At 41.3% G+C, this 1,153,433-nt stretch overlaps 8 protein-coding genes, 2 non-coding genes and 3 pseudogenes across 31 annotated transcripts; 8 read left to right on the forward strand and 5 right to left on the reverse strand.

Annotated features, from left to right (window-relative positions):
- Window positions 1-980, reverse strand: part of LOC101107530 (large ribosomal subunit protein eL15-like) — a 2,292-nt pseudogene extending 1,312 nt beyond the window's left edge.
- Window positions 981-79,729: 78,749 nt separating this feature from the next.
- On the forward strand, window positions 79,730-80,823 carry LOC101105418 (nucleophosmin-like). Its single transcript, XM_042253658.2, has one exon. It carries the CDS (start codon window positions 79,826-79,828, stop codon window positions 80,720-80,722), a length of 897 nt encoding a protein of 298 aa, XP_042109592.1. The 5' UTR covers window positions 79,730-79,825; the 3' UTR covers window positions 80,723-80,823.
- A 7,436-nt stretch (window positions 80,824-88,259) lies between these two features.
- On the reverse strand, window positions 88,260-89,088 carry LOC101105666 (small ribosomal subunit protein eS6-like). Its single transcript, XM_042253660.2, has one exon. It carries the CDS (start codon window positions 89,043-89,045, stop codon window positions 88,296-88,298), a length of 750 nt encoding a protein of 249 aa, XP_042109594.1. The 5' UTR covers window positions 89,046-89,088; the 3' UTR covers window positions 88,260-88,295.
- Window positions 89,089-114,440: 25,352 nt separating this feature from the next.
- On the forward strand, window positions 114,441-124,008 carry LOC114116162 (mitochondrial import receptor subunit TOM5 homolog; annotated as a pseudogene).
- Window positions 124,009-152,183: 28,175 nt separating this feature from the next.
- Window positions 152,184-157,654, forward strand: LOC114116163 (BRCA2 and CDKN1A-interacting protein-like; annotated as a pseudogene).
- Window positions 157,655-170,181: 12,527 nt separating this feature from the next.
- On the forward strand, window positions 170,182-170,500 carry LOC121820206 (actin nucleation-promoting factor WAS-like). Its single transcript, XM_042253666.1, has one exon. The coding sequence runs from the start codon at window positions 170,189-170,191 to the stop codon at window positions 170,498-170,500; it is 312 nt and encodes a 103-aa protein (XP_042109600.1). The 5' UTR covers window positions 170,182-170,188.
- Window positions 170,182-388,671, forward strand: SCAF8 (SR-related CTD associated factor 8). Of its 17 annotated transcripts, XR_009601677.1 has the most exons (25): window positions 170,182-170,755; window positions 212,037-212,120; window positions 217,788-217,832; window positions 221,442-221,603; window positions 222,828-222,981; window positions 223,867-223,997; window positions 226,859-227,035; window positions 228,611-228,690; window positions 230,317-230,434; window positions 237,284-237,415; window positions 237,673-237,785; window positions 239,139-239,332; window positions 241,416-241,516; window positions 244,257-244,370; window positions 246,029-246,185; window positions 248,044-248,177; window positions 249,968-250,112; window positions 252,102-252,170; window positions 255,252-255,470; window positions 256,702-258,160; window positions 345,065-345,134; window positions 363,433-363,514; window positions 371,409-371,676; window positions 381,800-381,992; window positions 385,408-388,671. XR_009601677.1 is itself a non-coding variant. In XM_060419857.1 (21 exons), exons 1-20 carry the CDS (start codon window positions 170,726-170,728, stop codon window positions 258,144-258,146), a joined length of 3,804 nt encoding a protein of 1,267 aa, XP_060275840.1. In that variant the 5' UTR covers window positions 170,182-170,725; the 3' UTR covers window positions 258,147-258,160; window positions 381,800-388,671. The 17 variants fall into 17 exon arrangements, 8 of the variants coding, with proteins under 8 accessions (XP_060275840.1, XP_060275838.1, XP_060275842.1 ...); XR_006060662.2 differs by lacking the exon at window positions 371,409-371,676; XR_009601676.1 differs by lacking the exon at window positions 345,065-345,134.
- A 1,589-nt stretch (window positions 388,672-390,260) lies between these two features.
- Window positions 390,261-630,586, forward strand: TIAM2 (TIAM Rac1 associated GEF 2). 6 transcript variants are annotated; one of them, XM_060419854.1, is made up of 30 exons: window positions 390,261-390,444; window positions 480,733-480,826; window positions 508,670-508,780; window positions 510,101-511,252; window positions 516,828-517,263; window positions 520,352-520,524; window positions 521,525-521,749; window positions 535,170-535,355; window positions 536,443-536,589; window positions 545,898-545,969; window positions 554,745-554,906; window positions 556,328-556,432; window positions 556,635-556,713; window positions 559,375-559,467; window positions 560,030-560,293; window positions 581,009-581,112; window positions 609,021-609,200; window positions 611,717-611,785; window positions 612,718-612,843; window positions 613,864-613,972; window positions 617,293-617,472; window positions 619,366-619,484; window positions 620,429-620,537; window positions 621,131-621,189; window positions 621,752-621,857; window positions 622,801-622,888; window positions 623,247-623,401; window positions 624,661-626,282; window positions 626,644-627,151; window positions 630,207-630,586. In XM_060419854.1, the coding sequence occupies exons 4-28, from the start codon at window positions 510,107-510,109 to the stop codon at window positions 625,254-625,256; spliced, it is 5,088 nt and encodes a 1,695-aa protein (XP_060275837.1). In that variant the 5' UTR covers window positions 390,261-390,444; window positions 480,733-480,826; window positions 508,670-508,780; window positions 510,101-510,106; the 3' UTR covers window positions 625,257-626,282; window positions 626,644-627,151; window positions 630,207-630,586. The 6 variants fall into 6 exon arrangements, with proteins under 6 accessions (XP_060275837.1, XP_014952985.2, XP_042109596.1 ...); XM_015097499.3 differs by having other exon boundaries at window positions 626,644-626,760; XM_042253662.2 differs by lacking the exons at window positions 390,261-390,444; window positions 480,733-480,826 and adding an exon at window positions 490,911-491,063 and having other exon boundaries at window positions 626,644-626,760.
- TRNAS-GGA (transfer RNA serine (anticodon GGA)) lies at window positions 541,185-541,256 on the reverse strand. The gene has a single exon. It is a non-coding gene; the product is annotated as a tRNA-Ser (tRNA).
- Window positions 624,126-685,705, reverse strand: TFB1M (transcription factor B1, mitochondrial). Its single transcript, XM_012183173.4, has 7 exons — window positions 685,515-685,705; window positions 682,204-682,355; window positions 666,837-666,945; window positions 665,417-665,568; window positions 657,349-657,468; window positions 629,004-629,131; window positions 624,126-626,101 (listed from the first exon to the last, which is right to left on the reverse strand). The coding sequence occupies exons 1-7, from the start codon at window positions 685,645-685,647 to the stop codon at window positions 625,891-625,893; spliced, it is 1,005 nt and encodes a 334-aa protein (XP_012038563.3). The 5' UTR covers window positions 685,648-685,705; the 3' UTR covers window positions 624,126-625,890.
- Window positions 634,160-650,428, forward strand: CLDN20 (claudin 20). The gene is made up of 2 exons (XM_027972603.3): window positions 634,160-638,978; window positions 642,144-650,428. The coding sequence occupies exon 2, from the start codon at window positions 642,240-642,242 to the stop codon at window positions 642,897-642,899; it is 660 nt and encodes a 219-aa protein (XP_027828404.1). The 5' UTR covers window positions 634,160-638,978; window positions 642,144-642,239; the 3' UTR covers window positions 642,900-650,428.
- A 64,221-nt stretch (window positions 685,706-749,926) lies between the features above and the next one.
- NOX3 (NADPH oxidase 3) lies at window positions 749,927-817,791 on the reverse strand. The gene is made up of 13 exons (XM_004011426.6): window positions 817,744-817,791; window positions 817,015-817,110; window positions 816,788-816,898; window positions 815,691-815,775; window positions 806,591-806,736; window positions 803,912-804,093; window positions 798,482-798,605; window positions 792,966-793,058; window positions 790,391-790,644; window positions 783,619-783,781; window positions 768,740-768,886; window positions 763,547-763,671; window positions 749,927-752,008 (listed from the first exon to the last, which is right to left on the reverse strand). The coding sequence occupies exons 1-13, from the start codon at window positions 817,789-817,791 to the stop codon at window positions 751,882-751,884; spliced, it is 1,701 nt and encodes a 566-aa protein (XP_004011475.2). The 3' UTR covers window positions 749,927-751,881.
- A 10,416-nt stretch (window positions 817,792-828,207) lies between these two features.
- TRNAE-UUC (transfer RNA glutamic acid (anticodon UUC)) lies at window positions 828,208-828,280 on the forward strand. The gene has a single exon. It is a non-coding gene; the product is annotated as a tRNA-Glu (tRNA).
- Window positions 828,281-1,153,433: the final 325,153 nt, after the last annotated feature.

Consider the following 1,153,433-nt stretch of genomic DNA (forward strand, 5'->3'; position numbering starts at 1 on the left):
CCTTACAAATAGCTGTGAAAAGAAGAGAGGTGAAGAGCAAAGGAGAAAAGGAAAGATATAAGCATCTGAATGCAGAGTTTCAAAGAATAGCAAGAAAGCCTTCCTCAATGATCAATGCAAAGAAATAGAGGAAAACAACAGAATGGGAAAGACTAGAGATCTCTTTAAGAAAGTTAGAGATACCAAGGGAACATTTCATGCAAAGATGGGCTCAATAAAGGACAGAAATGGCATGGACCTAACAGAAGCAGGAGATATTAAGAAGAGGTTGCAAGAATACACAGAAGAACTGTACAAAAAGATCTTCAAGACCAAGATAATCACAATGGTGAGATCACTCAATACGGATAATAATCATAATAAAAAAACAATTACAAGAAAATGTAGCAAATATATATACAAATTCAGTATTCTTGTAAGAGAAACAAAAATGAAAGAATGAAAACAAAAAATTAACAATAATAAAATATTTTCACAAAATGAAAAAATTGAAGAAGGATATTAAGTCCAATATTCTTGCACCCATTTTGCTGAAAATTAAGTTAGACTAAACTGTTATAAATTTACAATGACAAGACCAGCAGTCTTCAACAGGAGGTGATTTTCACCCCCAGAGGACATTTGGTAAAACCTGGAGATATTTGTGATCATCGTGGTTAAGGGGGTGCCGTGGCGCCCGGCAGGTTGGACCAAGGGAGCTGCTGAACACCTGACAATGCACAGAGCAGCCCCCGGCAACACTGAATTAGTTATCCACTCAAAACGTCAGTGGTGCTCAGGCTGAGAAACTGAACTACACTAAAATAAAGGCTATATTTCTCATTTCATACTTAATAAATCCTTCTGTCTTCCCAATAATTTCATAGCTATTATTTTATACATGTATCTGGACTGGGTGAACTCACAACAGTTGCTACCAAGATTCTGGCAAACTCTAATAAGCAGCACCCTTTATAGGGTGCTGTCTCAACCAAAGCCATCTCTGCTAGGGAACGCCATGTATTTCACTTGTATCAGGAATCTGCTTCTCACATAAATCTGTGCATTATTCAGATAGGCACAGTCAGATTTGTTAGGCACCAAGAACTAGCAGATGAAGCTTAGATACTTGTGAAGTGACCATCAAGGAGCCAACCCAAAAACATGGGATGTGAAGAATGCAGAAAATAACCATATAGATATTAGGTTAAGTAAGAATGCATTAATGCAGTACAGGAATGAACATACACGGAGGGACTCCCCTGGTGGTCGAGTGGTTAAGAATCCACCTTGCAATGCAAGAAGGCAATTTCGACCCCTGGTTAGGGAACTAAGATCCCACATGCTGCGGAGCAACTAAGCTTAGGCACTGCAACTACTGAGCCTGCTTGCCACAACTAGAGAGTTTGTGCATCACAACAAAGATTCCGCAGGCTGCAACTAAGACCCAATGCAGCCGAATAAATATATAAATTAAAATATACATATGTATATGTACACCGAATCAAAATCAGAGGAGCGGGAGCTTACAAATTTAGCCTAGTTGAGCAGAATAATCAGGAAATTAAAAGTTTACTAAAAATAGATGGCTCCAAATCCCATACAGGAATGACAGGGCAGAAAGAAGCACAATCAAGCATAGCACAGGCAAAAGGCAAGTTCAGACTGCTTGCCTGAGAGCTAGAGATTCTGCCTCAGAGTTAAGCAACCCTGGACTGAAGAGCCAGGCCCAGCTTAAGTGTGACCAAGGACAGGAGTGAAACATAAGGTGTATGGTTATGCACGAACAATGTTAAGCATAAAGATAAGAAGATGTAGTCAAAATTGATAGAATAATCTAGAATTTTTTAAGCAATTTTTTATTTATTTATTTTTGTTTTTGTCTGTGCTGGGTCTTTGTTGCTGGGTAGGCTTTTCTCTAGTTGCAGTGAGTGGGGGCTACTTTCTAGTTGTGGTGTGAGGGCTTCTCTCATTGTGGAGCATGGGATCCAGGGCTCATGGGCTCAGTAGTTGCAGTTCAAGAGCTCCAGAGCACAAATTCAATAGGTGTGACACCCAGGCTTGGCCGCTCTGCAGCACGCGGGATTTTCTTGGACCTGGATCGAACCCTAGCTTCCCACATTGACAGATAGATTCTTTACCACTGAGCCAGCAGGGAAGCCCAATCTAGACTTTTTAACAAGTCTTCAATGAGCTGATCATGATTGCAATTACATTATCATATTGTCTAATGAAACTTCAGAATCACCCAATAAAAGGAAAATTAAAGAATGCTTAGCAACTTTCCCAAAATAAGCCTTTGATTCATACAGTGATGATGATGATGATTAGCAATACATAAAACATGTGCTTCGATGGGCCAAGAATAAGATATTATTTTTACTTTCTCATTTAATACTCACAGTAGTCTTATGATGTGGATACTATCAGTAACTTCAACTTGCAGGTTAAAAAACTTGATAAGAAACAGGTAAGTAATTAGGTCTAAGTTGTGTGGGCTTCCTGGTAGCTCAGACGGTTAAGAATCTGCCTGTAATACAGGAGATCAAGGTTTGATCCCTGGGTTAGGAAGATCCCCTGGAGAAGGAGATGATGGCAACCCACTCCAGTATTCTTGCTTGGAAAATCCCATAGACAGAGGAGCCTGGTGAGCTACTGTCCATGGGGTCGCAAAGAGTCGGATGTGGCTAGCAACTAACACTTTCACTTTCATACTCTGTGTGGGTAATAAATGGCAGACTAAGGTTCTAAACTGAAGGAGATCAAAACAGTCAATCCTAAAGGAAATCAGTCCTGAATATTCATTGCAAGGACTGATGCTGAAGCTGACACTCCAATATTTTGGCCACCTGTTGCAAAGAACTGACTCATTGGAAAAGACCATGATTCTGGGAAAGATTGAAGGCAGGAGGAGAAGGGAATGACAGAGGATAAGATGGTTGGGTGGCATCACTGACTCTATGAACATGAGTTTGGGCAAGCTCTGGGAGCTGGTGAAGGACAGGGAAGCCTGGCGTGCTGCAATCCATGGGGCTGCAAATAGTGGGACATGATTGAGTGACTGAACTGAACTGAACTGAACTGAAGGTTCTAAATTAAATCTTTCTGATTCTAAAGGTTTTGTTGTTTTTTCCTTTTGTTATTAGTTACATCTTTTAATTAAGAAACTATTACATGCAACTGGTTAAAAAATGGTGGGAACTTCCCTGGTGGGCCAGTGGTAAAAAGTCTCTGCTTCCACTGCAGGGGGCACAGATTCAATCCCTGGTCAGGGAACAAAGATCCGCCCCACCCCACCCCCCCACCATGCTTCATGGCATGGACAAAAAAAAATTTAATAAAAAATAAATCATGAACCATAAATGGGAGGATTGTGTGTGTGTGTGTGTGTGTGCATGCACACACACGCACACACACACTCAGTCATGTTCAACTCTTTGAAACCTCATGGACTATAGCCGGCCAGGCTGCTCTGCCCATGGAATTTCCCTAGCAAGAATATTGGAGCATGTCACCATTTCCTACTGCAGGGGATTTTCCTGACCTAGGGATTGAACTTGTGTCTCCGTGGATTCTTCACCACTGTGCCACCTGGGAAGTCCATAAATGGGAGGTAATCATTCTTTTCTACTCCAAGATTCTGTTCCCTAGTCATCACACCAAAAATAAGCACTATTCCTAGCTTTTTATATATTCTTCTAGAAAGTCTATAAAAGTATCTCTTCCTCACTCTTTATTTTTAACACAAAGGGAAGCACACAGTGCTCTGCACCTTATAAAGCAATTTTTCTTAACCATTGCATTATGTTGTTTACTGCCAAGCATTAGGATCTTCTGATAGCATGTAAATGATGAAATTCACCAAAAAAAAAAAAAAAGGAAATCTCAAATGCAGTCATGGAAAGGTACCCTACAAGCACACCTGTGGATAGCTAACATTTTGGAGGGGTTTTTTACGGAAACTGTACCTGTTAGAAATAGCCTCTTAGGTTCTTCTAAGCCTTATCATGGTGGTTGAGTGTAGCTGTTATCAGAGTGTGGTTTGGAGGCTATCATGGTCCCAAGACTCTCCTGGTGTTCCATAAAGTCAAACCATTTTCATAATAAAACAAAGTTATTTGGGCTTTTTGCAGTAGAATTTTCCAGAGGCTACATGATGTGTGATATTGCAACAAATCAAAGCAGAAGCAGAATCAGATATGAGAATTCAACTGTCTTCTTTCTTTAATTTATTTATTTTTAATTGAAGGATAATTGCTTTACAGTATCAACTGCCTTCTATTAAAGCAGATAGTGAAGTCATTTGCCAGAATGTAAAACAATGCCATTCTCACAAATTATTTTGGTCTGGTATATTTTTTTATTAAAAAATAATGTTGCTTCACTTAACATTATCATCACTACTTTAAATGAATTATAAACAAATATATCACAATTTTCTCAGTTTTAATTTCCATTATGGATAAACATTGGTGATCTTCCTGACTTCCTTGGTGGTCCAGTGGCTAAAATTCCTTGCTCGCAATGCAGGAAGTCTGGGTTCAATCACTGGTTGGGAAAATAGATTTCATATGCCACAACAAAGATTGAAGATTCTGTGTGCTGCAACTAAGACATAGCATAACTGAATAAATAAATAAGAATATTAATAAACTTATTTTTTAATTAGTAATTCAGTCACAGTCATGTCCAACTCTTTGCGACCCCATGAATCGCAGTATGCCAGGCCTCCCTGTCCATCACCAACTCCCGGAGTTCACTCAAACTCACATCCATCAGGTCGGTGATGCCATCCAGCCATCTCATCCTCTGTCGTCCCCTTCTCCTCCTGCCCCCAATCCCTCCCAGCATCAGAGTCTTTTCCAATGAGTCAACTCTTCTCATGAGGTGGTCAAAGTACTGGAGTTTCAGCTTTAGCATCATTCCTTCCGAAGAAATCCCAGGGCTGATCTCCTTCAGAATGGACTGTTTGGATCTCCTTGCAGTCCAAGGGACTCTCAAGAGTCTTTTCCAGCACCACAGTTCAAAAGTATCGATTCTTCGGTGTTCAGCCTTCTTCACAGTCCAACTCTCACATCCATAAACGACCACTGGAAAAACCATAGCCTTGACTAGACTGACCTTTGTTGGCAAAGTAATGTCTCTGCTTTTCAATATGCTATCTAGGTTGGTCATAACTTTTCTTCCAAGGAGTAAGTGTCTTTTAATTTCATGGCTGCAATCACCATCTGCAGTGATTTTGAAGCCCCCCAATATAAAATCTGACACTATTTCCACTGTTTCCCCATCTATTTCCCATGAACTGATGGGACCAGATGCCATGATCTTCGTTTTCTGAATGTTGAGCTTTAAGCCAACTACTCTCTTCTTTCACTTTCATCAAGAGGCTTTTAGTTCCTCTTCACTTTCTGCCATAAGGGTGGTGTCATCTGCATATCTAAGGTGATTGATATTTCTCCCGGCAATCTTGATTCCAGCTTGTGATTCATCCAGCCCAGCATTTCTTATGATGTACTCTGCATATAAGTTAAATAAGCAGGGTGACAATATACAGCCTTGACGTACTCCTTTTCCTATTTGGAACCAGTCTGTTGTTCCATGTCCAGTTCTAACTGTTGCTTCCTGACCTGCATACAGATTTCTCAAGAGGCAGGTTAGGTGGTCTGGTATTCCCATCTCTTTCAGAATTTTCCACAGTTTATTGTGATCCACACAGTCAAAGGCTTTGGCATAGTCAATAAAGCAGAAATAGATGGTTTTCTGGAACTCTCTTGCTTTTTTGATGATCCAGCAGATGTTGGCGATTTGATCTCTGGTTCCTCTGCCTTTCCTAAAACCAGCTTGAACATCAGGAAATTCATGGTTCACATATTGCTGAAGCCTGGCTTGGAGAATTTTGAGCATTACTTTACTAGCATGTGAGATGAGTGCAATTGTGCGGTAGTTTGAGCATTCTATGGCATTGCCTTTCTTTGGGATTGGAATGAAAACTGACCTTTTCCAGTCCTGTGGCCACTGCTGAGTTTTCCAAATTTGCTGGCATATTGAGTGCAGCACTTTCACAGCATCATCTTTCAGGATTTGAAATAGCTCAACTGGAATTCCGTCAGTTCCACTAGCTTTGTTCATAGTGATGCTTTCTAAGGCCCACTTGACTTCACATTCCAGGATGTCTGGCTCTAGGTGAATCCCATAAAAAAAACACATTAAAAGATCCCAAGACTAAAGAGTTTGAGAATCACTGATTTGGTCATTTAGAGACCTGCTAGTACCTTATAAGTAACATAAACCTCTCTCAACTTATAGAAAAATCATCTGAACATGAAATTCAGAAGGCAAGCATAAAAGGCAAGAGAAAAGTCCATAAGAGTAACTATTCCCCAGCTGCGAAGAGTGGGCTGAGAATATTTTGCTATCTAAAAACAACATATTTTTAAAATCTCATTTAAAAATTAAATGAACTTTTTTTCTTATTTTAGAATTAGGAAAGAGTAGGATTAGCAAGGAAGCAGTTCAGTATTTAACAAGCTATGGTAGACTGTTTCATACATGGAAGAAGCCTTCCTAAGATGACTCATAGATACAACAGGCCAGATGTCAGCACAGTTGAGCATTTTTACGGTTCCTTCAAATTCAGAAGGACAAACAGAATGTGATAACATGATTCAAATGAAAACTGTAGGAAACAATCTCCAAAAATAGGGTAGTCTTTTTTTCACGTTTTCAAAATTGCAGTTAATAATCCTTGCTGAGATGAAAAAGTGGGCCTGCCTTCCAAGGGCCCAGTTTCCCTTTGTGACGGTTCTTCGCTGACTGCACAGAGATGAAATTGAACTGAGGCCAGGACAACAAAAGGGTAGGGAGGAAGACAGGAATTTCCTTCTCAGGTCTCCACCTTCCCTTTTCTTTCCCTGCGCCCCACAGCATCTCTTCTAAACCCCCCACTTCATGAGCCAGGGTTCTGGCTCAACCACCAGCTAGCTACAGGATGGCTCCTCTCTGAGTCTCAAATGAATTGTTTAAAAATAGGTATAACTGAAATTTCTTAAGAGAGTAGACTTTATTTTCTTGGGCTCCAAAATCACTGCAGACAGTGATTGCAGCCATGAAATTAAAGACGCTTGGCTCCTTGGAAGAAAAGCTATGACAAGCCTTCAGTTCAGTTCAGTCACTCAGTCATGACCGACTCTTTGCGACCCCATGGACTGCAGCACACCAGGCTTTCCTGTCCATCACCAACTCCCAGAGCTTGCTCATACAAAAGCAGAGACATCGCTTTGCTGACAAAGGTACATCTCTTCAAAGCTATGGTTTTTCCAGGAGTCATATATGGATGTAAGAGTTGGATCATAGAGAAGGCTGAACGCCAAAGAACTAATGCTTTCAAACTGTGGTGCTGGAGAAGACTATTGAGAGTCCCTTGGACAGCAAAGAGATCAAACCAGTCAATCCTAAAGGAAATCAATCCTGAATGTTCATTGGAAGGACTGATGCTGAAGCTGAAGCTCCAATACTTTGGCTACATCTTTGGCAATGAGCTGGCTCATTGGAAAAGACCATGATGCTGGGAAAGATTGAGGGCAGGAGGAGAAGAGGGCAACAGAGAATGAGATGATTGAATGGCATCGCTGACTCAATGGACATGAATTTGACCAAACCCTAGGTGACAGTGGACAGGGAAGCCTGGCCTGCTGCAGTCCACAGGGTCTACTAAACAACAACAACCAAGACAGTAGAACTTAAATGTTCTCATGGAGGAAAAAGAAAGACAAATATGTAAAGTGATAAACTTGTTAATTAACCAAATGGGGGAATCCTTTCACAATATTATGTTGCTGTTTAATCACTAAGTCGTATCTGACTCTTTGCGACTCCATGGACCATAGCCCACCAGGTTTCTCTGTCCATGGGATTTCCCAGGCAAGAATACTGGAGTGAGCTGGCGTTTCCTTCTCCAGGGGCTCTTTCCAACTCGGGGATTCACTCTGCATCTCCTGCACTGGTAGGCAGATTCTTTACCACTGAGCCACCTGGGAAGCCCTCACAATGTATAAAAGTATATCAAATTATTGAGATGTATGGTTTAAATATCTTACAATTTTATACATCTGTTATACCTCAATAAAGTTGACATTTGTTAAATTATTTTTAAATGGGAACAACAGTTATGCTTATCTGAAAACACTGTTTTTATAATTCCAGACCCAATTGGCATGTTATTGCTGCATTGGCCCAAAAAGGTTGTTTGGTTTTTCCATAACATTCTAGGGGGAAATGGACAAACTTTTTGGCCAACCCACTGTCATTAACCTCCTTATATTCAATCCATGTAGAATATTCACAGTAGGCATGCAATGTGGGGGTGTCAGAGATACTCTGTCAGTCCTGATGAGAGCTGAGTGAGAAGTCTGTGGCTTTGGGTCTGGGTGGGGGATGGTGTTGAGCAGAGTGTTAATAAGGTGCTTGTGAGGATTCTGGGGATTCAAGGATTCTGGGAAGCCAGGCTTCAATCTCAGTGGGCCCTCTTATTCTTATATGACTGTCCTTGAACTTTGGCTTCCTTCCCTATTATATCAGATTGTTACTTTCTTACTCACCCTTTTATGATGGATTATTATCTTCTGGCTCACCCACCATAGAGTCCACAGGACTCATACTCACCCCTTGGTTTCGGGGTCAGGAGGAGTGGTGTAAGGGCCCCCCTAGTAATGGGTAGTGCAGCAGGATGGAGGAGGCTGGGGGAGGGTCTGAGTGTGCAGGCAGGATGTTGGCTGGGGGAGACAGAAGGGATGCTGTAGAAGGCAAGGGGTCCCAAGTACTCTGTGAGTAAATGCTGTTGGAGTTCGTGCTGATGATGACAAGGAATGGCAGGTTTTATGGAGAACATTCTGGACTGATTACAAATACACCAAAGAAGCAATTAAAAACCTCTGCTTTTTTAATTAAAAAATTATTATTATAGTAATTTATACAAGATACTAACCATTGCTGCTTGCTTACCATCTGTCTCTGCGGTGATTGTGTCTCTTGCTGGGCATATGCGAGCTCACCTGCGTTGTTTTCTTTGACAATAGAGCTCAGCTGCATCTGGGTGTTCACAGGTCACCATGCGGTGTGGTCATCGTTCCCGGTCCTGAGCAAGACAATGAAGGCCATAAAACACCAAATGAGCCTGCAGGGTGGTCACAGAGGCAGCCGTGTGTGTGTGTGTGTGTGTGTGTGTGTGTGTGTGTGCCCCTTATTCTCTGTGTCTTCCATCTCTCCCTTTTATTGACCTGCTTTAGTTTGAAGAAGAGAAAAGGTTGGCAAGTCCTGAAGACTTGCCCACAATAACTGTGTCTCAGGTAGTGATTTAAGAGTTCTTTTAATGGTAGCAGCAAACTAAAACATTCAGACAAAAGGTCCTTGTGTGATTTTTCAGCTATAAAAGAATTTGGAGAGACTGTCCTGATTTTATGTTCCTTATTTGTTTTGCAATTTTTCATGCTATTGAAATAAATGACTAACTGGCACAAAATGAATTTTATCTCTTTTAGGAGGTATATACTTACAATGACCTTACTATTTTTTGTAAATCATCTTCCAGGAAGAAAAAAAAAACAGTGATGAGAAATATTCTCCCCCTAATAATGTATTAAACATGTTAAAAGCCAAGGAGAGATGCAAAAATAAATAAAATCTAGCCCTGATTTCAGAATTTATTACAACATAGTACCAGGGTCAAACAGCTGCGGATACTGTAATTATGATATCAGGAGACACTGTGGCCTTTTCCCATTTAGCAATGCACTAGGAAGCTGCAGAACAAAAAGCTTATGTTTTCATTAAAGCTTTAGGTTAAAAAAAAAGAAGAGGAGGGCAAACAATGCTTAATTACAATATGTGATCAAAATCTGCTGAACAGATTTAGCAATAATCATGATAATTTTTTAAGCACTAAATCCTGTATTAAGAAGCTCATCAGTGAAATGAGAGGGTTTTGATTTGTTTTATAGTGTCTGTCAATTCATTTTTAGTTTTTAAATACTAAATTCCTTCCCCAGCCACACATTCCCTGATGCCATTATCAAGTACGGTGGACTCACTTTACTAACTACAGCATTTCGAGCACAGCAAAGATTGCAAGAGACACAGGTTTGATCCCTGGGTCTGGAATGTCCCCTGGAGTAGGAAATGGCAACCTGCTCCAGTATTCTTGCCTAGAGAAGCCCATGGACTGAGGAGCCTGTTGGGCTACAGTCCATGCGGTTGCAAAGAGTCGGACACACCTGAGACACACACAAGCAAAGCAGAAGCTGAGATTTTCGTGATCGAGTCAGGTACAAACCTTGAACATAATGTGAGAGTTTATGGGAAAGCAAACCTGAGGCTCAGAATGCTTACAGGGGCCAGAAAGATTCAGGCACACTGGCAAGAAGTGATCATGAGCGAAGCTAGGCCTGTACAACCTGTATCCTGGTAGCAGTGAGGATAGGGGTTTGGGAAACTGAGAAATGACTAACTATACCAAACAGCTTTAGTAAAAGTTTCTCCAATTTTTTCCCATTGCAGCTATTCAGATCTGCACCTCCTGGGATCATACAAGGACCCCAGAGACCAGCATTCATAGCTCTCGAGTATGAAGCCTCTTCTGGCTCCTAACGTGTGACTGGAGAACCAGAAAGGGGGAAAACTACTAGGATCTATTTTGTTATAGAGTAAATTGAATTTATTTAAAATCTTGGAAAAGAAGAAGAGAAAGAAAGCTCCTAGCTACAGTATATGACAAGAAATAGTCCCTTGAAAGTGACTCAGTCGTGTCTGACTCTTAGTGACCCCATGGACTATACAGTCCATGGAATTCTCCAGGCCAGAATACTGGAGTGGGTAGCCTTTCCCTTCTCTAGGGGCTCTTCCCAACCCAGAGATCGAACCCAGGTCTCCTGCATTGCAAGCGGATTCTTTACCAGCTGAGCCACAAGGGAAGCCCAAGGATACTGGAATGGGTAACCTATCCCTTCTCCAGGGGATCTTCCCAACCCAGGAACTGAACTGAGGTCTCCTGCATTGCAGGCAGATTCTTTATCAACTGAGCCATCAGGGAAGCCCCTGTATTCATTATTATTAATTTAACATGTATAAGATACTACCAAAAACATTTTAATTTAATGTATTCTTTTCTTTAATTAAATGTAAAAATAGGCACAAGGGACTGCACAGACTACGTGAATTTTCATCACACAAAGATTGTTACTAATCAGATCTTTGTCTGCTCTGTAAAGAATTAGTTTTGCTTTATACAGAGAAGCCACACTGAGCCTCTGCTATAGAGACGGCAAACACTGGCGTTCCAGTATTAACCGAACAGTGGTAGAAATGCCTCCACTATTTAAACAGAAAGCAGATTGTTGATACTTGGCGCCTTCACCAAAAATTAGGACTAGAAAAAGAGATTCACATCCCATACATACATATAATATTTTTGGGGTATGATAGTGACAACCGTAAACCATTAGGTAGATATTGTATGCTTGTAGTAATGTTCTTAACAATAATGACTTTTACTTTAGCTATTTCCAACAATGCACTCTTGATAACTGTGTTGATTAAAAACTCAGCCATGATTCTTTTACAAAAAGTTCCTAACGTCAGTCTGCTAAGAATAAGAGTGTGCCACCTTGCAGCTGTCACTCTCTTCTCCCCAGGATTCTCTTCTCTCTTAAGGATGTCATCGAGACAGCTCCTGGTTTAAACAGCCAGGTTGAGAGCACCCAAACTAGCAGACCTGGCAACGATTCCATTTGCCTCCATATTTTGGAAGTGTCTGTAGAGCGTCTCGATCTTCTGAGAAAGTTTGCAAAATGTGCCAACTCTAGCTCTCCAACTACAAGGGATCTGTTTTAAAAATGTGCATATATTTATTTACTTGGCTGCGCCAGGTCCTGGTTGTGGCACACAGGATCTTCGATCTTCATCGCAGCACGTGGAATTTCCTTTTTCTTTGTTTCGGCTTGTAGGATCTAGTTCCCTGACCAGGGATCAAACCTGGGCCTCCTGCATTGGGAATGTGGAGTCTTAGCCCCTGGATCACCAGGGAAGTCCCCAACTATACGTGATCTTACAACAGCTGCAGAAGTTTTGGGGTGCTTTGTGCTGATTAATGTTCCAAGTTTGATTGTTATTAGCGAGAGTCGGTAAATCTGAGGAAAGAATCGATTGGCTTATGGCCTAGTCTCCTATCTCTATTTTGTTTTTCCATAAGGTATCACATTTCTGAAATGTGAATTCTTTCATATCTTCTGGAACTCTGGAATAAGGGGAACTTTAGATCAAGAAAGGCACAACCTGCTACTATGATCACAACTAACAGAACTAAAAGGATCTACGGAGTCCCAGAGTCAAAGCACCTGCCCAAGCTATCATCAGGGGCAGGGGAAAACACTCCCGCTGAACACACTTTACAGAAGAGGAAAACAAAGCCCTATTTTGGAATTTATGCTGTGCTCAGTGTACCATTTTCATTGTTCTTTTCTCTTTTTTCGGTCTTACTGTGAGGCTTGTGGGATCTTAATTCCCTGACCAGTGACTGAACCTCAGCCCTCGGCAGTCAAAGTACTGAGTCCTAACCACTGGACTACCAGGGAATTCCCTTCATTGTTTTTAATAGAAGCAAATAGGCCAGGCATAAAATTAAATTTTCTCATGATGGCCAAATTGTGTCCACTTGAAATACATAGGAATTAATGTCTCCATACACAATATTTTGGAGAAATCAATTCAATTCAAAACGACTCTCCTTAATGCCAAAGCCTGGAAACAAAGTTAGGCTAAACTAAAGTGTTTGGCTAAGGCTGTGCATTCTCTTTACATATTCTCCTCAGGCTTAGGTCTCTTTCTTGGTTTTTAGGGATCTCTTTTTAACTAGGGTGACGCTTCCTCATGATCTTGAAGCCAGAGACCACATCTTATTCATCTACGGAGATGACGCTTGTTTTATATGGCACAAAGTGTTATGCAATCAATTCTTACTAACTCTTTATTAAATAAATTTCTTTAGTCAGTTTTAAAATGAATTTATTTATTTTTAATATGTTTCCTTGAGGACTTGTCAGTCAAAAGTCGTATGTGCTGTTATTATCCCATTTCACAGCTGAGGAAACTGAGGCTCAAAGAGGCTGAATAATAAAAGCAAGGTCCCACACGAAGAGTTAGGCCTGAATTCACAGTGATGCAGGGTAACTCCAGAGGCTGTGCTCTTAATAACTTTACTGTATGCCTATTTTCTACGGGTTTGCTCTATTAAAAATACATTGAGTTCCTGCCATGTGCCAAACTCTGTCACAGATGTTAGAGACAGAGCAGGCCTGGACTGTTATGGAGCTTACCCTCCAGGGTGGAGAGTTCAAAAGAATACAGGAAGAAGAGGGAGGGAGAGAGAGGAGTGGAGCTCCCCAGTCACACAGGAAATCCGTGTTTAAGCACTTACGGAAGTGCCAGACTGTTTTCCAAAGTGGCTGCATCACTTTGCATCTACTATGTGGGTTCCAATTTCTTTACATCCTCGCCAGCATTTGTTATTATCTGACTTCCAAAAAATAACCATAATGAACCTCATTTTTAAACTGATATATTTACTTCTGAAACAAAATCACAGATAGTGTCACAAATCACCCAGATTGTGGGGTGGGGGGGGGGGGGGGTAGGGAACTTCTCTGGTGGTCCAGTGGCTGAGACTCCAGGCTTCCACTATAAGGGGCACAGGTTCAATTCCTAGTCGGGAAACAAAGATCCCACATGCTTCGCAGTGCAGCCAAAAAATAGAGAAAAGAAAGGAAGGAAGGAAGAAAGAAATTCTTGAATTCCGGAGCCCTGGTTAAGCCGGTCACCGTTGCAGAGCTTGTCTGTGCTATGTGGGGCTACGCTGCCCAGCACTTGGTGTTCAGGAGGCCCACCATCTTCTGCGGGCAGGTTTCCCAGATGGTCTCTAAAGGATCAATCAGGCTACTTTTCAACACAAGACCCTTTCTCACACAACTTCCTCCCTGCTGAGTCTGTGAAAAACCAAGTAAAACACTGCCTGTTATACAGCCAACAGAAAGCCAGCTGAGAAGTATGGGTTCGTTTTCTTTCTTTCCTTTGCATTTGTATTTTATAAGGGTCATATCGCATTAGGACAAAAGCAGATCAAGAGTGTATTCGACCTTTACCAGAAAAAGCAAGTCACCTCTGTTTAAATGGCTTACATCAGACTTGAGGTTGTTTTTAAAGACATCAAAAATAAATTATTTTATACTGGGGGTGTATTTTTTTACACCTACAAGTGTAACTTTTACCTTTTAAAAGACATGTTCCAACTCTTGGGAATATTTTAAAAGCTAGCCTAAGACAGTGTTTAAACAGTGTGTCCATTTAGCAATTACGTTACATATGGTACAAAATGTAATATCTAAAACCTCAGCATAGCAACCTCAGCCAACATATACTCCTGCAAGAAGATGCTGCAATTTGTAGGCACAAAAACTTAGTACACATTTGGACTTCCCCATCTCTTTCTGTTATGATTAAAGAACTGCCAAAGTCAGTAGAACAACCAACTGTATTTGTCCTAAAAGTTGAGAAAGAAGTGAAGTGGGATTAAAACCATGACTTCATGCTCTTTTAACTCTGAAAAAAACATCAATAAAATGTAACTGAAAATTCTTACCCTCAGAATTCTTTAGATAGAAGTTACATAAAATTCTTATTTCCTGGTTTTTCACTTCATGCTTTGATCTTATAACTGTTTTTTCTTGTCGGGAACTCCCACTGACTCCAATTTAAATAAATAAGGTTTGTTATGAGCTCAGCTTCCTTGGCCAGGCACCACTGGGAAGCGTGTGCTCAGTACCTATAGTACAGTCAGTACTTTCACAATTTTCTTTTGCTAGTTACATAAAACATCTCACACTCCTTTTCCTACACCATTTATGACTTTCAAAATAATACTATATTCAAATCATACTGAATATAACTTGTATCTTTCATTTGAAGACCTCACCAAACTTAATTTTATTCTCATACGAATAAAATCTCTCCCTGCCCTTGTTTTCCAAGTGCCATGAATGTATAAACTTTTGTTTGTTGAGAAAGTTAAGGTAAGAAGGTTAAGAATTTTTCATGCAGCATCTATAATGGAAAAGATCCCCAAAAAGAATATATATGTATATATAAAACTGAATCACTTTGCTGTACACTTGAAAGCAATACAACACTATAAACTAACTATACTTCAATGTAAAAACTGGTTAAAAAGAAGAAAAAAAATGACACTGACTTCAGCAGGGCATTGGGGAGCTTTTTGCCTTGACGGAAAAATCTTAACACCTTGCCTTTGGTGGTGATTACATGCATGAATACATTTGTCACAGCTCACTATTTCCTTAAGATTCATGCATTCCACTGCATATAAATTATACCTTAATAAAGTTGATTTTTTAAAAAAGAATGCTTTTGTGCAGGAAAGGACCTTTAAAATTATCTCTAAGCCACTAGTTTTCAAAATGTGGTTCTCAGACAACCTGCAAACCTATCAGAAAGGCAAATCCTTGTGCCTCACCTGGACCTATACAATCAGAAGCTTAGGAACTGAGCCTACACAACTACTTTTGAACATATCCTCCAGCGGATATATGGTAAAGCTTCAAATCACTGATTTAGGCTAGCATTTTTGTTTTGTTTTGTTTTAGCAATTGAGGCATCTAAGTCTAAAATCATTAATGTCAAAATTGGGATTCAATTCCAAATCTCTTGCAGGCTTCAAGGTGTGAAACATAGCAAGGCAAATCTCATCTGCATTTCCCCGTGATAACTGCTTAGTTAGCTCCCTTTGGTTCAGAGTTGTGAGTTCCAAAAAGGCTGGACTCAGCAAAGAGAATTCAGTGGTAATTGCTTTCAAAATCCTGCCCAGCCCTCCTTATTCCCCCTACCTCTACTTACATGATTTGTTGACTAATAAGCAGAACATTGAATCTGGAGGCCTGAGTTCAAACCTGGCTCCATCTCTACCACTAAAAGCTGAACACCTTCAGACAAATCACCTCCTTCTTCTGCTTTCATCTTTATAAAAATAGGAGCATTGTATTAGATCATATTAGAATTAAAGATTCTCCATACCTCAGAAATTTCATGATTCTCTGATCTGGACTTCCAAATTTTCTCCCCATCATCATGCTTGATGGGGGAAAAAAATAATCTATTTCCTGGTGACCAGAGAATCTAAATCCCCAATGCTTTTATTTCATACTTACCCTCCATCCTGACAGAATGTGGTCCACTGGAGAAGGGAATGGCAAGCCACTTCAGTATTCTTGCCTTGAGAACCCCATGAACAGTAGGAAAAGGCAAAATGATAGGATACCAAAGAGGAACTCCCCAGGTCATTAAGTGCCCAATGTGCTACTGGAGATCAGTGGAGAAATAACTCCAGAAAGAATGAAGGGATGGAGCCAAAGCAAAAACAATGCCCAGTTGTGGATGTGACTGGTGATAGAAGCAAGATCCAATGCTGTAAAGAGCAATATTGCATAGGAACCTGGAATGTCAGGTCCAAGAATCAAGGCAAATTGGAAGTGGTCAAACAAGAGATGGCAAAGGTAAACGTCGACATTCTAGGAATGAGCAAAATAGAATGGGCTGGAATGGGTGAATTTAACTCAGATGACCATTATATCTACTACTGTGGGCAGGAATCCCTCAGAAGAAATGGAGTAGCCATCACAGTCAACAAAAGAGTCCGAAATGCAGTACTTGGATGCAGTTTCAAAAACGACAGAATGATCTCTGTTCATCTCCAAGGCAAACGATTCAATATCACAGTCATCCAAGTCTATGCCCCAACCAGTAACGCTGAAGAAGCTGAAGTTGAACAGTTTTATGAAGACCTACAAGACCTTTTAGAACTAACACACAAAAAAGATGTCCTTTTCATTATAGGGGACTGGAAGGCAAAAGTAGGAAGTCAAGAAACACCTGGAGTAACAGGCAAATTTGGCCTTGGAATGCGGAATGAAGCAGGGCAAAGACTAAATAGAGTTTTGCCAAGAAAATGCACTGCTCATAGCAAACACCCTCTGCCCACAACACAAGAGAAGACTCTACACATGGACATCACCAGATGGTCAACACCAAAATCAGATTGATTATATTCTTTGCAGCCAAAGATGGAGAAGCTCTATACAGTCAACAAAACCAAGACCAGGAGCTGACTGTGGCTCAGATCATGAACTCATTACCAAATTCAGACTCAAATTGAAGAAAGTAGGGAAAACCACTAGACCATTCAGGTATGACCTAAATCAAATTCCTTATGATTTTACAGTGGAAGTGAGAAATAGATTTAAGGGCCTAGATATGATAGATAGAGTGCCTGATGAACTATGGAATGAGGTTTGTGACATTGTACAGGAGACAGGGATCAAGACCATCTCCATGGAAAATAAATGCAAAAAAGCAAAATGGCTTTCTGGGGAGGCCTTACAAATAGCTGTGAAAAGAAGAGAAGCGAAAAGAAAAGGAGAAAAGCAAAGATATAAGCATCTGAATGCAGAGTTCCAAAGACTAGCAAGAAGAGATAAGAAAGCCTTCTTCAGTGATCAATGCAAAGAAATAGAGGAAAACAACAGAATGGGAAAGACTGGGGATCTCTTCAAGAAAATTAGAGATATCAAGGGAACATTTCATGCAAAGATGGGCTCGATAAAGGACAGAAATGGTATGGACCTAATAGAAGCAGAAGATATTAAGAAGAGGTGGCAAGAATACATGGAAGAACTGTACAAAAAAGATCTTCACAACCCAGATAATCATGATGATGTGATCATTCATCTAGAGCCAGACATCTTGGAATGTGAAGTCAAGTGGGTCTTAGGAAGCATCACTACTAACAAAGCTAGGGAGGTGATGGAATTCCAGTTGAGCTATTTCAAATCCTGAAAGATGATGCTGTGAAAGTGCTGCACTCAATATGCCAGCAAATTTGGAAAACTCAGCAGTGGCCACAGGACTGGAAAAGATCAGTTTTCATTCCAATCCCAAAGAAAGGCAATGCCAAAGAATGCTCAAACTACCGCACAATTGCACTCATCTCACACGCTAGTAAAGTAATGCTCAAAATTCTCCAAGCCAGGCTTCAGCAATACATGATCCGTGAACTTCCTGATGTTCAAGCTGGTTTTAGGAAAGGCAGAGGAACCAGAGATCAAATTGCCAACATCTGCTGGATCATCGAAAAAGCAAGAGATTTCCAGAACAACGTCTATTTCTGCTTTCTCACCTATGCCAAAGCCTTTGACTGTGTGGATCACAATAAACTGTGGAAAATTCTGAAAGAGATGGGAATACCAGACCACCTAACCTGCCTCTTGAGGAAATCTGTATACAGGTCAGGAAGCAACAGTTAGAACTGGACATGGAACAACAGGCTGGTTCCAAATAGGAAAAGGCGTACGTCAAGGCTGTATACTGTCACCCTCCTTATTTAACTTATATGCAGAGTACATCGTGAGAAACACTGGACTGGAAGAAACACAAGCTGGAATCAAGATTGCCGGGAGAAATCTCAATCACCTCAGATATGCAGATGATACCACCCTTATGGCAGAAAGTGAAGAGGAACTTAAAAGCCTCTTGGTGAAAGTGAGAGAGGAGAGCAAAAAAGTTGGCTTAAAGCTCAACATTCAGATAACGAAGATCATGGCATCCGGTCCCATCAGTTCATGGGAAATAGATGGGGAGACGGTGGAAACAGTGTCATACTTTTTTTTTGGGGGGGGGGCTCCAAAATCACTGCAGATGGTGACTGCAGCCATGAAATTAAAAGATGCTTACTCCTTGGAAGAAAAGTAATGACCAACCTAGATAGCATATTCAAAAGCAGAGACATTACTTTGCCAACTAAGGTCCATATAGTCAAGGCAATGGTTTTTCCAGTGGTCATCTATGGATGTGAGAGTTGAACTGTGAAGAAGGCTGAGCGCCGAAGAATTGATGCTTTTGAACTGTGGTGTTGGAGAAGATTCTTGAGAGTCCCTTGGACTGCAAGGAGATCCAACCAGCCCATTCTGAAGGAGATCAACCCTGGGATTTCTTCGGAAGGAATGATGCTAAAGCTGAAACTCCAGTACTTTGGCCACCTCATGAGAAAAGTTGACTCTTTGGAAAAGACTCTGATGCTGGGAGGGATTGGGGGCAGCAGGAGAAGGGGAAAACTGAGGATGAGATGGCTGGATGGCATCACTGACTCGATGGACGTGAGTCTGAGTGAACTCCAGGAGATGGTGATGGACAGGGAGGCCTGGCGTGCTGCGATTCATGGGGTCGCAAAGAGTCGGACACGACTGAGCGACTGAACTGAACTGAACTGAACTGAACTCCATCCTTAGCCTATGTTCTCTAAAATAACAAATATACTGGGGAATTCCCTGGTGCTCCAGTGGTTAGAACTCCATACCCTGATGGCCAGGACATGGGTTTGATCTCTGCTCTGGGAATTCCCACAAGCTGTGTGGTGCAGCCAAAAAAATTAAAAAAGCTAATATGCTGTCATTGTTCAAATGTCAAAGTACATTTTGTTGTGATCACTAAAGCAGAATTTAAAGCCTAAATTATAAAACCATCAAGAGAAAACGATTGCCCAAAAGCAATGGCTATTTTAACTTTTCCAAGAGTGGAAATTTAACTTGCATAGAAATTCAGTCGAATATAATATTTGCATCGTTTCCACTGAGAATTTGACTACAGTCCAAAGACCGCAAGAAAATTTTAAAAATACTTAAAGCAAATAGTTTTATAATATAAATAAAAGCATTGGTAATTGGCAAAGTCAACTGCTTTTCAGTTTGCTCATGTGGTGGCATATGTTTACAGACATGATATTCAGTGTATAGATGCTGTTTATTATATGTGTTTAGTTGCTCAGTCATGTTTGACTCTTCATGACCCTTTGGACTGTAGCCCACCAGACTGCTTTATCCAAGCAATTTTCCAGGCAAGAATACTGGAGTGGCTTGCTGTTCCCTTCTCCAAGGGATCTTCCCACCCCACGGATTGAACCTGTGCTTCTGTGTCTCTTGCACTGCAGGAGGATTCTTCATCCACTGAGCCACTGAGGAAGCCCGATGCTATTCTATTCCTACAGAAGACAACATGCAACTTCGGTTAAAACAGAAGAGGAATAGTCCAGAAAGTGGAGCCACCTGGCCTGCCAGGAGTCACAGCACCAGTGGAGGGGTCTGGATGGTGCAAGGATTGCAATTACATTGATCTCTGATCAGATTTTCAAACCAACATCTGAAATATTGATGTAAACTTCTTAGACTTAATATCAGGAAGCCTCATTAATAAACCCCATGCAGTGCCTTTCCATCTCTTCTCATGACTCTCCGAATAATAGCCATTTAACAGGAAAAGGTCACTTTCTAAGAAAAGTCAAAGACAGCTACTTGTGTGAAGATCGTCCTTCTACTGATCAGCAATAGATATGTGTGTGTGTGTGTGTGTGTGTGTGTGTGTGTTAGTCACTCAGTCAAGTCAAACTCTTTGAGACCCCATAAACCATAGCCCTCCAGGCCCCTCTGTCCACGGAATTCTCCAGACAAGTATACTGGAGTGTGTTGCCATTTCCTTCACTAAGGGATCTTCCCAGGGACTGAACCCAGGGATTGAATCCAGGTTATCTGCATTGTGGGCAGATTCTTTACTGTCTGAGCCACCAGGTAAGTCCCAGCAATAGATACTGCTTCCTAACTTAAATGCAAGTCTAAAGCCATAAATATATTCTGGATTTTTAATTTCTGTGTAAGAAAACTTTTTTAAGGATAAGAACCTTAACAGTTAGCTACCAAAATAAAGATGCTGCTAACTTCCAAACTAAATTTGAAAGTACGTGAGAAAAAGGAAGAGAAAGAAAAATAACAGTACTTCAGGAAATTTCACAGGTTATTTCATTAAAACAAGCAACAGCAGTTTATAGAAAAGAAACATTGTGAAATCAGTATCACAAAGGATTAAATTAACTTCTTTTATTAACAGCTACATGAAAATACTTGTATATTTTATTTTTTATATAAAGAAAATAAGACATGCAAAAGAAGTTTAATTCCCCTAATGACTTCAGAGACAGTGGACATTAGGAAAATAAAAGCATAGTATTTTAATGGTGAAATTACCTATTTTTTTTGAGCAAGGAAAACTAGTTACAAAGGAAAATAGCACAAAGTTTAAGTAATTTTTTAGGATAGGAGTATTATAGACATATTCTATGCTTTCAAACTATGTTTTTAAATGGCAAAAAGGAAAAAAGAATGAACTGGGTATTTAGATCCATCAAAAAATATTATAAGTGGATCTTGCACCATATAAATTGTATAGCAAAACATTACGTATCAATGGCTATTCCTCAGGTTCTTACTGGATGTAACCAAATCCCATAGCTCTTCCCAGGTAGCTCAGCAGTAAAGAATCTGCCTCCAATGCAGGAGACTTGGGTTGGACCCCTGGGTGGGGAATATGCCCTGGAAGAGGAAATGGCAAGCCACTCCAGTATTCTTGCTTGGAAAATTCCATGAACAGAGGAGCCTGGCAGGCTACAGTTCAAAGGGTAGAAAAGAGTCAGACACAATTGAGGGACTGATCAGGCATGACGCACATATGGATGGGACGGAGAAGTAAACGGGCATGGCCACTGTCAGCATCACCAAGGCCATCCTTTCCAAGGTAAGGTCCTGTTTCCAGGTAAGAGTCTTCAGGTTGGACCAGACTCGGGTCAGCTTGGGGGATGAGCAGGGAGCCCCTCCCAAACACATCCCCGGCCAGCTCTCTTGGGTACTGCTTTCCTGTCAAGTCATGATGGTAATATGACTTCTGTTGTTCTTGGAATCAGCACAGAGAGACTTCACTTTTGGATACAACTGTTGGCTTAAAAAAATACTTCCAGGGAAAAAATATCACTGAACCACAGAGCAGCAAGAACCTTAGCAACCTTAGCAGTTCCTGACCCCCGCCCTTGGCCTCCTCCCCAGCAGCTTTCTAAATGTTATCATTCTCCTCCTGGCCCCGTCCTGCTCCTCCCTCCAGGCCCTCACTCTCAGAGAAGTCCCTCAAGTGGTTCTCCAGGACAATACTGTTCATAGGGGAAGAAGCCCTTCAGCTTCCTCTGCGCTGTTTCAGCATCTTTCTCCCCATGTGTACAATCTACTGGCTACTTGTCTGCTCTGGTGCCAGGCATTGTGCCAAGCCCTTAGCACTTGAAAGCGATTTAATCCCAAGGGTAATTCTCTGATCTACAAAAAAAGACTCAGAGAAGTTCAGGAATTCACCAGAGTTTCTTCATTCACGCATCCCTCCTCTAAGTTTAAAAAGAAGCATCCCATTGTTGATAGCCCTGTGTTGCGTAATTGCAATTTGCTAGAGCTTCCCTGGTGGCTCAGATGGTAAAGCATCTGCCTGCAATGCAGGAGACCTGGGTTCGAGCCCTGGGTTGGGAAGATCGCCTGGAGAAATGGCAACCCACTCTACTATTCTTGCCTGGAGAATCCCAGGGACGGAGAAGCCTGGTAGGCTACAGTCCATGGAGTCGCAAAGAGTCAGACACAACAGAGCGACTTCAGTTCACTTCTTCAAGAGAGTAGATTAGAAATGTTCTCATCAGAACCCGCACCCCCGCAATAAGTAAATAAGTGAGGTAATGGCTGTGTTAACTCCATGGGGGGATATCTTTCACCATATATACACCTATCGAATCATCACATTGTGCACTTGAAGAGCATTACTTATATTTGTTCATTATATACCTCAACAAACCTAGCGGTGGTGGGGGGGGGGGAGGTTTTTTAAATAAAATAAAACAGGACTTCCCTGATCAAGAAACTCAGGGGACATGGATTTGATCCCTGCTCCGGGAAGAGTCCGAGGAGCAACTAAGCCCAGGTGGCACGACTCCTGCACGCTGCGAGGGTCCACACGCTGCATCTGCTGAAGCCCGCTTGCCTAGAGCCTGTGCCTGGTCCAGGCCGGGCACTCAGGCCTCACCCACCATGCCCGCCTCCTGAGGGTTCTCACTGCCGCGTCTCCTGTCCCAATATTGGGGGAAACACGCTGACTGAAACCACCCACCCTGGCCAGGCACCACAGTAACCATTCATGTGAGTTATTTTACGACAGGAGGATCTAGTAAGGAGCACAGAACTAAAAAGCCAGCACCACCCCAAAGAGTTCAGGAAAGGTCAAAAGGAGACACCACGTGTCCTACCACCTCCCAGAATCCTCTGGCTGGAATCTATCTTGTCTGAGCAAGGCGTGTGCCACCAGGAAGGACCCTGAGTCAGAGTGATCAGTCAGAAACAGCAACCCAGAAACTAATCCTGTGTATGCATGCTAAGTCGCTTCACTGGTGTCCGACTCTGTGTGACCCTATGGACTGAAGCCTGGCAGGCTCCTCTGTCAGTGGGATTCTCCAGGCAAGAACGCTGGAGTGGGTTGCCATGCCCTCCTCCAGGAGATCTTCCTGACCTAAAGATCGAACCCATGTCTCTGACATCTCCTGCATTGGTAGGCAGGTTCTTTCCCACTGGCACCATTTAGGAAACCCAAGAATGCAAGCCACATGGCTGAGCAGTCCCCCTGGGTTCCCTTACTGTGTTACTCTCTGCCCAGGTCTTCCTTCCCAGTGAAGTCCGTTGCTTTGGCAGCACCCGTGTCTCCTCGGATAATTCATTTCTGAGTTAGACAAGAGCCCCCTCTTGGGCCCTGGAAGGGGTCCCCCTACCTGCAATACCAACAGACTCTTTCCATTAACAGCCAACAAGGGAAAACAATCCATCCTCTATTTCAAACCTCCAGTCATTTCCCACTGAAATTAAAACAAAAGCCAAACACTTTGTTTTGACTAGCCAAGGGTGAGCTGACCCTGCCTGTGTTTTCACCTCCCCTCCTGCAGCCCTGCTCCTACTTGTCCTTCCTTCTCTTCCACCCACCTCCCCGTCACCCCCAACCCCCTCCCCACTCCCTGGCTGCTCACCTGGGTGCCTGGGAGCTGCTCCTCCCCCTCATCCCGGCCTCAGCATCCACAGGGGTCCTGGCCTCTGGACAAAGGGCTCCTCTCCCACATCACCAGCCTTGTAGGCTGTTTATAACCTTCCCCAAATCTGAAAATGTTTTCACATGTTCAGAGCATGTGTCTGTCTCCCCCACTAGAATGGGGCCCCTAAGGACAGGGTTTTGCTGTTCTGCTCCATGTCCCCTCACCCAGCAACAGTATCTGACACAGAAAAGCTAGTCCATAAATATTTATTGGAAAAATCATATTCGATCCATTGCCTTATGCTCTCAGTTTACACACATGCTCCTGTTTCTTTTCCGAAGACATTCTGCCTCCCAATATGCATTCCACAGGTCCCCACTTCTTTCCTGCATGCATGCTAAGTCACTTCAGTCGTGTCCAACTCTTTGTGACCCCATGAACTGTAGCCTGCCAGGCTCCTCTGTCCATGGGATTCTCCAGGCAAGGATACTGGAGTGGGCTGCCACTCCCTTCTCCAGGGGATCTTCCCGACCCCGGGATCAATCACCCGTCTCTTTATGTCTGCTGCAGTGGTAAGCGGGCTCTCTGCAACTAGCACCACCTAAGAAGCCCAGTGCTTTCCTGCATTTCACCCCAAATTGTCTTAAAGGAAGTTCTTCCCTTCCAGCCAGGCCTCAGCTGCTGTGGCTTTACCCCGATCCCATCACTTTGTTAAAACTGCATGAAGGAGAAGAGGGTGTCAGAGGATGAGGTGGCTGGGTGGCATCACCAATGCAATGCACGTGAAGTTGGGCAAATTCCGGGACATGGTGAGGGACAGGGAGGCCTGGCGTGCTGCAGGATCGCAAAGGGTCAGACACGACTGGACGACTGAACAACAACAAAACTTTCTGGGGGCAAAATCCAGTGACCTCTCCCAAACTGGCAAGCCGCCAACGACTTTGCAGCTTTTGTCTTTTCATCTTTGTATCCCCGGAGCCTAATTTCCCCGCCAGGCACAGGAAGAGCACTTAATTATTGTTGCATGAATTAATAACTAATTAGCTAACTTGACCCAGGTTGTCACAGACCAATTCCTGAAGCTGTCTCTTCCTCGCCTTCCACAACTTTGTCTTGCTTTCTCCCAACTGAACACTTTACGAGCAACATTCTTCTTTCTCAGTCTTTTTTACTGGTTGTCTCCTCCACCGTCAATGCATATTCTTCTTACTTGTCCGAAATGGAGTTTTAATCATGGTTCCAGTTTCAAATCCATTCTAATCTCGAGTGTGTTAGCAGCAGCCTCACCCAGTCAATCGCACAGATTTGGAGCCTCAGAACATTGCCCTCGGTTCTCTCCAGACTTTGTAAAACATTCGAAGCACAAGAAAGAGGGGAGGGGGGGAATGAGAAAGGGGAACTGAGAATTGTACATCCTACTTTATACCGTACTCTTCTTTCTGCTTTACAAATACCAACAGTGAGTGGACTATTTCACACGTTCCAATGGGGATGTGCAGAAAGAAATGTAATTTCTTTACATTGGTCTTTTTCATAAGTCTGGTTAATAAAAAAAATAAATTCAGTTAATGTTCACATCTGTTAAAAGCATAGCTCAGTGCAGTAATTGAAATAGCATGTGTAGGGAATGCCAAGTCTCTCTTTGGAAAAGATACTTAAGATGCCTGCCCGTCTCCCGCTTCTTTTTTGAAGTGTTTCTAGGTGAACAGAAACAGAGGTATGGGATGGAGGTGTCTCTGAGATTTGGGGAGATGCTGGGATTCCCCGATCCACACAGCATCATCCAGAGTTCCTCCGCATCCCAGGTGTTGGTGGGACCCGTGGTTGGGTCCTCTGGGCCTGGCCAGAACCAGACGTGGCTACCCTCACCTCGTTCTGGGCTCCTGCTGGCTGCCTTCTCTTCCCAGCCCCACAGCAGGTTGCCCTGTTGCACCTCAGCACCCCAGGCTGACTTAGCTTCATCCTCACACAAAAAGGAGGCTGAACCTCAAAAAGTACCCACCCTGATGTATTTTTTCAAAGCCATACACCACCATGGCTGTGGCAATGGCTCCCCAACTTGCCCTCAATGTAACCCACTAATTTTATGGGTCCCCACCCTCTCAGAGGGGCTTCCTTGATGGCTCGGATGGTAAAGAATCCTGCAATGCAGGAGACCTGGGTTTGATCCCTGGGTTGGGAAGATCCCCTGCAGAAGGGAATGGCTACCCACTCCAGTATTCTTGCCTGGAGAGTTCCATGGACAGAGGAGCCTGGCAGGCTACAGTCCATGGGGTTGCAAAGAGCTGGACATGACTGAGCAACTAACATTTCTGCTTTTACCCTCTCAGAGGCTTGGGACTGACATCTGTCTCTCCTCCCTCTCCTTACCCTTCACACAAACACTCTCGGGCTCCCTTCTCCTCCCCATGCTCCCCGGGGCCAGAAAACAGCTGGACTTTCCTCGTACTTTGTCCCCATCCTGTCCTCCTCTTTCTGACTCCATCTACAGTTGAGGAAGGAATCTCTCCTCTACACTGTGGGAGAATTCTGTAAGCTCATTTCTCCAAGCTTAGTTAGTTGTTGGTATGCTAAAAAAAAAAAAAAAAAGGCATTAAAAGAATTTGGAAAATATTTTCTCAAGATAGCCTGGCAAGTCTGATATAAATTAAAGCTGATGAAGCAAACTTAATCTGGCCAGCTAAAGGAATTTTGATTGATCCTAAAGGCAATATGAAGAGCCACTGACTGTTATAAACATGATTATATTTTCTTTCAAAGGTCACTTTGGCTGCAATGTAGAAAGCAGATTAGATGCTAGTGCTTTCCAGATTTTGTACCCATGACACTCATGGAAAATAGTAATACTATAAGGCACAATGAGGGAACAGAAAGAGGTCACTCTAGGCCCTCCCATGAGAACTGAAGGGATGAACACACCTGGAGTCCATTCATGGTTACACATTGATAAAGCAGGAAGTACAAGTTTGGAAGGTTGAAAGCCAGTTAAAAGACAATTACCATATGATCCAGCAGTCCCATTCCTGGACATATATTCTGAGAAAACTCAAATTTGCAAAGATACAGGTACCCCTATGTTCATAGCAGCACTATTTGCAATAGCCAAGACATGGAAACAAACTAAATATCCATTGACAGATGAATGGATAAAGAAGATATGGTACATATATACAATGGAATATTACACAGCCATAAAAAAGAATGAAATAATGCCATTTGCAGCAACATGGATAGAGCTAGACGTGATCATACTAAGTGAAGTAAGTCAAACAGAGAAAGACAAATACCGTAGAATACCAAATACGTGGGAACCTAAAAAAGTGATGCAATTGAACCTCTTTATAAAATTAAAACAGACTCACAGCCATAGAAAACAAACTTATGGTTACCAAAGGGGAAAGGACAGGAGGGATAAATTAGGAGTTTGGGATTAGCAGATGCAAACAACTATATATAAGCTAAATAAACAACAGGGTCCCACTGTATGGCATAAAGAGTTACATTCAATATCTTGTAATAAAATATGATGAAAAAGAATCTGAAAAATATATATATCATATATGTATGAATAAATATATGTGTGTTAGTCTCTCAGTCATGCCAGACTCTTTGCAACCCCATGGACTGCAATCCACCAGGTTCCTGTGTCCATGAGATTTTCCAGGCAAGGATACTGGGGTGGGTTGCCATTTCCTTCTCCAGAGGATCTTTATATTATTGTTGTTATTCATAGTCAAGTCATGTCTAATTCTTTGCAACCCCATGAACTGTAGCCTGCCAGGCTCCTCTGTCCATGGGGATTTCCCAGGCAAAAATACGAGAGTGGATTGCCATTTCCTTCTCCAGAGGATCTTCCTGGATCAAGGATCAAAACTGTGTCTCCTGCATTGGCAGGTGTCAACCATGTGGCTTCCCTCAGTGGTAAAGAATTATACATATATATGGGCTTCCCTGGAGGCGCAGATGGTAAAGAATCTGTCAGCAATGTGGGAGACCTGGGTTTGATCCCGGGTTGGAAAAATACCCTGGAGGAAGGCATAGCAACCGACCTCAGTATTCCTGCCTGGAGGATCCCCATGGACAGAGGAGTCTGGCGGGCTGCAGTCCATGGGGTTACAAAGAGTCAGACAGGACTGAGCCACTAAGCACAGCACATATGTATATGCTGAATATATATATATGCTCGGCGTGTATATATGTGCTGTACTTATACACATATATATGTATATATGCTGAGTCACTATATTGCACACCTGAAACTAACACATTATAAATCAACTACACTTCAATTTTTTTAAAAAAAAAGGCAATTGGAACAATTCATGCTAGAGATAATCATTTGAGTTTCAGACAGTTCTCAAAGTAAAACAAACAAGAAATTCAGTACTTTCATAAGTGGATGCAAGAGTTGGAAGAGAAACTTAGATTTCTAAAGGAAATTTAACAGTTCATACACCAAAATGGCTTCTAACAGCATATAATCCTAGGCTATTAGACAGCAATGGACAGGATTAGTGGAGACAATGAGGAAAGGGAGGAAAAAGAGAGAGAAATAATGATATAAACAGTAGCTGTTTATGGCAGTGATGATATGGGATAAAATGAATGGATTTGAAGGATACTATTAACACTATTAGCACTAATTAGTACTATTAATACCATTAGTACTATCAATTATTAGATGGAGGGCCTCCCTGGTGGCTCAGAGGTAGAGTTTGCCTGCATTGCAGGAGAGGCAGGTTCAATTCTCGGGTAGGGAAGATCCTCTGGAGGAGAAAATGGCAACCCATTCCAATATTCTCGCCTGGAAAATCCCATGGACAGAGAAGCCTGGTGGGTCATAATCCATGGGGGTTGAAAGAGCTAGACACGACTTAGCTACTAAACCACCACCACCAATTAGATTATAAAAAGACATTGTGTCTGATTGAACAGCTAAATAAAAATGGCACCAATTAATGGAGATCAGGAGTTTCCAAAACAATGGGGAGCATATTGTTGTTCTCACAAAGTCTTAAGTAAAGAAGGTATTAATTACTATGGAGCAAAGGAGTTGCTGCTAACAAAGACCGTAGAGGTCATGTTACCCAACTTGTCCATATTGTAAATAATAAGATTTCTTATTGTTTACTGAGGACCTCCTACTTTTTAGGCAATGACTTGGTTGCACAACAGGTATCATGGCATTAATTCACAGGAAACTCTATGAGGTAGCTGTTTTTATTTAAGAGGGAGTGGAATCCCTGAGGGATTCCAAGGGTAACTTGCCTGGACGACTCAGAAATTTATTCCCAGAGCCAAGGTTCAGACCTGACATTTCTGCCACCCAAACCACTCATTGGTCCCCGTATCCTACATGATTTATTTTTAGAAGTTGCAAATCTACATACGTTTTATCGCTTCTAAAATGCTCACATTTTCTGCATAAAGTCATAGAGACAGTTCAAAGTGAGCCAGGATAAGACCCAGAGTTCTGCCTGCCCTTCAAGTTTCTGTCCTGGCCCTGTGCCTTTTCCTTCCTGAACAAAAAGGAATGTTGGAAAAACTGAGACAGTTTTGTTTGTGACACATGGAGACTCAACATTTAACCCACAGCCACACAATTATCTCTAGACCCTCCCCACAGCCATCGTGTTACCATGCCAAGGCTCTCTGCAGAGACTTAGGCGTTCTAGCCATCAGCCACCCCCTTTTGTCACAGAATCCTGTTTAGTGGTGTTGAGTGTCAGAGGTAAAGAATGGGGAAAGGTGGGCCACTTCAAATTTTCCCCCAATCCAGTTCACATATAGACAACTGCTTCTTTGAGTCCAGTTCTAGAAGTCCTAGAATCTGACTAGGTAAAGAATCTGCCTGCAGTGCAGGAGACCTGGGTTCGATCCCTGGGTTGGGAAGATCCCCTGGAGAAGGAAATGGCAACCCACTCCAGTACTCTTGCCTGGAAAATCTCATGGACACAGGAACCTGGTGGGCTGCAGTCCATGGGGTCGCAAAGAGTCGGGCACGACTGAGCGACTAACACACACTAGGAAGTCCAGTCTGGGGAAGGAGAGGGTTGGCTGCACCACGTGGCAGGCATGCCAGATCCTAGTTCCCCGACCAGGGAACCAATCTGTGCCTCTGCAGTGGAAGCTCAGAGTCTTAACCACTAGATCACCTGGGAAATCCAGGAAGACTAGTTTGAAGACTTTGAAAATGATCTGCATTTAATTTGATTTAAACCTGACATCTTTCCCTCTCATGGTGAAAGACACAAGATAATGCTCCCCTTTATAAAGATGCAAGGTGTACTACACATGTGGCCAAATGCCCAAAGTAGAATAATGTCACTTCTCTGTTCAACCTAACCATGCCCTAGCCCAAGGGAATGATCCTTCTACTCATGATAAAGTCACAGTTTTGCACCTGAGTTAAGCTATGCTCATCTGATATGATTTCACTTTTGAACCATGACATTTCTTAATGCCTTACATTCATGCCAACTTCAGGGGCTTAATGATGTATGTTGTTGGTATAAACAAATGCCAAGCTTAGCACCAGCACTGTCGAATTCCTTAGATACCTCAGCACAATTAACAGAACTAAACTGCAAGGTAATTACATAGCCTGGATTAATGCGTAATCTTGGAGCCCAGTAATACCCACCGCAGGCAAGCAGGAAAACTCCGTTTTGTTACTGTGGTGGAGTGAGAAGTCAGAGGGGTCAGAGGTCGCCGATCTGAACAGGCTGCAGTGAGGAGTTGGTGTTTTGGTAACAGGACATCTAACACTCCTGAATTCTTCAGCTGCAGCTGGAACGCCCTGGGAAACCCATTCCATTCAAGGCACAATACAGAAAGGGTTTTTCCAACAGAAGAGAAGAGACAAGCATCCATATAAAACTTAAACTGGCAACTGTTCCTGTAACTCTCACTACTTATTTTCTGGGGAAGAGAAAGGATTTTTTCTATTTGTCTTTCTTTCATATGGACAAAAAAAAAAGCTCTACAAATATTTGCTATCCCTGACCAGGTACAAGGATAGCAAATCCGAGTAAAAATTTGGTTATAATGTTCTGATGGAAGTGTTTTCCATTTTGCTACATGTAATGACTCTATAGAGGACAGGTTAAATAAACCGCATTCCCCACATTTAAAAGCAGAGTTGAGGGACTTCCCTGGTGGCCCAGTGTCTACCAGGCAGGGGACCCAGTTTCGATCCCTGGTCAGGGAACTAGATCCCATAGGCTGCAACTAAAGATCCCACATGATGCAGCTAAGACCCAGTGCAGCCAAATAAATTAATTTAAAAAAAAAAAAAAAGCAGGGTTGATGTGAGGGAGAAAACGATTACCAGCTTGTCAGCTATCCAGAATAACTGTCTGGAAATTTACCGTTTTGTGCCCCATTAGAACTTTTAGGAGCCTGGGGAAGAGCGTGTCCACAGACTGGTAGGTTATGAGTGGACAGGCCCACGGGTGACCTGCAGTGAGTGTGTTCCAGAGGCTGACCAGCTTTCATGAGCTTGCCCTCTGTGTGGCACCCTGTGTGGTCACCCTGACCACACCTGGCATGGCCAAATGGGGTAATCTTGGAAAGTGCTGCCTCCTTCTGGATGCTTCAGGGGACTGGGTGTCGGGGGCAGGTGTCTCCCTCAATTCATCCAAGCTCCCTGCATCCTCCTGTGCTCAGGGTCTAGCTACAACCCAGGATGAGCAATCATGGAAATGACCCGAGAACTCAGACTTTCAGACGTGGAGAAAAGGCATTTTGAAATCCTGGGACAAGTTTAAAGCCAAACATGTGCTGCGCTCAGCCACTTCAGTCGTGTCTGAATCTTTGCTACCCCACGGACTGCAGCCTGCCAGGCTCCTCTGTCCATGGGATTTTCCAGGCAAGAGCACTGGAGAGGGTTGCCATTTCCTTCTCCTGGGGATCTTCCCAACCCAGGGATCGAACTTGCAGCCCCTGTGGCTCCTGTATTGCAGGCAGAATCTTGAGCACTGAGCCACCAGGGAAGGTCAAAAGTCAGACCCAGTTCACATATTCACTACCACGAGCTGCAGGCAAGAACCAAGGAAACCTGTCAGGAGACTGGTTTTGTCCTTTTCCGATTTCCTTATTTACCAGCTTCACTGCACTTATGTTTATAGTTATTTATTCCTTCGTGACTGCTAGGTAGCTCCTGCTTATCTCCCCAAGTTCACCTCTTGCTCTGGGCACACTGCTCTTGTTCAGTCACTAAGTCAACTCTTTGCGACCCCATAGACTGCAGCATGCCAGGCTTCCCTGTCCATCACCATCTCCCAGAGTTTGCTCAAACTCATGTCCATTGAGTCAATGATGCTTTTCCCAGCATCAAGGTCTTTTCCAATGAGTCAGTTCTTCATATCAGGTGGCCAAAGGATTGGAACTCCAGCTTCAGCATCGGTCCTTTCAGTCAGGGTTGATTTCCTTGAGGACTGACTAGTTCGATCTCCTCGCAAGGGCATATGGAACTGCTTGCAAATTCCCAAGCACTCTCCTCTTCCCCTTCCTGTCCCCAGGGCGTCCTCACTTGTTCAGCTCTGAAATTAGCGGTCACTCTCTGCCACCAAGACAGGGGCACATCACTCCTACGTCTTCCTTCAGTGCTCTGTGCTTCATGGGTCAACCATGTTCAATTACACATCTTTCTGTCGTGTGACAAAAAGCTCCATGAATAACAGGGACAGACGAAAAAGATGTCCTTTTCATTATAGGGGACTGGAATGCAAAAGTAGGAAGTCAAGAAACACCTGGAGTAACAGGCAAATTTGGCCTGAGAGTACAGAATGAAGCAGGGCAAAGGCTAATAGCGTTTTGCCAAGAACATGCACTGCTCATAGCAAACACCCTCTTCCAACAACACAAGAGAAGACTCTAATCATGGACATCACTAGATGGTCAATAGCAAAATCAGACTGATTATATTCTTTGTAGCCAAAGATGGAGAAGCTCTATACAGTCAGCAAAACCAAGACCAGGAGCTGACTGTGGCTCAAATCATGAACTCCTTATTGCCAAATTCAAACTTAAATTGAAGAAAGTATGGAAAACCACTAGACCATTCAGGTATGACCTAAATTAAATCCCTTTCTATTATACAGTGGAAGTGAGAAATAGATTCAAGGGATTAGATCTGATACACAGAGTACCTGAAGAACTATGGACAGAGGTTGGTGACACTGTACAGGAGACAGGGATCAAGACCATCCCCAAGAAAAAGAAAATGCAAAAAGGCAAAATGGATGTCTGAGAAGGCCTTACAAATAGCTGTGAAAAAAAAGAGAAATGAAAAGCAAAGGAGAAAAGGAAAGATGTACCCATTTGAATGCAGAGTTCCAAAGAATAGCAAGGAGAGATAAGATCAGTGCAAAGAAATAAAGGAAAACAATAGAATGAGAAAAACTAGAGATCTCTTCAAGAAAATTAGAGATACCAAGGGAACATTTCATGCAAAGATGAGCACAATAAAGGACAGAAATGGTATGGGCCTAACAGAAGCAGAAGATATTAAGAAGAGGTGGCAAAAATACACAGAAGAACTATACAAAAAAGATCTTCACAACCCAGATAATCACGATGGTATGATCACTCACTTACAGCCAGACATCCACAAATGCGAAGTCAAGTGGGCCTTAGGAAGCATCACTATGAACAAAGCTAGGGGAGGTGATGGAATTCCAGTTGAGATATTTCAAATCCTGAAAGATGATGCTGTGAAAGTGCTGCACTCAATATGCCAGCAAATTTGGAAAACTCAGCAGTGGCCACAGGACTGGAAAAGATCAGTTTTCATTCCAATCCCAAAGAAAGGCAATGCCAAAGAATGCTCAAACTACCGCACAATTGCACTCATCTCACACGCTAGTAAAGTAATGCTCAAAATTCTCCAAGCCAGACTTCAACAATACGTGAACTGTGAACTTCCAGATGTTCAAGCTGGATTTAGAAAAGGCAGAGGAACCAGATATCAAATTGCCAACAACCCTTGGATCATATAAAAAGCAAGGGAGTTCCTGAAAAACATCTACTTCTGCTTTATTGACTATGTCAAAGCCTTTGAGTGTGTGGATCACAACAAAATGTGGAAAATTCTGAAAGAGATGGGAGTACCAGACCACCTGACCTGCCTCTTGAGAAATCTGTATGCAGGTCAAGAAGCAACAGTTAGAACTGGACATGGAACAACAGACTAGTTCCAAATTGGGAAAGGAGAACGTCAGGGCTGAATATTGTCACCCTGCTTATTTAACTTACACGCAGAGTACCAGATGAGAAATGCAGGGCTGGATGAAGCACAAGCTGGAATCAAGATTGCTCGGAGAAATATCAATAGCCTCAGATATGCAGATGACACCACCCTTATGGCAGAAAGTGAAGAAGAACTAAAGAGTTTCTTGATGAAAGTGAAAGAGGAGAGTGAAAAATTTGGCCTAAAATTCAACATTTAGAAAACCAAGATCATGGCATCGGTCCCATCACTTCATGGCAAATAGATGGGGAAACAGTAGAAACAGTGACAGACTTTATTTGGGGGCAGGTGGAGGGGGTGGCTCCAAGATCACTGCAGATGGTGACTGCAGCCATGAAATTAAAAGACGTTTATTCCTTGGAAGAAAAACTGTGACCAACCTAGACAGCATATTAAAAAGCAGAGACACTACTTTACCAACAAAGGTCCATCTAGTCAAAGCTATGGTTTTTCCGGTAGTCATGTATGGATGTGCTGAGCACGGAAGAATTGATGCTTTTGAACTGTGGTATTGGAGAAGATTTTTAGTCCTGTAGACCGCAAGATCAAACCAGTCAATCCTAAAAGGAAATCAGTCCTGAACATTGAAAGAACAGATGCAGAAGCTGAAACTCCAATTCTTTGGCCATCTGATGCAAAGAACTGGCTCATTTGAAAAGTCCTTGATGCTGGGAAAGGTTGAAGGTGGGAAGAGAAGGGGAGGACAGAGGATGAGATGGTTGGATGGCATCACGGACTCAATGGACATGAGTTTGGGTAAGCTCCGGGAGTTGGTGATGGACATGGAAGCCTGGCATGCTGCAGTCTATGGGGTCACAAAGAGTCGGACATAACTGAGCAACTGAACTGAATTGGATTGATACATATATATATATATATATATATATATATATATATATAAAGTATTTGCCTTTGTGCGTGATCAGATGAAGTTCTTCCTTGTGATCTGCAGTTTGCAGATGACATGAGCATGGCCTGTGGGTCAAGACCACCATTGTCCCCTGTGCTGAAAGTGGTGAAAACAAAATTCTCAAGACCTTCTCTGGAAAAGAAGGTATCGCTCCCCATTGCTCTAGAGGAGGAAGACTGGAAGGTGCGTCCGGTCTTACAAACGGCTACAAGAGTTTCCAACACAGAATCCTCTCCCCTCCTCCTCACCTCTCTATCTCTCTCTGTCTCTTCCCATACCTTATCTCTGCCCTGGATAAAGCAGGCAGCTTTCTCCAAAGATTAAGAGAAACAGGAACAACCACCAGAAACAATAAACTTGCATCCTGCCAACTTCCCAGGGAAAGCCATCTTCTTGTCTTGGTCCTGGTTTGTGTCCCGCATAGAGCCTCTTGCGGCTTGGGTCACATGCTTCCCTGCATTTACTGCTGAGTTCTCAGTTTTCTCAATAATTCACCCCTCTCCTTCCATTCCCACCCCATCCCTTGCGTTCCCTGTTCTCTCAATAGTTAGTGTAACTATTGATTGGTCCTCTAATTTCCTTTCCTCTTTCCTTTCTTTATTTCTTCCTTTTTTTTTTTCTTTTCCTTCTGTTTTCTATCTTTACTTTGGGGATGTTTTCTCAATCTCATTTTTCTTACCTTCTATTTAATTTTTTAGGGATGCCATCTTTGTCTTAATACCCAGGAGTCTCTTTCTTATTCTCTGAATGATACTTTTTTTTATAAGTTCTCTCTTTTTTATAAGAACTTTGTCTCTCATCCTCTCTGAGTATATTAACTGACAGTGATTTGTTTATTTCTTTGCTTGTTTTCATGTTTCTTCTGCTCTTTTTCCAAGTTGCCTTTATTTTAGATCGCTCCTGCATCTTAAAGACTGTCCTCAGATGCCTGGCCATCCCTGGCTTTCTCTTCATATTTAGGCATAAAACACTCAAATGCCTCTGAGAGGTTCTGAACGTTGCTGGACTTACAAAAAGGGCGATTGCGATAGTTAATTTTATATGTCAACTTGGCTGTGCCATGGGGTGCCCCAATATTTGGTCAGTTATTATTCTGTGTATTTCTTAAAGGTGTCTTGGCATGTGATTAACATTTAAATGGGTAAAATGAGTAAAGCAGACTGCCCTCCCTCATGTGGGTGGGCATCACTGAATCAGCTGAAGGCCTGCTTAGAACAAAAAGCTGACCTTACTCCGAATAAGGAGATTTCTCCTGCCTGACTACTTTCAAGGGGGTACACTGTTTTCTTCGAACTTCATGGAATCTACAGCCTCAAACTGAAGCAGTACTTCTTCTTTTAAAAGTGTTTCAACCAGTTTCCCAACCATCAGAGTCTAACCGCAGCCCCATCCAGCACCTCTGTGTTCAGGTTGCTGATGCCTCAAATTCCTGAGACTTTCTGGGGTCCTGCCGTGACAGTTGGCTTGTTGCTGATTGGCTGCCATCTACGACCCCTGGTAGGTACTTAGAGTTCAACGTTCTCTGGTCTGAGTCATTTACAACTTGTCCATTTGCAGTTCAGTTTCCAAAATCAGTTAGAATCATTTACTGTTACCTCTTTTCGTCTTTCTATTTGGTTTTACACTTTAAATTTTTTTTTCTTTACTATTATTTTAGTAGGGTTTTGAAAAAAAGCAGAGATGAAAACATGTATTCATCTTCTATGTTGAAGCAGAATTCACAGGGTTATAATCACATACAGAAGATTGTCCATGCACTGCTAAATGAGTATGGGGTTTCTTCTGGGGGGGATGAAATATTCTCAGATTGATTGTGGTCATGGTTGCACAACTCTGTAAACATACTAAAAACCACTGAATTTTATACTGTAAACAAGTGAATTGTATGGTATTTAAATTATATATCTATAAAGTCATTACAGTTAAAAAAAAAAAAAACAAGAAGGAAAGACTTCCTGTGTAGCTAAAGTCCTCAGTAATGACAAGAAGCAAAGCTGCATACACCACATTCAAACATGGATCATGGACGAGCGAACGGATTAGTGAATCTATAAGAAAAGTTTAATGCTAAACCTTTTCTAAAATCCATTGTAATTCCTAAGGAAAGCACAATAAGGCATCTCTATATTTTGTGACTGTAATACAAGATGAAAACCTGGGTTTGAAAATACGAGCTCAAACAACAAATGAAATCAGGTGATTCAACAATAAATTCAATTCATCGATTTAAAAGATATCAAACTGAGGGTGCTTGAGTGGGTTCACTTTAGCTGCCTGTGTCTTAAACAGCTGTCAAAATAGCATTTGGGAGTGGGTACTTTTTCTGATAAACGTTATTGAATGATATTTTTAGAACTTTCTATATATGCCAGCAGTTAGGTTTGTGAGGGGAAGCATCTTGTAATCTGAGGACATGTCAAAACCAGAAGGCAAGTTCATTTCATATTTCTGCATCAGTTAAATTGTTGCCAGGAAGTAGATGAGCGTCCAGGAAAATTTCAATCAGGTACCAGAAACCTACAGGGATAGCTTTGGGTTTCAGTAACCATTTTGTGGATACAATGAAGGGAAATGGCCCAATAGAAGAATAACATCTGGAGTGGTCTGAATGCATGACTCTAGACCTGGTCAGTTTAAATGTCACCAGAAGGATGATAGTATCATTTTAAAATACGTTTCTATTGAAGTGCCAAATGGGGTTGGACACAGTATTATTCTATGTGGCATGGAACATTTGCTCTCCTAACATCCTGGAAAGTGATATTTACTTTTTGGTTTGTGTTTTTATGACTGGCTGATACTATGTTCTTTGTGGGCCAAACCTCATCTCCCAAGAAACAAAACAGGATCCCCCAAACCCAGAACTAAACAGGCCAGCTGGCCCTGAGTCTAGTGGAAATGAACTGAGAGAGGCTCACAAGACCTGGCTTCCAGCCGGTGGCATATTCACCACAGATGTGAGCTTACCGTGGTCATAAGGTCTCTGACCTTGAGTCTCCTCCTTTGTTAAACATGTTGGAATCCAGGGTAAGGTCAAGGAGCCACAGAATAAGGTCTGCACATGTGATCTGTCAACAACACAGTGTTACAAGTGTGAGTTATCATTTTAGGTGGACAGGAATATGGTATGTAGGAGAAAAAAAGATGGGGTGAGAAACAGTGGGACCTGCCCAATAAGAAAAATCTCACCTCTAATCCAAACAATTTTAAGGTAAAAGGGATACTTGGACATATTTCTTGGGAAAATTCTTGATGCCTGATTGCTTTTAAATGTCTATTGGCCCTGATTCTCTCACACCACTTCAGACACACACATACAGAGGTTCCCCAAATGCAGGGGCCTCATGTTGTTGTTCAGCTGCCAAGTCTTATCCAACTCATTGCGACCCATGGACTGCAGCACACCAGGCTTCCCTGTCCATCACCAGCTCCTGGAGTCTGCCCAAGTTCATGTCCATTGAATCAGTGATACCATCCAACCATCTCATCCTCTGTCGCCCCCTTCTCCTCCTGCCCTCAATCTTTCCCAGCATTAGCGTCTTTTCCAATGAGTCAGCTCTTCGCATCAGGTGGCCAAAGTTTTGGAGCTTCAGCTTCAGCATCAGTCCTTCCAATGAGTATTCAAGGTTGATTTCCTTTAAGATTGACTGGTTTGATCTCCTTGCTGAGAGAAGGTTCTCAAGATTCTTCTTTAAAAGATGGTAACGATGACCCTATATGCGAGACAGCAAAAGAGATACAGATGTAAAAAACAGACTTTTGGACTCCATGGGAGAAGGCAAGGGTGGGATGATTTGAGAGAATAGCATTGAAACATGTATATTATCATATGTGAAATAGATCACCAGTCCAGGTTCGATGCATGAGACAGGGTGCTCAGGGCTGGTGTACTGGGATGACCCTAAGGGATGGGATAGGGAGGGAGGTGGGAGGGGGGTTCAGAATGGGGAACATATGTACACCCATGGCTGATTCATGTGAATGTATGGCAAAAACCACCACAATATTGTAAAGTAATTAGCCTCCAATTAAATTAAATTTTTTAAAAAAGAGTCTTCTTTAGCACCACAGTTTGAAGTTTGCCAGATAGTCCACACGAAAACCCTAATCTTTACAGATGATTTGATGATGGCTGCAACAAGCAAGTCAACTTACAGAAAATGCTGTAGGATGTTATTTTATTTGCCAAGTTCTGAACAGCCTGACACTATCCACACTGTATATCCTCTGAGGAACTAAGGGGGTTCTTGTTTGCTGAGAGTTTAGGTACCTCAGTCATGTGAAAAAGGGCTTCTTGAGTCAACAGGTGTGGTGGGCAGGATATCAAGGGAGGGGGCTTCCCAAGCCTAGGGCTCATGGTTACTGAGTTTTGGATTAGGCTCATGGTGACTGATTTTGAAGTCTGCAGAAACACAGAAAATGTTTGCTATATTGATTATAATCATAGTCAACCAAGAACCATATTTAATTTGTATTTAATAACTAAAACCTAATACCTTCAACAGTAGGAGAACTGTTTCATTGATTGAACTGGCCCCTTGATAATATCCATTAGGAAATAGGAGAAATAATGGCATCATTGTATTCTGTATTTGGTGCAGGAGTCATGGATGAGTCAGTCACACTATAGATGGTTCATGGAATACAGGTGATCAGGGGGACCCCCCCAGAGGCCCCTTGATTTAGAGCACCGGTGCCCTCCTGGGAGAATCAGGCAGCCTGAGTGCAATGTTGGTGCAGGGGGGATGGGAGAGAAGGCGATCAGAAGAAGGAGACAAAATCGCATCATAAAATATTAATAATATTATTAGAGATATTAACAATTTTTATTGATAAATGATGTCATAATAATATTAATAACATATACTGATTTGTTATTAACAACAAGTAGAAGTTGACTTAGTGGCTAAGACTCCACACTCCCAGTGCAGGGAGCCTGGGTTCAATCCCTGGTCGGGGAATGAGATCCCATAGGCTGCAACTGAGACCCAGAGCAGCCAAATAAATAAACATGTGTGTGTTCTTCAAAGAGTTTAGAAAGGAATTACATTTTAAAAAAATTAAAGATAACAAATGAGCTGTCTGGATACTGACTCTAGTCCTTCACTATTAAAGCTCAGTCTCCCACTGCCTTCTTTGCCACCTTCCCACGATTGCTACCTTTAACTTGAACAAGACTTCTACAAGATAAAAATGTCAGGAACAGGGACATGGGATTTCTCACCTGGTGTTATTTGGGAGGTTCCTTTAACCCTCTTTGGAATATTATAGGACTGTCTAGAAAAAGACCGTGTGGACTCACATCCCATCTTCCTCATTTCCACTTATTCTTCAGATACTCATGAGCAAGTCACTTAACTCACTCAAGCTTCATTTTCTTCATCTATAAACAGGAGTCTGCACATTATAATGCTCATCTTAGAGGGGTGTGTGTGTGTGTGTGTGTGTGTGTGTGTACATTAAATGACATATAACCTATTAGACAAGTACTCAGTACATGTTAAGAGTTATTATTGTCCTTTTTTTTTTTTTTGAGTTATTATTGTTCTTGCCTTTACTAATGGGCTTTGTATTAAGGGATTATTTTTTCAGGAAAAAGAAAATCAGAGTGTTCAGGGAGAGTTATGGTTTTCAAATTTAAAGACAAGTATCTTATTTGAGGGCTTATTAGCCTATTTAGAGCCTCCCCGGTGGCTCAGATGGTAAAGAATCTGCCTGCAATACTGGAAACTCAGGTTCGATCCCTGTGTCAGGAAGATACCCTGGGGGAAGACATAGCAACCCACTCCAGTATTTTTGCATGGAGAATCCCATGGACAGAGGAGTCTGGTGCGCTACAGTCCATGGGGTTGAAAAGAGTTGGACATGACGGAGAGAGACTAATACTTTCACTTTCATCCTATTTAAAAAAGGCGGGGAATTCAACATGAGCTTTGTCAAGAGAGCTCTGTATCTCAGACAATCAGCTTCTTGTTCACTGTTAAGTTCAGTAAAAGTACGCAAAGTCCTTAGAGACCTGATAATAATTAAGAATTTTCACAGGCTTCTTCCTAAAGCTCCCTTTAATGACTGACTCAATATTTGGGTGGTCTTTCAACTGGCTGCTTTTGTTGTTTTAAATCTTCTCTAGTTCTCAGTCTGGAATAAATGGGGGAAATTTCTAAATCAGAACATTCCTTACACCAGTTGTCCTTCTTTCCTATTCTGATTTCAATAGTGAGATGTTATTAATCTAGACAAACCTTCTAGCAACTGAATACTGTTTCAAAATCTGCTTATTTATATTTTTCCTGGAACTTTCTGCAGCACACTGCGTTTCGTAGGAAACATCTGTCTTCAGGGCTTTTATCACCAAGAGGCAGTTTAACACAGGGCATGGTGGACCTGGGTGCAGGCAGATAACTCCCCCGCAGGGACCAGCCCGCACACGTGTCCAGGGGCATCCACAGCCGTACCCTCAAGGCAGCACTGGTGCTCATGGGCTGAGAACACACCAGGGTGTGGTCCAAGGGGAAATGACCCCAGAGACTCCAGAAAAGTGTCTCTTAGTGATAAGAGACCAGCCTGTTGCTAGGAAGGAGTCCTCAGTATTTCCATGATGTGGTAACATTGGGTACTCTTCTTGAAATGAGCTTGGGTCCTTTGAGGGATGTGTGCTTTGGAAAATTCTGACTAATCAGACTATTGACTTTCCACTGAGATTTCTCATTTTGGTGGGACTCCTGTGTAAGAAATATGATTAAAATCTTGTCTTGTTCTGGGCTTTGTTTGCTTAGACCTGACCTTCACATATTGGACTAACAAATGAAATCCACAATTTTTTAAGACCTTTAGTACCTTACAGAGGCCAAGGATTCAAGAGAAAAGGAAGAGTACAAAGACTACTCTTCCTATATTCAGAAGGCTGCTGCTGCTGCTAAGTCACTTCAGTCGTGTCTGACTCTGTGTGACCCCATAGACGGCAGCCCACCAGGCTCCCCAGTCCCTGAGATTCTCCAGGCAAGAACACTGGAGTGGGTTGCCATTTTCTTCTCCAGTGCATGAAGGTGAAGAGTGAAAGTGAAGTCGCTCCGTCATCTCCGACTCTTCGCGACCCCATGGACTGCAGCCTACCAGGCTCCTCCGTCCATGGGATTTTCCAGGCAAGAGTACTGGAGTGGGGTGCCATCGCCTTCTCTGTATTCAGAAGGCAAACCTTCTCAAATGGAGACCGATACTCATCAGATATTTTTTTATGTCTATAGATGTTGTTCGTTTTTAATTGAATTGACTGATTAAAATTTCGCACTGTGATTGCCCTACACCCCTGAGAATCTGGAGCAGTATTTGATAAAATAAAAAAATTAAATGAGCCTCTGCAGTTCTTTTTTTTTTTTTGACACACCACGTGGTACACCGTACCTTAGTCCCCTGACTCGAACCCGCAGTGCCTGCAGCGGAAGCAGAGTCCAAACCAATGAACCTCCAGGGAAGTCCTCGAGCCTCTTCACTTCCAAAATGCTGTTACCAGCAGCGGCCTGCTGGAGCTGGCCCCACCACTGTCTCTTCCCCACGCCACATTCTATGCATCCCATCAGAAGCTTGAAATCAACCTTGGCGGAAGTAGTTCTGCCATGGAAATATGTATTATGCTGCAAATCAAGGCTTCCTGTTTCTCCAGACAGCTGGCTATTAACATTTAGAGGCACATCCCTGGTTGTAGGCCTTCTCTGTAAAGCTGATGCCACGGGAAGCATGTCAACTGCAGTGAGGCTGTGGAAACAGCTGAAACAAAGTTGTGTAAGATGTCAAGGATCACTTAGGACGTGGGAATCACCCACTGCAATATCCAAGCTGCCTACTGAACAACAACCACCAGAGTGAGGGTTGGGTTATTTCTTCCCGTTCTATGTATGTGTGTATAAGGGTTTGTTTTGTTTTGTTTTTAAAAGCCTAAGCCTTGTCTTTTTTTTTTTTTAATACAGAGAATCTGGCTAGTATTTTATTTTTTTACTTATTTACTTATTTATTTGGCTGCATCAGGTCTTAGCTGTGGCACCTGGGATCTTTCCTTGTTGTGCTCATATTCTCTAGTTGCAGCCCACAGGCTCAGAGCATGCAGGCTTAATTAGTTGTAGCACACGGGCTTAGTTGCTCCATGACATGTGGATCTTGGTTCCCTGAACAAGGATTAAACCCACCTCCCGTGCATTGCAGGGCAGATTCTTAACCACTGAACCACTGGAGAAGTCCCAATCCTTGTCCTTTTACAGTTTTTCTTATTTGATTTCACATCTTGAATTTAGCTCATTTTTCAAGATACTTCAGTATTTTATTTGGCTCGTTATTCTGTGAGGCAACTTGTTAATCAGCCTAAGTTGAAGCATTTGGTACCTATAAAACCCAGTGTAAACAAACAAGATTGCTAATATTCATGCAAATTTGACAGAGTCACTTCTGAATCACTGACACAAGTATTGAAGAGGACCGTGCCTTGGTTTGGGTTTTCCTGATGCAAAGATTTGAGGGCAAATAGTTTAAAAGATGACCCAAGGATGCCCCATGGGGTCACAAAGCATCAGACATGATTGAGAGACTGAGCAACAAGGACGCCAGAGTAAGGAAGGCAGAGGGAACGCCGTGAAGAGGGCTTCCTGAGCTCCTCCCCACTGTGGACGCAGCCCTTCTGGAGACTTGGAGCAGCTCTGGAGAAGGTATTAGCTGTCCCTCTCAAGAAGGGCACCCTGGCACTTACCCCTGACTCCCTTCCTGGGGCTGGAGGGTTGCCTCTGGGCCATAACTCTCCAGTACTTCCAGGCTGTGAGGCAACTCCCCACACAGTTTCTGAGAAAGCCTGATGCAGAGAAACAGGGGACTCAGCCTGCAGGTGAAGTGAACCAGAGTCCACGTGCACAGGAATTCCGCTCCCCCCACCCCACCCCCACCACAGCTATAGGCGGAGCTGGGCAGAAGGCTTGTGGCACAGCATACCAGCAGTGTCTGCTGCTGATGGGATTGAAGGAGGCGTTGGTGAATTCAGTAAATCTTAATTAAATAATTAATTAATTCAATAAATCTTAATTTAATGAATTTAGTTAAATTATTTATTCATTGATTAGTGATGGTTTTGTCACTCAGCTGTGTCCAACTCTCTGTGACCCCGTAGACTGTAGCCTGCCAGACTCCTCTGTTCATGGGATTTCCTAGGCAAGAATACTGGAGTGTGTTGCCGTTTCTTTTTCCAGTCTTTCTTTCCCAACCCAGGGATTGAACCCAGGCCTCCTGCATTGCAGTTGTTATCATCAAATATTTACTCAGCACCTACTATCTCCAGCACCGTTTTAAGGACTACAGATGCAGCAGGAAATAAAATAAGTCCCTCCTGGTGGTAAGCTTAGCAACTGAGTGAAGGAAGACAGACTTTTTTTGTAAGTAATAATATAACATTATATCAGTCAGTGATTTGTGCTAGGAAAAACAATTTTTAATTAAAAAAAGCAAAGGATTCAGAGCTGATGGACTTGGGGTAGGGGCAGGGAGTGTCATTTTAGAAAGAGTGGTCAGGGAGGGCTCTTGAATAAGGGACATTTGAGCCGAATCTTGCATGAGATGAGAGGGGTATGCAAGCCCAGTGTGGTGGAAGGTGGCTTTCCAGGCAGAAGGAACAGTCGGCACAAATGCCTGGAGTCAGGACTGGTGTGTTAAAGAACCAGCGACCATTAAGTACAAGATTCAGGGCCAAACAAAAGAAAGATGCTCCCTGCTCATATAGAGCCTAGAGTCTATTGGGGGAAAGTGAAAGTCACTCAGTCCTGTCCAACTCTTTGTGACCCCCATGGACTATACAGTCCGTGGAATTCTCCAGGCCAGAATATTGAAGTGGGTAGCTGTTTCCTTCTTTGGGGGATCTTCCCAACCCAGGGATCGAACCCAGGTCTCCCACATTGCAAGTGAATTTTTTACCAGCTAAGCCATATTGGGGGAGGCTGCCATTAACTTAAGAACAATCACACAGATGAAATCAAATTTATACATTGTGGTCAAGACATAATCAGACTTGTGTTTTTGAATGATTACTCTGGCTACTGAAAGGAGGTCTGAAGGGAGTCAGAACATGGAGTCCGTCTACCATTTGTTACTGTTCATGGTATTTGTGTTTCCTTCTCACTATCAATATTATCTGGACTAACTCTGGGTGTTTAGTGAAATTCATGACAATCTGCTTCATAGTATGCTTTCTAGAAACAGGTTGGTTTGGAAAATTTGAAACCACCTGTATCCTATCGTCCAGCCCTGCACAGAGAAACTGAAAGGAATCTGAGCTTAAACTCAAAGATAGTAATGATTTCCAATGCCATGCCAAAGAGTAACTAAAGATTCAAGATCCAGGATGATATAGTGAAAAGAATGTACTCTTGGATTTAAACCTACCTAGATTTCAATTCCAGGTCTAATAATTACTATGTAGATTTAAACAAATTGTTGTACCCTCTAAGCCTCATGGGTAAAAGGGAGATAGTAATGCCTACTCTGGAACATTATGGACATTAAATCAGATCATGTGTATAAAACATCTGATTGACAATAGAGTCTGGAAATGGATTATTATTATTGTATTGATGGAAGCATTGCGATTTGTATACTTTTTTTAATCTAAATCAAAAAAAAGTATTAACATAGCACACACAGAATTGAAGTTTAGCAAACAAATAAACTAAAAGGAGCTTGTAAGTAGATCTGACAAACCAGTTTAGTCCAATTAGCCTAAGACACATATTTACTATTCATGGGAAACCGCTGGGGGGTAGTGAGGAAGGGCTAACAGTAGGAAGTAAAAGTCAATAGCATGTTTATGACTTCTGGAAAAGCGCTTCTTTCCAGATCTCTTGTTTGAGGACAGCTCGACTGACGATGAAACCCAGATGTTGAAGCCCCAGACCTAGGAGTAAGATTCTACAAGGTCCAGTCCCCAAAAGGGAAATAAATGCCTTTTGATGATCCAGCAAGAAATTCTTGTTAGCACAGGAACACATGCCTGCCATCTGTTAAGGGAGGCTGTCATCACGTCCCTGCCTCCCACACAGCGAGCAGGGCCATAATCATCTTTTACTGGCCAGCTGAGATCACAGGAGTCAGCATGCCCTCTTAGCCCCAGGACTGGCACCACCCTGCAAGGTAAGGAATTCACAGGGGTGTCTGGATCTCCTTTAGGTTGACCAGTTTGCGCTAGCTACAAGGGACTGCCTCCAACCCAGAGATGGAGGTCAGTCCTGGGCAGAAGCTCCCACAGTAATGAAGGAAGCTGGGTACCACATGCACCTACTTCTCTGTCTCTTGGGCATTGCTTAATCACATTTAGATTAGACCATAAGCAATGACTATAGATCCAAAAGGGACATGAAAACTGTGTTTTTTCAGTTTCAATACTCTGAAAATATTGAGAGCAAAAGTTTATGGTTGTTTGATCAGGAACAGCAGCAAAACATTACATTCAGATGTACTGGCCAGCAGGCTACAGATTCTTTCAGACCCTGGAGTCTTTCAAGAGGCCCCCTACCCTACTCATCATCACTGACCACAACAGCAATGCATACATGTATGGTGTGTGCAGGCACATGTGCTTACACACACTGTGGCTTACAACTCATTCTGACATACATTTCATTATAATCCTTATATCAACTCATGAGCAAAGTTGTTATTGTCCTCATTTTAGGGTTGGAGTCATTGCGCCTCAGAAAACAATTAATTGGTTTTCCCCCAGGACCCATATGAACTATATCTTGGGTCAGGCATTTGAACCTTGGGCTTCTAACAACAAGTTTCCTTTTTGTGGCTATACATTCCATAGAGTTGCAGATCCCATATTTCCCATCGACAGCCCCACGGTGGTATTGCAGCTACTTCACTGCCTGGAACATTGGATCTATAATCATTGCTTACGGTCTAGTCTAAGTGTGATTAAGTACGATGCCCAAGAGACAGTGAAGTAGGTGCGTGTGGTACCCAGCTTTCCTTAGGGTGGGGGAGGGGGACAACGTGCATTTTACACAAGACCACATCAGAGAGTAAACCAGAGAATCAGTTCAAACAAGCCAAGCAGTCATTAATCCACAATTCAAGTTTGCCAGATCTAAGAAATTGTGTTCTGAAAGTGGGATCCCAGCCAAACCAGTAATTCTTCAAAAACCAAGGTGATCCGGGGCAACTGGGTTCTGTGAGAGAGGAGGCTTCTTCCTCTTTCAGGAAAGCATCTTGTGGGTTGAGCAAGATTATTTGATAATCTCTTTGAATCTATTAATATATTTGAAGCAAACATCAAAACTGGATTGGACGCTCTGGTCTTCGGCTTTGGTTATGCACTTCTTCGGAGCCGTGATTTTTTAAACATGGAATCTTTTTCAAAGATTTGGAAAGAAGCTTTTACTTCCATTTTGTAAACTCTAAAATCCTCATAACCTGTTTTACTAGTTAATAGGAAGCACGTGATGTGGAAATTCTGTCTTTAAATTTGAGGAATATGTGGGACTTCTTTGGGGGTCCATTGGTTAAGAATTTATCTTGCCATGCAGGAGATTCAGGTTTGATCCCTGGTTGGGGAACTAAGATCCCACATGCCACAGGGCAACTAAGCCTGCACAGTGCAACTAGAGAAGAAACCGGGGTGCCACAGTGAAGAGCTCTTGAGCTGCAATGAAGACCCAGCACAGGCAAAAAACAAAAACAAAAAAAGACACAGATTGTTGATTAAAAATAGCAAGACCTAACTACAGTGCTGTCTATGAGAAAAGCACTTTAAATGCTAAAAAAAAAAAAAAAACCTGCCAATGCAGGGGACACTGGTTTGATTCCTGGTCTGATAAGATCCCACATACCCAGGAGCAACTAAACCCATGTGCCTCAGGTGGCTCAGTGGTAAAGAATCTGCCTGCTAATGCAGGAGACATAAGAGACACCGGTGCAATCCCTGGGTCAGGAGGATCCCCTGGAGAAGAAAACAGCAACCCTTTCTGGTATTCTTGCCTGGGAAATCTCTTGGACAGAGGAGCCTGGTGGGCTACAGTCCATGGGGTGACAGAGTTGGACATGACTTAGCGACTGAACAACATAAAGGTGGAATTATACAGTATTTGTGACTGGTTTATTTCACTTAGCATAATGTTCTCCAGGTTGATCCCTGCTGTCTCATATGTCAGGATTTCTTCCTTCTTTCCTTTTAGATTTTCTTGCAGTGACTTATAAATCATAGTTCCGGTCTACTGTGGAATTGTTGCTTAGTTGCCAACTTAACACTGTTTCAACTCCCTTGTTTTCTACACTTGTTCTAATGTGAACTCATTGAAAGTTTTCTTGAAGTTCATTAGAAAACTTACTAAGATATATTCATTTGTACTCATGTACACATCATTGGGAGGCTTTCTTTCTATAAAGAAAGATTTCTATTTATCCTACCAAAATGTCCCATATTTGTACAGTAAGTTCAGTGTTTCTAGATTGTATCTATTATAGGTGCAAGACAAATTAATGATGAAACTTTTAACAATCATAGCCTGCAATTTGTCATCTGGTATTTATTTGAATGGGATGATTTTAGTATGGGTACATTTGAAGATGAAGAATAGACATTTTCTTTTTCTGCTTACAAAACTCAAAGATTAAGAAACAATTGAAAGTGTAATGGTAATAGCATAAAAGAAGCATTATTTGAACTACAGTACTTTTTAAAATGAGGAAGATTTTTCATCAGGATATAAATTCTCTAAAGGCAGGAACCCCATTCATTCAACAGAGATTTCTTGAGAGCCATTTCATGACAGACCCATTTAATTGCTTGGAGTAAAATAATTTAATTCTAAAACCATAACTTTCATTTTTATCTAGTCTAATGGTTTGCCTTTTTTTTTTTATGACCTTACACCTCTTTCCTCAAAGGAAAGCTCACATAGAACTCCAATAAATCCAGTAGGTGTAAGTAAAACTGCTTCATTTGAGCAGGTACTATAGGATCCCAGAGCCCCAGATCCTTGTGCCTACTGCCCCCATCCCATGCAGAGGTCTCTAATAAGAGTACCCACAGTCACATCAAGGCTTTATAGTGCACAATTTGAAAACCATTGATCTACTTATCCCCTAGTTTACAGATAAGGAACTGAGAACTAAAGAGACAGAGGCCAAGAGAGTCAGCTAGCCAAGGCCAAACAGCAGATGAGTAATGAACACACCTGGAAAACAGTCTCTGATGACAGAGACTCATGGGATCACAGATGTAGCAGATCCCGGGTCTAAAGGGTTTCCAGCTTCAAACCTGGCCAAAAGGAATCTAAGTTATATATAAGAAAGCAAGAATTTTTTTAATTAAAAAAAAATGAGCTATTTTGTATGGAATATCTGGTTACTCACTCTCATTTACAGATTTTTGTCATATTCATCAATTAGAACATCTAATAAAAATGTGTCCAGCAAAGAGGTTTGTAAGAATTGAGTTTTAAAAAAACAAAGCTGGTATTTCATCTTGATATATGGCTTATTGGTAGTTAAATGTAACATTTCTGTTTGGTTTCAGAGAAAATATACCAGATTTGTGGATTATAAGGATAGTTGGACATGTTTCCTATTTGGAGGTGTATAAAATTTTATCAAAATGTAAAAGTAATTAAAAAAATTTTTTTGTATGATATAATTAGAAATTTACTTTAAAATCATTACCATGTGCTGAAACTTGCTCTGCGTAGTAAACTTTTAGTAAAATTTATATTATGCAGGCACGTGAGCTAGAATTGCAATTATATGTAATCGACTTTGCCAATGTAACTGAAATGTGTAGCCTTACTGTATAATTTACAAATCTGTACACAATTAGTTCTGTGTGATCTTTTTGATCTCTTTTTACAATGCTATACTACTCTAAGTTATGTGAAATCCAAGTGCCTATTACTAAGGTCATTTGTAGCTTAGTACATGTCTCTGCCACCCTTAATAAATCCATCTCTTTGCCATTCTGGCTCTTGGTTCGACTGATTACACAATAGCTCTAAGAGAGCCAAACTGGTTCTCTGTTTAGAAGAAATTATGTTCATCATAATTATCTGCACTTTTATGTAATCCTCAACAACCACCACTATCAAACAAAGCATTGATTAAATATTTCTCTGTATGTTTCCTAAAGAAAAGCTTTACAAGTTCATATTTACTGCCTTCCAGAAAGTAATACCTTAAATGGAATATATGTTAATAATCTGCCTGAACTTGTCGATACTAGCCAAAACTTTTATGCCTCTAATTTACACTCAGACTACTTGAAATTTTAAACAACAATTCCAGAAAACCAAAAGCTTTTTGGTCATGTGTGTATATCACAGGGAAGGGACTTCCAACTCTCCTGTAAAAGTTGATGTTATAACAATGTAAAAGGGTTAAATAATTAGAACTTCAATTTCTTTACCTTAGCCATACCCTGTTCAGTGGTTTCAGTTCCTCTGAGTATGGCCATTTTTGCATGGAGCCATTTAGGACTGGCCGGCTTGTTGTTCTTATTCAGTCACTAGGTCACGTCCTACTGTTTTTGACCCCATGGACTGTAGCATGCCAGACTTCCCTGTCCTTCACTATCTCCTGAAGTTTACTCAAACTCATGTCCATTGAGCCAGTAATGCCATCCAACCATCTCATCCTCTGTCACCCACTTCTCCTCCTACCCTCAATTTTCCCCAGGATCAGGGGCTTTTCCAATGAGTTGGCTCTTTGGATCAGATGGCCAAAGTATTGGAACTTCAGTTTTAGCATCAGTCTTTCCAATGAATATTCAGGACTAATTTCCTTTAGGATTGACTGATTTGATCTCCTTGAAGTCCAAGGGACTCTCAAGAGTCTTCTCCAGCGCCACAATTTAAAAGCATCAATTCTTCAAAACTCAGTCTTCTTTATGGTCCAACTCTCACATCCATACACAACTACTGGAAAAACCATAACTTTAACTAGACAGAACTTTGTTGGCAAAGTGATGTCTCTGCCTTTTAATATGCTGTTATAGCTTTTCTTCCAAGGAGCAAGCGTCTTTTAATTTCATGACTGCAGTCACTGTTCAGTGATTTTAGAGTGCAAGAAAATAGTCTGTCACTGTTTCCATTTTTTCCGCATCTATTTGCCATGAGGTGATGGGACTGGACGCCATGACCTTAGTTTTTTGAATGTTGAGCTTTAAGCCAGCTTTTTCACTCTTGTCTTTCACCTTCATCAAGAGGCTCTTTAGTCCCTCTTTGCTTTCTGCCATTAGGATGGCCCTGCAATAAACCTTTCCCTGCTTCAAACTCCCACGTTTCAGTGTGTCCTCACTGTATGCCAGGCACATGAACTTGGGTTTGGTAACAATCAGACTGCTTAACCTTGTCCTCTGCAATCAGAAGTCAGGTTAGACTACCCTGCTGCTGCTGCTGCTGCTGCTAAGTCGCTTCAGTCGTGTCCGACTCTGTGAGACCCCATAGATGGCAGCCCACCAGGCTCCCCCATCCATGGGATTTTCCAGGCAAGAGTACTGGAGTGGGGTGTCATTGCCTGCTTTCTGCTAACCTTCTAGTATCATTAATTTAGGAAACATATTATACAAACTTCAAGTCCTGATTCTCACCTTTTGGAATAATTTTTTTTTAAGCTTACCATTTGAACACATAATAACCGCTAAGATTTTGGAAAGTTTAAAAACTAAATATATTTGAACTAATGATTAGTTTCTAATCATTCCTCCTCCAGTCTTTTCAAACCCCTGCTACTTGGGGTAACGTACTTCTTCAAAAATAAAGATGCTGTCCAACAATGTTCAGTGGTTTCTCAGTCAAAAAGCATACTGGAAAAATAAACCTTGCGCTCTCATTAATAGCAGTTTGGAAGTAACACTTCCTATTCATTATATTACCACCATGTTCCTTTAAAATGTGCAGTTAAATATGTGTTATTTCTCAGTTCCAAGAAAAAATGGAAACTGACATGAAATAAACTAATAGCTAAAAATGAATCCAATATTGTGGGGTCAACAAAGCCTGTGTTATTTTGATCTGATGATAGCACCACTGCACTTAAATTCTATGCATCTGCTTCTATCAAATATGTTCACATATTTACTCGGAGGAAATGAGAAAGCAAAGCTGGCTCAAGAGCAGTTAAAGTAAACAGCATTGCACCTACTCTCGGCGGGAATCGTTTGCACACCTGTCTTTCCTGGAAATGTTTCAACTGGTTGTTTTCTCAGGTTCATGTACAATTTTATTAGGTTTTGGAAACACCTACTCGGGGTCAACTGTGCCAGCCATTAGAGAGACAGACAGACAGAAAACATTCTATACTAGATTCAGTTTTCTAGAGGCTTGTTCAGTATACATCAGACACAAATATAAAACCTTATAACTGTTACTGAATCCAAGCTCATACTGCTCCCCACATGATCAACACACCAGTAGATCAAGAGACAAGTTGTTGGGGCAAGAAACAGTCGCTTTATTCCGAAAGCCAGCAGACAGAGAAGATGATGAACTAGTGTCCCAAAGAACCATATTCCCTGAGTTAGAATTTAGGCTTGTTTTTCACTAAAAGGGTAGGAGGTGTGGACAGTTGCTGCAAGCATCTTGGTGCTGGTATTCTTTGCTCTTGCAGCTGTCCGCATTGGTCTGGTCACAATGTTCGTATAAACCTCCAGCAAGGTGGAGTTATTCCCTGTTCTGCAACTTAATCTCTGTATAAATGGGAAAGTGTTATACCTTTAAAAGTCAGAACCTTGAGAATGGGCTTTCCTGGATATTTCAGGCTATAGACCACATTCTTAACCTGTAGGAAAAACAATAGAATATAAAGGTCAGAGTAAAAAGAAACAGATTCAATATGGAGTCAGATTTGGTTTTCTCTATATAGAACTATAAGATAAGACAACACATAGGAATAGAGAGTTGCATGCATGTTAAGGAAGCAGAGAAAAGGAATCCTAAAGTAACTAAGGGAGAATTAAGGAGAAGAATTAGGAAGGGCTTCCTGGAAACAGTGACCACTGAATGTTTAAAGAGGAGGAATGAAGTAGAAGAAAAGACATTCTCTAAAAAGAACATAGCAACAAAAAGGACTGAGAGATAAAGAGCTGTTCAAAGTCTCTAAAATCTTCTATGTGGAACACAGGGTACTACAAGATGTTTAACATTGCTAGAATTTGAAGTGTGAGTCAAGCAAGGATTGAGAGATGAAGCTAGTGAGATAAGCAAGACTAAAGTCATACACAGCCTTGCGCACCACCTTGTTTGGAAAAGGCTACATGTTAGGAAAAGCTGTTCAGTACAATGTAATAAAAACTAATTATCATGGACTCATGAAAGCTTATCCAAGACACAGCCTGTCATTTTAATACCCAGGCAGGATATTAAATATATTTTCATATTGAAAATCTTTGTAACTCTCATCTCTGTGATGTTGCCATCTACTCTTTCATTTCCAAATTCTAGCTACTTAGAGCAGCTGGCATTAGGCAATGGCAACTTTAAGAGTGTAGGGAAAGGAAGTACAAGCTATTTTAAAAGAAAATTGTAATTAAAAAATCAATAAAAGGAATAACCAAAAGAGTCCACTTAAATTTTGCTTTCTGAATTGCAAAGATCATGGTAGATTTAGGAAGCTTAATTGAAGGAAAGTCCTATTTGTCCTAACCAATTTTTTCTTCAAATATGGGAGGCTGAATATGTTGCCTTTGTGCAAGGATTTGCTTATATATAGCTGTGATGTTTCTCAGGTCAAAGGAATAAGGAAAGATTCACCCTAAGCTCTTACAAGGAGTAATCAATCCCTGTCACCAGTAGCTGACTTGGTCCTTGAAATCTCTGAGTAATCCCTGCCTTCCTTTCCTCACCTCCACTGCCCACTTCTCTCTCCAGCTCCAAGTAAAGCAAGTCCACCAGATGGACTGAGATCTAGCCGCCTTGGTCTGTATGCACATTGCTTTACTCCCCAGCACACAGAAAGGGTGACCTGGGCTCATCAATTTCTACTTTTAGAAAGTCAAAGAGTCTTCTAGGAGGGTGACCAGGAACAGTCCTAGTTTATTTCTCTGCGGTCAGCATAGATACCAATCAATAGTGGCTTTTTTAACTCTCAATATTGTCTCTGGATAATAAATTACATGGTTACCCTGCTTCAATCAATTTCTGTAGGCACTCAGCCTCTGCTTCTGAGCTTCTCTCTCATTTATTCCACACAACAGCTGATAGGATGAAATTCCACGAATTCTTGTGAAACATAATTTGAGCAGTGCCTTTTCTGGAGAAGGAAATGGCAACCCACTCCAGTACTCTTGCCTAGAAAATCCCATGGACGGAGAAGCCTGGTGTCTATGGAGTCACAAAGAGTCAGACAGGACTGAGCGACTTCACTTTCACTTTAGATTTATGGTCAAAAGCTTGGTCTATAATTCACACATTCCAAGAACCTTCAGATCAATTATAGAATTATGTTTAATAAACATAAATCCTTGCTGCAGTCCACTGAAAAATAAATGGGTAATTTTTTTCAAACATAAGGAAGGCCTATCTCCTATGTTAGGCAGAGATGATCAAGAAAGCCTAAGCAAAGAGTTTAGAGAAAGCAGACCCAAGAGGAGGCCTTTCGAAGCGCCGCTCATAAGGAAATGGCATTTGGTCGTAGTGTAGGTCTTCCGATCTGGTGATCACCTGTGAGCTGAGTGGGCAGCTTTTTCAAAATAATGTTCTCCATATGCTCTCTGGTCATTTGGAAGAGCTTCGTCAGCAGAGTTTCTGATCCTTTGGCTTCCTCTCCCTAACTTTTTACACAATCTTTTCATAAACTGGTGTTTCATTCGTTTCATTTTTTATAAACAACCTTGTTGAGCTATAATTGAGATAGAACAGACTGCATGTGCTTAAATCATATGATTTAATTAGTTTTGAGGTATGTTTGCTCCTATCAGGATGATGAACATCCTCATTGCCCCCCCAAAGTATCCTCCCACTCCTCGGTAATTCCTCCCACCACCCCTCCCACACCCCAACTTGCATCCCCAGGCATCGCTTAAAAACTAAAAGCAATAAGCCAGACTTCACCATTTTTCCTGTAACTATGGGAGCCTGGGAGCCCTTTCAATTTGGCTTCTTAGGACTGAACTACAAGAATCTTCAAAGTCTCCTTAAGAGACTTTGGCTTAAAAACAAAACAAAAGAAACAAACAAAAAATTTTTAAAAAGTGATTCTTTGCAAATACTCTTTTAATTGCTTTATCTAAACCTTCTGATGTTCTAAGGCTTTTTGCTAATCCATGTTCAATTTACACAACAATCTGCTTAGTTGTCTGGCATGCTTCACCTTCAAAAACAAATAAAATACAAGAAAATTCCAAGGAAGCGAAAAACGAAAAACGTATCTGGCCCGTTTAGCAAGCGTCGGGGGGTGGGGGAAAGTATTTGCTTTAGCTTAAAGCCATTAAAAGCATTCTTTCCTATGGAAAAGGGAATGCCAGGAACAGCTAGACACTCAAACGGTCCAAGTTTTTGTTAAAAAGTGAGAGATGGCATTGCTAAAGGAAATACCCACTCAGACAATAGCAATAAGCCAGACTTTGCCATTTTTCCAGTAACTATGGGAGCCTGGGAGCCCTTTCACTTTGGCTTATTAGGACTGAACTACAACTGTCTTCACAGTCTCCTCAAGCTCCAAATTTTAGTGTGTGTGACCTATTCAGGAATATTTTTGTCCCAAAAGGGCTCAGTTGGCTCAGATTTACCCTGAATGGGAAGAAGTATTCAGTGCTCTCCTACCTGGTTCCCCCTCATAGAGTCTCTGTCTTCTGTTACAGTACAGCTCTTCCAGAATGCTGACTGAAACAGAAAATGAATCTATTAAAAATTTTTAGGTATCAGCTGAAGGAATGGAGAACTATGTTATAGAAGTGATCCCAGGAGAAAACATTCCGCCCAGGGCAGCCCATGACACGGTCTCTTGCAGCAACCACTGAGTCACAGAGAGAACCTCGGATCCCAAGGACTCCGTAACTGTGCCACCAGATCCTGGTTCAGTTTCCTAGTCCGGTGTCTCACAGCTTTTTCATGCCACGGCCCTACAGAATATTGTATTTTTACGGTGCCTGGGGTACAACGAGGATGCTGTAGCCAGAGGTGACATGTCCAGGAGCTTTGACACTTCCAAGGACTGAGGAACTACCTCAGGCTTCCTATGACCTCTTCACAATCTATCGCTTTGCCACAGCATGGTGGTTGAGAAGCTCTGCTCTAGGTAGATGCGTCTGCTTGGTTGAGCATAGGTCATATTCCCTAGGTGCAAAGGAGTCTGGGAAAGTGAGTGTCAACTGTCGTCTTTTACTTCTATAATAAAGGGCAGTTTCTCACAAACTGAGGAATTCCTCTAATAGATGCAAGCGGTGAAGGGGTGGTCAGGGATGGGACATGTTGCCCAAAACCTATTCGTGTACACATAGCTATTTCAGTGGACCCTGCCTTGACCAATGGTGCCATTTGACAGGGGGCACCCTACTTGGGCTTAGACACATGACTTCAAGAGGGTTTAATACCTCATGATCACGAGATCTGGCTGCCTCCCTGGAGCTACTCAAAATAGCCACCCTGGATTTAGTGAGCCCTTTCCTTCAAGGTTATAATGCCAAGCGGCAGACTATAAAGGAAATGCCCCCATGGACCCAGGTTCTGGAGCCCTTGCTTTAGAGAGTCCTGTTCTGGCCTGTCTCTAGCCACACCCCTTCTGTTCAGACACAGGAGTGCACGCACACACACACAAGACAAAGACAAACAAAAACATTTGATTTCACCTGAGCACCCTTGAATATGTCCAACACGAAGCCCAGAGAAACTTAACTGGAAGTCTCTGCGGTTCAAAGTTGCCTTTCAAGATTCCATTCATACAAAGCAATGTTCCCAATGTCTGCCATTCAAGTTCCACATTCATTCCACATGGAATGCACCCTGAGGACATTTGGCCCAGTGACCTTCGCTCATAGGATGATGGGTCACCACCTTACAACCCTGACTTTCCTTGAAACACCATCTATTTCCTCTACACTGAGATCCTGGCACAGAACACCCCCCGTCACCCAGACGAGATCCCACCCCCACACATGCCACGGAAAAGAATGGAGTCCGGTCTTAGTATGGTTCCTCGAAGAATGGCTGCATCACACACCAGGCATCGTGCCATCAGCTCCTTCTCGAAGAACTGCCTGCTACACCTATTCCTCACACTGCACTGTCCTGCTTTAAGTACTCTAACTATATTTCTTTCGGCCACACTGCGCAACTTGTGGGATCTTACTTACTTACCTGACCAGAGATTGAACCGGGACCCTCAGCAGTGAGAGCATACAGTCCTAACCACTGGACCACCAGGGAATTCCCACAGTCCTCAACTTTCAACTTTTCAGATGTATCCTATTTCCACCCTTTGATTTAACACCGAGTGCTGCCCTTCTGGGCTTCCCAGCTGGCACAGTTGGTAAAGAATCCCCTTGCAGGAGATGCAAGAGACACAGGTTTGATCCCTGGATCAGGAGATCCTTGGAGTAGGAAATGGCAATCTACTCCAGTATTCTTGCCTCAGTCCTCAGGGTCACAGCGACTACACACACACACTATCCTTCTGGATACATCATTGGCATCTCAATATTTAAAATCAGAGTTCATACCAGCTACTCTTCTCTGACCACCCTCTATAGACCCCCTGATCAATAGCAACGCTCTTCCATCCCTCCCCGGTGGAAGCGTATTTCTCCAGTGTAACCCAGACCAGGAGGCAGGTACCAACCACCAGCCTTCACTCTTCCCTAGGCACAAAACTGATCATTTGTCTAAAACAGGAAAATCATTCCTGCAAAACTGTAGAGAATCAAAACCCTCTGAGTCACAGCTGTGCTGAACACTTTTCATACCAAACTTTAAAAAATCCCATTAGACACATAGCTTACACAAATTCACCTTTCAAATATAAGCTGTCACAATGAAGTTCACAGAAACAACAGTCCAGGGAAAATGTCATTATCTGCAGCTGAAGGTCTTAATCTGACTGGCGATGAGTGAAATTATCCACAAAGAGTAATTCTCCAGAGAAGGCCTCTAGTGACCTGAGTTAAGCAGCCAAAGAGTCATTTTTTCCCCCCTGGTAGAGAAGCTAAACCTAAAAAGTCCAATCATTGATGATGAAGGGCATGGCTCTTCTGAGTGATACCCAAAGGGATTCAAGGTTTATAGAGTTAAACAAACTGCCCCCCAGGATCATCATTTCTCTGCTTTTCAACTGAAGTCTTCTGAAAGCTGCCAGTCATTCTTATCTAGGAACTCAAATTCTCCTGTAACACAAAGGCCACCTGAAAGCCATGAAGGCTTTGGCCAGATCGATAAAACTGAAGCTCTTTGATGTTATCCAGAGGCAGGCACCTCCTCGCCCTTCCGGCTTTGTTCACGCCACCAACCTTGCTTGCGGTTTCGCCCCTCCTCTCCTCCTATTGAAACCCCAGCTCTTCTTCAAGGCCCAGCTCAGATTCCACACTATTCGGCAGTGATTTTCTCACAGCTGTGGGTTCTGATAGAGCTCGCCGCCCCTGCCGCTAATTTGGTATCTTTCCTGGATCATGTTATGTTGCTGACTTTCAATGAAGTCAAATTTCTCCTTCCATTTCATTTCTTTCGAACTCTGGTATCTCTTGGCAGTCAGCCCTCTTTGTTCAGTGATATCAAGATAATTAGTGCTTCATAAACTAATTTTGCTGTATATATCATGTATATGCGGAATTTAAAACATGATACAAATGAACTTATCTGTGAAACAGAAACAGACTCACAGGCATGGAGAATTGACTTGTGGTTGCCAGGGGGAAGGGGTTGCAGGAGAGGGGTGGATGGGGAGTTTGAGATTAGCAGGTGCAAACCGTTATATGTAGGATAGATAAACTACAAGGTCCTATTATATAGCACAGGGGACTATATTCAATATCTTGTTATATATCCTGATAGAAAAGAATATGAAAAAGAATACGTACATATACAACTGAATCACTTTGCTGTACACCAGAAACTGGCAGTACATTGTAAATCAGCTCTATTTCAGTTTTTAAAAATTCATTTTGATTGATTGGAATAGAGTATTAACAACCTATAGGCTGATTTCTAAATATATCAAATTTTTATCAGGATTATTATAAAGTTTCGGGACAAGGATATAAGCTGATGAGCTTCAAAGCAGTACAAGAGCCTCAAGTATCAAAGAAAGATTTAATTCTCTACGATCAATAGAGCGTATAGACATAAAGCAGAAATGGATACAGGCATTTGAGAAAGATTTTGAGAAATAAGATTTGAAATAAATTGGTTTGTTCAAATCTTACCCTTGGGTTTGGAAGGGCCTCATAATATGTTGGTCAGTTAGAACATCCTCAATCCTGGGTCTGGCTGAACTGGGACAGGAATTAAGCCAAAGCAGTCTGAGCTGGTGTAGACGGACGAAAGCTCTAACTGTGGTCCACAAGAACCCAGGGTCTGAACACCAAGTTCAAGTTTCAAGATTAATCCAGAGAATGGAAAAGCAGGAGGAGGAAAGAATGTCATGTATTGAATAGTTTAAGGCAACTGTTTCAAAATTATAGCTGTTAACCAGCTGTAAAATTCTGCTGAACCTCTCTATTATGGTGCCTGGCGCCATGTCTTGGCAATAGAAGTGGACAGTTGGTGTAACTGTACAAGACTGGACCATGATTCTTAAGTGTTAACACTCAAAGAAGCAGAAAACTGTCTTTACTGGTCCTCTTTTCTCCCCATCTGTGAGTATATTCCATCATTCATGTATTTCCTATGCAGCAAGAACTCTCTTTTTCCTTGGTGTATCTCCAGAGTACAGTTTAGTGCCTAGAACATAGGAGACCCTCAGTTATAATATATTTAGCTCCAACCCTAAACTTAGCTACTTTGTTCACAGTTGTATGTTCAGCACCTGAAACAGTGCCTGACTCATAGTAGACTTGATAAATATTCCTTGAATGAATGAGAATGAATGAATTGGTGAATGAATGCTTGCCCGTGTGCCAGACCTCCTCTAGGATGGGGAACACATGATTTTTCTCTAGTAGGTTAAAGGAATTCAATAATTGTCATATATCTTATGGATGAGATGGATATATCATTAAATAGAGGTGAATGTGAAATAACCACTGAGTCATCTAAGACCAAATGCCCCCAGATGATCTAGGTCTAGTGTTATAAACAATTAAAGAAAAGACTATGCAGTCATCAGCTCACAGCAGACATTCACAGTCAACAATACTCTTTAATATACCGGACAATCAAATTTTAGTCACAGAAAGGCTGGGCTAGTCGTCACAGCTCACTCTCACAATATTAATGAGAACCAAACACTTCTCAGTAACAAACAGATGCCATGAGTCAGGTTGATAACCAGCCCCCACCCAAGGACCTCCAGATTAACTCTAAAAACACTTACACTTCTCTTCACATCTGTATCACTGGTGAAAATTAACTTCCAATCCAGTTTATCCCTTGACATAGACAACAGCCATTAACCTCACCTTCAGCACATGTGTGTGCACATATGCTCATGCACACATTCACACATGTGTGCACACACACACACCAGCGTATCCCCTGAAGGCAGTCAAGTAGTGCTTCTCTGAAAAAACAGCAGCTTAAGGGCTACTGAATTAAGATCTACCAGTTACTTACTTACTTATTAACTCATTCCCTTTTCTTTCTTCATTCATTAAACCATTATTGAGTCCCTTCTCTTGTCAAGTATATTTCTAGATAGTGGAGCATATTCTAAGATAAAATTAAGATGCATTCCTTCTCTTCAAGGAGACTGCAATCAATTGGGAGAAAGAGACAATCAAAAACTCACTGTGGAGTGGGATCTGTGATCACACAGAGGACGGGAACCCACTTTTCCGGAGGGCATGCCCTGTGGGAGGCGCTTTTCTGAGGGTATATCATTCATTCTTACAACAATCTAATGAGGCAGGTATTATTACATTCATTTTCCAAGTTTCAAAAAGGAAACTTTGAAGAGTATTTGTTCATAGTCACACAGACACCAGGATTCAGAACCAGGATAATAGAACCAGGATTCTAATTTAGTTGTATTTGACTCAAAATCTGATACCTGGAGTACTGGGGCATGGCCTCACTGAGCAGATGGAAGCTTTAATCAAACATTGAAAGATGAAAATTCATTCACCGGGAAGGACTTGTGATTTGGCGAGGGGACAGTCCAATGTAGAAACTGCATGTCTGGGGCCTCCAAGGAGGAAGACTAGTTACGGTCCAGCAAATAGACAAAGGATCAGGTAAAAGATTGCACTTCATCTGGGTCACCTCCATACAGGAGGAAGGAACCTTCCTGGTTCCTTATGGAGGTTATTATTCTGGACCAAATATACCGTCTCATCCTGCATAACGAATCTGAATTTGCAAGCTCATGAGCATGGCTAGCCCAAGGAATTCTGTTACCCTCCCTTCGCTGTCAGCTTAGATATGTTTATTTTTCATCACTACCTCTAACTCATTAACCTCACTGGGAGGAATTCAAGCTCATCAAAGGAGCATTACCAATATTTACGTCAGTTTTGAAACTTAATTTCTCAGCGTGAAGGAGGAAACAATACTGCTGTGGAATGTTTTCATTTCATGAGCACAGAATTTCTAAAATTGCTTCTCATTTGGGCTGTGGTTATAGAGATCGCCCTGTTTTCCCAAACAATAAACACTTCCTCGGACTTCTTGAATAAGAAGATAAACAATAATGAGTCTAACAAATTTCATTGTAATGATCCATATTTTAAAACTCATTGTAGACAGTATGTAATACATCCTAGGTGAAATAAGATCGATGAGGAACAGTCCAGTTCCACCCTATCCCCATCCCAGAGGCTGGTCCATCTCCAGCTACTTTCCACTTTTCCAGTTTGGGTGTTGATGGAGCCTGCAATGGCCTGTATCATTCCTGCACTTTTATTCAGCCATCTCTCTTCACAGACTGTAAGCCCCCTGAGGGCAGGGTCTTCCCCCTGTTACCACCAGCATCTGTCATAATGCCTGATACACAGTAGGATCCTGGAATTTTTTAATATTTATTTACTTGGCAGGACCAGCTCTTAGTTGTGGCATCATCGATCTTTGTTGCGGCATGCAGGATCTTTCAATCGCTGCATACAGAATCTTGAGTTATAGCATGCAAACTCGAGTTGTGCCGTGTGGGCTCTCGTTCCCTGACCAAGCATTGAACCTGGGTCCCCTGTTCTGACAGTATGGAGTCAGCCACTGGACCACCAGGGAAGTGAGTCCCAGATCCTGTAATTTTTTTTGTTAAATGATTCAGTAACTTATCCCCAAGTATCTCTTCTACCATTTGCTGGTGTTTGACAAAAAGTTATGTTAGTAACACATCGGAAGAATCCTATATAGTAATTAATTTAGGTCAACCTCCAAGAGGAAAAAGTCAGTTTTGATTAAGGGAGAATGAAAGAGAAACATTCTTGAACAAACTGTAAGACATGACTACGCCTGATTTCCATCTCCCTCTGCTTTTTACCACATCATGAATAACACAGTCCTTTGTCTCTGACCCTGGAGTTTCATGTCTTCTGCCGTTTACCTACAAAACTGTGACAGGCTAACTTACTAACTTGTGGGAGGGATAACACCTCAGACCCATCATAGTTCTTAACGCTAGTTGGGAGCAGAGGCAGAAGGAGATGGCCGATACTCAGTGAAGTGAATGATGGTACTGATTGCCTTAGTGGCCTTTGTATTTAATTTTTTTGTAAATTAATTTATTGATTTTAATCGAAGGTTAATTACTTTACAATATTGTGGTGGTTTTTGCCATACATTGACATGAATCAACCATGGGCATACATGTGTCCCACATTCTGAAGCCCCTCCTACTTCCCTCCCCATCCCATCCCTCAGGGTCGTCCCAGTGCACCAGCCCTGAACAGCCTGTCTCATGCATCGAACCTGGACTGGTGATCTATTTCACATATGGTAATATACATGTTTCAACGGTATTCTCTCAAATCATCCTACTCTCGCCTTCTCCCACAGAGTCCGAAAGTCTGTTCTTTACATCTGTGTCTCTTTTGCTGTCTCACATATAGGGTCATCATTACCATCTTTCTAAATTCCATATATATGCGTTAATATACTATATTGGTGTTTTTCTTTCTGGCTTACTTCACTCTGTATAATATGGCCTTGGCATTTTAAACAGGGGCTAGCTGAAGAGAGATCATTCTTATTAACCTTAAAAAAAAAAAAGTCAAATAATGAAATTGCTATCGGGCTTTCCTGGTGGCTCAGCGGTAAAGAACCTACCTGCCAATGCAGGAGAATGTGGGTTCAATCCCTGGGTCCAAAAGATCCCCTGGAAAAGGAAATGGCAACCCACTCCAGTATTGTGCCTGGGAAATCCTGCGGACAAAGGAGTATGGTGGGGTACAGACCATGGAATTGCAAAAGTGTTGGCACAACTTAGCAACTAAAGAACAAGTGTACATTAGGTAGGTAGATGGCAGAAACTCTCCAATGGCCTCCTCCTTTCTGGAGGAAGAGGGTTGTTTGAGCATCCCTCGGGTGTAGGCATAACCTCATGCAGACTGAATAGACTAGTTGTCATATAAGTCACCTAACCCTGAGCTGGATGTCTACCCACTGCTCACCTACCCTATCTGGAGAGAATCTATGCCCTGCCTCGAAGGCGAGGCCCTTAGCTTCAGTCTTCCTCCTGCAGCTGCCTGGCTCAGAGCCTAGAGGCTGCAGGACAGAAAAACAAAGCCGAGGAAGTCCTGTGCTTTCTGCGTCGCCTTTCTGGGTCCCACAGCCGCTGCTAAACGGCAAAATAGTGCTCCTTCCAGCCTCTCTCCCTTCCCCACAGGTGTCCCTCCCTGCTTCAGCCAGAGCCGGGCAGGTAGGGCTGCAGAGGGGTGCTCCCTCCCCCAGCCCCTGCCTCCTGCTAAATCCCTCATCTGGGCCAGTTTGAATTGCAGTTGCTTTCCCATCTCTGTTTCCTTACCAAGTTGTTAGCTCTTAAGGACTCCATTTTGCTTACTTCTTCCAAGTAAAGCTTAGTACAGCATTTCGCTTGGGCAAGGCACTCTGTGAGATGGACTGCATCACCTCAGATCTGGTCTTTACTGCTTTGGATCTGTGGCCATGCTGCACAGCTTGTGGGATTTTAGTTCCCCGACTGGGGATCGAACCGTGCTCCCTTCCCCCTGCCCCGCCCCGCTCCTACAACACACACACACACCCAGCAGTGAAAACACAGGAGTCCTAACCACTGGACCACCAGGGAATTCCCAAGCTAGTTTACCATGACAACTACTGAGTTTACAGGAATAAACCTTCCGAGAAAACACTGGAAAGAACATCCATAATAGTATTTGCAAGAAATGCATTAGCAGACATTCATCAGAGAAAAGAGAGGCTACAGCTGTCCGGAAAAGCCTGAAGAAGTCTGTGAAGGGCTGGATTGGAAGAAAGTTACTTCGCCTTTTCCCTAAAATGAAGCCAAGAGCCAACTGGCACTTGACAGTGAGACCTCCCAGACGCCTCCTTCCTTTCGGCTGAAGAGGAGCCGTCTAAGAAGCCAGTCTTAAATGTTTGTGTTCATTTTTCTCGAAGATCTAAACTCTGCTTTTTGTCCTCTAGTTTTATCAGCTTTTCTCACTTTTGTCTTGTGTTTCTTTTTGCCAACAGAGGTAATGGTGAGGAAGCGTCCACATGAATCTTGCCTTGACTTCCCAATACCATCTTAATCTGGTATTGCAATAGCTTCCAAATTCCTTTGCTTCATTTTTATTCCATGCTACTTCTTCCATAGGTAGTGGTTTCTATTACAGCCATAAATCAGTCATTTGCAGATGGTCTGGCACCTTTTTCTTCATCATAAAATACCTTACACTAACAAGGTTAACATCATCCACTTGCTATTTTCACTGGGTGTATATATTTTAGCTCTGAGTCATAAGACAATAATATAGCCAGCAAAAGACACATTCCCTATAGCAGATGACAAAGAAGATTTTCAATGCAGATTTCATTGGGTTGAGCCAGCCCACTGCAGATACTAACAATCCCCTTTGGTAGACTATTTGAAGCCTATTTCTATGAATTTGAACCTGGAAAAGAATGGTAGAGTTAATCATTTTCTACCATTGAATTTTCCAAAAGAGGACACTGGGACTTGAATGTAAAATTTCCTGCCTGATGCTCGCAGCAAGGAAATGTCAGAAAAAAAAAAAAAATATATATATATATATATATATATTTGGCTGCATTGGGTCTTGTTTGCAGCACATGGGATCTCTAGTTGTAACACACAGGCTTAATTGCCCCACAGCAAGTGGGATCTTAGTTCCCAGACCAGGGATGGAAATTGCGTCCCCTGCATTGGAAGGCAGATTCTTGACCACTGGACCACCAGGGAAGTCCTCTCTCCATTTATAAACAAGTTGTTTCTGAGAAAACCAAAATGTTTTTCAGCAAAAATGTGTTATGAATGCTTTGCATTTAACAGGACTTCAATAAATATCATTTTACTGAGTGCATGTTTCATGATTAACATTTAAAAAAAATCACTGGTGATAAATCACTAAATGGAGAAGAGAAAAACCTTTTGCAGAAAAATTCCAAGTAATTTATATAGAAATTCTGTCCCCAAAGAGGTGGAGCATAACTTCCTATTGCTTGAGTATGGGCTGCTCAAAAGTGACTTCCCTCCAAAGAGGACAACGGGGAAAGGCAGAGAGGAAACTAACAAATATGACCTCAGCCAGGATATCAAGGTCAACACTGACCACAGTGAGAAGTCAGGTTGGTAGCAGGTACCTTGGATTTGATGTCATGAAAAGGATACTTCCTGTCTGTGCACTTCCTTCCCAAAAAACAACCCCCCGTCTAACCATGAGAAAAACATTAGATAAATCCCGATTGAAATCCCTTCTACAAAGCACCACACTAATACTTCTCCAAACTCTCTCAAACTAGGAAAATCTGAGAAACTGTCACAGCCAAGAAGAGTCTAAGAGGCATGACGAATCATCGCCATGTGTTCTTCGGATAGAGTCCTGGGACAGAACAAAGGCATTAGGTAGGGAGCTCCTTGGTGGTCTAGTGGTTTGGATTTGGTGCCTTTGCTGCCAGGGTCTGGGTTCCATCCCCTAGCATCACATCACCACCACCTCAACAGAATTAACATTGTTTGGTCTTGCCTCTGCCCCCTATTATCTCCCTGATCACGAGGAGTTGTATTTTTCACGTGTTTATCTTTGTTTTCTGTATTACCCTGTGAGCTGCTCTTGAAGGCGGGAGCTTGGTATCACCCATCTCCGTCTCCCCTCCACTGTCATCTCTAGCTCCATCTTCATCTCTGCCACCTCCTGCAGAGCTGCTAAGGCCCAGTAAGTGCCTGTTGAATGGAATGGAACCAAACTGTAATTAATCCCAGGTCAGATGACATGTTTTTCTAATAGCCCCAGTTTTAGCAAATTTTAATGTTCTGAGGATGGACATATGATGAGAAAAAGACTAAAGACATTTAGCTCCTAGCTTGATGAACAAAGTGGGTAATCGGGCTGAACAATGCTATTTAATACAAACCTCAAAATATCTACAAATAATGAGATTAATGCCTTTATATATTTCGTAAGGTAAATAGATGCAAAAGTCAGTCTTAATATTTTATAAATGACTAAATCTGTACCTACTACAAACATGCTTATGTGTGAATATAATAGAGCCTAGTTATTGCAAGAATTCACTCATTCATTCAACAGAGCATTTTTTTTAATGTAATAAGAAAAGCATTGTCTAGGTCTGAGATACTGCAAGAATGCCTTAAGACCTGCCTGGTCTCTGGTCTAAGGAACTCACATTCAAGGGTAGGTGAATCCAAACATCTACCTGGTTATCACTCAAGTCAGACTGTGATCAGTAACAAATAAAGATGTGATAACAATATACTCTGGAAACTCAGATTCTAGAGTACGTCTTTTTTAAAATCTTGGTAATAATTGAAGATTCTTATCTGGTTTGATTTTTTTTATTGAGGAGAACACTTAACATACAATCTACCCTCTTAACCAGGTTTTATGTGTACAATACAATCTTGTTGACCAGAGGTACAATGTTCTTTAGAAGTTGTTCATCTTGCTTAACTGAAAAGTTCTGCCTATTGATTAGTAATTCCCCATTGCCCCCTCTCTCATCAGTCCCTGGTAACCACCATTCCATTGTTTGATTCTATAAATATGACTCTTTTAGTTAACTCATGGAAGTGAAATCATACAGTGTTTATCTTTCTGTGATTGGCCTATTTCATTTAGCAAATGTTCTCAAGATTTATTCATGTTGTCACATATTACAAAATTTTCTTTTTTAAAGCTGAATAAGATTCCATTGTATTTATAACACATTTTCTTTTTTAATATAAATTTATTTATTTTAATTGGAGGCTAATTACTTTACAATATTGTAGTGCTTTTGCCATACATTGACATAAATCTGCCACTGGTACACATGTGTTCCCCATCCAGAACCCCCCTCCCACCTCCCTCCTCATCCCATCCCTCAGGGTCATCCCAGTGCACCAGCCCCAAGCACCCTGTCTCATGCATCGAACCTGGACTGGCGATCCATTTCACATATGATAATATACATGTTTCAATGCCATTCTCCCAAGTCATCCCACCCTCGCCCTCTCCCACAGAGTCCAAAGGACTGTTCTATATATCTGTCTCTTTTGCTGTCTCACATACAGGGCTATCATTACCATCTTTCTAAATTCCATGGATATGTGTTAGTATACTGTATTGGTGTTTTTCTTTCTGGCTTACTTCACTCTGTATAATAGACTCCAGTTTCATCCACCTCATTAGAACTGATTCAAATGTATTCTTTTAATGGCTGAGTAATACTCCATTGTCTATATGTACCACAGCTTTCTTATCCATTCATCTGCTGAATGACATCTAGGTTGCTTCCATGTCCTGGCCATTATAAACAGTGCTGCGATGAACATTGGGGTACACATATAACACATTTTCTTTATCCATTCATCTGTCAATGGACGTTTAGGTTGTGTCCACATCTTGGCTATTGTGAATAGTGCTGCAATGAACTTGAGAGCTGTTCGTTTTTAGGAGGACTAGAAGAGCTTTCATTTTTATGAAAGTAGTTCATTGACTAGGAGGATATTAAGAAAATATACCCAGTGAATTGTCACCATCAGCCATCTTTGGCTCTGGATGCTTCAGGTGTAGGTGGTGTGGTATACAGTAGGAGATGGAACTAGAAAGGAAGGTTTGGTCCAGATTGTGGCAATATTTCAATGCTACTATACGGTATCATTCTGTTAATAAGTAAATAAATAAAGCCATTGTAACTTTCTAAGTTCAAGTCAACTAGCAAGCCTGTGTCTCAGAAAGAAGACTGCTGTTTGTACGGAGGATGATCAGGGTAGGGACAAGTCTAGAAAAGCATGAGAAGTAAAGACATTCTTTGAGGCCAGTAATTCTCACACTAATGACCTCAAGACCCCTGTACTGTCTTAAAAACTATTGGAGACCCCAAAGAGCTTTCCTTTATGAGAGTTGTATGTATCTAAATACTATTGTGCTATAAATTTAAGAGAATTCTTAAATGCAAGAATACAAGCACTCATTCTGTTAGCCATCATAAACATGATATCATCATAGTTCCTGTAACTTCTGAAAAGCTCCACTTTCTACTCCTCAAAAAAGGAGAGTGAAAGAAGATATTAATATTTCGTAATTGCAATGAAAGTATTTTGATCTCACAACTCTTACGCAGGGGTTTTGGGGACCCCAGGGATCTTGAGAACCTACTTTGAGAACCCAAGGCACAGAGAGCATGGATGAATAGAGCACAGACAGATAACATTTCAGAGGTGGACTCAGTGGGACTTGGGGACAGGTTGAATTTGTGGTGGGGTTGAGTAAGGTGGGTTTGGGAGCAAATGAAGGAGAGAAAAAACCCTAGGACTTTTACTTGGAATACTGCATCAAAGTTGAGTCTCCCCATCCCCTTCACATTTAACAATTAATAGATAAACTACAATAAATAAAAATTTTTAATGCATACATGCTTACATAATACTTAAATTTTTAAAAATCTTTCTTGAGATTCTTGAGCAAGCTTGTGACATAGACCCATGAGAGTCTATGAATCTCTTCCTCCTACTGATGACATAGTACCAAGTACAGTAAAGACTAACAAGTAAGATGAATGAATGGGTGTTGACTAAACTAACTGAGTCTATTAAATAATTTTCTTAGTCCTCAGATGAAAAGCATAAAAGTGCAAATGTTCAATCTTAAACAATGACTCACTTTTTAAAAATTTATTGAAGTTATTTTCATAAGGGGACAGCCTTCAACACTGCCAGTCCAAGAACAATAGTAATAAACCAACTTAAAGAAACACCCATCACTTAACTGTGCTTTTCTTTAAGTAGGGCATGTTCATTTAATTAGCTTTAATTTAAAGCCCAATTAATGAAGTTTCAACATAGAACAACAGGATAAAAATCAACTTTTTATTTCCCAAATTACTGAGTCAGTCTCTGACGATTCTGACTGAACCTGAACTCATGTTTTAAAATATAGTATTTTAAATTGAAGTACAGTTGATTTACAATGTGGCATTGGTTTCAAGTATACAGCAAAATGATTTGGTTATACATATATCCATATATGGGCTTCCCTGGTGGCTCAGATGGTGAAGAATCCACCTGCAATGCAGGTTCGATCCCTGGGTTGTGAAGATCCCCAGGAAGAGACATGGCAACCCACTCCAGTATTCTTGCCTGGAGAACCCCGTGGACAGAGGAACCTGGCAGACTATAGTCCATGGGGTTGAAACGAGTCAGGCACGACTGAGCGACTAACCACAGCACAGCATATGCATGTATATATCTATATTTTTTTGTCTATTCTTTTTCCATTACAGTTTATCACAGTTTATCACAGTTCCCTGTGCTATTACAATAAATTTAAAATAAAATTTTATACCAGAATTTTTACGAAGCCCATTTTCAGCTAATCCTCCCCATATTCAGTTCCCCACCCCTCTTTTAGCCTATTAGCCTCAATAAGTGTGTTTGGTTTGGTATTTGACTCAATCAGCCACTTTAATCCATTTCTTTCTGTCCTCCAACTGTAGTGTTCCAACAAACCCAGATACACTCCCAGAATCCCGTGCCGTCTTGTGATGTGGTATAGTAATTAACATGTTTTTAAAATTCGGAAAATTTTTTGCTCAGAACGTGTAGAGCCATTATGAGACCTTAGGTCACATACATCTGAGTCCTCCTCCAGCTGTCCATGGACCCTGCCATGGACACAGACCCCCGTGTCCTGGGGGTCTTGTCACCCTGTGACCAGCTTGTTCGAAGCACACTTCCGTGCCTTTCCTCGTGCTGCTTCCTTCCTCTCGTTGGCTTTTCCCTCCCCCTTATTCCTTTCCTTCAAGGCACAGTTCAATTGCTCCTTCCTCTGGAAAGCCTTTTCCAGTCCTGCTGGCCTGGTCTAATCACTCACTTCCCCACAGTCCTTCTCTGGCAGTTTCACTGTCCTTTACCACATGACTCATTGGGCTGTGGGCTGCTTTTATCCATAACATCCTCTGTATAATCAGCTCTTCCAAACTGTTGTTTGGATGGCACTGGACACCCAGCAAGGATAAGAGGAGATAAACGCAAACCTCGTGACTCAGCACATGCGTGGGAGTTTCCCCAAGCCCCTAGTCTGTATTTGATCTCTTTCCTTGTCTATAAGAAAAAGCATTCGCTGGGAGTCCCCTGTATGTTATTATAGACATATACATGTATCTTTGACTACAAGGCATGCAGGATTTTAGCTCCCCTCCCCGGGATCCAACCCATGTCCCCTGCAGTGGAAGCACACAGTCCTAACTTCTGGACTGCCAGGGAATTCTCATGTCATTATATGGTAAGAATTCTCATCATTAAATGATTAAATTTCCAATTCTCCTTCTCAGAGAGAAGATAAGATACTTTTAACTGGAGGGAAAACAGATTAGATGAGATCCAGAACGAATGGGCTAAACATTGCCCTCCAAAACCTGGTTTGGCATTGCTCTCACCTTCTGTCTAAACTGTCCTGTACTTTGTTCTGTGAATGAACTTAGGAGGTCTATTACTGACCCCCAAGAACACAGCTCGTCTGAACTGATCGCGGAGCTTAAGTTACTCCCCTAATCTGAACTGCCGTTTCATCATTCCTTCACTTCTCCCTTCAAGATCAAGTTCATATGATTTTCCCTCCAAACTTCCTTGATTAGAATCAGAAAATGTTAACAATTCTACTTCTATTGCTCACACTCTTATTTTTTTGACCACTCAGCACAGCAAGTAGGATCTTAGTTCCCCAGCAGGGATGAAATCTGAGCCCTTTGCAGTGGGAGCTGGGAGCCTTAACCACTGGACTGAAGTCCAAATTACTCACACTCTTTATTATTATTATTATTTATTTTCAAATTGAAGGATAACTGCTTTACAGAATTGTGTTGGTTTCTGCCAAACATTAACATGAATAAGCCATAGGTATACATATGTCCCCTCCTTCATGAACCTCCCTCCCCATCCCACTCCTCTAGGTTGTTATAGAGCCCCTATAAATACAGAATTGTATAATTCTGACAGCAAATTCCCGTTGGCTATTTTACATGTGGTAATGTATGTTTCCATGTTACTCTCCCAGCTCACACTCTTGACTGACGAATGGGAGACTGAGTCCAATTAGGTGACATGACTCAGCTAATAGTACACAACTGCCTTGGAATCGAAGTCTCTGGATTTATAATCCTCTTCACCATTCCCACCTCAATCATTTCTCACCTTGTTCTTTTCTCAGCAGCTCTATCTGGTAGAGTTTCTTTTTATGTGGGATAAATACTTGCATTTCCCGCAAGCTGGTACAATTCTGGATTGGGGGGGTCAATGTGATGCCAGCTCTATCAGGCTCTATCAGACTCTAAGTATCAAACCTCGGGCAATTTCCTCATCAGTAAAGTATAACTAATGAGTGGGGCCCAGTATGGTGTCAGGACATTGGAGCAGCCATCCAAAGATCAACACCTACCAGAACCTGCAGCGGAAATGAGGGCCAGTCCCTCAGGATGGAGGTCCTGGAGGTGCAGACCATAACCCTGTGGGCCCCTTTTGCTTCTAAACAGTTCCTTAACTCTGAGACCCAGGGTAATGTCTACCAATGCAAAACCCCAGCTTGTTTTCAAGAAGGGAAGTGTTTATGCTGCCTCTGCATAAGTCATCAGGAAAAACAACAGATAGCCTTCCAAGGATGTAGTCCAGAACATAAAAATAAAAAACTTTAGCTCTCTGCCAAAGTGACTTTGAAATATTCTTGAAGAGTCCAAAACGCTAAAGCCTGACCTCATGGTCAAGGGTGTCAACCTCCCAACACAGCTCTTTTGGTTCTTTTACCCTGACCAAGGGCCACGCTTCCTTCTTGACCGGATATGACATCCTGTAACCCTCGCCTCTCGGTCCCCGTGTGTGGAATTCAACTTTTTATGATTTTCAAGCAGAGCTAAGCACAAATGGTGCTTGCTGAACCCTGTGCTGCAGTATGTCATATGTCTACTTTTTTTAAAAAAAGTTAATCCTTTTTATTAAAAAAGTAGAAAAAGAAACTTTAAGTGCTTCATGTTTTATGTGTTCAGGCTGGTTCAGAGAAGGAAGAGATGAAATGACAGTCTCTTTGTTTAAATACCTTGCATACTCCAAATTGTACCATTAAGTGTGTGTTTTATTTTGGCATTTAATGAAATAAATTATTTTTTTTAAGGCATTCCGTTTAGTTTTTAATAAAATGGTGTCAAATGTTGTTTTTAATTCCAGCTATTGGTCACTTCCCTAAAGAGTTACAAAAGCAGTTTAGGAGATGGTGGACAATTTGATCAGGGCTTACCAGGTGGTTCAGTGGTAAAGAATCTGCCTGCTTGTGAAGGAGACACAGGAGACATGGGTTCAATCCCTGGATGGGGAAGATCCCCTGGAGAAGGAAATGACAACCCACTCCAGTATGCTTGCCTGGAGAAATCTCATGGATAGAGGAGCCTGGTAGACAACAGTCCATGGGGTCACAAAGAATCAGACATGACTAAGCGACTAACACAATGAGGGACATTGATATAATTATATATGCCTTTATCCTAGAGGAGGAAATGGCAACATAGTCCAGTATTCTTGCCTAAAGAAACCCTATGGACAGAGGAGCCTGACCGGTTACAATCCATGGGGTCACAAAGACTGAGCATGCATATACAAGCACTTATGCTGCTGCTGCTGCTAAGTCGCTTCAGTCGTGTCCGACTCTGTGCGACCCCATAGACGGCAGCCCACCAGGCTCCCCCGTCCCTGGGATTCTCAAGGCAGGAACACTGGAGTGGGTTGCCATTTCCTTCTCCAATGCGTGAAAGTGAAGTCGCTCCGTCGTGGCCGACCCTCAGCGACCCCATGGACTGCAGCCTTCCAGACTCCTCTGTCCATGGGATTTTCCAGGCAAGAGTACTGGAGTGGGGTGCCATTGCCTTCTCTGACATGCACTTATAGTTCACATGTAAATTTATGTAATTCAGTTAAAGGATTTCATAAAAATTTTATAAAACTGATAGTTGATTGAATCCTAAATTTTTAAAAAATTTACAATGATCATAAAAAGCAATTAACTTACTAACCCACTTAGGCAGGTATGACAAAATCCAAAATGTTGTTTAGATTCACAGCAAGAACCAATGCTCCAAAGCAAAGAATTGAGGACCAAATGCAACTCTAATACCTGGCTCACACGGTGGATGTTTCATATACACTTAACAATTGAAGACTTTTCTTTGCCTAAATTTACTTGATTGAAAGTTATGCCCAATTCAAGAATGAAAGTGACTGAAAACTGAATGTTTTTTAAAAATATTTTTGAGACTTATGAAATTTTTTGGATCCCAGAACACACTCTTAACATGTAAGGGTAACTGTATCCCTCAGGCAATAGAAGAAAGGGAGTTGGGGCCACACTCTGATGTTCAGCTAGCCATTGCAGATTCCAATGTGATCCCAACTCCAGTTCCTGCCCAGAGGAAAGGATGGACCCTGTCTGGTCCCAGGAGAATCCTTTGTATGTCTAAGAGCACATTGAGAACAGGGCTAACCACTATACAAAATCATTTTTGAAATCCACAAAAATGTATCACCTTTTTTTAAGAGAAAATTTTGGTTTTGTTTTTAATTTATTTTCATGTATTTATTTATTTGGCTGCACTAGGTCTTATTGCAGCATGGGGGATCCTTAGTTGTGGCATGTAAACTCTTCATTGTGGCATGTGGGTCTAGTTCCCTGACCTGGGAGTGAACTCTGGCCCCTTGCATTGGGAGCTTGGAGTCTTAGCCACTAGACCACCAGGGAAGTCCCAAAAGTGTATCAACATTTTATAACTGAACTCTTTGAAATCTTAGTTGATAGAGTAATAAAATGAAACAAGGAAGAGAAAGAAAATGCTGACATGCTGGTCAATTATTCAAATAGAAACTATGTTTTATTCATAGGTAAGTTGGAATTTCCCCTTTTTTCAGGAGAATTATTTTATAGCATGATCTTGATCCAAAATAATTGCATATAAATAGGAGTTTAGGATAGAAAAACAAATTATATCCTTACCCACTGTAGATTTAGAGTCATAATGCTAAAAACCAAAGGAAAATCTATTATGTAATTTTCCATGAAGAATGCAAGCAAATGACAGAAATTTCATTTATTCCAAGGAAATGCCAACCCACTCCAGTATTCTTGCCTAGGAAATCCCGTGAACAGAGGGGTCTGGCAGACTACAGTCCATAGAGTCACAAGAGGCAGACATGACTTAGTGACTAAACCACCACCACCACCACGAGTTCTAAAGATAAAACAAGCCATATTTTAAAATATGTAGTTATAACTTAAACATCTGAAGAGACTGTGTATGCTTGCAGGAGTCAATCCAGGAAAATATATCCTTTTTCCCAGTGAGGTTGCCATTATTTAAGCAATTTAGACAGCTTCTTTTAGAATTACCTCTGCAGACTACAGCATATTCTCCTAAAAGTTTTCAGTGATGATAAATCTTTGCCTTTGGAGGTTGGATTTGACCTTCAAAAGCAAGCAACACCTATTTTCAGACAACCCTGAGGAAAACTGAGTAACAGGCAATCACAGATGTGTGGTAATTTACAAGAACATTCAATGCAGAGGAGAAGTTAAAAGAAAGTGCTCACTATACTCTTACCTTCTATATCCTGGCCCTGCTGTCTATCTCTGCATGTCTCCATGGTATTTTTTTCCCAGCTGGATGTTAAAATCTGTTGAATTTTCTGTATAGCCCTAAAGTTCACATCTCAGGACATAAATCAAATCATAGAATATGCTAATACCATGCTCAGCAGAAATCTTTCCATGATACTAGCTTGGAGTTTGACTCCTTGAAGCCAATGTGCTAGTCAATTCCATCACTGTAAATCTTTATGGGACCAGGATATGTGCTAAAAGTATGGACCCAGGGTTGAAATCCCTGTTCCAATACTTGATATAAAGGCCAATTGCTTAACCTCTCTGGGCTTCCACTTCAGTTAGTCCAGTTGCTCAGTTGGGTCCAATTCTTTGCAACCCCATGGACTACAGCGCTTGGACAGGCTTCCCTGTCCATCACCAGCTCCTGGAATTTGCTCAAACTCATGTCCATCGAATCAGTGATGCCATCCAACCATCTTATCCTCTGTTGCCCCCTTCTCCTCCTGCCTTTAATCTTTCCCAGTATCAGGATCTTTTCACATGAGTCAGTTCTTTGCATCTGGTAGCCAAAGTATTGGAGCTTCAGCTTCAGCATCAGTCCTTCCAATGAATATTCAGGACTGATTTCCTTTAAGATTGACTGGTTTGACCTCCTTGCAGTCCACTTAATCCTCTGTTAAATGGACTTAATAATTGTACTTCCCCTATGTTTTTCTTCTACCGTGAAAGCCATAGCTTTTCTTGTGAAGATTAAGTGACTTAATATTGCTCAAATGCATACAACAGTGCCTGCTGCAAAGTCAACACTAAATATTTGTTGTTGTTTAGTTGTGTCCGACTCTTTTGCGACCCCATGGATTGTAGCCTGCCAGGCTCCTCTGTCCATGAGATTTCCCAAGCAAGAATACCAAAGTGGGGTGCCATTTAAATATTAGTTATCATTATTTATGTGATGGCTGTAATAGGCAAAGAATGAGAAGCTAGCCTTCAAAAACAAAACAGAAAAACCAACCCTTTTTTGACTCAAACACTATATACTCTTAGTCCAAGTCAGAGGACCTTAAGAGGATCAGAAGTATATAGGGAATGACAGGCCTCTGAATATACAGGACACAGACAGCTGTTGAGAGGGAGGAACATTAGATGCCATGAAACTAGCTTGCAGTGTAATTTTCAATTCAGTTCAGTTGCTCAGTCGTGACCGACTCTTTGCGACCCCATGGATTGCAGCACACCAGGCCTCACTGTCCATCACCAACTCCCAGAGTTTACTCAACCTCATGTCCATTGAGTTGGTGATGCCATCCAACCATCTCATCCTCTGCCATCCCCTTCTCCTCCTGCTTTCAGTCTTTCCCAGCATCAGGGTCTTTTCAAATGAGTCAGCTCTTTGCTCAGGTGGCCAAAGTATTGGAGTTTCGGTTCAACATCAGTCCTTCCAATCAACATTCAGGACTGATTTCCTTTAGGATGGAATGGTTGGATCTCCTTGCAATCCAAGGGACTCTCAAGAGTCTTCTCCAACACCACAGTTCAAAAGCATCAATTCTTTGGAGCTCAAGCTTTCTTTATAGTCCAACTCTCACATCCAGACATGACCACTGGAAAAACCATAACCCTGACTAGACAAGAGAAGACTCTACACATGGACGTCACCAGATGGTCAACACAGAAATCAGATTGATTATATTCTTTGCAGCCAAAGATGGAGAAGCTCTATACAGTCAGCAAAAACAAGACTGGGAGCTGACTGTGGCTCAGATCATGAACTCCTTATTGCCAAATTCAGACTTAAATTTAAGAAAGTGGGGAAAACCACTAGACCATTCAGGTATGACCTAAATCAAATCCCTAACAATTATACAGTGGAAGTGAGAAACAGATTTAAGAAACTAGATCTGATAGACAGAGTGCCTGATGAACTATGGATGGAGGTTCATGACATTGTACAGGAGACAGGAATCAAGACCATCCCCAAGGAAAAGAAATGCAAAAAGACAAAAAAGCTGTCTGAGGAGGCCTTACAAATAGCTGTGAAAAGAAGAGAAGCCAAAAGTAAAGGAGAAAAGGAAAGATATACCCATTTGAATGCAGAGTTCCAAATAATAGCAAGGAGAGATAAGAAAGCCTTCCTCAGTGATCAGTGCAAAGAAATGGAGGAAAACAATAGAATGGGAAAGACTAGAGATCTCTTAAAGAAAATTAGAGATACCAAGGGAACATTTCATGCAAAGATGGGCTCAATAAAGGACAGAAATTGTATGGACCTTAACAGAAGCAGAAGATATTAAGAAGAGGTTGCAAGAATACACAGAAGAACTGTACAAAAAAGATCTTCACGACCCAGATAATCACAATGGTATGATCACTCACCTAGAGCCAAATATCCTGGAATGTGAAGTCCAGAGGGCCTTAGGAAGCATCACTACAAACAAAGCTAGTGGAGGTGATGGAACTCCAGTTGAGCTATTTCAAATACTAAAAGATGATGCTGTGAAAGTACTGCACTCAGTATGCCAGCAAATTTGGAAAACTCATCAGTGGCCACAGGACTGGAAAAGGTCAGTTTTCATTCCAATCCCAAAGAAAGGAAATGCCAAGGAATGCTCAAACTACTGCACAAGTGTAATTTTAGTAACCTCTAAAGATACGTCATTACCACCATTATCAGAAAGTGTGGGTCATGGGACTTCCCTGGTGGTCCAGTGGCTAAGAATCTGCCTGGCAATGCAGGGAACTCTGGTTCAATCCCTAGTCAGGGAACTAAGATCCCACATGCTGCCAAGCAACTAAGCCCAATAACTGCAACTCAAGAGTCCATGTTCACAACAGAAAGATCCCCCAAGTTGCAGTGAAGATCCTGTGTGCTGCAACTAAGACTCAAAGCAGCCAAATAAACAAATAAAAATAAATGGGTAAACATTTTCACTTTTAAAAAAAGGAAGCATTGGTCATTACACTGTATTTTACTGAATATAAGATGCCACAGATGGAAATAAGCATCTCTGTGTCAGAAATACTAATATGAAAAACTGTGTACCTCAGAATCAGTGAAGAAATAACAGAGGTTCAGAAGAGGATATTCTGCCTGCCAGCTTCACAGATTCTTCCCCATTCTAGGTGGAACCCCAGCCCCGCAAAGAGAACCTTTCTGTGGGTACAGTTGCAAAAGTCAGGACTGAGCTCTGACTTCAGCAGTGGGAAGGGGGAGGCCCTCAAGGGAAGGCTATGTTTTACACAAGGTGAAAAAAATTGCAGAAGAAAGTGGAAATTTTTGAATGAGCATAAATGGTTCCTACTTCCGGTGTTAAAATCTACGCAAGTAGATTCTGAAATTCAGATCTAAATTTCCACCTGTGGAAAGAGTACGTTGTTCCAGTCAGACGTGACACAGCCAGCTGAGAGGGAAACTGTTTCAAACTTCTCAAGCTTCTCTTCCATGTTGCCCTTCGGGTTTCTGGTAGCTCCAGGTTTCACGGCAACCAGGATTACTCTTCCCCGGGCGGGCTGGTCTTCATCTAACAGCACCACAGCCCAGAGACCCGGTCAGTAGCATTAAATGAATGCAAATGTGTCAGGAGCCCCAAAGACTCAGATCCCCTTTGTAACCAACTCTTTATATTCTGATTCAACAAATATTAATCAAAGTGTCTGGACCACATGCAGGGTATTGTTTTAAAGATGGAGCCAGGTGCACTGTATTTGATCCTAAGGGACAAGAAAGTGATTTAAATTTGGCATCCACCTGGAACTTCACTCTGTGCATGAATGAAGGGAATGTGAACAGGGAGGGGAGGTATTGGGGGGGGGGGGGGCTGGAGAGGTTGACATCTGTAAACCGTCCAATTTTCCTAGTGTCTTACCCCTAAAAAGAACTTCACAGAAGTGTAAGGAAGCTCGCCTTCTGGTAATCCTTTGTGAAAGTGTTGGTCACTCAGCCGTTTTCTACCCTTTTTGACCCCATGAACTGTAGCCCTCCAGGCTCCTTTGTCCATGAAATTCTCCATGCAAGAATAGTGGAGTGGGTAGCCATTCCCTTCCTTGTAATCCATCACAAATTTGTAAAAAACGGAAAAAATGGTTCCAAATTTCTTTGCATCTCATTCTCCACTACCTTCACAAGCCTATGACTGTCTCATTTTAAAATACATACCACATTCCCTATATAAGAATGTGACTTTTGGCTTTCCCTGGTGTGATTCCGTCCTGCGCGGCTGCTGGTTCGAATAGTAGTCGTTTAATTCCGTCCGGCTTCTCTCCCACATAAGTGCATGCCGCCAACCCATGGAGGATTCAATGGACATGGACATGAGCACCTTGAGGCCCCAGAACTATCTTGTCGGTTGTGAACTAAAGGCTGACAGAGATTATCACTTCAAGGTGGATAATGATGAAAATGAGCACCAGTTATCTTTAAGAACGGTCAGTTTAGGGGCTGGAGCAAAGGATGAGTTACACATTGTTGAAGCAGAGGCGATGAATTATGAAGGCAGTCCAGTTAAAGTAACACTGGCGACTTTGAAGATGTCTGTACAGCCAACGGTTTCTCTTGGGGGCTTTGAAATTACACCACCTGTGGTCTTACGGTTGAAGTGTGGTTCAGGGCCTGTGCATATCAGTGGACAGCACTTAGTAGCTGTGGAGGAAGATGCAGAGTCAGAAGAAGAGGAGGAGGAGGAGGTGAAACTCCTAAGTATATCTGGAAAGCGTTCTGCCCCTGGAAGTGGTAGCAAGGTTCCCCAGAAAAAAGTAAAGCTTGCTGCTGATGAAGATGAAGATGATGGCGACGATGACGATGACAATGATGATGAAGAAGATGATGATGATGGCGATTTTGACGAGGAAGTTGAAGAAAAAGCTCCAGTAAAGAAAGTAAGTAAGTCTGTACGAGATACTCCAGCCAAAAATGCACAAAAATCAAACCAAAATGGAAAAGACTCAAAACCGTCAACACCAAGATCAAAAGGTCAAGAATCCTTCAAGAAACAGGAAAAAACACCTAAAACGCCAAAAGGACCTAGCTCTGTAGAAGACATTAAAGCAAAAATGCAAGCAAGTATAGAAAAAGGTGGTTCCCTTCCCAAAGTGGAAGCCAAGTTTATCAATTACGTGAAGAACTGTTTCCGGATGACTGACCAGGAGGCTATTCAAGATCTCTGGCAGTGGAGGAAGTCTCTTTAAGAAAATAGTTTAAACAGTTTGTTAAAAATTTTCCGTCTTAATTCATTTCTGTAACAGTTGATATCTGGCTGTCCTTTTTATAATGCAGAGTGAGAACTTTCCCTACCGTGTCTGATAAATGTTGTCCACGTTCCATTGCCAAGAATGCGTTGTCCAAAATGCCTGTTTAGTTTTTAAAGATGGAACTCCACCCTTTGCTTGGTTTTTAAGTATGTATGGAATGTTATGATAGGAATAGTAGTAGTAGTGGTCAGACAGATGGGAATGGTGGGGAGACAAATATACATGTGAAATAAACTCAGTATTTTAATAAATAAATAAAAAAAAGAATGTGACTTTTGAATCCATTTCCCCAGCTGGTTTGGAGGCATTTTGGGCACACAGTTTAATCTTCTGAGCAAGTCTCTGAGTGAACCTACTGCTATTTTGTAGACAAATGGAGTATCATTCAAGGTTGATTCATTTCTTGGTATGACAACTAGAAGACGATCAGCAGCATAATTTATCATCATTATGGTAGAATGATAATTTATCATCATTATAAAATTAGGGTAGAAAAAAGGTAACTTATTTTATCCATTGAAAAATACTTCTTTGTAAACTCCATACATACATACAATGGAATATTACTCAGCCATGAAAAAGAACACTTTTGAATCAGTTCTAATGAAGTGGATGAACCTAGAGCCTACTATTCAGAGTGAAGTAAGTCAGAAAGAGAAAAACAAATATCATATATTAGCACATATATATGGAATCTAGAAAGATGGTACTGACAAAATTATTTTCAGGGCAGCAATGGAGACACAGACATAGAGAACAGACTTATGGACATGGGGGCTGGGGGAAGAAGGAGAAGGCGGGATTTATGGAGAAAGTAAGGAAATATATATCACCATATGTAATTAGATAGCCAATGGGAATTTGCTGTAGGACTCAAACCAGGGCTCAGGAACAACCTGGGGGGGAAGGTGGGGAGGGAGGTGGAACAGAGGTTTAAGAGGAAGGAGACATATGTATACCTATGGCTGATTCATGTTGATGTTTGGCAGAGACCAACACAATACTGTAAAGAAATTATCCTTCAATTAAAAATAAAAAAATTTAAAAACAGAAAAATAGCTTCTTTATAAAACTGTGAATTCTTTGAATTAACAGTTATGTTTCCGTACTTACATAGTTATTAAATAATAGTATTTCTCGTTCAGTTCAGTTCAGTTCAGTTCAGTTGCTCAGTTGTATCAGACTCTTTTTGACCCCATGGACTGCAGCACACCAGGCTTTCCTGTCCATCACCAACTCCCAAAGCTTACTCAGACTCATGTCCATTGAGTCAGTGATGCCACCCAACTATCTCATCCTCTGTCATCTCCTTCTCCTCCTGCCTTCAATCTTTTCCAGCATCAGGGGCTTTTCCAGGGAGTCAATTCTTCACATCAGGTGGCCGAAGTATTGGAGTTTCACCTTCAGCATCAGTCCTTTCAATGAATATTCAGGACTGATCTCCTTTAGGATGGACTGGTTGGATCTCCTTGCAGTACAAGGGACCCTCAAGAGCCTCCTCCAACACTTCAGTTCAAAAGCATCAATTCTTCGGCGCTCAGCCTTCTTCACAGTCCAACTCTCACATCCATACACGACCACTGGAAAAACCATAGCCTGGACTGCTGCTGCTGCTTCGTTGCTTCAGTCGTGTCTGACTCTGTGGGACCCCATAGACGGCAGCCCACTAGGCTCCTCTGTCCCTGGGATTCTCCAGGCAAGAATACTGGAGTGTGTTGCCATTTCCTTCTCTAATGCATACATGCATGCTAAGTCACTTCAGTTGTGTCCAACTCTGCGTGTCCATAGGAACAGCAGCCCACCAGGCTCTTCTGTCCACAGGATTCTCTAGGCAAGATTACTGGAGTGGGTTGCCATCTCCTTCTCCAGTAGCCTTGACTAGATGGACCTTTGTTGACAAAGTAATGTCTCTGCTTTTTAATATGCTGTCTAGGTTGGCCATAGCTTTTCTTGCAAGGAGTAAGCGTCTTTTAATTTCATGGCTGCCGTCACCATCTGCAGTGATATTGGAGCCCAAGAAAATAAACTCTCTCACTGTTTCCATTGCTTCCCCATCTATTTGCCATGAAGTGATGGGAACGGATGCCATGATCATCATTTTATGAATGTTGAGTTTTAAACCAGCTTTTTCACTGTCCTCTTTCACTTTCATCAAAAGGCTCTTTAGTTCTTCTTCACTTTCTGTCATAAGGGTGGTGTCATCTGAATACCTGAGATTATTGATATTTCTCCTGGAAATCTTAATTCCAGCTTGTGCTTCATCCAGCCCAGCATTTTGCATGAGATACTCTGTATATAAGTTAAATAAGCAGGGTGAAAGCATAAAGTCTTGCTCTTACCCTATTACAAATAATTTTAAATTGTTTAATGTCTTCCATTTATGAACTGGATCTAATGTTACTTCAGTTAGATCACTGAACATCTGGGACTTGGAGATCTGATATTTATACAGAAATTTTTAGAAAGTAAGATTGGTGTTTATTGCATCAGGAATTGGCAGGCGTCTATCAGGAGACTGTCTCAGATAGTCATTACCCAACTCAAATTTTCCTTGATTTTTTCCCCATCTTATGTATTTTTAAAAGACAACTGTACAAAAAAATAGAAATGAATATGCTTGGTTAAATTGTCTCTAGTCTCTTTTTTTTATATAACTAACCCATCGATGTCATTGTTAAAAGTTTTTGTTTCACGTTTTCCTCATTGGCAAACTGAGTAGTAACATATTCAGAGCCTGCCAGCTCTAATTTTTTTATTATCTCTCAAGTTTACTGACCTCATGGCAAAGAATTTGAAGTCTTCTCTACCACCCCCACACTTCCTGGGGGTGTTTTTCTGGTATTTTTCTGATATGCTGAGTGCTAGGGTTTATGCCATTATGGCTATGTATCTAAAAGATGGAAATGATAAAACGCATGACATCATGTAAACTATGTAATTTTGACTTTTAAGTTTTCCTTCAGTATAAATCCTGGCCCAGGCTGCCAAGAGGTCTGACAAAGGTCAGCCTGGTTTTACTCTAAGTGGGTGAAACCGGAATTCCTTGGCCTTATAAATTCCTTTGGTCTCCACAAACATCTCCTCTTTTCTAACATCAAGTTCATATTCCATGTTTACTCAAATGTGTTTGGCCCACTAATACCTCTTTTAATGAGAATGCAGTTCTCTGCCAGAAGTCCCATTTGGATCATTTACTTTTCCTTTGTTGATCATATCAAGCATCATTACAAATAATAATACTGTAATCACATAGTTCTTTCCAGGAAATGTCATCTTGCTGATGGCATCTAAGACTGGATATTATTAAAATCTGCTTTGTTTTTTCATCCTGACTGCACTGCACTTTAACACCCTTTGAAGAGAGACGACGTGGAGAGATTTTTCTGGCTTGTGATCAGCGTTTCAGGTTGGTGGTCAGATGAAAGCTCTGTTAGAGTTCTTTCCAAGGATTTGTCGTGCACACTCAGATTTCTTGTTCTATGTTGACTCAACCTTTTTTACAAAATACCTCTATAAAAACAGGTCACAGAAGCAGTTCAGAATTAAACAGAATTTTTTCATTCTTTTAAAAAATTTTGGAACATGCATAATCCAAATAAGTTTATTATCTCTTAATGACAAATTAAAGCAAAATATGCCAAACTTCATGCAAAAATCTCCATTCTGAAATAAAAGCACTTGCCTCAATCTTATGTTTGAAGAGTCTCCTGAATGAAAGAGTGAAACAGAGCCGGTTTCGATGAACCATACAAAATCTGTCCAAAGCAGTATTTGTTTCCAACAGAACTTTGTGGAGCACCCTTGTAAATCACTTCTCCAAAAAATGGCAAGAAGTGCTTCTTTGGCAGTAGGTAGACAGCAAGAAAAAAAGAGTCTTGGGGGATAAAAAGCACATATAATCTTAATGTCAGAATCTATTTGGCTATAATCACAGAATAATCAATCAAAAATGACAAACAATATAAGAATTTCTGTTTCATTTAAACAGAAGTCTGTTAAAGGATTGCTAGCACTGCTTAACCACATCAGAGCCCTGAGTCAACAACATCTGTTGAGTTCATTCATTCTTTCATCCAACATGCCTTTCGGTATTCTCTTGGCCTTCTAGGCACCAGATCATGGGCCAAGAAAAGGTGACACCTGGTGCCCTGGACCAGTACCTTGTAGGACTCTGGGGCTGATACAAACAGAAAGCAAGGTAAGTTCTTCACAGTTTCAAAGATAACTCCCTCTTCATCAGGAAAAGGCTCATATAAATGAAACCAAAGTAAAACAGTTTGACATAGTACTCAGACATTCATCCGATTGTCACAGACAATATCCATCTAGGTATGGGTTCTAACAAACTCAAGGTAGAAGGATTTTCCAGAAGATTATTGAGTGGCTCACAAAACTGACTGGAGGTTTGGAGGACTACATTTGGAAAACAGGACAAAACCAAAGGAATCCACAACTGAGGTCAAGTGAAAGAACTGCTTGGTTGCCAAGCCACCAGAGGACTCCAGGTACAAGACACAACCACTGTCAGATGAATTCTAAGTTGTCTGTTTGGTTGCCTTGTTGGCCCCTTCACAGTAAGAGTTCACATCTACTGTGAGTTTACATTCTGTGAAGTCTGTTCTAAGCAAGTTAACACCATCTCATTTAATTGTCCTGATAACACCTGGAAGAAAATAATTGTCCCATTTCATAGGTGAAAACTAAGATCATGGCATCCAGTTCCATCACATCATGACAATGGAAACAGTGAGAAACTTTATTTTCTTGGGCTCCAAAATTACAGCAGATGGTGACTGTAGCCACCAAATTAAAAGATGGTTGCTTGCCGGGGGCCAGCGTGAGGAACTCCGCCCATGGCAAAGGTCATGAGGAAGGAGGCTTGGCATACACAAAGGTGTGATCAAGCCTCAGGAAACCCCTGTTCCCGAGCATCTACCCCAAAACCAGAGTCTGCTTTATGCTTTCCCCCACAACCGTTTCTTTCGGAGAAAGAGTAAACGTGCAGCTCCAAGGCAATAAAAATTCCTGGGCGTGACAAGAGTGTTTCAGCTTATGGACTCCTCTGAAGGTTATCTACCCGCCTGTATAGGTTCGTCCCACCACATGTGATTGTTTACAGCCTCCCAACCTGAGAGGCAGGAGATGTTTTAGACTTACTAAAGGCAAATTCTTTTGGGGAGTTGGAAATTATTAGTATAGTGGGTTGGTTAGGAATTATATTGGTGAAGGGTTTTTCATTTGTTGTGTCAATAATTGCTTCTAATTCCCTGCTCTGGGTGGGACAAGGATGTCTCAGGTCAAACCTCTCTGCTGACAGACTAGCTTGTGTGACAGGATTATCCTTACTCCAGCCACTACGCACATGATTGTTTACTACCCATTAACCGTAAACAGCACAGAGAGTTTTGGAGTATTTTGAGAGTCTTAATTAGCATAGGGCTTTGTCTTCTTCTTGAGTCAATGATTGCCACCAGGCCTCCATATCCTTAGGCACCTGGGAATATATTAATCAATGTATTTGGAATATAGAAAAGGAAATATCGTAGTTTTTTGATGTTAGCAATACTAGACTTTTTGAGTTAATGAATTTTCTCTTTTGTTATAGATCACTGTACTTTGTCATGAATCACTGTGTCCTTGCTATGTGAAAATGTAACTTTATCACTATCTTAAGACTAAATAGATCTTAAGGGGAACATTAGTGAAAGGATTTTCATTTGTTGGGCTGATGTTTGCTGCTAAATCTCCATGCTCCCTGCCCTTATAATGAATATAACTAGCATATAGGAGAAATAAGCATTAACCTTTAAGCATATAGGAGAAATAAGTATTAACCTTTAAGATTAATCATGTTAACCTTGGGTTAAATAGATTCCTTTCTTGATTGTAACTCACTACACCCTCACCCTATAGGAATGTAACTTTATTTGGAGTGTGGTCCCTGGTTTAAGAAAAAACACCCTTGGAAAAATAAGTTTTTGGTTATCAGAAAGAAAGGATCATAAAATGTCAGCGGGTCTCATGGCCAGAAGATGATGTAATATTCCTAAGACCTTTCTTTTACATTTATGTGAAGCACCTGATTTTGATAAAGATCAGGACTGCTGGCCCCCACGTAACTCTGTATTCATCCCTATATGTAACAAAAGGTATATAAGCAAACCCAAAAATAAAGAAATCAGATCAGTTTCCGGAAAGACTGATTCCCCCATGTCGTTCTTTCTTGCTCCCTGTTTTTCTGGCTGAATTCCCATCTGGAGCATGGGTGCTATTTCACATAATCCAAGTTATTCAGCCCCTTTTCTCCACTAATCTTCCTACTACACTATCCGTTTCTAATCTCTCTATATATCTGTGATTAAATATGTATTTTTCCAAGGACGCCGATGCCGTCCCCACCTTCGAATCACCCTGGATCCACCGGGGCTGGACCCCGGCAGCTCCTTGGAAGAAAAGCTATGACCAACCTAGACAGCATACTAAAAAGCAGAGACATTACCAACAAACGTCTGTCTAGTTAAAGCTATGGTTTTTCCAGTAGTCACATATGGATGTGAGAGTTAGACCATAAAGAAAGCTGAGTGCTGAAGAATTGATGCTTTTGAACTGTGGTGTTGGAGAAGACTCTTGAGAGACTCTTGGACTGCAAGGAGATCAAACCAGTCAATCCAAGGAAATGAGTCCTGAATATTCATTGGAAGGACTGATGACGAAGTTGAAACTCCAATCCTTTGGCCACCTGATGCCAAGAGCTGACTCATTGGAAAAGACCCTGATGCTGGGCAAGATTGAAAGCAGGAGGAGAAGGGGACGACAGAAGATGAGAAGGTTGGGTGGCATCACTGACTCAATGGACATGAGTTTGAGCAAGCTCCTGGAGTTGGTGATATACTGAGAAACCTGGTCTGCTACAGTCCACAGGGTCATGAAGAGCCTGACACGACTGAGTGACTGAGCTGACTGACTGCCAGGTGAAGCTACTGAGACTCACAGAGGCTGGGCACCTTACCTAAGATCCTCAAACCCAGGCAGGCCAACTACACCACTTCATCTGTCTCTCAAAGTCTAAACAGCAACCTCCAAATTCCTGAGCCAGTGGCCTCTATCCTAACTGCCAGAAGTCAGGAGAAGCACATACATGAACTTTTTGGCTTCCTAAACTTACACATGGCTGATTGTTGATTTTCCAACATGTGGAGGGAGGTCAAATGCTGACAGGGAAAGTTTTACAAACACCACTCCAAAGACTACAGAGAGAAACATAAAAAGCAAAATAAGTGAAACATCCAAACTTGGGAAGAAATGTCCTGATTATTCTCAGATTGTAATTTTCTATGTTTAGCTATATTCTGCATGCTTCTTTCTGCCTAAGAATACCTCAATATTTTGTTATGTTTATGGAAAAACAAATTGAAGTCATGTATGACACTCTTCCTTTTGGCTCTCTCTTTTTTTTTTTTTTTTTTTTTTTTGGTGTCTGGTCTGCTTTATTTGTCACTCTCAGAACACCTCATTTTTGACTGGACTCAGACTTGGAAGTAGAAGCTCTCAGGGAGGACAGCCTCCGTCTCTTGGCGATCTGCTCCTGCCGTTTTTCTTCGGCCTCCTTCATTCTCTTGGCCAAAAGTTTAGCATATTCTGCAGCCTCTTCTTTATTTTTCTTAGTACACTGTTTCTTCAGAGCAATACACTGGCATTTGTGTTGCAGAACTCGTGGAGTCACGAGACGCTGAATCTTGGGTGCTTTAGTCCTAGGTTTCTTACCATCTTTGTTTAGGGGCTTTCGCACAACATATTGGCGGACATCATCTTCTTTAGAGAGACTGAAAAGTTTGTGGATTCTGCTAGCTCTTTTGGAACCCAGGCGACGAGGCACTGTAGTATCAGTGAGTCTAGGAATATCCTTCTCCCCTTTTTTCACGATGACCAAATTGAGAACACTCAGATTGACATCCACAATGCAACCCTGCACAGATTTGCGCTTTCTCTCTCCAGTCCTCCTTGGTCTGTAACAGGAACGCCCCTTACTCAGAAGCAGGTGAACTCGGCCATGGGTCAAGACACCCTGCTTCATGGGGAAACCCTGCTTATTATTCCCGCCACTGATTTGGACCACATAACCCTTCCATTCTTCACCCAGAGCGTCAGCAGCAACTTCTGTGGCCATACGCTTCTCGTAGAAGGTACGAAGTTTTCGTTCATCGTCCACTTCAATGAGCTTCTGGCAGCCAGTGGCCGGGAAAGAGATGTTCAGCTTCATTCTGAAGTGACCGACAGCCTCCCAGGCGCCACGAAAAAGAGCTTGGCTCTCTTTAAATTATGCCAAGATAATTCTGGTAAAAATAGCTATCTAATTTGACTATTCAAATCAATGGAGATAAAAGTGTCCTTATTCCATCTTACTTCTCAACTATCTGAATGATTTTCAAGAAATCATATATGCAAGCATGAGCTCAGAGATGATCTTATTAAACACAAAAGAAAGAACAATGACCAAAACCAAAGAAGCTTATACGTTTATTCTCCCGTATATGTTTGGCTCTGGAGTGGAAGGAAAGAATGACCATTTTATGGAGGCAAAGTTAAACCAGCCAAGTTGAAGTCATATTTTCTAAGAGACAGAGTTAAATAGCTGTGACCAGAACTTGCTTTTGTCTCTCTGCTTAGTATTTTCCCCTGAATCTATGGACTGTTTCAGTTTATATTCTAATACTAGCACAGAAATGACCCAAACTGTCAGTGTTCACACAGATCAACCCTATTTGTTCCCAAATATAGAGAAAAAGAAATTGTGTTATTCCCAAATTACTGGTTGAATTTTTGTAACCAACATACAACATATAGGATATTGATGTGTTTTGATAGAAGAGATAGGGAACGCAAGAGATATCAAGGGAAATTTTAAACTCTTTAGAAAAACGGAGCCCTATTCCAAATCACAAGGACAGAATTTCAAAGAAAATGTTGTCTTCTTGGACAAAATTATATACATAGGTATCCAAAGTATATGTGTGCTAAGTCACTTCAGTCGTGTTTAGCTCTTTGCGACTCCATTGACTATAGCCAACCAGGCTCCTCTGTCCATGGGATTCTCCAGGTAAGAATACTGGAGTGGGTTGTTATGTCCTCCTCCAGGGGATCTTCCTGACCCAGGGATCAAACCCAAGTCTCCTGTTGCTCCTACACTGCTGCTGGATTCTTTACCACTGAGGCACAAGGGAAGCCCCATCCTAAGTATATAAGTACTCAGTATTCTGCTTACAAAAGAAAGTCTGCTTGGCAAAAATCCCAAATGTAAACTTACAAGGACATGTGCCACAGAAGCTGGCTTAGCTAAGTTAGGAACACAATTCAGAAAGAATTCTGCTTCATATTTTCCTTTTCCACATTTTGCAGACAATCTATCCTCAATTTCCTGAAATGTCATTACTCTCCACTTCATTAATAACAGATAAAGAACAAGTTTTGAAATCAGTGACAAATAGTCTTCATTTAATTTTTTTTAAAAACCCATAGTTACCTTTAAAGGTTGTTTTGATTTTAAGCCGAGAGCCAGTGACTTTTCGAGAAGTTTCCTGTTTTCTTTTTAGAAGAAAAACAGCCAGCATGAATGATAAGAATTTGTGGCAAATTCTAAACATAAAGCCTTTTGCATTTAAATATTTCCACAGATTTTAGTTCTCACCACAGGACTCTTGGCCTTCAAAACTTCAATTCTTTTTATAATTCCACAAATATGAATTTCCCTGAATCTGCTTCTTGAGAGATTTCCAATAGCCAAAATGGGCAATTGACTTTATTGTTTTTCTAATCACATGGACAGTTAGGACAAAGGAATTTCATTCATATCTGACTGTTCCTAGTATTTATTTTTCATTTAGAAGGATAGGTATTCTGGAAGGAAGTTTTTAGTGACTGGGAGAGACACAATGTTATTTCTATTTAAACTGACGTTCACTAAGAAAATTCCTACCGAGTTTAACCTGACAAGGATGTATTCTGAAAAGCCATGGTTACCTTCCATGAAGTAAAACTCAAAAGGTCAAAAATGTACTCAGAAAAAGTCTAGTTTTTTTAAATAATTATAATCATTCATAAACGTAATCTCTTTGTAATTTAACAGGAAGCACTTTCTGAGGAAATACGTTCCATGAACTTATTCTTCACATAGAAAAATCATTTTTGTTTGTCCTAAAATGACACAGTTGAGCTTTTCAAACAGCCCCTAAATCTTTCTAATATTTGAAAACTTATTTCAAGTAATTTATTCACAAGGCAATACATTTTACCCTCTCTTAGGAATATTGATGAATTAAATGATTTTTATCTTCTCTCCCTATTTTCTGTATTTTTATACATTCCTATAAACCAATGGGCTGCTCTGGTGTCTCAGTGGTAAAGAATCCATGTGCCAACAAGGATGACGCGGGTTCAATCCCTGGGTTGGGAAGATCCCCTGGAGGAGGAAATGCCAACCTACTCCAGTATTCTTGCCTGGAGAATTCCATGGACAGAGGAGCCTAGTGGGCTACAGTCCATGGGAATCTCAAAAGAGTCAGACATGACTTAGCAACTAAAAAAATACCAAATAAATCCATCCATACTTTGTTTTAAGCCTAAAAGCTAGTAATATGAAGTCTGTAGACCTGTTATCTGATCTGATTGATCCTTGATTTCTTTCTTTCTTTTTTTATTTTTAATTTGACTGTGCCACTTGGAATCTTATTTCCCTGACCAGGGATCAAACCCACAGCTACTGCATTTGAAGCACAGAGTCCAGGGAAGTCCCCATCCTTGATTTCTTAATGAGTGAAATGAAAAGATTGGCTACAGCCATTTCCTTCTCCAGGGGATCTTCCCAACTCAGGGATTGAACCCGGGTCTCCTGCATTCCAGGCAGACGCTTTAACCTCTAAGCCACCAGGGAAGCCCTCTAAAGTAACTTACAATGGTTAAACTAAAGTTTCAGTGAAAGCTCAAACTTATTCACAATGAGATCTATTTCAGTCCTACATTGACTTGAAAAACCAACCAACCAACAAACAAAAAAACCGCACAATGTTAAGAGCTATAAGTTGAGTCTATTCAGTGTCTTACGGAGGACTACAGCCCAGGAGACAGCCTCTCAGAGAGCTTGGAGAAACTGTTCCAAAGAGGTAAGTGTAAGAGTCAGCATATGTGTGATTTTGGAGAAGTGGGTACATGCAATCAAGCACACATCTAACAGGTTCCTGCCAGTCACAAGTGACAGATACCTTTGTTCTTGCTGTTCAGTCGCTCAGTCGTGTCGACTCTGTGCAGCCCCATGGACTGCAGCACACCAGGCCTCCCTGTCTTTCCTGGGTATGGGAAGATGCAAGAAACCAGGTTCATGAACCATGTCTCATGAAAATATGTAACTTTTTGAAGGCCTGTTCTGCCGGTTTTCCCAGAGTACAGAGTGCCTCATTCCTGATCTCTGTCCTGAATTCCTTTCAGGGTGTGTTGAAGGTCAGCGACTGCTCTAGCTAATGACTTAATTCTTGTAGAACTAGGTGGCAGCAGTGACCTTCTTTAGCTAGCACACTGGCACAAAAACAGCAAACCCCAATCAAGGTCACTTGGGTAGACACAAATCCAAAATGTTTTACTTAATTGAATTATCCATTTTTACTTCAAATTCATTAATTTTGTTCAGTGAAACTTAGCAAAATGATAGCGAACAGTAACAATTTTTCTTCTGTCTTTGGCCCTGAAATCTGTATATTGAAATTTACTATCTTTCCATGGTGGTATCCTTTCAATGCCCCCATTTAGTCAAAGCTGAAAGTTGCTGAAACTTTCTGATGATCTGGCTTACAAAATGACCTCTTTCATATGGAAAACATCCTAAATACATGAATTAGAATTACTTTATCCAATATGTTAAACACTGAGTCTTTTGCAAGAAATATTTATTTTGAGAAGTGCAGTTAAGTTCAACCTCAAATGATGCAAATCACATTTTTCCCACCATAATATTAAGATATTTTTAAGGATATAATGGAAAACAATGTTTATATGGTTTGCAATCTACTAGGTAGTGCTTTCAATATTTCATAACCTTCAAGGGCACACTGATCTAATTCTTACTAGATTCAAGATTTTTCCTTCTAAAAGACATTGTTGGTTCTATAAACATCACTTATATGATAACTAAATTCATGACAGTGGGCATATCAACAGCAAAGTAATCATCTGATACGGCAGCAAATTTAAGTTAAGATCTCACAAATTATACCAAAATAAATTTTATGTGGATCAAAGAATTAAATGTAACTGAAGAGAGAAAAAATCTTAAAACACAGCAAAGGTCTTTTAAAATATGACTCAAATATAGAAACCAGTGAAGAGTTGCTAATTTTGGCTACATGAAAGTAATATTAATCTGGAAAATAATTGCAATTCTTGTCACTGACAAAGAGCTCATTTTCCTAATATATAAAGATATCCCAGAATCAATAAGAAAAAAACAAAACAATAGAAAAATAGGTTAAAAACGTTCCCAGATAGATCACAGAAAGAAAAATATAAATAGCTTTTCAGCATAGGGAAAGGTAGGCTATCTCACTTGAAATAAAGGAAATGCTAATTCAGCTTTTGCTGTTGTTCACTCGCTAAGCCATGTCCAACTCCTCTCAACCCCAAGGTCTGCAGCACACCAGGCTCCCCTGTCCTTCACTATCTCCCAGAGTCTGCTCAAACTCATGTTCACTGAGTTGGTGATGCTATCCAACCATCCCATCTTCTGTCGCCCCCTTCTCCTACTGCCCTCAATCTTTCCCAGCATCAAGGTCTTTTCCAAGGAGTCAGCTCTTTGCATGAGGTGGCCAAAGTATTGGAGCTTCAGCTTCACCATCAGTCCTTCCAATGAATATTCAGGGTTGATTCCCTTTAGGATTGACTTTTTTGATCTCCTGTCTGTGGGGAGCCAGCATGAGGAACTCCGCCCATGGCAAAGGTCATGAGGAAGGAAGTTTGGCATACGCAAAGGCGTGATCAAGCCTCAGGAAACCCCCTGTTCCAGAGCATCTACCTCCAAAACCAGAGTACTTTACGGGAGCTCTCCCCCATAACCATTTCTCACAGAGAAGGAGTTAACTTGCAGCTCCAGTTGATAAAAATTCCTGAGCGTGACAAGAGTGTTTCAACTTAAGAACTCTGAAGGTTCTCTGGCCTGCCTGATCAGGTTCATCAGGCCACATGTGATTGTTTACAGCCTCCCAACCTTGAGAGGCAGGAGATGTTTTAAAACTTTCTAAATACAGACTCTTTTGAGAAGATTAGAAGATCATTAGTATAGTATTAGTGGGTTGATTAGGAATTATATTGGTGAAGGGTTTTTTCATTTGTCCTGCCAATAATCACTGCTAACTCCCTGCCCTGGGTGTGACAAGGATGTCTCAGGTCAAACCTCTCTGCTGACAGACTAGCTTGTGTGACAACCTCTCAATCATAAACAGCACAAAGAGTTTAGAGTATTAGCGTAGGGCTTTTTTCATTGATGAGTCAATGATTGCCATCAGGCCTCCATATCCTTAGGCACCTGGGAATATATTAATCAATGTATTTGGAATATAGAAAAGGAAATATCGTAGTTTTTTGATGTTAGCAATACTAGACTTTTTGAGTTAATGAATTTTTCTCTTTTGTTATAGATCACTGTACTTTGTTATAAATCACTATAAATCACTATGCTATGTAACAATGTAACTTTACCACTATCTTAAAACAAAATAGATCTTAAGGGGAACATTGGTGAACGGTTTACATTTGTTGAGCCAATATTTGCTGCTAAATCTCCATATTCCTGCCCTTATAATGAATATAACTAGCATATAAGAGAAATAAGTATTAACCTTTAAGATCAATCATGTTAAACCCTAGGTTAAGTAAATTCCTTTCTTGATTGTAACTCACTACACTCTCACCCTATAGGAATGCAACTTTATTTGGAGGGTGGCACCTGACTTAAGAAAAAATCACCCCTGGAAAAATAAGTTTTCTGGTTAACTGACTGGTATCAGAATGGGCCATAAAATGTCAGCAGACCTCATGGCCAGGAGATGATGAAACTCATAAGACCTTTGTATAATTTTATATGAAGCACCTGATTGTGGCAAAGGTCAGGTCTGCTGACCCCCGCGTGACTCTGTATTCATCCCTATGTATAACAAAAAGGTATATAAACAAACCTGAAAAATAAAGAAATTGGATCAGTTTCTGGAAAGACTGATTCCCCCATGTCTTTTCTTTCTTGCTCCCTGCTTTCCTGGCTGAATTCCCATCTGAAATGTGGGTACTCACCAAGCCTGCTAATTCTGCCTGGGCTTCTGAGATCGGACTGAGGAGGCCTCAGTGCCTCCTCTCCTTCAGGAAAATGGAAAACGCCTGTGGCCTACGTAGATGGTGATTAGTATTCCACGTAAACCAGTTATTCAGTCTCTTTCCTCCATTAATTCTCCTACTACACTATCTGTTTCTAATCTCCCTCTATATCTGTAATTAAATAAGTTTTTTCCAGGATGCCAATTCCGTCCCCACCTTCGAATTACCCTGGATCCACCGGGGCTGGACCCCAGCACCTGTCCAAGGGACTCTCAAGGTCTTCTCCAGCACCACAGTTCGAAAACATCAGTTCTCTGGCAGTCAACCTTCTTTATGGTCCAAATCTCACATCCATACATGACTACTGGAAAAACCATAGCTTTGACTATATGGACCTTTCTTGTGAAAGTGATGTCTGCTTTTTAATATGCTGCCTAGGTTTGTTATAGTTTTCCTTCCAAAGAACAAGCATCTTCCAATTTCATGCTTGCAGAAATCATCCGCAGTGATTTTGGACCCCAAGAAGACAAAATCTGCCACTATTTTTCCACTTTCTCCCCTTCTATTGGTCATGAAGTGATAGGACTGGATGCTATGATATTAGTGTTTTTTTGTTTCTGTTTTTTAGTAAAAAAGGATTTTTATTTATTTTATTTATTTACTTACTTATTTTATTTATTTATTTATTGGAGGCTAATTACTTTACAATATTGTATTGGTTTTGCCATACATTGACATGAATCTGCCACGGGTGCACATGTGTTCCCCATCCTGAATCCCCCTCCATGTTGAGTTTCAAGCCAGCTTTTTCACTCTCCTCTTTCACCTTCATCAAGAGGCTCTCTAGTTCCTCTTCATTTTCTGCCATAAAAGTGATGTCATCTCATGACCCTCTACATAGAAAACCCTAAAGACACCACCAGAAAATTACTAGAGCTAATCAATGAATACAGTAAAGTTGCAGGATATAAAATTAATACACAGAAATCTCTTGCATCCCTATACACTAACAATGAGAAAACAGAGAAATTAAGGAAGCAATTCCATTCACCATTACAATGAAAAGAATAAAATACTTAGGAATAAATCTACCTAAAGAAACAACGAGTCAGACACTACTGAGCAAATTCACTCATTCACTCACTCAAAGAAACAGAAGACTCATATATAAAAAACTATAAAACACTGGTGAAAGAACTCAAAGATGACACAAATAGATGGAGAAATATACCATGTTCATGGATTGGAAGAATCAATATAGTGAAAATGAGTATACTACTCAAAGCAATCTATAGATTCAATACAATCCCTATCAAGCTACCAAAGGTATTTTTCACAGAACTAGAACAAATAAATTCACAATATGTATGGAAATACAAAAAACCTTGAATAGCCAAAGCAATCTTGAGAAAGAAGAATGGAACTGGAGGAATCAACCTGCCTGACTTCAGACTATACTACAAAGCTACAGTCATCAAGAGAGTATGGTACTAGTTCAAAGACAGAAATATAGATCAATGGAACAAAATAGAAAGCCCAGAGATAAACCCATGCACCTATGGACACCTTATCTTTGACAAAGGAGGCAAAAATATACAATGGAGGAAAGGCAATCTCTTTAACAAGTGGTGCTGGGGAAACTGGTCAACCACCTGTAAAAGAATGAAACTAGAACACTTTCTAACGCCATACACAAAAATAAACTCTAAATGGATTAAAGCTCTAAATGGATTAAAGCTCTAAATGTAAGACCAGAAACTATAAAACTCCTAGAGGAAAACATAGGCAAAACACTCTCTGACATAAATCACAGAAGGATCCTCTATGACCCACCTTCCAGAGTAATGGAAATAAAAGCAAAAATAAATAAATGGGACCTAATTAAACTTAAAAGCTTTTGCACAACATGGGAAACTAAAAGCAAGGTGAAAAGACAGCCTTCAGAATGGGAGGAAATAATAGCAAATGAAGCAACTGACAAAGAATTAATCTCAAAAATATATAAGCAGCTCATGCAGCTCAATACCAGAAAAATAGAAGACCCAATCAAAAAATGGGCCAAAGAACTAAACAGACATTTGTCCAAAGAAGACATACAGATGGCTAACAAACAGGAGAAAAGATGCTCAATATTATCAGAGCAATGCAAATCAAAACCACAACGAGGTACCATCTCATGCTGGTCAGAAAGACTGCTAACAAAAATTCTACAAACAATAAATTCTGGAGAGGGTGTGGAGAAAAGGGAATACTCTCACACTGTTGGTGGGAGTGCAAACTAGTACAACCACTATGGAGATCAGTGTGAAGATTCCTTTAAAAACTGGAAATAGAACTGCCATAAGACCCAGCAATACCACTGCTGGGCATACACCAAGGAAACCAGTATTGAAAGAGATACATGTACCCCAATTTTCATTGTAGCACTGTTTACAATAGCCAGGACGTGGAAAGCAACCTAGATGTCCATCGGCAGACGAATGGATAAGAAATGCTATGCTATGCTAAGTCACTTCAGTCATGTCCAACTCTGTGTGACCCCATAGATGGCAGCCCATCAGGTTCCCCTGTCCCTGGGACTCTCCAGGGAAGAACACTGGAGTGGGTTGCCATTTCCTTCTCCAGTGCATGAAAGTGAAAAGTGAAAGTGAATTCGCTCAGTCGTGTCCGACCTCAGCGACCCCATGGACTGCAGCCTACCAGGCTCCTCCGTCCATGGGATTTTCCAGGCAAGAGTACTGGAGTGGGGTGCCATTGCCTTCTCCAATAGCTATGGTACATATACACAATGGAATATTACTCAGCTGTTAAAAAGAATCAGTTCTAACAAGGTGGATGAAACTGGAGCCTATTATACAGAGTGAAATAAGTCAGAAAGAAAAACACCAATACAGTATATTAACACATATATATGGAATTTAGAAAAATGGTAACGATGACCTTATATGTGAGATAGCAAAAGAGACACAAAGAACAGACTTTCAGACTCTGTGGGATGATTTGAGAGAATAGCCTTGAAACATGTATATTACCATATGTGAAATAGATCACCAGTCCAAGTTCGATGCATGAAACAGGGCACTCAAAGCCAGTGCACTGGGACCACCCTGAGGGATGGGATGGGGAGGCAGGTGGGAGGGGGTTCAGGATGGGGGGCACATGTACACCCGTGGCTGATTCATGTCAATGTTGGCAAAAATCACTACAATGTTGTAAAGAAATTAGCCTCCAATTAAAATAAATTAATTTTTTTCAAGTGATGTCATCTGCATAAATAAGGGTGTCAATATTTCTCCCAGCCAACTTGATCCCAGCCTGTGATTCATTCAGCACAGCATTTCTCATGATGTACTCTGCATATAAGTTAAATAAGCAGAGTGAAAATATACAACCCTGTTGTACTCCTTTCCTAATTTTTACCTGTCCATTGTTCCATGTCCTATTTGACTTATTGCCTCTTGACCCAAATACAGGTTTCTCGGGAGGCATGTAAGGTGATCTGGTACTCCCATATCTTTAAGAATTTTCCACAGTTTGTTGTGATCCACACAGTCAAAGGCTTTAGTGTAGTCAATGAAGCAGAAGTAGATGTTTTTCTGGAATTCCCTTGCTCTCTCCATGAGCCAATGAATATTGGCAGCTTGATCTCTGGTTCCTTTACCTCTTCAAAACTCAGTTTGTACATCTGAAAGTTCTCAGTTCATGTACTGCTGAAGTCTAGCTTGAAGGATTTTGAGCATTATCTTGCTAGCATGTGAAATGAAAGCAGTTGTACAGTAGTTTGAACATTGTTTAGCATTGCCCTTCTTTGGGATTGAATTTGAAAAAAAACTGACTTTTTTTCCAGTCCTGCGGTTACTACTGAGTTTTCCAAATTCGCTGACATATTGAGTGTAGCTATTTAAGCATCATTTTTAGGGTTTTAAGTAGCTCGGCTGGAATTCCATCACCTCTACTAGTTTTGTTTACAGTAATGCTTCCTAAGGCCCACTTGACTTCACATCCCAGGATGTCTGGCTCTAAGTGAGCGATTATACCATTGTGGTAATCTCAGTCATTAAGACCTTTCCTACATAGCTCTGTATATTCTTGTGACCTCTTCTTAATATCTTCTGCTTCTATTAGGTCTTTCCCTTTCTGTCCTTTATTGTGTCCATGCTTGCTTGGAATGTTCCCTTGATATCTCAGTTTTTCTGGAAAGATCTCTAGTTTTTCCCATTCTATTGTTTTCTTTTTTTTATGAGTATCATTGATTTCTTTAATGCATGTCAATAATGATGAACCATTTTACTTTTCCCTGTTTATACTTCCAACCTTTCATTTTTTTAATTTTTTTTTTTTGAAGTAAGCCAGAAGGAAAAACACCTCTATTTCTTTGCATTGTTCATTTAAGAAAGCTTTCTAATCTCTCCTTGCTATTCTCTGGAACTCTGCATTCAGTTGGGTATATTGTTCCCTTTCTCCTTTGTCTTTCACTTCTCTTCTTCACTCAGTGATTTGTAAAGCCTCCTCAGATAACCACTTTGCCTTTTTGCTATTCCATTTCTTGGAGGGCGTTTTTGCCCACAGTAGTAAATAAAATGGTCATCAGAATTAAATTCTCCCATTCCCATCCATTTTTAGTTCAGTGATTCCTAAGATATGGATGTTCATTCTTGCTGTCTTCTCTTTGACCATGTCCAGTTTACCTTGATTCATAGACCTAACATTCCAGGTTCCTTTGCAACATTGTCCGTTACAGAACTGGACTTTACTTTCACACCAGACACATTCATAACTGAGCGTCATGTCTGTTTTGGCCCAGGTGCTTCTTTCTTTCTGGAAAGTGAAAGTGTTAATCGCTCAGTCGAGTCTGACTCTTTGTAACCCTATGGACTATAGCCCGCCAGGCTCCTCTGCCATGTAATTCTCCAGACAGGAATACTGGAGTGGGGTACCATTCCCTTCTCCAGGGGACCTTCCCAACACAAGGATCAAACCCATGTCTCCTGCATTGCAGGTGGATTCTTTACTGTCTGGAGTTATTCGTTATTACCTTCCACCCTTCCCCAGTAGCATCGGAGAAGGCAATGGCAACCCACTCCAGTACTCTTGCCTGGAAAATCCCATGGACAGGGGAGGCTTGGTGGACTGCAGTCCATGGGGTCGCGGAGTCAGACATGACTGAGCGACTTCCCTTTCACTTTTCACTTCCATGCATTGGAGAAGGAAATGGCAACCCACTCCAGTGTTCTTGCCTGGAGAATCCCAGGGACAGAGAAGCCTGGTGGGCTGCCATCTATGGGGTCACACAGAGTTGGACACGACTGAAGTGACTTAGCAGCAGCAGCTTCCCCAGTAGCATATTGGAAACTTTCTGACCTGGGGGAGTTCATCTTCTGGTATCAAGTCTTTTTGCCTTCTCATATTCTTCACAGGGTTCTCCCAGGAAGAACACTGGAGTGGGTTGCCAATTCCTGCTCCAATGGATCGAGTTGTGTCAGAACTTTTCACTATGACCTGTCCATCTTGGGTGACCCTGCCTGCCATGGCTCATAGCTTCATTGCATGACTCAAAATGAGTTATGCAAGCTCCTTCACCACAACAAGGCTGTGATCCATGAAGGGCAATTCTAATATTAGTGAGATATTTTTTCCAATCTTGTCAGATTTGTCAAGATGAAAATTTTAATGATTTGGTTAGTGCATACTTGGACAATAGTGACTTAGTTGTACTTGATGTTTCCATGGAAGGAATTTAGTAGTGACTACTAATATTTAAAATATGCATACTCTTTAACCTAGCCAGTTAGACACACACACTCTACATATATATTCACACCTCTGTAAGATGATATATTTTAGGCTATTTATTAATTACAGAAAGATATTAAGGCAGGCAATGCCATAAAAATCAATCAAGGGTTGGTTGATTTTAGGGAATTTCTTGGCTGTCCAGTGGTTAGCACTCTGCACTCTCACTGCTGAGGGCTTGGATTCAATCCCAGGGGACTAAAGTCCCTCAAGCATGTGGGATCTTAGTTTACTGACCAGGGATTGAACTCATGCCCCCTGCAGTGGAATGGTCAAGTCTTAACCACTAGATCACCAGGGAAGTCCTGAGAGTTGGCTGATTCAAAAAATTTGACACTCCCTGTGTTAGAATGGAATGCTTAAAGAGTTATTTAGAGGAAGGATGAGGAAGCTCCTTATATTCTGATGTGAGCAAAAAATCAAGATGTATTTTCAGATTAAAAAAAGCAAAGTGCAGAATATCTTTTGGGTGAAAATGAAGATGGGGGAACCGTACATGTAATTATTTGAATATGCAGTTTATCATTGGAAGGACATCCAAGAAAATGCTAATATACTCCTCTGAAGAAGGGAACTGCGTGGGTGGGGAACAACGTAAGGTGAAACTTTCCCAAAGTTGGAGACCAGCTGAGTACTTATTGCTTGTATGATAGTGAAACCACACAACTCAAATGGGACTTGAATCCATGACCCAGGACTCCAACCCTGCCAGAACCCAGGTTGGGACTTGAACTGTCTTCTAATTGAGATCACACACCTGGTGTCAGGATGTAATGAAGCTTGGGTTCTTTATGTCTCATCATAGAAAGAATTCAGTCAGAGATTGAAATAGATAGATTAAAAAAATGATAGATAAAAAGTAGATTTGTTTAGAGGGAAACACTCTCCACAGACTGACTGTGTGCCATCTCAGAACATAAGAGGCCTCAAAATATGGCATGGTTAGTTTTTATGGGCTGAGTAATTTCATAGGCTAATGAAATTAACCTTCCACATATGAAAGTGAAAATGAAAGTTGCTCAGTCATGTCCAAATCTTTGTGACCCCATGGACTATACAGTCCATGGAATTCTCCAAGCCAGAATATTGGAGTGGATAGCCTTTCCCTTCTCCAGGAGATTTTCCCAACCCAGGGATCGAACCCAGGTCTCCCACATTGCAGGCAGATTCTTTACCAACTGAGCTATCAGGGAAGACATGTATGTATCTATGTGGATTACAACAACTACTAATACTTAAAATAGTGGGAATTGGTGATTTATTTCTTTTCTTCTTTCTTTCCTTTTCTTCCTTCTTTCCTTTTTTTCCTGGCCTACTTCTGCTGCTTTCTCCTCCTGCTCTTGTTCTCCCTTCTCATCCTCCATCTCCTTTTTCTCTTTCCTTCCCCCAAATGGGGCTTTTCCCATTCATATTTCATGACCATGGGATTTTAAAGCACTTTATGAGAGGCAAGTACATCCCAGCCTCCAGTGATCTTGCCAGCACTTTCCAGGGAATAGAATGAGGTCTTTATTTTTCCTATGTTTTGAGTACATACTTATCCAATGGTCATGAGATCATTCTTATGTACCTAAAACATTGGATATGGCCAACTGCTATACATACACACACACACACACACACACACACACATATATATATATGTGGGCTTCCCAGGTGGCTCAGGGGTAAAGAATCCAACTGCCAATGCAAGAGATATCAGTTTGATCCCTGAGCTGGGAAGGTCCCCTGGAGGAGGAAATGTCAATCTACTCCAGTGTCCTTGCCTGGAAAATCCCATGGACAGAGGAGCTTGGCAGGCTACAGTCTCTGGAATCACACAACTGAGTGACTGAGCCTGCACACACATACAAATACACAGTGAAAACAAATTCATTAAACAGCAAGTATTAGGAAGTGTTCATATTTAATAACATCAAAATTATATCCACAGCAAACAAAAGTACAAGAGAAGTTTCTGTCTCTCCCACCCTTGTTCTCTCTCTCTCTCCTTCTGATAAGCTATCGTGAGTGAGAAATTTAATTAAAATACGTGTATTTTGTATATGGAAGAGAAAGTAACACAGTTAAAACTTCACCACTGGCTCTGATTCAGCAGGTTAGAAGAACCAAACTTCTGGGTTGCAGTCACTTTTCTCATCATAATATTTCTTCCATCTTCCCACATCAATTCTGAATTGAAAATTCCTAATAACTGTCCAAGTCTCTCCAACAGACACACACATACATACACAGCTTGCTTCCTACTCTGGAAGTCTTTCTGTGCCCTTGGCTGGAAAGAAGGCAGCAATCAAAGCGTTTCCTTGAATAGTGGAAGCCAAGATAAATCTACTTATTCTGAGAAACAATAGAATTTCCACTGGGACCAAACTCCACAGAGCTGATTAGCATTTCTTTCATGCTAATGAAAGTATTTGGCTTAGATGTCAGGTCAGGGGTTAGTAGAGGTGAGTCCATTAGCCATTATATCAAATAAGAACATTCACATTCAGCTTCCCTGGTGGCTCAGATGGTGAAGAATCCATCTGCAATGTGGGAGACTCAGGTTCGATCCCTGGGTTGGGAAGATCCCCTGTAGGAGGGCATGGCAACCCACTCCAGTATTCTTGCCTGGAGAATCCCCATGGACAGAGGAGCCTCACAGGCTACATGCAGTCCACGGGGCCACAAAGAGTCAGGCATGACTGAGCGACTAAGCACACACACAATTCACATTCAACTAACTTGTGTTTTATTTCTTCAAATGCCCTTTCTCATTCTTAATGATCAGTATTATCTTATCTTGGGCCATATTTTTTGTTTAGTTCTTTCATTTTTCCAGTTTGACACTAAGAGGCTTAATCTAGGACAATCAAGAAACCAGACCACCCACCAACAGCCAACTGGTAATATTTTGTTGTATTTTATGTTGTGTGCTTTAATCCATCTTTAGGAGAATTTATATTCTGTTAATGAAAAGACTGAAGTTTCTTGCTGTCTTTTCTATTCAACATGTAATCTAAGTGGGCTGGAATAGGAATCTAAGAAAATACCAGAAGATGTAATCTGTTCTTGGGGGTGGGGGGAGAGGAGGTTAGATAACTAACTTTGTTTATGCATCCTGTACCAGGTAATTAAAGCTTTTATCTTCTTTCCCATGAAGATGGTACTTCAAACAGAACCAAGCGCAGTTTATCTGGGTTTGCTGTTCTTGTGGGTTCTGTGAGTTTCAGAATTATATCACATTTCCTGCATTTATATTTTTTCATCTTGAGTGTCTGTTCATTATTGTTCCCCTGGCCATCTAACCACAAGTACTCAACCTTAATATCAAACCTCTGATGCCAGCAGTTACCAGTGCTTCATTTGATCCTTCTTCATTCTCTTTTAAGACATTTATTTCCCATCCCCTTCTACCCTGGATTCATCTCTTGCCCAGGTCTCACATTCCTGACTTCAAAACCTGACCTCCTTATCTTCTGCTGACTTGCTTCACCTTTTTAACCAACCTCCAAATTCCTGTCTGGGTTTATAGACCTGTGCTTTCCTTTGATCTTTTGAACTCTACACATTTCCTTCATTTTTGGCATCCATCGTTACCTCCTGTGAGATTCCCCTCGGGCAACTCTCATCCTTGGGCAATCAGGGAATCAGGAAATACCCATCTCAGGAACTTGTTTTGAAAGGAGCAGTCTATACTCACCTTTATACTGAAGTCTGTGTTCATTGAGACCCAGTGTAAACATCATGTTCATTATTGTATCTCCAGCATCCTATACAATGTTGCACCTATTAGATTCTCAACCAAAAATTTATCCACTAAATGAATTTCAGACATAACAACAAAAGCTCTTTCTGCCACTTGCTCACAGAGTTAAGCCTATGATTCTAATTTGTTAAGATTCAGGTTACTGTCCCTGACATTTATTTTTCTGTTTTGTGAACATTGGGTGGCACAAAATCAAACACAGTGGATTCCATGGATTCAACTAGACCTCATTAAATGAAATTCCATCAAGAAAACTGTCTGATGGAAATCATGACACTCCTCTGAGGCTGCAATAAACTTCTAAGATTCTCAAACTAAGAGCAAGTAAGAAAATAAGAAAAGGCTCAGAATCTTGGCTTAAAGATAATAAAAAATATTTAAAATACGATTCATAATTTATCTGGGATGCTGTGAGAAGGCCTATTATTTTCTTTCCCTAAAGGCTCTATTTTCTTACACCAGCTTTCATAAGTTTCTAAACTATGGCACCAAACATTCCTTGTCTGAGACAAGGATGTATAAGAAAATATATTGCTATGGAAAGAATTTTTATGATCCTTTCAGGAATGACTTGTCAAAGCAGCATCAGTTCAGTACAGTTCGGTCGCTCAGTCATGTCCGTCTCTTTGCGACCCCATGAATCACAGCACGCCAGGGCTCCCTGTCCATCACCAACTCCCCAAGTTTACTCAAACTCATGTCCATCAAGTCGGTGATGCCATCCAGCCATCTCATCCTGGGTCATCCCCTTCTCCTCCTGCCCACAATCCCTCCCAGCATCAGAGTCTTTTCCAATGAGTCAACTCTTCTCATGAGGTGGCCAAAGCTTTAGCATCATTCCCTCCAAAGAAATCCCAGGGTTTATCTCCTTCAGAATGGACTAGTTGGATCTCCTTGCAGTCCAAGGGACTCTCAAGAGTCTTCTCCAACACCACAATTCAAAAGCATCAATTCTTTCGTGCTCAGCTTTCTTCACAGTCCAACTCTCACATCCATACATGACCACAGGAAAAACCATAGCCTTGACCTTTGTTGGCAAAGTAATGTCTCTGCTTTTGAATATACTATCTAGGTTGGTCATAACTTTCCTTCCAAGGAGTAAGTGTCTTCTAATTTCATGGCTGCAATCACCATCTGCAGTGATTTTGGAGCCCAAAAAAATAAATTCTGACACTATTTCCACCGTTTCCCCATCTATTTCCCATGAAGTGATGGGACCAGATGCCACAATCTTAGTTTCCTGAATGTTGAGCTTTAGGCCAACTTTTTCACTCTCCTCTTTCACTTTCATCAAGAGGCTCTTTAGTTCTTCTTCACTTTCTGCCATAAGGGTGGTGTTGTCTGCATATCTGAGGTTATTGATATTTCTCCCGGCAATCTTGATTCCAGCTTGTGTTTCTTCCAGTCCAGCGTTTCTCATGATGTAAACTTCTCATAGAAGTTAAAAAAGCAGGGTGGCAATATACAGCCTTGACATACTCCTTTTCCCATCTGGAACCAGTCTGTTGTTCCATGTCCAGTTCTAACTGTTGCTTCCTGACCTGCATATAGGTTTCTCAAGAGGCTGGTCAGGTGGTCTGGTATTCCCATCTCCTTCAGAATTTTCCACAGTTTATTGTGATCCACACAGTCAAATGCTTTGGCATAATCAATAAAGCAGAAATAGACGTTTTTCTGGAACTCTCTTGCTTTTTCAATAATCCAGTGGATGCTGGCAATTTGATCTCTGGTTCCCCTGCCTTTCCTAAAACTGGCTTGAACATCAGGAAGTTCACGATTCATGTATTGCTGAAGCCTGGCTTAGAGAGTTTTGAGCATTACTTTACTAGCGTGTGAGATGAGTGCAATTGTGCGGTAGTTTGAGCATTCTTTGGCATTGCTTTTCTTTGGGATTGGAATGAAAACTGACCTTTTCCAGTCCTGTGGCCACTGATGAGTTTTCCAAATTTGCTGGCATATTGAGTGCAGCACTTTCACAGTATCAACTTTTAGGATTTGAAATAGCTCAACTGGAATTCCATTACCTCCACTAGCTTTGTTCGTAGTGATGCTTTCTAAGGCCCACTTTACTTCACATTCCAGGATGTCTGGTTCTAGGTGAGTGATCACCATCGTGATTATCTTGGTTGTGAAGATCTTTTTGTACAGTTCTTCTGTGTATTCTTGCCACCTCTTCTTAATATCTTCTGCTTCTGTTAGGTCCATACCATTTCTGTCCTTTATCGAGCCCATCTTTGCATGAAATGTTCCCTGGATATCTCTAATTTTCTTGAAGAGATCTCTAGTCTTTCCCATTCTGTTGTTTTCCTCTATTTCTTTGCATTGATCGCTGAGGAAGGCTTTCTTATCTCTCCTTGCTATTCTTTGGAACTCTGCATTCAGATGCTTATATCTTTCCTTTTCTCCTTTACTTTTGGCTTCTCTTCTTTTCACAGCTATTTGTAAGACCTCCCCAGACAGCCATTTTGCTTTTTTGCATTTCTTTTTCTTGGAGATGGTCTTGATCCCTGTCTCCTGTACAATGTCATGAAGAACCTCCGTCCATAGTTCATCAGGCACTCTGCCTATCAGATCTAGTCCCTTAAATTTATTTCTCACTTCCACTGTATAATCATAAGGGATTTGATTTAGGTCATACCTGAATAGTCTAGTGGTTTTCCCTACTTTCTTCAATTTAAGTCTGAATTTGGCAATAAGGAGCTCATGATCTGAGCCACAGTCAGCTCCCAGTCTTGTTTTTGCTGACTATATAGAGCTTCTCCATCTTTGGCTGCAAAGAATATAATCAATCTGATTTCAGTGTTGACCATCTGGCAATGTCCATATGTAGAGTCTCCTCTTGTGTTGTTGGAAGAGAATGTTTGCTATGACCAGTGCGTTCTCTTGGCAAAACTCTATTAGTCTTTGCCCTGCTTCATTCCGTACTCCAAGGCCAAATTTGCCTGTTACTCCAGGTGTTTCTTGACTTTCTGCTTCTACAAAATTTACAGAGAAAAATATGTGGAAAAGTTTAAAATTGATATGTAAAATATATATACAGTTAAGTGCACGTATATCATACAGGTTGATGAATTTTTAATTTGTATACACCCATGTGACTACATCAACCACAGAAAATTCTAGGGCATTCCCGCGACTGCAAAAGACTCCCTCGGGCCCTTTCTCTGAAGCGTCTGTGTGCTCAGTTGTGCCCGACTCTTAGCAACCCCATGTACTATAGCCCACCAGGTTCCTCTGTCCATGGAATTCTCCAGGCAAGAATACTGGAGAGGGTGGCTATTTCCTTCTCCAAGGGATCTTCCTGACCCAGGGATCGAACCCATGTCTCTTGCATTGCAGGCAGATTCTTTAGCACTGGTGCCTCCTGGGAAGCCCCATTCTCTGAGGAATGTTTCTCAAGACATTGAGTGGGCATTCTACTGAATGAACTTTAGGCAATTTTCAACTTTCTTCTCTACACTGTTCTGTTGCTAGGGTTTTCTGTATTAGTATTACCTATATAATCAGAAAAATAACAACATCATTTTCCTTGTTGACTTTGGAGCAGCAGAACCACTAAGGAACCAATCTCAAGGAAAGAGACTTGAGGCAGCCTGGTTCCTGATACCGGCATTTACCTAGCTTTCATTATTTAACTATTATTTTTGTGCTTTTTTTATATGTTTTTATTTTAATTTTTTGCAATCTGAAACGTTACACTTCATTTACAGTTACTACAAATCATTGGCTTTAGTCCCTATGTTGTATGATACATCCTTATAACCTTATACTCAGTAGTTTGTACCTTCCACCCCTCAACTCCTTTATTGTCCCCACTGATAACCATAGTCTGTTTTCTATACCTGTGAGTCTGCTTCTTCTTTCAGTATTCACTAATTTGTTTTATTTTTAGATTATACATATAAGTGACATCAGCTTTCCAGGTGGCACTAATGGTAAAGAGTCCACTTGTCAATGCAGGAGACGCAAGATTTGTGGATTCAATCCCTGGGTCAGGAAGACTCCCTGGAGTAGGAAATGGCACCCCACTCCAGAATTCTTGCTTGGAAAATCCCATGGACAGAGGAGCCTGGTGGGCAACAGTCCACAGGGTCACAAAGAATCAGATATGACCAAGCAACAGAGCACAAGATCACAAAAATAAGTGATATCATACAGTATTTCTTTGCATATTTCATGCATTCCTTTTCTGATCTCTCCTTAAAACTTAGCAAAGCTTTCTTTTTATTCTAACAATCTAATCTGTTCAGCTGTTCAGGGCCATAGTGCCCTGGTTTCTGAGCCTCACAGGAAGAACAACACACTCCTGGACCCTGTGTGATGCTACAGACTGAATGTTTGTGTTTTCCAAAATTAATGTGTTAAATTCTAGCTCCCGATGTGATGATTAGGGTTAGGTATTTGGAAGGGGGAGCTTTGGAAGGTTGATTAGGTCCTGTGGGCAGAGCCCCCATGAGGGGGATTAGTGCCCTTTAACAGAGAACCCCAAAAATTGTCTTGCCCTTTGCACCATGTGACAGGACAGCCCTTACCAGACATCAAATCTACTGGACACTTGACCTTGGACTTCCCAGCCTCCAAAACTGTAAAAAATAAATTCATGTTCTTTATAAGCTACCCAGTTTGCTATTTCATTATAACAGCCTGAACACACCAAGAAAGTGACCATTTGAAATCAAGGTAGAATGAGCCAAATCAAGAAAGAGACAGAGTCAGAGAAAAACGATCAAATTATAAGATCAATTACTGTGTGTGTGTTAACAGCTCAGTCATGTCTGACTCTTTGTGACCCCATGGACTGTAGCCCGCCAGGTTCCAGGGTCCATGGGATTCTCCAGGCAAGAATACTGAAGTGTGTAGCCATGCCCTTCCAGGGGATCTTCCCAACCCAGGGATCAAACTCTGGTCTCATGCATTGCAGGTGGATTCTTTACCATCTGAGCCACCAGGGAAGCCAGATTTATTACTGACAAAAGCATATTGAAGGAGACAGCCTGGACCCATAATCACAATCAACTTCCTGGTGCCTATGGCCATGAGTTCAGCTTATACTCCCACAAGCCCACCCTCTGCAGAGCCAGCACCATCTTAAGGAAGGGCTCTATCAGAAGAGAGATAATGCCAACAGCTTCAGGACCCACGGCTCTGAGAGAGACAGGGAACCAAGGCACTGAGGACTCAGAGTTCTCTTCCAGTCTCATCAAGCAGATAAGTCGTCAAGCGCAGGTGGATGACGGAAGAGCAGGTTCCTTCTAAGAAACTAGAGGAGAAGTTCTCCTTTATGGAAACAAAGATTTGGCCATATGGTCCCCTCAGCTCTCTGAATAAGTGATTGACTGAATGATCCTTAAGGATGCCATCAGTTGAGATTCTGTGATTCCCAAGGAGAGAGATGTAGTCTTCCTTTTCTATCTTTCACCACATACATGCTCAGCCACTCAGTTGTGTCTGACTCTTTGTAACTCTGTGGACTGGAACCGCCCCCCCCCCCCCCCCCCCCCCCCCCCGCTCCCGCCCCCGTCTCCTATGTCCATGGGATTCTCCAGACAAGAATGCTGGAGTGGGTTGCCATTTCCTCATCCAGGGGAACTTCCCAATCCAGGGATCTAACCAGCGTCTCCTGCATTGGCAGGCAGATTCTTTACCGGCAAGCCACTGAGGAAGCCATCTTTCACTACAGGCTTTCTAGAGCAAGTTTTTCTGTTTACTTGGCTGTGTTGGGTCTTAGTTGCAGCCTGTTGGATTTCCGTTGTGTCATGCAGTGTCTTTTCCTGCAGCACACAGACTCTAGTTGTGACGTGGGGGTTCCAGAGCACATGGCTTCAGTAGCTGGGATGTGCGGGCTTATTTGTTCCATGGTACATGGCATCTTCATTTCCTGACCAGGGATCAAACCCACATCCCCTGCATTGCAAGGTGGATTCTTGACTACTGGACCACAGGGAAGTTCCTTAAGCAAGTGTATAAACAAGCAAACAAGCAGTTTCAGGGAGTTAAAAAGAAACATTCAAGAACTTGTGGAGTCTTGTATTCGGAGCACATCTTCAGTCATGCACATGGTTGAACGCCATCTGCATCTGAGAATACCTGCATTATTGAAAAGACAAAACAGAGAGCAACTGGTTTACCACGAACTGACCCCCTCTGTGTCTGAACTTCCAAACTGACCTTAATCTCATCGTCACAGCCTGAAATGACGAGTCCCTGGAGTGTCTCTGTCAAGTGCAGTTGGCAGTAGATTAAATGCTGAGGCTGAAAATCCCACCAAGCCTGTTTTTGTAACCCAGGAAACACATTCAAACAATTCCGGACCCATTTCCGGAAAGGATTTTCTCAACTTTCCAGCTACTCTGCTAACTTAAAATTGGAACCAGCCTTCATCTGGAGAGTGTGAGGACCCTGAAAAGGAAACAATTCTTTTCTTCAAGCAAAAAACTACAGGGTAGGGTGGGAAAGGGAAAAGGTCACAAGATAATGACTTGCTTCCCCTTCAAAGATTTCTCAAAAAGACTCCAAAGTCGAAGTGTTAGTTGCTCAGTTGTGTCTGACTCTTTTCGACCCCAAGAACAGTAGACCACCAGGCTCCTCTGTCCATGAGGTTTCCCAGGCAAGAATACTGGAGTGGGTTGCCATTTCCTTTTCCACGGAATCTTCCCCACCCAGGGATCGAACCCAGGTCTCTTGCATTGCAGACTGATTCTTTACCACCTGAGCCACCAGGGAAGCCTCCCCCAAAACACTCCATGCATTTACTTATTTTGTAAGTTCACTTCATTTCACTGAAGTGTAGCATGCCTGTAAGAAATTTCATAAGCCATGAGAGGTTGTTGCATGTTTTAGAATGAACACCTGTGTGTAACCAGCCCCAGATCAAGATCTAGAGCATCATCAACACTGCCAAAACTTCCCATGCCCTCTCCTGTCCATTACCATCCCCAAAAGGACCGCTACTCTGGCTTCTAACGCCATACAGTAATTTTGCCTAATTCTGAGCTTTGTGTAGTGGAATCAGACAGTATGTACTCCGCATTGCTCTATGTCACATTTGAGAGATTCAGTCATGTAGTTACCTGGAGTAATAATAGTAGTTCCTTCATCCTCATTGCTGTAGTTATAAATAAATAATATTTACTTTATTATTACAGCTTATTTATTTATTCTACTGCTGCTGGACATTTGGATGGCTCCAGTTTGGAGCTATTCTGAATAGTGCTACTCTGTGGATTCTAGCATATGTCTCTTGATGAGTATTGGTACACATTTCTGTTGGATTTATTCCAAGGAGTCAGGCATAGATTTCTCAGAGAGACTCCATACCTGTTTCTATACTTATTTAATAAGTTAACTTTATTTCACTGAAGTATAGCATACATGTAGGAAAGTTCACAAGCCTTGAGAGTTTGTTGCATGTTTTAGAATGAATGCTCACTAAGCTTGTGGCAGCTTGTTACAGCAACAATTGGAAGCTCATGTAATAACCTTTTCATGTATTTACTGTGTGAGTGAAAGTCTCACAGTCGTGTCCAACTCTTTGCAATCCCATGGACTGCAGGCCAACAGGTTCCTCTGTCCTTGTAATTCTCCAGGCAAGAATCTGGAGTGGGTAGCCATTTCCTTCTCCTGGGGATCTTCCCAACCCAGGGATCAAAACTGGGTCTCCTGTATTGCAGGCAGATTCTTTTGTGCCACTAGGGAAGCCCCATATGTATACCTTTTTTGGCCATGTGGATACGCTTTTTTATGAAATGGCTATCTGGTTAAGTCCTTTGTCTATTTTTTAAAATTGTTTGTTCTGATTTGTGGGAATTCCTTATATATTCTGCATTCAAGACCTTTGTAAACTACAATATTTATCATGCTTTCTCTCACTTCATGGCTTATGTCTTTTATTTGTTGCTAGGTTTTGGTGAAACAAAATTTCCAATTTTAATCATGTCCAACGTATCTATCCTTTTCTTTTTGGTTACTGCTTTGGGGGAATTTTCAAGAACACTTTGCCTCTAAGCTCCTGATGACATTTTTCAAGTTGTCTTCTATAAGTGTTATCATTTTGACCTGTCTGGAATTGATATTTGGATATCACATAAAGAACGGGTCCAAATCTACTTTTTTCCATTTGGATAACCAAATGATCCAGCATCATTTACTAAAAATTCCTTCTTTTCCTCACTGTATCATGGTGACACCTTTGTCATATATCAGGTGTGTGTGTAGATCTATTTCTGAACTTATTTTCCCATTCTATTGTTCTATTTACTCATCTTTGCACCTGTTCAGGAAAGATTTAACAAAGCAGGCCTGAGGATGCTATTCTTTGAGAGGCCAGCATATAAGGCTGGTCATTGGCTGGAGTGTGGGAACTTAGATTTGGGGAGAGTTCCTATCACTCCCAGAACAAAGGAGTGCCTCACTGTGTCAAAAATGTTTGTATGAACAATATGGTTTTTGTTATCTCTGTTTGTTTGTTTGGCTCCTTCTGATCCTGCATGTGGCTCACAGGATCTTTCGCTGTGGTTCACGGGCCTCTCTCTAGTTGTGGAGCATGAGCTCAGTAGCTCCAGCACACAGGCTTAGTTACCCCACTGTATGTGGGATCTTAGTCCCCCGATCAGGAATCGAACCCCCCATGCCCTGCATTGGAAGGTAGGTTGTAAGCCACTGGACCACCAGGGAAGTCTTCAAACAATATGGCTTATACTGAACCGTTCTAGGTGTTTGGAACTTGGGTGTACACTTGGCAGAATATGCATACATGACAAGCCCCCAATAAAACCCTGGGCAGTGGATCTTTGAAGGCTTCTGTGCAAGACGACATCTCACACGTGTTGTCATCCTTTGCTGGGGGACTTAAATGTGACTCCACTGGGAGAAGACTTCTGGAAGCTTGCCCTGACTGCCTCTAGATTTCATCTCATGTGCCTTTTCCCACATCTGATTTTGTTTATATCCTTTCACTGTAATAAACCATACCCATGGGTCCGACTCTCTGCTGAGTTGTGTGTATGTCCCCTATAAATCTTCAAACCTCAGGATGGTCTTGGGGACCCTTGATGCAGTGCTAACAACTACAGCTTTACAGTCATGATATCTAGTAACATAAGTTTGTCAAATTTGTTTTTCCCTATGGTCTTGGCTATTTTTCACCCTTTGAATTTTTATATAAATTTAAAGATCAACTCAAAGTCCACAAAATTAAATGTGCAGTGATTTTTTAAATTGGGATTTTATTTGACCTACAAATCTACTAGGGAGAATTGATATTTCTGCCATATTGAGTCATTTATGTGATACAGTTACATCTTCTTTCATTTCCTCCAATTTTCTAAACAGCATTTTATAGTTACATTTTTTTTTTTAGGTAAAAAGGTTTTGTGCATCATTTATCAGATTTGTTATTATGAATTTGGTGGTCTTGATGCTAATAAATCATATTTTTAATGTCTATGCTTTTTTGCTTGTATTATAGAAATACATTGTATTACAGAATACATTGTATTATTATACATTGTATTTATAGAAATACAATGATTTTTATAATTGACTTTATATCCAGCAGCTTAAATAAATTCATGCATTAATTCTAATAGTTTAACCATAGAGCCTTTATCTGCTGTGTAAATAATCATGCCACCATGGATAACAGGAGTTGTGTTTCTTCCTTTCCAATCATTGTTATGGACTGAATTATGTCCTTCCAAAATTCACATGCTGAGGAGGCCACTGAGAAGAATAGAGGGGGTCTGCTGGAAGCCGTGTGGCAGAACTGGGATGTTCCGGACGGAGGGCCTTTCACCCAAGCTGGACCCCGAGGAGATGAAATGAAAGATGCACAAGGATGTGATCTCGTCCAGATGCAAATTCCTCACCTGTGTGGCCCTGCTGCAAGTCACTCCTGTTATTGGACAGCGTGTGAAGAGTGGGCATCACGGGTAAATGCATGATGCAAAGAGCCTGGCTACAGTCTCTGCTCCTATCTGTGAATGAATGGGCCCAGAAGGAGGTAAGAGACTATTTGAACGGATATAAAACTTCTATTTGTTAAGAACAAGTTTGGCTCTGGTAATTGAACTTTACAACTAAAAGATAAAACAATTTGGGAAGTGTCAAGAGTCATTTTATGGTCAAGGTACTCCATCATGGCTGTGATATTCAGCCTCTGTGGAAGCTGGTGCAATCATACATGATGTCAAACTCCATTTTCTAGCAAGTATTAATCATAACGGAATGATATCTGCAATGGCACTGTCTTGTGAGTCACTTCTGTGTGCTTTTTCACTTCTGTCTGGAGTATATTTGTTGAAGAGTTCCTTTCCATTAGTTATGTTTTATGGCAGCCAGTGCCCAACCATGTCATTTAAGCACAAAATCATTTGTCTATATTTTTAATAAATGTACCAACTAAGAAAAATAGGGCTTTTGTTTTTCTTAACCCACTTTTTGCTGCAAACCAACCATCACTGGTGAGACTACTATAATCTTGTGATTATTACAAACTGCAGTAAATTGAGTTTGTCTTGTTTTGGACTGGAAAAAAAATTTTTTTATAAGCTGAAATCCTAACCACAAATACCTCAGAATGTGACTATATTTGGAGACAGGGCCTTTCAAGAGATAATTAAGTTAAAATGAGTAGTGCTGGAGAAGATTCCTGATAGTCCCTTGGACAGCAAGGAGATCAACCAGCCAATCCAAATGAAATCAACTCTGAATATTCACTGGAAGGACTGATGCTAGAAGCTGAAGCTCCAATACTTTGGCCACCTGATGCGAAGAGCCAACTTGTTGGAAAAGACCCTGATGCTGGGAAAGACTGAGGGCAGGAGGAGAAGCGGGTGACAGAGGATGAGATGGTTGAATGGCATCACTGACCCAAGGGACATGAGTTTGAACAAACTCAGGGAGACAGTGAAGGACAGAGAAGCCTGGCATGTTGCAGTCCATAGGGTGACAAAGAGTTGGACACAAGTTAGCTATTGAACAACAACAAAAGGGTGGACCCTTATTCTGAATGACTACTTATTAGAAGAGCTTAGAATACATGTAGAGAGGAAAAATTATGTGGAGACAGGGAGAAGATGGATGTCTACAAGCCAACTCTGCGAACACCTTGATCTTAGACTTCTAACCTCCATAAAAGCCACCCATGGAAAGCAAATAAGCACGTTGTGCTGTAATACAATAGTTTTAAGTGAATGTATTAGGTTGTGAAATCATCACTACAATCTAGTTTTAGAACATTTCCATCACCCTAACAAGTTCCCTGGTGCCTGTTGACAGTCAAACCCCACTCCCACACCCAGTCTCAGGTAACCGCTAATTGTCAAACCTATAGATTCTCCTCTTTTGAACATTTTATATAAGTGGAATCATGCAATACATAGCCTTTGGCATCTTACCTTTTTAACTTAGCATAACGTTTTTTGATATAATGTTCCTCAGTGCTATATGTGTTGTTTTCTAGTCACTAAGTCATGTCCGGCTCTTTGTTACCCCATGGACTGTAGCCCGCCAGGCTCCTCTGTCCATGGGATTTCCCAGATAAGAATACTGAAGTGGATTGCCATTTCCTTCTCCAGGGGACCTTCCCGAGCCAGGGATCAAACCCAAGTTTCCTGCATTGGCAGTCGAAATTTTTTACCACTGAGTCATCAAGGAAGTCCCCCTATACCAGGTAACAGTAGTTTATTCCTTTTTATTACTGAATTGCCTTTCATTGTATGGATATATTAAATTTCCAGCAGGCACATGGAAAGATGCTTCACATCACTAATCATCAAAGAAATTAAAATCAAATGAGTTATCACTTCACATTTGTCAGAATGACTATCATCAAAAAGACCACAAATAACAAATGTTAGAGAGGATGTGGAGAAAAGGAACCCTTATATACTGTTGGTAAGAATGTAAATTGGTATAGTCACTGCGGAAAACAGTATGGTGATTCCTCAAAAAACTGAAAGTAAAATTACCATCAGTTCAGTTCAGTTCAGTTCATTTCAGTCACTCAGTCGTGTCCGACTCTCTGCAACCCCATGAATCGCAGCATGCCAGACCTCCCTGTCCATCACCAACTCCCAGAGTTCACCCAAACTCACATCCATCGAGTCAGTGATGCCATCCAGCCATCTCATCCTCGGTAGTCCCCTTCTCCTCCTGCCCTCAATCCCTCCCAGCATCAGAATCTTTTCCAATTTGAGTCAACTCTTTGCATGAGGTGGCCAAAGTATTGGAGTTTCAGCTTTACCATCAGTCCTTCCAAAGAACACCCAGGACTGATCTCCTTTAGAATGGACTGGTTGGATCTCCTTGCAGCCCAAGGGACTCTCAAGAGTCTTCTCCAACACCATAGTTCAAAAGCATCAATTCTTTGGCGCTCAGCTTTCTTCACAGTCCAACTCTCACATCCATAAACGACCACTGGAAAAACCATAGCCTTGACTAGACGGACCTTAGTCGGCAAAGTAATGTCTCTGGCTTTTCAATATGCTATCTGTGTTGGTCATAACTTTCCCTCCAAGGAGTAAGCGTCTTTTAATTTCATGGCTGCAATCACCATCTGCAGTGATTTTGGAGCTCCAAAAAATAAAGTCTGACACTGTTTCCACTGTTTCCCCATCTATTTCCCATGAAGTGAATTACCATATGATCCAGCAATTCCACTCCAGGTTATATATCCAGAGAAAATGGAAACATGAATTCTAAAAGATACATGCGCCCCAGTGTGTATGGCAGCACTATTTACAATAGCCAAGAAATGGAAGCCACCTAAGTGTCCACCAGCAGGTGAATGGATAAAGATTTGATATATAGATATAGATGTACTGGAATACTATTCAGCCCTAAGAAAGAATGAAATTTTGCCATTTGCAACATGGATGGACTTGGAGGGTGTTAAGTGTAATCAGATGGAGAAAGACAAACACTACATGATATCAGTTATATGTGGAATCTTAAAAAAAAATCTAATGAATATAACAAAAAAGAAATAGACTCAGAGATATAGAGAACAAACCAATGGTTATCAGCAGGGCAAGAGAAGGGTGAGGGACAACACAGGGATGGGGATTCAGAGGCACAAACACTATGCATAAAATAAACAAGCCACAAGGATGTATTATATACAGCACAGGGATCATAGCCAATATTGTATGATAACCATAAATGAAATATAACTTTAAAAACTATGACTCAGTATTATTATATACCTGAAACCCTTATATAATATTGTGCATCAGCTAATACCTCAACTGAAAAAACACTATATTACCATTCAGTGTAAGTGCACATTTGCTTACAGTGGGTGACTTTATACCTCAATAATACTGTAAGAAGAATAATACAATAATACTGAAGAAGGCTGAGCACCGAAGAATTGATGCTTTTGAACTGTGGTGTTGGAGAAGACTCTTGAGAGTTGCTTGGACTGCAAGGAGATCCAACCAGTCCATTCTGAAGGAGATCAACCCTGGGATTTCTTTGGAAGGAATGATGATAAAACTGAAGCTCCAGTACTTTGGCCACCTCATGCGAAGAGTTGACTCATTGGAAAAGACTCTGATGCTGGGAGGGATTGGGGGCAGGAGAAGAAGGGGACGACCGAGGATGAGATGGCTGGATGGCATCACAGACTCGATGGACGTGGGTCTGAGTGAACTCCGGGAGATGGTGATGGACAGGGAGGCCTGGCGTGCTGCGATTCATGGGATCACAAAGAGTCGGACACGACTGAGCGACTGAACTGAACTGAATACTGTAAGAAAAATAACCAACACAGGATTAGAGGTAGGGACATACAGTTAAAATAAGGTAGATGATGGGTAATGGTGTTTCATTATGCTATTCCTTCTACTTTTAAGTATGTCTGAAATTTTTATAAGTTAAAGCATTAATAAGGGTAATGAGAGATTAAACTAAAATTTCTTTATAAAGACATACTTTATTAAATACTTAATATAGCTCAATTGTTATACCTATATTTACTTTTCAAGCCATTCCATTAAATGTGGGAATATTTAAGAGAAACTTGGCCAAGGAGATGCAAATGACCAACATGTTAGCCAGATCTGTATTTATATGTTGCATCCAACATCCTTAACTGACTTCATAGAACTCAAAAATCATGTCAAGAAACCATGAAGCTTAAAAAGACTTAGAGAAGTCACCATATGGCCTCTGTTTCTTAGAAAGTTTCACACAATAACGTTATCTTTTTAAGTATTCAGAGATGCACATAGAAGAGCTATTCAAGATCCTTTTGGTATTTTATTAATTGTTGTTATTGTTGTTTAGTCACTAAATCACATCAGACTCTTTGTGACCCCATGGCCTGTAGCCCACCAGGCTCCTCTGTCCATGGAATTCTCCAGGCAAGAATACTGAAGTGGGTTGCCCTTTCCTCCTCTAGGGGATCTTCCCAACCCAGGGATTGAACCTGTGTCTCCTCCATTGGCAGGCGGATTCTTTACCACTGAGCCACCAAGGAAGCATTTTATTAATAGGTCAACACCATCCAGCTGTGTTAATAAATACCTTGCTTTAATCTACTGACAGCCAAGTCAACAGGACTAAGTTGTGCACCCATTATATGCCTGGCTTTCAACAAAGAGAAGAGGCTCGTACAGGAAAATTACTGAGAAATTAAACACATGTATTATTAGAGAGTTTTTTAGAGACTTTTTTCTGAAGGTATTATGATACTGGATTGGCTCATGGGGCAAATGTACCTGAACCAGTGGTTGATAAGTGGAGAAAGGGATTTATTTTATTTATCTGAAGGGTTTGTCCTGGAATAGTTGGCAGTAAGATAGCACCATCTGTTGGAAAGATGCTATGTCAATCATCAGTTAAGCATTTTTGATACATGAAAAAAATGTTTGTCTTTCCAAAGTGCTTGATAAAGAACTATATTAGGATTAGAAGCCACAAGTTCAGTGGAACAAGAAATAAATTGCGTTTATATATCACATCCCCCATGGAAACAGTCTACTTGTGTAAGCTGGGCTGTTAAACATACACAAAATATAAATACATATTAATTTTATACATAAATAATTATATATAATTCATGTATTGTTTATATACAATATACAAAGTCTTCATTAATTGTTGTAGCCTTGTAGATCTCTTTGAAAGTTACCACCTTTACTTCCTCCCACTTCTTTAAACTCTTAAACAATTCCACTTGTCACACAGAATCTGTTCCCCTGACTTCTCAGAAATTTCTGATTTAGATAATTCCTACAAACCATGACCAGATTTGAAGGGACTCAATATTATTTTGCACAGTATATTAAAACCCTCTTTCCAAAACAAACAAATTAAAACATAAATAGACACTTCCATTGCAATACCAGTTGTTAGGAAAGATGATATATTTATTTTGTATTTTGAACAAAATTCCTGGGCTATTACAATGCATCAACATCTAAATACCAGAGTACCTGATCTTCCCACTTGAGTTCCGTAAGTAAAAGAAGGAAAGAAAATGCATTATCACTAGTCACAATGATCTAGAAGTCCATCTTCTAGATCCAAATTCTCTCCTCAATCTTTCAAGGTCCCTGAAAACTCAGTGCTTCTAAACTCACTTTCTATGATAAAGATAGATAAATCTTGGGTAGTTCCAACCGGAAAGTTCTCCAGTCATTTTCTGAATGATATTAACTATTATGCAAAAAAAACCTAGTAGCTTCTGTCCTTCAAATTCATGATTCCTAAGCTTATAATTAGTTTTTATAGGAAATGTTGTAGATGAGTCAAAGTACATTTTCTACAAAAAGTTCAGGCATCTTTCATATCGTAGAAACACTGTATGAAATCTTACAGAGACTATTTATAGTTTCTGGATCCAATTTGCTAACCATTCTCTAACTGCTTGCAGTTGTGAGCTTTCAGATGCTTGTAGATTCCTCTGCGCACTTATCCACTTGATCCAGCTTAGGAAAAACCAGCTTGAAAGGGTCAAGGAAGAGTTGTCATGGGGTGTAATTTAGCATGATCTAAAAATGGAGAGCTGGGGTGGGGTGTCTTGTGATAATAGGAAAGACACAAAAATGAATGTAGAGTAACCAACTCTTGCAAGAAAATCCTAACTCTAATCAGCGATGCCAACGATCTAGAGCATAGAGCGTTCTCCCTTTGCTTGACAGATATTCCTACTCAGTAAGAACTGAGCCTTAATCTGACCTGAGAATCCAGTTCAACAAGTGCTAAAGAACTGGTGTGTCCAAAGTGGACAGACAAGGTGGTTTTTAATGGGGGAGGAAGAAAATATCAGATTGCTTATTTCTAGTTTTAATTTCTATTTTGCAAATGATTTTCAGTTTATGCAATAGGTAGTGTATGTGTTTAGTTGCTCAGTTGTGTCTGATTCTTTGCCCACCAGGGTCCTCTGTCCATGGAATTCTCCAGGCAAGAATATTGGAGTGGGTTGCCATTCCCCTCTCCCAGAGCTCTTCCCAACCCAAGAATCAAACCCCTCTGCATTGCAGGCAGATTCTTTACCATCTGAGTAACCACGGAATAATTAAATATATATTGCCATTTCTTACTCCAGGGGATCTTCCTGACTCAGGGATTGAACCCATGTCTCTTGAGTCTCCTGCATTGACAGGCAGATTCTTTCCAACTGCACCGCCTGGGAAGCCTATAGGGATGTGAAAGTAAGTAAGTTATATGTTTTACCAATAGAAGTAAGAAATCAAAGAAGTTTCGAGTCTGCTATTTTCAGGTGCCATAACCAATAAATTGAAATATTTATAGAAGAAAAATCTAGTTGCCATCACTACTCTAGAATCTCCCTAATATACTACCGTATGTTCTACACACAAAACAAACAAACAAACAAAAAATATGGCTTACTACTTTACTTCCTGATTTATAAAGAGCTTCCTTTCCCCTAAGCTCATGACCAACATGTAACAGCTATGTTAAAATTCCGTTTTTCTCCCAACCTTGAACCACACTTCTCATTTAGTTCCTATAGCTATGAACAAGCATCTTGGAATAGTTCATTTTTCAGATAGTTGTATCCTCAACATCACTAGGAAAACAGATGTGATTTACCAGGGTCGCATCTGTTTATCTGTGGAGTGTGATAGTCATTGGCGCTATTTACCAGTATTTCCAGTTCTCTGCCTTCTGGGCACAGGGCAGGACTGGACTTTCTGTTCTCGGCAAGGGTGGAGCCACACCACTGATCTGGCCAGTGGACTATGAGCAATGTCACTTTTCTAGAGCACTTGACTTTCAGTGTGAGATTTCCTGCGTTCTCTCTTTACCCTTCGCCCGCCCGCCCCCCCTGTCACAGTGACCTTCTCCATCAGCGTGAATATTTAAAGGACCACTGGAAGCAAAGTCCCTCCGCCAACCTACTAGAACATGAAACATGGGTGAGAAAGAAACCTTTGCTGTTTTCAGCCACTGAGATTCAGGGGTTGATTGTTACCAGAGCATGAGCTGGTCTGCCCCCATGACAGCCTCAGAGATACCTGAAATTCCACTCAAAACCCAACAAGCCATAACTCAAAGTTTTGGTTAATAAGCTATTGTATATTACAAGAGATCTAGTCTTAATGTAAAAACTACAGGAGGTTCTTTATCAATAAATCCCCAAAGAGACAAGTGGGTCCTACCTCTTCCTGTGGTTTGAAGGGAATGTCTCCCTTTCAAATTGCAAACGGGAGTCTTTGGTAGCAGGTGCCAGGTTGGTCAGCTCAGAGAGCAGAAAAGCAGGAAACTGTCCTGTTTGACCCCAACTTGGAATTTTCAACCTTGAGACCTCATGTCTCAAGGTGAGAGCAGATAAAATTTGCAGAATTTGCAGAACTGGTTTTTCTTTCTTATTTTTCCTTGATGATTAAAAGAGAATTAATCTGACGAAATCAATTCCTCCCCCCAAAGCCCATCTCTATTTCACAGGGGATTAATGTCTAAACACACTCTTGGAAGTCCCTTGGACGGCAAGGAGATCAAATCAGTCAATCCTGAAGGAAATCAGTCCTGAATAATTGAAAGGACTGATGCTGAAGCTGAAGCTCCAGTATTTTGGCCACCTGATGCAAAGAGCTGACTCACTGGAAAAGACCCTGATGCTGGGAAAGATTAAAGGCAGGAGGAGAAGGGGCTGACAGAGGATGAGATGGTTAGATGGCATCACTGACTCAATGGGCATGAGTTTGAGCAAACTCCAGGAGATAGTGAAGGACAGGGAAGTCTGTTGTGCTGCAGTCCATGGGGTTGCAAAGAGTTGGACATGACTGAGTAAGTGAACAACAGATATTGTCATATGGACTTTTCTGGTGGCTCAGCAGTAAAGAATCCACCAGCCAATGCAGGGACATGAGTTTGGTCTCTGGGTCAGGAAGTTCTCCAGGAGAAGGAAATGGCAACCCACTCCAGTACTCTTGCCTGGAGAATTCCATGGACAGAGGAGCCTGGTGGGTTGCAAAGCCACAAGGTTGCAAAGAGTCAGACATGGCTTAGAGACTAAACAACACTGCATATTCTCACAGTCTTTTATTTTCATCCTAGGTCACTATGTTTTTTTTTCACCCCAGGAGAAGAGGAAAGAAGAGATCTGCGCTAGGCTTTTCCCCAGAGTCTCACTTAGACATAGGCGGTAGAACGGCACGGTGGGTGAGGACTGAGGTCAGCGCCTACATGTTCGGGTCATAGCTCTGTCACTAAACAGCTGTGTGGGCTCAGAAGCTCACATGTGTCTGACTCTTTGCGACCCCAGGGACTACACCCCGCCAGGCCCTTCTGTCCATGGGATCCTCCAGGCAAGAACACTGGAGTGGGTTGCCATTTCCTTCTCCAGGAGATCTTCCCAACCCAGAGATCAAACCCACATCACTTATGCCTCCAGCATTGGCAGGTGTATTTTTTACTACAAGCACCACCTGGGAAGCCCAACCAGCTATATGACTGCTGAAGTTTCTCAACCTCTATCAGACCATCAAAAGCCACTCTTAAAAATATCTTTGCCTCGCTTTGAGACTTGTCAGTTTCTAAAGAGACTTTATATCTGAAAACAAACAGTTGAGCTACATTATTGAAAGGATCGTTTGTTTGTGGATATTTACTTTGTATCAACACAGATTTACCATCTTCTCTTAACATTTTAAGTGAAACTGTTTCTGACACTGCCCTATGGATGCTAATGCTGTATTTCTCCTTTCTAACTCTTCTCATTTCTGTCTACAGGGCCAGACACTCTGGTTTATCCCCTAAGCAGGAGAGGTCAGGTCAAGGCAAAATGGAAAGCTTCAAGCTCTCGGCTCCCACCATCTCCCTCTTCTTCTGGGCGCCTTCCTCTGTGCTCTGCTGTGCTTAGTCACTTCAGTTTGTCTGACTCTTTGAGACCCCATGGACTGAAGCCCACCAGGCTCCTCCGTCCATGGAATTCTCCAGGGAAGAATACTGGTTGCCATGCCCTCCTCCAGGGAATCTTCCCATCCCAGGGATCGAACCCAGGTCTCCCACATTGCAGATGGAGTCTTTATTGTCTGAGCCACTGGGGAAGCCAAAGAATACTGGAGTGGGTAGCCTACCCCTTCTCCAGGGGATCTTCCTGACCCAGGAATCAAACCGGGGTCTCCCAGTTTGATTCATTGCACACTGATCCTTTACCAGCTGAGCTACTAGGGAAGCCTTCCTTTGCTTTGGTTGTTTCAGGTGCGTACAGTCATCTGAAGTTTTTCCTGTCTGTCCATTGTCCTTACACCTTGGGATGTGACTTTCTGTATTTACCCACCTGCCGGTCAGTTGACCTGACAGAATCATGCGTGTTAACGAAGGCTCTCCTGCCTCCAGGGTGGCATTCTGCCCCCATCTGCCTCACTAACAAGAAAAGCAATTCTGTGGTTCAGGTTTGGGAGCAGATGGAAGGGCAGAACAGTATTTGGAAAAAGGAGAATTTGAATCACATTCTTCAAATCACTGTGTTCACAGCCCATAAACAGGGGACACTGGCTAAGCCAGTTTGAGACATGAGCTGGAAGCCTGGGCCAGACCCAGGAAACAGGCAGGCATCAAGATCTGTACCAGTCACTCCTGGAAACAGAAAGAATAACCCCAGAGACTCCGAGAAAGCAAAGGAAAATAGTGTTTCTTTTTTCTTTCTGTAAGGGATGGAAAATGTATCTTCAGTGTCTGCCTGCCAAAGGAAACTTCTGGAGTTTACGCTGCTGGCCTTGAGCAGCAAAATGTCAAAGGAGTTGAAGGGGATGTGCTTGTTTGATCTTTAAATGATCACCGCGGGCTGGTTAAGAATTCCTGGTTTTGTGATTCGGTGTCCTGTTATCATTTGTTTTGCTTTTAACGACGTGGAAAACGTGCCATTTTCAGGGAGGAGGGTCTGGATAATAGGGAGGTTCATGGAAAAGAAATCAAAACAAGATTGGAAACTCCCCGAATGTTCAAGCATCTCAAAGCACATGACTGCAGACGCAGCAGCAGCTGAGGAATCAAGGCAGCCTTTCCCATGAATCATGTATTTCTTTGTGATCACAACAGCGCTTCCTGTCCGAGTCAACAGTGCATTAAGGGTGGAGTTCACAAGAAAATCTGTCTTAGTCACGAAATATCAATCTTCAACTCTTTAATACAGCCAGGCAACACCCCTGGAAGAATATTGTGTCCAGAGTTTGCCAAAAAGGTTTTTGAAGAAGTCTTGAATCGTATGTCCAGTACAGAAGGAGTTACAAAGTTATTAATAATTCAAGGCACGTCCCCTGCCCGGAAAGAGCTGTTGGAGGCCTTCTGGGAAGGGTGGCCCTACTGAGAACTGCGACGGGAGGATGAAGCTGAGAACCACAGCGGAAGGCATTGGACCTGACGCGGTTTCAATAGCCCCCATTGAACCATCAGTCTCTCCGGAGCCAGACCCGCTGAGCGCATCCACTCTGCCTGCCGGTCCTCTGGTTTGCTTTCTCAGCAGACAAGGGCAGGACAGTTCAGCTGTCACTACAAAGGGCCGGTCTCACAAGCATTTGCCTGCCTGGATGACAAAGCAGAAGCTGGAGGGCTCCCTGCCCAAAACACCGCCCCCTCACCTATTACAGCATCTGAGATGCTATAGAGAGTTCTTCCGGTAGGCAGTGTGATGAAACAGAAAGAGCTTGGACTCCAATTTCAAGCAGACTTGAGCTCAAGCCTCAGCGCTCCTGCACACTGTAGACGTTTAGCAGGCCACTTCTGTGAACCCTGAGGATAATGTATGCGAGAACGGTGAGACAAGAGGGACTTAAAATATGCTATTTCCCTTCCTATCTTTTCTGAAGCTAGTAGGGTAAACACGCCAGAGCTGAGTGATATCCTAAGCTCTTATGCTGTGGCAAATTGGAAGTTCCTATAGGAAAATTAATTACTACCTTCAGCTGTTATCCACATATTGGTACTCTAACCACTCAAGGATGTAATACCTTTGGCAAAGATTTCTCTCTTGCGGCTTTTTCCCCCTTATTGTCATAATCTTCTCACTTCATTAGACCATCCTAGAGACCAAAGACTATCTCTTCTTCATTTTTGTATTCCTGACACATGGCATAGAAGGTGCTCAATACGTCTGCTGGATGAATGAATACATGTATGGAAAGGATTTCTAGGGAAAAGAGTCAAAGGGAGGCAGTATTAGTTAAAGGAGAAAGGAACCCAAGACTCAGAAGAGGAAGGTAAGAAAGTCCCCAAATAAAACCTTTTTTTTTTCCTTGCCTAATCTAAACTTTTATCCAGAATAAGAACTGTTGCTGCTCACCATGTAAAACAGCCAGGACATGGAAGCAACCTAGATGTCCATTGCCAGATGAATGGATAAGGAAGTTGTGGTGCATATACACAGGGGAATGTTACTCAGCTCTAAGAAGGAAGGCATTTGAGTCTGTTCTAATGAGCTGGAGGAACCTAGAGCCTGCTATCCAGAGCAAAGTAGGCAGAAAGAAAAAGACAAATACTGTATATTAACACATATATATGGAATTTAGAAAGATGGTACTGACGATCCTACATGCAGGGCAGTGAAGGAGACACCGGCATAAAGAACAGACTTGGACTCTGGGAGAAGGAAAGGGTGGGATGATTTGAGAGAATAGCATTGTAACATATACATTACCATATGTAAAATAGATAGCCAGTGCGAGTTCGATATATGGCGCAGGGCACCCAAAGCTGGTGCTCTGTGACAAATTGAAGGGATGGGGGGGTGGGGTTCAGGATGGAGAGACACATGTATGCCTATGTCAGAGTCATGTTGATGTATGGCAAAACCATCACACTATTGTAAAGTAGTTATCCTCCAATTAAAAATGTTTAAAAATTGCTGCTGCTGCTTTAGAGAGTAGGTACATCACTCCTCCAACTCCCCTCCCGCTACTAACCCCAACAAACCCCTGCAGGGTCACAGGTGCTGCTAAGGGTGATGATGATACTGTGGAACTGGGCTAGGAAACCACCTTTTCTTAAAATGACTTTGGCAATTTTTGCAACTATTTTGCTGCTGATTTTAGGAAGGCTTTTAAGCCACACCTGCTTTCAATTATCTTGACTACACCAAGTACAGAACAGGTAGGACTTATAATACAAATCCAGGCTTCTGGGATGAGTGCCTGAAGGGGGCGTGCAGCCTATCTCTCAGGCTTCATGAGCTTTCCCACTGCCCCAATGCATCAGTGCAGGCTGACCTGTGCCCTATGTTGAGTGCCAAAGCCTCGTTTTATTTCTGATGGTACCTGCCGCAGTCAGACATTACATCCCAAAACAAAATTTAAAACAAAGCTTCCCACCCATCATCAGAATGATCTTTATCTCCACCTGAGTCACAGATCAATGTGGTCGTATTTTAAACATGGCTACCTCGTGGACATGCCCTGCATGCAGGAACTGGAACTCTGACTGCCCTCTCTGACCACCACTTCACTTTAAAACTCAAGTGCTGGGAGGCAGGATGGAATAGACTATGCGATGGAATCAGTACCCCTAAAGTCCAGGGACTTGAAAGCCCCAGAAGTTTATTTCTTACTCACGACATACTCTGATGCAGGTTGCATGGCTCTCTCTCAAGGGGTGAATCAAGAACATACATATTCTACGGGACTTCCCATGTGGTCCAGTGGTTAAGAATCCATCTGCCGAATCAGGGGCTGCAGGTTCAGTCCCTGGTCCAGGAAGATTCCACATGCCGAGGGGCAACTAAGTCCAGCACCACAACTACTGAAGCCCAGGTGCCTACAGCCTGTGAGCCTAGCTCCCGCTTGCTGCAACTAGAGAAAGCCTGAACAACAAACACCCAGTGCAGCCAAAAGTAAATACATAAATATTTTAAGAAGAACATGTATATTCTCTACAAATTAGTGGTTTCAAGCTATCTCTTATTGATGCTTTTACAAACAATCCTGCATTTTCCAGAAGGGGAAGAGGGCAATAGGGAGGAAGAAGAGAATGGAAGCCAGATATCTCTGGGTAATTTTTATAAGTGGCCTTTACTAAAAGTCTATGAAGAAAAAAAATCCTATAAAAATGACCAGTCTCAACGATGGAGTTAGGTTTGCTAACTAGGAAGAAGGCAGATGAACAATGGGTGAGTGAATATATTTGTGATTCAGTGTTTAAAGTCCTCATGGGAAGTTCGTCTAGCGATGACACTAGCAGCAGTTTGGACCTAGCAATGCAGTGAATGAAAAATTCAGCGCACCTTCCATCCTCAAGCTTCAGTGAAGAGTGAGCAAGACTTCATGGAGATCCACGCCCTACCTCGTGTGGCTCAGTGGCCGTTAGCAATAAAGGGTTTTATTTATAATGAGAAAGAGTTGAAATATGGAAGGAAATGATAGAATGACAGGATTTCCTGTCAAGTGTATGCACAAAGCAATAATACACAAGGTGCCTTTACAAACAGCTCCAGTAAGTTTTACATAAACGCCTGACATGACCTTCCGTGCGTCTGAGTTACTTCAGTTACAGTAACATCAGAGACAGAGGCCAAAGCATTTACTCTAAATTTAAATTTACCATAGATTCAAATGATGTCCTAGTAATGGGAATCAGTATATGAAAATCAATGCATACTTCATGTTTAGACACACACAGGGGGGAAAGAACACCAATGCCCTGATCTCATTTTCTTTTAAAATGTTACACTCAAGGAGCACCAGCAGACTGGTGCTCAGCAAACTGTGGACTTCATTAAGCAATTAAGAAATGCAAGTTGACAAATCAGCATTCCTAAATCGTCTGGGAATGACTTCACTGAGGTTTCCCAAATAATTAACAAGTCCAACACTTTTTCCTTAAGAGCCAAGAACTTTGCAGTATTAAAGAATACTGCATTTCATTAGTTGATTTTAAGATTCTCGGACGTCTCATTTATAAACATTTGTCTGTACAACTTTTTTTGGTTCAGCTGCTAAGTCATGTCCGACTCTTTTTTCACGTGTAAAGCATTTTACATTTAAATTATTTAACTTTTAGAAATAAAGGGGAGACAATCTCATTCCAGTTTCTTCCTTTATATTACTTTAGTCAACTGATCGCTATCAAAGAAAGCAATTTCCTAAAACATTTTATTCTACTTCCAGATGACTTTCCAGTACTTTATCTGGAATAGATATCTTGATGTTGCCTCAGCACCCACATAGGAGTGACTGGAAGGCAAGACATTGATGAAAGGGGACAGGTGAGAGTAAGGAGAAGGGTAAGGCTTAGGGTCTTGCTGTATCAGAATAACATGAATCGCTATTCAAAATGCATGTCCGGGGCTCACTCTCCGAGGTCCTAGTTCACTACAAAGAGCGTGATGGGCACACATTTCTTTGCCACACGGACTGTCCGAGCACTCGTGCCGCGTCTGGGGGTCACCTCCTTCCGGTGTGCAGAAGTAGCCAGCATTGCGCATGCCTCCGCCAACGTCACTCCTGGCCCTGCCTCTTTCCTCCCCACGTTTTCTATGCACCTACATTTTCTTATTTTTTTTCAGTTGATCTTGATAAATGATGTGCATCCTTATAAGGAGACTTGAATTCCTTTCATTATGTGGATAATTTTAAAGTAAGTGAATAAATAATAATGCTGCCGGGCACGCTTTTCCCTAGGCAGAGTTTCTATTCGGTATTACAATTGTCTTTTCCATGACCGTTTGGCTCACTACAGAATTCCACCCTTGTGGTTGCCTCCTCACACCCTCAACCCTGTTCCCCGCAGAGCACCGCAGAGCACCTCAGACTCTTCATTTATACTCAGAATAAACTTAAATCAGCATACCACCCCTCCCACGGGTATTTGCTTTTTCTCCAATTGCAAACTAAGATGTACTACCCCGAATGGATTTTAGATATTGAGGCAATGGGAGAAAATAGAGAAAACCAAAAGGTGTCTTCTCAAGATTGCAAAATAATTTCACCCACACAGGATTATTTTTGCTTGTGACTTTTTAAAAAGATCTTTCTGATGTGGACCCTTTGTAAAGTATTTGTTGAATTTGTTACAGTGTTGCTTCAGTTGATATTCTAGCTTTTGGGCCCAAAGGCATATGGGATCTTAGTTCCCCAACCAGGGATTAAACTCTCAACCCCTGCACTGGAAGGTGAAGTCTTAGCCACTGGACCACCAGGAAAGTCCCACTTGTGATAGTTTAAAGCAAAATGCATTGTCAGGTGGGTTCTGTACCACTCAAGCCATATACCCCCTGTGTAATTCCAGCTGGACACCTCGGGAACATAATGACAATATCTGAGGACCTGCAGGGCAGGCGTCCAGTCCTAGCCCTCTCCAATGACTAATCACTTCGTGGCGTTTTATCACTGCCCACCCAATCCAAGGCCATCCTTGTGACTGCACATTCACTCACAACAACTGGACTTCCTGTGATAGCCAGAACCACCCGATTCATAGCGCTAGGATATCTCCGTCTCCATGGAGTCTCCGTCTAGATGGTATGAGGTGACAAGCACAGGTGTGAATCCCCCCTTTTGTAGAATGGCTCCCCCATTCTTGTGATGAGTCATCTGTCCTCCACTTATTCCTGCCAAAGAGATTGCTAAGAGATTATTTTACCACAGAATGATAGAAACTACAGGGACTGTTGTGTTGGAGAAGACTCTTGAGAGTCCCTTGGATTGCAAGGCGATCCAACCAGACCATCCTAAAGGAGATCAGTCCTGAGTGTTCATTGGAAGGACTCATGTTGAAGCTGTAACTCCAATACTTTGGCCACCTGATGCTGACTCATTTGAAAAGACCCTGATGCTGGGAGGGATTGGGGGCAGGAAGAGAAGGGGATGACAGAGGATGAGATGGTTGGATGGCATCACTGACTCAATGGACATGAGTTTGGGTGAACTCCTGGAGATGGTGATGGACAGGGAGGCCTGGCATGCTGCGGTCCATGGGGTCGCAAAGAGTTGGACATGACTGAGCAACTAAACTGAACAGGGATTGTATTTATTCTTGTAATAAAAATGCTGACAGTTGTTGAGATTTTTACTTCCTATCAGGCAATTTTCTCATCTCTGTGATGTAGGTACAATTGTTCACATTTTAAGCCTGGGAAACTAAGTCACAGGAAAGTTAAATAACCTGCTCCTCAGAGCAAAAAATTTAGGAAGTGACAAATCCTGTGTTTTAACCCTGGCTCTGACTCCAGAGCCTTTGCTCCAAACGACTAAATTATGTAGTTTTCAGTATAAAACAACACATGAACGCAAAACGGTAAATCCGTAAAACAGGCTACAGTCATTAAAATTTAATTCTGGTACATCTCTTCACAGGGAAAATAACTGAACATCACTGATGAATTTGAATATGCTCAGTACTTACACTCTCACCTTTCTTCCTTCTAATTGCACGTTGTCCTAATGGTATTCTGAACCTTTACACATTCAATTGCAAAGAACATTTCCAAGGCTTTTTCGCTAGAGGTCACTCTCCTGTGGAGTATGGTTGTCTTATTCAGTGTATCCAGCAGGTGTCACCAGAGTCCCACAGATCCTGAGGTTGCTTTTTTTCCACCAACTACACTGATACTAAAGCATCTCACTTCTGTCCAGAGAGGTTATGCTGTTTATGCTTTCAATAAAGTTTGAAATAGAACACAGTACTTGGTTGCCAAGATGTCTGTCTGTGTTAGTTGTTCAGTCCTGTCCGACTCTGAAATCCCACAGACTGCAGCCCACCAGGCTCCTCTGTCCATTTGATTCTCCAGGAAAGAATACTGGAGTGGGTTGCCATTTCCTTCTCCAGGGGATCTTCCTAACCCAGGGATAGAACCGAGGTCTCTTGCATTGCAGGCAGATTCTTTACCATCTGAGCAATAGTCTACCCAAAACTCAAACACAACTCATTTATCTTCTGGCAACACAAAACAAAATAGGATATCTTGTTTGCAATCACAAGGTAATGAAGGGAAAGATAAGAAGGTTAATGGATAGGAATGACAGCTCAGACTGGGTTCAAGGTTGTTTTCTCAATAGTTTTCACCAAAAACTACACTACACTTCAGATCACAGACACAAATGAGCGCTTCCAACATTTTCATTGTTCTCTCAATAAGATGCTCCCAAGTGTCAGCTTGGGCTGCTGTAACCAAACACCATAGGCTTAACAACAGAATTTATTTCTCAGGGTTCTGGATACCAGGAAATTCAAGATCAAGTTGCCAGCCAATTCAGTTCCTGGTAAGGACTTGTCCTGGCTTGTACACAGCCGCCTTCTTGATGCATTTTCAGCCAGGAGAGAGAGGAAGCAAGCCCTCTGAAGCTCTTCTTACTAGGGCACCAATCCTGTCCTGAGGGTCCTGCCCTCATCTTTGTTGTTCAGTCACCCAGTCATGTCTGACTCTTTGCGACCCCATGGACTGCAGCACGCCAGGCTTCCCTATCCATCACCATCTCCCAGAGTTTACTCAAACTCACATCCATCGAGTCGGTGATGCCATCTAACCATCTCATCCTCTGTCGTCCCCTTCTCTTCCTGCCTTCAATCTTTCCCAGCATCAGGGTCTTTTCCAATGAGTCGGCTCTTCACATCAGGTGGCCAAAGGACTGGAACTTCAGCTTCAGCATCAGTCCTTGCAACGAATATTCAGGGTTGAATTCCTTTAGGATTGACTGGTTTGATCTTGCTGTGCAAGGGACTCTCAGTAGCCTTAGATATGTCATTAAACTTTATCCTGATTTATTTGATCATTCATAAATGGAAGTTACAGTATATTCATCCTATTAGGTTATTGGAAGAATAAAATGATATAAAATATGAAAAAAGAATAATGCCTGGCATAAAGCAGCCCTCAATAAATGTTAAGTTGTATTAGCTCACCTATTAGGTTAATTGGCCTTCACCATATATTATTAATAGAATCACCTGGGGAGCTTTCGAAAAAAAAATACTGATGCCCAGACTCCACCCAAGACATATTTTTTAAAAAAGATTTTAAATGTAGCAGCTCAGGTATTGATATGCTTTGGCCTCTCCAAGTGAGCAGCATGCCCTAGGTCTGGGAATCATTGCATTATATTGTTACCATTGACAACAGAAAGTACTCATCTTTGCATCTCCATCACTTGGGTTAACATTGCACATATGAAAGAAATCAATAATGTTTGTTGAACTGAACTAATATGAGAAGATCCAGAAGGACATCATGTCAAAATATATCCTCAAGGCACCTCCCAAGACCTAGAAATGGTTTTAGATGTCACTATTTCCCAAGGCCACACCTATGTACCCAGGAGTGGAAGGTTTACCAGAGTACATTTAAGGACATTCAGGGAATAACGAAGGGAGGGAAACACTGATCAGGTGCAAAGTTTTCCATACCAAAAATTTCACACCAAACCCAGAATTCACACTGATGGAACGCTAACAATTGTAAGGCTAAGTTAAACCCTCATTTGGAGGGCTTCAGCATAGTAAAGATACTGTCCAGTCTCCAGAACTATTCACTAGTCGTTTCCTGATTCTTCCAGCAGGATTGGCTGTACTCCGAACAAGCAAAACGTACTACACTTGGGTGCAGGATGGCTGATAAAACTTACTAGCTCAACAGAAAAATGCTGAACTATCGAAGATTAAGGAAAGATAAAGGACATGGATTTTAGGAGCTGAAAACAAAATAACCCAGAGTTTTCCCTCAAGAATTTAAATGCTGTTAAGTCTATTGAGGGAATAACAGGAGAATTTTTATACTACTTCACAAAGGGTAGATGCTGGGAATCATGCAAACTGGAAAGATAAAGGCTCAGACTGCTGAAATCAGGAGCTATTATGAGGTCCTCTTCTTTCTTGTGTGTCTGCTTTGCAATGGTTATTGTAACCACAAAGGAGACAGCATTTTGAATCACTTTGTTGTTTTTGAGTGTTCTTTCACCTGACTATCCCCAATTCAATAGAGCTCAGTTTTAGTATTACAGAATTTTGCTAAAGATTTTCTTGGAGTCAATCATAAAGCATTTATTAAGTACCTATATACTCGAAGCACTGTACTAGATACTTCAGAGATTGGATTACATACATGATACAAGCTCTCAAGTGTTTCATAATATCAATAATTCAACTACAAAATGGTTCAACTAACGACTCAGAGCTTGAACAGACTGTGATAATACATTTAGCACTTTGTGCTTACATGGCAATTTCTTTGCCTTTACGCTGAGGGAATTTCAGAGTGTCTCAAACCAAGTACCACTTATTATAAGCCTGAAAATGTATCTCAGTGGGAACACCAAAGACCATACACTTTTTTCCCCTCACCTGAAAGCTCTATTAACAGCTGGCCATGGATATGCCAACCGAGTGAGTAAATCAGATGACTACACATGAACTGAGTGAAAGATTATTCCTAATAAACTGATGGAGAGCTATCACATTATCGTCTGCAGTGAAATAAACATCCAAGCTCTTTCACTCCTAACTCTGAGGCCTGTACCACCTTCTTGCCCCGCTGCAAACCTCTTCATTATCTTTATATGATCACCAGCCAGAGGCAGAAATTCAGACTTCCCTTCTAGAAAGTGAAAAGTATCAAGTGAAACTCTGGATGCTGTCACTGTTTGGCAGCTTTTTGTTTTCCTCCTAAGTCTCTAAATGTAAGAGGCTGGAATCTGGGGACCTCAGATGGCATGATTTCTGTTTTGTCATTACGGGGAAGAATTTCAGAGTAAGGAAGAGGGAACGAACAATACAATTACTTGGCAATGAATCTTTTTATTGAAATCTAAATCACGCTCATTGGGCGTTGCTGTCCTAACTTCCTTCACTAATTTAAAGCGTGCAGGAAGCCCACGTCTACTATCTTCTAGCAACCTGTGGGTTCTTTGCTCTGCCTCAGGTTTAAATTGTAACTTAAATCATGGCTAATCAGCTCACCAATCTGGGGATGTGGGTGTATTCAAACTTGGTCGGGTTGATCCTTCCTGTGGCCATGACCTAGACTTTAATATAAACCATATATTCTCCTTTTAATCATCTGAGAGCACATCAAGTGGGCTCAGATCCACCTCCTCATTGTTGGAATCCCTTACATAATTGTTTCTGCCTTCTCCCGTTTCTAACCTAAATCGTATCTGCCTCTCCTTTTTCCTCTGATTTTCTTATGAGCTATGAATCTATTGTAATTTACAAATGAAACTTTAAATACATTTGCATCTACTTGTGACTACATATAATAATCAAGTCACAGAAGATAGCAAAAAGAAAAAAGCACGTTTAGGCAAAACCAATACAATATTGTAAAGTAATTAACCTGCAATTAAAATAAATAAATTTATTAAAAAAATTAAAAGTTCACTCCTAAAAAACAAAAAGCACGTTTACTTACAAGAGTAATTTTTAAACATACACAGGGACTTTCCTGGCAGTCCAATAGTTAAGACTCTGCACTGCTGGTTCACAAGGCACAGGTTAGATCCTAGTAGGGGAATTAAGATGCCACAATCCACCCTGCTCCATCTAAAAAAATAAGTAAATTTTAAAAATTTAAATACATACACACACACACACACACACATGCAGTAGTGGGGAAAAGAATCTGTCTTTTCAATAAATGATGCTGGGTCAGTTAGGCAACTAACAATAAAAGTTTTCCATACCTCACACCATTCACAAAAATTAATTCCAGGTGGATTATAGATCTAACTATGGAATATAAAGCAATAAAGTTACTAGAAGATAGCAGAGGAAAAGATTCATTACCTTGGGAGAGAAAAATCTTTCTTAAACAGGATACAGAAAACACTTTCAACTGAAAAAAATGATAGAAAAATTATACTGCATTAACTTTCTGCTTTTCTTTCGTTAAAACTTTTTAAGGAACTTTTTAAAAGATTTTTTTCATGTGGATCATTTTTTAAAGTCTTTATTGACTTTGCTACAATATTGCTTCTGATTTATGTTTGGGTTTTTTGGCCATGAGGTATGTAGGATCTTAGCTCCTTCACCTTGAACCCACGCCCCCTGAATTGGAAGCACAGTCTTCTCTGGACCAACAGGCAAGGCCCAATAGAATTCTGTATTTGCGATGCAAAATACACTAGCTGCATAATAGAAATGAAAATAATCTCTTTAGCCTCAATGCTCTGAAAGTTCACAGCGCTGCGTTTGCATGTTGGTTTTCAAATTCGTTTTGCTGGGCGCTCCAACGACCCCTTTAAGTCTGAAGACGTACACTTTCACTCTGGGAAGCTCTCCTTCTCTCGTCCCTGTTGTTTCTATCTCTCATTTCAGGTCCATCTTGAACGTCCCGTACAAGTTGTGGACCACAAGCTGCACAATGACAGACAACTCGCCTGTTGTTGGACCTGCTGCAATGGTTCTCTCACCCTTACCTCATTTTTTCCATATGGTTTTACTCAACTTCCTGAGATTTCTCTTCAGCGTCACCCACCCCCAAACTCACCCTCAGGTATTCCATAGCATTTTTGTTAAGAAAATCTTTCTTCTTATCTGATTTTCCCTTTTTTAGGGTATCTTTCCCTTGTGTTACAAACCTAGAATTTTAAAGAGATTAGTCATCAGAGAAAAATAAAATCATGTTCTCTTTATGTTTCCTGTGTCATTGGTTTCGTCTCAGATCAATTTTCCTGCTTGCTATCTTGTTCTTCTTAATTCATTTTCATGATCTTCAGTCATCGTATTTAAGACTGGAGAATCAGAAAAGCTGATGGGATGTTCTGAATCTATGGCTGAGTCTGTCAACTGGCAGGTGTTGCTTTAAGAAGATGGACAGGAAGGAAGCCCATGTTCCAGAATGCCAAAGGTGCCCTGATTTTGCCCAGACATTTCTTCTCCTACAGATTGTGTCCACTTTATTTAATGTCTTCAGAAAAAAAAAAAAAGAAGAAGAAGAAGAAGACCCTCCATTATTCCTCACGTTACTTTCGCTGCTTTTAGCATCCCCTACTGTGCATGGTGGGGTTTCCCTGGTGGCTCAGTTGGTAGAGTCTGCCTGCAATGCAGGATATCCAGGTTTGATTCCTGGGTTGGGAAAATCCCCTGGAGAAAGGAACGGCAACCCACTCCAGTATTTTTGCCTGGAGAATCCCATGGACAGAGGAGCCTGGTGGGCTACAGTCCATGTGGTCGCAAAGAGTCAGACACAACTAAGTGACTAACACACACACACACTGTGCGTGGTGTCTGCAAATTTTGAGCGTCTGCAACATTCAGCATGGCCAGCAGGCCCTCTTTTGACAGCAATGTACATTGTTTCTAGGCGATGGGCCACCTATTCTATACTATCAGCTGTTGTTTCACCTGTTTTTCATCTTACCTAATAGGTTAAAATCCTTGTCATCTTTGCTGTGATGATTTTACACATTTTTTTCATTATTACAAGTTTTCATTGGGATGTAAGAAAGAAAAGTTAAAAGGCATGAGCTCAGCTCATCTACTTGAAACCAGAAATCTTAAAATTAATTTGACTATTAAAAGGAAATTTGTACCCCAAACTATACTACATTATTTGCACATAATTAAGGTAACATGTTGGAACTTCCTAATTTATAACCCATCATGGAATGAGCACAAACAAATAGAATCTAAGCTTTTTCTGATTTTAGAGAAGATGTAGAGAAGAATACCAGGAAATGAAAGTAGTGCCTGAAGAAGAGGAATCCACAAAGACACTGGGGAACTGCTCAGAAAATCAGGGCTGGAAAGACAGGCAAACTGTCAAACAGCTCTCCTTAGGTTTGGCCTCCCTGGTTTTCAATCCTATAATGACACCACACCCAGGAAAAATATTTTTATATGATTTTGGAAGTTTCTTTTTTTAATATGGAAAATATTATAGAGGTTCTTGGTTACAAGGCCACTTATGGATCACCATTGGTTTCTAATTTCCATTCGTTCACAATCTATTTATTGATGACCTCTTACTGTTGGACAAGTGCAACTAACTGCTCTAGATACCAAAAAGAGCAAGGCCATTAAAAACCAAAAAACAAACAAATTCCCCCCTCACATTCTAGACCTACAACTGTTTTACAGTCTTATGGTAAAATGGAGAGATTAAAATAGACACATTTACCTCAAGACACGCCATGAGACCATGGAAGAGGAAGCTCCGAAGTTTATCTTGAGATAAGGAAATAATTGTGGGCAACCCAGGTGGCTCCAAAGAAGCCAGTGGTACCCCACTCCAGTGCTCTTGCCTGGAAAATCCCACGGACGGAGGAGCCTGGTGGGCTGCAGTCCATGGGGTGGCTAAGAGTCGGACACGACTGAGCGACTTCACTTTCACTTTTCACTTTCATGCATTGGAGAAGGAAATGACAACCCACTCCAGTGTTCTTGCCTGGAGAATCCCAGGGACGGGGGAGCCTGGCGCGCTGCCATCTATGGGGTCGCACAGAGTCAGACACGACTGAAGCGACTTAGCAGCAGCAGCAGCAGGTGGCTCAGTAGTAAAGAATCCACCTGCTTATGCTGAAACTGCAAGAGACACGGATTCAATCCCTGGGTTGGAAAGATCCCCTTAGAGAAGGAAATGGCAACCCACTGCAGTATTCTTCCCTGGAAAATTCCATGGACAGAGAAGCCTGGCGGGTGAGAGTCCATGTGGCTGCGAAGAGTTGGACACGACTGGGTGACTGAGCACACACATGCACACACAAGGAAATAATTGTAGAGGCCATAATATTCCAGCCTAGACTCGGAAGAGCAGGAATCTGCAACTTGTGAGCTGGGACGGGCATACCAAACAGCGCTGGAGAAACACGATGTGTTGGTGAGCATGTTACGCTTGCAGACTTATAAGCGGTTTGCTATTTCTGGAGCATGCAGTGTAACGAGAATAATTCTATTTGGCACTACATATAGCAAATGCAAATTAGTGGGATATGGACCGTTGCTATCACAAAAGTGTTTATAAAGTAGGTTGTTATCAAGTGTATAAAAATACTTTGCAAATAGTACAGAAACCCTGGCATTTCCTCCTAAGCCAAACTCATATTTCAGCTTCTTTAAAATCTCCTTAGGTTATCTCTTAGTTTCCTCTATTAATAGCAAATCATCTGGCACAAAAACAGAAATACAGACCAATGGAACAAGATAGAAAGTCGGAAGATACATCCACTCACCTATGGACACCTTATCTTTGACAAAGGAGACAAAAATATACAATGGAGAAAAGACAGTCTCTCAACAAGCTGTGCTGGGTCAACTGGTCAACTATGTGTAAAAGAATGAAATTCGAAACTTCCTAACACCATACACAAAAATAAACTCAAAATGGATTAAAGACCTAAACGTAAGACCAGAAACTATTAAACTCTTAGAGGAAAACATAGCAGGACACTCTCTGACATAAATCACAGCAAGATCTTCTATAGCCCACCTACTAGAATAAAGGAAATAAAAACAAAAATAAACAAATGGGATCTAATTAAACTTAAAAACTTCACACAACGAAGGAAATCATAAGCAAGGTGAAAACACAATCCTCAGAATGGGAGAAAATAATAGCAAATCAAACAACTGACAAAGAATTAATCTCCAAAATATACAAGGAGCTCATGTAGCTCCATACCAGAAAAACAACCAATCAAAAAGTGGACAGAAGGCCTAAACAGACATTTATGCAAAGAAGACATAATAAACACATGAAAAGATGCTTAAAATTGCTCATTACTAGAGAAATGCAAAGAAAAACTACAGTGAGGTATCATCTCACACCAGTAGAATGGGCATCATTAAAAAAATCTACAAACGTCATGTGTGGAGAAAAGGGTCCCATCTTACACTCTGGGTGGGAATGCAAGATACATGTACCCCAATGTTCATCGCAGCACTATTTATGATAGCTAGGACATGGAAGCAACCTAGATGCCCACCAGCAGATGAATGGATAAAGAAATGGTGGTACATGTGCAAAATGGAATATTACTCAGCTATAAAAAGGAACACACTTGAGTCGCTTCTAATGAGGTGGATGAGCCCAGAATCTATCATACAGAGTGAAGTAAATCAGAAAGAGAAAGACAAATATCGTATATTAACACATATGCATAGAATCTAAAAGGATAGAACGGATGACCCTATGTGCAGGGCAGCAAAAAAGATAGAGACATAAAGAATAGACTTTTGGACACAGTGGGAGACGGAGAGGGTGGGATGACTTGAGAGAATAGCATTGAAACATAGACATTACCATATGTGAAATAGATAGCCAGTGGGAGTTAGACGTATGACTCAGGGAGCCCAAAGCTGATGCTCTGTTACAATCTGGAAGGATGGGGTGGGGAGGGAGGTGGGAGGGGGGTTCAGGAGGGAGGCGTCACATGTATGCCTGTGGCCAATTCATGTTTACATACGGCAAAGACCATCACAATATTGTAAAATAATTATCCTCCAGTTAATATAAATAAATAAAGGGTTTTTTTTTTTAATAGCAAATCATATTGGTCAGGTTTTCTTCTCTCCTAGAAATGCAGTTTTCTCCTTCTCTTAAGAAATTCATTGAAGCTAAAACTAACTTCTTATACACCCATCCTTTATCACACAGTCAGGGATGTGCACCCATAAAACTTTGTAAACAGCTATTTACTGTGTCATTTTCATCAGATCAAAGGCACATAGAGTAGTTGAACACTAAATTCTATTTCAAGCTGGCAAATAGGAGTTATATGTACCTTTCACATCTTACGAAAGCAGAGGCAACTTCTATTTTCTCGTTTTATACAGGGAACACATGAATTATGAGGATCAACAAATTCACAAAAAGACACCCGATAGTAAAGACTTTCAAAATAAAATGAAGTAACGGTACAACTCAAACTGAAGAAGACGCTTAAACCAAGGTTCCAGTCACTAAACTTTTTCTTTAAATATCAAAACTGATAATGTATTTTAAGATGTTTGACTCCAGTTTCAAAGGCCTCACTTTTCCATTTCACATTTCTGGCTTACTCAAGTACTCATGGAGGATTTTTTTTTAAATTTATTCTTGAATTTGTTCTAACATCGTGTTTAAATATAGAATCTCTGGTGAGTAAGCATTTCACCACAGTTTACTCCTAAATAAGCCCATATGCCCTTTTGCATTTTTAACATTGACTCTGTATATATTTTGATTCTTTTCTTATCTAAATAAAAAGGAATGGTTTAAGCTAGAAAGTGTTCTTCACAATACTTTTATTAGTGACCAATGTTGCAAATCACATTAAAAAATTTTTTTTGTTTTGTATTGGGGTACAGCTGATTAACAAACAATGTTATGACAGTTTCAGGTGAATAGCAAAGGGACTCAGCCATACAAAGACAGGTATTCATTCTCCCCCAAACTCCCCTCCCATCCAGGCTGCCATGTAATATTGAGCAGAGTTCCATATGCTGTACAGTAGGTCTTTGTTGGTTATCCATTTTAAATGTAGCAGTGTGTACATGTCCATCCCAAACTTCCTAACTATCCCTTCCCCCCTTCCCACCCCCACCCCTTTCCCAACTATATATTCGTTCTCTAAATCCATGAGTCTCTTCCTACCTTGTAAGTAAGTCCAGAAAATCACAATTTAAAAAAACACTTGCCTTGGCAAAATTTTTACCAGATGATGCATTCAAATAACAGGAACTGGTAAATCATCTATTATCAGCATAATGTTCAGCATGGAAGAGTAAAAAGAATGAACATAAATATAATCCCTATGCATTAAGAGTGGGCTTCCCGGGTAGTTCAGCTGATAAAGAATTCGCCTGCAATGCTGGAGACCTGGGTTCGATTCCTGGGTCAGAAAGTTCCCCTGGAGAAGGGATAGGCTACCCACTCCAGTGGATATTCTTGGGCTTCCCTGGTGGCTCAGACGGTAAAGAATCAGCCTGAAATGTGGGAGACCTGGGTTCGATCCCTGGATTGCGAAAATCCCCTGGAGGAGGGTATGGCAACCCACTCCAGTATTCTTGCCTGGAGAATTCCATGGACAGAGGAGCCTGGCGGGCTGCAGCCCACGGGGTTGCTAAGAGTGAGACCCGACTGAGGAACTAAGCATGCACGTACATCTTCCCGAGGAGACAGACAGGTCACAATAAAAGGCTATCAATGATTCCATGACAAAGGAAAGCGTGATATGTAGGTTTCCTACACTTTCCAGTCAAAGTATCTCCCAGAGGAAATTTCCAGACTCCTCCTCTGGAGAGCTTATTGATTAGGTCTCGGGAAGAGTCAAGGCGTCTGCATTTACAAGAGCCAGATATTGATGATTATTAGGATAAAAGCAAAAGCAAAGCAAGCTGCTATGCCCAGAGAGTATTTCATGAAGACAATAAGCACCCCACAGAAGCTAACAGGATGGAGAAGCTTTAACTAGGTTTGAGAGGTGGGACAGGGTGTGTATGTGTGTTTGCACGCACGTGTATTTTAAGAAGTGTGCTAAATAACATGGTTGGCTGGGGCAAGAGAGCTCATTTATTTTAGAAGTAACAATAATTAAAACCGGATTTTATTCAGGCCTAGAAAATTTTTACTTTGAGTCAATAGATAATGCAAGGGTATTTGAGCAGAGGAATGACATGATGAAATCAGCTTTTAGCGATATTAATGCAACAGGGGCATTTAGGATAGGTTCCTGGTGACAGCCATGAGACCTAGCCATTCATTTCCGCAGTAAGTATACATCGAACAACCAAATGATGTGAAATGCCCTGGGCTTAGGGGGGAGAGTGCACAGCTGTAGGCCCCAACGGCCAAAACTACAGCACCAATTCTGTGAATTCTCTACGTTTAATCTTTTTTTGTTACTAAAATTTCCTCTTGTCGCCTAACCATCCTAACGGCTTTCACTTCTGTATTTATGCTAATTTGCCTAGCTATTTGGAGTGGCTGCATTTGCAATTAAAATGTTTTATGTGGTTGTTAGAAAACTACTCTGGAAGTGAGATGAAAAACAATGTTGTCCTATCCAAAATACACTTCAAAGACTCTGAGGAAAAAAATAATTAAATCCCTATTGATAGGTAGCCAGATCTTGAAATACAGAGAATAGGTAAGGAAACTGGTTTAATGCTAATGAATTTATCAGAGCAAAGAGGAATCAATCAGTATTTATAATCATGACTACTGAAAAAGATTTAAGTTTATAAGCCTGGTGAATCTCCTGGTGATTGGAGACTTAGTCTCTGGGATGGAGCTTAATAAACATCAGGTATCTCACGCAGAACTTTTGAACTCAGTAAGAAGAGGCACCATCAGATACCAAAGTATTATCTGTGTAATGAGTTACTGTATCACACATGCCAACCTGTAAGAAATAGCAAATTTCTTCATTTTCTTTCAGTCAACTTAAATCTCATCCTGAAAATCCCATCCCCACCCCATTAAATGATGGGAAATTTAATCTGAATTATCTTGCCTGGTCAGACTCAGGAGGTATTTATTTTCATTGGAGTATAACTGCTTTACGATGTTGGATTAGATTCTTCTGTACAGTGAAAAGAATCAGCTATATGTGTACCCATATGCCCTCCCTCCTGGACCTCCCTCTCACCTCACCCCTCCATCCCGCCCACCTGGGTCGTCACGGAGCTCAGGATTGAGCCCCCTGTGCTACTGAGCAGCTTCCCACTAGGTATCAGTTTTAGACACGGTAGTTTATTTATGTCAAACCGAATCTCCCAATTTATCCCACCCTATCCTTCCTTCTCTGTCCACAGGTCCATACTTTATGTCCGCCTATCTATTCACGCCCTGAAACTAGGTTCATCTGCACCGTGCTTCTAGATCTCCGCACACATGCATTAATATGTGACGTGCGTTTGTGCTCACTCAGTTGTGTCCAGCTCTTTGCAACCCCATGAACTATATACCCCGCCAGGCTCCTCTATCTAGGGGATTATCCAGGGCAAGAATATTGGAGTGGGTTGCCATTTCTTCCTCCAAGGGACCTTCCTGACCCAGGGATCAAACCCACGTCTCCTGCATCTCTTGCGTTGGCAGGCAGATTCTTTACCACTGAGCCATCTGGGAGGCCTAAGCTGTGGTACATATGTGCAATAGAATATTTCTCAACCATAAAAAGGAACAAAATTGGGTCATTTGTACAGATGGACCTAGAATTTGTCATACAGACTGAAGTCAGAAAGAAAACAAAGATGGTGTATTAACACTTGTATGTCAGAAGGTATTAAAATCATGTATATATATGCAACAGAGGTCGCAAATTGGTACCCACTGGCTTGGATTTAGTTCACTGGTGTGTTCTGTTGGCCTTTGAAGCATATATAAATAAATAAATAAAATTTGTAGATACTAAAATGTTTCTAAGTATCAATAGTTGCAACAATTAATACAGGAAGTACTCATGTAAAATTTGTGTTTGGGGCTTCTCTTACAGAATCATAAGATCTGGCAATATTTACAAACAGTTTTTAGCCACAACTGCCCAGAGGTGGAAAAACCCTCTCTCTCTTACAAAGGGTATTTTTTTTTTTAATCGCCACAAACCCAGCCTTCATTAGCTCATCCACAGTGCCTCAGTCATTTTGTTTTACCTCCTGACCCTTATAGGCATTAGATTTTTGCCACTGTGGCCTAGTGGGATTTGGGGGAGAAATGTGACCTGTGTTCCTTGACTATGTAAGCCAACTACACACATGTTTAAGGTGCTCTGAAAACAGGACCCTAATACATGAGAATTGTTTTTGAAATCTTTATGTTGTTAAACCACTGAGGCCAGCATGAGAAATGCCAGAATTGTATTGGGTCTTCCAATGTCCATTCTACAGTTTAGGATTTGTTTTTAATTAAATAGAGAAGGGACATATCAATGGTTTTTCAGCACTAGGACAGTAAAAAATCATGACAAGGACCCTAAGTTGGGATTCAGGAAATTTTCTTGCCCCAAGATTCTAAGCTATGTTGAATCAGAAATTATAGCCTAAAAAAAAAAAAGAAAAGAAAAGAAATTATAGCCTATATAGCTGAAATCACTCGGAGTCCTTTGCCAGAGATCACAGGTAAAATTAGTCCTGTGCCATTAACTCCCATATTCAGTGGTACGGGTATAAGAATACCCAAGGGTTGGTGGGGAGAAGCTCTTAATTTTGTTCTTCATTAATTGGGGTCAACATGAAATATATATGAAACACCCAAAGCTATGCCTGATCCCTTTGATCTTAGTCTGTAGTCATATCTTCCCTCATATACTAGTAAGATTTAAAGTTGCTTTTTGCTTCATGCCCAGACAAAGCACACTTCAGGGCACAATAATGAGTGGTAAGAACTGAAACAAGCTAAAATATGCAAAAATAGAAAACTTAAATTCACTATAAAACAAAACACATATTAAAGATTGCTCTCAAAATGAGATTAGCTAATATTAAAAGTAATTTTTTATTACTTTTATTTATTTTATTATTAAATGTATCTGAATTAATTTAGGATTGTATTAAAACAAGAAGAAAAGAAGGAAAGAGGGAGGAAGAGAAGACTGAACAACTTATCCTGAAACTGCTTGCCAAAAAATGAAAGGGATTCAAAAGATTTTTGTTTCATGATTGATGTTGACCATTATAGAAGTATTGATTAAGGATGGCTTTTGAAAAAAAAAAAAAAAGGGTCAATAATGGTCAGAGAAGGCGGGAGGACTAGGGGATGAAGAGGATGAGATGGTTGGATGGCATCACTGACGTGATGGACATGAGTTTGAGTAAGCTCTGAAGTTGGTGATGGACAGGGAAGCCTGGTGTTCACGGGGTCACAAAGAGTCGGACACGACTGAGCAACTGAACTGAGCTGAACTGAATGGTCAGAGACCTAAAAAAAGTATTATGGATACATTTAAAAGAGCAAGTAACCTTCATCAGTAAGTTTTAAGTATCTTTGGAAAATTTATAAAATGTTCTATCTTAAACCATGAAGAGCCCCTATGGTATAGGCCAATCTCCCAGTTCCAGAAATGATGGCAAACTCACTCAGCTCTAAAGGCAAATGGAGCATTAAGGTTAATGGTATAACCAAGAAGCAATTTCTAATGTCCTAAGAGATATGTAGCAATAATTGGTTGGAGAAGGAAATGGCAACCCGCTCCAGTATTCTTGCCTAGAGAATCCTGGGGACGGAGGAGCCTGGAGGGCTGCTGTCCATAGGGTTGCACAGAGTCGGACACGACTGAAGCGACTTAGCATGCATGCATGCATTGGAGAAGGAAATGGCAACCCACTCCAGTATTCTTGCCTGGAGAATCCCAGGGAGAGAGGAGCCTGGTGGGCTGCTGTCCATGGAGTCGCACAGAGTCAGACACGACTGAAGTGACTTAGCAGCAGCAATAGCAGCAGCAATAACTGGTAAAATTACAGGGGAAGATTGATAAATTGATAAATGTAGCTGAGATTTTAACAGATCTCAGAAATTTAATAATAAAGCATAAGAAAAGTAAGTGAAGACACAGATTCTTTAACATGATTAATAATATCACATAAATAGTTATATAACCAACCAGCAAACAAAACTTCTTTTGGAGCACACAGGAAACTTGGACCAAGTTCTGCAGAACTATCTTCAGCAGATCTTTACCTACATCTCACTGACAGACAGGTGTCCGATGGCCACTCCTTAGCTGTACAAAGCTTAAAAGCAGGCACTGGGATTTACCAGCCTCTATTTGATGCAGTGGTGAGGAATCCACCTGCCAGTGCAGGAGATGCAAGAGATGAAGGTTTGATCCCTGGGTTGAGAAGATCCCCAGGAGCAGGAAATGACAACACACTCCACTATTCTGGAAAATTCCATGGACCGAGGTGGTTGCCGGGCTAGAGACCATGGGGTAGCAGAGTCAGACACGACTTAGCATACATGTGCGCACACACACACACACATTGGAAAGGCAGGTGGGAATGGAAACGTATCAGCCAAACTTCAATGTCTGTCCTACCCTGACTTGAATGATCAAGAGTAACTGGATCTAAAAACTCACGTCCTAAGTGTTCACACGCAGAATTTCGAAGGCATTGCCTGCTAGCATCCAATCCATCTGATAGAAATTTTATATACGTCTCTTTCAAACTCCTTAGTAGTTGTCCTACTTTTTACTCTCTGGAAGCTTTTAGGATCTTTATAGTTACTTATTTTCTAGCATTCTGAAATTGCGTGTGAATGTGTCTAGAAGTGAGCCTTTTAAAAATTCATCCTACTCAGTAATGAACCCTTTTAATCTGATGACTTGAATGCCTTTCCAATCCTAGAAGGTTTCTTCTATTATTTCTTTGACACATATTATCCATTTTCTCTTCCTGCCACTTTAATTAGTAGCATATGTTGGCTCTCCCAGATTGTCTTTCTGTCCTCTCTTTTTAATTCTTCATTCATTTGGCTGCATTAGGTCTTAGCTGCACACACGGGATCTTTCCTTGCAGCACAGTGGCTTTCCAGCTGTGGCGCTCGGGTTCCAAAGCACACCGGCTTTAGTAGTTGCGGCTCGTGGGCTCAGTTGCTCCACAGCATGTAGGACCGTAGTTGCCTGACCAGGGATCAGACCTGCGTCCCTTGCAAAGTGGATTCTTAACCACTGGATCACCAGGGAAGTCCCTCTCTTCTTTTTCTTGTTGCATAATTTTGGACTCTCTCTCATTTTTTAAAACTTCTGACTGAATCTATGGCCTTTCTACTCAAAGTGTGTTCATGGCCCAGCAGCGTCGGCTTCACCTGGGAGCTTGTTAGAAATGTAGAGCTTCGTGTCTCACCTCAAAACTACCGAATTAGACTCTGCTAATAAGATCCCCGGGTGATTCTTATGCACATTAGTCCTTGAGAGGTACATGGGATAATTTTCAACTTTTATCTTCTAGTTCTGTTGAAATATTTTTATTGTCACATTCTTATTATTAGTTAATAGTAGCCCTTTCCTATAGTGTTTCTTTTTCAAAGCCTTCAGTTTTGTTTTATCTATATAATATTTTCTGAGACTAATTATTTTATTTCAAGCCCTTTTTTGTTTCTTGAATTATCTATTTCCTCTGGGATTAATTTTTTCTTGTGTATCTTGATCTAGCTCATTCATGTTTTTTCCCCCTGATAAATCTGTTGATCTTTGTTAGTTCCTTTATTGTTATTGTCATTTACAATGTCAGTAAGTCGTATCCGACTCTTTTCGACCTCATGGACAGTAGCCCACCAGGCTCCTCTGTCCATGGGATTTTCTAGGCAAGAATACTGGAGCGGGTTGCCATTTATTCTCCAGAGTATCTTCCTGACCCAGAGATCAAACCTGCGTCTCCTGCATTGGCAGGTAGATTCTTGACCACTGAGCCACCAGGGAAGCCCTAGTTCCCTTATATTTAAGGATAAAAGAGGTGATGGATTATTTCATCTCACGGTGTGAATTTCTCCTTCTACTGCCTCCTGTTAAGCCTCTTTCCCTAAATGGGAACCTGTTATGTGTTGGGGAGACATTTAGCGTGGATGCTGTACTTCTTCTTTAGGGAGTCCAACCCAGTACTCATAGTGGAAAACATAGCCTTCAAACAGTTTAACATCCTTAGGCATCAGGATTTTTTTTTCTTTTAGTGATGCAGCCTCCCCACTCTGCTTTCCTATTCTCTGATTCACAGATTCTGACTGGTCTCCTAACTACACAGCTACCCCACCTGAGGGGCTTCCCTGGTGGCTCAGCGGTAAAGAATCCCCCTTATGATGCAGGAGCTGCAGTTTCGATTCCTGGGTTGGGAAGATCCCCTGGAGGAGGGCATGGCAACCCACTCCAGTATTCTTGCCTGGAGAATCCCACAGACAGAGGAGCCTGGGGCTACAGTCCATAGGGTCACAAAGAGTCGGAATCGACTGAAACAACTGAAACAACTCAGCTCACACCCCAAAACTGAACTGCAGTTTGAGCTTCAGCTCCCCCATTACATTAAGACGCTTCCGTCTCCTTTGGCCTTCCAGATTTGTTTGAAATTTCTTATCTGCTGATAAATCCCCTCACCATTTCCCCTCTTACAGTGTTTACATGACTTTTTACAATTTCATAGCGAAATATCAGTGGAGTCTCTGAAGGAACACGAGGCGATTGCTTGTGCTCAGTCCATTATCTTGAGGCAGAGGTCTTCAGAGCACTTTGTGGTACTGTGCAGTATTGCAGTCATAAAAGGGAGGGCTTTAGCTGTAGGCTTAAAGCCATGGTACCCACCATGGAGTTGTACTTAAAGATGATTTCTGAAAAGAGTACTACAGCATTTAGAAGGAATGTCAAGCATCCCACGAGGCTTTTGTAGACAAGATGATGTGACGTGGGTGGATCTGTATTCAGTGAAGTAATCAGAAAAGGCTGAAACAAGGGCTGAGAGAGGGCTTTAAAGCTAAAGAGCAGACTGCTTAGTAATCAGACTTTTTTATATCATTATTGACATAATGACATTGAGAATGCACTGATTACATCCTTAGATAAGGTAAATGTAGAAGGCTAATAGATTTGACAGAATGACAGTCAAAAAGGTAGTAGGTTGAAATGATGGGCTTAATCCAGGAGAAAAAAGTTTAATATAGACAAATGTAATGGCTGGAACTTGGCCCAGGAAACCAACCGCACAGGAGTACAGTTTAAGAGCAACAAATGCAATGTGATACAGAGGCTATAAATAGCAAATGGGATTTTAAGTCCGAAAGGAAGTATAATAGAGGCCTTCATAGGTCTGGTCTTCTCTGAGGCAGGCCATCCTTAATTGTAGTACTGTGTTGGGAGCCACTGTCGAGGAGGAAAACCACCCTCTGGAGCTGATCTGAGGACAAGGGTTTGGCTGGCGAGATGATCATATGAAGAACGAGTGAAAAAGTATGGCCGTTTTTTTTTAAAAAAAAAAAAACATTCTTTGAAGGATTATATTGTGGGAGAGGAATAAAATCTATGTAGTGTGACTTTGGATACAAGCCTGAGACAAATGGGTGAAAGCTTTTATGGCAGCATATTTGGGCTCAGTTTGAGATAGAATTTATAGTAAACAGAGCTGAAATCAACTGGACAATGAATCGGACTTCTCTATCACTGGCACTGTATGATCCTTGTCAAAAATTCACGTAGAGGCCAAGCATTGGTGTATGCTTATTCTTTTCAACTCTGAGATTTTACGAAGAATGAAAGGAAATACAGGAGGAGGAGGAGGAGGAGGAGGAAAGGAAATACAGGTTTGATGCTTTATTGAGTTAGAAATGAAAAAAAGTCAGCTTAACTATATCTGGACAATGAATCAGTACTTTACAAATTACGGCCTTGTTTTCAGAGAGGCCTAGGATTTCTCAGATCCCTTGGAAGGAAAGAAGGAATATAAAATGGTGATTAATCAGATTTGCTATTCTGGTATACCAAAAATGAAAAAGGCTTGGGCTTCCAATGGAGCAGTTATCTTAACTGTTCTCTAAAATTTCCCCACTTTATGTGAATTAAAATTTTTTTTTATTATTTCATTTTTCTTTGTCTGTGTCCCACAGCATGTGGGACCCTAGTTCCCCAAGCAGAGATCAAAGCCATGACCCTCACATGGGAAGCATGGAGTCTTAACCTTACTGGACTGCTAGGGAAATCCCCACCTTCTGTCAATTTTAATTACTCGCTCCAGGCATGTATTTAACATCATAAATTACCAAGAATTATATGAGTATTACGAAGGTCAAGTTCCTTTTATGATTGATGTTGAAGTTTAATAAGAGAATCTTTAACCATTGTTATATTCTTGGTTATATGATAACTTCTAGGGATAGAAAAATGTTCAGGTTTGTAAGAGTATTAATAACTAAGTTCTTTAATTCATTCAAATAATTAATGACCTCTTCACAGATTTATAGTGTGAAGGATAATCTCTAAAAAGCTAGTTTTACAGTACATTTTACAAAATAACTCTAATGGGCTGGTTTAAAAGACTCGAGAAAGGTCACGATCCCTCGCCTCCTTCTGTCCTTACTTCTCTCCTTATCTGGCAGGAATTGCACGGTCACTGTTACCATATTCGCAAACACTTCATCCTCTGTTTTCTTGTCCTTCTGTTGCCTTGTGATTCTTTCTTGGTTAAATCACAACCCTGAATAAGTCCACCTCTTGCCTCCTCTGAGCCTCTACCCACGTGGCTGAATGTGGCTGAGAACTGAGCACAATTCTTACTGTGAATTCACAGTCACTAGTTTAGTCAAGGCTATGGTTTTTTCAGTGTATGGATGTGAGAGTTGGACTGTGAAGAAGGCTGAGCACCGAAGAATTGATGCTTTTGAACTGTGGTGTTGGAGAAGACTCTTGAGAGTCCCTTAGACTGCAAGGAGATCCAACCAGTCCATTCTGAAGATCAGCCCTGGGATTTCTTTGGAAGGAATGATGCTAAAGCTGAAACTCCAGTACTTTGGCCACCTCGTGCGAAGAGCTGACTCATTGGAAAAGACTTTGATGCTGGGAGAGATTGGGGGCAGGAGGAGAAGGGGACGACCGAGGATGAGATGGCTGGATGGCATCACTGACTCGATGGACATGAATCTGAGTGAACTCCGGGAGTTGGTGATGGACAGGGAGGCCTGCAATTCATGGGGTCGCAAAGAGCTGGACACAACTGAGCGACTGACCTGAACTGAGTCTTGAATAGGCCCTTCATGCCACCTGCTAGAAATACCACGGTCCCCTTCTCCTCTTTGTATTCATTCATTTTTGGCTGTGCTGGGTCTCTGTTGCTACAAGTGGACTTGTCTCTAGTTGCAGAGACCAGGGGCTCCTCTTGAGTTGCGGTGCAAGGGCTGCTGTTTGTGGTGGCTTCTCTTGTTGTGGAGCCCAGACTCTAGAGCTAAGGGCTTCAGTTGTGGTGCACAGTATAAGTTGCTCCTCAGCATGTGGGATCTTCCTGGACCAGGGATTGAACCTGTGTCCCCTGCATTTGCAAGGCAGATTCTTAACCACTGGACCACCAGTGACGTCCTTCCCTTCTCCTCTTAACACTGCCTTCCAGATCCTCATTCTGCACAGCTTTCTATTTCACTAAGAAAACAGGAGACTGTCTACCCCAGCCTACCGCTCCATCTACCCATCAAACCTCATCTCAGCAGGACACTCTGCCTGGTCTCCTGTGACTATGGGTGAGCTGTTTGTGCTCCTAGCTGAGACCAATCCCTGAGGGCCTTTGAACTTGCCACTCCCTCTATATGGAACATGAACTCCCGTCCTCACTTTATTAGAGTCTATACTAAAATATCATCAGGAGGCTTGCCTGGTGGCCCAGTGGCTAAGACTTCATGTTCCCAATGTAGGCGGCCTGGTTCTGACCCCTGGTCAGGGAACTAGATCCCACATGCTGCAATTAAGAGTTCACATACCGCAACTAAAGATCCCGCATGCGGCAATGAAGAGTGAAGGTCCCATGTCCCATGTAACTAAGACCCCGCATGGCCAAATTAATTAATTAATTACAAAAATATCAGTAAGTCTCTCCTATTTAGAATAGCAGCCTCCATCCCCACCTTCTGGTCTCCTTCTCTGACTTATTTAGCGCTTATCATCAAAAAATATATGTCTATCTTATTTTGATTATTATCTATCTCTACACAGAAGACTAAATTTCAAAAGGATGTCAATTCATTTTGAACTTATTTGTAAATTTAATCAGATCCCAATAAAAACATCTATGGATATGTATGAGAGTAGGTAAATGATTTCCAGTTTCATATATAAAAAGAATCAAGAAATGAGACAGTAAATCTTTTCAACAGAAGAGCAATAAGGTGGAACCAACATACCATATAATGATATATAAAAGCCTAAAATATTAGAATAGTATTATGCTGTTCAGTAGCCAAGTCGTGTCCAACTCTTTGCTATCCCATGGACTGTAGCCCGCCAGGCTCTTCTGTCCATGGGATTCTCTGGGCAAGAATACTGAAGTGGGTTGCCAGTCCCTTCTCCAGGGGATCTTCCCAACCCAGGGATCAAACCCAGGTCTCCAGCATTGCAGGCAGATTCTTTACCATCTGAGCCACCAGAGAAGTCCATAGGCACACATACACATGTAATAAATCTGTAGGGGGGAAATAGCAAGGACACAGCCAATACTCATTAACTGAGTGGTTACTCGATGGATGTAGGGTGAGTGTTTGGGATGGAGGTTTCGGGATTTGGAATGGGCATAAACAGAAAGTGCATACCAGAATAAATAGCAGGCCTGAGATGCTATCCTTAGAAAGACCTGCCTGCAAGTTTGACCTTGGCTGGTGTCTGGGATGTTAGATTTCATCTTGAGGGGAGGGGTTCCCACCATTGCCTGATAAGAGTGGCTCACTGTGCCTAGACAATATGGTTTATCCCAGACACTTGCTTTCCATCCAGAAGTCTTGAATTTTGGTTTTCAATATATGCCAGGCAGAGGGAGCCTGCATGTCCAGTTCCCAGGGAACACTCTTGGCGCCGAGTCTCTAATGAGCTTCCCTGGCAGGCAACATTTTATGTGTGTTGCCACAACTCATTGTTGGAAGAGTTAATCACATCTGTAAGACTCCCCTAGGAGTGGACTCTTAGAAGCTTGCAACTGGCTTCCTTGTGCCTTTTCCCTTTGCTGATTTTGTTTTGTATCCTTGCTCAATCACTCAGTCATGTCCAATCCTTTGTGACCCCATGGACTGCAGCCTACCAAGCTCCTCTGTCCATGGGAATTCCCAGGCAAGAATACTGGAGCAGATTGCCATTTCCTCCTCCAGAGGATCTTCCTGACCCAGAGATCAAACCCACATCTGTTGCATCTCCTGCAGTTGCACGTGGGTTCTTTACTCTCACTTTACCACTAGCGTTACCTGGGAAGCCCCTTACACTGTAATAAATCATACTGTGAAAATGACCACATTCTGAGTGTGAGTTCTCCTAGCTAATACCAAAGCTAGGGTTGATTTTAGAAATCTCTTTCAGTGAGGGTTACACAGGTGTTCTTTCAGAAAACTCTAATATATTATAAATATTGTAATGTGAAAGGGTTAGTCGATTAGTTGTGTCTTGACTCTTTGCAACTTCATGGACTGTAGCCCATCAGGCTCCTCTGTCCATGGAATTCTCCAGGCAAGAATACTGGAGTGGGTAGCGATTCCCTTCTCCAGGAGATCTTCCCAACCCAGGGATCGCACCCTGGTCCCCTGGGTGTCAGGCAGATTCTTTACCATCTGAGCCCCCAGAGAAGCCATAAGTAATGTATGTATTTGCCGATTAATCAAAAGAAAACTAAAAGAAGACATATAGGAGTTATCCAAATAAGGAATAAATGTAATTGTGCAGAAAGCATTTCAGTAAAATGAAATAGCATGGCATTATCTAGAATCAAACCATAGAATATCTCATTCAAGGAGCTGAAATTATAGACAGAGTAATCAGAGGAAATGGTAAAACTGGAGAAGTAACCAGAAGTAGCCGTCGCTGTGACTTCCATGAAATGATCTTCCCGGTTCTCCCCAATCCCATCCTCCCTCCACGTACTGTTCCATCTCCTCCTAATTTTTATCTATTTTTAATATTGAGGTATGTTTCCTCTCATATGGATCCCCCTTTTTTCCACTGCTATTTCTTGGAAAGACGATAAATTACCTTGGTATCTTTGTTGAAAATGAATGAACTGGACTTCCCTGGTAGCACAGTGAATATGAATCTGCCTGCCAATGCAGGAGACACAGGTTCAATCCCTGATCCAGGGAGATCCCACATGCTGCAGAGCAACTGAGGCCCAGCACCATAACTACTAAGCCCGAGCTCTAGAACCCACGGGCCGCAACTACTGAAGCCCTGGTGCCCTGGAGCGTGTGCCCCGCAGCAAGAGAAGCCACCTCAATGAGAAGCCCTGGTCACCGCAACTAGAAAAAAGCCCACGCAGCAATGAAGACCTGGAACAGCCAAAAATAAAGAAAGAAATAATTCTAAAAAAAAGAATAAACTGTATATGTATGGGAATATGTATATATGACATCTATTTCCAAATTTTCTAATCCCTTCTAGTGAAATATTGATATATAGATTCATACCACACTACCACATTGCCTTGAAGCTGTAGCTTTATAATAATATTTATTTATTTATTTATTTTGGCCACACCAGATGACTTGTGGGATCTTAGTTCCCCAAGCAGGGATTGAACCTGGCCACAGCAGTGAAAGTTCCAAGGCCTACCCACTCTCAGGGAAATACCCTTCCTCTTTTTTTTAGATCATGTAGTAGCAATCTTTCCAATTTTCCTTAAAATTGTTGTAGTATTCTAAATCCTTTTCATCTCCATATAATATTTGGAATCAGCCTGTCTATTTCTAGGGAAAAAAGACCCTGCTTTTTTTTAGAGAAGTGCATTGAACATTTAAAACATTTTGAGAACTGATATCTTAACAATACTGCCTTCACTCCTTGAATGTGGTTATCACTCTTGGATTATAATTCAATAGTATTTTATTTTGTGTAAACTGTTCCTGCTTTGGTATTGGGAACTCTCTCAGTTGGTTCCTGTTTCTTTGATACCATCATCGTGTGTGCATGTGGGTGTGTATTTGTGTGTCTATAGTTCTTCCCAACTTTTCAGTAAGGTTTCTCTGCTCTAGTTGATGAGAATTCAGTATCTCCTAGTTCTGTGAATTATTCAGCTTTGAGCTCCCAAGTGCTTTGCTTTGCCTGACCTTGCAGTGTTTTCTCTAGACACGTGTTGCTTTGCATTCAGCCAAAACTCAAGGTGATCTTTATGATGAATTTCTGGAGCCCTTTCTGCACATAGCTCTCTCCTCTCGAGTATCCCGCCCTCCAAACTCCAGCCGCCTTTTGAAAATCTGAACTCCGTCTCCTCAACTCAGTAAGACTCTCATGCTGTTGGGGCTCCTCATCCCCGCATTGTGGTTCAGAAAGAGCCACCAGGAAGAAACTAGAGGTATCATTGGGATAACTATTTTAAAAAGATTTTTAAAATATATTTATTTATTTGGCTGTGCCGGGTCTTAGATGCAGCAGTTGGGATTTTATCTCTGTTGCAGCATGCAGGACCTAGTTCCCTGACCAAGGATTGAACCCAGGACCCCTGCCTTGGGAGCAGTGTCTTACGCACTGGACCATCAGGGAAGTCCAGGATAACATTTTTATTATCCTTCTCTATTGCCCAATGTCTGAAAACAAGTGTTGCTTATATTTTGTATATCCTTTAGTTGTTCCTATAAAAAGCCAAGTGTGGTCCCAATATTCCATTACAGCAGGAAGCACAACCCTCTACTGTTTGGGTTGCTATTTTACATGGTATATATTTCTGTAACTTATTAGTTGCTAATATAATCCACATATGCACATATAGAAATGCAATTGACTTAAACTATTATTAATTCTATAACTTATCTGGAGATGTTTTTAAAGTTTTCCATTCAGATAGTTATGTTAAAAAAAAAAAACTTTTTGTTTTTCTTTTCAGTTCTTAGAATTCTTATGTCTTTATCTTGCTGTGTTGGTTTGGGCTCCTGGGATAATACAGGACAACTGGTAATAACGGGCATCCATTCCTATTCCTGGTTTTAAAAGGAATGATTAATATTAGCTTTAGCTACTGTTTTTAGATCCTGATTAAAATACAAGTTAAGGGTCCCAGCTGAAGTGTCGTGCTGTGAGCCGCATGCCCCCGGCTCTAGGCAAGGAGGAACAGGAGGATAGAGTGGAGGAAGAGGACGAAGATGACAGTGACAAAGAAGAGGATGAAGAGGACGAGGTGGTCAATGAGGAAGTGAAAATTGAATTTGAAGCTTATTCTATCTCAGATAACGATTACGATGGAATTAAGAAGTTACTACAGCAGCTTTTTCTAAAAGCCCCTGTGGACACTGCAGAACTCACAGATCTCTTGATTCAACAGAACCACATCGGGAGTGTGATCAAGCAAACGGATGTTTCAGAAGACAGTGATGATGATGTGGATGAAGATGAGATTTTTGGTTTCATAAGTCTTTTAAATTTAACTGAAAGAAAGGGTACCCCTTGCGCTGAGCAAATTAAGGAGTTGATTCTGCGCCTCTGTGAGAAGGATTGTGAGAAGAGCATGGTTGAGGAGCTGGACAGGCTTTTCAATGACACCGCCAGGCCTGCGGGCTTTCTGCCGAGTGAGAGGTTCATTAACGTTCCTCCACAGATCGCTCTGCCCATGCACCAGCAGCTTCAGAAAGAACGAGCAGAGGCACACAGAACTAACAAGCCGTGTGGGAAGTGTCACTTCTGCCTTCTGAGTAGCAGGACGTTTGTGGAAGCAGGAAAAAGCAATTCCAGAAAGAAACGGAGCAACCAAAAGAGAGAGGAGTTAATGTTTGCAAACGCGGAAGAATAATTTTTCTACGAGAAGGCAATCCTGAAGTTCAACTACTCAGTGCAGGAGGAGAGTGACACGTGTCTGGGAGGCCGATGGTCCTTTGATGATGTACCAACGAAGCCCCTGCGAACTGTGATGTTAATTCCAGGCGACAAAATGAATGAAATCATGGAAAAACTGAAAGAACATCTGTCTGTCTAACCCATCTCCCATGGACCGTGGTGGGCTGGCTTCTGCACAGTTGCCAGAAGACTTGCTGGAGGCTTATTGAAAAACTCATGACTTTATTCAGATGGAGGCCCTCTACAAAAAGTAGGGTTCTGTCACCCGTGTCTGTGACACATTTACAAAATATCTTTGCTTTTTTAAAATTTTGGTCAAATTAAGAACGGTTGATTAAGAACTTTTCCAGTAAGAAGAAAAACCATGGGGTAGTAATTTAAAGAACTCAGTAAAAACTTCTATTTTTAGTTTTTAAATAAAAAAATAAAAATAAAATAAAAGTTAAGGAAGTTGTCTTTTATAATCCTTTGTGGTTTGTTTTGCGGTATGCTGAAAAAAGTGTCCCCTCCCCCCCAAGTTATATTTACTTCCTAATTGCTGGACCATGTGAATATCATCTGACACAGCAAGAGTGAAAATTAATTTATATGGCAAAATATGTGATTAAGGATCTTGACTGGAATTTATCTTGAATTATCAGTGTTGGCCCTAAAAGCGATCACATGTATCCTTAAAAGAAAGAGGGAGAGGGCAATTTTACAGACAGACACAGGTCCATGTGAAGACACATGCTGAGGTCAGAATGATGTCACCATCAGTGAAAAAACACCATCAATGACAAAAGTTGTGAGGCAAGAACCAACCCTCCTCAAGAACCTGAGTGGAGCCTGACCCTACTGATGCTTAGGTCTTTTATTTACAGCCTTCAGAACTGTGAGAGAATTATTGCTTTAAGCCATGAAATTCAGGGTAATTTGTTATAGGAGCCATTGGAATCTAATCCTGCTTTTATTTAATTGTGATATTGAATCACGGGCTTCCTAGGTGGCACTAGTGGTATAGAATCTGCCTGCCAGGAGATGTAAGAGACGTGGGTTGGGAAGATTCCCCTGGGGTAGGAAATGGCAACTCACTCCATTATTTTTGCCTGGAGGATCCCATGGACAGAGGAGCCTGGTGGGCTACAGTCCATAGGGTTGCAAAGAACTGGATATGACTGAAGCAACAGCACATTCAACTACCTCAAAGGTATTTTTTTTTCAAATCCACTGAAACAAGCATATAGCTTTCCTCTTTTAATCTCTTAAAATGTGAATTACACTAATGAGATTCTCTGATGTTAAACCAACCCTCCATTTCTACAATAAACCCAACTGGTTCATGATATATCAATATATGTGCATGCATGCATGTTTCATTTGTCTTTTCTGCTGATTCTCATTCATGGTCTACAATTTTCAAATGTTGCCCCTAGAGTCTCTAGCTAGAAGAAACATAGCCTTGTTCAGTTCAGTCACTTAGTTGTGTCGGACTTTGCGACTCCATGGACTGTAGCACCCAGGTTTCCCTGTCCATCACCAACTCCTGAAGCTTGCTCAAACTCATGTCCATCGAGTTAATAACACTCGCTGTAGACCCATCATTGACTCCTGACCTCTGGAACCATAAGACAATAAATTTGTGTTGTTAGAGCCTCGACCAAGTTTGCAGTAACTTGTCACAGCAGCAACGGGAAACAATACACTCATTTGCCTTATGAATTCATTTGAAGGATTTCCTTGAGGCCTTAGAGGAAGGACCAGCCTTTCAGAGAGGACTTGTGTTTAATTCTCCTAGTTGTTTCGGGGTACTACTAGCCTGGGAATGCTTCGAACTACATTAAGGGCTTAAGGTAATGTGTTTTGACCAGCAAGTCCATGTAAAGGCTAGGCTATGTTATACTTTTCGCTGTTTTTTCTCTCTTTTTTTTAGCTGCACCATATGGCACTCAGGATCTTAGTTCCCCAACCAGGGATGGAACCCGTGCCCACTGTATGGAAAGCGTGGAGTCTCAACCACTGGACCACCAGGGAAGTCTCTCCCCTCTCTTTTCGCTGTTAGACAAGGAAAAATTTCTCAGAGTCCCTGGGTGGAGAGAGAGATGTGAGTTTACTTCTGATTCACCCTAACCTAAGTTATCCCAGGTGGCTCAGATGGTAAAGCATCTGCCTGCAATGCGGGAGACCTGGGTTCAATCCCTGGGTTGGGATGATCCCGTGGAGAAGGAAATGGCTAACCCACTCCAGTACTCATGCCTGGAAAATTCCATGGATGGAGAAGACTGGTGGGCTACAGTCCATGGGGTCCACAAAGAGTCGGATCGACTGAGCAACTTCACTTTCACCTTCTTTTCACCCTAATTCTGAGTTGTCACTCTCTGTGGGTCCAGCTCAGTGTAGTGAGACCCTCCTAAGACTCCTCAACTTGGGGGCCACCAGGCTTTGATTTCTGTCCCTTGTACCCCAGAAGGCTGTCAAAATCCAAAGTTCAAGTTTGCCCAGAATAGAAAATGCACCCAAGGCAAAAGCAATTTTAAGGTTCTCTCTGGTTCTCACTTTCTTTAAGCCTTGTCCTGTTTTCAATGCTTTCAGAGTTTTTCTTACTTATCTTTCTTTTAACCAGCATTCACTGTGGTTTTTAGTAATGAGGCTGATCTGAATAACCTAGTCCAAAATATTCCTGGACACCTGTTAAAACTTTGTTTCTTCTGAGTCTGTCAATTCCAACATGTACACTTTTGGCTGGTCTGATTTTGCTGTCTTGTATTTCTGTTGGCTCCCACTCCTGATGTTTTGTTTTCCCGTTCATTTGTTTGTTCATTTAATTATAATCTCATTTTAAAAGACTTTATTAAATTTGTTACAATATTGCTTCTATTTTATATTTTGGTTTTATTTTTTTGGCGACAAGTTATGTGGGATCTTAGCTTCCCAACCAGGGATCAAAGCTGCAATCCCTGCACTGGAAGGCGAAATCTGGGCCACTGGACCATCAGAGAAGTCCCTGTACTATTATCCTCAGTAAACCTTTATTTGTCAAACTTCTTTGAAGGTTACATTGATGTCACTTTCCCCCAGAAAAAAAAGGATTGCCGTTGTGTTTTCAGTTGCCTGGAGGCAGGCCAACACAGTTCCAATTTAAAACAATTCCTTTGCTTGAGGTTTTTCACATTACCCAGGTATTATGAGTTAGACCACAAACATGCAAGAAGTTTGACTTGTGGTTATACATTCTCAGGGGAATTTTTTTCCTCTCTTCACTCAGTTCCTGTTGATACAGATACAGGAATGTCTGTGCTTTTCCCTCTTCCCTATAACTTTGTACAGTTATCAAAAGCAAAGCTTAGTGACAATAGAGACTGGCAGAGTCCTACCATTACAGTGCTCATTTGTTTTCTAACTAAATGGTGTGAAACTAGAAATTAATTACATAAAGAAAACTGGAAAATTCATAAGTATGTGGAGATTAAACAACATGCTACTGAACAACCAATGGGTCACTATGTTTTATGTCTGAAACATATAATATTGTACATCAACTATTTCACAATTTATATACATATACATGCAAAGAATACCTAAAAAATAAAATGAAGGAAATCCTGCTATTTCCAACATGGATGAACTTGGGGGGACACTATGAAGTGAAATAACCTAGACATAGAAACAAATATTATGCAATCTTACTTATCTGTGGAATTTTAAGTTAAACTCACAGTAACAGAGAGTAGAATGGTTATTACCAAAGGCTGAGGGTTGGGGGATAGGGGAGATATTGATCAAAGGATACAAACTTTTAGTTACAAAAATGAATAGGTTCTGGAGATAGCATGATGACTGTAGTTAATAATAGTGTAATGTATACTTGAAATTTGCTGAGAGTAAATCTCAGGTGTTTCCATTTCCCCAAAAACGTGGTTACCGTGGGAAGTGATGGATATGTTAATTAGCTTGATTGTGGTATGCATTTCACAATGTACATCTAAACCACCTTGAAACTTTCAGTTCAGTTCAGTTCAGTTGCTCAGTCGTGTCCGACTCTTTCCGACCCCATGAATCGCAGCACGCCAAGCCTCCCTGTCCATCACCATCTCCAGGAGTTCACTCAGACTCACGTCCATCGAGTCAGTGATGCCATCCAGCCATCTCATCCTGGGTCGTCCCCTTCTCCTCCTGCCCTCAATCCCTCGCAGCATCAGAGTCTTTTCCAATGAGTCAACTCTTCGCATGAGGTGGCCAAAGTACTGGAGTTTCAGCTTTAGCATCATTCCTTCCAAAGAAATCCCAGGGCTCATCTCCTTCAGAATGGACTGGTTGGATCTCCTTGCAGTCCAAGGGACTCTCAACAGTCTTCTCCAACACCACAGTTCAAAAGCATCAATTCTTTGGCGCTCAGCCTTCTTCACAATCCAACTCTCACATCCATACATGACCACAGGAAAAACCATAGCCTTGACTAGACGGACCTTAGTTGACAAAGTAATGTCTCTGCTTTTGAATATACTATGTAGGTTGGTCATAACTTTTCTTCCAAGGAGTAAGCATCTTTTAATTTCATGGCTGCAGTCACCATCTGCAGTGATTTTGGAGCCCCAAAAAATAAAGTCTGACACTGTTTCCAGTTTCCCATCTATTTCCCATGAAGTGATGGGACCAGATGCCATGGTCTTCGTTTTCTGAATGTTGAGCTTTAAGCCAACTTTTTCGCTTTCCTCTTTCACTTTCATCAAGAGGCTTTTAGCTCCTCTTCACTTTCTGCCATAAGGGTGGTGTCATCTGCATTTAAATATATATAATTTTGTCAATCATGTCTCAAGCTGGGGTGCAGGAGAGACCTTATTTCCACATACAGCCACACTCTGAAGTACTGGGGGTTAGGTCTTCACATATGGATTTTGGGGAAACATAATGTAGTGTATACCACCACCCAAAATTGATTTTTAAAAACTGTCTTGAAGGGCTTCCCCTGTGGCTCTGCCTGCCAATGCAGGAGACATGGGTTCAATCTTTGATCCTTGAAGATCCTACATGCTTGCTGAACAACTAAGTCCACGTGCTACAACTACTGAGTCTGCTCGCCTGGGAACCTCAACTACTGAACATCCACACTGCAGCTATTGACGCCTGCTCACCTGGAGCCCATGCTCTGCAGCAAGAGAAGCTGCCACAGTGAGAAGCCCACAGACTGCAACCAGAGGAGCCCCACCGCTTGCGGCTGCAGAAAAGCCCGAGCGGCAGTGAAGACTCAGCACAGCCAAGAGAAACTGAAAACATTTTAAGTGTCTTGAAACTTTTGGATTTAGATTAAAATCTATACAAATTAATATATAAGGAATTAAGTCAAATCTTCAGAAAGCCATGGTTTTGCTTATTATAGGCTTTGAATTTAGCCAAAAGATATTAGCATAAAAACAAGAGGTTTATCAGAGAGATGTTTGCAGTGTTTATTCAATACGGTGTAGGAAAAAGGAAAACTGACGCTGGGGTATAAATCAGGGGGAAGGATATTAAAGTTCTAGTCACTAAAATTTTCTTTTTTACAACTTAATAATTCAAAGCAACTGTCAGATTATTAGTTTTCTAGGTACCTTGGTGTAGAAGACTTTGCCCTGAATAGCTGACATGAGAATTCTAGTCACTTGAATGAGATAAATGATACAGCAAATTTACACACTTGCATTCTGGGGGGCATATGTCAGTGTCTTGTGTTTGGTTGTTGTTGGTTTGTCCATGAGGCTCTGATCTAATCTGGATGAATTAAATTGGGTTACTAATCCATCAACATATGAGGAATACAATGGTCACAAGATATTGTCACCATGTGAAGCATTATTTGGACAGCCACTTGTCATAATGCCTTCAATTTATAACAGCTATTTGTACTAGGAAGTTAAACTGAGTCTAGGAATGTAAGGAAATGCCTTCTGGGTGATATAACCTCTTTCATTACACTCTGAGTCTTCTCTCATTCTATTGCAACAAAATAATTTGGTCTCCTTTTCACTGATCTGAAATGAATGAAAATTCCTATAGTCAGAAAATTCCTGTCATTTCACAATAGCTGCATAAATTAAGGCATGCAAAACAGCTTCTTCTCACCAGCAAATTGAAGTAGTGTCCATTTGGAAAGTCTGGGGAAACACTGAAGGTTGTGTATGTGGCTTGGGCAAATATATTGGGTCAGGAGTGTGTGTAAGAAGTAAGAAAAGATTCATCGTGAACGAGGAAAAGACATGGATCTGTTGGTTTACTCATTGAGGAGCAAATGTTATACTTAAATCAATACTCAAACTACAAAGCCTGAAAATCTAAAGGTTTTTTTTTTTTTTTTTAATCGTTGACCACTATTACTGACAATCTGTGATGCTTTACCTTTAGCTGTTTGAAGAACCACTTCTTTAACGGACAATAAAACACACCTGCCAAAATCAAAGTTTCTAAAAGTAAAACTGGTAGAAGTAAAATAGTTACTGTGTATTTCCTTTAACATGTTGTGGTTCTTTCAGGAAATATACTTGGTTTCAGTATCGAGTTTGGTGAGTTATTTTGGGCCCATTTAAAATAATAAGATTGGGAATTCCCGGTGGTCCAGTGGTTAGGACTTCATGCTTTCACTGTGTGGGTCTGGGTTCAATCCCTGGTTGGGAATTCGATTCCACAAAATGCATGGCACGGCCAAAAAGAATAAAATAAAAATAAAATGTATGTGTGTGTTAGTCTCTCAGTCATTTCTGGCTCTTTGTGACCCCATGGACTGTAGCCCACCAGGGTCCTCTGTCCACGGGATTTCCATTTCCTTCTCCAGAGGATCGTCCAAACCCAGGGATCGAACCCAGCTCTCCTGCATTGCAGACAGATTCTTTACTGTCTGAGCCACCAAGGAAGCCCAAAAGATACAAATTACTGAATTACTGAAACCGGGCAAAAATATTTTTTAAAAAACCTTTGCAAACTCAGCACCCTAATATAACTATTTTTGTATCATTTTCAATCTTTGCATATATATTCTTAAAACTAAATTAGCGATTTGATTCACACTCCTTTGTATTTAATAACATATGTATTTAATATATGCATTTACCCTTTCCTATATTTCTTTTTCTAACCATTAAAATATTTTAAAAATTGTAATTAAATATCAATAACCTCAGATATGCAGATGACACCACCCTAATAGCAGAAAGTGAAGAGGAACTAAAGAGCCTCTTGATGAAAGTGAAAGAGGAGAGTGAAAAAGCTGGCTTAAAGCTCAACATTCAGAAAACTAAGATCATGGCATCTGGTCCCATCACTTCATGGGAAATAGATGGGGAAACAGTGGCAGACTTTATTTTGGGGGGCTCCAAAATCACTGCAGATGGTGGCTGCAGCCATGAAATTAAAAGACGCTTACTCCTTGGAACCTAGGAGTCCTTGACCAATCTAGATAGCATATTCAAAAGCAGAGACATTACTTTGCCAACAAAGGTCCGTCTAGTCAAGGCTATGTGAGAGTTGGACTGTGAAGAAAGCTGAGCGCCATAGAATTGATGCTTTTGAACTGTGGTGTTGGAGAAGACTCTCGAGAGTCTCTTGGACTGCAGGGAGATCCAACCAGTCTATTCTAAAGGAGGTCAGTCTTGGGTGTTCATTGCAAGGACTGATGCTGAAGCTGAAGCTCCAATACTGTGGCCACCTCATGCGAAGAGTTGACGCATTGGAAAAGACTCTGATGCTGGGAGGGATTGGGGACAGGAAGAGAAGGGGATGACAGAGGATGAGATGGCTGGATGGCATCACTGACTCAATGGACATGAGTTTGGGTGAACTCCAGGAGTTGGTGATGGACAGGGAGGCCTGGCGTGCTGCGATTCATGGGGTCGCAAAGAGTTGGACGTGACTGAGCAACTGAACTGAGCTGAACACAGTATTTACCATTTTAACTATTTTTAAGTGTACGGTCCTGTAAAACTAAATATAAATACTACATACTCTTGTGCAACCATCATCACCATTCATTTACAGAACTTTATCATCTTCCCGAAATGAATTCTATGCCCATCAAACACTAACTCCCCATCTCTCCTCCCCCGGCAACCACCGTTCTATTTTCTGCCTTCATGAATGTGACTATTCTAGGCACCCCATGTAAATGGAATCATACAATATTCACCTTTAAGTGAAATAAGCCAGAGGCAAATATTGTATGATTGCAACTTATATGGGGTACCGAGAATAGTCTTCAAGTTTCATTCGTGTTGTAGTATACATCAATATTCATTCCATGTTAAGGCTTAGTGATGTAGTATTGTATGCATATACCCTAGTCTGCTTTGTTTGTATAAATGCATATACTTACATAAATGTATCTGTCAGTAATGGCTTTCCTGGTGGCTCAGTGGTAAAGAATCCACCTGCCAATGCAGGAGACTTGGGTTTGATCCCTGGGTTGGGAAGATCCCCTGGAGATGGAAATGCCAACACACTCCAGTATTCTTGCTTGACAAATCCCATGAAGAGAGGAGACTGGTGGGCTATAGTCATGGTGTTGCAGAAGAGTCAGACATGACTTAGCAACTAAACAATATCTGTCAATGGACACTTGGGCGCTGCCACCTTTTTCAGTTCTTTTTGGATGAATACCATTAGCGGAATAGCTGGAGCATAGGCCAATTCTATTAAAATTTTGAGGAACCATCCTATTGTTTCTCATAGTCTAATCATTTTATTGGCTGTATAATATTCCATTTTGTTTCTATGCCCTAATACTAAACCACTCCAGAAGTGTTTCCTGAGGAATCTCAAGTTTTCATTTTCTCTGTTGGATGGAAATTAGTTCTGGCTTAGACAATGCTGCAGATTTTTTTGCCCCAGTTTAAAAATAACTCATATACATACATTATTACTGAAACAGAGCAGGACCCTATGGTTCTTGCCCCCACCCCCCAGTGTCCTCTGCTTGTCTTTCGTCTGTGGAAACTTTAGTCAAAGAATATGTTTGATCAGAGAAATGAGAACATGCAAAACAAAACCAAAAAACAGAATAACTGTCAAAGACCAAGTAATAATAACAGTCATTTTTCAGTCGCTCAGTCATGTCCAACTCTTTGCGACTCCATGGACTGCAGCACGCCAGGCCTCCCTGTCCATCACCAACTCCCAGAGTTCACTCAGACTCACTTCCCTTGAGTCGGTGATGCCATCCAACCATCTCATCCTCTGTCGTCCCCTTCTCCTCCCACCTTCAATCTTTCCCAGCATCAGGGTCTTTTAGCATAGTCAAAGACCTTTAGTTCCTTCTCAAGGGCTATCAATAATATTCTGAGCCATATCCAGTGAGCTCTCTTAAAAGCGATCCCCGTCCCCACCCTGCAGGGGTGAAGAAGTTAACTACATGATGATCAGACTGTACCTGAGACATAAGCTGCCACAGTTTCAAGAACTGGCCTCAAAGACGTGGAAACAAACTGACCCTTGAACTGAAGAATTAACTGTACAATCAAGATGAGGCTGTTCAGACCATCAGTGATCAACGTTAAGATGACTGTCAGAGCTGACTGTGCTGTTTCTGCATGTAGCCCACCCCAACCCCGGCCTGAAAAGCTCTTGCGCAACTGATCGTCAGTGGAGAGAGCTGGCCTTTGAACAAATGTCTGCCCTCCCTACTGGTTCGGTATCTGAAATAAAGTGAATCTTTCTTTCTACCAGCCTGGCCTGCTTATTGGCTTTTCAGTAGCAGGCAGCTGCCCCCCACCTTCTGGTAACATCACCTCTGATAGCTGATAACTGTTTTTGCTTACTGCCACCTCAAAATGACTCCCCTTCTCAAGGACATGCCCCATTGATGGGAGTAAATCTTGTCTAGCTTGATTTCTGCTTTCCCATGTGGGGGCCGCTAGCATATATTTAAACTTGAGTCAATTAGAGTGAAATAAAATTAAAAACTCATTTTCTCAGTTGTGCCTGACGTCTTTCAAGTGCGTAACAGTCACAAGGAGCTTGTGCTACTGAATTGGGCATCACAGATACAGAGCATTTCCACAGTCTCAGAAAGCTCTATGGTGAGTGCTGCTCCAGACTGTTTTTGACTCTGACCACTTTGTTACAGCTGAATTAGAGCCTATGAGTTACTCCCCCAAATGATTAAATCCTAGGAGAAAGGCCAATAATAAACATATTCAGAAGAGAGCACCACAAACTCTGGAATGTGAGTTTCAAAATTCACCATTGGGAATAATATCTCTTCCAGTGGCTGGACTACCCCTGCCGGCTGTTTCCCACGTCAAGTCTTCATAATATGAATTCTTGGTCTTAAATTTGTTACTGATGGTCACCTAATCCAGGCTGGGTCAATCCAGTTCCTTACTTTTCCCCTAAGATAATTTGGAACTGGGAGAGATTGTCAGCCAGGTGGTCCTGTAGCTGTTTATAACTATAAATTTAGGAGAAACAGTCATATCTCACTATGTAAAACTGAGCTGGATATAGCAATGGAAAGAAAGCTCAAGCAGGTAGGCGGAGATTAAATCGCTTCGGGCTTTCTAAATTCTGGGTTCAGGTTCCTTCCTTACGCCCATCAGCATCCATAACTTTGCATTACAGGAGAAAAGTCTGCATCCTAACAGTAAATTCTTTAATGCTTAAGCTAGCTCCAATTAGCTTATTATCTGGGACTCAAGAGTCCTAATGTACATGCATACATAAACCACACACATAGGCATCGACATACAACACAGAGGTGTGCATAGTTGTACACAAACTTTGCATTAAGTCATCACACCGGGCTCCCAGACTAATTTTCCTTTTCCTTTTAACCTCCTTCCCACTAAAAATGTGCTTAGGTTGTCCTCTGCTTTCTTTTTTAATTCTTTTCCTTCCCTTGATCAAAATATGCCTTCTGCAATTCTAGCTATGGAAGCTTTAGGAAATCAAGTCCTGTACTACTGTTAACAATGGATTTAAATCTTTTTTTTTTTAAATGTAATTTTTCAGCTTGTATAGTACCTTAATCTCTCAGGCCTAAGTAATTCAGTCAACATTCATCAATCGATAATCAACTGAATTGATAATCCCACATAGGCCAGAGCAGCAAATGGTGAGTGTTAGGATCCCGCAGGACCAGAACTGAGTGGGTACCTCCCCAAGTCCCAGCATGCTACTGCAGATTAACTGATGGAGGAAAGAGGATGAGGAGTCAGCTGGGAAAGAACAGAGCAACAAAACCCCAGAGGGCAAAGGCACACCCCGAGTCCTCCATAGGAAAGCACTCAGTGTGGTCAGGGAACAAATGAGACCAGAGTGGCCGGAGTAAAGCGCAGAGGGGGAAAAGCAGTGTGAGCTGATAGGTGGGGCCTTTAGGCCAAGGTAACCGGATAAGATAAAACCTGAAGTGCAATGGGAAAGTCTTAAAAAAGATTTGAAAAAGGAAGTGAACTGATCTGTGTCTTAAAAAAGAATTACCCATTCTGGCTAGTCCGGAGAAGGAGGGAGAGGGACCAGTTTAGGAGGCTACTGCAATTGTTGGCAAGAGATCACAACGGCTTAGCCTATGAGGATGGGAGGCAAAAAGATCTGAGATTTTTCAAGATGGAATATAAGCTCTTCTGGTTTTCCATTTTACCTTCTAAGTAGCCAGCGGCCATATTAAAGTTGTCAGTGGAGAAGACTCATAAAAACTACTAGGCCCTACCACGTCAAGAAGGGTCTGTCTTCCTGTTTCACAGGGCTCTGGGCTGAGCTCTTACCTTGGTTCCAATAATCCTATAGAGAAAAATCCCGCAGTCATCTATCTCCCTTTCCTTTGAAGAGCAGCAACTGCTGAAAAACGACTCCCAGCAAAACGACAGTGTTTGGGGTTCACTGATAACACACCTAACTTTCCACTTAAATGCTCGCTTTTAATTTGGTATCGGTTATCTCACATTGCATCAAGTGACAGAGGAGGCATTTTGCTAGCAGCATCTCCTACTTCATCTAGAAAAAACTGTATTCACCATCCGATTCTCTGCAACCTCGGGCAAAATTCCTTTAGAATAATCAATCGTTTATAGAGGACGGGTGCCCTTTCGCCTATGCAGATCTCGTGCGTTCTGGGCACCGCTTCCCGCCGCGCAGACAAATGAACTCATTGTCTGCACCACGCCAGTCCCCCCCGGATTTTATGCAGCGTGCATTTCCTGCACCGAGAAGCTGGCTGCAGGCGTGCTTCCCTCGTTCCCCTGCCCCCGCCCGAATCTCAAGCTTTTGTTTCTAAAGGTTTTCTCCCGACGCTATTAAAAATGCTTGCGCACATCGTTCCCAAATAAGTGACCAACTAGGAAGTTTTCTGGCTGTTAACCTCGAGGCCAACGTCCAGTAAAGTTTTGAAAAAAAAATCAACTAAACCTCGTGTAAAGAGGCCAGTCCCTATGGAAACAACGGAAACGCGGATATTATAGCCTAAACTTGCCGGGAGGGGGGTGGGGGCGGGATTTGGGTTTTTCTTAAGATCAACGCTTTGCAGTGGCCCCCTCCCCCCGCAGGGCTCTCCAAGGGGCTGCAGCCCGGATTCCCGCAGCGGCGAGGAGGTGGTGTGTGGAGGGGACCGGGCGGGGGTTGGGGTGGGTAGAGCTGAGCCCGGCCTCCCGGCGGCGACGCTCTGGCCCGCCCGCGCGCGCGCACGCTCGATGGTTCCGCGCGACGGCCCGGACCCGCGCGGTCCCGACGCCAGGGGGCGCGCTGGCCGGCGCCGCGGATCCCCGAGCTGCGCGGCCCGACCCGCGTCCGCCATATTGGATGCCGCAGCCGCCGCTGCCAGCGCTTCCTCCTCCGTCTTCGCGGCGCGCCGCTGGTTCCTACGGGCCCCGAGCGGCGGGGAGGCGAAACAGGAGCCCGCCGGAGGAAAGAGGAAGGAGGGGGTGGAGAGAAGTCGGGGACCGGGGCTGGAGGGTGGAAGCCCGAGACCGAGCGGGGCGGAGAAGAGAAGGCGCCGCGGCCCGGCCCCCCCCCCCCCGCCCGCCGCCGCCGACCCGCCCCGGCAGCGCCTCTGTTCCCCTGCCCGGCGCTCCGCCCGCCCTAGCGGCCATGCCGGGGCCTCGCCGCCCCTAAGGGAGAGCCCTTCCCCTCCAGTGCTTGCCTCGCCTTTCCCCTCGGCCCGGGGGGTCGCAGCGGCCCGGCCCCCCCCCCCCCGTCCCCGCCGCCGTCGGCGCGCCCGCCCCCTCACACCCCCCACCCTCCTCGCGGCGCCGCCGCCGCCCCCGTCTCGCTCTCCCCACCCAGTGCGGTGGCCGCCGCCTCTTCCGCCGCCGGGCTCCGGGCCTCCGCACCGACAACATGGAGGCTGTGAAAACCTTCAATAGCGAGGTTGGTATTGCAGTCTTCGCCTCTCCTCCCTCCGACCCGCTCCTGCCCACGCTCCCCACCCCGACCTCCGACCCCCGACCCGGGACAAGGCCCGCCGCGGGAGGGCTGGGCACGGGCCCGCAGGGCTTTCTCCAGGGTGGGGCGAGCGGCGGCCTGGCCGTGCCCGTGGGGGAGGGGTGTTGCTCCGTCCCGGCGCCCCTCCCCCGATCCCGGGGTGGTGGTGGGGGCGGGGGAGGTTCCGGTGTCTCCAGCACCTACTCCCGAGTGGCTGCGGGGGTGGAGGGGGAGGCTACCGGTTGGGCCCTCCCCCGGAGGCTCCCGACAGGTCTCTCTGCGGGTCAGTTACGCCGAGGCCTGGCCCGCCCACCTCTTTTCCTGGGCCTGCGGGATTTTTAACTTGGAGGCCAGGCATCCCCGCTTCAGGCCTTCCCCCGGTCCTTAATGAGGCAGGCATTGATAGGGGTGGTAGGGTTTGGAAGTGCTGGAAAAGCACCTCCTGGGATGATCATCTGTGGTCACATTGCAAGCAGTGTTTGTTTATAACCGAGATATCGTTGGCTAGGTAACCTGCCAACCGGGGACTTAAGCTTAAGGGGGATGGTTGGTCGGGAAGCGAGGTTATTCTGCAAATTTTTCCTGTCCTTACCTCCCCCCCAACCCTCCTCACCGCCAACTCTTCTCACCATCACGACATAAAGCAGGAGAGCTGTGCATGCCGAGAGGAAAGATGCGGGAGAGGCATTTCCCATGGGCTCCTTCACGTGTCATACATAAGGCTAGATTTTAAATAAGCAGCTGTTCGGTGTTCACTATTTGATTGAGTTTACTAGTCTGAAGGGAGACACGTTTTGATAAAAATAGTCGTGTCCGACTCTGATCCCATGGGCTGCCAGGCTCCTCTGTCCAGTCAAGATTACTGGAATAGATAGTTACTTCCTTTTCCAGGGATCAAACCCGGGTCTCCTGCATTGCAGGCAGCTTCTTTACTGTCTAGCCACCAGGGAAGCCTAAAATATTTTAAAACCTTTTAAACACTCTAATATGAATAGGCTTAATTATATTAAACAAACATTTAACAAGTAGATGTCTGCACAGCTTATCCGTACTTGTATGCCTTAGATACAAATATTTTAATATGTTAATTAGATTTGCATCCATTTTAAGAACTTTTCATGTGGAGGCACTAATACTCTGTTCAATATAGTCTAATAGTGATAGCCTAAACAATTTTTCTTTTCTTCCCTGCTCCCTCCCTCCCTTCTATCCATCCCTCCTTCTTTGGAGAATTAGCATTTGAGAAACTTAGAAGAGGCTAAAAGTTAGATCTAACAGTCATGTGAATTAGACTTTCCGTATTAAAGCAGATAGCCGTGACAGTTATATGAAAAAAAGCCTTTTTTTGGAAAGGATTTTCATTTGAATACAAGGTTTTCTTTACTGCTTTTTGATACAGATTTGAGTGTAAACTTCAGAATCTTTTCCATTTTATTTATGAATTTATAGCTGATAATTTGTGTCAGATTATAAAATCTGCTTTCACTCCTTGTCCTTAAAATCTGAAATAAAAAATAAAGATACTATATGTTCCAATTTATTGTTGATCATTTCACAGCTCTGCAGGGGAGGGGGGGAAAGTCTGTGTAGCTTTTTTGTTTGCTACATGTAGTGTTACAGCACTAAGTAGTGGTCTTCATTTAAATTATGTATAAAAAAGGTTTCTCCTATTTCCTTCCAATTATTTGATTTACCCTAGACCTTTTTGATGGGTGTCTCCTGTTTATTTTGGGGGTTCCTAATATGTACCCTGCATTCCCAGCCCTCCCTGCCATGTGATAGATACGAACAAGTGGTCAGTAGACTGTGGTTGATCACAATGGAGCAAGGAGGAGTAGAAATGTTACAGTTGGTTTTTTAAATTTCGCTATTGACATTAAGGATAAGGAGCCTAATATTTACATGGCTAGCTTGATGTTTCAGCTCTTATCTCATCTACACAAGAACTTGAGATTTGTAGTGGTATTCCCACTGTAGTTTATGGAACACTGTCTCCTTTCCCTTTATTTTTTTTTCCCCTTATATATTTTCAAAGAACTTAAACCATCTTTTACTCCCTTGTTTACTAATATTATGCTTACACTTCTGGAAATGGGGCTGGTGCACAGCATAGTTACAGAATTGAGGAAGAGAAATACATTTTGAACAAGATTGAGAAGAATGTACTTTTTAAGAGGGTACTCAAAACTCAAAACAGATAATTTTTTTTTCCTGATTTTTGAAAAAAAGTTTCTGTGACTATTTGTGCTTGCTAGTATAGTAAAAATTTGTTGTTGAAAGTTAAGTATATAGTGGGAAATAGTTCAATAATATTTTTCCATTAAATCATATGTTATGAAGTGCAAAAATAAAAAAGGAATCTGAATTACAGGATTAGGAGTCAAGGATGTTTTAGAATGTTTCCTTAAAATTAATTTGGCTTTTAAAGGCATTTATCCTTGGGCTGAGCCCAACAAAACTTTCTCTGGCAAATTTAAAGTTATCTTTGAAGCATTGAATTGTCAAATGCCACGTACTTTATAAGGCAACACAATTTAGCTGTAAGCATAATGTTCAAAATATGAAATGCTTAGCTTTTATGACTTGCTTAAAAAACAAGCGAACATTGGCTTAAAAACAGAAATGTGCCAGGGATTTTTAAAGTTAAGAACATAGGTCTTTACTCTGAAAATTGTGGATAAGGTTCGGTCTGAAAATCTGACCTTCTGCATAAGGCTAGGAAGCAGTCATGATTGGCGTGTCCTCCTGCCTGCCAGCCTTCCCTCCCTTTTTGTCAGAGGGGCTTTATGGCCTCCTCACTGCACTTTCACATTCACTGTCGGAGGATCTTTCTTTGTGTGTGGTAAATTCCTCTTAATTATCATCAGGTAAATGAGATTGAGGCTCAGGAATTGATATTTAAGTGCCCTCTGTGCTGGTTTTGTGGGAAAACTTTAATTTCCAGTTAAGCATCATCATGATGAAAGTTTAATCCCATGACCACTAATGTCAGTTCTGAAATGATGAAAGAATATTGTCCAGATTGATATATAGGATTCCCTAAGGGTCAGTGCTTGACCGGAGCAGTTAATTCCAGAAGAGTTATCATTACAAGGTATTGTAGTTGCTGCTGCTCAGAGATGGTGGCATTTACTTGTTATGATCTTTTAGAGCCCTCACCTCGGTTGGAAGGGTCTCCTGTTCCTCTGTTTAAATCTGTATATTCACGTTAGGACCACAATTGATTACCGGAATGCAGCAGTTTTACGTGAGTTGCATATCTGTACTCAGCCCTTAAGAATGCTTCTATATGGAGGTCATTATGGTAGGTTTTTTTTTTGTGTTTTTTTTTTTAAGAAGGAAAATACAAACGAAGTTCATAACCCTTTTCTTAGAAAATTATAACTTAATTGGCAAAGGCACTTTAGTAATATAGGAACTCTTAATATGTGGAAAATATAAGAATTCTTATATTAAGAATGTAAGAATCTGTTAACGCTTGTGCCTGTAAAATTATTGCAGATTTATTTTTGGCTTTACCTTCGTTCTTAAATTCTTTACTCATCTGTAGGATATCTGAATTATTAGTGTCTTTTGTTCTTAGGGTCCTTTAGTCGGATAGCTCACCCTTTTAAACTGTTTAAGAATGTAGACTTCTCCAGAGTCACTTTCACACCCAGTGTATTTTCCTCTTCTCTGCCTTGTCTTTGCACCAGTAGTGAAATCCCTTCTTTGTTTTATTCCATTTCCAAGTTTGTTATCGAGGGTGTTCATTTGCCTTTCTAGAGGACTGATAATCTTAGCACCAATATCTAGTAGTAGGCATGGGATGGTAGAGGACAGTCGGAAAGGTAGTGGGAATAATAAAAGCATGTGAAATTTGATTTTATATTTTCCCCTTGCAGTTCAGGAAGCTATAGCAGATTGCCTTTTTCTTTGATTTTCGTGTATCAGGGAATGTCTCTGTCTCTTGTGTTTTAACTTTCCAGGGGGAGTTTTGGTTAATTGTTTAACAATTAGGAGATTTTTTTTGGTTTCTACTTTGTGAAAATCTCTTAAAGATGTAGCAGTCCTAGTGTTAGAAAGAAAGGAAGACTTCACTGCCCTCTCCCTGCCCCAGAAAGAAAGGAAGACTTCACTGCCCTCTCCCTGCCCCAGGGTTTAGGTTAGGGATTCTCAGCCTGGGTTTTGTTCATGTTTTCGGCTGGATAATTGTTTGCTGTGAGGAGCTGCCTAGTGCATTGCAGGATGTTTAGCAGCAGCCCTGGTCTCTACCCACTAGATTCCCTTGTTGTGACAACCAGAAATGTCTCCAGATATTACCAGATGTCCCCTGGGGGCCAAAATCGACCATGGTTGAGAATCACTGATTTAGATCTCCTGTTAAACTGTCTTGAAACGTGTTTTTCCTTCTAATGATGACTGCGGTTTTAAGTAATTAGAAGTAATTTTCCCCACCAGATTATAAATTCTATGAGGACAATGACCACATAACTTCATTACTTCATATCCTTGGTACATAGCATAATGCCTTGGTATATGCCTAAATAAAGATTTCTCAAATGCATGGATTGATGATATAGTAGGTAGCTGAATGACTTGGACCAAGGCAGTTAACATTTTTGAACATTTGGTTTTCTCCGGTGTAAAATAAATGATTTGAGATTTTTAGGTTTCCTATTAGTTGCAAGATTTACTGACTAAATATGAAATTAATACTTTGGAGGACTTAGTAGGTATAAGCATTGTTTTGAGGGTCATTTTATGGAATTGTAGGTTTATAGTAGTTTAGATGGAAAATTTAAGATAAAAACTCTGCTTATGATTCTTCTTACTAAGGGGAGAGCAGGGAGGGGACTATTTCATTGTAAGTTCCAGTTAGGCTGAATCAGTCCTGAGTTTTATATTGTAATTATGCTATTTTCAAGCCCTTTATGCTTTGTTTTTTCATTTTAAAACAACATATGTTAAAAGTTTTTTTAATGAATAAAGTTAGAGTACAAGCATAACTGAGGTTGATAATGATTTGGGGGACTGTATGATTTAAGAGTGTTTTAGTCCTTTTCAGGATTAAGTATAAAATTTTTTGGCAGTGTTGAAATTCATGAGATATATAGTTCAGTCATTTTTATTTTAGGCTAGCAGCGAGTTTGTTACAGTTATTTTGATTGGCATTTAGGGGACAGTATTCCCCAGTCTTCTAAATAGTCATATTTTATGATCAGTTGCTCCTCTTTATTTAGAATTATAGTTGGCATAGAATTAGTGCTGATACTGCTGCTTGTACATGAAATTTTAGATATTTCTTTCTAGGGCCAGTTTTCCTGTTACTGGACAACTGCTAACTCGTAATGGTATGAGAGAATGTAATCAACCTTGACCTTGAACACTGGCTGGGCTCCTGAACTCTTCAGTGAGCTCATGTTATCTGGTTTTGTTTTCTCAACATCTTTCTCTACTCCTTTCTCTCAGGATTGTGCCTCTCTACTCCTGCTTGTACAGACTGCTTTCCAGCAGCATGGACACAAGAAGCATAGTAAGATGATTATAACCCACATAAGGCAGGCCCTTTGGAAAATAATTAGGTTTAAATTGGTAGTGAAATGATGTCTTGATTGTATGGGAAGTGCTTGGGAAGCAGAATGAAGTTGTCACTTAGAATATATTGGTAAGCTTAAAGCAAACATGTAGGGAGTGAGTTGAATTTCTTCACAAAAAATAGGTGAAGTGAAAAAAAAGTTGTACTTGCTAGTGAGCATCAATCATACCTAAACTCTTGTGCATTTACTTGCATTCTGCTCCACGTAATGTTTTGTAAAAGAAATATTACTTATGTGAGATGGGTAAATTGCTAATTTCTGAATTTTATGGTTGGAAATGAAATACATCTTATATTTTGAGGAAGTTCTTCAAACTATAAGATGGTTACAGATCACTGGCAGATACTCTATAGTATTGCAGACACAAGACTAAGTCAAATTTTGGATTTTGTAATTATAGAGGAGCAGATTTTGTTAGAGATACTATTATAAGACATAAATGCCCGTGAGAAATGTTACTTACCATGGCTTCTGATTCCTTGTCTGAATTAGTTCTCTTAAGGTTGGTGGTAAACACGATGCGTTTGGTCTGATTTTGATTTTATGCATTTGTTTCATCTTTCTATTTCTGCTGTACCAGTTTCTGATACACCTTGTTTTAAACTCAAGGAAGAGTATGTAAATATGCTGTCTACTGTAGGTCAGGAGATACATTAGGAACTTTGACATTGCTGTATTTAGTCAGAATGGGGAATAGAGATGATTTGTTCATGTTTTTAAAAAGAGTTTATGGCTTTTAATTCAATGTATGTTAAGTTCATTAACATTCTGCAGTTTAGTATAATTTGTAGAGGCTGACTTGAAAGACCTAGGATTTGATTCATTTTTTTATTCATTTAACCAGTACTTAATGCTTATTGTTTACCAGGCACTTTTCTATCTGCTAGGGTACAGTTGTAAACAAGACAGGCAAAAAGCGCACATCTTGGACCTTATGCACTTATAATCCTTTCTCCTTCACCTCATCAGCTTTGAGCGCAGTGCCCTTGCTGCAGAGCTAGTGCGGCTGCGCAGACGTTACTGACTCCGGGCTTGCTGCTTTGCTAGGGCCTGGGTGGCTGCAGCACTTCTCTCTAAGCTCAGTTCTGCCTGGTCCACTCTCAACATTCACTTTTACAGAGTCCAGGTTGCTTGTCTACTGTTCAAAATAATGATTGAGGGAGTAGACTTCTTAAACATGAATGTGATCTGACCTTTGCAACAGTGGGGAAGTAAGATAAGCAACAGTGTTTCATTTTGTACTAATTTGCCTATCCTATTAGATCTCCACTTGGTATTTTGGAATCATAACTGTTTTTAGAAAATATTGCTTTAGGGATATTTTCTTTTGTCATGATGTATTAGTTAGTCTCTGTGCAAATATTAAATAATTTTAAGTGGTGATCAAACCCTTATGAATTTGGAAGGATTGATTATTTTTATTTCTAAAACAAACTTTTCCTTGATTTAATTAAGTACATGAAAAAAAATTGGTGTCTCTTTCTCTTATGAACACTGTTTTCTGAATTTGATTTGATTCCTTGGGGCTCATTTGAGTAGCTTGTGAGTGCAGGGTGACAGTTTGGATTATGTATTTTATGATTTTGGAAACTTGGGAAATGATATAATGGTCTTTTTATTTTGGGTCACAGTATCTAAAAGATTGACCAGTACCCTTGAAACTAATACAAGTTTTATGTCAACTGTATCTTTTTTTTTTTTTTAAAGGTTGATGCTTTGGTTAATTACTTTCTTTAGTAATGTCTTGATACTGTAAAGTTTTCTGGTTTGAAAAAGATAAAGTTATTTGAATTTATTGAAATGGTAAAAAAAAAAATATTGGATAAGTTAAAATTTTTCCAAACCAAAACACATAGCAAATGCCTAGTTTCTAAAACAGCTGGATGCTGTGATTAAAAAAAAAATGTCTGGCTTGGGTAATTTTAAAGTACTTTTTATTCACCAAACATTTTAAAAAGTGAACCACTTTATAATATATGGTGTTTTATATGTGCTTGTTTTCCCCAGCCATTATTATGTTTCAGTGGATCTTAGGATAAACTTGTGAGAAAGGTAGGGTAGTTGCTGTCCTCATTTCCCAAACAGGGAATCTGAGGCCTGCCAGTGTGACTTTACCAAGGAAGTGCTGCTTGTGTTAGAGCTGAGACTGGAAGGACTGGGTCTCACTCAGCTCCTGGTTGAGATGTAAAGGACAGCCAGCTGTGTACAGGGGAGCCATCACTCAATTTTTCACAATTCTTTTTGCTGGTATGATGTCCAAATATAAATTAACAGTTCTTCCCCGCTTTTTAAACTTTATTTGTACAACTTCAGATTTACAGAAGAGTTGCAAGAATGATAAAGAATTTTTATATACACTTGGTCCTGATTTCACCAGCTAGTACATGTAATCATATTTGCTTTCTTATTCTCTTTGCAGTGCACATAAATGACTTGTAAATCTTCTTTCTGAACGTTTGGAGAGTAAATTGCAATTAATGCCTTTTATTTCTAAATATTAACTATTTTCTGAAAACAATCACAGTACAGGTATCAAAATCAGGAAGCTGATGCAGTTGTCTGCAGACCTCCTTCAGATTTCACTAATTGTATTAGTTAAGTCTTGAGTAGAAAGGAAATCTAAATCACATCACACTTGTCTCTCTGGTGTCCTTTAATCTGGAGCAGTTGGTTATTACTTTGTCTTTTATGACCTTTGATGATTGATGAGAATAGAATAGGCCAGTTATTTTTAGAATTCCCTCAATATGGACTTGTCTTCTGATGCTTCATGATTAGTTTCAGGTTAGGCATTTTTGGCAGGAGTAATCCAAAAAATACTGTCCTCAAGAAGCACACGATGTGTATCCCATTAATAAGGATGTTAACTTTCTTCTGGAAGGTTTTTGTGTTGTAAAATGTCCTTTTTCCTTTTGTAACAAATACTTCTTTTAAAAATGGATTTATTTATTTTTGGCCATGCTGCACAGCTTGCAGGATCTTATTTCCCTGACCAGGGATTGAACCTGTGCTCCCTGCAGTGGAAATGTGGAGTCCTAACCACTGAACTGTTAGGGAATTACCTGCAACAAATATCTTATGGGAAGTCATTTTTGAAACTATACAAATAGCTTGTTACTCATCAAACTTTCACCCTTTATTTTTTTAAGCATCCAGTTCTTGCTCAGATGGTCATTTTCTGAGTCTATTAATAGTTTTATCGGCCTCCCACAACAGCTTTTCCTTCTCCCCATTTGTGTATATATATGCATGTATGTATACATGTATGTATGCATGTATATATGAATTCAAAGATTATTTTTTATTCATTGGGGCCTTTTGATGTCAGAGCTCCTTCAAGCTGGCTCCTGCGTCTTCAACATGTGCTCATCAGGTTTTGGGTGTTCACTTTCTTGTGTAATAAAATATTCCCACCCCAACTCTAGAACCAGCCATTTCTCTGAGGAACCTTAGTTTCTTTTGGTGGTTATTGAGCTAGAAACTGTGTATTTGTCTGGACATGCTTTTATATATACATTATATCAATATACAAGCAAATTTTTTTTGTCCATCTGCCTCTTTAAAGTGCCGTGAATTCATCCTGTCTCCAGTAACAGTTCGACACTGTTCACTGGTTCGTTCTAGTCTTCCTCCTTTGCAAATCTGTAGTTCCTTTCTCTGTAGTGAGAAAACACTAGTTTCCGTTGTCCACAATATATCTATGTATTTGATCAATCCTAAAATACACAGAAAGTAGTTTCAGAGTTGCTAACCCATGTATCTCAAAACAAGCCTATTAAGTAGAATTGAGTATTTGTTTGTTCATCTTTTTTAGCCCGAGGGTATAGAGTCAAAATGCTGCGTTCAAAGTTGCTTGGTTAGTTTTTTCCCTCCTAATGTAGTCTTGCTATTCCTTTGAAATATAATTTAGCTTCTTTTTTTTTCTTTTTCTGTTTGTATTCCATTTTGTTTTTTTCTCCATCCATTTTTATGTTTTAGTATGTAAAATATTAAATGTAAATCAACTATAATCCTTCTTTACTTATTAGCTTTGGCATTATAACCATTTATGCTCTGGTTAAAAAAAAAAACAAACAGCCATTTCCTTGGTATTCTTCAAATAAGCTAAAATTTAGAGATTTAGACAGTGGAGGTCTTAAGTAAAAGATGTTTCTAGTAAGATTTTCAGTTCATAGGTGAAAGTAAGTTAAAGCTTTCATTCTCTCTCTCTCTTTTTTTTTTTTTAATTTTTGGCTGTACTGCCTGACATGCAGAATCTTAGCTCCCTAACCAGGGTTTGAACCCTTGCTCCCTGCAGGGGAAGCATAGAATCTTAATCACTGGACTGTCAGGAAAGTCCCAACTTTGGTTTTCTTTTGAATGAAATCTCAATTCACAGCGTCAGTAGACTTTCTGTAGAGGGTCAGATGGTAAAAATTAGGTTTAATGGGCTACTTAAGGTCTCTTTTTCATAATCTTGGTTTTTTCACAATTCTTTTAAAATGTAAACCAATCTTGGCCTGAGGGCCTACAGAAATGGGCCATGGGCCATACTTTTTATGACCCTGCTTTAATCTGAAACCTGAGAACTTGGTTAATAGTGTGCTATTTGCAAATCAGAATTATAATTGAGCTTTATAAGCCTTATTTTAACATCAAAAACAGAAACAAAATACTTTTAAAAGCTGCCTTAGTGAAAATATTTATTCAACATGGTTTATTGAATATCTGCCACCATGTACACATGTGCAGACACTTACTCTAGGCTTTAGAGATGTAAGTGTACAAAACAGACCCAAAAAAAAAAAGCCTCCACCCTCGTGGAATTTGTACTAAGTTTTTATGTGTGGGTGTGTACTGGAAATGCATGTTTCTTATTTTTCTGCACGTAGTGACATTGAGCAACTAAATTTTTTTTCATATTAACTGCAGAGTGAGCATTCTTTCTTGAAAACGTGACAAAAAATGCAGTCAGGGGGGCAAACTTTGAAAAGCTTCGTTTGTTTCTTCCGATCTCCCATTTATGCCACTTTCATTTTGTAGCTACACTGACTCATTAAAGGAAGAGAAGAGAAACCTCATTAACTGGGCACAGACCTCAGGCCTCATTTAGCGATAAGGACACATGTATTCTCCTTGGCTCAGTGGTAAAGAATCTGTCTGCCAGTGCAGGAGATGCAGGTTCAGTCCCTGGGTCAGGAAGATCCCCTGGAGGAAGAAATGGCAACCCACTCCCAGTGTTCTTGCCTGGGAAATGCTATGGACGGAGGAGCCTCGTGGACTACAGTCCTTGGGACTGCAGAGTTGGACGTGACTGAGCATTCATGCAAACATGTGCGATGGACTCTTAAGGAAACACTGTTTAAAAGTATTACCCACAGTTGAGGGACTCTATGAAAGTAGTGGGCTTGTGTAGTTTTCTTGAAATAGGGATGAAGTTTCCTGATAATGCTAATGTGCATTTACCTAATAAAATCTTAAAAACTATATGCAGGTTATTTATCTTGTGCCTGGCTAAATGTCAACCCCTTTGAATAAAAATCACCAAAGTGAGTTTTTCTCCATATTGCATGTTAGTTGCTGAAATGACTTCTTTCTCTGAGTAGTTTTTCTATCAGCATTTAACAAGCCAGCAAGTGCCCTCCACCTTTTAAATGCTTTATTGAGGTTTTTTGTGTTAGTCACTCAGTCATGTCCAACTCTTTGCAACGACATGCGTTGGGGCCCTCCCTGCCAGGCTCCTCGGTCTGTGGGATTTTCCAGGCAAGAATACTGGAGTGGGTTGCCGTTTCCTTCTCCAGGGGATCTTTCAGACTTCAGGACCTAATCTGGGTCTCCCACATTGCAGGCAGGCTCTTTACTCTCTGAGCCACGAGGGAAGATTATTGAGCTATGGTAGTGACTGCTTTTGTAAGGATCCTTAGCATATTTGGCTTTTTTTTTTTTTTTAATATGCCAAGAAAAGTGATTATATTTATATTTTTATAACAGTTCCTCTTATTGGGCAGGGGTTTCCCAATTCATGTTGTTCTTGTTCTCTCAGAGCACTCAGAACCTCTCATAGAGATCTATCTCTGCTTTGGTAGTTCAGATAGTTCAGTCGCTGAGTCGTGTCCGACTCCTTGTGACTCCATGGACTGCAGGACGCAAGGCCTTTCTGTCTATCACCAACTCCTGGAGTTTACTCATACTCATGCCCATCTCATCCTCTGTCGTCCCCTTCTCTCGCCTTCAATCTTTCCCAGCATCAGGGTCTTTTCAAGTGAGTCAGCTCTTCGCATCAGGTGGACAAAGTATTGGAACTTCAGCTTCAATGTCAGTCCTTTCAATGAACAATCAGGACTGATTCCTTTAGGATGGACTCGTTGGATCTCCTTGCAGTCCAAGGGACTCTCAAGAGTCTTCTCCAACACCACAGTTCAGAAGCATCAATTCTTCGGCACTCAGCTTTCTCTATAGTCCATCTCTTACATCCATACATGACTGCTGGAAAAACCATAGCCTTAGCTAGATGGACCTTTGTTGGTAAAGTAATGTCTCTGCTTTTTAATATGCTATCTAGGTTGGTCATAACTTTCCTTCCTAGGAGTAAGCATCTTTTAATTTCATGGCTGCAGTCACCATCTGCAGTGATTTTGGAACCCCCCAAAATAGTCTGCCACTGTTTCCACTGTTTCTCCATCTATTTCCCATGAAGTGATGGGAACGGATTCCGTGATCTTTGTTTCAGCCAACTTTTTCACTCTCCTCTTTCACATTCATCAAGAGGCTCTTTAGTTCTTCTTCACTTTCTGCCATAACGGTGGTGTCATCTGCATATCTGAGGTTATTGTTATTTCTCCTGGCAATCTTGATTCCAGCTTGTGCTTCATCCAGCCCAGCATTTCTTGTGATGTACTCTACATGTAAGTTGAATAAGCATGATGACAATATACAGCCTTGACGTAGTCCTTTTCCCATTTGGAACCAGACTGTCGTTCCATGTCCAGTTCTAACTGTTGCTTCCTGACCTGCATACAGATTTCTCAAGAGGCAGGTCAGGTGGTCTGGTATTCACATCTCTTTCAGAATTTCCACAGTTTATGGTGATCCACACAGTCAAAGGCTTTGGCATAGTCAATAAAGCAGAAATAGATGTTTTTCTGGAACTCTTGCTTTTCCATGATCCAGCGGATGTTGGCAGTTTGATCTCTGGTTCCTCTGCCTTTTCTAAAATCAGCTTGAACATCAGGGAGTTCATGGTTCACGTATTGCTGAAGCCTGGCTTAGAGAGTTTTGAGCATTACTTTACGAGCGTGTGAGATGAGTGCAATTGTGCGGTAGTTTGAACATTCTTTGACATTGCCTTTCTTTGGGATTGGAATGAAAACTGCCCTTTTCCAGTCCTGTGGCCACTGATGAGTTTTCGAAATTTGCTGGCATATTGAGTGCAGCACTTTCACAGCATCATCTTTCAGGATTTGAAATAGCTCAACTGGAATTCCATCACCTCCACTAGTTTTGTTCATAGTGATGCTTCCTAAGGCCCACTTGACTTCACATTCCAGGATGTGTGGCTCTAGATGAGTGATCACTCCGTTGTGATTATCTGGGTCATGAAGATCTTTTTTGTACAGTTCTTCCATGTATTCTTGCCACCTCTTCTTAATATCTTCTGCTTCTGCTTCTGTTAGGTCCATACCATTTCTGTCCTTTAATGATCCCATCTTTGCATGAGATGTTCCCTTGGTATGTCTGATTTTCTTGAAGAGATCTCCAGTCTTTCCCATTCTGTTGTTTTCTTCTATTTCTTTGCACTGATCACTGAGGAATACTTCAGTATTCCTGCCTTGAGAACCCCATGAACAGTACGAAAAGGCTGTGGTAGTGATTACAAGAAAAAGGGTTGTGACCAACTTAGCTGAAGAGGATTAATATCCTAAAGAAGTTGCCCTAGAGGAGGCTATCACTACCACAATTTTGTTGCTAGTATAAAATTTCCCAATCAGTACTTCCGTTGATTTGATCCTTTGCAAAATCAAAGGATTAGCTGTCTCAGACCTCCTAGAGCTGTTAAGCAGGAAGTAATTCCAAATAATTCTGTGAGTGGTTACTTTGTTTTGCTAGACTGGAGGAGAAAGGGGCGACAGTATGAGATGGTTGGATGGCATCATCGATTGAATGGCCATGAGTTTGAGTAAACTCCAGGAGATCATGAAGGACGGAATCATGGCATGCTGCAGTCCATGGGGTTGCAGAGAGTTGGACATGACTGAGCGGCAGAACAACAGGATTATCGGACTATTTTTTCATTCTATTTTAATTATAATGCAGTTTTCAAATTGCTAGAATACAGTAATAACCCATGAAGGTTCTAATGTAACAGCAACTAGTGGTTGGAAGGAATACTAGAAAGTAGTTGCTGGTCCTTTGAGCTTTGTTATTTATGCGTATTTGCCATCTATCAGGCACTGGAGAGTGGTTACCAGGTTAATTACATCTTTTTTCTCAGCTCATATTTTAAAAGGGTTGGGGTTGTGAATGGATTATCACAAAGAATAAAGATAATATGATATGAATCCTATGATGCAAAGAGTAGTGGTGTAGACATTTGTAGTATGTGTTTACTATTCTCTGTATATAATCTTGTACAGAGTATGAGACATGTATAAGGCAAAGGCAGAAGATCTTTTTCAGGGAAATGGATAAGGATCTTCAAATGAAGGGTCTTTGTATATACGATGCCCAAGATTTCCTTTTTAATCAAGAGAATGGCGATTCTAAAGTGTTTTAAGGAAGAGTGTGGTGCCAGGGCTTTGAGTTACAGGGTAGATAAGATGATGTGGTCCAGTTACAATTATGGTAAATCAGGAGGAGCACATCATTTGAGGAGGAAGGTAGTTTGGCAGGATGGGTCAGATGAGGGGGCCTTTTTCTACCTAGAATAAAAGAGTTGGTGGGGGGAGAATTGAAATCACCCATATATCTCAACCACCCAAAGACCACTGGTTTGTTGAATACAATAGTAGTTCCATGCATCTGGACAATTTTATGTCATCAGGATGGAGATGGATATAGGTCAAGTACTTAAAGAATAGGCTAGAGATGGAGATTAGGGGGAGATAATGAAGAGAAAAAGGCTTAAGGCAAAAAGTTGGAGAATCTTTTAGTCAGTTTTTGTTTGTTTTTTAGGCTTGACATTTTATATCATCTTGTGTTTGTGAATATAAGGACATCTTAAAGCAACTCTGCTTGGAATTTGCTTGATTTTAAATTCTGTTTATCCAAGCATCTGGTTCTTATATATAATTAAAAGTTAAGTAGTGAATTGTATGAATTAGAAGTAAAGATTTAAATTCTGTTCAGTGAAATTTTATTAGACTTCCTTAGCATTGAGCCTGCTTATATCATCGAGTATTTCATTAGCTCCTCTTGGTTATGTAGTTTTTAAATTTTAACCGTGTCTACAATAACCAATTTATTGTGAGCATGGAATTGTGAATTTAAATGCTATATTATTAGAAATAGAACCTAGTAAACTGAAGTTATTTTTCTATTTGTATGTGTGTGTGTATACATTTTGTTTTCTCCCATGGAGAATCATTTCTGTTCTCTTTGATTTTTAAAAATTAATTATATTTATTTTTGGCTGTGCTGGGTCTTCGTTGCTATGCACAGGCTTTCTCTAGTTGAAGCGAGTGGAGGCTACTACTCTTCCTTTCACTGCACAGGCTTCTCATTGTGGTGACTTCTCCTTTTGTGGAGTGTGGGCTCTAGGGCACATGAGCTTCAGTATTTGCAGTGTGGGCTCTTTCCGGGCTCGGTAATTGTGTTGCGTGGATTTGGTTGCTCGACAACATGTGGAATCTTCCTGGGTCAGGGATAGAGCCCACATCCCCTGCACTGGTAGGTCTTATCAGCTGCACCACTGGAAAAGTCCTATTGTCTTTGATTTTAGAATGATGTAGCTAGAGACCCTTGGCTTCCCAGGTGGCAAAGTGGTAAAGAATTTGCCTGCCAATGCAGGAGACAGGTTCGATCCCTGGATCGGGAAGATCCCCTGGAGGAGGAAATGACAATCCCCTCCAGTATTCTTGTCTGGAAAATTCCATGGATCGAGAAGTTTGGTGGGATACAGTCCACAGGGCTGCAGAGAGTCAGACGGGACTGAACACAGTGCCCAGCAGAGACCATGACACTCATGTTACACATTTGTAGTTATCAGTTCTATGATTGGGTTCCTGGTTTACTTCCTTGTTAGTGCTTCAACTTGATTTCCAGAAATTACAAGTTTTAGACCGGAAACACTTGTGATAGTTTATCATTTAATAGATGGGTGAAGAATCAAGACCCAAAGATGATGAAATTTGTTGAGTCACAGCTTATGAGAGACATATAGTTAGCAACCAAATTAGAAGTTTCTGCTCTCTGTCTTGGTTCATTGTTTTCACTTTTTTAGTATAACTGTTTGAGTGAGATTTTTCTGTATGTTGTAGGTGGAGGCGGAATGGGAATTGGTGATTTGTAGTAAATTATTATCACATTATGCTGAACTTGGATCAGAATGAGAAACAAACTCCTGGGCTGCTGCTTTCCTGCTCATAAAACAAGATGCCATAGGAAACCTGCATTCCTTGGCAAAGACGTATTATACAACAACACACAGTACGCCCTCTGCAGAAAAGTGAAGGAAAAAAAACCCTTTGAGTAACATACCTTGTACCTTTCTTGTAGGAGAAGGATACAGTTACTCTGTAAGCCTGTATTGGTAGCATGTTTATGATTTTAATAATGGTGACTACTCTGTAACTTCTTTCTTTAATTTTTCACAGACTACTGTTTAGAAAACTCCTAGTACAGGTATTTTAAAGCACGACAACGCTACAAAATTAATAATAGCTGTTTTCAAAGTAGAGTCAGACAGGACTGAAGCAACTCAGCCTAGCAAGAAAACTGCTTTTTTTTTTTTTTTTTTTTTTAAAGAAACTCATCTGGGAACATTTAGTGTCATTGTGGATGTCTTTGCGGCCCTGGAAAGTATTTTAATATTGTAATATTTTGATAGTGGATAAAAGTTTTGGAAAATATGAGCTATAAAGAGCTAGATTATATTCAACATATTTTCCAAGTTGGAGAAATACTTGAACAAAACTTTTGAATGTCAGACGCTAACAAAATACAGACCATGATGTATTTTGGACCAGTGTTGTTATTGGTCTTCTTTTATAAGGATTTCAGTGTTGTACTAAATCCAGCAAGACTTTTAAGAGAATCAATTTTTAAGTAGTTAATAGTATAATTTTGCACCAGATTGTATTTGAAGTATGTATGTCACATATATACATGTATACATTTACCTTTATACACACACACACATACATACATAGATGCCTGTAGGAAATTCTGATAAGTAGCCTGTCAGCCTTTAGCAGTGTTTATTTCTTAGGAGAGAAGTAGGTGGATAGGGTGCAGTGAATGAGAGTTTTCAGTGTTTGGAACTTTTCACATTCCACATTTATTGCCGTTTAGTTTTGTAATATTGCCTTCAAACCCAAAATATCCTGTGTCTTAGCTTTGGTGAGAAAGATGGAGTTGGTCTGTGATAATGTTAATTGAATTAAATCTTTCAGAGAAAGTGAGCTTCCTTGTTAAGCATTGGAAGAGTTAAAACTTAGCTGTTATTTGATCAGTAGACATATAAGCTTCATAATGTGTTGTCTTCAAATCTTCTTGGTTATCAGTTAGGTTGATATTGTTACGTGGTTGTCTCCACAGTTGTCGACCATCAACTCCGTGACTCAGTTGTGTATATGTAGTTGGTTGCTACCTGGTGGACTTTGCTTTATTTTGGAAACTGAAGGTTGGGTTAGCCAGAATAATTGGGTTTGAGACATGCTTTTGAAGCTTAATACCGGTTTGAATTTAGTTAGGTCAGTTACCATAAGTTTATATATCTATAAAGTGACAAAATGAGAATAATAAATACTAATCTTACTGGGCCATTCTGAAGCTAAAAGTGATACAGTACATATGATCGTGCCTAAGAGTTCACAGCATGCCATAGAAGTGAAAAGTAATTATCCTCCTCTTTATTACGCTCCTGCCTGTCTCTGTCTCTCTTTTTTAGTCTTTGTATTTGTTGCTCATATTTCTGAAATGATTTTACTCTAAGGCCTAGTATGCTTTTGATCTACTTATACTTTTCTGATATTTAGTTTTCACTATTTATTCTTCATCGCTTCAACTCATAGCTCTTTAGGAAAGACTGTGTTTTTTGCTTTTCTCTGAATTCTTATGGAATTCAGTCCCATATCTTCTGAGTACTCTGTGTACATAAAATGATATTTTTATCCCCCAATCTAAACTTGTCTTTCTTCTAAAACTTACTTTTAGATCTCCTCTTTATGTTAGTAGTAAAATGTGTTCCTGACACTCAGACCTGAAAACTTGGATTTTTCATAGATGCCTCTCTTTGATTTGTATCTTTTCAGTTGTGAAATTCTATGACTTATTTTTAAAAATACATTTTCTATCCTTCCCTTCCTTTTTATTCTTAGTACGAATACTTCAGTCCGGGTTCTCATTGCTCTCTGCTTGGTTTAATTGGTTTTTAATGTATTATTCTTTGTTCTCTTCAGTTCATACAGTAGAAGTACATTTTTTTAGATTACTAAATTAATCTTATCAAACAACTTTCAATCACCTTGTATGCTGAGAAACGTTCCAGGTTCCTTTGCTTTCAAGTGTGCAGATTTTGTTTTCTTAATATGTATATTTTACTGAAGTCTAGTTGATCTAGTGTTTCAAGTGCACAGCAAGGTGATTCAGTTATTCAAATACACATACATTATTTTTAAAATTATTTTCCATCATAGGTTATTACAAGATATTGACTATATTTCCCTGTTTTACACAGTAAACCTTTGTTGCTTGTTGCATATCTGTTTTTTAATTTAAAAATCTAGCATTCTACTCAGTCAAATAAGTAGAAGCAAAATGTCATAATTTTTTTAGTTAGGCAAAAATTCATGTTTTCTAAAATACATATATTACACATATTTATATGCCCGTATCGGAGAAGGCGATGGCACCCCACTCCGGTACTCTTGCCTGAAAATCCCACAGACGGAGGAGCCTGGTAGGCTGCAGTCCATGGGGTCACGAAGAGTCGGACACGACTGAGTGACTTCACTTTCACTTTTCGCTTTCACGCGTTGGAGAAGGAAATGACAACCCACTGCAGTGTTCTTGCCTGGAGAATCCCAGGGATGGTGGAGCCTGGTGGACTGCCGTCTATGGGGTCGCACAGAGTTGGACACGACTGAAGCACCTTAGCAGCAGCAGCATATATCCGTATACAAAAGCTTTTCTACTACACTTGATAAAGGCTTGAGAAAGAACATCAAAAAAGAAGGAGTTGGAAAAAATTGGAAAACTTAATGAAATGGGAACACTGATTATGAAATAGAAAAAGTGAAACAAAATAGTAAAAGTAAAAGATCATCATACAGTCTAGTTGTCTTTAAATATGGCTGTGCATTGGAAACGTCTGGAGCTCCGGAGAAAGCAATACCCGGGCATTTGTATTTTTCAACACGTTTCAAGATAATTCTGGTGTGCATCTGGATTTTAAAAAGTGATTTACAGGTTTTTCTAGTAAATCATATTTTTTGTGATAATAGAGTTCTATAATTTTTCTATTGACCAGTCATGATAGAATAGTTTTAAGTAATAGTTACATAATCACAATAGTAAAAGATTTATCAGTTTTAAAAGTTTATCAGTTTTCACAATCAAGAGCCAGACAAAAAAGAAAAGATAATTACAATTACAAGCCATAATGGGAACATGATTAACAGTGTAAAATAATTACATACAGTTTGAGGGGGGGTCAAGCAGAGTGATGTGATAAGTGGAAGAGCTTGTGCTGTGCTTAGATGCTCAGTGATGTCTTACTCTTTGCGACTCCACGGACTGTAGCTCGCCAGGCTCCTCCTCCAGGCAAAAATACTGGGGTGGGTTGCCATGCCTTCCTCCAGGGGATCTTCCCAACCCAGGGATCAAACCTAGATCTCCCACATTGCAGTCAGATTCTTTCTACCGTCTGAGCCACCAGGGAAGCCCGTGGAAAGCGCATACGTGCATATTTTTCATCCACCCAGCCAGTCTACATCTGCTGTTGGTGCATTTAATCCATTTACCTGTAATTATCGATTTGTTGCTGTTGTTGTTCAGTCACTCAGTCATGTTCTTCTCTTTGCGACCCCATGGACTGCAGCATGCCAGCCTTCCCTGTTCTTTACCATCTCCCAGAACTTGCTAAAACTCATATGCTTTGAGTTGGTGATGCCATCCAACCATCTCATCCTGTCGTCCCCTTCTCCTCCTACCTTTACTCTTTCCTGGTGTCAGGATCTTTTCCAGTGAATTGGCTCTTGGCATCAGGTGGCCAAAGTATTGGAGCTTCGGCCTCAGCCTCAACATCCGTTCTTTCAATGAATATTCAGGACTGATTTCATTTAGGATTGACTGGTTTGATCTCCTTTCAGTCCAATGAACTCTCAAGAGTCTTCTCCAACACCACAATTCAAAAGCATCAATCTCAACTTTCTTTATGGTCCAACTCTCACATCCATACATAGTTACAGGAAGAACCACAGGTTTGACTAGATGGATTTTGTCTGCAAAGTAATGTCCCTGCTTCTTAATATGCTGTCTAGGTTGGCCATAGCTTTTCTTTCAAGAAGCAAGCGTCTTTCATTTTGTGGCTGGAGTCGCCATCTGTAATGATGCTGGAGCCCAAGAAAATAAAAGTCTGTCACTGTTTCCTTTTTTTCCCATCTCTTTGTCATGAAGTGATGGGACCGATGCCATGATCTTAGTGTTTTGAATGTTGAGTTTTGAGCCAGCTTTTTCACTTTCACCATAATTAAGAGGCTTTTTAGTTCCTCTTGGCTTTCTGCCAGAAGGGTGGTGCCATCTGCATATCTGAGATTATTGATATTTCTCCCAGCAAGCTTGATTCCAGCTTGTGCTTCATCCAGCATAAGGATGCTGGATGAATCTTCATTCCAGCTTCTGCATATAAGTTAAATAAGCAGGGTGACAATATACAATCTTGATGTATTCCTTTCCCAATTTTGAACTGTATTATTAACATATATCCTATTTTCTTAATTGTTTTGGGTTTGTTTAGGTAGGTCTTTTCCTTCTCTTGGTTTTCTACCTAGAGAAGTTGAAGTTCCTTCAGCTTTGTTGTAAATCTGGTTTGTTGGTGCTGAATTCTCTTAAATTTTCCTTGTCTGGAAAGCTTTTGATTTTTCCATCAAATCTGAAGGAAAGTTGATGGGTAGAGTATTCTTGGTTTTAGGTTATTTCCTTCCATCACTTTAAGTATTTTATGTCATTCCCTTCTGGCAAAGAAATCAGCTGATAGCCTGAGTGAAGTTTCCTTGTGAAACCATTTACCAGGGATTGGGACTTGAACCCATGTGCTGGAACTCGAACCCGGCCCAAACCCAGTTTGGGACTCAAACCCACGTGGCTGGGACTTGAACCCAGCCAAAACCCACAGTACTTGGTTTCAGGACCTAATGAAGCTCAGGTTCTTAATGTCTCACCACAGAAACAATTAAGTGAGAGAAAGTGAAAGGTGAGAACTGGATTTTTTCAGATTAAGAGAGAAGCTCACTCTACAGACAGTGTGGGCCATCTCAGAGGGTGGCCACAAAATGTGGCCTGGTTAGTTTTTATAGGGTGAGTAATTTCATACTAATGAGTGGGAGGATTATTCCAACTGTTTTTGGGAAGGGGTGGAGATTTCCAGGATTTGGGCCACTGCCCACTCCTTGGTCTTTTAACAGCGCCTTGGAACTGTCATGGTACCTCTGGGTGTGTCATTTCACTTGCTGAATTGAGGATCAAGGTCTGGTTTTGTCTGCTGTCTTCAGCTAAGTCACGTCTGACTCTTTGTGATCCCACAGACTGCAATGCCCCGTGCTTCCCTGTCCTTCACTATCTCCCAGAGCTTGCTCAAACTCATGTACATCGAGTCAGTGATGCCATCCAGCCATCTCATCCTCTGTTGCCCCCTTCTCCTCCTGCCTTCAGTTTTTCCCAGCATCAGGGTCTTTTCCAGTGAGGCAGTTCTTTGCATCAGGAGGCCGAAGGCTTGGAGCTTCAGTCTGCCGCCTTGGGCCCATTTGATGCTAACAGTCAGTTTCTGTTGTGTCCTTGGACTGTGTCATTCTTTGAAAAGTTGTGCTCTGCCCCTTTCCCTTTTGTTACACTTGCACGTTATTTGTCATTTTCCCCTTGTTGCTTTTAATATTTTATCTCTGTCTTTAATTTTTGTCAGTTTGATTACTGTGTATCTTGGTGTGTTCCTCTTTTGGTTTATCCTTCTCTGGAGACTCTGCTTCCTGGATTTGGTTCACTATTTCCTTTCCCATATTAGGAAAGTTTTCAGCTGTTAGTTTTTCAAATGTTTTCTCAGGTCCTTTCTCTCTTTTCTTTCGCTACTGCCAAGTCGCTTCAGTCATGTCCGACTCTGTGCGACCCCATAGATGACAGCCCACCAGGCTCCCCCGTCCCTGGGATTCTCCAGGCAAGAACACTGGAGTGGGTTGCCATTTCCTTCTCCAGTGCATCAAAGTGAAAAGTGAAAGTGAAGTTGCTCAGTCATGTCCAACTCTTAGCGACCCCATGGACTGTAGCCCACCAGGCTCCTCCATCCATGGGATTTTCCAGGCAAGAGTACTGGAGTGGGGTGCCATTGCCTTCTCTTTCTGGGACCCCTATAATGCAAATATTGGTGTGTTTAATGTTATCCTACATGTCTCTTAGGCTGTCTTCATTTCTTTTCACTCTTTTTTCTATATTCTGTTCTGTGGCAATGATTTCTACCATTCTGTCCTCCAGGTCATTTATCTGTTCTTCTGCCTCAGTTATTCTGCTATTGATTCCTTCTAGTGTATTATTTGTCCTTATTATTCATCTCTATTTGGTTCTTTAATTCTCGTAGGTCTTTGGTGAACATTTCTTGCATCTTCTCAATCTTTGCCTCCATTCTTTTTTTGAGACCCAGAATTATCTTCACTATCATTATCCTGAATTCTTTTTCTGGAAGTTTGCCTGTCTCCATTTCATTTTGTTGTTTTTTTTTCTGGGGTTTTATCTTGTTCCTTCATCTGGAACATAACTTTCTGCTTTTTCATCGTGATTAACTTTCTGTAATACAGTTTTTGTTTTAGCCTCTGTGAGGCTGTGCAGATTCTTCTGTCTGCCTTCTGATGGATGAGGCTAAGAAGCTTGTGTAAGCTTGTTGACTGGAGGGACTGGCAATGGGAAAAACTATTTTTTGCTCTGGTGGGCAGGGCCTTGCTCAGTAAAACTTAAATCCAGTTATCTGCTGATGGGTTGGGCTGCACTCCCTCCCTGGTAGTTGTTTGGCCCAAGGTGACCCAGACTGTGTGGCAGCCGCTGCTGACCCATGCCTCCACAGGAGGCCCTCCAGCACCGCAGGTAGTTTTGGTTCAGTCTCCTGTGGGTACACTGCTCCTTTCCTCTGGGTCTTGGTGCAGGCGCAGTTTTGTTTGTGGCCTTCAAGACTGGAGTTTGTTTCCTCCAGTCCTCTGCAAGTCCTATAATCAAGTCCCGCTGGCCTTCAAGGTCAGATTCCCTGGGGATTCCCAGTCCGTTTTTTGAATCCCCAGGCCTGGGAGACTGGGATTCAGAAGCTTCAGAACAATGCCGGAACTTCTGTATTATTGTTCTCCAGTTGGTGGGGGACCCACCCAGCAGGTATGGGGTCTGATTTTATCGTGGTGTGCTCCTCCTACCATCTCACTGCTGTTTCTTCTTTGTCTTTGGACCTGGGGTATCTTTGGTGGTTTCCCATGTCGTCCTGTTGGTGGTCGTTCAGCAGCTGATTGGAATTCTGGTGCTCGGAGGAGATGAGCGCACGTCCTTCTACTCCGCCATCTCGAATCAGAACTTGTACAGATCTTTAACTGTGGATTCAAGGTGTCCACTGAAAAGAGCACAATTTGAGAGCTGTGAGTTAAGTTTATTTGGGGCAAAATGATTGATTGCAGCCAGGGAGGCAGCGCATCAGATAGCTCTGAGAGACTGCTCCAAAGAGGCAGTGGGAGGAAGGTCAATACATGAGGTTTTGGTGAAGGTGGAGTTCAGTACCATTAAGCACTCATTTGACAAAAGGTTTTCTGCTAGTTCCAGAGGATCCGATGTTACTGTGAAGGGGTTTAGTGCTTTTCTAGGTATGAGGGGCAGAAAGGATTGAGATTATAATGTTCCTAGAAACTACAGACACAGTCATCACTCTGCCCTGAACTCCCTCGGGGTGTTGAGGGTCAGCAGCTGCAGCAGCACAGGGTTCAGTCTCTGCAGAGGCAGACGGCAAGTACCCTTGCTTAGTTGTTGGCAGTGTAATTGGTAAGTGCCGATTTGTAGCCAACAAAGGCTTTTTATAAGACCCTTATAAGTAAGTTATTTACATGTAAATATACTTATCATATTGGAGAAGGCAATGGCACCCCGCTCCAGTACTCTTGCCTGGAAAATCCCATGGACAGACGAGCCCGGCGGGCTACAGCCCATGGGGTCCCACAGAGTCAGACACGACTGAGCGACTTCACTTTCACTTTTCACTTTCATGCATTGGAGAAGGAAATGGCAACCCACTCCAGTGTTCTTGCCTAGAGAATCCCAGGGACAGAGGAGCCTGGTAGGCTGCCATCTGTGGGGTCTCGAGTTGGTCATGACTGAAGCGACTTAGTAGCAGCAGCAGCAGCAGCAGCATACTTATCAGTTCAGTTCAGTCGCGTCCGACTCTTTGCAACCCCATGAATCGCAGCACGCCAGGCCTCCCTGTCCGTCATCAACTCCTGGAGTTCACTCAGACTCATGTCCATATTTGCAAATGCTGTGAAATGGGAAGATTTACTATATGCAAAGCTATGAGGTATATATTCCCATCCTTGTGTCTTATTTTTGGCACTTAGTGATCCTCCAGTAGGAAAGCACGCAGTCTGTTTAGATTTTAATGCATTCCCATTAGAAAATAGCCACTTCTTTAGTCCTTTGTGAACATTACTGCTTGTCAGGAGAGGTTTGTTGATGAATATGCTGTACATATTCGTCAGACCATGTAGAAGCAGAATCATTGCTGTCACAGGCATGTGCTCTTTTCCAGTCAGTCCATTTCACTTCCATTTTCTTTATCAAACCTTTTGTTGTTTCCAACTACATTTCATTTGTCTGAATGCCCTTCCCAGTAGCATTTTTTATTTTGGCACTGAATTATATTCCCGGTGTTCTTGTTTTCATGAGGCAAAGTCTTAAGGTTCTCATGGTTCCCCCAGTTTCTAAACACTATTTCGGTAAGTTACTCTTTTTAAAAGTGCCTGTGGGAACATGAGAGGGGAGAAGACAAAGGTGCTCAGGCACTCATTGTTGACCTTACACAACTTTTTAATATACACATTTCAAATTAGTGTCTCCAAAAAATTACCTGTGAGTGAGACACGACTGAGCAGCTGAACATCACCACCACATTTCAGAGACCTTTGAAGTCATTAGTTAATCATCAGAGTTGACAGTGGTAAATCTCAGATACCGAGAATCTATTTGTTGTTGTTCAGTCACTCAGTCATGTCCGACTCTTTGAGGCCCCATGGATTGCAGCACGCCAGGCTTCCCTGTCTTTTCACTGTCTTCTGGAGTCTGTTCAAACTCATGCCCGTTGAGTCGATGATGCCATCCAACCATCTCATCCTCTGTCGCCCCCTTCTCCTCCTGCCCTTAATCTTTCCCAGCATCAGGGTCTTTTCCATTGAGTCAGCTCTTGGCACAAGGTCACCAGAGTATTGGAGTTTCAGCTTCAGCATCAGCCCTTCCAGTGAATATTCAGGACTGATTTCCTTCAGGATTGACTGGTTTGATCTCCCTGCTGTCCAGCTGTCCAGGGGACCCTTCTAGAGTCTTCTCCAGCCACCAGTTTGAAACCACAAGTTCTTCAGTTCAGTGTACAGCCTTTTTTATTGTCCAGCTTATTCATCCATACATGAATACTGGAAAAACCATAGCTTTGACTAGACGGACATTTGTAGGTGAAGTAATGTCTCTACTTTTTAATATGCTGTCTAGGTTTGTCATAGCTTTTCTTCCAAGGAGGAAGCGTCTTTTAATTTCATGGCTGCAGTCACCATCTACAGTTATTTTGGAGCCCAAGGAAATAAAGTCTGTTACTGTTTCCATTGTTTCTTCATCTACTTGCCAAGAAGTGATGGGACCGGATGCTATAATCTTAGTTTTTTAAATGTTGAGTTTTAAGCCAGCTTTTTCACTCTTCTCGTTCACCTTCATCAAGAAGCTCTTTAATTCCTCTTTGCTTTCTGCCATAAGGATGGTGCTGTATAATACTACAGCAATTTTGTGTATATTACCCTCCCTTTCCACTTCAGTAGATTGTTACATAGTTGGGGTGAAGGTCTTCATGTTACCTTTTATCCCCTGAAGAGCTTAATGTATTGTGCATATCTACAGTAGCTTATCAGTGGATATTGATTTAAGTAACTGATTAGCTTTGACCTGTTAATTGGTTCAGTTTGGCTTCGTATTTCTCAGTTCTTTGTTTTAGTTGGTTTTACCTGGAAAATAAAACTTAGTGATCTGAGAAAGGTTATTTTGTGAGTGCTTATGATTAACTCTCAAAGTAAATTTGAAAATAAGTATACAAGGGTGATTATGATACATCAGTCATAAATTATGTTGGAGATTGTTTCAGAGACATTCTGCTTCTTTGAAATAATTCTTTATTTCCATGGATACTGGCATAGGGTTGTAGATACAGGGTTGCAAAGATTATTAAAAGTAAAGTTTGGGGGCATGGCAAGTTAAGAAACGTACATCATCAGTCTGGCCTTGGCATTCTGCTCCTTTGAGCAAAATAGATCTATTGCATTCAGGTGCATTTAGATATGAAGAAGCTGGATAAATTTATTTTTCTAGCTGGAATTTGTTTACATGATTATCTTTAGAACCTAGTAAGCTAATTTATCATTTAAATCAGTTTGTATTTGATGTGTGCAAGGAACTATTTCAGACATTGCAGAGGATATAAAGAAAGACTGATGTTGGTAACTGTTTATTGAGAATTTGTAGTATGTAATGTCATTGTTTTCTGAAGTGGATGGATGAATGGAGATATTGGGAAGTGGACCAAACAGGAAACAGATTATGGGCAAAACAATTTTACATTCTGATTAAGCTGCCATGAAGAGCGTAAGCAGGGTGTATAGCAGTTACAGGAGGAGAAGGATCTGTGTCACATATATACATACATACACTGGTGGCAGGGTATGGTTTTATTTTATTTACTTTTTATGGTATGATTTTAGATATGAAAATTTCTCCCATCCCCATTCTTCTGATTACAACTAAAAAAAACAACAGTGAATTTTATACTTATGTCTTTTGCATCTTTAGATCCTTGCTAATCTTTTAAAAAGGAAACAAAACAAAGATTGCCCTTTAAGCCTATCTTTTGGCAAGCTGAATTATCCAGAGGGAAGTTAATCATGTTTTATTTTCTGTATAATTAATTTTAGTATTACTTTCTACCTACAAGTGTGAGCTAGAGCAGTGCTTCTCAAAATTTTTTTTACTGCAGCCCAGTGTAAGAGATATAGTTTGTATCATGAGCCAGTAGTTACATATGTAAATATATAACGGGAAAAAATCTCATCAGGGATTAGTCATTGTGCTTTATTATTTTCCATTTTGTTCTGTTTTGTTTGAATTGGGCTAAAATTACCTTGAGAAGCTTTTCATTTAGTAGGTTAAATTATAATTTGAAGGAAAGTAAAAGATGAAGAAATATTTATTCTATGGTGGAAGGAATGGTGTGAAATGGAAAAAGAAATGTGTGATCAGACTTTAATTTAAAAAATTGTCTTTGCCTAGTAAATGATATTCAGTTTTTAGACATTTTTCTGAACATTTTTCCTGGTCTTGTTTTTGTACTACTTTTATTTATGAAGTTGCAATTATAGAAAGTCACTAGTAAAATTTTATAGCTCTTGGATACAGTGATATGCTATCATTTTCCTCAAGATATTGTGTTTTTCAGTTCTGGCATTTTCATTTGGTTCTTTTTTGTAGTTTCTCATTCTGTGCTGAAAATATTGCATTTATTGGAAGAGTTTCTCCTTTACCTTATTTATAATGATTATAACTTCTTTAAAGTTCTTAGTGATAATTGCAACAGAAGCATTATCTTGTTGTTAGCATCTGTTGGTTATTTTTTTCTCTTGATCAGTGTGGACAGATTTTCTGGGAGAGCGGGTGAGTGAGTGAGAGCGAGAGCGAGACAGAGAGAGTGTGTGTGTGTTTTGCTGTGTCAAATAAATTTGGCTAATATACTGGATATTTTCAATATTGTGGTACTTTATTCTCTGAAAAATGTTGGTTTTTATTTAGCAGACATTTAGTTCGGTTTGATTCAGGACGCAAGTTCTGTCTTGCCTTTTTCAGTTCAGTTCAGTTCAGTCCCTCAGTCATGTCCAACTCTTTGCGACCCCATGGACTGCAGCACACCAGGCCTCCCTGTCCATCACCAACTCCCGGAGATCACTCAAACTCATGTCCACTGAGTCGGTGATGCCATCCAACCATCTCATCCTGTCGTCCCCTTCTCTCGCCTTCAATCTTTCCCAGCATCAGGGTCTTTTCAGATGAGTCAGCTCTTTGCATCAGGTGGCCAAAGTATTGGAGTTTCAGCTTTAACATCAGTCCTTCCAATGAGCGTTCAGGACTGAATTCCTTTAGGATGGACTGGTTGCATCTCCTTGCAGTCCCAAAGAACTCGCAAGAGTCTTCTCCAACACCACAGTTCAGAAGCATCAATTCTTCTGTGCTCAGCTTTCTTTATAGTCCAGCTCTCACATCCATACATGACTACTGGAAAATCCATAGCCTTGACTAGACGGACCTTTTTTTGGCAAAGTAATGTCTCTGCTTTTTATATGCTGTCTAGGTTGGTCATAACTTTCCTTCTCAAGGAGTAAGTGTCTTTTAATTTCATGGCTGAAATCACCATCTGCAGTGATTTTGGAGCCCCCCAAAATAAAGTCAGCCATTGTTTTCCCCATCTATTTGCCATGAAGTGATGGGACCAGATGCCATCAGCTTAGTTTTCTGAATGTTGAGCTTTAAGCAAACTTCTTCACTTTCCTGTTCCATTTTCTCCTCTTTCACTTTCAAGAGGTTCTTTAGTTCTTCTTCACTTTTTGCCGTAAGGCTGATGTCATCTGCATATCTGAGGTTATTGATATTTCTCCCGGCAATCTTGATTCCAGCTTGTGCTTCATCCAGCCCAGCATTTCTCATGATGTACTCTGCATATAAGTTAAATAAGCAGGGTGACAATATACAGCCTTGACGTATTCCTTTCCTGATTTGGAACCAGTCTGTTGTTCCCTGTCCGGTTCTAACTGTTGCTTCCTGACTTGCATACAGGTTTCTCAAGAGGCAGGTCAGGTGGTCTGGTATTCCCATCTCTTTCAGAATTTTCTACAGTTTATTGTGATCCACACAATCAGAGGCTTTGACATAGCCAATAAAGCAGAAATAGATGTTTTTCTGGAACTCTGTTGCTTTTTCAGTGATCTAATGTCAGTTCAGTTTTCACAGCATTTCTTTTGCTGTTTGGATGTGCTCAGCATTTGTGCCACTCAGTTGTCTAGGTCCTGGGTAATGGTTTACATAGGTATTAGTTCTCTGCATTTCGGATGAGTCCAGGACTTCAGTTGGCACACATATTCAGGGGCTCCCCTTCTCTAGTTCTCTCTGGGATTCCCATCTCTCTCCAGATCCCAGTGTATCCTTTTCCCTGTTCTCTGGCCAGAAAGTTAGCCTTCAGAGAGAAGTGGCAAGAAAAATAAAATGGTGTTTTTTGGGTAGTAGGGGCCGTTTTTCTTATCTGGAGATGGCTTTTCTCTTGGGTTTTTGGTGCTGAAGTGGCAAAACAGTGGCTGACCTTTAACCCCTAGCAGGGCCTGGGGAGATCAGGGGGAGCATGAGTTTTTCTTCCCTCACCCCAGCCTCCCCCTAGTAGCAGGGAAGATTCCTTTTACCTCGTCTTGTGGGTGGCTGAAGGGGGTTTTCCCTAGTGCCTTTGATTGTAGTATGGGCTTCCCTGGTGGCTCAGAGGGTAAAGCGTCTGCCTGCAATGCGGGAGACCTGGGTTTGATCCCTGGATTGGGAAGATCCTGTGGAGAAGCAATGGCAGTCCACTCCAGTACTTTTGCCTGGAACATCCCATGGATGGAGGAGCCTGGTAGGCTACAGTCCATGGGGTCGCAAAGAGTCGGACATGACTGAGCGACTTCACTTTTTGATTCAAGTATTGGCTGCACCATTTGATAACGCCAGCTCTGGGATCAAGCCAGAGACAACAGAGGAACAGTAAACACTGAAATTTACTTCAGCATCGACACGCAGCTCCCTGCTCGCTGTAACTGGTCACTATTCAGGTTAACTCCAGTCGGTCTGGTGTTCCCTTTTTCAGAGTTCTCAAGTAGCTAGTTACTTTTTTATATTAGTCTATAGGGTTTACTTGTGACAGCGAGGGAGAAATGCCACAGTTGCTTCCTCCGCTTTGACTAACTGCTGTGCACTTTTTTAACTTAAACTTTTTATTTCGTATTGGAGTATAGCCAGTTGACAGGATTGTGATAGTTTCAGGTGAACAGTGGAGGACTCAGCCATACATATGCATGTGCCCATGCTCCCCCAAACTCCCCTCCCATCCAGGCTGCCACAGAACAGTGGGCAGAGTTCTGTGCACTATACGGTAGGTCCTTGTTGGTTATCCATTTTAAACATAGGAGTGTATATATATGTTCAGTGGGCTTCCCTGGTGGCTCAGTGGTAAAGAATCCACCTGCAATGCAAGAGACCTGGGTTCGATCCCTGGGTCAGGAAGATCCCCTGGAGGAGGAAATGGCAACCCACTCTAGTATTCTTGCCTGGGAAATCCCACAGACAGAGAGGAGTCTGGAGGAGCCTGCAGTTCTTGGGGTCGCAAAAGAGTCAGAGGCGGCTTAGCAACTAAATAACATGTCCATTATAAACTCCCTAACAATCCCTTCCTCACCCCCCCCCCCCCGCCCCCCCACTGCAAACCATAAGTTCCTTTTCTAAGTCTGTGAGTCTTTTTCTGTTTGTAAGTTCATTTGTATCATTTCTTTTTAGATTCCACATAAAAGGGATGTCATAGGTTATTTCTCCTCCTCTTTTTCTTAAAGAGTATTTTTTAACCCCATTTATTCCAGGCACTGGGAAAGGTTGTATAGATTTGAATGTTGAATGAAAGGACCATGCAAATAAGTTCTTGTAGCCTGTATTTAGTTTTTTAAAGGATAACCTTTTGGGGGAGAGTTGATAGTTTTTCTTTGTTACTAATGCAGTGTTAAGTGTTCCTTTTGGACAGTATTCAGAACTGTAATATTAACCTTAGATGTCTGTCACGCTTGAGAAATAGGATATTCTGCTTAATAATAAGCTAATTATGTATGTGAAACTGCTTGTAGCTGATAGTTAAAGATAATTATTATGAAGGATATAAACATTTGTGTTTGTTGCAGTACTCTTGTTGGCACCTTGAGATACATATATATATATAAATCAAATTCTGCCCCCGCCAGCCACCGTTTTTTAAACTAGAGGATTTCTCCTTCTCTCTCCAAAAGCTTGGTATATAGATTTGATCTTATTGGACAGATTTTTGCATAATTCAGATTTAAAAATTTTAAAATAGATGTTTCCTTTTTAAAATATCTTATAATTTAAAAGGATTCTGGTTTTGATATTCTAAGATGTACAATACTCTTCAACATATCGCATTGTTACCTTCATTTTTTACTTAACTGTACTCTACAAGGTGTGTCTGTCTGTTTATTATAACATTGTCCATCTCCAGAAGCAGCCCATCAGTTCGTGAGAAGGGACTATATACTTGCTCTATTGGACCCATAGTGCCAGGCATTAATTGAGTATCTTTGGAATGAGTAATGAATTGTTGGATTATGGGTGATTTGCATATTTTGCCATCTACATGCTTTTTTTGCATTTTTCAGTTTTTCCATACTAAAATATTTTTATAACCAGAAAAATAGTTATAAGACTTTTTTTTTTTTAAGATTATTTTTTATGTTCTCTCACTGGTTTTTAGATGTCACATTTCAGGTTTTGTGCTTTGGTGTTTACAATTATTTAGTGCCCTTTTTTCGTTTTTTTTTTTGTCCCCTTAAGATGCATTTGAAACTCTGTTCTGAAGTTGTCATAGCGTGTTAATGTTAGTCGCTCAGTCTTGTCCGACTCTTTGCAACCCCATGGACTGTAGCCCAACAGTCTTCTCTGTCTATGGACTTATCCAGCCAGGAATACTGGGGTGGGTAACCATTCCCTTCTCCAGGGGACCTTCTGTACTCTGGGATCAAACCTGGGTCTCCTATACTGCAGGAGGATTCTTTATCATTTGAACCACCAGGGAAGTTTTCATACTGTCACAGTATTCAGTATAAAATTAGGAGTGCTGCCTTGGTTAAAAGCCTGATGTGATGGTCCTCACAGAGTCTCTGTGATATGTCTTTTACTTAGCCTTTGCTCTTGAAAACGTTCTGATTGCTCAAGAATATTGCTACTCCAGTAGAAATTAACCCAAGTTTTGGAGAGTTTTGTTTTGCTTTTTACAGAGATATGCTTCCAGAACCTCAGGAAAAAGTCAGTATTGTTCACATTATTCTTTCAGAATATGATTTTCTTAATGTTGAATCTGCTACTGTTAGTCTAATGCTGATGTTCCCTCGTCACATGTTGTTACGTCCTGTGTGTCTGATTTCATGTGTCACTTTGTTACATGCTTCTAGTATCAAACATTTTTATGTTGTGTTCCAACCCAAAATTAATATGGAAGATTGTGCCATATAAAGAAAGGAGACCTCATGTATTAGGGAGTGAGAAATTTTGGATATAGAGAATATGTAATTTTTGATTTGTTGAGGCAGAATTTGTAATGAAGTGTATTTGTTTTCAAGTATTAAAGTTGGTGAATATTATGCTCTTTAAAATGACTATCAGTGAAACTAGACTGTTACTCAGCTTTTTATTCCTACATGCAGAATACTGAGTTTCTATTTTTTTAAGTTATTTAGGAAAAGGCAGAGAAGTTTTTTATTTTGAAGCTATAGTTTCTACTTTGAATAATAAAAATGATTTTTTTTTGCAAAAATATTTATGTAAAGTAAAAAGTCTGTGCAGTTAAGTTAGAAAAATAAAGATAAATCATTCACAGCTTTCTAATGCTTTCTTCATTTTCTGTTGCTGTGTAACACATGGCCACAAATTTAGCTTGAGGCTTAAAGCACCATGTGTTTATTTCACAATTTCCATGGATCAGAACCAGGTTAGCTGGATCCTCTGCTTATGGTCTCAGCAGGTGAGGTCAATGCGTCAGCAAGGTTGTGCTCTCGTTTAAGATTTGTGATCTCCTCTCCCCTGGTTCATTCATATTGTTCGCTGAATATGGTTTCTTACCGTTGTAAACGGGTTGAGGCCTCATTTTATTTGCTGGGTGGGGATAGGGGAATCTCTCTGAGTTCCTGGCAGGCACCCTTGGGTCCTGGGTGTCATGTAGCCTTCTCACGTGTGTATTCACATGGCCGTAACAGGGGGCTAGTTCTCTGCTGTCTGTTGTGTGCATGTGCTAAGTCGCTTCAGTTGTGCTGGACTGTGTGTGACTCTGTAGCCTGTCAGGCTTCTCTGTCCACGGGATTCTCCAGGCAAGAATACTGGAGTGGGTTGCCATGCCCTCCTCCAGGGGATCTGCCTGACCCAGGGATTGAACGTGTGTCCCTTATGTCTCCCGGACCGGCAGGTGGGTTCCTTACCTCCAGTGCCGCCTAGGACGCCCAGGAGGCTCCTCTTGGGAGGACAGTAGCTCTGCTGGATGAGGCTTCACTCTCAAGGCCACGTGCACGTGTGCTTGCGTGCTTGCTGAGTCGTGTCTGACTCTCTGCGACCCCGTGGACCGTACCCCACCAGGCTCCTCTGTCCACGGGATTCCCAGGGAAGGAGACGGGAGTGAGTTGCTGTTTCCTTCTCCAGGAGTTCTTCCCAACCCAGGGATCGAACCTGCATCTCCTGCACTGGCAGGCGAATTCTGTACCACGGCATTGCCTGGGAAGCCCACACCTCCATCAAGGCTGTTTCCAGATACAGTTGACTTTAACAACATAGGTTTGAACTGTGAGGGTTCACTTACATGTGGAAATTTTTCAGTAGTAAATAGTACAGTACTACGCACCCTGTGCTTGATTGAACCCATAGATGTAGGACCTTAGGTAGGAAGGACTGACTGTAAGTTGTGTGTGGATGTTTGACCATGTGGAAGGTCATCATCCGTAACTCTTGCATTGTTCAGTGGTCACTACACAGTCACATTAGGGGTTGGGACTTCAACATACGAGTTTTGGGGGACAGATACACTGTGGAAGGCCAGAAATGGCAAGTGGAATTAGAACAGGATTGTATTAAAATATAATTGTTATATTTTTCAGAATAATGTATGCATGTAATTTTTTTATAAGTACAAAAGAGATTTTATTGGAATCTCTTCCTTCTCACCCTATGCTGGATCTCCAAACAACTTCAGTTCTTCTGATAACGTTCATATCACTAAACAATAATTTTGTATGTGTTTCTTTAATGTTCAGTTTTAGACATTATTTATTGACCTTTCGCAACAGTGGATGAGGTGTTAGTTGACTGTGCTGCTCGTGCTCTCTGAGTACCTTGATTTTGATGGATGAGACTCTGGATTTTTGCAGGGCAAGCTATTTCCTTCTTTGGCTGTATCTTGTGTGTATTGTGGCTTGTGGTTTTCCCATCAGTCCTCTTATCACATTTCCATTTTCTGGAAGTAGATGACATCTTAACCTTTTCCCCTTCCCATTTTACTTTTTATATAGTTTTAAACACGTGTAATAAATTATTCCTTTTTTGCCCTGCCAGTAAGGGGAAGAAAAGGAAAAAGTGGTCACCATGCTATCTTGGATCGAAAGTACCAAAATTGCGTCGGTTCCAGGAACTTTTGTGATTTCTGATTTCTAAGGCCATTTGAAGGATCCTGACGAGTACCCTCAAGGCCTAACAGACTGTTGTTGGGAAGAATGAATTGGGTTGACTAATATCTTAGGTTCACACTTAAGTTTAATTCCTATTAGACCTAGAATCAGCAGTCTTGAGGCATAAGAGTAACCTGTAAATGAGGAAGATTTCACTGTAATTTGCTGGTTCTCTTGTATTTTTTATGTCATAAGTTTTTTGTTGCACTCTTTTCAGGGTCATAGTAGAATTCATTTACAATTGCTTAAATTGGAAAGGCACTAAACTTTTTGTAGTGAAGCGTTTGCTTGAAATAGCAAGCACTAAGTACAACTTTTTGTTGAATTTTGGGTAGTGAGCATTACTCAGTACATAGATGAGGGAGTGCCTGAATACACTTTGCAGGACATGAGATTGTTGTGTTTATTCAAAGGTAAACAAGCGAACGAAATTGTGTTTGTAAGATTAAGAACTAAAATTGCCCCAAATTGGTGTTGACTTGCTTTTGTAAAAAAGTTACATTGGAAAACACCCTGCCCATTCATATACAAATCGTAGGGGACACTTTCTGACATGTAGGGCTGAGAGAAAGTGTTTGGGTTTGGTTGTAGACCACCGCAATAAAGCGAATATCACAATAAAGCGAGTCACGTGAATTTTCTGCTTTCCCAGTGCAGATAAAAGTTACATTTACACTACACTGTAGTCTAGGAAGTGTGCAGTAGCATTCAGTCTAAAATGTGGACACACCTTAATTTTACAACTTCATTGCCTGAAAATGCTAACCATCATCTTGTAATCTTTTTGCTGGTGGAGGGTCTTGGCTCAGTGCTCATGGCTTCAGACTGATCAGGGTGGTGGTTGCTGAAGGTTGGGGTGGCTGTGGCAGTTTCCTAAAATAAGAAAACAGTGAAGTTTGGTGCATAGGTCGAGTCTTCCTTTTACAAACAATTTCTCTGTAGCATGCAATACTGTTTGGTAGCATTTTTCCATAGTAGAAATTCTTTCAGAATCAGAGTTAGTCTTCTCAAATCCTGTCTTATCAACTACATTTATGTAATATTCTGTTTGTTGTCATTTCAACAATCTTCACAGCATCTTCACCAGGATAGAATTCTGTTTGAGGAATTCTGTCCTCTTTTTGCTTATCCGAAAGGGGCAACTCCTCATCCATTAAAATTTATCATGAGGTGCAGCAGTGTTGTCACATCTTCGTGCCTCACTTCTAATTCTAGCTCTCTTGCCATTTCCACCACATCTACAGTTAGCTTCCTCCATGAAGTCTTGAACCCCTCAAAGTCAGATACCATGAGGGTTGAAATCAACTTCTTTCAGACCCCTGATAACATTGCTATGTTGACCCCTCCTGTGAATCATGAGTGTTCTCAGTGGCACCAAGAACAGTGAATCCTTTCCAGTAGCTGTTCAGTTTACTTTGCCTAGAACCACTAGAGGAATCACTATCTGTTGCAGCTATAACCTTACTAAATATATTTCTTATTAAGACCTGAAAGTTGAAATGAATCCTTGATCTGTGAGCTACAGGATGGATGTTGCCTTAGCAGTCATGCAAACACTAATCTCCATCAGAGCTCTGGCTTGATCAGGTGTGTTGTTGATGAGCAATAATGTCTTGAAAGGATTTTTTTCCTGAGCAGTAGATCTCAACAATGGATTTAAAATATTTTCAGTCAGCCATGTTGTAAATAGATGTCCTTTCATCCAAGTTTGTTGTTCCAGTGAGAGAGCCCGGGCATAGCAGATTGAGCGTGACCCTTCAAGGCGGTAGACTTTTCACATGGGAGACGAGGACTGGCTTCTGCTAGTCATTGGCTGCATTGGCCCCTTACAAGAGTGTCAGCCTGTCTTTTGAAACTTTGAAGGCAGGCATTGATTTCTCCTCGTTAGCTGTGAAAGTCTACTGACTTCTTCCAGCTTAAGGCTGTTTTGTTCAGGATGAAAATCTATTGTGTGTGGAGGTGCCTGCATTAATTACTGGCGCTAGATCGTCCGTGTAAGTTGCAGCATCTTCCCCGTCAGCATTCGGTGTGTCGCTTGCACTTCTGTGTTGCCGAGATGACTTCTTTCGTTAAATCTCATGAATCAGCTCTGCCAGTTTCACACTTCTGCAGCCTCCTCACCTCCCAGCCTTCAGAGAATTGAGCGGAGTAGAAACTTGCTCTGTCTTTGGCTTTCCGGAACGTGGCAGCTGGTTTACTCTTCTTTCCAGACACTAAGACTTTCTCTGTATCCGCAGTAAGGCCTCTTTGCTGGCTCATCATTTGTGTGTTCATTGGAGTCGCACTTAATGTCCTTCAAGAACTTTTCCTTTGCATTTACAGCTTAACTGGTGCAGGAGGCTTATCGGCATGCCTTCTTCACTAACTCACCCAGAGTTGCTGCAGCCTTCAGTGTGTCTGCAAAACACAGTGAAATGAAAGATGCCTGTTGTGTGATGGCAGCTGTGTAGCCTTCAAAGCCTAAAATGCATGCTGTGCTGAACCCTGGCCTAATCAGTAGTGGACAGCTTTAAAAGTCTTTGTTAGAAATAAGCTTTTTGGTGGGGTAGCCAGCCAGCAGCTAAGAAAATGTTTAGGTTAAAGATTCCTCAGGCCTTGATTAAAGTCATTAGAAACTGATTTGATTTGAAGTTATTTTCAGATCTAAAAATACTCATTTCATATGGTGCCTACAAGTGATAAAGTAGAAAATTTAAGTGTTACTGATTCTTCAGTGTACCTGAAGGGAGTTGGAAAAACAGAAGAATGCCTGAATTGGACTGAAAACCCAGGCTGCTGTTTAATATCTTTCCTGTGAATCAATAAGTCTTAAGTAGCCAAAGGAAGGGCAATACTGGGATGTTGTTAAATTTGAGTAAAGGCATTCTGTGAAGAATTAGATGACATGATCGATGCCTCTTCTCTGGTGATTAGATTTTAAGAAGTGAGATTTTAGACAATCTTGTTGGATAGTTAGTTGAAAGCATATGTATTAAGTGAACCTTTGAAAAGTACTTTCTAATTGCTTAGTATTTCTCTAAGTAGTACTTTAAGTTTCTGCAGTAGGTACGTTTTTTAAAAGAGCGTCTCTGATAAGAGCTGACTTTTGACACTGTTGAAATGTTTTGTAAGTCTAAATTACATTTCCCCTACCTCGTTCTTCCCACCACCACCCCCACCAGTGCCTCCCTCCCCCCAAAAAAGAAGAAAGAAGCTTTTGATCTGCTAGAATATGGGCTAGTGCTTGATCAAAACTTTAGGGTGATTGAAACCACACAAAATGAAGTGAATTGTCAGCTCTGGGAAGACACTGAGGTGTCTTCATTCTCCTAGTGATATAAATTAGTATGGAATATCCCTTCAGGAACCTGAGTGAGTAAGTGTTTGATGCACACTTGAATATTGTTCATTTAAATGGAAAATGCCTACCAAAGAGAATTTGAATAATGTCTAACCCTTTTGAGTGATTTACGTGTGTTTTAAAGCTTTATATGCAATGTTTCTGTGAAATGAATATTACTTCTATTTTGTAAATGGGAAAAGTAAGGTTCAGAGGTTTGGCAGCTTGTAACAGAGTTGGAATTCAAATTCAGGTGTTTCTGTGCAAAGCTTGTACAATCCTATGTCTTATATGTATTTGTCCACTTAAATTTATTAACAAATTCTTCTTCTCTATCAGACACTGAGGATAAAGAGTGGATAAAGGGAAACAAAGATGCAAGCAAAAAAGGCAGAGTTTCTGTTCTTAGAGCTTTTTTTCTAGTAGAGTAGTAGTAACAGGAGTGTTAGTTGCTCAGTCTTGTCTTGACTCTCTGCGACCCCATGGATTGCAAACTGCCAGGCTCCTGACTGTCCATGGAATTCTCCAGGCAAGAATACTGGAGTGGGTTGCCATTTCCTTCTCCAGGGGATCTTCCCAACCCAGGGATTCAATAAACCCAGGTCTCCTGCATTGCAGGTGGATTCTTTACCCCTTAGGAGAGGGCGGGTCTGGATCTCAGATGGGCTACAGTCTGTACCTGCCAACAACTTCTGGGAAATTGAACTTTGCTTTACAAAGCTTGCTGTAGATACTGCAGAATGGGTTCATGTTATTTTGCTCCTGGCGAGTTGACTTGCATGCAGTTAGATTTTATAAAACAGACAAGTAGAAATTGAGGCCACGAGCATATTAAAATTTGGTGTGAGTTTAACAGAGGAGGTTTCTTAAAGGATCTGATGAGATTGTGACCCTGGTTAGGGTTACATCAACAAGTGGAGACCTCTGTGGGAACTTAAAGGGAAAGATGTTTATATTTCTACCAGGGTTCATTTCAGCTTGGACAGTTGTTGGGGTACAGTTCACCTCTTACTGCTTAAACTGCTTTAAAGGAACTTACATCCTTTGTCTCATGATTGTCAGTCTTTGTCATCCTTTGAAACAGTACTTTTAAAAATCAGATATTCGTTAAATAATCATACAAGTGTCACATTACTGTGATGAATGTTTCAAAGGTGAATGACAGTACAGTGAGGGTATAAAAGAGACAGTTCTGATTGGGCACATGGAGGGAAGGCTTTCCTCAGTAGGAAAACTAGTGGGGAGAGCCTGGTTCTATACCAAATAGAGGAAGGCTCTGTGGTTTAGGGAACTGAAAAAAGACCATTGTGCCTAGTGCAGAGAGCTGGGGAAGGGCACATGGCAGGAGATGAGACAGAAATTAGACCAGGCACAGGCGTTGTTTTTGTAGATTTTTGTTTCTGTAGTGAGTGGAAAATCGTTGAACTTTTTAAGGTGATAGAGGAAATGGGTGGGTATCAGTCACCTGATCAGATCAGTTTTTGAGAAGATAGGCATGCCATCTCCATGTGAGAGCCGAAGGCAATTTGGACTTGGGTCATGGTGGTGCTTGGAGGAAGAAGAGACAAATATGGGGAAGACTGGGTAAAAATCAGTAGAATTCAATGATAAATAGGTTATAAGGGGTGCTGGAGCAAATACATCAGAGGACTACCTCGTTGGTTAACCAGCTAAAGCTGTTTTGAGTTGCTTTCATAGTCTGTTCCGGGGTGGTTTTTTGTTTTTTTTTGTTTTTTTTGCCTGCACTGGGTCTTTATGGCGAGAGCTTTTCTCTTGCTTGGTGAGGGGGGCTGCTCTGGTTGCAGTGTGCAGGCTGCTCATTGCTGTGGCTTCTCTTGTTGGGGAGCACAAGGGCTTCTGCAGCCTGGGCTCATGGGCTCCGTCGTCGTGGGTCCTGGGCTTCTAGAACTCAGGCTCAGTGGCTGTGGCGGACGGATTTAGTTGCTGGGCGGCATGTCAGATCTTCCAGACCAGGGATTGAACCTGCGTCTCCTGCTTTGGCAGGCAGATTGTCTACCACTGAGCCACCAGGGAAGCCCTGTTCAAGTTGTTTATTCAGGATCATGATGGCCAAAGCTTGGTCTCTCGACTTCTAGGTAATTGTGGTTAAATTCCTAGCATTACCTAGGACCCACTTTTCATCCGGATTTGTTTAAGCCTAGTTGTCTTCTGCTTAATTCCCCTACCTTGTCTTTAATTGTTTTCTCTCTAAGCAGTATTATCCTTTGTTTATATGAGAAACTTTAAAACAGATTTTGGGGGGAACGGTGGGATTGTTGCTAAACATTAGGTCCCGACTTCTGAAAGCAGTTATATGGAGACACCCTTCACATACCACACAGTTAACCAATTGAAAGTGTGTAATTCAGTGGTTTTTGGTATGGTGGTGCAGTCTTCACCTCAGTCCATTTTCGAATATTTTCATCACCTGAAAAAGAAATGGTACACTTGTGATTACCACTCCTCATTTCTCCCCAACTGGCCCAGCTGTGGACAGTCCCCAGTAGATTTCTTTTTCTGGACATTTCATATAAATGCGTTTCTATAACGTGCTCTTTTAAATGTGACTTGCGTGTTTTCGAGGTTCATCTGTGCTCTAGCATGCATCAGTACCTCATTCCATTTTCATGGTTAATATTTCATTAATTCGGTAGAACACATTTTGTTTATTCATTCCTCATCTGATGGACATTTAGCTGGTTTCCAATTTTAATGAATTTTTTATGAGTAATGCTGCCGTGACTGTGTATAACTTTTTATGGTAACATATATTTTCACGTCTGTTGGGTATATACCTGGGAGTGGAATTGTTGGCTCATACTGCATATTATTATGTTTAATTTTTTGAAGAACTGTCAAACTGTTTTCCAAAGCTGCTATACCATTTTGCAATCCATTAGGGATATGTCAGGGTTCCAATTTCTCTACATTCTTGCTAACACTTGTCTGTCTTCTTTGATTATAAGCAAGTAAGTGTAAAGTGATAATCTCATAGTGGTTTTGATTTGATTTGCTTGATGGCTAATGATGCTGAACTTGACTTTTAAAAGAAAAGCGGAACTTTAATTTCACTGAGGATGTAAAAATAGAAATGTTTTGTATTTCATGTAATTGCATAGAGACCATTAGTTTTACTGTGTTTAAAATTTGTTCTTTTTCATCAGTTGTATTCCCTGAATGACTACAAGCCACCCATTTCTAAAGCGAAAATGACCCAAATTACTAAGGCAGCCATCAAAGCTATAAAGGTGAGTAACACTTTTTACTCTTCTGTTTTCAAAAGGAAATACTCCACTAATATTTCAGAGGAGGGATAATTTTTACAGATTATATATTTTCTTCATCTTTACAAAGTTAGTACATGTTCCAAAATTTGAAAACCCCAAAATTAAAATCTGTCACCTACAAACCCTCCCAACTAGAGATAAACACTTAATATTTTCATAAATATTCTTACATAAACTTTGAAGCAGTCATTTTCTCTTTTCATAGGTAAGAATTTGGATACAGGCATATTGTGGAGAATGTGTTTAACACTGTTATTTGTCACACTGACTTTATAGAATCTTGAAATACTAGTTAAGAAAAGTTTTCTAAGTAAAAATTAATGTGTTGGTTTTTTTTATCTTATTGATTATACTATAGATTTGAAAATAGACCTTTATGGAAAATAATTGGATTATATTGTACACAGGACATTTAAACTCTGGGAAGAGGCCACAGGTATTTAGCTGTTACTCTGACACCGTGGTTTTGAACCTGTGTTGACATATGGATACTGCTTCTGCTTTGTCACTTCAGTCATGTCAGACTGTGCAACCCCATAGACGGCAGCCCACCAGGCTCTACCGTCCCTGGGGTTCTCCAGGCAAGAACACTGGAGTGGGTTGCGATTTACTTCTCCAGTGCATGAAAGTGAAAAGTGAAAATGAAGTTGCTCAGTCGTGTCTTAGCGACCCCATGGACCGCAGCCTACCAGGCTTCTCCCTCCATGGGATTTTCCAGGCAAGAGTACTGGAGTGGGTTGGCTTGCCTTCTCCATGACTTATGGATACTTGTGAAAATCTCAGAAGATTGGACTGTCCAGAGAAATACACACATGTACAAAATTTTGCCTCAGAAGGTTGAACTATTTCTAGAGAAATACACATATGTACAAAATTGTCAATAAAATTTCTTGGCTTTGGGGACTTTCTGAAGCTCAGCCATAGACCCTTCTCCAAAATGTCCTTATCCCCAAAGCTAAGACTCCCTGTTCTAGTCCAGTTGTTAAAATTGAGTATGAGTGAGTGGTTATTTTTAATTAAGTAGATCTGCTGTAGGTTCTCAGTGATACGTTTTTCTGCTCGGAGTAAGAACATCAGCCATAACCAGAGGCACCATTATTTAAATAAGTTATCTTTATTTTTTTGTTTCTGTTTGTGTTTTTGGCCTCACTGAGGAGCCTTTGGAATTTTAGTTCCTCAACCAGGGATCCAGCCCTGGGCTCCCAGCAGTGAAAGCGCTAAGTCCTACCCACTGAACTGCCAGGGAATTCCCTGGATAACTTATCTTTGAATAATAGCATTATCTGTTAGATTTAACAGATGATTCTTCATAGAGAGTCTCTATTGGGAGAAAATTTAGATAGTTGATTTTGCAGCATTCTAACGGCCAAATACCTGAATGGTCTAGTGGTTTTCCCTACTTTCTTCAATTTAAGTCTGAGTTTGGCAATAAGGAGCTCATGATCTGAGCCACAGTCAGCTCCCAGTCTTGTTTTTGCTGACTGTATAGAGCTTCTGCATCTTTGGCTGCAAAGAATATAATCAATCTGATTTCGGTGTTGACTATCTGGTGATGTCCATGTGTAGAGTCTTCTCTTGTGTTGTTGGATGAGGGTGTTTGCTATGACCAGTGCCTTCTCTTGGCAAAACTCTATTAGCCTTTGCCCTGGTTCATTCCGTATTCCAAGGCCAAGTTTGCCTGTTACTCCAGGTGTTTCTTGACTTCCTACTTTCAAATCCCTTATGATTATACAGTGGAAGTGAGAAATAGATTTAAGGGACTAGATCTGATAGATAGAGTGCCTGATGAACTGTGGACTGAGGTTCGTGACATTGTACAGGAGACAGGGATCAAGACCATCCCTGTGGAAAAGAAATGCAAAAAAGCAAAATGGCTGCCTGGGGAGGCCTTACAAATAGCTGTGAAAAGAAGAGAAGCGAAAAGGAAAGATATAAGCATCTGAATGCAGAGTTCCAAAGAATAGCAAGAAAGCCTTCCTCAGTGATCAATGCAAAGAAATAGAGGAAAACAACAGAATGGGAAAGACTAGAGATCTCTTCAAGAAAATCAGAGATCCCAAGGGAACATTTCAGGCAAAGATGGGCTCGATAAAGGACGGAAATGGTATGGACCTAACAGAAGCAGAAGATATTAAGAAGAGGTGGCAAGAATACACAGAAAAACTGTACAAAAAAGATCTTCACAACCAAGATAATCATGATGGTGTGATCACTCATCTAGAGCCAGACATCCTGGAATGTGAAGTCAAGTGGGCCCTAGAAAGCATCACTACGAACAAAGCTAGTGGAGATAATGAAATTCCAGCTGAGCTATTTCAAATCCTGAAAGATGATGCTGTGAAAGTGCTGCAGTCAGTATGCCAGCAAATTTGGAAAACTCAGCAGTGGCCACAGGACTGGAAAAGGTCCTTTTTCATTCCAATCCCAAAGAAAGGCAATGCCAAAGAATGCTCAAACTACCGTACAATTGCACTCATCTCACACACTAGTAAAAGTAATGCTCAAAATTCTCCAAGCCAGGCTTCAGCAGTACGTGAACTGTAAACTTCCAGATGTTCAAGCTGGTTTTAGAAAAGGGAACCAGAGATCAAATTGCCAACATCCACTGGATCATGGAAAGAGCAAGCAAGTTCCAGAAAAACATCTATTTCTGCTTTCTTGACTATGCCAAAGCCTTTGACTGTGTGGATCACAATAAACTGTGGAAAATTCTGAAAGAGATGGGAATACTAGACCACCTGACCACCTGAAGAAAGCTGAGCGCCGAAGAATTGATGCTTTTGAACTGTGGTGTTGGAGAAGACTCTTGAGAGTCCCTTGGACTGCAAGGAGGTCCTGCTAGTCCATTCTAAAGGAGATCAGCCCTGGGATTTCTTTGGACGGAATGATGCTAAAGCTGAAACTCCAGTACTTTGGCCACCTCATGTGAAGAGCTGACTCTTTGGAAAAGAGTGATGCTGGAAGGGATTGGGGGCAGGAGGAGAAGGGGATGGCAGAGGATGAGATGGCTGGATGGCATCACTAACTCGATGGATGTGAGTTTGAGTGAACTCCAGGAGATGGTGATGAACAGGGAGGCCTGGCATGCTGCGATTCATGGGGTCGCAGAGTCGGACACGACTGAGTGACTGATTTGATCTGAACGGCCAAATCTTAGTTTTCATACTTATAATCAATGTCTAAATAGCATTAGAGTTCAAATCTCTGTATTTACGTGTAGAATATGAAAGAGAAGGACATGAGCAGTGAACACATTTAACCTAGAGAATTTTCTTCAAAGAAGTGATTTTTCAGTGACTCTGATGAGTAATAGCTTCTTGTGCTTTCTTTTTGTTCTCCATCATTGTGGTCTGATTTCTATGATCGTGATCCTGAGATTGTGCAGCATACATATTATCATTTTTGTTCTATGGAATGGTTGATGCATTTTAATAAAAGCTTTTGTTGGACAGAATAGTTTTTAATTGAAGACCTTTAAGGAATAGGTATTAACATTGTTTACATTTTTCAGATGTTGGAATGGTCTAAGAAAATTAATTTGCAACAGAATAAAAATAGCTAGATTTAAATTTTTCTCTCAGTCAAGAGAGAAAACATAGTTTACAGTTGAAGCATGGTTTACTGTACTATTTTGATTTACTGGTACTTTTTTAATTTTGAAAAAATAAAAGCATGTTGCAAAATACAGTGAGCAAATACAAAGCCGCTTAGAATTTCCAGGTATTAGCATCTTGGCCAGTACATTTGGTTAGTTCTCTACATGTACACACAGACACACATACACACTTTGTCAGGTTTTTTTGACTGAGTCATTTGAGAATTCATTTCAGAATTCATTTAGAATAGCACATAATCCCTAAATACTAGAATTTTAGTGTCCTAAAGCAAAGAGATTTCATAGATCAGCAAAATACATCCCATGCAAGAAATTTTACTTTGATGCAACATTATTATCTAATATAATCTACACTTTGATTTATCACTTGTCTGAATGCTAACTTTAGTAGCTAATCCCTGCATTTGTTCGTTTTCGGGATCCAGTCAAGGTCCTGTCATATATTTGTCCTCTTACCCAGCCTTTTGCTTTGTTTCCGTTTTGTTTCTCATTGACATTTTTGAAGAGTTTAGATCAGCTGTTTTGCAGTGCTGTGTTACTTTAAACTGCATTTGATGCATATGTACGGTTGATATTTGAACTGCTTTTTCAGTCAGATGATACTGTGTTTCATATTAAGGTAAGTCATCGGCTTTTTGTCAGTGTTAAGAGATGATTATTGTGATGGGTGTTTGTTACCATTGCGCACTGTCAACGAAACCTCTGATAACCTGTTATGGAAAAAGGCCTATGTGAATTGAAAATCTTTGAATTAACATTTAGTAAGCTAACATTTAGTTTTTTAGTCTGAATTACAAATCATACGTAAAGTAACTAGAAGTAAGAAGCTCTGGCAAGATGTTTTCTAGAATAATTATTATTTAATAAAAACCACTCAGTGTGTAAATGGTATTTTATATATTGATTTAAAATATTTAGTTATTTATAAAGTGCCTGATAACTTTTAAGTAGTTGTTTCAGCGAGGTGTTTGGTTTTTTTTTTTCTTAAATAACTTAAACTGTTGAGTAGACTATTACTTTGCAGTAAGGAAACTTTATTGTAGATTTTGATTTGGTGAATATGATCAATGAAGGTTTCCTATATTTTTTACTTTATAAATGTTGGATTTCATGCTGCAGTTGAATGGTCTTGTGTCCCAGTGTCCCTTAAAAGAATAAATTATGGGATCACAAATATAAAACAAAGCACAATTGAGGCTAGTTTTTTAAACAGAAATATGTTGATTATGCAATTGCCATTGAGCTATTAGGTACAAATTCCAGATAGTTTTTGTTTAACCTATCATTTTTATTTTATTCATTTTTAAGTTTATTCATAGTGTTGTTTTATAAAACTTAAATGTAGAGGGTTTTCTCATAATTGATAAAAGCTCATTTCTGATTTTTAATCCATGTGCTCCCTTCTCTTCTGCTGAATTCATTTTGGCTGATCCATTCGAACATTGTACATCTCTATATTTTGTTCTATATACATGCTAGTTTCATTTTCTAGGAGAAGCAGAAGATAATGAAGTTGAAAACAACTCCCTTGCATACATTTGTTAATGTTCTTTATTTTCAGTTATTTGCTTTTTTCATGGCAACCCACTCCAGTATTCTTGCCTGGAGGATCCCAGGGACGGGGGAGCCTGCTGGGCTGCCTCTATGGGGTCGCATAGAGTCAGATACGACTGACTCTACTTAGCAGCAACAGCAGTACTAACTTAATTTAGCCAATAAAATGTTACTGTTGGAGATCTTTACTTTTCCTTCCAGGAAGGAAGAATGTACATCTACCAGTGGCCTACCACCATATTTGGCATGTAACACACTGGATATATTGACCATATACCTACTTCAGGAACCTTTACTGACTTTAGCTAGTGCTCATGTTTATGTTTGTTTATGTTGCATTTGTCTCGGAATTCATGATTAAAATTCATTGCTTTGTTGATAAACCTTTGAAGCTTTGTTAAACTGTATATTTAGCAAGAAAGTTCTAATCAAACATTTAAAACCTTTTTTCCTTTTAGTTCTATAAACATGTGGTACAGAGTGTTGAGAAATTCATTCAGAAAGTAAGTATATAGTTTTCCCTGTATATGCTAAACGTTCTGTAACTGTAGACTAACACCCCGTACTATTCTCTTTTCAAATACCCAATTTTAAATTGTTTTGATGACTGTTTAAAAGTGATTCCATTTGTTTTAATTTCTAATTAAGAAATAAAATGAAACTGCCTTTCAAATAATTCTAAAAACAAAAGCTTTCAGGTAGATGTGTTTGTTAATTTGCATTTCCATAGTGAGCATCTGTTCCGTGAAGAAAATATTTCAGTATGATTTTTTTAATGAAATTTTAGATTCATTTCTTTTTATATAGCCTTTAAAGAAATCCTCCTTATTCATTTCAAGCTTAATGCCTAGAGAGCAGTCCTCCTTGTAGATAAGATGTAGTAAAATGTAGTAAAAATGCTAGCCACTTTTTTTCTGCTGATTCATTTTGTCTCATCCATTAGGGCAGTTATGCATCTCTACATCTTATTATTAGACCTAAAGTTCCATTTTCCAGGGTAAGCAGAGGGAGACGAAGTTGAAAACAGCTGTTTTTGCATACATTTAGTAATTTTTTTGGTAACCAGAGCCCAAGGTGACTAGGTTATATTTCTTTGCTCCTTTGTGATCAGTGCCTTATCTGTGCTGCTCTTTTTGGGCAGGAGTACCATGACACTTACAATTTGTAAAATGATAGTGTAGGAATCTGTCATTGAATTGAGGTTTGGTATTCTGCCCTTTGTTCACTTGCCTAGATGTGAGCAGAACCAGTTTGAGAATCAGAGGTAAATAATCAAAGGTAAATCAAAGGACATAAATTGCAGTATGTTTCTTGAGTGAAAATAGTTGACTGGAGGGGAGGGTGCGTGGATTAAAATAGTATTACTGCATCTCCAAACTATCTGGATAATCTTGAATAAATCAGTTAACTTTTATTTGATTCAGCTTTTTTCCCCTCTTAACATCTTGTTTTCTCAAAACTTAAAGTATTGGTAAAACATTTTGAGATGAACAGCTAGTAAATTGAAGCTTAAGGTATGGGTTAAAATAACAGGTATGCTGTATGTTTAAGGTAAATCTAACTGTAAGATAGAAATGTTGGTGGTTAGAAAATGTCATTGTTATAAAACTTCAAAAAGGTTCAAATGTCTAAACAGTGTGTCTTGAACTTTCTTTTGTACATAAGAAACTTGCACAAATTACCTAGGGATCTTGTTGAAATGCAGGTTCTGATTTCCTGAAGGTGGGTCATTTAGACTCTGGTAAAACCAAAGCAGATCAGGCTCTGGTTAAGTTTCTCCTGAGAGTTGTTCAGTCTCTCATTGGTATCTGACTCTTTGCAACCCTATGTGACTGCAGCACGCCAGGCTTCTCTGAGAGTAGACCTTGTTAAGCCGTGAATTCTCTGGCTCTCTTGGAAAGGTTCCTTTTCCTCTCCTTCTGTTGGAAGCACGCAGTATTCACTTTCAGAATTCGTTTGGTATCAGATATAACTGTGTCCTGAGATAGCCCTCTTTTCTTACACGCTACTGTCAGCATCATTTAGTGCTTTGTAAGTACAGCCACAGTTAATGCAAAGTATAAAAAAAAAGATTGCTCATGATATTGGAGGCTTAGGAATTCTTGTGTTTTTGCTACTGATAGAACTTGAAGAAACAGTTGAAAGACATTTCAGATTTTTTTAGTCTTAATTCTTCTTTCAAGTTTTTAGTTGGTAATGTAACCAAGTTTACCAAATACTGTTATTTTAAAGCTTTTCTACAACATTTAACTCATGCATAACTTTTTTTTTTTTTTTGCCATTTTATGTGGCAGGCACATAAAAATACCTAGTGTGATCAGTGAAGGAAATTCCATACTGTAACATCATAATATGGTGTTTCTAAAGGTTATTGTGAAAGAAGTGTTCATCTTTATAGCTTAATACTAAAACCCCTAACACTTTTGAAGCTTTGGAATCTTCACAGTAGGGAAGAAAGGCCCATTTGTTGTGGTGTGTAGTCATGATTCTTATGTACTGTGCGTTTATAATCAAGAATTTTTGTTATAAATCAAAGAAGAAGGTGTATTTTTTTTAACTCACTACACTAATTGCTTTTATTATTCACCACTCAGTATTTAAAAACTCTTACCAGCAACTTAGCAATTTTATTTAGCCTTACTCTCAAGATAATCATTTCTATAAAATAATACATTAAATATGAGACTATTTTGTCTATTTTTCCAGCATTGAGGAATAGATGACTTTTAACAAAGAAATGTCTTGGCTTTTCATTAAATTTAAACAATTTTTTAAATGGATGTATTATTTGCCTGGCTAGGTAGATAATTATTTGCATGTACGGTAGTCAAAGGAAAATAAGTCATATATGAACTGAGGAACAAATATGCTAGATTGGGGGGGGGGGACATCAGTGAAAACTATTTCAGACTTCTAAAACAATAACTTTCAACAGAGCAGACAGTGTTGAAACCTAAAACTTTAGGTTGGTTAAACCTAAAACTTTAATGTCCACACATCAGCATTACTGCCCTTTTATTAAATATTTCAAGTACTAAACAGCCAGAACTTTGCAATACTTATAAATTGGTGCTGTCGGTCTCTTCATTTTCTTAATAATGACCTTAAGAAGAAGGGGTTTGAAGGAACAAATTATGGATCATCTAGTCTTTTTGCAGAATGAAGTCACTCATTGTCTTGACTGAAAATACTGTTTAGAAACATGTATCTGTGTGTTGGAGGTGGATTGAAGATCCTTTACTCACTGGTCCTTGGGTCTGAGACATTTTCCAAGAAGGCAGTTTTGATTTAGTGCTCTATAGGATTTCTGTGAAATGGCTCTGGTGAAATGATTACCTAATTACACTCAAAATTTGAACCTGCTTCTAGCAGCCATAATTTCATTTTAATTAGTATGTATTTGGGAGGCAGGTTTTCTCATGCTTCTGGATATGGGAAAATTGAAGCAGTAAACTTGCTGGTGAAGGGTTCTTCATTGTGCTTAGGAAGGTCCCAGGAGACTCATATTCTTCAGATTAGAAGAAGGATAAGAAACACTGATCAGTGAAGCAGCTAAAACATGTTTTCATAGGACAGATTTTTAGAATCATAATGGTAGTGTCTTACCTTTCATATAGATTTGCATTTGAGAAAAGTTTTAAAACTTCAGGCTCACTGTGTTTAGAATGTTGTAATTTGCTGTTTGATTCCTTCTTTCGTTAGTATAGAGATCCCTTTGCTGTGTGTTTTTTGGATGAAGTCTAAGGCTTGTTGGCAGTACTTTTTTACCAGAGCTTTTCTTTCTTGAATTCACTGCTTGAATTAAAAAATCATTAAACTATATCTATATATATATATATCTCCACACCTTTTGTTTTTTGTTGTTCAAGCCAGTTACACAGGGCTATTTTGAAACTTAGGTGATTGGCAGTTGAACTAAATATGTAGAGTAACCAAAGTAGATTCTTTCAAATGCCATTCCAGAGACATGGTATGGAATGGTCAACCTCTGCATGTTCATCACCTCAGCGTGAGCAGTGTGTTTGTGTTTTTATAGATTTCTGGTGACATTTGTCTGTTGAGAATTTTAACCTTCTAATTTGCTTCCTTTCCCACTCTTCTTTTTTCATCAGTGTAAACCAGAATATAAGGTACCTGGACTTTATGTTATTGACTCTATTGTACGACAATCTCGACATCAGTTTGGTCAAGAAAAGGATGTGTTTGCACCCAGATTTAGTAATAACATCATTAGCACTTTCCAGAATTTATACCGTTGCCCTGGAGATGACAAGGTATGCTGCCTTTTTTTTAAGTTGGGGTAGTCATTACCTTTTTGGTCTTAATAAGACTTTCCATTATCGTAATTTATCATTTTATATTATCCTTTATTTGTTATCCTTTGCGCTGTCCATGTTTCTTTTTGTTATTAGACTTTTCTTAAACAGAATGAAAGATATAGTTGGTTTTGCTACTTTTTAATTTATTAAAGCCATTGGTGTTAAAGAAACTGGCTCTAATAAGCATTTGTAATTATTCTAAAATCTTATTTATTTATATGTACAACCAATTCATAATTTTGGTCATTTGACATGAGCTGATACTTACCTATTTAGTTGTCTGTGGAAAATGAATTTACCAAGTAATTAGTAGACAATAACTGCATATCAGAATTCCTTTGTTATGGAAGTGTTTTCTTAGTGCTGGAAACTGGGATAGTAGAAGGTTACATTTCTTGGATGCTGACTTCGAAATTTAGTGTCCTTATTCTGACAGACTTGATTGCAGTGTTGATTTTGTAGGAAAAGTAAGAACAGGTGAAGACTTACTCTAAAGAAGAGGAACCAGACTTAAAAGCTTACCACAAATCTTTTACCTCCTCTCAAGTACAACAAGATTAGGTAGTTTTTATTTTTCATAACTGTTATACAGTCTAGAATCAGGAAAAAGTCTTGTTATACTGGATAGATATGGAGAGAATGTATTATTGTGTCATTAGTTGTAAACTGTTCTTGGATCTGCCTCTAGAGTCAGATTTTTTTTTCTTCTAACTAATCTTGGTACGTTGATGATTCTTTGCAGGCAGAAAGAATGCTTCCAGTTTTAATGTGATCCATCGTAATTGAGTCTTAAATACCTTAGAACTCCACCTAAAATAACTCATTTGAGATTTTATATAAACATTTTTGATGTAACTTAGACACTTTGATTTAGGAATTTCACTAGTTTGGACTTGGATTTATGTCCATTACAATGAATAAGTCAGTCTTGAATTTGTAGACTTCATAATAAGAATATTTGTCATTTATAATAAAGATTAGTATATAGGGATTTTTTGATAATCACAGTCAGAAAGATTATACTGATACAGTAATCTCAGTGCCTGAACTCCATTAAGTGTCCAAGAAGTATTTTAATCCATCCTTCCTGTCCATGGCCTGAGGAGCCTCTATGATATGACTGTTCTAAAGTTTTGAAAGCAAAAAAATAAAAATAATCATTTTTCTTTTTTCCTCTAGAGTAAAATAGTGAGAGTGTTAAACTTATGGCAGAAGAATAATGTATTTAAGAGTGAGATTATTCAGCCTCTTCTGGATATGGCAGCAGGGATTCCGCCTCCAGTTGTCACACCTGTTCTGGCCAGTACTACTGCTGCTATGAGCAATACTCCAGGTATGTTGCTTTGAGAGAGACTTTCTGAGTGTTCTACTCATGCATTTCAGGTGATTATTCATATATGAAATAATAATTTGACAGTGCAGGAGAATTTGTTTCGCTTTAGGTGAATGAAAGGAACTCTTAATTTGAAGGAACAATAAAATTAGAAATTATATGTGTTTCATTCTTTTCAAAAAAATTTAAAAGCTAAGCATTTAATGTTCCTAGAAACATACATAATCAGCTTGGGAAGTTGGTATGTCAGTTAAATTTTTCCTGATTTAGACTGTAATCTTTTAAACTTGCATATATATCAACTTGATATTCATAGTGAGCTAAGTGTACTTAATATATAAAGAGAACCCTGTAAAAATTTATTTAATGGATCCAAGAATGAGTAATAATCTGAAAATCATGGAGGTTTTTTTGAGGTATTTAAATGAGATTTGAATTTTTTTTTAACCATAGTCTAAGAATTACATTTGTTATCATTTTGATATATGTTTATTTTGGGGTATGTACATAGACATTTTGGAACAATAATAATTTTATGTATACTTTTATAATATTTTGTCATCAGAGATTGAATATTTCTTTATATCATTGAATTTTCTTCTTTAGTAAGGTATTTAATGATTTCCGAGTATTGTAGGCTCCTTTAAATGGTAGCTTAGTTAATTGAGAATAAGTATGAAAAGCTCTTTCTGGTCATTTTTGTTGTTGCCATTTTGTTTTGTTTAATGAACCTAATTATGTAATGGTTTTTAAAGATGAAGACAGTAAAATTATGTAAATTAGTACATATTTTATAAAAGTGACAGAACAAATCTCTCTAATTTTCCACATCTTATTTATTCACTTACATATTTATTGGGGATGGGTTTGATGTCTTTCTAAAAGGAACTCCTGTGACACCTGTTACTCCAGCCAACGTGGTTCAAGGTTTACCTGATCCGTGGGTGTCTCAGATAACAAATACAGATACACTTGCAGCAGTAGCTCAGATCTTACAGAGTCCTCAAGGCCAGCAGGTGAGCAGCCTTTTTTGTTACATCAACATGATTTAGAACTCATTGTTTTCCTAATAAATGCATTGTTTCATTATGTACCACCTAAAGAGTGTTTTTTTTTTAATGTTTTTTTTTAAATGACCACACTACATACAATACTTTGTAACTTGCTTTTTTAAATTTAATAATGTATTATGTCTGTTTTTATCATTGAAGATTATTTTACAAATAATTCATTCTACACCAAAATAATTGATTTAGCACATAGTTTTGCCAAGCATTATTAGGTGCTATTGTTAATCCAGTAATGAGACTGGGAAGCCTTCTGCCTTGGGGAAGATATCTTTCTGTCTTAGGGGAGACAGACAATAAAGAAGTACCAAACATTATTTAGATAGATATATATGACTTAAAGGGACTTCCCAGGTGGTGCTAGCAGTAAGGAACCTGCCTGTCTGCAATGCAGGAGATGTAATGAGATGTGGGTTCAATCCCCGGGTTGGGAAGATCCCCTGGAATAGGAAATGCAGCCCATTCCAGTGTTCTTGCCTGGAGAATCACATGGACAGAGGAGCCTGGCAGGCTACAGTCCATAGGGTTGCACAGAGTTGGACACTACTGAAGCAACTTAGCGCATATGACTTAAAACAGGGCAGATCTTTAGAGTGACTAGGTTTGGAAGAAGGGGTCAGAGTTAGGGTAGCCAAGAGAAAGCATCTTTGACAAAGTGACATTTGAAGAACCTGTTAGGGCAGATATGATTAGCATCTCTGTGGTTTTTGTTTGTTTGTTTTTAAGTTTATCCTTTAAAACCAGATTAATTGTGATCTATACAGTAAAACTCCCCGAGCTGTCCTTCCCACAGGTTCACACATTTCAGCCTCCTGTCTTTGTTTAAATGCCAGCTCAGTAAGGCCTTCAGACAGCTATTTAAAACCGGAATTGCTGCCTTTCATCTGCTCTGCTCCCTTTCTTTGTCACCTGCCTTCTTTTCTTCCTTAGCACCTAATATCTCATGTAACTTCCTCATTTGCTTCATTCACTGTCTCTTTCCATTGTAATGTATACTGTATAAGGACAAGGAGTTTCTGTTTTGCTCACTGCTGTATTTTCAGTGTCTAGGTTATAGCAGGTATTCAGTATATTTTGTGAAACGAATGACTGATGTATAGAGGCATAACAATGTTGGGGTATAGAGAAGATATCTTAGAATTGAGTTTTCTAGAAGATAAGATAGTCTACGTATGTTACGAGTCATGACATTGAAGTGGTAAACCTAAGTGTGGGACCTGGGCTGAGAAGTGAAGGATTCATGTACTAAGCAGTGAGGAGTTGCCAGAGACTTTTATGTTGAAGTCACATGATCTGAAGAGTAGTTGAATGGATGGGAAAAAAGAGAATCTAGAGATAAGAAGTATATTTGTTGGTAACAGTGATAATAGAAAGACAGTAATATGTGAAAAATAGTACAGTTGTGGACTCTTTAAAATGACAACCTTTAAAAAAATGGAACCAGTTCATTTATTTAGCCTTAGATTGGATCACGTTTCTACATTTTTGGGACAGTTGTGAAATCAAATTGAGTATTAGATTAAATTGTAGAATTTACTAGCTTTCTGTGATTATGATATTTTGAAAAGTACTCATAAAAGCAAATCTAATTTTTTAAAAGGTATTTGTTGAAAAGTACTTTTGGCAGGAGAGTCAGTATTCCAGAAGAATAGTGCAAAGAGTCAAGGAGACACAGTAATCTGAGATGTGAAGTCAGAGTAGAGAAGAAGTAGAACGCTGCAGCCTTTGAACCTGGGTGACGGAAAGGCTAACACTGCTGTGGGGCGTGGTGGGGGGGAGATGCAGGTGTCAGAAGGAGCGTTTAGAAGGTGTGAAGACGTTTCCTTCCTTCCTTCTTTCCTCCCTATAAGACTCCCTTCTTTCAGTCATCCATCCTGTCTGGTGTGGAGCTTCTTCAGTGCAGAAGTTCAGCTATCATATATTTTTGTACTTTGTTTCCTGTCACATTAGTGGTTTGCAGTAAATGTGCATTGATAGGTGAAGATTGGTTTGTTTTCCAGTGTTCCTTTTTGGGGATAGGCATGGAATTGTTTCACTTACTGTCATCATGTATATTTTTATCTTCTCTCACTGTAAATTTAACTTTACTTAAAGAATACAAATGTCTTGTTTAGCAGTAGCTTTGCTATTTTTCTATTCCAAACTGATAATTTTCAGATTTAACTTCGGTTTACATCTAAAGTAGAAAAGTAATTACTTCTGGGATGTATGTAGGGCTTACTTAACTGAAATATCTTTAGGATTTCATTATTCTATTTTTTAAGAGAGAAGGTGAATACGGGGGGACAGGGGTTGCTCGCAACTCTTGATGACACTATTCATCTTTAATTTCCTTAGTTTCAGATTGCTTCAAGGGAAAGATTCCTTATTTTCTTTCCTCCTTTCAGGAATGTGTTGCCAGATGGTAAATTTAAATGATAGCAAAAGCAGTTGTTGTAGGTACTTGCCCTTCTACATCAATTGAGCTCGTTGAAGAAGGGAATAAAAAGCTTAGTGAGAGAAGCTAGTCTGCTTGTGATGGGTTTTTATTTTGTTGTTTGTCATGGTATGGTCATTTTATTTTGTTTAAAGTTCCTTGACTTTCCAGAAGTAAAGACAAACCTATTTAGAACTGTTACATATGGCACACACACGCAAATCTTATTTTAAAAATGAGTTGTTCTTTTTTGAGTCAATATGTATTTTTTCTTGGTCTCTAGACTGTAGAATGATAAATTTTATTGACTAAAAGTTTAGATGAGCATTCTTATGGGTAAAACCCAACACCTGTTTGTAACAATTTTCTTTTCTCTCCCCGCACACCCCTGCAGCTTCAGCAGTTAATACAGACTTTACAGATACAGCAGCAGAAGCCTCAGCCCTCCATCCTGCAAGCCCTGGATGCTGGTCTTGTCGTCCAGCTGCAGGCTCTTACAGCACAGCTTACAGCAGCAGCTGCAGCAGCCAACACCCTCAATCCCCTAGAACAGGGGGTGTCTTTTAACAAGGTAGAAATTAGGATAACAGATCTGTTCTGTATGAAGAACTGAATTTTCTGTACTATCATGTAGATTGCAATTATGTAAATTACATTTTACTGTAGAACTGTTTTATGTTTTAACATCCATTATGGTCTATAAGGGTTTTCTTGGTGGCTTAGACGGTAAAGAACCCACCTGAAATGTGAGAGCCCTAGGTTCCATCCCTGGGGGTTGAGAAAATCCCCTGGAGAAGGAAATAGCAACCCTCTCCAGTATTCTTACCTGGAGAATCCCCATGGGCAGAGGAGCCTGGCAGGGTACAGTCCATGGGGTTTTAAGAGTCAGTCAGACACGACTGAGCAACTAAACACAGCACTGTGTAAGGGGCTTCCCAGATGGCGGTAGTGGTAAAGAACCTGCCTGCCAGTGCAGGTGACATACAAGATGCGGGTTCATTCCCTGAATTGGGAAGATCCCTGGAGGAGGGCATGGCAACCACTCTCAACCATTCTTGCCTGGAGAATCCCATGGATAGAGGAGCCTGGCGGGCTACAGTCCATAGGGTTGCAAAGAGTCAGACGTGACTTCAGCGACTTAGCACACGCAGATGTACTGTTATTGAGTAAATATTACTTAATAACTTAACAGTTACTAAGTAAATATTACTGTTTATTAAATACATTTTACAAAAGATTCAAATTTCTGAAAGAAATTTTAAGTAATTTTATAAATCCACTTGAAGCCAGTAAAATTGTATATTCACTATTGAGACAAATGATTTTTGAGCTCATTTTTATGCAGTTACAAATAAATTAATTATAGTGTCTAGCCTGTAATTTTAACCTGCTAAAATTGTAAAGTATGTGAAAGTTCGAAGGAAAGCTTCCTTACAAGTTGTTACAATACTATAATATGATAAATTGAGATATAACTGTATTTTCAAAGTTGAAAATCTTGGATGTTTAACTTGTGTGACATCCTCAGTATTCTTGGTGATTATCAGAATATTATCCCTTGGAAATGTTATCTATATTCTTTTTATTTCTGCTGTTATTTTCATAGAAATATAAATATTGATTTATTAGATTATATTACTTAGATTTGTTTAGCCTACAACTTTCAAAAAGCCTTTAAATTGATCATTTAAAAGACGGTGGAGCATTCTGAGAGAACTGTACTAGTAATAGATCTGTTGATTATAGTTCTATAGATTATAGTTCTAGATTTTTTTTTTTAAATAAAACTTTTTGACTCTTGACAAGCCACTCAAATATTTAAATCCTAATCTTCTCTTCTATAAAGTATTGGTAATTATCCTATGTGTCATGATTGTTCTGCTTCATAAGACAACGTCTGTCAGAATTCTTTGAAGAGAAGTAAAGGTCCACGCAAAATGTTTTTTATAGTATAACAATAAACAATAAAATTACATGAAATAAATAGTATGTAACAAATTATATGAAAGAAATTACATTTTAAATGATAGAGATAATTTAATGGAATGTCATTGATCTTCAGAATAGCATTTGTAACTTGTATTTGTGTAAAGTGCTTTTAAATTTGTCTCTTTCTCTCCCTCTTTTTTTTTTTCCCTCCACTTAGAAGTTGATGGATAGGTTTGATTTTGGGGAAGATTCTGAGCATAGTGAAGAACCCAAAAAGGAAATTCCAGCTTCTCAACTGTAAGAGTTGTTATGTTTTTCTTCATAAACCATAAATTTTTTCTGTTATCTTTATAAACATGGCCATCTGAACTACTCAGTATACTTTGAGCATAGTTTCTGGCTCTTGGGCTCTCACATAAGAAGATGGAGGAGTTGCTGCTTGTTGCCTCCCTATATTGTTTTGACTCTATGAACTTTGCAGATAGTTTGGATATATAAAAATTCTTTACTGGAAAATTGATAGGTGTTGATAAATTTGGTTGCAATATTTGCTGTTGATATATTAAGCTTTAGGTTATTTAGCTCAGTTGAAATAGTAGGAGAAAGAAGTTTGCTTATAGTGTCCATGGCTGCTTCTGGGAAGTATATAGTAAATTCTGGGAATGTATCAGATTAATTAGAAGTAAGGAACAGGGTTGTAGGGATTTTGTTTGTTAAAGAAATAGATTGTGAGTTTTTATTTAAATCAGTGATTCCCCTTCTTCCTTACCCCAAACAATTGTGCAGAGCCTTGGATTCTGTGGGGGTTCAGGAGAGGACCAGTGGGAAAGAGGATGTTGGAGAGGAAGGTGGAAGGTGGGAGAATAGGAAAGGGATGATGAGTGGGGAAAGCCTCTGGATGCCTTATTTCAGCAGTTACTAGTTTTCTATATTGTGATAATATATTAAAATATATAATATATAAAAATGTATTTATATGCTTATGATAAAGAGATTCTATTTGAAAAATTAAGAACTAGTGTTTTAGACTACAAAGCATTTGAGATCATGTAGATCAGTGTCGTGAGCAATGTAAGAATCTCCTGTAACAGTCCTGATAGGTTTTTTATCTGTTGTTTAATGCCTCCTATGACATAGAGTTAAGTAGTTGTTAATATGGTTTGATCTTTTGTTACTGAATCCTATGGGATTTGCTTTCTACACACCGATCCATTTTGCTTTCTGAAGCAAGGAAGCAAATTTGCTCCATAATCTATTGAGACATAGCCATTCAGTATTTGAAGATAGGTATCATTCTTCCCCTTAGGTTTATTTGCTCCAGATGAAGTATACTTTTTTCCAACTGTTTCAAGACTTCTCACCATCCTGATTGCCCCTTTGGGGATGCCCTCTTTTTTGTTCATGTCTTACCTTGTGGCACCCAGAATTCCAGGTGTATTCATTCCAGGTGTGAATTTCCCAGAATACAGTTAAATTATTATTTCCTCTTATCTAAACATTCTTTCTGTTAACGTGCCTAATAATGTGAAAGTAGATTATTTTTTTTAAGTGTATGATCAGTTTTGATTATAGATTGTACATATACTGATTGATGGAACATTTTTCCCATTATGTCACAGTTTATAAGTGTTTCATTAAGATTTTCTTAAAATGCTCTAATGTAAAAAACTACTACTTTATACACAGTAATAGCAGAGTATGTCTAACATATAATCCCATCTGTTGAAACTATTGAAGTATATTTCTTATTTCAACATATTAAAGTTCTGAGTTACTCTATTTTCTGTATTAATATTAAAAGTAAACACTGTAATAGAGTATATTCCATTTGTTGACATTTTGGGGGTGTTTTTGAATATTCTTTTACTTTCATATTATCTTTATTGGATTTTAAAATATATTTACACTTGGTTTTCCTTGTAGTTCTCATGTTTCGGAATCTGTGAACAATTCCATCTTTCATCAGATAGCAGAACAACTGCAGCAGCAAAATCTTGAACATCTCAGACAGCAGCTCCTGGAACAGCAACAGCCTCAAAAGGTTTATAACCCCATCTTGTGGTCTTTATTGTTACGGCTGTCTACAGTCTGTCACTTGGTGATTTTTCTTCAGCTGGTTGTTACTCGGAAGATGAGTCTTTTCAGGACCTTTACAGTTTTTGTTTGTTCTGTTTTTTTTTTTTTTTTTTGTAATCTCGAAATGTGTTTGGGCAGCTTATGTATCTGTTGAGAAATTATAAAAACTATTTTCAGTATCCTGGAAGGAATTAGAGGACAGAAGACATGGTGTTTCAGTATTACAGTGTGAAACTTTTCTTTCCTCTCACTTCCCTGTTAAGCATGGTGATTTTGCTATTGTTGATGACGATGATGACAAAGTAGGTTGCTATCTTTAATTAGACTTTTGGTAGGTGGCAAGAGCTTCATTAGCCATGATTACAACTAATGCTTTTCAGGTAGTTTTTTTACAGTTCAGTTCTATTTTTCATTTGATCCTTTTCTTTAAAAAGGTATAGTTTCTTTGACCACATCTTTTATATGCTGAGATATAGGTATTTTGAGTCTCATTTACCCTGTAGGAAATTGAAGCTTAGTGAAATGAAGCATCCACTGTTAAAGTGCACTGCCAGTATGAAATACCTTCCATCTTAAGACTCACCATTATTTTATATATACCCAAGAATTTTTAAATACTTCTAAAGTATATGTAGGCTTCCCAGGTTGCACAGTGGTAAAGAGTCCACCTGCCAATGCAGGAGACACAAGAAATGGAGGTTCAATCTCTGAGTCAGAAAGATGCATTGCTCCGGAATTCTTGCCTGGAAAGTTCCATGGACAGAGAATCCTGGCAAGCTACAGTCCATGGGGTTGCAAAGAGTCGAACGGAACTGAGCAAATGGACACGCACACACAAATTACATTCTGTGTAGTTTTAAGAATCTTCTAAATTTCAGGCATGATGAAATGTAAAGTTGTACCGTAGAATGGATACAATATGTCAAATTATTGTGAAGCTAAGGTTAAATCCATTGCAAAGCCTGATTTTGCTCTGTTTGAGAAATAGTTATGGATGTAAAACTGTTTACATTATGAGTTTCTGAGAATCTCACACTTCTTCTAGTCAAATCTTTTGGCGATAATGAATTTAATACAATACCACAAATGTTAAAGTATGAGCGTTGTCAGACGGATGATACATGCAGAGAACAGAGAAGCATTTTGCCTCAAGTAAGCTCTTCTCTAGTAGAGTATGTATATCTGTATGATTACAAGGCAGAATACTGGTTTTTGTAATAGACGTATAAGTGAAGGACTATGGGAATATGGAAGAGGGAAGATTACTTTAGTTTCGATAGCAAACCTTAGACACTGTTAGGGTCTGACATTGTCCTTTCAATGCAAATGGTAATGGATTTTGTTGATATCTGTATGTTGGAACTTGTACCTGGAATCATGAGAATGAAATTCCATACCTTGTTTTGAAGAAATAATTCTGATAGAAGTAGGTACATTATTTTATGTCAGGAAAATAAAATTTATCTGCTTGAGAATTTAGGAACTTGAAGACAAAGGAGAGTAAAAAACATTTGAATATTATTTTAAAACACAAGTTGTGATTCAAGAAAAGGAAACAGATTGTCAGTGATACAAGAAACTTCAGAGCTGTTACAGAGCCAAGAGGTGGTAGTAATGGAAGTTTATCTAAGCAGATTTACTCACCTGTAAATGTGACACTTTTGAATTTCCTTAGTTCTAACTTCATTTCAGAAGTTTTAGCAGAAACAATAAAATGAAAGTTTAACAGAAAAAGAAAAAAAAAGAATTCTAGTCTTAGTTGATTGCTTTATATATCATCTCCACAATTTTAGAAGGTATAGTAATAGAATCTCTTTGAAAGGAGTAAATGTCCTTAAAAGCTTCCTAGTTCAAAAATGGCAGTGAAGAAAAAAAGCAACTTTTCTTAGGCATAAGATGAATAGTGTTTAAAACCTATCACAAATTTAAAATTGAAGAGTAAACATCAACAGAGTAACAGTTAAATTCAATCAGTTGTGTAATTGGCTCTACCAAACCAGTTACGTTTTTAAGATGCGGTGTTTTTATTTAAATATGTTTTTATTTAAGATGGGGTGGGATATGCAGGAAAACTAAGTGTTTGTATTTGCCGCTAAGCTCAGTGTGGCGACCTAACGTTATCACAGTCTTGGAGTGAAGAGGATACTGGGGTAGCTAGTGGCGCTCTGTTTCTCACAGCCCTGACCACACTTGTAAGGGTTTGAGGCCTTTTGTCTAATGATGGAAAGCTGGTGGAAAACGGGAGAACTTTCTGAAAATGGTTGAATCATGAGGAACTAACAATCATTTCATAAAAGGAATGATTTCTCTTGTCTTGAGTAAGTTGGGGTTGTGCTTTTGATAACTGTTTTATCAGATATCCAAGAGTCAGATAACTCAGAATGAAATGCTCATGATGAAAGTGATGACTGATAAAAGAACTTTAACCAAAGTGTTAGAAATAAAAAGATTAGAAAATATTCAGCCAATTAATAAGAAAGAGCTATCAGTGGGATATCAGCAAGATGTAACTTACTTTGCTTCAGTAGTTTTTTATTGTTATTTGGTCGTTAAGTTGTCCAACACTTTGCGACCCCATGGTCTGCAGCACACCAGGCTTCCCTATCCTTCACTGTCTCCTGGAGTTTGCTCAGATTCATGTCAGTTGAGTCACTGATATTATCTAACCATCTTATCCTCTGTCGCCTGCTTCTCCTCTTGCCCTCAGTCTTTCCCAGCATCAGGGTCTTTTCCAGTGAGTTGAGTGTTTGCATCAGGTGGCCATAGTATTGGAGCTTTAGCTTCAGCATCAATCCTTCCAGTTAATATTCAGGGTTGATTTCCTTTAGGATTGACTATCCAAGGGACTTTCAAGAGTCTTCTCCAGCACCACAGTTGGAAAGCATCCATTCTTCGGCTCTCTGCTTTCTTTATGGTCCAGCTGTCACATCCATACATGACTACTGGAAAAAGCACAGCTTTAATTACACGGACCTTTGCCAGCCAAGTGATGTGTCTGTCCTTTAATACGCTACCTAGGTTTGTCATAGTGTTTCCTCCAGGGAGCGAGTGTCTTAATTTTGTGGCTACAGTCACCATCTGCACTGATTTTGGAGCCCTGGAAAATAAAAATCTGTCACTGTTTCTACTTTTTCTCCCATCTATTTGCCATAGTGATGGGACCAGATACTATGATCTTAGTTTTTTGAATGTTGAATTTTAGTCCAGCTTTTTCACTCTGTTCTTTGACCCTCATCAAGAACCTCTTTAGCTCCTCTTCACTTTCTGTCATAAGTGTGGTATCATCTATCTGCATATCTGAGGTTATTGATATTTCTCCCAGAAATCTTGATTCCAGTTTGTGCTTCATCCAGCATTTTGCATGATGTACTCTGCATATAAGTTAAATAAGCAGGGTGACAATATACCACCTTGATGTACTCCTTGTTAAATTTTGAAGAAGTTCGGTGTTCCATGTCTGGTTCTAAGTTGTTGCTTTTTGACCTGCATACAGGCTTCCCAGGAGACAGATAAGGTGGTCTAGTAGTCCCATCTCTCTAAGAATTTTCCACAGTTTCTTGTGATCTACATAGTCAAAAGCTTTAGCATAGTCAGGAAGACGTAAATGTTTGTTTGCTTTTTCTGTGATCCAATTCTTATTTATACCTGCTTGAAGTATAATGCAGTACTCTTGGTGATGCAGTAAAACTGAAGGAAGGTCTATTTCACGGTTGAATCCCGCTTTTCAACAATTCCTTACTTTTTAAATTATTATTTTAGGGTTTTTTTTCACAGTTGGGAATAATTGATGAGTAATAGTGGAATAATTCTTTAGGATGATGAAATAGCAAAATGTTTCAATATATAGGAGAAAAACACCTCTAAGGTCCCATGACATAGCTTAGACCTTAGATGTAGTTAAGGGTCCAGTTGACCTAATGCTAATTGTAAGATCATAAAATAAATGGTGGTTGAATTTTATTGTAATTTTAAAATATAGTTTTATTTTTTGGCTGTCCTGGGGCTTCCTTGCTGCTTGGACTTTTCTCTAGTTGGGATGAGCCAGCTTCTCATTGCAGCGGCTTCCCTTGTGGAGCAGAGGCTCTAGGACACGTGAGCTTCAGTAGTTGCAGCACATGGGCTCAGAAGTTGCGACTCCCCGGGCTCTAGAAGACAGGCTAAATAGCTGTGGCGCACGGGCTTAGTTGCTCTGTGGTGTGTGGAATCTTCTAGATCAGGGATCTAACCTGTGTCTCCTGCATTGGCAGGTGGATTCTTACCACTGAGCCACCTGGGAAGCCCTTGTAGTTGAATTTTAAAAGTAAATTTTCTCTTTGTCTTCATAAGATTTCAAAGAAAAAATAGAGTCATGAACCGCAGCCTTTTCAAATAGGTAAAACTGCCCACAGAGAACCTCAGAATCTAACATTGGTTGCAGTGGATTCTGCTGGTTATATCAAGCAGACTATTACACAGATAATCAGAGGTGAAAGACAGAGGTGGGGTGGATGGTGGATGGGATGCTCCAGGTGGGTGGTGAGCTAAGAAATACATGATGTGAAGGTTGTAGCAGTACCGAATTAAGGCCAAACAGCAAGGCTCGGGGTAAAATGGAATATTATCTTGCTGTGTTGTTAAGAATTTTATTTTTGTTGTACCACTTTGAAGGCTGGGACTGTGCTTAAAGCACACTTTGATTTGTTCTCAAAAGTATACTAATTTACCAACTTTTGGTCAATTGTGTGGAATAAAGCAGGCATTTAATTAACAAGTTTTTTAGCTTTAATTTATTTCTAAACCTTGAAAATGTTACTTGTCTTTGGGGAACCTGTTCCTTCATAAATTAATACATTGGAATGGTTCTTTTATGCTTTTTTTGACTCAGTTTTTCTACTGCTTACTTTTCTTTCAGTTTAAATGTTGTTAGAATAAGAGTAATAAAAAAATTTTTTATTGAGATATAATTGACATAACATTGTATGAGTTTCAGGTGTACAGCATACTGATTTGATATGATTATATATTGAGATACAATTACCTCTATTGTTAGCTAACACCTCTCTCATGTCAAATAATTCTTTTTTGTGGTGAGAACAATTAAGATTTAGTCTCTTAGCAACTTTGAAATTTATAATATAGTATTCTCTATAATCACTGTACTGTATTCCTTTTACACACAGAGACAAATTCATAGCGAGAGTAGCTTTGTTCTTAGTAATAGGTTTGTAGGAAGGAAACAGAAGTTTGAGTTACCCTTTTCTGTTAATTATTATGATATTCAATAGTTCTAGTTCTTGTGTACTACCAGGGACTCTTTTTATTTATCTTGAACACCTGTGAGATCATGTTTTAGGATGTTTAATTAAGGAGTCTTTTTTTCATAATAATCAATTTCTCAGTTTTAGTTAACATCATCAGTCAGTTCAGTTCAGTCGCTCAGTTGTGTCCGACTCTTTGCAGCCCCATGAATTGCAGCTCACCAGGCCTCCCTGTCCATCACCAACTCCTGGAGTTCACTCAGACTCATGTCCATCGAGGCGGTGATGCCATCCAGCCATCTCATCCTCTGTCGTCCCCTTTTCCTTCTGCCTCCAATCCCTCCTAGCATCAGAGTCTTTTCCAGTGAGTCAGCTCTTCGCATGAGGTGTCCAAAGTATTGGAGTTTCAGCTTTAGCATCAGTCCTTACAATGAACACCCAGGACTGGTCTCCTTTAGGATAGACTGGTTGGATCTCCTTGCAGTCCAAGGGACTCTCAAGAGTCTTCTCCAACACCACAGTTCAAAAGCATCAATTCTTCAGCACTCAGTTTTCTTCACAGTCCAACTCTCACATCCATACATGACTACTGGAAAAACCATAGCCTTGATTAGACGGACCTTTGTTGCCAAAGTAAATGTCTCTGCTTTTTAATATGCTATCTAGGTTGGTCATAGCTTTCCTTCCAAGGAGGAAGCGTCTTTTAATTTCATGGCTGCAGTCACCATGTGCAGTGATTTGGGAGCCCCCCAAAATAAAGTCTGACACTGTTTCCCCATCTATTTCCCATGAAGTGATGGGACCAGACGCCATGATCTTAGTTTTCTGAATGTTGAGCTTTAAGCCAACCTTTTCACTCTCTCACTTTCATCAAGGGGCTCTTTAGCTCTTCTTCACTTTCTGCCATATATAATTTATTTTATGATCATAGTATTATGCAGTTGCTAAGCAAGTTCACACTGATTAGCAGCATATAAGCAGAGTCCCTGTATCCAGTTGCTGTAATTGTCGCAGGTTTGGGGGGGGATTTAAATTTGGTTTTTTCCTATAGTTAGGCTTCATTGCCTAACTTTTGTTTAGTCTTTCTGAAATGTTTTACATATCTGAGTACCTCCTAATACTGTTTTGTGAATTCATAGAGGTGGAGGTTGAAAAAGATCCAAGTTCTAAACTGATTTTACTCGATCAGTGATTTTGATATTCAGGTTTGAGCTTTGCTTTTGCTTGTGTATATATAGTGGGTGACTTAGTTCTTTATATATCATTCATGATACGGTCCCTTTATCCATGATAGTTTATCTTTCCCACAATGAAAAATTTTGTTTGGAGACTTTGTTAATCTTATCAGTCTCTTCTAGTGTTACCGTATCCCCCTTTATGGAGGTATTCTCTGCTTTCAAGTAAACTTGGATTTATAAAAAAGTGCCATTTTAGATTGATCATTAAAGATGTAACAGAATTCTTTTGGTATTGGGTTTCTTTTTAAAAATTTGATTGTGATGTTTGCATGTAGATTTTCATTTATAATATTATTCATTACTTCCCAATGCTTGTGTGTTTGTGTACATTCTCAACAGGCAACTCCTCAGGATAGTCAAGAAGGAACATTTGGGTCAGAACATTCTGCATCACCGTCACAAGGGAGCAGTCAGCAGCATTTCCTTGAACCTGAAGCAAATTTGGATGATTCCATAGATATTCAGCAACAGGTAAAAAGTAAATGTTTTCCTAGGTGATAAAGTTCTAAAATTGATTTCAGAAAAAAGTCTTAAAATATGGTAATATTGTTTATTTTATGTAAAATAATATAAACGTAAATGTTTTTTCCTCCACGTTAAGCTGTGCATTGTAACCGTTTTACTAGTAGGCATTAATGTTACTATGGTGAATATTTTGGAATGCAGAAATAGTCAACACTGAATCTCAACCAGGCCTTTTGTTTGCTTGTGTTCCTTTGACTTTCAAGGATATGGATATAGATGAAGTGCAAGATGCAGTGGAAGAGGAGATCTTTGAACAGGAAGCAAAGAAAGTGGCTGTTCGTTCAAGATCAAGAACACACTCCCGATCTCGTTCAAGGTTCTGTAGTAGTATTTAAAAATAGCTGTGTGCAGACTTTTTAAATGTTGGCTTTTTATTTATTTTTTTTGCATCCTTTGTTTTTTTGCGTCAAGGTAAAAGAAACTTTCTCTCAATATGTTTGAGAGAAAAGGAAAGTTACTCTCAGTATGTTTGAGAATAACATCTTGTCTCATGAGAAAGTAACTCAGAACTTCAAAAACAGAAAATATTTGTTTTGTTTTTAGTTGGACATGTCTGTGGCATTTTATTTGAATTATTTACATGAGTCACAGCAATATCGTGAGACTTGGATTTTGGGTTATATATGGTTTCAGTTAATAATATTATGATGATAGTCAGCTTAGGACACAATTGTCCCTGAACAACAGTTAAATCACCTAATAAAGGAATAGTATTAGAAATGCCATTGTGGTTTTTGCATTCTGTTTCATCTCATAATACCAAAAATGATTATGAAAATCAAACTATAAAAATTGTTTTTATTAACAGTAAGCATATCGGACTCTCAAAAACATATCCTAGAAATGGTTTTCTCTGTGGGCTTAGCCATGTTAAGGCTCATTAATGTACATGCTCAATCAAGTTTGAGTTAAAGTACATTATTCTTAACCTGGTCAATTTTCTTGTTTTTGTTTTGAACTGTCTTAAATATATGTTGTCTTTGCTATAAACTGTCTTAAAACCTAATCTGTAACATTTTTATGCTGTGTTTTCGGCACACGAATGCCCCAGGAAGTCTGAACAGTAAATGCTGGAAGAGGGACAGTATCTTTGATGGTTTTTTCAGTCATTTCTTGGGTGTTTTAAGAATTCCCTTGCAAGTGAGAGCTTGTCAGTTCATCTTTCTCTAAACTGACTTCTCTCCAGGAAATTACAGTGCTAGTCCTGAAAACATCTTTGTCTTAGCAAATTCTTTGTCTTTTCAACACATGAGTATTTTGAATAGAGTTCAGTGGCATATGATTAATAGGAAAAATAACACAGTATTTTAGTATCACATTATATTGTAAAGTCAAGGTGAAAACCTGTAAACAGAATTGTTTAGTGGTCTGCTGTTGAAAACACCGTTTCCTAATTTTAAGAATGCACATGTTTGTCACCTAAAGAATCTGTTTTCTTTCATCCCTGTTCTTGACTCTTGTTTGTAAATTAGACACTATGAGAAAGTGAGACCCTAACTAGACTCTTTCTCTTCTTCCTTGTATCACCCAGACTCAATAAGAATCGTTGCAGACAAACATCTGTGTCTAATGTAGACCTAAGCAGTATAGCAGTATAGAGATTTAAGTGCGTGTTTGATACTTTAACATTGTCATTAGTAAAATAAGGGTGTTTTGTTGTTGTTGTTAGATCACCAAGAAAACGAAGGTCTAGGTCACGATCTGGTTCTCGAAAGCGTAAGCACAGAAAGCGATCACGCTCCCGCTCTAGAGAAAGAAAAAGGAAATCATCACGTTCATACTCGAGTGAAAGGAGAGCTAGAGAAAGAGAGAAAGAGCGACAGAAGAAGGGATTACCTCCAATCAGGTCTAAAACATTGAGTGGTAAGTGATGTACTTTATAAGCTTTGGTTTCAGTAACGTTGAGAAAATAGTTACCGGTATTAATACACAATCTCTCAACCTGATTTTTTAGACTGAGAAGTTGAAAACTGGTTTGGTTTTTATAATGTAATAGAGGAGAAAGATAAGTAATAGGTTTCTATTCAAATACTAATGTCATTGAGAGTTGATTTTTTTTTGATACTAGTTAAAAAATATGACTTGACTAATGATTTACATAGTAGAATAGGCCTTGTATCTCTAATATTTCACTGACACCGTGATTTCCATGTGTAGTATCCTAACCAGTTTTGAACACCAGGTGTATAGGAATAATTATTATGGGAAGCATGCCAATTTAAAGCTAATTATAAACTTGATCAGTATGGAAAGAGAGAGTTCTGTTGTGAAAACTTTCCCTCCTTTATAGTTAATCTATAATGTGTGATTAGACCAAATTTGGTAGTAGTAGGGGTTTGTTTGGGGAGAAACCTCCAGGAGAATTGACTTGACAGGCATGTGAAGTATAGGAAAATAAGTCATACTTAGTGTGGGATTCTTCATAAACGGTTCTTAGTACCCACTATGACTTTTAGGGTGAACGAACAGGTTGCAGATGGGTGAAGTACATAAAATGGAGCAAATTATCATTCTTTGCCAAGAGCTGAACACTGATCAGGTTATCTAATTTCTGAAGATCTCCAAATAAATTCTTTCTGCCGTGGAGATAGATGGGTAACTGGTACAGCTTATATTGCTGAAGCACCCTGGAAACCCAGGCATGTAATTAAAGGTGACAGGATCTTCTTACTATATTTTAGCAATCTGAACCAGCCTTGGCTGTCTTTCCAGAATCTTACCTGATTGTGAGAACCAGTAGTAAATGATTAATAATGTTGGTGCTCCTAACCCTGATTCAGACACGGGGGTTGGGATCAGGAGCTGAGGAATGAGATAACTGTAGAAGCTAGCCAGCAAAGGTAGGAAACAGATTTGCTCTGAGGGCCTCCAGAAGGAGTGTAACTTGCTGACTGATTTTAGACCACCAGAGATGTAGAAGACTACCTTTCTGCGTTTTAAGGTACTAATTTTGTGGTGTTTTGTTACAGTGCAAAAGAAAACTAATGCATTGCCCTTTGAGACTTTGGTTGAATGGACAGGTGAACTGAATGAGACCCAGAACAAACAGCAGGGAGAGAACAGTCTCCAGGGATCTGTTAACTGAATGATTCCCGAAGCTCTCATAGGTCTGGAAGACATTCACGTTCTGACCAGCCAGAGTAGAGAGGCCTGATTGAAATCCACATTTGGTAGATATCTTGCAATGGTCATATTTTAATGTAGGGCTGAATTAGCTGTAGAGTAAAACAGTAACCCAAAAGCTGGAGACTTTTTTTTTAAATAACATTGACACGAATCCAAATATAATAAAACTCTGCAAATATATCAGCTGTAGCTATTTTTAAAGTAAGTGTTTTCAGGGAAAGGAGCTGTTTCTGAAGGCATAAACAGTGCAGCCAAAAATAGGCCAGATGTGTCTCTGGTGCTTCCGGCTTTTAGTATCCCTGAGGCTTTCATGGTAACAAGTTGAGTTCTGCATCAGCCTTTTCCCTTTTTTTTAATCTAATTATTCTTTTCTTAAGGGTAAGATACTGTTTTCAGATTTAACTGTTCATTCCATCACAGAAAGATACTTAAAAGGTTCCCAAATAGGATTGCAGTGAACAGTGATTTTGAAACTTTGTTGCACATTAGAATCACCTACAGAATTTTTAAACTACCCCAGTTCCCAATTTTCTGTACCACGTATCTTGGATTATCTTTAGTGCGTCTCAGATATCCACCAGTGTGTGCTGTCAAGCTTGAGAATATGTGATAATAATGCAAGATGTTGTCTTGGCATAGATGTGAGTGGGTACCTGGCATTTTAGTTGATTTTAAACATAACAAATAAAAATATCAGTTAATAAGTATTTAAAATATGCTATCTTATTTTAATTTATTACTGTTACTAGTGCTTTTCCTTAGCTACTTGAAGAAGGTAACTTACCTGTGATTTAGGTCGTTGTCTCTTGTGTCTTGGCAGTATGCAGTACTACTCTGTGGGTTGGTCAGGTGGACAAGAAGGCAACACAGCAAGATTTAACCAACCTGTTTGAAGAGTTTGGACAGATTGAGTCCATTAATGTAAGTATCAATTCTTAAATATAATAGTGTAAGGTTTGGAAAAAATACAGGGAGTTTTCAGTCACTTTGTATCTGCCCTTAATCACATTTTTGTGAGGATTATTTGACTCTGATCATTTTTGTGTTTATTCTCCTGATATCTTCTTAATTAATTTTTCTTTTTTTAATGGAATTCTTACAAAATATTTTTAGGGGGCTTACTGCAGTATGGCAGTACTTGATTGCTAAAAACATCAAATGAGTTAGCAGGAACCATATGTATGCTGTTGCTGTTAAGTCGCTTCAGTCATGTCTGAGTCTGCGACCCCATAGACGGCAGCCCACCAGGCTCTGCCATCCCTCGGATTCTCCAGGCAAGAACACTGGAGTGAGGTGCCATTGCCTTCTCCAATGCATGAAAGTGAAAAGTGAAAGTGAAGTCGCTCAGTCATGTCTGACTCTAGCGTCCCCATGGACTGCAGCCTTCCAGGCTCCTCCGTCCATGGGATTTTCCAAGCAAGAGTACTGGAGTGGGGTGCCACTGCCTTCTCTGAACCATATGTATAATCTGGTTTAATTCTTTTTTCCCCCTTTTTTAATGAAAATGGAGAAACTGAGTTAGAATTCACCTGAGCATGTCGGTGATGGTGGAGACACAGCTGGACGGGAGGTCCCAGTCTTCTGCCAGCCTCCTTCCTCCCCTTCCCCACCTCGCCCTCTCAGAGCAAACCCCGAGGCAAGAAAACCTGTGCGGCCTGAGCACAGTTCCCTCACGCCTCAGTGTGATTCTTTCCCTGCACCCAGTCCCCTTCTTGGAATATTTTCTTCTTCCTGAGGGGCCAGTGTTTCTCCTTGGAGCTAAAACTAAGCCATGATATGTTTTGTAGTCATTTGTTTGAGGAGACTTTAACCCTGATTTTATTTACTGTTACTATCCTTTAATGTCTTTTGGACATTTTTCATCATTATTTACCAGGAAATTGACTGGTTTTTCCTTTCTAGTCTTAGAGTCCTTATAGTCTCAACATTCTTTATATGGCCAAATTTGACTTTTTGGTATTAGTGACAGCAGTGTTTATTTAAATTGAATTTGACCATTTTGTATTTTACTTTCAATGGAGTGTGACCTCATTGGAGCCTCACAGGAAGCTGGTTAATAAGTAATTCGTATAGTGTTACTTTACCTGGGAGGAACCTAAATGATTTGACTGAGTTACATGGATAGTAAATAACTGATTAATTAATAAATAATAGATAATTGGTTGAGTGTTTCAACTTAGGTGTTTCAGATTCCTCTTTTTATACCATAAAAGTGTTGAAGGCTTTTCTTTTTGTCTTTTTAAATTTCACCTGTCAGAATTTAAGTAATCTTTCAGAGTTTGTAATCATGTAACCTCTGAAATTTTTTTCTGATTTTGCACTATATTTAAACTAATGGTTCTCAGCTCTAGCTGCATATCAGACATGGGCTGACATTTGAAAAAACATGGATGCCCATGATCATTATCTTTAGATTCTTATCAAAGTGCCATAATTACACAGGTGAATTTGATGCAAAACCAGGAATCACTGCTCTGAACAGATCCTGTATCCAAGTAGCGTCTTGTATTTCACACTGCGTATGCCATGTCTAGTCTTTCTTGTACAACAGTCATTTGGACATCAGTGTGTCTCCCTCTTTTTCTGTCTTACCTTATAATAGTGTATTATTTACAAGTAATAGGCATTAAGTTATTTTGTGAAGTGAAGTGTACTAAATAGCTAGTGATAAAATCCAGGATTTGAAAAACTGATGGAAGACTTAATAAACCTTTCAGTTAGTTTGGGGGGAATTTGAAGACTGAGAAGAGTCCATTCGATTTAGAATTTGGTAGGTCATTAGCTCGAAGAAAATATTTTTGGTGGTTTGGGGAGGGTTTGGATCTACATTGCGAAAGATGAATTATGTAAGGGGTTAGATAAGCTTCTCTTTTGAGAAGTTTGGAATTAAGAGTTGATAGCTTGAGATATTAGCAAGACTGGGGGAAAGATTATTTTCACAGCTAAAGCTTATGTAATGACTACTAAGAAAGTGGTAGAAGACCTTGTAAGTTCTTCATGAAGTGAAATACTCCATGTATTTTTCTGAATTAATACATTAAAGATAATTTTATGATTTGGTAGTTTATAGAGTAGTTAAATGCTACAAAAATTGAGATCCTTATGCTGAGGCTATCTTCCTATTCATACTAAAACCTTTGTCTGGAAGTAGTTGGGCAAAGTTAAGTTTTATAAAATTGAAAAGCTTTCATTTTATTATTTGTTGTAGATTTTGGACTTTATATTAAGGATAAAATATTTCAGCCAAACAAAAATCCTTCTCACAATACCCACATAACATTTGGAAAATTATAAATACTACTGTAAATAAATTCCATGCTTCAAATATGTTGGCCATCCAGTACTACGTTCTGTTTATCTGGTGGTATTATATACATGTCTTGCATTATGTTAATAGTTCATCATTGTGTAGTGAAACGGATTGACATGTGATATATTTAAGATTTCATGTATATCAGGCTTAGAGTGAGTCCCAGCTAACTTCTGAACTTTTTCTTTAAGTAATTGTATATGAATTGTATCAATAAACAGCCAGAGGAAGAAAGGGGGAAAATGATTCAGTATTATCAGTAATCAATGTCCTGTTCTATTCAAACCATAAAATGCTAAAAATGACTTGCCCTCCTTATACCATTTCTAAAGGAAAAAATTTTTTTAACAGATGATTCCTCCCAGAGGCTGTGCTTATGTCTGCATGGTTCATCGACAAGATGCATTTCGAGCTCTTCAGAAACTTAGTTCTGGGTCATATAAAATTGGATCCAAGGTCATTAAGGTGAGATTGGGGGATGCATGCTCTTGTTTTATTGGATCGTTAGAATCTTGTTTCCTGTATTGAATCCTTTTTTAGCGTTATGGGTAAACCTTGACAGAAATTTATTATTTCAGTATTATTAAAGTATTGAATTAGCTTGAAGTTAAACAATAACCAAACAAAACCTTATTCAAGCAGTTCTTTGAAATCGTACCCGCACAGTACTCTTCAGTCAACCAGGACCCCATTTTATGAGCAGAACATTATCAAGCTTGTCTTTTATTCATTTCTTCCCAGTGCTTCCTAATCCTAACCCATAATTATACTATTGATGTCTCCTTTTTAATATCTTGTAATTCACATTTTATTTCTACTATTTTGAAGATAATTTATTTTATCAATTTCTGTAACTGAATTAATAAATTTAAAATTACTTTCAAAGGAGTTAATAACACCCATGCTTTGTCCTTTTATGGCAGAGAGTTTCTCTATGTAAGCTGAAGTGTCAGTGGTCTCTTCTCTCATGGAGTACCAAGATTTTATTTAGCTAATTATCTAAGTATCTAATTGCTTGATTATAAGATTTTATCTAAATAATTATATCTAATTAAGTTGAGGTTTTTATGGTGAAAAGTAGATTTGGATTATATTGAGGAATGTATTATTTTAAGATCATACTAAGAAGTGGCAGAAAGTGAAGAGGAACTAAAAAGCCTCTTGGTGAAAGTGGAAGAGGAGAGTGAAAAAGTTGGCTTAAAGCTCAACATTCAGAAAACTAAGATCATGGCGTCTGGTCCCATTACTTCATGGGAAATAGATGGGGAAACAGTGTCAGACTTTATTTTGGGGGGCTCCCAAATCACTGCACATGGTGACTGCAGCCATGAAATTAAAAGACGCTTCCTCCTTGGAAGGAAAGTTATGACCAACCTAGATAGCATATTAAAAAGCAGAGATACTACTTTGCCAACAAAGGTCCGTCTAGCCAAGGCTATGGTTTTTCCAGTAGTTAAGTATGGATGTGAGAGTTGGACTGTGAAAAAGGCTGAGTGCCGAAGAATTGATGCTTTTGAACTGTGGTGTTGGAGAAGACTCTTGAGAGTCCCTTGGACTGCAAGGAGATCCAACCAGTCCATTCTGAAGGAGATCAGTCCTGGGTGTTCATTGTAAGGACTGATGCTGAAGCTGAAACTCCAGTACTTTGGCCACCTCATGCGAAGAGTTGACTCATTGGCAAAGACTCTGATGCTGGGAGGGATTGGGGGCAGGAGGAGAAGGGGATGACAGAGGATGAGATGGCTGGATGGCATCACTGACTCGATGGACATGAGTTTGAGTAAATTCCAGGAGTTGGTGATGGACAGGGAAGCCTGGTGTGCTGTGGTTCGTGGGGTCGCAAAGAGTTGGACACGACTGAGCAACTGAAGTAAAGTAGTGGAAATAGACCCCATATTACAGACACCATCGCTGTCTAATGCAGGTTTCATTTTACAGACAAAATCAGGAAATACATGGGAAAAAATTCCTTGATTATTGTTATTCCAGCAGTGATTTTTGTCCAGCTGATTTTTGAAACTAATTTTATTTGTATTTACATCATTAGTTTATAATTTTGTATGTTTTAGCTTTTTTAATTTTTAAATAGTATAAATGAACCCTTTTTTTTCCTTCTCTTACAGATTGCTTGGGCTTTAAACAAAGGTGTGAAAACAGAATACAAACAATTCTGGGATGTGGATCTTGGAGTTACGTATATACCGTGGGAAAAAGTTAAAGTGGATGACTTGGAAGGTTTTGCAGAAGGAGGCATGATTGATCAGGAAACTGTAAATACTGGTAAGAACCCTACAGGGAGTTTTACTGTTTAAAAAGTATGCTGAAAGGGTTGTAACTGCTAACCATTTTGCATGATGGGGTGAATTGTGTTTCCTGGATTTTTTCCCCCTTGCACACAAGAGGGGAAAAAAATGAACCATTACCCTGTTCAATATATATGCTTACTGGGATCTATTCATAAGTGTCAGAGTGTAGTGTTCTACAACTCTGAAGGTAGCATTTCTTATATATGCCTTTTTCTAAAGTTTCAGTCTTTGAGAGAATTGTCAATATGGAGGGATCTTTAGACTATTTTATTTACTTAAGTTTAAATGAGAACTGAGGATTTAGGATGGTGTTTCTCTAAAAAAAAACTTCCTAGATTATAATATTTTGATTAGTATCTGTGTTGAGAATGGCAGGAATAGAACCTTGGTTTAGAGAGCTGTAGTTGAGATTCATGGAGCTCTAGGAAACTTTTAACCAAGTGATAATCTGACCTGTTCTTTTAAAAATCTGTCTGTTTGTTTTAAAAAATTCACAGGATAATGGATACTTGGGAAAGAATTGGAATATGACAGACCTCATTTCTTGGCATCTTAGCTCCTTTACTAAAGTTAGCTTAATTTTCAGAGTGGTTTTGTTCTCTGGCCAGTGCACATGTTTTCAAACACTTTTTTTCAGTAGTTGTATTTTTGCCATTTCCTTCTCTCTCTGACTTGGATGGCTGTTCTTCGAGAACATTTACTCATTCAAAGCATATTTCAGTTCCTGCTGTGTGCCAGGCATAATTTTAGGAACTGTGACTATAGCAGTGAGATAGACATAAACCCTTCCTCTCAGAGTGCACACTGAAGTACAGGGATGGACAGCGGGCCTTGGGCCAAGTCTTACTGCTGCCTGTTCTGTAGATGAAGTTTTATTGGAACATAGCCATGGTCAGTTGTGTTTACCTATTGTATATGACTTTAAAATTCGACAACAGTTGAGTCATTGTAATGGAGAACACAGGCCCACGCTGTCTAGAATACTTACAGTAAGTGTTTGCCAACCCATGTTCTAGTGGGGGGAAAACGGATAATAAACAAAGTAATCAAACTTAATAGTATTTCACTGTTGGTAAGGCCTAAGAAAAAACAGAGCAAGGGGATAGGCAGCATGATTATGGTGCTTCTGCAGTTTTAAGTGGTTGAAGAGGGTCTAGTGGAGCAAGTGATTTTCAGAGGGCTGAGATGTGCAGCTTTCTGGGATAGAGTGGTTCGTGCAGAGAGAATGCAAAGTCTATTAAATGGTCACAAGAGCAGAATGGCTTGAGTATAGTGAGAAGTGAGTAGTAGGAAATGAAGTCAGAGAGGCAGAGTGGAAAGGTCATGTGCAGTCTTACTGGTCATTTTGGTAACTTTGATGGGTGTACTCTAAGGGAGATGAAGAACCTTTAGAGGACCCGTTGGACCTTCTTTGTTCTGCTTTTGAATTTTTCAGTATTTTCAGGGAGATTTTTCTATATTGGGTTAATGCTTTCCTTGTTGGGCTCCCCTTGTACCTTGTGACAAAATGTAGAATAAAGTTAGCTCCTCTTATATCAGGCAGCCTTGGAGATAAGTCTCTTATGTCCCTTTTATGTGTTTTCTCTAGACTGAATATTTTAGCATCTTTGGTTTGCGCCTCATGTTGTTTCGAACTCCTTAGTATCCTAATCAGAATTATCTCAGCAGAACCAAATAGAGTTTGTCCACAACACCTAGAGTTGTGGACACTTCTGGAAAATGAGCCGTGGTACAGGAAGAACCATTCGGACCTGGAGTAAATGTATTCATAGTAATAGAAAATGAAAAATTGCATCCACTCAGAGGAAGTCAATTTCAAATATTTTGTTTAGAATGGGAAACGGTGAAAAGCTCAGAACCTGTTAAAGAGACGGTCCAGACAACTCAGAGCCCACCTCCAGCTGAAAAGGAGACAGTGGTCACAACCCAGGCAGAGGTTTTCCCTCCACCTGTTGCTATGTTACAGGTTAGTGCTGGATGTTTTCTTTTTTTAAACTGTTCGATGTGTCGTTTTACATTTCTGTTTTTACTCATTTTTATTTTATAAAACTTGGGGAGAAATTGTGCAAAATAGATTAACATTAAATATAAGTATTTTGAAAATTTTCATTTAGGTAAGATGTAATTCATATTTAAATGTTTATTTACTGAACAAATTTATTGAATGCCTGCTCTGTGACATTCACTGTTCTAGTCACCTGGGATGGGGAGACCTCAGGGAAAGAGAACAGGCATAAATCCCTGCCCTTCTGGAGCAGTTGTTCTCATTATGAGAGACAGAAACTAGGAAATTAGTGAGTTTATAAGATACTGTGCAAGGGAGAAGGAAGTATACAACTATGACGTCAGGAGTGCCTCAGTAGGAGTTTACAATTTAAAACAGGGTAGACTTTATTCAGAATGACATTTGAGCACCACTTAAAGTTGCTGAGGCAGTTAATCATGTGGCTGTCTCAAGAAAGCTTTGGAGGCAGGGGGAACAACCAGTGCAAAGGCCACAGCTGGGGACATTATGGGTGTGTTCCAGGAAAAACAGATGAGCAAGAACAGTGAGTGAGAGGCAGCTTAGTGAAAGTGAGACTTCTTGGAGGACTTTGGTTTCACTCTCAGATGGGGGACCCCTTATTTTGAAGAAAGAAGTGGCTTCATCTGGCTTTAAAGGATTGCACTGGCAACTGCTTTGAGAATAGAATAGTAGGCACTGATAAAAGCAGAGACAAGTTAAAAGACAGCTGCAGCAATTCAGACAAGATGATGGTGGCTTGGACGAGACTGATGGCAGTGAAGTCAGCAAGCAGCTGACAGGTACTAGGTGTATTGTCATGGAATGACCAGTGCACATGATTGGATTTGAGGTGTGAGAAAGAACAGAGGCAAGGTTTTTGGTCTGAGAAATTGGAAAGATGGAGTTACCATTACCTGAGAATGTGAGACTGTGGAAGTGTGGTTTTGGGAAGGACAGAGGGAGTTCAGTTTTGTGCATGTGAAAGTTTGAACTCTTTCTGGACAACAAAATTGAGGTGTTGAATAGACCGTTTATATAATGTGAACTTCAGAAGAAAGGTGAGCTTCCCTGATGGCTCAGCTGGTAAAGAATCAATGCGGGAGACCTGGGTTTGATCCCTGGGTTGGGATGATCCCCTGGAGAAGGGAATGGCAACCCACTCCAGTATTCTGGCCTGGAGAATTCCATGGACTGTATAGTCCATGGGGTCGCAAAGGGTCAGACATGACTGAGAGACTCACTTTTCTTCAGGAGAGAAATACAGCCAGCCATGCCAAAATGCAGATAAATATTTGGGAATTATTGTACCTACTATGAGTAAAAGAATTTATGATTAGGAGTAGAAAGCAAGTTAATGAGAAATGCAGCCATTTTAAAGCTGGTAGTAAGTGACGTGCTTCCTAATGGTGATTAGATTGCATAACATAGTTAGGTGTTACAAACTTAGTGGGAGATGGCAGTTTAAAATTGAGCATGATATTCACTGTTGAAGGAGGTGCCCATATTTTTGCATCACCTGAATATAAGATAGATTTCACAATCTCCACATACACTCTGTTGAAAAATACTGTCTTCTACTTCAAGTAGGTTCACTTGTAAGAATACAGAAAGGGAGAAAATAAAGCAACTTAATACGATAATGTTCGTTACCTTCCTGTGAAACAGAAATCATTTACCTTTGGTTGTCCTAAGATGTAATTGTTGCAGATGGATAACATGGTGCATGGACTTTTCTATTTTCTACCCCCAAGATTCCAGTAGCTCCAGCAGTGCCTGCGGTTAATTTAGTACCACCAACATTTCCTGTGTCAATGCCAGTTCCTCCTCCCGGCTTCAGTCCAATCCCTCCACCTCCTTTTCTCCGAGCAAGTTTCAACCCTTCACAACCACCGCCTGGTAAGAATTCATCTTGTATTTGAACTCTGTTGAGAATTCTGTCATTTAAATTGTTCTCTTTCGAAGTTTAAATGCTATAAGAGCAGTGAGTCTCAAACCAGAGCTTACATCCAAATCACCTGTAGGGTGTGTTGAAGCACAGATTGCTGGGCCCAGCCACCTTCTGAATCAGTGGAACTGAAATGGGGCAGGACAGTTGCATTTTTAACAAGTTCCCAGCTGATGCTTGTTGTTCACAGACCACACTTTTAAGAAGCATTTGACAGAGAAAAGAAATGAATCTTTTAAAATCAAATACTTAAAAATAATTTAACATTTATGTTGAAGTTTTTTATATAGAAGTCTACAGTTATCACCCATTTATCAGAAAGTGTGCATCAAATATATATAGATTGAAAAAAGTGAAAGTGTTAGTTGCTCAGTCGTGGCAACTGCGACCCCGTGGATTCTAGCCTGCCAGGCTCCTCAGTCCATGGAATTCTCCAGGCAAGTATACTGGAGTGGGTTGCCATTCCCTTCTCCAGGGGATCTTCCCTACCCAGATATTGAACCTAGGTCTCCTGCATTGCAGGCAGATTCTTTACCATCTGAGCCACTCTGGATCTAATAATATGTAGATTAACCATCCTAAAAATTATTAGATTTCCAGTTTGACATTAGAAATCAAAGTATGTCTTAAAGTGCTAATTGAATTTATAGTAATTCTTTTGACCTAATTAATTATTGGTAAACATAAAGGCCCTTAAATCATTGTTTCCATGTAAAAAACTATGGATTACTTAACCTATATCAATTAAATGTAATTAATTGCTTATATGTAAGAGATATAGAGAGCTTAGAGCTTTTTATTATTAGATCATGGGAGGTTTAGAAGAATAAGGGATCAAATGATACATGTTGTTTTTCAAAATTGTTTTTTTTAACTTTATGAATTATTTGTGTTTTATGAAAAGAATGACTGAATTGATTTCTGTAATTTAAACCCTTAGCCATTGTTGAATACGGTTCCTAAAAACTGGAAACAAAACCAAAAATTAAACTCATTGTCTGTTGTAATTTGTCATGTAATGTAAAATTTTTAAATTATAGTTTAATGTATAATTTGAAGTTGATGATTTTAGTAAGAACTGTAACTTTTTATATTTTAAATATTAGAGAATTACTCATAAAATATCTTCTGTGTTTGTCATTGAAAATTAAACTTTTCTCAGAAGATTTCTTTTCTCAGAAGAAATACATGGTATTTCAAAAACCATACACACGTTTGCATTCGTTTGTTGAAAATCATGTTTTTTCCCCATTATTTTTAGCCACTTTTTCTAATGGAATTTAATGGTAGCTCTGTATTTTAAAAATACAGAGAAGCAGGTTTATAGTTGGATCATGTGATACTTAAAATCATGAAACTGCCAATAGTAAATCTATTTATTTTTTATCTATCTTATTTTTATTAAGGTTTGTTTCAGTGTTCAAAACAAACTATAGTAAGACAAAATTAATGCAAATATTGTGGTCTGGTGGATAAACAGAATATATATATATATATATATATATATATATATATATCAGAAATAGAGTAGCATATTTTATAGGTGACATTATTGCATATAATATTACCAGCAGCTTGAATACAATGCTTAACTCCCCATGCAGTCATCAAACTAACATGGAAACAGGCTGCCTGGCTTGAATTAATGTTTGATTTTTCAGTATCATAGAGCGTGCCACAGGATTTAGACGAATGAGTAAATAAATAGTATGTGTTTATGACAGGGATCTCTGTGCTTTTATTTTTTAGCCTACTAAGTGTCAAATAAGGTTATATATATATAAATAATTATTTAAACGGAAAATATATTCATAAATATGAGGTTGTGGTAATGATTATATAATGAATGTAGAATCTCATTTATAGCTGTTTAAATCTTTGATTTAAAAGAAAGTAACTTTCTTGTTCTTTTATTGTTGGTCTTTTTTTTCCCCACGCAGGTTTCATGCCTCCTCCAGTTCCACCCCCTGTTGTACCACCACCTACTATCCCGCCAGTAGTACCAACATGTGAGTTTCTACATTAAAAATTGTGTTGATTCTCATTCCTGTGAATTATTGTTAATTTTTTTATTCTGAAAGTTGTCAGACAGTTGCATTTTTTTGGTATTTTGGGTTAAATGATTTCTGACAAATCAGCAGTATTGTATGACAGTCCATATTCAGATTTGCTCTATTGGATCAAAATTTTTTTATAATTGTTTATTTTAATCAAAACTTCTCATATCTTTGTTTTGTTTTGTTTTGTTTTATGTATAAAATGTCTTAATCTGGAGCAGCTCCACCCACATTCCCTTTTTAAAAAATCCTTCATGTCTTTGACTTTTTGCAAAGTAAGTTCATTTCTGTGTGCGTGTGTGTTAGGTTGCTTTAGTCGTGTCCGACTCTGTTCAACCCTGTGAACGGTGGCCCACCAGGCTCCTCTGTCCAAGGGGTTCTCCAGGCAACAGCACTGGAGCGGGTCCCCTGCCCTGTTCCGGGGCCCTTCCTGACCCAGGGGTTGAGCCCCACCTCTTACATCTCCACACTGGCAGGCAGATTGTTTACCGCCAGCCGCACCTCGGAATCCCTCACTTCACTATATAGGATCCCAAATGATGGGTTTGGGTTTTTTGCTTCTTTGTGGCATCGAATTTGTTTTTTTGTCTTCTTGAACCTCCTGCAGATAGAAAGTTTTTAGCACCATAGGCTTGTTTAGAACATACTTCAGCTTTTTTGGTAAGAAAACCTAGCAAGTGGGGTTCTGTGGACTGATATTACTTAACATCAAGAGCCATGCACGCAGTGCCTTCTTGTTCACTTTTAATGATATCAGAATGGGTCAGCACGTTCAGATGGTGGGACCTGGTCATTAACAGTCCCTTCCACATTGTCGTCTGATGCTTTCATCCTTTATTATTATTGCCAGCATCTACCTTTTACTAGTTGCAAAGTGATCTTCCAAGTTTTATGATCCCTTCCACATTTCTTAGCAAGAATTTGTTCTGTAAATTATATTTCATTACCTTGAAGGACAGGAGACCCAGGGTAGATGTTAAATTCTTTACTACAAGTGCCATCTTTCAGAGTAATGAATTCTATTATCCGTGATACCCAGTGGCTGAAGGTAGAGGAGAATTTCTCTTATTTCTTCTCTACTCCCTTCCCTCTACATTTTTCCCCTTCGTTTTTAGTAATGTGTATGGATTAATGGATTTATGCTTTCAAATAGTTAAATTCACTTTTCTTTTTGAAGTTCAGTTTGTTCATCTTTGTACAGTGAGACCTTTCATGTTACTGCTCTATCCTTTTGGGATGACTGTTATCAGTTTTTGAGAGCTTCTTAGCTTTTTGCCATAATATTGGACCAAAGGACTTTATTGTAAAGAGAATATATGTGATACAGAGCCTACCTTTTGATTTTGTAACTCATTTTTCTTATATTTTTAAACTCCTTTTTCTCCTGGTGCTGTTAGACAACATGAGGATCCTTTTTATGTTACTGTTGGTTAATTAGGAAGAACTGTTCATTTTTTTCTGAAAATTAGAAAAATGTTCAGAAGCCATTTCTGAATTCACTGTTTACAGTATCCTACTTACTTAAGAGCCCGTCTCCCAATTTTACTTCTCCTTATTTTAATTATTTTGGAAAATCTGGGATCAATTAAAGGAAAAAATAGAAATACCATTGTATGCCAGATATTCACTTGATTGTTTACACTGTCTCATTTAGTTCTCACAATTCCCATATGGGATCTCAGGTCATTTTATTCCTGTTTTACAGCTTTGTTCTGTGTTAATGGTTGTCTAGGTAGTCTGGAGTTAAATGTGAGGATAAAACACTTTTTAGAATCCCAGAGTACATGACTAGATAATGTTGTGACATAAATTTGACTAGAATTTCTAATTGTTCAATTGTGGTTTTAATATTCCTCTAGCTTAGTTTTTAACATACGTGACATAGACAGGGCATGTCTACCCATTCTTTAAAACAAAATCTTTGCACCTTTTTATTTGTAGTTCTAATCTGATGAGTTTCTAACCTCATTTGACAAAAAGTAGTGAATGTAAAAGATCCTGGTACTTAGAATTTCTAGAGAATTGGGCAGGTTTTCACTCTCATTTGTTGGTCTTTGTGTTTACACCAATCATTTCTGTACATTTAGATAGTCGTGTACTGGCATCTTTGGAAAGTTACTCGGTTTTGTTTTCATTGATTCACTTTTGGCTGTGCTGGGTCTTCTTCATTACTGAATGAGCTTTTCTCTAGTTGTGGCAATACTCTCTGGTTACGGTAGGTGGACTTCTCGTTGCAGCGGCATCTCTTGTTGCAGAGCACAGGCTCAAATAGCTGTGGTGCACAGACTCAGTTGCTCCATGACATGTGGGGTCTTCCTGGATCAGGGATTGAACCAGCGTCTTCTATGTTGGCAGGTGGATTCTTTACCATTGAGCCATGAGGGAAGCCCCATCTTTGAAAAATTATGATTTTAAGTGGTGGGTCCTTATTTTACTCTACTTGTCTCTACTAAATATTTCTAAAAATTGTTTCACCCTATTTTTTTAAAAGAGGTTTCTAAGTATAATTTAGCCTCTTCATGATGTCTCATTTATCATTTTGAGTATCAGTTGCTATATTTATAATGTGCTGGGTAATACAGTTCAGTTCAGTCACTTAGTCATGTCCAACTCTTTGCAGTCCCACGGACTGCAGTGCGCCAGGTTTCCCTGTCCATCACCAGCTCCCACAGCTTCCTCAAACTCCTGTCCATCGAGTTGGTGATGCCATCCAACCATCTCATCCTCTGTTGTCCCCTTCTCCTACCTTCAATCTTTCCCGGCATTAGGGTCGTTTCCAATGATACAGAGATGCCATTAAATGAAACACTCAGGCTCCCAGAGGTTAGTTTTCATCATAAATGAAATAAAGGGACCAGAAGAGAATTCACATATGACATGTCAACTGAGCAGTCTCACCAGATAATTGGGAGAAAGGGCAAGGAGGTGATTTAAAACTTCAGGACCAGTGTTGGTCATGCTTAATATTTTAACTTGGCACATTAATTGATTAGCTAATTAAATCTGAACTGTATATTCTCCTTCTTTAAACAGCTTTAGTGCAGCCGCCATTATCTATGACTCCAGAAACTGTGAAAGATGTTGGATTTGGTAGCCTTGTTTTACCAGGTGGTTCTATTGCCAGCAGTCTTGCTACTGCCACTCTGCCAGCTGGAAATGTTTTTAATCCTCCAACGAAACAAGCAGAGCCTGAAGAAAAAGTACCTCATCTTATTGATCACCAGATTTCTTCTGCAGAAAACACCAGATCAGGTAAAAAAAAAAAAAAAAGTAAAAAGAAATTCCCAGAAAGACATAGTTAAATCATAAGTACTACTTCTCTGTATTGGTGTTTAATTCTGAGGTGTCATGCATATGTAACCAGTGCATGGATATTGCAGCTTTTAAAAAAAGAAAAAAAAAGATCACTGTCTCCTAAAATTTACATTAAAAACAAATTTGGCATTCTATTCAGGATAGTATATACTTTGACACCTTTTCTGTAAGACTTCTCCCTTTTTTTGGCCTATTGGGACTTTTTTAATGTGTTGTTATTAGAATAAGATTGCACAAAATATGTATACCAACAGAAAGATTAAAACAAACCAATATAAGGTAGAGCTTCTACCAGATATTCAGCTAGGTCTAGAAGATAAGTGTGTTGTTTGAAAGCAGCAAGTGTTTTTTTTTGTTTTTTGTTTTTGTTTTTTTAATTGACACTACTGTTGGAAATGCTTTTGTTAAATAAAGGTGGAGGATCGGTATAAAACCTGACATTTTAGTTTAACTTAAAAAGATTTCATGTAAAGATTTTAGGTAAGAGCTCCACTTTGTTTTCATATTTAAATTTTACTATGTGTGATATTTATAATTTTAGCTTTAATTTTTATTTAATAGCTGGTGTACCTTGGTTCTTGGGGAGATACAAGTAGCTGACTACTGGAAATTATAGCATTAATAATTATAAATAAAGTAAGTCCTCTGTATACAAATGAGTTCTGTTCTGAGAGCACATTCATAAGTCCAACAAAAGTTAGCCTAGGTACCCAACCAGTACCATTGGCTATATAGTACTGTACTGTAATAGGTTTATAATACTTTGCACACAAATAATACATAAAAAATAAACACTGAAAATGTTTTTAATCTTACAGTACAGTACCGTGAAAAGTACAGTAGTGCAGCATAACAGCTGGCCTACAGGGGCTGGCTTGAGTGAACAGGCAAGAAGTGTTACTACCTAGAGGAGGGAGAAGAGATGGGGGAGAGTGGGCTAGTGCTGCCCTCTGTATGCAGCACTGGGAGGTGAAGTACACAGAGGGGGCACATGCAGGTGACCGTGCTAGACGCGTGAATGAGCTTAGTGACTGGGCACGCGAACACACGTTGACAGCTTTGAAAGTTCACAGCTTGAAGGTTCGTATGTAGGGCACTGAACTGTATGGTGTGTTTCTTTTTCACACCAGGGTGATTGATTATGTTGTTTTTTTCCTTTCCATTTTAGTGATTCCAAATGATATTTCGAGTGGCCCTGCTATTTTAGGACAGCCGCCAAACGTGACAAGCAATTCTGGAATTCTGGGAGTCCAAAGACCAAACGTATCCAGTAATAATGAAATTCTTGGAGTCCGGCCATCTAACGTTTCCAGTAGTTCTGGGATGATTGGACCCCAGCCACCAAATATTCTAAATAACTCTGGAATTTTGGGATTACAGCCACCAAATGTGTCAAATAGTTCTGGACTTCTGGGAGTGCTCCCCCCAAATATGCCTAATAATTCCGGACTTCTCGGAGTACAGCCGCCTGGTGTCCCAAGTACTTCTGGGCTTTTGGGAACACAGCCACCAGCTGGGCCTCAAAACTTACCCCCTTTAAATCTTCCTAATCAAAGGATGCCTGCAATGCCAATGTTAGACATTCGTCCAGGACTGATACCACAGACACCTGGACCACGATTCCCATTAATACAGCCTGGAATTCCACCCCAGCGGGGACTCCCTCCCCCAGCAGTACTTGATTCAGCTCTGCATCCACCACCCCGTGGTCCTTTTCCTCCAGGAGATATTTTTAGTCCACCTGAAAGACCTTTTCTAGTTCCTGGAAGACAAAATGTAGACAATGTTCCTAACCCAGAAAAAAGGATACCACTTGGGAATGAGAACATTCAGCAGGAAGGTGACAGAGATTACCGGTTTCCTCCCATCGAACCCAGGGAAGCCATCAGACCTCCCCCGGTGGATGTTAGGGATGTGGTTGGACGACCTGTTGATCCACGAGAAGGTCCTGGAAGGCCTCCGTTAGACGCTAGAGATCATTTTGGAAGACCTCCCGTAGATATCAGGGAGAATCTCGTGAGGCCAGGCATAGATCATCTTGGCCGAAGAGACCACTTTGGCTTTAATCCAGAGAAGCCCTGGGGGCACAGAGATTTTGATGAGCGAGAGCATCGAGTTCTACCTGTCTATGGCGGTCCGAAAGGCTTACATGAGGAAAGAGGTAGATTTCGGTCTGGAAACTACCGGTTTGATCCTCGAAGTGGTCCTTGGAACAGAGGATTCGGACAAGAAGTTCACAGAGATTTTGATGACCGCAGAAGACCCTGGGAGAGGCAGAGGGACAGGGATGACAGAGATTTTGATTTCTGCAGAGAAATGAATGGGAATCGTCTTGGACGAGATAGAATTCAAAACACCTGGATCCCCCCTCCTCATGCTCGGGTTTTTGAGATTTTTGAAGGGGCCACTCCTCAACGAAAAGGTGATAACGTGCCTCAGGTTAATGGTGAAAATACTGAGAGACATGCCCAGCCACCGCCTTTACCAGCGCAGAGTGATCCTGAACTGTATGAAAAACTGGCTTCCTCAAGTGAAATAAACAAGAAGAGTGACACAGTTGCTGATATAGAGAGTGAACCAGTGGTAGAAAGCACAGAAACTGAGGGGACATAATCATCACTCAGTAGGTAAAAGATACATTTTGTAAAGTTGTCATCTCTCTGTAATAGATTAATGGCTGACTGGACCATAGTTGTTCACTTTTGTCTGCCAGAATTAAGTTAATCTGATGTTCATGTTCACCTTTCTCTTAAAATAATTGTACAACTGACTTGTATAGACATTGTTCTTAATATGAACATGGTAGGTAAACATTTTTTTATTTTTCTGATAAAATATAAATGTTGCCCCCTGATTCTTTTAACTTCAAGGAAACGAATAACAGCTTGTCAGAGACTTCCTATGGAAGAAAGAATTTTTTTTAGATACTACCATTAGGTTGGATATGGTAATAGATATATTTCAGAATAGCAAGTGATGGTATATCTTATCCATATCTTTAGGCTGCTGCAGAATTTTAAGGTAATAGACAAAGCTGTGATATTTTATGCAAAGACTGGCTCTAAATATTTGAGGAGCACAATACAGAGATTTTAAAAAGTGATTTTGTAAAATCTACACTCTGGTCTCTGTTTCTCCAAAGTAAGTGTTTGTGATTTGTTCCTCATACTGCAGTGAGTTCAAAAGAAAAAAAGAAAACAACATCAATATTAAAGTACGTTTCAATGTTGGGTGAACTTTGTTTTTAGATGCCAATAAAACTTCTTTGTTTGATAACAGTGTTCTAGGAATTGTATTTTTTTAACCTACAAATTCTTAAAACCATGGATCATTGGCAGCATGTGCTTAGTTGTTGCAGAAGTTTTCTATTACTCTTAGTAACAAAAAGAACCATGTGTGGAAAAAGCATGTACTTTGATCTGAAAAATCATGCAGTCTCATTAGTATATGTGTAATACCTGTGCATATTTATTGTGTAAGTCATATGTAGATTTTTCTGTTTCTCTGTATGTCTGTTTCATGCACATACAGAGAAAAATAGAAAGTTGATAGTTCAGATAATAAAATATTCTTTAAAACTAGGTAGAAAACTAGAGAAACTTGGCTAATTGACATTGCTCATAGTTACAGCTCCTAGCCTCTATGATGGTAAAATAAGAAATATTGTAAAGAGATACACTGACAGTATGGCAGTTCTTTTTTAGTACAGTTAAGCATGAAGTCAGATTTAGCGTGGAGCCAAATTTCACGTAAATGCTTGCATTGCTTTCTTTCACATTATATTTGCTATTCTGCATAGATAGTGCTTGTACTTACTGATACTTACTAGTCAGTTGCCTAAAGTGAATTCCTTAATTGCACAAAATGTAGAGTTGTGGGTGTTGATGGATTTAAAAACATTAATTTGTATTCCAGAACCAGTGTGTCCATCATGGGTTTTGTAGGCTCTGGGTGACACTGTTGCAGATTAGCCTCCAAGGTAAACCCGAGTAGCAGAAAAATTGGGGATTAGTTTCCTGTTATATTTATTATTATTTGCTTTTGCATTTCATTTATTTGCTGATTGTTTCTCCTTTGGGTTTTACATATATACACACATATATAAAACCATTGGTGTTTTATTTTTTTGTTTCTAATGAAGGCTTTCCTTTGGTCCCGTGAATAGTCATTTGTTTCCTCTTCTGATAATTCATCATTGGTTCCATTTAAAATTCTTCAGTTATGCTTGTCAAGCTTCCCCCAGAAATGATAGCCATACACCAGCCATTTAAAATTGGGTGGTTTTGCTTACCTCTTGTGATCTAGAGATCTTTAAGGTTCCTTGCCAGAAATATTCTTTATTCTTACGTGTTCTGAAATAGAAATAGTATGTTATTTATTTGGGGTTTGTTGTTTTTTTTTGTTTTTTTTTTTTTTTTGGAAAAGTAGATGAGAATGGAAATCTGATGTTTATTTCTAAGGTCATTGAATTCAGTCCAGTAATTTGAGTTGGTTGCATATCATTTCCTTGGGGTAATGGGGAAAACTGTGACACTGGTACAAAGTTTTAATGTTCTGGAAAGATTTGTCTTGCCCTTAAGGAAATTATACTAACTGGAATTTCTTTCAAACTATTCAGTACTTTAGTTGCATTTTTCATTGTTAAAATTGACATTCACTTGTATTAAGTAGCCACAAAAAAAGTGAGACTTTGCAGTGAATTTTGATCTCAAGCTTTTTATCACCCTTGGGCTTTCATGTGCAAACTTGAAAACAGAATGTGTATAAGTATTGCCCTAGCTTGAGATTCTGATGGTGGAAGTTTGCTGATCGGCTGTCAGTACTGTATCCTCGAGACCCATCTTCAAAGTGTGCGACACTCTTAAAACAGCTGAAAAACATTTATGTGTAGTTATGCTCACTTTATCTTTTATTGTTGTGCAATGTTTGAGTGAAAGGATATTATTCATCCTGATACCAAATTTCCAAAACTGATACTTTGATTATTTTTTTTTTTTAGATGATGGAGAAAAAAGTTAATTGTCCTACTTTGCTAAGTTTGACTTAAGACCTATCACATTTCTGACCTTTTTGGTCACAGTACTGCTGTCACTAGAATGCTAGCAATTCAGAATGTGCAAGGAGTAACCTAAATATTCCAGTAAAATAGTTTGAACTGCTGCAGGCAGTAATTACATCAGACATGAGATCACAGTTTTTATTTGTGATAGAGAATGATACGGCTTCCTGTGGTGTTAGTAGATTGCAACATTAATAGATATTCATCTTTAAATTTTTTTTTTGTCTTTAAACATTTCATTGAACATTGGCTTCTGTTAGCATGAATGCATATACTGCACTGTGATCATCTCTATTGTAGATAGAAACTACTTTTAAAGCAGGGTAGTCTTTATAGCATATCATCAGTGAAATGTTACTTTAATTTTATTTCATTGTATAGGGAGGACAGAATACTAGGAAAGCATTGTAAGATGGAATAGTATAAAATTGCTTGCTTAAAACTCTGGAAATCACTTCCTATAATATTTAATTAATACAGTTGTTATTTAAGCTATACATTCTTACCAGGACAGTTTCCTTTGTTCTGATAATTTAGTTGCTTCCACAGATTTGTTGGCCATTTTTCACTCAAACAAAATACAGCTTTATGGAGTGACACATTTGGGATTGTTTTGGGAATGGGGCAGTTTTGTTACATTTTAAAAGAATAAGTTGCCTCTTTTAGTTTGAAAAAGTGTTTTTTAAATAAACGTTAGTTCATCAGATCTAAGGTGCCATTAATTGTAAGATGTACCATTCAAAAATTTAAAAATGCTTCCAGTATGACATGTCAGTGACTATAAGATGCATTCGTAATTCAGGAATGTCAAAATGTAAAACGGGTCTTAGAATCAAAGAAATATGGTATTTCTTTGGTATGTGTATATATATATATATATATATATATATACGGAATATATAAGTGTGTGTATATATATATATTCCATATATATATATTCCCTTATTAATGATTTAGGAAAATTTTTGACTTTTTGTCATTGTATATATTTTAGATGGGCACAACATTTAGTGAAGAAAAATAACATTCAATTAAAAATAACTGTTATACCTTATGTGCCTTCATCATTATTATTGGGTGCTATGTTAATAAAATGTTTTAAGGGCTTTTAACTCTTTCAAAGAAAAGCATTAACATATTACTCTTTAAATGTAGGAGAGGAGAGCAAGTGTATGTTCATTTTTAAGATAGGCAAATTAAAATTATGTAAGCAATCTTAAATACTACAGTGTGGCAGAGAATTATAAATGTTTCCTTAATTGATGATGCTGTGGTTTTATAGGAAACATTTTAAACCATAAGTAGGCTCTAAATAATTTAGAAAAAGTCAGGTTACTCCATTTTTTAATGGGAGATTTAAAAATAAGATACCTTGATGCAAACTTTCTGAAACTAGAATTTAAAATTAATGGCCCAGATTGTTTTCTTTGGGGGCATACTTTAAAGAGAGGGCATGGGTATTGAAAGCTATTTGAAATGCACTTTCTCTCAGGTTTCTTAGGAAATGTGTGACAAATTCACCTGTGGAGCTCTTTGAAAATATGGGGTTGAGGGGTGGTCACTGCAGACTTATTAATGCAGAATCTCCTGGGGAGATAGATATTTATACACATACACAAAGACACACACACACCTTCCATGTATTACCACTTTAGATATGTTAAAATCTGTAAATATTTAATGTACCATACACTTGAGATTTTTAAGGTTTTTTTTTTAAAAATAAAATAGTGATACAGAGTTTTTACTATTTCAATAAAGTAATGTATCACTTAAAGTATCACTTAATTGTGGTAATTGGTATTGGCGGATGAATAAAAAAGTCCATCATCACAGATGTTTTACGTTCAAGTTAATCTAAAAATGAATTATTATAGCAAGAAAGGGATGGAAGGAAGTACATAGGAGATGGTTTCATAAAAGTATTTTGACTCAACTGAAACCTTGTTATAGGATACCTCTATATACCATGTAATTAAATGCTTTGATTATAGAAAGTGCCCCTTTGGAACAAAACTGCAAGTCTTACCAGGGATTAGGAGAAAGGTTTCTAGTAGGACTACTTAGATGTGGGTTGCACATCAGAAGCTAATGTGATCAGTGCTTTGTTTCGGCATGAGCTTTGCTCATTTTTCTTCGCTCTGCTTCATTCTCTTTCACCAGGAGGCTCCTTGCCTCATATGGACACTTAGAATCATTCTGCCTTGTTCTGGTCAAAATGCAGAACAAATATTCCAAGTAATTTATAAAAAATACATGTAGGGTGTCAAAGAGGGTGAAATGGTGCTAATGGGCTAACTTTATTTTTTTTTAGGGGGGCTAACTGTAGATTGTATGAGAACCATTAGATGCCTCAGGCAGTAGGATGACCTACTGTCTGAGAAGCCGAGAACCCAGTAGGTGGTAGAGTGCGCACTTGGAACTTGTGACCTTGGGCCCTTAGTTTAGTGAGAATAGAGGAGTTCGTTTCATGAGCATATTGAACTTACACAGCAGTGGCAGCTTGTAGAACTTGGTTGGCCTGTGATGTCTGTCCTTGCTATCACTCTTTTCGTCTTATTTTTTCTGCCTTTCTCAGAATTCGCATCCTTCTCATAGCACCTCCCATCCTCCTTTTTAACCCATCATTCCAAGCAGAGACCATCAGTTTGGATTTGTCTGTTGAAAGCAGTTTGCTGCTCCTTTGCTTAGTGATTTCTAAGGTCGTTTCCAGCATTTAAATACCTTGAGTCATTAAGTTTTGTCTTCTGTAAAAGACCAGCTGAGGAAGCAGGCTGGACAGAGAGAAAGGCTAATAATATTGGAATACTTTGAAGAGAACACAGTTCTTACTACCTTTGGGTTTTTGTAACTGGCTTTAACATTTCTAGATGTCTGTCTTTGGCCAAGTGATTGCATCTCTCTCAGCATCATTTCTTAACAGCTAGCCTGCAGGCTGTCTTGGTTTTTTTTTTTTTTTTCCAGTTGATAGTATTAGCTAATATTTAATAGACATACACCATGTGAGAAGAACCGGGGTGATTTTATTAGCGTCATAATGTAATCCTCAGTGACAGTCCTATGAGGTATATAAAGTGCCAGACACATGCGGCAGAGGCTCACCAACTATTAGTTCCTCTTCTCTTTAGAAAAGGCAAATAAATTTGGTGCAGAAGAATGTAAACTTGAACAGCCCTACCAGGCTTATCCTTCAATACGGAAAGCCTGCAGGGAAACACTCAGCTGCTGTTTTCATTGTTCCAGTGTCTGTGGCACTTTCTTCTCTTCCAGTGGCTGAATGTCCACTTCAGCTTCGTTTGCTTAGATTCTGCTTTCAGGATTTGTTTTTTTCCTGAAGTGGCACCACAGCATAATATTGTTAACTTTTAAGTAACTTGCTACTCCAGAGGCAGATTTGTATTGCATTGATATTTAAGATTTCTTTTTGAAAGCACCTTTTCCCACAAATTAAATAAAATTTCAGAACTCTTTTATTCTTGAAAATGTTTTAATACATGTAAAGCAGAACCAGTGATAGGTTGCAAATTTATATTTTAGGTTGTGGCTTTGGCAGCTTCTTTCTGAACTGTGCCAGTTATACACTGTGTATTTAGCCAAAACTTAGTACTCAGTTTTCTTGTGTGTAAAACTCCTATATTAGGAATATTTTGTGACTTGAAATAAATGAAATAGGTAAAGTTAGCATTACACATATATAGTAAGCATTCAGTGTTAGTCTTTTATTCATTTGAATTCACGTAGTCTAGAGGCTAGCTGTTGTCTTCGGTAGCAGTGGATAATTTGCAGTTATTTTACTTTCTTAGAATATATAACCTGATTCTAGGTTTTCTTCAAGTCACTAAATCATTTAGATTCTTTTGAGGTTTAACCCACAGCATGTCATGGTGCTGGTCTTTGGTGACTTTTCCAAAGTCTTGGCACATATGATTCTAAACATTGCAGCCATATTACTGCCTGATGCACACATCAGGGGAACGTGCTTACCATATCTGTGAATTAGTCTTCTGTTTCTACTAATCTTGCCAAAGTTAATTACCATTTTGCTTATGTTATTATTTGAAATAAAAAGTTGCTTTTGAACAATTGATTTTTAGTGACATGAGTCTTGTGTTTATTCCTGAAGTCGGGTCAGTTTGCACATTAGTAAGGATATTAGTAAAATCAGAAGACTTGTACTAAAAAATAAAATAATCTTTGAAAGTATGAAAGATAACTTATGTAAGAATTGTTCTTTCCTTCTCTGGTGATTGAAACTGCTTTGAGTTTTTTAGATAGGCGAGGATAGCATTTACCATCTTATAAAACTCTGAGATAATCACATCACATAGCACTGGTCATACCCACAGTAAAGATTTAGAGATTTCTAAGTAGTGAAGGAGAAGGGATGGCTGGATGGCATCGCTGACTCGATGGACGTGAGTCTGAGTGAACTCTGGGAGTTGGTGATGGACAGGGAGGCCTGGCATGCTGTGATTCATGGGGTCGCAAAGAGTCGGACACGACTGAGCGACTGAACTGAACTGAAGTAGTGAAGCTATTGGGGCTTCATGTAGGAAAGTGTTTTTTTTGTAGAATGTATTTAACAATATATGAATTAAAGCCTTTTTTATTTTTTTAAAATCATATTACTTTATGCATTGTTAGCCAAATAGTCTGTTGACCATATGTTAAAACTCCTTCTCATTACAGGGAGAAGGGTTTGAGAGTGGAGGGAGAAAAATTTTAGCCTCTGTGTCATGGACATTCTGAATCATTTATCTTCAGAAACATACCATTCTGTAGGAGCCATTTCCCTTCTTTACAAATAAGCAAACTGAAGTCCACAGTCACACAGCTTTTGATTTGTACAGGTATTTGAACTCAGGTTTTTGCTGACCAGGCAAAGCTGTGCTTTACTTTAAAAGATACTCTTGGACGTGTGCTGAGTCACTTTAGTTGCGTCCAACTCTTCACGATGCTATGGACTGTAGCCCCCCAGGCTCCTCTGTCCATGAGATTCTCCAGGCAAGAATACTGGAGTGGGTTGCCATGCCCTCCTCCGGAGGACCTTACCGACCCAGGGATCAAACCAACGTTACATCAGCTGCATCGCAGGTGGATTCTTTAGCACTAGCGCCACAGATTTTAATTTTAACACATGGTCTGTATAATTCATAGAGCTGCTGTAACAACATACCAAAAAGTAAGTGACTTGGAACAACAGAAATGAAATCTCTTACAGTTCTAGAGGCTAAAATCTGAAATCTAGCTGTTGGCAGCGCCGTGCTTTCTCTGAACACTCTAGAGGAGAGCCTCTCTTGTCTCTTCCAAATTGCGGAAGTTCTCAGCAGTCCTCGTTATTCTCGGCTTGCAGACGCATCACTTCAGTCTCTGCCTCTGTCGTCAAGTTGCTGTCTTCGATCACGTGTCTTCATATCACCTTGCTGTTATGTCTGTCTGTAAATTTTCTTCTTAAATTAGATACTGGTTATATTGGATTAGGGGCCCACCCTACTGCAGCATGACCTCTTCTTAACTAATGATATATATAAGGACTCTGTTTCCAAATGAGGTCCCATTCTGAGGTACTGGAAGTTGGAACTTATACATTTTTGGAGGACACATTTCGTTAACAGCCTATGACTGAATTCTGTAACTATTTAAGATCTAAGTAAATAGATGTTGGTGGCTCAGACGGTAAAGTATCTTCCTGCAACGCAGGAAACCCAGGTTCGACCCCTGGGTTGGGAAGATCCCCTGGAGAAGGGAATGCTACCCACTCCAGTTTTCTTGCCTGGAGAATTCCATGGACAGAGGAGCCTGGCAGGCTACAGTCCTTGACGTCCCAAAGAGTTGGGAAATGACTGAGCGACTGACACATCCACTTTCAAATAGACATTGAATACTTTAAAACATACTTACGGAAAATAGTCATATTTTAGAGTGATGAAACACATCTTTATGGAATTTCATTGTTAATATGATAGACACATTGTTAAATATGATAGCCTAGCTTTTTAGGTGAATTTGTAATACCCATAATTTTATGTTTTTTAGTCATATTTGAACTAACAAAGAAAATCCAATAATATTAACATTATATAGCAAAGCATCTCCTGCAATTTTTTCTTGCACTTAAAATGATTCATGGCTGACTTTTAAATATGAAGTTTCTTTAGACTTTATTAAATATAGCTCACTGAAAATAGGCAGTGTGTTTTCTTTTTTATAGTATGTTAGCATTTTTTGTTTTGTCCAGATTTTCTGTTAAGTGATAATGACTGTCATTTTGCTATTTCAGTGGCTTGTTAGAAATAGCTTTCTCATTTACCAAACAAGTTAACAATTTGATATTTTCATTTAGTAGTATAACCTTAATATATTTCTCTTTTTTTTTCATACAGTTATTCAGCAAAATCTTTGAAAAACAGCTTTGTAGCTGACTGAATCCAAGTTGTCTGAATATATAGGTCTTTACTAAATAGGTCTTTTAACAGTGTTCCCTGTGACTTGTGGAAACTTGAATGGGCAATTCTCCTGATTTTCATTTGAAGAGCCCCAAAGCACTTAGAACAAACACTGCCTGGCTTGTAGAGTACATCGGTGTTGGCTGCTGTTACAATTGTTCAAAATGGCTGAGACTTTGTGCATGTGAAGTTGCTTCAGTCATGTCCGACTCTGCAGCCCTACGGACTGTAGCCCGCCAGGCTCCTCTGTCCGTGGGATTCTTCATTACAAGAATACTGGAGTGGGTTGCCATTTCCTCCTCCAGGGGATCCGCTCAACCCAGGGAATCAAATCTGTCTCTTACCTCTCCTGCTTTGGAAAGCAGGATCTTTACCACTAGCGCCACCTGAGAAGCCCAGTAGAGACTCTGGGGGCATGCAAATCAGTGGTGTATATTAATTGCAGATAATTAAGGGATAATTTATGCAGATTTTATATTACAACCCCATATCAGGGAGGGGATGGATGAAGTTACAAGTTCTTGTAGTTTTAACGCTCCAGAGTTTTCCTGCCTCTAAAGCTTACTTAGTTATTCGAGCTGTATTTGTATTTCTGGGCCAGTCTTGAAACACAGAAAGTCTGATTCGCTAGGCCAGTGGCAAGCCTGCTGGCCCACCTGACTTACCAGTCAGGAAGGGATGGCAGTGATCTAAGAACAGTTAGAAAGCTTCCTTTCTTTGGTTATTCGGTTGCTAAGTTCATGTGTGGCTCTGTGACCCCACAGACTGCAGTACACTAGGCCTCTCCGCCCTTCCCTATCTCCCAGAGTTTGCCCAAATTCATGTCCGTTGAGTAGGTGATGCTGTCTAACCATCTCATCCTCTGCTGCCCTCTTCTTTTGCCTTGAATCTTTCCCAGCATCAAAGTCTGTTCCAGTGAGTCAGCTCTTTGCATCAGGTGGCCAAAGTAATGGAGCTTCATTTTCAGCATCTTTTGTTGATTGTCTAAATATGGGAAGGAATGCAGAGACCAGTGAGAAACAAATAGGCTAGAGTAGCTTGGGGTAAGGTCCTGTTTGCCCATCAATACACACAACAGTATCTTCGAGCTATTCAGCAGATACTGAAACCCCTTCCAGGTGGGAGAAGTTAACAATGGTATGCTACCCACAAGCATGTAGAGCCCAGGCCAGTTGGACCTGTGTCCAGATAATAACAATTCAGTGGCTAAAAAGTGTTCCTGATTTTCTTACTCAATGAAGTAGAAACTCAAGTTTTAAGAGTAGATATTTTTTCATGAGACTTGAAAAAGGCTGATTAAGGTGAAAAAAAGATTTACACTTTTCCCATGAATGTATTCATACTAAAAAAAGTGTTGAGAATTCCTTGGCTGTCCAGTGGTTAAGACTGTGCTTTCACTGCTGAGGGCAAGGGTTTGATCCCTGGTTGGACAACTAAGATCCCACAAGCCACACCATTCAGCCATTCGACCAAAAAAAAATTGTTAATTGCAGAAATAAACGAGTTAACTTTTTAAAAATTGTGTCTGACTCAATCCATTATACAGGGAAACCACATTTAGAAAAATGATTTGAAAACATTTCTATTAGACCTCTGTATAATACTGAGAATTTGAAAAACATGTTTAGAGTTATTTTATCCCAAATGAAGTCTGTCAAATAAAATTTGAGATCTCAGATTATCTATTTGAGAGAAAGAAGTGAGGTTATTTTGTGCATTCATAGCAACCAGTTTAGGAAGACACAGTAGGGATCTTGGTTTCATTGGAAATCATGAAATGCCACCATAGCCATAGTTACCTGTACTTCCAAATGTAAAGCAGTAATTTAATTTCTCATCAGAGCTTTAAAAAATAGCTAGACTCTTAAGAGGATAACGTAAAATTTAATTGTTACCTTGATATGGAAAGCTTAACTTGGAATGCAGCAACCCCTTCATCTGCGTTACAGCTGCACTCTTTCTTTGCCACACGCTACACACATACAGATCTAGGGCTCAAAGAGGTGTAAGGACAAAGTGTAATGGTCACCAGGTTCACAGGTCAAAGCCTTGTAATTTGAGCTGTGTGTTAAATGCTCTTCAGAACATGACATTTATACTCTGAGCAAATAGAATCAGTAGTGTACGTTTTAATTAATGGTAGATGAAGAGTGATTTCTAAACTAGTATCAATGTTCAAAGGGCCAGAGAAGGGCTTCCTTCACACCAGTATTTTTCATTTAACTGATAGTAAAAGTAGGGTATGTAGGAATGTTTATGGATGAAGCAAGAATTCTGATTGATGGGGGATTCGGCTGAGAAGCTATGGGAATAAAGGCACTGACTAGCCTTTGGATCTCATGAACCTCCAGGTGTGATTATTTTAACTCTCCAAGGACTGTAGAGTAGGGTATGGCCTTGACTGTTTCTAAAGCACTAAATATCAGATGGAAATGATTTTAAGAGTATATGGTGGTGGTTTAGTCGCCAAGTCCTGTCTGACTCTTGTGATCCCGTGGACTGTAGCCTGTCAGCCTCCTCTTGTCTATGGGATTCTCCAGATAAGAATACTGGAGTGGGTTGCCATTTACTTCTCCAATTAAGAGTATGCTGCTGCTACTGCTAAGTCACTTCAGTCGTGTCCGACCCTGTGCGACCCCATAGACGGCAGCCCACCAGGCTCCCCCATCCCTGGGATTCTCCAGGCAAGAACACTGGAGTGGGTTGCCATTGCCTTCTCCAACGCGTGAAAGTGAAGTTGCTCAGTTGTGTCCCACCCTCCGCGACCCCATGGACTGTAGCCTACCAGGCTCCTCCGTCCATTGGATTTTCCAGGCAAGAGTACTGGAGTGGGGTGCCATTGGAAGTAGTATAACCAGGTCTTGAAAACAGTCAGGACATCTAAGTCGAGAGAGTTGAATAAGGCTGACATTTTGTGATGAGTTATTAAACCCTTTCAAGCTGTGAGTTTCTAAATTTCTACAAAGGAATACTTTGCTACTTTTCCCTTTGTTCCTAAAAGTTTAGATAGCTCTGTATTCCTTTTTGTAGCTCTAGTGGTTGGTGGTCTGGTGGAAAAAGAAAGTGAGTTATTGACTTCTTACTCCTTGTTGGGATTGTTGTCAGATACCTACTTTGGCACCTTAAACAAAGCACGTCTTCTGGCTGGACGTGGTGGAGCCAAGTTGATTTTTAACAGTCATTTTTTTTTCCATTGCTGAATGAATAGTCTTACTTTGCTTTTGTTTCTGTCTTGACTGTTTACAGTTTTAACATTGGGAAATGGTTTCTAATAATCTAATACAGCTTACAGTCTTACACACATAAATATATGCACATGCATATGTGTATGTATCAGACACCTTCTCAACCTTTTTTAGCAAGCCTCCTTGTAGATTTTCTTTCCTTTCAGGAATCAAAACCAGTCTCTCTCTTTCTGCTTTGAGTCTCACATCTGCTTATCAAACTTATAGTTCCTAGGAATTAGATCTTTAAAGCTGGATACATCCTCATCAGCTTTAACCCAGTCTTGAAAAAAAAAGACTCCTTTAATTGCCCCAAGAAGAGGAAATTAATACGTGTGTGTGTGTGTGTGTGTGTGTGTGTGCGCGCGCGCGCGCATGCGTGCTTAGTCGCTCAGTCGTGTCCAACCCTTTGGGATCCGGTGGACTGTAGCCCATCAGGCCCTTCTGTCCATAGGATTTTACTCAATACTACATGTATTCTCAGAGAACAAGAGTGAACAAGAGAACTACCTTTAATTTTTAAAGCAGTAATATTTCTGATAGCTGGCTTAAGAACAAAAAGCAATAACTTTAAATGATTTTTGAGTTAATGATTCATCTTCTCGTTTATTATAACTTAATCAGTTCAGTTCAGTCGCTCGGTTGTGTCCGACTCTGCGACCCCATGAGCTGCAGCACGTCAGGCCTCCCTGTCCATCACCAACTCCTGGAGTTCACTGAAACTCAAGTCCATCGAGTTGGTGATGCCATCCAGCCATCTCATCCATCCTCTGTCCCCTTCTCCTCCTGCCCCCAATCCCTCCTCGCATCAGAGTCTTTTCCAGTGAGTCAGCTCTTTGCACAAGGTGGCCAAAGTATTGGAGTTTCCGCTTTAGCATCAGTCCTTCCAAAGAACACCCAGGACTGATCTCCTTTAGAATGGACTGGTTGGATCTCCTTGCAGTCCAAGGGACTCTCTGAGTGAGTGAGTGAGTGAAGTCGCTCAGTCGTGTCCAACTCTTTGCGGACACGACTAAAATTATCAGCACTGTCCACTGCTCTCTGTACCATCAGTACTGTGGTTCACTTTGTGGATTTTCTCCAGCTTCTTTGGATTCGCTGGTTCCAAATAATGCCAAAAGTTAATTGAGACCAAACGACTTCAGAGAGAAGACAGAGGAGTGAGAGGAATACAGCAGTGGGCACGCATGTGCCCCTTCTTGGCCTTCTGATTTGTTTGGTATTCATTGTTCTGCCAAAAAGAAACCTTTTATTTTTCTTCTTTGTGCATTTTTTGAAGGCTATTCTATGGCTGTTCTTTAAGATGTTGTAACTTGGGAACCACCATTCTGAACTCTTTTTTATCAACCTGATAAATTCAAAGTAAAATACATGATTTCATTGAGCCATTGGTGCATAGCATGGATTGATAGGAATAAGGACAGTATGTTTGACTCATCATGTATTCAGAGTTAGCATTTGAAACCCAAGCAGTAGACCTCTTGGGGTGATAATAAACATGCAAAAACCCCAGACATGTATGTGGTTTTAGAATCTAGCCCAGGAAAGAGAACTTTACAGGTGCTCCTGCACACAGACTGATGTACACCCTTTGCATGCTGAGTCGCTTCAGTTGTCTGTGACTCTGCAACCATGGGGACTGTAGCCCGCCAGGCTCCGCTGTCCATGGGATTCTCCAGGCAAGAATACTGGAGTGGGGTGCCATGCCCTCCTCCAGGGGATCTTCCCCACCCAGGGATTGAAGACGCATCTCTTGTGTCTCCTGCGTTGGCAGGCGGGTTCTTTACCACCACCACGCCCTGGGACCCTCTTTAACATTACAACTTATCCTAGTAGATGAGAATTGGTAGTGTTTTCAGTGGTTCTTTCCACACCCCTCTGCTGTAAGCATTTTACAATCTGGAATTCACTTCTGTTAATTTTGATTGATTGCTGAGGACTTAGCAGCCTTCTTGCTTCTTGCTTTCTTGTATTCTTCTGATCTTAAAGCTTTCATTGTTAATTAAAAATCTGTGAGGCCCGCAGGAGCAGGACTTGACGTATTTTAGGGTGCCTTTTTCCTATAACTTGCACAATAGAAAGAACTCTTGAGTCTGGGGAAAGTTAGTGTTGTAATCCTCATCAGTGACAGAACTTGGTACCCTGCCCTGTATTGGTGCTCTGATCGAATCTAGAGCAAGGTTAAAAAGTATGGAAGGTGTACCAGCATTTTCTTTCTTTCCTCAAAAGACACACATTTTTTACAGGTACGACTATGACAGATACCGTTAATCTATCCAGGGAGTCTTTCCTGCTAAGCCATGAGTTTTCCAGCTCTCTCAGCAGCCACTACTAGTCATGGTTATTAGCGTTAGAACTGAAACCACTTCGCTGTGGCACTGAAATATTTTAACTTTGAAAACTATGTGCCTAACTGGAATAGTTACCCCAGGGTCCTCTCAGTTTGCCGTGTGCAATTTTTAGTTCTTAAGATGACATTGCATGATGTGATTTTCTGTTGATTAACACTGTTCAGACATTACTCTGTTTGGTGCCTCATTTGAGATACAGTCACATCTTGTATCATTTAGTCAATTAGCTGTTCTGTTCCTGAATTTTAAGTAGCTTACAACAAAAATAATACTTAGATAAGATTATTGACTCTCTTGAATCTTAAAGTGTGTAGTGAAGTTTTATCTGCTTAATGTTCCTCCTGAAATAATTATTGATACAGTAGCTTGCAGCAATAAATAGATGATAAGGGTTGTTGTTTCATCAATAGCTGAGTTGTGAGCCAGGTATTGAAACCCTTAGATTTGTTAAATATAATTGAATTATTTATATCTAGGCTTTTTTTTTTTTAACTGTACTTACATTGCCTTTCTCAATTCTTAACACCTCTCAGCATGTTTCCAGATGATGTGCACTTTTCATTTGTATTTGGAGAAAGAAAAATATAATCTGACAGCTTTAGAGATAACCCTGATCGCTGTATGAACATGTTTGCCTCCAGTAAATTTTTTTGCTCACTTGGCTGTAGGCTTATGTACCATTTGTAGTCAGGTTTTGGGTGAAGTGCATGGGCTTTTCCATATGTTAACGCCCATTATCAGAGCTCATCATACAGAGACCTCAGATGTGCAGAAGGTGAAAGTGTTGGTCGCTCAGTCGTGTCCAGCTCTTTGCAATCCCATGGGCTGTAGCCCGCCAGGCTTCTCTGTCCATGGAATCTCCAGGCAAGAGCACTGAAGTGGGTTGCCATGCTGGGCTCCCTGATCTGTTTACCTTTCCCTGGCCCCCTATCTGATGTCTGCCATAAACACCATGTGTTTTAGCAATTTGATGTAATCTACAGTTCCTCGAGAGCGCTTTACAGCTTGTCTTGCTGTTCCTTCTGCCTGAGTAGGAATGCTCATCTTCTCCACTCTGCAGACTCCTTTTTATCTCCAAGTCTCTGTACAAGGGCCACAGCTTCAGCCTTTTCTGCTTCCCCTGGGAGAGTAGCCCTTCTCTTCCGTAAGAGCTGAGATCAGATCTTATTTATCCTCCTAGTGAATTGCCGCCTCATAATACACATTCAGTAAAAACTTTGTTGAAAGAATAAGTGAACATTGAAAAGAAGTTAGAGTCAAAAAAAAAAAAAATCATCACTGAAATCTGTAGTGAAATCAGTTCTCAGCTATACAAAGCCTTAGACCTGCAACTGCAGTAACACTCTTGGAAGCTTGATAGAAACTCAGAATCCCTACTGACCAGCAGGTTCCCTCCCAGACCTGCTTACTCATCACTTCCTCAGGTGATCTGTAGTAATTGTAAAATTTAAGAAATAGGATTCTAGGTCATTTTTTCCCCAACATATGTGAGATTTCCTATGTTCAAATGGAATATATATATATACACATATGCATACACATATATGTATGTGTGTGCACGCTCAATCATGTCCGACTCTTTGGGATACCATGGGCTGTATCCCACCAGGCTCCTTTGTCCATGGAATTCTCCAGGCAAGAATACTGGAATGAATTGCCATTCCCATCTCCAGGGGATCTTCCTGACCCAGGATTCCCGGATCTCCTGCATTGGAGGCAGATTCTTTACCATCTGAGCCACCAGGAAAGACTATATATATATAAATCTTGGGATGAGGGTGGGCCTATGGATCTATGGATTTGGATCAATTCCTGGATTCCTTTCGGCCCTTTCTGATCGGGGAGGGGTAGGTCCCAAAGTTTATCTTGGCCTCACTTTACCTTGTAGATACTGGCAATGTGCCCCATAAGGAATGGATGTAATAAACTATGAAAGGCTTAAAAAAGAAAAGTCATTGGTAAATGAGATGAAAAGATTGAAAACTATCAAGGCTTTATTATTTAAACGTTACTATAAGCAGTGTGACTCTGTTCTAAGATAAACATACAAAGGTGAATGGTGTTAAATAACACAGTTTTTGTGTAATAGGATTTCAGTTGTATTAAATTTTTTATAGCATGATTTCCAAAAGTTTGGGGAAATCTGATAGTTTTGAATAATGGTTCTAAAAAGAAACACCATGAAGTCTCAAAGTTAGATGTCTTGACCAGACATCTAAATTTCCGAGTTTCTTTGCCAGATTCTTTGAAACTGTTTTCAAAACTTTACATGCTGAGATTTAAATTTGATTCTATTCAGAGCCCTCATCTGTGGATTTGAAGGAGGCTCTCTAAAATTTTTAGAAGTCAAGTGTAGATTTCTTTGGAAGTTCATTTTCCCTCATTGTCCTCCTCCTTCATTATAAATAACCCCAGTCTGTCTCACTTTTTTAAAGTTTCCAGAATATTAGTGATGTGGCCCCCTTTTATGGCATGTTGCCTCTCGTTCAACATCTACACTGTCCAGCAAGGGAGTGCTTAGTCATATGTGGCTATTTAAATTACTAAAAATTTTTAAATTCTGGCCAGTCACACCACCTACACTTAAAAATGTCCAGTAACCACATGTGGTTGTGGCTCCCAATTGGACAGCCAGAAAGTTCTGTTTTGTAGCACTATTCTAAAAAATGGTGATTGCTGATCATAGTGGACCCAAAAAGTTGGCTCTTTACCTGAGCAATTTTTTTATTCAAAATACTCTTCTCTCTACTGTATTATTTTAAAAAAAAGAAGAATAACACCTATTACCTTTGGTTATTTTCCATTAAAGTGTTATATGCTTGAACAATTTTAAGGTTTTATTTCCTTGAAGTTTTAAAAGAAAATTTTTAGACATCTTTCAAATGCTATTTCTGATAACAGACAACAATGTTGCATTAAATTAAATATATTCAGTATTCATTTAGAGTTTTCATACTGCATCTAGGGCTTTCCAGGTGGTGCTAGTGGTAGAGAATCTGCCTGCCAGTGTAGGAGGTGCTGCAGACGTGAGTTCGATTCCTGGGTCTGGAATATCCTCTGGAGAAGGAAATGGCAACCCACTCTAGTATTCTTGTCTGGGGAATCCCATGGACAGAGGAGCCTGGCAGGCTGCAGTCCATGGCGTCGCAAAGATTTGGACACAACTGAGCATGCACACATGTACCCTTTCCTTTATTATTATGGCGGACACATCAACAGATCTGCTGTGATTTTGAATAAACCAGCCAAAATAACAAAAAGGGCTAAAAAGCTTCTCACTGACTGCTTCTGGCAAATTTACAGTGAATAGAAGTAGTCAGTTATACAAACATTCCAGATAGATCTGCCAAGAATCAACCCATAAATCATCCCAGAAATTTCCACATGAGTGCTTATAAGGCTCTTCCCTTTTTTAAAAAAGTTCTGGAGCCCCCAAAATGATATTTGCTGACTTGTTTCTAAAAAAACAAATTGGATTTATAGATATGTAAATAAATGCCGAGTTCATGTTCATAGTATGAAATCGATTATTACTATCGTTGCCCCATTCTGTCTACTGTATAATTCCTGATATGAAGCCATATTCTCTAGAATATGGAGAGAGAGCAACTGTAAGTAGTAAATGTAGTTGTAGGACTTATTCTGAGAGATTGGGAATCAGATAAGAATTGAAGAGAAAGTAAATAATCCCCTGTTGTTTAGTCGATAAGTCATGTCCGACTTCTCTGTGACCCCATGGACTGTAGCCCGCCAGGCTTCTCTGTCCATGGGATTTTCCAGGCAAAAATACTGAAGTGGGTTTGCTGTTTCCTTCTCCAGGGGATCTTCCCCAACCCAGGGATGGAACCCTTGTCTCCTGCATTGGCAGGCAGATTCTTTACTGTCTGAGCCACCAGGGAAGCCCCTTAATGCTTTTGAAAACAGCTTGAATGAAGATCATTGGCTGTATTTTTAAAACATGGCAAAATTTAGAAGGTTATGACTTTTACCCATGATAGCGGACAGAGGTGGCAGTTTTTTTAAAAAAATACATGTGTAGCTGACCCTTGAACAAAAAAAAGGGGTTTCCATACAGTCAAAGGTTTGTGTGTAACCTGTAATAGGCTCCCCGTGTTTGCAGTTCCACATTGGTGGATTCAACCAACTTCAGATCACATAGTACTGTAGTTATCTATTATTGCAAGAAATCTGTGTATAAATAGACCCGAGCCATTCAAGGGTCAACTCTAGTTGCTTCCATATAAAAAATTTGTATATAATTCTCATAGTGTTTATACTTTCTACATCTCCACAGAAGTGCAGTAAACTAGAGTTCAAAGAGAATCAAGAAGGGCAAGTTATTTCATCTCTCAATCTAAGTTCTTTTATGTAAAACAGCCAATTAGTTGAATGCCAATTGAATCTGCCGTGGGTGTTTACTTTGAGGTCCTCAAACGTAATGCTTGGTACTAATACAGGCTACAATATGGTTGAATCTGGAAAATACCCCATGAGTGCTCAATTGCTCAGTTGTGTCTGACTCTCTGTGACCCCACGGACTGTAGCCCACCGGGCTCCTCTCCATGGGATTTTCCCAGGCAAGAATACTGGAGTGGGTTGCCATTTCCTCCTCCAGGGGATCTTCCCAGCCCAGGGATAATACTGTGTCTCTTGCATTTCCTGCATTGGCAGGCGATTCTTTACCACCGAGCCAGCTGGGAAACCCCTTGGAAAATATTATGCTTAAGTAAAAGAAGTCAGATGCAAAAGACCACACAGTGTATTATTTATTCATGTGAAGTGGCCAGAGCAGGCTAATCAGTAGAAACAGAAAGTGGATTAGTAGTTACTGGTGGCTGAGGGGGAATGGAGGGTGACTACAGGTGGGTTCTAGTTTATTTTTGGAATGATGAAAATGTTCTAAAATTAGATAATGGTGATGGTTGCACAACTTTGTGAATATGCTTCAGAGTACTGAATTGCCCACTTAAAAGGGTGAGCTTTATAGTCTGTGAATTATACCTCAGTAAGAAAACAAAAATCTGAAATGCATGTAAAGCTCATTATTAGCAGGACCTGAAACAGTAAACTCTCTAAAGAGTACCTGCTACTGTTACTAGGAACCATTTGTGAATTTGAAGAAAATGCAGGAAATCTAGCAGGTATAACACTTAGCATTTTATTTTACTCCTGAAACATTTATAGGTGACTTAACCATTCAGTGGTGTATTTTAATTTTTTTGGTCAGCAGTAATAGTATGTATAATGTGAAGGAGGTTTTTGCTAACACTAGATTCCAATTTCAGATGTTGTAACAATAGGAAAAAATTCCACATTTTACTATTATTATTTCAACAGTTTTCTTAGTATAAAAATAAATGTCATTAAAATGGTAAAATTTAATATTCTGTATATTTTACCACAATTCAAAAGATGATAAATACCAAGCCTAATAATGATTTTTTATCCTTAGATAGTCTCCACTTGCCATGTTTATAGACCTATTCTTTTTATTAATTCAAAAAAAGATAATCATAGAGATAAAAATCTTTAATGATGACAGATGGTATGTATCCTCAGTTTTGAAACTGTAAAACCAAAATCATTAACAGCTAACATCTCATGATTATGTGTGCCAGGTACTGAATAGGGTACACAGGAAGTAAACTCCTTACTTGAATTCATCTCAAAATGTTAGTATGATTAAAAAAAATAGAGTCAGTGCTTTTGGTTTTGGGTGGGGTGAGGAGGGCGCGCATAATGCCTTAACTTCTCATGTTAGTTGTAGTATCAGCGTCAGTAACTTTTACAAGTAGAAAACTCTGACTTTCAGAGGAGAAGTATAAAACTTCATGAAATGCCAGAAATGGGGAAAAATCATTTTTGTTTTACAACTCACCTAAGAGGGAATTGAGGACAAAGACAGTTGACTGAGTGAAGCTGTAGTGCCTACAAATAGTGCTTGAAATAGTTACTCAGATATTTGTGTGATGATTTGCAGGTATTCCTTTAGGTATAATTTTATCATAAATAAAAACATGAAGTTGTGGTAGCTATTATCCTTTCGATTATATTACTAGCATTTTGTTTGAGTGGGAGTTGAGCAAGTTGGGTTGGAGATAGTGAGAAATTCTTTCCGGGTTACTGCATTGAAGGGACTTGGAAAGTTATTAGGGGACGGAAGGGTGTGGAACTCTACAGAGCAGCTGTAGTAGGTGCTTCACTCTTTGGTGAAGGTGTTTGACATGCTGCAGCTTCAGAAAAGGGAAGCGGTGGAGGCTGAAGTCACGGTAGTCAACTGTTCAGAGGTTGATAAGACGTAGGATCACCCCATGAGTCAGGTGACTTATGGTTGGGTTGCTTAAGTGAGACTAGGTTACATAGAATCTTTAGCTTCAGGAGCTGAGAGGTTCATATTTCATCACTTAGGTTGTGGGGAACTACTTAGCATAGGTTCTCAAACTGAAAAATGTTTTGATGAAGTGTTTCAGGAGAGGTTGATTTTGGTAGTTGCGTAGCGAAGGTGAATGGTAGTGGACAGACCTGAAGAGTCACTCTGCAGCGCCTAGTGTGGGTGGTGGTCACTTCTTTGTGACACAGAAATCTGGTCCCAGCAGAATTTTAAGTGGGTTGTCACCTTTGTTTGTTTCACTTTTTCCTTTCATGACAATTTGCTATTATTCATTAAGTTGGTAATTAAAAATTTTACTTTTGTTAAGTGAATGTTTTAAACAGAGCTTTCTTTGTCAAATTTTCATTGGACAAGGCTAATAAAATGGTAGGGAATTCATACATTTGGACAGGGCTCACTGCTCAATGGAGTCACAGTAAAGAAGGGACCACATGTCACTTTTTAAGGTCAGTGTTTCTCAAAATGTGGACCAAGGGTAACCTGAATTAGAATACCACAAGGCTTATTCAAAATGCAAACCAGCTCCTCCCAAGACCTAGAGGAGCTAAAAGCTTTGGGAACAGGTAGAGGGAACCTGCCTTTTTAACCAGCAATCCAGGTATACTAAAGGCATAACTAAATTTTGAGAACCACAGATTAAAGAATTGTTACTTTTTATGGAATTATTCTAGCAGGTAGTCATCTTAGATTTCATTTCCTTCAGATCAGTTTCTGTCTTACTTGAACACTTCTCAGTAGACCAGGTTATGTGTGGCATGTTACTCTCAGCTGGAAGCTAAAGGAACATTAAATAATCTAATCTGGGGGACACAGTTTTGCAGTTTTTCCTAGAGTATAAGCAAGTTTTTGTTGCGTAGTAAAGCTAACAGTTCCCCCTTGGAAGGAGTGACTGCTAGCGACATAAGCAGCCTGTCTGGTGTTGCTGGTGTCTGGTTTGTCAAAGCTCGTTAAATCAAATTCCTTTTCTATAATAATGTCAGTGTTACCAGTGTTTGGAGTTGAATGATTCCTATTCTACCTGTTAGACTGTTTATTTCAAAAGTGAAAAAGCAAAAGTGTTAGTGTCTTAGTTGGGTCCAACTCTTTGTGATCCCATGGACTGTAGCCCACCAGGGTCCTCTGTCCGTGAGATTCTCCTGGCAAAAATACTAGAGTGGGTACTATTCCCTTCTCAAGGGTATCTTCCCTACCCAGAGATTGAACCCATTCTCTGTAATTATTAGGTTCCAACTTAGAGTGTGTTACAGTAACCACTGAATATGTATTCTTCAGTTCAGTTGCTCAGTTGTGTCCAGCTCTTTGCGACCCCATGAATCGCAGCACGCCAGGCCTCTCTGTCCATCACCAAGTCCTGGAGTTCACCCAAACTCATGTGCATCGAGTCGGTGATGCCATCCAGCCATCTCATCCTCAGTCGTCCCCTTCTCCTCCTGCCCCCAATCCCTCCCAGCATCAGAGTCTTTTCCAATGAGTCAACTCTTCGCATGAGGTGGCCAAAGTATTGGAGTTTCAGCTTTAGCATTAGTCCTTCCAATGAACATCCAAGACTGGTCTCCTTTAGGATGGACTGGTTGGATCTCCTTGCAGTCCAAGGGACCCTCAAGAGTCTTCTCCAGCACCATAGTTCAAAAGCATCAATTCTTTGGCACTAAGCTTTCTTCACAGTCCAACTCTCACATCCATACGTGACCACTGGAAAAACCATAGCCTTGACTAGACAGACCTTTGTTGGCAAAGTAATATCTCTGCTCTTTAATATACTGTCTAGGTTGGTCATAACTTTCCTTCCAAGGAGTAAGTGTCTTTTAATTTCATGGCTGCAATCACCATCTGCAGTGATTTTGGAGCCCCCAAAAATAAAGTCTGACACTGTTTCTACTGTTTCCCCATCTATTTCCCATGAAGTGATGGGACCAGATGCCATGATCTTCGTTTTCTGAATGTTGAGCTTTAAGCCAAGTTTTTCAGTCTCCTCTTTCACTTTCATCAAGAGGCTTTTTAGTTCCTCTTCCCTTTCTGCCATAAGGGTGGTGTCATCTGCATATCTGAGGTTATTGATATTTCTCCCGGTAACCTTGATTCCAGCTTGTGCTTCCTCCAGCCCAGCGTTTCTCATGATGTACTCTGCAGAGAAGTTAAATAAGCAGGGTGACAGTATACAGCCTTGACATACTCCTTGTCCTATTTGGAACCAGTCTGTTGTCCCATGTCCAGTTCTAATTGTTGCTTCTTGACCTGCATATAGGTTTCTCAAGAGGCAGGTCAGGTAGTCTGGTATTCCTCTCTCTTTCAGAATTTTCCACAGTTTCTTGTGATCCACACAGTCAAAGGCTCTGGCATAGTCAATATGTATTCTTAAATTCTAGTAATTTAAATTGCCAGAGTTGGGAAGGAAAAAAAAGGTTAAAGCAGGAATTCCAAAACATTGCCTCAGAAGTTACAGGAGTAACTGAAATTAGCTTGCTGTTTGCTGGTAAAAATTTCAACAGTTGACCTTTTTTACTGCACCTGGCTCCTCTTTACCCTTATTGAGCTCCGTTTACTATAAGTATGAATAAATCTAAACTATTATCATTTTATTACTTGACTGGAAAGCAAATTAAACACTACTTAAGAAATACTACTAAGATAAATGGATTCCTTTATGTTCATTTTTAGGTGGGTTTAGGTTTGGAACCAGAAATGTTTGTTTGTTCCCCATGAATGTAACACATAGCATGTTATTTTCCATTTTGGTTTCTGATAACATTGAAACTAAAAGATCTCTTTCTAATGTGTCCAGGCTGATAGTTATCCTTATACTGGAACCTCTTATTTATAGTGTGAGAAGGAAGGAAGCAATTTATTTACTTATATTCTAATTAACCTGCGACGTCTGAGAGCAGTATTTTAAGAAGATAGGTATATCTTCTTAAATATAGCAGTCATGTGCTTTGCATTTTGGGTGGATCAGTTGTCATCTAAGATGCAAGCGTGCATCCTGTCTTGTTTCCTGAGGGAGGCATCTTCACAAGGCAGATTTGTCCCGGACTGCCCCCACCCCTACCCAAACACACACCTTTCTTCTCTGTGTCTCCTATAATAATTTTTAATTTGGATTGTTTTCTGCTAGCTAAAAATATGTTCTTAAAAGTAGGAAAAGGGGTTTTGTAGTTAAGTGTTTTGGAAGTCTGTCCTAATGCCCATTCATTCAAACTTGATAGTAGAGACTTACACTGTTGTAGTTTGCAGCTTAGTTGCGTATTTAAATGAAGAGTAGGAAGCTAACCAGGTCCATGAAGGTGAGTGTGAGAGCCTCCGCATTAAAGGGCTAATCAGTCAGTTTCCCTCGAGAAGGGAATGGCAACCCAGTCCAGTAGTCTTGCCTGGAGAGTCCCATGGACAGAGGAGCCTGGCGGGCTAACACCCCATGGGATCGCAAATTGTTGAACACAACTGAGCAACTGACACACACAGTCAGTTTCAACCAGAAGGAAGGCTTTTGAAATTCCAATCAGTTGTCAAAAAAAAAGTGCTCAAGACACAGCGTTGCTGCTGCTAAGTCGCTTCAGTTGTGTCTGCCTCTGTGCGATCCCATAGATGGCAGCCCACCAGGCTCCCCCGTCCCTGGGATTCTCCAGGCAAGAATACTGCAGTGGGTTGCATGTCCTTCTCCAATGCATGAAAGTGAAAAGGGAAAGTGAAGTCACCTAGTTGTGTCCGACTCTTAGCAACCCCATGGACTGCAGCCTACACAGGGTTACTATACAGTTAAAAAAAAAAAAATATATATATATATATATATAATCGCTATAGCAAAAATTAATTTTCAGTTTTTCCAAAGATCTTTTGATTTTTAAATCTGCTGTGAGGTTACGTTGTACTATTAGTTATTAAGATAGAGGAACTATTCCCTGCTCAGAAATGAAGATGTCTCCATTTCAATTTGGTGCTAGAGCAAGAGAGCTCTTAGCTGAATATAAAATATTTTAAACTCTTTAAAAGATAAATCTTCATTTCTTCAGGACTGTCAGGTCATTTGACTGTTTATATGGCGCTGGTATACCCCTTTGGGTCATACCATCGTTTCTAATTTAAAGTTGTTTTTTTTTTTTTAATTTGAGAGGACTTAGTTTGGAGAGTTATTAACATTCCTCTCATTTTGTAAGCTTCAGCAGAATTTTGTCATTGCCAGATGAACTGATGTTGAATTTTGACTCTAATAAATACTCATGAGGAGCAGATTTTTTAATCATTCGGCGATAAGCTTTGCCAGAAGTTGAAGAATGTTACTGCTTTAGTCTCCAGAAATGATAAATCTAAAGTGGGCAAGTGAACTGACTGTCAAAATCAGAGCCACAAAAACACCTGCACTGTAAACTTAACTCTCATGCTGACAGAATTGACTGTTTTTTAAGGTCAGTAAGGACTCAGTGGCAGGTTTGCTTTTGCTTCCATTGCGCGCATGATTTTTGTACAGCTTCTAAGGGGCATGCACGCACATACACAGGGACACTTTGAGAATTTACTGTTAAATGCATAGTTAGCCTCAGGTGATGTAAAATCAGTGAAGTTTGCCTTTTCCTAGCTTTCTCTTTTTTTTGCTTTCCTCTATTGATTTTTAAATTAATCTAACCCTGAACCTTTCAAGAATTAAAAAAAAAAAAAGTTACTCTTCACGCCCCCCTCCCCCCCAGTGACTTGTCAGTGTCACAAGCACAGCTTTATACAGAGCAAGTCTCCCTTGGCTAAGATGAATGACTAATGAATGATCAGCAGCTCACAAGTTCAGACTGCAGTTGCTGGTGATCAATAGACCTGCTTCATTCTCTCTCCGTGCACAGACAAGGGAGCATAAAGTATCCTGTAGCCACAAGTCTACCCAAGTTTTGTTTTCTTCCTCCTGGTTGCTTTCTCCGTTTAATCTCTACCTGTTGTGTGTGTGCGCTAAGTCGTGTCTGACTCTTTGTGTCCCCATGGACGGTAGCCCACCAGGCTCCTCTATCCATGGGATTTTCCAGGCAAGAATACTGGAGTGAGTTGCATTTCCTCCTCAGAGGGATCTTGCTGACCCAGGAATCAAACCTGCGTTTCCTGTATCTGCTGCGTTGAAGGCAGATTCTCTACATGTTGAGCCATCAGGGAAGCTCAAACCTCTACCTGTACTTAGTTAGTAAATTAAAAATTTATATTGTGAAATTTCATACTAGGTAACATTGTTGCTTTTGTTGTTGCTTGTTTTTTTGTTTTTTTTTTTTCCTTCCTACAGTATTTTCAAAAAGCAAAGGAGGAAATGATCTCTCAGTTATGGCATCTTGGAGCCTTCAAATTTGACCTACATTTAAAAGCAGTGTTTGGTGTTTCTGAATTGTGGTCGTTTTCAAAACCATTTTTACTGCCTTCTTAGTCCCCGTAGAGAATTCTGTCCTGGGGTAGAATTTGTCACGGAATTTATCGCAAGGGATTATGCAAATTCTTCATGCTGTGTTGTTGTGGTGTTTACGGTTCTGAAGTGTTTGCAGCAAAAGCTTCCTCAGGGTGAGGAGTATGGAGCACTGCTCACAACTAATTCTTGGAGTGTTAACATTTGGAGCAAGATGTTGAATAAAGCAAACAAACAAGAAAAACTTGTGAGGATAACTGTGGAAATAGGAAATATTTTATAAACCATGATAACCAGGTGGCTCAGAGGTCAAAGCGTCTGCCTGCAATGCGGGAGACCTGGGTTCGATCCCTGAGTAAGGAAGATCCCCTGGAGAAGGAAATGGCAACCCATTCCAGTACTCTTGCCTGGACAATTCCATGGACGGAGGAGCCTGGTGGGCTACAGTCCACGGGGTCGCAAAGAGTCGGACATAACACTCCCACACTCAGTAACTCTCATGTAAAGGTTTATTTCCTTTTAGGAATACTGGTACATTACCCAATTGGGTTATTGGATTTTTTTGTTTTTGGTTTTGGTTTTTAATTTGACATTAGTTTACATAGATGAATGAATTTATCAGAATATTCATTTGACAAAAAAGTTATGTATTATATGTCGTTTATTTTTTTTTATTGTTGTGAAGATCTCTCACACTCCTGTTTTCACACAGTTCCTCACAGAACTGTGGTTGGGCTTTTGTCATTCAAAATAGTATTTATTTTATTATTTTTTTTCTATTTTTTGAATACTGCATCTTTATCATGAAAAATTCAACAAGTACTAAAGCATGTGAAATGGAAAATACAAAATTAGTCAGCTAGCCAGTTGTACGTATCTTTCCAGACACTTCAGGGCAGGAAAGCATATCATTCCCTTGAACACATCCTTAATACTCCAGTTTAGCTACCTGCAAGTTAATTAACCAGTCTTCTGAGGAACGCTGCAGCCATCTCCTGTTTTCCTGTTAGTCTCAGCAGAGTTTTAAATGACCTTTCAGTCCTTTACTGAGGAATATTTCAGTCGTTTCCTGTATCTCTCTTTTACACACGGTTTTGGTAGAGTTTTAAATGACTGTATTGCTTTTGGGGACATACTATTTTAGAGTACTGTCAAGACTGGAGTATTTACACAGAATTTTGTGACGTAGTGTTTACGATTTTGAAAACCATGAATTCTTTCAGTGAATTAGAGCTACCTTTTAGGAAACTGCTTTCTGTAGTGTCATTTGCTATCCTGATATGAGTTAGCATTGTCCTGTAGGCTGAGAGCGGAGACTCTGACAGACTCACGATGGGTTTTCACTTCCCGCTTAGTCTTTCTCTACTAAAAATGACGTGTCTGTTCAGTCTGTAATTTCAGGCGTCCATTCAGTATTTGATTCCAGGGCATATTTTCTGGGTATGATTGGTTGAATAGGAGGAGAATTACATGGTAGGAATTGCTTGAACAACTGTGTATGTGGACAGATGTTGGTCCAGAAGCGTAATTTCCCCAATCTAATCTCCCCAAAAGGAGAGGCTGCAGCAGCAGCCTTTTAAAGTGGCTGCAGGCACTGCTGTATGTGGTCGGGCTGTGGAGTTCCACAAAAGTCTTAGATAGCTTTTGAGGGTAAACTTCATATTTAAAGTCCAAATTATTTAAAATATGTCTTTATAATTGTAAGTAGCAATGCTGTTTTCCTATTAACTGCTAGTTCCTTAAAGCAAGAATAGTGCCGTGAGTGCGTTAGTCCCCCAGTTGTGTCCGACTGTTTGTAACCCCATGGACTATAGCCCACCAAGCCCCTCTGTCCATGGAATTCTCCAGGAAAGAATACTGGAGTGGGTTGTTGTTACTTTCTCCAGTGGATCTTCCCGACCCAGGGATCAAACCAGGGTCTCCTGCATTGCAGGCAGAGTCTTGACCATCTGAGCCACCAGGAAGCCCAAATAGCGCCATGTTCACCTTGTTATTCTTGATTGTGCCTTACATGGGGCACAACAAATACTGCTGATCAGTTAATAGGTTCAGTTCAGTTCAGTTGCTCAGTCGTGTCCGACTCTGCAACCCCATGAATCGCAGCATGCCAGGCCTCCCTGTCCATCATCACCATCTCCCGAAGTTCACTCAGACTCACGTCTATCGAGTCGGTGATGCCATCCAGCCATCTCATCCTCTGTCATCCCCTTTTCCTCCTGCCCCCAATCCCTCCCAGCTTCAGAGTCTTTTCCAATGAGTCAGCTCTTCGCATGAGGTGGCTAAAGTACTGGAGTTTCAGCCTTAGCATCATTCCTTCCAAAGAACACCCAGGGCTGATCTTTAGAATGGACTGGTTGGATCTCCTTGCAGTCCAAGGGACTCTCAAGAGTCTTCTCCAACACCACAAGTAGAAATAATGAAAAGGAAGTATAGTATAGAAATATTTAAATCCTAGTTATCCAAGTTAAATAGAAATGTCTTCATTTTTCCTAACCCATTCATTACTCTTATTTAAGCAATAAATAACATTTCTTGAAAAACAACTCTCCATTTAATCTGTGTATATGTTTTGTGTAAAACCCAACTTACTCACCAGCTCTCAACTGTTTTTATTATGCTTGGTTAAAAAGAAAGAATATGAGCAAGATTAGAGAAATTGTATTTCCCTGTCATTGGAATAAAATTTGGTTTGCAAATTCATCACTGAAAAGTAGCATTTTGAATTTTTTCCTGCTTCATTTCCTGCATTGGAAATTTATGGAAATGAAGTTTCAAGGAAATTGTGTCAGCCTACAAGAATTAAAAGTATTCATATTGGTTTTTTTTAAGTCGTACTTTTCTACGAAGTTGTGTACAGTATTTCCATCATAATTGCATGTGTGTGCCTGTTACATAACAAAGCGTATTAAGGCTTTCTTTAAGGAAATGGCAATCCACTCCAGTGTTCTTGCCTGGAGAATCCCAGAGACAGGGGAGCCTGGTGGGCTGCCGTCTCTGGGGTCGCACAGAGTCGGACACGACGGCAGTGACTTCGCAGCTAAGGTCAAGTACAATTGACCCTGGAACAACATGGAGCTTAGGATTGCCTATCTTCCCCATGTGTAACTTTCAGTTGCTTCTAGTTGGCCGAGGCTCCGTATCTAAGATTCAGTCAACCTTAGATTGTGCAGTTCTATAGTATTTACTCTTGAAAAGAATGTGTGCAGATTCCATGTATTAACTGAACCTGTCCAGTTCAAACCCGTATCGTTCAAGGATCAACTGTATTATTTGACATTTTTTTCACATGTAGTAAAATTTTATCATTGGAAGTTTTTATAAACTTAATAAGCCTGATCTATAACTAATTTTATTTCTGATAATCCTTGAGGCTTAAAAGAAAAAAAAAGCTTTAAGTTTTATTTCGGAAACAACAAAGCAAAATAGTCATGGGAATGTGAGCCACATAATATTTGACAGCTGAAAGTTTCAATTTCTTATCCTATAATTGGTGCCTTTGATAACTTTTGGGTTTATTAGCGGTATTTCAAAGAAGTTTTTTTTTTTTTTTAAGAGCTTTGATATCATGACACTTAGTTGTATTGCTATCACCAGCAGGGTTAATTTTTTAATGAAAATACTGTTTAGTTCTTTCCATTCTGTGATATTGTATATGTGGTCTGTTTTAATTGGAATGTTTAATACTAATAGAGGAGGAGATTTCTTTTTTTAATTAAAAATTTAAAAGGTTCCCAAAGAATAAGTATTCTTAATTGTGCCTCTGAAAATTTACGCAGAAAATTGCCTTTCAAGATTCCGCGTTCACACCAGTAGAGGCCGCTGTGCACCCATGAAAGGAGACCTAGGGCTCCGTTCTGGTGATGAGCTGGTCGTCTTAGAACTAGGATTTATCAGTTGGTATTTCTGGGAACCTAAGCACATTCCTCCTTTCCCTTTAAAGTCACTTGCCTGTTATCTACGAGATGGTCCCTCGTCTTCCCCATAAAGGGAGCATATCCTCATGGTGTTAGCGGAGTCCTGACACACCTTCCTATCAGGTGCTTAGGTACAGCGTCCACTAAAGCACTGGAAAGTATGATTTCACAAAATCATGAAACCTCTGAGTTTAAAGGAACTTTAGTATTCATCAGATGCAGCATCTATTTTAACATTGAATTTGCAAGTTGAAGATAGTCTCAAAAAACAGTTATTTTCGGCTACAGTCATCTGCTAGTTAGTAGTATGGAATTTTACTTATTAAAACTGCTTGTACCTTTACACCATTATGATGTTCTTATTACATAGTGTTTCATTCCCTGTAAATAATATAAACAGACTATTTCATAGGGGAATATTATTCTTAATGTTACCTCCACAGGTGTGTCTGCTCATTGTAACAGAGGAGAATTAAAGATTTTAAAACAACAACAACAACAACAAAAAAAAAACCAGTTATCAGACAGAGAACACCTTTAACCTGTATACTGATCCAAGTCACTGTGAAGGTGGTCATAGCAGGTGGTACGGAGTCTTGTGAAAGGAGCAAGTGGGTGGGAATCAAGGATCACTTTGTAGACCTGTGTGACGAGGCCTCAGTTTATAGGATGTGAGAATACTGCTCTAGATGCTTTTACAGGTTCCTTTAGTGCTAACATTCTAGTCGTTTGTGGTCAGTGTCTATTGCAGAGCATCCTGGAGGGTGATCACCTTTCCTGACTTTGCCACTTGCCAGTTCTTAGGTTATCGTGTAGTTACCTTCGCCGCCCCTCAGCTTCCTCATCTGTAAAGTGGGCTTCTTTTGACAGCACTTGTAGTATGTAGTTATTAGGTTAATCAGTGTAAAGTACTTGGAATAGTAAGGACCTCGAGCATAGTAAATGCTAAAGCGCTCAGTTTTTCTTCCGAGAACCCATGCTATAATATGATAACTGAATTCTTGGACCTTACTCTGTTCTTAACTGCTCCCTGAGAATCAAAATAAGAATTTATTCTGTTTTCTCTAATTGAAAGTGACAGTCACTCCGTCATGTCCAACCCTTTGGGACCCCATGTACTAAACAGCCCATGGAATTCTCCAGGCAAGAATACTGGAGTGAGTAGCCTTTCCCTTCTCCAGGGGATCTTCCCAACCCAGGTTGACCCGCATTGTAGGCAGATCCTTTACCAGCTGAGCCACAAGGGAAACCCAAGTATACAGGAGTGGGTAGCCTGTCCCTTCTCCAGGGGATCTTCCCAACCCAGGTCAACCCGCATTGTAGGCAGATTCTTTACCAGCTGAGCCACAAGGGAGACCCAAGTATACAGGAGTGGGTAGCCTATCCCTTCTCCAGTGGATCTTCCTGACCCAGGGTCAGGGTCGAAGCAGGGTCTCCTGCATTGTAGGTGGATTCTTTACCAACTGAGCTTTAACCCTCAATTAATGGCATCTATATCAAGGAACTAGCCATCTATATAATTTTTAATGATTTAAGCTTTCTCCTTTTTTTTTTTTCCTTTGAAGTTGTTCTCATTAATTCAATGATTTTCCTTCTTTTGATCCAGTATTTTGCTCTGGAATTTTTCTTGTGGTGTATGTAGTCACATTTCAGTTGCTGTTTTAATGATTCAGAGCTTCACTTTTTAAATATTTAAATGTCCTTATTTCCTGAAAATCATAAGACACAAGTTTGCTTTAAACAGAATTTCTCTGTAACATTCAAATGTTTACAGAATGTTTTTGTCAAAATCCATTATGTTGTTTATGAAGCATTTATATTCAGTCAGTTTATTAAAAATTGTAGAACTGTGATCTGACCATTCATCTGTCAGATAAATCTCTCTATTAACTTTCCAGTTCTTATATAATAAAAATATATACCCACATATCAGTTCTGAGTGAGGAAACCAGTGCCTGGCACATAAATAAATAGATTTTTACAGGTATAGATTTTTTATCTTGAAAGGTGAGACCAGTAAATCTGGCACTACTGTAGGGGAGGAGCGGAAGGAATTCCCTCGGGTGGATAGAAGGTCATAACTAGACTTTCTCCATTGACCCAAGAACCATCTATGTTTCTGAGCTTCCCGGGTGGCTTAATGGTAAAGAATTCTCCTGTCAGTACAGGAGACGCAGGAGACACGGATTCAGTCCCTAAATCGGAAAGATCCCCTGGAGAAAGAAATGGCAACCCACTCCAGTATGCCTGCCTCGAGAATTCCATGGACGGAGAAGCTAGAGGGCTACAGTCCACAGGGTTGCAACGACTTGGACACCACTGAATACGCACACACACACAAATCAGCCGCTGGAGAAGGAGGCAGCCTTCTCTCCTTACGTTTCTCCCAGTGATATTGGCATCTGTTATGTGTGATGAACCCAGCATGTTGAATTAATTTAATGGTAGGAGACAGAGGGAACTTTTACCTGAAGATAATATGCTCTATTTTGTTCAGTGAGTTACAAGCCTTTTCTTTTTTTAAGTAAAAATAATCATTCTTTTTTTTTTTTAACATTTTCATGCATGAGTTTACTCCATAAGACTATTATAGATAAAATTTCAGTTTCCTAATTTCTGTTAGTATTCCAGAATGACATGGTGTCAAGGTTTGTTTTGTCAACTGTTCTTTGGTGGAAACTCAAGAAATAGCCAAGAATACTATTTAGGTCACTTTTCATTATTATTATTTTTTTCCTCACCATACTCTTTTCCTTCTATCCAGACCTTCTAGTCATGTAAAAGTTCAGCTCAGGAATTTTAAATTAGGGCATCAAGACGATGCACAGGTGAAGAACATAATTCTGGAGCCAACTTCTCCTTTTCCTCAGGTTATGTGACACTGAGCAGATTACTCAGTTGCTCCCCTTCCTCATCTGTGTCAGGGTTAATGACAGCACTTCACAGGGCGCGTGGCTTTTAGGGTGGGACTGGCACCTGGTGCCTCCGTGCAGCTCTTATTTTCATTGTTGTCCAGATCCTAGAGAAAAGGATTTTTTTCTTTTTCTTTTTTTGAGAAAAACATTTTAAGACTGCAGACATTAGGAGTACCAAGCCCTCTTCGCTCATATTCATTCTTAAGAGAAAGTTTCCTGTAAAATATATGGAAATGAAATGGGGCAGGGGTATGTTTAAGTCTCCCTTGCTTTGTCACAGGGTTTTGCTTTCAGACCATATATTTTTACAAGACGTGTGTGTGATAACGTGCTGGATATGAGATAAGGCCAGTAAAAGCTCTAGCCTCTGCCATTTTGTCTTATTTATTCAAAAGTGGATAGCATGATTGTTCATAAAGATGTAGGAAAGAAGGGAGGTTAAAAGGCAGTCATTCAAGAAATAACTCAGCACCCAGAGCTCAGTGGGCCTAGCGGTAAGAATACTCCTTGAGAGTATTACTCGAAGTTCATGCACTTATTTTTACTCTGCCTGCAAAGGCAGAGGTGGAGACCCGTGTCTGCAGAGGGAAGGGAGGGTGCTGTGTGCAGAGGGAAGCCACATGGCCTTCAGAGAACTGGCTCTAGGGAGACAGGTGATGGGGAAGGAAATGATGAGCCAGAGCGTCCCCTGCACCCGCAGGGAACCTGGAGTCTGAAGCTGACTGCAGGTGACACGCCGCTCGGCTGCAGTGAAAGGTTCCGACAGGCTCCGTGGGAACCTGGCTTTCCTTTAGTGCAGTGGAGCTTGTCTTGCAGGCTGTGACAATGCAGCGTGTGGAGGGACAAATTCCGTTTGAGATTCTTAAACGGACCTTGGGACCTAGCAATTTCACGGGTCATAGATCAGAGAAAATTAGAGACCATCTAGTCTGTGAATGAGCATTTGGGTATGTGAAATTGAAGAGAACAGGAGGGAGTTGGGAAAGCATGTTTAACCTGCTTTGTGTCCTAATGCAAAAGTCTTCAAATACTCTCGACTGAGGGAAGGTCTGTAGAATCTGATGATGTGCCAAGGATTGGGGTGGGCTTGGGATGACAGCCGTGTCTCTGCCGTGGTTTCTCATCCACAAAGGAGAGTGCAGGTACCAGGTGTTTAGAATGAGCATCCAATGACATCCCAGTCAGAATTCCTTGGAAGCTTGGGGAAACTTAGAAAAACTTTCGTATATGAACGATGCTGTTTGTTGCCCTGCTAGAAACCATCTTCTCAAGTCTCTGGGAGTTGAAGATAAAGGCTCCCCTTAGCTGAATTAAGAGAAAAGAGGCAGTAGAAATAGAGTTGCCAGGTTTTGCAAATAAAAATACAGGAAGCTCTATTGAAATTTGAATTTCAGGTAAACAGTGAATGATTTTTTTTTTAGTATAGGTGCGGTATGTCTAAAATTCAAACTTAACTGGGCATCCTGTGTTTTTTGTTGCATCCCTAATTAATTAGGTATGTAGAATCACAGCAGAGCCAAGAGCCTGACTGCAAGCTTGATGTCCTGGTATGTGTGGGGATTTCACTGGTAGTCTTGGTCTCCTTGGATTTTTCAAGATTCCTAGAAATAATGTCTTACTTCCTTTCTTCTTCCTCCTTCCTCCTCGTCCCCAGATGGGGAGTGTTGGGATGAGTGCCCTAATCGCATTATTAAGCCATGTGTGCTTGTGAGTGTTACAATAGAACGTGCTGTGTGCTAAGTCACTTCAGTTGTGTCCACCTGTTTGTGACCCCATGGACTGTAGCCCTCCAGGTTCCTCTGTCCATGAGATTCCCCAGGCAAGAATACTGGAGTGGGTTGCCCTGCCCTCCTCCAGGGCATCTTCCTGACCCAGGGATCGAACCCGCATCTCTTATGTCTCCTGTGTTGGCAGGCAGGTTATTTATCACTAATAGGAATGATTTTCCTATAGTGAAAACCTGCTATTCTAGACCTTTTACATAAACGATTTATTCTGTGAGAATATTATTTCACTTTGCAGACCAAACAAGCAATTCAGCCCAAGTTACGCAGCTAATTTGGGCAGAAGTTGGGTTCTAAACCCAGCGGCGTGTGACGATAAATCCTGCGTCCTTCACATCCTCTCTGTGTCCTTTGGGTCAGAATGATTCATAGCCAGATCTGGGCTAGAAAATCGCCAAGAGCTCTTTCTGGTTTCCTCCGCTGTCTGTCGTGTGAGTTCCTCTTCAGAACCGCGTCCTGTGTGCTCAGAGTCCACGCTCTGTCATCTGTATTTCCACGTTTAGACTTGGTTCACTCCGTCCGCCTAAAATAGCATTTTATCTTGCTAATTAAAAGAGCACACTTTGATCCCCGCAGGGAATGTTTGGGTCTGTCCTCACATGTGTAGAGACCAGCGTGAGATAAATGAATTCATAGCAGGTATCGTATGTGAAAACCTGGAGAGAGGCATACAGGGGCCTGCAGTGTCCCGGGGGTCTGTGGTCAGCATTTTATCCATTTTTTCGCTCTACACAGCTGCTAAATGAGTTCCATCCAGTTAAAGAATGGAAATCCACTGTTGAAAAATATTTTATCAGTCAAATTCCGTTTTAAGTTATTTTTTTTTTCTTTCAGCTCTCACACACAGCCCCCCTTCTCCGTCTGATTTCACTTCTGCCATGTTCTGGGCGACAGAGATTTTAGAAGCACGACAGTTGGTCGACTATGAAATGTAGTCTATTTGTATCCATTATCATTGATTTAAGTGTGACAAACTAATGTTCTATTCATTTACGTGATCAGTACCTGCCCAGTGAGTTGCTCTAATCTAGCAAAGTTTCCATTTTTCTAGTGAATAAAGATTACGTTTTGACCTAAGTGAATGTACAGGAGATTTTAGTTACAGGAATAAAACTCACTTGCAGCCTGACCAGCTTCCACCTTGTGGGCCCACTTTTCCCTGAATAGCTTGAATCTTACGTGTGTGCTGTGTCCTGTAAAGACTTGTCTTTGTCATTGTTCGCAATTTTTAACCCACTTTTGACTGCTGAGTGTGACGTTTGGGGAATTGCTTTCATAATTGCTTTTGGGTTTTTTATAAGCCTGTTAACCACATCTTTTATATATTTTAAGTTGAAGGTATTTGCATTCAAATTTTTTAAAATAAGAAATGGAGTGAATAAACATTGATAAAAAGGATCCAGTTTTGTTAACTATATTTCAGTAACACTTTAGGCTAAGGGACATGGAAAGTACTCAAATTCACTGAATTCATACAGTACTCCAGTAGAAACTCAAAATATAACCATCAATAGCTATAAATTAGAATTCGTTTTAGTTTTGAAATCTAGTTAAAACATTTAAGTTAGGATATATGTTCGATATCACTTTTGCAGAACCCTTTTTTTGAAAACGGAGAGAAGGAAAGAGTGGCTTGATTACTTTGCCAGGCAAAGGGGAAACACACAATAGGCTAGCAGAACCTATTTATATGTGGATTCTTAAGTAGAATTATGTGAAGTAACGATCATTCATGTGACAGAAATGATAAGGAGAGAGATTTTGCAAAATATTGACAGTGGAACAAGGTAGGAATCCCACCACACGAGTATGTTGGTAATTGTTGGTCACAGTGTTTGTCACAGTCAGAGGTGTTTGCCCGTAATCACTTTGCTGGGTCATGTCTGTCTACTGATTATTTATTAGATAATTTCCACTGATTACTGTGTTATCAATCTGGGAAATTATGGAGCCAGCTTTTTTGAGTTTGGTGTTATTGATACCCTTGAGCTGATTTTATTTAATCATATGATACTACTGGTATGCAGCTTTTTATCTCTGGTACTTAGCAAAATGCCAGGCCATGCCTAGCACTCGGTAAATATTTGTTGAGTTGAAATTAAGTTGCCTGGCTGGGGTGTTCATGTTTATTATTTTTAACAGGGAAATAGAAAATATCCTTTATTTGTTTCACTTTACATCTTCCCCTTATTGTTAAGGAATATCGAAACGGAAAATTTGAGGTTCTAAAATGTTTTAGTGAACAACCAAGACAGGTAACATTTATTTTTCTCAAAAAGCATTTAAATATACTCACCTCTTCGTATGTGTTGTTGCTTAGTTGCTAAGTCAAGTCCAATTCTTCTGCGACCCCATGGATTGTAGGGGTCCCCACTAGGCTTCTATGTCTATGGGATTTTCTGGGCAAGAATACTAGAGTGGGTTGCCATTTCCTCCTCCAGGGGATCTTCCAGACCCAGGAATCGAACCCAAGTCTCCTGCATTGACAGGTGGATTCTTTACCACTGAGCCACCAGGGAAGCCCAATGAACATATATATACACTGCTATGTTTAAATGGATAACCAACAAGGACCTACCGTATAGTGCACGGAACTCTGCCCAATGTTCTGTGGCAGCCTGGATGGGAGGGGAGTTTGGGGGAATGGGTACATGCATATGTATGGCTGAGTCCTCCACTGTTCACCTGAAACTATCACAATCCTGTCAACTGGCTATACTCCAATACAAAACAAAAAGTTTAAGTTAAAAAAGTGCACAGGAGTTAGTCAAAACGGAGTAAGCAACTGTGGCGTCTCTCCCCCACTGTCACAAGTAAACCCTACGGACTAATATAAAAAACCCTATGGACAACTAGCTACATGAGAACTCTGAAAAAGGGAACACCAGACCAACTGGAGTTAACCTGAATAGTGACCAGTTGGAGAAGGCAATGGCACTCCACTCCAGTACTCTTGCCTGGAAAATCCCATGGATGGAGGAGCCTGGTGGGCTGCAGTCCATGGGGTCGCAGAGTGGGACACGACTGAGTGACTTCACCTTCACTTTTCACTTTCATGCATTGGAGAAGGAAATGGCAACCCACTCCAGTGTTCTTGCCTGGAGAATCCCAGGGGCGGGGGAGCCTGGTGGGTTGCCGTCTACAGGGTCGCGCAGAGTCGGACACGACTGAAGTGACTTAGCAGCAGCAGCAGCAGCAGTGAACAGTTCCAGCGGGGCAGGGAGCTGCGTGTGGATGTTACAGTAAATTTCACAGTGTTTAGTGTTCCTCTGTTGTCTCTGGACTTTGATCCTCTGGAGGAGAAAATGGCAGATGGATTCTTACCACTGAGCCAGTAGGGGAGCCCCTCTTCATATATATATATACACGTTTGTTTTCATCAGTATCTTTTGCATTGTTTACCCATTTTTTTTTCTGGTTTCCCAAAACACATACGTTAAATTGCTCTAGGTAGTTTTATATAGTATAATGATAAATATTATGCTCAGAAGGCAAAACTTCTGTCATTAAAAGTTTGCTCTTGTATATAAACTATATCTCAGATTTTAAAAACTTGCTCTTTAAAGCAAGAATCATAGAATAGCATTAGCTTCATATTTGAACATTCCTTCAAGTGGAATTTTTGGACCCTGTAACGGTTAACATCTCTATTCTGTCACTGGGCCCCTAAGTCACACCCTGTGACCAGTGACATAACAGTAAAACTTTATGACTAGCAATTGGCTTCGTTCATCCAAATATTAGCTAAAAGTCATCTCACAGACTTGCCCACTGTATTCCACTTGTTTCACTGTATGTTTTAAATAGGAGAAATCCCATTTTTAAAAAATGTAAATAAATGAGTAAAAAAATAAGTAAAAATTTGAGGCATAACGAGTTTTTGCTAGAATTTTTTTTTCTCCTAAGAGTTATGCCTGTAAAACAAAAGTGAAAGTGAAGTCGCTCAGTCGTGTCCGACTCTTTGTGACCCCATAGACTGTAGTCTACCAGGCTCCTCCATCCATGGAATTTTCCAGGCAAGAATACTGGAGTGGGTTGCCATTTCCTTCTCCAAGAGATCTTCCCAACCCAGGGATTGAACCCCGGTCTCTAGTATTGTAAAACAAAGTAACTGACTAAAAGAATAGGCCCACTGAGTATAAACAGAAAAGCATTTTAGAAAATGTGTTTCTGCTCAGAAGTTTTACGTAGTAGCTAACTATGTTGAGTCCAGTTCTCCTGACTTGGCTGTTAATCTTCCTAATAATTTAACTTCAATGAGGGGATTGTAGAGGGAAGTTTTGGGCTGAAAGGTTTTGGCATAGGTATCTTACCTGATTACTGAGAAAAGTATAAGGTTCTGTGGGGAAAATGTTGTAACTGAATTCTCTAAAAAATATTCTATACTTGCAGTCAAATGCATTCTTCTTATGCCGTCTTGTAGCAGTTGCCTTAGAATCTGCCAGTCTTCCCATCTTGTAACAGTTTTGCTCTGATGGAATCCTTGTCACGTTTTACTTTGCGTCAAAATTGCTCTAGCCCAAGATCCATAGTTGGGATTCGTTTGGCCAAGCAGAGATTCTCTGCCCCCTTACTTAGTGTGACTGTATGCCTGGTTTGCCCCAGAGAACCTCAGTTCGTGCCTGCTGTCCCAGTGTATTACTGATGCTACTTTTCACTTTTCCTTGGACAATAAATTCTAAATTCATCATGCTTCTAACTGTGATCTTGAGTGAATACAATGCATTCATCACAAGTCACACAGCAGCACGTGAATTCTGAAAGATTTACAAAGGGGAGTGGGACTTGTCAGAATCTGGCCCTTTAATCTTCCATGTCTGAAATGGAAGGAATAGCCACTTTGAGATGTGTTTGAGGAGGATTGATGCTAGATGTCTGAGGCCCCAGACTGGCTTCTAATCTTGAGTTAAATGTTGCTGTCGCCAAATGGTTGAGTCCCTGCTGTGTGCCCAGTGCCACGGGGAGTCTTGGGAATATGACAGAGACCTGGCTTATCCTCAAGGAACTGCCAGGAATTGCCCTCTTAGGTCCTGTCCAGCTCATGTAAACAGGTCACTACAGAACTCCACTTTCCTTTTGTAAACCACAGACGTAGGCTGTACGTGTGTAGTCTGCAGACTTTGTGATATTCCAGCCTCGTGGCCTCAGCATGCTCTTTTATTGGCTCAGACATGCAGTGTGGAGCTTCTGTGTGAAGAAACCGCTGTAGGAACTCGGGATCCCTGGGTCAGTTCTGCACCTGCAGCGCCTGAACTTGGGGTACTAATATAGCAGTTCCTTCAGAGAGACGGTCAGAACGTCCCTGGTGAGAAACCCTGAGAATGAAACCAACTGATGATTTTACTTCCAGAACCATTTAAATCGAGTTCAGTTCAGTTCAGTTGCTCAGTCAGGTCCGACTCTTTGTGACCCCATGAACTGCAGCACTCCAGGCCTCTGTGTCCAACTTCCGGAGTCCACCCAAACCCATGTCCATCAAGTCGATGATGCCATCCAACCATCTCATCCTCTGTCGTCCCCTTCTCCTCCTGCCCTCAATCTTTCCCAGCATCAGGGTCTTTTCCAGTGAGTCAGCTGTTTGCATCAGGTGGCCAAGGTATTGGAGTTTCAGCCTCAACATCAGTCCTTCCAATGAACACCCAGGATTGATCTCCTTTTGGATGGACTAGTTGAATTTCCTTGCAGTCCAAGGGACCCTCAAGAGTCTTCTCCAACACCGCAGTTCAAAAGCATCAATTCTTCGGCGCTCAGCTTTCTTTATAGTCCAACTCTCACATCCATACATGACCACCGGAAAAACCATAGCCTTGACTAGACGGACCTTTGTTGGCAAAGTAATGTCTCTGCTTTTTAATATGCTGTCTAGCTTGGTCATAACTTTCCTTCCAAGGATTAAGCGTCTTTTAATTTCATGGCTGCAGTCGCCATCTACAGTGATTTTAGAGCCCAGAAAAATAAAGTCAGCCACTGTTTCCACTGTTTCCCCATCTATCTGCCATGAAGTGATGGGACCAGATGCCATGATCTTCATTTTCTGAATGTTGAGCTTTAAGCCAACTTTTTCACTCTCCTCTTTCACTTTCATCAAGAGGCTTTTGAGTTCCTCTTCACTTTCTGACGTAAGGGTGGTGTCATCTGCATATCTGAGGTTATTGATATTTCTCCCAGCAATCTTGATTCCAGCTTATGCTTCTTCCAGCCCAGCATTTCTCATGATGTTCTCTGCATATAAGTTAAATAAGCAGGGTGACAATATACAGCCTTGACAGACTCCTTTTCCTATTTGGAACCAGTCCATGTCCAGTTCCAACTGTTGCTTCCTGACCTGCATACAGGTTTCTCAAGAGGCAGGTCAGGTGGTCTGGTATTCCCATCTCTTTCAGATTTTTCCACAGTTTGTTGTGATCCACACAATCAAAAGGCTTTGGCATAGTCAATAAAGCAGAAATAGATGTTTTTCTGGAACTCTCTCTTTTTGATGATCCATCAGATGTTGGCAATTTGATCTCTGGTTCCTCTGCCTTTTCTTAAATCGAGTACTTCTAAAAAAATCCTGAATAAGTCTCTTATGCAGTACCTTCCACTGTTCCTAAACCCAACCACTGAAAACCAGGAAGTGAGGCATAGGGGCTCCTGAGTGGCCCAGGCTCTTGTGACGAGGTCTGTTTTGGAGGATTACATAGACCTCAAAGGGCTAGGCTGGCACGTGTGGTTTGGGCAGGCAGTCAAGGTGGGTGTGGTCAGCCAAGTCTTCGTTTAGGGGGCATCAGGCCTCCTACAAGTTGGGTGTGTGTTTGTAGGCAGATTGAAGGGAAGGGCCGGCAGGTCTAGACCAGCTGTGGTCTGCTTGAGTGCAGACAGCTTGCCTATGAAGCCCTTGTGTGGCGTCAGGGAGTAAATTCAGGTTCATATCTCATTCACGGCTATAAGAATCTCCATCCTCTGGATCTCTGGTCCACAGTGATTACAGCGGTGAGGCTGACAGGTGTCCTGGTAGATGAGGAAATTCCGCCCTAGTCCAGCAATGAGACCAGCCTCTGGTGTAGAGCTGACAGCAGCAGGCAGTGGCAGCTGGTAGCTCTACATCGTGAGATAAGGCAGAAAACACTGAGTGAAGAGCAAAAACCAGCCAAAGGTCATGCCCTGTATCCAAATATGCCACTGCAGACTGAGTCGAATTTATGTTCCATGTGCAATTATAGTTCTGGAAAAATACCTTGTGTGAAATATCTCATTTCTCAACACTGTAGATAACAGATTTAGTGTTTATTGTAGGCAAGTCATCTGTTTTCCCTCTAAGTTCTTATGTCTGAACACAACCATAAATTCACATTTAATCTGAAGTCTGGGGTTCGGGGGTATTGTTTTTGGTTGTTATTTCAGTTTTTTCTGGTTGATTTTCAAGGGACCAGCTCTTGTTTTTTTTTTGTTTTTGTTTTTTTTTTTGTTTTTAGCCATATGAGGGGTGCAGCTATGGCCTTGAATTTTTCTTGCGTATTGCTGCTGCTAAGTCGCTTCAGTCATGTCCGACTCTGTGTGACCCCAGAGACGGCAGCCCACCAGGCTCCTCCGTCCATGGGATTTTCCAGGCACGAGTACTGGAGTGGGTTGCCATTGCCTTCTCCATAGAACACTGAGGATCATTCTTTTTCCTCTCATCCCCAAATGGCTTTCTGAATGTACGCTGCTTTGTCGTTTTCATTTAAAAACACATTGAAGTTCTTCCAGTGTAATGAAGAAAGTTTTCATTGTTGAATAAAAACAGTAGCAAGCCTGCTTTTACTTGAAACTAAGTGCAAAGGTTGCCCTGTGTAAAACTTGCAGGATATGTCATTTTAAAAGCAAGGCAGATTTTGAGTATTGATCTGATTTGAAGCCAGTATCTCGCATAAGCAGCGCTGAGACAACGGGGAAGACTCGTGGCTTCTCCAAGCCCAGTTCCCATGTGTGGAACAGTTGTGCTGGTGATGGTGCCTTCCTCGGGGAGCCCTTTGGGAATTGTAGGACATAATATATGCCAAGTCTTAGCGCAGTGCCTGGCATGTTCTTGAGTGCTCATGACTTAGTCTTGTATTTAGATGTTTCTTTCGAAGGCTCCTATAAGCTTTGTTGTGGTTCGGTTGCTAAGCCCGTGACTGACTCTTGGACCGCCCTGTCGACTGCAGCACGCCAGGCTTCTCTGTCCTCCAGTATCTCCCAGAGTTTGCTCAAATTCAAATATAGACTTTAAAAATCCCTTTAAATAGCAGGCAGTGTGTGCCTGCAGGAATCCACTGCTGTTGCCAAGTCACGAGCTGACTCTGACTTGAGGAAGGACAGGAAGTAGAGCATCACTGTGATGCCTTTGGACGTGGGGATCTGGGCCACAGGGAAAGCCGTGAGATATTCGGGAGAGTTCAGTGGATGACAGGGAAAATGTACATTTGATTACCTGCTCAAGGAAGAGCTTGGTTTTTCCTCTGAAGGATGAAAAACACTGAAGCAAACTTGAGTTTTCCCTAGAAAAATAACTTCTGACCTTCAGCAATTCTGTCTGGACGCAATCGTTACCCACCCCCAACCCGCCTCCCGCTTCCGCCATACACACACTTAGGTCTTACATAGCTCTCTAACAGTTATTTGGGTGGATATTTCATTTTTCATTTTATGGCAGCCTTAGAGTGTGTATGCGTACGTTGTACGTATTTCTGTCTGAGGCGCCAACAGAAGGCATTTTGTATTTATTGGATTTGATGGTTCTTCAAGAATCTAAATGGGAAATGGGTGTGGGTTGCATGCTGACTTGTTTCCAAAGTCCACATAGCTCTGGTCCCCCGAGCAGGCTCTTAGGGATCAGCACCGCCCACCCTTAGTGGGGAGAGCCCTGGGCAGAAAGCAGTTTATTAAAGACACGTTTTTGGAAAGCCCTGAACATTCCTTATATTCCCCAAGGAAATTCTATTCAGAATGGCCACTCTTCATTACACTTAGTTGAAAATATTCATCGCCTATCATCATAAGTGCTCAATTAGGTTGAATATTTATGTGCATTAAAACTTAGCCTTGACTCTATTTATCCGGTGTAAAGGGAGCACTGAGTAAACATCCCTCGCTTCCACTCGACTGTGGAAAGGAAACACTGGTAGCACTGCGCACGTTAGTGTTTGGGGGTGGGAAAGTCTGTCTCTTCTGCTCGCGTGGTGTTGCACTTCCCTTGTGGAGTGCAAACACGGGGCCGGGTGGAGCAGGGAGCAAGGTCCCCCTGGAGGTAGGAACCCAGGGCAGGTGATGTGGGTGGAGCCGGGAGAGTATCGGGGAGGACTGCCGCTGGAAGGCGGTCCCCCTCACAGGAAAGGCGGGAACCGTGGGGTGAGGACCGACCGGAAGTGGATACAGGTGTCCATCAGGAGGTTATTGGGAGCCTGCGCGACAGTAAGCCTTGAGGGCAGGGCTGGAAGAGTCAGTGGAATACAGGCTATGGATGTGTTCAGCGTCAGCCAAGAGACTTAGATGTGGCAGTGTCGGCTTTCTGTTCTAGCCGGAAGGAGCCATTCCGCGAAAGGTTGGTGGTGAACTGACAGAATTGTCATTACTCCGCCTGCTTGTCAAGTGGTAGTACTTTTTAGCCGTATGCCTCTAGTTTGGGGAAAGGAGTTAGTGTATAATTCTAATTAGTAGTTTCCTGCCGGGCAGAGGTGGGAAGGTGGTCCGGTAACGGGGATAGAGGGGAAAGGCATCCGAAGGTCAGGGTTTGAATCCTGGCTCTGACAACCTGCCTTACGCTGGATCCACACCCGAGACTGTTCTCCACGAGCCCGCCTTCACACCTGCCTCATGCTGCATCCGCACCGGAGACTGTTCTCCTCCACGGGGCCGCCTTCACACCTGCCTTGGAAAAGCATGAGGCTCACAGGAGGCCTTGTGCTGGAGACCGCCGGCCTCCTCTCTGCTGGTGTTCCATCAGTGATGTCGCCTGTGGTGAGACCATCATCACCCAGGTTCTTCCATGTGGCCAGCATGTCAGCATTAACCCTGTGCTTTGTCTGATTGGTGTCACAAGGACAGAGCGAGTGTCTGTGGCCGTAGAGCCTAGGGAGGCTTCCATCATGGCCAGCTGAAGTGGGCAGAGAGCATCCTCAGTGTTAAGGACTTTGTCCGACACCATTCACTCAGCACATAGACACTGAGTAGCCACCTCACACTGCAGCGTTTCAGCAGACACGTGTGCTCCTGTAATGGTAAAAAGGCACATCCGAACTTGGAGTTCAGAAACAGTGAAGGAGACCTCACATCTGTTCTGTGTTGCTGTGGGTGGTGTTAGAGAGCAGCTTCACCTGCAGCAAAACTGACCAAAATGGTTAACGGTTTTTAGCTGCCTATGTATATCTGGGCTCCTACAGTACCAGTGTCACGCTGAGAGCTGCAGGCATGTGACTGTCCCGAAGACCACCTGGCCAGTGACCTACCAAATCTGCCCTCCCCACCTCTCCCTGAAGCCACAGTGCTGTCCACGGTGGCCTGGATCAGCATGTAAGAGATACTGTTCACTTCCTGCTTTTTCTTTCCAAGAGGCTAATAACACACACCGTGCTTCCCATTTCCTCCGTCTTTCACTGCTGGTACTTGTGCTGATTGTAGTCGTAGGCTCTTGTGTATACACACATTATCTTTATCTGCCTCTCTGTGTTCTCTTTCCCATCCAAGGAAAGCAAAGAACATCCTGCTCAGACTTCTAGGCATTCCCCCAAATAATTATTGAGACCTCATGCATGGCAATATACTGGCTTCAAAGTTGATACGAGGTTGAGTAAGACCTTAGTCCCATATCCGCAAAATGGATAGCCCCATAGAGCTGATGATTTCTAACCCAGAAGCTCTAGGGCAAGGTAGAAAGCCAGTGCCAGGGTGTGAGACTTTTTTCCCTCATATTTTCAGTTTTCAAATAAAAAAACAAAACGGCATTAGTATAAACTTTCAGATGTTCTATGTTATTGTAGGAAAAGGAAAAGTTGTTAACTATAAAGAATGAGTATGTGTTAGTCATCAGTTTGGCTTTAGGCTTTGTTTACTTATTTATTCGCCCAACAGATAACTGGGCAGCCAGGCCCTGTCGTCCTTTTAGAAGCTCTGAATGTAGTAGTGACAGGAGGCAGGAAAGGACAGAAACCAAATATGTACCCTGTGCGTCTCATGTGACTTCACGGGATCCGGGTCTGATGGCTAAGAGGGGTTTATCTGAAAGGGGTCGTGAGGACCGTTCACCTCAGGAGTTTTGACGAGGGTAGGGGCTGCGATTTTACAGACAGATGGGTGGCTGGGGACAAGGAACCAGCCTCTGAAAACCATGTGAGCCGCTTTAGGAGGGTGAATGTTTGTAAAGTCTGATTCCAAGTTTGCCACGGGCAGAACACAAGGGAAATTGCATAATTCTGAAAAAGGGAATGATGTAAATATAATGTGATGTGGTTTTAAGTGTTTTTATGACTTTATCCAGTAGGTTAGGAAAGATTAAAGGCAGGTTTACCTATTATAGAGTCTCAGTTAAGCTTTTTTAGAAATGCAGATGAAACATTTTACAAGACATTCTGCTTATTAACCTTTTAGATATGAAAGATTTATAAAAGGCAAAAACTACAGTGATGCTTCGTATAACCAAATCCCAGAAAAATCTTGGCTCTGGTTCTAAAAATCTTGAAATAAAAATGTTTTCTGGAACATTAATTGGAAGACAGCTTGCTATCACCAAATTGTTAGTCTGCGGTAGAAACTCAAAACCGCGAACAGATGCCCCCCACAGATTTTTAAAATATGGAATTATTTCAGCCAGCTGCCAAACCATTGATCTATATAGCTTTCTTAAGCTATGAAATATGCGTCTAAATCTCCATAACTGTTCAACTGAGAAAAAGGCTTCCTCTTTATACTGTAAACATCTGATTCCCAAACGGCCTCGCCTTCACTAGAATTAAGCTGTTGAAATTAACTCAGAAGTTTATCTAAAAATAACTTAGATTAAATTCAAGTTTTAAAAACTAGAACTTAGGTTCTAGTCCTTGACTCTGTCAGTAACTGTGTATGTCCCCTTGTATAGATTTCTCAGCACATCTACAAAATTTCCAGATTCCTCTAAGTCCTTGTTTCTGGTTTGTGTACTTGTGATCAGTATAATGCGCCTATAATCAATATATGTTGTGGACTGCTGCTGCTGCTAAGCCGCTTCAGTCATGTCCGACTCTGTGTGACCCCAGAGACAGCAGCCCACCTGGCTCCCCCATCCCTGGGATTCTCCAGGCAAGAACCCTGGAGTGGGTTCCCATGTCCTTCTCCAATGCATCAAAGTGAAAAGTGAAAGGGAAGTCGCTCAGTTGTGTCTGACTCTTAGCGACTCCATGGACTGCAGCCTACCAGGCTCCTGTGTCCATGGGATTTTCCAGGCAAGAGTACTGGAGTGGGGTAACTCCCACGAATTTGCAATAGTTAGTTAATGAAGTTACTAGGGCGTGGGAGCTCAGGTCCACTCTCTACCCATCTGGGTTAGTCCTCCTTGCTCCCATGTAGACATTGAAAAGGGTGGGGGAAGTAAACAGAAGGCTTTTGCAAGTTAGACTCCACTTCTCGACACACTTGCCAGTGAGCTCAGAGTGGGAGCTCCAAGGAAGCCAGCAACAGAGCCTCACTGGACCAGGGGTGGTGGAGAGCGAAGCCCTGGCCTCTGCAGCAGGAGAATGTGGTTCAGGCTGAGATATGTGATCACCCTGGGCGGAGTCTTCCTGCCCCACACAAATCTCACCGCGTCTGAAGTTTTAAATTCAGTTCTGGTTTCCACGCATTGAGGGACACATTTTGAATGTGTCCCTTGCAGAATGACCCAGATTCGAGGGGCAGGGTTTATGTCAGATGAGAGTTAATGGGCTTGTCCTGGAGAACATTTCGTTGGTTGTATGGCCACTGGCTTATGCGAAGCACAGTTTGAGGGTTGACTACCCCTTGGCACAAACCTGGGTTTCCTGCCCTTGGAGATGTCCAAGAAGAAGCAGAAACGTCAGGAGATAGGCCCAGCCACTGGGGAGGCTGCTGGACACAGGCCACTTTCAGAGACTTTACACAATTTGGGGGTCCAAGTGGATGTCCGTCTGATGACATGTAAGACCCTCATAGGCTTGAGAGTCTGTGCTTCTGGTTCTTTCATACTTTGCTATAGTTGTGTGTGCCCATTTCGAATTGTTGCTGTCAAACCTGTGCTGTTTGAGATTGTCTCCTCCTTGTTAGGAGTATGGCTCAAAGCTGAAAAGTCTGGGTTGTCTTGTATGAAAAGGACATCAGTTTCAACCTGGTGCATTTCACGAGACCTCTTGTTATCCTTCAGGGCAGTGGAACTCGACTGAAAGTCAGAGGGAGGCGCAGTGACCCTGCAGGGCCTCATTATCTGTGCTTCTCAGCGCCAGAGAGCGGAGCAGTGCTTACAGCGTAAAGGGAGCTGCGGTTCTCCCTTGATTCTTAAGCAAGTTGTTAAGAAGAGATGTGTTCATATATTTTGAATTTTTTTTTAAATGATTTATTGTAAATGTAAAAGGAAGACCTTCCTTAGAACTTTGGGTGCAAGCCAGAAGCCCAGTGTCATTAACTCTGATGGCCAGGTTCCTAGTTCTGGACTCTGCTATGTGTCCCTGTCATTTTGAACAGGGGAGGGATTCCAAAGCCATGGGAGCCTTGTCTCCAGCGTGTTCCCAGGTGGAGACACCAACCCGCCAGTTGCTCCGATGCAGAGTGTTGGTCCCCTTAGCGACCTTCTTCCTGGTTACACATTCTTCCCCACCCAAAATGGTTTTCCTGGTCGCAGATGCATTTTTAAAATTTTTATTTTCAGTACATTAAATTTATTCATAAAAACATTCTAAAACTGTACAAGTTTTCCTTTTTAACAAAGTGTAATAAAACATAAAAACCCAAAGTGTAAGAAGACGTAAACCAGCAGGGCATAAAACTATCACCTTGCTAGTTTTACACACTGATAACAGATGTACTTTCTTAACGCAGTCTGTCATCAAGGTTAACTGTTGACTTCCCCCAAATACTCTGTAGATGCTCAGTTCAGTTCAGTTGCTCAGTCGTGTCCGACTCTTTGCGACTCCATGAATCGCAGCACGCCAGGCCTCCCTGTCCATCACCAACTCCCGGAGTTCCTTAAACAGGGGAGGCGCTGTCTCCATAACGTGGGGTGCTGGGTTCAGATGCTGTAGATTTGCCCCAAAGGCTCTTGCTTTTCTGCACCAAGTGGCTGCAGAGTGCTTTGCTCTGGGAATGTCAGGTGATCATGTCTCTGTCTTCCTCCCCTGCTGCTGCCACACACCCTCTCTCTCACTTTTCCACACTCCACATCCTCTCTAAAACACACATTCCTCTCTGTCCTGATTTAGAGATGGCCAGAGGAGCATCCTGTATGAAACAATGCCCATCCCTAGGCCCTGCGACGCTCTTTCTTCTTATCCCGCTTGCTTTAACAGCACACGTCTGTTCACTTGTCCCTTCAGTTCTTCTTGGGGACTTCCCTGGTGGTCCAGTGGCTAAAACTCCCCGCTCCCAGTGCAGGGGGCCTAGGTCCGATCCCTGGTCTGGGAACTGGATCCTACATGCTGCAACTAAAGATCCAGAGTGCAGCAGATAAGATCTGGTGCAGCCAAATAAATATAAGTGTTTCTTTTTTTTTTTTTTTATCACCCTCTGGATATGCAAGCTCCCTGAAGAGAGAGGCTGTGCTTTATTCACCGCCTCATCTCCAGTTCCTAGAGCATCCAAGGCACGTGGGACGCTCGCAGTAATTCTCTGAGGGAGACAAAGGAGAGAACTTTTAAGGGGATTATTCTCACCATCCTGACAGACATGCAGCGATAGGGAGCCCACCTTGCTGTGGGCCTGAAACAACCTGTTATGTCAGCTCAGTGTCTCTGAGGTCCCCACCCTCACTTCAGTCCCTGGTAGGATGCTAGATAAGACACAGGATGCCCAGTGAAACTGAATTTGGGGTATATACGAGATTTTAGTATAAATACATCCTGTGAAATATTGCGGATGTACATATACTGAACACTACTGCTTGTGTATTTTCATTTGCCCCATTTAACAACCCTACCCCCTCATTCCCTGATATGTATTGATTTGCCATAAGTCAGGCTGTTTCCGTATTCTTTACAGTTTTCCTAAAAGGAATCGTCTCTAGTGTCAGCTTGCCCCTGGTGATGGAGCACCGATGACGGAGCTGTGATTCATTCAGAACCCTTCTTTGACTGAAATATGCATGAAGAGTGATACTCATGTATGCAACCCACTCCCACCAACTTCTCTCCGCCCCCCACTCTAAAAATCTTACTGAATATAAATGATAAGGACTGTTAGTAGGCATAACTTTGAGTCCTTTCTGATTTATTGTTTAAAACAAGTAACTTGCAGATTTGGACTTAATTATTGTAACTCCAGCTAAGAAATGACATAGATACCTCTCTTAGTTGACTACAGATTTACTGTGAGGTTAACGATGAGTGGGCTAGAATTTCATGTTAAAAAAGAAGATTGAGGAGTTTATTTTCTTTGAAAGGAAAAAAAAAAATCTTGGACTCAAAGAGGACCTTTCTGAAGAGTGAGAGATGGCTCAGTAAAAGCCCTTCTAAGTGCTAGGATGGATGTCCTTGATACTGAGTTGACAGCTTACTTTTTACATGTAACAAGACAAAATAGGACTCCGTCAAACCCCACTGGCAGGGCCATTGAAGTAGCTGAATGAAAAGCTTTTTGAAAACACAGAGGGCCACATAAATGAGAAACAGTAATATCTTTTCTCAGTTTATAGTTTCCATCAAATGTTCACTTGTTACTTAGCTGTAAAATTTGCCTGAGTAATTTAAGAAACAGCAGAGATTTATCAGCGGCCTGAGGCACAGTTGAAATAAACCAAAAACAAAGAATATGCCTTAGTGCCCATTGGGATAGTTTTTAAATTTAATTTAAAGTAGTTTTTCAGAATGTAATCGAGTATTGATGTGAATTTAAAAAAAAAAATAAGAAAAACCTCTAATATACTACCACAAACTATCAAAATGTCGCTCAGCTTCATTTCTTCTTCTAAAGAGATAAGTGGACAGACATATTTATTTGGGTCCTTTAAGTATCTATCATTAGCACTGTTTTTGTAATTCATTTATCTTTGGCTGTGCTGGGTCTCCATTGCTACATGGGGCTTTCTCTAGTTGCAGCAATCAGGGGGTATTCTTTGTTGCAGTGACTTCTGTTGTTGCAGAGCACAGACTAGGGCTCACCGGCTTCAGTAGTTGCGGTGCATGGGCTCGGTTGCTCCGAGGCATGTGGGGTCTTCCCAGATGCGGAATCAAACCCGTGTCTCCTGCCCTGGCAAGCGGATTCTTCACCACTGAGCCACCAGGGAAGCCCCTATCGTTAGCAATGTTGAGATCCCTGAAGCGTGGTTACTTTGAGTATAAGGCAAATGAAATTGGCATTGTGAACGCCCGTTGTGTTACCTGGGATGTCCTGGTTTTACGTCCTTGTCCCGTGTCGTGACCCTGTTCTGATGTGTTGGTGTAAGTCTAGCTACTTAGAGTGACATCCTGTTAAGCATCCTCGGAGACGTTCTAAGGAGTGAATTACAGAAATTTTTTTTAAAAAAATCGAAATTTGTCCTAGTTCCAGAAAGAAGGAAAGCCAGTAATTTTGACAAAATTTTTGGCAAGCAAATCTTCTCCAAATGATTGGCTCACATGTGCTTCACTGGCATCACAAACCCAACCGTGGGTCATCAGTGCAGAGAAAGGCTTTATCAGGCTGGGATCATCTGACAGCCCGGCAGAAGTTCCTGGCACTTGACCTGTACTTAAAGCATTAGCTGCCACACAGTCCCTTGTTGGGTTGAAATGCAGTTCTCTATGGAGGAAACATCCCAGGGAAGAGACTGGACTCATTGAGGGTGGGCTCCACCTCACCATAGCAACACGAGCTGAGGAGCTGATGGTCTTTAGGAGCTGATGGTCTCTCTAGGAGCTGATCGTTAGGTCCATGGCAGCTGCTGGAGGTCAAGAGAAGGACCACGGTCCAGCCCCCACCTGACACCTGACATACGCCTGCGTGCTCAGCGTATCTGACTTTTGCGACCCCATGGACTGTAGCCCTTGAGGCTCCTCTGTCCGTGGGATCTCCCAGGCAAAGCAGGTTGCTCTTTCCTACTCCAGGGGATCCTCCCAACCTAGGGATCGAACCTGTGTCTCTTGTGTCTCCTGCGTTGGGTGGGTTCTTTACCACCAAGCCACCTGGGAAGCCCGGGCCCTGGGCGCAGGTGACACAGACCCGCATTTCCTCCCCTCCTCACTGCCGTGGGAAGGGTTTCCAAACCCAGCTTGGCTCCCTTGCCAGGGTTTACGAAGGCTTGCCAAGTTCAAGCAGTCATTGAAGGAAAAGAATAACTAATTCGGGCAAGGTTGTTCCAAAGAGGCAGGAATATTTTCTCAGAAATTGCCAGAGAGGATGCAGGTGTTTAGATGTGTGTGTTTTGTGGCAAGTCGTTTGAAAATAAGTAGTAATTTCTTTTGAAGATGTAACGAGACAACTGAATTGCAATCTCATGAAATTGGCCGTCTCAAAATGGACATCATTTTCTTGTTGTGTAATACTTTCTTATAAATAGTCGATAGTCAGGACTCTGCTCAGATTGTCCTGGGACCCGTTAGAGTTTGGTTTTTAGTTCTCCTGTCTCCCAGCCGAGCCACTTAGGCGAAGAACACTGAGCCCTATCCTAACTTTCAATCAGGTTTACTCTGCTTTGTATCCATCATTGTCAACAGGGCTGGCTAAGTGCCGTTGTTCCTCGGGGGCCACAAGAGTTCATTTACTTTCATAGTTCCTTTACCCATCGCATACAAATGATAAATGTACCTACAACTTGGAAGTTTTCAGTGACTGCTTTCTCAGTGTATGTGTGATTGGGGGAAAGGAGGGTGATGCTTAAAGAGAAAGGGGTGATTTAGGATCAGCTTGTGTAAACCCTGATATTTGTATTATGACTAACACTGGATGGAAGAGGTTATTTCATCTTGAATTATTATTTGTAGTGCAGATCAAGCTTTCCTTCAACACCCATTATAATTGCAGGGAGGGATCCGTTCCCAGGGCAACATTTCAGTTTCCCAAAATGTGATACTTGATGTTGACAAGAATCTGGCTCTTCAGAGATCTTAAGAAATCTCGAAGGGCCTTAGACATCAATCAGGAAGATGGCCCCTGAGTTGATAGGAAGTGGGGTTCACTGTAGGGAGTTTCTTTCCAGGGAGTTCTCATGTGGATCCAGAAGAGGTGGTATCTGGAGCACCCCTCATTTAGCTTGACTCATTGGTAGTGCTTAAAATCATTTCAGCACAAGGCTTTCCACACAAAAGCTGTATACGTTAGGTCCGTGTCTTTGCAGACTCTGTCCATGGGGCAGAGGTCTGCAGGGTCCCCCTCGGGGATGGGGAAAACCTGAGTTCTCTTCAGTTTTCTACTGGTACTGGTTCCCACTAGTCCATCTCACTCGACGGACTCTCATGGAGATGAGTTACAGGCTAAACGTGTCTGGTTTTGGCTGTTCCAGGCCGACTTATAGCCTGTTATAATCTGTTGTTTTGCTAAGACACAGGTGTGAGCAGCCTTGACCGCAAGGCAGGTGGGTGGCCATGTGCCTCAGGTGGTGAGTAGGCTCTGGGGACTGCAGTCACTGTTTCCCCGTTCAGCGTTTATCTACTTGTCACTATATACCTGCCTTAGGGGTAAATTATATACGATCATGAGACTTGTAATTTGGGGGCTTTGCCGAAATGGGCCATCACCAATGTCTGAGGTCTTCTGTGAAAAGGCCCAGGACTCTGGACAACTGGATGGAGTGTAGATGCCATGGGTCCCATATTGTGAGACGTGTCCTGAGAGTGTCCATGTCACACCCCCTGATGAGCACACGAGGGGTCTCTGGTGGGGTACACGTCAGCTCTCAAGCACTGCAGGCCAAGGGATGTCCTTATCCCAGATCTTGGACTCCTGAGTATGATTATGGAAAGCCGTGCAGCTTTCAAAAACAATCACGTCCCTTCTCGTGTGCTTTCAGATCTGCCCAGGCCAACACAAACGCTCCTGAGACCATGCTGTGTTTGTAGACAAAGAATGTTTATTAGTGGCTCATTATCTTGGGTCATGTTTGAAAATCTCTGTGAGCTTGTTAAAACAAGACACTGTGCCTTCCTGAAAACTGCTATTCTGTTACAAACAAACCGACCAAAAAAACCGACATGCAGTTCAAGTGTCGTGTTTCTCCCTAGCCTCAGAATCATGACTTGAGACACTGAGGGGACCCCAGGCCCAGGATGGTGTGGATTGGGTGTGGACTAGCTGGTGGGGGTCTCAGTGGGTCCTCTCTGCTCTGGGGGTTGAAGTGTAATGTGACCCACTTGGTTGCCTTTCCTGCCTCCTCTGTGGAGCTGGCTGTGGAGCCCCACTTCCTGTCTTAATCATTTTAAGAGCTCGTGAGAGAGATTGAAATGAAAACAGACGGATGTAACTGAGATAACCTATCAAAATAGGCATGAAAGCAGTTTCTAGTTGTTGTTTAGTTGTGTCCGACTCTTTGTGACCCCAAGGACTGTAGCCCACAGGCAAGAATACTGGAGTGGGTAGCTATTTCCTTCTCCAGGAGGATTTCCCAACCCAGGGATCAAACCCTTATCTCCTGCATTGGCAGGTGAATTCTTCACTGCTGAGCCACCAGGGAAGCCCCAGTTTCTAGTTGCGTGCGTGCATGCTAAGTCGCTTCAGTCATGTCTGACTCATTGCAACCCTGTGGACTACAGCCCACCAGGTTCTTCCGTCCATGGGGTTCTCCAGGCAAGAATACTGGAGTGGGTTGCCATGCCCTCCTGCAGGCGAGTTTCTAGTTATGCCCCTCCAAATGCACATGAGGAGTAAAATCTTTTCTTCTTTCTTTAATTTTATTTCACTTTTCCTGGTGATGCTTTGAAACAGCCAATTCCTGATTTTTAAATGTTGATTCTGGGTAAGGAGATAAAGCATATAGAAAGTGAAGTGAAGTCACTCAGTCATGTCTGACTCTGTGCAACCCCATGGACTGCAGCCTATCAGGCTCCTCCGTCCGTGGGATTTTCCAGGCAAGAGTGCTGGAGTGGGTAGCCATTGCCTTCTCCAGATAAAGCATATGCATGCATGCAAAGTAAAGACCTCAAGGAGGGGAGCTGAGCCCACTCAGAGGGTCAGCCTGTGTAGGCGGCCAGGTGGGGTCCCGGGCATGCTTTTTTCAGCTGCCTCTCTCCTTCAGTCTTGGGGCTGGGAGTTGGGTGTTCCTGTCCTGAGAATCTCCATGGCCACCTTTCCTGGGTTCGTATGTTCTGGCATCCAAGGAAAGTGAGGGGCTCATCATGTCGTTGACTAAGTCATGTCAATTCGCTTCCACTAATCCAGTTTGCAAATTAAAACAAAGAAAAGCATCTGCTCAACTGGGTGGCCATCTAGTCTGTCCAATTGTCAGACAGCTGAGGGCACCAGATTGAATTTACCTCAAGCAAACTGGATATGTGAAACTTGAAAATTTCTACAATGGATGATTGTTCACTTTTCAAAAGTTCCTTTGCCCTATAAAAGATGAACAGGAGGATTTCTTTGAACAGCAGCTTCTTCCAGTACTCTAAAAATAAGATGTAATTAAGGTCCCATCTTTCTGGAGCATACGTTATACATAAAGCTGGCATATTGGTTAAAAAATGTTGAAAGTCTTTTAAAATTAACTTTTTCAATTAGTAAAATTTTTTATCTGATGGGTTCAATTTTTCTATTAGATATATACATGTCAATAGTTTTTGCTCTGGACTGGGGGAAGGGAAGAATACATCCTACTAGTTTGACGATGAAAAAGTTAACAATGAGGGCGGTTGCATCATGTGACCTGCCGCTCATTAATCTCACAGTATCTCTTCTTGGTGGAAAAAATGTCAAAACCTTTTAACCTTTAAGCCAGCAGGAGCGACGTGTTGAGCAAGCTGTTGTGTAAAATTCATAAGCATTTAGCATCAGCCCCCAGCCTACGGGCTTCCAAGCAGTTGAGCTGATTCCACTGGCAATGGAATGAATGTCATAGGACGGTTTTATATAAGTTGTCTAGAATGATTAAAGGTTTAGCTGGTAGACATTATGCTTCCAGGATGACTGTGTGGACTTCTTTCCCTTATGTTCACGCAGCCCTTCATTCAGTGTTGAACGTCCATTGAGAAGCCCCGAGCCGAGGAGTCGAGATTTAACAGCAGCAAAGATAGGCCTTGGCCCCGCTCACCCGGAGCCCACACACCCTGCAGTGCACGAGTACCTTTGATGGCCCTCTCTTTTCCTCTTTCTCCTTCTTCTGCTTGTTGTCTCTCCTACCCGCTGTCCCAAAGCTCAGGTGGTCAAAGCACAGATTTGTCACATGTGAGTTGTTAACAGAATTTGTTTTTCTTTTTCTTGTAGCTCAGCAAGGGCATCAGCTTTGACTTGAAATGTATAGAAGTCTTGATTCCTTGTTGCTTTTAATTAATTTTTACTGGAGTATAGTAGCTTTACAGTGTTGTATTCGTTTCTGCTGGACAGCTAAGTGAAGTAGTATATGTGCCGATTCCTTGTTGGCTTGTGGTGATTCTCTGGGTAGGAGTGGCCCACGGAGAGAAAAAGGTGTGGTGGGGAGAACATTGGGAGGTGGAGGAAAAAGGAGGCTAATTAACAGTTTGGCTGATGGGAGCAGGTGGAGAAGGGAAAAGTCCTGACTTTGTCATGGCCAGAGTAGCGCAGAGCATGTGCTAGAACCACTGCTGCCTCCACGAGCAAGGCGAAAGGGAGCAGGCCTCTTTCATTCACTTTTTCATTCAATCACAGAGGTGCTCATAGTGCAGACAAGGAGGGAGAAGACGATGATTAGACCAAGGCTCTGCCAGGGTTGTGGACCTGAGGGCCTCGGCCGATGGAGAACCTTCCAGGGAGGCAGCCGTCAGGTAGAGTGTTTGCGATGGCTGCCTAAGCACCGTCAGGTGGAGAAGAGTGAAGAGCATGCCACACAGAGGGGATGGCAGACGGCAGCCTGGTTCCCAGCGCCTGAGCATCGGCGAACATCTCTGCTCTCTACTTGTGTCCCCGCGGTTCCCTGAGAACGTGGCTGGCAGAAGGGAGACTCCCTGCCCTTCCTGCCTCCTCTGCGATGGACACTTCCAATGCAGTCCCACATGCCCTCCCCACGGTTAGCCTGGCTGGTGGGCAGGCATCTCCATTTTACAGTTGAAACTCTCAGTAGCCAAGGAACTTGCCCAAGGATTGCATATTCAGTGGAGAGCAGCTTCAGAGCTTCCAGGCCAAGTGTCAGGTTCCAAAGGGCACACTTTACACCAGAATTCTGAGCCGCCTTGCCATAAATGAGCTCCCTGGAGGGTTCTGCCAGACCCTGGGCCTGGGGACCCTGTGCCTCCCACCCGCCAGCTCCCAGGAAGTTGGATTTCAATACTGTTTACAACAGCTCAGTCCATCTGTAATGGTGCAGAAGTCTCTGTTATATTTGGATCATTCAAAAGTCTGTGTTATATTTGAGTCATCCATGCCAAGTAGCCCAGTTTTTCAGGATTTAGAATCTGAGAGACTTGATTTAAATGAATGACAGACATTGTGGGGTACACAGGGTATGGAAAGACAGGAAATCTGAGCATTGTCTGGATTCCCAGCCTTTGTGTGCCCATGGGCCAGTGTGAAACCCCTGCACTTCAGATTTCTAATGTTCAAGAATGTTGTGCCCTGCCTTTCCCAGGGTCTGTTTTAGCTCTAATATATGATCCTTCTTTCCATCACATTGGAATTAAGAAGCTTCTTTGGGGAATCCAAAAAATTTGTATGCATGGAACATGTGTGGGCATGACACATGAAGCAAAATGTGATCTCAGTTTAAGAGAGGAGCCCTGCATATCCCCCGTCGTAGGAATGAACTTCTCTAATAGGAAGTCGTTTTATTTATCTTTTATTTTAATTATTCTTATGCTTGGTTCTTGGGAAGCCCCGACTTCATACTGTTCTAACTGAGTAGAACGTGTGCAGCTCCACACATTTTTAGTAGGTTTTTAACTACAGAACAATAAAACATTTAGCAAATTATGTTAGAACATGTCTGCACACACTGCTCCTTTTAGATCTGTGCCAGCCATCCTGCTCCCATATGGGCTGACCAAGTGGATCAGCTGGACGAGGCAGATGGGGGCCTGGCATCCCTGAATAACTCTGGCACCTTCCCTTCGGCGTGGCAGGGCAGGCTAGCTGAGGCCTGGATCTGAGAGTCTTTTCAAAGGGCCTGGTTTTCTTGGTATTGCTCCATCGCCTCCTTATTTAGCCCACTGGTGGTTAAGCCATGAGCATCAGTGCCAGGACAGCACTTCCTGGGTAGGTTTTCTGTCCCCTGGTTTCACAATCACGTGCCTCCTCCTCTTGGGGAGAACAGCAGACAGGACGGTGGATTCCAGTGCGCCAGCTTGGCTGATCACTGAGCTGCTCTGATGAGAGCTTTACTGGGGGAAGAAATGAAGGTCTCAGAGCCTCTGTTATAGATGCTGTTTCTCAGCTGTAGTTTATGGAGAAGTGACTTGTTGCTGTTAATAGGTCATTTGGAATCCTGTGTGCTAAGTCACTTCAGTCGTGTCCAATTCTTGTAATCCTATAGGCTGCAGCCCGCCAGGCTCCTCTGTCCATGAGATTCTCTAGGCAAGAACACTGGATTGGGTTGCCATTTCCTTCTCCAGGGGATCTTCCCAACCCGGGGATCCAACTGGCATCTCTTAAAGTCTCCCTCATTGGCAGGTGGGTTCTTCACCACTAGCAGCACAGATCACATTTACTTAAGGAGGGAAAAATGGGAAATAGAACAGAAGCCTCGACACTGAAGTTGACCTAATTCCTGTTTCTCTGTGCCGTTGGCCCACCTGTGGTCATTCCTGCTTGTCCTTCCCCCCACCCGACCATCATTCTGCAGCCCTGCGTTCATGGAAGCTTGGCCCCTAGTTCCAGAGCCGGGTTTCCATGAGTAAGAAAGGGTGTGGCTGCTTTGGGAGCCCTGGGCCTCCCTGCAGGGCTGGTCCCTTGGCAGCCTCATGACCCACGGGCCCTGGTACCGGGTGGCCATTCACTGTGTGGAGCTCAGGTATGTGGGGGATGCAGCCTGTATGAGGTATGAGTGGAAAGGCAGGTAACTGGGGGCAACGCCCACGTAACTTGAAAGTCAGTCTCAGCCACTATGTAGCTGTGTCATCTTTGCGAGGTTATTTTACCTCCTTGAACCTCATTTACTAGTATGCATCATGGCATTAATGAGTTTGCCAAGCTGTTTGCACAGATTGAGACCTGGACTTGAACTCACATATCCAAGACCTGGACTCACATAGGCAAGACCTCATTTGCCTCTGTGAGTGACCTGGAACCCATGGACCCCCAGTGAGTTCCTGCTGGGTGAGGGTGGCCTCCCAGTCAGCTCATCTTCATTGTGCCCAGTTTATAAAAGACTGCATTTCAAAATTAAGGACAGTTGCAGCAAATACGTCATTTATGCCAGCTTGAGCTACAGAAGCTCAGATGGTAAAGAATCTGCCTGCAATGAAGGAGACCCTGGTTCGATCCCTGGGTTGGGAAGATCCCCTGGAGGAGGAAATGGCAACCCACTCCAGTTCTCTTGCCTGGGGAATCCCATGGACAGAGGACCCTGGCGGGCTACAGTCCGTGGAGTCACAAAGAGTTGGACACGACCGAGTGGCTAACACTACTAGGACTTTTACAGTGACTTTCCAGGTATAACTTACACCTCCAGGTACTGCTGTCTCTCAGTTTACTAAAAAATAAAAAATCTTTGCACCATATTCTCATTGAAAACTACGGTGCTTAGCCTCCTACTCTATGAAATTATAGCCAAGTGTTAAGGGCGATCATGCAGCCCACTGATAACTGTAAAGAGTGATCCCCGAACCAGCAAGAATGCACTTCACAGAAACTCTCTATTTAAGGAGTTTGGAGTAAGCCCTCCTGCCCACAGTGTCTCTTGGTGGTTGGTCTCTGGAGTGGCCGTTGTCTGTCGATGTGACTAGGTTTTAGATGCAGGAGCTCGTTTTGGATTCAACACGTAAAGATGGGGCTGCATCGCATGCGTAGACACTTCTGCCCAGTGGTCCAGCGGGCACCGCAGCGGTGTGGCCGGGAAATGAGCAGGAACTGGGGAAGACAGATGCCAAGGCTCTGAGTTCTGGCTCTGCTGTTTGCTGGCTGCTTTGTAAACTCTAGGCAACACACTTCTCCCAACCAGCTGCTTTGTGGAGGCGCTTAGATCTAGTTTGTAGGGTGTTGTTTATGAGACAGTCTATGAGGCGTAATTGTAGGAGCAGAAGAGATGAATGATAGTAAGTAGTACATCCATCGATATCAGCGTTACCAGCCAGAGGCGGCACGGGGAGGAGAAAGGGCTGGTCCTCCTTCTACCCAGTGACTTGGTGACTCACATACCCGTGTTAAGCCAAGCAGGTCCCTGGCCCTCAAACCGTAGCCACCTCTTGTGTCCGCAGGGCTCCCCACCATGTGGAGCGGCTTTGAAAGCTACAGCGCTCTCCAGACTTGAGCTCTGTGGCCATCGTCTGGTCTCTGTACTCTTCGTTGATGTTTCCCTTTTCATCTCCACCTTCACCAGCGGATGGATCAGGTTACAGGCTCTTGCAGTGATTCTATCAGACTCTTAGGATCTATGCTAACATATCCCAGAAATCCACCATCGTGAAAATACTTGCCAGAACACTATAATAAATTTCACTCACTGTTTGTTTACTTCAAGTTCATTTGTTAAGACAGAAATATTTATTTATCTTACTTGGCAACAAAGAAACCCAGAAATTTAGTCTGTGTAGATGTATGTGTGTGTGTTAGTAGGTCATTCTCATGGGTCCACACTGGACGATGTGAGGAATTTTGTGTCTTTTTCCCTTTTGCTCCCCATTGTGGGCCTCTGTGCCTTTTATTCTCCAAATGCTGATTTGCTCCGGACAACAACCCTATGTGTTACAATCTGGCAAATCTTACCCAGATTTAAGAACATGGCGCTGTCCCTTTAGAACTTGTAGCTTATTTTCATTGTCATTTTTCTTTCTTGAGTAGCTTTTAAGTCAATGTTTGAAGGATAAACTCATTAGCAAAATACTTGGAATAATCCAATAGATGATATCTCGATGCCAGTTTTGTGTGAATCATTCACACATTTCACAAAGTTGTATCTCCCTTTATGCCAAAGCCACAGTAGAAAGATGAAAAAAAAATTATTGAGCTATTTTTTGTCATGCATATAATGCCATGATACTGTAATATATTTATATACGTATGTATGTATAATGTAATAATGACATACTATAATAGTATAAAATGATATAAACAGTTGTTTCAGCATCATCTAAGTTTTATCAGCCACAGAGACACAAAGATCAAGTCAAAATCGCTAAATACAGTTTTTCAATTACTGAAGCTTTTCATTTTGTTACTAATAGTCCTAAATTTCCAAATATTGAACCTAATTTCTGGTTGAACCTAGGACAGCTATGAAACTTTCCACACAGTAAACTTTCCAGCCCCAATTCACTGTTGTTTTAACAAGGAGTGGTAAGGTGATTTGCATGGTGGTTAAACGCATCAGTTTTAGGGTCAGACTTTCTGTGTTGGGGTCCCATGTCTGCTCACCAGTGTGGATATCTTTGCAAACTTATTTGGCATATTTACTTAACGAGTCCAATTAGTTGGATTTTAGGTTAGGTACTATGCTTCTGAGCTTCCCCGGTGGCTCAGTGTAAAGAACCTGCCTGCCAATGTAGGAGACACAGGAGAAAATCCGTGGGTTGGAAAGATCCCAGTCCAGTATTGTATTCTTTTTTTTCTTTTTAATATTTATTTATTTAGCTGCTTCAAGTCTTAGAGATGGCACTTAGGCTTAATTGCCCTGCAGCATGTGGAACCTTCCTAGAACAGGGATTGAAACTGCATTCCCCACATTGCAAGGATTCCCCACCACTGGGCCACCAGGGGAGTCCCTCTCCAGTATTCTTGCTGGGAAATCCCATGGACAGAGGAGCCTGGCAGGTTACAGTCCATGGGGCCACCGAGAGTCAGACAAGACTGAGCAACTGCAACAATAACAACTGTGCTCTTACAGAATGCATCCATGTTGTTATATTTATTAATGTGTTTTTCAGCTTTTACATAGCTGTTTCTTAATTTAAGAAAACCAATAGGTACACACACACACACACACACAAAGATACTTCTTAGATTTTAAGACACTAAAAGATGTGGAAATGTATATTTCCAGAATTTTACATCCCTCACATCACCATTTAGGAAGATTTTAATTGACTGCAGATGTTAACATATATGTTGAAAAATTCCCTGGTAGTTCATTGGGTTCTCATCAGCAATCTAAACCAAGATGGTAGGTACCCCAGGCATAGATATTTTGAAGCCTACCCATTGCCCAAAGACTGAAATGGTTCTACCTGGTTCTGCTGTTTAAGGACCTGTGAGGGCAAGACTACATGGACCCACTAAAAGTTAGGTGGTGGCTTTCTTCTTAGACTTCATCCACTGAAGTCCTCTTAGTCTACGTGTGATGAAACTAAGGCCCGGCAAGTTCAGGTGACATTGTTAGTTACTGGCAGAATCACGTCTGGAGCTTGGACATACTGACCTCCGAGACAGGGGTCTCTCCTAAACCATTCCCCCACGCGGAGAGAGCTGAACACCCTGGTTCTTCCTGCTCCACTGGAGAAAGACATGGCATTTTAGAGCACAGAAATTCATCAAACATTGAAACATTTGCTGTTTTATTCACTCCATCTCTTCTTTAGGAATTATCTTGGAAAAAAAATAGAAAAAGTTATTCCATTGACCAGTGATGACCAGTTATTGTTCCTTTTGTCAACAGGCAAGATGATGAATGAAGTCCTGGCAGCTTCCAGTGTCCCAGGCCTTGTAGACATAAATGAGACGTGCTTCAAAGTTCCAATGTGCACCACATCGGATCTTGTTTAAGGAAGCGTTAAAAGGAACCCACCGTTACCTATTGAAGGCTCTGTGCTCTCAGACATTGTTTCTGATTGAATCCAGAGGTTGCAAGCATGCCTCCCTGTATTACCTGTTGGAGCAGGTTTAATTTTATAAATTTTAAACACAAACTCTATGAGTTTCTAGTCCATAATTGTTCTTTTTGAGGATCCACTCAGATGAACAGTATTGCATCTGTAAGAAATATGCACTTCCACAGGACCAGAATCTTTTTTGTTTTTCGGAATATAAATGGCAACAAACTCCAGCTGTAGCATCATCCTGAACCAGTGATGAGAAGGACAGATTGCAAGGAAACTGTTCAGGGAGAAAATGTCATGTTGTGTTGGAACTACAGATTACTGGAACCATAGCTGTAGTAAACTAAGGCTTTTTTGCTTAAACACAACGTGCAAAAACTGTGGTTCTTGACTGGTGGCTTTCATCCATCGTTATTAGTCATCTCCTTGGACACGCAAACGTTGAACGTCTTCAATTTTTATTAAAAAGGAAAAGAGATGCAGCTTTGAGAAAATCCAGGTTCAATGTAGTCTTCCGGGTATCTCAGCCCAACTTTTGTGTCCTGATCTTACGAACAGCAGGTACCTGTTGGTAGGGGAGAAGCCTAGGGAGAGAGGAAGGAAGGGCGTCATCCCATTGTATCGTAAACATACTTTATAAGTACGTTTTTTAATCACTTCTTATTCAGGCAGAGATTATAAAAGTTTGTTGCAAATATTCAGACCAGGTTCTGGGTTTTGGAAATTATCAGAGTTCACAATACCTGCAAGGGGTGGGGGGTTGAAAAAAACCCACAAACTTGAAATATGAACACTCTTTACACTTAAAAGAATATTTTTATCATTCTTTTATTTGTTTTGGCTCTGTCACAAATTAAAGTGCTTGGAATGCTGTATCTGTGGTCTCTTGACATTTAATCAATGAGAACCTAACACTTTCACAGTATGCTGTCACTTTGGACATTCATAATAAAAATTGAAACGGATTTTGGTTGGTAGTCGTTTATTTTGCTTTGTAGCTTAGCGCATCTTTCATGGTTCGTCTCTGCCTATCGTCCAAGCGCTTTGTGTGGCCGTATACCTTGACATAGATATACGCATAGTTAAGGCCTTTCAGTCTTCATCAAATCACTGTTGTTTTCTGTATGTTAACAATCACTCTCTCTTTGTTGAAAGGCTGGGACATTTTTGAATGCTAAGGGCTTTCGGAATATTATGCTTTCTACAATACAGAGTAAAAATAATTCTTGAGGACTCTTAGCTTTCTGCAGTTTCTGATTATACCACATTTTCTATTAAATGCATTATAATATATTTTGATATTTTCTGTTAAATACGTAGATAACTGGAGAAGGCTGTGGGCAATCCAGCTATGGGCTTTTCAGTCACATCTTTTTGGTTTGGCTCTGCCCCATGTGTTGTGTGCTAGAGTATATTTTTATGTATTCCATAATATTATAGTAAGAAATGAAGAAACTCCAATGAAACCCAAACACGTGAGCCTGTGTAGAAGACTTAGACCTTGCTTGGCACTTTTACGGCATTTGATATGGAAATAAGAAGAAAAGATCCCTTTCCTTTTTTTCTTTTGTAACTAAACTTGCAATTGGCAGATACGCCATTCATCTATCTCCCGCCTACTATCATTCCCCTAAAAAGGAACAGCATGGATTGGGAGATAAACGTGGACATTCTAGTGCATAATTGAGCGAATGATGTTGGAACTCTTCAATTAGGGGAAGGGAAACCTAACAGGAGGTTCTGGGTTCTTTTCAGTGGGTGGGTGGCAGGAGAAAGAGTGGAATAGTGAACCAACTTAAAAATAGGATCATTCCTTTAGACTGAGTTTTGTACAGTGTTCACATTTAGCTGGAGGTGATTTCTGTGATCAGGCGTCCATCCAGGTCCCAGCTGTTAGAAGAGTCATCTTTTCTAAAGTCCCAAGGCACCGTAATAAGGTCAGAGGTTGATGCTTTTGTTCCATAGATGAATTCCTTTTCCGAAGCCTCTACTACCCTCTCCTCTCTCTTCTGAGCATCTGGACCTGCATCTCTCTTTGTGAATCAGCGTGAATATTTACCAGTCCACACTGCATCCCTACCCTCAGTCAGCGGCAAAGGGAAGCTTTCAAAAGTCACTATTCTCTAGGGACCGAAGACATTTTGAGCTGATTTTAAAGACACTATTAGGTGACTTTGACAAACTGAAGCTATTCTGTATTTACACAGTTAGAAAGAATCCTTGATGTGGGTTGTTTTATCAGTAGATGGTGGCTTGTCATATGAATTCTAATACTGAGATCTCATTCAAATGAGACGGGTGGTCTTAAGCAATGTCTTTGTGGTTAATAAATTCTTCAGAAAGGGGGGAAAAAAACCTAAGCGTCTGTTTCAGAATGGTTCCCTGCATAGGAATTACACATAGATGATTATTTATTTTCAAACCAATCTGTGTTTTAAATGATTGAAGAACACAAGTAGTTAAGAAAGCAGTTGAGTTTGATGCTTTAGAAGAAAGCCTCTTTCTGGTCATTTTCAGTGATTTTTCCTAAATCTGCTATTTCTGCATCCATTTGTTAAAATTGGGGAATATTCCACCCTATTGTGGATGGCATCAAATCACATCATTTTCACGGCTGGAGTTTCTCTCGGGGGACTGCTTCTCTATGACCAGGAGAGGACCCTGGTGCAGTCCTGGGCATATTTATTGTTTCATAGATTCTCACTGCACCTTCTAGTGTCTAGAAATGTTATGTTTACTTCCTTTATTTCTTCTGAGGTATACATCTCTTTCAAACATTTTTAAAAATACTATAGCAAATGAGTCTACCCGTGGGCTATCAGGAAGTAAAATGAGGGACTTCCCTAAAGGTCCAGTGATTAGGACTCTGAGCTTTCACTTCAAGGGCTCAGGTTCAATCCCTGGTTAGAGAACTAGACCCTCCAAACTGCACAGTGCACTCAAAGAAAAGAAAATGAAGTTCATTTTCACATTCTGGTGTTACTGCAAAAACAAATTATGTATTTTTTAATCCAAACATATACAAATCAAATATAAACAGTTTAGGAAAGAAACTTGTAAACTAGAAAATATATATACATTTAATTATCTAAACTCTTCACATACAGGCCTAAGTATAATAGTATATTTTCTAAAAAGATAATATGAATACAAATTTTTAAATCCACTGTACGATCCACAATCTAGAAGTAAATGTGGCTGAGTCTAACAGCTTGTGTGGCTGGGAAAGAAACTGATACGCCTTTTAGAATTTTGCTTGGATAATCATGGGTGGGAAGATTATTACTGAGTAGAAGCAATTGCCATTCCAAAGATTTTTTTAAAAATTGTGTGAAGACTGAGCCAAATTCTTATTTTATATCATCTTAAAGGATCCTTCCTAAAGAGTTGCATTAATATTTAAATTCCCCCACAAAACATCAAGCAAATGAAAAACCACAGCAAACAAGACAGTCCGTGGTGGGCACCTCCCTCCTTCCCACCACATCATTCCTGTCCTTCCATCACAGACAGGAAAAAGAAACAGGCTAAGAAGGAAGAGGAAGTCATTTTACCAGAATATGTCTATGTTACCAAGTTTTGTGGTGCCTGTGTAGGCGTAAGCATGTGTACACACTTCGTGGGCCTGGAGGCCAGTGCAGAGAGAACTAGATTCACGTAGACCACAGAGAAGCTAAACTTGCCAAGAGGAGGCCTGGCCGGGCAAGTTCAGGAGGCCCTGGGCAATGAGGAGACAAGCTAAGGTCCTGCCACGAGAGCTGGTGGGGAAATGTCTCCCCGGAAAGTGACCAGCAGCTCCAGAGATGGAGGCCCTCACTTGTGTGCTTCGGCCAGACTGCAGCTGAAGCCCTACCTCCTGTACGCTGTCTGACTCCAACTAAGTTGGCTTTTTACTAGAATGTTATATGTGTGTGCGTGCTTAGTTGCTCAGTCATGCTCAACTCTTTTGCAACCCATGAACGGTAGCCCACCACGTTCTTTTGTCCCAGGGATTTCCCAGGCAAGAATACTGGAGCGGGTTGCTATTCCCTTCTCCAGGGGATCTTGCTGACCCAGAGATCGAACCTGCATCTCCTGTGTTGGCAGGCAGATAGATTCGTTACCACTGAGCCACCTGGGAAGCCCAGAATGTTATACACTTGTCTCCAAATACAAATACTCCTTTGTGATCCAATGTGTATTTTTTCAGTGCTCACAGAACCGGTTAGTGATCAGAGGTGAAGAGATGAATGAAAATGACGCTTCTGTCCATCACTCAGATCTGCCAGTTAGCCAGGCAGGCAGCTGTGCATTGTCTATTAAACAGAAGCTGAATGAAAAAGAGGCCCATGTGGGTGGGTTTTAGCCAAGAGTTTCCCTAAAAATGATCACTTTTTTTTGTCAGCTCAACTTTGCACTGAAGAAGAAAGAAAACAGTTCTTACAATTTATCTTTTGCTGTTTTCTAGCCAGTGATAAGCTTATTGTTTATTTGGCTTTGAGAATTTTGGGTTTATATTTGCATATAACAGTGAGCCATGCCTAGTCAGAAATATAGTGTTTCTAAGGGCTTACCTGATTTCTGTGGCCTGGCAGCAAAGTTTGAGGTTTTGGTTTGAGATTGAGATTTCACAAATAGGTTCTCCAGCCGGAGACTCCTCACAACAGATCCTAAACACGATCATTCTTTTTCAAAATCCCTAAACTTTAGCAAAGAAAAGTGCCACCATCCACGGATGCGGTCATTAAATCTGACCCATGAAGTGGCAAGTTTCAGCTGTCAGTAGACGGAGTGAAAAACTCAAACTACTCTCAGTGACTTTGGCTTTACAAAGTGACAGAACTGACTATACAAAATGACCTTGAGAAACTATAAATAGAACACAAGAAGCTATTTCTACATGCAAATTCAGAGTTTCTTGAGAGATCTCTCTTATTTCCAAAATATATATATTTAATGAAAGGAGGACAGACTATAATGAGAGGGTTAGGAATACGTGGAGTTATTCTTCACCCACATCTTCCCTGGAGGGGGTTTGATTTCCCTGGGCCATCTGAGCGGTACACAAACAACACGCCTGGCTTTCCCGGGTCCTTGTCACAGTCAACAGACACATGGAAGTAAGTTGACTCAAAGTTCTCAGTCTAGTGAGAGCATGCTTACGAAGATGTTATTATTAAATACAAAAGAGGAAAACAAAACCAATAGAAAATCAGTGAATTGTGGATGCCATCCATCATCAGCTCACGTCCTTATCCGAGGCGGAAAAGTGAAAGTGTTAGTCACTCAGTCATTTCCGACTCTATGCGACCCCAGGGACTATAGCCCACCAGGCGCTCTCTGCCGACCCCTTCTCTATTTGCAGTCCGACTAAAATTCCTCAGGATGCTTAACTGGGCCATCAAAATTTTCAAACTGAGGTTCTGCAAGATGATATCACAATAAGCTCTCATTTCCTAGCATAGTAGGGGTATTGATGCTTTTCCAATGAACCTCCTGTTTTTAAGGAATTTGAATGTATTTCTTAAATGTGCTGTGCTTAGCTGCTCAGTCATGTCCAACTCTTTGTGACCCCACAGACTATAGCCTGCCAGGCCTCTCTGTCCTTGGGGATTCTCCATCCAAGAATACTGGAGTGGGTTGCCATGCCCTCCTCCAGGGGATCTTACTGACTCAGGGATGGAACTCAGGTCTCCTTCACACAAATGCCCTACTGGCTATAACCCTACTGTCTTTGCTGTTGCAAATGGCCAGCAGAGGGCTCACCTTACCAGTGCTGCAAGCCACAGAGCCTGGTATACAGCCTCTAACATAAATAGAAAATACCAAGCAGTCACTCTCCTAAAAGCAAAAAGGAACCCCCCTTTAAAAGAAGAGTTTTACTTAGTGCATTTTTGTTCAACCCTTACACATGGAGTCACTAAACACCAGCATCCCATAGGAGTTAGCTGTGCTTGCATTAAGAAAGCTTCTCCTCACATCGAATCTCTTCCTTTGCCTGCAGAGAAGATTGTGTGTGTCCTTATTTTGTGTCTCCTCAGCTACCTTCAGTTCAGTCTTCAGTTTGCTCCGTCTTAGTCGTTGCTTGATTTTCACATAGCTTATTTGGCACCTGTACTGGCAGCCGAAGGTGCCCCCAGGTGCTAACACGGCGGTTCCCAAACGTGTCTGCACTTTACAATCACCTGGGGAGCTTAAAAAAATTAGCTGAGCATTCCCGAGCCATTCCCGAGGTCTGATTTGTAGGGTGTGCCCTGGGCACTGGGAGTTTTAAGAAAGATCCCCAGGGGTTCCTACTGTGCATACACGTTTGGGAACTGCTGGGCTACAGGGAAGGAAGGAAAGGATTGGTGAGCCAGAGCCTGAATCCGAGCCCTGACTCCTGTCTGTTGTGCGAGTTGGGGTAAGTTACCTAACCTCACCCAGCCCTGACTTCCTTGTCTGCAGAGTGGAGATAATCATGCTGGTGATTTTCTCATCTGTGTAGTGAAAATATCATGTACGTTACACAATCAGTGACAACGCGTGTGATGTGTTTGGCACAGGAAATAGTAGCTGGCGTCATCTCTCCCATGGGTAAAATAACGTTTAGTCCATTTCAAAGACAATGACACGCCCTGTGGATGATTAAGTGAGGTTGGCTTAATGAAAGTGAAATTAGCTAGGGTGACAGGCTCGCTGCCCTCACACTTGCCTTTGTTTTTTAACCCCCCACCCCCAATTGAATTGTTCATCTGTTGCTAGCTTGTTGGAAAGAATGATACAACGTTATACTCAGAGATAAGGCCATTGTGTTCATCTGTTTTCCCAGGATGGGGTGAGTCTCCCTAGAGTTTTGTGACTAGGATCTGCGCAGCAGATCAATCCGAGAAAAACTGGGAAGTGAATGTTTTTGGAAAGGCCAGCTGGACTCCCTGGGTTGGGTGGGCACATTCACTGATTAGAGCCGGCCCCGACGTGGTGGGACGTAAGGGGGTGGGTCTGTCATTATGTGCCCACACCGTGCCTGTCAGCTCCTTGGTCCTCAGCGAGTTAGATTCTAACCCCTGATTGTAATTTTTAATCTAAGAACTCTCTCTTCCACGCCTTTAATATTCATTTACTTCTTTTTTGTTTTGCCTTCATCTCAAGAAAACAAAAATTCACTAAGAAAAGATCATGTGAATGTATGGCAAAAACCAATATAATATTGTAAACTAATTAGCCTCCAATTAAAACAAATAAATTAATTTACACAAAAAAGAAAAGAACCACAAACACAATGCCTATTGAGATGAACTGGTTCCTGCACGCAGACCCTTGGGGCCGGGATGGGGGTGGGGAGAGAAAATCTGTCTTATTTTGCCAGGTGGCCCTTGGGAGGTGGTCTTTGTGGAGGGAAGGGGAGATGAGTGGTGTGCATTCCCCCGAGATAAAAATCAGAGGAAGATAGAATGTCAGAGCCCAAAGGAGCCTGAACAGCCATCTGAACCCCAGGGGTCCCTAACTGGGAGCAATCTGAAAGTATACGCGGTATCATAGGCAGATAGAAATGTGTCTTTGATGGGGGCCATGGCTTTTCAGCAGATTTGCAAAGAGCTTGGTAACCCTCCAGTGTGAACCAATTTTACTAATAGGGGAACGGAAACAAAGGAAGCTATTCAAAGCCCCCAGGCTGTCTCAGTGGGCACAGAACGCTGGTGGCCACGCTTCTCCCCCAGCTCTGCTCCCAGGTTTCACAGCAGGTTTTAAGCATCATCAGGCAGGTGTGCATGTGAGGAGGGGAATGTTTTAGCCACAGGTTCTGCTTGTTCCCCATTTAGTACAGCCCGAGCCAGTGCCAACGTGATACACAATGAGGTTCCCACTTTCTTGTAACCAGGGACGTTGTGTCCCAAAGGCACTTAAGGAAGAAGTCAGGGCTGTTGGAGCTGCTGAAAACCCCTGTTGTTTTAACCTGCTGGGGAGATTCGGTCTGGCTCAGAGTTTTAGCAGGAATCAGGCCTAAAGGAATTCAGCCCACAAATTGGGGGAAGTAGGTGTCTTAGTCTGTCCGGCTCCTATGGATAAAATAATACCATCAACTAGGGGATTCTAAACAACAGAAATGTATTTCTAACCGTTCAGGAGGCTGGGGAGTCCAAGATCAAGGTGGTGGCAAGTTTGATGTCTGATCAGGGTCGTCATCTCGCTGAGCCCTCATGTGGGAAAAGGGAGAAGGCAGCTCTCTGGGGTTTCTTGTTCATTTGTAAGGGCCCCACGCTCACAACCCCATCACCTCCCAAAGGGCCTCCATCACAATGGGGGTTAGGTTTGATTGCTTAAATGCCAGTATCATTTTAATAGACATAAAGGTGAATTTATTTTTTAAATTATTTTTAATTGGAAGATGTGTGTGAGTCACTCAGTCGTGTCCAGCTCTTTGCAACCCCATGGACTGTAGTCCGTCTGGCTCTCCTGTCCATGGAATTCTCCAGGCAAGAATACTGGAGGGGGTTGCCATTCCCTTCTCCAGGGGATTTTTCTGACCCAGGGATCAAACCTGCGTCTTCTTTATTGCAGGCAGATTCTTTACCGCCTGAGCTACCAGGGAAGCCCCAGTTGGAAGATCATTGCTTTATAGTATTATGTTGGTTTCTGCCATACATCAGCATGGCTCAACCATAGGTATACATATGTCTCCTCCCTCTAAAACCTCCTTCCTGCCTCCCGCCCCATCCCACCCCTCCAGGTTGTCACAGAGCACCGGGTTTGAGCTCCCTGCGTCATACAGCAAATTCCCACCAGCTATTAATATATTAACATATAATTGATGTAATATAAAAGTATATATGATAATATCTGTTTTGCATATGGTAATGTATATGTTTCAGTGCTACTGTCTCAATTCGTCCCACCCTCTCCTTCCCCCACTCATATATTAATGCATTTATATGATATCTAGAAAGATGGCACTGATGAGCCTGTCTGCAGGGGGTTAGGTCTTTAATTTATGAATTTGAGGGGGGATCCAAACAAGTGGTCAATCACAATAGGCAAAGGCCTACAAGAAAAGGGTGTTTTGGGTTTCCTTTTTCTTTCTTTCGTGTAGTTTCACTTTCACGAGGGCTCCTTAGTCACATAGGTTTGGCAGGATGGAGCAGTCTGACAACTCTGTGGGGTTCTGTTAGACCAGATACCAGCAGGACCACCCGATTATAGTAAGACTGTGGTTAGAGAGAAAATGTGAGCACACAATCAGTGCTCCCTTCTTGTGGTTGGAGCTGTAGGTGGGAGGATTTCATGGGATCCAGAGAGTGCCTTGTGGGAAAGGCTTTGAGGGGACCCTGTGCCCCCAGGGGAGAGTACAGCCTGCTGCTGCTGCTGCTAAGTTGCTTCAGTCGTGTCCGACTCTGTGCGACCCCACAGACAGCAGCCCACCAGGCTCCTCTGTCCCTGGGATTCTCCAGGCAAGAACACTGGAGTGGGTTGCCATTTCCTTCTCCAATGCATGAAAGTGAAAAGTGAAAGTGAAGTCGCTTAGTTGTGTCCGACTCTTAACAACCCCATGGACTGCGGCCCACCAGGCTCCTCCGTCCATGATGTTTTCCAGGAGTACAGCCTAGTGGTCAGCCGTGCAGGCTCCAAAGTCGATTTTGCGCAGGTTGTGAATCCCAGCTCTAACATGCACTCGTGTTTAACCTCATCTTCCTGTGGGCCTTCGCCTCCCGCCTGTCAGATGGGGACAACTGTGCCTCCTGAACAGGACTATTTAGAGGACAAAATGGGAAAATGATTGAAAGTGGATTCTGGGTCTGACAGATCCCATCTGTTCTGTTGAATGTATTCTGCATTGTAAGATTATATTGTCACTTTCAAATTATCTTGAAAATGAATACTTCTAACTACACTAGGAAGGAATCAGGTTTGATCATTCAAGTTCTAAGTTGATGATGAAAATAGGAGAGTCTTGAATGACCGCCTCCTATCTACCTCTTATATCAGCTGCTGTGTCATATGATTGACCTCAAGCTTCTTTTTCTTTCTTTTTCATATATTTATTTATTTGGCTACACTGGTTCTTAGAGGCGGCATGTGGGATCTAGTTCCCCAATCAGGGATCAAACCCAAGGCCCCTGCATTGGGAGCATGGAGTCTTAGCCGCTGGACCACCAGGGAGGTCCCTCAAACTTTTCCTGATTTGTTTTTTATTTTCTCAAGTCAGGAAGGAATACATGCTCGATATAAATGATTCTAGCCAGCGTAGTTTATAGAGACAAAGATGACTAGTCCATAGGTTTCTAAAACAGCTACTCATAAACTTTCTAGGTAGACTGGTCTGGCCCAGCCCTCCTTGTGGAAAAGCCTAGAAAATATCCTTGATGTGCTTGGTTTTTACACTTGCCTCCTGACCTAGCCGCATATCATGGTTTCCTTGTGACACGTGTTTGAGGAGTTTTGCACTCCAGGAAATAGTATATCGACAGGATTACTTCCTGCTTTAGTACGTGTCCTAGCCGCTCCAGCTGTGTTGAGCACAGGAAGTGGACTTTGATGGGAAAGGAAGACCCGTGCCCCGGTCGAGATGTGGAAGGAAGGAGCAGGGAGATACAGAAAGCTCTGGGGCACAGAGAGTCCTCATGGAGGCAGAGAAGTTGGTGTTAGGTCATTGGAGACAGTAGGAGCCGACTGGGAGTGTGGTGATGAGGACCGAGGCCAGGCTGCCCCCAGAGAGGGCTGGGCTGCTCCTATCATGACCTGAGCTTTGTGCAGATACAGAAGGGAGCCCCACTGCCTTGAAGATACACAGCACAGTGAGAGGAAACAGAGCTGGATTTTAGTCCTTGCTCACCCTGGCACAGGTGCTCTTGTGCAGTGTGCAACGTGAGCAGCTGTGCTCAGCAGCCCCAGGAGAGATGCAAGAGTTCAATCATTTCTGCCCCCCACTGCCCTGAGCCAGGAAGAACAAGGGTAACCCTGAGGATCAGGATCCTGTTCGCTTAGGCCGAGGTTGTGGAGGGGATGTGAGAGGGTGGAGAAGGTGCTGGAAAGACGGAGAGGTTGTGGATCTTCCTGTCCAGAATCCGGAGAGCACCCCCTTCAAGCTTCTCCAGGGCTCTGTGGACATTCACAGCCTCTGTCCCCACCTTCCCAGCTGCCCTCGCACATTCTTCGTGCGTCCAGGCCCTCCTCCCCTCCTCATCCGAAATCCCCTCACTCCCTGCGCCCTGGGATCTTGACCTTGGCTGTGAACGGCCACAGAGTGACCTTCCACGGGTGAGGGTGGGAGAGGCTTGTCTAGAGCCCAGCAGAGGGGAACACCGGTCTCAGCTTCCTGGTGCCCAGCCTCGTGCTGGGGGCCCTCTGGGATGTGACGAGTAAATGAAGACAAGGAGCAGAGTTTGGGTCCCCACCTCACCCAGAGCAGCCTTCTCAGCATCTTGTTTGGGGTACACCAGCTGTCAGCTTCCTGGGCTGCCTCTGTCTTTGATGCCTGCCTCCTCTTTTGTCTGTGTCATCTCCCATCTCTTATGAGGACACTAGTCTTTAGATTTAAAGCCCACCCAGATAATCCAGGATGATCCTATCTAGAAACCCTTAGCTTCCCTACAGCTGCAAAAACCCTTTCTGAAAATAAGGTCCCATTCAAGGGGTTTCAGAGGTTAGGACATGGATGTGTCTTTGGGGAGCTACCATTCAACCCACAGCAACCATGATCCCAAGCCTGCCTTTGGTCCTAATGTATTTCTTGCATTTTCCTTAGGTCGGCCACTGCCTTGACCCCTGCACTGGGTAGAATATGAAATATTCTAGAATATCACTTGAACAGTGCTAGGACACATTGACTGTGGAATAGGATTCCATAGAAGGGGAGGGTCTAAGCTCAGGCCCAAGAAGTTGGTTTAAGGAAAACCTTAAATCTGTTGTTTTCCACACTGGTTCCTAATCCAGACAACCTTTGTCTCTTACCTGAGTTACTACAGTACCTTCCTAACAGGCTTCCTGCCTCCAGATTCACCGCCTTCAATTTCCTTCCACACCACCATCAAAGTAGTGATCCTTCCAAAATGTATGTCTGACTATGCAAACCCACACACATCACACACGAAGACAACCTGCATGCCCGTTCCCATTGCTCTTAAGAATAAAGCCCAGATCCCTGACCTGCCCTGCACTGGCCTCCTTCTGTCCCCCGACCCCAACCCTGAGCTTAAGCTGCACTGATGTTCCCTGGCCTGCGAAGGTGCTGTACCCCGGGCACCGTGTTGAGGCTTGGAGGCTCATATTTTTATTTTGAAGGCTCTCAGCTTGTATCCTATCAAACATTAAAATACACCCACGTGCCACATTGAAAATTTTAGAGTGCAAAAAAGAATATTTTAAAGGTTTTCATATTTCAAGTAATTTTGGAATGATTGGATTCTGAGTGACTCCTTCGAGTGCATCGAATTTCTCAGTCGTCTTCCAGCTGCTAGGGGAGTCTGATCAAGTGAGAGCATCTAAACCTGCACGTCGTTTTCCAGATACAATTGAAGATTTATGACTACTAGGCCCTAAGGCAGTTGACAGAGTGCTTTGTTTCATTTGCATTTTATTAAACAGAAACGTCAACTGTGCAGTTTTCCTCGCATATTTGGGGGGACAGTATATTTTTTCAGGCCTCACCCCTTTCTCTAACCCTGGCCTGGCCAACTTCTGCTCCATCTTCAGATCTCGCCTTAAATGTTACTCCCCCACAGGGAGCCTTCCTGACCCTCCTTCTGGGTCAGTGTCCCATCATCTCATAGCATGGAGTCACTTTCCTGCAGAGCACACCTCAGACTTTAATTTCAGGACTATCTGTGTGATCTGCTCTTCAGAGTGTCTTTCTAGCACCAGACAGACGGTGAGTGCCATGGGTCAAAGGTCATGGCTGGTCTGTCCCCATCCCACCTGGCACCTACCTCGAATGGTGGCGACTCAAAAAAATTGTTAGCAGTCTGCTCCTTACGTGCCCAAATTGTCTGACCACACTCTGAGCATTCCTCTCGCCCTTTTGTTACATTAGAAGAGAATCTGACGTTATTCATTACCTTCTGGAGTGACTTAAAATTCATTACCCTCTGGGGTGACTGTGTGTGTGCGCTCAGTCGCTCAGTCGACTCTGTGACCCCATGGACTGTGGCCCTCCAGGCTCCTCTGGCCATGGGATTCTCCAGGCAAGAATACTGGACCAGGTTGCCATGCTCTCCTCCAGGGGATCTTCCTGCGTGTCTTAACAAGGGATCAAATCCACACTGGCAAGCAGGTTCTTCACCCCTAGCGCCACCTGGGAAGCCCCTAAGGGCACGCAGCTTGAAAGTTCAAACCAGGGAGATGTGTGATCTAGAGATTTATTCAGTCTCAACTGTCAGAACATGGACACTTCCGCAGAGATAGCACACGTCCCTGGCCATGGCAGATTTGTCACCATCAGCCTGTACCCCAAGCTCGGGGCTGGCTGTCTTACAGAATTCTCCTTCATCCCCATCAGTCGTCTCCTGTGAGCAGTCCCGAGAGGCAGGGCATGGAAGGGACGTGCCCTCTACATAGTGACTTGTGAGGCATGAGCTGTGTGCTGTCTGGGGAGGACTTAGCTCTGGACCTGGAGCACAGTGAGCCTGTAGACCTTTGCGGCTGTCGGTGCCCTGGGGCAGTCCATACTGAGCGCGCGTGAATGTCTGTTTAGTCAGGGAGTGCCTGATACTTAGTCCCAAACGCACTGACATCACTTGGTACCTTGGCCTCTGTGTGGCCCAAATACATGCCAAGAGCCTTGGAAAGCCAGTAGAACTTTCCATTTGTAATTTGGAATCTAACCCTGTAAGACATGGTTCAATCATCAGCCAAACTGACTGCTCATTTTGACTGTTTCTAGAAAAAAAGCCAGGCTCTGTAAGTGATATTATGTAACCATGTCATCTCACTGAACATTGAGAGTTCCACTGAGCGCATCTTCCTGGGGTCCTTCCCAGCCCAGCATGCTGGTCCTCCCCTTATAGCAACTGCTTCCACACGTTCTCTGCTTCTCACTTATCAAGTTCCTACTAAGAGCTCCACTTGCCGTGTAAGAGAATAAAACACTGAAAGAAGCAAATGACTGCTTGTTTAGTCAGGGTTTGTAAGTTTACATAGTCAAATTTATATAGCCTGGTGATGGAAAGTTCTTTTTTATTTTTTAGTATTTAAAAGGCTCTATATTATGGTGGGGCTATGTAAATAGTCTTTAAAACTACAGCCCGATTAATCTTACAAGTGGTAGTTACAGATCAAGCAGTGGAAACTGTATAAATGGAAAAACAAACAAAGAAAAATCTCCCCACATGTTCCCCTGGAGAGAGTGATCTTGTTTTGGAGATGTTGGGAAGAGCAGCAGAGAGCTTCTGAAGGCAGGATGAGGTCAGTGATTGAATGTTGTTGCACAGTCCCTCAGTCGCGTCCTACTCTTTGCAACCCCATGGACTGCAGCACACCAGGCCTCACTGTCCATCACCAACTCCTGGAGTTTACTCAAACTCATGTCCATTGAGTCAGTGATGCCATCCAACCCATCTCATCCTCTGTTGTCCCTTTCTCCTCCTGCCTTCAATCTTTCCCAGCATCAGGGTCTTTACCAATGAGTCAGTTCTTCCCATCAGGTGGCCAAAGTATACGAGTTTCAGCACCAGTCCTTCCAGTGAATGTTCAGTGATTGGACAGAGGAAAAAGAAGCATTGTGCTGCAGAGGAGAGTGATTATCCTGAAGGCAGAGGACAGGGTAGAGGTGGGGTTAGGGACGAGCTGGCCTCTAAGCTGAGCTTTGGCTTGCAGGTAGGGGTGGAATGGGATTATGAGGTAAGGAAACCCAACAGTAAAGACAGTGAGTAGCTCTTGAGTGGAGGGTGGAGTCTGTGCACGGATGTGTTTAATGAGAGCCGATGGTCTGAACCTGGAGGGTTGGGAACGCTGCACCAGGCAACCCCACATCTGCTATCTTTGCCTGTAGGGCACATTTTGTTCATCTTAAGGTTCCAACAAATGTATTCCCTTGTTTAATAAGTCACATCTGATATAGACCAGGCGCTGTCTAGACAATGTCCAGAACAAAGTCCCTGATTTCATAGCTCTTTTAATCTAGTAAAAGGAGATGGGCGACATTAATATAACGTCTTGGGTGGTTACACAGAGATGAATTGGGGTAAGGAGGGCAGAATAGAAAGTGGGGGGCATGGCCAGCACTTTGCGTGTAGTGGTCAAAAGGACGTAGGAAGCAAGCTATGGTTGACTAGCTGAAAAAAATTAATGAGAAAATTGGTTAAGTCAGATATTTGACACAATTGAGTCAGTTTCCATGGCTTACGGGTTTCTTTTCCCATTGCCGCAAGAATATCTTAACTACATCACTGAGAGTTCAGCTTTGGAAGAAGGGGAATAGTTATGGCTTATGTGCATTTCTGGGAAGTCTGTTGCTGTCCTGGGTGTTTGTCTGTAAGTTGTAAGAGTTCTAGCTTTGGAGTCACCCAGACCCCCTGGAGGAGGAAATAGCAATCCACTCCAGTATTCTTGCCTGGAGAATCCCATGGACAGAGGAGCCTAGAGGGCCACAGTCCATAGGGTCACAAAGAGTCAGACATGACTGAAGGGACGAATGCAGACATGGTCTCAATTCCATCTCTGCCACTGACTAGCTCTGCGACCAGGGACATGTGATTTAACCTTCATGAGCCTGTTTCTCTAACATGGAGATAAACAAGATCCATACATACAAAGCACTCAGCTATGATAAAAGCCATTTCCAATAAATGTTGGTCAGTAACCACAGCAGCAGCTGTCCAGTGAGGGTAGTGCCCAAAGCAGGGGTCGCCCTGGATGTGTTTGTGTCCAGCAGTTACTTATATCCCCGTGGTTGATCTCTGGCCCCTTTCCTTGAGCAGCCGGGGGTCCTGATGAGGACAAAATATGAGCCTGACCTTTGTATTCCAACAATGCTCTTGACACACAGTCAAAGCTAAATAGCTATTTGATGGAGAAGTGAATTATTGACTATAATTTAACCAAGCTGCTGCTGCTGCTAAGTCACTTCAGTCATGTCCGACTCTGTGCAACCCTATGGACAGCAGCCCTCTAGGCCCCTCTGTCCACAGGATTCTCTAGGCAAGGATGCTGGAGTGGGTTGCCATTTCCTTCTCCAAGAAAGGACCACACTGGAAAAAGTTATCTAGTAGGGAAAAATGTCTTATCAAAATCTCAGTAAATGAATTTCTTTTTTATCAACTCTGTTTCCCTAAATTTTTCATCATTGCTTCCAAATGGTTTTTCATCATTGCTTTCAAATGATTTTTTATCATTGCTTTCAAATGAGTAGCATTTTTGAATGTTACCCTCTTAATGTAATGAGAGTAACATTAAAAAGAAATAAGAATTAAGGATAACCAATTTTTTGCTGGGAATGATTGAAAGGCGGGAGGAGAAGGGGATGACAGAGGATGAGATGGTCAGATGGCATCACTGACTCAGTGGATGAGTTTGAGTAAGCTCTGGGAGTTGGTGATGGACAGGGAGGCCTGGTGTGCTGCAGTCCATGGGGCTGCAAAGAGTCGGACACAACTGAGTGACTGAACTGAACTGAGCTCTGGATTTTACTGGTAAGAAAAAGAGCTGACATTTCATCTAAGCATTTTGGTGGCTGGTTCACAAGCAGGCACTGTTTCTCCCACTGCATGTCAGAGTCTTGTCACAGCCCTGGTAACACATGGCTGAGAGTTGTATCCGACTCTTTGAGACCCTATGGACTTGCACTGTAGCTTGCCAGGCTCCTCCGTCCATGGGATTCTCCAGGCAAGGATACCGTGGGTTGCCATTCCCTTCACCCAGGGGATCTTTCTGACCCAGGGATCGAACCTGGGTCAGACCCTGCAATGCAGGAGACCTGCAGATTCTTTATAGTCTGCGCTATCTTAAGGGGAGAGTGAAAACCTTGCTTTTAGTCAACATCAAAAAAATTTTTTTTCTAATTTTTTTTTGATTTCACGTTTTCATCCACTCATCCCAGTGCATAGAGAAATGTTTAGGAAGTAGCAGGTGGGCAGACCGAGGAGGATAGATATAAGCGGCCCTCGCTCAGAATCTTGGAGCGGTCGGGGCTGGTCGTGTGAGCCACAGCCAGGCTGGGTGGAGTTTTCTTTTCACAGTCACTGGACTGTCATGCATTGGCCTCCTGTCAACTTTGATTTAGGAAGTTCCACCATCTTTAGAGAATCAGCATGTTACATTCCAGTAACAGAATGTAGATAAAGACGCATAGCGATTCAGTGTTAGTATTTTATGAAGCCAAAGCGCTGGAGAGGTCACCAAAGCAAAATCCACCCTCCTCCATCCTCGTCCATATCATCCCCAGTGTTCCGGGGATACTGAGTAAGGCACGCTCGTCAGATTCATGAGGACCTTGACTCAGCGAGACCCTTCAGAAGACCTCAGTAAAAATCCAGATGACCTCTACTAGCTTATGAAATGTTCACCCGGAATGAAATTCTGCAGCATAAATGCCAGGTGGTTGATCACATTGAAACCATTCCCCACCCTCACCCCCATGCCCCGAAGGAAAGGACAGGCAAGTGGCCGGCCAGAGGGGACTGTGGGACCCCTTGGGGTGGCTGACCCTGATAGAGATCAGCCTCCTGCAATCATAGGCTCAGGATGGAGGTCCCCAGGGTCGGGGTCTTCCAGTGAAAGAATGCATCCACCTCCCCTCCCACCCCTCACACATACCCAGCTAGTGACACACACAAGGAACAGCTCTTGTTTGTGGAGTAACTTCTGTGTGCCAGGCTCCACCCCAAGCCCTTTAGATATGTTTTCTCCCTTAATTCGCACAGCTCATCTAGCAAATATTCTCTCTTGCGTGTGACAGCATTTAGAAAGATAAGGTAACTCACCCGTGTTTGCCTCCCTACCTATCTACCTGCTCCCCCCACCCACCAGGATCGCCCAGACAGACCGAGAAAACTAAGCGGAGGTGTCATTTCCCTGCTCAAAGCCCCAGTAGACCAGAATCCGGGTGGAGGGGAGCAGGGCTTTCATGCACTCGGGAGAGTTCCCAGCCAGGATTAACCTACTTCCTCTCCTGAGATTCTTCAGCCATATATTTCAGCAACCTGGTAAAGAAAATGAAGAATGTGCTATTGGTTAAAAAAAAAAAGAAAGTTCAAGCCCCATGAATCATAGGAAGCTCTTTATCATTCTGGGGCCTCCTATTTCAGGATTGCTGGTAACTCATCTCTTGAAGCAGCCTTGAGCAGACAGAAACGTAGCCCAGGAATTCCACCTTCAGCTTTAGACACAGCAGTTCTTGAGGGCATTGCTCAGGGAGGTGGGAACAGGAAGCCAAGGTCTCCAGTGGGATGTCTGATCTCCTTCCTCTGGCAGGAAGGCTACCGGGGGAATGTTTCACTAACACCAAGCGAGCTGAAAAGTGGAGAGTTAAATGAGTTACTGGGGGGAGCAGGGAAGGGGCAGGACAAAATTCAAGTACCCAACAGGTGGATTATTCACCCTTTGTGTGTGTGTGTGTGTGTGTGTGTGTGTGTGTGTGTGTGTGTGTGTTAGTTGCTCAGTCGTGTCCGACTCTTTGTGACCCCATGGAGTGTAGCCCGCCAGGGTCCTCTGTTCATGGAATTTTCCAGGCTCTTGCACTGGAGTGGATTGTCATTTCCTCTTCCAGGGGATTATCCAGATCCAGGAATCGATCCCTGGTCTCATGTATTGGCAGGTAGATTCTTCACTGTCTGAACCATCAGGGAACTCCGTTCAACCTTTAACAAATACTTATCAAGGCCCTGGGATACAGTCGTGAACAAACAAGCACGCTTCTCGCATAGGACGTAGGTTCTGATGCATGAGCAATGTGCGTGGTCTGCACGTTCTAAGACAGAAAGCCACGAACAAGTGGCTAAGATCATTTCAGTTGTAAAAGTGCAATGTTGAAAGTCAGAGTTGAGGGAGAGAGTTTAGGGGGCAGGGTGAGAGGGAGGATAAAGTACTGACAATCACTTCAGCTGCCCTTCGAGGAAAAGATGGAAGAGTGCCCAGCATGTTGGCTGGGAGACCAGCCCCAAGGCTCTCCCTGAGGTCAGGGAGACTGCAGGAAGATGAGAAAAGGAGAAACGAGAGAAGGGGGTAGTCTGTATTTTTAGACACAGCCTCAGTAGTACTTCTTAGTGGGCGGGGGATGAGAGTGTGTGGTGAGGGTAGGGGGGGGCAGACGTCTATCTGTCTGCATAGACATGGTGCCATTTTTCTAGATGGGAAAAGCAGCCATCTAAGCAAAGGGGCCCTGGGGTGGCCGTATGGGGAGCACTGAGGGGCCACTGGTCAGGGGTGATATTCATGAAAAGCAGGGGTGGGAGTTCTGGGAGGGTTATTCAAATGTGGTAAGTTAGATAAGGCCATCAGCGTGGTGCTGGGAGCATCGTGATGACTCGGGAGCTGTTATTTCACTAGGAACAGGCCGGGTCCCTTGCAGAAGCCGGGAGAGGACAGGGGCGGGGCGGCAGGGTCGTGTGTACCAAGGGTTGATATTAGGGCTCAGCGGTGCTTGTCTTCTTAACCAGAAATTGAGGGTAATTCTATTTACTGGTTTCACAGGAGCTGAGCTGCAATCATGGAAAGCTAATGTTTTAAAAAACAGAACTTGAGGTTTCCTGAGGGATGCTTTTAAACTCAGTCCGTTTGAACACATGCTCATGTGTCGTCTCAGATGGTAAAGGGTCTGCCTGCAGTGCAGGAGACCTGGGTTCGATCCCCGGGTTGGGAAGATCTCCTGGAGGAGGAAATGGCAACCCACTCCAGTATTCTTGCCTGGAAAAATCCCATGGCCGGAGGGGCCTGGCAGGCTACAGTCCCTGGGGTCGCAAAGAGTCGAACACGACTGAGCACCTTCACTTTCACGTGTCCACACACACTCTCTCACCCCTTCTCATGAGACCACGCACATCTCCACGAGGTTCACTAACCATCCTAATGAAAACGGCTCAAAGCGGCCGTGACCTCGCAGAAACAAGAGCCAGAGCCGCCAGCTTTAAGGTGTGTGTCCCTGATTTTAAAAGCTGCCCGCTTATCACCTTCCTGTCTCAGTTTTCCCTTGAGGACCAATCAAGGCCTGAAAAGATGTCACAGCGGGGAAGTTGGGAAATGCGATGTGTGGCTTCTGTTGTCGCTTAGGGGGAACTTCCCAGACCTTCCTGGGTCCCAGGAGGCAGGTGGGAAAGTGCACAGCCTGCCCCCAGTCCCAGCCCATCCTTCACCAGGCAGGAAGCCCAGTCTGCCCCTGGTCCCTGCTCCCCAGGACCCCTCGAGCCAGGGTAGGGTAGAGGCATTGGTGCCTGCTCTGTAGAGAGGGATACCAGGGGAGTCAGGGTGCCCACATGGGCCCCATCTGGTGCTGCCGGAAGGTTCTGAGCATCTTCCTTGTACACCTGGTCCCCAAGTGAAGACTGCCACTTGGAGGCACTTTGCAAGGCCAGCCGGGCGGCTTAAAAAGAGGTTTCACAAAACCCAACCGGCGAGGAGGGTTTTCCAGATGTTCTTAGGATAGGACGTCATGTTCTTTCCCATCCAGTTAATGGCAAAGGGGAAAAAGTAAATCCGCATCCCCCAGGGGCCAAGGACACGGCAGTGATCATCACAGGCATTGAAACAGGTTGTTTTATCACAGAACTCCTGGGTTACCATAGAAACGTGCCGACTCGGTACCATATTCTGTCATGTAGCTTTCATTAATTACACAAATCATGGTTTGTACTGTGTCAAACCACCTGACTCTCCAACTGCCCCTGCCCTTGGTCTTGAAATAAAATCGAGGTTCTACTTGAGTGTTCCGTGCTTGTCCTAGGGCTCACGGTGCCCTGACTGCCCCTGTCTGCACTGCTGAGCTGTGGCCCTGAGCCCCCCAGTGAGGGGGTCTGTCCTGTGGGGACAAGGAGGCCAGGCTGCTTACAGATTTGTGTCTGTACTGTCCCCTGGACCTCCCTGACTCCTAACTCAGGGATCTTGTTTTCTCCCTCAGGCTTTCTCCAGCAATAATGTTTCCCCCACGTGCTCTGTTTACTCTGTTGGAAATGGAGATCATTACCTCCAGATCTTTTCCTTCTCGTTTTCCTGAGACTGTTCAGATCTTATGGACATTCTTGCCAGCTTCCCAGCTTTGTTTACTTTTGGAATATATATGGGCAGAGGAGGAGACCAAAAACAGAAAAATAAACAAAAATAAATAGGAAACCGATGAGTAAGTTCCCAGGAGTATTTCATTGGCGGCTACATTTGCAGAAGAGTATGCATGACCTCTGTTCTGATGCCAGGTTGGGAGGTGGAGGGAGTGAGAGGAGCTTCAGAGATTGCAGATAGAGTCTGCTCCTTCTCCATCTCCAGCATCATGTCAGGAAGTTCCCTGCAGCTTCAGGAGGAGATACAGCACAATGCCCTTGTCAATCAATAGGTTTAGTTGAACCATGAAAATCAGGCAAGTGACTTAACTGACTCTTCCACTGAACTGACTGTCCAAGAATCTTATGTATACTGCCTTAAAGAAATTCAGTCATTATTGTTTGAATTCAGCAGATCATGCCCCAAATGATTAAAAAAACCTAGGAAAAATACTTTTTTTCTTAGCTAAAATAGGAAAGGCACAATAACCAGGAATGCAAGAAGCATCCTGGTGAGTTTTTAAATGGTATCCTGCCCTTCACCTGAGGGTCTTATAAATGTGGATAATAGGGGTGCTCAGCACCCATGCCTTTCCTGTGCACTGCGCCCTGTGCTAAGGGCCCTCCTGCTGCCCCCTGCTTCATTCCCTTCACACCTCCCGGGGTAGATTCTTTCCTCACCCTCATTTTGCAGATGGCTTGTTGTTGCTGTTCAGTCACCAAGTCCTGTCCGACTCTTTGTGATCCTGTGAGCTGCAGCACTCGCAGACCCTTCACTATCTCCCAGAGTTTACTCAAACTCATGTCCGTTGAGTCAGTGACGCCATCCAACCATCCCGTCCTCTGTCGCCCCCTTCTCCTTTTGCCCACAATCTTTCCCAGCATCAGGGTCTTTTCTAATGATTCTGCTCTTCGCATCAGAAGGCCAAAGTATTGGAGCTTCAGTTTCAGCATCAATCCTTCCAATTCAGGGTTGATTTCCTTTAGGACTGACTGGTTTGATCTCCTTGCCTCTCAAGAGTCTTCTCCAGTACCACACAGATGGCTTTAAAAACTTCCCCCAGACTCACAGCTGCTGAGTAGCCGAGTCAGTCTCTGTACCCTGGTCTCTCTGACTCAGCAGACGCACCCAAATCCACACCCAGCACCCCTCTCTCTGGAGAAAGCTTTCCTTTCCGCAAGATAAGGAATAATATCTAAAACCAACAACTAAAACCAGAACTCTGGAACCATGTTTATCTTTCTGATTGCTAGTGTATTTTATATTTAGGGCATGCATTTAGTAAGGCACGGTGTTTATTTTTCTGCCAGAGATTATATGGTCTTTTAGGAGATAGAATTACCTATAATAAGATATTTGCTTCCATAATTTAGCTGACATATCTTCTGGATTAATTTTATTAGCTCCTGAAGCTGAAACTGCCACCAATTCATACAAAGGCAAAGTTTTCAACATCTTTATCAAGGCGACCTCAAGAGGGCGCTCCTAGCAAGCCTTTGATTTATTGTTTTCCCAGGCCTGAAGCTTGATTTTTAAAACATATCTTCAGAGAATGGATTGCAATCCTGTATAAATAGAGAGAAAATTCATGGAAGAGACTCAAAAAACACAAAACATAAGTTCAGGAATTAGAATTTCTAGGTTGGTGGCAATGAAGATCCAGAGATTTAAATTTTATAAAAATTGTATCAAGAGAAATTAAAAACTTCCACAATCTTTCAGAATGTAGAATCATAGCACTAGAAGGGATCTAAGAAAACGGAGAATTGTCTTTCCCTGTTGATAAAGACTTGGAGGTGATGGGATGGTGGGGGCAGAATTCTCGACCCTCGTCAGCAACGGATAATGTAGTTTCATGTACTGATATGATATCCTGAGTCAGAGGGCATCAGGGCATTTTAAAAATATGTATTTTCTTATTTATTTGTCTCTGCTGGGTCTTAGTTGTAGCATGCGGGATCTAATTCCCTGACTAGGAATCGAACCAGAGCCCCCTGGATTGGGAGTGTAGAATCTTAGCCACTGTACCACAGGGGAAATCCCATCAGGGCATTTGGTTTTATTCTCTATAAAGTTGTATTAGCACTTCCAAAGGAAATATAGTGAGGCATAGTTAAAAGACAAAGTAAATGAGAATGGAAATCTAAAAAAAAAAAAAATTAATTATTCTAGAAAAAAAAAATAAAGGAGGGGTAGTGGAATTAAAAAAAAAAAAAAAAAAACACACCCAGATGGGACTAACAGGAAATAAATCAGAGTAGCAGACTTTAATCCTGTCACGTCAGTTATCAGTAGTAAATGTGACTGGTCTAAATGCTCTAATTTAAAGGCAGAGCTTATTAAACTGGAGAAAAGAAAGACCCAAGGATGTGCTGCCTTTAGGAATATAAGTAGATCAAAAGTGAAAAGATGGAGTTAGTATGTCTTACAAGCAGTATGCTTTAGAAATCTGGAGCGGCCATATTAATATAAGATAGAATAGATTTAAGGATGATGGATATTGCCTGAGATAAACGGGTGGATTCTCCAGGAACACATAACGATCATACGTCTGTAAACGTCTAGTCATAGAGCTTAAGATATATGAAACAAATATTGACAGAATTTAAGGCAGTAGTAGACATATCTGCAATTACAGCCTTAGCATCTCTCTCAGTAATTGATAGAAGAATTCAACAAAAAAGCATTTCCATTCATCTAGATTGGCCGTCCACCAGGGACTGAGCTGGTGTCAGCTGATGGGTGCTCTGCTCACGATAGGTTTTTATTTAATTTTCTCAGCTAATGAAGAAGCAGCTGTTTCTGCACCCTCTGCTGCCCAGAGGACGTCTCGAGATGGATTGTAATTGCTGTGAGTGTGAACCTGAGGTCTTTACCTTGGCAAGTGGGCTCCCGAGGATTTCCTCATCACTCGTACGCTGGAGAGCAACCCTGTAGTCTAGACAGGATGTGTTTCTCGTGAACAGAGTAAATTACTTCTGTCCGAATAAGGCGAGGCCCCTTTTCTCTAAGGAGCATTTTGTAACTGCTCCAATACCAGGCTATCAGGGAAGCGGGCACCATCAAGGGTCCTCGTGTTCCATGTTTGATTATGCTGATGAGTTTGGCATTGGAGTTTTACCTCGACAGCTAAGTGACACTTAAAAGCTCATTCATTATCTTTCAGCCACTTCAAGCCCAGACTGTGTTGTGTTGGGAGCTGCTTAATAGGATTATTGCAAGACAAGGAGCAGTCTTGCTCTCAGGGCTCCAGGCCGATCCCTGTCTCACCCTATCACTTACCAATTTTCAGCCTAGCCGTCTCCTAAGAAGAGAAAATTTCAATTTCCTGCAGTGATCGGAACTAACAGTTTTCCCAGCGGGCAGAAAAAAAATGGATTGAAAACTGTGGATATGCAGTCAGGATAATACAGAGGAGTTATTTAGGTTAAAGCATCTTGTTTTCCTGGATCACTTAAGATATGTGTAGTTGTAAGTACTAGATTCCCTGGACTGGTCTGAAAGTAATTCTTATTTCGAATTTAAGTTTCTTGAGTTCAACTTAAGTTTTATTTCCTTATTTTCTAAATTAAGGGGAGTTAGCTTCCCTGATCAGAGAAGGCAATGGCAACCCACTCTAGTACTCTTGCCTGGAAAATTCCATGGTCGGAGGAGCCTGGTAGGCTGCGTTCTATGGGGTCGCTAAGAGTCCAACACAACTGAGTGACTTCACTTTCACTTTCCACTTTCATGCATTGGAGAAGGAAATGGCAACCCACTCCAGTGTTCTTGCCTGGAGAATCTCAGGGACGAGGGAGCCTGCTGGGCTGCCGTCTATGGGGTCGCACAGAGTCGGACACGACTGAAGTGACTTAGCAGCAACAGCAGCAGCAGCTTCCTGATGGCTTAGACAGTAAAGAATCTGTTTGCCAATACAGGAGACCAGGGGTCGATTTCTGGGTCAGGAAGATCCCCTGGAGAAGGGCAGGGCAACCCACTCCAGTATTCTTGCCTGGAGAATCCCCATGGACAGAAGAGCCTGGTGAGCTACAGTTCATAGGGTCAGAAAGAGTCGGACACAACTGAGCAACTAACACACAGAGAATAGATCGGTCATCCAACTCTATGGTGGCAATAAGTGCGTTCAACCTTAAGTTGAACTAAGAAGCCAAATGAAAGTACACATGTGTGGTGGTAGGCAGAAAATATCCTAGATCAAAATTGTGTCAGAAAAATGGTTCAGATGAACCTGTTTACAGGGCGAGAATAGAGACTCAGACATAGAGAGTGAATATGTAGACACTGAGTGGGAAGGGGAGGGTGGGACGAATTGGGAGAGTAGCATTGACCTGTGTACATTATTACCATGTGTAAAAGTGGGCAGCTGCTGTATAGGGCATGGACCTCAGCTCAGTGCTCTGGGATGACCTAGAGGGGCGGGAGGGGGTGGAGGTGGAAGGGAGGACCAAGAGGAAGGGGATATGTGTGTATACATAGAGCTGATTCCCTTCGTTGTATGGCAGAAACCAACGCAACACTGTAAAGCAGTTAGACTCCAATAAATAAAAAATAATTTTGTTGGGCAAAGGAAAGTAGCCCTGAAATGTGTTCAATGAATAGGGAACTGGTTTCCAATGGGTTTTCATCTATAGACCAATAACACGTTATGTACAGTCTCACCCAGAGCAGGAAAAAAAGTCAGAAAGACATTAGGGATTAATCCATGGAAAAGAGATAAGACTGAGTATTCAGCCTAGTCTATGAATCATTCAGTCCCTTAGCCCTGAGACGCTTGGGTTCCCAAGTCAGTTCTTTTATTTTTAGAATCGAGATTGTGGTGAATGCAACATGCGTTTCTTTTGTACAGTACGTTTTGCGTGCATTGTTCCTTCTGTCTGGTTTCCTCTGATGGCTTAGTAACTCTACCTGATGCCAAAGAAAGCCTTTTGAGTGCTCCTTCAGTCCTGGTTGGTCCCGGTGGTAGGTCCCCAAATAGAAAATGGCATTTTTTTTCCATTTTGTCTTTAGTGAAAGAAACCGAACATGAGAGAAAGGCTTTTCACTCCAGTCTCTTAAAAGGCTCTACCATTTCCCCCTAACTTTTATTGTCTTTTTTTAGATAAAAGGGGGTAGGATGGAGTGGTTAATGGTATTGTTTCAGAAACATTCTGACAAATCATCTAAACTAGTTACTTTTCTTCTACCGGTTTAATTGCATCTTCCAAAGAAGAGCAAGACATTTGGAGTCCATTTATTTTTATGTAATAGATGTAGGAAAGGGGAAAAAGGTGACAAACTCCTGCTTTTTCCTTTGAGCATTTTAATGGAAAAAGAGCACAGGACTTGAGTCAAGTAGGTCACCAGTTGTTAATTTAATCCAGTGCCCTTGGGCATGCAATTCCCTTCTGAGTCTGTCTCCTTGTCTCTAGATGGGAGGGTGTGGGATGTACACGGGAGAGGCTGATACAGTGAGAGGCCTCATGGATGGTCAGACAAGCCTGATTTACAAGTTTTCATTAGAATCTGTCCACTTAGTTATCCCTTCTCCTTGCTGATTTTTCTTTGCCCTAATTTCAGGCCATTATCAGAGAAGGCAATGGTACCCCACTCCAGTACTCTTGCCTGGAAAATTCCATGGACAGAGGAGCCTGGTGGGCTGCAGTCCATGGGGTCCCTAAGAGTCGGACACGACTGAGCGACTTAACTTTCACTTTTCACTTTCATGCATTGGAGAAGGAAATGGCAACCCACTCCAGTGTTCTTGCCTGGAGAATCCCAGGGACCGGGGAGCCTGGTGGACTGCAGTCTATGGGGTTGCACAGAGTCGGACACAACTGAGGCCACTTAGCAGCAGCAGCAGCAGCAGCAGGCCGTTATTCCTACTATGCTACGTCCTACTTTGCTTTCCTTTATTTACTTTGGCAGATCAGCTATTGTGTTTTTCACTATTTATCACGTAACCAAGCTTCATTTGACTTTATCATCATTTAAAAAATTGAAGTATAGATAGTTGATTTGCAATACTATATAAGTTTCAGGCCCAAAACATAGTGATTCACAATTTTTAAGGGTTATATTCCGTTTATAGTTACTGTAAAACATTGGCTGTATTCCCTATGCTGTATCATACATCCTTGTAGCTTATTCATTTTATACATAGTAGTTTGTACCTCCTAACCCCCTGTCCGTATCTGTCCCCTCCCTTCCCTCTCACTATTAGTAACCACTGGCTAGTTCTTTATGTCTGTGAGTCTATTTTGTTATATTCATTAGCTTGTTTTACTTCTCAGATTCTGCATATAAGGGATATTATTTCTTATTTGTCTGTCTCCGTCTTAATTTGCTTCATACAATGTGCTCCAAATCCATCCATGTTGTTGCAGATGGTAAAGTGTCATCCTTTTTTGTGACTGAATAATATCCCATTGTGTGTGTGTGTGTGTGTGTGTGTGTGTGTGTGTGTGTGTGTACACCGCAGCCTCTTTATTGAGTCATCTGTTGATGGACACTTAGGTTGCTTCAGTATCTTGGCCACTGTAAATAATGCTGCTATGAACATTGAGGGGTGCATATATCTTTCAAGTTAACGTCTTAGTGTCACCAAGCTTTAAATGTGAAATTTTTGTCTCCAAAACTGTCTTTAAATATTTCACAATAGCCTTCCAATCACCTTCCTGTTTTAAGGGATGAATTCTTAGGACTTCCCTGGCCGTCCAGTAACTGGGACTCCATGCTTCCACGACAGGGGTCTGGGTTCAATCCCTGGTATAGGAACCAAGATTCTACAAGCCACATAGAGCAGCTCCCCCCTCCCCCACCAGCAAAAGGATATATTCTCCAGATTTATTCTACAGTTTTCTAATCTTAACATTCTGTGGATTTGCATTTGGTACTGAGAACCCAGGATTTGGTCTCTGGTTAGGGCTTCCCTGGTGACTCAGATGGTAAAGCATGTGCCTGCCATGTGGGAGACCGGGGTTCGATCCCTGGGTTGGGAAGATCCCCTGGAGAAGGAAATGGCAACCCACTCCAGTATTCTTGCCTGGAAGATCCCATGGACAGAGCAGCCTGGTAGGCTACAGTTCATGGGATCACAGAGTCAGACATGACTGAGCAGTCTATACTTTCCTTTGGGAACTTAACTAATGACTTAAGGACATTTCTTACCCCTCCTTTTCCTGGCGGCCCTGGGTACCTCTGACTTCACCCTGGTTTAGCGGGACTTCTGCCTCCAGCAACAAACTAACACTCACTGGATTCCAAAGCTCCTTTTTTTTTCTTCTCGCCCCAGCTGAAGATCTCTTTTCAAAGGACGTTAACACCTGATTTGTTGTAAGACATTCTGGAAAGCAGTCTTACCCGACACTGCTCTTACACTCTAGTGTTTGAGGGTTGGTGACCTGATTCTTCTTTTGAGGCCCTGTCTCATTGATGTAATTCTAAAACAATTTTAAACCCACAGATTAAGAACATGTGTTTCTTCATGTCACATGTTAAGAGAGACTTTAATTCATTCTGAAATCTATATTGAAGACTGTCTTAAAGCAAAATTGCAACTTTACAGCTATATTAACTACAAATTACATGGAGTCTGAGTATAGTGATCCAGAGACTCAAAGCCAACTAGAATTCTACTTTGACAAAGGCCTCAAAGCTTTTCATTGTTGTACAGGAGGGTAGGTGGAGTGGGCCATGTGATAAGGTGGAAAGATATGTTTTCCTTCTCTGGTCTCAGTCTCAGGATGTCTGGAATGTTCTTCAAAGGTGGATCTGTCAGCATGACCTTTGCTGGCTCCTTCTTGAATCCCTTTATATTTTATCTACTATCTCTCGGGACACAAGTTTCATATTTTTATTATCTACAGTAGCACAGTACTTCCTCTTTTTGTCCTAAAATTACCTCTTTCAAGCTTTAAGGAGTGCCCTCTGCCTTTAGGATTGGGAAGCAATGATTCCATCTGCATTTTCTCCCTTCAGTTCCACCCGATCCTGGAGGCTTTGATGGTATCTGCTGAGCCTTTGTTGTCAAGACAGAGAAAGCTAATTTGGGTTCAGAAAACAGAACAGTTTCAAAAGAGCCCACCTCCAGGAGCCAAACCATTTTTGAGCCAGGGTGCAGTGGTCCTCACTGTTGAAATGCAGGAGCACATTGTGGTGACCGTCGGCAAAAGGGTTAAGCATCACAGACAGTCTTCGTAGAAGCAGAAAACAGGACCGATCCAAAACATATAATGTATACTCCAAAATAAGCCAGGCTCGCCCCTCTTAATGGGATCACTGCAGACATGCCAAATGCTACAGCTAGTCAATTGTATACATATGGTAAAACTTTTCATACCATTCAGCGTTTGCCGCAATATGATTTTAATTACGTGCGGATTGGGTAGCTGGAAGAAAGCACTGGAACTGAATAAAGTTAAACACAAGCCCTTTTATAAATGGCCCCGGTTTAGGTTAGAACGTATGCAAACGACCGCCGGGACGGTAGGAGGAGTGTGTGGTCTGGGACGGTCTTTGGGGACAGGACGTGACTCTTCTTCAAGCTGGGGACCCGGTTCATCTGCAAGGAGAGAATTTACGGAACGGTGATTATACTCCTTTTGAAGCAGGAACTTAACGCTAATGCTTGTGCCTTGTTACATTCTTCCTGCCCCGGGACAGGGTTTGTCTCTGCAAAAAGAAATTGCTGTCTGGGCAAACATCACCTTCAACTTGAAAGACTCTGGGGTTGGATATGGCAGAGATCAGTAGTTTTGAAACTTTTTTTTCCTTCTTTCCTAATGGTACTTTCATGGGCTGTGTTCTTTGTTTCTCTGAAGTCAATTTGACATAGCAAATTCAAAAGGGGTGCTGTTTACCTCATTCAGGAAAAGAAACAGGGGGCAAATTTTGCTCGAGCCAGGCCTTGGCTGTGCAGAGGAGAAAACCACGGGGTTTGGAATGTGCTTTCCTCAAACTTGAACAGCCTAGCTTTGGTTTTCCTCAGAACTTACCAGAAGAGCTTGGACTTACTGAATATCTTTTGGGTGAGCCGCTCTGAATCCCAGCTTCTCTTTTCTGAAATGAAGATACACCCTGTGCACCCCCCGCCTCACCCCACCCTGCAAAACCAACTTCCTGAGGTTTCAGGACCCAAATCCTGGCCCCTCACAGACCCTGTCCACAGGGCTGCTGGCCATCCCTGAGGAGAGCAGATGGAGTAAGTGTAACAGGGCTAAAAATGACACCTGACTTTCTGGGAGCCTCTGGGGTGATATCAGACCATTCCAAGAACGGGCAAACCCGTATTCTGTGTCTTTGCTGGTGAGATGGGAGAACCAGGAATTGAACCTGTTACAAGACTGGGGGCCCCCTTCAAGGGCCCAAGAGTGGGCTTTTGTCTAACACTAGGAAATGGATTGTCTGAGGAGACACATGTGCTGACAGAGCAAAAGGCTTTATTGGGAAGGGGCACTGGGCGGAGAGAAGCGGGGTAAGGGAACCCTGGAGAACTGCTCTGCCGCGCGGCTCGCTGTCTCAGGTTTAATGGTGACGGGGTTAGTTTTCAGGTTGTCTCTGGCCAGTCATCTGCTTGATCTGTTTGGTCTTCGGGTCCTTCCTGGTGGTGCAGACCTTGTTCAGCCAAGATGGATTCCAGCGCAAAGGATGCTGGGACGTTGGTAGGACAATACTATGGGCTGGCATCTCCCCCCGCTCTTGGCTCCTCTTGAATTCTCCTGGTTAGTTTTCAGTGGCAACACCTTGTTCCTTATCGGGACGTCCTGTTGTGAGACAACTCGTGCGTGGAGGTATCATTGTGCCTGGCCAAGGCAAGTGGTTTTGATCAGTGATTCCCTAACAAACCTATTATAGGAGCAGGGTGAGGCCTGGATCAGGCATGGAAAGGTCTTCTCCTGTAATATCCATGAAGAAGGAGGCAGAATGAAGGGAACCCCCAGGTCATGGGAGAGGGGGATGGACTTCGGGATCCCTATTATTCGAGAGGAAACCACACCCCCCAGCACTGCTTTTGGCCTTGCGAGCAGCAGCGATTTCCATGTGCTCCCAGCCCCTGGGCTGATCAGAATGGTAGCCACGGCAGCCATGGGAAAAGGCTGTGTCATGCTTCAGCCCCTTCTCTTTGTATCTGTGAATATTTGTGTACAGACACTAATCTGTAGACATACACACTCGAGTTCTAGTTTTCTACTCTTTGGGCTTTGGTTCAGTAACTTTTCTTGGGAAAGTCACTGATTTTAGCCTAGAGGGAGTTGTGAGCTAATTAATTAATTAGCTAATTAAAGTTCTTTGGTAATAACTATCTGCGAATTGAAATGTCTCACTCCGGGGAGAAAAGGCAGGACTACCCAGTGAATGAGACTTGACCTCTAGACTGTGAATTTCTTGAGGGCACCTTTCACATCTTACCCTCTTCTGTGGGATAAATGAAGACCAAGTGAATGACTCTAAAATTAATTAATTTCACTTCGTTGAAATGGATTTTGTTAATGGACCGCTTAATAATGCGTTCAGATATACAGAAACGACATCTGTAGTATGAGTACGGTCATATAAGTTAGTTTCTCCACATTTAGGAAGAAAGGGGAGAGGGAAGAAGGAAGGTCATTTGTACTTAATTTCAAATACTGATTCCTCATTTCTTCTTTGATGTTTACTTCAGTGGCCTTAAAATATTGGATCCCCAGATAAAGTTTACTGCATCTGGAAGTCACTTCCATTCTTAGTTACCAAAATCAGAGGAAGCATATATGCTAGGGTTAGCTGCAGGGGATCTTTACTGTGCTCGGCAGCCCAAAGAATCAACCTTATTCCTAGAGGGATGCAGTCCTTTCCCCGTTGCTACCCCACTCCATCCCCTGTTGAGACCAGAGCCCTTGGTGGCCTTGGATGAGCTCAACCACAAAGAAACCATCCCACGTCCCCCACACTAGGAAGTGGACGAGCTCATAGGAGTGGGACAGGGGCTTGGGCAACACAGAGCGGATGACCTCTTTAGGCCTCAGGCCCTTCATTCTGGGGGCTGATATTCTCTGGCGGACCCTTTGCCACTCTGCATTTAGTTCCAAATCTATTTGTGTGCCCAGTGGTAGAGGAGGAGCTAGAAAAGCCACAACTCCTTGAAATATAGGGGCTGCCATCAATGTAGTAGGAAGCACAGACATTTAAATGATGATTGCAGCTTATACAATGTAATACTTTGCTAGAGTTGAGTTATAAACTAAGAAGAGACAGCCCTAAAAAAAACCCTAACAGTTATGCCTAGGAGTATCAGGGAAGGCTTTATGGAGGGCATGTTGGGCAGGGTCTTGAAGGATGAATAGGGGTTCACTTGGTAGAGACTCAGTGAGGGCATTCCAAGCTCTGCAGCTAAAGATATGCAGGTATCAAAAACGTGGCGCATTTCTAAACAAAAAGTTCAACGTGGTCAAAATACAGGAAAAATGGGTGAGTGGGAATTCACTGGATATGAGACTGTTGCACCAGATTGGGATCAAATTGCCATCACAATGGTTGATTATAATTATATATATGTCTGTATCTCCTGCCCAGGTGTCTGTGCTCGGAGATCAGGGATTAGGTTTTACTGACTTTCTTCAGACAAGGTTGGGTACTTCTGTGCTGATATGACTGTAGATTTACTGACTTTCTTCAGTCTTCCTGAATCTGACAGTGTTTTTAAAAGGTCCCCATGAATTTTCATTGAATGGATATTGGATGATATTGGAAGTTATTTTAGCCTAAGCTGAGGAGCTGGTCATATATCACAGTAATTTGTTTAGACTCTACCTCTTGGGGATATAGAGCCATTAAACAAGAATGATCCAAATCATCTGTGTTTGACGAAGTAATTCTGACTATAATGTGACAGACTCATTGAGAGAGACTGGATGTTGGAAGGCCAGTTATAAAACTACTGTAATGATCTGTAAGAAATATTAGAAGGTTTGGGTGGGTGGAAACTTGAGAGATATTTATAAGGTAGCATCGACAGCTAACCCCAGTTTTTGGTGACCAGTGGAAAGGGAGGGGGGATAATTGAAGATCGCTGTTGACTTAAGACAAACTAAATCTGACTTTCAAGTGGATTTATACTCAAACGTGAAAAGGAAAAGAATATCGTAATACTTGGGCACTAAATGTAATTAGCTTATTGATATCGGTTTAGAATAATGAAATTAAGAGTTGACTAACCAATAAGATTTACGTAGACACTGGAGAGAAGGAACTAATTTATATAGTATGTGTAATATACATATTGGTTTTGTAACATACATAAGATGCAAATACACAAGTGAAGAGTGTGTTCTGATGTCGTAAATATAATCAGGGCTGCCATGTGTGGTCTCACAGGTTGTGTACTGCACAAATCAAGGAAGCAGCACCAATAATAGCAGTAGGTCACCCTGCAGAGCTACTGTCATGTCCGTCTTGGCCTTCAACTCAACAGATTCAGAGACTGTTTTTAACCGCAAACGAAGAAGTTTAAGATGGAAATCTGATAGACTTGCAAGGTTGCATCATCTGATGGAGGCCCTTCTAGAGCTGGGTCATTAGTTAGTTAGATGTGTGTTAAATGAGAGAAGTTTTTCTCCTTTTAAAGGACTTAAGCTATGTTCTTATCTTGCCTTCTGACAGCAGTGGGAAAATCCAGCTGTTCATGTGTGGTGATGTTTTAAAGCCTCCTCGTTTGTGATATGTCCCACTTCATGGTGCTCAGTGTTTCTGAATCTTGTTCATAATGAATGATGCAGCGTGACACGTGGATTCAGCCTTTAGAAGGGATAAGCTCATGGAAGCAGATGAAGAAAGTACAGTCCTTTATATTCTTTCACAATAGTCCAGTGTTGCTTTAAAATTGGTGTGGATTTTGCTCACATGCTTCAGGGGAAATAGCTTCCAACGGTGATAGACCAGACTGTAGGTTAGGCTTGTCTCCTCTGTGACCTGGCTTGCCGTGGCTGGGGTTTCTAAACCATCACAGCGGTTCTTAGCGGCCAAGACTCAGTTTGGGGGAAGTGGGAGGCTCTGTAGAACATGTCAAAGAAGAGCATCCTCATACAGGTCAGACCGCCTAGGGCTTCCGGAAAGCAGCCCAGACGACCGTGTCGTACACAATCTCCAGATGCTCGGGCCCTTGGGACCCAGTTGTCAAACTGAGTTCTAGACTGGGGCCTGGGCAAGCGCAGGTAGGGTGTACAGCGGTGCCTGCTTGCCCACAACTTATTCATCTAATGGAAACATGTCAGGCTGCCTCCTCCAGGGCCCGGCATTTATTTTAAAGAACGTTAGAAAGGAAGCAGATCGCTTCCCATCTTCCTCCCTCTTTGGGCGTGTTTATTGTGATTGGAAATCATTCTCGGCCACGTGGTTGTGGCTTTCACCCCACTCTTTGTGCTCCTAGGTGAAACAGCCCTCTGTGCAAATAAACAGAAAAGGGTGAGGGATTTTATTCAGCGACAGAAAAAGGAGTGAAGTGAGAGTCTGGAGAATGGGAGGGGAGGTCCGCAGGCTCGTGTCCTCTGCAGTGAGCATTTTCCTTGCTCGCGGAGCCAGGCCGGCGGGCAAGGTAGAGGCCCTGGCAAGGAGCCCAGCCCCAGGTGTTCGGCAGGAAACCGGACTGCCGACCCAAGGTGGTTGTTTGCTAGAACTTACTTGGAGCTTATCTTGACTATTCCTGTTGAGGCGGGGGGGGGAGGGATTTGGAGCTGCTCTCAACTTGATTAAAACCTGAAAGCAAGAAATAAAGCTGAAGAATTTGTGCAGTTTTGGATCATGTATATTTTAAAATTTTGTTCCAAAGCTCATAAAACCTCCAGCTGTTGGCACAACTGATGAGACTTATTTGCCATCACAATCATTTTGAACACATTCCTTTTTTATATATATCTTTTAAAACATTGTATTTGTTTATTTTTGGCAGCACTGGGTCCCTGTTGCTGCGTGCAGGGTTTCTCTGGTGGCAGTGAATGGGGACTGCTCCCTAGTTGCGGTGAGCAGGCTTCTCCCTGCAGGAGCTTCTTGTGTTGCTGAGCTCAAGCTCCAGGGTGCACGGGCTTCAGGAGCCGCAGCTCTCGGACTTAGCTGCCCCTTGGCATGTGGAATCTTCCCGGACCAGGGATTGAACGCATGTCCCCTGCATTGGCAGGCAGATTCTTAACCACTGGACCACCAGGAAGTCCCTGGACACATTCTTAGAAGGAGGCGCAAAGAACCTAAGACCACTCAGTGACTGGCACAGCACACACTGCACCAGAGCCCCTCAAAACTCGGCCTTTTGTGTCTGAGGGACTATAGGCTTAAATTTTCATTCTTCTTGTCCTACTAGACCTGGAAAAGACTGTTTATTGTTAGTTAGTTCCCTATTTCAAGCCAATGCACGCTTCATGAAAATCACTTTAAAAAGAAAAAGAAACAGACTTCCACAGATACAGAAAGCCAGCACAAGACAAGTGGATGGTTTAATGAATTACTGAAGTCAAAAACTTGATTCCTGCCCCCTGCAGTCCCATCTCAGACCCTCTTCTCCCCCAGGAACAACCTCTCTTCTGAATTTCTGTGGCGACTGCTTTCCTGTGTCTAACTTTATTTTTTTAATTAAATGCTCTTTCTTTGTTGCTTTTGGTGCCCAACGCTATATGAAGCTCCTCAACCCAACAAGTCAGCCCCTTTATCACTCTTAGTTAAGGCAGCCATGGGCTGGGAGGAGGCAACATTCAGTAAGCCATCTTCTACCCAACCTTCTTTCTGGAACCATTCTCTATAGGCCCCTTCATAGTTCTGAGCCCCTTTGTATCTAAGGTTCCAGGTCAACTGCATGGCCTGTAAGCCCCGCCTGCCCATCCTACAGAAGAAAATGAGAATCTTGTCTTCCGGCTTTGGCTTCTCAGAGGAGTACAAAGCCTTGAACGCAGCTGGCTCCATCTGCTGGGCACTTTCCAACCCTGACCACCTCCACTGAGAGTGCTCTATGCGCTCTGAAGGCCGCATGTTGGCCTAGACTGGATCGCAGGTCTCCCCTGCCGGTACCTCCAGCCATGGTGCGCACTGCAAATGTGAGTTTCAGGAACGTGGCCCTGGCCTGCCCCCTGGGAGCAGGCTGTGTGTTTAACTTTTAAAAATTATTTTATATAAAATTATTATATAAAATATGTATTATATAAAATTTTATATTAAAATTATTTATATAAATAATTTTTTTTTTGCTGCTCTGGGTCTTCTTGCTGCACACGAGCTTTCTTTAGTTGGAGCAAGAAGGGGCTACTCTCTAGCTGCAGTGTTTGGGCTTCTCACTGTGGTGGCTTCTCTTACTTAGGAGCACAAGCTCTAGAGTGCAGGTTTCAGTAAGTTGTGGCACACGTGCTTAGTTGCTCCATGGTATGTGGGATATTCCCATACCAGGGATTGAACCCATGTATCCTGCATTGGCAGGCAGATTCTTAACCCCTGGACCACCAGGGAAGTCCCTGTGTTATCACTCAATTGTGCATCTCTAGATTCAAAAATTTGATCTTGCCTGTTTCAGTTCAGTTCAGTTGCTCAGTTGTGTCCGACTCTTTGCAACCCCATGGACTGCAACATGCCAGGCTTCCCTGTCCATCACCAACTGCCAGAGCCTACTCAAACTCATGTCCATTGTGACAGTGATACCATCCAACCATCTCATCCTCCGTCGGCCCCTTCTCCCTCTGCCTTCATCTTTCCCATCATCAGAGTCTTTTCCAGTGAGTCAGCTCTTTGCGTCTGGTGGCCAAAATGTTGGAGCTTCAGCTTCAGCATCAGTCCTTTCAATGAATATTCAGGACTGATTTCCTTTAGGATAGATGGTTTGGATCACTTTGCAGTCCAAGGGACTCTCAAGAGTCTTCTCCAACACCACAGTTCAAAAACATCAGTTCTTTGGCACTCAGCTTTCTTTATGGTCCAACTCTCACATCCATATATGACTACTGGAAAAACCATACCTTTGATTACATGGACCTTTTTTGGTAAAGTAATGTCTCTGCTTTTTAATATGCTATCTAGGTTGGTCATAGCTTTTCTTCCAAGGAGAAAGCGTCTTTTAATTTCATGACTGCAGTCACCATCTGCAGTGATTTTGGAGCCCAAAAAATAAAGTCTGACACTGTTCCATTGTTTCCCCATTTATTTGCCATGAAGTGATGGGACTGGATGCCATGATCTTAGTTTTCTGAATGTTGAGTTTTAAGCCAACTTTTTCACTCTCCTCTTTCACTCTCTTGAAGAGGCTCTTTAGGTCATCTTCACTTTCTGCCATAAGGGTGGTGTCATCTGCATATCTGAGGTTATTGATATTTCTCCCAGCAATCTTGATCCCAGCTTGTGCTTCATCCAGCCCGGCATTTCTCATGATGTACTCTGCATGTAAGTTAAATAAGCAGGGTAACAATATATAGCCTTGATGTACTCCTTTCCTGATTTGGAACCAGTTTGTTGTCCCATGTCCAACAGTTCTAACTGTTGCTTCCTGACCTGCATACAGATTTCTCAGGAGGCAGGTCCGGTAGTCTGGTATTCCCATCCCTTTCAGAATTTTCCACAGTTGTTGTAATCCACATAGTCAAAGGCTTCGGTGTAGTCAATAAAGCAAAACTAGATATTTTTCTGGAAGTCTTTGGCTTTTCTGATGATCCAGTTGATGTTGGCAATTTGATCTCTGGTTCCTTTGCCTTTTCTAAATCCAAAAATTTGATCTTGCCTGTTTAGAAATATTTAAAGTACCTTTTAATTCTTTTAAAAACTGCAGATGTTTCCTTTAACTCCTTACAATTTATCTATTGAACGACCTTTAAGTAGGACTTTAAAGTATTTAAGCCAAATTCTACTAGCAACACATTCAATTACCTTGTGTAAGCTATGATTTTGAGATTTGTGTGTTTTTTTGCAAACACAGTGGTAATACCTAATTTTAATTGAAATGTGGTAAAACCTAAAAACAGACATAATTTAAAATGCTAAGAAGCCAGAAAGTTGCATTTGAATCTATATAGCGGTTGAAAAGTTGAGGTTATCTGGCTAATGTACAAGGGGAGCTTTTCATTCTCTCATACCATTGATCTTGTGATGTGTGCTTATATACAGGATTCCAGGTGGTGCTAGTGGTAACAATAGCACCTGCCAATGCAGGAGACATAAGAAAAGCAGGTTTGATCCCTGCGTCAGGAAGATCCCCTGGAGGACAGCATGGCAACCCACTCTAGTATTTTTGCCTGGAGAATCACATGGACAGAGGAGCCTGGTGGGCTGCAGTCCAGTGAGTCGCAAAGAGTCGGACACAACTGAAGCGACTTAGCATGCATGCATGTGCTTATATAATCATTACGTCGCACAGCGAAAGTGAAAGTCACTCAGTTGTGTCCGACTCTTTGCAACCCCATGGACTGTCCATGGAATTCTCCAGGCCAGAATACTGGAGTGGGTAGCCTTTCCCTACTCCAGGGGATCTTCCCAACCCAGGGATCGAACCCAGGTCTCCCGCATTGCAGACGGATTCTTTACCAGCTGAGCCACCAGGGAAGCCCTACGTCACATATGATTATCTCTGTTCTAGGCAAAGAATAGAAAAACAGCTATGGCTGTGTAAGAAAAGCCCCGAACCAAAATCACGAGCAAGCTTGGAAGTTAAAGTGCGAGGGCTCTGGTGTGACGGGATCTGCCTTTCTCTTCTCGTTCTGCCACCATGGAATGCTTGCACGGCCACAGTTCTGCACCTGACTCTCACAGTCCATCCATACTTTTGTTATGAAAAATGATTATTTATTAAACTCTCTACCTTATTATTAATCTTGATTCTGGAATCTTGTTTCTGGAAAATGTTAGTTAAATCTGAGTCTTTGGTGTAAAAAATAAAAAGGTGTGGAAAAAACATGTACTCTCGGGGTTCATCAAATATAATTTCATTTACTTGCGGGTACTAATATTTTGCATTTTTACCTGATAATAGTTTATTAGCTTTGGTAATAATAACTAAAATGGCGAATACTTGCAGACTAACTTTTAGTTCATGAGATGCTCTTTCTCATGAACTATCTGTGTTTTTATAGAATAAAACCATCCCACACAAAGTATCTCTTCTGCTTTCATCGTCTGCTAGTGTTCTCTGCTCAGCCGGTAGTGAAGAGAAACTTATTAAAGTCATAGGTGTTGAGTGAAAAAACATAAATTATAAACATCTAGTCATTATCTTTCTATACATTTCTGGAGCTGTTTATTTTGTATAGTAGCCAATTCTTAAAATCATCACATAAGTCTGTACCGTGAAAAATATGGGTTAAATAATGGATAATTAATCTTGACATAATCTCATGGTATTGCTTCTTAAAAATATATATATATATGTAAAAACCATATGGCACCAGGATGACACCGAGAGAACTGCCGTCCTGAGCTGTCTTATTGCATAGTCACTTAAACCCACATGAGAGAGCTTTACAATATGAGTCACTCAGGTTCCTCTACAGGAAGATCATTTTTCTCTTGCCTTGAGTCTGTACTCAGATACCATGTGGCCATCTGATGGACTGCCACAAATCCTGGACCTGTAAGCATGGTATCTAGGATACATCTGAAGGAAACTGCATTAAAAGGAAAGAAAATTGAGTCACTGTTTTATCCTGATCAGAAAGGTCACAGTAACCTGTCGTCCCAAAGGAGGCACTATTCTTGAGAAGATTACAGTGGGATGGTGGGGGTTAAGAGACCTCCCAGCAGTTCCCACAGTTCTAGCAATTCAGGCTAGGTTTGGGTTCCATTTCCTTGAGGTTTAATCCCCTCTTCTGCCTCTGTTGGTGTTATTGGGCCTTTTGTGTCTCCATGGGTGCCATCTTCTTTCCCAGAATATGCAAGAGGGGGACCCCACTCTGATTTCCTCTCTAGTCCTGGAAAATTCACACCAGCCCTTCTCAAGCTCTTCCTAGCTCTGAGCATTAGCTGTGCGCATCCCATCCTTAAGAGATGTGTCTTTCATGAGGAACCAAAATTGTCCCCAGCTTACTCTGGCACTAAGTGAAAATTAATCTGCAGGCAGACACTTCCTCTTGTTCACACTTACCATTCTGTATAGCCTTCTAATAGAGCACTTGTCACTTTGCTCTAGAACTTGAGAGCTTTCACATTTCCTCTCACCATCACCTGCAAAAGAAAATGTATTTTCCATTGCAAACCAGCACACAAAGATGTGTGTCTATGTGTATGATTGATACAGAGATAGAGACATATATCCGTGCGAGTTGCCTTACCTTGACTGCACGCTCTCTGATATCTTCCATTCTGTGCTATTCTCTTCTATGCTGTTTGTTTTTGTCTGTGCTGGGTCTTTGTTGCTGTGTGTGGGCTTTCTCTGGTTGTAACGAGTGGGCGCTACTCTTCATTGTGGTGTTCGGGCTTCTCTTGTTAGCACAGACTCGAGAGTGTGGGCTCTGCAGGTGTGGTATACAGACTTCGTTGCTCCTCTGCACGTGGGATCTTCCCAGACCAGGGATCGAATCTGGGTCCCCTGCATTGGCCGGCTGATTCTTAACCCCTGGACCCCCAGGGAAGCCCCTATCTATGTATTCTGAGTGCTGATCAAGACCCATTAAACTGGTTTCATGATTCTGTCTGTTTGGGTCACACGTTGCTGTTGGAACCACATAGTTCTGGTTAATGTGCCTGACACCCCCGGCCCCATCCCTGCCAGACTCCGACCTCCCTGTGGGTAGAAGGCGAAGCTTGTCCCTTTCTCCTTTGCATACTGAGCATCCACCTTGGTGCCTGGCAGGCAGCAGATGCTCAGGTTAATATTAGTTGCACCAAAGAGCTCAGCCTCATTTGTAAAATCTGTGAAATGGAGAGGTGCCCAGGCATACCTGGGGGGCAGTTGTGAGAACAGAATGAGAGCATATATTTAAAGCACGGAACACAGGGCCTAGTACCAATAGACGCTCAGTTAACACTTGCTTCTCTCTGACTTTCTAGAACTGGCTCTCTCTTTAACGGACTATGGGAACTGTGCTGCACTTTGAGTATAATGAGATGTTTGAATTCCTTTAGCCTAAGGCCTTCAGCCACTTGGGCATGCTGAGATTTTCCAAGATGCCATGAAGCCAGGGACAGATAGCCTTCAGGGAGCACAGTTTCTTTTGGGGTTTAGCACAGGCCAGGCCTTGGCTGGAAATAGGGAACAGTCACAGGGGTGAGTTGGTTTTGCCATCCCCTGTGCGTGCATACTCAGTCGCTTCAGTCATGTCCAACTCTTTGCGACCCCATGGACTGTAGCCCCCCCGCCGCCAAGGCTCCTCTGTCCATTGAATTCTCCAAGCAAGAATACTGGAGTGGGTTGCACTGCCCTCCTTCAGGGGATTTTCCCAACCCAGGGATCAAACCCGCATCTCTTATGTCTCCTGCATTGGCAGGTGGGTCCTTTAACACTAATGCCACCTGGGAATCCCTTGCTATATCCTAGTGGGACTCATTTCTTCATAAAGAGTGGGACGAGCTCATTATTAGAGCTTTGTGGCAAAAATGAAAATGACTTCCACATTTAAAAAGACTATGCGTTTAAAATCAACGTGAAATTTAGAGTATTTTGTAACTCAGAGGTCTTCATAAGAACTATAATATTAGAAAGACTATGCCTAAATAATGTCTGATGTAACCAAAAGAGCTCTGATGGAAGAACTTCTGGTTTGATCCGCAGTAACTGGCCACTTGATTGTGAGTGGGACAGCCTCTCTGGATCTTATTTCTTCATCTATGAAAGGAGACCCTGCTCCATTCCCAAAATCCTCTGATTACAAATATGGGCTTTCAAATCCATTTTACATTCACTGGGTCATATTAATCAACAGGGAGATAACATTTCCCTTTTCTCAGCTGCAGAGTCTGAATCAGATACAGTGCCTGCAACCTTTTCTCTCAATAATTGTTGCTTGCCACTCTCAGAAATGCCGAATGCTGCTTAGCTGACCTGATCACCAAAATGAAGTCAGATCATCTGTTATCTTCAGAGATAGAACTTCAAAAATCGGGCTTTTGTATGCATCACTACAGTAATAGTTTGTTCTAAATTGTACGTTACTTGGCCCATGAGATGTAACCTCTTCATTTAATGTGTTGTGAATTGATCATTCACACATGAGTAATGTAATGAGCCACTTGCTGTTTTCTTCTAGGACAGAATGACTCGGAAGATAATGGAGCTTCGAAGTCTAGCAGGATATGAAGTCTTTCCTCTTCTGGTTTAAATTTAAGAAGGTCAGTAGTGAGTTTCTTTTGCTACCAGCTGGTACTTGCCCATCTTCCCCAGTTCTTAACAAGCAGGCTTTCCTGAAGGTAGCAGGGCGGTTAGGAAGGCCTTTGCTGCATTGGTATGGAAGTCAGGATTTTTTCAGATATCTGGAAGTAAAATGCTTAGTGTGGAGAAGTTAGTGTGGCAGTGAAGTTCTGTGCCACCAGCTCCCAAATATAGAGCTTCTCTTTTGTTTCTTCGCAATACTACCCTCCCAGGTACTCCCCACCAAGGCTCTGATGCAAACGAAAATCAGATAATAAGTGACTCAGCTTGAAAGGTTAAGCTCCTCACCAGAAATGTCAAAAAGGACTCCATTACCTTTGTTGTTTTCAAAATGAACAGAGTCAGCTTCCACAGGGCACCAGGATGGTGGCATGTTACTTCTTATGTAAAGAAAAAAAGGAGCTGGTGTCAGAAGCGGTCTTTTTCTGACTCATTTGCTCTCGATTTTTTGCTCCTGTTTGGCTGATTATGTTAACCTTCTGCTCAGTCTCCATGCCCTATCTAATTTTGCCACTTTCCACCTAAAATTAAATGCATGTCGAACCCTGTCACTGCTCTGAGCAGCTCTCTGATTAAACTCAGCCCCCTGCCTGGCTTCCAAGGTTCTGTGGCCTGATATCCACCCCCATCCTCCTCTCGCGATGCCCCTTGCTCATTCCTAGACCTGTTGGGTCTGTGTCTTTGCTCTTGGCTGTTCTCTGTCTGATATTATCTCCAGCCTCCTCCTCCCCTGACTGCATTGCAAGACAGGGATCAGCCCCTCTGGGCAGCCTTTCCGGGACCCCCACCCCCACCTCCATAGTGGGCGGCAGGCCTCTCCATGATCCCTTGGCCCCTGCACACACATCTCCATACCTACACTCACCACTTCATGTCCATTTAACAGTTTTACTTTTAAGTCATTTTTGCTGAAAATTCAGGGACTCTCCAGCGAGATCAGATTTCTGAAAGATGTACAAAAACATAGAAAGAGAAGGATGAATAACCAAGGGTGAACGTGAGAAGAGATTTAGGACAGCAGAAGCCTTAAATGAGCTTTGACTTGCAAAGATGCAAAAGCTGGTATTCATAGAAAAGACTTTTAAAACTATTTCTAGCCAAAATAAGAGAGAATAGGGAATAACAAGTGTCAGGCTGGAGAAACTGAGCATGAGCAGGCCACTATTTTTGTAGATATCACAGGGGGCATTTTAATGAGCAAAAGGGGCTGGACCCCTCCAGCCCTGAGAGGTTGATTCTATAAAACAGGTCAGTGATTCTATAAAAACAGATGTTGAAATTCTGCATGAGGTCCACACACATCCCAGGACTTGAGCTAGTAAGATAATTCTAGAGTTGGAAAGACAGCCTGCTGAAGAGTTATCAATAATTATTGCTTTCACCTAAAATGCTTAAAGCAGCTTTTAGAGTTAGTGAATTTATTCCCAGGACATGGTTTACACTCTGGGATGATCTGATTCATCAAGTGTGCACCATTGTTAGTGATAATGCTCTGCACTCAAACAGCCCCTTTCACCTGTGGATCCCAAAGACTTTTGTAAGCATTATTTAGTTCTCACATGTAATTCTGAATCCACCTGCACACTTGTGAAGTGGTTGTAAACAGTGTTACGACCTGGACAAAGCCAGATCACTGTGATGGCATCTCCCAGGTGTCCAGTTGTTGCTGGCGGCTGAGATACCTGAATGAACTCCAACCTCCTCCCGCTATTGATGTCAGATGTTCTGACATTCAACTATCAAATAAGGTACAAAATTTGCAGGAAATTTCTTGACTTCTAATCAGCATTTGAGTTTGAGAATGGTATATCCCATCTGGCTTTGTCTTGTGTTCTGTCCCCTTACACAAACTCACACACAAAGGCAGAGCTGTGTGGAAGGTTCTGGGACAACAAGACTGACCACTTTACTGTTGACTTACCATCTGCCCTGCCCCCCACCCCATGGTCCACCCGCTCCAGATCCAGTTAACACTTAACACCATTTAACTAGTTACAGGGAATTCCTCTGGGGTTGGAGATGAAGGGAAAAGCTTACCTCCCACCCCCTGTGGTTCTGACTGTGACACATTTTAATAGTTAAAAGCTAAAGAAAACCTGATGCCTTCATTTCCTCTCCATCTGTCCCTTCTTAACCCCCTACAGTCTAGCTTGCATCCTCTCCCCTCTTCTGAAGTCACTTTTTAAAAAGTCTTCAATGACCTCCTCGTGGAATTCCACAAGGCATTTCTGGGGGTCGTTCCACTTGACCTCCCTGGTAATGCTACCCACCCTGCCCTCCTCCGAAGTCTCTTTTCTCTTGACCTCTGTGGCCCTGAGATCCCCACTTTCCTTTCCTCTCTCTGGCCATTTCTCTTTCCTATTCGGAGGAAATCCGTCATTCCTGTGGTCCCTGAGCATCTCTGAACCTCCTGTAGAATAACCCTTATCTCCCATGGGATAGAGATAGGGCTACCCCCTCCCAGACTGGAAAACCCAGAGACCACATTCTTTCCTCTTTTCCTCTGGTTTTCTATATCCAGTGGCTCCCAGAGGTCCTACTTTTCCTCTGAAGTAGCTCTTAGCACTCACTGCCTTCTTGGTTGGGCCTCAGCACCCAGAGCCTGGTCGCCCAGACTCTTTTAATCCTGTGCATTAACAAGATATGTTTGTACAATTCCCTCTTCCAGTTTTTGATGGTTTCCGTATTACGTGCTGGACTGGGTGGCTTAAGGAGTAGAATTTTATCTTCTCACAGTTCTGGAGGCCAGAAGTCCAAGATGAAGGTGCCATCAGTGTTGGTTTCTGATGAGACTCTTCTGTCTTGTAGAGGGCCACTTCCCTGTGTCCTCACATGGCCTCTTTGTGTTTGCAGAGAGAGACAGAGAGAAACAAAGACAGACAGAGAGAGAGCAGAGAGAGAGAAAGAGAGAGAGGGAGGCCTGGTGTCTCTTCTTCTCTTTTTCTTTCTTCTATCAAAATCAGGGTGAACACTTATGACCCTATTTAATCTTTATTACCTCCTTAAGGCCCCATATCCAACTACAAGTCACATTGGAGCTTAGAACCTCGACATACAAATTTGGGGGTGATGCACAAGTCAGTCTGTAGTAGATATATTTTCTATTCAACTGGTATGTTTATTTAAAATATATAAAATATACTCCAAAAAAAGATGAGAATTTAAAAAGCAAGTACAAATATGAACTCTGCTGTTTTCTCCCCATATCCCAGGGCATCACCTCAGTGTGCCTGGGGTACACTCCGCCTGTTCAAAACCGCAGACCTGGGCAATGTCGGCAGTGTCCTGCCGGCTCAGTCCACGCCAGGCTTTCACATCGGCTTCCCCTCCGGCTCAGCCTCCCTATCAGCCTTTGTGAAACACTGGTTCCTTCTTCCCCCACTCCCTGTGAGAACAGTGGTACCCTGGGTTGCCCAGGAGAGGCCAGGCCACTGCCAGCATGAACCTCAGGGTCCTCCCCGTCCCAACACGACGTCTGCTTCAAGCCGTTCCTCTCACTGCCTCCCTTGGAACGCGCTTCCTGCTCCTCTGCAGGTCGGGGCCTCCAGCTCACATCCTCACCACACTCCCCGTTCACTCCCACCTGTTCGTCTCTCCCTGCCTGGAGCTCCCTCCCATCCTCTGGTTCAGGGGCCCCTGCGGCTCAGCAGTGTTACTTCCGCATTCACTGGCGCCATCTTTCCTCTTCGAATGGATTACAGGCGCCAAGAGCTCTTGGAGGCTGCTTCTTGCAGGCTGCTTCTTCGTTTTACGTCCTCCGCTGAGCACAGCCTCTGAGCCTGTCCTCTGTCGCTGCAGTGCTTTTCTGTCCTCCTTCCAGGGGTGGTGGTTGGACAGAGACCACCGTGCAGGCTTTGGAAGCAGCGACGCCATCTGACTTACTGATCACGGGTGTGTTTGTGGCCCAGATGTGTTTGGGGCAGACAGCTTAACACGATTGAGTTCCTAAACCTACTCCAGCTCAGCTTCTTGCCAATGGTATTTCCCAGAACTTAGTAATATAGTCTCCTAAAAATTTAATAGAAGAAAAGTTGGCTGCTTATTGAAAAGCAGACTCTTGACTGTCGACTCAGATTACCTTAAATTAATGTTGACGAATGCAAGATTTATTAAGAAAGCATCCCTCTGTTTAGTGCCCAGTGGGGTTCAGGACGTGCGTGTAAATCATTCAGATAACAATTTTCCTGGGTTGAGCACTTGGCATTCGCCCACCACAAGTCACCTATAAATAGTGCACCTATTCACAGATGGCAGAGCTGGGATGCTGGCAGTGAACACTCAGGAAAAGAATGGCTTTGAACTCTGGAAAGGCAGCAAGCCTGGAGCTGTTTCCAGATCTCGAATCCCCCTTTAAAACTCACCAGCTCATGCTGACCTGAGAATTTCAAACCAGTGCACTAGAGTGAAGATACCATCTCACTTCCTGAAGTTTATCTTTATGGCCCTGTGGCTGCGGTCCAGTTTCCAGATACGTGTTCGGGGGCCATGCCATTACTGGGATGAACGGCCTTGGAGACCTGTTAGCTGAAACTCACTCTTCTCTGTGCCATGAATATGTGCTGGCTGCAAATTGGTTTCCTGATCCCCTTGTGGGTCCGATTGCCCTGCAAATTGAATTGTTTAAGGTGTAAACTATGTGTTTTTTCCCCTCATCTACAAGGTGAACTTGGCAGACTCAGTGTGTGTCATAATTGTGTTCAGAGTCCACAAGTCATTGCATAGTATGTGTTTCAACTATGAGGTTGTTCAGGGTCCTGAACCAGGATTATCTCTCCAGCCTCTTTGAGTGATAGTTGGTTGCCAAGGATGCTAACTGGCGCTGTGGGTGACACCCACTTAATCTGCAGAGACCATGCAGGTAACCTTCAGGCCACGTTGCTCAGATTAAAGTGTGGTTGTGGCTCTCCTCTAACGGTTCATTGTTGGATTTTCCTCTTGGTTCCTTTTTACTTTTGCGTAAGAGCTACCTGTGTCTATGATGTGGAAAGCAAAGGTCTGAGTTGGAGAGAGAGACGGACCTGGGAGAGGCTAGTGCTGGCCACAGGAATGCCTGCTTCATGAATATTTCTTTGAGATTTTTGAGCCTTTTCTTTTCACAAGAGACCCACAGAGAGGGATTTCCCTGATGATCCAGTTGTTAGGACTCTGCTTTTCCATGGTTGAGGGCTCCAGGTTCAATCCTAGGTTGGGGAGCTAAGATCCTGCATACTGTGCGGTGAGGCCAAAAAACATTTTTTTCTTTCAAATAAAAATTAGGAAATAAAAAGAGAGACCTGCGGAGAAAGAAGGAGGGCACGGGAGGGGAGAGAGAAAGGGAAAGATCAAGAAAAGAAGAAAGAAAAAGCATGAAAGGAAAAGGAAGAAGGGAGAAAGAAAGCAGTCTCCCTGTGGGTCCCGTGTGGTTTTGTGAACCCGCCTCTCTGAGCAGAGTTTAACTCGGGACACAGCCTCCCCTCACAGCCTCCCTCCACTGTGGCTGCTGGCAGGGGCCGCGGGGACATCACAGATGGCACCGGGGAAGGATGTGAGGGCCGGCCTTCTCCCTTCCCCGGGCCCTGGGCTGAGGCCTGTGTGGGGAATACCCACGTGGGTTGCCAAGTCAAGCATTTTCATGGCCTGAGTCACACAGACAAGAGTTTTACTCTGTGAACACAGACCAGGCGAATGAAGAACCAAACTCCGATCCCAGAAGGCAGGGCAGTGATCATTAAGTGCCATTCTGTGCGCTCAGGGTAACTGTCCACACCGTTCTTTGCTGGTTCTGTTCTGGACAAGGGCAACGCGCGCTTCCAAGGCCTTGTCAAGCATCAGGCCCCGTCACTGTTTTCTTTCAACCCGGCTTTGAAGCCGGACGGTGCAAACCAGGATGGAGTTTGGAAAGTCTGTGTTCATCGCTGGGGTTTAATTAAAATACACTGAGCCTTGCAAAAACTAGTGGTTTGGAGTAATGGAAACTTTAGGGAATCAGAAACAGAGAGTGATCCCTGGAAGAAAGGTCTGATTTTCTCCTCAAGCCTTGGGTTTCTTGCCATCCATTTCCTCCCAGACTTGTAGTTGACGCCTTCTTAAACATATGAATTATTTTTCTTTCTTTTTTTTTTAAACATGTGAATAGTTTTTGAAAAATTTATTTTTAAATTGGAGTATAATTGCTTTACTTGTGTGCGTGCTAAGTCACTTTAGTCATGTCTGAGTCTTTGCGACCCTGTGGACCGTAGCCCAGCAGGCTCCTCTGTCCATGGGATTCTCCAGGCAAGAATACTGGAGTGGTCGCCACGCCCTCCTTCAGGGATCTTCCCAGCCCAGGGATGGAAGCCGAGTTTCTTATGTCTCCTGCATTGGCGGGTGGGGTTTTCACCACTAACACCACCTGGGAAGCCCCATAATTGCTTTACAATATTGTGCTTGTTTCTGCTGTTCAACAGTGTGAATCAGCCGTATGATACATTATATCCCCTTCCTCTTGATGAATTATTTTTCTAGTAAGAGACTAACCAATTGTATTATCACAAGTAATCACTTATATAGAAGAATTATCCAAATATTCATACTATTTCATATTCCCCTTCTGTTGGATTGATTTATAAATACATATTTATCACATACCTATTATGTGCAGAGCAAGTGAGAGGTGCAAGGGGTACAATTGTGAGCACCGCTGGACCAGCCTGGCCTCTTTCCTCGTGGAGCTCCTTACATCTTTCGGTGCCTCTTGGTCTTTCTATGTTAAGAGCGTGGCATTTAGCTTGGTCTTGAGAAGTGAACCTGACATTCACAAAGTGTCAGTTAGTTAAGAAAAAGAAATGACTTTGAATACAGACCTTGTCACCAACATACAGTTGTATATAACTAAATATATATCTCTAATAGTGATGACCTAGCAGTATTCTTCAAAGCACGATTTACACATGTTTCTCCCACATATCAAACTTCATTTCAGCAGCTCTGTAAATCCGTCAGAGGGGGGATTTCCTTGGCTGTTGCTGAGAGGCGGGTCTTGACTGACCTCAGGCTCTTGAGAACAGTGCTTCTCAAAGTACTTTTTTGCATCCAAGTCACATGGATGTGTTTGTTAAAATTCAGATTCTTTATCCTCACTCCAGATCCACAGAATTAGACTCTCAGGAGTTCAGGATCAGAAAGATGCATTTTTTTTTTAATTTTAAATTTTTTTTAACGCCGAAAACATTTTGCACTGGGGTATAGCTAATTAACGATGTTATAGTTTCAAGTGAACAGCGAAGGACTCAGCCATACATATACATGTATCCTTTCTCCCCCAAACTCCTGCTGCTATCCAGTTGGCACATAACATTGAGCAGACAGAGTTCCATGTGCTGTACAATAGGTCTTTGTTGGTTATCCATTTTAAATATAGCAGTGTGTACATGCCCTTCCCAAACTCCCTATCTAGCCCTTCCCCCTGGCAACCGTTAAGTTCGTTCTCTAAGTCTGTGAGTTTTAGAAAGATCCATTTCTAACAGGCACCCCCCCCCCCAGTCATTTTTGTGCAAAGTAAAATTTTAAGAACATTATTTTTCTAGCATTCTTGTCAAAATCAACGTAAAAACAATCAGTGGAATGGTCAAACCAAAGAAACTCGATCCAATATTTGGGAGTGGGGAGCTGATATCAGGCAGGTCTGTGATAAGTTTATTTAGCATCATATAGCACCTCCCCCCAAAGGAATAAATAATAAAATGATGCTCCTTACATTTAGCTGGCTGTGCCTATGACCTTAGTCAAGTCATTTGATTTCTTACTTTCCTCATCTGCAAAATGAGAAGCTGGTCTTCATGATCTTTAAGCACATTTTTTTTTCTTCTTTTTTACTAATATCAACAAACTAAGTAGATACCTGAAGCTGACACTCCAATACTTTGGCCACCTGATGTAAAGAAGTGACTCACTGGAAAAGACTCTGATGCTGGAAAAGATTGCAGGCAGGAGGAGAAGGGGACGACAGAGGATGAGATGGTTGAATGGCATCACTGACTCAATGGACATGAGTTTGAGCAAGCTCTGGGAGTTGCTGATGGACAAGAAGGCCTGGTGTGCTGCAGTCCGTGGGGTCACAAAGAGTTGGACATGACTGAGTGACTGAGCAACAACAACAAAATAGGTACCTGCAGTGGCGCCAGTACTTCTACCCTTTCCTGTCCATGCAACCCTCCCATGTGTGATGCAAATACTGGTCACCAGGAGATTAAAGGCAGAGACAACAAGATTAGCATAGCAGAAACAGGTTAACTAAGTTATACATTCAGACTCCAATTTTAATTGTTTTCTCTTGTCTTCCTTCTTCTACTGAATAATATTCTTTTTTCTGCTGTTATATAGTGATTGAGTTCATCATCTTTAAGTCATTCATCCACTTATGTAACACTTAAGGAGCATCCAGTGTATTCCAGGACAAGGCTGTATGTTGAGCACGTGGACATGAACAGTCTGACCTTATATAGTTTTCCCTCTACTAAAATCAGTACATTTGAACCCAAATAGTTCACTGATACCTTTTCAATTCTAAGTTCCTTCTCCTGAAAGGACAATGTAGAAAAATGTTAAAAACATAATGACCAAAAAACAAAAAAAGACAAGGGTTTTTTTCTTTTTTTGAGCTATATCTAATTACTTACTTTTGAAACCTAAATTTTTGAAAGACAAACCCTATACAGTCATATATTACTTTTGTCCACTTGAGTAAACAAACATAACCCATAGTTGTATCATTGTATATGCTGTCCCATCCTCTATAATGACGTTCCCTGGGAGGAAGGGAAGACAGGTGGGTTCTTTAAGGTTTTTGAATCTTTAGTGACAGAGATGCTTATGCTCATTTTATGTTAATAACACCTCCTATATAACAGATGCTGATTTGCTTTCTGTTTTTGTTAACTTTCAGAGAATGGCAATAAATCTTTAGAGGATGATAGATGAAGAACCTTCCTTTAAAAAGAATATTTCAAACTAATTTCCCCCTAACTATATTGGAAGGCTTTTAATGATAAAATTCATGAAAGGGTCACTGAAGTGAAGTGAAAGTCGCTCAGTCGTGTCCGACCCTTTGCAGCCCAACGGACTGCAGCCTGCCAGGCTCCTCTGTCCATGCAGTGCTACATGGACATGGGGAGTGGGTCATTGGATTTCAGAAATTCTCCTCACTCCGTAGGTATGATTTAAATGTTTAAATTAAGAGTTGGTCGCTCAGTTGTGTCTGACTCTTCACAACCCCATGGACTGTAGCCCACCAGGCTCCTCCATCCATGGGATTTTCCAGGCAAGAGTACTGGAGTGGGTAGCCCTCTCCTTCTCCAGAGGATCTTCCGAACCCAGGGATCAGACCTGTGTCACCTGCCTTACAGGCAGATTCTTTACCCTCTGAGCCACTAGTGAAGCCCTTCAACTAAGAGGGTACCTGGATTTATGAGCTTCTACCTGCATCTTGGATTTAAGGGGAAAAGGGTATTTGCATTTATCTTTGTAATCTATTTTATATTCAGGAGAGGACTCTGTCATGAGGTTGCTTTCCTCAACTATTGGCCATTTCACACACTTTGAAGAGATTTCAAAAGAATGTATCTTATTCAAGTAGAGTTGATTGACAGTATTGCATTATGAACAGATTTTTAATTAAGGTTCATAGGTGAGTCACCATAAAAATGATGTGAATTTTCTCCCCCGCTCCTGCCCCTGGAGAAGCCACTGAAGGGCGCTTCCCTTGTCTCGTGTGAAGAGGCCACGAGTGTCGTAAGGCCCTCTCCCCTGACCTTGGGTCTGAGAGGGGCCTTCTCCGCTGTTCCTCCTCCTCAGTTTGGAAAGATCCTTCTTGACTTCCTCATCTCTGAGACGCTCACCCGTCTTTATTGTTTTTTTCAAGCAGGCAGGGTTTATTAAGCAAGCAGCCTGCAGCCCACCCTCGAGACGTGAGAGCAGATGAAGCCCAGTAGGACTGGGCTCATCTGGGTTTTTTAATGTATAGTTTGATTTATTACTTTCTTTTATTTTTGGTTTTCTGGGGCCTTTGTTGCCGTGTGGGCTTTTTCTCTAGTTGCAGCGTGAGGGCTTCTCACTGCGGCGACTTCCCTTGCTGGGGAGCACGGGCTCCAGGGCACACAGGCTTCAGTGGGCTCAGGGGTTGCGGCTCACGGGCTCTAGAGCACAGCCTCATCACACAGTTGTGCTGCACGTGGCTTGGTTACCCCACCGCATGTGGGGCCTTCCCGGATCAGGGATTAAACCTGTGTCTCCTGCACTGGCAGGCGCATCCTTTACCACTCAGCCACCAGAGAAGCGCCCTGCTCTCATCTGTCCTGAGCACTAAATGAAAACAATTGGAAGAATTGTTTTGACTTCTTTGTTTGCATCAAATCGCACCCCAAGACCTTGCGGGGAGAGTTTGAGGTGTGCTAAACTGCACATCCTAAAGGAGATCAGTCCTGGGTGTTCATTGGAAGGACTGATGTTGAAGCTGAAACTCCAGTACTTTGGCCACCTGATGCAAAGAGCTGACTCTTTGGAAAAGACCCTGATGCTGGGAAAGATTGAGGGCCGGAGGAGAAGGGGATGACAGAGGATGAGATGGTTGGATGGCATCACCGACCCAATGGACATGAGTTTGAGTGGACTCTGGGAGTTGGTGATGGACAGGGAGGCCTGGCGTGCTGCGGTTCATGGGGTCGCAAGGAGTCGGACACAACTGAGCGACTGAACTGAACTGAACTGAAACCGCACATGTGACTGTGAGACGGAGGGGCAAGTCTCCTATAGCATTTTCCCCAGAAGGTCGGCAGAAACCTGAACTCATGGCAGCTTCAGGAGACAAGCTGTTGTGTCTCGGAGGAAGAAACAGCACAGCTTTCAGCCTCTCTGGGCCTTAAGATGCTGGGTGGGCGGCATCCAGGCCCACGGTGCTCCTGGCGCCCAGTATCACACTTGCTTCCTGCCTCTGATCTCAGGCCTTTCAGAAAGCTTTCTTTAAAATGGAAATCCTGAGTGGTCTTTTCTGATGCTTTCTTCCTTTGTGGTAAAGAGCTAATTTCATATACTTGAGGAAGCTTTTCCCAAAGGGACTAAAAGTGGGCTGCTGGAGAAAGGATCAAAGCACATGTGTGGGAGACAGGTGAGCATTTAGGTGCTGGAAGACTGTGAACACTTCACGCTCCACAGAGAAGGTTGGGGGCCCCGGCTCCCAGCCCTGTGCAGGGCGCCTCTCAAAAGCTGGGATGGGCCAGCTTCTTTCTACATTGAAAATCACCTCCTGGTCTCCTCCGTAGCACAGTGGATAGTGTAGCGCAGGGGACACAATTCGACCTCTGGTCTGGGAAGATCCCCCCTGCCCAGGCCACAGAGCAGCTAAGCCCGTGCACCCCAGCTCCTGAGCCTGGACACCTGAGAACCCGTGCTCCACAACAAGCATGGCTGCAGGTGCTGGGACCCTTCTAGCACCCCACTGCCCCAGGACTGCGGCCCCACCACAGCGGCACCCAGCTGTGCCACGTCTCCTTGCCAGGGAGTCAGGGTGGTGTGCCGACAGCCTTGTGTCTGGAAGCCGTCAGTCACTTGATTGTGACAAGTTCTTTTCTTTTTAAAATTTTCTGTGTTTATTTATACTGAAGTACCATTGATTCACAATGTGGTGTTAGTTTCAGGAGTCCAGCACCATGATTCAGCTATACATTTATATGTATATGTACCTATAGTTTCTCTATTCTTTTCCATTATAGTTTATTGTTAGTTGCTCAGTTTTGCCTGATTCTTTGTGACCTCATGGACCGTAGCCCAGCAGGCTCCTCTGTCCATGAAATTCTCCAGGCAAGAATACTGGCGTGGGTTGCCATGCCCTCCTCCAGGGGATCTTCCCAACCCAGGGATCAAACCCAGGTTTCCTGCACTGCAGGCAGATTCTTTACTATCTGAACCATCAGGGAAGCCCATGATAGTTTATTACAAGATAGAAAATATAATCCCCTTTGTTAGACAATAAATCCTCGTGGTGTATCTATTTTATGCGCATTTATTAATCCCTACACGTAGTCTAACCCTCCTCTCCTTCCTCTTCCGTAACCATCAGTTTCTTTTCTCTATCTGTGAGTCTCTTTCTGGGTTGTAAATAAGTTTATTTGTGTCATTAAAAAAAAAAGTTTTTATTTATGTATTTGGCTACATCTGGTCTTAGCTGCTGCATGTGGGATCTTTGTTGCGGCATGTGGAATCTAGCTCCCTGACCAGGGACCAAATCCTGGCCCCCCCTGCATTGAGAGCTCAGAGTCGTAGCCACTGGACCCCAAGGGAAGTCCCTGTATCATTTTTTTAGATTTCACAATTAAGTGATTTGATATGATATTTGTCTTTCTCTCTCTGACATACTGCACCTAGTATGATAATCTCTAGGTCCATTCATGTTGCTGCAAATGGCATTATTTCATTCTTTTTTTTTTTAATAGCTGAGTAGTATTCTACTGCGTGTATATATCACAGCTTCTTTATCCATTCCTCGGTTGATGGACACTTAGGTTATTTCCATGGAGTATAACAAGTTCTTATATTAAAAATATTCAGCTAACCTGGAAATTGTGGAAAATTCTTAAATAGATGGGAATACCAGACCACCTTACCTTCCTCCTGAGAAATCTGTATGCAGGTCAAGAAGCAACAATTAGAACTGCACATGGAACAACAGACTGGTCCCAAATTGGGAAAGGAGTACATCAAGGCTGCATATTGTCACCCTGCTTATTTAACTTATATGCAGAGTGCATCATGAGAAATGCTAGGCTGGATGAAGCATAAGCTGGAATCAAGATTGTCAGGAGAAATATCAATAACCTCAGATATGCAGGTGACACTACCTTTATGGCAGAAAGTGAAGAGAAACTAAAGAGCCTCTTGATGAAAGTGAAAGAGGAGAGTGAAAAAGCTGGCTTAAAACTCAACATTCAGAAAACTAAGATCATGGCATCTGGTCCAATCACTTCATGGGAAATAGATGGGGAAACAATGGAAACAGTGAGAGAGTTTATTTTCTTGGGCTCCAAAATCACTGCAGATGGTGACTGCAGCCATGATGTTAAAAGACGCTTGCTCCTTGGAAGAAAAGCTATGACAAACCTAGACAGCATATCAAAATACAGAGACATTACTTTACCAACAAAGGTCCATCTAGTTAAAGCTATGGTTTTTCCAGTAGTCATGTATGGATGTGGGAGTTAGACCATAAAGAAAGCTGAGCACCAAAGAATTGATGCTTTTGAACTGTGGTGTTGGAAAAGACTCTTGAGAGTCCCTTGGACTGCAAGGAGATCCTAAAGGAAATCAATCCTGAATATTCATTGGCAGGACTGATGCTGAAGCTAAAACTCCAATACTTTGGGCACCTGATGGGAAGAACCAACTCATTGGAAAAGACCCTGATGCAGGGAAAGATTGAAGGCGGGAGGAGAAGGGGATGACACAGGATGAGATGGTTGGATGGCATCACTGATGTGATGGAAACGAGTTTGAGTAAACTCCGGGAATTGGTGATGGACAGGGAAGCCTGGCGTGTTACAGTCCATGGGGTCACAAAGAGTCAGACATGACTGAGCGACTGAACTGACTGACCTAATTAACGCAAGCGAAGTCTGGAGCTGAGCTCAACTAGGTAGAGTGATTTGAGTGATCAACTTGAGCAGACCTTGCCTGAAGGCAAATATTACCTAGTCGAATTATTAGACCTAAAAAGCAATTCCAATCTTAATAAAGTTTATATCCCATTTAACACAAAGATGAAATGTACTAGGAGTGATAGCTCTAAATTTCAATGTCAGGAGTCTATTTGAGAAATGTTTGTTTTAATGATATTTTTATTACAATTGCATAAATACAGAAAAATGCACTGAACATATGTTACAGTTTTGTGGGTTTACTCAAATAAACACACCTGTGTAACCACGGTCCTCTTTAAGAAACAGAACATAACCATAATATTTCCCTCCCTGCTGCCCTCCCCCCACCCCCCACCCTCACCCCTGACATAGTCACCACAAGTAACCGCTAGCCAGCCAACGCAGGAGACACAGGTTCAATCCCTGGGTCAGGAAGATCCCTTCGAGGAGGAAATGGCAACCCACTCTAGCATTCTTGCCTGGAGAATCTGGTGGACTACAGTTCACGGGGTCACACAGATTCGGACATGACTGAGTGGCTGAGCCATACACACACATTTCTGAACTTTGTATAAATGGAACCACATAGTACCTAATAATTTATTTCTGGTGTGTTTCTCACAGCGGTATGCTTGTAAGATTCTGGTAGGAATTGATTCCCTTACTGTGCTGTATAGTAATAATTATAGTAATTCCATGATATGAATATGCTATTCTTGATGTAGCCTTTCTACTGTGGAAGGACATTGAGTTGTTTCTCCTTTGGGCTATTTCAGATAATGATTCTAGAAACATTTTTATACCAGTGGTGTGCACTTTTAAGTGCACGTCCATTGAGTGTATACACTGGGGAAGAATTGTTGGGTCATGGCATCTATTCAGTTTTTGTGGTTACTGTTAAAAAGTTTTTCCAAAGTGACTGTAGGAATTTACACCCCCACGGGCAATTTATGAGAGTCATACATATCCTTGCCAACACGATGTTGTCGTCTTTTTTGTTTTAGCCATTTGGAGCGTACATGGTGGAGTCTGTTTTGTGGTCTTATATATTATTTATTATTATTATTATTTCCCTGATGACTGAGGTGTAGCATCTTTTCTAAATGTTTATTAGCTTTTGGAACATCTTCTTTCATATAGTAACACTTCAATCTTTTGCCTATTTTTAAATTGCAATGAGGGTTTTTTTTTGAATTGATTCCTCAGAGTTTATCTGGGTGCCAGACCTTTATGGGGTCCATAATTACAGATACCTTCTTTCTGACTGTTTTGGCAGTCAAAATATTGATTGGGAAACACCTCAAAGGGAAGAGGAATTCAAGCGCTGGGCTCCTCTCTCCAGAATCCCCTTTTCTCAGGGATTTTGGTTTAAGACTTCAGTGTCTGGGCAGCTCTTTGATGACTCCCAAGCATATGAGTGTGTGCGCATAAAGTTTCATCTGGATTTCCTGCTAGCTTGTTTTTTTCTTTTGGCATCAGAAGGGTTGGTCTAGTCTAAGCCATTCCTTTATATTCCAAAGCCTAAGTCAAGGATGAGACTGTTGATTTGGGGGCAGTTCCGAGGGAAACTGTAGAATGAGAAGCATGTCTGGTGTCCTGGGGACCAGCCCCAAGCACTGGGCAGAGACAGCCTTTCCTGGGCTGGGATGAAGGGAGGATGGGTGGTGCTGGGTGGGGTTCTGCCCTCTGACCTTTGGGCCTTGTCCCTGGAGACAGGGATAAGAGCTTGGGGATCTCAAAGTGTGTCCCTCCGGTTCAGCCCACAGAAACTTTTGGAAGCCCCCTGCCAGTGAGTGGAACAGTGAACCGAAAATAAATAAATGAAGGCCAGTGCTAGACTGACAGTCAGAGGGCAGCTCTTCAGTCCCACGCGCCCCAGAGGTTCCAAGCGTGGTGGGGAACGAAGGGGGAACCTTCCCAAACCTGTCTGTTCCTCTTTGTGTCTGTAAGGCTTAGAGCCAGGCTGAAAACAGCCCTGCAGACAGGAGGAGGTCTCCCAGTTGAGAGGAGGACACAGCCTGTGGAGTCCTAACTATGCGGGCCCAGGCTGGAACCCGGGATGGCAGCATCTGCAACAAAGACCAAGTCCACACCTAGGTCCCGGCAAGAGGGGCCTGCGGAAGACTGGGCCAGTGTGCCTCACCCGGGCGGGCTCTGACCTGCTTCTCACCTGGCCCGACCCACGCCCAGCCTCCTCCAGAGAGAAGAAAAGGGATCAGAACGTGCAAAACTCTGAAACAGACAAAATATGGGAAGGTTTTTTAAACTGGAAGGGACTACATTTCTTGGGAGGGGTGAGATTTCCTTTTCCATGACTGTTCTGGACTGAATCACATCTCCTCAAAAGATATGTTGAAGGGCTGGTACCTACGAATATGCCCTTATTGGAAAGAGAGTCTTTGCAGAGGTAGTCAAGCTGAGATGAGGTCATTAGAGGTGGCCCTAATCTAATATGCTTCCCTGGTGGCTCAGGTTAAAGCGTCTGCCTGCAATATGGGAGACCCGGGTTTGATCCTTGGGTCAGGAAGATCCCCTGGAGAAGGAAATGGCAATCCACTCCAGTATTCTTGCCTGGAGAATCCCATGGACGGAGAAGCCTAGTAGGTTACAGTCCACGGGGTCACAAAGAGTCAGACACGACTGAGCGACTTCACCTTACCTTAATCCAGTATGACTGATGTCTGTTTAAGAAGAGGAGAAGAGGGGGAGTTCTCTGGTGGTCCAGGGGTTTGGACTCCGGGTTTCCACTGCAGAGGACACAAGTTCCATCCCTGCATGCTGTGCTCAGTCAGTCAGTTGTATCTGACTCTCTGCAGCCCCATGGACTGTAGCCTGCCAGGCTCCTTTGTCCATGAAATTTTCCAGGCAAGAACACTGGAGTGGGTTGCCATTTCCTACTCCAGGGGATCTTCCTGACCCAGGAATCGAACACGTGTCTCCTGCATTAGAAGGTGGACTCTTTACCACTCACTGAGCCACCTGGGAAGCCTGAATACGGTGGGGCCAAAAAAAAAAAAAAATACAGGGACCCAATAAGAGATGCCACATGACGACAGAGGCAGAGATGGGAGAGATGTATCTGCAAGCCAAGCAACTCTGAGGATTTCTGGAAACACCAGAAGCTACCAGTGTGAAAAAAATTCTCCCCTTGAGCCTTCACAGAGGCCCGGCCCTGTGGACACTCATTTCAGGCTTCTGGCCTCTAGAACTATGGGACGATAAGTTTCTATTGTTTAAAGCCACCCAGTGTGTGGACATTTTCCCAGGGCAGCCCTCGGGAATGAACACAACCGCAAACTCGAAATGGGGGCTGGTAAACCAAGTTGAGTCCAATTATGGAAACGGAAAGACATTAGATTTCTGTACATGTCTTCACATTTTATATGTAAGTCAGGCATTGAGCTCATATTATATTCCTTTCAAGATTACCTTTCATGTTCCCTTTACATCTGGGCGGCTCTCATCTGCTTCTCTCCATGTGGGAATTCCCTGAGTTCATATTGCATCAATTGCCTTCTGTGAAAGTGAAAGTCACTCAGTCATGGGCGTCTCTTTGCGACCCCATGGACTACACAGTCCATGGAATTCTCCAGGCCAGAATACTGGAGTGGGTAGCCTTTGCCTTCTCCAGGGGATCTTCCCAACCCAGGGATCAAACCCAGGTCTCCCACATTGCAGGCGGATTCTTTACCAGCTGAGCCACCAGGGAGGCCCAAGCTCAGTACATCAGTACAGGAGGCAACCGCCAGAAAGCTTTTGCTTTCCTGGTTCTTGTTTCATTAAGCTAGCCTGAACTGGCTTGAGTCAGAATTCACAGCAACTGAGGAAACAGATACAGTTTACTACCAAGTGTACTTTGCAGTTAAAAACAGCTCAGGTCTAGGTCTCACCAGGAAAGGAATTAGTGACAGCTACGGTGTTTGCTCATATAAATGTGTACCATCAGGGTGGACCTGTTGGGGGCATTGAAGAGCTCCAGGGAGGTCTCCTCAGTCAGATTGCCTCCTTGCTTCTACGAGTGTCTGAGATCCATCGGGTAGCATCATTCCTCTGCTTCTCGAAGGCATCGTTAGGTTTACAATTAAAGTACAAATATCTCCCGAGAAAGTTCACAGCTTAGGTTCTTAGCAACAGACAACCGTTGTTGATTGTGTGATTTCTGTCCTGGGGTTGGGAAGAGATGAGGATGGAACGAGGAAGGCTATGGCCCGCTTCCAGTGTGCCCAAGGACAAGGTCACTGTAATCATCAAGATCCAGTATTCAGTGAGCATTCATGCCATGGTTGGTGGTTCAGTAGCTAAGTCATGTCCGACTCCTGCGACCCCATGGACTGTAGCCTGCCAGACTCCTCTGTCTATGGGATTCTCCAGGCAAGATACTGGAGTGGGCTGCCATTTCCTTCTCCAGGGGATCTTCCCAACCCAGGAATCGAACCCGGGTCTCCTGCGCCGCAGGCAGATTCTTTACTGACTGAGCTATGAGGGAAGCCTCATGCATGTCATAATAATGACGATTAGAAAGCACGAACTATATGTTCAAAGCAGAAAGGAGTTCATGAATACTCGTAGACTTACGGCTTGTTCTTTGGCTTGCTTTCGCAGGAGCTGGTAGACAGATAAGCCAACAGCAGGTCTCCACCACTGCCTGTCAGTCACTGCTGTGTTCACCTTGCTCTCGGGATGGTGCTGGGGAGACACACAAGTCCCTCTAGTACTTCCTCAGGACGGCGTGTTTCTCATTACCTCATCACAGTGAAAAGAAGATGGATTTCTCAACCACTTCCTCCTGCAGGAGGTAAATCTGACATGTCCTTGGGTTTCTGCACGAGCTGGTAGCCACGAGAACACTGCTGGTTAACAAGAGTTGTCAGGACTGGGTTCCTTTCTCAGTTAAATTCCAGGTCCATGTAGGACTCTGCACAAATTGATGCTATCCGGAAATGGTACTTGAAGCAAGAAATTGTCGAAACCAAGTGACAAATTAAGTCCCTCTATTTCAAACCATCCAAAATTGCTTTATAGGGACCTCCCTAGTGGTCCTGTGGCTAAGACTCCACGCTCCCAATGCAGGGGACTCGGGTTCAATCCCTGGTCAGGGAACTAGATCCCACATGCCACAGCTAAGACCCAGCATAGCCAAATAAGTAAAAAATAAATATTTTTGAAAACTTGCTCTATAAATTCTCTCATGGGCCTGGGGGCTGGGAGTGTATATTCAGATGATAAAGACATCTGTGAGGCAGGAGGAAAAACCCAGTCAGCTCCTGCACCAGCTTCTGCTGCTTCTCCTGTTCCAGAGGCTGCTTGTTCAAAACAAGCTGTCTGTTTTTATTAGGGAATTCCACAAGAGAAAGTGTGTTTGCCGAGACTCTCATTCCAATGACGTGAAATAATAATAGAATATGTAAACAGAGTTCCCGTCCCTTCTTGGGAGAGGGGGAAGGAAGGTGGGAGTGAGCAAGGTGTTCCAGAAGCATGCAGAGTAGACAACAACAAAGTTTTTTTTTTCTTTCTTTCTTCTCCTTTAAAAAAAAAAGGTAAAATAGGAATGTTTTTAAAACTTTTAACGCAATAGCAGGGAAAAGACTTCATTAATCCTGTAACTTTGGGGAACCATTGCCGATGGTGATGGTACTTTTAAAATCTAGACGAGAACACTGCAATGCCAAAATGATTTAAAAAAAAATTCTTTTTTATGGAGCTGTTTTCTTTACAGTATAAAGATACAGACCTAACTTGTTATAGAAAGGTTATACATAGTCCTATCAAAAACTGTATCTGATTTAAAAGCCTGGCGTGTGGATTTTAAAGCTTATGGCTTATTTAACCTTTCTAATGAGAAAGTTTGGGTGAGAAACCAAACAGTTGCCATGAAGTCAGGGTATTATTGTCCAAATTAAATAATGAAGATTTACTAATTTATGTATCTGTTAATTTAATAAGTACTTATGTAATGTGCTAGACAAAAGGCAGATTTTTTTCTGCATGACATAGTTTCCTCATTCTGTTACTAAAGCTTGTAAATTTCTTTTAAAAAATGCGCTGGAATGAAGCTGTTTGAAAGAATCAAATTGTCTATATGTATTGACATGCCCATATGTTTATTTCATATATATGTAAGTATGCAATGTATAGGATCCATTTGATAAACATTTACTATAGTTGTTATAGGATACCCTAAGACTTCCTTTTTCTTCCTTTTGAGATATATTGGACCAAGGAGAAGTTGGCAAACATGTAAATCTGAGCTCAAGGTCAGACTTTAGCTCATTTAATGCCCTAGCTTTGAAACTGAAACCCACAAATTATATATCATCGTCAAATAGTAACTTTTAGTAACATAACAGTTAATGTGATTTATTCTCACTACTCACAGGCATGGGCTTCCCAGGCTCAAGTGGTAAAGAACCCACCTGTCAGTGCAGGAGACCTGGGTTTGATCCCTGAGTCAGGAAGATCCCCTGGAGAAGGGAATGGCAACCCACTCCAGTATTCTTGCCTGGGAAATGTCATGGACAGAGGAGCCTGGCGTGCTACAGTCCATGGGGTTGCAAAAGTGTCGGATATGACGTAGTGAGTAAACGACAAACACTCTCACCACACCTGTATACCGAAATGGATTTCACAGCTCCACTTACGAGGAGAAAGCTGCTGGTTCTAACATAATGGTGGAAATCCATTCTCTACATAGTTTAAGGTCAAAACTCACTTCCCATGTGAAGATCTTGTCCATAATACCAGATGGCTCCATCCCAACAACCCTCAACTTCAGACGTGGCTTAAATTGTCTTAGCCCGTGAATGGAAGTTGACCTGTTTTTCCTCTCTTCCAACTCACTTAGAACTGTGACATCCAAACTCCAAACCCCGAATACTTTCAATAATAATAATAAGCAGCACTTATATAACAGAAAGTTACGAAGACTGCGCTGTTGAGGGGCAAATGGAAATGACCCAACATAATGAACAGGGCTGGGAGGAAGTACAAGGAATTCAGGAAGAGTCCAACTAGAGATCCTGCGACGAAGTCCAAGAACAAGTTTAATGGGACGAGGGAATTGAAAACATGGAACTTAGGGCCATAAAGGGGAACTTGAGAGAAAAGGCTTGCTCTTGTTTTATACGTCTTGCGTTTCATGGAAAGTTCATGGGTTCAGCAAACACATTTCCTCCGCTGAGGGCTCCGGTGAAAATAAAGGCTGGAGACATAGCCAGCTGTCGCACAAGAGTCGACTGGACCTCTTTAAGGTATATAAGCATTAAAATTGATATTTTATGTTGATTCAGAAAATACTTTTACATTTTCAGATATGCTTATCAGATTTCCTAAGTTATGGAAAATGAAACAAACTTACAATAACATGAGTTTTATCAACGTAGAACAATCAGGGAATTCCCTGGTGGTCCAGTGGTTACAGCTCCATCCTTCCACTGCAGATGGCATTGGTTTGATCCCTGGTAAGGGAACTAAGATCCTGCATGCTGCACCACTGGGCCAAGAGAACAAAACAACAACATCAACAAAAACAGTCAATATCACAGGCATTTTTTTTTTTTTCAAGGGTGTGTCTTTTGAGGGTGAAGTCCAAGATTTAAAATCTTTCACTGGTCTTGGAGGTTGTCCACATGTAAGTTACACAGAAGCCAGACCAGGACGTTGGTAACTTGGGCTGAATCGCTCAAAGCTCACTCACAAATGTAGGAGTAGCGTGCTTTCCAGGGAGCACCGAGGACCTCTGTCTCCTCTTTGGAGATGGGGGGAGACGCTTTCCATCTCAGGGCTAGAGCAGAGACAGCGTCAGCCCTAGCCAAGACAGATTCTCTGCAGGATTAAATGTGTTTTTTTAGACCTGGAATCTTGAGCAACCTTCTAAATAAGCATAGACCTTTTATAATGGGGTAGTAATCTTACCTTTTGTTTTTTAACAAAGTAATCTTACCATTTTTTTTCTTTCAAGAATAAATTAGTTCTAATAAATTAGACCAGTGAAAGACTTTTATAGTTACTTGTCAGTGGGAAGGAAAAAATGGGTCAGATGAATGCAAGAGAAAGAAAAGTCCTTCACCGTGTGAGCGGGTGTGCAGCCCCACCCCACTACACATCAGACATACATGCAACTGGTTTGCAGGCAGGGCAGGGTGGATCCAGATTATCAGAGTATACACAGCTTTGGGGAATTGTAATCAGGCCTAATGCCTTCTTTCTTTCAGGAGCTGGAAAAGTGCTGTGAAGTGGCTCGTGCAAGCTCCTGGAATGGCTGAAAGAAACTATTTGCATTGGGCCAGTAATCTTCAGAAAGCAAAGCTGCAGCCTCCCTTGAAAAGGCTACCCGACCCCCCCACCCCCGGCCCCCCTCTCCCCGCCCAAACCTGACCCCCGCCCCGGGAAATCTCGACTTTTCCAAAGTTAGCCTGACCTGCTGGCAACACTGCCTGCAGTGCCGGGAGACGCTGGGCTGGCGTGAGTGTGGTCTTTGTTTACTGGATCCTGGGGCGCTGGGAGGGAGATGCATGGAGCCTGTTAATTCGGGGCATGAAGTAATAGTAAAGCTCTTAGAGGAAGTAACCATCACTCGAATCCTCCTTCTCGCCCACAGAGAGGCCGTAAAAGTGAATTTGAGCTCCGTGGAGATAGGTATGAAATGCAGCCATTCTTGAGTGGTATTACCATTGTGTGTGTGTCTAATGTCATTTCTGTAACCAGCGGGGCCCAGGCTGAGGCGGAGAGTTTACTTGGCAAAAAAGACTCTCTTCCCTTAGGTTCTGGGAAAGAGAGAAAAGAGAACAAAAAAACCCTCAACTTCCAAAACACACAGAAAAGTTCCAAACAACTAGAAAGGTGTTTTAAGAAAACTCTGACATAGAACAGGGGAAGGATGACTTGTTTGTTAGAGCCTTCGACTCAATGTCCTGCTACCAGAAAGTCCAACAAAAGATTCTGGCAACAAATTTCAATTCTGCGAACATTGCTAGACACCCTTTAGGTGCCAGAAAACATACAAAATCACTGGGGGTAAAAAGATGAATTGGGTTGATCCCTTCAAGAAAATTAGGTTTGAGTAATTTAAGTATGAAAAAAAAGTCTGTAAAAGAATATGACAGAACAGTTTTCTTTTTCCTAGGGAGTGGGGTTATAGCTAATATTATTTTTAACTTTCTAGTAAATACTTGGATGCTATAACTGAAGCATCTTGGTGGCAATGATGTGAGTGGACAGTGAGAACACTGGGGCTTGCCTTTTTTTAAAAAAACCAGGCTGTTCTGGTCTTTGCGGGGATTCAGTTTGAATATATCTTTGGGATTCCCGCAGATATATTCAAACTGAATCCCCGCAAAGATTTGCTTTAATTGGGCCTTTGGTATTTCTAAAGGGAAGTGATCTTGCTTATCAAAGATGATAACTTCCTGATGGTCTCCCAGGCCCCTGGCTCTTTCCCCTCAGCTTTCTTTGCTGATTGCACTCTATCTCACGAGAGTCCTGTCTCTGTGCCATCTTGCCCTCTGCGCAGTCAGCAGAGTCTCAGCCAGGCCCTGGGTTAGACCTTCTTTCTCCCAGCCAGTTAGTTCTCTGTCTTCGTCTCCAAGTCCAAACTGTTCTGAACACTGGTCTCATATATTCTCCACATGCCCTTCCCAGATAGAGCCTCCAGTTTCTTCTCCACCCCCTGCCCCACCCTCCACCCTCCAGCTACACTGGTGCTTAAAACCTTCAGAAGGTTCTCATTGTTCTAAGGATAAAATCCAAAATTCTTAACATGCCTACAAGAGCATGCGTGACTGGCTCTTCTGTGGCCTCCTCTCTGGTTCTTCTGTCCTTTCTCCCTCCCTTTCCGACGGGCTCAGCTCTGTCCCACCTCAGGGCTTCAAATTAACTGCTCCCTTCACCTGCATTGATGGAGCCAACTTCAGTCATCCCTTAGAGCTGGATTAACTCGTTATTCTATGCTCTGCCTCTTAGCAGAGACACAAAAAGCAGTGTTTGTAGAAGGATTTATTTGCTATGCATCTCCCTCACATTGTAACGATGACATTGATTATATACCCACGACCTGCTACGGGGCCAAGTGCTGAGTAAATTCTCCATAAATGGATTAAAAGTCTCCATAAATGGATTAATAACTGAGCAAGTTTTAGTCCTGGAGGGTAAAATTTCTCTCCCTAACAACTCGAATGCTCACCTTTGCTACAGACAGAGCTTCGTCTCTGCAGATTGATTATTTTTTTTACTGAATGGAGTGGGACTAAGATTGAGGCCTCTCTCACTAGGCACTGATAGCATTGCAGCCTGGATTCTGCTGGGGGTCCTGTTGGGGGGTTTGGGCCCAGGAGAGAGATGCTCTGGATGGTTTCACATCTTTGGGATCATTAGTTGGTTTCAGCTCTTTTATTTTCCCCTTCTGCAATTGCCTTTCTGTTGCCCCAAGATGTCTGTTCAGTTTTGGTGACCCTCTCAATGTGGTCACAGCTGTGGTGTGAGAAGCTGGGCCAGGAAGCTGGCCTCCCCCTTGTAAAGCTGTAGGAGAAAATGCTGAGCCAACTTGCAGCGGAGGGAGTGGGAGTCAGGAACAAAACGGCAGGCGGAGGGGAGAAAGGGCAGTAAGGTGAGATTCGGAGAGGTAACAGTGGCCACCGGAACGTGCAGGCATGTTTGGGGAAGGGAAACCAGACAATGCCTGGACTTTGCTGAGGTTATATAGTGTGCCCGTCACTGTCAACTCCAAATTCACCCTTTTCGCCTTCTTTTTAAAAAGGGGTCTGGGCCTTTTGCGTAGCTTACTTTGCCAGCTGGTTTGTGGTTTAGCATTATCAATGCAGGGCGTCGGGGATATCTTGTGAGAGGGCACAACTCTGCCTGCTGGTTGCTGTGACCTCTCTCGACTGGTTCCTGCAATACCAGGGTTCTGCAGTGCCAGGTGGCATCCAGTGACCACCGGCTCCTTCTAGCACCTCTTTTGGGTAGTTTTTGCAGGGAAGTGCTTTTCCATAAGACACTTCCTTTTGAACAGTTTCCCCACACCCAAGGGGGTCAATATTCAGTAAGTTTTAGGGGGTGAATTTCCAGCAAGTTCCACTGGCATGAGACCACAGTGATTTTCTTGCACTTGGTGAGCCAGAGCCACCTTCTCCCCAACAGGGTCTGGTCTCAGGCTGGGAAAGAGGAAGGCTCTATGTGGCTGCCTAAGAAAATATTTATATGTGCTGTCCCTATTCTCTTCTGAGTTCTCTTTACTTCTAACTAGTCAACCCTTCATTGCTCCAAGTCCTGTCATATAGTTAATAATTTGCTTTTCCTATTATTTATTAGCCTGCATGGGACCTTTTGTTGTGGCATGCGAATGCTTCGTTTGGCATGTGGGATCTAGTTCTCTGACGGGGGATCGAACCTGGGCCCCCTGCATTGAGAACACTGAGTCTTAGCCACTGGGCCACCATAGAAGTCCCATTAATTCTTTATATTAAACTTTTACTGCTTAATTACTGTGTGGTTTCTCTTTCCTGATTAGACCCAGACTGGAACACATAGGTTGGGGCTCAGACTCTGATTATCCTGGGAAGGTGTCTTTTGAAGGGGGGTTGGGCGGGGGGAGTTGGAGACATTTGGGTTACATGTACTTTCCCAAGTCTGCAATAATCAGAAAAAAAAATTTTTTTTGGAAGAAGTGTGAAAAAACACAACATAAGAAGCTGGGGTGAAAAGCATGTAAAGATCCCAGGGTGGTAGCTCTGCGCTAAAGTGATGCTTGAGTTGGGACCTGGAGAGTGAGTGGCATGGGAGATGTTTCCCCAGGCAGAGTTACGTGAGCAGGACCAGGGAGGGTCTATGCAGGGAAGACCTGTGGCAGCTGAAAATGGAGAGCCAGGTGTGTCTGAGAGCAGCAAATCCTTGGGACCTCATTTAAAAGTTGTAGCTGTGTGTGGGAAGGTTGCTTCCACGTGTCTCTTAGCCTGGTGCCAGCTGGCAGAAGCTTCCTTGAAGATCTCGGACCCTCTCCAGCTTTCTGGAGTTTACCTGAGGAAGGGCCCTGGCTGGTGTCCCCTGAAATTCATGTCTGGGTTTGTGCACAAGGCCACACTTCTTGTCTGCCTGCTCCCAGCTAACGACTGGTAGAGACACGGGTGCTAAGGCAGGTGGGTGCCAAGGAGAACTGGTCCCCCTGGGACGGGTCTCTTTGGACGTAGGACTCGCCCACAATCTTCCGGAGGCTGCCAGGAGGTCAGGTCGGTTGCTTCTGTCTCCTTAACTGGGGACAGACTCGCAGGACGCCTGCCCCTCCAGGACCCCTTCACATTTCATCCCACCGCCATCTCCCCTAAGAAGATCCTTCCGTATCTACCCTGCCTTGGTGCTTGCTTTTTGAGGGACCCACACTATCACACGGACTCTATCTTCCCCCTTCCTTCTCTCTCCGGGAGAGCCTTTGTTAAAGGCAGAGACACCGATCATGGCAACGCAGCCTTCATTCCTGGTTCTCCCAAGCGTCCTACCCCCTCTTCATCACCCAGGCCCTCTGGATTCCTCAGGTTTCTCCATAAACCCTACAGCTTTCGCCTGGAAGGTCTGAACTCTCCTGAACCCCCCTCCCCTCCTGTCTCCTCCCTCTCGCTCTTTTGGGAAGCTTAGGAGACTAGCAGTCTCTCCTGTCTGCGCGGGGCTTCAGATACCGCCTGCTCCTGCCCTCAGCGGTACCCACGTTATTACCTTCCCTCTCTTGGCTCTATGGGGAAGGAACTGGATCTTAACGCTTCGCATCCTCGATGGCAGGCAGAGCACCGAGTTCACAGGAAGGCTCTTACTCAAAGCTCGCAGAGTTCTCGCTGTTGATTAGTTGGGGACGTCCTAGAAGGCGATCGCCGGGTACGGGGGCGGGAGTGGGTGAGGGAGGGTCGGGGGGCTGGTTTGTGGGCGCGGCTGCGGATGCGCGCCGGCCTGGGGTGGAGGTGGGGGCTTTTGGTGGGGGGAGTGGAGGATGGGAGATGGTGGGGGGTGGGCTGGGCTGGGCGGCGGGGGCGGGGAGGAGGCGGGCCCAGCGGCCCGGGAGGAAGGTGCGGCTCCTCTCGCCGCCAAAGGCGCTGCGCGCGGGGCGAGGGGCAGTCGTGGCCGCCGGAGGCTGAGCGCCCGCGCGTGGACGAAGTGACCCCGGCAACTTCTCCAACTCGGCCGGCGCCGCTCCGCGCGCACCCGGGACCCCTGGGGAACGGCCGTGTGGCCGATCGGGGGCCCGGGCGCGTGTCGGGCTCTCCACCCAGGTAAAGGGGGCGATGGGGAGGGGTGGGGTGGGGGCGAGTCCAGCCCATCCGGGGCTCGGGGCCCCCCGCCTCGGCTTTGTTCCCCGCGCCCTCCTGCGCCTGCCCCGGGCAGGGAGCCCAGGGTGGCGGCTGCGGTCGCCCAGCCGGCGGTGCCCCGAGCACCGGGAGCGGCGCCCTGGCGCGCCCCGGACCCCGCGCAGGCTGGCGGCGCGGAGGAAACGCTTTCCCGACCCCCGCGGTAGGGCGTCGGGGTCTCTGGGGTGAGGCGGCCCAGCGCCCGGAAGGTCCTGGGAGAGCGGCCCCCGGAGCCCGCGGCTCGGATCTCCGAACTCAGGGTCCCCCGAGCCCGGGGGCCGCCGGGCGGAAGGGCTGGAGTCCCGCCGCCGCGCCCCCGCCCGGCTCCGCTCCGAGGGGCCCAGGTGCCAAGTTTCTGGGAAAACCGACACGTCGTGTCGCAAACGGATCATATTTACCAAAAACAGTTTGGAAAGAAAAGAGGCCATTCTTCCAACAATTGACGGCCGGGCAGCCACCGCAAAGGTGAGGGGGGAACGATTGCACCGAGGTCGTTTCTCTTTAAGACACGGTGAAACTTAATATGTTGAGCTTCCCTGTGCTTCTTAACTTTTTAAAATAGCAAAGTGGGGTAACTTTGCTTAACTGGGGGAGGGGAGTCGGCTTGGTCCTGAAGATCATTCCCTTCGCGTTGCCTCTGCGGAGGCCCGGGGAGAGGCTGCCTGGTGACAGTTGTAATCTTCGCAGCCTTGGGTCGCGATAAGACCTTTACTCACCACGTGGCCAAGGTCTTGGGGTTCTCTTCTCATGCTTATTCATCCGTTCTACCTCCCCTTCCTCAAAGGCCGCTGACAAAATTATTTTAACCGACAGCACCTGGTTATCTCCAATCCTCTAGATAGAGTTAAGCTGGAGGGTGGCTAATAAGTCCTTAAGTTTTCCTAGTCTTACAGGTGCAGACCATATGCTATAAATATTTCAGCTCTAGGCTCTCAATAAAATTTCAATTTCTGGTCTTATCATTTGAGCATAGCCAATAGATCTTGTGTACATACACACTTACAAAACACTGTCTGGTGTTCTTTGAGGCTTTTTATGTTCTGAAAATGTAGTATTAAGATTGGTGCAGTTCTAAAAGCAGACTTCTTTTCCATTGACTTTTACCTGTTCAGTTTATAGGATGAAACGTCTTGCTTTGGAATCAGAGTCCCTAATTACCTTGTGATTGGTGAACGTTAAAAACAGGGCAAGGTATAATCGAAGAGTTTATCATGTACAGTGGCAAAAGGAGCCCCTAATGGTGTCAGAATCCATTTCAGCACCTTAATTTGCCTATGTGTAAGATGCTTCATCATCTGGCCCCTGCCTGCCTCTGCAGCTTCCTGTCCTGACTCTCCCCCGAGTCTCTCCCTAGCCCCTTACACACACAATCTCTCCGTCTCTCTTCCCTTACACCCACACACAGACTCATCAGACGCCTTCCAAGTCTCTCCCTACCCCCTTACACACATACACACACGTCTCTCCCTCCCTCTCCCCTTACACCCACACACAGACTCATCAGACGCCTTCCAAGTTGTCATTTCCAGACCACTGTCTGGAATGAATGAGCATTCTGTTTGTACTGCTCTCACTCCATTCATCCATCTGTTGATTACCCACACGTCCGTCATGTGTCAGTCACATCCCTTCTCCAGCAGGCTCTCCTCCCTCCTTACTGCTGGGCGGTTAAGCTCTTTCTTCTCTAGTAGTCGGTATCTCTATGAGAACGGTTTGTTTTTTGTAACGCCTCTGGCCATGCGTGTGTGCATGCACGTTAGTTGCTCAGTTGTGTCTGACTCTTTGCAGCCTCATTAACTGTAGCCTCCCAGGCTCCTCTGTCCATGGAATTCTCCAGGCAAGAATACTGGAGTGGGTTGCCATTTCCTACTCTAGGGGTCTTCCTGACCCAGGGATCGAACCCAGGTCTCTTGCATTGTAGGCAGATTCTTTACCGTCTGAGCCACTAGGGAAGCGACCTTGTAAAATTGTGTGAGTTCTTCACTGTACAAGGTCATCCTGTCTAATGGGCAAGTGGAGGCTGAAATCCAGTTTGCACTCCACTTCCCAAGCCCCTGGTGCCGGCCTCTCCACTGGAAGGAACCGCTTTCTCTAATTTACCTGAAGGTCCAGGGTGGGCTAACTTTGGCCCTGCTTCACCCTCTCTCTGCTACTAGACTCAGCAGCCACCACGGAGACTGACCGGCCAGGAGCTCAGTTAGTCTCCTTAAATGAGAGAAAAGAACGCATCTCTACAGACATCTAGGAAGTGGGAGTTTGGGGGCAGATTTCTCATATAAGTCAGGATATAGGAATGGGCTTTAGTTTGCTCTTATGTCTGGCTGTTCAAGTGATTCTTAGACGTCTTCTCCTTGACTACAGGGGAGAATCTGGGGGAATGAATTCACAGGTGGGCATCAAAGATGTGTGCCAACATGTGGTGGGCCTCCTCAGCTGACTGCCTTTCAAGGCACTAAGTATCCATCTAATCATGATGTGCCGAGAGAGAGTTCAGGACTCTTAAAAGTAAGGCCATAAAGAGCTTGGCTCACACGAACATGTGTTATAGTACATTGGATGAAGTGCCATGCTGTACATAAGCGTTAAAGTCATCTTAAAGTGACATATCACAGAATTGAAAGAAGGAAGAAAAAAGGCTTTGAATCAGATTTATTTAAATTCTCCAAATGAGATCAGCATTTAGGGTTGCAATTTACATGTGAAAAAATGGAGTTTGTATGTGGGGCAGTTTGCAAACTCAGTTGGCTGTAAGATTCTTAAAAATGCTCCAGATTTGTATGTTGTTAAAAACTTCTAACCATTTGTGGGCAATCTGGAGATATTTTTCAAGCTAAAGTCAATACGTGGATCATCTCGCCAACATTCATAAAATTGTATAAAATCATATACCATTACGTATCAAAAGAACTTGATAATCATATAGAATCCTGGAATCTCTAGAATTCATTGCATAGAACTTTAAAGATAATATGCAAAAAAAAAAAAAGATAATATGGACCAGTTTCCCCATTTTATAGGTAAGGAAAGTTAGTACTAGGAACCTGTCCCAGGTCATAGAGCTCAGCTAGGGGCGCAGCCAAGACAGGAGCTCAGATTTTCTGGCTCTTAGTTCATTGCTTTATTGATTCAAGTGCTCTTTGTATTTGAGCTTCTATATCTTCCAGTATTGGCTTCAGTTGGGAAATCTTAAAGGCATAGACTAATTATAATATCTCAGGGAAAGGGAGGATTCCCATCCCCAAGCACAATGCCTTGTTGAAGTAGTCAGGTGATAAATGTTTGCTGGATGATGAATGGACGAGCTAGTTGAAAGCTTTCTTATTTGAAGTAATCATTTGATATAGCACAGACCGAAGTCCTTTGCAATCCATTATAGTGGAATTTGGCCCACGTGTTTGTGTTTCTTAAATTCAGTAACAGTGTTGGATAAACTTGATGGAGGAGATGGGTAGGAATTGCTTTCTATAAAAGAAGCCAGAACTCCTGACCCAAGAGGCATCAGTAGAAAAAGTAAGGGTTTGGAATCAGTAGATCTGTCCACCAACTAGCCTTCTTTCTGATAACCTTGAACATCACCAACCTCAGTTTCTTTCCGGAACCTCCTGAGTCTCAGAGTTGGTAGCAGGGGCAAGTGAGCTCACACATATGAAAGCACTTTGCAAGCTTTAGAACACTGAGGAGTAAGAAGAGTTAGAATCGATGGCAGGAAGTGCTTCCCAGGCACTGTGCTGAGCTCTCTCTGTCCATCACCCAGTTTATTCCCCCGAGTAGAACAGCAAGGCTCTTGTGGAATGAGGAGGAAACGAAGCCTGAGCAGCTATCCTACTACTCTTCACATGGGGTAAGTATTTGGTGACCCCTGAAATGCTTCCCAGGTGGCGGTAGTGGTAAAGCCTGTCCGTGTGGGAGATACAAGAGATGTGAGTTCAGTCCCTGAGTTGGGAAGATCCCCTGGAGGAGGGCATGGCAACCCCACCCAGTATTCTTGCCCAGAGACCCATGGAAAGAGGAGCCTGGTGGGCTACAGTCACTGGGGTTGCAGAGAGTCAGAAACGACTAAGAGACTTAGCACTGATGCACATAGTAATGGTTACTTTGGGTTTAGGATTCCCTGGTGGCTCAGACAGTCAAGAATCTGCCTGCAATGCAGAAGACCTGGGTGCAGTCCCTGGGTCAGGAAGATCCCCTGGAGAAGAGAATGGTGACCCACCCCAGTATTCTTGCCTGGAAAATTCCCTGGACAGAGGAGCCTGGCAGGCTAGAGTTCAGCAAAGAGCTGAACATGACTGAGCAACTAATACAAGCACAAAATGTATTGAGTATTTTTAGTCTCTGAAGGTCAATAAGAGAACTGCACATAGGAAAGAAAGGCAAATGATGTAACAGCAAGTGTGGCGAGTGGATTTAAGAAAACCAGACCGGCAGAAAAATGATCAGTCGTAATTGGGCGTATGGTCACAGGCAGTGTGAATAAGGTGGTGGAAACACACAGAGTCCTGAGATTTGAAGGGGGTGGGATGGACTCGGCAGGTAAGAGTGCAGGGGGCAGTGCATTCGGCTAAGAACCATCACAGACCTCACATCACAGCCTCAGCAATGCAGGAGGAGAAGGTTGGGGGCCTGCAGGGGACCCCTCACCCAGGTTCACACAGGAAGTCACACCGCTGAGATTTGAGCCTGGCTGTCCCACTGTGTGCTCCTTCCTCTTGCCCACCCTCTCTCAACTGTTCACGTGCCTGTAATTGTAAAGGAATCGAGGATTTTTAATAAAAACAGTGTAGAATCTGAAAGCTTTTATGAGTTCAGAATTTTAAGAAAGAACAAAAAGTACCCTATCTGAAGCCCTCCCAACAGACTGAGGCCAGGAGACGCAGGCTGGTGCCCGAGAAGGTTCCTTGCCAGGAGCGACTAATGTATTTCCTATCTTGGACTTGGTCTGGTCTGGGATCCAGCCCACTCCCCTCCCAGCGTCCTGGCCAGCTGGAAATGGGTCTGCTTTGTTTCCAGTTAGGAGGTTTGCAGATTGAGGAACAGAATCTGGGCTGCAGCTTTCCTTGTGTTGTCAGTGGTGTTGGGTTACAAGGTTTCTTTTAAACCCACCGGTTACATTCTGAGCGTGTCACTTGGACATGGTTCTTCAAGAGTTCCCACTACTAAGTGACTTTTTGCGTTGGGAATAGGGTGAGAAACTAGAATTTGGGATTTTGGCATCCATAGTTTGGGAAATGGCATAGTAAATAAGCTTGGAAAGCTTCTCAAACTGGTAAAAGTTAAGGATTTCTAAAATCCTTTAAAGGGTCTTTATAGGGATGAATTTTTGTGCAACATTTTGTTGTTTTTAAAATTCAGAATAGCTTTTTTGTCTTGTGAAAAGTGTTCGCTGTGTTAGGATTTTCATCTACAAGGAAGGTGACAGCAGTGCTTTATTCATAGACGATTATTTGGAGAGTTGAGAAATTAATCAAGTAATTAACATAGGGTGCTTAGAACCCTGCCTGCCAGGATGCGAGTTCAGGAAGCATTAGTCCTTCCTTCCCTGTGGATGGGATCGGCTTTATCAAATGATGTAAAACAAGGATGGTGAGCATGGAGCTGTGAGTTGGGCTGCAAAGTGGAGTTCACGGTCCACTCGTTTTCCATTGGTCCTCTCTCTGTCCTTCCCTCGGATGGTTCTTCCCTGTTTGGCCAACTCTTCTCATCATTCATTGAGATTCAGCAGAAGCCTTTTCTCGGAGCATGACGTACTCTGTCTTGTGCTTCCAGGCACTTTGTCTGTATGTGGTCTGCATCAGTTGAGGCGTTCATTGTGGGATATTTAGTTGTGGGTGACTTCTCCATCACATGGGGAGGGTTGACTTTCTTTTTGTACCTCTTCCAGGGCCAACGTGGTGCCTTTAAAGGCTGTTCTTAAATGGTGGTTGATAGAATGCATTAAGTGCCAATTAAAATTGTTCTCCTATTTCTTCATGTTTGAGATTGTTCCGTGATTATGAAGTTGAATGATCCTTTGCCAAATATTTGACTCTTTAAGTGGACTTTATCAATAATAAAGTGCTAAAAAATAGTTTTCTGCATCTTAAGTGTGGAATAGTAACAACATCATTATACGGTGTATTAATCTAGACTCTGGTCTGGAGTACACTTTCTACTCATTTTGCAGCTTGGCTAAACATTGGAGGGCCTTGGATTCTTCAAGGAGAAAATAAAATTGTTCTTTAATGATTGCCAGTGTCTTCTATCAGCTGAGGTGTCAAATTCCTCTCATGAACTTTCCTCTTCAGGAGAAAGTGCTAGGATGATGGTTGATAGAATAATAGTCATATTTACCCTTACCACTATGGATAACCATGAGACTGGTTTGAAATGGATTTTACTGTGCTCTCAGAAGAGAGCGTTTATACATATAAACAGAAACCAAGGAGGACCATATCTGGAATACGCTGAAATGAATTAAATTATCAAGTGTGTTGGTGGCATTTGAACTTGTAGGATCAGTACCTACCATATGAAGGCATGAAACCTTGGTGAATGTTAGCCAAACTGGAAACCGAAACATTTACTCATTAAACAGGTCCATTTTGAACTTTCCCTCTGGAAGATCCTAATCATTCTATGGAACTAGAGTCATCGGTTGTAATTCTCCCTTCATGACTGTCTGTTGAACTTCTCATTGGGAAGTGCACTGCATGTCATGTGGGGAAATAACTTCATTGTACATAAGATGTGGAAGATGAGAAATACCACAGAATGGATGCATTCATTATATATACTTCCAACCCCTGAGAGCAGCTCACTTAAAAAGAAAAAGTGTCTTCTGTATCAGAATTCTGTTCTTGTAACTAGAGAGCACCGGTCTCCTCCAGGCCCCAGGCTCACCTCTCATGTCATCCTTCTGAGGCTCTCCCTGGTCTCTTCCTAACACCTCCTCTTTTCTTGAAATGTTACTGCTCTGTCCTCACCATTTTTGGAATTCATCTTCCAAATGGCTGTGTTGCCAAACAGTGGTTGTATGTGTATCTGCATCCTTAATCCCTTTTCAGTTGGAGTCCTTATTAATAATGTAAAAGCAATCAACCCATAAGGTTTACTTTTTGAATTGTTCTGGAATGATTTTTATCAATGCCTTCACTTTTTTCCATTTTGATAAGCAACAAGGAATTAACTGTTTAAAAGATACTTGTATGTGTTTGTTTAAATCATTCTTGGTATTGTCCAGTCAGAGGTAATAATCATGCTACATTAAAAACAAAAACAAAAACTGGAGTTCTGGGCTTTGGATAGATTTAAGAGCTCTGCCTTTTTGGGTAGTTTTGCCAAAAATAGCTGTGTGATCTTGAACAAAACAGGACATTCTCTTTGGGTTTCTGTTTCCTAATTTGCAACTTTGGTGGCCAGAGAAGTCACATTGGACTAAATGATTTTTTCAGATCCTTTCAAGCTGCAAAACTCAATGATTCTGTGCCGTGATAGGATATAAACAGAAAAAAAAGTATAAAAATTTAAAAATAGTACTTATATTATGCTGTTATGTTCACTAGCATTTGAGCCTTTCTAGATGACAGGTAACCATCACCCAGCAAGAGTAAGGAAGGCAGGATCTGTGAACCTGTTGGGTCTTGGTACATCCAGAATGTGTAATTAGACATTGCTAGGAGGTAATTACCTGTGATCTTGGGGGCTGTGGATAATATGGATTTCAAAGCTTCTGGAATTGAGTGGAGGGGAATTCAGTGCTGAACTTGAAGAATGAATGTAAGATAAACAGAGATCAGTGCTGTAAGGGAGGCATTGAAGAAAAAGGTATGGAGAGCAGGGCAGGCATAGAATGTATGTAAATGAAATTGCCGTGTAGAATATATGAAGCACAGAATACCCATGTAGAATATAAGCAGAGTAGCCATGTAGAATATACGTGAGCAAAGCATCCATATAGAATGTATGTAGCACAGAGTGGCCATACACCATATATATAAACAGAATAGGCGTGTCGAATCGATGCAGAACAAAGTAGCCAGTTAGAACATATGTGGAACAAAATAGCAGCATAGAATAGATATAAACAGAGTAGCCGTGTAGAATAGATACCGCACGAAGTCCCCAGGTATAATATGCATAGAAGGTATATACGTTGGGTCAAGGTAAAGCTGTATGAGAATGTTGATAAATGGTGGCACTGCTGAGTCTTAGCAGGACAGACTGTGACGAGAAGCCAGAAGAGACTTTGGAGAGAACAGTCAAGTCTTGTTACCGCCTCTTCCAGATGGAGAAAGACAGTGATAGGAGTTCTCAAGCTTGAATTTGTATAAATACCCGTTTGGGAGTGCAGGTTCCTGAAAGTCACTCTGAGATGATGTTTCTGGAGACTGGAGGTTCAGTTTCTGAAGCACATCGAGCTGTGCTGGTGGCTCTTTGATTCTCCCTCGACAAACTCTGCTTTTCAGGGGAGACTTGTACCCTTAGGACAGTTGACTTGGAAAGGGAGCGTGGAGAGCTGAACCCAGGTCTTCTTTGCCTACATCTTTCTGCTGCAGGATTCTCATATGACATGACTTGTATAAGGCTCTGCGTACGTAAGCATGTTGGTTAATTTTTGCCGAGGTTGGGCAACAGATTTGGAGATTACCCACAGAGAAATGCAGTACAGTTTTACGTATTTCAGATTGCTGCACGACGTGTGGTTTGCCGGGCACTGTGGTGGCTCATCGGTAAAGGACCTGCCTGCCAGTGTAGGAGTTGCAGGTTCGATCCCTGCGTCAGGAAGATGATCCCCTGGAGGAGGAAATGGCAACCTACTCCAGTATTCTTGCCTGAAAAATCCCATGTAAAGGAGGAGCCTGGCATCCATAGGGTTGCAAAAGAGTTGGACATGACGTTACTAAACAAAGGAAACAAATTTTTAGAAAGGAACTCAAGGCCTCTAAAGAAAAAATATATTAATTATAAGCATATTGATAGTAAGTGTGTTAATTATAAGATATTAATAATGAAAGGTAGTAGGGAAAATTTCAGTCTACTAGACCCATCTAAATATTTTGTAATAACTATGAACAAGGAAGCATTTTTGCCTTTTCAGTAAGCCATTTTCTAAGAAGTACTAATAGGCAGTGTTTTGCTTAGTTCCATTTCAGTTTTCTATGTAATTGGAATTTCTAGATGACCTGTCTTTAGAAATTTCAAGATGTCACTAAATCCAACTGTAGTAAGTTCTACCTTGGCCGTTAGTCTATGTGAGGAAATTGAGTCCAGAAGGATGTCAGTATTACCGGAGTTTTGGTGTGTGTTGAGAGGAGAATGTCATTGCAATATGGCATTTTCTGAAAAGCTATCTGTCACAGAAGCTAAATTTTGATGGCTTGATAAATCTCGTTAGAAAATTCACTAAAACTTGAATGATATATACCGAGCTGGCAGCCAGCACTTGAATTTTCAGCAAATCAGTTAATGAGTAGTTCTGAAAATAGATGGGCACATTCATGTTTTATTGTCAACATTAAATAACAACCCGTACAATTTTCCTGTTATCTAAAGAAAAACCTTTAAACATTTATGTGCAAAGTCGCTTTAGTCATGTCTGACTTTTTGCGACCCCTTGGACTGTAGCCCACCAGGGTCCTCTGTCCATGCGATTCTTCAGGCAAGAATACTGGAGTGGGTTGCCATTTCCTTCTCCATTAAACATTTATAGAGTGCATTACAATTTCTTGAATAATTTCAAAATGTAAAAGTACATTTATATTTGTGTGGAATAGAAGAGATGACAAAATTTAAAAGAGTATGTAAATGGTAGTGATACAGACATGAGGGTTATAGTTACATATGCGTATTTAGAATGTTGGTCCCATATCACAAATCGTGCTCTATTCCTTTAATAGTTGTTATATATCAGTAAGCATTCTAGAACAGAATAACCTTTAGAAATCTAATCCAACCCATGTTTCAGAAGAGAAACTTGATGTTTTGGAAAAGTTAAATGACCTGCTTTAATTCCCCATCATAAGAAGTGAATGGCAAGCAGAGCAAGGTCCACCTCCCAGATTCTTTAGACCTTTTTCTCTGTGCTTAAAAATTAGAAGGACCTACTAGGAAGATGGCATCAAAAAGCCGGGAAATGTTTTAGATTTTCCACGAGAAAGGAAACTAAACCTCTGAATTTTTGGAATTAGTAAAGGCAATAACAGCTTCTTAGCTTGTGTATTCTGTTGCAGTTGTTCAGCTGTTAATCCGTGTCCCACTGTTTGTGACCTCATGGGCTGCAGCACGCCAGGCTTCCCTGTCCTGCACTGTTTCCCTCAGTTTGCTCAAATTCTTGTCCATTGAGGCAATGATGCTATCTAACCATCTCATCCTCTGTTGCCCTCTTCTCCTTTTGCCTTCAGTCTTTGCCTGCATCAGGGTTTTCTTCAAAGAGTTGCTGCTTCACATCAGGTGGCCAGAGTACTGGAGCTTCAGTTTCAGCACCAGTCCTTCCAGTGAACATTCAGGGTTGATTTTCCTTTAGCATTGACTGGTTTGATTTCCTTACAGTCCAAGAAACTCCCAAGAGTCTTCTCCAGTACCACGGTTTGAAAGCATCAATTCGTTGGTGCCCAGGCTTTTTTATGGTCCAGCTCGCATCCATACATGACCACTGGAAGAACCATAGGTTTGACCATATGGACCTTTGCTGGCAAAATGATATCTCTGCTTTTTATTACACTGTCTAGGTTTGTCATAGCTTTCCTCCCAAGGAACAAGCGTCTTTTAATTTCATGATTGCAGTCACCATCCATAGTGATTTTGGAGCCCAAGAAAAGAAAATCTGTCACTGCTTCTATTTTTTCCCCATTTATTTGCCATTACATGATGGAACTGAATGCCATATTAGTTTTTGAATGTTGCATTTTCAGCCAGCATTTTCTTTCTCCTCTTTCACCCTCCTCATGAGACTCTTCAGTTCCTCTTCACTGATTGCATTGGAGTGGTATCATCTGCATATCTGAGGTTGTTGATATTTCTCCTGACAATCTAGAGCCTACTCGAAGGAATGTACAACCTTACATTGTACATGGAGAGGACAGCCTACAACTCAAGCTTATTTTGTGGGTTACAGCAGATTGTGTCATCTGCACAAAGATAAATGGGCCTTTTCCTAATGAAGTGTGAGTGGGAGATTTGAGGGTAGTACTATATACATTATTTGAGTTAAAAGGAATCTTAGCTTACTCCTGTATTTTCTGTCAGAGGGAAACATAGCTTTGTCCTGACACTGTTATAAATAGTGAAGTGAATCTTGCTCAGTCATGTCTGACTCTTTGCAACCTCATGGACTATGAAATTTTCCAGGCTAGAATACTGGAGTGGGTAGCTGTTCCCTTCTCCTAGGGGATCTTCCCAAGCCAGGGATCAAACCCGGGTCTCCCACATTGCGTGTGGATTCTTTACCAGCTGAGCCCCCAGGGAAGCCCATTTTATGAATGACTATGATGTTTTTGTTAATAATTGTTTTAAAATGAAATAACATCTTTCAAGTCTATCAACTTGTATTATAAGCAAAATAATTATAAAGCACATGTCCATGAAGTTCAAAATACTTTTTGGTTTTCATTATAGCCAAACTAATGGAAGAAGTTAGTAATGTGTCTATAAAGATGGTAGTTTGGGGCCTATGACTGATTTTCTGTTGGAAGACAGTGGGCCATGCTCCCAGACACACCCTCAATTGCAAGGGCAGCCTTGCGATGACAGCATCCAAGAAAAGAAAAAGTGAAAGTGAAACTCGCTCAGTCGTGTCTGACTCTTTGCGACTCTTCCCAACCCAGGGATCGAACCCAGGTCTCCCGCATTGCAGGTGGATTCTTTACCAGCTGAGCCACAAGGGAAGCCCAAGAAAAGAAAACTTGCTGTTTCTTTTTTAATAAATTTATCTCCCGGTGTAAGCATTGTCCGTTTCTGGTCAGTTTAATCATTTATTTCTGCCTCTGCTGGGTCTTCGTTGCTGCAGGCGGGTTTTCTCTAGCTGTGGTGTGCAGGCTTCTCGCGGGGTGCCTTCTCTCGTTGCATAGCATGGACTCTGAGTGCGGGCTTCAGTTAGTTGTAGCGCATGGGCTTAGTTGCCCGGTGACAGAGCATGGATTGAACTTGTGTCCCGTATATTGGCGGGCATCAGATTCTTCACCTCTGGACCACCAGGGAAGTCCAAAACTTACCGTTTGGTCAAATAGAAAGCATGCTTAAATTGTGTTCTGAAGTCTGATTTTCAAATCTGTGTCTTTACTGAATTTGTATGTAAGCTTTGGCGAGTATAGCCAGATTTATGTGAACAGGTAGGACCTTGGGTGAAGTGGGAGTAGGGAGATGCTGCTAAGAGATGAAGAAGGCTCTACATATTACAGCATCATTATTGCAGGCGTATGTGTGTGTAGGTCACTCATGTCTACTCTTTGCGACCCCATGGACTGTAGCCCGCCAGGCTTCTCTGTCTATGGAATTCTCCAAGCAAGAATACTGGAGTGGATTGCCATTCCCTTCTCCAGAGGATCTTCCTGACTCAGAGATCAAGCTCCAGTTTCCTGCACTGCAGGCAGATTCTTTACCATTTGAACTACAGGGAAGTCCTTCATTATTGCAAGGTATCCTGTTAATCCAAATAAATGAACAGAGGATGTGGCAATGTCTATGTTCTTTTTTTAGCCAATCACACTATTCATATTATTCAAGCAATTAGCCAAAAAGCCCCTTCTCCCTCATGGACCACCCCTGTCCCCACCCTGCAAGCCTCCCCACATTAGTGCATCCTTACTTTTCATGATGAAGGCTCATCTAGTGAGTGCTTGGTAGGGACTAGTTGAAAAGATTTTATGTTCTAAAGGAAAACCAAGTAGCAGGTTCAATAGGTTGATTCTCACAGTGTCTCAGTTTTTGATGTTGAAGCTTCATGTAGTTTCTTATTTGGGATCCTTGAAAATTGTTAAAATAGCATTAAATTGTGGAGAAGGCAATGGCACCCCACTCCAGTACTCTTGCCTGGAAAATCCATGGACGGAGGCGCCTGGAAGGCTGAAGTCCATGGGGTCGCTAGGAGTCGGACACAACTGAGCAACTTCACTTTCCCTTTTCACTTTCACGCATTGGAGAAGGAAATGGCAACCCACTCCAATGTTCTTGCCTGGAGAATCCCAGGGACGGGGGAGGCTGGTGGGCTGCCATCTCTGGGGTTGCACAGAGTTGGACACGACTGAAGCGACTTAGCAGCAGCAGCAGCAGCATTAAATAGAGATGTGGCTTATAGTTGACAGCTAGCTAGCATGGCGCCTCTTCCCTGGTTTGTCGAAGGTCAGCGAGTTCACCCATGGAGATGGCTGACCTGTGCCATGAACCATACAGAGAACGAGGTGAAATCAATTATCAAAGGCTGGGGACTCTGCACTGGGAGCTCATCTTAATCACTGGATCGTCAGGGAAGTCCTATGCGCAATAGTCTTATTCCTGCTTCTTTGGAGGTATCCAAACCAGGTTTTCCTGGAAAGAGCTGTCTCATCGTTTAATAATCTTCCTATGTTTGTTCACTTTGTCTCTTTAGCCCTTTTTTCAGTGGATATTGGTTACTGACAGCCCAGGGTACCATGATCCTGGTTTTCTGGAAATAAGTTTCTTGGCACTGCTCCATCCTTTTAAGGTTTAATTTCTGAAATACTGGTAAATTCTGCCCTCTTGAATTATTCGTTGAAAGCATTAAAACTTTTATTTGACTCTGGATGTGTGTCGTCTTATAGTGAGAAAAGAAAATGTATAGACTACACTAGCAGTGAGTAAATACTCTCTCATAGCATCCTGACTTTTTCAATGGGTGACTCTCCAGTTAGATTCAGCATTTCTGGGGCAGTGGCTGAATGTTTATTGCAGTAAGGATGTTGGACTAGAATAAGAAGAGGAGAATAATGGAAAAATACTGGGACTGCTCCAGGGTTCTCAAACTTTCGGGCATCAATATAACATGGAGGGCTTGTTAAAACACAGATTGCTCAGTACCCCCTCGTGGTTGCTGGTTCAGTAGATCTGGGATCAGCCGGAGGATTTTCATTTCTAAGAAGTTCTCAGGGGGTGATGCTTCTGTTGATCCTGGACCACATTTGGAGAACAGCTGCCTTGGAGGTTCAGTGCATGGGGATGTAGCTCTGTGGATACCAGTCTGCTTCTCAGGAGCTCTGTTTTCCTATATCTGAGAAATGGTACAATATTTGTGGCTTTCAAATATTTGAAACCAAAGGAGTCTTTTGTTCCAAACTACATATTGTGTGAAATTCCAAAATGCAAAAGAGAGAAACTGGAATTATGTTTCTGACAGCAGCGGTAGAGAATAAAAGGATTTGTGTATTTTGTGTATCTTTGGAGTGGAGAGGAGGGACAGCCCTGGGCTCTCTCTGAAGAACCTAAAACAGTGATAAATCCAATGGAAGAGATGATTTCTAAGGCTTCTGGCATTTGTCATTTTCCCTTTGATTCTGCATGCTCTTGAAACTGGAGACTATTACCTAAATAGTTGAACAAATCTGATCCAGAGACTTAACTGTAAGGTTTTGCCTGTAAGAGACTATGTTTAGTCTATATAAATAGGAATTGAGTCTGTATAAATAGGAATTTATATTGGCACTCAATTCTCATGGCCATATATATATATATATATATATATATATGCGAACAGTTCATTTCAGGCAAGAAATGGGGAAATTCTAATCAGAAAGGAAATGGGTGGAGGGTCAGGGGACATGTCTTCCTGCCTTTGGTTTCAGCAGGTGTGTGTAATTGAGTTGAAAGGCTGTTCTGGTAAGCCTGGTGGTCAAGCCTAAAATTGGATTTCCTAGCTTTTACTGGAATCTTTCCTGGAAAATAGATAAAAAGGAGAATAGCAGTACCAACTTTTTAATAAAAGAATGAAACATCTCAGACATCACAAATGTCCAGAGAAGATGTCTGCCTATTGCTCTTGGTTTGTTTTGTCAGCCACTTTATGGAAGCCCTGAAACCAGCCTTAAGTGAAATTATTAATTAGTCTAAACTTGACTTTGGTACTCAATGAGTCCCTGTTCTGGGTTTCTTCAAACCTTTATTTTCTTTCTTCTTTGGCTCATCCTCCTTATAAGAAAAGGTCTAAATATTAATAAAAAGAAGCAAAATGTCCATAAGTATGGAACAATATCCTTGGTTTATTAATTGAGAAATCCAGGTGCAGACACTGTAGAAGTGCTCAGCCTTCTGAAAGAAGGTGTTTTTCAGACAATGAATCCCAGTTAGTGACCTCCGTTTAGTGGTTGATTTATTTTTAATTCTAGTGATAGACTTAAAAAGATTCCAATACCTTTCTTTTTTTTCCTTTACTGAGACCCATATTCAGACACACATGAGATGGAATGACATAGCATAACATGGAATAGAAAGTATCTAAGTATATTACATGTAGTAAGGATATCATTTCTTGAAACTTTTGAGTTTAATACAGACCTGTGTATACATACACACTTCAGATGTATGTAGGATATGAATGCAATATCATATGATATAGATAGGAATATAAGAATATATATGTTATATATATTGACATTTGACGTTGAAGTTGCTGAGTCATGTCCGACTCTGCGACCCCATGGACTGTAGCCTACCAGGCTCTTCCGTCCATGGAATTTTCCAGGCAAGAGTATATTGTATTAGTTAAGGCTTCCCTGGTGGCTCAGAGGTTAAAGCTTCTGTGCAATGTGGGAGACCTGGGTTCAATCCCTGGGTTGGGAAGATCCCCTGGAGAAGGAAATGGCAACCTACTCCAGTATTCTTGCCTGGAGAATCCCATGGATGGAGGAGCTTGGTGGGCTACAGGCCACAGGGTCACAGAGAGTTGAACATGACTGAGCGACTTCACAAACTTCTTCAGAAAGACAAAATCAATAGGAGATGTATATATGCAGAAAGAGTTTGTAGGAAGGAAATGGCTCATGTGATTATGGAGGCCAGCAAATCCAAAATCTCAATGTGGGCAGACAGCCTGGAGACTCTGGAGGGGTGATGGTTCAAAGTCTGAAGGCAGTCTCCTGGAGAATTCCCTCTTCCTCTGACTGGTCTTTCTGTTCTCGTCAAGTCCTCAACTGATCGGATGAGGCCCACCCATATTATGGCAAGCAGTTTGTTTTATTCACGGTTCACTGATTTAAATGTTAGTCTCATTCCCAAACACCTTCCAGGTTGGCAAAATTAACCACCACGTAGCAAGGCAAAATGTCTTACTTATCAAAGTTATACACACATCTGTGTGTGTGTGTGTATGGATATCTATAAACACAGTCACACACACCCCACGTGTGCACACACAAGTATATCCATTCTAGGGATCTCTCTCTTCCTGTCTGTTGATATTCCTAGAAAGGTTGGTAGGTAAATAAGGTAGATACAGATGGATGAATGGCTAGCTAGCTAGATACCCCTAGAATATCTCTGAAGCAAAGGTTCTGAGTCTGGGGAGGAGTCTTTTTCATCACCTGGGGAGTTTTTCTATAATGAGTATGTTTGTACTGCTACCTCTTCCTGCTTCTCCTTCAAGAATAAATTCTAAAAATGGTGGAGGGCAGGGAATATGGGAAACAGCAAACTGTTTTTGAAAAAGTTTGGACTGAAGCAAAGACAAGACTGGTGCTCTGAAAGTGGATTTCTAGGCGTCAGTAATCAGCTGGGAGGTGATGAGCTCTTGGGGGCTCTGGGCTGAGGTCCCTGAGATCTCAGGAGCTTGTATAGGCAGGCCAGGGTACCTGACGCTCCTGCTGATGTTTGCTTTGATCTTCACCGTTTAGAAACAAGTGCCGCTTTACCGACCCTCCACACTTGACCAACACGTTAGTGTTCCCACAAAGTGACTGAAAATACAGTTGACCCTTGAGGAGCATGGGTTTGAATTGCACAGGTCCATTTCTCTGCAGATTGTTTTTCAGTCCTCGTGTACTGCGGTACTACACTCTCCACGGTTGGTTGACTCTGTGGATGTGGAATCACAGGCGGAGGGCTGACTGTAAGTTACACAGGAAGTTTGACTCTGTTGGGTTTGGTACCCTTCACCCTCACACTGTTCAAGGCTTAACTGTGTATGTGATGATAATGCCTAAGGTTTCTGTAAGCCTGTGCTTACTTTTAGGTGACCCACGACTCCCCTTAAAATTTTACTATTGTGTTACTGTAACAAATCTTGTGAAATGCTATAGACATACCCTTTGAATCCCACACAGGTGATTGGCTTTGTTCTGGGGTCTGTGGGATCTGGGAGATATGGTTATATACATAAATCGACAGGTTTTTCATTTTCTTAAGTCTGGGAAGAAGGTTAAAAAATTAATTTGGGAGCAGTTCTTTCCGGGTTGGGTTTCTGTTGGGACAGCACTTCATGACACCCTTAGATACTGCACGAACCACTCGATCTGTAAGACACGGCTGTCGATAAGAGATGAGAGTGTCCTTGTGCAACTGACATTTGTTAGGAAACCTTTTGGACAGGTGATCGTTTAGTCTGTGCTCTCTCCCTTGATCATGGATAAAACTGATGCATTCTGAGTGTCAACTTGAAATTCAGAGGAACCAAATAGAGATTGTATGACTTTTCAGATGTTCTTATAGTAAAATGACTGGGTAGGAAATATTTATTTTGAAAAATGTAGATGGTCGTCAGTCACTCCCAGGACTGGACAGAAATGGCCTATCTTCAGAGCAAACTTCCTTGGGTCACTTGATCTATCTTTCTCCTCAAAGGTGTGTCTGACGGTGGTTTGCCGAGTGTATTGATGAGTATATTATTTAAACATGTGCCATGCATAAGCTTCGTTCCTTTGGGATCACCCTCGGTTTTTAATACCTTATCTGGCTCTCAGAAATCCATTTAATTATAAGCTATTTTGATATTTGGCCAAGTCACTAAAACCAGTGAACTCTCCTTGGGGAGACAGTAAATTTTTGATGGGCATACCAGTAAAAATGGAATTCTTCTGCAAACAGACACTTCTTCAAGATTAGTCTCATAAATTCGTGGAGAAACTGGCAGGCTTGTGATATTTTCAGAGACGTTCTGGTGGGTACCAAATGGTGCATAGCTACTGTGTGCTTGGGAAATGTTAACAAGAGGCTCAGCTTTTCTGAGTGTGTGTTTTGGCTTTTTAAGATAGCTTCTATGCAGGAAGAACCCTCTTTTAAAACCAAATGTAGACTCTGGACTTTCTCCAAGAGGGATATTGTAAATATATCAAAGCTGATACTGTACTGAATTTCTTTATACAAAGAAAAAAAAGGAGTGGTTAATAAATAATATATAGTGCTTGGATAGAGCCTGCAAATTCAAAGAGATCATCTTTTCTTCTGGGCAGTTTATTGCAAACATGTTATGTTTAAGTCCTGTTTCTTCCTCCCCACATCTCCCCCACCCCAATTTTATCCTGTTTAGTTTACACTGTACAGATTTTCACCTGGCGCCTCACTTCTTACCATGTTCTTTACTCTGAGAGTTCACTGATGAAGAGGAAGTCCACAGAACAGGAAGAAAAGGATAATTCTGTTTTGATCTTTCCCCCCTTTGAGGTTTACACTGAATATAGACCTAACACACACACACACACACACACACACACATTTTTTCTGCCCTTATGTCAGGTGAGTATGAAGTGATGTGAAGTGAAAGTCTCTCAGTCATGTCCGACTGTTTGCGACCCCACGGACTGTAGCCTGCCAGGTTCCTCTGTCCATGGAATTCTCCAGGCGACAATACTGGAGTGGGTAGCTGTTCCCTTTTTCCAGGGGATCTTCCCAACACAGGGATCTAACTCAGGTCTCCTGGCTTGCAGGAGGATTCTTTACCATCTGAGTCACCAGGGAAGCCCGTGTTAGGTTAGTGGGGGATGTTAAAAACAAAAGCATACTCATCAACCAAAGCCTTCTAAGTCGTGATTCTATAATATGATATACACAATGATATTTCACAGAATTCACCACAGGTCAGTTTGCAAAGCTGTCATAGAAATATATACAACCCCCACCCCCCAAACTTTAAAGAGCTTCCCTGGTGGCTCAGATAGTAGAGAATCTGCATGCAATGCAGGAGACCCAGGTTTGATCCCTGGATCGGGAAGATCCCCTGGAAGAGGGCATGGCAGCCCATTCCAATATTCTTGCCCGGAGAATCTCGTGGACAGAGGAGCCTGTTGGGCTGCAGTCCATGGGGTTGCAGAGTTGGATGTGACTGAGCAACTAACACACACACCCCCTACCTTAAAATCTCACACCACAACACTGGAGTCCCTGATCTACTCAAATGTTAAAATAACAGGAGAGACCTCTGAATGAGTTCTGATTCAGGTAGATGGTGAGGGGTGAGGTAAGCTCCCTGCCCAGCTTCTCCCACCAGGTGAGTGTGGACAGCCCTCTAGGGCTTCTGAGTTGCACTCAGCCTTGGTGCGCTCCCCGTTTCGTGCTGGTGGCCCCAGGCTTTCTCTGTGCATAAGATGCCTCTCCCATTCCCCTAGTGCAGCTGGGGTTTGCAGGTCAGCAGATGGTTAAGATGGTTTTGAAATGGCTAGGTGGCTGGCATTCTAGAGAGGCTCTGAGGAGCTTCAGTTCTGTTTCTGTGCAGAAAAAATTCGGCAAGAGACAAAATGAGAGGTAAAAAGTGACTTATAGCATAGGACACTTGTGAGGCTTATTAGTGGACGTGCGTGAGAGTGCTGCTCTCTGAGAACTTAGGCTACAGTTTTATCTTTTGAATACCAATTAAACATCCATCCAGGAGACATAAGAGATTTCAGTCCGATCCCTGGTTGGGAAGATCCCCTGGAGGAGGGCATGGCAACCCACTCCAGTATTCTTGCCTGGAGAATCCTGTGGACAGAGGAGCCTGGTGGCCTATGGTCCACAGGGTTGCAAGAGTTGGACACTACTGAAGTGACTTAGCGCACACGCAGGCATGGCAGAATCATAGATATTTTGAAACTACCATCGATCAGAAAGGACAGTGTCTTTGGATTAGTTTTTCCTTAATATATATATTTTATTGACGTATAGTTGACTTACGGGCTTCCCTAGTAGCTCAACTGGTATAGAATCCACCTGCAAGGCAGGAGACCCTGGTTCGATCCCTGGAGTCGGAAAGTGCCCCTGGCGAAGGAAGAGGCAACCCACTCCGGGATTCTTGCCTGGAGAATCCTCATGAACAGAGGAGCCAGGCGAGCTGCAGTCCACGGGTTGGTACAGAGTTGGACATGACTGAGCGACTCAACACAGCATAGTTGACTTAGAGTGTTTCAGGGGCACAGCAAGGTGATTCAGTTGAAAAAAAAAAAAAAAAGGTTTTCTAATCAAAGGAAAAGTGAGGAGGGGCAAAGAGACCACCATCTTCTGCGTTCTTGAACAGACATCATGCTTCATCATCCGTTCCTCTTCCTCCATGTGGGGCTGCGGAGTTTGTGTCCCTACGTGGTCAAGCTGGGATTGTCATAGTGCAGTAAAAATGAGCCAAAGGGGGGTAACATATGCTAAAAATGGTAAGTCATCTCGGGTTTTAGTATAATGCCACCTTTCCTTATATTTTTGCATTCAGTGTGTGCAGAGAAGCGTGTCCTAGAAACCATTCATTCACTGAGCTCACTGGGCAGGTGTGGGTTTCATGGCATCATTGCTTTCTTGTTGGGGGGCACGTCTCATACTTCTGTTGCATGATTTTGTGATTAAGAAAACCTGCTTTCTTGAGTGACCATTAATTCACAGGGGTCTCCCATACTTTTTACTTAGGATCCCCTAGTGGGATTAGCTATTTAATCACCTACTTTGTTCCTTTGCTCTGCACCGGCGAAGGTGTGTGTGCGCCATAGGTAAGCCACAAAGCAGGTCCTAAAAAAAAACCTCTACAAATTCCCCACTGGCACAGAGTTTTCTCTCTTTTGCTTTAGAATGTGTGCCCTAGAGAGCTCTGTTCTGCACATGGCATGCCGTGAGAGGTGGGAGGAGCTAAGGGAAGAGAAGAAAGCCCTGGTTGCTAACATTTCCTGCATCTCTTGTGTTGAGCACTGTGCTCAGGCTTTTAAAAATTCATGCTCCCCACGACTATGTGGAAAGGCTATTGGAAATCCATACTGTAGAGGTGAAGAAGGCATAGAGCTGGGAGTGGGTCCCAGTCTGCCTGGCTTCATACCTTTTCTCCTGGTTCGTTCTTAGGAAGGGGGCATGTGCGTTTTACAAGCCATATGGAATTCTGAAGCGCCGCTCGGCTCTGACAGCTGTTTAAATTATCTGGGACACTGCATCAAACATTAGCATGTATGATTGATTGTTGACAGTTCCCATCAGAAGAGGCTGGAGTCCTGGTGGCTAGAGCAGTGCTCACAGCATCTTTCCAAAGTGCTATAAGTGTAATTGAAACTTGGATTCTAGTCATTTTCGCTGGGCTGGAAAACACTGAAGATACTGTTAGGCAGACCTTTTTTTTTTTTTTAACAACTTAGGTGGAGCAGATCATTATTCTGTTCGCTTTGACACAAAGAATGTAGGGATCTTTTTTTCATGTGCCAGAGCTCGGGAAATCCATTTTCACTAATCTCATGCTCTTCATATTCCATTTGTATTGACTTTTTTGCCCTTGAAAATTTGTTTCATCATCTCTTATCTCATTTCCTAAATGTATTAATATGTTTCATCTCTCCTCAGTATTTGTACTCTCTGAGGTCACTGAGCTTATCTCTCTGTTTTTTAAAAATCTTTCCTCAATTATTCAGGACAAAATTTAACTCATAAGCATTATTAAGTAGTCATTTTCATTGTTTTTGAAATGGCTAGTTTAAACGTGAATTATTGTACCAAATACTTTGAGTTTTGTCTCTTCAAGTTTCATTTAGTAAGTTTTATTTAGTTCACTCTAGTGAATTTTTTTATACTATAGTATTATAATAGAACTCTGCTCTCTTGCTGAGTTTGATTGCCAGCTGTTTATGAATATCAGATTCACGAAAGTCTATCATGAGACAGATGTGATTATAAAACGATTCTGTGGTGTTAGGATAAATGTAGGATGCTCTTGACATGGTGGATAGTTTTCCTGTTCTGTCTTTGAAGTAAAAGTCGCTCAGTCGTGTCCAACTCTTTGTGACCCCATGGACTGTAGCCTGCCAGGCTCCACTGTCCATGGAATTCTCCAGGCAAGAATCCTGGAGTGGGTAGCCATTCCCTTCTCCAGGCGATCTCCCCAACCCAGGGATTGAACTCTCCCACTTTGCAGGCAGATTCTTTAATGTTTGAACCACCAGAGAAGGCGTCTTCTGTCTTTAGGTTTGGGCATTTTGGAGTGTGCACATACATCTTATTATAGCTTATGTTTCATTTACTTAGTTTCCTTTCCTAATTATTTCCTCTTTAAAGCTGAGAGAGAGAGACATTTCCTTGGCAGTGCCAGGGCAGCAGAGGGAATTCCAGTAAGCATCTGTTGACTGTTTCTGTCCCTTCTCCACAAATTCTTCTCCTATCAGAAAAAGATCTCCCTCGAGGCTACCAGACTTTGCTCCTGTTGAGTTTGGAGTGTAAGGGGTTGTCAGCAGAAAGGCTGGACAGTAGATTGGAACAGAGCTTAGAAGATCGTGAGAGTGTGGTAAGGTTGAGTTCAACTTAGTGAGCAGCTGGGGAGGTGTTGGCAGGGTCAGGGACCCCTGCTGGAACTGGGGTCCTGATGATCTGAGGAGAGACTGTACCCACTGAATAAGTGAACAGAGAGCTGCCCAAACTGGGCACCTGCCTGGACATGGGGGCGAAGTGTCAGTAAACTATGATGTCCAGGTCTAGGTACCTGTGATGAAGATGGTGTTGCTAAGAGCATGGGGAGACGGGATGGGGGGAAAGTTGCGAGCAAGTCAAGGAGAGTTTGGAGATGGTCTTCGTGATTTTTGAAACTTTTGAGTTTTGAGGTGTCAGTAGGCACTGTGTCCCTGAACAGTTAGAAATATCCTCTGAAGAGTCAGAAATCTGGAGCTCCAGAGAGACATCTTGGTTGGGTTTGTCAATCTGGATTCAGCTTCTAGAAATAATGGCTAAACCCTGTACAAGAATTGAGGTTGTCAGGCAAGCACATGTGAAAAGAGAGGAGAAAATGACGGGGATGCAGCCTTGTTTGGGGTTTAATTTTTGGAGGGAAAAAGACTAGGAGACAGAGGTAGCTCAGAAACGCCGTCAGAGAGGGGAGTTAATTTCCCAAACGCCATGGGGCAGGATAGGTGGTGAGGGAGAGTTTCTCAACTTTATGTATAGTAGATCGCCAGACTGGCACACAGTTTTGAGGTGACACTATCTCTTGCTGGCAGACGTGCTGGGGAAAGGCAGTGTTCCAGCGTGGCGAGTGGGAAAGGCCACTATGGAAAGAGTCTGGCAGAGTCTCTTAAAAAGTAAAATGCACACAGCCTTTGACCCAGCAATGCTTCCCCCGGGACTCCATCCCATAGAAGAAAAAGCAGCTGTATGTAATTTGTTTGTACAAGAATATTTATTACAGCATTGTTTGTAGTGGCAAAGAGCTGGAAACTAAGTGGGTGCTTTCAACAAGGGGTAGTTGGATAAAATGTGGCGCTTCCATGCCTTGGGTTTCTGTACTACTCAGAAGGATTCCCACGAGAAAAGAAGAGGCCAGGCACCATGTATAATAGGATCCTGGTTGTGTCAGTTATAAAATGCTTTAAAAAATCATGTATATATGTCAACGCTGCTTGGGAAGAGAGAAGTTGATACTATGGGTGGTGGTGGTGGTGATCAGTTGCTCACTTGTGTCCAGCTCTTTGCAACCCCATGGACTACAGGGCGCCAGGCTTCCCTGTCCTTCACTCTCTCTCACAGTTTGCTCATGTTGTGTCCATTGAGTCGATGATGCCATCCAACCATCTCATCCTCTGTTGCCCCCTTGTCCTCCTGCCCTCAGTCTTTCCCAGCATCAGGTTCTTTTCCAGTGAGTCAGTTCTTTGCATCAAGTGGCCAGAGTATTGGAGCTTCAGCATCAGTCCTTCCAATGAATGTTCAGGACTGATTTCCATTAGGATTGACTGGTTTGATTTCTTTGCTGTCCAAGGGACTCCCAAGAGTCTTCTCCAGCACAGTTCAAAAGCATCAATTCTTTGGTGCTCAGCCATCTTTATGGTCCAACTCTCACATCCATACAGGACTACTGGAAAAAGCATAGCTTTGACTAGACGGACCCTTGTTGGCAAAGTAATGTCTCTGCTTTTTAATATGCTGTCTAGGTTTGTCATACCTTTTCTTCCAAGGAGCAAGTGTCTTTTAATTTCATGGCTGCAGTTGTCATCCGCAGTGATTTTGGAACCCAAGAAGATTAAGTCTGTCACTGTTTCCATTTTCTCCTTGTCACTTTGCCATAAAGTGATGGGACCGGAATCCATGCCACCTGGAGGTGGGTGGGAAGAAAATAAAGAACAGGACTGCTTACAGAATACCTAGGATGAAACATCATGAAACGTCACTTGTGTGTATGTATAGACAGATAGGGGAAGGATGGTCACCAGAATGTTATAGGTGAGTATCTCAGGGTGTGGAGTTTTTTGTTTTTTTTTTTTTTACTTTTTTTCCCTATAATTTCTTCATGTTAGCTGCAACTCAATGAATAAAAGCCATTGAATTTAGAGTTTAGAACTCGCTGGAAACTTTTCTGAGAATAACTGGGAGTGGACGCCCCATTTCTTGCTGTGAAAAGTAGTGACAAAGTAGGGATAGTACGAGTGTGATTTTTTTAAAAAGAAATTTTGAAGGGGAAAAAAATCTTTGGTGGCAAAAAAGAAAAATGGCAGCTTGAGAGGGTGTCAGTGCTGAGAGAGGCTAGTCCAGTGCAGGGGAAATCCAGGCGAGTTTGGAAGCAGGTGCAGTGGAAATGGAGGGGCCGAACTGAAGATGCCCTTGGGCGCAGACAGCGGTTCATCCGGGCCAGGAACATAGGCGGGTGGCTAGGGGGCAGTGAGGATGAGGCTTCTGGGGCTGACTGGCAGGCAGGACCAGGTGAAGTGAGAGCTTTGGAGGAAGGAAGTTGAGGGAAAGGGTTTTTAAAATACAGGAGATGGGGTTATTGGCTGAGCATCAGAAGCTTTTAGAGTGGTTTTAGATATTTTGATAGATGCAGAAGTTTAAAACAGCCTCTGTAGGAGATCCTAGAAAATTCATAACATGTCAAGAAAAAGAGTGGAAAGCTACCGGGGGTCTGTAGTAAAGTTAGAGAACTGGATCCCCAGGTAGTGCCCTCCCCGACCTCCAATGCAGTCGTAAGGCAGTCTGCAGGGGCTCCAGCCAGTCCCAGGAGCAGGGGTTAAATGTGTTTTAAAAAGCAGAGACATCACTTTGCTGACAAAAGTCCATATAGTCAAAGCTATGATTTTTCCAGTTGTCTTGTATGGATGTGAGTTGGACCATAAAAAAGGCTAAGCACCGAAGAATGGATGCTTTCGAATTGTGATGCTGGAGAAGAGTCTTTTGAGTGTCTGGGACTGCAAGGAGATCAAACCAGTCAATATGAAAGGAAATCAACCCTGACTATTCATCGGATGCTGAAGCTCCAATACTTTGGCCACCTGATGGGAAGAGCCAACTCATTGGAAAAGACCTTGATGCTGGGATAGATTGAGGGCAAGAGGAGAAGGGGGTGGCAGAGGATGAGATGGTTGGGTGGCATCACTGACTCATTGGGATGCGTTTGAACAAACTCCAGGAGACAGTGGAGGACAGAGGAGCCTGGCATGCTACAGTCTATGGGGTCACGAAGAGTCGTACGCAACTTAGCGATTGAACAGCAAAACAACAAGGAAAATTAAGGGGCCAAAGGACTTCCGGTTTGTAATGACATCATCATGGGAATGACTGGGAATGAATGGTGTCCAAGTGATAGAGAAGAGGTGGTCAGAAGGGCCCCTTAGTAAGGGGCTGAGGGGGAGAGACCTTGTAAGGAGGGTTGGGGAGGGGAATCCCGAGAATCTGAGGTCTTGGGTGTGGGGTAGTAGCTTCAGTGTTCGGTACAAGACTTGACTTCATGTCCTCTGTTCTAGAACATCACCATTTTCTTTCACTCCTGGACAGATAAGAGTTCAAACCCTGCCTGACTGTTTAAGCCCTGTCTTTAGGATTTCTCCTGAAGTCCTTGCTTTGACGTCATTGGTCTAGTCACCGCCTTCCAAAAACAAACAAAACCCCAAACCCACTCCCGGGTGATTTGCTTCTAGGTGCTTTTGACTTCTTGCATGTGGCTGTTGAGCCCTGGTTATGTGGCCAGTGCAGCTAAGCTATGCTGTTAAGTGCAAAATCCACACCCACCGAGTTTTGAGACCTTTGCACAAACAAACCCAAATACAAGCTTATTAATCATTTTTATGTTGTTTTCATGTTACCATGACAATGATGTGGGTATATTGGATTCCAATACATTATTTAAACTAATCTCATCTGTATCTTGCTTTACCAAAGTAGTCACTGGAAGAACTGTCAGTCACTGGAAGAGTTCAGTTCAGTTCAGTTGCTCAGTTGTGTCCGACTCTTTGCAACCCCATGAATCGCAGCACGCCAGGCCTCCCTGTCCATCACGACCTCTCGGAGTTCACTCAGACTCACGTCCACTGAGTCCGTGATGCCATTCAGCCATCTCGTCCTCTGTCGTCCCCTTCTCCTCCTGCCCCCAATCCCTCCCAGCATCAGAGTCTTTTGCAGTGAGTCAACTCTTCCCATGAAGTGGCCAAACTACTGGAGTTTCAGCTTTAGCATCATTCCTTCCAAAGAAACCCCAGGGCTGATCTCCTTCAGAATGGACTGGTTGGATCTCCTTGCAGTCCAAGGGACTCTCAAGAGTCTTCTCCAACACCACAGTTCAAAAGCATCAATTCTTCAGCGCTCAGCCTTCTTCACAGCCCAACTCTCACATCCATACATGACCACAGGAAAAACCATAGCCTTAACTAGACGTACCTTAGTCGGTGAAGTAATGTCTCTGCTTTTGAATATACTATCTAGGTTGGTCATAACTTTTCTTCCAAGGAGTAAGCGTCTTTTAATTTCATGGCTGCAGTCGCCATCTGCAGTGATTTTGGAGCCCCCCAAAAATAAAGTCTGAAACTGTTTCCCATTGTTTCCCCATCTATTTGCCATAAAGTAATGAGACCAGATGCCATGATCTATCTTAGTTTTCTGAACGTTGAGTTTTAAGCCAAGTTTTTCACTCTCCTCTTTCACTTTCATCAAGAGGCTCTTTAGTTCTTCTCTTTCTGCCATAAGGGTGGTGTCATCTGTGTATCTGAGGTTATTGATATTTTTCCCGGCAATCTTGATTCTAGCTTGTGCTGCATCCAGTCCAGCGTTTCTCATGATGTACTCTGCATAGCTGACATCTACATAGCTGACTTACATGCATGGATGACATTTTATTTCCATGAGTCACCCAGCTCTAGACATGGGTGGGTGGGGTTACCCTGAAAAGTGAATATGAATGTGAAGTCACTCAGTCATGTCCGACGACTCTTTGTGACCCCATGGACTGTAGCCTACCAGCTCCTCCATCCATGGGATTTTCCAGGCAAGAATACTGGAGTGGGTTGCCATTTCCTTCTCCGGGAGATCTTCCTTGACCCAGAAATTGAACCTGGGTCTCCTGTATAGTAGGCAGACGCTTTACCGTCTGAGCCACCAGGGAAGTCCTAGGGTTACCGTAGGTTGAGGCTTTCCTCGTTGTCAGCCACTTCTCCATATCTTCATGTCTCAAGGGCAACTTCAGCCTCCTTTCTCATCTGTGACACTTAATGTCTTACCTCTTATCACTTATTTATAGCTTAGGTTGGGAATGTCCCAGGTTTCCAGTTTTGTATCTTTATTTGAAATCTGCTTGCGAGCATCTCTTATCTCGTTTCCTAGAAGATAAGATTGATATTGCCTTCACTGGGCAGTAATCCCCTTGCAAGCAGGACTGATGAAATAAGCATGGTTTTAAAATATGAGTAGTTTTTTCTTGCTTCTGGCTATGTTTCCATTTTTGGGCTCTGTCCCTGTAAGGAGCTCAAAGTTTTGAATGAGTAAATAGATAACACATCTGCATTTCCACCAGTCTTAACAAAATACACTTGTTAAAACCAAATGAGTCAGCCCTCTGTTTTCCATTTCTTAGGCATCACTGACTTTCAGATAGACCTGTGATTGAATCTAGAATGGTCATTCTTGCTCTCTGACCATCACAAGTTGTTGAATTCTCTGTGGCTTTGCATCCTTTGTACTTGAGGCACTGATATTTAGCTCATAGAGTGGCTTTGAGAAAAGTCCAAACGCTGTGCTGTGTAAATGCTTAGTGGTGCCCAGTCCCTGTTATGGGAAAGCTTGTTTGGAATGTTGACATTGTGAAAGCTGCTGGTGAATTCACATGGACTTTCTCCTCTTGAGCTGGTACAACTTATCTGTGGTGCCATGCACCATCTCTTGGCTATGTTCTGATGGTGTTTTCGTTTGACTGCTTTGTGATAATTCTGACTAGTGGCAATGGTTGAGGATCCCTCTGTCTCTTCCAGAAACACATGTTGCTGCTACTGTTAAGTTGGTTCAGTCGTGTCCGACTCTGTCCGGCCCCATAGACGGCAGCCCACCAGGCTCCCCCGTCCCTGGGATTCTCCAGGCATGTTAATAGCATCCAAACTAGTAGATGGCTGAGTAAAGACCTGCTGACTGAGTAATGAATGGATTGCTTTAAGGGAGAATGTGTGTCCAGGTGATTTTTTTTTTTTTTTAAAGAAAAACTAAGTCCTTATAAATGATTTGTTGAATGAATGAAAGTGAAAAGTCAAGTCACTCAGTCATGTCCAACTCTTTGTGACCCCATGGACTGTAGCCTACCAGGCTTCTCTGTCCATGGGATTTTCCAGGCAAAAGTACCGGAGTGTGGGTTGCCATTTCCTTCTCCAGGGATCTTCCCGACCCAGGGATCGAACATGGGTCTCCCACACTGCAAGCAGATGCTTTATCCTCTGAGCCACCAGGGAAGACCGAATGAATGAGAAAATGAGAAAACAAGTGATTTAAATAAAATTGAAAATTAAGTAAGCAAAAGTAAATGGAAAATGATGAAATGAAAGTCCTTCCTGGGGAGAAGGTTGAAAATGATGGAGGTGGACTGCCTTGGATATGCCATGGGGCTCCAGAGGTACTTTTTCTCCCCAAATGTGGCTTTCTCTGATATTTGGAAAGAACACTAGACTGATAGTTGGTTGGCCTGACTTCTTGCCTTGAGCCTCCTGGCCAGCTGTGGAATCTTGGGGAGGTGACTTAACCTTTCTGAGCCCCTGCTTCCTCGATTGCAGAGCAGGGCAGGCAATTTAGAAAAGTCAGCAAAGTGGACGGTCAGACATGGCTGGGAGTCAGCCTGGGTCCTCCTTACTGGCCGCGCCGCCTCCCAGCTGAGCAGCCTGGCCCCAGTCCCTCAACTCCTTCTTCACTTTGGGACTGAAAGAGTGTGTCCTGTTCCTGCCTGAAGAAGCCCATGGAAGTCCACTGTAGATCACTGGTTGATGGGTAAGCATTTGTTGACTTGAGGACAATAAGATCCATGTATATGTCTCACAACATTATTAGCTGGTTCTGGGGGTTCAGATGGTAAAGAATCTGCCTGCAGCATAGGAGACCTGGGTTTGATTGCTGGGTTGGGAAGATCTCCTGGAGAAGGGAATGGCAACTGACTCCACTATTCTTACCTGGAGAATTGCATGGACGGAGGAACCTGGTGGGCTATAAGTCCAAGGGGTCACAAAGAGTTGGACATGACTGAGCGACTAACACTTTTCTTTCTAGTCCAATATAAAATAAAATGTTTCAAAAAAAAAAAAAAAGGCAAAGAAAGCAGGAGAAACATAGGTATTAAGAAAGAAAAAGAAAGTGAAGTTGCTCAGTCATGTCCAACTCTTTGTGACCCTGTGGACTGTAGCCTCTCAGGCTTCTCTGTCCATGGGATTTTCCAAGCAAGGGTACTGGAGTGGAGTGCTATTGCCTTCTCCAGGGGATCTTTCCAACCCAGGGATTGAACACGGGTCTTCTGCTTTGCAGGCAGAAGCTTTGCCGGCAGAAGCTTTGCCATCTGAGCCACCAAGAAAGCCCATAGGTATTAACCTATGCTTTTTATTTTCTAGTTATGTTTATCATCTAAGAATATATTTAAACAATTTCTACCAAAAAAAAAAAAAAAAAAAGACTGAACAGAGTTGGGCATGCCGTGTGATGCATGTGCCTGGCCAGTTCTTGAAGAGCTCATTGACCTTGTCTCTGGAATCTTTAATGCTGAGGAGAGACATAAACAACCAGGAAGCCTGAGCTGAGTTAGTACAGCTCTCCCTCGCAGGGAAAACTGCCTGGGGCTGCCTTGCAGAAGCAATACGATGTCTTTTGTTGTCAAATTCCGTGAGTTATGAGAAGTTAAAGCTTACTCTGATGGTAGAGTATGGTTGCTGCTTAAGTATAAGCTACCCTCAGTGACCTTGGAACTGAGCTGGTTTTTTCAGGCCTTACTGGGCTTAGTTGTGTCATGTTCTGGGTTTGGTTTTGGCTCTGCAGCTGTGGATATGTATAAAGTGAATTCATTTCCATATCCATCTTAGGTTTCTTCATTTCTGGCTTCTGTTTTGAAGGAGTGGTTTTGCAAACAAAGGGATTGAGAGAGAAAAAGGAATCCAGTTTTTGCTCCTCGTCCCCCCACCCCCAGCATATAAATTTATTTTGAGATCTGCATTCTTTTCCCCTTTGTTCAAGATGTCTGAATTTGACTTGGATTTACTTGCAGCTACTGCAGGAAATGGACTTTGGAGGAAAATCTGAGCCTGAGGGTGGATCTCAGCTAGAGATGCTGTCTGTACCTGGCACCTGGCACCCTTCTAAGACAAATCTTAGCCTGGAATGAGGTCCGAGGTGCCACACTCTGCCAAGATGCAGAGTGTTGAGGGGTCAGTGTGAGGGACCTTTATGATTTAGAGTAAAAGAATTCTTAGGAAAATTTGCAGTTGAGTGAGAATTATCTTTCCATCATAAGCCTGTGTTCTTTTCAGCTACTTCCGTCCAAGACTGCCTGGTCGGTTCTTGGGCTCATGTGTGGGTAGAAACGGTGCCATGTCTGTGTGTCCTCTGTTGCTCTTGCAGAGTGATGTGTTGGGCGACCTCCCAGCTTGAAAGCAACTAGAAGTGAATGGTCATAAGCAGCCAAGCAAAGATGAAGAGATATTCGAAGTCAATAAAGGCAGGTGTTGGAGAGGGAAATGACAGCTCACTCCAGTATTCCTGCCTGGAGAATCCCATGGACAGAGGAGCCTGGTGGGCTACAGTCCACGGGGTCGCAAAGAGTCAGACACGACTGAGTGGCTAGCACACAGCACAAAGGCAGGTGTTACCCATCAGTCTTTGGAGGCCTTCTTTTGTGGGGAAAGTTCTTGTTTTGCTATATACTTGGCAGTAGTGAGATTCGGCCAGCCTTCCTGGAGGCAGAGCTCCTTGTGAACGTGAATAGTTTTGTGCTTTTGTTCATCACACCTAAAAGTCCTAAGTGAAGCCTGAGACTGTCCTGCTCCATAAACCACTTCCTGAGATGCAGACTGTTGGATTGTGTGGTAATTTCTCTGGTTCTCACTTATCTTCATCTGAGAAGTGAAAGGATAGGAGAAAGTATTTCCAGACTCTTCATCATCAGCACCATCCTCATCTTGTTGATTTGTAGGAGTCTGCGATGCCATCATCTCAGTCCTGCCAGGAGGACATGAGCTTGGAGAGGGTGAGGAATTCAGCAGTGGGGCTGGGGTTTGACCCAGGCTAATTCCAGAGCACGTGTTCTTTGTACCACGCCAAGCTTTTGTTTCCTCTGTAGCTCAGCTGGTAAAGAATCCGCCTGCAATGCAGGACACCCTAGTTTGATTCCTGGGTTGGAAAGTTCCCCTGGAGAAGGGATAGGATACCCACTCCAGTATTTTGGGGCTTCCCTGGTGGCTCAGGCGGTAAAGAATCTGCCTGCAATGTGGGAGATCTGGGTTCGATCCCTGGGTTGGGAAGCTCCCCTGGAGGAGGGCATGGCAACCCACTCCAGTATTCTTGCCTGGAGAATCCCATGGTCAGAGAAGCCTGTTGGCCTACAGTCCATGGGATTGCAAAGAGTCGAATGTGACTGAATTGATTTAGCATGTACATGGGCTTTTGTGACCTTCAACTACGTGGTTCTGGGGAGATAACTTATTACTGTTTTCCTTTACTATGAGGTAAGTGAAGAATGAAAAGTGAATTCTATATCTGTTTTCTGAGAATTGATAGACATCTAGAATAACTGCCTTTCTCACTGTTAGATTTAGGTTCCAATATCTGAACCAGAGAAGATAAGAGCTCACAGACATAAAACAACATGATATGATTTTTAATCTCAGATTTTTCAGACCACAAGTTTCTTGGAAGAGACTGTACATTTTTTTTTTTTTTTGAGAGTATCGTAAAAGCTGGGTTTAGGAATTGTCTTTAGGTGGCAGATGGACATGTTATGTTTGATCACTTTAATATTTTTGCTTTATAGGAAAAGAATCCTATCCCTAAATTGCTGTTATATTTAGGTCTTCAGGGGTGGGATCTTACGAATTTGCTATTATAGTAGACCGAAATCTATATATAGGGGCATTCAAATTAAATGTGGTGTAAATCCATGCCTTTAAAAAAAGAAAGCAATTACTATGTTGGAAAGCCAAGCTATAAAAAGTAAGTGAAATCATAGGAGAGCCAAGACAGGATTTCATTTTACCAAGCCAGTGGCCCTGACTTTCTTTTCCCTCTGAGTCCTGCAGGAACAGAGTGGAGAATACAAATGTTTCAGAATTAGGATCTTAGACCTTTATAGGTGGTCGAACTTTGGAGGGCTTCCTTGTTGGCCCTCACCCTGCCGATTAAGATGGATCTGGCAGGATGAAGGGCTCGGATATTCAGCTTGTACTTTGTTAAATGTCATTTTAGTTATCGAGCATCCCATAGAAACTGTTTTTTCTTTAAAAAGGCTATTTTTTATTTAATGTGTCTCAAACACATTATAACATTTTTTTGTCAAATTAAAATTAATTTCCTGGACACTGTACACATCTTTAGCCACTGGAGCTAGGTTCGTACCAGCGCATTTTACCGACATTTAATAGTCTATTTTCAGTGTAAGTACACAGATGCACATGGCCCCTTGCTCTTGCCTGCTGCCTCCCCCACCCCCAAAGGAAAAAAGGGAGGGAAAAGAAAGACTTGGGGCGCCTTCTGGAAAGTACTTGGACCTTTCGCTGTTGGGTGGTTTGGAAGGCAGCCTCTTTGGCAGTTGTGATAACGAAGGACATTGAGCATTAACTGGTCTGTACATTCTCAGTGATCCCGTCTCAGAATATAACCGGCTTCTTTTATAGGACTTTCCTCCACAGAGGCGCCTCGCAGCCCTGTTAGAGCTCTGATAACAATAGGTTGGATTTCCACCTGGGAACATAAAATAGCTCATATCCAGCATTTTGCTTTGTCCTCTGATGGTGTTCCATGGCCTTGGCTGGGTACTGGATAAAAAAGAGCCTCTAACGAGGGGAATACTTAAGACCGGGGGATTCCGTTACATCACAAAAGTCTTTCCCTTGGGGACATGTTCCACATTTCAGATAATAAAAACCTTTATTTATTCCAAATGCAGATGATCTTGGCATCCTTTCTGACCTGCTTTCCCCAGGCTCTTCCCAAGGTTCCCATTAAGGGCCATCATCCTTTTGTGATGGAAATTGATTATTTCTCACCATTCTCTGCCCCCACCTGCCCCCCTTGCCTCCCCTCACCCCCCCTGCCCGCCCCCCGCCCCCACCACCTCCTCTCTGGAGTAGAATATGACTTTTCCTTGCAGAATTCACTGTGGTTAACTGTCACACTCGGAAGGGAACAGACGAGTGCTGAGAGAGTACTGGAAGTGTTTTTGTAACAAAGAGGCTGCCTGCTGGAGGCGGAGGCGTCCAGGAAGGGCTGGTAGGCTTCACAGGACTGACTCAGCTGTGACTCAGATGGCAGCCTGTGTGGCCCCTTGGCCCCGGTGCCAGTCTCCGCCAGTGGAGAGGCACTATCTTGGCTGCTCCCGTGAGAACCTAAAGGTTAAAATGGACAACTGTGAGGCTGGCTTGGTTTAAGTGTGGACTCATCTCTACACTTGGACTTTCCTGGTGGCTTAGACGGTAAGAGCATCTGCCTGCAATGCGGGAGACCCGGGTTTGATCCCTGGGTCGGGAAGATCCCCCTGGAGAAGGCAATGGCAACCCGCTCCAGTACTCTTGCTTGCAAAATCCCATGGACAGAGGAGCTTGGTGTAGGCTACAGTCCATTGGATCCCAAAGAGTTGGACATGACTGAGCGACTTCACTTTTTCACTTTCTAATAAGCTTACATGCACCTTTGGTACCATTTGTATTTTGGGAAAGACCAGTGTGCTGCTGGGTTTTCACAAGTGAAACTATTTAATTCAGTAGAGAGCTGGGAAGAAAACAGTTTGGTTGTTCAAACATTGGTTGTTTTAGCGCCCATCTTTTCTCTGTTGCCTTGAAATGCCACCTCATGTTTCTGAGTCTCCATACAAGTTTGTATCTATTTCTGGACTTTGAATGTTTCTGTTTGGTAGCAAGCTATTAAGATTATGGTAAATTTATATCAATGCAATATTGTGCTGTCTGATAGGGCCAATATTCTCATGTTTTTTTTTTTTTTTCCTCAAAATATTTTTCTGGGCTATTCTTTACAAAATTAGTCATCCAGATGAACTTTAGGATGAACTTTTAAAAATCTATTTGTGATTGCCCTGCATATATCGTAATTTCAGAGTTTGAGCTCTTGTGATTTGAATCTTCCTACCAAGACTGTCAGAATTTTTCAGGTCTTCTGTGTGCCCTTTAGTAAAAATTTAATAGGTTTTTATTATAGATATTCTCACTAATTTCCAATTGTTTAGTAATTTTTGCTGGTGATGGAAAAAGGATTTTTCCCCTCACTTTTTTTTTTTAAAACACCTAATGACTTTTTTATTAGGTATTATTGTTTTAAATGAATGAAAGTGAAAGTCATTCAGTCATGTCTGACTCTTTGTGACCCCATGGACTATATAGTTCATGGAATTCTCCAGGCCAGAATACTGGAGTGAGTGAGTAGCCTTTCCCTTCTCCAGGGGATGTTTCCAAGCCAGGGATTGAACGCAGGTCTCCTGCAATGCAGGTGGATTCTTTACCAGCTGAGCCACAGTAATTTCTAAATCTCTTCAACTTTAAATTCCAAGAAGGTAAATAGCAAGACACAGAAACTCCTTGGGGCCTCCGTTAATGACAAGGCCCTGGAGTTTGGGACCCTCTTTGCCTTTTAAGTGGTTATTACTCACATGCAGAAGCCTACTCATTTTGTCTGTTCACCTTATGGTCCTCTTATTGAACTTGCTTAATAATTGCAACACATTTTCATCTGACTATCTTTGATTTTCTAGACTAGCATATCATCCATTAAAGTAGGAATAATAATCATTCCTCATTTCCCTGGTGGCTCAGGTGATAAAGAGTCTGCCTCCAATGCAGAAGACCTGGGTTTGATCCCTGGGTTGGGAAGATCCCCTGGAGAAGGAAATAGCAACCCACTCTAGTATTCTTGCCTGGAAAAATCACATGGATGGAGGAACTTGGTGGGCTACAGTCCATGGGGTCTCAGAGTCAAACACGACTGAGCAACTCATTTCTCAGTGGTTGCTTTAGGGTTCAGGAAAGGAATTGGTAGCTTTTCTTTTTCTATACTCAGAAACTGGATGTAGTATAAAGGTTTGCTGCTCTTTGAGAGTTTCATCCTTATTGCCCATTAGAAGCAAATGGGGTCAAAGTGATTTTTGTATTAATTTATAATAACTTTCTAAAGTTAGAGCTTGAGAAAAGGAGAGCAATGGGCTGGTAGCTGGAGAGGGATGATAAAAGATTGGGGATGGGATATGAGGCCGGTTCTGATCCAGAGGGAGAAGCTGATAAAACTGTTTCTAAGGAGCCTTTGGGAGACTGGTTATAATAAGCAAGTAGAGAGATGGTCCAGACATAAGACCCACCCCTCACCAGATCATCACCCTCTCCCTCAGTTCCCACTCCTCACCCTCCACCCCCGCTGTCTATCCCAAAATCTTTCTGGCCCTCGAACTTCTTTGAATGTCATTTCACATAGAGGAGGAAATCCACAACATCTACTTTATTCCTCAGTTGCTCACAGGCAACTTGAGATGAATCTTACGGTGTTTTTCTTAGACAGCAAGAAAGAACACGAGGGTGTGAAAGTTAAAACTGAACCTTCTGTAGGTAAGAACTTGATTTTTCAAGTCTTGTGGTGACTGCTCAGATTTTGTTACTCTGACCCCTGAAGGTTCAGGTGGAGCAGGAGTGCTAAGGCTCTGACCCTGGCCAGCATGAGAAGGATTTAGGTGATGATCTCTGCTTTTGTCCTGCCTGCGTGCCCCAGGTCTCCGGGTACTGTCTGTCTGTTGCTCAGAGGCTGTCGGTGGAGGCGCTGGGCGCCACTGGGAAAGCTTGCCATGATTTCATCTGATTCAGCACGTGCTTGTGGAAAAATCTGTTAGCTAACTTGCCCTCACTTCTGTGGAATAATGCTCATTTGTAAGTCTTGGAAGAAAGCTATGTTTCTATAAGGGGGGAACGTTAGATTTTGGATTCCACTATTCACAATGAGTGTTTTTGTTAAGTGTGGCGTTGAGTTTCGGGCTCAACCAGGGAGAGTCCAAACTTCCAAATAATGAGATCAATCCTCTCATTTCAGTTTTTGGATCAAGATCCGTGCTGTCTCTTGTTAAAAGACCTGGGAAATAAGTCATCTCTGGCCTGGTCATGATGTGCAGTAGACTGCCATAGGATTTAAAATCTGAGAATGCTTTCGTGGTTTTGGTAAAGTGAGTTCCCATGAGGGTTTTGTCCTCCCCGATTGTTGTGATTTCTTTCTCATATGTGGCTAAGAGTTTTATTTATTTAGCTACTTCTAAGGTCCTGTTTTTTTTTTTTTTTTTGAAAGATAATTGCTTTACAATGTTGTGTTGGTTTCTGCCTGGACAACGTGAATAAGCCATAGGTATACAAATGTCCCCTCCCTCTTAAACTTTCCCTCCTACCCCCTACCCAAGAGTTTTCAGGAAATGTCAAACCATTGTATTCACAGGATACCTTCTTCTTACGTATTCAACCCTTTGGCTGCTGCTTCTGCTAAGTCGTGTCTGACTCTGTGTGACCCCATAGACGGCAGCCCACCAGGCTCCCCCGTCCCTGGGATTCTCCAGGCAAGAACACTGGAGTGCGTTGCCATTTCCTTCTCCAATGCATGACAGTGAAAAGGGAAAGGGAAGTTGCTCAGTTGTGCTCAACTCTTAGCGACCCCATGGACTGCAGCCTACCAGGCTCCCCCATCCATGGGATTTTCCAGGTGAGAGTACTGGAGTGGGGTGCCATTGGCAGCGTGCTGGAAATTCTAGTGTGAAAATGCACATTCGTAAATACTTCCTGTTGTTAACTAAGTTAGCTGATTAAAGGTGGTACTTGATTGTTCTGTTGATTTCTTTGTTTTTACATCTGCGTGTGTTAGGTATATGTTAGAATTAGTCAAGGCAAATCCAACTGCATCTTTGTAAATAATCTAATCACGGCTGCTGATATGTTGAATCATTTTTTCTTACAATTTATCTCCAATTTTTAATTTGTTGTCACAAGTTACAAAAGAGTTTGTTTTTGAAAATAAAGAGATGGTTCATCTGGATATGATTGTGACTCTCTAGCCTTTTAAAAGTAAGAAACTGCATAGCATATATTTAAATAAAAAGAACTAAATGTTTCAGATTTCTGTGTCATAGACTTAAAAATTAAGACACAATATTATTTATTTGAATTCTCTCATTCACTTTTCTTTTGGTGGAGTTGAGAGAAGGAAAGTTCCTAGGAGTAAATATCAATACATATTTATTAATAATGTTAGTGATCTATGAAAATTTATTTTAATTCCTATTTTAAAAGTATATGGGGGAGATCAGGGGTTATATTAATTCAGATAGAAAATTCACTGCTCTTGTAAATCCTGGAGATGACAGAGTCTCTCAGTTCAGTTTAGTCGCTCAGTCGTGTCCGACTCTTTGCGATCCCATGAATCGCAGCACGCCAGGCCTCCCTGTCCATCACCAACTCCCGGAGTTCACTCAGACTCACGTCCATCAAGTGATGCCATCCAGCCATCTCATCCTCTGTCGTCCCCTTCTCCTGCCCCCAATACCCCCCAGCATCAGAATCTTTTTCAATGAGTCAACTCTTCACATGAGGTGGCCAAAGTACTGGACTTTCAGCTTTAGCATCATTCCTTCCAAAGAAATCCCAGGGCTGATCTCCTTCAGAATGGACTGGTTGGATCTCCTTGCAGTTCAAGGGACTCTCAAGAGTCTTCTCCAACACCACAGTTCAAAAGCATCAATTCTTCGGCGCTCAGCCTTCTTCACAGTCCAACGCTCACATCCATACATGACCACTGGAAAAACCATAGCCTTGACTAGATGGACCTTAGTCGGCAAAGTAATGTCTCTGCTTTTGAATATGCTATATAGTTGGTCATAACTTTCCTTCCAAGGAGTAAGCGTCTTTTAATTTCATGGCTGCAATCACCATCTGCAGTGATTTTGGAGCCCCCCAAAATAAAGTCTGACACTGTTTCCACTGTTTCCCCGTCTATTTCCCATGAAGTGATGGGACCAGATGCCATGATCTTCATTTTCTGAATGTTGAGCTTTAAGCCAACTTTTTCACTCTCCTCTTTCACTTTCATCAAGAGGCTTTTTAGCTCCTCTTCACTTTCTGCCATAAGAGTGATGTAATCTGCATTTCTGAGGTTATGGATATTTCTCCCGGCAATCTTGATTCCAGCCTGTATTTCTTCCAGTCCAGCGTTTCTCATGATGTACTCTGCATATAAGTTAAATAAGCAGGGTGACAGTATACAGCCTTGACGTACTCCTTTTCCTATTTGGAGCCAGCCTGTTGTTCCATGTCCAGTTCTAACTGTTGCTTCCTGACCTGCATACAGATTTCTCAAGAGGCAGGTCAGGTGGTCTGGTATTCCCATCTCTCTCAGAATTTTCCACAGTTTATTGTGATCTGCACTGTCAAAGGCTTTGGCATAGTCAAGAAAGCAGAAATAGATGTTTTTCTGGAACTCTCTTGCTTTTTCGAAGATCCAGCGGATGTTGGCAATTTGATCTCTGGTTCCTCTGCCTTTTCTAAAACCAGCTTGAACATCTGGAAGTTCACGGTTCACGTATTGCTGAAGCCTGGCTTGGAGAATTTTGAGCATTACTTTACTAGCATGTGAGATGAGTGCAATTGTGCGGTAGTTTGAGCATTCTTTGGCATTGCCTTTCTTTGGGATTGGAATGAAAACTGACCTTTTCCAGTCCTGTGGCCACTGCTGAGTTTTCCAAATTTGCTGGCATATTGAGTACAGCACTTTCACAGCATCATCTTTCAGGATTTGAAATAGCTCAACTGGAATGCCATCACCTCCACTAGCTTTGTTTGTAGTGATGCTTTCTAGGGCCCACTTGACTTCACATTCCAGGATGTGTGGCTCTAGATGAGTGATCACACCATCGTGATTATCTGGGTTGTGAAGATCTTTTTTGTACAGTTCTTCTGTGTATTCTTGCCACCTCTTAATATCTTCTGCTTCTGTTAGGTCCATACCATTTCTGTCCTTTATTGAGCCCATCTTTGCATGAAATGTTCCCTTGGTATCTCTAATTTTCTTGAAGAGATCTCTAGTCTTTCCCATTGTGTTCTTTTCCTCTATTTCTTTGCATTGATCACTGAAGGCTTTTTTTTTATCTCTTCTTGCTATTCTTTGGAACTCTGCATTCAGATGCTTATATCTTTCCTTTTCTCCTTTGCTTTTCGCTTCTCTTCTTTTCACAGCTATTTGTAAGGCTTCCCCAGACAGCCATTTTGCTTTTTTGCATTTGTTTTCCATGGGGATGGTCTTGATCCCTATCTCCCGTACAGTGTCACAAACCTCATTCCATAGTTCATCAGGCACTCTATCTATCAGAGTATATTTTATAGAATATGAAATATATTTTATAGCCATAGAAGATCCATGGAGTGGGGGGAAATGTGTGATTCAGTGAAGTTATGCTAATGTTAGAAAGGAAGTTATGTTCAGGTAGAACAATCTAACCCATTTTGCCAAAATGTTTCCCAGTTCCGTGTGTTTTCTCCTTGTAAGCATGTGTCTTAAACCTGTGTGAACCTGCTTTTCTGTGGACAGGAATTAAAGCTTGGAAAGATTACACTGTGGTCCTTTCTCTTTCTTCACCACCCACTCACCATGTGGTCCATCAAATGGACCACTCAGTGGGTTGCCATCAGAAAAACACAGATGCTGACAGTAATCTATGTCATGAGTGGCGTTAGTCATTAAATCTTTGTTTACACACAAATGACATAAAATGGAGTATTGAGGCATTAGCCAAAATAATTTAGGGAGAATTCTTTGAGCATGAGAATTTTTTTCCTTTATCTCTGCATTTCTTTATCTCTTTGGGATGCAGGAGATTTTAATCTTTGTTATATATGGACTAAAGTAATTTTTGACATATAAGAGAATCATTTCCCCTAAAATTTTCTGTCTTTGCATTTAAGAAAGCTATGTGTTATGTCGTTTGAAGTTCCAGAACTGTAGTTTATTTGCCGTTCCTCTTTGGGTTGGTCATGTTAGCTGTCTTGCAGGTGTGGCTGTTACATTGTATCTTAAACACACATTTGGTCAAGCCAGTTTTGATTTTACCTTGTTCCCAGGCCTTTTAGTTCCCTTACTGGGAATAGGCTAGTACAACTGGGTCCCATTTTGAGAATACGTGTATTCACTGCCACACTGGTGGCCTCAGGACCTCTGGCACTGCCTAAGCCCTACTTGAATGCAGCCCCAGGAAACCAAATATTGTGTTGTTGGCACTGTACCACTTCTGTGATCTTTCAGGAATTGTGGCTAAGTTTTCTACTACTACTAATTCCCTCAGGGCAACTGGCTTCTCTCTTCCAGGCAACAGTTAAAAAGATAAAATGTAGCCTTATGTTTCTGAGCAACCTTATCTGTGGCCTCTAGTATCTGTGGCTTAAAATACCCATTTTATTGTGCGAGACTCCCTAATGGTGTAATTTCCGTAGCCCCTTGGTTCTAAAATCCAAACTAGAAGCCCAGCAAGTGCTTCAAGTTTAAAGATAACAAGTTAAAGGGAAGAAAGCCTTAGCTTCTTATTCAAAACTGTGCCAGATATGAGTTATACTCAGAACAAGAAATTTTTTGCCGAAGGTTGTTCCCATGTCTCTTTCTCAGAGCAGCTCTGTCTACTTCTTTGAATACTCTTGTCTCTTTTCTGCTCCTTTTTTGTTTTTTATTTATTTTATTTTTGAGCGTGCCGGGTGTTCATTTCATGCAGGTTTCTCTCTAGTTGCAGTGAGGGGGTGCTGCTCTCCAGGAGGGCTTCTCATTGCGGTGGCCCCTCTTGTTGAGAGCATGGGCAAGGTTTCAACAGTTGCAGCTCCGGGGCTCTAGAGCACCGGCTCGATAGTTGTGGCACACGGGCTTAGATGCTCTGTGGCATGTTGGGTCTTCCCAGATCAGGGATTGAACCTGTGTCTCCTGCATTGGCAGGAGGATTCTTTATCACTAAACCACCAGGGGAAGCCACCTCTTTTCTTCTCCTTGAAGCGTCTTCTGCCGTTGGTTCCAGGGTCAGACCCTTTCTCCTGGCTGTCTTCTGTTTTCGCTCTTCATTCCTTTCCTGCTGCCTTCAGTTTCTCCTTCCAATTCTCACTGTCAAATCGATGTTCTCTGTAGGAACACTGGATCTTCTTCAGTGAATAATCGTGTGTTTGCCAAACTTCACCCACCATTTATGCATGTCATTACTGCCCGGTTAATACACCTCTAGTTAGACTTCTCTTCTGGGTTCAGTGATTCTAGTTTCCAGCTGGATATCATTATTTGAATGTTTGCTACACTGCTACGCTTCCCTGGTGGCTCAGACAGTAAAAAATCTGCCGGCAATGTGGGAGACCTGCGTTCGATCCCTGGGTCAGGAACATCCCTTGGAGAAGGGAATGGCAACCCACTCCAGTGTTCTTGTCTGGAGAATTCCATGAATAGAGGCTATAGTCGATGGGGTCGCAAAGAGTCAGACACGACTGAGCAACTAACACGTTCACTTTTCACTTTCTTTTACACTCCTACAACTCTGTGTAAGGGAAAAAAAGCCTTTTTTTCTTTTAGAGTTCTTTCTTTCATGGAGCTTCTGCTTCAGAGTATAATGGAGTCTGAGAGTCCCATGTTTGAATTCTGGATAAGTTAGTTAACCAATATTTCCTCCCTTATCATATTGGCTAGCACCTCCAAGAGGATAATGTTGCCTTGTTCCTGTTCTTGGGTAGAAAGCATTTAGTTTTCACCATTAAGTGTGATGTTATCTGTAAATGTTTTTGTATATGCTCTTCATTATGAAGACTTCTAAAAAATAAATTTAAAAACATTTTTATTAGCTCATTATGAATCAATATTTTAAATATTTAGAGAATCTCCACTGACAATAACAAAGCCAAAATCCGCTGTAAGGAAATTTAGGAAGTTTAAAATTGTATTTGAGGGAAACTGGCAGGGGTCAAAGAAACTGTCACCGATGAAGGAAAAAAGATAAAATATGGTTTGGAAGAAATGAGCCTATAATAGTAGGTGCTAATTCTTCATTTGCTGAATGGGTGTGCAAATGATGCAAATTTAATTTGGCTAACATTTTATTCTTGGCATCAAATCTTTCTGCTCATGATTTAAATAAATCAGGAGAGAGAATAATTTTGGAATGTTGCAAATGCTGTGTTATTCCTCTGTGCATGTATAAAGAGCATCACTGGAATTGTAATATCTGAGAAATTTGGAGTTTAGCTCCATTTTTTCATTATTAGGAAAATTAAACCAGATTTAGACCCAAAAGAGGCCTCTGGAACAGCCTGAATGTTCTTCTCTTCATCAGAATCATATGTTAAAACGTGAAGCTTGTTAATACAAATGACCATTCAGTGGACCGTGGTTAATTCTGGGACAAGGTCATATACACAGACCTTGCTTGATTGGTGTAGGTGACCTTTGGAAGGCTATGATGGTAACAAGAATGTACTTCGTAAAAATAAGAACATTTTTGTAGTTAGAATTGTAATTTTCCTAGAACTTGGAGCTTATGTTCAGTGTTAAATTGTTGATTATTATTATTATTTGTTTTTGTAGATTTATCTGGGCAGGTGAAAGAAAGAATAACTGTCTACAGAGTGTGCATTAGTTAGGTCTTTTAGGTGGAAAGTTAAGGGAGATGATTAATTAGAATTTTAAAGATGCTCTAGAGTATACTACGTACTCAGCAAACTTTTGTTAACACAATGCTGAATGAAAAAAAAGTGTTGGCGGGTGGGGAGGAAAAGACTTGTGTTGAAATATATAATTCTGTCCTTCCCCCCCCCCCCCACCAAAAATGAGTTGGTCCCTGTTAGCTCTAAAATTCTTTTGAGTTCTGAAATAAATTATTAGTTGTTCAGGGCTTTATTCCAAGAGTTTTGCTTTCATCCTTAAGCAAGACTTCGCTATAACTCCATTCCTTCTTCACCTAATTGTTATCTATAATTTTTCTCCATTCACTGTTTGTTGTAAATATTGCTCACTTTTCTCATGTCTAAAACGGGGGCAATAATATAATATCGTGAGCCTTAAATGATGAGCTTGGCACTATATGTGGCATATATTGGGTCCTAAGTAAACTGAATATTAACCATCTTTGCTTTCCCCTTAGTCAAATAACTGCAATTATCTTTTTCCAGTGATTAAAACTATCATTTCTCTGGGTCTCTATTGTCCTAAAAAATATTTAAGCCCGCTCTTGTTACCCACAGCTAAATACTCTTTTCCCCTGATGTGGTAGGTCGGCATGGAGGAATAGTTTTCTCTGTGTTCTTCAGGATTTGTTTCCGAGTCCTTACTTCTGTATCCGTTACGGTTCTGCGTCTTTATCTGAAGCTGTGGTTGGCTGGGTCTTTGTTGTCTATCCTGTTTTCTGTGATACCTAGCCGGCCCAAAGGAATTCTTTGTTTTTCCATTTTTACTTTTAGGAACAAAAGAGGCAGTCTTTTTCTCCAGCCATAAGAGAAAAGAGAAGCTTGGTTTGGAGAGTGTTCTCTCTTGCTGAATTATTAAGGAAAGGGCACATGGAAAACTTTTTCTTCAAATGTAACGGGCACACATCGTACTGGGGAGCTTGGTGCATTTTCCTAAAGTGAACATGCCCGTGTAGTAGGGATCCTAGCAAGTTTCAGAGAAGTCTCAAACTGCTCTGAGCTGCATTCAGCCTTTTTGCCCTCCTCATCCTTCTGACTACCCACCTGTTGTGAGAAGCATTTCAGCCCCCTGATGCCCTCTGACCCGCCATCTGCCAGCTGGTTCTGTGTGGACCGGGTTTTGCCTGCCCTGCCCTCTCTCCTTTGTCCCTAAGATGAGAAGTTTGGCGTTTAAGAGACAGGCTCTTTGTTCTTATTGCCGCCTGCCTTTGAGTAGATGGCAGAAAGAGGGAGAGAACGCTGCGTTTCCACTTTGCCTTAAACAGTCTTCCCTTGTGGCCAACTGGAGATGTGATGCACAGGCAGGGACAATGCTGAGTGAAACCCTGGCTGACTGCCTGCTTCCTTTGCTTTCTTCTCTGTTCAGTACAGCATTGAAAATGAGTCACATGGCAATGGGAAAGTCAGAAGCTAGTGTGGAAAAAAAAAACAAACCACGTGATTTTTATGAGTAAGACTAAAAAAGCCTAAACTTAGACGTTAGAAATGTAGAGTAAATGGAAGTGTTATGAATGGTGGGAGGAGGGTTATATGGTCTCTAAGTGCAGAGGTCAGAAGGAAGTGGACTAAGGGAAGAGGGATATAGGTTATATTATGAGGAACTTCCTGAGAGGGGCTCTGAGATGTTGGAATGAGGAGTCACTGAGATTTTTTTTAGCACTCTCCTGGATGGATGGGGCTGTGTGTCTATATCAGGCACCAGCAAAGGCTGGAGTTGACCTTCTGATCTTCATTCTTTCATTTTTAGCTGGTTTCCTAAATATGATTACAGATACCAGTACTTTTTTTTTTTTAACTGCCATTCATTTAATGAGAAGAAATGGATTATTCAGGCATTCTGATATGGATTGCAGATCTTTCAAAAGTGATATGCTAAATATTTTCAGACTAAGGTATGAGTGTACATCCTAGCTTCCCTACTTAGCAGTTGCAGGACTTCAAAAAGAGGATTGTTGAGAATACTTAGATATTATTTATGAAGGACTTTATAAATTGCATATTTGCTGTATGCTACAATGGGCTCTTAGACTTCTGGGAGAATTTCCATGTGAGTGTTGACCTCACATCTTCTCTGCCTTCTCTTTGATTTCCAGACCTCCTTGTCGCTAGTGTCGCTTGGGGCACTGGAGGAAAAGGATCTTATTTATATTCTCCTGTTTGTTCTAGTTTTCAGAGCTCCCCCCTCCCGCCCTTCCCGAAGGTAGTGAAGGTGGGGAGGTGCGGGGAGGTTTTGCATTATTGGAAAGTAAAGTCGGTTTTGAGAAAGTATAGGTTTAGAGAAGAAGGAGAGGGGGAAAACAAAGCTGGGAAACATAAACAGGCCCCCAGGATTGGGTAGGTGTTGGGTGCATCAATAAAATCGATTTCAAATTTAATGTATATGTGTACATCATGTTCCGTGACTACTTAAAAATGGTGGTTCTTCCATCCATTCCTCTGTGTGAGCTGCGTTTTTCACAGCAGCAGAGCTTAGGGAAAGGCAGTTGCAAGTAGCTTCCTGGAAGGTGTTGAAGATAAAAATTTGGTCTGTTTTTCTCTAAATGTAAGTAATGAGAAGAAATGTAAGCCTTTTTGATTTGACTCGTTACTTTTGTTAAATTAAGTTTGTATGTTGCATTTAGGGAAAGACCATGGATTCTCCACCTGCCTTGGTGCAGGGTAGTGGGTCAGGCTGCACCAAACACCTCCCTGACCCCCTTACAAACTCTTACCCCCTGACCCCCTTACAAATGGTGAGCAAGGCCCCCAGGCTCTCTGTGTCAGCCTAGCCAGGGCCCTGCCTTAGGCCCGGCCAGCTGCATGCTCGTCTCTGCCGCCAGGGCACTGACTCAGGAGCTGGATGGCCAGCTGCTGATCCTGTGATCCTGACTCACTTGCTGCTGTGAGTTGGGGATGGCGGCGTGTGGTGGCGGGTGCCCACCTCGGTCCGCCTTCAGGAGGCCTGACCCTGGTGATGCCGGGCCTTCTTCAGCGGTTTGTCCCCGGGCCGCCTAGGTTGTGATCTTGGTCTCAACGCCAGAACAGGCTGCTCTGCCTTGGCTAGATGATCAGATCTGTTTTCAGTGACCTTATCATATTTTGTGTCCCAAAGTGTGGCCTATCAGAAGTCAGTTTTGTTTTCGTTGTTGGTGTAGACAACATAAGTGTTTTCTCTCTGTTCTGGAGGCTGAAATTCTAAGATCAAGGAGCTGGTGGGGCCGGCTTCAACTGAGGCTTTCCCTGGTTTTCTCCATCCTCACGTGGTCCTCCCGCTGTATGGGCGCAGCCTGGTGTGTGTCTGTGTACCCTGATCTCTTCTCTCTCTTCTTTTTTTCCTTTGAATCAACTTTTATTAAATTCAGTTCTTTGTTTGCAACATTCACACAACATAAGTTAACTATTCAGTTCCGCAAGATAAAGAGTAATTCAAAGTCAGAAATGTAAATTTGCACACTGAAAGAAATATAAGCCTTGTATTTTGATAATTTTTAAAAGGGCAACTATTGTTGTTGTTGTTCAGTTGCCAAGTCCTGTCCCACTATTTGTGATCCCATGGACTGCAGGACGCCAGACTTCCCTGTCCTTCACCATCTCCCAGAGTTTGCTCAAACTCATGTTCATTGAATCAGTGATACCATCCAACCATCTCATCGTCTATCATCCCCTTCTCCTTTCTTCAATCTTTCCCAGCATCAGGATCTCTTCTAATGAGCTGGCTTCTTGCACTAGGTGGCCAAAGTATTGCAGTTCAACATCAGTCATTCCAATGAATATTCAGGACTGCTTTCCTTTAGGATGGACTCGTTTGATCCCCTTGCAGTCCCAGGGACTCTCAAGAGTCTTCAACACCATGATTCAAAAGCTTCCAGTTCTTTGGTGCTCAGCCTTCTTTATGGTCCAATTCTCACATCCGTTCATGACTACTGGGAAAACCACAGCCCTGACTATTCAGACCTTTGTTGGCAAAGTGATGTCCCTGCTTTTTAATACACTACACTTGTCATAGTTTTTCTTCCAAGGAGCAGGGGTCTGATAATTTCATTACTGCAGTCACCATCCTCGGTGGTTTGGTAGCCCAGGAAAATAAAGTCTGTCACTGTTTCTATTGCTTTCCCATCTATTTGCCATGAAGTGATGGGACCAGATGCTGCGATCTTCGTTTTCTGAATGTTGAGTTTTAAGCCAGCTTTTTCACTCTCCTCTTTCACTTTCATCAAGAGGCTCTTTAGTTCCTCTTCACTTCCTGCCATTAGTGTGGTACTATCTGCATATCTGAGGTTGTTGATATTTCTCCTGGCAATCTTGATTCCAGCCTGTGCATCATCCAGCTGGCATTTCACATGATCTACTCTGCATATAAGTTAAATATGCAGAATGATAGTGTACAGTCTTGACATATTCCTTTCCCAATTTGGAACCAGTCTGGTTCCATGCCTGGTTCTAACTGTTGCTTCCTGACCTGCATCTGGGTTTCTCAAGAGGCAGGTCAGGTGGTCTGTTCCCATCTCTTAAAGAATTTTCCACAGTTTCATTCACACAGTCAAAGGCTATTGGGTAGTCAGTGAAGCAGAAGTAGATGTTTTTCTGGAATAATTCTCTTTCTTTCTCTATGATTGTTTTTCCATTGCTGTGTAGCAAATGGCTAGTTATTTTCACAGTTTCTGTGAGTCTGGCATCGTAGCCCAGGGTCTCTGGGAGGCTTTTGCTCAAGTCTGTTGGCCAGAGATGCTGCCTTCTCAGAGTTCAGCTGGGAGAGGACCCATTTCCAAGTTTACTTCATGGTTGATGGCAATTAGAATCATACTTTAAATGATGTAGGAAATCTGTCTCTATTTAGAGATCTTGATATGAAGTGGAGACTTCTTTTGTGTAAATCTGCAGTTTGATATTGGAACTTGCTCAAAGATGGCTGTACTTTAAAAGAAAACACACACAATTTTATTGAGGTATCCTTTGTTGTTGTTGAGTCACTAAGTTGTGGACTTTTGCAAACCTGTGGACTATAGACTGCCATGCTCGTATTTCCGAGAAATTTTCCAGGCCAGGCAAGAATACTGGAGTGAGTTGCCATTTCCTTCTCCAAGGAGTCTTCCTGACCCAGGGATCGACCCCCCATCTCCTGCTTGGCAAGTGGATTCTTTACCACAGAACCTCTAGGCTTTGAAATGTATGGGTATACTTAAAAAAATATGATTTTAATTCTGATCTTACTGAAGCCAATGAAAAGAAAAAACTGCTCCCAGCTACTTACTCTCATGTAATTACAGCCTTCATTATACCATAGCATTCTTTACCTGAATAGAACGTCTTGATTCCTAAGTATCTTATTTTTGCCCTGTTAAGTTTTGAAAAAATTGACTCATTTTGATAGGTAGAATTTAGAGCATGGATTTTCAAACTGTGCTTCTCTGGAAAGAAGGTGGCACTCATACAGGACCAGGCTGTGTCTCCCTCCTTTCCTTACGTGCTCATTGCACAAGCTTCAGTTTCACATACTGTCATAGTGCACATTTACAGCTTCCACTTACAAAGATACATATTTATAGGGTTATATAATCTACTACATATATAACATACATAATCTCTTATAATATGTAAAACTTTAATTATGTATAGACTACATATAATCCTCTGTTACATATTACATATATGTAGTAGAAGTATAGTTAGTTGCTCCTTCATGTCCAACTCTTTGTGACCCCATGGACTGGAGCCTGCCAGGCTCCTCTGTCCATGGAGGACAAGCATACTGGAGTGGGTTGCTAGTCCCTTCTCCAGGGCATCTTCTCAACCCAGGGACTGAACTTTGGTCTCCTGCAGTGCAGGCAGATTCTTTATGGTTTGAACCACTGCTGATGCTGCTGCTAAGTCACTTCAGTCGTGTCCGATCCTGTGCGACCCCATAGACGACAGCCCACCAGGCTCCCCCGTCCCTGGGATTCTCCAGGCAAGAACACTGCAGTGGGTTGCCATTTCCTTCTCCAATGCATGAAAGTGAAAAGTGAAAGTGAAGTCGCTCAGTTGTGTCCGACTCTTAGCGACCCCATGGACTGCAGCCTACCAGGCTCCTGCATCCATGGGAGTTTCCAGGCAAGAGTACTGGAGTGGGGTGCCATTGCCTTCTCCATTGAACCACTGGGGAAACCTCATTTTACATATATTATTTTCTAAAATTATCTGGAAAAGAAATGCAAGAAAGCAAAATGGCTGTCTGGGGAGGCCTTACAAATAGCTGTGAAAAGAAGAGAGGGGAAAAGCAAAGGAGAAAAGGAAAGATATAAGCATCTGAATGCAGAGTTCCAAAGAATAGCAAGAAGAGATAAAAAAAAGCCTTCAGTGATCAATGCAAAGAAATAGAGGAAAAGAACACAATGGGAAAGACTAGAGATCTCTTCAAGAAAATTAGAGATACCAAGGGAACATTTCATGCAAAGATGGGCTCAATAAAGGACAGAAATGGTATGGACCTAACAGAAGCAGAAGATATTAAGAGGTGGCAAGAATACACGGAAGAACTGTACAAAAAAGATCTTCACAACCCAGATAATCACGATGGTGTGATCACTCATCTAGAGCCAGACATCCTGGAATGTGAAGTCAAGTGGGCCCTAGAAAGCATCACTACAAACAAAGCTAGTGGAGGTGATGGCATTCCAGTTGAGCTATTACATATCGTGAAAGATGATGCTGTGAAAGTGCTGTACTCAATATGCCAGCAAATTTGGAAAACTCAGCAGTGGCCACAGGACTGGAAAAGGTCAGTTTTCATTCCAGTCCCAAAGAAACGCAATGCCAAAGAATGAATGTTCAAACTACCGCACAATTGCATTCATCTCACATGCTAGTAAAGTAATGCTCAAAATTCTCCAAGCCAGGCTTCAGCAATACGTGAACCGTGAACTTCCAGATGTTCAAGCTGGTTTTAGAAGAGGCAGAGGAACCAGAGATCAAATTGCCAACATCCGCTGGATCATGGAAAAAGCAAGAGAGTTCCAGAAAAACATCTATTTCTGCTTTCTTGACTATGCCAAAGCCTTTGACTGTGTGGATCACAATAAACTGTGGAAAATTCTGAGAGAGATGGGAATACCAGACCACCTGACCTGCCTCTTGAGAAACCTGTATGCAGGTCAGGAAGCAACAGTTGAAACTGGACATGGAACAACAGACTGGTTCCAAATAGGAAAAGGAGTACGTCAAGGCTGTATATTGTCACTCTGCTTATTTAACTTATATGCAGAGTACATCATGAGAAACGCTGGGCTGGAAGAAGCACAAGCTGGAATCAAGATTGCTGGGAGAAATATCCATAACCTCAGATATGCAGATGACACCACCCTTATGGCAGAAAGTGAAGAGGAGCTAAAAAGCCTCTTGATGAAAGTGAAAGAGGAGAGTGAAAAAGTTGGCTTAAAGCTCAACATTCAGAAAACGAAGATCACGGCATCTGGTCCCATCACTTCATGGGAAATAGATGGGGAAACAGTGGAAACAGTGTCAGACTTTATATTTTGGGGCTCCAAAATCACTGCAGATGGTGACTGCAGCCATGAAATTAAAAGACGCTTACTCCTTGGAAGGAAAGTTATGACCAACCTAGATAGCATATTGAAAAGCAGAGACATTACTTTGCCAACAAAGGTCCATCTAGTCAAGGCTATGGTTTTCCAGTAGTCATGTATGGATGTGTGAGTTGGACTGTGAAGAAGGCTTAGCGCTGAAGAATTGATGCTTTTGAACTGTGGTGTTGGAAAAGACTCTTGAGAGTCCCTTGAACTGCAAGGAGATCCAACCAATCCATTCTAAAGGAAATCAGTCCTTGGTGTTCTTTGGAAGGAATGATGCTGAAGCTGAAACTCGAGTACTTTGGCCACCTGATGTGAAGAGTTGACTCATTGGAAAAGACTCTGATGCTTGGAGGGACTCGGGGCAGGAGGAAAAGGAGACAACAGAGGATGAGATGGCTGGATGGCATCACCGACTCAATGGACATGAGTTTGAGTGAACTCCGGGAGTTGGTGATGGACCGGGAGGCCTGGCGTGCTGCAATTCATGGGGTTGCAAAGAGTAAGACACGACTGAGTGACTGAATTGAACTGAACAATTATCTAAATAAAATATATAATCTATTATCTAGTTCTCCTATATATGATGTGTGATGTATAATATGTGATATAAAGTCTATTATGTATAATCGTTTACTACAGATAATATCAATATATGTATAATATTCCTGTCTGAAATATAAGCTGATAGGAAGCAGATGTCATAAATCACTCTCAAACCCTGTAGCACCCAGAACAGTAAGGTTTTTTTCTCAGCAAATACTTAGAAGGTTGATTGCAGCTGATTTGGGTATGAACACTGTTTCTCAGCTATAAGCAATTGGGAAATTGGATGCAGGTTCTTCTGGGCTTAGTGATGCCCAAAGGCAGCCAGGCCACAGTGCACCCCGGGTCACCCCATGTACGATTCAGGGGTACTGCTCACATTTGCTTCTCCTGACCCCTCTGACCCACACAGAAGGATTAGAGAGCATGAAGTGGGCATAAGGTGACCAGAAGGTTCTTGTCTGTTTTGTCACCTCCTGGGCTGATCCTGGAGGTGAGGACCTCCTGCTGGGCTGCGTGCGGCGGCCTGCTCTTCACTAAATGTGCCTCTGTCCGTGGACTGTGATGAGACTGGAACAGAGCACCGTTACTGGTATTTCTGTAGGTTGTGTAGTTACTGTCCCTTGATGAAAAAGCCTTGATTTTGATGCCTGAGCTGTCTTGCTTTATTACAATTTCCCTTCTGTTTTCTGGAAAACCCTTCATGATGCTGCTTCTGAGTGGGTCTAATGGTCATTTCTTGGCTTTTTGTCTGTGAGCCCAGGTGGAGGTTGTCCAGGCTGTGCATGGAGCTTAGGACAGTGCAGTTCATTAGAGAAAGGCTTGGGAAGAATGAGATGAAGAGTTGTAGACAGCTATAGTAGGTGATGTCTTAGTTTGGGCTGTGACCAAAATGCCATAACTGGGTGACCTAAACATTTATTTCATAAAGCTCCAAAGGCCTGAAAGTTCAAAGCACCAGCAGATTCCAAGTCTGGTGAGAGCCTGCATGCCGGTCCATGGACAGCTGTCTCCTCCCTGTCCTCATGTGAGGGTGAGAGTTCTCTGGACCTTTATAAGTGTACTAATTCCATTTGTAAGGCCTCCATCCTCATCACCTATCCACATGTCAAAGGCCTGGCTTTCTAATACCATCATCTTGGGGTTAGGATTTCAACATATGAGTTGGGGGGGGCCCTCAAACATTCATTCATAAATTTGCCCTCGTCCCTTCCCCAAAGTCATGTCCTTCTTGTCTGCATCATATACTCATTCATCCCAACAGTTCCTGAGGTTTTCATTCTTTCCAGCATCAGCTTTAAAGTCTAAGTCCAAAATCTCATCTAAACAGCATGTAAATCAGATATGAGTGAGACTCATGTGCCATTCTATGCAGAGGCAAATTCCTCTTCAGCTGTGAGTCTGTGAAACCGAATGAATTATGTGCTTTTCAGACATAATGGTGGCACAGGCAAAGGGTAGACATTCCTGTTCTAAAGGAGAAATAGGAAAGAAGAAAAGGGTAACAAGTCTATGTCATCATGTCATAACATTTCAACCTTAAGGCTGGGGAGCAATCCTCTTTGATGCTCTGCCTCCCAGGTCTGGCTTGGCACGTTGGCTCTGCAGTGGCTGTCTGTTGGGGCCCTTCTCTTGGGATTCTCTGCCCCCGAGGTGGCTCTCTGCTGGGGCCCTCAGGCTCTCCTGGGCTGAGATGGCTGCCCCGTGGCTCCAGACAGCCCTGTCCCTTGATATATAGCTGGAGGCATATATAGTGTGCAAGAGCGCTCAGTCATGTCCGACTCTTTGTGACCCCATGGACTGTAGCCCATCAGGGTCCTCTGTCCATGGGATTTCCCAGGCCAGAATACTGGAGTGGGTTGCCGTTTCCTCTTCCAGGGGATCTTCCCCACACAGGGATTGAACTCATGCGTTTTGTATCTCCTGCATTGGCAGGTGAATTCTTTACCATTGCATCACCTAGGAAGCCCCCATAGGTGGAGGAGACCATGTTTTCCTCTCCCACCCTGGGCCCCTGCCCTAAGGACCTGCACTCATCACAGGTCCTGGTGATCTCTGGATTGTCTTTGAGATTGTGCTTCCACTGTCTTGATAGGGTCAATACTAGAATCTCCTTATCAAAGGGTGGCTTGACCTTCCCTCAGTGTTCTCACTTTTTGCACTATAGATAAGACTGAGAGGCTTTGTTTGTGCCCTCCAAGAATCGGTTTCCCCCAGTCCTGTGGAAGTTCTGTAATCAAATCCTGCTGTCCTTCAGAGTCATATTCCCTTGGGATTCCTAGTCCTTTTGCCAAATCCTCAGGATCGGAAGTCTGATGTGGGGCCTGGAATGTTTGCAACAGTGTGAGAACTCGTCTGGTATTCTTGTTCCTCAGTTTGTGGGCCGCCCACCTGGCGGGTATGGGATTTGATTTTAATGTGGTCTTGCCCTTCCTGCCACCTCACTGTGGCTTCTGCTTTGTCCTTGGATGTGGGGTATCTTTTTCTTGGTGGGTTCCAACATCCTCCTGTTGATGGGTTTTCAGCAGCTAGTTGCGATTTTGGTGTTCTCGCAGGAGAAGATGAGTGCATGTCCTTCCCTGATGGTCCAGGGGCTAAGATTCTGCCAGTACAGAAAGCCCAGGTTTTGATCACTGGTTAGGAAACTAGATCTCATATGCTGCAATGAGAATTTGCATGGCGCAACCAAAAAAGGATTCTACATGCTGAAACTAAGACCCGGTGCAGTCAAATAAATGAATAATAAATAAAATACATTGGTAGGAGGAGAATTTTCCAAATCTCCTAAGTCCTTCTTCCTTTTCTTGCTTAACGATTCCATGGTAAACATTTTACTGTAAACCATCAGGAGCAGTCAAGATGTACCTTCAATCATTTACTTAGAAATCACTCCAGCTAAAAGTCCAATTTTGTTGCTCCCAAATTCAACCACAAAACACTGAAACAGGAGCACAGTTTATCCAAGTTGTTCGTCATTTTATGATAAGGATTGTCTTTTCCTCATCTCTGTCTGAGACCACATCAGAATGCCTTTTACTGTTCATATTTCTACCAGCATTCTGTTTGTGATAACTTAAGTAGTCTCTGGGAAGATGGAATCTTTCTGTCTTGGTCTTGAGGAGTGGCAGCGGGAGGGTGGGGGAGGGAGGCAAGAATGCTGAAGTGGTTTGCCATTCCCTCCTCCAGGAAAGATTGAAGACAAAAGGAAAAGAGGGTGGCAGAGGATGAGATGGTTAGATAGCATCACCACTCAGTAGACGTGGATTTGAGCCAATTCCAGGAGAGTGTGCAGGACAGAGAAACCTGCTGAGCTGCAGTCCATGGGGTCACAAAGAGTGAAACATGACCTAGTGACTGAGCAACAACTGTACAGAGGACTCAAGGATGGGCAAATGGCCATTAAACACATAAAGAGATCCTCAGCATCACAGGTTACTAGGGAAATGCAAATCAGAACCACAGTGAGATACCTCTTCACACCCATCAGGATAATATTACCAAAAAGAATCCCCCCAAACCAAAAACAGAAAGCCACAAAAGCATAAGTGTTGGCGAAGATGTGGAGAATTTTGTATCTTTGTACACTGTTGCTGGACTTCCCTGGTGGCTCAGATGGTAAAGCATCTGTCTGAAATGCGGGAGACCTGGGTTCGATCCCTGGTTTGGAAAGATTCCCTGGAGAAGGCAATGGCAACCCACTCTGGTACTCTTGCCTGGAAAATCCCATGGATGGAGGAGCTTGGTGCAGACTACTGTCCGTGGGGTTGCAGAGTCGGGCACGACTGAGCGACTTCACTTTCTTTCACTTTCACACTGTTGCTGGGCACGTAAACGATGCAGTTGCTATAGAGCAGCATTACTGTGGAGTAGAGTTACTATCTAATCCAGCAACTCCATTTTTCAGTATATACTCAAAAGACTTGAAAGCAGGGCTTCAGACAAGTATTTGTGTGCCCACATTCATAGCAGAGTTATTCACAACAGCTGAAAGGTAGAAGCACCAGCTGTCCACGGGCAGATACATGAATTAACAACATGTGGTGTATACAGACAATGAAGTTTTATTCCACCTTGAAGAAGAAATCTCTGCCGTTTGCTACAAGATGAGTGCACCTTGAAGACGTTATGCTCAGTGAATTGAGCCAGTCACAAGGAGGATACTGTTTAATTTCACACACTTGCATGTCTGTGCTCTGTGCATGCTAAGTTGCCCAGTTGTGTTCAACTTTTTGCAACCCCATGGACTGTAGCCAGCTGAGCTCCTCTGTCCACGGCATTCTCCAGCCAAGAATACTGGCTGTTGGATTCTTTACCACTGCGCCACCTGGGAAGCCCCATGAGGTACCTTGAGTTGTCAGATTCATAGAGACAGAAAGTATTGGGTTGGCCCAAAAAGTTTGTAAGGTGAAGTGAGTTCTGCTATGTATGATTTACCACCATTTAAAAAATTCATGGGAAAAAAAGCCATGTCCCCTTGTACACTGTTTACCACGGGGAGTTAAACTGACAAATACCGAGTTTTCAATGGAAGAATAATGTTCTGGTCAGTTCTATGAGAACGTTGAGATCACCAGAATTTTGTTTTCACCTGCTTTAGCAATAATCAAGTCTCCCTCTTTTCTCTCCTGCCTCCCTGTCTGAGAAATAAGGCTGTCCTGGAGGTCTTGCCTGGGCCGTGTCTGGAAGGGGAAGTCCGACAGCCGTAGCGGAGTCCTGAGTAGTGTGCTGCTAAATGGCAACCCACTGCAGTGTTCTTGCCTGGAGAATCCCAGGGACGGGGGAGCCTGGTGGTTTGCCGTCTATTGTCTATGGGGTTGCACAGAGTCGAACAGGACTGAAGTGACTTAGCAGCTGACATTTGCAGAAGCTGTTGGGTAACGAGGTGAACACTGAAGAGGGGAGGGGTTGTCGGTCTGGGAGAATCCAGGTTTTGTTGGATGTCAGGCTTATACAATTTGGGGTTCTCCTTAAAAAAGAAGATGAAAAGATCTTTCTTCCAAAACTTGTACAAGAGTACTTGTAAACGTGTTGGGGCCTGCCCCAAGGTTTTAGAAGGAGCCCTGAAGCTTAAGCATCGTTAATTTAATGGAACTTGTCTTTGTTGAGGAATAGAGTAGGGAGTGTCCAGAGCGAACCGCTCACCGCCTCTGACCTTTGTCCTCGGAAGCAAAAAGATTCGGCCAAACGTGTCATATCCAGAAGCCAGACAAGTAATTAGAAAGCCCCTAGGGATGGAAAACGGTTTATTCCATTTAAACTCACTCTGGTCCGCATTTACTTTAACCATCTTCCCAGATGACCGTTTCTACTGTAATTTAGCATGACAAAGTGACCTTTGACCAAAATCAATTAACTTTTAATTTCTCGCCTAGACTGTTGCCTGATAAAATTTTAGAAGCACTTTCTGAGGAATTGGATAAAATTTCCATGATAATTATGACCTTGAGGTCTTGTGTCAAAAAAGATGCATACTCTTCTTTGGCTAATTACTTTCTCATCTTTCCGCCCACTCTGATTAGTCTTCATATCTGTTTCAGACTTAGATAAATACTTCATCAATCAGAGATTAGAAGAATCTCATTACCTCTGGGAATTCCTCAGTGCCACTCAGGCCTTTAATGAAGCTGTTAGGAGCCTTTGTCATTGAAAGCAGGGCTTAAGTGACCAGATGGACTTCTTGGAAGCAACTTGTACAAATGTCAGGCAAGAAGAGATTTAATGAGGCTTAACACATGCAGCAGAAGGGAGAGTGGGTCCTGAGTTTCTTCTTGTTGAGTTGTATCACCTTCAGTAATAGCGTAATGTCTTCTTTTTGTAGGAGAAATGAAACTTTCAGAAGTAAAACGATACGAGTATATTCCATATCAAGAAAGTGAAAATAAAGCAAAAAATCGCAGCATGCTTCACACTTTCTTTTGTGGCAGGACGCATTATCCTGAGGGAGCACAGACCTTGTACTGCCAGGGTGAGGGCAGCCGCCAGTCAGGCTTCTCAGCTTGGCCAGATCCCTGATTTTCTGATGTAGACTTCAGGGTCCAGATTGCTCATTGTCCAAATGCCAGTTGGGCACTGGGATGGATTTGCCAGATTCATTTTCACTTCTTAGACAAAGCTGGAATTTGAATATGAAATTAAAGGTGAAAAATAAGGTCTCTAAATCAATCAAACCCCATTATCATTCGAGTGGGGCTTTTATTACTGTTTCCGGCCTTTTGGATAATAGAAAACTGTTCGTAAAAAAAAATCGTCCCTCCCCTTCCCCAGAGACTTCGGGGAAACTTTATAAAACTTCATGTTAGTGGTGAATCGCAGGCTGCTTTGCTTTATTTTGGTCTCTGAAAAGATGAGAGGAGGAGGAGCTCTGAATCTGTTGAGAATAGCCGTCCTTTCCGTGGGTTTGAATGTAGCCAGATTATTTTTGGCTTTATCCTGGTATTCCAAAGAAAAGGGTGTGGTTGAAAAAAATGATATTGAGAATTTATAAAACAGAGGAATTTTGTATTGTTCTGAGGTGTTTTTTTTTTTTTTTTTGGTTGTGCCTCGTGGTTTAGGGGAATCTTAGCTCCCTGACCAAAGATTAAACCTGGGCTCTTGGCAATGAAAGCACAGAGTCCTAACCACTGGACCACCAGGGAATTAATTCCCTATTCTGAGTTTTAGTGTGATCAGTGAAAAAAGGAAGAATTTTTTAAAAGAATGCCAGCTAAAATATAGTTTGCATGTTCATTGCACAGCTTCGGTCATGACTGTTTCCATATGCGTGCCTAAAATGTGTAGGCCTCATTACTACCAAATAGTTGGTTTGTAGGCATTCTCTCATCTAAATGGTGCTGAAAACTCAGCTCCCTTATGCACTGGTGCCTAATCAAATAGTGGAGTTTTTGAGCGAAGTAGAAAAGGATAGCTTTATTACTTTGCCAAGCAAAGGGGGCCACAGTGGGCTGTCCCCTCAAAACCACGTTGTCCTTCCTTGGAGAAGATAGCAAGAAGTTTTATGGTAATTGTTCAAAGAGAGGGCAATCAGCTGGTGGACATTCTTCTGCTGGATTGGTGATGAGGTAAAGTCAGTCAGCATCGTCAACCTTCAGGTCCAACTGGTCTGGGGTCTCCATGCTTGTGGGCAGCATACCATCATTAAGTTAATCGTTAACGTCTCCCACCTGGAGGGGGTTTCAGCATTTGCAAAACAGCTCAAAGATAAAGGCTGTTCTTGACTGTTTCACCCTCTTCTCACATTCCCTCCCGTCTCTAATTAACTGTTTGAATCTGCCCGTTGGAATCCAGGAAAGGTCATGGAGGCTGAGTGAAGGCTGTTCCCTATGATCAAAGAAATGAGGGACACTGGAAGGCTTTGTGCCCAGGAGCCCCAGAGGCCCCCCGCATGGTATCATAAATTCTTGTAACCCTTCGGTGAAAGTAAGAACAATAAGGTTGGTTTTAAAATTAACTTCTTCACACTTTTCCCTTCTTCATCTGAGACAGATCCATGTTGCCTGTGTGATGTTAGTTCCAATTAGGGCAGTTTGGAAACTTTATTTTTAGTGTGAGAGGAAAAAAAAAGTGGCTTGCTTTGAAATAAATTAACAAATAGACCCAGTTGAAACAGTTTTGTATGGGAAATTCGTTCCCTCACCCTGGCAGATTGGCCAGAAGCCAGCATTTACAGCTTTATTCTGTTTCTTTCCTTTTTTTCCCCTAACTTTTTATCTACAGCGTTTGTTCATTGAGAGAGAGGAAAACCTTTTTCTGTGGTTCCCCCACCCGTCCTGTTGCAGGCGGTTGCCTGGCCCTCATGCCCTCCAGGCTTTGGTCCACTTGGCACTTGGGCCTCTCAGCTCTTTTATTAGCAATTGCCTCCTTAGCAGGGTTGAATGCAGGCAGGATCCCACTGGTCGTCCTATGTTAGTGGGGAACTTAAGGACGTGGGACTTCCCTGGTGGCTCAGACGGTAAAGAATCTGTCTGCAGTGCAGGAGACCCGGCTTCCATCCCTGAACTGGGAAGATCCCCCAGAGGAGGGCATGGCAACCGCCTCCAGTATTCTTGCCTGGAGAATCCCATGGTCACAGGAGCCTGGTGGGCTACAGTCCATGGGATCACAAAGAGTCGGACATGGCTAAGACTTAACGATGTCTCTGACGTTTTTAGCTCACTCATCCCGTAGTTACATTAAACACTCGTGACTGTATTAGGGTTCTTCCCCTGCATGATTTTATTTCCATCTCATAACATTATGGAGGAAGCATTGTCATCTACACGATCAGATGAGGAAGGCGTGACTCTGGCAAGAGAGAGACCTACCCAGAGTCACGTGGACAAGAAGGGGCAGAAAGTGGGTTTAAAACCGGGTTCTGCTGACTGCTCTCCCACACCCTCTGCTGCCTTCATATAACTGGAGGGGCTTTTAGAGACCTTCTTGTCCAGGGGTCTCAGCACTGGCAGCACAAGAGAGCCACCTGGAGAATTTAAAATGAAGACACCATTGGGCTCGTCCCTGGCCGGCTAGATGGAGTCTCTGGAGGGGGATCTCAAAGTGGGCGGGGCGGGGGGGGGTGGCTCCCGGGGTGACTGTGCTATGCAGGTCTTGCTGCTGTAGTCCAGCTCCCTCAGCTTTCAAAGGAGCCTGAAGCCCAGCAATTTCTCCTTGCTCTAGTCTGCAAGGAGGGAGGGCTCTTTGCCCTGTCTGTAGTCTAGAACTGCAAGGGAGACGGGCCTGGAGAATGCGAGTGTGAGGAATTGGCTCACACATTGTTCTCCAGGGTTTCCGCTCTTCTCAGAGCTTCTGCTGGGAACCCCGTGCCTCTCTGGGATGTGGGGGGTGGATGTGTGGACTCTGCAGGACAGTCCCCTCTTCTGTGTGGCAGTACCCTCCCACCCACCCCCAAGCAGCCCTGCCTCCATTGCCACTGGCATTTGGATTTGTTACCATGGCTTATTCTTATTGGAAATGCAACATGAGCTAGCGATGGTTCTCAGACTTGTAGGGGGTCTATGAGATGCATCTCGAGAGAGATTTTCTGGTCACACTTGTGAAGACGTGGGGTGAGCAGGGGAGATGGGGAGATGGTGGGGATGCGGAGCTCCCGATGGGTCTGGGGTCGGGATACCCAGGTTCTCTCCTTTGTCGGCCATCCGCCTCCTCCCCGTGCTGTTCGTCCTGCTCAGGGTTCCTTGTCCCAGGTTCGCCCAGGAGGCAGCAGGCAGTGGCTGTCCAGCCCCCAAAGGTCTTTCTGCGCCCCCTCCAGCCTGAGCTGAGTGAGGACGAGAAGTCCCAGCCACCTCACCTCATCCTGCTCCTCCTCTTCTGTCTTTTCAGCCCGGCCCCTGAGGCCCAGTGATTGAAAACACACTGGATAAAGGGAGTGGACGGTGAAGGAAAGCACTTTGCCTTGTGAGGCAGAGAGGAGAGGGGTGTCAGCATACAGACGCTCTTGGCACCTTCTCGTTCAAGCAGCAAGGGAAACAGAAGCGACCGACAGATGAACACTGTTAAGTACAAACCCAGTGCTACCAGATGAGTCACACAGAACTGGACGGGAGACATGGGCATTAGGCGGGCTAAGCCAGGAGACACTGGCATTAGGCGGGCTAAGCCGGGAGATGTGGGCATTAGGTGGGCTAAGCCGGCATGCTTGAAACATTCTCACTGGGGGGACTTCCCTGGTGGTCCAGTGATTAAGAATCCACCTTGCAGAGCAGAGGACACAGGTTCGATCCCTGGTCAGGGAACTAAGATCCCACGTGTGGAGAAGCAACTAAGCCCGGTGCCGCAATGAAAGAGTCCATGCTCTGCAACTGAGGTCCCAAGTCCCCCAACTGAGACCCGCGACACAGACTTTAAAAAAAAAAAAAAAATTCTGATTTTTGTGGTTTGCTGCTGTCCGTCGTGATGAGAGAGATTGTTGGAGCAGATCACGCACAGAGACAAAAAGAGCAAATGAATGAACAAGGCTGCGAGGAAAAAGTGGGACCCAGACCGGAGGAGGAGAAGTAGGAGAAGGGAGGATGTGAGCACAGATGAGTTTGGGATAAGGGAGTCAGAAAACAGCAGTGAGAGGCGGGCTCAGAGGTGGGAACCAGAGCCACAAGGGAGCCTGGAAGGCCCGCACGTCTCTGGGAACGTAGCGAGAGGGCTGTGGGAGACTTTGGCTGTATCGCTCCAGAGTATTTTTACAAGGTGATATAAATGGTGCAACAAACAAATGTGGGGCGTGCTTGAACAGAAAGCGCTCTTGAAATGCTCCACCCACTCATTGAGAGAGCCCCCCCGCGCCTTGTTTGAGCTCCAGACACACCTGTGAACTCCAAACGGGAGTTTATCACCTTTTATCACCTTGACCTCGGAGACCCTGGCCTTGGAGGCCAGGGGTGCTTTTCTGCCCGGGGAACCCAGAGAGAGGTTTCCAGGGTGGAGTCTGGGAAGGCAGTGTGTTTTCAGGTAGTTCATTTCATACCTAGGTTTTGTCCAACTCTTAGAAAAGAAATCAAAAAGATAATGGGAAATGGCTTTGTTTAGTCTGTGTTTTCCTGATTTACACCTGCTTTAGTTGCCAAGTTTGCTCATTAGCGACGAGTCATTAGTGCTGTAATTACTGTTAGATTTGTCTGTAGCTGGAAAGTTAGTCTGACTTGACTTGCAGCTGAGTCTTGGCATGTCTGTTGTGTTGGCAGCAGCTAACCTTGTTCTGAGTGTACGTTTTAACCGCCTGTTCTAACCTTCAGTTTTATAATTGGTGTACTGATCAGAATAGTTCTCATTTGAAGCAATAACTGTCCTTAAAAAACAACACGAATTTAAAAAATCTGGTATAAACGTATGTTTGGAGAGGAAATTTGGAAGATTGATTTCCGGACAAACAAGATACTGTCATTTCAATTTTTTTCTTAAATTACCAAAAAGTCTGGTTTGTCAGAAAATTATGTGGTAGTTGTAGGAAAATATTTGTTTTAAATATATATCATGATAAGAGAAATGACGCTGTGATGAGTGTTCGATTCAGGTAAAAGCTAAGTCGTTTTTTGAACTGTGGTGTTGAAGACTCTTGAGAGTCCCTCGGACTGCAAGGAGATCCAACCAGTCAATCTTAAAGGAAATCAGTCCTGAATATTCACTGGAAGGACTGATGCTGAAGCTGAAACTCCAGTACTTTGGCCACCTGATTCAAAGAACCGACTCAGTTGGAAAAGACCCTGTTGCTGGGAAAGATTGAAGGCTGGAGGAGAAGGGGGCGGCAGAGGATGAGTTGGTTAGATGGCATCACCAGTGTGATGGACGTGAGTTTGAGCAAGCTCTGGGAGTTGGTGATGGACAGGGAAGCCTGGTGTGCTGCAGTCCATGGGGTCGCATAGAGTTGGACACGACTGAGTGACTGAACTAAAGCTGCTTTTGGTAGTTTTAGTAATTTTATACTTTCTCAACATACTGCTTCCTTCTCTGTAACTGAAGCAAATGGTCTCCAGTAGAGAATAAGAAAACTGGGGATTTTGGATTCAAAGATACAGTCTGGACAGAAGACCCCAGCGAGGGTACAGATATACAACCAGGAGGGAGAGTTGTCTAGAGGCTCAGTGCTCCCCGGAGGAGACCCCACTGGGACCCCTCTACTGGGCCTGGTGATGGACCACATGTTATGTGCTGGCTTGCTATTTTTCATCTTTTTACCAATTCAAGTTAAGTTTCATTCTCCACATTTATTTTACTTAGGGAAGGAAAGCATCTCAGGAACTTGCCCAAGGGCAGAAATGCACTATTAGTAACCAGTAAGCCAGGAAGGAGTCCCCCAGGTTCCAAAGCCCAAGTTCTTTCTACTAAAGCATTGTTTCCTGGATGTCTCCTGGCAAGATGTTCTTGGCCTAGAATGCCCTCTTTTCAGTGATGGGTCTTTTCTATCAGATGTTTTCTGAAATCTTACCTCTTTCAAAGACTTTAGCAAAGCGATTTAAAATGAGGTGGCAGTTTTCCCCCTACGGTTCTATTTAAAGGTGTAGTTCTCGCAGCTTATTTAGCAGTTGCCGCCGTGGAAAGTGGATTTACTTTTTTAACTTGTTACCTGTGGGTCACGTGGGAGGAAGGAGAGATAGGTGGGAAGAGGCGTGTAGGGAAAATTAATGCTCCTGTCCATGAAAAACTAAGGTGTTCACAGATGCAGGAGGTGGTTTAAACCCCTCGGTCTATTGTAGTGACTTTACTTGTACCATTAAAGATAATACTGGTGACTGATTTTTGCTGCAAGACAACATTTCACATTAACATGCCATTTGCAGTGATACACAAGCTACTCGATCTATCGATTAGTCATAGACAGAACTTTCACATGTTCTGTTCCTGACTCCACTTAACAGATATTAAATTTTTGAAGGATTATGGAATTGACTGTGTGATATGCAACATGGGAATATCTCTATTCTCCATGATCTGCCTAGCCACAAATTCTATGACAAAAGTCAATCTCAGGAAAATAGTCTGTAAGTTCCGTTAAATGAAGGACTATGTTTGTTGGCTCTTATAAATTTAGTATCTGTCAGTGTAGAGTTGAGACTATCTTGATATTATTACTTCAAATTCATTTCAATCTTCTGTACCTTTTATGGTATAATGAAAATGGGTTGTTACCATGACTTGGGCATCCGAAGTACTGAAACTTTTAGAAAGTTCAGTTGATAAGAATACAATATATTTATCAAGATAACTACTCTGAAGCTTACATACAAAGAGGGAGAGAGAACACAAACATGGTAAAATGATGATACTTGGAGAAACTGGGTATCTGGATGAGGGGTGTGTGGGAGTTCTTTAACTATCTTACAACTTGGTTTTTTTTTTTTTTTTTGGCCGTGCTGTGTGGCATGCAGGATCTTAGTTCTCCAATCAAGGATCAAACTCTTAATATGCATATCTGAGAAAAATAATTGTGTAAGGAGACAGAAAATTTTGGGTTGATAATGAAGGAACCCATTAGAGAGAAAATGCTAGAGAATTGAGCTTGTATGGCCGTGAAAGCCGATCAAAACGAACTGTGTGCTTCCAGTGTCTATATTTCACCGACTGTTGAGTCAGACAATCTTTTGGATTTTTCCTGTGTGCCCTGCCTCGTTCTGATGGAGCTCCATGTTACTGCTTTCCTGGGTCCGGGGACTTCTGAGATTTTGTTCATACCTGCCTTTCCCTATACCTCAGTCCTGCCCTTTCCTGAAAATTTTCATGACTCTTCAGGTTCTTTACACTTTAATGACAGTGTCAAGATGCCATCCCCTCACCTCTTGATCGGCTTTCGTTTTCTTTTAATAAACTTTTTGTTATAGGATGGTTTTAGATTTACAGAATTATTGCAAAGATGGTATAGAGAGTTCCTGTATACCCACACCCATTTTCAACACCTTTCACTATTATGGTGTAGTTTTTTAAAATAACTAATGGAACTATTGATACATTACTAACACCACTCTCCCTACTCAGAATTTCTGTTTTTCCCTAATGTCCTTTTTCTGTTTTAGGATCCCACACAGGATACCACTGTACATTTTGGTCATCACGTCTCATTAGCCTCCTCTTAGCTGTGAGTTTTTCTGACTTGACTCGTTTTCAATGGCCTTGACAGTTTTGAGGAGTACTAGTCAGATGTTTTATAAAATGTTTTTAATTTTCTGATTAGACTGGGTTCATGTGTTTTGGGGAAGAAGATTACAGAGATAAGAGGTCATAATTATCACATGCTATTGTACATACTATCAATATGACTTTTCACTGTTCGTTAACCTTGACCTTCTGGCTTGCTTTGGTATTTGGCAGGTTTCTCCACTGGAAAGTTACTTCTTTTCCCTCTCTCTTTGCAAACTATACTTTTTGGAAAAAAGTCATTTTACATAGCCTTGCCTTAAAGTGTGGGAGTTATGCTCCACTTCTTTGGGGTCAAAGGATCTACATAAATTCTTTTAATTCTGCATGGGAGAGTTTCTGTTTTCTTACATTTACTTATTCATTCAATCATTTATATCAGTATGGATTCATGTATATTTATTTCATGCTTTAGGTTATAATCCAATACTACTTTATTTTGTTGCTTAAATTGTTCCAGATGTGGCCGTTGGAAATGCTTTTAGTGGGTTTTTATATCCCTATGACACACCCTCATCATGGTGAATTTTCCTTGTACCAGATCTAGAATCACCAACTCCCAGAGCTTGCTCAAACTCATGTCCATCGAGTCTGTGATGCCATCCAACCATCTCATTCTCTGTTGTCCCCTTCTCTTTCTGCCCTCAATCTTTCCCAACATCAGGGTCTTTTGCAATGAGTCAGTTCTTTGCATCAGGTGGCCAAAGTCTTGAAGTTTCAATGAATATTCAGGACTGATTTCCTTTAGGATTGACTGGTTGATCTCCTTGCAGTCCACAGAACTTTCTAGAGTCTTCTCCAACATCACAGTTCAAAAGCATCGATTCTTCAGTGCTCAGCTTTCTTTGTGGTCCAACTCACATCTATACATGACTACTGGAAAAACTATCACTTAGAAAATAATTAAATATATTCTAATTAATAAATAATAATGTAGAAAAAAATCACCTACTAGGCACTATACAGATCACTGAAATAAAAGTGTAGGTCATTGACATTGATAAAAGTGACAGCAGTTGATATTGTTACTGAAAACATACTATATGCAAGCACTAAGCTAATCACCTTATGTATACTATTTCATTAAGTCCTCAAACAATTTATTGTCCTAGTTCTATTTTACCAATGTGCACACCACTCCAATAGTTTTGCCCAGAGAATGGCTAACCACTCCAGTATTTTTGCCTGGAGAGAATCCATGGACAGATGATTCTGGATGGTTACAGTCCATGGAGTTGCAAATAGTTGGACACAACTGAGCGATTTTTGTTTCCAAGTCTAGACTCTCTTTGCTCGCCCCAAAATGGGCCAGTGAATCCGAGAGACAATGTGCTGAGTCAAGGAAGAGACGTTATTTGGGGAGTTGGCTGACTGAGAAGATGATGGCAGGCTAACACCTCAAAACAACCATCTTCTCAAGGTCTGGATGCCAGGTTCATTTATAGATCAGAGATGGGGGCAGGGGAGGTGAGGAAGCAAAGGCCATTACTCTTGCAAACGTCTCCTAGAATGGCAAGCCTCAGGTAGAGGGTGTGTTAATTTCTTCCTGCCTTCTACAGTGGACAGGGTTCTGAACAAAGGCAGTGTAGTTTAACAGTCAGGCAGAGGGGCGGGATTCTCTGAGGCTGGCCCTTCTGTGTGATTATAGTAGCAAAAGCAACGAAAAGCAAGTCAAACAGTTCCAACATGGAGTCAGAACTGGCTTCTGCACTGCAACACTTTTACTCATTCACACACTCACATGCAAACTGGAGAGGAAGAAGATATTTTAGGCAGCCATGCTCTGAGATTAACATTGATACAGTACTATAATTAAACAAGAGACATTTTCCCACTAATACTTGATTTCTGTTCCAAGATCCAGTTCATGACTGTGCCTTCCATTCAGTTGTCATGTCTCTTAGTGTTCCCCAGTCTATGACTATTTCTTGGTTTTTCCTTTTTTTTTTTTTTATGACCTTGACATTTTTGGTGAGTAATGATCAAGAATCTCATGGAACCTCCCTCTCTTTGTGTTGGCCTGATATTTTTTCATGTTCGACTGAGGTCATGGATTTTGGGCAGAATAGCATAAAGGTGATGATGTTCCCTTTTCTTTGCATCATTTTAGGGACACATGGTGTCAATGTGATTTATACTTTGATCACTTGTTTAAAGTCATGTCAGCCAGCTTTCTCCATAGTGTAATAATTATCTTTTCCTTTCTGTATTCTGTTAGAAGCAAGTAATCATGTCCAGTTCCTGTCAAGGGGAGGGGATTTAGCTCCACCTTCTGGAGGGAGGAGTATCAATTAACTTGTAGTCATATCTGAAAATTAGCACAGTGTTTAATAAATTTGGGCTGATGTACTTTGAGGCATTGAAAATCCCTGTTTCTCTATAGCTTCACTAACTGCCCACTGCTTTTAGTATTTATCTACCCTGAGCCGTATGAATGTGCAGTTTTATTGATGATTTTTCATATTCCTCATTCTTGAAGTTCCTTCTCTGTTTGGTTATTCAGTTACTATGTCAGTATGGACTCATAGTCATTTACTTTATTCTTTGGGTTGTAACTGAATACTATCATTATTCACATTGTTCCAGATATGGTGACTGAGAACTCTCTCAGCGTGCCTCCTGTTCCCTTTTGGCGTTCTGGCACTATAGGATATGCCAGGCTCGTCTGCAGTGTTCCCTCCTCCAGCTCAGAATTAGCCTTTAGTTGAGAATGGCATTTAGAAACCAAGACCTGGGTACTGAGTGTGCTCATTGCTAGGGAATGTCACTACTTTTCTTGGGCACTCTCAAATGAACAGAGCTAGGCAATAATTGTTTATATACCAATCCATATAGATATCTGTATTTCTTTCTCCATCTTAAACATGAGTTCATACTGATATCACAGAATCTACACACATGTCTATATTTGTTTTTATAGCTATTTGCCTGTTTATGTACATCTATAATCCAGAAATACAAGGTTCGTTTTATTCTTTTCCCTTTCCTTCTTCCTAGTTTCTTTTTTTTAGTGAAAATCCTGGCTTCCGTTCTTCACAGTTTATATATGAATCTGTCCAGTCCTAGTTTATGGATAGTTGCAGAATTGCCAACTGGTTCTCCTGAGAGCAACAGATTTACCAGTTACAATACAGTGTTTAGTGTTTATGTACTTGAAAAAAAATCTCGCCATTAGCTTATAGTGTCAGGTGGAATACTAGGCTCCAAAGTTACTTAGGTCAGCTCCTTTCCCCTACTCACTGCAGTGAGGTGGTGTCACCCACTGACTCCTTTCTTATAGTCTTCAAGTCATCCTGAGATCCACTGATATGCTGGTCGATTTTTTGAAAATATTCCATACGAGTTTATTTCACTCTTTGTGGTGTAGTTGCGTGTATGTATTTGAAAGTCGCTCAGTTGAGTTATGTCCAGCTCTGTGACGCCATGGACTGTAGCCTGCCAGGCTCCTCTGTCCATGGAATTCTCCAGGTCAGAATTCTGGTGTGGGTTGCCATTCCCTTCTCCAGGGGATCTTTTCAACCCAGGGACTGAACCTGGGTCTCCTGCATTGGAGGCAGATTCTTTACCATCTGAACCACCAGGGAAGCCTGGTGCAGTTGTATGCGTTCTGACAAATGCATGGGATCATGTGTCCACCACCCTAGTGTCATAATGAACGGTTCCATCATCCTGAAACTTTGTGTGGTCCCCTACTCCTTCCAGAATTCTCCTTCCAGAATTTTGTGTTTTCTTGAGTGTCATATAAACAGGGCTATAAAATACACAGCTCTTTTCTTGGAGAGGGTCTGGCTTCTTTAACCACTGTTGAATTTTCCAAATTTGCTGGCGTATTGAATGCAGCACTTTAACAGCATCATCTTTTAGGATTTGAAATAGCTTAGCTGGAATTCCGTCACTTCCACTCACTTTGTTTGTAGTTAGTAATGCTTCTGAAAGCCCACTTGACTTCACACTCCAAGATGTTCAGGTCTAGGCAAGTGACAACACTATCGTGATTGTCTGGGTCATTAAGACTTTTTTGTATAGTTCTGTGTATTCTTGCTGCTTAATCTCTTCTGCTTCTGTTAGGTCCTTATCATTTCTATCCTTTATTGTGCTCATCCTTGCATGAAATGTTCCCTTGATATCTCCAGTTTTGTTGAAGAGATCTCTAGTCTTTTCTATTGCTTTCCTCTACTTTGCATTGTTCATTTAAGAAGGTCTGCTTATCTCTGCTCCATACTCTCTGAAACTCTGCTTTCGATTGGGTATATCTTGCCTTTTCTCCTTTGCCTTTCACTTCTCTTTTTTCCTCAGCTATTTGTAAAGCCTCCTCAGACAACCACTTTGTGTTCTTTTGTTTCTTTTTCTTTGGGATGGCTTTGGTCACCATATAAAGGGGGTTATATGGCAGATGTGTGTTTAGCTTTATAAGAAACTGTGAAACTGTTCCAAACTGGCCATCACTTTGCATCCCTACGGCTCCATATCCTCACCAGCTTTTGTGTTATCAGTTAGTTTTACTTTTTGAAAATTTTAGCCACTTTCCTAGTATACAGTAATATCTCCTGGTGGCTTTAATTTGCATTTCCTGAATGACTAATAGCCTCTCTTCATGTTCTTATTTGCCATCTATGTATCTTCTTTGGTGAGTTGTCTGTTAAAGTCTTTTTCTCATTTAAAAAAACTGGGTTGTTTATTTTAGTGTTTGGTTTTGACAACTTTTTGTACATATTTTGGAGACAAGTACTTTATTGGATATGTGATCTGCAAATATTTTCTTCCACTCTGAGATTTGTAACTATTTTTTTTTCTTAAGAAAATAACTGGTTCAGATTTAGTGGCAAGGCAGCATAATTTAATAAAGGGTAATGATTCAAGACTTAGAAATGTAGTAACAGGCTCTCTGCATCAAATTTAAGTGATACTTTGAATACTTTTTTTTTCTGCAGTCAACTAAAAAGCATTGTTTTAGCAGTTGATCATATTGTGGTTGACCTGTTTTCTGTTTGCTTATACCACAGTTTTAATGTGATCCCAAGGATGGAGGGAGCGTGTGGGGGTGTGTGTGCATATGTGTATGAAGGGGAACAATCGTATGTACATTTCTTGAAATATATCTTGATCTGAATGATAGTTACATGAGTGTATACATATGTAAAATTTGTGGAGAGGTGCACTTAAGGTTTGTGCCCTTTGTTGCATGCATGTTATAACTGAATAAAAAATAAACAGTGTAGATGTGGATATGATGTGGAGAGGTCTTGGGTAAAGGGATAAGTGAAAGACAAAATCATGTAGAAATGGTGGATAAATACAAACAGCAAAAATGTTTATCTGGAATACCGCACAACTGTCCTTGGAAGATAGATGCTTAGAAGGAAAATAATAGACTGGCCTCATGCATAAAGGCTAGATATCCTACAGGTTGGAAAATGGATTGTTTTCTTTGATACTGTGAATAAGTAGCTTAGTGTCCTGGTTGTAGGATTTTAATAATGATGTACAAATTTGCCTGTATATTTTTAAAAATACTTTTGTGTTGTGCCATTTTGGTAATTCCTAAGAGTTCCTTAGCCAGTGTGAGAATATTGATGACGTTGGTGAGTGTTAGGATCACATAACGTGAGATACAATACCGTAGTTTTAAGAACTAAACCTGAAACTTGTCTAGCTTTTACAGCCTTAAGACATGAAAATCACATAATTCAGAGAAAAGCGTATCGTCTCATGAACACTGCTAAAACATTAAATCCCCAAAGTTTATGTATCTGGCTTGCCTGTGCTCTAATTGTGAATTGTGACTATATTTTGGGCTGGGATTTGAAGAGCTGACCTCCTCAGAACTTTCCATTTGGCCTGGAACCAAATGTAGTATAAGAGCTGGCAGACACCACAGAGAAGCTCTGGTTCTGGAATTTTATTACTGAGTCGGGAGACTTTATTTCTTTGTTTCTCAATGGGGGCAAACTGCTTTTGAGTAACTCCAGGTGGAGGCTTGACAGGGTTCGAACATTAAAGCTGAGTTCCATAATTATACTTCATGGCCGGTGTAATTAATAACTTGTGTGCGAGCATATTGAAAGTAAACAAAACATTCTTCTTTTAGGTTCCTTATTTCTCCCAAGTCTCGTTTCTATCATGGTGAATATAAACATCTCATCTTCTTTCCCTTCTCCATCTTACACCCTTTACTTCATCGCCTCTAACTCCTTTTCCTCCAACCCTCCCCTCTCCAGAGCCTAGTTCAGTTCATTTCAGGCACTCAGCCGTGTCTGACTCTTTGAGACCCCATGGACCACAGCACTCCAGGCCTCCTTGCCCATCACCAACTCCCTGAGCCTACTCAAACTCATGTCCATTGCGTCGGTGATGCCATCCAACCATTTCATCCTCTGTCGTCCCATTCTCCTCCTGCCTTCAGACTGGCAAAATTAATTTTGTTCATAGACACACAATTAAACCATTTCTTTCTAATTCTTCTTATATTGCAACAGTGCAAATTCTGCTACTATGCATAACCCTGTGCAAATAATTGTCTATTTCCTTTCTCTTACACTTTTGTGACCTTCTTATTTTCAAGGTAGAATAACCTCTTTTTTTTTTTAAAATAATGCAAAAGCAGAACTTCCCTTTGACGCATTCAAGTGCAAATTTATATTTGAAGTCAAATAATGATCTAGTGCGAAGGAGGAACAGCTTCTTTCTTGGCATGGTGACTCTGGCTTGAAATCTGGGCAGGAGCAGAAGCTAAGCGGATTTGGCAGCTGGTCAGGCTGCTAATTTGTGTTTATAACCTGGCCCCCTAAGGCCAACCCTGTATGGGTGATGTGGAGGCAAGTTACTGGATGTGTGTCTGACAGTCCTGTTGCTGTCCTTTAGAAGGGGGAACATTGAACTTTGGAAACCCCAGCTGCTCTCTGAAGGGGTTCCAGAGTATTGAGCTATCTCGTGCCATCCATCGTGGGTTCTGGGCTCTTCCCCCTTGGGCCCTTGGGAGGAGGTTGCCTCCCTGCAACCTCCACCCCCGCCATCACTTTCAGCCTCACCGTGAAGATGCCGCTGTTTCTAGTTCTGAGCTTCTCTGTCAGGCTCCTGTTTACATCATATTTTGTTGGTATTTGTTGTTCATTGGTCACATCACATCAAACATGAGACTGTGAAGGCCTCGAGCATGGGCAGAAATCAAAGCTGTGCAGTGCGCCTAGGCCCTGCCAGAGCCTGGAGGTTTTCCTCCCTGCGACGCCACTGTGTGCACCTGTGCGGACTTACAGAGGGGACCCACCAGGGATGCTCTGGCTTCAATATTTGATGGGACTGCTGCATATTTCTGGTGTGTCTTTCCTGTTTGGCCCTGGGTTTCCTTTAGTTTTTATCCTTTGTAATAGACTTTGATTTCAGAAATGGGAAGCAAGCCCAGATTATAACAATAGACTCAGAAAAAAATATTTGGTGAAATTCTTCTTTGCATACCTTCCTGAGGCCTAATGGTTACGCTGAAGTAGAACGTTTTTTTGGTTAGTTCTTTACCAGTATTTCCATTTATGATCTTTCCACCCTGCTGGAGCTGCAGAGTTCTCAGAAAAGGACCCACACTGTGTCTTGGGATGCAGCTGCCACACCATACGACTCCAGTTAGCCAGGCCAGTGGAAAACCCAGCTGGACTGTGGGAACTCACTCGAGGGTCTAGACTTGGCACAGAGGTTAGTTTCTGCCTTGTTCACGGGCAGCAGTGTGACATCTTGATGTTGAAGTTCGCATTGTCAGCTGTCCTTAGAGACCTCTGGCTATCCCACAGCGGGGATTTTAAAGCTCCCAGGCTCTTGCCTGGGGTGGATACCCTGTTGTCCATAGTGTTGACCTTGGTAACTCATCCTCCTTCCCTGTTCCACCCTCCCTACTCCGTCTGATTCCTTCCTTCTGAGTGACCTCCATGATGACCCAGCTTTACCCAGGTCCTTCTCTTAGGCTCTGTTTCAGAAACACCAAACTAAGATAGTGGCAAGACTTGTTAGTCCCTGCCTGCCTTTGAGTTTAGAGTGAAGTACAAGAGTGATACCTTGATTAGTCATACATTGATTAATCATGTAAGTAAAAATATACTATCTCAACTGTAGAATGTTCTTTGAGGGACAAAGTAATTTGTCGCAAGGTGGGCCTGACCTAGCCTTGAGGATCAGGAAAGGCAGTAATTAGGCTGGGTGTGGAGTTGGGAATAGGAAAGATCCCCCCACTTCAAGGAAAGGAGTGGGGTGTGCAAAGGCCCTGAGGTAGGAGGCAGTGTGGCTGTAGTGAAAGGAGTGAGGACAGTGAGGCTGACGAAGGGGTGAGGGTCACTCTTGTAAGACTTTGCAGATCCTAGTGGGGATCTTGGTTTTCATCCAAGAGCAGGGGGAAGACTCCAAAGGGGTTTTAAAGGTAGATTCAGGGAAGCCAGTGGGGAGGCTGTTGCATTAGCCTAGGAGAGAGTGATGGTGTTGTGGACTGAATGGCAGCAGAGGAGATGGAGGGAGGTGGAAGGAAAATACTGAGGAGGAGCCATCAGCAGGCCTTGGAGGGGAGCAGTGGGTGAAGGAGTATTGAGCTCTGATTGCCTGCTGGAAGTGGCAGGTAGACTTTCTGGAGCTTGGAAGATAGGTCTGTGTTGGGTGCTTAATATACACTGACCATCTAATCATCTGAGCCCTGAGGTAGGAGATCTCAGTCCTGATTAAGAAAGTGGGGGAGGCAAGATGTGAATCCAGGACTGCCCTTCCTTGGAGAGCACTGTTCTCTTCTTCTGACTTTGCAGTTGCAAGCTGCTCTAGTTTGGTTCCATTTCCCCCTTTAGGAAATTTTATGAGCGAGAAGAATCTGCCTACTATCTTACCATCCTTTATAGCCACTTTATAGCTATTCGTAAACATTATAGCCTGATTTTCTATTGTTTGATTCAAGTTCAATCAGAGAAGAACTAGAGCTCCATTCAGTTCAGTTCAGTTGCTCAGTGGTGTCTAACTCTTTGAGACCCCCATGGACTGTAGCACCCCAGGCTTCCCTGTCCATCACTAACTCCTGGAAACTACTCAAACTCATGTCCATGGAGTCGGTGATGCCATCCAACCATCTCATCCTCTGTCATCCCCTTCTCTTCCTGCCTTCAATCTTTCCCAGCATCAGGGTCTTTTCCAGTGAGTTAGCTCTTCGCATCAGGTTGCCAAAGGACTGGAGTTGCAGCTTCAGCATCAGTCCTTCCAATGAATATTCAGATCTGATTTCCTTTAGCATTGACTGGTTGGATCTCCTTGCAGTCCAAGGGACTCTCAAGAGTCTTCTCCAACACCACAGTTCAACAGCATCATTTCTTCAGTAGTCAGCTTTCTTGATAGTCCAACTCTCACATCCATACATGACTACTGGAAAAACCATAGCTTTGACTAGACGGACCTTTGTTGGCAAAGTAATGTCTCTGCTTTTGAATATGCTATCTAGGTTGGTCATAACTTTTCTTCCAAGAAGCGTCTTTTAATTTCATGGCTGCAGTCACCATCTGCAGTGATTTTGGAGCCCAAGAAAATAAAGTCTCTCACTGTTTCCATTTTTCCCCCATCTATTTGCCATGAAATGATGAGACTGGATGTCATCATCCTAGTTTTCTGAATATTGAATTTTAAGCCAACTTTTTCACTGTCCTTTTTTACTTTCATCAAGAGGCTCTTTAGTTCCTCTTCACTTCCTGCCATAAGGGTGGTGTCATCTGCATATCTGAGGTGATTGAGATTTCTTCCGGCAATCTTGATTCCAGCTTGAGCTTCATCCAGTCCAGCGTTTCTCATGATGTACTCTGCATATAAATTAAATAAGCAGGGTGACAGTATACAGCCTTGATGTACTCCTTTCCTGATTTGGAACCATGTTGTTCCACGTCCAGTTCTAACTGTTGCTTTTTGACCTCAATACAGATTTCTCAGGAGGCAGGTCAGATGGTCTGTTATACCCATCTCTTTCAGAATTTTCCACAGTTGATTGTGATCCACACAGTCAAAGACTTTGGCATAGTCAATAAAGCAGAAGTAGATGCTCCATTCACTGGAAGATAATAATGGCACAGTTTGGGGGAAATGGTTATCAAAGATTCTGTAAATTAGCATATATTTGCTTATAATCTTTGTAACCACCTGTGCCTGTTTGAAGTTTAGACACTAGAAAATAAATGTACATAACGAAGAATTACATTGTAAAAGCATAGAAAGAGATTGGCCTGTGTAGTTGTACACAGTAATTTTAGTATAGAAGAGACACCCTGTTTTACATTAATCTTGTGTATAGCAGCTAAAATATATTAGAAAAATAAAACAAGTGCAGATGATTTGTTTTGTTATCGCTTCCTACTATGATTTAAGTAAAGAAAATCGAAACATCAGAGACACTGAAGAAACTGTCTTGTTTTTTAACTGCCCTGTGAGTTTCGCCACCAATGTGTTGTCTGGAGTTTGCTGTTTGGATGGTTCTTTCTTAAGTTGAAATTTGGCTCACTGTAGTTCTTTTAAAAAAAAAAAAGGCCTATACCATGTAGTCAGTATTCATTGAAACGTGTTTCTGGTAAGCATATTCTTCCTGACTTGAAGGCAGTGCCTCGGGAATTTCTTTAAGATGACTTAAACAGGGAAATGATATATAACAAAGGGCAAAAGGTCTTAAAAACACTAGGGCAAATTGATTGTCTTACTCTTTTAAAGGGAAATTTATGTTGGGATGATGATGTCCTGAGGTGGGGGGTGGAGACTCAGTTCCCAAGAAAGCACCTTTATTTATGTGTCTTCACTGTGAGCTTTGTGGTTCAGCTTGGCCTTTCAAACATATAAGAAATATTTTCTGAACGTGAGTTTATGTGCTATAGAAATGAATTGGGATGCCCTGGCTTTTCAGACAACTTTGGGGCATATTTGCATGGAATCTTCAAAAAGATGGGGAGACCCTTGAGTCAGAAATAATTGGATTTATGGATGATAGGAAGAAAATGGAAGCAGCATTTCAGAATGGATTTATACCTTAGGAGAGCTATCTGCTGGAACTTGACTGTTAATTAGTTTGTTTATTCAGCAAATACTCTGTGTTCATGTCACTTTTTTTTGAAGTAAGTCAGAATCCATGATTCTTTTTACATTTTAAAATTTATTTACTTTTGGCTGTGCTGGGTCTTCCTTGCTGGCTTTCTCTAGTTGTAGTGAGTGGGGGCTACTTTTCATTGTGGGGCTTGGGCTTCTGGTGGCTTCCCTTGTTGCAGAGCACAGACTCTTGGCACATGTTGCAGTGTGTGGGCTCAGTAGATGTGGTGGACGGGCTTAGTTGCCCTGCGGCATGTGGGATCTTCCCAGACGCGGGATCAAACCCATGACCCTTGCATTGGCAGGAGGATTCTTATCCATTGGCCCCCCAGGGAACCCCTCATGTAGTGTTTACCATGCCCTGTGTTAGGTGATGCTGTGGTAAGAACAGACAGCTCAGAGTTTGTGCCCTAGTAGAACAGATAGGCATATGAGCAAAGAATTTGTGGAGTGTGATAGGTGCTTAAACAGAGATTTGTACAATAGGCAGTGATGTGTCTGAAAGGAAAGATGTATTAGCCCTTGGCAGTGATGTTAGGGAAGACATCTCAGAAGAACCACATAGGCTGATTTTGAGAATGAGAAATGTGCCGAACAGTCACAAGAGAGGGGAACACTCTGGTTGCAGGAAAGGCGCTTTAGGCGTGGAGAATATAGGATGTCATGGGCCCTGAGGAGTCTGCATTGGTGACTGGCAGGACAGAAGCTGGAAGCAGCAGTTGAGTTTTGTGTGCCCAAAGAAGTTTGGGGTTTTAAATTGTAATGGATGAGGCGTCACAGAATCTGATTTGTGCTTTAGAGTTTTCTTCTGACTAAAGGAGAAGAGATTTGTGGATGCAGGGGGCCTGAAGTGTTCCTGTGGGAAATGGGAGGGTCATCTGGAGTATGTGCGAATGCAGAATATCAGAGAGGAAACACACATGGAAGAGACACCGAGGAAGCAAAGGGTTTACTGACACCTGCGCGTGCAAACTGAGGGCCTGGCAAGACTAGGGTAGCTGATGGGTTGCATCTGGTGAGACTGGTCTGCTGGAAGGGCTGTTATCTCGGCTTGGGCATCCAGAACCAGGTAACTTGGGTGCAGTGCAGGGCTGGAGTAATGAATTACTTTCGCTTGGGTCATCCTGAGTTTGAAACAGCACATCCAGTAGGTCCCTCAGTGTGTCTCCATTTAAGCTGGAGAAGGAGACTAGGTGTTGATCCGTGAGAGTGGAAGCCATGATGTCATCAGAAAGAATATCAGAGGTGACGAGATGAAGGCTCAGCCTAGGACTGAGGAACATCCAGGGAGGTGGGTGGAGGTGGAAGAGCTCAAGAAAGAGGCAGAGAATTGAAATTGAGCAGGAGAGTCAAAGAATATAGCAAAGGGTGGAGGGTCCCGAAGTTGTCAACAGTGTTTCTCACAGATTCCGTGGTAAGTGAACAAAATCCATATTCCCTATTAAGAAATAAACCTTTTTGATACCACTCATAAGGTGATATTTGTTAGGCCTAAAATGTGTCACTAAAGTTTAAAAATTAAAGGACTTTAGAAAGACCTTTGCATTATTATCCGTTTTTAGTTCTACATGGTCCTTTTCCTATTTCCGATTGGCTCCTTTATAGAAGGGCCTGAAACTATAGCCAGGCCCCACTGTGTAACTGTGATAGTATACAAATGTTTCCATTCCAGTTTGGCTTCTGTAGGCCCTCTGTGTACTTAAGCTGGATTCCCAAGAGCAAGAGGGTGAGGCTCAAGGTCACATCCAGTGTGGCACCCCGGGGAAAATTTGAATTGAAGGGCCGCTGGTCTCTGCCTGGTAGTGAGCAGCCCTACCTCCCGATGATTAAAAGTCCATCATAATTTCCACCTCAAAGGTAACCTTTTCCCACCTGCATTCAACACCCTTGGCAGAATTCTGAATCTCCCCGCAGGGCATGCGTGGGAGTGCTTCCCAGCAAATACTCATCAGCACCTTTCATCTCCAGAGATGAAAGATTTTCAGACACCAGTAATCCCTGCCAAGTCCTGTGGGGCTGATAGGTAGAAAACGCAAAGTGATTTTGGACAGAGGAAGAGACTTATCGGTGTTTTTCCCAAAGCAGCTTGCTAGTTGATCCACCTAGAACCAAAATACTTATTTGGCTGTCTGAAAGAAGGCCCACTGCAGGTGCCATCCTGTATTGAGGAAGCCATCAAGATACCAGGTCCTATGCAGATCTTATTCCTTCATGCCCCATCAGCAACTGATACTATTATTGACACTGATGTGGATAGAAGGGTTCTAAGTGGAAGACAATGCCTAAAGATAAACTAAGTCCTGAGCTCCTCTCTATAACAGTTAATTTACTTATACAGTTAGTCTTTTGTAAAATAGTTAATGTACCATGACTGTATAACATCTGGAAAAGGTTTAAGCATATCTGACTCAGCAGACATGAGTTTGAGCAAACTCCGGGAGATGGTGAAGAACAGGGAAGCCTGGCTGCAGTCTATGGGACTGCAAAGAGTTGGACATGACTTAGCGACTGAACAAAAAAAAAAAATCTTAAAAGTTGAGTCTGTAGATATGTTTAATATTTTTTTCAAAGTATTACCAATACATCTTTTTAGAATTTTTACATTTTTATTGAAATATAGTTGATTTACAATGTTGTGTTTCAGATGTACATAAATGATTCAGTTATATATATATATATATATATATATATATACATATCTAGTTTTAAAATTCTTTCCCATTATAGGTTATTACCAGATATTGAGTGTAGTTCCCCTGTGCTACACAGTAGGCTCTTGGTATGATACACCTTTTCTTGTATGTTAAGTGCTTCTGAAGGGACTAAGGAGTTGGTAATAGGAAGCCCGGCATACTGCAGTCCATGGGGTGGCAAAGAGTTTGGACATGACTGAGTGACTGAACTGAAGGGACTAAGATTGTTACTTCTTAAACTGTGATTGATGTACTTTTCTGTCTTGAGGACTGATCCCAGGGCTGGTTAAAATGTTACTAGAATCTTAGAGGATTGTCAGTAGAGCTGGAGATGGATCCCCAGTGTCCGTCTCATGAGCAGGGGCTTGGGGAGTTGGAGGATGGAGTGGGCATCTGGTAAGATGACAGAGATGCTTTGGATCTCAGCAGTCTAGACAGGGATGCTAGAACAGCTGCAGTTCTGGATGCTGACGGCAGGCTGCCAGCAGGATATGGAGCAGAACACACAGGATCGGGGATGTGATTCCAGCTCCTCCCAGATTGCTCTCTGCTCCTACTGTGGGGAGGGAAGGAGTGGAAGGTTAGTAAGGTAAGACTGAGTTGTTAAAGAACCTTCTGGCTCATTCATACAGAAGATTTTCAAGATACCAGGTCTAATGCACCAAGCTTAGTGCATTAGAAACATTTTTGAATGATGTCAAGGCCTATTATAGCGAAAAGATGAGTGGTAAGTTAAATAGAATATTGGCTTTTTTGTGTCACTACATTAGAACTAAAAAAAAAAAAAATCCAGCAATCAACTATTGAAGAAAACCTTCATCTTTGTCTTTTTATTTTTGTTTCCTTGGGAGTTGAGACTATAATGACTCTACCTCTTTCCTTTCCTAGTGGCAGTTGGAGTCCCTAGGGTTTCACGTGCAGTGAGAACAAGACTTGATAAATGAATTTAGCATAAAATGCTGGTGGAGGAGAGAATACAGAGATTAGTGGGGCCAGGACAGGCAGGACACCTGCGGCATTGGAAGTGAGGTGGAGAGCAAGGCTGGGCGGCAGCCAGCAGTTCAGGTTCCAGCCAGCAGGAGGTATGTTTTAAAAAATTTATTCTGGACTGTGCCAAGCCTGTGTTGCTTTGTGTGGTCTCTCTCTAGTTGCAGTGAGCACTCTAGTTGCGGTGCTCAGCTTTCTCTTTGTGGTGGCGTTTCCTGGTGTGGAGCCCAGGCTCCAAAGCTTGGGCTCAGTAGTTGTGACACAAGGGCTTACTCGCCATGAGGCACGTGGGATCTTCCTGGACCAGGAATTGAACCCGTGTCCCTTGCGTTGGCAGGCAGATTCTTAGCCACTGGACCACCAAGGAAGTCTTGGAAGGAGTTATTCATAGTAGTTGGGTTGAGGTCTGAGGCCTGGGCAGTGAAGTTCCTGTGGGTGGTCTAAGAGGTAGAAGGGGAATGGAACATTCATTATGGGCCCTGAAACTTTGATTCAAATTATATTCCTAGACTGTGTCCCTGTAAATGTGTTTCACATGGTGAAAACCCATAAATGTGTATGTCATCATCCTCTGCCCAACCCTCCCCACGTATAGCCCTCTTCGGATTGACATTTTGGTTGTTCATCCACATGAAAAGAACAGGTAATAAAATACCTGTGGGAAATAATGTTGCTGATTCCATGCTGAAGTAATTAAAATTAAATGTCTACAGTACCTCCAGTCTAAGGAAATGCTGTGATTATGGTTGTTTAGGGATGTACAGATAGTTTAGAGCCGGTAACTGTAATTTGATGCTAATTGGACTCTGATTTGGTCCTGGGAGAGAAGGTGGAGCTTGATTGCTGGATGGTTGGCCATAAGAAGGGCAAAATTAGGAGAATAGCGTAGCTACGTCCTCAGTCATACCCACCTGCTGAGAATTTGAAATTCATATCCTTTCCCCAAATTCTTTTTATCTTGCATACTCAGAATTCACATTTAATAAATTTGCCATAATTTATGCTCATTTCTCAACAATCCCCATAGTTTTTTGTACATTGGACCCGAAGGACCACAAGGTGATTATTCTACAAACTCCAAATGTGTGCTGAGCCTCTTTCGTGGTGATAGGTAATTATTTCCAAACAAGAGATGCCCTGTAGGGCTCAGTCTTGCGCTAAACTCAAGACACAGACCTACAATTACCTGCCTGTTCAGAGGCTGCCTTGCTGGTCTGGGGTTGGAGAAGGCCTCTGTGCCCTAATTATTTACTCTTGATTTTAGAATATTGCGAAAATAGTTTCAGAATATTACTGTTGATACTGAAACACCATAATCACCAAGTCAAATTGTGCCAGTTTCTTAATTGACATTTTCCTTTTGATTTTTAATTTACCCACGTACTCAGTTCCTGGAGAGACACTTCTTTTTAAATGTTTTACAGTATTTGTTAGTAACGGACATTGAGGCCTGGCCTTGGTATTCCTGAGTCATCTCGTTAGCCTTGCGCTTGGTAAAAATAATTCAAAGTTTTTTTTATTCACGCTGCTCCCTTGGACAAGTCTACATTTCTTTCTGTATCCTAGAAACTGGGACAAGAAGAACTAACATCTAGTATTTAACATTTATTGACTTGGACTAAGCCCTGTGTCAGGTAATTGAAAGATATACTTTCTTATTTTGCTTTCGCAACAGTCCTGGGAGGTGGGCGTCATCACCTCCATCTTGCATGGAGGGGAATCATGTGTGGAGAAGGTCAATAAATGACCCCAAGTCGGGGGTTACGGAGGGGTTTGTTCCTGACTCCTCACCACATGCTCCAGCCTTCTTGTGAATGAACGCTCTTGTATTTGACAAGCACTTCAGGATTTCCCTGTGAGCCTTCATCCTCACTTGCTTCAGTTACTGCTCGTTCCGTGCTGGTGGATGGTGCTGGGCTAGCGCCGGTGGGTTGCTGGCTTGTGACCAGCTGCTGTCTCATGACTAAAGGGCCGGTGGCAGCCTGGACTTGGAGGAGCTCCCTGCTCGCCTGCTTCTCTGTCTACCTTCACTCCGTGCTATGCTTCATCACACTAGATGCTTCTCTGTGTCTTGTGTCTCCGGCCTCCTGGTCTCTCTGTCCTTCATCTGTGTTGCCCTCCTTATGACAGCGTAGGGCCTCCCTGGTTCCACGTCCAAGTCAGACAGTCCTTCAAGTCCGGGTACCTAGGAAAGGCTGTCTTGCTGTACGCAGCCTGGCATCATGTCCTTCTCGTCCGAGCTGCTCCCCAGTGGTGTCCGACGATGCTCTGGGGGGTGTCACCCCTGGGTGGTCTGGGTGTCACCACCTGCTCTCATCTGGGGATGCAGGGTCTGCTGTTATCGTTGTAGACAGATGCTCTGCAACCTCCAAACATTTTTTAAAAGGTCTGTAGTTTGTTCTGTTGTAGAGGTTAATGTTTTTGATGTTTTAGTTTTGGTTTTGTTCTGTTTTAGGTGCACTTGTTTGCTTCTCCTTTTAAGCTCGGCTCCAACTCTACCCTCCTCTAGTTTGGCCTGCTGATCTGAGTGGCGTTGCTGCTAAGAATGCCCGTTTTGGATAGATTTAGTGGATTTTGGTTTTCTTCGGTGATTTTTCTTTTACTTTTTAAACCAAGGGAAGTTTCTGGCATTCTTCACAGTGTCGTCTTGCTTCCATCCCAGATGGGCAGGTAATCCTGTCTCTTTATGTGATGCACGGGGGTCTTTGCTGTCTTTTCTCCCGTACTAACTCTAGGCCCTTGGATGGGTGGTGCTGGGTCTGATTCATCTTTGGTTCATTCATGGCACCCTGAATCACACTTTGCGGCTATTGGGACTTGACTGTTACTGAAGCTGAATGAGTTCTTTGTCAGCTACAGTCGGTCCAGCCACAGTCATCCAGATGGCCTCCGCTCCACACTGTGTTAAGTTCCTTTTGTGCGAGGTGATTGCCTGTCTCAGTTTTCTGCAGACACCTAGGGTTGTGTCATAAATGAGGTGTGAGCCCACCCTGATGCTGAATGTAATTTGTGATGCACAGATGCCGTGGTTTTAGAAGTGATTAGGCTTCCCTGATAGCTCAGTTGGTAAAGAATCCGCCTGCAGTGTGGGAGACCTGGGTTCGATCCCTGGGTTGGGAAGATCCCCTAGAGAAGGGAAAGACTATCCTCTCCAATATTCTGGCCTGGAGAATTCCATGGACAGTCCATGAGGTCACAAAGAGTTGGACACGACTGAGCAACTTTTTCATTTTAAGGGCCTGTTACCTTGCGGTTATCTCTTGAAGAAAGTCACTCTCCACGTGACCATCAGTCAACTGGATGAGGGTCATCTCTTTGTCTAGAAGCCAAAATCCAGTGGTGGCTCTAAGACACCGATGCTAAATCAATTTCTGTTGCCTTAGCAACGAGTGGGCTGGGATGCTTGGTAGTGTCTTCTCATGAGCCACTCCTGTGGGCTTCCATAGCATCTGCCCCTCTGGACCATAATCGTCTCCACACTGAGTGGTGGCTGATGGCCTGTTTGTTCACAGGCTGGTGAGACTATCTGTAGGCTTTTGATCACCACCGTACTCCCGACACTTAGCGTGGTACCTCGAACACAAGTGCTGTTCATCAGATACTTCCTGCATTGAATTAACTTAATAAAGGTCCTGCACGTAGGCATTCGAGGTATAATGTGCCAACTTTTGCATCCTTGAATTTTGTCCCTGGAGACATGAACTTTGTGGGAGTCCTGGGGAACACTTATTCTAACCAGGGGCCAGACTGGCTGACAGGGCCACCACCCTGGGGAACACAGTGACCCCAGAGGGATATGCCTGTCCTTCTAGCTGCTTCTTGGTTTTGTTTGTTTGTTTTTGGTGTTTCGCATGAGCTGTTTCATAAATAACAAGGGACTTGCGGTGACTTGGTCCATGGTAAGCGTAAACGCTGTGCTCCGTGGGTACAGAAGTCTGCCATTTGAGGAAGGCTGACTGAAACTTCCTGTTTTCATTGTAGTTGGCCATCCCTTTGTCAGGAGGATGAGTTCTCTAACGAGCTATAGCCTCCCGGGCGGCGGTGCCTGCTTCTTTTGTTAAGGGCGGCATTCGATTGCATGGGTTCTCTGTGTGGGAACAGTGTGTCGGAGTCAGTGTGAGAAACTGGTGAAAGCGGTCACTTAGTGAAGGCCTCCAGCACACCCCTCCTCCCGCCGTGGAGTGGGAGTCACAAAAGGGTCTGTTCATTATGGCTCGGACGTCTCTGTGGGCCCAAGAGACACAGGTCAGAAATAATTCCCCTGTGGACGGAGATACTGGTGGGCCTGGTCAGGTACGGACCTGGGTCACACAGCTTGTTCACGGAGACCGCAGTTCCCTTCATTCCAGGACCCTTTCTGCCTCCTGGAAAACCTCCCATGTGCTGTATTGTTTTAGCACAAACACCAGGCAGAGACTGATTTGATAAGCTGCCTCGCTGATAGATAGCAAGGCTAAAGGAAACCCAGAAACTTGCAGATGGGCTTGTAGTCAGAGAGATGGTGGTTACAAAGGGGATTTAATTTGAAGAAGGTATGAGTTTTGGAGAGAATTTTTCAGCGGGGGACTTCCCCAGTGGTCTAGTGGTTACGAATGCACCTGCCAATGCAGGGGCCACAGGTTTGATCAGTAGCCTGGAAAGATCCCACATGCTGTGGAGCAACGAAGCCCGTGTGCCACAGCTGTTGAGCCCACGCTCCACAACAAGAGAAGCTGCCGCAGTGCAACAAGAGAGTAGGTCCCAGTCACTGCGACTAGAGAAAGATCTCATGCAGCAATGAAGACCCAACGCAGCCAAACATAAATGGATAAAATTATATATGTAATAAATATAAATATGCATGCTGCTGCTAAGTCGCTTCAGTCGTGTCCGACTCTGTGCAACCCTATAGATGGCAGCCCACCAGGCTCCTCAGTTCCTGGGATTCTCCAGGCAAGAATACTGGAGTGGGTTGCTATCTCCTTCTCCAAACATAAATATATAAAGGAAATTTCTCAGCAGGAAATGCACTCTTCTTACCGAGCTGGGCAGCAGGCAGCCTATTTTCAGGGCATGGTGAAGTAGTCATTTATCTCTCTCTTCCCTAGCGCTTTCTCCTTGACCTGGTTGGCCCAGCAGTGAAAGTTTGATAAACACTGGGCCCTGTGCACTTAGGCCAGGGCTGACCACAGCCTTCTAGATTGATGAATGCTGTAGCCATTCTTTAGATGTGGGCCCCTACCTTTTTTTTTTTAAACTGATATAGCTGAAGGTTCCTGGTGGGCTGCAGTCCATAGGGTCTCTAAGAGTCAGACATGACTGAGTGACTTCACTTTCACTTTTCACTTTCATGCATTGGAGAAGGAAATGGCAACCCACTCCAGTGTTCTCGCCTGGAGAATCCCAGGGATGGGAGAGTCTGGTGGGCTGCCGTCTATGGGGTCGTACAGAGTTGGATACAACTGAAGTGACTTAGCAGCAGCAGCAGCAGCAGCTGAAGGTTCAACTACATTCAGCTTCTAGGGAAGGCATGGGGCCAGCTTTTCATCATAAAACTCAAGAGAGAAAAGTGTAAGCCATATTCATTTAAATTAAAATGATGTCATGGTGGCAAGCAGGCAGCTCAGAGGCTCTAGGATGGTAGGATTTCATGCTGAAAGAGCGTGAGTGGATCTGCTGATGGACAGTTCTGTCCACACAGGCTGCCCGCGTGTGGTCATCGGTAATAAGCATACTATGTGTAACTAATCATATAGAAGCACTAGAGTTTTATGGTAGGTGTGATCTACCCAGCAGTGCCTAGAATCGCACAGACTGCACACACAGCACCTCTCAGACCTTTCTGGAGTTGCAGGAGATTGCAATACCTGTCCCATTGTTGACTCATCTGAAAACATGGCACTCACAGGCAGCTGAATCCAGCCTACACTGTTGAGAGCTTATCCACTTATCGAAGGTGGTTGAGGTCCACCCACAGTTCAACGTGAACTGTTCGTGCAGCCCTGGAATTAGTATAGAAAGGGAAAAAGTTCAGGCGGGATACCCTGGGATCGAAGGAAGAGCACTTTGGTGACCACTGGTTTGTCACTGTGAGAAAACCAGTGTCATCCGTTCTGGGACCAGAACTGAGGCAGTTGTTTGGTGATCTGAGCTCTCATCCAAGTTCCTTCCCATGCTCTGAGTGACAGGTCTGATTTATCCTTTCTGGGGCTCTCTTTCTTCATCTGCAAAGTGAACAGAGTTTAAACTGATGTACTCTAAACTTAAGTATCCTATAATCCTGCCTTAAGTAATTTCAATCCAAAATGGTTAGTAATTATATTAATTAAGATATTCAGAGAAACAACCAACAGGCTTCATTTACTCTTTGTGTGTTTAGTCGCTCAGTCGTGTCTGATTCTTTGCGACCCCATGGACTATAGCCCACCAGGCTTCTCTGTCCGTGGGATTTTTCAGGCAAGAATACTGAAGCAGGTTGCCATTTCCTGCTCTGAGGGATCTTCCTGACACAGGGATTCAATCTGTGTCTCTTGAGGAGTGAAAAATCTGATCAAGAGATTTGAAGTTCTGTACTTCTGTTCCTCAGTCTGTCCGGATGTTAACAGATCACAGACCCTGGGCTCAGGGTTTTGACTCTGGGAGAAGGGCTGCTTTATTTGGAGCACTTTAATCTCTCTGGTTGTCTTATTGTGACTGGTGCAGGCCTGTAGGATTTGGTTTCAGCATGTCCTTCTATAAGTGATGAGTATTGTTACTACTGTGACAATGTTAACGATTCTCATGCTGACACCACCAGTGGATGCTAGAATTTGCAGTGTGATTTTCGAGCCTGCTGCTGCTCTGATGAAACACCCCATCTCTCTCTCATATATATATATATATATCATATCTCTCTCATATATATGTATCTCTCTCTTATATATATATATCAGTTCGTTTCAGTCGCTCAGTCATGTCCAACTCTTTGAAACCCCATAGACTGTCCATCACCAACTCCCGGAGCTTGCTTAAACTCACGTCCATAGAGTCGGTGATGCCATCCAACCATCTCATCCTCTGTCATCTGCTTCTCCTCCTGCCTTCAGTCTTTCCCAGCATCAGGGTCTTTTCCAATGGGTCAGTTCTTCGCATCAGGTGGCCAAAGTTTTGGAGTTTCAGCTTCAACATCAGTCCTTCCAATGAACACTCAGGACTGATCTCCTTTAGGATGGACTGGTTGGATTTCCTTGCAGTCCAAGGGACTCTCAAGGGTCTTCTCCAACACCACAGTTCAAAAGCATCAATTCTTTGGCGCTCAGCTTTCTTTATAGTCCAACTCTCACATCCATAAGTGTGTATATATATATGTATATATATACACACACACACCCCTTTCTGTCAATTTTAAGGAATTGTTTCACCTGATTGGGAGAGTTGGCAAGTCTGAAATGCACAGGGCAGGCCAACTGTCTGGAATTTTAGGCAAAAATTGACATTGCAGCCATGAGTCCAAAATTTAGCATGACGGGAGCCCGGAAACCCAGGCAGGGTTTTCATGTTGCAGTTTGGAGGCAAAATTCCTTCTTCAGGAAACCCCTGTCTTTGCTTTAATACATTCAACTGATTGGCTGAGGCCCTCCCACCTTATAGAGGATAATCTGCTTTACTCAAAGTCTATTGATTTCTGTGTTGATTCCACCTAAAAAATGACCTTTACAGCAACATCTAGACTGATATTTGAACACGCATCTGGGTACCATAGCCTAGTTGAGCTGACCCATACTGTTAACTATTATGGTAGTCAAGCTGTAAACTTTTTATATGTAATCTAAGTCATGGTGTTGGACTGGAAAAGAACGCTAGTCTGAAATTAAATCATGTTGTCTTAGTATAATGTGTTAATTCTTGCATTGAACCATTCGTTGGGTGTTATTAAGCACCCGTGTGTAAGGCACTGTGCTTTAGAGCAGGAAAACAAAAGACAAGCCCTTTACTTTCAAAGCAGTCAGCATCTACTCCAGAGGACAGATAAATGAAAAAAGAAATGATTGCAATGTGGTTGTTTATATTAGAAGCAGTGAGGTGAAGTGGGGGATGGTCTTGGCGGGAAAAAGGTTGATCAGGGAAGGCTCCGTGGAAGAGGAGACACTTAAACTCGATTTTGAGGGGTAATTTGGAGTTCTCCAGGGAGACAGTCCTAGCAGGACACAATGTATACAAAGGTGTAGGCAATAAAAGACCATCACCCTCATGAAATGGCAAAATATTCAGAACGTTTGGAGACTTCTGTTACATAGGAGGTGCTTGAGACTCAATATCTGTTGTTATCATCGAAAAAAATTAAGGTGTGGCAGGTGTTATATTTTATAGTTTCCTGGTTAGGAAATAACCATCAGTATCAGGCCATCAGTAAGGTATGATGATTCTTGGCCTTTAAGAATTGTCAGTATAATGTATTTAGATGGAGTCTATCAAAACTTGCTTAATTTTCCATTCTGTCTAAAAATATTTTCTTGTCCGTACTGGATTACAAAGAGAATTAGAAGTTTATGTCTCTTTAGGATTTATCTTATAAGGTAGGGATTCTAGACCAAGTCTATATTTTATTTAGGTTTCTAAGATTTTTCTCTGAACCAATGATGTCACCTTGAGCGAATCAGTCTACTTCTTCAAGCTTTAAATTCTTCTCCCTAGAGAAGGGAGTTGGGCTATTTTTTAAAGGTCCACCATAGGCTATTCTATGATCTCTAAAAAGAAATCGTTATCTCCACTGTGTCTGGTTATACAGGCATATTTCTGCAGCATAAATCATTGATAACCACACCTTTCTCAATAGTTACTGGTTACAATGAAAGTATCACCACTTTGAGTATTACACATTTTTCAACCACTTTATTAAGTATTTTCTCTGTGCGTATGTAGAATAACCCTGCAAGGCAGATATTATTTCCATTTTATGGTTGAAGAAAACAGAGGCTCAGACAACTTTAATAATGTCACTCAGGTGGTCATGGGGAAGCTAGGGGTTGAACTCTGACCCTTTGGCACCAAAGTCTGCATTCTTTATCAAGGATTGTGAACTGTGAGCCATGGTATACAGTTGTTACCATAAGATAGTGTCTTGTGTATATAGCAGGGGTGAAATAATGTTTTGCAAAAAGACAAGTCTCCACCTGAAACTTACACAATGCTGTAAATCAACTATAGTCATTAAAAAAAAAGAGTCTCATTCTCTGAAAGCCATCTGTGTAACATTTTAAATGGTGGAAGAAAAGAGAGGTACTTTTTGGTATGTTGACCAACAGGGCCATGAGTTCTAATGTCACCGTGCAGCATATCAAACATGGGAAGAAAATACTATTTCCATTATAGGAGAAGATCCGGAAGCCGCCTGCTGAATAAGTAACGAAACGCTGATCCTTTGACTCCATGCCCTTGCATGCAGCTTCTGCCCACAGTCCATGATAATTCCTCTCGACATCTGCTTCTTCTTGGGGTCCTGGCTGGTCCTTCTGTCTGGGGGATCATTTCACTAACTTTGAAACAGCATTTAGGTCTCAACTTAGTTGCCATCTTGAAGGGCCATTTCTTGGCCTTCCAGTTTACGTTAGACACTTGTCCCTCACAAGCTCATCATCCTGTTTCATGTCTCTGTTACCCTAGGATATTTTTCCTTGTTTAGTTACCTGTTTGTTTGACTGCTTCCTCCCATCTGAATAAAGCTCAGTTAGAGCAAGAGACTTTCACTCTTCTTTATTGCTCTAGCCTCAGCATGTGGAATAGCGGCCTGCATCCATCCAACCATCTCCCCTCGCTTCTCTTCCTCCCTCCTTCCTTCCCCACTTTTTCCCTCTGTCTGTATATCTGTCTATAAAATGGTTTGGCTTTATAGTTATAGGATGAACTTCTCCAATTAGAATGTGGGAAGACCCTCACATTTCCTTTATAGTTAACCACTTAATAGCTGGGGCTTCCCTGGTGGCTCAGTGGTAAAGAATCAAGAATCTGCCTGAAATGCAGGAGACATGGGTTCGATCCCTGGGTTGGGAAGATTCCCTGGAGGAGGGCATAGCAACCCACTCCAGTATTGCTTGGAGAATCTCATGGACAGAGAAGCCTGGCGGGCTACAGGTCATAGGGTCACAGAGAGCTGGACACAACTGAAGCAACGGAGCACACACACACAATACTTGTTTTTTTCTTAGATGCTCCCTTTTTGTATTAAGCCCAAGATAGGGCAGAATGCTGAGAAATTGAGCTTTAGTTACAAAACTCTGATTTTTTGAAAACTTGTTTCTCAACACCTATTTTGTTTTGCTTTGTTTATCTTGCCAGGGTTCTGTGCCTGAATTACAAAGACAGCTCTTCAGCCAGCTCATTCCAGATGAATGAATGATTACGTGAAGTGTGGTCTACACTTCCTCTGGGGGTAAGTTCGAGGCCCTTGTACGTCTCAAGAGTGATAAGGTCTGGTGGTGTTTATGTGCCTATTTCCCATGTCGCTCTATTAACTGCTCTTTGTGTGCAGACCTGAGCGGGGAAAGGTGGTGTGGATTCCTTTAGTGGCTGGTGGCCAAGATTTCTGCAGGCAGCCGGCACCAAATCTGAGTGGCTTTTTACAAATGCCCCTTAATTTGATGTGCTGGCTGATCCTGTCTCTGTGGAAAAGCGTATGTGCATCTTTGCTGGGAGTTTAGGTAGAGAAGGTGAAGTCAGGTGAACTCCAAACCAATTAGGACCTCCTGCTGAAGAACAGATTGAGCATGCTAAGTAGCCTCAGTCATGTCCGACTCTTTGCAATACTATAGGCTGTAGCCCACCAGACTCCTCTGTCCATGAGAGTCTCCAGGCAAAGAATACTGAGTGGGTTGCCATGCCTTCCCAACCGAGGGATCAAACCCGTGTCTCTTACCTCTCCTGCACTGGCAGGCGGGTTCTTTACCACTAGGGCCACCCCTAGGCAGGTTCTTTACCACTAGTCTACCCTGAGAGCAGACTAGAGAGGATCATTTCTCGTGGCAGTTGTAAGATCGGGACAGCTCAGGGTGCTTGGGCACTAGGAAGCCACCGAGGAGAAGTCAGGTCTCACCCCCGGTGTTGAGGCTGTTTTCGTTCTGACTGGTGCATCTTACTAGTTGGTGTATTGGTTGTTGCAGGGTAAATGTTACAGCGAGAAATCTGAGCAGTTCCCAAAGCACTGTTTGGAATAATTGCAGGTAGTTCCTTGGAAAGGTGTGCAGTGTCTACAGTTCATGCTTGTTTTGCTAAAACACACACATAGGCAAAGCTCCCCACGCTGAAGTCTGTCTCATCTCTCCTGGGCCCCTTTGTGCCTTGTGGGTCTCAACTCAGGGTGCTGCCTCCAGAGACTGTCCCCGAGCAGCCAATATGTGGTAGCCACCCAGCCAGCTGCTAAACTATTACTTTTTTATTTACTTTTATATTTGTTGAAATGTTTTTTAAATTGAAGGGGGCTTCCCAGGTGGCTCAGTGGTAAAGAATCCGCCTGCCAAAGCAGGAGACACAGGTTCGATCTGTGGGTCAGGATGTGTATGAACATACTTAATCACCATCACTCCATGAGAAAAATGTTTTTCTTATTCCCATCTTACAGAAGAAACTGACCCAGGAAAGGTCAAAGGCAGGATTCAAAAACTCAGGCAGTGTCACTCCCCCAAAATTTAAACTTTAGGCTTTTCAGACAGGTGTCTTTCAGTCCTGGCATTTGAACTTCGTGGAAACATAAGTGAAACACCTCTCCGGGGCTAAGTGCGTATTCCTTCTGAGTATTGTAATATAGATGACACAAAGGCTAGTCAATACAAAGGTTACCAGCTGCTATTAAAATGGGTACCTTTAATGTGTGCTATATTTGTAAATAAACCCAGAAATGTTAGAAAACTTCCTGCTTGCAGGGAACATAGTGTAGAACGTGATAATTCTGCGAAGGAACATTTCACATTTTTAAAACAATAAGAAGCAAACTGAATCTTCAAAATATGCTCCAGAGCACAAATTTCTCACCTCGTGACACTGACTGTGCCTCTGGTGTCCAAGGCAACTTGGTCGTGCAGACGGAAGCCCCTCAAGACCTAGGATTTAGCCTTCTCAAGTCAGGGAGTTGGGACTGCTGCTTATGTGCAATTGTCCCCTTCGTGGTTTATCATTTACATCCAAGGTTGCAAAGTTGGGGGGCTTCTGGCTGGTTCTGGGCTGTGGGTAAGCTCTGGTTGGCCTGCAAAATATGTCCCTGACAAGTATTTTCAGGTTATGTAAGTTAGTTGCCTACCTGTAAAAAGTGGAAAAATTTACATGAAAGCAACATTTTCAGTGTTTCTTGAAAAGGAGTTTCGGCTGGCACATCCCCAGGCTTCCGCATTCCCATGGCAGTGCTGAGCTGGCCCTTCGGGGTGGCTTGTCATGGGCCAGATGGCCACGGTCCCTACCGCTGTGCACAGTCTCGAGGCACTGAGTGTCAACTGCCATTTTTCCTTGACTTAAGTAGTTTTATTTCTAGTAGAATTGGGAGAAAAGTGAAAAAAAGTTGCGATCTACCTCTGTATCCGTAATGGAAAAATAGAAGATGTTTCTGGAGAGTTCCTTTTTTTTTTGGCCACGCCTTGCAACACGTGGGATCTTTGTTCCCCAATCAGAGATCGAACCCGTGCCCTCTGAGTTGGAAGTGAAGTCTTAACCATTGGATGGCCAGGGAAGTTCCTAGAGCTTCTTATTTTAAGGAAAACAGAACGCAGCATTTGTGTGTGTGTGCTGAAGGATACTTGCACACATTTCATTTGCTGACAAATGGTTTCTGTCTCTTAAGAATGTAGCACCCAGACCTGCTTCATTCATAGATTTCAGACAGCTCTGTTATGAGACTGATCCCTCCTCTGGACGGTAAAAATTTCCTTCTGCATTCAGACACCATTCCTTTGCTTCATTTTAGGTCCTTTCTTTCAGCAGCAAATTCTCCCTCACCTTCCTTGAGCTCGGTTCTTGGGCCTCCTGGCTCGGCGGACTGGGAACAATCTATGCATGCGTGGGAACTCGGGAAGTAGGTTCCATCCTGCCTTCGCCACTGGAGCCCCAACGTTTCCCAGACTTTGTGGCACCAGAGAGGGCCTGTGGCCTCTTTTGCTCTGAGTGGGGTGACACAGACTGAAGCCTTTAGGACTTTCTTCCATGTGCGTTTGATTTTTAGCGAAAAACATAAGCTGGTGTTGCCCATCTGTTCTGTTTTACAAGGTGGCTCTGGCTTCATCGTGCAGACGGTCTAAAAGGAGGGAGAGAGCCGGGAAGGACCGTGAACCCTGACTGCTGCTGCTTGTAGGGTGATTGGGTAGAAGGGGGGTGTAGAATGTGTGTGTGGATAATGATGGAAGGCTGAACTTAATTAGTGGAAGTTTTAGGATGACTCATCTGAAGTCCGGGGAAGGAGTTCTCATCTATCAATTGGTGACTTACCAGTGGAATGTGCTCCCTAATAGAGCTGGGAACTTCCCATCCCTCCGTGTATTTAGGGAGAAGGGAGGGGTCCATCTGTCAGGATTCTGGAGATGGTTCTCAAATTGGATGAGGGACCAGGCTTGATAAATGGATGACCCACAGGGTCTCTTCAAAAACTCAGATTCAATTATTCTGAGTTAAACTGATTAGGAACCTTTCAGCTTAAAACAGTTTCACTTTAGTCCACAAAAAGAAAATATTGTAAGTGGAGTGAGAGACAGAATTTAACACTTCTTAATTACATTGAGTTCTGGGCAGATTACTTGTATTTTCTTAACTTCCAACATAACCCTTCAAAAATGTTGTAAACAGATGTGTCTAGTGGTTAGTATTTATAAGACAGGATTTTACAAGCACAGTTCCTATTAGTAAATGATTTTTCTCTACTAAAATTTTTTATTTTAATAATACCTTATCTGAAACTCATTTTGTAGTTTTATTTCCATTGGTAGCATGATTTTTAATACACATTTTGTCATTTATATAAAATATTACCTGTTACTTGGTATAAAGTGTTCTCTATTTCATTTCAAAATTTAGGATTTGGGGGAATTCCCTGGCAGTCCAATGGTTAGGACTCTATGCTGTCACTGCCGAGGGTCTGGGTTCAATTCCTGGTCAGAGAACTAAGGTCCAGCAAGCTGAGCACTGCAACCAAAAGAGAGAAAAAAAAAAAAGATTTAACTCCCCAAATTTAGAATTTTATACATTGTCAATAATTGTTAAACGTCAAAGTGTATTTAATTTGGATATGGGGACTTAGAGAAAAAAGGTTCTTTAAAGGAAAGCTTTTTTAAAGAATTTGCTCTAAATCTTAATTTTTATGTCACTTAATATTTGCTCATTCTTAAAGTAATTAACTGCTCATTTGGTTAAATTTTTAGGGCTTAATTGTTATGAAATGTAAGGTACTACTTGGACTTCATAAATATTTACACTGTAAAATCTTTCATTTTCATGACAACTATCTCCATTAATTTTATTTTTTTGCACATTTGATGCCTTCAAAACACTTAGAAAAAGATTGTATTATGAAATTTAGATGTGCTATGGTTTTAAAGCAACTACATACCATGTTAATATTGTATCGTGAATTATCTTAACATTGACTGTAGATTTTGTAGGCACCTCCAGTTTGCTTTTGAAAAACTTAAGTCATTTTTGCTCTCTATTTTGTCCTCATTTTGTAAATACTAAGTTTTTCATTGATTTACAGGAACACTGTTTTCTTCTTAATCCACATTTGTGAAGTTGTGGTTTTAAAGCAACACTTTACCATGCTAGCATTGCATTTTGAATTGTCTTAGAGTTGACTGTTGACTTGAAAGGTGCATGACTGTGGGCTGTTCACGCATCTCTGTGAGGCTAAGGCAGCCTGGAATGTGCAATGCTACAGGAGAACAGCTGGACAATTTCAAGCAGGCTCCCTCTGGGAGATGTGTTTGGTGGGCATTGATAATGTGTGAATGGCTTATTTTAAATGGGTTTTAGAGTCTTCTGACACAAATACATAGATTGCACTGGATGCTCTTTTTTAAAAAAAGTTTTTATTTTTATTTTGTCTGTTTGTTTATTTATTGGCTGTACTGTGCAGCTTATAGGATCTTAGTTCCCTGACCTGGGCTTGAACCCTGGGCCCTCAGCAGTGAAAGCGTGGAGTCTTAACCACTGGACTGCTGGGGAATTTCCAAATGCTCTTTTCTTTGCGTGTTCACCACCACTGCCATCATCAACATCACTCCACTCACTCACTCATTCATTCACTGACTCAATGGATATTTATTGATTTATTGGGTATTCACCATGTGCCAGGTACTTTTTAAAGTGCTAGACATAACAGTAGACACCTAACAAGATCTCTGCTCTGCATTCTTGGGAAGGTCTTGTGTTACACAATCTGCATGTATTATTTCACTTAATCCTGACGACAGCCCTGTGAGGTAGGTAGTATTATCTCCCTTTCACAGATTGAGAAGCTGAAAAGTGATGAGTCAAATGTCACACCACAGGGTCTGAGGTCAAGGAAGAGGGACCCTAATGTCTGGGGCCTGAGCTGTTTTGCTGGCCCCTGGGAGCAGTGACTAGGTGGCAAAGGAATTCCATGTGTCATTTGTGTGGGTTTCCAGTGTCACACGTGGGAGGTAAAACTTTCAAACTGTGGGAGTTTGGATATGAAGGCCAGCCACGAGTCTCTGGGCTAATTCAGTTGCATTTGGTTTTAGAAACAGACTTGTTAAGATTTTTGCCTTTGGATGAAATGGGGAGGAAGGCCACCTCAGGTAATATTTATTTGGAGTTTAGGGTTTTCACATGAATATTTTGCATGTTTCCTTTTCTTCTAGTGTGGCTTTCATCTAGGACATTTTTGCAAAGGCATCGCTCAATCCCGTATCTTTTCAGCCCGTGTTATTTGAAATCCTGCTTTTCCATCACGATGCGGCAGCAGACTAAAAGCTTCTTTAGCACGTTATGTATTGTGGATCTTTTCCTCATCTGTGTTATCTCCTCAAAGGTGGATGTTTATATTTGTGAGAGATTATTCTGTCTTTTTGGAGAAGGCAATGGTACCCCGCTCCAGTACTATCTCCTGGAAAATCCCATGGACAGAGGAGCCTGGTAGGCTGCAGTCCATGCAGTCGCTGAGGGTCGGACACAACTGAGCGACTTTACTTTCACTTTTCACTTTCATGCATTGGAGAAGGAAATGGTGACCCACTCCAGTGTTCTTGCCTGGAGAATCCCAGGGACGGGGGAGCCTGGTGGGCTGCCGTCTATGGGGGTGCACAGATTCGGACACGACTGAAGCAACTTAGCAGCAGAAGCATTCTATCTTTTGGGATCCTGTTTGGGTAAAAGTAATTTATGTTTTTAGTCTTTATTATTACTACTATACATGTGTGTGTGTGTATACACGTGTGTGCATAGTCATGTCTGACTCTTTAGGACACTAAGGACTGTAGCCCACCAGGCTCCTCTGTCCATCGAACTTTCCAGTCAAGAATACTGGAGTGGGTTGCCACAAGCCCATGTCTCTTAAGGCTCCTGCATTGACAGGCAGATTCTTCATCAACTGCACCTCCTGGGAAGGCAGTATGTGTGTGTGTGTGTGTGTGTATGGTTTTTTTTTTTTTAACCAGATGAAGCCCTTAGGATTGACTATAGATTATTAATACAAAATGATGCTTGATAGAATATTCTTTCTGTGTCATTGTGTGTTTGATGTCAGAAGTGAAGAATATGGTAGGAATTGAGTGTCTTGATTTTTAAGCGGAGAGGTTATTTCTGAGAGTTCATATTCCTTTTTTTTGGTTCCTGACTTTCTTTTTTTGTTATTATTATTATTTTAATTTATTGGGAGTGTAGATACAATGTTGTGTTAACTGCTGTCACAGAACAAAGTGAATCAGTCATATGTATTCACGTATCCCCTCTCTCCTGGTTTGCCCCTGTCCCAACAGACTCCTTTTAAAATTGTATTCTTAATGTCAGTTTTTCTGTAACTGCTTTAGATTAACTACTTATATCTTTTTATATTTTTATTCTAGATAGACATTATTATCCACCCCATTTTATGGTGAGGGTAATGGGATTTCAGTTCAGTTCAGTCACTGAGGAGTGTCCGACTCTTTGTGACCCCATGAACCGCAGCACGCCAGACCATCACCAACTCCCGGAGTCCACCCAAACTCAGGTCCATTGAGTCAGTGATGCCATCCAACCATCTCATCCTCTGTTGTCCCTTCTTCTCCTGCCTTCGATCTTTCCTAGCATCAGGGTCTTTAGAAGGCTTCTAAGTCACTAGGAGATGAATTTCTAACTCATGTCCCCTGTGAAATCTGAGATATTTCCACTACATTTTGTTTATTAAACATTTCTTATTAACTGAAAGTTTATTCCCTTTTACCAATCTCTCCTATTTCTCCTTCCTCCATCCTGGCAACCATTTTTCTACTTTGTGAGTGTATTTGTGTCACTTCCTTCTAACCTTTTATTAAGAATATCTGCGAAAATACAGAAAAGTTCAAAGAATTATATAGTGAATAGTAGACCTAGACAGCATATTAAAAAGCAGAAACATAGAGACATTACTTTGCCGACAAAGGTCCATCTAGTCAATTTTCCAGTAGTTATGTATGGATGTGAGAGTTGCACCATAAAGAAAGCTGAGCACTGAAAAATGGATGCTTTTGAGCTGTGGTGTTAGAGAAGACTCTTGAGAGTCCCGTGGACTGCAAGGAGATCCAACCAGTCCATCCTAAAGGAAATCAGTCCTGAATATTCATTGGAATATTCATTCTCCTCATGCGGAGAGCTGACTCACTGGAAAAGACCCTGATGCTGGGAAGGATTGAAGGCAGGAGGAGAAGGGGACGACAGAGCATGAGATGGTTGGATGGTATCACCAATTCGATGGACGTGAGTTTGAGCAAGCTCTGGGAGTTGGCAATGGACAGGGAGGCCTGGCGTGCTATAGTCCATGGGGTGGCAAAGAGTCGGACACGACTGAGCGACTGAACTGAATAGACCCATAACTTGAATTCTACTCTGTAATGGTTAAAATTTTGCTATACTTGCTTTTGCGTGTGTCATTTTGCATTGTGTGTTTGAGGACAGAATATTTCTTTAGTAATTCACATAATGCTCAGATCTTTGCCAAGGAATTCAGTTTTAATGACTATTAATGTATATTTCCTGTTATAATATTATGTCAGAATGAAGCATTAGAAAGATAAAGTCTAGGTTTTATGATGTGGAAATAATGCTGGGTCTTGTAATTTCAGGATGAAGTACTAAACTGAGAGTATTTTGCTGTAGTTGGATGAAGTCTAAAGAACTTGAAAAATCTAACATAGTTTGAAACCCCAAGTGACTGTAAATTCATAGAACTAAAGTTACTTGGGTGACCTCAGTGATAAAAAATGGAATCAGACAATGCAAACCCATTGGAAGTGTCTGAGGAATGTTGGAGATAAGTCAGTCTTTTGGACAGTTCTGACTTAGAGTGATCTATGTGTATACAGTATATCAGAAGGTCAGAACTGTCTTAAGAATAATAGGGATACAAAAATACTTCCTTGCAATTAATTGTTCTTCTGATATGTTTTCCACCCTCAGAAACATATTCGTTCTGATATAATTCCCTTTCCTTTGTATCAAGGAGTAGCTGTTCTGTCTCAGGGTTGTTTGGAAGAAGCATGCTTGCTTTCTGTTGGCTGATACTTTATTTTTTGGGTAACAGAAATGATGGCACTGGATCTAAAGGAATAGGAGCTCAGTGACTTAGACTGCATCCTCTCTTCTTTTGTATTTACCTAGACTTTTTTTTTTTTTAATGCAGACACAGGTCAAATGAACATTTTGGGAATTCCCATGTTTTCTGTTATATGACTTGGCTTCCGTGGCAACCTTCTGACTTCAGTCCCAGGGCTTGTGGTTACTTGGGTGGCAGGTCTTGGCTCTGCAGTGGTGTGGCCTTAAGCAAGTCACTTGAAGCCTCGTTTCTGATGAGGGGCTTGGAGACGGGAATTTTTTATTCTTCTTTCTCCACCAGCACTAAAAATCCCTTGGTTCTGTGTTCACTAATACAGATTTTTGTGGAGGATAGATGGCTTTTTATAACTACTGGGCTAATGATGTTTTGTGATGGCTCTTATTATGTGTCAACTAAGGTTAGAAAGTGTATCTTCAAACGTAGATGAACTACTTGGAAACTGTGTGGAAACAAAATTCAGTTTGCGTGTGTGTGAGTGTGTACCTGAGTGTGTTGATGTATGTATGTGTACATAAATGCTCATTTTTTAATGCAAGATAAGGAATTAAAAGCTTGTGTGTCTAAAGCAGCATCTTGTCTAGTATCACTTAAAAATCTTGTCTGTTGCATGTATGGATCCACTCATATTTTTTTTAAACAGGTCTTTAAAAAAATTTTTTTGCTTTTAAAAAATATTTATTTGGCTGTACTGGGTCTTAGTTGTGGCACGCGGGGTATTTAATCTTTCGTTGTGACATGTACGATCTTATATGCAACTTGTAGGATCTGGTTCCCCAATCAGGGATCGAACTGGGGCCCCCTATTTGGGATGGTAGAGTCTTAGCCACTGGGTCACCGGTGAAGTCCTTTATTCATATTTTTTATGAGAAGTGCTTTCTGAAAAAAACTGTTGTCATGTGTTTGTCCAGAATAACTGGGAAACCTCTGCTTAAACTGTTTTCTTCTATGGACTATAATTTCAAAAACTGAAACTTAAAATGGAAAATCTTACTGCAGAGATGGAATCTTATTCTCTCATTCAGCACCCCCTCCCCAATACCTCACCTTATCTTTTGGGGATTCTTGAAATGAGGGGTCTTCTTCAAAAGTTACAGCAAGACTTCAAAACCTGTGAACCTCTGGTGTATCACTTTTTTTTTAAGGGCAGTTAAATGCATTTTTTTTTTTTTTTTTTGAGAAAATAGCCACCTTTTGGAATAACAGGGACTTCTAGTGTAAGGCTCTGTAGTTTTCAGCTCTTTGGAAAACGAAGTAACTCCAGCAAGGCACAGAGAGTGCACACCCTCTATTTTGCAAATCACAAAATGATTCTGAACGGCTGCTCTTGAGGCAGGGTTTTTATGGCCGACATTCCAGCTGTGGTTTTGGAGACAGAATGTTTACTACCGCTCAAACACCAGGATGGTAGGTGTGTATTCTTCCTGCCAAGGGGCTTAAAAAAGCAGCTGAGGCACCCTTCGAGTGAGTAAACCTTTATTCAGCAAACTGGGGAGCCGCGTTCCTATGGAACTTTGGTGGTAATTCTGGAATGCGGAGCCCACAGCAGCGCAGTCATGGGCGAGTCCGGCGGCTCCAGGCCTGATGGCAGGCTGTTCTGGCTAATCGCTGCCGGCAGCCCATGGAAAACCACTTTCTGGTTAAGCCTGCATCATACTCTTCCCCCAATGGAAAAAATTGAACATGATGAGGGTGTGTAGCTAGCAGACAAAAATACATCCAGCATTGCACAGGATCTGTTTTTAGCTCTTAACGGCCGAGCATTTGAAGTGTTAGCACGTTGTTTCTTGCCTTACCATGGGCAGAAAGAAGAGGGAGTCTGTGGATGTATAGAGAGACCCTAATTAAAAGAGCCTGAGAAGCACTGGTTACATCCAGAGTTCTGGCAAAGGTAAGGCTATAAATGTTCATTTCCCCGCTTTTGCAGTTGAGGCTTCATTTTATGCAGTGAGAGATCAGCGTTTCTCGAAATATTCCTTTTTATTTCATTGGGTGCTGACTTTTGTTTCACAAGATTTTGTACTTGAGCGGCCCACGTTGGGGGGCACAAGGGAATAGTCTCTTTCAAGCTGGAGTGTGAGGATGCTTTCACTTACCTATTGGTGATTGATGGCAGTTTCCTCATCCTGTTTTACTACTGAACTCTCCCAAAGTGGATGGGTATATGCTGTAGGGATTTCTTTTTTCTGCTACATCAAGGAAGTTCCATTTCTCAGTCTGGTCGTGTTAAAGCATTAATGGCCATGACCTTATCTTTACCAGTTGCTTCTCTGAGGGCCCGGAAAGAAATGAAAATGTGCAGAGATATTATATTTTACAGTTTCCTGGTTATTACATAATTTTATCAGGCCTTACTTTGGAGCTGAGTAAGCTCTTTCGTTAAAGAATTTCTTTTCGAACTTCTAATGGGATGTTCACTCTTTTTTCATGTTTATCCTTAACTTTTCCTCAAACTTTCTGAAAAAGAAATAGAATCCCTTGTAATCTGTGTGTGTGTTGGGAGGGGAACCTTATTGTAAGTAGAAGACTGATTCATGTCATAATCCCTCCGAGGTGGCTCATTCATTGGGCATTTGTCTGAGCCCTGAATTTATCAGCAGCGCTAGAGGGATGGATTCGGCTGAGTACTTCTCTCAGCTTTACGTTAATTTGGGCAAGTGTGTAATTCTCAGAAAATTGGTAGGTGGAGAGACAGAAATAGGAAGCTTTATTGAAGTCACTGTAAACTTAGAAGGTTATTTATAGAATTTCTGAAAAGTCAGTGTGCTACAGAAGAGCTACTGGAGTTTTCCCTAACACGTTTTCAGCATTTCACCATGGCCCTCCGTCCGTCACACTCGGGAATTCTCAAGTTTTATACTTTCAGTAGAGTGAGGCTATGAGTTATTTCAGGGCGGGTGATGTGTGGGCCTCTTCAGTGGGTGTCTTCCTTTATAGAGAAGTGTTTTGGGGCTGGAGGAATGTGAGTGTTGCCCAAGTAGGTTAGAATTAATAGGGATGTTGGTAGAAACGTAATAATGAAGGTTTTATTTATTACGCTTCCTTTGCATGTAGAAAGTGAAGCTTTGACAAGAGCAGGGAAGGAAGAAGCCCCAGCTGCCTTCTTGTGTAGTCACATTAACACTTGTCAGCCCCTTGATTTTCACCAGAGCTTGTAGACAGAAGCTGAAGTCTGTTGAAGAGCCTTCTGACTCTAATCCATACCGACGTGGTGTTTTGAAGGCAAGCAGATAACACCTTCCTTTGGGTACTTTGAGTGCAGAGGGAGTGACTCGCAAAGCCTTCCTCTTACCCCAGGCCTGGTCTGGGAGGCTTGGAAGTGCAAGATAAGGGCTGGGCTCCTTGCCAAGAGATTATCCTTCCGAAGTGGTCCTTCACTTAACCACTAAGTAGAATAGATGATGCTGTCTTGGTGGTCCAAGATTGTGTTTGAGAAGAGCCATGTTGCCCTTTCCCAGAAATCTGATGTTGGTGCAGGGTCCCTACAGCCTTTTCCTACAACAGCTATTGAATGGATGTGGAAACAATAGAGAAACTCACGCTCCTTAAATATCTGGTGGGGCACTTTTCTGTGTCTGTCTGGGTGCCTCCAGATTTAGCCCACTTTGTAAGATTAATTTACATAGGGAAAATAAATCTGACCTGAGATTCCTTAGCTCAACTGTGAGATTAAAGAAAAGGCATTTTCTTTTGATGGAACATTCAGAACATTTTTGGACACATTAAATTGGAAAAACAATTTCTATTAAGCCCTTGACAATTTACTTATCGGTTGCTCTGGGTCCTTGCTCCTGTGTGCAGGCGTAATCTCGTTGCGGCGAGTGGGGACTGCTCTTCACTCTGGTGCGTGGGCTTCTCATTTTGGTGACTTCTTTTGTTGCGGAGCACAGGCTCGGTAGCTGTGGTGCACGGGCTTAGGTGCTCGTGCCATGTGGAATCTTCCTGGTGAGTGAGTGAGTGAAGTCGCTCAGTCGTGTCCGACTCTTTGCAACCCCATGGACTGCAGCCTACCATGCTCCTCTGTCCACGGCATTTTCCAGGGCAGGCGTACTGGAGTGGGGTGCCATTGCCTTCTCCAGAGGATCTTCCCGACCAGGGATCAAATCCATGCCCCCTCCATTGGCAAGTGGATTCTTATTCTCTGTACTACCTGAGATATCCTGGTTGTGTTTTTTAGTTTCTAGTGGTAATTTGTGTTTGTCCTTTGAAATTGTGTACCTTAAATAAAGGCCAAAGTAAAAATGACTTTACTAGAAAGACATAAAAAAAAAAAAGGATTAAGATATGGAATCAGAGAAATAGCAATAATATAAGAGGCAGGGAAAATAAATAAAGTAGATAAACCTGAATTTTTGACTCTTGAAAGGTACTAAACATTGTACTTACAGTAGTTTGGATTTTAGTGATGGTGTGTTGAGTGTCTTTTGATTATTCAGTTCCATGTTAGATGGACTCCCAAATGCTAGGAGGTGTTAATGTCAGTGTCTCAAGGACTATATCTCAGACTCTATTGTTAGCTATTTATAGTCTGTGGTATTGTGGAACTGAAAAGGACCTTAGGCAGTTTTTCAAGTGGGAAAGCTGAAAACCTACAAAACTGAAGCGGCTTGTCCAGTTACTGAGATGGTTAGTTGCTGAGCTGAGATGCAATACCAGTTGTCTTGTTGATCTTTCTCTATACTACCTGCTTATTTAATTGGGAAGACTTTGGCTCATCCTAGTGGTGCAGTGGTAAAGAATCCACCTGCCAAGGCAGGAGATACAAGAGACAATGATTCAATCCCTGGGTTGGGAAAATCCCCTGGAGGAGGAAATGGCAATCCGCTCCAGTATTCTTGCCTGAAAAATCCCATGGACAGAGGAACCTGGTGGCCTATAGTCCATGGAGTCGCAAGGGTGAGACGTGACTGAGCATGCAGCAGGCACACATTCATAGCTCGTCTTGATGTCTTTATAAAGACATGATACATACACATATGTACACATACACGTATCCATCTGTTTTCCCCTTCACTTCCTTCCTGCCTCTCTCTGACTTCCATACCTATTTACTTACCTACTTACCAAACCAGACAAGCTTAAAGCTATAGTCAGAGACAAGACAAAGACTTGTTTTTCTTGGATCCTAATAAAGTTCAGAGCCATACACTCAGTCAGTGGTCCTCATTCCCATTAACTATTGCCAGAGAGTTTTTGGTGCCCATGTATTAACCTGTGTGATAAGGCAGCTTTGGCTAGACTTCACCTGTCAGTCTGTTCCTGTTTTGGCCTTAGATTAAGATGTTTTTTTTCCATGATCCCATTCTGGTATGAGACTGCCGTTTTCCTTAGTTCTGGGCCTGACAAGAGAGGCCCTGGAAGGGAAGAGAAGACAGCAGATGGACTCTCGCTTTGGTGCCAAGGTAATGTAAGGCCATTTCGGAAAAATAAACTTTACGTGTGAAGTGATAGACTAGGTTATCATTTCATTCTAGGAAAGGGATGTGGTAAGTGCTACAGATAGTGTCAGGAAGAAGTCGGTCCAGGGCGTTCCCAAACCTTAAAGATAGGTTTGGAAATCCTGGGTATCTTTAGGACAACACTGGAAAGTGATAATGGTCCCCATCCTGTTTTTATGCTTGACCGTGACACATCTCTCATTGCAGAATTGTTAGAGTAGGATTGCTGAGATGTAAAGAGCTCAAGAGATATGTGGAGTGTAGGAGAAGGAAATGGCAACCCACTCCAGTGTTCTTGCCTGGAGAATCCCGGGGATGGGGGAGCCTGGTAGGCTTCCGTCTATGGGGTTGCACAGAGTCGGACACGACTGAAGTGACTTAGCAACAGCAGCAGCAGCAGCAGCAGGGGCTGGGAAGGACAAAAGTTAAAACTCCATATCATTCGAACCACGGAAGAGAAACTGAGTGGATAGACTCATTTTCAAGTCATGTGTGGCCACTTGTGGAAGGTGGAGTGACAAGTGAAAAGAGGCATTGTTCACAGACAGTCATAAGCCAGGAAAATCCATGATATCAAGAGGTCATAGCAAGTAAAGAACTCCATGGAAGCAGACACACGTTCACAGAACACACACACACTGTCACATACGTGTATCTGCATATATATTCTGTTGACGGTTGATAGGATGGTCACAAATGGATCAAAAGTTAAGTACAAAACAGGAAACCTCCAAACTCAGAAGTAACTGCAGCCTGGCGAAAACCTTCATGATAAATCGTCAGAGTTCCTTACTAGAGTTGATGCCTTTTTGTCCTGGTGCCTTATCTCACGTGTATGTTATCAGTGGTTCTTGATGCTTTCCTGAAGTCTCTCTAATAGTGGAGGGTCATGGCTCCGGGGTCTGTTTCCCTTCTGGTGCCTGAGCAGCCCTGGGAGGAAGACTCCTTCCCCTTTGGCTGATGAAGGACCATGCAGGTCTCCCCTCTCTCCTGCCACAGCTGATTCTCTGCAGTCACCCCCATTCACGTGCTGGGATTTCTCCTGAAGACAGGCAGACACACACCCACTCACCTACCCACCTACCCACGCTCTTTTGGATTCCTAGCAACCATGGGATTCTCTGCTCTTCATGGTAGAACTCCTGGCCAAGTTGTCTCTATTCACCATCTTCAGTTTCATGGACCTCATCTTCAGACTCATGTCAACCCAGCTTTCTCCACCTGGACCTGCTCAGGTCAGGTTCCCTGAGAGCCTCCATGTTGCTAACTTCAGAAGGGCTCTGTTCTCAGTCCTTTTTCCGTGCACCATTAAATGCTCACAGTCTCCTCCCTAAAAAGCCTTTTTTCAATGGGGCTTTGTGGGCAACATATTTTCTTGGTTTCCTTTTTTTTTTTTTTTTTAAATTTTTATTGGTGAACAATTGCTTTACAGTATTGTGCTGGTTTCTGCCACGTATCAACATGAATCAGCCACTGGCATGCATATGTCCCCTCCCTCTGGAATCTCCCTCCCATCTCCCACCCCACCCCACCCCACCAGGTTGTCCCAGAGCCCTGGTTTGAGTTCCCTGAGTTGTGCAGCAAATTCCCACTGGCTGTCTGTCTTACACACGGTAATGTGTGTGTTTCCATGATTCTCTCTCAATTCGTCCCACCTTCTCCTTGGTTTCCTTTTAATTCGATTCACTGACTGCTCCCCCTGTTGCTCCTGATTTCTTGGCCTTTTGGTCCTGGGCCTCTTTGGTGTCTTCTCTTCCCTTGGTTTACTTATTCCCTCGGGAAGTTCATCCACTGTGTTTATCAGGCATCCTCATGTGGGTGAGAGCAGGTTTGCACCCAGGCCCATCTCTTCCTAGAACTCTGGTCTCCTAAAGCCCAGTGCCCACTCAGCATTGGCACTTGAATGTCCAGTGGGCATCTCCCACCCGAGACATGCAGAACCCACCTGTTCGTCTCCCTTCCAAGGGAGGGAGGGACTGTCTTCCCCATTCTCCTGGGAGCTTAGACTGAAGATCAGATCGTGGTGTCGTTTTTGACCATACTGCTCACTCCCATCCACCTGGGCCTCCCATTGGCTCTCCTTTCACCTGTCTCTAGACTCCCCACCGGAGTCTGACCCTCATCACCTCTCACTGGCAAGACCCTCCCTGCCCTACAGGCCCCGGCTTCCCCCTTGCTGCCCGCAGTCCAGATCAGCCTCTTGAAATATACCCCATGAGGAGGCACGTCTATTCACAGACCTCTATTAGAGACTTTCCATCTCAATGTGGAAGCCAGAGTCCTTACAGTGTCCCTTAGGGCTGGACCCTGTGGCTCCTTGACCCCTATCTGACCCCTCCTGCTCCAGCCATGCTGGCCTGCTGCGTGTCCTTCACTCTGGGCATTTGCACCTGTCTTCTGTTTCCGCAAAATCACTGCAGATGGTGACTGCAGCCATGAAATTAAAAGATGCTTGCTCCTTGGAAGGAAAGTTATGACCAACTTAGACAGCATATTAAAAAGCAGAGACATTACTTTACCAACAAAGGTCCATCTAGTCAAGGCTATGGTTTTTCCAGTAGTCATGTATGGATGTGAGAGTTGGACTATAAAGAAAGCTGACTGCTGAAGAATTGATGCTTTTGAACTGTGGTGTTGGAGAAGACTCTTGAGAGTCCCTTGGACTGCAAGGAGATCCAACCAGTCCATTCTAAAGGAGATCAGTCCTGGGTATTCATTGGAGGGACTGATGTTGAAGCTGAAACTCCAATACTGTGGCCACCTCATGCGGAGAGCTGACTCATTTGAAAAGACCCTAATGCTGGGAAAGATTGAGGGCAGGAGGAGAAGGGGATGACAGAGGATGAGATGGTTGGATGGCATCATTGACACAATGGACATGGGTTTGGGTGGACTCCGGGAACTGATGATGGACAGGGAGGCCTGGCGTGCTGCGGTTCATGGGGTTGCCAAGAGTCGGACACGAATGAGCGACTGAACTGAACTTCTGTTTCCAGTGTTCTTTCTTTCCCCAGAATCTGCACAGTCTCCCCCTCCTACAAGTCCTCGCTTAATGTCACTGCCATGAGGTCTTCTCTGCTCCCCTTTCTGAATCTGTAGCTCCCCTCCCTTCACGTTACCTGGTTCCCCCCTCACCCTTTATTTTTTTGCTCTGAAGGAGGAAATGACAACCCACTCCAGTGTTCTTGCCTGGAGAATCCCATGGATAGAGGAACCTGGCAGGCTAGAGTCCATGGGGCCACAAAGAGTTGGACGTGACTGAGTGTCTGAGCACGCACTTACCTTATAATTTATTTATTGTCAGGGTTTATTGTTTAGTCTCCCCACTATAATATAAGCTCCATAAAAGGGATTTTTCTTGGGGGAGGAGGTGTATTTATTGCTATATTCCAGGGCGTAGAACAGTTCTAGCACAGACTAGGTGCTCAGGAAACATTGATTACATTATTTAGTGGAAATGTATCCTACTACCTGATGATGTAACTAAAGCACCTAAGTATGCTAAATACCGTGGAACCCCTATATTTTATCTCAGAATGTAAATGTCATATTTTACCTAATGATCTATGTTTCTTTATTATGGCAGCAGTGTTCAGATTACTTAGCATTGGATGAAGTGGAAACTTCAGGAAGATTCCCCCTTGGCTATTCTGCTCACCGCTCCCCTAACCCTGCCACCCAGCCAACACGCATACATTGTCTTGGTTGTCATGTCCCACCCCCACAGCCTTCAGGAGGCATATTCTAAGTTTATAATTGATATTTAGAATAATGACCGTGCAGCTTACACTATCAAGAAAACAAAATTCTCATTTGTGAAGTGTTCTCAGTAGGCAGTAGCATAGAAGTACATTTGAACCTTCCAGCTCCTTAGTTAACATTTCAGTTCTTCATTTCATTCTCATGTCCCGATCCCCAACTGCAGAAGCCTCTGCTGCCTGGAGAAAGGGTACCCATGCGTGCATGCTAAGTCACTTCAGTGGTGTCCGACTGTGCGACCCCATAGATGGCAGCCCACCAGGCTCCTCTGTCCCTGGGATTCTCCAGGCAAGAATACTGAAATGGGTTGCCATTTCCTTCTCCATAGGGAAAGGTGTTTATGAAAGGGACATGAGTCACAACCATTCTTCTTATAAGAGGAGCCTGAAAGTTAAGTTGGACGTTTTAAAAAAAGATATGGAGGGACTTCCCTAGTGGTCCAGTGGTTAAGACTCCATGCCCTCAAGGCAGGGGGCCCAGGTTTGATCCTACACGTTGCAACTAAGAGCCGGCACAGCTAAATCAATAATAAGTAAATATTAAAAGATATAGGATATTTTCAGATTTCAAAAGTACAGGAAAATTTGAAATTATATTGGTAGAAATACATCTATGCGACCCCATGGACTATAGCCCCCCAGGCTCCTCTGTCTATGGAATTCTCCAGGCAAGAATACTAGAGTGGGTCGCCATGCCCTCCTCTAGGGGATCTTCCCTACCCAGGGACTGAACCCAGGTCTCCCGCGTTGCAGGTGGATTCTTTACCATCTGAGCCACCAGGGAAGCAACAAAAGTGAAATCCAGAATTTCCTACCTTTGGATTCTTACCTTTGCTCCTTAGGGATCTTGGTCAAAGTATTTAACCCGTGGAGGCTAACACTCCCTTTCCTGTAAATCAAGGATGCTATGTCAGCTGTTGGGGCTCTTGTGCCCTGCGGAGCCCTGACACACAGCAGCTCAGGACATATCAAACTCTCCCCCTTCTGTCTGCACGCCCATCTCCTTGAGGTGACAAACATTCTCAATTCCTGTAAATTATAAAAGGTAAGCTATCAGTGCTAATGCTAGTCTTTTTTTCCCTCCCCTGAAAGTTTCTGTAACGTTACTAGCTAAAATCTTACCAGGTTTGTTTTGAATAATACATGTTTTATGGAAAAGTTCAGCAGTGATTGGTTTAATTTAACTTCAGGCCCGAGAACAACTTATATTGTGGCTTTCAGATAAAGACTTAAGAGAAATTAATGCTTCAATCAGGCTGTAAGCCGGATGGGAGTAAAATAGTTACACATTTATGAGGGTGAGAAAGCCCCCGTTTAAATGAGGGGAAAGCCGTGTGGTTTAAGCCTGTTCATTTTTTTAACATAAATGGAACAGTAATATAATGAAGAAATACTTTGCCGAGAGTAACCTGGTAGAATCACCAAAGTATATTTTGGTCACAGAACATGAGTGAGGTTCAGGAGCGCGATGCCTGCTTCTGATTTACAGAAACGCGTGCCGCACAGACAAGTCTGGAGTCAGAGAGGCTGTGTGTTTACCGCCTGCGGTTCCGATGCCTGCTCTTCTGTTTTCATCTTGGTGTGAATCTTGGGAGGTGCCTGCCCGTGTCTGAACTCGATGGTTGTAGAATGGCTTGTGTTCCTTACAGTTAAAACAGAGAAGTTGTTTAAAAGTCATGCGAACCACTTTGAATCCCATATTCATAAAAATTCCAAGAGAGGGTTATTGAAAAGTCGTGTTAACCATTTTGAGTCTTGAGCATCTTTGTTTTTGGCTGTCACCAAAGCAGTACTGGGTCTGCAGAGATCAGGCTGCTGGCTAACTTTTGGATGAGACGTGTACACTTGGGAGACAAATGCAGAGTGGAATTCAACATTTGGTACTAAAAAAGAAAAAGAGAAATATCCATGCTACTATGCTAGAAAGAGCATGGATGGAAATGTGTGAGATGCATTTTGATAATTTCTGAAGGAAAAATAAGAAAAAAGGTTTATCTTTAGCTGGATTATTTAGACTATATTATTATAGTCTATATAATATGTAGACTATATTATTTTAAGCTATATTAGTTCTGTAAATTTTTATGGAAAAAGTGATTAAAAAAAAAACCAAACCCTGAAATATTTTCAGTTTCTGTGATGGCTCAGATGTAGCTGGGCCTCTCAATTCACTGACATTCCAGAAACATACCAGTAATATTTGTGGGACTGTTGGGCTCACCACATCTCCGGAAACTCAATGCCGTTAATGTTATTGGGAACTTGCTTATTGATTCTACAAATGTTCTCATGTTAATTTTTGCATCCCCTTCCTACACAAGCTAATAAGGCTTCTGGGGAAGGGTTCAGATCATAAGTCGCTGTTATTTCTCTCCAGTGCCCAGTACATGGGGGGCTTGGGGGAATGTATAGGTGTGTCTGCAAAAATTCACACTGAACTGGTGAGTGGAACTCTTCTTTTACTTCAGTTCCCCAAGTTTCCGTCAACACTAAGAACATTTTCTTATTTTGCCAACTCTGCCTCCCACACGAATCTTTGAGCTATTGCTTGCTAGGGACACCTTCCGAGGTGGTGTCCCAAAGTGTCCCTAGGAGATGGCTCACGTGGGATGCTTCTGGGGACAGGGTGGGGGGAGGGCATGAAGGTGAAGCTGCTGGGCAGTGACCAGCAAGATTTCGCCCAGCCTCCTCACTCTCATCCCACCTCCTCCTCTTGCCTCTTCCTCATCTCTCTCAACATTGTCCCTGACACTTGTGCCCAGGCCTTGCTGCCCTGTCGCCTTTCCTGAACAGGCTGGGGGCTTTTTCCTCTCAGTCCACTTGTTGATTCGCTCACTTGCGGATTCAGTAGGTAGCCCTGGAGTGCCCGTGCCCTTTCCTATTCCTTGGATCGTCCTTCTCTCTCTTCGTCCAGCAGAATCCCACACGTCCTCTAGACCCAGTTCTTCATCTGACTCTTTTAATGGGGTCATTTTTAACTTTCACAGGAAGGATTTGAATGCCCAGTGGTTTGTCTTAATTTGTAGCCTGGAGAAAGGTGAAGGCCTCCCGTGTGGCACATCCTTGATGGAGAGTCCTTTTCTCTCTTGATCTTCTTTTCTCAGGCTGAAGTGTTTCCCTTGGGTGATGATTTGTTGGATGCTTCGAGACTCTCTAGACCTAGATTGCTATTGGATCTTATTAGAATGGATGTGTCATTCTGATGAAATTACCACTTGGCAGTTTTATGAATCATTGTTTTTGAGTTCTTTTTTTGACCATTACTCAAGGAGATATAAATTTAATTCACAACCCAGTATATAGGCAAACAGAAGCATGCAAAAAAATTTAGTGTTATGGGACAATTTTTACCCTTATTGGAATGTAATCCTCTCTCTCTCTGTTTTTTTTTTTTTCCATATTCCTTGCTCCATTTCCATTCTATTCATTTACAAATATTGGTATCAAATCATTGCATGAATGTCTTGACCCAACAATGGGTCATGAACCCTTGGACAAACATTTCTGTTAGCAATGCTGCAGATGTTAATTTCTTTTTTTTTTTATAAAAACAGGTGTAAGTGCTGAGACACTGCTTCTGATAAATTGGCTTACTAAGGTGATGAACTGTGCAAAAAGCTGGGCTGTTGTCTCTGTGGAATTTATTGCTTTTCCTTTACTGAATACCAGCCATGCTTATCTTCTGAGGTCCTATTCCGGGCATCCCTTGCTGCAGATTGGTTTGTCTTTTCATCTGTTAATATGCATTTGGAAGGAGTCCTGTAGAATTGAAATAGACCCAGTGGGACTCCACAATGGATGCTTAGCTTTCGAGGCCTTAGGAGCAGTCCTCATTCTGCCCACTTTTTAAGGATTACTCTCCCCAAGCACTATTCCTATGGAGATCAGATGTTCCTTTCGCCTGCATCTTCATATAGATTAGGGTCAAGTTTTCTTAAGATTAGAAATGAGTTCCTTCAGGTCCTGTTACCCCTGCATTCGGAGTGCAGCTCATGGACCAAAGAGGGTGGAAGCAAGTTTGGGCCATATTGACAGAGTTTGTTAAGATTAGGTCCTTAGTTTCAGTGCTGTGGTTTTAGATGTTTAGGCATATTTGTTCTTCAGTTTCCATGTTTTTAATGAGACAGGCAATAAAATTTTAAGGCAGGGTTTCTTAACCTCAACAGCAATGATGTATCAGTTCAGTTCAGTTGCTCAGTTGTGTCTGACTCTTTGCGATCCCATGAATCGCAGCACGCCAGGCCTCCCTGTCCATCACCAACTCCCGGAGTTCACTCAGACTCACGTCCATTGAGTCCGTGATGCCATCCAGCCATCTCATCCTCTGTTGTCCCCTTCTCCTCCTGCCACCAATCCCTCTCAGCATCAGAATCTTTTCCAATGAGTCAACTCTTCACATGAGGTGGCCAAAGTACTGGAGTTTCAGCTTTAGCATCATTCCTTCCAAAGAAATCCCAAGACTGATCTCCTTCAGAACAGACTGGTTGGATCTCCTTGCAGTCCAAGGGACTCTCGAGTCTTCTCCAACACCACAGTTCAAAAGCTTCAATTCTTTGGCGCTCAGCTTTCTTCACAGTCCAACTCTCAACATCCATACATGACCACTGGAAAACCATAGCCTTGACTAGACGGACCTTTGTTGGCAAAGTAATGTCTCTGCTTTTCAATATGCTATCTAAGTTGGTCATAACTTTTCTTCCAAGGAGTAAGTGTCTTTTAATTTCATGGCTGCGATCACCATCTGCAGTGATTTTGGAGGCCCCCAAAATAGTCTGACACTGTTTCCACTCTTTCCCATCTATTTCCCATGAAGTGATGGGACCAGATGCCATGATCTTCATTTTCTGAATGTTGAGCTTTAAGCCAACCTTTTCACTCTCTACTTTCACTTGAGCCAACTAATTCTTTATTATGGAAATTGTCCTGTACATTGTAAGATGTTTAGTAGCATCTCTGAACACTGCCCGCTAGGCGCCAGTGCCCCAGTGTGACAACCAAAGATGTGTTTCAAGATTGCCAAATGTCCCCTGGGGACCAGAGTCACAGTGGTTGAGATCAGCTGGGTAAACATGATGCCAATTGTTCACTGAGCACTTAGGTTATTTTCTTACATTTTCTAATATGTAATACAGGTACATGACTTGTGTCATTGTCTTTTTTGACATTTGACACATCTGACAAATTAGTTTTATGTGCTGTAACTATTGGGGAATTGATCAAAATCAGATAAATACTGACTGGAAGTTGAAAAATTCCAAGTTTTTGTATGTGTGTGTATATATTTATACATATATCTATACAATGTATTAATAGTTAACAAAATGTTTGAAACAGCAGGCTGTTATAATATTGATATTATAATGCACCAAGTTAAATTTATAACTAAAAATTAATAATAGTACTGTATATTAGTGTTTGCTTTTCACAGTTTTTTTGGGTGGTTTCACATGTATTTCTACATTCGATTCTCGACTCGCGGCGTAGGTAGGACAGCTACTTTTATCCTTGAGTTGCAGATGGGGAGAATGAAATGCAGAAACCACAAGTAATTCACCCTGAAACTCACATGCTGTTTAAGAACTTGGAGCAGGGCTTAAACTCAAGTTCTGCGACACAAACCAGTCTGGGATTCTGAGGCTTGTCTCCTTAATGATTGAAGTTCCCCCTGCCGCCACAGCCTCCCACCCCTAAATAAAGGGAACTAAGTAGATATTGTTAGGGTTAATGGTGCGTTCTTATCTTTTATTTTTCCAGCTCTTATCAGTATCTGAAATGTTTGCCTTGTCCAGTGATGGGGTTCCTCTTTCATTATAAAAATCTTTCTGAAATTATGTGGGAAGCCTTGTTGATATCTCATGGTTGGTAGAACTTGAGCTCCCCTTAACTGCCTCGCCCAGCCATAAATCTGGCTTTTGTGCAGAGTCCCCACGCCTCTGTTCTGCTTGCTACATCAGTCAGCCCCCAGCCCTCCTCACAGCACCATCTGGTCCGCTGGGGTCGCCCTTGACTTCCCTGTGGTCACTCCATCTGGGCAGTCTGTGCTGGCGGAGACAAAGCAGCGCTGGAGGACTTCAGTTCCCTTTGCTCTAAACTCTATACTGTGTGAAAGTGGAGACACTGGCATTTTTGATGCATCAGTTTGAGACCAAGCTCAAGGCAAGTGAAGAAAAGGTAAAGCTTGAATTTCCTCCTAAAAGATGATTTACTGTGAGATTCAGTAGGTCACAGGGTTGCTGGGTTTCTGATGACATACTTGTGAAATTCCTCCACATTGCTGGGTGTTTCTGGGGTGGTAATGGATTGCGATTTTAAAAAGTTAGTTTAAATTAGGTGTTTGGGGTTAATATATATGCACTATTATATATAAAATAGATAATCAACAAGGTACTGACTAGCAGAGGGAATTATACTCAATATTTTGTAATAACCTATAAGGGAAAAGAATCTGAAAAAGAATATACGTGTATCATGTGTATACATATGCATGTATGTATTCGTGTGTATATACATGAATTGTATATATATGAATCATATGTGAATCGTGTATATGTATATATGAATCACATGTACTTTGCTGTATACCTGAAACTCACACAACATTGTAAATCAATTATATTTCAAGTAAAAAAAAAAAAAGAAAAAGTTCCATTCTTATTTGTGATTTTAGCTTAAAAAGCTACATATAGTACATTCATAAGGTTGGGGATTGGAAGGGAATGCAGGCCACAAAATACAAAGGCTTTTTTTTTCAGGTTCAGGAGATGGTGATCAATTTTTAAAAATCCCAATATTTTATGATAATTATAAAAAAATTGTGGAAATAAATGTATACACAGCATAGGATATTTGTGAAGTACACACAGCCTTAGTACCATTTTTCATTTATTCCTAAGTAACTTCACTTACAATTTCTCCTGGCCAGCTGTGGGCCTTGTGGTATGTTAGTATACCTGATATGTATTTCTGCAGATTATGTACCCAATGTGCATGTTTTTATCTACAGGGGGCTTTTAACTATTTCTTTTCCTTTTAAAAAAATTTCACAGGAAATCTATCATTTTGATATTGTCAGCCTGCTTTCTATCAATAAATTTTTTTTTAACTTGAATACTATAAAATGCTTTTAGTAAAGGATTTCAGAAACTCAGGGTTGGAGAGAATCTGACCTATTTATTCTATTGCCTTCAGACAAAAGTCCCAGCTGAAATTTGACAGATAAATACTGTTCAATTTGCCAAACTCCTCAGAGACAGTTCTAAAGTTTTCCTCAGAGATTACCCTTCCCTGTCAATAAATTCCTTGTAAATATTAGATAAATTCTTCTTGCCACAGTTGAGGGCTGATTTCTTTCTGCAGGAGTGATTGGCCGGGGCTGTTGAACAGCTGGTCAGCATCACCCACCTGTCACAGTGCACGTCATATCTGCCTTTGGGCTTTTCTCTGGGCAGGACTGTGTTCATTCTTGAGACATGGCCTCATGGGTTTATACATCAGTCTTTCAGCCAGTTCCTGTTAGGATGATTCCTGCTTATAGTCTGTGCCCAAATCAGCCTTCTAACATGTGAAGCTGCTTTCATTCAACAGGTATCAATTAAATGCTTTTGTGAGCTCAAGATGCAGACCTTAGCAGATTGAACCTTGGAAAGGACAGGGTCTGGGGCTGTGTGTTTTGAAATAGGACATGAAATTTTAAATTAAGATATTTAACTTTACAAGGAGTCAGACAAGGTGAGGTTACAATCTGCCGCAGGGGCATAAGCTTCCAAGCCCAAGCCATTTTGGACCTTTGAACCCCTCCTCCCCAAAGCCCACCATCTTTGTGTGTCCTCGAGTGGCCGACACAGTAGGCCCCTCTCCCAGTGGCAGCTTTGTGCCCATGGGTTGAGGGGCTTGAGTGGCGCTGTGTGTGCGCATCTTTGGGCATGTGACCCTCTGATCCAAAAGGCCTGACAAAGAGTCGCTGGGAGACTTTCACCTGTGGGTCATCACCAGACCTTGGTCTTGAGGAAAGTAAGCAAGCACAAAGGCTCACTCCCTTCAGCTTGTGGTGGGGGTGGCAGCTGGGAGCTTCTCTGGCCACTTTTAGCTTCTACTAAAATGTAGCTGAGAAAAGACAACTTAGGTGTTCAACTTTCAAAAGGTAGGGTGCTGTTGTTCCAGCTCCCATGTCACATGTGTCATGGATAACTCACTCAGTGGCTCTTCTGCCTTTTAGATGTTCGGGAGAGCTGCCTATGGAAAGATGTGATCGATAGTGGGCTGGGTACCACTTAAGACCTCATTGGTTAGGGATGCTGGCTTCAGTCATGAGCGGTTAGATTTCCTGCTGATGCCTAAGTGGGAAATCTTTTTTACTTTTTTTTTTTTTAATTTAAATTGTGTGTGTGTGTATCCTAGATAGGCTTGTGTCTTTGGCTTTATTGGGGATACTTATGTCTTGTACCAGTACTTTGTGAATTTTAAAAGTCACCATCAAACCGTCCAAAGAAGCTATACAAGTGGCTAACAAGCCATGAAAAGATGTTCAACATCACTAATCATCAGGGAAGTGTAAATCAAAGCCACAGTAAGATATCATCTCATACTATAGGATGGCCACTATATTAAAAAAAAAAAAAAAAAAAAGCCAAATAGGAAATCACAAGTGTTCATGAGGATGCAGAGAAAAATTAGAACCTATACTCTACTAGAGAAGGCAATGGCAACCCATTCCAGTACTCTTGCCTGGAAAATCCCATGGACGGAGAAGCCTGGTAGGCTGCAGTCCATGGGGTCGCTAAGAGTCGGGCACAACTAAGCGACTTCACTTCTTTCACTTTTCACTTTCATGCATTGCAGAAGGAAATGGCAACCCACTCCAGTGTTCTTGCCTGGAGAATCCCAGGGACAGAGGAGCCTAGTGGGCTGCCGTCTATGGGGTCACACAGAGATGGACACAACTGAAGCGACTTAGCAGCAGCAGCATACTCTACTGACGGGAGTATAAAATGGTGCGGCTGCTATGGGAAACAGTATGGTGGGTCCTCAAAGAAATGAACAATGGAAGAATCATACGATCAAGGAATTCCACCTCTGAGTATACACCCCAAAGAATTGCAGGCAGGGTCTCAAAGAGATACATGTATACCTGTGTTCATAGCATCATTATTCACAATAGACAAGAGGTGGAAAGCAGTTTCTAAGTGTCTATTTACAGATAAATGGATAAACAGAATGTGAGTAATGGAATATTATGCAGCCTTAAAAAGGTAGGAAATTTTGCCACATGCTACAACACAGAGGAGCCTTGAAGACATTATGCTAAAAGAAAGAAGCCAGTGACAAATGTCAAACCCTGTATGATTGCACTTGCATGGTGTACCTAGAGCAGTCAAATTCGTTAGAGAGGCAGAAAAGAGAATGGTTGTTACCAGCGGCTGGGGAGATGGAGGCAAGAGTGAGGTGAGGAGTTTAATGCAGGAGGTTTAGTTTTGCAAGATGAAAAGAGTTCGGGAGACAAATTGCATAACACTTCACACTACTGTCTGACCACTTAAAACTGGTTCAGATGGTAAATGTTATGTGCATTGTACTGCAATTACAAATATAGTTTTTTTTTTTTTTTTTTTTAAGAGGAAAAAGGTCACTATTGAGCCCTCACTGCTTTGCTCTGTCTGCAGAGAAAATAAAGGCTTTGTGTCTGGGCTGTGAACACAGCCAGATGGCAGCACCCCCATCTTCCCCTCAAAGGTGGGCTTCCGGCCTCTGGCCTCTTGCAGCGAGGCCCACGCATGTGCTGGAGAAAACCTTTTTCATCTCATCTCTGGGGCCGGCATCTCTGACACACGTTATTTTAGCCAAGGGCTATTTCTCTGTGATTCTACATTTTGGGTTTTGTTTTTGCTGCTTCATCAGCTGGGGAACAGTGACCTGTTGTTGCCGTGCCGGGACGCTGCTCCTGTGATCTTGCCAGGGCGGCGGGTCTGGGAGTTGTTTTCCGAGCGGTGGTGACAGACGAGCTGTGAGCTGTGACTCGGCAGCACGCTCACCTGCTCTCCCCCGAAACAAAGGCATGCGTTTTGCCTGAGGACAGAGTGAAAGGCCTTTCGCAAGGTCGGCGGGGGCGGTCCTGGCTTCCTTCACATCTTCCAAACAACCCTGATGAATCACGCAGCTCACAGACATGCCGTTTATTATTTTCACAGCGATTCTGGACACCCATTGTTTCTCCACGTAATTTACATTAAGCCTTCCTTTTGACTTTTGTGGGGACAAGGTGTAAAATGCTTGACAGAGTTTTCTCCTGTTCCTGTTTTTTTCAGGATCATTTCATGGACCCACTGCCCAGACTTACTAACCACGCTGCCTTGCTCCTGGGACCCTGTCAAGTCGACTGACCATTAATCTCCGTCAGTGCACAAACTAGACTGCAGGTGAGTCCGACCTGTGGGAGCTGTGGTTCGTGTCCAGTGCCATGGCTATATTAGTAAAGGTTTAATTATTTGTTCCCATTATTTGTGTTTTAAACTAGGTTTGATCATTGTTTCCAAAGAAATGTCAGCCCTTTTGACTTTTGTGGCTGTACATTCTTACATATGAAAGAACGGAAATTAAAAACCAACTTCATATATTAGAAGTAGGTAACCCACTCCAGTATTCTTGCCTGGAGAATCCCATGGACAGAGGAGGCTGGCAGGCTATAGTCCATGGGGTCGCAAGGGTCAGACACAGCTGAGTGACTAAACCTAACCTCATATATTAGAAACGTAACTGGAAGCATCGTTTCTGACTTGCCTCAAACAGTGCTACATTGGTTAGAATTAAAAAAAAACAAAAACTGAGGGGGTGGGGTGGTTTGGATCTTCCCCTGGAATTCGGCTTAACTAACAGACTCTTTAAACAAATTGGAGTTTTAAAGGAAATTGAAAGAATCTTAAGTTTTGGTTTTTTTTTGGATGCTCACATTTTTTTTTTTAATTAAAAATTTTTTAAAAATTTCTTTCTAGGATGCTCACATTCTGACAAGTCAGCTTCAGACTTTTCTCTTTTATCAGGTTCTAAAGTGAGGACCCTTAAAGTCTTTGGAAAAGCATGAGAGATTAGTTTCATTAAAATGTTTTTTGTCCCAAAGGAGAGCTTTTATTTTCCTCCCCCTGTTTTTCATCTCAGCCTAGTTTTTGAGAACTTTCAGTCTTTATCCTTAAGTGTTATTTTGTGTGATATATGGAAGCTCCAACATAGTGTGGTACCCGGAGTCATACTACAGACGTGGTCATTTTTCCACAGTAACCACTTATATGGGGGTGCAAGATGAGCTCTTTCAGTCGTTTATGTATAAAGGAAAGATGTCTCTGTGGTCACTGAAAAGTCAGTGTATTTCAGTGACAGAGTAAAGGGATTTTCTCATTTTGCTCTTCAATATCATTGATTCAAAACCTCCCAACACCCAGCCTATAGGAGGTCTCTGTCTTAAGCTGACTGCTATGCCTGTTCAGTTCCTGAGTTAACATCAGACAACAGATAATGTGCTTAAACTCACTCGCACAGGAGTGTGCAGTGCTGTCTACTTGGCTGATGACCTGCAATGCAGAAGGAGAACCAACTCATGCTTGTCCCTATGTCTCTGAGTTGTGTCAGGCCCAGAAAGAGGTTGCTTGGCTCCTCTGCCACCTGAACATAGCTTGTAGAAAGTTCTGTCTAGTGGAATGTAGTTTAGGTCGTGACTCTTACTGACACTGCTGTTCTTAATTCAGGTGACGATGGGAAACTCTGAGAGTCAGTACACCCTACAAGGACCTAAAAATCATAGCAATACTATTACTGGTGCTAAACAAAAGCCTTGCTCCCTGAAAATCCGTGGCCTTCATGCCAAGGATGACAAGTCATTGCACGGATGGGGTCATGGCAGCAGCGGAGCAGGGTACAAGTCCAGGTCGTTGGCCCGAAGCTGCCTTTCTCACTTTAAGAGCAATCAGCCTTACGCATCCCGACCAGGGGGCCCCACGTGCAAAGCCTCCAAAGGCAGTGCCTACGCCAAGCACAGGACAGGTGCCGCAGGGTCAGATTTCCAGGGCACCGATGCCGCTTTCTCACCCGAGAATGGCTTCCACTATGTCGGACGCCCGCCCGAGGAGAACCACTCGGCCTCGAGGGACTGCCGCAACGGGCACCTTCTCAACTGCTACGGCGGGAACGGGAACGAAAGCATTGCGTCCACCCCGCCGGGCGAGGACCGCAAGAGCCCCCGGGTGCTCATCAAGACGCTGGGCAAGCTGGACGGCTGCCTGCGGGTAGAGTTCCACAGCGGCGCCGCGCCCCCGGGGGCTTCCCCCTCCGGCGGCCCGGTGCAGCTGCTGCGCTACTCGGCCGGTTCCCCGCCCAGCCCGCGCGCCTCCCCGGCCGCCGCCGCGCGCCCCCGCTCCAGCAAGGGCAGCTCGCTCAGCTCCGAGTCCTCCTGGTACGACTCGCCCTGGGGCCCGGCCGGCGAGGTCAGCGAGGCCGAGGGCTCCTTCGCCGCACCCGACACACCCGAGCCCGGCCTCCACGCTGGCTTCCCGACCAGGGATGCTCCAAAGCCTTTCAGCCAAAGCGCCTCCCTCTCATCCCTCCGGGACCCCTACCCCAACGCCTCCCTGGGGAGCCTGGCCCCCGCGGCCCTGCGGCTTTCCGATGACTACATGGGCACCCGCGCCAGCCTCAGTGCCCGCGTGTCCTTCGCCTCAGACATGGACGTGCCGGCCCGCGTGGAGCGCGGGGAGCCCGGGCAGTTCGCGTCCTTCACCCTCCCTTGCCGCAAGTCCAGGGCCCTGGGCGAGGAGTCCTCCAAGAAGGACACCCTGAAAGCCAGGATGCGCCGCATCAGCGACTGGACGGGAAGCCTCTCGAGAAAGAAGAGGAGACTCCAGGTGAGTCAGGCTGGAGTGCCGGGAGAGATGCTCTTCGATTGGTTTTCTATCTGCAAAACGGGGAGGCTAGCAGAAGGTACTGCAGAGAGCATCCTGAGACTTAGATGAGCTGCTGAGAGTGGTTAGCCTAAGACTTGGCACTTCTTGTTTTTGGGTGTATGTGTGTGTATCTGTGTGTGGGGGGGAGTGTGTGTGTGGGTGTGTTTTCCTTTTGCGTCAAACGTGCATTTTCACTCTGAACCCTCCACTTCCATCATTCCCATTCTGTCCAATCTTGCACCTCCTGGATTCTGGAGTAAAATCCACAGGCCACATCTAAAACCTAGCCAAACTGTTCTTAGAAAGAACAGCCTTAGGGAGGCTCCCCAGTGACCCGGTTATCTGAGTGCTCAGCTAAAACTCATTCTTAAAGCCTAAAACGAAAGGAAGAGAGAGAGGCTGTTGTTGTTTTGGGATGAGTAGCCTTCCTGAGCTCGATATTACTTTAGGGAAATTAAAATTCCTATTGTTCATTTAGTACATTGGGAAAAAAAATGTGTATAATCTTACCACCTCCTCATGGGGACAGCTAACAGTGTTGAAAACATCTTGACCTGAGCACATGGAATTGCAAAAATATGATGTTGATAAAACAAGAATCATGATGGTGACAGTAATACTTGTAATGGGCATATAACGTTTGAATGGGGGAAACAAAATGACTTCAGTGCCAGCAAGGAAAGTAATAGTTTTCCCTCTTCTGTAATGAGAGGCAGTTGCTAGGTTTTTAAATTGTTCCTTTGTTTGTTTTTGGTTTTTTGCTTTTAATTATTTATAGAAGGGAGAAAGTATATTATATATATATATTTTTTTAAACTCACCTTAAGTCATATTGTTGAAGGAAATTTGAGTGACTTTAGGAATTTGTTGAAGGAAATTTAAGTGACTTTAGGAATTTGTCTCTAGTAGAGTTGCATTTTGACCATCTGAGATAGATACAGAATATAAAATTTTACAGAGTTTTAGGGGTAGAAAACAATACAGCTTCCCTGAGCAGATTGTTTCAGATCTATAAAATTTACCATTAGTTACTTCCTTCCTAGGCACAAAGTCCAAGCCCCCTGCCCCAGTATTTTACTTTGTCCCTTCTTCCTCTCAGGAGGAGACTGAGAATAGATGATCGGTGTCCTGTTACAGAACTCTTCATATCCCTGAATGCAATAATCTGCTTCCTCCTGACTCATTACTTGTTCAGGTCAAACCATTAAGTAGTAAAGATTTCTTTGACCTTTCTCTCAGCTGTCAAGTAAGCTTGACAACTGACAGCAATCAAACGTAAAGGGAAAGATAGCTCCTACTTTCTGGGGACCTGTAGTCCCACACAGACAACTTTCTCCTCTTCTTGTTGCAAATGTTGTGTTGTCGACTTGTGTTCAGCACTCATCTCCCGGGACCCCTGAGCCTGTTCCACCACATCTCTTATTTGCATAGAGGATGGTTCTGTTCTGTGTGTGTGGCCTGGCTTATACCAGGTCAGTTCCCATTCAGTTCTAAAGCAGACCCTTTGCCACTGTGGACTGACCCCATTCCATCCTATGCAGACCCTTGCTGTCAGCCAACCCTGGGAAGTGAACCTCCTTCAAGTCTGGGTCATCCAAGACTTAACTGGATGATTTGTAAGTCCATGGAGTTAAGAACAGAATGGTTACAAAATCAAAGGACTTCCTGAATCTGAAAGAACTTCCCCTCATTTGGGCTTCCCAGGTGGCACTAGTGATAAAGAATCCGCCTGCCAGTGTAGGAGATGCAGGTGTGATTCCTGGGTCAGGAAGATCCCCTGGAGGAGGAATGGCAACCCACTCCAGTATCCACAGACAGAGGAGCCTGCTGGGCTACAGCCCACAGGGTTGCAAAGAATCGATCTGGCATGCACACGCACCCTCTCATTTTAAAATGAAGAAACTAATGTTAAAGGAGTTTGACGATTTATGGCTAGTTAGTGGAGAAGCGGGGGCCAAAGCCGTTTCTGCTAGAGCTCAGATGTGCGTCTTTTCCACTTGGCTGCATGGCCAAGGTACTCTTGGGAACCGCTAGTAATTTCGGGAGGGTTATTGAACATTAAGATAACAAATTATCTTGGATTTTTAAAAATGGCAGCTTTTTGCATTCTGCTTGTGTCAGATTTTGATAATTTATACAGGTGAACAAAATGTTGGTAGGTGTGCCACTTCCACTGGCCTTGGCTTTGTTTTTCTTCTTCCTCTCTTTAAATTTTCTGGTTGGGTTTTGTTTTTGGCCATATGGTGTAGCTGTGGGATCTCAGTTCCCCGACCAGGGATTGAGCCTGGGCCACTGGGGAACTCCTGCCTTTGTTTTTCTTTTACAATTGAAGGTGAAGACAAAGTTTGGGTCTTTAAAAATGCAGTCAGGGTATAGGAGCAGCAAAGTTTGTGACAGTGTACCATAGTTAAGGTACCAAATGCTTATTCTCTTTCACAGACTTCTCTGTGCCAGTACAGCTAAGACTCAGAAGGTCTTCTCATGATGGGTAGACATATTTGTTTTGACTTATAAAAAAAAAGTGATGTGAAAAGAGCGATCCTTTCTTTAGAGGGTTTTCAACCACTCTGGGGAGTTACAGCCTGAAAGCAAATTCATCAGTGAAGATACTTAGTAGCCGAAAAAGGATATTCAAGCATAGAGGGTGGGGGGATGGGTGTGCAGGAGGGGACTGTGTGTTTGAAGCTGGTGAACGATTTGAGGTGATGTAGCTGTTCTGAGACGGGTCCTTGGTAAACTTTCCATCCTGTAAATCAGGTGGGCCAGGTTATACCGAGGCAACAAAAAGCCCTCAGTTCTCCGAGGTTGAGCACAAATGAGCCTATGTCTTTCTCAAGCTGCGACTCTGGTCTGCATTGATCCCCTCTGGGCCCCCAGGTCCATGGAGCAGTTTCCCTCCAGGACACCCCAAGCCTCCGGGACAGAGGGAGCAGAAAGCTATTGATGGTTTCTGAAGCGCCCACTCAGAAGCCACGCCTTTCACATCTGTTCGCGTTTATTGGTCAAAGCGGGTCACAGGACCACTTTCAAGGGAGGGGCGTTGGGAGCAGAGAATGGTCTTGCCAGGGACCCTAGGGGTGAACCCTGATCACGGCTGCAGAGTTCCTTAAAGAGAAACTCTTTAAGGACACAGAGACCCCGGCTTTCTGACCCTCTTCATTTTAGACTCTCACTGCCCCATGAGGGTCCCGCAGTCCCAGGGAATTTCTGCAGAGGACCAGTGGCCATTACTATGAAAAGAAAGACAGGGGCATGTGAAGAATGACACGGTGAGTTGGGTGCTTTTTCCCATAAAGTGAGGAATGGTGATAAGAGTTTTCTTTTAGCTCCCAAGGAATTTAGTGATGTCTCTTGAGTTCCTCTTCACTCTGCTGCAATACTATAGTGTCATCAAGTTATGCTACCTGTCATTTATGATTATCTGATGCAGATAGAAATGGAAATTAGACTTCTTTATGTACATGACTAACATAGCACCTTAGTGTCACACACACCGCACAGTGATCAGGAAATCCAGCCGAGACTATTCAGGGGCCTGCCTTTCTCCTGTATTCCTTCCTTCCTTCCTGTTAACCTGAAAATGAGTCACTAGCTATTAGGATTCTAGATGGAAAGCTTTACACATTTGTCACAGACCAGGGAAATTCATATCTGTGTATATGAGTCAGTTATAAATGCTAAAATATGTGATCTTTTCTCCATTTTTCAAGGAGGAAAATTTGTCTTTTGCAATGGTTGAACATTTAAAAGTTAGCATTATGACTTAAGTCTACCTCTTATGAGAACCAATGTCAGGAGGGGTGACAAGTTATACTTCGTTTTGACACTTCATGCTTTTCTCTGGCAGGCTTTCTGCTGGGTTTGAAACACCCCATCACAACTCTTGCTGGCTATCAGAAGCAATCCCAGTGTCCTGGGGCTATGAGTCAGAGTCCTATTCATAGCTGAAATAATGTCAATATGAGATAAATGAGAAATATTCCTTCATCTCCTAGGAACGTATGAAGAGCAACACAGTGACAGTTGTGGGGGGGGGGGGGTGGGCAGGGAACAACCCTTAAACTATTTTGAAAGTTTCCTGTCCAAGTGACTCACCATAGCTGGCTTATTTGCTCTGCTCTTGCATAAGCATCAGGGTATAAATAAATCTGACTATGGGATATCGTATAAACACAGTGGAAGATAATATTTTCATTAGTAATAGCTATGTTTGGGGCTCAGTTGTTTGTAGCCCTTGGGTATTTAGAAGCGCTTGTCTAATTGATGATTTTCCTAAAAAAGATAGCAGGTAATTGCTACTTGATTTCCAGATGAAATTTCAGGAAAGAAAACCCCTCCAAACAGGGGAATATTCACTGTAAGGTCTTTAGTCAATGGTCCTTGACCCCATTTTCCCTCCTTTTTATTTTAATGGAGAAGGAAATCTAATTGAAAATTCACTAGCCTCTGAGTTAGAGTGTGTTAAGAGTCTCTGCAGAATTACCTTAACCTAAGCTGTAAATTTGAAATGTCAGAGTCTTTTAAGTCATAAATCAAGCTTCCTTTCTTTATTTTTAAAAAGATTTGTTTGTTTATTTTTGGCTACATCGGGTCTTAGTTGCTGCACTCAGGATCTTGGTTACATGCAGGACCTTTCATGGTGGGCTCCTCTTCAGCTGAGGCACGTGGAATCTCTAGCTGTGGCTCGTGGGCTTAGTTGCCTCTTGACATGTGGGCTTCCCAGGTGGTGCTAGTGGTAAGAACCCACCTGCCAATGCAGGACACATAAGAAAAGCAGATTTGATCCCTGGGTCAGGAAGATCCCCTGGAGGAGGGCATGGCAATCCACTCCAGTATTCTTGCCTGGGGAATCCCATAGACAGAGGAGCCTGGTAGACTATGGTCCATAGAGTCACAAAGAGTTGGACATGACTGAGGTAACTTAGCATGCACGTATGGGATCTTAGTTCCCCGGCCAGGGATTGAACCTGCATCCCTTGCACTGGAAGGGAGATTCTTAACCATTGGACCACCAGGGAAGCCCTCCTGAGCTCACTCTCATTTTTTGATGCCAAGTGTAAGTTAGATTTAGGATGTGTGCATGTTAAGTTGCTTCAGTTGTGACCAACTCTTTGCCACCCTGTGGACTGTAGCCCACCGGGCTCCTCTAAGGGATTCTCCAGGTGAGAATATTGGAGTGGGTTGCCATTTCCTCCTACAAGGGATCTTCCCAACCCAGGAATCAAGCCTGTGTTTCTTATGTTTCCTGGCAGGCGGGTTCTTTACCACTAGTGCCACCTGGATTTAGCCCTAGATTTAGGATGCTCAGGGATGGTTGGTTTACACTTTTTAAGCATTGACTCCCCTCCCTATACACTGGTTTGGGCAGTACTGTCTCTATGATTCTTTCTGGTTTGCAGACTTGCTGCATTTAAAAAAAGACTTGCTTTGCAGCATTTCTATTAGCAAGCCACACTATCACATGCACGCTGTGCTGGGGAAGAGGTGCTTTGGCTATACGTAACTTCTGATGGGTGGTCATCTTCGTTGCTCACAGGAGCCGAGGTCCAAGGAGGGCAGTGACTACTTTGACAGCCGTTCGGATGGGCTGAACGTGGACACGCAGGGGCCCCCCCAGGGGTCTGTGTCCCTGTGGTCAGGGGGCTCCACTCAGATCCTGTCCCATAGAAGCGAATCTGCTCATGCGATCGGCAGCGACCCCCTCCAGCAGAACATTTACGAGAATTTCATGCGAGAGCTGGAAATGAGCAGGACCAACACGGAGAACCTTGAGACGTCCACGGAAACGGCTGAGTCCAGCAGCGAGTCGCTCAGCTCTTTGGAGCAATTGGACCTGCTCTTTGAGAAGGAGCAAGGGGTGGTGCGCAAAGCTGGGTGGCTCTTCTTCAAACCCCTCGTCACTCTGCAGAAGGAAAGGAAGCTGGAACTGGTGGCCCGGAGGAAATGGAAGCAGTATTGGGTGACACTTAAAGGTACGTGGTCTTCACCACCCAGGGGGTCCCAGGAGTTCTTTCCTCTGCTCTCCTCTTTCCTAGGAAATGTCAGCAAGTCCAGGCTGGACTGGAGTTCATGTGCAGGCATCTGATCTAGAACCTTCCAGCCTGCTTTCCTAAAATATCTTCTCAAACCTGTATAATATGTTCATTTAACAGTCGTATGCATCCTTCATTCTATTGAGTGATAATTGAAGGTAACAACTATTGCTTATTATTTTATAGGGGTTTCTGTACTACTCTTTTAATACTTGTCCTGCATTTGGGGGATGGGAGGGGAGCCCCGGATAAGTAACCAGGTGTAGTTGAGTTATTTGGAATGTTGAGCATGGATTGTGCACATGTTCAGAACCCCAGAGAGGCAGTCCTCCCCAGCTTGTACAGTGAAGAATTTCATCCGCGTCATTTGGTTTGTGTCACTCCACATTGATGAGCTAAGAGGAAATAGGAGAAAGCCTTTGTTCTGTGAGGATGATAAAAGTTTTTCACAAGCCTTACCATTTAAAAATTATAATTGCCTCTCACATTGTGGATGGATAGATTATTTGAAGTGATCTGAGGCTCTGAGTCAGGATCGTGTTGATTTATACAGATGTGAACACCGAGCAACCCCATAGCCCCAGGCATTTCTGCACAGCTGTCCTGAGACTCTTTGTCGGAGGAACCTGGTGTGGTTCCTCATTAGCAGCTGGCACCCTTCCTTGTCACAGGAGAAGGCAGAAATGGGGGGCATGCTGCACAGAGTGCAGGTGAAAGGCCCAGAGCTATCTGTAGTGCTCCCCATATTTAGAAATTGTGAGCTTTGGGGAGCTGGCATCAATTCATTACCCAGCACCCTCTGGGAAAGGGACACGGAGATGCCATCTCATCACTAGGTAACAACTTCCCCCAGCAAACTGGAGGTTTTATGCAAGCCGAGACTCGGCATCCCTCACAGGTGCAGCCCTCTTTTCCAGTTCTCGATTGGATCCTCGTGATACCTTGTGGCTGAGGAAGGCAAAGGGCAACCCCCTGGGGGAGGCGGGGTCTTCTGCGGAAGGACGGAAGAGATTTGGAAAGCTGGAATAATGGATTGGATCCAGCGAGATAACATTTTTAAGGGATAAGTTGATGCTTTTCAGGTTTAATGATCAAAGAACTACCCAAGTGCGCGAGAGGGTGATGTGGCTCTAGAGCGTGTCAGACACTTTTCTTCAACGTGAAGTTTGTTTATTAAAATGGATGCTTTTAAACGCTGAAAGCAAGACACTTTCCCTGCCTGCCTTGTGGCTTTGAAACCCCCCAGCGCAGACCCATGATGGTGGTGGTTTGGGGGGGGGGCAGTGTGCGTCTGTGTGTCCATATCCTGCTTCGAGACGCACAGCCATTGGTGACACCAAGGGGCTGTAGAGCTGTGCTATATGGAAGATGGCAACGATTTAGCAACATTTAACCTGGAGGACTGAGAACTGGGGTGACAGTGAGTATAGCAGTCTACGGGAAGAGACACTGAGTTTATTCTGGTTTATCAGAGGTTGGGACAAGACTGAGAGGTAGAACACAAGCTGATGGTGAATTAGTGTAAAGAATACACGAAGGGAAAAACCAGAAACCTAGTGCTTTCCAGAGTTTGTGCTCCCGGAGATGTTCGTAGTGCCAGGTGGTTGGAGGCCCCTGGGGGAGGTGTGGGTAGGTGTCACTTAAGGTTGAAAGAGGACATCTCTAGAACACTGTCTCCCATCCTGGCAGCTGCCCAGGGAGCCTCTGGCTGCTGGCTTCCGGGGCACGGATGGTCCTGACTTGTCTCTGACCATTGTAAGAGCCACGGGCCTGCCTGGACCCTTGCTTGTTAAGCATTTGAAGCCCCGTGGATAAAGGATGCTCTCTAGGTGACAGTGTTATAAAGCATACATCGCTTTGTTTCCTTTGCAGCCCAGGCTTGGCATGAGGATTCCCCCCCCCCCCCCCCTCCCCAGCATAACCTATCCCATGTGGTTTTCTATGCCTCTGGGAATTCAGTATGTTGAGTTCAGCTTTCTTGGCTTAGAATCCAAGCTGTAATATTTGAGCTTAACTGTTTGGTTTAATTGTAGTTAAAAGCATATATATATATATATATATATATATATACACACACACACACACACACACACACGCACACTCACACACATACATTTAAGCAGAGTTTTAAAATTATCTTTGAAGTATCTATGTAAATAAAGTTGAAGCAGTGCTTTTAAGAGAGCAGCTATCAGCCAACCGTCTGGTTGCCCACCTACATTGAATGTATAGGTATGCTAAGGGCACACATGTTTTTTAGGGTTTAGAGGATGTAATAAAACTTTAACAAGGGTGATTCTGCTTTCCAGCTGTCTTTTCCAATGAGTGGATTTACGTGTGGTTTGCAGGGGACTTCCAGGGCAGAATGTTGGCAGGGGGGATAAACTGTCCCTCAGAACACACAATAGGTGGGGTGCTAGGGCTGGCAGCATCTTGGTATCTGCCCGAAATGACTTTTTCTTCCTCTAGATAGAATGATTCAAGCCCCGGCCACTGGGAGCTCAGTGTTAAGGGAACTATTGGAAAGAATTTGGACTGGGGTGGAGCTGGCACCGCTACCCTGGTCCTCAGGTGCCCGGGTCATGGGATGTTTTATGTGCAGCGATAGCATCAATCAGACGTTTCCTGATGGAAAGATGGGAGGGTTATTTGTAAGTACATCAGTGGCTGGAACAAGGCACTGGCTCAGGCCTGCCAGGCCATAAAGGTCACGCCCCTTCCCCTTGTTCTAAGAGGCTCTCTGCATTTGGATGTGTGTTGATTGTGGGAGGAGAGATTGCTCAGTGCCCTGCTCAGAGTACTCAAGAGATCAGAGAGTACCAGGGAGGGAGAAAGCACTGCCTCAGGGATGCTGTTCCTGGGGGCAGAGCTGGGGTCGTGCCCTTTTTTTCCTCCTGATTTCTATGCTGTGCTGGGTTCCATTGTAACCTTGTGTGACCATGTTTCCCTTTTATCCCTTCTCGTTCCTTTCCTACATGGATCCTCAGGACCTGTGACAGGGGCCGTACTGTGCTCTTCTCTTTCACAGGATGCACGCTGCTGTTTTACGAGACCTACGGGAAGAATTCCATGGATCAGAGCAGTGCCCCCCGCTGTGCCCTGTTTGCAGAAGACAGCATAGTGCAGTCTGTCCCGGAACATCCCAAGAAGGAAAATGTTTTCTGCCTCAGCAACTCCTTCGGGGATGTCTACCTGTTCCAGGTACTGCTGAGCTTTCTAAATGGAGGGTGGAGGCGAGATCTTACGTCTTGTTAGGACGAGAAGGATCCGAACTAAGAGGCATGACTTAGCAATAGAATCAAGTAAAAGCCGTTAAACTTTGGATTAAAGTTTAAGCACCAGAACTGGCCTCTGCTGACTGCCAGGCACCGTGGGGCTGTCACCATTCAGTTGTTCACCCAGCAAGCATTTCTTGGGTGCCTGTGTGCCTGCACGTATGCTAAGTCGATTTAGTCGTGTCTGCCTCTTTGAGACCCCATGGGCTGTATCCCACCAGGCTCCTCTGTCCATGGGGTTCTCCAGACAAGAATACTGGAGTGGGTTGCCGTGCCCTCCTCCAGGGGATCTTCCTGACCTAGGGATCAAACCCGTGTCTCTCACGTCTCCTTCATTGGCAGGCAGGTTCTTTACCACTAGTGCCATCTGGGAAGCCCCGTATTTCCAGTATTCCACTCAAATTCTCAGTATTTACAGACAACTATTTTAATATTATTGTGTCCTCCTGGAAATGTTCTTTTATTATAATTTTTCATAATTGAGTCCATACCATGGATGTAATTTCATATCCAGGTTTCAAAATGTATAGCATTTTGCTCCTAATATTTCCTCATCTTATTAAAATTATGAAGGTAGCCTGCTCTTTTAGAGAGCAACGAGATGTACACTGCGTGAATATACCCTGTTTTTTCTTTTTTTGTATCTCTGTTACTCTCTTGCTGCATGAACAGCTTGATTCTGGTTTGTCTTCCCGTCATATGTGGGGCCATGTGACACCCTTGATGCTCTCTCAGGCCCTCTGGAGTCACAGAAGCCTGCAGATCTGTGTTGAGTGTGTTTTTTAAACTTAAAGAGTTTTTATGAAGTGGAGGTATTTGGGGGTTTTACATATCCAAGCCCAGGCTGCCACGTGGGAGAACACTTTTGTGGAGAAACAGTTCCAAATCTCTTCCCCCTCCCTACCCCTCGCCCTGTCTATGTTTAGGCCACCAGCCAGACAGACCTGGAGAACTGGGTCACCGCCATCCACTCGGCCTGCGCATCCCTCTTTGCAAAGAAACACGGCAAAGAGGACACAGTCCGGCTGCTGAAGAACCAGACCAGAAACCTCCTCCAGAAGATCGACATGGACAGCAAGATGAAGAAGATGGCGGAGTTACAGCTGTCCGTGGTGAGCGACCCAAAGAACAGGAAGGCCATAGAGAACCAGGTACAGATTCTCTATGAGTGTCTCCTCCCGTTACTCACCTCCCTTGCAGCAAACTCGGATGGGGGAGCTGGTTCTTACACCTATGGCGGAAATAGTTTCTGTGGTCTCTTGGTTCAAGTACTTAAATGGGTGCACTTTTGTCACATGGGAAAGAAGATCTGCTTTGGTGGCTGTATACGGATAGTGGAACATTTTATGACCAAATCTTGTTTCCTCGTATTGAGGAGCTCCTGTTTGCTTAGCTGATTCTGTGAATATTGTCATTTTTGGAACAAAATTTGTATATTAAAACTACTGGATTCTAATATGTATTAGGTATGATTCTAATACAGAGAATGGCTTCAAAAACAGTTTGGTTGTTGTTCAGTTGCTATGTCGTGTCTGATTCTTTGTGACCTCACGACCTCCAACACATAAGCTTTCTTGTCCATCACTATCTCCCGGACTTTGCCCAAACTCATGTCCATTGAATGTGTTGGTGATGCTATCCAACCATCTCATCCTCTGTCACCCCCTTTTCCTCCTGCCCTCAATTTTTCCCAGCATCAGGGTCTTTTCCAGTGAGTCGGCTCTTTGTATCAGGTGGCCAAAGTCAGTATCAGTCCTTCTGATGAATATTCAGGGTTGATTTCCTTTAGGATCGACTGGTTTGATGTCCTTGCTCTCCAAGGGACTCTCAATGGTCTTCTCCAATATCACAGTGTGAAAGCACTGGTTCTTTGGTGCTCAGCCTTCAGTGGTTTTGTATAACATAGCTATTCCTGTATCTGTGGGTTTGGGGGAAAAATACTATTTTTTGGCTTGTTTTTCCTAACAGATGAGGTGCTAAAGAAAATGCTTTCTTTGGCCTGTTTCCACATTCATCTAGTAATTAAGCAGCTACTTTCTATGCTGCTTGCATTTTACAGGGTGGGAAGCAGCTTAGTGTCAGTCTTCTTTTCCTCAGACAACCTGAACACTTAAGTGTCAGTGAAATTTCTAGCACCCATCTCTTCAGTCAGGTTCCCTGGGAAACAGACTGAGATAGAGATTTGCATGTGAGGAGTTTTATTAGGAATGCTCTCAGGAGTAAGGGAGTGAAGTGAAGTCGCTCAGTCGTGTCCGACTCTTTGCGACCCCGGGAACTGTGGCCTACCATCCTCCTCTGTCCATGGGATTCTCCAGGCAAGAATACTGGAGTGGGTTGCCATTTCCTTCTCCAGTGGATCTTCCCGACCCAGGGATCAAACACTGGGTCTCCCGCATTGCAGGCAGACGCTTTACCCTCTGAGCAATCAGGGAATTAAGGAGAGACTCTGGTTCTGAATTGTGCGGAGCTGGTTCCACAGGGGGCTTAGCAGCTGGGATGGCAATTCAGAGTTGCTTGCTTCTAGTGGGGCATGCCATGTCAACTGATCAAGGTAGCTGCCTTCAGTGGGGGCGGATTCCCAAAGAGAGACCTATTTGTGAGCCATGGGCAGCTGAGGGGAAGAATGCCTTTGTCTTCAAAGGGGAATCAGGTGGTGCCCAGCAGTATCCAGTATAGTCCCCTTCAAAACCAGTGTCCGATGACTTGGGAACTTGAAGAGGGATAGGCTGAAGATGGATTGGCGTGTGCCTGAATCTTTTGTCCTTTTCACTTTGTAAATTATTATAGAGAGACTAGGTTCTTTAAAAAAAATTCCATGGCAACACAACAATTTAGATTCCCCATAGAAATAATTTTGTCTGCAGCATTTGACTTAAATCACAAATAGTCTTCTATTTGTGTCTGAATATTTAACCTTGCTTAGAATTTTTTTTACTGTCTGCATATACATGAAGAACTTAGAATGTGTGGTAAGAAATTCCTGGCTGTAAATAAGAAACGGATGAAAGGCTTGCATTCAAACGATATATTTGTGACACACTAAGAATTTGGAATCTATCAATTGGCAATAGTAAAATAACCAAGTAATTCCTATCTCCTGCCCCCTCATCAGGTGTTTCTAAATGATGGTGCCGTTGAATGGATTTCCTGGTGATACCTGGATCTGTCTTTGCTTCTCTTTTTCTGACATCTTGTGTTGTCTTTCTCCCTACCCAATTCTTCCCTCTCACTATTTGTCCATCTTTAGGTATTGACATACCTAATAGATGCCTATAGCTTCAACAAATAAAAATAATTTTAAAATACAGATCCCGTTTCTAAGAAATGTATCATTTAGTTAGTAAGCAGGCCTCATAAGCATGAAACTAATGAATATTCTAGAATGATGTAAATTAGGGCATAGTCATCACATGCTGCGAGGGATCAGGGGTTGAGCTTGTGCTGTGATTTTGAGGAGGTGGAGGAAACTTCCTGGAAGAATAGGGCCTTAAAAAATTGGCAAGAGATGTGTAAGTATGAAAGCTAAACCCTATTGGGAAGAGAGTGTGGCACACGGTAGGACAGTTTGGTGGTATAGTTGACCCTTGAGTAACACAAGGGTTATGGGCTCTGACCCTCTGGCAGTCGAAAATCCACATATAACTTATAGTTGGCCCTCTGTTTTCAACTAACCACAGTCATATAGTACTGTAGTATTTATTTAAAATCTGTGTATAAGTGGAGTTCAAATCCTTATTGTTCAAGGGTCACATGTAGGAGTAACAGAGTAGTGGCTTGGGTCTCCTGAGCACACGGGAGCCGAGATGTGGGCTGGAAAGGGATGAAGAGATGGAGGTTTGGTGGGGCAGGGACTGGTGTAGCTTTTTCAGGTCTGTGAGATAACACCTGGGATGTAAGCCTCTAGACCTAAGGGAGGAACATGGGTTTTTACATTGTGATGAAAGCATGATGAATGCATCCTCTTTGGAAGATTAATCTGGCAGTGGCTTGGATAGGAGTCAGAATGACCCTGCTCTACATGTGCAGCTACGAAGGTCTGGACCAGAGTAGCAAGACAGAAGTGTAACAATTTATATGGAAGATGTTCCTCCAAATGCATCATTTTCGATAGTTTCCTATGCATCTGAATTGAAATGTTCCTCAAACAGAAGATTTATTTATAGTGTGGCATGTGGGATCTTAGTTCCCCAGTCATGGATTGAACCTGTGCCCCTTGCAGAGGAAAGTCTTAACCCTTGGATGGTCAAGGAAGTTCCAAAATATGCTCTTTATTTAACGAGTGACAGCTAGCTAACTACAAACTAGAACATATTGATAGTTTTGCCCAGGAACTGAAAAGGAAGTTGAAGCTGCCAAGGAGAACGGTGGGAGTGGAAGGTTTTGGGGGTTTTGAAAAGGCTGCATCTGCGGGGGACAGACACATCTCTGCCCTTGGCCGCCTCCTCCCCAGAGCCTGGCCCGGCGCATGTCTGGGAAGAGTCTGGCCCTGGGGCAGGCCCTGACCTCCCAGCTTTCTGTCTGGGGCAGGCAGGGATGTGATGCTGTGTCCCAATTCACATGACAAAAGCCTGAGGAGGAGGAGAAAGGTTTTCTTCACACCATGTCTCCCTCGTGGTCCTGAATTTCCAGGATCCAAAAGCCACGATAGACTGTCTGTCATCAGAGATGCAGCTCGTGGGCTCAAGTGCCCCAGTTAGACTCTCATACTGATTGTAGTGGCAGAAGGTATGGTTTTAACTGGCTTGCTAACATTTAAAGCCATACTTTAATCTCCTGGACATCCAACTTAGAGTTTTCAGGTCCTTATGTGTTGTCAAATGTTTAGGTCCAGGGAGAGGAAAGGGAAATTGGGCAACATTGAGCTGGTCCTGGCATGTTTTTTTTTTTTTTGGCCTCTTGTTTTCTTTCTCTGTTTGTGGCCACAAGAAGTCCAAGCAAACATTTTTTTTTAAATTTAAATTTTCATTAACTTTTAAATTTTTCATTAATTAAAACTAAATCTTCATTAATTTTTTTCATTGTTGGTAAATGCTTCATTTATGATGTCAAAATTGGTGCTGTTTTTTTCTTGGGAGAGGGGAATTACTTTTATATGCCCCCCTACACAGATCCAAGTGTCTCTGGTGGTTGGATGGCCCGGAGAGGAACTCTTTTAAAGAATTATGGTAATTATAACTTGTGACCCATGTGCATTCTCTGGCAGAATCATTGCATGAGTATTTAAAGCACTGTGCTAATACTACTGATTTTTCATTTTGGTTTTCCCTTCTCCCACCCCCCTCCCCCTTGCTCTCACCCCTTCCCCCACACCCTTCCCTTGATCCCTTCCCCTGCACACAGTCACCTTCTCATATTATGCTACTGAATTTCTGGTAAGAAACAATTGGGTTGATCTTTAGGCATTCCACCTGAAAATATTCTCCTTAGCAGACCCACAGTTTTTAAGGTTGTAATTTATTCATGTTTTCCCAGAGGGCTTTGCAGCAGGTAACGTGAGCTACATTTGCTGTGCCCACTGTTCTTAACTCACTTGCTAGATGGTTGTAAAAAAAACTATTTTTCTCTATACTTGCAGGCACAGAGTATGAAGCATTAATCGGGGGGAAGCAGGCACGTGCTTAGGATTACTTTTATGAGATGGTTTTGGACTAGAGAATGTTCTATGACATATAAAGGCAAAAGTATTTACAAATCCAGTCAATAAGAACACGATCTCCTAAATATCCCAGAAGTATATAGTTTTCTCTAAAATGCCTTTTAAGAACTTCTTTAAAAGAGCAGTGGTTTATCCAGTTACCATTGAAAACTCTCAACCTCACTCTATTTTATTTTACATACAAGGAAATAATTTATTTACACAGCACTTTTCCCCGGAGATCCAAAGAACCCCAGATCTAGTCAACTTGTCACCTAATGAGAGCTGGACTGAGAATGTACATCACATCATGCGAGATAAAGTCTCTGAACAGGTTTTCTTTGAAGAGCTTTGGTTGGAGGAGCTCCTTGTCAGTTCCCTTTTCAGATAAAGTCACTATTGCAGTAATAACAGCCGAGTTTCAAGCCGTCATGTGGGGACATGCTTGGCTTAGAAGAGACCATCATGTGCTCTTGTCCACAGGCCTTTTGGTGACTCTTTGGGGCGGGATGACGCCACTTGCATTTGGGCACGTCCAACTGGGAGCAGACTGTCCACAAGGCAGTTCCTTTTGAAGTTCTGAGGGAGGAGGAGCTGTAAATTAGGTCCAGTTAGTACTTGATTTTCCTTTCCATTTATTATTTTAAACAAGTGAATAAAACCTCCCCACCCTTAGGCGATCTTGGCCTCCTCCCGGATGGCTCCCTCTCCCGATCCTGACTCTATCTGGGCCTTTCTCACCTCCTGGGGTCAGTTAGGAGCAGGGAGGTGATAACCCTGGAAGGAGCAAACTGTCAGCTGGTGGGTTTGGGACTGCACTGGGTTTTGTGAACCATGGGCTTTGTTTTCAATATTTCCTTAGTTTTTTTATTTAAAAATATTGATTTATTTATGGCTGGGCTGGGTCTTCATTGCTGTGCAGTCTTTGCTCTGGTTGCAGAGCAGGGCCCCCTCTCTAGTTGTGGTGCGAGGCCTTCTCATCGTGGTGCCTTCTCTTGTTGTAGAGCACGTGGGCTCAGTAGTCGTTGCTCACGGGCTCTAGAGCACAGGCTCAGTAGTTGTGGCACACGGGCTTAGTTGCTCTGCAACGTGTGGTATCTTCCTGGACCAGGGATCGAACCTATGTCTCCTGCATCAGCAGGGAGACTTTTCACCACTAAGCCACTAGGCAAGCCCTTGCATAAAGTTTTAAAATCAAAAAAGAGGATGGATTGAGCTCAGACCACTGGAAACGGCAGTGAAGGGAACAAAAGGAACAAAACCTTGAGGAAAATATGATCTAGGGGGTGTAGCATGGAAGCAATACGGGGAACAAAGCATTGGAGTGTGTTTGTGAAGGGGGTCTGAGGGAGACAAGGCCAGATTACCAGGGGCTAGGCAGCACAAGGCATCCTGCAGCAGGCTGGAGGGGTGGCACGTAGAGGAAGCTCTGCGGATGGAAAGTTAACATCCAGTTAGTTCAGACTCTGGGCCAGGTGAGCGTGCAAACTGGGATTTTGAAGAAGACGCTGTCTTTGCCCTCAGGGTGCTCCTAGTTAAGCAGGGTGATAGACAGCTAAGCACATAATTTTGACATAATAGAATGAATTCAGAGCAGATGATATTCCAGAGTGTTGTGAAAGACACATATGGAGTTCAGCCTCCTATGTAGTCAGGGAGGACTTCCTGGAGGAGCGATGCCTGAATTGCTTCTCAAAGAATGAGGAATTAATCAGGAGAGGAATAGCAAAGGGAATTCCAGGCCAGGGGTTGGCGTGAGCCAAGGCAGAGTGCTCTGAAATGATGCGGTCATCCTGGCAGTTTGAATTTTCAGCACATGCTGGGTAGGTGGTGAGAGGTGAGGTGTAGCAGAACTGTCTTCTCTCTTCTCTCTAAGGCTGCAGAGGCTGCTGGTTTTGCCCTTCCTCAGGTGCTTGGGCCACACAAGGCCAGAGTGGTTTGCATCTAACAGGAGAATCTGACCATCAGATTCCTGGGATTAAAAATTGTGCAGTAGTTCCCTGTTGCTTACAAGATAAAGTCCCTGATGACATCTCTCCTCCTTGACCTTTAGCTGCAACATCGAACTTCCTGTGGGTTCTACTTCTTTCTTTGGATTTTCCCTCAGGCAGAGAGGACCCACGTGGACCACATGGCTACTTGCAGACTGCCCCGTCCCCTCCCCTATCATTGGACTCATCCCTGCTTGACAGTGATGAAGGGTTTAGCTCCTCCAAGGAGCTGCCCTTGACCGCCCTCCCCACCCCTCCATCAGGGACCCTACTATGCTCCGATAATTTTCAGGGTCGCTCTTTGTCTCACACACTGTTCTGTAATTATCCCTTTGAGCATAAGGTCGCTCCTAGAATAAAATAAGAGCTCCTAAGGGATGAGTAACTGCCCGTCCCCCACCATCTGTTTCCCTGGTACTTGGTTCCAGATAGATCGTGGACACCCCTGTGTCTCCTTTCCTCTTCCCTGGGCTGGTCCCCACCCCAGCCCCTCACCAGCTCCTGGCTCCTTTGCTTCGGGCTTCGCTCTTTGATTCACCAGTGAGCATCTCCTTTCATGTCTCACTCTTCATCCTCATGGTTTCCAAGGCTACCGCTCAGGACTCCTCAGGCCGGGATCCTGTGTGAGTCTACAGTCACTCCACATGGTCAGGGTGTCTGTATCACCCATCTGATGGTGAGTGTGTACAGGGTGTCTGTATCACCCATCTGATGGTGAGTGTGTAGACGCTGGGACAGATGAAGGAAATGGTTCAGTGTCATCACATGGTGTCAAGTGTCCGAGCTTGAACACAGATCTGTGCTTCTAATGGGATCCAGCCTCGCAAAAAGATTTGTGAATCCGATTGCGCTTTGCTGGCTAAGGAGCCAGCTGATGCACAGTTTTGTGGCAAGTAGAAATTAATCTTTAATTTGCTTATTTTCTTAACTTGAATGTTTCAGCTGGATATGATGGGAAATATATTTATTATGAATGCATTTGGCAAGTGAGTTTGATGGCATGTGAATATCTGAAAGGGAAAAATAAAACATAACCAATGTTCTAAACCAGTAGCTGGTTGCTCTACCTACCAGTTAACTCCAGTGTTTTCTGTGTTACTAGCTGGGTTCTTCTGTGGAGGTCGGTTTTAGTGCTTGGAAAATATTGTATGGGAGTTTTTCAACTCACTGCCAAAAAAGGAAAAATGAATTATCTTTTAGGACCAACTTAGAAAGGGACAAATGACCGAATACTGTGATCAGATGGCTAAACGGTAGAAAATATTTTTCTAGGAGTGTCGGGTGTGGCAGGAATGTACTTGTCATCTTTTTAATGCATCACTTATTCATCTGTTATTTTTAGCATTAGCCTTCATCTCCTTTCCCTCCCACTTTCTAGAGTGGACCATAGCCTTTCTGAGCTCATTAAATAAACATAGATACATTAGCCATAAAGAGGAAATTTTTGCATTGTGTTTGTGTCAGTGCTTAATAATGGGAGTTTTCCTCAATCTTTTATTAATAATTTTTTAAAAATGAAAGGTAAAACTTCCTTTGCATTCATATTAATTTTGGGTTTTGTGCTAAGAAATGAAAGCTCAAGCTACATAGCAGTTGAGTTTTAATTTTCATGTCCAGATGAAATTTAAAAACGTCTAGGCACAATAGAATGTAGAAAGAAGGGGGAAACTGTCTTGGTTTAAGGGAACTGATTTGGGGCATTTTCAGTTTTGATCGTATTAGGAAAAAAATCTCTAGAAATTCCCTGATAAATGTAAGATTGGTATTAGTGTTTTCATAATGATGAAACTTTCTGAGGTAGCATGTATGATAGATACAAAACTGTCTTCTGTTTCTTTCATTTAAAAAGAATGTATCTTTATCTCATCCTTTGAGGGATAAAGGGATAAAGAACATGTTTTCCTTTTAGTTAATGTTACTTTAAATTTGGACCAAACTTGAATATCAAGGCTGGTAGGAAATTGAGAGGCAAGATGTTTGCCCAAATGAGAGAGCAGATAGTCTTACAGCTTCTGTGTAGAACACCTGAGGATTTGTGGGGAGAAACATAGTTGATGATTAGATGAAAATTTAAATGAAAGTTGCACAGTAATTACTAGACAGTGCACACCACCAGCCTTATGAGCAGGAAGACCTGGGCTCAGGGGCTGTGTTCTAAGTGCTCTATGGAAGCCTGTTCCCACGTGCTGTTCCCATTAGGATCAGCTTTAGGCCTTGGCCAGCCTGGAAGGGCAGCTTATTGTGTGACCCTGGTCAAGTCACCTCCTTCCTGAGCCTCAGTGTCCTCTGCTGAGGAATGCCTGTGTCCACTGGCATTCCCGGTATTACAAGATCTGTATTAGCTCATGGGTCTGGTGTTTGCACTTCTCTCTTCTCTCCAATTAACCCAAGCACTTGAATCCATGTCCTCACCAGACTTTTACCTGCATATTCTCCCATGTCCTTCTCTACAACTGCGGTGAGCCTATGGAAAGAAAAATCACTGTTACTTCTCCAGGCTCAGATCCTCATTTAACCTCTCTGATTCTGTCCATAAAGAACCATGACCTTTAAAACAAGATAAATATTGTCCTTACTCATGCACTAGATGTGTGACTAATGATGGCTTACTCTGCCACAGAGCACTTCGGGAATGAAGGTCGTGTTAGTCAGGGTTTTCCAGAGAAACAGGACCAATACGATGTGCAAAAAATACATTCATAAAGAGAGTCATTATAAGGAATTGGCTCCTGTGAGTACAGAGATGGGCAGGTCCCAAGATCTGCAGTGAGTCAGCCAGCTGCAGACCTAGGAGAGTGGACAGGGTGGTTCGCATCTGAAGCCGGGCAGGCCTGAGACCCAGGATGAGCCAGTGTTTCAGTTCTAGTCATCAAAAGCCAGGAAAGGAGCTGGCACCCCAGTTTGGAGGCCCATCACAGAAGAGGGATTCTGCCTTGCTTGGGGAGGGTCAGACCTTTTGTTCTAGCCAGGCCTTCAACTGATTGGACGAGGCCCACCCACATGAGGGAGGGCAGTCTGCTTTACTCAGTCTATCCACTTAAGTGTTAAACTCATCCCTGAACTCTCTCAGAGAAAAACTAAGATTAGTGCTTGACCACACATCTGGGCACCTTGTGGCCCAGTCAAGTTGATGCATAGAATTAACCATTACTACCAAGTTTAGGTTAAAAATGCTCTCTATAACATGCAGTGTTGATTGAGATACTAGTTCTCTTGAAACATAGTCACATATATTAACGAAATTCTTGATATTTGTAGGATCTGCTTCGGGCTCTTGGAGTCTCCCAGCCCCTTCTTTCTTTCAACAAACCTAAGCATCAGAATCCATATTCCTCCTGTGAACTTACCTGCATTTTGTCCCAGGGTTTTGAGCAGAGAAGTCTGAGTGTGCTAAAGATTACAAAATGTTTCTGACAGAATTTGGAGATTCCCTGTGTATTGTTTAGGACAGAGCTGTCTTTTCTTGCCAGTGATGCTTTGATGTGTGGTTATTTAAATACATTCAGTGATGCTTTTTAAAAAAAGCTTTGTAAACTGCAGAAGTCAGTGATAATATGAGATTGTCATCTTCCCTGATCTATAGTGTTTGACCTGGACCTGGGTTTTATTTTATTTGCTATTTTGTCTTTTTGTTCCTCTGTGGATGCTATGGGCTTCTGTATTGTCTGGTACCCAATAACTCACTGGTTTATTTTCCTTTCATATCTCCACTCTCTCTAGAACCCCTAAGAAGTATCTCATCAGCTGTTTCACATGGAGTTATAAATGAGAGATAGGCTTGAATACATTACCCAACCTAGTATCTGCATGTTATTAAAAGACAAAAGAATGTGTCTACAATTGCAGATTTTCAGGTATTAGCTTGTATAGATATTTGTGAGAACTGGGGGTGTAGTTTTTGCTGGGTATTATAGTTTTCAGTCGGTGTAGTTTGTGGTTACATAATAGCCATCCATTACTGCTGGAATCGAGAATTCTCTAATATGGTAAGACTACAGAGAGATTTGCTGTTCAATTTGATCTGCCATGTTAGTCTGAAACAGTGGTCCTCACTCAGGCTGGGTACCAGAATTGCTAGAGATGCTTTTAAATTAAATGTCTGCTTTTCTGGGCCTCATACCTAATGAGTAGGCTCATCAAGTAAAAACCTGGGCATTTTTGGTTTTAAAAGCCATTAGGTCATACTGGTATTGATTCAAGGCTGATGTCAGTGGGCTATTACATCACTAGCAAGGTCATACAGTGTTGTCAGTGAAGTTAGATTAGAGATTGAGATTTTCCAGTGCACTCTGGGAGATTCTGTTGTTTTGCTGACAAACAAGGATAAATCAACAAATTACTTGTTTAGATCTTGTAGCCATAATATTTTTTTCCTGTATAAAGCTGTGCAGTGATCTTCCTAAGAAATGGATACAGAGAACTTCAGTTCAGTCGCTCAGTTGTGTCCAACTCTTTGCGACCCCGTGAATTGCAGCACACCAGGCCTCCCTGTCCATCACCAACTCCCGGAGTTCACTCAAACTCATGTCCATCGAGTCCGTGATGCCATCCACCCATCTCATCCTCTGTCGTCCCCTTTTCCTCCTGCCCCCAACCCCTCCCAGTGTCAGAGTCTTTTCCAATGAGTCAACTCTTCGCATGAGGTGGCCAAAGTATTGGAGTTTCAGCTTTAGCATCATTCCATCCAAAGAACACCCAGGACTGATCTCGTTTAGAATGGACTGGTTGGATATCCTTGCAGTCCAGGGGACTCTCCAATACCACAGTTCAAAAGCATCAATTCTCCGGTGCTCAGCTTTCTTCACAGTCCAACTCTCACATCCATACATGACCACTGGAAAAACCATAGCCTTGACTAGATGGACCTTTGTTGGCAAAGTAACGTCTCTGCTTCTGAATATGCTGTCTAGGTTGGTTGTAACTTTCCTTGCAAGGAGTAAGCGTCTTTTAGACGGACCCTAAAGAGCACCCAGAATTTGTTCTGCCTTTTCTCTGGAGATGGAGGCAAACAGTGTTCCTTTTCAGAGATCCTTCAAAATACCATTTATTCAGGGTCAGGGATTGACCTGGAAAGTATACTGTGAAAGGTTAGGATCTGTTTGGGTGCAGAGCTTGGCAAAACTGGAAATGCAGTTGCTGCAAATGAAATGACACAGCTCTCATAGGAAATCGTTGTTAAGGCTTCACTACAGACCTTCCCTTGAATTTCGAGATTCCTCTGAACACTCTTTGAAGCCCAACTTCTTATTCTGTTCTGAATCTCTGTGTTGGCAACTTCCTAGAGCCTTTCTTTGCCTATTCATTTATGTTTAAGTGAAGGTAATGCTTACATATAACATACTTTGACATCCTTGGAACAAGGGAGAGTGGCCCCCCAGAGTTTGCATTTCTTTATCAATTTATGAATTCAGTTTTGAAGAATACTTGAAAGTTTTATATTGTAAATAATTATATGTGTCTTTAAACATTTTTTAAAATTTATTTTTGGCTGTGCTGAGTTGTCACTGATGCACGGGTTTGTTTGTTTGCTTTTCCCTCTCTAGTTGTGGAGAGCAAGGGCAACTCTCTAGTTGGGATACATGAGCTTCTCATTGTGGTGACTTCTCTTGTTGCACAGCACAGATTGCAAGGTGTGCGGGCTTTAGTAGTCATTCCCAGGCTCAACAGTTGTGGCACATGGGTTTTTGCTGCTCCGAGGCATGTGGGATCTTTCTGGATCAGGGATTGAACCTGTGTCTCCTGAACTGGCAGGCAAATTCTTTACCACTGAGCCGCCAGGGAAGCCCTGTGTGTTAGTCACTCAGTCATGTCTGACTCTTTGCAACCCCATGGACTGTAGCCCACCAGGCTCCTCTGTCCATGGAGATTTTCCAGGCAAGAATACTGGAGTGGGTTCCCATTCCCTCCTCCAGGAGATCTTCATGACCCAGGGGTTGAACCCAAGTCTCCCGCATTGCAGGCAGTCTCTTTACCAACTGAGCCACCGGGGAAGACCTTGGCCCAGTTATATGCCACTATATATCTCTATATACTGCAACTTCTTTATCCATTCCTCTGTTGATGGACATTTAAGTTGCTTCTATGTCTTGGCTATTGTGAACAGTGCTGCACTGAATATTAGGGTGCATGTATCTTTTGGAACTGTGCTTCCCTTGGGAAGAAAATACAAAAAAGAGATGATGTATGCGTATATGTGGGTGATTCACTTTGCTGTACAGCAGAATCTAACGCAACATGAAGCAACTGCGGAGTGAAGTGTTAATCACTCACTTGTGTCTGACTCTGCGACCCTACGGACTGTAGCTCGCCAGGCTCCTCTGTCCATGGGATTCTCCAGACAAGAATACTGGAGTGGGTTGCCACTTCCTCCTCCAGGGAAGCCCTATAAGTGTCTTAATAAAGACGTATAAATGGTGATTCTTCCCCAGTATACTTAAAGTAGGAGTAAAAGCTCTGTTTGTCCTTATGCCTGAAGTTCATCTGCTCTTTCTTGTTTCACGAGTCATTCTGAGAATGTACAGAAATGTGCAATCACTGCCTCCATTGATCCCGCATCTCTTTGTGTGCAATTCAGTTAATCTGGTTTAAGATCAGAGACTGAATGTAACCATAGCAAAGTAAAGTAACTGACTTAGAGTTGGGCATCCTGCCTTAAGCCAGCATGGTTTTCAGCGCTGGAGTTCTCCAAAGGTCATGCCATGGCACCATATTGGGACCACTGGTTTGGTTTTGTCTTTGGCTATCCTGATGTAGAACAGTGCTGCCTGACCCCATTGGTTTTGGCGGGAGGGCTTGAGATGGGGCAAGCAGGGAAGGCTCATTTGAGCCATGCAACACCATCTAAATGATTTTTTCCTTAAAGTTTGTGAAAGGAGTCACATTTTCAATTAGACCTATGAAAACGCCTCATTTTTATTTAAATTAATCCTATTCTTGCTTAAACAGATCCAGCAATGGGAGCAGAACCTGGAGAAGTTTCACATGGATCTGTTCAGGATGCGCTGCTATCTGGCCAGCCTGCAGGGCGGGGAGTTGCCGAACCCCAAGAGCCTCCTTGCTGCTGCCAGCCGCCCCTCCAAGCTGGCCCTGGGCCGGCTGGGCATCTTGTCAGTTTCCTCTTTCCACGCTCTGGTAAGTTTCCAAGGAAAGGCGGTTCAGCAGCATGCAGGGAGCACTGCGGAAGCTCACCTTTCTCCAGCTGGTTGACACTCGGCTCTGCTGCGACTTAACCCAGTAACTGACCAGGGCCATCCAGGGACCCGGTGCTGGGGGAGGGAGGGTTGGCATCCTGCTGTTGAGTGTCAGCTTCTCTGCTGCCGTTCTTGGAATCCAGCTTCCCAGGTGGTGCAATGGGAAGAATCTGCCTGTAAAACAGGAGACACAGGAAATGTGGGTTCAATCCCTGGGTTGGGAAGATCCCCTGGAGAAGGAAATGGCAACCCACTCCAGTATTCTTGCCTGGGAAATCCCGTGGACAGACGACCCAGGGCTAAAGTCCATGGGGTAACAAAGAGTCAGACACGACTGAGCATGCAAGCAAGTACCCAGCTACCAAGTATTCCCATCTGCATCTGCCCTTCTGTCTGTTCCACCTTGTACAGTCAGGAAGGTGGAATTCCTGAGGAGTAGGGACAGTGGTGTGAAGAATCGAAGGGCTGATTGAAGGTACTTAGATCTGTTCTGCCGAGAGTTCCACTGGGTTTTCTGAGATTGTTTCTGCGTGGGTGGCTTCCGTGGATAGCATTGGCTCAGTCTGGGGTCTGAAGGTGGTTCTGCGAACCCTACTGCCCACCCTGGAGAGATGTGACTGTGGGAGCTAGACTTACGTTATCTAGATAAGAGATCTCTGGTGAACGTGCCTCTGTTATGTCAGACTTGGAGTAACTCTGGGGACTGGTCAGAACACCTGGCTGCTCAGATGGTAGAAAAGCTGCCTGGAGCGAGGGAGACCTGGGTTGGATCTCTGGGTCAGGAAGATCCCCTGAAGGAGGAAATGGCAACCCACTCCAGTATTCCTGCCTAGACAATTCCATGGCCAGAGGAACCTGGCGGGCTACAGTCCATGGGGTAGCCCATGGACTACCCATGGTGGGCTACCCATGGTAGCCCATGGTAGCTGCAAAGAGCAGCTGAGCAACTAACATTTATAGCAAGCAGGGCTTATTCCTGTTAGGACATAACGCACTTTATGATGTTTCTAAACTGTGTTTTAAATCAGGTATGTTCTAGAGATGACTCTGCCCTTCGGAAAAGAACTCTCTCACTGACTCAGCGGGGGAGACACAAGAAGGGGTTGTTTTCTTCATTAAAAGGCCTGGACACACTTGCTAGAAAAGGGAAGGAGAAAAGACCGTCTATAACTCAGGTGAGTTGCTCGGCATGGGAGGGACAGTAGACCAAGCGGGAAATCCATGATATGCTGTGAATCATAAATGTTCACCAGCCTTCAGAATGAGATCAAAGTTGCTTCAAAGGGATGCAGTCTCAGCATTAACTTTTTTTCCCCGAAAGAAAACACTCAAGTTGCTCACTCTCTTTTTGGCACTCCCAAAGAGGTATTCACACCTTACATCTGCAGCACATGGGAACGCAAAGGTAAGACTCATCAGAAAAGCATCTGCAATCGTCATTGCCTTTCGGAGTAATTGTCATAGATTTTCTGTTATAACCAACATGTAAAGTTAATAATAGAATAACAGCAGCTGAATTCTGTTGATAGTGCCAGACCCTTTGCTAATTTCATCTGTATGACACGAAGTAGGCATTGTGTCATCACTTATTACAGATGAGAAGCCAGAGACAGGGAGAGGTGAAGTCACTTCCTTTCCTTGTTCCTGAGGCAGCTGAGAGTCAAGGCTGAGGCTTGGTCTACCTGGATCCTACAACACTGGACCATTGTTGCTACCTGTTATCCTAGAAAGAGGATGAGTGGCTATTTAAACATGCCAAGTAAAAATAGCCTGAGCACGTATTGTTGAAAGGTGGCCCATGGATAGTGAATTGTTTTTGGAACGTTTTGATTACTCATGTCTGAAATATTTCCTAATGCTGCTAATACAGTATGTGATGATGATTTTTTATGTTGCTGAGTGGTATGTTTTAGGATTATTATTTTTTGTAAGACTATTGGAAAGATAAATGATCACAAAATGAGCTGGTCATTTAAGTGAATGGGGAAAATGGGATGAAGTCCAAGGAAGTTCTTGTTTTTATTTCTGACAGATAGCTGTTATTCTGAATATGCTGGCAGAGAAGGTCACATTTTGTGAACTTTATTTTCTAATTTTATATGGATATACACATTTAACTTACGAAACAGGTGAATAGCAGGGAGAGAATCAGCTTCTGTGACCTATCTATAACCCTAAAGCAGTAAAGGCGGAAGTAGTAGGAAGTGGATTGGTTGATTGAAAGATAGCAAAAATACATGCAACCCTTTACTTGGCCACTGTTTTTGTATGCTCACAATCAGCAATGATATCATGTTGAAAATTTGTGATTCTATTTGTACTTCAATTGTGAAATTAATCATTTGTTGGTTATAAATGAAAACATTTCTTCATTATAGATTATGGTTAACTATACACCATTGGCTAATGCTGGGCTCATCTTTTTGAATTCAACTTCTATGAAGTTTAAATAATGTCTTTGAGGCAAATTCTCATTTTAATCAAGATAGCAAATTCTATATAATTAAATGACAACAATAAATATCTTGGTAATTTGCTTATAAAATGTTGACATTTAGCTAATATGATATAAGCTTAATATGGTCTTTACCCCATCATATATGGTAAATGTCCTTAATGTAAAATTTTATGAGAAGCAAAAGCCTTTGTGTGAACATTTTTGTTTTAAAAAGATATGAAGCTAATTGTAGTGTTGGTATTTATATAACTCCAGGATGTCTGGCTCTAGGTGAGTGATCATACCATCGTGGTTATTTGGGTCAGTAAGACTTTTTGTACAGGTTTTCTGTGTAATTCTTGCCATCTCTGCTTAATATCTGTTTCTATTAGGTCCATACCATTTCTGACCTTTATTGTGCCCATCTTTGCGTGAAATGTTCCCTTGGAATCTATAATTTTCTTGAAGAAATATCTAGTCTTTCCCATTCTGTTGTTTTTCTCTATTTCTTTGCATTGTTCACTTAACCTATTAAAACAATTTATTGTAATTGGAGGATAATTACTATATTGTGATGGTTTTTGCCATACGTTGATATGAATCAGCCATGGGTGCAAATGTGTCCCCTGCCTTGAATCTGCTCCCACCTGCCTCTGCACCTCATCCCTCTGGGTTGTCCCAGAGCACAGGCTTTGAGTGCCCTGCTTCATGCACTGAGCTTGCACTGGTCATCTGTTTTATATATGGTAATGTACATGTTTCAGTGTTAGTCTCTCAAATCTTTCTTATCTCTCCTTGCTGTTCTTTGGAACTCTGCATTCAGATGCGTATATCTTTCCTTTTCTCCTTTGCTTTTCACTTCTCTTCTTTTCAAAGCTATTTGTAAGGCCTCCTCAGAAAATCATTCTATGATTTTGCATTTCTTCTTCTTGGGGATGGTTTTGATCACTGCCTCCTGTGCAGTGTTAGGAAATGTACAATGTAAAGTCAAGTGGGCCTCAGGAAGCATTACTACAAACAAAGCTAGTGGAGGTAATGGAATTACAGCTGAGTTATTTCAAATCCTAAAAGATGATGCTGTTAAGAGCTGTGCTCAATATGCCAGCAAATTTGGAAATTCAGCAATGGCCACAGGACTGGAAAAGAACAGTTTTCATTCCAATTCCAAAGAAGGGCAATGCCAAAGAATGTTCAAACTACCACAACAATTGCATTATTTCACATGCTAGAAAGGTCATGCTTAAAATTCTCCAAGCCAGGCTTCAGTAGTACACGAACCGAGAACTTCCAGACATAAAAACTGGATTTAGAAAAGGCAGAGGAACCAGAGATCAAATTGCCAACATCTGTGGGATCATAGGAAAAGCAAGGGAATTTCAGGAGAACATCTACTTCTGCTTCATTGACTGCGCTAAAGCCTTTGACTATGTGGATCACAACAGACTCTGGAAAACTCTTTAAAGAGATGGGAATACCAGACCACCTTACCTGCCTCTTGAGAAACCTGTATGTAGGTCAAGAAGCAACAGTTAGAACTGGACATGGAACAATGAACTGGTTCCAAATTGGGAAAGGAGTATGTCAAGACTATATTGTCACCCTGCTTATTTAACTTAAATGCAGAGTACATTATGCGAAATGCAAAACTGGATGAAGCACAAGCTGGAAACAAGATTGCTGGGAGAAATATCAATAACCTGAGACATCCCCGTGACACCATCCTTACGGCAGAAAGTAAAGAGGAACTAAAGAGCCTCTTGAAGGTGAAAGAGGAGAGTGAAAAAACTGGCTTAAAACTCAACATTCAAATACTTAAATCATGGCAACTGGCCCTATCACTGCATGGCAAATAGATGAGGAAACAGTGGAAACGACGACGGACTTTATTTTTTGGGCTCCAAAATCACTGCATATGGTGACTGCAGCCATGAAATTAAAAGACACTTGCTCCTTGGAAGAAAAGCTCTGACAAAGCTACACAACATATTAAAAAGCTGACAACGGTTTGTATAGTCAAAGCTATGGTTTTTCTAGTAGTCACATATGGATGTGAGAGTGGGACAATAAAGGAGGCCAAGCACTGAAGAATTGATGTTTTTGAACTGTGGTTTTGGAGAAGACTCTTGAGAGTCCCTTGGACTGCAAGGAGATCAAACCAGTCAATCCTAAAGGAAACCAATCCTGCATAATCATTGGGAGTACTGATGCTGAAGCTGAAGTTTCAATACTTGGCCACCATGCAAAGAGCTGACTCATTGGAAAAGACCCTGATGCTGGGAAAGATTGAGGGCAGGAGGAGAAGGGGACGACAGAGGATGAGACGGTTGGATGACATCACTGACTCAATGGACATGAATTTGAGCAAGCTCTGGGAATTGGCAGATAGTGATGGACAAGAGCCTGGCGTGCTGCAGTTTATTGCAAAGAGTTGGGCATGAACTGAGCGACTGAAGAATGAATTTATATAACATTCTAAATGCAGTGAATATTGTGTGTGCTAATTTGCTTCAGTTGTGTCCTACTATTTGCAACCCTATGGACTGTAGCCTGTTAGGCTCCTCTGTCTATAGGACTCTCCAGGTAAGAATACTAGAGTGGGTTGCCATGCCCCTCTCCAGGGAATCTTTCTGACCCAGGGATCAAAGTGAGCCTCGTATGTCTCCTGCCTTGGCAGACATGTTCTTTCCCACTAGTACTGCCTGGGCTGAGGGTTGATGTACTAGGTACCAGTTCAGTTCAGTTTAGTCGCTCAGTTGTGTCCAGCTGTTTGCAACCCCATGAGTCGAAGCACGCCAGGCCTCCCTGTCCATCACCAACTCCCGGAGTTCACTCAAACTCACGTCCATCGAGTCAGTGATGCCATCCAGCCATCTCATCCTCTGTCGTCCCCTTCTCCTCCTGCCCCCAATCCTGCCCAGCATCAGAGTCTTTTCCAATGAGTCAACTCTTCGCATGAGGTGCCCAAACTACTGGAGTTTCAGCCTTAGGATCATTCCTTCCAGGACTGATCTCCTTTAGAATGGACTGGTTGGATCTCCTTGCAGTCAAGGGACTCTCAAGAGTCTTCTCCAACACCACAGTTCAAAAGCATCAATTCTTCGGTGCTCAGCTTTCTTCACAGTCCAACTCTCACATCCATACATGACCAGTGGAAAAACCATAGCCTTGACTAGACGGACCTTTGTTGGCAAAGTAAGTGAAGTGAAGTGAATTCGCTCAATCGTGCCTGACTCTTTGCGACCCCATGGACTGTAGCCCACCAGGCTCCTCCTTCCATGGGATTCTCCAGGCAAGAGTACTAGAGTGGGTTGCCATTTCCTTCTCCAGGGGATCTTCCCGACCCAGGGATCAAACCTGGGTCTCCTGCATTCCAGGCAGACGCTTTAACCTCTGAGCCACCAGGGAAAAGTAATGTCTCTGCTTTTCAATATGCTATCTAGGTTGGTCATAACTTTTCTTCCACGGAGTAAGTGTCTTTTAATTTCATGGCTGCAGTCACCATCTGCAGTGATTTTGGAGCCCAAAAATATAAAGTCTGACACTGTTTCCACTGTTTCTCCATCTATTTCCCATGAAGTTATGGGGCCAGATGCCGTGATCTTCGTTTTCTGAATGTTGAGCTTTAAGCCAACATTTTCGCTCTCCTCTTTCAGTTTCATCAAGAGGCTTTTAGCTCCTCTTCACTTTCTGCCATAAGGGTGGTGTCATCTGCATATCTGAGGTGATTGAGATATCTCCTGGCAATCTTGATTCCAGCTTGTGCTTCTTCCAGCTCAGCGTTTCTCATGATGTACTCTGCAGAGAAGTTAAATAAGCAGGGTGACAATATACAGCCTTGACGTTCTCCTTTTCCTATTTGGAACCAGTCTGTTGTTCCATGTCCAGTTCTAACTGTTGCTTCCTGACCTGCATATAGGTTTCTCAAGAGGCAGTCTGGTGGTCTGGTATTCCCATCTCTTTCAGAATTTTCCACAGTTTATTGTGATCTATACAGTCAAAGGCTTTGGCATAGTCAATAAAGCAGAAATAGATGTTTTTCTGGAACTTTCTTCCTTTTACCATGATCCAGCGGATGTTGGCAATTTGATCTCTAGTTCCTCTGCCTTTTCTAAAACCAGCTTCAACATCTGGAAGTTCACTGTTCACATATTGCTGAAGCCTGGCTTGGAGAATTTTGAGCATTACTTTACTAGCGTGTGAGATGAGTGCAATTGTGCAGTAGTTTGAGCATTCTTTGGCATTGCCTTTCTTTGGGATTGGAATGAAAACTGACCTTTTCCAGTCCTGTGGCCACTGCTGAGCTTTCGAAATTTGCTGGCATAATGAGTGCAGCACTTTCACAGAATCATGTTTCAGGATTTGAAATAGCTCAACTATAATTCCATTACCTCCCCTAGCTTTGTTCATAGTGATGCTTTCTAAGGCCCACCTGACTTCACATTCCAGGATGTCTGGCTCTAAGTGAATGATCACACCATCGTGATTATCTTGGTTGTGAAGATTTTTTTTATACAGTTCTTCTGTGTATTCTTGCCACCTCTTCTTAATATCTTCTGCTTCTGTTAGGTCCATACCGTTTCTGTCCTTTATCGAGCCCATCTTTGCATGAAATGTTCCCTTGGTATCTCTAATTTTCTTGAAGAGCTTTCTAGTCTTTCCCATTCTGTTCTTTTCCTCTATTTCTTTGCATTGATCTCTGAGGGCTTTCTTATCTCTCCCTGCTAGTCTTTGGAACTCTGCATTCAGATGCTTATATCTTTCCTTTTCTCCTTTGCTTTTCACTTCTCTTCTTTTCACAGTTATTTGTAAGGCCTCCCCAGACAGCCATTTTGCTTTTTGCATTTCTTTTCCATGGGGATGGTCTTGATCCCAGTCTCCTGTACCATGTCACGAACCTCATTCCATAGTTCATCAGGCACTCTATGTATCATATCTAGTCCCTTAAATCTATTTCTCACTTCCACTGTATAATCATAATTATAATCATAATCATTTGATTTAGGTCATACCTGAATGGTCTAGTGTTTTTCCCTACTTTCTTTTTTTAAAATTTTTATTTTTACTTTATTTTACTTTACAATACTGTATTGGTTTTGCCATACATGAATCCGCCATGGGTGTACATGAGTTCCCAATTCTGAACCCCCCTCCCACCTCCCACCCTGTATCATCTCTCTGGATCATCCCCGTGCACCAGCCCCAAGCATCCTGTATCCTGTATCGAACATAGACTGGCGATTCGTTTCTTACATGAGAGTATACATGTTTCAATGCCATTCTCCCACATCATCCCACCCTCTCCCTCTCCCTCAGAGTCCAAAAGTCTGTTCTATACATCTGTGTCTCTTTTGCTGTCTCGCATACAGGGTTATCGTGACCATCTTTCTAAATTCCATATATATGTGTCAGTATACTGTATTTGTGTTTTTCTTTCTGGCTTACTTCACTCTGTATAATCAGCTCCAGTTTCATCCATCTCATTAGAACTGATTCAAATGTATTCTTTTTAATGGCTGAGTAATACTCCATTGTGTATATGTACCACATCTTTCTTATCCATTCATCTGCTGATGAACATAGGTTGTTTCCATGTCCTGGCTATTATAAACAGTGCTGCAATGAACATTGGGGTACATGTATCTCTTTCAATTCTGGTTTCCTCGGTGTGTATGCCCAGCAGTGGGATTGCTGGGTCATATGGCAATTCTATTTGCAATTTTTTAATGAATCTCTACACCGTTCTCCACAGTGGCTGTACTAGTTTGCATTCCCACCAACAATGTAAGAGGTTTCCCTTTTCTCCACACCCTCTCCAGCATTTATTGCTTGTAGACTTTTGGATCACAGCCGTTCTGACTGGTGTGAAATGGTACCTCATTGTGGTCTTGATTTGCATTTCTGTAATAATGAGTGATGTTGAGCATCTTTTCATGTGTTTGTTAGCCATCCGTATGTCTTCTTTGGAGAAATGTCTATTTAGTTCTTTGGCCCATTTTTTTTCATTGGGTCGTTTATTTTTCTGGAATTGAGCTGCATAAGTTGCTTGTATATTTTTGAGATTAGTTGTTTGTCGGTTGCTTCATTTGCTATTATTTTCTCCCATGGACAACGTGGAAGAAATGGACAAATTCTTAGAAAAGTACAACTTTCCAAAACTGAACCAGGAAGAAATAGAAAATCTTAACAGACCCATCACAAGCATGGAAATTGAAACCTACTTGCTTCAATTTAAGTCTGAATTTGATAATAAGGAGTTCATGATCTGAGCCACAGTCAGCTCCCAGTCTTGTTTTTGCTGACTGTATAGAGCTGCTCCATCTTTGGCTGCAAAGAATATAGTCAATCTAATTTTGGTGTTGACCATGTGGTTGATGTCCATGTGTAGAGTCTTCTCTTGTGTTGTGGGAAGAGGGTGTTTGCTATGACCAGTGCATTTTCTTGGCAAAACTCTATTAGTCTTTGCCCTGCTTCATTCCGTATTCTAAGGCCAAATTTGCCTGTTACCCCATGTGTTTCTTGACTTCCTACTTTTGCATTCCAGTCCCCTATAATGAAAAGGACATCTTTTTTGGGTGTTAGTTCTAGAAGGTCTTGTAGGTCTTCATAGAACCATTCAACTTCAGCTTCAGTGTTACTGGTTGGGACATAGGCTTGGATTACTGTGATGTTGAATGGTTTCTCTTGGAAACGAACTGAGATCATTCTGTTGTTTTTGAGATTGCATCCAAGTACTGCATTTTGGACTCTTTTGTTGACCATGATGGCTACTCCATTTCTTCTAAGGGATTCCTGCCCACAGTAGTAGATATAATGGTCATCTGAGTTTAATTCACCCATTCCAGTCCATTTTATTTCGCTGATTCCCAGAATGTTGACGTTCACTCTTGCCATCTCCTGTTTGACCACTTCCAATTTGCCTTGGTTCACTGACCTAACATTCCAGGTTCCTATGCAATATTGCTCTTTATAGCATCGGACCTTGCTTCTATCACCAGTCACATCCACAGCTGGGTATTGTTTTTGCTTTGGCTCCATCCCTTCATTCTTTCTGGAGTTATTTCTCCACTGATCTCCAGTAGTATATTGGGTTGGGCACCTACCGACCTGGGGAGTTCTTCTTTCAGTATCCTATCATTTTGCCTTTTCATACTGTCCATGGGATTCTCAAGGCAAGAATACTGAAGCGGTTTGCCATTCCCTTCTCCAGTGGACCACATTCTGTCAGACCTCTCCACCATGACCCGCTTGTCTAGGGTGGCCCCACACGGCATATCTTAGTTTCATTGAGTTAGAGAAGGCTGTGGTCCATGTGATCAGATTGACTAGTTTTCTGTGATTATGGCTTCAGTGTGTCTGCCCTCTGATGCCCTCTCACAACACCTACCATCTTACTTGGGTTTCTCTTACCTTGGACGTGGGGTATCTCTTCATGGCTTCTCCAGCAAAGTGCAGCCACTGCTCCTTACATTGGACGAGGGGTATCTCCTCACCGCCACCCCTCCTGACCTTGAATGTGGAGTAGCTCCACGTTCTACTAGTACTAGGCATATAAATGTTTAAATGGCCTATTCTTTAATGTTTAGTATTCTACTATAAAATCTAGAAGATAAAAATTGGAAAAAGAAATTATTCCCAGTTCCTCTTCCCAGACACAACTACTTTTAATATTTAGCTTTATATCTTCCTAATATTTTTTCTATGCACATTTAAAAAATAGTGATAAACTTGATTTCGGTGGCTTTGCCAACTCTGATTTGTGCATCTTCAGAAATGTGTACTTCTTGCTAAAAGCAACATCAAGAAGATCTAGGATGACCTGAATAATATATATCCTAGAAAAGTAAGATATGTAGCCATATGGGAAGGAAAAGAAAGCAACTTCAAGTTAAAACTTCAGATGTAGTAGAGTCGTAAATAGTACACATTGTGATAGGAAGAGCTTGTCAAATGTTATGGAACTTAAATTTTTAAATACTGAGAAAGTAACTGCCAAACGAATATTGCAGAGACACCTCATTAGTCTTTTTTTCTCCTGCTGTCTATCAGATATTCGATTCCAGTGGCAGCCATGGATTTTCCGGAACTCAGCTACCTCAAAGCTCCAATAACTCCAGTGAGGTAAGTGTGGTTGTAGATGGCAGCTGTCTTATTTTCCTGGGATGACAGAAATGCCAAGTTAAGTGGGGGCATGCTTAATCTTTACCTGAACCTATTGCAAATAATCTTTACCTGAATCTGTTGAAAATAAATTTGGAACTCAAATGGTGCTGAGTAGGTAAAAGGTGTTTTCAGAATGCCAGTTATCTTTGAAGGTATCTTAAACTCATTATAACTCCATCTTCAAAGTGATATCAGTCAGGTCAGTCACTCAGTCATGTCAACTCTTTCAACCCCATGGACTGCAACATGCCAGGTTTCCCTGTCCGTCACCATCTCCTGGAACCTACTCAAACTCATGTCCATTGAGTCAGTGATGGCCATCCAACCATCTCATCCTCTGTCATCCCCTTCTCCTCCCGCCTTCAGTCTTTCCCAGCATCAGGGTCTTTTCAGATAAGTCATTTCTTTGCATCAGGTGGCCAAACTATTGGTGTTTCAGCTTCAGCATTAGTCCTTCGAATGAATATAGCTAGACTGAAGTCAAAATAGCAACTTTCATTTATTTATCCCTATTTCTTGGGTAGTACTTACTGTCATTAGAGAGTTTAGTGGATCCAAACTTGCGTTTTACTCTCAGATTGTCAGGGGTCTTCACATACAGTGCTTCACGCTGTTAATCAGCAGCCTTTGGTGCCTTCAGTAGAGCTGAGCACAGAGGCTCCATCTAGTCCCCAGGACAGTTTCTGACTAAGCAAAGCCTCAGAACCATTGCTGGAAGGAATTCTGGGGTGGGTGAAGGTGGTCTGAGTGAGCTCATGCTTCTTCTTTGTGTCTTTTTCAAATCCACACCTTCCAATTAAAGCTGTCTTTTGTGTTACTGTTTCTCTTATCTTCTTCCTCACTAAATCATTGTATCTTGGGGTTTTATGTCCAATAACCCTCTAAACTCTTTGTTGAGGTTCCAACCTGATTTTAAGGGCTTAGACACAATTTAATGTGCTTTTACAAAAGTAGGCAATATTACATAACAAATTAATTGGGGTGATTCAGTGAATTGGCGATAGTTTTAAAGATCTGAGGAATGGCAGAGTGTTTAGACCCTGTGATGGGTCTGGAGGGAGGTAAATGAGGAAATTTCTGGTGATCTTAAAATATACGCCATAGACAGCCCCCTCTTCTGCCTCCATGGGAAGTGGACCCAACTGTGGGTAGTGAGCAGGGGCTCAGTTCCATGGTTATTGTTGAACCACCCCTCATAGTTAAGCCCTGCCCAAGGTGTCCTGAGATGGGGTAGAGAACCTCTGCTCAAAACCCTGCCCTCACCTCCCATACTCACAGTGCAGGGGCTGCCAGAGGGCAGGTCAAGTGAGCTAGGGTGGCTATTCCAGGAGGCCAGGTCACGGGCACTGCTCCTGGCTGGTCTCCTTTTGCCGCGTGTGTGCTAAGTCGCGTCAGTCATGTCTGACTTTTTGTGACCCTATGGACTGTAGCCCGCCAGGCTCCTCTGTCCATGGAATTCTCCAGGCAAGAATACTGGAGTGGGTTGCCATGCCCTCTTCTGGGGGATCGTCCTGACCCAGGGATCGAACCTGCAATCTCTTATGTCTCCTGCATTGGCAGATGGGTTCTTTTCCACTAGCGCCACCTGATTTGACTGAGTGGAACTCTGAGGAAGCCACATCCAAACCTTCCTCTTTATAGATCATACCATCAAAATGGTAGACTTTTCATAGTAAATGATTTCCAGTCTCTGCCCTATTATTTCTGTATACACTCAGAGCTTTTTTTTTTTTTTTCAAAATCCGGATCAAATTACACAGTCTACGACAGATTTTACTTGATTAAAAAAATTGTTTGCAAGAAGTTGGACCTGACTTAGCGACTAAACAGCAACAGCAGAAAATTATATCATTGTTATTTATTTGCTTCTTATTATCTTTTACTGTTAGTCATCCCACCAAGTATACATGTCATATCTCCCAGACAAGTTTATAACTAGGACCCTTGATTATGTGTTGGGCTTCCCTGGTGGCTCAGCTGGTAAAGAATCCACCTGCAATGTGGGAGACCTGGGTTTGATTCCTGAGTTGGGAAGATCCCCTGGAGAAGGGAAAGGCTACCTACTCCAGTATTCCGTCCTGGAGAATTGCAAAGAGTCGGACACAACTGAGCTGCTTTCACTTTCACTTTTGATTATGTGTATATTCTTAACCTATGACTCACTGCTAAGGATATAGTATTGCTTAATAAATTTGTTTATTACTTGTCTGTATTAGATGTAGCCCTTTAATGGTTGAGAAGAACTGTTTGATCTGCAATAAAAGCCACATGGTTTTAAGGTCATATATCTTTCAGCATTGTGATAATTTAAATTTCCTACTTTGAGAGTTTAGAAATTGTATTATCAAAACACTTTCTATTAACAGAACTTACATTGAACACTGAAAATAAATTTTGCTAGTCATTAATGATCAGAATTAAGCTTATTGCTTATTTAAATTGGGTTCAAATGACCAAATCATCTTCTTGTGATTTAATTAACAAGCCCCATTGGTGCTATAACCAGGGAGAGGAAAGTATTATTGCATTTGCTATTATTTTTTTTAAAGCATATATATTTAAACATTTATCCCTATTTGTTTTAACTAAACATTGCTTCTGGATAGCAACAGTGAAGAAATTCCTTTGACATGGAGGGCTATTTTAATGGCGTGTCCATCATTTCTGTCCTGTAGTACTCAGATAACTAGGTTTAAATTGAGTAGCAGAGAGAATGAAGGGTATTTGATTTTTTTTTTATGTCTCTGGGACTTAAGATTCTGCCTGTAGCTGGTTGAATAATTAATATTTCATTCCACTCATTTTTTTGTTGTTTTTCTGCTAATCTTTCTTGGAGAATATTTATAACTTGCACAAACCATCTATTTGTAAATGGTGTGTTATGTCCATAAGCATAACACAGAAAGGCAGTCATTCCTGAGTGCTGGGAGGGAGGAGGGGTCACGGGTATTTAAAAATATTCCATTCTAATCGGTGCATCGTGTAACAGTCCAACAGTGAGTCACCCTAATTTGAAATCTGTTAATGTTGGAATCCAGCCAGTCTTATTTGAGTGGTTTTTTTAAAGGACACTTTGGCCCGCCAAAAAAGTGAAAGCTTTTCATAGGGTACTTCTTGGTGAGTAATAATACGTCTCAGTCAGAGTTTGAAGGGATGTGTTTGTTATGGAGATAGTGACAACAAATCCCCCGCTGAGGCTCTGGAAGGGAGCTACCCCAGAAGCATCATTGCAGATACCCTGGCGCCCTGGGCCTTGGCTCTTGCCCCTGGAAAATTGGCTTGGGGTGTCCCAACTTTCTGTGGCAGCGAGTGAATGAAATATTGTCATACTAGTCCTTCGTTCCAAACTGGGGGGGAAAAATGCTAACTTTTGTTTTTAATGGAAACTATGAATGAAACCAGTTACTCTTGACCATCACTCTGGTCTGTTTAAATAGAACATTTAGTCTGGAACCCTGCACAACAGTCGGACGCGCACAGATGGATGGTACATAGATAGGTCTTTGTTTCCCTTTCATATCAACTGATTTTGGGCATCCACCCAAGAAGGAAATGAACACCTCCTCCTCTGTGACATTTTGCTGCTGTTAAGACAGCCAAGAGCACGGAACGCCTTTTGTGTTCTTCCCTCATCTCACTTGCTAATAGACCTTCCTTTTATCAGCAACTGTGGTGTGGGCCCGTTTTGTGACGGCTGGATTGTGATTTTGCCACTCACTTCCCTTCAGAGATCCAAGTAGTAATTACGAGCCATTTGATCCAAAAGCATCTGCTGTGAGAGCCCACGGAGTTTCAATTTTCTCTCCTTGAGGCACACTGAGCAGAAGTAATTTGACATGTGCTTTCAAGGCCATTAATGTGATGGTAATAAGAAATGCTTCTGTAGAAGCTGCCCTATCTGGAGGGCGGAAGTGATTTGCACACCTTAACGGAAGTGGCCGTGGCTGCAGTTCAATGATGTTACCGTTTGGTGGATGGCCACTCAGCACCAGGACACATGGTGGTCTGGGCACCAGTAGTCACCACGGTTCCCTTGGGTTTTGGAGCAAGGGCTGATTCTCATGTGGTTTTTTACAGTGGCCACTGTTGAATTACGGTGGTCAAGCCTTTGTTCAGTCGTGTCTGACTCTTTGCAACCCCATGGACTGCAGCCTAGCCTGCCAGGCCTCTGTCACTGACCATCTCCCAAAGTTTGCCCAAGTTCATGTCCATTGCATCAGTGATGCTATCCAGCCTCATCCTCTATCGCCCCCTTCTCCTCCTGCCTTCAATATTTCACAGCATCAGGGACTTCTCCAGTGAGTCAGTTCTTCTCATCAGGTGCTCCAAAGTATTGGAGCTTCAGCTTCAGCATCAGTCCTTCCGATGAGTGTTCAGAGTTGATTTCCCTTAAGATTGACTGGTTTGATCTCCTTGCTGTCCAAGGGACTTTCAGGAGTCTTCTCCAGCACCACAGTTCGAAGGCATCAATTCTTTGGTGCTCCATCTTCTTTACCATCCAACTCTCACAACCATACATGACCACTGGGAAGTCCATAGCCTTGACCTTTTTCAGCAGAATAATGTCTCTGCTTATCAGCACAGTGTCGAGGTTTATCATAGCTTTCATGTCTAGAAGCAGTCTTCTGATTTTAGGGCTGCAGTCACCATCCACGGTGATTTGACTTGACTTGATTTACTGGTCAAGCCTGCTGCTGCTACTGCTAAGTCACTTCAGTCGTGTCCGACTCTCTGTGACCCCATAGATGGCAGCCCACCAGGCTTCCCCGTCTGTATGGCGTAATTCCATAATCCACACCGAACTTCAAAAGCGATCTTTTACATTGCTGATGGCCCTTTACAGTTTATGTAGTCCCTTCAAATGCCCTTTCTCATGCCAGTCTCCTGGTTTCTCTCTGGGACTGGTGTACTTCAGCCCCTTGTAAAGGTGAAGAAATTGAAGCCCAGAGACATGAGCTAACCAGCCCTGAGAGGGCTGGGATTTGACCAAGATTATCTGTTTATTGTATTTTTGCTGGTTTGATTTTCTCCTCCAAGACTGGAAACCTTGAACCAGCCGACTGGAAGCTAATTTTGTAGGGAGGGAGGGATGGAGTGGGTGAAGGGGTATGTGATAGTCTTGAACAGGGGTAGCCAGCCAAGGACTTCTGGGTGGAGGTTTAAAAGATTAACGTAGCATCTTTAAGGATAGGCAGAGAAAAGGGTTTTCCAGATACATCAACTTGCTGGGTTTATTTTCATGATTCTCTATTCCTTTTATGAAAAAGAAGGTGAGAGAATATCTTATCTGATTCACTGATAATGAAGCATGTGATTTCAGTGTGGATAACACTGACCCTTAAAAGGATCAATCCAGTGTGTTTTTTTTTCCCCCCAAGTAGGCAAATCTTCCAACAGCCCAGGAGATGTATAAGCAGCAGTTAGTCTTTTCTTTCTCTGGTTCTAATCAATGAATCACTTCTACATGCTTGATACTCCTTTTGAATAGCCATATTTCACCTTTTTTTAATTGCTTAAACTTCTAGGCTGTGTGTGTGTTATGCATAGGAAAAAAAATTACACGTAAATTTTCACTCTAGGATCTCTTGAGAGAATCTGACCCTTCCTTAGCCTTGCTGTTGATAGACCTCTTCTCGATCATTCAGTTGACCTTAGGTCAGCAGTGTAGACTCAGGAAATGTTTCCTCAGAGCACAACTAGGCACAAAACCTTGTTTAATTGAATACAATATGAATGTTTCTTTTGTCCATCGCATCTTCTCATTTGCCTGCATAGTTATCTCTAGCTTAGAACTTCTCTATAGTAATCCTCTTTTAGTTTTTCTTCTTAAAACTTTAGGGAAGATTAAGTACTTAACACTGTGGAAATAGATTCTGCATAAGATAATGAAAATGGGCAGCTCTTAGCCTACAAGCCCATACGTGACTGAATTTCTCATTGCATCCAGTTCAACACCCATGGATTAGGTGAGTTCTGGGTGCAGGGACACACTGTGTGAGGGGCGGAAGGACACACACTGTGTCGGGGGCGGAAGGACACACACTGTGTCGGGCGGAAGGACACACACTGTGTCGGGCGGAAGGACACACACTGTGTCGGGCGGAAGGACACACACTGTGTCGGGGGGCGGAAGGACACACTGTGTGAGGCGGCGGAAGGACACACTGTGAGGGGCGGAAGGATATACACTGAAGGGCGGAAGGATATACACTGTGAAAAGCTGAAGATATAATGTGTGAAGGGCGGAAGGAGACTGAGAATGAGAAAGACAGCGCCTCTGCTGTCATTCATTCATCTCAGCACCTGGGGGACCTGAGAATAGCCCTGCAATGACTATCAAGCGGGCTGGGCTTCACTGCAGGGACATCAGAGTGTAGACACATCTAACTGAGTGGAATTGGGGTTGGGGGTTGGAGGGGGCAGGGGAGACTTACGAAGAAAGAGGATAGCACTTGAAACAAGGTTGAAAGGTATGTGTGAATTCAGTACAGGAGCTCTGGGGAGGGTAAAGCAGGAGAAAGCAGCAGAGATGACGGGGTCTGGAGGCAGGAGAGTGCTCGTGTGGGGAGTCGGGGGAGCCGGAACATGGCGTGCCTAGTGGAGTAAACCAAAGGAGTCAGATAGCTGGCCCGTGTCCCTTTTGCCAGAGGTGACTAACTGCCAGGCTGTTTCTAGAGTGGTGGTGGGAGCCCAGGCTCACACCTGGTTCCAGGGTGCAAATTCCCCACAGTACGACAGTCGCAGCTCGCTGTGGGAGCTGGGGGCAAGTTTCTAGAATTTTCTGAGCTCCCATCTTTTCACTGTTAGAGTCAGGACAGCGCCTGCCTCAGGGGGCTGTGAGTGGTGAGTGAACTGGCAAGGAGTCGTGAGGTCTCTCTGGGATAAGGGGAGGGTAGTTGTGGATTTGTGTTCCCCGTGTCCCTCCCCGGGCTTGTCCATCCTCCGTCAGGTTTCCCGGCTCTGCTCTGAAAGTACAGCCCTGAATTGCTTTGCAGCAGCAGTCAGGATGGTCTGACGTTCCCTCGTCCTGGCTCTGTGGTTTCTTACTCCACAGTGACCTCTGCCGGGGTTTTGGTTTGATTCTGAGCAAGCCTTGTTTGAGAGGCGGGGCCTGTGCCTTTAAGCCTGGTTGTTGCTGATGCCCCTGGCTGAAATTGCTGCTCAGGTGGACAGACGTGCCTGAGGCTTAACCTGAGAAGAAAATGGGACCCACGTGACATGGGACCCTGCAGGGGACACTGGGGTCCTTGCTCCTTGCCTGAGTCCTTGGCTCCGGTCATCTGCTTCTCTCTGTCTCGCTCGCTTTTTCTTTGGCAAGTGTGGTTCATGCGCATTCTGGGCTGTGACCATCTTTCCAGGAAAAGGTACAGGAAATGACAGAGCCAGAAATGTCACTACAAAGATGAGTACCACATTTAAAAAAACAACACAGGAAAATCGATTCTTCCCTTTGCCTAAACCTGTTTTTTTTTTTTTTTTTAATACTGTACATATTCTTCTATTTTAATCCTATTGGTATAGGGGAATCTTGGAGAAGGGCATGGCAACCCACTTCAGTAATCTTACCTGGAGAATCCCATGGACAGAGGAGCCAGGTGGGCTGTAGTCCATGGGGTTGTGAAGAGTCGGACATGACTGAAACGACTTAGCACATAGGGGAATCTTGTGTGTGTGTATGCGTGTTTTTTAAATGCATGAAATTCAAAGTAAAAAACCTGTCAGTGACAACTCTCACATAAGATGGGTGGGGTATACGTGATATATTGATGATGAGTCTGTATGTAACATTTTCTGGTGTGTGAGGTGTTTTCATATATATGGTCTCTTTTGTTCACAAATTTTGTGTTATTGATTGGTAAACTTAAGCAGTTGTGTTGTATTAATAACATTCCTGTTTACAAAATAGGAGGTGAGGTTGAACACAGGAAATCTCCTGCCCTACTGCTTAAGTGGTGTGACTTGAACCTCAGTCTTCTGATTTCAAATCCTTAAGTCTTGTCTTTACCACCAGACTAATTAATATGAGAGCCTAACCAGAAGGGAACATTACTGAGTTGCTTAATATTTAATGTTAACTATTTTTATTTATAAATCATAGAAGAACATATTAGCATGAGGTCATGGAGTTACTGTGAGGGTGAAGTTTAGGAAACAAAGCTTCCTTGGGAAAAGCTTCTGAAACATGGTATGTTTGTGGATGATTTCTGAACGAGTGTCTAGCTGAAGATGGAAAAGCACTTAGTCCAGGATTGCTGGTAATTTTTAAAAACAAGTAGAAAGAAGAGAAACATGCTTGGATTAAGTTAAGTGCAGTTCATGGTTAGTATGCAGGCAGGCGTCAGAGGCCATGGCCGAGAATGTATCTGAAATTCACTGGGATCATGGCTTAGACATAGACTTCATGGAGTTCCTGGTCATCTGGACAATTCTAGAGCAGTAAGAGTGGATACTGAGCAGCCCTTCTTTGATTGCATTGTGCTAACTTGGGCTAAGAGGCAAAGTGGCTAGAACATGGGAGGAGGAGTTGATTGACTCCAGTCAGCCTCCCAAGGACATCAGCTGCATGTTGGTTAAACAAACAAGGAAACTTCAGGCTTGTCTGCCCTAGAGGGTCATGAGAAGCCCTAGATGTGAGGAGTGCAAAAGTGCTAACTCTAAATTCACGGGGCATTTTCCCATGGCTTCCCTCATTTGCTTGTCAAGCCCACTCTTTCTTTTGTGACCCCAAAACAGGTGGATGACCTGCTACACTTATACGGGTCAGCAGTGGATGGTGGTCCCCGAGACGGCACTTGGGAGAGCCAAGTTGATGTTCACTTTCAGGATCATCAAGCTGTGACTGTGATGATCAAGCCGGAAACCAGAGTAGAAGATATTCTGACTCTGGCCTGCAAGGTAGTGGATTTTGCTGTAGAAATATACTTCTGAATGGGAATAATCATTAATGTTGCCCTCCTTTGCCTGCTTAATTTGTGTGGTGTTTAAGACCTCACTTTCTACAGGAAGGAACAATATGTTATGTTAATTAACATATTCATTATAGTATTCTCTTTCTCCATGGTTTAGAGGAATAAGTTGAGTCACAGCCCAGTGCCTTCATGAAGAACTTGAGCTGTTTTACTGAAATTCTGTATATATACCTTTATATCTGGGATAATTATGAAGTCTCTTTTGTTATTTAAGGTACTTACAGATGGTATTCTGTGAGAAAGTGGCATAAACTTTGCAGTGGTTTGATTTGATGCTAGTTTTATCAAGTTTCTCTGGATTAAATGAGTCACTCAATACCATTCACAGTTGCTTCATGGAGATTGTTATGAGATGGTGTTTTATTCATTTTTCAAACTGGGTCTTATTTCTGAAAAGAAAGTTTATGAATATTTACAAGAGAGCCCTCTGAGATCCATGAAACCGACTCAGCAGCATCAGATAATATGCTTTCAGACCACCAGATGGCGCAGTAGAGCTGAAATATTTTTAAGTTTTCAGAGAAAATGCAAACATACGAAATGGTTAAAAAAATGTCGAGTTTGGTAGCTCTTTACCACAAATGCTTATTAGATAATCTTTCATTTTAGTCCTCCTTTTTCACTTTGACTAAACGCCTTAGGATTCCAGATATTTTTATATGCAGCTTATACTGTTAATAAATTTAATTTTCTTTTGCTCCATTATGTCAGGTAATTATTCACGCAGTCAACAATATTATTTGATAACAATAATATCAAGTTGGTAAATATTCTGATAGAGGAGGTCAGACGTAGTGGGTGAATTAGATCCAGTTAGAACATAGGCTTGAGATAATTTCTCATTGTTGAAAATGTGTCTGAGACAGAATGTGTGGGTGTATGTGTGTATATATATGTGTGTGTGTGTGTATTTATATATATGTTTTCCTTGTGAAAAATGGTTGGAACAGAAAATTCGTAATTCTGAAGTCTGCAGAGTATGAGATGGTTGACATTTCACAAATTACTTTAGTAACAGGAAACAATTTAAATTTTGGTACTACCTGTCTATTAAAAGAGAGCAGTTCTGATGCTGAGGAATATTCTGTTATCATATATCAACCACCATAACTGCTTCAAAATACATCTCTTGCTTTTAGTGATAAGTGGTATCATTTAGAGAAAACCTTCTTGAAAATAATTTCCCTTTTTTCTTTTTTGCACACTGAAACTTCAGCTCTTGTATATACTTAAACTCAGCATATTATAGAAGATATTTTTAAAAGAAATTTCCACTTTCATTTTTAGTGAACAATGGTGCATTTAGAAAGAACATTTAACATCTGAATAGCTGTCTTTTTTCCCTAGATGAGGCAGTTGGAACCCAGCCATTATGGCCTACAACTTCGGAAGTTAGTGGACGAGAACGTTGAGTACTGTATTCCTGCACCGTATGAATATATGCAGGAGCAGGTGAGTGTTCTTCAGCTTTGGTAAGGGACCAATCCATGGGCCAAGGAAACCCATCCATGGCCCCTTAATTTAAAAAAAAAATAGTGTCATTCGGGGGAGAAAATTCTGTTTAAATTGGTGTCTAGTTTGGAAACAATCAAAATAAATTTCCAAGATACTATTACTTTAGATCCTCTGATTCTGTGGGTCTTCCCTTTTGTAGGTTTATGATGAGATAGAAGTCTTTCCACTAAGCGTGTATGATGTGCAGCTGACAAAGACCGGGGGTGTGTCTGACTTCGGTAAGGAGGAGGAGCGTATTCATCAGAGAACCATCTGGTCCATTCTTGCCTGGTTTGCCCCAATATCTTTGGACCTAATCTTCTTTTCTTCCCATTTTCAGAAACTATGACAAGAGATTCTGAGCTTCCTTTCTCTTCCCTCATTCCTGTTAATTTATATTAGCAGACTAAAAAGATATGTATTATTATTGGGGGGAAATGCCAGAACACTTAAGAGGAATGAATGTAAAAACTGAAGGGAAATTTGAAGTGATGGTGATAATAACAACACAATGAAGTTATTGTGTGCTGGGCACAGTTCTTAGCTGATTAACGTATGATTCATGTAACAGTTCTTTCGTCTCCGGGTCTTTGCTCTTAGCACTTCACCTGCCAGAACTGCCCCCCTCGTTTCCCCTCCCTTATTCCCTTCTTTCTAAGTGTATAAATCCAACTTGTCCTTCAAGGACTGACTAAAAGTCTCACTTCCTTGAAGAAACCTTACCCATTGCTTTACCTTCAGTTTAATAATTAAGGGTCAGTATTATCCAAATCACTTCATAATATTCAGTTCTTGCATTTCTGTTTATCTGGGTTTAAACTTGGCTCTTTATAAACTGTACTCATATCTTAAAGTTCCTTCCTGTCTCTTGCTTTGTCTTGTTCCAGAGAAACCTGATAATTAGATGGTGGTGCTTGTGGTTTAGTCCTGAAGTCATATCTGACTCTTGTGATCCATCCCATGGACTGTAGCCTGCCAGTTAATGATCAGTAGATATCTCCATAGAAAGACTATTTCTTGTTAGATATGTTGATATAATTATTTCCTTAAAATGACACAGCCTGATTGTAATATGTTAAAATTTTCCTTTTTATCATTTGTTGGGGTTTTTTGGTAAAATGATGTTCCTTGTTTCTGGCCCCAGATGTTATGTTGGTTTTCCTCTCAAGGCCTCTGAGCATTTTGTCTGTTTCTGTTGGTCTCGGTCTGCTCGCCAAGGTCTCCTTTGCTCAATCTTCTTTGCATTTGAATGACTGATGGGAGATATGAAAAAATACCCTTTGGTGACCATGCTCTCCCAGGCTCTGCGTGAGACACAGAAGAAATAAGTGACATGCCTTTCTTCCTACTGTCAGAGACCTCCCAGGATTATGGGACCAAGACATGAAAATGTGTATTCCTACCATGGAATCACAGATGAGGGCACTTTTGGAGGATGGAGGGAGGCACATTCAGAGAAGGGCCATCTCACCTGGGTGTCCCAGGTAGTCCTATTTAGGGCAAGCAGTATCCATTCAAGTATTTTTCCACCTGCTCAAAATGCCTAGCCCCATACAGAGCTGTTTCTTAACAAATATTATATGGAAGTGAACTTAATTTATTTTAATAAGACTTTTTAATCTCAATTAAAAAAATTAAATTGTGGCAAAATGCACACAATATAGGGCTTCCCTGGTGGCTCACGTGATAAACAATCTGCCTGCAATGCGGGAGACCCAGGTTTGATCCCTAGGTTGGGAAGATCCCCAGGGGAAAGGGAATGGCTGGCTACTCATTCACTTCATGGCAAATGAGGAAACAATGGAAACTGTGACAGACTTCGTTTTGGGGAGCTCCAGAATCACTGCAGATGGGGACTGCAGACATGAAATTAAAAGACGCTTGCTCCTTGGAAGAAAAGGTATGACAAACCTATACAGCATATTAAAAAGCAGAGACATCACTTCATTGACAAAGGTCCATCTAGTCAAAGCTATGGTTTTTCCAGTAGTCATGTATAGATGTGAGAGTTGGACCCTAAAGAAGGCTGAGCACCGAAGAGTTGATGCTTTCTATCCATGGTGCTGGAGAAGACTGTTGAGAGTTCTTTTGATTGCAAGGAGATCAAACCAGTCAATCCTAAAGGAAGTCAGTCCTGAATATTCATTGAAAGTACTGATGCTGAAGCTCCAATACTTTGGCCACTTGATGCAGAGAGTCTACTCATTGCAGAAGACCCTGACGCTGGGAAAGATTGAAGGCAGGAGGAGAAGGCGTGACAGAGGAGGAGATGGTTGGATGGCATCACTGAGTCTGAGCAAACTCTGGCAGATGGTGAAGGACAGGGAAGCCTGGCATGCTGGAGTCCATGGAGCTGCAGAGTTGGACATGACTTAGTGACTGAAAGACACCACCACATATCATAATTTCCCTTCATAGCAATTGTTAAGACAGGTTAAAATGACAACTCAGCGCCATTAAATACATTCATACTGTTGTGCAACCATTAACACCACCTAGTTCCAGAAATGTCTTTATCTTGCAAAACCGGTACTCTTGTAAAACAGTAACTTCCCATTCTCTTCTCTTCCACAGCCTCTGGCAACCAGCCTTTTATTTTCTGTCTCTTTAAATCTGACTGCTCTAGTACCTCATAGAAGTGGAATCATGTAGTCCTTTGTCTATTGGGGCTGACTTTTTCATGTAGCGGAATGTCCTAAACCTTTAGATCTGATAGACTCTCCCCCTTTTCTTCCCCTCCTAGATATCTGTGCTTTCAAAACAGCTGTCATTTAGACTTTCTACACACCCTAATTATGTATAATGTCGGAAATACGTAGATGGTCAAGTACTTCCATTAAGATGGAAATACTTAGTGTCAGGAACTTAGACTTGTTTTCTCCTTTTATTTCTCTTCCTAGGGTTTGCAGTGACTGCGCAGGTGGATGAACACCAGCATCTCAGCCGCATCTTTATAAGTGATGTCCTCCCTGAAGGCCTGGCGTATGGGGAAGGTCCGTGTGGCAGGCGATATCTCTCTTCTCTCTTAATTCTGTGCAGTGCAGTCTGGCTAGTGAAATTTGCTCATGATCTTGTCAGAAAGCAGTTTCTCCTAGAATTTTAAAGAAAGTAATTTTGAATGCAAAGGTGTATGCATGCACACACACACACGTATATGGGTATATAGTGAGAGACTGTGCGTGTATGGTTTTGAGAGACAATATATATACACAGAGTACCTGTGCATATGTTCAGGTAGATGGAGAAAGAGACGGTGAGAGCCAGCCAGGCAGACAGACACACCAAAGGTTATTTCCAGCGTGTTGAACATCACTTAGAGGACTAATTAATTTGAGTGACTCTTAAACTATTTCTTCTAATGCTACTCTTGAGAGAGCTGAAATTTGTTATCAGTGGAATCTGATTACTACAGGGTTTGGTGCTATCGTTGAAGGTAGCAACAGAAGAGCCCTTGAGAACACTAAGCGGGTTGAATTTGCAATCGTCTTTCATCTTAAAATATTCCTCTCGGTCATCTCTCTCTCTTCTTCTTCTTGTCCCCTTCCTCCTTCTCAGGGCTGAGAAAGGGCAATGAAATCATGACCTTAAATGGGGAAGCTGTGTCTGATCTTGACCTCAAGCAGATGGAGGCTCTGTTTTCTGAGAAAAGTGTCGGGCTCACTCTGATTGCCAGACCACCGGACACAAAAGCGACTCTGTGTTCTTCCTGGTCAGACAGTGACCTGTTCTCCAGGGACCAGAAGGGTCTGCTGCCCCCTCCTAACCAGTCCCAACTTCTGGAGGAATTCCTGGATCACTTTAAGAAGGATACGGCAAATGGTAAGGTTCTGTTATTTCTACCTTTCTTTGCTGCTGGTATCACCAGATAATATTTTTAGGCTGTGTTTGCTTGCAAACTGAGATTATTTAGCTCTGTTCAAAGAATATTTTCTCATTTCTTAGGGGAAGAACACAGATGCCAAGCAAACTGATTTGATACAGAATTCCATGCGTTTTAGTAATTATAACACTTTTAGTGAAAATAGAAAATAATTGTTTTTGCACAAAGTAATATTCCTTAAAATTATAGTCTTAAAAAATCACCCATGATATTTAGTGTTATAATTACTTGGTTATTCAGGGAGGCAAAAGCATTTTGCAGTCATTTATTGGGTTTTAAGAACAATTGATGCAATTCAGATCTTTACCTGTGTGGTTGAATACTACTTTTTCAATAAATGGCAAATTTTTCACGTGGGTCATGAATTTTAAAATTTTATAAAGGAGGGCCTGAAAATGAAAAATTGTATGCCAGTTTATTTTTTTAAAGGTGAGATTTCCATTTGAGGCAGTCATTTGAAGGTTTGACTTCCTGGGCCTATTATTGGTGCACATTTCGTATTTTTCAGTTCAGTTCAGTCGCTCAGTCGTGTCCGACTCTTTGTGACCCCATGAATCGCAGCACACCAGGCCTCCCTGTCCATCACCAACTCCTGGAGTTCACTCAGACTCACATCCATCGAGTCAGTGATGCCATCCAGCCATCTCATCCTCTGTCATCCCTTTCTCCTCCTGCCCCCAATCCCTCCCAGCATCAGAGTCTTTTCGTATTTTTATAGTCTGGTAAATGAGAGACTCCAGCTCACACTGAAAACCCGTGGTCCCTTCTGTACCTGGGAGGGAGCCGGCCAAGCCCCCACAGGCAACTGAGCATGACAAGCACATGGAGTCACTTTTATTCTTAATTACAATCATAACAGATTTCTAATGGAAATCTCTGCATGATCACCAAAAATGAATAAAAGAACACAGAAGTTGTTAAGATCGATTTAATTATAAAGCAGGTTTATTAGGTCATTTTGGTATTAAAACATCAGATGGTAAGATTTGTGATTCAATAAGGTATATACTGCTTTTTCCTCCTCTCTAGAGATTTCCCTCCAATTTAAAATGCCATTACATTGACTATTGGCATATAAAATTCAGTGTTATAAAACCAAAAATATGACGGAACTAATTAATTACCTGGTTATATCAGGGATGCGATTCTAGTCACCCTGGGCTGCTTTACAGGCCTGAGTGTTCCACACAAGACATTGTGTGTCCATTCATTGGATTCATTATTCTTGAGGGATACATTCACTGCCTGTTATATCTCTATGTATTTTACCATAATAAGAAATCACTGCAGAGTCTATAATACTTTTGGTACTTGCAGGGATGAATTTCTACAGAAAGCAGCAAAAGAGGTCAAATTTGACTCCTTTTTCTCCCCTCCCCTAGCAGTTGAAAATCAAGCAGGTCAGTTAATCTTGTTTTTTTTTCCTTTTTTTTTTTTTCTTTTGGTGCAAGGATACAGCATAAGAAGAGGGCTTGGATATGTTAGGTGATCGTTAAGTACCTGTCCTAGCGACCCATTCTTACAGGCTACAGCTTTATAACTGAGGACACCCATGTCTGTGTGCAGGTGCCTTAGCTCAGACTGTTGTTCAGTTGCTCAGTCATGTCCAACTCTTTGCAGCCCCATGGACTGCAGCACGCCAGGCTTCCCTGTCCTTCACCATCTCCCAGAGTTTACTCAGACTCATGTCCATTGAGTCGGTGATGCCATCCAACCGTCTCGTCCTCTGTGACCCTCTGCTTCTCCTGCCCTCATCTTTCCTAGCGTCAGGGTCTTTTCCGATGAGTCGGCTTTTCACATCAGGTACCAAAGTACTGAAGCTTCTGCATCAGCATCAGTCCTTCCAATGGGTGTCCAGATATGGCAGTGCTTTTCCACTCTGGTCTTGCCACAGGTGCCCCCGCTGTAGTGTATATCTCTTCTTATCCTTCCTTGGATGGCTTATCACCACCCTGGTTTCCTGGTGAGACTGTGCTCTGTGGGGCTGAGACGGCTTCTCCCCAGGATCGCTGTCTGTCCCCTCCACTGGTCCACAGTAATGTGCTTGTGTTGGAAACAAAACAGCCACGAGGGACTGCGTTCCCAAAGGCTTGGCAAATGTGGAATTTATTTACTCACCCCCCCCAATCAATTTGTGATTTTTAAAATTGAATTATAGTGGATTTACAATACTGTGTTGGTCTCAGGAGTACAGCAAAGTGACTGAGTTATATACATATATACCTTCTTTTTTATGTTCTTTTCCTTTATGGTTTATCACAGGATGCTGAGTATAGCTCTCTGAGCTATTTGTTGATTATCCATCCTATGTATGGTAGTTGGGGCATCTGCTAATCCCAAATTCCCAATCCATCCCTCCTCCACCGCCCTTCCCCCTTGGTTTACTGTCTTTTTTGAAGTAGCTGTGTAGCCTGTGAAGGAAGTTAAATGTCTGTGAGTGAATGTCTCCAAGGGAAGCCTGTCTGTTTTGAAGGTTGGGGGAGAAGAAATTAAGCGAGGGGAGGGAGGAAAAAAGAGGGAACCTGTTAGCTGAGCCTGACATGAGAAGTGTTTGTGGAAGTGTAAGGTGGGGGTGGTATGGTGATCGGAGTTGGGGTGATGATGGGGGTGGAGTGGGGGTGATGGGGGTGGGGGTGGGCTGAGTGGCCAGGTGACAGGTACTCAGGCTTCGTGTCCCACCCTATCTGGGCTTGAGTTTGGGCCTGCCCTTTACCGGTTGTGTGACCTTGGGGGCAGCTCTCAGCCAGGGAGGGGTGGACGTCAGTGGATGACACCCTAGCCTCCCTGTCCCCTGCTGAGACGGTTCTGGGGTGCACCCCACAATTCTTCCAGATACAAGGGCAGTCTGTTTCCCATCTCACATCTTTCACACGCTTTCTGCCTCTCGCTGGCCGCTGTCTCTCGCTTGGGCTTCCTGGGATCACCTTCTAGATAAACTTCTGTACCCACAACTTGGCTTGGGCTCTGTGTCTGGGGGAGCTCAAATGAGGACTCCAAACCTGGGTTCCTCATCTGGAGGATGAGGCTTATCTCAGCCCAGGCGGCTGCCGTGAGCTTGAGCCAGTCTGAGTCTCTGCACCTCCAGCCTGGCTCCTTGGGGGCAGGAAGCCTGAACATGGGGGTCTCCCATCCCCTTCCCCCCGTGAGCTCGCTGTCTTGTTACAGGTTACCTTGACTTGCCTTGGTGATGAATTAGGAAACAGTAGTCCCACTTTTTATGCTTAAGTTTTTAAATTACACACATAAAGTAATTTAAATGATTTGAAAAGCAATTTTTCATACAACTTTGAGTGTTACTGAAGAGTGGACATTTCAGAGTCTGCCTTTCCCTAAATTTCACTTGCTCCCAGCATTGCCAGAGGCAGCCTGGCACTCAAAGGAAACTGTTTTGTTTCCCCAAGAAACCAGTCTTTAGCTTGTTAATAAAAACCACACACGGGTTCTCTGGAAGGGAAGACCTGCCTTTGTTTTTGTTAATGGAAACTGAAAGAACATCAGAAAGTGGAGGAAGAAGACTCCCTAAGCAACTGTTCTGGGTATATTTTAACTGTCTGGGCTGAATATTCACTGAAACTTTCTGCATACTTAAAATATGGGAGGCCCTGGAGTAAGCAACATGAGTTCAGAACTTCCTGTCTACTTGTGGTGGGATTCAGGTATCCAGAATCTATGTACTAAATTTAGCTTTAGTCTCTTGATTGGGTTTAAGTTGGGGAAAAAAATAAAAAACCTTCTTTACATATATATATATAGGCTTCCCAAATGGCACTAGTGGTAAAGAACCTGCCTGGCAATGCAGGACACATACAAAACATGGGTTTGATCCCTGGGCTGGGAATATTTCCTTGGAGGAGGGCATGGCAACCCAGTCCAGTATTCTTGCCTGGAGAATCCCATGGACAGAAGAGCCTGGTGGGCTACGGTCCATAGGGTTGCAAAGGTCGGACACGACTGAAGTGACTTAGCACGCATATATACATGAGACTGTCCCATGAAACTTGGGAAATAGTAGAGTTTCTGTTCAGGTTTCATGCTTTTCTAGAAAAGAAGCATCCTGGTGGCCTTCTTGAGATTCATGATGTGTATAGTGTTTAGGGAAGTGGTTCTCAGACTTCACAGTGTTTAAGACTCACTTGAAGGCCTTGTGGAAATTCAAATTCCTGGGTCCTGTGGCCAGAGAGCCCCCTTCAGGCAGTCTGGGGTAATGCCAGCTTCATCGTGGACCAGGGCTTGCTTACACTGCCAAGGCCAGTGCCCTGAAGGAGGTGGTCTGCTCCCCAGCAGTATGAGCCCCTCCTTTCCTGAACCTTTCTGTGCCCAGGTCTTGAGGATTAAATGAAATAAATGTATATGAAGTTCCCAACAAATGACTGCACTTGTACCTGTGTATTGGTATTCTCTCATTTAGGGATCCCATGCCCCCAGCCCCGAGCTGGTCCTCAGCGCACTCAGGAGGCAGCAGACTGGCTTGTTAGTTCCCGTTATTGGGTCTCAGCCCACCCATGGGAGACAGTCCCCAATCAGTGGATTGATACACTGAGAACTAGAGAACCTCCATCAGTCACTGGCTTTGCTGTGATATTCTCATGATGCTGTGAAGAGTGGAACGGGCAGGGATACCCCGAGAAGTGTTGGGTGCTCAGTATTAAGTTCCTTTGTATCCTTAGGGTTGAATGATTGTTTGATTCCTGCCTGTAAGGGTTTGAATTTTTGTTCTAGTTATCCACAGTAGAGGGGGAGAGAGAGAGAGAAGAAATGTCTAGAGGCTGTGTTTGACTTGAGCAGTAATATCATCTGGAAAGACTTCTTATACAGAGAATTAGTTTTACCGCTGGAATTCCCCAGATAAGTCACTGTTATTTTTGAGCCAACAAGGCCACCATTGAAGTGGCCAGCCGTGTTGATACTGGCTTCCTGTTATTGCTGTTTTTGATTTATATTGAAAAGTCCCTTTTCCAGTGTATGCCATCTTTTGAAACATTTCAATAGCTTTTAAGAGTGTCTCATTGGGCAGAGACTTCCTGAATAAAGTCTTTATGTAAACATTGAACTTGATGTGGCGTTCGTGTAGACTCCCTCTATAAACAGCTATTCATTTGGCCTCTTTAGGGTTGGGGTATGTTTAACAGGAAACAAAATAGAAAGACCTATGTTCCTGCTTCCATGTAGATAATGTCAACCCAGCCAAGGCTTCTCACAGGATGATGAAGGTAATTGCAGCCTGAGGCTCTTTTTTTAATTCCCCACCCCACTTTGAATCAGTCCCTTTTTAAATTGCTATATAAGTAGTGTAGACTGTCAAGCTACCAGAAGCCACTTAGATGCAAATTTGCTCTTTGGAATGAATTGCCCCTGGGAATGTATGTATCCGTTATACAGCTTTCTACCAAGGGAAGAATTATAGAGCCAGCTCTGATGTGGCAGACCCACTTATTTCCTGTTTATGAGAGTGAGGACATTTCGGCTTCCATAGACTGGTTTAGGATGACTAATAACGTTGAGCTCAGAAAATGCCCTGTTTGTGTGTGAAAATACTATTACCAAGTCTGTCTGGCTAACACCCCAGATCCCCAGATGTCAAAACATACTCAAGTTTCTAAAGATGGTGAGTGCGTGTAAAAAAATTTTTTTTAAATCTGAGTGGGAAGTACTGATTTTACCAGGACACAGAGAACTTTGGTCTCCGAGTTCATAGTTTGTTCCAATGGTGCTGAAGACAGTTTTCAGTTTCATTAGCAGGAGTGAGCATTGTAGGTTTCTGATAGCAGTAACTAGGGTCCTTGGGTGCTAATCTCCTTGTAAAACCTAGTGTTGTTGGGGAATTTGTTTTCCTTTTCCCGTATTCATTCATTTATTCATTTATTCACTTGTTTACTTAACAAATAAACAATTACATGAAACATTGCAGGTTTATAACAATGAGTCACACATTATTTTCTACCCTCAAGGAGCTTATAGTTGAGTAGGAAAAGTAAAACACTTGTAGATAATAGTTCACGTTAAAAAAAAAAAAAGGCTTTTCAATGAAGAGACTTAGAGGTCCAGTTCAGAGGGAGAATTCCAAACACTGATCTTCTGTTAATTTTGAGCAAGGGAGTCCAAAGAGAGAGGTGTGAGGACTGGAGGAAGGTGAGTGTTTGGTCTGAGTGCCAAACTCAGATGGGCCAGATGGACATTTTGTGGGCCGGGAGGTATGTGGTGGGAGCTGGGAGGGCATTCCATAGAGTTTGTGGCCTGGGACACAGGCCCAGAGCAGAGGCCACGGGCTCTGTGCGAACGGGAAATGACATTGTAAAATCTGTTGGGATCAGATTGTATAGAATCCCGAATTCCTGGAATTTATAACAAATATATCATGGCAAGTAAGTGGAGAAAGGAGCAAGTATTGGCCTTACTTTTCCCTGCCTTATAGAAAATACAGAGCATTTGTCTGGTCACTTACAGAGCACCAAAGTGTGGCTTGAAATCCTTCCAGAGTAGATACTCTTCAGCTCAGTTCAGTCGCTCAGTCGTGTCCGACTCTTTGCGACCCCGTGAATCACAGCATGCCAGGCCTCCCTGTCCATCACCAACTCCCGGAGTTCACTCAGACTCAACGTCCATCGAGTCATCCATCCAGCCATCTCATCCTCTGTCATGCCCTTCTCCTCCTGCCCCCAATCTCTCCCAGCATCAGAGTCTTTTCCAATGAGTCAACTGTTTGCACGAGGTGGCCAAAGTACTGGAGTTTCAGCTTTAGCATCATTCCTTCCAAAGAAATCCCAGGGCTGATCCCCTTCAGAATGGACTGGTTGGATCTCCTTGCAGTCCAAGGGACTTGCAAGAGTCTTCTCCAACACCACAGTTCAAAAGCATCAATTCTTTGTTACTCAGCTTTCTTCACAGTCTAACTCTGACATCCATACATGACCACTGGAAAAACCATAGCCTTGACTAGATGGACCTTAGTCGGCAAAGTAATGTCTCCGCTTTTGAATATGCTATCCAGGTTGCGCATAACTTTTCTTCCAAGGAGTAAGCGTCTTTTAATTTCATGGCTGCAGTGATTTTGGAGCCCCCCAAAATAAAGTCTGACACTGTTTCCACTGTTTCCCGTCTATTTTCCATGAAGTGATGGGGCCAGATGCCATGATCTTTGTTTTCTGAATGTTGAGTTTTAAGCCAACTTTTTCACTCTCCACTTTCACTTTCATCAGGAGGCTTTTTAGTTCCTCTTCCCTTTCTGCCATAAGGGTGGTGTCATCTGCATATCTGAGGTTATTGATATTTCTCCCAGCAATCTTGATTCCAGCTTGTGTTTCTTCCAGTCCAGCGTTTCTCATGATGTACTCTGCATATAAGTTAAAATAAGCAGGGTGACAATACACAGGCTTGACGTACTCCTTTTCCTATTTGGAACCAGTCTGTTGCTCCATGCCCAGTTCTAGCTGCTGCTTCCTGACCTGCACACAGATTTCTCAGGAGGCAGATACTCTTACCTTCTCCATATTGGCTTTATTGTTTCACTCTTAGAGCTTCATTCCTTTGGCTCACGCAGTATTGTTTTTAATGATCAGAAGTCCCTTGTAAAATAAAGACTCAAATAAATGTTTTTGGGGGAAAGAAAGAACAAGTGAATTACTGTTGGTGCCTATAAAAACAAAGTACTCCTCAGGACTGTAAAGCCATGTCCACTAATGGTGTGGTCCTCGCAGATCCCCTTTAGAGGCTTGACTAGCCTGGCATCAGGACAGCTGGGGGTGAGGAGGTGCCTGTAGCCGTGAGGATGAGACAATGTTGGAGCTGAGGGAGAAGCTGGTAAATTAAATTTGCCAGCATTTTGAGTAGAACCAGTCCTGTTTTCTCTCTCCTAACATGACATGCAAATTCATTTTTCAGGTTAAAATCTACAGAATTTCTCTAAAGAACAGGACATGTAATTTCTGTTAGATACATCACTTTTAAAATAGCCATTTGAGACGTTGGAATGACTGGATCAAATGCAGTCACCTGTGCCCGTAGAGTGAGCCAGATCTCTGTGAGGTAGTAGTTCTGTGAAGCTGTTAGCTATTATCCGAAAGAGGAAACATATAGCTGGTTACACACGAGGGGAAGAAAGGTCTGACCCTGTGGATGTTACAAGTACTGATTGCCAAATGATGTTTGTCTGCATTTCCAGTTTTGTTCCCCTTCTTTGCGAATGAATTATGTTCCTGACTTAATTCTTCGCTATGAAGGAATGGGACTCAGGAAGAACCAAGTACGGACATCTCGTTTTCAGCTCTCACTTCTAGAGACAGCTCTGTCGTGGCTATATATCTTTAGCTTTTCAGATCTTTAATATATATATGGGCATGCTACGAAATTCCAGCAGGATAAAAAGTTAAACTGAGATAGCTAAGTCCCTCTAAGCTGTATAGAAATGGTAGTTAAGAGCAAGTATACAGACAACCTGGGCTCAGGCCTTTACTCCAGGCTTACCCATTTATTAACTGTATGGATTTGGTTGTGCAAGTCACTTCCGCTATCTGTGCTGAGTTTTTAACAATGGTGAAATAGACTAGTCTATGGGCTTGATGAACTAATAGCTGGAAACAGCGAGACCGTGCCTGGCCGTGTCATGTTGACTGTGCCTACATAGTCACGGCCATGTAGCTGTTAGTTAAACAAGCAAAAGAGAAATTTCTCCCACTCTGTCCTTGGGCACCCAGTTTCTCTCCCAAAGGTAATCACTGTCCCTTATGTCTTTCTCATCCTGGCCTGGAGACTCTTAAATGTTGGGGGACATGGTGGGGTGTTTTTCTTCTTGGTTTTTGCTGCAGTATCTTCATACTTGTTGGGATAGACAGAATAATAGGCCCCCTTGGGTGGCTCCCACGGTAAAGCATCTGCCCGCAATGCGGGAGACCCGGGTTCGATTCCTGGGTCGGGAAAGTCCCCTGAGAAGGAAATGGCAATCCACTCCAGCACTCTTGCCTGGAAAATCCCATGGACAGAGGAGCTGATAGGCTACAGTCCATGGGGTCACAAAGAGTCGGACACGACTGAGCGACTTCACTTCACTTTGAAATGTCTACCTCCAGATCCTGGGAATATGGCAAAAGGAGTTTACCTGGCAAAAGGGACTTCAGAGGTGTGATTCAATTAAGGGTCTGGAGATGGGGGGATTATCCTGGATTCTCTGGATGGGTCTGAAGTCATCACAGGGTCTTTGTAACCGAGCAGGTGGAGAGTCAGAAGTAGAGATATGAGGACATCAGCAGAGGTTGAAGTGATGCGAGCTTGTGAGCCAAGGAATGCAGGAGGCTTCTGGAAGCTGGAAAAGGCCTGGAAACAGACTCTCCCCTTACACCTCCCGGTGGAATACAGCCCTGCTGTGGCCAAGTTTAGTTTCCTGACCTTCAGAACACTAAGATGATGCATTGTGTTTATGTGCCAAGCATTATGTTAAATGGCAGAGAGACAAAAAATAACCACAGTCCCCATGGGGTGGGCAGCTCCAGCCCTCATGCTTGGCCTTGGGCATTATTCTAACTCCTCATCTTCTAATGCCTTTAAAAGTGAAGGATTGGATGAGACAGTTTAGCATTTTTTTGTTTTCAAAAATTCAGTTATTTAATATGATTAAAGCACCAAGCTAAACAGTTATAGGAATGTGCATTTATCACACAAGCTTATGAAGCGAAAAAAGCAAAGTAATGGATCAAGCATTCCATTTGGTTTTGCAACAAATCTCATTAAATTACGTCTTTAAATAGAATCAGGTCTTGACTGCTGGAGAGAAGGTGTTTGTTAAGGCTTCGTCATAATAGCAGGCTGTCTCAAATATAAAGATCACCAAGAACCTTAAGAGCACTAATTACCCCTTACATCACCCTATGTAGCAGAGATGTGTTATTAGCGTTTTATTTTCACAGCTGGGTAAGTCAAGGCACAGAGACGCATTAAGTTGCTGGTAGCTTGGACAAGGTCACGGTCAGTGACCTTGGGAGAGAACTGTTTCTTCTTGTTTTTTCCCTCCATGTAGGGGAACAGGATTTTAACCACTTCCCTCCCCCACCTTTTAAATACTCCTCTATTAACACACATGGAATAAAACCCAATAATAATATATCCTGCAGTAAAGCAAATTTAGATGTAACTGGATTGATAACGGCCTTTGCCTCCTTATCTGGGTTCTTATCCAGGGGCTGGGGCTTGCAATTAGGAATTAACTGCCTTGTGATCATTTGGGCTTGTTCAGTGCAAGGAAAGCTCGATGGTTTAGTAATCATCTTACTAATTTTTGTTCTTACACTTTTCTTCCTTCCTTCCTATTTCTCTCCCTTTCTCTCTCTCTTATAATTCACACTGATTTTCATTCACCGTGTAGCAATGCAAGTGTATGTTTTGTGTGACACAGTTCTTTGAAACCTACTTATGGTGGCGTTTTCTTGTAACTTCTCTCCTGTAAAATCTGCACTGACATTTTTACCTTTTAAAAAAGTTAAGTATAATTCATATACCATAAAAGTCAGCTCTGAAAGTGTACAGATCAGTGATTTTTAATATATTGACAAGGCTCTGCAACTGTCACCACTATCTAATTCCAGAACATTTTCATCATCACGATAAAAAAAAAAAAGGAAAGAAAAGAAACTCTTGTGCCCATCAGCAGTCTCCTCCCCTCTCTGCTCCTCCCAGCCCCCGACAATTGCTTCTCTGCTTTCTGTTTCCATGGACTTGCCTGTTCTGCTGTTTCACAGAAATGGAATTGTACCATATGTAGCCTGTTGTGTCTGCCTTTTGTTTAGCGTGATGTTTTCTAGCTTTATCCATGTTGTTGCATGAAGCAGTACTTCATTCATTCATCTTTTTTATGGCTGAATAATGCTCTTTTTTTACCCTCTTTAATCCCGCCATACAGTAGGTGATCTACAGGTTTCCTTTTTCTTACAGCACATCCCCCAGTAGAAACTTGTAATTTGTTGTTAGGATTCTCCTTCAGGTCTTTAAGTTTGTAAATTATTTATTTGTGGTCGCCCTGGGTCTTTGTTGCTTCGCATGGGCTTTATCTAGTTGCAGCAAGTGGGGACTACTCGCCAGTTGCTCGGGCTTCTCACTGCAGCGGCTTCTCTTGTTGCAGAGCACAAGTTCTACGGCGCTCAGGTTTCAGTAGTTGTAGGGTACGTGGGCTTTGTTGCCCCATGGCATGTGGAATCTCCCCAGACTAGAGATCAGACCCGTGTTACCTGCCTTGGCAGGTGACTTCTTAACCACTGGACCACTGGGGAAGTCCTCAGGGTCTTGAATAGAATTCCAGCTAGATAGCTTGTCAGGGTTTTGAACTTACATACTTCTTTATCAAAGTTCTTTAAGTGTCAGAAATGCTGGTGTCTGTTACATGCCTCTGAATATGACTGGGACATCTGGGTGGTCCTCCCAGCTCTGCAGGGATCAGGTTCTGGTGGAACAAAAACTCTGGCTGAAGATCCTGTTACTATGGACTTTGTACTTTCCATCAGGGACCTGGATAATGTGCCATGGAAGGGCCCCCACCCCCACCCCCACCCCCAGCCATAGCCTCCTGGAACACCAGAGCGTGGGTGCACTTGCTTTCCTTCCCCCTCCTCCAGGAAGGCCTCCGAAGCCACCCCATTGTAATGTAATGCTCATGGAGATGGCCTGCAGCACATGCCTGCCTTGGAAACATCCGCCACAGTCCTGTTCCTGTAAATGTCCTTTCAGACGCTGAGAATATTTATCACAAGATAATTGAATCAAATCATGGCAGCCTGCTATTAAGAAACATTTAGTACCAGTATTTACTTCTCTCTTGTTTATCGCCAGAGACCTTGCATTGTCAAGAACGTCACCAATTGGATGACCTGAGGTCAAGTGCACTTGGAAGATTTGTGAAATTGCATTTTTCTGGATGGCATTTCTGTTATGATAGAATTTCCCTCTCTACAAGCTTAATGATGATATTCAAACTGCTGCCTTGAATTTCCTTGACACAAGAATAATAACAAGAAATGTAGAGTCCCAGATACCTTCTGAAAAGTAGATTATTTTTTATCTTTGTCAGAAGAACATAAAGTAATAGTGATCTGTTTGTTAATGGTGCAGGTTAGGACTTGACTAGCCTTTGAATGTAGTCAACAAATATAGCTATTTTTTTCTCTCACTGAATAGTCCTTCTGTTTTTTATTTAAATGGTTTGGTTTCATTGTCTTTCACTGATCGATGACAATTAATATTTGCCCGAATGACAGTGCATAGCCAATATCATTAATGAAAGATGTCGCAAACCATTGCATTTTTAACTAAAAGCATGAGAAAAATGTAGGGAAATCTGAGTTAATTAAAAATGATGAATGGTATACAAAGCTTGCAAGCTGAAATTAAAAATTGAGAGACGTTAAGCTTTTCTGTGCAAATGAAGTCAGTGCTCAATGTGTGTTGAAAACATTAGTTTAGAATTTTATATGGTGGGTGAAGCTTGGAGAACTGAAAAAATACTGTAATTTTGAATTTACAAAATGCTGTTTCTGTCTACTGGCAGTTTTCATTTACCAAAATCTTTACCTTTTCTTAAAATGGTAGGCACTCATGGTGTTTTAAATAACAAGATACAGGATAAGACGAAGATAAGATGAAGAAATTGGATACTTTCTAAGATTCTTTTCAGATGTAAAATTCATTGATTCTTTATAAGCTGTTCATTTATGAAATTACAGAGTAGAAATTCTGAGAAACTGAATAAATTGAGTAGATTAAGAATATAAGTTATACAAGCTGTATATCTGACAAGATCAAGCACATTATGGGTGGTGTGTCTGTAGACCAAATTGTGTTACCTGAACTTAACTACAGTTGGCCCTTTTTATTTGTAAGTTCTGCATCCTCGGATTTAATCAACCATGGATGGAAAATACTATTCTGTGCTGTAAAGGACTTGAACATCCTCGAATTTGATTTCCTTGAGGGTCCTAGAACTGGCCCCCCTCTGATACTGAGGGATGAATGTAGAGATAAACTTGTTATATGTCAAGGATGTACAACTTTCATGCCACAGGAGATTCTGTGGTTGAAAACTTGATTAAACCATTTATTATTTACTTGTAACTTCTTTGATATTATTTTTAGATTTTTCTTTTCATCATCTTCATAGAAGATTATCGTTCTGTAGTTTTCAACTCAGAGCTAGTCGAAGGGGTAATGATTAATCAAACAAGACATTTTTGATCCCAAGATGAAAATCCCAGTTAAATATTCTACATTATTTATCAGAGTGCTGTCCTTTAAATTGCTCTAGTGTGTGTATGTCCTCTTTCTTAAGGAGATGAGAAGCTAGCATTCCCTTTGCCCTGGCTGTGGACTGTGTGCTTTTCGGTATAGGTGATGTTCTCTGATGTCACTGACCCTCCCAGGGGTGAAGTTGAAGTCCCAGGCATGGAGAGAAGCAGGGGCAATTCTCAGCCATCAAGGTGCTGCCCATCAGTGATATTTTGCAAGCTTATGGGTCTGTTTTTGGTTTTCATATGAACTGGAGGAAGGTGCTTTTTACTGCTTGGGGTCATGGTACGGGATGTCCTGCCTGTTCAGATCAGCCACTCCCTCTGCAGAGACGAGCTCCTGGACGTTCACATGGTGAGAACCACATGAACCAGGTCCATTTTACAAATGGACACAAAGTATTTCTTCCCCACAGCTATAGGGTACTGTGGGTACTTTGAGTTTTCTAGGAGTGCAACACCTCAGTACATCAAGGGAAGTTTGACCTTTGTTTTGTTCAGAACTTTGTCAAGAGTTTTTGCCCGCTTGGAAAAATCAGGTCCATGGGATTCTCCAGGCGAGAATACTGGAACGGTTTGCCATGCCCTCCAGGGGATCTTCCAGACCTGAGGATGGGACCTCTGTCTCTTACATCTCCTGCATTGACAAGTGGGTTCTTTACCACTAGCACCGCCCAGGAAGCCCAAGGTCCCAAATGCCATGGGACAACTAAACCCCCATACCACAGCTAGAGGAATCTAGTTGGCAGTGCCCTACAGGCATTTAAATCTCTACCAAGACATGCTGCCATTGGTCTTGGGTGAAGTGGAGACGTTCCCTGTGAATCTCTGTGGGCAGGCTTCTCACAGCTTCATCACAGCTACTAGAATGGTTGTGTCCAAGCATTTACATATTGAGACATGTATTTAAACAAAATTATGTTACTTTCCATTAATTTTTTTCCCCTGTGGTGGATTTTTTTCCCCCCACTGGGTGGCATGGGGGCTTAGTTGCCCCATGGCATGTGGGACCTTGGGTTTCCCAGGTGTTGCTAGTGGTAAAGAACGCACTTGCCAATGCAGGAGGCAGAAGAGACGCAGGTTCCATCACTGGACCAGGAAGATCCCCTGGAGGAGGACATGGCAAACCACTCTAGTATTCTTGCCTGGAGAGTCCCATGGATAGAGAAGCCTGGCGGGCTGCAGTCCATGGGGTCCCAAAGAGCTGGATGCAACTAAAGTGACTTAGCATGCACACACATATGTGGGATCTTCGTTCCCCAAGCAGGGATCGAACCTGCATTCCCTGCATTGGAAGGAAGATTCTTAACCACTGGACCACCAGGGAATTTCCTTTGTTGTTGTTGTTGTTATTGGCCTTACTGAGTAGCTTCTGGGATCTTAGGCCCTGACCGGGAATTGAACCCACACCCTTGGGCAGTGGAAGCACACAGTCCTAACCACTGAGCCACCAGGGAATTACTTATGTTACTATTAAGGCATGTATTATTTTTTTGTGAAATTAGATGTGGGGGTAGCCTATGTTAGAGAATTTTATTTCAATATAGTTAAAGTGTGTATTATCAAAAGAGGGGCTTTGGAGCTTGAGGAATGAGAATCAGTGTATAGTATGCTTTCAAGCACAAAAAGCACAGTTTCGAAATAATTCCCATTCTCATTGCTTATCCTTTCAATCTCCTTCACATCACTCCTCAGCCCACAAACCAAAGCATAGCTTGTCTTGATGCTATGACTACCATTCTTTCTTTTTTTTTTTCTTTTTTTAAGTCTTATTGTATTAAACAGGGGAAAACAAATGTTCTCCTCTCATGTGAGTTTATTTCTGGCCTTGGGATTGATATAATACTGAGTTTTAACTCAATTCCTCTTAGAGTTGCTGTTCCTGAGAATGCAGGTGGCCTGCTCAGACTTTCTGTCTCTCTCTTTTCTGGGAACCAGCTGAGGCCTGGGCAGAGCACCTCGCCCACCCTCCTACAGCCGGGTGCCGCCGGGTGTCTCTGGGCGCTGCTGACAGCCACCTGGGTGGGTGTCAGAGACTGGGAGGAACTTGTTGCCTGGGTAAGGAGGAGGCAGCTGGCAAGACCAGGCTGGTGGGGAGGCATCAGTCATATGAGCTGACATCCTGGTTGCTGGCTGAGCAGAGTGAAGGTTCCTGGAGGGAGTAAGCAGCAGGAGAGATTGGCAGGGACCACCCCCAACCCCCCACAAGACCCCCAAGCCCTCCTCCTGGCCCCCGGTGCCACCTGTTTCCTGAGAGTCCCCTTGTGCACATCAGAGTCAGTACCCGGAGAGCCTATTGCTCCTTACGGGCCCAGGGGAAATGAATGGCCAAGCCCACACTCCTACATATGAACTGTTGAACTCGATTTGGAAGTGATGGAAACGTAAACTTGGAATTCACGTTACAAGCCAAGTGGGCGAAGCGACCTTAACTTTAACATTTATTCTGATGTTTCTGTTTTCTAAAATAATTTGTGTATTGGCTGTGCTGGGTCTTCATTGCCGCACAGTCTCTTCTCTAGTTGCAGCGAGTGGGGGCTACTCTCTAGTGGTGGTGCGTGAGCTTCTCACGGCTGTGTCTTTTCTTGTTGCAGAGCACAGGCTCGAGCGCGTTCAGGCTACAGTAGTTGCAACACGTGGGCTCAGTAGTTGTGGTTCTTGGACTCTAGAACAGAGGCTCAGTAGTTATGGCGCACAAGCTTAGTTGCTCTACGGCATGTGGAATCTTCCTGGACCAGGGATCAAACCCCTTTCTCCTGCCCTGGCAGGTAGACTCTTCACCATTGAGCCACCAGGGAAGCCCTAACGTTTCTGATTTTAAGTTGATACCCAGGATGTTACTGAACACAGGTTTTTGCCCTTTATTGTAGTTTGGGGTTGCCAGTTACTTGGCTGACTGTGATACCTGTGGGGTCTGTACTGATGCTCAGAACTGGAAGACACTGTGTTTCCAGGGGTCTCACACCTGAAGTCCCATGTTTCCCTCAGTCCCCCACAGACATGATAGTGCAAGAAAGCAGGGGACAGTCAGTGCCCGGTATAGCCTGCCCAGGATGTCATTACTCTCCAAAAATGTGTGTTTTTAAGAGGGAGAGATGTCTGAGGCTGGGCTTGTGTGCCACACCTGACATAGTTCCTGGTGTGCTATGAGCATGCAGTGCCCATCTGACCAGGGAATGAATAAATGGAATTCATGGTCCACATGGAGGAATGGAGCCTAAGACTTGAGACATCTCTGCTCACCGTTGAGCAGAAGCTCATGTCAGCCAATTAGATGTTTAGTCACAAAGTCATGTCTGACTCTTTGTGACCCCAGGGACTGCAGCATGCCAAGCTTCTCTGTCCTTCACTATTTCCCGGAATTTGCACAAACTCACATCCATTCAGTCAGTCATGCCATCCAGTCATCTCATCCTCTCTTGTCCACTTCTCCTCCTGCCTTCAATCTTTCCCAGTATCGGGGTCTTTTCCAGTGGGTCGCCTCCTTCTCATCAGATGGCCAAAATATTGGAGCTTCAGCATCATTTCTTCCAATGAATAGTCAGGGTTGATTTCCTTTAGGATTGACTGGTTTGATCTCCTTGCTGTCCAAGGGACTCTCAAGAGGTTTCTCCAGCACCAGATGTTAGATATTTTGAATTGCTGGACCTCATACCAAATTATTAATTTCCACAGGGAATAAGGTGAGAAAAACAAGAGTGTATTTACCGGTTATAAATAAATGTCTTGACTTAAATTTGCAGCTTGGTTATTTTTCATTGTTTACAACCACATTGGCTAAGGACTCTTCTGCAGTGCATCTGAACATCTGTTCTGCAGTGGCAGAGCCTGGAGTGGGCAGAAAGCATGTGCTTGGGGTTCTGTGATAGGGATCCAGTGGTCCAACACAGTGTCAAGGGGGCAGGACTGCACTGAGGCTCTCCAAGGTGGGGAGCCCATTTTTGGCTGGGAGGGAAAGGATATATTTACTCACTTTAGCAGCTGGTGCTCAGGCCGTGGGCAGAGTGTAAGTGGGGCTATACATAGGCATTTGGCACCCAGGACAGGATGTCAGCGCGGTGCCTGTTTAAAACTGCTTTGTAAATAAGCGTTCGAATTGTACCGGCCTACACTTCTTTTTAGCCAGTTTGCTCTTCTCCCAGAACCTACATTGTTCTCATTTCTCCTCTAGTCAGAATACCAAGGGCATGCTGCTTTTCTTTACAAACAGGGATGCAGGTTCAGTTGAAATCTGAGGCTCCTGGACCCAGATCCAAGGTGGAGGATACTGTCAAGCTGGGCTTCCTCGTGCTTTGTCACCTCCAGGACAGAGCTGGTGCATTGCTAAGGGGCTGGAGAAGGAGTCAGTCACCCCAGAGATTCTGTGGATCCAGATACCAGTCACCCTCTTGCAATTTGGGCAGCAGAACAGCTCCAAGACTTCCTGTCTTGGTAGAGCTGTGTCCTCCTCTTGGATCCCAGGGTCCAGCCTTGGTGGGAACTGGATCCTGTGATGCCTCAGAGAGGATGGCAGCTGCACCCAGGGGCTCCATGCAATTAAGCAGCTCCTTTCTGATTCATAGTAAAATCTTTTGTCCTGGGATGGGCTGGGTTTGGAGAGGAAGGGCATGAAATATGTTCTGTTAGCAGGTAAGCACTTTGCCTTTGTAAGAGATAAAAGGTGGCTCTGGGAGTTTCCAGCATCTAAGTTCCAAAATTTTGTGACTATGTTGAAGAGATGACTCAGAACTCAAACTTGGCACCCGCTTTTGACATCAGCCGTGTTATTTTCTCCAGCATCCATCTGGTGCCTTGGGGCTCCAAGGCTCCTTGTGGCCATGATGTCTCTTGAGATCTTCAGGGGACTTGAGGTCACCTTCATCTTTGTGTCCCCAGAACTTAGTGCATACCTGACACAGAGTAGGTGCTGTAGAAATCGTCATCATGGATAAATGCATTGATTGTGTATCCTGTATTTAATACAACTCTTTGGAAATATTGGAGCTTTGTATTTTTAAGATAAAGGCAGACATAAAGCAAATTTGACTCTGTTGCCTAGGTAATGTACATTTTTATCTCATGGCGTCTGTGACATTGCTCTTGATTCCCTTGTACTTCTCTGTGTCTTCTCTCTAAAGAAAGAGTTCTCCTCCCCTGTGCACAGTGCCTTGGTGGTTCCAGGGTTCTCTCCTTGGTCCTGTTCTTGTCCCACTCTGCACATTCTCCCCGGGGAGCACCATCCATCCCTGTGGTTTCACGGCCATGTACATGATGATGGCTCCAAAGCCACCTTCCTGTGCAGACCTTTCTTGCACTACCAGACACCTGGGAGTGTTGCATTGGATGGTCCATGTGCATCTCAGATTCAGCTCTGGCAAAGCCAGTCTTGGGTTGCCCACTCCTGCTCCATCCTGTGCCCATCCATTCTGTCACCTGAGACATGAAAGCCACACTCTGCCTTCATGCCTTCCTTGTCTGCATATCCTTACATGAAATAGGTGTCGAAGAGGAGACCCGTGGAGTTGATCTGCACAGACTCTCTGTGTTCACTTGACTTCTGTGTGTTCATGCTATTCTGCATTCATTTGGATTCTTCTTCCTCGTTCCCTCACTGTTGCTGTGACTTCTGGCCTGTTTTTCTGCCCAAGTCCTGCCTTCCATCAATTCCTCCACCCTTGGGCTACCTTCCCCTCCCCCGCCCCCACTACCCTCCGCTGAAGACTTTGCTGAAGTGTCTGCTTTGCTCTGAACGCTGTTAGGGCCCCAGGGAGAATTAACTTCCTCCCAGAGTGGCCCTATTCAGCCCCGTGTGGCTTCTTCTCACGTCATCTCTGGTAGTTTGCTGTGCTTGTGTTTCTGTCTCCTGCCTCCGGTACCAGAAGCACATCCTGAGAGCAGGGACTGCGTCTCATCATCTTTGTATATCCAGCACCTTGCACAGTGCCTGGAAAAGAGCCTGTTGTCAGAAAGTGCATATTGAATGCGTGGATGAAGAGGTGCGTTTGTGCCGAATACAGTAGGAGTGTTGCCTGTTTTCTGTTGGTTGGTCTTCCTTACACAGAGGTGCATGTAGCAGCCTCAGTGGTGGAGGACCAGTGGTGCGTCATTGGTCTAGAGTCTGACCTTGCTTCTCATGTGCTCAGCCTGTTGGCGAGTGGACTGTTCTCTGGTGTGGTCTTAGGGGCCTGGAGAGGTGAGTTCGGCATCCCCATCTGTCGTTGCTTCCTGAAATTTGCTTGGGGATGGCTCATGCTTTTGTGATCAGCACTGCGTTATGGGGCTAACTTACTCTACAGCCAACAACAATGAAGTGTGGCTTAGACAAATTGTGGTCCTTTTCTGGGTGGGGTCAGGGTGTTGGAAGAAGTAAAAGGAAGAAGAAATAAGAGCTCTAGAATTCTGTAGACCATTAAGACATTTTCTTTAGGTCTCTTGTTGTGTAGTGATTGGTAATACCAGCCTGGATCATGGACCAGCATTTCTGTCCATGAGTTCCATCAACCTCCTAGGGCTCCCATAGCTTCTAAAGGTCTACTAGAGACCACTATCCTTGCCCTCCACATGCTGGATGGTTTGCCAGTGTCTGTCCCTGTCTTTTCTGCCTAGATCACCTCAGACAGGTATGCGATTGATGGCTTGTTATAGTTAACTGGAATCAGAAACCATCTGGTTTTGCCTACTTGAGGAGAAAGTCTAAATACAAAACTTAGAATGAAAACCTGTGTGTGGTTTTGATAGAAGCTGGTCGTTTCATCTTTCTTGAGTTTAATTTGAGAACCCCTGGAAAGAACTGTTGAAAATAGTGTACATGTATAAGTACAGATTGGAAAATCACATGCTCTGCTTAACCTTTTATATCATTTCTTAACCTTTCATATTATTTCTTAACCTTAACTCTGGAAGTTAACAAAGTTTGCTGTTCTTCTTGGGACTTTCAGTTTACATTGCAATGGTGGTTGATGCCAGAAAAAGAACAATTATGCTTGCAAATGAGCAGGTTGTGGGTTGTAATAAGACTCTACGGTGCTACATCCCTCGTTTGCCCAGGTATCCTTTACCATCACTTAGCCAAAAATAAAGGGAAGTGACCAACACTTTATATAAAGTATTTAGTGAAGTTTGCACAACAGTCAAGTTTGACAAAACCAGCCAGGCATTTAAGTGATTGTTTTGATTGGTCATTGGCCTTCTTTGACCAAACGGTAAGATGTTGCTGCTTCCATTAGCCAGGGCCCAGGTCTATTTCAGAAGCCCAGCTGTGCATATGCTAACTACCATATCACTGAGGACCATGATGTCCTGCCTTCTAGGTTTTAATTTTTTCCTTTGCTCTCTTTTTCTATCTGAGCCTTTAAGCTAGTTACTACTATTCTGTGCAGATGGCCAAACTTGCCTATGTTTTTGTCACTTTTCATGCAGATTTCAGCAATGTCCCTGATGTCACAACTGGCCTGAAAAGGAGTCAGACTGATGGCACACTGGATCAGGTTTCCCACCGGGAGAAGAAGGAGCAGACATTCAGGGTAAGACTCTGTCCCAGATCTTAAAGAAGGACGTAGCAGGCAAGTGTTAATTCCTGCCTGCATCTGAGGTGGGGGAAAAAAAGATGGAGTTATCCTACCTCTAGGTCCAATGGCCAACACACTTTTTTTTAAGAAAATAGTTTCCTTCTTTATTGAAAGTGAAGTCCTAGTAGGAACCCTTGACTCTGGCCCGACCTCCTGTATGACCTCTGACATGCCACTGAAGAGCAGGGCAAGTGTGGCCATTCATACATTAGGGTGGTTTGGCAAGGAGAATCTGTGTTCAGGTATTCTGAAGGTCACATTAAATTACTACAATTTTCCTTTACTGCTTTTATTTTGCTGAAGATTATTTTAAGGATGTTGTCTTTTTGTTGTGGTAGAATACACAAAACATACAGTTTCCTGTCGTAGCCGTTTTGAAGTGTGTGGCAGTGGCAGTAAGTGCATTCACCGTGTCTTGTAAGCCATCACCATTTCCAGATCTTTCCCATCCTGCCAGGTAGAAACGCTGTACCTCTTAGACAGTAACCGCCTATTGATCCCACCCACTGATCCCACGGTAACCCCTATTATACTTTCTCATTTGCCTGTTCTGGTTACCACATAGAAGTGTGGTCGTATATTATTTGTCCTTTTGTTTCTTCGTAATGTTTTTGGGATTCCTCCATGTGGTAGCCTGTATCGGAACATTACTCCTTTTATGACTGGTTGATATTCCATTGAATGTGTATCCTACGTTTTGTTTATCCACTCGTCTACTGATTGGATCACCCTTAGGCTGTTGTGAGTAATGCTGCAGTGACACTGCCATGCAGATACCTGTTTCAGAGCTTGTTCTCTCTTCTTTTGGGTATGCCGCTTGGAGTGGAATTGCTGGGTCATGTGGTAATTCTCTGTTTAGCTTTCTGCGGAACAGTCCAACTGTTGCGCCCAGACCGCTCTGCACCCGCTTCCCATTCCCACCAGCAATGTACGACGGCTCCTATTTTTCCACATTCTCACCAACGCTTGTCACATTCCTTTCCTGCATTTTTAACTGTTCTTAGCTCTCTGGAGAAGGCAGTGGCACCCCACTCCAGTACTCTTGCCTGGCAAATCCCATGGACAGAGGAGCCTGGTAGGCTGCGGTCCATCGGGTTATGAAGAGTCAGACACAACTGACTGACTTCACTTTCACTTTTCACTTTCGTGCGTTGGAGAAGGAAATGACAACCCATTCTAGTGTTCTTGCCTGGAGAATTCCAGGGATGGAGGAGCCTGGTGGGCTGCTGTCTATGGGGTCGCACAGAGTCGGACATGACTGAAGCGACTTAGCAGCAGCAGCAGCAACAGTCAGCTCTCCTTTCAGGAATGGTCTGTCTGACATGATGTCTTTTAGTACCGAGTCCAGTTTTAACTGACTTTGAGATTATTCATGTTTTCTCTCTCTCACTTTCATCTTAAATACAAAGCAAGAATGGAGAAAATATAAACCATCACAGGCATTTGAATAAAATGTACAGCCTGGCCACACCCCGTTGGGTTTAAACTAATGCTGCCAGGAGCTGGTCCCTTCATCATGGCCAGTGGCCCAGCCTGGGGTGGCTGGTGGCCTTGGTTGTGGGGCGAGGGATGGGGACGAGCTTGCCAGCTTCAGGGCCGATTCTAGTGGCTGCTGGCACCTGGTCCTTACCTCTCTTCCCTGTTTTGCTTTCTCACCCCCTGAATTCCTCTTCCTACCCCATTCCCTATCCACTTCCTCCAAAATCTCCCTTCTCTTTCTTCCCAATGCCTCATGCAAACCAATTACTCAACTGCTTTCACTGGTCTGGTTATACCCAGGAGGTAGTTTCTTTTACTAAACTGAAGTCATATGGATTTTTAGTCTTTCTGCTCTGTTCCAACTCCGGTTGGTTATTTACTTTTGCAAACCCAATGTTATAGCTCAGATTCGTCGTGTGTGTGTGTGTGTGTGTGTGTGTGTGTATGACGCAGTGGATCCTAGAGCATCAGATGGATGTGTTTGGCTGCACTGTCTTAAATTTAAAGAAAAATTAATTTATGCTTGGCTGTGCTGTGTCACGGTTGCAGCATGTGGGCTTTCTCTAGTTGTGGCGAGTAGGGGCTGCTCTTTATTGTGGTGCGTGGGCTTCTCTGTGCAGTGGCCTCTCGTTGCGGAGCTGGGGCTCGAGGTGCGTGGGCTTAGGTAGTTGCGGCACAGAGGCTCAGTTTTTCCATGGCACGTAGAATCTTCCCAGACCAGGGATCGAACCTGTGTCCCCTGCGTTGGCAGACAGATTCTCATCCATTGTACCTCTGGGGAAATCTCTCTCACATTTTCTAAACAAGGCAAATGCTAAGGAAACCCTCAGGAAGCTAGGCTGTCTAAGATCGTGTGCCTGGGGGCACTGGCACAGAGTGGCAGCTTGGGGTTGGGGGAGAGTCATTAATGCCGTTAGGGATAATGGTTTCCGCTCTGCTATAATCTGAGTTCCATGTTACAGTTCTTAAGGAAATGGTTTTCCAAGTTTTATGTTAAGATTCAGTCAAATAAATCTGCAGAAAGTTACCATGTTGAGGCTATTTCCATTTCTATTACTGAACAGTACTTATCATAACTAAGCAAAGGTTTATAAAATGAACATTGGGGCATCAGTTAAAATTTAGAAGAGTGAAAGATTCAGTTCAGCTTGAAATTGGAGCCCTCTGAGCTCATTTTTATTGCTAAAATGATTAAAGGATAAAGCGAAGGAATGCCAAGGAATACAGAAGAAGGAAATATTAAAAAAGAATATTAGCATGTTAAGCACTTGCTGTCAAATTCCTCTCAAGTCTAGAGCAGTTATCATCTCATCTTTTTCAAATCTGAAGATATCTACCAATAATAATGGATGTCAGTACATTTTTAAAACATTCTAGCAATTGCATTGCAGCTACTGAGTTTACATAGTCTTTGTTCCTTGGCAGAGAAGAATCTGTGCTCATCAGAAGTGATCACTGTGATGGATGGTAGTGAAAAGGAAGTTTTGAACTGAAGAATTAAAAAATAAAATTTCTGTTGCTTTTAGCCACCTAGGAAACAGTGGGTTACATCTGAAAGCAGTGCTTGTCTGTTTCTCAAATGGTGATCTGGGAGTTTGATGATGTGTGTCCAGTGTGTGATGGCCCTGGCAGTGTCCCCTGGTGCCCACAGGAGGTGGTCACTCCCCAGAGGGGAGACCTCCTTGTTTCCTGGGCTTCCCACGCTGGCCCATCAGCCCTCTCGGGGGTCATTAACTTCTGTACAGATAAGACCCTGGTTGAACCTGGGCTGTTGGGGGTATTTTACTCACCGTATACTAGATTTGAGAATAAGGAATAATTTCCCTTGAAAATCAAGCACAGCCTGGCTTGATGAAGCACAGCTGTAAGCAGGGCTTTTGACAGCCCCGCAATTTCTGCAAATGGGTTATAATTGATCGCCTTCTTTCTCCTCAAGGGCGCCTATTACTGTCACGGCTCTTTGTCTGCCCCTGCCACCCTCCCCTGTGTGGGGGCCTTCCCCCCCCCCCCGCCCCAGTATTGTTAGCAATTAGCTCACACTATTAAACAGTTTGGAGTTTGAAAGGAATAAACAGTTTCTTTGGGGGTGAAGGGGTTGAAGGAGTTTCTGGTTTGTTCTGGGAACTTGAGGTGTGTAAAGCGGTTCCCACAGAAGGGCTGCTGGTGTGGTTTGCTGCCTCTGAGCTGGCTGGGAAGATGTAGCACTGGTGGTTGGTGGTTCTACCATCTCCCTATGTGTCCTGACCTGGCACCTTTCCAGAGCCGGTGGGCTCGGGGCGTGAGGTAGAGATCCACAGCCACCCCCATCCCCTTGGCTGCCTTGGAGGAAGAGCTTGGTGACGCTAGGATGCCCTTGTGAATGTGACTTGAAAGAACAGTTTGGGATTTTTTTTTTCCCCTCTGCCTGGGGATGAGAGTGAGAGAGAACGCTTGTCATACTCACTTCCCAACAGCCGACTGTAGATGGAATCGTTGCTCCCAGAGGGAGCAGATTTCTCTGAACTTTTCCTGTCTGTGTACAGCACGTAAGTAAACTGAGGGATCTGATTCTCAGGGATGTGGATTCTGGATCCAGATGCAGGCGTGCATGGTGCATGGTTTTCTTTTCTCTGTCTTGAAAGTTGATTTTTACTCTGAAATGTTTCAAGGCTGTTAGGCAGAGAAGATAAGCCTTTCTTTCCAGAAGGATCCTGGCAGTAATCTTAAAGCACTCTTTATAGCTCAGGTTAAGAGAATTCTCACATAGTCGTTATTTGGTGGCATTATCAATTTGTCCTGTCTCTTTCCAGGGTTGCATAGGTCTCTAAATGGATGTCTGAAATAATAGTCCTGTCTTTTTGAAATATAAAGATATCAGAAAGAACTAGGGAAATTTTGAATATTTGCTCTGTAAAAGATGTTTGAAAAGAGAGAAGGATAATTTGAAGACAGTAAATAATTTTAGGCTGTGTCAAATTTTCTTGGAGCATTGTGGATACTTGTATTGGGCTTAATGCTGTGAAAGAAAACCCACAAGGGTGAAACCTGTTTTCTACAAGGTAAGCAGCATTTTTACTTTTGTTGTTCATGATTAAATAATTTTTTTCAGCTTTTTAGAAGAATTTTATGTAATCACCTAGGGCAGCTTTGGCAGTGATTATTTTTGCAGTTTGTAGGCGTTGTTTTGGTAGAACAGCGAGCTTTGAGAATCTGGAGACACAGAGCCCTGACAACTGTGTGTTGTACTCTTTGCAATTTAATCGCTTTAGTTTATATTGTGTCCTGTTTCGTTTTTCAAGGTAGAAAAACGGCGATGCACTGATGATTAGGTTTTGGTACCCGGCATGATCTTAACTTGCATTTAATATTTAATGCCTGCTCGCCCATTTAGCTTAACCTTTTGAGTTTCTCACATGATTTGCTTTTAAGAGCTTGCATCTCTAAGAAGCTAAAGGAAAAGGATTCGTGGGTCACATGATTTGTTTTCCAGCATTTTAAATTATATGTCTTCTTTACCTTTCTCTGAGTATCCTGTGTTATTTCAGAATCTCCTGGTTGTAAGATGCTTTGGTTAAAAAGTCAAGTGCAAATAGAACTTATTTATAAATAGTTTTTCCACATGGCTGCTATTCAACAGAGTAATATAATTGTGATCCTTTTTCAGAAACTAAACACACCAATGTCTAAAGGCATGCCATCTGACATAATCCCTGAAGGATGAACAGAGAGAGGTAGCATCTTTGAAGCAAAATGGTCCCTGAGAAATGAATTGGGGTCTAATTAGTGAGACAGTTATCTTTCGCAGAGATTCAGTTCCAGGTAGACAGGCAGTGGTACAATGGAAAGAACTCTTCATTTCATGGTAGGAAACTGGAATCTGTGTCCTGAGCCACCAGGCTTCACCACAGTGTACCTTGGGGCAAGGTACCCAGCCTTTCTAATAAGCCTGTGTGTCTTCATCTCTGTAAGTAAAAATAACAGTAGTCCCAAACCTGTGTTGCAGAAAGGATCATAGATGACTGGAAGCCCAGACATGAGGGATTATTGGGCGAGCAGTCCCCCTCCCCGACTGGTTTGTATATTTACATGTTCTGAATGCTTTTCCATTCTACTCATCTAATGCGAGACGTATCACCGGGCTGCCTCCCAAGTCTTCCTGAAGTTAGTGTCTGTGGTCAAAGCCTGCTGAGCTGTCCCATGAGATAAGAAAGAATGGGAAACCAAGGGCCTTGACCCTTGAGTCCTGTTTGCTCTTTGTCACCTGCATGGAGACAGATCTTGCCCATCTTTAGCTTAATTTTCTTAGGTAGTGTTTTGAATTGATGACCTTTTCTAAAGGGTTGTTCAAGTGACTGAATGAAAATGGTATATGTTAGGTTTGCCTTTATCCTTAGCAGGAGTGAGCTGTGAGTGTGAGATGCTCAGAGGGTCTCGTAAACCGTTCGCTCTTTGCAAGAGAAGCGTAGCTTCAGGGCAGAGGGAGGCGCCGAGAACACTGAGGACTCAGGCTGAGAAGGATCAAAGTTGAGCTGAGTTTCCCATCAGCCCTCAAGCGCATCATTCTGCATTTCTAACACCTGCTTCCTTTTAGCAGGCACTTGGTGGCAAGTTGGTGAACTCGTTTGAAATGACTAGGGTTCATTTTCATTGGCTTCTGCAAGGCTGTTTGATCTCTTTGTAGTTTGTTGGATTTTTTTTTGTGGGGGGAGGATTTCCCATTTTCCTAGCTTCAGGATATTAGCTCCCCACTCTTCTTGGTCTGTCCTTGATCATTCAGGCTGATATGCCTGGGAGATGCCGAGTCTCTGCTGGGAGTGGCTGGAAGGGACATTGCTGACCCCTTTGTGGCCGCGGATCATTCATACCCTCTGTCCCACCGGGTTCGATGCCACCCGCAGTGTCAAAGGAGAGAAGGCAAGGAAGAAAGGTAACCAGATCTCAGTGCCGGGGCGATGCTCGGGCACTGGGCATTGCACAGTGATGATGCCCATGAGCTGGGCAGTGTTGTGCCCAGAGCGGGCTGCTGTCTGGCCCAGTCTAGGACAGGAGGGCATGTCCAGTGGGCGAAGAGATCTCACTGGTGGTGGCCTCTCCTTTCCCCTCCCCGTGGCTGTGGGCTGGGGTCCTCAAAGGGTCCGTGTCAGGAACACATCCCTGGACAGAGCCCCTTGGCCAGTGGCAGTCACTGCTGGCTCATCTGTGGGCCACCTGGAACCAGAGACTCCTTCCAGCTGGGGGATGCCCAACCAGTGCCCAGCGGCCCAAACGCCCTGCTGGGAACCTGGGCCGGGATGGGGGGCCCACCAGATGCTGTGAGCTGGCTGGGGGGTACTTCACGACCCTGGGGCTCTGTGCTCACAAGGGAGGTGAGGCGCCACGTGCAGGCAGCAGGGTGTGTGGGGCCCCTGAAGATGTGGGTCTCAGCTCGGGGAGTCCTGGGGCCACCCCTGCTTTCCTGGTTCCATCTGTGAGTGGGGACCCTGAGCCCCAGCGGAGCTGCAGCTGCAGGGCTCCCCCACTCGCTCCCCCTCATGCCCTGGCATTGTTGAGGGCGCCTCTATGGGTGCTCTGACTCAGTTTCCCTCTGGGCCTCCCTTTGCTCCTCTGCTGTCCCCCATCTTCCCCTTCCTCCCGCCTCTGTCCCCTGCTTTCTTCCTCCCCTCCAGGCTCTCCCATTTCATCCTGTTTTTTTCTTTTTTTTTTTTTTTCTGGAAAGAGAGAAAAGGTGTCATGGTGAGGCATCTGTAGTCACACAAGGAAGAGGAGAGAGGAGGGGGCTGGGGTGGCGGTGGCTGAATCACCCGCGGGCGGGCCTGCCAGGCGGATGTGGCTCTGGATCCACGGGCTGACAGGGTGATGACACATGCGGCCTCACATTGCGGGGTGATGACTCACAGGAGAGCGACTTGAAGACCCCCCAGGGCCCAGCCACCCGGGGTTGACCCTGACAACAGAGGCCGCAGGGACGGGCAGCCTGGTCTTAGGCTGATGACCGACCAGCCACCCTGGATTCTGGTCCGGGCGCCTCCTTCCGTCTCCTCCCCTTTGGAACAGCAGGGCCGTGATTTTGCTCCCGTGTTCTCCACAGTGAGATTGCAGAGGGCTGTGTTGGTCCTTCCGAGGCAGACAGAGTAGCCTGCCGGCCACCCCCACCTCGGGAGTGGACAGGGCCCTCGGCCTGCTCCTCGAGGTCTTTCCCTTGATCCTGGCTCCTGGACAAGTCCAGGAGGGCTGCAACAAGTTCCCTGTGTTTGTGCTTGTTGAGGAGGGGCCGTGCGCTTTTGGATATGGTCGTGGGAGAAGTTGTAGCAATTGTTGCCTCCCTGAAGCTCGTCCTCCTTGGTGTTTAGCTACTTTTCTCCATCTTTACTTTCTTTCTCGGCCTCCCAGATTGGACAAGGACTTATGAAGACTTGAGTATAGCTTTGCTGTTTGGAGAGAAGGGAGGGAGTCTGAATTTCTCAGGCCAACCCCTAACCTCCATAAACACCGCTAGTAGGTTCTTAGCGGAAGCCTCCTGGACGTGGGGTGGTCTCACACTGAAGTCCCTTTGTCCTCAGTCCAGTCATCTCATGCCTGCGTCTGTGCAGCTGAGGGGCTGGTCTGTCCGTCTTGGCGGCCCATCCTGGCTCCGGGCGTCTGTAGTCCCTGACACTCATCCTGGTCTGTCTTTCTGTCCAAACATGTGATCTAAAGCGGTCTTCTACTTGACAGCCTTTTCTTCTTGTGAAGACAGAAAGCTGCTTAAAAGAAAAAGACATTTTAGAAGAATCCACTTAGACTGAATACTGGGGACTTGCGGTCTTGCACACAGTTATTGATGTTATTTAAGGTAATGGTAAGTGAAGGTGGGGCGTCGTCAGAGACTTTATTCCCGTATCCGCTCTAGGCTTTCCCTCTCTTACTTTGTTTAGGAAATTATTTAGAGCAGACCATTGGAGAATCTGCTGAAAGCTATAGACACTTAGAAAATTGCATCATAGAAAAATGCATATCATACAGATACGTATGTAAAAAGTCACCCATGATTCCAGGGAGCTCCTTGATCTTACGACATTTATCTGTGGATTCCCTGCTTAGGAACTGATGAACTCTGGGTTTGTGATTCCATTTATTGATTTATTTGGGGTTTTCTCGGCTGCTTGGGCTCTCCTCTAGTTACAGCAAGAGGAGGCTACTCTTCATTGTGGGGCGTGGGCTTCTCACTCCAGTGGCTGCTGTTGCTGTGGAGCACCAGCTCTAGGGTGCTCCGGCTTCACTAGTTGCGGCCCATGGCCTTAATTGTCCCACAGCAAGTGGAGTCTTCCCAGACCAGGGATCGAACCTATGTCTCCTGCATGGCAGCTACCAGGAAGCCCTGAGGCATCTAGCTTGTTGACTTAATACGGTGAACTTTACGGAATCAAACATCAAGTACCTGCAATAAGACAAGCACTGTCTCTGTGTCGTCAAGTGGCACTTGAACTTTGTTTTTATCTTCAAGCCTGATGGGTGGTGTGGGGTTGGCTCTCAGTGCTCTAGTCTTTCAATGTGTTAAGTGACTGAGGCGCATCAGATGAATGACCACCCCTCCCTGGGCGGCACGCATTGCTAGGTTGAGATGAGGAGACCACGTTGATGGTGGTGGGTGGATGCTGCTAGATGCCCACCAGCTGTAACGTTGTGTGCTGGGTGTCGGAGCATTTAAAAAAAGTTTTATTTTCTGTAATTAGTGGGGGAAAAAAGTGACGTTGAGGGGGGACAAGCATGTAAATTTTGATTCCAAAGCAGAATTGTGTGAAACTCATTTTTGTAAAATGAACAGCTGTCTTGAGGGGCTGGGAGGCAGTGGTTTACATGCTGAGTTTGGGGGGGGATCGGGTAGCTCAGCCCGGCCACTTCTGCATCAGCAGGGGAGCTGGTCGCAACTGCTGCGTTCTCCTTCCCTTTCTTTTGAAGGAATAACAGCCGCAGTTGTCATCTAATTTTGACTGGCCACTGTTTGGGCACAGGGGATCTTTATCCATCTTATCTTTAATATATCCCAGGAATGGGGTATCATCACACTGCTTTTTCACCCCTTTACTAAATCTCCTTCACAAAGGTGCTCTCAGCTGTTAGCTCTTGTTGAGAGCTCTGAGCTAGTCCTTTTCTTGTTCTGTGTACGTGGAGATGGTGGTTGGATGAACACTCTGATTGTGCTGGGTCAGGGACAGTGTATTTGAGTCTCAGTGCTTTTTTGTGTCTTTCATCACTCATAGCAGATTTCTCACCTTTTGATAAAAGTCCCAGCCCCACGTTGTCACCTCTTTCACTCTAAAGAAAAAAAAAAAAAGTTCTGAGAAATTGTTTCGAATCATTTGGCAATTTCCCCCATGCTCTCTTCTTCGAGAAGATTTCTTTGCTATGTCCTTGGGGCTGTGCAGCTGAAGGCGTGGAGGTCAGGGGCTGGGGAGGGACTCTGCCCGGGAGCCCTTCACACAAGCATATGTTTGTGTCTTTGGCATCTTCCATCCCAGGTTCCTAACTGCTGCGAACAAAGATGGGATTATTAATTTTGTAAACCAGCCTCCTGCTGTTCTTGATAATAGCATGAGGAACATGGCAGCAGAAAATGTACGTGTCATATAAGATGTTAACGTCAGGGGAAAGGGAATGAAAGATACACAGAAACTCTGTCCTTGACAACTCTTTTGTAAATCTCATGCGTGTTGTTGTTTAGTCTCTAGTTGGGTCTTACTCTTTGTGACCCCGTGGTCCTCTGTCCACGAGATTTCCCAGGCAAGTATACTGGAGTGGGTCACCATTTCCTTCTCCAGAGGATCTTCCTGGCCTAGGGATTGAACCTGCTTCTCCTAAACTGGCAGGTGGGTTCTTTAGTACTGAGTCACCAGGGAAGCCCAAATCTCACATTATTTCAAAATGAAAATATATTAAATGTCAAAAAAATATATTTGTCCCTAATAGAGGAGCCAGGAGAAAACTGGAGGTATGTTTTTACACGGGCCCTCGGTTCTTTCTGTCCTTTCTCCCTCTCGTTCTTTTGTACATCGCCACCTCCTTCCCCCTCTTCTTATTTGTTCAGCCTCCAGTGCCTCCCTCGGTCCCATGACTCACTTTCCTTCACACCCTCAACTCCTTGACTGTCACCTAAGTTGTCTAGTGTTTGCAGAAGACAGATGTCAGATGAGGAAACTCTTTGAGCAATTGCTTAGCAAGTCCTGGCCTGGCATTGCACAGGCTGGGGGTTTCAGGCCAGCTGCTTAGAAGCCACCAGTGTTGCACAGCTTGAGGAGTCCTGCGGTCTTCTCCTCTCCAGCTGTTTTGAGCTGGCTTTGGAGACTAGAATCCATTTCCTTCTCAGTTCAGCAACCATAAGATAAAGGACAGTCAGATGAGAAGCCTGCCTGTCCCCCCACATGGCCTGGGGTCTCTGGGCATCAGGGTGGGGCCAGGCATCCTTTGCTCGCCTCTTAGTAGCCTCGCAAGATGTTGAATGTCATGATTTTATAGATGATTTTCCAAGATGGAAAGACTGATGTTCCCAGTCATCGCAGGTGAGATTTAAAAAAAATTTTCTATGTCTGAGGCTTAAAAAAAAAGTTTTGTTATTGAAGGGTAGTTGATTTACTGTGCTGTGTGAGTTTCAGGTGTACCACAAAGTGAGTCAGTTATACAGAAATGTATATTTACAGTGAATAGTAGTCACGCCATCTCTGTCTTTTGGTTGTGCACGAGTGTCTGTCTGTCTGTACGCCCCTTCCCTGTGTCCTCACCTGTTCTTACCCCTGGGAAGCATGGCTTTGGTTACTTTGTATTTACCAGCTTGTATTTTCTAGTTTGATCAGAATTGCTAAACCATTTGTTAACATGGACATCGTCCCAGTTTATGTGTTATTGCTTCATTTCTGTTACTTAGGGCTAGATTTTTGAGATGAAAGTGTAGCCACTCAGTTGTGTCCGACTCTTTGGGACCACATGGACTCTAGTCCACCAGGCTCCTCTGTCCGTGGAATTCTCTAGGCAGTAATACTGAAGTGGATTGCCGTGCCCGTCTCCAGGGGATCTTCCTGACCCAGGGATTGAACCTGGATCTCCTGCACTGCAGGCAGATAACTCTACCATCTGAGCTACAAGGGATTTTAGGGATAGGTTGGTGCTAAAGTCTCAGATAAATGTGTATGAGGTGGGCACTGTTCCATGTGAGATGATTATTTTGAGACCCTGTTAGTAAGCAATCCAGAGTAAAGTAACAGACTGGATGATCACATTGCTAAAATCCAGCAAAAAAAATTTAAACTACAAGTAAAAGGCCACACAGGTATGTACCTGTGTGCACTCAAGACAGATGGTTCTATCATTGCTTGTGCCCAATTAAGGTTATCAGGATTTTAACAAATACTTTGATTTTCAGGCAAACGTTAGAACTGAAAATCTAGGCCTTTTTATGCACAAAGGGGATGCAGCAGGTTTCAGACAAATTCTAGCACCTGGACCCTCTCTCCTAAGTCCGTACCCGTGTTCATGAGTGAGTGTGGGGTGTCCTGGTTGATGAAACCTCGTGGAGTTGCTGTCATTGGAAGTCAGTGTCAGAAAGCACCGGCCTTCAGGGGAGCGGGGGTATATGGGGAGGGGGGCGGGCTGCCCCCTCCTGAAGCTGCAGTGGGGCCACCTTGGTTTGCTGTGCATCTGTGTCAGCTCTGATGGAGACAGCAAGATTGTCAGTGATGAAGTGGAAATGCCCAGAGAATGCCTTTAGGATTCATAATTTGCACCAAATTCAGGCAGGAAAGTGGTTCCTTCATTCCCCCAAATCAGCTCACGGGCCCGTCTGCCTGTCCCAATTGGGGCAGCCATGGCTCGGTTCCTCCTGGAGAAGCGCCCAGCATGATGAAAGGGGAAAACCAGATAAATAACAGTGCCTTTAAATACAAGAGATTTAAAAGCAGAGCAACTCTCTTTGTTCAGTTGTAGGTATGACATTAGAAATCTGGACACAACTTTTTAGTTCTTTGGCCTAATTTACAAACATGGTTAAGCAGCGTAGATGTGTTATTTTTGATACTGTTTTTGGTTTTGGCTTTTAAAGACTCTGTTTCATAGAGTTATAATGAAATTCCCATAGTTGTTAATGTCAGCAAATTTGAAATCTGTTGCAGAAGAGTTCTTAAGTCCCAGAATTCCGAGTACTAGTATCTGATATTTGCATCTTACTAGTAATTAGTTTGATAATTTGCTGTGTGGTTTTGTACTAGGGGCAGGCCATATGTGAATATTTTTACCTCCCAAAATTATTTCAATAGATAAAATTCATGTTTTAAAATCTGCTACTGTATGATAACCTTAACATTAAAATCATACAGTATAAAAAGTTTTGGTTTTTAGGAAAAAATCTTTAGCAGTATATCGTGAAGGTACAAGTAAGTACAGAGAGAAGATCACTTATATCTAAACAGACAACCTCTTCTCTCCCAGGGCTGGTTTGGTGATTTCTTCCTGAATCTTTAGTGCCTTGGTAGCTGAGAGTTCCTACCCTGGGTATATCTGCATAAAGCAGAGGGTCTAGTAATAGTGAGTTATTTTCACCAGTAAAGCCTAGAGAACTTTTCTCCAGTAATTTGTAACTTTGCTCATCTGAACATACCTTTTCATGTTGGATTTTTCCATTGGAGCTCACTCCTTGTAGAGTTTATGTAGACCCAAAATAAAACCCATCCTTATACGGTTAAAAGATACAGTTTATTTGTAAATAAACAATAAATTTCTTCTCCTTTATTTGCTATTTTTCCTGCTGTCTTTCTTTGGTGTTGGGAGAAACACTGCAGGAAAAAATGGTGCCTTTTTAACAGCAGTAAAGGTCTGAACAGTGTCTGTCTTGTGGATTCCTACAAAAATATTTCCTGAGATAAAGTTATCATATGGCAACAATAGCGATATTTAATAAAAGGACTAGTTGGGACATTGGGAGGGTAACCTGAATTAAAACCAGTGAAGTGTATGGAACTTCCCTTGTGGTCCAGTGGTTAAGAATGGTGGTCCCTTCGACTGCAGGGGTCACTGGTTCGATCCCTGGTCAGGGAATGAAGATTCCACATGCCACATGGTGTGGTTAAAAAAAAAATTTTTTTTTTTAAGAGCAGTGAAGGGCAGATTACAAGATGATGGTATTAGTCCTTGCTCTGTGAAGGCCCCCAGCACCCCCACTGCCCCACAGATAAGAGGGGTCTGTAAGAGTGTGGAGGCCCAAGAAGGTAGACCAGGCCAACCAGTTAGAGCTGGCTGAGATGTAACACTATGATAGGAAGCTGATCTAAGATGCCTAGGGAATGTCATCAGGGAACTGTAAGAGCAACTGAATTATAGCTTCCTGACCATCTTAGAACAGCTCCTAGGCCTTGGTCTGCAGCTGGGGAGCAGGTATTGCCCTGCATTTTGTTTTTCTAGGTGAGGCAACCAGGGACCCATGTGGATTCCAACTAGAAATCCACAGAGAGGGCTTGGCTGGGGGACAGTCCAGGCTGGGTAGCTGGGCAAAGCTGTCCTCAGCAGTGAGACACAGCCTGAGCTGTTGAACACCAGTGTGCAGGGTCCCCTTCCAGATTCAACTCTGTCATCCTCAGTCTTCTGTTTATAGTAGAGACTCTGCCTGTCCAGGAAACTAGAGGCTAACAAAGATTTGTCAAAGCTTTAGTCTGTCCAGAATTGGATTACAACTAGTGGTGTTATTGACACATTTTCTCTTTAAATACAGTGACAAAGACAGAAAAAAAATCTTAGTACATTTTTGGACTATGTAGCACTTAAAGACCTTTGCTGCAAAAAATGCTCAGTAATATAGTATCAGTGGCCAGGAATAAAGTTAGAGACGCAACTCTTGAGTAGAAATGCTGGGTTTGGAAAAATCATCAGTGAACAAAACCAACTAGAATAATAGTGTTCAATGAAAACACAACCACTAGAGGGAGAGTTACTGTAAATATACAAGTTTAGATGAATTTATGTGATTATCAGAACAAAAGTAGGCTGTGAAAGAAAATAAAGGGAAGAGAATTAAGAGGAAGCTAAGACCTGAGATAAATACCTCTGGTTGGGAAAGTGGGCGAGGGTGGTGTTGATGGATAAGTCACAGGCAAGTGTGTGTTTTCCCCAAAAATGAGTTGAAAGATAGGGGTTGAGAGACTTCTTGAGTTAGACTAACATATTTAGAAAGAATGTTAAATGGTAAAATCATAGAAAGAAGTGAAATATAGGCTTTAATGCCGCAAGTCACGGGAAAAGCAGACTGAATTCTACTCCCATCCATCAAAAAGCCACACGAAAGAAAGCGAAAAGTGTTAAAGAGAATCTGAGTCATTTTTCCAAGCCTGGATCTGAGCCAGGTGAGCACACAGGTCTTGTTTCCTTGGTTTTTGACACAGTTGAAAGCATATTATACAAGACAGTTTATATCTTATGGGAATTAGGGTGCTATTTGGAGTCTCTAGAAAATTGCCATGTAGAAGTCATTTAAAAAATATACATTTTAGTTTACTCACTGAAAAATTTAGAATAAAGTTTGAGAATATTTTTTCAAGTTTGAATTCAGATCTAATTTCAGAAGAGGAATCTTCCTCATTTGGACTCATCTCTCTATATCAGGGATTGGCAGACTTTTCCCAGCAAAGGCCAGGTAGTAAGTAAGTTAGGCTCTGGCAACCACTGACCTCTGCATCTCAGTGTGGAAGCAGCGATCGACCATAGGCTGATGAAGGAGCAAGGCTGAGTGCTAATAAAATTTTATCCTCAGCAGCAGTGAGCAGGGTGGGTTTGGCCTGAAGGTTTGCTGACCCCTGCATCTGTTTGTTTCAGAGTGAGGTCATGGCAGTCTCTTTGCAGTCAAGCCCCTGACATATGACTTTCATTCCAAGAACATGTTCTTAAATCCAACAGAGTTAGTCTAGGTACTCAACTAACACAGTTGGCTATATAGTACTGGACTATAATAAATGGCAACCCACTCCAGTAGTCTTTCCTGGAGAATCCCATGGACAGAGGAGCCTGGCAGGCTACAGTTCATAAGGTTGCAGAGTCTGACATGACTGAAGTGAAGTAGCATGCACTCTACTATAATAGGCTTATAATACCTTTCACCCAAATCATGAATAAAAAAACAAGCACAAAAAGTAAAGCATTTTTAATCTTACAGCACAGTACTTTGAAAAGTTCAGCAATACAGTACAATGGCTGGTCAGCAGGGGCTGGCATCGAGTGAACAGGCAAGAAGAGTTACTGACTGCTGGAGGGAGAGGAGGTGGGAGATGGTAGAGCTGAAGGATCGTCAGCAATAGGAGACAGAGGGCCAGCTGCAATGTCACTCACAGGGGACGCTGATGGCACAGGCTCTGGTTCCTTGCTGGAAATAGATGCATGTTCGCCTCTTTGAACATCTCAGCTGGGAGGTTTGTACATAGGAGACTTTACCATCTTTGCACTCAGAAGTGAAGGAAAATTTCTGGCCCCAGTGCATCTTCCTTGATGGACAAGTTTAACATATATCAGAAGTAAGCCTTATCTCTCTGGGTGAGAAATGGGAACGAGAGAATGCAGTACTTGGCATATAATCTATTGGATAGGATGAACCGGTTTTTTTTTTTTTTTTTTTTTTTTTGGTAAATTACTGGGTTGGCCAAAAAGTCTGTTTAGGCTTTCCAAAATTTTTTGGCCAACCCAATACATAAGCAATATTGAAACACCCAATATTTTATGTGAAAGAAGTGCCTGGTTGTGTCGAAATGCTGCCCTGGCTCTTGAAGTATCCTTGGCTGAGAAAGCGTGCATCTTTTTCGTTCCTGAATTCAGATCAAACTCCAGTTTTAAATAAGGAAACTGAGCAGAAGGCAGGCAGCCGGCCTGTTTCACAAAGGCTCTGGATCGGCAGCTCCCTCCCCAGGGTGGTGACTCTGGCCTGGGAGCCCCATAACCACACGTGGGGCGCTTCCCCACCTCCGGGCCGGGGATTGGACCTGCCTTTCCCGGGGTGTACCACCTGAGGACAGGCCCTTACCGCTGGGTACACACGTGCCATGCAGACACTCTCTGCCTTCTCAAAGGCTGCTCTTCCCTCTGGTCGGCCACTCCCTCTCTCCCTCCGATCTTTGAAGGTGAAGTTCATCTCCTCCTCTGCCCACTTGTTAAAGCGGCTGCCCAGCCTGCTGGCCCTCCATAGCCACCTGGTTTGGTTTTCTCCCAGCTTCCCTGGTGGCTAAGATGGTAAGGAATCTGCCTACCATGATGGAGGTCCAGGTTCGATCCCTGGGATGGGAAGATCCCTTGGAGAAGGGAACGGCTACCCACTCCAGTGTTCTTGCCTGGAGAATCCCATGGACAGAGGAGCCTGGCGGGCTACAGTCCATGGGGGCACAAAAGAGTCAGACACGACTGATCGACCAACACTTTCAACTTTTGGTTTTCTGCAGGGCCCTCCGCCTCTGTCCAGATGCTGTGGGTTCCACTTCTTGTCATCTATCGAGTCCTTGTCACCTCTCTCTGCCCCTCCTCTTGTGTGAAGGTCAAGGTTTTCCTCTCGTGTTCAGGCTTCATCTCCAGCACCTAGAGCTGAACGTGGCATGGAGGAGGAGCTCAGTAAAAAGTTAACAAATAAACCATTTGATTTTTCTGGTCTTCCCTTCAGGGAACTCAAAGGAAGTTTCTCCTCCTGCCTTTGTAAAAATAACAGAACTTAAAAAGTTAAACTCCCTGTGCCTGTTAGAACTCCATGGAGGCCTGGCCTCTGTGGATCCCTTGCCCTCTGCTAAGTATTTTCACAACCTTAAAATGACCTCATGGAATCCTCTCAGTGACCCTGTGAAAACGACCCCTGATTTACAAGTGCACAAAACTGAATCACGGAGGAGTTAATCAGGGCTGGGGATGGCCGTGCCCATGGTGGTCACCCAGGCCTGTGGTTTTAAGGCTCCAGTCTTGGAAGAAGTAACTGTCTCAGAAAGCATAGCTCAGAGCATATGCTGAGGCCCTTGGTGGGAGCTTCTCACTCAGGTAGGTGCGAAGGTGACCCTTTCTGACGCCATCATAGCCCCTCATCTTGCTACCTGTTATAGGATGTGTGCCCAGGAGGTGGCAGGGGTGGCCACGTCAGGACCCTTTACACACGCTCCAAGTGGGTCTCCTCGACAGCATAGGCCCCCACCCCTGGCTCCTGCCACATCTCCCCGAGTGACCTGACTCGGCCATGGGCCACGGCTGGACTGGCCTTCAGTTCCTGGCACCCTCCCCAGCCCCGAACTTCACTTAGCATAGGTAACTTTGTTTCCCTTGAGGTCATCCTGGCTTCCACCTTGGCCTTCCTTGACATTGCTCTGACCAGAGAAGGCAGCCCCATTCTGTTCCCATAGACCCCACGCTGTTGGGTACCAATTACTCTTGACTGATTCACTCCCAGATTGTCTTCTCAGCTGAACTCTGGGCGCCCGGAGTTCAGGGACTGTGTCAGTCTTTGCATCACCGTGTCCTCCTAGAAGTGGAACGCTTTTCAGCCCGTGTCTGCCTTAAATCACTTTTTTAAAGCATCAGGAAAGGATTCCATTAAGACATTTTCTTTAAAAAATTAAACCACTTATAGAAAATGAGAAAATATAGATAAGACAGAAATTAAAATAAGTTGAAATGAGGTGTTAACCACTGAATTTATGACCTGAGTGTGCGACCCCATGGACTGTAGCCGCCAGGCTCCTCTGTCCATGGGATTCTCCAGGCAAGAGTACTGGAGTGGGTTGCCATTTCCTTCTCCATTATGACCTATATTTTTCCATTAAAAAAATCCACACACGGATGTTTATATGTGGTGCTCCGTTGCTCAGTCATGTCCGATTCTGTGCCCCATGGACGGTGGCCCACAAGGCTCCTCTGTCTGTGGAATTTTCCAGGCAAGAATACTGGAGTGGGTTGCATTGTAGTAGATACACATAAAAGTTACTTTAAAAAATGCAGACTTACCTTCTTCCCTTTCCAGTAAATCATGTCCTCTTTCGGTCTACAGATGTCAGTCCTTCCCGTCACTGGTAACTGCTGCATAGATTTCATTGTGTTTCTTGCACCATCATTTATTTAGGTTAATTCTTTTACTTTTCAATATAAAACAAGAACACTCATCTGACATATTTATGTTTAATTTTATGTTTTTCCTTTCTATTCTGCCTTTGGAAATAGAACTATCTGGTCTAGAAAATAAAGGTTGTGAGCATTTTCTTATCCTTTTTGTATCATTTTGAGAGAAGTATGAAAAAATTGCAGGTCATTTCTCTTGAGTTTTTAATCCAAGGATTGTATCACTGTAAAATGAGTGAGCTGTGCTAAGTCCCTTCAGTCGTGTCTGACTCTTTGGGACCCCATGGACCCTAGCCTGGCAGGCTCCTCTGTCTATGGGATTCTCTAGGCAGGAATACTGGAGTGGGTTGCCATGCCCTCCTCCAGGGGATCTTCCTGATCCAGGGATCGAACCCACGTCACATCTGCTTTGGCAAGCAGGTTCTTTACCATTCATGCCACCTGGGAAGCCCTATAAAGTGAATGATTGTCCCCAAATATAAAAATAATCATTTCACTACACTCTGCCACAGTGCTGAATACAACCCTCTTCCTCCCCTTCCTCTCTCCCGCTCTGCTGAGACCCTCCCTAGGCTAGACTGGACTGGACTGCCCTCTCCCCCAGCCTGTGGGCCCTGCCAGCCGCCTCTGAGCATGGAGCAGAGTGTAGCCCTGGAATCCTGACCTGGCAGAGGTGGGGTGGCACAGGGTGTCTGTGACTGGACCTGCCCGTGGGGGACCCAGCTCATCTGGGGTCCATCGTCTGACTCTGTCCATCAGCATTGCTTCTGGGTTCCCTCTGCTGAGAGCATTTGGGATTAATGTCAGAGCTTTCTGTAAGTTAGAGACTTCAGTGGATTAAAGCATGAATTGAAAAGTCCTCTGTACTATTTTTAGATTTTTTTTTTTCGCCGAGGGGGGCATTTCTGATCTAACTGATTTGCTGGGCTGGGACAGTTGACTCCCTAGATGCACTCTGAGAGGATTTACTGATGCGACCACCCGTGCTCCAGTGAACCGGGACTTCTGTATGCATGCATTGAGCACGCTCCTCTCAGCCACGCCTTTCCAGACCTGGACTGTCCCCGAGGACCACTGGTGATTTACCCAGGGCTGACAGCTTTTTATTTTTTCCAACATTCTTTCCAGGGACTGTAGAAGAACCTCTGATTCTTCTGCTTAGTGTTCTGGTAGGATGAGACTCTCCCTGGAGGAGGGCATGGCAACCCGCTCCAGTATTCTTGCCTGGAAAATCCCATGGACAGAGGAGCCTGGTGGGCTACAGTCTATAGAGTCGTAAAGAGTTGGACACAACTGAAGTGACTTAGCAGGCAGGCAGGATGGGACTCTGTGGGTGTGACTCAGACTAGGATTTAGGTCCACGTCAGTCGCCCAGCATAGAGCTGATCTGTACGGCTGGAGGGAGAGGTGGACGTGGGTGGCAGCTGGGGGTCTGCCAAATTGATCACATTGTGTGTGACCAGTTACCCAAGCAGCATGAGGTGTCCTCCCATTTAGGTGCAGGTGTTGACTGTATCTGTTACTGTTTTCCCCCTGAAGTTAACGTCCTTGACCTCTGAACCAGGCCTTCAAAAGAGAAGCACTCTGCAAGTGTTGTCATTCACCTTGGAGTACTTCCCTATGAACTATTCCCCAAATTACATAGCACCTTTAGACCTTTTTGCTTTGGCTGGAAGTGTTTTTGGAGTCTAAGTCATAGAAACAGATGCTTTTGACAAATGAGTCTGGGGTACCTGAAGCCTCTAAATGAGGACAGGATTGAAACCTGAGCCCAGAAAGGTGGGGTGGAGCTCAGCTGCTGGCAAGGCACACAGCAGTGAAATTTCATGAAGTAGTCAATCCTAAAGGAAATCAGTCCTGAATATTCTTTAGAAGCACTGATGTGGAAGCTGAAACTCCAATACTTTGGCCACCTGATGTGAAGAGCCAGCTCATTGGAGAAGACCCTGACGCTGGGAAAGATTGAGGGCAGGAGGAGAAGGGGATGGTAGAGGATGAGATGGTTGGATGGCATCACCGACTTGATGGACGTGAGTTTGTGCAAACTCCGGGAGATAGTGAAGGAAAAGGAAGCCTGGCGTGCTGCAGTCTGTGGGGTCATAAAGAGTCGGACACGACTGACTTAGAACAACAAGATGAAACCACAGGCATCATCTTGAAATAGTTCTGGAAGGCAATGGCAACCCACTCCAGTACTCTTGCCTGGAAAATCCCAGGGACGGGGGAGCCTCGTGGTCTACCGTCTGTGGCGTCGCATAGAGTCGGACATGACTGAAGTGACTTAGCAGCAGCAGCAGCAGCAATGTGATGTACTTATCCCATCTTAGGTTCCAATACCCACAGGGAAATGGAAAGGCCTCAGATAGTAATGTCTTCAAACAAGAGTAAAGCAGACATCAGAGTGGTTATGCTCCAGGGTTGAGGGGGCGGGGGCAGGAACTGATCCAGGTCAGGAGGAGCACTAATGCTTCGGATGAAAAGCATTGAGCTGGATGAAGGTTAAAAAGGGCACCCATCTATGGGGTCGCATAGAGTCGGACACGACTGAAGCAACTTAGCAGCAGCAGCATGGGATTCAAGCTTATTTGAGAAAGAGGCTTGACCCCTGCCTTCCTCCAAAGAGAATCTAGGGGCAGGGCACTTCATTACCTTGAGCAGTTTTATTGCCACGCCCAAGAAATGGGGCTCCTCAAAAAAAAAAAAAAAGCACAGAGCTGATCCAGGATAGCAAGTGTCCTTATTCACACAGTGAAGACCCAAAACCAAGGATAACTGTTTTAGCTGTCTCCCCTCCCCAACTTTATCAAGGTATAGTTGACAGTTAAAAATTATATATATGTAAGGTGTACAACTGGATTTGATATGTGATGATTATCACAGCCAAATTAACACACCCATCACCTCACATAGCTGCTCTTTTGTTTTTGTTGCGAACACAGAAGAGTGACTTAATTGAGAGAAGACTCTGATGCTGGGGAAGGATTGGGGGCAGGAGGAGAAGGGGACAACAGAGGATGAGATGGCTGGATGGCATCACTGACTCGATGGACGTGAGTCTAAGTGAACTCCGGGAGTTGGTGATAGACAGGGAGGCCTGGCGTGCTGCAATTCATGGGGTCGCAAAGAGTCGGACACGACTGAGCAACTGAACTGAACTGACAGGTGTTTCTTATCTATGTATGGGTGTGTGTTAGCACTGTGTTGTGTCCGACTCTTTGTGACCCCATGGACTGTAGCCCACCAGGCTCTTCTGTCCATGAGATTCTCCAGGCAAGAATACTGGAGTGGGTTGCCACTCCCCTTTCTAATTCCTGATTTATGTTTGCTGTTTAGTGCTCAGCCGTGTCTTGACACTTTGTGACCTCATTGTCTGTCCATGGAAATCTCTAGGCAAGAATACTGGAGTGGGTTGCCATTTCCTTCCCAGGGGATCTTCCAGACCCAGGGACTGAGCCCTGGTCTCCCACAGTGCAGACAGACTCTTTACCATTTCTTTCAAGCAGGGATCAGCTTACTGAAACCTTAAAAACCTGAAAAGAAATCTTTTGGGGGTCAATATCACTACTTTTTTATACAACGTAGTTTTAGGGGGAACTTTTCATTAAATTTTAAAAGTGAATTCGTAAACAGAAGATCAGTGTCATGCTCTCTTATAAAAGGCAAGGCCCCCAATGAACCCAAGGTTCTTAGCATTGATCGCCGTTGTTCAGTTGCTCAGTCGTGTCTGACTGTTTTGCAACCCCGTGGTCCATAGCCCTCCAGGCTCCTCTGTCCATGGGATTTCCCAGCCAAGAGTACTGAAGTGGGGTGCCATTTGCTACTCCAGGGGCTCCTCCCAGTCAAGTCTCCTGCATTGGCAGGCAGATTCTTTACCACTGAGCCACCAGGGAAGGTCTTATTGATCACTGTGAACTGGAGAATACAAGTGAAGTGAAGTGAAAGTTGCTCAGTCCTGTCCAACTCTTTGTGACCCCATGGACTCTGGAGTCCAGGCCACTGGAGTGGGTAGCCTTTCCCTTCTCCAGGGGATCTTCCCAACCCAGGGGTCTAACCCAGGTCTCCCACATTGCAGACAGCTTCTTTACCAGCTTAGCCACAAGGGAAGCCCAAGAATACTGGAATGGGTAGCCTATCCCTTCTCCAGCAGATCTTCCCAATCCAGGAATCAAATCAGGGTCTCCTGCATTGCAAGCGGATTTTTTACCAACTGAGTTATCAGGGAAGCCCCAGAGAATACTTAAATGAGTTTCAAAGTCCAGTGTTGTTTTTGTTCTGAACAAGCACACACTGTCCAGCTGCTGAATCCCCATGTACACCCAGCCCTGATGTGTGAACATCTGTCTCTACTTTCAAGGCAGAATTCCTAGGGGTGGAGGGGAGCAGGGACCAGCCTACCAGAAATCACGGTTGTGTGCAGATGTGGGGGAGCAGAGGCAACCTCCGGAGGGCTGTGGCTGCATCCTGGGCACGCCTAGGGTGTGTTCGGGTTCTCCTGAGGCCGGGAGAGCCCTGACTGCATGGTGGGCAGAGGCCACCAGAGGAGCTATTTTTTTCCCCCCATGATCTGCCTGATACTCCTGGAGTGGTCAGCACTGTGCAGACAGCTCCAGAGGATGCGGGTCCTGTGCCATCAAGGTCCTGTCCCCGACCCCACACCCTTCAGCTGTCGTCTCTGTGTGTCATACAGTGAAGACCCAATGCCTGTGAGTTCCGTGAGAACCCCTCACCCTCCTGCATACACCAAGTACTCAACAAACGTGAGTTCCCTTTCCTCCTTGGCCTCACTGGCAATTGGAGGGGTCACTTGATGGGTGAGGTGTAATGCTTCTTCTCTTTCATCATTAAGGAAATTGAAGAGAGAAATGTTTTGCCCCCCGATGCTTGGAGGACTCAGGGCAGAGCCAGGGCTAGAACTCGGCTCCTCTCCATCTTGTCTGAGCTTCCTACCTCTATCACCACTTGTACGTGTGAAAATACCCCAACTGGAGTAGTCGCTCTTTCTAGAAACTGTGCATCAATTCACCCAGAATCCTACCTTTTAACATTTTGATTTTATAACTGTTGCTAAGAACAGAGGAAGTGAAATATGACCCACTGGGAGACTCTTTCAGATACAATCTACAAACACAGTTATAGTGATCCTTCCCCTTTTAGTGGCTCAGCCTCCTTTTGATCCCAGAGAATACCCCCAGCCTGCCCCTTGTTGTTCAGTTGCTGAGTTGTGTCTGACTCTTTATGACCCCAAGGACTGCAGCATGCTAGGCTTCCCTGTCCTTCACCATCTCCCAAAGTTTGCTCAAATTCATGTTCATTGAGTTAGTGATGCTATCCAACCATCTCATATTCTGTCGTCCCCTTCTCTTCCTGCCCTCAGTCTTTCCCAGCATCAGAGTCTTTTCAAATGAGTCGGCTCTTCACATCAGGTGGCCAAAGTATTGAAGCTTTAGCATCAGTCCTTCCAATGAAGATTCAGGACTGATTTCCTTTAGGATTGGCTGATTTGATCTCCTTGCTGGCCAAGGGACTCTTAAGAGTCTTCTCCATCACCACAGTTTGAAAGCATCGATTCTTTGGCCCTCAGCCTTCTTGATGGTTCAACTCACATCTGTACATGACTTCCCTAGATAATACCTGAGGTGACTTTGTAACATTTCATTGTGGTATCTTCAGAAGTACATTTTCTATGAAATTCTCAGCTAACATTCGCTTTTCCAACTTAGAATTACCAGAAGTATTCTTAAAATGAATTCTGATTTTCTAAGATGGCAAGATACTTTATTTTTAAAATCTCGTTATTTTAACACTGCATTGTTAGGTGTGATTTTCGACATCCCAGCAAGGAAAGCTGCAATCTCACCAGCTGCCATTTCACTTATGGTGCATTTTGTCAGATCTTATTTTATATGGTATATGCGAGCTATTAATGTGGATTCTACAGCCCCCAAAACTGTTATTTTTCAGGGTTGCAGAATTGTATTGTTAGAGCTTGTGGGGCAAATAGCAGTATAGAGATTTCAAATAAGTGAACTTGAGAGTCTCAGTATTATCTTGGGCTGTTTAGCTGTTAGTGGAGCCAGACGCAGAACACCAGGGTCACAGGTGTGATCTGTTTCCTCTTATCTGTGAGCTCGGTCCACACACGCTTTACGTGGCCATCCTTCAGTGCAGACCCTTGGGGCAGTGTGATCCTCCCAGGAACTGCAAGCAGAAGGCTCGCTCTACTAATGGGTAGACCAGTAGTTCTCATGCAAGCCACACATCAGCATCACTTGAGGAGCTTTTAAAAAATACTCCTACCTGGGGCCCCAAATATTTGGATTCCTTTGGTCCAGCCATGTGTATTTCCTATGGGCTGTGCTGTGCTAAGTCACTTCAGTCGTGTCCAGCTCTGTGTGACCCTATGGACTTTATAGCCTGCTAGGCTCCTCAGTGCATGGAATTCTCCAGGCAAGAATACTGGAGTGGGTTGCCATTTCTTTTTGAAAACTGCCTTTTGGCTGCATTGCTCTGTTTGGCTTTTGCTGTGTCATTAGGCTTCTAGGGCATGACTAAACAGTTAGGAGTTTCTTCAATAACCTTGAGATCTGATTGTTTCAAACATGATAGGAGACATTTTGAGAGATCAAGTCGCATTCTAATCAATGCCTTAAGACCCACGTCTGTTTTCTTTTTCCTTTAAAATTGATTTTGAATTGGAGGATAATTTCTTTGCAATATTGTGTTGGCATCTGCCATACAGCAACATAAATCAGCCCTAAGTATACATATGTCTCCACCCTCTTGAATCTCCCTCCCACCCCCCACTCCATCCTACCCTTCTAGGTCATCACAGAGTACCGGACTGGGCTGCCTGTGTTATATAGCAACTTCCCTTCAGCTATCTGTTTTATATATGTTAATGTGTGTGTCTCAATGCTCCTCTCTCAGTTCATCCCACCCTCTTTCTCTGTATCTGCATCTCTATTCCTGCCCTGCAAACAGGTTTATGAGTACCGTTTTGCTTGTCTGTTTTCTTGTTCTTTGAAAGTTTACCCTGAATGTGAACATCTTCTGACAGGTGTTGCCAGCAATATGCTTGTGTTACAGTTAAGGACAGAAACAAGGGGTGCTGTGTATATCCAAGGAGAATCGTTACACATGCTTGAACTGTTTTAGAAGTAAATTACTTCAGATGTGTCTATGTGTCTAGTTGGAGGCTTAGTATCTGCCACTTGGTTCATTTAACTTTTGCACCAAGATGCGTGTCAAAATACGAGAGAAGTGATTACTTGAAAGAGGCCAGCAGTCTGGGTGTCCTCCTCATAGACATCTGGGGGGGCCTTGCTTTCACCCCCGTCTTGAGTTGGGCTCTGTACGCTACTGGGCTCCGTCTTCCTTGTGCCTTTGGCTTGTTCTCTGGTTCTCCCTTGGAACATGCTCCTTCCAGGATCATTTACAATCCACTCTTCACTGACGCCTTCCAGACAACCTGTTTCAACGTGGTGCTCTCATTCATTTCACGGATGTCACATTTCTCGTTTGTTCCACACAGGCTTGTGTTGGTTTCCAGTCTGCCATAGGCTGGGCTTCAGCATTTCTTACCTTGGCAAGTCTTATCTTCTCGTGCAGGGCGTGGTTCCTATTTCTCTGGAGACAGAGCAGGTCCTCGGTTGGTTCCCACTGGATTTGAAAGTCTAGCCAAAAGATCAGTGTTATGTGTCAATGTTGATTGTCTTATTTCCATCATATAAAGACACTGTTTTGGGGGGAGGTGGGTGTAGAATAGGGAAGCAGAGAAGAAGGGAGGGCAGGTGTCCTGCTGTTACTTTGAGCCACTTAAGTGGGTCAGATGACAGTTTTTATAACAAATTGGCCACTGAGGTTGACCTGTATGCTTGTGTGAGTTGTCAGCATTCTGAAATATCTAAGCAAAGAAAATAAACTCAGTGGGAATCTAGAGGTGCTTCTGACTGGTTCACCTTTTTACCTGAGACAGTGATGGAAATCAGGCATGGAGACATCTAGCTGAAGAAAAGAGAGTTTTAGTTGAGCTGTTAAGAATCAATGGATATTGTAAAGTAAAATAAAGTAAAAATAAAAATTAAAAAAAAAGAATAGATGGATATTGACCATGCGTATTAGGACTAAGCTGCCTTGTTACTCAGTAATAACATCAGTCCCAACAGAGGTGGACTCAACACTGAGCCCTTGGGGGTGATGAGAAAGAAAGGCAGGCTCCTGCCCTTGACTAGTTGCCAGGCTGGCAGGTGGTAAATTGGGCTGGATCTTGTGTGTTGGAGGAATGGAAAGAAAGAGAAGTAAAAAAAGATATTTTGTGTGTAATCTGATGATGCTCCAGGCAGGTGGTGGCATATAGGAAGAGACATATTTGAGACTTTAAACCACTAGCCTCTGGCAGGAATATACAAATGGGTTCTCCCAGAGAAGGCTTTCATGCTGCGCTTAAACCCAAGCAGGAACTTTTATAGAACGCTGTTGATCCTTGCAGACATTCCAGCTCCTCCTTGTCTTTTAAGCTGTGTGATTCTCTTCCCATGTCCTAGACTGAGAAGCCTTTTTTCCCCCATGTCCTGTGTTCGGCACGAGGCTGCTTCCTGCTGAGAACATGCTCAAGGTTCCCTCCTCCCTGAAGGTTCCCATGGACCTCAGCAGGCTTTGCTGTATCGCTTGCTTCCCACCTGTGCCCTCTGGTGGGCTCTGTACCCCATCGGAGTGGGGACCTTATCTTTCCTACATGACCTGACCCCTACTCCCATTCCTAGCAGAGGCAGCAGCTCACACTTTAGCTCCTCACACTGGGACTTGGCTCAAGGCTACATAACTCCAGGGGGGGATTTGTAGGGAGCACTCCAAGCTCCCTGTGATCCAGCCTCCCTGACACTGCTCTCCCTTTCCTGGGTCTCCCAGGGCTGTTTAATGTGGGTGAGCTCCGTTTGGTCAACCATTGAGGGGACAGAGTGGACCGTCTGTCTGCATGGTGCTCTCACAGAGCCTTGACCTTGATTGTAGAGCAGCCTCAAGTGTATTGCAGAGGGTTAGCTCTGTGCTTTATTCTCTAGTCTCAACACTAAAGAAGCGTCTGTCACACAGCTTCTGTGAAAGTGGAAGAGTGTCATGGGTAAGTACTGAACAAGTGTAAGTTTGTATCTTCACGACCGGAACCTTGAGTGGTCGCCAGCAGGGTTTGAGATGACTGAAGCTGGATGCCCCCAGTCAATGTCCCATGAGACTCCCAAGAGGGCGCTGGGCAAAGAGAGCCCCCGTGTCCTTGATGGGAGGCTGATAATGATGGAGGACGTTCTGTGCCTCTTGTTCCCTCCCAGAGTGCTGAGCAGATCACCGCGCTGTGTAGGAATTGTAACGACACCCAGACCAACGGCATGGAAGGACCAAGGGAGGGTCAGGACCCTCCTCCGAGGCCACTGGCTCGCCACCTCTCTGATGCAGATCGCCTCCGGAAAGTCATCCAGGAGCTCATGGACACAGAGAAGTCCTATGTGAAGGTAACGGGAGATGCCGCCGTGATTCCCTGCTACCCTCCTGTGATGGCCAGCTGCATGTTGGCAGGGGCTCCTGGCTGTATCTACCCAGGACCCTGCCACTCACCAGGGAGATGCCTGCTCCTGGAAGTGGCAAATTGCTGCCGGGGAGGGGGGGGCGCGGCGAGAGGGTGGAGGAGCTGAGCGGGCTTGCAGAATTTAGACTCCCCACTCATTCTGTTACCACGGTAGCTTTCACTATGGAAACAGATGTTCTAGTTTGTCATTTGCAATCTGTGGGAAGGGAGCCTGCTCTGGTTTAGGGAAAGGGGGATGGAGATCACTTTAGGTGATGAGGAACCAGGGAGCAGCGTGTTCACAAGCGGCTGCTGGCATAGGCCCCAGAGGGCAGGCCTCACCGTGCAGGACAGAGCCCCACAGGGGAGGCACCGGGCATCACTTGGGCATCCCCAGCCACCACACAGAGCAGCAGCTGGGCCTTTCACAACCCAGGGAGACCATTTATTTATCTCAGGGGCTCCAGTTAGTAGTTTGGGAAACATTTTACAAAAAATGCGGGTGCCTGGGAAGACAGAGTTCTTTTGCTTGAAGTATTTGCTGGAACGATTTTAAACTCGCTTCCTCGGCCACTTGCTGGCAGCACAGAATCCAGGCTTGGCCGGGCCTCCACCTGCCGGTGCGGCCTTGGGCGGCCCCCTCTGAGCCCCTCATGGGGTATGAGACAGGGGCATTCTTGTCCCAGGACTCAGTGTCTAGCACATTGAGTGGCTTTGGCACATGCGCCAGTGTGCACACACATGCTCTCACCTTTCTGCACAGACATATCTGAGCTTCCACCAGTTATTGACATCACTATCATTTTATCTGAACTTTGCCAGAGCCTCACGCAGGGCCTTTGGGAGAACGAATGAGGCAGCCTGGGAGAACTACCCCTGCACCTTGTGGTCCTGCAGGGGACAAAGGAGAGCGGCAGAGATGGCAGTTTCATGGCCTTTCCCGCCACGTCTCGTCCTGCATCGAATGTGGGGGATGAAGTGCATGTCCAGGGAGTTGACAGTGGCTGTGCCCAGCAGGGCGGGCACTGTGGCCACTTGACGATGTCTGAGGAGCCCCCACCTGCAGGGCCGAGGGCACAGTTGAGAGCCGACCAAGCCTCTTTTTATTCCTGTTGTTGTCAGTATATTTAACTGCTAGACCACTGGGTCCAGGAGGGTCGCTGCAGCGTGACCCTAGTCTGGGACTGAAATGGATGCTGTGGGCCAAGCGGATAAAAAGGGCGGCTCTCCTTTCTTTCTGCGAGAGTCCCGCCTGTCGTCTCCTCAGGGCCCCCACGTCATGGCTCAGGGCGGCCGGCCTCAGTGTGTCACTGCTCGTGGGCACGAGTGACCACAGCCCACCACCGCCTCTGATGAAGGAACCAGCTCCCGGTACCTGCTGTGATTCGTACGTGCCCACACACATTGGTTTTTAATTTATTTTTGTTGCTGACACTGAACACGGACTCGCACTTGTTCTCTAACGTGCACCTCTGCACTTGGCTTGGAGTTCACAGCGCTCCTGTGTTCCCTGAGGGACGGCCCAAGAACTTACCACCTCTCTCTGCTCTGAAGCAGCTGCTGTGGGGTTCTTGGAGACTGGTTAGACCAGGGCCGTTTGATTGTGAAACCCTCAGGGTCACTTGCTCCCAGGACCTGCACCACAAGGTTCTGGAGGCTTCTAACTTTAGCAAGCTCTCCAGAACTGGATTTCTTGATTGTAAGAGGAGTTAGATGTAGTCACCTACTTCTAATACTCTGTGACTCAAAATTCTTCAGAATCAGTGAACAAGAAAAAGAAATCTTTCCCATCACTAAATTATATGCTGGTCTTGGCTTCAAATTATTAAAAACAAAACAAAACTTACCTAAAGAGTTTTGTAAATACCTCAACTCCCACTATTCTGTGCTGTCAGAGCCCAGGTTTAGTGAAGACTCAAAGATGGCCTAGATAGTAAACATTATGATGTTCATCTCTGGAAAATTTTTCTTGCGCTTGAGTTTGGGAGTTTGAAATTCTGATAATGCATGAAGCTGAAGAGCTCCCGCGACCTCGACCTGTCCTCCTCAGCTCAGCTGTCCACACTGCAGCCGTCGCCCAGCTCCCTGAGGCAGAGGAGGAAGCCGGGTTGTCCGGCAGACGTGGCCATGCCTGACAGAAGTTCCTGCCCAAACCTCACTTATCTGCAGGGAAAGGAGTGTTCCTGCTGCAGCAGCTGAAAGATCCTGGCTTTGCCAGTAAAACATTCAAATACACAGAGGAGGTGATCGTGCCATAAAGAAAAATGTAGAATGCAAATGCCGATTGTATTGTGCTGTTAACCTCTTTGAATTAGGTGAGCAAGGAACCACCACCTTCAGGGCCTAGTCTCTCAACCAGACATAAGTGTCATCGTTCTTAACACCAGTCCGAGATGCGGCCAAAGCGATACTTGGGTGTTTGGGAGACTCACGGGTTAAAGACTGTCATCTTTTGTCTTTCAGGATCTGAGCTGCCTCTTCGACTTATATTTGGAGCCACTTCAGAGTGAGACCTTTCTTACCCAAGATGAGGTAAATAACTTCCTTTACTCAGTCCACCGACCCACAAGTTAGTCTCTGCTTGCCCTTTAGTTCAGGGGTCACCCAACTCCTGGGCTGTGGTACCAGTACTGGTCCACGGCCTGTTAGGAACTGGGCCACACAGCAGGAGGTGAGCAGCAGGTGAGCGAGTGAAGTTTCATCTGTATTGACAGCCACCTCCCATCGCTTGCATTACCGCCTGAGCTCTGCCTCCTAAATGCCCTCAGTGGGGCATTCGATTCTCGTAGACGTGAGAACCCTACTGTGAACTGTGCGTGTGAGAGATTGAGATCCTTCACTCCTTGTGAGAATCGTCCTGGAACCATCCCCTCCCTTCCACCCCTGGCTGTGCAAAAATTGTCTCCCATGAAATTGATCCCCCAAAAGGTTGGGGACTGTAGTAGACCTCCTAGATTTTATCTAGTGGTCCCAAAGGAACATAGAGACTTAGGGATCTTCAGAGAGACCTAGGCATGGCCTCCTGCAGAGCTGTTTATGTGCCTTCTGTCCCCTCAGGCACAGTGGCCAGGAGTTAAAAACGACTGCGCCCTTTTTGTAGTAGAAGGTGTGACCCAAATTACCTTTTAATATGTGACTTTTTAGTGTTAACTCACAGTTATTAATTCTTTCTTACTGACTTCCATTCCCTCCCAACACTATACCCTACCTCTCAGTTTGAATTCTGAAAACTTGACATCCCCTTAAAAACTTATTCTAGAATTACAAGGACCCGAGACGTATATAACCCTCTGTGTATGAACTCTATCCCTCATGAATATGCTGTCTTCTTTAAAGGATTTACTTCTGTCTCCTTCTTGGTGAATGACTGAATGACTGTGATTCATTTGTGCATCTGGGAGTTCAGAGTGGTGTCTAGATCTTTATCGCTAACACCCTCTTTTCAAATCCTGGTCTTCACTCAGATGGAGTCACTTTTTGGAAGTTTGCCAGAGATGCTTGAATTTCAAAAGGTGTTTCTCGAGACCCTGGAGGATGGGATTTCAGCGTCGTCTGACTTTAACATACTTGAAACCCCCTCGCAGTTCAGAGTAAGTATTTTAGATGTAGGTTTAAAGCAAATATAGGTGGGTACAGTCCAGAGTTCTCCCCTGGAAGAGAAAGCGGTGTCCCTTGACTGTTGAAAAGATAAGTTTGGTGCTGTCATTCCTCTGGCAGATGGCAAAAAAAGGCTCCGCTTCTCCCTCGAGTGAATGGTCTGGGAATCAGGTGTCTGGGCAGCCCAGCTTTTATGGAATCTGCCTGTTGTTGACATGTCCGTGCTCCCTATTCAGCTCTGCCCAAGGCTCTGCAGGGCGATTGCTTCTGAGGCAGGAGCACCTCCTGCATCTGATTCTGCATCTCTGTGGTCGTGTGACCTTGGGAAGAAAGCATAGGTTCTATGGAGCCCTGTCTCCAAGTGGGCATTGGTGACTGGCAAGAGGACTCCCCGGTGATGGTGAAGAGTCTGCCTGCGATGCAGGAGACCCAGGTTTGATCCCTCGGTCGGGAAAATCCTCTGGAGGAGGAAATGGCAACCCACTCCAGTATCCTTGCCTGGAAAATTCCATGGACGGATGAGCCTGGAGGGGTATAGTCCATGGGGTCACAAAGAGTCGGACATGACTGAAGCCACTTCATTTTTTTTTCCATGAGGTCCTTCCAGGGAGGGAAAGGCGGAAGGCAGTAGAAAGGGACTAAGGAAATACACGGCGAGCATCATTCGTCCTAAGTAAGGCAGAACTGGCTTTATTAATGAGCCTCTCAGATTATTTATATCCTGCCCTGTCGGATGTATTTTTTTAGATAGAACTTTCTTGTCCTTGACTGCACATTGTGTCAATAGGTTCTGCTGCCAGAAACTTCTCAGTCAGCCTGAAGATCTGCCAGAGGCATGCCTGGGCTGTCGTCCATCAGCCGGGCAAGTGGTGCTCCCTGGCTTCAGTCAATACCTTCCTGAAGCACAGTGCCCTGGTGTCTGAAAGACGAATACTCAAAGCGGTCAGATGCCAGGCCAGAGCCAGCAGACATTGAATGAACCATGTCTGATGTAACTTTCCCTCTCTTTCTAGAAACTGCTGTTTTCCCTCGGAGGCTCTTTCCTTTATTATGCGGACCACTTTAAACTGTACAGTGGATTCTGTGCTAATCATATTAAAGTACAGAAGGTTCTAGAGCGAGGTAAGTGGCTCACATTTTATAGCTATACTTTCGAAATTGTTAATTAGAGCAAATTTGTATTCATTAAGGATACGTGTGATTTTAATGGGGTATGCTCCATTGTTGCCCTTGAAATGAACAAACATCAGAGGGAGAGGTTCCAAACTCATTTCAGTTTTCTGGTAACAGTGGATGTGTGTGCCTGAGAACAGAGATGTCGCTTGGCTATCACTTTGCTGTTAGATCACATCTGCATTCTTTTTTTTACCAATGCTTTTTTTCCTTGCTCTAAAAACTTTTAACCAACCATATAAGCCCCTGGAGGGAGTAGAAAGCAATGTATGATGTTTTCTTTCTTGTTAACCTTTTTCTTAAGCCTGAGGATCTACTGCAAAAAACCACCATGAGATAACTACTACCAAACTCACAGGACATGTGTTAACTAAAATGAAAACCTCTTAAGTGAAGCTGGTTTTTATCACAGCCCCTAGCTTGTCACTGAAGTACCTTTTATCTCTCTGCGTTGTTATCCTCTTATTTTATTTGACTGACTTTAACCGAAGACTATTACATTTTTGAAGTCCAAGTAGACGGGGGTAACAAACCCGTCTTGCTCTCCCCCTTCATGTCAACAGCAAACATTACTCTGTGGAGCTGGAGAGATGCCTGAATTTTGGCCCCTGACTTGCAGTGGGTCAGCGTGGGCCAGACGGTCAGTGCACTGATCCTCCTGGGTTTTCGGTGACCAGCCAGCCAGTCAGCTCAGCCTGGGAAGTCTGTCCAGAGATTTGATGGCCGCAGGGACCTTCTTCATGTGCAGGATATTGGAGGGAGTGTTTGTGTCACAGTCCCCATCACCAAGTCAACAACCCTATGCCCTAGCTATTCCTGTAATACCTATTGATGAAAATAATAAACAGACAGTAACAGGAATAGGAGAAAGTTTTATTTGAGCCAAACTGAGTAGGGTCTCAAACAGCCAGACACAAGTGAGCACAAGGACCCTAGCCCAGAAGACAGCTTCTCTGATTGCTCTCTCAGGATTTGCTCCAGAGAAGCAGGGCTACCAGCAGAACAAAGAATACCAAACAAGTCAAGAATACATTCCTTCAGGGCTTCAAGAAAACCAGATCGGCACGTACAGAGCTAGTCAGTATGGCCTTGGCACCTGGGAAGGGAGTTTTATCATGGAAGGAGGACCAGCATTGGTGTCCCAGGTTGGGAGGCATTTAATCTTTATTTTTAACACAGATAATCTTTACTTCTGGTCAGTGTACCTTTTCTTTAATAATTAAAGAAGATGCACAATGTCTGTTTGATAATTCACAAACAGGCTGTTGGCATAAAATTCAAGTTAACTCAGGTATAAGCCAGGATGACTTCCCCAGACCTCAGTGCGTAAACATTTCTTTTATTATGCCCCGAACCAGAAATGCTTAAATGTTATTACCAAAAGCTTCTTTCAGTCATCACACAACTCATTAGGCATGGGATTAGAATTCTCAAACTTGTCTCTCTCAGAAGATAGGTTTCTGTCTTGTTCTTCGGAATTCTCATTTCTGGTGGCAGAGATGAGAGGACACTTTTAAGCTCAAGGTCATGAGCAGCAGTAATTCAGTCTGCATGGAGACCATCAAACAGATACAGGTCCCCAGAGGTCGCTCCCGTTCTGCGGGGGTCCTATAGTGGAAGGCATTTTATGAAAATGTATGTCATCCTAGTTAAGGTCATCTGAACTGTCTCCAGGAAAGGTCACCAGGCTACCTGCATTCTCTCAAGTGTACTTGCAGATCCTGCTTAGGATCTGAACCCACTGAATCTTGAACTCTTAATATAAAATTCCCAGGAGAAAGAAATGATTCCCCCGAGAGGTGAATGCCTCCTTTGGAGTTAAGGTTGCCCTGTGTGCTTCCTCTTGGGAAGATTTGCCACCTGTCTGGAAGCCAGTGAATCAGGGCTGTTTTCCGTGACAGTGGCAAGTGTTTGAGAGGCTTTTGTATTGGAACTTTTTTAGTTGTGTCAACAGGTTAATAGCAGCCAACTACATTTCGAGCCCCTTCTCTCTCTCATCAAATGCTTCCTAATGGCATTGCCATGAAGAATCTGGAGTTTGTGCTTCCATGTGTCTATTTCAGAACCAGGGAATGGTCTCTATGGTATCATGAGGGTGTGGAGGGTTCCTCCAGACACTGACAGTGTTCAGTCATGTCCATGGATGCAGTTCTGCCCTTCAGTTTAAATCCAGAACTTCATAGCATCTTAGAATAGGCTCAAGTTGGAAAATGAAGTCTTAGAGTGCTACCCTCTAGATGAAGTCTTAGAAGTTAACAAGACATAGCCCAAATCTATCTTGTCTGGTTCTTTAAACCAGAAACAACTAATTTCCTCTGAGGAATATCTTCTTGGCAATATAATAAACTAAAAGCATACAGATGGTTTGCTCAGTTCCTTGTCACGGAGATGAACGGTCATCTCACCATCCATGCTGTCTCGTAGCCATATTCAAAATGGTACTGCACCTCCTACAAGTTGTATTTTGCCTTTTGTGTAAAACCCCAAATAAAGGTTTGTCTTCATTCAAATTGGCTGAATTCCAGCAGCTGGTGGACCAGTGCCAGCATGTGGAATCCAAAGCAGCAGCTGAGGTGTCCACAAGCACTCTGAAAACGTTAAATGCACTTGGCCTCATGAGTGTCCTTCATGACACTGCACAGAGAGGGGGTTTTCCCTGCCCGGGGCGGGTCTGAATCTGGTGGAAGGTTTAGACTGCTCGGAGATGTGGAGGTGGAAGCTGTAATGCTTGTCAACTTATTTTTAAAGGAAAAGGAAAAAAAAAGATCTTGCTTTAAAAATAGCCCTTAAGTGTACAAAATAAGTCTGTCCTAGGTCAGTGGAAAAAAAAAATACTGGTTTGTTTTGCTCTATGAATCTTGTGAACGGTATGGTTTAGGTTTGGATAGTACTGTTTTGTGGCTTTATGAATTGTTTGGTATAGACGCTGAAAAAGTGAGTTTCGATCTGTGGGTCTGCAGGTGAACATGCCTTTAAAGTCAGACTCTGCTGCATTTTGACCCCATGTTCTTCTTTGGTCTGGGGCTGGGGCCCTTCTGGCAGCTGAGTAAGCTCCCTTTGTTTGTGGGATTCGTCACTGAGCGGTGATGCGGAATCCTTGTTGACAGCGAGTGCGTGACCCACTGGTGCAGTTGGTTTTTTCCTGGAAGGATGTCAGTAGGAGGGCTGTAGCAGTGGATCATCTTTAATTCCATTAAAACCTAAAGGAAGTGGAATTTACATCATCCTGCTGTGCTCTTCTAAGGGTCTTTTAATCCATCTGCTTGCAGCTAAAACTGATAAAGCCTTTAAGGCTTTTCTGGATGCCCGGAACCCCACCAAGCAGCACTCCTCCACGCTGGAGTCTTACCTCATCAAGCCAGTTCAGAGGGTGCTCAAGTACCCGCTGCTGCTCAAGGAGCTGGTGTCCCTGACGGACCACGAGAGCGAGGAGCACTATCATCTGACGGGTAAGCAGCAGGGCCCAGGGGGACCTGACGGCCGCCACCCCTGGCCTGCGCGCTCCTCTCTTCCTCTGCCTGGTGTCACATTCGGAACATTTCTCAGCATCGTGATTGTTCCCCTTTAGGTACCATTTCGTGTATGCAAACAGCTAGGTATTATGGCCACCCCTGTAGATGGGCACAGCATTTGGGCAAAAATCATCTCACTGGAATAGCCCCCGGGAGGGACGATTCCATTTTCAAAGAACATAATTTAAGCTCAGGGAGTTGAAATAAATTGCTTCGGGTCACGTGTCTAACAAATAGGGCTACCAGGACCTGTGCCCTGGCCTGTTTCCCCACAACTTTTGAGGTTCTGTGTTGTTTGCTGATCCGTTCTGCTGTGTGAGGCTCCACCTTGTGGAGAGCTGTGAGCGGAGACTGAACTCCCAAGGACAGATGCAGCTTTATAGCTGACGCCGACGTGTCTTCTTGGTAACCTCAGAAATGTTCTATCAGCCTAAGTTTGTCAAATACACAGGGCCCCTCACTTTGATAGTAGAGTGGAAGGACTGATGCTGAAGCTCCAATCCTTTGGCCACCTGATGAGAAGAGCTGACTCATTGGAAAAGACCCTGATGCTGGGAAAGATTGAAGGCAGGAGGAGAAGGGGGCGACAGAGGATGAGATGGCTGGATGGCATCACCGACTCAACAGACACAAGCTTGATCAAACTGCAGGAGACAGACAGTAAAGGACTGGGAAGCCTAGCGTGCTGCAGTCCATGGGGTTTCAGAGTCTGATACGACTTAGTGACTGAACAGCAATGAGTATCCCTTAAAGAGATGCTGTTTGGAGAGTAAAGGGGATTTGTTCCCCATGTGTCAGAACTAGGAGATCCAGTTAAGCTGCACCTGATAAGCACATGGAGAGGGAAACAAACTTACTAATAAATATTAGTATTACTGAATAGCAAACAGTGCAAAGTGTAAATGAAACGGTTTTTCTGTGACAAGCATATTGTATCATAAGTAATAAGGATAAACTTTCTGGCATGAAAGTTAAAACTTAGAAAGGATACAAATTATGACTAGGATTAAATTGCTGCGTATAATAGTTCACTTTGCACTGAGATGGTCTTTAAAAGGGGTCTGTTAAAAAAATTGTCTTCTGAAAGTCCCTCTTCTAAAGATGGAATTAAAATCCTGAATCAGAAGAACAAGATATGAAAAATAGTGAGTTTGGAGGTGACTTGAAATTTTGCTTTTTGATCTTGACAAAAATCATCGTCCCTCACATGCCCATGTAGAAAGTTCAAATTAACACCAAACATAAATGCAAACAGTTGCTCTGGAAAGGGGATATTTATGGAGGCTTTTGTAAGTTCTTGTTGAAGAACTGTCATTGATCACTATTCCAGTTAAGTGGTCTGGGAGGAGGGTAAAATTTAAGAGCAGGTATCCTATGGCTAATCGGCCTTGGGTTTAATTCTGGCTCCTCCTTATGTCTGGCAAAAACCCCCCTTTGCACCTGAATTTTCTCATCTGTAAAATGGGAGCAATAATAGATCCTATTCTGATTGCATTGCTGTGGGGATTAAATGAGATGCCTCATGTAAATCACCTAGGAGAATATGCCAGATAGAAAGTGCTCAATAGGTGGGAGCTATTACTGTTAGTGATGCTTTTTATTTGTACTCTGCCTCATTTCAAGGAGAATTTGAGGTGGAAGATAATTTTGCTGTTCTTCATTATAACTAGATTACCATAGGCTATATAAGCCCTACCTGAATGATGCTACTCTTAGTTAAGAACTGTTCTCAAATTCTGGCTTGAATCTTAAGGTTTTTCATTATTGCTGAACGGTAGGATTTCAAACAAATCAAAACTGTAAAACAAATTATGACTGCGTATTTTGCAGAAGCACTAAAGGCAATGGAGAAAGTAGCCAGCCACATCAATGAGATGCAGAAGATATATGAAGATTATGGGACCGTGTTTGACCAGCTTGTAGCAGAGCAGAGTGGAACAGAGAAGGAGGTCAGTAGGATTTTTGGATTTCGAGAGGCTGAATGCCTGTGACCATGGGTCTGGAGGTGACCTCCAGACCAGGCCACCCAGTTAGGGCCTTCCTACAGGAGAAATTACCTAAAATTTTTCTTTTTGATCCTAATGCTTATAATAAGCCACACGATTTAGGTGTAAATATATAAAATTGATTGCATTGGTCTAAAGACGTAACCATCTGTTCTGTTAATAAATACTATACCAAAAGAACTAGTACCTAGCTCGTATCCATATCTCTTCCTCCTTTTTCTGTGGAGCGTGAGGTCAAGACAAACCCCAGAGGCTAGACTATAAATGGAGAGCTGGGGCTGTAGGAGGGGAGGGGAGGGGAGGGATCAGCATGTGGAAAGAGAACTGAAAGCTTTTCCTTTTTTTCCCTTTTCTAACCTCAAGTATTGGTGGCTGCCTCCTTACTTATAAAAGCAGTTTAAGTGGAATTTGACAATTTCCCTACTTTTCTTCTCTGGCTGGATTACCAAATTTAGCATTTTGAGCTTTAAAAAGTCCACACATAAGGAGCAATGTAGTTTAAGTAGAAAAAAGCAAGAACAGGAAACAGCTGGAACTTTTTTTTTAAATTATAGTCAGTTTCAATGTTGGTACCTCTTTTATTAGCAGGCCTCATGTGGTTTCAAAGGCACTTGGGATGAACTTTGACCCTGGGGTGGGAGGAATGTCATCCCACAGGTCACATACAGTGTGTGTGCCTTGGAGCAAAATGCCTTCACCTTTATTTTTCAGTGTGGTGCTTAGCTCATATTTTCAAACCTGCTATTTAGGCCCTGTGTTCATGGGAACCATAAAAATGGAACATACTTGACTTTTAGCCATGACCATATATGTGTGGTTCCCCTCTCTCCTGAGCGACCCCCGCCCCTGGATTTCCTTGTCTTCTTGATCTCGTTTTTACCATTTAGGTCACAGAACTTTCAATGGGGGAGCTTCTGATGCACTCAACAGTGTCCTGGTTGAATCCATTTCTGTCTCTAGGAAAAGCCAGAAAGGACCTTGAACTCACAGTATTTGGTTAGTATTCCATTCACAAGAATATAAACTTGAGGGGCTGGCAAGAATGAAGAACTTCCTAAACCCACAAACTCCTGATTTCCAGGACTTAGAGTCACTGCACTAAGGGCTTTGACTTAACGTGGGCCGCTTCCAGCTCTTCAGAAGCCTTGCCCTGTACACACACGACCTTCTTCTCCCTTCTGCTGCTTGGCTTGGTGGATCTGGCCAAGTGTTACAGGAACAGAGCTCCTGGGTCTGTTTTTGAAATCTGTCATCTTAGTTTGCTGCACTCCAAAATGTCTTAATTCCTACCGAGAGCTGGGAGAGGGGGCATAGACTGTGTGTTCTCACTGAGATGAACCCCATGTCCTCAGCTTCTGATAAAACAAGAATTCAGAAAACAAAATGCCAGGATCTCGTTCAAACAATAGCTTTTAAATAAGCAAGTACTTGTGCGTGATTCAAATATGAACAGAACGAAGTACTATTTATTCACCCGTGTGTCAGCATTGTGGAAACTTGAAGAGCTTTGTTCTATTAAAATATTCAGCTTCAATTCAATGTTAGGAGAATTTGTATTAAATAATGACATTTCTTTCTCTTCTCTTTAGTTTTTAAGAGAGCTGTCATATTGGTTTATAAAGAAAACTGCAAACTGAAAAAGAAATTGGTAAGACATGAATTAACTTTGGTTAAAGCTAACTTTGTGAACTGTACCTTCCTGGTACTTAACTGGGAAGCCTGCTAAGGACCAAGGCCTGGCCAACTGATGTGGCTTATTCCTGGGGTAACTGAGCAAATCAGATACTTGGAGTATTTCTTATTCTCCCCATCAAAGACGTTTGTTTGAAAAGATGTAATACCCATTCTGGGGGCCTACCTAGAAAAGCAGCTTTTCTGTCCCTAAAAATGACCCATGTTTGCTCCATACAAGTCAGTCAGACTTTTGGTTTCTTTTTAGAGGTGGTAACATGAGGTCATAGGAGGCTTGCTTGTCATTATTGCTCAGAAGCCTAGGACTTCTGCTCCCCAAACTACAACTCTGCCCTGTCCACATCCCATCGGAGAGCTTCCTCAAAGCTGGGGCTCACCTGACCAATTCCCTTCTGCATTCTGAGCCCCACACAGCGGCAGGTCTGCACCAGGGACAGCACCCAGTTCCTGCCATGTGCACACGTACCCTGGGAGCCAGCTTGCTCTAACCCTGCTCTTGGGGGGCTTTCACCTTACAGCCCTCAAATTCCCGGCCTGTGCACGGCAATGCCGACTTGGATCCGTTTAAGTTCCGCTGGTTGATTCCCATATCCGCGCTTCAAGTTAGACTGGGAAATACAGCAGGTAATTGTTGTGTGTCGTACAAATGCCAGGAAAAAAAAAAAAAAATCTTCAGGGAATTTTCAAACTATGGAATGAAAAAGTAGGAGGAAGGAACCTGGGGATAACTTCTGGTATTTTACAGGCAAGGAAAATGAGGACGAGAGATTGTTGTGATGTCTCTTTACAGGCTTTGGAGGAAGTAAATGCTAGAGGATGACTTTTCTTTGCCAAATACTTCTCTTCATTGTTTTCTTATTTTCACTGTTTATGGTTTTCAACATTTTCCTAATATCCTAATATCTAACATTTCTAGTTATTCTAATAATTTTAGGGTAATATCTATCCCTAAAATTTGTTAAAGAAACACAGGTCCACAAATTTTTACAAAATTTGAAATACCAGAAAATTCCTTAAGATTCAGCAGTATTACAAGTGATACAGAAAAAAATTTTCCATGCAAAATGTTCAGAGATCCTTCTAGAATAACCCTGTTCTGGTGACAGTGCCTCTGGTGATGGAAAAGACCACCAGGCTGAGGCCCGCAGTGACAGTCTGGGTCCCTGTTCAGTTTTTGTGGGAAGTACTCATGTTTCCTGGACCATGATTGAGTGTGGTGCTGGCTGCCTTACCTAAAGTGCCTGAGTACATCCTATTGTTCCTTCCAAGGAATGAGGTTGAAAAATGGGGTCCACTTACCTCTTTCCCAGAGATAGGGCAAAAGCACCAAGGTGGATGGGAAATGTCAGCAGGAAATGTACAAAAAGTAACTAAACATATTTAACTTTTTGTAACTATTGTGGAAGTCATACACAGAATTGGGCCCCAGAAGAAAATGATGAGAGTCAGGATTGGGAATACTGAACTCTTTAAAAAAAGTTACTAGAGTGTGGGTTTCAAGTTTCACCAGTGTCCTTTATCACAGCATCTCTGGCAGAGTTGCAGCCCCTGGCTTCTTTCTACACAGGGACAGAAAATAATTCCTTATGGGAGCTGATCCACACCAAGTCAGAAATAGAAGGACGCCCAGAGACCATCTTTCAGTTGTGCTGCAGGTATTACTGCCTTCCGAAAATGAGAGCCTGTGGGAATGAGACAGAGTTATGTTCTCTTAAAAATAAACCCATTTTTAGTGCCCTCTTGAATTTTGATGACTTCAGGATCACACCCCCACTCTGCAAACTGGCAACTGCGGCTCTAGTAGAATAATACATTGATTAAATATACAGCCAAAGCTTAGTGCCTGCAGGAAGTTCAAGGACGATCAGTTCTCCTTTTGTAAGTGACAAGAGACCGCGGCATGCAGAGGCTGGGCAACTTGCTGTCAGTCTGCCCTCATGCAGCACGGGAGGGCAGCAGACAAGGGGACGCTGGGTGAGAGCAGAAACCACCAGTGTTTTCTCTCCCCTCCAGTGACAACGAAAGCAAAACCAGCATCGTCAAGGTGATTCGAGCTATTCTGAGGGAAAACTTCAGGCGCCACATAAAGTGTGAACTGCCCCTGGAGAAAACATGTAAGGATCGCCTGGTACCCCTTAAGAACCGCGTTCCTGTCTCAGCCAAATTAGGTGAGAATTCGTCTAGCCTTGGGTGTACTCAGGAGAACATGATGACCTTCTCTGTAAGCATGCATGCTCTTAGAACAGGGGAGCCAGTCATCACTTTGTAAATGATCTGCAGTAGCTTTCTAAGCTGTAAACCAGACCCCAACACACAGGACGGAATGAGGTGGTCACTGCCATTCTATTTAAGAAACCTAAAGCATGCCTCTCCCCACTTTATACAGTATAACCACCCCCAACCCCAAATCCTTGTCTCCACTAGCTGACAGTCTACACTTCCTATCTTCTCTCTTCCACTGAGATGTACTGGAGTCGAGGGACTTGGTTCTGCTCATTGCCACGTTGGCTTTGCCAACAGTGCAAAGCCTCTAGAGAAGGTCAATACTAAGTAAATAAAGGTCAAAAAATCGAATATACCCACTCTTAGTAAACCCACTGTATAGATAAGCATTCTAAATCCTGCTGCTCTTAAACTTTGTTTTTTAAAACTTTTAGCTTTCTATATAGCTATTTCATTAATACCACTGATCTAGTTTTTAGTCTTGCAAAATGTATCTCTTATTTTTGGTAGTTTGACCTCTTCAGAGTTACCATATATTTTCTATTTTTTCCTCCACTGGCAAAATAAGCTACAGCCATCAAAAATATACTACTGTCAGCAGAAACACAACTGAACTCCCCCTCTTCCTTTCAACCCAAGAGAAAGGAATTAAACACAAATACACGTGTGTGCAACTCAATATTCTTGTTAAATCTCAAAGTTGATGAGAAATCCAACAGACAGTTCTCATGAGAAAACGAGCATTTTTCAATCTTCACCTGAGCAGCAATGGAAATAAACAGGTGGGAAGGTGGGCAGAGAAAGAATGTAATCTTAGTTCTGAAACTACAAAGTACTTTAGTAAAAGAAAGGAAACTAGATTTTATTAGCCACTAACTTTTAAATTTATTCATTAGCAAAATAAGAATCCTAGCCCTTATGACACTTCATCACTTATTCTATCTTAATAAGTTCTGATAACTGATCATGCAAAAATGCCAAATTCCCCAACTTTAAATTTCAACTACACGTAAGTAAAAAAGGTCCATATTTGCAGTATCTACATTTTTTTTTTTTTTTGGCTCAAGTCCCAGGACAGTTGGTAACTGAAGTGAAATGAAAAAATGTTAATTAAGATGTTAACTCTCATAACCTCCAAAGCCAACATTACACATTCAGAATCAGTTCCTCCGTCATAAGGGAATGTGTGCTTTTCTCATTGCAGCTTCATCCAGGTCCTTAAAAGTCCTTAAGAATTCCTCCAGCAGCGAGTGGCCGGGGGAGCCAGGCAAGGGCAGCTCCCTGGACTCGGACGAGGGCAGCCTGAGCAGCAGCACCCAGAGCAGCGGCTGCCCCCCTGCAGGGAGCAGGCAGGACACCCAGCAGCACCCCCACTCGGGCCTGGCCGACTTCTCCGACAGTCTCATCAAAGAGAGCGACATTCTGAGCGATGAGGAGGAGGACTACCCCCAGGCTCGGAGGCAGGGCAGCCCCACCAAAGACATTGAGATCCAGTTCCAGAGACTGAGGATCTCTGAGGACCCCGACGCTCACCCAGCTGAAGAGCCGCCCGGCAAGGATGGGCAGCCCAAGCTGGTGCGGGGGCACTTCTGTGCCATCAAACGCAAGGCCAACAGCACCAAGCGGGACAGGGGCACCCTGCTGAAGGCGCAGACGCGTCACCAGTCCCTGGACAGTCATCCTGGAAATGCCAACCTTGATCTCAGCTCTGTCCTCGAGCGAGAATTCAGTGTCCAGAGCTTAACGTCGGTTGTCAACGAAGAGTGCTTTTATGAAACAGAGAGCCATGGAAAGTCCTAGCACAGTCCAACCCAGATATGGGTTACATTGCTGGTTTCACTGTTAAACTGGTGGCGAAATGAAAATTGCAGAAACACTATTCATTAGGTTTTGTGCAGGATACATTTTCCCACAAATAGCTGTAAAGACTTAAGTTATTTTAATTTATTGTGGATCAGAAAACTAGCTTAAACTGGTCAGAATTTGTAAATTACTTAGTTTATATCCCTTTTGAGCAGGTATCAAAATTATTTAGAATCCTTAAGACGAATGCATTCTAATTTATGTAGAAAAAAGTGGGGAAGTTGTGATTAATAGCTTTTAAAAGGTCATTTTTTTCTCCAATACTTTCTTTCAACTATTAGGTTTCACTTTATTTAAAGCATATTTAAATTATTCTAATGTGGGTTAGGGGTACAATGTGCAGAGACTTCATTTTTGTAAGGTTGTAATAGATGCTGTTTATACTAAACATGTCACATCTATGCAGTATATATATGTATATTAAAGCTTGTACTGTATCTTACTTGATATTTATTCTCTTTACCAAGCTGTAAAAGGGGAGTAAGTCACAGCCGTGAGCACATATGAGAAGTTCAACACCTGGCAGGGTGGCAGCCCCTGAAGTAGCAGCTACAGTCTGCAGCTCTCCTTGTCATCCTCTTTTTTCTGACTTTTGCCTGAGTTCTTCTCTGAAATTGTAAGCAAAGAGGTGTGGGTCTTCGTCACACATTTTTCGGTACACATCGCAGAGGCTCTTAAAATGTGAGACAGTGAGTTGGGTAGGTCGGAGAGTCGGGTCCACATCTGCCGACTCTAACAGTTTTCCTGTGCTTTCTAATCGCTGAGCTTCAGGGAATAACATTCTGAAAGGAAGAGGAAAAAAAATCAGATTTCACTTAAATTCTACAAATGATGCTGCTTCCTTCTCCCCTCCTTTGAAAATGGCATGGTTCCGACAACATTAGGGAGTGGAAGAGGAGCCTCTGCAGTGACCTGCGGGCCCCAAGCCCATGGAGGAGGCTCTGCTTACACCACCGGCAACAGGTATGAACCCCCCACTGAGGGCGGAGCTAATCTGACAATGTGAGAAAAATCTTTAAGGGAAATTTATCATATGCTCAGCTGCATTCTCAGAGAAATACAAGTTTGTGCCTCACATTTTAAATATAAAAACTGCATATTATTTCTGGTACAGTTTTGATTCTCTGTCACTTGAATTTACCAGCCTAAAGTTAGAAAACATGTGAAAATAGAAAGTTATTTTCCTCTTTAACTGAAGCATCCTTAAAATTGACTCAAGTATAAATTGTAAATTTCATCTAACAATCAGATTATTGTTTTAAAGTGAATAGTGAAACTGACTGAAATATTGCAAAGCTACACCTAGATTCTGTTTTCTTCTCAGAGATTCAACAGAACTTGTCTCAAAGGGCTTGGAAGACGGCGTGGCAAGAGGAGACCGAGCTTTCTTACAGGCTGATGGTCTTCTCAACCAGGAACGCCAGGTCCCCACATGTTCAGGGTGAGTTGACTGCGTTCAGCTTCATGGCAAGCAGGGATCTGATCATAATTTCTGTGATCTGAGACTGCTGTGTGGTGTCACAAGACTTGGTCCATCTCTGCACAGGGGGTGGCATGTGTGCCATGAAAGGAGCTCATTACTTAGCTGGGGGTTGTCTTGGAAACGCTAGGGCCAGCTCTGGGCTCAGGCTCGTTCCAGGACTGCTACGCTTAGGATGTACTTTCCGTGATTTTTTTTTCCCCTCCTTGATCTCCAGCTTGTGTCCAACTTGTGGCAAAGCATCCTGGCGGGGGGGCGGCGGCGGTACTGCGGCGAACCAGAGGGGTGCCTTCACTCTAATGGTACCAGGATAGCCAGCGGCATCACCAACTAGAGAAGTAGTAACTTCCTGGTGAGCATGAACACTGGCCTAACTAGAGCCAGCCAACGGCAGGCTGAGGATTCTACCTGTCCTGTCAGAGCCTCAAGGGTGGGTCTGTGGATTCCAATGGTTTCAGGAGGCAGCTGTCCAGCTGGGCCTGAAGTAATTTCACATGCTAAGGGGACTCTTCACAAAACCAGAACGAGAGAACTGAAATGGAGCTAGCTTTTAGAAAATAGTGCGTGCCAAGTCACTTCAGTCATGTCCGACTCTTTGCAACCCCATGGACTGTAGCCTGCGAGGCTCCTCTGTCCATGGGATTCTCTAGGCAAGAATACTGGAGTGGGCTGCCATGCCCTCCTCCAGGGGATCCTTCTGGCCCAGGCTCGAACCTGTGTCTCTTTACATCTCGTGCACTGGCAGGCAGGTTCTTTACCACTAGCGCCACTGGGAAGCCCTGGAAACTAGTATATGCCTCTAAAGCTAAACTGATGTAAAGAACTACAGTTGACTGTATTAGGTGGATATCTTAAAAACACACATTTGCTTTCCTGCCTTCTTAGACTATGTGGGCCTAGTCACTCGTTTTCCTGTCACTGGCTACCTTGAGGCCTCTTCAGGCTCACACACAGGAGCTTTCTGTTAATAAAAACAGATACACACGGATCTCACGGATACTCCAGATGTTGTTCTGGCTACTCAGAAGTTATCTTTGCTTCCTAATTTTAAACATGTCCTTAAAATCTTCAAGATACAGCAACCTGACGGAAAGAGGGCATTAAAAAACCCACTTAGACAGTGTGTGATAGGAGATACACACATATTTGGTCTCTATCCTAGGTTCCTGAGACAGAGCTTCTAAAATCTTTGGAATTTCCTGAGTAGGGGGTGACAGGAACATCGTTTGTTATTCATAACAAGCCCCTTTTGATCACACCTGAGTTCTGTGCTAACGAGGTGATTCTTGGTGGCCCCTGGAAAGCATCAGGCTAGGGGACTCAATTATGTGACTGAAGGATGCACCACTCACTGCATGTCTGAGGAAAGAAGAGCTGGAAAACTGAGCTTGATCGCCAGCGGCCAAGGCTTTACTCAGTCCAGCTTGGGTAATGAACTTCATAAAACCCCCAAATAATAGGGTTAGGAGAGCTTCAAGGCTGGTGAACACACGAGGTGCTGGGAGGTAAGAAACCTTGAGAGGGCATCCCACCCCCAAACCACGTGCTGGGCCTCTCCTCCAACTCTGGCAGTTCCCAAGTTACAGCCTTTAAAACCAATACATGAAGGTAAGTGTACTATGAGCCATTCTAGAGATTATTGAGGCTGAAGATGGATGAGATCATGGAAACTGCCAATTAACAGCCAGTCAGAAAATACCAGCAACAGTCTGAGACTCGCCACTAGTGTCTGAAGTGGGGACAGCCTGGTGGCACTGAGCTGAGGGGCTGCGTTAATACCAGGCAGTGAGTTATCAGACTTGAATTAAATTGCATGACACCCAGGTGGTGGTTGGAAAATTAGGGAATTTTCTCGTGTTGGAGAAAATACCACATGTGTAGTGACAGAAGTGTCAAGAGTAACAACAGCTTAGACGGTTTGAGTCCTGAGTGAAATCATGACCTCCCAGTACAGGCTCACTGTAAACTGTGTGATGTCAGTTTTAGTTTGTACTTACGACCAAACAAAACCTCCCAGTGGCATCTGCGGTTAAGACAACGTTTTGCTTTCTCCTCAGTGGCTGTCAAAGTTTGTTCATTGCAGGATCTGAACTAAGTAATATTTACAGGCAGTTTGAACAATCATAAAAACATTAGTTCTTAATCTTGGAAGGTGATTGAGGAGTGTGTAAAAAGTGCTACCGAGCAGGAAAAAACATTCTTACCCGAGCCCTCGATGGCAGTATTTCCTTCGGAACTGAAAGGCATTCTGAACCACCTTCTCCACCAGCTTGAAGGGCTGCTCGATCCTGGGCCGGGGCAGTGGGGTGAAGTGCACCACGCCCGAGTCCACCTTCATTGCCAGAAAACACACAGCATTTTACTGCCTGGTGCAGTATATTAAACAGTTTATCCTCGTACAGCGCAGGAGGGTGGATCTCCTCCAGGCATGTAAGATGCACACTCGCCTCTGAGCTGCCGCAGGGACTCCCAGTTGGCTGCATCTGTTCTGTAATGGCAGCCACTAGGCCTGTGCTTAATAGTCACTTAATTTTAGAATGCGGTTCTTACAATGGCCGTTTAAGATTAATCCAAGTAATCTTTAAAGTCTGTAGGCAGGTAACAGCATAACAATATTAAGCTTTTGAATGAGTGAAAAAATAAGCTGCAGCAGCAGTTCCGCAAGTAAGGCTGGACTTCAAAAGCCAGAGATGTGGCAGATGGGCCCCCAAGGGACCACTCAGCCCTAAACTCCCCAGAAAGAACATCAATTAGGACACCACTTCTTTCGGATACAGACACTGATTAATCAGCTGGATTGAATTCATGCTCGTTGTCTGCATGGCCACATAACTTTCTGCTAATAACTTTAAATGTCCCACGAGGCACAGGCAGGAACCAAATGGAATGGAAACCACCAAAAATACTACTGTTTAAGTGTTAAGCTACTACCAGCTGTTGAGATTCTTTATCAGAAAATAAAACTTCTCAGGCATATCCCTATTCTAAAAATGGACTCACAGTGGTTCACAAGGATATATTCAAAACAACGCTAGAAAAATACTGAAAGTAAAGACTAGGAGAGGAAATGGTCAAAGCAGCTACGACACACAAAAGCCTGACAGAGACGTGGTCTAGAAGTGGGAAGTCTACTCGTAATTTACAAACGCTTCAGTCTCTAAGGGATTATTGCTAAACCTGCTTCTTAGAACATCATATACTCTACAGAGGCTAAGAAAGTCCAGCAATTTATCAAGTATGGGCCATACCACCACTAGTCAAAAGGAATCCTATGTTTTAAAACTCACAGGGGTTATCACGTTCTCTCGGGAGGACATGCTCCTAAATATCCTTGTGGCTACAAAATTATTCCTTCAAATGGGCCTGTAACATATAAGGATGGGGCAACTTCTGTTGTTTGTTTTCAGGTTGGAGGAAAAGTATTCGCACGTGATATCAGGATGTGTGGATGAGAAAGACCCAAGACAACCAACCTGGATGTGCTTTCAGAGGCGCCAGAGATGTTTCTCCTGCTAGGTGGGGTCTGAGCCGCCTGGAACCACGCTGCTGACCTCCCTGCGCCCCCCCTACCCCCATCCCCATCACTGAGGCTGGCAAATGCTGAGAATGTTCTAAGCTGGAGAGTGAAAGCTGGCAACGGAGAGACTTTGCACCTGAAAATGCTCCCTAAAATGTCCATCTTCAGACTGTTTTAGTGTTGATTATATGCCTTGGGTGGAACAGTTATTCTTCCACCGCAGAGTGACTATCTCAATGTTCTTATTAAATTTTAATAGTTTTTTTCAAATTGTGCTGTGTTTCTCCAAGTTCACAAATAAGCACTTCCTTTCCTGTAGGAAACCAAGTGTTTCAGCTAAAAGGCCAGGACTTTCCTTAGAGCTTCTCAAAAACACCACGGAACAGGATCCAGCGCCCAGAGAGGCCTGTGGTCAACACAGAGGAGAGGGGCACGGGAGAGCACATGGGACTGGGGATCGAGTGAACTCAGCTGTTCTAGACCGTTCTCTCGACGTTGCCCACCCTTTTCTACCACCTGCGCTCACTGGCATTCCTGTCCTGACTACTCATTCTGCCAACCCTCTATGACTCAGCCCCTTGAACCCTTTCAATCCAATCCTTCCAAATTAGTTCTGAAAGGATTCTTCCAGTCAGCAGCCTGCCAGTCTCCAGAGAAAATAATTTTTTAGTAAACTGAGATAAAATTAAACCCTACCCAATTAAACCCTACCCAACCCTAAACCCACAAAATATTATCAAAACTCTAATGTTCAAAATACTATTACGACCAAAGGGCACGAAAACAGGGATAGATGCATTCTCCTTCCAGGAAGAAACCGCCACTCCTACAATCCTTGGATTTAAAAATGTGGCCTCATCTTTATTTGCCTGATTTTATTCCTTTGAGATATAGCTGGTATTTACAAATACAGGCAGCATCTGTTTTTTAGTTTTTAAAAAGTTTAAAACCCAGTATAAACAGAGCAGCACTCCATATAAACTGTAGCAATAGACTTCTAAAGTTTGAATATAACTTTGATACCCAGTTAAGCTGGCTAATAGTATGTTTCAGATAAAAGGAAATCTCCACTCACAATCAAATACAGTCACTATTTAGCAGAGGATCACAGAAAACTCAGGCAAAAAGGCTCTTCCAGCAACGTGTCCTGCTTCTCTGGGAGACCTACACCACCCTCTTTTCTATACCTGCCTCCAAACACACTTCTCAGAGTCACGCTGTAGGATGCAGCCCATTTTCTGTAGAACCACAGGAAAGCTACTTGGTAACTATGGTAATAGATTCAAAAATGCTTTTTACTTGTAAATGAACGCTTATTTAAAATGACAACCATTAAACTTCCTTGCCTGAGTTTTAAGTCTGTTAAAGGGTTTGATTCCAAAAAAGAAGTCGGCACGTGGGCACTAGAGGTAGCTAAATGCTGCCAGTCCCTTTCCAAACTCAGCCGGCCAGTATACTAAAACGACCTACTGGAATTTCAAATTAGAGCGTTTACGACGTTAGATGTTTGACTCTTCAACCCACCGTAAGGTCAATGCTGCACAAAGTGGAGGTTCTGCTTCTCAACATGAGCAGGCTGGAGGCGGGTGTCCCACTTCCCAGGCCAGCGTGTCTAGGACGTGGCTGGTTATGGGCTCAGAGCAGCACTTCGGCCTCATGGGAAATCTGGGGTAAGAAGCTGTTACATCTCAGATATTGCCAGCTCAGATCCTGAATCAGCACGGTCCAGGGAATACTGAAGACTGCGCAGCTCTGTTTCTGACTTTGAGATGATCATCCTAACATGTCAAAGAGCTCAATAACTACCCCACGGAGAGGTACAGAAACAGTGCTGGCCATTATCTAAGAAAAGGTCTTCAGCAGCTCCCATGGTGTTCAGGACCATTAAAGGATAAGCCACTGGCGAGGAGGAACGCCTAGGAAGTTACAGTTCACTTAGCCAAGATAGGACCACAACTGGGAGAGGACAGAGGGAATGATGCAAACAAAGGGTGACCTACAGGGAATAATCAGACTCCAGAAACCACACAAGGATTCGACCTTCAAGGCAGGACTGTCTCAGACAGATTCGTGTGGACGGCATGAAGGGCACAGAGATCCTGAGGTAGGAGAGTCACGTTCGGCGTCAGGTGAAATGAGAGTCGGGGGAGCACCCTGGGGATGCTTGGTTCCTCCCTAACCAGTGCTGGCTCACTCCCTCAGGGTTCCCATGCCCATGCCTCCGTCAGAATGCCCTGGCCCTGCGGCTGTACCTTCCCCCGAGAAGGGTAGTGGTCACAGTCACTACTGCCTGTGATATTACAGTCACGCAGTTTATGCCTGTGATATTATAGTCATGCAGTTTGGCGAATGCCTGAGTGTGTTCCCTCTCTTTTCCTTCTTAGAATGATAAAAAAAAAAAGAACAGATTTTAAACAGGCACAGTGTTTACTCTGGGACCATAAGCATGTAAGAAAAGTGAGACAGCTGAGGGCACGAAATAATAAATCTAAGAGGCAGCCAAAGTGAGGGCAGAGGAGGGAGAGGGTTTTTTACTGGGTATGTTATGTAAACACAAGTATGCATGTAAAAAGGCCTACCAGCAACAACAAGACGTACGAGGGTTTCTTGGTCCCAAGAAAGGGCACAATTTTGGGGAGGCGAACGCTTAATTTTAAACAAATACAAGAGGGACAAGGACGCACAAATACCGGATTAGGATATTCTGTTATCCTTAACTTGGAAGTACCGAATGATCACAGGGAAAACACCTTTCTAAAACCACAACCTTTTCCACAAACCATGACTTCAGTGTTTGTGTAACAACATCCCCTGGAGGCACCTGGGAATGGAGGAGGTCCCTTTTAAGGGCTGGGCTGCGGCCAGGGCCTGACCTCTGGTTTTGTTTCATGGCTCCAGAGAAACTCCAGCACCTCTGAATCAGTCAGCTCCCTGGGGGTGGCTTCAGTCTATACAAAGTGAAGTGAAGTTGCTCAGTCGTGTCCGACTCTTTGTGACCCCATGGACTGTAGCCTACAGGGCTCCTCCCTCCATGGAATTCACCAGGCAAGAGTACTAGAGTGGGTTGCCATTTGCTTCTCCAGGGGATTTTCCCAACTCAGGGATTGAACCCGGGTCTCCTGCATTCCAGGCAGATGCTTTAACCTCTGAGCCACCAGGGAAGCCCCTCAAACTTACCAGTAATTGCTGCTGCTATAGGTATCTCCATCACTCTACTGAGGAGATGAATAAATGAACGTGGATGCACTAATTCATGAGTCACAACTGTCAAAGAGGCATGCAAGCTGACTCGTCAGCACATTCCCTCCCTAAGAAAACTACCCAAGGTGCGAGCTCTTATGCTGAGAGGGCCTGCAGAGGCACGGGGCAGGAGCAGGCTCCTGCAGATGCTGCCGCCACGGCCGCTGGTGCTCAGCCCGAGGGCCTGGCCGCTCATGGGCACAGGGCGCTGGATTCCCCCAGCCCCCGTGCTCTCAGCACCCAGACCCGCTCTCCTTGGCGAAGGTGCCCTCTTAACTGTGTTCACGCTGTCCTGCTCTTCCTGTTTCTGACTTGAAAGACTATCTTTGTAAAGACGAATTCCATAGCTACCGGATCTCTTCCTTCACATGCTGATTTTACTAGTTTAACTCACGGAGTCTGGGGGGACCTCCTATGTATGTAACCAGAGGTATAACAATAAATAAAGAGAAATGATGGCAACTGACGTAAGCTCTCTAGTTTGGCAATATCACAAAGTCCACGCGAACCCACCCAGGACGGCAGAGCGTGGGCCAGGACTGAAACGCAGGAGACCCAGTGGGCAGAGAGGGAGAAGCACAAGGCAGGCAGGCAGAGGGGGGGGAGGAGGAGGGGCGGTGAGCTGAGAGCCAGGCACGGACGAGGGGCGCTCAGGCCACAACCTGAGACACTACCAGCAAGTGAGGATGTTGTTCAAAAAAAACTCCTGGTTCTCAAAATAACATGCAAAGCAAACAACAAACACAGACTTACAGGGTGATCTCCAGGTGTCACTGCAAAATCCAAAGACTGTCTTAATATTCTAAAATAATGTGATAAAGACACAGAAAGCAAGCCCTCAAGATCCTTTCACATGAAGACATTAAAAGGAGCAACAAAATGTTGGAAAAATAAGGTAGTAAATAACAGAGAAATGGCAGCGTAAGCCACATCAGAAACACGGCTGAATCGCACAGAGCCGCGGAGCCGGGTGGCCTCATTAGACATTCGGGAGCACACGGTAGCCAGAGAACAGTCATCTTCATTTAAACACAGTCCTCACTGTAATCGACTAGTCTACAAACCACCAATTCTAAAGGATCAAGTGTTCAGAGCAGCTTAAAGCATTATTTTAAATAAAATGACCATAAAGGTGGAGGAAAATAAAACACTGATTGTGCTCATAGCTGATACTGTTAATATTCCATGATGGAGTCAAGAAGAGAAACATTCTTTTAGGATTAAGTCAGTCACTTTAAATTTGTGGGACTGGAACAGGTAGACTGTCTTAATCTAAACCTAAATTATTTTTTAAGGTTGAAGAGAAAATAAACGAGAAAAGACACTTAAAAAAAATTTTTCAGAACCTCAACTTTCCATTGGAATTAAGTGGGCAGTATTTTAAACACACTGAGGGCCCCAGGGCTTCTCCAAAGCGGGATGATCTCCTGTGTGGGCAGGAGTGAGACACACAGGTCTGGAGAACCGCCTCCCACAAAGGCTTGGTATCCCTATTTCTTCTCCAACATTCAGTCAAACGACTGATTCTTTAAACAAAAGCTTGTCTGAATGTCCAGAATACTGTCACTGAGAAAAATACACCAAGGGAATCGCATGTCATTTTTTCTTAAAAAACAGATACATGAAAACATTTTAAAGAAAACAATTGGGACTGCTGAGTCACTTGTGGATTTGGCATGAGTGAGAAGCAAATGTTTCTGTTTCAGGCTACAGAGGTGTCAGGGTTCATTCGTTTCCAGAGCTTAACCCAGACCACCACAGAAAGGAGCGACTCATTATAATGAGACTTGAAAACACATTCTGTTCTAAATGGACGGGGCAGGGCTGTGTGTACAGAGCTTCAAAAATCACAATATTCCGGGCTTGAATCCCACATTCCTGCTACTTACTCATTTTATGGACCTTACATAACTTCTCAGGAGCTTAGTTTTCTCACCTCTAAAAATGAGATGATTTCTTCTCTCTCATAGACTTGGTTTAAGAATTAAATATCAGGACTTCGCTGGTGGTACAGTGGATGGGAGCCTGCCTGCCAATCCAGGGGACGCGGGTTTGATCCCTGGTCTGGGAAAATTCCACATGCCGCTGAGCAACTGGGCTTGTGTTCCACAACTACTGAAACTCATGCACGTCAAGCCCGTGTTTCACATCAAGAGAGGCCAACTCAATGAGAAGCCCCCCCGCTCACTGAAACTAGAGAAAGCCCAAGCAGCAACAAAGACCCAGCGCAGCCAAATATAAAAAAAATTAAATACTATATTGCCTCAGACAGTACTAAAGAGTTGCAAAATTAATAAAATTACACTCTTATTTAAAAATTACACTTTTAATCATGTAAAGGTAATGTATTATTGTTATTTTATATACTAAAAATCAGTTTCTGAACTCATTCAACAAATATCACACCTTGAAAATAAGCCAGGCACCATTCCTGGCACAGCACTGGCAATTAACAAGACAGCAGGAAATCCTTGCCCTTGTGAGGTTTACATTCTAGAGGTCTTAAGCCAGAGTAAGCAGGAGAGGGGCTCAGAGGTGGTAGGTTTCTTGATTTATTTTCAAGTTTTGGAACAAAAGAATTTGTCGACTGAATGGATACTGGGTATTGAAACAAAGGATGCTTTTAAGATCCAGGGATGCGTTTGCTGTTAACAGACACTGGGAAACTGGGGAGAATCGCTGTGGGGAAGATCAGGAGTCCAGTCCTGTTCCTGACAGATCTGAGACGTCTATCAGTGAGTCACGTCGCCAGCTGGATATACAAAACTTGGGTGTTCAATGGGGAAGGGCTGGGAAGAGAGATGTACTAAGATAAACAAAGATAAGGTTTACCTAGAGAAGCCTCTGGACTTAAAAAGATTTCTCTGTAGTCTCTACATTGGCAGTGGATAATTATGTCAATGAATTACATTTCCCTGAGCTTCCCTGGTGGCTCAGATGGTAAAGCATCTGCCTGCAACGCGGGAGACAGGGGTTCGATCCCTGAATGGGAAAGATCTCCTTGAGAAGGAAATGGCAACCCACTCTAGTACTCTTGCCTGGAGAATCCCATGGACGGAGGAGCCTGGTAGGCTACAGTCCATGGGGTCGCAAAGAGTTGGGCATGACTGAGCGACTTCACTTTCACTTTCTAGCTCCTTTTCCTTGGGCCTCACTGTGCGGCTTGTGGGATCTTAGTTCCCCCACCAGGGATTGAACCGGCCTGGGCCATGTCAGTGAAAGCACCAAATCCTAACCTCTGGACCACCAGGGAAGTCCCTCTGGCTCCTCCTTTATATAAGAAATTCTGCCTTGTGTTAAAGGTCTATAGTTAATGAAAGTTATTTACATTTCAGAGTTTGCCTTTTAAAAACAGGTGGTTAAGGGACCTCCCTGGTGGTCCAGTGGGTAAGATTCTGTGCTTTCTTTCAATGCAGGGGGTGAGGTTTTGATCGCTGGCGAGGGAACTAAGATCCCAAGACACTGAGGTGTGGCTGGGGGTGGGAGAACAGGCAGTTAACACATTATAGGATAAGTGTACTCATCAAGACAGAAAAAAAATCAACAAGTTCTTAAAAACACTCAAGTACAGGGACTTCCCTGGTGGTCCAGTGGTTGAGAATCTGCCTGCGAGTGAAGGGGACGCAGGTCTGATCCCTGACCCGGGAAGGTCCCACATGCTGTGGAGCAACTAAGCCCCAGTGCCACGACCACTGAAGCCTGCCTACCCTAGAGCCCACATGCTCCACGACAAGAGAAGCCACCGCGGTGAGGGGCCTGAGCGCCATGATGAAGAGCAGCCCCCACCTGCCACAACTAGAGAAAGCCCAGGCTCAGCAACAAAGACCCACTGCGGCCAAAACTAAATAAATTACTTAAACAAACAAACAAACAAAAGCGTACACTAAAGCACGCTGAAGCCATTTACCCTCAGGCGGCTGTGCGATGCGGGCAGCCCGAGCAGGGAGCAGTCCCCAGCCCCTCCCTCCACCGGCCCCCAGTCAGCCTCAGCACAGGTGAGCGTGCACAGCCACCAACCACACACGGAGCGGAACAAGCCGAGACACTGAAGGCATCTGGCGGGCTCCTGATACACGGCAGTGACGGCAACGCTGTGAGGGTCAGCGCCTGAGATTCAGCTCTACTCCTTCCAGCACTCACTCCAGAACTGCTTATATATCTCCATGAAATCAAAGAAGGAAGCTACGTTTATGTATCAGAATTACAACACTATGGCTAAAAACAAACGCACAGACATTCGACTTCAAAGAGGAGAAAACGTATCTTGCTAAATGCCAGACTTAGAGGAGATTAAATCCAACCAACAAAAACTTAGAAAGATCCAGATAACTGAAACATGCATTTTTGTTAGTCACTGCTTTTTAAAGAAATGAGTAACATCTAACATGGCTATTAGCAGTAGTAAAAATTTAAACATCCAACCATACGTAAAATTTTCTTCCGTTCTCATAATGGCTATAAACGCACAGCTTGTAGAATTAAAATTACTGAGATAGAAAACAATGAGAACCCAAAGCAGATGAAGATGAAACGTGTCTGTCTCATTATTCATGGCCTAGCACCTCAGTGTTTCCTTTTGGTTTCATCACATTATTTCGATGTAATTTCTTTACAACATTTTCTAAAATCTATTAAGTTATGCTTTAGAAATCTTTCTCAGTGTAAAGGCTAACAGAAGAAAATTCAGGATACCTACCCCTCACCCTTCCTGAAAAAACACTTGTAGGTTTACTGATCAGATTCTAGTCATCAGCTGGTACTGGATTTTCTTTTTACTTTTATCAAAATATATATATATTTAAACCTGTCTTTTGAATGTTTTAGTCTGAAAGCTACCAATTTTGTGAATCTTGATTTAACACAAGTCAGAAGCACCAGAATAAAAAGAAAGTCTCACTTAACTATCATTTGCAAAGCACAATCTAGTTAAAAATATTTCAGACCACATTCTTTAATTGGGGACATAAAGTAATAAACTATCTCCCAACATAGATAAAAGTTCAAAAATAAATTATAACCATGGACTAAAACATAGAATTAAAAGAAAATTCTGTGAGCGCCCAAATAATTCCTCCTCTGTACATTGTGACACAAGAGCATTTCCAGCTTTCAGGTTTCGACAAATCCTGTTGTAACAACTACTCCCTCCCTTCCCCGCCTCTCTCGTCTTAATTCTCCCACAGCTCAAAAAATGAGATGGAGAACCTGGTATTTATCTTCCAGCACCATCAGCAGTTTTCACCTCGCAGATTTCTGTGTTGCTCGTTGGTATTTGCAAGTTAACTTGGTGGAGTTTTATCATTAATATTCAGAAGCTGTGAATTGAGCCTCATGTATGTGGTGTCTCTTCATCAGACCTTATTGGGGTTCAACTGAAGACGACTGACAAGAGAGTTAAGATACTGAAGGCTACTGACAAAAGGTATGGAAAATGAGAAGCTTCCATAATGCTTGGGGTCTAAATATAGACCTTCAAGTATAACTTGGTTTGAATTATAAGTTGTAAAGCTGTTTTTAAATGCTAGATTTGATATAAATAAATCTTGTCTGGAAAACTGACTTTACATTTTCATGAACTCCAGTTCAGAATTTCTTTGGGAAATAGCTCATGAATTTAACATTTTAGGTTCTGTTCTATATGCAGCAGATTTTGGAAGCATGAGAGTGCTATTTAGAACTAAGTTTTTTACATGTGACCTCTCTGCTTTTGCCTACTTTCACAGTATTTCACCACCACAACCACTGAAACAAAGTATGCCTTTATTCTCTATGAGACAGAAATTTGAGAGAACAGGCCACAAACTGTACCATGCTTCCGGCCGGAGACAGAGAGGAAAAAAAAAAAAGATTTCACAGCAATAGCTAAGATGCCAGTATATTTTTATGAAAGGAAAAGAGTGACCTTCATTTTGGAGAATGAATTCTAAGTTTTTTATGCAGAGGAAAGCACTTAAAGAGTCCAACATTCACTATAAGTGAGCACTGTGCTAACTTAATGCAATGTCATATTGTTTACACTGATTTTGGCCGTCTGTAATTTATCACTGCCAGCACTTGTTAATTAAGATGAACAGGCTGTCTGCAAGTCTGAGTTACACTGTAATTTATAAAATGCATTGGTTAATGGGAAGAGAGTTATAATTGGGAAGCTGAGCACAGACTGATCAACACATAAAGGTTACTCAACCAAAGTGAAAAAAAAAAAAAAAAAGAAATGAGATGCTCATAGGGAATGCTAACAGCAGTCTCACTCTGAAAGAATCCCTTAAGCCGAGAGTGATCTGAGAAGGCAGCAATTGAGTGAGCTGGCTGGAGTCTGAAATGTTAAAACTCAAACCTGAAAACAGCTGTTATGAAACCACAAACATGTGCTTTATTTATTTTTCCTAGAAACCTTAACTTTTATTTTGATCTCAGATATGAAAAGAAATTTGGAAAACAGAGAAAGAATGAACTGTAGGATGGCAGGCAAAGCCGAGGTACTCTGATGCTACTGACTCTAAGAATTCAAAATCTCAGAGAAATCTCCTGAAATGGTAGAATTTACATTTTAAGATTATGAACAAAAATAGAACAATCGAATTCAGACAGCCCAGGATTTAACCTCTTGGGGAATCAATGTTATTATAACTATACTGAACTATACAATTATATTCACGGTAACACAGGCATGGAGTCTCGTTACTGTAGATATTTCACAAAAGCCAGACAGGATGGACCTCGGTGAGTCTCTGAAGCTAAGCCATTTGCTCATCTGCCTTATTCCTTCCCTCTGGAGTCTCTCTCTCGGTGAGAAAGGGAGTGAGGGGCGTTGACCATTAACAGTGGCTTTTGCCCAGATGCAGTGGCACTGTCCCTGCTTCCCATGGGAGGCACACATGAGGGTTTCAGCAGGAATTACTGTGGTAGGTAGAGGCGGACAGGGTGAGGATGCTGAGAGGGGCGGACGCAGGAAGCGGGCACTGCCGATCTACTGCTGAGGCCATCTAGCACCTAAGTGTCCTAATCTGAAACAACGGTGATAGCCGAGATTATAGAGCTATGGTTTCCTCCAGCTCTAAGAGCTGATGAAAATGAATGAAATCAGCCTAAGGAAGGAGGAGGGAAAAAAAACACCGAAATGCCATTAAATATCAATTGTCATATGACATAAAAATTTTAAAATACTAATAGCAAAGTCAGTTAGAGTTTACTGAGTACCTTCCACGGGTTAGATAACTTCACTATCATATTCCCCTCCATGATACAGACACTATAATCCTCCCACTTTCCAGAAGAGGATATGAGGCACAGAGGGGTTCTGGAAAGCCAAGACTTGACCCAGGTATTCTGTTAGATTTGGAGCTCATACTGCCTTGTGTGAAACAAACATGAATCATTATAGAGCCATTCTAATACATCATTCAAAAATTAATTTGGAAACACACAAAGTCAGTATTGCTGTATTTCAGAAACTATTATATTTTCCTCAAAGAAGGCAGTAAATATTGTCAGATTAAAACACAGCAAGGGAGGGAGGGAGCAAAGAAAAGGGTGAATTATTTCTGTTACTTTCTGAAAGACAAATGATGTGGTTACTTCTGCTTTGTACTTTCAAGATCCTATGTCACTACTTCTGAATCATTTAGAATAACCGGTTTTGCAGCAGACTTCATTTGGGTCAGGGAACAGTTCTGGTCCCCACTAGAAAGGATCTCACATTCTTAGAAGCAAAAGACACTGGCTCAATTGTTTCAGTTTTGAGTAACTTATACCTGAAGGGAGGCAATGGCATGCCTTAGGTAAAGATTTTGCAAATTGGAAATCAGAGATATCATGCTAGTGAGTTTGAGTTCTTTCTACTACTTTCTTCTCCTTTAACAATTCACTTGGGCCATATGAATGGCAAGGAGAATGTTTAACAGATTTTTAAAATAATCATTTTTCAAATATTGAAAACTTTTCTAATATATATTTATAAATCAATTTTAACAGATGGGTTGAAACTATTCTTCCTTATTACCAACAGAGTATTCTAATTAGAAAAAAAGTTTTTAAAACCTGTAATACTATTAAAATCCTTTATCACCTGTCCTACAGCTGGAATTCAAAGCCTAAATCTCCTAACAAGGTACAGGCCTACCCTAAAGACAGCTTCAGCAGGGTTTAAATTTTAAACAAAACTACTATATATAAAATAACTAACAAGAACCTGCTGTATAGCACAGGGAATGCCGCTCAATACCCTGTAATGACTTACAGGGAGCAGAATCCAAAATAGAGCAGACATACGTGTAACTGATCCACTGTGCTGTACAGCAGAAGCTATAACATGGTATAAATTAATTATACTCCAATAAACACTTTTTAAAATGTTGAATCAAGAAACAAAGTGGACATCTCCTTCCTTGACTCCATGCACCAAGCACCACCCGACCAAAATCACTCAGGAAACGGCAGCCCCGGGGGCCTGGAGTGAGCTTCTCTCCTGGGAAGCAGTGACTTCATCCCCTGCGGAGGCCTCGTCAGGCGTGTTCTCAGTTTTCACTGTTCAGGGAAGTCTCTGTCTGTGCTTTCTTTCAGTCCTGATCTTGTCTTCTTTCCCCAGCCTTTTGTTACTTGGTTTTCTACTGTGCAGAAACAGCTACAGTTCTGACCGAGTGCCGTCAGGGTTTTCTGGGAGGACAGAGGTCGCAGCGACGTCATGGCCTTGGCGGGTGTCCAGCTCCTGGCTTTCGCCCTGGCCTTATCTGGGGTCTCTGGGGTCCTCGCAGCCACGCTGCTGCCCAACTGGAAGGTGAATATGGATGTGGGCTCCAACATCATCACCGCCATCGAGCGGCTAGAAGGGCTGTGGATGGACTGCACGTGGTACAGCACCGGGATGTTCAGCTGCACCCTGAAGTACTCTGTCCTGGCCCGCCCCAGCCACGAGCAGGCCGCGCGGGCCGCCATGATCCTGGCCTGCATCCTGTCTGCAGTGGGGCTCTGCACTTCCACAGTGGGGATGGAATGCACTCGCTTAGGAGGGGACCCGGAAACCAAGAGGCATGCCTGTTTTGCTGGAGGAGTTTGTTTCCTGTCTGCAGGGACCTCTGGTTTAATACCGACTGTGTGGTACACGAAGGAGATCATAGCAAACTTTCTGGACTTGACGGTTCCACAAAGCAACAAACATGAGCCTGGAGGAGCCGTCTACCTTGGAATCATTTCGGCCGTGCTGCTGGTGGTCTCCGGCATGATCTTCTGCACATCCTGTCTAAAGAAGAAGTCGGGAGCTTTGCTCCACCCATGCAAGCAGCCACCCATCTCCACCACGCAGCCAGAGGACAGTTCGGCATACAGCCTGAAGGACTATGTGTGAAAAACTGTGATGCGCACGGAATTTTTAGGTGCCTGCTGTGACTTCTGTCTTTAAATACCAGAATTGTGTTTCACTTTCTCTACAAAGGTGGTGAAATACTTTAAAAATGAAGTTTTTCAAAATGCCAAACTTTGTGTATATCTGTTTTACATTATTTTCCCATTATTGTCATGTTTTATATCTAAAGGTTTATAAAAGAAAGAGGTTCTGATTATATTAATAAGGCAATTATTTCACAGCCTTTTCTTCTTAAACTGTTGATACATACATCTTACTAACCGGTACTTAACTGGACTTCATAAAAGAACTAAATGGCCAAGTATAAAAAGCACCTTGTCCTGGTGTTCATTCAGGATATCATCTGCTTTTGCCGTCTCTGCCTGACAACCCCACAGTAATTTACTTCTGTTTTCAATTTCCACTGCATGACTGCACCTTACGCATAGAAGATGTCCACTTGTTTCGGAGGTTGCCCAAATCCCAAGTCCCCATCCACTGTGACCTCCCAGTAGAGGGGAACATTTTTTACATTTTAGGAAATATAATCTCCATACAATATGGCGCTCAAAGATTAGGTGGAAATAAAGGAAATTGGTAAATGCTACCACAGCAAAGCAGAATCAAACTAAACCCAAACTGAAATCTCTAGGACTTTTAAAGCACTATGTACAAGCCAAGTGAAAACAGAGTCTGTTTAAAATGCTTGCGAACTGCCCTCTTCTGGCTGTTAACAAGAGGACTCTCCAGATGAGGCTCACTTACCTCTAGCATTTTTGATTTGCCCCTATCATTTAATATCTAACTGATGAGTACTTGAACGCTAAAGGTTACTTTAAAGTTGTCAGTTTTTCTTCTCAAGTTGGGTTCATGTTAAAAATGTTTTTACAAATGAGCTGCTTCAACTAGTTGATGGTTATGAAAATGTTTTAAAGAATAAAGAATGCTTTAAAAGTTAGATTATCTTATATGTCATTCAAATATTTAAAGAAAATAAAAACTGGATTTTCCAATGTGCAAAAGAAACACTGCACAAGGCTGTTTCTAATAATTTATTTGTTTAAGCTTAGTTATTGTTCATAACATAACGGTAAAGGGGGAAAGGCTACTTCATTATGCATTAATAACTCAGAAAGTGGGAAGTTATCTTTTATGTGAATAAATAATTTTGAATTGTGCATATGAAGTACAGACTAAAATATTTTACACGTATTTTATTTGGTAGATCATTCTCTCCTGTATCATCATCAAAGAGCTAAAATAAAGATATGATTTCACATGGGAATTAGGAATGCATTTATGTATACATTCCTTTTGAGTGGTCAAAATATCTTCTAAGCAAATGTCATCTGTATTTTTAGCTATATGACTTGAGAATATACTAACTTTATTGACTTTCAAGGATTTCCATCATAGCATGTAATTTTGCAAAACTTGTTGCATATTTCTGTTTACCTCCAATAATTTTGTTCATTTCATTGTGTTTTATAAATAGAAAGTATCATCTGCGAAAAAGCAATTTTGTTTTTTCCTTGGATTTATATTTATTGCTTATTTTATTCTTGAGTACATACGAAAGCATAACTAATTAAACTGAATTATAATTAAGCATAATTTAAATGGATTATAATTGTAAATACTTTTTTTTCTATTCAGCATTTGTTTTATCTGATTTTTAAGGAGGACAACTCTGGTATTTTCCTAATTATAAAACTGACTTTTAATTTACACATTTTTCTTTTAGACTCATCCACTTCCAAAAACCGTTTGAGCCAACTTAAAATAAAATTGCTGGCCCAATAAATACAAAAACCAAAAGATAAAGATAGGCTAAAATCACAAAGAAAAGGAAGACAGGATGCTATTAAATAATCCTGGTTTACAGTTGTTGAAGCAATTAAATATGAACTTTAGTTTTGAACTTTCCAGGTAACCAGGTCAGAGAAGGCCACATAAGGAATGTGATAGCTTTGTCTAGTGGCAGAAACCAGAGCTGTGGGTGGTACCACACCCCTAACCCTGCTCCCCAAGCTGTTGTGGGTACTGGATGCTAATGGCTCATGGATCAGGGGCTGCCTCTCCTGAAGGCCAGGGCGCCACTGCTTCCAGGAGGTGGAGTCAGACCGACTGACAGTGGTACAGCAAGGTGCTCCCCTGTATCTTCTGTGGACTCATCCACTGACTCAGCTTATTTTACCAGAGGTTGTATATTGTCACCCTGCTTATTTAACTTATATGCAGAGTACATCATGAGAAACGCTGGGCTGGAAGAAGCACAGCGGGAATCAAGATTGCCGGGAGAAATATCAATCACCTCAAATATGCAGATGACACCACCCTTGTGGCAGAAAGTGAAGAGGAACTAAAAAGCCTCTTGAAAGTAAAAGAGGAGAGTGAAAAAGTTGGCTTAAAGCTCAACATTCAGAAAACAAACATCATGGCATCTGGTCCCATCACTTCATGGGAAATAGATGGGGAAACAGTGGAAACAGTGTCAGACTTTTTTTTTTTGGGGGGGGGGCTCCAAAATCACTGCAGATGGTGACTGCAGCCATAAAATTAAAAGACGCTTACTCCTTGGAAGGAAAGTTATGACCAACCTAGATAGCATGTTCAAAAGCAGAGACATTACTTTGCCGACTAAGGTCCATCTAGTCAAGGCTATGGTTTTTCCTGTGGTCATGTATGGATGTGAGAGTTGGACTGTGAAGAAAGCTGAGCGCCGAAGAATTGATGCTTTTGAACTGTGGTGTTGGAGAAGACTCTTGAGAGTCCCCTGGACTGCAAGGAGATCCAACCAATCCATTCTGAAGGAGATCAGCCCTGTGATTTCTTTGGATGGAATGATGCTAAAGCTGAAGCTCCAGTACTTTGGCCACCTCATGCGAAGTGTTGACTCACTGGAAAAGACTCTGATGCTGGGAGGGACTGGGGGCAAGAAAAGGGGATGACAAAGGATGAGATGGCTGGATGGCATCACTTCTCGTGGACATGAGTCTGTGTGAACTCTGGGAGTTGGTGATGGACAGGGAGGCCTGGCATGCTGCGATTTATGGGGTCGCAAAGAATCGGACACTACTGAGTGACTGAACTGAACCGAGGCCTCAAGAGCTGGGGGCAAGTGCAGCTGAAAGCCTCTAAAATGCTGTTGTTCTCAAAAGTCACGTGTGGATGACCCAAAGTGCTGACCTTTATGTCAGGGGTGTAGCATCTTTAATTCATCTAAGATTGTACTGACACAATTTTATGCTTTCAATCTGTTACTTGCTCCATATACATACTTCTAAAGAGACAAGATATAAATTATATGTCTTAAAAGTTATAATCCACATTACTTTATTAGGATATTATAGCTTAGTCCATAAATAATTGTTTATAACAGTAAGCCTCTTGATGAAAGTGAAAGAGGACAGTTTTTACTGTCCTAACTTTTTTAAGTTAGCTTAAAACTCAACACTCAGAAAACTAAGATCATGGCATCCAGTCCCATCACTTCATGGCAAACAGATGGGGAAACAGTGACAGACTTTATTTTGGGGGGCTCCAAAATCACTGCAGATGGTGACTGAAGACATGAAATTAAAAGACCCTTGCTCCTTGGAAGAAAGCTATGACCAACCTAGATAGCATATTAAAATGCAGAGGCATTATTTTGCCAACAAAGGGTCGTCTAGTCAAAGCTCAGGCTTTTCCAGTAGTCATGTATGGATGCAAGAGTTGGACTATAAAGACAGCTGAGTGCCAAAGAACTGATGCATTTGAACTGTGGTGTTGGAGAAGACTCTTGAAGAGTGCCTTGGACTTCAAATAGATCAAGCCAGTACATCCTAAAGGAAATCAGTCCTGAACATTCATTGAAAGGCTGATGCTGAAGGTGAAACTCCAAAACTCTGGCCACCTGAAGCGAAGAACTGACTCACTGGAAAAGACTCTGATGCTGGGAAAGATTGAGGGCAGGAGGAGAAGGGGGCGATGGAGGATGAGGTGGTTGGATGGCATCACCGACTCAATGGACATGAGTTTGAGCAAGCTCCAGGAGTTGGTGACGGACAGGGAGGCCTGGCATGCTGTAGCTTATGGGGTCACAAAGAGTCGAACACGACTGAGCAACTGAACTGATAACAGAGAGATCCACCTTTAACTGTCTCCTTGTGTGAGATACTCCCGTTAGGCATTGCATATTGATTATTTCTATTCCTCACCACAACACTTCAAGGGTGGCATTATTACCCTATTTGATGTATTAAAACTCAGCCTATTAACATGACCAAGTTCTCAAAACTAGGAGCACTCGAATTCCAGGAGGACCAGCTGACTTCAGGTACTTCTAGCTCTTCCACCAGTGTCTCTGTCTCATCAGCCAGAAGGGCCTGCCGCAATTCTCAGATTGTATCTAAGTGACTTTTCTACTACCTTGGAGTATAGGACAGTGATGTGGAAAGGACGTTAAAGCAGCAGATCAATGACCACAATTTATAACAGAAAAAAGGTGACATAAAATTTGAGGGACTAGCTCATGGCTCAGGATTTCTCACACTTGAGTATGGCAGTCTCTCAGTATCTGTGGGGCACTGGTTCTAGGACCCCCATGGATTCCAAAATCAAAGGACACTCAAGTAAGTCGCTTATACAGTGTGGCCCAGCATTCGCACAAGATCCTACATACATCCTCCCAAATACTCTCAATCATCTCCAGATTACTTATAACACCTAATACAAAGTAAATGGTATGTAAATAGATGACAATAAGTGGCAAATTCAAGCTTTCCTTTTTGGAATGTTCTGGACTTTTTTTTCTATTTTTAATCTGGGTGTTGACTAAGTCTACCAATGTGGAACCACGGATATGGAGACCGACTACAATATGCAGTCCAGTTGAAAAAAATTACTGTGGAACCCCAGAAATGTATGGACTCTCAGGGGTTTTCAGATGCCAGCTTCAGAGACTTAAACTAATCTTATATTCTCATGGAAGCATTTTTCAACTGTGAATCTGTACTGCAAAAGAAATTCTGTCTTCTACTTGGTAAAATAATGTTATTAACTCAGTGAAAGAAAAATACAAAATTATAAAATATTCTAACTGCAAATTGTAAGAAAAATTAGAATAGACAAATTAGTCTAATTTTAAGAACCTAAGAGACTGTGTTTTCTGTAAATAGAAAAGAATTTGGGGTTCAAACTTTGGGACTGCGCTAGAGAAGTTAATAAGAAGGAAGAGTCTGGCAAGAGTTGAATAAGCCAGGTGTAGTTGTAATAGGTTTATAGCAGTGAAAGTTCTGTCATTAAAGCTTGATTTTGATTAAGTTAGTTACAGACTGATTATTAGAAGGGTTAACCGATTCTCACAGGAAAAATCCTAAGATGTAGGATTGTACATCTAGGATTGTACATTGTAGGCTGTAAGTAAGCCTTTCTTGTTATATCAAAGGAAATTCTCCAAATCTAATTCTTAGAATTTGATTAAGAACATGTATTGAATTTAGTAAATTTCTTCTGAGCATCTACAGAGAATTAACCTCCCTCTCTCAACTCTTTCAGGAATCTGCCTGCATCTCTATTTTAGCACTGAGCATATTTTGTCTGTGTTGTGCTTGAGACTTTCTCTTCTTGTGTTTAGAAGGATTTAGCCAGCAGGACTGCCGTGTACTGTTATTTTTTATCAATTCTGTAAAAACTCTTCCCCTTTCTTATGAAAACGAATTCTTAAAGATTTGCTCAATGTTAACTACCAGTCAAATATTTTCTGGCTTTCCTCAGAGTATTCCTGATTTGCCCTAATATGGTAAAACTACTTCAGAGAAGTAGCAAATTCTTTTACAACTAAAATTTAATCATTTGTTTCCTTTATAATAATACATTCTCTCCCGCTTGATAAGCATTTTCTTAGGTTACAAATATATCACCTACATGTATTATTTATAACACAATAAAAACTAAGCAAAGAAAATTGCTGTATGCTTAGTTTGCCAAAAAAGCAAATATCCTCAGTGGGAGAAAAAAAATCAAAGACATAGCTAGCTATTTTACAAATAATAATTTCATAAGGCCTTAATCCTGGACGGAAAGTACTTTTAGTTAACTACATGCGTGTTCAGTCACTCAGTTGTGTCCGACTCTTTGCGACCCCATGGATTGCAGCCTACCAGGTTCCTCTACGGAATTTTCCAGGCAAGAATACTGGAGTGGGTTGCCATTTCCTTCTCCAGGGGATCTTCTCGAGTCAGGGGTCGAACCCATGTCCTCTGCATTGGCAGGTGGATTCTTCACCACTAAGTCATCTGGGAAGCGCTTTAGTAAACTACATGTGGATCTTATCCTTTTAAATAAAAGATAAAGTGGATAATAACCGCCAGACACCATCAATTACTCTCAACTAGGTAACTAAAACAAAGAGAAACCTTCCAGTAAAAATACTCTAACACCCACCCTAAGAAACCTCTGGTAAAAAGCCTGAAGATTCTGGATGACACTGATAACCGCCAATATAAAAGCCTAAAAGTAAAGATCTTGGTTCCCGATATAACTGGGTCTTATACTACTGAAAGTCTTGTATATACACATATATGCTTTATAAGAAGAGAGAAAGCTCTGTGGTGACTTGGTCTTCATTCCAGTGGCCACCTGTTCTAGGACAAAAAATCCCTGAGAGCACCAATGTGTTAAATCTGATGAGCTAAAAGGTATCTCCAAACATATTCTGTCTAGGATCTAATAGGATCTATTAATTTGGAAGAAGTTATTTACAATGTCTGAAAGCTTGAGATGCTGAAGGAAGGTAATACTGAGTTTGATGAAGAAAAAGATGACAATTAAGTCTGCTATACAAGTGGAAGACGGACTGAATTCCTAAAGGTCCTGGAAAGCTTGGGTAACTGTGACTGACGTGGCAGAGGAGGTGGAAGGTGGCAGCTAAGGCCCTGGAGATGCCTCAGATCAAGGTTCAATATGTACAAACAGGTCGAATGCTACTGGTCAGGGGCTCCATTCTAAGCCTATAACATACACCTACACCTAAATCTAAAAATCGCACAATTTTTTACAATATCTACTTACATCAGTGACTGTCAAAGAATCTAAAGGAAGCTGTGCAAGACTTTATACTTGAGTTTCAGCAAAAGAAAACTGCTCCTCACTAGCTGTGAACTCCTGAAGGGAGATGTCTGACTTCTCATTCCTGTCACCACCACCTCTCTGCCTAGCTTAGGGCTTTTCATGCGGCTGGGGCTCAGTGTACCTTCAATGAAGAAATAAGATTTTATAGTACATGTATGTCCTATAGTAATTCATCCAGCAGTGGTTTTGCTAAACTAGACACTGGCTTATTGATTTGTATTTCTGGCAGAGAAGCTTTGTTTCTGTAATTAGCTTTTATTCTTCTGTGATTAGCATATAAGTCAGAGCCTAGTTTAATATCCAACTATTTTTCCATAGATGACTGATCACAAGTAAAGCTGTCAAAACAAAATTTCTCCAAAAAGTGGGGGAAATCATTATAAATAAAAAATATTTGGATTCTGATAGTGACATCAGCATCTTGGCAGCACGAGTCGTTTCTTTCAGTCCTCTCATTTACAATTCATCCTTCACACCAGACCAACTAGCAGACTTCCTGTGCTGCAGAAAGTAGACAGGATCCTGGAGGGGGCTTTGGGCCCAAAGACGCTGGTGAGCCGACCCTACCCCCAGGGACTTGATGGGGGCAGGGGTGGGGGAAGCAAAACTGGAGGTTGAAATCCATGGTGGACACGCGGGGCATAGAGAACGTGTGGAGGTCAGCCAGACAGAGGGAGAACCAGGGACGCCACTGGAGCAGAACAGAGACCAGCCTGGAGGCGAGGAGGAGGAACTCGAGGAGTCAGTCCCCCTCCCTCCCTGGGACTGAGATTTCATCAGGACAGTGAGAACTTGCCTCACAGAGGAGATGGAAAGAGAAAGGGGCGAGTGGCTGACTGCCTGGCTGTACAGGTTACAACTGGAGGGACTCAATTCTCTCTAGCAGCATCTGGATTTTTGAGGAGAAACCTCTATGACTGAGGGGAGGGGCAGGAAAGGAAAAGAGGCAGACGAGTACAACAGAGGGCAGGGAAGGTACTGTTACCTGCTGTCTGCCTTGGACCCCTGGAAGCATCCCTACTTGAGGGTGTCCTCACTGGGCTGTGAACATGCAAAGCCTCCAGCGCTAAGCCCAAACCTCCCTCCACTCTGCCACCTGCTTTTCCTACAGCATTTTTTTATTTTAAAAACACTCCCCTGCACCACTCCCCACCCAGAGTGTAGCCCCAAAACCAGATCAGACAGAGACACCAAAAACCTGAGCTACAGAGCCACTGTCTGGAAAACAAGGGTTTCTATTACGTTTACCAAAGTAAACAAGTAACTATTACTTTAAAAGCAACGGCAGAGGCGCACTCCAGTCAAACACAATGAAAATCAGGGTAATACGGTATCACAAAAAGAAAATGATAGTTCTCCAGTAACTAAACTCAAAGGCACAGGATATTGTAATATAACTTATAAAGAATTCAAAATAGCTGTTATGATGAAATTCAGTGGGTCACAAGTAAACTCAGCTTTCCCCTGGTGGCTCAGTGGTAAAGAATCTGCCTGTAATGCAGGAGAACCAGGTTTGATCCCTGGGTTGGGAAGATGCCCTGGAGAAGGAACCGGCAACCCATTCCAGTATTCTTACCTGGAGAATTTCATGGACAGAGGAGCCTGGCGGGGGGCAGGGGCTGCATCCGATGGGGTTACAACGAGTCAGATACGACTGAGTGACTGACACTTTCACTTTCAAACTCAGAAAGGCAATTTGATGAACTAAAGAGTAAAATTAACGAACAGAACGAATTCTTTACCAAAGAGACTGAAATTTTAAAGAAGAACCAAATTCTGGAGCTGAAAAATTCAATGAATGAGATGAAAAATACATTAGCTTAAGAAATAGGGCAGATCAGACTGAAGAAAGAATTAGCAACTTGAAAGATGAGAATTTAGGAATGACTCACGAGTGAGATAAGATTTTTAAAAAGTGAAGAAACCCTAAGAGAGCTATCAGGTATGAGGAGAAAACCAAATATAAGAATAATTGATCTATGTAGAGGAGAAGAGAGCAGAGGGTATATTTAGAAAAATAATTGCTGACAGCTTCTCAAACCTGGGGAAAGAGCTTAGCATACATGTCCGAGAAGCTAAAAGAACATCCTATCACCTCAATACAAAAGACCTTATCCAAGATACATTATACTGAAACTGTCAAAAATCAATGATAGAGAAAGCATCTTAAAGGCATGGGGTGGGGGCATGGGGAGGAAGGAACCTACAAAGAAACTCTCTCTGGGCTAACAGCAGATTTCTCAGCAGAAGCATTACAGGCCAGGAGAGAGTGGAATGACACACTCAAAGTGTTAAAAGATAAAAATCACCAGCCAATTATCTGTCAAAGTTATCCTTCAAATATGAAGAAGAAATAAAGGCTTTCCCAGCAAACAAAAACTGAGAGAGTTCACACCACGAGATCTCCGTGAAAGGAATTCTTCAAACTGAAATAATAATACATTATTTACTGACAATAAAAAAAAAAGTTCACAATACCCTGGAAAAGGTGAAAAATAGTCAGAATTAGAAAACTTTAACCCTATTAGAATGGTATGTTAACCACTTAATTATAGCATAAAGGCTTAAGGAAAGCTATTACAATTTCTCAATGAATTCACAGCACCAAAAGAGATAAATTGTGATAAAGGCATATAAGTGGAAGAATAAAAGGGTAGAATCTTTATAGGCAAATAAAGATAAGGTGATATCAACATAAGAAGAACTATTTCATTTCTGAGATGCTTTTTATGTAAGCCATATGTGAAACACAAAGCCAAACTCTAGAGTCATGAAAGACAGAAAAGGGAAGATTGAGGAAACGACTATGGAAAGCCACCACATTAGAAAGACAGACAGAAACAGAGAGGGAAAAACAAGGGTGATACAAAATAACCAGAAGGCATAGGAAGAGGCAGTGGTAAATCCTCTGTCAATAATCACTCTAATATAAATGAACCAAATTCACCGATCAAAAGACACACAATGACTAGATGGATTAAAAGCAAAAACAAAAACCCAACATTGCTCATGAAATACAAATCAAAACCACAATGAGGTATCATCTCACACCAGTCAGAATGGCCATCATCAAAAAGTCTACAAACAATAAATGCAGGAGAGGGTGAGGAGAAAAGGGAATCCTCTCACACTGTTGGTGGGAATGCAAACTGATAAAACCACTATGGAGAACAGCATGGAGATTCTTAAACAACTAGGAATAAATAGAACCCAGCAACCCCTCTACTGGGCATATACCCCAAGGAAACCAGAACTGAAGAAGATACCCAATGTTAGATGTCCATCAGCAGATGAATGGATAAGGAAGTTGTGGTACACATACACAATAGAATACTACTCAGCTATGAAAAAGAAATGCATTTGAGTCAGTTCTAATGAGGTGGATGAACCTAGAGCCTATTATGCTGAGTGAAGTCAGGAAGAGAAAGACAAATACCGTATATTAACGTATATATAGGGAATCTAGAAAGCCGGTACCAAAAATCCTATGTACAGGGCAGCTAAGGAGACACAGACATAAAGAACAGTATTTTGGACTCAGTAGGAGAAGGGGAGGGTGGGATGGTTTGAGAAAAAAGAAACACATTATCACAAGTGAAATAGGTAACCAGTGCGAGTTTGACCTATGAAGCAGGGCACCCAAAGCTGGTGCTCCGTGACAACATGGGGGAGAGGGTGGGATGGGGGAAGGAGGGAGGGTTCATGTATAACCACAGCAAATTCACACGGATGCATAGCAAAACCACTGCAGTAAAGGAATTATCTCCAATTTTAAAAAAACCCAACAACTATATGCTACCTACAAGAAGCTCATTTCAACTGTAAAGACACACATAGGCTCAAAGTGTAGGGCTGGAAGTAGAAATCAAAAGAAAAGGGGCTGAGCCATTTGTGTATCAGAAAAAAGAGACTTCAAGCCAAAAACTGGTAAAAAGAGACAAGCAAGGTTGTTACATAATGATAAAAGGGTCAATACATCTTTAAAATACAACAATAGTAAATATATATACACCTAACATTGGAATACTTTAATATATTAAGCAAATACTAAGGAAGAAATAGATAAGGCAGTAGGAGTAACACACTTCAGTGTGCGACTGTCAGCAACAGACAGACCAGCCAGCCAGAAAATCAACAATGAGATGTTGGAATTAAATCGTACTCTAGAGTAAACAGACTTAAGCATATAAAGAACATTCCACACAACAGCAGAGAATACATTCTTCAAATGCACATGGGACATTTTCTAGTATCATGATAAGATCATAAGGCACAAATCTCAGAAAATTAAAGATGGAAATCACACCTATTATCTTTTCTGACCACAATGGTATTGAAAGTAGAAATCAACAAGAGGAAAGCTGGAAAATCTAAATATGTGGAAACTAAATAACAGACTTCTGAATAACCAATTGGTCAAAGAAGAAGTCAAAAGAAATAAATCTCAAATAATTAATGAAAATACAACATACTGAAAAACTATGGAATGTAGCAAAAGCAGTTCTGAGATGTTTACAGCAATAAATACATGTATTAAGAACTTAAAAAATCTCAAACAACCTAACTTTATACCTCAAGAAATCAGAAAAAGAATAAGGTTAGCAGAAGGAAATAAAGATCAGAGTGGAAATAAATGGAGATTAAAAAATGAAAAAAACAAAACCAAAAGCTGGTTCTTTGAAAAATTAAAATTGACAAACCTTTAGCCAGACTAAGAAAAGAGAAGACTCACAATCAGAAATGAAAAAGGAGACATTACAACTGAGACTAAAGAAACACACAGGAACAGAGGAGACAACCATGAACAAATTTTATGCCAACAAATGAGACAACTTAGAGCAAATGGATACGCTCTTAGAAACACACAAACCACCAAGGCTGAATAAGGAAGAAACAGAAAATCTGAACAGACTAATAGCAAGCAGAGGTTGAAGCAATAATCAAAAGCCTCCCAGCACAGAAAACCCCAGGACCAGACGGCTTAACTAAAAAATTCTACCGTTCAAAGGAGAATTAACATCAATCCTTCTCAAACTCTTCTGGAAAAACTGTGGAGGAGGGAATATTTCCAAACTCATTCTATGAAAACAGCAATCACCTGAAAGCAAGGCCAGATAAGGCTACCACAAGAAAACTGTAGACCGATATCCCTAATGAATACAGATGAAAAATTCTCACCAAATATTAGCAAACCAAATTTGAGAACACAAAAGAAGGATTATACACCATGACCAAGTGGGACTCATCCCTGGGATGTAAAGACGATTCAACATATGCAAATCAACAAATGCAACACACGACACATCAATTAAATGAGAGAAAATCGTGTGCTGATCTCACCAGATGCAGAAAAGGCAAAATACATCTTCAGGATGAAAACATTCATAGTTAATACCACCATCTGGGTAACACATATAAACCTAGATGTTTGGTCATTCTGTTTAAGGGGAAGAAAAATCAGATTAAGAGTTAACTATCTACTCAAGAAAATTACAGACACCAAGGGAACATTTCATGCAAAGATGGGCTCAATACAGGACAAAAATGGTATGGACCTAACAGAAGCAGAAGATATTAAGAAGAGGTGGCAAGAATACATAGAAGAACTGTACAAAAAAGATCTTCACGAGCCAGATAATCACCATGGTGTGATCACTCACCTAGAGCCAAACATCCTGGAATGTGGATTCAAGTGGGTCTTAGGAAGTATCATTACGAACAAAGCTAGGGGAGGTGATGGAATTCCAGCTGAGCTATTTCAAATCCTGAAAGATGATGCTGTGAAAGTGTTGCACTCAATATGCCAGCAAATTTGGAAAACTCAGCAGTGGCCACAGGACTGGAAAAGGGCAGTTTTCATTTCAATCCCAAAGAAAGGCAATGCCAAAGAATGCTCAAACTACCATACAATTGCACTCATCTCACACACTAGTAAAGTAATGCTCAAAATTCTCCAAGCCAGGCTTCAGCAGTGCGTGAACTGTGAACTTCTAGATGTTCAAGCTGGTTTTAGAAAAGACAGAAGAACCAGAGATCAAATTGCCAACATCCACTGGATCACCGAAAAAGCAACAGAGTTCCAGAAAAACATCTATTTCTGCTTTACTGACTATGCCAAAGCCTTTGACTGTGTGGATCACAACAAACTGTGGAAAATTCTTCAAGAGATGGGAATACCAGACCACCTGACCTGTCTCCTGAGAAATCCGTATGCAGATCAGAAAGCAACAGTTAGAACTGGACATGGAACAACAGACTGGTTCCAAATAGGAAAAGGAGTACACCAAGGCTGTATATTGTCATCCTGCTTATTTAACTTACATGCAGAGTATATCATGAGAAATGCTAGGCTGGAAGAAGCACAAGCTGGAATCAAGATTGCTGGGCAAAATATCAATAACCTCAGATATGCAGATAATACCACCCTTAAGGCAGAAAACAAAGTCCTAAAGAGGCTCTTGAAGAAAGTGAAAGAGGAGAGTGAAAAAGTTGCCTTAAAGCTCAACATTCAGAAAACGAAGATCATGGCATCTGGTCCCATCACTTCATGGCAAATAGATGGGGAAACAGTGTCAGACTTTATTTTTGGGGGCTCCAAAATCACTGCAGATGGTGACTGCAGCCATGAAATCAAAAGAAGTTTACTCCTTGGAAGAAAAGTTATGACCAACCTAGACAGCATATTAAAAAGCAGAGACATTACTTCGCCAACAAAGGTCCGTCTAGTCAAGGCCATGGTTTTTCCAGTGGTCATGTATGGATGTGAGTATTGGACTATAAAGAAAGCTGAGTGCCAAAGACTTGATGCTTTTGAACTACGGTGTTGGCAAAGACTCTTAAGAGTCTCTTGCACTGCAAGGAGATCCAACCAGTCCATCCTAAAGGAAGTCAGTCCTGAATATTCACTGGAAGGACTGATGTTGAAGCTGAAACTCCAATACGCTGGCCACCTGATGTGAAGAGCTGACTCATTGGAAAAGACCCTGATGCTGGAAAAGATTGAAGGTGGGAGGAGAAGGGGATGACAGAGGATGAGATGATTGGATGGCATCATTGACTCAATGGACATGAGTTTAACTAAACTCTGGGAATTGGTGATGGACAGGGAGGCCTTGTGTGCTGCAGTCCATGGGGTCGCAAAGAGTTAGATGCGACTGACTGACTGAACTGAACTGATCCACCACTGTGATCTTTATGGTTTTAGGAGAGGGAAGGAAAAAGCTATGGTACAGTCTGCATAGAAGATCAGATTCTAGCAATAATTTTCTATGACACATCGTCACACATCCTAGTCCTAGTATACTATATTGTTCAAAACAAATAATCAGAAACTCACCTCTGGTTTGGGGACAAAAGCCTGACCTGGGATTGTCAAGATGTGCTGAACGTCGCAGAGGTACTGGGCCATAATGGAGAGGCGACTTCGCTGTTTGCTTCCAGTAGTAGCTGTAAGTCTCTGCAGAAGGACAAAGAGGAATTTTGGCAAATAACTCATTCATCATCTACGAACACCAGGTGGACTTTTTTGAGGTAAATTTTAAAAGCATAGGCTATCTAACAGGATATATAGCCAACATGGGGAACATTTTCCTTTGACACTAACTGAGGTACATCTATGAAGTATGAGTTATACACACAATGCACTTAAAAAAAAAAAATCAAATTAGAAAATTTCCCTACCACTGGCTATCGGGATTTTCAAAGTAGAAGATACTGTATGAAACAAGTAATCCATAAATACAGATAGGTGAAAACAGCAAGAATAATGAATTCAAGATGCTTTAGTTTTATGAACTACCCCAATGTCTCAATGAACATTTCCAATGGTATGTCCTTAATTTAAATGTAATAAAACTATGAATATTTAGAACTCTTGAATTGGCTGATTTTGAGAACTTTTTTTTTTTAAACAAAAAACTTATTTTCTTTTAAGCACCCAAACATTTTTATTTTAAAATTAGGTATGTGTGAATTAACTCATAAATATATACAATTCAACCAACATCCCCAAAGGATTTTTTAAAAGAACTTTAAATTCCATATAAATGTTATATGAAAAAGTAAAGGGCCAAGAATACCCCAGGGCACTTCTGAAGAATGTCAACAATGTGGGGCAAGGGGCTGCTCTGTGGAGGTGACATGGGGGCATTCGCCTTACCAGATATCAAAATTAAGGCAGTATCATATTGTTAGAGGCACAAATATACCCATGGAACAAAAACCTCAGAGACCCAAGCACATGTGGACTTTCGAAATGTGACAGATGTGATGTAGCAACTGCTAGTGGGAGAAGGATGGATCATTTGGTGACTTTGGTATAAGCAGGAATCTACAAAGAGGACTGTGTAGGCCCATATCTCATATCAACCAAAAATAAATTCCAAGTGAATTAACAGTAAGTGAAAACTGAAATTTTAAAATTGTATGAGTAAGTATCTATGACTCCCATGGCAGGGAAGACTTCCTTAACAATGCAAAAGCAGCAGTCACAAAAGACTGATACATATTGTTCCACTTAAATTAACAACTTGTTGTATAATGAAAACACTATGAAGATAGGCCACAGACTGAGAGAAGGTATTTGAAACTCTTAAGGATTAGTGCTCAGAATATAGAAGAAACTCCTATAGATCAATAATCAAAAGATAAACCAACAGAAAATAAGAAGAGAAACATTGTAGCAACCCAAACAAACTATAAACTATGCTCAAGTAGATTACAGATCAGGGATATGCACATTAAAACCAGTTGAGACACAATTTCGTATTTCATGAAATAAAAGTTACACAACAGAAAAAGGACTTAACAGGACCTGGTACTGGCGAGTATATGGAGCAATAGGAATTCTCATGTGCTGCTAGTGAGAGGGGACTGGTACAAGCATTTTGGACTATAATCTGGCAATATACAGTAAAGCTAAAGTTGAGTAAACTGCTGTAATCCATCAGGTTTACCTTTATGAATATATTCTAGAGACCTGCTTCACAAGTAGATATTTATAAGGATATTCATTGCAACATTATATGTAGTAACCAAAAAACAAAGATCCATCAATAGGTGAGTGAATAATTAAATTGTGGTAATTTTGACAATGGATACTAAATAATATTTACAATGAATAGCAAAGGTTACCAACATAAATCCCCAAATAGAGCAAATAATTGACAGAAGATAGGTACAGTGTGACTGCACTCACAGGGAAACTTTTGAAGATTATTTACCCTTTACTCTCTGTGTGCATGTGTACGTATATCTATCTATATCTGCAGAGCAAGCAAAACATGTTCATGGAATACTGAGTATCAATTTTTAGACAGTTCAATTCACAGGAGGGAAAAAGGGGAGATAGAAGAGGGTTCCAAACATATTTATAATACTTTATTTCTTAAAGATATGAAAAATATGGTATTATGTTGGACAAAGCTGAGTGATGCACAGACTTATTTTTCTAAAATGCATCCTGTTCCTAGAGCTCCCTAGACCTCTTCTGAATGACAGAGTCAACATTACAGACAGCAATGATTACTGGAATAATCCTGGGCCAGGTGTGCCTGTGGTGTGCCTTACTACTCAACAGTCGGAGATGGAGTGATTCTTCAAGTTCTGTTTCACTTAAGAGTGCTATGTATCCACTTCTGCCAGGAGAAAGGAGTATCCTGACCCATGAGTGTTACCCTCCTATCTCTGGGCTTCCCTGGTGGCCAGTGAGGGAGATGAGGGTTCCATCCCTGGGTTGGGAAGATCCGCTGGAGGAGGGCATGACAAGCCACTCAGTATTCTTCCCTGGGAAATTCCATGGACAGAGGAGCCTGGTGGGCTACAGTCCATGGACACAGACACGGACTCAGTGACTAAACAACAACAATCCCATCTTTGCAGCAAATACACATAGGCTTTGGAGATGAAAACATGTCAATCTCATAACGTAGAAGAAAGCAGCACAAATACCTGTCCCTCATTTATTAAGGAAGAATTCAACCCACAGACCAAAAAGCTCTGCAAACGACTTCATTAAATGCTAGCCTAAGAGTTCAACATTTGATCCAACCACTCAAACATTTGATGTTTCTTTGATATATTATAGGTAAAGCTGTGAAAATTCAAACCATTACAAGATATATTTGAAGAGCAAAAGTTCAGGGAACCAAACCAGGTAATTTTTCAGTAAAAGGAAACCTCTAACCCTCGAGCTTTTAAAAAATTCTGATTGAGTGTAAGAAAAACAAGGGGTCAACGAATTCACAAAAACAGTTTGGGGTTTTTTCTATTCATGTAAAATAATTTTAAGTAGAAAAATTAGACTTATGCTTGAGAAACTGCGGAGCCAAATATCAGGGACAATGAGAACTAGATAACTTATGAAAAGGCCATTCCCTTAACCAGACATGGTCCCCTGGAGATGGTAGATGAAGAGGCTGATGCTGGACCCAGAAAGAAAAGACCACAGATCCAGTCACACAAAGAATTGGAACATCATGATTTCAGCAGAACACATATGACCTGTGTTCAGGTTCAGCTTTCCCTTCACGACCTTTGGAAGACGTTAAACTACGCCGTCTCAGTTTCATCACCTGTAGCATGAGGTTAGATGAGATTCGTTACGCTCTCATTTACTGCTACACAGTCTGATTCTATTTTACGAGCTGCAACTTTCAAGTGTCTACATGCCCCTTAATATGTATGAGCTGAATTCTTACATTTACACCCTGTCATCTTAGAGAGAGAGGAACAAGACAAACATGCTCGTTTCTGCCCTGTAACTCACAAAGCCAAGCCAAGCAAATATTCTAAGTGCTTTCTGTGGCTAAAATTCAAAATGCAAATATGACAGTGTCAAGAACAAAGAGAGGGAAAATAGGAGAATGCTGCTATATAGTCTTCCACTGAAGCTCTCACTTTCAAAAATGTGAAAATCAGTCAGGGGACCAGTGTTATCTATACTTTTAAAGCATTCCATAAATTATAGACTCAATATAAACTCTTCTCAATATTCAAACTAAAATTTAACTACAATCAACTTTTTGTTAAAGAAAAATAATTGCATATGGTAAACTGGAAGCAACACTATTATTAATAACAAGTGACACTGAGTCATTGAAAATGTTACTCCACCTCTTCAGCCTCTGTTCCTTTGCTCTTTCCCCCCAAAGAATGAGAGTATTTTTGCATTTCTATTGTGCTACTGAAAAGTAGAAATACCATAATAATCAAATCAGCTGAGGAAAAGAATCCAAGGACAAATCCAAAAGTTGAGAAAAGCAACAAAGGGAACTATTAGCATGGCCTCAATTCAAACCAACAGAAAAGCACTATTAAGAGTCACAAGGAGATGACTAGGACCTCAGGAAAAAGGCAGGCTGCCGTCTATGGGGTCGCACAGAGTCAGACGCGACTGAAGTGACTCAGCGGCAGCGGCGGTGGCAGGAAAAAGACGATGTCATCTTAAGAGTTTCTAACAAACACAAAAGGGTTCTACATTTTTGTGATGGATTTTATGGCCTAATGCTCTAAAACGGAAATTTTCAACTTTGGTGGTTTTGACATTTTGGGCTAATTAATGCTGAGTAGTTCTGTGCTATGGGGACTATCCTGAAGGATGTCTACCAGCTGCCCTGAACTCTATCCACTAGATGCCAGAAGCACCCCCAGCTGTGACAACCTAAAGTGTCCCTTGAGTGGGGGATGGGGCAAAACTGCTGTTGAAAACCAGCACCTCTGGAAGGGAACATGGAGAGAGAGGGATGGATGCAAGAAAAAATTTCTTATAATACATTCATAAATTATTTGAAAGGAAGACACTGGAAGAGTTGGACTAAGGTAGTCATCCAGTGTCTACCCTCAAAGCAATTCTGATATTAAGTTGTACTGCTTTATTTTTTACAGAAACAACCATGAAGCTAAAGCACACAAAACAACAGGTTTTATAACCTGGACACGACGCAGTAAGGGACTGTGGTCACTGCCAGAGGGAAAGGAGTGAGCCTCGGGACTGCCCAGCTTACAGCTGCAGCTCAGGGACAGCCAAGCAACAGAGGCCACCAGGGAAGACCTGGCGTTCAGGAGACAGAGGCTGATGTCCTGGGAGGCCGCGGCAGCTAGAATCTGGGGGCAGGCTACTGTAGAAGCGCAGGGAAGACCTGGAGTTCAGGAGACAGAGGCTGATGCTCTGGGAGGCCACGGCAGCTAGAATCCAGCTAGAATCCGGGGGCAGGCTACTGGAGAAGCGGAACACAGAGCTGGAGAGGTCTTAGGGAAGGAGGTAGAGACAGGAAGGGAGTGAGTGGAGACACACTCCCTTTCAAGTCTTTGGCAGAGCAAGGATCTGGAAGGGGTGTATGAGGTTAACTCCTCAAGGCTAGGGAGGCTAGACAAAGTACCACTGGAAAGCTGTCGGACAAAATGGAGCTCATATAGGGCTGGAAATAGTCTGCATTCCCAACAGCTAAAGTAGAGAGCCCATGAATTACACAGGACATAGGGTGGCTTCCTCAGAAACACCATGGCTTAGTAGTAGGACTTAGCCCCAGATCAAAGGCTGCTTTGGACCCATCATAACAAAGCTTGAAAGGCAAACCTCAAATCAGTTTGCAAGTACCTTATTTACATGCCAGAACAAAACCCACCACTCAACCCTATACAACAAAATCTGACCCTCAACAACATTGGGGGAAAAAAAAAAACAAGCCTCACAATAGGCACTGTTGTAACAAAAATTACCAGGCTTGCAAAGCAGAAAAATGGGACCCAGAACAAAGAGGGTGGGAAACATCAACTGGTAAAATAGTACAGAAATGACAGAGGTAATGGAATTAGTAGGCAAAGATCTTAAAATAGCTATTACAAATATTATACATATGCATGAGGATGCCAAGAACAGCATAAACATGAGAGAAAGGGAAGATAGAGTAAGACTCAAATGGAACTTTTAGAGATAAAAGTACAGAAATGGAAAATACAATTATCAACAGATTAGACACTGCAGAAAAGAGTGGTAAATCTGAGGCTGCAAGCCTTATGACCAGCATTGCCACCCTGAGGTTTGTACCCTAGAGTAATCTTGTCTATGTGTACCAGCTGGGATCAACACAAGAATGTTTGTGACTGTTTGTAATAATCAAACACTGAAACTAATGCAGGGACCCCAAACAGGAAAACACACAGATGAGCCTGACAGATCAACAGTCAGCGGATAGTAAATAGCTGTATAAATAAGCTACAGCTATGGACAACGTGAGCAGATCAGGATAAAAAGAATATACACTGTATGAACCCATTTCTATAAAGCTGAAAAATGGACAAAACTGAAATATATTATTATACAGGTAAGAATCTGATAAACTATGTGAAAGTGAAGTCGCTCAGTCGTGTCTGACTCTTTGCAACCCCGTGGACTGTAGCCTACCAGGCTTCTCAGTTCATGGGATTTACCAGGCAAGAGTACTGCAGTGGGTTGCCATTTCTTTCTCCGGGGGATCTTCCTGACCCAGGGATTGAACCCGGTCTCCCGCATTGTAGGCAGACACTTTACCCTCTGAACCTATTATTCCCTACATAGGTTCAGAGGGAATAATAAATTGCAAACTCATGGTATAGATTATCCTGGTAGTAGGTGGGGAACAGGAGATGCAATCAGAAAGAAGAGGGTGTCAGAGATGTTAGTAATCTAATTATTAACTTAACTTTAATTGGATTTAAAGATTTAATGGGATTAAAGACTTTAGTTGGATTAAAGATTTACTGAGCATGACCATGCCCACCAGAGCAATACCCAATTTTCCAAACCATAGCTAGTCCCTCCCACTGGGAAGCTTCCACGAGCCTCTTACCCTCATCCATCAGAAGGCAGACAGAATGAAAACCACAATCACAGAAAGCTTACCAAAATGATCACATGGACCACAGCTTTGTGCAACTTAATGAAACTATGAGCCACTCTGTGTAGGGCCACCTAGACGGCCAGGTCACGGTGGAGAGTTCTGACAAAACGTGGTCCACTGGAGAAGGAAACAGCAAACCACCTTGGCATTCTCGCCTTGAGAACCCCATAAAGAGTATGAAAAGGCAAAAAGGTATGGCACTGAAAGAAGAACCCCTAAGGTCAGTAGGTGTCCAATATGCTACTAGAGAAGAGCAGAGAAATAACTCCAGAAGGAATGAAGAGGCTGAGCCAAAGGGGAAATGACACCCAGCTGTGGATGTGGCTGGTGGTGAAAGCAATATCTGATGCTACAAACGAGAGTACTGCATAGGAACCTGGAATGCTAGGTCCATGAATCAAAGTAAACCGGATATGGTCAAACAGGAGATGGCAAGAGGGAACATCAACATTTTAGGAATCCGTGAACTAAAATGGACGTGAATGGGTGAATTTAATTCAGATGACCATTATATCTATCACTGTGGGCAAGAACCCCTTAGAAGAAATGGAGTAGCCCTCACAGTCAACAAATGAATCTGAAATGCAGTACTTGAATGCAGTCTCAAATATGACAGAATGATCTTTCATTTCCTTCATCAGAAGAATCAGAAATGATCCTTCATTTCCAAGGCAAACAATTCAATATTATAGTAATCAAGTCTATGCCCCAACTACTAATGCCAAAGAAGCTGAAGGGTTCTATGAAGACCTACAAGATCTAGAACACCAAAAAAAGATGTCATTTTTATCACAGGGGACTAGAATGCAAAAGTAGGAAGTCAAGAGATACCTGGAATAACAGGCAAGTTTGGCCTTGGAGTACAAAATGAAGCAGGGCAAAGGCTAACAATTTTGCCAAGAGAACACACTGGTCACAGCAAATACCCTCTTTCAACAACATAAGAGACGACGCTATACATGGACATCACTAGATGGTCAATACCACAGTGAAGAGGACGACGGAGGATGAGATGGCTGGATGGCATCACTGATTCAATAGACATGAGTTTGGGCAGACTCCAGATTGTGAAGGACAGGGAAGCCTGGTGTGCTCCAGTCCATGGGGTTGCAAAGAGTCAGATGCAACTGAATAACAACAATTTGACTTGGGTGGTGGGGATTCGGCTGTTCTTCTGATTAAGCCATACACACATAAAGCAGTGAATATACATGACACACTCTTTTATAGTCATATGTCATAAAAAAGAACTGTTTATAGCCTGCAGATTCCCTCCTTAAATCTCTTTGCTTCAAAAACTGCTTTCACTGCTCTGAGGGTTTACTTTTTAGAGACAAACTTGGAACACTCCAGTCATGGGAATGCCTAGCAGGCTTATGTGAGCCGAAGTCTATATATTGAATAATGAGACACCCAACCCCCTTACCTTTCTCAACTCCAAACTGATAATATTCTTTTTCTTTTGTAATTTTTCTTTTCTGGTAATTAGATCTTGTGATAGAACAACCAGAAAAAGTTAAAACTTACCTCTGCCACTTCCTTTTGAAAAGTCAGCATCATCCGGGTTCTACCATATGTGAATGGTCCATTTCTTTGAGAAACATTTTCAAGCCATTTGATAATCAGTGGGGTTGATACACTAAAAGGCAGATTTCCAATAATATGTACATTTGGAGGATCTGGTTGGCATAAGAAAAAACTTGGTATGATTATTTCAGCAATGTATTATGAATACAATTTTAGTTAAGAGTAAAATTAAACTGGGTATTAATAGCATCAAACAAAAGCACACAAAAATATAATGGCTGAGTATTTTTCAGTCCATGTATTCTTCAGAAGCAATGTTTGCTCACAATCAGCTTTGAATTAAAGGGAAAAAACCCCACCTAATTAGTATTCCGTTAAAGTCCCCAGGTTTTGGCTTAGGAAAGCATGAAAAAAAATTGGTTTGAGGGAAAAAGATCATTTAGCCTTGGACGTGAGGTCAAAGTTCCTGTGGGACACCAGAGAATCTGTCAGATGCCCACAAAGGGGATACAGGCTGGACACGAAGATTGTGTACAATATATATGCAGTAAGTGAAGTCATGGCAGGAGAAACAAGATTTAAGATGTGGGTGGAAAAATAACCACCAGCATAAAGAAAGCTCAAAACAAGGTGAAAGGAAGAACAGGTGGGCCTGGTATCAGGGAAAACAGAAGCAGAGAAATCTTCTAGATGAGAGTAACAGTTTAACACTGGGGAACGCAGAGAAGATTTGCGGCAGGCAGTTAGGTCGGTCATCCCTGTTGTCTGTGACTGGCTGGGCAGCGCAGAAAACTGAAGTGGTCACGGAGAAAAGCCGGTTGGAAGGGGGAGCCGGGCAGAGCCAGCCACTCTGAAGAAGCCTGGTGTGGAGCAGCGAGACTCAAGGGCAGCTGTGGAGGCACGCCCAAATCACTCCTCCAGCTGCGCTGAGAGGGGTTTATGGGCAAGAAACACTTCTGTGTGTTCCAAGGAGCTGGCACATAGCAGGTACCCAAAAAACTGTCCATGAATGAAGAGTGCCTTGGAAGGTTACTGAATGTAAAAAACAGAGGAAATAAAGTCAAAAGAAAGGTGGGGGTATGGCTTCGTTCACCAAAATACTATTTTCACCATTTGGAAAACCCTTTCTAGTTCATTCCATCTTTATAAGGTATCATAAAAATGGCAAGTTTATATGAACAGACCCCAAAATATTTGAAAAATATTAGTATCAGATAAATTCGGATGAAGAGAAAGCAATTTGATTTTTAATTTGGAAGAAAGTGGAAAAGCAGAGAAAATTACAATGCACCTTACCTATTTAATTATCTAATTTTAATATAAGTATATAATAAATATTTATAATGTATGACAAATAATACAAATATTTGTACTAAACAATTACAAAAGAAAATAAGAAAACCAACCCAAAGACACTTACCATCCTCCCACTGTCTTTTGAGACTTTCTGGAAAAGCCCTTTCTATCTTAAATGTCAAGACATCTCCATGGACAATTCTCAGTTTTCCAGGTGCTGCATCAGAAAGCATCTAGTTTACAAAAAGGTCAATAAAATGAGCTCATACACTTTAGAGAACAGTGGAATTAATTTTTTTCCCTGCCAAATCTGTGCATCATAAATCAATATGAAAAGTCAGAGACTAAGAATGATCATTAATGAACTAATAGCATGCTGCGTCCACTGCAACAGACATCCGTGGTGTTCGACTTTCAACACATAGGAGTGACTGGGAATGGCGGCAGATAACAGTATAACAATAGCTTATTAACATCACAAATACTGACATAATTTTAACCCTCAGGATGGCTTGTATTTCGGTATAGATTTAGCAAAAACTGAACTCCTGCGTTTTTAAACTGGAGACTAAGTAGTCTTCCAAGGCAATAGAAATAAAAACAAAAATAAACAAGTGGGATCTAATCAAGCTTACAACATTTTGCACAGCAAAGGAAATCATAAACAAAACAAAAATACAACCTATAGAATGGGAGAAAATATTTCCATACAATGCAACTGACAGGACTTAATTTCCAAAATATACAAACAGCTCACACAACTCAACAATAACAAAAAACCCAATCAAAAATGGGCAGAAGAACTAAGTAGACATTTCAACAAAGACAAATAGACGGCCAATAGGCACAAGAAAAGATGCTCAATATTGCTAATCATTAGAGAAACACAAAACTACAATGGGTACCACTTCACACTGGTCAGAATAGCCATCATTAAATAACAAGTCCATAAATAACAAACGCTGGAGAGGCTGTGGAGAAAAGGGAACCCTTCTACATAGTTGGTGGGAATGTAAGTTGGTGCAGTCACTGCGGAAAACAGTATGGAGGTACCTTAGAAAATTAAAAACAGAATTACCAAATGATCCAGCAAACTCACTCCTGGACACATACCCAGACAAAACAGTAATTCAAAAAGATACCTGTATGGTCAGGAAGCAACAGTTAGAATTGGACATGGAACAACAGACTCGTTCCAAATAGGAAAAGGAGTATGTCAAGGCCGTATATTGTCACCCTGCTTATTTAACTTATATGCAGAATACATCATGAGAAACGCTGGGCTAGATGAAGCACAAGCTAGAATCAAGATTGACAGGAGAAATATCAATAACCTCAGATATGCAGATAACACTACCCTTATGGCAGAAAGTGAAGAAGAACTAAAGAGCCTCCTGATGAAAGTGAAAGAGGAGAGTGAAAAAAGTTGGCTTAAAGCTCAACATTCAGAAAACTAAGATCATGGCATCCAGTCCTATCACTTCATGGCAAATAGATGGGGAAACAGCAGAAAAAATGGCTGACTTTATTTTTCTGGGCTCCAAAATCACTGCAGATGGTCATTGCAGCCAAGAAATTAAAAGACAGTTACTCCTTGGAAGGAAAGTTATGATCAACCTAGACAGCATATTCAAAAACAGAGACATTACTTTGTCAACAAAGGTTTTTCCAGTGATCATGTATGGATGCGAGAGCTGGACTATAAAGAAAGCTGAGTGCCGAAGAATTGATGCTTATGAACTGTGGTGTTGGAGAAGACTCTTGAGAGTCCCTTGGATTGCAAGGAGATCCAACCAGTCCATCCTAAAGGAGATCAGTCCTGGGTGTTCATTGGAAGGACTGATGTTGAAGCTGAAACTCCAGTACTTTGGCCACCTGATGCGAAGAGCTGACTCATTTGAAAAGACTCTGATGCTGGGTGGGATTGGGGGCAGGAGGAGAAGGGGAAAACAGAGGATGAGATGGTTGGATGGCATCACTGACTCAATGGACATGGGTTTGGGTGGACTCTGGGAGTTGGTGATGGACAGGGAGGCCTGGCGTGCTGCAGTTCATGGGGTCACAAAGAATCAGACATGTGAGCAACTGAACTGAACATGTCCCCTAATGTTTTTAGTGGCATTATTCACAGTACCAAGATGTGAAACAACCTGATGTCCATCAACAAATGAATGGATAAAAATGTGATACATATGTACAATGGAATATCGTTGTCGTTCAGTCACTAAGTCTGACTCTTTGTGATCCCACTGACCGCAGTCTGCAGGCTCCTCTGTCCATTGGGTTCTCCAGGCAAGAATACCAGAGTAGGCTGACATTTCTTTCTCTACAATGGAATATTACTCAGCTATTAAGAAAGAAGGAACAATGCCATTTGCAGTAACATGGATGCAACTAGAGAGGCTGCAGTCCATGGGGTCGCTAAGAGACTGAGTGACTTCCTTTTACTTTTCACATCCATGCTTTGGAGAAGGAAATAGCAACCCACTCCAGTATTCTTCCTGGAGAATCCCAGGGACAGAGGAGCCTGGTGGGCTGCCATCTATGGGGTTGCACAGAGTCGGACACACTGAAGCGACGCAGCAGCAGCAGCAGCAGCAGCAGCAGCGAAATACATCAGAAACAGAAAGGCAAGTATCATATGATATCATATATACATGGAATCTAAAAAACAACAAAATGAATTTATCTATGAAACAGAAACAGAATCATGGACAAGTCAGAGAACAGACTGCTGACTGCCAAGGAGGAGGAGGTTCGGGAAGGATCAAGTAGGAGGTTGGGGTTGGCAGATATAAGCTTGTATATATAGGATGAACAAACAAGTTCCTACTATATAGCACTGGAGAAGAAAATGGCAACCCACTCCAGTATTCTTGCCTGGGAAATCCCATGGACAGAGAAGTCTACCAGGCTACAGTTCATGGGGTCACAAAAGAGTCAGACGCGACTTGGTGACCAAACCACCATAAAGCACAGAGACCTATATTCAGTGTTCTACGAAAAACCAGAATGGAAAAGCAGAAATCAAAACAGTAAAAGTCAACTATATGTCAATAAAAATACTGATTAACAAATAGAAACTAAAGACATTATAACGAAATACTGAGAATTAGGAGAAATCATATGAAAGATGACTTTAATTTAACTAAATCTTTATATCTTAAGTACATACAAAGGATTGATTCTACATAGTACCAAGATCTTTAACTAAATCTGCGAGTAGAGTCAACCCAGCAGAAAAGTTATGTGTCACTGCCAAACTATACGTGGCCCTCTGAGACACTCCTTTGACCAGAGTGCTCCTGAAGTAATTCTGATCCACAGGCACTTTCAACCTAATGAATTATCCTGCATGTTTTAACAAAAGCTACTTCCTGGCCAATTTCTACCTTCCACTCCTTGTTGTCCTTCCTTTCTTCAGTTTTTCTGAGTAAAAAAGAGAAGTACTTCTTTCCTTTATCTTTTTTCCCCTCCTTCTCATCCACCTTAGCATCACACCTTAAGAATTGCTCTCATAGTACTGAAGTGTTGGCACCTAACTAGAAGGAGCCTTACAGGTAAGCCATCTATAAATGTGCATGTGTTAAGTGCCCCAGATTCAAAACAAAATTTGATTCTTGAAGTCCTTAGTAAAAGAACAACAGCCAGATGCAACGCATGAGCTTCTAAAGTTAATATGCAAGAGAGCAAAATCAATGAAAATAAGCACATCTAAAGAACAGTGTGGGGAAGAGATAGTTAGGGTTTTTGTATCGACATGTACACGCTGCAATATTTAAAGTGGATAACCACAAGGTCCCCCGATGAAAGTGAAAGTGGAGAGTGAAAAAGTTGGCTTAAAGCTCAACATTCAGAAAATGAAGATCATGGCATCTGGTCCCATCACTTCGTGGGAAATAGATGGGGAAATAGCGGAAACAGTGTCAGACTTTATTTTTTTGGGCTCCAAAATCACCGCAGATGGTGAACTGCAGCCATGAAATTAAAAGACGCTTACTCCTTGGAAGAAAAGTTATGACCAACTTAGACAGCATATTGAAAAGCAGAGACATTACTTTGCCAACAAAGGTCTGTCTAGCCAAGGCTATGGTTTTATGGATGTGAGAGTTGGACTGTGAAGAAAGCTGAGCACCGAAGAATTGATGCTTTTGAACTGTGGTGCTGGAGAAGACTCTTGAGAGTCCCTTGGACTGCAGGGAGATCCAACCAGCCCATTCTGAAGGAGATCAGCCCTGTGATTTCTTTGGAAGGAATGATGCTAAAGCTGAAACTCCAGTAGTTTGGCCACTTCATGGGAATAGTTGACTCACTGGGAAAGACTCTGATGCTGGGAGGGATTGGGGGCAGGAGGAAAAGGGGACAACAGAGGATGAGATGGCTGGATGGCATCACGGACTCGATGGATGCGAGTCTGAGTGAACTCTGGGAGTTGGTGATGGACAGGTAGGCCTGGCGTGCTGCGATTCATGGGGTCGCAAAGTGTCGGACACGACTGAGCGACTGAACTGACTGACTGTACAGCACAAGGAACTCTGCTCAATGTTACTGGCAGCCTGGATGTGAGGGGAAAATGGATACATGTATATATGTATGTATGGCTGAGTCCCTTTGTTATCTACCTGAAACTATTACAACATTGTTATTGGCTATTCTACAATATAAAATAGAAAGTTAAAAAAAAAAGGTTACAAAAGGAAGAAAGGAAGAGGTGACCCTCTTCCCACATTAAATCTCAGTTCAGGGAACTCAGAGAACTTTGGCTTCAATTCAAGGAACTTTTGCCCTTAGCATCCCCCGGATCTTCTTCTCTAGCTCAAGTAAAGCTGAAATCTCTATCCTAACTCTCCTCTGACTAATTCAGGCGACTAAGGAAGAATGAAAGCACCATCACAAAGCCACGGAGGAGACATGGACCAAGGCGCCTAGCTGTAGCTCACTCACACCTCTGGGTCAACAATGTGCCTTACACACACTTCTTTATAGTGCTGTGCACTACAATCATGTATATACAGGTTTCTTTCCCCTATAACAACAGAGGCTCCTTAAGGGCTCTGTTTCTTATCTACTTTAATATCCCCTGCAGCCGCAATAGTATACAGTAGGTGCTTTATATGTATTTGACAAGTGAATGAATAAGTGAATGATCAAATGGCATTCAGTTTTCTATGAAGCTGGGGAACTCCTCTCCTAGCCTATAATATTTGGGGGCCCCTAAAATTTGAAAGGTTCAGAAACTTGCAAAGATTTATTTCACTGATAAGTCAGTTATACATGTAATGTTGGAGAAACGCGTAGCTGAAATGCATATGCTGATTAGAGGCTAAACATTTTAAGTTATGGGAATCATCTAGTTTGATCTGTTTAGCCACAGTAGTTTAGCAAAAATAATTGTGTACCTCTGATATTAATGTACTTATGGATTATTTTAAGTTTCCATGATTTGCTAAAACTTAATCTGATGAGTTCCAGACAAACTTAGAAAATATAATAACTTAGACATAGTACATAAAAAGGGAGATCTCTCTCTATAGGACAGGCTTTTACCATATAAAAATTTTATTTAATGACAGCATTTACCAATGAAGAACATTAAATTTTCTTCTGTAATTATGTTTCACATAATTAAAACAAAACAAATAAGCATACCAAAAACAAAGAGGGAGAATTAAAAGCTTGTTTCACAATGTCAATATATAGAAAGTAATGAAGTGATTAGTAATTAAGGCTAAAATAAAACAATGTAAATTTGGCTCTGTGGCATTAATTTACGTGCTCTGATAACTTTAACCATGTTTGAAATATTATTTTCCACCTTTACACACACAGCTACATATCAGGAAACTGGTAAAAATACACATTTACCCTCCTTTCCCAAGTTTAAAGTGCTAGTTTTTTGGATTCCCCTTCTGGCTTATGTGTCAGTCAATGACACACCAAGTCCTCCTGTTCTTTAAGAGGTCTACTTTTTCCAGGCCAGCTCTGCAGCTCGAGCTTTTCCCTTCCCGCTCCCCACTGCAGAAGCAATGATGCTGCTGTTCACAGCTTTATGTGAAGGCCCTGAGCAATTATGGAGGCCAAAAAATAAAAAAGTGGTACAAACAGAAATGACAGCATAATTATGGACAGCAGCCATTTCAACACCTAATGATAATCAGCAATGACACAGAAAGACCTTGTAACCAACCCCTAACAGAAGAAAATGTCTGCATTATCATAACGATATTCGGGGAATGACCAAAGGGCGGAACAGATCGCCATTACAGCCCTTCCGGAACAACACTGCGCCTGTTACCCCTCAGAGCTCTGGGAGTGTTGCCTCGTACTGACCGCAGAGGCACCGCTGACAACCTATGCAGGTGCTAAGGCAGCCAGGTGAGTCGTTTACAGACACTCCAATTGTTCTACCATTTTCAGTCTCGTGTTTTTCCAAAATGAGTCATAAGCAAGCTTTGAGTAAAAAGCATTCATTAAAAAAGGCTGCAAAAGAAGAAAACCAAACTGTGATAAAGGAAGCATACAAAGTATGTAGATTGTGAGAGCTTTACATTGTACCAATCCCAGAGATGTTAGATCCTGAAGCCAACATACTGAACTGTATCATTTTCACTCAGTGTTGGAAGTAATTACACCCGGTTTCCAAGAGAGAACATGTGCTTTTCTGGTATTAAGCTCTATAAAGGGTACAAGGAAGAAATAGAGAATGTCTTTGATAAAACTAAGAAAACAAGTACAGAAGTGTTCTTCCCAGTCACCTAAAAATCTCTCTCCTCTTACAAGTACTTAGTGAATGCTGTCCCGCATGTGTGTGTCACGGGGTTGGGGGGGGGGGGGGGGTGGGTGGTGGTGGTGGAGGGGAAGCTATGGTCTTAACTAGGTAGTTTGCTGGTGATCTAATTTGATGAGGAAGGAATGTGCAATTTCTAGAATCTATGCCCATTTATAAATCCCTTCAGTGCAAAAAACTAACAGCCATTTGATATGTTTTACGCCACCTTCTCATGGCGACTTCCCTGGCGGCTCGGACGGTAAAGCGTCTGCCTACAATGCAGGAGACCCAGGTTCGATCCCTGGGTCGGGTTGATCTCTCCAGGCAATACTCTTGCCTGGAAAATCCCATGGATGGAGGAGTGTGGTAGGCTACCATCCATGGGCTTGCAAAGAGTCCGACATGACTGAGCGACTTCACTTTCACTTTTTCCTGGTGAGGGGCTCATGACAGCCAACACTGTACAGTGGGCTAAGCAGTAATTACACAGCCCAGTAATATTACCTTCTTTCTAACCTGCCACATACTGACTTTCATACATGGGATTCTCGAGGCAAGAATACTGAAGTGATTTGCCACTCCCTTTACCAGTGGGCCACGTTTTTTAAGAATTCTCCACCATGACCCGTCTGTTTTAGGAGGCCCTGTATGGCATGGCTTATAGCTTCATTGAGTTACACAAGGCTATGATCCATGTGACCATTTTGGTTAGCTTTCTGTGACTGTGGTTTTCATTCTGGAGGTTGTGGGATTGTACTTCTTGCTTCTTCTGTCTGCCCTCTGATGGATGAGGATAGAAGGCTTGTACAAGCTTCCTGAGGGACTGGCTGTGAGGAAAACTGGGTCTTGCTCTGGCAGGCAGGGCCATGCTCGCTAAATCTTTAATTTTCTGCTGATGGGTGGGGCTGTGCACCCTGCCTTTGGAGGCAGTCGAGTTCTAGAGCCTACAGGCTCTAAGGTAGGGCTAAAGGTGACCTCCAGAAGGACTTACGCCAATGCGTACCTCCCAGGACGGCTTCTGCCAGTGCTCCTGCTGACCCGGGCCTCCACAGGAGACCCTCACTCACTCACAGGCAGTTCCAGCTCAGTCTCTCTCGGGGTCAACTGCTCCTTTCTCCTGGGACCCAGTGTGCACAAGGTTTTGAATGCACCCTCCAAGAGTCTATTTTCCCTAGTCCTGTGGAAGTTCTATAATCAAATCCCATAGACCTGCAAAGTCAGATTCCCTGGGGAGGCCCATTCCCTCTGTCAGATTCCCAGGTTGGGAAGCCTGATGTGGGGCCTAGAACATTTGCAACAGTCTAAGAACTTCTTTGGTATTATTGTTCTCCAGTTTGTGGGTTGGAGGTTCATAAAAATGTAAGGAGGTTATAACAAAAACCACCCCCCAAAAAAAGAAATGCAAGACAAAAGTGGTTATATGAGATAGCTTTACAAATAGCTGAGAAGAGAAAGGCAAAGGAGAAAGGGAAAGGTATATTCAACTGAATGCAGAGTTCCAGAGAATAACAAGGAGATAAGAAAGCCTTCCTCAGCAATCAATGCAAAGAAATAGAGAAAACAACAGAATGGGAAAGACTAGAGATCTCTTCAAGAGAATTGGAGATACCAAGGAATGTTTCACGAAAAGATGGGCACAATGAAGGACAGAAACAGTATGGATCTAACAAAAGCAGAAGATATTAAAGACAAGGAGGCAAGAATACACAGGAGAACTATACAATAAAGGTCTTAATGACCCAGATAACCATGATGGTGTGATCACTTACCTAGAGTCAGACATCCTGGAGTGTGAAGTTAAGTAACCCTTAGGAAGCATTACTACAAACAAAGCTAGTGGAAGTGACAGAATTCCAATTGAGCTATTTTAAATCCTAAAAGATGATGCTGTTTAAGTGCTGCACTCAATATGCCAGCAAGTTTGGAAAACTGAGAGGTGGTGCTGGAGAAGGAAACAGCAACCCACTCCAGTCTTACTGCCTGGAAAATCCCATGGAGAGCCGAGCCTGGTGGGCTACAGTCCACCACGGGGATGCAAAGAGTTGCACATGACTAAGAGACTGAGCACAGCAGGGGTCACAGGACTGGAAAAGGCCGGCTTTCATTCCAATCCCAATAAGGCAATGCCGAAGAGTGCTCAAACTACCACACAACCACACTCATTTCACATGGCAGCAAGGTCATCCTCAAAATCCTTCAAGCCAGACTTCAACAGTACATGAACCGAGACCTTCCAGATGTACAAGCTTGATTTAGAAAAGGCAGAGGTGCCAGAGATCAAATTGCCAACATCCACTGGATCACAGAGAAAGCAAGGGAATTCCAGAAAAATATCTACTTCTGCTTCACTGACTACACTAAAGCCTTTGACTGTGTGGATCACAAACTGTGGAAAGTTCTTAAAGAGATGGGAATACCAGACCACCTTACCTGCCTCCTGAGAAATCTGTATGCAGGTCAAGAAGCAACAGTTAGAACTGGACAGGGAATAATGGATTGATTCAAAATTAGGAAAGACGTACATCAAAGCTGTCTATTGTCACCCTGCTTATTTACCTTTTATGCAAAGTATATCATGTGAAATGTCAGGGGGATGAATCACAGGCTGGAATTAAGATTGCCTGGAAAGATACGAATAACCTCAGATATGCAAAACCACCCTTACACCAGAAAGCAAAGAGGAACTAAAGAACCTCTTGATGAAAGTGTAAGAGAAGAATGAAAAAGCTGGCTTAAAACTCAACATTCAAAAAACAAAGATCATGGCATCCAGTCCCATCATTTCATGGCGAACAGATGGGGGAAAAAGAGGAAATGGGCAGATTTTATTTCTTGGGCTCCAAAATGACTGCAGCCGTGAAATTAAAAGATGCTTATTCCTTGGAAGAAAAGCTATGACAAACCTAGAAAGCATATTAAAAAGCAGAGACAACATTTTGCTACAAAGGTCCATATAGTCAAAGCTATGTTATCTTCCAGTTGTCACGTACATATGAGAGAGTTGGACCATAAAGAAGACTGAGCACAGAACTGAATTTTTTTCAAACTACAGTGCTGGAGAAGACTCTTGAGAGTCCTCTGGACAGCAAGGATATCAAACCAGTCAATCCTAAAGGAAATCAAGCCTGAATATTCAAAGACTGATACTGAAGCTCCAATACTTTGGTCATCTGATGCGAAGAGGTGACACTGGAAAAGACCCTGATGCTAGGAAAGATTGGGGGCAGGAGGAGAAGGGGACGACAGAGGATGAGACGGTTGGATGCCATCACTGAGTCATAGACATGAGCTTGGGCAAACTCTGGGAGATAGTGAAGGACAAGGAAGCCTGGAGTGCTGCAGTTCATGGGGTCACAAAGAGTTAGACAACTGAGTGACTAAACAACAAACTATAAGAACAGGTACAGCAGAAACCCACTCAGACTCATCAAGGGATTAGATATTTGATTTAATAAATTTTCTATTTAACCCGGGGTTTTCCTTGGTGGTTCACATGTAAGGAATCTGCCTGCAGTGCAGGAGACCCAGGTTCAATCCCTGTGGGAAGATCCCTTGGAGTAGGTAATGGCAACCCACCCCAGAATTCCTAACTGGAGAACTCCATGAACAGAGGAGCCTGGTGGGCTACAGTCCACTGGTCACTTAGAGTCAGACACGACTGAGCAACTAAGACTTTTTCTATTCAACCAATGTAACTCCTTTAATTGTCAACATTTCTTAAAAATAAACTTACAGGTATAAATTTTTCTAAACTATATTGCACAATTCTCTTCCTAAACTAAGAACAATGAACCCAATTTCAGTCTTTTCTTGATGACTTGGATCACTGTTGACTGTAGAGCAATGGACTCAATAGCTATAGATCCTTCCCTACTGTGCTTTTGCTTCTTGTAGCTCTTCTGCCACAGTAATAACTGTTACTTCTTGCTGTAGTCAGTGGGTCTGCTTCCAGCATTCTCTGTACTTACTTGCAGTGGACTAGGAGATCACTTTGTCTGTGAATCAGCTTTTGCTAACTGGTTGAGTGTTGTCCATGTTATGATTAACTGTGGTCATACCTGCATCAAGTAAGTTATATGTGTTAAGTATGTAGTCATCACAACAAGAAGTCCTATTTAAAATCTGCTAGAAAGAATTTCAAACATTTACTATCTCGGATTAAAAACAGGTCCTGTTGTTCGGATGACTAGATTACTTTATATCTCCCTTTGCAAGAGGATGGGGAAGGGGAAGAATTATAAGAGCAACCATTTATTGACTACAGGCAACAGACCAATCTCTTTACATAAATTTCTATCCTTGTAATAACCACAAAAGAAAACTAACATTCCCATGCTGCAGATGAGAAATCGGAAGCTAAAAAAGGTTCAAAGGCAAGCCCAGGGTCACAAAGCTAGTAAGTGCGATACATGATATCTGAAAACCAATCTATTTGATTCTCAGTCCCACAAAGTCTACATTGCCTATCAAGTAGAAATACTCACTGTTTACCTAATAGAATTCCAGAGGCAATACTAACAATACTCAATGCCTTACTATCTCCAAAATTTCATGAAATAAATACCTAAATGGTTAAGAATCCTAGAGCTTCTTACTCTGGTCAAGATGTAATAAAGGAGACAGACCAGTTACACTCTTTCACTTTAAACATGAAATAGCCAAAAAAGCTGAGGCAGTACTCAGATGTTGGACAACAGGCAGTGCAGGAAAACTTGCAGATCCAGGAAGCTCTCACTGGCCCATCAGCAAGAAACATGAAGAAAAGAACACCAAGGCACATCATGATGAAAAGACTCAAAGCCAATGATATAGAAAAAATCGTCAGGTATAAAAAGGGACACATTCAAGTCAGTTCTAATGAGGTGGATGAACCTAGAGCCTATTATACAGAGTGAAGTAAGTCAGAAAGAGAAAAACAAGTATCAGATACTAATGCACATATATGGAATCTAGAAAGACAGTACTGATGAACCTGTTTGCAGGTGGCAAAGGAGACACAGACACAGAGAACACACTTACAGACACAGACGTGGGAAGGAAGGAGAGGGTGAGACGTATGGGGAGAGTAACATGGAAACACGCATCACCGTATGTAAAATACACAGCCAATGGGAACTTGCCGTCTGACTGAGGGAACTCAGACTGGGGCTCTATAACAACCTAGGGAGGTAGGATGGGGAGGGAAGTGCAAGAGGTAGGGGACACATGTATACCTACGGCTGATTCATGCTGATGTTTGACAGAAACCAACATAATAGCAATTATCCTTCAATTACAAATAAAATTATAAAAAAAGAAAAAAAATCATAAAAACAGCCCAAGGAAAAAAACAGAAGCAAAGAATGACAGATTTGTCAGAAACAACAGAAGTAATAAGATAGTAGAGCAACATCTTAAGAGCACTGGAGAAAAACCCCAAAACCTGACAGCATGCTTTTAAACACATTTAAACCATAACAATCCTATGAGCAAACTGAGGCACAGTGAGAGTTACCTGCCCAGTCATATAAATAGTAAATGGTAGAGCCAGACATCAAACACAGGTCATTTGACGCTAAGACTCTGTTCTTTATTACAAAAATCACACTACAATGCTTTCACGTATTAAACACATTTTCTTACATTAGTGAATAGTGAAGTTGTTCAGTCGTGTCCGACTCTTTGCAGCCCCATGGACTGTAGCCTGCCAGGCTCCTCTGACCATAGGATTTTCCAGGCAAGGATACTGGAGCGGGTTGCCATTTCCTTCTCCAGGGGGTCTTCCCGACCCAGGGATCGAACCCAGGTCTCCCGCACTGCAGGCAGTCTCTTTACCATCTGAGCCACCAGGGAAGCCTTTCTTACATTACAACATGCTAATAGTGAAAAACCTGTATGTTATCACTATGTTCTTTCCCTAGGCTGCCTCGTGATAATATTTTAAGAACTTGAATTAAGCTACAAATGACATACTTCCAGGTAGCAGACATTTTATAAATTATTACAATTTCTTTAAAAAGTAATTTTATTAGCTTAGATATCACTAAAATGGAATCCTTAAAATAGACCACTCTTTCTGCCTTTACTCAGTTTTATGATTAATTTAGCACCCCTAAAAGAACATGGTTTTACGTATTGAAACATTCTTTACAAGAAAAAGAAGTCTATTTGATATTTTAGTACCCAACATTTCTTTTTAAGGCAAATTCCTTTCCTGCATATGTGACACTAAAAATTAATTTTACTTCTACAGAAACAGAAGTCAAATATACACTTCCTGCACAGCAAGTTACCTTGAAATCAACCTTCATATTTAGGGAAAAAAAGCACAGAACTTTGATAATTAAGGATACCCAATTATTTGGTTTCACCATTAAGCAACACATTTATTTAATGAGCTAATTAGATATCTACAAAGAGTCAACCTTTCTATCTCCATGTGAAACACTACCAAACACCTGGTATGCGCCAGGCACTCTCAGATGCTGTAGAGATACAGCAGGGAACAAAACAGAAACATCTGCCTTCATGGCACTTACATTGCAGAGGGGTGAAGAAGGGTTAAGCCGCTCAGTGGTGTCTGACTCTTTGCAAGTCTGTGGACTGTAGCCAAACCAGGCTTCTCTGTCCATGGGGTTTTCCAGGCAAGAATTCTGGAGAGGGGAGCCATTCCCTTCTCCAGAGGATCTTTCCTACCCAGGGATCGAACCCTGGTCTCCTGCATTGTCAGGAGGATTCTTTACTGTCTGAGCCACCAGGGAAGACCTCAAAGATGTGAGACTGACAACAAATAAGAACATACAGTGCGTCAGATGATAATAAATCTCATGAGACAAATAAAACAAGGCAGAAGTCAGGCGTGCAGGGATATGGGAGGGGCAGTGAAAAGAGTGTGGCTGTCTGTTGGTATGTCTTTAAAACATCTTTCGTTGAGATCAGAGAGGAGGATATGTTAATTAAGCTGGTGATGCGAAATATGATTCACCTGCCTGCCTAATAAGAAAGAATTACACGTAATAGAGGGTGAGATTCAGGGTTAAGACATCCCTTTAAGGGGAAAAGAAGTCAGAAGAGTCTTCTCTAGAAGACTCAGCAGACACCCTAAATGTAATGTTATTCAGTTTCTTTTTATCATCTTATGCTCCCACCAAAAATAACACTGTTACAACTTCCACCTCCAACTGATACACCATTCTGGAAAGAAACTGGTTCAGAGCAAAAATCACTATTAAATTCCATATTTAATCAAGGAATATTGCACCATATAATAATCCCCAAATAAAGTTATAAATCTGAAACCAATTCTATCAAGGCTGGCAAAATTAGGTTGAACTAAATATATAATTTTTTAAAGCATAAAGGCTGGATATAGCAAAATAATGAGAAGAAAACTCCCTGGGTTTCTAAAAATATCCAGAGGCATAAACACAAGCTCTAGATTTTCTCAAATTTTCTCAAACTGTTCTGGCAGAAATTAAACATTTATCCATTAATACACATACAAGTTTTAGAATGTACTAATTTTAAACTGATTTGTCCTCCTATATGAAAATAACAATGTAGCTAATTTTATTATTCTGTTGGACTCACTTAATAAATTGCTACTCTTATGAACCAAAGGCTAAGGGCTCTTTTAAAGTTTCAGAATTACAGAGGAATCAAACAAAGGCCCTTAAGCCATTAGGTGTAAGTGCCCCCCATGAAGAATCCCTTTATAAGATCCCTTATATAATCTGTTCCACTGTATTATACTATTTTAAAAATTTAAGTTTCTCCTCATTTTTAAATCCACCTGCCTCCCTCAATTCTTACCTGTTTTAGTTCTCTTCTAGAGAAGACCAAAACAAACTGATCCTCCCCACAGCTTTGGAGAGGCAGCTATGAATCCCCTCACTCAAGGCTTCTCTTCCACTGAAATACAACCAGTTTCTTCAAACACTTCTCATAGGACATCACCTACTGTTTTAAAGATATATTTATCATTTCATTCCAGCTTCCCAGGTGGCTCAGTGGGAAACAAATTGCCTGTCAATGTAGGAGACTCAGGTTTGATCCCTGGGTCAGGAAGATTTCCTGGAGAAGGAAATGGCAACCCACCCCAGTATTCTTGCCTGGGAAATCCCATGGACAGAGCAGCCTAGTCGGCTATAGTCCAAGGGGTTGCAAAAAAGTTGGACATGACTTAGTGACTAAAGAACAACAATGATCATTTTATTCAAACCTCATTTTAAACCTGTGGCACAACTTAATTTCTTCACTTAAAAAATCCTTATACAAATGCCTAAGCTTAACAATTACTTTCTGTCAACGAGGCATGTATCTTCTCTATCTTGTGCTTGTAGCAATGATTTTCTGAATTTAAAGGAGGTTCTCAGAAGCCATGCCAGCAACTGAGACATTGTTAGCATTTCTTAGTTTTACTTAGTTCTGAAGGAATGGGGTACCATGGCATGCACAGCTATTAGTGGCCAAAAAAGTCACACAATTAGCTTGCTTAGCATCAATGCATAAAGCTGGTTTATTAAAGCTGCAGCCAACAATTCATGTGAGGATGGTGGTTAGAAATGCAGATTCCTAGACCACTCCTGGACCACTGTAATCAGAATCTCCGGAATGAAGTCTGGTGAATTGCAGTTTGAGGAGCAAACTGTAGAAGTCTTATTTACCCTGAGGTTTAAGAATTGTGGCCTGAAGATTTAAACTGGGTTTTTACCTCCTAAGTAAGATACTTTCAGCAACTCACCTGTAATCCAGGAATAAATCGACTATCCTTTTCAACCACCAGAAGTTCAGCAACACCGGCATTGAGAATGGATCTTGTGATTCCCCCAGGCCCAGGGCCCACTTCATATACATAAGCATTTGTCAGATTGCCAGCTTTCCTTACAATTTTATCTAGAGAAAAGAAAGTCTGAATCGATTACCTTGGCAAATGTCAACATATGGAATTCAAAATGAAAAATAATCTATACAAATTCTTATCAGCATTACTCAACCAACTAATCTTTTATACGTAGTATTTATCAGATTATTTAACTCAGCCTAAACCAACAGTCTACCATGTAACTGTTGAATTCTACCAGACCCTTAATAAAAATAGGATTACCATGACAAATTTCCTTAACTTAAATAAACATGACAAGGGTTCAATCTCTGGGTTGGGAAGATCCCCTGGAGAAGGCAATGGCAACCCATGCCAGTATTCTTGCCTGGAGAATCCCATGGACAGTGGAGCCTGGCGGGCTACAGTCCACGGGATTGCAGAGAGTCGGACACAACTGAGCGCACACGCACAAAAGCATGCGCACACAGGGTATTTTCCACCTGTTTCTCTGCCACACCAATCAACATAAGAAGTGATGGAAAAACACAAACCACTTCCCTACAGTTGTTGAATATCAATTATGTGAATAAGCAAGGCGAGCTTCACATTCAGAATTTCCAATGCTGCGAGTTAGAAATTCAGAAGCAGAAAGTGCTGGCAGTATTCACTTTTATCTACAGACATCTAGCTGGTGGTTAACGTGGCAATGGTACCAAGTTCCTAGCTAATAGGACCTGCAGAAATTGAGATTCTTGGTTATTTTTAGGAAAAAGTTAAATTTAGCAGTGAAGGTTTTTTGAGCTTTGCAAACATGTAAGTTGATATGAGAAAATTAACTTTTTAATCAATCTAAGTTAGCAGACCTTAAGAAAGCACGGAAAAGCACATTACTGAGGATTTATTGCAACCAACCTTCTGGAAAACAAAACAGACTAATCTTATTGCCTGAGATATTAAAATCCAAGCAACTGGGCCTCTTGGGATGGTGGAAATTTAGCCACTGAAAACATACTAGCACTTTACACTATTCACTGATAGTGTACACCCTCATTTTTGCTTGTTACTGATAACCTACCTTTGTAGGCTTAGAGGCAAAAGCAATCTCTCAATTATCCAAGAATAGTTTTCTCTTCAATGGGTGCCAGGAGAAAACGAGCATACACTGACCATGTTACAGGTGTTTAACACGCTTTCTCACAGCAAATCCTTACATTAACCAAGAACTGTGCTGTGTGCGCTGTGCTAAGTCACTTCAGTAGCACCTGATTCTGCGATCCCATGGACTGCAGGCCACCCGGCTCCTCTGATCATGGACTTTTCCAGGCAAGGATACTGGAGTGCATTGCCATTCCCTTCTCCAGGGGATCTTCCCGACCCAGGGATTGAACCCATGTCTCTTATAAAGTCTCCTGATTTGGCAGGCAGGTGCTTTACCAGTAACACCAACTGTGAAGCCCTAACTTAAGAATTACTAGCCCATTTTAACTTCTCTGAACTTTCCAGTTTCTTCATCTATTATTTTGAGTGAGGTTACCTGGAAAACAAATGGACACCAGCTCAGGTATAAGTCCTAAAAGCCAATCCTTTCTCTACTAAAGAGCCTCTCAGAGGGAACAGAGAGGCTGCCTTAAGCACGGGTATTACAGAGTGATTTTAATAGTCTCTCTTTTTTAAATGGAAAGCTACGACAGTATTTAGGACAGTCTTTTCATCTTAAACTTTTCAGAAACATTCAAACACAAATGGATATCAAAGAGCACCGTCAATTCACTATGTCTGGGGTTCCACCTTGCTCTGTTCACACCTGAGCTTCTCACTTCACACAAGTTCCTTATTTGTCTTCATTTTGGTTCCTGTAGAAGAGGGAACAATAGTATCTAGATTCTGGAATTGATTCCTGAAGGTGACTAAAGATTCACATGAGAAACGACATGTGAAGGATTTTTTTTCAATATAAAGATCTCTATTTTCAGTCCTGGGAACGGTGCTTTATATCTAGAATGCAGCTAATGACTACGCGAAATGGCTGGCTCTAGTTACTGTTCAGTCAGTCCGACTCTTTGCCACCCCATGGACTGCAGCAGGCCAGGCTTCCCTATCCATCACCAACTCCCAGAGCCCATTCAAACTCCATTGAGTCGGTGATGCCATCCAACCATCTCACGACTAAAGAATTTTTGAGGTGGATGACCTTTTAATGCTCACGTGGTAGAGCTCTCATCCAATTAAATAAGAAAACTGAAAACAGGTTAAGTTTTTTTTACCGTGTTACCCATCGCTATTGGCCTGCCCACACTGCTACTTTACCTTCACGAAATAAAACCACCCATCCCTGCTGTTGGACTGTACTTCACAACTTTCAAAATGTGATTTACCGACTTAGTTTCTTAAGAGGGGCCAAATAGAATGAAATATCAAAACCTCAGAAATTTTACGTACTCCAACTGTGAACTGCCATATTTCTAATAATCTTTTTCTTGCAGTAAAATCTTTCAGAAAGACCAGCACGAAGAAACGGTGGTAGAGGTTAAACGACTATATACATTTGCAAAATTTATCCAACTGTGCGCTTCAAACAGGTTAATTTTATTGTGTCTAAATTTTACTTCATAAAACGTGACTTAGGGAGTGGGAAAGCAAACTGACTAAAATGTAAGCTCCTTGGGGACAGACTTGGCCTTGTTCATTCACTCTCATATCCCACTTCAGCTCTAGCACAAAGGGGCTGGTTTCATGAGTGTTTATAGAATGACTATCTGCACCGTCTTGGGTGAGATTCAACAAGTAAACGTTTAAATATCGAACGCCATGAAATGGATACTCTTCCGACCTGTTACCGGTAAAGTCCCTGCAAGTTTAACTGCATAAAAAGCCAAACCAGTCAGCACGTGCATGTATTCCTTACTGGTAACACAACAAGATTCTAATTCCACAAGCGCCTTTCAGGAGACGCGAAGCCTTCCAAAGCTAGTGTTTGCTCGGCGTCCACACAGCCTGCCTTCCAAAGCCCACGGCAGATGCCCCTGAACAAACGAGACACTCTACACACCCCCTGGGCGGTGGGGCTCCAGAGTTCTCTCAGGACAAAGCGGCAGAAGGATCTGACCTACGGCCACCGCACACCTCTGTGTCTGAACCGCGTCGCCTGCCCGCAGGGTCACCGCGAAACGCCCCCGACCCCACTCCCCCAGGGACGCGAGGGAGACGCCGGGGAAACACTGATAAGCCACCTGTCAGCCTCAAGTCCAGAAGAAAATTCTGGGATAGCTGCTTCACGGCTTGCAGTCTAAACAACTTAATGATTTCTCGAATCGTGGGCAACGGCGGGAGACGGAAAGTGCCGAGAGTCCTGGAGGAAGCCATGAACCCCGGCCCAGCAGTACAGGTCTCACGCCGGACTTTCCTCCAAGGCTCCTCAAGTGAAGCAGGGGGAGGAGCCTGGGAGAACTATGGCCCACCTCCGAGCTTACCTGATTGGTTAGACGTTCCCCGCCGGAAGCGAAGGACGCGAACAGGAAATCCAGGCGCACACAAAGCGCATGCTCCCCGTCCTGTTAAGTGCGGTGCAGGCTGGGTACCCGCTCCGTGTTTGCACGTGAGGTGGGCCGTGGCCGGAGCGATAGCGGGGCGGGGAGAGGCGGGGCCTGGGCCGGAGCGAGGAGGGACGGACCCAAGGTGATTGGTGAATGAAGTTCACCTGGTGGAGGATTTTTTTTTTTGCGTTTGACTCCAAAGTGAAAGTCGCTTAGTCGTATCCGACTCTTTGCGACCCCAGGGACTATACAGTCCATGGAATTCTCCAGGCCAGAATACTGGAGTGGGTAGCTGTTCCCTTCTCCAGGGAGTCTTCCCAACCCCGGCATTGAACCCAGATCTTCCGCATGGCGGGGGGGATTCCTAACCAGCTGAGCCACAGGGAAGCCCCACCTGGCGGATGGGCGGTCCTAAAAGCGCCTCTGTGGAGCGTTGCGGGATAGCAGGTTGATAACGGCAAAACTGTTGATTGCTAACAATTCTCTTATGGTGGATGTTTTTAGAACCTTAGCACAGCAGGTGTGGCATGGCAGGTTTCTAATTTCTCTTAGCCTTATTGTTATTTTTAAAAAATATGTTTTATTTGCTTTAAAATTGTGGCACTGAGAGAGGTCGTCTGGTGTGTAAATCCAGAACGTAGTTCAAGTGCATGATATTTGGTAAAGCCGCTATCAAAGATGGTCGTTACTGCTATAATTACTTGCAGGTGAATGCGGCCCAGGGGGTTAAACGACATCAGCATATATGCTAGAGAGCCAGAAGCGAACCCAACTCCTTTCCTTCAAAATGTAGTCAGTGAGAAAAGCCGCTTTGTTTAGCGCTTTAGGCTTTGGGAAGCGTTTTCATGTATATATCAAATACTTGGTTATAGCACCTTTCTAAAGATTTTGTTTCCTCCACCCTAAACAGAAGCTAGTAATATTTATCCTATTTTTGAAAGTCTAGACTGTTGACATAGGTGTTCATTCACAGGTTATATGTATTGTTTTATTTATTCCTCACAACAGTCCTATGTGGCAAGGTTATCATCCTTAGTTTGTTGTTTTAGTCGCTGGGGCATGTCTGATTCTTCTGTGACCCCATGGACTGTAAGCCTCCAGGATCCTCTGTCCATGAGATTCCCCAGGCAAGAATACTGGAATGGGTTGACATTTCCTTCTCCAGAGGATCTTCCTGACCCAGGGATCCAACCTACCTCTCCTGTATTGGCAGGTGTATTCTTTGCCACTGAGCCAACCCATCCTTATCCTTACTGTGAAGAAATAGAGGGAGATGAGGTCATTTGACTTAGAAGACTTTAATCTGAGTTCTTTATTTTCTGAGTTCCAATTTTGGCCACACCCCTCAAGTATTAGATTATTTTAAAGTTAATTAATGTATGTTCCTTTTAATTTTTAAAATGCTATTTAATATATAGATTCTGAATCTTGACTATAGTTTACCATTTTCATATGACTAACTAAAATACAATTTAGTAAATACATGCTATAGCTATAAAACCAGAACAAATGGTGTGTGATGTTAAATTACTGATCTTTATGCAGACTGGCAGAATTCTTTTATTTAAAGTTCAGCTTTCCAAATATTATAGTGTGCCATGTAATGATTGAATTTTCTCATGAGTTTTCTGGATCCAAACTACCACCAAATCTTCATTCAGAGTTTTTGCCATTGTGGCTTGCCTTTCTCTTAGAGTAACATGGAAGGTATACTTTAAGTCAGCCTGTAGCTGTTTTCATTAGCTTAGAAACAAAGGTCAAATTACTTGACAGTAATGCCGGCATGTTTCATTGAACACACTAAATCCTTTGACTATATGGATCACAACAAACTGGAAAATTCTTCAAGAGATGGGAATACCAGACAGCTTACCTGTCTCTTGAGAAACTTGTATGCATGGCAAGAAGCAGCAGTGAGAACCAAACATGGAATGACAGACTGGTTCAAAATTGGGAAAGAAGTACGTCAAGGCTATATATTGTCACTCTGTTAATTTAACTGATGTGCAGAATACATCTTGAGAAATGCTGGGCTGAATGACTCACAATCTGGGATTAAGATTTCTGGGAGAAGCATCAACAACCTCAGATATGCAGATGACACTACTCTGATGGCAGAAAGGGAATAGGAACTAAAGAGCCTCTTGGATGAAGGTGAAAGAGAAAAGTGAAAAAGCTGGCTTAAAACTCAACATTAAAACAACTAAGATCATGGCATCTGGTCCCATCCCTCCGTGGCAAATAGATGGGGGAAAAGTGGAAGCAGTGACAGATTTTATTTTCTCAAGTTCCAAAATCACTAGACAGTAACTGCAGCCAGTACATTAAAAGATGTTTGCTCCCTGAAAGAACAGCTATGACAAAGCTGGACAGCATATTAAAAAGTAGAGACATCACTTTGCTGACAAAGGTCAGTATAGTCAAAGCTATGGTTTTTCCAGTAGTCATGTACAGTGTGAGAATTGTACCATAAAGAAGGCTGCACCATGAAGAATTAATGCTTTCGAATTTGGTGCTGGAGAAGACCCTTGAGAGTCCCTGTACAGCAAAGGGGGAATCAAACCAGTCACCCCTAAAGAAAACCCTGAATATTCACTGAAAGGACTGATGCTGAAGGTGAACCCTGAATATTCTCTGGAAGGACTGATGCTGAAACTGAAGCTCCATTACTTTGGTCACCTGATGTGAAGGCCAACTCATTGGAAGGGACCCTGATGCAGGGAAAATTGAGGGCAAGAGGAGAAGGGGGCAACAGAGGTTGAGATGGTTGGATGGCATGATTGACTCAATGGATATGAAGTTGAGCAAGCTCCAGGAAATAGTAAAGGACTGGGAAGCCTGGAGTGCTGCAGTTCATGGGGTTGCAAAGAGTTGGACACCACCTAGCAACTGGACAATGACAACAATGCTGTCATGAGTGTATATATATATATATATTTGTGCAGTTAGAAGGAGAGTATTCAGATGCTTCAGAATATGCTCACATGAACTTTTAAAAGATTAAAACCACATAAAAAATAAAAACGCAAAAGCAAAAGCATAGTTACATGGAGAATTGGTGGGTTCTTAAGAACTTGTCTCACATCTAACTACAAGAATTATTGTCTTATGCCATGCTGTCTTCAGTAATCAGTATTTGAGAGTGGATGATCTTTTATTCTCAAAACAGTTACTTCAGTTAATTTTGATTTCAATTCTGTGCTGGAAGTTTACAAAGATATACAATATATACTGCTGCAGTGCTAGCGAGGGCACAGCTGAGTCCTGAACTCCAATCTTCTGCCTGCAGGTCTCTCAAGGGAATGGCTACCCACTCCAGTATTCTTGCCTGGAGAATCCCATGGACAGCAGAGCCTAGCAGGCTAAAGTCCATAGGGTTGTGACGAGTTGGACATGACTGAAGTGACTTAGCATGCACGCATACATGTGTTAGATAGTTGAACTAAATTTTTAAAATTCCACCTTAAAAGATTCTTCCAAGTTTTTAAAAGTTATTGAGATCTAATTTTTATCACCATAAATATCTGATCCTCGGTCTTTTAATTTTCAGAAAATTATGCATAACTCCCTGCAAAGCCTGTGAAATCAGCAGGGGGTGTTTTAGTAGTGTATTTCACATATTAATGCAAACAGTTTTATCCCTTAAAAGAGAAGTATGCAGTTTCATCAGTTTTGAAGCTTTGAAGTATCTGCTTCATCTAGATATAAATTTTAATATGCTAAAATATTATAATTAATACAGAAATTCCTAGCCCCACCTATCAGTGGAGATGAAGAACTGCAAGTGATTTGTACTAAACTAAAATGCAGAATTCTAAACCTCATAAATCCCAGGATGGTTATATAGGAAAGCTACTTATTATTTTAGTATTTATTTTAATGAAAATGCATAGGTGACTTTATTTGGTATAAGTAATTTAGTGTTTATTTATGGATGAAGTGCTAATTCTAAAAGGTTGTCATTTTACAGTTCCCTGAAAGAGACTTGAAAGCCACAAAGAGCAATATCTTCTCTGCCATGTGGGACTTTTCAGAGAAAATTAAATGTGGCTTGGAATTACCAAACTGAACTTTATAAAATGACTATTATGGTATATAAAGTGCCCTTTTCTGATAGTATTTTATAATTCCATGTAATATGACTCAATGCTCTAGAGAAATATTGAGACACATTTTGCTCTATTTATTTTTTTTAGTGACTATTTGATGCCCACTGTTCACAAAGGAATCTAGTGACCTACCTAGAGGGAAGAAGGAAATACATGATAATTCTGAGCAGAGAGACCAAATGCTTATTCTTTGGGGATGGAAGCAAAACGACTCGTGGCAAGCAACACAGGCTAATTGCTTGAGGGAACCATGTACAAGTTACACAATTTAAATATATATATATATTTTACACTATATAATTTATATACATTATATTTGATTATATGATAATATATATGATATATAAATATGTATTTTACATTATTTTTATATATATTACACTCTCTCTATATATAATGTTTATCACCATTCCAGGCAGTGTCTGAGAGCCTGCTGACTCCCTAAAGATCTGTGAATTATTGTCAAGTATCCTAATAAAGAGGTGAGAACAGGCAACCTTCACCACTCAGGATGACTCAGAGTAGGGGGTAGGATTTTTTCCTGCAGAATGAAGCAGATCTTTTCGCAAATGAAGAAAAAGTCAACACATGGTAAAGGCATTGTAAAAATAATTAGCCTCCACCTGCAATGCAGGAGACACAGAAAACGAGGGTTCGATCCCTATGTTGGAAAGATCCCCTGGAGGAGAGCATGGCGACTCACTCCAATATTCTTGCCTGGAGAATCCCATGGACAGAGGAGCCGGGCAGGCTACAGTCCATAGCGTCTCAAAGAGTTGGACATGACTGAAGTGACTGAGCACAACACAGATTATATCAGTAGTTTATTAGTTTAAAACTCTACATCCAATTGAAAAACAAAGGTTAAAAATAAATAAAACTGTGTCTATAAATACCTTTGCATCTAAGTCTTTCCCATGCATTTAAAAATGTCTGGGGGAACAAATTGCTCTGTGAATGGGGAGACTCTTTTCAACAAGTAAATGGATCTCCCTGGGCCTCTTGGTGACAGCCCCCTGTCCCTCCTCAACAAAGGGACTATGAGGTGAACTGGATACTCAATCAAGCCATGTCTATGCCTTCTTTCTCTGTCCCAGGTCCCCTGCCTTGCCCATCTCTAGCCTAAGCCCCAAAGACCAAAGTGGCTCTGCCTGTGGGCACACACCCAACCTGGGATTCGCATTCCTGCCAGTACAGGCTAGTGAGTTGTAACTCATTCACAGCGACAGGCTGCCTGCTCTCTGGTTGAGACGGGCTAGGTGAAGACAGCAGGAAGAAGGATAGGGAGGCCAGTGCAGGGACTTTGGTGCCCTCTCGTTTCCCTTGGGGCCCAGCTGGAGCCCCGTGTCTTCAGACTGCTGTTGGACCTGCCATACTCTCCTATCATGCTCCTCTCCCTCCCCTAAACTGTCCAGTTGTGGATTATCTGGGTGAGCCCAGTGTGGCCCCAAAGGCCTTTAACAGTGGAAGAGGGAACTGAAAGAAAACCAGAGAGAAAGCAGCATGAGAAGGACTTAGTCGAATGTCGTTAACTTTGAAGATGGAGGAAGAATGGCAAGAGCTGAGGGGGTCAAACCTTCAAGGTGTGGGGAGCCTCTAGGAGATGGAAGGAATGGGGTCCTTCCCTAGAGGCCCTGGAAAGGAACAAAATCCTGGCAACACCTTGATTTTAGGCCCACCCATTTCACCTTTCTGAACTACAGAAGAGGAAGACAAATGTATGTTCTGAGCCAACAAAGGTATGGTAAGTTGTTAACAACACAGAGCCAGAACACCAATAGTTTCTTTAGAACATGAGAATAGTAATAGATAACATAGTGTTACAAAAATTTTTGCAGTATTAAAATATCATATATCATTATACCTCATAAAGTAAGGAGTGTATTGTGTGTGCTTAGTCACTCAGTCATGTCTGTCTCTTTGTGATCCCATGGACTATAGCCTGCCTGGCTCCTCTGTCTATGGGATTCTCCAGGCAAGAATATTGGACTGGGTAACCATTCCCTTCTCCGAAGGACCTTCCTGACACAGGGATCAAACCCGGGTTTCCTATATTGCAAGTGGATTCTTTACCATCTGAGCCACCAGGGAAGCCTGAGGTAAGGCATATGATAGAATAATAGACCAAAGATAGTGCCCAACCCTATTGGCATTCATAAATGTTAATACTCTTCCTGTCTGAATACACTCATAAGATTTATATCCAGTTGTATGTAATCAACATACATATTGTTAAAACTCTTACGGTGTGTGCATGTGAAGTCACTTCAGTCATGTCTGACTCTTAGTGACCCTATGGACCATAGCCTGCCAGGCTCTTCTGTCCATGGGATTCTTCCAGCAAGAATACTGGAGTAGGTTGCCATTTTCTTCTCCAGGGGAGCTTCCTGATCCAGGGATTGAACCCTCGTCTCTTAAGTCTCCTGCATTGGCTGGGGGGTTTATTACCACTGGTGCTACCTAGTTGCAGTGCTGAAGTAAAAAAACCCATTAGAATGTACTCCCCTTATTATTGTTGTGACACGTGACAAAGTAACCTCAGAGGATTGCCTGCCCATTTCTTATTCTGGGGTGCTCATGAAAGATGACTTTCCCTTCTGCAGATTTTTATTGAGCTTGGCTGTTGCATATTGACTTTCTATTCTGTCACTTCATTATTTAGAGACATTGACAGTGTTAACATCAGAGGACTGTCTTAAGGCTGGAATTACAAATGTTACACCTGAAAACAAACGTGTCATTTGATCTTACTGTTACCCAGTTTAAAAAAAGATATTCCTTTTAGCCTATTCAGTACTCTGTTGTTCTTTTGGGGGAGGTGAAGGCAAAGAAGGGTGAGTGGTTCTACTTAGGCAAAAAGGTTTAGGTAACAGTTATGTTAAATCAAGTGGTAGTGCAAAACAATATTAAATTATCATTACAGACTGTTATGTTGTGTTTTGAAATGTATACACATAGTATTGTGCTTGAAATCCTATAATTGTAGACTATCTAAAACCAGTTTGCTCATGAGTCTTACAAATGAGAGAGACAGTGGGGAGGAAAATGGGAGTGCTGGCTTAGGGCCATAGTAACTACAATTGTTTATTTATGTTGTATTGTGTTCATTATATTACATCGTGTCATTATGTTAACCATACCATATTTTATCACATGGTATCATATCATGCTATAATCTATATATTGTATTTTGAGTCAATAAGCTTTTGTGGTTTCACTCCAGAATCCAATCATGACTATTATTTCTGTTTAAAAAAATGCCTCCCCAATTTTAGTGAATTTATTATCTGCTACAGATTTCCAAACTGAACTCTGCTGTTTCTGTCATTCTTATTCTCTGTGCCTGAATCTGCAACCACTCCATGTTCCTTATACATACTTTTCAAACTTTTTAGGCTTTGAGTCATAGCAAAAATTCATTTTATACTTTAACCCTAGACACACCCCTTCATACACAGATGCTTCTTGGAACCCTTAATATAACCATGTGTGATCCAATCTGTTTTCTAAATTAGACTATTCTTTTTAAACCATTTTTTTCTAAAATAATTGTTGCAGTATATTAGTTTCTACTGCTCTGTAATGGATTCTGACCTGCAGGTTTTAACACACTGTCTTATTTTCTTAATGGTCCCTAAGCCTAAAAAGTGGAACAGGCTCCAGTTTCCCAAGGTCTCTGTCAGTTTCCTTTCATTCCCCTGTGATGACTGCCTCTGTAATTTATGTGACAGTTTTCTTTCTATGTTTTGGAAATGTCAGCAGGGTAGGTCACTATCACATATAGTAGATGGTAATTCCTTTCTTGAGTAAATGTATATACTCCTAACTTTACTGTGAAATGTAACGATTCATGACATATCAGAAAGATCATTTACTGTTTTCCCACTCTCTTTACATGCGTTGGTTTGGGGAATCTCATGGTTCATACCCATTCCTGGCATATTCAGCAGATGATAGAGCATCTTGCTGCTTTTCCCTTGCAGGATTAAGGCCTGATGTATTACATTCAGGCTTCCCAGGTGGCGCTAGTGGTAAAGAACTTGCCTGCCAATGCCAGCTACATATGAAACACGGGCAGGGAAAATCCCTTGGAGGAGGGCATGGTAACCCACTCCAGTATTCTTGCCTGGAAAACTCCATGGACAGAAGAGCCTGACAGACTACAGTCCATGGGGTCACAAAGAGTCAGACACAACTGAGGGGCTTAGCGTGCATCCATACACGCATTACATTCCTTAGAGGAAACCTTGGTAAGATATGGACGCTTATACAATTTGGGAGGCTCTCTGTAAGAAAAAGAATACAAAATTGGATATGAAAATCATTTGTTGGAATAAGGAAAGAAATTATAAGTCATGACAAATAGCACAAACATCACAACATCTGGAAAAATAATGTTTATTATTAACTTGTTACAAACTCGTTTGATAATTTTCCCCCAGCATTTTGGGGAGCACACTCCTTGATTGTTTTTTCATATGAGAATATTTTGAGAATATTTTCCACAGAGAGCATAGAAAGATAAATTTAGTATTTCCTCTACTCTGACTGATTAAAATTTGGTTTTTATTTTTGATAGTTTAGAAACATTTCTTTCAGCTTCAAACTCATGATTGGCAATGACACATAAGTTGTTAGGATTGTTGTCAAAGTTGGAAATTCTCTTTTAAGCTTTTTATGTATATGATCTGTATGTTTTTAGGGCACTTCAGGGTTTTTTTGTACAGTGTCTAATTTTAAATACTTCAAATTCATGACACTCATTTACCAACTTGTCGCAGGCATCCTCATTGTATTGATGTATCATGAGTTTATATTACAGTCATTGATGTCAGTTCAGTTCAGTTCAGTCGCTCAGTCGTGTCCGACTCTTTGTGACCCCATGAGTTGCAGCACGCCAGGCCTCCCTGTCCATCACCAACCCCCGGAGTTCACTCAGACTCACATCCATCAAGTCGGTGATACCATCCAGCCATCTCATCCTCTGTCATCCCCTTTTCCTCCTGTCCCCAATCCCTCCCAGCATCAGAGTCTTTTCCAGTAAGTCAACTCTTCACATGAGGTGGCCAAAGTACTGGAGTTTCAGCTTTAGCGTCATTCCTTCCAAAGAACACCCAGGACTGTTCTCCTTTAGAATGGACTGGTTGGATCTCCTTGCAGTCCAAGGGACTCTCAAGAGTTTTCTCCAACACCATAGTTCAAAAACATCATTCTTCGGCGCTCAGCTTTCTTCACAGTCCAACTCTCACATCCATACATGACTACTGGAAAACCATAGCCTTGACTAGACGGACCTTTGTTGGCAAAGTAATGTCTCTGCTTTTTAATATGCTATCTAGGTTGGTCATAACTTTCCTTCCAAGCAGTAAGCGTCTTAATTTCATGGCTGCAGTCACTATCTGCAGTGATTTTGGAGCCCCCCAAAATAAAGTCTGACACTGTTTCCACTGTTTCCCCATCTATTTCCCATGAAGTAATGGGACCAGATGCCACGATCTCAGTTTTCTGAATGTTGAGCTTTAAGCCAACTTTTTCACTCTCCTCTTTCAACTTTCCTCAAGAGGCTTTTTAGTTCCTCTTCACTTTCTGCCATAAGGGTGGTGTCATCTACATATCTGAGGTTATTGATGTCAGTATGTGGTGTCAAATAATCAAGATATTTAATATTTTTCCAATGTATTCGTATGATTCACTTCTCTTTATTAATTAGGTTATCAAATAGTTCATGAACCTGTTCCTTACTTCTACTCAATGTATTTATTCCTCTTAATAAATTATTGCATTTGATATGAATTTTTTGGTTGCAATTCACTTCTTGATATAAGAATAATTTTATTGACTTTATTGCTCCATTTATCACTCTACTGCTTTTCTTTCTTACCCATTATTTTTTAGTCTAAATTTTCTTTTCGTTCTTTAAGTACATAAATTTAAAGATAGCAGAAAGCATATTCCATATTCACACAAACCAGGAGTCTATAATTTTGCATTTATTTTGCTGAAATGTTCTAAATCATCTTTCCAAAGTTTAACTAAAATGTGTTCCTAGCTCAATTTCCACCTGCGTCAGACTCCCAAAGTGGTCTCTGCCGCCAGATGTCACCTGGACAGAAACAGTTGTCTTAACTGTTGTTAAAATGCCCTACTTTTGCAAATTTTACAAAAACATACAACCATATAAGTATATTTCCAGGGACCCTCCCAGGGTCTTGCAAGAGGCTTGTTTAAGTGAAGGCCTGTCACTTTAACTTCCCAAGCTTAATGGTTCATCTGCCCATGTGCAGGAGCGAGGGCCAGGCTGAACCACCTCTGGTGGACGTGCTTATTAGAGGACCACGCTTACTCTAGCACCAAGGCAGAAAGCTGGCTTGGGTACCGTGTCCACATCATGGCCTGTATCACCTCAAGATCAGACCCTGAGGCAAAGCTCTGGATGCAGGTAGTTTACCTGGGAGGTGATCCCAGGAGACACAGAGGAGGAAAAGGAAACATGCAACAGGAAATGGAGAAAAGTCACTAAATGTGGTTATAGAGTAGTTTAATGCTAGGGCTGCCAAGCCCCAACCTCCCTGAGGACCCATTGAAAAACTTGGGTGAAATCCAACTCAGAGTTTTCCCACCAGAAGCTGAGGAGGCACCCCAGAGCCCTAAGAACGGAGAACAGAAGAGGGGGTAGGGAGGGGAAAGCCCAGCATCATAGCTGCAGGAAAACTCAGGAGGGCATGTGACACAGGCTGGGGCAAGAATGCGTAGCACCTGCCGCCTGATGCGAATTTCTCTTCCCCCTGAGAACTGAGGAACTCAGATATTACTCAGAGTGGTGAGCAATCTTCAGTGTTGTGGACCTTTCTATTTTTGTTACAATGACTCTGAAGGTAGATGGAAGGGAATTCAAAGACAATGAGCAGTTATCTCAGTTTACCAAAGAAAGTTCTCTAATCCAGGCAGTCAAACCTTAGAATCAAAACATTCTGAGCTAGAGATAAGTCTTTTCCCTAAGTCAAAAGAGTATAGTTGGAATTTCTAATGACCTTCGCTCAAATTCATCACCTCCTCAATATAAACAAAAGTGGTGAAATATGTTTTCTATCTGTTCACAAGGAACAATTCATCCACGAGAATGAAATTTGCCTTTTTCAAAAGGCTTCTCTGAGAGGTAGAACTCAGTGGTGGCTCAGGGGTGGCTCTGAGGTACAGAGATCGCCCGCCAATGTGGGAGACACCGGTTTGGTCCCTGGTCGGGGAAGATTCCACGTGCCTCGGAGCAAACAAGCCCATGTGCACAGCCACTGAGCCTGTGCTCTAGAGCCCGGGAACTGCAGCTACTGAAGTCCACGCACGACAACGAGAGGAACCACCGCAGTGAGAAGCCCCTGCATTGCAACTAGGGAGCAGCCCTGGCTCACCACAGCTGGAGAAAGCCTGCCAAGCAATAAAGACCCAGCACAGTCATAAATAAATAAAATTGTAAGAAAAAAACAGGGCTCCTCTGGTGTAGACTTATTTATTTCAAAGAAGAAAAAATTTCAGTACTTTATTCTCAGATACTGTGGCCACCTCTTAAGACTAGGGTTATAATTTATGGGGGCAAAAAAAAAAATTCAAATGGGGCTGGTTTAGTAGGAGGATGAATGCCAGGCTACGTGTGATTGAGGCTGGGTTCTTGTACAAATCTGATCAGCTCTCTGAACCTTGAGAAGGCATTTTCTTTCTCTATGTCTCAGTTTCCCCATCTATATGATTTGTTGTTTAGTTGCTAAGTCGTGTCCAATGCTTTGGCGACCCTGTGGACTATAGCCTGCCAGGCTCCTCTGTCCATGGGATTTCCCAGGCAAGAATACTGGAGTGGGTTGCCATTGCCTTCTCCAGGGGATCTTCCTGACCCAGGGACCGAACCCTGGCTCCTGCATTGTCGGGCAGGTTCTTTACCACTGAGCCACCAGGGAAGCCATCTGTCTACATGACAGAGGATTGGATTGGTTGACCCTGAAGTTCAATCCCCAGTTTTGAGACATTGTCATTGAAAAAATGCAGACTATAGCATGCTATGAGACATCATGGCCTCGATCAAAGAAATTCATCTTTCTGACCTTCAGTTTTCTCATTTGAAGAGCATAGGAGCTGGATTAGTTATCTTTAAGGACACTTCTGCTGTGTATAATCCAATGAAATAAAAATGTGGGGGGGAAATCTGAAAATGTGCACAGAGGGAAGCCCACCCAGCCTGGCCACTTGGTGGTGATCTTGTTCCACGTTAAGAAAGATTTTCCAGCCTTTTCCACTTGTGCCAAAGTTTGAGTTAACTAAGCATAGTGAAGATAGATTTTCCAAAGGATACTGAAATAAAATCAGGTCAGCAAAGAAAAAAAGAAAAAAACAACCCAGAATTATGGAGGAATGACAATAAACAGCAATGCCAAATAAGGGACATAAAATCTCTATAGTCAAGGCAGTAAAAAACAGAGGGGGATGTGAGAGTTGTGTTTTGGGTATTATTTAAAGGAATAGAGGGAGCGGAGTACATTGTAAATGTATATAGTTTTTGAAAAACGTGGTTTAAAAGTTAACTCTAACATTTAAAGATTTAACTTGTAAAATAACCCAATACCTTCTAACTGCACCAGAAGATAAGAATCTAAACCTACAAAATCTAAACCAAATAAATGAGCGCTTTATTTCTCCTGTCTAAATCTAAAGGAAACACATAAGGGAGTTGTAATCCTGTTCCAGTTTTTAATATAAAAGGAATGAATCGACACGTTTTCAAGCTTTTCCACATTTTATAGGAGAATGTTGTTGTTGTTTAAGTCATGCCTGACTTTTTTGCAACCCCATGACTGTAGCCCTTCAGGCTCCTCTGTCCATGGGATTTCCCAGCAAGAACTGGAGTGGGTTGCCATTTCCTTCTCCAGGGGTCTTTCCCACCCAGGAATTAAACCTGCCTGTCCTGCATTTCAGTCAGATTATTTACACTGAGCTGCCTGGGAAGCCCCATCAGGCTACCTAGCTTACCTTAAAAACCTTGGGGTGATTGCTCTGGGAGTTAATGAACTGGACTGGTATCTGCTGGGCTTCAAGTCAAGGTCCATTTCTGTGGAGATAAATGAGCATCGGTAGGAATGCAGGGAAGGATAAAGGCTTTCTGATCACAGCACTGCCCATCTCTATCTCTAGAAAAGGTTTTATTCAAAAGAACAATCTCCCCAGTAAAGCATCAGTGAACATGAAGGGACTTGTGGAAGAGGGCAACAATGGAGAGATGGAGAAACTTGACTCTTGCCTAGATCCTCCTCCCTCCCAAATAGCGCACATGGTGTCTTGCACTGTAAGCTGAGAGATGTGGAAGGAGGAGGCCCAGCCCTGGCCTGCCATTTTCCACCGCTGACCGCTCTGCCTGCCTTCTCCTCTGGTTTTCTCCTTATTCTCCTGGTGAAGTGGACACCAGTTTCTTCTGAAGGCTGAAGCATGGGCCTCGTGACTCTGGTTGCCATGGTGGCTTCTTTTCTCCCCTTTCCTTTGATACATTAGCTATTAGCTTACATAATCCTCTCACAGGAGGATGTCCCTATTCAAAAGAAAAAAAAAAGTTAAATTGCTAAGTAACCTTTAACAATGAATAGCATTCATTATGCATTTGCTTAATGATACAGAAGCATTGTTTGCTCTATTTCAGGTGATAACAGCAGATCAAAGGCATCGAGACCAGAATGTACTTTCGAAGAGCCAGCTGAGACTGTGTGGAAATAATGCTTAGCATTTATGTCGCACTTTAGACTCTCAAAGGATTCTACAATTATTAATTAATTATCCCACACAATAGCTCTAGGAGGAAGGTCAGTGTCATTAGCTCTATTTTACAGATGAAGAATCAGATAGCAGTTAAGTGATTCTCTCTGGCCCCCCCAAACATTTAAAGATCTCATGTCAAAGTAGACTCAGGGGTAGGGAGTGCAGGTAGATTATGAAGCGGCTGAAGGCTAAACATACCAGAGCTGCCCCTGGTGGGGGTTTCGCTTCCTTTGATCTCTCTTTTGGAAACCTTCTGAACAGAATCATGTTCTGGGCTCTTGCACTGCTTCCTCATGGTTCCTCCTGTGTCCTTGTCTTTTCTATTGAGTTTGCCAAAAACATCTTACAGATGTAAAATGCATCCATGTTGTTTTCTATGTAATTTCATTTCCCCTTTCATTCATTCATTCATGAACCTTAATCGGGTACTTAATGTAGTTGATACGGGCAGGAATAATGGAAATGGACAACAGCTGACTTTTCAAATGATTCCTGCTTTCAGGCACACACAGTTAGCAGACACTCGTTTCTGTTCATAAGGGCCATGGAGACTAAAGATCTTTGATACCTGGTCCTGTCCAAAATCTCTGGGCCTGGTGGAAAGGAATCCCCCCAGAAGGGTACATATGTGTACATACAAATGATTCACTTTGCTGTACAGCAGAAACCAACACAACATTGTAAAGCAACCATAATAAAGATTTAGAAAAATGAAATGAAATTAAAAAAAAAAAACCTCTGGGCATGGACTAAATACAGTCAGATATTTTGGGTAGGAAGCAATTTCAAGGACCTTTGGTGTGGTCCAGATGTCTTATGGACCAAATGTCTTGTGGACGTTTTGCACAGGACCAAAAGTCCTGCAGGGACACACACACACACACACACACACACACACACACACACACCCTTTGTGGACAGAGGAAGGACTACTGAGGAGGAGTGGAGAGGCCTGTCTTCTCCATATCACTCTTGTGTCCTTGTCTTTTCTATTCCAGCAGTAGGGCTCCTGAGGGATCCCAAGGGAGAGGAGATATAAATAAGGTGCCCTGAATATTGGTCATTTCACCTTTTTTGCCTTGAGTGAGTGGTGAATGTGTGTGTGTTCAACTGTGTCCAACTCTTTGCAACCCCATGGACTGTAGTCTACCAGGCTCCTCTACCCATGGGATTTTCCAGGCAAACATACTGGAGCGGGAAGCCATTCCCTTCTCCAGGGGCTCTTCATGACTCAGGGATTGAACTCGCGTCTTCTGGGTCTCCTGCATTGGCAGGTAGATTCTTCACCACTGAGCCACTTGGGAAGTCCTTTTTGCCTTAGGCTAGGCCTTCTATGGGCTTCCCTGGTGGCTCAGACGGTAAAGCTAATCTGATAAGCTCATATTCTGCAGTGTTTTAATTATTTGTGTGAATGACTTCCTTTTTTTGTAGGACTACAAGCAGTTTGAAAATAGAGACTAATCCTTGTCGCTCGAGTTATTGCAGGAAACTGCGCTGAGTGCTTAGTGCTTTACAATGCTGCTTTTACTTAAGTCTCACAATGACTTTTGAGGTAGGTATTGCTATTATCCTTTTTTTTTTTTAACAGTTGAGGAAAGAGACTAAGAAAATTTAAGTAATCTGCTCAAAGTCACATGTTTCTTTCAGTCATTTTAAAGGAATTTAGTGAACTATGCTTTGTGCTAAGCACAAGAATCCAAACGGTGAGCAAAACAGACATGTCCACTCCCTGTTTTTGACTTTCTGTCCACTGGGGAAGGCAGACGTTAATCAACTGGTAACTGTATGTGTGGGTGCGTGCATGCTAAGTTTCTTCAGTCCTGTCTGACTCTTTGTGACCCCATGGACTATAGGCTGCCAGGCTCCTCTGTCCATGGGATTCTCCAGGCAAGAATACTGGAGTGGGTTGCCATTTCCTACTCCTCTAGGGGATCTTCCTAACCCAGGGATTGAACCTGCATCTCCTGTGTCTCCTGCATTGACAGGCAGATTCTTTACCACTGAGCCCCCTGGGAAGCCCTCCTGTGATAAAGACCATGAAAGACAGACAAAAGGTTGAATGTAGGAGAAACTAGCAGAGGGTAACTTATCTGATCAGCAGCCAATGTGGAGGTAGGGACAGATAAGGGGGAAAGGTCAAGGTCAGGAAAGCACATCTGGAGGCTCTGATGCTTAAGGTGAGTTTTGAAAGGTAAATGGGTGTTAACGAGGCCAAAGTGAACAGCTCATGCAAAGGCTTTCACGTGGGAGGGGTTGAGAACCTCTGAGAATCTGAACCAGGTCTGCTGAGTAGAAAAGGGGAGGTGTGTCAAGCAGGGAAGTTGACTGGGGAGGGAGGCGGGACCTGACCTTGGATGACCTTGAAGCCTAGGGTAGAATTTGATGAACAACAGATAGTTGAGGAACAATAGATATTCCAAGGTTGTAAGTAAATACCTGATTTTGATGAGATGAAAATGGGGAGAATAAATTGAAGAGGAGTCAGAATATAAAAAGGGAGACTGGAGAAGAGGGGCTTACAGTAGCCGGTGCGAGATGATGGTGAGACCAGGGTGACCGTGGTCGAGATGGTGAGGAAACAGGCTAGTTTGTGAGATATTTGGAAAATAACTCCATGGCTCTTAGGATGGTTGGGAAGAGGTGGGGTGGTGAGGGAAAGACTGATTCCTGCGGTCCTGGCTTGGACAAGTGAATGCCTGGAGAGGGATACTGGAGGGGACCAAGGGTTTGGCGGGTGGTTCTCGAGTAAGCGGCAGAGGCAGAATTGGAATCTAATCTGCTTCTCATCAAGCTGTGCTCTTTCCCCACACCAAGCACGCATTTTTGGAGATCCAGAGTTTAACTGCACTTCTTTCTGGCTTGTTCCTCGTGGTCAGCTTCCATTGCCACTGCTGTCACCTTCTAGAAGAACACACTTCACCTTTGTGGTCCAGTTGGTGACATCAGTGAAAGAAGTGTCTAGTCAGGCAGGAACCCACAGGAGGCCCTTTTTAAAGAGGGGAGACCTGCAACTTCCCAAACCCTGCAGTTCAGCAGTTAGGCAGGAAGGCTCTGTCTCAAAGTGTTAGAATTTGACTCTTGCCTTCATAACTTGCTGTCTCTGACACTGAGCAAATTATTTAAGATTTCTAAGCCTCTCTTCCCTCTTTCCTCATGTGTGAAGAGGGAAAAATAATAGTATCTTCTCCATCATGGTGCTGGAGGAATCAGGGCTGCTGCTAACTGACAGGGTATCTTGGCATAAATTAGAGAAAGCTTTCCATTCTCAAGTAAAACATCTTTTTGAAGTTAGTATGTTATATATTTCTCATTAATTACAGTGATGCAAACATAAAATAATTGTGAATAAATAATAGAAATGAAATTATTAAACATAATACATGATTTGAATTTTTAATCACAATAATTAGAAAATTAAATTTAAAAATAAGAGATAGGTAATAAGCCCCAAATTTTAATAACAGTTAATTATGAAATTTCCATAGCAACAAATAAACAAGTGCTATAATGTAATTAGCAGATCATTACGTAGTAATCTCTAATTTATGTCAATTCAGTACTTACTTTGTATATTATTAATGCTAAATTAATATTAGTTACTGCCTAGTTATTTGTATCATAATGAAAGTGCCTGTATATTTAAAATAGGAACTCTGCAATCCCACTTGGTAGGAAAAACATGGCAGAGTACATGAACTACAGTGTATTGCTACTGATAGAAATATTTTTTTTTAGGATGTATTTTGTCAGTTTTTTTTTTTCTTCTTTATTTTTAACTGAACGATAACTGCTTTACAGAATTTTGTGGTTTTCTGTCATATACCAACAAGAATCAGTCATAGGCACACCCATGTCCCCTCCCTCCCAAATCTCCCTTCCCTCTCCCTCCCCGTTCCACCGTTCTAGATTGTCACAGACCCCCTCTTTGAGTTCCCTGAGTCATACAGCAATTCCCATTGGCTGTCTATTTTATGTGTGGTATTGTAAATTTCCATGTTACTCTCTCCATACGTGATGCTGATAGAGATTTTTTTAAAATGTTAAGATTCTAATCAGTTCTTCAGTGAGAAAAGCAACTTCTTATTTAGAAATACAGGTTATTTTGAATGTTGTTATATTATCAAGATATTATAATAATCAAACATTTTTATTTCATAAGTCCAATCAGAAAGGGATAATATACCAATCTTATTGAAGAAAGACTTTTTATAGTCATCTGCCACAAAACTCATTCATCTCTGAAGTTAACAAAGTTATGATAAAAGTACAAAAAAATATTTTCAGAGTAATAAGATGGCTATGATGTGATAGTCTCCTTGAATGTGCCACTTTTGTGCAGTGTGCAACCGAAACCACACAGGGAGTGGTTTGGGGCAGGCTTGCAAGAGATGATTTTAGGAAGTTTTTAGCATTCATGGGAACTATCCTACACAGAGCAGTCAGTGTTAGCTTTTAATTTTTAGTTATTTAACCTACCCAGTAGTTGAAGTGCTGTGGGATTAAAATCCTCTTGCCCAAGTCTTAGTTCTCTTTATGACTAGGGAGTGAGTGAGTGAAAGTCGCTCAGTCATGTCCGATTCTTTGCGACCCCATGGACTATACAGTTCATGGAATTCTCTAGGCCAGAATAGTGTTTTGGGTAGCCTTTCCCTTCTCCAGGAGCTCTTCCCAACCCAGCGATTGAACCCAGGTCTCCCACATTGCAGGCAGATTCTTTACCAGCTTAGCCACAAGGGAAGCCCAAGAATACTGGAGTCGGTAGCCTATCCCTTCTTCAGGAGATCTTCCTGACTCAGGAATTGAACCAGGGTTTCCTGCATTACAGGCAGATTCTTTACCAACTGAGCTATTCGGGAAGCCCTTTGACTAGTAGTGAATGCATATCATCAGTTTGGATATTGCCGTTTAAAGAGTGATGCTCAACTAAATTTCATAGAAATCTGCTCAGTTGACTCCATCTCTTCCCTGCACCAGCACTGCGTTTCAGCAGTTTAACTGTAGTTATGGAATGTGTGGGCTTTGTTACCAGTTACTTGCTTGGACTCAGATTCACTGCAGAGAAAAATTCACATTGTGGTTTGTTTCAACATTCTGCTTTAGTTCTCCTAATGGCAGCAGGCTGGGAAAGGAACCCCAATGCTGACTGCTAGAATATAAATAACCCGTGGCCCTAGTGGGTATTCTATATATACAGGGATAGTCAAGGGAAAGAAGTGGGAATTCTTTAATGCTCAGAGGTAAGTATATTTAAAGAAAACATAAAAATAGAGCCTTGTGATGTGATTTAAAATGATTTAGGAGAAAAAAGGAGCCAAAGGTATGGGAGAGATTTTTAGATAGAGAAGATTTAGCTAAAACGCTTCCATTATGATCAGGAGACTATGAAAACGTGAAGGAAAGGAAGCAGCAGGAAGTGATGTGGGGAAGGTCAGGGGCACGGGTTTGGGAAGCAGTGCAGCAGATAAAGATGAAAACTGAAAGCTGAAATTTAAGGTTGAAGGCGTGAGAATGAGGTGAAAGCAGAGAAACAAGTTGAAGTCAATCATGACATTTCTACCCACTGAGGTGAGTGGTGTGGATCCGGGCGCTTCTGCAGGATGTTGAAAGAAAGAGAACTAGTTGAAGAGAGACAAAGTTCCTCCATTCTGGTTTTATTTGCTTTATTTTTAAAAAGCTACTTTGTTTTAAAGACAGTGTCAGTATTTTCAAAGGTCTTTGTATTTTTAAAGAAAAATATCATAGCAATTCAAAGCATCGATAGTTGTATGGGGTTAATTACAGGCATATTTACAAGAAAGATAGACTTAAGAGAGAAAACAGTAGACCCAAAGTGAAGCAATAGGAAGAATCTTTTAAGAAAAGTAAGAGGTGATTGCTGTAACGAGTAACAAAACTGCTAGAGAGAAGCAGAGAGAGAGAGAGAGACTGGGAAACAATGAGAAGCCTAAACTCTGAGAAAGTGAAATCACCAATAATAGGAACATTTTTTATATTGTATATATGGATTTCCATACTTGTGTATCCGTCTATATTGGTAAAATCAAGAGTAATTAAGTCAGGTAAGGGCAAACATTTTCCTGCAAAGTAGTAAATATTCTGTCACCTAAAAATATTTTATGCTTTGTGTGCCATAAAGTATCTGTTGTAACTACTCAACTGCCATTGTAGATGAAAAGCAGTCCTGGAAATATGTCAACGGCTAAGGGTGACTATGTTCCCAATAAAACCTTATTCACAAAAACAGATGCTGGACTGGATTTGGCCTGTGAGTTATAGTGTGTTGATACCTGATCTAAGGAGTTTAATCCCCTCACTTCCAGATGAGATTTGGAAATGCAGAACATTTTGGGAAGCTACCCCAAGCATCACAACTCAGTAGTAGGGAGTTCAAATGGGACATAAGAAGGGCTCCAAAATCACTGCAGCTGGTGACTGCAGCCATGAAATTAAAAGACGCTTATTCCTTGGAAGAAAAGTTATGACCAACCTAGATAGCATATTGAAAAGCAGAGACATTACTTTGCCAACTAAGGTCCATCTAGTCAAGGCTATGGTTTTCCAGTGGTCATGTATGGATGTGAGAGTTGGACTGTGAAGAAAGCTGAGCGCCGAAGAATTGATGCTTTTGAACTGTGGTGTTGGAGAAGACTCCTGAGAGTCCCTTGGACTGCAAGGAGATCCAACCAGTCCATTCTGAAGGAGATCAGCCCTGGGATTTCTTTTGGAGGGAATGATGCTGAAGCTGAAACTCCAGTACTTTGGCCACCTCATGCGAAGAGTTGACTCACTGGAAAAGACTCTGATGTTGGGAGGGATTGGAGGCAGGAGGAGAAGGGGACGACCCAGGATGAGATGGCTGGATGGCATCACTGACTCGATGGACGTGAGTCTGAGTGAACTCTGGGAGTTGGTGATGGACAGGGAGGCCTGGTGTGCTGTGAATCTTGGGGTTGCAAAGAGTCGGACACAACTGAGCGACTGAAGTGAACTGAACTGAATTTTGAAGAGATCCTAACCTTTAAAGCAAAACAATACTCAATTGAACTGAAATCAGGGCTCTCAGACATGTTTCAGTACTTTGCTCTGGATGGTTGAAGCTTCTAAGTAGCTCCGGTGTCTTACTCTTGAAGCAAAATCTTCCCAGTTTAATTATTTTGGACAGATCCTCTTTCTAAGATCTATTAATATAGATCTTAATATAGCCACACCTTTAAAAACAGCAAATAATTAGCCTTAAAAGAAGATTAAAGTTTGCCATTTAAAACCAATTTTAGAGATAAGAAGCCCATTCCCTGGTGGCTCAGTGATAATCTGCCTGTCAATGCAGGAGACACTGGTTCAATCCCTGGTCTGGGAAGATCCTACCTGCCTTGAAGCCACTAGGCCCATGTGCCACAACTATTGAGCCTGTGCTCTAGAGCCCAAGGTCCACGACTACTGAAGCCTTCACACCCTAGAGCCCGTGCTCTGCAACAAGAGAATCCACCACATTGAGAAGCCCTCACGTTGCAACTGGAGAAGGCAATAGCACCCCACTCCAGTACTCTTGCCTGGAAAATCCCATGGACAGAGGAGCCTGTAGGCTGTAGTCCATGGGGTCGCTAAGAGTCAGACACGACTGAGCGACTTCACTTTCACTTTCATGCATTGGAGAAGAAAATGGCAACCCACTCCAGTGTTCTTGCCTGGAGAATCCCAGGGACAGGGGAGCCGGGTGGGCTTCCATCTATGGGGTAGCACAGAGTCAGACACAACTGAAGCGACTTAGCAGCAGTAGCAGCAGCAGATTGCAACTAGAGAGTAGCCCTCAGTCTTGGCAGCTAGAAAAAAGTCTGTGCAGCAATGAAGACCCAGCACAGTCAAAAGTAAAAATAAATAAATAAAAAAATAAAAATGTTATTAAAAAAAAAAAAAGAATAAGAATCCCGTTAGATACCCTCTAACCAAGTGCCCTTGTGGCTCAGCTGGTAAAGAATTCGCTGGCAATGTGGGAGACCTGGGTTCAATCCCTGGGTTGGGAAGATTCCTTGTAGAAGGGAACGGCTACCCACTCCAGTATTCTGGCCTGGAGAATTCCATGGACTGTATAGTCCATGGGGTCGCAAAGAGTCTGACACGACTGAGTGAATTTCACTTTCACTTTCAACCAAGTGCCCTCATGAACTGTTGGGACTCAGAATCCTGCTTAACCCATTCGGGTCTCTGTTTACTCATTCAAGGGTGTCTCCCTCTTCCCAGAAGTCAGCAGGTCCCTGTCTGTGACAGTGCCTGAGTCCAGCAGCATCCCATTTCCCCCCTGTTCTTGGTAACCAAGATAATCAGATGATGAACTGGTCAGAATTGAGGTTCCTTCCTATGAGACTCTGTTCTTCCTTTCTTCTTTCTGAAGATCTTCCCCTAGCTGCCAGCCTAGCAGAAAGTAGAAACCTCATTCCTGGGTTTAGTTTTAGCACTCGAAATCTGACCTTGGTCCTCAGGTCCCTGCTCTGATGAGTGTCCCCCGAGCCCTGGCTTCCTCTAACCTCCCACCACACATGTCTGGTCTGTATCCCTAATTGCTTTCTGCAGCTCTTGTTAAGCTCTGTTCCTCTCCATTGGGATTGGGGATTGCTTTGAATTTTACCTATTTTTCCCAGACTTACCTTCTTGACTTTTGCTGTCTTTATCCTCATCGTTTCTTATTATCCCTCCTGAACAATCCCTGTAGCCCAAATACAGAGCAGTTGCTTGCTGGAAATATTGGGGAGCAAAGCTCTGACATAAGGACTCTTCCATTGCCTGACTTAGAGTCTGAGCACTACATTTGACCTTAGGACTGATTGGACATTTGATTCGAATATCAGCCACAAGTTCATTAAGTGCCCTGGTGATTGTGATTCGGTGTGTGTGTGTGTGTGTTAGTCACAGTCATGTCCTACCATTTTGGACCACATGGGCTGCAGCCCACTAGGCTCCTTTGTCCATAGAATCCTCCAGGCAATAACACTGGAATGGGTAGCCATTCCCTTCTCCAAGGGATCTTCCTGACCCAGGGATAGAACCTAGTTCTCCTGCACTGTGGGCTTCCCTGATAGCTCAGTTGGTAAAGGAGACCCTGGTTCAATTCTTGGGTCGGGATGATCTCCTGGAGAAGGGGTAGGCTACCTATTCCAGCATTCTTGGGCTTCCCTTGTGGCTGGTAAAGAATCTGCCTGCAATGTGGGAGACCTGGGTTCGATCCCTGGGTTGGGAAGATCCCCTGGAGAAGGAAAGGCTACCCTCTCCAGTATTCTGGCCTGGAGAATTCAGGGACCGACTGTGTAGTCCATGGGGTCACAAAGTCAGACAGGACTGAGCGACTTTCACATTCACTCCTGCATTGCAGGCAGATTCTTTACCGTCTGAGCCATCAGGGAAGCTCTTATGTGACCGTTGGCCCCGCTCAACCCTGCCCTTCTAGGCTGAATCTGTATGCTTCATCTGTCAGCTGCAGGTAGCCTCTTGCCTCTCGGGGGAGGCGCAACAGCTATTACAGGGAGCAAATAAACTCTAAGAGAAGGACCGAGGAACTCGCACACGTAAGGACATGGCTTTGTGCCCTCATGTTTCCAGGGTGGCTGTAGGCTCCAGTTTGCCTAGGGTCATCCCAGTTTATGTTTGCTGTCCTGTCATCATTATTAACAAGGCCCCATGCACTGTCATGATTTGGACAAAATCTTATATGTTCACCCTTCATTTCTCATCTGAAAAATATGGATAATATTGCCAAGCTTTTCTTTCTTGCAGTGTTGTTAAGAATAACCAAATGAGATTATATTTATGAAGGTATTTCAAAATGATTTAAAGAAAATCCTCTGTGGCAACTTGAGGTGGTGGTATTATTTTTTGTTATCATCTGTTTTGGCTCTAATAGACTTATTAGTTCAATTTCATTTTCTTGGATATGTTTTAGATTGTTAAGGTCATGAAACAAGTTATCTTCTGATTAGAAAGGTGTTATTACATATACAGTTCCATTAACAGTAAAAAAAAAAATCTCATTTTTTCAAGTTAACACTTCATTTAAAAATACAATTGATTTTTTACAAAATAGAAACATGCTAGTGCTATAAATTTCCCCCACTATTCATGTTGGGCTCTGATTTAAAAAGATATAGAAACAGAACTTTAAGCAAAAGATAAGCAATAAAGCACTCTTTACTGCAATAATACAAATAAGAAAAAAAACCTCCACAGAATACCTAATGCTGTATATATTCTGTATGTGTGTGTATTTTTGGCTCAACTTGAGATATATAAACTTGATAAGTCTGCATTTGCCAGCATCTGGTGGCTCAGATGGTAAAGAATCCACCTGCAATGCAGGAGACCTGGCTTCAATCCCTGGGTTGGGAAGATTCCCTAGGAGGAGGGCATGGCAACCGACTCCTTGTCTGGAGAATCCCCATGGACAGAGGAGCCTGGTGGGCTACAGTCTATGGGGTTGCAAAGAGTCAGACACAACTGAGCAACTAAGCCCAGCACATTAGTACCGAAATAAATACATACTTCTAAGCAAGAAAGGACAAAATTTGGGGTTAAGTAACCAATAAAATGGTGACTCAGATCCTAAACACCTGAGAGTGGACTGTCTTTTAAGTATTGACATTACTTCTCTTAGTTAAAACAGGCCAACAACCCACCTGTAATTAAACTCTGGCCTGATTATGCTGTTCTAAGTGTTGCCTCTGGTGCAATAATGTGTTTTCTCAAATGGGATTGTTCTTCTATTGCTGTTGATTCCTAAATGACCTGATATTTCCTAAATAGGGAGAAAATGTGCTTATTTAAATGAAATAATCCTTTCTTTCATAGTCCAATAGTATCATTTGGCATGTGATCTATTTTGGGGCTTCTGGTGATACCTCCAGGCAATGAAGGAGTTAATGTTCCTCAGATGGACACTGTGGGTTCCTTCAAAGGGAGGAAAGCATTTATGGATTTCACAGGAGAATCCTTGTTTGCTCCATTAGCGTCTTTTGTCCTGACTGCTCACAGCAATTTTGTTTGAAAGTGGAGAAATGTCATCTGTACTAGAATGCCTCTGAAATTGAAAACTGGTTACCTGTATGTTCTGCTTGACAGGTGGCATTAAATTTTTTTTAAATATGAAACTTCATACAGAAATATAGAATTTTAGCTTCTTAAGAAATGGAATACTTCATGTCAATGAGTTGGCTGCAAGCTGAGTAGTAAGAAGCTGTTCTAATGCTGCCCTCAGTGGATGCCTGGCATATTTGACAACCCCCTCTCCTCTTAGACTTCGATTTTTGAAGTCTTAATCTACATCTTCATTTATTAAACAAAGTATAAAGACTTCAGTTGAGTTCAGTTTAGTTGCTCAGTCATGTCCGACTCTTTGCGACCCCATGGACTGCAGCACGCCAGGCCTCCCTGTCCATCGCCAACTCTCGGAGTTTACTCAAACTCATGTCCATTGAGTTGGTGATGCCATCCAACCATCTCATCCTCTGTCGTCCCCTTCTCCTCCCGCCTTCAATATTTCCCACCATCATGGTCTTTTCCAAGGAGTCAGTTCTTTGCATCAGGTGGCCAAAGTATTGGAGTTTCAGCTTCAGCATCAGCCTTTCCAATGAATATTCAGGACTGATTTCCTTTAGGATGGACTGGTTGGATCTCCTTGCAGTCCAAGGGACCCTCAAAAGTCTTCTCCAATACCACAGTTCAAAAGCATCAATTCTTCAGTGCTCAGCTTTCTTTATAGTCCAACATTCACATCCATACCTGACTACTGGAAAAACCATAGCTTTGACTAGATGGACCTTTGTTGGCAATGTAATGTCTCTGCTTTTTAATATGCTATCTAGGTTGGTCATAACTTTTCTTCCAAGGACCGAGTGTCTTTGAATCTCATGGCTGTAGTCAGCATCTGCAGTGATTTTGGAGTCCCCCAAAATAAAGTCTGTCACTGTTTCTGCTGTCTCCCCATCTATTTACCATGAAGTGATGGGACCAGATGCCATGATCTTAGTTTTCTGAATGTTGAGCCTCAAGCCAACTTTTTCACTCTCGTCTTTCATTTTCATCAAGAGGCTCTTTAGTTCTTCGCTTTCTGCCATAAGGGTTTCATGCAAAACTTTATTCAAGGAACTGAGTCAATATGTGTATGGTTCTTTACCCAAAGCTTCTTGTGGAATTCCTGAGATGCTCAGTGGAAGGCATTCCATGGACACATGAGATGGGGTGTGTTACCTATTTCTGTCTTTGAAATTCCTAATGCATTTTTGTTGTTTTTCAGTTGCCAAATCGTGTCTGACTCTTTGTGACCCCATGGAATGCAGCGTGCCAGGCTTCCCTGTCCCTCATCATCTCCCAGAATTCACCAAAGTTCATGTCCATTGAATTGGCAATGCCATCCAACCATCTCATCCTCCTGCTGTCCTCTTCTTTGCCTTCAATATTTTCATAATGCATATTGGCATATAAAAGGCTCTGAAAAGGCTTTCAGTGGAGAAACTTGTTGAATATTGCTTAACCATTGTTTATTTACTAAAAAAGATATATTTAAAGTAAAAACTAGGCTTCCCTCATGGTTCAGTGGTTAAGAATCTGGGGACACAGGATTCTTGTGCAATGCTGGGGACACAAGTTCAACCCCTGGTCAGGGAAGATCCCACATCCCAAGCAACTAAGTCCTTGGACAACAATAAAGACCCAGCACAGTCAAAAATAATTAAAAATAAATTACTTTCTTTAAAAACAGTAAGAGCTATTACTTCCACAAGGCTGATTCTGGGGAACACACTTTAAAAAAGAGTGATCTGTAGCTTGGCTTATAAATTGAAGGCTGTTAACATTTACATATTAATAAGTGTAGGGAATAAATTAGAAACTTGGGAAAGTCTCTAGTAAAAATATTCAAAGGGGGAAAAATAACTGAATTAAAGACTATTTGTAACCTGAAATAAGGCTCATAAGATATAAAGACTCATGCGTTTTTTTCATAAAACACTAATATTGGATGTACTTTTTCCTTCTCTTTTTAAAACTTGCCATTTGTATAGAGAATTTTTAAAAATTCAGTCAATGTGGCAAGTAGGAAGAGTAAATAAATGTGAACTATTTTGAGGACTGATCCATTAATACATTCATGTATTTGTTTAGCAAAACCGATTCTTGTAGGTTTTACCTCCTGAATGTCTCCAGAATGCACACACTCTTCTCTAACTCACTGATACCCTTATAGCAGCTACTCCTGTCACTTGGTTCAGGTCAACAGATCTGAAATGTCTCCTCACTCTAATTCACTGTACGCAGGACGAGCTATTAAAAATGTGAATCTGGAAAACTGAATGGCTTATAGTTGTTTTTGAAGATCAAACTTCTTAGGAGGTCTGCAAAGACATACATACAGTTGGGTCCAGCTCCCTCCAGCCTCTGATAATTCAACCCTCTCACTCTTTTTCCATGTCACACTCTCTCAAGCCTTTCCGTTCTTCAATGTGCACTCTCTCTCTTGCCCCAGGGCCTTTGCACATGTTTTTATTTGCCTATAACTTTCTCCTCTCCCTCTTGTCCTTCCCTCCCAAATTCTGCTGGGTTGGGAAGATCCCCTGAAAGGGAAATGGCAGCTCATGTTTTTGCCTGGGAAATCCCATGGATAGAGGAGCCTGGTGGGCTACAGTCTATGGGGTCGCAAAAGAGCTGGACACTACTTAACGACTAAACAACAACAATGATGTCCATTTACTAAACTCTCAGCTCAAATAGTGCTTCTTTCTTGACCCATCACCTCAGTCCTACGATTATGTGATTCCCCTGTTTCATCCTTTCATGTAGCACCTTCTACAGCTATCAGGTTTTGTAACTCATGCTTTTTATGATTATTTAATCAACACTTGTCACCTTTTGTTTACTAGTTTCCTAGCGCCTGGCAAAATGAGAAACATTCAGTAAATATAAATGAACAGATATGTGACAGAAGATAGAATTTTCATGCTTATTGGCAAAAGAAGTGGAAGAATCTACCTTTTGGAGATTTAAAAATAAGCCAAGATTGTTTATAAGCTGGAACATTAATCCATATATTTTGACATAACCTTTTTTTTTTTCTTTTCTTTCTGCTGGTGGAGGGGAGGGAGGTAGGATGAAACTAATGCAGCAGCAAAGAAAAACAAATTTTTTTTTTTTCTGGTGAAATAAGTAATGGTTTTCTGGATGGATAATTCTACACACAGAAAATGATTGATTAAAACTTCCTGCAAGCTTGGGCTATGCAAATAAAGCAGGTGTCTATGTATATGCCAGGCTTGAACGCAGTCTTCAATTATATTTTGGAAAAATTGCTCTAGTTGAGCTTTGAATCATACTTCCACATCTGTCGGTATGTTCTAGTCACTACCCAAACAGGAAGCAGACATGGCCAACTAGGCCAAAAATGATAAAATAATATAAATAAATATAGTTTGGCTTCCCAGTATGGGGTGACTGTTCCAACTTACTTATTTCTGTTTCATTGAAAAAAAAAAAAGATAGAATGATCATGAAGGCATAAGTATTGCCTAACAAATCCCTTGGCGCTTGGTGTCACCATAAATACGTGTTACATTAGTGAAGAATAAGTGAATGAGTGAATTTCACCAGGGAAAGCGATCTGAGGACCTTTTCTACGATCTGTGGCCCTTTTCCCTCAATCCTATGGTGATTTTCTATAACCAAAATTGCTTTTGAGAGTTAGCTCCTCACTTACAACCTTCTAATACACCAGGGTTTCTTTGAAAAACACTTTAGGCTGAGTGCCAAAGAATTGATGCTTTCGAACTGTGGTGCTGGAGAAGACTCTTGAGAGTCCCTTGGACTGCAAAGAGATCAAACCAGTCAGTTCTAAAGGAAATCAGTCCTGAATATTCACTGGAAAGACTGAACCTAAAGCTCCAATACTTTGGCCACCTAATTTGAAGAGCTGACTCTTTGGAAAAGACGCTGATGCTGGGAAAGATTGAAGGCAGCAGGAGAAGGGGGCGACAGAAGATAAGACAGTTGGATGGCATCACCGACTCGATGAACATGAGTTTGAGTAAACTCCTGGAGATGGTGAAGGACGGGGCAGCCTGGTGTGCTGCAGTCCCTGGGATAGCAAAGAGTCAGACACGACTGGGTGACTGAGAGACAGCAAAAGATTGCCCTAAGGAGCTCTTAACAGTTGATGAGAAAGGATCCACTTTGTTGCATGGTATGTTTTACTTTTCAGGTAGGTCAGTGCATCAGTGTTTCTGGTCCATTTCAGCCTAACTGCATTCCATTTGCAGAATCACTTGTTTATGATCATCTTCTGATCTTTTATCCTCATAGGTCTCATTAAAAGTCTCCTCAAATCACTGAAGAGTGATTTCTAGCAATGGATTCAACAGCAAAAATTCATTCCGACTCTTGGACACGTTATTGCCTAGTTCCGCTTTATCTTATACAGCAAAACAACAACAAAAACCCAGTTTGACCATTTAAATAGGAATTGATGAAAAGAGCCAGTGCTTAAGATGGATTCACAGATAGCTGACAGTGTTTTTCAAAATTCATTTCTTTCATTGTAGATAACGTTTTCCAAATGACATATTTATTAAGCACCTTTGATGATTACCAAGATTCCTTCCAATTACAAGAACATTCTATTATTCTGTTCTTATATAAACCATCTTCACTTATGATTCTGTGACCCTGATTTGTATGTGAATCTGAACTCAAACTCCACTCGATTGAAGAGAATAATAATATCCATTTCCAGTAGCACAAGCTTAGAAAATGAGTCATACTACATAAATTAAATAATTGTATTCACTTTAGAAACTAATATTTTCACACTTTAACGTTAGGATAGTAACAGTATACCACTAGCTCTCTCAACAACTGGAATTCTTCAGATCTGAAGGAAGCAGATATGAAAGGAAATCCTTTATTCTCAAACAAAGAAACTTGATAGTATACACGACACCTTCAATAATTAACTCCATTAGTATGAACAACTCTTTAAAGTCCTATTTAACATATTTCCCAATTTAATATTATATATTTTTAAAAGGACAAGTCTATGGTACTTATCTGATGGATTTCTTGGCCATTTAAAATGAAGATAGACTGTACATGTGCGTGTGTGCCAAGTTGCTTCAGTCATGTCCGACTCTGTGTGACCCTATGGACTGGAGCCCTTCAGGCTCCCCTGTCCATGGGATTCTCCAGGCAAGACGACTGGATTGGGTTGCCGTGCCTTTCTCTAGGGCATCTTCCCAACTCAGGGATTGAACCCGCATTTCTTACATCTCCTGCGTTAGAATGTGGATTCTTTACCACTAGCGCCACCTGGGAATCCCTCAAAGACAGCTTGCTGCTGCTAAGTCACTTCAGTCGTGTCCGACTCTGTGTGACCCCATAGATGGCAGCCCACCAGGCTCCCCTGTCCCTGGGATTCTCCAGGCAAGAACACTGGAGTGGGTTGCCATTTCCTTCTCCAATTATGCCATAATTTTATTTATTTATTTATATTTTTATTATTCATTATTTATTTATTATTATTATTTTTTACTTTACAATACTGTATTGGTTTTGCCATACATTGACATGAATCCACCATAGGTGTGCATGAGTTCCCAACGCTGAACCCCCATCCCACCACCCTCCCCATTTTTCACTTTTTTTTTTTTTTTGGCTGCACTGTGTGGCATATGAGGTTTTAGTTCCAAGACCAGGGATTAAACCTGCACCCCCTGCTTTGGAAGCTCAGAGTCTTAACCGCTGGACTTCCAGGGAAGTCCAACCATGTCATAATTTTAAATACATTTATTTAAAAACGCTATACTTAATATAGCATTGAAAATCTCTGGGCTGACATAAAAAACGTATTTGTCTAGTTCTGATTTGCTCTTCTGAAGCCTGGCCATACTTCTTGGCCTTGCTTTTCTGGCTCTCAAGTGAATGATGAAAAATTCCCCAGGTCTTAGGATTACTTCTTGCAATACAAACTCGATTTGTAACTATCCTTTGCAGTTGTATAATTTCAACTTTGAGACTGATACGCATCATTTTAAATTATTGCCTAGTGTCTAGGTTTATTTCTAGGTTTATCACAATATTTGCCTTATAAAGGGTAACCCTTAAAGGAAAAAAAAGCCTTTAAATTTAGTAGTAGGCTTTGTTAGATAGGAAGTAGGTTTTATTATGAAAACAGTTTAAATGAATGGAGTTTTGGAGTCCTCATTCAAAAGGCCACTGAAGTGGCATTAGAATTCTACTTTAAATGTGATTGTGTGTGCACATGCGTCTGTGTTTTCCATTCCCTAGTCTAATGTCTTCAAGCCCTATTTGTTTTTTTTTTTCAAAATTTAAAACCCAACTAATGTCTTACTCTTTCAAAGACATTCTGAGTGAAGCTAAATTGTCTCCATCTACAGTGGTTCTGAAATCTCTCTCATTCAGGTGTCATAAGATGTTATAATTTTAACTCTTCTTATCAGGAAGCAACAGTTAGAACTGGATATGGAATAACAGATAGGTTCCAAATAGGAAAAGGAGTACGTCAAGGCTGTATATTGTCACCCTGCTTATTTAACTTATATGCAGAGTACATCATGAGAAACGCTGGACTGGATGAAGCACAAGCTGGAATCAGGAGTGCTGGGAGAAATATCAATAACCTCAGATATGCAGATGACACACCACCTTTATGGCAGAAAGTGAAGAACTAAAGAGCCTCTTGATGAAAGTGAAAGAGGGGAGTGAAAAAGTTGGCTTAAATCTCAACATTCAGAAAACGAAGATCATGGCATCTGGTCCCATCACTTCATGGCAAATAGATGGGGAAACAGTGGCTGACTTTATTTTGGGGGGCTCCAAAATCACTGCAGATTCTGATTGCAGCCATGAAATTAAAAGACGCTTGCTCCTTGGAAGAAAATTATGACCAGCTTAGACAGCATATTAAAAAGCGGAGACATTACTTTGCCAACAAAGGTCCATCTAGTCAAGGCTATGGTTTTTCCAGTAGTAATGTATGGATGTGAGATTTGGACTTAAAGAAAGCTGAATGCCAAAGAATTGATGCTTTGAACTGAAGTGTTGAAGAAGACTCTTGAGAGTCTTTTGGACAGCAAGGAGATCCAACCAGTCCATCCTAAAGGAGATCAGTCCTAGGTGTTCTTTGGAAGGACTGATGCTGAAGCTGAAACTCCAATACTTTGGCCACCTGATGCAAAGAGCTGACTCATTTGAAAAGACTCTGATGCTGGGAAAGATTGAGGGCAGGAGGAGAAGGCGATGATGGAGGATGAGATGGTTGGATGGCATCACTGACTTGATGAACATGAGTTTGGGTAAACTTTGGGAGTTGGTGATGGATAGGGAGGCCTGGTGTGCTGCGGTTCATGGGGTCGCAAAGAGTCAGACACGACTGAGCAACTGAAGTGAACTGAATTGAACTGATCTCATGATCTATATTGTTCTCTTTTTCTGGCATCATTAAAATAACCACTAGACTTCTCAAAGTTGATGTTAATGAAAGATAATCATTGCCTCACTCAACTGGTCAGGGTTAAAATGAGCTATTCTAGAAATGCTTTGCAAAGTTAAAAACCTTTACCATTTCCCTTTTCCCCTGCTAATGGGAAATAGGCCTAGTATGACCCCCTGATGAGTAGACTGTGGATCACAGGCATCTTGTCATTTTTGCTGGCAGGACAAAGGAGGAAGAGGAGTTTCCACATTAGGGTGGGACAGACATTCAGGAGCAGAGAATTTTTTTTTGTCATCAGAAACCATAGACACATAGGAAACTCCTGAAGCTCCATAGGTTCATCCATCCATCCATTCATTTATTCATTCAGTTCATTCATTCATCCCACAGAGACTTTTGGAATGCCTTCTCTGTGTCAGTGATGGGATAAAAGACTGATTTGTGTGCCCTGGAGCTTTTATTTCAGGTTAACTACTCTTGTTTTCCGATTTGTCTTGCTTTCTCTTTAAAGGGTCTCTCTGTTCTCTCTACCTGTGTTTGCCAGGTTCAAAGTGATTTCAATACATGCTTTTTATTGAGGATGATGTTTGCAAAGGGCTTTTAACATAATTTAGCTGTTGAAAATTTCTTATATAAGAGTCTCTCTTTTGCCAAAATCTTTTGTCTCCTTCCTTCCTTGGTCTCTTCTTTAATATCATTTAATTTCTTATACGACTGTTTGTCATTCCTTTTCTTATCTCCCTATCCTCTTGAATTCATTTTCTTCCTTGGCTAACTAAATAAAAATGCTTGGAAGATTTTTTTTACCCCCATTTAAGAAAAATCTCTTTTATCTCTACATGACATGTTCCCTTTCTGATAGCTCTTTCATTTTAGTGCTTTTTTCTTTTGCCTTTTGTTTGGCATTGCTTTTTATTCCTGTGCTCAGTAAAGTCAGTTTTTTTTACACGTTCTTCCATTTCTTTTCAAGTTGGGCCTGTATCTGCTCTCAGTTTCTCTTTTTTCTTCTCAATAAATCTCTTTTTCTCTGTCTGATGTCTTCCTCTTTCCTATTCTTATTCCTCCTTCCTCTTTTTCCAAATTTTCCAGTATACCTTCATCTTTTTATTTTCCTCGATTATTTCCTTCTTTCTTTTTTTCAGTTCTTTCTAAGGCAAGAACAATTTGGAAACTTTTGTTTTCTTTTTTTTTTTTACACTATTATCAGGAAAGGGTACACATTTCCAGCCTGCCTCTCCAAGCACAGCAACAACACAGGGGAAATGATGGGTTTGAGAACCTGCTCTCCCCAGTCCTGCAGTCAGAGCATCACAGAGCTGAAGAAGCAACCAGGAACCCACACCTCAGCCTTTATGCAAAAGTGCTCTTTCATCTCAAATATTGGAGAAGGAAATGGCAACCCACTCCAGTATTCTTGCCTGGAGAATCCCAGGGACAGGGGAGCCTGGTGGGCTGCCGTCTATGGGGTCGCACAGAGTCGGACACAACTGAAGCGACTTAGCAGCAGCAGCATCTCAGATATAGACAGCTCTTTACTCCTTTCTGAGAAACTACAGTTTAATACCTTTTTCAACTTTCCAAAGTATCTATGGCCTCCTTTTACCCAAGCTGAATGAAGCACGGGGGCCATCTCCATTGGATGAATGGGGCAGCTGAGGCAGAGTGAGGAAGCGTGTGTTTCCTGAGATCTCCCAGTCCTGCAGCAGCTCCCTGGCACCTGGGGATGACCCAGAACGTGCTGTGGTCGTAGGCCTTACCCTCTAGATTCCAGGGGGCCTTTTTAGTACTTCTCCCTGCCCCTCCCAGCAAGGCAGGCGGTGTTTGTGGCTCTGCTTCGCCTCCTGCCTGTGTTTCTCTTCCTCTGCATTTTCTGAGAAGGAGGCTAATGATTCAGGTAGTTTTCCACCTGTGGATTGGGAGGCATTGCCCTGAGCCTCACTCATCAAATTCCGGTCTGTCATCCTCTCATCAGAAACACCATAGAACGGATTCCTGACCTTTTGGCTGCAGGGAGGAGATGGGATTCAGAACCACATGTTTTCTAGTCCCTTCTAGAGGGCCGTGTAATTCATTCTTTTCTGCTCTTTAGTCACTCTGTCGTGTCCGACTGGTAATTCTGTGTTGTGTGTGGAAATACCTGTTGTTGAGATTTTAAAAAATGCACATCGCTCTTACTCTTGCTAAAATAGAAAATTCCTTTCATATTTTCTTTCCCTGTGTTCACTTTTCCTTTGTTTCACAAATAATCATCCATAACTACATATGCTTGGATGTAGACTGTCGACAGTTCCCAGCCTTTTCTTCCCTAGGTCCTAACCCCTAATAATGCAGATTTCAAGTTAGAATGAGAAGGCCCCATAGATAGGTTCCAGACTGCTTTCACCTTGGAGACTGGATACAGTAATGTAGAGGTAGCAAGGATCTGTTTTCACCTTTAAAAGGGGGAATATTTACCAATGATAAATTGTATAGACTATAAAAATGTAATTTTCAGCTCTTAATTGTATCGACTTAGCGTGTTAACACTGGTTGTCTCAAGGGAAAACTACATAGGCTTGCCTAATGAAGGGGATTTGGCAGCCCAGTATTTTTGTGGCATGATCCTAACGTGGGAAGGAGTGATGAATGTGGTCCTTTGTTTTCAAAAGCCTCACTGGAACTTAAGCAGTGAGTGGTGGAGGGGGTTTTAGAACTCAGGGGTGTTGATCCCTTCTCAGGTGCTTCAGACTGAAAAACAGAGCGTTAATTTGTCCTCTCTTTCAACAAACATTGAATGAGTTCTTACTATAGGTCAGCGAGGTAGAAAATGGGAACACACAAGGACATACGAACATACGCAGCTGAGCAGAAAGACAGCCCTGAAACTCAACAGAAAGTGACTCACAGTGGGTGACACCACAGGGCTCTGTGCTCTGCCATGATCAGCAGAGGGGCTGGGAGACCCGCAAACCTTACAGTTACTGCTTTTATTGCCCACTAAGTATCTGTGTGTTATACATGTAAAACGTGCCTATTTCAAGTTTATTGATGTCTGTTAACTTAGGGTATTAAATTTCTCTATGATCAGCCCAGTTACTACTTTTAAACCTCTTACCCACAGTCATATATTCCTTAGCTTGATGAGCGCTCAGATAATACTTCTTTGATTAGGTGGTTTGTTCTTCTTTGAGCTGACAATCTCGTCGTAAATCCCTACGGAATCTCTGTTGAGATCTGTCCACTTTTCCAGCTTGTGATCCTTATTAACGTTAACCGAGATTTGAAAGTTGTGGAACATTCCCTACAAATTTAATTAGCATCTTCTCAGTTCACTCATGAGTGTAAAATAGAACCCCACCCAAGGCCAACACTGCGCCCTGCTCTAGTTTGTGCTCATCAGCTGGCTTTGTAGGGAGGCTCAGCTCACCCTAAAGCTCCCTAGAAAGTTTTTCTGAAGTCAAGGACAGCAAATAAAATTATTGTTAATTACATGTTTACTATCCATTATAGATACATTAACTTTTAGTCAAATTTATGGCAAGTTAGAGCTGTATTTTTATGTGATCAATGTACTTAATAGCAGGTTAGGGTTCTTTCATAATCACTGTGCCTGTTCTATTTTTGTCCATTTTATAAGACCTGGGGCCAAATTTTACTATTTCAAATGACTATAAAATTTTATTGTTGTGTCTTTTCCTTTATGACTTATTGTTGGTCATATCTATGATTTATCGGATTTAAGTCCTTGATCAAGAACACAACCCCTAATTACAAACTTGTTTCTAGGGGACAATACAATCTGCTTTACAATTGTATGTTTTGCGATGAAGCTTTTTAAGGAATTCTTTGTGGTGACAGTTTTGGATTTATTACACTTAAAACTGCTTTCAGTTAAAATTCTCACCAAGGGCTTCTGACATAAAAAAATGATCATTACATTAAATAAACCAACCTAACTTCATTTTAAGAGAGATTTGTAAATTATTTTTGTTTCTATGCTTTAAGAACAGGGAGTCTAAAACCTTATTTTGTGTAGGAAATATTGAAGTGTTTTGATTTACTACAATGACCGTTTAAAGGGAAAGGGAACGGAATTATTTTAAAAGGGTGAGAGAGGAAGGAAGTCCAAAGGAAAGAAAGAAGGCTTGCTAAAGGGGGGAAAAATGGAAGGAATGCCTAGACCAGGGAAAGAAAGATTAAGAAAAAGAGGCAGGCAGAGGAGCAGGATGAGGTGAACTAAACACAAGGCCCTGTTGGTCACTGATCCCATCTTCCTTGTCTACTTTGACAAGAAAGTAGGGAACTAGTGATGAAAGTAGTGAAATTTGAACTAGGGATGACCAGGGACTGCTGTGCTCAGACCTTCAGGGACACCTGAGGGTCTGGGTGGAACGACTCAAATCATCCTTCTTTCCAGTGTCACCCGTGGCAGGTGGGTGAGACTGAGGTGGGACCAGGTTCTCGATCAGTGAGGTTCTTCCCTACTTTTCTCTAGCAAGGAAGCCACTGGAAGGATATTTTTTATAGGCACCAAACTCCTAACACTGTAACTTCTGGAAGGCTGTTGGAATCCAAAGTTAGACAGAGATAGTTTCTACAGAGCCAATCCCCTTCATATAGCCTACTGCAAGTCAAACAGCCCCCTTCCACAGACCCTGAGCCCCCAAACATTGAGCAGAAGTCTTCCCAAATTACCCCACAACTGCCCAAGTGAGCATGCTCATTCCTGTGTGAGCTGAGCTCAATCTCAACATAAATAAATACATGCCACTGGTTGTAGAGAATTGCTAATAACTGCCATTGGCATAGCACTAAAATTTTACAAAAATTTTTTAGCTACATTATCTTATGAATCCCTATAACAACTTTGTAATGGATGCATTATAATTACTATTCCCATTTTACTGATAAATGAATAGGCTCAGATGCTGGGAAAGATTGAGGGCAGGAGGAGAAGGGGATGACGGAGGATGAGATGGTTGGATTGCATCACCAACTCAATGGACATGGGTTTGGGTGGACTCCAGGAGTTGGTGATGGACAGGCAGGCCTGGCATGCTGCGGTTCATGGGGTTGCAAAGAGTCGGACATGACTGAGCGACTGAACTGAACTGAATAGGCTCAGAAGGATTTGGAATTAAAGAAAAAACAAATAAACAACAAAAAAAAAAGGCTTAAAGAGGTTAAATAACTTGCTTCATACCACACAGCCAGGAAGTAGCAGAGAGACAATAAAACCCTCTGGTTCTAATTCTAGCAATGTTCCTATTACACCTTGAGAAATTTCCACATACATTCAAAATAAATATTTGATAATATGTCACAGCAGAGATGGTGCAAATAGTTCTTTAAAGTGAGAAATACAGGGATTTCATTCTTCCAAAGGTTAATATTGAGTTGGCCAAAAAGTTTGCTCGGGTTTTTCTGTTAAATGTTCCATAAGATGGTTGTTCTACTGGAGACCCCTACAACTTTGTTCTTTTTTCATCTCAAACACACATTCTTTCTTTCACTTTTGTCTCATGAGTGGAGTTCCATACCACTGTCTTCCGCCTTACACTGATAGCTCTGACTTTGCCTGGAGAAGGAAATGGCAACCCACTCCAGTGTTCTTGCCTGGAGAATCCCAGGGACGGGGGAGCCTGGTGGGCTGCCGTCTATGGGGTCACACAGAGTCGGACACGACTGAAGTGACTTAGCAGTAGCAGTGTAGAATGAAGAATCATTTATCTGTGATAGCTCTGTACTCCAACTATCCTGAGGATTCACTTGCAGTCTGAGATTGACTTCAGGTCACGAGTAGCTGAGAGCCATGGAGGGGGAAACTGGAGAACCTCCTTCCTAGATCACCAGAGCTACCAGCAGTAACGTTCTACCATGAACGACTCTACAGGAAAGCCAAAATCAGATTAAATTTATATCCTTAGGTATCCCTCTCTTTTCTATTACATACCTATTTCTATTTCTTCCTGCATTTGGTCTTACTACTGTATTTGTGTCATAAATGAATATCATTAGAAAAGTTGGTTTAGCAAATGTTAGCCTCAACTACATTGATAATATCATTTATAACTGTGATTGAAAAAATGTTTTAGATTTGAGTGACATCAAGTTTTACAACCACTAAGACACATATGTTATAGCCTACCCCGCAGAAAAAGACACCATTAAAATATATTGATAACAATATATTAGCATACATGTTACATATATGTATTATACCAAAATATACCCAATTTATATCCAGAGAAGCTCATTATTCTAACATAAAACACAGGTACTTGGTACTGAGCTCTGACTCTTGTCCTACTGGGATGCAGGAATATCTGGACAGGGACTTCCCTGGTGGTCCAGTGGCTAAGATGCCGTGCTTCAGAAGCAGGGGGCCAGGGTTTGATCCCTCATCAGGGAACTAGATCCCACATGTTGCAACTAAGACCTGGCACAGCAAAAAAAAAAAAAAAGAATATCTGGATAGTCCTTTTTCACTATGATATGTTTGATACCAAGATTAGAAGAGGAAAGACAAAAAGAAAAAAACATTTTTCTTTTTGATGGTGAGTATTTTGGTACATTGGTCTTTAATTTACTATGTGGGTAGATGTATATATCCTCACTGGAAACTCCAGAACTATCTACCTGCCTCTGAGGATTGACAAAGTTGGATACTATTGTGGCCCAAGAGATAACAGGGGTTGAATGCAGGATCTGTGCAATTGCCCTTGATAGATGGTAGGAAAGAGAACTGAAACTTGTGACTTAAGTTACTCAAGGTTTCTGGGGAAGATTGGCAGTGAGCACAGCACAAAAAATGACCTTAGAAGCATCGGACCTTGGAAGGGACAGGGGCAGATTTGGGAAAATGAAAATACAGTACAGCTAGATGAAACATGCCGAGTCTACCTACATAGTTCAGGAAATCCCAGGTTGCAGGGAGTCAATGTGCATTCAGAAGAGGATCTTCAACTAAGGGCCACATCCAGTGGAAAGAGAAAGAAAGGTAGGAAAATGCAACTCAGCCAATCAGGGCAGATGAACACCCACCTGAAATTCATTTCTCGCGTCTCTGCTTGTATCCTCCAGCAGGCGCGCTCTTCAAAGGGGATTGGAGACACCTGAGAAGAACAAAAAACTATTTAATGCCAGAAACAAATGCTTGGTTCTGAGTAACCAGGTCACCTCAAGACTCAGCCCTCAGCCCTCCACTCCCCCATACACTTCCTGTTTACCCCTATCTGCTCCTTTGCTGAAATACTAATAACTTCAGAGAGTGTGCCTTCTGCCTCACGTGCAGCTCACACCAGGCATGACTCCATGATATTTCCCTTGGATGGCTTCTGCTCATCACAAACTCTACATTGCAAGCTGACTCTGTTCAGTCCTGGCCACACTTCCTCTTCTAGAAATATTTTCCTCTCTTTATTCACAGGATACTATGCTCCTGGCCACAAAAGCTTATGTCTTCTTTGAGTCATTTTGCTCATTTTCATATCCAGTCAATCTCCAAGTTCTGTCAAGTCTTCCTCAAATAACTTTTTTTTCCTTTTTTTCTCTCCATTTCTACTGTTGATCCCTGCTGACTTGGATTACACTTCAATCTCTTAACAGTTTTCTCTATGACCTTGCTCACTCCATTTTGCCTGACCTATCGATGCCAGAACATTATTCTTTGAACACTTAAAAAGATCGTGTTGAAAAACTTCCAGAGACTTTATTTTGCCAATGGAATAATGACTGCATAAGACCACACAGTTCATTAGGGACACAGTTTATGGCTGGAGCCCAGGATTTTTTAACCTCAGTTCCAATACATTTTTTACTAAAGTATATACACTGAGTCCTAAGAATTCCAGCATAGAATGCATTATCCGTCCTATTTTCTCCCAAACTGCTTTAGTTTCTTTGTACTTTGTTTTAATCTGTAATTTGTCTTAATTCTTTTCGGAAGTAGGAGGGATGTTAAAATTTAAGTAAAGCAAAACAAATATTGGCCAAAATAAAAATCCTGTATTCATAGACAGCCAAAACTACACCAAACAGGTGGAACCACCCCTTCTCTTTTTCAGAGACAAGTTATACTGAATTTGGTTTCACAAGTCCATTCCAGATGATTTCTGACTGGGGATTCTCTTTTCATTGACCCCTGCTTCCAGAGAGAGCATCTATTCTGAACACTCAAGCTGGAGCTAGCTCTTGGTGCTGAGCTCTGACTCTTGTCCTACTGGGATTCAAGAATATCTGAATGGTTCAATATCTCAACATTGTAGAAGAATGGAATTCCATCTATCCAGGGAAAGTTGGTTAAAATCCCATCTTAACAAATTTCAAATTGGACTTGGAAACTTCTAACAAAATTATAAATTCTTCACTTGGCCTTAAGAAACCTCCTGCAAAGAGCCTGTAGCAGGGGGATTGGCAAGCAAAAGCAGGGAACTGCAAGGGTAGGAGCTCTAGAGCTGGGACCTCACAGACACTCGGGGAAGATGCTCTCCCTGAATGCTAAAGCTGGCACTGGGCTCAGTCTTCTGAGAGCCAAAGACCTTATATAGCCCATCTTGGGCATAATAGTTGTCTTAACTGTTAGTGGACTTATTTCTTACGCCACTCACTTATAACAAATGAGAAACCAGTTCAATATACAAAGCCCTTATTTGGCAATTTTCATCTTCAGTGCACTTTCCAAATGTTAACCAATTAATCTGCTTGACAGTGCTCCCCTTAACAGTGGTGCATGTTTTATGTTCATAAGCTCTTTGATATTTCATTTCTGGGTCTTTTTTTCCTGTCTTCTTCCAAGGCCAAAGTAGTGAGGTTCTTTGCTGATGTGGTGCCCGTTCTCTTTTTACAACCTAGATGCCCTCATGGTGGTGGATGATCAGGTGAGGAGATGAGATGAGGATGTCGGAAGGAGAGAAAGAGGGAAAGAGCCTCACCCCTATGAATAGCAGGAATGCCACCCAGCGAAAGACCCTGCCTTCAGGGAGCCGCTGCCTCTGATGGCACCACCAGGATTTCCCTAGCTCCTGGGTGGTCAACAAGTATTTAGTGAGTGCCTACCATGTGCCAGGCCCCTGTTCTAAGGACTAGGCATAGAGCAGCAAACAAGATCTCAGTCTTTGCCCTCCCGGAGCCCCAGTATGAGAAACTTAGAGATCTACCATGCATATCTCCCTCAGGCAGTTTCATAACTTTGTCTTCTTCTTCTATGGCGTTTCTCAGGGAAATGAACTCCTCACATTTATTTTTCATGGAGTAAACACAACTTAATTAATTCTAAAGCTTTCTTTTGCAAGCCTCAATATCTACTCCCAGGAATTAGTGTCTGAATCTGCACCCTGACCCTCTAGATAACTAGTTCTGGAGATTTTAGGGTTATGAACACTGTTAAGAATCTGATGATAACTATGCATCTAATCAACAGAAGGAACATATATGTATCATAAACATATACAATATATAGATATAGATATAAATGGGTTTCCCTGGTGGCTCCGTGGTAAAGAAGCTGCCCACCAATGCAGGAGACCAGGATTCAATCCTTAGGTCAGAAGATCCCCTGGAGAAGGAAATGGCAACCAACTCCAGTATTCTTGCCAAGAAAATTCCATGGACAGAGGAGCCTCATGGGCTATAGTCTATGGGGTCACAGGGAACTGTATACAACCGAGTGATTGAGCGCGCATGCACATACATACATACATACACATATGTGTGTGCCGTGCTAACGCCCATGCACTCCAGGTTAAAGAGCATGATCTAATCCAGCAATATTACTATTTTAAAGATTTCATTTTATTTAGATTTCAGCTGCCACAATTAGATTTTTCACTTTGGAGAATGCCAGTTATAATCATCACTGATTCTCATAGGCAAGTGTCTTCACTTCTCTGACCTTTTAGAGCATTTTTAAAAAATGAAGTATGGTTGATTTATAGTACTGTATTAGTTTCAGGTATACAACATAGTGATTCAAAATTTTTATAGACTATATTTCATTTACAATTATTATAAAATAGTGGCTATATTCCTGTGCTGTTCAATACATCATTGTAACTTATTTATTTTATTCATAGTATATACCTCTTAATTCCCTACACCTATCTTGCTTTGATTATTTATTTGAATTATTTTAGCTTTTATTAGGGCAGGACTAAAAATGCACAGAGCACTCTAGCTGTGGATATACTGTTCTTTTTGAGAATATAATATTGGCTTCTGCATCATTTTAAATCTTTTAGTTGAATCTGTACATTGTCTTTAAGGTATAGTCTATAATGATGGCATGCTCCATGTTCTAGACGGTGATTAAAACTGTAGAATCCATCATTTTTTTAGGATAATTGGTCTTACACTCCCCTGAATATATTCTCTTATACTTGCATATAAAGAATTTCATCTGCCAGTTTTCTGCTCCCATATGCAGTCTTGTGAAAATTTCAGTTTCCCCTGCATAAATGGTATAATATTTCATTATTAAAAAGAACTTAGTGTCATGTGCAAACCTGAGAATTTTATTGTAAACAGTCTCTTGTTAACATCTTAGCATTCATTTGTGAGTTGGTACAATTTAAAAAATATTTTTCCTCTCCCTTTTCTCCTTTTTCTGGAGCCAGTGTCAGCTCTCTTCTAAGATAAAACAGTTAATTAAATTCCGTGTTCGGTCCCAAATAATATATGGCAGAATATCAACAGTGGACTTTTCTGGTTAGCTGGATTATGGATGATTTTAATTGAATTCATTTTGCTTCTCTGTTTTCCACATTTTCTACAAAGAATATATATTGCTTTTGTAATTAGAAATATTAAATAGGCAGTTTTTCATGGAATTGTAACCCGCCCGGGCTTACTGAGCATTTAAATAGAGAACATTTACCACATGCTTCCTTCAAAATATTAGGCAGGTGTAGTCTCGCTTTCATAAACTGTCTTGCCTTACTCTGTAGACTGTCTCTTTCTTAAATGCACAGGGAATTGTATCCTCCGGTCTTTACTCGTAAATGCTTGTCACATTAGCAGCCCGCCGGTCCTCCATTAAATTGACCCATCTACACAAGTTTCAGTGGATCCCAAATTTCACCCTTGAATGTCTTCTAAACTCTTAGGGAGAGCCCATTTATTTCCAGTGATTACTCAAGTTCGGGAAAGAAAATTGTGACAAAATGCATTATTGATTCAGCCACAACATCTAGTGTATTTATTGCTATTTGATTTTGTACTCGTGACTGATCTGCTTCAGAAGTTAATTTAGGAGTGAGACTGTCACTAATGCTTTTCTTTATAAGCTGATTCATTCTTCTATCTCCTTTTCAGACCTGCATGGACTTTTTATATTGTGATCATCAATCAATTGGTCTCATTGATTCTCTTGCTATCTCTCTGGCTCCCCTGTTTGTAACAAGTATTTTAATACCGGGGTTGATTCCTCAGATATGTGCCCTGGTTCTTTTTGAGCTTAAACTTTTTTTTCCGCTATATATTATGCAGATACATTGCGTTTTTTCCTGCTATATATTATGTCACTTATATTTTTCTGTTCGGGCACATTTATTTTCCGTATGATGCCTTTAAAACAATGTATTTTTATTTTTAAACTTCGTTTAGATTGCAGGTTATACAGAAATAAGCTGCAGGTTGGATTTGGCCTGAAGTGAAGTCGCTCAGTTATGTCCGACTCTTTGCGACCCCGTGGACTGTAGCCCACCAGGCTCCTCCGTCCATGGGATTTACCAGACAAGAATACTGGAGTGGGTTGCCATGGATTTGGCCTAACAGGCTGTAATCTGCCAAAGTCTGATCTAGATATTTAAGTATTATATTTTCTACGCCCAGTGATTCTATCATATTTCCTTGGTCCATAAATTCCCGCAACTTGTTTTCATTTAAGAGGCCCTAAAATACAAAGTCACATCCCCTCCTGTGTGCCTGCACCATATCCTTCCAAGACAGAGTTTTTGTTTGGCAGCAGGAGGCTATCTGGTTCCTTCTTTGCTAATTACATCATAGCTCTCATTTGCTGTCAACGTATTTCCTTCTGGCATTTGGTCTGATAAGTCTTTATTGTTTATTTGAAACAGTTTTGCATGCTGAATTGATCTTTCGCCACTTCTCCCATCCACTAGTTCTTAGATTACACCATCCTTATTTTTCTCAGATATGTTCTCCGCTTCCTCCTTGATGGCTTTATTTGAATCTTGGATAATTCAAGTATGTTTTCAGCCATTTCCCTCTCTATTATTCAATTTTAAACTTTCTGAAATTTGAGAAGTATCCTTAACAGTCTGGTGCTATTTTACCTCAGATAGTAGTAGCCCATTATTTATTTTTATTTTATTTTTTTCTGTGCGGATTCTGACTTTCCAAAAGATATCCTGGTTCTTGGTGAATCTATAAATCTCTTTCTTATACCATTATTTTATCTATATGTTCTGGCTCTGTAAGTCTGCTCTCTTGAAAATTCATCATAGATTCAGGATATTGGACTGAAGCTGTTTGTTTTGTAACTTAATTTGACTCAGGTGTGATTCAAACTGAGTCCCTATAACTATCATTATTAATTACTTATTGTCCCAAGAAATTGCAGCTTGTTTTACGAAGGTCACTGTAAGTGTTAGAGTAGGTATTTTAGTACATGGATCACGGCCAAAACAATCTATTTTTGAGTCAGTGTCTAACCTACTAATGAAACTAGCTTCTGTCCATTCAGTTAGCATTCCTCATCCTGGAGAAGTTTGGTCAGGGCAAGATGACGCTGGAAATTTCTTAGGAATTGGATTCTAACTAAAGGTCAACTTCTTTTCTCATTATTTAGATTTTTTATTTGATGTGGTGAAAATAGCTTTGAAATAAGATTCAAGAGACGAATTTTTATTCTAGTTACATGAACTTAACTGAGTGAAACCAGTCTGGACCTAAAGTTTCCTCAACTGAAAAATGAATTTGTTGCAGTTGGCTTCCAAGTCTGTCTCCAGCATTCTGAGGCTCTGTAACAAACTGTATATTAGGCATAATGATGTGCCTAAGTGGGATAAGAACTGGCACATAGTGATACAACTTTTAGGACCATGACACTTTCATGTGAAGTAGAATCTGAAGTTTTAATTGCTTAATTCTTTGATGGAAGATTGTTTTCAGTGATTATGAAAATGACTATGTCTGTCAGGACTATAACTTTGAACTTGGAAACTTGAACTTTGAAAATTGCTCCCTTGACTAGGTACGTGATGAATCTGAGGCACTGAACAGCAGAAAGCAGACTCTTCCCAAAATGAGAAATAATTAATTCTTCCAGGACCCAGAATTAATTACAAAATTTTACTACAGTAATATCAGTTTAAAAAATACAGAATTATTAGTTTCTGAACACTAGTTCTAATTATGGTTTCATGATATTCAGCGTATGCTATTTCAGTTCCAGAGTTCAAACTGGTTTTGACTTCTTATTCCCAGAGTCACACTTCATAAGAGAAACAACAATCCATCAGAAAAGATCTCTCTTTCCTCTGGGTCCTCAGACCCAGGATTCTGTTTCTTAATATAAAGCAAGGTGTTTATGTAGAAGAAATAAGACTTGAATTAAGAGAGGTTTCATTTGGTTTTTGCATTTGGTATCTCTGTTGGTAGAAATGAGATGATTAAGAAATATGATTTCTAGTTTATTTTAATACTAATGTACTTAATAACCCCAAATTCTACCTTTAATAAAAATAGAAAATATAGAATGTTTTCTTAATATGTCTTGTACACTGGACACATTTTGCTGGTAACAGGCAGCCTCTGACATATGTGTGATCTCCATGTACACCAGCAGTGCTACTGAAAATGCACAGTGGGTCTTACTTCGGTTGAGACTTTGTCTGTGATGTTGCATATTGATGTTCATCTTCTGTCGATGGTTTTGCCTCCAGACTCCTGACAGCTTACTTTTGTTCTCTGAGTCCAGCTTTGGTCCCCCTTTTTGGGGTCTACTGTCTATGACCCAGGCCGATACCACATCCAGAGACTGGTGCAGACAAACTGGAGAGTGTTCTGATCTTACAAATTTAACTTTGAACAAAGAAAACATGTTATGACACAGAGGCTTTATCTGAGATGGTGACTGCTAGATGCGAAAGTCAAGTAGAAAGAGGTCGTCTTCTGAATGTAAAATTGCTTGGCTTATGTGCGGGTACAATTGTTGGGTGAATCACTGGGCAAATACCCATTCAAGGCATATATAAGCGATGAGTAGAGGACAGGAAAGAAGCTACTTAAAATAATAAATACGATTTCACCTACAGGAGGGGCCTAGATTAGTCAAATTCATAAAGACAGAAAGTAAAATGGTGGTTGTAAGGGGGTGGGGAAGGGGAGGAAGTGAAGAACTATTTAATGGGGACAGAGTTTCAGTTTTACAAGATGAAAGGGTTCTGGAGATGAATGATAGTGATGGTTGTAGAATAATGTGAATTTACTAATAATCCTGAACTCTACCCTTAAAAGTAGCTAAGATGATACAGTTTTTGTATATCTCACCACAATGAAAAATGTAAATATTAAAAATCATTGTCTTTAGTTTATTTGGCTTTGGGTAGGTGTTTTCTGCTCTTATAAAAATCCATTCCTATAAAAATCCATTGTATCAATTCTTTTATCTTATGAACTTGGTGACCTATTCTCCTAGGAAATGGATCTCCTGATAGTTGAAATTATTAGGCAAGGAGAGGTGAGATGGTTACTGGAAGGGTGTCCAGTATGTCATAGACATTTCAACTTCAAGGTTAACTTCAGCATTTCCCCAAACCATAGAAAAAAATTAATTACCGAAGGACTTACTAATTCTAGCATATGGAACATTGTTCTCTTTCTCTTTTTAATTTGAAATATTAAAATACCTGGGAAAACTAATAGCAATTTCATATTTCATCAGCTTCATTCAGAGTGTTCTCCATCTTAAAATTTCTTATAACTCATATAAAACCCATTTGCCCAGCTCTTTAATTTTGATAGCTATTAATCACCAGTATAATGAGCTTATTTAAAACACATAGAACAGAAATCCCAAATCAACTGTATTTTCTCAAAATTCAGGTATTTCTGGGCATATCTGCATGACTCAGAGTGTAGAACATGTACCTAGTTATTTCAAGGACCAGAGAAGGAACCTGGAAAATTAGAAGCTCAAGTTGTTTGGTCCAGGATGTTGGCATTTGAGGAAGTAAATACATAACACTCCTTTCTCTTCCATCTGGTTTGAAACCAAATAATAAAGTGAAATAAGGAGCTGGAGGAGAAAATAGCAGTTTGGGGAGTGTTTTGTTGTTTTGTTTTTTGTTGCTGGAGAACATGGCTTAGGAGCAGCAATGTGAACTTCCATCCTGAATCTCAGAATCAGACAAACACCCACCCAGTCACAGGGAACGTTGCAGGGTCCCTGTGTAGGCATACAGCTTTTGTGGCAAGCCTTACATGGGCTTCCCTGGTGGCACAGAGGTTAAAGCGTCTGCCTGCAGTGTGGGGGACCTAGGTTCAGTCCCTGGGTCAGGAAGATCCCCTGGAAAAGGAAATGGCAATACACACCAGTATTCTTGCCTGGAGAATCCCATGGACGGAGGAGTTTGGTGGACTACAGTCCATGGGTCGCAAAGAGTTGGACACGACTAAGCGACTTCACTTTCACTTTCACTTAGCACATGGAAGGCATACCACATGTGTTCTCTATCAGCAGAGGTTGTCCATGACTAGTGCCTACTCCCAAGCTTGCCAATCAGATAACACAAGCCTCCTTCTTAGAGAAGAGTGAGTGAGGAAGTAGGGTGTATCCAAACCCACCATTGTCCCTGCAGGGGGAAGATGAAGCTGGGGGAGGAGGCTTCTCTCCTCCAACACTTACCGCTGCAGCACAGGGGGTGGTCATCAGTATCTTCAAAGCTGTTTCTGAACTGAGCCCAGCACTTGCCACACAGACTCTTCTCTGGTCCAGTTTCCAGTGACCAAAATCTAAAAATCGAGCCGAACAAAACAATGTGGGTTATTGAGAACACAGGCCTCAGTAACACTGGCTTTTGTGCTTAGGCAGGAACTGGTGGCTGCAGTCCACAATGACACCAGCAGTCTGGCCTTTGGGGGCAGCGGCCTTCATAGTAACATTGGCAGACACATCAGTAGCAGTAGTGACAGCTGGAAATAATAAAAAACAATAATCATTGTAAAAGCCAGTATTAATAAGCCTATACTGTGTGCCAGGAATTCTGTGCAACAAGTCACATGCATTGTATCATCCTTTTAAATTCTCTTTTTTATGAAAATTTACATCCTAAAAAGTAGAGAGTCTGAATAAGGATTATGCATAGGCCCATCATCTACATTTTCTATATTTGCATCTGTTTTATTTTGGTGGAAGTAATTTAAGTTACAGATGTCATGACACTACACTCTTAAGCACTTCAGTATGCACCTCCAAAATATAAGGACATTTTCTACATAACTATAACATTATTATCATCCTTGACAATTCCCTAGTATCTAAAACTTGGTGCATATTCAAATTTCCCCAGTTCTTCCCCATAAATATCTTTATAGCTCTTTTGTTTAAATCAGAATTAAATTGTCACATTTACTATGTTTCTTTAAATATCTCTTGCTCTAGAAAAATCCTCCCATTCTCCGTTTCATTTTATTTATTTATTTTTACAGTTCAACATTGCTTTTCCTTTTTTTCAGCAATCATGACTCTGGCTTGAAGAGACCAGGTCCATTATCTTTAAAATATCCCGCCTTCCATATGTGTCTATGTGTCTGATTGTTTTCTGTGGTGCCAACTAACCTATTCTCTATGCCCTGTATGGAAAGATCCAATCAGATTTAGGTTAAACATTCTGGCAAGAATACGTCATAGGTGTCGTTGTGTATTTCATTTTAATTACAATAGGTGGTACCTGATTTTTGGTTGGTCCACCGTGAGTGATACTAAAATTTATCACTGGGTTAAGGTGGTAACAATCTGATCTTCCTATGGAGGCATTTATCATCTGAGCCTCACAACTGTGGTCATTTTACAAATTTGACTGGCCTCTGAATGGCAGAATGGGACCCCAGATTCTGCACTTAAATCCCTCTTATTCTGCCTCCTATCAGCCATGTCTTTAACTCAGGTCAGAGGCATGATCTTTTACAAGTAATACATTGGCACCACAGTGAGCTGGCACAAGAAGAGAGGAAAATGGCTGAGAACTACTCTGGGTATTCCAGACCCATCTGATAGAAATTTATAAGTGCAAAATCAGAAAAAAAAAATTGTACACTGGAATCAGAAATTTAAAGTTTTTGCTTACATTCTTACTCTTAGGTTATTTTGGCCTGGAAAAACATGGGTAGACAAAACCAAGTGTGCTAATAATAATTACTTTCCTTTCCTTTATGGTATAGATGAAAGAGTGAGTAGGTTATCAGCTACTGTCAGATAAAGGATGCTGGCACAGCCTGCCTCGGGCCATTTGTTAAGTGTTGTTTCCCTATTTGATGGTAAGCCCTCTGAGGTCAGGTTTAGGTGTTTTGTCTTTCAGCAACGATATTTATGTGGAAAGAAGCTGGTCTTTGGAGTCAGACCTAATTCACCTTGAATATGGGCAATTGTCTCGATGTGTTGTGTGACCGCGTGCACATGGTTCCATCTTTGGGTTGAAGTTTCATTGCCAGAAAGATGAGGTAATGATACATGCTTCACAGATTTTGCTATAAAGATCCATTCATTCATTTATTGAACAGATGTTTACTGAGCGTGTTCTATTTGCCAAGCCCAGAACTAGGAAAAGAGGATAGAGTATTGATTATAAGATAAAATCCCTGTTTTCGTGGAAATCTATGGTTGAGATGTGATAACAAGTGAAACATTTAGCATCATCCCATGGTTCTAGCACAGAGTGATGCTCAGAGCTGATTATTTTCTTTGCCTTCCTCTGAGTTGTACTCAATGCCCAGCACTAGTACTGGTCCACACCGTGCAGGGCAAGGGGTGGGCTGGGGGGAGTCAGTCAATTAGGACTTGAATTGACAAGGAAAACATCCAGAGGCTCCTCTATACTGCTGAGAGTGGGACGTGAATTCAAAGGCCTCTACTAGCTCAGTTCTGTAGTCCAAAGCGTAGCTTTGACGTGGAGAAAGTCGTAGAAATAAGGAAATGGAGACTTCCTAATTGAGTGTGTCAGGGAAAGAAGGTAAAATATATATCATCTATGTAAATAAAATGTTAATATAGAGATAAATACACATACTCACAGTCATTCTGGAGAGAGTGGCTAAATTCCTAGAACATTTCCCATTAGACCCTAATAGCTCAGTTGGTCAAGAATCTGCCTACAATGCAGGAGACCCCAGTTTGATTCCTGGGTCAGGAAGATCCGTTGGAGAAGGGATAGGCTACCCACTCCAGTATTCTTGGGCTTCCCTGTGGCTCAGCTGGTAACAAATCCGCCTGCAATATGGGAGACCTGGGTTCGATCCCTGGGTTGGGAAGATCCTCTGGAGAAGGGAAAGGCTATCTACTCCAGTGTTCTGGCCTGGAGAATTCCATGGACTGTATAGTCCACAGGGTCGCAAAGAGTCGCATACGACTGAAGGACTTTTACTTCGCTTCACTTCCCATCAGAATCTGGATCATTGCAGCAACTCCTTTGAAATCCACACCTTCTCCCTACAATTCTAATTCTCTCTTTAGAAGTGTTTTTCCTGCCCAACTGGACGAGAGTCTCCTTGCAGACAGCATTGCTGTCTTACACATCATTTTGCCCAACTCAGCAGCTGCGGGCATAATTCATGCTCAGGGAGCGCTTAGACCCACGTCATAATACAGGATTAACTATTCCGAGGAGGCCAGGGTCTGGTCAGCATGTCATCTGTTTCAGATGGATATGTGACTTTAACATAAGCCTGCATGGTTCTTTGAGACATTGCATTTTGGCCACTGTTACTATTCCATACCTCCAAGCGTTTTCTGCTAAAGAAGCTGACTGAGCAAACCCATGGAGATATTTTTCATTTCCTTTGATGGAGCATAATGCCTTCGTATATAAACACAATAACACAGTCATCACATATGCACTTACATTATTGTAGCGGCTGTGTACTCAGCAATACTCTCGGCCAGGCAAGGAGCCCAGGCGTTTTATTTTCCATTCTGATCTAAATTATGTTCATAATAAAAGAGTTTTCAATCAAGGTAAATACAATTTCATCCCAGCCTAACATCTACATTCCTGCTCTCTTACAGTCTCTCTCTCCCCCACTTTTTTTTCCCCTTTAATTCTAGGTCACTCACCCTGCCACGTGGGAGATTCTCCTCTTGTGGGGATAACAGCCTGCCTCCTCAATGAACTATAACAACAGCTCTAAATGCATCTCCTGTAATATACCTCTGTGATTTGCAAAAGTGGGAATAAATCAAAGCCAGGAAGAGATGCCACGTTAAGCCAGAAGCTAAATGTTACATCATGTAGCGCGAGGCTAAGGGAAGAGAGAACCTGCTTTTTCCTGGCAGCACAGTATCTTTGTGCTTGTTACCTCCGCCACAGCCCCATTAAAACAATCATTTGGAATCTGCGGGAAATTGTCACCTCCTTCTTTCCTGCCATGGCAGCTGGTACTGGGGGTTGCAGACAAAGCTCATTCCCTTCAAGGTTCTTAGCACACATGCGAAAAGGAAAATGAAGCTTAATTTGTTAAAAAAAGAAAAAAAAAAGTGTCAGCTTACCCTCAGGCTCAGCGCAGGCACCAGGGGAAAGAAAAAAAAAAGCAAAGATAAATGCCTCGAGGTGAACTGGCACCAACTCTAATTCTCCACTCACTCGGCTGCTCTTCTGTATGTATCACATTAATCATGCCGGATGGAGAGACATTTCCAAAACTTAAGCAATTTTCGAAACAAGATGCACCATTAAGGAAAAACACAATAGCATGACTTTTTTTGGGGATGCTTTCTTTGTACCAGCAGTGAATCTCAAAAATGTGCTGCAGATGTTAGTACAAATAATGAATACCTGGGTGGGGATGGGAGGGAGATGCGGGAGGAAATTGACAAATGTAAGAAAAGGAGAGGCAACTGCCCTCCCTTTTCTCTTCCTGTGACCTTCCCCAGGTCACAGGTACTTGGCTGGGGCTTGCCATTCGTTGAGGTCTGCCCTGGTTCTTGGACCAAATCAGACAACAGACGGGCTGACTATTGCAGCTTCCCAGAGCCCTGTGACGTCCCTGGGCTCCCATGTGCTTCACTGCTGAGAACTGAGCGCCGTTTCAGTTCTCACCACCTTGCCATCCTCAAGTGAGTCCACGCATCTCTGCTTCTGACACCCAATCCTGCAGCCACTGCCCTGGTTGCTTGGTTTGAAGCTCCTGTTGATGACACTTGTCATCCTCAATCCAATTTGCTCCCCATCTGGGTTTTCCACTACCTTGGTCTACGTTCCTTCCGGAGATGTGTCTATCTCTTGGAAGTCTTAATGTCCACTGTTGCCTGACCCATGGCCCTTCTTTGGGCATGACACTTGTCTTCTTGCCCAGCTGCTCTTGCACGTAGACTGAGCCTGCCTTCTAGCCTGCTATCTGCTCTAGTTTTAGAGGTTGTGCCAGATCTTGTCTCATATTTTCTTTCCATATTGTGTTTTTGCCATACTCTGACCCTTACTTCAAAGTTTCAAGAGAGTAAGTGACTAGAAGCAGAGTGGAAGGTCCTAGAACTCAATGTGACAGTAGCTATGTGACGGTGGCTAAGACAGAGCATTTGGAGAATTAGCAAAGGACATCCTTGTGAACTGGAGGTGTGTCATCTTAAAAATCCAAATCTCGCATGACTGAGCAAGTGATCATGTGTGTTGGGAGATGGCAGTGATGGGAGACATTGAGTGTCTGGGTCTCTTTCATTACAGACTTTTGGACATTTTCTACAGTTATTGTTGAGATGAAAGCCAAGCTTCCTTGACACAGGCGCAATGATGAATTGAACATGCTTTCCTGGGTTCCAGAAAACCAAGTTTTTTCCAACCCTCACCTTTAATATATGGGACAAGTGTATAAACCCTGAAGAAGCATGAACCTGGGAACCTACTGTCCATTCATTGAGGACGATCCATACATCCCTTGATAACTTGAGGAGTCATCCCTTGCTTAGCAGAGAAAAAAAAATCTACCAAGAAAGTTTTAATATTATAAAATATGTCAAGTGCATGCAAAATTACAGTTTATGTAATACACATTAAAAATCCAATTTAAGAAATAAATATAACCAAGATTATTGAGATCCTTCATTGTTTTCCTATTATCAGAAATAATTAGTGTTCTGAGTTTGGGTGTGTAATTTAATTTCTGTACATTTACATCTATCTGATTATGTGTGTAAATGAATAAATAATATTGTTTTGTATGTTTTTTAATCTTGTTGAATAGTTCCACACTATATCTATTTTTCAATAACTTTTTTTCCCTCAATATGATTATGAGACTTATTCATGCTCTAATTCTGGCATCGAAAAACTATGCCCCATAGGACAAATCTGGTTGGTGTTTGTTTTTATACACCCCTTGAGATTATACTCCATTTAAAGTTATCACAAAATAATGGATATATTTCCTCTTTCTGAATAATATATCCTTGTTGCTTGCCTATTTTATACATAGTAGTTTGCATCTTTTAATCCCATAACCCTATCTTGTGATCTTGTATTTTTTTAGGTCAAACTCCAACACGAATCTCACAGAACTAAAATCAGGGTGTTGGCAAGGCTATGTTCCCTTCTGAAGGCTCTGAGGAGAACCTGTATCCTTGTCTCTCCCAGCTTCTAGGGGAGGCCCACATCCTTTGGCTTGCAGCCCCTTCCTCCTTCAAAGCCATCCATCACATTCCAACTTCCACTTCTTGACTCTGACCTGTCTGTCTCCCTCTTCTTCTTTTAAAGTCCCTATGATAAAACATGGCCTGTCCAGGTAATCTAAGATGATCTTCCCATTTCAAGAGGATCATCTCAAGCCAACCATCATTCCATTCAGAATTTTAATGGCCCTTTGCCAAAACACCTCACAAGTTCCAGGGATTAAGATGTGGACATTTTCAGGGCCTTATCTTACCTACCACAAGTCATCTAGTGAGCTTTTTTCTTTCAGTTATCATATTTTTAAGTTCTGAAACTTGCATTGGGTTCTTTTTGTATCTTTTGTGTCTTTGCTGAGACTATTTATTCTTCCATTTGTTTCAGAGTGATTGCAGTTGCCTGTTGGATCCTTTTGATGATAGCTGCTTTAAAATTCTTGTTAGATAATTCCAACATTTGTGTCATCTCGGTGTTGGCATCTGTTGATTTTCTTTCCTCATTTGAGTTGAGATTTTCCTAGTTCTTCGTATGACAAAAATTTTGGATTGTGTCCTGCACATTTTGAGTATAATGTTATGACACTCTGGTTCTTATTTAGATCTTCTATTTTAGCTGGCAGTTAACAGGTTTAGGTTCAGAACACACAGCCTGGCCCACTTCTGTGGTTTGTGGTTCCAATATCAATTTAGTTTTTAAAGCCTTTGCAATTCTATTCTGGTATGCTTCATGTGTGCAACCTAGAGGCTGATGTGAAACCTGGATAATATTCCTCACCAGAGTTCAAATCTCAAATCATTTGCTGTTGTTTCTGGTTGACCTCTTGGGAATTTGCCCAGGACTTCATACATAGATTTTTTTTTTTTTAAAGTGAACAGAACCCTATTAGAGAAAGAACCTGACTTTAATTATTTTTAAGGTTTTTTTTTTTTTTTTTTTAATGCGGACCATTTCTAAAGTCTTTATTGAATTTGTTACAATGTTGCTTCTATTGTTTCTATGTTTTTGAGCCATGAGCCATGTGGGATCTTAGCCCCCTGACCAGGAATCAAACTTGTACCTTCTGCATTGGAAGATGAAGTCTTAACCACTGGTCCACCAGGGAAGTCCCTTGTATATAGATTTACAAATCCTTTTCTCCAGCATTCTTAGTTCTATAATACTCCCCTTCCTGCCCCCTTCCCAGACCCTTCCTCTCAACCTTTCCTAGATATTTGTTTAGGACAGGACTAGAATACATGACAAGTCCCCATCACACAGTGTCAAGGTGGAGGTGAGATAGTAGAGAAGGAGCACCCCCATTCATGTTAGTGTGAGAAGGAAGTGGTTGATAGAGTTCTATGATTTTCTTTGTAAAGTTTTCATATATTTTGCTAGGATCATTTGTGGGCACCACATATTGTTAATTCTATTCCTACACTTCAAACATTTTTTAAAAATTTGAATTTTGAGGTAAATCGGCTTGAGATTTGGAGGAAATGGCACAAGACTGTTGTATAAAAAATGTAACAGTGACGGTCCTTTTCTTAGTTGGCAGATAACTTAGTTAAAAATCAGTAAATTGAGACTGGATCATTACTGAGCTGTTTTCTTTAAGATCAATCAGGAAGTTTTAAAAGTGTTTGGAATTGATAAAGATTTCTTAAAATAGCTTTTCTTTTGTTCTGTCTGAGGGACAGAACTGACAAAAAACAACTTAGAGATGCAGAATTCTTGTAATAATTGATAGGGAAAACAATTTGAGAATTGAAGAAAAGAAAAAGAAAAGAGAAAAAAAATTCAGCATAATAATTACTGATGTGTCTAAGAAAACTTTCTATTATTTGGTAATGAGATGACCTATGAAGATGAAATGCATAACTAGGATGCCAACCATCTCTTGGTGAAGGGAAAGACTAGTTAACCTGATGAGCAGTCCTTTGTGCCTATCTGTGGGTCAGATTTGCTATACAGATTGCCTGAAGTTGGACTACCCATAAGCATTAACTTGGAAATTTCTATTGTGCATATTCAAGGTCACCAAAGCTTGACGTATGCTTTAGTGAACTGTTTTTAGGAAAAGGTAGAAGAAATAAGATGATGAAACAGTGGTTTAGGATAGGGATTTGAGGGCACTGGTGAAAAAAAGAGAAGAATTAAAGATGACTCTGATATATTCAGCGTTTTTAGAATAGGCATTTTGGTAGACGGTGGTGACATTCAGTTGTGTCTGACTCTTTGTGACCCCAAGGACTGTAGCATGCCAGGCTTCCCTGTCCATCACCAACTCCCGGAGCTTACTCAAATTCATGTCCATCGAGTCAGTGATTGCCACCCAACCATCTCATCCTCTGTCATCCCCTTCTTTTCCTGCCTTCAATCTTTCCCATTATCAGAGTCTTTTCCAATGAGTCATTTCTTTGAATGAGGTGGCCAAAGTATTGGAATTTCAGCTTCAGCATCAGTCCTTCCAATGAATATTCAGGACTGATTTCCTTTAGGATAGACTGGTTGGATCTCCTTGCAGTCCAAGGGACTCTCAAGAGTCTTCTCCAACACCACTGTTCAAAGCATCCATGCTTTGGTGCTCAGCTTTCTTTATAGTCCAACTCTCACATCCATACATGACTAGTGGCAAAACCATAGCTTTGACTAGATGGACCTTTGTTGGCAAAGTAATGTCTCTGCTTTTTAATAGGCTGTCTAGGTTGGTCATAGCTTTTCTTCCAAGGACCAAGTGTCTTTTAATTTCATGGCTGTAGTCAGCCATGAATGCAATGATTTTGGAGCCCCCCAAAATAAAGTCTGTTACTGTTTCCATTGTTTCCCCATCTATTTCCCATGAAGTGATGGGACAGGATGCCATGATCTTAGTTTTCGGAATGTTGAGTTTTAAGCCAACTTTTTTACTCTTTCACCTTCATCAAGAGGTTCTTTAGTTCTTCTTCTCTTTCTGCCATAAGGGTGGTGTCATCTGCATATCTGAGGTTATTGATATTTCTCCCAGCAATCTTGATTCCAGCTTGTGCTTCATCTGGCCAGGCATTTCACATGATGTACTCTGCCTATAAGTTAAACAAACAGGATGACAGTATACAGCCTTAAAGTACTCATTTCCTGATTTGGAACCAGTCTGTTGTTCCATGTCCAATTCTAACTGTTGCTTCTTGACCTGCATACAGATTTCTCAGCACTGAAACAAAAAAAAAAAAAATGGAGGAACAACAGGTTTATGAGGAGAAAAAGAGTCTGGCTGTGGATATGTAAAATTTGAGATGCTTATTATATCCCAGTGGTGGAGTAAGCAGTTGTATATATCAGACTGGAATCCAGAGGAGAAATATATGCTGGAGTTTTAGATCTGGAATTCATTGGTTCAAAACCATGGAAATGTGTGCTATCAGATGGTGTTCAAAATAATGGAAATGCCTGCTACCAGTCAAGAGTAGAGGGTGGACATGAGAAGACAAGAACTGTGGCCAAGTCCTAGGACACCCTGACATTTTCAAGTTGAACAGAGGAGCCTGAGAAGAAAACTAAGGGTCAGTATGACATCAGAGTCAAAAGAAGGGAGAAGGAGTCAACTGTTTTAGTTGCTGCTAACAATAAAAAGGAGTTGAATTTCACATTTTGGAGATACACACTTTGAAAATAGTTATAGTTGTGGAGATAACAATAAATTAAGAGAGACCATTGTGGGCAATCAACCATGGAGAGTAGATTGATATTGCAATGGACACACAAACATTCATCAATAGACAAAATAAAGGACAAATATCACCTAATAAATTTTTAAAACCAGTGGACAAGAAAAGGCACCGGAACTTCCCTGGTGGTACTGTGGATCAGAATTCCCCTGCCAATGCAGGGGACAAGAGTTTGATCCCTGGTCCAGGAAGATTTCCACATGCTGCGTGTATCACAAATACCGATGCACCACGCTCAGAGCCCGAGAGCCTGAGAGCCCGAGAGTAGCTGCAGCTCCTGAGTCTATGCACTGCTACTACTGAAGCCTGCCTGCTTCCAGCCTGTGCTCTGAAGCAAGAGAAGCCACTGCACACCACAGCCAGCGAGCAGCCCCCACTCGCCACAATTAGAGAAAGCCCACATTCAGCAATGGAGGCCCAGGGCAGTGAAAAATAATCAATAAGCGAAAAATTTTTTTTGTACACGTTGACAGTTTATTCAGATTCATAAATAACTCCAAAATCTTAAAAGTAGGAAATAAACATCTGCTCTGATAACCGAACAACTTTAGAGGCCATAAATACACATCCCAGGGTCATCGGCGTGAGATTTTTTTCTGGGAAGATGGCTCTATCTGGAAAGTAATATACAAACAAGATAGGAAATGAATGTGGCTTAATTTAGTTGTGTTGCTGCGTTTAACTCACCTGATGGAAGCATATTTATTGTTTAGTGGGTAGCAGAATGGCAGCAAGTTGATCTGTTCTTTTGATTACATTCAGTTCTGTAACCATATAGAAGCTAAGCTAGTAGCCTATGGCTGAATATGTCTTCTTCAGATTTAGATCAGCATTGTTATTATTTTAAGATCCATCTATCTCTCTATTTCTCCATCTCTTTCTCTGTTAACTTTCTATCATCTACCTACTCATGTCTACTTTGTGTTACTCTTCTTTAAAAAAAATTTATTTATTTTGATTGAAGGATAATTACTTTACAATACAGTGATGGCTTCTGCTATACATCAACATGAAACGGCCATAGGCATACATGCCACCCTTCCTGAACCGTCCTCCTATCTCCCTCCCCAGCCCTACAGGTAGTCACAGAGTACCTACCAGCTTTGGGTCCCCTGCAGCATACATCAAACTCCCACTGGCTATCTGGTTTACATATGATAATGTCTATGTTTCGATACTATTCTCCCAAATCATCCCACCTTCTTCTTCTCCCACCGAGTCCAAAAGTCTGTTCTTTATGTCTCTGTCTCCTTTGTTGCTCTGCATGCAGGATAGTCAGTATGATCTTTCTAGATTCCAGATATATGCATTATACATGATATTTGTCTTTCTCTTTCTGACATCACTCTGTATAATAGGCCTAGGTTCATTCACCTCATTAGAACTGACTTAAATACCTTCCTTTTTAAGGCTGAGTAATATTCCATCATGTATAGTACCACAACTTCTTTATCTATTCATCTGCTGATGAACATATCTAGGTTGCTCCCATGTCCTAGCTATTGTAAATAGTGCTTCATTGAACACTGGGGTACAAGTGTCTCTTTCAATGATGATTTCCTCAGGGTATATGCCCAATAGAATGATTGCTGGGTCGTAGGAAGCAATACTAGTTTTATTCCTAGTTTTTAAAGGAATCTCCATATTGTTCTCCAGAGTGGTTGTATCAGTTTGCATTCCCACCAAGAGTGTAAGAGGGCTCCCTTTTCTCTACACCCTCTCCAGCATTTATTGTTTGTAGACTCTTTGGTGATGGTCATTCTGACTGATGTGAGATGGTACTGAGAGTTAATTCTTAGGTAGGTTGATAAGGAGTCGGGGGCCCTCAAGGAGGAAGGAGTCCAGGGCTCTCAAGGAGGAGAAAGGGACAAACATTTTTTCCCTACATTCCTTCATCTTGGTCACAGAAGACTTTTCTTTAAGCCCAGAGCTAATGATTACACAACAAAACAATGGTCTTGCTCAGTTCAGTTCAGTTCAGTCGCTCAGTCATGTCCGACTCTTTGCAACCCCATGAATTGCAGTACACCAGGCCTCCCTGTCCATCAGCAACTCCCAGAGTTTATGCAAACTCATGTCCATTGAGTCGGTGATGCCATCCAGCCATCTCATCCTCTGTCGTCCCCTTCTCCTGTTCCCAATCCCTCCCAGCATCAGAGTCTTTTTAATGAGTCAACTCTTCGCATGAGGTGGCCAAAGTACTGGAGTTTCAGCTTTACCATCAGTCCTTCTAAAGAACACCCAGGGCTGATCTCCTTTAGAATGGACTGGTTGGATCCTTGCAGTCCAAGGGACTCTCAAGAGTCTTATCCAACACCACAGTTCAAAAGCATCAATTCTTCGGCACTCAGCTTTCTTCACAGTCCAACTCTCACATCCATACATGACCACTGGAAAAACCATAGCCTTGACTAGACGGACCTTAGTTGGCAAAGTAATGTCTCTGCTTTTGAATATACTATCTAGGTTGGTCATAACTTTTCTTCCAAGGAGTAAGCGTCTTTTAATTTCATGGCTGCAGTCAGCATCTGCAGTGATTTTGGAGCCCCAAAAATAAAGTCTGACACTGTTTCCACTGTTTCCCCATCTATTTCCCATGAAGTGATGGGACCAGATGCCATGATCTTCGTTTTCTGAACATTGAGCTTTAAGCCAACTTTTTCACTCTCCTCTTTCACTTTCATGAAGAGGCATTTTAGTTCTTCACTTTCTGCCATGAGGGTGGTGTCATCTGCATTTCTGAGGTTATGAATATTTCTCCTGGCAATCTTGATTCCAGCTTGTGCTTCATCCAGCCCAGCATTTCTCATGATGTACTCTGCATACAAGTTAAGTAAGCAGGGTGACAATATACAGCCTTGACGTACTCATTTTCCTATTTGGAACCAGTCTGTTGTTCCATGTCCAGTTCTAACTGTTGCTTCCTGACCTGCATATAGGTTTCTCAAAAGGCAGGTCAGGTGGTCTTATATTCCCATCTCTTTCAGAATTTTCCACAGTTTATTGTGATCCACACAGTCAAAGGCTTTGGCATAGTCAATAAAGCAGAAATAGATGTTTTTCTGGAACTCTCTTGCTTTTTCCATGATCCAGTGGATGTTGGCAATTTGGTCTCTGGTTCCTCTGCCTTTTCTAAAACCAGCTTGAACATCTGGAAGTTCACAGTTCACGCATTGCTGAAGCCTGTCTTGCAGAATTTTGAGCATTACTTTATTAGCGTGTGAGATGAGTGCAATTGTGTGGTAGTTTGAGCATTCTTTGGCATTGCCTTTCTTTGGGATTGGAATGAAAACTGCCCTTTTCCAGTCCTGTGGCCACTGCTGAGTTTTCCACACTTGCTGGCATATTGAGTGCAGCACTTTCACAATGGTCTGGCTCAAGGGTATGTTTTTCCTTAATCTCTGTACTAATGATTATAACATTCAGAAAATGAAGATCATGGCATCCGGTCCCATCACTTCATGGGAAATAGATGGGAAACAGTGTCAGACTTTTTTTGGGGGGGCTCTAAAATCACTGCAGATGCTGACTGCAGCCATGAAATTAAAAGACGCTTACTCCTTGGAAGAAAAGTTATGACCAACCTAGATAGTATATTCAAAAGCAGAGACATTACTTTGCCAACAAAGGTCCGTCTAGTCAAGGCTATGGTTTTTCCAGTGGTCATGTATGGATGTGAGAGTTGGACTGTGAAGAAAGCTGAGTGCCGAAGAATTGATGCTTTTGAACTGTGGTGTTGGAGAAGACTCTTGAGAGTCCCTTGGACTGCAAGGAGATCCAACCAGTCCATTCTGAAGGAGATCAACCCTGGGATGTCTTTGGAAGGAATGATGCTAAAGCTGAAACTCCAGTACTTCGGCCACCTCATGCGAAGAGTTGACTCATTAAAAAGACTCTGATGCTGGGAGGGATTGGGGGCAGGAGGAGAAGGGGACGAAAGAGGATGAGATGGCTGGATGGCATCACGGACTCGATGGACTTGAGTCTGAGTGAACTCCGGGAGTTGGTGATGAACAGGGAGGCCTGATGTGCTGCGGTTCATGGGGTTGCAAAGAGTCGGACACGACTGAGCGACTGAACTGAACTGAACTGATTACATGACGACAATGTATCTTGCTTGAGGACATGTTTCTCCTTAATAGGAAAGGCACCTTCTGACTAATCTTGTATTAGGATGTATGTTGTGGGAGTGGGTCTGATAAAATTATATAAGGCCTTGATAAGAGTAGTTGGGGGGGCATTCTCCATCCCTCTTTTGATGTCTATGTCAGAAGTTTTCTCTGTCCTATTTCACTGGAATAAAATTTTTCCACATAAAAGCTCTGAGTAATCAAGCCTGGTCCCTGATCCGGAAGCTAAATCTTCTTCGGAGATCATGAATCCGACATCATTCACCCTATCAGTACCTCATTGTAATTTTGATTTGCATTTCTCTGATAATGAGCATGGTTAAGCATTTTTTCATGTGTCTATTAGCCAATTGTATGACTTTGGTGAAATGTCTATTTAGGTCTTCTCTCCACTTTTTGATTGGGTTATCTGTTTTTCTGGTATTGAACTGCATGAGCTGCTTGTATATTTTAGAAATTAATTCTTTGGCAGTTGTTTCATTTGCTATTATTTTCTCTCATTCTGAAGGCTGTCTTTTCATCTTGCTTATAGTTTCCTTCATTGTGCAAAAACTTTTAAGTTTAATTAGGTCCCATTTGCTTGTTTTTATTTTTATTTCCACTACTCTAGAAGGTGGGTCATAGAGGATCTTGCTGTGATTTATGTCAGAGAGTTTTCTGCCTATGTTTTCCTCTAAGAGTTTTATAGTTTCTGGTCTTACATTTAGGTCTTCAATCCACTTTGAGTTTATTTTTGTATATGGTGTTAGGAACTGTTCTAATTTCATTCTTTCACACATAGTTGACCAGTTTTTCCAGCACAACTTGCTGAAGAGGCTCTCTTTTCTCCAGTGTATATTTTTGCTTCCTTTGTCAAAGAAAAGATGTCCACAGGTGTATGGATTTATCTCTGGGCTTTCTATCTTGTTCCATTGGTCTATATTTCTATTTCTGTGCCAGTACCATACTGTTTTGATCTTTATAGTAAAATAAAATCTAAAAAAAAAAAAAAAGCACAGAGAGTTCTGAAGCAGAAAGGAGATCAGTGGTTTGACTTGAATTCTACCTTGCTCTACTCCTCTGAGGCTGCATTCTGAGTCATTCTTTTGTTTGAAAATATCTGTTATTTTGCCTTCACTGTTTTTTTTTTTTTTTTTTGGCCTCCACTTTTGCCCAATAACTTCACTAAGCACAAAAATCTCAATTTATAGTTATGTTCCTTCAGCACATTGAAGATATTACTTCATTATCATTTGGTCTCTACTTTTGCTTCTGAGAATGCAGTTGTCAAATTTATTGTTGTTTATTGAGTAATTTAGTGTTATCTTTCTGGTTACTTTATGATCTTATGTTTTATGATGATGCTTCTGGATGCTGAATTTTCTTTTCTCTTTCTTATCTTCTCTTTCTTTCTGTTCTGTTCTTCTTTCTCTCTTGTTTTTTCTTTCTATCTTCTCTTTTCCTTTTTACTTTTTTTTTTTGCTTCTTCTTGCTTATATATTCTTCTAGGTAAACTTTAGCATATCTAGTATTTCAAAAAGTTTTAAAGAGAATTAAAATTTTGATTGTAATTTTATTTAATCTATTAATTAATTTAGAACAAATAAATATTTTTGGTATGCTTAATATTCCTATTTAGGAACATGTTATTTCTATCAAATTAAACATGTCTCTTTGTAAATGTTTGCTAATTATCAAATCACCTTACATAATTCTTGTCAGATAAGTTTATGTTTGCTATATCTTTGTTTCTATTTTAAATAGACAATTTCCTTTTTTGAAAAATCTGTATTTTCTATTTGGTTATTGCTGCATTAAAGAAATCTATTGATTTTTTTTTGTATTTTCACTATCAAGATAGGTCAGATTCTACATGGTATTTAAAGAAATAACCTAAAGCTCAAAACTAAAAACAGATGCAAACAGGAAAGATTTTTTTTCAAATGCAGCAAAATCTTTTTTTTCTTTAATTTTTGTATGTTTTGAACAATTTTAGGTTTATAACAAAATTAAAAGAAATCTATAGAGACTGAAACCTATTTTTAATGACAAGTATACTTATTAGAAAGTTGACTAGAGAGTACATTTTATTTACAGATAAACAGGAAAAGAAAAGTAAGAATTGAATATAATCAAGAGAAAATATTTTAATATATTTATTTTCCTGCTAAATGTTAGATAAACATATTTGACTACAGAAATGCCTAGTCGTAAAGGCTAATCAAATTTAAATGGGGAAATAAATAGACAAAGATTTGGTGTACTAAAATGAATAGAATTTGGATGATATTCTCCAAGGAATAATTAATGATGCTAATAAATTACAATGCAGAGTTAGCAGAAATAGTTTTTGAGACATCAGGATATACCTAACTTTCCCCCTAGAATATAGTTAAGTATATACCCTAGAAATTACAGAATCAGCATTAATATTTGAGGATAAAGCAAAACAAATGATCAATTTATAATTTAGAAATACTTGGAAGAACTTAAGTGGCTGCCTAAATTTGTAAAAACAAATCAGGTCAGACCAATTAAATTCTGTTCTATGGCAGAATGGCCACCTACAAAGATAAGAAGGATTTGTAAAACATAATCTGTTTTAATTTCAATACATGTTTTTGTTTCATTGTATATGATATCTTATTTTTAAGCTAAGCCAGTATAGGGCGATGCGCCATTCTCAATGGTTAGTTATCTTTAATAGGTTCCCAACTGGGTGCTCATATTAACAGGCAGTAACAAAAATTCATCCTGGAGTCCTTTGGATTTAATAACTTGAATTTAAAGAAAGGAGTCTAAACTTGAACACTGAACAAAAGATTTGAGATAAACTGAGCTAAATACTAGTATTAGTATCTGGTGATAGAATTAAAAACAATACTGACATATTAGAAAGAAAAATTCTAAAAAAAGAATTGATACCAGTAGAGAAAACTATACAATCTGAAGAGTATTTTCTGAACATTTTTGGGATAAAGCAGTTGCATGGCATGGAAATACTGGCTCAATAAGAGTATAAAAAAGAAAAAAATTCCAGTATGTTTGTGGGGTAGAAGTTGAGCTGAGGTGTAAGTATCAAGATGATCATAGATCAAAATGTGATAGTAACAAAAAGTACTTATTAAAAGAGAGGAAGAAAGAAATGTGGAAGGAAGCAAACAAAGAGATGCAAACAGAATTTAGCTGTATTGAAAAGCATATGGCATTCAAGCTCTAAAAAAAATCAATCTTTTATACACTACTAGTCATGCTTAGATTAGAATGTTACATCTCATTTTAGTCAACACATTTTAAAAGGATGTGAAGAATGAAAATGGATTTGAAGAAGAGCAACAAGAATGATTGAAGGGCTAGGGTATATATCCTTGGATGAAAAGTTAAGAGTTCAGTGTTGTTTGGACTAGAAAAGGGATAGGTAAAGGATGATTTTATTATCATTTTCAAGTAGAGAAAGGATTTTTGTGAAAGATAACCCCCATTGGTGATTTCTCAGATCTATAGAGGATGAAAAAAGCACAAAGGAGCTTAAGTTTAAAGCAGAAAAGATCAGGTTTGGATACAAGGCAGATGTCTCTGCCATCAGGGAGATGAAATTTGAAATGACTTCTAAAGGAGGCTATGAGCCAAGCAGCCATGCCGGTTTCCATTTGGACGTATTGTTAAGCATGAAAACAAGCTTGGGAAAGATGACCTATATCAGGGCTCAGCAAACTACTGCCTACAAGTCAAATCTGGCCCACCACCCATTTTCGGACAACCCATGAGCTAAGAATGTCTTACATTTAAAATTGTTGAGAACAAATCAAAAGAAGAATATTTTATGACAAGAAAATTATATGAAATTTGGTTTCAGTGTCCATAAATAAAGTTTTACTGGAACACAGCCACCTCCATTTGTTAAGATACAGGGGCTACTTTGGTGCTTGCAAAGGCAGAGTTGAGTAGTTGCAACTGAGACCATACGGTCCACAAAATCTAAAATAATTATTATCTGGCACTTTTGGGGAAAAGTTTCCTGACGCTTGACCTATATGATTGTAGCCACTTACACAACACGTGGATTTTTTTTTTCCTCCAAAGTCTAGAAGCTTTCTCTGTTGTAATAAAAGTGAACGCCCCTGGGGTCAGCGGATGAATATACTCGGCACATTCTTTGAAGTATCTTTGAGAGAGCTTTGGGTCCACAGAAGAACACGCCAATGTTGCTGCTGCGGTGGAGGTGAGACAAGAAGAGAGCGTGTTACACAGGGCAAGGCCAGCCAGCAGCCAAGACAGAAGGGTACAGTTAGTGAGTAGCCGCGGTTGTGACTTTATGTATTTTTCTCCACCACTTTCTTTTTTCCTTAAAATCGTTTCTCCTACTTTTAGCACCGTGTTCTCATAGGTTCCCAGAATCCTGTTAAGCTCTGTATCACAAGATGCTGTGGGATACTGATAGGTGATGTGAAGAAGGTTGAGGTTGGCAGGCGCCGTGATGACAGATGAAGGCGTTTCGTTATAGAGGTGATATTGGGTGGAATTTTGGTCGTGACCTTGATTAGCCTTCTCTTGGATGGGTGGTTAGAATGTCACCTCCCTGAAAGCAAGAACCTGGTCTGTCTTACTCATCTCTGTAATCCTGGGTAGACAGCCAGTATTCGTTTGCTGAAGAAATGAATAAATGGCTTTGTTCCCTATTATCTGCATGGTCTTGAGAGCAAGACTATGAATCTCAATCTCAACATGAGTTGTACCAAGATTATAGTGACTACGTGGTATGTTTTATCCAAAGCAAAATGAGATAATACATTCCAAAAGGTTTAAAAAGTGTTAATTATTACTATTTTTCAACTCTGCCTTTTCATAGTTAAGATCATTTATACAAAGGTTCTAGCAACTTTTGCTTACTTCTCCTGTTGGAATTACTTTAATTTTCAAAGAAGGCCAAAAGGAAGAGTTGGAAAGGAAAATCACATTACTGAAAATGAAGTCACCTCAAAGTTCTCCTCCCTAATTATGGCATTTCAGAAAACAGTGTTGAAGGGATGTTTTTGCATATAATGAATGTCCCAGGGCTGCTCCAATCCCTTAAAAACACAACTGCTGGCTCTTCTTATATATAAATAATGAGTTAGCACCAGGATTCAGGTTGTCTCTGAAAAGTGGGAGCGGCCAGTCTCTACAGGGACTTAAAGAAGACGTGATTTCCCTTATCTTGTATTGCACTATTCCTTGTAACTTTTTTCTAATCTCTGGCACCAGCTTAATTAGTGGGTTCGAGTCTGGGTCAAAAGTTCTCATACTTTGCTAGGCATAAGATTATCTAGACAGATTATTAAAACAGAGTCTCAGGCTTGAATCCAAGGAATGCATTTTTAGCAAGCCTCCCAGGTGCTATTAAAGCACATGGCCCTTTGAGCTATCCTCTGAGAAATACTATCTTAGAAAATTCCTTGAACTTCAGGACCAGCCCTCCACACCACCTTTACCTCCTCATATCGTGTTTGTTGAGAAGCACCTCTATAACCTCATTCTTCTTAGCTTGTGTGTTAACATGATTCTCTGCCATGTATTGATTCCACATTTAATTATGTGTTCCTGAACAATAATAGCCATGGTAGAAATTGATGGTTCAATTACATTTCAAACTCTAGCTTCAAAGGAACTTATCAAGTGGATTCGTTTGTAAATGACAATATGTTTAAAATGTTTAAGTATTATTTTTAAAGAGATTATTCCTATGGAAAACACTTTTTCAGGAAACGCTTCCCACTGGGAAAAATATGAGTTTATGACTTAATGAAGTAATTTAAAGGTGTTTATGGGCTTCTCTAGTGGCTCAGACAGTAAAGACTCTACTTCCAATGCAGGAGACCTGAATTCGATCCCTGGATTGGGATGATCCCTTGGAGAAAGTGAGACTTCCCTGGTGGCTCAGCTAAAGTTCATGGGGTCTCAAAGAGTCAGACACGACTGAGCAACTAACACACATGGAAATATCAGCCAATGGTTGAGAGCTGTTGATTCATCTCTTCATTGCTGGGCATGTTAATTAGCTTCCCAAAGTCCCCCTTTGGGGACTTTGTCCATGGTGACAGTTCTATACCAAACTCCTAAGTGCCTCTGTGAGGGTTAGATCAGACTTAGCACGTAGTGAGCTGTCAAGAATGGTTAGCTGACATTACAACCTACATTATGTCTGCCTGCTCCACGAAGCTGACCACAGGATGTGACGTGCGCTGTTAACCGAGCAGTGATTACAGACTTCCTGCATCAGCACTCTTGCACTAGGATTTTTTTTTTAATCTGAAGTGTTCATCTATTTTTTTTTTTTTTTACTTTGTATTGGGGTATAGCTGGCTATAATGTTGTGATAGTTCAGGTGAACAGTGAAGGGGCTCAGCCATACATATACATGTGTCCATTCTCCCCTATCCTCCCCTCCTGCCCAGGCTTGTACTAGGTTTTTGGAGTTCTGCACTGCCGCAGTTTGAATGATAGATGGGTCAGGCAAAAGCCTTCCCCTTGAGGAGTCTGATGCCCAGAGGCAACCTTGCTTCTATGTTCAAAGACACTGTTACGGGTGGTGATATTTTTCCATTAGTGTAGGTGTCACTGAAGAGATTGCCCACTGGTCCATTCCCAACAGGCTAAGATTGCCCTTTCGTTTGCAGCCACGTGTGACTGTTCGCAGACCATGAAGATGCTCTTTGATGCTCTGCCTTTAAGATTCCATTTCAAAGGACTCTGATTGCTGGCTGCCAGGTGTACCCCTGGTGTCCCCAGCAGTTCACAGCTACCCTTCCCTTTTTGAAGCTGCGGCTATAACACTGCACAGCTGAGTACACGTGTGTCTGTATTTATGTAACTGTCATGGTTATGTAATCTCCAAAAAGTCTCACAAAGGCCCTTCATCGTCTACCTTCCACTAAGGCAGAAAGGCCAGTTGTCCCTTAGCTCTCTGTGCATTATGGTCCCCATACATGGCATTCTTTTGTGTGCCTTGCTTCCTTGCCTCGGCGTTTGTGATTTCAAGTATGGACCTTTCTCATCACGAAGCCTCACTGTGAAGCAAGGAGCCAAGAAGCCTCACAAAGTAGAAAAGGCTCTGATGTGGCAGCATTTTTTTTCTTCTTTTATGAGGCAACGGACAAGTGCAACAGAACCCTAATGGGGTTGCTAAAGAAAAAAACATTCCTCTATAAAGTTTAATTACCCACGAATGCTCAGAATGAAAAAAAAAAAAAAGATTCTCTGTAAAAGAAGTATAAAAACACAAGGCATTATTCTTCAGTTTACAGCCTGCAAGTTGCAGGGTCTGCACACACGGGAGGCATTGGATTGGGGACAACATTAGCAGCATTGATCAGTCTGGGCATCTGACTTTGATGGGGAAAGGACAAATTTTACACAAGCTGCAGAGATGGTTAACATTAACAGCATTTTTAGCTCTGATAAACAATACAGAAAATTCTCTTCTTCCCCTCTTATTTGCTAAATGACTATTGTGCTCATTTTTTTGTGGGCTTGATGCAGTTTTCAGAACAGTTCCGTGATGCCATGCATGAAAGGCAGCCAAAATGTCACTTCCCAGGAGGTTTCTGGCCAGCGGATATATGGGAGAGCGAGTGTAATCCCACCACCTTGCTGGCTTCCCAGGTTCTCCCATCTTGAGCCCTGCTCTCTTTAAATTGCGTGTTTGTTTTTATGTGTTGGCTCTTATGATTGGTAAGTTATAACCCTATAGGGGCAGACCCTAAACCCCATTTTAAAAAAATCAAATTACTTTATGCCCTGAGTGTACTCTGCAAATAAAATCGATAAACAGAAGCTTCCTGTGGATTTATGGAGGCTTAGAAAGAAGACAATGAGAACTACAAGCTCACTATCAGACAATGAACTCACTATCAGACTTCTATTTAATCTTTTCTAGAGAATGCTTTTCATTAGAGAAGCCTACAAATAATTCATCTCATAATTACATTTTGCACACCTTCCCTTTTGTAACCTGAGATGATAACTGCGTTGGGCATTTTTTTAAAAAAAACCCGCCTCCCGATTATTTGTAGCAGCCTCCTCTGCTACCTTTTGTTGAGACCTAATTACTCGGGGGGTTGATTAGGGGCTACAGGCATCCCTAACGGTGTTTGCACGTGGCTGACACACTTCCCTAGCTCTTCCCACCAACTCCATCTTCTTTGGTGACTCAGCGCTCTTGTCCCAGATTCCTCATCCTTCTCATGGTCCGTTCACTAGCTAAAGCTGGTGACTGGACTTGGCTCTGAGGGGCACAAAGTTGCTGCCTTTGAGAGCATCATGGTTACAAATGTGTGTTGTTGTGTTTGCTCAGTCATGTTCAACTCTTTGCAACCCCATGGACTGTAGCCCACCAGGCTTCTCTGTTCATGGAATTCTCCAGGTAAGAATACTGGAGTGGGTTGCCATTTCTTTCTCCAGGAGATCTTCCTGACCCAGGGATCAAACCTGCATTTCTTGGGTCTCCTGCATTGGCAGGCAGATTCTTTACCACTGCGCCACCTGGGAAGCCCCTCATGATTAAAATAGGGGAGAGAAATGAAAGCAGCTGACTTGTAGTACTGGATCCCCATGGCAGAGCTATGTTTCTGCCAATTGGGTTCCCTCCTTCCTCTGACAAAACTTTGAAAACATACACCTCCCACAGAAATACATCACACAGAAATATCCTAATGTTTTTGCTGTATCACCTGATGCAAAGAGCTGACTCATTTGAAAAGACCGTGATGCTGGGAAAGATTGAGGGCAGGAGGAGAAGGGGACGACAGAGGATGAGATGGTTTGATGGCATCACCGACTCAATGCACATAGGTTTGGGTGAACTCCAGGAGTTGGTGATGGACAGGGAGGCCTGGCATGCTGCAGTTCATGGGGTCGCAAAGAGTCGGACACTCCCCAGCAATTGAACTGAACTGAATGCTTCAATAGATAATTCCCCAAAAGAACTGAAGAATAACGATACATTTACCGTGTGTTCACCCACCTCCCTAATCCCACCTACCACAAATGGAGTAATGCCATCAATTTTCAGTGAATCTTCACTTGATCTTAACAGGAGGACTGGATGTCCTCTGATGGAAAGATACTATTTGCGTATGCTAACAATGCCCAGTCATAAGTTTATGGTGGCTTTCTTTTTCTCTTGAAGCTATAATTTGTTTTGTGTGGAATTTCTACCAAAGTCTATTTCTTTGAATATTCTGAGCAATTTAGTCATATAAGGAATGTTTAGGATATCCTTTTAGACAGACAGACTTGTGTGCTATAATCAGAATGTTAATTTCTTAAAAATATCATTTAAAAACATTTTGTGCATATGTACACATAAATGAGAATTGGAGGGTGTGCACACAAGCAAATGTGGCTCCAGGTGGACACATTTACTCAATTTAGTAGAAAGGTATTTTTACATTTCTGAAAACAATGGGTGGTCTAAAATGCATTCATGTAGCATGGATCAGAAGCTCCCAGTGTCGGCATCTTTCTTCACTTTGGGGTTGTACTGTTCTAACAAATGGTAGTATTCTTCTATTCTTTATTTTTTCTTCCAGAGAAAAGAAACACTTCTACTGAAGCTATGAAAAAATGATCAGATCTTCTAAGTTTTTATCATAATTAATTGCATAAAGTTTTACGCCTACAAGGCATGGTGAAGTTATTAGTAGATAAGTCAAAAGTGGCAAACTATAAATATTATGTGAAAAGTAAGATCAAAGATTGAAGTCTTATGGAATATCATTTTGTTCAATTAATTAAAAACAACAGACCTACCAATACAGAAGGTTGAGCACACACATAATATGTGTTTATCAAAAAGTAGCTAGATGTGATAAAGATATATTTATTTTCATTCTGGCTACCTTCTTGGAAACAATTTCCTGATTTTCTGAATATTTGCCTAAAGCTTGGAATCACAGTACCATCTACAAATAATGATATGTAGCTCCCATTTTTGTATAAGACATGCATTTCTAAAGATGAATAAGACACAGATATCAATGTGTGTATTTAATTAACATTTATATTTTAATTAAGAGGATAATTTCCATTGTTTGTGAGTTTAAAGTAATTTTCTGTGCTTGTCTAACTTAAGCAACGTACAACAATAGTTCCATGCATGTCAGTTTGGCCATGTCAATAAAAGACTTACTTTTTACGTGTCCACTTACTGTTTGTTGATCTTCTTTTAAAATTATACTTGTGCGTTTGTTATACAGCTGATACAATTATGAAAATTAATTGCACATAAAAACAACAGAGTATACTTCCCTATTTTCTACTTTCTGTCTTTGATCTCTTTAAAATTTTTTCTTTCCCTTTCCTTATTTGTATTCATTCTGATGCCCATCAATTTATTTCTCTATTACTGTTATTTTTGCAATTTTCTGCTTCCTTTATAGCTTGCACTGTTCTCTTTGATCTGCTTCCCTTCAAGCTTTATTTTTGGTGCTGTTTCTCATGTTCTGTAAAAAACATATTTTTGCCGCTCTTTCTATTATTCTTTTGATTTAACTCCTTCTTCTTAGAACAAGCACAGACTCCTGCTTTAAATGAACAGGTAAACGTTTTTAAAAGAGTAAGCCCTAAGAATACTCTGCTTTGCACTGATGAATAGAAATGGTTGAGAGCCTACTTCAAAGACCCTCAAGAACAAAGAAGCTTTTCTGAGGCCATGAACAAATCCACCAATTCTTTCTGGCCCATCTTTGCCAAAAGATATGAGCTAATGACAGGACAGACCTGTCTTCTATGAGTAACCAATGAAGCTTGGGAACAAACATCTCCTTGACATAATCAGGGGGAAAACATACTGTTTATCTCTTTAATAACCATCTTGAGGAAAATTAATGTGACTTTGTTCTTTGTGCAGAACAATAATTGAATTGTGTGTTTTATTTATAACTTGGCAAAGGCCAGGATATTGAAATACTTCTCAATATTAGATTTTCTTGTTTAAAAATTAGATTCTATTGGCATTCTCTTTCTGTGATGTCTTCATTAAAAGCTTCATTAAACATAAATCTTCTTTTACACAGCAGAAAACAAAATTACTTTAAGGAGGTTATTTAAAAAGTCTTTTGGAAGAGTAGTGCTAAGCCTTCTACTGGTGACTTGTCTTTTCCCAGGAATCTGGCATTCCATGTATAAAAGGATAATTGAGCTTTCCTAACCAGTGAATCTGAAAGGAAATCAACCCTAAATATTCACTGGAGGGACTGATGCTGAATCTGAAGCTTCAATACTTTGGCCGCTTGATGTGAAGAGCCAACTCATTGAAAAAGACCATGATGCTGGGAAAGACTGAGAGCAGGAGGAGAAGGGGATGACAGGATGAGATGGATGGCATCACCAACTCAATGGATATGAATCTGAACAAACTCTAGGAGACAGTGAAGGACAGAGAAGCCTGGTAGGCTACAGTCCTTTCGGTGGCAAGGAGTTGGACATGACTTAGTGAGTGAACAACAGCAACAACAACAGTAACACATGTCTAATGTTAATTACATTGATAGTTGAAGTTGTATAATACATTGCAGTGTTAGAGAGTCTAAGGTTGTTACAGATACACTATTTTTAGAACTGGGACTAGGAAGTATGATATAGAGGCTTGATTCAGTGACATCCAAACCTCGTGTTTTTTTTTTTTTTTTTTAAACTCTGGAAGAGATGAAGTCTTCCATTGGGAAGAGAGAGTTCCCATAACTCTTGTGCTGAAAAATTCAACTGGGCTCTAAGTACATGTATATACTATACTTCGATTATGGCTTTTGAAAAGGAATGAACACATGTGTCACAAGGCAATGAGAAAAGTGACAGCTGTATGATTTTCCCACTTTCAAACTGTTCTCTACTCCTCACTCCCTGCAGAGTCGGACAGACTCAATTCTCAGCACAATGCAATGTGATTTTGGAGGAAGAGTTTGTGCAAATACAGTTCTACCCTCCATCTCTTGGTGCTGTGTTTCTGGTTTACACCTTTCTGAGGGAAGGGAGATAATTAAATGGTTTGTTCTGAAAGGTCTTCTTACTGGGCTGTAAACTTCATATGTAGCACAAATAAACAAATACAACATGAAGCATCGATAAGGGACAATCGAAGCTATGGTTTTTCCAGTTGTCATGTATGGATGTGAGAATTGGACCATAAAGTTGGAGTACTGAAGAATTGATGCTTTTGAACTTTGGTGTTGGAGAAGACTCTTGAGAGTCCCTTGGACAGCAAGGAGATCAAACCAGTCAATCCTAAAGGAAATCAACTCTGAATATTCATTGGAAGGACTGATGCTGAAGCTGAAGCTCCAATACTTTGCCACCTGATGCGAAGAACCAATTTATTGGAAAAGACCCTGATGCTGGGAAAGATTGAAAGAGAAGTGGGCAGCAAGAGAAGTGGGCAGCAGAGGATGAGATGGTTAGAGAGCATCACCCACTCAATGGACATGAATTTGAGCAAACTCTGGGAGATGGGGAGGACAGAAGAACCTAGTATGCTATAGTCCAAGGAGTCACAGAGAGTCAAACATGATTGAACAACAACAAAAACAGCACAGAAAAGAGCAGTCTTATCTATAAAAGCTTAAAGACAAAGATATGCTTTTGACATGCCCCTGTCAAAAGCCTGCAATGTGGGAACATTAGTCCCATGATAATTAAAAATTGAGTGTAAAACATTTATCAGATGAATAATTTTTTTTCCAAAAGAAGAACATAGCAACCTGATTCATGGCCTCCTGGATCATTCCAGGAACAGTATCTGCAGTCTCAGGGCCTTGGCACATGCTGCCCTTTTGCTTTTTCCCAGTTGCCCACATGGCACACTTGCCAGCTCCTTACCTCCCTCAGGTCTTTCCTCAAAAGTGGAAACTATTCTTTAAACAAAGACAATATTAGGACATGCTGCTTCCAAGACCTGTAGATGATGTGGGTTCAGAACAATGACCGATTTAGACAATATATATAAATAACAACAAAATCTTTGTATCAGTACTTTGTACTTCACCAAGTGTTTCAACATACTATTTATTTTTAAATTATGAGGATAAAAATGTGAATGTATAGAATCATGCATGTTTTACACTGGGCCCCAAAAGCTCAAACAGGCTCCCTGGTTTCTCACACAGTCAGTATCTTCCAGAATCAGAAAACACAGCCTTCACTCTTGTCTTATGGTCCCAGAGCAAATGCTCTTCCTCTTCTATTCTGAACCTTATCATATAGTGGTCATACTTAAGTTTTTTATTAAAACTCATCTCACACACTAGCAAAATAATGCTCAAAATTCTCCAAGCTAGGCTTCAACAGTATGTGAACTATGAACTTCCAGATGTTTAAGCTGGATTTAGAAAAAGCAGAGGAACCAGAGATCAAATTGCCAACATCCGTTGGATCATTGAAAAAGCAAGAGAGTTCCAGAAAAAGATTTACTTGTGCCTCATTGACTATGCCAAAATCTTTCAGTGTGTGGATCACAGCAAACTGTAAAATTCTTAGAGAGATGGGAATACCAGACCACCTTACCTGCCTCCTGAGAAATCTATATTCAGGTCAAGAAGCAACAGTTAGAACTTGACATGGAACAAGAGACTGGTTCCAAATCAGGAAAGGAGTACCTCAAGGCTGTATATTGTCACCCTTCTTGTTTAACTTATATGCAGAGTACATCATGCGAAATGTCGGGCTGGACAAAGCACAAGCTGGAATCAAGACTGCTAGGAAAAGTATCAGTAATCTCAGATACACAGATGACACCACCTTTATGGCAGAAAGTGAAGAAGAATTCAAGAGTCTCTTGATGAAAGTGAAAGAGGATAATGAAAAAGCTGAGACATTACCTTGCCAACAAAAATCCATCTAGTCAAAGCTATGGTTTTTCCAGTAGTCATGTATGGATGTGAGAGTTGGACTATAAAGAAAGCTGAGCAACAAAGAATGGATGCTTTTAAACTGTGGTGTTGGAGGAGACTCTTGAGAGTCCCTTGGACTGCAAGGAGATCAAACCAGTACATCCTAAAGGAAATCAGTCCTGAATATTCATTGGAAGGACTGATGCTGAAGCTGAAACTCCAATACTTTGGCCACCTGATACAAAGAACTGACTCACTGGAAAAGGACCTGGGAAAAGATGCTGGGAAAGGTTGAAGGCAGAAGGAGAAGAGGACAACAGAGGATGAGATGGTTGAATGGCATCACTGACTCGATGGACAAGTTTGAGCAAGCTCTGGGAGTTGGTGATGGACAGGGATGCCTGACGTGCTGCAGTCCATGGAGTTGCAGGGAGTCGGACACAACTGAGAGATTGAACTGAACTGAGCTGAACTAATAATTAACAATGATTGCAGCTAACACTGAACTCAAAGCAGTGTTTTAGGCCCTTTAAAATTCACACAGTTAATCCTCACAGAAGCCTAGGAGGTAAACAGTTTTATTATTTGCAGTTTACAGAGAAGGGGATGGTCAGAGCCAAGTTAAATTATCTGTTCAAGGTAAATTGGTATTAATGATGGAGCCAGGATTTACAACCAGGTATTCAGACTCCTAAATTCATGCTTGGTTTTAGAATATTTTTTTCTGCTTTGCAAGATATGCTTTAGGTACAGTTTACAGTTTGGCGTAAGTGAATTCTCCAGTTGAGTAATTACAGATCAATTGTGTTTACCCAAGATTTCTTGAAGGCATAGGCAGTTTAAGAAATACCATCTTCTGGACCTAGAGATTATCATACTAGCTGAAGTAAGTCAGAAAGAGAAAGACAAATACCACATGCTGGCATGTGTATGTAGAACCTAAAATACGACACAAATGAACATATCTATGAAACAGGAACAATTCACAGATGCAGAGAACAGATTTCTGGTTGCCAAAGAGTAGGAGGATGGGGAATGGAAGGTTTGCTAGTTTGGGATTAGCAGATGCAAACTAGTATATGTGTAGTATGAATAAACCACAAGGTCCTACTGTATGGTACAGGGAACTATATTTAGTAGCCTGTGATAATCCATGGTGGAAAAGATTGTGGAACAGAATATATGTATTACTGAGACACTTTGCTATAAGCAGAAACTAACACAACGTTGTGCATCAACTATACTCCAATAAAAATTAATTTAGAAAATAAATAAAGATAAAGATAATCCCTAAGTTCTTCTTCAGCTCTATTTCTTTTGGCCCACAAATAATCCATCCTAAACATTTAATGCAAAGACATATTAGAGGCTGGTTTGATAAGTAAATAAATAAAAATTAAAAAGGAATGCCATCTTCAATTGAGTTTAAGTATTAAAAATTTTAGGGCTTCCCTGGTAGCTCAGTGGTAAAGAATCCACCTGCAAATGCGGGAGACATGGGTTCGATCCCTGGGTCAGGAAGATCCCCTGGAGAAGGAGATGGCAACCCACTCCAGTATTCTTGCCTGGGAAATCCCACGGACAGAGAGCTACAGTCTACGGGGTTGCAAAAGTTCCAGACCTGACTTAGCGACTAAACAACAATAATGAAAACTTTCAATGCAGTTGACACTTGTCAGATGTTGTAAGATGGTCATGCATAGGTTTGTGGTTCCTGAAATATCCCACGATTACTTTTTCTAAGGTCAATGTTTAACCTCTAAACAAGAGGCCCACTGCTGTGGATTAACTGATTTGTGCTCAAGAGCTGCTTTCCATTCCCGCAGTGATGGAGGACTGTGTCTCTCCTGGAGGCTCCCAAGAGGCAGAGGAGAGAGAGCTGCTCACCTGGGGTGACTGAAGGCGACCTGCTGGAACTCATGATTCCAGTTGGGTCTTCCATAGAAGGTTTTCTGCCTTAATCCTGTAATCACATCAGCATTTTCATCCCAATGTAAAGCTATGTGAAAAGCCTAAAGTAAAAATTGTGGTATCAGATGGGTGTTCAGAGGGAAAAAAAAAAAATCTCTAATAAATAAGGATGAAGTAATTATGCTCATTTGCAGATTTAACACACAATTTTTTTAAAATGGGAAATTCTTTGTATTCCACCTGAGCACTATTGAAACAAAGTGCCTTCTATGTGGTTGACATGCAGAAACGTGAGCCTAGAAAGATTTTTCTTGACAGGATGCAGGTAATATAGTGAAAAGAGGTAAGGGAAAGCAGACACTAAGCTAATTTTTTCCTGCCAAATTTCTCAAAAACTAATTTCTAGCTCTGCACCTGTTTGCTGCTGCTTACTGCTAAGTCACTTCAGTCGTGTCCGACTCTGTGTGACCCCATAGACGGCAGCCCACCAGGCTCCCCTGTCCCTGGGATTCTCCAGGCAAGAACACTGGAGTGGGTTGCCATTTCCTTCTCCAATGCAGGAAAGTGAAAAGTGAAAGTAAAGTCGCTCAGTCGTATCCGACTCCTTGTGACCCCATAGACTGTAGCCCACCAGGCTCCTCCGTCCATGGGATTTTCCAGGCAAGAATACTGGAGTGGGGTGCCATTGCCTTCTCCCTGCCCCTGTTTACTTCACAGTAAACCTTAGGGATCTGAGAAGGGCCCTGACAGATTAAAGTGATAGAAAATGCCTAGAGTGAAGCTGGATTTTACAGTTAGATCTGCCTTTTGGAGTGAAACGATCTGTGTTCAAGTTCAAATGCTAGGAGGATGTTGAGTCTGGCAGGCAGAACAGGTTGCCAGACCTAGTAAAGAGCAAGATTAGAGCTCTGTGGCCAACGGTTTGCCTTTGAATTGCACAAAAGCACCCAGGCATCAGGTAGTTGATAAGTAAGAGCCTGGGGCATAGCCATGCCTAGTGATGAGTTTATACGTTGCTATCATCTGTTTCAGCCCATGCTGAACTCTGATAGGTAGGAAGGGTTCTTGCTTCTTAACTCCTGAGATCTGTGTTTGCTCTGCTCAGGCCCCTCCAAAACTCTTGAGCTCACGGTTTTTACCCTTGGGTACTTCATTGGTTCAATTCCTCTGACCAGTTCGAGTAGCAGCACTGATGGAGACTTTGGTGGAGTCACAGAAATCCAGGCTGCAGGGAGGTGCCATTAGGCAAGTCTGAGCTCAGGTAGCAGGGCTACTATAAGAACTGAGCTTGGGAAGAGGACTTCAGGCAAGAGAGGGAAAACTGGCAAACATCAGGCAGTGCCTGCTTCTTAGGCAGGTTTATCAAGAAGGAGAGTAAAGCATAAAATACAAGACAAGAGTTCAAGGCTAAGAACAGAAGTGATAGTTGAGGACTGAGACTTGGAAACAAGCAGAAGCCCCGTTATTAGAACTGGAACTCAAGGTCAGAGTTGTATCGGCCTCCAGATTAGAATGGAATTTTTGTGTCCCCACAGCCCTTTCGCTGAGGAAACTGGTTCCAGCAGTGGGTGGAAGAAGCCAGGGACAGTCGATTCCCATTTTGACTAAGTGCCAAATCCAATGAACAACTCGGGCCTTATTCTTCTTGGCTTCTTTACCATGTGGCCAAGCACTGCTTCCTGATTCTATTTTCATTACAAAATCCTAGTCCTTCTACTTCTCTCTGGTTCTTGTTCTGATTCAAGAAACAGTAATTGTTATTTTGTTATCCTATTCCCCTGTCTCCACATGGGAAGACTGCCTTCCCAGTCTCTAGCTCAGCTCTCTGAATCTCTTGCAGACCACTACTCCCCAAAGAACTTCCATTTTCACAACCCAATTAGCATCAGCTACATAAGCGAATCAAACTTTCTCTCCCAAACTATCATCTTCCTACCTGAGCAGAGGACTGCATCTTAAACTCCCCAAACATATTTCTGGGTAGAATTCTTCCTGTACCTTCAAATTGGCCATCCCAGCTAAAAATGAATTATTACACTTTCCAAATAATTTGTGACGTCAAGTCACTTCCACCTACAATCGTTAAGTGATTGCCCTAGGCAGGCAGAAGGTTATGAATCTGAGTACAAAGAAGAAAGAGAGAAGGTCTCCGCTCTGTGAGGAACTGGTCATTGGAGGAAGGGACAGACCATGTGCACAATTGTGCTTAGTCATTTCAGTAGTGTCCGACTCTCTGTGACCCCATGGAGTGTAGCTGCAGGCTCCTCTGTCCAGGGGCATTCTCCAGGTAAGAATGTGGGAGTGGGTTGCCATGCCCTTCTCCAGGGGATCTTCCCAACCCAGGGATGGAACCCAGGTCTCCCCCATTGCAGGCGGATTCTTTACCACCTGAGCCCCCAGGGAAGCCCATGTGCACGAATACTCTGATCTGAACCATCCATAGTGAACTGGAGACCTAAGTTACCCTCAAGTAATTTTAACTAAGAGAACTGGGGAAGGTCTTTGTGGGAACTGGGCTTTAAAGGATGATTCCATGCAGCAGGCAGCAGGAGAGACCGACAGGGGGCGCTAGTGATGAAGAATCCACCTGCCAATGCAGGAGACTCGAGAGACCTGGGTTCGATCCCTGACGGGGGAAGATCCCCTGGCGAAGGGAATGGCAACCCACTCCAGTATTCTTGCCTGGAGAATCCCATGGACAGGGGAGCCTGGCAGGCTATAGTCCCTGGGGTCTCAAAGAGTCAGACATGACTGAGGCGCTTTAACATTGCATTGAAGGGAAAGGAAAGAGTGTGAGGGGAGATGGAAGCAAGAAAGTCCTCGGTGATTGCAGAACACACACTGTTTGGTGGCTTTGGGGCCAGTGGTAAATGACAGGAATTGTATAGAACAAGGAGTTTGCTGTCAGGTCAGGGTCAGGGGGTGCCCGGAGGTATTTGCCAGGTTTGGGTATTGTTCAATAGAAAAAAGAGTTCTTTTTTTTTTTTTTTCATTTCCGGCCACAATACTCTCCAGCTACCAATCACTGGTGTTCAACATTTGGAATTATATTTGCTCCATATTTCTCTTCCCATGTTCAATTAATCTCCAAACACTGTTGATTTGCCCTTCATAATACCTTTTCCATCTGTCCCTTCTGTTCTTGTCATTCTGCCACTTTGAGGTTGTTGAATTCAGTTTAACAATTGGCTGTTTCTAAAACAGCCTCTTGATTCCTGACTGACAGCATGTACCAATTATTTTGTCCTGAAATTTAAGCATCTCGAAAATTTCCAACATGTCATGGCAAAAACTTAAGAACATGTCGATTTTAATTTACTATTTTCAGAAGAAAAGTATCTTTTACAGTGTACTTTTGGAAGTGGCAGGGATGGGATGGGGCAGAGCTGTGTTGTCACAGAATCAAACAGAGCCTGCATCTTGCACCTTCAAATGACTGGGATTGCCTAGGTGGACACTCAAAATCAATCCACCGTAAAAGCAGAAGAGCAAGCACCGGACCAGAAAGCAGAAGACAAAGGCTCTGTTTGCATTTCACCAAATGGATCACTAGTCAAAAATCCCACTTGAAAGAAAAGTGTTTTTCTGGAAAATATAATTTACACTATTTAATTCATGAAGGTGTTTCGAGTCTAGTTCCCAAGAAATCTCTATTTCAAAGAACCCCAGAGGAATAAATATTTAAGGCTGACTGCAAATAAAACCCTAAAAAAACATTTAGCAACTGAATCTCATGCAAAATCTTATTCACTTTCAGAAACACAGAGTCAAATTACAGTGATATTCTATAGGGCCAAAGTGCGTGCGTGTGTGTGTGTGTGTGTGTGTATGTGTGAAAGAGAGAGAGAGAAAGACTCAGGAGTGCGCTCATTTGTAAATTTAGTGACTGATGCAAATCTCTGGCTCAAACGTGCTTTCCTTAAATATCTACAGTAACTGTCACAGAAGTGCTGATTAGGACATAAATGTCATAGCCTCGTAATCACTTCATCACTTCATTGTTAGCTTCCGCATTAGAGAAGTTTCAGTGTTAATAGTATTGAATGACAACTGCTACATTTTAAATGTTTTCTAACTTCCCTCATAGCTCAGTTGGTAAAGAATCTGCCTGCAATGCAGAAGACCTGGGTTGGGAAGATCCTCTGGAAAAGGAAATGGCAGCCCACTCCAGTATTCTCACCTGGAGAATCTCCCGGACAGAGGAGCCTGGCAGGCTATAGTCCATGGGATCGCAAGAGTTGGACACGACTTAGAGACTAAACCACCACTACAGTAATCACTTCATCAATTCACTGTTAGCTTCCACATTAGAGAAGTTAGAAAACATTTAAAATGTAGCAGTTGTCAGTCAATACTATTAGCGCTGACACACTACCATAGCGCAATATTTTGATATATAGTACATTAATTTTGGTAAACCTAACTATAATGTGGCGTACCCACTCCAGTGTTCTTGCCTGGAGAATCCCAGGGACAGAGGAGCCTGGTGGGCTGCCGTCTCTGGGGTTGCACAGAGTTGGACACGACTGAAGCGACTTAGCAGCAGCAGCGGCAGCAGCAGGAGCAGCAATACATATTAATGGACAAGACAGACCACCTGTTCTAACGGAAGATCATTTTGATCTTAGGTGTATAAACATGCATGCAAGCAATTTCCAAGAATGCCTTAAGAAAAATAAATCTGTAGATAAATCATATATTCATATTTATTTTCTGTAGGAACAATTATTTTTTGTAGGAAACTCACAAGTTTTACAATACAAAATGCTGAATGTCAACATCTGCGGATTTTTTCTGTTTGAACAGCTCAAAGCATAGAATTAGAACCAATTGAGAGCTCAGGACAACAGAGCTAATCCACAACGTCTGCTTGACAATAATAAATTTCAAAGGCAATTTCCAATGACGTAATTTTTCTTGAGTTTCCAAACTTGGAATCTTCTCACCTTGATCAAGTTCTTTTCCAATCTCCTTTTCTGTTCCTTTTATTGCTATAATGTGAATAGCTCTACACTGGCTTCATTTTATTCTCCTCTTTTCTTTTAAAGAACATAAAAACAATACTTTCAGGCTACCTGATAATCGTAGAGCTCACTACTGAAATTATTCCTCTTTGCTCTATCATGACACAAATTAGATAGTATTGCCCATTCTGAATCTTGTCAATACCTGGTTTTCATCCCAGCCAGTAAGGAATATATGATAACTCAGAAAGTGAGCTTGCCCTTGCTCACTCATCTTTGTTTCCAGTGAGAGTAAGAGGTCAGCAAACCACTCAAAGGCTCCTGGATCTCTGCAAATCCAATAGAAGTACACCTGTCAAGAGAGAGGGCAAGAAAGCAGATTGGTCTATCTTTTCATGATATGCCAATAATCGCAGACTACTTAGCCTCCATTAAATTATTTGAGCCCAAATGGGTACTTCTACAAAATAACATGCTTCTCTCTGCCAGTGAACAGTCACACTGTGATTTCTTTAGAGAACACTCACCTTGTGTTTGAAAAGGCCCAGAATGGATTCAGAGTGAGGAGCCTGTGGATTGTTGCCAGTTTCTCTGGTTGAGGATCAATTTACCCCATTCCTGGATGTGCTGTGTCTGAACGAGGTTAATAATCATAACTAGCTGTGCCTTTCACTGCTTCCTAAAGGGGGATAAACCATTAGACCAGTCCTATTCATCTTTACTTATGGTCTAAGTTCTGGATTTGGACCTTCTTCTCCAGAAACCTGAAGACTTGTTCACTAACTGACTTCACCAGTCATGATCTCTAGAGGGTGAAGATAATGGTAACTGCAGAATCAACCTTGCAGACCAGAAGTTTGCTCTCAACCAGACATATTAGCGTCCAAGGAGGCTGGTGTGTGGCGGCAGTGGTCTTGTGTCATCTGCTATAATGAAATGATGCTGAAGAACATTTCTTTCTTTCTTTAACTCTGTGTTTAGCAAAGGGCATGTGACAGGTAGCAGTTTGGGTTTGCTAAAACCAAGGCTCAGCTTTGTACTTTGGGTTTCAGATAATTATATCTAGAAGAAACCATAGGATTATTAATTCTCCTATTTTTCTCACATTCCTACTCACTACTGCCTACTGCTCTTTGTTGCACGCCCTCCCCAAAGAGATGCTGCTCAACAAGATAGAGGAGAGGGCCAGCCTGATCTCCACCAGGAAATATCGCCTCCAATAGCCAGTGTTCTCGCCCTGCACCACCCCCCCCCCCCCGCCCGTCCCACCAGCCTGCATCTCACCATCATCACATTATGAAACTTCCAGATGAGATTTAATTAGCAGATCATATTCATGAGGAAAAGAAAAATCACAGAATGTGTTTCAAGGCTAAGCATCTTGCCTATTCTCTCCAGGTTTGTGCAGGAATTTATTAAATTAATAGTCAAGAACAAAAGCTTAGAGCCTCCCTATTTGTTGGACAGTTGCTGCTTGGAAGGGCACTTGGAATCTTAACCTCAGGACAAAAAATAGCTCCTAGGTGTGTTCCCCACTCCCAGCCCAAGATGAGCTTCTCCTCAGTTTTGTCTCAGTCCATGGGCCCCTCTGGTGATCGTGTTCATCTACCAATGCCTACCCTATGTCAAGAGTGTTCTCGGCACTGGAAGGAAGAGCAGACAAAAGAGCCAATAATTCCCTTTCCTCATGGAGCCTGCATTTTAGAGGGAGGAAAAATGATGGTGATAAGTGAAATATACGCCACACCAGAGGGTGATCGGTCCTACGGAGAAACGAAGACAGGCTGGAATGTCCTGCAGGATTAAGTCAAGGAAAGGGGACATTTGAGCCCAGCCACGGAGAAAGTTGAAGGGTTGGGAGAGGAACGGAGTACAGAGGTCCAGGGCAGGAGCTCTCGGGTGGGCGGGGGTGAGGGTAAAGTGAGGTTGCTGGAGGCAGCAAGAGGTGAGGTCTGAGGGGGAAGGCAGGAGGTGCAGACGGGGGGCTGTAGGGCCATCTTGACTTGTACTCTGAGTGACGGGGGCAGACACCGCAGGCCGCTCAGCGAGGGGAACATCATCTGAGGAAGGACCCTGGGGAAGGACCACTCTGGCGGCATCCTGAGGATGGACTGGGGGGTGTATGAGGGAGAGGGAGCGGAAGGAAGGAAGAATGGAGGCCGGGAAGCTGACTTTATGTCCTATGAGGGTGATACTGCTATCCTCTTTCCACTTTGTGAGGTGTCTCATTTAAATTATTATTTCCAAATCTCAGCCCCCAGCCTTTGACTCACTGGGCTCCCCCTGGAAATGAAAACCTTGACTGAATTTAATGCCATTCTCATCTATGATCCTTCTCCTCCCTGCCCCTGGTAGGTTGTTTTATCTGAGAACATTAATGGTGGCATTTGGTATAAAACAAACATCATTGACTTATTTTCTACTATTTTCACTTTTTAAGAAACATGTTAAAAATATACTCATCTAGGAAATAAACAAAAGTATTAAAAAAAAAAGAACTTCTCATTTCAAATCCAGTTCCAATCACCCTTACTTGAAAAACAGTCACATCTCAGCTTCCTCCACTTACTGACCCTTATTCTTTCAAAGAGAAATCATTCCTGTCCTTGCTTTCTTGTGGCTTAGCTGTGTGTCAGTGTTCTGAGGGTTTGCCAAGCCTTTTATACTTTTTTGCTTCCTTGTAATGGCTTTGTGTGTTTTTCCCTCTGTAATTGACTCATCGGTGACACTGGGCGGCTTTGGTGCAGGAGGCAATGGAAGGGCACTGAATGGGCCCAGGAGAAGTGCTTCAGGCAGAAAAAGGGAGAAAACGGACTTTGAACGGAGGCAAAGCGTATTTACTTTGCCTCCCTTTCATCTTTCTAATGTTGAGGGACGCTCGCTGTGAAGGGACAAACGGTCCCACCTCTGCATTTCCTCCCGTAGGAAGGGTCTGGTCAACGCTAGAACAAATGTCCTAAACAATAGGCTGCACGTCTGTGATCTGTGCTTCCCAACCCTCACCCCGCCCCAGTCTCCAAAAATAAAACCACCCTAAAATCGGTTACCTGAATAAAGCATGGCTTTCAGGATTCTGTAGTGAATTAACAGAGGCCTAAAATACCTCAGGTAACTTTAAAAGGTTTTGTTGCACAGAAAGTCGTCCTCAGTAAAATGATGAAAGTTCTGAACTTTTGTAGTAATGAAGTTCTTTCTTTTATAGGACTCAGCCCACACATTTCTGCAGACCTAACGGATACCCAGATGTGATAGGGGACAGCTCCAGGATGGTGTCACGGAGTTGGGGAACTCTGTGCGCATGTGGCCTGCCACAGGCCTTTGCTTTCACTTTGTTCCCGGCATGAGCCACCAGACAAACTCTGTCGCAGCCAATCTTGGGGTGCCTGGGTCCCAGCTCCAGCCCACCCCTAGCTTCCCTGCAGCCTGGGCTTCTCTTTAAGAGTGTTTGAACCAGGTCATCTGGACCCAGTGGGAAATGGCCCTGCGCTATTTTTGGATACACAATTCTAGAAAATGTATTAAGGAAAGCTACTTGTCTATTTTACTACCAGAGCTCCAGACTCTTCCATCAGAGGTTCTCATGCCATGGCCTCATTAGTTACTCACAGACACAGAACACGGCAGAGGACACACCCTCAAATACAACCTTTAGACCCAAATCGATTTCCTGAGGGTGGAATGGGGCTAAAAATTATCTATCTATGACCCAGGGTTCCTCCAAGAAAGGAAATTGCACATGAGGGTGCAGGTTGAAGAAGTAGTGCAACACGGTAGCTAAACATTGTGAACCAGGGAGTCCTGCAACCTGTCCTCGTTTCCTGACTTCACTACCTTGAAGCTGTGTAACTGGGAGCAGCGTATGTAATTTGAGCCTAGATGATCGCATACGAAAAACAAACTCAAAAACAAACAAAAACACTGAACAATAACTCACAAGATTATTTTGAAGATGAAAGGGTAGGTTTCACGGAAGCATTCAGCTCTAAGACTAATGGATACAGTAAGTGCTTTGCCATGGGAGATGTGAGCTGAGATACTGCCGCCATCTCAGTGGCATCTGGCAGAGCTTACAGAATGAATACCACATGATGGTATTAGAGAGCAAAGGGGTCATCTGCCTTACTTAGGGGTCTGTGTCCCCACCGTCACTCCTGAATTATAAAGATGGTGGTCATCCACAGGAGGTGAAACCAAATTTTATCTCCAGCACCAGCCTCCAAACCTCAGCAGTGCCCATAATCATGCAGTTCTGAAAGAGGAACGCATTCACTAGTGAAAGGTACCTCAAGCTGCATGTGCTCAACACACAGAAAGGTGATTGATAGGGTGCTGGGTTGACCTCCTCCCCCAGGAGGCCAGGGGAATTGCACTGTGAACTTGCCTCCTCCTGGGCAGCACCCTATGTTTCCCACTGTTGTGGACTGAATGTCTCTCTCCCAAATTCATGTGTTGAAAGCTTAACACCCAATGTGATAATTGTGTGGCCCTTAAGAGATGGCTAGATTTAGATGAGGTCAGGAGGGTGGGCCCCCGTGATGGGATTAGTGCCCTTATACGAGGAGGAAGAGACCTGAGCTCCCTCTCTCTGTCATGTGAGGACATAGTAAGAAGGTGGTCATCTGCAAGCCAGGAAGAGTCCTCTCAGAACCCCAGCATCCTGGGCTCCGATTTCAGACTTTCAGCAAAATCCCGATCATCCTGGACTTTGATTTCAGGCTCCCAGCCTCTAAACCTATGAGAAATGTTTGTCGTTTTAAGCCACTTAGCCTTGGTATTTTGTTATAATAATCTGAGCTAACATTCCACACTTCATGAAATATTAACAGAACTGGTAGAAGCTCCAACCGAGGAGGGTGATGGAGACTTTCCTTGGAGGGACTCATGACTGTTTTCCAAAAAGAGAACCATTGTCTCTGAAAAGATAAAGACTGAGACTGATATTTAGAAAACATAATGCCTCCTCAATAAATGGTAACTATTATTGTCCTGGTTTTTTATTTTGTGGTTTCTTTCGCCAAGGTCATCCTGGATGAAGACAATAGCAAACAGATTTTGAAGCAACTCTTTCTTATTGAGAAGCTTCCCTAACGTGGCTTCCACATCAAGTTTTAAAGAAGTAAAATTATAAGACTATTTTTCCCATTATCCATTATAAGACTAAGACCAGCCTTTGTTAATCATGTTAGCTCTTGAAAGTGAAAGTGTTAGTTGCTCGGTTGTGTCCAACTCTGTGACTTCATGAACTGTAGCCCACCAGGCTGCTCTGTCTATGGGATTTTTCCAGGAAAGAATACTAGAGTGGGTAATCATTCCCTTCTCCAGGGGCTCTTCCTGACCCAGGGATCAGACCCAGGTCTCCCGCACTGCAGGCAGATTCTTTACCATCTGAGCCAACAGGGAAGCCCATAAGAGGTTTTCTGAAAGCCATTACTGTTATTGTTAACTGTTTCATGTCTATGCTGCTGCTTTGCCTTGTGAATGGGGACTGAACTTCATTGTGCCTCAGTTTGTTCTCATTATAGTTAATAATACTTGTTAGACAACCAGAATGTTCATTAATACTAGAATGATTAAATCACTTGTGAGATAGTCATACTACAGAATTCACTGAAGGCACTAAATAAAATAAAATCAATAAATAGGCATTGACACTTGAAGGAGCTCCAGGCCATGTTAGAATGAAAACAAAAACATAAATGCACATCTTTCTCTCTCTCCTTCCTTCCCCAGCCCTGCATCCCTATTGTAATACTATACAAAATAAACATATGTGTGTAGGTGTGTGTGTGTTCACAAATGTGCAGGAAAGGAATGAAATAAACGGTGCTTGACTGTTTCAGATGAGAACCCTGGAGAGTCAAGTGGTGGTAGTGGTTAGTTTGGGAAGGAAGGTGACTAAAGGGAGATTTTTGTTTTTTTCAAATTGCTAAACCAATTTATTTTTAAGCAGAAATGAGTTTTTTAAAAACCAGCTAAATGAAGATGATGTGTTTCATCTCAGGTTCCCAGAACAGTGTACTTTCCTCTCTTTAAAGCCATACTTACATTCGTTTTTTTAAAAAATTCAAGTGTCATTGATTTACAATGTTGTGTTAATTTCTGCTGTATAGTGCAAAGTGATTCAGATATATATATATATATATATATATATATATATATATACCCCTGGAGAAGGAAATAGCAACCCACTCCAGTATTCCAGTATTCTTGCCGGGAGAATCCCATGGACAGAGGAGCCTAACAGGCTACAGTTCATGGGGTCAACAAAGAACTGGACATGACTGAGCAACTAACACACGCACACACACACACACATGTACACACACGTACAGGCACACACGTACACACACATATGTACACACACACGTATATATTCTTTTTTTGATTCTTTTCCATTATGGTTTATCTAAGGATAATGATTGAATATAGTTCTCCGTGCTATTCAATGGGACCTTGTTTTTTATCCATTCTATATCTAATGGTTTACATCTACTAACCTCTCAAATCCCAGTCCAGTCCAGCTCTCCCCCAGCTTCCTTGGCAACCACTGATCTGTTCTGAAGGGGGAGTTTTTTTTTTTTTTTGAAGGGAGATTTTTGAGTGAGTATTTTATTTGAATCTTTTACAGGAACCCTGAAGTCATGTATAGCTTGTGTGATTAATAAACCAAGATATTAAAAATATTAATACTGGTCACTTCCGCCACAGGGCAATGGAGAGGCCTTCTGGGGAACTGCACTCTTTTGAAGCCGCCTAGTGAAAGATGAGAAGCACGTGTGTCTCCTGGAGGTGCAAGCTGGCTTCGTGCTCCCTGGTTCAATTTATCAGAACACTCAGCGGTTCTCAGAGATGATCAATTCCAGGAGTAGCCAGAGCACCAGGGTGAGGGAAAAGTGAAAGTAAATAATTTCTCAAGCTAAACAGATTAAATTAAATGCATTTTTCATTCATTAGAAAAGGGAGCAGGCCCTCCTTTGTTTTATTAATATATTTAAGGAGAGTATGGATTTTTGCCTTTCTGGGCCTCTTTGCCTTGTTCCCAGTGGCCCATGCTGTCTTTTTATTTGAATTATCTGTTTATTATATTAGGTTAAGAACCCAAAGGCCATTTTGCATGGGACACACTATAAATACCCATTATCACGGTTATGTATTATTGAGCTGATGAAGGAAGACAATTTATGAAGAGATTAGATTATCTCAGTTTTTCTAGAATCTATTTTATTATCATGTGAAGATTACATATGCTCTTAAGAAAATGAACCACATCCTTCCGTTGGCCATCCTCTCGTTCTGACTGCACGGCTGTGATACCAGAACCAAATGTGGAGGCCAATGCGTTTATGTCAGCACTTGCCCCCTCCCTCCTGTTTGTACACACCTATTCCATTCATCATTTTGACAGTTTGTACAAGCAAACTGTCCTAATTTTTTTCAAGAGCTCTTTTCACAAATTGAGTGTGATGTAGAATTAATTATCCCAGTTGGGCATGAGTTGGGGTGCGTCTACTGCCAAGGGGCATTTTTACCCTCAGCTTCCTCCATATTGTATCACAGAGACTTCCTAGCCGCTTAGACCCCCTTCCCTCATTCCCTCATCCTAAAGGAGCACTGCGTTCTCATCTGCCCTCAACTAAGTGAAGTTGGCTCTTACTGTCGGGTTGAAAATATTCCTTTAATATATTACAACTTGTACCCATTTTCTTCACAGCAGAGCATCATTATATTTATTGCTATTTTGCTTCCTTGGGAAGTCTCCTCCTAACCACTTCTCTCTCTTCCTCTGCCCGTTCTCCCCACTATTTTTTAATAAAAAACACAGCTCGAAAGAAATTTGAAAAATGCCAGCTTCAAACAAAAAGTGCTGCTTATGACCAAAGAAGAAGCAGGAGTTCCACTGGCTATTCTCTCACGTTTTACTTAGAAATGTTCTGGAATAGCGTGTCAGAGGAGAAGGATAAAGAGATGCAGCTTGCAATGGTCACAACTAAAATAGCGTTGGTGCAAATTTTTGACTATAGACTTGCAACAATAAGGCTTGTATGTAAAAAAAGTCTGCTTTTATGCCAACTGGTGTTTTACACAAAAAGAAGAAAATCCCCACCAATCACGTTTAACTATTTAAGCTTAAAATTTCAGCTTTACATCTCTGTGCTGTTTTTTCCCCTTTCCTTGTTGCAAAACAGAACGCTGAAAACTATGGCCCAGATCTGTAATTGTGAAGATGTAGCTAGATAAGAATGCACTGCTTTGCTCTGCTGCACTCAAAAAATTATAGAGATGCTGACAGTTTAGTGGAAGGAGTAGTATTTATATCTCAAAGGCATGTGGGTGGCCCTGATGAATATTAGTTATATAAGCCTAATGATAGCTGTATTCAAACAAACACAGCATTGCTTTAAAACAGAGAAATTTCCTAAACTTTTCTCAAGCGTGCAGATTTTGAGGAAGTAGATCTCAAGTGTTATTTTCAGTTTAAACTTTCAATAGCATGAAGCCTCACTTCTTTCCTAAAAGAGCTTTGAAATCAGCAGCACAATCTCCTATCCTGATCCAGTAGCTAGCCAGGTGGGGAATTCGGACCAGTCACTTGCCGCTCTAAGTATTGTCAAATACCAAGCTGAGAGGTTGAACCCTTCAGTTGCATTTGGCTTCTTTTCTCTCATATACTACAACCTCTAGGATGATTTTCAGCTGAGGCTTATCCAATATTACCCTCAACTTTTATAAGTCATGAAACAATTGTGTTTTATTTCCAATTCCATGGTTTCTATTTTTTGGACTAGGGATCAAAGTTCTTGTTTTATGGTTTCGTGATCATTCCCTTGCCTTCCCACTGAAACAGCCTTAAGAAAACCCATAAACAAAACCCATAAACAGGGCCCATGAATAATAATGGAATGGTGGGAGAGGAGACAGTATTAAGATTTTGTGGGTTCCTATAAGGACTTTAAGATTCTGTGGAATCTTAGAAGAATTTTTTCTATTTATGATAAAATAATTGGAATGCATTATTTTAATTATAAAGTTACTAAACATTTTGTTTAAATAAAAAAAATTATTCTCAGTAACCTAAAATTTTACAGAGAATTGTGAAGAAGCCATTTTTTAATTTTTGGGGGCATGTAGACATTTATTTACTTACTGGTTTATTTAAAATTTATAGTGTGTGTGCATGTATAAATATATATATGTGTATATATTTATATATACATATATACACACATATTTAATTATAAAGATATCCAGAGTTAACACACTCAAGGACTTCAGAATCTCTTAAAGAAAATAAGGTAATTTGTGAACCTTAATACAAAAAAGAAAGATAAATGATATAAAAGGGGAGCACACGGGTAACGGATGTTGAGAAAAGGGTCTGGCATTATGAATCTGATATGAGGAGAGGGGTTCAGTTCAGTTCAGTTCAGTTCAGTCGCTCAGTTGTGTCCGACTCTTTGCGACCCCATGAACTGCAGCACGCCAGGCCTCCCTGTCCATCACCAACTCCCGGAGTTCACTCAGATTCACGTCCGTTGGGTCAGTGATGCCATCCAGCCATCTCATCCTCTGTCACCCCTTCTCCTGCCCTCAATCCCTCCCAGCATCAGAGTCTTTTCCAATGAGTCAACTCTTCGCATGAGGTGGCCAAAGTACTGAAGTTTCAGCGTTAGCATCATTCCTTCCAAAGAAATCCCAGGGCTGATCTCCTTCAGAGTGGATTGGTTGGATCTCCTTGCAGTCCAAGGGACTCTCAAGAGTCTTCTCCAACACCACAGTTCAAAAGCATCAATTCTTCGGCGCTCAGCCTTCTTCACAGTCCAACTCTCACATCCATACATGACCACTGGAAAAACCATAGCCTTGACTAGATGGACCTTAGTCAGCAAAGTAATGTCTCTGCTTTTCAATATGCTATCTAGTTTGGTCATAACTTTTCTTCCAAGGAGTAAGCGTCTTTTAATTTCATGGCTGCAATCACCATCTGCAGTGATTTGGGAGCCCCCCAAAATAAAGTCTGACACTGTTTCCCCATCTATTTCCCATGAAGTGATGGGACCGGATGCCATGATCTTAGTTTTCTGAATGTTGAGCTTTAAGCTGACTGTTTTCACTCTCCTCTTTCACTTTCATCAAGAGGCTTTTTAGCTCCTCTTCACTTTCTGCCATAAAGGTGATGTCATCTGCATATCTGAGGTTATTGATATTTCTCCCGGCAATCTTGATCCCAGCTTGTGTTTCTTCCAGTCCAGCATTTCTCATGATGTACTCTGCATAGAAGTTAAATAAGCAGGGTGACAATATACAGCCTTGACATACTTTTCATGTCAGTATGAGTGGGCTTGGCACGTAGTTGCTGTTGTTCAGTTGCTCAGTCATGTCCGACTCTTTGTGACTCCATGGACTGCAGCACAACAGGCCTCATTGTCTTTCACTATCTCCCAGAGCTTGCTCAAACTCATGTTTATTGATTTGGTGATGCCATCCAATCATCTTATCCTCTGCAGTCCCCTTCTCCTCTTGCCTTCAGTCTTTCCCAGGATCAGGGTCTTTTCTAATGAGTCAGCTCTGCATCAGGTGGCCAAGGTATTGGAATTTCAGCTTCAGCATCAGTCCTTCCAATCAATATTCAGAGTTGATTCCCTTTAGGATTGACTAGTTTGATATCTTTGCAGTCCAAGGAACTCTTAAAAGTCTTATCCAACACCACAGTTTAAAAGCATCAATTCTTTGGCACCCAGCCTTCTTTATGGTCCAACTCTCACATTATACGTAACTATTGGAAAAACCATAGCTTTGCCTATGGCACATAGTAGATGTTGAATAAATACTCATTGAGTGAATAAGTGAATGAAAGTGAGAAATACAATCCCACCACATTCTGCATGTGAAGCATAATATGACCGTTAGTGTGATGAGAACAATGAAGCAATGAGCCTTCTGGATAAATCGGTTTGACTTGGTAGACAGTAAGAGCAAAGGGTTTACAGAGACAGAAATCAACATAAACAATAACAGAGCTTTGCAGTGGGCTTCACATGTGTAAACAGTATCTGTTTTGCTTGCTTTATGCTCTAGACTGAGTGTTTGTGTCCCCTCCCCCAAATTCAAATGTTGAAACCTACCCCCCCCTCCCCATTTGGAAGTGAGGACTTTGGGAGGTGATTAGGTCAGAAGGGTGGAGCCCTCTTGAATGACATTAGTGCCCATCAGTGTCCAAGAAACTCCCTTGCCCACTTCTGCAGTGGGAAGTTAGAGCTAGAAGATAACCTTTCATAAACCAGAAACTGGGCTTTCATCAGGCAATGTGTTAACTTTGGACTTCCCAGCCTCCAGAACTGTGAGAAATACATTTTTGTTGCTTAAAGCCATCCCACCCATGGCATTTTGTTATAGCAGCTCAAACAGAGCAAGACACTTAGTTAAGCTTAACTGTGGTATAAAGAAAAGAAGATGGGATTTGTTAATAGCTTAAGAAGAACCGGGATTCAAGCTCTCATTCTGTTATTGACTAGCTTTCTGTGCTTCTGCTTTCTCATTGGTAATCTGAGGACACTACTCATCTGAAAGAGGCATTATAATTTTCTCATCTGTAAAATGGAATGAAAGTGTAAGTCCCTTAAAAAGATGATGTGAGATAGTATGTGGAAATGTGTTACTCCTTGCCTTCTAGAAGTAAGAGATTGTTGAATCTAGGCTATTAGTATTAGTAGTCATACTAGTAATCTAGTAACGACAAACCTAGACAGCATATTAAAAAGCAGAGACGTTACATTGTCAACAAAGTTCTGTATAGTCAAAGCTATGTTTTTTTCCAGTAGTTATGTATGGGGCTTCCCTTGCGGCTCAGCTGGTAAAGAATCCGCCTGCAATGTGGGAGACCTGGGTTTGATCCCTGGGTTGGGAAGATCCCTGGAGAAGGTAAAGGCTTCCCACTGCAGTATTCTGGCCTGGAGAATTCCATGGACTATAGGGATCGCAAAAAGTCAGACATGACTGAGTGACTTTCACTTTCACATATGGCTGTGAAATTTGGACCATAAAGAAGGCTGAGTACTAAAGAATTGATGCTTTTGAACTGTGGTTTTGGAGAAGACTCTTGAGAGTCCCTTGGACTGCAAGGAGATCAAACCAGTCAATCCTAAGGGAAATCAACTCTGAATATTCACTGGCAGGACTGATGCTGAAGCTGAAGTTCTAATACTTTGGCCACCTGATGAGAAGACTTGACTCACTGGAAAAGACCTTAATGCTGGGAAAGATTGAGGGCAGGAGGAGAAAGGGATGACAAAGGATAAGATGGTTGTGTGGCATCACTGATTCAATGGACATGAATTTGAGCAAACTCTGGGAGATAGTGAAGGACAGGGAAGCCTGGCATGCTGCAGTCCACGGGGGTCCCAATAAGTCGGACACAACTGAGTGACTGAAATGAACTAGTAATATTTTTATATGTCTGGCAGATATAGTACACATTTACTATAATCTTATAGCTATTTACAGGCTTCCCTGGTAGCTCAGCTGGTAAAGAATCAGCCTACAATGCAGGAGATCCCAGTTTGATTCTTGGGTCAGGAAGATCCACTGGAGAAGGGGTAGGCTACCCCACTCCAGTATTCTTGCGCTTCCCTGGTGTCTCAAACAGTAAAGAATCCACCTACCATGCAGGAGACCTGGATTCAATCCCTGGGTTGGGAAGATCCCCTGGGGAAGGGAACTGCTATACATGCCAGTATTCTTGCCTGTAGAATTCTATGGACAGAGGAGCCTGCTGGGCTACAGTCCATGGGGTCGCAAATAGCTGGACGTGACTGAGTGGCTTTCACTTTCTTTTTTATACACATTTACAATGAAATATTTCTACATAATTTATTTGTCTTATTTGTTATTAAAACTATCTGGTTGAATATATAATCTTATTTCTCTGTTATGTGGATCAAGAAACAGCTCAGAGAGGTGAACTGATCCACTGATGCTTCTGGTGAGGGTGGAATCAAGCTGAGGTAGATTCTCTGGCCAGGAATTCCACAGTCTTCCTACAGTACAGCAGCTGGCAGTCATGTTTACCATGTACTGCCTATGTCAAACCAGAGAGCCAGATGAACCTGAGTTTGAATGCTGGTATTATCTTTCATTAGCAGTGTGTTTTCAGGAAAGTGACTGTAGTCTCTTCAAAGCTTCCGAGTCCTTTGGAAAACAGAGATTATGCTACCTACTTTCTAAGGTTGCTGGGACGATTATAAAAATAGAACGAGAAAGCATTTGTCAAGCGCCTGTCACTTGGAAACTCATGAAATGGGGGCTTACTTTACTCTAACTTCTTAGTTGAGAATTTGCCACCTCTAGATATCTTCCAGTCTGGCTTTGCCCCAGTGCTTCAGAGTGCCATTTCTTTCTCTTTTTAAAATTTTAATTGGAGGCTAATTACTTTACAATATTGTGGTGGTTTTGCCATACATTCACATGAATCAGCCATGGGTGTATGTATGTTCCCCATCCTGACCCTTGCTCCCACCTCCCTCCCCATCCCATCTCTCAGGGTCATCCCAGTGCACCAGCCCTGAACACCCTGTCTCATGTATCAAACCTGGACTGGTGATCTATTTCACATATGATAATATACATCTTTCAATGCTATTCTCGCAAATCATCCCGCACTCGCCTTCTCCCACAGAGTCCTAAAGTTTGTTCTTTGCATCTGTGTCTCTTTTCCTGTCTCGCATATAAGGTCATCATCACCATCTTTCTAAGTTCCATATATATGCGTTAATATACTGTATTGGTGATTTTCTTTCTGACTTACTTCACTCTGTATAATAGGCTCCAGTTTCACCCACCTCATTAGAACTGATTCAATTGCATTCTTTTTAATAGCTGAGTAATATTCCATTGTGTATCTGTACCACAGCTTTCTTAGCCATTCGTCTGCTGATGGACATCTAGGTTGCTTGCATGTCCTGGCTATTATAAACAGTGCTGGGATGAACATTGGGGTACACGTGTCTCTTTCAGTTCTGGTTTCCTCAGTGTGTATGCCCAGTAGTGGGATTGCTGGGTCGTATGGCAGTTCTATTTCCAGTTTTTAAAGGAATCTCCACACTGTTCTCCATAGTGAGGGTGCCATTTCTTAAAGACGGGAACTGAAGAAAATTTCCATGGCTAAATATGCTTGAGAAGGGTGGGTGAAACAAAACTGAATGATGTTCTTTTCTACAGAACTTATTTAATAGGCGAATAGAAGATGTGACTCGTCTAAAGGGGGATTTATCATAGCATTTCTGGAATCATTTGACTACAGAATTCTCTTCAGTGGACCCCATTATATGAAGACATGGAGACATGCTGACCTAATCAAGCATCTTCCTTGGATGGAAGAGGAAACTACAGTCAAAGTGTCAACCAGAGAAGTGGCAGGATAAGGACCAGAACCAGGTTCATCAGGCGTCCTGGGTCCTCTGGTGTTGATACCATTCAACTTGAGATCTCTTTCTCTTGCTGCTCTAGTGTCTGTTGCTAACCCTAAGAGGATTCAGATAAGGAATGGAAAAAGGGAGGACGGGAACTATGGAGGAAGCTAGCCTGAGAACATTCAAGAAATGACAAAAGAGAGACTTGGAGTTGGATGACAACAACAAGCAAGCAGACAAATGAATCCCAACTGTGGCATTTTTGCTTCTCAATTAAGACTCTGAGTCTATGAGATGAAGATATTGAATCATACTCTTAAACCATAGTAACAAGCTCAAGAGTCAAAGCCTGCCTGTTAATATTACTCACTGCAGCCCAGTCACATAGCCATTTGCAGCCTGTCCATATTTTACTGACATGAGCAATTACATGTCCTGTAACGGCAATGAAGCAATAAAATTTATGTCTTGTCATCTTTAACAAGATTAGACATAACCCTTCTCATAAATGTAATACCGAACGGAGATTTTTAAGAACATAAGTATAGTTAAGGATCCTTGAGTTTATCCCTCATAGTTAATTAAAACCCTCCCCAGGAATCAGTAGATGATAGATAGAAGGATGTTGAACTGAACTTTTGAATTCATGGAAGGGTGAGCTGATGATTTTTTTCCATACCTTGTTCAGCTTGCACTGGGTTTGTGCCTCACAGCATTGGTACCAGATAGATTTCAGAAGAGCTGCAAAGGGAGTGACCCCTATTCCCGCAGCAATGCACATGCTTACTGGATAGTGAAATACATCAGTCAGTGCCGCTCCGAACGGCCCATCCACCGCCAGCCTGCAATCACAAAGTGCACGGTTTGACTTTCAGAACACTCTACCCTTAAAAACAAAACCATCCTAAACCAGTGCTTTGAATAGGATGTGTTGGCGTAAGTGTGCGGGGAGGTTAGCTCTGTGCTAGAGAATGCCCTGTTTGAACACACAGAGTGTAGCGATATGGTGGCCAGCCTCACAGCACAGCTCTTTTTACAGTTCTTAGAAGCTTGTTTTGCATCATGAAGACTGATAAAAAGATGCCTTTTCTTTTTCCCTTTCCCTCCCCAGCTGCCATCAGGGGAAAAAGCAGAAGTATCAAGGTGGTTTAGAAGGCTTATCTCTCCTTTTGCTAATGTAATTCCCCCCTGTTTTTATTTATTCCATCCCACTTCTTAGTATGTTTATATAATTTTAGTCTAATAGAAGCTATTCATTTGGAATAAATATAATTTTGGAATAATTTGTCAGTTATGTTGAATTTCTAAAACTCATTATTTTAGATTATGCGAACTTAAAAATCTGTGATAATCAGGCCAGGGGCAGGCAGTCTTTGAGTAGGCAATTTTTTTCTTTGTAAGAATAATGCATACTCATTGCATAAATATAATTGTCTTTGCGTGTGCTTGGTTGCTCAGTTTTGTCCAACTCTTTGTGACCCCATGGACTGTAGCCCACCAGGCTCTTCTGTCCATGGGATTCTCCAGGCAAGAATACTGGACTGGGTAGCCATTCCCTTCTCCTGGGGATCTTCCTGATTCAGGGATCAAATCCACATTTCTTGCACTGCAGACAGATTCTTTACCATCTGAGCAATTGGGGAGCTAGTAATTATCTTTAATAGGGTCCTAAATGGACTGACACCCCCTGGATTCTGCTTCATCTCTCATGACTAGTTCTCCACACTGGTTTTTCTTTTGTTTCTTAGGGAACACAGGACCCTCTTTGGCCATGGGGCCTCTGCCTGTGATAATCCAACTAATCACTTGGAAAACTCTGCCCCAAGTTCTCCTCTATTTTCTTATATAGTTCACGGTTATCCTTCCCTAATACCTCAGTAATCATTTCCCTGGGGAAGTCTCCATGGATTTCTGAGACTAGGTTAAATTCTGTCTTAGATGATTTATAACACCATGTATCTATCCCCTGGTTCTATGGTGACCTACAAGACCTTCTAGAACTAACAACCAAAAAAGATGTCCTTTTCATCATAGGGGAATGGAATGCAAAAGTAGGAAGTTAAGAAACACCTGGAGTAACAGGAAAGTTTGGCCTTGGAGTACAGAATGAAGCAGGGCAAAGGTTATCAGAGTTTTGCCAAGAGAATGAATTGGTCATAGCAAACACCCTCTTCCAACAATACAAGAGATGACTCTACCCATGGACATCACCAGATGGCCAATACCGAAATCATATTGATTATATCCTTTGCAGCCAAAGATGGAGAAGCTCTATACAGTCATCAAAAACAAGATCCGGAGCTGACTGTGGCTCAGATCATGAACTTCTTATTGCCAAATTCAGACTTAAATCGAAGAAAGTAAGGAAAACCACTAGACCATGCAGGTATAACCTAAATCAAATCCCTTACAATTTTACAGTGGAAGTGACAGATAGATTCAAGGGATTAGATCTTATAGACAGAGTGCCTGGAGAACTATGGATGGAGGTTCATGACATGGTACAGGAGACAGGGATCAAGACCATCCCCAAGACAAAGAAATGCAAAAAGGCAAAATGGTTGTCTGAGGAGGCCTTACAAATAGCCGAGGAAAGAAGAGACACTAAAAGAAGGCAAAGGAGAAAAGAAAAGATATATCCATCTGAATTCAGAGTTGTGAAGAATAGCAAGGAGAGATAAAAACAGACTTCCTCAGTGATCAATGCAAAGAAATAGAGGAAAACAATAGAACAGGAAAGACTAGAGATCTCTTCAAGAAAATTAAGATACCAAGGGAACAGTTCATGCAAAGATGGGCACAATAAAAGACAGAAATGGTCTGGACCTAACAGAAGCAGCAGAGATTAAGGAGAGGTGGCAAAAATACACAGAAGAACTATACAAAAAAGGTCTTAATGACCCAGATAACCACAATGGTGTGATCACTCACCTAGTGAGTCAGACATCTTGGAATGTGAAGTCAAGTGGGCCTTAGGAAGCATCATTATGAGCAAAGCTAGTGGAGGTTATGGAATTCCAACTGAGCTATTTCAAAGTCTAAAAGATGATGCTGTGAAAGTGCTGCACTCAATATGCCAGCAAATTTGGAAAACTCAGCAGTGGTCACAGGACTGGGAAAAGGTCAGTTTTCATTCCAATCCCAAAGAGAGGCAATGCCAAAAAATGTTCAAACTACCGCACAGTTGCACTCATCTCACACGCTAGCAAAGTAATGCTCAAAATTCTCCAGGTTAGGCTTCAACAGTATGTGAACCATGAATTTCCAGATGTTCAAGCTGGATTTAGAAAAGGCAGAGGAATCAGAGGTCAAATTGCCAGCATCTGTTGGATCATTGAAAAAGTAAGAGAGTTCCAGAAAATCATCTACTTCTGCTTTATTGACTATGCTAAAGCCTTTGACTGTGTGGATCACAATAAACTGTGGAAAATTCTTTAAGAGATGGGAATACCAGGCCTGAGAAATCTGTATTCAGGTCAAGAAGCAACAATTAGAACTGGACATGGAACAACAGACTGGTTTCAAATCAGGAAAGGAGAATGTCAAGGCTATATATTGTCACTTTGCTGATTTAACATATGCAGAGCACATCATGCGAAATGTTGGGCCGGATGAAGCACAAGTTGGAATCAAGATTGCCAGGAGAAATATCATTAACTCAGATATGAGATGACACCACCCTTATGGCAGAAAGCAAAGAGGAACTAAAGAGCCTTTTGATGAAAGTTAAAGAGGATAGTGAAAAAGCTGGCTTAAAACTCAGTATTCAAAAATGAAGATCATGGCATCTGGTCCCATCACTTCATGGCAAATAGATGGGGAAACAATGGAAACAGTGACAGATTTTATTTTCTTGGGCTCCAAAATCACTGCAGATGGTGACTGCAGCCATGAAATTAAAAGACGCTTGCTTCTTACAAGAAAAGCTATGACCAACCTAGACAGCATATTAAAAGCAGAGACATTACTTTGCCAACAAAGGTCCATCTAATCAACACTATGGTTTTTCCAGTAGTCATGTTTGACAGTTGGACCATAAAGAAAGCTGAGGGCTGAAGAATTGGTGCATTTGAACTGTGGTGTTGGAGAAGATTCTTGAGAATCCCTTGGACTGCAAGGAGATCAAATCGGTCCATCCTGAAGGAAATCAGTCCTGAATATTCATTGGAAGGACTGATGCTAAAGCTGAAGCTCCAGTACTTTGCCCACCTGATGCGAATGACTGATGCACTAGAAAACACGCTCATGCTGGGAAAGATTGCAGGCAGGAGGAGAAGTGCATGACAGAGTGTGAGACGGTTGGATGCATCACTGACTCGATGGACATGAATTTGAGCAAATTCCGGGGGTTGTAAATAGACAGGGTAACCTGGTGTGCTGTAGTCCGTGGCATCGTGAATAGTTGGACATAACTGAGTGACTGAACTGAACTGATCTCTCCTCTGCAGTCCTCATTGTTCCTGTAATTTTATAGCTGTTTTGGGTGGTGTGTGTGTGTGTGTGTGTGTGTGTGTGTGTGTGTTTGTGTTTGCGGCACCACGCGGCATGTGGGGTCTTTGTTCCCTACATGTGTGTGCTCAGTCGTGTCTGACTCTGTGACCCCATGGACTGTAGCCCTCCAGGCGCCTCTGTCCGTAGGATTTCCTAGGCAAGAATAGTGAAGTGGGTTGCCATTTCCTCCTCCAGGGGATCTTCCTGACTCAGGGATTGAACCTGTGTCTCCTGTGTCTCCTGCATTGGCAGGCGGGTTTGGTGTGTGCGCATCACTTGATTTGCAGCTGTTTGGTCACTAGACTGTAAGTTCTGAGGAGGGAGGGGCCGTATCTGTCTTTGCCCACCACTGCAAGCCAGCACCTTACAAAGGGAGGATTGTTCAATAACAATTTGTTGAATAGATTGTGAATGTTTAAAATATGTCAATCAACAGAATAACCTCAACTATTCCAAAAGCACACATTTACATATGAACAAAGATATGCTAATTAAAAAGCTTCTAAGTTATTCATAACCATTCCCTAAGGAGTGTCTGTTGAAGGCACGCGGGGTTGGCCCATTTGGGCTTACTATCTGTTCATGAAAGTTCAATTGGGTTTATTTTAAAAATATTCCATATACCAAACCTACTAATAATTCAAATTAACTCTCCTCAAATTAATATTAATTAATAAGGCTTTTATTACATATTGATGTATGGAAATAGAAGAATAAAAATAAAAGGGCCTTAATCAGAAAGGGTTTGTATCTTAGCCCATGGTAGATTCTTTTATAAATAATTAGATAAAGGGAATTGAGAGAGAGAGAAAAACAGAAACTGCCCACAACTAAAATGTCTTATGGTTATTTTTATACTTCATGGTATTTGGGATTTATTTGACACTGATGATTAAAGATAACAATTAAATCCAAAGAAGAATTGTGTCATAATTCATAGAAATGCACAATAAACACATTTCTACATAAAACTGAGCATCTAATCTGGAGCAGCAGGAGGGAATATTAGATCCCATCTCCCTGCTGGTACAGTGATCCTTACTTCACACCCCTGTTTCCTGATCACTTTCCCACGTGAAATTGCAGAGCCCCGGGTTCCATCAAGGGGCTGATCTAGTTTTTCGTCCTGTCTCACTGGGATCTGCCTTCTGACAACTCATGGGCTTTTACCTTTCTGAGAAACACAAACCAGATCTTTTCCCTTCCTGCCTCTCTAGCCTTTAACTAGCTGAATCTAGCCATCATGACACTCTGATGGTTCTTTTTGTGAACCAAAACACCTCCATTTCTCTCAACGCTGAACTGGCTGCCTTTGCACAGATTCTTGTTTATCAAGTTCACTAAGGTACTTCCTGTCTGATGTAGATCCAGTTTCTGATAACATATCTTAGAAACAAGTTCCCTCTCCAGCAGTCACATCACACTGTCAGCACTGCCCATCCACCTTCGGTCTTGTCTCTGAACCCAAGACCTTTTTTCATCTACATTGTCCTCTCTTTCTCATCAGCACGTTCTCTGTCATCTCTGTGGTAGATGACCTTTCTTATTTTGCTAATAGCAAGAGTAGCTAACTTTTTATTTTTTTCTGTTATGCATTATGCAAAGAGCATCATACTGACTATCATATTTAATCCTAAACAGAACCTATGTTCTATAATTATCATTTTCATCTTACAGAGGAGGAAACTGAGGCAGGTGTTACATATATCCTCCAAGATCACATGCAAAATTAGGCTTTGAACCCAGGTTGTCAAATGCTGAGGCTCTTGGCTTTGGGTTGTAGATATAAATTGCTGAGAATTCTAGTACCAATATTGAGAAATTCCTCCCTTTTACCTCAGAAGCCAAAGTCTTTTTTTCATTTATTTATTTTTATGGAAGTATAGGTGATTTATATTGTTTCAGGTGTACAGCAAAGTGATTCTGTGATCCATACATGTGTTAGTGTTAGTGACTTAGTCACGTCCAACTCCGCAATCTCGTCGACCGCAGCCCACCAGGCTCCTCTGTCCATGGGATTCTCCAGGCAAGAATACTGGAGTGGGTTGCCATTTCCTCCTCCAGGGATCTTGCCCACCCAAGGACTGAACTCTGGTCTCCCTCACTGTAGGCAGATTCTGCACCATCTGAGCCACGTATCTATTGTTTTTCAGATTCTTTTCCATTATAGGTTATTGCAAGGTACCGACTATAGTTCCCTGTGCTACACAGCAGACCCTTGTTATCTTTTTTATATACAGTAGTGTGTATCTGTTAATGTGAAAATTTTTAAAAAGAGCTCTTGTTCTCTTTTTCCTGAGTTTAGAGGAAAAGGTTTCCTCCTCTTCACGAGGCTTTGCTTCTCCTCTTGGACTCCTTAGTCACTGCTTGTCTCAGAGATTCCTGGGGCTGTTAATCCTTTCTGTGCCCAAAGCAGTGAAAAAGTATGGTTTTCTCAAATTTCTTCACAATATTTATCCCAACATTTTTTGTCTGTGTCCCTGTTTTTCTGGAGCCCTAAACATAGACTTTGAGTTCTTATTGGGTAATCCTGTAGCAAGAGTGGGAATCAATTTTAAGCCATTGATTATTAAAAGGAACCAAGGCGTGGTGACTATACTACACTTCTGTTGCATGCTGAGGCTTTTCTAAATAGGGTGTTGTTTTGGATTGACTTGTCCAGCAACAGACTATGACAGCAAAAAGTGCACAGCGCTGCGTTAGGCATCACAAGTGGCTTGTAATTCGCCAAAGTGATGTTTTAGACCCGGGAAAGCAAAATGTTTCCTGTTCTGGACCTGCCCTTATTGATCATTTGATTTTTAAAGAAATGTGCTTGTTCATACTCAAATTTAAAAAATGGTTTCAAATTTACCATCTAGAATGAAGATACTGCAGGAGCTCTCAACATGTTGATACCCTAAAGGACCTTGCTTTTTATAATATGGCAACTTATACATAAAAGAGAAATGGGCTCCCACCTTGGCAGGCTCCAGGGCTCTTTCAGGGGCTGTCCTTCTACTCCAAAGGCCTTACACAGAGCTTCTGTCCAGTCTCCCACTGCCCGGATGTGGACACTGAAGAAGTCCTCCTGGGGAGCGGAGGTGAGGGTGAAGGGGTGCCACTCCAGTGTGGATATGGATGGGCACTGGATCAACACATACTGCCCTGGTGCCATTTTAAAGTCACGCTTTTTCATGCAAAGTTCTAGCACTCCAGATGGATGGCTTACCACCTAAATCACAGCAAGAGAGTCATTGGTTCTTTCACTTAGGTTAAATAATAAGACAATGGCCTTCATCCCATCAAAGCTTTCTCAATTTTTATATCAACTCTTTTAAGGTGTAATTGACATAGACCATTAATTATGAGTTTCCAAGGATCATTGCCACAACTTTTATGTCTGAGTTGGCAACTTCAGCCAGAATGACATTAATCTTCTTCAGGGGCTAGGCCAGAAATTTGTGCAGCTGCATCGGGCCAAAGTGGTGTCTAGCACATGACTTTTTGTCTCAGTGACCATGTTTTCGGTAGCACAGTTAATTTCAGGCCAGTTAATTTAAGAGAATATAAGCTAGCATTTCATCCATAGCACTTAATTAGCCTTAAAGTTATTGAAATAGCCACAGAATTAACTTCATGTTGTTTTAAAATGTAGGTCTAGTTTGTTACCATTTTCAGTGACGTGTGTATTTTCTTTATCCTTTGTGAACTAACCCTGGTATTTCTTCATTCTAAGTATGAAACAATCTTCAAACTCTGAAATGTTTTGTTGGTTTGGTTTGCTGTTATTCAAACCTTGTCCGATCTCCTACTTAGGCTTTGAGTTTTAGATATAAGAAAGCATGATGCAAAAGCTATTGCTTTTTAAAGTGCTCTATAACTTTAGACAAAGAATTAATTTTCCTCCTTAGACATACCTCTTTTTTCCAGGCTCCCATGTCTTCTTTTTTGACAGAAGTCATATGCGAGCAAAATCTAGTGTCTGGATCCTCTGACAGTATTTTTCCATTCAGAAGAGAATTTTACAGCATTTTAATCATTAGTTTCTCCTCTCCCTACTGATCTCGTTCTGATTCAGCTGTTAAATGGTCTCCCTAGTAACAGCTTGAGTAGATTTCCAGAAGTTTTATGGTCTGGCTTTTGATACAGCTTGATATTCTTTGGTGCTTAACTTAAAAACAGCAACACAGAAGCAGCTTAAAACAGAAATACGAAGCAATTTCTGTGCATCTGCTTTCATGAAGACAGTTAAAGAGATAGAGTATTCTGTTAATATTGTATTAGCAAAGCTGCATGGGTTTGGTTAGCAGAGAATTTCTTCTAAGACATTGAAACCTCTGAAGGGAGAGTTTGGGGTAAATTTTCAGTCTCCCAGGCATGTGTTCATTTTTCTTCATTCATTCATTTAGTCAACAACTGTTTTTTGAATGTATATTCTATTCCAGACTTACTCTAGGATGGGGATATAGCATAGAATATGAGGCCCAAAAAAGTCCTCACTCTCAAGTAGTATATATCTTAGCTGGGGTAGGAAAGATTTTATTTTATTGAAAATAATAACATAAGAAATGTATTTGGAGATGACACATGCTATGAAGAAAGTAAAACAAGACACTAAGTTGCAGAATGACACAGGAGTTCTACTCTTATTAATCAAAAGCAGAGTTATTATTACACTACTATTATTGCCTGGGCTTTCCTGGTGGCTCAGATGGTAAAGAACCTGCCTGCAATGTAAGAGACACAGGTTCCATCCCCGGGTCGGGAAGGAAATCGAGGAGGAAATGGCAATCCACTCCGGTATTCTTACCTGGAGAATTCTGTGGACAGAGGAGTCTAGTGGGCTATAGTCCTTGGTGTCTCAGAGGCAGACATGACTGAGCAACTAACGCTTTCACACTTCCACTTTTACTGCTTGGGCATGTATTTTTGATCTATCTGCTGAGACCTTCCTCCAGCTCAAGGCAAAAATTGGGGAGCAGTGACGAGATATGTCGAGATTGGAAAATACTACCTTCTTGCCTTCATTCACTAGGGCAGGGCCCCTTCCTCTTCATTTTGAACTTCCCCCCAGTGCCCTTTCTCCATCTAAACCGGAGGGCAACTGTTCCCCCATCTTCTGTTCAGCAGTTCCAAATGTGAGCGTGTGTACTTGAAAATATATATACATTATTTTTGTGTTTGCAACGTCCATGTTTTTACGTGATGGAGGAAGAGATTATACTCTAAGGCACTGTGATCCATGTAAAGCATACTCAGCCCTCCTGCCTTTTCCCCTAGAGGACACCAAAATAAAGGGAAATACAGATGATTCCAGGGCTGTAGCATAACCTTTATCAGAATTCTGTGTACCAGTCGGGAGCCCTGATCCCTGTCTTCAGTAAAATTAGTCTCACTAAAAGATGCACAGGATACAAGCAATTATTAGAACAGAAGATGAGCCTCTAAATTACAGACGGTTCTGCAATAAAAATGGCAAATTAAAAACTTGGGCCAATAAAAAATTTTCATCTACACTCAGGTTTTTATTCAGACATAAACCTACATGCATACCTTGGTAATGATAACTTCTTGTTGGAATCGCCAGAACCTAATTATTCTTTCACACGCATACAAGACCATGGGGCCTAAAACCCATTTCCAAGCCTGCAGAGAGCGGCAAAGAGAGAGGAAAAGGAAATGAAAATAGAATCCAAATATTTTCAATTTGAACCAATCAATATATAACGCGATGGGGTTTAGACATTTTCCTTTAACTTTGGGCCAGTTATCAACAACAAAGATGTCTCCTTGTATTAAATACTATAACATTCAATTATGCCTTGAAGTCTACAAGCTTATTTAAGATTGTATTGGTTTTTATGCTTACTTGATCAATGATGCCTTTATGTAATTAGAAATAATTGAATTTGCAAAGAAATAGAAAGTAGATTGATGTTTATGTTATATATGATAGGGTCATAAATGCTCCCAAACTCAACCAAAGTCAAAGGCTTACAAACTACATTACTGAGTCAACACAGGACATGACAAATTCAATAAAAAACATTTCAAATAGTAATTTTGGGGGCCAAGAATGCATCATAACTTTGCAAGTCTGCCTAAAACAACTCACACTCTCACACACGCATGCACCCATGTACTCACACACCCACATACACACTGTCACACACATGGGCATAGTCAGTGTTATCTGAAATAAAACAAAGTTAGTTTCTCAGTGTTGTAAATCTAGATTAACAGAATCAGAACAAAAGCCTCAATACTTGTCTGGAGAATTGTGACAGGGAACATTTCCATTCTGTGTTAGCCTTTTCTGAGGATAATCTGCCTTACTGAGCTTCAGTTTACTGGCTACCCTTGTCCCCGGGGTTGGGTTACAACATAAGGTGTCAGCTTCCTTAAAAGGGAAGGAATGGGAACTTAAAATTTTTGAAGATTTAATCTTCAAATTTAATCAAACAACCTGCTGAGGCATATGATATTCTCTTTATTTTGCAGAAGAGGGGACTGTGGCTCAACAAGATGACACAAATTGTCCAGGGTCACAAAGGTGATAAACAAGGTTCACAGTGAAGATATGAACTCAGATGGCCTTGACTACCCAGCCTATGCTCTTCCCATGTAATCATGCTTCTTTCTGTTCAATGAAGAACAGACACTTGCTTCACATTAGAGACTCATTAATTCATTGAATTTTAGGATGATCAAGGTTCTTGGAAATCTAGCCTAGTTCTTCTTTTAAAGAAGAAAAAGCAGCATTCCAAGAATTGGTATAAATTGTCAGAGAGCCAGGAGCCAGGAGTAGAACCCAAGCCTTCTCCTAATTCCCCTCAGCTTCCTCCTTGGAATTCTAAATCCACTGGACCTTACTCTTAGAATCCTATCTTAGTAGCAAGAAAGGCGTCCCTTTCTCCTGAACACAGATATTCACTAAACCTTCACTGACCGACTCATCGTCTTCCTTGTTCATTACTCCCCTGCTTATTATCCTTCTCTGTCTTGTCTGTCTGTTGGTGGGTCACAAGCCCTTCAGCATTATTTTTGCTCTTGTTATCTTCCTTGTTTCTTCGAAGCTCTTTTGTTTATTTCTAGGTCTGTTTGCATGGGGCCTTTTCTCACCGACCTCAACCTTCTGTGCCTTTTCCCTGGGAGCCTCTTGTTTGCCTGATAAAGGCTCCATTTATGGAGGCAACACAAAGCAATTTGACCCACTTATTCTTTTCTGCCTCAGTGGGATTCAGCAATGTGTTCAGAATAGCCGAGAGAATAAAACCTTTTGTCCACCTATACTGGGGGTGAGGTGGGCATGATGATCAGAGCAAGGGGAAAAGGCAGGAAGGGATAGACATGAAGGATGGGGTTGGACCAAAGCAGTGAGTCCTTAGGTCTCTTATGCTTGAATGAACCAGAAAGTATTTTGAGAATAGGCTTGGGTATTTACAGAAAGGATAGCAAGGATGCAATTCTTTCTGTACGAATGTAGAGAGAGATTTGCAAAAAGCACTCCCATAGTCTCTATGTATTTTTTACAAATAATCTTCCACACCCATTTTAGAAAGTTTGAGACATCACACACTTCATTTTGTTGGTGTCAAGTCAATCATGGTCTCTGCTTTTTCCATGTTGATAAAATGGAATGGATTATTTTTCTTTGTACGGTCAGTCAGGAAGGTGAATGTAAGCTATTAATCCTCACCTCTATCTCTGTCTAGTATATAAATTGCTCCAGGAGGAGAAAGCCTAGTTTAGTTATACTGTGATATTCTTGGAGCCCCTGGAAATTAGAGATGGAGGAGAAGATGGCCAGAGATGAATATTCAAAGGTATATTTCCCAACAGGGATGACCAAGATAGGCAAGAGCGAGTGAAAACAAGGACAGCCCAGAGCAGGAGGGACATGTGACAAGGTGAGTCTTAGAATGGGTCTCAGAAGACCTGGGTTCTGATCTTGGGATTACCCTCCCTTATTCTATGTCTTTAGGAATATCTCGGGTCCTTTTACGCTCAACTTTTCTGCCTTATAAAATGGGAGAGATGAAGCAAGTTATTATTTGTGTTCCTTCCAAGCTCTTGAATGTTTCAACTTTGCTCAGAGAGGTGAATACAATGTTGGGGGCATATACTTGTGGACAAGAGCAGAGAGCTGGCAAAATGGGGAGTGGGAAAAGGCTAGAGGTTCAAAATGAATACTGAAAGAGCATAGAGGTGAAAGTTCATGGCCAGAGCGTGAGAAGCTCTGGCTCCTTGATGTGATTTTGCTTGGAATGCCCTCTGTGACCATAGGTAAGAAATGAAAACTCCTTGGATCTCAATTTTTCCATCTAATAAATAAAGGGCCAGGACTATTTAGTATCTAAGTTTCTTTAATGTTAAGAGACTCTGTGGATTTTTAGCATTATATTTTCTTCTCTAAAAAATACTGAAAAAGTCACGGTACAGTGAGTATTTTATGGTAGAAATAAAACCATGTTGATTTAAAAGCTGCAGTAATGAAACTTGTTTCTTCCACTTTCACTCCTGGTTTTTCATTCCTACCAGAAAATAAGAACATGCTGGCTTTGATTTTATTTTATGTGTGTGTTTATGAATGGCCTCTTTTTCGAGACAATAGGATTTCCAGGGGGTGGGAACCACGTCCCTGAATCTTGCATCTAACGTAATGCCAAGTATATAACAGCTACTTGGCAAGAGTTTGCTGAATTAACTCTACCTCAGCTAAAGCTTCTCCCTATACTGTCGACATCATTCCTTAGTAATTAAAAAGTGCCAGACATTATTGTTATTATTTGTTAAAGCTGCAGTTAAATGAAATAGGCTAAGGAAGACCAGGTATGTTTTGAGATGGATGGCATGAGGAGTTCTGGAGTCCTGTAGCACGTGTCTGTGAGTTTGGGAAGAAAGGGAGACAAGTGGGGGAAAAGAGGGCTGCAAAATAATAATATAATTGATTCCTTTGAGCAGTTCAGTTTGTAGAGGTGATGCATGCAGCCGTATCAGCTTTGGGAGGAGTGGGAGCGTAGGTGCACCCCTAAAGGTGAACTGAGAAATATTCTATTGAGAAAAGCACCATGAAAATGCACTGAGTCAAGAGAGGCAGAGAGGACGCCACAGAGGCCTGCGAAGGCAGGCAAGGTGTGGGGCAGTGAGGCGCAGGAACCCTTCCTTGTCCTTGGGATGCCTTTTGGATTCGGTGTCCCTCAGACAACAGAAAGAATATTGTACAGCTCAGCCAAGCGGTAATTGCACAGCCCACACACGCTTCGAATCAGGATCCATTAAAAATAATGGGAAAGAGTGACAACACGAGTTTGGGTGTGCAAGGAGGTATAGCAGGGGAGAGTGAACAGAGAGGTGGGTATGTTCCCCCCTTCTCATGATAATTAATGTCAGCAAATGCTGCTGGGAGCAGGCTCTAGTCTGTATTCATGAGGTGTGGGAGAGTATTGATTTTTTTATGGAGACACTGTAGCTGAACATTTGAGAGAGGCATTCATGTTCCTCATTAATATGCAGGCTGGGTAGTGGCTCCCGATAGTTGAGTTTAAGACAGAGACAATCTATACTGGCCATTAAAAGAACCACAGTCTAATGGGCACATCTATTCCACTTCTTTTGGTTTTAAACATTCCTCCTAGCAGTTTCCATCCTTAAAATCCAGTGCTTAATTTAACAGAGTTGAGGATTTTTGAAAAAGTCAATCATTATATTCTTCATATGCTGATGACTTAATTTCCTGAATCCTCATCATTTATGTACTATTATTCCATTTTAAAACATCTTTTGGCTTCCCAGGTGGCTCAGGGGTGAAGAATCTGCCTGCTAATTCAGGAGATTCAAGGGATGCGGGTTCAATCCCTGGGTGGGGAAGATCCCCTGGAGAAGGGAATAACAACCCACTCCAGTGTTCTTGCTTGGGAAATCCCATAGACAGAGGAGCCTGGTGGCTATAGCCCATGGAGTCGCAAAAGAGTCAGACACGACCGAGCACAACCGTGCACTTTTTTGTCCCTTGTGTCCTCCTCGTTTTAATCTGCTGGCTTCACTCACTTTCTTTCACTCATTAGCCAGCTGTTCCAAGGTTTGCACTGTTCTGAGACATATGAGGAGACGGAAGAAAATTGTTATTTCTATTTATCTATGCCATCAACTGGGAGAAGGAAATGGCATCCCACTCCAGTATTCTTCCCTAGAGAATCCCATGGACAGAGGAGCCTGGTGGGCTGCTGTCCACGGGGTCGCAGAGTGGGACACGACTGAAGCAACTTAGCATGCATGCATGCATTGGAGAAGGAAATGGTGACCCACTCCAGTATTCTTGCTTGGAGAATCCCAGGGACAGAGGAGCCTGGTGGGCTGCCGTCTATGGGGTCACACAGAGTTGGACACGACTGAAGCGACTTAGCAGCAGCAGCAGCAGCAGCAGCAGCATGTCATCAACTGTCATCCTGACAGGATACCCAGGAAATCTTACTTTGGAGATTTTGTGGACACTATTATCTACTCTAATTAAGTCTATTTTGGTCTAATATTGTCATTATTTCAGGAATAGAAGCTTAATTAGAAGAGGAAGTAAATGTATGTACTTTCAATTTCTTTCTGTCTCGTAAGTTGTGCAAAGAAAGAAGGCAAGCTTGCAAAGGTGGCCTGATTTTCACTTGGGCGCTGCCTGACATTCGTTGAGAAGGGATGCTCTTAGTCCTCAGGATGGAGTGGGCAGTCGCCCAGGGCATCAGGGAGCCGAATGTGCAGAGAGCAGAGGGTGGCGAGCCCACCGTTTTCTGACTCCTCCAGAGACAGGGCTGTGTGTGCAGGGCTCTGAATCCCACGCTCTCATACATCCATATTTAAACGTAAGTGGAAGAACACGTTTCAAAACGAAAGAGTGCTTTTGGCAGGGGATTTCTCTTGAAATTATCCATAACTCGAGTCCTCCATTAGCACTCTTAATAAAGAGTTGGCTTTGTCTCGTGGTGACATGGGCTGTTCTTTTTTTCAAGCATGTAAAAGCTCTAGCTATTTTAACTGTGGTGACAGCTATTTTTAAAAGCTCCTGGGCTCATTCTTACCGAAGGTTCCTTGCCAGAAAATTGAGGCACGGGGCACTGGGCCTGCCACTCCTCCAGGTGGTCTCTGCAGAAGGTGATGTTGTGCAGCAGGAGACTCTCGGGGGTTTGGCCTCGAACAATCCGCCTGTTATTAAAAAAAAATAATAATAAAGCTCTCAGATTTGAAAGTGATTTTGTGCCTTGTGATTGCCACGGATACATAGACTATGATGGACTCTACAATAACACTTTCACTGTCTTACAGTCTGGGCTGGGGTGCATTTCCTTGAGCTTCTTTAAAAATAGGAATTTAAGAAGCTTCAAGTAACTTTGAAGAGCCCAGAAAAGAAGTGCCCCTCGGTGGTATCCTGTGTTAAATTGAAAGTGTCTACATTAGAGAATTCATAATGAAGGAAATTGTTTGAACACATCCTTTTGTAGACTGTTGAATCTAATTAGGTTACATCTTGTCCTGATTGCTGATTTGGGCTAATTGGCTAACTGTACTATTTGGGTCTTTTGCAAATTTATTGAACTTCTTCCCTTCCTGGTTTGTTTTTGAGCACCTTCAAGTTGTCAAATGAAGAAGTCACTTGAATAATGGTATGTGTCCCCCCAGGGACCCAGAGCAGGCTTAGTATTTGATGGGGTCCAAATAGGTCAATGTAAAATGTGCCTTTTAAGATGATATCGTTGAATTGGAGAGTGAAAAAAGAAGCTGGCCTTCATGAATCACTGGATCAAGAGTCCTGTGATCCTGCTATATTAGATTTCCTACAGATGCGGTAGCAACTGACCCAGGACAATTTGCTTCAGGGCCAATTCCTTCCTTTATCTACTGGTGCACAGGCTGTGACGCATGGGGTACTGAGGTCATACAACCTAGGCGTTGCTCACTTCCTAGGTGTTTATGAGTAAAATACATGGGTTTATGTTTTGAGGAACATGGTCCTTGCAGAGAAAGCTTAGCATCACACTAAGCTTTAAAAGTGTGTGCTTAGCATCACAGTAGGCTCCTCAGGTCCTGGGTAGCCTGTGGAGTAACATATCCCCTTTTGCCTGGGAGGAGGGCGCAGCAATGCTCTTGGAAGTGGCCTGGAGAACTGCCATCCTGGCCTTTGTCCTAGTCTGTTTTATGGAAGTCATCCAAACTTGATAACATCCCTTTGAGTTAGATGAGCAAAACTATCTGTGAATCTCCCATGAGCAAACGATGCCCAGACGTTGGAAGAGTGAATAAAATACAGAAGCCAGAAGAAAAGAATCTGTAAATTTTAACACCTTCCTTCCCAGGCCTCAGACAATTCAGCTTGTATCCCAAGGGACCTCAGAACATTTCTCAAATGCAGTAAGCATCTTTTTAAAAAATTTTAAACTTTTTATGTCTTCATCTATGCCATCCCATAATAAGAAGATTAGTGGGCTTTAACACATTGCAATAATCCTACTTTACTTGGCATTTTTGTATAGAATTTGCAAATTACTTTTTGCTGTAAACAGTAGCTGTAGAATACTTCAAGCTGAGAAGATTAAATGAGGCCCTTATCCCAAAATAAGCCTTTCAACTAAGTTAAAATGACTAAAAAAAAAAAAAAATTTCATCTTGTGAAATGTTATTTGGGTATTAAAAAATATCTCCAGTGAAACACTGCCCATTGAAATCCTCCTGTGCTCCTACAATGCACCACGGAGTGAATGCCGAGGAGGAAGGATCAGGGCGATGCATGCATAATTTTTGTGAAGAGGTCTTCTAGACGCATGTGAATTGTGAAGAGCTCTCAAGTGAACTCCAGGGGTTAACACTCTGGCATCAGCAGAAGAACTCAGAGAGAAAGGAAGGCCTGACAGCCTTTGGGGTGGAAGGCTTGGGGACTACATACCACCCACCCCATCCCCCAAATACAAACAGTCAGGGTGAAGGATGACACATTCAGGAGAGTCAAGTGCAGCTGTTTTAAAGTTAAAAGAGGCTAGAAAGCCTTTAGCCAAGCAGCAGCATCAACGTGCACATTGACTGACTAGGTTTCTAAAGACTAGCCGAGGGATGGGCCAGTTGGTTTAAATATGCTGCCAGGGGCAATTTTTCCTTCTGTGTTTGTGTGTTGGACAAGCTAATGGATGATGGGGAAGCTCTTAACCGGGCAGAGCCAGTGCAAGGCACATAGAAACCCCTTGCAAGAAGGGGAGGCTAAGATTGGGGGTGCATCTAGGATGGGGTGGGAGGTTGGAGGAGGCAGCTGACTTGCTGGGAGGTGCAAACTGAGAAGAACTGCCAGAGGGTCCCACACGGCAGCCACAGTCACCACGAGGTGTGTGACCTTTTCGGCACGCCATCCAGTCTCCGTCACCTTGTGCTTGCCCTTCCAGACCTGGGCAGAAACAGAGCCCACCTCTGAGACCAGCCCCCTGCACTCAGCAGCTGCTAGGGTGGGAGAATGGGTGCAGGACAGAGTATCCAGCGAGTGTGGGTAACAGAAAAGGAGCTTCTGGCAAACTATGCAGGGCTTTGCAATATCACCAGTCACATTCTCCAAGTGTGGAGGAATGTTTTATTCATGTAAGTAGAGACTGATCTCCAGGGCTTGTTACCACTAAAGGGTGGGTTGTCTGAAAGCCAGTGTCTTGCATCTGACTCTGTCATTTACTTGTCCTTGGATTTTGAGTGACTCACTTAACTCTGAGCATCTATTTCCTCCTTATGAAATGGGAAGACCAGCACCATCTTCATTGGACAGGACTGTTGTTGGGGTCACATTGATTATATGCATGTATGAATGTGCTTTAAAATTTTAACATGGGAAAAAACATCAATTTAGGAAATAATTAATATGGGACAAACTAGTTTGTTGTTGTTGTTCAGTCATGTTTGACTCCTTGAGACCCTGTGGACTACAGCACTCCATGCTTTCCTACCCATCACCATCTCCCAGAGTTGCTCTAATGCATGTCCATTGAGTCAGTGACACCATCCAAAATCTCATCCTCTGTCGCCCCCTTCTCCTCCTGCCTTCCATCTTTCCCAGCATCAGGGTCTTCATCAATGCATCGTTTTTTTTTCATACAAGGTGGCCAAAGTATTGGAGCTTCAGTTTCAGCAGCAGTCCTTCCAGTGAATATTCAGGACTGATTTCTTTTAGGATTGACTGATTTGATCTCCTTATAGTCCAAAGGACTCTCAAGAGTCTTCTCCAACACCACAGTTCAAAAGCATCAATTCTTAGCCTTCTTTATGGTCCAGCTATCACATCCACACATGACTACTGTAAAATCAATAGTCTTGATTATATGGACCTTTGTTGGCAAAGTAATGTCTCTGCTTTTTAATATGCTATCTAGGTTTGTCATAGCTTTTCTTCCAAGGAGCAAGTGTCTTTTAATTTCATGGTTGCAGTCACCATCTGCAGTGATTTTGGAGCCCAAGAAAATAAAGTCTGGCACTGTTTCCACTGTTTCCCCATCTATTTGCCATGAAGTGATGGGACCAGATGCCATGATCTTAGTTTTTTGAGTGTTAAGTTTTAAGCCAGCCTTTTTACCCTTCTCTTTCACTTTCATCAAGAGGCTCTTTAGTTCTTCTTCACTTTCCTCCATAAGGATGGTGTCATCTGCATATCTGAGGTTATTGATATTTCTCCTGACAATCTTGATTCCAGCTTATGCTTCATCTAGTCTGGCATTTCGCATGATGTACTCTGCATAGCAGTTAAATAAGCATAGTGACAATATATAGCCTTGATGTACTCCTTTCCCAATTTGGAACTGGTCTGTTGTTCCATGTCTGGTTCTAACTGTTGCTTCTTGACCTGCATACAGATTTCTCAGGAAGCAGTTAAGGTGGTCTGGTATTCCCATCTCTTTCAGAATTTTCCACAGTTTATTGTGATCCACACAGTCAAAGGCTTTAGCATTCTCAATGAAGTAGATGTTTTTCTGAAATTCTCTTGATTTTTCTGTGATTCAGCAGATGTTGCTAATTTGATCTTTGATTCCTGTGCCTTTTCTAAATCCAGCTTGCACATTTGAAAGCTCTTGGTTCACATACTGTTGAAGCCTGGCCTGGAGGATTTTGAGCATTACTTTACTAGCGTGTGAAATGAGTGCAATTGTGTAGTAGTTTGAATATTTTTTGGCATTGCCCTTCTTTGGAATTGGAGTGAAAACTGACCTTTTCCAGTCCTGTGGCCACTGCTGAGTTTTCCAAGCATGCTGGCATATTGAGTGCAGCACTTTCACAGCATCATCTTTTAGGATTTGAAATGGCTCAACTGGAATTCCATCACCTCCACTAGCTTTGTTCTTGGTGATGCTTCCTAAGGTCCTCTTGACTTTGCACTCCAGGATATCTGGCTCTAGGTGAGTGATCAACCATCATGATTATCCAGGTCATTAAGATATATTTTTTATAGTTCTATGTATTCTTGCCACCTCTTCTTAATTTCTGCTGCTTCTGTTAGGTCCACACCATTTCTAACCTTTATTGTGCCATCTTTGCATGAAATGTTCCCTTGGTATCTTTAATTTTCTTGAAGAGATTTCCAGTATTTCCCATTCTATTATTTTCCTCTATTTCTTTGCACTGATCACTGAGGAGGGCTTTCTTATCTCTCCTTGCTATTCTTTGGAACTCTGCATTCAGATTATATCATATCTTTCCTTTTCTCCTTTGCCTTTTGCTTCTCTTCTTTTCTCAGCTTTTTGTACAGATACTCAGACAAACATTTTGCCTTTTTGCGTTTATTTTTCTTGGGGATGGTTTTGATCACTGCCTCCTGCACCATTTTGGTAACATGTAAAGACTTAAAAACATTATCTTTGAAGGTCCTATATTTCAGATGATGCTACTCTAGCTTCCTGATGAAGGAATTAAGAGTATCAGGTGGGTGTTGAATGCCAGAACAGCATTTTATGGCATATTTGAGCAAAAAGGAATCCTAGATGCCAGATGGGGAAACTGAGGTTCAAAAAATTGAAATGGCTTGCAAGTGGTCACTCTGGTGACTAGTGGCACAGCCTAGATCAGGTTGGTCATCTCACACTCTGTCCCTCCACCACACGGGGTTTCCTAATGGATTATTTTAGTCCAGCAAAAGTAAAATCTGAGTATCAAAAATATATATCCCAAGGATTCCCATATAAATTGGATTGTGGAAATAGATTCTAAATAAAATATAGATCTATTGTTATCCAGCATTCATTAAAATTCTCATATACCAGTCAAGATTCCCCAACAGAATTGGTTAGAAAAAATGAAGTCCCTAACCATCTATATTGCTTTTTTTTTTCAGCATAACTAAAAAATACACTATGTTTGGCACAGTGAATTTGCTTTTTCATACGTTCTCTGTGTCCATCTGTCCTGCATGTCATGCTCCTCCATCCAAGAGAATTTCTAAGACTATTCTGAGATTCACAGAGATAAAATCTTACTCACTGAGTGTCATAAGGACTCACCCTGCTCCGTGGATAGCCAGACCAATAAAGAAGATGATGAAAACATGGTGCGTGTACCAGAACAATTCATAGGACACCTGCCGGATGAATTCGGTGGAAGAGGTCATGATCAAGATCAAAGCCAGAGAGATCAATAGGCCAGTAATGCCCGCGATTGTAGTTAGCAACTCAGCGATTGTGTTCTAAAAGAAACAAACACCATTACATTAATGTTTCAGTTCTATTTTTCCATTTTAGGATCAACATTTGAGAATCCAAACAGGGAGCAATTCAACATGTACTAGTCAGAAGCACGCTAACCTTGGAAAGGGTCCCCATACACTTCTAACAGGGGACTTCCTTATCCTTTCCTCTGCCCCCTGAGGGTGGAATTCACTATGCTCAACTTTTGTCCAATGTCATTTTGTTAACTACTTTTCCCCCCATCTGTATAAATCAGCCAGCATGCCAAAGCTGATGATGTTGAATTATAATTAGGACAATATATGAAAATGCATTTTAGGATACAATACTGCAAAAAAAAAAAAAAAAAAAACCCACACCGAGTTTCAAGGTTTTAATTTTTAAAATAAAAATGAGACTCACCATGCTTAATTGCATCTTAACATTAATAAACACTTTTCTGGAGAGGTCCCTCAGGGGCGTCCCTAATAAAGCAGCTGCACACTCTGTTCCCCTGGCAGTTATTCCTTGCTCTCGATTTTTAATTGGAAGGACCATGACTTGCATTTCTTTCGTGCCACCTCAAGAGGCTTGGAATACGGCTTTCTAAATCCTAGGTGATCAATAAAGATACAGCTATTCCTATCAGATAGACCCTGCCACAAGGCCAGAATTCTGACCTGTTAGTGTAGAGGAAGGTTAAACAGCTTTTCAGAATATGAATCTTAAAACATTTTGTTTTATTGGGAGTTTCCCATATTCTGGTCAAGTCATTAGTATTCACATACTGTGTTGTTATCTTTGAGACAACCATGAGCTCCATAAATGCACACTGTATTTTTTGTCAGTAAAATCTCATTGATTTGGGCCGCTTTGAGATCTTGAGGTAATTTAAACAGGGATTTCTCTGTTGTTTACTTTTTCCTTTGTAGAGCAAACAGTGGAAATAAAATTGAAAGGGTTATGTCTAAAACATTTAAAAGACTTTTTTTTTTCCCAGTGTACTCAGGCATTTTAGAAATCCATTGATATCACATGGTGTGCTAATTTCAAATCATTCTTCTTTGCTTATTAAAGCAAATCCCCACTTCCCTCTTCTTGTGACATATTTATAGACTGGTTTGAGTTGCAAGGGATCATCTAAAACAATTCCTCTGTGTCTCATTAGAAATGCTCTATAATGTACATGTTGTGTTATGGGTATCCATCTTTCTCTAAATATCCTAGATTAGAAGGTTTCTTGACCTTAATTAGTATTTACATAGTATATTGCCTTTAAAATTTTGAAATAGCCATATGGGGAGTAGCTTAATCATGTTTAACTTGCTTCAAATTACTTTAAAAGTATTTGTAATAAATACGATTTATTGTATAGTCTCTTCAAAATCTCGAGATTTATTCTTGGTTATGTATCACAATGGATTTCCCAGAGCCTTAATGGGGGACAGAGTTAACCGCAGTAGGTGCCCAGATAAATCCTGCAGCTCCAATAAGGACACCAAAGGCATTCCACTCCCATAGGCTTAGGGCCTCTGCAGCTTCTAATTACTGTCAGCTAAGAAAATGTAGCTCTACTAGGTCAGTGGCCTGATTTTCAATATCACTGTAGGATAATTGGAAGACATGACACGGAAGAATTTCCCCAGAAAGAGACTTTGAATATTGCTTCTTCAAGTAAGGCTAAATGGGCAAAAGGGTCACTTAAAGAGATGGCCCAGACAGTATTGGAGGAATTTCCATTTTGGAGAGTATTGTCTTAGGTTCTTCTTGGACAATACAGATTTTTGATCTTGGTCAACATGCAGGATACATTTTCCAATATGATAGGCAGTACATGGCAAAAGTTTAGATCAACCAGGAAAACAGAGGTGGGGGGTGAATTAAAGGAGAGAAATGTCTTTTCAGGAGGATTTCTGTGGCTACACATTGGGTTTTCTTTTTGTTTCTTACATGTACACACAACTAATTAGCATTAATGATGTCACTGGCCATGCAGGTCTCATTATGGAATTTACTGCTCTGTCCAGCATCAGATTTGGCAAACTAGCCAGTCATGTGTGTGCCAAAAATGACACAGGAAAAGCAATCCAGAAAACAATTTGCAAACTGAGAATAAAGACATCCAATTCATCGTCCCTGAATTTAGATGGCACTTCACATTCTTTATGATTCTAATATTGGCAAAAAATATCTAATCATGAGCTACTTTGAAAACTTAAGGTAAGGTTTAATAGGTTATTTCATTCCTTGTTTAGGTGTATTTATTTCTTTATTTTTTGCTATAAAGTAATTAAGCGGCATCAATTTTTCTTGCTCATAACCTCTCAGCAATGATGATGGCAGAAGAAAAGAACTTCCTTTAAAAGGTGAAACTGATGTTAGCATTTGGCAGAAACTGGCTCTCTAGCTTTTTAAAAAATTTTCAAAAGCTTTTGAAATACAGGATTCCTTATAAAGGGATCAGAAAAGGAAGGATTTAGGGGATGAGAAACGATGTGACATGCAAGAAGAACTCACTGTGTGGAAGGTCCGGATGGGGTTGAGGTAGGTCTCATTTGGGGTGTCACCAAGTTTGGCAAGCGCAGCCACCAGTCCCTCTGCCTCTGGCGACTGGCTCCAGTGGTAGTGTTCCAGGTTAAACAAATGCGCCACGATGTGGATGGCTGCGGGCGGGACGGCACGAACAGGCACCATGTTAATTTCTTCCTTTGCTGTTACTTCCCTCGTGCTCAGACGGCAAGGTGTCTGGCTGCAATGCGGGAGACCTGGATTCAATCCCTGGAAGGAAATGGGAAGGTCCCCTGGAGAAGGAAATGGTAACCCACGCTAGTACTCTTGCCTGGAAAATTCCACGGATGGAGGAGCCTGGTGGGCTACAGTCCATGGGGTTGCAAAGAGTCGGACACGACTGAGTGGCTTCACTTACTCATGGGCAGGGGATGACATGGAACAGGCACCATGTTAATTTCTTCCTTTGAGGTTACTCAAAAACTCAATTCTATCTGGTCAAGTTTCTCTGTGCTGGTTTTTGTAACCTCCAAGGAAGAGTAATTTGTGCATCTTTCCTAGTGTCTTGAATGAAATGAACTGAATACTTTTGAAGATACTGTATGATTCAGCACATTCATTTTTTTTTTTAATTTGGCTGTGCAACCCATCACCATATTCATTTTAACTATATTAAGACATAAAGTAAATTTCAATTCACCATAATTTAATTATAAATGTATAATCATTCTGGACATAGTATAGATATTATGATATACAAGCTAATTATATATATATTCCACCTTATACATATATATAAGAAGATACACATAGACACACATCTCTTCTTTCCCAAGAAATCAGAAAGTATTTTTCTAGAATACTATATATCAAACACACTTATATATATGCATATAACATATGATATAGATATGAGAAGAGACAGTGGTGTTTTTGTTCTTTCAGACATTATATTTTTTATTCTTACTTTATACATTTTAGTGAACATATATAATACACATACACATACACACATATACTTACATGTATTATTCCCAGTGGACCAAAAATAAATATTTATGAAACTAAACCTCTTAGTATATTCTTAAGAAGAAAATTTAGTTTTCTAATTCTGGGAATTGGTGATGTCTAAATTCCAAGTGAAGAGAACAAGCTCAGATCACAGCATCATCTGGCCTAAGGAGTGTATGCCCAGTGCTACTTTCTTATCTTCTGAAATCTATGGGGATGCCAGCAGCCCCAACATTCAGACAAGAATATCCTGAGGCTCTTCCTGCCAATGGGAGCCCTGCTGGGTGGCCAGATGATACTCACCATTGAGATCAGATTCAAATGTGAAATGAGAACTCATTACCCAGAGGATAGATAATTTCCCAGTTGACATCTTTTTTTTTTTTTTTCCCCTGCCTTCACGGTGAAAAGTTGCAGAGGTTTCTGCTATTCTAAGTCTCCACAGTTGTGGGTGAATTCTGGGGTCAACCGTGGTTGTACACTGTGAGTTGAGGTGTGGTTGTTGTTTAGTGGCTCAGTTGTGTCTGACTCTTTGTGATCCCATGGACTGTAGCCCACCAGGCTCCTCTCTCCATGGAATTTCCCAGGCAAGAATACTGGAGTGGGTGAGGGGAGTGAGGGAAAAGGAAACAGCAGGAGGTTCTGTGAAGTCGGAGGCATTTGGTTCTAGTAGCAGATATATTTAGAAATGTCATCTCCTATTTGTCCTCTTCTCTCTGGCTCTGAGTTCTGAGCCATTCCCTTTTTTGCCCTGCAAAGCGGTCTTCCTGTTTTAAGACTTGTTTTTGAATTGTTTTAAACAATTCAAAAGTTGTTTTCTCAAGCATTCTTCAGTTCCACAGGCATGGATGATGCCTTGATGACATTTCCCCAGATATTATGGTTCTGATGATCTTTTCCCTGCATTGTTTGATGGATCTTGGCCCCTCAAGACTTGATCATCTTGAAATCTCAACACCTGTCACTGGCTTAGCACCAGCCTGTCTTTAGTAAGGGCTTCCCTGACGGTTCAGTGGTAAAGAACATGCCTGCCAATAGGGGAGACAGAGGAGACTTGGGTTCAGTCCCTGGGTGAGGAAGAACCCCTGGAGAAGGGCATGGCAACCCACTCCAGTATTCTTACCTGCAGAATCCCATGGGCAGAGGAGCCTGATGGGCTACAGTCCACGGAGTAACAAAGAGTCAGACACGACTGAAGCAGCTGAGCATGCATGCGCTTAGTGATGATTTGCAGAGTGAGGTTACAGAAGGGAGAAAGGTCCAGACAGACAATCTACGTGCAGCATTGTCTCTGCTAATATGTATTTTTGCATTTTTTTCTACAGCCTTTAAGTTGGAAATAAATCCAAATGTACTTTTGGTTGAAGCTTTTACTTAAGAATGCAAAGCACGTGACAGTGTTTCTGAGCCTATGATGTTGACTAACTCCTTATGGATTTAGTGAGGTAAGCACCCAAGAGGTAGTGTCTTTCCTTAAATGTTTTTCTTGTCAACATATGCAGCCATGTCTCTGAAGGGGCTGCCTTGTGTGGTCCCAGCATCCGTGGAGCTAGAAAAGCTTACCTGGCAGCAGTCTCTTGCACTATGTTGTATATAAAAAGGAAACTATTTTCTTAGTTCAACATAAACATTGTCTAGTATTTTTTAATAGCTGTTTTCTGAACAATTATCTTAAAGTTTTGAAGAACAAGTAATCTTTTCCCTAGCTAACATATATTGAATACTTATTGTACTCCAAATGCTGTTATAAATTCTTTAGGCATATGATCTCATGTAATCCTCAAATATTAGTCTTATTTCCATTTTACAGATAAGTGTTTAATAAATTAAGAGACCTGTAGTCCACTGATGGAGACAATAGGATAAAACTCTGCCTATGCCAGAGCCTGATCTATTGACCTTTAAGTTATACTGCTTCTTTTCTCTAATCAATAATTGCTATACTTTACTGAAGATGAATTTCTCCTAAGGGCTTAGCTAGACTCTTTGAATAGCTCACTTGGTGTCTCTAATCTAGAGTCAAAGAGCTCCTAAGACTGATGACTGATCATTATCTTTGGAGTCTTCTTTGTAGGTGGGTGTGAATCCTCTGTCTGCATTTTATCCCTCACCCTCACGCCTCTGCTCATGCCTCTCTTCCATTCTCCCTCTGCGGACGAAAGCACACCAGAGAGAGAGGAGTTATTCCCATTTTACAGAAACAGACACTGAGCTTCAGGCCCCAAATTAAGTGATGTATTTACCATTAAATAACCTACATTTGATGGTCAGAAAAGGAACACAGGGCAAAATCTAGGTCTTTTATAGTCTACATTCTATAGCTTCTTTCTCCCATGTAATGAGCTGTTGGTCACAATCTACTTTCTATCAGGTTGATTTCCACATGAACATTTGGCACTGATAAACTCAATTTAAGCACATTTATTGAATGAGCAAAAATATTGAGCTCTTTATCTATTCCTATTGCCAGGTTTCCCATAACAAGTCTGAAGAAATTAATGAGGTAGAGTATGAAAACCCAAGATGCTTTTCACAATGTAGCTCTTTAGGGAATGTATTGAAAGCTATTCTTTCCTTTTTTTTTCTAAGTACTTTAAAATTGGCATCTTAAATGTTTCATTTCTCCAGCTATCTTCATGTTGTTTTATTTTCAGGTGGTACAGTGGTAAAGAATCCACCCGCCAATGCAGGAAATGCAAGAGACACAGGTTTGAACCCTGCAGAAGGAAATGGCAACCCACTCCAGTATTCTTGCCTGGAATATGCCATGGACAGAGTAGCCTGGGGGGCTACAGTACACGTGGTCATAAAGTGTCAGACACGATTGAGCACAGCACAGCAGCGGTGGTGCCTGTGCGCACGCTCAGTTCCTCAGTCATGACTGACTCTTTGCGGCCCCAAGGACTGTAGCCCGCCAGGCTCCTCTGTCCATGGGGTTTTCCAGGCTAGAATTCTGGAGCCAGTTGCAATTTCTCCAGGGGATCTTCCTGACCCAGGGATTGAACCTGCATCTCCCGCGTCTTCTGCATTGGCAGGTGGATCCTTTACCACTGAGCCACCTGGGGATCCATTTTCTCTTAGATTGTACCCTGATTTTATTGTGATCTTGCCTTGGAACCAAAGGTATTCCAGCTACCAAATCCAGGGTTGCTGGGACTTGATAGACATCAGGGGAGAGATGGATTTTGTTCTTTTTCAGACATTATATTTTCTATTCTTCCATTTATATGTTTTAGTTATTTTAATATGAATAGCTGTGCTATCTATGTTTACAGTGACAGTTGCTTCAAGTATATGATAAAATAGTGACACACTTTTATTTTTTCTTTCTTAGTCATCAAAATCATGTTACTAGATTTGGGATGAGCACGTGGGAGAGAAACTGCTGAAGAGGATATGTCTCAGTCACTTAACTTCTTTTAGTCCCTGTTTTCTCATCTGTAAAAGGGGTGGGTTGAACTAAACCATGATATCTAGGCTCCCTTCCAGCTGTCTGGCTCCTATGTCTCCATTTGAAGTTAATTGGGAACATTTGTCATCTGAAAGGGAGCTGCAGTCCAATATGAGAGCAAACATGAAATTTACCATTTTAAAACATTTTAAAAATCAACACTGTCTTAAAGGACCTTCTTCAGTCTTATGGCAAATCCAGTGTCACCAGGTACACGGGTTCTCTCCTCATGGTGTCTCAGAGGACCTTCTACTGATCACTTGGCAGATCTCAAGGTACACATTTGCAGAACCCACTTGAGTTCCATGCTAAAAAATGCTATGGCTCAGTCTTTCCACTATTTTTTCTTACCAAAATATTTTTTACAGTTAAAAAAGCTGCAATCTTGGACACACTACAAATGCACATTTAATTGCTGTGTGAACTTTGGAGTTCAAATAAGGAGCTTTTATTGAAGAGTGAACAAAAAAAAATTCATAAAGGCTACAATTAGAGTCAGTTGCCCTGAGAAAGTTCCTTTTTTCTCCCTTCTTTCCTTCTTTTTCTTTTTCAGGAGATCAAAGGGAGCGTAATTGAGGGAGAATCTTGGAAGTGTGGTCAGTTCTATGCTATCTCTCTGCCTGCTTGTCAGTGATAACAGTCATTTTGGAGTTAGTCACCTCCTAATTAAGCAGCCTTTAGAAAGAAGGACCCAGGGACAAATTCTGGCTGTGTTTCTTGCAGCCAGAATTTGGCCCCAAACTTTCAAATTTGTGGTCTTATTTCTGCAAGAATATACATATTCTCTGGCACTCTGTGCATGCCAGTCATTTGAAAATCACATTAAATTGTGTGAGGCAAGACAGGGGAGACGCCTACTTGGAACTCTCCATGCCTCAAGCAGAATTAGATCAGTAGCCATCCCTTTGGGATCAGGTCTGAAAGCATTTGGGCCTTCAGGATTGTTCTCTGTGGTGGGGCCTCCAAATCATTTTTTCTCAGCATCCTGATTCTGAGGTCACTTCTCTCAACCTGTCTCTATTGTGTTTCTTGGGGTTTACAAACTAATCAACGCATCAGGAGCTGCCTGTGAGTCATTATCCACGCCTGGAACCTAGCAGATGCCAACTGCGGGGACAGACAGAGCTGCCAGGGTCACAATTCACAGCCCCTTGGAAGGAAGCTCGGGCTTAAAGTACTGCTATTCAATTGGAAGGGTCTTCAAGGTCTACTGTGGGCCAGAGTCCAGAAAGATCTGCATTAAAGAGAACAGAGAGGCTGCAAAACTATGATTTTTATACCAGGGAGGTTATGGGGCTCTGAAAATGATTTATTAGTGGTTGAAGAAGGCTCCGGCAGCTCTTATCATAGGCAAGCAAGCAGGAAGGCAGGAAGCCAAAAGAAGAGTTCCTGTCACTGCATTTTCGGTGATGCCCTTGATTATAGATACCATTGTTTGCCTCTTCCCTCCTCCTCCCCAGCCTGCTTTCACCAGGCTCTAATTACCTCCTTTAATGATTTGACCAATTAAAGCCTGCAGTTCAACTTATAGGGGAACGGATGAGAAATTAGAGGCTGGCACGCAAACTTCGACGTGGATGCACTTCTTCCAAGGTTACACACCTCTATTAAGCCGGTCGGCTATTTGAAAAGCAGCATAATGGGCGATGCTAATAAAGCAAGCACAGGGACATTTTCAGCATTTCCCAAGTGAATACACCAGAAGGACAAAATGTGAAAAGCAAAGGTATATCTATGAAACCAGGGCTTAGCATTTTTCTCCCCCTAAAAGCACAGTTGCCAGCCGCGTTTCTTCGTCAATGTGAAATGTAATAATTGCTTTGTCAGGGTTTGGGAGAAGCAGAGCGCTCTCTCTCCACCCTCCTGCCTCTGCCTGGAATGGAAACAACTGCGGGGCTGCTGGTTGCCATGGCGGTGGGAGATGAGGAGCCTCTGCTCTCAAAAGCAGTCAGACCCTGCTGGCACAGCCCCGGGAGACATTTGGGAGCCTGGCAAACAGTGGGGATTCAAGGAGAAGAGGGCCAGGAAGAAGACTTGATTCTCTCCAGGGATTTGTGAGGGAAAGCAGGAGAACAGGCATCCTGCTTTGTCTTGTCATAGCAGAATGTGAATTGATTATCGTGGATGACTGGCGTCATTTTGAGTCTCTTTGCTGCCCACACACTATCTTTCATCCACCCCAAAATGCTCCCGGTTCCCTGGCAACTCCTGAACGCTTACATCTAGCACCCTGTCCCAAGAAATCCCGTGATTTATCTCTTTTTTTCCTGCTGGCCAACTGTCCTACTCATCCTCAGGTTTGACCAGATTTGTTGAGGTCGTGTGCGGCGACCAGGAGAGGGAAGAGGCATAAGGCACAGTCTCACATTTTAAGGTGATCAGAATCTGAGAAATTGTATTGTGTGGTAGGAGAGGTGCCTGGGGCCCAGAGATAAGGAAGCCCAACAGCCCAGATCTGGCAGCTCAGGGGGAAGCTGGCTAAGCATGGAGCCCTGGATATGGTGACAATTTATCCAGTGAAGAAGGAGAGGGCAAGCATTTCAGAGAGAGGGAATAGCAAGGGCAAATGCACAGCCTGCTCAGGGACCACCAGTAGCTAGGAAAAAGCAAGCGGGTGTGGTGAGAGATGAGCTGGTACAGAGTGGGCAGGACTTGGTGATGGGAGCCTGCCCGCCAGGCTACACTTGATCTGATTCTCTTTGCAGCGGCAGCAGTAAATGACTTGAAGTCTGTAGATTTCCAAGAGGTCCACTTCTGACAGCTAGTCTGCACATCTCTTAAGAATGGATAGACTGCTTTATTGTTTTTTTTTTTTTTTAATTCCATGGATTAGGACATAAGGAACTTATCTGAGATCACACAACCCATCAGTAGCAGGGGTATAAAATAACTTGGTCATCTGCTTCTAGTCAACTGCTGTCCTTGTGAATTATGTTCCATCCTGAAACCATTACTGACTATACCAGTTTCAGGAGGTTATACATAGTTCCTATTATGGTATCTTGGGTACAGAAGGCAGATATTCAACATGCATCACTGATGTATATATATATATACTCTTGATATATGATTCTGCATGAAGAAATATACATACTCAAAGGTTTAAGGAGAAAAAATCATTGCATAACACATATTTTCATTATTCTTTGATTCCTTTTCTGACATGTTTTGAGGCTCTGGGTTTTTTGGTTCCTTCTGTCTATTATATCTTTATAACTTTCTCTTAGAGTCCAATTCTGCCTTAAAGCTATTGCAGAGTGAGCGTTCTTCCTGCCATTGTAGTGTGTTTTATCTCCTCTTTAAAAACAGAATTAAATGTTCTTAGGCTTTAAAGGAAGCCTAGAGTTTCCTTGAATTCCTTCTCTGAAGCACTTTCCAAGATGCAATCTGGATTCCCCTAGAACAGCTCCCCCAACAGGGAGCTCAGCCCTCTCAGGGGACCCTCATTCTAATTTTAGATAATTTTCAAGGTCTGGCAAAGGCTTCCATTTCTGAGCTTAAATCTGCTTCCCTGAGTCTTCATTCCTTCCTGCATTTACTCATTCATCACAGGTTATTGGCATCTACATAGACTCTGCACCACGGCAGGCCTCGGAACACAAAGAGGAATGAGCCCTGCTCTTTGTCCTCCAAACTTTCTCTGTTTTCTCTAGAACATGCTGTAGATTTACCCTTAATTCTTAACAAATGCAGAAGAACTTTTCCAAACATTTCCTGGGTTGGCTTAATCTGACGTTGAAGACAGCCAGTAGGGAGCTCTCCCTACTTGTCTCAGCACACACCCAAAATTGTGCTAATTGGCACTGGGGCACCGTCTGTCATGTCTTGTTGCTTAATTAAATCTACATTTGTTTTGAATGTTCTTTTTATTCTGCTATTTTTTTATGCATGAGAGGATAAAAACAAAAGAGAAAAACATTTTATAGTTAAATTAGTTTGAGGAAAACAGTCCTGAATCATAACTCTTTATTGTTCAGATAGCCTTTTATTTCAATATCTTTGTTGTCCAACAAAACCACAAGCCAGTTGGTTGTTGCCCCTCTTCATTTCTTCCTGACCAGAGTTTAACCTTGACCTTGGATGCTAATTTCTAGTGCTTTTATCTTGAACTCTCTTGTTTTCTAATTCAAGAAATGGTGATAACAATTTATATGGCTATAAAGCTTCAGATCTTTTCAAGATCTTTTTATATCCACTAGCTCAATGCTGTTCAAAACCTTGTTCACATGATCTTGCTTTTCTTCTTTTTATTGTCCATGATACCACTTGATAGTCATTTTCCCATGACTGAATGGGATTTTGAGTATAGGTTAGTTTTATTTCTGATGTGAATTATATTGAATAACAAAGTGTTTATTTTTCAAGTGGGTCTTTACCACGGTATTATCAGCAAGCTTAATTATTCAGAAATGAAAATGAAGTTTCATACACTTTTCCTTGACAAATTGAAGGCTTGGTAAAGAAGAGAAGGCATGAATGTAAATTAGAAACTTAAAAATCCATTTGTCTAAGGTTTGCATGGTCAGATGGAAGGCAAAGATTCCTTTCACCTAAGGGTGACTCTTTGGCAGGGAGGGAAGAAACAAAACTATTAAGTGAACGTGCAGTATTATAAAATTAATCAGACAATTGATAATAAGCACTTACTTGCATTAATGACTATTCCGTAGGCAACCAGTTTGTGGAATTTGAGGTTTTTGTCTAATTGCCTCCTCCATGGTCCTCTGAAGCACTAGAGTAGCAAAAATTAGAAAGTCTTATTCAGGGAAAATCAAAGCAATAACAGCATCATGAGAGTCAAGAGGGCAAGACTCAGGCTCTGCCTCTAAATTACTAATGGTGGGCCTACCTGAGTCAAAAAATGAGTGGCCATTAATTAGTCAAACAAGCAAAATCAAATGGCTATTACTAGCTTTGCTGAAATTCCAATTCAATAAAAGTGATTGAGTTAGTAGTTCCTCGGCTAAAAGTCAAAACTCTAGAATAAACCTGCTAAGAATCATGCATTGGCTAATTTAGAAAATGAAGATGATAGCCATCATCCTCAGTGATGTGGTTTAAGTGGTCTATAAATTTTTCCTTATTACACAAAGAAAGGCTCTATATTCATCTACATCTAAATATTCATAAAATTATGAAGATGATTATATGATAAATTATTTAGTCTAGAAGGGTTATTGAGGTCTCATTTTTCTGTACAGCGCATTATTCTGTTTGGCAGGAAACACAGGTAAGTACTCAACGCAGTGAAATCTACATAATTAGGAAATGCCCCATTGTGTCTGCTAGGGGTTAAAATTTACATACTAAAATCTATGTACACTAATTGTGTTTTCCTGGGCTGAAAACTCAGAGAGACGCTTCTTTAGTGGCATTTGACTCATCTACGTATCTATTTCCTTTTAATCAGAAATGGTAATAGTTCAAGCTGTTATAATGCTTCCATCTTCATGAGTCAGGTCAATCTTATTAGCCTTTCTTTTCCGATGAAGCAGATGCATCAGGGGAAGGTTGAGCAATGAGTCCAATGTCATATAAGGTGTCAATGGCAAAAGGAAAACACAAATCAATTGTACCAATTTCCGATTTTCAGTTTTAGCCATTGTGTCCTCTCTTCAAAGAAGCCCATGTCAATCTAAACAAGATTATTGGGGATTTCATAGTGAAGTACATCTTTGTTTTTAATAGCACTTATATTAATAGATCATAACAACGGAAATTATTTCAAATAACTTAGTACTTACAGTACTTGTCCCTCTCATGAATGAAATAAGGTTTCGACTGACGGGTAATAGAATTAGCATGCAGTTAAAATTCAGGCCCACAGCAGATGCACGAGCCCAAGCCAGTGTCGACTGTCCATATATAAAGACATAAGAAAGAGATACAGTGAAACAGGGAAGCTGGGGGAAATAGAATGCGTTTTGTTTCTTGAAATGATAATTAATGCATAGTACCCAAATCTACTTACACCCAGAATAACTCGCGTATAAAGGAAAGACTCTTCCTCTTCGTACCAATAGAATGTATCAATAAACAGATACAAATTCACTCCCAGCCATGAGAGCTAGAGCAGAATGGAAAAAAGGGCCAATCAATACTGTCTTCAACTTTTCCTTCTTCTCAAAATCATTTGGGGTTCTTGGGGTCTTTTTTATAAAGTGAAATGAAAAGCTTTTCAATATCAATCAGAATCATTCCATTTACTTATTTCTTATAGGTTAGTTTTGTAACAGTTATTATCATGATAAGAAATTGTTAACTTTATTAAAAAAGGTTTGAAATACATAGGGGTATACTTTAAGGAATTTAATGAAAAGTACAGAACCCTCCTAATCAACATTGCTATAATGTTTTAAGTCAATGATGTCAAGAAGGAGGAAATCTTTAAAAATCAACTCAGAAAATACTTTAGAAAAATTCCAATGTCATAGTCTAATTCAAACACTTCCTTTGATTTACAGAAACATGCATATCTGATGCAAATGAAAACCACTTGACTTTAAAAATAATGATTTGCATGATTCTGCAAGAGTAAATTAAGATTTACCAAGGTGTATCTACTGAATGTTTTCTAACAAGTTTTAGTCTTTTAAGCAGGGCAATACTTCACTTTACTTAGTATTCCTATACAAGTTATCTGAAGAATCAAGGTATGCAATGTATATGTTTAGAGCTGAATATCAAAAATGATACTTACTACTAATACGATGGAGAGACTCTCATTCAAAACCCAGCATCCCATCATGACAGCCTTGGTCGTTTGCGATTAGCAAACTATTTCTTTCATTCAGCTCAGCCTGAATGTTGTGTCCTTAGCAAGGGCTTTTTTTGCTATTTTATTTTATCTTTTTGTCTTAGGAAGCACCTACTGGGAGCAGCTCTCGAGGAATTTCTAATTAAAGACTTCTTGCCAAAGGCACATCTCCAAGTTGACATGCCTCATGACCTGGGTGAAAACAAGGCAAGTCTCTGTCTAATGATTCCTTTCTTCAAAGATTTCACAAGAAAAGAAAGCTCGTTTTATTAAATTAGCCTGATGTACTTTATACCCCATTCATTTTCTACATGATTGCAGTCAGGATGATAATAAGTCCTTATGTAAATTTGAAAAATAACCCAACCGCTGAAGGCTGGATACAGCAAAACATTTTAATAGAGTTTTTGCCACTTTGTTCATTTTAGTTTCCTCATTTCCTTTCTTCCTCTTCGGAAAAAGCTTTTTATAGAAAACATAGAATGATGGGTAAATAAATATAAGTTAATCTTTCAGAAGATGATGAAGAAAACCAGAGAAGAATCTTAAAAAAAAAACAAAACACACAGATGGAGGAACTTTCATAAACTTAAAATGTGGATGGGACTTCCCTGGTGGTCCAGAGGTTAAGACTCCATGCTCCCAATGCAGGGGACCCAGTTTTGATTCCTGGTTCGGGGAACTAGATGCTGCATGCCACAACTGAAACGTGATGCAGCCAAATAAGTAAATATTTTAAAAATCTGTAACTATAAAGAATGAAGGAGACAGTTTTGTGGGATTGCAGAATAAATTGTATTTTTTACCCCCTAATCCCACTTGGTGTACGCATGAGGTCAGTGAGAATATTCTCTCATACTTTAGTGATCCTAGGAGTGGCTCTGTCTGGGCCTGGTCCATTCTCTGATATTGTGTAAGTTACAGTTATTAAATAGGGCTTCCCAGGAGGTGCGGCGGTAAAGAATCTGCCTGCCAGTGCAGGAGATGCAAGAGACAGGGGTTCGATCCTTGGGTTGGGAAGATCCTCTGGAGTAGGAAATGGCAATCCATTCCAGTATTCTTGTCTGGAAAATTCCATGGACAGAGGATCCTGAAGGGCTACAGTGTTTGGGGTTGCAAAGACTCAGACACAACTCAGCGACTGAGCACAGACACATAGTTATTAAATACAGTGACTATGACTGCTCTGCTTTTGAATATGCTGTCTAGGTTGGTCATAACTTTCCTTCCAAGGAGTAAGCGTCTTTTAATTTCATGGCTGCAATCACCATCTGCAGTGATTTGGGAGCCCCCCAAAATAAAGTCTGACACTGTTTCCACTGTTTCCCCATCTATTTTCCATGAAGTGATGGGACCAGATGCCATGATCTTGGTTTTCTGAATGTTGAGCTTTAAACCAACTTTTTCCACTCTCTTCTTTCACTTTCATCAAGAGGCTTTTTAGTTCCTCTTCACTTTCTGCCATAAGGGTGGTGTCATCTGCATATCCGAGGTTATTGATATTTCTCCTGGCAATCTTGATTCCAGCTTGTGCTTTCTTCCAGTCCAGCATTTCTCATGATGTACTCTGCATATAAGTTAAATAAGCAGGGTGACAGTATACAGCCTTGATGTACTCCTTTTCCTATTTGGAACCAGTCTGTTGTTCCATGTCCAGTTCTAACTGTTGCTTCTTGACCTGCATAGAGGTTTCTCAAGAGGCAGGTCAGGTGGTCTGGTATTCCCATCTCTCTCAGAGTTTTCCACAGTTTATTGTGATCCACACAGTCAAAGGCTTTGGCATAGTCAATAAAGCAGAAATAGATGTTTTTCTGGAACCCTTTTGCTTTTTCTATGATCCAGCCAATGTTGGCAATTTGGTTCCTCTGCCTTTTCTAAAACCAGCTTGAACATCTGGAAGGTCACTGTTCACGTATTGCTGAAGCCTGGCTTGGAGAATTTTGAGCATTACTTTACTAGTGTGTGAGATGAGTGCAATTGTGCGGTAGTTTGAGCATTCTAATATATAAAATACAGGTATTTTGGCAGCATTAACCCGAGGTAAGAGAGCAGTTAGTGAAATATCCTCAGTAGCTTTTTTAACAGTGAGACATATAAAGATGTAAAGTCTTCATATTCATTTCTTTAAGCCAATAATCTTCCATGATGAAATGATTTGTTATTTCTGAAGTGTTTAGGATTTACATATCTTAGAGGCATTATTCAGTTGGGTTATAAAAATTAATTCAGAAAGACTACCTCCAGAATTTTATACTATCTTATCTATTTTAGATTCAGTGAGTGTGAGACAGAGCTGGAGTTTTCTAGCCTTCTGTATTCTCCACACGGTGTTACAAATGAGGGGCATATATTGCTGAATAGTAATGTGTGGTCACATTTTTGTTGTTGTTAATTGCCTAGACTATTTCTAGTGCTACAATAAAAATAAAATTTAAAGATTTAGGTTTAAAAACAACACAGCATCTTTGCATGTTCCATTCTTATTTCTAAAATGTTTGTTCCTCATCTTGAGCAGGCAAAGACACTATGTGTTAAATCTATTATTCTTTCATAGCGTAAAAGATGGTTCATAGTTGTGTTATAAAAGTATAAATCATGACAGCTTCTGCATTTTTCTCTACAGATTTTATTTTTGTAGAACTTACCATGTTTAGTTTTCTCATATTAAAAAATATGTGACTCTCAAATTACATTCAGTTTATTCAGAGCTCAGCACTATTGTACAGTTGATGGACATGCTTTTTCTTCTCAAATTCTCTGTATTCATATATAAGAATAATCTGTTGACACCACTGGTTGGTTTACAATATTGGAATCAGATTTTATAAAACACAAAGTATCGTATCTTATATCACACACACACAAGTTCAACTCAGTCCAGCCTCTGCACTCCCCAGAAGTCCTCAGTTTTGATAAATATCATGTTGTGATTTCTCTCTTTATTTTTAATATATCTGGGGAAATTCGAGGATGCCTATTCAGCCCCCAGTGGCTGCCTTTGTTTTTATTGCAGTGAAGAAATTTGTACAGATCAGGATTTAAATCAAAGCAATCTGAATCATTTCCTAAGAATTCAGGTTAACTGAATGGAGTTGCATCTAAGGAGAGGAAATTGTACAAAATTTACTAAAATGATATGAATGCTCAGCACTCAATCTAGCTTCATCTAATTGCTCTTTGTTGGTAATAAGTTGTGCTCATTTCATTTCTCAGGATTTTCTCAGAAAAAAATGAAGCGAAATTTGTTCTGTGTGTTTCTAAGGCAGATATAGTCCTTCTAATTAAATGGATACACCCATTGGTTCTTCCAGCTCACCACAAAAGATATGGATTTTTTCCCCTTGTAAAGATGACCAGTAACAGACTTTCTGTAGTGGAGAAAGTAGGAGGGAAACCAGATATGTTTACAAAGGCAGGTTAATTGTGTGTGTATAAAACAGAAACTCCATACTACCCACACTACATTTCTGGACTGGATTTACCCCATTATATTTTTTTGTTCCTTTTCATTTCTTAGTTGAACAGTTGACCCAACAAAAAAACACTTTGATACTCAAGGGCAAGATTGATCATCCAGTAGCTTTTTTGCTGCTGCATACTAAAATCTAAGTTCCCTGTAGCCATAGCAGAGTTCACAGTGCATAAAAATAGCATTGCCAAATCTTCTAAGCATTAGACATGTTTTTACCCCTTTTCCTAAAAGCAAAAGTGAAAAGAGATGAAAAAAGTAAATTAAAAAGTACAGACACATATAGTATCAGATCTTTATATAGTTATTTTGAGGAGCATTTGTTGTAAAAATTATGAAACTCTGTTAGATACATCATATGTTGAATGAATTCATTTTTTAAGGAAAAAGTAGAACAAAAGAAAAGAGTTCAGAAAGGCCATGCATTGAAATATATCTGATTTTTAAAATAAAATAAAATTAAATATATCACCAACATCTTACCATTTGCTGAATTAAGTATATTGTATTTTTGTTTTAGGAAAGGTTGTGCTCTCTTAATATTGTATAAAAATAGCTTATTTCACAAACATAGATTGGCATTAGTCAGTTCAAACCTTTTTTCCCCACTTAGGCATAATTTATTTATCCAAGTTTCCCAATTTCAAATGAACACTAGCTGAGACCACAGCACTGTGATCACATGATACTTGGCTCAGGTTTGGATTCCACTATTTAGAAGTTTACAGTGTAGCAGGGAAGTGGCAGGACATGTGTAGCAATAAAACAATCATTTAAAGGTGAGTACATCCTGGAATGGCAGAGATTGTCCACCTGGGGGCCACTGAAGCACAAAGAGATCTTGCTAAAGGATTTACTGTAGGGAGGATGCTCTCTACATGGGGATCAAGCTGACTTTTGTCAAAAATGACATGGCATGAAGAAGAAAAGGAGGAAAATAAGTTTGAATTTCTGTGTCTCTCAAAGGGTCAATTGAATGAGCTCCCAAAACATCAAACAGCAAGGAAAATGACTCCTGCTTCCAATCTCCTTCCTGCAGTCACCTCTGATTCGGTCTGCTAAGCCCAGAGGGCTTTTGCTTTGTTTGGCGTCCATTTTCCTGCCTTCATCTTTTTCATTGCTCACGTAAGTTTGCAGCACGTTTCATCTTTACATTTATTGAGTCACCTACAATCTTTTTGAGAGTCATTTAGAAAGCTACCTCTTATAGGGCACGGATGCTGATAGCCTCAGGACCACAGTTCAAAAGTGAGCAGAGAGACTAACTCATCATTTCTTATCCCCAAACTAAGTGGCACATTTCAAAGTCTCCTGTTTTGCCAATTTTAACTTTTTGGTTTAGAGTCTGGTGAAAGTCAGAATTATCATACTTTTTATATTTTCTATCATGCCCAGCATACACTGAAACATAATAAATATTAAATAACAGACACAGAACTGCATTCATTTCTCTGCTTCTTAAAACATAAGACAGTTCTATACAAATCCGTACACAGATACATTTGCAGGATTTTCGAGCAGTGTTTTCCCTTAAAGTTTAAAACTGAGAGGAAAGTTTTCCTGTCTAGGTCGTGAATTATTTAACTTCTGGGTTTAGGAAAATTTAAAGTTTAAGAAGGCTAGTCTGGAAATCCCTTCTTTGCATATCCAAGCTGTTCATCTCTCAAAAGTCAAAGTGGATGCCAGAATTCCATAGATTTCATTTTTCAAGATGAACATTCATATTTGAACATATTTCAAAGCAGATGGTTTACAGTTCATGTATTTGTTGCTGTTTTCCTGCCACAACAACTAAATATTGAAGACACATATTTGTGATGAGGAGAGCATTTCCAAACCGTCTCTCCCGCTGCTCTTTCACACTGCATGCTCTAATCCCCTGTGTGCTGCAGGGAAAGGCTCTGAGGAATGAAGCAGTGAATTACATCCATTTGATTTAATAGACAGTGGAGGGGTGCAATAACATAAAACAAGCTTCCTAAAAATAAATACTTTATTTTTTGTAGCAGTCATGAATTTCCTGGTAGCAAATAAGAAAGCAAATGAACACATATTGAAATATTCTGTTTTCACGATCCATTTAGATGAACTGGAAAGTTTACTTTTAAGCCCTCTACTACCTTATAAGGCAGTTTGCCAAACTGTGGGACTGTTTGATCACAGTTCAAGAAAGAAGAGGAAAATCAAATGAAGGTTTAGTTGTTTGTTTTTTTTTTTTTTTAAGTAAAGCCATCAGATAAGAAAGTATCAGCTGAAGAAAGCATTATACCTTTGTACTGAAGGATGCCGATGTCCCTCAACAGGTTCAATGATATCTCTCTTCTAGGATGAAATGATGTGCTGCTCATTTGTCATCTCATTTGCAATTTGCTATTATCCTACTCAACTATCAGTGTTTGCATTATTACAACTCTGAAGAATCATTTTGTTGACAAAGGGTTCAGTTAGGAATTGGGACCAAAATAATACAAGCTTTTGAAAAATGGAAAATAGAAGAAAGAATTGTAAGCGCAGAAAAAAGTAGGTGCGCTTGCTACTTTAACAAAATTTCTGTGAATATTCAATAACCACTAAATAAGAAACTGGCAAAAAGGGGCAAACCTGTCCACAGTTATCACCATAACCATCATCCAGCAACACAGGCCGTGTACACACAAGAAGACTTAGGGATACTTGTTTAGTTGATGGTTTGTAGAGCTTCATACTAAGAATCGAAACTGCTGAGATTCATCTGGAGGCTAGCCCCACTACCAGGACCCCGCAGCAGCTGCGGTCAGGTCCTGTGGCCTTTCTGGGGGCCAGCCGTGCCCACCAGCATGCCATAGGAGCCATGGCTGAGCCCTGCAGCAGGCCCAGGTGCCAGCCTTGCCTAGGCATCATCAAAAATATAAAGTGTGATGGAGGGGAAGTAAAAAGATAAAGCTATGGAACTTAATTTTTTTTAAAGTTTGTAAAAATGGCAGTAAATACCTACATATCAACAATTACGTAAGAAGTACATAACTAAATTTGGCAATCAAAAACAGAATGGCTGAATGGAGTTTTCCAAAACGATCAGTCTATATGCTGTCTACAAGAGACTCACTTTACAAAGAAGAACAGACAGACAGGAAGTGAGGGGATAGAAAGAGGTATTTCATGCAAAAGGTAATGAAAAGAGAGCTGGAGTAGTTTCATATTAGACAAAGCAGACTTCAAGACAAAGGCTGTAATAAAAGACAAAAAAGAGCATTACATAATGACAAAGGGGTCAATCTAGCAAGAAGATATAACAGTTGAAATGTATATGCATCCAACAGATGAGTACCAAGAAATATAAAACAAATATTAATGGACTTAAAGGGAAAAAATTGAAAGCAATACAACAACGGTAGGGTACTGTAATATCCCACTTACAACAATGGATAGGTCATCCAGACAGAAAATCAATAAGAAAACATTGGACTTAAATACCACATTAGAGCAGATGAATTTATAATAGATTTATGTAGAACATTCCATCCAAAAGCAGAAGAATATACATTCTTGAATTCATATGGAATGTTCTACAGGATAGATAACACATTAGTTCACAAAACAAGTCTCAGAAAATTCAAGAAGACTGAAATCATATCAAACATCTTTTCTCGTTACAATGGCATGAAACCAGAAATGGATCACAAGAAAAATATAGGAAAAGCCACAAAAATACAGAAACTAGATAATGTGCTACTGAAAAACCACTGGGTCATCAAAGAAGGATTTTACAAATACTTTGAGACAAATGAAAACAGAAACACAAAATACCAAAAACTATGAGATGCAGCAAAAATGCTTCTAAGAAGGTAGCTAATAGCAGTATCAGCCTACCTCAAGAAATAGGAAAAATCCTAAATAAGAAATTTCACTTTATACCAAGAGGAAGTAGAAAACAAAGAACAAATGAAACCCCAAATTAGTGTAAGGAAGGAAATACGATCAGAGTGAAATAGAGACTGAAAAAGCAATAGGAAAGATCAATGAAACTAACAGCTTGTTCTTTGAAAAAATAAATGAAATTGAAAAACCTTTAGCTAGACTAAGAAAAAAAGAGAGAAGACTTGAATAAATAAAATAAGAAATGAAAGAATAGATATTATGGCAGAACCCACCTAAGTAGAAAAGATCATAAGAGACTATAAGAACAATTATACACCAACAAATTGTATAGCAAATAAAAGAAATGGCTTAGTTCCTAGAGATATACACTCTCCCCAGACTGTATCAAGAAGAAACAGAAAATTTGAATAGACAGTTACTAGTAAGGAGATTGAAACAGCAAAGATGTCCCAAGGAAGAAAAGCCCAGGGCCAAATAACTTTATTGGCAAATTCTACAAAATATTTGAAGTTTAATACCTATCTTTATCAAACTCTTCCAAAATGTTGAAGAGGGGAGAAAACTTTCAGACACATTTTACAAAATCAACATTACCCTGATACCAAAACTAGATGAGGATATTATGAAAGAAGAAATTACAGGCCAATACCACTGCAGATGATGACTGCAGCTGTGAAATTAAAAGGTGCTTGCTCCTTGAAAAAAAAGCTGTGACCAGCCTAGACAGCATATTTAAAAGCAGAGATGTTACTTTGCCAACAGAGGTCCGTCTAGTCAAAACTGTGGTTTTTCCAGTAGTCATGTATGGATGTGAGAGTTGGACTATAAAGCTGAATGCTGAAGAATTGATGCTTTTTTGACCTGTGGTATTAGAGAAGACTCTTGAAAGTCTCTTGGATTGCAAGGAGATCAAACCAGTCAATCCTAAAGAAAATCAGTCCTAAATATTCGTTGGAAGGACTGATGCTGAAGCTGAAGTTCCAATACTTTGGCCACCTGATGCAGAGCTGACTCATTAGAAAAGACCCTGATGCTGGGACAGATTGAAGGCAGGAGAAGAAGGGGACGACAGAGGATGAGATGGTTGGATGGCATCACTGACTCGTTGGGCATGAGTTTGACCAAGCTTTAAGAGTTGGTGATAGACAGGGAAGCCTGGCGCGTTGCAGTCCATGGAGTTGCAAAGAGTCGGACATGACTGAGTGACTGAACTGAACTGTTTTTTGATATACATGCAAAAATCTTCAACAAAATATTAGCAAATCAGATCCAACAATACAGTAAGAAAACTATACACTATGAAATCCTGACATTAGTGACAACATGGATAAAAGTTACAGATATTTGGCTAAGTCAAGTAAGTAAGACAGAGAAAGACAAATACTGTGATTGCATTCATACATGGAATCTAAAAATAAATGAGCAAACAAAATGGAACAAAAACAGATACAGAGAACAGATTCGTGGTTATCAGAGGCAAAGGGTGCTGGGGGCAAGCTAATGGGTGGAGGGAGTCAGCTGTGAGGTAACTAAACTGTGGTGGCGATCATTTTGTAGTGCATACAGATATTTTATCATATTTCACAACCAAAATTCATGTACTCAAAATATTGCTTAACATCCTAATACTCAAGAACTGAGGGGACTCATAGGGATCAAACAGAGCAATATTCTCATTTTATGAAGGAGAAAACAGAAACAAGGAGCTTAAGTGACTAATTTAAAGTAATATTGCAGGTTAGTAGAAAAACAGAACTAGAGTTCAGGTGTTCAAGCCCACTGGTTATTCCATTACATCACTTATTACACTTAGGTTTTTGCATCTTTCCAGTCTATGGTATAGAAAGGTGAAAGAATTAGCAAAAAGCTTCAAAGAGTTCATTGGAAGAGCCTGGATCCTAGACAATGCAGCCTGGAAATGCTAATGCTGCTGCTGCTAAGTCGCTTCAGTCGTGTCCGACTCTGTGCGACCCCATAGACGGTAGCCCACCAGGCTCCGCCGTCCCTGGGATTCTCCAGGCAAGAACACCGGAGTGGTTGCTATTTCCTTTTCCAGTGCATGAAAGTGAAAAGTGAAAGTGAAATCGCTCAGTCCTGTCTGACTCTTCGCGACCCCATGGACTGCAGCCCACCAGGCTCCTCCGTCCATGGAATTTTCCAGGCAAGAGTACTGCAGTGGGGTGCCATCGCCTTCTCCGGCTTAATGGCTTGGTTGTGTCCAGCTCTCTGTGACACAATGGACGGTGATCCAATGGTCTGTGGCCTGCCAGGCTCCCGTGTCCGAGGGATTTCCCAAGGAGTAATATTGGAGTGGGGTGTCACTTCCCACTCCAGGGGGTCTTCCCAACCCAGATATCTGGGAAGCCTGGAAGTGCTAATAGGGAAGGTGTATTTACTCTCCAAAAGCCCCGAGAATGGATATTTCCGGAGACCTTCCCAGGTGCCAGGCATTTCATACACTATGATACTTAATCCTGCAGACATGAAGGTGGTAAAGGCATTCTTTCTGGAAAAGGAGGAGGCAACGAGACTCAGAAAACATCCTAAGGTCCCCTAGTTGGTAAACATGGCTGAGCTGCACATTCCCAACCCCAGTCCTGTGATCTACCTTGGATCTATGTTACCTTGGAGACAAACGCACAGATGCATTTCCTAAACCACTGATGAAAACTTCCCCTATGTGCATGGATGCTTCTGTCTGATTGGTGTCCAGAGCTAGATGCATTTTGCAATGGTCTGCCTAATTGAACCAATAAAGAAAAAAAAATTATTCGGAATAACCACAGCCATTAAGCTGTGTTTTGGACACATGGAAGGATGGGGTCAGTCATCTAGTGCTCCTCTGACCCACCTCACTGATAACATAGCTCTTGAGAGAGTGTGAATTTCATGTCAAAGTTTAAGAGTTTATACTTAAAACCTAAATTTTCCTGGGAAGAGTACAACCAAACAGGACAATATCCTAAAGTGCTTTGTTACTTGTAGATTATTTAAAAATTAAAAGAACTTTTTTTTCCATTGTGATATTTTTAGCAATACTTTTGGTCATGTAGAAAAAACAAGATAGTTGCTCAGGGACTTCCCTGATGGTCCAGTGGTTAAGACTCTGTGCTTTCACTGCAGGGGGCACAGGTTTGATCCCTGGTCAGGGAACTAAGGTTCCACAGGCCGTGTGGGGTGGCCAAATAAAAATAATTGCTCAGAATCCATGTCAGAGTGCTTTTTGAAAGATGGATCTTCGGTAAGAACAATGAACTCTTCAGAGTATGTTGAAAGGCAGTAGTATACGGGTCCCTTGCCACTTTTGATGTCTGGCTCTCCTCCTTTCTCCACGGCCTCAGTCATCCCAGCTGATTTTACTGTCAACTGAAGTTGCAGGTGCCACAAGGCTACAGCCTCTACTATAACTATTCCATTTTCAGTTTAAAGTCCCTTCCAGGAGGTAAGACCAATGGATCCTGCTGCTGCTGCTAAGTCTCTTCAGTCGTGTCTGACTCTGTGTGACCCCCTAGAGGGCAGCCCACCAGGCTCTCCCATCCCTGGGATTCTCCAGGCAAGAACAGTATCCTGACTGCACATCATTTGATTGATTGATGCTAGTTGTGAATAAATCCATCTTTCCTTTGTACTTTATCCTTTTTATAACCCAATTCCAATTTTCCCTCCTTACCCCATCCTGTGTTAGCAGTACAAACTTTCAGATACCTTCCTGCTATTTCCCCAGGTGGAGCTACCTCAGCCATAGATATTTCATCTGTAATTAATATTTACATAATTTGCAAGTGCTTTTCTTGGTATGATATTATTGTCTTAAGAAAGAGGATTTGTTGTCAAGGTGACCAAGAAGGTGCAAAGTACAATATGGATTTTCTTACACTCTGACTGTTTAGAAGGTTTTGCCAGATGACTGCAAAATTCCCGATGGTGGCTTGACAGCATCTGAATTTTCTGCCTCTTCACATTGCTTATGTAGGCCCTGACCACCTATCCATTTCCCCTAAAGTTTACTAACACAGTGGTTTTTCCAACCAACCTTGATTCTACCTCCATTAAATTCAATCTCCTCACTGGTCACACTCAGCAATCATCTCATACCTTCCAGGCTCCAAAGAGTACAAAGGAAAACTGGAGGAAGGAAAAACGGAGGAGATTAGAGGTAAGGCTCAAGGGGTAAGAAGTATTTTTTGCAAAACTAAAGCCACACTGTTCCTGATTATTTTTAGACCATACAGATTTTTGAGGATGGGCAAGAAGTAGAGAAATAGAGCTTTTAAAAGGTGCTGAAAGGAAAAAGAATAGATATTGTGATGTAGAGGCACCAGGGCTGTCTTGAAATATTTCATCATTCTCCTCCTGTATATTCTTCCATTTATCCCTTATCTGATAAGTTATCGTGTGCTGAGTCCCAGGAGTGCTGGGTCGTCGGTGCCAAGAGGAATAAGAAGTGAGCTGATTTCAAAAAACTACAGTGCAGCAAACCAGCTGCCAGTTCATGTCATTTGATTCTGGCTCTGACTCTTAATCTGCCCCCTCTTCATTCCAGGTCCCTCGCTACATGCCTTTACTATACTTTACTTGCATTTTTGCAACATTTGGCTTCCACCCCAGTGCTGCAGCCAAAGTAGCGACTTTTCTAAAGCAGACAGAACAAGTCCTAACTCTGCTTATATGTCTGAAATGACCCCCCCTAAGAAGCTGGTCCCCAGCTCCCCCTCCAGCTTTGCCTCTTTCCATGGCTCAGTATACCCCCATGATCCAGCCACACCTGACTCCACCAGCATATCTGTATGATTTTGTTTGTGCTTTCTGGAATGTTCTTCTTTCTCTTTTCTGTCTGGTGTTAATCAGAAGTCTTCAGAGAAACAGAACCAATAGAATACTCACACACACACCAGCTATTTATTTATTTTAAGGAACTGTCTCACACAATTACGGGAGCTGGCAAGTTTTCAATTGTGCTGTAGCCTGAAAAGTCAGGAGAGGGTTGTAGTCTGGAGTCAGGGGAGCAGACTGAACACCCAGGCAGGGTTTCTTATTTTTTACACAGCAGTCTTGAGGAGAATTTATTCTATTTTGGGAAACCTCAGCCTTTGCTCTCGATACTTTCAGCTGATTGGACGAAGCCCACCCACATTGTGGAGGGTAATCTGCTTTACTCGAAGTCTACTGATTTAAATGTCGCTGCTGCTGCTAAGTTGCTTCAGTCGTGTCCGACTCTGTGCGACTCCGTAGACGGCAGCCCACTAGACTCCCCCGTCCCTGGGATTCTCCAGGCAAGAATACTGGAGTGGGTTGCCATTTCCTTCTCCCAGGCGTGAAAGTGAAAAGGGAAAGTGAAGTCGCTCAGTTGTGCCCAACTCTTCGCGAGCCCATGGACTGCAGCCTACCAGGCTCCTCCGTCTATGGGATCTTCAGGGCAAGAGTACTGGAGTGGGTTGCCATTGCCTTCTCCGTGATTTAAATGTTAAGTACATCTTAAAAAATACCTTCATAGCACCATGTAGACTGGAGTTTGACCAGCTTTGTCACAGCTTAGTGAATTTTAACCATTACATAAAATGACACATAAAATTAACCATCACATGCCTCAAACCTTCACCTCTTTAAAATAAGACCTCTGATGGAAGCTTTCTTACCCTGGCATAGTTTAGCCAGGTTTGAAGTGAAGTCACTCAGTCGTGTCCGACTCTTTGCCACCCCATAGGCTGCAACCTGCCAGGCTCCTCTGTCCATGGGATTTTCTAGGCAATAGTACTGGAGTGGATTGCCATTTCCTTCGCCAGGGGATTTTCCCAACCCAGGGCTCGAACCCCGGTCTTCCACATTGTAGACGGAGGCTTTACCGTCTGAGCCACCAGGGAAGTCCAGCCTGGGGCTAAACGGAGTTGTAGATCAGGGATCAGTATTGGCACTAGGGGGCAGCAATCTGTTCATTTTCCCAGCTAAGGAGGAGTGGTTCTCCAAGGAACCACTTTACCTTCTGACCTGAGCCTTAAACAGTGAACTGAAATTCAACAGGAAGAAAGAGATATAAGAGTTTTCTAGGCAAGGGGAGCAGCCAGTTCAAAGACAGAATCACAAAATCACACAGCTGTGAGGGAACAGCAAGCAAGTATTGGGGTGGAAACTAGAGAGCTAGGCCAGACCCAGATCACAGAGGGGCTTTGTTGATTTCCTGGGCCTGCTGTAACCACCTACCACAAGTTGGAAGTTTAAACCACAAAAAGTTGTCCTACACTGCTGGTGGCTGACACCTTTCTCCCTCCTTAGCTTGGAGCTGCGTAATTCCAGCCTCAGCCTCCACCTTCACTCGGCCTTCTCCTCTCTGTGTCTTTGTCTCCTCCTTTTCTGTCTCCTGTGAGGACAGCCCATCCTCATATTTAAAAGGCCCATCCTATCCAGGATAATCTCATCTCAGATGTGTGTGCATGCTCAGTCGCTCAGCCTTGTGTACTCTTTTGTGACTGCATGTACTGTAGCTCTCAGGTTCCTCTGTCCATGGCGTTCTCCTGACAAGAAAACTGGAGCGGGTTGCTATTTCCTCCTCCAGGGTATCTTCCCAAGCCAGGGATCGAACCCACCTCTCCTGCATAGGCAGGCGGATTCTTTACTGATGAGTCACCTGGGAAGCCCCAATCTCATCTCAGATACTTCCCTTTATTATGCCAGCAAAGACCCTTATTCCAAATGAAGTCACATTCTGACATTCCAGGTGGACCTATCCTTTGGGGAGACACAATTTAATTCACTACAGCCTTGTGGGAAAAGTGATAGATGTGGATCTGAGCCTGCATTCAAGGACCACAGATTCAGGTTCCAGGTGGCTAACCTCAGTGAGCGGGGGCCCAAGGTGCCTGCTGTGACCAGCCTCATCTGAGAGGAGCAGCCGCTGCTCAGCTCTTGAAGGAACGTGGGCCAACACTGTCACATCGCTTCAAGTTTTGAAGAAAGCTCAGACTTCTAGAATTTTACCTAAAATCTCATTTCAAAATTTGGAAACAAGTTGAAGTGAAAACAAAACCAAGACTGACATCACAGTATGAGCCCAAGAAATGAGTCTGTTACCTGGGGATGGCCCATGGATGCTGGATTTAGAAGGGTCGCTGTAATAGATGATTAGCCCTGTAAAAATGGGAAACGCAGGGTTCAGAGTGCAGGCCCCAGGTTGCTTCACGAGAAGACAATCTTGGTGTCAGAGTGGAGGATGGATCAGAGGGACTGAGCCTCAAAGCCAGAAGGCACAGTAGGAGGTCACTACGGTAGGCCAGGAGAGGCTACCGGAAAAGGCAATGGCACCCCACTCCAGTACTCTTGCCTGGAAAATTCCATGGATGGAGGAGCCTGGTAGGCTGCAGTCCATGGGATCGCTAGGAGTTGGACACAACTGAGCGACTTCACTTTCACGCATTGGAGAAGGAAATGGCAACCCACTCCAGTATCCTTGCCTAGAGAATCCCAGGGACTGGGGAGCCTGGTGGGCTGCTGTCTATGGGGTCGCACAGAGTTGGACACGACTGAAACAACTTAGCAGCAGCACCAGCAGCAGGAGAGGCTACATTCAGTTAACTCAAGGATTGGCAGTCTAAATGCACCACTGGGGCCCTATGAACGCTTACTGAATGATCCAGGAATTAGCTGGCACTTAAAATAACTACGATGTATGAAATAGTAAAACCCAAGGAGACAAAAATGTTTTCCTAGAGAGTTAAAATATCAAAGAACTCTTTTTTCTCTTTTTTAAGAAATAGATCTATCGACAACCATTCTGCTTTCATTTTCAAATGAAAAATATAACTGCACACACAACTAATTAAATTAATATAGCTTATTATGACAAAAATAATTTTCTTTTAACTTTGTGGACAGCACCACATTTTATATTAAGCTGCTAATACTCATAACTATATGATTTCAAAATCAGCCAAGCTTGAAAAATTATTGTCTCTGACATTCTCCATGATCAAAGCAACCCCAATTATAATATTATATTAACCAAGCTAAAAAATAGGATTACAATTTCTAACCTTTCTGAATGGTAATTAGTCATCTAACTATGTATCCACATTTATTTGATATATTTGCATAGTTAATTAATTATGATTTATTTAAAAGTATTCCATTTGTAAAACTTTGCTCTCCTTAGCCTACAAATCAAATTGTCAAGGGATAAATTTAATTTTAAAATATCTTTTAAAAATCATGTTAAGATATGTTTAAGTCATAGGAAAAGAAAGTGCTAAAAACATGTGATTCTTTCTCTTTTGAAAAATTACACTTTTAAGAAGAGATGGGGGCTGATTTTGAGGAAGCTAATAACTTAAATGCAAATGAATTCTCCTTCAGAACAACTGAGTAAATGATGAACTAGAAAATATAGTGTCCCTAAACAGTGCTGGATGTACACCCAAAGAGAAAGCTTTCAAATCTATAGGATTTATTAGGCTGTAGTACATCAGTGCATGAGTTAAATTACATGATCTCGAACACTCAGAGAGATGCATCCCCACTGAGTCACTCAAGGTGAATCAAGGTCAAACTATTGCAGAGCATAGATTAAAAGGTTAAAAACCATTTAAAATGAGTACCACAAATTAAAATGGATGTGTACCTACATGAACTTAACCAACCAGGTGAAAAATTCAATTATTCAGTTGTTTATAAATATCAAAATATCTGGATGAAGAAAGCTTCCAGATTTGACCTGGATTTTCTGGACTGTGTGAATGTATCTGTACAAGTTTAATTTCTGGGACTTCTGATCAAGGCTGTGGCATCCACAGATGCAGAGAACTCCAGGACTGCTTATAATGCACAGAAATTGTCACCAAAACTACTACTAAATATTAACAAAGAAATTTACGATAAAAATAGAAAACTTCAGGTAGCAAAATGAAGTGGCACAGTAAGCAAAGAAGTAGTGGTGGGACGCAGGTTCCAGTGAGGAAACTCACCTCAGGACCTACAGGTCAGGAAAGATGCTCCACGCACACCCAAGAGATGATCCAGGCTCCCTTCCCGAAGGAAGAAGCTGTGACATCGCTATTCTGTCAATAAGAACTGAAAGATCTTTGCTTGTAATCCTGGAAGACCAATTCATACCTTACTGTGGGAGGAAACAATTGCCTTGAGAGTGGAACCCTGAATTTGTGCTGAAAGGCAATAAAACATGGAGCCACGAATTAATGTAAAAACAGTTCATAAACAGTGACACTTTTAGGATCTTGGCAGAGATGCTGAAAAATGTTCCATGCAAAGTAGAACTCAAATTTTGGGTTTCCCTTAAGACTGAGAGATAACCTTTCATAGGAAAATTTCTCATACAGTCAAGGTTTTGTACAAAGGAAGAAAATCCATAGACATTAAATTAGATAGTTACCATCTCAATTATTAGGAATAAAGGAGCAATAGCTACATAAAGAGAAATTATTCCAGCTTATTTTTAAAAGTAATTGAACTACATCTGAGGTATTATCTGTAAAGACTAAAAGAACTAAAATATACTTTTAGTGGTAATATTACTGTAAGACTGTTGTGTCCACTGAAGGATAAAGAAAGTGAATATTTATACTTGAGTCATTGAGAACCAAGGGTTTCAATGTGGGAAAAAATGATACAGATATGAGCTCAATGAGGCCAAGTAGAAACTCTATAATTATGGATTTAAACTAGAAATAGTTCAAATATATAAAGTTCAGTATAAAGTCTTGATAGATTTATTTACTTCTTGTCCAGTCACCAAGTCATGTCCAACTCTTTGGGACCCCATGAGCTGCAGCACACCAGGCTTTTCTGTCCTTCACTGTCTCCTAGAATTTGCTCACACTCAGGTCCATTGAGTCAGTGATGCCACCCAACCATCTCATCCTCTGCTTCCCCGTTCTTCTCTTGCCCTCAGTTTTTCGAGGCATCAGGATCTTTTCCAATGAGTCAGTTCTTCACTATGTTAGTAAAAAAAAAAAAAGAAGAAAAGAAAAAAACAAGAACACACACACACCAAAAAACAAAAGCAGTTGTGAGGGTGGGAAGGGTCCAAATAGCAATGGGCAATGAACATCTCTTGGTTCAGGTTGTGGTTTCTAAATACCATTCAAATACCAAACAAAGAAGCCACAAATCCATGGATAAGTACTTAAGTTCTGGAACAGGAAGTTTATAAGAGCCTGGACTACCTTGTCATACCTGAAATCAAGGGAATTATCAAAGACTCTAAGTTACATGTCAAAGTGACTTAAAAGCCGAATTGAGAAAGTTCCCACAGGTCAGAGATGGGACCCTTTGAAGACCAAGAAAGACCACAGCATATCAAATGTATCTAAATGCGAGAGTTCGTGAAGGTATTAAAAGGAAGCACTTCCTTTGTCATCTTTTGAAGCGGTTGGGGCACCAACTCATTTGAAAACTCTTAAATAAAAGAAAAAAGTCAAATATTTTTACATTCTTATCCTTTCTGTTTGAACTGTACCTGGGGTAACCAAATAATTGATGAAGAAAATTTCTCTCTCTAGGAGGATTGGTTTCAAGCTTATGAATACAAAAGGAATAATAATATTAAAACAGTCATTTCAAAATTCAACTTGAGTGAATTTAGGCAATTTTAGGACTTCCCAGGTGGTGCTAGTGGTAAAGACCCTCCTGCAAAAGCAGGAGACATAAGAGACACGGGTTCAGGAAGATCCCCTGGAGAAGGATATGGCAACCTACTCCAGCATCCCTGCCTGGAGAATTCCATGGACAGAGGAGCCTAGTGGGCTAGAGTGTCACAAAGAGTTGGACAAAACTGAAATGACTTAACACATAGCACAGGCAATTTTTATCACTAACTGATAACATCAAAAAAAGAAATTCAACCAGGCATTATGAATCTCTTCATGGTATATAACATTATGAAGTATTTTTGCCAAACAAAGTAATGAATATGATCAGGTTTCTAGGTCTAACTACCAGTTTTCAGGAAATAGTGGGTATATAGGAGAGTACTTAAAATAGTAAATAATTGCATGAATTAATAAAAGATAAGTAAAACAACATAATAAAGATAAAACTGAAGCAGTGAACCCAACAACAGTTTAAAAAAGGAAACAGGAATAGTATGAATAACTAAAATTTAAAGAATCACAGAATAGTATGACTGACTAAAATAGATAAACATATGACTTTCAAGAAAAATATACATTGGTGCAATGTACTCAAGGAGAGACAGAAGACTGAGTAGAAAAATAATTATTAAAGAAATGGATTAAAAGTCAAAATCCTACCCTGTCCTTTCCCAGGGCAGTGATAAGACAAATGCTTGAGAAGTTTTAGAAGAAAGTGTTATGGAAACTTTACAGATGCTCTCTCTTTTATAAAAGCAGTTTTATGCTAGTATAATCTTGATAATCAAACAACAAAATCAACTCAATCTTGCTTTGAAATGATGTAAACATACTAAGTAAAATATTAGAAAATTGACAATATGGGTTATAGAAAAAATTGTTAGGACCAACTATGGTTTATTTAAGGAATTCAAGAATTGTTTTAAAAAAGATTAGACATCTCTAAATATTATTCACTGTATTAATAAATTCAGATTAAAGCCAATATAACTGTTCAATGATTAGAGAAAAATTATTCTATAAAAGTCAATATTCCTTTATGATGAAAGCTCTTATTAAGCTACAAACATGAGAGTTCTTAAGCTAAAGGAGGGCATCTAAGAAAAAGTTATAATGATCCTCACACTTACATAACTTAAAAGAATTTTCATTAATGTGCTTTATAAAACAAGGATGCTCATTATAGTCATCCAACCTTGTTCTCATGGAACTAACCAACAAGATAATAAGAGAAATAGGGACATCCCTGGAGGTCCAGTGGTTAAAACTCCAGGCTTCCACAGCAGGGGCATGGGTTTGATATCTGGTCAGGGAACATGCCATTCAGCACTGCCACCCAAAATAATAATAATAATAAATAAATAGATAAACAAGTTCTTATTTAAAAAGGTAATAAGGAAATAAACTGCAATTTACAGAACTGTAAAGAAGAAGGCAGACTGCCGATGATGATCTACATGTGTGATCCAAGAGAACCAACTGACAGAATATTATAGCTATTAATACTAAAAGATTTTAGGAACGTTAGTATATAAAAATTAACACAGAGAATTCATAGATTTTCTATTTCTAAAATATAATCGATTTTAAAATCCTATTCACAGTGGCAATAAAATTTGTGAGGTAGCCAGGAACAAATTTAGCAAAAGATATGTTAGACTGTTATGGAGAAATTTTACTCTGTTGCAGAACATTGAAATAGGATTACAGTAATAAATATATCATTTTCATGAATGAGAAGACTCACAATAATGAAGATACCATTTCCCTACCAAATAAATTTTGAAATTCAATGCAGTTAGAATTAAAATCCCATCACTAAGTTTTTAGAGTTTGTGAAGAAGATTCAAAGCTTAAAATGGAAGAAAAAAAAATTGAAAACAAGTGAAGTGAAGTGAAAGTCACTCAGTTGTGTCTGATTCTTTGCAACTATAGAGTCCATGGAATTCGAAAACTAAGATAATTCTAAAAACAAAATTAAACAATGGTAATAGGCACAAACAAAGAAAAGATAACTATTCTATAAGATACCAAGATAATATAAAGCTTAATTTAAAATATGGTGTAATATAAAGCAATATAAAATGATATGCTTTTTGAATAAGAAAAAAATTGCTGAATAGTACAGAATATAAAGTCTAGTGGCAGATTTGTCTTATGTGGGAACTTATGTGAAAGGTGATATTACAACTCAGTGGGCAGAAAATAGACTGTTAATATGTGATAAGGCGATAAATGGCTCTCAGTATGGAAAGAATAGACTCCCTTTCTCACCATATTCCATACAAATGAATTCTGTGTGGATTAAATGCCTAAAAGTGAAAACCAAAAATGTGAAACTATTAGAAGAAAATATAGGTGGTAGTTTTATCAACTGAGAATAAAAAAAAAGGATGTCTTAACCAAGGAGATTTATACATTTGGCCACATCACAATTAAAGCTCTAATTAATGCAGTAATAAACACAAACCTGTAGTTAAAGGTATGTGAAAACTGAAAAAAATTAACATATATGAATGATATATTATATATATTATTTTATTGTTTATATTTATCATTATACATCATATATTAATTATATATAATATATATTATATCTACTACTGCGGGCAGGAATCCCTTAGAAGAAATGGAGTAGCCATCATGGTCAACAAAAGGGTGGGAAATGCAGTACTTGGATGCAATCTAAAAATGACAGAATGATCTCTGTTCATTTCCAAGGCAAACCATTCAATATCACAGTAATCCAAGCCTGTGCCCCAACCAGTAACGCTGAAGAAGCTGAGGTTGAACGGTTCTATGAAGACCTCCAAGACTTTGTAGAACTAACACCCAAAAAAGATATCCTTTTCATTACAAGGGACTGGAATGCAAAAGTAGGAAGTCAAGAAACACCCGGAGTAACGGGCAAATTTGGCCTTGGAATATGGAATGAAGCAGGGCAAAGGCTAGTAGAATTTTGCTATGACACACTGGTCATAGCAAACACCCTCTTCCAACAACACAAGAGAAGACTCTACATGTGGACATCACCAGACGGTCAACACCGAAATCAGATTGATTATATTCTTTGCAGCCCAAGATGGAGAAGCTCTGTACAGTCATCAAAAACAAGACCGGGAACTGACTATGGCAAAGATCATGAGCTCCTTATTGCCAAATTCAGACTGAAATTGAAGAAAGTAGGGAAAACCACTAAACCATTCAGGTATGACCTAAATAAAATCCCTTATGATTTTACAGTGGAAGTGAGAAATAGCTTTAAGGGACTAGATCGGATAGAGTGCCTGATGAACTATGGACTGAGGTTCATGACATTGTACAGGAAACAGGGATCAAGACCATCCCCATGGAAAAGAAATGTAAAAAAGCAAAATGGCTGTCTGAGGAAGCCTTACAAACAGCTGTGAAAAGAAGAGAAGCGAAAAGCAAAGGAGAAAAGGAAAGATATAAGCATCTGAATGCAGAGTTCCAAAGAATAGCAAGAAGAGATAAGACAACCTTCCTCAGTGATCAATGCAAAGAAATAGAGGAAAACAACAGAATGGGAAAGACTAGAGAGCTCTTTAAGAAATTTAAACATACCAAGGGAACACTTCATGCAAAGATGGGCTCGATAAAGGACAGAAATGGTATGGACCTAACAGAAGCAGAAGATATTAAGCAGAGGTGGCAAGAATACACAGAAGAATTGTACAAAAAAGATCTTCACGACCAAGATAATCACGATGGTGTGATCACTCATCTAGAGCCAGACATCCTGGAATGTGAAGTCAAGTGGGCCTTAGAAAGCATCACTATGAACAAAGCTAGTGGAGGTGATGGAATTCCAGTTGAGCTATTTCAAACCCTGAAAGATGATGCTGTGAAAATGCTGCACTCAATATGCCAGCAAATTTGGAAAACTCAGCAGTGGCCACAGGATTGGAAAAGGTCAGTTTCATTCCAATCCCAAAGAAAGGCAATGCCAAAGAATGCTCAAACTACCGCACGATTGCACTCATCTCACATGCTAGTAAAGTAATGCTCAAAATTCTCCAAGCCAGGCTTCAGCAACGTGTGAACCGTGAACTCCCAGATGTTCAAGCTGGTTTTAGAAAAGGCAGAGGAACCAGAGATCAAATTACCAACATCCGCTGGATCGTGGAAAAGCAAGAGAGTTCCAGAAAAACATCCATTTCTGCTTTCTACCTTTGACTGTGTGGATCATAACAAACTGTGGAAAATTCTGAGAGAGATGGGAATACCAGACCACCTGACCTGCCTCTTGAGAAACCTCTATGCAGTTGTCAGGAAGCAACAGTTCGAACTGGACATGGAACAACAGACTGGTTCCAAATAGGAAAAGGAGAACATCCAGGCTGTATATTGTCACCCTGCTTATTTAACTTATATGCAGAGTACATCATGAGAAACGCTGGGCTGGAAGGAAGCACAAGCTGGAATCAAGATTGCTGGGAGAAATATCAATAACCTCAAATATGCAGATGACACCACCCTTATGGCAGAAAGTGAAGAGGAACTAAAAAGCCTCTTGATGAAAGTGAAAGAGGAGAGTGAAAAAATTGGCTTAAAGCTCAACATTCAGAAAACCAAGATCATGGCATCTGGTCCCATCACTTCATAGGAAATAGATGGGGAAACAGTGGAAACAGTGTCAGACTTAATTTTTGGGGGCTCCAAAATCACTGCAGATGGTGACTGTAGCCATGAAATTGAAAGACGCTTACTTCTTGGAAGAAAAGTTATGACCAACCTAGATAGCATGTTGAAAAGCAGAGACATTACCTTGCCAAAAAAAGGTCTGTCTAGTCAAGGCTATGGTTTTTCCAATGGTCATGTATGAATGCGAGAGTTGGACTGTGAAGAAAGCTGAGTGCCGAAGAATTGATGCTTTTGAACTGTGGTGTTGGAGAAGACTCTTGCGAGTCCCTTGGACTGCAAGGAGATCCAACTAGTCCGTTCTAAAGGAGATCAGCCCTGGGTGTTCTTTTGGAAGGAATGATGCTAAAGCTGAAACTCCAGTACTTTGGCCACCTCATGCAAAGAGTTGTCTCATTGGAAAAGACTCTGATGCTGGGAGGGATTGGGGGCAGGAGGAAAAGGGGACGACAGGATGAGATGGCTGGATGGCATCACTGACTCAATGGATGTGAGTTTGAGTGAACTCCAGGAGATGGTAATGGACATGGAGGCCTGGCATGCTGCGATTCATGGGGTCGCAAAGAGTCGGACACGACTGAGTGACTGAATTGAACTGAACTGAACTGAATATATGTATTATATATAATAGTGGCTTCCCTGGTGGCTCAGATTGTAAAGCATCTGCCTGCAATGCAGGAGACCCGGGTTCAGTTCTTGAGTTGGGAAGGTACCCTGGAGAAGGAAATGGCAACCCACTCCAGTACTCTTGCCTAGAAAATCCCATGGACAGGTGAACCTGTAGGTTACAGTCCATGGGGTCTCAAAGAGTTGGACATGACTGAGCAACTTCACTTTCTTTAATGATATATAATTTATATCTGTAATATAAGGAAGATAGGAAATTCTAGAAATCCATAAGAAAGAGACAGAAAACTCTCTAGAAAACTAAACACATGAAATTGGACAGCTACGAGAAGAGGAAATTAAATTGGTTAAAACACCAATAAAAGGAAATCTAGCTTTATTAATAATTGGAGAAATACAAACTGAAGAAACAAAGTACCCTTTCTGGCTCATTTGATTGGCAAAAATTAAAATGCCAGAGTCTATTGAGTTGGCATTAAGGAAAAGGAACTCCTCCAAACTGATAATTGTGAAAACCACCCTGGAAAGCCATTGAGTAGTATGTCGTCATCTAGAATATGTTTACACTATACCTAGCAACTCTGCTAGGTACCTGCCTTAAAGAAACTCTCAGACATGTATCTGAGAAGATATGTACAAGAAGTTTGTTGCAGCTTTTTTTTTTTTAAAGGATTAAAATAGAAACTATCTCGTGTCTACAACTAGGAGAATGTATGCTGCTGCCGCTAAGTCGCGTCAGTCGTGCCCGACTCTGTGCGACCCCATAGATGGAGATGGCAGCCCACCAGGCTCCTCTGTCCCGGGGATTCTCCAGGCAAGAATACTGGAGTGGGTTTTCCGTTTCCTTCTCCAATGCATCTGTGCATGCTAAGACGCTTCAGTGGTGTCCGACTCTATGCGACCCTATGGACAGCAGCCCACCAGGCTCCTCTGTTGACAGGATTCTCCAGGCAAGAACACTGGAGTGGGTTGCCAATTCCTCCTCCAAGAGAACATATAAAAGGCATTTAATTCTGAACTATGTTTCCCATTATAATTCTGGGTATTATCTTTATGATTCTTAATCAAATTCATCTCTTGCCCCGTGTTTTGTCATTGACTTGGGGTACAAAATTTTGTGATCTCCCCATCCTCAATGATTTTCTGTGATTGCATTTCTATATGTTTTTATGGATCCTTGACTAGGAAAAAAAAAATGGACCAGATATTTAAAATAACAAAGCTTGGTTTTGGAGGATGGCCCTCAATAACAAATGAAGACTCAGGAGAAAGAAGAAATTTATGAGGTGAATGGAAGAGGATGGGACTGAAGAAGGCTTTGGGATGGTGAGTGACTGGGAGTTCATGGGATCTGGAGAATATGAAGGGGGCTGTGAATCAGTTTGAAAACCAGAGGCTGTATCCTTCCAGTACTAAGTTCTAGGTCAAATTTTCTGGCTGAAATTTAAAAAAAAATGATTGAGCAAATATTTTATTAAAAATGTTATCTTCATTAAAAATATTTTTATAAGCATAAACAACCTTTTTAATACAGTCTTGTTGTTGACTTTGGGGCATGGATGGTATGAGACTATCTTCTTCTTTTATGATTATATGTTAATTACATATTCTGATTACATTACACAGCAATTACATATTCCCTTGCTTCAGCCTTTCCAAAGGCAGTGTTTTAGACGATCTTGAAGTAGTCTTTCATAAATTATCACTTAATAAAAGAAAAGAAGCGTAGCCAATTATAATTAAGTGTTCAAGAGCTAACATTTTTTTTTCTTTGTGAAAATAAGTGCTGGGAAATTTGTGCAGCCTAGTGTTCTGAGAGACTAAAAAACCTGATAGCAACTGAAAAACGACATTGTTAAATAAATGAGGTGCAAAATTTGATTTACCTAATATTGTTACAGTCTGGTGGGGAAAATCCACAATATTCTTCATCCTGTCACTTACAAATTAAAAAAGTATCTGTTGTTTACTTAGTCCCTAAAATGCTGTGGCTGTTGGCACAATTGTAGATACTGGGGTTGACCCAAGCGGTTCCATGTTGGGGAACATGTGAATACTGCACGCATGAACACACATGCTAACATATTTATGTCTACATTTTGAGGACAGGTGTGATTTGTGTGTGTGGGTGCCATGACATGAATATTAGTTACAATTACAATAAGTTACAGTTTAAGGTGGCTGGTGATACTCTTCTGCTCACCTCTCTCGAATAATTTACAAACTTTCACTTACGTGCAAATTTAGGACTCTCTATCATGCAGATCATTTAGGAGAAAATTTTAAACTTTTGGTAATTGCTCTACTAAATCATTATTTAGGTTTATGTCATTGCATCCATTCAGTTTTGGGTCACTTAGGAAGGTAGAATAGAAGTGCCATTCAGGTTCAAGTTTAGTTTAAGCAAAATTAATTATCTGTCTAGTGGTTTATCTGGATTGTGTTGGACCTGTTAATTAAATTTCAGCAGTATAGAGTTAGCCAAGTAAATGATGGAGGGATAATTTTGGAAACTGACAATATGGTATTCCTGAATATTCTAGTAGAACCCTCAGTAGATTTAGTGTTGTTAGTCTCAAGTTTTCACTTCTGGTTTTTAGCTTTTGTCTATATAGTCACAGAAATGAATTATTTGATTATTCTGTGATGCCAGCCACTGTGCTTTTGTGCAGACTTTCCGGGTGGCTCAGAGGGTAAAGCGTCTGCCTGCAACGTGGGAGACCCAGGTTCAATCCCTAGGTTGAGAAGATCCCCTGGAGAAGGAAATGGCAACCCACTCCAGTATCCTTGCCTGGAAAATCCCATGGACAGAGAAGCCTGGTAGGCTACAGTCCATGGGGTCACAAAGAATCGGACACGACTGAGCGACTTCACTTGGTTACTTGGTTGAGCAGGTTAGGCAAACAGGGTACCGGATTCAACAGGCTGAGTTCCTGTGAATCCTGGCTCTGCTCTCCCCAGCTGGATAACATTGGCTAAAATTCCAACCTTCCTGCGCCTCAGTTTCCACACCCACACAATGGGATGATCATCACACTCATAAGGTGATTCCAATGATATATTAAGATAGTATATGTCAATTCCTGGGCACTGTGCAGTGTAAATGCATAAAACATAATAGTTAGTGTTACTCCAAGTCCCTGCCGTGTAACAGGATTTTCTGCCCACGTCTTTCATGAGATAGCCAGGTGGCTTGTAACTGGTTTTTTGCTTGTTGCCCACTTAAACCTGGCTGCAAATCTGAATCACTTTTGAAGCTTTAAAACAATATCAGTGTCATATCTATTTCAAAATCCTTTGGATAAGAATTTTGGCGCTTGGCCTGGGTGTCATTTTTTCTTAAATTCTCTTGAAGTGATTCTAAATAGGAGCCAGGGTTGAAAGCCACTGACCAATGAAGTCTTTCTGAAAAGAAAATTCAACTTCTGGCTGAGTGGAGATGCAGGAGAGGGAATAGAGGGATTTATCACTTTCATTTTTACCAAGAAGCACCTAGAAATATAGCCCATGACCCTGCTTCCATTTTCTCACTTGCCATTTCCTTTTGTAGCTGCTGTGGTTAGGTTTCCACCCTCGCCAGGGCACACATTACTGTTGGCTTTCTCCTTGCAGGGTCTGCTTACTTATGTGGTCGACAACTTCTTCCTTCCTTGCATCTTCCTCCTTGTCTTTAATATCAGTCTTGTCTGTTCCCATTCAATTTCTCCTGATTTGTATTTCTAATTTCCTTCATGGACTCTCCTTCCTTTGTCTGTCCCTATCAATACCAGGTGCTGAGAATCCCAAAGGTTTTATTCTTGACTCCTTTTCCCTCCTCAAGCTTCATGTTCTTCATCAGCAATCTCAACCATGCCCATGGTTTCACCATAATGGTGATGAACTCCAACCCATTTCTGATCCAGAACTTTGTTCTGAGCTCAAGACGTTGAATTACCAAGTTTGTTGTTGTTTTTGTGACATGTGAAGAATAGTTCCTAGCACATAGGATGGACTTACTTATTTTTAAAATTGAATTAACCTACCAATGAATGGCCTATAAGGTTAGTACCAGACTAAGAGATTGGGATTTCATCCTGGATGCAATGAGAAATCACTGGAAATTTTTATAAACTCAAAATGGATTAAAGATCTAAATGTAAGACCAGAAACTATAAAACTCCTAGAGGAGAACATAGGCAAAACACTCTCTGACATAAATCACAGCAGGATCCTCTATGACCCACCTCCCAGAATACTGGAAATAAAAGCAAAAATAAACAAATGGGATCTAATTAAAATTAAAAGCTTCTGCACAACAAAGGAAAATATAAGCAAGGTGAAAAGACAGCCTTCTGAATGGGAGAAAATAATAGCAAATGAAGCAACTGACAAACAACTAATCTCAAAAATATACAAGCAACTTATGAAGCTCAATTCCAGAAAAATAAACGACCCAATCAAAAAATGGGCCAAAGAACTAAGTAGACATTTCTCCAAAGAAGACATACGGATGGCTAACAAACACATGAAAAGATGCTCAACATCACTCATTATTAGAGAAATGCAAATCAAAACCACAATGAGGTACCACTTCACACCAGTCAGAATGGCTGCAATCCAAAAATCTGCAAGCAATAAATGCTGGAGAGGGTGTGGAGAAAAGGGAACCCTCCTACACTGTTGGTGGGAATGCAAACTAGTACAGCCACTTTGGAGAACAGTGTGGAGATTCCTTAAAAAATTGCAAATAGAACTACCTTATGACCCAGCAATCCCACTGCTGGGCATACACACCGAGGAAACCAGAACTGAAAGAGACACATGTACCCCAATGTTCATCGCAGCACTGTTTATAATAGCCAGGACATGGAAACAACCTAGATGTCCATCAGCAGATGAATGGATAAGAAAGCTGTGGTACATATACACAATGGAGTATTACTCAGCCATTAAAAAGAATTCATTTGAGTCAGTTCTGGTGAGATGGATGAAACTGGAGCCGATTATACAGAGTGAAGTAAGCCAGAAAGAAAAACACCAATACAGTATACTAACACATATATATGGAATTTAGAAAGAGGGCAATGACGACCCTGTATGCAAGACAGCAAAAAAGACAGAGATGTGTATAACGGACTTTTGGACTCAGAGGGAGAGGGAGAGGGTGGGATGATTTGGGAGAATGGCATTGTAACATGTATACTATCATGTAAGAATCGAATCGCCAGTCTATGTCCGATGCAGGATACAGCATGCTTGCAGCTGGTGCACGGTGATGATCCAGAGAGATGTTATGGGGAGGGAGGTGGGAGGGGGGTTCATGTTTGGGAACGCATGTACACCCGTGGTGGATTAAAAAAAAAAAAAAGTAAAAAAAAAAAAAAAAAAAAGTTAACATTCAGAAAAAAAATAAATAAATAAAAAGAAAAAAAAAGAAAAAAAAGAAAATGGATCATATATACTTTGCTTTCAAAAAAAAAAAAAGAAATCACTGGAAATTTTTAAAGCAGCAAACTGAAATGATGATATATAGTTTTTTGGGGAAAGATTCACTCTAGCCATATTTCAAGAGGTGGAAAACGGAGGAGACAGATCATAAAAAAGATGAGATAAGAAGATGGCAAAACTGATATTCATTGAGTTGATACAGTGTGCCAGGTAAACAGTACTGAGCTATATACTTTACATGTATTATCTTATTTGATGCGTATACTAGCCTTGAAACAGGTTTTATTGTCCTGTTTACTTCTCTAATAGGAAAACTGGGGATTAGAGAGGGATTTAATACTTTGCATGGCAGCATTAAGTAAGTTACATTGGAGCATGAATCCAAGAAAAATATTGTATAGCTGGGAACTAAGGTTTTGGAGATGGAAGTGAAAGGGAGAACACATATTCAAATGGGAACAGAATCTGGTGCCATTAACTAAGGGCTGATATGGGAGAGGAGGATGGTTGTTCATCTCTATGTTGCCATCTTGAGCATATCCATTGGTCTCGGTAGACTGACGGACTCAAAGCTTCCATCCCATTAAATTATCTGCTCCTAGACAGATCTCATCATTTCATATAAATTTGCATTTGGCATTTTTGGATTTACTATCCCCTGCTTTCACTTTGATGTGATCAATTCTTTCCTCTATTTATTCAAGTAATAAATATCATGCCTACACTTCAAGATTGGTATCTCAAGTTTTGCCTCTTTCATGTCACTTAAAAATTAATTTTAGCCCAAACAAAATCTCTATTCCTTAGAGTATATTCAGTTCAGTTCAGTCACTCAGTCGTGTCCGACTCTTTGCGACCCCATGAATCGCAGCACGCCAGGCCTCCATGTCCATCACCAACTCCCGGAGTTCACTCAGACTCATGTCCATCGAATCTGTGATGCCATCCAGCCATCTCATCCTCTGTTGTCCCCTTTTCCTCCTTCCCCGAATCCCTCCCAGCATCAGAGTCTTTTCCAGTGAGTCAACTCTTCGCATGAGGTGGCCAAAGTACTGGAGTTTCAGCTTTAGCATCATTCCTTCCAAAGAACACCCAGGACTGATCTCCTTTAAAACGGACTGGTTGGATCTCCTTGCAGTCCAAGGGACTCTCAAGAGTCTTCTCCAACACCACAGTTCAAAAGCATTAATTCTTCAGTGCTCAGCTTTAGAGTATATTACCTGCCTCCAAAAATTTAGGCAGTGATCATGGGTGGTAGAACCAAATGTTTAAGTGTATGAATTTAGGAGTGAGAAAGACCATTGATTCAAATTAACTGCTGATGACTCTGGCAAATTATTTAACTGTTTTGGGCTGAGCTTTCTTAGCTATAAAACGAGTATTTCAATGGCATGAATATAAAGTACTGTGTGTGTATAAATTACAGTGAACATTAAATAAAGTAATGCATGTATAGTTCTTGGCCCCTTGACCAACACATAGTAAGCACTTAATAAATACTGGCTAATATTGCCTTTATCATTAAATGCTTATATTTATCTCTATGTTCTCCCAGTGTTCTGTTTTACACTTGCATGCTCTGGCTTCCCAGGAACAATGTAATTATCTCAAGGGCAGAAAAGTGTTCAACACATCTGGCAAATTACTAAATACTCAATAAATGCTGAATGAATGTATGATTGCACAACTTCTTTTGCTTTTCTTTCAGTGTTTAGCATAATATCAGACCATACTAAATACTTCATAAACACTATTTGAGTATTTTAAAATTACTATTCAAAAGCAATGAATAGTATGATCTTAATTAAATAGAAATCCATGTACACTGTAACCAGAGGAATTTTCCCTAAGTTTCATAGTAGCAGAACATTATGCTGATGTCTTTTCTTGGTATCACTTGTATCTGTGTGAATGTCTTCGTCGAGAAATTCACATTTTCTTCATATATGTATCATTGCTGGGACTACAAGGGTGGAGCCTGTTAGTTTATGAAGAGGATACAGCAGAATCCGCTCCTGTCTCCTCTCTCCCTTCCTTCTTTCTTCCCTCCCTCCTGCTCTCCCTCCCTTCCATAACTCTTTTCCTCTCTCCCTCTTTTCTTCCTTTCTTCATTCCTCAAATGGATATCACATGCCTACTGTTTTCAAGGTATGTGCCAGCATTGAAAATCCAAAGAGGAATATGAAGATTCAAAGAGGAAGAAGACTCAGTTATCATCTCAAGGAGCTTATAATTAGGCAGAGGGGGAAATTGACAGTAAATAGACAGTGCAGACCAATAAGAGGAAAACAGGGTTATGCGGCAAGCCTGAGGATCGCAAACTTAAGGTTCATTACACCATTTTCTGTCGTCTTAGATGTATCCAAGACACAACTGAGCATATTACGTGAATGTGAAAACACATCATTGTGATCCTCGGTCTAGAAGATATAGTGCAAAATTAGGCTAGAGCATCTTTTTGGATATTATGTATTTGATTTCATTGATATATAGGACACAATTACTTGAAACACATGTCCACAAAAGTCCGTAAATCAAGTGACCTTTCAATAAATAACAAAGGTGAAAGTTTACTGTCGTCACATGAATCACCTCATTACCAATATTTTAGATTTTTGAAGTAAAATAATGCCATCAGTTAATTAAGCCATCCTTTGGTTTTTAATACCAATGTTTCATAGGTAGGACTCCAAAGTATTTCCAGATGTCATTCTTTACTTCGTAACTGCATTGATATAAATAGTTCTCTTCACAAGAGGGGTGACTGTGGGTGGTGACATTAGTCACTCCGACATTAACTTAAAGCATAGCACAAATGGATAAATATAGAGGTAGCAAGACAAAAGTTACAAAATGTATAACATTTCATTTGTATGTTACAGTTCATGGTCTACCATATTTGATATTTTAATTTGTGACATTAAGCAAATGTCCCCATAAATTCATAAATATGTTTCATAGTGTTATTGCTGGGGAATACTCACAATGTATCTGACTTGTTACCAATGAACAGCTACATATGTCTTGTGTTGTCATCCATGTGACAAGCTACAAACTTGGTATCACTACAGTAGCCATTTATGGGGAATAAAATAATTATGCCTCTGTTGTAAATCACAAGAAGATTTCTCGTTGGAACCATAGGCTATTAATAAGAGTTGCACTCATTACAGATTTATCAGGTTTGCATTTCTGCTGTGAGTTGGCATTTATATATTTCTAAATTCATTTGCATAAGAAATTGAGAGCAAGTGATGAGTCTAATGGAAGAAGAGCTTTCAAATCTTGTGAAGTTGTTTCTCTTGTGAAGATAGACTGGTCCTAAATCTTGCCCAAGTCAGGTTCTTAATGAGTTTCCCTTGGACTCCTTCTGTGCAAAGGCTCTGGAACAAGATTGCCAGGATCTGAACCTTGACCTATCTCTGGATAGCAATAAGATTAAAAAAAAAATATATATATATGTAAATATATATTTGAGCAGAGAAGTGTTTATTGTAGTGCCAAGCAAGGGTAACAGGGGGCTCTTGCTCAAACTCCCTGAATTCCCCAGCAATATGATCTTGATCAAGTTCTCTTTGGCCTTCTCTTTCTTCAGCTGCATACTGGGATAATAAATACTATCCACCTTGTAGCTTTGTGCTGAAAATTAAATGGGGGAAAAAATGGCCCTTTACAAGGGCCTGGCACACGATAGGTGCTCCATAAATTTTAACTACTGGCACACCATAGGTGCTCAATTTATTTTAAATATACATATATTTTAATTTTAAAAACTGAGATATAACTGATACATAACATTAGATTAGTTTTAGGTATACAACCTAATGGTTTATTGTATGTATTTATTGTGGAATGTTTTCCACAATAATTTTAGTAAACATTCATAATCAGACAAGAGTTAGAATTTTTTTCTCATGATAAGAACTTTCCGGACTCACTCCCTTAGCAAGTTTCAAATATACAATGCAATATTGGTAGCTATCATCACCACGCTATACCCGGCACCCTCAGGACGTCATATAGCTGGGAGTTTGTACGTTTGACCACCTTCACCGATTTTGCCCGATCCTGACCCTTCCTCTGGCAATCTCTAATCTGTTCTCTGTGTCTAGGAATTCAATTTTTGTAAGGTTCCACATGTAAGTGAGATTATGCAAGGATTTGTCTTTGTCTGCCTGACCTATTTCGCACAGCATAATGTTTCAAGAGCCACTCCTAATGCTGTCACAAATGGCAGAGTTTTCTTCTTTTTATGGCTGAATATATACGTATACATACTACATTCTCTGTCCATTTATCTGTCAGTGGACACTGAGGTTGTTTCCATGTCTTGGCTATTATAAATTAGGTTGCAATTAACATGGAAGTGCAGATACCTCTTTGAGACAATGATCTTTTTTCCTTTCGATAAATACCCAGAAGTTGAATTGTTGGACCACGTGGTAGTTCTATTTTCAGTTTTTGGAGGAATCTCCATACTATTTTTCATAGTGATGCACCAATTTACATTTCCACTAACAGTGCAACATTATAATCTTTAACAGTGATATAAATACAATGATTAGATTTGATCTCTTGATGCTCATTCTGGTAGTCTTAATCACATCCTTAAGTTTAAAATGAAAATTTATTTGTCTAATAGAGTAATTTGATCGTATAGAGGTGAAAGCTCTGATTAGTTTTATAAAAACGTCTCAAGGGATGACAAGTAATTTCATACACACACAACAGCTTTGATTTTCGATGATCATATAGACACGAGATGGTCTGGTGGAAAGGATATTGTTGTAGAAGACAGTTCTGCATCTTTATGTAGTCTCTTCCTTCAAACAGCTTTGTGATAATCCACTTACCCACTCAGCTATGTCCAGTATAAAAGAAGGGTGCTAGACTAGTTTATCTTTCATGGTTCCTTTAGTCTCTGATGTCTTGTGAACTAAGAAATGTGTTAGAAAATCCAGGTAGATTTGCAGTTGTAGAAAGCCCATATTTGTGGAAGTTTTCTTTTCTATGGTGGTGTAATGGTGTATTTGCACTAACTGGTTTTTGTCCACACATTCGCAGCATTACTTATTTCAGGGGAGTTAAGAAAATCCTTCATACCAGAAATAGTCAAAATTAGAGCCTACTTAAAACAATTAAATAACAGTTCTGTGTTTTGCCATTGCGTTTATATTTAGGATAAAATAGCTACATAATCTATATAATAATTAGAAACTAACGATGGTTGAATCACCTAATACTCCTTGATATCAATGCAGATTAATTTGAAATTTAACTCCATTTGTTGGAGCCCAAGCATCTCCAGGCACTAGTATTAGATCTCCTCCAGGAAATAATTTTAAAACATTCTGACATCAAATCCTTCTTCACTTTGGGGACAACATCTCAAAGTACAAGAATTTTTCATATTGGATCATAAATTTACTCCATAGGAATTTGATCTCCTTAGATTCTAGCTTTTGCTGTGTGCTTCTAAAAACAATTATACTAATAAAAAAATGTCTAAGCAGGGGACGAACTGAAGTAGCAAGTACATTAGATGTCAAAACAGGATTTTTTTCTTGTCAAAGAGGGAGACACCTCTCTGGCATTCACCATTATAAAACACAAGATTAATGCAGTTCTCAATAAGAAGGCTAAGTGCATAAACTAAAGAGCACAGCCATTATCCATCTCAATGGATATGCCTCCCACTTATGAATCCCAAGAATACATAAAAAATACATGATGTTATTAGGTGGTAGAAGCTGGCAATATATTGTCCATAACTTATTTATATAAGGCTGTCCTGAGAAGCAGTGTTTAACTCTGCTGGCTGGGCAGATAGGAGTTGGGACTTGAGCAGCTGTTTACTGAGAGTCAGAGGGGAGCTGACAAGCTCTCCTTGAAAACAGATACAATGCGAGCTATCTTAACACTTCTGTCCTTATCTTCTGGACCAGTTCTCAGTTTTCTTTTAAGCTTCTATTGATCTCACAAAACAAGGGTCCTCTTACTTTGTCTAAATGTTGCTCTCAGTTGCTTATCTCATTAGTGGATTTATTATACTAATAAATGCCACTTAAATTAGGCTGCAGCCAATCACGGAGTTATTTCAAGGGAGGACCACTATCTCAGCTAATGTGGTTTGTGGCCTGGTTTGCGTTTCCGTGGGACTAGGATGGCTTGGATCTCTCCAGTCAGGGGTCTCTAGAGAGGGAATCTCTTAGCAATAGCTTGTACCGTTATGTAGGGAGGTCCACTGGCCTCAATATGAAGTTTAATAGAAACAAATTTCAGCCATCGGAAGAGAACTCTTGAATCTGGATGTTCAGAGATTCTGGGCCCCTGACAGACAGAAAGCCATGGCCACTTGTGGGAGGTGAATTCATGCGATTGTTGGGACAATTCATGGTGACAGCCTCTGTTGTCTGTGTCTACATTCTGAAGACTATCTCCGTGATGACCTCTCAAGTTTGTCTAGAGGAAACCACTTTCACCATTTTTTTTCCCCAAAGAGAAGTTGTATTCCTTTCAAAGTAAAGATTTTAATCAAATAGTGAATTGAATTTCTATTTAAGTAATCAAAACAATGAGTGAGTGAGGCCAAAATTGTGTTTATAAAAATTGCTGTGTTTCTCTGGAGAACCAGACTCAGAGCTGACTCTCAGTATTCATCCCTCTTTCGGTGGAGACTCAAAGAGTTCCTCATCAGGACTTAAGAGGCTGTCATTGAACTTGAACCAAGCAAATGCTCTCCCAATATATTTGGTAGAGATGGCACATGTCATTTAAGGTCATCAACTTATAGGGAAGTTAGATCATCTTTTTGCCTGGGATACTACACAATTGATTTCTCAAAGGTCACCAATGAACTCCTTCAAGTGAACTGAATTTAAAATGTAGTTTAACCTTAAAGCACATTGCAGTTCAATGGTCTAAATCAGAGATTGACAACTAAAATTCTGAACCCTGCTTTTCTGGTATATTGGTGACAGGAGTGACTTCATGGATGCCCAGTATTAGCAATGGGCTGAAAACTCTTGCTCCTGGTCATATGTTCTTTCCTTGTACATGATGTAGGATATATTTATATACATGTAAATAAGTCTAGAGAATTTTAAGGTTATTGGATTTCATAACTTAGGGTAACGTATTCTAATCAGCTAATTAGAATATGGTTTCCCTGCTGAGTTTGGTTGCACTAGGGTAGGCAATCTTAACCAAGAGTATGCAGATGAAGCATCTATTTATGAATCCATGGGTGCAGACCCCATCCAGAGAAATTCTAATTTAGACTTAGGACACTGGAAAGTATCTATATATTTTATTTTTAATTTATTTTATTGAAGTATAGTTGAACTGCAATGTTTTTATTAATTTTTGTTGTACAGCAAAGTAATTCAGCTACATTAATATATATATGTATATCCACATTCTTTCTCATATTTTTTCTATTCTGGTTTATCACAGGATATTGGATCTAGCTCCCCGTGCTACACAGTAGCATCTTGTCGTTTCTTCATCCTATATATAATAGTTAGTATCTGTGAATCCCAGACTCCCAAATTATCTCCCTCTACCCAGCAACCACAAGTCTGTTCTCTGTGCCTGTGAGGCTCTTTCTGGTTAGTTCATTTGTGTTGTAATTTAGATTCCACATATAAGTGATATCATATGGTATCTGTCTTTCTCTTTCTGATTTACTTCAGTTCAGTTCAGTTCAGTTCAGTCACTCAGTTGTGTCCGACTCTTTGCGACCCCATGAATCGTAGCACGCCAGGCCTCCATGTCCATCACCAACTCCTGGAGTTCACTCAAACTTACGTCCATTGAGTTGGTGATGCCATCCAGCCATCTCATCCTCTGTCATCCCCTATTCCTCCTTCTCCCAGTCCCTCCCAGCATCAGAGTCTTTTCCAATGAGCCAACTCTTCGCATGAGGTGGCCAAAGTACTGGAGTTTCAGCTTTAGCATCATTCCTTCCAAAGAATACCCAGGACTGATCTCCTTCAGAATGGACTGGTTGGATCTCCTTGCAGTCCAAGGGACTCTCGAGAGTCTTCTCCAACACCACAGTTCAAAAGCATCGATTCTTCGGCATTCAGCTTTCTTCAGAGTCCAACTCTCACATCCATACATGACCACTGGAAAAACCATAGTCTTGACTTAGTATCATAATATCTAGGTTCATCCATATTGCTGCCATGTCATTCTTTTTTAATTGCATTTAAATGCATTTAATTGCATTTCATTCTTCATTCATGGCATTATTTCATTTCTTTTTAATGACTAAGTAGTATGGAAAGTATATTTTTGACCACATTCCTTGGTGATTAAAAAACAAACAATAGAACCACACACACAGATAAGTACATATGTATATAAACTTATGCATACACTTGAGTAGGTATCTTTCACCTAACAATATACTGTGGAAGTCATACAGTATCAATACACATTGTCAGTTTATTCTTTTTGATGGTTGCTCTGACTCATTAACCTGAGGCACATTTTAAGTGCTAGTTTCTTTACTTCTTTGTGCCTCAATTTCTTTTTTATAATCGGTAAAGTGAGAGTAAATAGCACCTGCCCTACAATGTTGTGAGGATTAAATGTGTTAATATACATAAAAGCCTTAGAAGTATATCTGGAAGCTAAGAGGCATGATAAAGGAGTTTAATATTATCATCACTATTATTTTTAACCACAATCTGACAGTATTCTTAAGACATATTTAAAGTCTAAAGAGAGTTTGTTGTGTTTTCCCATAATGGCAATTGTGTAAGTATCAGATAACTTTTCCCAAACTTTTGTATGAGGTTCCATTTCAAAGTTAATTTTAAATGGACTAAGAGATGAATTAAGTGGACAATGGGAGGATTACAAATCCCGCAGGAGGCAGGAGACCTTGATTCTCATTTCAATCTGCTGCTCCAAGTGTGAGACTTTGGACAAGTCAGAGAGAAATCTTGGGATTGAAGTTCTTCACGGAGAAAATGAAGGTGCTGGAAGAAGTGATCTCCAAGGTTTCAACAGCTTTAACTGTGACTTGGTGTCGTGGAAACAAAGAGAAGTGTAAAGTTTTCCCCAGACTGTAAGCTCTGAAGGAAGGTAGCTCAGTGCTTTATCCAGAGTGAAAGTCACAATACTTTGAACTTTGCTCAGAGTAGATGTTCAAAAAATTCTGTTGAAAAAACTGTTTAATTAAGGTTAACCAAAATGCAAAATGAATATCAGATACAAAATGAGTCTTCATATCCATTTCTTCTTTCTTAAAAAAATTTTTTTGGGAACTTCTCAGGTGGTGTTGGTGGTAAAGAATCTGCCTGCCAATGCAGGAGACATGAGAGATGAGGGTTTGACGCCTGGGTCGGGATGAGTCCCCTGGAGGCAGGCATGGCAGCCCACTCCAGTATTCTTGCTTGGAGAATTGCAAGGACAAGGTGCCTGGCGGACTCCAGTGCGCAGGTCTCAGAGAGTCAGACATGACTGGAGAGACTGAGCAAGCAGTGCTCCCTGCATATGACAACGGGATCACTTTGCTGCACATCTGAAACATTATAAATCAACTACACTTCAATTTTAAAAAAGAATTTATACCTACTTATTTTTTTAACTGATTATCCGAGTTCCTCTGTAGGAGTCTCTCTAGAAATTTGACTGAAATGCCTATCTTATCTTTCAACAGCAGAAAAAGAAAATTGAATCTATTTCATTTTATTCTTGGCACATCAATGCATATCTGTTTCTATTACCACATTAAAATAGCCTAAGTGAACCACTGACAGTTGTGAAATGCTCTGTCTAGAATACTTTGTTAAACTAAAGGAATGGAACCTCTCATGAAAAAATGCCATGCGTACTTAGGGTGTACAGAGAGCGCATCTGAAAACCAGGACTCCTCTTAGGAAAGAGATTTAAATGTAGTAACAAAGGACCCACAGACTGTTAATCAGAGTGATCCTTTTCACGTGATGAATGAGGATGAGTTTTCATAAAGCCACACAATTGGGTGCAGTTGCGTTATACTTTCATAACATTAGGATTTGTCATTGATTGGAGAAGAGCCCAAAGATGTTGGAGGGTAAGAAACGGGCCCCTTGAAACCATTAGCCTTACTTTCTTTGATGATTCGCAGTCACTTCTTCCAAAGATTCTGAGGCATGTGTGCTTCTTTGTACTTAGAAGTCTCAGAAATAGAATTAATTTTTTCATACTGTGGTATGGATTTTTAAAATGCCAAGTTTCATTTAATTAAACAATGGAACTAAACCATACTTCTTAATCAGAAATATTGTGGGGGGCAAAGTTTGGAAAGCCAATAAATTATAATAAATAATGGTGAGTTTTAATATAAAACTCACAGAAAGATGCAACAGGTCAACCAATCTATGATCCTCTGGAGGGTAACAAGACAGTAAACTTGACATTGCACGGTATTTGACATACTGTGGTATTTGACATACAGTGAATCATTATTTACATTTTATCCAAAAACATTTACCTGAGAAAAGGTCATGGCGTTAAATTTGGAGACATTTACAGCAATTGCCAAATGTTTACTATCTGCATGAATGTCATGCTTCCCAGTCAAAAGCAGGTTGATGTGTTAAATGTCAATTATTTCAACTTGTTTGATGGTAGCACAGATTGCCAAGCAACATAAAAGGGGGTTTAATAAATATTATATACACTGCTAACCATTCATCTTGCCTAGCAGGGGCTGGCGTTTTGCATATAGAGGATTTATGACCAGCAACAGCTCAGGACATTAAAACTCAATTATTGCAGCCCTGGATGGTGGCACTGTCATTAGCTTTTGGAAGCTATATCTTGTCTCTTCTGTTTCTGCTGTCGCTTTTGCGAAGGGATCTGGGAGAATGGAATTATTTCAGGAAATAGCCCTTCGATGTTTTCTTTGTGTTTTTCCTGTCCTTTCCAGAATTAGCAGCAAAGGAAGATTACCTAGAGTTATGTTGGTGGGAAATTGAGCTATTCCATTTTTCTCACTGATTACAAGAAACAGTGGTATTCTGCAGCGACTCTAAGAACTTTAAGACTAGAGCACAGAAGTGTTAAAGGGAATGAAGGGCATTGATGGAATACAATGTTGTGACAGAGCCAAGCAAAGAATGAAACGTAAAAGAGTTTACAGGATGGTTTAACAGTACTAAAACTATGTGAGCAAGTGATGAGCTTGTTCATTTTCTTCTGATAGTTATATATATACGTATAACAGGGGATTTAGTGAGTCAACCCCAAAAATGCCTTGGATCTAGCGCCTGAGGTCAAGATTCTAAAACACTGGTCTTAAATCAGTCATAAAATCCTACTGGTCATAAATCCTCTAAAATGAACACGTGTATGTACCATTTGTATATCTAGTTTGTATTTCTTTTTCATTGGAATCTGAGTTTACTAATAAGCTTGAGTTACTAGCTTAAGCTTGATGCCGTCTGATAAGCACCAAATGCCACTGGACTCAAACACAGAACTAGGTGCTGGTGTAAGACGTTAGTATAAGTAGGTAGGAAGATGATAAAATCATGCAAGTTGGGTTGTATGTAAGTACCACAAAAAAGCAATAAAGCCAATTCCCTGAGAGTTTAGAAGGAAGTGTTAGGAGCAGTATAAAAGAAGCCTTGACAGAAGCATTAGTGTTTGACTCTGAAGGGCAGGAGAATATATTTCTTTGGAAACAAGTGTGTGAAGTCGCTCAGTCGTGTCTGACTCTTTGCGACCCCATGGACTGTAGCCCACCAGGCTCCTCCCTCCATGGGATTCTCCAGGCAAGACTACTGGAGTGGGTTGCCATTTCCTTCCCCAGGGGATCTTCCCGACCCAGGGATCGAACCCGGGTCTCCAGCATTCCAGGCAGATGCTTTAACCTCTGAGCCACAGTAGCAAAGGGCATTTCAGGCAGAAAGGACATCAAGGGCTGGTGTGAAAGTGTCTGTGTATCTGAAAGTTAAAATGTTAGTCACTCAGTCATCTCTGACTCTTTGTGATCCCATGGACTTTGTAGACCATCAGCCTCCTCTGTCCATGGAATTCTCCAGGCAAGATTACTGGGATGGGTTGCTATTCCCTTCTCCAGGGGAATCTTCCCAACCCAGGGATTGAACCCAGGTCTCCTGCATTGTAGGCATATTCTTTACCTCCTGAGCCACCATGAAAGGTAGGTCCAATGATGAATTCTGCCTAAGTCAGAGGATTTGTGAAGGGAATGTGGGACATCAGCCCAGAAAAGCAGGAGAAGCCTGACTCATGAAGAATCCATAAGACCTGGTTAGAGTTTGACTTTTATTCTGGAAGCAAATGGAACCTCTGGGTTTCTTTGAGGTTAGAGCTGACGTGGCGAAGATTAATATAGAAGGGTCAGGAGAATGCAAATGCCTTCATGGGAGGCACAAAAGAAGGTGAGGAGAGGGTTTTGAATTGGGAAGGACAGGGAGACATACTGGTGTATTTAAGTGCCATGCTGGCAAAGGTAACCGCAGGATGCTTCCTTCCTGGGAGACCTTTAACTTTCTGTCAGTCAGAGTCCTGCTGAACTAATGGGTATCTTGGTCCACAGAATGAAGGGATTTCTAGGAATGAGGGTAGAGATACAGTCAAGACTTTCTTCCCTTGAATATGTGAGTAATCAGAGGAGAATGCTTATGGTAAGCTTCTTACTCTCCAGATGTAAATGCAGTTCAGCTGAGCTGATTTACAGCTTATGCCAGAAGTGTTGAGTCATCTCCCCAAACAAATAACAAGCAATTCTTTCAAAGTTGAAATGGAGGTTTATTCCAGAATCTGAAGCACATTACTATTACTCTCCAGCACTGAGCCCTAGGCTAGACAAATGGTTTACATCTAAAAGGATCAAAATTCCTTCCCAAAGCTCAGGATCTCACCCCTTTCAAACTACCAGGTTGTCTGATATTTCCCACATCCTGTACTTGTTTGTGATAAATATTGGTGTTCTCAGGCTTCCAGGTGGCTCAGGAGGTAAAGAATCTGCCTGCCAATGCAAGAGAGACAGGAGACATGGGTTCAATCCCTGGTTCAGGAAGATCAAATCTCCCTGGAGAAGGACGTGGCAACTCACTTCAGTATTCTTGCCTAGGAAATCCCATGGACAGAGGAACCTGGTGGGCTATAGTCCACGGGATCTCAAAGAATTGGACACTACTGAATGACTGAGCATGCCTGACTTGGTGGTCTCTTATAAACTGATGTTATCAGAAGAGGCTAATTCATTCTGTCGTATCGACTTGTTAGTTCATATTCACATGTTAGATTTTTAACCGTCTAGTAAAGACTTAAGGAGAATATAGGTAAATGATGGGGATAAAGGAAGGGCTCTCCAGGGAGAACATGCAGGACACACTGACCAAAGCAAGGCACAGGGAAGATGGAAATTCAGGAAGAGGCACTTGGATGCTTTCTTTGTGTTTTTTTTTCCCGTGATAAGTAAATAGATAAGCGAGTTGCTTACTTCATAGTTAGGACTTCCCTGATGGCTCAGAGGGTAAAGCGTCTGTCTACAATGCAGGAGACCGGGGTTCGATCCCTGGATAGGGAAGATCCGCTGGAGAAGGAAATGGCAATCCACTCCAGTACTATTGCCTGGAAAAATCCCATGGACAGAGGAGCCTGGTAGGCTACAGTCCACAGGGTCGCAAAGAGTTGGACACGACTGAGGGATGTTCCTTCACCCTTACGTCACAGTTAAATTTAATGTATGTCCTCTTACCTGACCTTAGCTAGAGACTTAGGGATATTCAATGAGCTTGAAATTTGTTTTCAATACTTGACTGGCTGCATGTGTGAAGAGTAGATTTCTGTTTATTGCCAAGAACATAGACAATAGTTGGAAGCTATAATTTTTTTCTCCCCACCAGAACAATAACAACAAAAGAACAAAAAAATACATCTCCTCTGGGCAAAGGAAAAGTTACTTCACAAGGTACTAAATTACATGAGGGCTGAGTAGCCATTGGGGGTATTCTTATTGGTCTTCTGGGAGAATGGGATTTAGATATTAATTAGGTGGCCAGACTAAGGATGATCTTTACAATTCCTTCCAACTTTGCAATCTTCTGCCAGAAAAGTGCTGGGGACGATAAAGAGATCATATTAAGCATTTAATCCTGAAAAAGGTGGCTAAAATAACTCACTATGCTTTATATGTCTTAGCTAAGTGATAAATTGGAGAGATGCAATAACTCTTGACTGCCATCTGAAGGGTAAGAAGAAGGGTAGGATTATATATAGTGCCAAGAGGAAGTGTAACAAGAAATAATACTGTGAAATTTACTAAAGGAAACTGGAGGATCTGAATTAGAAACATTTTTTCAAATTAGAGCTTCAAAATCTAATGTGTTTTGGCACCATCTCCCAAGGGCAGCCACAGAAGCCCCTTTGAAGAGCTGTGCACAGCCCTGGCTGGAACGATTTAAGCATCATGCCCTTTAGAAAATAAAAAGCCTTTTCTGGAGGACAGGGAGGGGGAAGGACTGTACAATTTCTTTTCAACACAAAGTATTCTGTGATGTGATGATTTCTCCTTAGGTTTATCCCCCACAGACCATTTCTTCTGTCAACAGGCTGCAGGCAGACCCAGGTTTCCTTGTGTCTGACATATGTGGGCTGCATATTAAGGAACAGTGGTACGGAACACCTGAGACGGTCTGCAAACCTGCTCGCCTGTGGTCATGGGAGCAGCTACCTCTTGGGATAGCTTTCTGCCATCCATCCTTTTGGAAAATGGTTTGGGAAGCCCAGACGGCTCTGTCTAACTAAAGTCCCTCACCTTTCTCCTGAGCTAGCAGTTCAGACATTTTGCCTGGGCACCATCAGCCTAGCAGAGGTGGGGGGATGGGAAACACACCATTTCCCATCCTGGTTGGGGTTTGTACTGCCTAAACATTCCTGAATATTGTAGTCTATTTACATTACTGATTTTCTTCCCTCTCTCCTAGGATTGAATTTTCTCGTAAGTCCTTGGGCAAATCTACCCTCCATCCTTACCTTTCTTTTCTCAATCGGAAATGCCACACTTTCTTTTCATTAAAATAAGTCAGTTCAGTTCAGTTCAGTCAATCAGTCACGTGGGGTCTTTGCGACCCCATGGACTGCAGCATGCCAGGCTTCTCTGTCCATCACCAACTCCCGGAGCTTGCTCAAACTCATGGCCATTGAGTCAGTGATGCCATCCAACCATCTCATCCTCTGTTGTCCCCTTCTCCTCCCACCTTCAATCTTTTCCAGTATCAGGGTCTTTTCAAATGAGTCCGTTCTTCACATCTTCAGCTTCAGCATCAGTCCTTCCAATGAATATTCAGGACTGGTCTCCCTTTGGATGGACTGATTGGATCTTCTTGCTGTCCAAGGGACTCTCAAGAGTCTTCTCCAACACCACAGTTCAAAAGCATCAATTCTTCGGTGCTCAGCCTCCTTCACAGTCCAACTCTCACATCCATACATGACCACAGGAAAAACCACAGCCTTGACTAGATGTACCTTAGTCGGCAAAGTAATGTCTCTGCTTTTTAATATGCTGTCTAGGTTGGTCACAACTTTTCTTCCAAGGAGTAAGCGTCTTTTAATTTCATGGCTGCGGTCACCATCTGCAGTGATTTTGGATCCCCAAAATAATGTCTCTCACTGTTTTCACTGTTTTCCCATCTATTTGCCATGAAGTAATGGGACCGGATGCCATGATCTTCATTTTCTGAATGTTGAGCTTTAAGCCAACTTTTTCACTCTCCACTTTCACTTTCATCGAGAGGCTTCTTAGTTCCTCTTCACTTTTTGCCATTAGGGTGGTGTCATCTGCATATCTGAGGTGATTGATATTTCTCCCGGCAATTTTGATTCCAGCTTGTGCGTCATCCAGCCCAGCATTTCTCATGATATATTCCGCATACAAGTTAAATAAGCAGTGTGACAGTATATAGCTTTGAAGTACTCCTTTCCCAATTTGGGACCAGTCTGTTATTCCACGTCCAGTTCTAACTGTTGCTTCTTGACCTGCATACAGATTTCTCAGAAGGCAGTCAGGTGGTCTGGTATTACCATCTCTTTAAGAATTTTCCGCAGTTTGTTGTAATCAAAGGTTTTGGGATAGTCAATAAAGCAGAAGTAGATGTTTTTCTGGAACTCTCCTGCTTTTTCAATGATCCAACGGATGTTGACAATTTAATCTCTGGTTCCTCTGCCTTTTCTAAAACCAGCTTGAACATCTGGAAGTTCATAGTTCATGTACTGTTGAAGCCTGGCTTGGAGAATTTTGGGCATTACTTTGTTAGCATGTGAGATGAGTGCAATTGTGTGGTAGTCTGAGCATTCTCTGACATTGCCTTTCTTTGGGATTGGAACAAAAACTGCCCTTTTCCAGTCCTGTGGCCACTGCTGAATTATCCAAATTTGCTGGCATATTAAATGCAGCACTCTTACAGCATCATCTTTTAGGATTTGAAATAGCTCAACTGGAATTCCATCACTAATGCTAGCTATGTTCATAGTGATGCTCCCTAAGGCCCACTTGACTTTGCATTCCAGAATGTCTGTTTTTAGGTGAGTGATCACACCATCATGGTTATCTGGGTCATAAAGATCTTTTTTGTACAGTTCATCTGTGTATTCTTGCCACCTCTTCTTAATATCTTCTGCTTCTGTTAGGTCCTTTCTGTCCTTTATTGAGCCCATCTTTGCATGAAATGTTCCCTTGGTATCTCTAATTTTCTTGACGAGCTCTCTAGTCTTTCCCATTCTATTGTTTTCCTCTATTTCTTTGCATTGATCACTGAGGAAGGCTTTCTTATCTCTTCTTGCTATTCTTTGGAACTCTGCATTCAAATGGATATTTCTTTCCTTTTCTCCTTTGCCTTTCATTTCTCTTCTTTTCTCAACTATTTGTAAGGCCTCCTCAGACAGCCATTTTGACTTTTTGCATTTCTTTTTCTTGAGGATGGTCTTGCCTCCTGTGCAATGCCCCGAACCTCCGCCCATAGTTCTTCAGGCACTCTGTCTATCAGATCTAATCCCTTGAATCTATTGTCACTTCCACTGTATAGTCGTAAAGGATTTGATTTAGGTCATACCTGAATGGTCAGCACTCTGTGTAAAACAGATAGCTAGTGCAAATTTGATGTATAACACAGGGAGCTCAGCCTGGTGCTCTGTGACAACCTAGAGGGTTGGGATGGGGTGTGTGGGGGGGTGCTGGAAGGGAAGTTCAAGAGGGAGGGGATATATATATATATATACATATATATATATATTTATGGTTTAAATTGATGTTGTATAGCAGAAACCCAGAATATTGTAAAGCAATTATTCTCCAATTAAAGATTTAAAATAATAATAATAATAAGGGTGAATTTCCATAAGATGTTTAAACAGAAGAGAAGGTATTTTCACTTATGTCAGGGGTGATAGGGAAATCTTAGGGCTTCCCTGGTGGTTCAGTGGGTAAAGAATCCGCCTACAATGCAGGAGACACAGGAGATGCAGGCTATGTCCCTAAGTCGGGAAGATCCCTAGGAGAAGAAAATGGCAACCCCCTCCAGTATTCTTGCCTGGAGAATCTCATGGACAGAGGAGCCTGGTGGGTTGCAATCCACAGGGTTGCAAAGAGTCGGATATGACAAGACTGAGCAACAGAAGCAGAGGAACTCATAACAAGCTACACGCTAGATATAAGTAATTCTTACGGATCTATTAAAATGTTTTTGTTTCCCAAGAATAAATAAATAAATAAAATAACTAGGTACTAACTTGGGATATCTGAGTAATATCAGGAACAAATAACCCCAAGTCTTTGTTAGAGCTGTAGGGTTTTTCTGGCTATATAACCTAGTCGTAAAATATTTAACAAAATCACTGAAACACTTTAAATCTCAGTTTCTTCATTTGCACACTGAGGATGATCTATTTTCCTCAGAGACTACTTACTATGAGGATCAAAAGTGATAACATATATATATGTATATCTTGGTGACAATGTTCTATGTTAATGTTCCTGTTAACTAACAGTAAAATGGGCTTCCCTAGTAGCTCAAATGGTAAAGAATCTGACTGCAGTGCAGGAGACCTGGGTTTGATCCCTGGGTCAGTAAGATCCCCTGGAAAAGGGAATGACAACCCACTCCATTATTCTTGCCTGGAAAATTCCATGGACAGACCATGGAGTCACAAAGACACAACTGAGCAACTGAAAAAAAAAAAAAAGAAACAGTAAAATAGAAAAATCTTTCTTCCATCCATTGGGTATACAAAGACCTCTTCTAGTATAGCTATGTGTTCTAACAAGATTTAAGTTCTGAAAGAGGGAAAGAATATTAATTACACACGCTTTAAACCTATAAAAGTCTTCAGATGGCTATGAGCATGCTTTATGGCTAGAGAAACAAGAAAGAAGCTGGGAGATTTGTTCTGTTCCTTAGTAAACTAGAAGAAGAAATCCAGATTCTACACAGCTGGCCACAGAAAGGGAAATGGACAGTGCAGGTCCATAGACAGGTGAACAAGAAGACAAGGAAAAATATAGGGGCTAGTTTTACACGTAAGCATCTCTGGGTTTTCTCTGAGAGAAGTTATCATGGGTTAATTGTATTCAAATTCATATGTTGACACCTTAACCCCTAGCACCTCAGACTGTGACAATTTGGAGACAGAGTCTTTAAATGTTTAAATTAAACTGAGGTCATTAGTGTAGGCTCTAATCTAATATGGCTCAGTGGTAAAGAATCCGCCTGCCAATGTCAAAAAAATAGGAGATGTGGATTCACTCCCTGTGTCAGGAAGATCCCCAGCCACTCCAGTATTCCTCCCTGGAAAATTCCATGGACAGAGGAACCTGGCAGGCTATAGTCCATGGGGTCACAGAGTCAGACGTGACTGAAGGACTGAGCACAGCCTGATATGACTGGTATTTTTATAAGAGGGAACTTGGACACAGACTCATAGAGAAAATCATGTAAAGACATGGGGAGAAGACAGTTATCTATCTACAAGTCAAAGAGAGAGATCTTGGAAGAAGTCAACTCTGTTGACGCATTTGGTGTGGGATGTCTAATCTCCTGCATTGTGAGAAAATAAATTTTTATTGTTTAAGTCTCCCAGTCTGCGGCAACAGCCCTAGCAAAGTAATCCAGAAGTCTTGGAATGTTGTAGCTCCCCATTCCCTGGCTGCATGAACCCTGTTCCACTCTCAGGAGTCAGTCATCACTGAAGGTATGGAATCAGCAGTCTGTCTTCTTCTTGGTCAGCTGAATGCCTGAAGGAAGTGTGCTTCTCATACTTTAGGCTGTAATAATGGAAAAGATTTCTCTTTGAACTAGCACCCTCTGCCCATGTTGTTTAGTCCTACAAGTCTATAAGGACAGCACTGTGCTCTAGGTACATCATGATAGACCGGGAGTTGACTATGTACAGCTTTCTGCCCCAGTCTGGTCTGCTGCCTGTTTTTATAAACAAAGTTTTGTTGGAACACAGGCACACTAATTTGTTTATGTATTGTCTGTGACTGCTTTTGCTACAATGGTGGGATGGAGTAGTTGTAACCGAGGACAGATAGCCTGCAAAGTCTGACATATTTGATACTTGATCTTTTAGGAAAAAAAAAAATGTTGACCACTGCTGTTGACTGAAGGGGCTTCTTGTGCCTAAGTCCCTGGCCATTATGGATGTCTGGGTTTCTGGAGGTAGGAAAAAGGTGTATAAGCCACAGAATTTGCTAAACAGCCAAAGATCATTTGTAAGTCAGGCACTGCATATTTTGCCTCCAGCAACCACTCCTTGGGTGACTTTCTCCAGTAACTTTTGACATGTTCTCTTCATTTCCATGTTCATGATCATTTGCTCATTCAGCTCAAACAATATACAATAAATTAATTTTCAGTAAAAGTTATTGATTCAACACTTACAAATTAACTTCCTAGGGAGTATCTTATACTTTAACCAGGTACTGTGGGAGATTCAGAGTCAATAGAAAACAGAATTCACAGCTTTGAAGAGCTTTTGTACATGATTCAAACTGCTTGGTCAGTAGGCACAGTGATAGTTAACTTATGGGACTGATTGTAAAAACAAATTAAAGAAAGGAATGCAAAACATGTGACTGCAAACCGCGAAACAGAAGGCTTAACATTGTTAAAATGGCAATACTTCCCCAGTGGATTTACTGATTGAACACAATTTCTATCAAAATTCTAGCTGCTTTTTTGTATGTTTGTAGAAACTGATAAGGTGATTCTAAAATCTATGGGATCTCAAAGGGGCCAGAAGAACAAAATATATCTTGAAAAAGAAAAAGTAATAGGGCTCACATTTCCGAATTTTGAATCTTACTACAGAGCTACAGTAATCATAGCACTGTGGCACTTGGAAATAAAAATAAACATATAGATCAATAAAATATAATTCAGGGTTAAGAAATAAACCAATACATTTATGGTGAATTGATTTTTCACAAATTTCAAGACAATTCAACAGGGAAAGAAATAGTATTTTCAACAAACAATATCATCAAAAAAATGAAAAGACAACCCACAGAATGGGAGAAAATATTTCAAAATCACATCTTATAAAATATTTGTATCTAGAATATATTAAGAACTGTTACAACTCAATAATAGAAAAGATAGCCCAATTGATATATGGATACAGTATTAGAATAGACAGTTAACAAATAAGATACAATAAATGGCTAATTATCACAGGAAATGAGGATCAACATAATAGTTAATTGTGAAAATACAAATAAAAATCACCATGAAATATTATTAAGCATCAACTAGTATGGCTATAAGAAAGAAGATAATCACAAGTATGGGAGGATGTGTACGATATTGCTGGTGGGAATGTGACACTGTTCTGTTACTTTGGGAAACAGTTTGGTGAGTCCTCAAATGTTTATCATACCATATGGTCCATTATTCCCAGTATATATCTAAGAGATCACAATAAACTGTGGAAAATTCTGAAAGAGATGGGAATACCAGACCACCTAACCTGCCTCTTGAGAAATCTGCATGCAGGTCAGGAAGCAACACTTAGAACTGGACATGGAACAACAGACAGGTTTCAAATAGCAAAAGGAGTACGTCAAGGCTTATTTAACTTCCATGCAGAGTACATTATGAGAAATGCTGGACTGGAAGAAACACAAGCTGAATCAAGGTTGCCGGGAGAAATATCAATAACCTCAAATATGCAGGTGACACCACCCTTATGGCAGAAAGTGAAGAGGAGCTAAGAAGCCTCTTGATGAAAGTGAAAGAGGAGAGCGAAAAAGTTGGCTTAAAGCTCAACATTCAGAAAACGAAGATCATGGCATCCGGTCCCATCTCTTCATGGGAAATAGATGGGGAAACAGTGGAAACAGTGTCAGACTTTATTTTTGGGGGCTCCAAAATCACTGCAGATGGTGACTGCAGCCATGAAATTAAAAGACGCTTTCTCCTTGGAAGAAAAGTTATGACCAACCTAGATAGTATATTGAAAAGCAGAGACATTACTTTGCCGACTAAGGTCCAGCTAGTCAAGGCTATGGTTTTTCCAGTGGTCATGTATGGATGTGAGAGTTGGACTGTGAAGAAGGCTGAGCGCCAAAGAAATAATGCTTTTGAACTGTGGTGTTGGAGAAGACTCTTGAGAGTCCCTTGGACTGCAAGGAGATCCAAACAGTCCATTCTGAAGGAGATCAGCCCTGGGATTTCTTTGGAAGGAATGATGTTAAAGCTGAAACTCCAGCACTTTGGCCACCTCATGCGAAGAGTTGACTCATTGGAAAAGACTCTGATGCTGGGAGGGATTGGGGGCAGGAGGAGAAGGGGATGACCGAGGATGAGATGGCTGGATGGCATCATGGACTCGATGGATGTGAGTCTGAGTGAACTCCAGGAGATGGTGATGGACAGGGAGGCCTGGCGTGCTGCGATTCATGGGGTTGCAAAGAGTCAGACATGACCGAGCGACTGAAATGAACTGATCTAAGAGAAATGAAAATATACATCCACACAAAAACTTGTGAGATGAATGATTATAGAGGCATTATTCATGATTATGACCAAAGAGTGGAAATAACCCAAATGTCCATCAACTGATAAATGGATAAATAACATGTGATATATTCATAGAGTGGAATATTATTCAGCCATAAAAAGGGATGGTAAATTGATACATACTTCAGTATGTATGAACTTGAAACATTATGCTAAGTGAAAAAAATCATAAAAGATATGATTCCATATATTTATCAAATATCCAAGATGTATACTCAGTTGCTTCAGTTGGGTTTGGCTCTTTGTGACCCCATAGACTGTAGCTAACCAAGTTCCTCTGTCCATGGGATTATACAAGCAAGGATACTGGAGTGGGTTGCCATTTCCTTCTCCAGGGGGATCTTACTGACCCAGGGGTCAAACCCATGTCTCCTGTGACTCCTACACTGCAGGCGGGATCTTTATCGCTGAGCCACCTGGAGAGCCCAACAACTCTCCCAGATAAGCAAATCTATCGATACAGAAAGCAGATCAATGGTTGCCAGTGGCTGGGGAAAGGAAGAATGCTGAAAAGACTTTTAATGGATTTCTTTCTGGACTGATAGAAATGTTCTAAGCAAATTATGAGTGATGGTTGTACAACTCTGAGTACACAAAAACCATTTGAAAAACTCTTTAAGTGGGTGATTTGGAGTATGTGAATTATAACTCTATAATTTTGTTAAAATATGAGAAAGGAAGAATCAGACAGTGGTAGGTATTTAATAAATATAGATTGATTTTTCAAGAAGAAGCAGACTTCAACAGCTGGGTTATGTGTGATAATAAATGTTCCAAAAAATGCTATGTCAATGAGTTGTCATAGGACCATGGGAAATTCCCCTTGTTGGAAGACTTTTTCAAATCAGGGAAGTTTTAATCCACTTGAGATGATATTGTCCTTCTTAAAAAAGAGGATATATTACATGATATTTAGTCCTTAAGCTCTGCTTTGAGTTGTACAGATGTCTGGGTACAATTTAAAAATAAATGTTGACTCGTTAATAAATATTTCCCCTCAATATTTCTGATACTTCTTTATTGGGGACCATACACTGTAAAGTGAGATACCATGTATTCTTATTATCAGAATGAAATTTCTCCTGGTAAGAGTTCAATGCTTCCTACCACGTTCTACTGTGCAGGACATTTTCTACAGCGGTACCAGCATCTTTTGTATTATAGTTTTGTTGTTGATATCAGAAGACAGAAAATAGACTCTTCTGTTTCTGAGGCTTGTTTTTGAAAAGAGGCAATTGGTAAACTGTTATTATTAGCCAAGGTACCTTAATATTAAATGAAAGGTTAGAGAGAAGCCGTGTGAAGTGTTAAGACCTTGTTAATGATCCTAAAAAGCATTCCCTCCCCAGAAGCACTGACACAGAGTTACCAAATAAATAATTGTGATCTTTGCAAACCACTCACTGTATCCCAGAGAGATCCCGCCTCTCTTTTCAGTTCTTTAGTGCTAATCTTGTGTTGTTAATAAAGATAACATTCTGTGAGTTAACAAATGGTCAGTTACATTACGATCTCCCCAAAGCACAGGCTACAACACTCCAATTCTACTGTTTAGATTGTTAAAGGATTTTATTCTCAGAGAAAAGTTAGCTTCCCTAGTTCAAAGACAGTTTTAGAAGGATTAGGTCATTTACTGGGCAAGATGCAAATACTTACCTATGTGCTGCACTAACCTACAGCGACCTCATGTGCAGATGCCTAAAAGAGTAACTCAAAGGGAGCTTTCCAATCTTCACTGTCACTGTGGTCACAGTGTAAGAGTTAAACAAATTCAGGAGAGAAATATTTATTTAAACTCTCTGAGAATGATATTGTTATTCTCTTTTGTTACTGAATAATTGAAAAGGTATCAAATAGCAAAGTTTCAATTATTCATCGAGTTATTTCATTTACTAGATAAATGTCCGTAGGCAAATAGATGACACTGGAATTAAAAACTGGCAACATCTCCATAGGTTTGCTTATCGGATCATCGCTGCTTGAATCCTCAAATAGAAAAGCTTCAAATTGTCCATCGGAGTTTTAGAGGGAGTTTAGTGTTACATTACTTTCTATTTCTGTCATAACAAATTACCACAAATTGAGCACTTAAAAATAATACCCACTTATTATCACACAGTTCTAGAGATCAAAATTTCTCAGTATAGATTAGCTGAGCTGAGTCTTCTGCTTAAAGGATCTTAAGGCAGAGATCAACATGATGGCAGAGTCATACTCCTTTCTGAAGATTCTGGGGGTGAATCTACTTCTAAGCTCATGCCAGTCGTTGGCTGAATTCAGTTCCATGTGGTTACAGTACTGAGGTCTCCATTCTCTTGCTGACGGTCAGCAAAGGTCTTTGCCCCCAGCTGGTCTTTTCTCCTAGAGGCTGCCCACATTCCTGCTGTTATGCCCCTCCAACAACAAATAGTCGAGTCCCTCTCATGCTTCAAACCTCCCTGACCTTTCTACTATTGTATCTTTCCTGTCTCTAGCTAGAAAAATAATCTGTCCACTTTCAGGGATTTTAGTGATTAGACTGGTTCACCCAAACAATCCAGAATAATCTCCCCATTTTTCAAGTTTGTAACCTTGACTGTATCTGAAAGGTTTCTTTTGCCATGTATTGCAACTTATTTTTAAAGGTTTGGAGGATGAAGGCATAGATATTTATGGGATTATTATTCTGCCTATCACAGTATTGGATAATAAGACCCAGAATTTCGTCATCCAAAACTTTGGAGGTTTTGGTCCTAAAAGAATAAAATGGACAAAATGATATAGGAACAACTTGTTAGATGCTAACCATGCATGTAGACAGCAGGATATTATTTCTCTCATTCTAGAGCATTGATTTTCCTGTAGTGTTCTGCTTTGAAACTTGTCCTTATCCCAAGGCACCTACCCTTCAAATCCTTTCTTTCATTCTAGAATTGCAAGCATGAAGCATGTATTCTGATCATGACAGGGCAACCAAAATAAGATGTACTAGAATTTACACATGGAACTATTTTAGCTTTTTAGCTTTTTTTCCCCAGACCTATAAAATAAACTTGTCTTGATTCTTCTAGCTTCCTATCTTCCTTTTCTGTTTGTAAACCATAAACTGTGCAGAAGTACAGCTGGACCATGAAAACAAACTCACTATGTCCTGAAATTCTGCCTCTATCGTATTCATTCTGACTTTGTCATTGTGTCTTACATTGACCGTCTCTGGGAACCAATGCTATATATTTGGTTCTTGATAAGCCTTCTTACTACTCCGTCTTGTGTTCTTCAATCTTCCGCTGACATCTTTAAACTTTTATTGCTGTTATATGGAAAGATATTCACCTAAGAGTGTTACCTCAGTGTAAATGTTAAAGCTGTAAGAACTATGAAAAGTCTGAGCCTTTATCCTATTTGCAAGCTAATAAGTTACTGTCAGAGTTTCATGGATGCTTACTGAAGGTACGAGACACCTGGGTTAGAGGCAAAGGATATTATTACTCATGGCACCGCAGGAAGCATGAGCTTCATGTTCACAGTTTTTTTTGCACCAGGAAGCCCATTCATGATGTGGAATAGCCCAGGTGGACAATCCAGTGCAGTGGGTTCATCTCATGGCTGAGAAGCTTGGAGTGTTTAAATGAAGCTCAGGGACAAAATTTTTAAAGGAATCACTCTTTTGAGGGGAACTGCTAATAAACATGCCCAACACTTGTCCAGAGTCCTGTACCCCAGAGGGAGACCCTGTATCTTCCAAGACTGTTTGCTAGATGGTTGTCCTTCAAAAGATAGTTCTGAAAAAACTGTCAGTGCCTCTGGTCATAAAACAGCAGAAAGGGGAAAGACCCATGGAGAATTGTCTTCTAACAACTGATTCGTGTTTAAAAACTGGCCCTTTGCAGATAAGTGGGTGGGCCTATCTAATATAAAGCAGACTGGCTTTGCCGAAGTTTAGAAAATGTTAGAGCCATTCATAATAAGGTAGCTCAGACGGTAAAGCGTCTGCCTATAATGTGGGAGACCTGGGTTTGATCCCTGGGTCGGGAAGATCCCCTGGAGAAGGAAATGGCAACCCACTCCAGTATTCTTGCCTGGAAAAATCCCATGGACAGAGGAGCTTGGTTGGCTAATGTCCATGGGGTCGCAAACAGTTGGACACAACTGAGCGACTTCGCTTCTTCACTTCATATACATACACATAGCTGAGAAAACAAGAGAAGCTAAAAGGCAAAGGAGAAAAGGAAAGATATACCCATCTGAATGCAGAGTTCCAGAGAATAGCAAGGAGAGATAAGAAACCGTTCCTCAGTGATGAATGCAAAGAAATAGAAGAAAACAACAGAATGGGTAAGACTAGAGATCTCTTCAAGAAAATTGGAGATCCAAGGGAACATTTCATGCAAAGATGGGCACAATAAAGGAAATAAATGGTATGGGCCTAACAGAAGCAGAAGGTATTAAGGAGAGGGCAAGAATACACAGAAGACCATACAAAAAAGATCTTTATGACCCAGATAACCATGATGGTGTGATCACTCACCTAAGAACAGACATCCTGGAATGTGAAGTCAAGTGGGCCTTACGGAGCACCACAACAAACTAAGCTAGTATAGGTGATGGAATTCCAGTTGAGCTATTTCAAATCCTAAAAGATGATGCTGTGAAAGTGCTGTGCTCAATATCCCAGCAAATCTGGAAAACTCAGCAGTGGCCACAGGACTGGATAAGGGTAGTTTTCATTCCAATCCCTAAGAAAGGCAATGCCAAAGAATGTTCAAACTACCACACAATTGCACTCATCTCACATGCTAACAAAGTAATGCTCAAAATTCTCCAAGCCAGGCTTCAATAGTACACGAATTATGAACCTCCAGATGTTCAAGCTGGATTTAGAAAAGACAGAGAAACCAGAGATCAAATTGCCAACATCCACTGGATCATCGAAAAAGTGAGAAAGTTCCAGAAAAATATCTACTTCTGCCTTATTGACTATGCCAAAACCTTTGACTGTGTGGATCACAACAAACTGTTGAAAATTCTTCAAGATATGGGAATACCAGACCACCTGACCTGCCTCCTGAGAAATCTGTATGAAGATTAAGAACCAATAGTTAGAACCAGATGTGGAACAATAGACTGGTTCCAAATTGGAAAAGGAGTACGTCAAGGCTGCATATTATCACCCTGCTTATTTAACTCATATGCAGAGTACATCATATGAAATGTTGGGTGGGCTGGATGCAGCACAAGCTGGAGTTGCTGGGAGAAATATCAATAACCTAAGATATGTAATGACATCACCCTTATGGCAGAAAGTGAAGAACTAAAGAGCCTCTTGATAAAAGTGAAAGATGAGAGTGAAAAAGTCGGCTTAAAACTCAACATTCTGTAAATGAAGATCATGGCATCCAGTCCCATCACTTCATGGCAAATAGATGGGGAAACAGTGAGAGACTTTATTTTTTTGGGCTCCAAAATCACTGCAGATGGTGACTGCAGCCATGAAATTAAAAGATGCTAGCTCCTTGGAAGAAAAGTTATGACCAACCTAGACAGCATATTATAAGGCAGAGACATTACTTTGCCAACAAAGATCTGTCTAGTCAAGGCTATGGTTTTTCCAGTAGTCATGTATGGATGTGAGAGTTGAACTATAAAGAAAGCTGAGCACTGAAGAATTGATGCTTTTGAATTGTGGTGTTGGAGGAGACTCCTGAGAGTTCCTTGGACTGCAAGGCGATCCAACCAGTCCATCCTAAAGGAAGAGTCCTGAATACTCATTGAAAGGACTGATGCTGAGGCTGAAACTCCAATACTTTGGCCACCTGATGTGAAGAACTGACTCATTTGAAAAGACCCTGATGCTGGGAAAGATTGAGGGCAGGAGGAGAAGGGGATGACAGAGGATGAGATGGTTGGATGACATCACTGACTCGATGGACATGAGTGTGAGTAAACTCTGGGAGTTGGTGATGGACAGGGAAGACTGGCATACTTCTTTCCGTGGGGTCGCAAAGAGTCAGACATGACTGAGTGACTAAACTGAACTGATACATACATTTTATAAATTATTTACTTATTGAAAATTGCATGAATATATACATGTGTACAAATAAATACTTTCCAAGAGACTGTTAAAAAACAAGAAATAAGTAATTATTTATTTCTGAAATTTATGAAGAAGAACTAATAAGACAACATACCTATTAAAAGACTAAGTGAGATGCAGCTTAGAGAACTGTGCTCTCACATGTGTAAGTAAGTACCATTTAGGTCATCATTCCCAAAGTTTGTTTTTCAGATATGAACTCCAGAAGCTGATCCTGGATCAAAGATTTCATGGTCAGATACGTGTAACTTTCTCCAGTAAGAATCCCCATGCAGATTAGCATATTAAAGGTTCTCAGATACCTTGATATGAGAAAGTATTTGTTTTATTTTGTTTAATTCAGTATTATTGAGCTTGGTTTGATAATGAACTCATGGTGTGTGTGTGTGTGTGTGTGTGTGTGTGTGTGTGTGTGTGTATGTATGTATGTGTTTGTCCAAGACAAACCTTCTGCAGAGCATGCTCAAGGTGTTGCCAATTTAAAGTGATTAAGATTTACCAGGTTCTCTTTTCTCATTCAGCATAGGCTATTTAAAATCTGGAAGCATACCTTTGAATTTGATTTATTCTGCACATTGCACATTCAAACACTACATTTTTATTGAGCTTGATTATCTGGAAATGTCATTAACTTATTTTCAGTGTCCTTCTGCTTTCTCTGATCTATTTATAAGGTCAGTCCCTGAAGTCTAATTTTCATATTGATGAGGAAAAGTGCTTAATGCTACAGGATTGATTACAATGAATTTGAAAGACAAGTAGAGGAAAGCTATTCCCATCAATGTATTTGTTTTTCAAATTTTTACAAAATAGTCTAGGAGTGAAACTGCAAAAGGGTAAACATGAGGGTATCCCAACGCTATTTTCATTACAATTATATGTGAAAAGTAAAACTTACTGATTTTAAAAATTAGAATGCTCTAAATGAAGTGAATTCAAATGAAGTACTAAAAGTAGTAAACATTGGGATTTAAGTAGATCCATCAAACCACTTAATAAATCACAATGAAGGTAAACATCCAATATGTCTATTATGGCTGATCCCCTTTGCTGTGAAGCAAAAACCAGCACAGTATTATAAATCAACTATATTCTGATAGAAATTAATTATAAAAGAGATAAGCACTCAGGTTTGTTCTTTGCACTTCTAAAATATATCTTAAAAACCATTAGTTAGTTATTATAAAGTCCTCTAATTTTAATATAAATAGATTTGTACCACTTGAAACTCTTTTGACATAGTTAATCTCAGTTTTAAATAGCTTTGTTTTCCCCCTTTTCAATACAAGATAAAACACACACCAGGACATACAATAATAGGAAAAAGACAGCAATATCATTTCATATAGAGTAAGGATGCCTTCTTTTTATTATATTTCCTTCTGCATTTTTAAAGAATAAGCTTTATTGATGAATAATTAAGCAGTGAATTTAATCAATTTTGATGTATAATTTTGATGAATGTTTACCGCTATGTAAATATCACCACAATCAAAATATAAAGCATTTGTATCCTCCCTAAAGTCCTCCTGTGACCTTTGCATTCTGTCTCTCCTTGGCTCTAGATTCTGGAAACTTCTGATTTTTCAATAACATGATGTTTGTCTTTGTCATACAGCATGTAGTTCTCTATGTCTGACTTCTTTCAGTTGCATTATTCATTTAAGAATCATCATTCAATTCTAGCAGTATTTCTTTTTATGACTGAGTAATAGTGCCCTGCAGAGACATTATTTTACCAGCAAAGGTCTGTCTAGTCAAAGGTTTGGTTTTTCCAGTAGTCATGTATGGATGTGAGAGTTTGATTATAAAGAAAGCTGAGTATTGAAGAATTGATGCTTTTCAACTGTGGAGTTGGAGAAGACTTGTGAGAGTCCCTTGGACTGCAGGGAGATCCAACCAGTCCATCCTAAAGGAAATCAGTCCTGAATATTCATTGAAAGGACTAATGCTGAGGCTGACACTCCAGTACTTTGGCCACCTGATGTGAAGAACTGACTCATTTGAAAAGACCCTGATGCTGGGAAAGATTGAAGGCAGGAGGAGAAGGGGATGATAGAGGATGAGATGGTTGGATGACATCACTGACTCGATGGACATGAGTTTGAGTAAACTCCAGGAGTTGGTGATGGACAGGGAGGCCTGGTGTGCTGCAGTCCATGGGTCACAAAGAGTCGGACACGGCTGAGTGACTGAACTGAAGTTAGTAGTGCCCTGTACAGTTATACCACTGGTTCACTCATTCTTTACTTGCGGCGCATTTGGTTTGCTTACAGTTTGGAGCTATTATAAATAAAACTGCTATGAACCTTCAGATACAGTTTTGCATGATATGTATTTTCATTTATCTTAAATGAATATGTAGGAGTGGGATTTCTGGATAGTTTGGTAAAAGAACTTTTAGCATTTGTAAGAAGCTGCCAAACTGTTTTGCATAGTGGCTATATCATTTTATTCATACACTGAAGCAATGTATGAAAGTTTAGTTAATTCACAGCCTCTACAACATTTGGTTGGGTCAGTCTTTAGTATTAGCCAAGATAATGGGCATTAGTAGCATTTGTACTTCTTTAGTGACTGATGAGGTTGATTATCTATTTCTGTGCTTATTTGCCATTTGTATATTTTCTTTCAGAACGTGTTCTGCCCAGTCTTTAATGGACTATCTTCTTTTCAAATTAGGAGTCATTTTGATATTCTGGGTACAAGTCCTTTATCAGATATACGATTCGAAAATATTTCCTTCAAGTGTGGTTTACCTTCTTTACAGTGTATTTTGTAGTATTTTTTGTAGACTTTTTTTTTTTATCACATTGAGCAACTTCTTTTCTTTTCATAGTTCATTGACTGTTTTTGTTATGAGTTCTCTTTCCATGTCTATTGAGATAACCAGATAGTTTTTCTTTTTTAATGTCTTAATATGATAAATTACATTTTTTTTTCAGTTTTTATCTTATACTGGAGTATAGCTGATTAACAATGTAGTGTTAGTTTCAGGTGTACAGCAGAGTGATTCAGTTATCCATACGCATGAATGTATTCTTTTTCAAATTCTTTCTCCACACAGGTCATTACAGAATATTGAGGAGGATTCCCTGTGCTATACAGTAGGTCCTTGTTCATTTACTTTAAATATAGTAGTGTGTACATTACATTGACTACTTTTATTTAAATTTATTTATTTTTTATGGAAGGATAATTGCTTTACAGACTTTCGTTGTTTTCTGTCAAACCTCAGCATGAATCAGCCATGGGTATACATACATCCCCTCCCTTTTGAACTTCCATCCCATCTCCCTTCCCATCCCACCCCTCTAGGTTGATACAGAGCCCCTGTTTGAATTTCCTGAGCTATATGCAAATTCCTATTGGCTATATATTTTACATATCGTAATGTAAGTTTCCATGTTTCTCTCTCCATACATCTCACCCTCTTCTCCCCTCTCCCCATGTCCATAAGTCTATTCTCTATGTCTGTTTCTCCATTGCTGCCCTATAAATAAACTCTTCGGTACCTGTTTTCTAGATTACATATATATGTGTTAGAATACGATATTTATCTTTCTCTTTCTGACTTACTTCACTCTGTATAATAGGTTCTAGCCTCATTAGAACTGACTCAAATCATTCCTTTTTATGGCTTAGTAATATTCCATTGTATATATGTACCACAACTATTTTATCCACTCATCTGTCTATGGACATCTAAGTTGCTTCCGTGTTCTAGCTATTGTAAATAGTGCTGCAGTGAACAATGAGATACACGTGCCTTTTTCAACTTTGGTTTCCTGAGGGTATATGCCTAGGAGTGGGATTGCTGGGTCATATGATGGTTTTATTCCTAGTTTTTTACATTGACTTTTGAATGTTGCATTCCTGAAACAAATCCCACTTGGTCATGGTATGTTGTCTTTTTATATATGGCTGGCTTTGTTTTGCTAATATTTTGTTAAAATTTTTTATACCTATGTTTGTGAAAGATCTTCAACTGTAGTTTTCTTTTTCTTGTAATGCTTTTTGTCTTGTTTTGGAACCATAATATTGTTTCTGTGTAGCTCCATTTTCTCCAATACTCTGTCCTGTAGATTTTAGACAATCTGGCTTAGACAATCAAACTCCAAATCTGATCTCTTCAATTCAGTGAGAGCTTCGGCCTCGTTTTGTTTTCTTCCTCGCTGTTTTTGGTCCTGGAATCTGTCCCCAGGCAGTAAACAGAGACAATTTTAAGATTTACTTCATTTTCTCCTTCTCTTAGGAACCACTGACCTATAATGTCAGTTGTCCTCTCTTTGGAAACATTCATTTCATATACATTGTCTGGTTTTCTGGTTGTGGATAGTTGTGGATAACAGGCAGCAATTTTCATAGCAGTTAATCCTTCGTGAGTGAAATCTTCATCCTGCTTTCCTTACTCAGTAGATATAGAAGTTGTCCACATAAAATTTCACAGCTATTTTGTATGTGAGTGAATGAAGTTGACCTTAGAAATAGTCCCCACTGTGGAAGAATGACTTCCATCTTCTCTTCCTAAATTTCATTCTCCAAACCATAATCCTTTCTCATGAAAGAATTTTCTATTGAGTTGAATTTGCATTTTTTAGCTGGAGTTGCTTAGGAAATAGAAAAAAGTTTCCTGAAATGTTATTAATCTGTTCTTCACTAGGTTGATTTTGGTATCTTCAAGGAATTTCAATGCTATGTTCTTGCCAATTTTGAAGGAGACTTTAAAGCTTTTTTTCCTGCATTAACAAAGTATGGTTACAAATTTTAAAAAATGCTCACATGGTCCTTTATTGGGGCTGGAGAATACATGGAATACATTGGAAACATGAAAAGGGATAAATTGACTAATTATCAAAATCACCCATGTATAAAAACAACTTACTCTCTTCCTTGGCCTTGAAAATGAACCTGGGACACATTTTGTGAAGAAAAAGAAGGGACAATCCAAATAGGAACAGGAACAGGAAGATCACAGCTGGAGAAATCTAGGACAGACAGGATATGTATCTTCTGTGATAGAGCGTTTGTCATCCTCCGCAGGAGTCGGAAGTTGACGTCATGGGGCCTGTAGGGAGGGGTGGGGAGTTTCCAGTCTTCTTATGCTGCTGCGTCTCAGTCCTTTGTGCAAACTTCTAGGTGCTTCTTCTCAGGTATGGCAGACAGAAGGCTCAGAATGGAATTCTCTTTTCTTTTCAGAGAGGAGATCTCATTGATGGGAGAATTGTGGATTTCGTCAGTGACAACGCAACCCAACCTGTTGGAAGACAGCATTTTTTTTCTAGAAAAATAACCAACCAGCATCATCAGAGTCTTGCCTAGAAGAGTGCAAGCAGGCTTTTCAAAGGGGCTTCCACACTGCTTGCACTTTGTAAATCAACATTTGTAGTTTGGCTTGAGGAAAAAGCTACTAAAACAGGCTCACTGGAAAAGCTCTTCTGAAACTCTCCCTTTTCACAGTCATTTCAAGAATGAAGCCTAATGATTTTGGCATCAAGGATATTCCATTATTTTCATATTATACTTCAAGAAAAAAGAGTAAATATGCTAATTTTTCTGTACAAGTGAAAGGCACCCAGTCGTGTCCGACTCTGCGACCCCATGGACTTTTCACTCTATGGAATTCTCCAGGCCAGAATACTGGAGTGGGTAGCCTTTCCCTTCTCCAGGGGATTTTCCCAACCCAGGGATTGAACCCAGGTCTCCTGCATTGCTGGCAGATTCTTTACCAGCTGAGCCACAAGGGATAAACTATCCATATTTTTGCATCTCATAGAGATGTGCTTAGACTGCCCTTTGCATTGTTGTGTAGAGCAGCTACAGCTACACAGCTTCCTTGCTAAAACCTTCTGTTTTGGCTTCCTCATCTGTCACTGGAGGACCCAAAGGTCCTATGAACTGCTGCCAAGGGGTTGGTTGGTTACACTTCATGGGGCCTCAGATGAAAATGTCAGTCATTAGACATAGAAAACTGACATAGTCAAATGCCCGGTCACTTCAGTTTAGCCAGTAAACACAAGCTATGTGATCTTCTAGGTGACATGCTGTTATTGCTTGAGGCTGGGGACACAAAGATGAATAATATAAAAGTCCTATTCTTATGCGCTCATTCACATGATATTCAAATTAATATCAATACAGTGGGTTATGTGCCAAGATCAAGGTCAAGAGAACTGCAGGAGCAACAAGGAGAGGTGTGGTCTCATGGAGCAAGGAGACGCCCAGCTCAAGACGCTCCAGAATCTTCACGCAAGTAATGCTTACATTGTGTGACGTAACTACATTGGAGGTAAAGGTCTAAAATTCAGTAGAATGAATCATCTCTCTTTGCAATTCTCCAGCACAGGAAGTGGGATGTTCAGAGAAGGCTTGCAGTCATGGATTTGCCGGAGTAGTACTGTAACTGTTGTTGCTGCTGCTGCTGCTAAATCGCTTCAGTCGTGTCCGACTCTGTGCGACTGCATAGATGGTTGGTTAGTTGCTAAGTCATGTCCAACTCTTTCGTGACCCTAACATACGGTAGCCTGCCAGGTTCCTCTGTCCATGGGTTTTCCCAGGCAAGAACACTGGAGTGGGTTGCCTTTCCTACTCTGGGGGATTTTTCCCAACCCAGGGATTGAACCTGCATCTCCTGTGTTGGCAGGCAGATTCTTTACCACTGAGTCACCTAGGCTACCACTGTAACTGTAAGTAGAGTAAAAGGTTTTAGACAACATCAGTTTCACTGGAAAGTCTGAAGGCTACTGGACCAGATCTTTGTAAACCAAGACTTTGAAAAGAATTATAACCATATTCTTCTTTTAAAGTTAACAAACTACTACTGCTCATTTGATTGTACTACACATATATTTAAATACTTTTTCTTGACATTTGTACCAATCATTTCATTTCTGAATTTCATTGCAACTGATTATATCAAGATTTTTTGTGAGAACAAACATTTTTCTTCTGATAAAAGTGTCTATAAGGTTTTACCCAGTAATAAATTAAGTTTGAGCAGTCACATTTATAAGTGACCCTCCTCAAGGCTTGAGACCTATAGCTATTTTTCATTTTTCTGAGAAAGTGCTTGGAATCCCATGCACTGGGGTTCCATGCCTTCTTACCTCTGCATGGTTGGTGCTCTAGCTAGGGAGTGAATCTAGATGACTTTCCTAAATCTGAATATTGCTTTGTTTTTCTCTACCTGCTTATAATATTCAAGGTGACTCTTTGGAGCAATTGAAGATATCATTTATGTTTGATTTTCAGATATAACACTATTCTATAGAAAACTTTATAAGGTATGTTGAAGTGAAAGTGAAACGAAAGTGTTAGTCATTCAGCCATGTCCGACTCTTTGCGACCACATGAACTGTAGCCCACCAGGCTCCTCTGTCCATCTTCCTGACCCATTGGCAGGCAGACTCTCCACCTTCTGAGCCACCAGGGAAGACCCAATATGCATCTGTAACAATGTCCAAACATCGAAAATGGTGCATGATTTTGGCGTTCCTCCTCTTTCAAGTGCCTACAAGGTTGATTGGAAACAATTCACCCTACATGTGAATTTTGACATTCCCACAGATGCTCTGCTAACCTGTAGTATTGCATTATGGAAATCAAATGTGCCAGCTAGCAGTCACTTGCATCTTCCCAAAGTTAATGCCTGTAGTAGGAGCTGCTTTGCTGTTAGAGATGGGACCAGACTCCACAAACCAGTGTCTAATCTATCTTGCAGTTAAGTTTATAGCAACAAGATGGTACTGCCTAGCTTGATATGCTAAATGCCTTGCATAGGTGGTGTTACAGTTCTACTCTAAATAAAGCAATCAATCAATATTTCTTCTCTGCTTACATTCCAATCTTCAGAACTGCTTGTTACGCTAGCTAGATGGATTTACTTAGAGCAGTGAAAGACATTCAGCAAGTCCATCCAATTTCTTGATTTATTTGCTATTGATGCATAAAATAAGCTTGTCTGTGAAATAGCCAGGTTGAAATTGCTGTTCTCATGCATTTTCATTGTTATTATTTGGCTAGACTGACTCTTGAGGGTCAAATTAAAACTCATTCATCCAGAGCTACATGAGTGACAATAGATAGCTTCTTAAGTTAAAATAAGTACTAGTACTGTATTTGAATAAAACTGTTGAAGAATCACAGTTAGGATCTGAATTTACCAAATATTCTAAAAGCTAAAAAGAAAGTATTTATATGAACTATTCGTTTTAGAAATTAGCTTGGAATTTAACATCTAGATTTAAGTGTAAAAGAAATAAGCCATAAATCTAAGAACTCAGCAGCACATGTAGAATTTTCTAGCACCAATGATAATAATAACCGTGATATGTATATTTTGTATTGCCTTTTAGTTGATAGAAGATTTTCACAGGTATCATGTCTTCTGATATCATATCTCAAGATATTTAAAAATTAACTATTATCAACTTGTTTGTAGACTGGGTAACTTAAAAAGTTTTAGAGACAGACAGCTATTATTTAGAAACATTTTGAGTCCCATCTGCCTTTCCAATTTTTAATAATGCAAAATTCTTTAGAAAAACATCAAAGATCTTTTTTTTTACAGAATGTTTTGTTTTTGGCTGAAAGAAACCGTATTTAGTCAAAACTTCTTCCAAAATAGATGTTTTAAGATTTTGACTCCTAGCACTTAAAAAGCATATTTCCTATTGTGTAGAGTTTAGAAACAATTCTAGTTTAAGGCCTTTATTTGGAGAAGGAAATGGAAACCCACTCTAGTATTCTTCCTGGGAGAATTCCATGGACAGAGGAATCTGGAGACTACAATTCATGGGGTCGCAAAAGAATTGGACAGGAGTGAGTGACTAACACCCACACACAAGGCCTTTATTGTTTGCATGAGTAAATTAAGACTTACAAAGTTAAGTGACTTGCTCAAGGTCACACATTTAGTTTCAGCTGACATCAGAAACCTCATTTTATTACTCTTAGTCTCCTATTTGTTTTCAAAATAGTAAATCTCCTTAAATAGCGCCATAGTTTCTAAACAGGATTTTATAGTGCACAGCAAGTCTTAAGAGGTAAAACATGCTATACTAAATATTCCATGTAAATCATGACTTCCTTTCTCCAATGGTGACTCTTGTTTTCCTTCTCTTCTATTTCTCTCTTCTCTCTATAATCTTTTGCATCACTGAGCAATTTGTTATGCTGGTTGCACTGTTCAGTTTCCTTAAAACAAGGAAAGTATTTCAGGAGTCAGCTGAATTAAGCTTTGTATGTATTTTTTCAAAAGTTGGTACAGAACTTTAGATTTTCATAATAACCCTGTTGAATTAGAAGTGATTTTATTATGCACTGCTCTTCCCAAATTTTCCAGACTTGGGTTCCCCAGGTTTGCCTATGTCCTTCACATATGCCACCTAGTGCTGGCAGAAAGGGAATAATACACTGACTTAAAGAAATTTGGGTCTTCAAAATACTTATATATGCTTTGCATCCACTAGTTTAAGGCATTTTGTTCTTCTAGGTTTAAACAATCTGATCCATAAGAGTTGAAATCTCAACAGCCTCCTCTCTTTTGGTGCTCAAAGTTAAATATGGCATAAGACGAGTACTGTCACTGAAAATAAATTGCAGCATTAGGCAAGGAGGTTTGGTGTCCCTCATTGGGAGCTGAATACAAGACTGCTTTCTTGCCTTCAAGGAAACTGAGTGGATCCCAAGAAGCTTAAACTGACTAGTAAATGGTAGCGCAGGATCTGGTCTTATTTTTCTGTTAGGTATGCATCGGCCAAAAGTAGTTTGTCCAAGATAATAATGATGATTTTTCAATTATATCATGAGTTTTCAATTAAATAATGATTTTTCAACTAAATAGGTCATTTGATTATTTTTAAAAAATACCCTTTTCATCTCAATGTGCTGAATAATGCACCTTAGTTATCCACAGGAATCAAATGAACTTCACTTAATGGTAAGGTACGTACAATTCTAATATGATGACTGTTACATTAATTTCTTAATTTCTTCACCTACAAATGTGCCACTTCTAAGGCCACCAGACAGAAGAGACAGGTGACAAGGATAGCCAGTGGGGTCCACACCACTGACTCCTCTTTGGAAGTCTTTCTTGTCATTTCTTCCTTTTAATCTAAACATTCTTCCTGGACCCTCAAATACTATTTCTTTCCTAGGTCTGAATAATGCTTGACAAGAGTATTTTCTTGTAGGTATTTTTTTTATTTTAAGAATTTAAATTTAATTTAAGAATTTGGATACTATTATATTTTATCTAGAAAAAATTCTTTTTGTTTAAGAATTTTGATCAGGAACATGAGCTATTCTACACATTCTGTTTCCTTTGGCAATAAAATTAAGTCTGGAGTGAAAGAACCTACAGCATATCTATTTGTCAATGTAACGTACAGAGTAGCACACTTTAAACTTTTAAGCATGTACATTTTTAAAAGATTTACCTATAAATAGCTAATGGGGAAAATCTTAATGTATGAAAGCTCTGAGTCATCTATCTCACCCACCACCTCTGTCACAAGAGAGGGAATAGAATTTGTCATCAGGGTTCAGCTGGTGGGCCATTTTCTTCCTGAATTTGAAAATGGTTGTATGTGTACTGCAAACATGGTATACATAAATTAAATAGCATGCATCTAAGGAACATAATTTGTTTGTTATAGCTTAGAAATAATACTTAAGTAATTAAAATAATAAATGAGGATTACCACTGAAAAATTTTGAGAACTCTAGATCCATCATTTTGGGTCCAGCCTTTTCACACTGTCTTTCTACAAGTGGACACAAGTGTCCTAGACCAAGGTATAAGTCATGCTTCTGTCACCTAATGATCAGATAAAATCTCCCTTCTTTGAGATGAAAATGAAATAAACTTGAACAACCACACATGCCTGTAAAAGTGGGTGAGGGTGGGAGGGCAGGGGGACTTAAATTTTTATGGGCAAGTTTGATCTCTTTTGCCTTGGCTGAGCTATTATTCATTCATTAGCTCACGGCTATTCCCACATCTCTGTCCTGCTGTTGACGCAAAGAGGGAACATGCGTTCTTTCCCATGATTCTCTATCAATTCTAGAGCAATGTTAATACAGATTAAGCACATAATTTAGGACTTTTACTAGTGGTTTTTGGTTTGCCTTGGTGGAATCCATCATTTCACTACTATAATAAATAACATAACATTTTTATTAACCAAAGTTATTTTCTTCAGCTTATTTTTACGTAAACTTAAAAATAACTAACTAGTGCATGTGTTAATTTTTTTTAAGCACATGGAAGGGTCGACAGTGAAATAGATTCTCATACCAGACCCCCAATTACCCTCATCAGAAATACTGTTAATGATTTGTGTAGTCTTCTGTGACATTTTTATACATATATAAGCTTATGTATGTATCTCAATTCATTTTTATAAATAAAATAGTATGTCTTCTTTTTTCATCCTTTTTCTTTCAACCTACCTATGCCATTGAATTTGAAGTAAATTTCCTATGAACAGCATGTAGTTAAATTGTTTAAAGCAATTCAGTTTGCCAATTTCTGCTTTCCAGTTGGCATATTTGAACCATTTACAATATGTTAACCTTAACTCTAACAATTATTTGTTTTCTGTTTATTTCCAGTTTCTCATTCTTCTGTTTTTTTTTTTTTTTTCCCTCCCTCTTGACTTCCTGTTGGTTACTTGAAAGTGTTTTAAAGATTCCACCTTGATGTAGTTTTAGTATTTTTGAGTAATTCGCTTTGCATAGTTTTCTCGGCTGCTCTGGGTATGACAATATACATACTTTATCACTGACTACTGTGTCAGCATTTTGCTGCTTCCAGCTAAGTGTGGAAACTTTACTTCCATTAACCCTTTACCTTCTCCACTTTAAATACTGTCTTAAGTACAAGATGGTGTTATAATTTTAATTTTAGTCACAGCACATATTTTGGAAAACTCATGTGGAGAAGGCACTTACAATATGCTGTGTTGTATTGCTTTTTCTCACTGTATTTTCCTTCCCTCTTCACGGCATGAAAGCTTTCCTTTTCACTTCATTTCTGTTCTAAGAACTTCCTTTTGCTATTCTTTAAGGTCAGCCATGGGCCTCTAACAGGTCTTGAAGGTGTGGAAGGAATGTCACATGGCATGTCACCTGTCTTGAGTCTCTGGGTGAGACAGTGAAGTCTCTGGCTAATGGAGACAGCGAAGGCTGCCTGGGGGCGAGTGCTTATGGTGGAATCCACTTTGTGGGTGTCCAGCGTCCCACAAGTGGTGTCTCTGAGTGGAAGAGGGGAGTCCCAGGACTATCAAGGAAGGAGAATGTTTCCCCAGGTAACCTGTTTTCAATGGGGCTTTGATCCATCCCTTGTGGATTACCTGGACACCTTCTGTTGTTAGTTTTGGGGGTTGGGAAGTGCCAACCAGATGGCCTTCTGTTGGGCGAGAGATTGTAAGATGCCCAGACATAGTGCTGTTTCTTCCGTCCTTGTTGTTCGGATGCTCAGTCCTGTCTATTTGCAGCCCCACGGACTGTAGCACGCCAGGCTTCCCTGTCCTTCACCATCTCCTGGGGTTTGCTCAAACTCATGTCCACTGAGTCAATGATGCCATCCAAACATTTCATCCTCTGTTACCCCTTTCTCTTTGGTTGTGGGCTCCTTAAATCAGTTTACCTTCCTCCTTCCTCCTTTGAGAGTTCTCTTTGATTTTCTCCCACACTATTTCCAGTGTTTATTGTAATCATCCAGAGGGAGAAGTCAGAGATGAGTATATACCAGTTAACTTGTTTGGACAGAAGTCCCTCTTGTTAGCTTTTTAGGATTGGCAGGTTCATAGACATGTTTAAGCCATCACAGACCAAGGGCTTTCTCACTGGCCATGGTTGCCCCAGATAGCCCCTGGACTCTTGATTTCCCTACTCCATCCCTATCTTGCTTCCATTCTCATCCAGGTTTTCCAGTGAATTACAGATTTCCAATTATGCAGATAACTCTACTCTCTCCTGTACCTCTGCTTTAAGTCCTTTTGTCTATCTCACACCCATCAATGGGCTCAGTTGAACAAACGAGCCTTCTACTCTTTTGAGAAGAGACTCAGGGCAAGGGATAGACCCCGTCACAGTAGGCTTTGTCCTTTGAAGTCACTCACTGTTTTAAATAACATCTCCAATCACCCCATGTGGTTAACACTTATGTAGATGGAACATTTTTGCTTCACCTTTTGACCAAAGCTTGTGATCTCCTTAAAGGTTGAAATTATGTCTCTAGCACCAAGCAGAGTGCTGAGCGCAGAGAGGGTCTGTAATAAATGTGTGTTAAGTGTAGGAAGAAAAGGCAGGCTCTTAGAGTCTTTCTTCCATGGTGCGAATAGGTTCAGCATGATGATAAAAGGTCTGGAGGGACTCTGCAAGGTCAATTAGTCCATCTTTCTGCTTCTGCCCAAGAGCACGTATCAGATAACTAGGTAGCCAGCCTGATTTTAAGTACTTTAAAAGAAAAGACAACTATAGTTTCCTCTTATAATCCTTGCAGTGTTTAATAACGCTCATTGTCAGCCAGATTTTCTTTCCATCTAGCCTAAGTCTCCCCAGCTGTGTTCTGAAACCCTAGCAGGTAACAGCTGTGAGTGATAATTACAGTACTGCATATTCAGTGAGGCCAAAAATGGGCTCATGGCTGAACCAGAACATTCTCAAGGCCTTTTCTGCCCTGTTTGTGCTGTGCTATGCTAAGTCACTTCAGTCGTGTCCCATTCTTTGTGACCCCATGGACCACAGCCCACCAGGCTCCTCGGTCCATGGGATTCTCCAGGCAAGGATACTGGAGTGGGTTGCCATTTTTGTCCTCCAGGGGATCTTCTGACCCAGGGATGGAACCATATCTCTTGCATCTCCTGCATTGGCAGGTAAGTTCTTTACCACTAGAGCCACCTGGGAAACCCTTCTGCCATGTTTATTTCCATGTTTACTATGCTGACAGCTTCCCTGGTGGCTCAGAGGTTAAAGGTCTGCCTCCAATGCGGGAGACCCAAGTTCGATCCCTAGGTCGGGAAGATCCCCTGGAGAAGGAAATGGCAACCCACTCCAGTATTCTTGCCTGGAGAATCCCATGGACTGAGGAGCCTGGTGGGCTGCAGTCCATGGGGTCACAAAGAGTTGGACATGACTGAGTGACTTTACTTACTTACTTACTGGCTGAGCAGAGATATGCACAGAAAAAAATGATATAATAAATTTGTTTAGAAAGATTTTTCTATAAAATTATTATCAAAGGATATTATTATTAGTAAGGGATAAAACTAATAAGAAATCAAGGAAATGGGCTGTGTTTTTCATAAAGTGAATTTTAAGGTCATTTTAGTGCTGAACTATACTAACTTTAAATGTATTTATGCTTTTGCTTAGTAGTCTTTTTGTCTTTCTCATATTAATTTCCCAATTATTTCAGAGGAAAGCTCATTATATTCCTATAGCCCCATTCCACTTACTCCTTTCAGTGGTAAAGAATTTGCCTGTTAATGCAGCAGCCACAGGTTTGATCCCTGAATGGGGAAGAACCCTTGGAGAAGGAAATGCCACTCTACTCCAGCATTATTGCCTGGGAAATCCCAAGGACAGAGGAGCTTGGCAGGCTATGTTCCATAGGATCACAAAGAGTTGGACATGACTTAGAGACTAAACAACACCAACAAATGTCATTTATATTAACTCTGAGTAAGCTGCTGCTAAGTCGCTTCAGTCATGTCCGACTCTGTGCGACCCCATAGATGGCAGCCCACCAGGCTCCCCCGTCCCTGGGATTCTCCAGGCAAGAACATTGGAGTGGGTTGCCATTTCCTTCTCCAATGCATGAAAGTAAAAAGTGAAAGTGAAGTTGCTCAGTTGTGTCCAACTCTTAGCGACCCCATGGACTGCAGCCTACCAGGCTCCTCCGTCCATGGATTTTCGCTATATACTCAAAATAAAATAATGACCAACCGCTTGTGAAATCCAGTGACCTCTTGCCCGTGCTCATACTTTTGTGTTTTCTTGACTATTTAATGCCGTTTGGCACCTCTACCCCTTTCCCTAGTCATTCCCGTGTCTTTGGCTTCTGTACTAATGCATTTGACTGTGACCACTCCTCTTATTAGACTTTCATGGCTCTTTTTTCTTCCCATTCCTAAGTATACAATTTTCCTGAAGTTAAGTCCTTAGCTCTTTCTTTCTTTATACTTTCTGCCATAACACATTCCTTAGGCCCTCAGTGTGCCCCGCCTATTTCACTCCAATACACATAGGGTTCCACCTATTACAATGTCCTACTCACCCACTGAGCATGCGCTTCAATATTCGGGCAAGTCACATTGACCTTAACATCTCTTAAAGAATAAGTCATTTTTTTTCTCCTCGGTATTCAATTTGAAGTGTCATAGCCAAAATCATTTTGTCTAGAGCTATGATGACATAAGGCCCATAAATTATGCTTTGTTATTTGAACAAGGAAGTCAGACCTTGAAAGTGCCAAATTCAAAGGTCTATGAGTCTTCTTTGTACTGTAGATGGATGAATTTGCTGTTTTCTGATACACTCAAATCTACTCCAACTTATATTTCTGATCAGTTGATTAGGAAAATAACTCTTTGACTTTGCTTCCTTCTGGAACCCAGCCTGACTCCAGTCAATGACTTCAGGAAGCCCCTCATATTAGAGAAAATTCAAAGGGCCCAGAAGCACATGAAAAGATGCTCAATAGCATTATTTATCATGAGAATGCCATAAAACCAAAGGATTAGGATTTTCCTTGTGGTTGAGTGGTTAAGAATCTGCCTGCCAATGCAGGAGACATAGGTTTGATCCCTGGCCCAGAAAGATTCCACATGCTGTGGAGCAAATAAGCCCATGTGCCACAACTACCGAGCCTGCATGCTGTAGCTACTGAAATTCCATGTGTACTAGAGCCCGTGTTCCACAACAAAAGAAGCCACTGTAATTAGAAGTGTGTGCATCACAGCGTACCTCAAGTAGAGAAAAGCCTGTGCAAAGCAACAAAGTTTCAGCATAGCCAAAAATAAATAAAATTATTTATATATATACATGATTATGTGTATATATATGTCTATATGTATATATATTTGATCATATATATATATTTATAGCTTAGTCTAAGGTTGTTACTGTGAATCTTAAAGTATCACAGTAACAACCCCAGACTAAGCATCAGTGATTCATGCTTGCAGCAAAAAGGAAGCTTGAACTATAATGCACTAAGAAAATAGTGATTTCTTCCCATAATACAATCATGGTGTTTCAATGAGTGAACAGTGATTCAAGGGCCTACTAAAGTCACTTTTTGCCTTGACCTAATTTGTGTGGATGGCTTCTTTCCCATTTGGGGGAAATAGGCCTTCTGTCAGCGTGTTTGAAAACATTGTTACTTGAAGTGTAATCTGTGGGCCTGCAGCATCAGCACCACCTGGGACTTGTTAAAAATGCAGAATTTGTCCCAATCCTGGTCCACTGAAAAAAAAACTTGCATTAAAAAAAAAACCCTCCAGTGATATGTGGGCACTTTCAATTTTAAAAACATTCTCAGGCCTTATGTCCATTTTTTCTAAATTTCACTTATTGATACTTCAATCTAGTAACGTTCCTTCCTTCCTTACATTTTCTTTTTTTCTTTCTTTCTGTGTTTTTGAGAGAACCTTACCCAATCACATATGTTTAGTTGAGTTCAGGGCTTCTTGGTCACACTGAGTAGAGTTAATAACAGTCAGGTCATGTTTAAATGATCTGAATGCAAACCAGTGAGAAACTGTTTCTAATTCCTGATTGACTAATTTGGTAAGCCAGCTCTGAGTGTGTTCTCTTTTTCTCTCATTTTCTCTCTCTCTATCACACACACACACATACTGCCAATAGGCACATGAAAGTCCGGTTTTCTGGTCCCAAGTAGAGAGCTAGTTAAACATTACATGTCTGAGACACTCTTATTTGACACAGTAATTTTAGGGGCCTGAATGTCAAGACTAGAAATGGTTCTAATAAAATTCTATTTCTAGATTACCTGGTTTAGGAAAATTGTTTCTCCATACACCATTGTTCTTGCAGTGATATCTTATCCAGCAAGAGATATGTTTGATCAAATACACAACTACAGCTCAACTTACTGAAGTAAAACTCAAAGATAAGTCTTGAGATAAGTCTTGAGATAACTCAAAGATAAGTCTTATTTCCACCTTCCTCAGTGGCTCAGTGGTAAAGAATCTATTTGCCAAGGCAGGAGAGGCAGGTTTGATCCCTGGGTCAGGAAGATCCCCTGGAGGAGGAAAGGACTACCCACTCCAATCTTCTTGCCTGGAGAATCCCGTGGACAGAGAAGCATGGTGGGCTACAGTCCATGGGGTCTCAAAAGACTTGGATATGACTTAGTGAATAAACAATAATAAAACAAAGTTGTTTATATAGAAGGAGCAAAATGTCATTGATAATTGACTATGAAGCATATCCTTTTTTGTCTACATCTGTGAGAAGAACATCTTAGGTGAAATTTGAAGCACTAACAGTGCTCAAGCCTTGCTCCTGTCCACATCCTAAGGCCCTGAGCTTGTACCTTGAGCTGGAGGCTGAACTGAAGTAAGGTTTCTCCTCTAGGGGATAAGTTAAAAATAATTCACTGTGTTCAGGCCCAGCAGTCTTTAGGGAGAGACATCTGTACTGACTGCAGATTCAAACATCACAGAGGAAGTGACCCTTCCATCATCAGGGATTGACTGCTTTTCTGACTGCACTTCAAGACCTTGGTTAGAAGTCATAGAAGTTTTCAAAAAAATGATCCGGACATTTAATCAGAATCTGGGGATACTGTATGGAAATTCTTTCAATATGACTATTTCATTTATTCCTTTGCTCATTTATGTATTTATTAAATAAGTAATTATTAAGGGCCTCTTATCTTTTTGGCATTATTCTACATACTAAGTTTATAGCAGTGATCATAACAGACAAAGATACCTGCCATCTATGGTGTAATAACTTTCTAGTAGGAAGTCATTGGAGGTGTGACAGGATTTAGCTTATAGCCTAAGAACATCCCTCTGGCTGATCTGTTGAAAATAGATTTATAATGTGTTTATTGAGTAGAATGGACTGATGAACCACCACAGACAGCAATATGAGACTTTCTCCATGAACATCAAGTCTATGAGTATAGATTCTCAGATCCTATTTGCTTAAGATACTAGGACAACTTACTCATGAAAACCTTTTTGATTTAATACATATGTTAAAGATAAAAGACAAGGAAATTCTTCTCCAGAAAACATTATTTAAATCTTATTTTGGGTGGCAAACTCCTCTTCATGCAGGGTAGCTTCAGGTTGAATATCTGGGATACACTACTATACAATACTATAAAAACTTACAAGTATAGTGACATTGAAGATCTCCTGACACTATCAGGCTTTTATTAAAAATTTTGGTTTTGATCTCTCCATACATTAACTTGCATGAGAAATGGATTTGGGGATTAAAGAAAAAGAAGCTAGCATTTGTTGATAGCATATTATGTGCCAGACACTTTATGTACATCCTTTCATTCAATCCTCATGTCAACAATGTACAGTGCAGTAGATATTATTATTCCCAATTCAAGAATGTGGGCAATGAGCTCACTGCTGCTGCTGCTAAGTCGCTTCAGTCATGTCCGACTGTGTGCAGCCCCATAGATGGCAGCTCACCAGGCTCTGCCGTCCCTGGGATTCTCTAGACAAGAACACTGGAGTGGGTTGCCATTTCCTTCTCCAATACATGAAAGTGAAAAGTGAAAGTGAAGTCGCTCAGCCATGCCCGACTCTTAGCGACCCCATGGACTGCAGCCTACCAGGCTCCCCCGTCAATGGGATTTTCTAGGCAAGAGTACTGGAGTGGGGTGCCATCGCCTTCTCCGAATGAGCTCACAGTGGTTAAGAATTTTCCCACTACCCACACCTTGATAGTGGCAGGAGCAGGATTGGGACGCCCCTCAGCTGTCTTCTTCTGATCAAATTATACTACATCATTGAAGGTTACCACGTCAACAAAGACAACTACTGTATAGTGGGAATACTGCTATTTGATTACTCACCATCATTAAATCATTTCAAACTAATTAAGTGTATAGATTTAGGACTGTTGGAATCTTTAAAATTCTGTGATTCAGGGCATCTAAACAGCCTCCATCTTGAATTGCTTGCTATCCCATATTCCCATCAAGAGACTGGCTGGCACAGTTAATATTTGATAAGGCAACATAGCAGTTGGCCATTCGGATGGCCAGTAACAAAAGAAAAGGCCAGGTGTTGACAAAGCTATTGTTGTTGTTGTTCAGCTGCTCAGTTGTATCTGCCTCTTTGCGACCCCATGGACTGCAGCACACCAGGCTTCCCTGTCCATCACCATCTTTCGGAGCTTGCTCAAACTCATGTCCGTTGAGTTGGTGATGCCATCCAACCACCTTATCCTCTGTTGTCCCCTTCTCCTCCTGCCTTCAATCTTTCCCAGCATCAGGGTCTTTTCTAATGAGTTGGCTATTTGCATCAGGTGGCCAAAGGATTGGAGCTTTAGCTTCAGCATCAGTTCTTCCAATGAATATTCAGGATTGATTTCCTTTAGGATTGACAAGGCTACAGGAGTATTGAAACCCTTGTGCACCATTTGTGGGAATGTAAATGTTGCATCCATTATGGAAAATAGTATGGAGGCTCCTCAGAAAAATTAAAAATAGAAATACCAAATGACCCAGCAATCCCACTTCTGGGTATATATTCAAAACAATTCAAAGCAAGATTTTAGGGAGATATTTGCATTCTCAAGTCCATTGGGGTATTATTCACAATAGCCAAGAGGTAAAAGCAACTCAGATGTCCATTAATAGATAAACGAGTTAAGGAAATATAGTATACACATACACTTAAAATGAAGAGGAGAGTGAAAACGCTGGCTTAAAACTCAACATTCAGATAACTAAGATCATGGCATCCAGTCCCATCACTTCATGGCAAATAGATGAAGAAACAATGGAAACAGTGACAGACTTGACTTTATTTTCTTGGGCTCCAAAATCACTGCAGATGGTGACTGCAGCCATGAAATTAAAAGATGTTTGCTTCTTGGCAGAAAAGCTATGACCACCCTAGACAGTATATTAAAAAGCAGAGACATTACTTTGCCTACAAAAGTCCATCTAGTCAAAGCTATGGTTTTTTCCAGTACCCATGTATGGATGTGAGAGTTGGACTATGAAGAAAGCTGAGCACTGAAGAATTGATACTTTTGAACTGTGGTGTTGGAGAAGACTCTTGAGAGTCCCTTGGACTGCATGGAGATCCAACCAGTCCATCCTAAAGGAAATCAGTTCTGAATATTCATTGGAAGAACTGATGCTGAAGCTGAAGCTCCAATACTTTGGCTACCTGATGTAAAGAACTGACTCATTGAAAAAGACCCTGTTGCTGGGCAAGACTGAAGGCAGGAGGAGAAGGGGATGACAGGGGATGAACAGTTGGATGGCATCACCAATCCAATGGACATGAGTTTGAGCAAGCCCCAGGAACTGTGATAGACAGAGAGGCCTGGCATGCTGCAGTCCATAGGGTCACAAAGAGTTGGACACGACTGAGTGACTGAACTGAACTGAAGCATATGCATACAATGGAATATTATTCAGTCTTGAAAAAGAAGAAAATCCTGTCATTCTCTACAACATAAATGAATATTGAGGATTTATTCTAAATGAAACAAGCCAGTCACAAAAGGAAAAATGCTATGTGATTCCACTCTTCTGAAGAATCTAAACTAGTCAAGATCATAGAAACAGAAAGTTGAAAGGTGGTTACCAAAGATCAGGGGCAGGAAGGAGCGGGGATTAGTATTCAATCAGTAGAGAGTTTCAGTTTTGAAAATTTAAAAAATTCTAGAGTTCTGTTTCACAAAAGTGTGAATCATTTAATACCACTAAACTGTACACTTAAATAGTTAAGGAGGTAAATTTACTGTTATGTATGTGTGTTTTTTTAACCACAATGTAAAGTATCAAGGAAAAACTCATCTACCAAAGTATTTAATCAATAGTACAGTTTGAAAATCTAAGACAAGCACTAACAGTGTTTTCCTATCTCAGCTTACCATGACTCTTGGATAAATAACATTTGCTGGTTGTTTCTTTTCACAGATACAAAACATCGATTGTATGGTCTCTGGTTTAAAAGACTAATATTTAAGGATATATCTGAACTTACTCTTTTTATTGTAACATGATTTTCTTGTGGAATTGATGGCATCTTAATTTGCAGAATAAAAAGAAATTAGGTACTTACCATTAAAAAAGAAATGGTCATTCATTCTTCCGTATTCTCTAAGATCTACCCTTGAATCCAGTTAAGTCACTGAAATGCTACATGCCTGGCACATATTAGTGTTCAACTTTCTGCAGTAGTTATTTGATAAATTTCCAATACATAAACGTGTTTTTCACCTTTTTCCAGGGTCAAGCTAAGAAATGACTTTACGACAGGTACTTCTCCATCATTTATAAAATTATTATTGCATATAATGTTCATTATATAATAATTATGTACCTCATGAAACAAGCCTCAAAAAAAAAAACCCTCTGATTTTTCCTAAATGGTATATAGTTGTCTACTCTTTGCAATATTATTCTTCATTTAGTATAAAATGGGAATGCTAACATTTATTCTGTTTTCTTTTTTGCTTAACTTTCTATAAGTTCAGAGTATATGTTATATACAATTTAGGAATGATTTGGCCAGATTTCTGATATAATTAACACTGCTGCTGTTGCTGCTAAGTCGCTTCAGTCATGTCCGACTCTGTCCGACCCTATAGACGGCAGCCCACCAGACTCCGCCATCCCTGGAATTCTCCAGACAAGAACACTGGAGTGGGTTGCCATTTCCTTCTCCAATGCATGAGTGTGAAAAGTGAAAGTAAAGTCACTCAGTCGTGTCTGACTCTTAGTGACCCCGTGGACTGCAGCCTACCAGGCTCCTCCGTCCATGGGATTTTCCAGGCAAGAGTACTGGAGTGGGTGCCATTGCCTTCATCACTATTAGCCATTATATTTTTACTTTGTGTTTTATCGTGAATGAACTTGAACCTTGTTATGTGTTTAACCAGGTAAAATTTCTGGACTTGTAGACCTTATTCACAAGGTCGAGCAAGCCTCTAAAACTGTCACTGGGAGGCTTTCACTCATGTGAGGTTGCCCACTGAAGCATTTCTCAAATGCGTAAAAACTGTCCTTAAATGCAGAAGGAATGAATAAGAACTCCTGAAGGGGTTTGGGAGAGTATCTCTAATAGGGCACAACAGGCACGATATTCCTTTGCAGCTTCATGCTTTATCTCGTTCATAACAGGTCTGCATTTTTAAAGATGAGAGGATAATTTTAAAATCACTTACTAGTCAAAGTCCTTAACTTTTCTTCCTCACATCTTTGAATAAAATTAATACTCAAGGTGAATGTACTGTCTTTTATCCTGTGACTTTGAAACCCCTTGAATTCCTAAAACCGCGTATGATACAAGAGATAAATTTAGAGCTGAAAATAAACTTCCATATAACCTTTCTCAATCTTTCCTTTTCCATGGAACAAAAGTTAGGTACAGGAAAGTTTAACCAAGATGACCCAGGACAGAACTTGTTTCTGGAGTCCTGTCTGTTTTGTTACTCATCTCATTCTTTGGTCCTGTCTCCTAATGAATCACATAAGGAGGTTGGAACAGATGATCCCCAGGTTTCTTTTCAGTTCCGTTATTTCATTTCTGTGTTTCTGAAACCAGGACCATGTTGGACTTCAATAATATAAGTTTAAAAAATAATGGATGACAATGGATGCTCTGAAGATGTCCAAAATTTTATACTGTGAACACTTGGTCCAGCTGCGTATATTTCACAAGATATTAATGTTCCTGTGTGAAAATTCACATTTTCATTTCAACATTCTGTCATTTCTATTTCCACTTCAGAATGTATGTGTCATAGCAAAAGACACTGATAGAGTATATGATTTCTATATACCAGGTCCTGGAAATATATCCAGGTCTCTACTATCCTTCAGGCAGTGCTATCAGATAGAGAGCTTCATGTGTTGATGAGAATGCTCAGTATGGCTCTGTGCAGTGTTGCAAGCCATTAGCCTCGAGTGGCTATTGAAGAACTGAATTTTGAGTTTTATTTAACTTTAGTTAATTAAAATTTAAGTTACACGTATGGCTACTGATGACTGAACTGCCCAATCTCAGAATCTTATCACAGAAGAAAAACACAGAAGCCCAAGGAATGAGGGGATCAACTTTCAAACCAGAGATGCAAATAAGATGTAGGTAAGTGAAGATCTTTTATTACAGGGCTTTCAGAAATATAATCACTGTTAACCACATGAAAACTATCTCTCATGAGAGGAAAACTTTTTGTCTTTTTCTTAAAGAAAAGACAATTAAATGATTGTTGTAAAATCAACTTCCCTAAAAAGAGAGAGAAAAAAAAAAAAAAAAAAAATCAAGTGAACACTACTGCCATCTTGTGGATTCTGGATGCTGGGACAGTTCAGATTCTGAGAACATGCGCTCTCTGAGGAGCTGAGTTATGCGATTGAGGCAGTGTTCACAAGAAACTTGAAGTTGCACCTTTTGAATGGGTTTGAGGTGAATTCTAGTCACTGGGCATCAAAGAATACCTGCAGGACACAAATCAATTTTAGAAAAACTATCTTTTAGCCTTGAAAGACTGATAGAGTTTGGGTAACTATCTAAATTCAGTAACTGAGTCTTAAAAAAAATTGTTGACTCTTATTTTGCTTCATTTCTACAATAAGCCATTTAAAAAATTACCCAGTGTCTTCCTTTACTTCTTCAAATATCCAGGAAAAGGAGATACAATCACGTAGTTAGTTTTCAGGATTGTTGAATCAAAATAAAAATATATCTGTGTATGTTTCTGTTTTAAATTTCTAAAAATGTGTCTGATTGTCATCCATGCTCTATTTACTTACCCAAACACACACACGTGCACACGTAACCTTGCAGTGATTCATTTTCCTTTCTCTCATTCCATATTCTTTGCATTAAAAGAATTTTAGGAACCTTTAAGGCAGGAATTCTGTCCTTGGTAACGTGGTGCTGGTCAAATATTGCTTATAATTTGCATTTATTAACTGATTTATTTCCTGGATCTCCTTTTACTAAGGCTCTCACAGATCTTCCCTTGGTACAAATGAGAATATGGGTATTGCTCTTATTCTAGACAGTGCTTATCTCACAGAGTAAAGATAATAAAATAAAAATGGTCTTGTGCTTCATCTAAATTATTTCATCTGATTGATGACTGTCATTTAAAACTTTATTGCTACTTCTGTCTTGGGTATTCCTTTGGAAATGGTGTATGGATTCATTACATATTCTAATATATTGTCTATAGTTTATAAGATAAAGTCAAGCATGTATCTGCTGATAATTTTTAAGTTGACTTGTCTTTATACTTAGAAATGTCTCTTAGTAGTAGGCTTCCCTGGTGGCTCAGATGGTAAAGACTCTCCTGCAATGCAGGATCCCTGGGTCAGGAAGATCCCCTGGAGAAGGAGATGGCAACCCACTCCAGTAATCTTGGCTGGAGAATTCCATGGACAGAGGAGCCTGGCAGGCTACATGGGGTTGCAAAGAGTCAGGCATGACTGAGCAACTATCACTCACTGCACATATGATGGGGATGAGGAGAAATAATCCTGAATGTATAACTATGACAGGAATGGGAAAGAATACAGGTGAATTTGCATACTTTATTCATTTTCATTCGGTTCTGGAATGGGGCTGATGTTTGGCATCGGAGACATCTTTTTAAATAAAGTACCAAAAATTAGCTTAATTTTTTTTTAATTTGACAGTATCAAATTGACACATTCTATAAACTTGAATTCAAAGGGGAGGGGAAAAGAGGGAAAGGAAGAAATTAAAATAGATGGAAAACCTTGAATTGAGAATTCTGGAAATTTGATTGAGGAAATAGTAATCATGTACATTAATATTTACATGAGGCAGAGACTGAAGAGAAGAGGGTAGGGAACATGGGCACATCAGGACCTCAGGCATCAGAGGATCATTTGTCTCCAAAAGAAGGACTTTTTGACGTCATAAAGTGGAACAGGGAGACTCTATTCTGTTCCAGCTTCCCTGGTAGCTCAGTTGGTAAAGAATCTGCCTGCAGTTCAGGAGACCTCGGTTTGATCCCTGGGCCAGGAAGATTCCTTGGAGAAGGAAATGACAAACCACTCCAGTATCCTTGCCTGAAAAATCCCATTGGAGAGAGGAGGCTGGTGGGCTGCAGTCCATGGGATCACACAGAGTTGGGCACGAGTGAGCGACTAATACTTTCTATTCTGTTCTGTAGAAAGAAGTAACAGGATTTTGAATCTATCACAATGAACAAAAAGTACAGTGTGTGCTGTGTGTTGGCGTCAGTCACTCGGTTGTGTCTGACTCGCTCAGTCGCTCTTTGTGTGACCTGGACTGAGCCCAGGTCCCCTGTACTGGAGGCAGATTCTTTACCATCTGAGCCATCAGGGACACATACAATGTGCTGTAAAAGATGCAAATACCGAGACTGTGGCAGCAGGCCCAGTAGAGCCAGATTAGGTCATTTCAACCAACTGGTGGAATCTGTAATGATTCCACTAGTAGCTCCAGCTCTAATAATAGACCCGGGCATTTCAGTAAGTGGATAAGAGTTTCCTGAATCACTGACTTAAAAAGAGAAAGGAAGGCTTACCTTTCAGTGGAATAGGTAAAAACAGGAGAACACACAGGTACTGAAGGAACTGAGAAATCAGAGACAAATCAAGTATGATTCCCAAGGAATAGAAAAGACAGCACTATCAAAGCTATTAAAGCTGAAAAATAATAAAAATGAACATATGAAAACCAGGAGCACTTCAGATGAAAGAAGACAGGGCTTCCCTTGCCTAATTTCCATTTTCAACAATAGATTTATTGACCAAATGTAGGTCAAAGAAGTAACAGTAGCAGATTTTGAAGATTTATACATCAGGAACTTCAGAGGAACATAACATCCTGGGAGATGTTCATGAAAGAGGATTCAAATGTTAGGATTCACACATTCAATTTTCTTTCTGCTGGAATTAAAGTAAAATTTTTTAAGGGCATTAAGGAAAAGTTATGTCACATAAGTTTAAAGGGAAAACAAACAAAATTAATATGTCTCTTTCTGGCATTATAGCAGATGAGATAATCCGAAAACTCACCTTCAGCTAAATCTAGAAATGCAGGATGAAATATAACAAAAATTCTTGAAATTTAAAGATAGGCCATAAAGGGAGCAAGATATCGGAACCAAAAAGGAAGAGGGAAATGAGAGCCACTGTTGTGAGTGTGTGAGCTGAAACTGTACAACTCTGGAGTATTTGATTTTGATAGAAATACTCATATAAAGAGAAATTGGGGCTTAGCAAGGAAGACAGGAGGAATTGATACAGCTTACAGCTTCATAAAGCCAAGATTCTCAAAGGGCTACATACTCAGTGAAAAGGAATCTTAGAAAATTTCTGCATATCAGCTGGGGAAAATGACAAAAAGAATTGGGTGTCTCAGCCTCGATTCAGGGAATTGATAAGCACAGATACACCCTCAGCATAATTTGAGGGCTAAATTTATGTGGTCAGAATTGTCTGGAAATTTTTAAACTGAGAATAACATAAAATTATCCTAGGCTATTGATAGCTCTGGGGTTCCTAGTAGAGAAAAAATTTCACTAGGAATAATTTTATAACCAAGATCATAAGAGGTTTCCTAATGAAAACCCCATCTTCCAAATAACAGGCTTATAATACAATATTTCAAATCTCAAGATCAAAATTCAGCATATATATTATAAAATAAAGAAATTAAGCATCAAAAATTTCAGATAACACGATTTCAGTGTGACCTATAATATAAAATAAATATGTTTGATGTGCATAAATACTGATTCTGCTAGAAAAGTAAACTAATGTTATGGTCATGCATGTTAAGTTGTGCCTGACTCTTTGCAACCCCTCCAGGCTCCTCTGTCCATGGTATTCTCCAGGCAAGAATACTGGAATGGGTTGCCATTTTCTCATCCAGGAGATCTTCCTGATGCAGGGATCAAAACTGGATCTCCTGTCTCCTGCATTGGCAGCAGACTCTTTACCACTGAGCCACCAAGGACACTAATAGATTTTCATAAAATTAAAAATATAGCCTTCAAAATGAAAAATCTAGTAGACAGGTTAAACAACTGAACATAGAATTAGGGAACCATAAGATATATTTGAAGGAATTGTGCAATTTTGATTATGAAGAAACAGAGAGGAAAATATGAGAAGAAGTTAAGAGACATGGAGAACAGAATGACAAGGTTCAACATAGTAAATAGCAGATGCATTAAGAGGAACTATGAAGATGTAGAAAAGGTGATATTTAAAGGTACCACGTAAAGGATTTTCCAGAACTTTTAAAAGACGTGAATTTTCATTCTTTTAAAATTTCATTGAAGTATGATTGCCTTGCAGTGTTGTTTGTAATTTCTCAGTTCAGTTCAGTTGCTCAGTCATGTCCGCCTCTTTGTGACCCCATGGACTGCAGCATGCCAGGCTTCCATGTCTATTACCAATCTCTGGAGCTTTGTCCATCTCATGTCCATCGAGTTGATGATACCATCCAACCATTTCATCCTCTGTCATCCCCTTCTCCTCCTCCTGCTTTCACTCTTTCCCAGCATCAGGGGCTTTTCCAATGAGTCAGTTCTTTGCATCAGGTGGCCAAAGTATTGGAGCTTCAGCATCAGTCCTTCCAATGAATATTCAGGACTGAGTATTCCCCTCCTCTTTGTCAACCATAAGTGTGTTCTCTCTGTCTGTGAGTCTGTTTTACTTTCATAGATACATTCATTTGTGTCATATTTTAGATTTCACATTTAGGTAACATCACATGGTATTTGTCTTTCTCTTTCTGACTTACTTAGCTTATAATGATAATCTCTAAATCCATCCATGTTGTAAATGGCATTATTTCATTCTTTTTTATGGCAGAGTAATATTCCATTGTCTATATATGCCACAGCTTCTTTATCCATTCATCTGTCGATGGACATTTAGATTTTTTCCTTGTCTTGGCTATTGTAAATACTGCTGCAATGAACATATGGGTGCATGTATCTTTTTGAATTATAGCTTTCTCTGGGTATATGCCCAGGAGTGAGATTGCTGGATCATGCAATAACTTTATTTTTAGTTTTTTGAGGAAACTTCATACTGTTTTCCACAGTACTTTCACTAATTTACAAATCTACCAACAATGTATGAGGGTTCTCTTTTTTCTACGCTCTCCAGTGTTTATTATTTATGGACTTCTTAATGATGGCCACTCTGACTGGCATGAGGTGGTACTTCATTGTTGTTTTGATTTGCATTTCTCTAATAATTAGCTATGATGAGCATCTTTTCATGAGTCTATTGACCATTTGTGGGCTTCCCTGGTGGCTCAGGGGTAAAGAATCTGCCTGCCAATGCAGGAGACAATGCAGGTTTGATCCCTGGGTCAGAAAGATCCACTGGAGAAAGAAATAACAACCCACTCCAGTATTCTTGCCTGGGAAATCCTATGGGCAGAAAAATCTGGCAGTCTACAGTCTATGGGATTGCAAGAGTTGGACATGACTTAGTGACTAAACAACAATTGACCATATATAGAAAGACATGAATTCTTAGATTCAGTGAGCACAATTAATTCATAGTAGGGTAAAGAAAATTTCATATCTAAAAGTGAAAAACAGAGCACCAAAAAATAATTGCTACCAATTAATAATTAGGTTGTCTGCACACTTCCCAACTGCGACAAAAGTAAGCAGGAAACAAGCAAATAAGATCTGAAAGAGTTTTGAGAAATAATCTTCAACTAGATTTCTATACCTAAAACAACTATGATTTAAGCATGGGAGATAAATAAGAGCATTTTCAGACAAAATATATTGAGAGAGTTTACCAATTATGACATGATACAGAAAGAACTATCAAAGAATGAAGTACAGGAAGAAGAATTGTGAACTTACAGGATACAAGAAGAATTGATTATCCAGCAAAATGCAAATGTAGGAAATCTAAATATGATGGTGATGATGTCATTGATAATGATGATGGTGACAACTGATTTAGAGGATATAAACATAAACTTTAAAATGCAGAGTGAAAACACTTTAAGATAAAAGGCATAGGATTAGCATTAAAGCTTTCTCTAGGGTCTTATATTGTTTGTGAAGAGTGTAGGGAAAACTGATTAACTTTAGACTTTATTATGTTTATTTAACACTTAATATTGAACTAAAAAGCCTCTTAATGAAAATGAAAGAGGAGAGTGAAAAAGTTGGCTTAAAGCTCAACATTCAGAAAATGAAGATCATGGCATCTGGGCCCATCACTTCACGGGAAATAGATGGGGAAACAGTGGAAATAGTGTCAGACTTTATTTTGGGGGGCTCCAAAATCACTGAAGATGGTGATTACAGCTATGAAATTAAAACACTTTTCCTTGGAAGGAAAGTTATAACCAACCTAGATAACATATTGAAAAGCAGAGACATTACTTTACCAACAATGGTCCGTCTAGTCAAGGTGATGGTTTTCCCAGTGGTCATGTATGGATGTGAGAGTTGGACTATAAAGAAAGCTGAGCACTGAAGAATTGATGCTTTTGAACAGTGGTGTTGGAGAAGACTCTTGAGAGTCCCTTGGACTGCAAGGAGATCCAACCAGTCCATCTTAAAGAATATCAGTCCTGGGTGTTCATCAGAAGGACTGATGTTGAAGCTGAAACTCCAATACTTTGGCCACCTCATGCAAAGAGTTGACTCATTGGAAAAGACTGATGCTGGGAGGGATTGGGGGCAGGAGAAGGGGACAACAGAGGATGAGATGGCTGGATGGCATCACCGACTCGATGGACATGAGTTTGAGTGAACTCTGGGAGTTGGTGATGGACAGGGAGGCCTGGCGTGCTGTGATTCATGGGGTCACAAAGAGTTGGACACGACTGAGCAACTGAACTGAACTGATTGTCTATATTAAAATTTAAAGGTCTAACAACAAAGAAAAATATGATGCAAGAAAATATAGTGTATTAAATATACATACACATTATATTTCTTTTATATTCTCTTATACTTGCCTAAAATAACCATTTTTACCTAAAAAATAAAATCTACTTCTATAATAAAGAAGATTGCTATCACAGAAAAGTAAAGACATGAGGAATATGCTCCATTTGTTTATGCAGTCATTATTTTATTACTTTATTTTTTTCTACTTAGGATTGTTTCTTAAAACTGGGAATGTTTCCTTATATAGCCAAAATAACATTATCATATATTGCAAATTTTTCAATATCTCTTTATATTCATACAAAAAATCCTTGAGTCGATATTTCTTCCTAAATAGAATCCAGTGTTGTCTCTCTTTATGAAGGCATAATGTTCCTTTGGTATCAAAGAGATGTTCAGCTCCTCACTAACATTTACTTAATGTTAACAACAATTGATAATCTTTTCCTGAATCAATTAAGGCTGTAAAGTGATGATTCTCTATCTTTCTTCTAAATATATTACCTGGCATTTTCTATAAAGTGGACCTTTTTAATATTTTATTTGTTTCATCAATTGAGAATATTTGGTTACCCTAAAAAGACAGAGTAAATAGTTTCTGCCCTTTAGTTAACATTTTTCAAAGTAAGGAATTACTTTAAGAGTGGCCTCAATTGACCACAAATGATTTTTTTGGCTTTCTCTTTTTTTAGTATCATTATAAACAGATGGATTTCCATAAATGCCAAGTGGTTCAATCAATTACAATCATTATATTTTCATTCTCTAATTGACATAATTCTGGCCATAGAAGAGCTCCATTAGGTCGGCTCCTGTGTCCTTTTGACATACCCCATTAATCTTGAAAATGTTCTTGCTTTTTGGCAGGACAAGATATTCCAGGCTTGTGTAGTACCTTCTTTACTCAGATCTGTACTCAGTCATTTCTTCAAGGGCCCTTGTTTCTTTTAGTCATGAATTATATTAAAGATGAGAATCTGAGCAATAATTCATTATTGGTGTGACAACTATCCTTCTAGGCCATTGGAGTGAACAATATGATGCAGTCAGCAACCTTATTTTACCTTTTCACCTTCTAGTCCCCTTTTCTCTTTTTTCCCCTCCTTTGTTGTGCTACTTCTGCACTGTTAAATAAAAGTTATGTTCTTTGTCTACCAATATTCTCTACTATATCAGTGATCATAGTAAATGTAAATAGACAAAAATTGCCAGTTAGAATGAGGAGAATCTCTCAAAAAGTCACAGACCCACTAATTACAAGCAATATATCTAAAACAGAATTACAAAGAATGAGAGCAGAGGTGATTAAAAAACACATGCAGGGAAAACACTAACCATGAGAAAGGCACAGTGGCTGTGTTAATATCATAACAACCTAGAATTTAAGGCGAAATTTTTATTAGGAATAATGAGGACTGTTACATAATACAAGAGGGATAAATCTTGTACAAACCATAACAACTCTGCAATTGTACATATATAGTTACATAGCTTCAAATTTCATAATGTAAAATTGTTAGCGCTATGTATCTGGAATGTTTTTACGTGTAAAGCAAAAGCTTAATATAGCCCTAGAAGTTGAAACAAAACAGTGGGCAAGCTTTTTGTCTAGTGGATATATATGGAACCTTGAAGTCCAAAGTTGTAGGATGTATTTCCAAGAATACATGGAGTAAGCGCAAAACTATCACTCACTGGGATGCAAAATAGTATCGTCCAAACCAAAGAGCCGATATAGGGTCCACATTCTCTGACCAATAAAGTTGGGACTCAGAATGAAAATGACAAGATAATAAAATGTGTTTTTCTAAATAACTCAAAAACAAAAAATTAATGAAAATTTTACATATCAAAACTTGTGGGATGTAATTCAGTTAGCTCTCAGAAGGACAGGTACGACCTCTAAATATGTCTTTAGAAAGACTGAAAATTAAAGAACCAAGCAGGCAACTCAAGAAGTTAGACAAAGAAACAGCAGGGTATGTGCAAAGAAAGCGGAAGGAAAAAATAAAGTCCCCAAATTAATTAATTTAATTAATAAATTAAATTCAGAAAACTAAGTTTAATGAATAGCACTGATAGAGGTAAAAGCCCTTCCTTTAAAAAGAAGAACATCGTAGAAAACCCTGTGGGATTAAAGACCTAAATGTAAGACTGATGCTGTAAAACTCTTAGAGGAAAACATAGGCACAACACTCTGACATAAATCACAGCAATATTTTTCTAGATCCATCTCTTTGAGTAATGGAAACAAAAGTGAAAATTAACAAATGAGACCTAATTAAACTTGAAAGGTTTTGCAGAGCAAAGGAAATCATAGAACAGAAAGACCACCTAGGAGATGGGAGACAATATTTGCCAGTGATGCAACTGACAAGGAAGTCATATATATAAACCACTCATACAACTCAATATCAAAGAAACAAACAGCCCAATTGAAAAAGTGGGCAGAAGACCTAAACAGATACTTCTCCAAAGAAGACATATCAATGGTCAACAGGCATATGAAAAAATGCTCAGCATTACTAATTATTAGAGAAATGCAAATCAAAACTACCATGAGGTATCACTTTACACCAGTCAGAATGCTAAGTACTAAGTCGCCACAGCTGTGTCCAACTCTTTGCAAGTTGGACCAACCCTATGGACTATAGCTTACCAGGCTCCTCTGTCCATGGTATTCTCCAGGCATGAATACTGGAGTGGGTTGCCGTGCCTTTCCCCATCAGTCAGAATAGCCATCATCAGAAAGTATTCAACAAATGCTAGAGAGAGTGTAGAGAAAAGGGAGTCCTCCTACATGGTAGGAACATAAACTGGTATAGCCACCATGGAGAACACTGTGACGGTTCCTCCAAAAACTAAAAATAAAGTTGCCATATGATCCAGCAATCTCTTTCCTGGGCATATGTCCAGAAAAAAGGAAAACTCTGATTTCAAAAGATACATACATCCCAATGTTCATAACAGCACTATTTACAATCGGCAAGGCACGGAAGCAGCCTAAATGCTGAAAGACTGAGGAATGGATAAAGATGTATATGTACACAATGAGTATTACTCAGCCATTAAAAAGAATGAAATAATGCCATTTTCAGCAACTTGGATGGATCTAGATATTATCATGCTAAATGAAGTAAGACAGAGACAAATACAATGTATCTCTTACATGTGTATTCATAAAAAAATTATACAGATGAAGTTATTTACAAAACAGAAATAGAATCACAGGCAAAGAAAGCGAACTTACAGCTACCAAAGGGGAAAAGGCATGGGGGATAAATTAGTTTGGGATTGGTAGATACACATTTCTGTTGTTGTTTAGTGACTAAGTTGTGTCCAACTCTTTCGCAACCCCATGGACTGTAGCCCACCAGGCTCTTCTGTCCATAGGATTTCTCAGGCAAGAATATTGGCGTGGGTTGCCATTTCCGTGTCCAGGGGGATCTTCCTGACTCAGGTATCAATCCTGCGGCTCCTTTGCCACTGAGCCACCAGCAAAGCCCCCAGATACACATTACTGTATATAAAATAGACAAATAAGGATCGACTATATAGCACAGGGAACTATATTAAATATTTTATAATATCCTCTAATGGAAAAGAATATGAAAAATATAGATATATACATGTTTATGTGAATATATTACAGGAATCACTTTGCTGTACACCTGAAACTAATGCGGTTTTCTAAATTAACTGTATCTCAATTGGAAAAAAAGAAAGAAAACTTTCCTGGTAAGGCTGATCAAGAGAAAGAAAAAAGAAGAAAAAAACAAAAAATATTAGGAATGACAAAGGGCATGTGACCAGAGCTTCCGTAGAAGATAATCCCCGTGTATCTTGCTTCCAAGCTGTGTTTTCCATGAGTACAGAGTGCTTATGCAGTGCAAAATGGGCACTGCAACAATATTTGCTGAGCAATTATTAAATATATGGACCAAGCAAATGTCCTTGACAGTTGTGACATCTTAATCACTAATTAATGGAGAAAGTAATTTATTAGTTTTTTGTTTTCATGACAAGGGGCAGCTGAGAGGGAGAGAAGTTTTCTAAGGAATGTGTGGTGATTTAAGGGAAACTTAGGATAGGACTGAGGGAGAAATAGGGCAATGAAGTCATAAGTCCAAATATAAGTCAATCCCTGCATTCCTGTAAGTTAATGAGCACTCACAGGCTTTTGGGGGATTTCACCCTAAAGTTGAATGTTAAGGAGTTTTCAGAGGTTTGATCACACTTTTAAGGTAGTAGGCTCACAGTTTAACTTTTAAAAATTAAATTCACAACAAAGAGAGACATTTTAAATGACATAGTTCTACGTGAACACAGAGGTAAAAATCCTCCACAGGACTAGGTGCTCAGTACACTGTATCCAGCAAAGGTTTCCAGAGGGGAAACCCTGCCAATGAATACATGCAACTTCAAATAAATTATTATTGAAGGATATTCCCTAAGGACATTTTTTTTTCTTTCCCTAATTATTTGAAGTGTTGTCAAGTTCCAGCAAAAAGAACATGAAAGGGAAACACTGAATAAGACACACAGTATACATATTTATAACACTTCTAAAAATATATACTCATTTTGGACTCTGACATATTAATACTCAATGCCTCCTTTATCATTTTTTTCTGGGAACAAATGTGATATTAAATGAGTATTGATTTGAATATGATTCTATTCTTCATTGCAAATTTTGTGTAATCAAACCTTGTTTGATTGTTCTCTGAGGAGACTGGGCCTTACCTCAGTCTGATGAAGACAAATCTGGATACATGTTTTTGTCAAGTGGTCAGATAGTTAAACCTCAATGTGAAAAATTCCCTCTTTTAATTGTTAGGTTCAGGAGATAGTATAGGATAGGAAGAAGGATGCATGTTTCAAACTATTAACAGAAAAAAAAAGACTTCAGTCATTAAAAGCATTTCTTCTCTTGATGTTCTGACATTAATTGTCAAGTCATTGGCTCCTGGTGTTGTAGGCATAAGAACTGAGAAAAGCAAAGTTATTGTTGCTCTCAACTCTCTCATAAGATTTTTGGTTGTGGAATTAGGTGGTGGGAGGGCCACAAGTGAAGGCCAACAATTAACATTTCACAGACTTTCTTTCAGTTAACTAAAATTTGCATCTTGCACAAATTAATTGGACTTTTATAACAGATGGAGCCAGATCTAGGGTCAGCAGAAAGTTTTCAGTTGATTGATGAGACTTGATGAAAATTTCTTACCTCCTTTAAAGAATACAAGAATTTTACAGAGATAATTCAAGTCCATCCATGAGCACAGGCATCAGGGTGAAAATATATTAGGACCAATTCAGTGTCTGTTTTGAATCAGCCCAGCTAACACTTTTCCGATAGGAAGGGATTTTTTTTTTTTTCTTTTTCTCTCAATTGTGTTGGCTAAGTGACAGCACTGTAGAGGTAGACTTCTCTCAGTGTCTCACTAAGCATAGCTGGGTGCATCGTACCATTTGCAGACAGATATTTCAGCTTTGTGAGATAAGAATCTCAAAGTGGCATCTGTGAATAGACTCCATGATCTCTGTTAAAAATCATTACACCCAACCAACCACCACATGAGGTAGTGTAAAAATCTTGTCATTGTCTGTTGTTTGAATGAGTTAAACTTGTATAAAATTTTGTTAGAAAGTATCTTAGGCAATCTAGCTATTTCTTTTTAAGAGATGCAATTATATATATATATATATATGACTTAAAGAAAACAACTTTACATGCTTCTCAAAGATTGAAAAGATTGAAGGTAGATGCGATTTCAGACACCTGTAGAGATATTTTTCTGACATACCTACTCAGTTTGTTGTCCTTTGGTGACCTGCATTGTGGGCTGCAACTCACAGCAGTGGTTGAATATACATTTGTCATTGAAGGGACTAAAAAATCCCCAACGTGTTCCTGGCCTGGGTGTAATAAAGCAGACAGCTGAACTCGAACTGATTGAAATGCTGTCTAGCCTACAGCTACAGGCAAAGTTAAGGACACGGGCATGGCAATGCTTATAAATTGACTTAGCTATTACCACTGGCTCCATGGAGTGTCCACCATCCTTGTATGTGACTTCCTGAACTTGAGGTTATCCTGAGAAAGATCTTCACCAGGAAGAGCTTGAGAGTCCTAAAGATCTTCCCCAAATCAGCAGCATAAATTGTGCATTTACACACGTTCTGAGTATGTGTTCGTGTGTGTCTGTGCACGTGCGTACACACAATGACGTAGTGACTATGGAAAATGAACATCCAAGGGCAAAAAATGAATAATGATAGTTCTTTGTATTGACTCATTTAATAGAAGCTTCAAGTTCCAGTGTGTGGGAGGCATTTGTAATCCAGAATAAGCGTTAAATGTCTGTATATGCATCTGAGAATGGAAATTAGGCTCTGCCAGAAACCCCATGAAGAGCATCAGTTTCTCATCTGTAAAAGTGCACAGGATATGCTAGCAATCTCTCCAAAGCCATCTGTACTGACTCTCTCATGACAGGGCAGCGCCCTGAGAAACAAGCAAGGGAGCTGCTGTTATTGATTTCCAAGTCTGGATCGCAGTGCATGGGGTTTGAAGTCCAGTGTCATTTATAGCTGTGACCATGAAGCAATGTGATTAGATGCCAGCTTGATTTCAGAAATCCTCATAGATCTGCCTCCCAGCCCTGTAAGGACAACTCTCTATCAGTCCAAGTCCCTTGCATTTATATTCATGTAAAAGAGGCACAAGCAATGAAATAAGGGATGAATAGGAAGACACGGGCCCAGGCAGTGTCCTGCTCCTATCGGTCCTAAGTTGAAAAGAGAGGGAAGGTCTGTTGAAAACAGAACAGGAAAGATAAATTAGTAAATAATGAACCATAGTGCTCAGCTGGTTAATTTAAGACACTTTTCACGGTATCTTATTGGATCGCGAGCAAGTTGCCCTTGTCCTTGTCTAAGAGAATCACATAAGGACTGAGAGCATGACTAGTGTCCAAGGAGAGACACGAGACCAAGGCTTAGGCAGAGGAAAAGGGAAGGTCTCAGCCTCATAAGATAAAGTGTGTGCGCTGGTGGTCAGACTTCTCGTGGAGTGTATATTTCAAGTCTAAACTAATATTCTAGCACATTTCATAAGCCTAAATGACAACCGGGGAAGAGAATTAGAAACCAGATAAAAGTCATACAGCATCCTCACTTGAAATACGGTTACTGAAGATGTTTTCAAATAAGAATTCCCCTCCCCTACCCCAGGGGCCACTGACCCTTTTCTCCTTACCTCTTCCTTAAATCAGAAGAAGAGAGGGTGCAGGGATTTTTTTTTTTACAACATTAAACATTGTTTATTTCTATAGTTGCCTCTCTAATTAGTCATTTGCACAGTTTACATGCAAATAAACTAACGATACAGGTTTATGTGTGAACCGCTTGTACTTGTCCCTGAAAGTGATTACAGCTAATTTTGGTAAATAATTTATATTGCACTTGGAGGCATAAAATGAATTTACAAATGAGAAAAAATTAAAACAATTGTTTCACACCCTCTGACATTTCTTTGCATCTTGAATCTGAAGGTTTTTATCTCCCTGGTTGGCCTTAATTATCCTCGTGTTGCAGTAATTCTTTTAGAAGTGATTATCAGAAAATCATCTTCTTGCTTTTCATCATATTGATGACACTGAAAATAGTTTTTACTATTATGCTTTTATAGGCTACATTATTACAGTTGGTCTTGAAAATATCTTATTATTGTGCATGCAACTTGGCAATTGAATTTAACTTTAGTAAGGATAATTCCCCCCCTCCGCCCCCACCTTGCTCATCCAGTTTATTGAGAAATAATTGGCATAGAGGACTCTAAGTTTAAGGTGCGCCGCACAATGATTTGACTTGTACCATGAAATGATACAATGAAATGATACATTGGCACCCTACTCCAGTACTCTTGCCTGGAAAATCCCATAGACAGAGGAGCCTGGTAGGCTGCAGTCCATGGGATCGCTAGGAGTCGGACATGACTGAGCAACTTCACTTTCACTTTTCACTTTGATGCATTGGAGAAGGAAATGGCAACCCACTCCAGTATTCTTGCCTGGAGGATCCCAGGGACGAGGGAGCCTGGTGGGCTGCCGTCTATGGGGTCGTACAGAGTCAGACACGACTGAAGCAACTTAGCAGCAGCAGCAGTATGAAATGGTTACTGCAAAAGGTTTAGTGAACATTCACCATCTCATGTAAACAAAAAAGTTAAAGAAATAGAAAAATGATACATTTTTCCCCTATGATAAGAACTCTTAGAATCTGCTCTCCTAAAAGCTTTCATATACAATGTACAGCAGTGTTAATTATATTCATTACCTTGTACATTACATTACCTTGAACATTACATTCCTAGTACTTACTTACCTTTTAACTGAAAGGTTGTACCCTTTTGCTAGTTTCATCCAATTCCCCTCTACCCACTCCCTGCCTCTGGTAACCACACATCTGATCTCTTTTTCTGTGTTTGTTTGCTTTTGAAGTATAATTGACCTACAATGCTGTGTTAGTTTCTGGTATACAATAGTGATTTGATATTTCTATTTCAAAATGATCACCTAGGTTTTGCTCTTGGACTCTTTTTATTTTTATTTACTTCTTTCATTTTGGCTGTCCTGGGTCTTTGTTGCTGCAAATGGGCTTTCTCTGTCTGCGGCGAGCAGGGGCTACTCTCTGGCTGTGGTGCACAGGCGTTTTCACTGTTGTCTGTGGTGGCTTCTCTCTTGCTGCAGAGCACAGGTTCTAGGCACGTGGGCTTCAGTAGCTGTGGGGCACAGGCTCAGTTGCCCCATGGCATGTGGCATCTTCTTGGCTCAGGGATTGAATCCACGTTCCCTGCACCGGCAGGCAAATTCTTAGTCACTGGACCTCCAGGGAAGACTTAGTGCTTGGATTTTTAACATAGAGATCCAAACACAGGCTTTACTTTCATGAAAAATGATTGATTAATTAATGATCCAACAACTATTAGAGAATGTCTGTTATGTACTAAGTCTAAGCAAGTTCTTGGAGATATATATATGGTTAAGAGCCCTACTTTTAGGGACCTCAAAAGCTAGAGGAAAAGTCAACATGTTAACAAACACTTCATATATGATTACATGCCAGCTGTAACAGAGTTCATCATAAGAGGTACTGGCAGTGGAGAGGAAAATTAAGCATACTGCTAAGAAGACTGACTAGGGCAACACTCTGGAACCAGTCTCCTGGGATCTGAATCTTAACTCTGCCCTTTGCTAGCTGTGTGACAGATCTGCTTATAAATGAGGCACAACACTAGCACACAACATATAGAGCTATTGCAAGGAAAAAGTGAGATGATATTTGAAAAACAGGATAAGAAATCATGAAGCACTGATAATAATATGTGCTTTGAAAGTGTCTGTTTAATTAATTCTGCTAGAGTTGGAAGTTAGGCCCAGAAATCTTCACAGAGGTGATGTATTAATTGACTCTTGAGGAATGGGAGGGGATTTGTCATTGCAGATAAGGGGGCTGATCAGATGGGCAGCTTTTAAGGGTGCCATTCTACATGGGGTGCTAAAACATCACTTGAGAATTAAAAGATGGTGCAATTGTATTTATTGGAGCTCCTCCCAGGGAGAGCACTGATTGTAGTCGTAAGGAATGAGATGAAAAGACGGTTGGAGTAGAGGAGGGGACTCCCAAGGGCTACGCTTATATTACAGCAGATGGTCACTAAGTGGCTTCCTGGGAGATGGGTCTGCTTAATTGCTTGATGGTTATTAGGACGAGCTCTTACCCCACAATGCTTTCAGTCTTTTCTCTAGATTACTATTAATTTGACACAGTGCCTCTTGCTAACTTGCCTTGAAACGATGTTATATGGTTCTCCTATGGCAGGGATGCATAAGGGTGGGGCAAGAAACCTCCCAAGAGTAGCAGGCAGTGATGATGGGAGAACAGATGGGACCACAGTGTGAAGGGCCTCAGACATATGCTAAGAGTCTGGACTTAATTCTTGAGGCAGTGAGTAGCCATTGATGGAATATAAGCTGGGGATGATATAAACAGATTCAAATTTTAGTAAGATGGCTCTGGCTACAAGGGGAGACAAGGAAATACTACGGGAGGCATTGGAAACCATCCAGGAGCTAGAGGATGAGCATCTGAAATAAGTGGGTCATTGTGGATGGAAAGGGATTAGACTCAAAAATAAAGAGAGGACAGCAGCTATAGAACTTGGTGGCCAAAGAGATGCAGAAGTGGTTATTTTATTATTATTATTATTACTATTTGCATATTTATTGTAAAAAATAAAAGATTCCTAAGCATGTTACAGAGTCCTGCCAAATCAAATTTGGGTATATGAATTGGAATCAGGAGCAGCTACCACCATGTCAGAGCAGCCAGGGCACTTGGGTGTTCTGAGGGATGCACATTTCCTGAAAGAATTCAAATCAATGATGGACTATTGTCATTGAGAAATGTAGTTAATTATAAAGGTAATTATTAATAAATGATATGTGTGTGCTTTCAAAGAAGAAATAATCAATGCAACCTCCTTCAGCACAAAAGATGTCAATGTACAAACACAAAAGAATGTAATACAAAACTTTGTTCTTTTTTTTTTTTTTTGCTTCAGTTATGTTAGTTTCCTTCAGAATTTTATTTATGTCTGTCACTCTCTATGACTGTTAGTGAGTTCTCTTGTCACCTTCTCTGAAAGGAATTTGACAGAAGTCTACATATCCTTTGAACTTTAAAACCCTTGGCTTTACAGTAGCTTAATTAAGGATTCTTTAGCTTAACTAGGTTATATATATATCTTTGTTCAATCCTAATTGGGCTCTGAGCCAGTCTCTTAGCATTTCTTGACTAACATTTCTGACTTTTTTTTTTTATTGCCACTTCATTATAATTTCTCCCAGCCTTCCTTTCTTATCCTAAAGAAGAAGGAATTCTGCCTTCAATAGATTTCATGCAGGAAAGCCTGGAACTTCTTTATCACATAAACTACATAATCCTGCACGCAACAGAGATTTTTATTAAACTCAAAACACTTATAGAAAACATGCATAATGTCATGATTAGAGCAATGAAATAATGGCAGGCCTAAAACCCAGTATGTGTAGAGGACTTCTTTGTAGAGGTTTTTCAGTGCTCAGAGGACCAACATGGTGGTGCCACCTGGCTCAGGCTGTGAGTGAAGAGCCCACACTTTTTAAACTGCTGCTCTTCAAGAAAGAATCTCACAGGGCAAACTTGCAAAGATAGAAACACTGCTTCAAGCATTCCCTGCGTTTCAGTAGATCACAGGAAAATCATCCTCTCACATATTGAAAGCAATAACTTTCATTAAAAAAAAAGATACAGAGGAAAGGCTAATAATGTTTACTCTGTGCACGTGCTTAGTCGCTCAGTCATGTCTGACTCTGCGATCCCATGGACTGTAGCCCACCCAGCTCCTCGGTCCATGGGATTCTCTAGGCAAGAATACTGGAGTGGGTTGCCATGCCTTCCTCCAGGGGAGCTTCCTGACCCAGGAATCAAACTCAGATCTCCATCACTGCAAGCACATTCTTTACCATCGGGCCACCAGGGAAGCCGTAATAATGTTTACTGACCAGCGCTTATTGTGTGTGATGTACTTCCCTACTGTGTGTAATGTGTAATTCCCATGGCGAATCTGTAAGGTGGATGCTGTTCTTCCTACTTTACAGTTGAGGAAACTGCGGTTTCCAAGGGGTTAATGCACTCGAAATCATCCGTTGGTAAGCAATAGAATCTGGGTTCAATCCTTTGACATGATGCAGAAGCCCTGTTCCTTCTACTGGCCCATCCTGTGTTTTTAATTGAATTTTGCTTTGATTTTTTAAAATTTAGTTTCTAAATATTAAATATTTAATATGTCAATATTAACCACACATACATTTTCAGCATGTGATTATGGGGAATATTCACATTTTAATGACTCCTCTCCTTAAAAAGTTTATTTATAAGTTGATTGTATGAGACTTGAAGCAGGTTTTGCAAAGTAAATGGGATACAAAAATGGGGTTAGATTCCAAGACTAACCCCCTGCTAATCTCTAGCCTGGTATCCTAAAATTAAGGGACCAGTTGGGATAGTAATTAAACCCACTCCAGTACCCTTGCCTGGAAAATTCCATGGGCTACAATCCACGGAGTTGCAAAGAGTTGGACACGACTGAGAGACTTCACTTTCACTTTAAAGAGAACTAGAAAAAATAAAAAGTCCTCTGGTTCTGACAGAAGAGGAGTATTTAAGAAAGGACAAAGATGGAAGAGAGCGTCCCCTGCCCCAGGTTGGGTTTCCAGCCTTGTTGGGGAAGGTATGATTGTAGCCGATGGGTGGTGTGGAAATTCACTGGATTGCCCCGGCCAGAGCTGATCCAGTCCCTGGGAAACCAGGAAGCGATCTTGTGAGAGTGTAGAGAATCCCTGTGGGCTACAGTCCACAGGTTGCAAAGAGTCGGATACAACTGAAGTGACTTAGCATGAATGCACAGGCATCTCAAGGGCGCTGTGAGTCTGGGGTGTGAGTGAGCTGCAGATGGTAGTGGGTATACAGAAGAGTCAGAGTGCTATCGTGGGCACCAGCCAACAGTCTGTGGTGACTGCGCTGGGATGACTGGAGGAAGGTGGTCCCTGGACTCAGGCCAGGGATGTGGTGTCATCAAAGGATTGACTGTGAGTAGTGAGATAGAATAGCCCTGGATGTCTCACACAGACCCACAACACTGTTGAAGCAACCACAATAGTAAGAATAATGAAGAGCACACAGAACCAGGACAGAGAGCCACTTCTTTCAATATCCCTTTTACTGACAAAGCATCACAACATGCTCACTGCGAAAGGAGAAATGCTGACAGTCTAGCTGATAGTGAGGCGTGAATCTGGACCTCTGAGGCAATAAATTGATAGGTGGCCCCTTTCTAATCAGGGGAGGACATTCTTGTTCTCAACCCATCAACTGGGTTGGCCAAAAAGTTCTTCTGAATTTTTTCCATAGCATCTCAATTTCCTCCTTATCCATGTATACAGTCAACTTTTTCCTCAGTGAAAAGCCAATGAAGAAAAAGCAAATAAATTTAAATAATTTTTACTAATTGTAAATGGCTGATTATATATCATCATCCCCAAATGTGTCAGGTTTTTTTCTCTTTCTTTTTTTCTTTTTTTACTGCTATGTTGCCAGCACAGCACCTGGCATTTGGTAGGTTTCAATCATTGTTCATTGAATGAATGAGTCCTAGAAATATTTACATGTGTAAAGAAGAGGTATTAACAAATACTGATAATTGTTAAGTGGTAGAAATTTAGATAGTGAAAATGAGTGAAGTGAGAAAGGATGAATTGTAGGACATATAGCATTGGTAAGGAGTGATTTTTGGACAAGTAAGTAAATGATCTGTTTCATTCATAGCTGGAGGATGGGCACTGGGTAAATGTCCTACCTATAGCCTCCTCCCTTCTTCAGTTTTGAAATTACAGATTCAATAGACCCTCTAAATAGTTTCATTAAGTGTTTCTAAATAGAGAGAGGAGATAGATGGAGCCTCTGCACTTGGGGTTGTAAGCAGGAGCAGTAGGAATTATTTTCTTGATTAGGATTAATTTTAATTGGAGAATTGTCCTCATTAGCAGAAATGAACAAGTGTTTTATTGAAGATGTGTGAAAAATCTAGTTCATATTGATAGTTTTTGCTTTTTTTTCTCCTTGTCACTTAAAAGTGATTTAACTTTTGTTATTGCCAAGGGAATCAGCAAGCCTCAGATGTATCATCTATTTAAGTGTCTGTCTATTTATTAATTTATTTATGATACTCCACCTTTTTCAAAAAGTGATTTAAAGCAGACATAATTAAACCACATAAAAGATTAATTAAAAGTCCAGAAAGAAGGATTAGGAACACATAAAAGAAGGGGAAAAAAATCTATAACCCAAATTAGAATAATACGGTTACTGTGGAGAATGAAATTGTAGGGTGCTATATATTGGATGCCTAAACTACTTGTTTAGTTAGAAAAATAATTGATTTGAGATCTAAATATCCAGAATCAGCCTCTCACTTTGCCATATGCTAGCTCAATGGCCTTGGCAATCTCTTTCTAGAGTCTCAATTTTTTCATCTGTAAAACAAAGGTAGTATTGATGTTACTACGATGATTATGAGTTTTCATATGTGTACATGTTTTGCAAAGACACTTACACATCTGAAATGTTACTATGAGAGAAACAATAGCCATATGCTCACCATATTAAATATGTGAGTAATAAAATTGGCATTAATCAGGGAGAGATTTGGGGCATCCTTGGTGACTCAGCAGTATAGAATCCATCTGCCAATGCTGGAGACGCAGGTTCAATCCCTGGGCCAGGAAGATCACCTGGAGAAGAGAATGGCAACCCGCTCCAGTATTACTGCCTGGGAATTCTGTCTGGGGTCTCATCTCTTCTTTCTCCTCGTGGCCTCCCTGTGTGGTTACAGCAACACTTGTGCTCAAGGCTCAGGGCCTCTGTCTGGGATTCCTACCTGCCCGCCAAATATCCAACTAAGATGGTTCCTTTGGCATGTCTCACAGGCAGCTCAGATCCAACATTTATCAAACTCATTATTTGAATCTTCAAACTTCCCCTCCAACAAAACTGACCTCAGTAGTAAAATCCAGCATCTGGGGGCTTATTCTTGACATTCCCCTGTTCCTCACTTGTCCCTCATTTCCAGTCAATTATCAAGTTTTATTCATTTTATTCTCTCCCCTGAACATTCAGTCTCCTCTCTGCATTCTCACTCCTGCTACCACAGTTCGAGTCACCATCACTCTTCACCTTGATTATGTTTACTAGGTCATCAAACTACAACTCTAGGCTTCCTCATTCCTGTCCAGTATTCAGCCCAGAGGATTATTCTAAAACCCAGATCTGGTTCTCCTATCCATCCTTCAGTCTCAGTATGGAAGTCACTTGTTTCGAAAAGACTTGTCTGTTTGCCTGTGGATTAGATATGAAAAGTGCGATTCATTAACGGGAAGTATTTTTAAAAAACATTAAAATGGATCCTACCTAAAAAAGGAATGTGCTAAAGCCCTCTTTAGGTGTCAGACTTGTTGAAAATACAAACAGAACTTATATCAGAGTTAGTGAAAGTTATTAAATATCCTACAAAATAAACATTCTTGAAACCACAGAGGAATCATACTGCTTTTCTAGCTCTGAATTCTAATTCCATCTCCACCTCTTTAAGCCCATCTTAAACTTTCACTATTTCTACATAGAACCATCAAATCACTTGCCACCATCACTGAGGAGAATCTCTTGACCACTGGTAAATTGTTACCAGATTATTCTGTCTTCTTCCTCCTTGCTTGCTTTCAGTGTGCAGTAGTTTTTTTTTTTAAAGTTATTTTACACGGTATGATAAATCTCTATTTCAGGCCTGAAGCCTTGATTACATCTCTCAGTTCTTATCTCTCAGTTCTTTCCAACTCTTTCGGGGAGTCCCACTGTCTTCTGCATCAAATATAGTCTTCTAATAATAGCCTTGAAAGTTTTCCATCACACAGGCTCCTTCTCCTGGCCAGCTCTTATAGAGTTGTAAATCAGCTGTGGCAGTCTACCTCTCTATGGCTCTCCTTCTCTTCTAAGTCCCCAAAATACAAAAAACAGCCTTAAATCAGCAGTGCTAGCATTAATCTCTATCAGAATCATTTGTGGGGTTTACCTACTCAAAGAAACTTCTTCCTATTGAACATTTTTCTTTTGCAATCTACAGTAATATTCTCCAACACCTTAACAATACCCTTAATGCATTACAGAATCATATTTATTTGAATACACTCTTCATGTTGGTCATATTTTCCTGCCTTAGAAAATCCTTTAGAATAGGAATAATTTCTCTGTCTATTTCTACATACTGTGTAATCCTAAGTGCTTAGAAATGGCACTATTTGCTCCATGGGGCTTCAGTAAATATTTGCTGATTTAGTGATTAATCTATGTGTTTGTAACTGATTGAGGATTGTATGTGGGAAGAAGGAGATATCAAGATTCTTCTCTAAGTGCTATTTGTTGTTTAGGAATGGAGTGCAAATATAATTGAATTTGTGTTATAAAGATTTTGAATATATTCACATCCTTGGAAGCTACATCTCATAAAACCTAAGAAAAGGGAATTTAGACATAAATTAGTATTAAGAAATAAATGTCAGTTATGACTGATTATATCCATTTGAAATATTTAAAGAGTATCTTTATATATTAGAAATACAAAGAAATATTTGGAACTTTTTCATCATCGGTCACACTAATTTTTAATACAAAGAGGGACTTTATGATATTGGTCACATGATGGCCTTTGAAAATTGTAAACGATTTGGGGCCAATTCTGATAAAACTTTTTGAAACAATCACCCTGAGCTACTCACTTATGATGCTTTGTAGAAATTTAATGGCTTTCATCATTTCAGTTTTTCTGAAATTTCAAAAATTCAGAATTTCTAGTCACTCTATAAAGACATATTGTGGTGGGTAGAATTCTGATGTCCACTCCAGATTCCCACCTCTGGCTTTTCAATCAAACAGTAAGTAGGTGCTCTTGTGAAGGCACTTTCCAATGGAATTAAGGTCACCTGTTAGCTGATCTCGGAGAAGGCAATGGCACCCCACTCCAGTACTCTTGCCTGGAAAATCCCATGGACAGAGGAGCCTGGTAGGCTGCAGTCCATGGGGTTGCTAAGAGTTGGGCATGACTAAGCAACTTCACTTTCACTTTTCACTTTCCTGCATTGGAGACGGCAATGGCACCCCACTCCAGTGTTCTTGCCTGGAGAATCCCAGGGATGCGGAAGCCTGGTGGGCTGCCGTCTATGGGGTTGCACAGAGTTGGACATGACTGAAGCGACTTAGCAGCAGCAGCAGCAGTTAGCTGATCTTAAGAGAATTGTTCCAGGGAGGCCCAATGTAATCATGTGAACCTTTAAAAATAGAAAAAGGAGGAAGAAGAGAGAGTAAGCCAGAGAGAGATAAAGCAGAGGAGGAATTCAGAGAGATTCTAAGCATGTGAAGAATTCTACTCACTGTTTTTGCTTTTGAGGTGTAGGGGTTTAAAGGTAAAGTATGGAGAAGGCCTCTAGTGACTTCTCACTCAGAGTGAGAGGAGGCTCAGAGTGGCTTCTAGCTCACTGCCAGCAAGGAAACCAGGTACAACCCCAAGGAACTGCATTCTGCTCACCTTCAGAATCAGCACAGAAGGTTATTTTTTCCAGAGCATCCCAATAAGAGACTAGCCAGGCAACACTTTGATTTTGGCCTTGTGAAATCTGAGGTAGAGAAATCAGCCATGCCAACCCAGACATCTAACTTCATAACTATGAGACAATAGATGGTTGTTAATTTAAGCTGCTAAATTTGTAGTAACTTGTTAGAGCAGCAGTAGAATACTAATATGCATATCAAAGACAAACAAAGATTATTGTACTATTTCCTGATTGTAGGAGAAATTTTAACTTATTTTGGATGGGGCTCTTCCAGGAACCATCCTAAAATTCACAGTGCTCTATGGGTGACTGCTTTAAAGTTTGCTTCAAAACACTGTGATAGAGCAAAACATGGCTTATAATTCAAGATTTCCCTGGGCCTCCCTGGAGAATACAGGCTCCATTCTCTTAAGATCAGCTGATATGTGATCTTAATTTCATTGGAAAGTGCCTTCACAATAGCATCTACTTACTGTTTGATTGAATATCCAGAGAATCTTGAGTGGACATCTTCAGAATTACACCTACCATAATATGTCTTTAGTGGGTAACTGGAAATTTTTGAAAAACTGTAGTGATAAAAGCCATTGCTGCTGCTGCTGCTGCTAAGTTGCTTCAGTTGTGTCCAACTCTGTGCGATCCCATAGACCGCAGCCCACCAGGCTCCCCCATCCTTGGGGTTCTCCAGGCAAGAACACTGGAGTGGGTTGCCATTTCCTTCTCCAGTGCATGAAAGTGAAAAGTGAAAGTCACGTTGCTCAGTTGTATCCGACTCTTAGCGACCCCATGGACTGCAGCCTACCAGGCTCCTCCACCCACGGGATTTTCCAGGCAAGAGTACTGGAGTGGGGTGCCATTGCCTTCTCCGGATAAAGGCCATTAAATTTCTATAAAGCCTAACAAATGAGTAGCTCAGAGTGATTATTTCATTTAGAAAGATTTGTGCAAATTAAACCTGATAAGACCTTATTTTGATGGAAGTTGCCCCTGTAGAACATTATTTGTAATGCACTATTTATGGTGGTATTCAAATTCTACCTCAGCAGTAAAATGACCATGGGTTACATATTTATGTGATAGGACCTGAAAAAGAGTCAAATGGAATTTTCCTATCCTGAGAAAAACATTATTTTCGTTAGCTTGTCTGAAAATTTAACCTTTAGAAATCAGGTAATAGAGTTGTTTCAGTGTTACCTTAAAGAAGTAATATTTCATCAAAATGCCTTTGTAGAGCTTGTCATAGTTTGTTGCTGTTCTTCAGTCACTAAGTTGGTCTGATTCCTTGTCTACATGTCTGACCCCGTGAACTACAGCACACCAGGCTTCCCTGTCCTTCACTATCTGGCATTTGCTCAAACTCACATCCACTGGGTCAGTGATGCTGTCTAACCATTTCATCCTCTGTCGTCCCCTTCTCCTCCCACCTTCAATCTTTCCCAGCATCAGGGTCTTTTCCAATGAGTCAGCTCTTCAAATCAGGTGGCCAAAGTATGGAGCTTCAGCTTCAGCATCAGTCCTTCCAATGAATATTCAGGGTTGATTTCCTTTAGGATTGATTGGTTTGATTTCCTTGTTGTCATAGTTTACAAAGCACTTTTACATGTATTACCTAATTACCTCATTATGGCAATTTTATGAGATGCATGGGGTGAGTGGGGTAGATAATTTTTTCCTCACAGCACTTTTTAATCTCCATCTTGTTACCAGCACCTTTATTTCCTTAAGATGAATTGCCTTCTTCCCTGCTGGCTGCTCTGGGTTAGGACCCTGAATCAGGTATGTGGCTCTCTACCAGCCAAGTAGGCATGAGATACCTTCGTGTCCCCACATGATATTTCTTCCTTTCTGGAATATACTGATTGAAAGCAGTTGATACTCATGCTAATGAAGGCACAGACCTGCCACTCTGCTGTACCCAGAGATGGAGCTGCCCTGGGGTGCTCAGCTCCAGCCCCCAGGGGCTTCCTTCAGTCTTCTGGCTTTCTAGCTTGGATCTTCAGATCCAAAGATCTTTGAGCTTTTTTTTTTTTTAAGATTTTTTTTTCAACGTGGACCATTTTTGAAGTCTTTATTGAATTTGTTACAATATTGCTTCTGTTTCATGTTTTGTTTTTTTGGTGGGATCTCAGCTCCCTAACTAGGGATTGAACCCTCACCCCCTGCACTGGGAGGTGAAGTATTCACCTTGGGCCACCAGAAAAGTCCCCTGTGAGCTCTTAGTATCCTTTCAATAATTCCCTTTTGCTCAGCATATCCAGAGCTGGTCAAACTGCCCTTGTCTTGTATGTCGTGTTCCCCCTACCTTACAATGATTTTGAAGGCTATTCAGTGTTATATAAAGAGCACTAGACTGGAAGTTAGAAGATCCAGACTCTAGCACTGACTTTCCATTTAATTAGCTACAGATGAAGCTGTTTCTGGGGCGGGGGAACCACCCCAAACTACCCAAAATGCTAAAAATTAGGCTAAAATACCTTCTCAGTTTCTTACAGGCTGAGATAATCAGGCTGTTGGGAGCACTAAAAGCAAGGAAAAGAAATTCTGCTAAATTAAACCCAACAAACATTTATTTAAGACCAATTTAAAAAACATTTAGAAAGAGGAGATAGGAAGAGAGAAAGACTTTGGAAGAAAACAGGGTACATTGTTTAGGTCTGGAACAAAAGGACTTCTGACCCTGGGGTTTGCAAAATGGGTGCTAAGCTATAGGATTAACATGGCAAGTCTTCTCAGTGGCCCTTCATAACAATTTCTAGGGAGACAATTTCTGAGTACTTGTCGATTTCTAAATAGACAATTTCTATTTATATTAAACTTGATGCAAGTTTCATAATATAAAATTTGAATATATTTGAAAATAAAATATGTTTCAAAGATAATTTATTATTGTGACTAAATCTTAGAATGTTACTGTAGGTGTCCTGGCTGTCTATTACTGAACACACCAGTGGGAGAGTTTGAAAATTACTAAACATGGAAAACAAAGGAGAAAGTTAATTATCAAATGTCTGTGGGCATGGCTTAGGCAACATTGGCTATCTGCCCAGTTTAAGAAGGAAGGAGAATGCATTAAGTAGAAGAAAAGAATAAATGGTTAAATACAGTTCTGATTGTCAGAAAGGAGTAGAAGTACATGCCATAAATATATTCAAATCATCTTAGCACCAAGTGTCATCTAAGTGTTTTTCTGCTGCTTTGGACTTCTTATCTTTCATTTTTGACATCACTGAATGTTTTGTTTTTGAATAAAAAATTTAGTTTCCTTTTGTATTAGTAAGAAATACATACTCAGGGAGCAATTAATTGTTGAAAGAAGTTATTTCTCCTCCACTTTTCCAGTTTTGCCCTCAATGAGAAGATGGTCATTATTTGGCTATGTGGGATTTCGGTTATCCTTGTTTCTGAACTCTTTATTCTAATTGTTTGACAGTTGATTTTATAAGATTTTTATATCATTGTCATATGTGATATTTGTCAATTGTCATATTTGTCAATTTGTCAATTGTCATATTTGTTCTTCCCTTCTGATGTTTCTGTCTTTTTAGTTTTTTTTTTTCTCTTGTAGAAACTTCAGTGTAAGTAATTGCTGGGCACAGGTATAGTCTTCTCTTTAGCTGGAATCTTAATGTTTTGTGATATAGCTATTTATGGTAGGAAAAGTACTGATTTGAGAAGTTGTTTCTATTTTTCCTTGATTTAGAAAACATTAAAAAAGATGGGAAATTTCTGTTGCTTAAAAATTTGTTAGAATTCTACCATAAAGCTATCCATACCTAGTAGTTCCAGTGGTCATATGTTTATCTGTGATTTTAATTCCTTCTATAGAGATGGTCTATGCCAGATTTTATTCTTGGAGCTATTTTTGAGAAACTTCTTACTTTAAGTTGCTTACAAATTTGTTAATATTCATTTGTTCTTATAAAAAATCTTCACATAGTTTCCCTTTTCATTCTCAATTTTCTTTTTTTGTGCTTTTGAAAAAAAAAGTATTGTGCTTACTCTTTTTTTTAAAAAGCATTTTTTATAACTTTTTATTGGAGGAAAATGCCAAACATATACAAATGTAGAAAAAATGGTTACTAATCCAACATATCTATCATTCAGGTTCAACAATTATCAACATAGGCCATCTTTTTTCATTCATACCTTTATCCAGATCCCCTTACCATGCCCCCCAGATTATTTTAAGCAAATTCTAGACATCACATCAGGTCAAATATTAATATTTATATAAATATTTCAGTTTATATTTCTAAACAATATTTACATTGAAAAGTACATAGCAACAATACTGTTACACCTAAATATTGATGTAAGACTTTATTACTGTCAGATATTAATAATGTTCATGTTTGCATATTATCTCAAATGCACGTGTACAAACATACTTCTTTTTTTAAATTTAAATTTATTTATTTTAATTGGAGGCTAATTACTTTACAATATTGTATTGGTTTTGCCATACATCAACATGAATCCACCACAGGTGTACACATATTCCCCATGCTGAACCCCCGTCCCACCTCCCTCCCCATACCATCCGTCTGGGTCATCCCAGTGCACCAGCCCCAAGCATCCTGTATCCTGCATCGAACCTGGACTGGCAATTCATTTCTTATATAATATTATACAGGTTTCAATGCCATTCTCCCCAATCATTCCACCCTCTCCCTCTCCCACAGAGTCCAAAAGACTGTTCTATATATCTGTGTCTCTTTTGCTGTCTCACATACAGGGTTATCATTACCATCTTTCTAAATTCCATATATATGCGTTAGTATACTGTATTGGTGTTACTCTGTATAATAGGCTCCAGTTTCATCCACCTCATTAGAACTGATTCAAATGTATTCTTTTTAATGGCTGAGTAATACTCTATTGTGTATATGTACCACAGCTTTCTTATCCATTCATCTGCTGATGGACATCTAGGTTGCTTCCATGTCCTGGCTATTATAAACAGTGCTGTGATGAACACTGGGGTACACGTATCTCTTTCAATTCTGGTTTCCTCCGTGTGTATGCCCAGCAGTGAGATTACTGGGTCATAAGGCAGTTCTACTTCCAGTTTTTAAAGGAATCTCCACACTGTTCTCCATAGTGGCTGTACTAGTTTGCATTGCCACCAACAGTGTAAGAGGGTTCCCTTTTCTCCACACCCTCTCCAGTATTTATTGCTTGTAGACTTTTGGATCACAGCCATTCTGACTGGTGTGAAATGGTACCTCATTGTGGTTTTGATTTGCATTTCTCTGATAATGAGTGATGTTGAGCATCTTTTCAGGTGTTTGTTAGCCATCTGTATGTCTTCTTTGGAGAAATGTCTATTTAGTTCTTTGGCCCATTTTTTGATTGGGTCATTTATTTTTCTGGAATTGAGCTGCAGGAGTGGCTTGTATATTTTTGAGATTAGTTGTTTGTCAGTTGCTTCATTTGCAATTATTTTCTCCCATTCTGAAGGCTGTCTTTTCACCTTGCTTATAGTTTCCTTTGTTGTGCAGAAGCTTTTAATTTTAATTAGATCCCATTTATTTATTTTTGCTTTAATTCCAATATTCTGGGGGGTGAGTCGTAGAGGATCCTGCTGTGATGTATGTCGGAGAGTGTTTTGCCTATGTTCTCCTCTAAGAGTTTTATAGTTTCTGGTCTTACATTTAGATCTTTAATCCATTTTGAGTTTATTTTTGTGTATGGTGTTAGAAAGTGTTCTAGTTTCATTCTTTTACAAGTGGTTGACCAGTTTTCCCAGCACCACTTGTTAAAGAGATTGTCTTTAATCCATTGTATATTCTTGCCTCCTTTGTCAAAGATAAGGTGTCCATAGGTGCATGGATTTATCTCTGGGCTTTCTGTTTTGTTCCATTGATCTATATTTCTACTTTGTGCCAATACCATACTGTCTTGATGACTGTGGCTTTGTAGTAGAGCCTGAAGTCAGGCAGGTTGATTCCTCCAGTTCCATTCTTCTTTCTCAAGATTGCTTTGGCTATTTGAGTTTTACTGTATTTCCATCAAATTGTGAAATTATTTGTTCTAGCTCTGTGAAAAATACCTTTGGTAGCTTGATAGGGATGCATTGAATCTATAGATTGCTTTGGGTAGTATACTCATTTTCACTATAGTGATTCTTCCAATCCATGAACATGGTATATTTCTCCATCTATTAGTGTCCTCTTTGATTTCTTTCACCAGTGTTTTATAGTTTTCTATATATAGGTCTTTAGTTTCTTTAGGTAGATATATTCCTAAGTATTTTATTCTTTTCGTTACAATGGTGAATGGAATTGTTTCCTTAATTTCTGTTTCTATTTTCTCATTATTAGTGTATAGGAATGCAAGTGATTTCTGTGTGTTGATTTTATATCCTGCAACTTTACTGTATTCATTGATTAGCTCTAGCAATTTTCTGGTGGAGTCTTTAGGGTTTTCTAAGTAGAGGATCATGTCATCTGCAAACAGTGAGAGTTTTACTTCTTCTTTTCCAATTTGGATTCCTTTTATTTCTTTTTCTACTCTGATTGCTGTGGCCAAAACTTCCAAAACTGTGTTGAATAGTAGTGGTGAAAGTGGGCACCCTTGTCTTGTTCCTGACTTTAGGGGAAATGTGTTCAACTTTTCACCATTGAGGATAATGTCTGCTGTGGGTTTGTCATATATAGCTTTTATTATGTTGAGGTATGTTCCTTCTATTCCTGCTTTCTGGAGAGTTTTTTTTTTTTTAATCATAAATGGATGTTGAATTTTGTCAAAGGCATTCTCTGCATCTGTTGAGATAATCATATGGTTTTTATTTTTCAATTTGTTAAAGTGGTGAATTACATTGATTGATTTGCAGATATTGAAGAATCCTTGCATCCCTGGGATTAAGCCCACTTGGTCATGGTATATGATCTTTTTAATGTGTTGCTGGATTCTGATTGCTAGAATTTTGTTAAGGATTTTTGCATCTATGTTCATCAGTGATATTGGCCTGTAGTTTTCTTTTTTGTGGCATCTTTGTCAGGTTTTGGTATTAGGGTGATGGTGGCCTCATAGAATGAGTTTGGAAATTTACCTTCCTCTGCAATTTTCTGGAAGAGTTTGAGTAGGATAGGTGTTAGCTCTTCTCTAAATTTTTGGTAGAATTCAGCTGTGAAGCTGTCTGGACCTGGGCTTTTGTTTGCTGGAAGATCTCTGATTACAGTTTCAATTTCCGTGCTTGTGATTTCTTCCTGGTTCAGTTTTGGAAGTTGTACTTTTCTAAGAATTTGTCCATTTCTTCCACGTTGTCCATTTTATTGGCATATAATTGCTGATAGTAGTCTCTTATGATCCTTTGTATTTCTGTGTTGTCTGATGTGATCTCTCCATTTTCATTTCTAATTTTATTGATTTGATTTTTTTCCCTTTGTTTCTTTATGAGTTTGTCAATTTTATTTATCCTCTCAAAGAACCAGCTTTTGGCTTTGTTGATTTTTGCTACAGTCTCTTTTGTTTCTTTTGCATTTATTTCTGCCCTAATTTTTAAGATTTCTTTCCTTCTACTAACCCTGGGGTTCTTCATTTCTTCCTTTTCTAGTTGCTTTAGGTGTAGAGTTATGTTATTTATTTGACTTTTTTCTTGTTTCTTGAGGTATGCCTGTATTGCTATGAACTTTCCCCCTTAGCACTGCTTTTACAGTGTCCCACAGGTTTGGGTTGTTGTGTTTTCATTTTCATTCGTTTCTATGCATATTTTGATTTCTTTTTGATTTCTTCTGTGATTTGTTGGTTATTCAGCAGCGTGTTGTTCAGCCTCCATATGTTGGAATTTTTAATAGTTTTTCTCCTGTAATTGAGATCTAATCCTACCACATTGTGGTCAGAAAAGATGCTTGGAATGATTTCAATTTTTGAATTTACCAAGGCTAGATTTATGGCTCAGGATGCGATCTAACCTGGAGAAGGTTCCCTGTGCACTTGAGAAAAAGGCGAAATTCATTGTTTTGGGGTGAAATGTCCTATAGATATCAATTAGGTCTAACTGGTCTATTGTATTGTTTAAAGTTTGTGTTTCCTTGTTAATTTAGTTGATATATCCATAGGTGTGAATGGGGTATTAAAGTCTCCCACTATTATTGTGTTATTGTTAATTTCCCCTTTCATACTTGTTAGCATTTGTCTTACATATTGTGGTGCTCCTATGTTGGGTGCATATATATTTCTAATTGTTATATCTTCTTCTTGGATTGATCCTTTGATCATTATGTAGTGTCCTTCTTTGTCTCTTTTCACAGCCTTTGTTTTAAAGTCTATTTTATCTGATATGACTATTGCTACTCCTGCTTTATTTTGGTCTCTATTTGCATGGAATATCTTTTTCCAGACCTTCACTTTCAGTCTGTATGTGTCCCCTGTTTTGAGGTGGGTCTCTTGTAGACAACATATATAGGGGTCTTGTTTTTGTATCCATTCAGCCAGTCTTTGTCTTTTGGTTGAGGCATTCAACCCATTTATGTTTAAGGTAATTATTGATAAGTATGATCCCATTGCCATTTACTTTATTGTTTGGGGTTTGAGTTTATACACCCTTTTGTGTTTCCTGTCTAGAGAATATCCTTTAGCATTTGTTGGAGAGCTGGTTTGGTGGTGCTGAATTATCTCAGCTTTTGCTTGTCTGTAAAGCTTTTGATTGCTCCCTCATATTTGAATGAGATCCTTGCTGTGTATAGTAATCTGGGCTGTAGGTTATTTTCTTTCATCATTTTAAGTATGTCTTGTCATTCCCTCCTGGCCTGAAGAGTTTCTATTGAAAGACCAGCTGTTATCCTTATGGGAATCCCCTTGTGTGTTATTTGTTGTTTTTCCCTTGCTGCTTTTAATATTTGTTCTTTGTGTTTGATCTTTGTTAATTTGATTAATATGTGTCTTGGGGTGTTTCACCTTGGGTTTATCCTGTTTGGGACTCTCTGTGTTTCTTGGACTTGGGTGATTATTTCCTTCCCCATTTTAGGAAAGTTTTCAACTATTATCTCCTCAAGTATTTTCTCATGGTCTTTCTTTTTGTCTTCTTCTTCTGGGACTCCTATGATTCGAGTGTTGGGGCATTTAATATTGTCCTGGAGGTCTCTGAGATTGTCCTCATTTCTTTTAATTCATTTTTCTTTTTTCCTCTTTGATTCATTTATTTCTACCATTTTATCTTCTACTTCACTAATCCTATCTTCTGCCTCTATTATTCTACTATTTGTTGCCTCCAGAGTGTTTTTGATCTCATTTATTGCATTATTCATTATATATTGACTCTTTTTTATTTCTTCTACGTCCTTGTTAAACCTTTCTTGCATCTTCTCAATCCTTGTCTGCAGGCTGTTTATCTGTGATTCCATTTTGATTTCAAGATCTTGGATCATTTTCACTATCATTATTTGGAATTCTTTATCAGGTATATTCCCTATCTTTTCCTCTTTTGTTTGGTTTGGTGGGCATTTATCCTGTTCCTTTACCTGCTGGGTATTCCCCACACTGCCCACAACAACACCAGAGCAAGTCCTAGATATATTTTTACTATTTTTACAATCATTCTGTCTCTTCACCTTGTTTATATTGCTGCGTTTGGGATGGCCTTTCTGTATTCTGGCAGTTTGTGGAGTTCTCTTTATTGTGGAGTTTCCTCACTGTGGGTGAGGTTGTACGGGTGGCTTGTTAAGGTTTCTTGGTTAGGGAAGCTTGTGTTGGTGTTCTGGTGGGTGGAGCTGGATTTCTTCTCTCTGGAGTGCAATGATGTGTCCAGTAATGAGTTATGAGATTTCAATGGGTTTGGAGTAACTTTGGGCAGCCTGTATATTGAAGCTCGGGGCTGTGTTCCTGTGTTGCTGGAGAATTTTCATGGTATGTCTTGCTCTGGAACTTGTTGGCCCTTGGGTGGTGCTTGGTTTCAGTGTAGGTATGGAGGCGTTTGATGAGCTCCTATTGATTAATGTTCCCTGGAGTCAGGAGTTCTCTGGTGTTCTCAGGATTTGGACTTAAGCCTCCTGCTTCTGGTTTTCAGTGTTATTTTTACAGTAGTCTCAAAGCTTCTCCTTCTATACAGCACCATTGATAAAACATCTAGGTTAAAGATGAAAAGTTTCTCCACAGTGAGGGACACCCAGAGATGTTCACAGAGTTACATGGAGAAGAGAAGAGGGAGGAGGGAGTTAGAGGTGACCCGAATGAGATGAGGTGGAATCAAAAGAGGAGAGAGCAAGCTAGCCAGTAATCACTTCCTTATGTGCGCTCCACAGTCTGGATCACTCAGAGATGTTCATGGAGTTATACAGAGAAGAGAAGAGGGAGGAAGGAGACAGAGGTGGCCAGGAGGATAAAAGGGGGGAATCAAAAGGAGCGAGACAGATCCAGCCAGTAATCAGTTCCCTAAGTGTTCTCCACTGTCTGGAACACAGAGATTCACAGAGTTGGGTAGAGAAGAGAAGGGGGAGGGAGGAGACAGAGGCCACCTGGGGGAGAAAAAGGAGAGTCCAAAGGGGGAGAGAGCAGTCAAGCCAGTAATCTCACTCCCAAGTAAAAATGGGTACTGAAGATTGGGTTCTTAAAGGTACAAAATTGATAACAAATATCAAAAAGCAAAGATTAAAAATCTAGAGTAGAGGTTGGATTTTCAAAAATACAATATTAAAGAAAAGAAGGAAAAAGTCACAAAAATTATAAAAAATATATATATGTGAAGTTTGCTATAAAAAATAGGGTCTTCTTTTTCAAAGTAATAGTAGGTTATAAAAATGAAAATTAAAGGAGTAATAAACGACTTAAAAATTAAAAAAAAAAGAATGATTGTAAAAATAGTAAAAATATATCTAGGACTTTCTCTGGTGTTGTTGTGGGCAGTGTGGGGTCAGTTTATTTTTGGATAGTTCCCTGGTCCGGCTTATATTTCTCAAGATCTATAGGCCCCTTCCTATGTAGACAGTACTAACGACAGGGTTTTAATCTATTGCACCTGTCACTTCCAAGGCAGTTCTCTCTGTTTTAGCTTCTGTTTGCCCGTCTCTTCAGTGTCTGATTTCTGCCTTGAGACAAGGTGGGTGGTGGTGGACACTTTTTAGGCTCACTTGTTCAGTCATGCTGTGGGGAGGGAGGGACTCTGCAAACAAATAACACTGGCATCTGTGGGGAGTGCTTGCAGTGTCTCAGCCACACTTGCCCCTGCTCATGGCGCATGTACCCTCCCTGCCCACAGTGCTCAGGCTCTATGCTGCTCCGCAGGGAACCGTCAGAGGCCGGTCCTGGGCTGCATGCGGACCAGGTCTAAGCCGCTCAGGTTCAGGCACTCAGGTAGTCCTCAGAGGCACAGACTCAGCTGGGCCTGCGTTTTGTGCCCTTCCCAGGTCTGAGCAGCTCAGGTGATGAGGTGTTTGGCAAGCGTGGTGGCTGCAACTTACCGCCTCCTTGATCCCTGCCTCTTGATTTTCTGGGTGTACAACAGGCACACCTTCTCAGGCGGATGTTGACTGTCCAAAACCCTAAGAAGTCTCACTTAGCAAAGAAGCCTGCTTGCAGTTTGGTAGATAATGTCTCTCTGGGGCTGCGATTGCCCCCTTCTAGCTCTGGCTGCCTGTCACTGGAGGGGGGATCGTCTGCAGCTGGCTAGTTCCGTTCAGTCCTTTGTTCTGTGCGTGGGCCTGGCCGTGGTAGCTATCCCACAGTCTGGTTTGCTAGCCCAAGTTAGTTTGCTCAGATTGCCCTCAGGGCATTCAGGCCCGGTCCTTACTCTAAGCAATGCAGCTCGCGCCTCCCTGCCCAGCCCCCGCTTGCTAGTGGCCGGTGCAGGTGTCCGTGCTGCTTCTCCACTGGGGGAGTTACCCTTGGGCTCCCAATCTGTGGGATTCAATTATTTATTTATTTTTCCTCCTTGTTATGTTGCCCTCTGTGCTTCCAAGGCTTGCCACAGACTCGGCAGTAAGAGTGTTTCCTGGTGTTCGGAAACTTCTCTCTTTTTAAGACTCGCTTTCTGGGACAGAGCTCCATCCCTACCTCTTCTGTCTCTTTCTTTGTCTTTTATATTTTTTCCTTGGAGAAGGAAATGGCAAACCACTCCAGTGTTCTTGCCTGGAGAATCCCGGGGAGACGGAGCGTGGTGGGGTGCCGTCTATGGGGTCGCACAGAGTCGGACGCGACTGAAGTGACTTAGCAGCATATTTTTTCCTACCTCCTTTTGAAGACAAGGGGCTACTTTCCTGGGTGCCTGATGTCCTCTGCTGGCATTCAGAAGTTGTTTTATAGAATTTACTCAGCGTTTAAATACTCTTTTGATGAATTTGTGGGGGAGAAGGTGGTCTCCCCGTCCTATTCCTCCACCATATTAGGACCACCCTCCCACACACACTTCTTGAATTATGATTCAAATAAATTTATTGCAATTGTTTGAATATATGTTAAATCTTTAATCTACAGATTCTCTTTCTCTTCCTTTTCTTTTTCTGCAGCTTGTTCATTAAACAACTTACACGATTTGTCTGATAGAGTTTCTTACATTTTAAATTTTGCTGACTATGTTCTCATTTCACATTTCTCTGTCCCTTTAAATCCTGTAAGTTGTAGTAAGACCTACAAGCTTGATCAGACTCAGTTTTTTTTTATTTATTAAGTTTTGGCAAGCCTATTTCAGAGTGTGTGTTCTTCCATCATTACTGGCTCATCTCTTTTTAAAAATTTATTTACTTAAAATTGAAAGATAACTACAATAGTTTGTTGGTTTCTGCCATACATCAGCATGGACCTTCTCTTTATGTGATGTTATCAGTTGCTGATCACAGTTGGTGATTCCTGTATAATCTAATTCCCATAGGCTCCGAGGTTATATCCTAAAGGACAAGCAGAATAAATATTTGATGCTTCCTCTTTGTTTAGTAGTTTTCAAAACAATGAATTTGTAAATGCGATTAATTAGTTTTAAAAAATATCATTATAAGTTCATAGATTTAAACATATTTGTGTTTCAATTGATTGCAGTTGTTATTATTGATGTTCCAGTTGACCCATCTTTAACCAGAGGGAGCTTGACCAGGTGGGATTCTACATCTTCACATGACCCTGGTACATGTCCTCATCTTACACATTTTCTGCCCCTTACTTGGAATCAGCCACTTGTTCAGGAAATCCTGGTTCTTTTTAGTGAGAAACACACATAAGGATCACAGTCTTGGTGGTAGGGACGTTCTCAGGTACTGCCAGGGTCCTCCAGTGTTCTTGCCTGGAGAATCCCAGGGAAGGGGGAGCCTGGTGGGCTGCCGTCTATGGGGTCGCACAGAGTCGAACATGACTGAAGTGACTTAGCAGTAGCAGTTAGCGGCAAGAACTAGAAAATGTTTTTTAAAATAAATAAATTTATATTAAATAAAATAAGCCTAAATTTGAGTAAATTCAAAATAAATAAATAAAATAAATTCATCATGAGTTTATAATGATACTTTGAAGTTAAAATTTAAATACTTACTTGGTTTCAAAATCAAAACTCAAAAAAGAGATTAAAGGAGAAAAAAGTCAGTCTATAGCTACATTCCTTATAATCATTATTTACCCTTAATTTTGGCTTCCCAGGTGGCTCTGTGGTGAAGAATCCACCTGCCAATGCAGGAGATGCAGGTTTGATCCCTGGGTCAGGAAGATCGACTGGAGAAGGAAATGGCAACCCGCTCCAGTATTCTTGTCTGGGAAATCCCAAGGACAGAAGATCCTGGCAGGCTACAGTCTTTGAGGTTGCAGAAGAGTTGGACACGACTTAATGACTAAACGACAATAAGCATTAATTTTACAGATTTTAACAGATATTATCAAAGTCTGATGTTTTCCATAGAAGTGATTTGGCTTTTTTGCCTGGATACCCAGACAGGTGTGTTTGTTTGCTTTTTTCCTTCTGGTTTTCTGCCTGTGTGTCTTTCTGATTGTTTTGCTAGAATGTCTTGATGTTGGTCATCAGGGCCAATCTTCAAAGACATGTGGTGGCTCTTTAAAATACAGCTTTAAGTCATCTTTTGTTTCTGAAAACTTTTCTTGAATTAGTTTTACTGTTAGTTTTGGTCTTTGGGGACTCTTATTATACGTATGTTAGCTTTTCTTTACCCATAGCCCAAATCCATCCATTTCTTTCAAGTCCTATTTATCGCTCTCATAATATCTTTTAGGTTTAAAGAATTTCCTCTTTTCCATCTCTTTTTCTTAAGACATCTGTTATGTTTACTAGCTCATATAGTCTTTCTAGTTTTTTCTTCACTTATGATATGACTTAAAGAAATTTAAAAAAATTCTTTCATGATTTATGTCACCTTTTTATAACACTATTTCCTCAATATCCTCACTGGTGAATTTTTTTCTAATTTGGATTTATATTGTTCTTTCATAGCATCTGACATAGCTTGTGCTAACATATGAGGTTCCAGTTTTATCTGTAGGACTTGCCTTTGACATGTTTGCATTGCTTATAAAGGTATTATTCTGTTCCCTTTCTTCCTTTTGCTTATAGAAACTTTCTATGGCATTTGACTGATTCTTTTCTGTTCCTCATGTATTATATAACATAGATATGCTTTTCCTTATAGAAGGGAGATGTGGATGTGAGCAAGAAAAAATTTTTATATATATTTTTAAGCTTCACAGCTCTGGAAATCTTCTTTAAAAAATGGTGAGAAAAATTGCCTCATGTTTTCTGAGCTCTGCTTTCACTGCTTTCCTTCCCAGCTTTTTATGGACCTTCACTTTTTTTGTTTGTTTGTTTGTTTGAATATGCTTGTCTGGCTCAATTTGGATTCTACTCCCAGCAATTTTTCTTCAGTATAAGGCTTCATCTTGAAATGGAGCTGAAGTCTAAATGGTTCCACAACGTGAGACCTCTGGCTTCATAGTTCTTCGCACACACTTGTGAGGTAGATAGATCCTGCAGATGGCCTCTGATTCCTACTGCTGTTCGCAGGTTGCCACGTGAAGCTTTTACAGTGAGTGCGTCCCGGCTTTGGGGAACTGTAAGACCCCGGTGGTGCGTCCGCTGCTTCCTTCTGCACAGATGCACTTGCAGTCTCTCGCTGCCAGTGTTTTGTCTTTGTCGCTAGTAGTTAGGGATTCATCGGTTAACTTATTACCCAGCTTTATACATTTTAGGTTTTGTTCTGTTTTCATGGTGGTTTTTGGAGATCAAAAGACAAAGTTTCTGCCAATATCATATCTTCCATCCACTTCTGAGCTTTATTGATCAATTTTATTTTTTTCTATATCATACATTTTTGTCTTTAATAATTCATTCACACACACTTAATCACTTATCTGGTATAGATCCCTGGATCCCAAGTTATAAGAGTCTGGAGATACTATTTCTTTGTCTTCTTACATTGCTGATAGGAAAACATTTGTATCTGATTACCAAAATTGTCTTTCTTACAGCATTTAAGATTTTTCTGTCCATTCATAATAACCCAAAATTCAGTAATGATACACCTAGGGTATGTGTGTGCCTGTGTGTTCTCAGATTCTACTCAAGACTAGAGGAACTGCTTTAATCTAAGGATTTTTTTTTCTTCTGTAACTGGGGAACTATTCTCCATTATTTCTTAGAATTTTTATCCTCCATTCTTTCTATTTTTCTCTTCCAGATATCGTATGTGTCAGAACTTCTGAGCCTTTCTCCTTGTCCCTTGCCTCATACTTTATAATATAATTTTAACCTTTAATCCTTTTATTTGACATTCTGAAATAAATTTTTCACCCCTGTCTTTCAACTCAATTGTTTTTCTTTTTAACTGATTTTTGAAACTATTGAACTTAATTGAATTTTCTTTTCTTAAAAAGAAATTTGATTTATTTTACTTGATTTTTTAAAAATAAAATAAAAATAAACAGTCTCACAAATGAGAGGCTCTTAAATGTAGCTCATATTACATGTAGAATCTAATGGAGTTTTACATGTGGAAAAAGCTATCTACTGAGATCAAGGTTACACAGAACATTTCCAGCCACCCCAGAAGGCTCCTTATGTCCTTCATAGTAAATTATTCTTAATCTCTGTACATAAATGCAGTTCTGACTTTGCCTGGTCTTAAACATCATGTAAATGGAATCAAATAGCACATAATCTGTGTTTGGTTTATTATGCACAACATTACGTTTCTGAAATCCATCTATGTTTTGGCATGTAGCAGTAGCTTAATATTTTATTTGCTGAACTTATTGTTGGTGAACATCATGGACATTTGGATTATTTAATATTTCCAGATTTTTACTTTAATGAATAAAGATGCTATGAAGATTCTCATGCAGACTTTTGTTTAATGTTCTTGGTTCTTTGTGTGTCTTTGGTTTCTCTCTCAGAACTGAAGGAAATAAACAAATATTCTGAAAATGTTACAAAATTTCATTATGTACCTTTAGTGTGAACTTCTTTTTTCTTTATATTGGAAAGATATTTCAGTTGTGCAGGAAAACTTCTTTAGCACTTTTTACCCACCTGCATTTTTCTCTATTTATTTCTAGAATGCCTACTGATAAAGGTTTTGGATTCATTGACATGATCATCTAATTTTGAGTTTTTCTAGTTTATTATCTACATATGTCTTTTTGTTTTCCTTTATGGCAGATTTCCAAACCCTTATTTTTATCTTACTGTTGAAATTTATTTTCAGTGTATTTTCAATCTCCAAGTGCGTTTTTTTGTTGTTTTCTTCCATTTCTTAGAGAAATGTGGGAAACAGGGATTAAGTTCTACTGTAACTTAGAATTTCACGTAGTCCTTCTGTTTTGCTCTTCATTCTTCAACATCATTCTTTGCCATGTGTGGTATATGGGAGTCTGTTTCCATCTGAGTTTGTTTAACTGAATTTTAGTGGCTTCTGTTCCTTTGTGCCCATGTATAGTGGAAAGAGGCTGTCTCTGAATGTGCAGAATGAGGGGATACTTAAGAATCTTATTATTTAGTCACTCGTTTGTGTCTGACTTTTTGAAACTCCATGGACTGTAGCCCACAAGGCTCCTCTGTCCATGGGATTTCCCTGGCAAGGATATTGGAGTGGATTGCCATTTCCTACTCCAGGGGATCTTCCTGACCCAGGTATTGAACCCTCGTCTCCCACGTCTCCTGCATCGCTGGTAGTTTCTTTATCACGGCACCGCCTGGGAAGCCCACTTAGGAGTCTAACTATACCATATGTACTCTTTTAACTAGAATCCCAGGCTTATCAGACAGGCATCATCTCTACCCTGTTCAGTTCTCAGCTCTTCCACTCCCTGAACTTTTCAGGTTCCTGTGGGGTATATTAACACCTTTCTCATTGATATTCCAGTTTGTAAGCTCTTGGGTTATAGATTCTTAGACTTTACTAAGTCATCTACTTTTTGTCTTCCAAATGATAGCTTTATTTACTGTTTTGTCTTCTCTTATTCTCTTGGTTCTTATAGTTTTATAACTTTTTAAACCTTTAGCTGTCATTTTGTTGAGTTTCTCTGAGGGAGAAGAGATGGAAGTATGTGGTCCCAGACATAATTCAAAATATGTGTCTGTATTTTTCTAGCCTATGATCAATTGCTTTGATATCATCAGTTTTTCTGTCTTTAAATTTATTTTTGTGAATTTATATATTATATTATTTTGTGGTTTCTTGTAAATCTTTTTGGTTGGTAGCTATATTTGAAGTAAGATTTTACATTCAGAGTAAAGGGCTTGATTGTGAGAACTTGAACTAGGAAATGATGATCTCTGATAATCAACATGCACTTACTAAATACAACTTCTATCCAATCAAGTTTATTTTATTCTTTTGACAGTGCAATGCCTATGTCAAAATTTTCTGTTTCTGACAAAACTGTAGCATTCTTTTTATTATAAATATTGAAACCAAGAATTGAGAACTTGTTAATTTTAATTTTGAATTCTATGCATTTAGCACAAAAATTATTTTGAATCAGATGAGCAGAATAGTTCTTACTATTGTGGAGAGAAGAGTGCATTCTTGCACATGGAACATTTATACCTCACGAACACAAATAGATCAGGACCCATTTATGTTAGAGACTTTGCAATAAATATATTCCTACAGAGTTGAGTTTTGTCATAATCAATTGATGATTAGAGAAAACTCTCAGTGGAAGACAATAGGGTGGCCATTCATTAAAACAACTCACAGTAATATGTCTTCTTAAGAAATCACAAAAAGCCTGAAAATGTTTCTTTTTCATTCTTTCCATGTAAATGACCTCTTATTGTTTGAGAATTACGGTTGAATCTCTAGAGATTTCAAAGAAAATGTTGAAAAGCTATTCTGAATGACTAGTGGACTGAATACCTGAGTGAACTTGTGCAAACCACATAAAATTTGACAATCATGGAATTTCCTGATATGCAAAGGAGTTGGATAGTGTTTGATAACTATAACAAACTTACCTCTTAGTTTTGTAGAGTTTTTTTTTCTAAATTTTAATTGTTATGAAATAAACTTTAGAATTATCTTTGCCCAAAGTTATGCAACCAAATTAATGCCAGTAAAATGTTTCAAAGAGACTAGGTTATATGTATCTTTTCAAATTCTTTTTTTCTTCCCTGTTATGAAAAATTCATAGTTCTCTTACAAAACAACTTGGGAGAAAACTCTAGTTACGGTGCATTTATGAGGCTTTTAAAAAATTAGTTTATTAGCTGTTTTATAACTCATAACTTTTCATGTAGATAGGCCTGGTTTATATTTTTAGGACATGGAATTAGTTACTTTAAATTTAAGCCTTGGGTTCTCATCTGAAAAATTGGAAGGTTTGTGGTTGAAATGAAATACTGTAAGCAAATTATTTAGCTCAGTATTTAGAACTCAGTGATGTTATTATTTCTCTAGTTATTATAACTTTATAAGACCTAATAAAGCTTGGAAATATATGTTGCTAGTAGAATGAGAACAGCACTCTGCTCCTAATGAAGAAAATGAGAAGTAATACTTAGAAATATGGAATGATTAAATCAGAATACTTTGGGAATTCTGGGAAGTTTTACAAACTATTCAATTTTAGGAGTAAAATGGGTTAAGACAAGTTTCATGTCATTATACAGATTTTATTAGCTACCAATATACAGAATATTATAAAATTACCAATGTAAAATTATTTTATACCATTCATTATTTACTTTTCAGGAACATTAAAAACATATACAAGTATCTTGCAGTTTTATTATCTAATGGATATTTAAATAGATTAACAAATTATGGTCTGATAGATAACATGAGGTAATTGCTAGAAAAAAATTGTTTTATGAGACATAAAATTTTGAGCCTAGAATTTATTAAGCAGGTTTATTTTCACTTGTTCTTATATACTTCTTTCATCAGGTTACTGACAAGTCACTCTCTTTCAACTATGTTGCCTCTGGTTGCAAATAACAGGAAACCTGAGTGAAAACAAAAAGCAGAAATTCTTTCCTTATGTAAGGAATCCTGATAGTAGAGTGGTTCCAGGATCTGTGAATTTTTCTTTAGATCTATCAACATCCCAGCGATGTTTAGGCCAAGAAGGGGTGAGTCCTGTGTTAGGCATTTCTTTCTTTTTTTTTTAATTGGAATATGCTTGCTTTATAATGTGTTAGTTTCTTCTGTACAGCAAAGTGAATCAACCACGTGTATACATATATTCCTTCCCTCTTGAACCTCCCTCCCATGCCCCCACCCCACCCGTCTAGGTCATCACAGAACAATGTGCTGAGCTCCCTGCACTACATGGCAGGTTCCTGCTATCTGGTTTTCAAATGGTGGTGTATATATGTCGGTTCCACTCTCTCAATTTGTCCCACCCTCTCCTTCCTCCACCGTGTTCACAGGTCTGTTCTGTGAGTCTGTGCCTCTATTTCTGCCCTCCAAATGGGCTCATCAATACCATTTTACTAGATTCCATATATATCAGGTGATATTCACTTTTCTCTTTTTAACTTCATTCTCTATGACAGGCTCTGGGTTTATCTACATCACTACATTTCTTTGTTAACCACTTGTTCAGGAGCATTGGTCCCGGCACATGCTCATACCTTTGTCTAAACTAGTCAGGAACAAAGAAATACAATTACAGTGGTGGACTTACCATTATTTCTTGCCTGAGTCTTGAGAGTGGCCCATGAAATGCAAGAGTACCAGATACATGAACAAAACAAGCTTTGTTGAGATGAAGAAGAGGATAACTAGGATTCTGCCATAGGACTGTGGAAATACTTAGAAGTGAACCTTGGTTGTCTGATTCTTAAATTGTTTCTAGTTTCCAGATCAGAGTCTTCTCCTGGTCCCTTTATTTCTTAAGGTGCCTGGACTCCTTTCCCTCATATCCTTGATTTCTCTCTCCTCCTCTCTCCACTCCTTCTCCACCATCCCTTCCCAGAAGCAAAAGTAATCTGTTTTCATGTAAAATAGCTTACCCATAATGCCTTGTTTGCTTGGTATTTTCCAATAGGGTCTTACTTTTTCCTTTTAGAAATTCATCAAGATGTATTCCCAAACAAAAACAGAATGTTTCTTAAAAGAGTACTCAGTGTGAGTTGGTATAGTAATTCACTTTTCTCATTCTTTACACAGTGGGTTAACATAAGAATAGAATGAGAAATTTCATTTAAAAATTTTATTAGAAATCTTTATAACTGTAGTAGTTAGAATTCTCTGTATAAATAGTACCATATACTGGATGTATGTATGAGAATTGGCTCACATGGTTACAGAGGCTGGGAAGTTCCAAGATCTACAGGGTGAGGTGCCCACTGGGAACCTGGGCGGTGGAGGCTGATGATGTCAGGTCCAGTCTGAGTCTGAAGGCCTGAGAACAGGAGAGCTGATGACATAGTTTTGGTCCCAAGGCCAGTAGCCTTGAGACACAGGAAGAGCTCATGTTTCAGTTCCAGTCCGACAGCAAGAAGAATCTCATGTCCTAGTTTGAAGGCTGTCAGGAATGTCAAGAAGAATATTTCTCTTTCTTTAACTTTGGGAGTGGGAGGTTAACCTTTTTGTTCAATTCAGCTCTTTAATTAAATGAGGCTTATACAGCAGTAGGGAGGACAATGTGCTTTACTCTCTACTGACTTTAATGTGAATCTCACATCATGTTTGACCAAATATCTGCATACTCTATGGTCCAGTACAATAACCATCACAACAATAACCTATTGGTTGTAAGAATTCAGAGGCCTGAAAGAAAAATGAAGGACTATTCTAATCTTCTTACCTTGAATGTCACTGTCCAAGGAGCAGGCATGTCATGGTTAAGGTTAATCTTGAGTCATGGTTAATGTTTCTAGTACTGTGGGAAGCCAGCCTATCCAAATTCTACTTTTCTTTCAGTCGTCTTCTCCCAGAAATGCCTTCTCTGACTTTCTGGATAAAGTCAGTCTCCTAAGTATTCTAACAGCTTCACATAGTAGTTGTAATGTAGTGTTAGTCACTCAGCCCTGTCTGACTTTTTGCAACCAGGCTCTTCTGTTCATGGAATTCTCCAGGCAATATACTGGAGTGGGTAGCCATTCCCTTCTCCAGGATATCTTTCTGAGTCAGGAATCAAACATAGGTCTCCTGCATTGCAGGCAGATTCTTTACCATCTGGGTCACCAGGGAAACCCCAACCATATCACATATATATCCTTTATTCTATAAAGCTTTCATCTATTTTTAATCAAATAATCACAAAAAAATGATGAAAAAGATCTCTCCTGGTATATTTAACATTGCAATATCAATGCTGGGAATATCTGGTGCATGTTAAACATGCATGGATGCCTGCATGCTAAATCGCTCAGTTGTGTCTGACTCTTTGGGACCCTATGGACCATAACCTGCCAGGCTCCTCTGTCCATGGAGTTCTCTAGGAAGAATAGTTGCCATGCCTTCCTCCACGGGATCTTCCTGACCCAAGGATGGAACCCACATTTTTTGCATCTCCTGCATTGGGAGGTAGATTCTTTACCACTAGCACCACCTGGGAAGCTCCAAACACTGCATAGGTATCTGCTAAATAAATAAATAAGTAAAACAAAGAGTTGTCTGAGGTAGCAGACACTATGTAGTGTCTATCTAAGAAACCAGTGGTGAGTCCAAACTGGTATCTTCTGATTGGGAAAAAAAAAGTTATCCATGGAAACTATAAGATTAAACAGAAGTATTACCAAGGAGAAGTTAAGTGATGTTGCTTCCATATCACATATGAGGGTTGGTAGAATATTTAGATGGAGATGGATGTGCAGCCAGCAGTTGTTCATGAAGAATTTGAGTAATGAAGGCAGAGAGATGGATTGGAGGAGGTTTGTGGTCATCTAGGAGAGACTGGAGGAAGATCTGTATAGGAGCTAGGAAGAAATGTCTATATTAAGAGGTGGGCTGCCATCTCTGGGGTTGCACAGAGTCAGACACGACTGAAGTGACTTAGCAGCAGTAGCAGTAGCAGGCGAGGTGCAAGTGAAAATAGCAAGTGTGACCGCTTCATTTGAATATGATGGTAAATAAACAGAAACTGAAAGACTGTGTGAAAACCAAAGGCATCTCCTTGAAGAAGGAAGAAATTTTTAGATAGAAAAGGTGAATATGTCAGTCCATGGAAAGGAAAAGTGAAAATGTTAGTCACTTAGTCATGTCCAACTCTTTGCAACCCCATGGACTATAGCCTGCCAGGCTCCTCTGTCCATGGGATTCTCGAGGCAAGAATATTGGAGTGGGTTTCCATGCCCTTCTCCAGGGAACCTTCCTGACTCAGGGATCGAAATGGGGTCTCCCGCATTGCAGGCAGATTCTTCACTGTCTGAGCCACCTGGGAAGCCCCCATGTAAGGGAAGGATGCAATAAATCAAAGCTAAACATAGTTCTTACAAGTAAAGTATTTTGATGTATTAAGAATTTTGCTTTTTCAGGCCTTGTTTGTGTTTTATGGAAGATGAGAATACCTGAACAAGTCTCCTTTTCATCTCAGCTGCCTTCTTCATAACAAATCAACTATGTCAGTTCAGCTTGTAAAATGGTTTTCCCTCTTGCCCAGAATCGATGATCTTGAGATAATTTCAATTGATATTTTCTTTAACCTCATGTTGTTTGTGGTAGTAAGATTATTCTGTGTTCATTCTCAAACTAATTTCCTTTTTCATAAATTCTTGGAACTAAAAAATATCGTAGGAAGGGTGGCAAGACAAGTCACCGTGCTCAAGGAGGGAGATTTCTCAGAGCTCTGGCCACTTCCCGTGTTTTCTGCCATTCTACCGTGGTCCACCCTTTGCTCTGACGCTGGTGGCATTCCTCCATTACTGTGCTCTTTCCAATCTTCTGACCCAATTCAGAGTGACCATTGTGTTAACCAACCAAGATCTTTGATCAAGAGAGACACTAAGGAGTTGTCGCTTTAATGTATTAATAGTTCTTTTTCTCCTAAGACATTTGTGGAATAAAGAGATGATTTTGGAACTTGTGCCCTTGTAACCTCAAGACCTAAATTCGGCAAGTTCTAACCTGTCCAGTACACGGCGTTCTCTGATCTCCTCTCTAGATGTAAGGTGATTGGTTTTCCCTTTTCTTTCTCCTCCATGTTTCTCACTGTAAATAAAATTCCTTTTGCCTTTCTTTCTGAACCATTGATTTAAGTCCTTCACGAAATTTTAACTTAAAACCATTCCTGGGGGTATTCAGTGAATGGCCTTTGAAGTAGTTTGGTAATTCTGAATTTTGTGGGAGTAGATTTTATTCAAATAAAAATGGTTTGCTGTTCTTTTATTGTGCTTTTGAAAAAAGTTATTAGACTTAAAATGCAATGGATCCATGCAATAGCCTGCCTAAGGCCTGAATTTTCTTCACTTGGTCTTTTCTAAAGTGAATTACAGGAATGAGTTCTGTGTTAGCCTCTTCTTTGGTGTGCCGGTAGGGAAGGCAGTTTTTGGAACTCTTCTGATTTTTGTTATATGTTAAGATACAGGCAAAATAAAGCTTTGGGGGAGTATTAAATGTTTCAAATATGAACACTTAAACAACAAAACACCACAAAATCATAAATAAATTGCAAGAAAGTCAGTCTCCTGGAGAAGAAATTTGGCTCTAAAGTTGTTGGTGGGAGCAAGGGAGAAGTGAACAAACCTATGTGCCTTATGCTCCAGAAGCTTTTTTTTCTCCTTACAATATGTGTAGGGTATGCCACACAACATGGATGTAAGGCTGTCCCAGTGCCACTTACAATCGAGGCCTCCTTGATTCTCAGCAATTATGTTGGCGTCCTATGTTTTACCCATTTTAGTATTTGCTTTTATTCTTATGACCTGAGCTGATTTTATTATAACTGTATCCCTTTGTTATTATAATATTTGTATATTAAAATTGCTAGTTGTATGACTTTTGTGTAACAGGTATCAAAAGCAATTTTAATTATTGTTATACAAATATTTCCTGAACAACTTCTCAGAGCCTTATTCATAATTTTTTAAGATTAGAGTGACCAGGAAATGCTGGACCAGGAAAAGATACCAGGTCCATATCACACCAAAAAGCTTATCAGCTCAGTTCAGTTCAGTTGCTCAGTTGTGTCCAACTCTTTGAGACCCCATGAATCGCAGCACACCAGGCCTCCTTGTTCATCACCAACTCCCGGAGTTCACTCAGACTCACGTCCATCGAGTCCGTGATGCCATCCAGCCATCTCATCCTCTGTCGTCCCCTTCTCCTCCTGCCCCCAATCCCTCCCAGCATCAGAATCTTTGTGTATATTTATATAGTGAAGAGAAATCTATGGATATGTATTAACATGCAGAATAAAATATAGACTGATAGTGACTTTGGTAGGAAAGCAACTAGTTAGTTTAAGATAATAAAATTTTCTCTAGTTTAATATTAACCAGGAAAAAATATGATAGGTTTCATTTCTGGTATCTCACATTGTGATGATGTGAAGAATTAGATGCAAGTAAGAATGAAAAGTTAGCTAGTTATATTAGTGCTATGGGGAGAATTGTGCCCCCCAGAAAAGAAAGCCTGGAGTCCTAACCTCCAGTACGTCAGAATGGGGCCTTAATTGGAGATAGTCTTTATAGGGGTAATCAAGTCAGGTGGTGCTAGTGGTAAAGAATCCGCCTGCCAACACAGGAGATGTAAGAGACGCAAGTTCGATCCCTGGGTTGGAAATGTGAGTTTCCCCTAAGAGGAGGAAATGGCAGCCCACTCCGGTATTCTTGCCTGGAAAATCCCATGGACAGAGGAGCCCGGTGGGCTACAGTCCACGGGGTGGCAAAGTGTCAGACACGACTGAGCGACACAGCACACACGTTTAAAATGAGGGCATGACAGTGGGCCCTAACCCAGTAAGATCGGTGTTCTTATGAAAGGAAAAACTTTGGCTACAAACACACAGTCTTTGTGTGGCACTGTGAGGCTCAGAATTCACTTGAAAACTGGAGTTCAGGGAACTTCCAGAAGCTAGGAGACATGCCTAGAACACACCCTTCCTTAGGTTCTTCAGAGGAAGCCTGGCTCTGCTGTACCTTGATCTCAGACTTCTTGCTTCCAGAACTTTAAGAAAACAGGTTTGTTGTTAAGCCACTCAGTTGTGGGACTTTGTTACTGCAGTCCTGCAAACCCATACAGTTAGGGTGGGTAACATCAGATAGCATAATATGTAACCCTGCAAATTTCATGCATAGGTACAGTAGAAATGTGTTTCTTGTTCATGCAGTTGTTAATGACTTTGACTGTAGGACAGCCTTCCACACAGACGTTCAATGGCCCTGCTTCTTCCTATGCTAAGGCCTCATGGTTCCCAGAACCTGAGTCTTTTGCTGATTCCTCTGTAGTGGGCTAATCTAAAGAATCCACCTGCCAGTGTAGGAGACATAAAGAGACTTGGGTTTGAATCTTTGGTCAGGAAGAGCCCCTGGAGTAGGGCATGGAAACCCACTCCAGTATTCTTGACTGGAGAATTCCTTGGAAGAGGAGCCTGGAGGGCTATAGTCCATAGCATTGCAAAGAGTCGGACCTGACTGAAGCAATTTAGCTCGCCCCCACTGTATCCAAACAACTGAGGTGGGAATGGAGGAGTATAGGAGGGAGAAAGGTTATATTTCATCTAGAACAGAAGAACATGATCCTATGAGTTTACCTTGGAGCTCAGAAATGTATTAGTAATTCAATAACATTATCAACAAACAATGTTGAGATGTTTTAAAGCACTTGAAGTGCTTTACATGTAACAGCATATTTACTACTGTAAGTGGTTGATACTATTATTAACTTCATTTATAATGAAGAAACACCAATGTCCTTATGAGTATTTACAGAGTCCTCAGTCATGCCTGCCTGTGATCATCATTCAAATAAAGTGAATGAATTCAGCCTTGGGAATAGCAGCCAGAATACCATCTCATGGGGAAGATGACATTTGAAGACCCTCAGGAGAGAAGGAGGGGGCACAAGACAGAACCTTTGTTCACAGCCACGCTTTGCCTCAAAACACTTCAGCAGCCCAGCGATTTGTTTTTAGAGTTTCCGCCTTTCCTTTTACCCTCCTCTTTTTCTCTCCTTGTCATTTCCAATTTTTATTGAAGTTCCCAAAGCCTTTCTTCTCCTGCCCTCCACCATCTGAAAAAGCAAAAATCTCTGTGCTATTTTGTGAAATTCATCCTTATTTGGTCTATTAACCCCTTCGAGTAATTGTACATCTAGGTTTTTCTAATTTAGAAATAGATTTGGCTGCAGATAAGAATAACCCTCCTCAGGGAAGCTCCTATCTTCTTTAAGTTTCTTTGATTTCTCTTTTGCTATAAAGACTGGAGGTAGGCACTTAGGGCTGCTTTGAAGGCTCTACTCCATGAAAACCTCAGGCAGCCCGGTTCCTTTTCTCTCATTCCTCTGCTGTGTGTGGCCATTTCCGAGGGCATGTCCTGTGCCAGACAGCCACTCTGTGCCCAGCTGTCACGTATGCATCCCAGCCAGCAGCAAAGAGGCAAGGGGAGAGGAGGACAAACCTCTATTTCAGGACCTTCCTGTAGTTACCCACTTCACATGTAATCATATTGTCCAGAACTTGGTCAACTGGCCATTCCTAAAGCGAGCCCCCCAGCTAAAAACTAGGGATTCCATTATAGCAGGAAAATGAAGGGAATCAAGTAGATCAGTTCAGTTCAGTTCAGTTCAGTCACTCAGTCGTGTCCGACTCTTTGCGACCCCATGAATCGCAGCACGCCAGGCCTCCCTGTCCATCACCATCTCCCGGAGTTCACTCAGATTCACGTCCATCGAGTCCGTGATGCCATCCAGCCATCTCATCCTCTGTCGTCCCCTTTTCCTTCTGCCCCCAATCCCTCCCAGCATCAGAGTCTTTTCCAGTGAGTCAACTCTTCGCATGAGGTGGCCAAAGTACTGGAGTTTCAGCTTCAGCATCATTCCCTCCAAAGAAATCCCAGGGCTGATCTCCTTCAGAATGGACTGGTTGGATCTCCTTGCAGTCCAAGGGACTCTCAAGAGTCTTCTCCAACACCACAGTTCAAAAGCATTAGTTCTTCAGCGCTCAGCTTTCTTCACAGTCCAATCAAGTAGATATTGGGGGATAAATAGCTGTCTCTGCCGCATGCTTAAAAATTCTAACTGTGGAATAAAAATGTATTGTTCTGCTAAAGAAATTTCAGGCATCGCTTTGGAAGAGCGCACTGTCTGTAAGTTGCCTTATGCTTGACTCCGACTGATGGCTGCACTTAAGGTGGAACTTAGGCTTCATCTTCTCAGGCTGTGGAGGTTTACGTTTAAGTTAATAAGACCAATAGGTTTTTCTTTCTTTCTCTTTACTTTTAAGTACTGTTTGTTGTTGCTGTTTAGTCCCTAAGTCATGTCTGACTCTTTGTGACCCCATGGACTGCAGCCCATCAGGCTCCTCTGTCCGTGGGATTTCCCAGGCAAGAATATTAGAGTGAGTTGCTGTTTCCTTCTCCAGGGGATCCTCCCAACCCAGGAATCCAAACTGTGTCTCCTGCGTTGGCAGGCAGATTCTTTATTCTCTACTACTGAGCCACCAGGGATGCCCAACATTAAGTACTCTTACTTTCCTGCAAAGATTCTCAGGTTTGCAGATGTAAGGGTCTTTCCTATTCGTCTTTTGCAAGCCTGTACCACTACCTCCATCCTACGTAAGCCCACCTCCCCTCACTGCCCAGGAAGACTGGTGCTTGAAAGGCATTTCCATTATTCCTGTAGTGCAGTGTTTACTTAGGTTAGAAAGTCAAATGAAAACATCTAACCCTTACCTGGGAGGTCCATGGTGGCAGTTAGAAGTGGGAAAGCAGCTCACAAGCTTAGGTCCACAATGATAGCTTCTATGTCATGCTCACTGTCACAATATTTTCATTACTTTATTCCCCATCTTTATGCTTTTTTTCTGCTCTCTTCATTAATAAGATTTATATATCACCCTAGGTGTGAGTAATATGCACTGAGGACTTAATTAGCATATCAATATAAGGTAATTTGTCTGACCAGTGAATACTGAATCTTAGCTGATATGGAAATGAGAAATGTTTATTTATTTATTTTTTTGCCTTTTCCGGAAGAATACAAATTAAAATAAATTTCAAGTTGCTTGATCCTTGGCCACTGTTTTCTCTGGAGACCCATTGTCTTTATTAGCATGAGTTATAACATTTGTATATGTGTATTTGGTTTATACAAATTATTCTATATATCTGTGAAGCAAAAGGAAAAAAAAATAAATTCTCTTAAGAGACACAAAGGGAGACAGAATTCACTATTGAAAATTGTGTTTCATTACAGGATTTTGATACATCTAATTGTCTGGTTGTGAGTATAAAATAGGTCATTTATAAAATAGGCCAAAATAATGCCCACAGAAGGTGAAGAGGGAGGAGAATGTTTTCAGTTTAATAAAGTTAACATCTGGACACTAAATAGAAGTGCTGTTTTTAGCAGGGATTTCTTTCTTTTTTTTTCTTGCAGGAAAATGATGCCAAGTTTTTAAGCTCTGCTACACTCACACTGACGATTCTAATTGCAAAATGAGTCATGGTTGCATTGCTCCTGTTGGATATATAAACTGGATGGACCTTCTGAGTAAATGCTGAGCCAAAACTATAAACCACTGATGTGAGTGTTTTAACCAGTGGCTTTATTTTGTTTGCATAATTGAACAAAAATAGAATATGTCCCTTTAATGACAATTTGTTTTGGTTATTTCATCAGACTCTTTAATATATATTTTTGTTATCTCAGTTATACTGGATTCTTTTTGTTCAGATGAGGTAGATAATAGGTATTTTCGAACATGAGTAATTTGCATGCAATAAACTGCATATATATATATATATATATAATTTTTAATTATGCGAGTTCCAGTTGCTCCCTCTATCTGCCTTTACTATGTGTTGTCAGACTTTTAGCTTTAGAGAGTATTGTATTTTGATTTGAATTTATATTTTCCTGAACTGATAACTAATAATACTGAATATCTTTTCATGTGTTTCTTGACTATTCCTGTATTGCCTTTAGGGGCATGGCTTATTTTTTCTTCATTTTTTAAAAACTAGGCTGATTAATTTATTACTGAATGTAAGTGTTCTATGTTCTACAAGTTTTCTAAATAGTTTCTCCGATACTGTGGCTTGACTGTTTGATGGTATCATTTATCTGAAGATCAAAAGCTTTTAATTTTGATGAGGTTGAATTTTCAAAAAATCTTTCATGGAATTCATGACCTAAGAAATTTTTACCTATCCAAAGGTCACAAAGATCTTCTCCCAAGTTTCTTGTAGAAGTTTCATATTAGGTTTTAGATTTAGGTCTATGACCTATGTTAAATTGATTTTTATGTATCATGGGAAGTAAAGTTCAATTGCTAATTGTAAAGATATGGGTCCAGTCATTCAAGTGCCATTGAATGAAAAGACTCTCCTTTCTCCATTGAATTTCTTTGGCAATTTTAACAAAAATTAGTTGACTATACATGTGGATATACTTTTGCATTCTTTATTGAATTTTATTATCTGTTTATATGTTTACTGATTCTAAGCTGTCTTGATTATTACAGCAAAAAGTTTTTTTTATAGTAGTAAGTCTTCCAACTTTGTTCTTCTTTTAAATAATGTCCTAGGCTATACTAGGATATTATTACTATATAATTCTTTTATTGTCATATATATTTAAAAAATTGGTTGAACAACTACTACAAAATAAAGCATTAATTAAAACTGTGTTAAAGTCATAGATCAGTTTTCTTATAACTAACATCTTAATGATATTGGATTTTCTAACCATCAGTTCAGTTCAGTCGCTCAGTTGTGTCTGACTCTTTGAGATCTCATGGACTGCAGCATGCCAGGCTTCCCTGTTCATCAGCAACTCCCAGAGCTTGCTCAAACTCATGTCCATTGAGTTGGTGATGATATCCAATCCTTTCATCCTCTGTCATCCCCTGCTCCTCCTGCCTTCCATGTCTCCTACCAGCTCGGTCTTTTCCAATGAGTCAGTTCTTGGCATCAAGTGGCCAAAGTATTGGAGTTTCAGCTTCAGCATCAGTTCTTCCAATGATTTTTCAGGACTGATTTCTTTCAGGATTGACTGGTTTGATCTCCATACTGTCCAAGGGACTCTCACAATTCTTCTCCAACACCACAGTTCAAAAGCATCAATTCTTCGGTGCTCAGCTTTCCTTATGGTTCAACTCTGACATCCATGCATGACTACTGGATAGCTTTGACACATAGCTTTGACTAGATGGACGTTTGTCGGTAAACTAATGTCTTGGCTTTTTAATATGCTGCCTAGGTTGATCATAACTTTTCTTCCAAAGAGCAAGGGTCTTTTAATTTCATGGCTACAGTCACCATCTGTTGGTGATTTTGGAGCCCAAGAAAATAGTCTGTCACTGTTTCCCCATCTATTTGCCATGAAGTGATGGGACCAAATGCCACTATCTTCATTTTTTGAATATTGAGTTTTAAGCCAAGGTGATCTGGTATTCTTATCTCTTGAAGAATTTTCCACAGTTTGTTGTGATCCACAGAGTAAAAGGCTTTAGCATACACAATAAAGAAGTAGATGGTCTTCTGGAATTCCGTTGCTTTTTCGATGATCCAAGGGATGTTGGCAATTTGATCTCTGGTTCCTCTGCCTTTTCTAAATCCAGCTTGACTATCTGGAAGTTCTCGGTTCACGAACTGTTGAAGCCTGGCCTGGAGGATTTTGAGCATTACTTTGCTAGTGTGTGAGGTGAGTGCAATTGTGTGGTAATTTGAGCATTCTTTTGCATTGCCTTTCCCTGGGATTGGAATGAAAACTGACCTTTTCCAGTCCTGTGGCTACTGCTGAGTTTTCCAAATTTGCTGGCATTTTGAGTGCAGCACTTTCACAGCATCATCTTTTAGGATTTGAAATAGCTCAAATGGAATTCCATCACTTCCATTATCTTTGTTTGCAGTGATGCTTCCTAAGACCCACTTGACTTCTCACTCCATGGTGTCTAATCCGTGAACATGTTCTATTAATCCACTTAGGTGTACAAGAGATTTGTAGATTCACTGAGATTTTTGCAAACAAACAGTTTTATTTTTCCCTTCTGATTGAGATGCCTTATATTTCAGTTTTTTTGCCTACTACAATAGCTAAGACTTCAATTATAAAGTTAATTAGAAGTGGTGAAAATAGCAGTCTTGCCTTAATGATTTTAGGGGAAAATGTTTCAATATTTTCCCATTAATTATGATATTAGTGATGTATTTTTAAGTCAGATTGATGAAAATCTTTCTATTTCCAGTTTGCTAAAAATTTTAATTGTGAATGTGTTGAATTCTATCAGCTACTTTTTTTGCATCTACTGAAATTATTTGAGGTTTCTCTTTTGTTATTTCAATAGACTAAATTACATTTAAAATGTTCAACCAGCCTTGAATTCCTGTGATAAAGCATACTTAGTAGCAATGTATTACATATATAGATTCTATTTGCTAATATTTTGCAAAGGATTTTTACATCTGAGTTTTATAAAATTTAGGGTTTAGAGATCAGAAAATAGCCCAATTTGTCAATATTTCTTCCCTTTTTTTAACAATAGATAAGGTGAGTACAATTTTTTTTCTTGAATGTCTGATAGAGTTCACCAGCAAAACTATTCTATTGTCATTGCTGAATTTTTTAAAATAATAAATTCAATTTCTTAATTGATATAGGGATATTAAATTTTCCTGTTTTGTTTTTGTCATTCTGGAATGGCATTTTTCAAGGCATTTATCCTTTTAATCTAAGTTGTCAGACATTGAAAAATTCCTTATTTAGTATTAGTAAGATCTAAATTGATTTTTTTAAATTTCTGATATTAGTAATTAGATTCTCTCTTTTTGAACTGCATTTTCATATTCAAAATATATCTCTTATTGGAAATATTTTCTGGTGGGTGGTGATTTTGCTTTTGAATCCACTGTGACAATCTCTGACTTGTAATTAGAGTGTTTGTATTATTGCCATTTAATATAATTATTTATATGCTTAGATGGTATTTTCCATTTAATTTTTTCTGTTTATATCCTTTGCTTTTATTGTTTTTGTGTACCCCCTTTTCTTTCTTAAAATTTTGTATATTAGACTTTTTTAGTTTTTTAAAACATAAACTTTTTATGTTTTAGATTTCCTTTTTATATATCAACTTATATATTGTTATACCTCTTTGACATACTATCTATATATTTTTACAGTTAAAAAAATTTTTTTTGGAGGAAACAGTACAATACATAGTCTTTCTCAGATTACTTGGAGTTAGTATTGCATCATTTAATGTAAAATTAAGAAGCTTGCAATTATATAGATCTCTTCAATATATATACAATGACAATGTTTGTAAGTGGTAAAATATTACTACAGCAAACATTGAAAACATCACAAAACAATGCTTTAATTTTTATTTTAAAAAGCCATAAGTATTTTGTGGAAATTGAGAGAAAACAGTCAGATATTTACCATTTCCAATGCTTCTATTTTTTTCCCCTGAAGATCAAATTTTTCTCTGCAAACCTTTCTTTTAGCCTAAAGTAATGCATGAAGTATTTCTTAATAGTGAGATCTGCTGTTGAAATATTTGGTTGGCTTTTATATTAAAATTCTTTTTCTTCACCTTCATTTCTAAGGATATTTTTCACTTGGCATAGAATTTTGCATTGAAAACTTATTTAAAAATTTCAATGCTTTAAATATATTGTTCTGCTGTCTCTAGTTTCCATGGTTTCTAATGAGAAATTTCTGATTATTTGCACTGTGGTTCCACTGTAAGCATTGCATCTTTTCTTCTTCTGACTAATTTCGAGTCTCTTTCCTTACCTTTGGTGTTTTGCAGTTTGAACTTTGATATAAATAGGCATTTTTCCTTTGAATTTTCCTTTTTGGGGAATTTTCTGACCTTCTTTGAATATATAAATTTAAAACATTCACGTAACTTGGGAGGTGTTTGGACATTTTAAATTTAAACATCTTTTTTCCTGCCCTATTTTCCTTTCTTTTCTTCTGAGGTAGAACTGGTATCTAGAGCAACTCTCCCCAGCTGCTTGTGGTGAACAGAAGAGGCCAATGAAACAAATTTCTTTTGTTGCGGCATTCCACCTAGGGTGGGTTGTGTCAGAGGGTCTCACGTGGGGTAGTATGAAGGGTGCCCTATCTCTGGGCCTCCTAGGTGGCTCTAGTGGTAAAGAACCTGCCTGCCAATGCAGGCAACATAAGAGTTGTGGGTTTAATCCCTGGGTCAGGAAGATCCTGCAGAGGAGAGCACAGGAACCCACCCCAGTATTCTGACCTGGAGAATCCTGTGGACAGAGGAGCCTGGCAAACTACAGTCCATGTGGTCGCAAAGAGTGGGACATGACCCAAGTGGCTTAGACACACTCATTGTCTTATTCTGCATTGATCTCATCTTTACATTGTCCAGGTATAAGTTCCAGAAATAAAGGAAAATGTGGAAAACTTTAAGAGAATTTAGAATAACCTGTGACAACTGAAAAATACAGAAAAAGAAGGTACTGCTTACAAGGCAGAAGCATGGGCTGTTTAGCCTGGACAGAGACTAGTCCCTGAAGGAAAGGAAACAATTCAGGCTGTCCCAGAGGATGGGGTCCAGGTGTGATCTCAGGCTTCTTTAAAGGTGGCAACTAAATGGTGTGCTGGAAGGATTTTTTCATGTTATGTGCATCCATCCCTGGACTCGATCATGTAAAGATCTTGTAAACAAAATTCTATTACTAAGAATTGAAAAATAGGACAGTTTTCTATGGGTCTAGAATAGTTTATATACAGTCCCTACAGAGGATGTAGGTGCTGACTCTTTTGATCTCTCAAGGTCCCTTTCAACCCTATCATTCTATAATTCTATAATTAATTAGTGAATGAGAGGATCATTTAATTAGTGTTACAATTAAATCTGCCTGAGGAACGCTTATATCCCTGGCCTTCCTGAAAAAGCTGTAGATGTGGTTTCCTTGAAAAGACTCTTTTGGGAAGTAGTTAGAGGTAGTCTTGCTGAGTTATCAAAGAATCGCCTGCCTTTTGGCATCACTGAAAGACCATTTTGTTTATCATAGGACAATGCTTGATAGAAAATTAGTAATCATCTACAATAGCATGACAAGAGATCAACTGCTTTGCTTTTGGCAAGAGCTAATGATTTTCTTTTTGCCAGACAAGCATAATGCATGACTTTGCCTTTCACTTTTCACACACACACACAAAAATTGCATACATTTCTGCAAGACTGAGCCATAGTATTAAAGAAAAGCTAAGAATCATCTAAAACAATAGCTTAGCATAAAAAAAAAAAGATTGGATATAACTCAGCACAACAAAAAATACTAGACCTGCCTCATTGCACTGAATTTCTGCAGAGCATAAAACTTTCATCAGAAAACAAAACAGTGGAAATAATAAATGGATACTATAAATTAAAACGGGTGCAATTATAAGGAGGCATCCCACCAAGAATTCTTTGTACAGTGTGTTCTTGTTGCATTAAAAGATCTCTTTCTTGTTTTGCAAAACAAATTTTACTCTCCAAATTAAGGAAAACATTTTTGATGTGCATGGTTATAATGGGCTCTTGAATGAAGACTCTAAGTCTTCTGCAAAATAGAGAATCTGAATATTCCTAACATGACACAACCTAATATAATAAAGCTGAATTTCTCATATTATACAAAGCTCTCTTTTTCTCCATTCAAATGATTTCCCAGTGATGGACTTAAATCCAGACTCATTATAACATTTATATTATTCCTATTATTATTGTGGTTAGAAAGTATAGTTGTACTTCATGAAAAAGAAGGACATAATAGCCATTGTTAAAAAGAACTCAGAGCGGTGTGGAGCAGCTTTTTTAGCTCTCTAAAGATAAAAGTGTCAGTTCATTTAATCTAAATACATTTGGATGCCTTTTGGCTGTTACTTTTAACCCATGCTGAGTTATTCTAATTTTCATGGATGATTAATATGGCACACCTTCTTCCAATGATGAAAACTGAACTTTTCTAAGTAAAGTTCTCTGCTAAATTATTCATCCACATGCAAATTTGTTTGAGAAACTCTCCTGAGAAATAGAACCATTCTTTTACAATCAGTTTATAAAAAAAGGAGTAAGTAAGCATACTGAACATTTCATATTATCAGTTTCTGTTTTCCAATCTGAATTTTCTATTGACTCAGTTGGAATGTGAATACAAAAACATCTCCCTTCTACTTACAAAGTAATTATCTGGTATTTGTGGTGGATAATTAAATGATGACTTTAAGTTTTCATCCATAAGTTGGAGTGCTGACTCATTCGGGCTTGCATGTTATGTGATCTTTAAAATTAAATGACTCCGTGGTGCCAGGCCAGGAGCCCTGTAACACACATATTTCTGGATCATCAGCTGCTGTTGTAGCTGCTCCATTTCAGTCACCCTTTATTGGCTTACTAGCAATGTTAGGTTTGCCATTGATTCAAAAGGAAAAACCAGGAAGAACGCAAAGACCAATAAGAGAATAGTTTCAGTATGGATCTTTATTATTTGCTAAATATTCCTCTCAAACCTAGTCTTCACCATAGACTACTGTATGGTGGTAATTTGCCTGGTGCTATTTTATATTTGAAAGAATTAGTTAAAATAATTCAAATTTTTGTTCTATATTTGGAACAATAAGAACTTAGTTACTTGGAAACCCAATATAAATTTCTGCAACCCATGGTGACTTTTTTTTTTAGAAATAAAGGGCAAGAAAAGTGAATGAAAGTATTTCTAAAAACATTATATAGAGTGTACTACAGGGAAAATGGGGATTCTCTGCTGGCTCAGATGGTAAGGGATTGGCCTTAAATGCCAGAGACCTGGGGTTGTATCCTGGGTTGGGAAGATCCCCTGGAGAAGGGAATGACTACCCACTCCAGAATTCTTGCCTGGAGAACTCCGTGGACAGAGGAGCTGGCAGGCTACAGTCCATGTAGTCACAGGGTCAGACACAACTGCGTGACTCCCACTTTCACTTTTCCTTCACTTTCATGGGGAAAGTTGGTATTCAGGTTAATTTTGTCTCTTTTGCTTTTATACAAATTTGTTCATGACATAGCCAAACTGGACATATATTGCCTCATTTTTCTGGTGACTTTCATGCCTACCTTGTTAGGTCCTGGCATACAGTTGGTGGTTGTAAGGTGAGTTCCCACCCAAAAGAAGGTGAGGTGTCTATACTTGCCCTGTCTGTAACTCCAGAGTTAGCTTGAGAGGTGAATAGATGGACTATCAGCCTTGGGAGAAATAAAATCTGCTCTTCTTTGTAAAATGTTGGGAACCTTGTCTTAAGTTTTGTACAAGGAGCTATAATAAAACGACGACCTTGAGATACTGTAAGATGGCTGTAACATTTTTGCATTTCACAAGGGAATGTCCTTTTTTAAAGCAGAACATAAAGACTTTTAGAGGTTGTATTAGTTTGAGTTTCATCAAACGCAGATCCTGAAAGAAAGCTTTGAGGAGTGGATAGTTTGTAAGATGATCCCAAAAGTACTGTTTTGTGGTGAAGAAGTGAAGCAGGGCTGGAATGAAAGGCAATCAAATATATTTTAGGGAGAACACCATGGCCAAGGGCAGTGGGGGCTTTAGTGCAGTGGCTGCTGCTGCTGGTGCTAAGTCACATCAGTCATGTCCGACTTTTTGCGACCCCGTGGACTGTAGCTTGCCAGGGCTCCTCTGTCCATGAGATTCTCCAGGCAACAATACTGGAGTAGGTTGCCATTTCCTCCTCCAGGGTGTCTGCCCAACCCAGGATCAAACCTGTGTCTCTTACATTTCCTGTACTGGCAGGAAGGTTCTTTACCCATGGGAAAACTTGCAAAAACTGTAGAACCCACTTCAGAATTTTCCTGTGGTTGGATGAGGAAGCTGGAAGGTTTATCCACCAATTCCTACCTCTCTTTGTTTGAGGCTTACCTCTGTGGTGTTAATGTCTTGACATTTCTGGCCCCTCCCGGGTGTGATCTGAGTACACTCTGTTGCCAGCACAATCATTCTGGGAAACAGATGCTTGGAGCCATGGTGTATAAAAGAACTGTGAGCAGGTCGGTGCTGGCTTGGGGCAAAGGGAGGCAGATAGAGCACCCACAGGTGTGTATTGCTCTCTATTAAGGAGAGAGGGGCTTTCCAGATGGCTCACTGGTAAAGAATCCACCTGTCAATGAAGGAGACATGTATTCAATCCCCGGGTCGGGAAGGTCTCCTGGAGAAGGAAGTGGCATCCCACTACAATATTCTTGCCTGGGAAATCACATGGTCAGAGCAGCCTGGTGGGCTACAGTCCATGCAGTTGCAAAGAGTCAGGCATGACTGAGCAACTAAACAACAGCAACAAAAGGAGAGAGAACACCTAGGAAGTCAGCAGCCTATACACCCGCTGTATAGATTAGGGCTTAGCCAAGAAGACAGAACTGCTGTGTGTTGAATGGAACGGGGCACTGGTGGCATGCGGATATACTCAAACCTGCCACCACTTCCAACCGCTACAGCAAAGGGACCCACAGAAGAAGCTGGTGCTCTTTGCCAAAGAACAATACACAAATCTGGCCCCAAACTAGAGAAGCTAAAGGAGGAGATGCAGAGGCTGTTCAGGAACTGTGGGCACAACTGCTGGATCCCACCAAGGATGTAGCCAGGAGATAGCAGCCACGTGCATGCAAGGCAGCCACGCCTGGTGCTCCGTGTCAACCTTCAGTAGAAAGTAGCTAGTTTATGCTTACTTCTGACTTCCAAATCTCACCAAAATTTCTCTTGTGGTCACTTCTTACCCCAAACAATAAACAGAGGGGATTTCTTAGCATTCCACCAAGTTCACAGGCTGCAAAGTCACTGCACCCATGTTCTATGAGTTACATTCTCTTTATCAGGAAAGGTAAGGGAAATGGACACAAACATTCATAAAATTGAGGGGACAAACAAACTTGCTCACTCCTGATTTTTTTTTTAAGCTCTAAAATTTTAAAGTTTTTAGAAGTCTAGAGATACCTGACTGAAATAATCCTCTGAATTAATCTTTATTTTAACAAAGAAGAGTATTTAATTTCTCATGGAGAAGGCAGTGGCACCCCACTCTAGTACTCTTGCCTGGAAAATCCCATGGATGGAGGGGAGGAACTTGGTGGGCTGCAGTCCATGGGTTTGCTAAGAGTTGGGCACGACTGAGCGACTTCACTTTCACTTTTCACTTTCATGCATTGGAGAAGGAAATGGCAACCCACTCCAGTGTTCTTGCCTGGAGAATCCCAGGGACAGAGGAGCCTAGAGGGCTGCCATCTATGGGGTCGCACAGAGTCGGACATGACTGAAGCGACTTAGCAGCAGCAGCATGGTGTTGGATCATCAAGGTTTTATTTGATTAGGTGTAGTATGTGTGGAGGGCAAGTGGATGTCTATTTGTGTGCTTCATCAAGGCATGAGCTTCATATTTCCCTTGAATTTCCCACCTACCTGCCCCCAAATCAGACACTCTCATTATGGTTGAGCTTGAACTAGTCACCACAGAAAGTAAATGGAGTTTTATGAATCCTGTTGGCCCTTTTTGGGTACTGGTTCATTTTCTAATCTATTACTGTTGTGCTTTTAATGATTTTTTTTATAAGTTGACCATAATTTAAGTGATGGTCTAAAGATGTTCTTGGTTTAAAAAAAAAATCTTTATTTTTTGAATTGGTCATGAGAACGTCAGTGAACTCAGAGAAAATGCATGGTTTTCTTCTAACTCAGGCTGGAAAAGCACTGTGAAATTCTTGTGCCCACAAGAAACCTGAAGGTGAGGCATAGTTATTTTGGACTCTTTAATATTAGATTGACAGAGGACCTGGGAGAGTAATGAAAGCAGCTGAAGGTAAGGTGTAAATCATAGTGGAAAGGTGATGGTACAATGCTGACAGAGGGCAGAGGGAAAAGCTCAGGATAAGAAGAGTGGACACAGAGCCTGGTATCCTGCAGTCCATGTTGTTGCAAAGAGTTATACACAACTTAGTGACTAAGCCACGATACTGGAGCTGGCTTGAACTTGCTTATATGAGCTGACTGTGGGCAACTTTTCCAAACCTCAGTTTAGCACATTGCTCAGATAGCACATTGGTAACTCAGAAGCATCCATGGTGAGAGTCTCTGTACTACAGAATTTTTATCTATTTATTTTTAATTGGAGGATAATTACTTTAAAATATTGTGTTAGTTTCTGCCATACCTCAACATGAATCAGCCATAAGTATACATATGTCCCCTGTCCTGAACCTCCCTCTGTACTACAGAATTCGGAAGGCACTGCAAGCCAGGGCTTCCTCCACTCCTTGCCCTGACCAGCCTGAGAGATGATGGTTAAACTTTTACCAGCACATGACTGGCTAAGCATTTATGAAGTTACCTGGTTTTCTTTCTTTCATATTTTGGGCATGACTTTCCATGTACTGGGTGTTGAATGGCAGTTGATGATGCTCTCTCATTCCAAGATCTGAATTCAGGCTTTCTGCAGCCGTCCCTTCTGCACCGTTGTTTGTTCTACATCCTGCGCACACCCACAGCTAGGTGCGATGCTCGGCAGCAGGGTGATGACCAACACGGCTCTGGTCTTCCCGGGGTTTACATCTCCAGAGGGTCTCAGCCTTTCTACTCTTGACGTTTTGGACCAGATGGTTTTCCGTTGTGGAATATTTAGCAGCATTGCTGGCCTCTATCCACTAGGTGTCAGTAACTATTTCCCCCACTTGTGAAAAATAAAAAATGCCCCCATGCTGGGAAATCAACCCTGAATATTCATTGGAAGGACTGATGCTGAAGCTGAAATTCCAGTACTTTGGTCACCTGATGTGAAAAGCCAACTCATTGGAAAAGACCCTGATGCTGGGAAAGATTGAAGGCAGGAGGAGAAGAGGGCGACAGAGGATGAGATGGTTAGACAGCATCACTGACCCAGTGGATGTGAGTTTGAGCAAATGCCAGACAGTGAAGGACAGGGAAGACTGGCATGCTGCAGTCCATGCATGGGGTCACAAAGAATCAGCCATGACTTAGCAACTGAACAAATAAAATGCCAAGTGTACCCTGGGGCACAGAGTGACCCTGGTTGAGCATCCCTATGAGAAACAGCTGTAAGGTAAGAGAATCTAGATGTATGTGAGACGTTGGAACTGGACTAGATACAATTGTCATCGCTGTCTTACAGATGGAGAAACTGAGCCACTCCGAGTAAGAAGTCACCCATGTAAAACACATTAAGTAGTCAAAGTAGGATTATATCTCATGTCTTCTTGACTCCACAAATAATTCTTAAACTGGACACACAGGGAAAAAGCTGGCTAGGTAACTAGAAATGATTCAAACATAGAAAAAAACTGTTAATTGTCAAGAACAGCAACATAGATTTTAGGAAAGAGATTTTAAATATTTATTAAAAATATGGGTAGTTATATTACGGTGAGAAGCCATCTATAAGTAAATAAAGCTCAAGTTTTCTAGAAATAAAATTCTAACAAGGATTGCCCTGGTGGTGGAGTAGATAAGAATCTGCCTGCCAATGCAGGGGACACGGGTTTGATCCCTGGTCTGGGATGATTCCTCAGGCCACAGAGAAGCTAAGCCTGTGCCTCCAGAGCCTGTGCTCGGCGATAAGCAAAGCCCCTGCTTGCAGCAACTAGAGAGAACACTCACGCAGCAATGGAGATCCAGCGCAGCCATAAATAAATAAATAAAATGCCAACAATATAATTGCAAAGGATTTTGATGAAAAGGGAAGGGGAATCCTTAGAACTTCCTGCGGCTCTGTAACTCCTTAGGAGCTTCCTGACGAGCTCGCCCTGGATGAGGCACACCTAAGGCATGAAGGGAGTTGATCCTGAATCATGAGGAATGACACCCATTTTTAAAACTGATTTCAGGAGGTGACGCTCAATAATTGGTTTATTCCACAGAATATTGTTTTGCTTTTGAAAGTGAAAGTCAGTCATGTCCGACTCTACAGACTCACGGACTGTAGCCTGCCAGACTCCTTTGTCCATGGGATTCTCCAGGCAAGAGTACAGCAGTGGGTAGCCTTTCCCTTCTCCAGGGGATCTTTCTGACCCAGGGATCAAAGCCAGGTCTCCTGCATTGCAGCAGATTCTTTACTGTTTGAGCCACCAGGGAAGCCATGAGTTTTGCTTTATCTCATGCTAAAATAAATTTTGTATTACTGTTCTGTACACATTTTAAAAAGAATATGTTACTTGTTGTCATAGAACTTTCTAAGTATTAACATTTAAATTAAATTTTTTTTAATTAAAAAATCTTTTTCCCACTGCGCCATGCGGTTTGGGGGGTCCTAATTCCCCAACCAGACACTGAAATTGTGTTCCCTGCAGTGAAAGTATGGAGTCCTAACCGTTGGACCGCAGGGGAATAGACTGAGACTTGCAAAAAAAAAAAAAAAAAAAAGCCAGATAAAACAAAAGACTCTTTAAAGCTACATTTGGAGCAAGAGAGAAACAGAGAGGCCCTCTGCCTGGAGCAGATGGTATGATGCTAACAGATGATGCACAGAAAGCACAGTCCTTCAGCTTCAGTTCTGCTCAGCCTGTTCCATCAAGGAAAATCCTGTTCCAATGGGGAAGACACTTGAGAACAAATATTTTGAAAGAAATCAAAGCCTAAGAAATTGAAGAAGTCATCAAGCACCTGTTTTAAATGTATTAAAATTCAGTTTCATCTTTGTTCATTCATTCATCAGATGTTAACACATTTATACGTTAGACCGAGCAATGAGAAATGGTCATTCTCAGTTCCTGCATTTTAGTGGAAATAAGCAAATGAAATTCACTGGAATATCTTATACATCTGGTGTTCCATGTGTCATGTTAGGGTCATGTATAGGATTCAGTGGGGGCTCTCCCTGGGAAAGGTGATGGGTAGGGATGGAAAAGGATGCTGCTGATATAGGACAATGACTGCTCATGGGCCAAAAATTACATCATGGACTCCTAAGGGACTTTGCCTGTGTGACGACACAACTGCTGCTGGCACGTTTTGCAAAACCATGGTGACCAGAAGTAGTTCTGGAAGACTGAAGATGAATAAAAACTTGATTTTTAAAAATAGGGTCATGCAGAAGAACGGCTCCTCCTGTTCACATCTTAACTGTCTGACTCACACATTTGGTACACTTTGTACCAGGCACTTACAAAGTAAAAGAAAGGCCTATTTCACACGTGGGTTTGTTCAGGAAGACAGAAGAGGTCCCAGTGATGCCTCTCCTCCTCCTCCCACATCTGGATCTGGTTGGGATGTTTGTTTCTAGGTTCAGATTTTCTTTCTTTCTGGGAAGAATCACCTTATGACACTTAATGATTCTGGTGGGATATGCTTGGAGGATTGTAGGCTAGGTGATCAGGCCCACCACCTGTGGCCAAGTAGGGCATCAGTAGGGTACCAGCTGTGGGGCCACACAAGTGGAATGATTAGGTGCAGGGACACTCAGCTGGTAGAACAATTGAAATTAATGTTTGTAGATGTGTTTCCACTTCCAAGCAGGGAGTCTCTAGTGAAGTAAAACAGGACTCTTGCATTCTGTTTCAGCAGCACTATTTTGGCATTGAAATGCAGTGGCCAATATTACAGAGGATAAATAACGAGCAGAGATAGATTGTAAGTTGAATGAGAGAGTCAAAATTAAACAACTGCCAGCTTGCAATGAAAGACCAGAACATAGAACGTGAAATTTATCGCAAGTTGAATATAAGGCTCTGAATTTTGTTTGGAAAAAAAAATCAATTTTGAGTATAGGCTAGAAAAAACAAAGCAATTTATGTATAATATAAGAAGGCTTGGAAAGTTTAATTAATCATGAGCTCAATATTAACCAGTAATGTAATGTGGCTGCTGAGAAAACAAAGGTGAGATTTTTTTTCCCTTGAAATTTTTCTCTCTTGATGATTTGCAAATTAAAAAACTAAGAAATGCTTATTTTAAAAAGTGAAATCAAAATTCTAAAAGGATGTAAAAAGGAAATGCTAATCCTCCCCTTGTTTCTAGTTCTTGGCCCCCTCATGACAAAGATTATCCTCCCAGAAATGTCAACAGTGATGAGGTGAGGAAACCCCTCATCATATTAGCATATTCAGAGTATTTCTCTGCATACCCTGGGTGTTGGAAATTACTCCCAGGTACATTTTTCATGCCAGAGTTTCTCCTTCTATAAAATGGGAATAGAAGTAGTACCTACTTTGAGAGTTGTTCTGAAAATTAGATTAAGTAAAATATGTACAGTGTTGAAGACAGTCTAGCGGAGTTCTGTGCAAAGCAAGACTTTAGTCAAAATCCGTAGCCAAGGAAGGCACTGAAAGAATGTTCTGCCTTGGGGGAAAAGGATGGAATTTTTACAGGACTTGAGCAAGGAGAGGTCAGTGGAAGTTCAGCTAGTTTTGGGAGTAGGTGCTGAAAAAAGGCTCCTCCTCAGAGGAGTTGATCTTCTGGACTAGCAGTTGGCTGAGCAATTCAGGTTTTATCAAGAGGAAGGGGAAGGAAGAGATGAGGCGCTAAGGCCACTGGAGGGCAGGATGGAAATTAGTCAGTCCTTTGTGTGCCTGCTAAGCCGCTTCAGTCATGTCTGACTCTTCTGCGACCCTATGGACGTAGCCCACCAGGCTCTTCTATCCATGGGACTCTCTAGGCAAGACTACTGGAGTGGGTTACCATGCCGTCTTATGGTCTTACATTGGCAGGTACAATGTGCTCAAAAATGTTGTAGATGTCATTCTGATCTCCTGATACCCTAGACTGATTCTCTGTAAAGCATCTCACCTCTGGGAGCCATTTGGAAACAAGCCAGAAGGTCTCCATGCCCTTGGGGCTCACAAGGATCTAGCAATTGAATTATGCCCTTCTGAGGAGGGCATGGCTCCCCTTGGACACTCCATCACCCTTTTGTGGAAATAAACCAAGACCACCTAAATGAGAAAAGCAAAGGCTATCAATTCAGAGCTTGCTATGTATGGGAGTTCCAAACTCACCATCGCTTGAGTTTTGGCAGGGACCCAGCGACAGCATGGGGGTGGGATGGCTGGGGTATGCCCTGATGGAAGTTGTGGGCACAGGGATGCTGGGGGCGACTGACTAGGCGCAGCGGGTACATGTGATGAGCTAAGGGTGTGAATTTAACTTTCCATAATCGATCCTAAGTTGGAAGTGGAGAAAAAATTAGGGAGGCTCTTGCTTATCAGTTAAGACCTGGCTATTTGGGGCCATTAGGTAATAGATGTTTTTGTTTGGCTTCCTGGATTGCTACTAAAGATGGTTACATGGCTTTCTGAAAGTCTGACTTAGAGCAGACTGGCTTCTTGGGTGATTTATTATAGATAAGGCGTTGGTTTCCCGAGTAGGTTGTGGATCAAAGTTCTATTTTCATATATCTATTTTTATATAGAGTCCAAACTTTGTCCATTTATACCTTCAGATTCAGACTCTAACTTTGTTTTTCCTCTCATTATCTCTTCCTTTCTAAGCTCTAGTTATTTTATCTGGTAATTGATTGAGTATTCATTCAGGTTTACTGTTTCTAAAATAAATTTTATGATATAAAGAGCTAAGGAGTTTGCTGCTCATTCTTGATTCTTAACATTCAGAAGCTAAGAGTTCTTATTCTGTCTTCCTAGGGACAATGACAAGGGCTTCCCAGGTAGCTCAGATGGTAAAGAATCTGCCTGCAATGCAAGAGACCTGGGTTCAATCCCTAGGTTGAGAAGATCCCATGGAGAAAGGAATGGCTACCCAATCCAATGTTCTTGCCTGGATAATACCACGGACAGAGTAGCCTGGTGGGCTATAGTCCATGGAGTCGCAAGAGTTGGACATGACTGAGAGACTATTTATTGACATATGGTCAATGAGAAGGAATTGATAAAGGACAACATGTGAAAGGGAAATAAAGAGCTAAACAGTCCATAGCAAACACATATGACATAAGGCTTACTATATTTGCATTATGTAATACCAAGTTCCTCTCCATAGAACTTCCAAACAAATCAAGCATGATTGAAACAATTGTTGAAGAACAAGATTTTAGAACCAGGATATTGGGTCTAGAATGCTGCTGCTGCTGTTGCTGCTAGGTTGCTTCAGTCGTGTCTGACTCTGTGCAACCCCATAGATGGCAGCCCACCAGGCTCCACTATCCCTGGGATTCTCCAGGCAAGAACACTGGAGTGGGTCTCCATTTCTTTCTCCAGTGCATGAAAGTGAAAAGTGAAAGTGAAGTTGCTCAGTCATGTCTGACTCTTCACGACCCCATGGACTGCAGCCTACCAGGCTCTTCTGTCCATGGGATTTTCCAGGTATTTGGTATTTGCTATAGGTCTCTGAGTGCATATGTTGATGAAGGCTACTGTCTGGATGCTAAAACTGAAAGGTAGTTCAAATGAGTTCCTTGAACTCACATGCACCCTCTGTAATTTCTCATCAGGGTGATTAGTCTACAGCTAATTTCTACTTGCAATTCTCACAGGGCACTGGCATTTTCATTTCAGTATCAAGTTCATTTTTTTGTAACGCAAGTGCTGGAGCATGGTTATAGCATATTTTCTTGACCATTACTGAATAAAATACAGATTGCCAAATAAATGAGTGCTCCAATAAGTTGGAACTTTAGTCATGTTTATTCCATTTGATTTTGAATTAAGCAATATTTCCTAAAATATTTAGAAACTAACTTTTGGATGGTGCAAATGATAACTTTTAAAGATAAGGGTATTAATATTATAGAAGTACATGATAAAAATAAACCATGGAGAGTAGCTTTTCTAGTATTCTTATCATGCTGGCACTAATGAAAGATTTTTGCAATAAATACGTTTTGCATATGGCATTTAAAGCAGTTGATTAAAGGAAAGGACAGATTGAAGGTGAGCCAGAGCAGAGATAAGATTGGTATTTGGTATAGTCTCTCTTTTCTCTTTATGATTGCATTAGTGAGCTATTGATGGACAGTGGCTCATGAAGCCTTCTTGTAACCTGCTGGGATGCTTACAGTTAAATGGTTGCTAAGTTCTGTTTCCTTGGTCCTAATGTCTCTTCTTGAATAGCTTGGGGTGTATAAGAGGTGTTTTTATTGGTTTGTATGAGTGCAGTTGCTTTCAGAAGACTTATAATTTGACTAAAGGGGGCATCTGTGAAAAAGATATGGTCAGGTATGTCCCGCTGAACAGAATTCTAATATACCTTCGGTAGAGGCACATTATGCTTTTATTTCTGACTATACATTGAATTATTTACACCTTCAAGGCAGCTGATTGAACTGTAGCATCAGTCAATTAGCAAATCAAAAATTTATATGATTCCAATTTAGCATGGAGTCCTTCTCTCTCTCCTTTTTTCTTTTTAGATTTTCACCCTGACAGTGACAAATTACTCCTCTGCTGGCTGAGATTGGAAATTAAAAGCATTTAGAGTTGCTCATGCATTTATGCTAATGAGAACTTCTGATATGATTTGCATGCAAAAGAGGACAATCTGAAAGCTCATCAGTTTTTCAGGCTTCCGCATTTTGATGTAGCAGAATTTTTTTTTTTTTCTTCTGTTTTTCTGCGGAGGAAAATTTTTTCTCCAGGAAACAATACAGAATGTGAACAAAAAGAGTTCTTTTAAGTCAGAAAGTTCTCCTTCATTTTTTTACCCTCCAGATTCTTGTCAAATCGTTTGCTTGCTCCTTCAGAACTGCAGCCCACATTCATTAGCATTTTAGATGTTTATCAAAGGAAGGATCCAGTATCTGCCACACAAGATTATAGCTCTGCTTCATTTTCAATTCAGCAAGGGGAAAAAAAAAGAAGACCTGAGGACAGACAGGAAGAGGGACACGCACCCTGACAATCTTTTTCTTACATCCATCCGAATTAATCCCATTTAGAGAAAATTTGATTAATCACCAACGGTGGCAGTTTTACCTTTCATAGATGGCACTGACAAATTTTAAGCCGAGACGTAGTATAAAAGTCCTATGCTGATATTTGTATAAAAGAGAGCAACATTAAAAATGAATACAGAAAAGTGGATGGGAAGTGGAGTGGGGAAGAAACGTACTATCCAAAATTTTTGAAAGGGATTTCATTACGTCTATAGATATGCAATTATTAAACCATTAAGATGACAAGGGCGCGGGGGATTGAGAGAATGGGAAATGCTTCTTTTTAATTTTTATTTTTCTTAGAAATGACTACCTCTCTTGGGATTCTTCTAATTTGGTGAAAGTTAAATGCCATCTTATCAGAATGTCATTGATACTGTGGGAATTTTATTTTGCCAAAATAAGCCTGCTTTGTTAATTGATTTCAACTGTTATCACTGGAGGGTTTCATTTATATTTAACACAGTGCATTTAACTATTTTGTGCCAACTATGTGGACGGCAATGTATGGTACTCCATAAATATACTGTCCACCCAAACAGAGGTATTGGGTGGGGTGGGGGGGTTCTTCTGCTTTAAAGACATATGATTTTCTTATTTACCTAAGATGTTTGAGGGGTGATTAGCACTGGAGTTTAATGATAGAACTATGGCTTTCGATTTGTCTGCTTACATCTGGTGTCCTTAAGCTGTTTTAATATAGAAAAACATGTGCAATTCAATCTGAAGGCATTGCCTGGTCTTTGTAATTCATTCAGATCACTTTCTACTTCACCTGTTGGGCTTGTGCCACTCCCTACCCTTACCCTCACCCCAATACCTCTTTCAGGAGCTTGGACTTGGGTACTTCATCTGACTTGACTGAAAATGTCTATTTCCAGGAATTCAGTGTCCCTGGATTTCTCCAAGCATAATGGACACCCAGATCAGGCATTTCATTTTGGGTACCACCTAATATTGACTGGCTGGCACTTTAACTTCAGGTGAAAGACTCCTAGCTCTGGGTCCTCCAGATTTTTCCTACTATAACTAATTGACTGGCTGGGTCAACTAATAGTTTAGCTGGCCCACTTACTTAAGGGGATTGAACCCAAAGGGGTTTTCTGTTTGGGGTTTGGAAGTGGCATAGGTGGAATTGTGCCCTCCCCCCCAACACACAATTTGTATGTTGAAGCTTTAAGTTTCTTTAAGAGTGAATTTAGAAATAGGGCTTATATGGAGATAATACAGTTTAAATGAGGTTATAAGGATGGGGCCCTGGTCCAAAAGGATTAGTATACTTACAAAAAGGGACACCTGAGTACTTACACCCACTATTCTCATTCCTCTCCTCTCTTTTCTCTCCTCTCCCTCCCCCTTCCTCCTGCTATCCCACCTCCCTCTGCCCCAACCCCACCAAATGAGGACACAGCAAGGAGGCGGCTGTCTGCAAGCCAGGAAGAGCCTCTCACTAGGAACTGAGTCAGCTAACATCTTGATCTTAGACTTCCCAGCCTCCAGAGCTGTAAGAAAATACACTTCTATTATTTAAGCCACTCAGTCTATGACATCTTGTTATGGAAGCAGAAACAGACTAATAATACAGGGAGAAGAGATAAGAAATATATTATTTCTAGACTTGGAACTTAATTCTTTATTGTGATTTATCTTACGCTTTCTGACTATGGTCTAACATGACTGATCTTATGAAACAAACTTTTGATCTATTATCTTCCATGATCATTTAATTAAGTTATCATCTTTGTATGAAATTATATAAATGGATATGCAATGGCATAAAATTCTGTTCACTGTAGATAGATGTATGTACAATATAAAGTAATCATTGAGCAGAGTTTTAGCAGTAAGATTACTTATAGACTCTATCAGATATCTGTATACCCTCCCACCTATTCAGCACACAGGGAGGGAAGTCTTTTCTGCACAGATATAATAAGCCAATTTGTCATCTTGGAGGAGAGTTACATAATCTTATGCTCGGAAGTTGTATGTCTTCATTCAACAGCTAAAAGGCAAGAACAAGCCAGAATCAGCTGTTACTACATGAAAGCTGAAGACTAAAGCTTAAGTTTTAAGACATTATATTTAAAAAGACTGAGAATTCTCTATAGTCAGAATGTCAGCCATACTATAAAATTATATTGAAATTTTCCTGGTGGAATTCCTGATTTCCTGTTTTGTAGGCTATCTATACAAGGGAAACGACTGACATCTTTTTATTTAAGCAAGGTGAATTGTTTTCCTTGCAAACTTTCTAAGAAAAATGAAATGACATTTTGGTGCTAACCTCTTGGTCTTGGTCGATTCATTTATCTTTTGATGGCTAGAGAAGTATCAACTCCAAACACTGTGAAGCTGCAATACAGCTGGGATAGAAGGGGTGACAGCCAAGAGGGGAGGAAGTGGCGGCAAGTCTGGGCAGCCCTGTGGCTGAAACAAGCTCCTCGCCTATCACAAGGTACAGGAGCCCTGAATTACTTTTCCTACCTGACTTTGCCCTTGTCAGTCAAGAACTGTGTTTTTAGTATATTACTGGTATAATTATTTCCTCTTCTGTCTCATTAGATTTTTTAATTCTTTTTTTTATTATCTATTTGTTTTTCATTACAAATGATCTCCAGTTCTTTCAAGGGATGTCAGTAAATCTGACAATCACTAACATTTATTGAAAGCATACTGAGTGCTCAGCGTTTTAACTGCTAAATGTTGACATGTGTTGCAGTTCTATGAAGAAGATAGTATTTCACAGTTGGAGGAGCAGCTGTAGACGTAGAAAGGATTCTCAGTTTGCCCAAGGCTCAGAGTTTCTGTACGTGACATAGCCAGGACTAACACCTGGGCTCATTTGTCTCTGAAGTTGGCAGTGATATTAGTGGTAGAAGATTGCTACCTGGAATTCCTCAGATGGTATCTCCTGAAGTTTTCATTGAAAATACCCAGCTTTACAAAGAGATAAAGAAACTATCTCCTTGGAGAGGCCAGCTTGCTGGATTCCATCCACTGCATATAAATGTGCAAGTAAGTGTTTTACTTCTACACACTGAGTTACGGTTACTTGGCTGTTCCTTTTCAGTGATTATTACAAAGAAAAGTTTACAGATTAACGATGCAGATCCTGTTCCTTGGCCTTTCCCTTATCAGTATAGATCTCCAGCCTGAGTCAAGACAGTCCTCTAGCACCTCACCGAAGTCACCTCATGGAAAATGCCTCTTGCGTAGCAAAAGTGCCATCCATCTTCCATTCTAATGGATCCTCCTACAATATAATAGCATAAGCTCATATTTACCGTAAGCCATTGTCTGTGTCCAGCTGATCATTCATTTACTGAAGGCTTTTGAATGTGCTTATGCAAGAGAAAGCAGGCAGACAATACTCCCTATTTCTTTCGAACACGTGCTTTCATGGGCACAATTCTTACTTTGACAAATTACAATGATGGTTTTGCCAGATGGAATATGGAATCCCCAAGGAAATGTGAGGACTCTGCAAAGGCAGCAAAACTTGTTCTACTTGAAACTGGAGGTGATAGTCAGAAGTCAAATAGAGGTTGTACCAACAACCATTTTCACTTATAAAGCCCACTTTACAAAGGAGTCCCAAGACACAGTGCATTTAGACTTTTTAAAATGTCAGTGGTTAAGGACAACAGAGAGCAGCAGCAAACATAACCTTTAGTGTAGCCCTGAATGCTGACAGGGAGGAAGAGGTTGTGTGCTTTTTATAGGAAGCGCGTTACACGCATTTAAACCCACCATTGTTCCAAATGTGAAACTTCAATCAGATGCCAGTTTGAGTTTTGTGCTATTGTGTGATGATGGGATGTGATCCTAAGTCAGAGCTTCCAAGCATTTTGCTACATGAAATAAAAGTGCTTCAAGGCAGGTCTACTTTGTAGGGACTAAGACTTATGGCCAATCATTGTTCTTTTAAAACAAAATACAGCATAAGCATTTTATACTCTATTTCTAAGATTTAAGCATGCATTTCTTTATCAAAGAGATTGTTGTGCTTTTCCATTCCAAACTAATGGTGCTGATAATTAACAATGCCCATGTGGCTGTCAAGGGGCTTTCCTGTAATGTGTATGTATAAAATAAAAATCTGCCTTTTATAGACATAATAGTACAGTACATTGAAGATCAGTAGTGTTACATTCTACAATTTCAGATGCATAATCTACTTTATGGTTTCTTTAAGAAAAAGCTGCCATTTTCTAAACAATGCAACCCATAAAATATGGCAGTTGATTAAATAAAATTTTATATATTTATATAAATTATAAATCTATAATTTTATATATTTTTATTCAACTGACTGCTCCTACTGATACTAAGTCACTGTAGGGTACAAACATTTTCGCTGTGTACTTTTCTAATCTCCCAAAGGTTGAAATGAAGAAATAGCTGACAAATTAAGTAGAGATCAACAAGTAGTTTAAGTAAATTTCATTGCTTCATATTATCAATTCCTTCACAAATATTACTCCCTCCTCCCCTTTTTGTGGTCATGATGGGTGAATGAAGAAATCAGATACTTTTGCAGTGAAATTTTCAACTTTGATAATTTATTTTATAGGATTTCCTTTGATTTATCGTTATGATTCAAATTTTAGTCTCTAAAATTATGAAATTGGATTCATTTTATCTCTAACCATAAATCAGAAATAACTGACAATAGTTTCTAAATTACTCCAAGTCCATCATGAATCTGACTCTTGAAACATGAACATTCTTTTCATGGATTATAGATCTTCAAATTTTATCATAAAGTACATAAAATTCAGTGATGGGAAAGGTTTGCTATGTTCTATATTTCAAGTCCGACATGCCGCATCATTTCTTTGGTCGAAGACCTGATAGAGCAGAAATTAATATTTTATCGTTTTCTCTCAGATGGCTGGGGACTCTGCTCTTAGGCTTGCAAGTGTGCAAGTTGGCTACGGGAGTGTCATGCTATAACTCTGATTTGGATATTCTTTACCTTGAAGCTCACGTTGAAAGAATGTGGGCTATTTGGTGTATGTTTCCATAGAAATGGCAGAAGCCCAATAGAGAAACTATATGTATAATCTCAGCAAGCCAAATGGCTAATCCCAAGTCATGGGGTAGGAAAGTATATATTGCCTTTCACGAGACCACGGCAAATATGTGGATCATGCTAGTACAAGGGAGTGACAGTTGTGGCCATTTGATCCATTTCTGCTTAAACCAGCTATAGTGGATTTTGTTACATACATGTAGTAATATCACAGACCTCAATGAGGTGCACAATATTACTGATATTATCTTATAAAAGAAGATGCTGTGGTAGAGAGGAATCAGTTACTTGCCTAAAGTCGTATGGCTAATAAATATAAGAGCTACATGGATTCAAATCATGTAGTCTGGATACAGAATCCTGAATATCCTCCTGTATGGATGACGGCCAGCTTGACACAACAGTTTCTGTCATGAGTATTATACAAAAACAAAAGATTAGTAACAATGTTAATAAAACTGCTTCATTGTCACTAAAGCTAGGAGGTAGAATATTACATTACGTTGTACTGTGCTATATTGTGATATAATATAGTATATGAAAACGCACAAAGTTTACCAAAAGTAATCACAATTAGTACAGAAATCACAGGAGTGAAGAGGTTCTGAACTCATGTTAGAAAAGTAAAATTGAGATGATTCAATGATGGCAGACCTCAAGAAAAATTAGGAAAAAAGTAATAAGCCAGTATCACCTACATACAACAAAAGCTGGACAACCTACTATGAACCACAAAGAGATGGAGCAGAGGTGTATGAGGGGAGAAAGGTCAAAGAATAATGAGATGGCAGCTCTAAGAAAATACTGGCATTAAGCTGGGTCTAGATTTATAAAATGGAGATGCCATAGCGTCGATTCACAGATGCCTGTGGGATGTAGGTGGGCAGGGACAGCGCAACTTGCCCTTGAGGAACACTCATTAGAAAAGGTTGCTCTGGCCAGATTAAAAGGTTGCTCTGAGATTTTGCTACTCAATAAAAAACTTTTAAGGGAGGGGGGCTAAAAAATATGAAATAATCAGAAAGCAGAAGCACAACTTAAAGAAAAGATGGTGAGGAAATAGGGAGAGTTGAAACATGACCTGGCAGATCTTAGAAAAAATGCAATAGAATAAAAAGTCTTGATAGAGATACAGACAGGAAATGGTGAGAGGCCCAGAGGAGAACATACAGGGTAGTAGGTACAGACAAAGATCTAAAGGCTTGACCAAGAATAGTGACCAAAATAAAATGGAAAATTATGAAAAGATTAGGGAGAACACTCAAAATGTAGTATAAGGCAAAGAAAGGGCAATATATACACAATTGGAGTCTGGAAAAGGAAAGAACAATGGAGTGGAACAAATATTTAAAGATATAAACAGATTTTAAAAAGTCTCTCTCTACATATATATTTATAGTCACTGCATGCCAAAGGAAAGAACACCAGACTAATCAATACTGAGATGCAGTCTAACAAAGTTTTGATGTTTAAAGAAGGAAAGAAGCCTCTGTACAGCCAGATCATAGGGGAAGGTATTATAATCCCTGGTTTCAGACTTTTCTATAGTAACATTTGATTCTAGACTTGAGAAAAAGTACATTATCATGAAAATATATTATAATATCTCAGTCATTATTAGAAAAAGGAATAAAATAGAATGTCTAGAAATAGACACCAAATACAAAGTGAATGTAAGAAATAAGACAAAATGGTGTCACAAACCAATGGGAACAAATAGATTCTTCAACATAACATGTTGTGACCTCTGAGTGGTCACCTGAAAAAATAAAATAAAAACTATATAGTTTTCAGTAGGATAAATTTTAAATAAACTAAAAGTGTGAGAAAACGTGCAATAAGTCCTCAAGAAGAAAGTGAAAAAGTCTTTCTAATCATAGCTCTTAATTCAGAAACTGTAATAGAAAAGACTGATAAAACTGCATAAAAATAAATGTTGTACATGGTTAAAAGGAATATAAGTAAAATCAAAGGACATTCAATGATCAACAGGGAAAACATATTTTCAACTTATATAATAGATAAAGAGTATATATAAAAACCTCTCATTAGTCAATAGAAAAAATATATAGAAGACAGTTTACAAAAAATCTTATCAACATATGACAAGAAGTCAGTCTCAGCCTTAGTAAAGAAATCCAAATCAAATTTTATTAAAATTTATTTTTCCCCTACTGGAGAAAAATATTTAAGTTGGATAACTTACTGCTGAGACTAAGGAAGCTGACATTCATTACTGGTGAGAGTACTGATTCATACTACAGCAGAAGGCACACATACCACCTTATAATATTTGCAATTTTATCCTTTTTTTCTTCTTCAGACTTCATTTCTGAGTATGGAATTTACTTTTATTTCATCGTCATCAAATATCAGATTTTGTGGAGCTCGTCTTCAGTCTCCATTAAGATTATCATGCTGCTACTGCTAAGTCGCTTAAGCCGTGTCGAACTCTGTGCGACCCCATAGACCCCACCAGGCTACCCTGTCCCTGGGATTCTCCAGGCAAGAACACTGGAGTGGGTTGCCATGTCCTTCTCCAATGCATGAAAGTGAAAAGTGAAAGTGAAGTCACTCAGTCGTGTCCGACTCTTCACGACCCCATGGATGGCAGCCCACCAGGCTCCTCTGTCCATGGGATTTTCCAGGCAAGAGTACTGGAATGGGGTGCCATTGCCTTCTCCGAGATCGTCATGACCTATGCTCAATTAACAAATGTTGGTAGGAATCAACTGATTAAATCATTATTTTCATATCTGTCAGGGAAGCGTCAGAAAAATTCATGTTATTTCCGGTCATTCAAAAGTATGAACTGAACTTCAGGAACTAGTTACAAAGATATTGGGAGAGCTGAAAGAGGCGGCTAGGGATGGTGGAGAGTGTAGGGGATGCAATGTTTGGAATCTCCACCATCCTATCCCTGGGGCTGGAGAAACAGAGGGAGATCCTGTTCTGAGGACACAGGATCCTGTTGCTCAGAAGAGGAACAGCAACTGCTTGAGATGTCATCAGAGTGGTGGTTTGGAGATGGTTGTTCAGTAGCTAAGTTGTGTCTGACTCTTTGCGACACCATGAGTGAGACTGAAGCATGCCAGGCTCCTCTGTCCTCCACTATCTGGTTGGAGAACTAGCCATACATTCTTCTGCCCTCCAGTTTTCTGCCAATAACTTCCATGCAGCAAACCTAACCAGAAGCCAACACAACGTGAAATCAAGGAAATGGAGTTTGCATGGTTTAGAACCCTTTCCAACAGCTGAATGGGAAAAGGTAGGGACGCTTCTGAACGTAGTGAAAGTGAAGTTGCTCAGTCGTGTCCAACTCTTCGTGTCTCCATGGACTGCAGCCTACCGGGCTCCTCAGTCCATGGAATTTTCCAGGCAAGATTACTGGAGTAGGGTGCCATTGCCTTCTCCAGGGGATCTTCCCGACCTCTGCCAAACCTTTGTTATATCCCCTTTCTTACCCCCATTGTTTCCCTTTTTGTTGTTGTTCAGCTGTTAAGTCATGTCCGACTGATTGCAACCCCATGGACCACAGCACATCAAGCTACCCTGTCCTGTTTCCTTTTTTAAACCTGGACATTTATTCTTTTATTTCTGATTAGATTTCCCAGAGTTGGCATTGTATTGTTACTTTGAAGCTAGTTTTTTTTAAATAAGTCTGCTGTTCACTTTTTGCCTTTCCCTGTAATTTTCTTCTTTTATGGTTATTTAGTTCTTTTGAATTTAAATGATTGTTCATTTTCTATCACCCTGGGTTGAATGTTTCTTTCATTTATTATCAGTAAATTTAATTTTGTCAATTTAATATGCATTAAAACTTCATTTTTCTCTGAATACTGCTTAGTCAATATCCTATGAATAGGTAAAATTTTTATTTCATTTCTTTCTAAATAAAAAATCTAGTTTTCTTCTCTTTATAATGTAAAATTTTAAAGTTAAGTTTTGAAATGTTTACATGCTTGGGAAGTAGTGAAATGGTATTATTATCTAATGATCACAATAAAGATTAAGTGTGAATAGATTCGAAATTTGTCTTATTTTCATTTTTAGTTTTTTAAAGAAATGAAATAGTAAATAAAGCCCAATCTCACCAGTTATTCTCACTTTTCTCTTGCTAATGGGATAGATGTGTATCATTTTATGTATTTTTAATAATTTTATGTATCAAAAATCAATATGTAGTGATTTTTACGCTAAAACTTCCAAACTTTTCTCATATACTAAACATTATTGTACATAGTTTTTTCACTTACTATTTTACGTTTATCATAGGTGTTGATATTCATGTATCTAGTTTGTTCATCTAAGTTTCCAAATGGTGCTTAGTTGTATAAGTAAGCCATTGAATGTTTTACTACAAGACTGTTTGTTTCTAAATTTGGTTTTACAAACGGTGTGACAATAACAATCCTTTTGCCTGTTTTCTTTTGCAGATATTCACTCTAAGATAGCTATTTAGAAATAACACTGCTTGATAATAAGATATTTCTAAATGAAGCTACACCAATATTGCTAAATTTTCTTCAAGAAAGTTTTATCAGTTTACACTTCCACTAGCAACTCCCACTGTCTTACACTCTCACCAGCATTTGATGTTGTCACTTTAAATTGTGATAATGTAGTTTTAATTTCTATCCAGATTTCTAGCTCTGTAGGTTGCTTGTTAATATCCTTTGTTAATTTTCCTGTAGGATCTTTGCATTTTTCTTATTGATTTGTAGGTATTCTTTTATCCTCTATATTCAAATGCTTTACAAGTTATATTGGTTACAAATATCTTTTCTCATAAATGACTTCCCACTGGTATCTGATACAATGTCAAGGTTTTACTTTCAGTGAAGTCCTATTTAATGAAATTTTCTTCATTAGATATGATTTTTGTGTCTTAATTAAAAAATCATTTCCTACTTTAATGCCAGCAAACTATGCTGAATGTTTCATAGTATTACTTTTTATTAAAAGTATCTATTATTAAAGGGTGTGCTTATTAAAAATACAAGGGAAACTTAGGCTTTAATCCTTCTGAGCTAAAATTTAGTATATGGTGTGAGGCAGAGATTTTGTCCTTTTCTGTATGAAAAATTTCTTCACTGACATTTACTGAATGTGTCTGTCTCCACTGAGGTATGCCTTCTCTGTCACATATGAAAGATGTCATTTATATGTGGATTGGTTTCTATGCTGTTTTCTGTACCAATATTTGTACATCTTTGTGCTTGTATTTGAGTGCAGAGTCTGTCTTTGTACCAATTTCTCCCTGTTTTAATTACTATATTTTTATAGTAGGTTTTGACATATAGTATGGAAAATCCTCTTTCTTTGTTCTTGAAAATTGTCCTGGATATTCATCACCTTTTTTTTTTTTGGGGGTATAAATTTTAGGATTATTCAAATCCTGAAAGATGATGCTGTGAAAGTGCTACACTCAATATGCTAGCAAATGTGGAAAACTCAGCAGTGGTCACAGGACTGGAAAAGGTCAGTTTTCATTCCAATCTCAAAGAAAGGCAATGCCAAAGAAAACAATTGCACTCATCTCACATGCTAGTAAAGTAATGCTCAAAATTCTCCAAGCCAGGCTTCAGCAATACATGAACTGTGAACTTCCAGATGTTCAAGCTGGTTTTAGAAAAGGCAGAGGAACCAGAGATCAAATTGCCAACATCCGCTGGATCACAGAAAAAGCAAGAGAGTTCCAGAAAAATATCTATTTCTGCTTTATTGACTATGCCAAAGCCCTCGACTGTGTGGATCATAATACACTGTGGAAAATTCTTCTAGAGATGGGAATACCAGACCACCTGACCTGCCTCTTGAGAAACCTATATGCAGGTCAGGAAGCAACAGTTAGAACTGGACATGGAACAACAGACTGGTTCCAAATAGGAAAAGGAGTATGTCAAGGCTATAATTGTTACCCTGCTTATTTAACTTCTATGCAGAGTACATCATGAGAAACGCTGGGCTGGAAGAAGCACAAGCTGGAATCAAGATTACCAGGAGAAATATCAATAACCTCAGATATGCAGATGACACCACCCTTATGGCAGAAAGTGAAGAGGAACTAAAAGCCTCTTGATGAAAGTGAAGTGGAGAGTGAAAAAGTTGGCTTAAAGCTCAACATTCAGAAAATGAAGATCATGGCATCTGGTCCCATCACTTCATGGGAAATAGATGGGGAAACAGTGGAAACAGTGTCAGACTTTATGTTTTTGGGCTCCCAAATCACTGCAGATGGTGACTGCAGCCATGAAATTAAAAGACGCTTACTCCTTGGAAGAAAAGTTATGACCAACCTAGACAGCATAGTGAAAAACAGAGACATTACTTTGCCAACAAAGGTCCATCTAGTCAAGGCTATGGTTTTTCCAGTGGTCATTTATGGATGTGAGAGTTGGACTGTGAAGAAGGCTGAGCGCCAAAGAATTGATGCTTTTGAACTGTGGTGTTGGAGAAGACTCTTGAGAGTCCCTTGGACTGTAAGGAGATCCAACCAGTCCATTCTGAAAGAGATCAGCCCTGGGATTTCTTTGGAGGGAATGATGCTAAAGGTGAAACTCCAGTACTTTGGCCACCTCATGCGAAGAGTTGACTCATTGGAAAAGACTCTGATGCTGGGAGGGATTGAGGGCAGGAGGAGAAGGGGACGACAGAGGATGAGATGGCTGGATGGCATCACTGACTTGATAGATGGGAGTCTGAGTGAACTCTGGGAGTTGGTGATGGACAGGGAAGCCTGGTGTGCTGTGATTCATGGGGTTGCAAAGAGTCAGACACGAATGAGCGACTGAACTGAACTGAATTGAATGAATTTTTATGACAAATATTAGAGTTTTGATTGGAATTCATTTAATTTATAGGTTAATGTTGGGAGAATTTTACAATCAATGCTTCCTATATGTTTCTTTCTATTTTGTACTGTATGACTTTCAAGAGAGTTTCATAACTTTCCCTATGAAGTCCTTGTTTGTCTTTTTTTCTATTTATTCCTAAATATGTTATTGTTGTTGTATATGCTATCTATTAGGAAATTACAGTTTTAACTATGACTATGGGAAAGAAAGGAGAAGGCAATGGCACCCCACTCCAGTACTCTTGCCTGGAAAAATACCATGGACGGAGGAGCCTGGTAGGCTGCAGTCCATGGGGTCGCTAAGACTCGGACACAACTGAGCGACTTCACTTTCACTTTTCACTTTCATGCTTTAGAGAAGGTAATGGCAACCCACTCCAGTGTTCTTGCCTGGAGAATCCCAGGGACAGCGGAGCCTGGTCGGCTGCTGTCTATGGGGTCACACAGAGTCGGACCTGACTGAAGTGACTTAGCAGCAGCAGCAGCATGGGAAAGAAGAGAGCTAAATAAGCCAATTGAGAAGGAAATACAGAGTGAAACAAGATGAGATCTTTTCAAGTAAGATGACTAAAGAACTGTTGCTATGTCTAAATTAGGAGAGGGATGAAAAGACATACTTGCCAGCATATATTTGACTCCATATGACCAAAGCCTAATTAGAGACCTGGTATACCTCATGCGTATCTAGAAGGACAGTTGATATCTGTCTCCTCATCTGAAGCTTGCTGGTCTGAGTGTTTGGAGCAATAGCAGTAACTAAAATGAGGAACACCATCGCCAACCCATGGCAGTAATATCGACATTTATAATATAGTAGCAATGGCTCTGTTTGGCTAGAGATTGACTTTTGTGTGGACCATAATGGCCTTGGGCATCAAATCTCAAAGCCAAATTCCAGACTAAAGTACTCAGCTCCTACAGAAAATGAGGTGGCTTAGTGGAGATATTTGGGGAAGAGGGAACAAAATTTTGATAGTCTTGATATGACATATTGAACTGTCTCTCAGATGCATAGGAAGTACCTGAGCTGCTGTCATTCAAAGGAATTACACAAACTTGGTTTCATGCTCCTTTCTTCCAATTTAAAGTAAAATCCCTATATTTTACACAGTTGACTCAGGCTTTATTGATATTCTTTTTGATGCAACATTATTCCACTGTAACATACCTACAAAATTACAAAACTGAAAGTAGTCAAGTAACTGCAGCACAACTGACTATGAAATGAAGAATATTCTGATGCCCAATAAATCAAGCTCATTCACACACACACACACATACACACTCACACCCCCTCTCCCATATACATTCAAATCAGCCTTTCTTTTAAAAAAATACTCAAAAGTTTTAATATTCTATCAAAGAGTCCTTTAGAAAGTCATTTTATGAATATTTATGGGAAATATTTGCCAGTTTATCAGTATTTTTTAGATTACCAGTTCCCAGAGGGCTAAAAATTCATATTTCTTATGGTATGGAAATCCACATCATACCTAATGTAGTGTAATGTATGAAATAGCTTCTTAGTGCCACTTGCTTCTCAAAGTCCATAATCAGTAAAGAAAGCTCTACCCTTTCTAAAAAGCTTCCCATAGTTGTAGTTTTATGTTGCATTTTGGCCTCCTGCTTATTCTATATCAGGCAACAGACAGAATGAAATACAAGATTGGAATGAACCCATTGCTGATCTTGGAAAACTTGAAACAAAATTGTTAAACCAAAAGCAAAATTCCAAAGAACTGCAGGTGCCTCCATCATCAAAAGATTTGCATAATTTAATTTCCCTACCTTAACAAATGCCATGGTCATGTTTGTGAAATAGATTTTTTTTCTCCAAAGAAGTGTTTGGGAAACTCCATAATGCAGATAACACCCAATGAGTGAGAAGGTGAACATCAGTCTAGAGCAGGCAATGGGATGAGGAAGATATTTTAAGCAAAACAAACAAACAAACAAACAAAAATTGCATAAGCAGTTACAGAGAGCAAGGAGACAAAGAAAAAGAATGGAGGAGAAAGCGTCATTGCCTAATAAAAGCTCAGTAAATAGACACTGATGAAGAGAAGCTGGGTGTATACCAGCAACCACAGTCAGATTCAGAGAAAGAGAACAACTATTGTTATTCAAATATCAAACTGATGCTCTTGATTTGAAAATTTATTTATTTTAAAATTTACATTCAGTAAAATTCATTCTTTGTGATATGGCTCTCCTCAATTTCAACATATGTCAATAGCATCTACCGATCACTCTAGTCACCTAACAAAAATCAGCAATGAATGAACACACACACACACACACACACACACACACACACACACACACACTCTGCAACCTTCACAAAATGTCATGAAATTTTCTGGCCCCTACACACAAAAGACCAGAACATTCACTGAGAAAAGGACAATAGTGATCTTGTTAACATTCTAGTGATCTCCAAGGGCATAGTAAGATTGTCCTGCCCCAGAGACCTTTCCTATTGTCCTAGTGACAGCAATTTATCTGCCTGCAGTGTGGAAACTCTGCACCCAGCTTCACTGGAATCATTGTTTTCATGACTTACACTTAAAAGTTTTCTGGGACAACTTGTCACTAAGATTTGTACCACTGGGATAAATATTAGTTAGTTAAAATTCTCTACCTTTTTTGATGAACTCTCTTTTCACGAAAGAATAGCCTGGAAAAAGGTTATTTCCAAAAGCTTTTGAGGGAGTTTTTGCAATAATATTGGATTGAAAACTGGCATCATGTCATTATTTTTTATATAACTCTGCACAGTCATAAGCAAAAATATTGTGATGGCCTCATCAGAAATTCCACAGTTAAATTATTTCCAGATAAATAATGTAAAAGATGACAAACTCCCTTTTCATCCAGGAGAATATGTTCTTCCTAGAGACAGGATTAAAAGACTGCAAGGTATAAAGGAAAATTCTATCCATTTATACTCAGAATAAGGCTCTTACACACCATAGAACATACAAATGAAAAAGAAAGATGCTTCACTAGTATTTATCCACCTTGATACAGATAAAATGAGAGCTTTACATGACTTGAAATGGTATGAAAATGAAAGTTGCTCAGTCATACTGACTGTTTGTGATCCTATGGACCGTAGCCTTCCAGGCTCCTCTGCCCATGGGATTCTCGAGGCAAGAATATTGGAGTTGGTAGCTATTCCCTTTTCCAGAGGATCTTCCTGACCCAGGGGTAGAACCCAGGTCTCATGCATTGCAGGATTTGTTACTGTCTGAGTCACCAGCAAAGCCCTTGAAATGGTATACATATTGGTATTTCATTCCCTTCTAACACCAAGACACAATAAAGTAGAGTGTGGGCGGGATTTCTTATAGCAGTTAATACAGAAATGGACTATTTTTTTTACAGAATACTGGTAAGATACTGCTCTTACCTATGTGGTACTGAAAACACGCTAGCTGGGTCCATAATATTAAATGATTTCAACAGCATCACTATTTGAGTTTGAGATGTGGTCTTCTGCCAGGTGCCCCTTAGAAATTTTTTAAAGAGATACATTATTTTCATTTTCCAAATAATGTTTTAATTTGACTTCTTAGTATATACAATGCTATTTCCTACTCTTCCCTACTGGCTCTCAAATCTTAAAATTCAGTTGGGATCACCTAAGGGCATGAGGTCTGTCTTCCAGGTCTCCACACCTTATAGGGATAAGAAGAGTCACTTATGGCAGCATATCCAGGAAGGTTTTATTTGTTTGTTTGTTTCTAAATGAACGTTTCAATTTTCCTGGTAAAGGCCTCTACCTATTCCTTCTTTGTAATACCACCACCAACTTGAATTTGCATGGCAAGAAGCTGATTTTCCCTGTATTGGGAAAAAGAGGCTCAAACGGTCTGGATTCAACAGCTGTTAAACATGTATATTAGAATTAGACCTGAGTGAAGATTGTTGTGCGAGCCAACATTTTTCATACAGCTCTAATGAGCCCCGATTGTACTGGTAAGGCTTGACCTCTAAAACTCTCAAGTTTGCCGTGATGGAGGAGACATATAGGAAATTGTGAATTCCAGTTAACACTCCTAAAAACTGTAAGAGATTTAGCGCCAGCTAAATCTGAGAAAACAACTAGAGAATTCTGTGATTGTACTGTTTTGTATCATATGATGTCTCAGAGACGGCTTTGGGGAATTCATCTAATCCATCTTTTGTCCTTCCTTATAGGAACAGGGTCTGTGCTAAGATTCTGGTTGCTAGCTTTCTTGAGGGACCAATAGAGTTATGTTATACTTTGTATGCATCAATACATGCTAAGTGTTATACCAAAATAATTGAACACATGATTAATAGCTCCTAAATATATACTGAGCACAGGGTGGTAGTTTTCAAGAGAGTGTCTATTCTTCATTGAGAATTGAGTTTAGGGAGGACATCACTGAACACAGTCTGGGGACTATACTCTCTGTTAATGAATGCTTGATTTTCTATTCAAATTTCCTCTGCTGCTTTAGAAATTTTATCTTTATTCACATGAAAATGTCTGTTTGTGACTGGCAAGATATCCTTTGTGTCTCTCAGACAGAATGTCACCAACATCATCAGATATATTGCTAGCTCCATGAGGTTAGTTTTGTCTAAAGCACATCTGCTGGATCATCAAAAAAGCAAGAGAGTTCCAGAAAACATCTATTTCTGCTTTATTGACTAAACCAAAGCCTTTGACTGTGTGGATCACAATAAACTGTGGAAAATTCTGAAAGAGATGGGAATACCAGACCACCTGACCCGCCTCTTAAGAAACCTGTATGCAAGTCAGGAAGCAACAGTTAGAACTGGACATGGAACAGCAGACTGGTTCCACACAGGAAAAGGAGTACATCAAGGCTATATATTGTCACCCCGCTTATTTAACTTATATGCAGAGTATATCATGAGAAATGCTGGGCTGGAGGAAGCACAAACTGGAATCAAGATTGCCAGGAGAAATATCAAAAACCTCAGATATGCAGATGACACCACCCTTATGGCAGAAAGTGAAGAAGAACTAAAGAGCCTCTTGATGAAAGTGAAAGTGAAATTGCTCAGTTGTGTTTGACTCTTTGAGACCCCATAGGCTGTAGTCTGTAGACTGTAACCAGGCTCCTTCCATGGGATTTTCCAGGCAAGAACACTGGAGTGGGTTGCCATTTCCTTCTCCAGGAGATCTTCCTGAGCCAGGGATTGAACCCAGGTCTCCAGCATTGTAGGCAGACGCTTTACCATCTGAAAAAGAGAAGAGTGAAAAAGTTGGCTTAAAGCTCAACATTCAGAAAACTAAGATCATGGCATCCAGTCCCATCCCTTCATGGCAAATAAATGGGGAAACAGTGGAAACAGTGGCTGACTTTATTTTTCTGGGATCCAAAATCACTGCAGATGGTGATTACAGCCATGAAATTAAAAGACGCTTGCTCCTTGGAAGGAAAGTTATGACCAACCTAGACAGCAGGTTAAAAAGCAGAGACATTACTTTGCCAACAAAGGTCCATCTAGTCAAGGCTATGGCTTTTCCAGTGGTCATGTATGGATGTGAGAGTTGGACTATGAAGAAATCTGAGCACCGAAGAATTGATGCTTTTGAACTGTGGTGTTGGAGAAGACTCTTGAGAGTCCCTTGGACTGCAAGGAGATCCAACCAGTTCATCCTAAAGGAGATGAGTCCTGGGTGTTCATTGGAAGGACTGATGTTGAAGCTGAAACTCCAATACTTTGGTCACCTGATGTGAAGAGCTGACTTCTTTGAAAAGACCCTGATGCTGGGAAGGATTGAGGTCAGGAAGAGAAGGGGATGACAGAGGATGAGGTGGTTGGATGACAGCACTGACTCAATGGACATGGGTTTGGGTGGACTCCAGGAGTTGGTGATGGACAGGGAAGCCTGGCGTGCTGTGGTTCATGGGGTTGCAAAGAGTCAGACACGACTGAGCGACTGAACTGAACTGAAAGCACATAGACTGATGAGTAAATGAACGAAGGAATTAATGCTTAAATTTCTTATAAGTATTATCAGGTTTCAAACCAAATCTACTTTTCTTGGTAGATAAGCATTTGATGAGAATTGAGGGAAAGGCCAAAAAGTTCTCCAGAAACCACTGAAATTACTCCCAGGCCACAGTGGGCTTATTTGACTTGCCGGATGTTTTTGTTTCTAAAATGAACATTTGGGATTCAGACGTGGACTTGGCACATGAGTGTGAAGTCCTGGTTCTAGGCAAGGGTCACTATTTCTCTTTTCTATTCTTTTTCAAAGAAAGATGTTACTGATTAAGTTCTTCCAAAGACCAGTTTTGACTTATGAGTTGCACTCAAGGTTCTATAATTCGGGACTCCACATGGATGTGGCAATCTCATAACCATTTCAGGGAATATGCAGGAAGATGAAGATACGTTTGATTTGGTTTAATGTAGAAAGTTAGAAAAGATAGCAGTTTAATTAAGGAGGTGAAACTATTCATCTGTCAACAAAGATTGGAGAAAATCCTAACCCTATTGGAACTCATTACATAATACTATAATACTCGAAGAAAGCTTTCAAAATTTTTTTCCCATTCAATCCAATTAGCAGATTAACTAGCAATCTCCATTGATTGAAAATGCAAAAATTAATGGACTTTTATAAGGATTCCACACTAAATGTAGAATTATTGAAGAGCGTTACCAGTGGCTTAGCATTAGCTTTTTTCCTGAAGCATCCCTGAAGGCATCTAAGAAAAAATTTAAAATGCCTATATTTCTTTTAAAGGTAAGATGCACTATTCAGTAAAAATACCCCAGCGGGACATTTCTGCCTAAGGCCGAGATTAGAAGATTTCATGTTCAAACCCCGTCAAAGGCCACTGACAGCAAGACCCCAAACTGCAAGTTAACATTAAAACTACTGTAAACACAGAGCTAAGAATTAGCAGTTTGAAGAATAACAAAAATTATATGGCTGGAGTAACTGAAGAACAAGAACATCATCATAAGGGTATCAGACTGAGAATCCAGAAACATGAATTATATCCACATTTGACTGAAGGAAAGCCACTCTGTCTGAGTGGAAAGTGTGTTTGGCCCTAAATTCTATGATTCAGTGAAGCCACTAACAGAAAGACAAGCCTGTTTAGACATCCCTGGTAGCTCAGCTGGTTAAGAACCTGTCTGCAAGGCAGGAGACCCCAGTTCAATTCCTGGGTCAGGAAGATCCCCTGGAGAAGGGATAGGCTACCCACTCCAGTATTCTTGGGCTTCCCTGGTGGCTCAGCTGGTAAAGAATCTGCCTTCATTGTGGGAGACCTTGGATCGATCCCTAGGTTGGGAAGATCCCGTGGAGAAGGGAACGGCTATCCACTCTAGTATTCTGGCCTGGAGAATTCCATGGACTACACAGTCCATGGGGTCATAAAGACTCAGGCATGACAGAGCCATTTTCAGTTTCATAGTCATTTTCAGTGGCGAAGGTAGAGGACCGCTGTGGGAGACTGAGAGTAGTGGTAATTAGTTAGGGCTCCCCAGGGAAACAGAATCAGTTTCTATAGCTACCTCTACTTCTGTATATCAATTAATCAATAGGGAAAAAAAGATTTTAGGGAACTGGCTCATGTGGTTATGGGGGCTGGCAATTCTAAAATACGTAGGGCATATTTTAGAGTCGCTCAGTTGCGTCCCACTCTTTGTGACCCCATGAACTGTAGTCTGCCAGGCTCCTCTGTTCATGGGATTTTCCAGGCAAGAACAGAAAAGTGGGCTGCCATTTCCTTCTCCAAGGGCAGCTGAAAGGCTGGAAAGTCAGGTAAGAGTTGATGTTGGAGTCTAGAATCCAACTTCCTTCTTCAGGAAGCTCTGATCTTTGCTCTTAAAGTCTTTAGCTGATTGGATGAGCCCACTCACATTATCAAGGGCAACCCCCTTTACTTAGTCTACTGCTTTAAATGGTAATTACATTACAACAAATACCTTCTTAGCAATGTCAAGGGCTTCCCTGGTAGCTCAGATGGTAAAGCGTCTGCCTACCATGCAGGAGACCCGGCTGCGATCCCTGGGTCAGGAAGATCCCCTGGAGAAGGAAATGCAACCCACTCCAGTATTCTTGCCTGGAGAATCTCATGGATGGAGGAGGCTGGTGGGCTATAGTCCATGGGGTCATGCAGTAGGACACGACTAAGCAATTTCACTTCACTTCACTTCTTCAACCTAGATTTGACCAAATATCTGGACACTATAGCTTAGTTATATTAACAGATAAAATTCTAGAGTTTTGCCAGAAGGCTATTTTAATAGACAATTCTGGTGAATTCAACCCCAGGCTATAGTCTCATCCTCACTCTAAGAGATTTACAAACCTGATTTTATCGACATCTTGAGAGGCATATGCCTTTCAAGATAAGACCCATAGTAACAAAGCTCATAAAACTGATAGTCAAGTGGGAATGCCAGCTTGTGAACTTGAAGTACACCTGTCATGGGAGTTGAACACTTGCATTGGAATGACCAGCACATTCTCTTTGGGTAGGCACATCTACTTAAGAGACCAAATTGAAACAAATTTAGCTTAGTGAACAAGAAATCAGGACAAAGAATTAGGTAATTTAAATGTTTAACAGCGCAAGGTTAAGACAGGTTGACACAGGGTTTCACAGTAGGAATATTATCACCAGGGAGGTTAGCATTTTGCTAGGTGTGTGTTTTGGCCAAGAACCCCCTTTCTTGGATGGGGACAAGGAGAATTACCGCTTCCCATACTTTGCTCTGATCTTTGCCTTCCACATTTTAGATTATGATCTATTAATAAAGCTGCTGGAAGATGAATATATATTTTAAAACAATTTCTATAAATGGCAGAATATGACACGATCTAAGAAGCCCAGGTTGGGGGTCTGATGATTTGGTTTATTTTCTCTCAGACAGGCTGAAAACACTTTTCTAGACTTGCATCACAGATACTTCCTTTTTCGATTGAAACCTTGTTAAATATGTTAGTATATTTATCATGCTAAATTAAGTTTTACAGGTCTTGTATTCATTCTAGTTCTTTAAGATGACTACTTATTTTCTTCAGATGTATTTATCTTCAAGAGTGAGTATTCTGTATTACAGTTTTAGTGCTGGCATAATTTACCAATGATACTTAATCTTTATCAGAGAATAGAGGAGGGAATAAATGTTCAATTTCAACTCTAAATTTAAAGTCAAGTTTAGAATCTAAAGAACAGATATTGAACATGGGTGTTGGATAGGACTTGGCTCAGAATGCTGTTACTACTGCTCTCATCTGTAAGATGAAGCTAATAAACTTAAACCATGGGATTATTTTGAGGATTAAGATGAGATAATGTAGACAAAACAACCAATACTGTCATAAAGGAGGTGATTCATAATCAATCATGGTCAGAAATTGAATTTTCTCATTCACCTCCTTCCTTGCCTTGGAATTTGCATGTATTTGAAGACGGACAGTAACGGGAGATATTTATCTTTCATCCAGAGTCAAGATGCTACTACTTGGCAGAGCTGGAGCTGAAGCTCGTAAGAAGAGTTATGAGACCCCCACCCCTCAGTTCTTATAAATTCTAGACAAATTGGCAATGAGCAAATAGATGATACTCTCTAGTCATGCTCTGAGATAAGGTATATCTGAGCAGTTGATGACAAAGCTGAGCAGGCCTAGGTCTGAAATAGATGACGAATCTAATGAAGAATATTGAAACAGATGACTAAAGATGAAGGATGTCATAAAATAAAGCAATCGCTCTCCAACATAGAAGGGGACAAGGAGAATTACTGCTTCCCATACTTTGCTCTGATCTTTGCCTTCCACATTTTAGGTTATGAACTATTAATAAAGCTGCTGAAAGATGAATATATATTTTAAAGTAATTTCTATAAATGGCAGAATATGACATGATCTAAGAAGCCCAGGTTGGCGGTCTGATGATTTGGCTTATGTTCTGATTTAGGCAAGTATTAGCTGTCCAACCTTTGGCACTTACTTGAATGCCTTAAACTTCAGTTTCCCCATGTTAATAACTCCCTTTAGGGTTGTACTGAGAATTAAATAATTAGAAAGGTCTTTTGTAAGGTGCTATTCAAATGTTCATCATTCAGATATTCAAGTATCAGTTATTACCATAATTAAATAACTTTGTAATTGAAAAATTTTATGTACAATATTCATTACATTTCTGTAGTACCTGTCATATGGGATCATAAATTCCTCATGAAGCTGAATAATACATGTGTTTTATACACAATATATTTTTAAAAATTGATTTTAAAAGATTTGTGGTTACCCGAAATGCAAGTTACCTTAATTTGAGAGGCATCATCATATTTCATATTTAAGGGTACAAATATTTGTACACAAGTTTTATAGTTAAGTATTTAATGTGTTTAGATGATGTGAGGTCCAAAATCACAAGGAACAAGATTTCACTGTAAACAAAGGGACAATGAGGAGTTAGCATGTTAGATGTAATCTCTTAATTGACCTGGAAACTGGTTTCTATTTTCAGTTCTTAGCTGGAAGGGAAATGTGGGTAGACCATAACTGAAGATGTATTAATAGTTATTGTATCTACCAAAAGCACAAATTTTTGGAGCAGAGCAATCGTCATGTTACAGGCAGAGGGCTGAGGAAGCACATGGTGATGTCTGAAGGAAAATCAGAGCAACAGGTCCTGCATCCCAGTCTTTCTGGTTATGTTCTCTTTGTAATTCTCTCTTCTGCCCCAAATTTGTTCTTAAAAAGGCTTTCACCCTGTAGGAATCAACTCACATTCTGCCCTCAGTGTCCCTCATCTGGGTTTTTATGACATATATTGTGTGACATTCCTACTCCATCTTTTTATTTTTTTCTGATGGTACCCCACAGCCTGTGAAATTCTAGTTCCCAAACCAGGGATCAGACCCCCCCCACAGTGAGAGCACTGAGTCCTAACCACCGGACTGCCAGGGAATTCTATGCCACCTTGTGTCATAATTAAAATTATTTGTGTATATAGACTTTTACAGCTTGTAAAGTACTTACACAAACATCATCTTCAGTGATGGTCAAAACTAACCCATAAAGAAGGTATGTATCCTTTTGGTTCTTGTTGGACTGAAGAGGAGACACCTTTCATTCAGGGAGGCTCAGAGTTGGAACTGAAGCTCCAGAGGCAGAACCTTGGTCTTCTGCCCCAGTTCGGGTCATCTCCAAATGAGATGATCATCTCAGAGATTCGAAATCTCATTTCAGAGATCATCTCTAAGATCGAATCTTAGAAATGTGATTATCTCTAAGTGCCTGCCTTCTTACTCTCACCATCACCACTGAGTGTGATTAATCTGAGGATGAAAGTGTGTCTGAACAGTTTCCCCCCTCTCCTCTGCCTCATGCTTTCTGAACTGGACACTGCTGGACTCCCACCCAGATCCCTGGACTAATTCCCATTTGCTTCCAACAAGCCCCTGTGAATGCTCTTCTTCTTTCTTATTTGCAGTTGCCTAGAGTTACTGCGGAGAAGGCAATGGCACCCCACTCCAGTACTCTTGCCTGGAAAATCCCATGGATGGAGGGGCCTGGTAGGCTGCAGTCCATGGGGTTGCTAAGAGTTGGACACGACTGAGCGACTTCACTTTCACTTTTCACTTTCATGCATTGGAGAAGGAAATGGCAACCCACTCCAGTGTTCTTGCCTAGAGAATCCCAGGGCCAGGGGAGCCTGGTGGGCTGCCGTCTATGGGGTCGCACAGAGTCAGACACAACTGAAGCGACTTAGCAGCAGCAGAGTTACTACACAAGCTTTGCCCCAAGGAAGAAGGCAAGGAGAAGTGCCAGGGAGTTTAAGTCCTTTGAGGGTAACTGACAATACTCTTGCTTCAGATTGGGGTGACTCTTTACCTTCCAGAGTCCTGTTTTTGAAGAGTCAGGCTGCATCTACCTGCTCTGAGACTCCTGGAGATGTGTGTCTGCTTGCTCCTCCCTATTCCTGTCCCCTCAACCTCTCACTTGTTGTTGTTCAGTAGCTAAGTCTTGTCCAACTCTTTGCTACCCCATGGTCTAGAGCATTCCAGGCTTCCCTGTCCTCCAGTATCTCCCAGAGTTTGCTCAAATTCATGTCCATTGAGTTGGTGATGCTCTTGAACCATTTCATCCTCTGCTGCCCCTTTCTCCGTCTGCCTTCAGTCTTTCCCAGCATCGGAGTATTTTCCAATGAGTCAGTTCTTCACATTAGGTGGCCAAAAAGTTGGAACTTCAGCTTCAGCATCAGTCCTTTCAATGAATAGTCAGTGTTGATTTCCTTTATTGACTTGTTTGATCTCCTTGCAGTCCAAGGGACCCTCAAGAGTCTTCTCTAGCACCACAATTCAAAAGCATCAATTATTGGGCCCTCAGCCAACTCTCACATCCATCCATGGCTATCGGAAAAAGGATAACTTTGACCATACAGACATTTCACTATTGTTTTATTTTTCTGGGAGCATTTTCTTAATACATCATTTGCATATGAATTTTCTTCTGAGAAACTGACCTTCCCCACCCCCAGACTTAAAACATCTGACCCAGACTCCTTCCCCACCCTCAGACCTAGCATAACATGTTCAACACAGTAGACATAAATGTTAAAGGGATAAAAATTGGCTGTGAACGAACCTTACAGCAGATAACCAAGAAACTGATGTATATGATCATCAGCATTGTGTAGCGAACATTAGTGTGGGCCTGCCTTCTATTTATTTATTATCCTATTCATAAAAATAAGCATTACCCCTTTTTAACCAGTTACAAGAGGATGATTCCATTTTTAACTAAGGGTATTTGTTACCTCAGAGTTATTTTTTCTCCCCCATAGGATAAATAGTAAAAATACGTTAGATTTGTCAGAGCCACTAAGATTGATTAGGGCATTTAATTATTATATCATTTTTATAGATAATGTGCAAAAATATTGCATATAATATTTTTAACTTTAAGTAGCAATGTCTATTGTTGTCGAAGTAGAAGACAGTTTTTCCCCCAAGGTAAAAGCTTTGTTTTGTTATCAGTTTCCCAAGTGATCTAGATGTATAGGAAAAGGCCCATAAATAATGGAAAGGACATTTTCTAATATCATTTAGTTTTTCCAAGAAATTTCATTTTCTATTTGAGTAAAAAGACAAACACATGCACACACACAGGTGGGCACATACGCAGCTCAGAATGTGTTAAAGGATATGTTTTCCCAGCTCTATGTGCTATATGCTTAAATGTCTACAAAGCAGAATCTTCTCAATACATCTTCAGCCTCCTCAACCATCTAAGAGGTCTCTGTTTTCCCAAGATTTCTGCATGTGGCTCTTGTGGCACGTGGTGTGTCTTCCCTGGAACTGTGAATGTTCTCAACCAGTTTTATCCTTAAAGATAGTCTGATACATATTCACAGCCATCACCGCATTTTTAAAAGCCCTGTGAACATCAGAATTACTCATAAACCTTTATAACTCAGTAAATTTAATTTTCCTGATCAAAAAAAATAACACTCTTTCAGAAAAGGGCTTTCCAGGAGATGCAGTGGTAAAGAAACTGCCTGACAAGTCAGGAGACATAAGAGACGCGGATTTGATCCCTGGCTCAGGAAGATCCCCTGGAGGAAAAAATGGCAACCTACTCCAATATTCTTGCTTGGAAAATCCCATGGACAGAGGAGCCTGGTGGGATACAGTCCATAGAGTCTCAAACAGTCGGATACGACTGAAGTGACCAAGCACAGCTAAACCCCGCTTGGCTCAAGATGCAAGTTTGATCCCTGAGTTGGGAAAATACCCTGGAGGAGGGCATGGCAACCCACTCCAGTATTCCTGCCTGGAGAATCCCATGGACATAGGAGCCTGGTGGGTTACAGTCCATGGGTCGCAAAGAGTCAGACATGACTTATTGACTAAGCAGCCTATTATGATAGATATTTCCTTTCATCATCCACATTTAAGTATTGAATAATTGTTTTTCAGTTATATATTGTTGCAAAATAGTTTGGAATCTGACTTTTCTGATTTAATGTTTCAGTAGAACTTGCCATTGCTTTATTCTACAAATTTATGACTTTTACATGTTATCCGTTATTCCATCACATTGCAATATCATAATTTATTTAATCCTCCTCATATTTTTGGACTTTTGCATTGTTTTCAATAATTTATGCTTGTAAATAATACTGTAATAAATATAATACTGTAATAAATATTCTTATACATGTAAATACAATCTTAGAAGTAAATGAATATAACCCCAGAAATATATTAGTTTTAGAAAGTTTGTACCAATTTATGTTCTCATAAATAGCGAGGGAACGATTGCACAATCCCCCTAGCCAACCATAGGCAGTTTCATTAAAAAGAAAGCAAGCACTTCAATTTCACAGATGAAAAGTGCTACCTCATTATTTGTTTTAATTCACATTTAATTTATTTTTATTATTATTATTATTTTTAAATTTGCATTTTAGAAGAGTGATAAAAATGAATTATTTTCACCTTTTCTAAGGGCAGTTTAGAGTTTTCCTTAGTTATTTTTATGGTTCAATATGGTAAAGATATTACAACTTTGTTATACATTGATACATTACAAATGTTTTTATTATGTATATTTTACTTAAAACTGCGTATAACATATGTACAGTTTAAAGAAAAGTAACTCAATGAATGCCCATGATTCCTAAACTCAACCTTAAGAAACAGAAAGTCACTCATTCATTTGGGCCCTGTTTATATTTCTTTCTCATCACTTTCCCCTCTCCCCACTTCAAAGGTAACCATTAACTCGAAATTTGTATGAGTTTTTCCTTTGCTGTTTATATTTTAGAAATATTTGCATACTGACCATAGTATTTTTTACTTTTGCATTTGCACTTTATATGCAAGCAATAATACTGTGAGTGTGTGCTGGACTGTGGTTTGCTGTTTATTTAATAATGCACTTTTTTTTGAGATTAAACCATGCTAATGTATGAAGCCATAGTTCATTCACTTTCATTATTTTATGTTATTTCATTGACACATATTTGTAATATTTAACATTGTTATATTCTTATAAACAATGATGTGAATACATGCTATCCCAGGATTTTTCATCTGGTCAGAAATATCAGTGATTTTTCTAGGGATATAACAAACATGGAATTTATGGAGCTTCATAGGTGCTCAAGCACAGTTTTATTTGGTTTTATCAATTGCTTTTCAAACTAATTGTCCCAATTTATATTCCTTTCCAAAAATACAGAAATAAATTGGGGCTTCCTAGGTGGTGCTCGGAGAAGGCAATGGTACCCCACTCCAGTACTCTTGCCTGGAAAATCCCATGGACAGAGGAGCCTGGTGGGCTGCAGTCCATGGGGTCGCTAAGAGTCGGACATGACAGAGCGACTTCACTTTCACTTTTCACTTTCATGCATTGGAGAAGGCAAAGGCAACCCACTCCAGTGTTTTTGCCTGGAGAATCCCAGGGATGGGGAAGCCTGGTGGGCTGCCGTCTATGGGGTCGCACAGAGTCGGACACGACTGAAACGACTTAGCAGCAGCAGCAGCAGCAGGTGGTGCTAGCGGTGAAGAACCTGACTGCCAGTGCAGGAGACACAGGCGATGTGGGTTCCGTCCCTGGGTGGGGAAGAGCCCCTGGAGGATACCATGGCAACCCACTCCAGTATTCTTGCCTGGAGAATCCCATGGACAGAGGAGCCTGGTGACTGATATTATTTTGCTGCTACTATAACTTTTGTCACTTTTAGATGTCCTTTTCTGTTGCTTCTGTCTATTGATCTTGCTTCTAGCAAACTTACTCAGTTTTCTTATTAATCCTATTATGGGGGTTATTTAGAGGCTTTTCATGGGAAATCATACTGTCTACAAATGATACTTTCAATTTTTCAGAACTGCTCTTAAATCAAATTTTTGTGTTCTGTTTAAAACATATACTTGGGTACAAGGTCAAATCTCCAAAACAAGAAAGTTTTGGAGAAATCACTATCTTTCTTCTGTTCATTTATATGGCTTTCAATTTATTTTTAAGAATCCCTCTTACATTCTTAGATAAATAACAAACTAAACTCATTTTCAACACTTTAAAAAAAAATAGAAATCCAAGATACCACTCTACAGTCACACAGAGATGCTGCTCAATTTGTTAGACAGCTGTGCCACATTCCATTGTGTGTATGGTGGAATTTAACTGGCTTTCTGTGAGTAGATATTTGAATTCTTTTTTGTGTTAATTAATTTTTAAATAAATAGCTTTGTGTAAAACCTTTAACATGTTTATAAATGTATCTTTGAGGGCTGCCTCTTAAAGAAGGGTTGCTGGATCAAGGAACATGCGCGTGTAAGATTTTGTTTGCTGTGGCCAAATTCCTTTCCACAGGTTCATGTTATTTTGCATCCTTACCAGCAATATCTGAGGTCAGCCTCTCCAACAGAGTATCGTGTCAAACATTCAGGTTTTGCTACTCTGATATATGAGCAATAGTATCTCAAGGTAACTGTAAGGCTTTTGCATTGAGTAACAGTTTAAGTATATTTCTCTGTCTCTGAAATTATGTTGTTTCATGAAAATATTTCTAGAGGAGGTTTTCCTTTTAATCATTTTGTTTGTGTTTCTTTGAGGTTTCTGAATTTGAGGGTTGCAGTCTTTTACCTATCTTGGAATACACTTGACCACTTATATCTCCTTGAATTTTCTCTTTTCATTATTTTACTTTTTCCTCATGGAAAGAATAGTCTTTGATTTTTTTTTTATTCTACTCAGGTTGCATCAGCTGTTCTCAGCGCTTTGACTCTGTGCTCCATTCTAGATATTCTTCATCTAAGTCATCAATTCTCCTATCATCTGAAATTAAAGTGCCATTTAATTTATTCATTGAGTTTCTAATTTCAATAATCATTTTTTTGTATTCTTAGACATTCTCTTTGTTTCTTTATAATGTCTTTCTAGTCAAGTTTGGTGGCTTCTTCTTCCTTCACTGTCAAGCCCCTCTTTTATTTCTCCAAATGTGTTAATCTTCTCATGTTTGTTTCTGGTAATTCCAATTTCATCTCTCTGTGTGGATCTGATTCTGTAGGATGTTTTTCTCTTGATTTTATATCATGATCCTTTGTTTCTTTGTTTATTTATCTTTTTGGTTTTGAGATGATGGTCCCTAATACTCTTGCCTGGAAAATCCCATGGATGGAGGAGCCTGAAAGGCTGCAGTTCATGGGGTCTCTGAGGGTTGGACATGACTGAGCGACTTCACTTTCACTTTTCACTTTCATGCACTGGAGAAGGAAATGGCAAGCCACTCCAGTGTTCTTGCCTGGAGAATCCCAGGGACGGGGGAGCCTGGTGGGTTGCAGTCTGTGGGGTCGCACAGAGTCGGACACGACTGAAGCGACTTAGCAGCAGCAGTAGCAGTAGGAGGAACTTATCTGTAGAACATTTTGAAAGTTGAATTTAATGGGTGGGGCACTAGAAATGATTTACATTTACTTTGTCTGGTACATGGACACCACTTGAAGATCAATTTTTTGATTTTGATTTTTCAGGCCACAAAGGTAGTATGACTTCTATCCCTGGACACAGCTTATAGTTAGGAATTCTTGGGGACATGCATTCTTTCTTTTTCCTCTATCCTGAGCTAAGGGTGAAACTGGCAAGGCTACTTCTAAGGTTGGTCTTTCCCCCTGGTTCAGCCACTGAACTTCGCAGAAGTGCGATTAATACAGGTTCTAGCCCCGACATCATACTCAACTTGGCCCCCAGGCTTTGTCTCTTGCCCTTACGCTAATGTGACCTTTTCAAATCCAAACTCTAGGCCGTCAGGGATTGGCAGATTTCTTAGGGCATCTCCAGACATAGGAGGTGTTTTTCTTACTCATCATTTCTGGTTTCTGATTGCTAATTTTACTTTATTATAGCTTAAACTTGATTTCAAAGAGCACTTTTCAAAGTTTCCTTTTGTATCATGTGTACAAAAAAGTACACAAATTATAAGTGTACAGCATACTGCAGTTTCACAACGTGAACATATCCTCATCAGTATAGGCCGTTCCCTGGTATCCAAAGACTCTCTTCCTACCTCCTTCCGGTGCCCCCAACATGTGACACAGCAATGAGCAGAAGTGACTACAATGGTCCACAACCACTGATAATCTCATCGACAACGTTAAAGAGGCCCCGGGTAGGAGAAAAATGGCTGCATCATTCCGTTTAAGCAAAAGTCAAAACCAGATGAACTAAAAGAGGTACTTACTTCTGGAAGCCAGCTCCTGGTGTTACAGTTTGAGACACGAAGGTTTTTAATTTTTCATAACAAAATCTACTAATTTTTCTCCTTGTGTTATTTGTCCCATTTTCTTTTGAGCAAGATAGTTGTGTCTCTAAATGTCTTCTAGGCTTTTTATTATAAATAAATTTTCTAATATTTTAGTTTAGTTTTTTCAATTGTTTCAGAATAATGTATTTATAGGTTGCATTATAATTTCTACTTTATTATTCATTTCAGCATCAATATATTACTCTCCTTATTCCTGTCCTATTTTGATGATTACAGCTTTATGTTATATAGGTTTTAAAATATCTTAAGGCATATTCCCCATTTTTCTATGCTGAATCTTGGTCAGCTGGAAAATGTTTTTAGGTGTCTTTTTTCCTAGAGGGACAAATGAGTGGTATATTTTATGAGCCATATGTATGTAAAATATATTTCCATTGCTTTCACATATGAGCACATACACAAAATCAAAACTTTGACTGGGCATAGCATTCTTGAGTCTACATATTTTTCTTTTGATGAACTATAATTATTCTTCCCCTAAAATGTAGTATTGCAGAGATGATTGAATATTATGCTTAATTTTAGATCATTTATATATAATGTGTAGCCCTTCTGAATTTTATCTAATGGCTGAATAGGATATTCAGTGGAATATTCTTCCACTTTTTTCTTCTAATCAAACGTTTTTTTCAGTTTGCCTCCAGGATTTGGATTCAGTGATTCTATCCTGAGTAGAGTGAATTTTTTCAATCAATGTGTAAATATGCTTATAGGGCTAATGAAAAATATTTTAATTATATTTTTGAATTTCTCTTCTATTCTAATTATTCTGTACTCCTCAGAAACAACTCCAATTCTAAAATTTAACTTTGACCCTATCCAATTTTGTGTATTAATTTTTCAATTACCTTTTCTTTCCTTGGTCTGGTTTTTTTGTTTTTTGCCTCTGTTTCAAATCTAGGAGAGTTTCGGAACTTATTCAACATCACTAATTCAGTATTCCATAGACTGATCTTTCTATTTAATGCCTTTAATTTGAATATAAACACTGTAAATCTTACAATAATATGCTCAATAATAATGTGAATTTTCATATAACAATCAACTCTTCTTCAGAATAAGCAAATTGCCAATCAGGAGCAGTTAAAGATATTATCTTCTTGGGATGACAGAAAGACAAGGCCAACAAAGAAACACCGGGTTTCTTGGGAAGCATGGAAGAAGAAATGGTACCTTGTTTTCAGGATTATTTCAGTTTAATTTTGCTGAATCGGGCAGTTAAGAAAGTATCACCCTCCTAGGAAACTCCTGGAATTGCTGCCAGTGTTCTTGGAAACAGCCAACTGCAGAGCCAAGAACGATCTCTATTGACATCTGGTGAAATAGACAGGCTTCACTAGGTGGTACCAATCAGTAGTGAACAGCAGCATCAATTTGGGTTGTGCAGTTTAATCTTGCCATAACATAATTCTGCACTGTATGCAATTAAATTTGAGGGATATTAAACCCACTGCAGTATTCTCACCTGGAAAATCTCACAGATAGAGGAGTCTGGTAGGCTATAGTCTATGGGATGGGAAAAGAGTTGGACACTGCTTAGCGACTAAACAACAATAACAGCAACAACTTTATCCCTAATCGTCATTTAGTTTCAAGAAAACCTCCTTAGCTCATCCTTCTTTGTTTACATCATGATCTCCCCCATTTTTAGGGGCTTTTAGGTTCTTTTATATTCCTGCATTTCTCTAAAATCTGGACAGAAGAAATCTAGGCAAACCCACACCATATTGGATATTCTTCTCACAGAGTTCCTCCTAGTTCTTTATTCCTCTGCCACTTTCCCCGTTCATATACTTTAAGATCTAAATAACCTAACCCATAATAACTCATAATTTACTCCCCTCTATGACCTCTACTTACTCTGTTTTATCTCAGAGTAGCTGAAGGACATAGATACTCGTGACTGGGTTGGAAGGAAGCCTCAAAAGTACAGAAATCTAAAAGTTCACACCATACAGTTGATAAACAGCTACTCTTTTATTGATACATGTTGATCGCAATTAAAGCTTTTGAATAGGAAAAATAATAGTCTCCTGAAGATAAAGTGTACCAAAAATCAATATTTTAATTTCTGGTTATAGCATTGTGCACAGCATCAAAGAAGTCAGCAGTGCAGGAAAATGGTATTTTTCTAATGGAAATCTGACCTTAAAAAGAACAACTGCTATTGCAATTTGAAGGACATTGAAATTTCCCCCTTGGCATGGATTCTCATCCAGCTCAAATCCATGCCATTTCTCTACACCCTCTGGAATTTGCCTGTCTTCCCTGTGAAGTCTTGCTTCTCCTTTTTCACGAGGGCTGTAGTCTTTGTGGATATCATGACAAGTATGGCTCCCCTTTGAACTGAGGTTTGTGAATGAGTCTGCACCATAAATACTTCTAAAGAGGAGCCAACAAATCAAAGTCAACACTTGCCAAGAACCAAGTCTGTGACAGATACTGGCTAAAAACTCATTATTCTATTTAATTTTTATACCCACATAATGAGAAAGGAATTATTCTTAGGCTCATTTGACACATTAGAGAATTAGAACAGACAGTTCACTTCTCCAAGATGACACAACTAGTAAATGGCACCAGCAAGCCTCAAACCCACCTCTACCTGATATTTGAGCCCAAGGTCAACGCCATATTCTCCTAAGACCATCTCCAACCTTGTTGGAGTGGGGCTAATTTGTGGGAGAAAATGTCTAGGCACCAAGTGAAAAGAAATTTCTTACAATAATGCACCTGGAATGACATTGCTGAACCTCATTTGTAATTAATTGCATTGGTTGAGGATCTACTCAAATATATGCTGATGAACTTCCATAGTCAAATAAAAGAAAATATTTATAAGCATATCACATCTGAACATATAATAAAACATCATATTTTCTACATATTAAAAAATGTAGAAAGATAAGGATCAGTCATTAAGTCTTGTCTCTTTGTGACCCCATGAACTGTAGCTTCCCTGTCCTTCACTATCTCCCAGATTTTGCTCAAACTCATGTCCATTGAGTCAGTGATGCTCTCCAATGATGTCATCCTCAATCTCTCCTTTCTCCTCCTGTCTTCAGTCTTTCCCAGCATCAGGGTCTTTTCCAAAGAGTAGGCTCTTCTCCTCAAGTGGCCAAAATATTGGAATTTCAGCTTCAGCATCAGTCCTTCCAATGAATATTCAGGACTGATTTCTTTTAGGATTGGTTGGTTTGATCTCCTTGCTGTCCGAGGGCCTCTCAAGAGTCTACTCCAGCATCACAATTTGAAAGCATCCGTTCTTCAGTGCTCAGTCTCTTTTATGGTCCAACTCTCACATCTGTACATGACTACTGGGAAAAACACAGCTTTGACTATACGGAACTTTGTTGGCAAAGTGATGTCTCTGCTTTTTAATATGCTGTCTAGGTTTATCATAACTTTCCTTCCAAGAAGCAAGCATCTTTTAATTTCATGGCTGTGGGCACTATCGACAGTGATTTTGAAGCCCAAGAAAATAAAATCTGTCAGTGTTTCCAATTTTTCCCCATCTAGTTGCCATGAAGTTATGGTACTAGATCCCATGATCTTCTTTTTTGAATGTTGAGTTTTGAGCTAGCTTTTTCACTTTCCTCTTTTACCCTCATGAAGATGCCATCTAGCTTCTCTTTGCTTTCCACCACTAGAGTGGTATCATTCTCTCTGACTAATGGCAAATGATATATTTGTCATACTTTGATATCAGAAAGGAGAGAACAAGTGGTTAAGTTGTTAAGTTTTGTGTGATATTCCCTTTAAATGAGAAAATATATCTATTTCCTAAAACTTAGCTTAAATACATTTTATATGTAATCTTGTAGCCTTATAATTACAAGGAAATGGCACCCCACTCCAGTATTCTTGCCTGGAGAATCCTGTGGCTGGAGGAGCCTGGTGGGCTGCTGTCCATGGGGTCACACAGAGTCGGACACTACTGAAGCGACTTAGCAACCTTATAATTAAATTTAATAGGAGTTAAGAGGAATTACAGAGAGACTATATGGGAAGTGAGGAAAGAAAGCTGCAAGTTTTCTCAGAAATAAGTGCATGGCTGAGACGTAAAGGCTACATACAAAAGCTGGTTTCAGTGCTCACTCTGTGTCTTCTCTCTCCTGATCTCCACCCAGGGTGTCCCTGATCTTTTAGGGAGTCCCTTGACACGGTGGGTTCTCTGGTGGCTCAGATGGTAAAGAATCTGCCTGCAATGCAGGAGACCTGGGTTTGATCCCTGGGTTGGGAAGATCCTTAGAGGAGGAAATGTCAACCCACTCCAGTATTCTTGCCTGGAGAATCCCATGGACAGAGGATCTTGGTGGGCTACAGTCCTTGGGGTCACAAAGAGTCAGACATGATTGAGCAACTAACGCTTCACATGATAGAGACCTGAGAGAAAGCAGGGAATACTGTGGAGTGATTTACCAAGAGGAGAAAGAACCCAAAGAAGATCTGCTTAGGAAAACTGTTTCAAGATCTACACTTCTTCTATTAAAATCCCTGAGTCCTCACACCTTGTTGTCCTGAAATCCTAGTGACACACATCAGATCCACACTTTCTTGCAAGTGAGGAGCTGAGCTGGAAAATGGGGCAAAACACGGCCAAGTGGGACAGAACAGAACTCCCTCTGGAGGACAGCATGTGGTTAATACAAAAACAAGGACCTGGGCATCTGAGGGTCAGCAGCATGAGGGGCAAACATTTTGTCTTTCTTCATGTGATGAAACGTAGGTCACTGACCAGTTTTCTTAACCCAGCCCCATTTGTCTTATTGTCATTGGAAATTCCTCTAGATTCTGGCAATAGGTTTTGCTTCGGGTTTGATGCTGTGTGAATCCACAGACTTTCAGCGCAGAAGTCAGAGAAAGTTCCTAGACAGGTGTCTTTTTTTCGCTTCAAAGAGTAAACTTTGTAGATGAATAAATAAATGGATGAGAAATTCTTAGGAAAACACTTTTAACTTCCATACCTAAAGCCCATCTCTAATAGGATATATTGAATTTATTAGTATCCAATAAGAACAGCAAGTGATCCATTTGAAGTCACATTAGATTATTTGTGTTTCTCAAAATAAACACTCTTTACTAGGTACTTTATGTAGAAATAGAAACTTCAAGTTGTGAGTGTGTGTGTGTGTGTGTGTGTGTGTGTGTGTGTGGTTGTGGTTGTTCTTGGAGCCTCTAACTCTGGGGCTCATAATAAACTATTCTATTCTCCTTCCATAATTTGGTCAGTTCAGTCGCGTTGGCCTCCCTCTACAATATTTTTGCTGATGATTTTTTTTTCAATTTCTTATTACTCTACAGATTTCAACTCCTGAAATTTTATACCTGAAGCCTTGCTATGAAATATTCAAAAGATGCTATATTTCATACTGCTGAATAAGCAGTTTGTTTATTCTGCCTTGGCAAGTATGCTGCATAACATTGTCTCTAGGAAAGGAGTTTATGTGGGATGATTAAAAATTCCATTTTCATAACCTGTCTCTGATAGACGGCCCATCCAGCCCTAATATTTGTAGAAAACTATTAAACTGTAGATTATAAAAATACATTTCAGCAAGTGGCTTTCATTTTCATTTTACTCAGATGATAACTTTTAGGCAAGAGAGAACTTCCCCATTACCCTTCAGAATGACTCTTTATATATTTATCTTTTCTGATTTTCTTCTTTTATCAGACAGGAAGGACAAATATTTCTCCTTTTCGAAGCTGACCGCTCTATCTGTGGCCTGAGTCCATCACTCACTATCTCTTCTGAGCCCTAACACTCTTATTCATTTTCCTTCTAATATTGTAATCTCTCTTTTTCCACTGCTTGTTTCTTCTCCTTCTTCAAATATACACTGGCCTTTATTTATTAATAGAATTTTTTTTTCATTTGACTCTTCCATTTTACTTCAGCCAGTCCAAAGAAGCTATTTTAGCTTTTGTTTGAACTATCAAATTCTGACCTTAATCCTATGCAATTTAGTCTAACCTTTCTGATAATATTGAATATGCAGTCGAGTTTACCAATAACCTCCTAGTTGCCAATTCTAATATTTTTCTCATTCCTCTCTTTCTTTGCTATTGGCAACTATTGACCAATCCTTCTTAAACTCTCTACCCTTGAATTTCATATTACTTTACATTGATTTTCTTCTCAATTCTTAGTCTGCTTATTTTCTTGTCCCTTTTCCTTTTCTGACTCCTTTCTGGCCCCTTATACCATTAATTTCTTAGCACTAATATCACTGCCTTTTTCTCTTCTTCAAGTTCTTTCCTGAGAGATTTCACCCATTTATAGGGCTTCCTTCTTTTTTTTTTTTACCACTCACCCACTATTCTGGGTATCAATACAGATATGTATTTACAATATCTCCTGATCCCCAATCCAAATTTGCTTCTTCTTGTTGAATTGTTTTACCGAAAGGACCAGTTTTTACTCTCAAAGCAAATCAAAAACAGAAAACAGAATAGCCAAGTGAACCAACACCCAAGGCAGCATAAAATTTAAAAAACCAAATTAAACGATTCCCCCTCAAATTCTACAGAACTTATTACCCTTCCTTCAAAACGAGCAATGAGCCTCCATGCTTAGGTTAACTTATTTTTGATTTGTTGCCTATAATTCCTTCAGGTTTTTTAGCTTAATGGAGGTGGTTCTTTATGGCTCCTCCCCCCTCCTCTGTCCTCCCCTCCCCCTCCCTTCCCCTCCCCCTTCTTTCCCTTCCTCTCCTCCCCCGCTCCCTTCCTCCCCCTCCCCTCTTCCTGCTCTGCTCAAACAGCCTCTGAGGCCCATATGAAGGCAGGGTCAGCATGGACTAGAAGTCAGACCGGGCAGGGTAGAGGTCTCCTAACCAACACTTTGGGTGTGATGGCCATCACATGATTGATCAGGGACAGTTTATGATTCCTGAGGTCCAGTGTGAGAGGCAGACTCAGGGCTTCTTGGTTCAAAAATTATGAAGAATTTTAGGTGGCAGCAGAAGAGCATTAAACCAAATGTGGGCTCCATCAAAGCACGGCACCCTGCGTGGCTTCCTGTGACAAGCCTGTGATGCCAGCCTTGCTGTTCACCTCCCTGAGTGGCAGAACCCCTGTCAGTGAAATGCAGAGGTTGACTGACATGATCTCTAAGGTGACATCCTATTTATCTCTAAAATTCAGTCCTTCTAAGCCGCCTTCCTCTGCAACAACTCCTGGATCCCTGCCTTGATTCCTTTCCCATCTTGCCAGTTACAGCAATGCTCAACCATGTGTGGGTAATTTCTTTTTTACCTATCTCCAATCTTTCTTCAATCCATTTTACTTAGATTTTTAGCACCAAACATTATTCCTAAATTAAAGGCTCAAGTTCAGACTTGACTTAGGCATCCATATTGCTGTCCAACGTTATAAGATCACTGTATTGCTTGCCTAGGGCTGCCGTAACAAAATCCCACAAATGTGTTTTCTCACAACTCCAGAGGCTACAACATCCAAGATCAAGAGCAAAGTGTCAGTAGGGTCGGTTTCCACTAAAGCCACTCGCTCTCTTTGGTTTCCAGTTGGGTACCTTCTCACTATGTCCTCACATGGTCTTTTCTCTGTGTTCACACATCCCTGGTGTCTCTCTCTGATCCTATAAGGACAGAAGTCATATTGGATTAAGGCTCCACCCTTTTTAAATTTAATAACCTGCCTCTTGAGAAACCTATATGCAGGTCAGGAAGCAACAGTTAGAACTGGACATGGAACAACAGACTGGTTCCAAATAGGAAAAGGAGTATGTCAAGGCTGTTGATTGTCACCTTGCTTATTTAACTCATATGCAGAGTACATCATAAGAAATGCTGGGTTGGAAGAAGCACAAGCTGGAATCAAGATTACCAGGAGAAATATCAATAACCTCAGATATGCAGATGACACCACCCTTATGGCAGAAAGTGAAGAGGAACTAAAAAGCCTCTTGATGAAAGTGAAAGAGGAGAGTGAAAAAGTTGGTTTAAAGCTCAACATTCAGAAAATGAAGATCATGGCATCTGGTCCCATCACTTCATGGGAAATAGATGGGGAAACAGTGGAAACAGTGTCAGACTTTATTTTTGGGGCTCCAAAATCACTGCAGATGGTGACTGCAGCCATGAAATTAAAAGACGCTTACTCCTTGGAAGAAAAGTTATGACCAACCTAGATAGCATATTCAAAAGCAGAGATATTACTTTGCCAACAAAAGTCCATCTAGTATGGTTTTTCCAGTAGTCATGTATGGATGTGAGAGTTGGACTGTGAAGAAAGCTGAGCGCCAAAGAATTGATGCTTTTGAGCTGTGGTGTTGGAGAAGACTCTTGAGAATCCCTTGGACTGCAAGGAGATCCAAACCAGTCCATTCTAAAGGAGATCAGTCCTGGGTATTCTTTGGAAGGAATGATGCTAAAGCTGAAACTCCAGTACTTTGGCCACCTGATGCAAAGAGTTGACACACTGGAAAAGACTGATGCTGGGAGGGATTGAGGGTAGGAGGAAAAGGGGATGACAGAAAATGAGATGGCTGGATGGCATCACAGACTCGATGGACGTGAGTCTGAGTGAACTCCCGGTATTGGTGATGGACAGGGAGGCCTGGCGTGCTGCAACTCATGGGGTCACAAAGAGTCGGACACGACTGAGCAACTGAACTGAAGTGAACTCTTTAAATTGATTGAATTTTTGGCCATGCCACAGGGCATGTGGGAACTTTGTTTGCTGACCATGGATCAAACCTGTGCTCCTAGCATTGGAAGCATGGAATCTTAACTACTGGACCACTAGGGAAGTCCTAGGGTCCCACCCTTACATCCTCCTTTAACCTTAACCCAAGGGACAGTAGTGGTAAAGAACATGATTTAAAATGCAGGAGACCTAAGAGACATGGGTTTGGGAAAATCCTCTGGAGGAGGGCATTGGCAACCCACTTCAGAATTCTTGCTTAGAGAATTCGATGGACAAAAGGAGCCTGGTGGGCTACGGTCCATAGAGTCACAAAGAGACGGACAGGACTGAGCGAATAACACTTTCACTTTCAGTGTCTCAATACCATCACACTGGAGCTAGGGTGTCACCATATGAGTTTTGGGAGAGGCAATTCAGTGCTTAACATGCGCTCTTCATTTACATGATTCTAAGTGTATTGAGAGAAGCTCTGTGCAACCCCGACATATTGACAACGTCACGGGGACCCTGAAATGTGAACGAGAGAGTGAGGGCTCCCTTCTGTCAGGTGGGCAGCTCTCTGATCAGGTTCATGGGTCCCCTGTGTCTCTGCTTCTGTTGTGCCCCATGGATAAAGCCAGCTTGATTTTCCCTTTCCATGACCTCTCCCTTCACCTCTGGTTTGCTGTATCACCTTCCCTTCCTTAAGCGTCACCTCAGTAGACCTTTGCCATGTCTTATGCTTGACTGTGATCTCCCTTTCCTCTGAATCTCAAAGCCTTTTAAGGTCCTTCCCACTCTTTTAAGATCTTGTGTCCTCCTCTAACTTCAACCTTATATACCTCGCAGTCCCAATGAGCACCTAGCTTCTCTAAGGAAGAGACTGTGTCCTCTATCAGCGTTTCTCAAATTCAACATGCATAAACTCTCCCTGGGTTTCCCAAGTGGCTCAGTGGTAAAGAACCTGCCTGCAAAAATGAAAGAGATGCAAGGAGATGGGTTGGATACCAGGAAGATCCCCTGGAGAAGGGCCTGGCAACCCACTCCAGTATTCTGGCCTGGAGAATCCTATGGACAGAGGAGCCTGGTGGGCTACAGTCCATGGAGTCACAGAGAGCCGGACATAACTTAGCACCTGAGCAAGCAAGCTCTCCCTGGGGATCTTGTCGGTAGCCGATTCTGAGTCAGTAGCTGGTGGGACCTAGGATCCTGCATTTCTAACAAACTCCCTGGTGATGCTGGTGCTGCTGTTCCATGGGTTTCATTTGAGCAGCCGAGGAAAAGGTTCCCCTTTCTCACTCTCCTTTTCCTTACAAACAAGCAGCATGCAGATATTTTCATAATGGATTATACTCTATTGATTAACTTCCTCTTAACCTTCATGTTTTAATTCCATTTAGACCCAGGATGCTGGGCAGTGTGGAAAGCTGTGATCTCTGGAGTTAAAGTCTAGGAAAGGTAACATTTACTTAGACATTTATGTGGCTCTGTGTTCTTTCTTAGGGGACCACAGGGTAAAGTGAATAATGAAGCAGCAATTCCAATCAGTTAAAGTTCAATTTCCCTCCACCACATAAAAGTTTGTAGGCCTCTATTTCCAAGAGGAGGCTAAACATACACTGCAGTGGGTTGGGTAGAGCAAGAGTGGAACACACTGCGTTTATTCTTTGAACATGCAGTACATTTACTTCATGTGAAATTATTTATCTCTTAGCATTTACTTTATTCTGGAGGAAAAATATAAATGTCCTTAGGGGATTTCGTTTTGTGAAGCCTATTCTTTTACTCTTGTCCTTCTCACTTTTGACATAAAATAACTTTTGATGCATTAAATTCTAATGAATAAGAACACATTTTAAAGGCCTTTCTTTGTATTTTATTCAGTAGCTGACTTTAGTTGCCTACAAAATGCTTTCTAAATTCAGTTTCTTATCATGGGTTCCATCCAGAATAAAATATATACGGCCCCTGGAGCACACAGCTGTTTATGTACCAGGCCAGTATGTCTCAGGGAGAGGTCTGCACGATGCATAGGCTATAATTTAAAAAATAAAAATAAAATCCCAACTCCACATCAAGTATTTAGAGCTGCTCAGTGGGAAGAAAAGACAGAAAAGGAGAAAGGAAGGCTGCTTATTAATTAGCTCCTTTTGCCTTGAACATTGCTATGCTGTTTTTAAATCATCTATTTTCACATACAGTGTTTCAGAACATATTCTGGCATGTTTTAAAGTCAAATGGAAGATAGAGGGTCTGCAAGATGCAGACATTTCTAAAAAATTAAATTCTTTTATCAGTAACACTTTCTGAGAGCTGTGTCTAAGTTACCACCTTTTCAAAGAATGCAGAGGGTGGGGTGGGGCAGAACAACCTACAAGTCTTTGTTCAGAAAGGAGATGCCTTCTAGGCATGCTGCCCTCAGGGAATTCCTAGAGGTGGAATTTTCAGAGTGCCTTTAGCAAAGTGCTAAACTTGTGATAAGCCAGAAACCTGGAGCAGTCCTTAGGACTGCTGTCTGCCATCTTGACAGCCCTTCCAATCAGTTCAGTTCAGTCACTCAGTCGTGTCCGACTCTTTGCGACCCCATGAATCACAGCACACCAGGCCTCCTTGTCCATCACCAACTCCTGGAGTTCACTCAAACTCACGTCCATCGAGTCAGTGATGCCATCCAGCCATCTCATCCTCTGTCATCCCCTTCTCCTCCTGCCCTCAACCCCTCCCAGCATCAGGGTCTTTTCCAATGAGTCAACTCTTCGAATGAGGTGGCCAAAGTATTGGAGTTTCAGCTTTAACATCAGTCCTTCCAATAAACTCCCAGGATTGATCTCCTTTAGGATGGACTGGTTGGATCTCCTTGCAGTCCAAGGGACTCTCAAGAGTCTTCTCCAACATCACCGTTCAAAAGCATCAATTCTTTGGCGCTCAGCTTTCTTCATAGCCGAACTCTCACATCCATACATGACCACTGGAAAAACCATAACCTTGACTAGATGGACCTTGGTTAGTAAAGTAATATCTCTGCTTTTTAATATGCTATCTAGGTTGGTCATAACTTTCCTTCCAAGGAGTAAGCGTCTTTTAATTTCATGGCTGCAACCACCATCTCCAGTGATTTTGGAGCCCCCCAAAATAAAGTCTGACACTGTTTCCACTGTTTCCCCATCTATTTTCCATGAAGTGATGGGGCCAGATGCCATGATCTTCATTTTCTGAATGTTGAGCTTAAACCAACTTTTTCACTCTCCTCTTTCACTTTCATCAAGAGGCTTTTAGTTCCTCTTCACTTTCTACCATAAGGGTGGTGTCATCTGCATATCTGAGCTTATTGATATTTCTCCCAGCAATCTTGATTCCAGCTTGTGCTTCTTCCAGCCCAGCATTTCTTATGATGTACTCTGCATATAAGTTAAATAAACAAGGTGACAATAGATAGCCTTGACGTACTCCTTTTCCTATTTGGAACCAGTCTGTTGTTCCATGTCCAGTTCGAACTGTTGCTTCCTGACCTGCATATAGGTTTCTCAAGAGGCAGGTCATTAAATTAAAAAAGGGTGGAGCCTTAATCCAATATGATTCATGGGGTCACAAAGAGTCGGACATGACTGAGCAACCAAAGTGAACTGAACTGAAAGTGTCCTTCGGGCATGATGTTATACAGGATAACACAAGTCTTCTTCAGGTTTGTTATTAGTCTCTTGTACTATATTTTCACCAATTTCAAATGTCTTGAGGGCTCAGCTCTCAGCGTACGAAATGCTGGTTTAGAAACCTGATGATTGATTGATTGCTTCATCCAACCATGGGCCTATTCTTTCATCCATCCATCTGTCAAATGTTTATTGAGCCCTTACTCTATGACAAAGTCATGCATCGTACTTATACTCAGGAGACTCACAGATGAGGGAAGAAGATGGACCAATAAGATGAGGGCTATGGTTTAGTGTAACAGGAAGGGAGAGAAAATAGCTCACAGGGAGCTGGAGCCTCCTGAAGAGAGACTCCTAAATCAGTGCAAGCACAGTGCCCCCATTTCCAGGGGATATCGTGCACATTGCCGAGTGAGTGAATGACTCATCCTCATTCCTGAGGATGTTCAGTGCACACTCTACTCAGTGCAGAGGGAAACTGGGCTTGCAGGAGAAGTTGGTATTTGCCATACCCCCAGAGAGGTCAGTATGGAGCAAAGAAGACTGTCGGTGAGCTGTACATTGGATTTTGGGTTGATGGTAGGACAAATAAAGATCAGCAAGGTGTGGGCTTCCCTGGTGGCTCAGTGGTAAAGAATTCGCCTGCAATGCAGGAGATGCTGGAGACATGGGTTTGATCTCTGGGTAGGAAGGATTCCCTGGAGGAGGGCATGGCAACCCACTCCAGTATTCTTGCCTGGAGAATTCTATGGGCAGAGGAGCCTGGTGGGCTACAGTCCATAGGATCACAAAGAGTCAAACATGACTGAAGTGACTGAAGGAGAAAGAGAAGGGGATGGCAGAGGATGAGATGGTTAGATAGCATCACTGACTCAATGGACAGATATTTGAGCAAACTCTGTGAGATGGGGAAAGACAGGGAAGGCTGGCATGCTGCAGTCCGCGGGGTCACAAAGAGTCAGACACCACTTGGCAATCTGTGAAGCAGATTCTGTGGGGTCTGTCAGACAGGCCAAAGGCATTTAAACTTCATCACTGTCGTGGAAAAATATCTGACAGATGTTCAGCAGGGGAGAGCCTCATCACTGGTGTGACACGGAGCTCGGGGGAAGGTGTTGCGTCCTTAGTGTCATTGGAGGAGGCTTCAAAGTAACCCCAGTACTGTGCTGCCCATTCCTGGTCCCAGGAGAGCACAGGATAAGGGGTGGACCCGGAGAGGGAAACCCGACCTCTCTTCTGACACTTCACAGTTTTGCTTGCGGCTGGTCCCTGTTGGTCTCCTGAGTGGCTTTTAGTGATGTTTATAGCCTGCGAAGTTGAAGTTCCTCAAAGGAGTCCAGGAGAGTTCTCTCGCCAGCTGTCGGGTCTCTTGCTGTGTCCTTAAGCATTCTGGCATAAAACTCTGACCTAAACCAGCCTCACCATCAGAGGGTAGCTTTGCTGCATGTCTCTAGGAAGCTCACCTTGCTTAGTAGCTTCAAGAGTCCAAAAGACTGATGATATAAAATGTTACTGCAGGACTGGTGAATACAAAGAGAGGTCTCAGTGATTTTCCTGGGCTTCAGCACATGTGGAAAGCAGCAGAGCTGTAGCCAGGCTCCTATAAGACTGTAAGAAAGAGCTTACGTCATCCTAATGTGAACCACCCTGGTGCTGGGAACGCCCAGTCCTACCTCCTAACAATCATCTCCAGTGAAAGAGAAATATCACCTAGGATCAGTACGCACTTCACTGGTGATTTTCAAACCATGGTCAGGGTACCTTTTAAAATACAGATTCATGGTCCTTGTCCCTAAGCTGCTGGACCAGAATATCTGTTGGGAAGCCTGCAGATCTGTATTTTAACAAGCTCTGCTGCCTCCGTGACTTTTATGAAAATTTGAGAACTACTACATGGACTGTTCTTATGTATGCTGATATGTAGTTATCTGTCAAAATATCTAGAAATATTTAAACATTTAAAAGTTACAGGCAAAAAAAAAAAAAGACTAATTTTCAGCTATAATTCCCTGATGATTGAATCAGCAGATCCAATGCCACAGGACATGTCTCCCCAAACACCGCAGTTTATTGTTAGCTGTGTTTCAGAGCAAGCATCCAGCCGCAAAGAAATGATAGAAGTTAGTTTAAAACATAAAAGTTAATGTGTAGAAACTAGGGATTTATTAGCAAAAATACTCTCTAAGGCCTACAACATTGAGATTCAGATGCTATACATTTCAGAGATTTAGCTTACTAGGAAATGCCAGTATAGCATATACCATATCCTTAATATATAGTCTCTTTTGCCATGGTAGGTAACACAGTCACAAGTTATAGGGATTAGGGCGTGGAAAACTTTGTGAGGCTATTAGTGCATCTACCACAGTCCTCCACTCTGCCTTGGAAGAGTCACATGCACCCCAAATGCAAAATGCATTCACTTTACCCCAAGCTCCTGAAAGTTTCAACCCATTACAGGATCAACACAAGATCAAAAATCTCATCTAAATATCATCTTGAAAGTGAAAGTGTGAAAGAAAGTGTTAGTTGCTCGGTCATGTGCGACTCTTTGTGACCCCATGGACTGTAGCCTGTCAGGCTTCTCTGTCCATGGGATTCTCCAGGCAAGGATGCTGGAGTGGGTCCCCATTCCCTTCTCCAGGGGATTTTCCTGATCCAAGGATCCAACCTGAGTCTCCTGCATTGCAGGCAGATTCTTTACCATCTGAGCCACCAGGGAAGGACAGAAGTCCCAAATCTCATCATTTATCAAAATTCACTGTAGGTAAGGTTCTAGGTGCAATCCATTCTGTGACACAATTCCTCTCTATCTGTGAACCTGTGAAATGAAAAAAGAAAGTTTTCTGCCCCCAAAATACAATGTTGGAGTGGGCATAGGATAATAATTAGACATTCTGGTTCAATGAAGGAGAAAATGGAAAGAAATTCAAGTCACTGGCCCCACACAATTTAGAGATCCAACTGGGCAAACTTCATGAGATTTCAAAGTTGGGAATAATCCTCTGGAGTTCAGGACAGCTCTGTGGAATCATGACTCTGCCCTCTGGGTTCTCAGCTCTCCCCTCAGAGGCATGAATGTTGGTTAATTTTCTCCTATATATGTATTTTCCCTGGTGGCTCAGACGGTAAAGTGTCTGCCTACAATGTGGGAGACCCAGGTTCGATCCCTGGGTCGGGAAGATCTTCTGGAGAAGGAAATGGCAACCCACTCCAGTACTCTTGCCTGGAAAATTCCATGGATGGAGGAACATGGTGGGCTACAGTCCATCCCGCAAAGAGTTGGACACGACTGAGCGACTTCACTTTCACTTCCTTTCATGTATTTTCAAAATTTCATTTGGGTATTTACTTCTAAATTCATCCCAATGTGGCTGGAAAACATGCAGTTAGATATTTCTCTATTATTGCTTTCCTTGTGTCAATGAGATATTTTTCTATGTACCATTTTAATCTCTTGTTTCTTTTACTATATTGTCTTCAGTTGTTTTCTAAATTGTTATTCAGGGGATTACAATTAACCTTTTAATTTAAAACAATCTATTATAATTTGGCTTGACATGAGCTTTCTTTGAACAGCATACAGAAACTTTGTTCTCATCCCTCCCCCTTGCTTTATACCCTTATCATCATAAGGATTACCCTTTGTACATTGCATTTGGATCAACACAGTTTTGGGATTACTGTTTTATCCAGGTGTCTTTTAAATCAGATAGATGGGAAGCATTAGGAACAAAAATACATTGTTACTGCCTTTAGACTCACTATGCAGTTACTTCTTGGGCGCCCTCCATTTCTTCGTGTGGATTCTAGTTACTCTCCAGTGATTTCTTCCATTTCACCTTGAAGGGCTGTATTTCTTGTGTTTGTCTGCTAATGATGGATTCTCCATTTTTATTCACTTGAAAGTATTTTAGTTTCTTCTTCACTTTTAACAGACAGTGTTGCTTGAGTAACAGCACTCTGAACATTTCCTCGCCACTGCATTCTGGCCACCACTCTTTTGATGAGACATCTCTTGTTTGTGATGGACCTTTTCCCTCTTGCTGATTTCAAGATTCTTTGTTTCTTGACAATTTGAGAGGTACAAGCATGGATCTCTTTCAGTTTATCCTGCTTTGTGTATTTTGAGATCTTCAGATGTTCAGATTAAAATTTTTCATCAAATTTAAGAAGCTATTGGTCTTTATTTCTTCAAATATTCTTTTTGCTTTTTTTCCCCCTCTCTCTGCTTATGGGGCTCTCATTCATTACCCATGTAATTGGTATGTTTGATATTATCTCACAGGTCTCTGAGACTCTGTTCATTTTTAAATTAATTTTTCCTTTAATTGCTCAAACTGTATGATCTCAATTGAAATATGGTCAAATTGGCTATTTTTTTATTCTGACATTTCAAACCTGCAGCTGACACCTTTGGTGATTTTTTTCTGCTATTATAATTTTTAACTCCAGAATTTCTATTTGGTTACTTCTATAATTTCTATATGTTTAATGATACCTCTGTTTGGTAAGACAGAATTCTCACATCTTAAAAGGTTTTTTAACACATGTATTCCTTTAATTCTTTAATTATACTTTACATAGCTGATTTAATAAGTCATTTTTTAGTTTGTTCAACATCTGGACTTCCTCAGGGACATTTTTTACTGATTGCTTTTTTTCTGTTTATGTGCCATATTTTCCTGTTTCTTTGCATATTTTGTAACTTTTTGTTGAGATTTGAATATTTTAGATAATATAACGGTGCGCATGTGCATGCGTGTGTGTTGTCGCTCAGCTGTGTCCAGCTATTTGCAACCTCATGGGCTGTACCTGGCCAGGCTCCTCTGCCCATGGAATTTTCTAGGTAAGAATACTGGAGTCGGTTGCCATTCTCTCCAGGGGGCTCTTCCTGACCCAGGGATCGAATTGGCATCTCCCACAACTCCTGTCTTGGCAGGCAGATTCTTTTACCATAGAGCTACCTGGGAAGACTTTTACTATAATATATATAATATATATATATAATAATATGTATACATATGTATAATTACACATTATATATTGCATCTCTTATAATTGTATATAATTACTTGATGAAAATGGAAGAGGAGAGTGAAAAAGCTGGCTTAAAGCTTAACATTCAGAAAACGAAGATCATGGCATCCGGTCCCATCACTTCATGGGAAATAGATGGGAAATAGTGGAAACAGTGGCTGACTTTATTTTTGGGGGCTCCAAAATCACTGCAGATGGTGATTACAACCATGAAATTAAAAGACGCTTACTCCTTGGAAGGAAAGATACATTACTTTGCCAACATAGGTCTGTCTAGTCAAGGCTATGGTTTTTCCAGTGGTCATGTATGAATGTGAGAGTTGGACTGTGAAGAAAGCTGAGTGCCGAAGAATTGATGTTTTTGAACAGTGGTGTTGGAGAAGACTCTTGAGAGTCCCTTGGACTGCAAGGAGATCCAACCAGTCCATCTTAAAGAAGATCAGTCTTGGCTGTTCATTGGAAGGACTGATGCTAAAGCTGAAACTCCAATACTTTGGCCACCTTATGTGAAGAGTTGACTCATTGGAAAAGACCCTGATGCTGGGAGGGATTGGGGGCAGGAGGAGAAGGGGACGACAGAGGATGAGATGGCTGGATGGCATCACCGACTCGATGGACATGAGTTTGTGTGAACTCGGGGAGTTGGTGATGGACAGGGAGGCCTGGCGTGCTGTGATTCATGGGGTCGCAAAGAGTCGGACACGACTGAGCGACTGAACTGAACTGAACTGATATGATGTGAAATATGCATTATATATAATACTATGTATAATACGTATATGTATATAATAAAATGATAAGTTTGAAACTCTAGTCTATTCCCCATTCCACAAGGTTTTTCTTTTGTTGTTATTGTTTATTTGTTTAATGACTGTTTCTTTGTTCTGTGACCTTCCTGGGCTAATTCTTTATGATCTGTATTCTTTGTCATTTGTGGCCACTAATGTCTCTGCTTGTGTATCCTGTTGTTGTTGTTCAGTGGCCTAGTCGTGTCTGACTCTTTGTGACCCCATGGACTGCAGCACACCAGGCCTCTCTGTCTCTTACCATCTTCCGGAGTTTGCTCAAGTTCATGTCCATTGCATCGGTGATGCCATCCAGCCATCTCATCCTCTAAAGCCCTCTTCTCCTTCTGCCCCCAGTCCTTCCCAGCATCAGAGACTTTTTCAATGAGTCCGCTGTTTGCTGCTGGTGACCAAAATACTGGAGCTTCTGTGGTCAGCTAGTGAACAGACCCAGTAAGTCTTCCAGGCTTTGCGGAGTGGTCCTTTGTGTGTGCTGAATGCACTTGCCGGCAGTTGCCAACTCTTCCTCACCTTCTATTTCCCCCTGTTTGCCCAGAGCTTCATGATCAGTCAAAAATGAGAGATCAGGAAACTCCCAGGTCTTCTCTGCGTATATGCACAGGGAAGGACTTCTAGATTTCTAGGAACATGCTGGAAGTTTTAAAAGCTCTCTCTGAGCTTCTTACTCCCCAGTTTCTTTTAAATGTTTTAGTAAGCTTCTTGTTAGCTCCAAGTGGAATCACTGCCTTGGGCAGTTGTGATGTTAAACAATTGCTCCTGATTGTTTTCAGCAAGTGTTTGCACAGAGTGATCTCTGACCCACTCTGCTGCTGCTAAGTCGCTTCAGTTGTGTCTGACTCTGTGCGACCCCATAGACGGCAGCCCACCAAGCTCCCCCCGTTCCTGGGATTCTCCAGGCAAGAACACTAGGGTGGGTTGCCATTCCTTCTCCAATGCATGAAAGTGAAAAGTGAAAGTGAGGTTGCTCAGTCATGTCCTACTCTTAGCGACCCCATGGGCTGCAGCCTACCAGGCTCCTCCGTCCATGGGATTTTCCAGGCAAGAGTACTGGAATCGGGTGCCATCACCTTCTCCGCTGACCCACTCAGCTTCACCCAAAAGCTGCAAGGTTGCTGACTTTCACAGCTACTGTGGTTGTGAGCCTGTTTGCTTTTCAAGGCTGCTCCAGAGCTACGGAGGTGGGAATGGGGAGAGGCCAAGATGAAACACCACACCACCTGTGGGCAGTTCTTAGGAAGATTCAGCTGCTTTTCTTGAATAATTCTCCTTAGATTGTTGTGAGTCAAATTTAATTTGGTTTATTTCTAGAGTTCTAAATGTTGCTTTAATGGAGGAGTGGGTTTTCAGAGGTCATTAATCTTATCATTCCAGAAGTGCTTCTCTTTCTGCCTGATTAAATTTTACTCATTTAGGACAGGGGTTGGCTGTCAATTCTGTTAGGATATCTATGTGCTCTTAAGATTTGAGTGTCTCCCAGATCTTCCAATGTACCTTGTGCTTTTCACAGACATTTTTCAATTGCCTATTTCTCATCTGTCTCTTTCATAAACTTCTAAATGCAAAGATCATGTTCTTCTTACTTCTTTATGCTCACCGCTTAGAAAAGTGCCTGGCACATGGACCCTGCTGCTGCTGCTGCTGCTGCTAAGTTGCTTCAGTTGTGTCCAACTCTGTGCGACCCCATAGACAGCAGCCGACCAGGCTCCGCCGTCCCTGGGATTCTCCAGGCAAGAACACTGGAGTGGGTTGCCATTTTCTTCTCCAATGCCTGAAAGTGAAAAGTGAAAGTGAAGTCACTGAGTGGTGTCCAACTCTTAGCGACCCCATGGACTGCAGCCTACCAGGCTCCTCTGTCCATGGGATTTTCCAGGCAAGAGTACTGGAGTGGGGCGCCATTGCCTTCTACTATGGACCCTGCTAACTATTGTAAATAAGTGACTCTATCTGACCTACTTTTAAAACACATAAGTTTAAACAACCAATAGCCAACAGATATAATTTTGCTTGTTTCATTCAAAAGTTTTAATTCTTTCAGTAATTTGTTTTGGGCATATTTGGTATTTTTACAGAGTGAAAATGTCCTTAAGAATAGATGGATATTTGCCCCATATTTTCAGATAATAGAAAATTCACTTAACCCTAAAGATTTTCCATTTTTTCTTTCTTCTATTCTCTCCTCTATGTCCATCTTGACATAAGAATTACCAAGATCGGATATCAAAGGAGAAAGTAACGTAAGGATAGTCTTAGGAGTACATGTGGAAGAGAAAAAGAATAATCATACTTTTTTTCCTTGGTGATGAAGGGGTGGTGTTTATAGGCTGATTACATGAATATGTTTCATGATTTTTTTTTTTTTAATTCTAGCACCAGCAGCAGGGTTCCTTCAGCAGAAATCCTTGATTGAGGAGTTAAGGCAATGAGAAATAAGTGTGACTGCTAATTAGACACTTCGAATGAGCTGAGTGGGAAAACGAGCCATATAGAACAGCAGGGATTGCCTATACACTTTTGATATCTGACAAACTAAATTTTAAGACTAGAGGAAATAGACATACTGCTATTCTCTCTGGACAGTTTTTATTTGGGAGACTTGTCAAATTCAATGAACATATTGGATAAATCAAGTGAAAAATGAATCACCCAAAAAGTACCCAACTCTTTAATGTACTTTCCAAAAAAGTATTGATGAAATATCTGGCTGTTGAGTCTGGTGTGTCTAGTATATTCTACTATGTTATATGTAACAAATTCATAAACTAACAACATTGACATTTTGATTAGCTGCTCTCTTTTCCTTTCATGCTTTTCTTTGTCGCTTAAACAGTAGCTGACTATTAACAGCCGAAGAACACAGAGACATATTCTGTACAGCATAATACAATCACTTAGAATGCAGGGTGTGACTGATCTTTGTTCTGTATTACTCTGCCACAACCTTGGCAAGCCTGCATGAGTACCTGATGCAGTTGAACTTTCTCCTTTTGTTACATGGTCTCAACACAAGAACATTAGTAATCAAGTCAAACGCTAAAAGGTAAACAAACATATATATTCTCTCTGCAAGTCATGCATCCAGAAAATAACAGGTACAAGTTGAGGAGAAGCATACCACAAGCACACGCAGTAAGCCTGAAACGAAGGTTTCAAATACAGGGTGTCAAACATTTCCTAAGACTCAAAAGGGCAGTCATTTCTTCAGATCTTTAAACATCTGCCTGATGAATCCTCAGATGCTTTCACTTTTCTTTTGTGTTTGTCTTTTTTCAGTGTGTTACCAAAAGGTTTAGGATGTTAGTTATATTGGCAGAATCTTAAGAAACAGCAATTGATCCCTTTTTATTTGACACGCAAATTAAAAATAACAATTATAACAACTTTCTCTTACAATGTAACTCTGATTTATAGGGTTTGACTTTCAGGCCAGTTTATATAATCACATTAGGTGATTTATTTCTAAATTACCTTCTTTGTTGTCTTCTTTTGCTCTAAGTAATTTATCTGCTTGTTGAGTGACACATCTCTTCTTGGTCTAGTCGCGTCATTGTTCAGACTTGCTCCAGATTTTGTATTGGGTCCAGACATATTTCCTGAAAACACTGAAAAATGCAAATTTAGTTGTAAAGCTTCCCAATTCTTAGACATGAGGGGCAACAAATTATCATTTCAAATAAATCTCAGTTCAATTTTCAACCCAGTGGAACAAGGTTTCCTTGTGTTCCAGTGATGGCTTGGCATGCTAGATGAACAAAAGTAACAGGAAAATCTAGGGAGGAGAAATCCGGCTCTTTTGTTCACAAGGACAAATGAAGGTTTTGTTTCCATGTGTTCTAGCACAGCTGTCAAGTTCAGAACATGTGCCTTGACTAACCATTTGCAAAAGAAAGGCTTAGCCAAAGCAACACCGTCTTCGTTGTTAGAGGCTTCCAGTTTCACGTTCTTCTTCCCCGTGTGAATGCGCCTTTCCGCCACAGTCCGGAACTGCTCTTCCAGCTGTGTCGCCTTCTCGGGGTAGTGATGGCTGTGCAGCACAGGAAGTGGTATTGACCCACGTGATCTGGAAGTCACAAAATGCTGAGCCAGCAGCAAACTGAGAGCCACTGACTTGACTTCCAGAGACCTGTTTTATGAAATCATGAGGTGGACCCATGAAGGCTAATCAAACTTTTGCTGAGCACTCTGGTTGTGATTGATATTGATTCCAATCAGAAGTTAGCTGCTGCTAAGTCGCTTCAGTCGTGTCCGACTCTGCACGACCACATAGACGGCAGCCCACCAGGCTCCCCCATCTCTGGGATTCTCCAGGCAAGAACACTGGAGCAGGTTGCCATTGCCTTCTCCAATGCATGAAAGTGAAAAGTGAAAGTGAAGTTGCTCAGTTGTGTCCGACTCTTCGCGACCCCATGGACTGAAGCCTACCTCTTATTAAAAGGTAATCCATTAATCAAAAATTTTCCCAAGGTGCAGAAGCTGTTAACACCTTCCAAGCAGTGACACTTCGTTCATAAAGATGACCCTCAAACTTTAGGTTTGCGGACTTCCCTGGTGGTCCAGGGGTTAGGACTCTGTGCTTCCACTACAGGGGGCATGACAGAGATCCCACATGCCCTAAGGCAGAACATTCCTACCCTGAAGTCATTCTCCTGAAAAACATCTTCCAGGCACCATGTGACCTTCTAAAGTCAAAGACTTTCCAAAGAAAGAATTCATCACTCAGAATTTAATTTGCTTTTTATAATATGGGTTCCAATTTTCACAGCACATTGTTATCTATTTAATAAAAACTGGGGCATGTGTATTGTCTTCATTAAGAATTAAAAATGAGGTTTCGATGTTTTACTTAATGTTATCTTCAAAAGTTGCAAGCATTAATATCCTACAGTTTCTAATTTTGTCATGAGTTTATTAAATAAAAGGCTTATACATGTAAATGACTCAATTTTCATAACCATCAAATACTTTAGGTGATCAGAGCTTCTGATCTTATAAACAAACTATGTTTACTATAACTTTTTAACAATTATCTCTTTTGAAAATATTGGAATTTAAAAACTGAGGCTTTCTAATTTCAGAATAGGGGTCAGTTCAGTTCAGTCACTCAGTCGTGTCCGACTCTTTGCGACTCCATGAATCGCAGCACGCCAGGCCTCCCTGTCCATTACTAACTCCCGGAGTTCACTCAGACTCACGTCCATCGAGTCTGTGATGCCATCCAGCCATCTCATCCTCTGTCGTCCCCTACTCCTCCTGCCCCCAATCCCTCCCAGCATCTGAGTCTTTTCCAATGAGTCAACTCTTCCCATGAGGTGGCCAAAGTATTGGAGTTTCAGCTTTAGCATCATTCCTTCCAAAGAAATCCCAGGGCTGATCTCCTTTAGAATGGACTGGTTGGACCTCCTTGCAGTCCAAGGGACTCTTAAGAGTCTTCTCCCCGCAGTTCAAAAGCATCAATTCTTCGGTGCTCAGCCTTCTTCACAGTCCAACTCTCACATCCATATATGACCACTGGAAAAACCATAGCTTTGACTAGATGGACCTTTGTTGGCAAAGTATTGTCTCTGCTTTTCAATATGCTATCTAGTTTGGTCATAACTTTTCTTCCAAGGAGTAAGCGTCTTTTAATTTCATGGCTGCAGTCACCATCTGCAGTGATTTTGGAGCCCCCAAAAATAAAGTCTGACACTGTTTCCACTGTTTCCCATCTATTTCCCATGAAGTGATGGGACCAGATGCCATGATCTTCTTTTTCTGAATGTTGAGCTTTAAGCCAACTTTTTCACTCTCCACTTTCACTTTCACCAAGAGGCTTTTTAGTTCCTCTTTACTTTCAGAGTTTACATATCTCTCTTATCAACCTAATTCCAGTGCAAGACATGAAGTCTAGAAGATAAAAATAATTCAGAGTGTGAATGGAGTTAGATAAAATGGAAGACTGCTCTAGCCCTCAGGTAGTCCAAGACAAACAACAACTTTAGACAAAGAATGCTTCATCTATAAATTTTGAAATCTTAAGCAGGGGAGAATTTTTTGAGGATGAAACACATATGAAATTAAATAGAGTTGGAGGTGCCCTAGGATATTTGGTGGGTGGGCAGGATGGGGTTCCTGTCCTATGTGCAGACTTCTTTATCTTTCTCACCCCCATGCCCTTCTCTCTTTTGCCCTGCTTGCCTTCTCTCTCCCCCTGTCTTGATCTCTCTCCACAGTGTGGCGTGCCTTTGCTGTGAGGAAAGTGAAGTGCTGAATATGTAATCAGTACAAGTCAGCCACTTTGTGTAATTACATGAAAACTGGACTGGAAGTAAGATGAATGGTTCTTAGTTCCACCTCTGAGGCTTACAAACTGGGTGATCTCCTAAAGGTCACTCAACCTCTCGGAACTTCAGTTCTCCCTGAGACTAGATCTACTAAGCAGTATTGTTGTGAAGCATGAATCAAATAATAGAGGTTGGAGTGTTTCATAAACCATAAATGAGCCTTGTCCAAATAGTTGCAATAATAATGCAGCTATTAATATACTTATATTTTATTACTATGTTCTATTTTGCATTTAAGTTTTGCCCTGTATTATAATTGCTTTCACAGTTTTCATACCCCTCCTATCAGAATGCTCAGATTTCTTGGGGGAAATCACTGCTTCCTATTTATCACACAGAAACACACACACACACCACTTAGCACTATGAGTTAAGGTGGTGTAGAGCAATGACTTTTTAAATAGAAATAACTGGATCTAAAAACAACAAAACAAATCCAGGTCCTGATGGCTTTTGTATAGTCAAACTGTATCTTCAGAGAGAAGGCTAAACCATTCCAAAGGTTGGATTGGGAGCCCCAGCTGAAGAGTGGCTCGCAGTCCCGGCTTCATTCTCCCCCACGATTCCTGTCTACTCGGTCAGTTAATTTCAGCTTCTCCTACCCTCCTAGAACAGCCTGGTGATGTCCAAGTGTGCCAACATTTCTGGTGTATCCATATCTGGGTCCTCTTCTAGCCAAGGCTGATAAAACTTGCACAGTACTAAGCACGCAGCAGACTTGATTTCTGTCCCTTTTTAAGTTCTATACATTACACTCTGCTCATGCCATTAAAAAAAAAAACAAAAAACAAGAAAGTCACTATTCTGATACTTTTGGAAATGAATTCACTCTTATTTTGTTCCACACAGCAAAACATATACTTTCTATTTCTTGTGACTGATTTACTAGATTATTATCTGTCTGCAGGCATTCTGATTTTCAAAATTGTAATTTCCATGAACACTTTCAAAGACAAAGGAAATCGAGGGAAGAAACTCCGCTGCTGCTTTTGACCTGGGTTACCATAACAGAATGAATATATGCTACTGAAGCTTGAAACACCTCAGCTTTGAGCACTCATAAAATTCCAATCTCACAGGGTGTAGCAAGTTATGTGCGCCGAGCAGTCAAGGGGTTAAGCAAGCTTTCTGTTTTATGGGACCTTAAATCCTAAGCGATGCTCTGTGTTGCACATTACGGTAGCAGCCATGAAAGGATATATATAACTTTTTTTTTTTTTTAATTCTTCACATCACTTGAGTAAGATTTTGAAAGCTTGGTAACATCCCAGGAGCAAGAAAAGCATAAAAGCATTCACCAGACACAGAAGGCAGAGTCGATGCGTTAAGATTAGTCACTACTTTGGAAAATATATGTGCATGCACACACACACGCATGCACACACACACGCATGCACAAACGAAACAATTTCAGAAAGGTTTTAGGCTTGCTTTTATACATAAGAAAAAGTGAACTCTAGAACACTTGAAAGAATTTTTTTAAATGCCAAGGTTTCTCTGTAACCTAGGAACATAAACACGAAAATACCTGCTTAAGTTGTATTTCTAAAAATACAACACGGCCATCGTTTCTTGGTTCATATTCCTTTTTATTATGAAATGTTCATACGGTGTAGCTTTAAAATAAAGTCTCCAATTTCAAACATTGATAAATTCCTGAAAGTCTTACATTCTTTAAGTGTTATGGATATTAGTTTTTATTTCTTATCCTTTATCATTCATATTAAGATATCATTGTTGAAGGAATAATCTATGGAAAATACTTTCATATTCTACATTTGAATGCATTCATTTTATGGACTGAAAGATTCTAATAAGATACAAGTGTAAGGAGATGAAATTCATACGGATGTTTACGCACAATTCAGTGCCTCTTTTCTTTCGTAAAGGGAAATCAATAACCTACTATGTAGATATACTTAGGAAATAATAAGAATAGCAAAAACCCTCCATCTTATAAGACAGCATATACACATATGACAAATATACATGTTCAGCCTTTCTTCATAATTAGAAACAGTTTTAAATTAGACCCAGGGCCAACGAAAAAATTCTTTGGTGTTGGTGGCTCTGTGTTAGATATAACTGAAGCAAACTATTTTAATTAAGTGATTCTAATTAGGCAGAGAAAGTACAAGAACAACATTGTTTCAAATTTAAGCTGGTGAAAAGTGAGTGCAAAAATAACAGGGCTGTAAAATACAGGTGATAGCACACAGCTTTAGGACTGCTGCTGCTGCTGCTGCTGCTGCTGCTGAGCCGCTTCCGTCGCGTCCCACTCTGTGTGACCCCAGAGACTGCAGCCCACCAGGCTCCCCCATCCCTGGGATTCTCCAGGCAAGAACACTGGAGTGGGTTGCCATTTCCTTCTCCAATGCATGAAAGTGAAAAGTGAAAGTGAAGTCGCTCAGTTGTGTCCGACTCTTTGTGACCCCACGGACTGCAGTCCACCAGGCTTCTTCATCCATGGGATTTTCCAGGCAAGAGTACTGGAGTGGGGTGCCGTCTTCTTCTCCTTTAGGACTGTTATGAGGGATAAACTACGAGTTGCAAATTATTGATAGCATAAAACAAGCACTTGATAAAGTGGTCTGTTCTGAAGGAGATCAGCCCTGGGATTTCTTTGGAAGGAATGATGCTAAAGCTGAAACTCCAGTACTTTGGCCACCTCATGCGAAGAGTTGACTCATTGGAAAAGACTCAGATGCTGGGAGGGATTGGGGGCAGGAGGAGTAGGGGACGACAGAGGATGAGATGGCTGGATGGCATCACGGACTCGATGGACGTGAGTCTGAGTGAACTCTGGGAATTGGTGATGGACAGGGAGGCGTGGCGTGCTGCAGTTCATGCGGTTGCAAAGAGTCGGACATGACTGAGCGACTGAACTGAACTGAACCATTGATTTACTTATTGACAAAATGAGGATAATCTCTCTCTCATGGGTTTTAGTAGGATTGACTTCCCTGGTGGCTCAGATGGTAAAGCATCTGTCTATAATGCAGGAGACCTGGGTTCGGGCCCTGGGTTGGGAAGATCCCCTGGAGAGGGAAATGGCAGTCTACTCCAGTACTATTGCCTGGAAGATCCCATGGACAGAGGAACCTGGTAGGCTACAATCTATGGGGTCGCAAAGAGTTGGACGCGACTGAGTGACTTCACTTTCACTTCAGTGATATGAGTGATATGTTTTTCCTGCATTTACTTAAATATGATTTTTCACCTTTAATTTATTGATATTAATGTGATGAATTACACTAATCAATAGATTTACCCATATTAACCCAAACCTTCATTCCTAGTATAAAGTCAATTTGAGTATGTTGAATTACCTTTTTATGCATTGGTAGATATGTTTTGCTTGTATTTTGCTTAGAATCTTTACAGCTCTATATATGAGTTAATTTAGCTTTTGGTTTTCTTTCTCATATTGTATGCTTTCTTGCTATTTAATGAAAAATATTGGGGAGTTTCTATTGTTGTTTATTATATGGAAGTTTATTGAAACCTAGAATGACTTGCTTCTTAATTATATTGTAGATGAATTTTAACTATTCAACTTGTTATTTGATATTTTAAGATTTTTTTTCATTCTTCTTGAGACAGTGTTGCTAAATTAATAACATTGTTAATGATCTCCTTTCAATAGCATTTGCCTTGTATAAGTTTTTCATCCTTATATTTTCAACTTTTCTGTGTCTTAATGTTTTGAATGTTTATCTTATAAACAGGATACAGTTGGAGAGCCATGTATATGTTTATATATACATCTATTTCTACAATTTCTTGTGTCTAACAACCAAACTCTCATTATGCTGATTATTAGTGCTGTATTTGTATTTATTTCTAGAACGCTATTTCGTGTTTTCAGTTAAGTGAATATTGCTCAGTCGTGTCTGACTCTTTGCGATCCCATGGACTATACAGTCCACGGAATTCTTCAGGCCAGAATACTGGAGTGGGTAGCTGTTCCTTTCTCCAGGGGATCTTCCCAACCCAGGAATCAAACCGGGGTCTCCTGCATTGCAGGCAGATTCTTTTACCAGCTGAGCTACCAGGGAAGCTCCTATTTTGTGCTTTACCATTGTCTTTTTCTTTCTTTTCTTTTTCCATTCGTGATTGGTTGAATTTCTTACAATCGATCATATTACTCTTGTTTCAATTTCTATATGTCATAATTACTCTTAAAATTTTTATAACTCATAGCTATGCTAACAAAATCTAAACTTAATCAGAATATGTTTACCTGTCCCTGGAGTAATACATGAAGTTTACATTGCTTTAACTTTCCCACCTCACCTATACTGTATTTAGTTTCACATTAGACAGCTATGTATTGTGTTTGTAACTTCACAAATTAGACATTTCATATAAATGCATATATATTCGAATTCATATACATGTTTACCAACCTGCTTTCCATTCTTTTGTATATCACATCATCCTTCTGAAATCTTTTCCCTACTTCCTTTAGAAGTTTCTGTAGAGAATGCTATTACTTTGTTGTTTAAACTTGTTTTTATTTCAACCTTGCTCTTTAAGGGAAGCTTTGCAATCTAAGTTGACTTTATTTTTCTGTTATAATTTGATGGAATCCTATTGCCTTTTGGTTTCCATTGTTTCTGTTTAGAAAAATAATCTTTGCCATTATTTTACATGCCATCTATTCTTTTTTACTACTCTTCAGAATTTTTTGCCTTTTGTCTTCTTCCACTTTATTTTAATATAACCAGATTTATTTTTATTTATCCTGCTTGATAGTTATTGAGCTTGAAGAATAACACATTTAGCCTTTTATCAATTATACAAGATTCTCAGCTATTTTTCTTTGAATATTGCCTTTCTTTATCTCTGTCTCTTTTTTTTGAATCTGAGGATACATTTTAGACCTCCTCATTCTTTATGAGTTTTATTCTCTCATCCCTGTTTTCCGTCTGGATTGTCTATGCCACAATATGTTAAATCATTCCTTCAGCTCCATCTTCCAGCTCACTAGCTATCTTTTCAGCAGGATCTAGAATAGTTTAAAAATTAGTAGGTGCTTTAATTTCAACTTTTATATCTTCAAAATTAAAAAGTATATATAAATTGTACTTTGTATTATCCTATTTTAATGTTATTTTTCATTTATAGTATAATATTTCCACCTTATTATATTATTTTTATTAATATTTTATTTCTCAAAATGTTATGTGGCTAGTTTTCAGATCTTTTTGGTTAAATTTATGACTTCTTCTTTTGTCACATTTCAAATTCTGTCTTATATGTATTAAAGCATATTATATCTGTTTTATGTTCTGTGTCTGATAATTCCAATATCTGACATCTCTTCATATTTTAATATACTGTTGAGTTTCTCCTGACTCTTGGTTATATGCCTTTGTCTTTCATGCGTGCTGTAGTTTCTAAAATAATACACTGTTTTCATTAGGATTTTATTTATGGGAACTATTTGAAGCTTGACTGGAGAAGACGTTACTTCCAACAGGCTTTGTGTTTGTATTTTCAAGGCGTCTGGGGCAACATCAGCTCTGGGCATCTTCAGCTACTTTTAAGCTCCAGGTTTTTATCTCATTAACCAGTTCAAGTTGGTTAATACCTTTTGGAGCAAGGGACCAACTTGGCGGTGAAGAGATTTGGGGGAGGGGACTGTTGGCTCTTTCTCCAAACCCTAGTTATGCTTTATTCAAATAGTTTCTAAAAGCATTGGAATTTGAAATCTTTTTTTTTTTTTTTTTACTGCAACAGTTATAATTTTATCCAGAAATTTTCCATCATTTTCTTTTATTTTCCTTTCTTACCACTCCCATTATTACCCTGTACCCTAAGATGCAGGTTATCTTATCATGATATCCACACAATATCCTATCTTATAGGATAGATAATATCCCATTATTTTATACAATATCCTATCACATCAGGATATTGTAGAAAAGCATCTGGCAGAGTGTTTAGGGCTACCTTCCTTATTCATCCATGGGAAAGCTCCTTCATCATCCCAGACTGTGAGGCACTCTCTCCTCTTCCAGTGCCAGGACCACGGATCCCTCTTCCCACACTGATGCCCTTCCTCCAGCTCTTTTGGGCCAAATACACACATTCTTTCTTTACATCTGCCAACAACTGCAAGTGTCTATAGTCAGGGACCATGCCTTTCTAGCTGTATATCCTTCATCATCTTTACAACACTGGATAAAGTAAATATTTAGGGAAAACGTGTTGATTGATTGGTGGTTCCTCTCCGCCAAGCTTTGGGTCATGCTGTGAATGTGCCTCATCTTGCATGGTTCCTTATTTGACTTGCTAACTTGACCTTTCTTCCAGCAGGTAGCCTGTGCTTCTTCCCTGTTCCCAATTCCTGTTTTTCTAACCCTCTTCTACTGTGTTTTCAATTTCATCCCTTTCAGAACAACAAGGTCTTTGGGACAGCAAGTATTTCTGTCATAAATACCCATGAAATTTGACATAGTGACTTAGTGACTGAATAACAGCAACAAAGTATTTTCTTTCTTTCTTTTCTTCTCAGGCCTCTGGCTCTGTCTTGTTGTTGTTCAGTTGCTTAGTTGTGTCTGACTCTTTGCAACTCCATGAACTGCAACAAGCCAAGCTTCCCTGTCCTTCACCATCTTCTGGAGCTTGCTCAAACTCATGTCCATTGAATCGGTGATGCCATCCAACCATCTCATTTTCTGTCGTCCCCTTCTCCTCCTGCTTTCAGTGTTTCCCAGCATCAAGGTCTTTTCTAATGAGCCGGTTCTTTGCATCAAGTGGCCAAAGTATTGGAGTTTCAGCTTCAGCATCAGTCCTTCCAATGAATATTCAGAACTGATTTCCTTTAGGATTGACTGGTTTGATCTCCTTGCAGTCCAAGGGACTCTCAAGAGTCTTCTCCAATACCCCAGTTCAAAAGCATCAATTCTTTGGAGCTCAGCTTTCTTCATGATCCAACTCTCACATCCATACATGACTACTGGAAAAACCATAGCCTTGACTAGATGGACCTTTGTTGGCAAAGTAATGTCTCTGCTTTTTAATATTCTATCTAGGTTTGTCAGAGCTTTTCTTCTAAGATAAATGTCTTTTAATTTCATGACAGCTGTTGCCATCTGCAGTGATTTTCGAGCCCCCCAAAATACAATCTGTCACTGTTTCCATTGTTTCCCCATCTATTTGCCATGAAGTGATGGGACTGGATGCCATGATCTTAGTTTTTTGAATGTTGAGTTTTAAGCCAACTTTTTCACTCTCTTCTGTCACTTTGATCCAGGGGCTCTTCAATTCCTTTTTGCTTTCTGCCATAAGGGTGGTGTCATCTACATATCTGAGGTTATTGATATTTCTCTTGGTGATCTTGATTCCAGCTTGTGCTTCATCCAGCCTGGCATTTTGTATGATGTGCTCTGCATATAAGTGAAATAAGCCAGGTGACAACATACAGCCTGGATGTACTCCTTTCTCAATTTTGAACCAGTCCATTGTTCCTTGTCCCATTCTAACTGTTGTTTTTTGACCTGCATTCAGGTTTCTCAGGAGTCAGGTTGGGTGGTCTGGTACTCCCATCTCTTTAAGAATTTTCCACAGTTTGTTGTGATCCACACAGTCAAAGGCTTTGGTGTAGTCAATGAAGCAGAAGTGGATGCTTTTCTGGAAGCTACCTCTCAGTTTTCCTAGGTTGTGTCTTGTCCATATGAAGTCCTGTTGTTGCTTTTTCCCTACGTTAACTCACTTCTGGCTAGGACTTTGAATCTTCCTTGATAGCTTGCTTTGTATCTCAATATCCATCTATTGTCTGAATTTGCTTGTTTCTGTGATTCATGGAGCATTCATATGGGTTGTTACTTATCAAAGACCACTTATCACCAATCTGGTTACTTAAAGTTTTAGAACAGTTAAGGAAAGGAAATAAAGTTGCAATAGTTACAATAATTGTAGACAGATAACTCTTATCTCTGCTTTTTTATCTTGAGTTGACAGAGTCAATATTCCAGTGCTTGGTCAACAGATATGAATGCATCTGGTAACTGGTGTTATGAATGTTTTAAAGGTATGGCTGTAACTAGGAACATCAATTTTTAGGGAATATATATTTCCCTAAATATATATTCAAATATATATAGATTCAAATAATGCCCACCATCTCCATAAGCCTTATACATCTCCACAATGTTAGCTCATTTTATTTGCCTAAGTTGTTTGAGGAATACAATAAACTGTATAATGTAAGAAAAGTTATAATAGTGCCACCAAAATTGATTTTCATGTATTGTCAGGATTAGCCAGGAAGTCATCAAAATCATATTTTAATCCTCAAATCTCTAAAAAATGCCATGCAACATAATTTTCACCTCTTCTCAGATTGGAGGGATTTCTGGAAGCACCATCTATGAATTCTTAATATTTAACAGAGTGGGGTCAGGGCCGTTGTGGTTATTCAGTCACCAAGTCATGTCTGACTCTTTTTCGACTCCATAGACTATAGCCCACCAGGTTCCTCTGTCTATGGGATTTCCCAGGCAAGAATACTGAAGGAAGAATATTTCCTTCTCCAGGGGATCTTCCTGAGCCAGGGATCAAGCTCACGTCTCCTGCTTGGCGGCAGATTCTTTACCAATGAGCCACTAGGAAAGCTCAGGATCAGCGCAGTGGGAGTAAACATTGGCAGAAATATACTTTCTACAGATGGAATTTGGCAGGATTGGAGCACAATCAATATGAAACCTCCAATCTCATATTTATTATTACACAGAAAACACAATAACAAACTTTTTTAGCAGCAAAGAAACATATTAAAATCAATATTAAGCACAAGCATGCATAGGTCCAAAGAAGACACCAGATGAAAACCCTGTGGAGATCAATAAGTACAAAAAATTTCACGTATTTGCTTTGTGAGACTGCAGCTAAATGAAGAAGTTCATATGCTTGACACTGACAATGTGCAAGATTCTCTAATTAAAAATGTCCAGTTTTGTGTACCTGTTATGCTGTTGGGCTTGTACCAAACTCTCTCTGCCCATTATTGGCATTTGCTCATGCTGGAGACTCAGATACACCTAGTTAGTATGACTTGTGTTACTTTCAGCCTGCATGTAGAAACAGAACAAGGTGTGAACTGGCAATGGTGAAAGCTTTGAAAGACAGAATACAGAGGGCGGTGGGCTTGGGTGTATATCTTTACGGGTGACATTGCAAATGTGTCACTCAGGGGGAAAAGTAGAGAAACATAATTTTATTTTTATGTTTACAGAATTTATTTCTCCCCTGAATAATAGAATTAATACTTTTTTTCCTCAATATTTTTCAGACTTGTTACCTAGTCTCCACATCTCTTAACCAGAAGTAGCCTTATGTATCTGATAACAAATTCAGCCTAGGTGCATTTATTTGGGGTTGAGTCTCCACCAGAGAACAACTTTGCATTGAGTTATGTTTGCGCATTTCAACAAAGTTTTGTCTATCACCACACGGAGCACTTCCAACACCTCTTTGCATGATGATTAGGCTCCCAAGGCAGGCACTCCATCAGAACAGGGACCTCTCCTCTGCTTTGTTGCTTTAGCAAAATGTTAAAGTCATGCTGACAACTTCTCTATATAATTAACCATCTTTCTAGAGGCTGCAGTGATGCATCTGTACCACTTATTAGCCAGAAGATCAAGACAGGCCATTCAACCTCAATGACTGTGTTTCCTAATTTGTGAGATGTATATAATACCTGAACTGCATATCTCACAGGCTGTAACAATCAAATAAAACAATAGGTATTAAAGTACTTTTGAAAACTTCTATACACTATACAAATGTATGGCGTCATTCAGTATGGACCCTGCAGTATGAAATTCCATGGGTAAGACTGCAGTGTTTGTAGTAGAGGTAGTAAGGCAAAATGTGCATCAAAATCCAGGTCCTATTCGGGGGCTGCAGAACCACAGTGAGTTACATCAAGCTCCAAGGTAGACAGTCATCCAGGGTGCGTTTTATCAGTGTTAGATCCTCTTTGTTCTTTTAGTGTCTTTTTTGGGTCCTTGACCTCATGTACCTGAAAAATGTCCTCACGAGGAGTGTTTAAAAAGATGCTGTGGCCCTTTGACTCTCAGCATTGCTTGATGAGTGAATCTGGACGAACCACTTTAATCTAGCCAGGGATAAATGTAATATCATTTAAATATGCACAATTAGAAAAAAATGTTAAACACATTTTCGAATCATGTTGAAATATATTCATAATTTGACAAGGATGTGTGAATCTAGGTTCTGATGTTCAGAAGTATAAATAAAGCAATTTGCAGCCTACATTGTAAAAACTAGAGCTTTGCACACACCCCTCCCCACCCCCACCCCCACTGGAAAACTGTCCTTTGTCTTTCACCATCACTGTAATTAACAAGTTCCTATTCATTAAACAATGAAACAGACAATTAAATAGTAATAATAGTACTTTAATTATGAAGGTATTGTTATCCGCATAGAATGTGGGAAGGGAGAATACTTTAGCTGCTTTAAAATGTCTGCTTGTCTGCTTTTTATTGAAGAAGAAAGTGTTCATATTTTCAGAGCCTCTAACAGACAAAGGGTAGAATATATAGCCTCATAAGACCATTTCTGATAAACAGAAGTTTCATTTATTAATAGAGTAAGCATTGATTAAGACATGTGAATGCTTAATAAGCATCCTTGGTATTCTTTCAAGAGGCATCTCTAGCAGTCCTAAGAATCATCGTCAAATATTTTTAGATACAAGGATGCATGATTAAGATGAAATCTGGTACACAATGACTTTCAGAGTTTGTTAAGCACCGCGATGCTGGGGTTAAATCCAATTTAAACTATACTTTCACTTGCATTCTCTTTTCTCTTTTGGGTTGACAGTGATTTTAAGAATAGGTATTTTATGTTGCTAGACAGTAGAATAAATTATCCTATCTCCTGTTATACGAAAGCAAGGTGAGTCTCCACAATATGTTTTGTCCTTAAAATTAGTAACAATTTCCTACTTTGGGGATTTTTATTTCTCAGGAAAGAGCTTCAGAGAGAAACAATTTTCTCATTTATCACAGTCACCTTTCATCCTGTAAAATCTTAGGACATGGACAGGTTTGGTAATTAGAAAAGAGTGCTTCCTTCCTGTTTCATAATTAAATATAAACTTGCATTTAATAAATGTTATGTATTCACTTACGACCAGGGTGATATTGTATGACTATTGTATCTAGATCTGAGTCTATGCTTTGCTACTTAGAAGCTCTGTGTGTGTTATTTGCTCACCTCTGAACCTCTGTTGAGTCATCTGAAAATGTAATGTAGAGTTACATTATAGGCTATGATGATTAAATGATCATTATATATAAAACACTTAGCTTGGAGCCAGGCTTAGTGAATATTTAAATACCTCACTTTTCATTATTATTGTATATTTCTCAACCTTTAGGCATACCTCTAGGGACAATGAACCATAGAAACTCTCTAGAAAATATAAAAAAAATCAGCTATTCTGTTTTGTGGGGATTTTTTTCCTGAAATCAGTTGCACTTTGGCTCTTTAATTCTCCTGAAACCCACCTACACTGTTGGTGGGATGTAAATTGGTGCAGTCACTATAGTGAACCATATGGAAGTTGCTTTAAAAACTAAAAATAGAGTTATCTGATCTAGTGATTCTGCTTCTGTGCATATATTCAGAGAAAACTACAGTTCAAAAGATGCATGCAAACCAATGTTCATAGCAACACTATTTACAATAGCCAAGACTCAGGAGCAGCCTGAATGCCCATAGATAGATGAATGGAGAAAGAAGATATGGTACATATATACATAATGAAATATTACCAGCTATAAAAAGAATGAAATAATACCATTTGCAGCAACATGGATGGACCTAGAGATTTTCATACTAAGTGAAGTAAGGGAAAGACAAATATCATATGATATTACTTATATATGGAATCTTAAAAAGAAATGATAGCTATGAATGTATTTGCAAAACAGAAATAGACTCACAGACAGAAGGGGAAAGTAAGGTGGGATAAATTAGGAGTTTGGATATAACATACGCACACTAGTACATACAGAATAAACTACAAAGACCTACTGTGTGGTGCAGGGAACTGTATTCAACATCTTGTAATAACCTATAATGGAAAAGACTCTAAAAAGAAATGTGTGTGTGTGTTAGTTGCTCAGTCGTGTCCAACTCTTTGTGACCCCACAGACTGTAGCCCGCCAGGCTCCTCTGTCCATGGAATTCTCCAGGCAAGAATACTGGAGTGGATTGCCATAATATTCTCCAGAGGATTTTCCCAACCCAGGGATTGAACCCTGGTCTCTTGCATTGCAGGCAGATTCTTTATTGTTTTTTTTTTTTTATTGTTTGAGCTACAGGGAAGTGCAGATTCTTTATTGTTTGAGCTACAGGGAAGTCCTAAAAAAAGAAATAGTTATATTTATATTTATAAATTTGCTGTACATCTGAAACTAACACAACATTGTAAAGCAATTGTATATCAATAATTTCTTTTTCTAAAAAGAAATACGACATGAAGAAACTAAATCCTCATGAAAACAATGGCATTTTCTCCACACAATCTAAACAGTCTCCAAGGGACTTATCAGGCTCTTCCTCGTCGTCTCAGAAATGACGGTACACCCAGCTGTCCTGACTCCTGTTCTTCTTATATCCCAAACACAGTATTCCTTCTTTTCTAAACTGAAGAGCTTTTAACTCTTTCCAGCTAGACATCAAAAGGCCAATTAAGGCTAAGGTCTTAAAAGTCTAAGCATTCCAGATTTCCTCGGGAGTTCCTGCTGACAGCAGTGTCATTCTTTTCAGACTCCTTGTCTTTACTGATCAGCAGGCAGCTAATGGCAGGATATAAATGGGAAGATAGCTAAAAACTTGGACAATGGGATAGTCAATGTAAACCCAAATATCAGAAAATTCTAACTTGGTTGTGCCTGACAATGTCCATCAAGATTCCCCCATTGGACCCGAGAAACACATTGATCTTTAAAGTGCCACACAATCATTGGAAGCTCAACAATTGACTTGCAACCTTCCAAGGAAGACCTATTTCGATCAATTTAATCGTCAATTTTTGGCCAAGGTCATATTGTATTTCATTAATTTACTGTCTAGTATCTTCCTTCGTTAATTAGGGAGCTCATGAAATCAGAAAGACTTACGACCTTACCTTTAGTCACACAATACTCCTGAGTGATTTTCAATGTTCTCTATCCACAGCTTATTCAATTTTATTTTCAACTTATATTTCACAGGTCATATAAACACTGTTTTGTATTGGTTATAATCACACTGTTTTTTCTGTTCATTAGATCAAAATTTTTTGAGTTTTTTGAGTAACTACTTGAAGGCCATTTTCAGGTGAGATTTCACCACGAATAAAACATAGGCCTGCCCTCAGTTGCTTGAATCTCTAGGTTTCCATTTCCTTCTCCAGGGGATCTTCTGGACCCAGGAATTGAACCCGGGTCTCCTGAATAACCAGTGGATTCCTGCATGGCAGGCTGATTCTTTACTGACTGAGCTATGAGGGAAGCACCCCCAGTCCGTGAAGTGAAGACATATTATCTTTTAAGAAAGATGGAATAAAAATAGAAGGTGGCTTAGACAGTAAGGAATCTGTCTGCAATGCAGGAGACCCAGGTTTGATCCCTGGGTTAGGAAGATCTCCTGGAGAGTGGAATGGCTACCCACTCCAGTATTCTTGCCTGGAGCATTCCATTGACAGGGGGAGCCTGATGCAGTCCAGTCCATAATACAGTCCATGGGGTCTCAAAAAGTTAGACATGACTGAGCAATTGGCATTTTCAAACATAGCCAGATTGTGTGGCACATGCCTTCTATGTATTACCTTATTTAATCCCCTAATTTTTTTTTTCTTCAACACTATAGAGGTTTATTTCTTTTTTTTTTTTTTTGTATATATAAAATCTTTTTTTTTTTTTTTTTTTGCTAGGCAGGACTATCCTCATTTGACGGGTAGGAAAACTGAGGTAAGAGATGCTAAATAACTTGTCTAGGGTCCTACTCCTGATGAATGACAGGAATGAGATTGATGTTTACAGGTTAGCAAACAGAAGGCAAGAGAGGTTAATTGAGTCAAGACTGGGACTCAGTCATAGACAACAGTAAATGGGCTTAGCTACGTTCCAATAAAATTAAATTTATGGACACTGACAATTGAATTTCATATAATTTTCATGAATCACAAAATATTATTCTTGTTTTGATTTTTCCCCAACCATTTAAAAATAGAAAATCTCTTCTTTGCTCCCAAGGAGTACAAATAAAACGGTGGGCTGAGTTTGACCCACGCGTTGCAGACCTCCAGAAGTAATAGGTGGGGAATGAAATAGAAATCCATCAAGCCATAGAGGTTTGCAGGCTTACACCCTGACTACTGAGTCTTTATCTGGTCATTTGTGCTGAGCAGATTTTGTCTGATGCCTTCTCCTTGAGCCTTCAACAGTAAATTTGCTTAATTGCAAACACTGCTCAGTTGGAACTTGGCGGGGGAGAGGGGTGTCTCCCCAGACATAAACTGATCAGCTCTGTTTTCTCACTTCACTCAGCATATTTTCCTCTCCTTTTTGTTATTCTGTGGTGAGTCCTGACCCCATATTTCAAGCCTTTGCTCTGGAGACCTAAGCTCCATTTTAGCTCTGGTTCTGTGTCAGAATCAGTCTGCTTATTGAGGATAATACAGTCTACGTTCCCCCATAGTAATGAACTTCCAACATGACAGTAAAAAAAGATCCTCACTCTCTTCTCATTCTTTACTGAAAATCACTATTTCAGCTTGTGCTCTTGTTTGAAAACTAAGTCTAAGAATTTGGGGATGTTCTGGCTTTTACCTCCCATTCACTTCTTTGTGCAATTACAGTTTTATTTTTTTGAAATGCCAATTCTTGGGACCAAAGTTCCTCTCATACACACATATTCAAGCCCAAAGAAACTCTTCATTTTTAAACATGTGCTTTCCTTGGCTTATGGTTTTCTAAAGGTTAACTTATTTTTTCTTTCCTCCCTACTTCCAGCAATGTAATTCTTCCCAGCTTTACTAATTTGGAATAGATTATGTTTATCGGAAAAGACCATGACTGAGAAAGAAATCAGATTCCTTGGTTAATTGGAAGAATATTTGGCAGGGGTAGAAGTTACATTTTACCTTCTCAGTATTTATCCAGTTCTTCAATATCTTCAAACTGGACCATGCATTTTGAAAAGTTCACAAAGGCTTTTGAAGGGCAAGGTCAACCATAATCCATGTGCGTGAGAAACTAGGCACATGGATTATGACTGTGTTGGAAGATCCAGTCTTTCTTTTCAGGCTTACTCTCTCCACTGGTGGAGAAGGAAATGGCAACCCACTCCAGTGTTCTTGCCTGGAGAATCCCAGGGACGGGGGTGCCTGGTGGGCTGCCATCTATGGGGTCGCACACAGTCATACATGACTGAAGTGACTTAGCAGCAGCAGCTCTCCACTGGAGTCATCTTCCAGGAGATTTCCTTTTCCCATCCCTTTCTGAATGCAGGACGTTGATATCCAGCTATAGAGACAAATAAACAGTGACTAGCTGGTAGATGTAGATGGAATTGGCATATCCTTTGCTGGAAAATAGTAAACAAAGGACAGAATGCCTCAGGTTGCCTCATTGGCTACTAGATTACACCTTTTCTCAAATTATCTCTTTGTCTTTCTTAACTCAAAAGGAGGACGTGTGTTAATCTCATTATTGGTAAATAACATCAAGGTGATGACATAGGCCATTTAGGAAACAAAGAAATCCAAAGAGAAATTTCTTACTAAACGGTTTCAAATCATTGCTTTGAAAAGCGGATATGGATACATTAATAATATGAGTATACTCTCATGTAATGAGCACAAGTTTTGTACCAGGCCCTGTACTGATCCTTCACTGACATGGTTTATTTAACCCCCACTCTTTGTATGAATTACTATTATCCTTTTACAAAGATGGAGAAACTGAGCCCCAAGGAAGGTGATATACCTGGCTAGGATTTGAAGCAGGTATGACAGGGGTTCCCAAATGTCACATTAGACTACAAGGGCCATTTATATTAATAACCTTGACTTCATACTGAATTCTTCTTCTTTTTTTTTTTTTTTAGCTCTGTGACATCTGTAAACATTCATGCAGTTGTAACTGGAAGAGAAAAACAGTTTTGTCCCACAAGGATACACAGTAAAGCCAAATGGATGCTACCAAGCACCTTGCCAGTTAGAATAGCTACATTTGGGAACAGGACCAGGGTAGGCCTAGAAGTGTCATTATTCCTGCAAGTGAATAGAATCATCCCTGAATGAAAGGCTGCAGGTCTGTGGGATTACACAGAAGGCACCCTGGTCACCTAGAAAAGAGTAAACTCTTACTACCAGGGAACATTTAGATAAGAGAGGAACAGACTCCAACATTTAACAGGATGGAAGATGACGTGTTGCGTACAATTTTCAAAGTGGGATTTTCCCATACACAATTTATCCCTGTAATTAAAGAGCCTAACTTAAAAAATAATACAGAGGCAACACATAATGGTGTGATTTCTTGTCACAAAAATGAATTATTACCTTGATAATGCACTACTATATTTTACAGTGTGGCAAAATGCAGTGGTTTCACCCACTGCATGATAAATATGATCTAATTATCTTCCTCCCAATTCCCTCCTTCTTCACTTGTTTTACTTGTTAGGTAAAAATCCAGTTGTCAGTGGTGGGTGGGGATCTGGGATCTCTCCATCAGCAACTGTGCGGTAAGGACAAAATTCAGAAAGGTCCCTTGGCTTTGTCCCACTGGGTAAGCAAAGCGAAGGCCATCTGCCATCCTGTGCTTCAGTATGAATGGGTATGTCGCAGAAGGTCTCCAGGGGGGCTATGTTTGTGTGTGCATGCGTTTCATCACAAATCCCTCCAGTCGACTGCAGAGGAGAGCGAGGGGCCTACTGTTATGGGGGTACTTTAGCCATAAATGACCATTATATTTCTGAGCAGCCCCTCAATTCCCCTTGCTTTCCTCCTGGTTACAGCACCATAATTCTCGGCCGGGAAGGGAGTGTAAATAGCTCTCCCGCCGCTGATGCCACTTAGCGGGCTGCAAATTGATGTGGATGGCTCTTTAGCTTTGGAGACTGCGTGTTTCACCTTCACAGCGCGCATGCTTTCATTGGCCTGGGGCTTCAGCGCCTGAGATAAATCCTTAACTAGAGCGTGGCTCTCTGCACTGCAACACATCAGAACCGGTGGACGGAAATCTCAAACATTTTGGAAATTTACACCTTGTCACTCTCCGAGGGCAATGATTTTAAGAAATTATGCCTTCTCTACCTACCTTTGCATAATAAGTCTAAAAACCCGGCACCATCTCTAACTCCAGCTGAAGTGCTGAAGGTCAGAGAGGTTAAGACAAGCCCAAGCTTTGTGCCTGTTTCTTATTATTATGCTAATCATATGCATGGTCTTTCTGCACTTTCACATTCATTTTCATGACCCCCCAAAATACATCAGTGTTTCAGGTAATGTTAATATTTAAAACGGTGGCAAATGACTGAAAATTTCAAGTAAAGACTCACATTTTGCCCTTAGCTTGTGATATCTGGGAGAATGGAGGAAAGATAGGACCTAAAATGTGGTTTTTGCTTTCTATTAACTCTTACTTGTTTTTTGTTTTGTTTTTGTTTCCCCTGGCTTTGGAGTTCATACTGTAAAATTCTTAATGACCTGCTTTTCTACTGTGAGCTATCTCATGATTTTGCTGGATGGTTGAAAATTAATTTTAGGGCATATATTAATATATTTTCTATGAAATTATCTTGGGATTCTGAGAGTAGCTTTCTCCATGAAGAGTTTGCTGGTTTTGTGAGAGTTTCCAAACCAATCCTGATTTTTCCACTCGATATTCCCTGGATGAAAACATTCCAACTAATGCAACCCCTTCTCACCTCTTTTGTTGTGTAATACATTCACTATTTTTAATTTTCTTTGCTAAAGTCTGCAGATTAATTTCACTAAACAATTTTAATTAAGCCTGGTGCTATCCTGGCATTTAGTACATGAAAAGCATAAGAAAAGGAGGAGTCATGTAGACAACAAAGGGTAAGAGCATGTAACATCTGCAACAGCTACATTCATTTCTGAGATGAAAAGTCATCCCAAAATGCTGCTCTGGAGCACAGAGTGGTTAGTTTAGGCACGTTGGAGGGCGGGTCACTGGAGACCTTCTTGGAAGAGGGCCAGTGACTGTGGGTGTGGAAGATGAGCAAAACCACCCTGGTGGAGAACAGAGAAGTGCTTTGCCAGCATAAGGAAGGGAATGAACAAAGTCACGGATGACCCAGGTGGGAACTGGAGAGAAGGGAGGAGCCTGAAGAACTGAGGCAGGTTGCACTGTAGGGTATTTTAAGAAATAAGGTTAGTCAGAGGGTGTGGGAACCATTTGAGAAAAGTTTTCAGTGATTCACCATGAGCTTTAGAAACACAAAATAAGTCTCATCAGTATATGTTTTCTTCTAACTATCCCTTAAATGCTGTAGCTCTCATTATCCATATCAGTATAGAACTGAGGCAGGTTGCACTGTAGGGTATTTTAAGAAATGAGGTTAGTCAGAGGGTGTGGGAACCATTTGAGAAAAGTTTTGAGTGATTCACCAAGAGCTTTAGAAACATAGAGTAAGTCTCATCAGTATATGTTTTTTTTTCTAACTATCCCTCAAATGCTGCAGCTCTAATTATGCATATCAGGGATGGTATCACTTACACCATAATATCCAGGTAGTGTGCCTCACGTCTCCCAAAGGAAGAGAATGTTCTATAGTGTGTTTTTTCCCTGTTCTCCACTTACCCCTGGACTGTGCCGAGTATACGCTCTTCCTTCAGCAGGTAGTTGTTTACAAGAATTGAAAATGACTGTTGGGCTACCGCCCAGTGGTCCTGCAGGTGACCCTAAGGCACTCAAGGGCAACGAGAGTGCAGGGCTGCCATGAGACCACAGGACCAAGGGTGGTCTGAGTACCTCCACACAGCAAGCTAGGCACTCAGGGGCTGGCCTCCCCTTTCCGCCCAGCCCCACCTTCCCCTGCTGCCCCATTGCACGGGCTCCCCTCTGATGGTCCCACCCTGCCAGTGCTCCCCTGAGCACCATCATATCTATGATGTCCTGCCATATCTTGTCATGGTTTGCTCATTCCCTTCCACCCACCATGGCATCATCTGTGTATGCACTGGGCTAATCCTTACTCACTGCCAGTCCCCAGAGTTATCATGTCTCCTCAAATTCTGATGGGCCAGGTGCTCTGAGACCTGTAGCATCTCCAGTACTCCTCCCATGGGAAGATTTCCTTTTAATAAATTCCATTTATTTTCAAGTGTTCATCCTGCTCCTTCACTGTGAAAGTCTCATGGGCTAGACCAGGCCTGGGGTGAGGCAAGTGAGGCAGTATCCTTGGGTTCAATGTTTAAGGGCCTCAAAACCCCAAAGAAGGGAAGCCCTGGTGGCTCAGTGGTAAAGAATCCACCTGCAATGCAGGAGGTGCATGAGAGAGATGCAGGTTTGATCCCTGGGTGGGGAAGGTCCTCTGGAGAAGGAAACAGCAACCCACTCCAGTATTCTTGTCTGGAAAATCCCATGGACATAGGAGCCTGGTGATCTATAGTCCACGGGGGTCTCAAAAAGAGTCAGACGCAACTTACACAATTTAACAACCAAACAAATCAAAAGGAAGAATAGTTTAGTGTAATATTAAAAAAATTAAAAATAAATGCAAAAAATTATGATGAGCATTTAAAATGTTATGATACCAACATTTTAAAAGAGATGCGAGGTCTGCATTACTGAATGTTTCTTTTGCCTCAGACTCCAATATGACTTGGTAAAACCCTGTTACTGGTTCTGTCTTTATTGAAAAAGCAGATGTTTTGTTCATCGTTGATTTTTGCATGAATTTTTATGTTTAAAATTTATTGCATTCAACTCTGACTTGTCTTGATTATAGAGGGTTTTGGTAGCCCCTTAAGTTGTGTGCCCAAGGATAGTTCCTCTCTTGCTTCATCCAGAGTCAGTGTGGTACAGGTACAAGGTCTTACCCTCTTTGATACGTAAAACTTGGCCCAAGGCCTTCCCTGAGATAGCTGTTTATTAAGTGCTATTTCATCTCCTTTCAGATTCAGTTTAGCATGAACTCCAGAAACCAGGCATGTGAATTTTACTCTAAGCCTCAGACTTGTTATCAACATGCCCAATTCTATATATACACCGTGGAATATTACTCAGTCATGGAAAAGAATAAAATAATGCCATTTGTAGGAACATGGATGGACCTAGAGATTATCATACTAATTGAAGTCAGACAGAGAAAGATGAACACCATATGATGTCACTTAGGTGTAGAATCTAAAAAGAATTATAAAGTGAACTTACTTACAAACCAGAAATAGACTCACAGATATAGAAAACAAACTTATGGTTACCATAGAGAATAGGGAAAGTGGGGGAAGAGGGAAATTAGTAGTTTGGGATTAAAATATACACACTACTATATAAAATGGATAAACCACAAGGACCTGCTGTTTGCACAGGGAACTATATTCAATATCATACAACAACTTATAATGGAAAATAATCTGAAAAGGAATATATACATACTTTGCTATATACCTGAAGCTAACAAAACATTGTAAATTAACTATACTTCAATTTAAAATGGTAAAAAAAAAAAAAGTTCCAATTTAATGTCTTCCTCTAATATATACTCAGAGGCTGACAGAACTGTTTATTATCTAAAGTAAAGCTGAACCCCTAGGCCTGCTCTTCAGGCTGATTCTGAGGAACTGACACTTATTTAAGGATGTATCCAAATCCATCAATTTCCTTTCAGGTATGCATTAAGCACCTACTCTATGCCAGGGATTTCGCTGGACATTATTCCTGTTCCCATGAAGCTTATTAAAATCTGGAAGGGGAGTCAATGAGTGAACCAATGATGCAGGAAATCACAGAAATATGCACAATATAAAGAAGGAATCCAGATGAGTGAATGATCATAACATAAATAAAACTCTTTCCCCCACTTGCGTTTTATTCCAATGGCCAAAGATCATAAAATAAAGATAAGTTTTCTTTCCTACTTGTCCATTGAAAATTGTTACTTTGGGTGAAAAGATACTTGCAAGGCTGCATTTATGATATACAGCTCCTTTCACCCTAAGTCAAAGCATTTAGAGATCAATTTTCACAGCACTAGTAGAAGACAAGGGATATATATCTGTTAGTTGCCCTGAATTTTACTTCTGACAGTGATTGAAATGGCTAAGACCACCTCTGCCCCCACACAGCCCCGCTCAATATCAGTAACCTGCAAAATGACTGCAGATGATCAGAGCAAAGAGCAGCTCCAGGAATGCCAACAGCTAGTCAGTGTGGCATCTGTCTCACTGGGATGAGGTTTGGATCATATTTTGTTAGCATACGCATGAGACTGTCAGAAAGGAGAAAAGGAAAAGGGGTACAAAGAATTAAACACATACTAACTATTTCATTTTTCATGTATGCCTCACTCTTTGCTTGAGTCCAGGGCCTTCATTTTCCGTTCAGTTCAAGAATTAAGCACCTACTATGACCTTGCACTGTTTCATAGATGCTGCAGATATAAAGGTACATTACACACAGTCTTTGCCCTAAAGGAGTTTCCCATAGTATCAAGGGAGAGAGTGAGAAGGAAACACTCATAATCATGGAGACTCAGGGTACATGTGTTCATGTGTCTTGTGTAGCCTGGTCCATTCACACAGTGGGCTTCAGGGTCAGGCCACCTATGTGGCCTCAAGTGAGTTACTTAAATTTTTATACTTCAGTTTCCTCTCCTCTAAAATGGGAAGACTATTTCTTTGAATGAGTTAACATGTGTAAAGTACTTAGAACAGTGCTTAGTGTATATTAGTGTTAGTCGCTCAGTCATGCCCGACTCTTTGCGACCCCATGGACTGCAGTCCACCAGGCTCCTCTGTCCATGAGATTTTCCAGGCAAGGATACTGGAGTGGATTGCCATTTCGTAGAACAGTGCTTAGCACGTAATAAAACTTCAATAAATATTAACTATAATGAGAGGTTTGTATGTAGATTTCAGTGGGAGCACAAAATAGAGTCATTTTTCCCAGATTGGATAGAGTTCCTGGAGAAGATGAAAGAATCTGAAGAATTCAAGGGTTTTATCCAAAGGAGAAAGAAGAGAAGAGATGCTCAGAGGAGGCAGCCAGACAAAATGGAAGGAGGTGGTGAGGGAGGGCGCTGGTAGGGTGCACTTCACTTTCTAGAGTCTGAAGGAGTGCAGACCTGCCACCACCAGAACCTCAAGTCTGAGGAGTGTAGGGACAGGAAACAAGACCAAAAATGGGGGCAGAAGCCAGGTCATGAAGGACAATATTGTCACCGAGGATTTAATTCTGCAAATCATTAAGAACCTTTGAAGGGTTTGCCTGGTGAACTAAAGTTTCAGATTGGCCACTTGGTGGGCTCCGTGAGAAGTGGAAGATCAAGGGAAAAGGGACTCTTGTAATGATCCAAATGAGAGAGGACACATTTGCAGTAGAAATGCAGAGCACACATCAGTTGTAATTCGCTTGTCATTCAGGCAAAAATATTTATTGAGTGTCTGCTTTGTGCCATACCCTCTGGGTATAGAGGAGAAGTTAAGACCAACACCGTGTTTATTCTTGTGAAGTTCACAATACAACAGTGGGAAAAGCTAGTATCTAAATAATTTGAGAATGTGACATTGTGACTGGGGGAAGATTAAGCATGTATCTGTTTATACAGGTAAAAATTTAAGCCATATGGTTCAGTTCAGTTCAGTTCAGTTGCTCAGTCTTGTCCGACTCTTTGCAACCCCATGGACTGCAGCATGCCAGGCCTCCCTGTCCATCGGCAACTCCTGGAGTTTACTCAGACTCATGTCCATTGAGTCGGTGATGCCATCCAACCAACTCATCCCCTGTCGTCCCCTTCTCCTGCCTTCAATCTTTCCCAGCATCAGGGTCTTTTCAAATGAGTCAGTTCTTCGCATCAGGTGGCCAAAGTATTGGAATTTCAGCTTTAGCATCAGTCCTTCCAATGAATATTTAGGACTGATTTCCTTTAGGATGGACTAGTTGGATCTCCTTGCCGTCCAAGGGACTCTCAACAATCTTCTCCAACACTACAGTTCAAAAGCATCAGTTCTTTGGTGCTCAGCTTTCTTTATAGTCCAACTCTCACATCCATACTTGACTACTGGAAAAACCATAGCTTTGACTAGATGGACCTTTGTTGGCAAAGAAATGTCTCTGCTTTTGAATATGCTATCTAGGTTGGTCATAACTTTTTTTCTAAGGAGCAAGTGATAAGGATAAGGATAAGGAGCAAGCCATAACGTTAGGGTACGTGAAACAGGTGAAGAGCAACAGACGAAAGACGGTTTTAAAATATGAAAAGCTGAAGAGAAATTCTTCAAGAAAGATAAGAATGAGTGGTCAGAAGGATGTCTCAGAAGCAAAATGCTGAGCTAAGATGCATCACTGAGGTCCTATAATTTAGGAATAAGAAAGGTTCATATTTGTCACAGTGGTCCAAGGTGTTGGGAGGATAGAAGTCAACTTGTAGCTGAAGGTTAAAGTGATGAGGAGGCAGAAGAAGAGGGGAAAAGCTCTCAGAGGCTGGCGGGGCCAGATGGAACAAGTTTCTTGTTTTGTTTTCATCTTTCTGGAAACTACTCCATTGTGTTGATGGGCAGAGGCAAGGGAACCAAAGTGAGCAAACAGCATGGCTGTGTGGCTGACTGACAGAAAAGATCAAATTAGCTGAGCCAAGGAAGTCAGGCAAACTCCAGGCTACAGTGCTGAGTCATCCATGTGCCGGTAGACATCACCCGGAAGGCAGCAAGTCTTCAACATACGTGGAGAATCTCTGTATACCCCTGGCCATGTACTTAATAAATGCTGTAAATAAACAAAATAGCACCATGCACTTAATTCTGTATTATTTGATTTGGCAACCCATGGATTATCACTTCTGGGTTATTTATCTGGTCTGCCACTTTAATACAGAAGAATTAAATAACTTTAACACAGAAAAAATGTTGGCTTCATTGAAGTTTTAGCACAATTGTTCATTTGGGACAAGCGCTCCCACAAATCTCCTACTTAATTCCTAATTAATTCCCTTTCCACAGCTCCACATCTTTGTTATTGAAATGATCATCTTGGGACACTGCCAATTCAGTTCTTCTAAGAAAAATCATTTCTAGAAATTCATTAGCAGGTTTAGTTCAAAAATAAAAACTAAGATTAATCTGCTGTCTAAAGGAAGGCTAGATCAGGGGACATACAGGACTGTTTGGTGGGTGAGGCCAATGCTTGGGCTCATGGGCTGGATAACTAGGCTTCTTTTCCAAATCAAATTCACCTTCACTATTTTCTTATTGCATTTGTCAAACACATTCAGGGTACCTTTTTTGAAAATTGTTACTTTAGTCTCAAATTAAGTAGCTTCAATCAGCTTTCTCCTTCTGTCCACAATATCTAAGCAATACCAAATGTGGGGAAGAGCATTTTAATTAGCCATAATTATTAAGGCAGCAGGTGGCTTTTAATGAGATCTTAAAACAGAACTGTTTCTTCTATGTCCAATCAAAATCCACACTTTGCTGCATTGACAGAAAACAGTGAACTGTTTTTCTCAGTTCTGGGGAGATAAATCAATAAGGACTCTGATGATTCTAAAACTTGAAGTTTCTGATTGAACTTGGCTTTTTTGTTTTGTTTTGTTTTATGTGATGGTGAGATATTATTTTTAGGAAATGAACAATAACTACACTGGCCTCAAATTAAAAGAAATTCATGCAAATTATTCCAAACCTAGTGTGAACAATTAATTCTGAACTACAACTAAAAGCTCTATTTTTTCAGTTCTCAAGCAGTTTTATGGAGAGAAACTTGAAAATCTGTGAAAATGCATGCACTTATTCAGCATGTAAGAGAGTTCTAGCAATCAGGACTTTTAACAGTTTAGCTGAGCACAGAGCTGTTATTACCTTTTTAAACCCAAATAGATCTGTCAGTTTTTTGTTTGTGTGTGTGCGTTATTTTGTTTTTGCATAAAGCTCAGAAAGTTCAGAAAAACTTCTCAGAAGCTGCATTCTTTCTGTTTCTGAAAAGTTTGTTGGTTTAGAAATAAACAGAAACGAGGAATTCCACCAGAGAAGTACTCCTGTTGTAAATGACTGTTTTCTTAAACTTCACCATCATAACATCTATAAATGGGTGGGAATAAATAGATGGTCATTTTGTGCAAATAGAGAATCGCTTTTTTATAGTGCCAAAATATTAAGAGCTTTTGCTTGGTGGAATCTGGGTATTTTACTTCGTTCACTTCCTACATCTTGCTTGCAGACAGAATTAAAAGATTTACAGAATGACGTGATCTAGAGTTATATGCTTCCAAAGTAGTACCATAAATGAGATTTAACCTCTTTAACATAATGGTCTTACTTTGCCCACTCCTTTATCAACACCCCCCAACACTGAAGATCATTGCTCAATTGCTGATTTAACTTGCTACATAAAGAAAATGCCACAAGTAGGTGGCATGTTGGGCCCGCTGATAATTCATGTTCATTTAAGTTCTGGGATTTAAGGAAATCAGTAGCATCTCATTGAACACCCGGAAGTGGGGACTTTGCAATCCTCAAATCAATTCCAACAGTGTATGCCAAATGAGCGATTGAACTCACCTTGTACTCAAATTCCTTGAATCCAAAGAATTTGACAAATTGCTTTTTCTTGTCTTATCACAGAATCTATTGGAACCCATTTCCATCTAGTAAAAAAATCAACAGAGAAAGCACTCATAGGAACCAGTGTCAAGAACAAATGTTAGGGGCTCTGGAAAGGGCATCAGTGGATCCTGAGCATGAAGTAGGTTTTGGAGGTGGGGACAGTATAGAGGAGGCATGCCTTTGGCATCTAGACAATTTGGACCTAACTCTAAGGGCACTGGAAGCCTGCTGGTGTATTTAAAGCAGAAAAATGAAATAAGCCATAATGTATTTGAGAATAAACTTGACAGAACAAAACTGAAAACAAGGAAATAATGGAGCAGAGCAGGGAGAGCTGCAGGGGACGGGAGCTGTGCAGGGATGGCGGGAACATGAAAATCAAGCCAAATCAGTAACGGAGTGCCGAGGAGTGGGGGACGCAGTGACATCTAAGATGACTTGAGCAGCTCCGTGGACAGTGACATCCAATCTCTTTATCCAGAGCGCAGTGAAAGCCTACAGCAAAAGCAGAATTTTGTTACACTGAAAGAGACACAAACAATCTCAGAACAATAAGTTCTTAAAGTATATGGAACCGTGCCCAACTTATATGGTGTCCCCTGTGGAGACGTGGTGGGTGGTCGGGAAAATTCTGATATTCTCTCTATGTTCAGTTCATTTGTTTCCCATTGGGTATTGTCAGTTTTTCTATCACATATCTCTTCCTTTTTCTTTCTTTTGTGTCTTAACTTATGTCTGCTTTCCTGAACAAGTCTTTAGCACGCAGTAGAAAGTTTATTAAACAAATTGATGCACAAGTACCTCACATATTAAGATGAAAATTTTCTTTCTGATATTGCACATTCTAAATACTTACATCGCACCTCACTTGTTGGGCAGTGATTTAAGAAAAACTGCTAGTTCTTTCTGTGATGTAGGCACCATTTCTTCCCTTCTATAACTCTTGTACCTGGTATCACAATCAGGATGAGAAACTTAAGACATTTCAGTAATAAGCAAATATAAAGATTTTAAACGATGTGATTCTCCATAAGTATAATTTTAATAAAAACATTACCAATAAATACCAGTTCTCATTTTGCTATGATTATTTTAAAAAGAATTGAAGAATATTAGCTCACTTTATTTGAATGTGATAGGAAATATAGTTTCTAATGTTGCGAGTGATATTATTAACATTTAAAACAAAAGTTATAGTCTTTAAAAAATATATTATTATTATAAATCTGTTTCATTTTTAACATATCTAGGAATCAGTATCATAATCTGTCCATTTCCCCTGATTTCATAATGAAAGTATTTTAGAAGACAGCATTTTCTTGGCATAATTTACTGAAAACTATTAGAACCAAACAAGACATAACTGTATGTCTGCTGTGTCTGTCATTGTTATTATCTGACTTACATTGGAAAGAAATGGAAGGATATAAGAATTACACGTCTTTTTCATAACCATTCATTTAATCTCTCATCTGCTCATTTATTCTTTCATTTTTTTCAGGAAATAGTTATCAAGTGTCCACTATGTGTGGACATTCCTGGCCACCCAACAACTAAGAGCCACCCTTCTAAGAGCCACCTGATTTCTTTGGGGGACATTACCTTCCCTTTGCTGTTTGAAACGTTGGTTGGGTGGTAGATCAAAGTATCCTATTTTTCTGTTTTTCTTATACCTATGTATCACAATCAGGATGAAAAGGTGACTTAAGACATTTTGGTAATAAGGGAATAGAAAATTTTTAAAGACGTGATTCTCCATAAGTATAATTAAAATAATAGCATTATCAATAAATGCCAGTTCTCATTTTACCATCTTTATTTTAAAAAGAAAGGAAGAATATCAGCACACTGCAAAAGCTGAAAGGCTCCATGGAGGACCGTTTCTTCATGTTTCTCTTTTCAATATCCTGAAAAATCCAATATGCTCACATGTGCCCTAACCTTGGCCACTTACATGCTCTTTCCTGGAATGATAAACTTTGAGGAGAGTAACATATCAACAGAAATTTGGTTGCAACAGGTCCCTTCATTCTAGTGTTGGTGACAGGGGTGAAAAAAGAACAGACAGTCTTTCATATTTCCTGTCTCTGAAACCTCCAGGGCTTTCTTGTTTTGTGCTTATTAGCAAGCCTGTTCTCTCTGCTTTCTCTTTTGTCCTTTCTGCTAGTACAGTATTTTTCCAGTGACTTCATTTCTTCCCTTGAGTTGGCCAAAATTCATTTCTGATGCTTGCAGTCCAGGCATCCATTTTAATGAAGACACAGAGCCTAAATCTGGGGAGATTACAGTCTAGTAAGCACACGCTAGATCTTAGATCGGAATACTTTTGAATGACAGAGGCCATCATGTTCTTTTCAGCATTCTATTTTTTTAGTTGCCAGCACTCCAGACTTGTCAGAAATTACAAGTCCACACAGTTCCCACTTACTCACTACACAGTAGGAGCCAGCAGTGTATCTCTGAGCTGCTCTGAAACTTAAGGGGAGTAGACTTCTCACAGATAAAACATGAGCCTAGGATGGTTTCATCCATATAGCCATGGTCAGGATTAGATAGCACTAAAACAACCTACATCTCCTTAAGCTCTAAGTAATTGGTGGCAGATGTAATCTGCTACCACAAAGACTGAATCTAACCACTCAACAAATTAGTGTGCAGATGAATTTAATTTTCTTATCCAAAAAAGCCTTTTTTACATTATTTTTGGCATTTGATTCTGTTAAAAGATAACTAAGTCAGAGGAACCAAAGCGTTTGATTCAGTTTAATGAGAGATACATTTATTAGAGTCTATAGCTGCATTGCCTTGAGGAGGTGAAGAAGAGTAAGTTGAACGTTTTTCTAAATGGGTATAACTGGGCTACTTCTCATGCAGACTCTGCACTCAAGTTGAAAGAGATTTTTGCACAAATGCCAATAATGGTTTTAAATAATATAAATACTTGCTTGAAGATGGCTACTAATGCCCTCTTTGGAACTATTGTGGTCTATCAGGTCAATAATATTCATTTAAAAAAACTCTTCGAAAGTGTTTCATACAATAGTCCCTGAAGATAATGAAAGGGCCATTATGGTTTCCCAAGTCAATAATCTATGTTTTTAACACTCCAAAATTCATTTCCTTTCCAATGTCAGTGCCTGTTTAAACTATTTCAATTTATTATTATTAAGAAGAGGAGTTGTAATAGGTTTGAATTTTGCTATTTGTTATACTGTTCTCAGGTTATTTCTCCTGATGCATTACGCTAGATCATTACCCATACTTTAGGTGGCGCTACCGGTGAAGAACCTGCCTGCCAATGCAGGGAGATATAAGAGACGTGGGTTCGATCCCTGGGTCAGGAAGATTCCCTGGAGGAGGGCACTGCAACCCACTACAGTGTTCTTGCCTGGAGAATGCCAAGGACACAGGAGCCTGGTAGGCTACAGTCCATAGGGTCTCAGAGTTGGACACAACTGAAGTGACTTACACACACACACACACACACACACACACACACACACACACACACACAGAGTGGATGATGGCAAAATCTTGTGTTGGAGTGAAGCAAGAGTAAACATTTGTGGGAAAAAATATAAAACAACCCAGAAAAAAATTGGACAAAAACAAGTTTGTGTGTTCAATTGGCCAGATTGTTGCAGATAATTTCAAGTTTTCTGGAAATTTTTTTTTAAAACTTAGCTTTAGAAATGGTTATGTCAGAGATGTTAAATCTGGCCAAACAACACAAGCATGACCAATGGGCTCAAAATAGCCTGTTTTGAGCTATAATTTCACATTTACTTGATTTGTGAGAGTAAAAAACACTTTAATGTTTAAAATATAGACATTTTAAATATAGTTGATATATTTAGCACCTGACAATTGAGACTAAAATTGCTTATACTTTTATAGAAATTCTGCCAAGGTTTTAAGGACTAAATTGTTAAATTTATTCTGGAGGGAAGCACCGACAATTTGAACAAGGTTACATTTATTTTTTAAGCATCTTGTTTGTATGTATGTATGCAGGATTTAAAGTGTTGGTATTCTGTAATTTAACTGTATGATTTTATGCCGACTGCACTTTGGATGCTTGTGAAAATGAGATGCCTGTTCTCCTTGCTTCTCTGATGAACAAAATTTCAATATGTATTTTGTTCCCCTTCCCCTCTATTGTGGTTTTATTTTTAAAAAACAAACAAACAAACAAAAATACTTTTAGCTTAATGATTTCACTTTGGTTTCTTTGGCCAGGTGGAAAGAAGCTCACATTTCTGCCTAAGCCCTGTTATTTGAATCTGACAAGGTTTACAATTTCAATTAAGCTGGATTTTCTCATCTGCTGGCTGCAGTGAGATCTTAAGACCAGGGCAGCCCTCGGGAGCGGTGAGAGCTCACACAGCTAGGTAATGAGATAGGATGGATGGATCCTGGATGCTGGATCCTCAAGTGACCTGAATCTATAGCATGAGGGGAAAAGATGCAGCTGTGGGGGTGCTGGGTGTCCTGCTTTCCTAGAAAGATTCATGTTCTTTGAGCTGAGCACAGAAGCCATTAGTTGTGGCTGGGTCAGGGCCTTTAATGCACCAAGATCAACCATGTTAGGAAAATAATGCCCACTGAAACTTTCAAGCCCAGAACAAATTCAGAATTCATAACCCCCAAGCCCTGGTTAGTACCACTCCACATATCTTACAAGATCTGTGTCTGAGTTTAGCAAGACCAATCACAGAAATTAGACCTGTTGGTACAATTTATTCATTCACCACACAAAGACTTATTGAGGCCTGATCATGTGCCATGATCTAAGAGTATGGGAAAAAATGGGGAGCGAAGACTGGCCCTACCCCTTGCCTTCCTGGAGCATCATGAGAGAGATTCTTATCAAAGTATCTTAGAAAGGTAGAAGCACATGAAGGAGACATAGTAGATAAGAAATGTGGATGTGGTCAGTGGAGGCTGCCCTAGAAAATGAAGAGTTTGACTGAGAACTGAAGCATTATTCAAAGTTAAAAATAGTAATAGTAGTGCTAATGCTAATATTTCTAGTGATAATATTTTCTCAAGTTTATTATATGTTTTGGGTATAACAATTCATTTAATCTTTACAACAATGTGGAAGGCAGATATTGAGGCTAGCATTGTTTAACAGAAGGGGAAACTGAGGCACACAGAGGTTAAGTAACTTCCCCAAGGCCACAAAGCTCATAAAGGGGGAAGTGGTATTTGAATCAGCACAGGCTAGCTCCAGCATTCTTGCTCTTCATCATTACATGTGGTGCTTCTGAGCAAATATAATCTGGAATTGTAGGTCCTTTACCACTAGAAATAAAATACTTTCTGTTTGCCAGACACCACTCTAAAGCTTCTGATTCTGTTAACTCATTTAATCCTTGAAACAATACTCCCAGCTAGGTTCTGTATTACAGGCTACTGCGCTAAGTCACTTCAGTTGTGTCTGACTCCTTGCAACCCCATGGACCATAGCCAGCCAGGCTCCTCTGTCCATGGGATTCTCCAGGCAAGAACACTGGAATGGGTTGCCATGTCCTCCTCCACAGGATCTTCCCAACCCAAGGATCAAATCTGTGTCCCTTATGTCTACCCACATTGGGAGGCAGGCTCTTTACAATTACCACCTCCTGGCAAGCCCCTATGACTATTGTACCAGTGAGGAAACCGTGAAGCTCCTCCAGAGTTCTTGCTCTGAGTCTCTTTGCTATGCAGCTTTGCATTAAGTAAGTAGCAGATGGAGGTGCAGGACCTTTCCAGCCAAGCCATGGAGAATACCAGCTGTATCCTCATGGACAACGGATGTCCTGGAGTTCTATTCATAAGCATCTGGAGAGACAGCCTAGACGATGGACTAGGGTCTACTGAAAAATTTGCTTTAGTGTTGTAGATATTTATATAATCTCATCGTGAGTAATAGGAATTTGTGATAAAGAAGAGGTTATGGACCATAGGCATGGATCAAAATTGTAACTCTATAAATAAACCAGCCTGTTGAGTAAATGTGTTAGGAGTAAACGTATGTATTAAACCAAAGGTGATCCACTGACTGCAATAATCTAATATCTCTGAATCTGAAAAAGGTTTTTAAAATAATTCTCTGAAAAATCAAATGATTTTTAAAATGTTTGGCTTTTTGCATATCTCAAGACATTTACTAATGAATTTAGTGGACATATTCTAGTACTGTATTAATCGAGAGCATTAGTTGCAGGTATGATGGCCATTTGGTTTTTTAAAAATTAAACCTGAAATTTGAGAATGTAAAACAGAAATGCTTTTTAATGTTAGTAATTAATAGTTAATATTTGTGTTTACAAGTTCATATTGCTGTACACAATTTCAAAACAAGGTCCCAGATATAAAACATTTAATGCCATATTTTCTTCTAATACTTAATCAGTTCAGTTCAGTCGCTCACTCGTGTCTGACTTTTTGTGACCCCATGAACTGCAGCACGCCAGCCCTCCTTGTCCATCACCAACTTCCGGAGTCCACCCAAACCCATGCCCATTGAGTCGGTGATGCCATCCAACCATCTCATCCTCTGTTGTCCCCTTCTCCTCCTGCCCTCAATCTTCCCAGCATCAGGGTCTTTCAAATGAGTCAGCTCTTTGCATCAGGTGGCCAAAGGATTGGAGTTTCAGCTTCAACATCAGTCCCTCCAATGAACACCCAGGACTGATCTCCTTAAGGATGGACTGGTAGGATCTCCTTGCAGTCCAAGGGACTCTCAAAAGTCTTCTCCAACACCACAGTTCAAAAGCATCAATTCTTTGGCACTCAGCGTTCTTTATAGTCCAACTCTCACATCCATACATGACTACTGGAAAAAACATAGCCTTGACTATATGGACCTTTGTTGGCAAAGTAATGTCTCTGCTTTTTAACATGCTGTCTAGGTTGGTCATAACTTTCCTTCCAAGGAGCAAGCATCTTTTAATTTTATGGCTGCAATCACCATCTGCAGTGATTTTGGAGCCCAGAAAAATAAAGTCAGCCACTGTGTCCAATGTTTCCCCATCTATTTGCCATGAAGTGATGGGACCGGATGTCAGGATCTTCGTTTTCTGAATGTTGAGCTTTAAGCCAACTTTTTCACTCTTCTCTTCCACTTTCATCAAGAGGCTTTTCAGTTCTTCACTTTCTGCCATAAGGGTTGCGCCATCTGCATATCTGAGATTATTGACATTTCTCCTGGCAATCTTGATTCCATCTTGTGCTTCCTCCAGCCCAGCATTTCTCATCTAATACTTAATACCTATGCTTTTTAAAAAAGTTTATGTTAAAAAGAAAATACTACAATTGAGTTAAAGCTTGGTTCTTTGTCTCTGAACTGATATTCAGAGAGAACACGATGGTGGCCAAAAGTCACTATATGACATCAGCAGGGTCAGCATAAGTGAGAAAAACTGGATATCGCCCAGAGCTTAAATGGAGCCTCATTTGCCACAGTCAGTCTAGATTGGTCTTCACACACCTAAGAATGAGAAGTTCTAGTTCCAGTGATTTAAATTAATTATTCATAATCCATTCCATTAAGCCTTTGAGTAAAAGCTGGTTCTTACCTCCTGTCAGGCCAACAGAGTCACGAAATAGAAAACTGTTTTCTCTGAGTTCAAACCTCGGGTTGATGTGAATCGGTTTATGAGTGTCTTCGTCATGTAGGAAGAAAACTCACATCTCTCTCTATTAATCTATGATCAGGGCTGGGCCTGGGGAGCACCCAGATCCACCCAGAGCCACAGATCCACTTATTTGGGGGTGATCCTAGACCTCTAAGTACCCCTGAGGGTGAAGAGCAGTGAGTTTCTGCACAAACCAATATTCAGCACTATCTATAGAAAATCAAATTGAGATTTTTGTAGTGAAATTCCTTACTGCAGTGATTATTTTATTCTTGTGTGCATGCTAAGTTACTTCAGTTGTGTCTGACTCCTTGTGACGCTATGGGCTGTAGCCCGCCAGGCTCCTCTGTCCATGGGATTCTCTAGGCAAGAATACTGGAGTGGGTTGCCATTTTCTCCTCCAGGGGATCTTCCTGACCCAGGGATTGAACCCATGTCCCTTATGTCTCCTGCATTGGCAGGTGCATTTTTTTTTTTTTTTTTTACCACTAGCACCATTTGCAAAGCATTATTCAGAATAGGAAAATCAAGAAGTTAGGAAAATCTGATTACAGACACACATACAAGGGCATGTCTGGGGTCCCATGAGACACACATTACATTCTCTCTATATATTTAAATCTAGAAATGTGTTCCCACACAGCTGATAGGCATGTTCTTATTAATAAAAGACTTCTAACAATTCTCTAAGATTTCTGAAGGAATTTCAGCCCCCTGCTTTTTTTAATAGTGGTTTTTGCCATACATCAACATGAATCAGCCACAGGTGCACGTGTATTCCCCATCCAGAACCCCCTCAACACCTCCCTCCCCATCCCATCCCTCAGGATCATCCCAGTGCACCAGCTCTGAGCATCCTGTCTCATGCATCGAACCTGGACCGGTGATCTGCTTCACAGATGATAATATACATGTTTCAGGGCTACCCACTCAAATCATCCCACCCTCGCCCTCTCCCAAAGAGTCCAAAAGAATGTTCTATACATTTGTGTCTCTTTTGCTGTCTCGCATATAGGGTCATCATTACCATCTTTCTAAATTCCATATATGCGCGTTAGTATACTGTATTGGTGTTTTTCTTTCTGACTTACTTCACTCTGTATAATCGGCTCCAGTTTCACCCACCTCATTAGAACTGATTCAAATGCATTCTTTCTAATGTCAGTCCTTTTGTTATAAGAATGTCATGGTTCCAGGTCCCAAATCCCAGGTTTGTTGTCCCTTGATCTTGGGCCCTCACAGGTCACAGGCAGCCCCTGGTACACATTTCAAGAACAACTGCAAATATATTTGAATTTGACGCTGGTTAGTTTTCCCGCAGAGAAATGAAGAAGCACAGAGATGAAGACAACTCACGGAGAAAGGCAATTTTTTAACATGTGCATTAGTAGGAAGCCTCGTCAATATTTTCTTGATGAATAGCATGTAAATTGATTTTTCCCATCATTGTTAAGTTATTTCTAGCTTTTAAAAATCATTTTAAAACCAACTGCAAAAAAGTTATAAAGACCTGTCTTCTTTTGGTCTTATCGGCTAGAATTTATGAAGCCATCTCCTTCTTCCTCTAACTGACTGATCTCAGAAATTCACAGACCTTTACTTAAACCATGTGAAAATAAAAACCAAGCACAGTATTTCTATCACTGGGGTCATCTTTCTTTCTATTTCTTTCCCTCTATTTGATCATGGACAATGAGATATATAGATGTATAGAGACGTGTACATTTGCCTCTCCACAGATAAAGTTCTCACTAATATATTGTCCATCATTCATCATGACAACTTTGATTTTCTCCAGGCTGATTTTCTCCATCTCATTTCTTTCTCTCATGTCAACTCTGAAGGCTTCTGCCCAGACTACCAATTTTGTCCTCTTCTTTTTAAAAATCAGTTCTGACAAAAGGCTGTGGCTTTCCGTAAAGCTGACCTTTTTTGAGGGAGTCTTTATTCTTCATAACACTAAGGACTGCCCATTTATATTTGGGTGGGGAAGGGATAAATTTTATTCAATAGAATTGCCTCTTCCATTAAGAGAAGAAAAACATATCTCCTTCCCCTCCCTCTCAAATTTTATTATAGAAACATTTTAACCTAGGTCATGGGTAGACCGTTGAATCACTCTAAGCCACACTTTTGCCAAAAGAATTCATGGCATTTACTGAGTCAGTGATTCCTATTTTTACTCAATATTCTGAAAATTAAGGGCCAGAAGAAGAGCATTGAGCTTTATTTTGTAATAATGATACCAGGCTTGTTTATGAGGGTCATTTTGAATTACATATTCTTTTATGCTCATAAATCAGAGGGGAATAAGAACCACTGTCAACTCATCAACTTTTTTAATTCTATGAAGCAAATCTCTCTGGAAAAATGAATATTAATAATTAGACAATATCCAATTAGGGGCCATAGGCCAGAACTAAGCCCTCAGCTCAAAAATCCACAAAGCACATGTGATAGTAGAAACTTAAGTTAACAAACCCTATTAACATAAAATTAATGATAATAGTATAATGTGGGGGATTTCAGCCCCCTCCAACTAAGCTATTGACATATTTTTTTTTTCTTTTTCTCAGGATTTTTTTTTTAACATAAAACTAGTATTGCCCTTTGAAACAAACATATAAGCTTTTTACATCAGTTTAACTGCTGGTTTGATTATTTCTTAAATAGGAGCATTTCTTCTCAACTTGAGAACACACTTAAGTCTGTATTTTTCTTTATTTGAACTGAGAAATTATGTTTCCAACAATTGAAAGGGGAATTTTGTCATTCCTGATTGATACAGAGGTACCAGATGTCTCATAATAACTTGGAATTTTATTAGTATGTTGAATTGCTAAAGATTCATTGTCTCAGTAGTCATCTTTCCATGGTAGTTATGAACTCCGTTTTACTGAGAAGGCAAAGAGGGCTCTGACTAGTTAAATGACTTGCAGAGGGTCACCAGTAGACACCAGTTGAATGAAATCTGGGGGCAGAATGAATCCTGAGGTGACATGGTCACGCCCGTGCTCATCGCCTCCTTAACTTCACCTTTTGTCACCTACCCAGGAATCTGATGGGACTTCCCATGGCTTTTGCCCCTCATCCTGACACATGGCTTGGCCAATGGGAAGGAAAACATAATACAAGGCAAGAGAAGTAATGGAAATGAAGTCTGTTTCCTTCAATCCACGTCAATGTTCCCTTTGGATCTAGTCTAGAGATTTTCTTCACTCTTTTATAATAAAATAACATATTTTCATATCGCTCTCCTTCATCTTGTTGAAAACGTAGAACATCAGGGACAGATCTGAAAAACACGTGTCTGTCTTTCTTATATACATAAAGCTGAAAACTCACCCTCCATGCATCAGTTTTCACAGACAAATAAAATCTACCAAATGCTACTGGGGAGGAAGGTATTCATTCAGCTTCTGAACAATAAAAGAAAAAGGGCTCCAAATATATTAAGTCCTAAATTATACAGCACCCACAAGCAGACACAGGCAAGAATAATCTACAAACTGTTCCCTTTATGTATAATTCAGTACACAGATGCTTTTTATCTCACTAAATCAGAATTCAATAAAAAGTGCTAAATCTTCATTATTAACCAAATCCCCTTAACTCCACATTAAATACTGATGCTACTTTTCACTTCCACAATTTAGAAACTATTTTCATAGATATGTACTAAGTATGCATGATTTTTTTTTTTCCTGTAAAGTTTCTTGAAATCAAATTTGTATGGAATGCGAGTGCCATACTTGTAGTCTGGCTCTTTTTATAATGAGGATATCTGTTCATTTGGTTGTCAAAGGTCCTTAACAACCTCAAACCAGAGACCAAAAGAGAGAAGAAATAGTTTTATCTTTTATCCTTTCCATCCATATTCCCATGAAGTTTTAAAAACAATGTTGAGTTTAGCTAATACAAAAATTCAACTTCAATAGTTTTTCAAGTATAGATTTAAAACAACAAAGAAATCAGTTTTAGCCCATCAGATTGACAAAGCTTATGACGAATGATAATGCCCTGTGTGAGTTAGGTTCTGTAGAAATGGGCATAATTATACACAGCTGGCGGAATTTTAGAATTTGTACAGCATGTCTGCAGAGCAATGCAGCAACATCTGTCAAGATATATTAAAATGCACCTAGCTTCTGATCCAGAAACACCACTAGCTTCTGATCCAGAAACGCCACTTCTAGGAATTCTTAAGGAAAGTATCAGAGATGTGTATAAAGACATTTGTTCAGAGACTTTTCTTGTGCAATTATTTATAGTAAGGAAACTTACAAAAATATCCAATAATTGTATTAGTTAAGCAAATTGTAGTATATCTGTATCAAATTAAAATCATGTTGTACAAGAGTGTTGGGCGTAAGATGTTCGCTATCTTTATACAGCATTTTCAATTGAAAGAAGGAGTCCTTTGAACAGTATACAGTATGATGCTGTGTAACTCCATTCTGGAAAATAAGTACACCAAAATGTTATGATGATTTTATCTGTGTGCATGCTAAGTTGCTTCAGTTCTGTCCGACTCTTCGCTACTGTTAAGAACCATAGCCACCAGGCTCCTTTGTCTGTGGGGATTCTCCAGGCAAAAAGTACTGGAGTGGGTTGCCATGCCCTCCTCCAGGGGATCTTCCCAACCCAGGGACTGAACCTGCAGCTCCTATGTCTCCTGCATTGGCAGGCTGGCACTTCACCACTAGTGCCACCTGGGAAGCAGATTTCAAATGAATTCGTTTTTATTTCTTTACTTCTCCTCTTTCTCTCCTTTTTTTGGATTCATTTTTTGTAATTTTCTGTATTGTAAGGAAATTTGAAATAAAATAACCAATTCCATTGGGTATCTACAATGCAAAAGATGCATTGTTTATAGCACTCTTTTACATGTTATCTGGTTATTAGCCTTTAATTGGCTTTCAGTTATTTCACAACTCAATTATTGTGAATGACTGACAGAAATTTTAAAACAAATTTTCTTGAGGCATAAAAATAATTTTGTACAGTGAAGGTTCAATTTTCATCCCTTCTATCTGTGGGTAAGACAAATTTGATATTCATTTGTAAATTAATTTCAATATTCCTCTAGATAAATTTGTGCTTCTTTAACCTGTCCTCTGAACTGGTTTAACATCTTTCCTGATTCTCCTATTTAATTAATAGGTTAGATAACATATCTGACAATACCTGTTCATTTTATATTTGTATGAGAATCATGATTTTTACCTTTTTGGAAAATTACCCTTTGGCATAGATTTCCTACTTTGAAAAACTGAGCATGTATTTTTTTATTAGAACAACAAGGTAATAGTCAATGTAATTTAAAAGTGTGGTTTGTGCTATATCATCCACGATTACAATGTTGACTTATTATTCTTATAAAACATCTCACATTAAAATTTATTAATATCTCTTCAAATCAACAACATTTATTGCATGGATAGTTTTTTCAGATCACTATACTAAATTGGAGAGCATATGAAGATGAATCAGACTATGGCCATAATGTTCAGTATCCTTAATATCTACTATTTTTATGCTAAATAGCAAAACAGCTTCTACTTCTTATTTAATATCTTAAAATATCAACTCTTTCAGTATCAACTGTTTCAATATCTACTCAAAATGGCTTTGGCCATTTGGGCTTAATCTCTGCATGACAGAAATAATATAATGTTGAGAAGCACAGAGGCTATGCAGACACAGTGGCTGTTGATTTACAGAATCAACACCAGCAGATTCCTGTAATCTTACATATTCAAAAATTGCTATTTGCCTTTAGAATCTGGCCATTAAACATGACTGAGTCCCTCATAGTTCAGTCAGTAAAGAATCTGCCTGCAATGCAGGAGACGGAGGTTTGACCCCTGGATCAGGAAGATCCCCTGGACAAGGAAATGGCAACCCACTCCAGTATTCTAGCCTGGAGAATCCCAGGGACAGAGGAATCTTGTGGGCTACAGCCCATGGGGTCTGAAAGAATTGACAAGACTTAGAGACTAACCCACCACCACCGTATAATGAAGCAAAGAGTTACATATGGCAACAATAAAAAAGAATAAAATGTATGATTTGGGGTAAGGGAGGCAATTCAACTGAGGTTAAGCATGAAATATATTACACAATAGGTTGGAGAAAATATTGGTTCTGGTCACCCTAGAATCTGTTTCAATAATACATGGTCTTTTGTGTGCATAAAATGAATCTTTACAGTTTTTTCTTGGTCAAAGTCCATAACATAGGATGAGGACAAATATGGATGAAAACATTGCTGATGGGTGTTTGGGAGACCTGCTCCTCCCCTTGGAGACAGGGAGTGGGGTGGATGTGGATTGGCCAGGAGCATTAACATGGAAGATTTCCTGAACAGGAAGGAAACATCAGGAAGATGAAGGGCTCTTTTGCTTTCTCAGGATGACTGGCTGGACTCCACAGAGCTCTAGAGAGCTTTAGGGTCTGCTCTATGTGGTAAGTGCTGCTTCCCTTCCTCAGTCATAGCCAGTCCAATGCAGATTGCTACCATCTGACTCCCAGCACCATGCATCCCATTCTAAGCACACAGGCAAGAATCCAACAAGATATCATCGTGTAATTGAGTTAACAGAACACATCATTGTAGAACTATCATGGTGTCCTAGACAGTATTCATCACAGATGGGGTCATGATATTGGCATATCATTAGGTTAGTTAATCTCTATAGTTCGCTTTTCCAGAAACCTTAATTTAACTCTTAAGTTAACCCTTAAGTTCATCTTCTACAGAACCCATGGACTGTAGCCCACCAGGCTCCCTTATCCATGGGATTGTCCAGGCAAAAATACTGGACTGGATTGTCATTTCTTTCTCCAGGTGATCTTCCCAACACAGGGATTGAACCCAGGTCTCCTGCACTGCAGGCAGATGCTTTACTGTTTGAGCCACTTGGGAAGCCACTAAGTAAACTGTCTCTGATTGATCCTGCAGGATCTAGAAGCGAACAATTGACACTCCAGTATTCCTATCATTGTATTTAGTGTCCCAGATTCAATCCAGTTGGTTTAGAGCATAAATGCTGCAAAGAAGCTACCCTTCCACTGGAATCACCTTTGGTTTTGATACTGGATCACAATGTAGCTCTTACTCTTTGCTAACATCGGGTAGAAAGAGATTTCTTTTAAATTCCCCAGCTTCAGCAGCAAGCAGATATGAAATGTATTCCACGGCAGGCAGAAAGCCATCATCAAGACTTCCAGAAGCTCCTCTCAGTGCTGCTTGACCATCTTGAAGTCCTCCCCCATAAGACGTGGAGTCCTCCACCATGAGATGTGAAGACATGCTAACTTTTAATTTAAATTTTTAGACCGGGTCTTCTACTTTGTTTTTCTCCTTTGTTGATCAATTAAACTCTCTGCTTAGCATTTCTTACTGAATCTGAATTGTGGCATTTTGGTTACCTCTTTTCATTCATTCTCTGTGTTATGTTTTAACATTTTCTTTTCTAGCATTTTCAAATTAAAATTCTATTTCAGAGTTAAAACTTGACTAACTTTTGATGTTTATAGTTTTTCCAATGAAAAATAATATTTTTAATCTATAGAAAGCCTGAAAAACCTTGAGAGAGTAGAAAAGAGAAGAAAACTCTGCATTTCTTAACCGCAATTAACATTTCTAGGTATGTTCTTATCAGCTTTCCTCTGAAAGTTATATTATTTAAAATATTTTTCTCTAACATTGCTGTGTAGAGATTTGTATTACAAAAGTAGAGCAAAACAAGTCAAATTTACTGTTTCTTAACTGGTTCTCCAGATCTGTGATTATTCTGCCCTCTTCTGCATTCATTACATATACATCCAACAAAGACCCATGAAAGAAAAGGAATATTGAAAAAAATTGGAAACAACATTTAAAGTTTATATATGGCTAGAGGTTTTCATCGGATGAAGGCAATGGCAACCACTCCAGTACTCTTGCCTGGAAAATCCCATGGACAGAGGAGCCTGGTAGGCTGCAGTCCATGGGGTCGCTAAGAGTCGGGCACGACTGAGAGACTTCACTTTCACTTTTCACTTTCATGCTTTGGAGAAGGAAATGGCAACCCACTCCAGTGTTCTTGCCTGAAGAATCCCAGGGACAGGGGAGCCTGGTGGGCTGCCGTCTATGGGGTCGCACAGAGTCGGACACGACTGAAGGGACTCAGCAGCAGCAGCAGCAGCAGCAGAGGTTTTCATTATGTTTGCTTGTTAGCTTGTTATTTTCTGGCCCAGGATGGAGGGTGTTCTTATTTGTCCATTTCTTTAAATATCCCAAGGAGATGAAATTAGAGCTGAGTAATATCTGAAATTCTAAGTGATCTGAATTTCTTATAAAAATTTTAATTTGAAAATTACATGCACATTACCCAATAATCAAAACCACGAGGAAATATCTATTTATCTATCTATACATACAGTAAAGCAAATTCTAAACAGAACACCATGTATCATCCATCTACTCAGAAACAATCAATGTCATACGTTCAATATATTTATGTGTTCAATCCATAAATATTTATTGAAAAATGTACTTAATGCCAGACTATCTTCTAGGTATGGTGGTAAATAAGAGAAAAATTCTCTCTTACAAAAAACTTACAATCTGATGGAGAGAAACAGACTTGAAACAGAAAACAAATTATGAGCAAATTAATTTTACCTTGTAGTTAGGTTGCTGTGAAGATAATAAACAGAGTATAAAAAAAAAGGATTTCTGCTTATCTATCTATCTATATCTGGGAGAATTTTCTGTTTCATAACTACTTTGAAATTCTTGTTCTTCCATTTAGGAAATTACGTTCTTTTCTTTAGGGAGAAGTAGAGGTCAGTTTCAGAAATCTTACACTTGATGGGCAATGTCAATCAAAGCAGTTTTCATCTTCATTCCTTGTCTGTCCAGAAGGGACACAAGGTCATTCTCTCTTAATCTCTGACCCACAGAGGGATTTGAGGGTTCCATGTACCTCCTAAAATAGTGTGCAAACTTTTATACTTGCAGTTTCTAGGGGTGTGGTCTAGACATCTTTTTAATCTAACATTCTATGCACCATTGCCGCAGGAACATTCTGACAATATCAGGATGCATCAGTATTTATTCTAACATCACATCTGGTACATTTGGATCAGCTCAGGTTTGGAGCAGTGTTTTAGAATTCTAGTATATTTTGCTCCTAGTTCTTTTGGACATCTGCATCTCTCCTCTGCAGTGGGGTCTTCCCATCTCTGCGTATTTTTATTTCTGCTCTTGTAGGATGGCTTTTCTTCTGTAGTTGCTGCGCGTATGAATCAAGAATCACATACACACAAATTCTAAGTTCTGATGAATTCAAAAAAGCCGAACTAAAAATGGCTACACAATCATATGCTGTGGTCTAGAATATAATAATTTTAATTACTGATCACAAACCAAATGAAGTATGTGTATGTTGAAAGCTAAGAAAATGAGAAGCAGCTGCCTTAAATCCTTACACGAACAGAGTTTGTGTAAACAAACAAACAAACAACAAACAAACAATGATGAAAGTGGCCTTCTTTTCAGGGTACTGCTGCAGACCCTTTTGAATTCCTTTATGCACACGTTTTTTTCTTTTTCATTCTGAAAAATAAATGAAATCATCTCCTTGTAATTCATTCTTCCCAATGGAAAATGCACTCTATGGTAACTGTACTTATGTATGCAGAATTTTATACCTCATTGACATTCTCAAAATGAGATCTCCAGCAGGAAAACTCTCCAGTACATGACAAGGAATTTTAAAGTACCTTCCTACTGACATGTCTTACATACTGAAACTAACACTGTGTGCGAAGAAAAAGAGTTTGTGTTTCTTCCTTGCCATTTCATGCATGCCCACTCATTTGTTTTTCTAATAGTGAGTGTTGGCATCAATTCCCCTTTCCTCAAATTAAAAAGAAGCGAGTTCCAGATTTTAGATGAAGAAAACTCATTGGTGCATGGAATAGTGACGAGGAAGAAAAGCCTTATGATCTTAAGCTGGAAGCCTGCTGACTAGTTAGACACTCTACCCCATTATGTTAGTAACTATTATTCTGTGCACGGACAGGCAAAGTCATCCTGTAATCTATGTGCATATCAAAATTCTGTATGTTGATTCACATTTAAAACCCATTTTAAATGCTCACTTGCCCAAGCTCAGTGAGGGCAGGTATCTGGTCCAGCTTGTTTACTATTGAGTTCCAAGTATTAGCACAGTGCCTGGCATCTACAGAGAACTTACAAGTACTTATTTGAATGAATAAATAAATGAATGGATAAATAAATGAAAAAAATAATAAAGATCATTGCTGTTACTCTGTCACTATGTTGTATCTGATTCTTCTGTAACCTAAGGAACTGCAGCCCACCAGACTCCTCAGTCCATGGGATTTCGCAGGCAAGAATATTGGAATGGATTGCCATTTTATTTTCCAGGGGATCTTCCCAAACCAGGATATGAACCTGCGTATCCTTCTTTGACAGGCTGATGGAAAGTCCATGCCCCAATAATAAAGATATAGGAGATACTTCCAGGTAAGACTTTCAATGACCTCTTCAATTTCTGTATTATATGAATGTGTATTTTTAAAATATCAAGGTCTTGAAACTTACTTATGTACTTTAGTAATTGGAGAACTCTTTTTTTCTCACCTCAGTTTTGTCAATCAGTTCAGTCAGTTCAGTCACTCAGTCATGTCAGACTCTTTATGACCCTATAGACTGCAGCAGGCCAGGCTTCCCTGTCCATCACCAACTCCTGGAGCTTACTCAAACTCATGTTCATCCAGTCGGTGATGCCATCCAACCATCTCATCCTCTGTCATCCCCTTCTCCTCCCACCTTCAATCTTTCCCAGCATCAGGGTCTTTTCCAATAAGTCAGCTCTTTGCATCAGGTAGCCAAAATATTGGAATTTCAGCTTCAGCATCAGTCCTTCCAATGAATATTCAGGGTTGATTTCCTTTAGGATTGACTGGTTGGATCACTGTGAAGTCCAAGGGACTCTCAAGAGTCTTCTCTAACACCACAGTTCAAAAGCATCAATTCTTCAGTGCTCAGCCTTCTTCATAGTCCAACTCTCATATCCATACATGAAAAACCATAGCTTTGACTAGATGGACCTTTGTTGGCAAAGTAATGTCTCTGTATTTTAGTATGCTGTCTAGGTTGGTCATAGCTTTTCTTTCAAGGAACAAGTGTCTTTTAATTCCATGGCTGCAGTCACCATCTGCTGTGATTTTGGAACCCAAGAAAATAAAGTCTGTCACTGTTTCCATTGTTTCCCCATCTATTTCCCATGAAGTGATGGGACCGGATGCCATGATGTTAGTTTTCTGAATGTCTAGCTTTAAGCCAACTTTTTACTCTCCACTTTCAACTTCATCAAGAGGCTCTTTTGTTCCTCTTCACTTTCTGCCACAAGGGTGGTGTCATCTGCGTGTCTGAGGTTATTGATATTTCTCCCAGCAATCTTGATTCCAGTTTGTGCTTCATCCAGCCCAGCATTTATCATGATTTACTCTGCATATAAATTAAATAAGCAGGGTAAAAATATACAGCCTTGACATACTCTTTTCCCAATTTGGAACCAGTCTGTTGTTTCATGTCCAATTCTAACTGTTGCTTCTTGACCTCCATACAGATTTCTCAAGAGGCAGGTCTAGTGGTCTGGTATTCCCATCCCTTTAAAAATTTTCCACAGTTTTCTGTGATCCACACAGTCAAAGTCTTTGGCATAGTCAATAAAGCAGAAGTAGATATTTTTCTGGAACTCTTTTGCTTTTTTGATGATCCAGTGGATGTTGGCTATTTGATCTCTGGTTCCTCTGTCTTTTCTAAATCCAGCTTGAACATCTGGAAGTTCTTGTTTCATGTACTGTTGAAGACTGGCTTGGAGAATTTAAGCATTACTTTGCTAATGTGTGAGATGAGCAATTGTGCGATAGTATGAACATTCTTTGGCATTGCCTTTCTTTGGGATTGAAATGAAAACTAACCTTTTCCAGTCCTGTGGCCACTACTGAGTTTTCCAAATTTGCTGGCATATTGAGTGCAGCACTTTCACAGCATCAACATTTAAGATTTGGAATAGATCAACTGGAATTCCATCACCTCCACTAGCTTTGTTCATAGTGATGCTTCCTAAGGCCCACTTGACTTCACATTCTAGGATGTCTGGCTCTAGGTGAGTGATCACACCATTGCAGTTATCTGGATCATGAAGATCATTTTTGTACAGTTCTTCTGTGTATTCTTGCCACCACTTCTTAATATCTTCTGCTTCTGTTAGGTCCATACCATTTCTGTCCTTTATTGTGCCCGTCTTTGCATGAAATGTTCCCCTGGTATCTACTTTTCTTGAAGAGATCTCTAGTCTTTCCCATTCTATTGTTTTCCTCTATTTCTTTGCACTGATCACTGAGAAAGGCTTTCTTATCTCTCCTTGCTATTCTTTGTAACTCTGCATTCAAAGGGATATATCTTTCCTTTTCTACTTTGCCTTTCACTTCTCTTCTTTTCTCAGCTATTTTTAAGGCCTCCTCAGACAACCATTTTGCCATTTTGCATTTCTTTTTCTTGGGGATCGTCTTGATCACTGCCTCCTGTACAATGTCAGAAACCTCTACCATAGTTCTTCAGGCACTCTATCAGATCCAATTCCTTGAATCTATTTCTCACTTCCACTGTATAATCATAAGAGATTTGATTTAGGTCATACCTGAATGGTATAATGGTTTTATTACTTTCTTCAATTTAAGTATTCATTTTTCACTTAGATAAGGAATGACTGGGAAATGTTAAAGCTTCTAGCTGCTGACCATGCCTGACATCACAGGGTGGTGTTGGTAAGCAGAGTGCAGTCTGTACAATCACCCTGGAAGCTCATAAGCTATATTGCAGCATGATTTAAGGGTGATTGAGGATTCCAGAATCAGGAAGGGACAAGGATCTGGGGAAACTTATCTTTTTCTGGAGCCAACCATCAGAAGCCAATGCATTTGTCCAAAGAAAGTTAGGGAGCTCAGGCTTGATTGGACAAGAATAGAAATCAGTGACATAAACTAGATGTTGCAGCCAGAATGCTGGCAGTCAAAATTAAGCAGGTGCTGGCTATGTGATTTAAGGCCTAGGGCTTGGAGAGGATGCTACAAGATGAAGTCTGACTTTATAGCAAGACATCAATCCCAGAGCATTCGTTTTGACCTGGCTGAGTATGACACCATCTAGGGGCAGGCTTCCATTTAGCAAGGGGGCAGATAGGTACCATGCAGAAATTTAAGATCTGTCTACCTTAGCTCTGTGATGCTAGCCTAAGTCCAGATGGCACAGTTAAGTTCATACTTCACATGGAGGTGCTATGGGTTTCAACCTGCTTCCTGCTCAATTCTAGAAGGCTCAGGAACCAGGAATGGATCTCCAACAGGGGAAATGCACTGGGCACTACAGCTATGGTTTGAGAAAGGAAAGGGCTGAAAAAGTCAATTCATCAAGAAGTTAGCACTGAGTCTTTTCTTTTTAATTTTTAAAAATAAAAAATAAAAATTCTTTTTACCACATGGCGTGTATGATTTTAGTTCCTTGACTAGGGATTGAACCTGCAGCCTCTGCAGTCAAAACACAGAATCTTAACCACTGGACCAACAGGGAAGTCCTAGTTGGGTCTTGTTTCCCAGAATTCCCTTCCATTTGTAACACATATTTCTAACTCTAAATATGTGTCAACATGTCAATTTGCAGCCCAGTGCTATCCGTCCCACAAGACATGTTTCTAATCCCGGTTTAGTGTCAGGTAGGAGCTTCTCAAGGAAAAAGGACAAATACATCTGGACTTAGAAGAGGCTTTTTTCAAAATGATTATTGCAAGGGGAAGAGAGGGACTATTACAAATAGGGTGAGGACTGAGACCTAATGGGACCTAATGGTCTGCAAGTATGTCAGAAGTTCAGCAAAAAGAGCTTTCTTTGTTGTTGTTATTTTATTTTTTTTAATTTTTATTTTTACTTTATTTTACTTTACAATACTGTATTGGTTTTGCCATACATTGACTTGAATCCACCACGGGTGTTGTTGTTATTTTATAGAGAGGTGTAGACAAAGCTAGAGAGAACTGAATGTGAGAAATGGGATACATGAAAGGGTGGCATAACCGGATAGAAGATCAGAGAAGTTTTACCCCAAGGCCAGCTTGTTCTCAGTTGAGGTTGGGCTAAAGTTCAGTTACCTGGGGAAGGAGAGACATTTACCTAAAGTTTGGTCAATAAATATTTTGTTTAGAATAATTAACAGTTCAGCTCATCGTTAGGTAAAGAAAGAATTTTGAGTGTCTGTGTCTAACCTCTAGCTATCTGCTACCTAGTTGCTACTTATCCTGACCTTCAGGAGTCCTTACATCTCAGGTCTTCACCATTCTAGTTTTCCAGTGAAAAGGGGACAAAGGATGGTTTCCCTGAAGTTACTGCTGAAAGGTTTACTTATTAGCTTACTCCCTGGGCACCTAGTCATCTAGACCCGCTGGTAAACTGCTGAGCTTATATGAATTTATAAAATGCCCTTTCTACTGCATACATTTTCCATCAGTGAAATCCACTTATTGGGCTCAATACATTGAAGGAATTAAAAATTTTCATACCATGAACACTCCATTTCTGGATAACTGACTGCATGTCTTCTTGCTTCATGTGAGTACAAGGGCTTGACTCCACCAAGGTCATAAAACTTATCCTTATAGTGATCTAATGATGGATAAGAGAAAGGATGTGCTATTTCTGTGTAAATGAAACCATCCGGTAGTTCACTTTTTCCTGAATATATTTAAAAAATAAAGATCCATAGGGTGCCAGGCCATTGGCCTGGGAGGCAAGAAGGGCTAGCTCTAATCCAAATACACTGTTCTGATTAAAAAACCACATTTTTATTCATATAAAGTATTTATTAAGGTATTGGATTTTATAAACTGTTTGGTCCCGGAGTCTTTATTTTAAAAAGGTTATTCTGAATGCATTACCAAGTATCCTGTGGAATATTTCACATAAAAGGAAGCAGAAATGTATAACTGTAAACAGGCTAATTGTATGCAGATATAAATTATGGATGTTGGTCTTATGAAAAAGCATTGCTGACTTGCAGGGGTCTTACTCAGCAGCTCTGCGTCTTGTCTAAGGGGATATTTAGTATGGCTGTGATGTGCAGAATTTAAAACAAAACTTTAAATTCTGGAGAATAAAATATAGCCCAATTGAGCTAAGACCACACCGTTGGGAAAATGAGGTCTTTCGTTTATTTTATTGCTGTTGACGTTGACGTTCATTGGGTCTGTTATGCTCTACATGTTCTTGTCTCCAGATGCTGTGCAAAAGCGAAGGTCTGGTAAGGGCGTTTTACAGTTAAGCAATGCTTCTTGATGGTCCACTGCAGTAACTCTGTCTCCTGGTTTTCATCACTGAAGCGGGCACGTGGACCTCACAAGTAAAGTTAAGAAAGGGAGACCTTTGGAGTCTCCAGTGACATAGGTTACTCAAGCTTCTTTCTTCCCCCATCCACAAAACAAGTGCAGATACGAAACTTACAAAACACATCAAGTTGAAATGTGCAGACAGAAAGAACTATGACATGACTATACCCCTTCTGGTGGATAATATTCCAGAAAACCACCAATTTTTATCTAAGCTATACCAACAAGTTTCACCTTGAATTAAAGACACTGCCCCATCGCATTCTAAAGCACTGAGAAAATATGGGAAATGAACAGTTTCATACCTGTAAAATAATTGACCTAATAGTTTATGATACACGACACAAAATATTGCAGAAGTTTATGTGGACAGCATAAACCTTCAGTGGACACGTAACGTAAATGCTTCACAGTAAATAACTGACAAGCACAGGCTGACTCGCCAGCCATCAGCTGCCTACTTGCTAGTCCAGGGAAAAAGTTAGGACCAGAAATATGAGCAAAGAACTTTTATTCTTATTTTAAATCATGAGTAGTACATTTGGTATTTAAAATCAATACGAGTTTCTCGGATACACAAAAACAGAATATGTCAAAATAATTTATAATTTGGCCTAAAGAAATCAGCCTAGGTATTAACTCTCTGAAAGGAAAGAAGCATTGTATGGCAGAGTGTCTCCGTGTGATACACTCAAAACCCAAAATCTACAGCTGTGCACTGGGTCTGCTCTTTCCCCTGGGTCATAATGTTTGTCAGGAAGTCACATCTCAAGAACTTGTTTTGCTCTGTGGCTCAGACTATAGACCAGACTATCTGGAAGATATTTGGGCTCAGTCTTTCAGTTTTGTAAACACTTGCTCTCTCTCCCTATTGCTTCTCTTTACCCCACCCCATTTTAAGGGCTCCTCACAGTGAATCTCCCTTCTCAGCAACTTCAAATTCTCTTGTTGTTTCGTGACCCCATGGACTATGTAGGCTCCTCTGTCCCTGGCACTTCCGAGGCAAGAATACGCGAGTGGGTTGCCATTCCCTTCTCCAGGGGATCTTCCCACCCAGGGACTGAACCTAGGTCTCCTGCCTTACAGGTGGATTCTTTACTTCTGATCTACCAGGGAAGCCAGTTCAAATCCACCTAGCTGGGATATAATGCCCAGAGCATGTTCAGCCAATTTAGTGGGTTAAGCAATTTGAATAAACTAGTTTGTTTCAAAGAGTTAACAAAAAGTGCCTCTCTAAACCAACATGTTGAATATTTAGATTTCCTTTAGGAGCTTCAAAAATGTCCTTTGAGCTAGCACTGTGAGATCATCTATTTGGTGAATATTCAATGAATGCTAATTACAAGCCAAAACATTATGAAAATATTCTCTGAATAGCTCAGCAAATTAGGCGCAAGCCCACTTTTAAGATGATAGGACCTTCTTGGTGGCGGGAGACTAAGACTTCCAGTGGCTAACACTTCACGCTCCCAATACAGGGAGCCAGGGTTCGATCCCTGGTTAGGGAACTAGATCCCACGTGCCCCAAAGAAAAGATCCCATGTATTACAACTAAGATCCAATGCAGACAAATAGATAAATGAATATTGTTTTAAAAGATAAAAGAAATTAGGGTCAGAGATCAAAGATTTGTGGCTGCTTCATGCTGCCTTTTATCATTCTTCTTGGATGTTGAATTTACAAAGCTCAGTTAAAGGCAGCCTAGCAGATGATTTGGTTAATTGAAGATGTGTGCACAGCCAAATTTCCTTCCGGTCTGAGGCTTGATAATCCGGTTTGATCATCTCTGTTGCCTCAGTTTTCCACATAATCATCAAAGAGACTCTTCCCTTAGGGCTGGGTAGACTCGGCTTTGTTTGAAGTTTTGGCCACTGTATGCTGCTATTCTGTTCACAGCAAATAGAATGACTCCTCAAAGTGTTGTTATATTTTAGGTTGTTCTGTCGCTACATCTTTCAGTTGCTCAGCTAAGTTGTTCAGTCCAACCCTTTGTGACCCCTGGACTGCAGCATGGCTCCTCCGTCCTTAATATATTCGGTCCACATATTTAAAATCTTCAGTTCAGTTCAGTTGCTCAGTCGTGTCTGACTCTTTGTGACCCCATGGACTGCAGCGAGCCAGGCTTCCCTGTCCATCACAACATCCAGAGCTTGCTCAAACTCATGTCCATTGAATCAGTGATGCCATCCAACCATCTCATCCTCTGTCATCCCCTTCTCCTCCTGCCTTCAATCTTTCCCAGCATCAGAGTCTTTTCCAATGAGTCAGTTCTTCGCATCATTTAAAACTTTATGTCATAGTATTTATTCAATACTCACCAGTTCAGTACTAACAAAGGTTCCTGAAAGTGTTGAAAGATGGAGTGACTTTTTGTTTAGCTGTTCAGGGCTATTTCCTCCACCCATCCTAACTGGCCCAGTAAGAGCCTCCCTAAGGTAAGCATTTCCTCTATTGGAAAATAAGACTGATGAGTAAATGATAAATTTTAAGACACAACTAAACCCCTACTTGGTTAGACAAATTATCTCAGTTCAGACAAGTGGGCTCATTTACTATAATCCAAAGTTTAAAATACAGTTTTTACTACTACTAAGATAGCTCTGTAAATATAACCAAAAATGCCTGCTAATAAAGATTATTGTATCTGAAAATTATTGCTATAATAACTAGAACTCTCAATAAAATTTCCAAGAAACTTGATGCTTTTCTCCCAGGAGAGAAATTATACTTGTGTATAAAAACTTTTTGATGTTGTAAAAATACTCTAAGAGGATTCTGGAAGGTACTTCTAGTGGGGCATGAAAGAACTGAATTATCAAAGGGAACCCCAGAAAAGTGGGGGCAATTCATATGAACTCGGAAAGACTTAATGAGCTCATCTCTGACCTTTCCTCTACCTAGAGTCTGCAAATCAGCTGAGAGCAGGAGTCATTTCAGGCTGAAACTTGGCCTTTGGTAGGCAGCCATAAAAGCGTAGGGGACCTTTGATCCAGGAAAAGATGAAGAGCTATTTCTGGCTATTGGAGGTGCTCAAGTAATGCATACCTCCCTCAGGCAAGCAACCCTGAACTCAAGGTTCCCTGGGCCCAGGTATGAGCTCAGACTACCAAGTGGCAAAGGAACTTTTATCAAAGCGTCAGCCACAGCATTCCTATTCCTCGTGTGACTGAGTTCTCAAATTGAGTTTGGACCATGAAATTGGACTGTGTTTCATCATCAAATAGATTAAATATGGTAATTTGGGGATGAACCCCATTCCTTTTTTTTTTCCAGATATTCTGTGGTTATTGGTTTCATCTTGAAATCAGAAGACGTGATTGCTCATATTTAGATGTCAAAACCACCTGATTCCATCATCCTCATTTCCAGAGTCAGGGTGAGTCAAAATTTCAGATTCTAATAATGAATTATGAGCACTTGACCCACCATTCAGTTCAGTTCAGTTCAGTCGCTCAGTCATGTCTGATTCTGTGCGACCCCATGAACCGCAGCACGGCAGGCCTCCCTATCCACCACCAACTCCTGGAGTCCACCCAAACCCATGTCCATTGAGTCGATGATGCCATCCAACCATCTCATCCTCAGTCGTCCCCTTTTCCCCTGCCTGCAATCTTTCCCAGCATCAGAGTCTTTTCCAATGAGTCAGCTCTTCGCTTGACGTGGCCAAAGTATTGGAGTTTCAGCTTCAACATCAGTCCTTCCAATGAATATTCAGGACTGATTTCCTTTAGGATGGACTGGTTCTATCTCCTTGCAGTCCAAGGGACTCTCAAGAGTCTTCTCCAACACCACAGTTCAAAAACATCAATTCTTTGGCACTCAGCTTTCTTTATAGTCTAACTCTCACATCCATACATGACTACTGGAGAAAAACATAGCCTTAACTAGACCCACCCATACCCACATATAAATCCACTCCCAACCACACACATATTTACATGTATTTTATATATACATATAAATATAAAATACATATAAATAATATATAAAATAATATATATATAATATATATATATCATGCAATGTAGTAACTCACATTCAAGTGATAAATAAATTTAACAATAAGCTAAATTAAAAGAGGGAATTTTGTTGAAAAAAATCAGTACTTCTGTGCTTGGTCAAGAACCCAATAAAGATAGTTATAAAATTAAGATCAGAAGTCAACAGACTCAAAAATGCAAAACATATTTTTGCATGAAAATGATGAGAAAAGAAGGCTTTGTTTGCCTTGTGAAGAATATCTGTCTGTGCATTAGGGTTGAGGGACACTATTTGGGATCAGTTTTTCCACTGCATGAACAAGGAAGCTTAGAGAGTGTGTGAATTCATGGTTTCTGTTGATTTAAGTGATTTGTGTTTAATTTATTCATCAGTGAGTACTGAATAAATACATATGAAACAAAAATTTTTAAATATGTGTGCATAATATAGAAAAATGTTGATAACTCATCCTAACATTCATAGCCTCAAAAGCTAGAACGTATCACTCAGAATTCAAAGATTTCAATCCTTCTGCTACTATGTCACCAACTTGGACAGAGAGAAAATACAAAAGAGTACTTGTGAACTGACTTGACCTATTTCAGGAGTTGTAGCACAAACCACCCTCTTTTTAAAAAAAAAAAAAATTTGAAGTAGAGATGACTTACAATACTATATTCATTTCAGGTATACAGTAAAGAGACTCAGTTATACACACATGTAATACATACATATATATTAGATTATTTTCCACTATAGGTTATTACAGAATGTTGAATGTGCTATAGAGTAAACCTTTGGTGTGTATCTGTTTTCTGTAGTTTGTATCTGTTAAACCCATATCCCTAGTTTATCCCTTCTGCCTTCCCTTTTCCCTTTGGTAGCTTTGTTTTCTATGTCTGTGAGTCTGTTTCTGTTTTGTATATCGATTTGTTTGAACTATTTTTTTAGATTCCATAAATAAGTGATATCATATAATATTTGTCTTCCTCTGTTTGACTTAGGCACAATCATCTCTAGGCCCATCCATGTTGCTTCAAATGGCATTGTTTCATTCTATGTTATGGCTGCGGCTCAGACTACTCTTAATAACTAACCATATTTGTTCTTAAACTAAGTCTCTCTGATATGTTTTTCCTACACATTTATTGCCACAATCCTATTTGATATTTTTTTTAGCTACAAAAGTGTTCGCTAATCTTTATAGGGATTTGATTTAGGTCATACCTGAATGGTCTAGTGGTTTTCCCTACTTTCTAAAATTTAAGTCTGAATCTGGTAATAAGGAGTTCATGATCTGAGCCACAGTCAGCTCCTGGTCTTGTTTTTGTTGACTGTATAGAGCTTCTCCATCTTTGGCTGCATAGAACATAATCAATCTGATTTCGCTGTTGACCATCTGGGGATGTCCATGTGCAGAGTCTTCTCTTGTGTTGTTGGAAGAGGGTGTTTGCTATGACCAGTGCATTTTCTTGCCAAAACTCTATTAGGGCAAAACTCTTTGCCCTGCTTCATTCTGCATTCCAAGGCCAAATTTGCCTGTTACTCCAGGTGTTTCTTGACTTCCTACTTTTGCATTCCAGTCCCCTATAATGAAAAGGACATCTTTTTTGGGTGTTAGTTCTAAAAGGTCTTGTAGGTCTTCATAAAACCGTTCAGCTTCAGCTTCTTCAGCGTTACTGGTTGGGGCATAGACTTGGATAACTGTGATATTGAATGGTTTGCCTTGGAAGCGAACAGAGATCATTCTGTCATTTTTGAGACTGCATCCAAGTACTGCATTTCAGACTCTTTTGTTGACCATGATGGCTACTCCATTTATTCTGAGGGATTCCTGCCCACAGTAGTAGATATAATGGTCATCTGAGTTAAATTCACCCATTCCAGTCCATTTTAGTTCGCTGATTCCTAGAATGTCGATGTTCACCCTTGTCATCTCTTGTTTGACCACTTCCAATTTGCCTTGATTCATGGACCTGACATTCCAGGTTCCTATGCAATATTGCTCTTTACAGCATCGGATCTTGCTTCTATCACCAGTCACATCCACAACTGGGTATTGTTTTTGCTTTGGCTCCATCCCTTCATTCTTTCTGTAGTTATTTCTCCTGATCTCCAGTAGCATATTGGGCACCTACTGACCTGGGGAGTTCCTCTTTTGGTATCCTATCATACTGCCGTTTCACACTGTTCATGGGGTTCTCAAGGCAAGAATACTGAAGTGGCTTGCCATTCCCTTCTCCAGTGGACCACGTTCTGTCAGATCTCTCCACCATGACCTGCCCGTCTTGGGTTGCCCCGCAGGCATGGCTTGGTTTCATTGAGTTAGACAAGGCTGTGGTCTTAGTATGATTAGATTGGCTAGTTTATTGTGAGTATGGTTTCAGTGTGTCTGCCCTCTGATGCCCTCTTGCAACACCTACCATCTTACTTGGGTTTCTCTTACCTTAGATGGGAAAACAGTGGAAACAGTGTCAGACTTTATTTTTGGGGGCTCCCAAATCGCTGCAGATGGTGACTGCAGCCGTGAGATTAAAAGATGCTTACTCCTTGGAAGAAAAGTTATGACAAACCTAGATAGCATATTCAAAAGCAGAGATATTACTTTGCCGACTAAGGTCCGGCTAGTCAAGGCTATGGTTTTTCCTGTGGTCATGTATGGATATGAGAGTTGGACTGTGAAGAAGGCTGAGCGCCGAAGAATTGATGCTTTTGAACTGTGGTGTTGGAGAAGACTCTTGAGAGTCCCTTGGACTGCAAGGAGATCCAACCAGTCCATTCTGAAGGAGATCAACCCTGGGATTTCTCTGGAAGAAATGATACTAAAGCTGAAACTCCAGTACTTTGGCCACCTCATGAGAAGAGTTGACTCACTGGAAAAAACTCTGATGCTGGGAGGGATTGGGGGCAGGAGGAGAAGGAGACGACAGAGGATGAGATGGCTGGATGGCATCACGGACTCGATGGACGTGAGTCTGAGTGAACTCCGGGAGATGGTGATGAACAGGGAGGCCTGGTGTGCTGTGATTCATGGGGTTGCTAAGAGTTGGACATGACTGAGCAACTGAACTGAACTGAACTGAATCTTTATAGGAATGTTCCTAGAGTTCTTCACCCTCTAAAAGTATTGATACAAGGAGAAATCAGATGCTATGACTAGGAAATGTGACAAATAGCTGGAATTTCAACTCCAGAGTATAGCAATGACAATTTTAAGATTAATGCTCCTGTGTGTGCATGCTAAGTCCCTTCAGTCACGCTCAACTCTTTGTGAACCCATGGACCATAGTCTGCCAGGCTCCTCTGTCCATGGGGTTCTGTAGGCAAGAATACCAGAGTGGGTTGCCATGCCCTTCTCTAGGGTATCTTTCTGACCCAAGGATTGAACCTGCATCTCTTATGTCTCCCACATTGTCAAGTGTGTTCTTTACCACTAGTGTCACCTGGGAAGCCCCAATGAATGCTTTCACACCTCGTTATTCCAATCTCCACCTCCTCTTCTTGAGAATGGGAACAGAGGGGTGTGAAGAAAAATATAGACTCTACTTAGGATATTCTTTCTTTCACAATTAGCCAATTTTAGATAATGATAATTTTTTTACCATATTATCAATAAACACAAAGAATTTGGTTGTGATTAGATCAAATACCAGTCTACCCATGTGACTCCATGCTGCTGTACAACTTTTTTCTCATCCCTTGATCTCTTCACTCGTAATGTTATTATGTAAGCTTCTGTTTAATTTAGCCAGTCTAAAGCAAAGCCAACAAAAAGTGAACTGCAACAACACTTTCTACTTACCTATTATTTTATAGTTCATAAAGTATTTGGAGAATGTTTATACATTTGTTATCACCATAAGTTTGCAAAGTGGGTAAGATGAACTTTACAGATTAGAAAAATCAGAGAGGTGAGTGATTTGTCCAAGGTCACAATGTGCAAACTGCGGGAAGAGTGTGCATGGGGTCCAGCACAGTGATAGAGGAAGTCACTACATAAATAATTGCATCTTCTTGAGCATTAACCTTACTCAATTATGGTTTGTTCCTCTCCCACTTCCTTCCTTCCTCCCTCCATCTTTCCTTTCTTCTTTTCCTTCATTCTTTCCATCCTTCCTTTCTCTCAAAAAATATTAATGAGGACTTACAGTGTCCCAGATACTTCTCCAGATATTGAAGGCATGATGAAGAATAGGAAAACAAAACAAAACAAAACAAAACCAGACTAGCCTAGGGTATACTGTGGAATCAAGCAGAGCTCTCAATCACAAAACAAAAGTTTATTCCTTGTTCATGAACGTCTGATGAGGTTGGAGGGCCTCCTCCCTGTGACCAAGAAATCAGGAAAAAGTAGCATTCAGACAGTCATGATGGCAGGGGAAGATGGGGATAGAGGAGGCATCCTAACTCTTAACTATTTAATCCAGGAATGTCACCGGTTGCTACTGCTCACAGTCCACTGGTCAGACTAGCCCTCTGTCCATCACCTAACTGAAAGGGAGGCTGGTGGGCACACTCTGTGCCACAGCCCTGTCCTCCTGAAGCTTTCAGTCTGTGAGAGGGGGAGATGCAGATAATTAACAGGTGAGCAAATAAATAATTGCAAACTGCCCAAACAGTGATCTGGTACAAAAAAAGAAAATAAACCTTAACAGACAATAATCGAGTCCAGATAAAAACTGGGAGGTCAAGAAAGTCTTCTTTGGGACTGCAGCCTTGTGAGAGGGGATTAGCAGAAATGTGCGTAGACTCCTGACCCATAGAAACTGTGATATTACACATCTGACTTGTTTTAAGCCACTAAGTGATGATTTGTTACACATCAATATAAAATGAATAAAATATTACATTTTCTTATAATCTATTAACAGCCATTTTACATCATATTTTCTTTTATCATAGAATCTTTCATTTGATTTCCTCTGTAGTATTTGTGCTAAAAGTTGACTACATAATAAAGAAAAAATTTTAAAGTATGTAAATATCCTTCCTTTATATATGCTTTAAAATATTCTTTATTATATACTCAAATTGTAACAAAAATATTAAAGAGGAAGTGAAATGAAAGACTTCATGATTTAAAAAAAAAAACTCATGTAGAGAGTGGAATGAAATGAGAGAGAAGAATGGAAACATACACATTATTATATCCAAAATAGATAGGCAGTGGAAAATTGCTATATGATGCAGGGAGCTCAACCCAGTACTCTGTGACAACCTGGAGGGGTGGGATGGGTAGGAGGTGGGAGGAAGGTTTAAGAGGGAGGAGACATATGTATACCTATGGCTGATTCATGTTGATGTGTGGCAGAGACCAGCACAATATTGTAAAGCAACTATCCTCCAGTTTAAGAAAATTTTTTAAAAATATGTAAAGTACAGAAAGTAAAAATTCAAATAGCTCCCAATTTAAGAGATCATCTTCACGAGCCCCTAGAGAGCCCCTAGATGCATCTTGACAACCTTCTCATCTGCCAAGAGTAAATAATGTCTGGGATTTTTTGTCCATCACTCCTTTGCTTGTCTTTGTACATTTGCCACACGCGTGTGCTTCCCTTAAACAAGGTGCCATTGTGTTTTGCATCCCTTTGCACTTGTATGGATGAAGCATACTGAAAGTGCTCTGAAAATGGCTTTCCAAGTTCAACATTACGTTTTGAGCAAGAATATCACAGTGACATGTGTCATCTTACTCCGTTATTTTTTTCCGTTGCTGGAGAGTATTTTTTCTCGTGCGTCAATGGACATTTGGGTTATTTGTTTCCAGGTTTTACTTTTCTATCATTATAAATTTTGCCAGAATGTACCTTCTTGTCCATGCCTGCAAGTAGAAGAACTAGATCATAAGTTTTGCACATTTCCAACTTTCCAAGAAAATGTCAAATTATTTCCTGAAGTGATTGTATCAAATTACACTCCAGCCATTTGTATGTGAGGTCGACAGCTATTCTGCTTTCTTGCTGAAATTTGTTACTATTAAATGTCTAATTCTTGCCAACCAAGTGGGTGTGAAATGCTAACCCTTTGGTATCGATTTATTTATTTTTGGCAGTTCTGGGTCTTCATTACTGCATGAGGGCTTTCTCTAGTTGCGGAGAGTGAGCTTCTCCTTGCGGTGGTTATTCTTGTTGCAGGGGCTTCCCTGATAGATCAGTTGGTAAAGAATCCACCTGCAATGCAGAAGACCCCGGTTCGATTCCTGGGTTGGGAAGGTCCGCTGGAGAAGGACTAGGCTACCTACTTCAGTATTCTTGGGCTTCCCTTGTGGCTCAGCTGGTAAAGAATCCGCCTGCAATGAAGGAGACCTGGGTGTGATCCCTGGATTGGGAAGATGCCCTGGAGAAGGGAAAGGCTACCCACTCCAGTATTCTGGCCTGGAGAATTCCATGGACTGGATAGTCCATGGAGTCACAAAGATTTGGACACAACCGAGCGACTTTCACTTTTCCTCTTGTTGCGGATCACTGGCTCTGAGGAGCACAGGGCTCAGTAGTGTGGTACACAGACTGAGCTGGCCCACAGCAGGTGGCATCTCTCCAGACCAGGAATCAAACCCAGGTCTCCTGCACTGGCTGGCAGATTCTTAAATACTAGACCACCAGGGAAGTCCTAACCCTTTGGCTTTATTTGACATTTTTATGATACATAACGCTTTTGAGAGTTGGACTATAAAGAAAGCTGAGTGCTGAAGAATTGATGCTTTTGAACTGTTCTGTTGGAGAAGACTCTTGAGAGTCCCTTGGACTGCAAAGAGACCCAACCAGTCCATCCTAAAGGAGATCAGTCCTGGGTGTTCATTGGTAGGACTGATGTTGAAGCTGAAGCTCCAATACTTTGGCCACCTGATGCGAAGACCTCATTGGAAAAGACCCTGATGCTGGGAAAGATTGAGGGCAGGAGGAGAAGGGGACGACAGAGGATGTGATGGCATCACTGACTCAATGGACATGGGTTTGGGTGGACTCCGGGAGCTGGTGATGGATAGGGAGGCCTGGCGTGCTGCGGTTCATGGGGTCACAAAGAGTTGAACACGACTGAGTGACTGAACTGAACTGAATGCTACTGAGCATCTTTTCAGGTGCTTCTGGGCCGTTTGGATTTCCTCTACTGTGAGGGCCCCCTCAGTAACTGACTGAATCACTCAGGGTTCCAGAAAGAAGCAAATGGCACAGCCATCCTGGGAATTCAAGGAAAATTTAATGAAAGTCTGATTTACAGATATGTCGGCAGGACCCCAAAGCAGGTGACAGGGCTGGTACTAGTTACTCTCTTAGGCCTGAAGGTGGGAAGGGAGGAATCGATCAGAGATAGGAAGGTGACCTTCTGTGGGGGGGGGTGCGGGGCTCTGGTGGCCCAGGTGGAAAGAGGTGTGTGTGTGTGTGTGTGTGTGTGTGTGTGTGTGTGTGTGTGTGTGTGTGTGTCTGTGCGCGTGTGTGTGGTTGGAGATAATCTCGCTGATCTGAATCTCTTCCTTCCTCTCATCTCCTGCCAGGGCTGACATGTTTGAGCCCCACAGTGAGAATGGGAGGCCGAGAGCCTATTGCCATAGTCACACAGGCCCAGGGCAGGGATAAGGAGGTAGAGAAGGGCCCAAGAGGGGCAGCATGGAGACTCCAGTCAATATGCCATTTCCCTACCGGACTCGTTGAGCTTGTCTCTGTGATTTGTAGGTGTTTCACATATGCAGACGATACTTTAGCCTCTGCTTGGCTTATTGTGTGAGAATCTCACTGCTTTACAAATACCCATTTCACATTTCGTGTGAAGTTTCTCTTTGCACTGAGTCAAAAATTCACCTTCCTGAATCCTCTCATGACCTCTTTATTTCCTCAGAGCTCTTCCTCCCTTTTTTGGCACCCATATCAAATCAATGGTCCCCATGGAGTTCAGAGCTCACTAACCACTACTGCCCACCCCTGTGTCACAAGAATTGCTATCAAAACAGGACACCTCCATCCTATTCATACACAAATGACTTGTAAACCTAAATTCGCACTGTATAATTTTACCTGCTCTATTTTATCTTGTTTGAGTCAAATCTTAGGCGTGCCCTCCTATTCAAAACTGTGTGAATTTAATTCTTTCCTTAAACATAGTACTCTCCTTTCCTGGCCTTGAGTCACCTACAATCTTTATTAAAGTGAATATGGATTAAAGTCACATTCAAGCTTGGCTTAAAATGTGATATTGTACAGATTTCTTATCTTTTCCAAGATTCATCTTCTCATTAATATAAAAGCATTTATAGCTGTCTTGTAGGGCTGCTGCTGCTGCTGCTGCTGCTAAGTCGCTTCAGTCATGTCCGACTCTGTGTGGCCCCATAGACAGCAGCCCACCAGGCTCCACCGTCCCTGGGATTCTCCAGGCAAGAACACTGGAATGGGTTGCCATTTCCTTCTCCAATGCATGAAAGTGAAAAGTGAAAGTGAAGTCACTGAGTCGTGTCCAACTCTCAGCGACCCCATGGACTGCAGCCCACCAGGCTCCTCCATCCATGGGATTCTCCAGGCAAGAGTACTGGAGTGGGGTGCCAATGTCTTCTCCCTTGTAGGGCTATCGTTCATTAATTTCAAAAGATTTAAGTTTGGAGAGAATTACTTGAGATAACGTGTGAAAACAGCCTAACAATAGAAACTCTGTAGTGTCACAGAGGCAGCGTCTAAACCATCTGATATGCTTGTCTGCTGTGTCTTATGAACGTGAGACATTTACTCTTAGCCTTCATCTGCCTAAAGTGATACCGAGATTTGTTACTGTTTAAAGGCAAAAAGGAAAGCCAGTCAAATGAAGATTCTGTGGCCAGACGGTCATTTTACCAGTCGTTTTGCCTTGAGGAAACGATTTGTTCTCCACATTCCTTTTTCTCGTTGTGTAGGAAGACTCAGTCCACAGCCTTCTCCTGTAGTATAGGAGAGAGACCTTGTGCACCAATGGACTTAACTGGAATTAGACGAGAGATGTGACCCAAGAAAAGTACAAAAAGCCTGCCTGCTTTCCAGCCCTAGCGTTTAGGAGGAGACGTGACGAACAGCACAGTAGTTCAGACGCATGGTGCCTGGGTTTCCTCTCAGAGCTCTGGCCCAGAGGGAAGGAGTTGGTTTAAAGAGAACGTGCTCAGTTGTGATAGACCCTCTGTGGCCCCAGCTCCTTAACCCATTACATTTTCCAGGCAAGAATACTGGAGTGGGGTGCCAGTTCCTACTTCAGGGGATCTTCCTGATCCAGGGATCGAGCCCGCATCTCTTACATCTCCTGCATTGGCAGGTGGGTTCTTTACCTGTAGCGCCACCTGGGAAGCCCAGACGGCACAGGGTCTCACCTTTCTTCTATCTGGATGCTGAGAGGAGGGAGGTTAAAGTGAGCGTTGCCAACCCCAACGTGGATCAGAGTTGCAGAAATGTAGCTTTGTGTGTTCAGGCAAATGAAGGCATTTATACTCAGCATCTCCTCCTTGTCCCTTCTTCTGGATGGGCCTGGACACGACCCAGACGTTAGGCTGAAAGTCTGGCTGTGGAGTTCCTCCTTGGGGGTTGCCAGAGCCGAGGCCCACCTAGTGGCTGCCATTCAGGCTCCAGAACAGACCACCCAGGCTGGGAGTGAATGGGTGGCCAGATGGCCCTGAGCTGATCAGAAGTCACTTCAGCTTCATACTTAAACTCCCAATATCAGTCCAGAGAAGACAGAAGTCACCTCTCCTGAGAAATCAATACTATTCTGTTGCCACGGCAGTGCGAAAGCTCTCCACACCTTCTACATTCAGAGTTTAAGGAGAGAAGGGGGAGGGACTGTTTCAAAGTGGAAGAGCATTTCCTTGAAAAGAATCCGCTGATATGAACATGACGACTAGGTTCAAACAGGATGGTCCCTTCATTCACCAGGGCATGGAAGCTCATAAGAGAACAGCTACAAATAAGAGAAACATTTTATCTTTGTACAATCGGGGTGTAGTTTTTTTTTCTTCTTTTATCCCTATACAGTAGATATTTAGTAAATGTTAATTTCCACATTTCTATCTTTCTTCATGAGCAAACTAGAAAAAAAAATGTTGAACAGACCTGGCCTAAATGCAAAATGGTAGATTTTTTCTTAAGTGTGGATGACATGTTCACCATTAATATTTTTCACTTTTACCTCTTATTTTCAATTTGCTTCTCCTTTATCTTGTTACCTTATTTAGGCAGGAAACACAACGCAATGTGGCTTAACCATCAGAAACAAAAATTTAATTTTTGGATTCTAGGGATTTATTTCAGATACAGTTGGATCTAGATGTATAGCACAAACATGCTCGGTATTTACTAATTCTGTCTTTTAGCTTTACTTTAGTTCTAGGAGCCTCGGGCCCAGACTGGCTGTCTCCACATGGTGACCTCTAGCAGTTCTAGGTCAATCATATTCTATCAGCTTGAAGGCCAGTAGAAAAAATATGTTTTTATGCCAACAACTAAGAAACTGTCCTAGAAATGAGTTTTGTTGCATGTCTGGGGTCACTTGCCCACCCCTGACATGATCGCTCTGGTTAGTGGAATGGCAGGCCTTTGCTTGGCCAAGTCTGGGTCAAGGGTCCACCCCTGGAGGCAAAGGGTCAAGGCAGCTTCACCTGAACTGCATGGATTAGAGATGAGAGAGGACGGTTTCTGAAGGAAGATCAGTGTGCTGTTATGAGTAGAGGGGACTGGATGGAGACCAGGGAGACCTTGCGAATGTCCACCATCCAGTTTCAACACCATTCTTCAGTCCATATCTCACTGTCTGTGATTTTGAAAGGTTTTCCACAAAAAGTTTCCCTTTAAACGTTTCCAAAAGAAGGTCCTCATGGACCTTTCCCTCAGAAAGTTTTCCCCAGAAGGTTCTCCTCAGAAGATTCCTTTAAGGTTGTTTGAAGGTTTCCTATAGAAGGTTCCCCTACATGTTTCCCTCAGAAGGTTCTCCTCAGAAATTCCTCTTGGAAGCTTCCCCTCCGAAGATTTCTTCAGAAATTTCCCTTAGTAGTTTCCATCAGAAGTTCCCCTAAGATGTTTCCCTTGAAAAGCTCCCTACAGAAGTTTTCCCTTAGAAGATTCCCTTAGAAGGTTACCCTTGGAGAGTTCCTCTAGGAATATTCCTCTCAGAAGGTTTCCTACAGAAGGACTTCCTTGAAAGTTTCCCCTCAGTGGTTGTACAATTATATCTGGCACTTCCTTACATAGCTTGCAGCTATGAGCCCTGAGCTTCTCATATTCTAGACTGTAGGAAGGTCACCCTCCTCCTTGACTAAACATTCCATGGTAGAAGTGGTAAAGCAGAGCAGTGAGGTCCCAGGGAGCACCCCTTAGTCATCCAGGCCAGAAGAATGAACCATAGGCTGCCAACAGCAGATACCACAATCAGATCCTCCTTACCTCATGCTTTCTGGGCTCTTCATCGAGGGCTGACCTTCCCAGTGTATGTACTTGCTGCTGCTGCTGCTACTAAGTCGCTTCAGTCATGTCTGACTCTGTGCGACCCCACAGAAGGCGGCCCACCAGGGTCCCCTGTCCCTGGGATTCTCCAGGCAAGAACACTGGAGTGGGTTGCCATTTCCTTATTTCACCTTTTTTAGATGAAAAACATTCTTGACTAAAGAGAAAGCCTAGTATTGAACGAATAAAGAAATATCAGCATGAAAGAAGCGAATTATGTGTTGAATCCATCTGCCCTCCCGCTTTATTGACACCATCATGTCTACCTGAGCAGTGGAGGCAGTCATTGGCTGGGCTGCCAAGAACATTTCTAAAAGACATCTTTGTAAAATGCTTTTTTCCCCATTAAAAAACCCAGCCCCCTTTTGGACTGAGGGTTCCTGTGTTTATTTATAGGATTTAATGGAGGCCTGTGGAATGAGTACTGAGTGCATCAGAAATGATGAGGCCTGAGAACAAGACACTGCAACCTGACCCCAGTCAGCACATCCCTGTAAGACTCAGTGCCCTCATTATCAAACACGCAAGTGGACTGGAAGATCTTGTAGGTCCCTCAGCAATAAAATACCGTATTTCTGAGGCTCTGGCACTCCTACCTTCTAGCTCTTCTGAGCAATCACTGTGAACCTGCCCTGGTGTCTGGACCGCCTCTTATTATTCTCCTCGGCTTGTCGCATCACAGCCTCACCTTCTAAGAGGTGAGAAAGAGAAGGCAGTCATGATGGGCAGTGTCTGCTGGGCCCTGGCCTTGTGCTGCTGCAGCACGGCGTTACCCTCTTTTCCAGTTTCACAGACACCGCAATCAGACCCCAGTGGGCTGAGGCAAGAACAAGACCTTCTGCAATCAAGGCGGAGCACAGATCGAGAATAAGAACACTGTGCAAATCACCAAAATGTTCAAGAATCCCCTCTTCGGGCTAACATGGGTGTCAGTTGCTTCTCTGTCATTCACAGCTTTAGCCTTGCTCCACGCTTCCCGCCTCCAAGATTGAACCTGTGAAAATACCCAATGAGAGAATCAACCCCACTTCCTGACCCTAGCCTTTCTAGAGCGAACTCCTGCTTCTCTGAACCTTAAAACCACCTAACACAAGCCTCAGTCCTAAAGAGATCATCTCTAAATGCCCCTCGCCCCCAGCTCCCCATGGTGTCTGTATATAAGCCCAACTTTGACTATAGATGTGCTCTGAGTGGTCTTTGCTTGGTGGGTTTGACAGGGGTTTCCAGCTTCCTTACATCATTTCCCATGTTTGTCACTGAGTTTGGTATCACAGCCTCCTTTCTTTGGAAGCACATATTCAGAATGCCAGCACAGGTGTTTGACAGCGTTCCGTTTTCTTTCCCTTTATTCAGGAACTACACAGTGACTGGTCACTTTGTCACCAGGCCTTAGGTTCCCTCCACATAATTAACTGGTTTTTCTTACTTGAACTGCTGCTGCTGCTGCTAAGTCGCTTCATTCGTGTCCGACTCTGTGCGACCCCATAGACGGCAGCCCACCAGGCTCCCACGTCCCTGGGATTCTCCAGGCAAGAACACTGGAGTGGGCTGCCACTTCCTTCTCCAATGCATGAAAGTGAAAAGTCCAAGTGAAGTCGCTCAGTCGTGTCTGACTCTTAGTGACCCCATGGACTGAAGCCTACCAGGCTTCTCCCTCGATGGGACTTTCCAGGCAAGAGTACTGGAGTGGGGTGCCATTGCCTTACTTGAACAGTATCACTCAAAAGTGGTATCTCTCCTTAGTTTTGTCATCTTTCACCTCTAGCCTCCACATAAGGACATATGAGGTGTATTAATGCATGCCAGTGCTCAGATTTCACCCTCAGAATTTCTGGTTTAAGTGGCCTTGGTGGGGAATCAGTCATCACTATTATTTTTACACTTGCCAAATGATTCTGACATGCAGACGTTGTGGCCAATCACTGATCTAAGAAAGGAAATTGTCACTATGATGTCATATCCCTCATAAGTCAATGATGTCAGGTACCGTATCGCTTCTCTTTCTCTCGTGTTTTCAGCCTCCCATCCTGAGCCAAGACTCTCCACATCCAGATGCAGATCTCTAATCCCTAAGGCAGCTTGTCCCTCTGCCTCCCCACTGGCTACTTTGGGGTTGGGAACTTTTTCCTCAAATACCCATATTGGGACTTTGACTCGAATTCAAAGTTCCTCCTTTGGTCCCACAGATGGGACTAAAAACCTGTCTCTTTGAAAGGTTTCCATTTCTTGAACTTTAGGCCAGTGCTAGGATTCTTGATCTCTAGAGTAAACTCACTACTCTAGTTTTAATGTGTTCATCCCTCCTCCCCATCTTTGAAATTCACAATTGTTTGGGTCCCTGTATTAAGGACTTTCTGGAACAGCAACTCAAGAATGCTGAAATGTGGGAACCCACCTCTTGATTGCTCAGCTCAACCCCAGGAGCCGCCTGGGCTTCCTGCAGCCCACAGCCTCCCAGGGATTCACATGGTGGTAAAGCGCAGAGGAAGGTTCGCCTTAGGTTCCAGTTTATTGGGGACAGCCTAGTTTATGCCTACTTCCCAGCAGGATTATTAAACACCTCCTTCCATGATCCAGAGTGTCTTGGTTTGGATGACAGTTTCCCCCTCACTGCAGGGCCAGGAAATTGCAGCCTCGATTCAACAGTGACACAGTGAGTTTCCCAGCAGTTGTTCCCTAGCCCAGCTCCCCCATCACCAGGATATTTTGTCTCTTGCATGCATTGTTAAAAAAAAAAAAAAAAAAAAGAAGCTCTGTCTCCTTTTTCAACATAACTCATGATTACCTGCCTAGATTTTCAGCCTGTTTAGGGCAAAATGATGTTTTCTGCTTTTGTGTGTGTTCAGTCTGGTCAGCAGTGCAGTGCAAGACCTGCAACCAATGACTAAAGAATACGTGCACCCCAAGGGCAGTTTCTCAAAATTCAGTAACTGCAGCATTCCAGCTGTCTTCTGTGGTGTGAAACCTCTCCTGATCTCTAGTCTCCATCTCCTCTTCCGCTGTTACTCTACATCTCTGCTTCCTCTTCTACTGTTACTCGACTCTCCACGTTAGAGTTCAGCATCATTTTCAGCAAGTCTCACTTCTTCTCATAGCTCAAGTTGGTTAGTACTTATTTCAGCCTGCAAATTTTTTTTTTTCAGATTTTCTTTCACACTGGCCCTCTTTGACCTTCAGCTTTTAACTTAATTAACTAAGTCTAACCAATGTGGGACATTGGATGATCAAGTTTTAGCTCACTTCTTTTCCACACATTATTATATATTTTTAGATTTTTATTATGATTTTTTTACTCTAATGAGTAGCCTGTTATATGCCTTCACGTTTTTACCGTCTGATGAATCCTTTGTGCTGCCCTGCTACAGTGGCTGGCTTATATCAGACAAAATAGTTTGTTATTAATGTAACTTTTTTTGCTTCTCTGTGAGTTGCTGGGGTGATTCACTGCTGGATAAAGTGCTACATTGGCAGACTTTTCTTTCATTTTATGGCAGGTTCTTCCTCCATGTTTGCTTCGGATGGCCTACAACATATTCATAACATATGAATATTTGGCTACATTCCTTTCTGCCTCAAACATTGTCACCCAACATGACAGAATGACAGAGCTTGCCTGGGATACTAAAAGCAGAGAAGCAATATTAGCATTAAGAGATAATGATATTATTTACTCAGCATCATCATTTGAAGATGCATGTGGTTAACACAGTAATCTCAAGGGTTTAAAGGCACAATGACAGAATATGTAATGTTTGTTAACAGACAAAGATAAATGATAATTTAGTGGTTGGAATGCGGGGTAGAACACAATCAATTTGGATTAGATGCACATTACCAAATTGAATACCTTTTATTTCTGCATAATGTTGGATCATGAATCAGATTTTTATTTATAACACTAGGCTATAGAAGTGATTGAAATTTTGAGTTGTTCTAAAATTACTATTAACAGTACAACAGGTTTTCATATTTGAAAGAAAACTAGGTTACTTAAAGGTAACTATTTAATCATAGTTTTCAGAAATGTAGGCAGTCGACGAATGTATTTTCATCTGGGGATCATGTTTTACAATGTCAGAGGGAGAGGCGCCCTACATCATACTGGAACTATGACAATTCACTTTGTATATATGGATAAAGGAAGCTGAAATGGGCTGAACACTGCCTAGCCAAAAGGAAAGCATATCAGAATTCACATGATTGTAGAAGACAGTTTGTATCAGGTAGGTCTAACTTGGAAAGAGAAGATTTTGAAATATTCAGTGATAATGATATTTGGCATAAGCCAGAAAGCAATAAAACTTTCCTCAGGCTACCCAGGAGGAACTTGAGGATTTGAGGGCTATTCATGAACATGTTTAGCAGGTGAGTATTGTATCAGGTGTGAACCATCAGTTTAGAAAGAAGACTGGCCCATGGAGCTGATGTATCTGATCTCCAGGGGAGCTGAGGACCTTGAATTAAGTATGTTTTTATAAACTAAATATTTTAAGATTTTTATGGAAAGTAATATTTATGTCCTTGTGACATATTTTTCTCTACTATTTTCACTTGATATATTCTATCGTACTGGTATCTGAGAATACCTATTAATACTGAAACATTATTTAAAGCAAGTGTATATGGAACATCAAACAATTACTCACCACCACTATCCTCTCTCTGTTATAATTATTGAAAGCATTTGCACATGATGAATTTCAAAGTGCAGTTCAAAGGGAGTGAAATGACTTCAAGGAATATGTTTTTAAAGGAATATCTACAGAGACTGAAAAAAAAATTAAGTGTATCCATTAAAGAAACCCCGCCCTTACACAAAAAAAGGGATTTATATCATTACAAAGGCTATAAATAGTATTGCTTACTAAAGGATCTTCTTCTTTAAAATTTCTTTTATTAAAAGAAATACATGAACCATAAAATAGGTTGGGACATTATAAAAACATTTAAACTCATATTATAAATTTTTTTCTTATTATTTGACTACTAACTTTTTATTTTAAACATTTGGTTAATTTTAATAATATGAAATTCCAATAAGGTAAAATGTAGTTTTAATAATAAGCATTTCTATTTTAGCATCTTCTATACTTTCTGTCAAATTAATTTTATTAAACAATTTCCTGACTAGTTTAATAAATACCTTGTTTAATAATCTCAAAATTCACTGTGTTATTGTTTTAGCAATTCTTTAGTGTCCAGGAAATTGTTCCTATTCATCCAATTTTTAGAAGCAAAACTTCCAATATATACTTTGCCTGCTGCTGCTGCTGCTGCTAAGTCACTTAAGTTGTGTCCGACTCTGTGCGACCCCATAGACAGCAGTCCACCAGGCTCCCCTGTCCCTGGGATTTTTCAGGCAAGAACACTGGAGTGGGTTGCCATTTCTTTCTCCAATGCATGAAAGTGAAAAGTGAAAATGAAATTGCTCAGTCGTATCCAACTCTTAGTGACCCCATGGACTGCAGCCCACCAGACTCCTCCGTCCATGGGATTTTCCAGGCAAGAGTACTGGAGTGGGGTGCCATTGCCTTCTCCGACAGTTTGCCTGTGTTACAGCAATTTCTTAAGGATTTGTTGTGAAGTAACTAACATTTGATCTGGCCTATTGGTTATCATTTCTTCCACTAATCTTGTCTCATAGCTGACCATTTATTCTTCCTTCCAATACCCCACTCCTTCACTCAAAGTTTTCTTTACATGAACTTTCTTATGTTCAGTGAATCTGAGATAGTTCTAATACTCCCCAGATTCAATTATATTCTATAAATATTCAGTCTTTCTTTCCTTCTCTCTCTGAAATTTCTTAATTATTATGTATTTGAAGTATTCAACCTCTCTCATCCACTTTATATTATAATCATACTTCTCCATCAGTAAGACTTTTTCAACTCTCTTTTATATACGTAGTATCTTTTCTTTATAAGATACTATGCTTACATGTCATGGGGAAAGATAGAGCACTAAATGCTTTGCCAAATATGAAAAAAGATATAAACAGGATGGTGGACACGAGGAAAGGAGAAAGATTTGAGCTTTTTGTTTTTTTTAATACCTACAACTACCCATTTTGGACACAAATGATTATTCTCATACAATAGGTATTTTTGGAAGACTCAGAAGGTAAAAGGGCTTGCTAAAGTCACTAAACTAATAAACAGCAGCCCAGAGAGATAAAATTTTCTAAAATATGGCCTCGTCTCCTTCTTCAGTGCATCATCTTTTTCTGTGGACAGATAGATTTCATATCTCCTGGTTGCCGATTCTTAAAAGCACATTGTAGCTCAATTACATTTAGCTCCAAAGGTCATATAATAGGTTGAAATTTGATTGCCTTTGAGGTAAGGTCAGATACCTTTCAAAGGACAAGCTGTATGCTGGCAGGATATCAAACAGTTATCATGTTTTGACCGGCTCTATGTGTAACCCTGAATTCCAAGATAATTCTGACAGAAAAAGCTGAAACACGGTCCTGATAGAAGCCCCTCCATATGCCTGATTTTATGCGAGAATGGCATGGAAAGTCCTAGCGTTCACAACTTAAGATAACTGGTAGGGAATTTCGGGTGTTTTAGATTTCAAGAAGCTACCAAAAAATCCTTGTGGCTCCTTTGAGACTGGCTTAGCACAAATTACTATCAGAAATTATTTAATGGTCTTCTTATATATGAATCTAAATCCCCAAACATTAATAAATTTTGCCACATTAAAAGAACAAAATCTTCATGCTAAGAAAAATAATGTCAAAGGCAAATGACAAACTATTAAAACCAATGCATTTCATATAAAAGTAAAGTATTAAATCCTTAATATGCAAATAGTGTTAGTTGCTGAGTTGTGTCTGACTCTTTGCAACCCCATGGACTGTAGCCAGGCAGGCCCCTCTGTCCATGCAGTTCTCCAGGCAAGAAAACTGGGGTGAAAAATACCACATCTACACAGATCAGAGTAAAAGACCAAAAAATTTCTTTAAAACACCTAAAGGGAAGCTAAAAAAGAGTCAGACATGACTCTTGACTAAGCAACAGCAACAATATCAAAGTAGACTTTAAGGAAAGATCGTTAGTAGAGACAAAGGGAGATACTTAATGATAATAAGATAGTTAATTTACCAAGAAGTTATAGCAATCTCAGGTCTGGATGAATGTGCAATGCCCGTATAAAAAAGTCACAAAATATATAGAGCAAAAATTTACAGGATTAAAGGAGAACCAAACCAATTCCTCATCACAGGTGGAATTTTCTAACATGTTTCTTTGAGTAAATAGTAAACTAAGCATATGAAAAATATTTTAAACTGACAAATGCATTCTTTTCAAAAGCCAGAGAGTTGAAACCATATGAGAACAGGAGAAACCGTGACTCAGCCACATAGAACTACTTGAGTCTCCTTTACATGCCAGATTTTCACATTTTCACTTTTCTTTCTCTATTACTTGAATGCCATACTCTTCTTCAACTGGTGAATTCTTGCTGATTTTTAAAGTGTCAGTTTAAATACAATTTCCCTTGTTATTTCCCTCGTCTGGCTTTTTACAGAATCTGGATTATATTATGGCACGTGTTGCTTTACAACAGAGGATTAATTTAGACCTCACCCATGCGATCTTTGAAGGAAGGCACTGTGGCTTGCAGGTAGATACACATAGCACAATTCTCGATATTTAGCAGATACTTTCCAAGTGTTTATTGAATCATTTGTTAGGTCACAAATGTCTCCCATTTTACATCTATTTTGAAAGCAAACGTCCCCTTCAAAAAATGTTTCATACGTAGCCTTGTTTAAAGTATTTTAGACTGTCAACATATACCAACAGCTACGTTTATAGAATTTTTAGAAATGTTTAGAAACACAGAGGCACTGTAAGTCACTGAAGTATATGGGAAATCCCTGGGTATAAATTCCAAAGTTAAGGCCTGAAGACCAGTTTATATGGAAAGTGAAGGATGAATAATTAGAAAATCAGTTAACTGAAAGTTTCTATTATCAAGGGTTAATATTTAAATAAGGCCTCCTCCTTTATGCAAAAAGCAATTAATTAGGATTGAAGCTGCTTGAGATCTAAAACAGTGATGTGAAATGTGCCATAGTTTGCCAACTGCCCTCTATGCAACTTGGTCTTTACAATTTCAGCCCATGGAGAGAAGAATTCTCCTTTCTGGTCTACTCTTTCAGGAGGAGTATTCCAGGCCATTACTAGCAGCTGCTGCTGCTGCTGCTGCTGAGCTGCTTCAGTCGTGGCCAACTCTGTGCGACCCCATAGACGGCAGCACACCAGGCTCCCCCGTCCCTGGGATTCTCTAGGCAAGAACACAGGCAGCAAATGAGCTATTTAGCTCTGAGAAGATGATGGTAGTTCTGTCTTCATTGGGAATATTCAAGGGAAACAAAACAAATGAAACAACACCTTCATTTTTATACACGACCTCATTTGTGATTATTAAGTGTTCTCCCCACTATATCCCTAAGTTAGTACATTATCAGGTTGTAGTTTGTGTTCAATAAATATTTGACTGAATAAATGAGGAAATGGATTTCTCACTCTGAATTGCTATTAATAATCTTGATTCTAAACCATGAAAATGGAAAGGTGTTTTCCAAACAAAACAAAACAAAAAAGTTATAATCTCTTTAAATGAAACATGAACTTTTGTTTCCAATTTTGCTTTTAAATCCTTTTCATTTTATTTAGTCTGAATTTGGAACATGACAAACTTTCAAAGCCAAATCTTTACTCACCCCAAAGTGGCTGGCCTTTTTAAATCTGATGATTTGGTACAACTTTTCTTCTTTCAGACATCTGAGTCTTTCCATAGCCTCTCCTTTCTCTAGAAGTTTCTTCAGCACAACTATTTCTTAATAGCCTGACACTTCTGTATCAATCATAGTCATAAATCTCCATTAAAATTTTATTCTTTTTTGTGAAGAGCTTGTCTTTCCTTCCTTGTCTATCATTAAAATTTTAAATATCCAAAGGAAGACTGGTTAATTTTTCAAAACTAAAAAAATCTAAGAAGTAGAAAACATGGACTTTAATTTGGTTTATTTTCCTAAGACTTGTGACATTCAATCCCAATTACAAAATGAAAAGCTTTTTCACAACTTATACTGTCCAGACACAAAGGTGTAATCTTTTCGTAAAATAAATAGAGAATTAATTTTCTTGATTGTCGTGTAAACATTAGTCTACATTTCTTTTTGTGCTGCGGGAGATATTCCAAGCTATTTGTCTTTTTAAGCTTTGCAAATGTAAAGTACATTAATGTAGGTTACCTTAGTCTATTACAAATTCACCTCACTATCTATTAACATATCTCAACTCTAACTCAATGACACTTCTACTTGTATTATTCAGTTTTCATTATCCCATAATCCAGGGCTCTCTCACGAGAGGGGATAAAACACAACTACTAGGTCCAGACTCAGGGATGTCCGTCATTTGGGATGTGGATTAGATCATCAAGTTATTTCAGCAGGCTAAGCCAACCGCCACTCGATCAGGCATGAGGTTCCCACCAGCGTGCATTCTGGCTGGAATCACGTGAATAAAACTTTCTTTGTGTTTCCAGTTGCCTCTAGCACCAACTTCAATTAACTTTCCAAGGTACTGTGCCTCTGTAGTTAGTCAATAAACTGGCTGTCTATGTCTTCTCCTGTATATCTTCATTCAAATGAGGCTTTACAAAACTCTGTTTCCCCAAAGAGGGTTCATACTGAGCTGAAGACAAAATGTTTCACTTTTTATCAACCTCAGGTCAAAACATCTGTCAAAATCAAATGTCTTTCTTCTACCCTTTCTCCTTATTATGGATTCCAGCAAGAAATATAGTAGATGAAGCCACAGAATAAACTTGGTAGCCTAGAAAGTTTTAGAGTTTTAAAGCCATCTCAATGTCAGAGCCAAAAACAATGGATCATGAGTTTGAGTTACTGGGGTTTACCAGGGCACTTCGTAAAGTGTCAAAAAGTTGGAAAAACCTAATTGTCCAGCAATTGGGGATGAGTTAAACAGATCATAATGCGTCTATTCACTGATGATAACACTGATGATAAAAAATTGTACTTACTGACTTGAAAAGCAAATGAGAGAATATTTTGTTTGCTGTGTGTATATAAAAAATCAAGGGAAATTGTTAGTGGTGATTATTTCTAAGTTAGGTAATTTTAAGTAACTTTATTTTTTAATTTTATTTTTCTGCATTATTAGTTTTTATCTTTCATTAAAAGTGAACACACAGACTTCTGCTTCCAACCATGATGGAGTTGGAAAAATGGGGACCAGAATTACTTTCCCACTCCAAATAGCTGAAAAACTAAACTAAACATATGAAACAGTTGTTTCAGACATTGAACAACAGGCAGTTCAGGGTAGTAATCCTTGAGAGGGGGAAAACATGTGAAGCGAGTTTGGCAAAGTCTCAGCTGACTGCCTGGAGTGGATTTCTAGACTGAAGTACCGGGAAGCAGAACCCCAACTGAGGCTATATGTTTGTGTTGAGGAGGCTAAGCTGAGAATTTGGCTAGAAGTAGCAGGGTACCAAGACAAGAGAGTGGCACAGACAGCAAGCTCCAGAGGCCAGCAGGATATTTTTCTGGCGTTTTCAGCTCGGTACTAGTAAACACACGTTATAAGGAAACTACTGGAAGTCAGGAAAAAAACACCACAAGCAAAGAGGAAAATCACACCAACAGATGGAGATTGTTCTTGTTCCCAACAACCATAGTGGGAACATTTCATAATGAACAGATACTGATCTTAGTGGGCTTCCCAAGTGGCACAGTGGTAAAGAATCTACCTGCCAAGTAGGAGATACACGTTCAATCCCTGGGTTAGGGAGACCCCCTGGAGAAGGGGATGGCAACCCGCTCCAGTATTTTTGCCTGGAGAATCCCATGGACAGAGGAGACTGGTGGGCTACAGTCCATGGGTTGCAAAAAGTTGGACAAGACTGATGCAACTAAACAACAGCGGGTCTTAGTACTCAGAAGGTTATTGTCTCAATTGTGAGGCCAGATTAACCCTATTTTAAACACTATGTCTATCCCACCTATAAAAATATAAAATAAATATTCAGAAAGATCGATCTGTTTCTAGGTAACCACATTCTAAAACAAAGCTCCGAAGTATTTAAAATAATTCAATATTCAGTAGAGTAAATCACGATGTCTAGCATCTCTGCAGAAATGACAAGGTTATCAAAGAAGCAGAAAAAATAAAACATATATAATGAGGCTAATATTCAATTATTAGAAAAGACACAGAAAGGAAAAACACTGTAGGATTAGTTCAGTTCAGTCTCTCAGTCGTGTCTGATTCTTTGTGACCCCATATACTACAGCATGCCAAGCTTCCCTGTCCAACACCAACACCCAGAGCTAGCTCAAACTTATGTCCATTGAATCGGTGATGTTATCCAACCATCTCATCCTCTGTCGACTCCTTCTCCTCCTGCCCCCAATCCCTCTCAGCATCAGGATCTTTTCCAATGAGTCAGTTCTTCACATCAGGTGGCCAAAGATTTGGAGCTTCAGCTTCAGCATCAGCCCTTCCAATGAATATTCAGGACTGATTTCCTTTAGAATAGACTGGTTGGATCACCTTGCAGTCCAAGAGACCCTCGAGAGTCTTCTCCAACACCACAGTTTAAAAGCATCAATTCTTTGGCCCTCAGCCTTCTTTATAGTCCAACTCTCACACCCATACGTGACTACTGGAAAAACCATAGCTTTGAGTAGATGGACTTTTGTCAGCAAAGTAATGTCTCTACTTTTAAAAATGCTGTCTAGGTTTGTCATAGCTTTTCTTCCAAGGAACAAGCATCTTTTAATTTCATGGCTGCAGTCACCATCTGCAGTGGTTTTTGGAGCCCAATAAAATAAAGTCTGTCACTGTTTCCACTGTTTCCCCATCTATTTGCCATGAAGTGATGGGACCGGATCTTAGTGTTTTGAATGTTGAGCTGTAAGCCAGCTTATTCACTGTCCTCTTTCACTTTCATGAGGATTAGTAGCTAAAGACAGTTTTTAAAATTGGAAATGTATTTGATAACATTCACAAAAATAGAGGAAAACAAAGGTTAGGGAGAAATGTAAGATATAAAGAGGTCCAAATAGAACTTCTACAGTAGAAAATACAATGTCTGAGATGAAAAAGGACTTTCCAGGTGGCACTAGTTGTAAAGAACCTGCCTGCCAATGCACGAGGCATAAGAGACATGGGTTTGATCCCTGGGTCAGGAAGACCCCTGGAGTAGGAAATGGCAACTCACTCCAATATTCTTGCCTAGAGAATCCCATGGACAGATAAGCCTGGCAGGCTACAGTCCACGGAGCTGCAAAGAGTTGGACACACTGAAGCAACTTAGCTTGCACACAATACATTGGATAAGGTTAACAACTAACAGCAATGATAAAATGGAATCACTGAAGCTAAAATGGAATCATTTGAAAGGAGGCAGCAAAAAAAAGAGTGGGGGGACAAAGACTTGATAGAAATAATAGCAACTGTAGGGAAAATGATGGATTAATACTCAAAACATTCACGGTAACTTTATACACCTCAATTAAAATGTGTGCTAAATTGCTTCAGTTGTGTCTGACTCTTTGCAACTCTATGGACTACAGCCCACCAGGCTCATCTGTCCGTGGGATTCTCCAGGCAAGAATACTGGAGTGGGTTGCCGTAGCCTCTTCCAGGGGACCTTCCCCACCCAGGGATCAAACCCATGTCTCTTGTGTCTCTTGCATTGGCAGGCAGGTTCTTTACCACCAGCCCACCTGGGAAGCTCAGTTAAAAATAAACGACCCAATCAAAAAATGGGCCAAAGAACTAAATAGACATTTCTCCAAAGAAGACATATGGATGGCTAACAAACACCTGAAAAGATGCTCAACATCACTCATTATCAGAGAAATGCAAATCAAAACCACAATGAGGTACCATTTCACACCAGTCAGAATGGCTGTGATCCAAAAGTCTACAAGCAATAAGTGCTGGAGAGGCTGTGGAGAAAAGGGAACCCTCTTACACTGTTGGTGGGAATGCAAACTAGTACAGCCACTATGGAGAACAGTGTGGCGATTCCTTTAAAAACTGGAAATAGAACTGCCTTATGACCCAGCAATCCCACTGCTGGGCATACACACCAAGGAAACAAGAATTGAAAGAGACACGTGTACCCCAATGTTCATTGCAGGACTGTTTACAATAGCCAGGACATGGAAGCAACCTAGATGTCCATCAGCAGATGAATGAAGTATTACTCAGACATTAAAAAGAATACATTTGAATCAGTTCTAATGAGGTGGATGAAACTGGAGCCTATTATACAGAGTGAAGTAAGCCAGAAAGAAAAACACCAATACAGTATACTGCAAAATTGCACTCATCTCACATGCTAGTAAAGTAATGCTCAAAATTCTCCAAGCCAGGCTTCAGCAATACGTGAACCGTGAACTCCCAGTTATTCAAGCTGGTTTTAGAAAAGGCAGAGGAACCAGAGATCAAATTGCCAACATGCGCTGGATCATCAAAAAAGGAAGAGAGTTCCAGAAAATCATCTATTTCTGCTTTCTTGACCATGCCAAAGCCTCTGACTGTGTGGATCACAATAACCTGTGGAAAATTCAAGAGATGGGAATACCAGACAACCTGACTTGCCTCTTGAGAAATCTATATGCAGGTCAGGAAGCAACAGTTAGGACTAGACATGGAACAACAGACTGGTTCCAAATAGGAAAAGGAGTATGTCAAGGCTGCATATTGTCACCCTGTTTATTTAACTTATATGCAGAGTACATCATGAGAAATGCTGGGCTGGAAGAAGCACAAGCTGGAATCAAGATTGCTGGGAGAAATATCAATAACCTCAGATATGCAGATGACACCACCCTTATGGCAGAAAGTGAAGAGGAACTCAAAAGCCTCTTGATGAAAGTGAAAGAGGAGAGTGAAAAAGTTGGCTTAAAGCTCAACATTCAGAAAACGAAGATCATGGCATCTGGTCCCATCACTTCATAGGAAATAGATGGAGAAACAGTGGAAACAGTGTCAGACTTTATTTTTTGAGCTCCACAATCACTGTGGATGGTGACTGCAGCCATGAAATTAAAAGACGTTTACTCCTTGGAAGAAAAGTTGTGACCAACCTAGATAGCATATTAAGAGCAGAGACATTACTTTGCCAACAAAGGTCTGTCTAGTCAAGGCTATGGTTTTTCCAGTGGTCATGTATGGATGTGAGAGTTGGACTGTGAAGAAAGCTGAGTGCCAAAGAATTGATGCTTTTGAACTGTGATGTTGGAGAAGACTCTTGAGAGTCCTTGGACTGCAAGGAGATCCAACCAGTCCATTCTGAAGGAGATCAGTCCTGGGATTTCTTTGGAAGGAATGATGCTGAAGCTGAAGCTCCAGTACTTTGGCCACCTCATGCGAAGAGTTGACTCACTGGAAAAGACTGATGCTGGGAGGGATTGGGGGCAGGAGGAGAAGGAGACGACAGAGGATGAGATGGCTGGATGGCATCACTGACTCAATGGATGTGAGTCTGAGTGTACTCCAGGCAGTTGGTGATAGACAGGGAGGCTTGGCGTGCTGCAATTCATGGGATCACAAAGAGATGGACACGACTGAACGACTGAACTGAACTGAAAGCATATATGGAATTTAGAAAGATGGTAATGATAACCCTGTATGCGAGACAGCAAAAGAGACACAGATGTATAGAACAGCCTTTTGGACTCTGTGGGAGAGGGAGAGGGTGGGATGATTTGGGAGAATGGCATTGAAATATGTATAATATCATATATGAAATGAATCACAAGTCCAGGTTCAATGCATGATACTGGATGCTTGGGGCTGGTGCACTGGGACGACCCAGAGGGATGGTATGGGGAGGGAGGAGGGAGGGGGTTCAGGATGGGGAACACATGTATACCTGTGGTAGGTTCATGTTGATGTATGGCAAAACCAATACAATATTGTAAAGTAATTAGCCTCCAATTAAAATAAATAAATTTATATATAAAAAAGAAATAAAGATGATCAGTTTGGATTTTTAAAAGCATGCCTGTAAGACATCCATTTTAATTATAAAGAAATAAGTTAAAAGCAAATGTATAGAAGTTGATACAGCATACTAATTTTACTTGAAAAGAAAACAGCTAGATTAACTGTATAAATATCAGGCAAAGTAAATTTCAGCGCAATGAGTACTATCAAAAGTAAAGAAGATCATTTCATGCTGGCAAAGGTCCTCAAAAAGAGCAAAAGCAGCATGGAGTTCCATTCATCAGTCCTAGCTTTGAAAATGGAGTGTAGCCACATGTCAAGGAATCTGGCAAGCAGATTGTAGTTCAGAGCAGCCTGTGGCTCACAGTCAGCAAGGAAATGGGGACCTCACTCCTCATTCCAACTACATTCCTACATTACAACCTCAAGGACCTGAATTGGGCAGCCCTGGGGGAGCTTGGAGGAGGAAGCTGAATTCCATATGAGGATGTAGGCTAGATGGCATCTTAATTTTGACTGTGAGAATCTGAGAAGTGAATCCAGTTTCACTGGCCTGGACTTCTGGCCTACAAGACTAAACTGTGTTCTTCTAAGCCACTAAGTTTGCAGACATTTGTTATGCTGCAGAAGAAAATTAGTATGCTGACTGCTACACATGGCTGCAGAGACGCAGGACATCTAGAACTCTCATACACTGCTGGTATATTCTCCTGCATTGGCAGGCAGGTTCTTTACCACTAACTTGAATAACTACTAGTTTGTGAGTAGTTATACAAGCTTGCTGCTGCTAAGTCGCTTCAGTCATGTCCGACTCTTGTGCGACCCCATAGACGGCAGCCCACGAGGCTCCCCCATCCCTGGGATTCTCCAGGCAAGAACACTGGAGTGGGTTGCCATTTCCTTCTCCAATGCGTGAAAGTGAAGTCGCTCAGTCGTGTCTGACTCTCTGCGACCCCATGGACTGCAGCCCACCAGGCTTCTCTGTCCGTGGGATTTTCCAGGCAAGAGTACTGGAGTGGGGTGCCATCGCCTTCTCCATATACAATACAAGCTTAGACAAGTAATATAAGACAAGTTTTAAGATACTTTTCTGTAAAATTGTTTCGTAGGATGAGATGATATTTAAGGATCTTTCCTATGACTTTGCAAGAACATCAGCTACCTTTCGCTGTATGCTTATTAAATACGAAGCACTGTCCTCAGTTTACATCTTGAGATGTAAATTTATGACTTTTCCAAGATTACAGTGTAAGTGGGGGATCCCGGATCAAACAGTTCTGACTGACTCTACAGTCTGCGCTTTTAGTCAATCTGCTCTCCATCTATAAATGCAGTTGTTTGACCAGTGTTCCCTTCCTAGTAACCTTCCGAGCAGCTTCACTTTGATTTATTCTGTTGTTCTTTAGTTGCTAAGTTGTATTTGACTCTTTTGCAACCCCATGAACTATAGCCCATCAAGCTACACTGTCTGTGGGATTTCTCAGGCAAGAATACTGGAGTGGGTTGCCATTTCCTTCTCCAGGGGATATTCCTGACCCGAGGGTCAAACTCACATCTCCTTGGCAGGTGGATTCTTTACCACTGAGCTACCTGAGAAGCCTCGGTCTATTCTGTTACCTATCATTTGACCTATCCAGTCCCCTTCTATTTGCCATCTTTTCTAAGAGTTTAACATCCACTGTAGGTAATTTGTCATGTGACTTGTGGAATTCAGCCGCTCAGCTCTTATTAATGTTAATGCGAGTCATAGAGCAGAACTCTGTCCATTGTGCTGAGGATTTATACTGATTCAGTTTCATCACTAACATAACAGCTCACAAATTACAAGAGTTTAATATAATTCTGAACCTTACTCTTTATTTTCTATTATTGCCTTTTCACTCAAGAAGAAAAACGGAGGAAGAAAATCATCATATATAGGAGAATGCATAACTTCTCCCCTTATGGAATTTAACTTCACTTAAAAGACGAGGTGATATATATCCCCAAAGAGACTTCTAGAAGGCGTCAGTGAGAAGCTTTCTCTGTCTTACGCGTGCATATATTTCTCAAGAGACAGCATATATGTATTATAGATAATCAAATTAGGAATACCATGCTAATTAATTAATTAATTAATTGAGCTCATGAAAGAGAAGAAAATAGGCTCATCAGAAAATTTCACCACCGCAAATCAGTCCTGAACCCTCTTCCTGTCTTAAGTGGGCATATAGCTGCTGAATTTTTAAGAGCCTGGAGAGTGAGCTGATTAGCAATAATCTGCTTGGCTTTAGAGCAACACTTATTCTTTATTCACATCAGGGCTTACACTTTTTTTAAATGGGCCCCAAATAAGGATTTCAGCAGATCTCTAGAAGAATCTATTGCCAAACACATTCCACAGAAGCAACACAGGCTGTGAAACCAGGTAGATCTGACTGCACCCCCTCCTTGCCCTTGCTTCCCACAGCCCCCCCCTGCCTATGTCTGGCCTTTCTTCTATCTGGCATGATTCTCTAGTTCACTTCTTAGAAACAGGAGACTACAGGAACTCAGGAGCAGCTGACAAGGCGTGCCTTGCTCCCTTTGTTCCTTTCATTCTAAGCTGCTCTTGGAATGAGGAGTCTCAGGCATTTGCTGGCGGATGTCTCTGGTCTATTGTTGAGTGTTCCACTTGCCCTGAGCTATCTCATATTAGGTACTCAAAGCAAGCCATGTTGGAAAGACTTTACAAAGAGAAAACACATTTATTTTGATTTTATTGTTTTTTAAATTTGGAAAGCATATTTTTCTTGACTTCTAAAAACAGCTTCATCAAGGTATAGTTGACATACAATAAAGTACATACTTTACACAGATACATAAAGTGTATGTATAGGAGGTGTTGATATATACAATATATATAGATGGTGACACTATCATCACAAAAAAGGACTTCCCTGGTGGCTCAGATGGTAAAGCGTCTGTCTACAATGTGGGAGACCTGGGTTCGATCCCTGGGTTGGGGAGATCCCCTGGAGAAGGAAATGGCAATCCACTCCAGGACTAATGCCTGGAAAATCCCATGGACAGAGGAGCCTGGTAGGCTACAGTCCATGGGGTCGCAAAGAGTCGGACACGACTGAGCAACTTCACTTCACTTCATCATCACAATTTAGATAACGAACATCTCTGCCATCTATAGCAACAAGACACATTTGTAACTTTACTTTTCCCTTTTACATTCTGATGGTAAAGCGTCTGCTTGCAATGCAGGAGACCCAGGTTTGATCCCTGGGTTGGGAAGATCCCCTGGAGAAGGAAATGGCAACCCACTCCATGGAAAATCCCACGGACAGAGGATCCTGGTAGTCTACAGTCCATGGGGTCGCAAAGGGTCGGACACGACTGAGTGACTTCACTTTCTTTCTTTCTTTCTTTACATTCTGTTCCCAACCCACCTTCTTAGTCTTGTCAGCTGTGTGATAGGACTCCTACCCTGGATAGCTGCAAGGCCAGCTTACCCCACAAATGTGTTTTGTTTGACTATTACGTTGTATTCAATTTTATAAATCAGGTTTTAGTGTTAAAAATTGGCAGGCTTCATATAACAATCCAGATTTCCACTTTTTGCTTTTAAAATTCAAGCTCTGGAAATTTTTTGGGGGGATCAGCTGTTCAGATTGCAGACGCATGGTCGTCAGCCTCTCGTATTCTTCTGCTCCTTCAGTCCCCATGAGGCTTGCTTTACATGTTGATATTGTTTGTCTGTCCTTTGAATTTACCGCTCCTGCCACTCAATTTGTCTCCTTTTGTCTTAACACAGGCACCCAACACTGGCTTATTTTTCAATCCAGTTCTCTTTTTAAAAGCATTTTGTGAATGCTGACTCTGTTCAAAAACTCTATAACCACTTGGAAAATCAAGAAATGAATAATATCTAGTCTGTCTCCTTGAGAATCCCACAATGCAGTGGCAGCAACTGAAAAACACATGAACATTTTGGGTAATGAAAACAGCTCAAATAAAAACTCAGGGATTGGGATGTCAGCCAGGGTATTCATAGAACAGTTAAATATACTATTCCTGCCTTAAACATAGTTTTTGTGGAGCTGGGCATTAGGAAGTTAAATATGACATTGTAGAAAGTTTAAGTATCAGAACTGAGGAGTTTGGGTTTGTATTGCATAGAGGCAATGTGATCAGTTTCTTAGTTGTGTCCAGCTCTTTGAAACCACATGGACTGCAACTCACCAGGCCCCTCTGTCCATGGGATTCTCCAGGCAAGAATACTGTAGTGGGTTGCCATTTCCTTCTCCACAACTCCTGTGTCTTTTGCATTGGCAGGGGGATTCTTTATGACTGAGCCACCTGGGAAGATCACAGGGAGCCAATAAATATTGTAAAGTAAGGACTCAAACTGGTAAGGAATGTTTGGACATCCACTGTGTGTCAGGGTACCAACTCAGCATTTACACATAGAATTTTAATGTTACTATACATTTTGGCTTCTCAAGCAGATATTTGCTAAAGATAGTTTAAATTAGTAACAGGAAAGGAGAACAGGGTGGCAGAGGATGAGATGTTTAGATAGCATCATAGATTCAATGGACATGAATGTGAGCAAACTCCAGGAGATAGTGAAGGACAAGGAATCTTGGTGTGCTGCAGTCCATGAAGTCTCAAAAAGTTGGACTTTGTGACTGAATAAAAATGACTAAACACCCATGGAAAATGAGCCATCACTGCAACCCAGAAATTTGTGTCCCCAAGGGTGATTTTGTAGCATGTTTGGGATGTAGTACTGAGCACATTTTATTTTTTGAACAAATTTTGTTACATGTGTTTTGACATTGCATAAATAGCAACTCTGACCTGGTGACCACTGGACCACTGAAGATATAGACTATGATACTTACTATTCCAGTGAATCAGGTTGTATTTAAAAGCCAAGCCTGTGAATCAGTAGATAGTGAGAGAAGCAGGGCTAAGACCCACAGGGTGACTGCATTTAGACTTTTTTTCCTGTCTTCTTCACCACTCTGATGGATGATAATAATTTTCTTTTTCCCTGCAGATAATAAATTTATGCTTTCTTCTATCAGTGTGTAAATGTTTCCAGAGTATTTTTTTCTCAGACAAGCCTTGATAAAATGATCCTTTGGAGAAAGGTGATAGCATGCTCTGCCCTGGCCCTTCAAGGTTGTACCTTTGGGACTGGGTTCTGCCCTACTCACAATACAAGGCAGAGATCAAGCCTTGAGACTCTCTTACCAAGCCAGGCATTCCTCACATAGCCAGAGAGCCCAAGGTCATAGTCGATGACCCAGAGGGGAAGCAGATGGCAGAATTCCTGCTGAGGGGACTCTGGGATGGGTCAGGAAGTCAAATAGCATAGCAGCCTGATGTCGCATGCAGATCGAGATACTGGGCAGGCTGATTTGCCATTCTGCTTCTGGTAGGAAGTCAGTGAAGGCATCTTGACCAAGGTTCTAAAGAATCTTCCTGGGCACAACCTCTCCAAGAGCAGCCAGGCCAAGTCTTCGAAGCTAACGCTGTCCAGATGGACCTGTGCATGCTCATTTTGTCCTTGTGTTCTGAGGCTGAGATGGGAATATGTGAAGCTGGGGACGGCAAAGGGATGGGAACTCAAGTATGACACTGTAGGAGGTTTAAATACCAGATCTGAGGGGTTTGGATTTTTATTGCATATAGGTAGTAGGGAACCATTAAATATTGTAGAGTGAGGGTCCACCTCCCCCTACCTCTCACCCTGTGGATGTTTCCTGGCACTAAGCTATTTCACTTTGAATTAAAGGGCATTTTTTGACATAGTTTTAGGTGGATACCTATTAAGTAGGGGGTCAGTTTTAAGTCCTTGACTGGGTCATGTCACTGTGTGATGGTGCAGTGGTAGAGAACCAGAAGCAACAGCAGCAGACAAAGAATCAAGACATTTTGAGAAGATTTAAAGAGAGCTCTGCTTTCCCAACAGTTGCCCTTCTCTGGTCCCCGCAACTGACAAGGAGAGTATCATGGGTTTTCAGTGGAGAGGTTCCCGCATGGATACATCGGTGATCTCACTCTGCAGGAAAGACATTTCAATAAAAAAACTGTTAAGGAGAACCCCTAGCTGGAAAAGTTAAAAGACTTAGGAACATAATTTTATAGCAGAAGAAACTATGAGCTGAACCTGCTCACAATGATAATTTGAGGTTTAATTAATTAATGACTAAGGCACTTTGGAAACACAAAGGACTATATAAATGCTAAATATTATTAAATGTTAATAGCCATGTTCTCAAATAACACTGATATTAATTTAAATTCCTAAACCTTATTATCAGAACAAAATGCATGCTAATGAGGCTTTCCTAATAAATATTTTGTTTATGATGTATTTGGAGTGGTATTACTTATCTTGCTAGAGCAAGTATAAATTACTGCACATGGCAAACGGGTTGCTGCCTTTTCTTCATGATAATTAAAATGGAAATGTAGAGAAACATAATGAATACATTAGGCAAAAAAGTTATGTTAGAGCCATCCAGCTTCACTTTATGACCCAGCCAGTGATTTCATTTCTTCTTCAAGTAGTGGTTTTGGCATCTAGTTTGTCCCCCTCTGCCTTCTTAGACTCTCTTAACAGAACTTGATGAAATGTATTCAAATTTTAAAGAAATTGGATGAAGATCAAAATTTTCAAATAATTTTCTGAAGGTCTCGTGCCAGCCTTTGAGATCACCGCAGATATCCCAGCTGGTTGCCATCAAGCTTGGAGACTCCATGTTACTACTGCTTCTTGCCCGAGACAACTGACAGGTCACTATCATCGTTACACAGATGGGAGGTGGGCTCCCTTGTTTGGCATTTCATGTATTGACTGGGTTATAACACTAGAGCTTGCTTCTTGGGCCATTGACTCATTTGGGCCTTACATGCGTTTTTCAAACTGCTGTGGCCACTTCTGTAAAGGATATAGTTGGCTTAGTTGGAACTCTCTTGAAGTTTGGAAGTCTGAAATTACACACAATCTGGGAACATAGGAAACAGAAAAGTTTTCATTTAATCCTCTCCTTAATAGTAGTGTGCCCTACTGTACGTGCTTTATTTAATTCAATCCTCATGAAAACTCTGTAAAGCAGGTAATAATATTATCCCATTTTAGAAAAGCCTAGTATACACATTTATCTAGCGAGATAGCTCTCTAAGGAGTTTTAAAAGCTTAATTTTGAAAATAAACACATATTTACATTCTTTAGCTTTGGTTTAGAACTATTCACTTAGAATTTACAGTAATATAGCTTTATTATTGCATAAAGGAATTTTACAAATTAAGGATAGTAAACCTTCTCTGTTACTTTGGGGTAAAAAATTTCCTAATTTTTCCTCTGAATTTTAAAATTTTGAAAATGTTAACGTTAAAAAACATGTTTACTCACATCTGATATTTTCCATAATGATCTCTTCCATTGTTGTTGAATTTAGAAAATCTTTCCCCAACCAAAAATCAACAAGATATTCACAAGTAAGTTTTTTTCTAGCTCTTTAATGATTTGAAATTGCTTAAAGATTTTTTTCTCTTGTTTTTACATTTAACCCATTAATTTACCTGAAGTTTATTATGATATATAATGTATGGCCGAGCTCCAAATAGATCTTATCTCTTCAAAGGATTAACCATTATTTCTAGAGTTTTTGTAAAGCATGATTAGCACTTGGAGAAGAAATTGGGCCCAGCTGTGTACTAATAACTGTGTGAAGTATCTCTCTGCTGCATTTAACCAACACATTTCTGCAACACAGAATAGATCATACTCAAACAAAGTCATGCTCTAAGTGGCTGCCCAGCTTGGGATGTTTGGCCTGAATCCTCAGGCCGGGCGGAACCATGTTCTCAAGTCATTAGCGCTGATGTCTGAATCCCTTGGGTGTAAACAGCAGAAATGGCTGCCCTAAACAACCAGGAACCTTGGCTTTGTTGATGTTCCCATCATTTTCTTTCAAAGGCCAAGATTTAAAGTCACATATAGAGACAGAGAGCTGGGGAAATTCTCCAGACAGTATGTCAGCAATACATCCACCCAGGAGGGGCTGCAGGATAGGTGATCTTTTGTGTCAAATGCCACTTTGTGAAGCTATAATATTGGCTATAGTTTAGTCATACAGAAAATGGAATTGTGTTGCCTAATTGATATTTTTTCCCAAACAGTGGCAATTTTCAAGTTTCTAGATAATTGCTTGCTGTTGAACTTAAGCAGAAAAACTGCTGATTTCTGGAATTATTACTCAGAGGAGATGAAAAAGAAATTAATGTGCGTTACTTTAGGCATCTAGTAACATTGATAACAGCTAACATGCTCTGAAGCTCACTAGTGTAAGTGTGTGTACTGCACATTTTATTGTATTTTACCATTCAACCTTCACAATAAATCTATAAAGTAGTGACTATTGGCGCCTGAAATAATTTATCATCATTTTACAGATAGCTACCTATGAATTGGAGGACTGGGGATTTGAACTTGATTCCAGAGTCTATGCTGTCACTATATTGTCTATTTAAATTGCATATAATAAGTAATTAATAAGATCTTAATAAATGAATACATTAATTATTGAGGAAGTGTGTAAAATAACATCAGTTATAAATTTTTTAAAGCCAGAAGATTACTATAACTACCATAGAAGAATTTACTCATTTAATACAATATACAAAATCTGTTTCAACAAGTTTAAAAAGTAAAAATATTGTACTGTGTAATAAAAATACATCTTTGGCTGATAGGATAATTGAATAAACAATAAGTAAACTTCCCAGAATAGACAATATGCAATATGCAATTGTCATAGCTTAATAACATCAATTCTGAAGAAAATAATTCAATTCAATCGGCTCACTTATAGATTTTTTTTTTAATGTATATTATGAAAAACTACAAGACAGTGAAGCAACTGTGACTATCCTGATGAATGGCCAGCAAAATTTAGCTCCTCAAAGCAGTTGATCATTTTTGTTGGATTTTCTCTTATTACATTTATGTACATATTAAAAGAAGCAAAGGATGCCTAAGAAAAATAAAAACCAAGAAATCTTCATGGAAGTGGATTATTTATAACCATTCAAATATAGGTGGAAAACTAATCAAAAACTAGATGACTTATAATCTTAAAGAAAAACATAAAGTTCTGCATAATATCAATATTTTGGAGTTTTATTTGCAAAATATGATATGTAAATAATAATTATGTAAGCAAATAATTAATAAATTACTTTTCACATAATCATAGAAAAATTATCCAAAGAAAAGGATGTAAAATTTTGACACAATGTCACTACAAGCTTTTAACTTCAAATATTTTAAAAGCGTGTAGATTTCTCATTAGAAATACAACTTTAAAAACTAAAACATGAAAAAGGGAAATAAGGAGTCATTATTCTATTCTTTATTGTTGGTCTAAACTTACAAATGGAGATTCATGGATCAAGGATTAGAAAATAAAGAACATACATAAATCTGCTAAGGTCCCTAACATGGTAGGTGATGATAGACATAGAGATATAGATACAGGAAAAATATTAAAGATTGAAAGCATCATGATAAATAATGACAAGTAATCTCAAAAGGATGGTGATCAGTTAGCAATGCCATCATCTGACTATCAAGAAAGTAAGTCACAGCATCCTGATTGAAGTCTTTAAGCAGGGCATAAGCAAAGGGTTTTTCCATATTAGGCTAGTATTTTTCTGCAAATACAGCTCATTGAAGAAGTCACAACACTTTAAAGAGGCTACATGGAAAGAAAGGTAAATAATGTGTCTAAGGCAATTGTCATGTTTTAAAATCTTGGGCAGATTCTTCTTTGTGCTTTTTTCTGTATTACCAAAAATGTGTGTAGTGAAAATGTGGTTTTGGTAACTTATTTTTAAAAAGTTTGCCCTTTCATATAAATGGTTAATCTTTTACCTTTCTATAAAGAAAATTACATAGGTGAACCCATAGTTTAAAGTTTAAAAAATTCCTAACCCTAGTCTTTCTAATCAATTATATGTATTCTATTCATTCAAAACTTTCTGCTAAGAGTAGGTTCAGTGTGCCAGATTCATTTGTCCTCTTGGGGCAGAAAGTCCCATAAGACAAAAATCCAGCTACACAGGAATTCTGAGTTTACTTGGGGAGATGGACATAAAGTAATCAGAAAAGAGCAAATGAAATATAAAGAAAAATTCAACATTGAAATTAACTGTAGCAAAAAATTAAAAAGAGTATGGACAATTCCTTTTGGGTGGCTGAGGGAAGAAAATACAGTGGAGAAACTCAAGCTGGACAGAAATGAGGTGCCAGTCACTGGTGAAGCAGGGGCGAGAGATTCCCAAGAGCTGGAACATCACCCTGAACCCTGCAGGAGGGGCAGACAGCGGACATGGAAGAAAACAGAAGAGCCAGACACCGAAGCCACGCATTTAGGTGAAATCAATCACAGAGGGTATCTGGGGCACTAAGGCCACAGAGCTGAGAATGGAAATGTTGAGAACATACGTTTGTATGTTAAGTAGAGAAAGACGAATAGCGAATATAGGAGACCCCAGAGCAATTTTCCAAGACGTACCATTTTTCAAGAATTTCTCTATGGCTTTAGATCAGGGATTAGACAACTGTGGACTATGGGCCATATCCAGCTTGTCAACTGTTAAGTTTAAAAAACAGTTTTGTTGGAAGCCAGCCACATTCATTCATTTGCATATTGTCTACGGCACTTTCATGCTGCAAGGGCAGAGCTGAGCTGTTGTGTAGTTGTGATAGAAACCGTGTGACCTACAAAGTCTCAAATATTTATAGCATTTTACAGAAAGCTGGCTGATTCCAACTTTAGACATGACACAATCACTATTTTTTTCCTTAAATATCAGCTATACAAAGAGTGGAGAGGACAACTTTAAGATCTTATCTGTATCTGTTGATCTTTGCAGCCATTAGGAGAACGGAACTCTGATGGTTATACAATAAGTTCATCAATTCCATGGTAGACCGGAAACAAAAACCAGGGGAAAAAAAACAAAAGCACAAGATATTTTATCAAGATGGATGGTGACCTCACTAAATCAATGTCCCATTACATGGAGAATTAAACATAATCTTATCTTTGGTTGGGTGGCATTCACTCAGTTTTGGACAACTATACTTAAAGATGTTAAAACATGGAGGGTGGCTATATGAAGACACTGAATGTCTTAGGGAACATCAGAATAAGAGATTGAGAACATTTTTAAAATGCCTATATATAAAAATCAGGGAATTGAAAAATCTAGTTGCAAAGTTAATATACATGTGTGCAAAGGCACAAGACAAGGAACTGATGAGCAGATTGAAGGTGGTTGCTGTGTGCAAGGGTTAGCAACCACCTTCAATCTCTTACCGGCTTCTGGTCAGGTTGGCAGCTAAATGCTCCAGTAAATTCTCCCAGTCCTCTTCTCCACCATGGTCCCAGGCTTCCATGTAATGCATTTTGACAATTAGGGACTAGAGCTTTTTTTTTTAAATCATGAATGTTGTTAGAAGAAACTATGATTTTTCCTTGTCACTGACAAAATACCTAAAATTTCCTGTTTAAAATATCTAAAAGTATTTGGAACAACATTTGAGAAACAAAATAATATATCTTCTGGGAAAGACACAAAAAAACTCAAGAGAATTCAATGAACTGGCCTTGAACTTTCAGCCTTTCCTTTCGCACATCTGCTATGAATATCTATGCTTAGAAGCTGGTGCTTATTGGTTGGGAAGAAGGAATACTAATAAATTCATTCTATTGAAAGCTTTATATAATCACATCACCTATCACACCATAAAGGAATAAGTAGAAGGTTTCTTACTATTTCTTCTTGACAAGGCTGGCTATAGAATTTTTGAGATTTGGTGCAAAATGAAAATGTAGGGCCTCTTGTTCAAAATAGAAAAATACCACTAAAGGTACTGCTATAGACTGCTTCTTTCTTTCTTCCATGATCTGTCTCTCCTTTTATCATGGTGTTTTTGTTGTTTAATGCTTTTCTAAATAAAGAAAAATTAAAAATTTAAATCATTATCATGTACTGTTTATCTTTACTTTTATATTACCAGTTTAACATGTAAAAATAAATGCATTTAATTAGTATGCAGAATCACCAACATTACAAAAATAGTACATGCATATGTATTTTATTCTTATCAGAACAGTGGAAATTCTGCACAAAACTAAAGCAACTGGTTTCATTTTCCCTTTTTAATATGTGCACATTCTAATAACATTCTGGTTTCAGCTTAATGGTGAATAAGGAAGGACTGAAAAGGAAGGGAACTCTGGATTTGCACTATCTTTTCTTGTCCTCTGACATCTCCATATGTGGTTGGCTCATAGGGAATTAACATGTGTAATAATATGATAAGAGTTCCTGGGTCACTAGAGACAACCGCCACATTCTTTCTGCATTTGAAGCAATCGCTGGTTCACATGAGGGACCCTCAGGATGGTCAGCATTGCCACTCAGTCAAGGCCATCACCCCTGGCCGTCCTCCCAAGGAGTCTCACACACCTCCCACTGATCGTGAATCCGCTGAAATTCTGTACTCTGGGAGCCGTGAGTGCTCTATGTCAATAGCAGGCATGCCTGTCATAGCATGTGTCCCCTGCTCATGCCCATGCTGTATTGTCCCATCAGACCTCACAAAACACAAGTTTCAAGGTACAATTATGAAGAATTTTGGAACAGTGATAGCATCACCTTAATCCACATGGAGTCCTTCTAAGTGAGGGCCCTGTGCGATTGTTTAGGACACATGTCCAGAGAAGCCAGCTGTGGTTCAGGTTTCAATGAGAATCCAACTCAGACCGGCCAGTGTCCTGTCATCTCCAGAGCCACTGGCAGCAGTTAGGAGCCAATGATGCCTCGACTTCAGATCAATTCTCAGTCTTTGGCTCCGTGTCCACCTTCTCCACATCCTGCACCAGGCAGCATAGGACACAGCCTCCCACGGTCTCATAGCTGGCTCACTGCTCAGTCCTTCCAGCTCTTTCAGAGACACCAAACAGTCCTTTCTAAATGTGATTTGTTTCCGGCTCAAGTGGCTCTGATGAGGCTGAGACTGGATCTGTCAAGAATCAGCTAGAGGATTTTGGTCCTTAGGCACTCAGTTCCTCCAAAGAGAGATCCAGCCCCATGCCTGCCCCAGCAGCCAAGCAGAGCAGAAGGGTACTTTGTCACTCCTGTCCCAGCTGGCTCTCATCCTACCAGGACGTTGTGTTGCTCTTGTAAACTCATCCTTGCTCAGGCAGGCACAAGGATTCAGCACTCACACCCACCTCCGCTTTGTGGTCCCCTTGCCCTGTACTGGGCTTCTCAGGTGGCCCTTCAGTTCAATTGCTCAGTTGTTCCTGACTCTTTGTGACCCCAGGACTGTAGCACGCCAGGCCTCCCTGTCCATCACCAACTTTCAGAGTTTTCTCAAGCTTATGTCCATTGCGTTGGTGATGCCATCCAATCATCTCATCCTCTGTCATCCCCTTCTCCTCTCGCCTTCAATCTTTCCCAGCATCAGGATCTTTTCCAATGAGTCAGTTCTTTGCATCAGGTGGCCAAAGTATTGGGGTTTCAGCTTCAACATCAGTCCTTTCAATGAACACCCAGGACTGATCTCTTTTAGGTTTGACTGATCGGATCTCTGTGCAGTCCAGGGGACTCTCAAGAGTCTTTTCCAATACCACAGTTCAAAAGCATCAATTCTTCAGCACTCAGCTTTCTTTATAGTCCAACTCTCACATCCATACATGACTTCTGGAAAAACCATAGTTTTGACTAGATGGACCTTTTGCTGGCAAAGTAATGTCTCTGCTTTTTAATATGCTGTCTAGGTTGGTAATAACTTTTCTTCCAAGGAGCAAGCGTCTTTTAATTTCATGGCTGCAGTCACCATCTGCAGTGATTTTTGTGGCCCTAGTGGTTGAGAACAGAGAAGGTGATGGCACCCCACTCTGGTACTCTTGCCTGGAAAATCCCATGGACAGAGGAGCCTGGTGGGCTGCAGTCCATGGGGTCGCGAAGAGTCAGACATGACTGAGTGACTTCACTTTCACTTTTTATTTTCATGCATTGGAGAAGGAAATGGCAACCCACTCCAGTGTTCTTGCCTGGAGAATCCCAGGGACGGGGAAGCCTGGTGGACTGCGGTCTCTGGGGTCACACAGGGTCAGACACGATTGAAGCGACTTAGCTTAGTGGTTGAGAAAGTGAAAGTGAAAGTCACTCAGTCATGTCTGACTCTTTGCCACCCCACTGACTTTAGCCCACCAGGCTCCTCTGTCCGTGGAATTCTCCAGGTCAGTATACTGGAGTGGGTAGCCGTTGCCTTCTCCAAGTGATCTTTCCTACCCAGGGATTGAACCCAGATTTCCCACATTGCAGGTGGATTCTTTGCTATCTGAGCCATCAGAGAAACCCACCTACCAATGCAGGAGACGTAAGAGACACCAGTTCAATTCCTGGGTTAGGAAGATCCCTTGGAGTCCTGTAGTGAAATAACGTGAGTACGTAGGTCCTGGAGTCTCCCACAAACAGCCACGTGTGGTTCATTAGGTGCCTCACAGTCTTCGGGGCTTCCCGGATGGTTCAGTGGTAAAGAACCCACCTGCCAATGCAGAAGACAGAGGAGATGTGTGTTTGATCTCTGGGTCGGAAAGATCCCCTGGAGGAGGAAATGGCAATCCACTCCCATGTTTTTGCTTGAAAAATCCTATGCATAAAGGAGCCTTGTGGGCTACAGTCCGTGGGGTCTCAAAGAGTTGGGAACAACTGAACAGAGGCCTTGAGCCTCCTCTGAGCTTATAACATCTTATCTCCTGGGTTCTAAGTGTCTAGGATTTATCCACATTGTCACTTTACTCTTATAGGGGACCAGAATGTGCCATCTCAAATATGCCACTTTGGCATAAGGATTATTTTGAATTGGAGGCAAATGGAAATCAGTAGATGCAGCTGTAACTGAGCAGGACCCTATGGAGCGTTCCCCATATCCTCTGCCTTAGTGCCTCTCTGAAGTACCTAGGTAACAGTACTTGATGCACATTTCTTGAATCGTTTGGCAGATGCACCTCCCCCCTACCAAATGGAAGATGTTAACTACTTAATGACCATGAGCACAAAGGCCCAGGCCTGGTGGAGCCTAAGAAATGATGTTAACTCCTGTGACACCACACGGCAAACTCACCATCATCCAATTAGAGCCTTGAGCTGATCACTCACGTGAGTCACATGTGTTATAAAAGTGCTTTGCAAAACCTTTCAGGGGGCTTAAGGCTTTTCAAGACCTAAGCCACCTCCCCTTGCTTGATCCTGAAATAGACCTTTCTTTGCTCCAAACTCCAACATTTCAGTTTGTTTGGCCTTGCTGTGTGTTGGGTATCGGAACACAGAGCGATGCCTTCCTGGAGCATCCTCTATCTGCCTAAGAAGCAGAAACTTGTGAAAAATGGAGATTGCCATCAACCTCCTCTCTGGGGAAACTGTATGGCCATGTGAAGAACGCAAAAGAGAGCTGACACCGAGATGGACCTGCACAAACCAACCTCGCTCCCTTTGTTTCCCCCGGATTTACCTTCTCACAGTTTGCCATCCTTGGAAGCCTAGAGCTCGTTTCCTTTGTCTTGTCACTTCTCTACGAATTTATTATTTGGAAATGCTATATAATCCCAAATCCTAATTGCCGCTTTGAGTTATCATCATGAGGTTTCCCCACATCGGATGATGTGTTCCACAAACATTAATAAACCGTCTTGTACTAACCTGTCATTTGTCAGTCTAATGTTGTAAGGCTCCAGCTGGAGAACCTAAGAGAACAGAGGAAAAATAGCCCTTTTCTTCCCCTAAACTGGCTTCCAAATTGCCTAGCCTAGTGCTTTTCAATCACTCCAGTACTTTTGCCTGGAAAATCCCATGGGAGGAGCCTGGTAGGCTGCAGTCCATGGGGTCGCTTAGAGTCAGACATGACTAAGCGGCTTCACTTTCACTTTTCACTTTCATGCTTTGGAGAAGGAATGGCAACCCACTCCAGTGTTCTTGCCTGGAGAATCCCAGGGACGGGGGAGGCTGGTGGGCTGCCGTCTACGGGGTCGCACAGAGTCGGGCACGACTGAAGTGACTTAGCAGCAGCAGCAGCAGCAGTGCCTTTCAATCACTCCTCGTGTGTGTGTGTGTGTGTGTGTGTGTGTGTGTGTGTGTGTGATTGCCAGAGCATAAAACAGCAAAACAGGGTCTTCACTCTGAAACATTGCTGGAATGATCAAACACTTGTTCTGATAACCTTAAATCCATCTTCCATGAGTTTCTTCCTTAAGTCTTACACAGCATTCATCCACTCTGCAATTCATGCTTTTCCCTGAAGATCCTCTAGTGATGGTGAAGCGAACTGAGGGCAATGCTAGAAGCAGCTGCCTGATGAAACTGCTTTGAAGTCTCAAGTTTTAATCTTACAAAAATTCATGTGAATTTTGCATTCTATCCATAAATAATCCAAATTTGTTTTTTTATAGAGACCTGCTTTAATTAACCCTGTTAAATTACTTTGACTTTCCTTTCAAACTTTTTGGAGAAGGCAATGGCACCCCACTCCAGTAATCTTGCCTGGAAAATCCCATGGACAGAGGAGCCTGGTAGGCTGCAGTCCATGCTGTCGCCAAGAGTTGGACACAACTGAGCTACTTCACTTTCACTTTTCACTTTCATACACTGGAGGAGGAAATGGCAGCCCACTCCAGTGTTCTTGCTTGGAGAATCCCAGGGATGGGGGAGCCTGGTGGGCTGCCGTCTATGGGGTCACACAGAGTCAGACACGACTGAAGTGACTTAGCAGTAGCAGTAGCAGTCAAACTTTTTAGGAAAGTTGATCCTCAAAGTAGGTAATTACTCTGTGGCTTGATGTGTGTGCATGCATGCTGTCGCCTCAGTCATATCTGACTCTTAGCAGCTCTATGGACTTGTAGCTCACCAGGCTCCTCTGACCATGGGAGTCTCCAGATAAGAATACTGGAGTGGGTTGCCATGCCCTCCTCCAGAGGATCTTTCAGACCCAAGGATCAAACCCACATCTCTTATGTCCCCTGCATTGGCAGGCAGGTTTTTTACTGCAAGCACCACCTGGGAAGCCCCTTGGCTTGACATAGCACACCTCAAATTTGTGAACTGTGGATGCACTTTATGCATTCAATTTTTGATTTGTTTACCAAATATTAATTGAACACTGACTTTATAAAGGTAACATGCTGGGCACTGAGGATGCTGGAGTAAACAAATACAGATTCTTTCCCTGGCCTCCCAAAGCACAGGGTCTAGCATCATCCAAGGTGGGGGCCTGAGGCATGGCTAGGACTATTTCACTCAAGTCACAAAATATGGTACCATTTTGTATTTTCCATAACTGATGCTCATATAAAGCAAGAAGACAGGTCTTCTGAAACCACTTGTTCAGAGGTCTTTCCAATCCTTACTATTGACCCTACCACTCTTCCAATAAAATGTCTTCATGGGTGTGACTGGGGGGTGGGGAGCAAGAGTGAAGAAAATAAAACGTAGAACATTTACTGCTCTGACCAGAGTTTCAGTGTGGATTCATGAGTACAAATGAACTCCTTCTCTGGTCAGCTGAACCGAGTTTAATAGCTACGAAATAATTCAGTGCTGACAGGACGAGCCAAATGACCTTGTTCCTTGTATTCCATTTCTGGATTTTTATGAGACTTTTCCACCTCACTGGAGAGTCGTCTTAGTCAATCAATTTTACATATTTGGTTTGGATCACTTTCGTTAGGTAGATTAAGATCCGAGTGTGCTTTTGTGTTTTTAACTTTATTAATTGCCTGATCGACTTCCATTTCAGAGAGGCTCAGTGATGTGCCTCCAGCTTGCACCTGTGCTTCTTTGAAAGTTGCTTCTCTGCCGTTTTCCTTTTCATTGATTAACCCTGCACTTGCCATGCAAATTATACACATTTTGCACTTTAGCAAGTAAATCACATTTACATTTGAATTCCATTAGAAACTTCCATGCGTGATTGAACTTGTTTATGTCCCTCCTTTCTGATCGAATGTGTCGTATCTAAAATCCGTCCCTGACTCAATGGTCCAGCAAAGGAGCCTTATCCTTGCAAAATAATTTCAGAATAATTCAAAATACTAAAAATCTGGCTTAAAACTCAACATTAAAAAAACTAAGATCATGGCATTTTGCCCCATCACTTCATGGTAAAATAGATGGGGAAAAAGTGAAAGCAGTGGCAAATTTTCTTTTCTTGGGCTCCAAAATCACTGCAGACGGTGCCTGCAGCCATGAAATTAAAAGATGATTACTCCTTGGAAGGAAAGTTATGACAAATCTAGACAATGTATTAAAAAGCAGAGACATCTTGGCAGAGACAAGCAGAGACAAAAGTTGGCAAAAGTCCATAAAGAAGGCTGAGCATCGAAGAACTGATGCTTTTAAACTGTGGTGTTGGAGAAGACTCTTGAGAGTCCCTTGGACTGCAAGCAGACCCAACCAGACCATCCTAAAGAAGATCAGTCCTGGGTGTTCATTGGTAGGACTGATGTTGAAGCTGAAACTCCAATACTTTGGCCACCTGATTCGAAGACCTCATTGGAAAAAGACCCTGGTGCTGGGAAAGATTGAGGACAGGAAGAGAAGAGGGTGACGGAGGATAAGATGGTTGGATATCATCACCAACTCAATGCACATGAGTTTGAGCAACCTCCAGATACTGAAGGACAAGAAAGCCTGGCATACTGCCATCCATGGGTCATAAAGAGTCGGACATGACTGAGTGACTGAACAATAACAACAATTCAAAATAGGGAAAGAATGGGGGAGAAGTGTCAAAAACTCAGACTCTTTTCATTTTAAGAGCAAATGAATTCTTAGAATTGATAAAGGTTTAATTAAGCATTTAGAAATAATCACCAGTAACCAATAAGAAAATAATATATGCAAAAACCATTTGTATATTTCCAGTTCTTGTAACTGAAGTAGAGATGTTAACACTTAAAAATTACATACCTTTGAAGGGCAAAACAGAACAATCGAATAGTTTCAGATGGATCTGGATAATCAGTAGGTCCATGTTATCAATAAGATTTGGCCTCAGTCTTACATCAAATAAAGTAATATTCTCTGATATCTATATGTGTGTGCTTAGTCTCTCAGTTGTGTCAAACTCTTTGCTACCCCATGGACTGTAGCCTGCCAGGTTCCTCTGTCTATGGAGATTCTCCAGGCAAGAATGCTGGAGTGAGTTGCCATGCCCTCCTCCAGGGGATCTTCTCTCCTGCAGGCATCTCTTTTTAAGCAGATAACAAAGGATGAAATTAAGTGAAAATGGACAAATTCTTTCTGGGGAATTATAAATGATATTGTATGAATAAACAATCCATCTTTCATTTTGGTATAATATCACTATGTATGTTAAATATATTTTAATATTCTAAAATAGCACATAATTAAGAATTAATTGATTTACCAAAGCATTTAAAATTTTTATATTCTCTTACCAAAGAAATACCAATTACTTTGGAAATCTCTCCTTACAATAATGACTGTTCATTTGAGAAGAAAATCAAAGAACATTGAAAACATAGTTGGCATCAGATGATAATTTGAACTTTCTCTAACTCCAGTTACATAAGGCTAAGTGCTTATTATTTCTCATGTCCTATCTCTAATCTCAAATTCTCAACAAATGAATTCAACACATGATATCTTAAAAATGACCCAAACTACCCTTTTCCAATCTGAAACTGAAATTTTAATACTTTGGCCGCCTGATGGCTACTCTGATCAAACTGTTAGCCCCCAAACACCTCCACATTTCTGCCTTCATGTTGTGGCTCATGTATTTCCAACTGCCTACAGAGGATTCCCCAGGATCTATGCCTAACTATCCTTCAACCTACCCTTCTATTTCTCAACACCATCACCAGCTTCTTTGTGACGTTGTCCTTGAAAGTTTTTTACCTCCCATCTTTGAAACACCATATTTGGAATATTCTGAAGTGCAATATTAACAAAATGTATAAACACATGGGTTTTGGAGTCAAGGGCTTCCCTTATTATATTATATATAATATATATTAAAATTATAACTCTTATAATATATTATATGTATTATATATATTCCCTCAGTTGGTAAAGAACCCACCTGCAATGCAGGAGATCCCAGTTTGATCCCTGGGTCAGGAAGATCCACTGACTAAGGGATAGGTTACCAGCTCCAGTATTCTAGGGCCTCCCTTATGACTCAGCTGGTAAAGAATATGCCTGTAATGCAGGAGACCTGGGTTCGATCCCTGGGTTGGGAAGTCACCCTGGAGAAGGAAATGGCTACCCACTCTAGTATTCTGGCCTGGAGAATTCCATGGACAGTGTAGTTCATGGGGTTGCAAATAGTTGGACAGGACTAAGCAATTTCCACTTTGGAGTCAAACTCAGATTTTCTTTGTCACTGAACATTGGCTGTATTTCCTTGGAAAACTACCTGACCTCTAAGAGTCCAAGTTTTCATCTGTAGGATAGGAATAACAGTATACCTCTTCCTATGGTGAGGGTCAAATGGGGCAACTTATGTGGAACTTCTGGCCCAGTGGCAGTGCAATAGGAAAGACTCAAGATTCGTAGCTGTTCTTAAGTTATCACTATGCCTCACATTTCATCCATGAAAAATTGTTTTACTTGGGAGAGGACAAGTCTGTTTCCTTAACTAGATGGTTATCATAAGCAAAGTCTTATGTTTCATTACTTTTATCCACCAAAATGTCTAATACAATGTTATGGCACTTAATAAAAATTTAAGTGATAATTTCTTCTGTGACTACTTTAAATGGCTATTCATAAAAGAGAAAGAAAAGGGAAAAAGAAACCCAGACATTATTTCTCACACATGTGTTTGTGTGTGTGTGTGGCAACTTCTGTAATGGAAACTCAGCTAATTATAAAGATTGGTCATTTTCACCAATAAACAAGATGGAATTAAAAGTGCCAATACTTTTAGACGATTACTGGTTAAAAATAGCTCAAAACAATGTTTCCTAATAATAAATCCTTAACAATTTAATCTAGTCAGTGATATTTAGCTCGGTATCAAGTTTTCAAGCTTTTTTTAGCTTTAGAAAAATTATAATTTCTGAGTAACTAAAACTTGAGAAATAAAAGACATCTTGCTAGCATAATTTGTAAAGCATTCAGTGGTTAAAATAAGAAAAATTAGCCTTTGAGTGAAACTTAAAACACATTTGTCAAAAGCTAGCAGCCAAAACACAGGAAAGCAATTTATCCAAAATTAGATTGCTCTGAAATCCTAAGGTTAATGGAATCAAGAGAGGGAAAAGGTGGTGAGATAATTTGGCATCGTTAAAACCTTCACTGTAGATGGGAAATAATCTAAGTTAACTACATGAACATTAACTCATGTCTTAAAATGCTCCAAACAATTGGGAGCTGTTAGAAGTAGAGTGTAGAGTGATTTTTGTATCTGTCTTTTAGAAGGATAATGTGAAGCCCATTGAAATACTTTTCTAGTAAAGGTGTTTTTAGCTTACAAATAACGACTGAAAATCCAAGTCTACAAGAGAACATGAGTTAATCCTAATACGAATGCAAGTCCAATTTGCAGAATTACTTGAAAAAAGTTAGTTTTTTATTTGAGTCCCTGAAATGTATCTCTGAGTACTATTTAGGACTTTAGGAGTGACAGAAGGAAATGATGAAGAAATAAAACTAGGGCATTTGGCCATAAATCAGTCTCATAAAAATTGCATCAGTTACTTATATTAATAGCATTCATCATTTTATTTATACTAATACATTCATTCATTCGTTTCATATTCAAATGTTTAAATGTGTCCTAAGAGGTATTACTATTACAGCAACTACAATAACAGCTAAATGGAATCATGAATTCCGCTTTCCTTACATGGAAATGAATTTATGGATTAATGTTTGATGTTCCCTTGGGATGTACTTAGTATTTAATATTTTTGAGTCAAATAATCCTGTTAGAGTATATTTTCTCCCCTGGAACTCCTAAGAAACTCCTAAGAAAAGTATAAATTAAATATACCAGTATCCAAAGATATAGCACTCATATTTTTTGAAAAGAGTAATATTGTTTGTTAGAGATCTTGTTTGGTCATTTATAAATGGTCACCTTTGTAAAGCGAGAAATAGCCTTGTTTAAAAAACCACTGACATTGTTGTTCTATTGTCACATGCTGGTAATTGAAAATGTGTTTCTGTCAGTTCTAGCTAAGATGGAATGTAATTCCGTCTAAGATCTTGATCTTAAATTGGTAGCAAGAAAGCCAAAGAGGAAAAGCAAGAAGTCTTTACTTGTTCTTTGCACGAGTAATTTTGCACTGCCCTTTCTGATAATGTGAGTTATTATTCTTACTGACTCTTGGAAGGCAGCAATGCGCTTCTTTTTTTAAATTTTTTTTACAGCTCTCAGCTCTGTTTTACTCAATTGATATGGAAGTGGGTCTCTGCCTGGCTTTGGAACACACATTTGTAATGTTTATTTTAAAATAAAATCCAGATTGCTTTGTTAGAACAAGCATCTATACACAGTAAATAGCTAAATCCTTGCCACAGTCTTCTCAGGTTCACTTTTTTTTTTTTTTCTGCAAGACCATAGATTTGTTCTAGAACACGTGTAACCTTACAACCTAAAGTCTAACAATGATTACAGGGAATTAGTCTTCATCTCAAAATCATGGCTTCAGAATAACTCAGACTGTTACCAGCCTCGACTGGATAACTACCCAAATCTGGTGTTTCAGAATGATCACACCCTGAAATGCTTATGTGTATTTCAAGGAACGCAAACAGAATTTTAATTACACTTGTAACACTGCCTGAGGTAATCATATCACAGAAAATACTGAAGAGCTGTTCTGAAATTCCTTTTTTTTTTTTTTTTCTATTTGAGGGAATACAGAGGACAGCCAGAAATGAGTAAAATTCTCTCAACCATCAGAGAATTTGAAAAATAAACAAACTGATTTGGAAGAGAATATACTCTCTCATCGTTTAAGGAGTCACTTGGAATTGGGATGAATTTATGAGGTCACATAAGTAAATCTTTGCACGAGAGCAACAATTCTATCTTTATGATTCTGGGTAGAGGTCACCCTGACTCTGTTTAAACATTTCTAGAAACTGGGAGTTTCCTATTTAGCAAAGCAGTACAATCCAACCCTTTTATAAAGAATTTTAAATGTTCAAGATGGAAGCAAAAAACTTCACCTCCCCTAGAACTTTTTATTGTTCTTCATTCTGTCCTGTGGAGTTAACAGAGTAAATCTAATTAACTCCTGTTTCACACGACAGTCTTTCAAATATTTGAAGATACCTACCATGACCAGTGTTTGTGGTGCAGTGGTTCAACGCTGTTCATTTTATTTCTTTTGATTTCCTGCACACTGCAGGGATCCAGGCATGGGGTTACCTCCCCCCTCCTTTGTCTTTTTAACCACAATGGAGGTGTCTTTTAAAAAGCTTACTCTTCTGTTGCCTTTGTATAAGCCCTTCGCTAAATATCACGCCCACTTTAAGCCCTTCAACATATATGATATTTTATATTTAAATATATACAGACTTTGATGTTTAAAGTGTGTCATCATGAGCCATATAAGCAATTGGACTTTTAAATGGAAAAGCTAGCTTGATGATACCATGTATGAAACAAGTACACTTACAGTGTAGGTTAAAAACTAGAATCTTAAATGCCATAGTTTGTTGACATTTAAAAACTGGTTCTTGTGGCGTACGGCTGTTGGAAATATAAATCTGAAGCTGAACTATCACATGTTCAACTTCTTCAAGGTAATATGATAAATAAGAAGCAGTGCTTATCTGCATACTCATTTATCTAGCTGTTAGTATAAGGAAGCCAGGGGGATATACATGTAGGTGGATGTCAGATCTGCAGTATGTCATTCTCAAAAATACAAATAAACATATAGTGTGTGTTTGGAAAGGTTTCTTCGTAAATTTATTTGCTGAGGCATTTTGACATCAACCTGGCTAAATGAATCATCTGAGCCCACAGGTATTCTTCTGAAACCCGACACCCCTCTGCTCTAAGGATCTAAGGGAAAAGAGGGCATGCAGGGGAGGGGGGCAGCAGTGGTTTGAACTGGGAAAGGTGAAGAGAAAACTTTCTAAATTTTCAATTGTGACAGGTGGGTGGGCATTCATCAAACTAATTGATGAATGCATCTCACTGTATATAAACCAGACTTTGACTGGAAAATAAAATCTTAAAAACCAAATAAAAATTAAAGGAAACTTTCTGAGACCACCTTAGAGCATCAGGACATGGCTTTGCTTTCCTTGCAAATGAATCTTCATAAGTTGGTTTTTCAGAAGTTAATATCTGAAGACTGAAATACTCACGACTGGAGGTACCTGGGAAAGAAGAAACTTTAATTTATTAGAGCCCTTCCACACATTCAGAGGATGAAACTTGATTTTGTGGCTGCAGTGGTGCATAAATCCCATAAAGCCAGTCAGCCATTGGCTAATGTTCTGAAATCCCTAAAGCATCCGTTAGAGCCCAAGAAAGAAGTCCCATTTAACTGGGCATCTAAGATGCTTTACTGATAAAGCAGGACCAACAGCTCTGTCTGAAGCATTGCAGCATAGAATTCCCTGAAACTAATGGGATCACCATACTTTTATTAGCCTTTCTTACAAAGTGTCCATTTAATGAAGCTCTGGCTAGGAATTAACTTTTTTTCCCCTTTGGTGCCCAAAGAACTTCTAACTAGTTAAGGTCACTCCTCTTTAAAAGCATTTTCCTCACTACCCCTCAAATGCATCAACAGAGCAGAGATCTCAATTTCTTGCGTCAATAAAATGCTGCAAGTCCCAAAAGGGAGAGCTTGATAAACAATGCATGAAGAACACAGAAATATGCAGAACCCAGAGTTTCCTGGACCCACTGTAAATACAGTCTCGTAAAGATTAATGATTAAAGCAAATGTTCTGTCAGATGAGACAGGAAGAGGAAGGACAATAATTCTCTTCTATATAAAATTGTCACACATGAAAATCCTATGGATGGCACCTACATCCATAATTTTCTCTTTCTTAAGTGATACTGGAAAAACGGACTCAAAACATACTAATATTTAGTATTTTCCAAGTTACCTCCATCCAAATTTTAGAGACTAGAATGTTAATATGAATCTAGAATCATCACAAGAATATGGCTTGCAGCTAAATGTATTACTCTTATGTGGTATCTGCCTTCATGGGGGAGCCATGGTTGAGGAAATTAAGAAATATTGTTGATCATTAAAGTATGGATTTAAGTGCACAAAATAGAGAAATATATGACAAGATCCTTATTTCAAAGATACTGTCTGTTTAGGAGATTAACATACACAATCAATATTGAAATGATAATGAGATGCACATAGGTGCTAAATAATCTGGTATAAAATGTAGGTGTGGAGAAGGTAAATTCTAAGAGAGGTGTCAGTAAGGATGAAGGAGACCATTTATCCAGATAGCTTTGGGGGTTGCAATGAAGGGATGGGGCTTCTCAGTGCTGAAGAATGGAGGGCGATGTGAATGTTTTAAAGACAAAATGTTGGAGGGTCTTCAATGCCATGGGTCTTACCTGATGTGAGAATTAACAGATGACTTGGGAAGATTGCCAAGTAGGGAAGAAATTAGGACGACAGTAGGTGGAGAAGGCAAAGCAGAGTAGAACAAGTCCTACATTTAAATCCCAATATCTGGGTAGAGCTTGATGTTTGCATGTCAGCATCAAGCAAAGTGAATGAAGGATGTCGATGACTATGTTGTTCAGTCCCTAAGTCATGTCTGACTCTTCGAAATCCCAGGGACTGGAGTGCACCAGGCTTCCCTGTCCTTCACCATCGCCTGGAGCTTGCTCAAATTCATGTCCATTGAGTCGGTGATGCCACACAACCATCTCATCCTCTAATGCCCCCTTCTCCTCTTGCCCTCAATCTTTCCCACATCAGAGTCTTTTCGAATGAACTGGCTCTTTGTATCAGGTGCCCAGAGTTTAGGAGCTTCAACTTTCACATCAGTCCTTTCAATGAGTATTCAGGGTTGTTTTCCTTTAGGATTGACTGATTTGATCTCCTTACAGTCCACGTGACTCTCGAGTCTTCTCTAGCACCACAGTTCAAAAGCATCAGTTCTTCAGTACTCAGCTTGCTTTGTGGTCTCTCACATCTGTACGTGACTAGTGGAAAAACCATAGTTTTGACTAGACGGACCTTTGTCAGCAAAGTGATGTCTCTGCTTTTAAATACTCTGTCTAGGTTTGTCATGGCCTTTCTTCTAAGGAGAAGGCGTCTTTTAATTTCATAGCTGCAGTCACCATCCACAGCGGTTTTGGAACCTAAAAAAAGTAAAACCTGTCACTGCTTCCTCTTTTTCCTCGTCTATTTACCATCACGTGATGGGGACGGACGCCGTGATCTTAGTTTTTCAAATGTTGAGTTTTAAGCCAGTTTTTTCACTCTTCTATTTTACCCTTATCAAGAGAAGACTATAAATTATTAAGAATACATCAGGTGGTGATGTTTTAATATCACTTTGGGAATAGTATTGTGCCTGCCCTTAGTTGCTCAGTCATGTCTGACTCTTTGCTACACCGTGGACTGTAGCCCACCAGGCTCCTCAGTCTGTGGGATTTTTCGGGCAAGAATTCAGGAGTGGGATGCCGTTTCCTTCTTCAGGGAATCGTGTTGGCAGGAATTAAAAGGGTCCAGAGGCAGCTGAGCATTTGTGAATGAGGGAATGAGGAGCTGGTCAAATTGATTCATGATTCAAGGTGGAACTGAGGACTTAAATATAGGAACTGAAAGTATTTAATTCTGCATATTCCAACATCTGGTTTCTATCTAATAAGGTAAGTATCTTTCCTGCTCTATTAGTTTCAAAATATACTTTAGGTCATAAACTTGTAACTGCAGTAGCTGGTATTTTCTGTAAAAATCCAATTTGTCATAATTTGCTCAATTATTGTCTAGTGAAACATCATACAACTAACATTCCAAAATGTTCACTGATGACAATTGTGACTATGTCCTACAAAAACATATATTCTAGCAATGTTCTTATAATTAAAAGTAGCTAAAAAGTGGTTTAGCCACCAAATAGCAATTAGTTAACAATGCTCTAGTTTCATTATTTTAATTTGAGGAAAAAAAGTGAGAGAATTTTCAAATGGGAAGGCATGAAGCATATTCTAAGGCTTTTCTACTTGACCAGACAAGAGAATGGAGATTATGATGATATATCCTTATAAAAAGAAAAAGAACATTTTATCCTTGAAGGAAAACTAGCAAAGACTACTTAAACAAGAAATTAGGGAAAAAAAAATCAAGGCTTCTTTCAAATCCGTATAAACTGCGGCAAGACTGATCGTTATGAACATAATTTGATGGCTTCTGTATATTTGCACATGTGCTGTCAGTGGCAAAAAAAATCAGGTGTGTACATTTTTTTCTTTATTTCAGAGAACCCTATAAGTTTAAGACTGGCAAAGTCTGTCACACAAGCTTGCAATAGCAGTAAGTGATAAGAACATGAGAAAAGGAAGGCCTTCCTGTAAAAAGTGCCTTTGAAATTTCTCATTGCACAAAACTGATAAAAACCCAACATGCACAGGATGCCAAGAATGCCAAGGGCTGAAATGAGATTGCTCCCCAAACAGAATGATATCTGGGGGAGTCAGCTTGTATCGAAGGATGCAGTAGGGTGAACAAGCAGGATAACAGGAAAGTGTACTTAGTGGGAAAAAAAGACACACAGAGAACAAATATCTCAGAGCTTTCAGCAGTGGAGCCAGCTCCCAGAGAAATGCTGAGATGCAAACCAATTAGAAGGGTTCCTCGCTAAGGCTCAGCTTTTCTCTTCAAGGACATTTCCAATCATCTGCTCTATACTTCTTGGTGCTTATTCGTATGCCAACCATGTGAATTGAATTGTGTCCCCCAAAAGACATGTTAAAGTTCTAACTGCTGGTAACTGGGAATGTGAGCTTATTTGGAAATAATCTCTGATGATGCAATTAATATAGAAGGAAAGATCAAGTCCTACTGAAATAGGAAGGCCCTTAATCCAATATGACTGTGGTCTTCATAAGAAGAAACAGACACACAGAGAGACATAGAGAGACTCCCACGTGATGATGAAGGCAGAGATTATAGTGATGAGGCAATAAGCCAAGGGATGTCAAGGATTTCTGGACTATCATGAAGCTAAGAAGAAGGCAGGGAACAGATGCTTCCCTAGAAACTTCAGAGATCATGACCCTATAGACACATTGGCTTTAGACTTTTGGCCTCCAGACCTGTGAGAGAACACATTTCTGTTGTCAGTGGCTTTTTGTTACAACAGCCTTAAGAAACTAATACGTCAACCACGATTGATTATTAATTGTTTTGTGTGTCTTTTTTTTTTTTTTTTAATGAGATGGTAGACTCCATGAAGCCCAGGTCCTTATACTACACGCTTTTCATTCATCCCACAACTCCAAGTGCCTAGCTCACTTTTACAATAGAAACCAAGCCCTTAATTGGAATCGCAGTTGCTATCAGTGTTCAAGAGCACAAAGTTAAGCCTACTGAACAGGTGGCAAATGGGTGCTAAAACCTGTCGCCTGCTAATTGCCAAATGGATGAAGCCTCTGGAGTGTATTTGTTGTAAAGCAAATCACTGTATATTTTATTTCATAATTGTTTTCTAATGATTTCTATGTTGCCTATTTCCCTAAAATATTTTACTTGAGGGACACAGCTAACAAGCACGAAAGTGGGACAACAAAATGGAAAACATTGGAGAAAAAAGAAGGATAAGGAAAGGTCTACTTTCAACCATGAGTTAATTATTACAGTTGAGGGCTAAATACTGCTCTGGGGTTACTGGCAGCCGAGGAAAGAATGCTTTTAAGGTAGGTGGTGGAGAAAAGGGAAAACATGAAAAGTAAAATTTTCTCTTAACCTAAAACTAGAGTAAGTCCCCTACATTCAAAAAAGAGTGCATATGTAAGTTCAATTTGTTCGAAAGTCCAACAAAGTTAGCCTAGGGACCCCAGTAACACGATCAGCTATATAGTGCTGTACTGTGACAGGCTTGTAATACTTTTCACACAAGTGATACATAACAAACAACACAAAAATAAAGAAAACAGTTTTAATCTTATAGTATACACCTTGGAAAATACAGTAGTGCCATACAACAGCTGGTATACAGGGGTTACTGGCATCAAGTGAACAGGAAAGGAAAGTTACTGCCTGGAGAGGGGGAAAAGGGAGGAGAGAGTAGGGCTGAAGGACTGTCAGCAAAGGAGATGGAGGGTCAGCTGCAATTTCACTCATGCCTGGTGTTGATGAAATGCACGTTAGCATCTTTCAAAGTTCACAAAGTGAAAGCTCATACATAAGGGACTTACTGAATTAGAATTTTTTTTAAAGAATTCTCAATGTGACCTTTTATGTGAACTCAATACATATTCAAAAACGAAGTTGTTAGTTTCTTTGATAATTATTTTGCAGAAGACGTTGACATTCATTTTGTGAATGAACATTTTCTATGTAACTCCTGAAAGAACATGGGGGATCTTTATAAGCTTAGTCATTCCTTCATCTCACCAGAATTTAAAAATTTTAAAATATGTGAGGTGTTATCAGATTAGGAAAGTGAAAATGAAAGTGAAAGTCACTCAGTCGTGTCTGACTCTTTGTGACCCCATGGGCTACACAGTCCAGGGAATTCTCCAGGCCAGAATACTGGAGTGGGGAGCCTTTCCCTCCTCTAGGGGATCTTCCCAACCCAGGGATCAAACCCAGGCCTCCCGCATTGCAGGCGAATTCTTTACCAGCTGAGCCACAAGGGCAGCTCCTTGTTGTCAGGTTGCTGCGATCTAAATGCAGTCCTCGTCCTTAAAGAACCCTTAGGGAGAAGACAACTCATATAATTGATATTATAATAAAACATAGTAGGTACAATAAACAACAACAAAAACCAATAACCAACAAGGTCCTACTGTACCGTAGAGGGAACTCTGCTCAATATTACATGGAACCTGGATGGGAGGGGAGTTTGGGGAAGAATGGATACATGTATATGTATGGCTGAGTCCCTTTACTGTCTACCTAAAACTATCACAACATCGTTAATCAGCTATACTCCAATAGAATATACAAAGTTAGAAAAAAAACATGCTAGGTACAGTAACAATGAGAATATTGAGTTCCACTGAACATGCAACTTAGCCCAGGACATACAGGAAGATGCGATTTAAGATACCGTTCAATAGGAGCTAAAATTCCAAAGTCCAGTTCTTCCTGGTAAGCTGGTAGTACTGAGGTGGATCTAGAGAATAAAGCAAAGGTTGAAAATTAACGATCTATGAGTCATATCTGACCAGTGGACATGTTTTATTTTACTCACACAATTTAGCATCTTTTGGTACATTTACGCATTATTTTAAAATTAGATATCTGACTTCTTTAAAAATCAGAAGACCTTGTCTACACAGCAGGTCTAGGTTTAAAAAAGCACTGTGTTGGACAGTCTTGAGCAATCAAGAATCTTCAGTCAACTCATGGAATTTGTGGAGCAGATTCATATAATCAGTAGCTTCTGTAATGAACTCCAAGCATTAACACTCTAGCTTTTCTAAAGTAACATGTTTGTAGATTGGAGACGTGCACATTACACAGTTGTCATTCTGTTGTAAAAATTGAAGCTATGCTTTTATTAGTACCTCTGTGGAATGTCAAGTTACCATCAACCAAACTGAACTGCAGGGATACCTGGAAAAGATGCATATGTTGCTTTTCCCTCAAAGGAGAAGTTCAGTCTGCAAGTGCTCCAAACTCCAGAGCTATATAGCGCCTAATAATGTCAATGTTTATTGTTAATGTCAAGTGGCTTTCAGATCACAAAGAACGGTAATGACAAAAGTCACTATTTTCTGAGTGTTTAATAATGTCAGGCATTGTGTTTCAGGCTTTATCTACCTTTTCTCATTTAATCATCTCAACAAATGTACATAGTCTAAATTATTTTCATTCTACCAACAAAGAACCTGAGGCTTAGCTAGAGACTCAGTAACTTTACCAAGGTCAGAGGGCTGGTAAATGGTGAAACTGGAGTTCAAATCTAGGTCTGTCTGACACCAAAATCTGGACTCTTAAATCCTGAACTGTATGCTATCTTCAAAATCAAATATCACCGTACGTATATGCATATATACAGACATACATACCTGTATACACAAACACCTACAGAAAATACCATGTGCACTCAATATTTTAACAGTTTTGACAGATACATCCTGTCTGAAATAGTTTTCAGAATTATGTATTTGATGAGTATTGTGAAGCAAATGGAGTTACCACATTCCATTTTCAAAGAGCTTGGTAATCTGGAGAATCATAAGTCAAAGGGGAAAGGTCAAATGGTGGAGGAGATAATATTGAGAAAACTGGTTTATTATATTGAAAATAATAAAATACCTAAGATTAAATGCAGATCCAAGTAATAATGAGACCACTGCTAAGTCGCTTCAGTCATGTCCGACTCTGTGCGACCCCATAGACGGCAGCTCATCAGGCTCCCCGTCCATGGGATTCTCCAGGCCGAGAATACTGGAGTGGGTAGCCATTTCCTTCTCCAATGCATAAAAATGAAAACTGAAAGTGAAGTCCCTCAGTCGTGCCCGACTCTTAGCGACCCCATGGATTGCAGCCTACCAGGCTCCTCTGTCCATGGGATTTTCCAGGCAAGAGTACTGGAGTGGAGTGCCACACTTAGCATCTATTTTATAGGCTAAAATTAGAAAGCTTGAGAAAGCCAAGTGTTGATGAGGACGTGGAAATAAAGCAGATATTGTCAGCTTTTTCTGCATATTGGAATCACCCTCCCCCACCCCAAAGATTCTGATTTAATTAATATGGGCTGGGGGGGATTGGGGGCAGGGGGAGAAGGGGACGACAGAGGATGAGATGGCCGGATGGCATCACTGACTTGATAGACGTGAGTCTGAGTGAACTCCGGGAGCTGGTGATGGACAGGGAAGCCTGGCCTGCTGCGATTCATGGGGTTGCAAAGAGTCGGACACGACTGAGCGACTGAACTGACCTGAACAGCTTAGGTGGCTGAACTTCAAAATCCCCCTCTCATATGATTAGAGCCGGAGTGGCTGAGTACCACTGGGATTGAAAACCTGTCATGGGCTGCTGACGCCTGGGTACCAGTCTGGATAACAATTAGCTCTACTTATATTATAGACACACAAACCGCATGATCCAAAAACCCTATTCCTGGAACACCCGTCCCAGAGAAGGTTGCAGAACAGCTTAGGGGACACGCACACAGTGGTGTCCATCCTGGTGCAGCTATAGGACTGCAGATAATCTGTATGCCTATTGTAGAGGTGAATGAATAGCCAAGGGACACAGCAAGCAGGGTCTGGCAGACAGGGAGATGCTTGGGTGTGATGCAGACGTGCCAGATGGTGTCTAAAGCCGCAGGATTTAAGGAGACCACTTTGAGCTAGAATGTACACCCATGAGAGAGGCAAAGGCTCAACCTTAGCTATTCCTACATTTCAGGAGAAGGCACAAAGAAGAGGCCAACAGAAGACAAAAAAATGGAGGGGCTGGTGAAGAGGAAGCAGAGGGAGACTGTGGGGTCAAGGGAGCAGGAAGCCTGAACGAGCAGGGAGTGGTCCACAGCAAGACTCTGGCAGTGAACGTCGCTCAGTCGTGTCCGACTCTTTGTGACCCCATGGAGTATACAGTCCCTGGAATTCTTCTGGCCAGAATACTGGAATGGGTAGCCTTTCCCTTCTCTAGGAAATCTTCCCAACTCAGGGATCGAACCCAGGTCTCCCGCATTGCAGCAGATTCTTTACCAGCTGAGCCACAAGGGGAGCCACAAGACTCTGGCAAGTTGCAGGTTATCCTCTGTGACCTAGATAAGGGCCATTTTGTGGGGGGAAACAAAGCACAAAATAAAATGCATGGGAGAGACTGGGAGCTAGGGAAGAGAAGGTAGTGACTTGGTTGACCCTTCTGTGGAATGTTGTTAGGAAACTTAAAGAGAAACAGGATGGTCTCTAACTGGTACAGGACCACAGGGAACAAGATGAAGCTTGTTTTAAAAGATGTTTGAGACATGATTGACAGTGCCGGGGAAGGAAGTATAAAGGTGATTTGATGGTGCTGCCGGAGAGGAAAGAAGCAAGGTTCTTGAGAAGTTGCGTGGGGATAGATTCCCCATGCATGTCTCCGGGACAGCTTCGTAGCTGTTGGTGCACATTGGTTGGTGGAATGGGAGACGAAAGGAGTCACTATTTGTTTCTCTTTTCTCTGTGAATGTGAGATACAGCCATCAGCCAAAAGTGGGAGGTACAAAGAATGTTGGAGATTTGGTAAGGGATAATGTGTGGTAGCTCAGCTGGTAAAGAATCAGCCTGCAATGCAGGAGACTCTGGTTTGATTCCTGGGTTGGGAAGATCCCCTGGAGAAGGGAAAGGCTACACACTCCAGTATTTTGGCCTGGAGAATTCCTTGGACTGTATAGTCCATGGGGTCCCAAAAGAGTCAGACAGGACTGAGTGACTTTCACTTTTACCTCTTTTATGAAAGAAATATTGTGGTTGACTGTATCATTCCTGCCGTGACTGAAGTCACAGTCCACATGCTATTCTCCTAAGGCTCTTCTTAGCTGTTTCAGTTTCAAAACCATAGCCTTGACTAGACAGACCTTTGTTGGCAAAGTAATGTCTGCTTTTTAATATGCTGTCTAGTTTAATATGCTGTCTAGGACTACAAATGTTTCAGTATTTGTAGTCCTTACCACCTTGTGTTGTAGTTATATTTATTTGTCCCCCAGGATCCCTCATACTGGACTTGCCTGGTGGCTCAGAGGGTAACGCATCTGCCTTCAATGCCAGAGACCAGGGTCCAATGCGTGGGTCGGGAAGATCTCCTGGTTAAGGGAATGGTGACCTGCTCCAGTGTTCTTGCCTGGAAAATCCAATGGACGGAGGAGCCTGGTAGGCTATGGTCCATGGGGTCACAAAGAGTTGGACACGACAGAGCGATTTCACTTTCATTTTCCCTCTTACTACTTCCTCAGCCAGAAACTGGGTTCAGAATTAGAACACAGAGTACAGCTCAGTGTCCTCTCCAGATAATTTTTTCTTTTTTTTTACTCAGTATCAGCTCAGTTCAGTCACTCAGTCATGTCTGACTCTTTGCGACCCCATGAACCACAGCACATCAGGCTTCTGGAGTCCACACAAACCCATGTCCATTGAGTTGGTGATGCCATCCAACCATCTCATCCTCTGTTGTCCCCTTCTCCTCCTGCCCTCAATCTTTCCCAGCATCAGGGTCTTTTCAAAGGAGTCAGCTCTTCACATCAGGTGGAAAAAGTATTGGAGTTTCAGCTTCAACATCAGTCCTTTCAATGGACACCCAGGACTGATCTCCTTTAGTATGGACTGGTTGGATCTCCTCGCAGTCCAGAGGACTCTCAAGAGTCTCCTCCAACACCACAGTTCAAAAGCATCAATTCTTCGGCACTCAGCTTTTTTTATAGTCCAACTCTCACATCCATACATGACCACTGGAAAAACCATTGCCTTGACTAGACAGACCTTTGTTGGCAAAGTAATGTCTCTGCTTTTTAATATGCTAATTAGGTTGGTCATAACTTTCCTTCCAAGGAGCAAGCGTCTTTTAATTCCATGGCTGCAATCACCATCTGCAGTGATTTGGAGCCCAGAAAAATAAAGTCAGCCATTGTTTCCACTGTTTCCCCATCTATCTGCCATGAAGTGATGGGACCAGATGCCATGATCTTTGTTTTCTGAATGTTGAGCTTTAAGCTAACTTTTTCACTCTCCTCTTTCACTTTCATCAAGAGGCTTTTTAGCTCCTCTTCACTTTCTACCATAAGGGTGGTGTCATCTGCATATCTGAGGTTATCAATATTTCTCCTGGCAATCTTGATTCCAGCTTGTGCTTCCTCCAGCCCAACGTTTCTCATAATGTACTCTGCATATAAGTTAAATAAGCAGGGTGACAATATACAGCCTTGACGTACTCCTTTTCCTATTTGGAACCAGTCTGTTATTCCATGTCCGGTTCTAACTGTTGCTTCCTGACCTGCATATAGGTTTCTCAAGAGGCAGATTAGGTGGTCTGGTATTCCCATCTCTTTCAGAATTTTCCACAGTTTCTTGTGATCCACACAGTCAAAGGCTTTCGTATAGTCAAGAAAGTAGAAATAGATATTTTTCTGGAACTCTCTTCCTTTTTCGATGATCCAGTAGATGTTGGCAATTTGATCCCTGGTTCTTATGCCTTTTCTAAAACCAGCTTGAATATCTGGAAGTTTACAGTTCATGTATTGCTGAAGCCTGGCCTGGAGAATTTTGAGCATTACTTTACTAGCGTGTGAGATGAGTGCAATTGTGCGGTAGTTTGAGCATTCTTTGGCATTGCCTTTCTTTGGGATTGAAATGAAAACTGACATTTTCCAGTCCTGTGGCCATTGCTGAATTTTCCAAATTTGTTGGCATATTGAGTGCAGCACTTTCACAGCATCATCTTTTAGGATTTGACGTAGCTCAAGTGGAATTCCATCACCTCCACTAGCTTTGTTCATAGTGATGCTTCCTAAGGCCCACTTGACTTCACATTCCAGGATGTCTGGCTCTAGATGAGTGATCACACCATCGTGATTATCTGGGTCATGAAGATCTTTTTTGTACAGTTTTTCTGTGTATTCTTGCCACTCTTAATATCTTCTGCTTCTGTTAGGTCCAGACCATTTCTGTCCTTTATTGAGCCCATTTTTGCATGAAATGTTCCCTTGGTATCTCTAACTTTCTTGAAGAGATCTCTAGTCTTTCTCATTCTGTTGTTTTCCTCTATTTCTTTGTATAGATCGCTGAGGAAGGCTTTTTTATCTCTCCTTGCTATTCTTTGGAACTCTGCATCCAAATGGATATATCTTTCCTTTTCCCTTTGCTTTTCACTTCCCTTCTTTTCACAGCTATTTGTAAGGCCTCCGCAGAGAGCCATTTTGCTTTTTTGCATTTCTTTTTCTTGGGGATCCTCTTGATTCCTGTCTCCTGTACAATGTCACTTACCTCCATCCATAGTTTATCAGGCACTCTACTCAGTATTCTCCCCATATATTTTGTTTCTTCCCTCCCCCCAATCCACTCCCATCAACTTTTGCCACTATTTTTGCCACACCTGTGGGATCTTATTTCCATTACTAGGAATACAACCGGTGGGATCTTAGACTAGGAATAGAACCTAGGCCCTTAGCCAGAAAATTACTGAGTCCTAGCCAGTGAACCACCCTGGAATTCCTTCTCCACAGATATTTTGAATGAGCTCTTGTTACACATGTATGGAAAGGTCCTCCATTAACAGAGATGATACCTGCTTCAGGTAGACTTTCAGACACAAATGATTCTTTTCAACCAAGTCTAAAAGTCTCTGCTCAAGGATGGAAGTAAATACAAGCTAATTATTAAATGATCAATAATACTGTCATCTAAATTAAAGATTTAAGTATAATTCCTTGTTAAAACAATCCCACAAGTTATTTTAAAATAATTGTAGCAATACTTGCATATAAACATATATTTACCTTTAACATTCAGCAAGTTAGTCATAGAGAAATTACTTACAAGGATGAAATAGTCCCAGTTCAGACTTTGTAGGGATAAAGTCTTAGCAAAGCCAGCACCTCTTAGCACTTAAGTCAGTGAGATAATGCTTAGAGTGAAATCGGTTCAGATATATATTACTTTATTCTAGACCTCTGTGGATTCCATATACTCTTGATAGACTGCATTTTTTTCCCCAAGCTATATCCATATTTGGAGAAATAAATTATTATACTTTTCAGCTACTCCTTTAACAACTGCAATCAGTGTAGGTAGCTGACACTTAGATGCCCTTAAAATTACTTTGTCTGAATGTTGTCTGTGAAACCATAGCTATATGCATGAAAAAAATTTTTAAGCTGGTTCTGTCATAAAAATTCTCTTTAGGTCCCGCTCTTTTCACACCAGGAAAAATTTTTTTTTTAGCTATTAAAAATATGTCCCAATCACTTTCTAGATTAGAAGAAAAAATAAAACATTTGTCTTTTGGGGTTTAGAATTGTATGTTTATATTTTAAAAGATCCAACTTAAGTATAGGCTTCTTTCTCTCCTCCTCTTCTTTCTTTCCTTCCTCCATATCTTTCTTTCATTAATCAAGGGTCTACTATGCACCAGAAACTGGGGATATAAAAACAAAATACATGAAACTGACACTTCATGGGGAGAGAAATATACACCAGTGAATAAAACACAGAGTAATATGTGTCACAAGAGAGAAATAGATAAAGTTTTCCAAGAGAACAGCAGGTGAAGGAATTCACAATTTCTAAATTAAGGTTAAAGAGCTGAAAAAGTCTTCAGGGAGAAAGTGACATCTGTGTTGGACCAGCTGACAAATATGTAGAAGACTAGATTAAGGTAATTGATGTCAGTTTAATGAATCCTAAGGGAAATTTTGATGGGATACAGTTGATTATTTAAAAGTCTGTTAATTCCTAAATATGTGACGTTTTTGAAAATATTTTATTGTTATTAATTTCTAATACAATTCCACTATGGTTAGAGATTTGGAAATTTATTAAAACTTACTTAATGGCCCAGCATTACTCCTTGGAAGAAAAGTTGTGACCAACCTAGATAGTATATTCAAAAGCAGAGACATTACTTTGCTGACTAAGGTCCGTCTAGTCAAGGCTATGGTTTTTCCTGTGGTCATGTATGGATGTGAGAGTTGGACTGTGAAGAAGGCTGAGCACCGAAGAACTGATGCGTTTGAACTGTGGTGTTGGAGAAGACTCTTGAGAGTCCCTTGGACTGCAAGGAGATCCAACCAGTCCATTCTGAAGGAGATCCGTCCTGGGATTTCTTTGGAAGGAATGATGCTAAAGCTCCAGTACTTTGGCCACCCCTTGTGAAGAGTTGACTCACTGGAAAAGACTCTGATGCTGGGAGGGATTGGGGGCAGGAGGAGAAGGGGACGACCCAGGATGAGATGGCTGGATGGCATCACCGACTCGATGGACGTGAGTCTGAGTGAACTCCTGGAGATGGTGATGGACAGGGAGGCGTGACGTGCTGCGATTCATGGGGTCGCAAAGAGTTGGACACGACTGAGCAACTGAACTGAGCTGAACTGAACTGAATGGCCCAGCATATGGTCTATTTTGGTGAAAGTATATGCTCACTTGTAAATGATACATAGTATGAAGTTGTTGAATGTATTGTTCTATATGCAATCTAAAAATGTCAAATATATAGAAACAGAGAGAAGGACAGTGGTTACCAGGGGCAAGGAGGTGGGAAAATGTGGAGACCAAAGGGTACAAGGCTGCAGTTATGTAAGATTATTACCTGTAGAAATTTAAAGTACAGCGTTATGACTATAGCTCATAGTACTGCATTGAATACTGGAAATTTGCTAAGTCGATTTCAGGTGTTCTCATCACACACACACACACACACACACACACGGTAAGTATGTGAAGTGATATGTTGATTCATTTGACTGTAGTAATCATTTCAATATATATATATGCATATATGTACATCAAATCATCATGTTGTATGCCTTAAATATATGCAATTTTATTTAAAAAATAAAAACAAAATTAAAGAAAAGGTTTAGGGAAAAAATCAATTAAGTCATTGTGGTTGACAGTGAATTTTCAGGTCTTTAAATTCATTCTTGATACTTTTTCTCATTTATCAATTGCTCACACAGGTGTTATTTAAAATCTTCATCCATGATTTTTATTTATTTCTTCCTTTAATTATCTGGAAAATTTTGCCTCATGTATTTTGAAGCTTTGTTATTGCACATATGCTTATAATTGTTATATCTCCCAGAGGAATTTATCCTTTTGTCATTTCAGAATATCTCTCTTACCTCTGATAATACTCTCTGTCTTGAAATTTATTTTATCTCACATTCATATGCTCATGGAATAATTCTCATGCTTAGTGTTTGCAAATGTGTATTTTCACCCTTTTACTTTCAAGCTATTTGTATCTTTATATTTAAAGTGTATCTGTTATAGGCAGCATATGGTGGAGTATTGCTCTTCCGTTCTGTTAATCTCTGACATTTAAGGGCTTAGTCATTTAACATTTACTATATGTTTGGATTTATGTCTAACGTTTTGCTGTTGTTTTTGGTTTCCATCCACTTTTTGTTCCTCTTTTCTTCTTTTCTGGATATCTTTGGTGTTAAATAATTATTTTAACACTTAAATTTGTCTATTAGCTTTTTATAACACTATACCTCTTTGCATGATTTTTAGCAATTGCAATAGAGATTACAATAATCTTTTAAAATTTTAACAGGATTTTAGAATCAACATTGTATTACTTAATGCCCAATGATGTAAGTCTATCTTTCACATAATCTTTTTTGCTGTGTTTGACTTATTTATTACATTAATGTATATTATAAATACAATTAAGTGTTTGTTAAGTAACCTACAATTTTAAAGATATTGAGAAGAAATTTTTCTTCAATATTTACCATATTTTTATCATTATTTTTATTTTCTCTGAAAATGTCACTTTCCTTCATTTCACTTAAACCTGAACAACTTCCTTTTACAATTGGTTGCAGTACAGGTCTGATGATAATGAATTCTCTTAACCCTGATTTACATGCAAATTTCTCTATGTTTAAATTTATGACAGATATTTTTGCTGTGCATAGAATTTGGGGTTTTGGTTTCCCCTCTACTCCATCTACCACCTTGAAGATATTTTTCCACTGTGCTTTGACTTTCTTTAATGAGAAGACTATTGATTCCTTTTTTTTTTTTCTATATTATTGTTTTCCTGGCAACAAATTTTTGTTTTCAAGTTTTTCCCTTTATCTTGATTTTCAGCAGTCTGACGTGTCTAAGATATAATGTAGCTCTTTGTATTTATGCATCTAGTTAGCTTGAGATTCACTCAGCTTCTTGAATTTGTAATTTATGTCTTTCATCATATTTAGAAAATTATGGCTATTATTTTTTCTAAGATTCACTCATTTTCTCTCCTCTGTTTCTGGGATTTCTATCATTCTTTGATATTAATCAACAGGTACTGAGGGTCTGTTAATTTTTTTCTTTTTCTTTTCCTATTGTTAGAAAATTTCTATTGATGTATCTCCAAGCTCACTGATTTCTTTCGCCATCACCAATGCATCATTTTTTAAATTGTATTTTCAGTTCTTGAACTTACATTTAAGTCTTTTTCAAATGTCTTTATTGAGGTACAGTTTAATCACTTCATGGGAAATAGATGGGGAAACAGTGGAAACAGTGTCAGACTTTATTTTGGGGGGCTCCAAAATCACTGCAGATGGTGACTGCAGCCATGAAATTAAAAGACGCTTACTCCTTGGAAGGAAAGTTATGACCAACCTAGATAGCATTTTGAAAAGCGGAGACATTACTTTGCCGACAAAGGTCCATCTAGTCAAGGCTATGGTTTTTCCTGTGGTCATGTATGGATATGAGAGTTGGACTGTGAAGAAAGCTGAGCGCTGAAGAATTGATGCTTTTGAACTGTGGTGTTGGAGAAGACTCTTGAAAGTCCCTTGGACTGCAAGGAGATCCAACCAGTCCATTCTGAAGGAGATCAGCCCTGGGATTTCTTTGGAGGGAATGATGGTAAAGCTGAATCTCCAGTACTCTGGCCACCTCATGCGAAGAGTTGACTCATTGGAAAAGACTCTGATGCTGGGAGGGATTGGGGGAAGGAGGAAAAGGGGAGAACAGAGGATGAGATGGCTGGATGGCATCACCGACTCGATGGATGTGAGTTTGAGTGAACTCCGGGAGTTGGTGATGGACAGAGAGGCCTGGCTTGCTGTGGTTCATGGGGTCGCAAAGAGTCAGACATGACTGAGTGACTGAACTGAACTTACTGAACTGAACTTACACGTAATAGAAGTCATTCTTTTTAACTATACAAGGTAACTCTACAAGCTAAGGGACTTCTCTTTTGGCTCAGCTGGTAGGGTTCTATCCCTGGGTGGAAGATCTCCTGGAGAAGGGAAAGGCTACCCACTCCAGTATTCTGGCCTGGAGAATTCCATGGACTGTATAGTCCATGGGGTCACAAAGAGTTGCACACAGCTGAGTGAATTTCACTTTCACTTTCATACAAGGTAATGAATTTTAATAAGTTTACAGAGTTATGCAACTATCATTACAAATTAACTTTATAACATTTTCATCCCCAAAGCAACCCGATTTTTTCCATTCTCCTAGATGTTTGTTCCCTTCTTCTAGATATATATTCACATGCCAGTATCTTACCCTCTTAATTGTAGTAAGTCTTCCAAGTTTGTTTTTCTTTTTTCATTCTTTTCAATAGTTAAAAACAGTTTCTATCCCTCTGTTAAGAGTTTTTATTTGTTTATCATAGCTATATTTATATATGTTCCTAATAATTGTAATAGTTGCTTTATAACTCCTACCTGTAATTCCAGAATCTCAGGGTTTATCTCCACAATTACCTCTTCTGAGACGTGGTCATCTTTTCCATTTTTTCATGTTGACTGATCTCCTATGGTCTGGGCATTGTTCATGCTGCATTGTAAAAACCCTGAGTTCTTTTATATCCTTCAATTTTATCATCCAAATAAATGTAGAAATGATGATAGAAGTAGAAATTCCCTCTTTGAATCTCCTAATAAATAATTGATTCAGGTACCAATCATCAATGGAGAAAATATCTATTATAGTAGGATTTGTTGTTGTTTTAGTCACTAAGTCATGTCTGATTCTTTTGTGATCCCATGGATTATAGCCCATCAGTTTCCTCTGTCCATGGGATTTTTTTCAGACAAGAATACTGGAGTGGGTTGCCATTTCCTTCTCCAGGAGATCTTCCTGACCCGGGGATCAAACCCACATCTCCTGTGTCTCCTGCATTGGCAGGTGGTTCCTTTACTTCTGAGTCACCTGGGAAGCCCAGTAGGATAGTTGCATAGGATCTATATACAGAGTCACAGATAACTTGCTAATTACAAAGTGAAAAATGTAGTTTACCAAAATAATCTTAATCCCTAACTCAAATGATCAAACGATTGCTGTATCTAGGTTGCGGGTGTATTAGTGCTCACTGTATTATTTTCTCAACTTTATATTCAAAAATTTTAATAATAAACTATTAAAGGAAAGATGTCTTTTCAGCACTTGCTCACCCAAGAGCTATTTGACTTCTAGGTAAGAACTGATCCCAACACACTTTTGCTGATTTGACTCCTACCAAGGCTTTGTTATTTCCTTTTCATTTGGAATTAATGCAAGGCAATTTCCGTAGCAGCATCTGCCTGTATCTTTATCCAGATAAGATAGCAGATGTAGAAAAAAAAAAAAATGAGACTAGGAGAGAGATGCTTCGACTGTCTTTAGAGTCTTTCATCATAGTTGATAGACCTGATCTGATTTCCCAGATGTGGATCTAAGCATCCTGTCTTGCTGCCTGGTTCATCTTTGACCTGATAGTGCAGAGTTCAAGCCTATACTGACCCAAGGGCATGCGGCATTATTCCAACTCAGCATTTTGAAGAGAGCTCCTTTTGAGGGTATTCTGTCACTGATTCCATCTTTCTATTGCCCAGGAAGGTCCTCCCTGCACCACCTCCATCCTTTTATCTCTGAAATAAAAGCTGTTGAATAGTTCAATCAGCTTCATTAGGTGGCTGGTGTCAAGTGCTATTATAATCTCTGATGTGATTTGATGATATTCCATCACTTTGTTATTTTCCAGCTCCTAATTGCACCCTATACTTTTGACATCTCTATTGGACTGATGTTAATGTCAAGTTGTCCTGATTCATGTAGTCTATTGAAATCTGGTACTGAGGCAGCTGAAAAAAATGAATCGATTGAGGACTTTTTGAAGTGCTTTGCCTACAATCCTTTTTTTTTTTTTTTTTGACTTCTGTAGCACCTAGAAGTAGCTTTATTTTTGAGAAAAGAATAAAGGCTTATGAGTTTGAAATTTCTCATGATGTTAAAAGTGCACTAACTAATGTTCAAATTAGAAAGGGAAAAAGCTTGAGAAGTAGTATGATAATACTTACAGTAAGTTTTGAACAAGTTAAAATAACTCAAAAATTTTTACACATGCACATACCCACATCCTGAAGATGCAAAGAAGTTCAAAAAAGAAAGTAAAATTTTACCATAAATAACTACCCCCTCATTTGTTACCTTATCGTTGTACAACTTCAGATACTTTTTTGCATACAAGTATCTATTTTTTTTATAAAGAAAATGCAGTAAGACAACAGACATTTATTTTATAACCTGCTCCATGTACATTATATACCACTGGCTTTTTTCCTGACAGCAAATATAAATGTTTATGATTTTTGTGGCCTTGTAGTGTTCCACTCTTCAGTAATTAAGCCAATTCCCTACTTCTGAACATTTGTCTTATTTGAAAAAAATTTCCTTGAGGTCATCATGTGTCCAAAAACCCACTATTCCCCATGTAAGCCAAGCCCCCTAGCAGTCATATCTGTAGCCTTACTTTGTAAAACTCTAGCCTATTGCCTCCCAATTTGAGAAACTTGAATAATAATGGGAAGTGGTCCTTATTATCCATAGATTCTTGGGATTCTTACTATGGTTGTAATTGTTGGGAATCTATAAGAGAGGGATGTGGCAATCATCTATTTCCCAATCTCACTTCCTTACAGAACATTTTAAGGACATAATGTTCCATGGAAAGCACTTTAAGACACAGTGTTCTGATCCCATACAATCACTGACTTTGATCTGTTTCTACTGGGGTATTTTGCTATCAATTTAAGGTCAGGCTTCTTTTCCCCCAAGAGATTTAGAATTTTTATATTCATTAACTAATGAAAAAGTTCAAGTTCAGTTAAGGAGACATTTATTGAGTATCTACTACATGCCAGGCATTGTGTAAAGATAAAGATACCCATAAAAGCCAAGTCAATGAGCTCCTTTATCACTGCACCCAAAGAATAATGAATAATTTTAGTGGAGATTTATTGCTTTGCTGTCCCAATTCTGGCCAATCCAAAAGTCATCCAAGCTAGGCAGAGACTCTCTTTGAGCCAATCACATGTAATCTGAGGCTGTCCTCATTGCTAGGAAAGAAGTATCCACTCTTTCCTGTGGATTTGAACTTGGGAGAAGCTGGTTATGGGGCTGCTGGCAGCTGTTTCTGTCACAAGTCAAGGTCTGAAGGTCAAGTCAAATGAATAAATGTTAAGCCAAAAGACAGAGCACAGGTCCCCATAAGCTGGATCTGACTTTTCTTGATCCACCTGAGGTTTAGTTGTGCTCAGCCACTTCAGTTGTGTCCAACTCTTTGTGACCCTCTGGACTGTAACCCAGCAGGCTCCTCTGTCCATGGGATCCTCCAAGCAAGAATACTGGAGTGGGTTGCCATGCCCTCCTCCAGGGGATCTTCCCAACCCAGGGATCAAACCTGCCTCTCTTATCTCTTCTGCATTGGCAGGTGGGATCGTTACCACTAGGGCTGCCTGGGAAGCATGAGACAATTTGGGTTGGATTTTCTGTGACTTATATCCAAAAGGTTCCTCACTAATACAGCATTGTGTTTCTTCCCTTGTGGAGAATCACTCAAAATACATTATGAACTTTTGTTGGCTGAGGATGAATACAATTTGATATAAAATGAATTCCTTTTTGATGATTTAGAAAAACAGAGTGAATTCTAAAAATTGTCTTTTAACTAAACCTTTGATCTCAGCTTGTTTTCTTATGACTGACCTATTTTTCCTAAAAGTAGAAGCACAGTGAACCATGACTAACTGAAGGTTTAGTTTTAATTGATCAAGGGCTCCTTATCTATAACCATCCCAGCAAATTATCAAATAACCTAGATAAGTTTAGTTATAGCGTCTCTGAAATGGAGGTAATTATTGTTACTTGGGCTTCCCCACTGGCTCAGTGGTAAAGAATCTCCTGCCAATGCAGGAGATGCAGGAGGCATGGGTTTGATCCCTGGGTTGACAAGAATCTCTGGAGGAGGAAATGCCAACCCACTCCAGTATTCTTTCTTGGAAAACCCTATGGACAGGGGAGCCTGGTGGGCTACAGTCCCTGAAGTTGAAGAAAGTCAGACAGGACTGAGGGACTAACATGCATTTCACTTAATCTCATCTACAGATCCTATCTTTAATCTCATCTAAACTTCCTGCTCTAGTCATAGATCTCTGGGCTCTTTTTTCCCAAAGTTTAAACCCAGTATCTCTAGTAACAACATACCGTCCATTTAGGCTTAGACTGACCGTTTACAGACAGATTATAAGAATAAAAAATGGTAAGTTGTTGTATTTGTCATCTCAGGTGATATTGGCCTACAAGTTTTAATGGTCTTATTAAAATAGCTGTGATAAACATATAATTTGTATTTTGAGTCTATAATGCTAACTAGATAGGTTAAATTATGCCATCTTTGTAGATATAATAAACAAGCTGGACTATGCCTCCTGATGTTGAAGATGTCTCTCCAAGAATGTGCCAGAAGAAGACCCAGAATGCAAAGCACCTTTTCCATTATTTTATCTAGGCCATAATATTTGTCTTCAAGAGGTAAAGATTTTAAATAGAATAAATAAAAGTTCTCCCACTCCATGACCATTTATCCTTTTCCTTTCCTGATTCATGAGGAAAACATACTGAATTTCATGCAAGGACAAACTATCTCTGAGCCATTACATTCACAAAGTCATCTTGATTTGATTGCCCAGAGTAGAAAAACATGTTTTAATCTCTTTGCTCCACTCACCAAGTCGCAGAAAAAAAATCCTATAGGTTTGTTGTCTGAATCTGACTATTTTCACAATAACCTAAATATACTTTACAAGAGAGTTCCAGAAAAACATCTACTTCTGCTTTATTGGATACGCCAAAGCCTTTGACTGTGTGGATCACAATAAACTGTGGACAATTCTGAAAGAGATGGGAATACCAGACCACCTGACCTGCCACCTGAGAAATCTGTATGCAGGTCAGGAAGGAACAGTTAGAACAGAACATGGAACAATAGACTGATTCCAAATAGGAAAAGGAGTACGTCAAGGCTGTATATTGTCACCCTGCTTATTTAACTTCTATGCAGAGTACATCATGAGAAACGCTGGAGTGGAGGAAGCACAAGCTGGAATCAAGATTGCTGGGAGAAATATCAATCACCTCATATACACAGATGACACCACCCTTATGGCAGAAAGCAAGGAAGAAATAAAGAGCCTCTTGATGAAAGTGAAAGAGGAAAGTGAAAAAGTTGGCTTAAAACTCAACATTCAGAAAACTAAATCATGGCATCTGGTCCCATCACGTCATGGCAAATAGATGGGGAAACAGTGACAGACTTTATTTTTGGGGCTCCAAAATCACTGCAGATAGTGACTGCCACCATGAAATTAGAAGATGCTTGCTCCTTGGAAGAAAAGCTATGATCAACCTAGACAGTATATTAGAAAGCAGAGACATTACTTTGCCAACAAAGATCTGTCTCGTCAAAGCAATGGTTTTTCCAGTAGTCATGTATGGATGTGAGAGCTGGACTATAAAGAAAGCTGAGCACTGAAGAACTGATACTTTTGAACTGTGGTGTTGGAGAAGACTCTTGAGAGTCCCTTGGACTGCAAGGAGATCCAATCAGTCACTCGTAAAGGAAATCAGTCCTGAATATTTATTGGAAGGACTGATGCTGAAGCTGAAACTACAATACTATGGCTACCTGATGTGAAAAACTGATTCATTTGAAAAATCCTTGATGCTGGGAAAGATTGAAGGTGGGAGGAGAAGGGTACGACAGAGGATGAGATGGTTGGATGGCATCACCGATTCAATGGACATGAGTTTGAATAAACTCCAGGAGTTGGTAATGGACAGGGAGGCTTGGCATGCTGCAGGGGGTTGCAAAGAGTCGGACAGGACTGAGTGACTGAACTGAACTGTACTTGCTCAGTTACTCTATGAGATTCAGATACCAGAATTATCCACCGCTGCAATTTTGTGGCCAGTGGCATCTCTGGCACAATAAGGAAATAAAAATTAGTTTCTTGATGGACTATTCCTCTAAGACAGAATTTCCCAAAGTCTACTCTACAAAAGGTTATCCTTTTAGTTTGAACAAGAGTCAAGGGGAACAGCCACATCTATAAGGTAGAGGACAAAATGTAATGCCAGTGCAGCAAATGGAATATAGAAATACAAAAGGAGATGTTCAGTTGCCACTTAGGAAATTTTAACATTATCTTTTTTTTTTTTCTTTTAAAAAATTGACAGCGCGCTATTGAGCCTGATGAGAAACTGTGGCTTTCTTCTTCCATTAAAGTTATATTTGGGGACAGAGTTGGATATGGTGTGATTTCAAAAGGTTGTAGAAACATGATCCTCATCAACATTGGGAGGCTGGTTTTTCCAACAGTGTTGTTACTATTTTGATTTTGTTAACATAAAAACTTGTGCCTCGTACGCATAGGTTGAAATTCTTTGGGCAAGAAGAGTGTATGTTTGTGAATGTGATGTTGTCTGTTTATTTAAAACATGTTAAAGTAATGTTACACACTTACACTGTTAAGAATGAATATTTTAATTTGTTCATTTGCAATGTTTGAGATACTAGTCACTGAAATTAACAAGCTGATAAAGAGCAGAACTAACACACAATAGGTCCAGCCACCAACAAATCTGAATTAATACTGATCAGTTCAATCGATACAGGGGAACCGGAAATTAAATTGTATTAGCAAATGCCTATTTGGATTGGTTTATACATGAGTGGATTTCTCTGGAATTCATCAATATCTTGTTTCTCATGCAAATCATCAGCTTATTTTCAGTGTCAGTCCTTAGACCACTTAAGAGATGGGAGCGGCCTGGTGGATCACACAGTATGTGGCTGGGCAAGCAATTAGAAGAAGCTGTCTCCTCATTCCAGAAGGGAAACACTTCAAGCCCTCATCATGCTTCATGAGCCGTTGCACCTACTATGGTAAAGATGCTGGTATCAGAGTTCTAGTGGAATAATTTCAGGTACGTGCTTGATTGGCTCTAATTCAATAAGCCTACTCAGTCATTTGGTTGCTTGACCCTAGACAGATGACTTTACAGTGTATTGGGAAAATGTAAACACAGTTGTGCTTTCAAAAGTAAATAACGTTGCAGAGAAGCTCTTCTTTAAGTTTCAATTTATACCACTTCCCCCACTAAGCATTAACAAGATCTCTGTTACCCTTGGGCTTAAAACCTGCTTCAGGTACGGATAAGACATTTCTTAGGGAGACTGCTATCTTTAGCATAGTTATTGAGAAAAATTCATGTTGTACTCATAAAAGCATGAATTTGTCATTATAATATGTGAACATACAAACTTTTCTTTTTATTCCTTTTAAAAATTGAAATGTAGTTAATTTGCAATCATGTATTATTTTCTGGTATTCAACAATTGTTATACATATATATATATTCTTTTCATGTCATTTTGCATTATAGTTTATTATAAGATATTGAATATAGTTTCCTGAATATAGATTCCTATGGTAGGATCTTGTTGTTGATTTATTTTATATACAATAGTTTTATTGTATATAAACTATACAACATTGACCATGCAAACTTTTCAACGTGGACAAGTCACTTGACTTGAACTTTAGGTTTCTTGTGGGAAGTATTAGGCTAGTAGTAACACCCTTTCAGGTTTTATATGGGTCAAATTAAATCATGCCCTTGAAACTTCTTTGTGAGCTGGGAATAAGTTGGGAATTTTTATTATCATCAAAGAACTGTAACTTGCTTATCACTCATAGGCATTCACATAGTGCATGTCTCAAGAAAAACTAAGTTGCTGAAAATCAACTAATACAATACTAAAATTATATTTAAGTTTAATCCTCAAGATCTCAAATATCTGAAATACATTATTAAATTGCACTCTATAGAAGAAAGAAAAAGCAGGAGGATGCTGGTAAGGTGTAAAATGTAGCATTGAATCCCTTTCTACATCTCAATAATGAAATAGTTGCAGAATACAGGGAAGGCAAATGGGAGGAGTTTTCTAGCTGTGAACACATTTCTGGAGAAGGCACAAAGTGCCCAGAAGTTACAGTTTTATGAAAGTATAATTATTTAAAACTTTGTTATAGTTGAAAAACTGCCATATTTTTAGGCTACTCCTCTGGCATTAAACCTATTTCCTCTTTCCTCCCCATACAAAAGAAGACATTTAGTGATTTTTAAGAGGTTCCCCTGGATGAAATCTTCTGTACAATACTTGCTTAATGAGCTGATTAACAACTGTTACTGAGAATTAATGAATCAAATCACAGTGGTAATCACCATATTGCAAATCACTGTGTTGTATTAGGTTATGATGGAGCCATACATTTTACAGTGATGGCTCTTTTGTATAATGAAGGTATCTGAACAGATTGCATCCCAGGTCTCATTGAAGGAACTCCAATAATGTTTTGGATATAGGAAAGTCTTTTGGAATTCCCTAAACAGTAAGCAACAGAAAAACTCTATTAGGAGAATATTATTCCATTAAGTACAAAAAGCATTTTGATTTTAGATAATTATTCAGAGTGCTTTTGAAACCAATTTTAGTCTTTATATATTTATCCTTATCCAAACACATAGAAATCTTGCCATCTGATTAGGCATCTGCTTTTACATGGTTTGCAGTGGAATGGCAAATAAAACATAAATGGCTACTGCAAAGGGATTTTAGTTTTGACAATTTGCTGCCTTGCCAGACAGTTTTTCAGTTCAGCATCTTTAATAATTTTTTTTTTGCATTTAAGAGTTCTCAAAAATCTCTTAATGTTGAGTTTTTAATCCCATTAGAGAATGCTTTAATAATGAATAGTAATCTCAAAAGGTATTATAAACATAATGGAGAGATAACTATGACTATTAC

The sequence above is a fragment of the Ovis aries genome, chromosome 8 (assembly GCF_016772045.2).
Source record: "Ovis aries strain OAR_USU_Benz2616 breed Rambouillet chromosome 8, ARS-UI_Ramb_v3.0, whole genome shotgun sequence".
Taxonomy (NCBI): Eukaryota; Metazoa; Chordata; class Mammalia; order Artiodactyla; family Bovidae; genus Ovis; species Ovis aries.

What these genes read in the sequence shown, in the direction of transcription:
- TIAM2 (XM_060419854.1), top strand. Translation starts at nt 510,107, where the DNA reads ATGGGAAACTCTGAGAGTCAGTACACCCTACAAGGACCTAAAAATCAT. An exon ending in GAAAGAAGAGGAGACTCCAG is followed by an intron (nt 511,253 to 516,827) that starts GTGAGTCAGGCT and finishes CGTTGCTCACAG; the next exon opens with GAGCCGAGGTCCAAGGAGGG. An exon ending in GTATTGGGTGACACTTAAAG is followed by an intron (nt 517,264 to 520,351) that starts GTACGTGGTCTT and finishes TCTCTTTCACAG; the next exon opens with GATGCACGCTGCTGTTTTAC.
- CLDN20 (XM_027972603.3), top strand. Translation starts at nt 642,240, where the DNA reads ATGGCCTTGGCGGGTGTCCAGCTCCTGGCTTTCGCCCTGGCCTTATCT.
- SCAF8 (XM_060419857.1), top strand. Translation starts at nt 170,726, where the DNA reads ATGGAGGCTGTGAAAACCTTCAATAGCGAG. An exon ending in AGGGGGTGTCTTTTAACAAG is followed by an intron (nt 227,036 to 228,610) that starts GTAGAAATTAGG and finishes CCCTCCACTTAG; the next exon opens with AAGTTGATGGATAGGTTTGA. An exon ending in CAGGTCTAAAACATTGAGTG is followed by an intron (nt 239,333 to 241,415) that starts GTAAGTGATGTA and finishes GTGTCTTGGCAG; the next exon opens with TATGCAGTACTACTCTGTGG.
- LOC101105418 (XM_042253658.2), top strand. Translation starts at nt 79,826, where the DNA reads ATGGAGGATTCAATGGACATGGACATGAGCACCTTGAGGCCCCAGAAC.
- NOX3 (XM_004011426.6), bottom strand. Translation starts at nt 817,791, where the DNA reads ATGATGGGATGCTGGGTTTTGAATGAGAGTCTCTCCATCGTATTAGTA. An exon ending in CCATCCGGACCTTCCACACA is followed by an intron (nt 804,094 to 806,590) that starts GTGAGTTCTTCT and finishes TGTTTCTTTTAG; the next exon opens with AACACAATCGCTGAGTTGCT. An exon ending in CTGGCTGGGATGAAAACCAG is followed by an intron (nt 763,672 to 768,739) that starts GTATTGACAAGA and finishes TTTTTACTTTAG; the next exon opens with GCTTTTCACATAGCTTTACA.
- TFB1M (XM_012183173.4), bottom strand. Translation starts at nt 685,647, where the DNA reads ATGGCTTCCTCCAGGACTCTCGGCACTTTCCGTCTCCCGCCGTTGCCC. An exon ending in CAAAAGACAGTGGGAGGATG is followed by an intron (nt 665,569 to 666,836) that starts GTAAGTGTCTTT and finishes TATGCCAACCAG; the next exon opens with ATCCTCCAAATGTACATATT. An exon ending in TACTGCCATCGAGGGCTCGG is followed by an intron (nt 626,102 to 629,003) that starts GTAAGAATGTTT and finishes TCTTCCTTTCAG; the next exon opens with AATGTTATTCCCTGAAGCTC.
- LOC101105666 (XM_042253660.2), bottom strand. Translation starts at nt 89,045, where the DNA reads ATGAAGCTGAACATCTCTTTCCCGGCCACTGGCTGCCAGAAGCTCATT.
- LOC121820206 (XM_042253666.1), top strand. Translation starts at nt 170,189, where the DNA reads ATGCCGCAGCCGCCGCTGCCAGCGCTTCCTCCTCCGTCTTCGCGGCGC.